Genomic DNA, 1,153,433 nt, shown 5'->3' with positions numbered 1-1,153,433 from the left:
GTGCTTCACAGGCAACGATGGCTCCGACACCAAGACAGGAAACTCTCAGGGCAGACCCTGACAGCTCAAAATGTTCATCAGAGCCTTTGAGTTCAGCATCTGAAGGCAGAATGCACGGTGCCCTGGCACCGGGAGTCATCTGAAAACAGCACTGGCAGAAACTGAGGTTGCACCTGCACCTCGTCTCCGGAGACACACCTGGTGCCCGGTGAGAGCTCCCCGCCCCACGCTAAGGAGGGCGGAGACCGCGAGCTGGCCCAGCCTCACCCCTGCCCAACCTCCAGCACGCATTCAGAGCAGCCCTCATAACCCCATGTCATCTCCAAATGCCATGGCAGGGCCATAGCACTGGGGACATTTTCTGCCCTTGGGACAATTTCTTTGACCAAACGTTCCATCAGAAAAAAATTAGTGTGTCTACCTACTTCTATGTTTCTGTGGAGAAGTCTGTGCAATCACAGATTCTAAATTCTGGCATAAAAGGGAATTCGAAACCAAATATTGATGATTCAATGCAAAATAACCATGAAATTACAATATATCAGAAGCTGTGATACAACTAAAGCAGTGATCAGTGACTGGGGAAAAAGAAAGTTTTTCTTAGGGTCCCTAGCTGGGACTGAAAATTCAACTGACAAAGATTAACAAGAGATGAGCACCCAAGTTAATTTAACCTAGTTAATAAGTTTTAGATGACACCGGATCCTTCAGAAGGGAGAGGAGACCTGAGGACACAGTGAGACCGTGTGTTTCTAAGCCGGGTCCAGTGAGGAGAGGTCGGCAGGGGAGAAACATGTTCGGATGTGTGCTGAACCCCACCAGATCAGAAGAATATTTATAATATTTAGCTGTCCATACTAATACTAATGAAAATAAATTAAGGAATCTCAAGTAGTTACAAAAAATGAAAAACAAAGCAGAAGGAATGAAAAAAAAGAAACAAAAACTACTTGATTAGAAAAATAGCGATTAATAACAATAAATTCAAGAGCTGGTTACTTTAAAAAGAAATGTCCAAGTGACTGAGCAATTGGGCAATCTAAAATAGAAAGAAAAAAAGAAAAAGCACAAATACACTCAGTAGCAAGTGAGAACAGGGAAGCAAGCAGAGACAGCAGAAAGGAAAAGAGCATTAAGGAAGACACTGATGATTTTCCAGGAGGCTATAAATACCACATTGATCCCAGAAGACAAGACCAGATTAGAGAAATCTAATCAGCTGTCTGGATACCAAAAGATAGTTATCCAAGAACTAACTTCCCTGAGAAAGAGTGAGATTAAATTAGTTATAAATATGAACTTTACCAAACTGCAAAGAACATACAATTCAATGATACTTGAACTATTCCGTGATAAAGAATGAAAGCTTACAAATTCTTTTTAGGAAGTCAGCATAATCTTAAAACTGCAATCCAGCCCTGGCTGGGTAGCTCAATTGGTTGGACCATCATCCTGAGGTGTCAAGATTGTGGGTTCGATCCCCGGTCGGGGCACATACAAGAATCAGCCAATGAATTCATAGATAAGTGGAACCAAAAAACTGATGTTTCTCTTTCTCCTTTTCTCTCTCTAAAAACAAACAAACAAAAAACCCAAACAAACAAACATAAAACACCACTAATCAAGGGGGCATAAAAAAATTAGACTATTCTCATGATTTAAATGTTAAAATACTATATAAAATGTTAGCCAACGAATCCAGCAAGACACTTTTAAATGACCAAAATTCAAAACTAGGAAATTCATTATATAAATAGCTTAAAGCACAAACTATCTGTAGATGATGAGAAGGCATGTGGACAAATTCAGAATATATATTTAATATATATCAAAAAATACAGAGACAAATGAAGACCATGTCTACAACACCAAGATTTAGGGAATGTTTTTCCATTCTTGCCTGCAGATTTAAAAGGTACAGAGAAATACAGATATCTTTTGGGGCAGACCTCTACAACCCGTCCTTCTTAGAGGCAATTACTATCCTGATGTCAGAGTGGATCATTGCTGTTTTAAATCTTGACCGCATACATATGTATCCATAAATGTTGTATACTCTAGTTTCCTGGGTTTTTTTAAATTTTTTACATAAATGAAATATGTACTATGTATACACTTCTGAAACTGAAATCTCTAAACACCATCAGCAGGACTGACCTGTGTTGATAAATCCAGGCAGATTCTAGTTTGTGTAACTCTTGTCATTTTTTATTGTTGATATGTAGCATTGTTCCCCACCCCTTTTTTGGCTTTTCATTTCATCTATGCCTTTGTCATGTCAGAGTTTTTCTGTAGTCAAATGTATCCATCTTCTCTCAAAAAGTCTGGACTTTTTAGTCCCTTCTACTATATCATGCAGATTACCCACCTACCTACAATTTTCTGATAGCTTAAAAATCTGCGTTTCCATGTTCATTTTCCACCAATTTCTGCATATGAGAAAGCACGGGGATCTAAATCTCTTTTTAAATAGATGGCCTACTGTACCGGCACCCTTTACTAAACAATCTATTCTAGCCCCACTGATTTTGTAATTTGGTATGTAAATAACATTTACAAATCAGGAATAAAAATAGCAACTATCCAACAACAAAGAAGTAAAGAATATGAAGGCTTAGTTCACAGAAAGTCTCTTTCCCCCAACCTGCAGTCTTGCTCTCCAGACATAACCACTAATAAAGATTCCTTGTGCAAAACCATTCCAGTTGACAAATGTTGGGCTATACGTGTGGTTTAACTCAAGTGAAATCACAGAAGAGATCTTTGTATCTCATCACTCAAACAGTTTTCATTATCAATTCATAGTATTTTATTCTGTGAGTCATGATTATTTAACACAAATAAAGGTGTTTTATCAATAAAAGTTATATATATACACACACCTTTTCAGGTAGCTGACCTTGGAGATTCTAACATAACTGGTTTTCCAAATAAATGATTCATTCTCCTCCTCAAGATCAGAAAAGGAAAACCAACTTTTCTGTATCTTCAATCCTTAAATTATTCATTTAGAAGGATTTAATCTTAAAGTGGTAAAAAAAATCCTTTTTTAAACTTGGTATCACTTCTGATATCTTGATAAAACCAGATGTTTAGGTGTTTTCCATTTCAATTGTGACTTTCTTTAAAACTCATCAACAAAGTCAAGTTCTTTGGATGGACTGCTTAAGAACTATATCATTATCATTGTGGATAAATATGAGAATAAAGAATATAGATGTTAAAGATGGACCTTGGAAAAAGAACTGAGGATAGTGAAAAGGAAATGAACTTAGTATATAAGAGGCACAGTCCCCTACGATTTACAAACAAAAGTCCTCCTTAATGATTCCATGAATGTCCACCTCAAATACTACATGCTCACATTAGGTTCCCACTCTTATCCCAGAACATCTTCTAGAATTAACATCCTAACACTAGATCCGTGTTTTTAAAACTGATGTTTGACTCTCGTAGTGTCCTCGGCAGTCCCTAGGACCTGTCTCTTGCTTCAACAAGTGTTTGGACGGAACAGGCCCAGGGACACCCTTTCTTCCCGCCTCTGACCACCCTCCAACCTCTTATCCAGTCACCATCTTCGGGACCATCTCTGCCATCCTCTGCCTCTGAAACCAGCCAACACCATTTTTTCAGCTTCTCTCCTATTGCCAAGCAGTCATGAGCTCCCAAATTCATCAGCACTATTTCACCCAGGTGGAGGCCACCGTCAACAACCTAGTCACGCAATAGCTGCAGGCCTCCTGCGCCCACCTCTCTGTGGGCTTGTGTTTCCACAGTGACGAAGTGAGAGTTGGGCACAGGAGAAGCCCAGGGCGCTGAGCATCTCTCTAAGATGCAAAACCTGTGTGGTGGCTGTGCCCTCTTCCCAAGATGGCAGAAGTCTTCCCGAGAGGAGTGGGGTAAAACTCAGGACACCACGGAAGCCACCCTGGTCCTAGAGAAGAGCCTGCACCGGGCCCTTGGAGGTCTGCAGGCCCTGGGTTCTGCACGCAGACACCCCCATCTCGGGGACTTCCTGGAGAACCACTTCCTGGATGAGCAGGTGAAACTCACCAAAGATGGGCTCCACCTGACCAACCTCAGCGGGCAGGCCAGTGTCTCTTCACCCAGAGGCCTTCCCGTGCCCCCTCCGGCTCCCTGGTGTCTGGCTTCTGCCTGAGCCTCTCCCTGCAACCACTAGGCATCCTTTTAACCCCACTGGGCCCTCTCCCATGCCTTGCACCAAATGGATACAATAAAGCTTTTGCAGCAAAAAAGAAATACCACCACCAACAACAAAACCCTGATAGTTGAACAAAAAAATATAAGTATCTAATTTAAATTTTCAAAATTAAAATTTAGACATTAAAATAAACCACTGTTTTCAAACATACCAAGTGCATGTCTACATAGAGACGCAAGTGTGAGGAGGGGGAGGAGGGCCTGACAGCCCTTCCTGAAGGGTGAGCTCCACAGGGTCTCCTGAAATTTTCATCAAGTTACGTTTCCTCCCTGTGAACTGCGCACGGACCAGCGCTTCAGGGCGCCTTGTCCGGAGCCAGCTGTTGAAGACTCCAGGATGCGGGAAGAAGGCAGAGGGTGTCTCTTTGCAGAGTCCCGTCTTTTCCGAGGAGAATTAATTACCTGATCACTATAAATCCCTGCACCAGGCCCCTCCCAGACCGCAGGCCTCTTCCACCCACCGTCCAGCGAACTCCCCACGTGGTCTGGACAGTGGGTCCACCGCACTCTAGCTCTATGAGGCACCGCTCCTGCTGCGGCGGGGGCCGGGCCGCGCGCTCGATTCTCACTCAGAGGGACCAACCTGCGCCCTTCACTGCTACCACTAATTTAGGCAAACACAGCCAGTTTAGACAGCACAAAGGGGTATAATCAAAACGCACACAACAGAAGCCAAGCGGGTCTAAGCAATCACCAGGAGTCAGGAAAAGTTAGACTGGAGGAGGGTGGAAAGCAAAGAAGCAAATGACATCAGGACAAAAGACGTCTTGAAGAATGAGATGAAGTGCGGTGTGGGGAGGGCGGGGGACAAGGTTTACAGAGAAGAAAAAAAGTGGGGACGCTTCAGATAAGTCATGGCCTCCCTGTGCAAACTCCACCCTGCGGCCTCTCGGCCACAGGAGTCAACGCAGCCAGACGACGGGCGAAAAGGGCTCAACGCTTGGCTAGCCGGCTGCAGCCCAGCTAAGTGTTTCCTCATTTGAATAGTATTTTAGGAATGTTTGGTCAATGTGTTAGACGATTATTCACTTTTAGCGCATTCTTCCCTTCACAGTGATAATTATGGTCATCCTCACAATTTATTTTATAGGCAGAACATTCACAACACTCAACGATGACCTTTTTTAAAAAAGAACCTACTAAAATTCATAGGTTTATTTGTCTACATTCCCTTAAAAAAGGAAGGTTAACTTTAACAACTGTTGCTCATAGCAACACAGGAACAAAAGATTTTTCACATGCATAATCTAAGCGTTTAATTAAAATGCACAAAGTTGGATCTCAAACCAACCCAAAAGTAGAAACGTGAGAATACTGGACTCCCAGATAGAAGCAGATCTACAATACTCCATCAGCCATCACAGACAAAAGAAAAGTGCAGTGCCCTGTGACAGGGATGGGGAGGGGACAAGTTAAAAGGTCCCTTTAGAGCAGGGGTCTCAAACTCACGGCCCGCAGGCCACATGCGGCCCGCCGAACAATTTTGTGCGGCCCGCAGACTAATCCACGAAGTTCAAAATATTTTGGATAAAATTAAGTAAGCCTAGGGGCCTACTTGTATTTTTCATTTCTCTAGCATCCTAGCTAGATATTAGCTTAGTTAACAGCAGTTGTGATGCGAACTCCAGTTTCTGGTCATTTTGTGACACTGAGTAAACTGCATGTACGATTGTGCTTGTTGTACTGATTTTTTTTTGTTTTCAACTGCAGTGAGAAAAGTGTTGTGTAACAGTTGCCTTTTGTAGACCTAGTGCGGCCCGCTGAACGGCTGTGATCTTGCTCTGCGGCCCACATGCTGAGTTGAGTTTGAGACCCCTGCCTTAAAGTCACCATTTTGGTGACTGCTCTGTAATCTTCCAGGTAAGTTTCGTGGCAATAAGTAAATCAAATGAAAACATACCATCGTCCCCCTTAGTTTCTATCAGTTCCCATTTATGAAGGCTAGAGCCTGAATCCAAATCTAAGCAATTTAAAGCCAACTATAACACGGCAATTTACAGAGATTACTTTACCCCCAAGACTTAAACTCAACTACAGGAGTCAGAGTAAAACAGAGCCTCAGTCAGGGTCTGTAACGGACACATTTGTGGTGAAATCAAGGTATTCTCAGACAATAGATCGTCCACTAGGGTTTAAATCAATGAAAAAAAATTATAATAAAAGGAGCTGCTTGACCAGTGGTGGTGCAGTGGATAGAGTGTTCACCCGAAGTGCTGAGGTCTCAGGTTTGAAGCCACAGCTCTCCAGCTAGAGTGCAGGCTTGTTGGCTTGAGCGCAGGGTTGCTGGCTTAAGCAATGAATTATCGACATGATCCTAAAGGCCGCCAGCTTGAGCCCAAAGGTCACTGGCGTGAAAAGCCCAAGGTCTCTGGCTTGAGCCCCAAAGATTGAGGGCTTGAGCAAGGGCTTGCTGGCTCAGCTTGAGCCTGAAGCTGTATCCCCGGTCAAGACACATACAGCAAGCAATCAGTGCACAACTAAAGTGAAAGCAACTACAGCTTGATGCTTCTCACTTGTTCTTTTCCTCTCTCTCTCTCAAAAAGAAGAAGAAATGAAAAGGAGCTCTAGAAAAGACTATGGAAGAGCTGGGACTCAGCTTTATAGCTTTGAAAGTTCTCCATCGGCCCTGGCTGGTTGGCTCAGTGGTAGAGCGTCAGCCTGGCGTGCGGGGGACCCGGGTTCGATTCCCGGCCAGGGCACATAGGGGAAGCGCCCATTTGCTTCTCCACCCCCCCCCTTCCTCTCTGTCTCTCTCTTCCCCTCTCGCAGCCGGGGCTCCATTGGAGCAAAGATGGCCCGGGCGCTGGGGATGGCTCCTTGGCCTCTGCCCCAGGCGCTAGAGTGGCTCTGGTCGCGGCAGAGCGACACCCCGGAGGGGCAGAGCATCGACCCCTGGTGGGCAGAGCATCGCCCCCTGGTGGGCAGAGCGTGGCCCCTGGTGGGCGTGCCGGGTGGATCCCGGTCGGGCGCATGCGGGAGTCTGTCTGACTGTCTCTCCCCGTTTCCAGCTTCAGAAAAATACAAAAAAAAAAAAAAGAAAGTTCTCCATCCTTAATAATCAGTTCACCTGTCCTCAGGTGGGGGAGGGGGCAGAAAGGGGTACAGGCGGTGCAGGCGGCATTTAGGAAAGGCAGGGTTCCACAGAAGCCTGGACTGGGCGCCAGCTGTGCTACGAGGTCACGGGTTCCGAGGACCAGGAGACAAGGATAAAAAGGATGTAGAGCATAGCAGATCTCAGCCTCTGAAGAAACTTGAAGCGCTAGAACACAGAAGTGACAGGATCAAATCAGGCTTTACTTGAGCACCTAATATGCCCAAGACGTGGTGCTGGGTGTCCTGCGAGGGCATGACTGATCCAGTGGAGCCTGCCAACTTGTCTGGGGGATAAAAAAAACCCTAAATTGTGAAGAAGTAATAGCTCAATTTGAAGAGTCAATACATCACGTATAATTTAGTGGGGGGTTTTTTTCTTTAATTTTTACGGAGAAAAATAAATTTAACGGGGTGATACCGATCAATAAGAATACATAGGTTTCAGGTGAACATTTCTATTTCATTGGAACTGTCGATTATGTTGTGTACCCACAGCCCAAAGTCAAACCATTTTCTGTCACAGTTTATTTGTCCCTCTTTAGTTTTCAATACGGACGCTGCAAACAAGTACCCGAAGAATTAAGGCACTGGAGGACTGGGTGCGGCCAAAGTGTTAAGGGAAGCATCAAGTGTTGAAACTTGGCTAAGTTCTCAAGGGTGGCTGTGACTTCCAAACCCCAAAAAGGTGGCCGAGAGCCCTTCTGAGCAGTGGTGAGAGGCAGCACGTAGTTAAATGCACAGCTTTGCGGTGAGACAGACGTGGCTGAATGCCGTCACCACTGCTTCACAGCTTTATGCCTTTAGACATGTCACTTAGTAACCTTTTAAGTCTCATTTCTTAAAATGGGGCAATAGCGATACCCATCAAAGGTTTCGTTTATTCAGTAAATATTAAGAGTGTGCACAGAGCTAGACATGGAAATACAGCAGAGAACCAGACAGAAACGAAACCTGAGATAAAATACGTGACAGGCTCCACAGATGGTATTCAGAGTCTTCACCCTCATCATCTTCTTTAGCACAGTGGCGGGGAGTATAAGATATGTTCCAGCGAGAACAAACAGACCATCTTAGTTGGAACAAGTTTTTGACATACTATCAGTGCAGACCCTAATTTAATATCTGAAATTTCTCTGAGCTGTCCCCTAAACTCTATCCAGCTGCCCATTAGATACCTCATGCGTATACCTTTCTGGGCATCTCAGGCTTGTAAATCTGCAAAAGGACTCGGGCTTCCTGAGCCACCTGGATACCAACCAACATCTCCCTTCCTGGCTTTTTCCCCATCAGCAAATCAGCACATTCCTTGATAATTTCTCTGTTCCTCCTGCCTCACAGAGCAAGTATGAGCAAGCTCTTTCCTTGTACCTCAGAAACACATCTCCAACCTACCCGCGGCTCTCCGTTGTCGAAGCTGCAGCTCTGACAGCTTCTCACAGATGGTCTCACTGGGATAGCTTCAGTAGTCCCTTCTCCACAGAGCAAGGGGCTCTTGTTTAAAACCGGGTGACATTACATGGCTCTCACACATAAGCCCCATGATTGCTCCACCTAACCTCAAACTCTCCAATGGCTACCAACTACCCTTTAAATGCTGACGGTCAACGAGGCCTATGTGATTGGACCCGTTCTCCTCTCTGTCTGGTCCTCTAAGGCCCCTGCCTCTGTCTGCCCTGCAGTGACCCTGGCTTTTGTGCCCTGCACGCCCCGCCCTCCCTGGCACTGCCACACAGTGCGCTGATGGAGAGGAGATGTCCTGCACCCAACAAGTGGCTGGTCACACACAGGCCCTATACGTGCCTTTAACTTTGACTAATTTAAATAACCACAAACTCCTAGAAGCTATGGCACTGGACAGTGCAGGACTGGCCTTTCCTCCGCTGGACCCGTCTCCTCCCACATCTCCACACGGATGGCTCCCTGTTGTCCCCAGTGTCTGCTCAGGAAGGCTTTTGCTGACCACCCCAACCAGGGCAGCTCCCACTGACACCATTTTTACGTTGCCCCATTTATTGCAATCAAAAGACTTTCACTACTCTCTTTACGATTTGTCTTCCCCAAGAGAAAAATCCATGAAAGGAGGGACCTTGTTTATTTCATGCAATACCATGTCCCCAAGATACCTGTGCTTAGTGTATAGTATTTTCCGTGAATATTTGCTGAATGATGAATGAATGAGTGAGCGACTGACTGACGAGGGGCTCCGTTCAGTAACCCCAGGCTGGGGGCAGTCTGCGCAGGCTGCCGGGAGGAGGCGAGGGCCCCTTCACGCACTTACATTTCACCTTCGCAGGTCCCGGCTCTGCAGGGGTTGGAAGCGCCGGGGGGGGGGGGACGGGGGGGGGGGACAGGGACGGGACAGGCAGGCTGAGCCAAGGGCACAAAGAAACGGTACACGTGCACAGCAAGTCTCCGTCTGCCACTGACCCGAGGCCAGCTTTATGAGGACGCGGGTGATGCGGCCACACAGTGCTACTCACGGGTGAGACCCCAGGAAACCCCTAGGAAGGCATCTGCGCACGCGCACGCGCACAGGCGTGCCTTTCCGGGGAAGACGGGGCCAGATGGAGTTTCGTAGTCCCTGGAGCTGCAATAGCAAGCCCACGTGGGAAAGGTACATTCAATATTCATCCAGGTCAAGTACCGGTGTCTATTTGTACTGTCCTGTGAGATATGTCACGAGCTGTGTCGCTGCGTAGAAAAGGAGAAAGGGAGGCAATGACGGGAGATGTCAACGACCTGTTCCAAACCAGTTCCAACGCCCAGATGGTCAGCAGAAGGGAAAGGGCGCACAGTGTGGACAGGATTACTGACCAGCCAAAAGGAACACCTAGACTTAAAAGGTGAGAAAACTAATCACCCAGCAATATCATGTACAATGTGGATTCCACACATTCGTTTATTGTCACACTTTCAAGAAAATAAAAAGGACAGGCATTTTAATGTATCTCTATGAAAACTCTTAAAGCAGGCAAAAATGCAGAGTGAGGTTTTACACCAAATGAAACGGCACACTCTTCAATTTTGCAGTGAACGTTGCCTACCATGCTTTCAACTTGACTGAATACCAATGCCACCTAATAAAACCACCCTACCATGAAATGCAGCAATGTCGGTAACGTGCACAACACATCCTGCAGTCCGTCCCTAAGTCGGAATTTCCATCAGGAGTTTACAGCCCAAACCTCTGTCTGTCGCTGTTTCCTCCCGACGCCGGCACTCAGTTTAGCGCTGGGGGTCACAACCACCCGGGCCCCGCAGAGAACACAGCCCCGCAGAAGAGGCCGCGGGCACCGGGAAGGGAAGCCTCTGGGCCCGCAAGTCCAGACACACGCATTTTACAGAAGCACCAGCCTCACGTTTTAGCTCAAAGTCGGTAACTATTTCAGTAATCAAAATAATGTCTCTGTTCCTTTCACATTAAATTTCCTCCCTCCAGCCCCAGGGAGACCAGAGCAGGTTGAATGCACACCTCTGTTCCGAGTCTCTGTGGGGCCTCTGTGACTGTGCCCATGTCACGAGAGGGAAGGGACAGCCCCTGAAGCCTCACCTCGTTGCTTACAGCTCTACTGCCCACGTCCCGGCTGGCTCCGCCGCAGGCACTCACCACTGGCCTCTCGGAGCCAGCATTTCTTTACTGTACAGGACAATGGCTCACGGAGTAACACAACTGTAGCTGTCCACAGCATCACTGGAAGACCCTTACCTGTGATGAGTACCTACTTTGCAAAGATGACACGTGCAGTTACTTTCTCCTTCATCACCATCACCCACTTTGTGGTTTTATAAATGCTATCAATATGTCACAGGACGGTCAGTATTTCCAGCTGTAAAACAGGTTACTATGATGTGTATGCTTCCAACAGCAAACTGTGAACAGACAACCATGGTACCTCCAAAAGCTCACTTTTGCCCGTATTTCTCACGTCCCTATGCACAGTTCTAGCTATCTCAGAGCAGACTGGGCTTATAAAACCTCAAGTAGCATGCTGCATTTCATGACAAGAAAAGGAATGCTGCGGCCACAGCATCCACGTCTGACCCACCTGCATGCCACAGAGCGCCCGCAGTCCTGGGGATCTGTGAAACGAGTCGTCAGTGAGCACGGAGAGCCACGCCTTTTCATCAAAGACGATTCGTGTTTCTCTTCAACGTTTATATAAAGTATTTTAAAGACTTTATCATCTCACTTCATATCAGAGGTTGGCAAAATGTTTCCGTAAAGGGCCAGAGAATAAATATTAATAATTTAGGCTTAGTGGGTCACCTACAATCTCTGTCACATACTCTTACCTGCTTTTGTTTGTTTACAACCCTTCAATAATGGAAAGCCCACTCTCAGCTGGAGGACCATACAAAAAAGAAGGCTGCAGACTGGGCTATGGCCCCTGGGCCACAGTTTGCCCATCGTCGCTTTTCAAGAACCCCTAAAATGCCTTAATTATGTAGTATGCTCACATATTGACTAAAGAAAAAAAAACACTTCAAAATGTTTTGTGTGGGGTTTTTTTTTTGTTTTTTTTTTGTATTTAAAAAAATCTATTGATTGGTTTTTAGAGAGAGGAAGGGAGAGAGAGACACACACACAGAAGTATCAATCTGTTCCTCTATGTGCCCTGACTGGGGATTGAACCTGCAACCTTTGCATTTCAGGACAACGCTCTAACACACCACGCATGCAAACAGTCCGACCAGGACTGTTTCTTTTTAAAATTTGTTTGTTTGTTTTTATAATAAAAAGAACAATAAACTATTTTTTAGAACAGTTTTAGATTATAGAGAAATGCAGTTAGTAGTTTCTATATATCCCACACTCAATTTCCCCTATTAGAAGGGTACATGAAATTAATGAACCTATATTGATACATTATTAACTAAAATCCGTACATTTTTCTCTAGCTTTTGCCTACGCCCTTGTTCTGTTCTCAGATCCCATCCAGGATCCCATCTTTACTCATCGTGTCTCCTTAGGTTCCTGTTGGCTGTGAGTTTCTTAGACTTTCCTTGTTTAGGTAATGACGACAGTATAAAAGAGCACTGGTCAGATATGTAGCATGCTCCTCTATTAAGGTTTGGTGGGTGTTTTTCTCATTATTGGACTGGGGTTATTATGGTTTCGGGGGAGAAAGACCACAAAAAAACAGGTACCGCTGTTATCACATGGGGTGCATCAACCTCACTCCTGTTGATATTGACCTTGATCACCTGGCAAAGTAAGGCAGCGTTCGTCAGGATCCTCCCAACTGCCTTTTCTTTTTTTTAAACAATTAATAAAATGAATTTAATTTCCACCATTGATAACTAGCTAAAAGGTTTTAAAACATCAAGTCATTCTGAATAAGCAGGCTGCATACATACGGACACATTGTGCTCCATTATCTAAGTGATTCACAGCTGTGCTTCACAAAATATATCACACTTGAGATGCAGACAAAAATTACTCTGTTCCTTGTCAGTATATTTGACTTTTAAATCCTCTCACCTCTTCCTCCCGGGCCTGTTGGGAAAGAGGGAGGTGACCATTAACTGCATTAAAAGTCGGGATCTGCAGAAAACAACGTGGACAGAGCTGGGACTTCCTTCCACTTTTTAAATGATGATGCAAACGAGGCTGTGTACAACCTGAGCCAGGACGAAGCTCATCGGCTTTTTATCTCCCCGAGTCCAGGGTATCCCTCGCTGGCTGACACAATAAAAACTACTGATTAATTTATACCTCCACCTTCCGTGTGAACATAATTCAGAGCACTCAGGGAACAGCCATAGGAGACGCAATTCCAATTGCTCTCACCTAACTGTTCCATGTCAAGGAACAAGTGAGAGGACACAGACGGGCGGGGACAGCGTTGGGTCGGAAAGACCAGAACCGGTACCGAGGGGAAAGCCTGGGTCAAATTAAGGCTATCCGGACAATCTAAAGAGGGAATCAAAACCACTGGAAGATGCTGCCTCGTGCCCACCAGAAAGGCTTTCAAAAAGAGAAACAATAGCAAGCGTTCCTGAGGATGCAGAGGAACTGGAACGCTGCACACTGCTGCTAGGGAGGGCCCGGGGCAGCCGCTTTGAAAAAGTTTGGCAGAGCCTGAAAAAGTTACACACAGAATGACCACGTGACCTAGCAATGCTACTCCTAGGTATATATACCAGAAGTGAAACATATATCTATACAAAGTTACACACGATTCTTTATGCACCATTATTCTTAATAGTGCAAAAGTGGAAACTAGCCAAGTGCCAATCAGCTAGGATAAACAAAGTGCGGTCTCTCCATACCAAGGCGTGTTATCCAAAGTCATGCAAAGAATGACGTGCTGACACGTGCTACAGCACGGATAAACCTTGCAAATACTATGTTGTAAGTGACAGAAGCCAGACATAAAAACTATGATTCTATTTATATGAAATGTCCAGAAGAAGCAAAAGCGTAGAGGCAGTGAATAGATGAGCGGCTGTGGAAGGCAGCAGGGGTGGGAAGGGGGGGGAGGAGCTCATAAAGGACTGAGGTTTCCTTGGGGGGCGGTGACAAACAGTCAGCAATTACATGACGGGCATGGTGGCACACTGTGAATACAGTAAAAACCCCTGAACGGTACACTCTAGAATGCATAGTTAAAATGGTGAGTTTTATGTGATTTTTAAAAAAAGTCTCAATAAAAATATAAGATAAATAATTGGGGGAAAAAACTGAAGACATTGAAAACATTCTGAACTTCCACATGTGGTAAATCATTTTTAATCCACAACTTATACACACACTATGCCTTTTAAAATCCCTTTCCTAGTCTACAGACCTCTGTGGTGATTTTGCTAATAACAGGAACCTCAGAAATGGATGGAATAATCTAAAATTCTAACAGGAATTCGGTTCAACCAATATCCATCAGGTTCATAGGACTGGTGCAGACCTTGCCCCAAGTCCTCTCAGGGAATTTATAGTGTGTTAGGGCAAACAGTTCCCTACCATTTCTGTGACTCCCAGATCAGCAAAAGGCAGCTGGCCACGCCCCTCTATTGTGGTGGCATCATTTTCCCACAAACATTTCCTCAAGTGCCATTTACAAGGCAACATGTGCAGCCCCACAGGCAGGTGGCACAGGGCCTAGCCAGGCTGCGGACAGCTCCCACAGTGCCCAGTGCAGCAGGGCTGCCCCACGTGAAACCTAAAAGGCTCTGGTCACAATGGCTCCGTAGCTCACAATCTGCAGCTGAAACGATGACTAATAAATAATAGTCTTGGCCCTGGCTGGCTGGTTCAGTGGTAGAGTGTCGCCTGGCGTTTGGAAGTCACAGGTTCAATTCCCGGCTAGGGCACACAGGAGAAGCACCCATCTGCTTCTCCAACCTTCCCCCTCTCCTTTCTTTCTATCTTTCTTTTCCCCTCCCGGAGCCAAGGCTCCATTGGAGCAAAGTTGGCCTGGGCACTGAGGAGGGCTCCATGGCCTCCGTCTCAGGTGCTAGAATGGTTCTGGTCACAACGGTGCAACGCCCCAGATGGGCAGAGCATCGCCCTCTGCTGGGCATGCCGGGTGGATCCTGGTTGGGTGCATGCGGGAATCTATCTGTCTGTCTGCCTCCCCACTTCTCACTTCAGAAAAATACAAAATAATAATAATAATAATAAAAGCAATCATTGTCCTGAGTCTTCCAACCAAATTAAACTGCAAACAATGGACTATTAAAGTCACTGAAGAAATTTTAGACATACACTAAGCAACTTACTGCTCAACTCTAATAGGCGTTATAGTAAACGGCTGAAAATAAGAAATAGTTCTTTGGAATTTTTTGAAAGAGAGCACAGTTTAGTTTAAGTTAGAGCTTCCCAGAGTAATGTAAATAACAACAAACCTTCTTTTAACAGCCTCTCCCCACTTCAAATACCATAATCACTCAACTCAAACAACTCACAAGTAAGCAGTTGGCACTCAAACCGGAGCCACTGCAGGGTGATTCGCAGCGACCTATGACAGTGGCATCTGTGATTGAAACTGTAAGGGCTGATGCCGTTTTCTTTGCTCTTATAAGCAATTCACATCTTTATCCTATTAGTCAAAATGTAGCGGCTTATTTCTGTCATGATTTTTAACCTAAGTGGAAAAATCAAGGGTCTCCAGTTGTTGGTGGTTATGTGTATATTTTTTGGTTCCAAAATATGTTATGTGTATATATATTTGTTTCCAAAAATAAGACACTGGAAACAAGAAAGTAGTTCAATGAATATTCTTTCATTTATTTAACAACTTTCATCATTAATTGACCTAATACATATTCGGTTAATATCTACCATACTCAAAGGATACACAAAGCGGTAATAAGAAATCAGGTAGGTCTCTTTTGAGTTTACACCCTAGCATCCGGTTTAGCAAAATTCCTTGCTTTGACTTTGAAAGAGTGACAGTCCCGAGGTCCTCATATCCTGACCGTGTGGCCCAGACTGGGCTAGAGTGCCGTCATTGATGAGACCTGCTGACATCCCCTTCCTCCTCTTGGTCACCCTGCCAACAGCCCCAGTTCTCCCCTCGATTAGAGAGTACAGGTTGTTCAACATCTGACACTAGCCATAAACCAAAGATTGCAGTTTATCAGCAAGTTTTAACATAAAGCTGCTTTGTGTGGTGGCAAAAATTTTAAATTCAACTAAACAAACTTATAGTCTAGTTGGGTAATATTCAATCTGAGGATAGAAAATGAGCAGAATTCTCCTAGGAGTTTGCAAAACCATTCACCCCATCTCCAGGGCCCACCTACCTTAGCTCTGGACCCCTCCAAGAGGCAATGACTCCATCCAACCTTTTTCCGCTATGCTGAACATAGTCTTTTCTTTTAAAACAAAAACAGCAGACCATTTGGCCATGATCTATGGCCCACCATAAACACCAATTGGTGTGGTCAAAGGGAGTCCCTGGTGAAGAGGTGAATGAGGTAGCAGACCTGCAGGAAAACACTCCTGGGGAGTGGCCCATTGGGGGGGCAAAACATCCTTAATGGGAGATTTCTCCAAGATCAGTGAGGGGGGAAGAGGAGGGCCATCTGACACTGTTACAGTAAAATTATACTTTATTCAGGGACAAGACATAGCCCTTAACTCTTCCCCTAAACAGAACGTCTAATGTGCTCCACAATACACTGAATTTTCAGTTCTACCGGGACCTGTGCTGTGGTGCAGTGTGGTCAACGCGATGGGTCCCCAACAACCCACGCTTCCAAGACACTGGTGAACCGACCCTCCGTGTGGCCAACTCTGGGATCACAGAGTTGTCCAAAGTTGACAGAAACCTTTGAAGGTCAGTAAAGACTTGTTGTCAATGGGCCTGAAAACATCAGCACTGGGCAGAGAGGTTCTCCTCCCCCGAAGACTCCTGAGCACACCAAGGTGTCCAGGCAGTCTAGGAACAAAAACGGCACGGGCTTGGGAGTCAGACTCTCTGCCTTCAAATCCGGGCTCCACATTCAACACCAACAGCAATCTCTCCAGCACTCAACTTCCTCCTCACTGAAAGATAATAACAGCACCTACCTACCTCACAGAACTAACAGGAGAATTAGATGAGATCATAGTTAGAGGGCTTAGCACAGTGTCTGTCACACAAGAAACCTGAGTGAATACGTGCTAGTACATCTACTATTTTCAGGGGTAGCCCAAACTACAGCTCAGTTCCTAAATTGGAATGGCTGGGTCCTAATCATGGGCCCCCAAACATGGGCCCCTATGAGGTAGGTGGTATTAGCTTCATTTCAGAGTTGAAAAACAAAGGTTTAGAGGGATTCAGAGACTCACTGACGCTTCCTCTAGTGAGTGGTGCAGCAATAAACGCTCTGATCATGTCCACAGAGTCTGCATTATTTCATCTACCTCCAAAAGCTTAAAAGTATTTTAAAATAATATTTTGGTATTCTAAAATCACAACTTATTGAATGAAATAATGTTTATGTAAAATCCGCCATCATTCCCCCATTAAATTTGCGTAATTACTTATATAGTCAGAAATATCTCCCAAATTCTGCTAGACTATCAAAACACAAGACTATTTTTTTAAACATAAATAGGACTGGATAAATCATCAAACTCATTTAAATTAAATGGCTTCAGAAGGTCAAAAGTGCTGCAGACCCCGAGTATCTCCAGTCCCTTTCCTTTCAGGATTTGTAATTCGATCCTGTAGAAGAATGGACACGCTCCCATTGGCCTGTCTCACATCTCTCTTTCCATATATTTAGTAACATATAACAAAACTGACTAGTTAATAGTTACTCCAAATATCCTCTCCCAACATCTCTTACACTATTTAGCAAGACTTGCAGACACTTCATTGTCCTAAAAGAAAACACAAATATGTCAGTGTTCATTCTGACATATTTTTAACTCTGAATATGTTTTACAACTTGCATACTGAAATGCGAAAATAACCAGTCAAGTTTATAAATACTTAAAAGATCCAACACCTTAAGAAAACTGGAATAATAAGTCATCTTGGCCAAAACTGTCTCCATCAAAGGAATTGGTCACCTATTGATAGTTTCCAAAAAACACGGTTCATCATAATTGTTAATCCATTAGTACATAGTTTAAACTAACCGACATGCTTAATTTGTTTAAGAAGTAGTGATATGAATAAATCAAGCTATATAATTTTCCTTCACTTTCTATTTTGCTTTACACAGACATCACATATTCTTATAATCCTCTATGTAAACACAAATGAGATGGTATAATAAAACCAGGAAACAGAAGCAGAAGAGAACATGAAATGCCTAAATATTTCAAGAACTCGTTGCAATGTCAATAACCTGGAACTCCAAGTACCAGAAAGCAGAAAGAATCCCCACACACCTGTAAAAGGTCAAATAAGCACACAGGTGCCTTAAAAGACACTGTTGGGTACACACCATCATCGTTGACATTTACTATCTGGTAAGTAGTTTCAAAGTGCAATAACCGGCTTGGAGCGTGAGGTTTATGACAACAGCTATGTCTGGAGAGATGGCGAAGGTGTGATGCTTGTCAAACCTCTGATCGGGTCAGCAGCAGGCAGCCAGGCCATGGCCAGCAGGAACTGTAGCACAGGTGCCGTTCCTCATTTCAGGAGAGAAACCTACACCGATACCCTCATGGATAATTTAATAAGGGTTGTTCCATAAATTTGTAATGTAATTTATGACTTTCTATAATAGCTCTCGGATAGCTTTCAAAAACAATATTCTTAGAATAAAAGTAACTGGGAATATAAAGCATGAAACCATTTTAGCTTAAAATTGAGAAAAGTAGGTGGAGAATATTTCATAGGAAAAGCACCTAGAAACGTCATAAACCCCTAAAGCCACATTTCATAAAAAGTTGGGTAAAAGTTCTAGAAATGATGGTGTTATCTCTAATAACATACGTATTATATATGCCTACAATTAGGAATACCTCCTTAATGGATAACTTACAAATTTACAGTTAGGACTATCTCCTATTATTCTTATAATAATTCTAATAAAATATTTTCTTTTTAAGGATAAAAAAAATAAAACACGGAGAGAGGACTAACATTTGTGAACATTCAGCTAAACTGTAACTCCTGGATTTTGACAATGATTTTTGTCATGCTTCCCCTCTGCACCTCCCTGCGGGAATAAAAAGTGTGTGCTGATAACCACAAGAAATCATGCTAAGCTCAAGTCAGAGTTCCTCAATAACCAAGATTCAGTTCCCGTGTTCATTTCACCACTTCTTCCTTCAGAAAAGAAGCTCCCTTTTCAAAGTCCGGGAGCCAGTTCAAGTTTTCGGGTGAAGACTAACACCAGGCAGTAAAACCCCAAACAAACGTCTCTAAAGTCTAAGAGGCAAAGCCAATTACACCCTCCACCAGGGTCCAGATAGGAAGGGTTCCTGGGACACCGCTCCGTGCCCATGACCTCGGGGCCTGACCGGAGGCGCGACCCGTCAAGAACTCCCAGTCCAGGCCGGGAGCCAGCGGGATGCCGCAGGTGGCCCGGACCGCTGGCTGCCCACCTACCAGGCCTCCTCCAGGGAGGCCTCCTCCAGGGCCCGCGAGCCGGTTCCCGCCCGCCGGGCCGACTGCGCCCTCCGGTCTCAATTCCGCCAACTTTAGGCGGTGGTGAGCTCGGGACCATCGCTCAGGTAGCCTCTCTGGGTCCGTTAACGGGACACAACGTGCTAGTCCAAGGCACCAACCGCCCCGGTCCCTCAGGGCTTGGAGTGACCCACGGTCCCGGGGAGAGACCTCGGGAAGCGAGTGGGCAATGGGGCCCGGGAGCGGGCGGCTCCAACTGCCCCCTCCAAAGTGCCAGGCCGGCTGACGCAACCCGGCTCGGGCAGACCTCCTCGCGCCTCCTGCCCGGACCCCTCCCCGCACCCCGGAGCCGGCGACGCCCCACGCCCCACGCCCCCCGCGCCGCGGGCGCCGCCGCTCGGCCGGGTCTCCCGGACAACAGCCACCGCCGCGCTTCCGAGGCGGGTCCCCGCGCCCCCCGCGGCCCGGCCGCCCACCTGTCCCGGGGGTCGATCCAGCTGGTCCTCCTGGTGTTGTGGTCGATGTAGAAGACCTTGCCGTCGTAGTCCCTGGCCTCCTCCCAGCCCCGGGGTAGCGGCAGCTGCCCGCTCCCGGCCCTCCTAGGCATGGTCGGCGGCCTCGCCGGCGAGCGGCGCCTCCATAGGGACCGGGCGCGGGACGCGGCGGGAACGCGACTGTCCGGCCCGGCCGCCGCACCCGACGCGGGCGCCGGCGAGGGGCTGCCGGGCGCGGGGCGCGGCGGGGCCACGCGCGGGGGGCGCCTCGGCGATCAGTCCAGGAATCCGCCGGGGATCAGTCCACCATGTCTGTGTCGGAGCCGGAGATCGAACCCTCCTCCTCCTTCTCGCGACCGCCGCCGCTGCCTCCGCCTCTTCCTCCTCCTCCTCCCTGTCCCCCTGCGGTCGCCGAGGGTCGCGGCGCCCCGGCTGCCAGAGCCGCCGCCGTCTGGGCTCGGATCCGGGAAGCTCCGCGGAGCCGCGGCCGCAGCGGCTACGGGCCTCCTCATTTGCATACGATTAGCATGCGCCCCGCCCGGGCCCGCCCCCGCCCCGCCCCTCGCCGGGCTCATCAGCATGCACATTCCTCGCCGCCACATTCCAGGGCTTAACCCTGCCGCTCCCGCGGGCGCCGCACGAGCCGGAGCCGGGAGCCGGGAGCCGGGCCCGCCGGGCGGGGGAGGGGAGGGGCGCCGGGGGCCGGGGGGAGGGGCGCCGGGGGAGGGGAGGGGCGCCGGGGAAGGGGCGCCGGGGCCGGGGGGAGGGGCGCCGGGGGCCGGGGGGAGGGGAGGGGAGGCCCCGATGCGCCGCGCGCTCCCTCGCCCTGACCCCGACCGGCTCCCTCCGGCCCGGCGTCCCGGGCTTTCGAGTTTCGGGACAGGAAAGACGGCGGGGAGCAGCGTCCGCACCCTGCTCAGCCCGGCCGACTTCTAGGGAAAGCCCGGCACTCGGGAGAGGAAGGGGGTGGGGGCGGCCCGCTCCCTGCGGAAGGAAAAGGCCCAGCCGGCACCGAGGGCACAAAGGCTCCCCGGCGCCGCGCCCGGAGCCCCTGCGGACCCCGGGGCGGTCCCGGGCGGGGGCGAAGTGCGAAAAGCAGCGCGAGCGTGTCCGTGGCGCGTCCGGGCGGCGTGGCCCCCCGGGGACCTCAGCGCAGAGGCCGCGGGCCTCGCGGCGGAAAGCGAAGGCGGGCCCCGCGGCCCAAGGGCGCCGCGACACGCCTGCCCCGGTGGCCTGCGGGGGAGAAACTCGAACGTGACCCCAAAGAGCGACTGGGCCCCACCTCCCATCTCCCGTGGCTGCCGCCACCCGGGCCTCCCCGCCGGGCCCGGCCGGCCACCAGGGCCCCCTCCGCCGCCGCCCCCCCAGCGGGGGTTTGGGACGGCTGGATGCGGACACGTCCGGTATCCAGTCCCTTCCGTCTAGCCCGCGTCCAGGGAAGTCCCACGCCCCGGGAAATTCCCCACCCCGAGCCCCGCCAAGGCCAAGAAGGTGTGGGCAACACGCTGGAGCAAGCCCACGGCGGCCCGGGAGCCAGGCTCTCCTAGGCCTTGGATGCGGCTGAGGTGAAACCAGGGTCTTCTCTCGTGCCACCAACTTTGATTTATTCATCAGCTACTAAGTGCTGGTCGACGCTGCGGAGGGGCCGGGCGCTGGGCTCCGAGGAAGACAGTGTCAGGAGCCGCAGGACTGGCAGGGCCTGGACACAAAGCCTTTGCTTCCCCCAGCCCCATGGTCTGGAAGGGACCCCGGCCCCCAAACTCCTCTCCAGCCAGGTCAACACATTCTCCCCACACTCCTGTTCTTCTGAGGTCAGCCATTCCCCTCTTGGTGTGAATTTGCTTAATCCTGCCAGCTAATAAGTGATGACTGCCCACCTTGTGTAGGTACAGTGCTGGGCAGGGGCTTTCAGAGGGTTTGGAACATCTTCCCTCCCGAATTCACAGACCTTCCGGGAGTCAAGTGACTTGCGATTCACTACAGAGCCTGGTGGAGGGAGGCAGAGTCCCCAGGGTGTCAGGGCATCGTGGTCAACCTGAAGGTGCAGGAAGGTCAGCCTGGAGAATAAGGAGGAAGGGCCAGGCTGGGAGCAGCTTCACATGGGGACTGAACCTGCCTTCTTTGGAGAGAATCCTAGAAGGGGCTGTTGTTGCCCTTGGAGCTGTCCCAGCCGGGCAGACACTTGAAACCAGCAGAAACCCCGAGAGCTGGGAGCACCAGGAGGGGAGCACGTTGAAGGAGCAGAAAGTGGGGAAGAGAGTTACCCAGGACCCATTAGCTAGCTTTATCTCTTTGGCCCTACACTTCTTTTACACCCGGGAAGCTGTGCTTGGCCCTCAGGAAAGAGGAAGAGAAGCATCCACTTGCTGGGCCAGGGTTCTGCCCACTGCGTTCATCAGGAGGTGGTCACACAAGGCAAGCTTCTCTAGGCCCTGGTGAGATGCAACACCCCGGTAAGTAATCTTAAGGTTGGACTTCTGAATGCTGTGAAAAAAATTGAGAACTGTCTAAACCAAATCTCTCTTACTGCTGAAGGAATGTGGTGTATTGTGGACTCCTCTTAACTAGCCCACTTGCGTTGTCAAATGTACATTACGGTTTATGAGTAACACCATTAGCTACCCAGACAAATCATTCTGGTGTATTCTGTGCTTCCAGGCTTTCCCCAACCTCTAACAATTAGAAATCATGCATTCTACTAAAACATCCACATATTATTATTATTATTTTTTTAAGTAACATACTTTGCTGTTGCCACAATTTACTTTGTTTCACTGGGATGAATCATAGCGCAATGCTTCCTGGTGTCATTTCCAATTTGATCAGCTTTCAGCTGAATATTTTTACCCAACTTCTGAGACCGATGAGGAGTCCAAAATAGCACACAGCAGTAAATGGCATTTATTGTTCCATAAATCTTAAGACTTCAAAAAGGGACACTAAATAGACAAACAAAACTCTGAAGCAATTAAGAGACAAACTCACGTCTTCTCTCCCTCTAGTTGGCACAGGAAACATTTGGTCACACAAAAGCAGTTAAGATGACGGAAAGGAAGGCCACTGTTGTGTGAGTGTCTTTGTCTTGACCAAGTGTGAACTCTGCTGTTCTGACTTCACACAATTTATATTTGTCCCTTCTGGTAATTCCTCATGGGTAAGACAATGAAGTTTCATTTCACTCATATGCATATCTGTAAAAATATAATGATAAAGATCCTCCCTCTTTGATAGTTGGATGCATTTAGATTTGATTTGGGCTTTAACTGATCACTGGCAGCGAAAGGTGATGCAGTCCGTTGTCCTGGCTGCCAGATGACCCCAGTCCACAGAACCATCCGCTAGCCATGAAAAGTCTGTTTCCTGGCCATCCCCCTTTCCCCTGGCCTCCCGTTTGGTCCACTAATACTCTGTGTGAATGAATTTCCATTAAACAAAGCTCCCCTGTTTGTCAATGTCCAAATCCTGGGCAGCAGGAAAATTAGGGATATCAAAAATGGGAGTGGACACTGAACATTGTTGCAAAAGTTAATTTAGTTATGTCTAGCCAAACTTAAGATATACCTATATAATTTTAACCCCATGGTTACAATCTTACCTGTGGCGGTTAAAGTATCTCAGGGGAGCCGATGATGTTCACTGTAGCCTGTTTGATAATAATAAAATGGCAGAAACTACCGCCCATTAGTAAGGGACTGATTAAATCGATTAAGGTACATCTGTACTCAGCAGGCATTTTAAAAAGGCATTAGGTAAACATATATGTGCTGATAAGGAAAGATGCCCAGGATATATTAAGTGAAAAATGCAAGGGGCAAAATGACATTTGCTCCTTTCACTGCAGGTAAGGCCAACCATTAAGTGTAAGGGATCACACAGACCCCTGCATGATTCCAGGTGTCAAATGAAGAATTCAGATAGTGGAATAATGGAGTTATTATAGCGAATGGGGGCTGTCAGGGCAGTCCTATCAAAGAAGTATACATATGGAAAGTGGTCATTAAAGGAAAGGGACGGGCCCTGGCTGGGTGGCTGCTCCATTGGTTAGAACAGCGTCCTGAAGAGCAGAGGTTGCCAGTTCAATGCCAGGTCAGGGCACATACAGGACCAGATCTATGTTCCTGTCTCTCTCTCTTCCTTACTCTCTCGCTAAAATCAAAAGAAAAGAAAAGGGATGGGATAGAGGTGAGCACAGACATGGTACCAAAGCAGACAGGCGTGGCAGGGCGGGCTTGTGGAAGGACTCGGCTGCACAGAACTCAGAAATGAATCTGTGGCGGGAAAGAGCCCGAGACTGGCTAGAGCCATCTGGTTAGGAGGCTCGCGTATGCTACTGTAGGTATGAGGTAGATAAAGGTCTGGATTAGAGATGAGGTAAGACAGGTGTGTGTGTGGGGGGGGGGGGGTGAAAGAATGATCTGGGAAGAATTTGCTACTGATTAGATTAAGAAAGGAGAGGTGAATAGACCAGAAGGAGGAATCTGGCATCATTCCAAGATTTTAGGCGGTCAAGAGAGACTCAAAAAGCTGAAGTAAATGAGGAAGTCCAAAGGGGGATCTGATATGGGCTTTGCTTTTAGAAATTAGAGACACCCAGCAAAAAGTTAAAGGTCAGGACTCAAGCTCAAACGAAAGGTCAGGACTGCAAATATGTGATTGGATGTCACCCAGCCAAACGTCTATAGAAGGCTGAGGATTCAGGACTGAATCTTGGAAAGGAAACATCAGTGCAAGTCAAGTAGAATTTAGTAACCCATCTATAATTCTATTTTTGGCCTGTACCTCTTCAGTAATTTGATATAAATTAGTTTATTTCTTTGTAAAATGTGGTCTCCATTTTCAGTGATGTGTGTAAGAATTAGTTACTAGTGTGTAAACCATCTCTGAATGAATTATTGTTATAAACTTTTTAGTTAGGCTAGTGAATCAACTCAAGATGAACCGATTTTCAATATTTTAATATCCTTGTTCCTCAAAGAGATTGGGGATTATATAAACTTGGAAGTTCTATATAAAGAGGATGTTCCCTTTTCTTCTGAACCAAACTAGTGACAGTTTTGTTTTTGTTTTTTATTCTTCTGCAACCAAACTGGTTAAAATAAATAACATCTTTACTTATTGTAAACAGGTAACCCTCATCCACAAATCCTGACTTTTATTATCTAGAGAGTCCTTAAGAAGACAAGCATGTGAACTTTAAGAATTCCCAGTTCTGGGCCAAACCAGAAACCTCGATTACCATAACCACTTCCCCTCCAGTTAATTATTATCCCAACACCTTAAGCAACAACAATTATTTCAATTTAATAATAAACAGGATAGAACAGATTTGTTTTACCTTATTCGGTGTAGGGAGGAGATCCACACCGAGCGAATTCTGCGGCTGCTCGTACGGCACTGAACATTTCAAATCTGTCTCATTAGAAAAAAGGAGGTGCAGCTCACACGACATGTTTACACGTGTGAGGCTCTCACCGGGCACCATTGTGTACTCTGTGGGATAGACCCTTAGGGTGAATATTCGTTTACATCCTTTCTTATATAATGAAATAATAGTTTACCATTTTTAATTTGCGTTATTTCCATTCCAGTTTATAGTCCATGACAAACTCATCCATGCCTTTTAAAACAATTGTTACATCTCCTTTCCTATCCTCTGGATTTTCCATTAAAATTTTTACTTCTACTCATTATTTATCAGCTCTTCCCAACTTCATCCTTTCTCTTCTCCTCAGTTCTTGATACCCTGATGTTGGCTCAATATTGTGAAGTTGTCTTTACAAAATTGAGCTGATTCAAACTCTCCAAATTTTATCTGGTTTGGGGCTATTCAAATGGAATGGGTGTGTGTGTGTGTCAAGGGCTATGTAACAAAACCAGCCCAAAGAAGCATATTTTGTTGATAAATATATGGAAAGATACTGAATATCATTATTAACCAGGGAAATGAAAACTAAAATCACAAAATACTCATGCAAACACTACATTGGCCAAAATTTTAACCTTTAATAATATCAAGTGTCGGCAAGGATGTGGAACAATGGGAATTCTCATCAGTGACAGGTCGGAATACAAACTGCTACAGTCACAGTTTGGCCTTATTTAGGAAAATTGAGGCTATCCACATCATTTTATTTAGTGATTCCACTCCTAGGTATATCCCTGGAGAAACCCACTTCTATGTGCATCAGTTCCACAGGTAAGAATGTTTATAGCAGTATTATCTATAGTAGCTCCAAACTTAAGCATGCAAATGTTCAATGAGTGTCCTGGATAGATACATTGTAGCATAGTTAGACAATTGAGCACAATATAGCAATGATAAAAGAATGACTACAGTGACACAAAACCCCTGGGGTGACTCTTTACAAACATAATGTTGGGCAAAAGAGTCAAGAAACAAGAGTTTTTATAGTATGCTTTCATTCATACAAAGTTCACGAAAACAGGTAAAACCAAACCATATTGGTTAGGATGCACACACACAAAGTAAAAGTATAAAGATAAACAAGGAAATAATTATCACAAAGATCAAGATGCTGTTTATTTGTAAGGAAGGAGATGATGTTGAACCAGAGGAACAGGCCATGGGGTAGAGAATCTGATAATGTTCTATTTTAATTTTTACCTGTTTGCTTTGTATTTATTTGTTTAAATATATGTGCCTATTTTATACACTTCTTTATGTTATATTTTTCTATTTTCTCTCTCTCTCTCTCTCTCTCTCTCTCTCATACACACACACACACACACACACACACACACACACACACACAGAAATACTATAGTTTTATCTTGAAGTGTGAGGAATGCCCAATACCTATCCTAATACCTGGGAAACCTGCTTTACTGCATAGATGAAAAACTTATATACAGTTAGCATGTTTACTGTGTGAATGCAAATGCCTGACTAAAGGTTATTCTCTTTAAAGTAGACCGAGTTGTCTTTTATTTATAGTCAGACTTTGCCACAAATATACAAATAAAATCTAATTACAATAATTCTGTGAAACAAAGCATATAGTTCTGTACCAGAACTTTAAGACACCATAGTCAATTACGCATAACAATATTTCTATACATCAAATGCTGGATCTATCTGGTTACTAAGCACTTAAAACAGCCTTAAGACTGTCCCATTGACACCCTATGGTGGTGTGTGTGTATGTGGGGGGGTGGCAGGTAGGCCAATGAGGGGCCGGCTTTCCTGCACTGCACCGTGCAGACCAGCGTTTGTAGCTCTTACCCTTTAGCTCAACTCCTTATGCGTAAAACATCTAAGTCACCTCCTCCAGGAGTTCACCTCAGCCATCAAATCACAAAATGAAACAAACTCCTGACTCATCCATTCGACATGTGAGCGCTGATTATGAACAGGGTTCTGGAGTAAAAGGCGAGTAAGAGTCCTGCCAGGTTGCAGTCCTGATTCCCGGGGTTGGCACATTACCACAGATTGGGCTATTCTTGTTTTTAAATATCTGTAATTTTGTTATTGTCATACTGTTATTTTAATATTTTTAAAATAAGAAAGCTGAAACATTGACCTCTTGAGACAAACCCAAGAGAGACTCTACTTTTTTATTTTAAAAAACTATAAGAACTACAGAAAATAATTGAAAGAATAATAAAAAGAAGTACCTATGTAACTGTTTTTGATTTATCAAGAAATAGTAACATTTTGGCCCATTGTTTTTATTGTCTATAGAGATAAAAGTGTTCTTACTCAACCATTTGATAAATTGCAGACATCATGACATTTAACTCCTAAATATTTCAAAATGAATATCAAACTATACTGTAAAGACATAGTAACCAAAACAGCATGGTATTAGCACAAGAACAGCCATGTAGCTCAATGAAACAGAATAAAGAGCATGGAATTAACCCCACGCCTTATGGTCTATAAATATTTGACAAAGTAGGCAAGAGCATACAATGGGATAAAGAGAGTCTCTTCCATAAATGGTGTTTGGAAAATTGGACAGATACATAAAAAATAAAACTAGACCCCAACTTACAATATAAGATTACAAGAATAAACTCAAAATGGATGAAATACTTAATGTAAGTCATAAAATCATAAAAATCTTAGAAGAAAATATAGGCAGTAAGATTTTAAACATTTCTTATAGCAATATTTTTGACAATATATTTCCTTGGGCAAGGGAAACAAAGGAAATAATACACAAATGGGACTATATCAAATTTAAAAGCTTTTGCCTAGCAAAAGAAACCATCGACAAAATGAAAAGACAGCCCACTGAATGGGAGAACATATTTGCCACTGATAGATCTGTAAAGGGGTTAATTTCCAAAATATATAAAGGACTTCTATAATTCAACACCAGGAAGACAACACAATTAAAAAATGGACAAAGCCTGCCCTGTGTTGGCGCAGTGGATAAAGCATCGACCTGGAATGCTGAGGTCGCCGGTTCAAAACCATGCACTTGTCTGGTCAAGGCACATATGGGAGTTGATGCTTCCTGCTCCTCCCCCCTTTCTCTCTCTCTCTCTCACTCCCTCTCTACTCTAAAATGAATAAATAAAAATAAATAAAAAATGGACAAAGGACCTGTATAGACCTACTTTTCCAAAAAGGACATACAGATGGCCAATAACATGAAAAAAGGCTCAACATCAGTAATCATCAGTGATATGCAAATTAAGTCCACACCTCACACATGCCAGAATGGCGCTCATCAGTAAAACAAACAAGTGCTGGTGAGGATGTGGAGAAAAGGGAACCCTCCTGCACTGCTGGTGGGAATGCAGAATGGTGCAGCCACTGTGGAAAACAGTATGGAGTTTCCTCAAAAAAAAAAATAAATAAAATAATGGAGCTGCCTTTTGACCCAATGATCTCACTTCTGGGAATATATCCGAAGAAATCCGAAATACTATTTGAAGAATATACACACCCCTCTATTTATTGCAGTGTTATTTACAATAGCCGAGATCTGGAAACAGGCCAAGTGCCCATCAGTAGATGAGTGGATAAAAAAAGCGGTGGTACATTTACACAATAGAATACTACACAGCCATAAAAAAAAAAGGAAATCTTCTCTTTTGTGACAGCATGGATGGACCTGGAGATTGTTATGCTAAGTGATATAAGCCAGTCAGAAGAAGACAACCGTATGATCTCACTTCTCTGTGGGATCTAATGAACAAAATAAATGGACAAATGAAATAGAAACAGAGGCATGAATACAGGCAACTGACTGACAGCTCTCAGAGGGGAGGTGGTTAGGAAGCTGGATGAAAGAAGATGAAGGGATTAAGCAAAAAGAATTACATATATCTATAACACAGACACGACAACAGTGGGGTGATAGCCAGAAAGAAAGGGCTGGGGCAGGTGGAATTGGGCAAAGGGGGATAGGGGACGGAAGGGGACTTTTCTCGGGGTGATGGGCACATGATGCAGTGTGCGGTGGATGTTTTGTTGAGTTGCACACTTGAACCCTGTATGGTTTTGTGAAATACAATAAAAAAATAAAATAAATAATGTTGTCGGTAAAGAAGGATTTGACCACTTATAGCTTTAAGTGGTCAAATCACACACTTTCCAGGTTACTAACACATGGGTAAGAGTGGGCTTTGCTCTTGTTAAGATATCTAGGCTTCTAAATGGTCCTAAAATGACAGTTTAACATTCCCCACACAACCTGCCATCAACTCCTGTTTCATCTTAGTTTTCTGTGTGTGCAAATTCCTACACAAACTGTCTTGTGTTTTTCTTCTTATTAAACAGTTTTCTGAAATCCAAAAAAGAAGATACTTCAATATCTGCCTCCTAAAAATAAGGATAGTCTCACACACACCAACCACAGCATTATTATCAAACCAAACAAATTTAAATTGATATATATTATCTACTGTACAGTCCGTGTTCCAATTTCCCAGTTACCCTAAGACGTCCTCTATAGCCATTTCTTGTTTGTTTGTATGTTTAAAAGAAGTTATAGTCCAGGACAACGTAGTGTACTTAATTATCCTGTGTCTTTAGTTTCCTTTCATCTTGAACATCCCTCTGCTTTTCAAAAAAGATTTCATGACAGTAACAGAGTCAAGCCAGCAGTCTTGCAGTATCTCCCACACTCTGGTTCTAGATGACTTCCTCAGGCTCAGGTAGATTCATATCGAAATTCTTGTCCGGAACACTCCAGGGTCGGGGTGTGTACTTTCCTCTGCGTCTCATCCAGGGAGCGGGGGCACGTGATGTCAGCTCTGTCCCATCCCTGAGATGCTCGACTGATCCCTCAGTGAGAGTGACATGTGGTACCGTGCTCAAGTTACTCTGAGCCTCCATGAATATCCTTTTCCTCAACAAATCTCTCACCCCCTGGATTTGGTATTTATTAAAGATCCATGCTTAGATAGATCAGTTTTGATATTGAAGTTTCAAATGGTGGGCTTTCTCCTCCATGTATCAGCCAGAACTTTTATGTGAAGTTCTTTCTCTCTTTTGCCATTATTATTACTATTTTTTTAATCAATGGGGACTCATGAATTATTTTTTATTTGTAAACAAATACCATCATGTTTTATTGTGGTAAAATATACATTATCTAAAATTTACCGCTTCACCTAATTTAAATGCACAGTTTTGTGGCGTTGAGTCCATTGGCACAGCTGTCAGCCGTCCTCAAGATGCAGCCCAGGATCTTTGCCGTCTTCCCCAGATGAACTCTGTACCCATTAAACACTAACCCCCCTTGCTCCCCTCTCCCCTAATTCCTGGCAACTGCAGAATCAGTTTTTTTTTTTTTTTTTTTTTTTAATGTCCAGATCATCTCGGATTTGGCCCCCGGGAGCTCCCTCAGTCTGTGTCCTGTGCTTTCTGACCTGTCCCCATCACTCTGTGAGCACTTCCTTGTCTCCTGGCACACGAAGACATTCCAGCTCTTACGCTTTCCCGGGCCCAGAGTTGGACTCAGCCATTTCTGCAAGGACCCATGTCCTTTAGTGGGACTTGGTATTGAGGAAATATCTGAGGATCTACGTGGACTTGCTGCTGCTGGAGGTCAGGTGGGCTCTCCAGGGGGCACCTGTACGTGCCCATCTACTGGTCTAACGCAGCAAGGCCGTGAGCTCACACGGATTCCTTCCGTTTAAACCCAGTGTTCATTCTAGTGTTGCTTCCTTTCCATGTTTGTAAACTTCTTTCTCAAACGGAGAAATTGGCTCTCTTTATCCTTTTTTTTTTTTTTTTTTTTTTTTTACAGAGACAGAGATAGGGACAGACAGACAGGAATGGAGAGAGATGAGAAGCATCAATCATCAGTTTCTCGTTGCGCGTTGCGACTTCTTAGTTGTTCATTGCTTTCTCACATGTGCCTTGACCGCGGGCCTTCAGCAGACCAAGTAACCCCCTGCTAGAGCCAGCGACCTTGGGTCCAAGCTGGTGAGCTCTTTGCTCAAGCCAGATGAGCCCGCGCTCAAGCTGGCGACCTCGGGGTCTCGAACCTCCGTCCTTCCGCATCCCAGTCCGATGCTCTATCCACTGTGCCACCACCTGGTCAGGCTCTCTTTATCCTTAATGTAGTTACCTCTTTATTCAATGCCCTGAATGTAACCCACCTCCCCAGAGGTGGATTTAATGGTGGGTGCACCGGGCACTTGCCCTGGGCCCCGACTTCTGAAGGGCCTCGCAAAACCCCAACTTTATACTTTTTTCTAATGTCACCAAGTGTGGTTTCCTATGTGCAATTTTAACATTAATAGTACGTAATATTTTTTATTTATTTAAAAATATGGTTAACATGTATTTTGATTTTCCTTATCTCTCTCTCTCTCTCTCTCTCTCTCTCTTTTTTGTATTTCTGAAGTTGGAAACGGGGAGGCAGTCAGACTGACTCCTGCATGCACCCGACCGGGATCCACCCAGCATGCCCACCAGCGGGCAATGCTCTGCCCATCTGGGGCATCGCTCTGCCATAATCAGAGCCATTCTAGCGCCTGAGGCAGAGGCCACAGAGCCATCCTCAGCGCCCGGGCAAAATCTGCTCCAATGGAGCCTTGCCTGCGGGAGGGGAAGAGAGAGACAGAGAGGAAGGAGAGGGGGAGGGGTGGAGAAGCAGATGGGCGCTTCTCCTGTGTGCCCTGGCCGGGAATCGAACCCGGGACTCCCGCACGCCAGGCTGACGCTCTACCACTGAGCCAACCGGCCAGGGCCTCTCTCTCTCTTTTTTTTAAGGGGCCCAATATTTTCTTCTGCACCCGGGGCCTCAACAGACCCTACTCCGCCTCTGCCCCTCCCCGAGGCGGATGCCCTCCCAGCCCGGCAGGCTGCCCGCCTCACGCCTGGCCCGCTTGCTCCCGGAAGCCTCCCGTGCCCTCCCTCGATGGGCTCCAGGCCCAGAGCTGGCCCTCGGGGCTGTGCAGAAGCCCTCTCAGCCAGCTCGAGCTCCCCACCTCGAACCAGGGTTCCCGGCCCCCTCGAGGAGAACCCTGTTGTCTGCCGGGCTCTGGCACCCCGTTCTGAGCAGCTCCTGCATGGGGACACTTTCACCGGGCTTGACCTATTCTCCACTTTCTTACCCATCTTGGGCTCCGATATCCTACACCAGGCTGCCCTGTTTGTGGATGTGTCCTCACCTGACTAGGGCTCGGGCTTTCTATGCTTGTTTCTGTTTTCTTTCTTTCTTTCTTTCTTTCTTTCTTTCTTTCTTTCTTTCTTTCTTTCTTTCTCTCTCTCTCTCTCTCTCTCTTTTGTGCATGCACACGAAAGAGAGAGGGAGAGAGAGAGAGTCAAGAAGCATCAACTCATAGTTGCAGCACTTCAGTTGTTCACTGATTGCTTCTCATACGTGCCTTGCCCGGGAGGCTCCAGCTGAGCCAGGCAGCCCTGGGCTTAAGCCAGCGACCCTGGCTCAAGTTGGTGAGCTCACATCAAGCCGGCAACCTCTGGGTTTTGAACCCGGGACCTTGTTAATGCTCTCTCCACTGAGCCTCCACCAGTCAGGCAGGCCAGCATTTCTTAAACTTAAGCAAACGCAAGAATTTCTTGATCACCCTGTGGGAAAGGCAGACTCCAGGTCTCACACCCAGAGGTTCTGACCGCTGAGCAGTTGACTCGCGATGTTGAATTTCCGCATCCTCAACAAGAACTCCAGCTTGCTTCTGATGCAAGTGGTCTAAGTGACAATTTAAGAAATAATGTTTTCATCTGGAATTGCTGGATTAAAGGATAAGCACATTTGCTACTTTGACATGAAGGGCAACATTGTCTGCTTACAAAGTTGTATCCATTTGCAGTTCTAGCAGTAAGGCTTAGCGACGTTCCGTCTCAGGCCTGTCTGTAACACCCACACCCAGTGTACTTGCATGGGGCTGTGTGGTGGTGCTCAGGGGATGTTGGCTTGTTCCTCTTCCCTGGGCCTCAGTTTTCATCTGTTATATACATATGTAATCAGGATCTTGGATTTGATCAGTGTTTCCAAACTTGCCAGATGGTGCACATCGCTTGGAACACCTGTGGTGGGAGGGGGGGGGAGGTGGAGGAGGGTGTGGGCGGATAAATTGTGATGGATGCAGACTTGACTTGGGGTGAACACTCAACACAGTGTACAGACAACACATTGCAGAATTGTGCACCTGAAACCTGTATAATTCTATTAACCGGTGTCACCCCAGTAAATTCAATTAAAAGAGAAAATAAAAAACCAGATTTGCTGGCTCAGGTCTGTGGGACCAGACGTTCCAGAAGGGAGGGACCTGGTGTGTTGACAATAACCCAGTGCTTCTCTTGAATGAGTTCTTTTGATTGGGTTTTATAAATATTGCCCAGATGGACACTGAGCGTTCTCTCCGGTTCTGTAACATTTTGCTTTTGCCAAACTATATACAACCTCATTAAATTACACGCCAAGAACGATGAACTTCAAAGGAAAGCGTGCAGGGTGTGCTCAGGGCAGCTATGCTGGTCGACGAGATGCCTGCGAATGGTGTATTAGGAACATGTCTTTTATATCTTTGCTGAGGCTAAATATTTTAGCTAGTTTTATTTTTTTTGTTTGTTTTAAAGATACTGCCACTGCAAAGATTTAAAATATTCCTAAAATATCAAGGTGGCACGCCGACACTCCTGTGCACCTTTCCCAGTGGGAATATTGACGTGACAAACTACTATAACATAAAATAAAAAACTTCGGACCCAAAGGATGATCAGACTTCAAGGAAAGCATTTGTAAGATTCTCAGCAGAAAGGAAGTAAGTCCAGTGGAAAACAATAGAAATGACAAAAGGATTGGAAGTACGGTAGATCCTATGACCACGCGCTCAGGGAATGAAGTGTAATCTGGAGAAGTTAACGGTTTGGGGGGTTTGCCGCGGAGGGAAGCAGTGCTTCATATAGAGCAAGAATTAAATGGCTAAAGATTTTGCATACGGATATGATTTTTCTTTACGCAGTCTATTGATTTAGGAATCATAGTTACCAACGTTCAAAGTTGAAAGTCATCAGGTTCTTGTTGGCGTTTAGATCCTCGGGTCAAATAAACCTTCTGGTGTCGACTTCTTTTTCAGAGTTCATTATTGAGCCCTTACCATGAGCCAGGCGGTGCTCTGATTGTTTCATTTACTTCCTATCAACCCTACGGGCATATGTACTATCCTGACTCCTTCTTGAGGAGGTGGGGTGGAGGCACAGGTCATTTACCTTGTTGACCCACGGTCACCCAACTATTAAGTGAGATACCTGGGGCTCAAACCCAGGGAGACTGACCCCGGCGCCCGTGTTCTCAGCCATGTCACGGCAGAGGAGCGGTTCGCGTGGACAGTTATTATGAGCGGCACGCTGGCTCTTTACTTTCTGTTTTCATTCAGAATCAAGTCATTGTAATTAGTCAAGGTCTGGGTAGACCTAAGCCAGGTTTCTCACTGTAAAAAAGGAAAGAAAAAGTTACAAGTAAGCAAAGGGAAAGTCTGGTACGAACCTCGGGACTTGATTAGTGTAGAAGACCTCAGTGTGAACTTCTGTCTAGTTTAATATAGGCAAATAGATCATTACAAATATGAGTGTACCCATGAGTCTGTGTACACGCATGTATTTCTTAGTTTGTCTTCCTAGAGGGCCTAGCCATAATGGCACCTCAGTAGCAAGGACTCTGCCCAGGTTTTGGTTTCTGATACTATTTTTTAATAAAAGGAGACAGAGATCCAGGGAGAAATGGCTGGTTCCGGGGCTAGAGCAGGAACATCCAAGGTGAGCTTGGAGCACCTGCTAGTGCTGGGAAGTAAAGATGTGCTCACAGAACAAAACGACGGGAGATGCCGGAGGGACACTGGAGCCCGCTGCTCTGTGTGTTCTCGGGTTCTGTGTTTGGCTGTGTGGCAGCCGGGAGTCAGAGGAACAGACTCACTGCCGAAGTTGTTTGCATCTTCCTGTTACCCCGCTTTTGTGGGTGTGTGAAAATCGTATTACAAACCCTCCAACCAATCCCAAATCCATATTCCAACCCCGTTCTTTATTTAACTCTCACACGACAAACCAATGTTTCCCCGGCCCCAATTCCCCTACCCCAGTGGTTCTCAACCTGTGGGTCGCGACCCCGGCGGGGGTCGAATGACCAAAACACGGGTCGCCTAAAGCCATCGGAAATACATATTTTAGGCAACCCCTGTGTTTTGGTCGTTTGACCCCCGCCGGGATCGTGACCCACAGGTTTAGAACCGCTGCCCTACCCAGTGTCACTACCAGACAGCTAGGAACAGCCCCTGTGCCCCAGGGCTCACACTAGAATTATTCAGACTGGCCAGATCCACGCTGCTGTCCCCGCTCTGCCTTGCCTTGCCCGTGGAAACCGCAGTACAGGCTGTGTGCAGTGTGTGACTTCCTCTCACTCCTGCATCCACCTCCTGACCAAACCTGGTGCTTCCCCACCTGGCTCTGCGTGGCACGAGCCCTTCCCTCGGACACAGTAAGAGAGTCTTCTTTTTGTGTGTGTGTGTATTTTTCTGAAGTGAGAAGCGGGGGTGGGGGGTGGGGGGGAATCAGACAGACAGACTCCTGCATGTTGCCCAACTGGGATCCACCCGACCTGCCCACCAGGGGGCGATGCTTTGCCCATCTGGGGCATTGCTCCACTGCAACCAGAGCCATTCTAGCGCCTGAGACAGATGCCATGGAGCCATCCTCAGTGCCTGGGCCAACTTTGCTCCCATGGAGCTTTGGCTTCAGGAGGGGAAGAGAGAGAGAGAGAGAGAGAGAGAGAGAGGAAGGAGAGGGGGAGGGGTGGAGAAGCAGATGGGCACTTCTCCTGTATACCCTGACTGGGAATCAAACCCGGGACTTCCACACACCAGGCTGATGCTCCACCGCTGAGCCAGCCGGCCAGGGCTATAGATTCTTCTTTCAAGGGCACCCTCTCCGTGTTGGCACTCAGTCACCACTGTCAATTAAGATCCCGCAGGTACATTTTAATGCACGAACCTAAACTAGCCAACGACGGCCAAAGCTAGAACAATCTGAGCAAAACAGCACAAATAATACAATTTTGGATGATAAACTAAACTAAACTAAACTAAATATACATGAGTCCAACAATAAATAAATGATTGGAAAAATAAATAAGTGGCGGAGAAGGGACTCACCTTCCTTACAGAAGAATTCCTAATAATTCACATGGATACTTCTCCCTCCCCCAAGAGATGAAGCCCAGCCCCCGCCCGCTTGCGTATAGGCTGGAGTTAGTGACTCAGGTTTTTTTGTTGATTGGGGTTTTTTTTTTGTATTTTTCCGAAGCTGGAAACGGGGAGGCAGTCAGACTCCCGCATGCACCCAACTGGGATCCGCCCGGCATGCCCACCTGGGGGCGATGCTCTGCCCATCTGGGGCATTGCTCTGCTGCAACCAGAGCCATTCTAGCGCCTGAGGCAGAGGCCATGGAGCCATCCTCAGTGCCCGGGCCCAACTTTGCTCCAATGGAGCCCCGGCTATGGGAGGGGAAGAGAGAGACAGGGAGGAAGGAGAGGGGGAGGGGTGGAGAAGCAGATGGGCGCCTCTCCTGTGTGCCCTGGCCGGGAATCGAACCCGGGACTCCTGCATGCCAGGCCGACGCTCTACCACTGAGCCAACTGGCCAGGGCCAGTGACTCAGTTTTAACAAGAGAGTAGGCAAAAGCAGTGGAGAAATCTGGCAACACTAAGTCATCAAGGTGAACATTACTAGTGATGTTGGGCTGACAGCGCGGACTCCTGATATGATGTGAGAAGGCCGTTCAGCCTTTGGGCTGTGTTTCCACAAAACCCGTAAGCCCAGTCTAATTATGAGAAAGACATCAGACAGGCCCAGATGGAGGGGCATTCTACAAAAACAAGCCATGAAAGTAGAGGAAAGAGTGAGAGACTGTCACAGACCAGAGCGGACTAAGGAGACAGGAGGACTACATGCTACCTGGTTGGATCCTGGAATGGGAAGTACGCTGATGTAATCCGAATAGAGTCAGGAATGTAGCGACCAGGGATGCACCAAGGTGAATTCCTCGGTTTGGCCACTGTCCCATGGTGTTCTGAGGTGTTCACAGGAAGGTGAATGGGGCGGTCTGAACCACTGGGTTTGTATATATTGAAAATGATGCCTCAGGCCCATTGACTAAAAGAAAAACAGCTTCGGGAGACCCAAGAGGCCTTCTTTTTGTAAGATCGAATGTCGGGCTGGGACAGAAGTCAGCGTGTGAAGCCTCACGTTACGGAGGCATCTTTCAAGGAGCAAAGACAGTCCTCACCTTCTGCTGCAGCCGGGTCGGGCCACGGCCAGGGCAGGAGGCCACTTTATTTTCTGTCTTGAGATTTCTTCCAGATCTATGATCCCAACTTGAGAAGAATTTGATTTAATTCAATTGATGAGTCAATTCATAACATTGGCTATTAATGTATGAATGCCAAGAAATATGTCATATAGACCCTTTTGAAATATTTACTGTATTTTGTATTTAACAATTGTATTATATAATAAAACCTTGTAGCCTGACCAGGCGGTGGCGCAGTGGATAGAGCGTCGGACTGGGATGCGGAGGACCCAGGTTCGAGACCCCGAGGTCGCCAGCTTGAGCGCGGGCTTATCTGGTTTGAGCAAAGCTCACCAGCTTGGACTCAGGGTCACCGGCTCGAGCAAGGGGTCACTCAGTCTGCTGTAGCCCCACGGTCAAGGCACATATGAGAAAGCAATCAATGAACAACTAAAGTGTCGCAATGAAAAACTGATGATTGATGCTTCTCATCGCTCTCCGTTCCTGTCTGTCTGTCCCTATCTATCCCTCTCTCTGACTCTCTCTGTCTCTGTAAAACAACAACAACAAAATACCCTTGTAAATTAACATTTTTTTCATGCAAACAAGAAAAATAATAATTTTTATAAGCACACAGCTAGGCCCCGATCAGGTTAGAGCATTGTCCTGACATGCTGAGGTTGCAGGTTCCATCCCTGGTCAGAGCACATTCAAGAATCAACCAATGATTGCATGAATAAGGTTGTTTTTGTTTACTTTGTTTTGTTTTGTTTTTGTGAGAGAGACGGACAGGAAGGGAGAGAGATGAGAAACATCAGCTCATAGTTGCATCACTTTAGTTAACTGTTCATTGATTGCTTTCTCATATGTGCCTTGACCAGGGGACTCCAGCTGAGTTAGTGACCCCTTACTCAAACCAGTGACCTTGGGCTCAAGACAGCGACCATAGGATCATGTCAGTGATCTCATGCTCAAACCAGAGACTCTGTGCTCAAGCCGGATGAGCCCGCACTTAAGCCAGTAACCTTGAAGGTTGGAGTCTGGGAGCTCAGCGTCCCAGGTCAACAGTTTATCCACTGCGCCACCACTGATGAGGCGTGGCATGAATAAGAGTAACAATGCAACAATGTTTCTCTCTCTCTGTCTCTTTCTCTCCCTTCCTCTCTCTCTCTCTCTTTAAAAAAAAAATCAACAACAGCAATATTACTAATAGAACAGAGGCAAAATCTTTAAACTACTAATTCTAAATAATTTTGCTTGCTTTCTAGTTTATGTGGACTAATAATGCCTTTAAAAATCCAATATTCTTGAAGTATGTAATGCAACACATCTGTGCACAATCCTTAGATAAAGTTTTTGTTTGTTTTTAAAAGTTCAGTATAATGTAGAGGAAATAAAGTTCAACCGTGTAGACAGTCAAATAGCAGATGAAACAGACGGACTCTGAACTGTCATCAAGGCCAGACAACTGACTGTTTGGCTCTTACTTTGGAACTGGCATGAAAAGTCCATCCTTCTGCCATTGTGGTTGTGACCTGCATAGCCTCATGCTTTCTCATTCTTTTATATTAACCCGTCAAACTTTATTTCATAGATAATAGAATAAGGATTTATAAAGCATTCACTTAAAAGTAAATACGGGCGATTGAGCACCATAAAACTAATTTGGGCTCAGTGCCCAGAGAAATTACATATGGAGATGTCCTTGACTTAAATATATTCACTAGAGCTACATAATAGCTAAACCTCTGGGCTTGTTTAACTCCATGAAAGCAGAGACAAGTATGATAAGACCAGTAGTGATTTACATTGAAGGGGGAAAGGGTTGTCCGTAATGTAGTGATTTTACATGCAAATATACATAGGCACTATACATGTGTGCTTGCAAACACACAGAAGTCACAGTCACCTGTTCACTGTTGGCTTTTAAACAATCTGGCTGGTCTTGGATTGGTTTTTGAGTGAAATGGCTACAAAGTTCACTCCTATGTTTTGCTCCAGTTTCTCAATGCAAAAAAAAAATGAAAGTGTTTTGACAAATGACAACAAAACGTATGTTGACAACAGGGGCTTTTCTGTTTGCAGAGAGCACGCTTGGCTCTTGCACTCCTGGCCCTTGCACTCCTGGCCTCTTGAAAAGTCCAAGGTGGAAGTTGGAAGACTCTCCCTACAAGGGGTGAAGCAATCTCTTACCTGTGGGCCAAGTCTGGCTGTCGGTTCCAGTCTGGAGTTCGTGGAGGGTGACTGCCTTTGCTGCCCTAACTGCACTGAGAGTCAGTTACTCCCCGGGCTGGAAGTCTCTGCACGTGTCCAGGGCCAGGACCGTACAGGCGCAGGTGCAAAGAGCTGCCGGAGAACTTGAAAGAACAGACCGGTCCTGAGAAGGAGTGACTCGGATTCCCACCACCCGATACATCAGGCGCTGCAGCTGCACAGCTGGACTATTGTCTCAGAAGCTGCCAAGCTTCTCCCCTCTCTATTCTCCTCTTTCCTTGTGTATAGAGATAAGAGACACACGCACAGATACGGAGACACCTGTGTGTATTCCTTTCTCTCTTGTCCTTGTTGTATTTCTTTTTGTGAACATGCGTGGGCAACTTGTCTTAGGAGCTCTAGATGAAGCCACAGGAACCCAGGGGAAATGCTTGGACTTTGGGGGTCAGAAAGATCGTGGCTGGATTCCTGACTGCACCACAGACTAGTTGGGCAACCAGGACTTATTTATCTTATACCTGGAAGTGTGTTCTTCTGACCGCCTACCTCCAAGTCCCCGTTCCCCGAACCTCGCCTCTGATAACCACAAGTCGGATCTTTTTTTTTTTTTTTATTAGTTTGGGTTTTTGATTTTTTGTTTTGTTTTGTTTTAGATTCTACATATGAATGAGATCATACAATATTTGTCTTTTTCTGTTGATTTATTTCACTTAACATGATGACCCTAACAAATGGCATGATTTCTTTCTCTCTCTCTCTCTCTCTCTCTCTCTCTTTCTTTCTTGGCACCTTATGTGGATTTCTTTGTTTTATAAGGCTAAATATTATTCTGTGATAGAGCACAATTTCTTTATTCACTCATCTGTCAGTGGATATGTAGGTTGTTCCCACGTCTTGACTGCTGTAAATAACGCTGCAGTGAACGTGGAGGTACAGATATCTTTTTGAGATCATGATTTTTTTTTTCCTTCAGATCTATTCCCGGAAGTGGAGTTGCTGGATCACATGGTAGTTCTGTGTTTAACTGTTTGAGGAATCTCCATATTGTTTCCACAGTGGCTGCCACCAAGTCGTGCTCCCACCAGCTGGACCCCAGGGTTCCCTTTTCTCCAGATCCTCACCCAAACTGGTTACCTCTTGTCTTTTTGACAGTTGCCATTCTCGCAGGCATGCAGTGATATGTCAGTGTGGTTTCGACCTCATCACGTTATATCCACAGGAATCCATAGAGCTGAGGATAATAATTTGGGTACATGCACATCTCATTCATTTTCAGCCTATTTACAAACCTTGCAGAATTCATGGTCCTGCACCCGCGATTTCAAATGATCAGTGCCTGGGACTGCTCTTTGGAAAGTGTCAGGAGAGCAGGAGACTCAGGGTCGTTTGCTATCAAATGCACTTCCAGGGAGGCTATGACTTTTGCATAAATATTAGCATTCTTGCAAAAAGGCCCGCATGGTAATGAACAGGAAATAGACACTCACTTCTGGTTCTTGGGGGGCCCCAGAGCCACCGTTTCGCTATGGCAGGCGCTCAGCAGATGGAGAGCTCAGTCTCGGACCAGGAGAGGAGGTCTGTGTGCAGAATGCGATTTTGGAGTTTCCCACCGCAGGAGATAAAGAGAAGTGTGCTGACGGATGCACCCGTAGCCGAGGGGTGCAGGGAGCGGGGAGGGCCAGCACCTTCAGTGCGCACGGACAAGGGGGAATTCACAGTGACCCCCAAATCACGCACATTTCCCAGATTGGGAAGAGTGAGTGACCCCAATCTGGCAATTGGCACATAGACAAATGAGAGATTAAGAGAGAAAGGCATATCTTTGTTATGTTTTCTGCCTTCTTAAGGGTTTATCCAAAAGTTGGTCAGCACATTCTATGAACCTTTGTGTTATTTCTACTTAACTTGCTTTAAACTTTCAAACTCTTTTGGTATCGTTCTCTAGCGTGAACAGAGAGGAGGTTTTGTAAAAAAAAAAAAAAAAAAAAAGAGTTTCTTTGGGGACCATTAAATATAGTTTTTAATCTGTTTCACCTGATTTTTATTTTAGTAACACCCAAGGGACTATTCATGTATGAATCAGCCTGAAATAATGAGGCTTGGAATAATTGTATTTTGGGGAAATAGGTCAGTTCCCAGCTACCATTAACAAGGGTAACATCTTGTAGCAATAGCTCTTTGTGAATGTTGGTTATCAAGACTATTGCTATGCTACCCACTTCATGTGTTTTTAATTTTATATGAATGTTCAAAAATGTAGAAATGTAGAGGTTTTTTTGGAGGGGGGCAATTTTTAAAGAAAAATGACTTCAGGTTAAAATATGTAGGGAGTTTGGGGCCAAAATTCCATCGATAAGATTACTTCGGCTTTATTTCACTGGATTTGAGAAAGCCCACAAAGATTCTTCCTAAATTATGAATACCTGGTAATGAACATTCATGCACAAAAATCTATTATTTGAACACTGGCTCCTTCTGAACCCTGGATATTACCTAGGACACCGAGGGGTGGGGGGAGGGTGTCTTAAGATGGTGCTGCCACCTGGTGGTCAAAGGGACTAACTAACATCTACCCCCAAACAATTTTTTTCTGGCTGTCCTACATCCAGTTCAGTTCAGTCCTGTTCTGTTCAATAAACATGGTATTGAGCATGCATGAGGGCCAGGCATTGTGATAATTACACAGCGACAGACCTGTCTCAGCCTACTTTTCCTTTGCTTTTTTGCTATTTACAGTTCAGTTTATTTAATGTCATGCAATTGTTTTCTAGGGAACAGACCCATTCTTTTTCACCTCCCCTACCCTCCTTTCTTTTCTCAATTCTTGTTCGGTTTCCTTAGAAATGGCTATTTCCCTTCCCTTTCTTTCTTAGGTTCCATTTTTGCACCAACAATGGCACTAATCATGACTTACAGGGAAAACGTTATGTTGTTAGACATTGTTCCAAGGAAAAGGAAATCATAATTTTCTTTTTTGTTTTTCTATGAGTGTCTAAGGGCCTCAGAAGGGCCCAGTTTCACAAAAGGCTCTTTGTGTCTTCTTATTTAATTGTGTCTGCACCACTCTACCTTCTTTTCCTGATGTACCAACATTCAAGAAAAAGATTTACAATTCTTTTCATCCATTTTTTAAAAGTTTTAGAGTAATAGTAAATGTTGCTTTTTACCAGCTTTCATCATAAGTATTGCTGTTTAATCTCATTATGGGTTAAATCTTGAGATTATTGGTAAATATAATCATCACTAATAAAACTGTGTTTAGGGAAATTTTATTTTGAATTCCAAAATGTAGCTAAGAGCTTCTGAAATGCAGTCTACTTCAAAGTGAGAATTTCCTGCACTTAAAAAACATAAATTAGCCTGACCAGGCGGTTGCGCAATGGATACAACGTCGGACTGGGATGTGGAGGACCCAGGCTTGAGACCTCGAGGTCACCAGCTTGGACCCAAGGTCGCTGGCTCGAGCAAGGGGTTACTCGGTCTGCTGAATGCCCGCGGTCAAGGCACTTATGAGAAAGCAATCCATGAATAACTAAGGTGTCACAACGAAAAACTAATGATTGATGCTTCTCATCTCTCTCTGTTCCTGTCTGTCTGTCCCTATCTATCCTTCTCTCTGACTCTGTCTCTGTCTCTGTAAAAAAAAACAACAAACAAACCCCATAAATTAGGGGCTATTTTATTTATAACATAAAGAGATTTTTTTACTTCATAGATAAATTTATCATGGAATCTCTAAATAGCATGACCTCCTGAATGTATTTAAATTGTGATTCAATTGTAAAACATTTAGAAATAGAAGTAATTATAAATCCAGTGAGGATAAACAGAGATGAAGCTGGTAAGTATCTAAGAATTTGGTAAGAATTACACAATTTCAGATTTCTGTTAGTTTCACTAGGTGCACACATATCTGAAATATCCTCAATTCCAGTAAAAATACTGTTAAGACTATTTAGTATAAAAAACATGTAACCTCGAAATAAATTCCTAGAATTCCTGGTGGAATTGTTAAATCAAAGGATATTTTTATGGATATTGCCAAATTTTGATGGATATTGCCAAATTTCTCTCTACAGAACTTGTATCACTTACCTCTCTAACATTTTTTAATCCTGAAAAACATCACATTATTGGTTTATACAGTATTACTTAATAGATTTATCCACACACTTCAGGTTTCCTTTGCTGTTTGTTCCTTCCTCATCTCTGGCCCCCCGGACAGGGCCATGTTCTCTTTCAAAAGAGTATCTTTATGTGGCCTGTGGTGGAGCAGTGGATAAAGTATGAACGTGGAATGCTGAGGTCATGAGTTCGAAACCCTGGGCGCTTTGCCCGGTCAGGGCACATATGAGAAGCAACTGCTGTGAGTTGATGCGTCCTGCTCCTCTCTCCACCTTTCTCTCTGTCTAGCCTGTCTCTAAAATCAATAAATAAAATCTTTTTAAAAAAGTTTTAAAGGAACCTCCTTTAGAATTTCCCTAGTGAGTTTTTGCTGGTGGTAAATTCTCTGTTTTGTTTGTCTGAAAATGTCTTTATTTGCCTTCCTTCCTGACATAATTCTAGGCTGACAATGATTTTTTTTTTCTGTCACATTAAAAATCTCGTCCTTTGGCCTCTTGTGCTGCTGTCACTGTGTTGGGCCTCAGTCTGACGGTGACTCCTTCTTGGCAATTTGTGCTTCTCTGTTAGTTGCTTTAAATGTTTTCTCTTTGGATTAAAAAAATAATAATTGTTATTGTTTTAAGGTTTTTAAAAAACATGTTGGGCCCTGGCTGGTGGTTCAGTGGATAGAGCATCGGCCGGGCGTATGGACTTCCAGGGTTCAATTCCAGTCAAGGCACACAGAAGTGATCATCTGCTTCTTCACTCTCCCTCTCCTCCTTCTTCCCCTCTTCCCTTCCCACAGCCAGTGGCTCAATCGGTTCGAGTGTGGCCGGGGGCGCCGAGGCTAGCTCTGTTGGAGCGGGTCAGCCCCAGATGCTAAAAATAACTCAGGATTTGAGTGTTGGTGCCTGAAGGGGTTGCTGGGTGGATCCTGTTCAGGTGGCACGTGGGAGTCTGTCGCACTGCCTCGCCTCTCAACTAAAAACAAACAAACAAAAAACGTTTTGTTTCGTTTTAGCTTCACTTGATGTGTTCCCTCCTGCTAAGGTTTTGATGAGCTTCTTAAATCGGTGGATTTGTCTTTTTTTATCAGTTACTATAATTTCTAATATGGTCTTTCACTTATTCCTTTTATCCTCTGTTTATAGATTCTCATTAAATGTATATTAGACCTTCTTTTTCTATCTTCTAGGACGGGTCGGGAACCTATGGCTCGCGAGCCAGATGTGGCTCTTTTGATGGCTGCATCTGGCTCGCAGACAAATCTTTAATGAAAATAATTATGTTAAAAATATAAAACATTCTCATGTAAAAGGTGACTGGAATTCAGATAGCTTTGCTGCTGCTTTAGCAAGTGTGAGAAACGGAAAGCCATTCACAGATGGAGAGTATGCCAAAACATTCATGCTTGATGTTGACAATGAACTTTTTGACGACTTTTCATATGAAGACAAGATAATCAAACAAATAAAAGACATGCCTCTGTTGGCAAGAACTGTTCACGATCATACCATCATGATGGCAAATCAAATTGAGGCAACACAAGTGAAGGACATAAATGCAGCACCATTCTTTTCTCTTGCTTTGGATGAGTCAATAGACGTAAGCCATTTATCCCAGTTCAGCATAATTGCAAGGTACGCTGTTGGTGACACACTATGTGAGGAAAGTCTTGCTGTTTTGCCTATGAAAGAGAGAAGAGGGGAGGATTTATTCAAGTCTTTCACTGAGTTTGCTAAAGAAAAAGTCTACCAATGGATAAACTTATTTCGGTGTGTACTGATGGTGCTCCGTGCATGATGGGGAAAAACAGAGGATTCGTATCGCTTCTTCATGAACATGAAAAGAGACCCATCCTAAGTTTTCACTGCATCCACTTTGTGCTCAGCTGTGTGGTGAGCAGCTTGGTGAGGTGATGTCGCTGGTCATTTGGGTGGTCAACTTTATTGTTGCCTGAGCTTTAAATGACCGCCAGTTTAAAACACTGCTGGATGAAGTTGGGAATAATTATCCTGGTCTGCTTCTGCACAGCAATATGTGTTGGTTGTCAAGAGGGAAGGTGCTCAGCCATTTTGCAGCTTGTCTGAGTGAAATCCGACTTTTCTTTTCTTTTCTTTTTTTTTTTACACAGAGACAGAGAGAGAGTCAGACAGGGACAGACAGACAGGAACGGAGAGAGATGAGAAGCATCAAGCATCAGTTTTTTGTTGCGACACCTTAGTTGTTCATTGATTGCTTTCTCATATGTGCCTTGACCGTGGGCCTTCAGCAGACCAAATAACCCCCTGATCGAGCCAGCGACCTTGGGTTCAAGGTGGTGAGCTTTGCTCAAACCAGATGAGCCCACGCTCAAGCTGGCAACCTCAGGGTCTCGAACCTGGGTCAAGTGTGGGTCTGAGGGTGCTCCCCGCACTGCCAAGTGGGGCTAGAGGATGTTATCCTGCACAGCCAAGGGGGCACGAAAGATCCCTGGCACAAGGTGGATGGGTATTGATCTGAAAAATGTCCCCGGTGGTGACGCAAGCTCTCAAGCGCCATGGAGGGCGCCAGGCCCCCAACACAGCCAGGCGGATGGTTACTGCTAAATCGTGGGAATCCCCCGTGGAGGGATCAGGAGAAACCGCAGTCTGCGGACAAGCAGCTGGGGGCTCGGCCTGAGAGGCTCAGTGCTAACTGGCAAAGAGGCCCCTGCCCCGCAGCCCCCGGGCAGACAGCGGAGCACAGCCGGCGGCAGCGGTCTGCGCGCTGCGCCCAGGTGGGCCTGCCTCGCTATGTCGCTATGTCGGAGAACACCCGGAACATGGAAAGGGGCATCTGAATGAGCGCCCGGTGGGTGTTGGCCCTGCAGTGGCCCATCCTCCGCACTGACAGCGGGGGCCTGCCCTTCCCTAGGAAGTCAGCTCTGCTGCTCAATAGGAGGACACTGCAGAGACAGACTGCCCCCGCGGGCCACCTCTGTCTCCCTGGGGGAGGGCTCCGCTTCCTTTCTTGGCTGCCAGGATGATCACCAGGGTGAAATCTTAGTTAGAACAGCCCAGCTGAAGACATGGATCTAAGGGAGGAAAGAGACCAAACACCAAGAGAAGGACCCGAACCAGCCCGTGGGCTGGCAGGAACCGGGAAGTAGCCCTGGACTTGAGGTCTAAGCGATGTTTGATCAAGACTAGTGGAATGTGAGACTGGTTAAGCAATTTCTGGGGAGATAGCATGTAACATCGTGGCTGGAGCCCCAGGAGATGGGCAGACTCCTTGTGGGGGTGGCTCTTGAGGGCCTGGAGAAAGGGAGGACCACAGGGCAGGTAAGGAGCAATGCCTGATTGGTGACATACATCGTCCCTGGGGCATAACAGGCAGGCGAACTACAGGGTCCTGCTTGATAGCTATAACCCCAAACTAAGGCAAGACTAGAGGGACATGGGGTTAAGGGCACTCATCCCAGTAAAAAGTCCCAATCCCTGGCTCAGTTCCCAGACCTGAGCCATACTGCAGACCCAGGACCTGTGACTAAGAAGACCCTGGGAGGCAGGCCCTGCGACACCGTGTCAGGCACGAATGTATGTTCTGCAATTATGTCCCAGTCTTTCCCCGAATGGACCGACGGCATGATTCATATACTTATTCTATTGTCTTTCTTCCACATTTTGTGACAATAACCTCTTCCGAGTCCCCAGTATTTACCCCTGTGCTCTCCAAGCCCCGCAGCGCGGGGCAGGGGCGGCCGCCAGCTCTCTAAAGGCCTTGGGCACATGGTGTGTTCCACTTGTCTTTCTTTCACACTCAAGAGAATCTGAAGTTACTTAGACTTCGCTTGAGCTTCTTGGAATGTAGACTTGCTTGGTACCTAACCCATCACATGTTCAAAGTCGTTTTCCTCCCCACCACCCCAGCTCTGGCAGCAGATAAGGTACAGGGCGCGTGGCCAGCAGGTCCCCGTGGGCGATGATGCGGCCATACCCAGTCAATCACGGGAACCACTTCGCAGCGGGGTTTTCAGCGAGCTATTTCCAAGCCCGTCTGTCTTCTCCACACTGATCTGAATGATGAAGGTTAGAAACGTCACCCCATGCTTTCTAACAACTGAAAAGTTGTGAATGTCGCCACCTCGGGAAGAGGTCTGGAATAAATGCCCAGCCCAGAGCAGTCCCTGCAGCTCCTCCCACCGCTGGACAGCGGCCAAGGGCGGACCACCGGGGAGAACGCGAAGGAGAAACCCTAGAGCCCCTGGGAGGCTGTTAGGTTTCCAGCAAACCATTAGCTGCTTTTTCTGCAGTGTTGTCTGATTGAATAATCGATAGCAGTCAAGTGCTCTCAGCTTTCCCTTTTCAGCTGTGAAATACATCCAATATAAAGAATGCCTAGAGTACAGGTGCAGTGTAAGAGAGCCACAGGACGAACGTGCGCAGAACAGCCTAAACCAAAAAGAGAACGTAGCCAGCATCCTCAAAGTCCCTCCCTCGTCCCTTCCTGTCCCCAGTAGAAACAATAACCATTTCTCTTGACTTGTCTAAGATTTATTTCTTTGCCTTTTTTGTTGTTGTTGCAATTTTACCATCTATTGAAAGCACAGTTTTGCCTGTCTTTGAATTTTGTTTATGTAGAATTTCATTGTGTTATTTTGTGATCTACTTTTAAAAAATAAGTTGTGGTAAAAATACACACCATAAAATTGACCATTTTAAAGAGTACAGTTCGGTAGCAATGAGTACAGTCACAAGATGCTATCATGACCACTATCCATCCACATAACTCTTTTCTGTCTTTTTGTCCTCACTCCCTCTGGCCCCAGGTCCCTGGCGCCCAGGGACCTACTGCTGTCTCTGTGAATCTGACTACTCCAGGTGCCTGAAATAAGTGCAATCATCCAGCGTTTGTCTTTTAGTGACTGGCTTATTGCACTCAGCACAATGTCCTCCAGGCTCACTCATGTTGTAGCAGGCGTCAGCATCCATTACTTTTTAAGGCTGAATAATAATATTTCACTGTATGGATAGACCACATCTTGTTTACCCATGGATCCATTGTTGGAAACTGGGTGGCTTCCACCCTATGGGGATTGTGAATAATGCTGCTGTGAACATGGATGTAACAAATAGCTCTTCGAGTTCCTGCTTTCAATTCTTTGGGGTATATACCTACGAGTGGAACTGCTGGGTCAGGTGGTGGTTCTAGTTTTAAGTATTTGAGGCATTGTTATACTGTTTTCCACAGCAGCTGCCTTATTTCACACTCCCTCCACCAGTGTACAAGGCTTTCAACTGTTCCACGTCCTTACCAACATTTTTTATTATCCTTTTTTAAAAAAATTTTATAGTAGCCATCCTGATGGGCATGAGTATCTCACTGTGATTTTGATATGCATTTCCCTAGTGATTAGTGATGTGGAGCACCTTTTCATGTGCTTATTGACCACTTGTACCTCTTCTTTGGAGAAGTGTTGATTTGCGTCTTTTGCTCATATATAAATTGGGTTGTGTTTTTGTTGTGCTGTAGGGGTTCTTTATATATTCTGTATATAACTCCTTATCAGATATGTGATTTGCAAATACTTCGCCCATTCTGTAGGCTTTTTCTTTCTGTTAATTTTGTTCTTTGAAGGACAGAATCTTTCAATTTTGATGTAGTCTAGATTAGCCAATTTTTTGGGTCTGTTTTTGGTCTGCTTTTGATATTATACCCAAAAAATCATCGCTAAATACAATGTCAGGAAGCTTTCCCCCTGTTTTCTTCGAAGAGTTTTTACAGTTTTAGGTCTTTGATCAATTTTGAGTTAATTTTAGTAGATGGTGTAGGGTAAGGGTCCATCTTCATTGTTCTGCATGTGAATATACAGTTTTCCCATCACTGTTTATCCAAAGCTTTCTTTTTGCATTGAATCGTCATGGCACCCTTGTGAAAATCATTTGGCTATATATGTGTGGGTATAGTTTTTAGGTTTTCTGATCTATCCTGTTAGTCTGTATGTCTGTCTTTTGATAGCAGTACACTGTTTTGATTACTATAGCTTTTACTAAGATTTGAAAACATCAAGACGCGAGAGACCTCTGACTTTGCTCTTCTTTTTCATATTGTTTTGGCTATTATTTTGGGTCCCTTGAGATTCCAAGTGAATTTTAGGATGTGACCTGCTACTTTTGCTCAAACTTAAGCTTGTGAGTTTCTCCCCAGGTGCTTACGGTGATAGTTCATTTGTTTTTATGGCCACGTTTATTCAGTCTTTCCCAGTGGGGTTACCAAGAACAGTGTTGCTATATACATTTTTATACGTGTCTCCTGGCACAGATGTGCAACAATTTCTCTAGGATATATATGCCCAGGCATGGAATTAGTGTTATATGGTATATGCATTTTGGACTTTATAGTGCAGTGGTAAACTATTTTCCAAAGGGTTTAAACTTATTTATGTTCCTACTAACAGTATATAAGAAATCCCATTGTTCCACATCTTTATATATGACCAAATTTTGTTTATTAAAGTAAACAATATAGAAACAACCTAATATCTCTATCAGTGGGCAGTTGATTAAATAAATAATAATATGACCATACAGTGCAATATTTTACAACCATTAAAAATGACAAGGATGTCCAACTACAACAATGCCAGGCATTGTTCTAAGTGTCTTATCTGAATCATCTAACTTGATCTTTACAATAGCTTGAGAGGCACATATTATTGTTCTACCCATGTTACAGGTCAAGAAACTGAGGCACAAAGATATTTAATTGACTTGCCCATTTTCACATTGCTGATGAATAAAGGAGGTAAGATTCCATTTGACTCAATTCAGGCAAACTGACTCTCTAGCTATTATTAAATGGTCCAAATTCAAATTTAAAAAGGAAATAAAAGTAATCAAGAAAACCAGAAATAGCCTGACCAGCCGGTGGCACAGTGGATAGAGTGTCGGACTGGGATGCAGAGGACCCAGGTTCGAAATCCCGAGGTTGCCAGCTTGAGTACAGACTCATTCAGCACTAGCGTGGGCTCACCAGCTTGACCCCATGGTCACTAGCTTGAGCCCAAAGGTTGATGGTTTAAAGCCCAAAGGCGCTGGCTTGAGCCCAAGGTCGCTGGCTTGTGCAAGGGGTCACTCGCTGTGTCGTAGCCCCCACCATCAAGGCACATATAAGAAAGCAATCAATGAGCAACTAAGGTGCCACAACAAAGAATTGATGCTTCTTATCTCTCTCCCTTCCTGTCTGTCTCTCTCTCTAAAAAAAAAAAAAAGTTACTAAAAGTTAAAATAATTTCATAAATATCTTTATTTCTTATGCATAACACAGAGCCATTGAAAATTCTTTTTGTTTGCAGAGTTCTCAAAATGTAATACATTAGTGCTTTTCAATCAATTCCAGCATTTAAGTAGTTTTCAGAAATTGAAAGCATCAACCCGTTTTCAAACATCTCTCTCTAGCAACAACTGTTTCCTCTCACCCCCACCGCCTCCTCCTCTGGGCTGGTAGCCTCCTGCCCGGCTTCATTAAGAGAGGCAATAACCCCCACGTGGGGACTACCCCAACTTCTTGTCACCTAAGGGCTGCCCTCTCTCCTTTCCACAGAGAGAACGTCTCTCCTCGTAGCAAGGGTCAGACCTCCCACACCCTCCACGCCAGCGCCGCTTGCTTTCTATGGCCGCTCAGCGCACCACGTCCCTCTCTGCTGCGCTTCTCGACTGGGCCTTCCCCGGAAGCGTCTGGTCCTGCCCCGGTAACCTGCACCTTCGCAAACAAATGAATGAGCGAACAAGCGAGCAAACACGATCAGCCAGTTGTGCTGTGATGCACGCCTCTACTCGAAACTTCTCAAAACACACAGTACAGCCAGTCCCCGCGGTACGAACGAGAGAGGTCCTGTGAATTTGTTCTTCAGTTGAATTTGTGTGGAAGTTGGAACAGGTTCATTTGCCTATTCCATGCAACTTAGATGTTTGTCTTAACATAGTATTTATTTTTGCCTCTCTGTGCCTATAAATACTTAAGCATTTTCAAACCCACAGAACCTATCTCGTTTGTAACCCAGGGACTGCCTGTAATGAGAAAGAAAATATAGAAACGGAAACCAGAAATGCAAACTGAACCCCAGAACAGGTAAACATCTCCGTGGGTCAGAAATGGAACTGAAATGAGATGCTACAGGCCAGCTGGGCTCCAGACCCAGACAAGGGTAGCACGCGGGCGGGGCGGGGCCTGCGTGGGAGGGGCTAAGCGCGGTTCGGTGTTGACCGCCCGGGCTCGGGAGAGGAGGTGGGGACAACCTGCTCTTGTGCTTGGGTGAGGCATGTCTTTTATTGGCTGTATTCTGATGCCTTTGACCTCAGGGGCCTGGCTTCCTGGTTTGTAGACAGCCGTCTCCTCCCTGTCTCCTCACATGGTGGAAGGAGTTAGCGACCTTTCTGAGGTCTCTTTTTTAAGGACACTAATCCCATCTCCCAAAGGCCCCACCGCCTTGTACTATTACTTTGGGCATTGGATTACAACGTATGAATTTGGTGGACCTAAACATTCAGTCCCTGGCCCATGGTTAGACTGTAAATATATAAAGAACTCAAAGAATTAGGAAATAGAAGCGATGAAAACTTACAAGAAATAGAAAAAGGAGAAATAGTGAGGACAAAACAAGGTACTCTACATGAAAAGCAGAATTAAACAAAATGGTGTTTTGAATCTAGTAAAATAGATTTATGAGGACAAGAAGTATTAATTTAAAAAAGTGTAAGAGGGGAAAAACCCCACCAACCCTGAGTTTTTAAGCAAAACACTCCCTTCGTGGGCTGAGGGCTTTTCCCTTGTGGAGTCGGGGCTGTCAGCCAGGTGACATCCCTAATTGGGGGGGGGGTACAGGCAGCCAACAGTTGGTTGTAACCTAGGGGCAAAAGAGCAGAGGTACTGTGCCCAAAATATCATACACATCACATAGCATTGGAAATTAATGTTGGCTAAAAATACTGTACATGACAGTGCATTATAGATTTCAGCATGCTATATAAGTGTCATTACAATTATCCAAAGTAAGGTAAGGTAAGGATAAGACAAGCATTAGTTTTGTGATCACACCTTAATAGGCTTTAGTATATAATAGCCTGTTACTTTCTTTGTTCTAATCTTTCTTTAGTGCTCTATAGAGATAAATGACACACAGGCTCTGCCTCATGGGGCTGCCGTGTTTTAGGGAGTACTGGGTACTTGTGCCCAGATGAAGAGCAATAATGACATCCTGTGGGGGTAGCGCTCAGCCAGCTGAGGGCATCTGGGAGGGCTCTGAGGAGGAGGTGGCATCCTCCCAGACCCTGAAGGACAGGGCACATTTGAATATGTAAGGGTGAGAGAGGGCTCAGGCAGATGTAGTTCTCTTTCCTTTCACATAGCGTTTGGATGATTTTGTCAGTCATCCACCCCTGCTTTGAGGGAGGTGGACGTAGGTCAGGCACATTTGGATTAGGAAAGAGGAGGTAAAAGTCTGGAATGGAGACCTCCTCAGGGATCTCTGGGCACTTAGGACATAAAAGAGTATCCAGGTATCCAGCTAAGTGGCTCGACTTGGCCAGGGGCACTCTTGAATTCTGAGTCTCAGATCCCTACAGCTCTGTCTTCTCTTCCGGCCCCTGGCGTGTGTCAGGAGCCGACGTGAGTGCGGCCCCTGCAGCCGCTGCCTTCCTGGCACAGGGAGAGCTGGGGGTGGGCCCCGATCACACAAAACCTTCCCCATAGCCACAAGCAAGTTCACTTATTTATGAATTATTTCAAAAGGCAAGTAGAAATCTTTTGCTGGACTACGTTAGACCATTTCAGGATACAGAAGCTGCTTTATTTAAATCACCGGAATGCTTGTATCTTTCCGTTTCCACAGTTACGGTTCTTAGCGAGCCGGATGCCCAGGTCTCCCAGGCGGTGCTCAGTGGTCAGTGCCGGGAGGGGCGCCCCTCTGGGCTCAGAGAGATTTCCATGGGGAAGTCGGCCCTGCCGTACACGTGCCTCTACAAGAATCAGTGCTGAAAGACTGATCATAAGCTGTGTATGCATGTTAGGGATGCTTAAGTGACTTTACAAGCCAAAGTGTTTACAAATGGGTTGAGAAGTATGAAACCCATTAAAGGTCTTGGTGGCGGATGGCGCAGATCTTGTTACTCAAAGTCCTTGGACTAGCAGCTTAGCATCCTCGTAGAAACACAAACTCAGGTCCTGACCCGGAGACTGAGGTGAATTACATGCTCGTTGAAGTTTGAGACGCTTAGACAACCTTGAGAGGGAGCCATTAATCACCCTGCCCACACCCCCAGGAAGGTTGTCTAGGAGCAGGAAAGACAAACATCACTCTTTTGTTTACTCTAATATTAGTGTTGATATCACACCAGTCAAACAATATCCTAATTATTTCCCATTAATATACGTGGTCCACTAGTTCTCTCTTTTCCTTCAGCCCTCAGAAAAAAATATAGAGAAAATTTAGTATATTTAAATTTAAATGAAGTTCCGGTCTGCAGTAGTCACACTAAGGAAGGCTATTAAAAAAATACTTCTGGTTTTTGTGATTATTAGAAGTAAAGGACTACCCTGAAAACCCTAGCCTGCCATAGATTATTTTTCTCCTACCAGATCTTATTCATTAAATGAACGAATGTTTGTGATTAAATATCACTCCTTTCTTTAAGATTCAAAGACAGATAATTAGTGAACTATACTGATTACAGAATTTAATATTTATAGACATCTTTCACTTTACATTTTAAGATAGTGTTAACATATGTGCATTGCGGTAATTAAAGTTCATGAATATATACTGCGAAAATGTTGCTACAACATGACCACATTGGTTATCAGGAGGCTTTGTTATGGTAAGCTATTTTTTTTTTTTTTTTTTTTGGTGGCAGAGAGAGAGTCAGAGAGAGGGACAGATAGGGACAGACAGACCGGAAGGGAGAGAGTTGAGAAAAATTAATTCTTCATTGCGGCTCCTTAGTTGTTCATTGACTACTTTCTCATATGTGCCTTGACCGGGGGCTACAGCAGACCAAGTGACCCCTTGCTTGAGCCAGCAACCTTGGGCTCAAGCTGGTGAGCCTTGCTCAAACCACATAAGCCTGCGCTCAAGCTGGTGACCTCGGGGTCTTGAACCTGGGTCCTCCACATCCCAGTCCGACGCTCTATCCACTGTGCCACCTCCTAGTCAGGCGGTAAGCTGTCTGTTTTTAAGATTACAAAGATTCAGCGTTTTCTAGAATCTCATTCCTCTTTGGTTAAAAAAAAAATTTGTATACTTTTCAAGTCTCTTAAAATTCAGCCTAAAAATAACCCCCACAGCCCTGGGGATGCGGCTGTCCGGGTAATGCCTGTACGTGGTGTCGTTATGTAATGTGTTGGTGTCTGATGCAGCTCTGGAGACACATTGTCCTTCCAGGTGGAGAAATGCCCTTCCCACCCTGGTCACTGGTTATTGGTGGTTGACGTGGGTAGAGTTGTTTCTTTCTTTTTGATGTTGACTGAAGTATCACTCCTCATTTGGGTTTCAGTCTACAAATCCAGACCGGGTTTGAATCCACCCGGAAGCATTAAAAATAGTAGCCTTATTTTGTATTGAAGTTTTAGCAACAAGGACACCAACTTCTCACTACCAGCGTTGATGCTATACCGCGTCCGTTCTCCCAAAGGAAACTCTGGCCACCTCTGCGGGTGCCACACACCGGAAGGAAGAAATCCTCCCGGGACTCTTGGAGACAACGCTGGCGTCGACATGGCTACTGGAGCCAGATGTTCTTGTGACCTCTCTGCTAGAGCAAAGGCGTGTGGTTGTAAGGAAATAAAGTCCTTGATAAAGTCTGTGTCACGTTGGGCCCATGTGCCCTGCCCACTCCCTCACCTCCACTCCCCTCATTCCCCCCAGTGGTCATTTCCCTGGTGCCAGGATATAGGATCACACTGATCACACATGGCAGTGGGTAGAATCCTCCTACTGGTTCCCTGACTGCAGAGTAAGACTGCCTTAGTAGGAAAGGCCAAGTAGAAGCTCTTAAAACTACCCTCCTGACTGTGACAGCAAATACTCATTTCAGCGGGAGAGAGGAGGCTAGCACCACCCTCAGAGACTCAAACAACTCCAAGTTGGACCAAATAATTCAAAATGGCGGCCCTCATTAGAGCTGCAGTCATCACTGGTCTGACCCCTGCAGAATCGGGATGGGTCACTGCAGGTCATAGAGGATGAGCATGCCCTTAACAAGTACTGGCCCAGTTTTAGCTGCTGTTCTGGACGTGGCATCTTTACTGGAGTAGAGTGACCCACACTGGGTCTGGGGTGTGCAGCTATCAAGCTGGAAAACAGGTTCTTCCAATGCCCACCCGGGCGAGGGTCAGCTCCCATTCCTGGGAACTGCAGCATGCTGTCGCGGTCTGGCCCAGAACGCCCTTCGTCTCCGACCCTGGTTTATTCCTGTTCGACCTCCGGGTTTCCGGAGGCAGCAAGTATCTGATGGTGTGTCAAACTACTTCTGTGTATTACGCTGGAACAGAAACCTAGAAAATGAGGCAAGCTTTTTAGGTAACTCTGTGCTCACTCCTCTGTGGGTGCTAATCCAATGGGCCTGTCAGAGCCCAAAACTGTCATTCTGACTCAGGAGAGGGTAGTAAATACATTCTTATTCCATCGCTGGCAGTGAGTCAGGGGACATCATAAAACAGTTGTTGTGGGTATCACAGAGGTGATGAAAATCATCCAAAGGCTTTGAAACCTGCGTGGTCATCTTGCCTTTGCACTTGATCTTGGCCGAAAGGCTGACATGCGCCGATCACCTTCCCTTCACATTCCCCGCCGAGCTCAGTGGAGGAAGACAGGCCACGTTATTGTCACTTTCTGCACACAGCACATTTAGTGGTGGCGATTCGATGGTATTTACGTAGTTTACTATTTCCTTCAACATTTATGCTCAAAAGGCCTTTTTTTTTATTTTTTTGGTCCTCCAACAGTTCTCCATGAATAAGCAGTAGACAAATTGGCTACATTGTCATTTAATTGGTTAAATTGCTATTAACTGAACAAGGACATACGCAGTGAGGTAGTGTGGATTTTCAGAGAGAAACGGAACCAGAAGCCGCAGAGCGCGTCCTCCCCGTGGACGTTCTGAACACACGCTGGGAGCAGAGTCACGCTCGGATCCTCAGGGCTCCCAGCCAACAGGACAGAGAGACACCTGCCAGGGAGGAGGACACGGTGGCAATTACGCTTTCACTTGGTCTGCCATCCATCTGGTGAAATGTCCACCAGAGGCCTCTGAGAGAGGCATCTTGCCAAGAATTGTTCCGCTCTCTTTAAGCACGGGATTGGCCGTTAACTTCGGGGCTGGTTTTACGTCCCCGAATGGACATTTCTCGGCGGTTTGTGTCACTGACACCCATCACCGTCCCTGCCTCCTCTTTGACTTTTGGGGTGAAACTTGGAAAGCAAGATTTCTCTTTCAGTCCGGGACATCCCGGGCGGATGCGAGAGAAGTCACAGACTTGTTTGAAAACCATGCGGAAGTTTTGATAGCTTTGTTTCGTTAGGCCCCTAGTGGACAAAGTTTAAATATAGACAAGGGTGAGTGGGTTACTTGTCAAACAAAATCCAGTTTTCAGATATTCGTTATCCTGTGTCCTAGTCACACTTTTCTCATCCACCGCTGCGTGAAGCCATCGTCTTCTCGGGTTCACTAGTCCCAGGGTGCTCAAATTCACATCCTGTGCGGTGTTGTGCTGAGCTGTAGTGTGTATGTTATTATTTTCTTATCATTTCAAACCATTTCAATCCACCGCTTTGAGCCACGAATCCAGTTGTGTGAAGTGGAGCTAAAATGCAGCACGTGAGCCAAACTCAGAAGGCCTGTGTGGGTGGGTCAGCAGCGCCCGAGAGGCGTCAGGAGCCCGTCAGCCAGCAGGGGGCAGCAGGGGGCAGAGCCCGTGGACCGGATGCTGTTCCCTCCAAAATGCTCAGTGCAGTTTGTGGCTTCTGTGCCACCTCTAAACCCGTCATAGTTGACGTGCTTCGATGGCATTTCTTGGAAAATCATAGTTTACCTTACGTTTAAAATAGAGGACATGCACACGCACAAAACTGTTTATAGCTTTTCCTCTGCAGACACCGGCAGACTGCCTGACAGACTGGGCAGGGCCTGTGGCCTGCGGCTCCCCCCTCTCCTCCCCCCGCCAGTATGCAAGTATTCGCCTGCATTTTTTAAAAGTTTTTTTTCTATAGTTTTATATTTTAGATTTAATTCTTTCGTTCTCTAGATGTTATTTTAGCATATGAGAAGACACGAGGCTCTCCCCAATCTCCCCCACCCCAAAGTTAACTGATTTATTATTTATTTATTTATTTATTATTATAGGATGATTTATTGACTACCTCTTATTTTCTCCTTTATTTCCAGTGCCGTGTTTGTCACATGTGAGCACTCTCTTCGATGTCTCATGCGGTTTCAAGGTTTGTTTCGTGTCAGTCTGCACGTGGCTCCTCCCTCCCTTTCTCTTCCACTCGCTGGTCCCCCCCCCCCCCCCCGTTCTGTCCCTGCATCTGCACTGTGTGACTTTACGTGATCTTAACGGGTTTCCCTATTTGGTAGTGTAAGGTCCACTTCATTTCTTCTCCATTTAAAACAATTTAATGGCAGATTTTATTCTTTCCCAAGGGCCGTGTGCATCGCTTAGTGTTTTGGGTTTTGGTGGGGGGGGGGGGAGTTGGTTTTTATTCACAGGGCTTTGGAATAAGTGAGAAGGAGACAGTCTACAAATATGAGATATTTTTCTTCTGGTAGTCTTATTATTACTGTTAACAGACAATTTAAACAAAAATGAAAAGTATTGCCTCATTGTTAACATCTCAGGTTCTGACAGTGCTGGGAATGGGAACCCCTTCCCACTGTGACTCAAGGCTGTCCTCGTCTGGGGCGCTGGGGATAATGAACCAGTGTGGATGCCACAGTGAGTACGTCAGGCCAGATTGTTTCTCCAGCGGACTGGAAATTCTGCTACCGCACACAGATGAAACACACTTATGATTCAGACTACATTTCTGGGATGCCAAAATTGCCAATTGAAAAGCAAAAAATTTGGTCAGCCAATCAGTGTCTTTGTCTCTGTGATGCTAAGCAATCAATTTCTTACATCCTCTCCTCCCCCTGGCTGAATTAAGTAACTCAGCACGTTCAGTTTGGGCCCAGGGAGTCACAACTTTAAAGTGGCACCTTATCAAACACACATGCACACACACACACACATGTGCACACAGAAACCTGTGGGTCTTACAAAGTATCTGCATACTCTAGAGCAGTGGTTCTCAAACTTTTTGAAGTTGGGACGCATTTAAAATCCTACAAATAATTGTAGGTGCACTATATACAAATTTTTGAGAAATATGTTATAATAATTAAGTCAAATATTAAAGAAAAATATATAAAGTCCAAGCGTGCTTTTATGGTAATTAAACAAAATAAATATGACAAAATTATATTTATTCTGACATTAAAAACCATTTTTATGTTACATTTTTTGAATTATGCTTTTTAGAATTCATAAAACGAGGAGTTAACAAAGAAAAAATGACAAAAAAGTTATCTTTTTACATATATAGATACATTCTTAGAAAGATTTAGTAAATTCGGCAGGTCCTGGTATGAATGTGTTAAGTTTTTTCATTCTTGTGTTTATGAGAAACATGAGCCTAATGTGTCCTAGCGATTTCTTCAATGTTTGGACATATATTTGAAAGGCAAACTCTCATTTCCTAATCAATACATTGAAGAATTTCTCTCTTTTTACTCTTAATTGTGTTGACTGCAGAAAACCCTCACCATATATATCATCTTAACTTTATACCAAACAAAGGGATAGAAGAAACTTGCCTCTAGTCTTTTCGGGGAACATGGGGGGGGGCAGTGTAAACAATCTAGCACCACAGCTTAACAGCCTTTTGCAACCTAATCAGGCAAGTGGGAGGGGGGCAGACTGTGAGCTTTATTGGTCCCCAACAGGCACATATTTCTCTGGAATACCATAGGGCACACCTGGAAATCTTCTAGGGAGCACATTTTGAGAACCACTCTTCTAGAGTGTCACAGCAAACATCTTAGAGAGCCAGATGGTTCACGACGCGTCCTGTGATGCAGGGATCTGACATGAAGGGCCCGTTGGTGGCCTTGCATCGTTAGTAGTTAAAGATGATTTGGTTTCTGTAATCAGAATTCATAAAATGAGAACAGTGGATACTACAGTTTCTACTTGTTGTGCCAAGTCGGGTTTCTCTGTGGACTTCAAGAGACTTTTTGTTGGTGTTGTTTTATTATATTTGTAATTAGCCCCTGTGAAGAGAGTCTCTATTCGGTTCTGCACTGACTGCAGCTTTCATCACAACACATACCCACGACCCCGGGTGCCTCACGGTAAACAGTGATGGTTACTAGCCTCATTAGGAGACCAGCAGATGGCTTATGAAGTCCTCACTGGAGTTTAAATCCATGAGTGGCTTGCATTGCACAAATGTTTATCTTTAAACAGTGTAGAATATGTCAGAATGGTCTGCGTTCTGTCTTCATTAGTATTAATGCATTCTGATCCTAGCAAGAAAAATTTCTCTGATTCCACTTTGTTTGTTTGCTTGCTTTCTTGCTTGCTTACTCTACATAAAGTGATTCTCAAAAAAAAATTTTTTTTCTGGCTTCTTACCTTATAGGAGAACAAAGTTGCTTTTTTTTTTTTTTAATCAAATTCTTACTTTTATATTTTACTCATTCTACAAACATTTGCTGAGCTCCTACAGTGAGCCAGGCTAGAATAGGAGAAATGTAATGATGAATACAACATAGTAGGTACTCAATAAATACTTGCTGAAAGAATTAAACTCAAGCTAATGGACTGTTTTATTTTATATAATGTTTTATTTTATTTTATATAATAATACATTTTATATATTATTTTATTCTCCAGCTAAATAGTACTTGAACACTATTTCTTAGATGTAGAATCATTTTATTTTTGCCTATAAACATTTCCTTTAAACTACAAAATGTTAGAAATTGGAGAAAGTGCTTTGTGTTAAGGAGTTCTTAGTCCAACCCATAAAATTTTCAATAGTAAGGGTCACTCCTATAAAATAATAGTGAACATTAATTAAGTACTTACTATAATCAGCACTTACCTATGATAAAGCCTTTGTATTTATTCCCTTACTTAATTCTGTAATGTGTCACCAATTCACAGAGCAGTTACTATTTTCCCATTTCACGGATCAGGGTGAAACTTAAATATATTCGTCAAGGTGCCCAAGTTGTCCCAGTGGCAGAACCCAACCTCCTGCAGAGGCGGTCTGACCTCAGACCACACACCATGTTTAACCACCACCACTCACTGCAGCAGCGTTCGCGGCTGGACACCCGTATGCCCACAGCAGCCCATTCGGACTCTGGAGTCAGACCGCCTGGTTCAGGTCTTGGCTGCGCCATTTAAAGCAGTGTGACTTTGAGTAAGTTACTTGGTCTCACTGTTTTCCTCATTCAGAGATTGAAGGTAATTAATTATACAACCCACCTCACAGGGTTGACATGAGGATTGGATGTCAACTGACGCAAAGCCGTTAAGAGAGAGTGTGGTGAACAGTACATACTATTATTCAACAATGAGCTATTATGAACGATATTATCACCACTGTTATTAAGGACTCAGTGACTACTATTTGAGCTCCTTGTGGCTGTACAGGAATGCATGCCCAGTGCTGTGACATCTTCTGATTTTAAAGAGAAGATGGGATTCTAGATTTTTAAAAAGATGACGTCTCTCAATTTTTAAATGTAAGCCCCCTAATGCAAATTTTCAAAATTGTTGAGTGAGACGAAGAATTTGTGTCCGTGGGCCACATTCAGCCAACCATAGCCGGTTTGCGACCTTCGGTGGAAGAACAGTGGGGAAGACCCACAGAATAAGGACCAGAGAATGCAGACAGGCAGGTGGGAGGGTCTGAGCCCCCTGTAATAGCCCAGTGCCTACGCAGGTCTTTGAGAGGCTCTGTCACTCAGCGTACAATTTCTAGGCTTAACCTGGTCTGATTGGATTGGTCCACTCTGCCATTTTTTAAGATGGTAAACCTTATTCTTCATGGATACTTCTTCTCTTAATCAATTTGAGTCAATTTCTTAAAACAAATAAAAAAAGAATTGAATGATTAAAAAAAGTTATAAGATTTCTATTTCCAAAAAACTAGGATCCTCGAATTACCCACAGAGAAAGTGTTGCTTAGCATAAATAAACCAGAGCTATAAGTTACCTTGGAAATAGAAATGATCATATTTATTTCCACTCCGATGACAGTTATACCAGAGTGTCTGAGCTCTGTCATAATATCCTGTGGGCCACAGATAGATAACATTTAGCTGTTTTAAAAAGATTATCTAAATTGAGAGGATTTTATCGGCCAGGTGTCGCAGCACCTGAGTCCTTCACTGCCCGCTGTCAGCAGCCACCGAGGCCACGGCTCTGGCCCGGGCCCCTGCCGTCAGCGCTACCCTCTCCCTCATTCCCAGCGGTTCCAGCTGCTGCCCAGGGATGCACTCCGGCTGGTTCAAATATCTAAGCCAGGTACCTGGTTTGAAAAACTCGGTGATGGCTAATGAGTACTCATGTTAACTTCCAGAAGAAACGCATAACAGGATTGGTAGGATGAAGTGGAGAACCCTCTGTGGTCAGAGAGGGCAAAGGAAGTAGACTGCTCTGTGCGGGTTGACCACACCTGTCCTCCGCGGTGCCTGGGGTGGGGGGCGGACGCACGCACCACACAGTCGGAAAAGCCGCGCACCTGATGCGCCAGCCCCTCTTCTCTGCCGAGGAACACCGTGCTCAGCATAGTGTTTTTGTGAGAAACAACTCATTCTATCCGTGCATTTAATCATTGGTTTATCAAATATGTATTGATTGCCTACCATGTCCCAGGCATCATGGGTTGGGGGGAGCACTGAGGACACACAGCATTCCCTCCCCCAATAGAATTAAGTAACTCGGCAAGTTCAGTTTGGGCCCAGGGAGACACAACTTTAAAGTAGCGACTCGTCGGCCTAGCATGCGGAGGACCCGGGTTCGATTCCCGGCCAGGGCACACAGGAGAAGCGCCCATTTGCTTCTCCACCCCTCCGCCGCGCCTTCCTCTCTGTCTCTCTCTTCCCCTCCCGCAGCCAAGGCTCCATTGGAGCAAAGATGGCCCGGGCGCTGGGGATGGCTCTGTGGCCTCTGCCCCAGGCGCTAGAGTGGCTCTGGTCGCAACATGGCGACGCCCAGGATGGGCAGAGCATCGCCCCCTGGTGGGCAGAGCATCGCCCCTGGTGGGCGTGCCGGGTGGATCCCGGTTGGGCGCATGCGGGAGTCTGTCTGACTGTCTCTCCCTGTTTCCAGCTTCAGAAAAATGCAAAAAGAAAAAAAATAAAATAAAATAAAATAAAGTAGCGACTTATTAAACACACACGCATGCGCATGCACGTGCACACAGACCTGTGGGTCTTACAAAGTATCTGCATATTCTGGCGTGTCACAGCAAATGCCCTAGAGAGCCAGTCGGTTCACGAAGCGTCCTGTGACGTAGGGATCTGACGCAAAGGACTCGTCGGTGACCCGTCCCTCTCCTTTTCCATCCGTCTAAACGTCTCCATGTTGATCTCACTGTTGTCCCTTGTTCTTGACTGACTCTCTCTCTCTCTCTCTCTCTCTCTTTCTCTCCCGTTGCTTTTCTCTCCATCTCTCAGTCACTTTCCTCCTAGGATAGGGCATTTCCTTTTATCTCAGGACCTGGGGCCTCAGGCCTGGTGGGCCCCAGTCTGCTGCAGCTGCGCTTAGCAGCCCGGACTCTGCATCCTCCGGACAGGGACGGCCCTCCAAAGGGAGTTCGCTAATGTTTCTTGCCGTGTCTGGGAAACTGAGCACCACGACTAGGGGAGCGGCCCACGTGGGAGAGGAAAGTATTTTCTCGTAGTCATTCGTCCCAGCCTGGCTCTGCTCTGGGCGTGGAGCTGGTGGGTCAGAAATACAAGCGTGTCTAGACAGCCCAAATGTCAAGCAGTTACACTGTTCCAAAGGGGAAAGGGTACCCGTGCACGTCACACTCAAAGCACAATTGTGCTGACCGCACTTGGAGGCGTGAGTGGTTATTTTAGGCTAAGCCGCTTCTTAAAATAGGAATGCCCCCTTGCCAGGAGCTGGAGGAAGACCGCGAATTCACCTCTAGGCGCAGCCCCGTGGCTTGCCAGCAAAAGGCTCTGAGCGGGCAAGGGTGAGGGGGAGGGAACTGACGACTTGGGTTGGAGTGAAAACAGGAATAAAAAAAGACTGTGTATTCAATTTCCACTCCCTCGAAATGCATCACCCTGTGGGGGCCACGCATAATTACTGACATCGCCACGCAGCTGTAGGACTCCAGAGAGCCCGACTCATATTGGTGAATCCTTCTTCATTTTTATTGCACTTTTCAAGTATGCCAAAAGACATTAAAAGTTCATAGAAAGAAAATAACTTGGCTTAATCGTGACTGATCTCGTACCTGAAAGTGAGTTCATGGCACCTCGAGCTCGCCAGCCGTCTGCGCTGGTTGGGACCGTCCCATTTTCCACCGTCTGCCACCCCCGATGTCAGGGTGGGCCAGATCAACTCATGGGTTGGGGGTATCGGCTTCTACCAGGAGCAACACGGTCTTAGGGAACTAAAGCCCACTTGATTCCAGAAATACTTTGTGGAAGGAAGTGGATATTGATAAAGAAGATGTTGAATAAGCATTTATTATATCAAGCAATATTGGTTGATCTCTCCAGCTTAAATTTTAGCCCTCAAATTGTGGCTCACGTAGCGCGGACTACACCACAGCTGCGCCCTTGCCAGCTCAAAACTCCTAGTGCTCTAGTCTAGCCAGCTGTGCTGACGTTTTTTTGCTCAAAAACAGGCTGGGTGCAGACTCCTGTATATTACACATTTGGGGGAAAATAGGCTTCCTGTCCTTTAATAAATAACTCTGGTTAGTCTCCTTCCTCCCCTGACACACACACAAAATCAATCGAAAGCACAATGAGGAGGAAGCCATCACCTGGGAAAGGTGAAAAGTAGATTTGACCAAGTTCCCCTGCATGCGACAGGGACATTGTTGCTCATCCCACATTCTGCCCACGGGGACTTGGTGTGAGCCAAAACTGAATCTTAGGAAACCGTAAATCACTGAGCTTCCAGAGTCTATTTCTTACCTGAGCCTATCAACACCTACACACATTAGCAGACAGACGGTCTTTTCCTAAGGCAAAAACAAAACCGTAAATCAGTCGGTGTTTGTTGCGCCCCTGTGATGAGTAAGGGGACATAGTGGTAAACGTCTCCCCTGGGACACTTCGTCCTTGGGAGACGCTGATACACCAGTCGCTGTTCCCACGGGTGCCTGAGGACACCCCAAACCCTGCAGGCTGGTGACAGTCCGATTCAGGGGGTGTCCGTCACCCAGCACCCACTCCTGTGGAGGAAGCGTGGGCTCTGAGGCCAGAAACTTGAACTGGCTTTTGATGTTTAACCTCATTTAACTCTCATCGATCGACGATTTGAAACAACGGCGGCTTTCTTAGTTTTGAGCGCGTGTTAAGGTACATTTGGTCCTCGCTGGCAGATGGGCAGCTCTTGCAACACATCATTTGCAGTCATTTCAGATGCCTCCTTTTCAAACCAGGTTGCCGTCAAACCCTCCTGCTCCCATCACAAAGCTTCTGAGAGCACCCCCTCCTTGCTCCTTCACCCCTCTAGGGCTCGGTTTCAGAGCTAACGCTGACTTTGGGGTGTAGGGTAAGGGGTGGGGGTGGGCAGAGCAGAGAAGAGAAAGCCCATCATCTCTGAAGCTTTCTTGAGAACTTGTATTAAAATTCTTCTGTGTGTTGTACCCGACGGAGCGTAGGTATCCTCGCTCAGAAGGAGGGGCGTCTTTGTCCTGGGCTGGCGTCCTCACCACAGAACCGAAAGTAAAGGAAAGCGAAACCTGGTTGGGGAAGGAGAGAAGGAAGAAGAGAGTGATTAATATACTCAGTTTCTCAAGTGCAAAGAAATTGCAGCAAGCTGCGAAGTTTGAGTGTGTGTGCAACTTTTTTATTTTGCCTTGATGTACGATTAGGCTCTCGCGCCCTGGTATTCCCCATTCACACACCAGCTGGAGCCGCCTCACATGGCACGTTCATTTGCAAATCAGTTTTCAATCTAATCTATCTCCAGAAAAGGGCATGAAATTGTACTAAATAACAGAAAACAGCTCTCGTAAACCAGAAGATGATATTTTTTTTTGACAGAAACTTGAGGGAAGAGGGAGAGATGAGAACTCAAAGGTTTGCTGAGTGTGCCACGTGACAGGTGCTCACTGCGGTAACACGCAGGTCATCGTTTAATTCACACGACGGCCCTGAAGGTGGACCTTAATCCCGTCTCGGGCCGGAGGGCACTGAGCGTGGAGAGTATAGGAGTTTCCCACGTTCCGCCAGCGGGTCCTGCTCGGGAAGGGTGGAGCTTGCGTGGGGAGCCTGGTGTCTCCTTTGGAGTTAGCGTGTCTGCCATTCTTCTAGGCTGGCCATGGGAGATGCCACAGCACAGCTCTGTCCTCAGGTCCCCAGCTCTCCGAAGTAGCGGGGACATGTATTTCCAACGGGGGTGATATTGCCCCCAAAGGAAGCAGACGTTGGCTCCAGGGAAGGTGCGGGCATCTCCCGTAAAGCGCAGATACACACACACAGGACAGGAACGGAGATCTCCAGCACACCGGAACGGTGGAGATTCCGTGGAGGCGGCGATTAGAACAAAAGAGTCAGGCCCTGGCCGGTTGGCTCAGCGGTAGAACGTCGGCCTAGCGTGCGGAGGATCCGGGTTCGATTCCCGGCCAGGGCACACAGGAGAAGCGCCCATCTGCTTCTCCACCCCTCCCCCTCTCCTTCCTCTCTGTCTCTCTCTTCCCCTCCCGCAGCCAAGGCTCCATTGGAGCAAAGATGGCCCGGGCGCTGGGGATGGCTCTGTGGCCTCTGCCTCAGGCGCTAGAGTGGCTCTGGTCATGGCAGAGCAACGCCCCGGAGGGGCAGAGCATCGCCCCCTGGTGGGCAGAGCGTCGCCCCTGGTGGGCGTGCCGTGTGGATCCCGGTCGGGCGCATGCGGGAGTCTGTCTGACTGTCTCTCCCTGTTTCCAGCTTCAGAAAAATGAAAAAAAAAAAAAAAAAAAAAAAAAAAAAGAACAAAAGAGTCGGAAAAGGTTCCTTACCAAGGCGATAATGAGACAAAGGTTGAGAACACCAGGCGAGGGGAAGAAGAGCGGAGGCCCCAGAGACACGGGTGGTTGTTCAGAGAGTTGTTGGGCCTGCCATTGCTGGCCCCGGGGGTCTGGCGTCATCACAGGGGCGACCTGGAACCCAGGACTCCTCCCGCTAGTTCTCAACCTTTCTGAGCCTGGAAGGCCACACGAGGCACAGGCCCCAGCCGGTAACTAGAGTCTGGCCTCAACCCAGCCTCCCGCTCTCCCCCTCCTCGGGCACGTCCCTGGTGGGTGGGTCTCCCCCACGGGGCAGTGACAGACAGCCTTCGAGGAAAGTGAACAGCAGCTCCCTTCCTTAAGTGGCTTGGGGACACCTGAAGTGGGAACGCTCTCAAGGATGAAGAGCCAAAGACCTGGCATCTTGTATCCAATTCACAGAGCCCCCGGGTACAGCCTCCACCAGGACCACACGCACGGCTCTCTGGTGGCTCTGCTGTCATTGGCCCCAAGGGTGAGCTCAGTGGAACGCTTTTCAGAAACTGAAACTAATCTTTCGGTCTACCTCAAGATTCCTCCAGCAATGTGGGGTTTGGGCTTTACTCCTGTGAGCTCAGACGCCTGTGTTCTCCTTCCCACAGGGGGCTGTGAAAGTGGCTACAGTGACCGATTCTTTTGTGTGACTTCCTTCCTTGCCCTCGACAGAACGGAACTTAAGGCAAGCATCCTTTGGTTCTGCTCCGTTGTCAGTTAAAAAGTACATCGGGGCCCTGGCTGGTGGCTCAGCAGATAGATCATCGGCCTGGCTTATAGACATCTGGGTTGATTTCTGGCCAGGGCACACAGGAGAAGCAACCATCTGCTTCTCTCCCCTTCTTTCTCCCCTTTCTCTCCTTCTTCCCCTCCCACAGCCAGTGTTCAAATGGTTTCAGTGTGGCCCTGGGTGCTGAGGATGGCTCGGTTGGTCCAAGTGGGACAGCCTCAGGCACTAAAAATAGCTCAGTACTGGAGCATTGGCCCAAAATGGGGTTGTCAGGTGGATCCTGGTGGGGGGTGCATGTGGGAGGCTGCCTCACTATCTCCCCTCCTCTCATCTGAAAAACAAAAACAAAAAAACAAAAAACAAATTACATTGGCTCTATCCTTAGAGATAATTAAAAAAAAGTAATAGCAAAAAATGAAAACTGAAGAACCGGGCTCCAGGGTCTGCACCTTCTCTGCCTGGTGACAGGGCGCAGCATCTTCTCCACTAACTTGTCTTTATCTTGAAAAAGGAAAAAGACTATTACAGATTTTTAAATGGGAGATAAAGGGAAAAGGCTGTTAATGGTGGGAGGAAAACTATACATTTAGGTCACTCACCAACACACTTAAAAGAAAACGTCTCCAGTGACCATAAATAATTGGATTTCTAACAGGGGGCCACAACGCTTCAGATAACTCCTTCCCCCTTTACATCTGGGTTTTCAATACCTGGTGGGAGGGGGTGGGATAGAGACACTTCACTGCGGATGGAGGTGGATGAAAGGGAAGGATCTGACAGCTGGTGTTATTCCGGTGCCCTATCATTTGCCTCAGCCATGGGTCACTAACACGCCAGGTCACCCCCGAGGTCTAGGGCGAGCCGGGGAGTTTACACAGCCACGCGGGGCGGCTTGCTGGCTGGGGGCGCACATCAAAGTATGACAACAAACGTGAGAAGAAGATTTGTTCAGGTACAGAGATCAAGATAACAGTGCCTCCCTGGCTGTGCTCGGCCACTTGGGCAGAGGGATGCTTTCCATTTAACAGCAGTTCTTCCCAAGCTGCTGCGAAGGGAGCGAACACGATTAAGTAGGTGTCGTGAAACATCCCTGTTTCCTTGGAAGAGAGCTCTCCCTCAGAGTGCTTGGTTTCACTTACGTCTTCCTCTGTACCAACTCCGCATGTGAAATAGAAATCTTCCCTTTCATTATAGTACTGTATAATACAACACAAAGTTCATCATTTTAACCATTTTTCAGTGCATGGTTTGGTGGCATTAAGTACATTCGCACTGCTGTCCGTGTGACTGTCACTGCCATCCGTCTCCAGAACGCTGTTGTCATCCTCACCTGAAACTCTGTCCCCGTTAAACACTAACTCGCCTTCTTCCCACAACCCACGACCTTCCAGCTGCTCGTAACCACTATTCTGCTGTCTGGCTCCATAAATTTGACACTAGGTATCTCACGTAAGTGGAATGGTACAATGCTTTGGTGTCTGGATTCTTTCCCTTAGCAGAATGTCATTAAAGGTTTGTTCACATTGTAGCGTGCAGCGGAATTTCCTTCCTTTTCAGTCGTCTCTCTCTCACTAACCTTATTTGTCAGAGACCTAACTTTTTGGCTTTGTTGATTCTCTTTTGCAACTATGTTTTTTATTTCACTCATTTCTGCTTTTATGTTTATTTTATGCCTTCTACTTTGTGGTACTTATTCAGCTGGGTTTTTTGTGTTTGTTTTTTTTTATTTCATAGGTTAGATGCTTATCAAATTGAGACTTTATTCTAGTATTAGTATTTGAGGGGCTATAAGTTTCTTTTCATACCACACTATCTCATATATTTTAACATATATTAGTTGATTATTGTTCTGTTCTAAATATTTTATAAATTCCATGATGGTCTCTTCTTTGAAATTGTTTAGAGGTGTGTTTTGTATCTCCAAATGAATGAAGATTTTCTACGTTTTTGTTATTGATTTCCAATGTAATTGCCTACTGGTGGAAGAATATGTTTGGTTTTTTTGTTTGTTTGTTTTTGTATTTTTCTGAAGCTGGAAACGGGGAGAGACAGTCAGACAGACTCCCGCATGTGCCCGACTGGGATCCACCCGGGACGCCCACCAGGGGCGAAGCTCTGCCCACCAGGGGCGAAGCTCTGCCCACCAGGGGTTGATGCTCTGCCCCTCCGGGGCGTCGCTCTGCCGAGACCAGAGCCACTCTAGCGCCTGGGGCAGAGGCCAAGGAGCCATCCCCAGCGCCCGGGCCATCTTTGCTCCAATGGAGCCTTGGCTGCGTGAGGGGAAGAGAGAGACAGAGAGGAAGGAAGGGGGGGGGCGGGGGTGGAGAAGCAAATGGGCGCTTCTCCCATGTGCCCTGGCCGGGAATCGAACCCAGGTCCCCCGCACACCAGGCCGACACAAGAATATGTTTTTAATAGTACCAACCCACTGGGATTTATAAAGGTTTCTGTTAAGCCTAGCATGTGGTCAGTTATTCGAGTGGGTAAATATATACTTGGTAAGAATATGTGTTCAGAGAGAGAGAGTGGGGTAGAGAACTACTGCTTGTTTATTGTGCTGTTCAAAGTTTTTCACATTATTACTGATTTCACTGGAGTTTAATCTGTTGAGTTATACATTCTGGCCTCTGACTCTTATCTTTCATATTTTCCAACTCTTGGTCTGTTTGTTCTGTAGCCTGGGCTTTTTCTTTGGACCTGTCTTCTGGATATGTAGACATCTGGGCATGTTTTATCTTCTGTTTAACTTTCCATTGGGTTTGTAGTTTCAATGATTAACTTTTATCTCTGAAAGTTCTAGAGTTCTTATGCAAAATCACTGCTTCTATCGCTTAACATTCCTACCAGCCACGTTCAGTACTCCACCTTCTCATCAGCATTTGGTGTGGTCACACTTTTATTGTTCGCTATTCTAGTGCATGTGTAGTGGTCTCTCACTGAGGTTTTCTTTTGCATTTCTCTGAACACTAATGGTATCAAGTACCTTTTCTGGTACTTTTCGGCCATTTTTATATCTTATCTTGTGAGTGTGAAACACTTTCACCTATTTTAAAATCTTATTTGACATTATTATTGGTTTGTAGCAGTTCTTTATATATTCTGTATACAATTTCTTTGTCATATATGTGTGTCAAAAATATTTTCTCCCAGTCTGTAGTTGTCTTTTAATTTTTTGCTTTGATTTGAAAATACCTTTAATATTACTATCAAGTTATATTCATTATAGAAAGTTGAAACAATTCAGAAAAGTATAAAGGAGAAAGTAGTATTTTAAAGTATATCCTTCTAAGTATCTCACTGCATATATATGCACATATATGTATACTGAGAAATATATGTATAAAAATTTGACCAAAAAAAGGAAGTTTATTATTTGATATTTTTGTTCACTCTAGTTCTTGAAGGTTTTGTGAAGGTCAGTATATTCTATTCATAGGGAGTAAGAATCATCTTAAACTAATGTAGATATTTCTCTTATTTGGTTTTTATTTTATTTATTTATGTTTTAAGGATTTCTTTTTCCTTCTTTTTTGGCCAAAGACTTTTGGAAAAAAATTTTTATTAAATTTATCGGGGCAATATTGGTTAATAAAATTATATAGGTTTCAGGTGATTCGAGAACTAGCTTTTATACTTGGTTGTTTCACGTGGAGTTTTGATGAAACCGCGAATCATTTCACCTATCAAAGGTGGCAAAATGACACTAATGGAGAGAATCAGTCAATATAGTTTAGAACTGTCTCCTCTCTTCTCTTCTTTTTGGGGATTCCCTGGACTGCTGTGGCCCTGGGCCGCGCGCGCTGACTTCGGGTGGGCGAAGGGCCAAGGGCGTCTTCACGTCAGATCGACTTCACCTTGTAATTTTCTTAACTGTGCCTTTTGAAGTATAGAAAATTTTAATGTCGTGAAGCCTAATTTGTCAACTTTTCTTCTGTGTTTAGTGCATTTGTGTCTTGTCTACGAAAGCTTTGCCTACATCAAGGTTATATTTTGCCTGTGTTTTCTTCTGAGAAATTTATACTTTAACTTTTACAATAAGATTCATGATTCATTTAGAGCTCATTCTCACATGTGATGTGAGGTAAGGATCAAGTTTTATTTTGTTTTCCATATACTTAACTAGTTGTCGTAGCACCATTTGTTGAAAAGACTAGTCTTTCTCTTATTGAATTACCTTGACATCTTTGTCAAAAACTAGTTGACTATATTTACATGTGGCTCTGTTTCTGGACTCCATATCTGTAACATAGATTAAATGTCTAGCCTTATAGTAAAACCACAGTCTCAATTGTGGTAGCTATATAGTAAACCTTGCGAGCAAGTAAGGTAAGTCCTCTTTGTTTTGTTTTTTCAAAATAGTTTTTCCCATCTACATCTTTTTATTCTCATATGTATTTTAACATCAGTCTTTCAGATTCCACAAAAGAAGGGATTATCATTGGTATTGTGTTTAAGCTAAAGATCAATTTGGGGAAATTATCACCTTAATAGGATCCAATCTATGAACAAGATATATATCTCTCCATTTATTAAGGTCTCTATTTTTTCCAATAATGTTTTATAGATTTATAATATGTGTAAGATAAAGATATATTTTTTATATATCTTGTTAAACTTATCCCTCAGTCTTACATGCTTTGTGCTGTTGTAAATAATATTTTAAATTTCATTTCCACTTCTTTCTTACGTTACAGAAATATAATTGCTTTTGATGTATTGACATTTCCTATAACCTTAATATAAGGTCTACCAGAAAGTTCTGTCGTTTTTGGAATAAAACAAAATACAAATTTTTCTTACCATCAATAAACTTTATTAAATAATATAATTGCCATTATTATTAATGATTTCTTGCCAGCGTTAGGGCAATTTGTATATCCCATTTTTGAAAAATGTTTTATCTTTTGATGCGAAAAATTGAACCAGTGCTTGTTTGATATCTTCATCATTTTTGAATTTTTTGCCCTTCAAAAAATTTTGTAAGGACAAAAACCAGTGATAGTCGGAGGGTGCTAAGTCCGGGGAATATGGTGGATGCGACAGACATGCTTCTGTAGCATTTCTTCCTTGTTGAAATTCGTAAAAATTACAGTGGCATAAATGAACTTTATCAGTAGCCATGGGTACACTGTCGCTTCACACATAAGACTAACGTGAATCAACTTTGTTTTAGTTAATTTGCTATGTCAGTATGTATACATTAGGTGATAAAAATAGAGAGGCACACATGCGCCAAATAAACATGTGCTTACGTGTCGAAACTTGTTGTGATAAAAACGGACAGAACTTTCTGGTAGACCTTATACATTAACTACTCAGGTGCCGTAGCTTTTTAATAAATTTCTTAGTATACGATTATGTTACTTGCAAATGAAAAGTTTTAATTTCCACTTCCTATTTCGACACGTAAGCACGTTTATTTGGCGCATGTGTGCCTCTCTATTTTTATCACTTAATGTATACATACTGATGTAGCAAATTAACTAAAACAAAGTTGATTCACGTTAGTCTTATGTGTGAAGCGATAGTGTACCCATGGCTACTGATAAAGTTCATTTACGCCACTGTAATTTTTATGAATTTCAACAAGGAAGAAATGCTACAGAAGCATGTCTGTCGCATCCACCATATTCCCCGGACTTAGCACCCTCCGACTATCACTTGTTTTTGTCCTTACAAAATATATGTGTGTTTTTTTTTGTTTGTTTTTTTTTTTGCATTTTCTTTTGCATTTTTCTGAAGCTGGAAACAGGGAGAGACAGTCAGACAGACTCCCGCATGCGCCCAACCGGGATCCACCCGGCACACCCACCATGGGGCGACGCTCTGCCCACCAGGGGGCGATGCTCTGCCCATCCTGGGCGTTGCCATGTTGCGACCAGAGCCACTCTAGCACCTGAGGCAGAGGCCACAGAGCCATCCCCAGTGCCCGGGCCATTTTTGCTCCAACGGAGCCTTGGCTGTGGGAGGGGAAGAGAGAGACAGAGAGGAAGGCGCGGCGGAGGGGTGGAGAAGCAAATGGGTGTCTCTCCTGTGTGCCCTGGCCAGGAATCGAACCCGGGTCCTCCGCACGCTAGGCCGACGCTCTACCGCTGAGCCAACCGGCCAGGGCCGTGTTTCTTTTTTAATTCTTGCCTTATTGCACTGGTTAGAACAGTCAAAAGAATGTTAAATAGAAATGGTAAGAAAGGACATCTGAGAGAGGGTGTCTTTTTCTTGTTCCTGAGAAGGGGAAAGCCTTCAGCCTTCCACCGGGAAGTATATTAGCAGCAATGTTTTTGTAGATGTGAGGCCAAATGAACAGAAAACTCATCCCAGGAATTCAGCATGGCTGACCTAGCAGCTGATAAAAGGGCTTTACTGAACCACCTTCTTCTTCTTCTTCTTCTTCTTCTTCTTCTTCTTCTTCTTCTTCTTCTTCTTCTTCTTCTTCTTCTTCTTCTTCTTCACAGGGACAGAGAGAGAGAGAGTCAGAGAGAGGGATAGACAGGGACAGACAGACAGAAATGGAGAGAGATGAGAAGCATCAATCATCAGTTTTTCGTTGCGAGACCTTAGTTGTTCATTGATTGCTTTCTCATATGTGCCTTGACCGTGGGCCTTCAGCAGACCGAGTAACCCCTTGCTTGAGCCAGTGACCTTGGGTCCAAGCTGGTGAGCTTTTGCTCAAACCAGATGAACCTGCGCTCAAGCTGGCGACCTCGGGGTCTCGAACCTGGGTCTTCTGCATCCCAGTCCGACGCTCTATCCACTGCGCCACTGCCTGATCAGGCGAGCTTTCTTTATAGTTGTACATAGTGATGCTCAAATTAATAGAAGATGCATGACTTTTCCAATTATTCTTCATTTATTGTGGAAGTTAGATTGAGTTTGGTCTTTAGCCAGAATATATATAAAATATGCCCAGGGAATGCGATATCATTTACCTTTATTGTCTTTATACATCTTGGTTAGAGAAAATAACTGGATGTACTGAGTGTTACACAAAGGAGAAAATTATTAAATTATTGCTTGGCAGGGTTCTTCCTTCACCCCCTTTTCTGGAGGAAAATTGTCAGCTCAGAATTTCTCTTGTGGGTCTCAGAGGCTAGTAAATTACTGAACACAGAAAATGTCGTGTTTTAAACTTATATGCATGTGAAAAATCACCTCTTAAAAAAGTCTCTAGTGAGATATAATGGACTGCGTAGGCAATGGCTGTAGGTAGATTTCACTGTATTTATAGAGATACACCGATATATGTTCTTGGACTTCTCTATATGTCTTCAAGAATTTTTCTTCTGGGGCCTATTCTCAAGGCCTTTTGTTTAGATGAAAAGAAAGATGAGTATTTGGCCTTCACTGACAGTCCTCATTATTTATGAATTTTGGCCTAGAATTTAGTCTAAAAAAGCAAAGTGTGCCTTCTCACCTGCGCACGAGGAAAGGCTCCGAGGCCCTGACTGTTTCTCCATTCTGGAACTTGAGGATCGTGCTTGCAGACTGTGGCCTCTAACAGATACACTAAGAATCTGGTTTTACTTCCAGAATGTTGACGTATGTGGCACTACACACATTTGATAGAAGTCTGCTGTCTGTGATAATGAAGTCATGATTCAAGGTGACTGTTTGTTCAGGGCACACAGGAAGAGGAGGCAAGATCCATCTCTGCTGTGTTTTTGATTTGCAGCCGTAAAGCTCTGCGGTGAAACCGTGCGATCGGCATTCATTTATGTAAAAACGTGCATCTAGCGGGAGCTAATCCTTCTCTGATGTCACCCTTTCACAGAATATTAATGTCAGGGAATAGTTACATGCGGCTTTATATTGGATTCTGACTCTCTAAGCCTTTTAGTCCATAAACAAGTAAAAAGGATTTGAGGACTGTAATGGAATTTTAGTATTCCTGGAAATGTCCTAGTAACAAGAATACATATTCAAAAGCACACACCCTGCTCACCTCTGCTCAGATATTTTAAAAAATAGTCTTTCCTGAAAATCTTAGATGATTACAAAACGCCTCTGGGCAGATGGAAGGTGCTAGTGGGAAAACAGGAGCGGCCTTCCCTTCTTATTTCTGGTAGAAAAGGGAACATTCAGACTTCTCGTCAAGGGGAGCCTGCCACGGGCCCAGAGGCCAGGACTGGGCACCGTCAGCCTCGTGCACAGAGCCCCTGCCAGGGACGCACCGAGGTAAGCAAAACCGTGGAAGAAGAACTACTGAGGACCAGCATCAATATTTACTGAACAAAGTAGATTTATTTGGGAAAAAAATCACTTTAGCTTTGTTGTCACAGCAAGAGTGACAGTGTCTAGCTCTTGGTTCTGTGGGAGAGCGAGTCACGGAGTTGCAAATATGAGGAGGGAAGTCTTGCTGGCTGGGTGTGTCTGAGGCGGGTGGAGGGTGGAGATTATCCGGAGCATGGCAGCGGGCCGGCCAGCCAGATCCTCATTCTTGTCGTGGAGTCGCTTCAGATCCTCCTGGCTTCCGAGGGGAACTTCCTTGCTCACTGATGGCTGTTGGGAGCCATAGCTTCAGGTGAGGGGTTTATGTCCTTGAACTACACAAGAAGGCAGAAGGGCAGCTTCCATTCCTTTGTGATTCTATTTATTTTATTTTTTTATTTTTTACAGAGACAGAGAGTGAGTCAGAGAGAGGGATAGACAGGGACAGACAGACAGGAATGGAGAGAGATGAGAAGCATCAATCATTAGTTTTTCATTGCACGTTGCAACACCTTAGTTGTTCATTGATTGCTTTCTCATATGTGCCTTGACCGTGGGCCTTCAGCAGACCGAGTAACCCCTTGCTTGAGCCAGCGACCTTGGGTCCAAGCTGGTGAGCTTTGCTCAAACCAGATGAGTCTGCACTCAAGCTGGCGACCTCAGGGTCTCGAACCTGGGTCCTTCCGCATCCCAGTCCAACGCTCTATCCACTGCGCCACCTCCTGGTCAGGCTCCTTTGTGATTCTAAAACTCCTCTATTGCTTAGGGTACTACATAGTACCTGCTGTAGCAAAGGACACCGAACCCTTGGTGACTCAAACAAGATCACAGTTTTTCATTGAAGTCGCAGTTCAGGGCATGTGTAATGGGCTGGCGGGTGAGTCTCCTCTACCTGTTTATCATTCAGGAATTCAGGCTGACAGGGGCTTTATCGTCTTAAATATACGACTTGGAAGGTCAGTACAGACCCCGTCTTAGCTGAAGGAAGGGTGGAAGGACACCTCTAAGGTTAGAGATCCTCTCAGGCAAGTGAGAGAAAATTGTACTCATTACTTCTGATCTCGTTTTGTTATCAAGAGTTAAGTGGCTTGGGCACACTAAATCGAGAAAGGCTAAAATAAAAAGTAATCCTTAGCTTGCACAGTCTTTTGAGAGAGTCTCTACATGACATTGTAGGTCTGTGTGTGGAAGGTTTCTCTAGAATTTTGACTCTGAGACTGTGTAGGGTCTGAGATGTTACCATACTCACACACACACACACCTGCCCCCCCCCCCCCCAGATCTCTGGATCAGAGGGAAAACTATTTATTCACAGAACAATCCGATTCGTAGGGGATGTATTCTAAAATATTTAAGGGTAAAAATGTCATGCTGTCTGCAGTAATTATTCTGGTGTCAGCTTTGTGAGATATAACTCGTCCATTTCAAAGACAATTCGATGTGTTTTTTGCTATATTTACCAAGGCATGCACCCATCGAGACAATCCATTTTAGGGCATTTTTATCACCCCCGAAGAAAGCCTCTACCCTTTTGCTATCCTACCCCAACCCCTACGTCCCCTCTAGCCTGGGCACCCCCTAATCTACTTTATCTGTGTCTCTTAGAGACTCCCTCTTCTGGGCACTTGTGAATGGGATCAAACAGCATAAGGTCTTTCTGTGCCTTTCTTCTTTAACTTAGGATAATGTTTTTAAGGTTCGTCGTGTAGTATGTAGCAATACGTCATTCCTTTCTATTGCCAAATAATATTCCACTGTATGAATACATCACATCTTGTCTCTCCATTTATCCATCGACGGGGCATTTTGGATTGTTTTCATCTTTTGACTATTCTACACAATGCTGTAATGAACATACTAATACAAACTTATGGGTGGACACGTTTTTATTTCTCCTAGGAGCAAAATTATACTTGAGTGTTTTTATCATGAAAGGGTGCTGGATTTTGTTGAAATCTTTTTTTTTTTTTTTTTTTTTTTTTGCATCTACTTGATTATGTGGTATTTTTTCTTTATTCTACTGATAAGATGTATTACATTAATTGATTTTCAGATGTTAAAAACAATCTTGACCTCCTGGGTTAAAACTCACTTAATCATGATTTAAAACCCTTTTTTAATGTTGCTGAATTCATTTGTCAGTATTTTGTTGATGATTTTCATATCTATATTCATAAGGGATATCGGTCTGCAGTTATCTTGTGATATTTTGTCTTGATTTTAGTATTAGGGCATTTGGGGTCTTTTTTTTTTTTTTTTTTGTATTTTTCTGAAGCTGGAAACGGGGAGAGACAGTCAGACAGACTCCCGCATGCACCCGACTGGGATCCACCCGGCACGCCCACCAGGGGTGACGCTCTGCCCACCAGGGGGCAATGCTGTGCCCCTCCGGGGCGTCGCTCTGCTGCGACAAGAGCCACTCTAGCGCCTGGGGCAGAGGCCAAGGAGCCATCCCCAGCGCCCAGGCCATCTTTGCTCCAATGGAGCCTTGGCTGCAGGAGGGGGAGAGACAGAGAGGAAAGGGGGGGTGGAGAAGCAAATGGGCGCTTCTCCTATGTGCCCTGGCCGGGAATCGAACCCGGGTCCCCCACACGCCAGGCCGACGCTCTACCGCTGAGCCAACCGGCCAGGGCCCATTTGGGGTCTTATTGAATGAATTGTACAATTCTATTTTGGGGAAATGTTTTAAAAGACATTCACAATAATGTTCCTACAACATCAGTCAGCCCAAACTAGAATAACCAGAATGCCCATGCGCAATGGCATGGATAGATAAATCGAGGTTTACTGATACGACGGAATGACAGTCATACCAGTGATGAGAATGAACAAACTATTCTCCAGAACAGCCTAATCTCACAGACGTGGCTCAGTGAAAGAAACCAAACACAAAAGGATGTAAGTCTACTTATGAGTCCATTACATGAGAATATCTATGAATCCATGAATATAAAATTCAAACATCGCCAAAAAAAATCGATGGCATTAGAAGCCAGCACAGTTGGCAACGTTGGGCAGAGGGGAGGAGTGGTGATTGGGTGGGGACGAGATAAGGGGTTCGGGGAACTGGTAATCTTTTAGTGGACCTGGCGGAAGTTACACGGGTGTGTTCACTTGGTTAACGTCGATCAAGACAAACACGTTCTGTGCCTCTCCCCATAGAACACACACTGTGTATACTTCACGGGTGCCTCGTGTGCTATAAACCAACAAGAAAGTGTTTTTCTAAACCGGGACTGAGGAACTGAGCCGAGTTTAAGCTGCAAAATGCAAATCACTGTCACCTTCAGTGACCAAAACCTCTACTGTTTTCACTTTACAGCAATTTAATTCGAGGATATTTTTAGGAGTGAGTAAACTTCTGAAGGTTGACTCTGCATACCTAAAGCTATGACATGGTGACTAGTGTGGTAGGTCTTTCCCTCAGGTGCTGACATCTACACACAGGGATAACCGAGAAACATTTCAGATGAAGTTGGTTTATTTTTATCATTCTCACTCATTTTTCTGAACTCTGGGTTACTTTTCAAATTTCCAGATTGCTGCTAGGCACATACTAGCATGAAGTGCATTAACATTCCTCAGAACAAATGTCAGAATGAACACAAAACCTGTCCTCTTACCTAGAACATATGGTTTTCACAACAACAGTGCTAATTTTTTATGTATGAAAGATGAACAGTTTGGTTTGTGCCTTTTTTATGAATTCAATCTGTTCCTGGTCCCCAGCCTGTAGCATGCCTCATCTTTCTGAATGGCTCTCAAAAACGAGCTGACAATCTGTAGATCTTTCCCTTTACCGCCGAGGGTACTAATCTTTTGGAAGACAGATGAGTGTTTGGCTCTGGGAATGGAAATTACAGATGGATAGAATCGCAGTAGAGTGGGCATCACTGGCTTTTTCTTTTCTTTTTTTTTAATTTTTTTTAAATTTTATTTATTCATTTTAGAGAGGAGAGAGAGGAGAGACAGAAAGAGAGAAGGGAGGGAGGAGCTGGAAGCATCAACTCCCATATGTGCTTTGACCAGGCAAGCCCAGGTTTTGAACCGGTGACCTCAGCATTTCCAGGTTGACGTTTTATCCACTGCGCCACCACAGGTCAGGCACTGGCTTTTTCTAGAGAGCAATTAACCCCTGTTTGAGTGGAAAGGCTCCCCACCATGTCTTGAAGGAAATAAGGCAACATGGACTTTTATTTCTTCCAGAAAAACAAATATTTTGCTTTTCCAGCTTCTCTCCATTTCAGATAGATGGGTTCCTTTGCCAAAGGATGTTTGTGTGGTGTCTGAGAGTGTGTGTGCCTGTGACATGTACCCCTTACCTTGTGACGAGAGTATAAATGTGGCTACAAATAAAAAGTGTGTTGGGGATACTGATTTTTTTCATTAATTTGTTTTACAATACATTTAAAAATCTAATTAATTTATTCTAAGTTTTAATATAGCAGAAGCCACATTCCATAAAGTTGCATGACAAAGTGCTGTAAATAATAACTCACTTAAGGCAAGATTTTGTATCACAGGCACAATAAAAATTGCCATGTGTCTCTTATTTTGGTAAATGCTGTCACTCATCAAAAGTAAACACACGGAAGTAAAAATACCAACTAAGACTTATTTGTTTTATAAAATTGATCAGAATATTGACTGCATACCTCTTTTTTGTGGTTGTTCTGAGACCTTTTAGAATAAAGGTATTGTGTACTTCTAGTTTTTCTTAGTCTTTAAGAAGCTGTGTGCTTCTACTCAGACATGCAAAGGACACACGGTTTATTTATATAATAGTCCAGGTGTGCAGTAACCTGGTGAGAGGGGGAAGAAGGATTTGCCAATTAAAGCTTTCTCCTTCAGTTTAAAGAACTCTCTTCCAGGTCAATGCTCAGGTGCCCAGAGTGTTTTTCTCTTTGGCTTTTTCTTCCCAGGATGGTGTTTGGATACAGAGGGAAGCTTCAATGACCCCAGGTCCTCAAGTTCAGCTCCGTGGGCTGCCCGCTGACCCTTTGCTGGCCTCAGTGCCAACGTCCCCACAGCCTGCTCCCTGTGCATGGCCGACGGTCACTGCCGGCTCCTGTGGTCTCTTCTCGGGGCCTGGCTCCGTGCCGCAGCAGTCTCACTGGAGCTCTTGCTGTCATCACTGACGGCTGTGACTTTCAGTGGCTTCCTACTGTAGCTCTTGCTTCCTCCCTCCTTTCCTTTCTCTCTCCCTCCCATCTATCTTCTCCTCTCCTAGCGTTTATTGAGGATGTGCCACGTGCAAGGCATCATAATAGGCACATGGGACCCATGAGTAACGCTGAGATCCCTGCCTCCTGGGAGCGTACCTTTTACAGAGGGGAGTCAGTCAATAGCCAAGAAGCAGAAGGAAGAAAACTTTGTAGTATATTCAAAGGTGATGACTGCTGTGGGGGAAAGACGGGGAAGATTAGAGCAGAGTGAATGAGATCAGGAGCGCCCAGAGGAGGAAGAGCAGGTGTGGTTGAGGGAGGACGGGGCAGGCAGGTTCTGTGAGACCCAAACCTTTTACAAGTTGGGAAGACATCTTCCTTAAGAAGCAGATACAAAATTGTGAATAAAAATGTAGGCCCCAGAGTGAGTGTTTATATGGAATGAGAGGAGATAAAAAGAAATTACTGTCACCTTGGAGGTGTAAGTCTCTAGCTTCTGTTGGAGCAATTTACCGGAAGCATTTCCACAGACATGCTTCCTAACTGTGAACAGTGTCCCTACTCTGCACACTGCAGCTACAGCGACCTCCAGCACGTGCAGGGGCTGTGTGAGTCACGTTTCCTGCAACTTACGCTTCGAACCTAAATCTGCCCCTGCCAGTGTCTCGCTAAGAAGGGGCAATTCGTCCAGGACTTGATGGAGGGGAGTTATTCAGGGACATAGATCTCTGGAAAAGAGTGTTCCAAGCAGAGGAAATAGCTAGAGCAAATTCCACAATGGTCCTCTGTAGTGCCACATGTCCGTTCTGTGCATGAGCACTTTCACAAGCACGGGTGTGGCACAGATAGAAGCTGGCTAACATCAGCCTGTGACCTGTACCATCTGCCTCGCCCTCTAATTCCTCCTTGTAGAGGAAGCTCTTCGATAGGTATCGTACGCAATGGAAAGTCTCCACATTTTGTGTCCGCTTCTACCAGTTCATCCTTCTGTCTTCTTTGTCCCCTTCCGAACATTTTCATTCCATGTCCTTAACAAACCTTCCCAAACCAGTCCCCACTGCCCAAGAAACCGAGTCTACACTCACCTGGAACCTCTTCTGTCCAGTACAAAGGGGTTGTTAGGAAGAGTGCCCGCTGCCCTGCTCAGTGGGAGGATTTCTCCCTCAACAGCATCTTTTCAGGTGCTCTGTGGAGCACCGCAGTCCATTTTTAGCTCCCGTCGACATACCCCGTTGACTCATGTTCAAATGAGACCCCTTTTACTCCTCGGCCAATGGGCAATAGGTGTAAGATGAGGGAGAGGTGAGGGTGCATGTAGTTTTCTAGGCGTGCTTTCCAAAACATTGCAAACCGAGTGGCTTAAAATAACAGAAGCTGTGCACTGTCCAAGGGTGTATGGCCAATGTGAGAATGGAGACTGAATGAGACGAATGGGGGGGGGGTTGCATCTGCACAAGTAGAGGACTTTTCTTATTTCATAAAGGCCAACAGAAGTTCTGGGGAGAAGTGTAAGGTGTATGGCCATCATGTTTTCACTGTTTTATCATGGGTAGAACCAAGGTTAAGGTGATTTGATGGTTTCTCAAAGATTTTATATCTTAAATGTCCAAATTGCTTTATATCTTTAGAGTCACAGGAAACAGAAAGTAACATAACCAAGTTAAAAATCAGAAATATATTGGGAAGAAAAGACGCATTGGCAACAAAAACTTTTTTTTATTATTCATGTACTAACAAAAAATACAAACACATCTCAAAACATACCTTGAAAACAGTAGAGAAAGAACCTGAAAAGTTCCCCACGTGTTAGGGCTGGGAAATGCAGATCACCTTATAGTTATTATTCTTACCAATGACATACTGTGTACTTGTCCTTGATATTTCCTTAATTGATTGCTGTTTCCTATCTAATATTTATTACTTATTTTGTGAGTATATACCTACATAAAAGGGAATCAATACTTAATGGTTTATTTTTCTGAGGACAAAAGTTTACAAGGATTTCACAAGTTTGGGTGCAATTCTTGCCCCACAATCTTGTTCTCTCTCTCTCTCTCTCTCCCTCTCTCTCTCTCTCTCCCTCTCTCTCTCTCTCTCTCTCTCTCTCTCTTTTATGTGTGTATAAGGTTTTAAGTTATTCAACTATGTATTTCCTACCGTGGGGATTTTGGAGATCCTAACGGTCATGCTAAGAAGATAATACTGTAGATTCTATATTGTCTGTGGGCCTTTTTGTTGTCAGTTGCAGGGTAGCTTGAGTCCCATAACTGATTGCCCTTGCTTTTCTCCCAGCCAGCAGAGCTGAATTCTTTGCCACATATTCTTTGCTGCTAATATTTGAGATCCTTCTTGGACATCTCTTGCAACCAAGGCTTTCTGTTTACCCAATGTCACCAGCCTGGTAGATATTAAGATTCTTGCAATAGCCTTCTACCGAGTATTCTACACTTCGACACCTGCTCTTTGCAATCTAGCCTCTATATTGCTCTTAGATTGTTTTCCCTAGAATTCCCTTCACCTCGTGTCATTACCTGGGCCAACATTTTAAGTGGTGCCCATTATCTCTACTAGCAACCTCAGAAGCTGTTTGATTGTGTACATATTAGTAAAAGTATTATAAGCATACACCCTTAATATATATGTATTTATTTATAAGTATACATGTGTACTTCTGTCTATGAATATCTTTAATATCAATTAGACTTCACTTTTTAATTTCTCAGATAAAAAGAATTATAAATCGAATTTTTAGTATTTTTCTTTCGGCATCCTAAAGGATCGTTTACTACAATTGATTTTGGATACTGGTATGTAGGAAGAATATTAAAAGAAAAAATCAGAGAGGGAGCAGTGGAGAGCTGTCCCACCATCTGTGGTGCTGAACTACCATTGCACCCTACAACATAATTGGGTTTCCTGACCTTTGGAAAACGGAGACGCCTGTCTAACTTTCCCCATATTTATGAAACAAAAGGAAATGTTATCAACTATAATCTCAACAGGATTCTAGTTCTTAAAATGAAATTCCAGAGGAGTAAAACAAGGATCTCCTGCCCTCCATGCTGAAGAAACAGAGTATTTCTTCCTCTTGGGAAGAAGCAGACTGGTAATAAAAGAAAGGCATTTGAATAAGTCTCCATACAAACTGAATAATTTCACTTTTCTGTTGAAAAACACAGTCTAGGAAATTGTTAGAAGAAGGTTCTAGCCCTCATAGTTTCACAATTGTATGGCTTCATAACCAAGAATGATTGAAAACAGGAGGATGAATTGCTATAAAAAATGGTATAGTATAAGAAGTTGTAAAGTGAGGTTCAAGAATATAAATGTTAGCAGGTACATGAATACTTCTGTGGCTGTTGGCTATTAGAAACAAGATTGTAAATTTCTGCCTTGAGGAAGATTCTGATGATCTATAAAATGTCAACTGATGTTGTTACAAATCAGTGGTTCATATGAATCTCATAAAGATTATAAAACCTGCAGCACTTGTTATATAAAGATGAAAGAGTATTTTCTCTCCAAATCTCCAGTTAGCTACAGATCAACTGAATGCAAATCAGAAAGTGAGACCTAGAGTGTTGAAAAATAGGTTTCTCGTATAAGTAAAAATGTACTGAGAACTTGAAAGAACAGAACAATATCTGTTATTAATGACTCCACCATAATGTCGTTAAAGAATTTATAACCATTATAGCAGCATTCTGTACCATTTAAAACATACTTTTCCTTTCCATTGCCACAAATCTCTTGTCACTTGATTGATGCTGAGGAGAAAATTGATGTTTGACTGTGGGAATCATCATGAATCTTCAGCTTTCATATTAACTACACTCTTTGAATGACCCAATGCACTGAAACTCCTTTTGCAAGTTTTTTAACATAGACTTCCATTAATAAATGTTTGTTTGCAAATGTTACATGTTGGGTCATGTGTATATAAAGATAAAAAGGCAGAATCCATCTGACACTTAGGAATTTCACAATCCAGTGAAGGACACAGATCAGAAGATAAACCAGTTTCATTATATTCTGTCGCATGATGGATTTATAAACAGAACAGTGTGTCAGCACACAGCGAGGTCCCGAACCAGCCTGAGATGGTCTTCCCTGAGGAGGTGGTGCTTCCGCTCACTCTTCCAAGGACGGTAGGAGACAGCTAGGCAAGCAAATGGAAGAAAGTCACTCCAGAGAAAGCAAGCAGTGTGTGCAAAGAGGTGTGAGGCAATAAAGCAAGATTTGGAAATTAGATGCAGTTTACTATCATGGCACAACGGGCGTGACCAGGCAAAAGGCAAGATAGAAAGAGCCGTGTAGAGTCTTTTAAGAAGTTTGGCAATCCAATAAAAAAATGGGAAGAGGACATGAATAGACACTTCTCCCAGGAAGAGATACAAATGGCCAACAGATATATGAAAAGATGCTCAGCTTCATTAGTTATTAGGGAAATGCAAATCAAAACTACAATGAGATACCACCTCACCCCTGTTAGATTAGCTATTATCAACAAGACGGGTAATAGCAAATGTTGGAGAGGCTGTGGAGAAAAAGGAACCCTCATTCACTGTTGGTGGGACTGTAAAGTAGTACAACCATTATGGAGGAAAGTATGGTGGTTCCTCAAAAAACTGCAAATAGAACTACCTTATGACCCAGCAATCCCTCTACTGGGTATATACCCCAAAACCTCAGAAACATTGATACGTGAAGACACATGTAGCCCCATGTTCATTGCAGCACTGTTCACAGTGGCCAAGACATGGAAACAACCAAAAAGCCCTTCAATAGAAGACTGGATAAAGAAGATGTGGCACATATACACTATGGAATACTACTCAGCCATAAGAAATGATGACATCAGATCATTTACAGCAAAATGGTGGGATCTTGATAACATTATAAGGAGTGAAATAAGTAAATCAGAAAAAAACAAGAACTACATGATTCCATACATTGGTGGAACATAAAAATGAGACTAAGAGACATGGACAAGTGTGTGGTGGTTACCAGGGGTGGGGGGAGGGAGGACAGGGGGAGAGTTAGGGGGAGGGGGAGGGGCACAGAGAACTAGATAGAGGGTGGTGAAGGACAATCTGACTTTGGGCGAGGGGTATGCAACATAATTTAATGACAAGGTAACCTAGACATGTTTTCTTTGAATATATGTACCCTGATTTATTAATGTCATCCCATTACCATTAATAAAAATTTATTAAAAAAAAAAAAAAAAAAAGAAGTTTGGACCTTTCCCGAGATAAAGGGGAGGTATTAAAGGGTACTGAGCAGTGAAGGGGCATGACATTATTTGTATGTTAAAAAATCCTTCTGACAATAATATAAGGAGTAGATTCACCAATAGTCTCTATAAAAAACAATATTACAGAAATATTGCATCATCAAGTCATTGAAAGTGAAGACGGAGAATAGGGGAAAGATTTAAAAGGTATTTAATGTAGCATCACCATGTTATACATCTGCAACTAATATAACATTGTAATGCTGACTATAATGAAGAATACATCAAAAAAATAAAAGACATTTAGGCTACACAGCTTCAATGGGATATATTGGACAATTAGGTTTGGAGCAAAGAAGAGAGAAAAGTCTAGACAACCTCACCAGTTCACGTTGGGAGAAGGATACAACTGCCGAGGAAGGGGACGCGGAAGGGGGACACATCTGAGGGACGCGGGAAAGGCGATGTGGGTTTCGGACATTAGTGTTTGGGGTGCCACAGGTCACAGAAGTAGAGATGTGCAGCAGGAAGATACATGCTATTATACATTGTGAAGATCTAGAAAGTCTTGGCTCAAAGAAGGCATGTGGAAGTCACCAGTGGTAGGTAAGCCATAAGTGGGAGCCCCAGAAAAAGTGTGTACGTGAGAAGAGAGCCAGGTAAAGTCTCCAGGGAGAGGTAATATTTCAGCAGTGCCTGGAGGAAGAGGCACCATCAAAGGAGAGTGAACTCGTGTAGACAGAGAGGTCAGAAGGAAACAAGAGAATGCATATCCCTGTCTCATGGAGGCCAGGGGAGGAGGAGCTCTCAAGAGGAGCAATAATCACAATGACTGGGAAGACTGAAGACAGCTGTACCTCACTTACCTTCATGGTCATTTTTTTGACCAGTTGAAATTTCCATTTATATTCTAATTGTATTAGCTACTAGATATAAAAAATATATAAGTTTAAATAAATTAAAGCACACACAGTTATATTTTAGGGATATTACAGCTAACAATTATGGCTGTATCAGATGACAGCTTCCCCTTGTATTTTTATGGTAGTGCCAGAGGCATTCTTTTCTACTGAACTCGAAGCAAAGCTTGGAACCACATAAAGGAAGTATTCCTGAGGTTCCCTAGTGTAAAGATAAAAGTTTATGTTATCGAAATGAACTCTAATATATGACTGAATGGATCCTTCTGAGAGATGCTTTATAATGCCATAATGTAACTACTTTGTACTCACAAGTTCAGCCATTCAGATTTTTATATTTCTCATAATGTCAGAAATTACCCTGAGGTGTCCAGAGCACAGAAATACTTTGAATAGGATGGAAACGTATTCAGAGTTCTCAATGCTGTCACATAAACGTTGAACCTAAATAATTGAATAAAAAAAATACATTTGAAAGGGTTTATTTCCTGAGTTAAGGTCACAGCATTTTATAATAGCCTCAAGAAGAATGTTGAATCTAATTCTGAGATCCTGGTTTCTCAGGGCTAGATGACAAGTTAGTTGAAGCGCAAAAAATCCTTGTTAGCAGTGGTGTCCACATGCGTGTGCATGTGTGTGTGTATGCGTGTGTGTTGGTTTTGTGGGAGTCTGCCAATGACACATCTGGAGTCCAGGTTGCTGAGAGGTGGGATGGAATATATGAGCAGTAATTGGTGCACGCTTCCCCAAAATATCTAAATTGTAGGTGACTGGTCTGCTTCCTTCTGCATTCTCAAAGGGGATGTATTCCACCTGCTTAAACGAGATGCGGATTGAACAAGTCAACCAGTCTGTTCAAGACTAGTTAATTTATTAGAAATGTAGGCTTCAGGTCTGTGGAAAAGAGCTAGTAGCCATAAACCACCAACCACAAGAAATGTAAGGGTTCCTCTAGCTCATTATTTTGGGGAACTTAAAAACTACAGAAAAGTTGAAAGTGTGATACATACACCTTTCATCTAGATGACCAGGTGGTAACTTTTGACCACATTTGCTTGATCAATCTGTATGTGGGTACATGTGTGTATGTACCGTTTTCTTTGAAGCATTTGAAAATAAGTCATAGACATCATGACACATCACTCTTAAACACTCTGTACTCCTAAGAATGTGAAAATCTATGTAACCATAGCAGCATTCACAGACTCGAGAAGCTTAACGCTGGTATAATAATATTATCTATCCTTATTCAAATTTCTCCGATTGTCCCTTTAATATCTAGAAGCGAATCAAGAGTCACACATTGCAGTTAGTTATTATGTCTCTCTAGTCTCCTATCTGGAATAACTCCCCCCCCCCCCCGTTTCTGGTGCTGTTGTTCATGATGCTGATGTTTTAAAGAATTAGCCTAGTTGTAGAATATCCCACAGTTGGGATTTGTGTAATCAGTTTCTTAAGGCTGCTGTGGCAAAGTACCATGAATGGGGGTGGGGGTGGGGCTTAAAACCACAGAAATTTGTTGAGCTACAGTTCTGGAGGCTAGAAATCTAAAACCAAGTAGTTGGCAGCATCACACTCTCTCCGAAGGCTGTTGGGGAGAACATGTTCTCACCTCTTCCAGCTGCGGTGCCTCTGGCACTCCTTGGTTTGTGGCAGCATCGTTCCAATCTGTGCCTTTGTCTTTCCGTGGCCATCACCCCTTGTATTCTTCTAAGAACGCCCTTCATTGGATTTAGGGTTTATTCTACTCCAGTATGACTTCATCTTAACTAATTACATCTGCACAGACCTTGTTATCAAATAAGGTTACATTCTGAGGTACTGTGGGTTAAGCCTTTAATATATGAATTTGGGGGGAAGACACAATTGAACCCATAACAGTGTGATTGTTTCCTCATGGCTGGCACACAGTTAAGTACTCTAGGAAATTGTTCCTTTTCTTTAAGTTATAATGAGACTTTTTTGTACATACTAATAAATATCTTTCAATTACAGGATTCTTTCTGGTTATAAAGTCTCCCATTATATTTATGTGCTCTATGTCCATCCCTTTTTGATGACAACATAATGTAGAAACCAGGGCAGCATAGCACAGTGGAATGCTCCTGAGTCAAGGTACTTGACTTGTGTCTTCACCATTTACTATCTGTGTGACTCTGGGTGAGATACTTCATATCTATAATTTCAACTTTCTTATCTGTGAAATGGGTATATTTGTATTTCTCCTGAGTTTTGATAATTAATTGATATAATACATGTGAAATGCTCAGTAAATCTTAGTGATGATGATGATACTGATGGTGTTTTCAAACATTCCATTTATTTCCCATGTATGCCAATTGCATTTCTGGTTTTATAATTTTTAGAAAGTGAGGTTAACTGAAAGTGCAGTGCTTACCAGAAGAGGGAGAGCTCTGGTTGACCAACTGGCAAAATACTGGATTCAAGATTCTGGAAGTTTTTGGCCCTGGCCTGTTGGCTCAGCGGTAGAGCGTCGGCCTGGCGTGCGGGGGACCCGGGTTCGATTCCTGGCCAGGGCACATAGGAGAAGCGCCCATTTGCTTCTCCACCCCCCCCCTCCTTCCTCTCTGTCTCTCTCTTCCCCTCCCGCAGCCAAGGCTCCATTGGAGCAAAGATGGCCCGGGCGCTGGGGATGGCTCCTTGGCCTCTGCCCCAGGAGCTAGAGTGGCTCTGCTCGTGGCAGAGAGACGCCCCGGAGGGGGCAGAGCATCGCCCCCTGGTGGGCAGAGCGTCACCCCTGGTGGGTGTGCTGGGTGGATCCTGGTCGGGCGCATGCGGGAGTCTGTCTGACTGTCTCTCCCTGTTTCCAGCTTCAGAAAAAGTACAAAAAAAAAAAAAAAAAGTAAAGATTCTGGAAGTCTTAAGTAAAATAAAACTTGTGTAGTAACAACTAATATGTTGTTTCCTTTTTTTTTTTTAAATAAGACTGTTGAACAAAATAATAAGGCCAACCACTTCGAGAGGACATGTCATTTTATTATAATGTAGTGACACAGACTCCACAACAATCAATCTTATTATTTTTAGATCACACCTAGAATGCTTACTCTCTTCTGGAAATAAGATGTTTTGGTGAGCCTAATGGTTATGCCAATGGCTGTCAATTTATAATGAATAAAAGTACACACATCTATTAACATTCTCTTTGGCTTCAAGCCTTGATTCTAAAACTATGATCTGGCTTATGTCATACTGGTTTTCATGCTATCTCTAAACTTTTTTCCCAGATATAATCTTCTATTTAATGACTTAAGTACTAACGAATTTAATACAATATATGTTATTGTCAGAGAAAAGTCCTGGTAGATTCTTTTATGTGTGTGTGTGTGACAGAGACAGAGTCAGAGAGAGAGACAGACAGGGACAGAAAGACAGGAAGGGAGAGAGATGAGAAGCATCATTTGTTGCGGCACTTTAGTTGTTCATTGCTTTCCCATATGTGCCTTGACTGGGGTCTATAGTAGAGTGAGTGACCCCTTTGCTCAAGCCAGTGACCTTGGGCTTAAGCTGGTGAGCCTTGCTCAAACCAGATGAGCCCACGCTCAAGCTGGCGACCTCGGGGTTTCGAACCTGGGTCCTCCGCATCCCAGTCCTATACTCTATCCACTGCACCACCGCCTAGTCAGGTTCCTGGTAGATTCCTAAGTGATTATCTCAGTTGATAACATAGGCCTGAATTTAAAAGATGTAATTCAAATTATTTTGAAGCCGTATGAGATCTGTTTGCTTCACCTTCTCTGTGCATGAAGCAATTAACTTTGGTTATATTAGCAGAACCCTGTCCCACACTAAAAGTAATATTATTCCAACTTTTACAGCATTAAAACCATAGAACTAGAAGTATATAACATAGTGGAAGGTAGCAGCCTGGCCAAAAGCAACACAACAGAGATACTTAAAAATTGCTGCCTGCCCGCGGACGGTTGGGAGCGGATTCTGCTCCTCCCTCTGCCCTCCTGTGATGGGTCTTCCGGTGGAAACACCGATGGGAAGCATTTGTGCCTCATGGTAAAGGCTGCGTCCACCTGAGGCCAGGAGTCGGGCCGGACTCCACGGTTTCACAGTCTAGTCTAGAGTAGTAAAAACATCATTCGTTGTGACAGATTGCAAAGTGACCCTACAATAGCTAAATTGAGCCCAATTACATGAACTGAAATACGGGCATGTTTCCAGATGGCAGGAGAAACCGCTAAGAAAAGAGCATGACTCTTAGAAGAGCAGCTGTCGGCCACAGGACGGAGCCTGTGGGGTCCGGGCCGAGTCCTCACCCCCCTGCTGGGCTGCCGCATCCTCTCCACAGAGGTCCAGTGCTCAGGACGGAGCCTGTGGGGTCCCAGCGAGTCCTCGGCCCCCTGCTGGGGCTGCCGCATCTTCCCCATGGAACCCTCTGAGGGTCAGTGCTCAGGACGGAGCCTGTGGGGTCCGGGCCGAGTCCTCGGCCCCCTGCTGGGGCGGCCGCATCCTCTCCACGGAGTTCCAGTGCTCAGAACGGAGCCTGTGGGGTCCAGGCCGAATCCTCACCCCCTGCTGGGGCGGCCGCACCTTCTCCACGGAGTTTCAGTGCTCAGGACGGAGCCTGTGGGGTCCGGGCCGAGTCCTCGGCCCCCTGCTGGGCGGCCGCATCTTCTCCACGGAGTTCCAGTGCTCAGGACGAAGCCTGTGGGGTCCAGGCCGGGTCCTCGGTCCCTGCTGGGGCTGCCGCATCCTCTCCACGGAGCCCTCTGAGGGTCAGTGCTCAGGACGGAGCCTGTGGGGTCCGGGCCGAGTCCTCGGCCCCCTGCTGGGGCGGCCGCATCCTCTCCACGGAGTTCCAGTGCTCAGAACGGAGCCTGTGGGGTCCAGGCCGAATCCTCACCCCCTGCTGGGGCGGCCGCACCTTCTCCACGGAGTTTCAGTGCTCAGGACGGAGCCTGTGGGGTCCGGGCCGAGTCCTCAGCCCCTGCTGGGGCTGCCGTATCCTCTCCACGGAGCCCTCTGAGGGTCAGTGCTCAGGACGGAGCCTGTGGGGTCCTCGGTCCCTGCTGGGGCTGCCGCATCCTCTCCACGGAGCCCTCTGAGGGTCAGTGCTCAGGACGGAGCCTGTGGGGTCCGGGTCGAGTCCTCGGCCCCCTGCTGGGGCTGCCGCATCCTCTCCACGGAGCCCTCTGAGGGTTCAGTGCTCAGGACGGAGCCTGTGGGGTCCGGGCCGGGTCCTCAGCCCCCTGCTGGGGCTGCCGCATCCTCTCCACGCGGAGCCCTCTGAGGGTCAGTGCTCAGGACGGAGCCTGTGGGGTCCAGGCCCCCTGCTGGGGCTGCCGCATCCTCTCCACGGAGCCCTCTGAGAGTCAGTGCTCAGGACGGAGCCTGTGGGGTCCAGGCCGGGTCCTCGGTCCCTGCTGGGGCTGCCGCATCCTCTCCATGGAGCCCTCTGAGGGTCAGTGCTCAGGACGGAGCCTGTGGGGTCCGGGTCGAGTCCTCGGCCCCCTGCTGGGGCTGCCGCATCCTCTCCACGGAGCCCTCTGAGAGGTTCAGGGCCCTTGTGGCAGCATTGACTGTGAAAGCCTGTTTTGTCGGCCTCTCTGGTCTATGATTTTTATCTGTGAGTTTTTCCTTTTTCTCCCTTTTTACTCAGGTCTCAATTGTTCCAGATTTCTTCTTTTCATTCTTTTCTCTTATTTCTTCTATTGTCACAACTCAAGGCAGGTTTTCCTCCCCCTGGTCTGCGGACTGTGGACAACGCATTGTGTTTGTATATATAACCGGTGACCCACGTCAGGCCTGCAGCTGGCTATTCTGTGAGTGTTCAGTTAGCAGACCTGGTGCCTGGTGCTTTCCAACGCGCAGCGCCTCTCTCAGCCTTGTCCCACTCCTGTAAGCAGTGGCTTTTGCTTCCAAGGTGGTTGCATTGACATAGCCAGAGAGATGAACAAGCGACTGTACTCTGTCTCTGACTTAGAAATGCCTTCCACTAATAAACCTCCTGGAGGTGCCAGAGGATTCATTTAAACCCAAACGCTTCCCCATCGGATAACACACAGTACAGAATTACACAGTTGAGTGCGATCGTTCCTGAGTGCTTTATGGGTAGAACGCAATGGCTGGAAAGGCATATTCACTCCTAAAATCCTGCCCCAGACCCAAGAGGTGGCGAGCGCAATGGCAACGTCCCCGATGTTGCCTTGCCAGGACCCCCCTCCCCCAGCTCCGAGCCCGGCCCGCAGTGCCCGCCACCGCGCACCGGAGACGTGTCCGTTGGTCCGGCCGCTAGAGAGCACTTGGAGACTAACGAACCTCGGCGTGGGGCCCGGGCCTCCGTTCGAACCCCGGTCTCCCGTGACGCAGGGGCTGCGGCTCAGTCGCTGCTGCGCCTTCTAGCTACCGGCGGCGGCTTACAAGTGGCCATCAGGGCTGATGGATGCGCTTGGTGAAGCTTAGTGACCTGTGGTAGTGATAATGAAGTATTCTGAAGCCCAGAGAACATTTTATTCTGTCACTCTGGTTCTCTGCCTCTGGCGACATCACCTAATTTGGACTGCTTTTACAGTGTGCTTCTAAAGGCAGGCGGTGGAGCCGGGTCCCAGCTCCCTCATTGCCCCTTCTCTCTTCTGTCAGATTCAATTTCTCTCCGGGAGAAAACATTGCTTGATATTGATTCCAGCGCGCGAGATAATTTCAGGTTCTCGCTCTGCAGTTCATCCAAAAGCCCTATTTAAAAGCTTGAAGAGGTTTTCTGAGGCTAAGAGGCCCAGTTCAAAAAGAACAGTTCTTAAATGCGTTTAAAGGACCCTGGGCTGCGACTGCTGATGTTTCATCCGCAGTTTGCACGCGGCTACGCTTTCCATTGTTGTGACAACCGAGCCGTATCACAGGGAACTGCGCCAGCAAGACCATCCAGTTTTCTAAAAAGCTATCAAGTTTTGATGTTTTCTAGCCCATTTCTTACTGTGCTCTTAAAAATGTTTAGCTTCTGCTGAGCCAAAAGCTTACCTCTAAAAGCCTGTGCGCTGAAAAACTCTTCAAGCATCTCGCTTACTGCTGCCGTGCGGGTGTGTGCAGCATGAAGCTGTAACGGGGGGTGGGGGTGGGGGGGGTGGGGGTGCACCCTTTAGAGGCGGGCCTTGGGAGCGGATAACTCGGACATTCAGCTGGGCCTTGGCCCGCCGAGGCTGGGGTCTGGCTGTGGATAGAGAAGACGAATCTGTTGACCACTTTTCTGAGCATTTCTCGAGCCCCGAGCCCTTCCCCGCTGGTATGGATTTTTGCATCAGAGAGAAATCAAAGCCATCCGTCATGGCCCTGATTCCTACGCTGAGGGAGGCATTTGTCAGGCTGGTTTGCAGGGGGGGTGTCTTTGAGGTTATAAGAAAGCCTAAATAATTTCTCCCTCTTTTGAACGACGCTTGACTTTCAAGTAAACAATATTTCTGCATGAGAAATGTCATGCCTGGTCTAATAATAACCTGCTTAATGTGCCACTGAAATCGCTGAAAGAATTCGCCACCATTTGTATCAAATGACGAAGTCCTTTTCTCCCCGCCAAGTGCCTGGCTGGTGGCGGACTCCGGTTAGAACAGTGGCAGACGGCAGGCGGCAAACAGATTGCTTCTTAACGAAATGACCCTCTCAAATGTAAACTCCCTATCTCACCTTTTGCCAACACACAGCATTTGTGATGTGACACCAGAATAGCACGGCAATGAATAGGCTATTAACAAAGACTTTCAGGAAACCAACTCCTCCGGGTGTCTCAGGGACTCATGAATATGAAAACACGAAGGCGTGGGAGACGGAGATAAGGCGTTTACACGGAGGAATAGGCGTTACTGTGGAGATACTGTCGCTTTCCGGCAGCCAAGCTCCGTGTCTCGCTATCGGTCTCCTCGCCAGACTCAGACGCTGTCCTCTCCCGTCCTATCCTGGAGGGGTACTCCCGGCGCGCCCTTGTTTATTTCCAGGGATGCTTTCTGTGTGGGTGTAAAGATATCGGAACTCTATCAACACGGTCATGTTATCCCTGGGATTTCAACAAGGGCTGAGTTAAATAGTACAAGGCAGAAAGATACACCTGGTGTGTACGTTTAGGTGGTTATCTGCCGGAAACCGCATGCTTCTCAGAGGTGATGGTTACGTGAGGGACACCCTGTCATTTGATTGTTAGTGAATGCAGGGAGGTGGCACTCACGTTTCCATGTGTGGCCTGAAGCACAGCGCTCAAGACAAGAGATTTCCTGAGATGCGATCTTCTCCCTAGCTTGTGCACAACGCGGGCCTGGGTAGCTCCTTGTAATCAGGGCTGAGATGCCGATGATTCTGTATGTCCGTGCAGGCTTTTACTTTTTGCATCTGGTACATCTTGCAAAACAAAAAAGAAGGTTACAAACAGAATGGTGCACTAGATAATGTAATAATAGATAAAATAATAATGAAGGGGTCGGTTTACCTCTGTGTCCATAAACTACTTCCTGGGGGAAGGGGTAGAAAGGGATTTTTTCTTTTTATATAGAAGATACCACAAATCATGTCCCACTTTGGGACAGCTCTTTCACTGTTGTCTTGCATTGCTACTTAACCACTGAGTGGTTAACCGGTTGTATGGTTTTAACTTCTCTTTGGCAAATAATCAGAGAAAGCTGGTTGGGCTTTCCTTAGGCTCCCTGAAGGCTTTAGTCGCGTACTTCCGGAGGCTTTCCATAGACAGCTGTCGTTTGACTCACAGACACGAAGACCGGGGACGAGCGGTGCGGTGTAGAGGAAACCTCACCAGGTCCGCCGTGTGGACGGGAGCAAGCTGAGTGATCATTCCAGGCCGCTGGTTTCTCATCTGTCAAAGAAAAGGGCTGTACTCAGCGATTGCTAAGGTCACCTCCAGCTCTGTAAATTCTTTGCTTTTAAAAACTACTCGCATCCTGAAAGAAGAAACTCTTCTCGTGTTTCCAGACAAAAACGCCCAGGCTGAATTTGGGCTTGACCTCCTACCACATCCTGACTTTCTACTCTAATGAGTCCAGGTTCATTCTTCAGTGAAATGGCTCAGCTCTGGGAGCCCTTGGTGTGATTCTAACACTGGGCAGATATTGATTTTTCTTGCAGGATAGTGGTTATTGTAACCACCAAACTATTAAATCTCTCCCGTTCTCATAAGGATGATTTCACGAGTGTCGTTCCGGTTCCTTTGGTTGATATTTAACTCAATCCAGGCTCGTCTGGAGATGGCATTACTCTCAGAGTATTTCAGGATGCTTCGTGGCTGACAGTGCTCCCCATTTCATCATCTCTGGGTGGTCTATCAAACCCGCAGACAGGCTGGTCAAAATGAGATGGTTGGATGACCCTGACGTTGTTACCGCCACGTTGTTCTCCATCACCTCCTGCGTTAAAGCTTAGAATTTCTTTTTTCTTTCCCTTCCCTTCCCTTCCCTTCCCTTCCCTTCCCTTCCCTTCCCTTCCCTTCCCTTCCCTTCCCTTCCCTTCCCTTCCCTTCCCTTCCCTCCCCTCCCCTCCCCTCCCCTTCCCTTCCCTTCCCTTCCCTTCCCTTCCCTTCCCTTCCCTTCCCTTCCTTTCCTTCTTTCAGTGAGAGAGAGACAGACAGACAGGAAAGGAGAGAGATGAGAAGCATCAATTCATACTTGTGGCACCTTAGTTGTTCATTGATTGCTTTCTCTTATGTACCTTGACCAGGGGGCTATAGTAGAGCGAGTAACCTCTTGCTCAAGCCAGCGGCCCTGGGCTCAAGCCAGCAACCTTGTGCTTCAAGCCAGTGACCTTTGGGCTCAAGCCAGTGACCATGGGGTCATGTCTATGATCCCATGCTCAAGCTCACAGCCCCATGCTCAAGCTGGTGAGCCCGGGCTCAAGCAGGCAACCCTGCACTCAAGCCGGATGAGACCACACTCAAGCTGGCGACCTCAGGGTTTCAACCTGGGTCCTCAGCATCCCAGGCTGACGCTCTATGCACTGTATAAGCGCCTGGTCAGACAAAGCTTAGAATTTCTTACTCTGAACCGTGTCAACAGTTATTCAACTGGGCTAGACATCCTTCCTCACTCTGTGTCTGTAGAAGACGACTTTTCACCTCGTGGCACTGATCGTTGTTGTCAGGGCAGGACCGCAGATGCTACCCTCAGTGTACAAACACAGAGTGAGCTGCAGTCCTGAAATGTTAGCTCCATTCTTGCTTTCTCGTTTAAGAAGTTCGCCCACCAGTGAGCTCTCGGTTAGCAGATGGAAGGCAGGACATGTCAATCAGGTATGATAGCCGTTAACTTCTAAGTCCAATTTAACACGGGCTTTCATTACGGCGATTCTTGGACACTGGCCTTGTTACATCTGTTAAAATACACACTACAAAACAAGCGGGGACTTTGATGTCAGTAAAGAATTCTATAGCCGGAACCATAACACCTTGTTGATTACCTTTCAGGGAATCCCATGGTGACCCCAGAGTAGAAGGGATAATTTAATGAGATTGTTACTATTTCTGTAAAACCAGCAATCTGATAAATGCTTTCGGGAGGCACTTTTGCAGAGCAGAGTAAGTCACGGTTCCACGCGAGGCATTATCTTCTCTTGTGCAACACTGAACGCTTACCTGCTGCTCGACAAATTTAAATTTTAAAGAGTAGGGATGATTGGCACTTGGTAACTTACACAGAAATATAAAGTGGTACAAGAAAATTGCCCATTTTTTTTTTTTAATTTACATTTTATATGTGTTTTTTTCTTTAAAGGAGTGATAAGACATGTAATTTCCATCAACCTCAACGAGTTATGTATGAAAGAGGCTACGAGTTCAGATTTTTGTAGAGCAGGAATTGTCAACCCTTTTCACCTCGCGGCTCATAGAAACTAACTACTAAACTGCAGCGGCACACTAGAAAATATATATTTTTGCCAATCTGACAATAAAAATAGGTATAACTTTGATTTATTCACGCCAGATGGCTGTTAATTCTGTTGGCTGTTGTCATTTTTTTTTTAGTTGACAATCGAAGGGAAGAGCGGTCAGGGGCCTGACTAAAATAGCCAGGTATTGCAGGTTTTAGAAACCCTTGCGGCACACCAGTGGAAAATCACTGTTACAGAGAGAAAGCAAGTGGTGGGGAGAACCCGCACAGCACGGAACGGCACAAGGCCTCCCCAGTGCCTTCCGTTCCGGTACCAGCGATGCTTCTTTTCAGGCCAAGCCTGAGATCCTAAAGCCAAGGTACCGCACGTCTCGAGAACCACTTCTGCTTGTTCTTGGTTCCTGACCCACCAACCCGCAATGTCTCACCTATTAAATGCCTTTCCAGTTACATTAAACGCAAAGAGAAAAAGGAAGCAGATAGAGAGGTATAATTACAGGGTATGGATAGAGACCTGGCATAAAGCAATTATTGTCTAGTAATTCCTTTATTTAGTTAACAAGTATTCATTTATTTTTAAAAGATTTTAAAAATTCATTTGAGAGAGAGAGAGAGAGAGAGAGAGAGAGAGAGAGAAGGTGGGGAGGAGCAGGAAGCATCAACTCCCACATGTGTCCTGATCAGGCAAGCCTGGGGTTTCCAATCGGCGACCTCAGCGTTTGTAGGTCAATGCTTTATCCACTGCGCCACCACAGGTCAGGCACAAGTATTTATAGATAAATAAGAGCAAAGCACCCAGCTTTATGCCTATGCCCAGTTAACATTTCCTCATTGCTCTTCATTATAATTTTTAATATGTGTAATAATAAAGCTCATTGGGGCCCTTGACTCCTAACACAAATTTTATTTAGGAATCTTGAATTTTTTTCATAGGAATGTTTTGTCATATCAATTTGTAGTATGTCTTTCATTCAACAAAAACAACTGGTCCTCATGCCCTAACACAGATATAAAAATGTATTGACAGGACCATAGACTTATTTTTTTTCTTAGAATTTTCATTGACTTCTTTTCTGGTTTAGCAGATCTCCCAGTTATTCCTTTACTTACAATTAAACAGTTCTGTTTAGTTGAAATGGAAAATTATTTCAACTATTTACACTGCATGGCAACATGAACAGTTATTCCTCTGAAAAGCGGTTTAGAGCGGTACTGTGCCTCTAAGGCAGGGGTCTCAAACTCGCGGCCCGCCGAACAATTTTGTGCGGCCCGCAGACTAATCCACGAAGTTCAAAATATTTTGGATAAAATTAAGTAAGCCTAGGGGCCTACTTGTATTTTTCATTTCTCTAGCATCCTAGCTAGATATTAGCTTAGTTAACAGCAGTTGTGATGCGAACTACAGTTTCTGGTCGTTTTGTGACACTGAGTAAACTGCATGTACGATTGTGCTTGTACTGATTTTTTTTTGTTTTCAACTGCAGTGAGAAAAGTGTTGCGTAATAGTTGCCTTTTGTAGACCTAGTGTGGCCCGCCGAACGGCTGTGATCTTGCTCTGCAGCCCACATGCTGAGTTGAGTTTGAGACCCCTGCTCTAAGTGCAGTGGTCGGGCTAATAAAAGAAGACTTCAGTCCGGACAACCACTAGGCTAAGGACAAAGCTGATACCAAGAGGAGATTTATCTTATAATAACACTTACTGTGTAACTGAGCCAGCAATGAGGTTCATTTATTCAGCATTTATGTGAGGTGAGGGGTTGGCACGCAAGCTCTGAGGGGGCAAGAACTGGTTTATTTTGTTTCTTGTTGGTATTCACAGGACCTAGTACACAAATTAATAAAAAATGATTGAATGAATGAATGTTGCTAATTTACAGATGAGGAAACAAAGACTTCAACAATGTCAGTAACTTCTGAAGGTCACTCGGGTTGTAAGAAGTGGAATTAGAGCTCCAAGTCTGGTTAGACTCCCAGGCCTGTGCCCTTCCTCTCATGATAAACTTGATAGATAGGCAACTCCCTGCCTCTGTTCCTGGTTGCAAGTCCCAGCCTCTCGCGGGCGAGCAGAGGTGGTGGGAGAAGCATAGTGGTATCTTAGTAGAGCGAGTGTCCCTGAATGCCATCAAAGTCACATCTGAGGAAGCCACAGAGGACTCTTACCTGGACTTCTGTCTTTGTATTCTGTATCCCCCAATTTTTTTGTGTGTGTGTATTTTTCTGAAGTAAGAAGCAGGGAGGCAGTCAGACAGACTCTTGCATGCGCCCGACCGGGATCCACCTGGCATGCCCACCAGGGGCTGATGCTCTGCCCATCTGGGGTGTTGCTCTGTTGCGGCAGGAACCATTCTAGCACCTGAGGTGGAGGTTGTGGAGCCATCCTCAGTGCCCAGGCTAACTGCTCCAATGGAGCCTTGGCTGCAGGAGGGGAAGAGAGAGATAGAGAGGAAGGAGAGGGGGAAGGGTGGAGAAGCAGATGGGTGCTTCTCCTGTGTGCCCTGGCCGGGAATCGAACCCAGGACTTCCACACACCAGGCCAACGCTCTACTGCTAAGCCAATCGGCCAGGGCCTGCATCCCCAATTTCAAGGTACTGAGGTCTATTCCAGGTTATACCATGGGTCTCAGGTGGATTACCTGCTAGCCTGTAAAAAGGGGAGCCACACCAATGCCTGAGACAACAGTCCTTACAAGCGTCTGACTGTATTCACCGCTAAGTGAAGCCTCCTCCTTGCTCTTGATCTGGCTGCAAAGGCACCGAACTGAGCCTCCCTGTGTCTGTGGTTGGGGGAGAAAGATCCTCAATTATAAACCAAAATACAAGGTATTAACAGAAGAGATTTAACACCTACAGTCACACTCAGAGTTACAAGGTGTTAACCAGCAAGATAAACCAAGAAATGCATTTTCCCCCCTCCTTGGCTGCCTGGCTTTGCTTTTGGTGTAAAAGAATTGGAACTTGAAGTTGTGGGACTATGAATCAGGAGGGTTTCCTGTGCTACGAATGATATCATCTTATAAGACGGGAGACTTTCAGTGAAATGCAGGAATATTCAGGGTAATGTGTTTGCAGCAAGCAGGACCCTGAATTTATTGCAGATGGGAGTGTGTGAGTTGACCAAAATGGAGACTGATGAGAAGTGACTAAATTATGTATGACAGTCCTTACAGAGCTGAGGGAGGAAGAAAGCTTAATGATGTTGTGGTTGAAGGACCAGCAGCAACTGGTGATGTATGGATTGGAGGTTGGTAAGAAGAGAAATGGATCTATGAAGACTCAAACACTGTAGATGATGACTGTGACAAAGGCCAAGCAGTGGATTTGGGAGGGGGAGGGGAAACAGGAGTTCAGCAAAGAATAAATTTCAGTGGCAACAAGACAGCCAAATAACGTTAACTTGACATTAAAAATCATCATCTTAATCTATGTAGCTCTTTCAAGCCTGAGTCTTATCAAGGAAAAAGAAACCTATAGTTAACGATGAAGTATTTCCCCCTTTGCTTTCCTGGCATCCACCAAATGCAGTACATAATTTAATTATTGAATCTACAGGCTGGACCATGGAGATGAAGAATGATATGTCTGCTGTAGTGAGAAATTACAACCAACTGTTTATTCTCATCATTCTTCCTCTGTTAGGCTAAATTAATATAGCTAACACGCTTTTGTTTGGATTAGTGGCTGAGATCTGGGATGTGCGGATCAGAACTCGTGATTATTACAGTAGCTATTATTTATGGAGCGCTGGCGGGCTCCTTGAGCGCCGTGTGCAAAACAAGACGCTGCTCTTTTGTCAGGCTCTGTGCAGGAACCCCTGTTCCCCCGGACTCGGGAGCTATATGGCTCAATGGAATAACGAAGTCCGTGAAAAGCAGATTTTGTTTCTTGGGGCATATGACTTCAGAAATATAACTGAAGTTCTTTCTTTTTGCTTGTGCCACGTTTTCCTGGTCTTTTGTAACAAAATAAGCAGGATTGTATGGCTGGCAAACGTTGTCAGGGGAATACCAGGAGGGGTGTGTGCTGTCCGGTGTGCGGAGTGGTCGGGGCTGTGCTTAGCACACATCTCAGGCCCTTCCACAGTTTGAGCAGAAACAGTCAACTGGTCAGGCAAAGCACAGATGCAAATGTCATTTCGAGGGATTTGTGCCTGGAGGCAGAACCTCCCCCATCCAGAACAAGCCCCTCCCCCCCAATAAAACTGTGCAGCCCACGAGGACAGAGCAACACAGCAGGCCCATTGCAGCGCCTTAAACCAGCTCTCCTCTCTCCCCGCCCCTTCAGTTTCATTGCACTGGACACTTTCATGTCTTCTTTTAGTCGCGTATTATATATATATAATTATAGCGGGAGCTTTAAGTAGTTGACGGTAGATTCAGGTGTGTGTGTAGAGGGGCGGGGAAAACCTGATAGCAACAACAGAAACTATCTAACGCTGATTTAGAGATCTAAAAACATGTAACGGTTATGAAGTCAGGTCCCTGGAGCGGCCGCGAGCAGTCCCTCCCTGGACCTCCCCGGGGTCCACGAACGCGGCGAGGCGCCGGGGCGACCCCACGGGGCCCAGCCCAGAGGCCCTGCCGCCTCCAGTGCGAAGTCGAGGGTAAAACCTATAGGGCTCCGGGGGCCGAGCGTGCTAACTGCGCGACAGGGACCAGGAAGGGCGGGCGACCCCGCCGGCTGCGCTCCGGCCCAGCTCCTCCCCGGAGCGCGCGGGCGCCCCGGCCGCTGCTACCTTCCGGCCCCGCGGCGGCCCCGCCTCCCAGCGCGACTTCCTTTCCCCGGCGCGGCGGGGACGACCGCGGGCTTGCAGGTCGCCGAGCGGAGCCGGAGGGTGGGCCGGGCCGGCCGGGCCACGCGCCACGTGGGGAGGCCGGAGCGCGGGGCGCCGGGAGCGCTGGGGTGGGGAGCCCGCAAGCTGCCCGGGAAGGGTTAAGCCTTCACGGCTACCTCCGCGGCGGGCAGCGTGGCCTCCGGGAGGCTTTCCCGCTCCGGGGGCCGAGAGAAGGTAGATGCGGGCCTCTGAGAGTGACCTTGACTTATTGCGCCCGCGGCTGCGGTGGGAACGGGTGGTTTCGTCCCGGGAGCGTAATGGAGGGGTGGGAGGAGCTTGGGCTCCGTCCCGGCAGGGAACTAGGTGTATCTCCCCAGACTAGTGGCCCCCTCCTCTGTTTGTGCAGCTGGGTGTGGGGCACCGTGAGCCTTAAACCGGAGCCGGGGAAAGCGCCTGGTGCGGGATAAGTTCTTTTCCTGTTTTTCCCTCCCCTCCTCTGTCGTCCCCTCCCTTCCCTCCTTTGTTGGGGTTGTAAGCACTTCCCTGGCACTGCAGAGATTATGGTGCCAACCCTTTAGCTATGTAGTAAACCAGTCCAATCCCGCGTGGCTTCGTGTTAAGAGGGTTTACAAGCTTCTTAGAACTTTGGCAACTAAATCATTGTATAATTCTGGTTCCTTGGACCGACCTGTTCACTAAATTAATGTCTTAGGCTCTAGGGAAATTCTCACCTTACTTTAGCCTGGATGTTTAGGCTTTCTCCAGACTTCTCAGTGACACCTAAACAGTTCTTATGCTGACTTCCTTCCTTGTCCTTGTAAGGGCCCCTTTCCCTACACTATTTAAGTTTTCAGTCCCCTTCTGAAGTTCTCCCTGTTGTAGAAAACGCTTGTACCTTCCTGGAGGAAAGCCCACGTTACTAAAACCTTGCCTTAGTGATTAGCACCTGAGCCTTTTCATCCTCATTTGGATTCAGTACTCAGAGCTGATAACTCTGTCTCATTTGGGGTACCAAAGAGGAAAGGGAAGAGACAAACGAGCTAGTTAAGGTCAGAGTTGGGACAGTGCCAGAGGAGATCCAATTGGAGTGGATAATTGGTGTGATTTAGGGCGAGTTACATAAATTCTCCTAGTTTGTAAGGTGGGATGTTACTGTCTACCTTAGGAAGGAGGCTTGAGTGAGGTGATGTGTGTAACCTTTAACACTGTATGGGATATATCAGATGATCAATAAATGTTGTCTTCTCCCCCCCCCCCCCCCCCCCACCGGCTCTGTTCTATAGGAGAATAGTGAAGGATGAGAACAATTTGGACAGTGGACATTTGCATTAGCTTTCTGCAACAAATTCTATAGCAAAGCAGTAAACAGATGTAACTTTTGCGAATGTGAAGCTCTATGTGCTATATTCAAGCTTCCAAAATAGTAACTTTATTTCTTAATTTTTTCTTAAGACCAGAGACTGCCTGGGGTCCAGGTTCTGTGATATCTGATTGGTAAATGTGACTGGAGTTTGGCAATGCAGGGTCTGAACGTGACTGCATTGAACCAGAAAGCAGATTTGCCCAAATGCTTTTCTCCACTGATGTTTTGTCGCGTTCTCCTTCTAGACCCAGCATGAGTGAGGTTCCCTGCAAAAAACGCGAGGACTATTTGGAATGGCCCGAATATTTCATGGCAGTGGCCTTCTTATCAGCACAGAGAAGCAAAGATCCAAATTCCCAGGTAAGTGAGTTTTATGGAAGAACTGACCTTCACTGATGCAGAGATACCCGTAAGTAGGCTAATTAAAATACAAAAGGCAATTTACAAAGGCAGAGTATCCTGACCTGTGGTGGCGCAGTGGATAAAGCATGGACCTGGAATGCTGAGGTCATTGGTTTGAAGCCCTAGGCTTGCCTGGTCAAGGCACATATGGGAGTTGATGTTTCCTGCTCCTCCCCCCCTTCTCTTTCTTTCCTCTCTCTCTCCTCTCTAAAATGAATAAATAAAATCTGAAGCAAAAAACAAAGGCAGAGTAAAGCTGCTGTCCCGATGCCGTATTCCCCCTTGACTACAGCTTCCTGTGACATTGTAATTGTTTTGTGCTCTTACTCTGGCTTGTGGGCACTGCCACAGAAAACAAACAAGGAGACGGAACTCTTAGCATCTCCAGTGGGCCTTTTATCCCCTTCTTTTCCAAGTGAGAGGAGGGGAGATAGACAGACTCCCTCATGCACCCCAACCAGGATCCATCTGGCAACCCCCTTTGCCCATCTGGGACCGTGCTTGCAGTGGACCTATTTTTTAGTGCCTGAAGTGGAGGCTCCCTGGAGCCATCCTCAGTGCCAGTGGCCAATGCACTTGAACCAGTGTAGCCATGGCTGCGGGAGAGCAAGAGAGAGGAAGAGAGACAGAGTGAAAGAGAGAAGCGGGAGGGGGAGGGTGGAAAAGCAGATGGTTGCTTCTCCTGTGTGCCCTGACTGGGAATTGAACCCAGAACATCTACACACCAGGCTGATACTCTACCACTGAGCCAGCTAACTGGGGCCTGCCTCCCTTTTTTGGAACTCTTCAGGCCTCTGGGTTCACTTATCACCTCTCCAGGGGCAGATCAGCCACTAGAAGTCACCACACCTTTGGGCGTGTTTCCCGACAGGTTGGAGCCTGCATCGTGAATGCAGAAAACAAGATCGTGGGGATCGGGTACAATGGAATGCCAAACGGGTGCAGCGATGACCTCTTGCCTTGGAGGAGGACAGCGGAGAGGAAGCTGGACACCAAATACCCTTACGGTAGGGCGTACTCTGTTCCCCATACTGCTTCGTGCCATAGCCCTGGTCAGTGCTTAAATATGATGGTTGGTTAGAAAGTGTCTCCTCTTTCCAGTCATCAGCAGCTGGGGAAGAAATCCTATTGAACTACCGCAATTTCCTGTCACATCCCTTTAAGTTCCACAGAGAGCGAGTGAATGGAAGCGTGGTGGCCGTCACCCAGCCTGACCCTTAGGTCCAGGGCGGTGTTGCCTGTGGTGGCCCTGGTGCGCTTCACTGGTGACCTGCCAGGCTGCAGACCACGAGGGCATTGATGGCGGGCATGTGTGCAGAGGGCCACCGGCCCTGGCGGAGGACCCTGCGTGGTGGTTCTGCAGGTTGTTTCTTTGCTCCTGGGAAGCCGAGCCAGCTAACTGAGTACTGGCCAAGGCTTAGTTCTGACGAGAAGCGAGGCTCGTTCAGCCCCTCTCCCTACCCAGGAGATCTGGCTGCAGCTCATCCCTGGGAAGCAGGAACCCAGCGGTGAGCTGGACCTCGGGCGGTGCATGATGCTGTATCCTCCTTCTGTCCTGGGCTCTGCAGTCCCGGAGTGGGCCCGTGGTCAGACTGTAAACCCAATGGGTGTGACTGGACACCTCTGGCCTGGCCGTCTGTTTTTCATCTTCAAATTAGGGAAGGGAGTCTCTTAAAATGTATTGCTTCTTTGAGCCCCATGGAGAATCACTTCAGAGAGTATCTGGGAGGGACAAGCCGCAGGTTCACTGTGCCTTTAATTCCCTGGAGATTTTGTAAGTAAAAACAAGAGGCAAGTCGGGCTGCAGGTGCTGGTTGGTGATCTTTCATAGTGTTAGGACCTGTGTTTCTGTCTGGAAACGAACAGGCTGGCTCTGGCAGAAGTCAGTCAGATTCCGGCCATCGGAAGGGAAAGAGTGTGCCTTCAGGAAACAGGGCTCCCGGCGCGATGGGCGACCTTGCGCTGGGTTGACTCTTCCCTCCTGGGCTCTCCTCTGCGCTTTCTCCTGAAGAATGCCAAGTCTGTATTTAGCCTCCCTAACACATAGTTTTACTAATGTTCTTGGACCTAAATCATGTTAAATAAACCCCATGAATTTCTTTGTAAACTGTTTTGGGCAGAAAAATAAAAAAAAAGGATGCCCAGAGGTGGAGAAGGAATTGAGGAATGAGGGTGGGGAGAAGGACAAAGGATTTGGGGTTTTCAGGGGACAAAACATAGTTTAGTGACTGAGGGGGTTCTTAGTCAGATGAGCCCCTGGCAGGAGCAGGAAGAGGGGGACCCCAGTGGGGAGGATGGAGACGGCTGCTCAGCTTCCGCTTTCCCGCTGAGTGGAGCGCGTGGTCTGGAAAGGGTGCTCACGTATTTGAGGCCCTTTCTGTCCATCCTGATTCGGTTGTAAACTGTTGCTGGTAAGAAAGAAGGGAAGCGGTTAGTTATTAGTAGGTACGCGCAAAGGTAATTTTTTGCAGGACAGTCCAGGGTCCCATATAAAATTCAGAGGTGAAAGGGTCCACACGTTCGTTCAGGATCAACCCTGCAATGTGTGACGGTCACCGTGGTTACTCCACAGAAGGCAGGCAGTGGCACATCGGCCCTCGTGCTGGAATCCCGCGAGGAGGAATTTCTCAGGGTGTCCGTCTGTGGCACTGAGGCTGTTTGCAAAAGTCGTCAGTGGGTGGACCAGCATAGAGGTGTCCCCATTGGTTACTGAGCGGCTCACCCAGGGGACCTGTGAGGTCTTTAGTCACTGTGAGCCCCGGGCAGGTTGGGGCAGTGACCAAGAAGCCAGAGGCTTGGGAGCACCCTATGCAGCAGCCCCCCGACTTTCCAGTGTTCCGGAACCTCTCAAGGAGCAGGTTTTGTTTGTTCTGACACCCTGCCTTTTGTCCAAGTTGGAGAGAGTACCTTTCAGTGCTCCATTTCAGAAGGAATTAAAAAAACAACAAACCCACACAGGCATTGGTCCAACTTCACTGACTGTCATCTCCCCCACCGCCCGGAAGTGAAAAGTGGGGGGGGGGGGCACAATTGAAGACAGACAGACTCCTGCAGGTATCCGACTGGGATCAGCATGCCCACTAGGGGGCGATGCTCTGCCCATCTGGGCCCTTGCTCCATTGCAATGGGAGACATTCTAGTGCCTGAGGCAGAGGCCATGGAGCCATCCTCAGTGCCCAGGCCAACTTTGCTCCAGTGGAGCCTTGGCTGAGGGAGGGGAAGAGAGAGACACAGAGGAAGGAGAGGGGGAGAGGTGGAGAAGCAGATGGGTACGTCTCCTGTGTGCCCTGGCCGGGAATCAAACCCGGGACTTCCACATGCTGGGCCGACGCTCTACTGCTGAGCTAACCGGCCAGGACCTTTATGTATTGTTTTTTATTGAATAGTAACTGAGTTTCTGGACACTTGCTGTCTGTCTGCATTATTTCCTACTATCCGTATGATATCTCGGTTTTCAAAGCTCTTTGCCCTCACTTATCAATTATTCATTTTCCATGTAGCTGTGTTAGAATGCGGACAGTTTTCTTTCATGAGAGTCAGCTTGTAATCTGATGTACCATAAAAGTCATAGAAGGTATTTCAGTATTTTTAAGAGGCATTTAGTGTTACTGCCATTATCACACGCACGAGGGCGGGCCTTCCGTCTGAATCATGGTGCTGGGCTGTGAGCTGTGCACTGTCTCGTCTTTCTGAGGGGTTTCAGCTCGTGGAGTACCCAATGTTTAGGCAGCCTCAGATGTAAGAGAAATGTTTGGTGATGATGGACCGGAATACAAATTCTTTTTACTTCTGTTTTAAGACTTCAGACATTAATTAAAGAAAAAAAGTGCTAGTGTCTGAAATTGGATAGGCTTAACCCCTTCTCTCCTCGCTAGTACTGAGATTGGGTAGCTTAACCCCTTCTCTCCTCACTAGTACTGAGATTGGGTAGCTTAACCCCTTCTCTCCTCACTAGTACTGAGATTGGGTAGCTTAACCCTTTCTCTCCTCGCTAGTACTGAGATTGGGTAGGCTTAACCCCTTCTCTCCTCACTAGTACTGAGATTGGGTAGCTTAACCCCTTCTCTCCTCACTAGTACTAAGATTGGGTAGGTTAACCCTTTCTCTCCTCACTAGTACTGAGATTGGGTAGGTTAACCCTTTCTCTCCTCACTAGTACTGAGATTGGGTAGGTTAACCCTTTCTCTCCTCGCTAGTACTGAGATTGGGTAGGCTTAACCCCTTCTCTCCTCGCTAGTACTGAGATTGGGTAGCTTAACCCTTTCTCTCCTCGCTAGTACTGAGATTGGGTAGCTTAACCCTTTCTCTCCTCGCTAGTACTGAGATTGGGTAGGCTTAACCCCTTCTCTCCTCACTAGTACTGAGATTGGGTAGCTTAACCCCTTCTCTCCTCGCTAGTACTGAGATTGGGTAGCTTAACCCCTTCTCTCCTCACTAGTACTGAGATTGGGTAGCTTAACCCTTTCTCTCTTCGCTAGTACTGAGATTGGGTAGCTTAACCCTTTCTCTCTTCGCTAGTACTGAGATTGGGTAGCTTAACCCTTTCTCTCTTCGCTAGTACTGAGATTGGGTAGCTTAACCCCTTCTCTCCTCACTAGTACTGAGATTGGGTAGCTTAACCCCTTCTCTCCTCGCTAGTACTGAGATTGGGTAGCTTAACCCTTTCTCTCCTCGCTAGTACTGAGATTGGGTAGCTTAACCCCTTCTCTCCCTGCTAGTAACTGAGATTGGGTAGCTTAACCCGTTCTCTCCCTGCTAGTAACTGAGATTGGGTAGCTTAACCCCTTCTCTCCTCGCTAGTACTGAGATTGGGTAGCTTAGCCCTTTCTCTCCTCGCTAGTACTGAGATTGGGTAGCTTAACCCCTTCTCTCCTCACTAGTACTGAGATTGGGTAGCTTAACCCTTTCTCTCCTCGCTAGTACTGAGATTGGGTAGCTTAACCCTTTCTCTCCTCGCTAGTACTGAGATTGGGTAGCTTAACCCTTTCTCTCCTCGCTAGTACTGAGATTGGGTAGCTTAACCCTTTCTCTCCTCGCTAGTACTGAGATTGGGTAGGCTTAACCCCTTCTCTCCTCGCTAGTACTGAGATTGGGTAGCTTAACCCTTTCTCTCCTCACTAGTACTGAGATTGGGTAGGCTTAATCCTTTCTCTCCTCACTAGTACTGAGATTGGGTAGGCTTAACCCTTTCTCTCCTCACTAGTACTGAGATTGGGTAGGCTTAATCCTTTCTCTCCTCACTAGTACTGAGATTGGGTAGGCTTAACCCTTTCTCTCCTCACTAGTACTGAGATTGGGTAGGCTTAACCCTTTCTCTCCTCACTAGTACTGAGATTGGGTAGGCTTAACCCTTTCTCTCCTCACTAGTACTGAGATTGGGTAGGCTTAACCCTTTCTCTCCTCACTAGTACTGAGATTGGGTAGGCTTAACCCTTTCTCTCCTCACTAGTACTGAGATTGGGTAGGCTTAACCCCTTCTCTCCTCGCTAGTACTGAGATTGGGTAGACTTACCCCTTTCTCTCCTCACTAGTACTGAGATTGGGTAGGCTTACCCCTTTCTCTCTTCGCTAGTACTGAGATTGGGTAGCTTAACCCCTTCTCTCCTCGCTAGTACTGAGATTGGGTAGCTTAACCCCTTCTCTCCTCGCTAGTACTGAGATTGGGTAGCTTAACCCCTTCTCTCCTCACTAGTACTGAGATTGGGTAGCTTAACCCCTTCTCTCCTCACTAGTACTGAGATTGGGTAGCTTAACCCCTTCTCTCCTCGCTAGTACTGAGATTGGGTAGCTTAACCCTTCTCTCCTCACTAGTACTGAGATTGGGTAGCTTAACCCCTTCTCTCCTCGCTAGTACTGAGATTGGGTAGGCTTAATCCTTTCTCTCCTCACTAGTACTGAGATTGGGTAGGTTAACCCTTTCTCTCCTCACTAGTAACTGAGATTGGGTAGCTTAACCCTTTCTCTCCTCGCTAGTACTGAGATTGGGTAGCTTAACCCTTTCTCTCCTCACTAGTACTGAGATTGGGTAGGCTTACCCCTTTCCCTCTCCGCTGACACAGTGGTGGCTGAGTTGCTTTACCAGGAGGATAGATGATGCATAAATCCCTGCAAGGCAGCTTTAGAGATGATCGGAGCTCTAGACCAATGGCTCCTAATCCTTTTGAGTATACGGGGGCCCTCTCAAAAACCCTCTGGGACCCCTACCTAAGTAAGGCTAGTTTAACTTAGCATCTTTTGAGTAGGAAACTGTGAGGACAAAAGGCTGCTTGATAGCACTGAGGCTCTGCATCAGGCTGGGCGAGTTTGGGAAAAGTGTATTCTGTGCCAGGCTTGATGTTCACCCAGCCAGGGGCCCTGGATCCCGTGCGGAGCCTCAGCGGGACCATGGGATTCTGGGCTTACACCGCCCAGATCTACCCATTTCTTTCTTGTCCCTCCAAATGTAAAGTCACTTCTGTAATGCCACACAGGTGGCATCTCCTAATTCTGAGCTCAGTGCTCCTTGCTGCCCCACTCTGTCTCTCCTGGGGGCACTTTCCTAAAATGCCGCCAGACCCTAGCACGGTGGACCACGGCTTCTCTTCTCGCTGTGCATGTGGGACAATGGAGGCTTAGATGACATGATTCCAGACACCAAGTGCTGGCAGAGGTGGCCCGCACCTGGCATCGGGCAGAAAGCCGTGTGCGCACAGCTGGCTTTGACATTTCTCATTTCTCCAAAGGGGCCTCCAAATGAGACATGGTAAGTTTGAGTTTACCATAGCGTGCACAACCTAATTCTCTTTATTAATTCTGTACGTCTGGAAGTCCTTTGTCTTGATTGACACTTTGTGGAAACGAGGGGGACTGATACTGTACTTGTAACATAACAGGAGAGGGAGCTTCTCCTGGCTGTGTCTCCAGAGAGGCGTTCTTAAAGGGTGTTTCTGTTCTTCCCGCGGCAGGATCAAAACTTTTCATGAAACAATTTGATAATAATGTAGCTTTAATACAGATAATGAGAATTCCCCCTGCCACAGAAACTGCTTTTCATCCCATCCCTTTCCTGAAAATCCCAAAGACAGTACGTGATGTCAGTTAAATGGCAGGAAGAAGTCAGCGTTATCACAGTGATACCTTTTCACACGAATGACAGTTAAACCGGGAAGCAGCAGATTTATCTAATTTATGACTTAAAAAAAGAGAAAAACTTTGGAAGATTTTTATTTTTATGAGGGGTAGTTGTTAAACCCGGGATGAAGCACTCAACTGACATTTCCAGTTCCTTTCTCTCAGTGAAATTCGTTCGTGTGAAGCGCATTTAATCAAAATACCGGTTTTATAAAAGGGAGGTGAAAGACTGCGGGTAATTCAGACACCACGCTCCCCTTGGGCTTCCGTGACCAATCCTCATGCTACCGTTCTCAGACGGGGGCAGTCAGGGTAGCATTAGCGTTCACGTTTTCTTTTTTTTTTTTTTTTTTTTTTTTCCATTTTTCTGAAGCTGGAAACAGGGAGAGACAGTCAGACAGACTCCCGCATGCGCCCGACCGGGATCCACCCGGCACGCCCACCAGGGGGCGACGCTCTGCCCACCAGGGGGCGATGCTCTGCCCATCCTGGGCATCGCCATATTGCGACCAGAGCCACTCTAGCGCCTGGGGCAGAGGCCACAGAGCCATCCCCAGCGCCCGGGCCATCCCTGCTCCAATGGAGCCTCGGCTGCGGGAGGGGAAGAGAGGAAAGCGCGGCGGAGGGGTGGAGAAGCAAATGGGCGCTTCTCCTGTGTGCCCTGGCCGGGAATCGAACCCGGGTCCTCCGAGCGTTCACGTTTTCAACGGTGCTCGCCACGCTTGGCAGGCGGACGTGCGTTTTCACGCCACGCTGTGTGCCCATGGGTGGGTGGGGGGATCTGTGGGTGGACACGCCTCTGCCTGGCCTTCCCCTCACCCAGCATCCGCCAAGCCAGGGTTGCTGTGCCTGTGGCATCACGCTGCTTCCTGGTGGAAGGCACCGTGGTCTTCACCTCCCATGGGTGGGCGGGAGCCACACTGCAGAGGCCTCGGGCAGAGGTGGAGACCTGGGGCTCTGGCAGGCGTCAGTTCCTATTTCTGCAGGGGTGCTTTCTAAAGGCCATCACGCTGGGAAGGAAATTGCTAGAATTAATTAAGTCGAGAATTCGGCATGGCACCTTTAAACAGTTCTGCCAGTGTGTGGCAGTGCGCCTTTAAATTTTATACTTAAATTTCATCTTTATCTCTCAGGTTTTAGCATATTGTTAAGCATGCATAGATGTCACTTTAGTGATTACTTAGCTGTGTACCTTACCCCCTCGAACACTGACATTTTCCTGACTGCCATGCGTGTGATATATTTCCTTGGCATCCAAAAGGTTAGTCTTGAGAAACTAATTTATCAAGAAGTGAGGAGACTGATCCTTCCTAAGCTGTGACTTCCTCACAACTTGTTAAGAGCTTCTTAGTAATTAAGATCAAAGTTGTTCCTTCAGCCGGTTGGCCCTGAATGCCCTCCGGTTTTGTCAGGCAGATCCGTGGATCTGATGACTTGCTGTTTCTTTTCCCGAAGAATTCCAGTGTCACTTAGAGCTTCCCGCTGGCCCTCCGCTGCCTTGCCAGCCAGGCCTGGCCTGACACTGGGGCTCGTACGGGATTCTGTACAGAATAACTCTGTTCAGTATAATCCATGGGAAACCTTGCGGCAAGTTTACAGGAAGTAAATAAAGTAGATGATTTTTATGACTCAAGAAGCAAACTCTGGTGTCGTACAATGTTGCAGATAAACAGGGGAACACAGTGGCTTATGTGTGAGGCTCCCCTTTCCCCCCAAAACATGAGCCAGTTTGACACGAGCGTATGTCCCTTTCAGGTCTAATGATGTATAGACAGTCTTCAGAAAAGATGGTTTTTTATTTGGTTAATTTATTTGATTTTTATCTCTGTAGTTTAATCTAGAGACTCAGGGCTCATTATTTGGGAAAGAGAAGGGGCTTCCTGTTTTCCTCTGGGCGCCTGCCAGGAGCGTACAGTAACAACTGCCTGCTCTGCGGAGCAGATGCCGGGAAGCTGAGATGCTCAGCAGATCACACCTGCCCGCGGAAAGACACGTGCTCGTCTCTGTCTTGTAAGGAGTCAGTTTACCTCGTGGAAGTAATACGACTTAAAAAACCATTCAGGGTTACTGATTCCTAGGTTGATGATCGCAAGTGGCCGAAGTCATCGTTGTCCTCTCAAAGGAAAAGGTTTGTTGAGAAAGTTATTGCTTAAATAAAATTTCAGGGCCACTTCAACCTACTTTATTTTATTTTATTTTTTACAGAGACAGAGAGAGAGTCAGAGAGGGATAGATAGGGACAGACAGACAGAAATGGAGAGAGATGAGAAGCATCAATCATCAGTTTTTTGTTGTGACACCTTAGTTCATTGATTGCTTTCTTATATGTGCCTTGACCATGGGCCTTCAGCAGACCGAGTAACCCCTTGCTCGAGCCAGTGACCTTGGGTCCAAGCTGGTGAGCTTTCCTCAAACCAGATGAACCCGTGCTCAAGCTGGTGACCTCGGGGTCTCGAACCTGGGTCCTCTGCATCCCAGTCCGACGCTCTATCCACTGCGCCACTGCTTGGTTAGGCTCACATTCGATCTACTTTAGACAGTATTAGTTTTGAGCACAGTGATTACCTGAATGCACAGGGCTCTCTCTAATGATAAATATAGCTTCTTTAATTTTTTAAGCCCTGTAGTCCCTAGACACTGGGGGGGGGGCACTGTGCCGCATGGTGTAGGGAACCCCCAACGGCGCGGAACCTCACGGTCTTTATTCTATAGAGTAGTCTGTGGCTGTTAACACTGATTTCGACTGATCCTGTCTGAGATTGGCCTGAATTACTAGCTTTATTTTACTTTGAGGTTTTTTTTTTTTTAAGAATCTTCCTTCAGCCTGACCTGTGGTGGCGCAGTGGATAAAGCGTCGACCTGGAAATGCTGAGGTCGCCGGTTCGAAACCCTGGGCTTGCCTGGTCAAGGCACATATGGAAGTTGATGCTTCCAGCTCCTTCCCCCTTCTCTCTCCTCTCTCTCTCTCTCTCTCTCTCTCTCCTCTCTAAAAATGAATAAATAAAAAAATTTAAAAAATTTTTAAAAAAGGAAAAAATAGTTAAAAAATTTTGAAGAAAAAAAAAAGAATCTTTCTTCATAAGTTTTGTTAATACTGGCATTAAATTAGAATGTGTAATATTGTTTCTCCCTAAAATATGCACTAAAACCCAGCTCCTCAAGATTTTTGCAGAAGTTTCTACTGATTTTCACTTCTACCTCTTAGGACTTTTGTTTTCTGTTTGGATGGGTATATACATGTCTTTAATATGCATATCAGCTAAGAAAACAACAGCTTAAAATAGCAATTATCAGGGTCATGGGAGAGAGCCCTGTGCTGGCCATTGGGACCCTGGGTCCAGGTGTGGCGTGTTTATGCTGAGGGGTCGTGGGGGTGTTCGGGTCATGACTTGACATTTATTTCTCAATATCTTTATGAAATAAGTGATCACTGAAGACTCCTCTACATCTAGAATCCTAAGGAAAAATTAAACAATATCGCTTGATTGCCTTAGACTAGGGTGCTGCTTCTCTGCCTGCAGGATTTTAGGGGAGTTCTTGGTGAAGGTTCAGAGCTAGGACAAGCCGTGGGTGGCCGTGGCACAGAGAACATATGTGTAACATGCATCTGTGCATGTGGACAAGCTCATAGAAACGGGCTTTCTTCCCTCCCTCCTCAGGGGTTCAAATCTCCAGCTCCAAGACGAATGGGAACCAGACAGAGGCAGATGCACCAGCAGGAGGGGGCTGAGGGGTCAAAACGACCCCACGGACATGGAGATTAGAGGACGCTGGATGAAAAGAGTTTGGAGGATGGCAGTGGAGAAGAAGTCCTGTTTTTAAGTTGTTGGGCAGATATGCTTACTTTGTTAAAGATGGCGCCGCCCACATGGAAGCCCGTTGCCCAGGTGATATTAATGTGTGTTGGGGATGGGCTGTGGGCAGGCAAGGTGCTTGTAGCCTGGGGCTTGGTTTTCGGATCAAGCCTTTCCCACCCTTTTTGATGTGGGGTGGTGCAATCCCATCATGCCCCAGATAAGCGACTTTGTATTAGAGACTTCCCTTTTGTATATTGGATTAAAAGTTTGGATTTCTACACTATAAAATGAGGGCAGAATGGGAGCTTGCTCTCTTAGTTCCTGAGATTAACATTAGAGGAGAGAGCAGAGGCCACGTGGAGGAGGCCAGAAGAAGCAGCCAAGATAGCGGAGTGTTGAGTGAGAAGCCAGTTTGTGCAGAGTTTGTGCAGGGAGAAGGAAGGAGATGGGGAACAGAGGTGAATAAGTCTGGTGAGCTAGAAACCTTTGATTCTGGGAAACTCGGATAAGTCAGTAGCTTTGTGAGCACTGAATGTGAGTGTGTTTTGGAGCCCAGTGTGTGTTTTTACTTGCCCGCCGGGTGCAAGCTAGAATTAAAGATAATGGCCCACCAGCTTTTGGCTCTGTTGTTTCTTTGCCGACTGTCCGAATCCAATGCGAACCTGCATGGGTCAGGCGGCTGTGATGGTGGCCGTGGATACTGGCTTTACATAAGTACAAGAGAAGAATGTGTGACTCAAAGAGGAACACTTAGAGCTCTTTAGAGACAAGAGGCTATTCTAGCACCAGAGAGAAAGAAAGGCGTTTTGAACCCTTTTGTGAACCAGTCTCGGTGACAGTGTGTGGGAATAACCGGAGGACGGGAATAAAGGGGAAGAAATAAAGCGTCGGGCGCTGAGCGGAAAACGTCGGAGCAGGCAGGGGTTTGGACTGTGAGGTGCCTGCTCTTCTGCCCGGCTGTCGGGAGGTAGGGACCCGCCAGTGAGCGGGGGTGCACATTTATCTCTGTGCCTCTTCCAAATGATAGATGCCAGAGTGAGTTTAAAATATTGAATATGATAACTGAGCATGAATTTTTAAATTCTGCAATTAAAAGCCTTTGTTCAGAATGCCATTAATTTTGAGTTTAGGTGAAAAAAGAGAAGCAGGATTCCTCATTGTCTTTCTTCCCCCTCCCCCACAGTGAGTGCGAGTTATAACTTTTTAGGAATTGAAATATGTAAATAAATAGTCATGAGGCAGCTTGTCTGCTTTTCCGGCGGCATGAGTCACCTGTTGGTGATGGTGGAGCTCTCGAGCCATCCTGCCTCCTTCTGGAAGATTAGAGCTGATTGGATAACGCATCGCGTTTCCCAGAGGGCACTCACCTGTCGTCAGGCATTTGCTCACTCACAGGGCATCTGTTAGATGTGTCTGTGCCTGCTGTTCTGCAGGGGTGAAGACAGTGTCCCCTGCCCCGGTTTTCTAGGAGTGTGTAGACTGAGAGTGGAGGAGGTAGACGTTAGTGAAACAAACAGATATTATCGGACGTTCCTTTCCGAGGAAGTGACTTGAAAACCGAGATCTGATGGATTGGGTGGGTCTGCTTGGGTAAGCGGCGGGGTAGGTGATGTTTGGGGATTGGAAGCACGGGGGAAAGGCATTCCTTGCAGAGAGGTGCTTGGGTGAAGGCCCTCAGGCAGGAAGGCATGAGGTGCATGGTGTGGAGGGAGAGAGTTTGGCTCAGCGTGGTGCATGAAGCTGGAGTGGAAGGTGAAGGTGAGGGCCGACGACAAGGTGAGGAGTTTGGATTAAAAGATGATGCTGGTGGTTCACGGGGGGGAATGGACTGTTGGAGGCAAGAGTGGAAATGGAGACCAGCTGAGGGGTGTTGGCTACAGACAGGGTCATGGGGCTTTGGAGGCATGGGCATGCTGGAGATGGGGAGGAAGGGTGGACACGGGGTATTTTGGAGACAGCATCAAGAGGGCTGGGCATCATGGGGTGGAGGAGGAGGAGGAGGATGGACTCTCCCAGCCAGTTTCTGCCTGTGCACCTAGGTTTGGGGGAAGATCCAAGAAGATTGGGCCCCTGAAGTTTGGGTAGCGGTGCGAGTTCCCAGAGAGGGCCTCAGGTGGTTGTGCTGGGTATAGGAGTACAGGGTGCAGTGTAGATTGGAGATGTCAGCACCTGCATGCTTGGCGTTTGGGGGACATCAGTGCTGTGGAACAGGGGAAGGTGACTTAGGGAGAGGGTACACCTTAAGGAGGGGGGGGGAGAGGCGTGAGCAGGCGGGGATGCTGGAGGGATGTTCTGGGAATGGAGGGCCATGTGGAGTTGCAGTGGGCCCCTGGCCTCGTCCCAGGGACTGGAGCACTGAGAGGTTGGGCGGAGGCGAAGAGGCCTGCAGGGGAAGATTGGGACACCGTGGAGTACCGGGCAGCATTGTAGGAAGGAGGTAGCAGTTGGCTGTGTCATAGGCTGCTGAGGGGTCAGCAGAGACTGAAACTTGTCCCTGGGCTTAGCAACCTGGACAATGTTAGTTAGCAAACACTGGTGCGGTTTCAGAGAGCAGCTCCGATGGAGTGGCAGGGTTGGAGCCAGTGGAAGGAGGTGCAGAAGGAGGTAGAGACGGTTCGTATAGATACGGTTTGAGATGTGTGTCACGAGAGCAAGATCGGTAGGGCGGTGGCTAGAATGGGAGATGGGGCCAAGGGAAAGGCTCGCGTTGACCGTGTGAGGGGAGCATCGGGTGTTTGCTGGCTTGTTTTCGCAGCATTTGTTTGCTGACCGGAATAAGCCAGTAGAAAGAGAGATGGATGTACATAAAGAGGAAAACAGGCAAGGTCTTGGAGGACGTGAGTGAAGCTGGCACATTGATTAGTAATAGGGACAGTAAGTGGGGGCGAGGACAGCTGGCACATGGGTGTGTGGAGTTGCAGGTGGAGACATGATCAGTTACAGCATCGCAGGGAAAGGTGAGGCGAGGTGGTCAGCTGAAAGGTGGGGGGAGGGGCGTGAGCAGGCTCAGGCGCCCAGGAGAAGGAAGATTGTCGGTGCTGTGGGGCAGGGATGCTGGAGGGATGTTCTGGGAATGTAGGGCCCTGTCAGGAGCTGGCCTCATCCGGGAATCCCGAGTGAGGTCAGTTGAGCCCCGCTCTCTGCCGGCTGGAACCGGATCACTGAGGTGCCCCGGGGGTCCCTGGGAGAGCCGGAAAGAATGAGAACGCACATCCTGACTCCTGTTCCAGTGCTCACTGCTCAGTTCCAGTCTGCCCTTTAAAAGCCATTAACACAGAGGAAGCCTGAACCTTTCTAGCGTAGATTTGCATTACAAAGCAGTCAAGCCGGGATTAGGGGGCTGTTTCTATTGGTGTTCCTTTAGTACATTTTAGGCATCAAAGGTGCTTCACCGGAGCAGTAGGAAGGGAGCTGGGCATGGCTCACCCATGGAAGAAGTGCGGGGTTTCCACGTCCTCCTCCTTCTGACCTGATTGTGTGCCCTTAGCACATAGGGGAGCTGTGTAATTAGAGTTCTGGGGGCTTTATTATCAATAATGGAAACACCACAGTCAGAAATCTCTCTAGCCCTAAGCACTACCATTGGGGTTAAGTGGCTCCCCTGGGTGCTGGAGCTGCTGCCAGCAGCCTTAGCAAGAGGCAGGGAGGAGGGGACAGGGGGTAGGGACCGGAGTGGGCGAGAGGGGAAAATGTCTGCTCCCCCATCGCAGTGCACGGCCGTCCTAGGCTGCCTGGTGCCAGGGGCCCGGCGGCGGGCAGGAGCGGTTAGGAAGCGCAGGAGCGGGTAGGGAGCGCACCGTTTGGCAGGCCCCCCTCCGCGCTCTGCTCTTCACAGACGCTGGTCTTCATCACAGTTCTCGTTCGTTCTCGGGGACAGGTCTTGTTCTCTCCGTTTCCCAGGCCAGGAGGCTGAAGCTTCACAACACGGCAGGTCGCAGAACTAGCAGGGACCCCGTGGGAGAGGCGGCCAGGGGGACACGTGGGGAAGAGACGCAGCGGGCAGCAGAGCCGCGGATGGCTCCAGAACGGGGCGTGTTCCGGAAGGAGAGCCGGAACGGTGCCTGCCGGGTCTGCGGGCCGGGCCATCGGCAGGCAGGCGAGCGCCCTCCACCGGGGCTGCCCCGGAGGAGCCCAGAGGTCCTGGCTGCCTTGTCGGGGAGCAGCTCTTCGCCTTGCTGGGACCCCAGATCCACCAGCCTTCCTCTCGGCATCATTTTCTTCTAACAGAGCCTTCTCCTCCTCTCTGGACCCCGGGTGGTAACGGTGCCGACTCCGGACACTTTCCAGGTGCGAGGCTGGGTCCTCCGCCTTATCACCGCTACCTGTTTTAGTTTCATACGCAGCTTGGCGCTGTAACATGAACGTCCCTACCCCGGAATTGCCTGCCCCTTGGTGCCAGACCAGAGTGGGCTCCTTTATCTTCTGAATAGAAGGGCTTCGGACTGCATGGGCTGGGGCAGCAGCCGCGGTGTCTGGTTCCAAGCAGCACATGGAGCAGAGTGGTCGGGTGTGCTCAGGTCGGGCAGAAGTGCTGTCACCTGTCACCGCAGCTCAGGAAGACCTTGCCCCGGACTCCTGACTCTCCAGCTCCTCAGCCCAGGGAGGACCCGCTGGGGCCGAGACTGTTCTTTTATAGAAAACAAGCCCTGGCCTGACTGTTGGTAACAGTGCCTTCATTTGCAGAGTTATTTCTAGTGCACGAAGCTTTTTCTTACTGTTTTCCTCATCTGCTCTTCATGGTAACCGCAGGTCGTAGGAAGGGAGGGTGTTACTATTCCTATTTGTGGTTGAGTGAGGCTGGGATGTAAGCCCTTGTGTAGGCAGATGTTTAGACACCCTTTGTTCTGAAAGTACAATCCAAATACATTTCTCTGCAGATTCAGTTCTCCATCTGCCACAAAGGGTGCCTCTTCCCCTCTCCCGGGGACTCCCTCCTGTGGTGCCTGTAGCCTGTGCTCCCTGCTCTGGTTGTTCCTGACCGTGGATGTCTGTCACCTCCCTGCCCCTGCAGCCGCGGCTCAGTGAGCCCTGTGCTGGGGTCGGGTGATGTCACAACCAGGCCTGATCACTACTCTTTTCTCTCCGTGCTTCAGCCTGGTACAAAGGGTGCTTCTCTGGCCGGGTGTGGGCGGAGCTCTGTCTGAGAAGCCATTAGAATGAGGTAGGCTTTGGTGCATGCCAAGAAGTTGTCAGGAGGGGAGACTGTGGAGGGGGTCTCTGGGGCCAGGGGTGGGGAGCAGAGACTGAGAGGAGCCGGACATGGCTGCCTGGGGTTGCCCTAGAGGCGTGCTGTGTTAGTTTCTAAGGCACTTCTCCCTGTCCCGCACCCCACCTGTGTGTCAGATCCTTTGAAAACTCTGATAATGAATCGCATTGCTACTTTACAGATAGGGACACTTCGGGGAAGGGAGTAAGGGAAAGGAGTGATATTGTTTAGGGCCAAACTCTAGAAAGGTTTGCTTTGGGTTTTGGGGATAGCCATAATAATGAACATTTTATAACCTTTTTTGGGGGGGTGCTAGAGGTGGTGGTAGTTTGGAGGGACTTAAATTTAGAGGCTACTCTATTGTTAGATTACTGACTTGAAGGAAAGGAACTTTGGAGGTTGGCAGTGATATATGAGGCCCTGTCAGGATATCTTTAGATAATTAAGAAATAAGTACTTGAAATTCCATTTTAGCTTCAGAAGCAGTGAAAGTTCCCTAAATGGATCTGAGGGGGGCGAGTGCACGTGCCCCCGCCCCTTGTGTACCCGGCAGGCGTCTGTGAGGTGAGGGCGGGGGAGGGTGCCGTGCTCCAGGAGAGGTGTGTCCGCGGTTAGCGACTCTGATACTTCTAGGACCCCAGAAGTGGAAACACTTAGGCCCGTATTTCAAGAGGTAATGACAAGAAGCTTTGTCATTGGAACAGAAGCGGAATATCTTATAAAAATTAAAACGAGATATTTTTGAAAATGTGCAGGTCAGCCTTGACCTTGGGTACCCCTTTCTTGTCAGTTATGAATTGCAGACTGAAACTTCCCCCCTTTTTTACTTCCGAGCGCCCTGAGCAGACGCTCCTGGGCTCTCAAGTCCTGACCTCTGTCTCGCCAGGGAGCCGAACTGTCTACTCAGAGTGTGAGTGGACGCACAGCCCAGGGCCCTCCGGGTCACCTGTGGGGCAGAGGCTGTCTGAGCCGCCTGGAGCGTGTCGTCAGGAGGGGGCGCAGGAATGGGCTAAGTGGTAGCAGGTGCTCCTCGTCGGGCGCTCTGACCCGACCCTCACAAAGCTGCCGCGTCCCACCTTCCAGCTTGGCCTTGGCGGACTGGACTACCCCTCAGGTCTGAGGAAGTCATTTTCTTAAAGGTCTATGCCCCTAAAAATTAGGAATTTGAAACAGTCTGGAGAGCGTTTTTACCTGGAATAGAAACTTAGTTTTCCTGACTCCAGATTGTCTCAGGCCTCTGTGTTTCCCATCATGCACTGGGAGCAGCTGGGAATCAGTCAGAGGGCATAGACACACTATTTCTGCTAAATTATTTGTGCAACAATTAGAATTTATTTAGCATTTTTCAGATTTTTTTTTAAAACCAGTTAAAGTAACCTTAAAAATACTACCATCTAAAATAGATATTATACTAGTCTTATATCAAATTAGATGAAAGTCAAATTTATAAAATGTTGAATCTCTTAAATCTAAATCTAACCGTGGATGGCATATATCCTGTTAATTTGTCAAACTTGTAGAGAACCGCCTACATGAGACAGTAAGGATTAATCAAGCCCTGGTAAGAGGGAATTTGAAAAATACAGTTTTCTAATTATACAATCTCTTCTCCGTGGTCCAAGGTTAATGCAGTTCTGAGTTCTGACAGTTAGTAATAGAAAAGGAAAAAAAAAAGACCAAAGCATGTGAATTATCTTATAATTACCTGAAACAGAGGTGCTCCTTCTGGCAATGAAGAACTTTATAAGTGTTAATCTGATATTTTCAGGACTTGATTCTTTTCCTTTTAAACAGTGTTGAGAATAATTGAAGGGCTTTACATTGTTCTTGGTGCTTATCAAATATACTGTAGTACTCCGAGAGTTCTTTTGCTTATGACTTAGCCATCGACAAGTAGTTCTAGTAAACAGTTGGAAAATATGTCTTTTGTGTGTGTGTGACAATTGAGCTGTCTTATGAATTACTTCTTAGACACTCTGTCTTTGGAGCACTGGGTCCTTGTTCCTACTGTGAACATAAAAGCTATGCTCATCTCAAGGTCATTGTAAGAACCATTCTCCTTGGTTGGTTTTTGCACTTAAAGATTTGTAACTCTTGCCGCATTTATTCCAAGGCAACACAATCAAAATGCCAGCCATAGGTAGAGATAAATTTATTCTTGAACTTCTTGCTGTCAGATCTCTCTGTGGAATGTGTATCTTGGTGAGAAACGTTTCAGAGAAGACTCAGGCCACCTCACAAAAATGCCCGAGGGGAAGACGGGACACTGGGGTTAGCAATGTAGATTTCAGGGTTTTATGACTAGGTCAGCCATCTGAGAATTTAGGAATGGATGAATTGAGGAGTAGGACCGAGTCTTGGGACATGCCCAGCGAGGCAAGAGAAAGAGAAGGACTGTAGAAAGTATAGACTCCACAGGCTCTGATCCTGCTGGGAGGGTTTAGAGGAGAGAGCAGTAACTAACCAAGGGCCAGGGGAGCCGGTGAATCCGATTGTAGCCAGAAGAGACTTCGGGTTTAGGCCAAGATAAGGCCATCCAGTGGTGTGCCAGAAATAACTCTCCGGGGCAGATGTGTGCATCTCTTCCCAATTCTGTGTCATGTTGGGAGCTTGAAATTGGCTGTGTGGAAGAATTTACACCACAGAAATGGGCAGATGCTACAAATTAGGGCCATCTAAAAAAATAGTTGGTTGTAAATGTTACTCGCATATTACAGAGGTCAATAGTTCTCCACAGAGGAGTGTTTCTGAAACTTTTTACATGGTGACTCAGCAAATACAGTTTTCCTTGTGTGTGCGTGCGTGGGTGCATTCTGATCACACCCCTTTTTGTTTTTCATTAAAAAAAGAAAATGCTATGTATAACTGACTAAACTGATTTTATGACCTGCAGTTTGAAAAGTATTTTAGAGACAAGGAGAGGCTTTATATGCATTACAATGTCAAGAGACGTGCCCTTAGCCATGGGAGAAGAGAGTCAGGTTTTGTGGTGGGGAGCCTATCTTGGAAAAGATCAACTTGTTCTAGAGACAGAGGAAGGAAACATTAGGGAAGAACTAAAAATTGGATTACTCAGTGTTTCCTAATTGCTTTTGTTTAGTTAGTGGTAATGTGATGCACTTTCTGAGAGCCGGAGTTATTCCTGCGGATGGAAAGAGCGCTCAGGCTCTACACCGCTTTCAGCGGCCAGACTGGGCCTTGAACCCTGGGGTGGCCTCCTGTTTCTGGTGGAGCATGCAGGGGGGTGGGGGTAGGGGGACGCTTGGCCTGTGGTCCCAGGCCAGGTGTGTTCACTGCCGGGTACTCTTTGTGGCCTGGAGCCGATTCGGCAGTCACCTGTCACCGAATCAGCTTAGATGCCAGTCCAGGTACAAGAGTTCCCAAACTCCAGTCTGACTGACCTACGTTAACAAATGGAGTGGACAGTCATCAGATTGTTCTGTCCGGTGTCCTCTGTGAGGATGGTCTGGGGACCTGGGGCCCGAGGAATGCCACCTGACAGATCAGTCCTGAAGAGAAACACAGGGCCATTTCGGAAGAGAACCCAAGGGTCAGAGCCACAGAGGCAGAGCAGTCGTGGACATGGGAGGCCAGAAACGTGTGGCCTTTCAGACTTCGGGATCTGGACAGACAGCAGTGGGGAGCTACGAGGTGGGCGGGGCCAGGCCGAGGTGTCCCGTGGAGCTACGAGGTGGGCGGGGCCAGGCCAAGGTGTCCTGTGCAGCTACGAGGTGGGCGGGGCCAGGCCGAGGTGTCCCGTGGAGCTATGAGGTGGGCGGGGCCAGGCCGAGGTGTCCCGTGCAGCCCTGAGCTGAGGTTTCTCCCCTCCACTCATAGATGCAGGCTGCGGAAGCCCGTGCTAATCGGACAAGGTTTGGTGGGTCAAGGGTGCTGCAGGCGGACGCGGGTGTTGGTCACGTCTGACGTTCAGGAGGTGCAGGGATGAGCCAGAGAAATCAGGTGTGCATGGAGCAGTCGAATTTAGTTGTTTGCACTGTGGGGTTGTGGATTGTGAGCCGTTCTCTGGAAGAACCTCACTGGTGCCTGACACCGAGCCTTTCCTGTTGCCCAGCAGACCTCATGTTTTCCTAGAGGCGTCACATGTTTCATTTTGTGATTTCGCAGGTAAGGGAGGGAGTCTGTTGATGGTTCTGTGTATCATTTCTGTAAACCACCTTTCATCCAGAGATGTTGGATGCTGCCCTGGAGAGAATCTGTTTTATATGGTAATTTTCTTAATGAAGCCAGACACACAGTGTTACATTTTGCCCCAGAATGCCTGGGATGAATTGGAGGAAGAGATTTTAGAGACAGTGTCCTAGGTTTCCTGACAGATTCAGAAACTCTGTAGTTCTGAACATTAACACCAACACTCTCAAAAAGTATTTATTGGATGGGAAAGGATGCTTTTGAGATTCGAATTGAAGAGTGCCTTTCGTATTTCCCAACATCACCATCAATGATTGGAATCTGCATTTCCTCCTTTATTCGGTCAATAAATATTTAACGCCCATTATGTCCGTGGCGTCACATTAGACTCAGGGGAAGTTACAAAGAACCTAGAAGACCGGTCTCTGCCCTCAAGGGGGAAATAGAGGGAAAAATTACATCTAATTGTTTGTAACACAGCGCAGTGTTAATCCCAGCTTGGGAACATCTTGGTCACCAGGGGAGGAGATGGCTTTCAGGAGACTTCTGTGAGGCCAGCACCCTCATGACCACTGAGCACAGAGCCCTTCCCTCTGCTTGCCTGTCCTCAAGCCCCTCAGTTTACAGACCAGCGCAGCTCAGGGAGCTGGCTCAGGCCCCCGGCCCGCCAGGATTGTTCTCTGATGGGCTGTGATCTCACTGAGTGCAGTTTTTTTTGTTTTTTGTTTTTAGATTGTCTTACAATGCCAGAGACTGTTCATTTCCAGACACGACTAAGACCGCCTAAGTTGTGGTCTTCATAGACTAAAATGAGCACTCCCAACATTCCCTGGGAGGGGCGGCCCTGGGTCACCTTGCTGCCTGCAGCATTGCAGAGCGCTGGACACGGGCGCACATTGCCAGTGGCCGTCCTGCCTGAGAGTGCGGGAGGCCTGGGAGGAAGGTGGACTGGCGTCTTGGTGCTTTCTGAGCCAGGGTAGGCGCTCCATAAAGGCTCATTGCCTGAGTGAGGACGTCATGGCCAAAATGTGTGAGAGCCAAGATATTGGGCCTCAGCATTCCTGGAGGAAGGTGTGACGTGTTAGAGGGCTGGTTGACAGGTGGGAGAGGGTGAGGGAGACCCTTGAAGGTGACGTAGTTATAATTCTGGGAGATTTGTATGATTGGATAATGGCCAGATAGCCATTAATTCATTCAACGACATTTATTTTAGCACTTGTGTGCATAGCGCGTGTTAAGTCACCTTGGGGATGGCAGAGAATTCTGTAAGGTAGTGTTTCCTAAACACACCTGCACATTAGAATCACGTAGGGGAACCTCTTACAGACTGCAAAGCCCTGGCCGCGCCCCAGACCACGTCAGGCCCCAGGTGTGGGACACAGACGGGGGTGTTTTGGAAGCTGTCTGAGGGTTCCAGTGTGCAGACAGTTTGTGAATCACTGCCACAGGAGAGGGTAATGCACCCAGAAAAGGAAAGTGTGATTAAGATAGCATACAGCGACCTCACGAAGCGGATGGGAGATTGCACACTGAGCAGAGTGGGGTGAGCACACTCTTCCCTGTGGATTAGGAGGAGGAGCCCCCAGGCAGACAGGCTGGGAAGACGAGTGGGCTTGGACAGATGCCAGAGAGGAGGGGCGGGTGCTCCCTTCGCCTCGGGGTCAGGCAGTTCTAGCAGACCTTGGATCACCGTTTCAGGATCTTAGGTAGAACGAGCCAGCCTAGCAAGAACTTGACTTCTCGTTGCCATCGGCTGGATGAAAGTTTGTCTTACAAAAGACCAGCTTTGGGTCCCCTCTGGCTCCTTCTTGTGTGTTTGTGGCTGAGAAACCCGAGGTGAAGCAGGTCCCTCGTGACAGACATGCTCAGCTTCAGTTCTCGATTCTCTTGCTCTGGGAATCATTTTCTGCCCTCTCACCAGCCACAGCGAGCATCCCTGCATGTGCACGTCAACACATAGTGAGCCATTTTCCGTGGGCAGTTCCATACCCCAGGGTCTTGTGGAGAGGAGAGCTTGTTGCCCCACTCAGGGTAGGTGGGTGAGGATACTTGACCTTGGCCCATCCTGGCTGCCATGGTGTCCCATCATGCAGCCTGTCAGACCACATGGCCTTCCTTAGGTATTCTCAGTACTTTGGTTTTCTAATCAATTTTTGTTTGTTTGTTTTTATTGAGTCTATTATATGTCATCTCAGAGGGCGGAATGGAATGCTTCCACACTCTTAGTAAATTCTCCTGAGCCACCATCTAAGTGTTCCCTTTATCTTTTTCTTTTTTCTCTCGTCCGCACCCGCAGTGTGCCACGCCGAGCTGAACGCCATCATGAACAAAAACTCGGCGGACGTGAAGGGCTGCACTATCTACGTGGCCTTGTTCCCGTGTAATGAATGTGCTAAGCTCATCATCCAGGCAGGTAGGAGCCGGCTGGCCTGCGTGTCACGTGGGCGGCTTCACGTGGGCGGTGCTGCCTGCTCAGCGCGGCTCGCTGCCGATGTGTTTGATCTTGAATTGCTATTGTTTAGATCTAAATTAATTGCACTATCAACTTAGCAAGATGCTCCCCGTGTTTTGTTTTTGAACGGTGCCAGGTACTCTGCGACTAATTGCATCCTCTGTGATTCTTTGCATGTTTTTAATTTAGTTTGCAACTTTTTAAACTGCAAGCTGCCAAAAACCAACACAGGCTTTGCATGTAATTACTGTCAATTTACTCTTCTCTGACATATTGTGCATAGATTAAGGGTGGGGGGCGGAGAGAAATGAAGTTCCGTTAGAAACAAGGTCAGCTGGGAGTCTGTATATGAAATTTTAATTTGTATCTAATGTACGGGAGATATTTGAGGACCTGAACATATCTTTGCATACAGATGTCACGATGCCAATGGTATTATTGTACGACTTGAAGTTTTTCTTACCATAAATTGAATTGTATTCTGAATATTTCACCTTTTTCAAGTTGTCAGATCTAAGGTTCAGCCTCACTTTATCTCCATTAAACGCTCGGCGTGAGATTTAGAGACTTATCACGTTAGCCAAATGCGCGGGTTAAGGGGGCTGTTTGTCACGGGCCGTGGACCTCTGAGCATGGTGGTCTGCCGGCGTCAGAACCCGAGTCTCCGTTGCGGAATAGCGTGGGAACTGGGCCGCTGGTGCGGGGTCCTCTGGGACCTAACCGAGGCAGCGTGTGCCCCCCAGGCCCGTTTCCCGCTGTCTCCCCCCCCCCCCCCCCCCCAGGCTGGTTGTGAGCAGTGCCCTCCGAGCCCTGGCCCTCCAGTCAGTGCTGCCGGCTGGCCAGGAAAAGCAGACAGTCTGCTGTCCGCGGTGCTGGCCGGAGTCGCCGCTGAGCCGCTCAGGGAGGTCGCCGATCCTCTCAGATCCGGCCAGCTCGCCCTGCTCCCCTGCAGGAGCCTCTGGAGTTCAAGAGTCGCTGCCTCGCGGAGGAAGAGTATTTGAGTGCCCGCGGTAAAGAAAATTTGTTAATCGGATCAAGGCTTGACTCCTTGACATGTTTTCACTTTGCATTTGTTAAAAATAAAATCCATGAAGACTGGAGGGCAGATTAACCCTAATCCGTTCGTCCACCGCTGTCTGCGAGAGCGAGAGCGGCAGCCTAGTGTCAGTCACCGGACGTTGTGTGGGAGCGCACACACCGGAGATGATGGTTCGTCCTAGGCACCGCCCGGCTCCCAGTCTCTGCCTGTCCCTGGCCGTGTCTCTGCTGGCACTAATGGGGCTTCCTGTTCTTTTGCCTGTTAAGGTATCAAAGAAGTTATATTCATGTCTGATAAATACCATGATAGCGAGGAGACCACCGCTGCGAGGCTCCTGTTTGACATGGCCGGGGTTGCCTTCAGGTAAGTGGGAAGAACTGAGGGAAGGTGGTGTGAGAGCCCGATGGAGAAGCCGGCGTGACCTGGTCTGAAGTTCCCTTCCCGCCTGGAACACCTGACTTCTGTCCACGCTCGGAAGCCTCTCTCTTAGTGCGCTGGGCTGAAAAGCAAATCTAAGGGTTATTTTAGGGGTAGATTTTTAAGAGCAGCGACTGAGGTATTTGAAGACAGTCTAATGATGGCACTTTAACATTAGTAGCATTCCCAGGCTTGGGCTAAATTATTCGAGTAGCGAGAAGTTTTTTAAAATTCACAAGTTTGATAATATTCACAATCCAGCCTTTGTAAATTTTACAAGCGTGACAACTCTGGCATAGAAAACTTCAGGATGAAAGCAACCTTGCCAGGTTTGAAACACCGGGGATTCTTTTGACAGCAATGTGTTTAAAGTGAGATTTGAGGTCATTTAGATTTTTATGATTATCTCTGCTAGGCCAAGATGGGGAGGTATGTTTGATTGGTAGGTGGGCTCAAACACCTTTGCCTCAAGCTGGAAACTTCTGTGGAGACTGTGAAAGCTTTCAAAGCAGTTCCCTTACAGTGGTCAGCGGTGGGGTTCTTACTACGATCGACAGTGTACCTGGAGCCTGTGCATTCACCATTAGAGGTATAAGTTAGAGGCCACGGACCTGTCGTGGCGTGTGAGACCCTAAATCCAAATTACTTACATAAAAATAATTAGATGTTTCCTCTTTACTGATATCTTTAAAAAACCCACGTTTATTCCCCAGTTTTTTCTTTTTAACTGTTACAGGAGGTACATTAGTGAGTAAAAAAAAAGTCTAGGGGGTTTATTTTACTTCTATATTTTTTTAGAACGTGATTTTAAAAATGAGTCCTCACTAAAGCTAGTTGGGCATTTTATTTTCTCTGTGTGCAAGAGGCAGAAGAAAATTGTCGCTTTTTTGCTTTAAAGAGATTTCACACCAGGCCATGGGAATTGCCTGGAAAAGGAGATCGGCCTGGTGGGAAGAGCAGCAATCGGGCGTCACGTCGGGCAGCTGACTCGTTAGACATGCTCTGACCCCGAGAGTTGACGCACTCAGCTGGCTGAAGAGTCTACGAGCCAGGCCGCCCAGCCTCTGCTCCGGTCTCGGCCATCCGGGGACCCTGCTTCCCAGTGTGCTGGTGCACGCTGCCTGGCTCCCACGGATACAGCCAGTCCCTGGAAGAGGCTTCCTCCCCACAGAAAATGTAATGCGAAGCCAAAGTAAACAATCTGCATTGTAACTGCTCACTGGATAATAATATCACTATGTATTTTGTTTCTTACCGTTTAGGAAGTTCACACCCAAGTGCAGCAAGATTGTCATTGACTTTGATTCAATTAACAGCAGGCCCAGTCAGAAGCTTCACTGAGTTACGTCTCATTAAACCACTGGAAGATTGGGATTATCCTCTTCTAAGGAGCTGCTAATGCCTTTCATCTTGAAGTTACACATAACTTTTTAATAGCCACTACAGCAGAAGTAGACATCTAAAGAATATAAAGCCTCAAATCTCCCCAACTCTCTCTCCTGTCACATGGAATCTGCATCCGTTTAAGCTACTGATGGAGAGTTTAAGACAGAGCAGTCTGTCGATGGCCCGTCGTAGGGGCTGGAGTGGGGTGCCTTCCCCCTTGTGTGCCGGTTCGCCGGGGGGTAGGAGTGGCTGGGAGCTCTGCCTTCCACTGTGTCGTAGCTGCTCCACACGGCTCCTTGTGCTGGAAGGACAAATAAATCATTGTTGTGTTCCTAGCTGGGTGAGCCGACACACTGATTTGAACATCTGGCCCAAATGAAGCATAACATGTTGTGCCCTTGGAAGAAAAAAAAAAAAGGAGCCACACAGCAATAACACTAAAGTATTTGTTTTAGAGAGCTGAAGGGAGCACCCACCCATCCCCCCACCCACCCAGAAAACCTGGAGGGGGTGGCATACCCATCCTGAACTGAGCTCTGGATACTTTCTCTGGTTCTGTCCTGCTACCAACAGGGTGGTGGCATAGTGCCCCTCTGGGGGTGGGGACCCTTGGTTTTCAGGTCTTATTGTTGGGTTGTTGGTCACACGTTAACATTGGTGGTTCCCAGAGGAGCAGAGGAGACAGCTTGCCTCGTCACCCTGAGACGATGTCCCGCTGTGTGGATGGGCAGGCCACCACAGACCATTTCCAGGGCCGTTCCACAGCCACGGGCACATCAGTTCCTCTCCTGTAAGTGAGATGTGAGGAAGTTCAGCCCGCTTCCAGGCGTCTGATCCCAGATCTGGTGACGGGACCTCTGGTCCTCCGGGCACCGTGCCTTCCTGCAGGCACGCAAACCACCCCTTCCCGTCACTGTGACCCGGGGGGTGTGTGGCGTACCCCTGTCTTCAATCTCTCTTAATTTTTTTATTAAACATGCTCAGTACTTTTGCTGAGAAAATGGTTTCTTTATCCTAAAGATGATTACTGTTTTAAAGTGCTCTTGTATTTTTTGATGAGTTTTTTATTTTTGTCTCCGAGGTTTTTTGTACTCTATTCTGGGGCATTTTGTAACTTGGCTCCTTATCAATATTATTAAAATTTATTAAAACCCACCCGGCTGAGGTGTGCTCATTTTTGGCTTGACTGTCCCTTTCTGTCCTTTCTGCGTGGTCCGGGGTGCACAAGGCAGGTGTTTTGTTGTGCAGAGAGCAGCTCAGGACACGGACGTCGTGTGCTTCCCCCAGGGCTGACGGTGGCTGCTCCAGGGACCACACTGAAGGTGTCCTGAAAGGTTCTCTAGCTCCTCCCTCCCGTGCGCCTGCTCCTTGTCGCGGGTGCGCCATCCAATAGGCCCTCCGGGCCACCCGATAGGTCCCCTGCCGCCTCCCTCCTGTAATGCTTCAGTCTCCCTTGCCGGCTCTCCTTGCCACTCTCTCCCTTTATTTACTCCCCAAATCTCTCTTCTCTCCTCCGTTTTCTTCTCTCTTACCTCCTGCAAACCCCCGGCCCTCTCTTTGCTCCACAACATGTAAAACAAAAACGTACGTAGAAGAAAGAGATCAACAAAGACACTTAACAGTCGAAAATACATTAGATTTTTTATGCAGCTGCAAATTCTGAGTTTCGTGAGGTGTTCGAGAGGAGGCTCGTGAGTGCTGTTGTCCCATTCGTAAATGTGTTCAGGGGCTAATGAGCCAGCAGAGTATCTAACTTATTTCATGTTGATCCTCTCTTGTACAGTGTGTCTCTAAAGTCATGGTGCACTTTTGACCTGTCACAGGAAAGCGACAAAAGACAATAGAAATGTGAAATCTGCACCAAATAAAAGGAAAACCTTCCCAGTTTCTGTAGGATGGTGTGGCAGCATGTGCGCATGCGCAGATGATGACGTAACACCATATATACAGCAGAGCAGCCCACGGCCATGCCAGTCGAGATGTGGACGGTACAGAGGAAAGTTCAGTGTGTTCTGTGGCTCGCTAAATTCGAATCTGTGACCAAAGTGCAACGTGAATATCGGTGCGTTTATAACGAAGCGCCATCACATCAGAATCATATTACTCGGTGGGATAAGCAGTTGAAGGAAACTGGCAGTTTGGTGGAGAAACCCCGTTCTGGTAGCCATCAGTCAGTGACGAGTCTGTAGAGGCTATACGGGATAGCTACCTAAGGAGCCCTAAAAAATCTGTGCGTGAGCCCACATCGAACTGCACTGAATAGGTATGAATCTGGGAGAGTTTTTCTTTTATTTGGTGCAGATTTCACATTTCTATCGTCTTTTGTTGCTTTCCTGTGACCAGTCAAAAGTGCACCATGGGCCCTGGCCGGTTGGCTCAGCGGTGGAGCGTCGGCCTGGCGTGCGGGGGACCCGGGTTTGATTCCCGGCCAGGGCACATAGGAGAAGCGCCCATTTGCTTCTCCACCTCCTCCCCTCCTTCCTCTCTGTCTCTCTCTTCCCCTCCCGCAGCCGGGGGTCCATTGGAGCGAAGATGGCCCGGGTGCTGGGGATGGCTCCTTGGCCTCTGCCCCAGGCGCTAGAGTGGCTCTGGTCGCGGCAGAGCGGGAGGGGCAGAGCATCGCCCCCTGGTGGGTAGAGCATCACCCCTGGTGGGCGTGCCGGGTGGATCCCGGTCGGGCGCATGCGGGAGTCTGTCTGACTGTCTCTCCCCGTTTCCAGCTTCAGAAAAAAAAGAAAAAAAAAAAGTGCACCATGACTTTACGGACACACTGTATTTTATCTCATTTTTGTTAAATTGTTTTAGTGAAAAAAAAATTATTTTTTCCTTTTGGAAGGAGATTGGCAGGAAGGGACTTCGCCGAGAAGGAAGTCTTTCTGCTGACAGTCCGTGGCTGCAGCGGTGCTCTGATCACGGGACTGGGAGGCTCCTGCACTCAGACCGTTTGTGCAGAACTTGATTCTTGGTGGCTGGAGTGTAATTCTGGTGTCACTGTAGGAGTAGCGGAGTCTCTCTTTCAGGGAATTCTGCAGGTGTAAGGGTTCCGGTCACTAGAGGTTTGCTTTCAACTATTGCCCTTTGGGACCTGCTGTCAGTGAACCGTGGTGACGTGCTGACAAGTTACCGATCACACCTGCGGAGGCAGGCAAAATAACCCTGGGCCCAGGGCTTTAGGGGTCCGGGATCGCATTGAGAGGAAAAGGCTTATCATGTTTAGACTAAATGAGGGTGTTCAGGAATTCTGAAAAGACCTGGAAGTAGCCCGATTTTCCTGTCAGAACCGTCGGAGGGGTCTAAAACCACTACCAGAGTGACCAGAGTGTATGAATCTCCAAATAGTTCCTGAGTGCCTGCAGTGACCCCTGTGGGTTCTCCAGTGGTCCTACTTCAGAGTTAGAGCAGATGTACTGGATTAGATAATAGCATTGTTAGTTAGAGGACGCCTGTGATATTGTGATTTGAAATACGTCTTTGTTGACACTTCTGGCACGGAGCTAAAATCCTTGGAATATCCTAAGTGAAGAAAGCAATAAAGGTGGCTCTTGTTAGGTCAGTGAGGTGTCTTTGGGATCTCACCTAAGGATAGGGACTGGTTGCCAGGACAACAAATCATGTGATTAAAGGGTTGGAACTTTCAGTCCCACTCCACCCCACTCTGGGGACAAGAGAGGGACTGGAGGATGAATCCATAGCCAGTGGCCAGCGATTTGATCTATCAGCTCTCTGTATTGAAGCCATTCCATAGAAGCCCAAAAGGACGGGGTCTAGAGCAGTGTTTTTCCACCGCCTGTCCACGAACAGGTCCACCAGAAATTTCCAGCTAGTCCACAATAGAGTTAACCACCTGATGAATGAAGATTATAGACCCAGTGATCTTAGTCAAATTCACTTATGCTCAGGGTGATTTCTGCCCTTGTGGTCTCTGAAATAATTCTCCTATTTTCATCGGTCCCCAAGTGTAAAAAGGTTGAAAGCCACTGGTCTAAAGAACGTTGGGTTGGTCAACACAGAGATTTGGGAGACGATGACAATCCTGGAGAGGGCGTGGAAGCTCTGAGCCATTCCCGGACCTTGATGGGTGCATCTCGTCCATCTGGCTGTTCCTGAGTTAAATCCGTTTATAATAAATCGGTAATCTAGTAAGTAAAATCCTTCCCTCAGGTCTGTGAGCTGCTCTAGCCAGTTGGTCAGCAGTCGAGGTAACAACCTGGACTTTAAACTGGTGTCTGAATGTCCGAGAAGGGGGTCACGAGATCTCTGACCTGGAGCTGGCTAGTCGGAAGCCTAGGTGACAACCTGTACTTCCAACTGCCCCCTGAGGTGGGGTGGAGGCAGTCTTCTAGGGCTGAGCCCTTTGCCTGTGCAATCTGATGCTGTCTGTGGGTAGGTAGCATCAGAATTGAGCTGACCTGTAGCGTTCCCAGCAGTGGCCTGAGAATTGCTTGGCGTTGTGGGGTAAAGTCATCCCCTATCCTCGACATTGAAATTGGGTCCAGGAACCCAAAATAAAGCCTGACTTTGCCAGCTTCTTTACTGCACCAGCAGTCTCCACCTGCCTGTGCCACACAGACACGACCTGCACTTTATATTTTCTGGATTGAGTAGTCTACTTTTAGTGTCCACATCTAAGTAAGGCCAGGGTGGAGGGCGGTGGGGAACGCAGGGTCAGAAGTGAGTGTCTACAGGTGACCAGCTGTTGTTCATTTCCAAGGTCAGAGGATTGTAAAGATTTTAATTATTTATTTATTTTATTTTTCTTCTTTTTCTAAGTGAGAGGAAGGGTGATAGACTCCTGCATGTGCCCAACCAAGATCCACCCAGCATGCCCACCAGGGGGCGATGCTCTGCCCATCTGGGGCCTTGCTCCATTGCAACCAGAGCCATTCTAGCTCCTGAGGCAGAGGCCATGGAGCCATCCTCAGCACTCCGGCCAACTTTGCTCCAATAGAGCCTTGGCTGCAGGAGGGGAAGAGAGAGATAGAGAGGAAGGAGAAGGGGGAGGGGGGAGAAGCAGATGGGTGCTTCTCCTATGTGTCCTGACTGGGAATTGAACCCGGACTTCCACGTGCCAGACCGATGCTCTACCGCTGAGCTAGCCAGCCAGGGCCCATTGTAATCATTTTTAATTGCACTGTTCAGTGGCATTCGGTCCATTCACATGGCTACCGTCCATCTCCAGAACTCTGTTCATCTTACAGAACTGAGACATGTGCCCATGAGACACTAATTTCCCATTCCCCTCTCCCTTCACTCCCTGGTCACCCCCATTCTACATCGGTCTCTGTGAATTTGATGACTAGATACCTCATCTAAGTGGAACCACACAGAAATTTCTTTTTGTGACTGGCTTATTGCACCTGGCATAGTGTCTCTGAGGCTTATCCATATTGTGGAATTTGTCCAGACTGTCAGAATCTCCTCCCCTTTGAAGGCGGAATAATATTCCCCTGTAGACCACCTTTAATCTGTGCGTCTGTTGAGGGACTCTTGGATTACCTCCACCTTTGGGCTGCCAGTTTCTTTAACATCCCATGCTCCTCTACAACCAGCATCATACTCCCTACACCAGCCACCCAGACATCTCAGGGGATTTCTCACCTTAAAAAATCCCCCCAAGGCCCTGGCCGGTTGGCTCAGCGGTAGAGCGTCGGCCTGGCGTGCGGGGGACCTGGGTTCGATTCCCGGCCAGGGCACATAGGAGAAGCGCCCATTTGCTTTCTCTCTTCCCCCCCTCCTTTCTCTCTGTCTCTCTCTTCCCCTCCCGCAGCCAAGGCTCCATTGGAGCAGGGATGGCCCAGGCGCTGGGGATGGCTCCTTGGCCTCTGCCCCAGGCGCTAGAGTGGCTCTGGTCGCGGCAGAGCGACGCCCCCTGGTGGGCAGAGCGTCGCCCCTGGTAGGCGTGCCGGGTGGATCCCGGTCGGGCGCATGCGGGAGTCTGTCTGACTGTCTCTCCCCGTTTCCAGCTTCAGAAAAATACAAAAAAAAAAAAAAAAATCCCCCCACACAAAAATAGCCCTTCTAAGAGGCTGTCAAAGTGCTTCCTTTGCCCACCCATAGCTTTTGACGCATCTTTCAAAACTGAGCTGGGATCCTGCTTGATCTAAAGTCCGCCCCCACCCCCGGGGCCATCCTCCGTTGGAGATGATCTTTTCCTTCTGAACTCCCTCCGCAGTTTCTGTCCGCAATAGTCTTTTTGGCAATAAATCATACACTGTTTGATGACATCTCTTGTGTCTAGAACCATTATTGAGAGATGATGAACTCTGCCAGAGCCTGTGTGTGTCCTGAGTACCTTTGTACCCACCTGCCCGCATCCCGCCCACGTGTTTGTAAACATATCGCACCCAGATGTATTCAACCCACACGTTTCATATTCTCATTTAAAACTTACAGACCTGATTGCACTTTAATTCAGTGAAGTGGCTGATCAGGAGCCAACATCCTGAATTATTTTTTTCTGTGTGGATTTCCTCATGAATGGATTGGGAAAAAAATGTTCAAATAGAATGTACAAGAAGGAAATCTTCCTATGAGCATCACGGTTAATGGGCACATTTATCTTTGAGAGAGAAGGGAGATTGCTATTTAAATGTCTTACTTTAACTTCCGTGTTTCAGCTAAAGCATTCTTATAGATGGTTTTGAATTAGGAATTTGGCAATAATGCACACTCTTGGCAGGACACGCAGAGATGTTTCCGTTTAAACCCATCTGATTAGAGGGTGTCTTGACCTTTGCAGGTCTGAAATCACTGTAGAATGCTTACTGTTGCAGGGGTTCTCTATTTTAACTTTTGTTAATGAAAATTGTTACATCTTCGGTATTGTTAAATATGCCAGTCAGTCCAGGTTTGAAGTGGGCATTTTGTTAGGGAGTTGTTTTTTTTGCACGGTGTGCACGGCATGCAGCCTTTTGTATGTATTCTCCTGCCTTTCCCCAGGAGTCCCAAATAAGCAGGCATCATAATCCACGCAGCTGCAACAGGCACCTGACTCTCGGTGACTTAAACAAATATAATAGTATAGATTTTTTTTCCATAAGAAGTACAGAGGTAAGCATTTGCTGAAGTAGGTTCAGCTGCTCAGTGATGTCAGCAATGATACAGGTTTTTACCTTTATTTTCACTTGGCTATCCGTAGCATTATATCTTTAGGCTTATTCTGTCGAGCTCTAGCTGTCCTTGTTAAATGTGAGAAGAGGGTGCTGGGAGGTGGGGTAGACGTGAGCCTTCTGCCTTCCTGCCTGTCCTCTTATCAGGAAGCTTCCAGCAAATATTCTTTTATGACTCATTGGCCACAGGTGGATCACACGGCCACCCTTAGCTGCAAGAGAGGCTGTCAGGGTGCTTGGCGTTTAAGTTCTGTATTGGCCGCTGCACAGGAAAAGGGGGTTAGTAACAACTGTTACTATAGTTGTGCACTCTGCATAACGATGTTTTGGTCGACGACGGACTGCATATACCACAGTGGTTTATCACACAGCTTAGGTGTGGCTGTACCACGTAGGTCTGTGTGAGTGCACTCGGTGATGTTCATGCAACGACGAAGTTGCCTGCTGATGCATTTCTCAGAACGAGTCCCTGTTGTTCAGTGGCGCACGACTGTAATGATATTGGCCACAGTATGCCCTTTGCTTAGGAAATCATGTAACAGTCTGATTTTGAAATTTCTACTCAGCTGCTTTTCACATCTTAGGTATTGAGTTGAAAAGATATTTGCATTAACTTTCAAAAGCTTTTGTAGAAAGTCCTAGTTTCTTGGGCAGAACTATGAAAGAGAAATACAGATACACACATACACACACATATCATTTCAAGGCAAATGACATCATGGCCTTTGGCCCCTAAATACTTTGTGTGTTTCCCAAGAATAGAGATATTTTCATATATAAAACCACAGTGTTTATTGACTTCAGTAAAATTAACAATACTTTACCATTCGTATTCCAATTTTGTTGGTTGACCCAATACTTTTTTGGTAGCATTTTCAGTACAGGGCCCAGCTAGCGTCTGGTTTTACATTTAGCCATCACGTCTCTCTGCCGTGGAACACTTCCACAGGGTCTCAGCTTCGGATAGGTCCTCCTGCTGCCTTCCGCGAAGTTTCCTTGGAAGCAGCCATTTTCAGACTTTTTGGTCTCAGGGTCCCTCTATATTCTTAAAAATTATTGTGGACCCCTAAAGTACTTTTGTGTCTGTGGGTTACCACTATTGATGTTTACCTCATTAGAAATATCAACAGAAAATTTAAAAATATTTTAATTCATTTAAAACAACAATTTTTCAACTGTTGTGCCACAAAAACTTTTAAAACATGCAATACCCAACTGTTAGTCAGGGGCACTGACCTCTTTTTCCCTTAGATTGTCAAATAAGAAAACAACATCAGTCAACATAACAATAGCCTCTGGTGTGAATACCCTATCTTGAACCGTAAATATATAGGTCATATACTAGAGTTGCATCTTATTGGTCACATTGCATAATAAGTTTGCATCTGATTGGTTAATTCTTGGTACCAGAAATCCGTATATACAAGTATACACACCTGATTTTTAAAAAAGTATCTTTGGAGCAGAAAGGGTAGGTAATTACTATTTTCATGGTGTTTTTTCTTTCTTTCTTTTTTTTAAATCAATCAAAATTATACCTATTTTTTTTGATGGATCAACAAAATATATATTTTTTGATGTGGTATAGAATTTTAGTAATTAGTAATTTTCGTTTGTGTCTTGAGATGAAAATGGTTGAAAAGTGCTGATTTAAAATAATAACTCCTTTATGTGCTAACATAAATAACATATTTTTATGAAAATAACTGTTTTCCAGAAAAGCAAAAAATATTTAGAGAAAGAGTAACGCTGTCTTACATTTTTTGCAACTCCTTTTAATATCTGGCTTCATAGAAAACCATTAGGTTCTCCTGTCTGTGAGTGCTTTCTATCTGTTGTGATGTTATTTTGGTTGAAGTATATGAGGATAATCCAACTACACACTGGTATTTAGTTTGAATAAAAAGGCGTGTTTTAATAGCCTTTTCAGAAAATTGTCAATATTCTCTTTTGATACCACACCACAAGTTGATGAGTTGTAGTTTCTTAAAGATCAGTTGCCACGTGAAATCTGAAACCATATTAATGACTATTTCCTGTTCTCTTACCTTCAGATCCATGGGTCTGTCTTGTACTTTGAATTGATGTTTTACTCATGCATGGTAGGATATCATTTGGAGAATAATGCTTCACTGAGATCTGTCATTCTTCCACATGTTGACACATTCCATTATACAATATCCAAATATCACTTTTGTCAACAGCACAACCAGTCTCATTAGAACATTCTTCTAAGCATTGAGAAGCTGTCAAGCTCAGTGTCGGATAACAAGTTTTCCCAAACTCTAACTTTATCTTGGAAGCTTGAGTTGATTATCCTGGAAGTGATAGGTTTACTTTGTTCTTTTTTTTTAAGGAAAAGATTGTCATAGACCCAGATCTGCGTAACTGTAGTGTGCCAGTCTTTCTCTCTAGTAAAAACGGGGTTCTGAAAAACGGGAAGCTGGTTCCGCTCGCGGCTGCTGCGACGGAGCACGCGCCTTTCCTGTGGCCGGAGTCCGACTTGGTGTGCAGACCAGTGCTGTCTGCAGACTTTTCCAGCTCCTCCCGGCGTGACCACGACGCAAGGGTAGAGACTTAGTACAAGTCACCCTTTTTCTGGTCTTCGTAAGGACACTCTTAAGTGAAACTGGCCTTTTTTCTTTTTCTTCCTTCCTTCCTCCCTTTCTTCCCCGAGAGTGTGGTGGTGACGAGTACTCACGGCCTCGATTCCTTTGCCAGCGCGGAACCCACCACCGCCTTTGTCACATCAGCACAAATGTCAACGCCGTGCCACGGGCAAACAGCACCTCGTTGGTATAATGAAAGCAGTTTCCACAGCGTGGATCCCTGAAAGAGCTTGCTTTGAGAACTGCTGCCTGAGACTAGCGGTTTTCAACCTTTTTCATCTTACGGCACACATAAACTAATTACTGTGGCTCACCAGAAAAATATATTTTTTGCCAATCTGACAAAAGAAATAGGTATACATTTGATTCATTCTGTCCAGATGGTTATTGTATTGGCTGTTGTCATTTTTTTTTTTTTTTTGACAACATAAGGGAAAAGAGGTCAGTGCCCCAGACTACATGATCAATGTATTGCATGTTTTGAAAATTCTTGGCTCTGGCCGGTTGGCTCAGTGGTAGAGTGTCGACCTGGCGTGCAGGGGTCCCGGGTTCGATTCCCGGCCAGGGCACACAGGAGAAGCGCCCATCTGCTTCTCCACCCCTCCCCCTCTCCTTCCTCTCTGTCTCTCTCTTCTCCTCCCGCAGCTGAGGCTCCATTGGAGCAAAGATGGCCCGGGTGCTGGGGATGGCTCCTTGGCCTCTGCCCCAGGCGCTGGAGTGGCTCTGGTCGCAACGGAGCGACGCCCCGGAGGGGCGGAGCGTCGCCCCCTGGTGGGCAGAGCGTGGCCCCCTGGTGGGCAGAGCGTGGCCCCTGGTGGGCCTGCCGGGTGGATCCCGGTCGGGCGCATGTGGGAGTGTGTCTGACTGTCTCTCCCCATTTCCAGCTTCAGAAAAATACAAAAAAAAAAAAAAATAATAAATAAAAAATTCTTGCGGCACACACCAGTTGAAAATCGCTGCCTTAGATGACAGTGTGACACTAGCATGACCAGCCCTTGAAACCACTGTCCCTTTGCTCCTGTTCTTGGCCTGGGTGACATTGCTTGAAGTTTTTGTTTGTTTGTTTGTTTTTGTAAGAGTTGATCATTTCCCTTTCACTTGTAATCCCGTGATAGTAGTGAGTGTGCACGCTGTGGTTAACAGCATTGCTCTAAGAGGAGAGGGAACAGAGGAAGGAGCTCTTGACACACAGCGAGCTCTCCTGGGGTGCTGCCCCTGAACACCTGGGAGAGTCTGATCCGGTTTTTGCAAATCAGAGGACCACTGACTCTCTTCTTCTTTAATGCCTCCCGTGTTGAGATGTCAGAAGGGGACAGTGAATTGAGTCAGTTCACATGGCCTGTTTCCAGAGGAGGAAAGTCCAGCCCTCGTCTACCTGCAAGCCAGGAGAGCTGCCGGAAAGGAGAGCTCCGAGTTGCAATGAAAACTCTGCCCCTATCCTGCGGCCTTCTTCTTTCCTGCCTCCCTTTCACGGAGTGGGGACAGTTGTTTTTCTTGCTAATTCCAGATGAGGCCGATCGGGCCATCTTCGTGGTAGAGTCAGAGCTTTTAATCATCCGTGGCAGCCCTAGAAGGGGCGAGAAGCAACAGAGCCATCAACACTTGAAAAACACATGTCGGCACTGATTAGCGCGGCTGGTGAGAGTGAGGACTAACGAGGCCGAGGTCACAGACTCGGCCTGGCGGCCCAGGTAGCCGGGCCACCCTCCAGACCGCCGCCCGACCGGTCAGCTGCCTCGCAGATGCTTGCTGCCTTCTGGAAGGGGGCCAGGGACGCGGGAGCCAGCAGTCAGCACCCGCTCCTTTTGTTTAAGACCAAACAAAATAAAAACAGGTTCTCTACTTTACCACCCATTGTGATCCCTCTCTAGGAATATCAGACTTAATTGTTTAAATTTGATTTGTTGGGCATGCAGTGGTGAATTTTTTAAACACTTAATGATTTTTTAGCATTTAAAAAAAATAATAAGCAACATTCAATATCTATTAAAGAGAGTTCAAATGGATCAGCTATTTAATTTCTTAATAAAATGAATCAGGAAAGTATTACTTAGAAGGAACTCCATACTGTGAGCGTGTTTCCGCGTGCCTTGTGACCTGGATTCTTTCCTGCTCGTAGAGGATTCAGAACTGGAGGGGAGAAGGGAACTGATTTGCCCTAATCAGAGAAGCTCGGGGCTGCGGAAGGGGTTTCTGGTTAGCCCACAAATATCACAGACTAAGGACAGACAACGAAGTGGGCGGTGTCCCCTCCCCTCCCTTTTCCACTAAACACCCCAGGCACGGTGCTGGCCCAGAGTGGGAGAAACGGTCTAAAGAAAGAGGCCGGACAGCCCTGGCCGGTTGGCTCAGCGGTAGAGCGTCGGCTTCCCGGCCAGGGCACACACACACAGGAGAAGCGCCCATCTGCTTCTCCACCTGTCCCCCTCTCCTTCCTCTCTGTCTCTCTCTTCCCCTCCCGCAGCCAAGGCTCCATTGGAGCAAAGATGGCCCGGGCGCTGGGGATGGCTCCTTGGCCTCTGCCCCAGGTGCTAAAGTGGCTCTGGTCGCGGCAGAGCGACGCCCCCTGGTGGGCAGAGCGTCGCCCCCTGGTGGGCAGAGCGTCGCCCCCTGGTGGGCGTGCCGGGTGGATCCCGGTCGGGCGCATGCGGGAGTCTGTCTGACTGTCTCTCCCCGTGTCCAGCTTCAGAAAAATACAAAAAAAAAAAAAGAGGCCGGACAAATGCACAGGTAAGTAAACCAGGCCCTTGCCGCCTGACGACGACAGATGAAACAGCTGCTCATATCTTTTAAAGGGCGGGGGGTGGGGGGAGGATACAGGGAGTCGGGTTCTGCAAGGAAGCTGATGAAATTCAGAGGAACGAGGTGCTGAGCAGCACCCTGACGTAGGTCTCCGGGGGCCCCCAAACGGCCGCTCCGTACCAAACAGCAGCAGCGCTGGATTGAACAGGAGCATGATGCCTGACCTGTGGGGGCGCAGTGGATAAAGTGTCAACCTGAAACGGGGAGGTCCCGGGTTCAAATCCCTGGGCTTGCCTGCTCAAGGCACGTACTAGAAGCAACTACTACTAGGAAATGGTTCCCGCTTCTCCCCTTTCTTCCTCTCTCTCTCTCCCTCTCTCTCCCAAAATAAAAAATCTAAAGAAAAAACAAAAAACGGAGCGTGGCAAGGCCGAATGAAGTGTGGGGCACAGGGCATTCATCGTGGAGGAGACTGCTTCTGCCACAGAGCCCTCAGGTTCAAGCTCTTGGGTTGCAGGTGGGAGGAGCAGAGGCAGAGAAGCGCATTGGGGGCAGGGCCTGAGCGCCGGCCCTGGGTTCGCAGCCGGGAGGCGGGAGGCGGGAGGCGGGAGGCGGACCCCGGACCCCGGGCCCCGGACCCTCCTGGAGGGGCAGCCTGCCGCCCTGGAAAGCCGGTGTAATTGAGTCAAGGACTAGCTCTTTCGGCCGCGGGTGGTGGCGCCCGTGAACTCGGCGCTGCAGACCACTGAGGAGCTTTGGCCCAGTTTGGGAGTCAGCTGCAGCCTGGGGCGCTGGCAGCCACCGCGCCTGCTGTCTGATATTTTGCCATCTTGCTTCAGTGCAATCACTCGGCTGGACTGGGATGATGTTTCAATTTAGACTCCGGCTCAGTCAGGACTCGTAAGAGCCTCATTGTTTGGGAGTGGGCGTCCTGCCTGTTAGCGTGCTCTCCTCCTGCCTGTCCTCTCTTGGACACGACCGTGACACTGCTCACCCGCCAAGTGAGTTGTTAGCGTCCCTGGGCTGCTGTTGGCAGGTTTCCACTCCCAGGAGCGGCGGCAGGTTCTCAGGGGGAGTTCCGAGGCTCTTGAAATGCAAGCCTGGCGCCTGGACGCGCGGAGCCCCGGCGATCTGGGCGAATCTACGTCGGCCCAGTTGTGCTGGAGAATCTCAGGGGTCCTGGTCATCGGGTCTCGGGGTCTCACTTTGTAGACAAGCAGGTGCAGGGGAAGGACTTATCCAGGCTTCCGCAGCGTCGGAGGTAGAACCGGGGTGGGAACACAGGCTTTCCAACCTGCAGGCCTGGGCTAAGTCACCGGGGGCAAAGGGCGGGTCAGGACGCTGGGTCGGGAGGGCAGGCAGAGGACAACTTTCCCCCACGGCAGGATTTCCAGCCTTCCTTCTACCCTCTATTTTTGATGATGGGGCCTTGCCGGCCTGTTTCGTTTCTTCCCAGGTCAAGGCTGCAGCGCTTGCTGTTTCTCCTTCCTGGGTGGGCTGTTCCCCCCGCCCCCCCAGCTCCTCCCATCACTGCTGTCAGCTCAAGCCTTACTCCTCAGAGAAACCTTCCCCAGCTACCTGCCCTCCCGGGACACCCACCCCAGCTTCTAGTAGATCACCCCATTTCTTTCATTCTGTTGGTATGTTGTGTTTGCTTTTTGTTTTCTGCTCTCTCCCCAAGACAGAGTCTCTCTCATTCCCTGTTGACTCCCTCCTGCCTACAACAGCGCCCAGCCGGGGGAAGGGTTCTGATTAAAAAGGACGAAGTGGCTACTCAAACAAGGAGATGAACTTGATGTGTGGAAGTCTTGGTCAGAAAAGTTCTCTGCAATAGTCAGACTCCCTTCCCAATTTTTAGGGGCCGAGGTGAAATGTCACTGATCGCAGGGTGGTGTAAGATTCTGCCCGTTGTTCACAATGAGCCTCCTAGACAAGGTATTTGTGACCCCATCCATGGTGGCAGCTTAGTGTCTGTCGGCAGGGGTCACCTGTGCAGCTCCCAGGAGCCCCATCCTAGGAGCTTCTCTGGGAACAATGCTCCTACATTTGTGCCATGAGTGGCCCTCAGAGGCTTTCTTATCTTAGAGGAAGATGGTGGTCAGGCCAGTTGTAGCAGAAGCACATTGTGAAGGTCTACTGGACTCAGATCCTCTCCTGGGTTGGGACAGGTGCTTGGGGGACAGGTCAGCCACAGCATTGGAGACGGAGTCAGCCCCAGAGTCAGAATCAGGTATTGAGGGTGAGCTCACGGTCTCACAGGGACTGGGGCTAGTGATGATGGAAGGGAGGGGGCGTGTTGGGCAAATGAGTTTGTAAAATTTGTATTTTTTGAGTTTGCTCACTTTTACTATTAAAAAATGGCGCTGGGCAGCCCATGTGTGTGCTTGCCCTCAGAGTGGAGCAGTTGATTGCAAATTGCAGATTGCATTTCTGCTTGGGAGGGGCCATTGTTTTGCTAATGTTTGCTGGAGGAGGGGTCTTTGTGGGCCCAGCCAGTTTTGCAGGGAGAGCGGACAGAATGCAGAGTGCTGAAGGAGAAGCCATGTTTTGCAGAGAGAGAGAAGGTGTGCAGATGGGGAACCAGAGTTGAGTGGCTTTGCGAGCTCCTCTGAGACTGGTGGGACCTTTGATTCTAGGAGGAACAGGAAAAGATTCTCCTGGTTGTGGAACTGGAGAATGCATCAGGGCTTTGGGAGCCCTGAGTGAAAGGGAAGTGTTTTCCCAGCCTGTTTGTTTGCTCATTGGCTGGTGCGAGACTTTAAAAAAAGGAATGGCCCATCATTTTTTGGCTCCACTGTTTTTTTACCATCTGCCTGAATCCAATGGGAACCTGCATGTGCATGGCCACAACAGCAGTGGCCCCTGGCCATATAGGCGCCACTAGTTTTCCAAGAGACAGTGAGCAAGGGAGGGGACAACCCAGAGTGAGGTGACTGGAGGCTCAGAGGAGCGCGTGAGGCACCCCAGGAGTGGGAGATGTACGTGGGCAGCGGGGAAAGGGACAAGGTCTGTCAGCAGGTAACAGGGCCCAGCCACCAGAGCAGGTCCTGGAGGGGGGGGGCTGCCAGCGTGGGGGGCTGGGTCATCAGGCAGGTGACCTCACTGCCGGAATGGGGAACAGGCAGGGTCGAAATCCAGCCACCGGAGCTAGTTAGGGGCCCAGAGCTCTTCAACCACCCTCGAAAGGGACAGTCCTAAGAGAGCAGGGGGCGACCTGACAGTGTGTCCTGTGACTTCTGCTCAGGAGAGGGAAGCCAGGAGGGCTGGACTCGGGCCCTGGCCCCACAGAGGCCCAGGGAGAGCTGACTGGTCACAGCTGAGAACTGTACGGAGAAAAAAAATCTGATCATCTGATAGATTAAATACAATCGCTGTTCACGTAATGAACATTTATTTTCATCGCATCCTTTTGGAATGGTGTGTCGGAAGAATGCATACCTCTCTCATGCTTTTTTTTTTTTGGCAATTCATTTTTTTCCCCCACCATGACACAAAAGAAAGGATTTGCAATTCAGCTGTGGCCCCGATCTCCTGGTGTGAGGCCTGTCAGAGAGAAACCTGGGCAGGAAAGCCAGAGTTCACACCAGCCTGCAAACACCCCTCCCTCCTGTCGGAGTTAAGCAAGGACACGGAAGGCCAAACATTCATGAGACTTTCAGTAGAACATCTCATGAAAACTGGTTCAAAGTGTGACTTTAAATATGGCGGTTGCAAGGGGCCAGAGGGGAGGGATGGATGGATAGGTAGAGAGCGGGGACTTTTAGGGCAGTGGGACTCTTTCATGTGACATTTCTTAAAAGCCATAGAGTGTACGCAGCAAGAATGAAAGCCGTGGGCTTTAGTTCTTAAAGCCCGTACATTTATCAACATCGGACCATCAGTTGTCACAAATGTGCCACAGTCATACAAGATGTTAATAACAGGTGAATTTGTGTATGTATGTGTATGTGCTGGGGGGGACAGAACTGAGGGAATAATACGGATTTTTTCTGCCCTTAACTGTCAATTTTTCTGAAATCTAAAACCGCTCTGAAAAACATTAAAGTCTATTAATTTTTTTTTTAATCTGAAGAAAAAAGTGCCATGGGGCCACCGTTAACCATCCGAGGAGCCACTCAGAAAAGCGCGACGGGGTCGGAGGGAAAGACCACATGCACTCCGTTTTCTCGGCTACTTTTTATCGCCGGAGACGACACACTGTTGGATGGACTTGGCTCAGTGGGAAACCCCTCACGGTTCTGCTCCATGGCAACAGTCATGAGTCCTGAGTGTCCCCAGAAGGACAGGCGTGCGGATTGCTGAGCCAAGGGGCACAGATCACCAAAATGAGTATCGGGATCACCTGCACACTCGACGATCTTTTGTCTGTTGGGGTCACTTTACCCCTGGGTGTGAAATAGAGAAAGACGAGACCAGCCTAACTTTCCGGGAAGTTTAAAAGAGAATCTATGAGTGGAAGGCATTGGAAGAGGGAAGGGTAGTGCTAGCTGAAATCCAGAAGGAAGGCTGCAGCGTGGAATGAGCTACTGTGGTGAGTGGTTTTTAGGCGGAGGAAGTCGTGGAGCAAAGGTAGTTGTTCTGGGAGGCCTGAAACAGGCAACTATCAGAGACCTGTCACGGGACAGGAGCCTCGGGAAGAAAGGAGGCAAGGACAGCGCCGATCTGGAGGCAGTGAACTTGGTGCCGAGGGCAGGAAAGTGTAGGAGAAAAAAGCGTGCTCAGCCTTTTCAGGGGGAGCTGAGGGGGTTGTGGGGAGACGGGCAGATCTGAGTGCTGCTGTGAGACGCGCGTCCTTCGGAAAACAGCCGCCCCCACCCGTGCGCACTAGTCACAGCAGCGAAGTGGAAGCAACCCACGTGTCCACTGACAAATGAATGGATCAACAAAAATGTGTTATAGAGATACAGTGGCATATTATTCAGTCATGAAAAGGAAGAAAATCCTGACGTATACAATAACATGGATAAACCATGAACACATTATGCTAAGAGAGGCAGGCCAGTCACAAAAGAACAACTTCTGTGTGATGGCACGTATACAAGGTGTCTCAAGTACATAAAATGCATAGAGACAGAAAGCAGACCAGTGGTTCTCCAGACCTGGGGATTGGGGTGGGGAAATGGGGCATCGTTTAATGGATATAGCTTCAGTTTTACCAGATGAAAAAGCTCTGGAGATTGATTGCACACCAAAGTGAATAAACTTAACACCACCGAACTGCACACTTAGAAACGGTGAAGGTGGTAAATTTTATGCCATGTGTTCTTACCACAATAAAAACAAACAAACAAACAAACAAACAACCCCCCCCCCCCCCCCAGAAATCCAGATATTGTCTTTTGCTCCTGAGTGGTCACTAGGGGCCATGCAGAGGGTGAATTTTCTCTTTGGTTTGGGTGAAGTTGTGAACTGCTCCACCTGACGTCACCAAGTCAGAGGCACACACACAGCGTCCTGATTCGTGGCTCTGTTCCTCCTCGCGCCACTTCTCTGCCCGGGCACCTGGGACTAGCCTGGGAGCACCTTTCCTGTCCCACCAGCTCGCCTCCGACCCTGCAGGGGAATGCCAGCTGTGACCACCTCCTGGGCTTTCCTCCCACGTCTTGGCCAGCAGCTGTCTGGCTCTCCCGACATAAGTATGATTGTAATATGGCCACGCTCAGGACCCCGGCCGCCCGGGGCCCCCCATGCGCCAGAGAATTCCAGGCGGAGCGGCATTTCCATTATCACGGCGTAATTGGAGTTTTGCAGGCTTGGGAGTACTGCTAATGGAAAGCAAATGGGCTAAGAATCAAGAAATAAGCACTTGAACAGCCAGCAGCACTCAGTAAAGCCAAGAGGCTATTATGCCACTTTACGTGGCTAGAGATCATCCTTTGTAGAAAGATTTGCAAAAGCTTCTGCGCCCCTAGAAACGACGCTCCCACCCCCGGGCTTCCTCCCGGCCCTGCCCTCCCCGCCTGCCCGGAGCGCTAAGCGGCTGTCCAGGCTGGAACGGGCAGTGTGGACAACTGCCCCAGGCCCCAGCCTTCCTCCGGGGGTGGAGGTGGGGAGGATTCATTTTTCTTTTTTCTCCAACAATTTCCTGCCCTCAGAGATGAGTTCTGTCTCCGCTTTCCCTCTGCTACCCACATTTCAGAGACGCTCTCAGAACCCGGAGCATTTCTAGCTGCTCCTCAGACTTCCTGGGCCTTGTCACTAAGCACGGCCCCCAGCGCAGGCAGTGACAGGCCTGCGACAGGGCTGCGGTGGACGAGGAGCCCGGCACGGTGGCTCTTGACTCCAGGAGAGAGAAGCGGCACACGCAGTGACGTTTCCCGGGGTTTGCTGACCCCCAGGCTCGCGGTAAATCTCGCCCTTTCTCCTCCATGGGGCAGTGTCACAGTCATACATTTACATGAGGGGCCTTTCTCCCCTGATCACGCCACCCGCTTCCCGGTTGCTAAAAGGCAATTTAATATGCAAAGCTCCGTTGGAACAGCATTAGGTTATGACATGAGGAAATAGGACCAAAAAAAAAAAAATGCTAAGCCCAAACCCTGCCCTTGAGTCGTCCTGAGAGAGTGCTGGCGCTGGCCAAGGACAGAGCCGGTGTCCTGTGGCTCCGGGGCTCACACACAGGAGGGAAACTGAGGCCCGCCAGCTGCTGGCAATGGACTGTCAGGACTCGATTGAGTTCTCCTGTTCACGCAGGTGGAAGGGCCGGAGGAGCTTGGGCTCCTTCCTACCCGCGAGCTGGCAGCCGCTGGGACATTGCCAGACAGCCTCGGGTTGGTGGGGGAAGCACGCTAACTTTGTCAGGGAGCCTGTAGGAAAGGTGCCTCTGCTCACCGGTGACTGCCTCGCTTAGACATTAAATGTCAATGCAGCCTGTTCACACGGAGGAGAGAATCTACATACATCTAGTGGTAAAAAAAAAAAAGATGATGAAATGAAAGTTGTGAAATGACATTTTTTTCCAGCAGGTTTGTCATCTCGCCCGCATGGAAGAAAATTGCTTTCTGTAAATCTTGGTCCAACAGAACAAAACACCTATTTCTTTCCAGTTGGGGAGACAGCCATCCTCATAGACATAATGAAGGTATTGTAAGCTGTGACTTTTACAAAGTCGGAAGGAAACCCATCTACAATCTTGACAGATATGATCTTTCCAGGATGCAGCGTTCGTTTACGGCCGTGAGAGACCTCAATTAATTTATGAGCGAGGACAGCAGGATGTGACCCCGTGTGCGCCGTCGAGGTGGAGCCGTCCCTTGTCTGAATTTACGTTCTGGTAATTTAAAAAGATTTATATTAAGCTTTTCTTTCATTTCGAGAGTAGATTAAAATTCTAATGGAAACCATTTGTATGCATTTGTTGAACTGAATAGTATTTATGGCCGTGTTAAAAAAAATGCTGCAAAATTTTGCCGATAATAAAGTCAGTGGAGCAAGAATAAGTGTGAAAACAGGAAGGACTCAATAGAAACCATACTGTATTATACAAGCATAATGAGAGAGCGAAGCAGAGCAGAACGGGCCGGGGATTAGGCCCCTGGACGGGATAGTTTTCCTTATTTGTGTAAGGTTTTTATAGTCCTTTTATGACTTACAACCAGATTTAAATTTCGAAATAGGCCAGACTGGTCCTCACCAACCCCCATGACCATCACACCCTTCCCCATCATTCCTGAGCTCTGACCAGTCTCCAGGGTGCAGTGGCGGGAAAGAAAACCTAAGCAGCGTCTCAGAGAAAGGATGCCGATCCCAGGGACAGGTGACACAATTGCGCAGGGGGCGGCCACAGCTTAGCGTGCAGGGCACAGATCTGAGCTCGGGAACGTCAGGCAGGTGGAGGCGAGATAGATCCGGCGCCTTCTGGGCGAGACCAGGGACGTCTGCTGCTTAGATCTGTCTGTGTGCCCCTGGTGACCATGTCTGTTACCGTGGCTGCCTGGACCGGTGCCTGGACCGGAACCATCAGGGGTCACCTCCATGGTGATGGGGAGGCTCGAACCGCAGCCCTGTTGGTGGCCTCGCTAGCCACCCGAGAGCTCAGCACAGAGCGAAGGGAGTCAGGGAAGGCTGGCTGCCACCTCTCCCCAGGGGGAGAAGCAGGAGGCAGCCAGTGCCCCTTCCCTTGCTGGAAGGGCAGAGGAATTTAGCGTTCTGTCAATGTCCGTCTCAGAGCCGAGAGCAGGAGTTTCACCGGGAGACAGGATCTCAGAAACGGCGGCTGTGATAGCATCCTGGAGCCGGGGAACCCCAAGCTTGACGGTTAACAGTGCCAAGTGAGGAGGACATGGACATTTCCTGAGAGCCGGCACTGCTCCGACCCTGGCCTTGCTTTTCCCACTGCGGAAAGAACAACAATCACGTTCTTTAAGACGGCTGCACGGATGTCATAAAATGCCGAGTTGTGCATTAGCAAATGGCACAGATGCAAAGCAGTACGACTGTCAGGAGCAGCTTGCATGGAAGAACTTAAGAAAGTACTGTCTTCTCACAAATTACACCAGTGCCAGAAATGCAAGAGTTCTGGCCTAGGTGTTTTCTGGGCAGATAACGTGCCCACACTTCCCAAAGCACAGGCCCCTTCCAGCCCCATGCATCTCATGGGCCTCAGAGACCCGTCACTTTTACTCTATTTAGTTTACGTTCTTTCTGTCTGTGAGGCCAGAAAAGGGGTCTGCCTGCTCAACTCTGTACCTCTGGCATCTAGCACAGTTCCCAGCACAGACCAGGAGCTCAATACCTACCTGTCGTGCTAAACAAATACGTTCTCGACCTCACGGAGTCTGCAGAAGGAACCGGTTCTGCTGACATCTGGGTTTTAGTCCTCTAAGACAGGGGTCCCCAAACTTTTTACACAGGGGGCCAGTTCACTGTCCCTTAGCCTGTTGGAGGGCCGGACTACAAAAAAACTATGAACAAATCCCTATGCACACTGCACATATCTTATTTTAAAGTAAAAAAAACAAAACAGGAACAAATACAATATTTAAAATAAAGAACAAGTAAATTTAAATCAACAAACTGACCAGTATTGCAATGGGAAATGAAATATGCTCCTCTCACTGACCACCAATGAAAGAGGTTCCCCTTCCGGAAGTGCGGCGGTGGGGAGGGGGGCGGATAAATGGCCTCAGGGGGCCGCATGCAGCCCGCAGGCCCTAGTTTGGGGACCCCTGCTCTAAGACTTCTGACCTCCAGAACTGTACGAGTTGTTTTAAGCCACTAAATTTGTGGTCCATTGTTACAGTAGCAGTGAGGAAATGAACTTAATATCACCTCTCTTCTCGTGTGTGTGTGTTCATTACCTGTCTTCCTCCACTGGCCTGTGGACCCCATGAGGCCAGGGACTTTGTCTCTTGTCTTGACTGTTGTATCCTTGGTGCCTAGCAACAAACGTCTTTGTTACACCAACAAAGATAGAGGTCATATGGGAAGAGGGACTGCTGTCTGGGCCTGGGACCTGCGGTAGGTCCAAGCATGGTGTTCTCAGGATGCCAGGTGGGCGTGGCTTCTCTCCCAGCTGATGTGGTGGGAGGTGACGGGACAGATGGGCGTGGCTTCTCCCCCAGCCTAGGGGGTGGGAGGTGACAAGTAGGTGGGCGTGGCTTCACCCTCAGTTTTGAAGTCAGGGGGGTGACAGGGTTGGAGACACTGGAGGGCTCTGGAGCATTTCCTCTACAAGGGAGGAAGGACTGATGATGGGTTTTACATAGAATGGAGGCAGGATCATTTTTGCTTATTGTTTTAAAACTAGATGTAACTCTTAAAGTAATTTTTTTCTGTTTAATGTTAAAAAATTAGAAATATATAGAAACATGCACGAAAAAAGAAATAAAAATCACTCATAATCTTACTTCCTAGAGATAGCCCCTGTTAATATTTTGACGGGTGCGTGTATATTTCTCCCTTCAAAGTTGATATTATACTTTTATAAAGTATACTTAGAAGCTGCCTTTGTCCCTTTCATGTGATTTTTTTCCATGTCATTAACTATTCTTCTAAAAACATGCTATTTAATGGCTACATAGTATTCTGTTATACAACCATAACTAAATTTATTTTACCAATTCCAGTTGGACAGTTCTTTTATTCCCCCAGTATTTTGTTATTATAAGTAATAATGGTAGTGCCTAGCCTATAATAGGCGTTCAGTATGTGTTGAATAAATGAATGAGTGATTCAGAGAATGTTCTCATAATAGATCTTTCTGTGTATTTCTATTTCTTTAGGAAATATGTTCTCACAAGTAAAAGTGTTGGGTCAAAGATTGTATTTTTAATGGCTCTCAATACCTATGGCCAAATTCCCTTTCAAAAAGGTTATAGAAATTATAACCCTGCCAGTAACATATGCATGCATAATTTTACTAGATCAATGGTGGGATTGTAATTTCTAAAGCCCTTATTTGCATTTTAAAAAGTTTCCAGGCAGGCAGTAGTGAAGGGGTCTTGTGAAGATCAGGCAAACAACAGCGTGGAGGTGAGGCCAGCAAGGAGACAGATCTGAGAGCCACGAGCCACGCAGAACCTGGAATCAACAGGACTTGAATGCAAAAGGTTGAAAGAGATGTTAGAATGAAAGATCCTCAAGTTTCTTCCTTACATAGAATATGGGCTAGGATTCTCTGTGTTTCAGGTTGATACTTTATCCACTACACCACCACAGGTCAGGCAAGGGCTAGGATTCTCTGTTGCAAGTGACAAGAAAAACTCCAACTTGGTATAAGCAGGGTTTTGGAGTAAGAATCAGATCAAACCAGAGTCAGAGCTAAGGCACCCGATTTCCAGGAATGCTGGTGTAAGGTATTTTTCCCCGCCGAGAAGGAAGGAAGGGGCCGGAGCCACAAAGGGTGTAATAGTAAAAGGCTTTATTGAGTACAGAGCTCATCCCACCCGGCAAGGTTCCCTGGCCCAGAGGAAAGATGGAGGCCAGGGAAGTCGCAAGTGGTGACCCGCGTGGGAGATATTTAAAGGGTCCCTAGGGGCCTGACCTGTGGTGGCGCAGTGGATAAAGCGTCGACCTGGAAATGCTGAGGTCGCCGGTTCGAAACCCTGGGCTTGCCTGGTCAAGGCACATATGGGAGTTGATGCTTCCAGCTCCTCCCCCCTTCTCTCTCTCTGTCTCTCTCTCCTCTCTCTCTCTCTGTCTCTCTCTCTCCTCTCTAAAAATGAATAAATAAAATAAAATAATTAAAATTAAAATTAAAAAAAAAAATTTAAAGGGTCCCTAGGGTGGTGAACTCTCACTGGCTGGCAGACGGTTGCTGTTTTCCAAAGGCTTCCTGAGAAGTTTCTTTTGGCGCACTTGGTTGTGGGCGGTCCTAGCCAAAGTTCGCGGGTCTGACCTTTCCCATTATCCACCGACCTTACAGCTGGGATCTCAGCACCACTTGGGGACCCAAGGGGCAGAAAGGTACAGTGAATTCCTTCTGAGGATTTCACCCTCAGAGTATGTTGATTTTTTGTGCCAATCAAAACGTTTAAATTCCGTGGAGAAGGGTTAGTCTGGCCTACTTTGGATCAACTGTGTCCATCCTGTGGCCAGAGGCAGGGTGCTTCTTCATAGATAGTCCTACCAGGAAGAGAGAGGGGTCTATATGTAATGCTACCAGCAGAAGACTGTTTAAATGAATGCCAGGCATGCAGGACTCCACAGCTGACCTCTCCATGGGGGGGGGGGTGCATTTGAGGTGGAATATTTAGGATAGTGAGGTGTCCAGAGCTAACCAGACCACTGCTTCCTAAATTTACAGGCCCTACTTCCAATTCATTCTCTCCATGAACACATAGTAACATCTTCCCAAATAAAGTTTCTAAATAAAGTGCGAATATGAAGATCAAAGGCCAAACCCAAAAGGGTTTCCAAGAGACCATAGACCTTTGCTGGCGAAAGTATTAAAAATAAAGCATCAAAACCAAAGGCAGCCCTGGCTGGTTGGCTCAGCGGTAGAGCGTCGGCCTAGCGTGCGGAGGACCCGGGTTCGATTCCCAGCCAGGGCACACAGGAGAAGCGCCCATTTGCTTCTCCACCCCTCCGCCACGCCTTCCTCTCTGTCTCTCTCTTCCCCTCCCGCAGCCAAGGCTCCATTGGAGCAAAGATGGCCCGGGCGCTGGGGATGGCTCTGTGGCCTCTGCCTCAGGCGCTAGAGTGACTCTGGTCGCAACATGGCGATGCCCAGGATGGGCAGAGCATCGCCCCCTGGTGGGCAGAGCGTCGCCCCTGGTGGGCAGAGCGTCGCCCCTGGTGGGCATGCCGGGTGGATCCCGGTCGGGCGCATGCGGGAGTCTGTCTGACTGTCTCTCCCTGTTTCCAGCTTCAGAAAAATGCAAAAAAACCCAAAAAAACCAAAGGCAATTCACAAACTGAAAACCATTATGAGGATTGACCCGAGCCCATCGGTACGGACAGGACTGAGAGCTGTGTCTGCACAGGAAACCAGGTTAGGACAGAGGCTCTGAAGGCAAAACCGTTCTGGAAAGCCTAACGAGCTGTCTGATGTGAGGGATTATTGGGGTGTATGAAAATTATTTTCATTTCAATAGAAAGAGAAAAACAAATAGTAGGTAGCCATAGTATCTTCCAAATATGCTACCATGAATGTGTACAGTACTTTGAAAGGAAAATTAAGAAATTTAAATTAGTAACTGGTTAAAAACCTATCATTGTTTTTGCCAACAGAGACGGAAAGTTGGCAAGGTTGTGATGCCTAAAGGTGGGGGGAGCTTTGCTTGCCCCCAGTCAACAGAGGTCACTGGGGCTCTTAGCTCCTCCACAGTGCAGGGCATTTGAAGCCCTGAACGCCCGCAGACCCCGCTTAAGACAAGGTTCTGTTGAATAGCTATTCTGCTTTTGTGACGTTAGCAAGTCTTTAGGTCCCGCCGTGATATGGCAGCTGCTAGAAAGGCAACCCGGAGTATTTCTGGCGAAAGAGAGGGGCTGGCAGCATTGAGGGGGGATTTCAAGTTCAAGGACAGAAAGAGAAGGAGAAAGACTGGCTTCGCTCCTAACAAGCACGTGATTTTGTTTGTTTTGTAGTCTTTTCTCTTGAGCAGACACCTCTTGCTGCCTTTCTTGGGGCAGAATTCCTCTCTTTTATCACGCAGGAAGGCACAGGGACAAGGCTGGTGGGCTTTTCCAACCTCCTGTCATCCGAGCAGGTCAGCATTATTTTATAGATGAGGAGACCGGGACGCGGAAATGTTTGCTATCTCTCCCTGGAGCCAAGATCAGACCCAGCTCTGACCTCCAATTTCGTTGTCCCGTCCTCTCACTCCCCGTGGCCTCCCGAGAAAAATGGCTTCCCCTTGTCCTCCTCGTCTGAGAAAAATGAGTTTCCCTTGTTTCCTTTGGACGGGGAAACGGTGGAAATAAAATGACTGTGTGCTCGTAGGAAATTCATGCTCCTGGCTGCACTGAACTGTTCGGATAGGTACGAGCTGTCCAACTCCCAGAAGCTTTTATTTATGGCTTGTTTGCTGGTGCAAGTTAACAATCAAGCTGGTGTCTGTGCCCTGACGCTGAACTCGGCAGAAACCGAAGGGAGCTGGTGAAACGGGATCCCACCTCCCTTTTCCGCCTTAGGTCCTCGCTGGGGTAGAACACGATGTGGTAGTTGAGATTTCTGTAAGAAACCGGGGGTTACTTTTGGGATTACTTTTCTCCAGTGGTGTTTCCTGGACTGGAGTCCCCGTGTTCGAGGGACGGAGGGTGCTGTGTGCTTAGCCGCCAGGTGTGAACTGGGCCATTTGCCAGCGACAGGCAAGGCTGCTCCTTCACCCAGGCCCAGAGTGTGCCCGGCAAGTCTCCCGGTGTTTCCGGTCCTGGCTCCCCTCCTGCAGTTTCTGTGGTGCAGCTGCCGGGGGCTTTCCCTCCCTTAGCCCCTGCAGCCTGCTGTCACCATAAACGCATACAAAGTGGTCTTTGGAGTGTGGTTTTAAAGTAGGGATTCTTAAACTTCTTTTTTTTTGCTCCAGGGACCCCATTGGCAGTCTATGGACCCCTTTTCAGAATACTACTTTTAAGTGCATAAATAGAACACATAACATTACAGTGGGAGCCAGGTATAGTGATATATAGTTGTCAAAATACTTTTTAAAAGTCATTTGTAATCAAGTAAATGCATGCTTTTTTTTTTTTTAATTGAATGAAATAACAAGACTGAGCCCAGGTTTAATAACCACCAACACTTAGAAGTGGTGATCAGGGTCAATAATCTTTTGAGATGTTTCCTTGCAATGGGTAATGGGATATGAAAAGATTTGTGATTTCTACTGGGAACCAACCACAGGAACTGCTACAAGTCCTGTGGTTCCGCACCCACATCTCTAGTAAAAGGGGATGCTAACGTTCAGCTAGGGGTTCGTGAAAATAAAGTTGGAATTATTTTCCTATCCAAGTTGACAGTATTCACAGACCCCTTGAATTCCTGTAAAGGGTGAAGGGGCTCAGAGTAGGCCTTCCCCAAGATATTCTGCTTTGGCGTGTGAATTATTTTGAGCTGAAGATAATCGAGACCTTCAGGGGCAAAATAAACTTTTTCCCTTCCCCCCTTTAACCACAGGGAAGAAGTTAAATTAGGGGCTTTGCCCATAGTCAGAGTTATCAGAGATAAGCTTGGTGACCTTTCCATAGAACAGGGCAGACATTACTGAACATCTACTCTTCTTTTCCTGCAAATTACCTTCCTCCCTTCCGAGGGCTCCAGGCTCTTACCCTCGTCTTAGCTCAGGATGCCACATGTGCCTCATTTTACCTTTCTGTCTCTGAGCCCTCGGCACACGGGGGTTCTCTGACTCCACTCAGGTGTGAGGAGGTCTAGTACGTACGGAAATAATTAAATTTGGTTATTTTCTCTTGTTAATCTATGTTTATTTAATTATTAGACCAGCAGAAAGAATCTAGAAGAGTAGAGAAAATTTTCTTCCTTCCTTGCAAGAAAAAAGCACAGCTTTCTCCCCTGAGATATTTTAGAGAGAAAAAAAAAACCTTATTATTGCTGTTCTTGTTTTCTTGCTTTTTAAAATTTGTTCAATTTCCTCATCAATTTTGATTTCTTTTGTTCATCCTCTCTGCCATCTCAGAATCCTTTCCTCAGTGTTTTGAACACTTTTTCTTTTTTTTTTTTTTTTTTTAAAAAAGCCTTTGACCTCTCTCTGTTTTGTAAACCCAACAAAAAATTTAAAGAAACACTTTGAAAATGCCCAATAGAAGGAGTATGGGAGGGGAGAGGTGCTTGAGCAAGTCAGTCATGTCTCTGTCACATGGCGCCAGGGTGTATCTAGGTGTCCTGTCATCCGTATCTGGGCACCTGTCACTGATCCATCCTCCTGGCCTCTTCAGCTCTGCACAGTTCTTTGTCATTGCAGTTGCTGGGTCTGGGGTCATCCCACCTATGGGGGGATCCTGCTGCCTCTGAGGGTGGGGTCTTCCTGCCCTCTTGTACCCCTTGTTTGTGAAATCAGGCGATGGCCCCAACCAGTTTCCTATATGGCCCCTAACCGAATTTTTGAAATCCTGTGTATCTGTATGGCCAGTAGCCACGGCCACCATCACAGCCGCCTGGCTCATGCAGGTTCGCATTTGATTTGGACAGACGGTAATGAAACAACGGAGCCAAGAACTGGTGGGTCATTACATTTAATCCTAGTTCTCACCCGGCGGGCGAGAAATACACACAGTGGGAAAATACTTCCCTTCCCATTCAGGGCTCCCAAAGCCACCAACTCATCCGAGTTTTCAAGAATCAAAGGTTTCTACCTCACCCGCCTTATTCACCTCTGTCCCCATCTCCTTCGCTCTGCACAAACTGGCTTCTCCTTCAGCACTCTGCCATCTTGGCTGCTTCTCTTTTCCTCCACATGGCCTTTCTCTGCTCTCCTCCAGCATGGGCTCCTCTGCCCCATTTTATAGTGTAGAAATCAAAACCTTTAATTCATATACAAACAAGGAAGTCTCTGATACAAAATCAATTACCTGAGGCATAATGGGATTCCTCAGGAGAGTGCACCACCCCACATCATGCAACAGTCAAGGGTGTGGGGAAAAGCTTAGTGTTAAAATCAAGCTTTAGGCTATAATGACCCTGCCTGCTTACAGCCTGTCCCCCACATCCAATGCAAACTATAAGCGAGCAAACATATATGTCATATTTACAAACTTATTTGACCAACAGTATCTCTTTAAACTTTTTTTTGGTTAAGAGCTCAAATTTTTCATTATAAGTTAAAATCATTTAAAAAATTTATTTTTTTGAATATTCTATATCGCCTACATAGTTTATTACAACCTTGGAGCTGTAGGTTTTATCTCATCCAGTTTACGTAACCAAAGTGACAAAGCCAGTCCTTGCCGTCACAACAATCGCCTGAATCAGACTTGCTGTTTGGCAGAAGAATTCTGAGTCCCCATGCTGATCATCTCTGTCCTGAATTTGAATCTTGACGTGGCCAGGACATGGCCTCGGGTGGGGAGATGGCCTCAGCAATGCTGAGAGGGAGTGGACGTAGGTGGAGAGATGAATGGCAGGTGGGAGGGAAGGCCACGCCTGGGCTCCCTGCCGGGCCAGACTGCTCCCCCAAAGATTCCTTCTAAAACTCTCCTTGCTCTCGGGATGCCCTCGGGAGCAATGCATCCTGGGATTGTCCCTTATCGGTGTCCTAGAGGTGTTTACACCCCAGGGTGATTCAGGATGGGTGAGAGGAAGGCCTTCGTTGTTGTTGTTGTTTGTTCACTGAGAAGAGACTCGTGCAAAGGGATGAGTGGGCCGGGGGTGGGGGCAACTTGACATAATTCTGTCACATTCCTGAACTGATCAGTTGCAGAAGTTGAGAACCTGGAAATGGATTCCCGTAAACCCGCCCCTATCCACTAAAGAAGCTTTGTGGGCCTTGTTTTCATGGAAGACCCATGAAAGGAAGGAAGGGGCTCAGTCCCTTCTTGAGTCACTCTCTGTATCAACCATGATGCAAGCACTTGGCCCGTTTTCGGTCACCAGATAGTCCTTATGTGCCAGCACGGCGCGCACCCGCCCTGTGGGGGAAACCCGGCCACTGTGTGGGCCCCGTCTGCAGAGCCGGGGAAGGGACACGGAGCACGGAAGAGAGGAGCGCAGCCCAGGCTGGCGGCCCGAGTGTGGACGGCCACACGAGGCCGCCAGGGCACAGGGTGTCCTCTCTGAGGCCTGAAGGGCTGGTACGAGCAAACCAGAGGGAAGGGGAGGGGCGGGGTGAGAGTGGGAGGGGCCTTGCGGGCCCAGGGACCAGCGTGGGCACAGGCTCGGCGGCTGGAGAGTGAAATGTGTGTCCATACCGTGCCCACAATGTGCCGGCACCAGCCCATCCAGACGGAGCCGAAGTCACAAGGCAGAGTTCGTCCACTGCCTGCATCACAGAGAGACCGAGAGACCGAGGCCACACACTAAAATTAGTGGCTAGTCTCAAATTACAAATCAGACATCCTATCTGGAAGGCCGGAGCCACGATCTGTCTGTCCAAAAGGTGTTATGTATCTTAGCATTTTTAAAAATTTTTATTTCAAGGCATTGAATCACTGTCGATTAAAGATGGATGAATGCAGGTAGAATTCTCTCTAGTTCAGCGAGGGGGAAGTCAGGGTCCAACTGGACAACACGATCTGTCTCAGGTCGGCTTCAGTGTGGGGCGTTGGGGGGCCTGGGATTGCTGTCTCTTGGTGGGTGACCATAGCTGCATCTCTCATCACTCCCTACTCAGGTCCCGCCTAGCAGAGTCCCCAGGTGCAGCTGCCATGCGAGGAGGTGGCCCGGCCATGGGCAGCCCCGCCACCACTGAGAGCAGGCCACCAGCCGCCAGTCCACCCGCCCAGGCGGCCTCAGCCAGGCGCTTTTATTCCCGTGTTTGCTTTTCTTTTCCGGACTTGGCCCAGCAAAGCCAGTCCCGGGGTCCCAGGAGGAGAAAGCTTTCCCAAGGGGAGGTTAAGCTTTTTGGCTCTAGTTTTATAAAATACGACTGGCTTTCCTTTATTTATTTATTTATTTATTTATTTTCCATTTCACAGAGATTAGTGAACATCTCACAGGTGGATTAGCTCTTGCCAAAAGGACAGGCATGCCTAGGCCTTGAAAAATGGCAGGAGAGAGATGGCCAAGTGGTCAGCCACAGCCTGAGCCACGGGTGAAGGGCATATAGGCCCGGGGGTGGGGGGACACGGCAGGGGGGACACCTGGGAAGTTGTGCGCCTGGACGGAGGGTCTCCAGGGCGCGAGCAGCCGCGGTGGCGTTTGCCGTGTCGTCTTTCAAAGGCTGTCAGCTGGCTTGCGCGGAGTGATCCACTCGGATTTCTGGTTCGCCTTCTGGATGACGGCGAGGCTGAGGACTGCCCACCCCCTCCTGGTGGCTGTGCTCGCATGCGTGTGGCAGGCGGAGCCACGCTCTGCCAGGACTCGGCGTTGGCACGAGGGCCTGGTGAGGAGGCGTCCTTTTCGCCTGAGAGAGGCATTTTCTTCTCCATTTGGCTTCTGAGTTGGGAGAGAGCAGGCTGCCTCCTCGGTATCAGCCCGGCTGCGGTAGACCGCCTGCCGGGACCGAATGTGGCTGCGGCGACAAGCCTGCTGCTGGTGTGAACCAGGGGTGGGTGAGGGACTTGCCGGCCCTGGACTAGTCACTGCGATGTGCTTGCAAAGGGCCCTTCACCCGGTGTGCTCCCCGCAGGAGAGACAGGAGGGCCCTGGGACGAGAGGTCGTGTCCAGCTCGCCTCGGCGCCTCGCTCTTCGCTGCCCCTCAAGGCTCTGACAAAGCGTCTCACAGCACAGCATGCGGGGTAGGTGCCCAATAATTCCTCGAATGGGTCACCACATGCAAACAAGTGGCATCGTAGCCTCGCATGCTGGCCTTGGACGCGGCGTCCCAGAAAATAAGGGCTGTGGCTTTTAACGTGCTTGGTGAGCTCCTGGCGCCTTGAAATAAGAGGTTTCTGATGTTTTCGATGACGATGATGAATACTGCAGTACTAATCTAAAAAAATATAGTGGAAGAGAGGAGCTTGAAAAGTAAGACTTAGGTTCACTCCTAAGGGAAATTGGGATGAAAAATGTGAAATCAGAGCAACCTGGGAAACACACTAGCCCGATTCGGTAGACCCCTCAACCTAGGCGGTCCTCAGAGGACACGCGGGAGTGCTTTCTTGGACCCAACTTATCCCTTTATAGAAAGAAATTGAGTGGAAATACATGTTTGTCTCCTAGGCTGTCGTGACAAGATAGCACAGACTGGGTGGCTCAAACAGCAGAAGTCACGGCCTCCCAGGTGTCGCAGGTTTGGTGTCCTCTGGGGTCTGGGAGGAAGACATTGAGCCTATGTCTCTCCCTGGACATCCGGGGATTCTGCAGGCCATCTCGATGTTCCTTGGCTTGCGGACGCATCACCCTGACCTCCGACCTCATCTTCACATTGCGTTCTCCCCGTGTGTCTGTTTTTGTCCAAAGTCCCCTCCGTTGTAAGGACATTTGTCATGTTGGATTAGGGCCACCCTCTTCCAGGAGGCACTTATCTCAGCTTAATTCCTTCTCCATGTAGTGACCCTGTTTCCAAATACAGTCGCATTCTGAGGCGATGGGGTTAGGACATCAACATATGCATTTGGAGGAGACACAACTCAACCACAACGCAACCTTTCCCTTGCACAGCTTTGGGAAAGGAAGAGTGAGAGGGACGTGTCACGGGCAACTGCCTATGAGGGTGACTCGGGAACAGAGGGCGATGGGGAGTGAGGAAGAGAGCACGGGGTGGGGGGGGGGCAGCCGTGGTGGCAGGAAGGAGAGCAGAGGTCGCTGCGCCAGAGAAGGGGTTCATCCGTCCGTCCATCCACCCATCCATCCACCATTCCTCCATTCCTGAGCCTCCGCTGTTTGCCGGGCATTATACCAGGTAGGGAGCCTGGGGTCCATCTCCTCGATGAGCTTCCTATTAACTCATTTATGTGGCTATTAAAATGAACTGAAATGAAATAAAATGAAAACAGTTCACTTCCTCGGTGTGTCATTAGCCACATCGCCTGGGCGCCTGGTGAGGGCCATTTTGGACCACACAGACACAGAACACTTCCGGCATCCCAGCAGGTTCTACAGGGTGGGGCCCGTCCAGAGACCCGGCAGTGGGAAACCGTGGGGCGGGAGGGGCAGGCCTGGGAGAGGTCGCTGTCCACCACTCCAGTGAGGAAGAACTGTGACTGCACCGGAGATGACAGGGACGGCAGGCGGAGGACGGGTGTTGTGGGCAGGGCAGCCGCTGGCCTCAAGCTCCAGCCGCAGGAGTGAGCTGGCCCGGGTCAGAGACCAGCGAGGAAGCCAGAGTGGCCGGAGAGCTGGAGGTGGGGCATGACTGACAGGCTGGGTGACGGGTCAGGGAAACCTTTGGACTTGTCCTTTGTCTCCCAGGCCCACTTCCAGAAGCATTTGCTCTATTATCACAGTTGGAGACACTCTAGAAGTGCCCCCAGATCCTCCCGTTTGGGAAACAACAGCCCAGAGCAGAGCAGAGTGCTGGACCCTGGCTGGCCGCTTGCACCTGCTTCCCTGAGGTTTGGACACCTGCAGTCTGGGGTCCCCTGTCAGGCTGGAGGAGGTGGTGATGTCTTTTCCTCAATAATCCTTGCAAATGCCTCTAAATTGGGCCGGTTCCAAGGGCAGAAGCAGAAGTCAACACAGCCTCGTCAAGGTAGACAGATGTCTGATGAATAACAAGGCATCGTTCAGTAATAACACGGGGTACACGCGTGTCAGGACGGGAGACAAGCTATTTTATGCACGTCCAGGTGGAAGACAGTGCCGCAGACGAAACCTCGGGGACTGCCGGGTCTCAGAAGCAGGATGTGATGGCCAGTGCCGCACGGTGTTGACAGAGGGAGCCTGTGTGTGTGGCCGGGAGGAACGGGGTGACACGGGATCACCAGGGGAGGAACAGGGTGACACGGGATCACCAGGGAGCACCCCGCGGGCTGTGCGGAGACCCAGCGGAGGTCAGGCATGGCGACGGGACTTCACACTGCGCTCTGCTCTCTGAATTTTAAGAGCAAACAAGTAACACTGCCGCAAATCACAAGCAGAAAGGAGCGAAGGTTACAGAGGAGTTGAAGTTATTAAACTCGTTAAAAGAGAAGTGTGAGTTGCACAGTAGAGTCTTGCTGGCCTGTGTGTGTGTGTGAGCAGCCAGGACAAGGACACTGGGGGGCGGAGGGTTTGAGACGAGCTCCAGCTCCTGCTTGGGAAGCTGCTCGGGGGAAAGAACCCAAAGACGGCTAACGTGTCCATCAGTAACCAGGGGACACACAGGGGACAGACATACAGCAGGACCTCCTCGGGAGGCCGGAGCATGTGGGCTCCCCAGGACAGTGTCTGGCAGGAAATATTTTTGAGTCCATAGGTCCTTAGATGTTCTCTTGAGATGCTCTCCAATTTCATGACTGACACCTGGCACTGAACCACCTCTGTCACTGGGGCTGGGCAGGACACCTCTCCTGACGACAGGGGGTTGCTGTCCACACCGAGGGGGCTGCTGGCCTCTGCCCACCCGGACTCCCTGGGCAGAGCTAATATGGGGGCATGGGCTGGGCATGCCCAGCTTAGCTTTCTCCTTCTTCCTCTCCCTGCGGAGGCCCCAGTGCCTGGTTTCCCAGCACCACCAGAGTAAAGCCAAACTTCCACCGGGACCCCAGGGTCTGGCCTCCAGCTCTCTTCTCTGACGCAGGCCACGCCCCCCTGGCACTCGGGGCTCCTGCTGTATGAATGAGCTTGGCACGGCTGGCCGTAGGGACTTGGCAGTGGCGTTCCTTGCCCACCACCATCTGGAATGTTCTTTTTCCTCGTGCAACGCTCTGTTTACCTCGGCAGAGAACCTGCCCTCACCCCTTGCTCTCAGCGGGTCCCGCCTGCACTCCGCCCCAGGGGCCTTTCGTTCTCCTGCGAGCTCACGTCACAGGTGACATCACAGCGTGTCCTGTCCCGTGGCTTCCTCCTCTGCCATGTGTCTCCCTCACGACGAGGGGGAGCCTTCCTGTGAGATGGGGACCCGGCCCCGCCGCGTCGCCTGACCCTCCGCAGTGCCCAGCACGTGGTCACCAACAAAGGAGGGCCATGCGGAGGAGGAGGGGCAGAGCGACCTGGGGAGGAGAGAAGTGGGGCTCCAGACCCTGCCCCCCACAGATAACAGTGTGCCTCCACTTGTCACCTTCCTCTGCTTCTTCCCTTCCTTCCTCTCTGATACGGGTGACTTTCACTCTGCCTTTCTGTGAGTCCGGGGAGGCCCACAGGTTCTTTCTGAGGAGTGCCCTGCTTCCCAGGAAATACGTGCCTTCCCGGCCGTGGGGCTGGGCTGTCTGTCCCTGCCTGCTCCTGTAGCTAGCTGTCTGTCCCTGCCTGCTCCTGTAGCTAGCTGTCTGTCCCTGCCTGCTCCTGTAGCTGTCTGTCCCCTGCCTGCTCCTGTAGCTGTCTGTCCCTGCCTGCTCCTGTAGCTGTCTGTCCCTGCCTGCTCCTGTAGCTAGTTGTCTGTCCCTGCCTGCTCCTGTAGCTGTCTGTCCCTGCCTGCTCCTGTAGCTGTCTGTCCCCTGCCTGCTCCTGTAGCTGTCTGTCCCCTGCCTGCTCCTGTAGCTGTCTGTCCCTGCCTGCTCCTGTAGCTGTCTGTCCCTGCCTGCTCCTGTAGCTGTCTGTCCCTGCCTGTTCCTGTAGCTGTCTGTCCCTGCCTGCTCCTGTAGTTAGCTGTCTGTCCCTGCCTGCTCCTGTAGCTGTCTGTCCCTGCCTGCTCCTGTAGCTGTCTGACCCCTGCCTGCTCCTGTAGCTATCTGTCCCTGCCTGCTCCTGTAGCTGTCTGTCCCTGCCTGCTCCTGTAGCTGTCTGTCCCGGCCTGCTCCTGTAGCTGTCTGTCCCCTGACTGCTTCTGTAGCTGTCTGTCCCTGCCTGCTCCTGTAGCTGTCTGTCCCTCCCTGCTCCTGTAGCTAGCTGTCTGTCCCCTGCCTGCTCCTGTAGCTAGCTGTCTGTCCCTGCCTGCTCCTGTAGCTAGCTGTCCCTGCCTGCTCCTGTAGCTAGCTGTCTGTCCCTGCCTGCTCCTGTAGCTAGCTGTCTGTCCCTGCCTGCTCCTGTAGCTAGCTGTCCCTGCCTGCTCCTGTAGCTAGCTGTCCCTGCCTGCTCCTGTAGCTAGCTGTCTGTCCCTGCCTGCTCCTGTAGCTAGCTGTCCCTGCCTGCTCCTGTAGCTAGCTGTCTGTCCCTGCCTGCTCCTGCAGCTAGCTGTCCCTGCCTGCTCCTGTAGCTAGCTGTCTGTCCCTGCCTGCTCCTGTAGCTAGCTGTCCCTGCCTGCTCCTGTAGCTAGCTGTCTGTCCCTGCCTGCTCCTGTAGCTAGCTGTCTGTCCCTGCCTGCTCCTGTAGCTGTCTGTCCCTGCCTGCTCCTGTAGCTGTCTGTCCCCTGCCTGCTCCTGTAGCTGTCTGTCCCGGCCTGCTCCTGTAGCTAGCTGTCTGTCCCTGCCTGCTCCTATAGCTAGCTGTCTGTCCCTGCCTGCTCCTATAGCTAGCTGTCTGTCCCTGCCTGCTCCTGTAGCTGTCTGTCCCGGCCTGCTCCTGTAGCTAGCTGTCTGTCCCGGCCTGCTCCTGTAGCTGTCTGTCCCTGCCTGCTCCTGTAGCTGTCTGTCCCCTGCCTGCTCCTGTAGCTAGCTGTCTGTCCCTGCCTGCTCCTGTAGCTATCTGTCCCCTGCCTGCTCCTGTAGCTATCTGTCCCCTGCCTGCTCCTGTAGCTGTCTGTCCTTGCCTGCTCCTGTAGCTGTCTGTCCTGGCCTGCTCCTGTAGCTAGCTGTCTGTCCCTGCCTGCTCCTGTAGCTGTCTGTCCCCTGCCTGCTCCTGTAGCTATCTGTCCCCTGCCTGCTCCTGTAGCTGTCTGTCCCTGCCTGCTCCTGTAGCTGTCTGTCCCCTGCCTGCTCCTGTAGCTGTCTGTCCCTGCCTGTTCCTGTAGCTGTCTGTCCCCTGCCTGCTCCTGTAGCTGTCTGTCCCCTGCCTGCTCCTGTAGCTGTCTGTCCCTGCCTGCTCCTGTAGCTAGCTGTCTGTCCCTGCCTGCTCCTGTAGCTGTCTGTCCCCTGCCTGCTCCTGTAGCTGTCTGTCCCTGCCTGCTCCCGCTCACAGCCAGTGCGGCGGCCAAGCTGTTTAACCGAGTGATGAGTGATGGGCAAACAAGCCAACAACGGACAGTATGTGGCACCTTTCTTCCCATTGCTGGGGATTCTGGAGCTTCCTGTTCCTCAGGCGTCATGAGAAGGACAAAAGAGGTCACACACACTGATCACAGCCCCAGCCCTGTGGGTGCTCAGGGCGATTTTAAAGATTAGAGCCGCAGCCCACACAGCTGGAGCAAAACCAAGGGCACTCCGCTGGCAACACCAGATGCCCATTGTCACCCTCGGAGGGCCAGTTACTTCAATGATAAACACAATCGCAAACCGGCACCATCCCGTTCAGGTGCGTCTCCCCTCTCTTGTCGGTGACAGCCCGTCCCCCATTATCAAGGTTCTTCTGATTGTGAGGGTCCTCACAGCCTCTGCCCATGCTGGGGCTGCCTTTATCTCCTCGGGTAACTTCCCTTGAGCCATGGAATAAAGTCTCCTTTTGAAAATACAACGCATTTGCCCAACCTTATTCTTCTGGGGCTTTTATGACTCAGAATCGACAAAGGGCGCACTAATGGAAATGCAAATTTCCTACCTGTCAAAGACTGAGAACTCGGTCTGAAGACAGGCTGGTGGGGCACAAGGTACATTAGCATCTGCCTGTCGGCAAGGGAAGCTGCTTCCCCGTGAATTGTTTGATAACAATGTGTTTTCTGAAGCTGGGATCTGCAGACAGTACCGGTGGGGAGATCTCCCAGGCAGACAGGATGATTCCTTGGGAATTTCAGACTTCTGTTATCCCTGTGGTTTCGGTAACTATGCTCTCCAGCTCCAAGTAACCCGATACTGCTTCCATAAAGGCTTTGACCAGGGTCCAGGCAGGTGGGGTGTCCAGGATCTCACCTGCTGTTCTGCTGAGTAAAATTCAGCCCACGTCCCAACGATGTCCGCTACCATCTTCCCATTACTCACCACTGCCCTTTCTCTTCATCTTTTAATATTCTTGTTATTGTTGTTGTCGTTGTTATTTAACTTAGTGTGTCAGTGAAAAATAGCAGGTGAAATGTGATCTTTGCCTGGGATGTTGGAGGAGAGCTGGCGCTGGTGGTAGGGGGTTGGGGGGGGGGGTTGGGGGGGTCCCTGAGGAGCCGCGGTGGCTGCCTGTCTATTCAGTGTGCTGGGCTCTGACATAGGACCACATCTGGGAGGCTGAGACAACAGAAACATCCGTTCTCAGTTCTGGAAGCTGGAAGTGGAAAAAGTCAAGATGTCCCTAGAGTTCATTCCTTCTGAGGGGCGGGGGGGTGGGGGAGAGTCTCCGTGCTGGGCCTCCCTCCCTCCTTGTCCTGTGTAGAGGACCATTTTCTGTGTGTGGATCATCCCATCATCTTCCCTCTATGCCGGTTGCTCTCTGTCAACATTTTTTTGTCCTATAGGGACACCAGTCACCTCTGTAAAGACACATGTTGGGCAAATGAGTTTGTAAAATTTGTGTTATTTGAGTTTGCTCACTTTTATTGTTAAAAATGGTGCTGGGCAGCGCCAGGTATGTGATCTGTGAAATTGCTAATTACCTTCCTGCTTGGGAAGGGCCATTGTTTTTGCTAATGAGTGCTGAAGAGAAGCCAGTTTGTGAAAGAAAGGAGAGAAAGGAGGAGAAGCAGAGAGAAGCCAAGATGGCAGGGAAAGAGAAAGCAGACAGCTTTGCAGAGTAAGAAGCCATGTTGGCAGATGGGGAACCAGAGGTGAGGGGCTTTGGGACGGGTAGGGCCTTTGCTTCTAGGAGAAACCGGAGAAAATTCTCCTGGTATGGAACCGAATAATGTGTTAGTAGCTTTGTGAGCTCTGAATGAATGAAGAGGGAAGTATTTTGAAGTGTTTTCCCTGTGTGTTTGCTCGTTGGCTGGTACGAGACTTGAATAAAGGAATGGCCCACCATTTTTTGGCTCCACTGTTTCGTTACCATCTTCCCAAATCCAATGAGAACTTGCACCTGCATGGCCATGACGGCGGTTACTACTGGCCATACAACACCATCTCCAAATAAGGTCACATGAGGTGCTGGGGGCTGGAGCTTGAACACAGGGATCAGGGGCCATAGGGAACACAGTTTTACCCAGTAACATCTGGAAATGTGCATGGGGCTCTGATGAGGTGGGTTCTCTGATGAGGCGGGTTCTCCTTCCAGTAACTAACGCCAGCCCTACCTTCTAACCCTTCCCCTACTCCTGCCCCTACCCCTAATCTGTGGCCCCCTGCTCCCTGTCATTGCAGCCTGTCATGGAAGTGACCAAAGCTTTCCAAGGACCCAATTATGGGCTTCCCAGTGGCCTGGAAGAAGTCTGAATGTTCACCAACGCATTTTAATTACTTTTAAAATGCTCACTAATCACAAAAGCACTGCAGCAGAGAGCCTAACCAAAGTGACTTTCCCTGCCGAGGGCCGTCCCCACGACAGAGGCGGGCTCTTGGGGCAGGAAGCAGGGCAGAACTCGGGCATGTGAAGGGGACTGAGGGCGGGCAGTCTTCATACCCTCAGTTTGGATTTCTTCTCCATGTCCCAGTAGAGCCCGAGTTCTACGTCGATCAGGCATTCCTGATTCGACTTCCTGTGCAGTGGGACACTCCTGCTTATCAGCAGGGCTGGCAGCCTCTTGCAGACTCCTCTTGAGGCGGCTGTGCGGATGCTACTTATCAGTGCCAAGACCAACTGCCACCAGAAGAAAGACAGGACTGACACAGAAGTTAGTTGCAAAAATCACACAGGCAGTTTGTTACTCGCAAATCCTTTCGGCGTGCCTGGGTACAGCTTAAGGGGCCCCGTCGGCGTGCTCCTCTCGGCTGTCTTTGGTCAGAGCTCAGAGCGGCGGGGAGATAGTCCATGTTCACGTAGGAGTCTGGGTGACTACTGCAGCAGGGGGCCCCTCAGCTTTAGTACCTTTTCTGGCCAACAACCTTCTAACAGGTGTCAATCTACAGGATTATCACCTCAAACCACCTTTTTGGGAGTTCCTCGCAGGGAGCCCTTTTTATGTTAGTCTACTGAAATGTTACATCAAGCCGCTTTTAAAGTGTTCCTAGGGAAGCTTCTTGTTTATGTTAACTTACAGTTATGACATCAAGCCACTTCTTATCTATGTATAACTTCACACACACACTGACTGGGTCCTGCGCGAAAAGCAGAGTCTGTTTATCACATCTGCACCCACTAGATTAATTCCTATCCAGACAGCATAACTTCATTTAATTTCCTTAATTAATTTTAATATTATATCTTAATTACTTTTATATATCTTCCACATTTTTTTAATATTTCTCTCTCTATATTTAATTACTATAACATTATATTACTACAACATTCCAGGCTTAAAGGGTGGCAGGGGTATGGGACACATTTAATGTCATGTTGCAAGCGGACGGGCCGGCTGGGGTGTGCTCCTGGGACACAGGGCGGACCAGGGCGTCCGACCCAAGCTTCTGTGGCACCCTGAGATAGAGTGACTCCTCAAAACTTTAGAGCAATGGAGTGACCCGATGGAAATGGTGAACTGTTCCTCATTGCCTTGCCTGTGTTCTCATAAATGAGAAAGAGAGGTCACCCTCTTTTTAGTCCTGGTGTTTCCTTGGGAAGAGTGAGAGGAGATTTTATTATTATTATTATTATTATTATTATTATCTTTAAACAACAGAAATTTACTTTCAAAACATCAAAGTTGGAAGTCACTGTGTTCACAGGGCCACGCTGCCCTGAAGCCCGTCACGGTCCTTCCCAGCCTCTTCGGGCTTCTGGGGTCCGCCAGCACGCCGACTCGCCGCTCCTGCCTGTGGATGCGTCACCCCATTCTCCAGCTTTACTTGGAGTTCCTCCTGTGCCTCTGTCTTCACCTGGATGTCTTCTGACAAGGACCAGGGCATTAAAAAAAGATGTCTGAGGCCAGAAGCAAGATGAGAAGGACTGCCTTTATGTTTAGTGGAGGGAATGCCATGCCTTTCGATGGGCTGCCTCTGCTCCAGTTTACCACAGTCACCACCGCTCCCTATAGCTGCTCTGTTAGTTTCTATCTGGTCCTAGATTTTGAGATTCTGGGGGTGGGAACAGCTGCTCGGGGTTGGAGAGAGGTTAATTTATACTGGGAGGACAGTGAGGGACAAGTTATGACAATGGTAGGGATCTGTATCCTGCTCTTGCTCAAAGCCTGCAGGCAGGAGGACTGCCTAGAGGAGGGGACAGAGATCCTGGGATGCTGAGTGCCATGAACAGCTTTGGCAGCCTCTGGGGAGATCTGGTGGGTGGTGTGGTTATGGTGTGAGGACACTGGAACAGAGGAGCCACGGGCTTTGGGCTTGTCAGTGAGTCTCCACAAACCCCAAGGGGCTAAAGACCAGAAGCCTTTCCCACAGTGCCTCGAGTGCATGAGTCCCATCGGAGGGTCCTTGGCCCCAGAAAATGACCTAGATAGAAGAATGGGTGGGAGCTTAGATAGATCTATTTATATGGGTTTTTTTTCTTTTACCTTATAATGTCTGCTTTGTAATATAGATGTTATTAATGTACAGTGTATTTATGTAACGTAGAATATGCTTATTATTACATATTCCCATGGTTAGAATATAATAATGCATTATGCATCTATAGCTAAGCAGTACTTTATTTTGGGTTTATAACCACGTCCCCACAGTGTTTTTACTGTGGGGGACTTGGAGCAAGCAGAGTAGACGGGACGGATGCAGGTGCATTCTCAGCACAGCGTGGGGCAGCGGCTCCTTCCTGCGCACTCTGGGTCCATGGCAGCACCCGGGCCTTCCGGCCTTCCACGTTCATGGCCATGTTAGCTGATGAGTGCCGGAGTCTCCCCTCCTGCTTGGGAAGAGGCAGAGGCAGACCCCCTTTCCTGAGCTCCCCTTCCTGGGGAGCACAATGCTGACCTCTCTGCAGGAGTCCCGGGAGTGGGGAGAGGCCGTCACTGAGTCCCCAACGGCCCAGACAGCTATGAGGGGTGCAAATGCTAAATGGCCACACAGTTCCTGGCATGGGCGGTCTTTGGACATCCAGTGAGATCTCCAAACAAAAAGCTAGAGCTTTGGCAAAAAAAAAAAAAGTACGCATTTTAGTTGAGTAATTATCTCCCCTCTGCCTTGATTCTCAGGTGTGAGATCAGGAACCTTTCTTCCTTGCTCCGTGTTGAGCAGCTAGGGAAGGGCCGAAGCCAGTTCGTGCACACCCTGGAAAATCCCACCAGACACTCACCACCGCAGAGCGTTACACGGCTGCCCTCCTGGGCTCCCTACGGGGTGGCGTGTTATAACGGAAGCGAGTCTCTAGCTGACTGATGACAGTTGTTTGCAGGCCCCCGAGCACGCCCCCTGTACCTGCGGGCTGGGCAGGACCGCGCTCACCGCAGGCCCCCGAGCACGCCCCCTGTATCTGCGGGCTGGGCGGGAACCCCCCAGCACGCCCCCTGTATCTGCGGGCTGGGCAGGACCGTGCTCACTGCCCTTTAAGAACAGTTCACTCCAAGGCACACGTAAGAATACTCTGACAGTAGCATCGATAACTTCCTGGACGACTCCGGTAACACGTGCTCGGCTGACTGTCTTTGGGGTGGCGGCAGGCACACCCCCAGCAGTCAGAATTCCAGACCTCAGTCTGTCCCTCTCGGGGGGCCCAGCGCTCACAGCTCCCATACCCTCCCCCCCCCCACTCACGCAAGCGCAGACGACCTGTTTTTGGGCACCTGCATGGCCTCAACATCAGCAATTTCACAAGGGAAAGTAATTTCCAGGACTCCAGTGTGGACAAGCGAACCCTGTGGTACAGAGCTCACCGGGACACGGAGTTTCTGCCCCTGAAAGGATGCAGCCCTGCTCATAGTCCTGGGAATGCCAGCCAGCGCCCCCTGGAGAGGGGACTCGTGTCCATTCACACGCACAGAAGTCTGCACTGTCCTACCTGAACCGTGCTAACATATGTATGTGCATTCTGACACCAGTACTGTGTTCAACGAGTATTTGTCGAATGAATCAACAATCATCCATTTCTTAGAATCAGAAGACCTCTGTCAGAGGGCCACCGGCCCAGCAGAGAGGGAAGGGCGGGCCATGGGGCTACACGGGCCTGTGGAACAGGAGACAGCGGATCTGACCCTCCTGGAGAGCACGGCGGGGAACCCCGGGAACTGGCTTCCCGCTTCTCCTGTTTCCCTTGGGAGGGCCTTCTTCAAGCCCCGGACAAGGTCCTGTCACCTGCTGTTTTCACGGACAAAGCTGGGGGTTGAGAACATAAGAAGTTGATGGGCTAGGGAGAGTCCAGGCAGCTGGAGCGAGCAGAGGGAGGGAGAAGGTGCTGAGAGGAGGTGGAGAGGGAGGGCGGCGTGGGGGGACCCGTGGGCCCGTGGGGAGGACCTGTCATGGGTGGAGTTGTGTTCCCTATAAAAGGGTATGTTGTCCCTCCCAGTCCCTCAGAATGTGACTTTATATGGGAATAGGGTCCTTGCCGATGTAGTCAAAGTAAGATGAGGTTTTATGGGTGGGCCCTCATCCCATGTGACTGATGTCCTGATAAAAAGGGGACATTTGACCACAGATGCACATGGAGGGAGGACTCTGTAGAGGGACACGGGCTGTGATTAGATCCCCAGGACTCCTCATCAGCTGAGTGCAGGTCTGTACCCTTAAACAACCTCTCCCTAGTTCTCCTGGTGACCACCATTCTCTTCTCTGTTTTTACAAGCTCTGCTCTGCTCAGGTGCCACATACGAGAGATACCACGCAGTCTTTATCTTTCTCTGTTCGACTTACCGGTATCTCACTGAGCATAATGCACGCAAGGCCCACCATGTGGTTGCAAACCGCAGGCTGTCCTTTCCCATGATTGCTATTCCATTGTAGGCACAGGCGACATCTTGATCCATTCAACCCCTTTGATTCTCATTTCCTCATTTCCTCAGGCAAGAAGGGCATTCCTTCACTTCACCAAGAAGCGAAGTTCCTATTGTCACTTCCATTTTACCTGTTTCTGATCTTCTCCCCACTTTCTGTCCTCCTCTCCTCATTTCTCAGTCCGCACCAGGTGGGGCGGACCACCGACCCCTGATCAGGTACAGCCTTTCACGAGAGGGATGGTGGGAGAGGAGATGGGGAAGGCCTAGGTCGTTGGTGTGACAGGTGGGCCGGTGTCCCGGCAGGAGCTGGGTGACCCGACTGGCCTTGGTAGCTCCAATGTCGTGAGTTGTGTGGATATTGATTTTAGTTAGTAACTGTCCCTTATGACGAATGGGGCTCTGGTGATGAACACGTTTTGGAAAGGAAACAAACAGTGGACAATTGACTTGTTACGGAAAATTAATTAAAACTGGATTTCCGTGGGAGAGAAGAGGAGAAAGATGTCAGAGTCACTTAGAAGCATGGTGAGGGTAAGTCACAGAACAGTCGCTGGGACAGCATGTTCAAGCATCGTCTCAAAGGACGAACCACCACGCCCTTGCGGTGATCTCCAGTCAGAGCTGACTTGGGCTTCCAGGGCTTGACAAGACCAGAACCTCCTGGGTTTCCGAGACCCCCGCGAAAGGATCAGCCACAGCAGAGCTCCCTGCTTCCCCAGGGAGTACGGCTTCCCTCGCTTTTCCAAATTAAAAACAAGCAAACAAATAAACAAAGTAAGAGCATCACTGGCATCATCAGTCCGTGGTTACTCAGCCACCCCCTGCGCTGGGACACTAACACGGACAGGCGTGGCCCACCTTCCCAATCTGTTAGAAAAGGCCTCTGTAGGAAGAGCAGAGCCGCGAAGTCACGTGAAACAAGATAAACATTTCTAATTTAGACTTGTCCTCTTAAGGTGATCCTTCTGGAGGCAGCGGGGCCCTTGATAAATTAGTTCTCCTGCTCTAATTCCAGGAGTGATCGGAAGGGAGATAGAGGAGTCCTGCTGAGAGAAGAGGACTTTGTGGAAACGTTTGTGTCAGGGTCAAGGTCAGCAGCCCTTCTGTGTGAGGTGCGCGCATGCGCACCTTGGCCTCCGTGGGGGCGTTCTGGCTGGCATTTGCGGGCACTGCTCTTCCTTGGAAGACATGGGGTTTCTTAGGTCACATGGCCCTGGGTTTAATTTTCATTTTACCCGCTTCCTTCCGTGACATCTGCCCTCTGGCAGCTGACTTCCTCTCTGAAACTGAGTAACTTCATTATAAAACAGGGATAGTCACAGCATCTACTTCACATCCATATAAAGTGTTCAATTCAACCCTGGCCGGATAGCTCAGTTGGTTAGAGCATCTTCCCCAAGCACAGAGGTTGCTGGTTGGATCCCGGTACAGGAGCAGACTGATGTTCCTGTCTCTCTTTTTCTCTCCCTCTCTCCCTTCCTCTCTCTCTGTAAAATCAATATAATAAACATTAAAAAAAAAAAAAAGTGTTCAGAGCAATACTCGCCTTGTAACAAGTGCTAAATTAAAGCGATTTCCCTTAACGCCCCAGACTGTCGGAATAGAGCTTCATTTCTGTGCTTTGGAAAGCAGGATGATGCCTTTTATATAGTCTTTTTCTTAGGGGAAAGTTTGGAGCCTCAACTCTGTGCCAGACGCTAATTTAGGTGTTGGGGCGGAGCAGGGAACAAAGGGGTGCGGCCCTTCCATCAGAACGCATGCGCGGCAGCTGCGGAGCGGGCAGTGCTAGGCGAATGCACGCATTAACCCACTGGCTCACGCGGGGATGGTAGTAGTAGTAACAAATCACCACAACCTGGGTGATCTAAAACAGCTGGGATTCATTGTTTCCCAGTTCTGGAGGCAGAAAGTCTGAAGTCCAGGCGCTGCGCCCTCTGCCGTCTCCAGGGACAGTCAGTCCCTCGTCCGGAGCCTCAGTCCCTAGTGGCCGGCCATCCTCAGTGCGTGGGTGCATGACTCCAACCTCTGCTTCATCGTCACTTGGTGGCCTTCCCTGTGTGTCTCTGTGTCCGAGTCTCTGTCTCCCTATAAAGGATACTAGTCCTGAATGAAGGCCCACAGTATGACGTCACCTGAACTGATCACACCTGCGGGTGAGAGCCTGGCCTCCTCCGGGCACCTGATTTCCGAGCTCAGTGTTTAGACCAAGCGTTTCCGGACACCTTGGCACCTGCTTAATTCATGGAGCCTCAGTTTCCACCTGTGAAAGGAAATAACAGTGGGCGATACACAGCGTGCCATAACGTGAACATTCCAGAACAAAGAGAAAACACGTTCCACGGAGCCCGCTAAGGGTCAGCTCTTCGTAAATGGCGGCCGGCCTGTTCACCAGCGGCACCCGTGACTCCCCTCCACTCTTGCCTAAGCCCTGGAAGCTGCAGAATCTATCGCAGGGGGGCTGTAGGCGGCCAGCAGCTAGCTAGCTGGTGCACTTCAGCCCAGTTTGCCGGGCCTCCAGGTTTCAGATAATGTTAGCGATGGCTTTTCTGACCTTGCCAACATCAGTGAAGCCCCCAGGCGCCCATGCCTGTAAGTCGGCTGAGGCTGGAGCCTCCAGGGCGCATCTTCCTTCTTCTGCTGCTGGAGCTTGAGTCTGGCTTTGATTTCCGGCTATGGTAGGGGCGTCGCCCAGCCAGGGGTGCCCGTCTGCAGTGGAGCCCCTGGCGGGTACAGTTTGGCCCTGGAAAGCAGGTCAGCCCAACCCCTTCAGCACATTGAAGCCTGATGGGATGAGTCCCACCAAGGGGTGCTTCCCTGGGCTACCCTGAGCCCGGCTTGCTTGACTCGGGCTACCTGCCTGCTGGTTTCCAGTAATGCTAATAAAGCCGAGCTGTCTTTTCCCACAGCAGGCCGCATCCGTCTTCATTGAAGCATGCGCTCCGTAATTTCATTGTGAGACTTTTCCATTAAAAAGTTTGATTAATTCCATAAATATTAAAATAAGACAGATAATTAGAATCCAGGTACTCGCGGTTACACAAAAGCAGTAACGTCTGCACTAACTTATTATTATTAATAATAAGCACTCATCGAGCACTGGTAATAAGTGCGTAGGAAAAAAAAGGCCCATAATCACTGTTATTAATATCGTCCCCCAAGACAGCCTGGAGCAGTGGCTCTGGAGGGAAACTGTCACAGCGAGGGGAGGGGAGTTGCTGGGCCATCAGGTGCTCGGGTGGGTGGCAGTGAGGGAACCCTGGCTCTGTCTGAGCCCCTACTCGCCTCCCTCTGGTGCCTGCAGACTCTCTCCCTTCTCTCCTGACCCGTCTCCTCCGCGCCCTGACTCACAGGACAGTGGCAGTGATGGGGAAAGAGGCCCTGACTTGATCCCAGGGTGGGTGGGTGGGGAGTTTGCTCAAGAGCCAAAGCTATACAGTAGGTGTCTGGAGCCTCTCTATAAATCACACAGACAGGCTCAAACCACGAATCATTCAGGAAGGAGGGAGGGGACGCGGAATCAGTACACAACCAAGTAAGGGGAAACTGCGCACTTAGGCGCAAGTGCTTAATTCTGTGTTCCGTCCCAGTCGTCATCGTCTCACGAGTCACTTGATGGTGGCTACACAAAGTGGCCACCTCAGAGAAGGAAAAAACAAAACAAAACAGACCTGTTCTTATTTTTAATCAGAGGAACAAGTCAACGATCTGGAACATTTCTTTCCTTTTCTTTTTTTCCCAAGCACAGTTTTTTGTTTTTTGTTTTTTTTTTTAAAAAGCCTTCTCATCAGCTACGTGAGGACGTGGCCTGACCTTCCCATGTCCTGGCTGGGCCATCCGAGTCTCAGGTGTGCCTGTTCCCCTCGCTGCCGGGCACGGACACAGCGTCCTGCACGCACAGTTCAGCTCTGGCGCAGGGCCACCCGGGGGGAGGGGAGACCGACTCCATCTGTGCTGACAGCTGCTGTGCCTCTCGCTCCGCAGAAGCAGAGGCCCTGGCTGATCTGTCCCCTCTGAGAAAGAACCAGAACAGTCTAAAGGGCCTCCATACCTCTTCTGACCCACACAGAGGGAAATGGACGTGACGGAGGACTTGACGGGTCCCCTGGCTCCGCGAGACCGGGCGTTCTTGCTTGAGAAAGACAGATTCCAAAGACGGGAAGGGTTGGTGCCGGGGCCCTGGGAGGGAGGCCGGGTGCCCAGCCGTGTGAACGTATGTCAGGCCACTGGAGTGCACACTTAGCAACAGCGAAGGTCATGTTATATGCATGTTGCCATGATTTAGATAAAAGGTCCTGCCGGGTCACATTGAAGCCTGAGGCAAAAGAAAAAATCCCGTCTTCATTTAAAAATGTTGATATTTTGTTCATCAAGGACTTTTTGATTAATGTGGACTTAAAACTTTTTGCATTTAAATCAGATTTATCTGGATTACTGAGTTGTTTTTTGTTTTTTGCTTTTTTGTTTTTTTTTTTTTTAATTTCTGAAGCTGGAAACAGGGAGAGACAGTCAGACAGACTCCTGCATGCGCCCGACCGGAATCCACCCGGCACGCCCACCAGGGGCGATGCTCTGCCCACCAGGGGCGATGCTCTGCCCCTCCGGGGCGTCGCTCTGCCGCTACCAGAGCCACTCTAGCGCCTGGGGCAGAGGCCAAGGAGCCATCCCCAGCGCCAGGGCCATCCTCGCTCCAATGGACCCTTGGCTGCGGGAGGGGAAGAGAGAGACAGAGAGGAAGGAGGGGGGGGGGTGGAGAAGCAAATGGGCGCTTCTCCTATGTGCCCTGGCCGGGAATCGAACCCGGGTCCCCCGCACGCCAGGCCGAGGCTCTACCGCTGAGCCAACCAGCCAGGGCCTGTTTTTTGCTTTTTTGGGGTAGCCCTTAAGTTTACACCCTAAATCTGTGATAGAAGGTTGGGGGGTTCTCAAAGGTAGAGCCTGGGGGTCCTGAGGCACCCTTGGCGGAGGACGGAATGGGAGGGTGCCTATGGAAACCAGGACGTTGCACAGGACACTCCCTGAGCCGCCCCGGCGTACCGAGGACATGTCCTAACGCAGGAAGGTGCGCGTGTCCTCGACGGCCGAGCGATGACGGGGTGTGCAGGAAGCCTGTCGAAAGATGGGGGAGTTGCGCTGGTCCAAGGACATTAACGGAAGACCACGTCAAGGGCATGAGAAGTTGAGCGAGACGGGGAGCGTGTCAAGAGCACATCCATCCTTTCGGAGTGCGGCTGTGTGTCCACATCTGTTGTCTGTCTAGGTGAAGAATCTTCAGGTGAAAAAGCGGGAGACGATGTGAGAAGAAGACCCTGAGCTTCCACATAGGAGAGGGGCTTGAGAAAATTCCTGGTTGCCCTGAACTTGCTCCTCCTTCCGGGGAGGCTGGAGGTGGCGTGGGACCACATCCTGAGCCCTGAGAAGAACATCTGGCTGCTGCCCATCCGGGAGGGACAATGGGGACAGAGACCAGCTCTCTCCAGTTGTAAGAAGGAGAGGGGAGGGAGACCAGCAGTGAGTATTGCGTGGGGTCCAGTCAACTACGTACTCACCACCCCTGGTCTGTGATCAGGAAGAGAGGATGAGAGGAAGGTCAGCGTGAGGTTGCCAAGGACACACAGGGTTGGAGAACCCTGCATATTTCTAGGGCTTGTAGCCTGCAGGCTGACAGGCATGTGACAGGCACCGCACACCTGAACCAGCACTAGGACTCCCTAACCTACCTCCTTTTCCACACCTGCCCCTTCTGCAGTCCTGGTCGCTCAGCTTTCTTTAAGCCGCTGTCTGAAATGGCCTCATTAAATTATTTACTTCTTTGTTGACTGCTCCCTCCCCTCCCCTCCCCCACCCCATTCATTTAAATCTAAATTTGAGTGAGTGGATTAAAGGGATTTGTAATGGAGCTGTCCGGTCAGGTCTGCAGTAACGGTTTTATTTATTTATTTTTTAAAAAATTATTTTTATTTATTTATTCATTTTAGAGAAGAGAGACAGAGAGAGAGAGAGAGAGAGAGAGAGAGAGAAGGGGGAAGCAGGAAATATTAACTCCCATATGTGCCTTGGCCGGGCAAGCCCAGGGTTTTGAACCAGTGACCTCAGCATTCCAGGTCAATGCTTGATCCACGGTTTTAAATACCTGTCACATAGGAAGCCAGATCTGGGTGCTTGGGGCTCAGAGCCCAGGGCCAGGCTGAGCTTACCCTGGTGTCACTTCTTTGCAGACGGGCGCTGAAGGACTCAGCTGGAATGACAGCCGGTGGTTCTGAAGTCATTGGCTGGGGCAGGACACAGCCATTTGCTTATTATTTTGCCACATCAAAAATCTTTTAAGACTTAATATATCCATCTGTAAAATGGGAATAAAAGCACCTCCTTTATAAGGCCATTGTGAGAATTCAATGAGGTAAAGAAAATAAAAAGTGTAGTACAAAGCCTGACCAAACGAAATGTTGAAGGAATGGTAACCGAGCATTTCTGTAGAAGGAGATTTGAGGAGTTTCCTCGACCGCCACTAGGGGGAGCGCTGGCCCAGTGTCTGCCTCAGGGTCTTGGGGAGAAAGTGCATGGTGTGCCCCCAAAATGAATGAGTAGAAGAAAGAGAAGGTAGTGATGATGCCAGGAATAAATATAGATGCGATGCCCTGAGGACCCAGGGCATTTGCAGAACCAGCTGACAGAGACTGAGGAATTCGCGGTGCAGGCATCTCTGGGCATCGCCAGCAGCCTGCAGAGGAAGGGTCTTGGAGCCCAGCGAGGTCCCTGCCCTCCAGGCCTCGGCCACCCCGTTCCTCACACCTGAGCCAGTAGGGCACTCACAGAGGACAGCAGAGCACAGCATTCTGTAATGACTCAGGCTATAGGTTTTGGCTTGAGACACATATTTCCTGTGAGGTATCTTTTGTGAGCTTCCGGCAGAAGGGAGCTCCCTGGTAGCTGGTGCCAACTCTTAGGATCAGGGGCCGTTGCCAACACAGTGGATGCTCCGGGCACTTACTCCCCCGCCACCCAGCAAGTTTTCTGTTCTTAGTTCTGTGCTGCACAGCTGCAGCCGGGCCTGTGCAAATGCATTCCTCCTCTGCAGGTTAACTCCTGTTAGTTCAGCCCGGAGGGCCCACTGGGAGCCAGAATGGGGACTTCCTGGGTCTTGTTTGTGACCTGCTCCTGCCAGTGATGCTCCAGCAGAAGCACCTCGTCCTGTCCCGGTAGCAGCAGCAATTTGTTCCTGCGGCCAGCTTCTGTCGCCGCGGCAGGGAGCTCTGGTCCCAGTTCTGTGGGGCTCCTCCCCATCGTTCCCCTAGCACTACGGGTAGTACCTGCTTCTTCTTATCTTTTTGAACTTCGATGTCCTTCACCTTTCTTTTTTTCCTTTCAGCCCTCCCTTACCTACATGACCAATTCCCTCTGTTCGGTTCCCTCTGTTCGAATACCCACTTCCGGACTGGATCCTGCTGGGGTTCTGACACTTGCAGATGGAGGCGGTGATGCCCAAGGTTGCCTGTGGGGTCAGGAGGCACTCTTGGGCGTCTAGAGGTGAGGGGCCAGCTTCAGGGGGGCACAGAGGGCACACGGACACATTCTGTTAAATCTTGTGATTTTTGTCCAGAGATAAAGTGGCTCAAATCTATTTCCCCAAAGGATTCATGTCTGTCACATGAAGAAAAAGATGAAAGTAAGAACAAGAAAGAACAAGAGGAAGAAATGAAGATGATATACCCTTATAAAACCTTCCTTTCTTTCTCTCTTTACAGTGAATGTAGAAAAGTAAACTGTTTGGGAGATTTCCTAGTTCAAGATCAACTGTAGGAGAAAGAGAGGTTTGAGAAAGAGAGAGAAAGAAAAAGTAATTCAGGATCACAGGGGGAGGCATGGGCCAGGTGGGGGCCAGGGAGGGGCGTCTATGCAGGTGGGGGCTGGGGGAGGGTCCGGGAAGGTGGGGGTTAGGGTTGGGGCTGGGGGGGGCAAACAGGTGGGGGGGAGGGGTCCGAGCAGGTGGGGGCCTGGGAGGGGGGGCATGTGGGGTCCGAGCAGGTGGGGGCCGCGGAGGGGGTGTGTAGGCAGGTGGGGGCCGCGGAGGGGGTGCGTAGGCAGGTGGGGGCCGCGGAGGGGGTGCGTAGGCAGGTGGGGGCCGGGGAGGGGGTGCGTAGGCAGGTGGGGGCCGCGGAGGGGGTGCGTAGGCAGGTGGGGGCCTGGGAGGGGGGTATGTGGGGTCCGAGCAGGTGGGGGCCGCGGAGGGGGTGTGTAGGCAGGTGGGGGCCTGGGAGGGGGGTATGTGGGGTCCGAGCAGGTGGGGGCCGCGGAGGGGGTGTGTAGGCAGGTGGGGGCCGGGGAGGGGGTGTGTAGGCAGGTGGGGGCCGGGGAGGGGGTGTGTAGGCAGGTGGGGGCCGCGGAGGGGGGTGCGTAGGCAGGTGGGGGCCGCGGAGGGGGTGTGTAGGCAGGTGGGGGCCGCGGAGGGGGGTGCGTAGGCAGGTGGGGGCCGCGGAGGGGGTGTGTAGGCAGGTGGGGGCCGCGGAGGGGGTGTGTAGGCAGGTGGGGGCCGCGGAGGGGGTGTGTAGGCAGGTGGGGGCCGCGGAGGGGGTGCGTAGGCAGTTGGGGGCCGCGGAGGGGGTCCGTAGGCAGGTGGGGGCCGCGGAGGGGGTGTGTAGGCAGGTGGGGGCCGCGGAGGGGGTGTGTAGGCAGGTGGGGGCCGCGGAGGGGGTGTGTAGGCAGGTGGGGGCCGCGGAGGGGGTGTGTAGGTAGGTGGGGGCCAGGGCAGGGTCTGGGCAGAGGGCTGCAGAGAAGCTTTGGGTTCTGGGAGGCAGGAGAACGAGGACACCAGAGATGGTGGAGATCAGAATGTTGGGGAGGAAGGATCCAAGAATGCACTTTACTTTGACATTTTGATGTGGCCTTGGATCCTCTCTTTCTGGACATAATAGGTAAAAAAGGATAATTGATTTTTTTTAAGGCCAGATATAAAATGCTTTCTTCCGCTGTTGTCTGTGACCTCCCATCGGAACTCCTCAGTGTGTGCCCTAACACATCAGTGTTCCCGTGGTGCCCGTCCGCCTTCCTGGGCTCGGCGCTGGTGCTCGGCGAGCTCTCTGATCCGACGGAATCACTGACGGCAGCGGAGCTTCAGACTGGCACACAGGTGGCCCTCCCCTACACGGGGTTTTCTTCCTTAGTTACTGTTCAGAGACAGGTCGAACAGCAGCAGAGAGAGGAGAGTTGATAGCTTCTAGTTTTCGTTTTGGGGGGATCCTCTATCCAAGAGCGGGGAGCTCTGGGCCTTGCGGGTCCTGATAACAGTGGCAATGAGGCTGGATGGGGTTCCTCCCAGAGGACCCAGAGATGCTCCAGGTGTCGGGGAAGAGGCACACTAATTGTGGTCATTTAGGCAAATTGATTACCATTTAGGCCTAAGTGCCAACAGCACAGTAATGATTCTGCCCATCATTACATGTGTGTCAGATGAAGTTGACTGTAAGCTTTATTTGATCCCAACAATAAATTCTTTTGTCTCGGCTTCTGTACCCTCAGGCTCCAGCGACATGTTGCTCAGGTGGGTGGCTTGTCAGGGCCCAGGTGGGAAGAGTGACGCCCCTGGGGGCTTTCCTGCTGTTCCTCCCTTCTGCCCCTCCCTCCCAGAGTCGGCTGTGACAAAGCTGTTCCTGGGCCCCTGTTATTTGGGGCTCTCCCTGTTATCAGGAGCCGCCAGCCTCCTCTGTTGCCCGGTGCTTTCTGACCTGAGGACAGGGAATCCATTGTTCTCTTCTCCGCAGTTCCCCTAAGTTGCTTCTCTCCTGTGCAAGGGTGTCTCTGTGCCTGGCCCTCCCTCCGGGGAGGCTGAGTTCTCACTTCCCATCAGAGGAAGACAGCCTGCCACCGAGCACAGAGTACCCCAACTGACGACGGGCCCCAGAGGCAGTGTGCGGGCTCTCAGATGACTCAGACACCAGCGGCTCCTCTTTATATATGAAAATACGCCGTTAATTATGTTGGGACCTTGCACGTTCACAATACGGCCCTCTACAAAAGATACACAACCCGTAGCACAGTAGGCTCTGGAGACCAGAAGGCACGCCAGGCCCTGGCATGCTCTGCAGAGCCTGGGACGATCAGAGCGTCTCAGGGCTTCAGAGGCTGGCCCCTTTGAACGTCTCCACGGGAGGCCCGCCCTGTGCGGCCTCCACACCGTGCAGGACTCGGGCCTTTGAATCCCTGCCTCTCTGAGGGTTACCACAGGTATGGGGGGGGGCTGCCTCAGGCTGGGAAGGAGGGAGGAAGGATGTCCTGAGCCTTTACCCCAATAGAAAGAAGCCGCCACCGGCCCAGATAAATCAAGTATTCCCTGGCAGGCCCAGCGGACACAGAAAGAGGCCCACATGCCCACCCTGAGAGAGGTGGCCAAGGGCCCGGGGCAAGAAGAAGGCCTTCTCCTGCTTCTCCATAAAATGTCACCCAGCTGCCGCGTCACACTACCCGTGTGGCACGAGGGACCCACGCCAAGGGGAGGGAGGCAGATGGACCCTGAGCAAGAGCGGTCACTGTGTGAGTGTGGTGGTGTGAAGGCCATAGGTCACAGAGCGCTCTCCACTGGGTCACTATTTATTCCGGCCAGCCGGACCACAGGCTCTGTTCATTAATTACGGAGACTGTGAGTCTAAAGTGAGTACTTCTCCACCCAGGAAAGCTCCAGACAGTAAGTGAAGCCCCCGCCCCTGACCCCAGCCGCATTTGCCAGCTCTGAAGCCCTGTGATTATCACAGCACTGGGAGCTTCCCGGGGGAGCAGCAGCTCCTAACCAAACTGCCCCTCTGAGGGGACAGCCTAGCAGGTATCTGACCCCCTCCTTTCACAAGCCTCCCGCACCCCACTGGGCAGCACCCCCTGGCCCCGGGTCCGAGCGGAGTCGGGCTGAGCCAGGGGCACAGTGCGGGGCCACCCAGCCTGCGAGCAGGTCACACGCAGTCTCTGCCTTCTCCTGGCTGGCAGGACCTCGGCCTGGCAGCCCACCAGAACCTCCGCGGCGGCGCGCCCAGGGGCCTGGGTGCATAGACCCCGGCTGTGTCCAGCGTTTCCTTGGGGCAGTGTGGGTGCCGGTTCCTAGGGCCCTACGGGGCTGCCCTTTCTGAGGGAGGAGGACACCTCCTCACTGAGGCTGAGGTGTCCCGAGGGGTCAGCCCCTGCTGCTCTGGAGTCGGGCGGGTTTGGCTTCGCGGACTTTGTGAGCAGATACTGGACGTTCTCCATCAGATTTTATGGTCATCCGATGTAAACGTTCTCAGCGAGGCAGATGGGAGTGAGCGCAGAGTGAATTCTCTGCTGGGTTGAAGACTGTCCCCCCAGATTCCTGTTGAGCAGGAAGCTCAGCACGTGACCATGTGCGGCAGTTGGGTCTCTGCGGGTACGATCAGGTTAAGATGAGGCCACACCGGATTAGTCTAGGGGGAGCGCAGAGCGCACTCCTAGCAGCTGTGGCTGATGCAATGCTGTGAGAACACTCCAGCTCCTGAAACCCTCCTAGGCACACCCAGGAGGGAGCTCGCCCGCTGTAAGGAAGTGACTCAGCACTAACCAGGCAGCTCCCTGACCTTGTCAGCCATTGGCTGTGAAGGACACGCTGTAACACCCTGTAGGCTGAACCTGTGTATATAAGCTAGCTTACTTCCTGAATAAATTGGATCTGTGTCACTGAACCTGGTCCCCGGAGTTGGGTCTTTGCGTCTCCATCGTCCTCACCCCCAGTGGGCCTGGTCCACATACTGGTGCCTCGAACAGGGACCTAACCGGCATCCAAGGGACGGGTGAGTGACCCTCTGCAATAGAAAAGCTTCTCCCTCACTCTGAGCCCCGCAGGCTCGAGCCCTGCACGCCCTACTGCAGAGCAGGCGAGTTAAAGTTAGTGAAAAGGATCTTTGTACCTACTGGGAAATCCTCTCAGGTTTCAACCCTTGGCTCCAGGACGCACCTCTTTGGGACCCTGATACTTGGGCCCAAGCTTTCCGGAGCGTCCATTCGGCCAAAGTACATGGGGGACAAACCTTCCCTCTTGGCCTCATCCTTGCCCTGCTAGCGATACATGCCTGCCTGACCAGTGCTCCTCCTGGGGACCCTCCGCCAGTGCCAAAAATATTACAGGCTGCCTCTCTCTCTTCCTATTCGCCCCCCTCCACTGAGGAGGAAAGTAGTTTATCCTCCAAGTTTGACAAAATCGTGGCTGAGCGATCAGAAACGAAACCAACCGAATTGCTAACTGCGCCATCAGCTCTGCCGCTGGAAAAAGCAGTCACTATTTCTGCATTCCCTGCCGGGGCTCAGTGCCCCACCCCAGCCCCTCAGACGCGCTCTCTCTCTGAAATGATGCTGGAAGGACGCAGCCACGGCACAGTGGTGGGGATCACACCCTCTTCTAACACAAGGGGGAGGTTATGCTTGTGTCTGAAATGACGCTGGAAGGACGCAGCCACGGCACAGTGGTGGGGATCACACCCTCTTCTAACACAAGGGGGAGGTTTTGCTTGTGTTTTTCATCCAGTTTGGATCCCAGGAACTCCCCAACCTGCTTGACAGGGTTTCTTGGGCACCCGCTAAGTGGTTCAGTCTTCACCTGTCAAAGCCACAGCCCTGGCCTCCTCCACACCGACTACGCCTGAGGGGAGGAGGTCCTCAACCCGCATGTACCTCGCAGCCCCATCACCTGGGGGGATGTGGAGGCTTTGGCGGGGCAGGCCCAGAGAATGGCCCCTGATGAGCACCCAGGCCCTGGTGCTTTGTTCTTGCTTGTATGTGCTATAGTGACCGCTGACTCCCAGACGCGGACGGACCCCCACGTCTGGGCTGCTTTTCCCGACCCTGGCATAATTATTTAGCCTGTTGAAGTTAATAGCCCACAGTTTCCAGCAGTATATGCCAGTAACTGCTCCCTTAGTCTCCCTTGTGACAGTAGTGGCCAGGAATCCCAACAGTGGAATGGCACTGTATGGGGTAACCTCAGTGACCCAATGCTACTTAAGTGTACTCTGAATAATAACACCGTCCCCTTGGAGGGGTGGGTCCTCCTTCAAAATCATACTATGGGGGACATTGCTGAAAATGGTACTACCAACCAAGGCTCAGTACTGGGCCTACAAGCCCTCCTCCCCCTAGCTACCAATAGCTGGGCCCGCCTCGCTAACCTTGACTTCCCAGGGTCACCTTTTTGCCCGTTCCTGTATGACAAACATCTAAGAACACTCCCGAGAGAAAGAATTCCCTGGAGAGACTGCCAGCTTGCATCTGGCCCGGATGCACAGACCCCTAACCTTGGGGTTTGGCATTGGAGGCTAAGAGATGGGATGCCACCATATGCAGCACGCAGCCCATGGCAAGCTATCCATTCTGTGTTTGGATGCTGGGGTCTTTGTGGGAAGGGGGCATGCATGGACCTATGTCCGTTTTTCATGATCAAAAATGGGACTGTGTTTAATGGTAGTTGGGGGGTCTCTACGGGACAGTGGGAGGGAAATATCTCTGTACACATCAATGTATCGCATCCCCTGGGAGGACAAACATAGAAAAACTTGCCTCCTTATTTAACCCATCCAATCTGCTAGCATATGGTGTTATAGGTGTTATCGGTAGAACAACAGCAAGCGTCAAGTCCAACTGGTCCTAATGAAAAGAGAAGGGGGAAATGTAGGTAGAGCACAGAGCGCACTCCTAGCAGCTGTGGCTGATGCAATGCTGTGAGAAAACTCCAGCACCTGAAACCCTCCTAGGCACACCCAGGAGGGAGCTCGCCCGCTGTAAGGAAGTGACTCAGCACTAACCAGGCAGCTCCCTGACCTTGTCAGCCATTGGCTGTGAAGGACACGCTGTAACACCCTGTAGGTTGAACCTGTGTATATATATATAAGTTAGCTTACTTCCTGAATAAATCGGATCTGTGTCACTGAACCTGGTCCCCAGAGTTAGGTCTTTGTGTCTCCGTTGTCCTCACCTCCGGCAAGTCTTGTCCACAGATTAGGGTACAAGCAGGGAAAACAGACCCAGGGAGGACACCATGTGATAAAGGACACAGAGACAGCAATGATGCTGCCACCAGCCAGAGGACCCGAGGATTGCTGGCAGCCACCAGATGCCAGCGGAGGCTGCAGTGTCTTCCCTCAGAGCTGCAATGAGAGCATGGCTCTCCGCACCCCGATTGCCTGGACCTCGGACTTGCCGCTTCTGGAACTGAGATGATACAGTGCTGTTGTCTGAGCCCTGTTCAAGGTACTTTGTTCAACAACCAGCGAACGAACACACCCTTCCACCACATCTCTTCCCTCCAGTCCAGTGCGCCATGGGCCTGAGCCACAGACAGCGTGTCCATGGGTCCCGACTCAGGTTGCCAGATTTTGCACACACACACACACACACACACACACACACACACCTCCATGCACATATACACACACAAAACAGGATACTCAGTTAAGTCTGAATTTCAGATCAACAAGACATCCATTATTTAAGTATAAGCACATCCCAAATATTGCATGGGGCATATTTATATTGGCCAATTAATTATTTGTGGTTGACCTGAAATTCAGTTTTAACTGGGCACCCTGCATTTTCCCCGCCACTCTGAGCCCCGCCCTCACTGCCTAGTCCCCATTTCCTGCAGGGCCTGCTCCCAGCTGCACCCGTGGACGGTCCAGGAGCCTCAGCGGCCGGCTGTGAGCCCACAGGGCTGCTTCTAAACCCATTTGTGCCCCCCGCTCTGGGCTCCCCGAGCCCTGCCAGCCGCCTGCAGTCTGAACATCATCTCTACCAGCTGGATGCAAGTCTGGCAGGATGGGAACAGAAGGGAGGAGGCAGGCGGGGCGACCGCCTGCCTGGGGGGGGGCTTTCAGTGGTGGTGGGGGGGGGGGAGCTGGCCTCCCGGTGATTCCTGCTGAGCACACTTGGCATCAGCCTCTGCTCTTTGATTTGTTCTATTTTAAACTGTCTTCAGTTTCCCTCCTGGGGAAGGGAGAAGGGGGGCCGAGGTGGGGTTTGGAGAGGACGGGGACTCGGTTGGGAAACCAGCAGGCAGCTGTGGAGTGGTGTAGAATTCAAGGAACAGGGCTTGTTAGGCACGGGCAGGAAGAGGAGGCTTTGCAGGGAAGAAAGCTGCCACTGTGGCTGGGGCGCAGGGCTCCTGATGGGGCCGGCGAGGGGACACGGAGGCAACACAGAAAGGCCCGGTCCGAGCGCCCACCCAGCCTTTTGGAAGGAGTCTGTAGGACATGGTGACTGATTTGGTTATGGCGACAAGGTGGCGCCGAGCACCTGAGAACACAAGCCTGCATGACAAGCAGGACGGGGGAGCCATTTCCCCAAAAACAGATGCCCAGAGAAGGAGGAGGGACAGTTTGAGGCGGAGGCTCCATTCCGGCCCTGGCAGAGCTGCGAGCTGTTAAGCACACTGTGCGCAGGTGCTCGGGGCTGAGAGCACGAGGGCTCAGGCCTGTGGGAGGGGCGTGCACCTGTCGCAGGTGCTCAGGTGCTCGGACTGAGAGCCCGAGGGCCCGGGCCTGTGGGAGGGGCATGCACCTGTCGCAGGTGCGCAGGTGCACAGGTGCTCGGGCTGCGAGCTGTTAAGCACACTGTGCGCAGGTGCGCAGGTGCTCGGGCTGAGAGCCCGAGGGCCCGGGCCTGTGGGAGGGGCGTGCACCTGCCTCCGCGCTGGGGGAGCCCTGCCTGCGGCCGCTCAGGGCTCATCAGCGGGTGTACGCAGGCTCAGGTCTGCGGGGCTGGGGGACAGCAGAGCCACCCCCTCCTTCTGGGAGCGTGACAATCTCCATCAAGGACAGCGCTCATGAGAAGGGACTCCGATATTGGTGAGTGTGGAATGGTGGGTCTGCAGGCATCAAACTTGGGTCCAAGGACATTCAAGACAGGGCCCTGAAGGGACAGCAGGTGTGGAGGCCACACCACGGGGTGAGGGTGCCTGGTACCAATCTGAGGTGGACCCTGCGCGGGAGCTCCGTGGGCTAGGTGGCTGGTACCTCACTTTCATTAAAACAGGGAGGAGATTTTTATCTTTCAAGGGTTCCAACCCCAGATGGAAGATTAAACCAAAGCGCCCCCCACCCCCAAGTAGTTTAGTTTGTCTTCTGCACATTGGTTGCACCTTTGTGTCCAGAGCCCCAGCCTGGATGGTTCCATGGAGGGGTCTCTGTGCCCCCCTCCCCCGGTGCCTGGTCCCTGCGGATGAATTGGTGAAGTCCCACAGCTAAGAGCCATCGATTGCGAACTGGGGGTGGGGGGTGGGACGAGGGTCCTCAAATGTCCTCAGGCTCTCACCCTCTGCAGGGTCCTCTCGGGCTTCCTGGGGTGAGGTGCCCAGGGATGGAGATGGGGTGACCTTGGAACCTCCTTATCTCCGTGGAAGACAGGGCTGCAGGAAGACAGGAGGGAGCAGCGGAGAGTGGGGATTCCAGCCCAGGGTCCGAGCAGGGCCCTGAGGGAGCCCACTGGGGGGTGGGGGGGCGGTTTGAGTCTCAGGCCCCGAAAGGTTTCTAGCAGACAGCACTATGCATGCTGTTGCCCACTTTTAGAGAAATATGTATACAATTTTTTTTTTTTTTGTATTTTTCTGAAGCTGGAAACGGGGAGAGACAGTCAGACAGATTCCCGCATGCGCCCAACTGGGATCCACCTGGCACGCCCACCAGGGGCGACGTTCTGCCCACCAAGGGGCGATGCTCTGCCCCTCTGGGGCGTCGCTCTGCCGCGACCAGAGCCACTCCAGCGCCTGGGGCAGAGGCCAAGGAGCCATCCCCAGCGCTCGGGCCATCTTTGCTCCAATGGAGCCTCCGCTGCGGGAGGGGAAGAGAGAGACAGAGAGGAAGGAGGGGGTGGAGAAGCAAATGGGTGCTTCTCCTATGTGCCCTGACCGGGAATCGAACCCAGGTCCCCCACACGCCAGGCTGACGCTCTACCGCTGAGCCAACCGGCCAGGGCCCGTATACAATTTTTACTTACAAACTTTAAAAAGATAATAAAAGGATAAGGTACTGCAATTTCCGTGGAAACAACAAAGTCAGCTTTCGCTCCCTTCCTAATAGGGCCAGTCCAGGGAGAGAGGGGATGGGGAGGTAGGGAGGGCCCATAAGCCCTCACCCACCAATCGCCAATCGGGGCGGGTGGGAGCTTCCGGTTCCTGTGGACCTGGGGCCCTCAGTCCAGTGTCTCAGCCAGTGGGCACCATTGGGACCCATGGCCTGCTGCCACTTGACTTTGAGCTGTTAATTAGCTCTTCAATAGTTTACACCATTTCTTTCTATACTAGAGATAGTCAACATTTAAAAACATTTAAAGTGTATTTTTGCAAGAAGGGTAAAATTTCGGGGGGACATCCTGGATGTTTCACAGATCAACAGCTTCTTAGGATTTCACAGTGTGATCGGACCTCAGACGTGATGGGGCTTTTTCAACCACAGGCAACCTTGGGGCCAGCGTTACCTGACTGCCTTGTGGGGGGTCAAGGAGCCGGACCTGCTCACTGCTGGGGTAGGCAGGACTTGCTGTGGGGCCACCAAGCAGGTGCCAGTCCAGTGGGAGCTCTGTGCATGGGGCAGTGCACAGCACGTGCAAAGGCCCAGAGATGTGAGGGATGGGTGTCTTGGAAAGTGGGAGGAAGTTCCCTTGGATTGCAGGCAGTGTCCAGCACGCCTTGGCCTGGAGTGGGCAGGGCGCAAACAGACTGGGATCTACAGTGTCTTGGGGCCGAGGCCCCTGAGTTGGAGCTTGGTTGTGGGTACAGCAAGGTGAATGGCAGTGCACGGGTTTTGAAGTCGACCGCCCTTAGCCGCCGCGGCACTAGTCATGGGCCTCGACCAGCCCCTCAAAGCCTCGCAGGAAGCCCAGGTGCCATCTGGGTGGCCCTGCCATCCTCCCCACCCCCACCCCGACCCGGAGACGAGTGCCCATGCCCCTTCCCACCCCCTGTAACCTGGGCTTCTGACCTGCGCGGCCCTGCCCAGGGAGGCCGGGTGCTAGTGTGCAAGTGGTCCTGCCTCTCCGAGGCCTGGCTCCGGGAGGCGCGGCCACATGGTGACCGGGAGTCTCTGCCAGGGCTGGACACTCAGCAAGCGCCGAGCCTCGGTGGGCGCTGCTCATCCACTGTCTGTCACACACGTGGTGACCGGGACCAGGGCTGGACACTCAGCAAGCGCCAAGCCTCGGTGAACCTAGGTGGGTGCTGCTCATCCACTAATTCACTGTCTCTCACAATAGCCCCATGGAACCATATCCTTGATTTACAAAAAAGGGAAACAGAGCCATGGAGTAAATCCTTCGAGTGGCAGAGGCGGAAGACCCCTGCAGTCTGGCTGTGGAGCCTGTACTTTAACCTCCGCCACCATTCTGCTCCGCAAGGCCTCCCCCTGGCTGCCTCTGACAACCTCGCAGCCCCAGCTCAGCCCCACCTCCTTCAGGAAGCCCTCCTGACTTCCTTGGAGGACTGGGATTTCTTGTTGGCTCACAGCAATGGCTGCTCTAGATAGAAAGAACCTGTGTCTGCCTCCCGGCTAGACGTGAAACCCTAGAGGACCGGAGTCTCTCTGTTCTGGGACTTTCCACAGTGCCTCTCCGATGAAGGGAGGCCCCAGCCACACCCCCACTTCAATCCAGGCAGCTGGGCCTTCTCTGTTTTGGTTTCACGTCGAGATCTAATCAGCAAGAAAAACCCCACAACTGAAAACTGGGAACCATGGGACAAGGGTTCTCAGGAAATCCCTGGGCTCTGGCCCTCTGCAGGGTCCCCTTTGGCTTCCTCTGAAGCCTGTCAGGAAAACTTCGGGTCACCCAGGGTGTCCCTGGCCATGGGCCTTCTGCTGTCCACCCCTTGAGACCATCACAGAGGGGTTTCCTGGCTGGGAAGACCCCCTCAGGGCCACCCCTGTCAGGAGGGCGCTAAAGGAAGGAGTTGTCCTCCACCAGGCTAAGGAGGTCCCCAGGCCACCACGTGTCACCCTATTTCTACCCCTGGGCACTGTACCCCATAGGGCTAATTCTGTTTCCTCTCCAGGGGCCCTCCTAGCGCAGCTTAGTTCAGTGACAACAGCGTGAAAAAGGAGTCTGGGTGATAAACTTGAAGTTAGCATGAGCTTTTCCCCGTTTTTTCCTCCTCTCTTCTCTGTGGCGCGCACACACACACACACACACACACACACACACACACACACACCCTTCTAGACCTGGGAGGACAGGAAGGACGGCTCAGAGGCAGAGGTTTGGGCCCGTGTTGAAGATGGAGAAAATGGAGGTGAAGAGACACAGGTGGTCGCCTCCCTCGGGTCAGGCCGCGTGGGGACTAGCTAGTGGCTCTCCGGCTCACTTGGAATTCTCCCGGGAACTGCTGAGCTTGATTAACTGCCGCACTAATTGGCAGGGCTGCAGAAAGAGCCCCGAGTTGTGGCAAGGCTAGTCCTGTTTCCCTTTGATTTACAAGAAAGAGGCAAGTCTGTGGCCCCGTCCCAACAAGTGGCAGAGTAACTGGGGAGTAATTGGCTCCAGGAGCCAGGTCCTCGGCTCTGGAAAATCTGGTTCTCTGGGAGCTGGGCTGGAGGCATGTTAATGAAATGGGTCTCTTTGTCTGGAGGGCTGGACGCCACTTACAGGGTAAGAACTTGTGCATCAGGGCTGGTTTCCCAGGCGGCCACCAAGCCCAGCCACTGGTGTCAGAGCCGGGAGGGGCTGGGCAGAGGCCCGGAGAGATGAGGCTACCTGGCTGAAGCCACAACTTCCTGTTGGCAGCATAGGTAAACCCAAGGGTCCTGAGATCTGGGGCGGTATTCTTGGTCTTGCTGTCTTCCTGGTAGCTTTTAGGGTTTGTGTGTGCACGCGTGTGAGCATGTGAGTGTGAGCATGTGAGTGTGTGTGTGTGTGTGTGTGTGTGTGAGAGAGAGAGAGATCACATGCCTGGCCTCCCCCTTCCCAGCGCTGCAGGCCCCAGGGGCAGGAGAGGCGCTAACCTCCACTGGGGGATTGGGAAGGATGGACAAGGCCCCTCCGCGTGCAGAGACTGGGCCACCAGGGGAGGCTGGCCTGGGGCCAGGACTGCCACTGCGGGGCGGGACATCTGTCTACCCAATTCCACCGTCCGGTTAGTAGGCGATTTCACTTTCTATGTGAAGCTACATTCTCCAACTTGGTCACCATCTAAGATGGTGTTTTGGCTTTAACGTGACAACTCTGGTTTTCTTATTCCCGTGGGAGAAAAGGGGGCTGTTTATTGGGTTCCCACAAGGCTCCCCAAGTGACAGTGAGCTCCAGCCATGGATTCAGGCCACCCGTTCAGGCTGCCACTGCAAAGCAACGTCCGTTGCCTTCTCTGGGTGACAGCTCGGGATCACGAGGTTGCATCCCTGATTCCCTCCTCCGGTGGCCGCTGCATGGCTGGCAGCTGGGGCGGGGGTGGGGGCCTCCTGTTCAGACTTCAGCTGTCCCGAGAATCAGGGGGGAGTTCGCTTTTTCAGGCGGTTACTCCGGTGCTTACCCTGAGAGACGGGTGCCCTCAGAAATAAAACGCCGCTCTGAATTTAAATGATCTGTCCTTCTGGGGAATTCTTCCGAGTGACAGGACTGTTCAAACATGAAAAGTGAAAGGGAAGCAATGTGCTAGTTCAGAAATCGCTGTTTTCAGGGCTGCACAACTCCAATCGCCGGCGGACAATTCCTGGGAGAAAGGGCCTTATTTTGATCTGCCAAGCGGGAGGAACATTGTTTGACAAAGTTTCTGCTTGACATGATGGGAAATCTTACAGGGGCGGGTTTTGCAAGGCCCAGGCCTGAGGTGGCGCAGGAAGCGGAAGGAATCGTTTTATGTGTAAAATCTGCGGGCAGAGCGAAGATGGGAATGGAGAGGCCAATTGGAGCTGGCCCAGCCAGGGAGAGGGGCAGAGGGTGGTGGGAGCAGGTGGCGTCTTTGGCTCCCTGTCTGGGATGCTGGTGCTTCTGCAACGACGCTCATCAGCAGGGGGCGCTGGAGCCCTTCTCGAAAGTGCCTGGGACCTGAAGGGGCCTGGAGGGATGCGGGAGCCGGGGCCCCTGGCTCAAAGTCCTCCCTGCCCTGGATCCTCCTTGGAATTTCAGGAGGAAGGAGTGTCCTCAAGACCCTGTCCACTGTGTCACCTGATGTCAGGATGGCTTTTCATTCTAGCAGTAGCCAGATCCCTGGAGACAGAAGGGGAAGGCTAGAGGGTAGCCCTGCGCTGGTGGGTGGGGCTGGGGGCGGTGCTGCGCCCGGTGGTACCTCCCTCTGGTGCCGCCTTGCCTCCTCCACGGGGTGGCCCTGGCTCGCGCTCCTCTGCACCACCCGGGGTCTCCTCCACCTTCTCCAGGGGCGCTTGTGCCCACGTGGACGGAGCCTACAGCACCAACCCGGGGCTCCCCTTTTTTTGTGTTACAGAGTAGGACCTGGAAATAATATCACAGCTGGAGATGTAAAAATCTACTTGTTTTTATATAATCTTTTGTCAATAAGTTAAGGTTAAAAGACTCTTGTTTCCTATGATATTCTGGGCAATTACTTGTAGTTCATCTGGTCTACCAAGGGACACCTGAGCAGTTGTTGCAGCCAGGACAGCTTCCCCCAGGGTGAATCCTGAGAGAGAGAGAGAGAGAGAGAGAGAGAGAGAGAGAGAGAGAGAGAGAGAGAGAGAGATGGGGGAGGGGAGAGGCAGGAGTCTTGTGGGAGAGTCTCCCGATAATTAACTATGGAGGGAAATTTGGGATAGGGTGGTTTCTTCCCTGGGGTGGTCGCTCGCTCTGTTCTGGGACAGGGAACCCGAGAGGAAGGGAGTCTCCACCCAGCCATAGAGAACTCGTCAGGTGAACTCCTTGGGCGTCTGTGTTCTCCTCCCACCCCATGAAGTTAACTTGTGAGCTGTTTAAAGACTTCGTTGTGACCCAGCGGGCCGCTTGTAATCCTGTCAGGCCCGTGCCGCGGGTTACACTGTGCAGACACGGCCGTCGCGGGTGGAATTCGGGAAGTCTCGGCGCGCGTGTAAAGGGGGCCGTTCCCTCCCTAAATGCGCGGTGGGCTGGTGGCCAGGGCCCAGCTCACAACTCACCCTCTAAGCAGAAAGGCCGCACTGTCACTGAGCCACTGTCGGTCTTGCCCTAGAAGTCACAATTTATGCTTCTAATTTTAATTTTCCTCGGCTGAAGTCCCAGAAGGATTTATTAAATTTGCTTTGTGGAACCCATTAACTCTAAACTGAATAATGATGTTACTCTAGGCTTAGAGTCAGTTTATAGTAAATTCTCTATGCACAGGACTCTGGGAATCCTGTATTCCTCCATGACAGGCTTTTAAGTCGGTTCATAAATGAAAAGGTTTACTCAATTTACCTAAAAGTTGCTGGTAATGAACTGACGTCAGGAGACCCGTGCTTGCAGAGGTGCTGGAGAAGAAATGAGCGCTCCGGGCCGGGAGAGGATATTTGTTATGCGGCGTTGATTAGAAGGCAGAAAGCCCAAACGGCCTATCATGACCTCTGTGGTACTCTGGCTTAGCTCTGTGGTGAAAATGGGTAATAATTACTTATATAGGGAATCCTCGGGTCACGACTGTCTTGACATACGACATTTCAAGTTTACGATGCTCACTCCCATAAAAAAACTTTAAAAAATTGAGACATGAGTGTTTCAGCTTATGCTGTTAGCATCGTACTTTTTTTTACACTCATCTTTTGTCACATTTTTCTGTTACTACAGCACAGTGTGCAGTACATTTACGTCATTTTCCTTTTCTTGTGGCCTCGTTGTGTTTTTATGTTCTATTATATATTATGATTTTACAACTGTGTTAGGATAGGTAAATGACTTAGGCTAAGGTGTGTTTGACTTACACCAAAATTCGGGGTTATGTCACTGTCGTAGGAACGGAACTGTGTTGTAACCCGAGGACCCCCTGTAAGTAATTTTTATTTTGTCATTGGTTTGGTAGAATGACCAAAGCCAGGTGAGACATGTATATGGAGAAATTTGGGATAAGGCGGTTGTTATAGCCAAAGAACCCGGCACATATAGGCAAATCATTGCAGAGCAGACTGTCTCACCCAAGATGAGTGGGGCTGAGGAGCTAGGGGCACCAGCCGGCAGAGGGGGACTCAAGACACACGCCCTGTGAATAGGTCCGGGACAGCTATGCGCTATGGAAAATGCACGTTGTGTCTCTCAATGATGGCAGCTTTGGAAAGACCAAGTGTTCCGAGGAAATGAGGGTGGTCAGGAGCATCCTCGGGGCCTTCCTAGGCTGTGTGACACACCTGCTGATAGGAAACCTCTGCTCACCTTGGCTGTCGCGGTTTCTGCGAACTTGGACAACTCACTCAAACTTCTCTAAGTCCTTTCTGGCCTCAACTGCTAGAATTTGATGTATTTCACGGAGCGGGTGCTGGAATCAGCTAACCCCCTCTGAAGGAAAGCAGGGAAGACCTGGTATGTGCAGAAGGGGAAGGAGCTATGGTACCCTTCAGGGCTTCCCAGGGGTGGGCTCACTCTGCTCTGCAGAAGATCAACTAGTACCCGAGGCTGGTGGCCGTTCTTGGCCACAGGGGACCTCCTTCTCCTCTGTGAGCTGCTGTGAGCGCTGCCCACAGACAGACACGATGTGGACCAGGGCCTTCCGGGCTTTCTCTGGTGGAGTCGTCCATTTCAAAAGCACGTCAGCTGATCTGAGAGAGAGAGCTTCATCTGGGAGCAGGCCAGGATAAAAGGAGACAGGAAAGATGGCAAACAGAGAGAGCAGAGGGCCTGGTGCACCAGGGCATCGGAGGCAGAATTCTGTCCTCATCTTTGGAAGTGCTTGGGCCTGGGGTCGGTCTGCGGAGTTGATAGTCAGGTGGTGGACTCGCGTTCAGGTCTGGCACTTGCCACAGCCCTCTTGGGTCACGTGTGCCTACTGTCATTGGCTGAACACAGCTTTCACAGGAAAGCAGGGTAGTCTAGAAAATTCCATTTCCACATACAGTGTTTTTCCTTGTGTTTGTTCAGACATTACTTTTTAAAGGAAAGCAGTGTAGAAAATAAAAGTAGGCATTTTTCTAAATTTCCCTGGTTTGAGCATGTTCAATTCTAATTCGAAGAGAAACCACCCCCCCCCCCCAACTCAGACCAGTTTGCCAAGTGGAGTGTCCTGATTCCTGCTGGATCAACATGTTATCAAGTTGAGGTTGTCACTACAAAGCAAGTGTGATGAAGCCTGCCTTTCCAGACTAACATCAAAGCATCAGCCTGGCAGCCTGGGTTGCTGAACCAAGCACCCCTCATCGCTGGCCTCCATGTCGATTTAGACATCTCCGGGAGGCTGGGAGCCTATCAGGCCTGAACGGATTATTCTAATCAAGTGTTTTAATTAAGCATTTATTGCCTGGATCACAGGCACGAGGCCTACTCTTGAGTAGTGTTTTTTTTTTTTTTTTAATTCTTTACTGTGATAATGTTGGGCTTTGCGGGATGGGGGGTGAAGTAGGCCACAGGAGAGTGCCCTGTGGTGCACGCGCCGCTGAGATGGCAGTCTGTCCGGTGGACACAGACACACAAAAAACCGAAAGATATTAGCTACTGGGTTGCAGATGATTCATTGCCCCAACAACTGTATGTCTCTGCACCCTCCACTCAGACACACAAAAGAAATACTGGCTAGCCCAAGATTTATTATTTTTTTTAAAAAAAATATATAAGCACACACACATTGGGTTGGCTTTTATTGGAATGCCTAGATGCAATCTATAGTCATCAAGTTATGGAAAATTCAGGTCACATATAAAGTTAAGAAGGCAAATGAAAAGAACAATACAAATCAGACAAAATTTACATCTCAAAATATCATGAAAGCATCTTGACCGGCTTTGCCTAAAATACTTTGAATATCAATTTTTTTTGTAAGCTAATTCTTTTCATTATACAGTCCCCCCATACCCCCAACTCTTAGAAAACAAGGTCTTTTGTTTACATATTCCCCAAGGTCACTATTTCTTGTAAAAGCATGTCCAGATCACAAGTCTTTTTAGAAAGAAATAGGCTCATTACACCTACTGACAAGACACTAATTGGGTTGATTTGACTTCATCTAAAGTAAGCACCAGGAGAGAACTGGAAATCGGTCGGTTATCGGGGCCAGTGTACAGGACCGGTCCACGTCGAGAAGAGGGTAGGATTATGATTTGACTTCTGTCATGTGATACAAGCTTTTCATGGTCAGCACAGCAGGAACATTTCTGAGAACTTAGAGCCTATTTCAACCAAAAGTACTTACAGCATGCTAAAGAACAGTCCTGCAGAAATGCCACCCAACACAACTGCAAACGCCTAGGGTAACAAAATGGAACGTAAAACAGAGCCATGTTTATGTGGTTTGAAATCTCATAGTTTTCTAAATGTGGGCTTCATAATACTTGCCAAAGGATTTCCAGGATAAAAAATATTAATGCTAATCTGTGCTTTCATTCTAATAAAATATCAGCATTCATTAGAAGATTAATTACTTCGGTATGCTCTACCAAATACACAAAGACAGTAATAGCACTGAGACTGTAAATTCAGTAGCTATTTTGAAACTTTCCCAGCCAATCTGTTTAATAAACACGCCTACTGTGCAATTTAGAGTATGTGATACATACAAAGCAGTTAGAAAATTATTTTCAATACATCACTTGAACCTTTATATTTACGACATGTTCACTTGCTATATTTTATCACCATTATACATAAGAGGAAAACAGTGTGTACTATAGCTCAATGAACTGAGAAATATTTTCTAAAAATACTTTTGTGGCTGAATTTAGTGCTCATGAAAGAGACTTGCGAGAGCAGCCGAGCCGGCACGGAAGTGCAGACACAGCGACTGGGCTGGGGACCCGCGCGCATGCGTGCGGGAGGCACGGCTGGGCTGTCAGTCACGTCCAGCTGGATGTGCCCCCCCCCATGCCCCCGCTCCCCCCCTAGAGCAGAGGCTGCCATTCAAACCAGCTCCCGAGGTGGTTGGGGCGTGTGGGGTTACAGGAGCTTCTGTCTCCCTTTTTTTTTTTTTTTGTTCCTTTTGGTGACCCCAGGGTCCAAACCCAAGACTAGCAGAGTGACCCTGCCCTACTCCATCTGGCTTTCTCACCGCTGCTGGGTCTCTGCTGTCTTTCCTAGACCTTCAGACACATGTTCATGGTTACATCTACATCAGACTCTTTCCTTCTCAGTTACCCCGAGCATCTGATGTGGTGTCTCGCCTCCATCCCCAAATGGAGCAGCTTCAAGGAACCGTAAAAACCCTGTGGTTGAATTATATCAACTCCTCATTGACTGTTAGGGTCGAGAGAGGGCAGCTGGAATACCTCCTGTCTCGTTTTTGTTTTTTTTCTTTTTTTTTTCCCCATAGCTTCCGTTACATTTCACCAGCCTTAGTTTTCTACTGTGCCTCTTAGTTGCTATTGGTGAGGACACTGGCCCGTGGAGGAGGAGAAGGAAGAGAAAAGGAGCAGTTCTCTGGTTAGCCACCCACTCAGGATTGCACTGTCCTATCCATCTAGTGATAGAAAGCTGCACATTTTTCAACCTAATACAAAAATATGAACACTTCTGGACATTATAGGCATAAGTCGTTATATCTCTACAATATAATAATTTATACTGTACAGCTATAACAGATTAACAAAAGGTGCAATCCTTTTTTAAAAAAGCACACAGTTCACATGTTTTTATCATTTTATTTTTAAGTATAAACTTTTTAAACACTTTACATAAATTAACTCCTCTGAGACTAATATTTGATGTACAGTAAATTGTAATTCATATAAAAATCCATAAACAACTTGTCTCACGTAATTTACAAAAAAGGTCAGGGTTTCCTTTGCTTCTCAGTGACAAGGATTGTATTTGCCAGTTTGGTTTTTTTTTTTTTTTACCCCCAAGGCAAGCCACGACAGCATTGTAAAATGCATAATGAAATCCCCGTGGAGCCGAAGTCACTTGTGCCAATGTCCTTTTACAAAGCAGCACAGGGAAAGTAGCTGGGTTGTCTAGAAACTGTCATTTCGCCCCACATTTAAAAATGAACAAGAGATCTAAATCACATCCTATGCACAGACTACTTTGTAAGCAAAGGTCGACAATTCAGTAATATTTGGAAACACGGTAGGCATTTTTACCCTCGTTAAAGACAGTGCCTCTAAAGGAACAACAGGTGGCCCCGGGGCAAAATGTTTAGGCCTTTTTTTTCTTTTCCTTTATTATCTGTTCCTTTTAGTAATACCTTCAGTCCAACTGAGTGCAGCGATATGCATATGTAAACATATTCTTTAAAGCCGATCACCTTTAAGGTCATTCAGAAAAGGGGTTTTCTTTTTGTTCTGTAGATGGTTGTTTTTTTTTTTTTTTTAATAGCGGGATCATTCTCGCGGAAGGCTCTTCTGTGTCGGAGAGTCCCAGTCGGATTGTGCTACAGACACATCTGAGCAAAAGGGGGGCTCTGCGAGCGCCCGCCCGCCTGCCGTCCCGGTCCCCGCGGGGGCGGGGTTACCTCTTGCCAATCTCGCTCTGCCGCAGGAACTGGATATTGTTGGCGCTGTCGGCCAGCTCGGGGTACTGCTCCACCGACAGCACGTAGTAGCCGTCGTAGCCCTGCACCTTGCCGGCGCTCAGCAGCTGCCGCTTCTCGCCCTCTGTCCAGAGGCGCGCGCCCTCCTCGCCGTCGCGCACGCGCTGCTGCTCGCGCGCCCAGGCGCGGGCCAGGGCGCGCTGGCGCGCCTGCTCCAGGATGCGCGCCTTCTCCTCGTCCAGCGTCATGCCGTAGCGCACGTGCAGCGCCAGCGCGCCGAACTGCATCTCCACGTCGGCGAACCTGCGCGTCCTGCCGTTGACCACGGTGGTGGACTGCGACACCGTCACGTTGATGCCGTTCTCCAGGGCCTTGCGGCCGCTGGTCAGGCGCAGCGTGCCCAGGTCGCTCTCGGGCGTGCTGGTCTTGATGAAGTAGTGCGTGTCCTTGCCCTCGATGGTGAAGTGCAGGTTCTCCAGGTAGAAGGCGTTGTTGAGCACGGCCGCCACCTTGATGCAGTCCTCGTTGGCGATGTTGAGCACGTTGGTCTGCACGCGGCCCTGGCTGACGGCCAGCATGACGCCCTTGCCGATCAGCGACTTGACCGTGGCGAACCACAGCCACGACGGCGCGCCACCGCCCTTGCGCCGGCTCCCGTGCACCTCCGCCATCTTGCCCAGGGACAGGAAGGCCTTGGCCTGCCTGGCCACTTGTTGCTGGACTCCGAAAATGGGCTGCAAAGGGAAACAGAACACAGGGCGGCTTAGGGGAACAGCTGTAGTTCGGGGCTGCCGGGAGCCCCGGCTTCCTGGCGATGCTCCCACTCCTGACCAAAGGGGGGGGGTAGGGGTTTGGTGGAGAGTTCCAAGGCATTTTATTAAAACCTCCAGGGGTTTAGAGATGAAAAGGCTTAAAAAAAAAAACCCTGGGTGAAGGAATGCACTCAGAATGCCCACCCCTCAAGCTGATCCAAATGTGTTCTGAACCTAAAAAGAGGTAACTCCATCATGTGTTCGTTCAGAACTTTTTAGTTTCTAACGCGGGCAAAACATTCATGTTTTTAGCTATTGTCTTTCAGTTTAGAGCTGCCCTTGTCCTGCGTCTGTCATATTTGGGGGAACCCAGCTTATCGGGTCCTTCATCCCAGCAACTTTTCACTGTGGGAGGCCGAGAAGAAAGCAACAGGATTTGAAAGGCGGTGGGGGAGCGCTCAGGGCCAGATCACGGTGACCCTCATCATGTGCTTTTAAGTGCTAGTGCTTTAGTTCAGGTAGATTCCCTACCCTCTCCTTGTGAACGCAACTGCAACTGAATATCGCCAGTAAAATCGCTCGCAGAACTGAAATATACATGAACGACTGCAAAGTGGACAGCTGGAGATGAGGAGTTATTACTTTGGGAAAATATTTAGTTTTTTTTGGAGTCTTAGGACAGTGCACCATATACCCTGGCAAATGATTTAAATTGGGGAGATCTTCACACAGCCATTTCTTATACTACCAGATGTTTGTCTGGCCAGTGTTTCCCAAATGGAAACATCTGTTTCATTTGCAGCAGGGAAAGAAGCATTTGTTTCTCCGCAACTGGGGGCGGCCTCAGTGTCTTTGCTCCCTGATTCCCTGAGCTGCCCTTATGGTGCAGTGTTTCTTGACTGAGAACCAGAGCTGTATTTAAAAAATTTCCCAGGAAAATGTTGGCAATTCCATTTGTACAGTAGGGCTTAAATGTTTTTAGACGTGTTGGAAAATCATACACAATTAGGACGTGTTTTTTCATATGCATCAGGAAACTTCAGGGTATCTTCCTGGTACGTTATCGGTGTAGATATACTTGCAATTAGAAATTTTAAAATGGTTCCCAGACCCCTGGAAACGGATTGGTTTGGCTTTTTAAATGTAAAGATGACATCTGAAAAAGGAACTGCTTTTATGTTATGAAACATGTACCAGAAAATAGAGGTACTGACAATGTGTGTACACACATATGCACTGTGTATATGTGTGTGTGTTTGCCATGGAAGCCTTGTCTCTTTGTATTCATTGAAATGGTAGGAAATGGCTTAAGGTGAGGGGAGGGGAATGAAATTTTCCCAAGAAACTCTGCACTCTTATTATGGTGGGGTAACCCAATTTCTTGATCTTTATTCTTGCTTTGAGCCAGAAATTCTGGTGTTTGTGTATTCCTTTCTGATCTTTGAATGGTGGGAATTAAAAGTACCATTTTTATGCCTAACCAAGTGGTGGCACAGTGGATAGAGCATCGGACTGGGATGCAGGGAACCCAGATTCGAAACCCTGAGGTTGCTGGCTTGAGCGTGGGCTCATCTGGCTTGAGTGTGGGATCACAGACATAACCCCATGGTCGCTGGCTTGAAGCCTAAGGTCACTGGCTTGAACAAGGGGTCACTCGCTCTGCTGGAGCCCCCTGGTCAAGGCACATACGAGAAAGCAATCAATAAACAACTAAGGTGCAGCAACGAAGAATTGATGCTTTTCATCTCTCTCCCTTCTTGTCTGTCTGTCCCTATCTGTCCCTCTCTATCTCTGTCACAAAAATAAAGACATAAATAAAAGTACCATTTTTCTGAAATGGCAGCTTTGACTTTGCAATTTTCCATTCATTTTTTCTTTTCTTTTTTCTCAAAACAGTTACAGGCCTCCTGATCTGTTATTTTCAGGAAAATTCCATAAACACCTAGTTGTACGGGGAGCCTAACATTTTTATTTTTGATCCTTTCCTATGAAACGCTGTTAATATTTTTAAAAAGGCGAGCTTCGCGGCATTGTGGGCTGCTGATTTGTAATACAGCCGCCCTGCCCTCCTGCTTATAGTATCTTTGCCTTAGGGTCCCAGGGTCATAAAAAGGCTTTCAGGAGGATCTCTCTAGAAACTTTGCACTAAAAAAATAACCTTCCTCATTTTATTACCTTTTGATAATGCCTTTCTATATTTTTATTAGCATCACTAGAAAGAGTTAAGCCTGTTTCATTGGCCCCTGTTAGCTGAATGCAGAAAGTGTTGGTTTTTTTCCCCAAAAAAAGAGTAAAAAATTAAAAACTGTCCCTGGGACAATCCTCACAAGGGCCGTTTGGTTAAATCTGGGTACACAGGACAGAAGTTAGCCATCTATCGCCATTTTGTAGTTTTGCTCTTTGTTTCTTACCGGTATATCATCCCACTGCTGACTCCTCACGAGTTCATACGAAGGCTCTGTTAAATCAAATTTGGGAACAGGGAATCCAGGAATAGCATTGTGCAGATGGAAGCCAAATGTCACGAGCCAGCTGTTAACATCTAGGAAAAGAATGTTCCAAATGAGAGGTGTCAGAGTTTATCCTGTGCCTTCATAAATTTAAATTCCTACTTTAAAGAAAACCCCCCAAATTCACAACCAGAAAAAGAGCACACTGGCCTGTATCCTACAATTCAAAAATCTCCTCTCCATTTTTAGACATGCAGGCAATTAACTAAATAGCAGAACTACAGCAAGGGCTACAGCAGAGGCCGAGTAACAGATACTCAGGCCGTCTGAATACAGTGCCGTGCATGCCAGGTTGCATCCTGGGTCAGGAGCGGTGACAAAGAAAGGCAACAGCAATGCACAACGGCAGGAAAGAACCACAGCTGTAGAAAGCAAAGAAATCTGTGTTGTAGTTAGTCTTACCTACAGGTTGTGTATTGCTGTCTTTCAAAGGCGACTGCCCAAGAACAGAGTTCCACACCCCATTTTCTATGAATAAAAACCCTAAGTTGAGAGTATTAAAAGCAACGGTAGATGCTTAATCACGATGAATGCTGAAAGCTGGCAAAACTGGCAAAGCGCACCAAATTTCTGATAACCGTCAGTTATGACTTCAAAGGCTCCCTGTGCACAGGTGGAAACAAACTTCTTAGGAAGAGAACCTGGAAACCTTTAAAATGATATTTTAAAATATTGCCACGTGACTCCAAAAACCATTAAGCTCAGAAGAAGGCTTTTATTCTATTCTGGAGGTTATAATGTTACAGAACTACTCAGCAGGCTTGCAGCTTTATGAGTGCAGCTGGGTGTAGATTATTTTATATATTAAGCACATTGCTGGAAAATTTGAAATTGCATTTCACCTAATATACTTTGTGCTGTTCCATCTCTCTTTTGATGTTTTTCAGAAAATGCTGCTGCGGCATTCCCTGCAGTCCACGTTGCTAGGAGAGGATGAATTCAGGAGCTGGGGGCTTGCCGCCTTTCAGCCAGCCCTGTCAACACCTCTTAAATAACCAGTGGTTAACTGCTTGTCAGGATGATGGAGAGCCGCCTGTCTCCGCTTCCTTCTCTGGGGCACACACTCTCACCTCTCTGCCGGGCCGGCAGGTCCTTTGTCTGGGCAGCATGTGGCTCTAAAATTGGTGGTATTCTCCCTCTTTTAAATGGTGGTAGTGGTGGTGGGGAGCGATGAACCCCAAGTTCATCATGTAGAATAGAAAGTGATATCTATCTATCTATCATCTATCTATCTATCTATCTATCTATCTATCTATCTATCTATCTATCTATCTATGTCTATCATCTATCTGTGTTTGGAGAAAATTCTCATGATTGGTGGAATTCTATCTATCTATCATCTATCTATCTATCTATCTATCTATCTATCTATCTTGTGTTTGGAGAAAATTCTTTCTCATGATTGGTGGAATTCTTTATCTATCTATCTAATCTATCTAATCTATCTATCTAATCTATCTATCTATCATCTATCTAATCTATCTTGTGTTTGGAGAACATTCTTTCTCATGACTGGTGGAATACTGGAGGCTAGGTTCCCTGCTATGGACAGTGTCTGTGGAAGAGCGGCAAGCATGGGGTGTTAAGTATTGAACAGCACTGCCACAATGGTGGGACTGAATGCAGATGTGCTCTCAGAAACCCGGAAGGAGGATGCCTGGAGGGTGTTGCTGACCCAGGCTGTTGAGGAACGGGACTGTCAGTGGGCTCACATGGAGGAGAACTAGGAAAAGCTTCAGGAAGTCCGGAAAAGCAAGAGGCAGACGTGCCGTGAACATGGGGCAGCATTTTTGAGAGCCGCACAGAACTGAGAAAACGGGTGTCTCGTTCCGCCTCCAGTTTGGGGGCTCCAGTGTCGGCATGTTTCTCTGCACCGTCTGCGCCACCTTCCTTCAGAGACTGGGTTCCGTATTGTTTTAGAAAACTGTGGCTTTGGGCATAGGTGGGCAGAACAGGCAGGTAGAAGCTATGTCTCAGTTTCCCTTTCTGGTTTCTCTATGGTTCCATAGAGAAATAACATTTAAGAGGTGAGGCACTCAATTTTGCATGAGGAAAGTGTAACACTAAGGCAGCTCCACTATAGCTAAGGAAGAAAGGAATCAGTACTTGGAAGGGACAGAAAATTGTGCTTACCTGTGATGTAGTCTTTCACATCATGGATTTTGCTTGCAGGGTTGTTATTCCTGAACATATACAGGTTAAAGGGAGCTGGGTCCTTCCCTATTCTCCTCCAGATTTCTATGTCAGGTGTTGTCCACCGTCCTGCCAAAATGTCATAATCTCTTTCTCCAAAGTGAATTAATTTTGTGAGTGGGTCGTATAAGCCTCCATGAAATCCAATTACTAGCTGAAAGTCAATATTGGAGTCAAAATAGATTTCACCATATGCGGTGTACTGAATCTGTTTTAGCATAAGGCCATTGCTACTGAAAACAGCCAGGGGTGTCCCCGTGTTGTCCGATGCGATATAGAACTCATCCCCGCTGCTGATCTCCATGGCAAAAAGATGTCCCTGGAGATCGTAATAGAGGGAAGTAATTTCTGAACTGGAATGGTTGTAGACATGGGTAATCCTCGTGGGGTAAGTTAGGTCAGCATAAAAAAACTGCAGGTGCTGTCCAAGGCTGGTTTTGGTGGACACTCGCCTTCCCAGGCCATCGTAACGGTAGATCACTGTCCAGCCGCTGCCTTTACTGTAGACCCGAGCTAGGAGCCCCTTGGAGCTGTACTCAAAGATCTCCGTGCCCCTCTGACGCAGGAAGCCATCTTCGTCCATCCGGTACTGCACGTCACCCAGCCGAGTGATCCTGTCCCGCAGGTCGTAGCGGAGCGGTGTCAGCCGCGCACTGTTGCTGGGGTTCAGTAGGTGGAGGTTTCCGTTCAGGTCGTAGTTGTAACGCCACATGATCTTCTCGTTTAGGTAAACCGTCTGGAGCTGCCCGTCCACATCGTACTCATAGGCATACTTGGTAGTGTTGGCAAAGGGCCCGATTTTGATCTCCCTCTTGGTGACGCGGCCCATGTTGTCATACTGAATTGTAATCCAGTACATGAGCGACCTGAAGATCTCGTACTGAATTTCCTTGATGCGGCCGTGCGCGTCAAAGTGCTTCGTATACGTCATCACCGCGGTGGAAATGATCTGGTTGATGTCATAATATATCACTCCGAATTTCCCAAACTGCTCGACTTTGCCAGAAATGTCATCAAACTGATAGAGGTCAATGGGCAGTGGCGTTTCGTTGATGACCCCCTGCATGCTGGTCACTCGAAAGCTGTTGTCGTAGCTGTAGTCAAACCTCGCGTTGACCATCCCGTCCTCACTAAAGCGGAAGATCTGCCTGTCGATCAGGGGGCCGATCTGCCTGTACCTGATGGTGCAGATGAACCCGTCGCTCTGCAGGTTGACCGTCTTGAGGACGCCGGCTGTCTCGTCGTAGGTGAAGCTGACCCTTGTGCTGTCGTACAGGATTTCTGAGAGCCTGGTCTGCCTTCTGTACTTGAACAAGACCCTGCGGCTCGTGCCCAAGAAGGCTGTTTGCAGAAGCAGCCCCTCCTCGTTGTAGTCCGTGATGACGGAGGCATTGCTCTCTGGGGGGTTGTAGATGTTGCGGTAGTAGCCGATGGACCGGATCGTCTGCATGGTGTGCCGCGCCACGCTGGGCATGGTGATGGCCGACAGCCGGTCCCACAGGTCGTACTCGAAGATGTACTGCCTCTGGCTGTGCAGCAGAAGAACCATGGACTGCAACGAGAGAGCACACTGTTACCCCACGCTGGTGGCGGAGGGAGAGCCAAAGCCGAGTTAGTGACCATGAGGATGCGGAAATGTTCCGCTCGAGACAACGGTTTTCCTTTTAGCGGAGTTATTCCTGACCTGACATGGGGTTAACGATTCCCTGCCTGATTTGCCTGGATGCTTAACTGTGAGGGGTTCTGCAATGAGTGACCCAAGATTCACAACGTGCTGTGTGTCAGGACTGACCCCTTCCTTTCCAGATGCTCATAGCCAAGCGGCAGGTGGTCAGTGGCGCTGGAGAAGTCGCGATGCTGGCGCAGGTAAAGCCGCTTCGAAGGCGCCATTGCAAGGAGAGAGCAGCACGTGGGAAATGCAGTGCTCTCCATAACTGGCAATTATTTACTAAGGTGGCTCCCCCCCCCATTTGATTGAAGAGCCACTCAAATCATGTATTAATTTGTGGTGGATTTGGGGGAGGCGCAAAGCATTCAAAATATTATTTTATGAAGAAGAGACATTAAAATTAGCCCAAAATGGATAATGTGTACATAAAGCATCAAAGTCAGCAGACATTGCTAAATTAATCATGTGAGTGAGCACTATAAATACCCTTAATAGAAATATATATATCTCGATACATTGCTTTTTGTTTGCAAATTCTTGTGTAGCGTCTGTACTGATGATAAAATGTACATTTTGAAAATTCCCCCTTTTGTGAGTACTAAATCTGTTTTGTACCTCAGGTGCTGTAAAAAGAGTTTCTGGGTTATACTTGGCTTTGGTGCTAATTAATTATGAGGTGAATAAATATGTCAATAAAAATAAGCTTGGCTTATTTTGCAAGTCACTGCAGGAAGAGAGAAGGCATGAATTTATTGGGTCAACACGAATGGGCTGGGTGAGGGAAGCTTGGTGGTCACACCGAGCACGGGCAGCCCGTGCCTCCAGCAAGCCTCTCTGGACGCTGTCAGCCCGGACGGAAAGACTGCAGGGCCAGAGGCTGCTTCGGACAGGAGCCCTCCTGGGACTTCTGCACTGCTTGTGACAGAGAAGTAAGCCCTTGTCCAAGGCTCATGCTTTTCCCCAGGACTGTCCACCACCTTCTGAAGCGGTTTGCACAACCGAGGCTTCTGCGGAAGCCTCTCTGTGGGCATATCTAGGGGCGCTTGTGTATGTAGGCTGCGTCAGTGTCTGGAGGGTGGTCCCTATAGTGTGCATTCTCCCAAGGGGAACAGGACTATGGCTGCATTCACAGGAGTCAGCCTGTAGTTTTACAATCATTTAAAATCACAGCTGCTGGTGGGTCGCGAAGGAAGCATCCACGGAATGTGCTCTTTGGTGGGTCATAAGTCTTAAGAAATGAATCACAGGGAGATAGTCCTTTCTCTCTCCTTCCTTTTACCTTCACTTCCTCCTGGCCCCAGTCAATACCGCACACCACGCATCCCATGGCTGAGCACTTTACACACGTGCAACCTGAAGTCTGTTTTGGTATTGCTCGCAGTCTCTAAGAACGGGAAAAGCCTAAGCTAGCCTGCTTGCCTTTTCCATGCGGGAGAAGGAGGAGAAGCCACAGCGTACCCGAAATGTGACTTCCTAAAAATAAAGTAGGCTCTTTCGTTAGGAACACATAATAAATAGGATCCACGTGCTTTTTATGGTTCTGTCGAATTCTGCTGGCTACCATAAGGACCTGACCACAGTCCCTGTGCCGACGTCAAGCTCCTTCCTAAACGAAAGAGCTGGCATTGAGATTATTCACACATGACTTCCACGCCCAAGGTCTAATTTGTGAACGTTGCTATGACCTATCGGCTTGGCAGGTGGGCAGTGTTATTGCTTGTTTGTTTACAGCGTAAATCACTGAACAGGGTCTCAGATAGCAGGACTTAACTAAGGAGAAAATGCTTTGCTAATGCAGAAACTCATCACCGCTGTGCGGATGTGACTTACATACTGATGCTTGGAAAATAAATGGAACTCTGTCACATGTCAGTCCCCCCCCCCCCCCTCTGCTGCCGTGTTCTTGAAGATTGCTGAAAAACATGCTAGTCACTGACTCCCTGTTTTCACCGTGAGCGTGCAGACATACCTTTTCCAAGTACGTGTAACTCCATGTTTTCCCATCAGCAAAGACCCGTGATACAATCCTCCCCTGTCCATCATAATCGACTTTCTCGCTGGTGGTTCCTCGCTGGATGCTGGCGATTTGACCTGTGGACGCATAGGTGACGTTGACGGCCATCAGCTTGCTGCTGGGCAGCCAGAGGGTCGGGTGTCCCGACGTGTCGTAGGCAATCCTCAGTAGAAATTTACGGTGGTCATCATAGATCTTTTCTGTCTTTGTTGTTCGATCAAAGTCAACTGAAAGGAGATTCCTGCCATTAACCTGTTAGAACACAAACAGGAGGATAAAATAAATCATGCTAATCCACTACCAGTCCCTTATTACCCTTCCGCGGCCCCACCATTGTTTAAACACCATTTTATGGTGATTGATTCTCTTTGTCAGTAAATTAATTTAGCAACTTCTTGGGCACAAGTGCAAGGCAGTAGATTAACTGCTCTTTTAAAAGGTTTCATTAAGCAGAAGGACGGCCTGGCGTTTGTTCAAAACCTTTTCAATTAAATTCTGTAAACTTGAGCAACTGATAAGAAAAATACCAAAACATATTTGCTTTAAAGTTTGTTAAGATGCGAAGGTGGGAAACGTGACATCCCTGTCAACTGCTCAAAGCCCCTCCCGCCACGAGCACTGGAAAATAATTGCTCGGTAGATTAATCACGGCTATATTAAATAAAACAGTGGTAAGTGTGACTGTAGCCCTTTGTAGAGCAGTTAAGTATGAGTTGGAACCCACATTACCGTAAATTATTAATGAGTTGAAATAGCAGGAGGTTACAAACACGATCATTACTTTTGGCCAAATGTGGAAATGTCACAACTTTTTCTAGTGCCTTTTCCTTGGAGAACATCTGGTTAACCGGCGGGACTTCAGACCCTCTACCCACACGTCTACACGGTCTGATTCTTGTGATTTGTTTATCAATCTGGCACCACGTGGCTGCGACAGGGTTTTGCGTGGCTCGGTGCCACATCCAGAATCTTCGACCACATTCTGGCTGTTACTGTCTGTGACCCAAGGCACACACAAACCAGCTGCAAACCAGCCGGCGTCACTGCACTGGGGAGGGGGCCCTGGTTAAACTGTACAGTAGCCTGCAGTGTCCACAGACTGGGGACCCCCTCAGAATGAGGGCCACGCCACCACTCTCCGGTCTGCTAGAGCACCCGAGTGGCAGCGGTGGCTGGTATGTTAACTATTTGGATTGTAAAAAATGAAATGGGAGCATCTTAATTTCATATGACCGTGTCCTGGCTAGAACCTTCAAAATGGACAGTGTCAGCTGACTAGTTATATACAGACACACACCCATCTATACCTACCTGCACACACACAGACACACACACACACACATACACGGTGGGCAAAAGTAGATCTGCAGTTGTGAGTATGCAAAACACATGGGTTTATTCTTGTATTACTATTTATCAATTATTATATTATTTCCCATACAAACTGTAAGCCCACTTTTGGACCCTGCATATTTGTAAATATATGTGTAGGTACTTATATCATATATGTATATGTACATTAAATGTGGGATAAAACTAATCTGTGCATTCTATCATTGGCATTACACAAGCCCCATGAAAAAATATTCCTTAAAAACCTTTTCAATTAGCTGTCCAAGGGGAGTGCTGTGAAGTGTGTGTGAAGGTAAAGATAAAAGCTAATGAGGAATTCATGTCTTACAGACAAAGTGATGGGGGGGGGGGGAGAAAAAGCACCCAGAGAAGAGTCACAGAAAACAAGAGGGAAGCGCCCTGGATGGATGTTAGGAGAGCTTCATTTTTTCCCTTCTATTAGACCCACCTGCAGTGGAAGGAAGCACAGAACCGCTGTAGCAGAAACTGGTGCATATTGGCGTGGGGTGTATGCGTGTGGTGTCTGCACGCACGTGGGGGGTGTATGTGTGTGCAGGTGTGACTGTGCGCGCACGTGCGGGGTGTACGTGTGTGTGTGTGTGTGTGTGTCTGCGCATCTGCGCATGTGTGGGGTGTACACGTGTGAGTGTGTGCACGCACGTGAGGGGTGTACATGTGTGTGTGTGTGTGTGGTGTGTCTGCGCATGTGTGGGGTGTACACGTGTGGTGTCTGCACGCACGTGCGGGGTGTACGTGTGTATGTGTGTGTGTGTGTGTGTCTGCGCATCTGCGCATGTGTGGGGTGTACACGTGTGGGTGTGTGCACGCATGTGAGGGGTGTACATGTGTGTGTGTGTGTGTGGTATGTCTGCGCATCTGCGCATGTGTGGGGTGTACACGTGTGGGTGTGTGCACACACGTGAGGGGTGTACATGTGCGGATGTGTCTGCGCACATGCGTGGTGTATTGTGCGCGGGGGAGTCTGTGCTCATGTGCGGGGTGTATGTGTGTGCGGTGCGTCTGTGTGCGTGTGCATGCTGGGAAAAGGAACCCCGGAGCCTGATGTCCGATAGGGCCTGACTTTGGGTGTTAACCCTATGAATCTGTTTTTTCCTCTTTTTCCTTCTGTAAACAAAGAGCCTACACCAGAGCCTTCAGGTCTGTCTTGCAGGGATTGCGATGTGATCCAGACTAACCAGCTGAAGGCCTCTGGGAAGCGTCTGCATCCTGGTTGCTCCCTGCCCTCTGTGAATTCTCTGAAACTTTCATGAGCTCAGGTTTGCAGAACGCTTTGTGTACCCTGGGAACTAGCCACTCGCTAAGGCGACCACTACCTATTTGAGAGTCTGTAGGAAGACTTGATTTGATTTCAAATTAACTGAAGACTCAGTTGGCAGAATGCGGCTCCTCACTTTATATTTGTGCAGCATTTGGGATGTCTTCAGAAGAGGTTTTGCACCGTTTAGCTGGTTAAATGGTTTCCTACAGCTCTTGTGTTTCTCAGATTTATGATCGAAAAGAAGGCAAAAAAGCTCCTCCAAACCCCGAATGTTTCGGTTTCCCCTTGTTTTCCTTCCCTCGAGGATCCCAGGCTGCAAAACAGCCCTGCGAGGCAGACAGTGTCCTTCCCTGGACTGTGCTGCCCACGGTCCTGCCCCATCTGTTCGCATCTTACTTTGTATTCATTTTAATTTGTATCTTCTCCACTCTTTACTGACTTCCTCGGCCTTCCCTTTATCTTGGCAACATTCCCTGCGGTTGGAGCACAAGAAATCTGGACTGCAGATCTGACATGATGGCTCCGGAGCAGAGGGGAGCGAAGAGACAGCCCCGGGCCCGCCCCTCGCCGCTCAGCGCTGCCCGCGGGCCCTGGATGTGCGTTCTTTGCTTTGTGAGTTCTGGCCATACGTCCTCATCAGCGCATCCAGGTGAAAATCTCCTTACTGCTGCCGTTGTGTGAGCCGCCATGCCGAACACGGCACCGCATGGAAACGTGGGAGACCAAACATCTGGAGAGAAGTTTAATTTTTCTTTTATCCAGACAAACACTGTATGCCGCGCCCCGCCTTGTCTCCTCAGACCGAGGTAATGAGGTAAGCCTGAGAATGGGGCTGTGTTTCCCCCGCGTTCCCAAGCCAAGGTCTTCACCGTTCTTACTTTTCCAGACACCAGTCACTGTGATTCAATATGTAAAATTTCAAAAGATATTAAAAAAAAAAAAAAAGTTTCCCCCCCAATCCCTCCCAAACACGTCCAGCCTTTCTCCTCTGGGCTGTAAACGCAGTGCTGAAGTCAGGGGACTCCGTACCTCGTCCCGCGTAACTACACCTTTATGGAATCAGGGCGACGCAACTTTTTTTTTTTTTACAATCATAAATCATCAGCATTGTTCCATGCCCCAGTGGCTTTTAAATAAATATTTTTAATATAAAAATATCAAGTTAAATAGTTCACCAAAGATGAAGAAAAAAAAAGAAAAGAACTTGACATCATCATTATTACACCTCCCGTAACATAAAAATGAATCCAAGTGTTGGGTCTGGATAAGAGAGCACCGTGGACTCCTCTGCGACGGACAGCACTTCCTCGGAGGAGGCATGGAAAAGCCCCGTTTTCAGAGATCACGTCCAGCACAACCGTAATTAATCATAGTGTGCTTTGACATGGGAAAGGGGGGGGGCAGTTATGTGTCCTGTGGAATGCTTGAAAAACTAAGGCATAAAGACATTTAAATGTGTCTTTCTGCTTAAAGACATAAGTACAATCGGATTATATTCGCGTATCTGGAATGTTATGAAGGAAAGTGAGGAAAGGCTGGCTCATTACCCAGCACACTTGGTGACAGTATCTTGACTTCCCCGGGTCCCCGTTGGAACATCAACGGGCTGCAGACTGTTTTGTGTCTCTCCACACGTCAGCAAGTGCTAACTGCTTTGTAGGGCCCTACTCTAGGCTCTGCCACTCAGATTCAAGTGAGAAACAGCCTGTCACACACACGTGACCAGCATAATAAGGTTTAAATATGCAATCATATTCATGTATGCCTTTAAACACACTTTGGCTTGCAAATATTGAGAATTTCTTTTTAAAAATAATTCACTAATTTTTTTTTCCCTTATAAGCAACTGAATTCTGGGCGCATTTAGAAGATGAATTGTATTATTAGAGAGCCATACATTCAAAGGCTGGTTCCAAAGTCTACCCCCGACAAAAATTAGGAATATTTACTAAACATTGTAAGACAAAGACCAGCAACTATTATGCATGTGTCTTTTAAAAACAAGTTTAGCTACAAACAAGGAAGCTAAGGGACAGTCTAATCATGGTTCCTCTATGTTTCCCACGGCTCCTCCTGATTTCACTGGTGTTAATTTCCCTGTATCCACCACCCGTGTTCTCCTAAGTGCATTATTTTATAGAAAATTTCATGTTGCTAATGTCTTATATAACTTTTCCTTTCCTAATCCTTGCCTTTTTTTTTTTAACACTTAAAACTACTGTATCTTGTATTCTATCTATTGTATCTATGCAACTTTGTATCTAGTATTAGATTTGTTTAGACAGGTCAAACGTTTACAAGGTTGTGCTGTGCACCTGGCCCCCTTCTCAATGAGAGCTAGATACAACGAAATAGCCCCTCTCATAAGCTGACTTCTTCTCACTCACTCATTGATTGAATACATGTTTGAGTGCCCACCCTGTGTCAGGCACACAGCTAAACTGAGGTCAATAACTTAAACATGAAAAGAACTTCCTGCTAGGATGTGAGAGAAGATGAGAGAGGAGACGTTTTTTGTTTGTGGAGAGGGTGGAAGGCCGATGGGGTGGCTTTTCGGCTGACTCCCGGACTGTGGCGGACTCTGGGTCTTTTCCTGAGACCAGGTTTTCCTACCCTCCCTTTCTCCTTAGAGTTTCTCTCTCAGAATCCACTGAGGAATGCAACGCGCAGTTGGAGCTGGCATATCCAATCTAATCTTGGAAGTAAGAAACCCTCCCTTGATGCGATGCTGGCATTGTCTCTAGGAGAACAATCACACCTATCAGCTGGAAATCTCCCTGTAGTGTGGCGCGAGGCACGGATCGTTTTAAACGGCGTCTTTTCCGAAACGCCTTGCTGCGGCATTGTGGCTTTGCTGTTTGGAAGGCGACTAACACCACGCCTGTGTGCGTTGGTCTCTTCCTCCCCAAAGGGGGGAGTTTCTTCATTTAGACTCAGGGAACCAGCGACGTAGGGTTGGGTTTCCCCTCTTTTCCTCTGCCTAATTTCTATTTAGGTCTAAAAAGGCAGTGTTACTGAAAGAAAAAGGGATATATTTAGAGGCATAGCTTGTCACAAAGAACAGCGGGCAGCATATTCCAGGGTGTGTTTCTAGGCAGAGCATGGCCCGACTCTTCCCTCTTCTGGCATTTTCCTGACAGCCACCAGAATAGCTCCTTCCTGTCCCCCTGCTGTGTGGGCATCAATGCCTGACGTCTGTGTAGGGCGGAGAGTCTCCCGTTAGGGTTAGGAACCCAGGATCGGGCCTTTTGTTTTTGAAGCACGCTCACGTTGTCCCACGTGATTCTGTAACGGGGGTGGGAAACGGGCAGAACAGGGTCAATTTTATAAATCCACAGTATAGCTCTATCTGATCATGTCCGTATCACGAGCTCGTATCTAGATTGTATATTATTTAGACCACGATACGGACGTCATGAGATAGATAAGGAAGATGAGGTTTCCAGATGATGTCCTTTCCCCAGAAGGTTCATTACTAGTGAAGAAGGGCAGCCCGATTCTAGAAGCCGTAGTTTTTGAATTCCAGTTCAGGACCGTGTTTCAGGGGAGCAGAACGTGGGGCACACACGTGAGCAGGGTCGTTGCGCCCTCGGATGAAGTCAGTCCTGTGACGGAGCCTGCGTGTGTGCGTGGGTGTGTACGGCACGTGTGCGTCAGGGGCGGCTGAGTGAAGATACAGCCTTGAACTGGTTCCCATTCATAGCAGCCCCACGTTGGGCAAATAAGTTTGTAAAATTTGTATTTTTTGAGTTTGCTCACTTTTAGTGTTAAAAACTGGCACTGGGCAGTGCCAGGTATGTGATCTGTGAAATTGCAAATTACCTTCCTGCTTGGGAAGGGCCCTTGTCTTGCTAATGTTTGCTGAAGGAGAGGTTTTTCGTGTCAGAAAGTTTTTGAATAGGAGAGGAGGCAGAGAAATAAAGAAGCCATGTTTGCAGAGTGAGAGCAGAGAGAATGCAGAGTGCTGAAGGAGAAGCCATGTTTGCAGAGAGAGAGCAGAGAGAATGCAGAGTGCTGAAGGAGAAGCCATGTTTGCAGAGAGAGAGCAGAGAGAATGCAGAGTGCTGAAGGAGAAGCCATGTTTGCAGAGAGAGAGCAGAGAGAAAGCAGAGTGCTGAAGGAGAAGCCATGTTGGCAGAGAAGGGAGAAGGGGTGCGGATGGGGAACCAGAGCTGAGGGGCTTTGCGAGCTCAGCTGAGACTGCTGGGGCCTTTGATTCTAGGAGGAACCGGAGAAGACTCTCCTGGTTGTGGAACCGGAGGGAAGTGTTTTCCCTGTGTGTTGGCGCATTGGCTGGTGTGAGACTTGAATAAAGGAACGGCACACCATTCTTCGGCTCCACTGTTTCTTCACCGTCTGCCTGAATCCAATGAGAACCTGCACACGAATGGCCACGGTGGCGGTGACCCTGTGCCTTACACCCCAGGAAGCAGCGTCCCGGGGAGAAGCAGAGAGGGCGGAAGCAGAGCGGCATGCCAGCAGCAGCCGAGCCCGAGGCTCAGCAGAGGAAAAGCAGCAGCAGGAGTGGACGGTGGCCACAGCCCGAGACCCCGGCAAAGTGACCTGGCACAGGTCTGAGCCTGCTGTCTTGCCCATCGCTTTGCTCTCAACCCCAGTCCTGTTCCTCCTTGTAGTGTTCTATTGCTTCTTCTCCCCCCCCCCCCCCCCCGAGCTGACCTCCCTCCAGCTTCCCCAGCTCCTGCCTGCCAGGACTCCCGGCCCAGGGGGGCTGGGACTCGAGCATCCTGGCTCACACAGCCTGGGGTATAGTTAGGATGGCAGCAGATGGCATTGGTTCCAGAAGACCCTATATTTAGAGTCCTAAACATCTGCCTTGCAATTAGAGTCAGATTATAACCCAGAAGTTGCATACAGTATGCACTTACCTTGAAGGTGTGTCAAGGTAATAATGCTGGACTGTTTATAATAACAATTTACATGCGGAACAGAAGGACATTAATTATATACTCCCTATATCTTGTTCTCTTGCCTTGATTTTAGGTACTTTTGTTTCACAGCAAAAAAAAAAAAAAAGTACTTTTAGGAGTAGTTATCTATAGTTATCTGATAAACTAAAATCTGTTTACTAATAGAATGAATTGGGTTCAGTTTACAGCAGCCTGGAGGTGGATTCCCAGTAACCTGTGTTTTAATACTTAATCTATGTTGTCTTAGATTACGTACTAAATAGGTGTCATAAATCACTGCTCGCTTCTGAGATCTATTTGGCCCACAATGTGAAATGGAGGGGAAAAAAAAAACCCAAATAGTTAACCAGGGAATTAGAAAACATTTTGCCAAGATCAAGTACAGTAGCATAATCAGAAGGACCATTACATTTCTCCTCAAAATAACAGAAACCCACAGCAAGGGGCAGCAGTGAGGTTCTGATGCTGACGCTCTTCTGTGCGCCCAAGCTTTGCTTTAAAAATATTGAGAATGCAAAGAAATAATCCACCTCTCATTGGCTGCCATCTCTTTCAATGTACATCTTCATGATTTGGGAAAGTGAATATTTAAGCCAATTCCTAATTACCTCCATCCCCACCTTAGGAAGCTGTCAGCCTGACCGGGTAAAGGAAAAGCATAAGATTTTACAGTTCACGTTAGTAAAATAAGAATTGACATCCAGGCCATGTGAGACTGTGCCACATGCCAATTTCCTAATTTCCCAGAGAAGAATTCTTTTTAATCACAGGTATGTTGAGAAAACCCTCTTCTCAAATAGAGCATTTATTATGGATGCTCTCCCGGCAGGGGTCGTCAAACTTTTTATAAAAACCGCCCACTTTGCAGTGCTGGTCAACCTGGTCCCTACCGCCCACTAGTGGGCGGTCCAGCTTTCCTGGTGGGCCAATCGCAGCGCTGTTTGGTTGCACGGTAGGGACCAGGATAACCAGCACTGCAAAAGTGGGCGGTTTTTATAAAAAGTTTGAAGACCCCTGCTAGAGGCTGGTGGGTGGCAATATATCATGCTGTAAGGAAGGCACTACCCTGAGAGCAGCGCCCACAGAGGAGGGCGAGTAGGGACGAGCCCTCGGTCTGCCCGTGGACTGTCTACACGGCTCAAGGGACTGGCGGCCATCGCCTGTTCTCTGACACTTACTTACCCTGAGCTTGCGGCCGAAGACGTTGACCTTCCCTTGGGCTTGCTCTTTCCGGAATCTCCATTCCACCAGATTCTGGCCGTTTTCACCAGGAAGGGTCATGTTCCTCTTGGCGACAGTGGGATTGGCGGTGCCGGCCAGAACGTGCGGCTCCGTCTGGTAGTGGGAGTCGAGGCCGCTGGCGTAGATGATTCTCAGGGAGCCGTCGTAACCCACCTGGTAGCTGTTCCTTAGCTGATCTGCAGAGCGAGACGCAGAGACCGTGAGCCGCAGGGAAGGACCCCACGCTCTGGCGGGTGTGGTTAGGAGGGACACGCATTTCTAAAATGTCCACCGAACCCCGTTTGTAAGGACATAAAAAGTGTTTAATGATGTCCTCTTCGAAAGTGATAAAACAGCTCTGATTTCTGGCATTTTGTGCTGTCACAGGTTTGGCTATTAAAGGAAAACTTTAGGGGCATTTAAAGTCCTTTTCCATTTTAATAGATTTCTTTTTCTCATTTGCCTGCAGCAATAAACGAGGGCTCCGCCTCCATGCAGAAGGCTGTAAACATTTTGCAAAGAGCCAAGTCTGGAGCTGGTGTACCACCTCCAGCGTCCACAAGAGGCACCCCCTCTCCCCTCCCTGTGTCTTCTGTCAGAGAACTTTGGAAAAGATTCAATATCTATACTTAGTATACCAAAAATATAAGGCAATATTCCCCCCTGAAACTAACTTTAAAAAGAGAGAGTCATCTTATATTTGGTACAAAAAACCCCCTTTGATATGGTAGGCTACGTGCTTCAATTTAAAATGTTGGCACGGTATGGTACCAGCTGGGGAGTCGATGAATTCAAGCAAGGCTGATTTCAGATGATTGTGGAGATTACCTGAGAAAATTTGTAAAATAAATAAATAAATAAATAAAAATAAAATAAAAGGAATCAAAGAAGTTTAAATCAGATTGAGCCATTAATCTTAGGGTCACGACCTCGCAATTGCAACTGTCACTGGAAAACGGGCTTTCTCAGGATTCTCTCCCAAAGGAGAAGGGCAGGAGGCTCCACCATGGAGACGTCAGACACGTGTGTGCCTGTCGCCTGAAGAGACTTAGAGCTCAGTTATTACAGGAATGGGTACTTGGGATCGGAATAACATTTCCAGGGACCACATCTCAGGGGCATTCCGACACCGTGTCACACTGATTCAGAAAGGGCTGTCTGCGCCTCCAGCCATGCTATTTCCACGGCAGCGACCACGACACGCTCGGGAAAACTGGAAGTTGACTCAGAAAGGGCCCGATGGTGTTCGTGAAGAGCGGAGTTAAGTTGTTTTATTAAATGGGTATGGAAAAAGGCGCCATTTCCAGGTTAACGTATGGTCGTATATAGTCTGTAACTTGACAGTATGTACGGGTAGCTCAATAAGCATTACCTGTAGACATGAGACTATTTCATCAACATCTCTAGAGGATTATATTGGCACCCTCCCTGTTCCGGTTCATCTTAGAAAATGGGGTTGCCACATTCTGTGTCGGCGCTAGTAAGCCCTACTTCAAAACGATCGGTTTCAGATTACGCTTTCGTGTTTACCTTGGACCATGGTGTAGAAAGAATCAATGGAGGACAAATTGGAAGTGATGCTGACATCTTCTTCTCGGCTGGACGACTCAAGGTCCACTGTGATCGCCTTGTCCATGTCGCCGTGCAGGTTTGTGACCACGCCGGTCGGAAATGTCACATTCGTCAGACGACCTTCGCTGTCGTAGCTGAATGCAAAGGCATCGACTCCGTGTTAAAAGAGGAAAAGTGTAGGTTTCTCCTTATAAACATAATGTGCAGCCACGTTAGCTGCACAAATTTGGAAGAATATTTGTCTTTGTGCAAGAGCTCTGTGGGCCGAGGACTTCAAACAGGCTTTGAAGTAATCAAAGCCTGTTTAACAGAGAGAAACCTCGCCGGTGAGAGCGAGAGTAAACAGAACGGCTTCCACCTCGCACACTGCTCTTTGAAGTGGGACCCAAACCCTCCTGCACGTCTAATTTGCTCTTTCAAAGGGAACATGTTTGCTGATATCACATTCCTTAGTATTCGTCTATATTTTCCGCAAAGTAGACTTAATTTGCTGTTATGTCAGTTTTTAAAGTTTTACTAACTTTGGCTCGTATGGTATAGTCCTATACGAATAGATACAGTATACACAACTATATTACGTCTACCTACCTGTATAGTTGTATTGGCGTATTTAAACATGCTCTTTCAGTATCTCGAGGACATCTTTAACAAATTCATACAGTCTTTTAAAGACTTTATTTCTCAGTGACTGACATATCATATAATGGTAAATTGGGACTTAGATGTTGGTTGGGATAGAGATAATAATCTATCTCATCTGTCCTGACATTGTAGGAATGGGTGGTATTTTGAATGATTATGTTTACTGAAATGAGATGTAGTATTTACTGTCAATGATTATTTGCTTTTTTACTATACACTTACTCCTTTAGCATATAGTACATGAGACTCTTATAATTTAAATGTTAAGATATATTTCAAAAAGTCTGTGTCGGCCCTGGCCGGTTGGCTCAGCGGTAGAGCGTCGGCCTAGCGTGCGGAGGACCCGGGTTCGATTCCCGGCCAGGGCACACAGGAGAAGCTCCCATTTGCTTCTCCACCCCTCCGCCGCACTTTCCTCTCTGTCTCTCTCTTCCCCTCCCGCAGCCAAGGCTCCATTGGAGCAAAGATGGCCCGGGCGCTGGGGATGGCTCTGTGGCCTCTGCCCCAGGCGCTAGAGTGGCTCTGGTCGCAATATGGCGACGCCCAGGATGGGCAGAGCATCGCCCCCTGGTGGGCAGAGCGTCGCCCCATGGTGGGCGTGCCGGGTGGATCCCGGTCGGGCGCATGCGGGAGTCTGTCTGACTGTCTCTCCCTGTTTCCAGCTTCAGAAAAATGAAAAAAAAAAAAAAAAAAAAAAAAAAGTCTGTGTCACTAAATACGCATTATAGATACATTTCACTAAAGAACTGGCTTCTCCATTTGTGGTAGCACCAGAGAACATTTCAAAAAGAAAGAAAAAGAAAGCAAATTGCTGATGAAAAACTGGGGGTTTCCCTGGGACAACAATGTATAAGGCTGGATTACAGATTGAGACGAAAGAGTGTCATTAATAACTTGGAGACTCAAACCAAGTCCTACCTGACGTATAAGCCCAGATGCAGAAGGAGAGAAATCATCTCACTAGAGGAAAACAGACATCACCGGGGGAGGGAAACAGTGGACATCTCTTACTCGTAGGTATCAAGAAAAGTAGCTAAAGGACATTTTGTTATAAAAGGACAGAAGGCTGTTAGAGAGTAAAAAATTAGCTTTGAAACATGCAGCTAAGGAATGAAGAGGAGGTTCTAGGTGATCAAAGCAGAGAAGATTCAGGAAGGGCGATGTCACCGTGGAGAGCAGGCAGGAGGGAGGACCCAGGAAAGAGGAGCACGGATGACCGCTCAGGGCCCATGAGCGGTGGACCCCGTTACTTCTGTGGGGACCGTCTCAGTCAGGTCACGGGTCTGACGGACTTGTTCTGACAGTCTGCCGGGCTGCTCAGCCAGAGGCGGGAACGGGCACCCAGAACGGAGCGCGGAGAAGCGCAGAGGAAGAGAGAGCGCCATTAAGGGTAGTCCCTGTTTGGACCCATAAAAGGCAGAGCTGAAATAAAGAAGCAGACACGCTCCCCCCTCCCCTCACCAGCTCAAACGCCCCGAGCAGATGAAGGTTTCAACAGGAGGCGTCCAGCCTGGTTTATTGCTGTCATTGCCCTTTTTTTTTTTTTTTTTTTTGAAGAAATTACTGCTCTTAAAGAAACATACCTGCATAGGTATTTATACAGAATTCCTGACAAAACCAGCCTACCGTTCAGTCTTAACCTGCACAAAACTCTCGCATCACAGTATGTTTCTCATAGTCTAATGTGAAGACTACGTTACTGTGTTTTGAAAAAAATGAAGGCCCGTTGGCACGCTCCATGTAAAAGATAGCTCGGCACCACTGCACTCTCCCCGCCCTGCCTTTCACAGATGGAGAAATGAAACTGCGGCGTGGTTAGGTCACTTGGCCAGGGTCTGACCACATCTCATGATGGGGCCGTGGCCGGACCTTCCAAGCGCGAGACCCCAGGCCAGGAGCCCGTGTAAATCACAGGGCGTGGTTGACCCTGGACACCGCCTGCTCTCTGTAGATAATGCCACCTGCCAGCGCTCTGCTGACTTCACGCTTGCTGTTGCCACTCACCTGCCCCTTTCAACCTTTCTGCTGGTTTCTGGTTCCTAGCTCCCTTCGGTGTCAAGCGGGAACGTCCCCTTTCTCCCACAGAAAGCGTTCCTGCCCCCTGTGCCTCTGCTCCCTGCCGGCTCGCCCCACGTCCCGTGCACTGCTGGGCAGGATGCCGGGCACGTGGCACAGGCCACGAGAGGCTGAGCATTCAGACGCGAACCTATTCGCCTTGGGTTCCTGGGTAAGTAGAAGTACAGCCTGACCAGGTGGCGGCGCAGTGGATAGAGTGGTGGACTGGGATGCGGAGGACCCAGGTTCGAGACCCCGAGGTCGCCAGCTTGAGTGCGGGCTCATCTGGCTTGAGCAAAAAAAAAAAGCTCACCAGCTTGGACCCAAGGTCGCCGGCTCCAGCAAGGGGTTACTCAGTCTGCTGAAGGCCCGCGGTCAAGGCACATATGAGAAAGCAACCAATGAACAACTAAAGGGTCACAACGAAAAACGGATGATTGATGCTTCTCATCTTTCTCCGTTCCTGTCTGTCTGTCCCTATCTATCCCTCTCTCTGACTCTCTCTCTGTTCCTATAAAAAAAAAAAAAAAAAAAAAAAGAAGTACAAGCAGCCTCTGCCAGTGGAAGGGCGTCAGGGATCCTCGTGGCCCAGCTTCGCAGTGGAGCCCTGGAAGCTCTGAACTGGCCTTCCAAGGGGCAGCTGAATGTGAGCTACGGCACCAGCGGGGCTCAAGCGCCCGCAGAGGGCGGCCAGGCGGCTGGCGCGGCGTGAGGTTCTCCGAGCTCCGCCGGACCGGTCCGTCACCCAGGAGCTCCTTGCCAGGGTCCCGGGGCAAGGGCCCTGTGCATTCAGAGAGCACGTAGACTCGGATGGGGAAAGGAGGCGCAAGAATGAAACCCCGCCTACTGAAAACGAGTGCCCCGTGGGCCCGGAGCGCACACAGAGAGAGGTCACCGTGCTGGAGCAGCGAGGGACCGGCCACCGCAAGCCCAAGCGCGGGACCCAAGCTGAGCTTTGACATACAAGTGGATTTAAAGGGGCCGCAGCACGTGGCGGATTCCAGCCGGGACAACAGCAAGGGGAGGGTGTGGCAGGGCGGTGAGGTTGCCGGGCGGCGGGGCCCAGCTGGAGCGGAGGGTCCTGGTAGGGCCCTCCACACGGCAGCGGGAGGCCCTGGGCGGGTTTCATCACCGGGGACTGTGGGAGCTGAAGAATGTTGTAAAGGAAAAAGCAAGGATCTGATCAGGTTGATGTGATGGGAACATGGAAGGTGTCCAGGGGCGAGGTGACAGGTCAAGAGGCGAGTGCTTCTCAGGCTTAACGATTTTACACACCAGGAGAAAAAAAACAAACATGTCAGGGACCAACGTACAGGGTTTTAAAATAAAAAGCCAGGACTGGTGACCGCCATCACTTCATAAGGAAAGGCCATGTGCACAGATCAAAGGCAGGAAGGTCCCAGCTTCAGGGTCAGAGGCAGTTCTTTCAAAGGAATAAGTAAACTTTTATGGAAAAAATCCTCTACATCATCATTAATGTTATTTCACTGCAGTGTGGATCAGGGTAAACTTCTTCACAGATTAGCACCCACGACCAGAGACATGAAAGAGAAGGTGGGGGAGCACATTACAGTGACCAGTGGGACCCGGGTAAAGAAGAGAGCGAAGATAAGGGGTCAAGAGCGACTTTTCGGGGGCTTCTAGAAGTGCCAGGTAACCCCTTCTGTACCCGGACGAAATCGGAAGCTCTGCGCACCAGCCCGTGTCCACCTGCTCTCTGAAACACGGGGCCTGGAGGCGAACGAGGCCCCCCCAGCGAACACAGGCCTCCAGACACGTTCTCTGCGCCTTCTCTGCCCAGGCGCGGAGATGTGGCCAGACTGCATGTGGCCCTTGGCGGTGAACGAGCCCTGCCCAGCTTTTACATTTGAGAGCAGCTTTCTTTCATTAGCTTTGTGACCTGACGACGCAGAGGGCCCCGGGGGATCTAAAAAGAACTTCCACTGCACGCTCTCCACTCCTCTCCTCGTGTGGTCAGCCGTGGCCTCCCGGCTTCAAATGCATAACAAACATTTTCTTCACAAAGGACTCTGGCTGGAAAAGACGCACCCCCTCAGGGTTCCTAAAGGCCTTCTGCTCCTGCACTGATGGGATGCCCTTATTAGATGTTTATCTATTTGCCGTCTTGAAGTTTCACTGGGCTCCCCTCCCCCACCCCCACTTGCTGTTTTAGCCTTTATGGTATATTTTAGAATCTCTTTTCAAGTTTCCTGAGCAGTGGGATTGCGGACCAATGAATGCCCCAGAGACTGGAGCTTCAGCTGTTCTCTGTCGGAAATTCTGGGTTCACCCTGACGGGAAACTATCTCTCTCCCCCTCACAGAGACGAAGGTCCCTCCTCGTCACTGTTTTCTTCATGAGGTTGTTCAGATATTTATCTTCCCATCTCCACAGCTTTCCAAGATATAAAGCTGCTCTTTTTGCCTCTCCCCATAGTCACTGACACCAGCTTAATCCCCTGACATTCCACTGTGACAATACCCCTCTGCTTAAACATCTGCAGAGGCTCCTCAGCTGAGAGAAAATTGACCGACTTAGCCTGCCACCAACACCTGTCAATAGACTATTGACGTTGCAAATTCACTCAAGTGGCAGCCATTGGCAGGTCTCAAGAACTTTCTTTAACACCCAACAACAGGATTATCTGTCTTCAGTGCTTCCCTATATAATGGCTTCTTGGATCAAATGTTATTTATTTTTTTTTAAATCACCTGTCTTTGAGAAAAATCTGTGTAAATCAGAGCAGAGCTTTGGAGAAACAAGTGAACCAGAGACAACAGATACAGACAGATAATGACCCTGGAGGCGGGGGTGGGGTGGAGTAGGAAGGGAGGGGCCATGCGGTTTACCCCCCTGCTGACTGTTGGCTTCCCCCGGCGGCCTGACACTGAACATGTCCGTCTGAGGGACAACCCAGATCCAAGTATTTACTCAGACATCTCAGCAGTGCCCCACCTCTCCCAGACCTTTCTTCTCTTCACCTGCAGAAGAGCAATGAAGGCCCAGCCGGAGGTGTGTGTTATCCCCGACGGGTCCCCCAGTCTTCCAGCCTGTCCCGGGAAGGGGAGACAGCAGCAGGTGTTGGTGTGGATACATGCTGGAGGCCTCAGGCTGGGATCAGTTCCTCCTGTGTCTTCCCCACCCCAGAATAAGCCTACGCCGAGAGCTGCTGATCGAGGGACGGATGCTCGCAGACTTGACCCGAGGGAGGGGCTCCCCGGAGGGACTTCCCCAGCCTGTCCTTCCTGCCACTGTCCCCTTACACAGAACCATAAGCTTTCCTTCCGCCTATCGGAGTTCCTTAGGTTCACGTTTCCTTCAGTTTAACAGCCAACAAATTCCAAAAACATCCCCTCCACCTTGCTATCGGTTTCACCACACTGTTTTTCACAGTGCCCGTGGGTCGCCAACTCTGCTCTGTCACCGTGGCGGAGCGGAGCCCACTCATGAAGCCACCACAGAAACACGCGCATCCATCACGCCTCGCTCCTCGCTCCTGGTGATGACACACACCAATGGCAAAATCGGAACGGAACCGGAGTTCGGTGTGGCGGGCTGGTTTGGAACCCTCAGGGCAATAATGGGATGTGCAACACCTATACCAGAAGAGGTTACACTTAAGCATCCTGGGCATGAATCTGAGGTTTATGTATTTTAACCATTATCTCATGGACGCATCCTGATTTCTCTGAATTCCGCAGCAATGTTGTCAGTAGGAAGCCCTCAAAGGTAAGGTTCTGGATAGAATATGCAAAAGGCTTCCAACACGCAGCTAAACAGCCTCGTGGGGTCGTCTGGAACTCAGTTGACTGCTACCTAGACGTTATCCAAGATGACAGGGGAAAATGCAAAATAAGAACGTATTATTTTATGTGATTTTCATCTCCGGCGCTAAGAGGATCTTGATGAGAAAGGGTCAGAACTGCACTGGATGGGGGAGTGTGATGAATGCCCGTTTTTATTCTGTGCGGCTGCTGCATTTCTTTCTGAGGATTTGCCAGTGGGCCAAGTTCTGACCGGCTTGGCTCCACAGAACCAGAAAGGGCAGTACTCAGCAGTTCAAGCCACCACTCTCTTTTTCAAACACCCCAGATAACATGCATTCAGAACCACAGACAAGGACAGATTCTTCCTCTGTCACTTCTGATAGATAATAACAGGTAGGACCTATTTTCTTCAAGATCGAATAAAAAAAAAAAAAAAAAAAGAAAAGAAACCCAGTGAGGGTTTCTTTTCCACAGTCATTGCCACACCAGGGAGAAGTGACAAAGTGACGATGCCCAGAAAGAGATATCCACATCAGGACATTCCAGAATTAGTTCCCTTTGGGCTTTGAAGGATTCTGGGCTAGCCATCATTAAGATGAAGGGCCATATATAAGTCACTGAAGACATTTTTGGTTTATTGAGCGAGGAAGGTGGCCATGAGCAGGGCACATCTTATTTGTTTAGATAGCAAGTCTTGGCCAGGTCTTGAAACGCAGACTTGCTAGGCAGCTGACATCGAGGGAAATGTTTGTCCCAAAGAATCTGTCAAACGACTGTGCATGCCCTCACCCTCCCGGACCTACTCCAAGGGGCCCTGACGTGCTCCGAGGATGAACCCATCGTTCTCTTTCGCCTTCCTCGTTGGATTCTGGCCCTTGTTCTGTCGTACACACACACAGCCCACCTGGGGCACGGCTGAGCCGTCAGTGAGAACAGGGAGGAACTAGGGAGACTTACGGTTGGATGGCAAGGCTTAAATAAAAAAAAAACTAGGAAGCCTGTCTGGGAAGAGAAATCTAATTTATTATAATAACTCGCTATTACCCGCACTGGCATAACATGAAGAGTATTTGGTTTGACGGAAATGTAACATGCCTACCTATTTTAGCAAAAAGACACTTGGTAGTTTGTTAAATGATGTTACTTTTGTAATCAGCCTTAACAGGGGCCAGTGAAAAGTTGGGGAGAAACGTCAGAACCACAGGTGTTTTTAGAGCAGGAAGAGGTTTTCAATGATTTAAAAAGTCTTTTATTTCACAGGTGAGGGCACAACATTCTGGAGAGGTGCTGTGACCTGCCTGGAGTCACATAGCAAGGAATAAATGACAAAATCAGGGCGGGAACCCCGGTTTTCAGTCTCCAGTGTGTCCCGGTCAGCCTATGCTGCCTCTCAGAGAAGAGCCAAATAGAGATGGGAGAGAAGGTGGTCTCTAGGGCAACTGAGGGTCAGTGGTGGGGAGCAGCGAGCTGGCGGTGACAGGACTGGAGGGAAGCCGCCATCGTGGACGCATTCGGAGTCTAAGAAGGAACAGGGCTTCGAATAAGAAAATGAATATGGGCCCTGGCCGGTTGGCTCAGTGGTAGAGCATTGGCCCAGCATGTGAAGTCCCAGGTTAGATTCCTGGCCAGGGCACACAGGAGAAGTGCCATCTTCTTCTCCATCCCTCCCTCTTGCTTCTCTCTCTCTCTTTCTCTCTCTCTTTCTCTCTCTCTCTCTCTCTCTCTCTCTCCCCCCCCCCCCCCACTCCTGCAGCCATGGCTCAATAGGAACAAATTGGCTCCAGGCACTGAGGATGGCTCCATGGCCTCTGCCTCAAGCACTAAGAAGAGCTCAGTTGCTGAGCAACGGAGCAATGCCCCAGATAAGCAGAGCATCATCCCACAGTGGGCTTGCCCGGTAGCTCTGGGTTGGGGCATATGCAGGAGTTTGTCTCTGCCTCCCCACCTCTCACTGAATTAAAAAAAAAAAAGGAAAAAAAATTAATAGGGTGCCAAGGGTGAGGAGTAAGGGAAAACAGTTTAGGAGCAAATGGGAGTCAAGAAAGGGGGAAAATACAGAGAACCATGTAATGTACAAGAGCAAGCACAGATCTAAAGGTTTCAAAACACCTCCTGGAGCAGACGGAGGGCCCTAAAGTGTCCACACAGGCACCATCTCCAGGGCTAAACTGCAGAGAATTCCTATTTGCACACTCCCCCTCTTGTAACTAGGCCTTCTGCACTCCTTTCCCTTTCCGTGTGATTCCGTTCAGCTCATGGCTCCGCCCCTTCCACCGCTCCCGCATTCACATTTCTAGACCCGGCTTCTACCGAGTTCTCCGCGGCCGTTTAGGCCGCACGCTGGACTCTATACACTGTGAACCCGCAAATCCACGCTGGGTGAGCTGAACCTGTCGCCCGTCTGCCACCCTGCTCTTGCCTGTCTGTCCCTACCCGCCCGGTCGCCTACGACAGGACGGCCTCTTCCGCTCGTTCTCCTTCATCCCCTCCCGCCTTCCCTCCCAAGTTGTTACTTCATCTCTTAACGAGGAATCGACTTCCTTGCCTTTCATTTCAGGAACCGTCCTTGGCTCAGGCCTCCGTTTCTTAACTGGATTGACTGTCTCCTCCTCCCCACCCCCCCTTAAGCCCGGTGCTTTTCGCCATTAAATCCGTCCTCGTCCTCGTCCTCGTGTGTCAGGAGACCGACCCTGCCGCTCCCTTGGAACACCCTGTGTTAGAACCCTGTCTGCCCAGGGTGGAAGACCCAGCCCGCACGGCAGTGCGGCCCCGCGGGTCGGAACCAGGCAGTGCGGCCCGGCGGGTCGGAACCAGGCAGTGCGGCCCGGGGGGTCGGAACCAGGCAGTGCGGCCCGGCGGGTCGGAACCAGGCAGTGCGGCCCGGGGGGTCGGAACCAGGCAGTGCGGCCCGGCGGGTCAGAACCATGCTCTCCCTCCCCGTGTCACCCCCCCCCCCACACACACACACACGCAGCCTGTGCCCCGAGCTGCATGCTCTCTCCCAAAACCAGCCATGCTCTGCTGCCCACGGAAGTGCTCTCTTCTAGAACACTCCACCTCTGCTTGCCAACCTTGCTTCATACCTTTTAAGACTAAGCTTAACATTTTACCCCCCCCCCCCCTTGGGGAGGTTTCTCGCCTCCTACCTGCACCCCCCACCCCCAAGCCGATCTCGATGACCCTCCTCCGACTGTCACAGCACAGTTAACCACCCTGCCCCACAGTTCCCTTTCTGCTCCTTCCTTCCCCTCGGAGGACCCCCAAGCTTCCCCAGGGAGACTCGCCCTGCAGCTCCCTGCGCTGGCCGGTGCCCGACCCCGGCAGCTGGCGGATCACAGATCCCCATGGAAGGAGGCAGTGTCTGAGTGGACAAGTGGACGCCAGGAAATCAGTGGATAAATGGGAAGTGCTTGATGTCCAAAGGACACAATGCGATTCCCGGCTTACCAATAATGCCCACGAGGCCGGACATAATTTACTACTGCGCCAGTCAGGGTGCCTTGGCCATGTCCCACAAAGACTGTCACTTTCTTTAAAGACCTCCATTATTATTTTTTTTTTCAGGCAACAAAACTTATTTTGGAAAATGTCCCTCCCTGGGGGCTGCTGTTTGCCTGGACTAGTCCCAAGGGGGCTAACCACGCCTGTGGGTATACCTCTGTGTTAAGGAGAGTGCAGTGCCCTTTAAAAATTAAGTTTAAAAAACCTCCAGAAATTTTTATTAAATGTGGAAGGCATGAAAGAACTACTCTTGCCTTGACCGTGTATGTGCAGATGTGGACATGAGAAACTGCAGAGTATGGCTGTCTCGCTGGCCCTGGATAATGAATAATCACGGAATAGCCTTGTGCCTTACACCTTGTGAAAGGTGTAAGATGTCGTCATCCTGACTTCCTGACTCTTTCCTGGTTTCTGTCGGAGCTGTGCACTCCGACACTCAGTCCTCCAGACTACGACGTTTTCGTCATCTTCCTTCAGCCACTGTATCCGCCAGAACATCATCAGTGAGCGAGATACTTTCTTCTCACTTCAGGGAAGGCTTATGCATGCCTTTCTTAGAATCTGGTTCCTTCCCTTCTACAGCTGAAACAGAACGAGTGTTCCTGCCAGCTCATGCCTGACATATATAATATTCATTAAACACGTATATTAATTAACTATTCCTTTAGAGAAACTACAAGTTTTATCAGCCTTCTTCTTTTTTTTTTTTTCTTAAAACTGATTTTCATTAAAAGGCCCGGAGATTAAAAAAGAATCTTAGATAACATTTAAAATTTTAAAATAGATTTAAAGGAAACAAAGCCTAGTTTTTAGCCAGAGTTACAACGTCGTGTTTCTTCACATCATTTGTCAGAAGTTTTTTTGGGGGGGGGGGTCATACGTCAAGAACTAGAGATTTACAAAACTTTGGGAAGAGTGAGGTCCGGGAAGTCTGTGTGAAGTGTGTGAGGGTGTGGTTAGGAGGTGTGGGAGCGGAGAGTCCAGGAGGCACAGTGAGGAAGGGGGTGATGTGAACAGCGGGGATGGTGCCCAGTCATCTTGTCTCCTTCACAGATGGCCTCCCCCAACCCGGGGGACAGCTCAGAGAAGAACAGTCCACATTAGGCCCGTGTGCAGCCTCCAGGCCTCCGCAACCATTCCAGGGCTCTGGAATATAGGCAAAGGGCTAAGGCAGGCGTGGCCAACAGTTTTTGCCCCTGGGCCAAATTAGAAAGAAAACTTTTTTCACGGGCCGAATGAAATATTAAAATTAAAAAATGTTAAGTACAAAAATGATTCATTTAAGTAATCAAAATTTTATTATGTAATTTGTTTATGAATAAATGTGAGTGAAAAAATTTTTAATATACAATATTATTTTAATAAAAATATAATTACATACCGTATAAATATCCAAACTGTATCGTAATCAATCGAAACAATATTTAATTAATAGAATGAGCTTGAAGGGGTTATATCGCAAATAAAACAATTACAGTGGTACCTTGCGATACGAATTTAATTAGTTCTGCAACCAGGCTCATAAGTCAGTCAACTCGTATATCAAACTGCCGATAGTGGACCCGTGTGCCAATGCGCCAACTAGCGGCAGCTTCCCGAATCACGATTTGTATCTTAGAATTTCACTTGGATCTTGAACAAAAATATGGACTAAGTTGCAGCTCGTATCTTAAAAAATTCGTATGTTGGTCTGTTCATATCTCAAGGTATCACTGTATTTCATTTTACAAACAGCCTGGACACGTTTTCAGTTATCAACTGCAGCTATTGTCTATGCTATAATGCCACTTGACCACAAAAATAACTAATTATTTGACCTTGGGTGCACACTGGCAAACTCTGCCTAAAAGAATGTGGGTTTCATATTGCTGCTAAATGTCAAACAGTTCATATCGAATACAGATGAGTACAAAAGTTGTAAATCTTTATAACGGATTTTTTTTTAAAAAATAAAGAAGTATCACGAATCCATTCAACCAATTATTGGAAGTTAACCCTAGATTAGTCACACGCGGAATTCTTTTCCGCGTATCACTATCTTTTTAAATATCTCAATTTCCAATAATCAAAGATGCTTCCACTTCTGAGTAGCTGAGATTTTAGAGTAGCGGAGAATATTAAAAATTTAATCGCGGGCCGCATAAACTCATAACGTGGGCTGGATCCGGCCTGCAGGCCATATGTTGGCCGTGCCTGGGCTAAGGAGTTAGGGGAGCCAGGTGTGAGGGCTGAAGTTGCTTTTCTTTTCTTTTTTGTATTTTTCCAAAGTTAGAAGCAGGGAGGCGGGCAGACTTCTGCATGCCCCTGACCGGGATCTACCCAGGATATCCACTAGGGGACGATGCTCTGCCCATCTGGGGCATTGCTCCGTTGCAGCCGGAGCCATTCTAGCACCTGAGGCATAGGCCATGGAGCAGAGCTGCCTTCAGTGCCCAGGCCAACTTTGCTCCAATGGAGCCTTGGTTACGGGAGGGAAAGAGAGAGACAGAGAGAAAAGAGAGGGGGAAGGGGGAAGAAGCAGGTGGGCGCTTCTCCTATGTGCCCTGACCAGGAATCGAACCTGGGACCTTCACACACTTGGCTGACACTCCACCGCTGAGCCAACTAGCCAGGGTCTGAAGTTGCTTTTCTTTAGATATTACAGAAACAACCAGCCAGAGATGCTGACCGTCTCTGGAAAACACCCACTGCCCATCTTTGATTCTGTGATTGTTAAGGAAGAAATAAATAGTCCCCTTTCACTGGTTGTCAACGTGCAAATTTCTTGCCCTGTTATCAAACAATCTTTTACAATGGCTGGCGTGGGTCACTCAGTCTTAGGTCGGATCACCAGATAGCGTGGAAGGGAAGTTGCTGGGATACCGAGACATGAGGCTACCCAATCACCCGTCTAACTCAGACATCATTAGAGAAGGAGTTCAACACTTCTGGAAACGGCGTTTAGTCACTCTCGAACCATTATGGAGCAATTTCTCACACCTTGAACGTCAGCGTGCTGAACAGTACACAGAGGAAGAGTTCATGTAGTCCTGCAACTATTGATACCCTGCAAGTTATACAAAGACTGTCTAAGAAATTTTGTATCTTATTATGTACTGAGATATACTGAGAAAATCTGATGAATCTGTTCTTATTTCTTCTGGATTTTTTTTCTGAATAATCTGAATAACATACAATATTCCCGTTTCCCTTTCTGCTTCAACACCTGGACAGAACTAAATATTTCTTAAAACAGGACTGTGGCAGACAATTGGTTTAAGGCAAGTATTAATAAAAGTACTGCCTTAGCCATTCACAGACTGATTCCTGAAATATACCACCAGCCACTGTAATCAACTGCGTACACATCACCTTTCAACTGCTGTGCCTGGGAATACACATTCTGTTTAAAAATTTAAGGCCAAATTATTAAACAGTTACATGAAATAGCAAAAAATATAAATCAAGCATAGCATTTCGCAAGATTTTAAGGGATTTGCTCTTAAGGACCCCCCCCCCCTTTTTTTTGGTATTTTTCTAAAGTTGGAAGCGGGGAGGCAGTCAGACAGACTCCCGCATGTGCCTGACCGGGATCCACCAGCATGCCCACCAGGGAGCGATGCTCTGCCCATCTGGAGCATTGCTCTGTTGCAACCAGAGCCATTCTAGCGCCTGAGGCAGAGGCCATGGAGCCATCCTCAGTGCCCAGGCCAAGTTTGCTCCAATGGAGCCTTGGCTGCAGAAGGGGAAGAGAGAGACAGAGAGGAAGGAGAGGGGGAGGGGTGGAGAAGCAGATGGGCGCCTCTCCTGTGTGCCCTGGCCGGGAATCAAACCCGGGAATCCTGCATGCCAGGCCGACGCTCTACCACTGAGCCAACTGGCCAGGGCTCTTAAGGACCCTTCTTAATATCTGAAATGTTTTCTTCCACAAAGACAGCAAGAGAAAGGAAAGGGAAAGTAACGGAGGGGACTGAGCAGCGTCCCTAGATGAGTAGGAATAAATGGGTCATTCTGCCGGTAATGCCGTCTGGGCAGCAAGAACAGTGACACGTGGTTTCAGTGTTTGAGGCTGGAGGGTGGGAGGTTCTGCCCTCAGTTCTGTCCTGTGGAAGATGCCTCTACACACTTCTGCTAACACCAGATGCCACCACACTAACACACACGCAACGCAGCACCAATGTCAGGCTATCTGGACACGATGCAATGTCAGGGGGAACGGACACATCTGTCTAATCTGGAGTAACTGTCATTGAGTTTCCCAAATTATCCGCACGTCTGTACACCGTCTGAATAGCGGAGCTCCTCCTCCCTGCGCTGTGCTCTCCCCCTCGGAGAGCCCGTCTCTGATTGTCGGTGGGAGTCGTGGGCTTGCCCCGGGCCTGGAGTGAATTGATGACAAATGTCTCAGAAGCTCACTCTGAAATTGCTGAGCTTGACGGAGGGACAATAAAGCACCCAAACGAGAAGCTGGAGACCTCCCCTAAATGTATAAAAGCTGAAACTCAAATTTGACTCTAGCTCACACAAGATCCCAGGATCGGCACCACAAATATAAAAGCTCCACATATTCCAGGTCCCAGGATAGAAGAAGTGCCACCAACCGCGAGGTGCGCGCACACGTATCAGCCCGAACACGTGGCTTTTCTCCACGCGGTCGTCTTGAACCAGACAGAAGAGCCTCTGATAAACCTACACAGTCTGTATTTCCAGGGGGCAAGCAGGCAGAGAACTGTGAAACGGCATTTACTATTAAATAATTTATTCTGTTGCCCAATTCAAGACACCGGACTTGCTTTTGTGTGCGTTCAAGTGGAAGAGCTGTGGTTTCACTTTGGGTATGAACTTTGTAAATAATAAATTTTTAGCAGATGAGGTCTTTTGGGTTTCCCTGGGATAACTCTAGCTGAGGAATTTTAACGTGTGATAATCACTTTTAAGTGGTAATGAAGAGCAGCGTGAACCAGTCCCTAATACTAAGTGAAAGAGGGACTGACTAGGCTCGTCCCAGTTGTCGCCACACAAGGGGCCCCGTCAGCTAGCTGGATGTCCTGTCTACTGACCAGCAAGTCAATGGAAGAGGAAGTCTTAGACAAGGAGGCTTATCCCATCAGTGATGAATAATTATGCAGTTCCTGAAACCTATTCGTCAAACTCAGAGATTTCAAACCTGAGTCATAAACCAGCTGCTACCTCCTGAGCACAATACCTACTGCATTACGTCATCTGCTGCCTACTGTAGTCGCCCCGGCAAACCATCCAGCCGCATGTCCAAGCACACCGGCCGCTGCTCTAACTAGTCACAACAGGGACATAATCATTACAAGGACACACAGAGGAACTGCTGCCTAGAAGAAAATGAAATGTAGGCTCCTGGGCTTTCAAACGCATGGTCCCTGAATAGTCACACACCTGCCCCTTTTATTGGTGACTGATGAGATTCTCAGGTTAGGAATCAGGTTTTCTTTTCCTAGAACAACCCTTTCTGATGAGAGGCACAACGATGTATTTCAACTACATTTGCACCAAAGATGTTTTCTCCTTAACACCCAACATTTCAGAAGAAAGTCTTAAGAATATAAATTCATATTTTTGCTAATACTTTTAATAATAAAACCAACTGAGGAAGTCCTTATTTTATGAAGTCAAAGAGAGTAAGCAGGTAATATCAAGTGAATCTCTTTAAAGATCAACAGAAGTGGAGGAGTTCATGTGTTCAGCGTTAACTCCTGGTACGGAGAGTCGGAACTATTTCAGAAGGCAAACAAGTGTTTTTGTGGTACTCTTTCCATAGAACCTTGGCAAGAACCAGCTACAGGTTTTATCAGACTCTTCTCTCTCTCTCTCTCTATATATATATATATAAATTTACCTGTCTACAACTTTGGTTTATTCCTCTTCTCCTGCATTCAACAGAGCTATTGTGAGAGTTCTATACACAATACAACATCCCAAAAGTTTTGGGAGCCAGAAAGATAATGAAATAGTTTGCATTTCATAAAACACTTTCAAATTTCATTCTGCACCGTGACATGCCGACAGTAAGTCAAGTTTGCACTGAGAAAACTAAAATCTGTGAGGCGAGTAATTTGAGCTAGCTCTCTTTTTTAATTTCTTTGGTAGGAACTATAGCGACTATCCGTTCATCAGCGGGCAAATCTGTTGATTCCGTGGCTTCTTCCATCTGTTTCTAACCCTGTCAAGCTGTAATCTCAAGGCTTTTTAGGCACCAGGCTAGCTAGGAAGCTGGACACGTACAAATGGGAATTCGGGCCGAGAAGTTTAATTTCTCTTTACAAGGCATTTGTGCAGAAAGGTGAGTACAGAGCAGGTAGGTATCAGCTCTAGGGACTGGTGTCATGAAAAGGCATAGAAAACAGGTGTTTTCAATTGGGAATGGTGTTTCTTTTCACAGTTTTCTTGTGGTTTCAGTAAAAACTCTGTGACCACAGTCAAAACCCTCAAATCTCTTCTTTATGAAATTATCAGGTGCCCTTACAGTCCAAATGAGACGTGTAATACTAACAGAAGAGCTCGGAGGGAACTATTACAGGTAAAGTACTAGCCCTCGGGGAGCCTAGAAACACCGAGGTAGTCAGGGATTTCGAGTCCCCATGGCCTCTACTGGACCCTCAGATCCACTCTCACGTCCCCGTGAGCACATGAGAAGCACAGAGTCTGGTCGTCAAGGTTCTGGTAGGTAGAGACAGGGGCTGAGTCCACCCATCAACCACCTCAGGCTCAGGAGAAAAATGCGCCACTGTCGGAACAGATGGACAGCGGAGCAGACCTGCCTGATGACGTCACACCCTCCCTTCTCTTGTGCGCTCTGGAATGTTTCAGGAGCTGTCGCTCCTAGCAGAGGTGGCCCCTGCTCGCTCAGAGCCCTGAGTACAAGCGTGTACGCAAAGAAGACAAGCGACCATCCGTCATTCTGGCGAGATGATTCTGAATTTGATTAAGTGCTCTATTTTGTTTTTCTGTCTCGTTGCCATACACAGTTTTGTGAGACGCATAAATGTTTCTTAGCTATTCTTTAGTCTTTTCTGTAAAAAAAAAACAAAACTGCTTTTAAAAAGCAATATTTCTGTTCATTTTATTGGAAAAGCTATTCTTAAAGCGCTGGTTTGTTAAAACACGGTATTGTAAACACATATGTATAATGATGAGGTTCAGATTTGCTCAACTATTTTAAAATGCTTTTCTTGAAATAGTTGCCTATCCTGTAACTTTTCCTATAGGTAAAAACTTAATAGATATACTTGATGACGTGTCATTCGTCTGTATTAGTGGAACTAGGATTGTGACTTAATTAGAAACTTCCATTCTTTAGCACGATGCTTGCTCACTATGTTCACAGGACTGGCAGGCTCGTCAGCTCAGCCTCTGCCTGAGCCTCGTGCTGATTCCCGACCGAGCCCCAAGTTCTGGGGGACGGCTTGTCACTAGAGAAACGGGTCCTTGTGTGCTATCAGTAAGAAAAGGCAGGACGTAAGTGAGCTGCTGTATGTGCTGTAGGAAGTTCTTGCATCCGATGTAACCCACACGATAAATTTCTGTGAGTGTCAAGTTTTGGGAACAAACAAGGACACATTCAAAAACGGCCCCCAGAGCAGCGCTTGGGCCCTAGACGGTGCCCCCAACTTATTTCTCTACGTTCCCTCTACTCTCCCCTAAAGTGAAACCCTCCCCATGACGCCATCTTTGCCTGAAGATCTTATGATCAGAGACTCCCTCCGCCCAGTCTCATCTGATGGCCACACTTTTTCTGCACTCTTTCTTTTTTTTTCCTTTTTGGCAATATAGCCTACGATCACTTTGAAAATGGGGCAAAGAAGTGCTTTCCATTAACTTCCAATTTATTCCTTTCCTATTGCGATCCTAAAATTTTAATGCAATTCAGTTGAAAGGTTTGTCCCTCTGACAAAATCATGCTGCTGGGTAACATTCATTTTCTTAAAAGGGAATATGTCAAAAAAGAAAAGTGATTCAAGCTACAGGAAGACGATGCTTTATGTGTAAGATCCACTCCGGAAAAGTGGTACGAGAAATATTTGTATACTGGGTCATTTTTTTCCTACCGACTTTTACTGTAATTTTAGAGGTGTGCTCCTACGGAAAACAGTATTGCTTTGGCATATCATTATAAAAATCACACTGAGGAACTCAATATTTATGTTGAGGACTACTCTGCATTTGTCAACATGCCATCTCCGTAGATCTAATTTCCCCCTTGCTTTTTGTGTAGTGAACACAAGTAATCGAGATGATTTAACACATGCATTCACTCCAAGTACTTAGGCCTATACACATACAATGGCTGCCTTTCGTTTCAAAATATGACTGTTCAAATAGCCCAATGCCTGGACCACTATCCTGCACCGTTAGTGGAATCCCCTGACTGGACGATCATGCTTTCTCATACATTTTCAGAGCGACCAGCTGTTGCTGATTTGCATTTGGTGGTGAGGTTCTTTTAAGTGTAGTTTAGATTCTCCAGTAACTGATTCTAAAAAGTTAAGCTCTTCTGTTTGATAAGAATAACATGTGTGGGCAAAGGACCTGAGTAGACACATCTCCAAAGAGAGCATACAGATGGCCAGCAGAGACAGGAAAAGATGCTCAACACCACTCATTATCAGGCAGATGCAAGTTAAAACTCACACCTGTCAGAACGGCTATCGTCAATAAGTCACTAATCAACGAGTGCTGGCGAGGACGTGGAGTGCGCTGCTGGTGGGATTGTAAATTGGTGCAGCCAGTATGCGAAACACTAGAGAAGTTCCCCAAGAAAATAAAACTAGAACCACCATATGATCCAGCAATTACACTTTTGGGTATTTATCCAAAAATATGTATATATAAATATATTCAAAACACTAATTTGGAAAGGAACACGCAATCCTAGGTTCACGGCAGCATTATTTACAATAGACAGGATACAGAAGCCACCGAAGTGTCCTTCGACAGACGCACGGATCAAGGTGTGGCACATACATACAATGCAGTCTTACTCAGCCATAAAAAGAACAAAGTCCTGCCATTTGCAACAACAAATGGACCTAGAGGGTACCATGCTAAGTAAATAAGTCTGGCAGAGAAAGACAAATACTGCATGATTTCACTTATATATGTGGAATCTAAAACACAAAGCAGAAACAAACTTACAGATACACAAAGCAAACTGATGGTGCCTGATTGGAAGGGGATTGGAGAACTGAGTGAAAAACGGAAAGGGAGTAAGAAGGACTGACTGGCAGTTATAAAAATAAGCACATGGCTGTAAAGTACAGCATAGCGGATAGAGTCAATAATATAATAACCATGTACGGCGTCAGATGGGAACTAGACTCCTCAGGATGACCGCTTCCTAAGTGATATAAATGTCTAATTACTGTATTGTATCAGTGAAACGAATATAATATTGTATGTCAACTTTGAGAAAATAAAAGAAAAAGAGTAATATTTAGAGCGTAGATGTAATGATCAGGTAAGTTCACTGAAAAATGTTTTTAAACTTAGTGACCGGTCTCAAAATAGTCGGCCTTATCACAAGGGCAACTGTATCCCCAGAGGGTGTATGCCTGAAACGGAAGCTGCAGCCTGTTCTCGAAAGGGACGCTGCTAACACAGGAGGGCTGCGTGAAGGAGTCCGCTCCGCCTCCGGCAGAGGCAGCTGCACCACGGCGCTGACACACTCGGGCATCAGGGCTTCTCACTTTCATGGGTTCCTTCCCAGGCCCTGAGTCTCATTATGTTCATTTTTTTTTCCCCCAGAAAAAAGGAGACAGAATTACAGATGCTGCAGGCCTCCTCAAACCTGGATCCCTTTACGATTCGATTATTATTGTTTGAGCTTAGATCACAGTATTTCACCATCAGCGTGCAACTCTGAGGTACTTACTCAAAGAACGTGGTCCATCCGGTCTCATCGCTCTTGGTGGCCAGCAGGCCACTGTTGCCGTGGTAGGTAAACAGGACCAGTTCCAGTCCTTGAGCGGTCATGCTTTTCAGACAGCCGTTGGTTCCGATGGTCAACCATATCACTTGGTTATCCGGAGACACCACCCGAACCGGCATCCGATTTGGGTCCCGTCTAATTCTCAGGGTGTTGCCGTTGCTGTCCGTCACAGCGGTAATGTCATTGTCGTTGCTGTAGCTAAAGTTGTACAGGTAGTCACCAGTCACCAGACTTACGGTGTACTGGTGAGTGCCATTGATGTCAAAGATGTAGAGCTCTTGATCCGTTGGAGAGGCGACCTCGTAGAAGTTCATCGAGTTCAGCAAAGGCTTATTCTTGGACACGGCCCGAATGCGAATGTTGCCTAGGTCCGCAATATACAGGGTGCCATCCGGAGAGGCCGCGAGGGACGATGGGGCGCTAAGCTTGGCGTCTTTGGCATAGCCATCGCCGCTCTGATAACAGTCGCAGTTGGCATCGTTTTTGCAGTCGCACTCGGAAGGTATTCCAGCAACCAAGGAGATCTCCCCATCTGTTGTGACCTGCCTGATTCGGTTAATTTTCTTTTCGTCGGTTTCCGTAATGTACAGGACCCCGCTGTAGGATACCGCGATGGCCGTGGCGGACTCCAGGGTGGTCTGCACCGCGTGCTTCCCCACGGAGTACTCCACCCCCGGCACCTGGCAGTGCATGGGCCGGCCGGCAGCGATGCGCACTTGACGGTTCTCGGTGATCTGCAGAACGACGTTGTTATCCAGCACATAGATGGAGTTGTCCATAGGGTTAATGGCTAGGTCAGTGGGCCATTCCAGGCGCACCTTGATAAAAAAGAAACGGTCCAGTTAGTCAGTTACTGCACCGCAGTGAATGCCAGGAGAGTAAATTAGACCATTTGGGGAAATTACCCTTAATTTGATAAACTGTTTTAAAATTGTTTTTTTGAATAGGTGCAGTAAAATAAACCGGAACCTTTTTGAGTGAAAACAAATGCAGGGGACAGCCTTTTATTCAAAAGTGAAGCTTATTAAAAGATTTGCAAGTTCTAGCCAAATAGCTAATGAACTTCTAGTGAGTTAATAGATATCAATGAGATATGAATACATATGTCCCTTTGAGCAGTAATAACCACCAAATGTCACGGCTTTCTATGTTACAAATACATTCACGTTCTATTGTGTTTTCAATGAGGCCAATAGTAAAGTTCCTAATTCTAAATATAAGTTTCTTGGCATTAATCACAGTGGGTTCTTGCTACAACCCAAGGAGCTCATGCAATCAAAAGATTAGAGATTTAAGTGGTTTTGTTCTTTTTGGAATATCTGCCTGCTGCTACTTTCCTGGTATTTCATTACAAATGCTCAGCATTTCTTAGTGATAACTGTTCTGAATCTCACTGAATTAGTCAAGTGTAGAACTACAGAAGAAAATAACATCTTATTAGTTGCTGAGATACATTTAAATGGAACATCTTTGTCACAACCACTGCCACACGATATATGTGGTTTAATATGGTGCCATCACCGTCTACTGACACAGTAAATCAGGTCACTTAAGAAGAAAAACAAATACGTGAGCTTAATAGTTTAACTACCTGGCTGATATGCATGCTCGTGTCACAGGTTAAAGGTCTGGCTGAAGTCAGATCATTAGAGCCCAGGAGAGTCGAGATGATCCCGTTTTGATCAACTTTTCTAATCATGGTTCCATCAACAAAGTAGATTAATCCATTCTTATCAATTGCCATTCCTTGATCCAAGAGAAATGTTACAAGTTTACAAAAAATGATTACTTTGATTAAACTTTTAGGCCCATCACTAAACTCACTCTTTGACCCTAGGTATAACATGGACGATAGGTAGCAGGTAGCACTGTAGGTTGCAAACATATTAGAAAAAAAAATGCCAACACAGGCATTTACAATATAAATAAAAGTAAAATGTAATAAAGGAATAACCCACGTTTGTAAGAAGTCCCATTTTGTTTGTGATTCACATAGGAAGGGACTTGCGTATTAAATATAAAATTATAATGTTCATAGAATGTTGTCTATAAATTATAGAAATAGGTCAAATTCTGTTACACTGAACTTAAGAGTAACTAGTCTATGCCAACAAAAAGAGACCCAAGCCAAGGTTAGTGTTTTGTTGACCTTGTTACAATGAAATTTGCTATTATGAATAATTCAGTACAATAAATACTTTTTTTTCCAGCCCTGTTCACATAATAGTTGCTGGCGATAATGAAAATAACGAAAGAAAGCCCTCAACCAAAAAACAGTGTAGGGAATGGCATAATACATGAGCAAGGAGTCAGTCCCAACTGGTTTAAAAGCTAGAAACCTTTATCACATAGAATTTTAGCCCTTGTTACTTTCAGAATTTCCTCACAGCAAGCACCCCCGCCATGGCATAAAAACAAAAGTTCAATAGCTGCAAACGGGGTAAGGGCTAATAGGGTTGCTTAGTGACGGTTTTTAAAGAGGCCCAGGACTCATTCCTGACAAAGGAATTCCAGGACAATGAAAGAATTTGGGCACTTCCTTGACATGTAACAGGATGTGACCTGAATAACATAAAAGTAGCTGCTTTAGTCTTCGAAAAAGCTGGAGAAAAAAAAAAGGGTGCGACAATAAAAAAAAAATGCCAAGAACCTAATATTTACTGTAAAATCAACTCAGGATTCTAGCACTTTCACGCCCAACGTCTTTTAAAAACACTTGATGTGAAACAGCTTTTCAGAACACAGCGGAGGATAAAAACGTGCGACTCAGCATTAAACACAATCAGGCGCTAGCGGGATTTTCTCTTCCCCCCCTCTCTCCCCTTTTAATAAAAAGAGATCCCCTGACTGGTAAAATGTCAGTACCTTTGGGACTCATGAGTGTCGCTTCCACGGCCTTGCCTCCGTCCCCACATCTGGCTTCGTCGAAAGGCAGGCACTGCTCCCCTGTCCCCGCAACCACGTCGGCATTTTTCGTCAAGTCCTTTGCCCCCGTGAGTGACTTGGGGCGATAGATCCTGCGGGTGTTCGTGTCCGAGACGTACAGATCCCCCGTGACCGGGTCGGTGGCCAGGTAGTACCGGTGAGCAGGGTTGCTGCTGTAAGAAGGGACCGCGCGTGAGCACCGCGGGAGAGCGCCCCCTAGCACACACAGCCGACGCAACACCCACCCCACCGTGAGAACCCGCCTGTCCGCGGCAGGACGGGGCCGGAGACTGGACGGTGGACAGCGCGTCATCCGACATTGACTTGAAAGAGAGGCTTACAGGAACTGGCAGCCATCTCTATGCCCTGTGGCTGAGGGTTTAAATATTTATTAACACGGTCATCCTAAAAATAACGAAGGTGATATGCTTCTAACCCGAAACACAGAAGCATGTTCTCTCTCTCTCTCTCTCTCTCTCTCTCTTTTTGGTTCAATGCAAAGCCATTTAAGTGCCCTTGAGTGACAGACACAAAGTTTACTCCAGCAGTAGGGTCACTAGCAAACTCTCTGCTGAAGTCCAATATACTTTTGATTTCATTTGCCCCTCTCCACAAGGGAGTCCCGTTTTTCTCCCTACAAAACCCAGTCACACCAAACACCTGCCCCTGAAATGACGTAGCATAATCCAGCAAAGCCACCTGACGCTGTCTTAATGTCTATCCTGAGCTGTGGGGTGAAATGCGAAACTGAGGTCATTCAAGTACAGCAGGCAGGCCCAGCTGGTGGCTTTATGCAATGCGTCAGAGTGGCGGGTCCATCAGCTTTATCTTTAAAATTTTGTGCATTAGGCTGCTCTAAAACCTTCTTATGAATATGGTGCAGTATATATAGCTCTTTGTTCATAAAATATGGTGCCTCAGTTTTATAACTATAAAGTAGAGAAAATATGTCATATTTTGTGTCTCATTACCTGTAACAAATGAGAAAACCAACATTATAAACAAATGGACACATTATGACAGCTCCCTACAAACACTCAGCACCACATTCTTAGAATTAATGCAGTTTTGTACCACGTGCAAATAAATACTGCCTTCTGCAAAATTATTCTAAAAAGAGTTTATAGTGACTTGGTGCCCCCACGAAGATGTCAACAGGCAGGAATCCAACCAGATTCCACAAATCTCCTGCTGGCAACCTTGGTTTTACTGATTCTCACTCATTCTCCCTACACACACACACACACACACACACACACACACACACACACAGAGTTTTATGCTTGTTTCCATTTATTTTATGTGTGACTATCTAAAATATGTGGTATAAATCTAACTATATGAAAATGTTTATCCTAAATAATGGTGCAGTAATTTTCTCATTACTAGCTAGGTTCTCCCTGCTCTGCCTTTGAAGTGGCGAATACACATATTTTATCACTCCTGTCAGATTCCACTGTTGGCCCTGGCCGGGTGGTTCAGCGGACAGAGCATCCTCTCAGTATGCTGAGGTCTCAGGTTTGATCCCCTGGTCAGGGCACATACAAGAAGGGCATGACTAAATGGAACTAAGCGAACAATGAGTTAATGCCTCTCTCTCTCTCTCTGTCTCAGATCAATGTAAAAAAAAAAGATTCCATTATTAAAATAACAGGGTCTTGTTTTCCCCAGCGGTTCTCACTTTGTGGAGGGCACTGCGGACCACACAGGAGTCTGCAGAGGCCTGCGGGGCCCCAGAGCTGTGATGCCGGTACACAGAGAAATCCTGGGAGCTTGAAGGCCTGGACACCTTCTGTGTTGAGCCCCTCTTTCCTGCCTTTAACATCTTTTAAGGACCAGAGACCGATGAGAGCAAGAGGCCTTGCGTGTGTCAACAAGTGTGGGAGGGCGAAAGCATGAAACAGGAAAGGAGGAACTCATAGACAGATGCGAGTCATCTGAAACACAGACATTTCAGAACTTCTGGGCTGCATTGCAGGATCAACTTGCCATGCTCTGTGTTATTGGATCCTTCTTCTAAGTTGACGCCTGGAATTTTAAATGCAGCAAGACATACTGTGCTCCTTAATGTGGTAGCTTATTACCCCACAATGAAGTGAAAAGCCACATAGCAATATAAACATTCAAAACAACTTTAAAGAGGTTTTTTCTTCCCTTCGCTGTAGAAACAGTCTGATATTGACAGACTTGTTCTTTCTGGTACCTACAGCTGGTGGCAGAGCTGCAGCTCAATCAAGCTGCGTCTGTGCTCAAAGGCATGACATTGGAGAGACTCCGCCAGCCTTTCCCAGCATCCCGACTGCTCACGAATTATGAATCATTGCATAGTTTGTTGTGAATGCCACACACACACACACACACACACGCACGCACATTTATTTTCTCATCAGTTGTATATGTATGAGCATGACTTCTAGATCAGACTGCTTGGGTTGGAATCCTCATTTCATCACTAACTGTGTGACCTTGGTCCAGTTATCTAGTGTCAGCTCCCTTGTTGGCAAAGGTGATGGTAGTCCCTATTCCACAGGCTGCTCAGAGGCTTACACGGACTCATACATGTGAAATCCTTAGAACGGGGCCCAGCACATAATTCAGAAAGCATGAGCTATTCTTATATTTGTTTCTGTCCCAGCTCCTTGTATATTGCACTGCAGCTTTTGCTTTGTAATACTATTCAGTGTAGCAGTGCAATACTCACTGTTAACTAGATAAAAGATAGTTTGCCTTTGGAAAATATTTAAAAAAAAATTTTATTTTAATTTTTCCTTAAGTGAGAAGTGGAGAGGCAGAAAGACAGACTTCCACATGTGGCCCAACCAGGATCCACCTGGCAAGCCCCCTGTGGTTCAATGCTCTGTCCATCTGGGGCCGTTGCTCTGTTGCTCAGCAACTGAGCTATTTTAGTGCCTGGGGCAGAGGCCATGGAGCCATCCTCTGTGACCAGGGCCAACTTGCTCCAACTGAGCTGTTGGCTGGGGGAGGGGAAGAGAGAGATAGAAGGGAGAAAGGGAAGGGTGGAGAAGCAGCTGATGCTTCTCCTGTGTGCCCGGACTGGGAATCAAAGCCGGGACTTCCACATATTGGGCCGACACTCTACCACTGAGCCAACCAGCCAGGACCTGCCTCCTAAAATCTTAATGAGGAAAAAATAATGATGTAAACTTGGCTAGCTCAAATTAGCATCCTTAGTCCTGCTGGTAAAAGGACAGAAAGTGCTGAAACAACTCAGAGTCTTTCTAAAACGTCTACCACTTTGCTTGGTCTGATGATGCAAAGTAGTGATGATAAGGATAAATGCATAAACGCATACTTTTTTAGGATGTCTCTCATTTTGAGAAAAAAAAAAAAACACAGTGGATTTTCAGCTGCCTGCTTGAGTGGCAGTAGCACACTCTTTAGCTACGGGGACATGAGCTTTCCTGGTGCAAAAGCCACGGACACACATCCAAGTCACCAGCTGCGCCTTTCCTGCCATGAGCTTTATTCTAGTGGGTCAGGAATAAGAGCAAGTCCAATGTGGGGCTGCTGCTTGCTCTCTCCCAGCTAGAAGCATCTCCTTCTTTGAAGACAGACATTTCTAAATCAAGCGACCAACATCAATGGTTTTAAAAATGTCTGCCAATGGAAACTCGAACTTTGCACAGCTCTGATTGTCCAGGAGAACAAGCATAAAGGGGCACATGACCCCGGAGCAGAGAAGCAGCCCCCACAGGACTGAGTAATTCCCCTGCTGGGTGGCCACCGCACACTGCCAAAGCGCTACTTCTTGACATCGGGCTCCCCGGAAAGAGAGAGGGATGGTTGTGAAGTCCCGAGAGGGAAACCGTGGGCTTGGACACGTCCTGCCGACAGACTGGAGGCAGAGCGGCTCTGAGCTTATCTGCGAGGGGCCTGGGACGCAGAGACACCGCCGTGCAGCACGGGGCGTGCTGACAGGGCGAGCAGCTCCCGCCCTCCACTCCCAGGAAAGCCAAAGCCTGGACAGGTCGGGTGCGCGTACAGAGGGGCGCTGGGCTCCAGAGCGCTCACCGGACAGGCCGGCATCTCTCTGACCAGCAGGGGGAGTAGCGCGACCTTCCCGGGGGGCTGACAGATTCTCATTTCAGAAAGGTTGAAAACAACATTAAGATTTTTGACTAAGAGAAGCAAAGTCAAGGACGCTGAGGTCCAGCAAAGACCCTTTGCTGTCCTGCACCCTGATTCTTAATTCGGTCCGAATTGCCTAGGTCATCCCCATCAGCTAGTGACACGGTCGCATTATCTATCAGCCCCAGGTCCAGTGGTAAACACCTACTAGAGACGCTCATTTATGTTGTCATGATCAACCTTTTTAGACTAGAGAAATATTAGCAAAAAACAAGCTATACAATAGATAGCTCTTTTACCTTTTTAGTTGGGAATTGTGGATAGCCTTTAGAACAGAGAACATTTGAAGAAGCATAAATTATGTTTCTATAGAGAGGTAAACGATTTTCTGGCTGCCCAAAGACTTGAGATTATTGAAAGCAGGGCTTTGAGGTGTGATAGTTCCGTGCCTGCTTGATTTTTTTTTTTTAAACATTAAGTCAATAAAAAGTGCTGAATCAAGTTTTCATAATTTGTATCTAAACTTTAATTGATTCAGATTCACAGTCCTGTGACTGCCACTTCCTTTGATCTTTTAATTGGTAATATAAAATCCACAAAGTTGATTTTTAGTCCAACATGTTTAAAATGCCCCTTGGCAAATATTAATTAATTTAAGTTCCTTTATTTTGGAATTTTTAAGAATTGGAATAGGGACGAGCAAAGATTTACTATCTATAATAAGGGTGGGTTAGCAAACAAATACTGTAAGCATCACAGGGAGAAATTCTAGCATCTCTAGGAGAAACTTATTTTTTAAGCATTTCAGAAGCTTCTGCTTATATGAAAAACTTAACATCTTGATTGAGTAGAATTTATAACTATCCATTAAAGTATAGCTAGGGACTTTTATTTGATATAATACCCTGGCAGCGCTTACCAACTTTGGTATGACAGAATATTCTGAATTAAAAAAAAATAAGACTGTGTTTTTATATTTAACATTTTTATTCTATTTTTTAAACTAAATATTTTACTTTTTCTGAAGCTGGAAACGGGGAGAGACAGTCAGACAGACTCCTGCATGCACCCGACTGGGATCCACCTGGCGTGCCCACCAGGGGCGACGCTCTGCCCACCAGGGGGCGATGCTCTGCCCCTCCGGGGCGTCGCTCTGCCTCAACCAGAGCCACTCTAGCGCCTGGGGCAGAGGCCAAGGAGCCATCCCCAGCGCCCGGGCCATCTTTGCTCCAATGGAGCCTTGGCTGCGGGAGGGGAAGAGAGAGACAGAGAGGAAGGAGGGGGGGAGGTGGAGAAGCAAATGGGCGCTTCCCCTATGTGCCCTGACTGGGAATCGAACCCGGGTACCCCACATGCCAGGCCGACGCTCTACCGCTGAGCCAACCGGCCAGGGCCTATATTTAACATTTTTATTAATTAGTTCCTCCATTAGTCCAATTAATGAGACTGTTGATAACATGTGAAACATTGTAAGAGGACCAGAAGCGTGTATTTTTATATTTTATTTCATCATTAACAACTGACTATACCATTCATTTTTATGGATATTGACACATTTTCCAAGTTCTCTTTCTTCCTATCCTATCCCTTACTCATAAGCCTTTCATGACTTATGTGCTGGCCAGGAAAGTGGAGGTCAAAGCAAGCCAGGAAGGATCCTGTCAGCTACAAAAAAAAAAAAAAAAAAAAAAAAGATCTAGGTAGACCAATGGGAAGAAGCATCTGAAAAGAATTTTAATTTTTAAAGCTTAATTAAGAAGCTCCCATGAGCTCAAATATCTTGGTTTTGATTAATCAATTAAGCAAAATAGAATCTCTCTTTTTGTCCAGATTTTGTCATCTGATGACTTAGGCTCAAAAACCTTGGCTATTTTCTTTTCTTTTTTTTTTTTTACAGAGACAGAGAGAGAGTCAGAGAGAGGGATAGATAGGGTCAGATAGGAACAAAGAGAGATGAGAAGCATCAATCATCAGTTTTTCGTTGCAACACCTTAGTTGTTCATTGATTGCTTTCTCATATGTGCCTTGACCATGGGGCTACAGCAGACCGAGTAACCCCTTGCTCGAGCCATTGACCTTGGGTCCAAGCTAGTGAGCTTCGCTCAAACCAGATGAGCCTGCGCTCAAGCTGGCGACCTCGGGGTCTTGAACTTGGATTCTCCGCATCCCAGTCCGACACTCTATCCACTGCGCCACCACCTGGTCAGGCCACCTTGGCTATTTTCCATGTCTCCCTATTCCTTGTCACCTGCCACAGAGTGTCTGTTCACTGGCTTTCTTTCTCTGGTTGATTTTCTTCGTTGACAGCCATACTGTTTTAGGCTCCTAGCCTCTATGGTTTTCTAACCCATCGCCAAGCCATCCTGAACTTTGATACCAGATTAATTTTCCTAACAGGCTACTCTGCGAACGCCACCATCTTGCTCAAGATGAGGAAATGACTCCCGACTGTGTCTGTTAGCCTATGAGAGAAGAGCAGCTCCTTAGAGCACTCAGGGACCTCAGCACGATGGCCCTTACCTGCCTCTCTACCTGTATCCTTTGTCATCACCAACGTGAGTCCCCTGCTCAAATTCAGGTGGGCCCAAGCCCTCTCAGAACAGGCCTTGCTCCTCTCTTCCCCAGACCCCAGGACATTTACTTGCTCTCTATTCTTGCTTCCTGACCCCCACCCCCTTTCCCTCTGGTTTTTCCACTGAGGCAGACTTTTTTTTTTTTTTTTTTTTTTTACCTACCTCAAATATCAACCCTTTGAGGAAGCTCTTCCTCACCACACTTCCATCTCCCTGTTAACCTCTTCCTATCCCTGCCCCTTGAATTACTTTCCGAGCATAACCTTTGGATGTGATTAAGTGCCAAAGAATGATAATGATGATGTTTATTCTGTGACGTAAATATCTTGTCCTCCCTACGAGACTGTGTTCTGAGAGACCTCGTCCTCTACTACCATTTCTCCAAGTGCCTAGTAAGCAACCAGTTAACATTCGTGTCATGGAGATGAACACCAATATCAAACCCAAAGGGTGCATTTTACATGCATGCCACATAAAGGAAATGCAGGAGCACAAATACAGCCAGGATAATGTACGGAGGAGAAAGTCTAGGAGGATCATGAGAGAAGGACTCCAATGTGTATCACCGCCAAAAGCCACGAGCTAGTGCGTAATGAGCTCATTTCATAAAGCTTTGTTAATAATAATGTAGCTCTAACCACAACATAGATTTCTTTTTTTTTCCCAAAAAAGAGATTATAGTGCTAATTAACTTGTCAAGTGATTATGAAATGAAGCTAGTATTTTAAATAACCAGGGAACCATCCCATAGAAACCTAGCTATTTGGACACATAACAACCAGCTACGGCACCGTGGAAGAAATACCATTCACTGGGGTTCAAGTCTCTGCACCCCATTTTCTCAGTTCTGTATCCTGGGGAAGACAGGCAACCTTCCCGAGCCTCAGTTGCCCCTCGGGTCACCACGAGGACTGTGGTGTGGGTCCACGGTAGCGGGCGTGAAGTGTCGGGCACCGTGCCTGGCACACAGCAGGTCAGCGGGTTCAAAGCTGCTCTGCCAGGTTTTCGGCAGTGCCTCCAGCCTTTTCACATCTAGTTGGTGCACATGGCTGTTTGTCTTTCCTCTTTCCTCCACAGTTACCAAAAAAAGCAAGGCTGGAAAAAAATGTGATATTCTGCTGCGGTTTCTAACAGCAGAACTCTGCCCGCTCAGTGGTCTGGAGACATTTCCTGTTAATCTCCGTCTGTGACTGAGCTATGAGCCGACAGTCCCAGATCAACAAAGGGTCTCCAGGAAACGTCCTGGGGCCAGGCCCGCTCACACAACTGCGCAACAGCTACACGGGTTCCCCGGAACTCCAGTCCCAAATCAACACAGGTTCTCCAGGAAACGTCCTGGGGCCAGGCCCGCTCACACAACTGCGCAACAGCTACACGGGTTCCCCGGAACTCCGGCTTGTATTTCCTCGTGGTCGACCTCTGCACAGACGTTTCGAGGGCCTGTGCTGACTCCTCCTCTCAGGGCTCTCCCATCAACGAGAGATGCAAGTTTTTCCATCCAATATCATTTCATTAGATTATCTGGATCGCCAAACTGGATCTAGCCGTCCACTATGACTTGCCTTTTGCTAGCTTTATTTTACAACATACGGTCTCTGCCCCTTGCCCGCTGTCTGGCGGAAAGCTGCTCAGTCAGAAGCACCCCTGTCCAAGCTGCGCTGGTATCTTCTCCAGCTCCGTGGGCACAGCACAGGGAACCCGAGTGGCTCCTGGGCCTCTGTGTTTGCGTCAGCTCTATCCGTCCTGGGGCTCCCCGGCCAGCCTTTTTCTCCATAGGATGTCCGTGAAAACATTACTTCTTCAAACTCAAATCTAGCAACTCTCTCCACTTAGGAAAACATCAACTGCAGCAGCGGGAAGTTGCCCGGGACGTTAATAAAACAAGCGTTAGCTTTAGGGCCCCTCTCCTGTATGAGTTCCTTCCAAGCCCAGGGAGGCCTCTGGCAGCAGGTTCACACGATCTCATGTTTTTAAAAACTTGCCAAAGGAAAATATTTTGAGATTCTTTTTTTTTTTCTTGAACAGAGTCCCCTCCATTGAAGACGCTTAGGGCCCAATAAACCAGATCTTTCCTGGCTGTGTGTCAAACTAAACTCTCCTATGCTTCAACTTTTCTTCTGTGTGTTATGGCTTAGAGTACGGGAGTCTGTAACTGAAGTTTAGACATATTTTTGTTTTTGTTATACAATGATGTCCATCATAATAAATTTTGGTCACAAATTGATTTAGTTAATCAACTTGACAATACTTTTCAGATTATATTACATAATATACTTTGCCAATTGGCATAATTATGTTAGCTTATTAAGCGGTTTAAATTCCTGAGACGTTCTGTGACACCGAGTTTCCTCTCTCATGATGAAATGTTCTTAGACAACAATGTCAGAGAATCACACAGAAATGTAAGCAGGACACTGGAAACAGATGATAATCTTTAAGCAAGATGCTTACCTATGTCTAAAATCTTTATTTCTTGGTGGAAGCAGATAAAAAAAGGTGAAAAAAAGCACAGTTAGAAAGGGTTTCTAAAATATAACGAGTTGAATGCTGAGATTTTAATTATTTGTATGAAAAACTGCCAACGTTAGCAGAGAACAGTGGAAACAAAAGGTCAAGGCTTATCAAATAATTTACAGAATAGAATGATTTTGATAAGTACACTTAAGTGAACAAAGCAAAGACAATTTGTTACTTAACTATTGCCATTATGGCTAATAATGTTGAAAAGTTGTAGAAAAATGTTTTATGTCTTGATTTCAACCACTACGAAATAAAAATAATGTATAAATCACAAGGTAAAGACAACAAAAGAGATTTAAAAAGTATAGTTTTATCCTACTGGAGAATAGAAAAGTCACTAGAATTAGTGAGATATTTTATATGTTAGGTGACTTTATACTTGTTTATATATTTACAGCAAAATAGACACATGTTGTATTTTTCCTAACTTGAACCAAGAATCTAACTTTTTTTTCCTAGGGAGAATTTAAAACATTGGGAAGGCATGTTTAAATAAATAAATAAGGACATTAGATTTAACCCCCCCCCCCCCCCACACACACACACACACAATGGCATGTTTTAGCCTTTGTTAAAATCCCAGATGAAGGAAAGACCTACCTTAGTTCTAAGACGCTCGTCACGTTCCCGGAAGGGAATATCCTGCGAACGTAGTTGAAATCCCCTACGTAAAGGCTGCCGTCGATCCCACAAGCCAGCGCCACCGGGGCCAGGAGTTTGTTCCCGTCCGCTTGCCCGTTGCAACTTGGGCAGGAGATGCTGCGTCTCCGCCCGTTGCCCATGATGCTGCTGACAACGGGAGGCTGCTGGGAGATAAACTGGTTCTCCCCGTTTCCCTTGTAGAGGATTCCTAGAGGAGACGAAACACGTTTTCTCACAGCCAGACGGGTCGAGGGGAGGAAAGCAAACAGGTTCACGACAGCGCTAAGTACAACCCAGTGCCATTTTGGAAAAACCTGCATAACGTTCTACTGGAAAGAACTCCTTCCAATTAATTAGCTAGTGTGAAATATCACCCGACAAAACGCATCAGGTGTATACAAAAAAATGCTGTCTGTTAGCATCTGAAGAATGTCTGGTGAAACAAACAAAGGACTAACAAGAAAAGCTAAAAACCTGAATTCTCAACATCAGTGATTCTCAAACTCGGCTACACATCGGTACTGACTGGAGAGCTGTCACTGTCAAGAGATTCTGATTTCACTGGTGTGGGGCACAGCCTTGGCGTTGAGAGTTTAGAAACCTCTCCAGATGATCCTATGTGCAACCACATTGGAGACCCAGGCTCTCCATAATGTTTTTTAAGGAATAACAAATTTACTTAATTGTTAAATGATGTTGAAAATACTATACGTTCATCCAATTAATAATAATGTACAGCATAACATGAATTTCTTTCTTATGAGTCTATTATTATTTCTTTAAATGAAAAATATCTTATGGAAAACAAAGGATATATATAGCAAACCTCCAACATTCTACTATGCTATCAGAGAATATTCTTTTTGCTTATACCCTTGTCTGATATAAGAAGGCATATACCTAAGTTAATCAAAATTGCAAGTGATTGCTCCTTTACGGCACGAAAGTGTGTGCCAGTAATTTTAAGGAGACAGAATGCTAACTTGCTCCTTTATGGTCTTCAATGAAAAGCTGCGTAAAAATATACCAAATAAATATTAAATATCTATTTTCATAGTTTTGAGTTGAGAGAGTAATTTTATGCATACGTCATTATCATATGTAGGTCAGTGTCCATCCTGGTCTGCTGGACGCTGCCTGGTCAGCTGTCCTTTTTCCACACTATTCACGACCCTTCCCGGTGTGTTATCTGTGTAAACCCCCGGCTGCTTCGAGTTCAGAGTTGTACATATTGTATTTATTGAATGTTCTACATTTCAAGCAGTTCTCCAAGCCAACGCTTAAATATTTAGCAGCTAAACTGTTAAAAAATAATTAGTCCCATGGAAGTATAAATAGGTAACTTAAGAAAGTACTTTTTCCTCCCACTTTGGGATAATTTTACAGTGAAGGGGAGATCAAAATAATTACGTTCCCCTTACAGCTCAGCACATTTTAGCTGAGTTCTAGGATTACTTTTTTTTTTAATGCTTGAATGCTTTGCTGTTTGGGTGATGTAACAATCATAGCAAATTTACATAGGAAATTAGGAAAGATAAAACAGGTTTATTCCTATTTAACCAAAAAATCAGCTAAATAAGGCTAGATCATAACATCAGGTAGATGCATTTTGCCTTGAATATTCAAAGAGTACATGAATGATACTTAAGAGCCTTCTTTCTGTGATTTATGTTATTTGACAATTACGGAACTCTAATTTCCTAGCAGGGCCAGTTCTGTAATTTTCATCAGAAGAATCCTACGAGCCAGCCTATGTCCGACTGCGATTGACTTATTCAGTCATTACTTTGACTGATTGGTCTTTCACGATTCTCCTCTATTTTGACAGACTAGAAAGATGAACGTTAGAATATTTATTTCCATGTTCCAGTGTGCCCGCACAAACACCTGTCACTGTCTGCGTTTCTGCCTTCCCTTCTTCCTTAATATATTTTCATAGCTCATCCACCCTGTCATGGTTACAAATCACTTTGTTTATTCAATTAGACACATGTCACTTTGAAAAGCCACTACTTGTCAAACTGTTCTTGGATAAAATTTGAAATCACATTCAGTTCACTCCACAAATAGGTTATCTCACATTCCAAAGTAACATATATTTGATAATTTATAACATTTTTTTGGAAGACAGAAATTTTTTGGGTAGCCTAGTTTTTACGTTTGAGCTGATATTTTAATAAAAGCTAACTATGTATTATTCTGATTCTGGTAGTGTGTGTGTGTGTGTGTGTGTGTGTGTGTGTGTGTGTATTTTTATCATATATATGCAGAATATCTATGGGTTTCTTAACCCATCGGAATACTATTCTGAGTGTTGGGTATCATAACAGCATTGAATTACAGAGGTATGGCTTTCCTAGAGCTCTGTGCTCATAGTTTCCCTATAGTTGTATACTTGCTTGGGTGAAATCCTAGGCCTAGCTGACTATTGGCTTTACCCTATATTCTCATAATAACTAAAATGCTGGCCTTGGCTGGTTGGCTAAGCGGAAGAGCATTCACCCAGCGTGTGGAACTCCCAGGTTTGATTCCTGGTCAAGGGCATACAGGAGAAGCACCTATCTGTTTCTCCACCCCTTCCCCAATCCTCTCTCTTCCCCTCTTGCAGCCATGGCTCAAATAGGTGCTGAGGATGGTTCCATGGCCTCGGCCTCAGGCCCTAAAATAGCTTGGTTGCCCAGCAGCAACGCAGTAACTTAGACAGGCAGAGCATTGCCTGGTAGGTGCTTGCTGTGTGGATCCTGGTCAGGGCGCATGCGGGAGTCTGTCTCTGCCTCCCTACCTCTCACTTAATAAAAATAAATGACTAAAATGCGTCTAGAGAGGTTTTCCCCAGTGTTGTTTGTATAGAACTTCTGAAGGTGTAGTGCATTATGTCAGACAGGGTGAAATATAATTTCAATAATTTAATCAAGAGCAGCAACCAGTATGGTTGACACATGGCTTTACGATGAGGCCTTGTGTCACTAGCACCCCACAGGAGGCTACCCCTGCTCAGACACCATGACGATGAGGCAGAACACAGGCAGCATCCTCCTTCGTTGGGCGCCTCCTTTTTCCAAAGTGTGTGCTGCACGGGGCACTAGTTATTGGCTCTGCTCCCAAACTTCGGGTTGCAAAATGAACTACAACCTGATGCCCAAGGCACAGCTAGAAAGGGCGCAGAGCTTAGTACTCATAAAATAGGAACCGTCGGAAGGGTATTTCGGGTTTCTTCCCCCTTACTACTGATTTGCTCAGTGCTATTCCCTTCTGGTGGTAAGTTTCGAGCACTGGCTTGGAAACTGCTTTAGGTTTAGTATATTTGGAGGTTTAAAATGCATTCTCTCAAAATTGAATAAATTTTCAAAAATAAGAATGAACATCATAGCAACACTAATCTGAAAAAGTGACCCTTAATCATAGTCCAATATTTACTAAGTGCTAAATTCAACATTCTGAACTGACCAAGAACCTTTGCAAGGTCAAAGACAGATTATTTTGTTAATATCTGTACATAGCTATTTGTAAAAGGACAGTGGAATTTCTAGCGTGGCAGGCTTTCAGATAGGAGTCTAGAATAAGCTACTGTAAGAGTCTGCTTTTCTAGCAAAGTACTTATAAATGATCTGAAGTGTAGCAGCATGTGGACGAAATGTAAAGACAACAGAATTTTTTTAGTATAAATAATATTAGTTATGAGATTAAGCTGGTCAGATTTTTGTCACAAATTTATTTCTTTTAGTTTATGCTAAAATGTGTTTGTTCTTTCACCTGTATTATAAAGTATACTATAAGTTTTATTCTGGATTCTTGCGATTGTTCATTGATTTTTCCCCCTAATATTTGAAAAGTCAAATAACAGTATATATATCCCAATTGGCATGTAACTACATATTTTTTTCAAATACACTGTAAGTTTTCTAAGAATAACTGAAAAAACATCTAGATACTCAGAATAGGCTAATGACCTAAGGATTAACATCTATTAGAAAAACATTTTGGTAAAGTAACATGGATTTTTATTTTTTCTTTACTTAAACAGAATCCCCCCATTTTGGGTGAACCTTTCGAAAGCACTTCGGATCAACTCATCGGCTTCCCACAGAATTAGACACCCCGGCTCAGTCTGTGCTGAAGACACCTTTCAGCGCAGTACCAAAGTCAGCCACTTGCATTCTAATGGGGAAACTATTTTAGTGGTGAGCATATGAACATTTAAAAATTTGTTAGAAGAGTATTATGTAGTTCCCACTTAAAGCTTTTACAGATTTCAAAAGTTGACCCTTGAACATGGGTTTAAACTGCCTGGGTCCACTTATACATAGATTATTTTCTAATAAATACGTACAGTAATGTAAATGTATTTTCCCTCTCTTATGATTTTCTTAATAAGATTTTCTTTACTTTAGTTGACTTTATTATAAGAATACAATTATATAATACATATATAATTATATAATACACATAATTGCAGGCAACATATATGTTAATTGACTGTTTATGTTATCAGTAAGGCTTCTGGTCAACAGCCTGTTAGTAATTGAGTTTTTTGGGAGTCAAAAGTTTTATACAGACTTTTCACTGTGCAGGGGATTGGTGCCCCTAACCCCCATGTTCTTCAAGGGTCAATTGTATATCCTTATTTTTTCCCACTAATTCTAATCCTATGACATACATAGAATAAAATGTTGCAATCTACAATCAACTGGAAAGTGAGCAATGTTAACTACCCGTGAACCAGATCTTACCATTCTGAACATCCAGCACATGATGCTTATCCAGTGTCCAACCACCCATGTTGGAAGCATCTAGTTCATAGCCTTGCAAAATGGCGGTCCTCTTTTCCCACAGAGTCAGGTCCAGACACGACTCGTACTCATATCCAACTGACACTGGAATCAAGACAAGTCACAGTTTATCTTGTCAATGCCAGTGGAAATACAATTTGTTTTATTATTTTTGTAGAACTGATTTTTTTTTTCTCACAATTGTGTCCTGAGACCATATTTCTATTTATTTATAGCAGTTCATTTTTCCATATGAGAAGATTGGATCAAGTAAAAGATGTTTTTGTAAAAAAAAAATAGATCTTCAAATATTATTTTTGTACTGCTTTAATAGAAAACTAGTATTTTTTTTTTACCACACTACTCTTTGGGGGTTCCCAGCACAAAATGAAGTTCCAGTTGGGCAATGGGTTAAATAATTAGATCGAGTAATTAGATCTGGTAAATCAGCCTCAAATGGTGATCAGATGATAACTAAAAATCATATTTGCTACTTGAATTATTAGAGCTATTTAGTTTCCAAGAGTATTAAGTTATGGAAAATATTTGCAATAAGTAAGATTCAATACAGCAACGAAGACAGCCATATTGTGCTATTATATTCACATTATCAGGAATGAACAAAATTAACAGCAAATTAATGCAAACAAATCACAAAAGAAATATCTCAGATTGAGAACGAGACATGGATTTTAAAATTTAGAGCACAGTGAAGAGAGACGTGACAATTATCTGATTGATATGTTAATTTAATATATTAACTTTAGAATACAATGTTTCTTATAGTAAAAACTCACAGAAGGCCCTGGCTGGTTGGCTCAGTGGTAGAGCGCTGGCCTGGCGTGTAGGAGTCCCGGGTTCGATTCCTGGCCAGGGCACACAGGAGAAACACCCATCTGCTTCTCCACCCCTCCCCCTCTCCTTCCTCTCTGTCTCTCTCTTCCCCTCCTGCAACCAAGGCTCCATTGGAGCAAAGTTTGTCCAGGCGCTGAGGATGGCTCTGTGGCCTCTGCCTCAGGCGCTAGAACGGCTCTGGTTGCGGCAGAGCGATGCCCCAAGATGGGCAGAGCATCGCCCCTTGGTGGGAGTGCCAGGTGGATCCCGGTCAGGCGCATGCGGGAGTCTGTCTGACTGCCTCCCCGTTTCCAACTTCAGAAAAATACAAAAAAAACAAAAAACAAAAAAACCTCACAGAAGGAAGCACATGCTATCCTTAGTTTCTGATGTTCCGAAGCTTGAGTTTGACGCTACACTACATACATAAATCTCAACATGTCAAACTTTGATTTCACTGTCCAGTCACCCAGTGAAACAACCAATATTACTGATATTTTACGAATATCCTTTCCTTGGACTGACTGGTCCTTCTAGTAAAAAAGAGCTAAAATAATCTCTAGGCACAAATGTTGTCTGATACCCTGCTAAACATCACTACGAACTGAAACCACACTAGTTGTTAGATACGGAAAAACATTTAAAAAGGTAAAAAAAAGCTAAGGAGATAAAATTTTAAAGAAAAGAAGAAAATAAAAAAAGGAAAGACCACAATAAAAGAAAAAGTATGAAAACTATGACAATCTGAAATCTCATCCAGAACATTATTCTAAGTATAATTTCCGCCAGAAATAATGACACTTCCTCCTCTGATGGGATGCATTCCTTTTTCCCATGGTCCATGGGTCGTCAAACTTTTTATAAAAACCGCCCACTTTTGCAGTGCTGGTCAACCTGGTCCCTACCGCCCACTAGTGGGCGGTCCAGCTTTCGCAGCGCTGTTTGGTTGCGCGGTAGGGACCAGGTTGACCAGCACTGCAAAAGTGGGCAGTTTTTATAAAAAGTTTGAAGACGCCTGATTGACTTCCTTATGACAAGCCTTCTGCCTATCTGTCCATCCACTGGTTTCCACGAGTTACAATCGTTTTTAGATTAGCTTTGAATCAAGACAATTTTATTTTTTTGATGCAGAATATGTTTATATGGAACTTACCAACAGCTTCAGACAGACCGTAGACCTTCTGGTTATACGCATCTGTTTTATCCCATATGAAGGTATAGGCCAAGTTGGGTGAGGCAGGAAACCACTTTTGAAAGAGCCTCCCTACCACCGCGACCATAAGATGAACCTTCATCAGGTTGAAGGGTATAACAGACTGGGTCATGGTGATCTTGAGAACCGACTTGTAGCCGGCCGCTCTGGAGCTCAAGTACGAAAGCTTCAGATCTGTCCCTGGAATGGTGGTTTCTTCGTGGAGCACCTAGGTGTGAGGAGAGAGAAAGCCCCACACTGTGGTCATGCACAACGACGAGAGAAAAGGTACCGTATTCCCCCATGTATAATAAGACACACCCTTTTCCGAAAAATTTGGGGTCTAAAAACTGGGTGCGTCTTATACCTTGGTTATAGATTTTTTTACTTGTATTTCCTGCTTTTTCACATGGATGAGGAGTTGTTTGAATTTTATGATGCCTAAAACTTGAGTTCAATAACTTTATGTAATACTTTTCCCCCCCCACATTTTGGGCCCCCAAATTAAGATGCGTCTTATACGTCAGAGCATCTTATACATGGAGAAATATGGTATTTAAAAGAACCGATTAGAGCAGTGGTTGGCAAACTCAATAGTCAACAGAGCCAAATATCAACAGTACAACGACTGAAATTTCTTTTGAGAGCCAAATTTTTTTAACTTAAACTATATAGGTAGGTACATTCCTTATCGAGGTAGCGCCCGCATGTGATATTTTGTGGAAGAGCCACACTCAAGGGGCCAAAGAGCCGCATGTGGCCCGCGAGCCGCAGTTTCCCGACCAGGGGATTAGAGCAACTGAGCCCCGAGGGTCACTGTACATAACATACCCCTCTGAGCTGTTGGCGCAGTCAACAGTTAGAAACAGCTCTGCTGCCAGCCCCATGTCCTCCTCCTAAAAGCTCCTTGTCATTTATCCTGAGTTAGTCACACCTCAGGGGCTACCCCTCGTACAGGTGACACTGCGACTGCCCATCAGGCTTGTCACGCAGACCTGCCCGTCTAGAGCCGCAGTGGGTTCTCACTAACCCAGCTTCCACCCCATCACCCTGGAACGGGAGCAGACATTTGTAAGATGGCTGCTCAGAACAGGGATGTGGTCTCAGCCAAAGTCCGGCCCCTGCCAGCTGGCTCAACCAGGGGTCAAACCTCTGCTGTGGCCTCATCAGCTGACTGGTCACAGATTACCAAGACATGAACGATAACAAAAACGACCCAATTCATGTAGCTTAAACTGTAGCAAATTCCACAGCCAGGTTGAAAGTAACATAATAATAGCGCATTTGTATCATTAAACTCTGAGCCAGGACTCACCCCTGATTTTTGATATGGAGGTAAATGAATTAATAGTTTAAAGCTGTGCAAAATTTCCCTCCATGAACAACTAATGTTATTGAATGCATAAAATGGACACTCAATATATACTTTTTGAACTGAAACCGAACTGTAAAAATTTAATATAATTACCCGTGAAAGCATTTTCTACTTGATACACTAAAAAAAAAAAAAAAATCATATTCTTAACCCTACAATTTACCCATCAATGTGAGTAGCTCAATGAATTGCCAACAAATTTATGCTGATGTATGCACAATACATTACACCAAAACATTACTTAGGTATTTTGAAAAATGTATTATATGCAGTATATATAAGTCTTCCTAAACAACTCAGATTCTCTTTACTAACGCTCCTATGAGTTTAGCTGGTAGTGATAGCTCTTCATGGGCTCACGACGTGGATGGTACAGAGCAGGGCTGTTGACATCCCAGAACCCGTCCCAGACATCACTTCTTTCTCTACTGAAAATCACAGTGTTTTCAGAGGTTTCCTCACACTGCCCTCCCATGATTTGTTATACAGACTATAAAGGATTGTTTTTTCATGTCAGAAAAATCTTAGCATAGTGACTCAGGGCTCGGAAGTGTCTTCCCCTGACTCCTCACACACAGATCATGGGAATGATACACGTTTGCCATCTCCCAATTTTAACAACCCAGGTAGAACCCTTGTTGCCTAGGGTACAGCTGTCAGTTCCAACGGAGAAGAACAGCAGGAAGGAGCACAGAAGAACGAACTAGAACTTCCCTTCTGGTGTGTGATCAGTGTCAGCATGAAGAGGTACGTGATGACGCACATGAACAGATGAAGAAGGCATGGGTCTGCTTGAATAGACGGACAAACTTATTACAGTCGGGGTTTCTTTACCAAACGTATCGACTGAGTTCAGTCGCAGACTGTCTTGAGCAAAATAGTTTTTGAACATATAGAAACTTTTTAGAGCTCTATTAGACTGAGGGAGACCACTGCATTTAAGATGGACAGTAACTGCTGTTGGACTGTAGGGTATAAGGTGAACAAATGAAACAGAATCCATTCTTCTCCCATCACTGCGGTGAGGTCTCAATGTTTTAGTTAGAAAAACAGAGTTTGTGACTCCTGCGTGGCCCTGGAAATACGAGTAATTGAAACCTGAAGCATAAACTTCATTTCCTCTTATTTTCAAAATGATTTCTCATAAGTTTGATAGGTTTCTTATATGGAAGGCAATCTTGCATTAACATACTTCCTGTGACCTTCTAGGAATTGCTTCTCTATTTCAAAATATCATGTGGTATCCTAATTTTGAGAACTGATTATTGTCTTTGCCCTCGGTAACCTCCTCTCGTAGAACAAATATCTGTAACTTATTTCATGAAAACGTGTGTTCCTCCTATGTAATTTGACTTGACCATGTTCTTTTGCGTTAGTGGGTCAAGTCAATCCAGCCAGAGGGGAAAAACCAAGTACTCAGCCGACTTCTGGCAGCTGCACAGCCTCTAAGTCTCATTCTGGACCCCGTTAAACATTCAGTGAGAAGCTGCTTCCTGCCAATTTTACCTTCCAAATGTCTGTCTAATTCATTCCCTCTTCTCCCTTTCCACCACCGCTGTGATTGTTGGGCCCTCTCCATCTGTGCACTGGATGCGTATGGAAACACGGTGAACGCTGGCCTGCTCACTGATCCCTCCATCTCTTGGTGTCCATTATGTATTTGGTCACCTGAGTCAGCTCTAGAGACCTGCTGCACAGACTTCCATGGTCCCCTGGTTCCTTATTGCCTAAAGAATTCAAGGTCCCCGTTGTACGGTGTTTGAGGGTCATTCATAATCTGGCCCCGATCTTTCTTTCCCCTTGCGGGTCCTGCATTTAAACTGTTCATCGGTGTTCATACAACAGTGTTTATTTTTACCACCACAGGGTTGCTCACACATTTCCTTCGATCTGGAATATTCTTTCCTCCCTCTTCAGGCTAACTTCCTCAGTGATGCTTTCTCTGGCTTCTGTTGGAACTGGCCTCTCTTTTGAACGTTTGCATTTCTCCCATCAACCCTTTATCATATTGAGCCTAGCAGGGTGCATGTCTTCCTATTCTTTTTATCCTAGCAGAGGACTTTGTACATAATAGGCTCTCAGTAAATCTGGCTAACTATCTACTGTTTATATGATGGAATGGAAAAGAAAAACACAAAAACCCTTCTTGTATTCCTGGAATTGTTGACTATTTGAAACCTATTTCAGTGACCTGGTTGGCTAGAAATCCGCCGCCCGTACACAGACATAGCCTCTAGGTTAAGTCTATTTTAGGAATGGCTAAGGAGTTCAGTCACTGCAAGGTGCACCCTGGGGAGGACGTAGTAAGTTGAACGGGTTACAGCAAAGGTATTAAAGCTTCAGTTCCAAGTCTGCTGGAAGTTATGCAGTAAATGAATGAAGCGTCTCTCCTGCATCCTATCTACCTGTCAGCAATTGTCCATGTGTTGTTATCCTAGAACTTCTTGGCTCTCCCCCTCTAATCTCTCTCTGCACATCCTCACCCTATGCCTTAAGTAGAACTATGAGATGCTGATGACTCCCCATATTTACATCTTGACTTCCAACCTCTCCCCTGGACTCCACTCTTACACGGCCACGTCTTACCACCTCAACCCCAAGCACCTTTGTCCAGGCCGCCATCAGTTCTTCTGTGGACTGCTGAGATTGCCTCCTGACCGGCCTCCTTGTCTCAACCTCCAGTGGCTTCCAATTACTCAAAGTAAGAGGTTCTCACCCTTGCCATGGTCTCCAGGGATTTGTGATCTGTGTACCGTAACCTTCCCTATTCCAGCCACACCTGCTGGCCTCTCTGCCGTTCCTCGAACCGGCAAAGCAAGCTCTTCCTTACGAGCACTTGAACTTGCTCTTTGCTCTGCCAGGAATGCTTCTATTTTAGGGTTTATTCGTTCACTTAAAAGTTTCTGCTGAATTACTACGGTATCAAAGAGAGCTTTTATAAAAGTGCCCTCCATCCACTTCACCCTGCTTTATTTTTAAAAAAACAAATCTTATTCACATCCTGACATCTATTTACATGTCTGCTGATAAAGCCTGTGAGGGCAGTGGCCTCATCCGACTCGCCTACTGACCTGCTCCCTCCCCACAGTGCCCGGTGCCGGACAGGACGCAAGAGCTCTCTGAAGAGTGCCTGGGACAAAGATGCTCTGAGCGGTTGTATTCTAAAGACCATGTATTTTTACTAAGCTACTTATGAATACAGTCCATTATTACTAAACCAAATGTCTGGCCTTTAAGACCTGAAACGATTTCTAATTGAAAACATACAGGAAAGAAAACAGTGCCCAGATATTTCAGTAGATAACATGAATTGTGAAAATATGGCTATTTTAAAGAAAATTCTAAGTTTTTATTTTAAACTTGTAGAGACTAGGGCTCTATGCATTACAAATTACAGAGCTGAAGACAGATCAGGTTTTAAAAATAATTATCTTGGAAAAATTAATGAACCCTTTCTGTCAAAAATAATCTTTTCTAACACATTTTTTTTTTTACCATTTAAATGTTAAATGGTAAGTTATTGATTGAAATGACCATGTGCAATAGTGCTTGTACAAACTCAGTCAGGAGGTCTGGCACTGATAGGCACTAAAACTTTTTCCAATGAATGAATAAATGAGCAAAGATGTTACTGGTTATTGAGTTGAAGTGGTTTTCCCATCTGTCTACAACAAATAAATACATACAGGTATAGCCTGAAGAAAAAGTGTTTTGAATATATCTTTAAGAAACAGTTAGACAGCCTATGATAACAATACCTATTTAGTGCTCATGTGCCCCCTCCCCCACCCCATTCTGCAGTTCAATCTACAGAACGATTTGGGAGAGCACTAGAGCTCTGCAGTCCTTTTGAAATATTCGTTTGGAAACCACACGATCTGGAAAGGGTTAATTTAAAAGCGCTGTCTGCTAGAACACCTACCTGTGTCTCAGGAATAATGGGACTGTCCTCAGGAGACGATCTGAAAAAAGTGGACAGGGGTGACGACACAATGATGGGGTTTGGCCGCACAAACCCACTCAGATCACAGCTGGGGATGTCGTTCTCCTCTTTCTTCATGACGAGGGTGTCCATCACATAGAAGACGTTCCAGGGAATCCACACGGTGTGGTACTGAGTGAGGAACGGGGACCGCTCGAACACCAGGGTCAGAGATGCCCCGCCGTTTGCCACCAAGTCAAACCTGAGGAAAACAAGACATACTTAGTGACTCGTCTGGGTCTCAGACCATGGCTCCCGAATTCATTTAATTCAACCTCCTTACATTAATAAAAGTGCTCTCCAAATCAAATCAACTTTGTCTCCCAACTTTTATACTAGTGTTTCAAATCTACAGGGATATATTAAAGAAATTATCCAATGAACACTCACATACCCTTTACTCAGATCTATCAATTTATTAACACTTTTCTAAATTAGCTTTATTGTCCACCTATCTACTCCTTTTCCAGAATCAACCGAGCTTAAGTTGTACACAGTATACAACATCATTCCTAAATAGCTCGACCAGAACCCTCAAGGACAAAGAACATTCTCCTACCAAACCACAACACAATCCACATGCCTCAGAAAACAAAATCAACTCTTCAAAGAACTATATGAATAGGTGACTCTGAGTTTCTGCGGCATATACTGTCACAGATTTCTGGAGTCTGAGAGTTACTGCGTTTCTATATTACAAAGGACAATACAACACGGTGAGTGACATAAGAATGTCTAGTTCTTATATTGAGAATGCTTCAAACAGAGCCAGTGCATTGGGACTAACTCACATTCCATCCTGCCGGGTAATAGTATATCCATATTCTGGGTAATGGAAAAACGAGACGTTGACTCCAATAAGCGGAGTTCCATCAGCAGTTAGTACTTGGCCTCGGATGACGGATGCAAGGCTATGAGAAATGCAGAAGAGTCAGAGTGAACGTTTGTCTTCTCGGGCCAACATTATCGTGATGTCGAGATAATTCAAGCTCAGGATAAAATAACAGCATCACACGCAGCCATTCCTCACAAAAAACCAGACCCGAAACACTCCCGAGACAATGTCCCTTTGAATTCAATGTAGTTCATGATCTCTCGATGCCGAGAGTTCTACCCTAGGGTTTTAATCTGTGGTGATCTGGTTTTGCAGTTATCCAAACCAAACATGTAGAGATGAATTTTTAGAAGTATAAAACTGGCTCTTTTTTTTTTTTTTCATAACTCATATGTCTGGTGCTTACATGAGGGTAGGTATACTTTCTAATTAATTCTGAGGTGATCCGTAAATCTGCAGGGACCACAAAGCACAAGCTTTCAGGGGGGCCAGAAGGAACACGTGGGCAGCAACTTTCAATCAGCGGCTGGGTCTTACCGCATTAGTGCCGTGAAACGCCTGCAGACCCAGGAGTTCGACCGTAAATCATCTGCTCGGCTCAGTGAGACGCGAGACACCTGCTTCCACTTACTGGTTTAGTCTCAGGTCATTACTGCGCCGTAAGGCACCGCTCACACAGCTTATGGGCTCTTACTGCCTGGCCGTTAACAGTTCCATTCCATTCATTCATAATTTACATTATTTAGTGAGCGCAGCTAAAAAAAAAAAAAGGCACTTCGCTTTTGCCTTTTGGGGTCTTTTCATTGCTTCTTTGGATACATTTCCAACAGTGCTAACTAGTTCAATGAAGATTTATTGACTCCTAAATGGGATGTCCTGTTATGTCGCAGGCACTGAAGTTGACAAATTACGTGGACTGTGTCAAAAAAAAGCTTGAAATGCAAAGTTTGGTGAAGAATTTGCCGAAAGAGAAGGAACTATGTCTAAAAAAAAAGCACTTTTGGCCCTGGCCGGTTGGCTGAGTGGACAGAGCATTGGCCCTGTGTGCAGATGTCCCAGGCTTGATTCCCAGTCAGGGCACACAGGAGAAGCAACCAGCTGCTTCTCTTCTTCTCCCTCCCTTTCCCCATTCTGTCCCTCTTCCCCTCCTACAGCCAGCAGCTCAATTGGTTTAAGCGTGGCCCTGGGTGCTAAGGATAGCTCTGTTGGTCCAAGTGTATTGGCCTCAGGCACTCAAAATAGCTCAACTGATTCAAGCATTGGCCCCAGATGGGGGTTGCTGGGTGGATCCCAGTTGAGGTGCATGTGGGAGTCTGTCTCACTATCTCCTTGCCTCTCACTTAAAAAATAAATAAATAAAAATAAAAAGAAATAAAGCCCTTTCCTCATATTCACAGTCATCAGCATTCAGGTAACTATTGATATTGCTCTGAATCTATATAAGGAAAAGATGCATTAACCTCTTGTTGAAAGGACTCTGTCCAGGTATAACATGGGTGCTATCCGATCCTATAAGAAAACTGATTCGATCATAGAAGGATTTGGCAGCTTGCTGAGACGGCGACTGTAAGCTTTGGCTAATGATATCCTGAGGATCAGGCAACCCACGGCAGTAGGGCTGATTTTGGCAGGAGCTCTGTAAACAGCAGTCGGGATCCATACAGTCAATGAGCCCATCTGTGGAGAGAAATGCAAACCAGTAAGAGAATTCCCCTTCCTAAGCCACGATGCGGAGGACGTTTTGTGTGTTGGCCAATTTTTTTCACATGGAACGATTTGTCCCCCATACTCCACCCGCCATCTGAGAATAACTCCTATGAGGTATATACTTTTTGGGAACAGATGAAATATAAACACAATTGTTGCAGCTGCTTTTGTATAAAGTACATGTTTAGATTGGAGATGGCTGAAAAGAATCATATGTTGATTCTGAGTAAAAAATTTAAAAAATCACTAATTAGAACAGTCTATCAGTAGTATGAAGTCAGAGGGATTAGTGTTAAGTATAATTACTCAAGCCTTCTACATTTTAGAGGAAATGCACCCGGCATTAACATAGTAAGTGTGTATGGCGAATGGCTAGGCATCTCCGTAGGGTGAAGTTCTAATTTGGAAAAGGGACAGAAAATAACAGTCTGTGAAGTGAGGCCAATACCAGTCAACACACGATAGATGAGGTCTGTCAATCGCCCATCAAGAAATTGCTCTCCCAAGGAAGATAGAAATGTGTTTCAAATAAAATCAAGGCATTTATCAAGTTTAAACAGGAGCCTGAGCCCAGAGGCGGATTTAACGGCGGGCGCACTGGGCACACGCCCCGGGGCCCCGACTTCTGAAGGGCCCCGCAAAACCCCAACTTGACACTTTTTTCTAATGTAAGGGGCCCAATATTTTCTTCTACGTCTGGGGCTTCAACCAACCTTAACCTGCCTCTGCCTGAGCACTTGGTATGCCTCCCTAAAACAGAGGTGATCATTTAAAATGGGGCAAGTGTAAATAAAGCATAATACTGGAAATTGTGAGAAACTAGGACAAATTGTTGGTGATATGAAGAGTCATAGATAGAAAGACTTTGCCAGTGCCTTCTGCAAGAATATCAGAAGGAAACCACATTCAACGGTCCATACGAGTTATTTTGTTTGAAACATGTAGACCAATCCATAGGTGGGTAAGTGTCAGGTTATGATGAGTTGATATGATCATTTAAGCTCATTTTTCACAGTTGATACACAAATTTTTTCATCTGCTTGCCAACTGCATTTCTCAGTATAGATGAATAAAAACACTGGTTTTTGAAGACTTGAATCGAACTTGGGGGAACTGACAAAATAGTTTTAAAATCTTCAAACCTAAGTGTCAGGGTCATGGTGAGACTCCACTATGGCAAACTCAGTTGAAAATATCTAGTTGACCTATATATTTTATTTACACAAGTGCTTTTAAATAACCCTTGTCTGTTTGTTTGTTTTTAACCACACTAGCCATTTTCCTTTTTTTTTGCTCTAGGCTACTCTTACTAACAGAATATAAGCTTGTCTCTCCATTGTCTGACAGTGAACGGAGACAAAAGAGAGCAAACTAAACTGAATCGTACTGCTCAGTCTAGAAGTAGGTCAACAACGACCCCGGTGAGGTAAGAAACAGAGGTCACGGGTCCTGGCTCAGTGTCCTTACGGTGTTTGGCCCACCTGAAGAAGATTGTAGTGAACGCTTGTGATTTCTCCCAAGGCCCATTTCCCCTTCTTTGGGCAACAGCTCTACGTTCCCATTTGGGTATCCACCCTCCCCGACTCTCAGTCCGGTGCCTATTCCCCTCGTGTTTGGATCAGAAATGTGCGTATGACCTAACTTGTCTAACCAGGGTGAATTTCAGGAGCTAGCTGAGAATGACCCCTTCCCCCAACCCCCACCAGCTTGGAGCTACTGTTAGGTGGGGACCCCCCTGGGACTTGGAAATGGAGCCCCGCCCCCCAAAGAAGCAGAGCTCAGAGCTGAGGAGAATAAACAACATCTTTGGGGTTTTTGCCATAAGCTGCACCTGACCTCCTGGGTTTTTCAGTTCTAGAAGCAAGGAAATTCCCTTTTTCCTATACCTGTTTGGGTTGGATTTTCTGTCATTTGAAACCGAAAGGACTTAAGTTTATCTAGAGACAGTGACTAAAAATCTTATTATTTTACTTGTAGTTCAAAGGAAAAGGTTAATAGAGGAATACTTAAATTTATGGTGTTAGATTCTTTTCACATTAATATTTTAACTTTTTTGTTACCACAATTCTTATACACATGAAAATGTATGGAATTTCCAATAGGCAGATCTTATTACATATTGTTTCCTTATGATAGATTTTCATGCAGATGTCTGTTACAGTTCTAAACATGTGTAGTTAATTGTTTGAAACTGTACATTATTCCTTTGAAAAAATTTAAAACCATGTTTTAATAAAATCAAATGAAACTGAGCTTTGAAATTTAATATGAATTTATCAAAATATTACTTTCTTAGCCAAAGGCCATGAGGATGAAAAATGTCCAAATATTTCTCAGTATTTCTAGTGGAAGAAAGATGAAACTATACTATAGCCTTCTTTTTCATGAGGATATATTATAATAATGGAATACTGTGTGGTTTTCCTCCAACTTTTTCAAAGGAGGAGAAGCACAGTTATTAAGACAGATTTTTAAAAGTAGTAGTCTATTGAACTATTTCCCCAATATCATTACTGACTTTAAAAAAAAAAACTAAAAAAATAAAACTCCCTGGCTTGAGAATGCATTCACTGGGAGAGCAGTTTAACACGAACATTTGATAGTCTTGCAGGTTCTTCCCTGATCCTCATTCTTTTTTTTTTTTTTTTTTTTTTTTTTTTTCATTTTTCTGAAGCTGGAAACGGGGATAGACAGTCAGACAGACTCCCGCATGCGCCCGACCGGGATCCACCCGGCACGCCCACCAGGGGCGGTGCTCTGCCCCCCAGGGGGCGATGTTCTGCCTCTCCGGGGCGTCGCTCTGCCGTGACCAGAGCCACTCTAGCGCCTGGGACAGAGGCCAAGGAGCCATCCCCAGCGCCCGGGCCTTCTTTGCTCCAATGGAGCCTTGGCTGCGGGAGGGGAAGAGAGAGACAGAGAGGAAAGCGCGGCGGAGGGGTGGAGAAGCAAATGGGCGCTTCTCCTATGTGCCCTGGCCGGGAATCGAACCTGGGTCCTCCGCACGCTAGGCCGATGCTCTACCGCTGAGCCAACCAGCCAGGGCTGATCCTCATTCTTTAACATGAGTAGAAACTACTCAGTAGAGAAAGTACTTGCAAGTACTGTATTACATTGTATCTCCATGAATCAGGTAAATTCAGGGTTAAAAGCTCCCCACTCTCCTCTTCTCCTCCAACACCACTCCCAGCATGTCTTCCCTCAGGCAATCTATGGCACAGTGGCCAAAGAGGAACGCTCCAATTTAGTCATTCATCTCTGTTAGTTTATAAAAAGCAAATGTACATCTGGCATGTAGTCTGCAGGTCATAAAACTGCATGAGACTGACACCTTCTGAACTAATCAGTTGGAAATGCATTTTTACAAGCCTCTCTGCTAACATCAATCAGAGAAAGAATATCACGTTCAACAGCCAAGATGCAGGGACACACTGTTTGTTATTTTTTTGCAGAGTTCATCAGTAACTTGCCCGAGCAAGTGACGGATGGTTATGAATCTGGCTTCCTGCAACTTGAGAAAACATTTTTCATTCCTTGTCTGTACTTACATGGCTAGGGCTACCTAGTACCCCGAAGATGATTACCCACTTGCCCAGATGGATATTGTGGCAAAGTTATCTTCATGGACTTTTTCTTTGCAACATCATCAAGATTCCATTTTAATCTCAAGACTATCAGGTTGGTTTAAATTTACGCTGGTGTAGAATAATCATTAAAAACCTCAAGAAAACCAGAAGTTCAAACACACAAATGACAACAACATCATATCAATTAGAGCCTTTCTTGTAAAGTAGATAATATAGTTTATGTCTTCATTCAATCCTTAATAGGATTGCTTTAGTTCTCATTTTTAAACATGTTCTTGACTTTCCTTAGGCTTTCATTGAACTTTAACAGTGGTTAGCAAACTTATTTTATAAAGACAATAAATATTTTAGGCTTTATGAGCCATACAGAGCCAGTTGCAACTCTTCAACTGCTTTTATAGCCAGGAGTAAAGTAGCCCAGCTATAGACAATATGTAAATGAATGGGTGTGATGTGTTCCAATAAAACTTTATTTACAAAATGAGGTTTGAGTCCAGGGATCACACAGTCAGATAATTCCGGTCTTGCTTTCAAGTTTCTTCCCTGCTCTGTTTCCTCGTATTTTTCAAATCATTCTTGATATTCTTTTTTTTCTTTGGCAAATTTAAATAAGATACATTTGCCCGATTATTAAAACTTCTGACTCCAAGTATTTTCCTAGGTCACCCTCTATGATGGCTTTAATCTGCTTGTTAAAACTCTTACTTTTGGCCCTGAATGGTTGGCTCGTGGATAGAGTGTCGTCCTGGTAGGTCAAGGTCATGGGTTTGATCTGTGGTCAGGGGACACGCAAGAAGCCACCAAGGAGTTCACAACTAAATGGAATAACTTAAGTGGAACAATGAGTTGATGCTTCTCTCTCTCTCTCAAATCAATGAAAAAATGAAAGAAAAAGCTCTTACTTTCTTCTTTCAAGCAGCTATGGATAGTTTGTTTTTCTTTACTTTATTTCTTTTTCTGTGTGTGAGAGAGACAGACATGAAAGGAGAGAAGCATCAACTCATAGTTGTAGCACTTTAGTTATTCATTGATTGCTTCTCATATGTGCCTTCACTGGGGGGGGGGAGGGCCTCTAGCTGAGCCAGTGACCCCTTGCTCAAGTCAGCTACTTTGGGCTTCAAACCAGCGACCTTTGGGCTCAAGCCAGTGGACCATGGGGTCATGTCTATGATCCCATGCTCGAGCCGGCAACCCCGCGCTCAAGCAGAATGAGCACGTGTTCAGGCCGGTGACCTTGGGGTTTTGTGCCTGGGACCTCAGCTTCCCAGGGCGATGCTCTATCCACTATGCCACCACCTGATCAGGCTTTAATTTGTTTTTCAAAACCTTGACTTACTGACTGAATAAAAAGTCATGAATCTTTTTTCAATGAACTTATTTTTTTATTCAAATGATAATGCCCAGCCTCCACAGTATTCGAAAGACCCTCTCTCCATTCCAAGCTAGAGGGAGAGGTAGAAATTCTGATGCAGTATTTCATCTGTGGACTTCAGCACTATTAAGGGTATAGGTATATTTTTCACTACTCCTTTATGTCACTATTCTGTAACATGCTTGAAATTCATTGATTACTGAACTGGGATCATGTTCGCTTTTCTGCATCTTCTGGGTTGGTCTGTAACAGCTGTCTCGATGACTTTAGTCACTATGTCCACATCATTTCAGTGCTAATGACTCCAGGCTGGTCATTCTTCTGAAGTCCATATCCACACACTGCTTCTTAGATATTTCTACTTGCATATCACACAGGCATCAAAAACCTAACACGTCTAGAACACATCCTACACGACCCTGGACCACGCCGCTTTCTCCTCTCTCTGTGCTGCCTACATCAGTGAGTGGCCACACCCTCCGACCACCCAGCTTCTCGAGGTAGACACCTGTCATCCCTGACTCCTCTCCTCCCTTCCTTTTTCTCTGCACATAACCAGTTCCCAGGTTCCTTCTTCTCTTCACCTGAAATGTCTTTTGAATCAGTCTATTTCTCTCCTTTTCACTGAAACTACCTGCCAGTCCACCGTGGTCACCTCTTGACATGATCTCAACCATAGCTGGGTGTCCCAGGCTCTAGTCTTGTCCCAGCTAGTCATTCTCTACACGGTAGTCAGAGTGATCAAATCAAATTGGATTATTTTGTGGTTTTTTTTTTTTTAGCTAGAATACATACTTCCTTAACTTGGTGCCTGGTGCCTTTTGAGTAGTTAGCTGTTCTTTCAGAAACAGCTAATAAGATCTTTCAGGATCATTACTCGCCCTGCCTGGAGACCTCTAACCTGCTCTAACTCCCTTCCACAACCAGCTCAGACAACGGTCTCGTAAAGCTCTTTGAGGAACACTCTAGTTCACTGTTGCGTCCCCAGCATCTAATACAGTTCTTGTCCCAAGTTGGCATACCATACACTTCTGAGAAAAGAAAAGAATCAATTCAGTTCCTAGGGACTATGATATCTGAACAAGTTAGAACAATGTCTTAAAAACACACTAGCGACACCCACTCACTCTCTGTCACCTCTCCCCTACCCTTAGACACGACGCCATTCCTTGGATTCCTGTTTTGTTTTACTTCAACAGGTATTTTAAAATGTTCTTAATTGAGTGGACATTAAGCAATCCTTACAATTATAAAAAGCATTAGAGGAAATTATATGAAATCCCATGTGTAATCTTACAAAAGGAAAGTCCTTATTTATGAAGACTTCCAACTCAGAATTCATGAATGAAAAGAAAAATGTTATGAAAATGTACCTCCTATCAATGAACACTTCCGCATGACACGAGACACCATAAACGAAGTTAAGAGATAAGCCAAAACCTGGGGTTAAATATCCAGGATGCACCGAACAAAGAGCTAATAAGCTGAATGAGCAAAAAGTCTTAAAAATTATAAAGGAAAAGTCAAGCAACTCTACAGAAAAAAATGAGCTAGAGAAATATACAATCAGCAAAAGAACAAATACAAATGGTCAAGAAACATACAAAAATCATCGCTCTACCTAGTAATTAGGGAAATGCAAATTAAAACAATAAAAATGGAGTCATTTTCAGCTGTCAGACAAAATTCACATTTGTCATTTGGTTGGACCAGTTTATGCACACTGATTATGTACAGACTGTGAGCAGGGGACAGAAACGCTCCCATGCTGCTGTGGTACAGCGTCTGAAACCTCTTAATGAGCCAATCTGAGGGTTTTAATTTTAACCGTCAAAATTAAAAGTTAAGATACCCCTTGACCTAGGATTTTTACTTCCAAAAATCTGTCCAAAAGAAATATTTGTACATTTACACAAAGATTTGTATGCGGATCTACACACACACACACACACACACACAACACACACAGATTCACCACAGATCTGTCTTTATACTAACAGCAGAACATAAGAAACAACTGAATGATTATTAATGTATTAGTAGTAACGTTAATTATCTAGTTCAGCTGTATTTCTATTAAAAAGAATGAGATAGGCCTACAGGTACTGGCATGGAGAAAACCCTCCCTCTTTGGCAAAATCAGCTAGAATGGTACCTATCCCATTTAAGTTTAAAAACAAGTGTGCGTAGAAGTTCCCTGAAGGAGGAGTAGAAACACGCACACCGCCTTGTGACCTGGTCTACTCTTTGACAATGAGAAGGCAGCCTCTGCGCACGGCACGGGACTCCTACTCACAACCCCCCCTCCCCCCAGCAAGCACAGGGGCTCCCACCACTCGAATGGGTAACAAGGAGACCCGCCTCCAAAGGGCAGCTCTGCACGCCCACTCCTGCCCTCTGAGCGCCAGGGGGCGCTAACGGCTGGGGGTGTAAACAGGGCGACTTCAGTTCCAGCCTGTGCGCTCCGACTTCCCTCTCCTAAAGCTCATTTGAAAGTGCGAAAACCCCGTCCGTGTTCCTTGTAAACCACTGGAAAGGTAACCAGGTTCTTGGGTCTCCAGGAGCACAAGACGGACTGGACTTCTCTTTCATCAAATGGGGTTGACTGTGCTTCCGATTCTGTGGACAGTAAATGGCTTCCGACGAACCCGACTCTCTCCCTCAGAGGACGATCTTGTCGAGTGTTTCAAACTCGTAGCAATCTAGTGACGCCCCGCTTCCCACCACCACCACCACCACCACCACCACCACCACCACGTCGTCTCTACCAGAAGAACGTATCTTAATGCTCTGAGACTGTGCCTGCCCCTCCACGATCCAATATCTGGATGCATTTTGGGATGTGCTTCCAATTCCTGGGAATTTTCTTCCTCTCTCTAACAATTTTCCCTCTCTCTTTGCCGTTCCAGAGAAGAGTTTTACGGAACTTACTTTTCAGCGTGTTTTTTGGAGAGCACAAATAGTCTTATCTTCCTGTTAGACCTTTTATAAAAAAAAATATTTTTCAAATATTTCCTTCTTTTCACTTGGTAATCTCTAAATTTAAATCAACTCTACCCGCGAGTCATACTCATTCTGCGTACGTTACATTTTCATTCATTTTCTGCTCCTCTTATTTGGTCCTAGGCATTCCTACTTTTGGTTGCCATTTAAACCTTTCAGGAGTATTCTTTTCTCCCCTCTCCCCTTGTTACTGTTTCTATTTTGCTAATTTCTGCACAACCTCAATCCAGTTGTGCTTTCTTCCGTACAATCATCCACCTCCAAACACTGTTTCTAAAGCCTACTTCAGGTACCTCTTCCTGACATACCCACACAGGGGGATGGTTCTGAAGAACAAAACTATCTACTTACAAAGAAGAAGATGCGCGACTCCTGGCAGGACCTCTACCTTGGCATGCTGCCCTTCTCCCACAATGCTCAGTAGGAGGCTTTCCGCCAGTCCTGTGCCCTCGGCCATCCACTATGCAGAAGAGGGCTCGGGTGCCATGCCCCCGGTACCCACAGGGAAGCGGTCCACTGGAGGACCAGACAGGGAGGCAGGACATCACAGGGAGCTTGGACTAGCCCTGTCCAGTGCCAGGAAAGATGGGAGCATGGCACCAACTGTCAGAGATACTGTATTCTGGGGAAGTCCACTTGTTAATAAGTATGTCAAGTTTCTATCAAGATAAAATTGTCCCTGGCAAGCTGCTGGGTTTTAAGTCTCGCATAGTGGGAGCATATGGGACCACCAAACAGGGAGCTATTTCAAGTCATGAAACCCCCCTACTGAATGAGGTTCTTAGTGGTTGTGAAGAAGGAGGGAAGAAGAAATACTAGTCAGCCACATCTGGGCATGTACTGTTGACCATTTGCTCTGAATGCTTTCTCAGCAATGACAGGATATCCTGCAGCTCTACCCAAAGTGTCTGCGTGCCCAGAACTATCTGGTCCAGTGAGTTTCTGGCCTCCGTTGTGGGACTTAAATATAATATCTACTACCCCACTGCCTGCCTTTGTTCAGACAATCAGCTCCAACAGCCTCTGTCCGACACGTGGAGCTGGATTTGACGAGCAGACGGGAAGGCACCTGGTGGGCCGCACACAGCGTGGGGGTCCTTGTCAGGGCCTTCATTGTGGGCACGAGCTGGCCTGTGGTTCGGAAAAGCTAGAGTAACCCTCTGTACACGACAGCTGTTTATGTGAGCTTAAAAAAACCAAGGTCCCAGGCAGAGAAGTTTTGCTTTCTAACCAGGACTGTGGAGGTGTTGAGAGAGTAGCTACAGGGAGGGTCCTCCAGTCTACTGTCCCTCCTATTCCTTGGAAAACATCCCCTCCAAAGACGGCTCTTCCTTATGCATTTCAGGGACGTTACGGGGGTGGAACTCTATAGACAGAGAGGGACATCTAGTCAGTGAGATCCAGACTTTGAGGACCTGTAGGCTTAGACAGTGGACATAGGAGAACTGAATTTGGTAAAGGAAAGTATGTTTTGTAGAGGAAGGAAGATACTGGGTTTAAGAATAAAAGATATTTAACTATTTCCCCATATGTAGTTATTCTTTCAAAAAATATATTTTTACTATATCTTATTCAGTTCTGGGAATAGTAATCAACTTTCTTTGGTTTTTTTTTTTGTTTGTTTGTTTGTTTTGTTTTTTTTTTACAAAGATTGTGTTCCACAAAGTTGCTCAGACTGGACTAATAGCTATTTATATGGTGTGTTTAATTTCTGACGAGGGCTAAAACCAACTTCTCCATCTTCTCTTCTGCTTAGTTACTTAATGCGTTAAATTATATACTTCGCTCCTTTCTGGCTCATTCACCATCCTGACACCAAACTTAATTCAGACAGTGGATCTACAAATGGCGCCGTTTACCAGATGTCACAGGATTGCAGATGTTGTCCTCACTTTAAAACACTCCGGCCTGTTGTCCTGACATAACAATAATGGGGTCCTTCACTGCCGGACTCTGCATCCTGAATGGAGGTTTGACTTGAGGAACCGGTCCCTGCACCCACAGCCCTCGGCTTCCTTCAGAGAAACCCTCTGGCTCAGGTTAAAGGGCAACCAGTCTGCAATCTCAAAGGCAACACTGCGGTTGGTTCCTTCTTTGAAGATCAACACATTTCTGGTTTGGGACGGGAAGACCAATGATAATGAGAGAGGCAGAGAACGCATGGGTCTCCCACCGCTCAGATGCGCCCCTGGAGGGGAGGCCCGGGAACAGCGCGCTTCCTATGCTAATGAGATGAAGAGAGGAGGAAGGGGTCCGATTCACAGTTGATACATTTTGAGAAAAGGGAGAAACTGCCTCAGCTGCTAACGATACTAAAGGGTTGATTAGCCCCTGAATTTCTCCTCCGTGTCCCTGCAGACTGGGCCCTGCGGTCTGCTTCTCGCGGAGAGTGACCGTGACCTACTCAATGCCATCCCCTGTGGGAAGACACACTCCGGAGTACCTGCTCGGGGTAGTAAGGTAGTACTAGGCAGGCAGTGCTGCGGGGGGTCGAGGGTGTTGAGGACCGCCTCCATCCGCCAGGAGCAGAAAGGAATGGAGGCCTCAGCTCAGGATTTGTGGCTCAGGTTTCTGGGTCGTCCGGGTGGAAAGAAAGTTGGTTCCAGAGTGAACAGTCAGCTCAAAACTAAAGGGGAGAACTGTAGCTTCCTGTCAGGAAGATGAGATGCCAATGTTTGGTTTGAGAATGACTGTGGGCCCAGGCTAGCATGTGTGCATACATGTGTGGTGTGTGTATGCATGACGTTTGTGTGTGCATGCATGCGTGTGTGTATGTGTGATGTTTGCGTGCGCATGCATGTGTGTGTATGCATGACGTTTGTGTGTGCATGCGTGTGTGCACTGAGGGTAATGGGACAGGGTGAGGGTGGCTTTGCTCCCTCTGCTTCCTAGAGAGCAGGAGTTGGGTCTAGTCTATGTAGAAAGGAAAAGGCTGTTCAATTTCCTCTGACAACCTCGTAGAACTGCCATTAGTCACATGAGTACTTCGGAAAGTGCAAGACTGAAAACCGGACAGTCGCTATATACAACAAACTGTGTGCCTGGCGATAGGCTAAATTCTTGACATACACTCCTCCCTCACTGATCCTTTCAAAACCTCTTTTATCCTATCTTACAGGGGAGGAAGCCGACATGGGGAGAGAACAGAATCTCGGGTAAGGTCGCACACGTACTCTGAGCTAGCTGGAGTGAAGATCTGACTCCAAACCTGCACTCTGCCTGGACACCTCCCTGCCCGTGTGGACAGTCCCACAGAGCACGCGGAATGGTGGAGGGGCGGGGAAACGCACCGTGACCCACAGGGCGAGGGACCCCAGGGGCCCAGCTGGGACCGAAAGGCTTTCTGAACACTCAGCCCTACGGGCAGGCCACAGTGGACAGCGCTGGGCAACGCCTCCATCACCAGGGAGGTCATCCCCGAATCACCGGGCTCTCGCTCTCCAGTCTCTGAACGGAAATGCAGCAGCACGGAGGATGTGCTCTGCCGGAAAGGACCGCTTCCTTAGCCCAGGGCTGCCACTGGGTGGAGCAGCAGAGTCTTAGTCACAGGGCCTCGAGTTAAGGATGAAAAGACAATGGAAGTGCAGCTTTAAGGGGACCGTTCTCTGATGCTGGTTCATTCTGTCATCCACGCCTTTCCACAGAAGAGCTTGGAAAATGAACTCGCACCTTTTGGCTTGTTTAGTTATTAACATACGACTCTGTGTGTCTCCCAAATCACAGGGGCCCTAAATACAGAGGTGGGGACAGTCGTCACCAGGAGATTAGGAAAAGGAACGGAGAACAATGTACATTACACAGCAGCTTGTACATCTCGGGGAAAACAGGGAACAAAACCACTCGATCAGCACGCATACATTTTTCAATCAATCTAATCTATGGGGATCTGACTTTATTTTTTTTTGGGGGGGGGCAACAGATAAGTCTCCTCGCTGCACCTGAGGGACCTGTGCTCTGGTCTGCGCCCTGGTCCTCGCGCCCCGCGTCCCCTACCTCCTTCGTTGTCCTTGCTGTCCGCGCAGAGGGTCTCCATGGCCACGTCGCATCCGGCGCCTCTCCATCCTGGCTGGCAAACGCAGTGCCAGCCGTTCTGGTCCAGCGTGCACCTGCCGTTGCTGTTGCACAAACCGGGACAGCCCTCTGTCCAGAAAGACAAAGAAGGGAAACACAAGGGACTTGAGGACTGCAAGTTTTCGCGCCCGAAGTAAACAGCTATGGGACACTGAGTGGGAACAGGCCTTTGTCAACAGCACAAATACTGTAATTGCACATGGATAGAAACAGCAACGTTATCTAAGGAATCTAATTCTTATCCAAGTGGCATCTTTGATTGGCCTGACCCTTGAGACACCACTTACCTGGGCAGGACAGAAATATATGTAACGACTCACTAAATAGCTGCAGGCCAGACAAAATTAACTTCAAAAAAATTTTTTTTTCCCCTTTAAGCAAAGCAACAAGGTCGATTGGTTGATTGTATGGTGTAAAAAAAAAAAAAAAAAAAAGCATCTCAACATGATAATTTGAAAATCCCAGGTATAGGTGTTTCATCTGTGGTAAAGATTACTGGCCACTCATGAGGGCATGCCTTCTGAAAGCACCTTGTTGCTTTAAAAATCTCCCCTCTAAATTCCGAAGCATGAAAGTGGGTATGAGGCTATGAATGAGATCGAGAAGAGAACATTAATTTTATCTGGCCCCAGAGTTGCCGTGTATTCATGTGAAATTACAGTGCGTTCCGCCGTAACCGCACAAAGTATAGGCCGGCATTTAATGACTATACTTCATGCCAAGAGTACATTCCTTGTCACAGAAGAAGCGAAGCCCAGGGGACCGTGAAGCAGCTCAGCATCTATTCTAACAGACATCAGGGTTCAGGCTGCATACGGATGGGACAGGACCAACAGGAGTTCCAACTAAATGTAAGAGCTGTGCATATCTGAGTACTTAAGACGGACAAAATGAAATACCAGAAGGACCACAAGAAAACATCGGTAGACTGAACAAAAAACACAGTAGTGACGTGCTTCAAGACAGAGAGCGGAGAGTGATAGTTGGTGACAATCTCCCTAGGGCTTTTGTGCTGTTACCTTTATATCCTATCTTGTCTGCTTTTATGGGCAAGGAGGGAAAATTTGGGAAACAATTAAAATAATTTAATATATCCAAAATGTATACTTGTTTCAGTCTAACATGACATAAAAAAAAAAAAAAAGAAAAAGAAAAGAAAGAACGATTTCTGCCACTTCCTAATGATGATGTCTGGCATGCAGCCAACATGAGCCGTTCATGAGGATGACGCTCCGGTAGGTTCCGGTGTTCTCGTCTATGAGTCTGACATGACGCCGACAGAAACGAGGGTAGGAATGCTCTAGAATTGTGTGAGAATCCTTGGTTCTAAATCAGATCTCTTTCGGACCGAACTGGTTAGAATTTGGTATAAAATATATAGTCGTGAAAAGGGCTTGCTAGAGAAGCAGGGCTTCGTGATACAGCTTCCGATTAGAATGCTCCTCTTGTGTTGGGGACGAAATGGAAGGGGCCAATCTGTTAAAAGGTGTCTGTTTTAAGGCTGTTATTAAAGGGATTATTCGTATATGTATTGGCTTCCCCTCCTCCACTCCGAAACCTGAAAGTCTGTCCCGAAGAGACACTCAGTCTCTTACGATCAGAGTTAACAGGCAGAAGACGGCTCTGACAGCCTCTCGTGGCCGAGTTATAATAAAATGACGCTGTGGATGCCATCGGGTCACGATGATACTAATTGTGCTGCTACTTCCTCTTCCAGACAATCACTGTCTGCATTTCTAGATTATTCCGTACATAAAGGGTGAATTTTCTTTATGAATTTGTTTGTTTGTTTATCAGAAAGGAAGACTGAATCGTCCCTCTGACACAGAGGCAGAGGTGCGAGCTGCGTGTCCACAGGAGTGATTCTATGAGAGCCTGGGTATTGCCATGAATATTTCCATATTCTCATGAAAAGCACAAACAAAGAGTAGAAGGTAGGTAATCGGGGGAGAAAGGGAAAAGGGAATTTCCTTTTCTGGAAAAAATATTTCCCCTCTAGTTCTATGGTAACTGAAGACAGGAGACGCTGCTGTTTTTTGCAAGTGTTTTCTGTTTATTTTACAGAATGCATGATATTTCGTGGGTTTTTTTTTTTTAGAAAATAGCAATATAAATTGTGATATCAAATATATTTTGAAACATTTAGAAAAAGCCAAAGAAGTTTTCTTATGAAGATAAATGAGATTGCGCTCAACATATATACATATTAACCAAAATCTCCTTTAGATTGGCAATTTCTTACTGTGATAAGCGAGTGAGCAATTGTGTTTCTTTAGAGTTACAAGCTCATCAGCTCGTCAGCTGAATTGCCAATGATAAAGATATTCTAAAATAAGAAACAAAAAACAGCAAATGTACTGTTATCTTCAGTTTTTAGGTGCGGTGAAGCCCTTTTACATGGGAATGAAATCTGTGATAACCCAAAATTATAAAAATGGGACACAGACATGGAAGTCTCAATACTTTAAACCCAATGTATTGCACATAATGTAAGCCTGATTTATAATTTACAAAAAATATGCATGGAAAACAGTCTATTTTCATACCTATTGCAATCCAATACATGGTTATATAGATATATATATATATGTAGATATGTCAACAAAGAGCAAGTATACAGTACCTTTAACTATCTTATCCAAATAGTGAGCTTGAGAAATTAAAAAGGAAAAAAAAGAACAGACAGACATTTCAGAAGTGTCACATGGGACAAGGAAATTTTCAGAATTTACATGCAAATCGAGTCGCTGCGGCTGACACAGACTCACATCACACGACAGAGCTTCTAAAAATGCAATATATTCATGTTTTAGCAAATGCAGTCATGACTCCAGGAAACACTCAGCATTTTCAAGAAACGGATGCAGGTCAACTAACACGACCTTACACAGATCGCTCAGAACGCACCTATCAGAGAATTGATACAAGAGGAATCCCTTCTTGATCGCTAAAGAAGTTTGGAAATTCACAACTATGCAACTATGAGACCTACAAATAATCAGACTTTTATTTTTTAGGGAGGGGGTGAGAAAATAATTCGGTATGTTAAAAGTTTGCTTATAACAGAGTATATTTCATACAGGTTACATAGGGGAAGGGCAAAAAATAAATAAATAAATAAAAAGAACCCAGGCCCTGGAGAAAGCATTTCCAGAAGTTCTGATGCTATCTTTCTTTAACCTGGGAGACAGGTGCACAAAAACCCTGCTCCGAGCCGCTTCTTTCCTGAGTTACTTGCATATTTACAACTTGTCAAACAATCGCGGTTAATAAAGAAGCAAAAAGAAAAAAGAAAAAGAATAAAATTGAGGATACTTGAGCAAATTTAATATATTATAGAAAAGGTAAGTTCTGTAGAAAGGGATTCCTCGGTAGCCTGTAATCCCAGGGCAGATGGACAGTCATGTGTCACGTGGGCAGTGCATTAGGAAGCGCGGGCAGCTCTGGGGCCCTGTGTCGTTTCAGGATTCACGCGGGAGGGAACAAGCTCCGCTTCTCACAACGGCCTTGCAGGGAACAGTCAGGATAATGACTGAGCCTCTTCCTGTCCCTGTCCCTTGAATCTTTCATGAGGTTCCAACGGGGCTACCTCTTCCCTCCTCTCACACAGAGGCATCAATACCTCTCTCCCTTCGGTGCTGAGCGCTAACGTGTTCTTAATAAAGCCTCAAGTCTTCTTGCTTTGTCAAAATTCATACATCTTTAATGATCTCAAATTGCTTTTCAGAGATGCTTATGTTGATTATTTTTCATTACCGACACATGCAAGCGGGAGCGCGGTATTTCTAGCAGAAATGATTTGAACTAGAACTTTCAGGTGAGCCGCTCAGGTCTGGCGGCTGTCATGTGTGTAAACGAGGCCATAAACGGTCCTGACACGTCTGTAGCGTGTGTATAAAAGGACTCTTCACTTTGCCACAGGATTCCATTAGAGGCTCTTGAACTGCATTTAACACTAAGCGTGTTTATAGCTAATTGACAGTATACTGCAGGGGAGATCCAGGTGAAGAAGGAACGGTGTTAGGCGTTACTTTGAAATTATAATATAATAAAAATAATTCCACTTTCAAGCATTGAAATAAATATGTACTATTGAATAACACCATCCACAGAATTCCTTAATAATTCATTCTAAACATCATAAAATCTAGTAGAGCCCCTTAATAGCTCCTAAAAATTCTGATTTAGACAGGGTAGCACTTCTGAGGGAATTTTTAGTTTTGAAAAATTAATAACACTGATTGTAGTCGGAGAGCAAGCTTTTTGCTTCCACACCAGGCCCACTTCAGTTAACACAAACAATAAGGGAGGTAGTTAATTCTGATGTGGATTAGGAGTGGTAAAGTAGGAGTACTGTAAATCATTGCTAACCTAGCTAATCCCATTATTTTAGCAAACACAATCAGTTATGCAAAAACAGTGGACTGAAAAACAACAGTAAAGGTGAGTTTGTCATTTGAGTCAACAGAACATCGAAAGTGAAGCTGAAATTAGAAAATACATTTAAACTATACGGACGGTTAAATGTACATAAGACTTTAAAATATTAGCCTCTAATTCCACGGCAGATGGACAGTAATGTGTCACATGGGCAGTCCATGTGACACATTAAAATATTAAAAATAATCAATGCAAGTTTTACAAAAAGGTAAAAACTGATTGTAAGGAACATATAGGTACTGAAAAAATATACCAAGATTTGTCATTTGCATTTTATATCACAAGAAACAATTATGAAGCTGAGAGTTAAAACTAAGATAGAAATAGGGGAAAAATAGCCACCTCAATCTTGGCCCCTAAGAGTCAAATTTCGGACAATACCACAAAAGCCCGGTACTAAGCAATAAAGAAGTCAAAGGGAGTTGTCGCTATATGAGCGTCAAACAGTGATCATACATAATAATTGCAACAATAAATACATCAGTTTTTTAAGCCACTACAGGAAATAATCAGAAAAACAAAGGCATGTTGTGAGACGCCATTAGGAACAACAATCATAAAGATACTACAGTATATTTAAAAATTAATATGCCTAACAAATACTTAAATGCACATTTAAATGCAAAAAAAAATTACTGACACTAATAGACATTCCTATTAGATCTACAAAGAAATTTTAAGTTTGTTTTACAGGAGAAAACTCATAAAAATGAGTGCTAGACATATAAAACACAACCTTTTCAGAAACTATTCTCCGGTACAATGTATTTACAAAATATCTTCCCTGGAGTTCAAATTATTTATCTTTTAAGGAGATCCACGTGGAATATAGAGGGTGAATATTCCTGTATTTCCTGTAGGATAGTGATTCTTCACCTCTTTTCGGGGTCTCGAATCTGAAAAAAGCGGAGACATGTATCGACTCCCCCCAACCCCGCCCCAGAAAACAGTGCACACATGCTCCCAACACAAAATGCTGCTGATGGTTTCAGCTTCCCCATGAGCTGCGCATTATGAACACCTGGCTGAGAGATGAATGATTCCCACGTACCAGCTCTGGCCCAGGTCTCTGTCTCTGGGTCAGGCCAGGCTCAGAATCATCCCGGAGCCACACCTGAAGGGCTCTGACCCCAGCCTTGCTCCCTGGAGCTAACAACGCGGGCTTCCTTTGTGCTGGGACTGCCCTAAGTGTTGTATATTACCCTCTTCACCACAACCCGGTGATGTAAACACAGCTGGAGAAACAGAGAAGAGGGGAGACAGGCGGCCTGCGCATGGTCACAGGCCGTTGGCCTCCAGGGTGTGCTCTGCACCATGCTATCATAATGCCTCTTCTTAAAGAGATTTAGAAACAATTTTTTTTTTTTCCCTAGAAGAAACTGGTGAACGGATCGAGAATTACTGCACAATCGTTCCTGCCCTACATGAATCTAAGCCGCTGTTTCTCTCCGCATAGTCACAGGTAGACCGCGATCTTTCAGACGGCCTACACGGCTTCCTCGGGGCGGGGCCAGGTGGGTCGCCCTTAAATGGTGTAACACAGGTCAGCGATTTCTAAGCGCCTGGGCTTAATTGTCTCTCTTTCCAAATACATTCAAACACACAGTCATCCTGGAATATAAATGTCCAGCTCAGGCGTTGGGGGGTCCTCGGTCTACTTACTGTACAGGGAGACAGAGACGCAGCGGAATCTCAGATGTGGGAGAAAGGGGGGCCCATCATACATATTTGTTCTTACATGATGAACCCGCGAATCTCCAAACTCACCAAAGCAAACAACTACTACTGTATCCTTTCTACACACTCTCCTGAGGTGCTTCTTTTCTGAAAGAATTCTCTTGTTTCTCAAGGCCCCTGTTGCCCCACGCCTCCCTCTGTGGTCCGGGCAAGGTGGGCGCAGGTGGACACAACGTGGCTGTCTCTCACCTGTACCCTTTAGTGAGGGTCGTGGATTCTGAGGTCCCTTAGGAGGGACTTTTCTCAAACATATTCTCTTGTTGTGCTGTTTTTTAAACTGTGACATGTAGATTAGGGAGGGATAGCATCTTTTTGGGGGGAGATTCTACTGACATCTTGTTGCCTCATCTGCACACCTCTCAAAGGGAACCCACCTCCCTCCATTTCTCTAGTTTTCTGACACACCCCCTTTCCCTGAAACACTTCTCATGGATGAAGTCTAGGAGTTTCAACACCAGGGTAAGTGCAAAAAAAGAAAAAAGAAAAGAGTCAAGAACTAGTTGTGGTCATTTCATTTAAGAGATTCCATGAAAGCACAAGGCTCTTATTGTGGGACCTTATGGGCAAGTCTTCTCCATCAGAAATGAAGACTTCCGGGCCATGCTCATCACTATAATGTCACTGCCTGGCTCACAAGGGATTCTCAGTATCTGCTGAGTAAAATGATTCTATGTACTTACTACGGTGGCCCTAGTACCGTGATGGCGAACCTTTTTATAAAAACCGCCCATTTTTGCAGAGCTGGTAATCTGGTCCCTCCCGCCCACTAGTGGGCGGTAATGGAGCAACCAAATGGCGCCGCGATTGGCCCACTGTGAAAGCTGGACCGCCCACTAGTGGGTGGGAGGGACCAGGTTGACCAGCTCTGCAAAAATGGGCGGTTTTTATAAAAAGGTGCGCCATCACGGCCCTAGTATGTCTTATTGTATGTTGGCAGCTTTTGAAGAAATTCTATGACTAATACAGAGGCTGCCGTTTAAGAAAGAAGCAAATGTGATCAATTCCTCGTTTATAACATCCTTCCTCTCTCCTAGGGCCATCTGCTCCTCTTCCCTCGCCAATCCATCTATCTCAATGACACATAGTACTATCAACTGTGACCGCCATTCATCGACTGTTACTATGCGCTGACAACTATGTAAGCGTTAACATGGGTTAGCTGATTCAACGTTCACCACCCTCTGGGGTAACAGGTACTATTGTGATCTTCCCTGCTTCCCGGATGAAGAAGTTGAAGCACAGGAAATTAACAATTAACTTTCTCAAGGGCAAAATGATACCAAGTGACAAAGCCAAAATTCTAAGCAGGTCGTCTGAGGCCAGAGCCCATATACGTGATCAATAAGCTATACTTACAACTGAGGAGGAGGAGGAGGAGGAGGAGGAGGACCTGTGTAAGGGGGACTACAAGCATCATCTGGTTTTAGACTGGTCAGTAAATTTACTTGATTGAAAAAAAGACCAAAAAAAAAAAAATGTGGAAAGCCTTAATTCAACATAAAGGGAAAATGCAGGCAATAAAAATTAAGATCCCAATTAATTAGAAATATTAATCGGTGGACACAGCCTCATGTAGACCTAAGATAGCTTTAGAAGAACGGTTGTGACCTGTTCTAAAAGCTCACAGGAGAGGGCTATTGGTAAGATGTTAAAACTGAGTAAGATAAAACAGGTGGAATAAAAACAAATGAGTCTGAAAAATAAACAGAAGCAGCCCGGTTGATATATAAATGTTTAAGAAATGACTGCTGAGAAGTCCTGGGTTTGATTCCCGACCAGGGCACACAGGAGAAGCGCCCATCTGCTTCTCCACCCACCCCCCTCCTTCCTCTCTGTCTCTCTCTTCCCCTCCCGCAGCCAAGGCTCCATTGGAGCAAAGATGGCCCGGGCGCTGGGGATGGCTCCTTGGCCTCTGCCCCAGGCGCTAGAGTGGCTCTGGTCATAACAGAGCGAAGCCCCGGAGGGGCAGAGCATCGCCCCCTGGTGGGCAGAGCGGCGCCCCCTGGTGGGCATGCCGGGTGGATCCCGGTCGGGCGCATGCGGGAGTCTGTCTGACTGTCTCTCCCCGTTTCCAGCTTCAGAAAAATACAAAAAAAAAAAAAAAAAAAAAAAAAGAAATGACTGCTGAACATCATCTCAAAGAAGGCTGCTCTTTTAAGATGAGATCAAAGGAATCCATGTGTCTGCTTTGGGGTGGGACTGGAATATTTGGAGACGTAAATGGGGTATAATTAAGGACGTAAATGGGGTAGAATTTGGTTTCCTTTTACTGTCAAACTAATGCTGAAAAACAGAGAGGAAACAAAGGCAAACCAAGTTGGTCATATATCCATTAGGCAACTCACAAGGGAAAAATACCAATTGTTTGTGTATACATAGTTGCTGATGTGTACGGTTTGAACTGTCTACATTGTTTCTGCTGTCGACAGTGTACTTGGTTGGAGCATATTAAATAGTAGAGTATTTTCACTGGGCTACTGAACTGACTCCTGGGTATAGCCTAGACACAGGCAAATAACACAGCATCCAGGATGCTGAAAATATTTCTGTTTAATTACAACAATAAAATCTTAGAGGGCCATCTTCAAAAGAGGATAATTCAATCATAGGAGTGCATAATAAAATATACACATATTCTTCACTATGGTGATTATGGAATGTCCTTGGAGTCGAGGACAAATATTTATTTAGCATTGTGTGTTTCATAATCCTTTATAACACAGACTTTTAAAAAATGGTTCACATTAGTATCTCATTAAAGCCGTAAGTAGGTGTTGTTCTCAGATTATCCATATGCCAATTCCTGTAAATTGACAGAGAAGCTACTGTCTGAAAATAAGTATATTAAATCTATTTATTCCAATCAGAAACTGCCTAAAGCAGCATGCAAGCTGCATACCCATTGATTTGATATCCCTTAATTGGTACGCACCGCACTGTTTTATTAGCAATTAACTTGCCATAAAGGATTATGACACTGACATCATTCTAAATACCATAAAACAATTTACTCAGACTCCTTAAAATGTTCTTTCTCACCACAGAATTCCCACTGTAAGATTAGGATAAAACATTGAAAATATTTTATCCTATTTAGGAGAGTCAATTAATCTGAATTTTAACAACTAGTGAGACTGGTAAAGAAGAAACAGTTTGTGTGTGGGTTCCTCCAAAATTGGCAACACTTGTTTGAAAACCTGCTTCAAATACATTGTTTTCGAAAGTTTGCACATTTCTTCTCTTTTGTAGTTTGGAAATTTGATGCAAACATTATCTGTACAAAAACACCACTACTTACATGCACCCAAGCAAATACCATACTTCAGTCTGGAACATTCTTTATATACCAAGACATCTCAAAACAACAGAATAATATTTCTCCTGATTTAAGTCAGCCCAGAGATGTCTGTTTTCTATAGAAAAGGTGCTTTGTGATAAACCAAATTTTATAAAGTCAGCAGCACTGCAGGCTGTAAAAGTGCCATTATAAGCTAAAGAGCTTTGAATCAACAACTGGTGGAAGAATATTTGGTATTTTCCCTTGCTGTCACCTACATCTGCATAACGGAGGCAGCAGTGGAACCCACGGGGCGGACAGCTCACTGGGACGTGGGCACGGGCAGGGTGTCGGAAGACATGACAATTATTTGACAAGTGAGACATGAGTTGGGGGGCAGTCTTTGCACAGGGCAGGATTTCATCCACTGGAATGCACCCATAAACATGTTAGTAACTCGTGTCTCTTTTAGATTTTTACTCCTTGTTTTGGTTCACTGAATGACATAAGCAAAAATCACATTGTCTCAGGATTTCCTAGATTAAAAAAAAAAAAAAAAAGGCCCTGGCCGGTTGGCTCAGTGGTAGAGCGTCAGCCTGGCGTGCAGGAGTCCCAGGTTCAATTCCTGGCCAGGGCACACAGGAGAAGTACCCATCTCCTTCTCCACCCCTCCCCCTCTCCTTCTCTCTGTCTCTCTCTTCCCTCTCCTGCAGTCAAGGCTCCATTGGAGCAAAGTTGGCCCAGGTGCTGAGGATGGCTCTATGGCCTCTGCCTCAGGCGCTAGAATGGCTCTGGTTGCAACAGAGCAACACCCCAGATGAGCAGAGCATCGCCCCCTGGTGGGCATGCTGGGTGGATCCCGATCGGGCGCATGCGGGAGTCTGTCTGACTGCCTCCCTGTTTCCAACTTCAGAAAAAAAAAAAAAAAGCAGGCATATTCTAGCACTCTGATTTGGGAATTAAACTATCCAGAGATTGCTCTGACTATTCATAAGTAAAAACTATAACAAATATTTTTTACACTAAGTGAATATTTGGGTCTTTGACATTTTGATACAACAAACTTGGTTGTAACGATGACTGAACTGGTGTCTATGTAGTACTACCAAGTCCAACGGCAAGAAACCGTAAAAGCGATCTCCTTATTTGGTCAGTATCAATGAGTATAACTTGTTTATTTGTAAAATTTGATATTTAACAAAAAATGTATAGAATAAGGCTTATAAATATGTAAAATATACTGAGGTCTTTCTCTTGTTAATTTTCTTGAGGCTACCAGGGGAAATAATGAACAAAACTGAACAATCTTTTTAACTCATCTAAGATAAACTGTAATTGATTTTGGAAAAACCTTACATGGCCCTTTTCAAAGGTGATTTACAGAGATAGTAGTTTTTCTTTATCTACGGGTGAGAGTATACCCAGATGGTTAGCAGTTGTATTCTGGGTGCTAAACTTTTCTGAGCTTTTTCTCATGAGCTGACACTGGTTGTACAGTCATTAGTCCACTTTCGGTGTTTCTGTGGTGGATGTCCCTACACAATATTCAGCCTTCTAACTTCAGCTAACAAAAACACTGAAATCAACTTTAATTTTTGGAAGGTGCTATGTAGAGTTTTCAATAAGTGGTTTACAATTGTCTTAAATCCTTCACAGTATAAATTGATTTTCCTCGAACTCTTTTTTTGTTGTTGTAATTGTTATCTTTATTTTGGCCAACTATGGGTACTGTTATTAGCTATCATTCAAATTTTCCTGAATAAAAAAAAGTGATATGTTATTAATGAGACATCACAGACATGTGATGTCTGTGATAATTCAATCTTTTGTGACAGGGATATAAATATTCATTTCTCTTTATCACAGGGAAAAATTAAATTCCACCTATATTCCACTAGACATATACATACAGAACAATTTAAAAGTAATTTAGGACTGACCAGTGGTGGCACAGGGGATAAAGTGTCCACCTGGAACACTGAGGTTACTGGTTCGAAACCCTGAGCTTGCCTGGTCAAGGCATATATGGGAGTTGATGCTTCCTGCTCCTCCCCCTGCCTCTCCTCTGTAAAGTGAATAATAATAAAAAAAAAATTTTAAGTAATTTAGGATGCAATATCGTCTGGTGTGTAAGAGTGCGGGCTAGGAATGGCTCACGTGGGGTTGAGCTCTGTCACTCACGTGGGGTTGGGCTCTGTCACTCACGTGGGGTTGGGCTCTGTCATTCACATGGGGTTGGCCTCTGTCACTCACTAGGTGTGTATCCACAGAGTACAAGTCCTCTCTGAGCCTGAGCTCCTTCAACAGAGACTTTAATAGCTTCTACCTGATAAGGTGATTGTGAGGATTAAATAAGATAATGTAAGCAGAGAACTTGGCTTTGTGCCCATAAATATTAGGTATTATTAATTTATCTTACTAATAAAGATAGTTAGAAAAAGAACAAACTCGTCAAGTAACCTCTACGAGACTATGAAGTAAAGAAGAGACTAGACTTTGAGCGAAGGAGCTTGGGATGGCCAAGGATTTCTTTTCCTAAGCCATGAGGTCCAATCGTGCCAGGAGAAGCCCCCTTTGTTCCGCCTCCTCACCATACATTCCCTTTAATGGGAACACTCTGGAGATGGACAGGCTAGTTCCCAGAGGGGGGACCCGTCCACTTTTGTGCGAGGAGGTTTTGTCACTCATTGTCTCACGTAAACCCCCTGCTGGAGCACACGTGCTACTTCCAAAGGAAGCGTGATCCAGCTTCTGGGAAGAACCCATCACGTGGTGAGGGAGCTGAGGAGGACGGATTGGTAGTTACAGAGCACTCATGGGATGTCAAGCACAGCATGGGGAACCAGTCGATACACTGTAACAGCCGTGTGTGGTACCAGGTGGGTGCTGGAACTTAGTTACAGAGCACTCATGGCATGTCAAGCACGGCATGATACACTGTAACAGCCGTGTGTGGTGCCAGGTGGGTGCCGGAACTTAGTTACAGAGCACTCATGGGATGTCAAGCAGAGCATGGGGAACCAGTCGATACACTGTAACAGCCGTGTGTGGTACCAGGTGGGTGCCGGAACTATCGGGGGGAACACTCTGTAAAGAGCATGACTGTCTAACCACTATGCTGTAACCGGGAACAATTACAAAATAATACTGAATATACATTGTAATGGAAAATAGTAAAAAAAAAAAAAAAAAAGAACACATTACAATTTTTTTCTTGTATGGTTTGTGTTCCCTCCTTAGTAAATTTATTTGAGCAAGGTAAATTAATAGTTTCTAAAGATGTGTAAACATCTGTGCAAATATTCGCATAATCAGCTCGCAAACTCAGAAATACAGGTCACTTTCACAGTAACTCCTTGGAAACTGAGACATGCATACATGCATATTTATATCCTTATATTGATTTTGCTGGAAAATTTCTGTTCTGAAGTGTACTAAGCAGAAGTGATGAGATACATACTGCTAACTTCTGTAGCTGGATGACGTAAGTGTGCGTGCCAACGGTCCCCAATTGGGGAGGGTGCTCTTGGCTGGGGAAAGCGGTCCCAGTACCTAGCTTAGCAGTGACTGTGGGGGCCCTGGTGGGCTGGTCCCCACAGTCAGAGCTGCACGTCCAGGTGTCTGGGAGGTACCCATACTGGTCACTGTTCGGGGATGGTTCTTCTGAGCCAGGAAAGAGTTGGGGTGAGCGCAATCGTCGCATAGTGGTTTCCCATTTGCTTTTTATGGCAAGCTACACGGCGATTTTCCCCTCGCACACGCCAGTGTATTTGGAGTGGATCGCTCGCATGCATAATAATCACCACAGGGACTCGGCTTAAAAGCCAAGAGTTGGAGTGTATGTGAAAAGCGTTATTTTACACTTCATTGTTCACGTGGGGACTAATTAATGAATACCTAATGCCATTAATTCACAATTAGATCACTTATGTTTAACCACATGCTTTCTATGCATACATATATAAATATTAATTTTGGACGGAATGGTAATCATTCAGCACCGTAACAATTAAACAGCTGTAACCTGTCTCCCGCGTTAAGCGACGGGCTGCCCGCGTGCTCCACCAGCAGATGGTCTTACCCACCCATGCTTAATGTTCAAGACTTTTCTTTTCTTTCTTTTTTTTTTTTTATAAAAGAGGTGTTGACAAATCAAGAGAAACAGGCATAGTTTTAATGCAAATCGGCCAATTTGCAATGTAGATTATCCTGAAAACTAATTTGGTATATAGTAAAAAATTAGGCTCTGTTGTTAAAGGAAGACACTGTATTACGCTGGGATGTGGTAGCTTCCCCACCAGCATAATTATTTCCTAATTTCATTCAACCAACAGAGTTTAATGGAAAAGCAGCTGGCAAAGTATTCATATTTATGGACCTCCTCTGACTGCGCCTTGAATGTATCCGAGGCACACGTCTGTTAAACCCCAGAAATAATCGCCATGTTTCAAGGCAGCTGTGCTCCAGCGTCACTAACGAGGCGCTCCAAGAGGAGAGGGTCACGGCCCCCATCGTGAGGAGGAGCAAGAGAAGGGGACGGACTCCATTCACCCCGTCACCTGTAATGACCTACGTTAAATATGAAAAGGGGAAGAAGCCGTGGCCTCTGTATAGAATTCACACTCGACCCAAACATGTATTTTTGAAAAGGCAGGTGGAAACGGTCCTGTCTGAAGATGCAAAGAGGCTATTTTCAACTTGTCATATTGAAGAAACAACAGCTATAGCGTCCCATGGAGATGGTGACTAGTGTGCCCTCCTGGGAAGGAATGACCACAGTCCTTGAAATTGTGGGCTTAACTCTTCCATCCTTTCACTGAACTGAATGGAAAGTTCCGACCTTCCCTTTGCTCCATTAGGGCAACCAGGATTTCCGCATATAATGACAAATACTGAGAAGTTCACATTAACACTTCACTGGATGGCTGGTGCTCTCCAGTTACCAGGCCTGACCTTTAGGAAGAATATGAATTGTATATATACATGTATATATATTCCATATATATACACACATATAGGCTGGCACTAGTATACGCCCTTTCTCTTCCTGGCTCATATTCTAAAATAGCTGACAATGTATTATTTCGCACCTGGTCTCACTCCCAAATGCCTTGAACCCAAACTCCTCAATAAAAGGACCCCTGATGAGTCTGGCAAGAACTGAAAGGAGTGATTGTTTTCATCTTTAGTTCTGGTTAAATTGTGTGTCCAGTCAACTGAGCTTTGGCAACTGCTACAGACTAGTCTTTGGTGGAAATTAAAGTCTTAGATGGTTTGTAAAAGATGCAAATCAACGAAATGTCCAAAGTTTAAAAAGATACTCTATAGTATATTTGTAAAGGAACACAATGGCAGTCTTTTAATAAAACAATACAAATTTGACATATAGTGTAACTGGCTTTTACCTAACTATCATGTCTCTACCTAAGTTTTTCTTTTAAATTTAAATTAGCTTAAGATGAGAAATGAGGTTTAAGGAGGCAAAAGGGAAAGACATAGGTATAATCATATTTTAAAGATGTCATGGCATATAACATTTTAATTCAGATGAACAGATTCAAAGACTTCCTTGGGATAATAACTATAGTTTATAAATTGTTTCCTTAAGACACAGAGCACCCACATAATAAATTATTTTTAGACACTTAGGCTAGCTAGAAAATGACTAAGTTCACATGTTTAGTAAAAAAGCTAATAAACACAAGATGGTAGAAGGGCAGGAGGCAGGTTTAACAACCCTAAAGAAATCAGGTATCTTCCCATGACACCTAAGTGATCATAAAGTAACACAAACAAGCAGCATTTCCTTAAATACCTCTCCTGTCTGATAAAAATGATAGTGACTTTAACCCTCCATTTTTTTTTCTGAACACCACTGCCTTTAAAGCCAGTGGGCCTGACAGTGAGCTGAGTAGGAATAAACTTAATTTACAGTAATTATGGGGCCCCCTGTTACGCCACAGGAGGAGGCTGGAGAAAAAAAAATCTATGCACAGATAACCCTTACAGTATAGAATTCATTATCACATGATATTCTGAAATATAGAAAGCATATTTCTTCTGAAGAATGCAAAATCCTAGACTAGACCATGTGTCAATCACCTAAATGGAAAGATAAATTTTTTCTTTCTTAGGTGAGAGGAGGGGAGATAGTGAGGCAGACTCCCAAATGTGTCCTGACCGGGATTGACCCAGCAACCATCATCTTGGGTTGATGCTCAAATCAACAGAACTATTTTTAGTGCCTGAGGCTGACGCTCTTGGACCAACCAAGCTATCCTCAGGGCCCAGGGTCATGCTCAAAGGAATTGAGCCATGTCCCTGGGAGAGGAAATGGAATAGAAGGAAGAGAAGGGGGGGGTGAAGCAGATAGTCACTTCTTCTGTGTGCCCTGACCAGGAATTGAACCCAAGGTGTTCATACTCTAGGTCAATGCTCTATCCACTGAGCCACCAGCCAGGGCATAAGATACATGTTAAACTCAGATCTATTCACCTACAAAATAACTTGCCTACATTCTGAATTGAGTTTCAGAAATCCTAGAAAAGAGCCCCTTTTCTAAAGCATAGAACAACAAACACATTGACCATTTCCCAGAAACAACACAACTGTCGCTGAAATTTACCTTGGCAGCACAGCGTCGGATTTCAAACTCTGTCACTCAGCTTTAGGCCACTGCCTCTCCTGTAACCGATGCCAGCAGGGAAGGCTATATTTCTGTCTATACCCCCTCCCATAGTCAAGGCTCAAGGAATGATGCCAGGGAAAGAAGTCCTCCCCCAGGACAAGAGCACATTTATCAAGATGGCCCCGGGAACTCTCAGTTACTGAAGGTCACAGGGCAAATCGGGTGCAAAAGTGACGGGCCGATTGCCCAGGTTTTGTCTAATTTGAGCACATCATTCTCACGGGGCTCGAGATATGCTGTACTTTTTGCAGGCGGGATCATAAGACCCGGGAAGCGGAGGATTCGAGTTGCAAGGGGCTCCATCCACATCGCGGGTCGGAGAAGAGCCCACACTCTTTTAACAACTCTGTGTCTTTAGGTCTTTAGAGGATCTGGCGTGTCAAAGTTAGTAGAAATCGAAAGCGATTTGAAAACTCTGACATATCGTGTTTAAGAATACAAGACGGAAGAAACAGAGTCACACGTCCTCAAGTTTCAAATTGAGACCACGGCCTTGATTTCGGCCGGCTGACGGCTCTTTCCCTCGCCAGACCACTGGGGCCTGAGGGAAAGGCTAATTCTGCTTCCCGTGCGGGCCTGCCCTCACTGGCCGGGCTGGCTGCCACTAAACCGGACCCGGGAGGGACTTCTTGTCCCTTTCTGCTGACCTTGGTCTATGGAGAGAAAACCCAATGAATACAAAAGAACAATGGACTCAGTGAAGAGAAAAACTACTCGAAGGATAAAGAAATTAAAACAGCAAGAGAACCAGCTAGCTACCATCTCCATAAACAATCTACCAGCCGTCACCAGCTGTTACCCAAGCACTTCCTCACAAAAGTGCAACCAACTGAAATCGTCTTAAATTGGCTCACAAAAGAGGCATTATCTTTGGGATAGTTTAGAAAAATATTGGAACAGAGCGGAGAGAGAGCACTGACCGCCTAACAGAATGGAGGCCTCCCCCATCCACAAAGGTCAGAGAGAAACTCGTTTTGCATTTTTAGAGAAGGGAACACTGCGTGACTTCATTCAAAAAATAAATAAATAAAAAAATCCCAATTCTGCGGGGATGACAGAGGAAGCAGTACCGTACGTAAAACCACTAACTGAACACACCAGACGAAAATGAAAACAAAAAGAATACCGAGAGGCCCCGATGGCTACTGCTGCTATTGCAGAAGGAGAGAGAAACAACTCCCACCCGGCCTGGTTGCGCGGTGATCCGCCCTGCCCTCGGAGGGGGGCTGTCACTGGCTCTCTCAGGGACCGCCACCCTGTCTGTCACATCAAATTATTTAAGAGTCACTGGGGCTGCAGAGCAAGGGCATCCGATAGAGGTTTTGTAGCCACATCTGGATTTTCACTGTCAAACAGGTCATTTTAGGAGGATTTCCCTCCACTCAGCACCGTGCCTCCTGACGACCCCCCCCCCATGTGCAGGACAGACCCCCGAGGTACCACGTCCCCGCTGGGAGTGCATCAGGAGGTGGAGAGGGGCAGCAGTTCCTGTATCCAGCATGCACTCCTCTTTCCCTGCTGGCTGATCCCTCTGCATAATGACAGGACTCGGTAGGTTAGGAACCAGTCACTGTCACAGTCAACTTTTCATTCATTCCGGTCGAAATACTGCGGCAACAACCACCACAGTGACAGTGAACACCCAGATGGTGTTTACTTTGCGCCAGATGCTGTTCTTAGGTGCTCTGCCACACGTGTGAAGTCATTTAATTCTTAACAGGTGGATACTATTTCATTCCCACTTTACAGCTAGTTAAGGGAACGGGGGCACAGGCTGCTTAAGTAATTCCCCCAAGGTCACACAGCTCTCCAGTCACAGCGCTGGGCACGGAGGTGGCTTCGGGTCTGTGGGCTCTGAAGTGATCTAACTTGGGGCTCTCTTTCAGAAAAGGGCACCAAATAATGAATATGAACTTAGGGACCAAAGCCAGTAACTATACAGGAGGAAAAAAAATCACAATATGGCATAACTTTTAAGCTGATAAATATCACCAATATTAGAAAAACGGCATAAACCTTTTTTTCCTATATTTTTTTGGGGGGGGGCTATGCTTACTCTTTTTATAAGATAATGATTTTATAGTCTTTTTCTATGGAGAGAGTAGAAAAACAATTCAGGCTTTAATTGATGTGACTGATCTGGTTTTCAATATGGATAGTTTAGAAAAGTGTCATTTGCCTTCCAAATTAGTTATCAGTTTGGCTTCCAAATTAGTCATTGGTAATATCATGTAAGTTTTTGGTATTACCGTCAAAGTTGGGAAGACTTTTTCATTGTATAATAAACTAATCTTAAACACTCTTTGAATTGATGACACGCCTTGTGATGTCCTCAGGTAGAACATTGTGAGTTTAGGTTATCTTTGTCAATATCCATACTTTGTGAATAAGCACAAATTCTTTCCGGCCATGTTTGTGACTCAGGGACCCCCGGGAGGCCTGACCGTGAGGCTTCACACCCTGGGGAGAGCTCAGTGTTGTAGCCCTCCACAGGCGTGTGCCCCCAAAATACATGCATGCCAATAAACTCCTCTACAATATCCAGCAGAAAGAGAAAATTATGGCCAGTTTATAACTGTGTCCATCCCATAATCAAGTGTCTTTGTGGCAGGAGAAAACTTCTGCTTCTGTCAGGCATTTTACAATGTATCTGATGACAAGAACAGCTTCCTACAAATTTACTTATTTCCACACATTTCAAACGCTCTCTCTTCTCAACCGGGCTCCACAGGACAAGTGCATGTCTTCACATAATCTCTGGCCTTGGGCTTCCGTGTCATTAGGTGAGTCAGCATGTGGCGTGGACATTCCTGGGTGGCTCGCAGCAACAACCAAGGACAGCAATCATTTCACACCTCATAAATACATCCAATTAAATCAACACTCAATGCACCCTCAGCTCGAATTCGCCTTACCTGAATGCTCAGCGTGCCAGTAGCTCTGGAGCCGTCCTACCCCCGCGTGGGGCGCGGCCACCCGCATTGCACCCAGGAAAGTGTGACAGAGAGACACTCGGAGCGAAAGAGACGAAGGCCTTTCAAGTTTTATATCAACATGAGGCCATATAAACCCAAGGTCCCCGTGCAGAGCTAAGAAGGGTTGCACCAGTTTTACAGTAAAAACATCAGAAGCTAAAATGCCGGTGACCGAGGAGGCCGGGCAGGTCCACCCTGGATTCGGGCGATGGGAGAGGTACCGTGGAACCGGAGAGCCTCGGGCCACACCTGTTTATCGGGCTGACGAACAAACAGAGGAAAACTGCTTTTCACAGGGAAGGGCCCTCCATGGTAGCAGCTGTGGGGATGGCAAACCGCACCTCGCAGGGGCGGGAGAGCGATCTGGGAGAATCAGCCCCCGGGGGTGGGGGAGGGGAGCTCCCGTAGCTTCTCAGAGACGCACACGTGGCTTTCTGCCGCGTGCTCACGCACTAATTGTGCAGAGTGCTTGCAGCTGGGAAACTAGCAAGCAAACCTAACGCAGCTGTTTTCCCCACACCAGCCCTGCCAGGAACCCAGGCAGGTGGCACTGGAGCCCCCTTTCTTAACTAGGAAGCCACACGAACAAATGGGATGCCACCTACTTCCCTGGGCAACCCGCGGGAGGGGCCACGTAGGTGCCACCCTACATCCATTCGGTTAAGGGAGATAAAAAGAGTGAATGAAAATGTAAAAAGATAGATTTAGAATTTCCATATTCTATATTATTATGGATATGATTACCAATTTGGGAACATTACAAAATTTACCAAAAACATTGATTTTGTAACTGAAGTGAAGCATATATCAGAGTGTCTTTTCCTTTTTTATTCCCCCAAATTGTCATCCATTTCTTCACTTAGCAACTCAAATGCTGTCCTTTCATCATTTTCCTGAGAAAAAGAACAACAGCCCAGAGCTTGCCCACCCTGGTGTAGCTTTGATCTTTCTTCTACCACCATACTGTTTAGTAGAAAACTCCCCAACTGTGTGTATATTTCATTTTCCATTTCTGATCTCCAAGCCGCCCAAAGCCCAGAGCAACCACGGTATGGAACAGAGGTCTGCTGAGTGCCATGCGTGTAAGTTTTGTCTGTACAAACAAAGCGTGTCTTTGTGATCATTAATGATCTGGTTTCCCAATGTACTAAAGAATTAGAATAAAAACAAATAGCTAGGTCTTTTGTAGCTTAAAGGAATTAGGATTTCCCCTAGGCCAAATTTCCATTTGAATTGCCCGAAAGTACATGAAAATCAATGTAGTTCAATAAACAACTCTGTGTTGAAGATAATACTAGAAGAAAAACACCACAATGGACTCCACCTCTCTCTCCTCACCACAGATGTTCAACAGCGGCACCTCTCTAACCCCAACCTGGCCATACAGGGTGGCGCAAAAGTAGGCTCACCATTGTGAGTAGGTTAAACCGTTTATTTTTGTGTCATTTACTATGCTATTTTCCATATAAGCAACTGTAAACCTACTTTTGCCAACCCCCCTGGTATTAAATTCTTGTTAAGTCGAATGCATTCTGAAACTAGCTTACAGTTTTGAACAGTGAAATGGAATTTCATTAGCTCTTTTACAACAAACGGGTCGAACAGAAATTTTGTTTTTATATCTATTTAAACTTGAGCACCCCAACTGTCGCCTGGGTTGCCACTTGCTCATTCCTACTTAAGAACAAATTAGAAACTCTAATTTATTGAGCACTATTTGCTAGGCACTTCAACAAGTCATTTACATTCTGACATTTCCTTTTCTCCGACTCTATGAGATACATAATAATCATACGTGAGGAAACACAGGCAGAGAAGTTAAATGTTACCAAGGACATGCACTATGTAAATGGTTCGGCAAAGATTCAAACACTGAAAGTTCTTAAACGATAGAATATTCTGCTTCAAAACTTTTATGATAGGTATTATTACAGCTATTTTACACTTAGAAAAGAACCAACCGAGGTTAAGCACAGTGAAGGTACAAGTTATAGTGAATAAATCACAGGACTAATTTGAAAACATCTTTTTTTTTTTTTTTTTTAATTTCAAAGCCCATGCCCTTCTCCCCATTATGTTACACTGACTTTCACAAGAAGCAGGATTTAAACATCACAGAGGCGATGATCAATAATTGCTTCACGGATAAAGAAACAAAAAATTTACCAAATGAAAAGTAACGGAGGCATGCAAATGCTGCAGGAAAAATAAAAAGTTGAAGGAAACTGAGAACAACCAAGGAACTTCATGCTTAAATCTAGTCATTTCCCAAATAAAGCAGAAATTGTCAATAAATTCTGAATCAAGAGGCCTCTAGGGGGTCCTTCAGACAGGGACACTACTCAAGAGAATTAAGGGATGGGAAGAATTTAAAAACACTCCTTGTCCTAAAAACACTCCACAAACTGACAAAACAAATAAACAGAACTCCCAACGTCTCACATCTAAATAATGATGATATTACTAAAGCTTACTGGAGGACACACAACGATTTCCTTGGGATCTTGATCTGGGGATTTGAATGTTTCCCAACCTAAGTTTCTTCATTATATCTAACCAACATTTAAAACAATTATGCCCATTTTCTCCATTTCTGTCTGTGGGAAAATGGAAAATGCCCATCAGCCTCCGGAAGACCATTCTCACGTCCCTCTACAGAGACGTGAGCATCTTTACCTGCCTAGCAACCCTCTCCAACAGATGGGTAACAGTCAACCATGGGTTTTCACCTCCGCCCCTCCACCCCTGCGGCTCCAAGCTCACCTCCAGTGCTTCCAGAAACAAAGGGGTGTCTGTAGGGGCCACTTTCTTCAGGAACTGCTAGAACGAATAGTTCTTAGGAAAGCTACAGGTTAGTAATCCTCAAAAAAAAAAAAAAATCCACTGAGGTTTTTATCATTGCCCAGAATATTCAGTGAGCATCTCATTACAGGTTACAGATTCTGCCAGCAAACACCTGTTCCACGGAGGCTAGCCTAACACTGCTCTGCCCACTCTATGGCCAAGCAATTCCAGCCACAGGCCAACCGCTCTTTTCTGAAGCAAGGGGAAAAAAAAGAGAGAGAGCTCAATCGTGTTGCTTTTATACAAGTATAGATTCTGGTTCTAGTTCAATACAGTACTAGTGAACTTACGGAGTTCAGCAGAGACAAGGATCACCCAGCTCACATAGCTGATCCTGATCCACCTAAACTCTCACCATACAGAACCGTTTAAGCTTTTTAAGTATTGACACAGCCATAGGATATTCCAGTTGCATCAACTCTTATTTATAAACCACTTAATTACAGTTGATATTTTTTAAACTTGCTTCTGGAGCCTGTAAATATTCCTACATCTTTCCAATCCATGAAAAACAAAGGTAGGAACGTGCACATGATGCTTAAGCATTTTATGGAGCAGTCACATACAAAAGACGATATTAACTGCTTGTTGAGCCAGGATAACAGTGCTAATATGATATTATTACACTATGTCGGTAATACTAGTAATACTGGCTGGTGCTTATTTGATGTTCTTCCATAAGGTGAAACGCCTCTTCATTTCTGAAAGCGTCTAACCATCAGAAATGCTTTTCGGGGAGGAAGGAAGAAGTGTTTATTTTAATTGTACTATTGCTAGAAGTAGTGTATCATTGTCCATCTGTAGACATCACTAGTCCAAGTCCAACCCAGGAAAGAGGAACTTGGGACGTCGAACCTGAGGGTGAATGCACCTCACTTCCTGAACACATGATTCGTAACGAGACAAAAACATGAACACCAATAAAAACACCAGGATGGAATCGTTTCAGGGAGATAGTGTGTTCAGACAGATACTCTAAATTCATGACCTCTTTCGCCATCCAAATGCCTACGGTTTAATGAAAGCACCAAGTTATGAGGACAGTAAGAGGACTAGTGAAGAATATTTTCTGCTTTCTGTTGGGAACTCCTGTTTGTTTCTAACTGTATAGCTTCTCCTTCCTCTCCCTCTCAACTAACCTCCCTGTTTGTATTCAGTGAGATGGTGCAGAATATGGAAAAAGAGAAAGGACTCTTGCTGATTTATGACTATTCCTTCATAAAGTGGCAGCTTCTTCCAGCCAGATGTTGGAGTGTTGAGACTGAGAGGGAACGTACAATACAATCACAACCCGGAATGAGGAAACAAGCCGCTGTTTTCCGGCTGTTTAATCAGCCCCTCACAAAGGCCACTTTTAAAACGGCCCCTGAGGCGTCCTTATGGACCGATGCACAGGTAGTAAGTAGATGGGGAAAACCAATGGGACCTTAGTATGCCAAAATCCAGAGCAACAATTCTGATGGGATAAAACAGTGAAACAATGACCAAAAGGTGTCTCTGCATCTTTTAAAAGGTTCACTTCTGGCATTTATTTTTAGACAAAGCAGGCGCTTTATTTCTGCATGGTTATTTAAACGGACTGCAAAAGTAACAAATAAAACGAAACACCAGAGATGGAATGGTTAGCGACCACCCAGCAAGATGTGTTGAAAACTAATGAAAATGCCCTTTGTGCCCAGGCAACGCAACTGAAAAGTTGTTCAAGAACAGCTTCGCAGTGAGACACTATGAAATACTGCCAAGGTCGGTGAGAACAACTGCATAATTCGGTAACTGTTGCTTGGCAAGTTAAATCTGCCTATTAACGTTATAGAACACTTCCTGGTTTTCAAAGCTAGATAACCCTTGTGTTTGCTGTACTTCCTAGGATACACAGTCAAATATGTAACATTGTCTCCCCATCACCCCAGCTAGAATCAATTCACTTCTGAGGGGGTTATGGAGGTGGGTCATAAAGCATGAGGGAGTATGACCAGGGCCTTTGTTTCCCACGCTCCTATGGTACGTGGGCATTTTGGGATCTGGGCATGGGGCTGTTTGCTATTGCACTGTCCTCTGTAGGTCGCAGAGAGATACACAAACTGTAGTTGTCAGCTTTTCTCTGCCTTAGGTAGTTCCCATGAACTGTAGGGGGCCGCTGCCCCACCAAGCCTCTCTGAGAGAGTAGAGGAGGGGAGAGCCGTACAAAATTCTGGGGATGGGCACTCCCACGTGCTATGAATGTGTGCATTTGCCGCTGACCTCATTAGAACCATACAATGAGGGTTTAGGCAATCAGCTCACATTCAACAGCGAGCCCCCAAGGATGTTTCACAGGTAAGAAAGAGGTAACATAACAAGCCTGATCTTCAGAAGGCTGCGGGGCTGGCCTTTGGCTGGCCTCTGGAAAGTTGTCTGTCTCTTACACGGATAAGGTTCATTCGCCCACCTGAAGCCCTGAACACCTGCTTCTCTTCGGAGAGTCTGGAATTTTGGTGGTTTGGTCGTGGCTGACAGAAGCTACCCCTTTGAGCAGCACCAATTAAAAAACAACAAAAAAATCTTATATTCTGAATCCTCTGGACTTCCCTGGGCAGAAATGCAGCACAGGTGTTGATGCATGTCACTGCTGGAGAAAGGCACACTGCGTGTGACCTCTCCTGGGGGTCAGGAAGAACACAGGAAGCCTGTGCATGGATTTCTCTCGACACTTCCTGATGGCTCTTGTCCCTTTCTGGTAACTATAGCCATGAGCAGAACCACCTTGGGTCCTGTGAGCCCGTCTAGTGGGTCACCAACATGTGGGGGTTACGGTAGGCTCCCTGAAGCAAGTGTCAGGGACATCAGTAAGGTCAGAAAGAACATGATCACATTTTATAAAGGTATAATTGTGACAATTTACACAATGCATGTGATTTCAATATTCTCATGAAAAAATTTCTGGCTAACCAATTTCTATAAGCAAAAGAAAAGTAGAGTATGTAATACTTATAGATGCATTAGCAGAAGAAAACTTTGAAGATGCCAAGACCCTGCCCCCACCAAGCTTTACCAAATTTTATCCTACAGACATAAAACCATGTGGAGAAGTGCTCTACCTCAAGTCATGAAATCTATGTAGAACTGTGCCTGTTATAATTCATTTAGTATACTTTCACCAATGTGAGGTAGAAATTTATTACCACTGACCCTTGAACAACGCATGGCTTGGGGTACCGATCCCTGCACAATTGGAAATCTGCATATAGATCTTGACTCCCTAAAAAACCTCAGCGGTCCCTCAGTTTCTATGGAGGTTCGGTTCCAGAACCCTCCACAGACACCAAACTCGACAGATGCTCAAGTCCTCTTATAAAATGGTGCAGATCAATGCATAGATTTAGCCCTCTGCATCCACGGACTCCCAGCTGTGAATTGAACACAGTATAGGTATTTATTAAAAAAAAAATCTATATATCAGTTACCTGCATAGCTCAAACCCATGTTGTTCCAGGGTCAACTGGACTTACTTTTATTTTAAATTAAATGTTTTAATTTCAGTGACTCAAATGGTAAAAGCAAAAAAAAAAAAAAAAAAAAAAAAAAAAAAAAAAAAAGGAGCCCTGGCCGGTTGGTTCAGCGGTAGAGCGTCAGCTTGGCATGCGGGGGACCCAGGTTCGATTCCCGGCCAGGGCACATAGGAGAAACGCCTATTTGCTTCTCCACCCCCACCCCCTCCTTCCTCTCTGTCTCTCTCTTCCCCTCCCGTAGCCGAGGCTCCATTGGAGCAAAGATGGCCCGGGCGCTGGGGATGGCTCCTTGGCCTCTGCCCCAGGCGCTAGAGTGACTCTGGTCGCAGCAGAGCGACGCCCCGGAGGGGCAGAGCACCGCCCCCTGGAGGGCAGAGCGTTGCCCCTGGTGGGCGTGCCGGGTGGATCCTGGTCGGGCGCATGCGGGAGTCTGTCTGACTGTCTCTCCCCGTTTCCAGCTTCAGAAAAATACAAATACAAAAAAAAAAAAAAAAAGCACTGACTACCTTGAAGATGTGGTAGTAGGTATACTGACAAGTGCAAAGATGTACGATTCTGGAATCTACAGGAGCCAAAAAGGCCGTATTTTTAGACTTAAAAAGAAATAATTTTGTTTTTTATGCAATGGCAATATGGAACACCAAAAAGTAATACTTAACGAATGCTTATTTACAAGAAAGAAATGAAATCATTGTTACGTGCGTTGATTTTTGTGGCCATCACAAAAAATGAATAAAAAAAATTCTTCAACTTCGTATTCATGACAGTTGTTCTAAAAAGAACTGCCATTGTAAAATGAGAATCTTACTTTTTAAAACAATTCCTGTTTAATAAAGAGAAGGAAAAATGAACTAGAATGACCTCTTCTTTTTTTTTTTTTTTTTTTTTTGGTAATATCTAAAAAAATTATTAAATGTATCGAGGTGACATTGGTCAATAAAATTATAAAGCTTTCCAGTGTACAATTCCATAACACATCATTCTGTACATCTCATTGTGTTCCCCTCCCAAAATCAATCTTCTGTCACCGTAGAGATATTTGAGTTCCCTCCCCCTTTATTCTCGCCCCCTCCCCCACACCCCTAACCCCCTCGCTGCTGTCCGTGTCTATGCGTGTGCATGTCTGTCTGGTCTGTTGCTTTCCCCAGTAGAAAAGCAGCGAGCAGCGAGCCCTTTCCTGGCACCCGGCGGGGCCCCGCGCTGGCCTACCGATGGTGCAGTGCTCTCCGTTCCAGCCCTGGCTGCACTCGCACTTCCCGTCCTTGCAGGTCCCGTGCTCCGCGCAGCGAGGGTGGCAGGCTCTCTGATTGCAGGCCGGGCCGGTCCAGCCTTCTTCGCAGCGACACGTCCCCCCCATGCAAACCCCGTGGGAGCCGCAGTCCACGGAGCAGATCTCTAGATGGGACAAGAGAAAGCGGGGAGGGGAGGAGAGCAGTAGGGGTGAGAGGGCGCAGTAACAAGTCGTGCTGCATCTGACGCTCAACTCTGCGAAGGTGGAAACCACAATCGCTGGAAATAAATCGCTAGCGTTTACAAACTTAAGTAAATTTTAGCATCGGCTACTAAGAATGTAAATGGTAGAAGTTCACTTCTTTTGTTGTTCATCATTCAATTTTATATGCTGCCATAACTGTGCATAAAATACACATAACAACTTTGTTATAAATACTCTCCTATATTACATATATATGTACACATATGCACATGCACACAGGCTAACAAGACAGAGGAAAATATGCGCGCGCACACACGCACGTACCAAACTACCTCAAGAACACATGCAAGCGTGTGTTACTAAGTCAAATTAATATTGTTAATGAACTATTTCAGTGTTTAAGCAGGCATCTAACAGCAGTTGTTGGGTTTCACCCCTATAGCAAGAATTGAAAGGCGTTATTCATAATCCTACAGTTCAAAAAACTTAAAATATTCAGAAAGGCTCATTAAAAACAATCTAGTGTAGTCTGTACATCAGCTTGCTTCTGAATCACAGGCATGCTGGTTAAGTAGAAGAATTGTGTCTTTTCTAGTCAGTAAATCTGTATTGTTCACAGATACAAGCTGCTTAGCAAAACCATAGTGGAAAACCAGGTTAATCACCTAACTACGAAATGCGTCATTTGAAAAACAAGGTTTTTGATGACTGGAGTCACCGAAAGGAGCACTAGTGACCAAAGGACTTCAAGAACTGCAGCAGGAGGCTAGGTCTTGACATAGAATTAAGGTGTCAGAGGTAATTTTTTTTTTCTTAAAAAACTTTCTTTTACTAGATCCAATTGAGGGAACGTCAGAGAGAGACAACTCGGAAGGGTATTTTATTTTTTACTCTCTACATATAATGTTCAATAAAATTATCACTTTAGTTTTGCTTTTCTTACAATAAAAATGCTAAACACTGAAACCCTGAACTCATTTTTTTTTTTTTTACAAATCTTTATTTTTTTTTAAATTTTTTATTTATTCATTTTAGAGAGGAGAGGGAGAGACCGAGAGAGAGAGAGGAGAGACAGAGAGAGAGAAGGGGGGGAGGAGCTGGAAGCATCAACTCCCATATGTGCCTTGACCAGGCAAGCCCAGGGTTTTGAACCGGCAATCTCAGTACTTCCAGGTCGACGCTTTACCCCACTGCGCCACCACAGGTCAGGCCCCTGAACTCATTTTAAGCAAACAGAAAATGGACTACTGCCTTATTTTTAAACTTAAAAAAAAAAAAAAAGAACTTTATGTAGTCACCTGTTCCTTTTTTTCCCATTTGCTGCCCAAAGAACATTTCTCAGACACCATCATTCTGTCTCAAAGTGCTGCAGGACTTGCAACACCGTCAAGGCACTATGAGGGTTGTAACGTTTCTTATAAACAACAGCCAGGACTGTTAACTGGAGGAGTGGGACGTGTGTTTTCATGCCCCATGTTCTATCTCGTTTGAATTAAATTTTTGATTAAGAGATCTAAGATGGTTTGATTAACTTCAGAGGATCAGACCGTCCGCCAAGCTCCAGAAGAGAGGTTTCTTTCTGAGGTTCCCTTTCTATTCAATCTAATCAATTTTCCATTAGGGTGAAGGTGTTTATCAGCGTTTAGCACACTAGCTTTGAGCAAGGTGCGTCGATCTTTGTAATGAACTTATTAATTAGAGTTAATTTAATTGAAGTGGAATTGAAGGGCTAATTAATGGGCCAACGGCTGATAAAGATAGAGAAAAGTTCTGTTGCTTTCAAACCTATAAACTTTCTGAAGGGAATAATTCATTTCTTTTCTTGTAGCAGCTTAACCAAATGTTTCTTTGGGTGTAAAATCTACTCTCTGATTGAATTCAGACATCTGAAGGTCATTTCCACGACGACAGAGGAGGCAGCTGAAAATGTGTTTTTGCTTTAGGATTCAGTTAGAAATTCAGAATTAGATTGCGAATAAGTTTTGTTTTTGTTTTTTTGTTTGTTTGTTTGTTTTACAGAGACAAAGAGTCAGAGAGAGGGATAGATAGGGACAGACAGACAGGAATGAAGAAAGATGAGAAGCATCAATCATTAGTTTTTCGTTGTGACACCTTAGTTGTTCATTGAGTGCTTTCTCATATGTGCCTTCACCAGGGGGCTACAGCAGAGCAAGTAATCCCTTGCTCGAGCCAGCGACCTTGGGTCCAAGCTGGTGAGCTTTGCTCGAACCAGATGAGCCCGTGCTCAAGCTGGCAAGCTCGGGGTCTCGAACCTGGGTCCTTGGCATCCCAGTCCGACACTTTATCCACTGCGCCACCACCTGGTCAGGCTGCGAGTAAGCTTTAAGTCACAAATGTAAGTTAGCAATGCTTCTGTAAACTTTAAATGAGAACTGGACAACATGGAGATAAAGGAGAGGCACAGGATGTGTTGTTATGTGCATAGTTGAGATCTTTGCTCATAACTGTAAGTTTCCTGCCTTTTTATTGGCAGCCAAAAGCCAAGTTTACTCAGCGCTCATTTTCTTCATAAGCAGAGTACTATACTCGTTATTCAGCTCTCTATACTGAGACTTTCATACATGATCAGCTTCCGCTTTGCGCTGGGGGTATAAAGACAGAACGGGGCCGTCATTTTGCGTTCAAGTAAAATTCAATTTTCCAAGAGCAGACTAATTACAGCAGCATAAAACATTAGTCCAAATATTCAAAATAATGATCTGCAATTGTGGCAGCCAATTTAATATTTTGATTAACACATATATTTTTTTCCTAGTCATAGCAATATCCTTTGATGCATAAGACAGAATTGCCTTCTGAGTTATTTGGTATAAATTACAAACTATCCTTTTTATAAAGTAATTCAGGCAATGTTAAGTGACTTTATATGCAACCAAAAGGGACTATTTTGCTATTCCCTCCAAACTTGTATTATTGTGGGGAAACAAATTAGAATGATAATATACTGTTCACAAAAATTAGGGGATATTTCAAAATGAATATAAAACGATAAAATATAGAAGTATTTGATGCCTTTTATTAAACAAGAACATCAGAAAAGCAAATGACAAGTCAAAGAAAGTTGTTTGATTATGGAAATGAGATGCAAAACCAACTTTTATTTCATTGGTGAAAAGGCACTGTACCAAAGGCTGAAAGTACTGGAGTATCTGCACGTTCCCCGACCCCCTCGTTTCTGTGAGCAGTTAGAACAAGTCTGACTTTATAACTAGGATTTTTATGACTATTTCACTGATAGAGGCACACAGGATTTGGACTGAGAACTTGACTATAGAAGGGATCATAGCTATATAAACTGTCAGTGACTGTCTTGGTGGGATGCATTTTTCTTTTTTTGGTATAAAAGCTAGAAATGTAAATAAAAACTCAACAGGAAATAACTAAAGGCTTACTTTGATTCTTGTAATTACAAAATATACTTGAAGGGTAGAGGACCAAACCAGCTAGTGTGTTATTTGAAATAACGCCAGGCACCCCTGCTGGATGCACACTGGCCAATGATGATTTCCTAAAACACCTGCCTCCGTGCGACCTGCAAGGCTTCCGGAAGCCCCAGCCCCACCCACGTGTTCTCTCTTAGTCACCTGGTGGGGTCCGTGCTCTGGCGGACAAGTCCTTCTAACCCAACTTTCTCTCTTCTTCCAGTGTCTCCCCTCCTCCTCCACTTTTCCTTTCCTTCCTTCTCATTCTTCCTCTTCTTCCTTCTTTGTATTATTTACTTTTGCCCGGAGAGTCTGGACGTGCAAGCAGAGCTCGTCACCACTGTTCCTCACCCATCCCCGGCGTGACACCCTCCCTGCCCCACGAGCCACGCCCCTCTCCGACTCTCCTGCTTTGTTCAGAGACGGCCACCTTAACGTCAGCCTCCCTGGTTTTAGACTTCCTGCTCTTCTCACTGGGATCTATGTTCTGTTTTCTTAGCCCGTCCTGTCTACGTTTCCTTTAAAATGTCCCCTAGATGCACCCTGGTCATTGACTATCTCCAGACTCATCCACGCTCTCCCTGCCTCACTCTTCCGGGCGAGCTCCCCGACGTGTCCTCCCGCCGTCTGTCTCCCCGGGGCACCCCCTGACACGGATGTGCGATCCACACGACGGTCTGAAAGTGCCATTCTCGTCCGACGGGTCGGTGCACACCTGCCCTGTGAGTAAATTCACTCTCCAAACCGTCATGTCTAAACCGCATCCCCCATCTCTGGGCCCACCCCAATTTTTACCTGCAAATACACCGTGTCTTCACTGTCTCGTGTCTACAGATAGTCTCACGACTTGACCTTCGCTAACAGCAGTGACGGTGCTGCTGGTAGCTATATTTAGACTCTGTTACCAGTTAAGCACCGCACTAAGTACTTTATACGCAGGAACTCAAGTCCTTTGCGCAGCATCTCTGTGAAGAACATCTTAGGATGAGAGCCGTTTCACAGGAGGCCGGGTAAGCGGACGCACACGGGCACTCGCCTCAGGCCGCAAAGCTAAGTAGCAGAGGCTGGACAGAGACCCAGCCATCTGATGTCAGACTCCGTGCTCTCAAGTGGTTTCTAGAATTTTCCCTGAGTCAACCAATGTTCCTCTGCACCCTCACACTAACTACGATCTTTAAAAAAAAAAGGCAAGGGGTGTGAGAACTTTCAACATGCACCAAGGCGGGATCATGCCTCTGGATGGTGACGGAATTTAGCGTGTTGTTCCCGGGCGAAACTCCATGAAATACTAAACTGGAATGTACTGGCTTCTAAGGGTTTCACCTGTTCATCTTATCTCCCCAGCAATGCAGTAATTTTCTGGGCTGTAACAGCATCTTTTCACACCGTGTGACTCGTGAGCAGGCCAGGAACCTACCTCATGGGTGGCAACCAGAATTTACAAAAATAGCATAGACTTGTAATAAAGTATCAGTGTCTACCACTTTGGAAAGCTTCTGTTTCAGGTATGTGAGCACACACATGATTATGTACACACTCAGTCACAAGTAAAAATGTATTAAAGCTGTATTCTAGAAGGCCCATCACAACGCCATGCACATCGCTGGTGCTCAATAACAACCTGACTGATTGAATGAAATCACTACCTGCCATTTCTATTATAATCGCATTACAAGCACCCTCATTTTGCTGTGCTTCACAGATACCACATTTCTTAACAAATTGAAGGCAAGGTCTTCCACCAGCAGAAAAGATTACAACTCGATTTAGGGCATTACTCGCTTTACCGCAAGGGTCTGGCCCTGAGCCTGCAGTATCTCTGAGACATGCTTGCATCATAATTAAAACACTGCGTGTTGAACCATCATACACAACGTAAAACCTATATGTGTTTAGTCTTTACTATGATCACAGTTAGCCTGATCTTGTCAAATAATTTTTAATGGAGGCTTCTCTGTTATGAGACAGTGTGCTCACGTCCCCAAGCTACACACACACACAGTCCTGGAGAGTCAAGCGCTTCACAGAGCGCTTCAGAGAAATGAAAGATTCCTTTTTACAATAATATCAAAGAAGAAACTTCTACGACAAATTGGCTAAGCCTGTTCCTTTCCTTTTTATGAGACAACAAATTTCATTACCTGTAATAATTATTTCTATAAACAATCACTTTAATGAAATCTATGTTAAATTTAGTAAGTGTGCTTTAAAAATTACAATCTCTTCATCTTTAGCTAGATAACACTAAGCGCTGCATTGATGAGCCTCACCATTAGAGCAGTCTGGGCCAGTCCAGTTAGGGTCACAGGTACAGGAGCCACTTTCTTGAAGATACGTCCCATGACCAGAGCACTGGTCTGGGCACATGGTCTTCAGTATTTCACAATTGCTACCACCCCATCCTGGATTGCAGTGACATTCCCCATGGATACACACACCATGATTAGAACAGCCAGGGTCTAGACAGTCAGCTAGTACAAAGAGAAGAGAACAATTTTATGATTAAATCCAGAAGATATCAGCATAGTCCAGGAAGAATAAAGAATTCAATACCAACCTGATTTAGATAAGTATTTTGGATACTCAAATGTATACCTACTGTTTTCAAGACCTTGTTTCTGAAAATGCAAAGCATCAGGCACTAAATTATTAGAATTCACGCCTTTTGGATAAACAAGATGCTCATGAAGATCTGTAATTTTCATGAATCACACACCTAGGCTCCCGAGATTTCAGACCATTGCTCTCTGTTCTGCCTAATCAGGGAGTAACAAGTATTGGCTTCTCTATAACAAAACTGAATCAGCTGATCTAACCCACGACCATGGAGTGCCGACAGCTGTGGGGACCCTCAAACTGCGAAATAAATGAGTTGCATTCTCTCTATCTTTCTTAATTCACTTTAATGTGCTTTAGATGACGAGATTTAATTTAGCAATTTGACTCAATAAAACTTTACACTTGCAGGGTCAATGGCCTGAAAATTTAATTCCAGGGACTTAATTATATTACTCTGTGTGTGCAGATCAATAAAATCAATTTGATTGAAGAACAGAAATGGTGTTTTTTCTGCTTCTGGAAAAAAACAATTCAACGGCACTCCACAGTGTAGTATGCAGACTGTCATCATTATGTAGAATGTGGAAACAAACCCATGCTGTACTTTTCTCACTAATTCTGTCCAATAGTCTGTCTTTCTAGAGATGCCAAAATGCCCGATTTAAAAGCTGATAAAGAGGAGAGTAAGAGATGCAAGATATTAAAAGAACAGGGAGCAAATTCAAAAATATTTTATACTTGTGATTGTTCAACAATGCATGCTAATAAAAAAAAGTAGTACATAAAAAGAATGAGCTGATAGCAATATGAAAACCCACTTAAAAAACTCATAAAACAGTTTACTGTTGGTTTCAAGACACAAATGTCTGCTTACTTTCTCCGAGTAAAAAAAAAAAAGAAAGAAAGAAAGAAAGAAAGAAAAGAATTATTCACACTCTTGAGAAAGAGCAAAGGGGTCCTGGGTGTTTGTTCTCCCTCTCAGTTCACATGCTAATGAAACAAGGCATCTATAAGTACGAAAATCAAAATGACTTTCATAAGAAGGGCGAACACAGAGGCCCGTCTGCCACGCAGAAGATTACGCAGTTAATCTGTTTTCTTCTTCCGCGCAGATAACAACAGGCTTCTGTCAATACGGCCATGTTTACCTTCTTCACAGTTTTCTCCTTTGTACCCGGAGTTGCAAGCACAAGAGCCCATGATGCAAATCCCACGACCCCCGCACTGCGGGTCGATGCACTGCGTGGTGGGCACGTCACACTCCGTGCCCTTCCAGCCGCTGAAGCACAGGCAGCGGCCCTTGGAGTACTGCCCGTTGCCGCTGCACAACACGGGACAGGCCGCTGTGAAATGAAACACGACACCGGGTCAGCGGCCGCCGGCTCGGCCGGGGACGCAGCCCTTTCTCCCCCGCCCTGGCGGAGTCCCGAGTCGCTCCGGTTGCTAGGGCTGAAGGACCGTGGCTTTGGGAAGGGCAGCTCCCCGCGCATACCTCTGGAACAATCCGGGCCCAGAAAGCCTGGGAAACAATGGCAAGTTCCAGAAACACACTCTCCGTTTCCATGGCAGTTTCGGGGGCATTCCACCACGGACTCTGCAGGGAAAGAGAAAGGAGGGACGCGTGTCGTGGAGCCTGCCTCTCTCCCAGGGGGACCCGGGGGAACTTGGATCGCTTGAGCTGCGTGTTGAAGGAAGGGGTGGCCGGCGTGCGCCATCACCAGACCGGGTCCGCGACACCAGATTATTCCAACAGCAGAGCGAGGCGCTGTCCTCCCACGGGCACCTGTCCTCCAAGCTGCTTCCCAAGAACGTTTTCCTCGGGGCAGCGTGCTGTGTCACATCGTCATCCACGAGCAAGGAAAAGCACTCCTCGCCTTCCACCTCGGGGCTTCACCGCCCCTGGAACCCCTCAGCCTTGGGGGAAGCCCATCCCTTGCCCACCCCACCGTGCTCGGGCTCTAGCCTGGCAGAGGCCGCCCCCTGCCCTGGCACCGTTCTTACCGATGACGATGGTGTTGAACGACACGTGCTCCGCGTTCTTCCCGTCGTTGTAGAAAGCCAGATGCCAGATGCCGGAGTCCAGGTACTGGATGAAGCCGGCCTCGTGCAGGCTGACGGACCGCGTCTGCCGCCCGGCTCTCTCGGGCTCCAGGAGGGTCCGCTGCTCTCTGGCGATCAGCCTGCTGCCGTCTAGGAGCTCCACGAAGTCGTACTGGGGGTAGAGGGGGGGGGGGTAGACGGACACGCATAAACGCGTTAGTGGCCGGAAACACGATGGCCATAGCCACGTCTCTCTCTTTTCTCCAAACTCTTCTCCTTTGCTCTATCTAATAAGTACACCACCAGAAAGAAGTTCTGGTTGACAGGTCTGGGCTTAGCATTTACAGGGACGAGGAAAACGACCTACCGGACGCGTTTAAACCTTCACAGGTGGTGTCTTTCCTAACGGGGCCACATGGTTTCCACATTTATTTAATTCCGCTGACTAATGAACAGCTTGATGTGTGCTGGCAGTCTGGGCGTACAAACCTAAATCGGTAACATTTGAACCCAGCGGCCTTCTTTTCCTTAGACGACTGGAGAATCTCTTAAGGTGCTCTAGGTACATGTAGTAACTACACCTCTGGAATGCTCACTCTGCGCTGGGATTATTTATGATCCCCCAGGCACCCTTTCTGGGAAGGCATGCACGTGGACACCTCACGGAGGATGGAAACAGACCTGAAGGGCTTCCACAGGTCTGCATAGCTGGTAAGTGGCAGAGCTGGGACTTGAACTCAAGGGCACTTCGCTCAACGCTCAGACTGTGCTATCCCTAGCAGTGTATCTGCTCCGCGTGACCCGACATAACCAAGCACCACAGAGAAGCCCTGGGGTTTTTACGTAGTTACAATTAGATTAAAAACACATAACAAGATGCATTTTTTGGATCAGAAATAATAATAAAAAAAGAGCAACTTGAGGGCTTCTAAAGGGACGGTAGTCATGTAAGCATGTCCAATTATTATGTCAATCATCATTAAATTTAAGTTTTGCTTTAGTAAGATAAATCATGAACATTGTTGAGTAGCTAGAATGTAACGGGAGGATTTAAAGATTATTAAAAATATGGAATGAGACTGGTAATAGTGGGGGTAAAATATTGTAACCATAGATCACGCAGTACATTGGGAAGACATTGCAAAGACTTTCCAATAGAGCTTTAATCAACTTGCTAGATACATTTCTTAAAAGTAGAGCGATTCGGTTTCTATAGACTTTTACCTAGTTTCATTTTATTCCTGAGGCCGTGAGCCCCTGGTGTAAGTTTACTACAGTACTACATATATTAATCGTTAACGTTACAGGACTATGCATGTGAACTATCAATATTCTACTTTCTGAAATCCTCCTTAAATGGAATTTCATCAGAGTTCTATTTTTTAAAAAGGTTATATGAATCCCTTTTCATGCAATCGAACTGGAATAAAATGAGTAGCTGGGGTTCTGAAATTCACGGTGAAATATAGTGCCACGACCATGATCACAGGACCCCCCCCCCCCCCCCCGCTATTATTGAACAGAATTCAGAGTATCCGATTCAGTGTCTGACTTGTAAAAAAGCTACCACTCAATTAGCATTCAATCTGAATTTATATCTTAACAAGGATGAAAATAATGACTAGTGTGGCTGACCTGCACAAATTTCACTGGAAATGTATTCCAAAATTATCAGAGGAAGATTAATTCAGCGCCTTTGAAAGATGATTTTTATCGCAAGCCATTCATTTCCTCATCACACTGAAATATTTGTGTGAGCATGGAGGAGACAGAAAAAGAGTTTCTTCTCATGGCCCCACTGCATATAAACACCTCTGTCTTCTAACACTAAACACAATGAATGAAAAACTGAAAGGGAGGCCCCTGGACAGGTAGCTTAGGTGGCTGAAGCATCATCCCAATATGCCAAGGTTATGGGTTCGATCCTTGGTTAGGGCATGTACAAGAATAAGTGGAACAAATCTCTCTCCTCTCTCTAAAAATCAATAAACTAAAAAAAAGAAATTTGAAAGGGAGAAAAATGTGAGTTTTAACTGGTCTTTCAAACCTTACTCATAATTATCGCCTTTATCACAGGCAACACCATTGACATCACACCGTGAACAATAACATAAGGCTGGAGCAGTGGGTGTGATGGTGGTGGTGGTGGGGGGTAGTTGACAGTCGCTGAGCCTCCACCCAGTTCTAGGCTCTTTTGCAGGGGCATTTCACACATGACTTCAGGCGAGTTATTCGACTCCCTAAAGATAAATTCCCTACTCAATGCTACAGTTATCTCGATATAAAGTAAAAACATTACATGTGATAGAAATATTTAATAACCTTTGTTCTTAGGTGTATAGTACACTTATGGGTAAATTTCATTGATGCGAGGTTTGCTTTGTAGCACCTATTCAGGAACATGGAGACATGGATTTTTTATGCAGATGAGTCTTAAGACCTTGGGCTATTTTCAGGACAAAATTCAGTTTTCCCACTTTGGGGAGCCATCAGGAAGGCAGGACTTCTACCTGACAAAGGTATGCTGAGGTGGGTTATCTCCGAACAGGCTGTTCATGGCTTAACTCAACTCAGCTATTCAAATGAAGAGAAGTCAGAATCTATGAAAACTTAACTGTGTTTTTTTTTTTTTTTTTTTTTTTTTTTTTTGTGACAGAGAGAGACCGAGATACAGACAGATAGGGACAGACAGACAGGAAGGAGAGAGATGAGAAGCATCAATTTTTCGTTGCAGCTCCTTACTTGTTCATTGATTACTTTCTCATATGTGCCTTGACCAGGGGGCTACAACAGACCGAGTGACCCCTTGCGCAAGCCAGCGATCTTAGGCTTCAAGCCAGTGACCTTCGGGCTCAAGCCAGCACCCATGGGGTCATGTCTACGATCCCACGCTCAAATCAGCAACCCCATGCTCAAGCCGGATGAGCCCGTGCTCAAGCCAAGCTGGGGACCTTAGAGTTTTGAACCTGGGTCCTCTGTGTCCCAGTCCAATGCTCCATCTACTGTACCACTGCCTGGTCAGGCTTAACTGTTCTTAAACCAACTTTTCTTTTTGGTGGTGGCATAGTCTCACTGTAAGTCACTGGGATATAGAGCGGGAAGAGATTTTACAGACCATTTTATCTAATTCTCTCACTAAGGCACAGAGAGGTTGAGTGATTTGTACAAGGCCAAAAAGTGGGTAGAAGTGTGTGCTTAGAACCCAGCTTTCCAACTCCCATCCTAAAACAGCCTACATGCAACTGCGCCTAAAGGAAACGATGCAGTAGTCCCTAGCAGGGTGGTAAGTCACCTCCCCCTTGGGCTTCTGACCATCCAGGAGAGTGAGCTGAACACTGGGGCGGGAGGGGGGGGGAGGCACTGACTCCTTGGCGACAAACGAATGGTTTTATAAAGGGTCACGAGTACTTTCAAAACTCAAGTCACTATTCTGAATGGCTGGCCAATGTTAATTATTTCAGGCTGGTTTTTTGTAATGTTCCCCAGAAACAGAGAAATGTCCCATCTGGGCTGCTTGACAGCATATTTCATGATTTTTTTTTTTTTTTTGGTGACAGAGATAGAGTCAGAGAGAGGGACAGATAGGGACAGACAGGAAGGGAGAGAGATGAGAACCATCAGTTCTTTATTGCGGCACCTTAGTTGTTCATTGATTGCTTTCTCATATGTGCCTTGACTGGGGGGCTATAGCAGACTGAGTGACCTTGGGCGCAAGCTGGTGAGCTTTGCTCAATCCAGATGAGCCCGCGCTCAAGCTGGCGACCTTGGGGTCTCGAACCTGGGTCTTCTGCATCTCATTCCGATGCTCTATCCACTGCACCACCGCCTGGTCAGGCAGCATATTTCATGATTAAACACTGAATTCAGAAACAGTTGTTTGCTCTGCTGATCTTGAATAAAGCAAGGAACGGAACTCTAATAACTCTGCAGCGTATAGAAAATGTGTAGCTTACTTAAACATATATATCGTGGTAGAAAAGAAAAATGGACGTCATGTATATTGTGTTTAAACACCAGAAGAATTATCAGAAAACCTGAAATTGCACCTTTTATTTCTCTAATCTTATATGGCATATATAACTAGCAAAAAGCCAACCCTAAATCTTTGAATAAACCTATGAAGTGCACAACACATTAAAATTTTATTTTCTGGAACTAGTTTTGAATTTACTTTATAGTTACGCTCTCACTGCTGTGCTGTTAGTTTACAGGTATGTATCTTGATTTATATAAAAATAACTTAATTATGTATATGGTTCCCATGAATAATTTTTTTCTATTTCACTGGAATATTACTATAAATTCAATCTATCTGTTACACAATTGAAGTTATAGAGGCCTACTTCCATTTAAGAAAATCTGATTATATCCTTGTTAGTGTCAACTATTAACGTAAAGTAGAATCATATGTAATTATTTAACACTAGTACACAATAAAAAGTATTTGATGTTTAAGGATTAAAGATATTTACTTTAATAATCTCTATTTGAGAAATGTTAAATTAGAAAAAGTAATACACCTAAGCATAATATTAAAAAAATATACAACTATAAAATTTATATACGAGTATGACATTTTCCCTGATCTACAATGACATTAGGAAAAGCATGTTCAAATTTTCTTGCTCACTTAAAAAAATATATAATTTTTATTAGTATAGGATAAATTTTTCTTTATAATTTCCTATATTAAATTTGTTATAGAATAAGCATTTTGCACAAAATTACCTAATATAAAGCATATATGAAAATCTTCCAGTCTTTATTTTATAAATCAAATTAAAGTCACCATGTAATTCCATGGGTAACAACAAAACTGGTTTATCATGTATAACTTTAAGTTCATTCAATTGTCAATTTAAATTAACTATCTATTATATTTTTGGAATTTCTGTCTTTACTAACATATAATGGTTGATCTTGGGGAAAATCTGAGCTCTAATTTTATGGGAGGTAATTTAAATAATTTCTCTTAGCCATAATGGGACCTCCTTGAACCCACAATTTCCAATATATACACTGAGACCCAATATTAGGTCTTGTGGAATCACTGTCCCTTTCTCTGTGACTGTTATTGTAAAGCGATCTTCATGCAAGCCAATTGACTTTCAAGTTCTTTGAGTTTATGATACAAGAACGTGTAAATGGTTTTGAGTACCACACTACTGTGATCATCCTTGGTTATCCATAAAGCTTTTTGCCTCTTTATTTCATTGTTCATTATTTGTAGATGAGAAATCATGGCTTGAGTTGATGACGTTCACATCATCATATTGATGTTTATGTCCCAATAATTTCTTTACTCAGAGAAAATCTGGCATAAAGTAAAAAATAATACATTTTCAACGGAATGAATACGTGTCTGAGATGAAAATGTTATGCACCTATTACATGAAAGGAGTAAGATCATCTGAAATCACCATAGAACCTTTATAAAACACTTGAAAAATCCATAGTGTTTGACTGAGTGCTCAGATGATGCTCAGTATTCATTTAAGTTACTCACAAATTTTAGTACATTTTAATCAATCAATAATGGCTGAAGCAAGCTGAAGGGAAAAAAAAATGCTGTTCTTCTAACTAATTCAAAAACTTTAAGATAAGTGTAACCCTACATTCAAAATTCTTCTCACTGTAAAAAAAAAAAGATCAATACAAAAGTAGTCAAACAGTTAAACAGCTGAACTTATAAAACAGAATAACTTTAAAAATGCAAACTAGCCAGTTTTCATTTTATTGACAACAAAGCCTATTTTTACCTGAGTATGGGAAGGTGGTAAGCCTTTTCGGCCATATACTCCAATCAATGCATCCTTCTGAAGAGAGATATTGAATTTAAGAAATTGTGGCTGATCAATAAAGAGCTGTGATCTCCAGAAGACCCCAGGAGGAACCTCTTGAATTGCTCTTCGGCCAATATCAAGTTCTCCTGAGTCTATGGTGTTATTTTCTTGTGTAAATCCACCTAATTTCCCTGAATGGAAGAGATTCAGAGGAGAACAAAACGTTACAACAAAATAAAACAAAACAAAAACCCAAACAGCCTTGCTTTCAAAGAGTTTCTTTGTGCTAGATGCTCAGACATTTCCTTCTCCTCTGATAAATGAAATACTCTCATATAATTTCCACTATAAAAGCTTTTTTTTTTTTTTTGTTAATTATTAGTTCAACGAACATATTCTTTAAGATATTTATGTCAAAAATCCTTTGACTTCCCCCAAAGTATGCCTATTACTGAAACTGTTTTCACACCTACAGTTTTTTCTTGATGACTTAAAACATAATTATCTTGCAAATTATATGTCTTGTTATTTTGGGGGAGAGATTAAGTCTGGTAGTGATCAGTCATTCTAAACATAAATTAAGGCGGAATGGGATTATAGGGATTTTCAAATCAATCCTTAAACAAGCAACAGAAGCAATCAATGGCACTGATTCAAGTACTGTAGTTCCCTCTCAACTATTTATTAGAATGGATGAACAACCAGATGCTGGAAGGGAAATGGACAAGGGGTGGTGGGCGGACCAGAGGGGAAGGCGGGGTGAGTTTAAACTCTGAGGAGAGTTTAGTTGTGAGGCTGCGACAACTTTTCCTCTTTCTTTTGACCCTCGCCTCAAATTCACCTGCAGCCTCAGCAGGCAGCCGTGAATGATCCCTGTCAATGACCTTCAACCTGTAGGGACAAAGAGTGTCTCTGTGACCCTGCAGAGACCATCTCCAAGGCCTGGTTTTAGGAAACAAATCCAAGAGTCCTGTTTTGTTTTGTTTTCGGTATGACGTTCCCCCCTTTCGTCTTTGCTAAGGGTCTTTCTCAGTTATTCTGAGGGGGCTGGGGACCAAGGAGGCTTTGTAATTTATGTTAAATGGAAATAAAGCCACATCATCTCCCATTCGGAAAGGGTCCACAAACGCTCAGGGACAGAATGAAACCGGGCAAATTATCCTCTATTGCAGCGGTTCTCAACCTGTGGGTCGCGACCCCGGAAATGGCTTTAGGCGACCCCTGTGTTTTGGTCATTCGACCCCCGCCGGGGTCGCGACCCACAGGTTGAGAACTGCTGCTCTATTGATTCAGTCTTTTCAAAGTCACAAAACTGACTTACTATTAAGTTGGTCTTTTTGTAAAACATCAACCTGATTATTTATTTCAGATATTATCTTTTACAATATCTCTTGCATAACAGCCTTTCAAGAAATTATTCAAAATTTGGAGGACTTTATTTCATGTATCAGAGAGTTGTGAACGATTCTAATTTACTGACACACCAGAGAGCCTCCTGACTGCTTATGAGGAGTCATGACTTCACCACTGGGTGCCTTTCTCAGTGTCTATGGGGATACAGAACGGCAGGTGATGGGAGGAAATACACTCCGAAGAGGAGAACCTTAGAGGTGGCCTACTGTGGCGCCCACGGCTTCTGCCACTGAGCAACTCGCTACCTGGTTGGGAAGACAACACCTACTGGGTGATAAATTAAATGAAAGTCTAGAGTGACATGTGAAAAAGGGCCAGAGGCAGGTGACAGCACTGTAGGCTGGACGTTGAGAGATTTCACAGCTGAGTTCAGTTCTGAAGTAAACACTGAAAGATGCGTAGGACAAGGGTTCTGAGTCGGGTGAACACCACGCTGTCAGGATGCCCGTCCGAGCACAGACCCCTCTGGCTAGAAAGGAAATTAAGGAAACTGGTTTTGGAGTCGGAAAAACTTGCTGTCTCACTAACTAGCTGTGGCACCTGAAGGAAGACACTAAGTCTCCTCAGTAGAGTGGGGACACGAATGAAGCAATCACAGGACTATTGTGAGGAACAGATTATACAAAGCACTTGGCTCTCAGATTCTGAATGAGGGGAAGATGTTAATGGGCTTGTCATGGGAGGAATGGGGAATAAGGTTGGAAAGGGAGAGTGACGTCACTTTGTGGAGGGCCTTGAATGCCGTGTTAAAGAATTTGGTCTGTATACTTCATGTTAGTGACTTTTTTGTATTTTCTATTTTACCAAAGAGTGTTATTTTACCCTCTTTCCTGAAGATGCATGTATTAGTAAATATATCTTACTATGCATACAATGTACGGCGTGTTTTAAAAAGATATACTTAGGCCCTGGCCAGCTGGCTCAGCTGTAGAGCATCGGCCAAGCCTGTGGACGTCCTGGGTTCAATTCTCAGTCAGGGCACACAGGAGAATCGAGCATCTGACTCTCCACTTCTTCCCCTCCCCCTTCTTTCTCTCCCTCTCCCCCTCCTGCAGCTATGGCTCGAATGGTTTGAGCAATATGGCTCGGGTGCTGAGGATGGCTCCATGGCCTCCCCTCAGGAGCTAAAATAGCTCCGTTGCCCGAGCAATAGAGCAGTGCCCCCAGATGCACAGAGCACCCCCCCACCCTCCGTAGGGGGCATGCCTGGTGGATCCTGGTCAGGGCACATGTGGGAGTCTGTCTGTTTGCCTCCCTGCCTCTCACTTAATTTATAAAAAAAAAAAAGAAAAGAAAAAAGAATATACTTAAAGTAGACTTAATACGAGTAAAATGTATTTCAATGCTAGAAAGGCACTTGTTTCTGTAGTGTGTGTGTGTGTGTGAGGAGAGAGAGAGAGAGAGAGAGAGAGAGAGAGAGAGAGAGAGATCAGGAGAAGCAGAATTTGAGATTACTCGGGAGCGTGCCTGGCGATCACAGGCGAGCATGGTGGATATCCAGTGTACGGCCGTTAGGGTCTAAGGTGACTCCCAACAAACCCACACAGATAGATGACTGTGAAGTTTGGGGGAGAGCACATCCCTCGTCAGTGCTGGCATGGTTCTCTGCCCGGACTACTGTATCCTGTACCATCTGTTGCAAAGGAGAGCCACAGAGAAATGGAGACTCACTAGCGGGTGTGACCAGGCTAGAGGGGAAGTGACTGAAAGTGTAGCCGTGTGGGAAGCCGGGACGTGGAGGGAGGAGCTCGGGTGCAGCTGTAGATAATGCAGGCGGAGGCAGGAGGCGGCTGTCCGAGAAAGTTTAATAAAATCCATCATTTACAGCCTCGCTTCCTCTCCTCTCTCCTGGATGTCCCTAACCATGGCAGTTCACAACTCTCTGGCTATCAGGTCTATTTATCTTGAACTAATTTAGTAATAAAAAATGCTCTAGGGAATCAAAGTAAAAATTGGGTTATAGTAATGATAATTTTTCATGTATCAACTCAAAGGTTATAAATAATGCATCATTCATTAAAATTTTAAACATTTCTTTTACAAAAGTTATACATATTCATTTTAGCACAATTAGAACATATAATTAAATAAAAAGATAAAGAATATAGATTATTGCTTCTTGTCTAACCAGACATCTTTTTTAGTCACGGGGAGTTGTAAATACCTGAGACGGGTTTCTACTTTTCATTTCACACGCGCCTGCCCTGACATTTGCCATAAGTTAGCGTTTATTATTGGAAAGACTGAGGGGGAGGGGAGAGAAATGAAACTAACCTTTCCTGGGAACCTACAATATACCACAGGGTTTCACCTATACTATCTATTTTAAATTTCAAAAAACTATGAGGTTGATCTTATTTTGAAATGAAGAAATTAAGACACAGAGAAGTAAATTATGGCCAAAGTGAGGGATATAGAGTCAAGGGTCAAGTCAAGACCTGCATAATTCCCAAACCATGTTTTATATCATCATAATTATATTCTTTGCTTTTTATTAAAACAAAAATATTATTGTAAATTACTCAGTTTTAAATTTGTCTATTTCATATAAAATCACACATATTAACCCACGGAACCATACCAGAAAATCTGCTTAACTCATTTTTAGAACATAAAATTAAACTTATTTTTATTGGGAGGAAATGACCAGTTCTTGTGAAATAAAAATGACCCTGGATACTAGAACATCATATTCTTCGTGCAATAATTTTTAAGAGGTTCCTAGCAAGTGCTGTCTTTTGGTTGACTTCTGCATAAAACTGTTTTAAAAATACTGCACAGACTCAGTATCCTTTTTCCCAGTAAGATCACCGCTTTCTCTCTGCTTCAATCCGCCGAACTGGATCAGTCAACATTCCGGCTCCCGCCTCCAGTTGGAATGTCAGGGGACTTGAGCCCTCAGATCAGGCGCTGTTCCTTTCCCAGCCGCGGCCCCTCTCTCAGGCGGCCAAGTCAACTGTGGTCGTTCCTGTTAGCATTTTTAAGTGCTCTCTATCGACTGTAAACACACCTGGAAGCCAGCGAGCCGTGGACACAGCCTGATCAACTTGTAAATACCTGCACAGCCTTTTCCTCTGAAGCTCATCAGTCCTCTGAGATAAAAGCCTGGACACAGCCATCTTTCATCACGCCCTGAATTCCAGAAAACTTGGGCTTCAGAGGAAATAACAGGAGGGCTGGTGCCAACACGCTCTGTCCTCCCTCACAGAGATCACGCCATCCTCCTGCCCGAGTTTGAACCTGGGTATGATCATAGGCAACACCAAGGCTGTCTGTAGGTTTCACCGGGAGAGAAAGGAGGAATGATGGAGGAAAAAAATAGACAGGGCCACCGAGTGCCCTGTCGTTATTCTAAACTCAAAGCTTAGAGGCTGGGAATCAAACCAATTAAAGCCCTCACAGCAAGAGTGAGATGTAGCACGTCTTCAAACACAATAGAGCATCATCTTGAAGATTTTTTTTTTTTCAACGTGTCCTGTTGAGTCCGAATGTGGGAGCCACCAGCAGCCTTTCCTACTAACTGTGATTTTTCTTTCATTAGTAAGCATGTGGCGGAACAGTCTTAATGTCTTAAAAGACCGTTGTCAGAGTGTGCAAACACGGAGAGACCACATACACAAAGCTATTGTTATTCCTCTCTTTGTTTATGCGATGCCCTGTTTATGCGAAAACACATCCGTAAAATGGCATTTTTCAGACCACGCTTTAAAAAAAGCGCTTTGTTTTCTAGAGATATTTTATAGATGATAGTTTACCTAATGCTAGATGTCACAAGGACAAAACAGTCTTTAAAATCATCCTGGCAATTAGAAGGTTTGGTGACTGAACATTATCTTGTGACAACAGAAAACAATGGAGAATTAAAGAAAATACTAAATATATCTGCCCTAATATACCCTGAATTTGCTGCCTGCGTGACATGAGTAAATAATCCTAGCATGATTACAATGGGAAGGCAGAGAAGAAATCCAACTACAAAAGTCTGACTCACCGGTTGAAGGGGCTAAAGGACAATATCATCTTAAGTCCCACGGAGGCACTAATAATTATGATGGCAGAGAGCAAGTTGAGACGTGTATAGGCAATCAACAAATAGTTCACCCTGCAATCCCGTGACCTAGTCTTGGATGCGTACCTTGACTTTGATGCTTTATCCACTGCGCCACCACAGGTCAGGCATACCTTGACTTGGAGATCTCTGAGAGAGCATGCATCTTTTGATGAACCATCCCACCCGTAACTCAACATTGTGGACACAGAGTGTTACCATCACAAGCTAAGGGAAATAGAACATAACTATCTTGCAAACATAGTTTAATAGACAAAACCAATATGGCACCTAATGAAGAAACTTATCCACGGCAGCGACGCAAGGAATCCCTAAACGATACTGAGTGAAGCTCAATGCGCCTGCAGCCCTGCTAGGCCGTGGCTTCAATTCCCGGGCAATCTTGAACTTGCTAACTCTGATATACTGCAATTGTCTAGTGTTTGAGAAAATTGATACATAATGAACAATAATGAAAATTTAAAAGCAATTTGAATGACTTTCTTTACATACATAGTATTAATCATACATATATGTATATACACACTCATATATATGTAGTTGTTCAATTTGTACTCATACCAAAGAGTTTGGAGAAGTCATTTGCCGAAGTTACACTAACTAAAATTTATGGCCTTTAATACTGTCTTATATTGTTCCAAATTATCCTATGCTAAATATTGGCATTTGACTTATTGCTCTTTTCCAATAGGGCCAGTGTTGAAATGCCCTGCTGTGGTACTCTCTACTGTTCCCTATTGTGCATTTTCTAATTATGTGTAATTGCTGGCTTGATTTCTGTCTTGCCTAGAAATTCAGACACTCTGGGAACAAAAGTGACTCTCTGTTTTCACTGCTTTATCCTCAGAACCTTGCTCTGGACATGGCACCTAATATGTGCTCAATAAATGAATGTAGAGTGAATGAGTCTCTTGTCTTTGAAGCAAGATTAAGGATAAGATTACTTTCATAAAATCCAAATAAATAAAATATAAGTAACTAATGATAAGGATTTCTAGGATTGCTTCAGAAGATATTATTGATGCTGATTTAAGGATCTTTTTTTAAAAATTTATTTTTTTTACAGAGAGAGAGAGAGAGTCAGAGAGAGGGATAGACAGGAACAGAGAGAGATGAGAAGCATCAATCATTAGTTTTTCGTTGCGACACCTTAGTTGTTCATTGATTGCTTTCTCATATGTGCCTTGACCGTGGGCCTTCAGCAGACTGAGTAACCCCTTGCTCGAGCCAGCGACCTTGGGTCCAAGCTGGTGAGCTTTTTGCTCAAAACAGATGAGCCTGTGCTCAAGCTGGCGACCTCAGGGTCCTGAACCTCAGTCCTTGGCATCCCAGTCTAATGCTCTATCCAGTGCGCCACTGCCAGGTCAGGCTTAAGGATCTTCTTAAGAGTTTGCTGCAAAAATACAAGCCCATAATCTTGAATGGCAGAAAAAAAAGAGTGAACTAATAATTACTGGCATGATCAAATACTCATTATGTTCCAATCACTGCTTAAGCCTACATGCGTTCTCTGACTTAAATCTCACTACTGCCTATGAAGAAACAGGAGGTTAGAGAATGTAATTTGCTTAAAGCTATCCAGTGAGTGGCAGAGCCTCAGTTCTTAAATATAGACTATCCTGTATCAACATTTGCTTTGTGTATACTTTATAGAAGGCCCTGTGTTGGACCCTTGATATACTTTATATTACTTGGCCATACTATTTTCACTTACTCATTCAGTAAATACTTGTTGAGCACCAATTACATGTCAATAACTATGCTAAAAGCTTAGGACAGAGCGGTGGGAAAATAATAATCTTTGCCTTATTCTCTAGCAAAGAAGGCTATGAATAGTCACCAGCATTGTCTAAACATTTATTATGTACTATAATCACTGTATTTAAAATGAATTCTTAAGACTCCTTTAATTAATAAGAAAACAGGCGCAGAGAAGCTATGTAACTTGTCCCAGTAACCATGGCATTAAAGATCAGAACAAGGACATCAAACCAGATAGTTTGGTTCAAGAGCCTCTTCTCCATCTCTCTGCTATATTGTCTCCGTATGATCGCATGGGGCGGTGAACAGTCACATTGCGGAGAGCTTTGTAAGTCCCTGAAAGGCATCTGGTCTGAATCTAGGTCACTGAAGGGTGTCGAGCAGGGTAGTAATATTTCAAATTTGTGTTTGAAGAATAGATAGGTGAGACTAGAGACACACATCCCAGGTAGAAGGTGGCTTCTGTAATCCAGGTGACAGACAATGGGATCCAAGAGATACTATGAAGTTAGAATTGACAGGTCGTGGTGACTGAACGTGGGAGGGGAAAGAGTAGGAAGAGTCCAGCCTGATGCCTGAGCTCCTGGCCTTGGTCACTGGGTAAATGACAATGCCATCTGCTGACACAGAAAGCCTGAAAAGGGAGGCAAATTTGGATAGAAAGATGATACGCCAATTGTGTTTTCCAAAGATGGCCACGACTTCTTCCATCTCTCATGCCTTTATGGCACGTGGCCCTGTCACTACCCCAGTCAAGAGAGGAAGTTGACTTCTCCTTCTCATAAAGCTGGGCTGATCTGACTGACTTTTCTGCCGAACAGGATGTGATGGCAGTGACACCTTGGAATGTCCAATATCTCAGAAACCTTGCCTCTTCGAATGCTCCCTCTTGGGACCCTCTTCTTCAGAATCACCTGCTGTGCTCCGAGAAGCACAAGCCATGGCGAAGAGCATGTGTAGATGCTCCCGTGGACAGCCACCTTTGAGCTCCGGCCAACAGGCAGCATCAACTGCCAGCCATGGGGATGACACCTTAGACCTCCAGCTCAGCGGAGCTTTCAGATAGACCCAGCTGGCATCTTAAAGCAATGGCACAAGAGACCCAAGCGAAAAACAGAAGAATTGCCTAGTCAACCCACAGAACCATGAGAGATGATAACAAATTGTTCTTCTAAGCCACTGAGTTTCGGCGTGGCTTGTTATGCAGTAACAGAAAACCAGAGGAGTGGATGGGTTCAGTTTGAGACACCGAGATGCTTGGAAGACAGCCAGGTGGACCTGTTTCAAAGCTACTTGGATAGATTTCACGTAGTTGATGTCTGGAGTTTGAGGAGAGTGCTCGGGGCTGCACTTACTGATTTGGGAGCACACAGAACACACACACACACACACACACACACACACACACACTGAAACCAAAGCCAGACACACACACACACACACACACACACACTGAAACCAAAGCCAGACACACACACACACACACACACACTGAAACCAAAGCCAGACACACACACACACACACACACACACACACACTGAAACCAAAGCCAGACACACACACACACACACACACACACTGAAACCAAAGCCAGACACACACACACACACACACACACACACTCTGAAACCAAAGCCAGAGGAGTGAATGAGAGAACCGGGCGTGATTACCTTTTGAAAAGAGCCGAGTCCTGAGAAACAGCGACATTTAGAGATGGGATAGAGGAAGAACAGTCAACTGAACAAACTGAAATGTCACTCCCCAAAAAGCCAGGAGGACAGTGAAGACACAGATGGTATCACAGAAGCTAAAGGAAAAGCATGTGTCAACGAGGAGGGACAGATGAACTAACTGTTCAGTGATCTGAAGATAGAAGTGATCATCGACGCTACGGACACAGCGATCAGCGGTCGGTAACCGGAAGACATCAGTGGCGTGCGTGGTGGCGGCGGCGGAGGAGGCCAGGGAGGCGCCTGGCCGGAAGAGGAGGACGTGGGAGGTAAGGAAAGGGAAAGCGTGACCGTGCGTCCTGGGCTCGAGAAGGCTGGCTGTCAGGGGAGAAGAGAGACTGGTGGGGCTGGAACAGGAGGCAGACGCACGGGTTCCCTGACGTGCTTTTCAAAGACATCGAGGGACCTCAGACTGCTGAGACGTTGATAGGCAGAGTCCGCAGAGTGGGAGGTTTTGAGGGTACAGGACGGGATCCAGAGTACTCGGCAAAGACGAGCCTTGAATGGGGTGAGAAAAGGGTGAAAGAAGAAATCCAGATACACACGGGAATGGAGATCTGTTTAAGAGAACCCCCTCTGAAGGTTTCTGTTTGTTGTTGCTGTTGATGTCGAATAGACTGCAAAGTCTCAGCTGAGGAAGCTGGAGGAGTGGAGTTCTGAGGACAGGAGGCATGTGGTGGACAGTCAGACAGACTGGGCAGAGAGAGCCAGGACGATGGGTCAGGCACCACCAGGGCCGAAGCCCCAGGTGCCTAGCAATGGGCAGAGCTGGAAAAACAAGGACCTTGACCCCAGGGTGACCGTCCCCCTCTTAGTGGGTCATGTGGTGTAGACCCTCTGATTTCCTATCGCTGGTCACGGGATTTGGACCCTTCCCTGACCTTTCCACCCTTGGCATATTGCTAGTCCTGTGGTTTCAGACCCCCTGAGAGGGAGAACAAACAGGGGCTGGAGAATAGCCTCAAAGCGGTAACCCCTATGGAGAACATCTGCGCCTCAGTTGTGTTTCAGCCCCAGGTTCAGAACAGCAGCAAAACCAGACTAAGGGAAGCCACGGCTGACCACTGTCCCTGTCGTGACACTGACCTTCCAGTGAAGACCATGACCCTAAAGGAACACACCTGGAGAGCTGATGATATTCTGATGAGATCCTCCTCTGGGACTTCCCCTACAATCCCGTCCCCCCAGAACCCCTCAGGACTGAGGTCCCGTGTGCTCCTCCTTCCCGGAGCACGCCAGCGCCTTCCTCCTCCTCCTGCCTGCCCTCTTCTCACCCGGGAGCAGTTCTGGGACTTCTCCTACAATCCCGTCCCCCCAGAACCCCTCAGGACTGAGGTCCCGTGTGCTCCTCCTTCCCGGAGCACACCAGCGCCTTCCTCCTCCTCCTGCCCGCCCTCTTCTTACCCGGGAACAGTTCTGGGACTTCCCCTACAATCCCGTCCCCCCAGAACCCCTCAGGTATGAGGTCCCGTGTGCTCCTCCTGCCCGGAGCACGCCAGCGCCTTCCTCCTCCTCCTGCCCGCCCTCTTCTCACCCAGGAGCAGTCCCCTTGCCCCTCTCTTTCTCCTAAACTCTAAGGGACACCATGAGACATGCCACCAGGGGCACAGTGGGCAGTGGCCGCTCATCCCAGGCTCACCCCCGGAACCTGTCTCCCAGGCCCTCTTTTCTCTGACTTTCTTCCTGCACAGCCAATAAATTCTTTTTTATTCTTTTCTTTTTTTTGCTTGCTGTATTTTGTCTCAAATGCATTCTTTCTCACGAGAAGACAAGAGCTGAGGTCTCATCATTCCCCCTGTAACAGGAACATTCAAAATAATTGTTGAGAACCGTGGAAGACTTTGCAAGGGAAATACAGCAGGGCTGCCAGGCTGTGGAAGTTGGTGAGTCGAGAGACAAGTATTCTTATTCCCTCTGTCCCTGCGAGGAAACGGAGGCTCAGAGAGGTTAAGTAACTTGCTCAAGGTTACAGAGTAAACAAACGAAGGAGCTACGACTCGAACAGAGGCCTGTGTGGTTCTTTCCAGTCCATTAGGCTAGATGGGTTCCTTGGTCCAGGGGAATCATCTTAGTTTCTGGACAGAGACTGGTGCTTGAGCTCAAACTCCATTCTCACCTCTTTATTCATGTTGTCCACGTTCCTCTGTTCTGCCTGAGAGAGACCCCCCAAGCTTCTGACATCTCATCTCTACACTCGGTCGTCAAAGGGGGTCTCGGGACTAATCAGGGAGAGGACCCCGGCATAGGACAGACATTTATCTTTTAAATACTAAGTACCCTTTAGAAGCCTCAGTTCAGTGTTCGCTGAAACGCAAGCAGGGAGTTCCCTGGACCCTCAGAACCACGACTGTCCCTTAGAAACACAGGTATACAGTCAGCATGCGACTGGGCGGCGTGACAAGCGTGCTGCACGTGGAAGCTGGAAAGGAACATGTTCGCTGTGCTCCGCACACTGAGTTCTCCCAGGGAGCCCGGTACAGAACGCTACGGCTTTCTTCAGGGTGTCTGTCTCCTAGGATTTCTAAAGAGACGATGTGATCAGCTTCTCCGGAAGTTCATCAGGCTGCAGCTGCGGGTGACGGACGCTGCAGGTCTGTCCCGAGGGCTGAGAGCGGTGCGTCCCAGCTGCCCTCGTTCTGGCAAACAGGGCCTCCTCCTGCCCCTGCAGCCAGGTCTACCCGTATCTAAGAGACACACACTAAGAATCTCTACTTGGAAAACAGAAATAAGAGTTCCTTTCATTCCTTTCAGTTTAGGGTTTGTTTTTTTTTTGTGGCTATTCCAGAAATAATGAAAAAGGAATATGTGACCATTATCTGGATGAGGTCTGAGCTCAGAGAAATTCCTACAAGTCCTCTACTCTGGACGGCAGGTGGGGGATCTGTTCCCTGGTGTCCTAAGTCGTCCTGGGCCATCTGCTCTCCATCCTGATGCGGGAGGCCAGGCAGGGGCACTGGACTCCCAGGTACACACAGCTGCTCTGCAGCTGCACGCCAGCTGTGCAGTCCTTCTGTGGTCACGTGGGCAGCTGCCGTCCTCCTGGAGAAGAGGAGCTCCATAGTGCATGTGTGTGTGTGTGTGTGTGTGTGTGTGTGAGAGAGAGAGAGAGAGAGAGAGAGACAGAGAGACAGAGAGAGACAGAGAGAGAGGGAAGGAGGCAGTGAAGCACAGTTCTTTGTAAATTTTGAAGTCATCTCACTGAGTTCCAGCTAGCACTTGCAGGGATGGGAAAGACCATACAACAGAGTAGAAAATCCAGGCTACGTTTCCCCAGCTGTGATATGTGTTACTTCAGGAAACACTTCAGATGTCTGCGTGAAAGCACGTGTGAGTTTCGACATAACTCACACATTGCTTACAGCGGTCGTGGTGGTGAATAGTTTAAAAGTTTATCAGCTCCATAAAGATTTCTGAAGCCATATTTATATGGTGTTTTTCCAAACATCTGGGGCCGGCAGTATTCTAGACAGTCTACCCTTGGTTGTCCTGACATTTTTCTTGCAGCTCTGAACTACTAAGCTTGACCAAGGGGCACAAAGGCCATAGGTGAAGAAGCCAGGATTTGAATACAGGTGCCTGTGAACCGAGGAATGCCGGTCCCAGCAGAAGTAGTCCCTGGAAATGACCAGGACCCTGCACCGAGGAGGGAAGTATCTCAACCCACACCTCCCTCAGTCACGCTTTCTAAGTACTGTGAAAACTTCAGTTTAATCCCAACAAATCAGGAAGTTTTAACATTAATAAAACATTTGCAATACATATTCTCTTCACTATACTGTCTTTGGTCAATAAAAACATTCCCTGCATGTGTAGTTAATCGGTGGTTAATAAGTGCTCATGGACCATTTTCACAGGCACCATGCACTTTAAGGGACAGGCTAAATTTCAATCTGTATAAACCAAAAACACTGTTCATTTCTGTGTAGTTACTTGATCTGGTCATATGTGTATTATCACTGTATAAAAATTGTTTAAAGTAATGATATTTCATTTAACTGTAATTTTCCACCTATCGTTGTAATTAGAAAATATTTTTCACTCTCCGTTAACCCACAGTGCAGTGACTGCCATTACTTTTGGGGTGTGGTGACATATCAGTCACCAGCTTATAATTTGGGGGGACCATGTAGAACTTGGTATCAAAAGGCCCCTTACAAGGGTGGGGTACTTCTGATTACTATGGAAAATCTTATAAAGTTCCTCTGCCTCCCTAAAAAGGACGTGTCCTAAAGTATGATGGTTAAAGTAAAACAGAAGAGTGGAAAACAAAGAACAAAAATATAGTACAAGCCTTAGTCATGGTCCATGGGTCCATGTAACACAGCAGCATATATATAAATATAAGTAAGTGTATTGTATGTAGATATAGACTAACTCCTGTCTAATCTTGCAAGGGAACTGGCCACACGAGGATGAACGTCACTGATGCCAAAGCAGAACACAAACACAGCAGAGAGAGAGGAAGGGGTGAAGGGGAAGGAATGCGAGGGAAACGCTTGAAGGCAAACGATATATTTATCGTGGGGCCAAAGAAAGCTGTCTGGAGCTGTCTGCTTCAGATATAAAGTATCAGGACATGTTGCAAAAGTCAGAGGGTGCCGGATGCCAACACTCGTATCCGTGCACACAAACGTACATACAAACAGTCGACGGGAATACACGATCTAACTATACACACACACACACACACACTCACACACACACACACACACGAATACATTTTCCTGGGCGTTCCTGTTGGACATGAAGTACAGCGTTCCAGGTGTTTACGGTGGAAAAGATGCAATACCACCGCTCAATGGCCATTTTCAATTCGGAGTCAATTGATTTGAAAGTCCGTCAGTTCAAAGTGCACACTTTTGAAGGTTTAGAGAAAAAGCAAGCAGAGAAAAGGTCAAGAAATTATAATCCTCTAATGGGTTTTGTATTTAAAAGCTTTTATAACCAAATTAATACAGTATTTCGATTCCTCCTAGTAACTGAATGAAGAAAGCTTCACACGCCTCAGGTAATATAAGAGATGATGCTCTGAATTACAATCTATGTACAGACTAAACACCCAAACACACACACACGCGCGTGCACACCCACACCCACACACTCGTGCATGCGCGCGCGCGCACACACACACACACACACACACTCTCGCAGGCAGGAAAGGCAGAGAGACCTAGCCATCAGTCAGAAGGCAGAAAGCAGTATTATTCCTATAACAAAAATGTAAATGTCCCAGTTTTTCAACTAAGTGAATAAAAACTACTCATTAAAATCTGACATCGACAATTTCAAAACCTTTTCTCTCTCCCTCATAAAACTGGCTGTAATAAGGGTCAAGATAAGTTTATGGAAAGAGCGATTCAAAGAAACGCACAGGACGCGCACTCCTTTCCCTTACCGTTGTCGCCGGAAGGCAATGACACGGTGTTTGTCGGCATGGTGTCAGAATTCACTTTTCCATTTTCAAACGTGTCGTTCTCAGTCTGCTGCAGCTGCCAGTTGAGGCCAAACAGGTGCATCGCTGGGGGTGAAGAACACAAGTCACTTAAGGGGCTGCTGCTTTTTTTTAAATTTTTATTAATTTTAATGGGGTGACATCCATAAATCAGGGTACATATATTCAAAGAAAACATGTTCAGGTTATCTTGTCATTCAGTTATGTTACATACCCATCATCCAAAGTCAGATTGTCCTCTGTCACCGTCTATCTAGTTTTCTTTGTGCCCCTCCCCCTTCTCCTCCCCCTCTTCCTCCTTCCTTCCCCCCAACCCCGTTTCCACCACACTCTTGTCCGTATCTCTTGGTCTCATTTTTATGCTGCTTTTATCCGCAGAGCAGAAATTGTGAACATGCTCATAATAAGTCACATGTAAAGTCAGAACGGCCCTGTTCGGAAAAGCCCAGGATAACTGCACAGTCAACACCAGGACACCAGTGCAGCTGAGGCAGCACTGCAGAGCAACATGGCGGCACGGCAGTGACGACCTGATGCTACTCGGAAATGCCCCGGATAACTGCACAGTAAGCACCAGAACACCAGTGCAGCTGAGGCAGCGCTGCAGAGCAACACGGCAGCACGGCAGTGAGGACCTGATGCTACTCGGAAACGCCCCGGATAACTGCACAGTAAGCACCGGAACACCAGTGCAGCTGAGGCAGCACTGCAGAGCAACACGGCAGCACGGCAGTGAGGACCTGATGCTACTCCGGTCACTGCTACCCGGACACTCCCAGGAATGAACGGTCACCAGCTCTGCTCTGCCCCAGGTCCACTCTTCACTATCCCTGAACGACGTGGCGGGGTGCTCTCCAGCAGCACCTGCCAAAGGTGCTGGACCACAGGCCACAAAGTGTGTCATACTTTGTGGCAACAGCTATATAGGTTTGGTACAGACGGGATGCTGTTCATTGGGTTGAGGCGAGAACTAAAATGGGTCCTGCGGATGGATTTGTAGGCACATGAAATGACCAGAACGGATCGAGATGCACAGTATAATAGTGGACTATTCTAAATTTGAGAAGAATTAATTTAGCATTTATAACATAATTCAGCAATGACACATCAAGCGACATGGATATGTATCAGGGAATTTCATGTAGAATTTCTTCTTGATATGGGTATAATAATCTTACAAATTTATAAAAATTTATTTACTAATTTTCTTTAAAATATTTAGAAAAGGTAACTAGAAGACTACATAGTTGTAAACTGACAAACCTAATATAATTAAAAAATTTTTTTAAGTGAGAGGAGGGGAGATAGAGAGATAAGAGTCCCCCCGCATGTGCCCCAACAAGGATCCACCATGCAACCCCTGTCTGGGCCAATTCCTGAATCAACAGAGCTATCCTCAGTGCCTGAGGCCATGCTTGGACCAACTGAGCCACTGGCTGCAAGAGAAGAAGAGAGAGAGAGACAGAGAGAGAGACAGAGAGAGAGAGAGAGAAAGAGAGAGAGAGAGACAGAAAGAGAAAAGGGGGAAGGGGAGGGGAAGAGAAGCAGATGGTAGCTTCTCCTGTGTGCCCTGACCGGGGATCAAATCTGGGGTGTCTGCTTGCCAGGCTGATGCTCTATCTCCTGAGCAAACCGGCCAGGGCCATTAAAATTTTTGGATATTATTTTTCTCAATTTATTAAGAATATTCAGAATAATAATCACTGTTATATTAACTATTAAGATGTACTAAACATTTGTGTTCCAAAGGTGTACTTTAGGAGTTAATTCCTAAGGGAGGCTAAACAGGGAATGCATTGATGGTCCTTTTACCATCTCATAAAAGAATTTTTTTTCATTAATTGACATTATTTATTCAGTATACATATTGTAATTTACCACATGACAAAAGACAAATGTGTTTAGAAAGCAATGTTGGAGGTAGTGTGATAACTACCAGTGTCAAAAAGCCCTTATTAAAAATCCAAATACATGTAGTAACACAATTATTGTATGTTGACACAGTGTGAAATTTTTAGCTCTGCCCTCAGTCTAGGATTTAACCCTAGACAAATGATGTAACATTGTTCAACATTAGGTTTACTTAAAAACTGAGGCTGGTTAAATCTACCTTATTTAATTGATATGAACTTCCTAGATAGTATATATGGTGGCTAGCTGGACAGTTCTTAGTACCTAGATATTTCATTTACTTATTCTTTACTCTAGATTACTGAACTATTTGAAGACAACAGACCAGTAGTAACTCTCAAAACATTGTTCCCTCTTGCTTGAATTACAGTCTGCCAGTAACTCCTCTAAAACTCTTGATTTTTAAGGGTTAAGCTATAAGTTATATCAATAGAATTCTTGAATTTACAAATCATCAACATGTAAAGACGTCATGCGTCATTTTTGCATTAAATTATGTAGTGTTTGAGTGGCAAAATGTCAAGAGCTTTCTAAACACCACTGCATACATTTTTCAAGCTTCAGATACTTCATCAATTTTTGAATAAAATAGTGGGAGCTCCTTGTGCATAAAGGTTTGAGAGACATACTTTGACAAAACAACGATAAATATTTCAACAGGGTCAAAGTTCCTATTGTGTGCTTTTAGGTAACATTAAAAATTCTCCTTAGAGATTTGCTCATTTTATTGGTTTTAATAGACTTTGAAGAGGAGAGATGACCCACAGGCTCATACACCTATGTCAAGTTTTAAAAAGTAATGCTGTTTGTGTTTGGAAAGCTCTTTTCTTTTTTTGCCAGGTAGGCAACATATTATATATATATTTTTTATTATGGAAAAGCTCAATAAAATGAATATCAGTTCTACTTTTAAAATACTGTATAATGAGAACCATACCTACTAAATATTATACCTTGTTTAACAATGCACCGAACAGAGAACCCACTAATATTATACCTTAACAATGCACTGAACAGAGACTAACACATTGTTTGCTCTTAGAATATTCAGTATATTGAAAAGATTGCTGTCTGGTTTTTAGTGAACCTTCTTGATACTCATGATGCATAATTTAAGATATTTATACAAATCCAGGGTATGAGTGAGATTCGTTCCAAAGTTAGTGAGGGAGAGAAAGAAAGGTGGAGGGAGGAGAGAGAGACAGAGAAGGATAGACAGCAAACTCATACAAGTCAAAATGCTATAGAAATTATGAAGCACTGGTGACTACAATGACATGCAATATCCTGGCGAACAAGCAAAGAGAAAATTAGTGAACTACAACACATCTGTGAAGAGAAGGACGAGGACAATTCTACAGTGGCCCAAACTTGGAAGCACAGGTGAAGCCACAGGTAGGCACGTGTGCCTGCTGTCCATGATGCCTCACTGGATCCCTGGCTGAAGCATGGCTGACCCGAGAGTGTGGGAGGAACCGAGAGTGTGGGGGGGCCCGAGAGTGTGGGAGGACCAAGAGTGTGGGAGGACTCGAGAGTGTGGGAAGAATGGAGAGTGTGGGAGGACCCCAGAGTGTGGGAGGACCAGAGAGTGTGGGAGGACCGGAGAGTGTGGGAAGAACGGAGAGTGTGGGAAGAACGGAGAGTGTGGGAGGACCGAGAGTGTGGGAGGACTGGAGAGTGTGGGAAGAACGGAGAGTGTAGGAAGAATGGAGAGTGTGGGAAGAATGGAGAGTGTGGGAGGACCCGAGGGTGTGGGAGGACCCAAGAGTGTGGGAAGAACGGAGAGTGTGGGAGGACCGGAGAGTGTGGGAGGACCCCAGAGTGTAGGAGGACCCCAGAGTGTGGGAAGACTGGAGAGTGTAGGAGGACCCCAGAGTGTGGGAAGACTGGAGAGTGTGGGAAGAGCGTCAAGAAGCTTTTGGAAGTCATGTTGAAAATATTATCTCAATCTATGAGCGGGCCATTCTGGCAGGAGCTCAGCCCACTGAAGAGAGGTGACATGCAACTGGAGATAGTCAAACTAGGAAGAGTCAAGAAAAATTGAATTTGGAGAGAATTTTGAGGCTTGTGCAACCACAGAACACATCCAAGAAGTCAACACTGCAGACACTGGTGATAATCTAGGGCAGGCGTCCCCAAACTACAGCCCATGGGCCACGTGCGGCCCCCCGAGGCCATTTATCCGGCCCTCGCTGCACTTCCAGAAGGGGCACCTCTTTCATTGGTGGTCAGTGAGAAGAGCACTGTATGTGGCAGCCCTCCAATGGTCTGAGGAATAGTGAACTGGCCTCCTGTGTAAAAAGTCTGGGGATCCCTGATCTAGGGTCAGGAACACCAGAAACGGAAAATCCAAATCTTAGAAATGTGGCCCAAGATTGGGAGAAAGAGCAAGATGACAAGACAAGATCCAACCAGTGGCGGTTGAGACCCCGCACAGGAGCCAGGGAGGGCTGTTAATTAAACGTAATGCGTTTATTAAACAATCCTTGCAAAGTGTAAAAGATGCAGTTTGACAAAATAAATTCTCCATTTAAATTAAGAGGTAAAGTTTCAAAAGCACCAGTTAGACATTCTTGACGTCTTCCAGACAAAACTTCCAAATTGCCAGACACGTTCAAAGACCACTGTCCCTGTGTGCCTTCGCCGGAACAGGGAACAGAGGCTGGGAGATGAAAGAGAGGCTGTTACATGCCGCCCCAATCAGCACTCTGCCGGCTGCATCTGGAGACTGAAACAACAGAAGACAAAGAAAGCCACAATGACAAGGGAAAAACCAGAAAGCAGGGGCCGGGAGCTCTGGGCTCTTCTGCGCCCCTCGCCCCCCTGGGCAGACAGCTTAGGTGCAGGGGGTCCAGGCCGGCAGTGACCCAGGCGTTCTCTAAGCCACACACAGCCTTCTCTGCGCAGGCATCAAAACACTGACAGGATGTTTTTAAAAAATGAAACAGTCACTGAACGCTAGCTCTGTGTCAAGGATTGGGCTAGTATGTCACCTGCGTTATCTTATTTAATCTTTACAAAGACTCCACTGAACAGTGACTATTACTTCTTTTTTTTTTTTCATGTTGAATCTCAGAAAACTGCGGTTTAAGGTTCTAAGCAAGTGAGTAGCGAACCTTGACCTTGAACCCAGACCTGGTAACAAGGTCATACATACCATGACACTCCTCTCTGTTCTACCACAGGGCTTCGGAGTGTGGAAATCCACAAGAGAGAAAGGGCAATGTGACTGTTGTGAGGGCCACGGGCTACGGACACTGCTTCTGCACCAGATCTGGGAAACTGAGGCACAGGCAGGTTGGGGCTGGCGCGTGGGCAAAGATGCTAACTGGCAACATTGTGTGTTACGTGCACCATTCTTCCATACGAGAACTTTCCCACGATACTTAGCCTGTCCTAAAAGAAATTTTTACAGTAATATGATGATGATGATGATGATGACGACGCAGGTTATTTTGGTTAACTCCAAGTCTTAAAAACAACAATTTAAAAACTGCATAAATTGCATAAGTAAACGTTATACTTGGGTATTTTAAAATTATAGAAATAGTATTCATGTATATTTCATCTTTAAAACTTTTGTTTATGACACCACATCTTGTAGTTTTATATTGTTATTTCCACATATTTCTAGGTGGTTTTAATGGGAGGGGGGAGGATGCTGGATTCACATCCAAAACGTTATCCAATGAAGAATGGAATCTGTGGATGCTAGCAATAATGTTATTTGTCTACTTAGTGGTTTTTTTCATATTTAAAAATAACAATGTCTGTTACCTTCCAATAACGCAGTGACAAGGATCACTGTCCCTGCAGAGAGAGGATGAAACAAAGGCAGAGACAGAGTGAGTTCCCAGTGTCTTTTAAAAAGTTACTGTATAAGAGGACTCCTGACCCTATTTCAAGATTACTTTACCTACACTGTGCTGTTTTTCCTACTTATCTGAATTGTATTGAACTAAAATTGAGTATCCACATTAAAAAACTTTTTTCTATTTTTATTTATATGTTTATTTTTAATTTTTATCTAACATAGAGGGGTGATATTGATTAATAAAATTATATAGGTTTCGGGTGTACAGTTCTATAACACATCACCTGTACATTGTATTGTGTGCCCACCACCCCAAGTCAAGCCCCCTTCCGTCTCCATGAATTCCTCCTTGACCCTTCCTTACCTCCCCACCCCCTTCCCCTCCGGTAATCCCCACACTGCTGTCTGTGTCTATGACGTTTTTAAAATTTGTTTCATCCCTTCACCTTTTTCACCCAGCCCCCCAACTAAAAAATTTAACACAAATTGTTAATTTATCTCTCTTTTGGCAATAGCAAATATAATCAGAAGTTGTCCATTTGCTAAAACTGGCTTCGAAATACGAGATAGATACTAACAATACATGGGTGGTGTTTTGCAAGATTATTTGTAAGTTGCTTGTTTGGAACTGAAATGTATTTTCTCTATATTAAAACATCGTTGGTAAATGGTGGTTAAGTCCCTAGTTGATCTACAAGAGTATGCCTATATACCCAGTAGAAATATGTACATACCAACGCCTAAAGGCAAAGAATAACAATGTTTACAGAAGCACTATCTGTAACAGCCCAGAACTGGAAACAGCCCTGATGTAGAGTGGATACACAAATCACAGTACAATCATCCAATGAACTTCTATACAGCAATGCAAATGAATGAACCACTGCCAGAAGCAACAGTATGAATAGATTTCACAAATATAATACTGAACAAGAGAACCCACTCACAAAAAACATGGATACTGTGTATAAAGTTTAAGAGCAGGTGATACCACCGGTAGGAACACAACCCGCCATAGTGACTGATTAGCCATAGGGAGGAGGGAGCAGTTAATGACAGGGAGGGCTTCTGTAGTGCTCAGCGCTATTCCAGTTTTCTATCTGGGAAGTGGTCCCATCGGTTGTGCTCAGTTATGAGCTGTATATATTTTCTTCTTCTTTTCCAAGTGAGAGGAAGAGAGATAGTAAGACAGACTCACACATATGCCCTGACCAGGATCCACCCAGAAACCCCCATCTAGGGCTGATGCTCTGCCCATCTGGGGCCAAGCCATGCTTGCAACTGAGCTATTTTTAGCACCTGAGGCAGAGGCTTCAGGGAGCCATTCTCAGCACCTGGGGCCAATGTGCTTGAACCAACTGAGCCATGGCTGCGCACACACGAGAGAGAGAGAGAGAGAGAGAGAGGGAGGGAGAGAGAGAGAGAGAGAGAAGGGGGAGGGGAGGGGAGGGGAGGGGAGGGGAGGGGAGGAGAGGGGGAGAGGAAGAGAAGCAGGTGGTGGCTCCTTCTGTGTGCCCTGACTGGAAATCAAACCCAGGATATTCACACACCAGGCTGATGCTCTACCACTGAGCCAACAAGCCAGGGCTGTATAGTTTTCTAAATGTATATTACAATAACATTAAAAATGTTCTTTAAAAGTAGCCCATCTAACACAGAGTAAAGCTGGAGTGTGTGTTTTTCCCTTTCCTAAACCCTTTCTGCCTTTCTCAGCAAGGCTCCCAGGCGTTCCTTCCTGTGAGGCTGCAGGCGAGGCGGGTATGACAGCCCATGTCACAGCCCCCTGAGATAACTAGGATGGACACAGGTGCAGAGTAAGGACACAGCACAGAGGGGTAAATGCTGCCATTAGGTAGGAGGAAAAGGGAAGGAGGAGGAAAGGCTTCCTTTGGTGCAATTCTCAGGTGTGAAAAAGAAAGCAGTATGAGCAGACAAGTTTATGGGTTGGGTTCATGACTGCCCATCCATGGCTTTCTCAGACGGAGCCTACAGTAAGTGTATAAACATTATGACTGTGTCGGTGAGGATGTGGAGAAGGGCACTGTTGATGAGACTGCACAATGGTGCAACTGCTGTGGAAAACAAGATGGCAGCTCCTACGGAGTTAACACTAGCCCTACCCTATGACCCCAAATCCCACTTCTGGGTACAGACTCAAAAGAATTGAAAGCAGGGTCTCAAAGAGCTATTTGCACCTTTTCAAACAAAACACAGATTTATATCCGTGTTCATAGCAGCACTTCTCACAAGAGTCAAGATATAGGAGCACCCTAAATGACCCCTGATGGAAGAATGGATTAAACATCGCGGTATATACAGACAATGGAGTATCATATTAGTACCCCCTCTTCTAAGGGGGACACTCTCCAACACCTCAAGTGAATGCCTGAGACCTTGGATGGTATTGAACCCTGTATATATAAAATACTATGTTTTTCCTATACATCCATCCATAACCTATGATAAAGTTTAATTGATAAATGAGGCACAGTGAGAGATTAGTATCAATAACCAATAATAAAAGAGAACAATTATAACAATACACTGCAATAAAAGTTACGTGCATGTGGTTTCTCTCGCTCCTCCTCAAAATATCTTATTATACTGTACTCGCCCTTCTTCACAATTTCCTGGATGGATTATGCATTATTACCGTAGATCTTAGTAACCAGAGCATATGATTTTGTTTTTTTTTTTTCCTTATGAAGTCGAGAACTATCACCTTTTCAATGAAAGGAAGTCCTTTATGGCTTTTCTCTGGCACATCCGAATGAATGGCCCAAAGTGGCCCTTGCATTTTGGGGCTGGTATTAGGTAAAACGAGGGTGACGTGAGCACACACATACTGAGAGAGTGGATCTGATCACGGAGACGGCTGCTCCGTGACTAACGGGCGGGGAGCGCCCACAGTGTGGAGACAAGCGACGAAGGGAGGAGCCACGTCCCGGGCGGAGCCAAGCAGGACGCACGACGTTTCATCATGCTATGCGGAACAACGCACAACTGAAAACTTAGGAATTGCTTATTTCTGGAATTTTCCATTTAATATTTGCGGACCGTGGATGGCCTTGGGTGACTGAAACCTCAGACGGTGAAACTGTGGATAAGCGGGGGCACTGTGGAATCCTTCCCCTTTTCTCGGGGCAGGAGACCGCCCGTTTCCAGATAATTCCCCGTCAGAACTCTTTTAAGGTAGTTGTCACATCTGCCATCTCCCATCCCCCAAATTAATAAGCGTGCTTATTATACTATCACCCATTTCAATGAAAAAAGTATTATAACGATATCAACTGTAGGAGTGACTGACACAGACGGACGCTAAGCCATCATCACCGTTGCAACCTCTGTTGCTAATAGCCAAATACTCGACCCTGGGGGACATCTTCTTCGGTGGCTTGTGGTATCTTAAGAGTTGTAACCAATGACAATGTGTTTAAAATGAACCCATTTCCTATATAACTCAAAAGCATCCATTCTATAACCTCTTAATCTTTTTTTTCCTTCAGGCTTTCCCAGTACATGTTAAAGAAAACATCTTATTAATTGAAATAATATTGAGACAGTATGCTAGCGACGACCTATCAGTACACTGCTGCGGAGAGAAGGCGGGAAGGCCGTGCAGGTGGGAGTGGTTACAGCACGCCCCTCCCCCTGCTCCGGGCTGATGGGGAAGCAAGGCGCCCACAGTACCCGAGGGAGGTCACTCCGCCCGGGGCAGAAAAGGCACGCCGTTGTTTCAGACCAATATATATTGGTTTGATACTTTAAAAAGCCAGCATGTGGAACACTTGAAATAAAAAATGTGTAATTTAAGAAGATTATAGAGCACCACGGAGCAAAGTCAGTGCCATTTTTAGCTCCATGCAGAGAGAAAAGGTGCCAAAGTTTCATCTTGTCTCTGGGGACCATGCCATTGAAGTCATTATCACAGCTACTATTATTTCCACCGGCATGCCCGTGTTCTCGGGTACTGCCAAATGCAGGTGGGAACGAGGGTGGTGACAGCTGGGGACGAGGTCCAGGCACCTGCCAGAGCCTTGGGGCAAATTACAGGGGCCGGTGGGAAGCGAACCCAGAAGCAAGGACCCTGGCCAATGGAGAGCCGAGTGTAGCTCTTGCCACCGGAACCCTCGGGAGTGCACCCGCAGGCTTTGGCAACTTAGAGTTCAGTTCTTAACATGACTGCCATTATGTGCTACATGCTGTTAAATATTACGAGATCAAGCATTCCCACAAAGACAAAAACATATACATATGAGCTAATACGAGAACCAGAATCTGGTAAGAAAAACTGACTTAAAAAAATGCCATCCTGAAAATGCCTGCTTTTCTGTTTTGGTCAGCCTTCCAAAACCTTGGATGTTCACATAATTAATTTTAGGTCTAAGATTTCCCTTTCTTGTGATTCACCTCCTGTCCACTGTGGTCCATTTTCTCCGGGATAATCCTTCCGAGAAAGACTTATTACGCACATGTTGTCAGAAGTTGCAAGAAAAGAAAATCTGCCATCTGATGTTTTATAGTGAAGAGCACAGTTTTTTCAGAGATCGTCAGGGTGGCTTGTGGAGCCTGTGGTTTAGGTCCGTCGAGTCCTGGGTCCCAGGCTCAATTCTGGGTCTCCCTCGGTGTGGAACCTTGGCCAGGGGCTGGGCCTTTCCCGGCTTAGGTCTCCCGTTTACATAAAAATCTGCAGAGTCTGCGGAAGATGCCTCTAAGGCCTCTTCCAGATTTATATCCTACGGTATGGCAATCTATTTTAAAATACAAATATTTAGGCTAAAGCGTTCAGCACAGGGAAAAAACACCTGGCATCAATAAGATACCAACCTATTGGAACACCAGTGTTCCTGTGTTTTTATCTTAATATGAAATGCAATTACATGAAGTCAAACTATCATTGTATGTCCACGATACCTCAGGTAGCTTGGGTTTTAAAAGCAAAATGTCCCTTTTTTTTTTGTTTTACTTCCATGAATAGATAAATATACATAATGCACATGTGCAATGATTCGATTGTACAAAGATATGTAAAAATACTTTGAATATAGGGCAATGATTAGCTCTGAGACACGCTCCCAGAATGCAGCCAACTTTTCAATGTAAAATAAAAGCGCCACAGGTAAAGACTGCAGATCATAGCGTGGACCCCTACTGGTCTAAACTGTCATTAGAAATACATAGTTTTCCATAAATTAGCTTTTGTTTTGGATTTCCTGCTGTGTTCACACACATGTTGACAGAATGTGTTATGCAACATCTTGGCATTCTAATCCATTATTATTGGTTATTAACTTGAAGACTAACATAATATCAACAGTCCCGATCTTGCTGACCCAAATATGGGTTATTTTAAAACAATATACTATCTTTTTAAAGCTTTCGTACTCATATGTACTCTAAGTGTCATTAAGCAAAAGGGAATAGCCCTGACCAGATAGCTTGGTTGGCTAGCGTTCTGATGCGCAAAGGTTGCTGGTTTGATTCTCAGTCAGGGCACATACAGGAGCAGATCGATATTCCTGTCTCTCTCGTTCTCTCTAAAATTAATACATAAATATTTTTTAAAAGGGAATGATCTCAAATAGAAGGTATTTTTGATATTCAAAGGAACTGATACCTGATGTAGCAAGTTCCTCTAAGTATTATGAGATAACATTACAACCTTGTCGTCTCGTGAGCCAATGTTTTTGGGGGGAGTGGGTGCAGGGAGAAGGAGGTAGAAAACGGTTGCTAATACCTTCTACTTCTGTGCTGTGCATTTCCCCTTTTCTATCCTTTTTGGCATCTTGTAATTCATAGGAACGTAGAATCACAATGACGATCAACATGTCTTGATGAGACTGAATACTGATTTAGCTCCGTAGGTTTATTTGAGCCAGAATATTCGACTTATATTCTTTTATCAGTAATAATATTCAAAAGGTATACTTTAAAATTGAATTGCGTGTTTTCTTCCTTGACTATGTGGATTCAGTGTAACATGTTTAAGGGCTGCTGCTTAGGAAACAGCAGCTCCAGCTGCCTACAGCCAACGGCCAATGCTTCCGCTCACAGACGTGGACGCTCATCACGCTGTCGTCTGTCTCCAAGGGAGTGAAGTCGGGAGTTCTCAAACAGACTGCATCAGGTTTTTGTTAGTTTTCTCGTTACCAAGTTCTGTTCCCGGAATGAGAAGAGAAGCATTCTTTCTCTGCTCAGATGGGAAGAACAAAGTGCTCCCCTCCTGATTAGCTACCCAGAGGGGCCAATCATGATCAATACACTACAGCACCTTTATGGTAACAGTTGTCAACGTTAAAGAATACGGCAAGAGGGCGCATTTAAAAAAAAATATTCCGAATACAAAATGGAGTAATTTATACGATTTATAGACTATCCTCTGCTTGCCCAAACACTGAGTTTGCTGTTACAGTGAAATGTATGTAACAGAGGATTCATTAGTGACTGTTTTTAGCAGCTTTGCCATTGAAATTCCTTGGATCTACTCATTATTCAAAGGCTTGCTATCCTGACTCAGTTTTCACCTGGATTCCTTTCCTCCTCACAGCTTTAAGATCCATATCATACTTTTATGTCACAAATGTGTATGTAAATGTCTATGTATGTTAATGACCTACTTAAGCATAAATTTTTTTTTTTGCCTTTTTTTTTGCCTTTGCATAAAAGTAGACTAGACCTGAAGACTAGGATTCTTTGAAAATTTAAGACACTTTAACCACCATTATAAAAAAAACCCACCTCTCAGGGATATAGAGATGGTTAAGAAGAAGGTTGTTATATTAAGATATGGCAAAAATCCAGAAAAACATCCCCTGTATATCAGTCCACTCCTCCTCCAAAAGGTTCCATTCGAGAAAGAGAACAGGACGTGTGACTGGGCGTGCAGGGGCGTGCATTTGTCTGGTGGTCAGGTGGCAGCTTTAAACGAAGTCAGTGACCTTTCAGGAATCGAGACCCAGCTCACTCACGTGGTTTGCTGTTCACCATTCACTCATCAGCACAGACTTGGTCTGTGTCCACCTTATCGGGTTCTGTTTCACAAGGGAAGCAGTGTGAGGTGGCGTGTGTGTCCCCAGCTCTGTTCCTAGTTGGGGATGGTAACGGCTAGACCACCCCAGTCTCCCTGGACTATCTCAACTCCCCAGGGCAGGGGAGGAAGAGACCTTAGGAGCCCGGTGGTCTGCGTCCTCCCCATTCACCTGGGCTCCCACGGACAAGGGTTTTCCTTAGTAACAAGTTTATCTTCATTATTCATGGATACCTATGGGACATTGGTGGAGATTTATTTCAGAGCAAAATAGAAAGGAAGGTGTGGTCTCTGGTTCCCAGGAGACTTGCTCACACTGTCAACCTGCTTCTGTGCTTGGTGGTTTCTGTCCCCTTTTCTAAAAATAAACGGCCACCTTTCCCACTTGAAACACGCATCGCTTCTCAGGGTGCGATTCTTTTCGAAGGTCACAAAGAAGAATTTCTTTGAAGAAGTAAAAAGCCCCTAAAAATATCTTTACTCTAAAAATAGAAAATGATGGTGAAATGTGTGACTATTTGAAGTGACTGAATAATACGGCTAGTTTTTATGTACAGATTCTATGTAATTCACATAGGCTTACTAACGACACCAGGCAGTTAGTTAGCATGGTAACACTAATAATGTAGCTCATGAAAGGATGAACAATTTAGAGTGAAATTAAAAGACCCAATGGAAGAGATTATAGCATTTTCAGTCCCCTCCGCAGTGATTTCTATACTTTTTTTAATGTAATCACCACCTTTATGATATAATTGTGAACACTCTATGCTGTTATTATACTATACATATTTATATATATATATATATATATATATATATAATTTACTTTTTCCTTGAGATAACCAACTTAAAATATTTAAATACATTTATTTTAAAAGGGAATTTTATAGCATTACGTTAAAGGAAAAAAATCACTATCTTCTGTTTTAATATAGAGGGCAACAATAAGAGTAAATGGAATAAATTATAAACAATAGCATTTAAATCTGCATAGAAACTACCAGCAAAATTGTTCTTTATCTGTGAAAGAAGTGTTAAGGGCAACTGAGACCTTCTTTGTGACATAATTACATACAACAGAATAAGAATTCAGAAGGAAATACATTTCTCCTTTTCTCATTCAATCTTATTTATTTTCTTGCCTGTGGACCACCTGCAAATTCTTTAAGCTTATGAGGAACAGTGCCCTTATGGTAGAATGGGGAGAAGTTCTAGAATCAACATAAAGACACCTGGATGCCGGACCCTGTTCTAACACTTCCTGGCTTGACCACTGACCAAGTACTCGCTCTCTGGGCCTGAGATTTTTCTTTCTAAAACCCACGGGTAATAATATTTGATTCACTAGGTTGTTATAAGGAATAATAGTCACTAAAATCAAATTGAATGCTAACATTCTATCAAGTATATTAATAATTTTGTTAAATATACCCAAGAGCTGATGCATTACGATTGTTTCCATTAATGAAGAGACTCCGCTTTCCGGAGGTTAAGCACCCCTGCTCAGGATGACATCGGTGGTCAGGGACAGAGGAGGAAGGCAAACGTACACCTTACTGCTTTGAGGGCCTGTACTTAAGAACAGGATTCGGACCATAGACTGCAGTGTAACATGAAAATTTAACCCATTTCCCGTGTACGATTGGGAGATCATTGTAGGAAAGACTGTGTCTTACGTCAGTGAATTCGGTGTTAAGAAGGCATCTTCAGTAATGGCTAAGATTAATGAAATTAAATTGACTGCAATATTGGAGATGATGAAAAGGAAATGCCCACGAAAAACAAAGGAAAACCCGCAAGATGCAGAAGTCCTCTTACCATTCTTTTTGTCTCGGAACAAAAGGCCCCATAGTCTGGCTCTGAAGCAGTCATCTAGGTAGCCTGGGCTAGACTCCCGTCATCCTGGGAAACGCGGGCTCATGTGTGGCAGGCTTTCTTCTCCTACGAGGCACAGGTGACCTACCGAGAGTGACTGAGGGGAAAAGAGCTAACCAGTGGGGGAGGGGACGGAAAGGTTCAGTCTGTGGCTGGAGGATCAGGAAGGAAAGACGGCCCCAGAGTCAGCCAACGGCGTGCCGGGGTCACTGATGCAGAAAGCCGCCAGGAGACGAGAGGGGTTTCCTCCCCGAAAACCTGGGGAAGCCACCCGTCATGAACTCTAACAGCTGCAGAAAAGATTGGAAGCTCTTATCTTTATAAACACTGAATGTTATTTTCCGACACTACCTTACCACTGTCCAGAAGTGGGCCTAGCTGGCAAACGAACTGTTCTCTGGTTCCCTGGTTCATGTGTGCTTGAAATGCACAATGGATGAGTCATAAAGCAACGTTCTTCCTACTCTGAGGCCAAGCCCAGGAAGATGGTCGGACCTGCTGTCCTCTCTGCTTGTCAAACGTAGAGTGAAATAAGCACACCTTTTGAGATACAGAAAACACCTACGTTTAAAAAATTTCTTCAAAATAGATTGAGTATGGTAAACGTTTGGGGAAAACCTAGAAATATCATTTCTTTGAACAGTTTTAAAACTATTTTCTGGGTGTACTTTATAAATAAAATTCTTAAAGTGTGTTGTATGTTATATACTGCTCATAAACATTAGGGGATATTCCAAAATGAATATGAAGTGGTAAAAAAAAAAAGCGTTAATTCTTTTTTATTAAATAAGAACATCAGAAAAGCAAACAACAAGTCAAAGAAAGTTGTTTGATTATGCAAATGAGATGCAAAACCAACTTTTATTTCATTGGGGAAAATGCACTCTACAGAAGGCTGACAGTACTGGGGCGTCGGCACGGTCCCTGGTCCCCTCATTTTTGTGAGCCGTGTATGCCATGAAGGGGAAGGCACATGCAGGAGCAGACAACAAACTCGTGGTAGTTTTCAATCTAGTTCGCCCAAATCTCCAAAGTAACATTTCTTACCACTTCTAGATGTTCACTACAAAAAGGGTCGTAGCTAGACTAACTCAACAAAGAAAACCAATGACTATCATAACTTTTTTCCTCAGACGCATCTAGATTTTATTTTTATTCTATCACAGCACATTGGTGTTTTTTTTTGGGGGGGGGGTTTTTTGTATTTTTCTGAAGCTGGAAACGGGGAGAGACAGTCAGACTCCCGCATGTGCCCGACCGGGATCCACCCGGCACGCTCACCAGGGGGCGACACTTGGCCCACCAGGGGGTGATGCTCTGCCCCTGCGGGGCGTCGCTCTGCTGCGACCAGAGCCACTCTAGCGCCTGGGGCAGAGGCCAAGGAGCCATCCCCAGTGCCCGGGCCATCTTTGCTCCAATGGAGCCTTGGCTGCGGGAGGGGAAGAGAGAGACAGAGAGGAAGGGGGGGGGGTGGAGAAGCAAATGGGCGCGTCTCCTATGTGCCCTGGCCGGGAATCAAACCCGGGTCCCCCGCATACCAGGCCAACGCTCTACCGCTGAGCCAACCGGCCAGGGCCAGCACATTGGTTTTAATATACTGAGAATTGATTTTTCAGGCCGTATTTAGGATTACGTAGTAACACTTAAAATTTGCCCTTATTACAGCATTTGTCGAAACACACAATCCTAGTTTTACTGTCCTGGTTCCCGCAGGGAAGCCTTTCTCACATTCTCAAAGTCACTAAGTTCTGTCTTCTATGCCCTCTCCTAGCCTTCCAGAGTTCTCCTTTATAAATAGTCATTATGATTGCAGATAAGTGCTCACTGTTTATATTCTCTAAAATATGATCCCCAAGAGGGCAAGGACTGTGTGATCTGAGTATTATCGCAGCGTCTCAATAACTAAATGTTGTCACTCATTAAACACATTTTGAATCAATGGTGGATGGGTGGAGGAACGGTCACTTCCTTTTCCGCTGTTACATTTCTAAATCACTAAAGCAGAAACCATGGAATCTCATTTTCAAGGAAGGACAAGGTGTGCAGACATTCTAAGTCTGGAGGCATTCTAAGATTACATAGGAACAATAAGCAAAATAAAAGAGTGTATGCATTTGAGTTTTACTTTATCTCATATTCTAGGATAAGACCTTTGTTTGAATGCAGATTCAGTGGAACCGAAAGGTTTTATGCTGAATTCACTCCCACAATTCCTGGCAATTCTTCAGTTTGCTTTTTTAACCTTGTCTATGCCAGTTACCTTTTCCTTCACGCCTCTTTATGTAAATAATTCTCTCAAACCCGCAGCGCTCGGTACCACTCATGTAAAAGCAAATGACATACGCAACACCACTTAAATATTTATGCAATGTAACACCGAAATGGTAAGTATTGTATTATGCTCTCCACTTGTCATTAGTCAGGAAATGTGGCTACATTCTGCAAAAACGATAGCCTAAAACAGAGAAAACCGCCCCGTACTACCCACGTGAGACAGTCACGTCTGGCGCAACCTGAAGTCGCCTGATGTTAAAGGCATTTCTTATTGTGACTGTCCTCAAATGCTTTTCAAGTCAGGGAGACCCTTAGATGTGAATGCTAAAGCAGCCTGTTTCTGTATAGAATTTCTCATACATTATTTATTTAGCTGACCTCATATTGCACTAACAGTACAATCAATTATTTGGGGGCAAGAGGAGAGAGGAGCACACGCCCAACATTTGTATCATCTCTTGCATTAGGGAGTGATTTCTTTTGTTATTACAGTAATAAACAAATAGTAGGACAAACCCACAGCCACACATTCTTGTGTTGTCCTAATAAAAACCAACAAAAGTTTACAATGTAAAAAAAAATAGTGTGCAATATATATATATAATATATATATATATTATATATATATAGCTTTTTCCTACTTTAGTTTCAATTCAGAAGTCACTGATACGATTATCCAGAGGCTGGCTAGAGAATGAACTGAATTTTGAATGACCTCACAATCTTCCCTCGGTTTCTATATAATGTGCCAGACAGAGAAAACTCATCTTTCCTGCAAATGAATAGAGCTCACGTTGAAAGTTAGGACAGAGTGCAAACATGATAAGACAGCCAAAATTTCTGTGGGTGCTTGAGGGAAGTGTGCATGTTTATATCCATATAAATATACATGCACAATTTCATCCATACAAAGTGCCTCTTTAATAGAAAAAAACACCACCCCCCAGAATGGGTTTTAGATTGTCTCCTTTTTGAACGGGCAGAATCAGAGCACTGCCGTGGTATATGCTTTATCACATCCCCATCTCCCTCCTCTCCGAGATGTAAATTGTTTTATTCGGAGTCTTCATTCACCATCGAATCAGGTTCAAGTACGTCTTTAATTTCATGTATCCAAGGATAAAATAAAAAACTGATTTAAAATTTTTAGTTTACAATTTACAATCCTCTAAAATATAGGCAGCAGATACGTTTCTACCGTGTGATGCAATCACATTAGTATTAAAATGCTACCGTTCCATCTCAGACAAAATGCATTCTCTGAATGTAATGCAACTAGGAGTTAAGGGAAGAAGCTGCCCTGAAAAACGGTATGTAATTCATTGCTCAGTTGTGTTCTCTAACCTAATAAAACAGCACTTTTACTACACAGACATGTCCAAAAAGGAAGAAGAATGTCACAACACATTTTACTTGGCCGTATATATTTAAATGGCTGATTTTTCACCAAGCAGAAAGGGCTGGCGTGTTTTTCTTTCTGACCCTGAGTTGCATATATATAGCTAGTACCATAATCAATTTCAAGGTACACCGAGAGGTAAAAATGTTCATAAAATGCAAATAGGCAAGGAAGTAGGACAGATAACTGCTACCAAATCATAACAGCAATGAACCCGGACCCGACAGGTTACGTTTTGCAAGATCTTGGGAACGCTCATGTTGTTAAACAGCCTTTCTTAGCAGATGTATGACAACATCTATTTTAGAAGTCAGCTGGCAGCAGCTGTTCAAAGGAAATAAATAACTACGTCGGTATTTTTTCAATGAAACAGAATATTGGAAATGCAAGTATTTCTTTGGTTAGTAGCATATGTCAAGAGTTCATAAGAAAAACAGTGCTTAGTTCATGTCATTGAGAAAGGAGTGAACATGCCAGTCCCTTCAAAGTTCAGACTCTGTGTGTGGGGGGGGGGGCGGGGGGGGAGCCCATGGCAGGTATAGAGGGAATTGGGAAATGACAGTGGAAGAATACAGGGCTTCTGTTCTGCAGGTGATGGAAATGTTCTAAAATTGATTGTAACATTGTGAATGATGAAACACCATTGAATTGTACACTTTAAGTGGGTGAACTGGAGGCATGAGAATTACATCTCAAGAAAGGCATTATAAAAATTGTCAAGTGAATTACTGGTTGGGAAAAATTAAGCCAAAAATTGAGAAAATAAGCTAGCATGTTATGATTTGATAAGGTATCGGTTTTATCTAGTTTTCCTTAAATTTAAAGATCACGTGGAAAATACTTCTGGTGCTCCTCCACGTGGGAAATTATCTGAAGTTTCAGGCTCCGCCCGGCAGTATCTGGACTGGTCCTATTTGAAAGTCTGACTTGACTTTGTTGCAGTTCTGAACTTGTATTAACCTAATAATTCAAACACTTATTGGGAATCTGTACTTAATGTTTCTTTCTTTCTTTCTTTTTTATTTTTGTATTTTTCCAAAGATAGAAGCAGAGGAGGCAGTCTGACAGACTCCTGCATGTGCCCGACCGGGATCTACCCAGCATGCCCACTAGGGGGTGATGCTCTGCCCCTCTGGGGCATTGCTCCACTGCAATAGGAACCATTCTAGCACCTGAGGCAGAGGCCATGGAGCCGTCCTCAGTGCCCGGGCCAGCTTTGCTCTCATGGAGTCTTGGCTGCTGGAGGGGAAGAGAGAGATAGAGAGAAAGGAGAGGGGGAAGGGTGGAGAAGCAGATGGGCGCTTCTCCTGTGTGTCCAGGCCAGGAATTGAACCTGGGACTTTCACATGCCGGGCCAACGCTCTACCACTGAGCCAACCGGCCAGGGCCTGTACTTAATGTTTCAATAATGTTCATGCTTTATGATAAGAGTTCTGGGCATTTTTTTCTATGTGTACAATCTCAGTTCCAGTGCTCTCCCAGCCTTTGTGAATAAAGAACACTAATCTGGACTCTTCCTCACTCCAGAACCCTGAGCAGAAGGAGCAGCTACAGATATGAGCAGGCTGTCTCTTTTTAATCCATTCTTTGGAAAACCACTGCTGTCTACTGTCCATCTTTACAATCTTCTAATCGTTAGGACAGATCAAAGGTGAAGAAGGAATGAGTTGGAGCCCTGAAAAAGTAGGGACAGGAATTGTTTTTGATAGGTCTGTAGCACTAACTGTTTTCAACAAACTTAACATATGTCTTTAGAAATGAGTCTATTTTCACTGTGTACAGACACACCAACTTAAAGATTACTGCATTAGAGAAGGATTTTAACTGGGAGCTCAGCAGTCGAAAGGAAACCATTCTATGACTTGATTGAAAAGGGGCTTGTCTTAGGTGCAAGTGTGGACATTTGAGTTTTAAGAATTGGGAGATGATAAATCTGGGAGCATCTGTCCTACCATGTGTCAGCTAGAGTTGCTCATTTCTGCTCATTCCTCCATCCCAACAGGGCCTTGTGCTCTCCCACTCAGAGGAGTTTCCTAACAGGCTATCTATATTTGTCCTACCCATCTCCCACTAACCCTTTGACATTAAATCTACTGAACTGAATTCCTCTCCACCTCTTAAAAATCACCTGCTGAGCCCTGGCTGGTTGGCTCAGTGGTAGAGCATCAGCTCGGTGTGTGGATATCCTGGGTTCGATCCTGGTCAGGGCACAGAGAAGAAGCAACCATTTGCTTCCCCCCCTGCCCCCTCTTCCCCTTTTCTGCAGCTATGGCTTGATTGGTTCAAGTGCATCGGTCCTGGATGCTGAGGCTGGCTCCCTGGAGCCTCCACCTCAGGTGCTAAAAATAGCTTGGTTGTGAGCATGGCTCCAGATGGGCAGAGCATCAGCCCCAGATGGGGGTTGCCGGGTGGATCCCAGCTAGGGCATATGCAGGAGTCTGTCTCAGTATCTCCCCTACTGTCACTTGGGAAAGAAAAACTAAATAAATAAGAACCACTTGCTAGATCAAGTCTTTCCTCAACACCTTCAGCCTGAGATAGGTCATTTTCTTTGGCTTTCTATTTTTTGCTCATCTGGACAATGCTGCCATGAAAGCACACATGGTCAAGAGTCCACTGTGTTCATGTCTTCATCACTTGGCTGTGAGTATCTAGAATGGGGAACTAGTCTGAACCTCTAACCTGCACTAGAGTGTCCAGAAAAATGTTGACTGAACAATGGTTATTAAAAACCACAGACATCCCAGAAGAAAATTTAATTGAATTTTAAAAAATAATACCGACAGGCAATAAGGACTTTATAGGTAGAACATAGTATCAGAAGTTATAAAGGAAAATCGATAAATGCGATTAATTTAAAAATTCTGCATACTATATGGCATAAAATCATGAACCAAGTTAATAATAAATTGGAAAACTACAAAACACATATGATCAATGATTCATATCCTTAAGAAATACACCTTTACAAGTCACAAACAAAAGACTATCCCCAACAGAAAAATAGAGGATACCAGATTATTCACACAAGCAAAAAGAAATATAAATGGTCAATAAGTATATGATAGATATTTAGCACTACCAGTAATAATGAAAACAATAATAAAATGTTTTAGCATAAGAGACTGGCAAGGGTTAAACATATTGATACAAGTAGCATCAGTAATTGTGTAAACTGAAAGTAACTGTCCATGGTTCACAAAATTTAAAACACACCTATCTTTTAGTACTGTGAATTTCTTTTTTATTTATTTATTTGTTTTAGCTGAGAGGAGGCAGACTCCCACATGCGCTCTGACCAGAACCTACCTGGCAACCCCATCTGGGGTCAATGCTTGACTAACGAGCTATTTTTAGCACTGACGGAGCTATTCTATTCTCAGCACCTGGAGTCATGCTTAAACCAATCAAGCCCCTGGCTGTGGGAGAGGAAGAGAGAGAGAAGGAGAAGGGGGAAGGGGGAAGAAGCAGATAGTGCTTCTCCTGTGTGTTCTCACCGGGGATTGAAGCTGAGATGTCCATATGCCAGGCTGATGCTCTATCCACTGAACCACCGGTCAGGGCTGCAAATTTCTTTCAAAGAACTTTTTCTGGTAAAAAGATTGATCAACAGAACCCACATGCGCACACTGACACACATTCCAAGGAAATGAACAACGTTCCCGGAGAGAAGGGCTCTATTCTTTTTTTTTTTTTCTTTGTATTTTTTGTATTTTTCTGAAGCTGGAAACAGGGAGGCAGTCAGACTCCCGCATGCACCCAACCGGGATCCACCTGGCATGCCCACCAGGGGACAATGCTCTGCCCATCTGGGGCGTTGCTCAGTTGCGACCAGAGGCATTCTAGCGCCTGAGGCAGAGGCCATGAGAGGCCATGGAGCCATCCTCAGTGCCCGGGCCAACCCTGCTCCAATGGAGCCTTGGCTGTGGGAGGGGAAGAGAGAAACAGAGAGGAAGGAAAGGGGGAGGGGTGGAGAAGCAGATGGGTGCTTCTCCTGTGTGCCCTGGCCGGGAATCGAACCCGCGACTCCTGCACGCCAGGCCGACACTCTACCACTGAGCCAAACAGCCAGGGCTATTATTCTTTTTTTGAGGGTCAAAGTGGTATCTTCAGTCTGAAAAGGCTTATGATGCTAACTGATGAACAAAAGAAATTCTTTCCGCGATTTAAGCAAAAAGAAATCACCGCGTTCTTGTGTTAGTCATTTAAGCATAGAAAGTTCAGTGAAAATTCTAAGTCTCTCTGAGCTTAACTAAAGCAACAAAAAGTATAAAAACTCTTTGATGATGAAAGTAATTTTTGCCCGGTAACCCTTGGATAATATCACTTTAATTTCTAGCACGGTAACTAGATCATAAGAAATGTTTAACAAATATCTGTACATGAGTCGATCAATTATATGATTTGTATGTTTCCATGCGGGGAATGATAAATTAAAGGGAAAAGTTTTAGAGACTAGATGACTCTAACTTCTAAATAGTAAAAACGGGCAATTTGAAGAACGGAGAAAGATTTGAGCTTTTACTTAGAACTCTAATACTCAATTATATTCACTAAAGGATCCTTGAAGAGAGTACACAGCTCACAAATAGCAATGATCTAACCTTACATTAAAATGCTATTTTTTCCTGCTAGTCACATAATGCAAATAAAATTAAATGGTGTCAGGGCGGATACTCAAAATATATAAAACAACAGGTAGGACCCAGGCACTTACAATCAAAAAGGAAGTCTGAAAACACGTCAACAACACAGACACTGAATTCTAGCCCTGCACAGTATTTCTCTGGCACATACTCGAGTTAAAAACCTCCCTATGAAAACATCAGCTTAATTTATTCCATCCCATTTATGACCAATGTACCTCAGGACCCTTTAAATTCTTCAGCAGCACAATGCTGGCAAGTATAAATGCTTTATACTGCTAACCAGAAGAGACCCTGCCATCGCTGGATATTTTCTAGCTGAATATTAGAACTCCATCTCTGAATACTGATTTGCGTTGCTGTGATTGTCCTCGTGGACCCTGATTGAGTGTTATGGCATAGCATAGCACAATTTCATCCGTGTGTGATGTCGGCCAAATGACAACCCTTTTTGATACTAGGTTTGAACTTTTTTTTTTTTTTTTACAAGGAGAGAGGTAACTTCCATTGAACACGGACAAAAGAGGTGTCATCTGGCTTTCATCCCCGATGGACAGTGGCTCTACCAAGTGCTGTGTGGAGCACCGGGATGAGGCTAATGAGCCTGTTCCCTGGGTCAGTGGGAAAAAGCGCCCGAGTCCTGAGTGATGTCGGCCACGGTCAAAGAACCGGAGGGCACAGGCCCTGACATGCTGCGCGGCCGCGGCTCCTGACTCAATTATCTCTAAAGTGCCTCCGCGCTCTAAAATCCTAGTCTCCTCTTAAATGTGGCTCAAAACGGTTATTTCAGTTTCCAAAGTACGTCATTTATAACTAAGGAGTACTGTAGCTACTGCGAGAGGCTGGTCCACTGCACAGGCATCGTACTGTCTATATGCAGCTCTGTGATGCTCTTACTCAGTTACAGAAGTTCATGGCACATCACAAATTGCTCTGTAAACTTGAAAATGCATCAGTGACTGTTGTTCGTGTTGGACAAGCCACACATCATTAGCATTTCAATGTAGTAGGTCTTTCCCTACACATCAAAGGCAGTCAAAGTCTGATGTGGTCATTTCTGATATTAAAAAAAGCAATTTCCAATGGCTGAAGTGCTCAGATATGTTATGAAACAGTTACAAAAAAAAAACATTTATTATGTTTGTGAGCACGTTCCATCATTTGGGCACTATGAAGTGAAAACCACTATCAATGCTATATTGAAAGAGGTGAAAAATTCCTGTATATGAACAAGTAGAGAATCCTTTCAGTGTCTTATGGACGCACAGCTCTCAGGAGAGTATCCGAGGGCAGACGGTGGTCCCAAGGGGTGCGATTTACATGTAGATAGCAGAGGGAGCCGAAGACGGTCATATCACAAGGAGCAGAGCTCCCTACCGATGGGGCATCGCTGGACGTTTCTGCATAGCGTTCATTCCTGCAGTTGCATGAATTATTTTTTGTACAAGCAATGACACAAAGTTACCCACGTTTTTCACAAGGGGTAAGTCAACCATAGCTGTATGTGATGTTTGTTGCCAAGCATGTAACTTGGTTTTTAGGCAAATGCAGCTTTTTCTATTTCTCTAAATTGACTCAAAGTTCCTTAAACTACCCTGTGATTGAAAGGTATTATTATTACCAACCCTTCCCCCCCAACCCCCCCCCCCCAGAAGCTCAGAACAGACTTCTTGACCAAATAAATAGATAAAACCAACAAAACAACAAGACAATGCCCCGACGTACAGACAAAATAACTCTAAATGCCGTTCTTACCTATGAAATAGGACAGCAGCACTGCCAGGAGCACGGAGACCCCTACAGCGCACAGGGCAGTGCACTTCCAGCTACAGTACTTGGACGACTTCTTGAATTTAAAAGCGCTTCTCGATAGGGTGTTTCTGGGGAGCGGCCGAGTAGGTGGCGAGTAGACCGAGCCAGAAGCCATTGTGTATCCCGGGGTTGCCGTGCTGAACAGTGGCGTCGTCCCTGTTCCTGTTTTGAATAGGAAATGCCTGTGGAACAGGAGAATATCATTACACAATATCAAGATCGAGATCAAGATCCAAATATGCTAACATGTGAAGACAGGGGCAGCTGGGCTAATTAGCTCTCCTCTCCGTCTTCTCATCATTTACTCCATAGAATTTTTTTAAAGACCTAGAAATTAAGAAAATATTTTAACAACAACAACAACAAAAAAGAACAGCCCCCAACTCATAAACATGAGTCTGATGTAAGGAGACTGATTTGTAACGTAGACAGCACAGTTTCTGCACAGCAGGTGCTTACTGTCCTGTGTCAAGTAGGTATCTTGAGAGCCTTGCCAGTTATTCTGATCATACCATTCCCTGCACAGAACCACTGTGGGACTTCCCTTGATGCGTTGCCTTAAGAACATCTCCACATTTCCCTCAGCACCCACCGCCCATCCTATTTCTTGATCGCTATGTGTATATTTACCGCTATATGGGAATGTGCACTCATATAAACACAAGTTTGAATGTCCACACGGCTGCTCTGCAGACTAGCTTGTCCTCCGGATGCCTGCGGAGACACTCGAATCCCGGCCCGCTCTCCCACTACCGAGGACGACCCAGCTTGGCCACGGCAGCTGGTCAGTACCCGAGGGAGGCGGACCAGTTTCATTTTTAGCTCTCGTCAAACAAATCCATTCGGGGATGGGGAGGGGGAGAGAAAGGAAGAAATCACAGGACGCTTTCTAAACCGAACCTGAGCAGGTCTTAGATCAAACCCAGAAAGCTTCCCTGACATCTGAGCCATCCACAAGGGGCGAGCTACCCCTTGAAAGGTGCGTGCTCCCTTCCCTGGAAAACGGTCAAGCAGAAATGGAATGATCAGACGACAGGGGTGCTGCAGAAGCAATTCTTTAGAAAAGAGGACTAATTTTAAGATTCCTATGAATCGAAGTTCCCATGTTTTTTTAGTGTTTACATCTCATACTATGTTGGTGATTCATAATGTACTTAGTTTGTGTCTGAACAGAGATCCTTATGTTCCCTAATAGCATGTTCAATACAGTCAGCAACCTGTGCTCTTTCCGTCTGTCACATTCAGGAGGTGATAGGAGTCCTGGGACAGTACAGTCTTCACTCAGACCATTTTAGAAGGTACTCAGCTGAATCTTTCACATTCTAATACTCAAGGACTTATTGAAATGAGCATTAGAAAACAGACTGACTATATCAATCAAATTAAGGGGCTAAAAGGACAGAACTTGGAAGTTAGACTTCTGAGGTTCAAATCCTGCTTTATTCTTACTAGGTATGTTTCCTTGGGCAAGTTACTTAAGCTCTCTCTGTGTTTGGTTTCTTCATCTGTAAAATGAGGGCAGCAATACTGTCTACCTGTCAGGGGTTGTTCTGAGGCTTAAATGAGTTAACATTTACTGTAAGGTGCTTGGAATACATTAGGGACAACGTTAAGTGTTTAATAAATTAAAGAGGATAAGACTCATTATTTTATGAATATTATTGCTTAGAAAAGGCTAACCAGGCATTTCAGTTACAAAGAGTTTACTTCCACAACAAATTACTAAGTGAATAATAGTATAGCTGGTGGGGAGACATTACAGAACTCAGGAAAGCTTGTCTAACAAAGGTGTGGGGGAAAGAATTCGGGATTAGCACTCGGAAGACCTGGGCTTAAGGTCTTGGTCTACATTTCCTAGTTAAGTGATTCTAGGAAGACTCAAGGTAGATTTTTCCCCCCATCCGTAAAATGGAGCTAATAACTTATCTCAGCACGGCTTATAAGAAGCAGAATTGTTTTTACGGCTTCAGGAGTGGAACAGAAATGGCAGAGTGTGCCACCCAACCTGAAGAGGCCACATGGATAGGAATGCAGGCGACCTCGGCCGCAACATGGCGATGGATGACGAAGGAACACAGGACATGGGAGCTCAGGGGCCTCCTGGAGAAGACTCAAGCACCAGACACTCCCTGCTGGGCTCCCAGCAGTACGATGGGCGGGGGAGACCCAGATTGTTGGCATCAATGGTCTAGGAATGAGCGCTTCAAATAAAACATACACAGGAATTTAAAAAAGAAGTTAGTTAGCATACCAAGTGGATGGATAAGAACACTACAGCCACTGCATGAATCTACTGTCTGTCCTCTCCCATTAGAATGGAAACTCTGTGACTTGTTCTTCTCCCGAAGGATTTTCAGGACTCAGAAAGTTCCTGGAACACAGCAGTTGCTCAATAAATATTGTAAAGGAGATAAAATGGCGACCACTTTGCCGATGCAGAAAGTCAGTCCCGGGGACATTAAGTACCCACAACTAACAACAAGCAAATCAAATAATAAAATAAAAATAGATAAATAAAGGTTGGTGATTATAGAGAGCAAAATGAAAAGCATTCTCGGAAACTGTGTTATTGCTTTATTCAAAGAGGTTTGGGGTCATTTTTTTTACGGGAAATTAGATTTGAACCTGAGCTGATGGGATGCTACATTATCTCAGCCTTGACCCTAAAACATGACCTACTGTGTGTCAGATAATGATCCTGGCACCTGCTAAGCTCACACTAGACATCTGTTTCAATTTCCAAAGTGTGTGCTATCAACCCATGATGTCTCTCTGCGTTGATGTGTCCTGGCAAAGCATTCCTTCAAGAACCAGGCTTACATCACCATGAAGTTACTTTTCTTGGAGTAAAATGCAACTTTGACGTATTGTTGAGAACAAAGATGGAATATCTAAAATTACACTATTCATCAACATTAGTGGAACTGAAGACCACTTTATCTGAAAAGAGTTTCTAACTTGTTTAATACATGAAAGGACCTGTGTTGTTGCAAGAAAAATTTCTTGGCCACTGACCTTAAATCTCAGAAGTACACTCCCCCTTCCTCTGTCTAAATGACCTTTCATATCAGGGGTCATTGAATCAGGGCCTTGGAGTTTTACATATATAATAAATACAGGAAGATTATAAAACACAGACAGAGAAGCCAAATTACTCACGTATTGTCTCATAAAATCACTGGTCTTCAATATTTTCAGATGGATTTCTGGTATGTGAATATAGAAAGAATTTGTAAAGATTGTCTAAACTGATGTATTTTGAAACCAGTTCTAAACCAATGGTGTCATTTATGTGAGAACAATTCCTTTAGGTAAAATTAGCCCTCAAAATAGAGGCGTTAAAATACACATGTGAGGAAGACCTCTTAGACATAAACTAGAACAGGTGAAGAGGTCTGTGTCCACACATTTCTTAGAGAAGAGAACACTTACTCCCATATTTGGTGGGAACCATGTTATTTCTTAGGTTCAGACAGGATGTCCTCTTTCCAAAGTCAACAATGTTATGTTCTTCCTTTCTTTCCACTGCAATCCAGAGGATACATAACAGGGTGACGAATGTAGGTCTTTAAGCCCAGGATTTCTTTTTAATTGTCTCAAGATCCATCTCAACACTCAACTTACATCTCGAACTCCCCAAATATTCAATGAACGGACAGATCAGTGAACACTGTAATTCGGCTATTGTGAAAACGGTACAATGAGTTCATGAGAAAACCAGTTGGTCACCTAATTCTCTGTAAGGTACCTGTCTGTCATTACTACCTGTCCCCATGTTGTGACTCTTTGTCATGTCCCTCCAGCCTTGGGTATATGCTTCTCACATGAAAAATTCTGAAAAAGAAAATCACTATCAAAACCATATGGTTTTGACCTGGCATCCACATGAGGTGGGTAGAATAAAGACAGAAATTTTCTGCCCTTCTCAGACCGTATTTGGAACGAAAAACGTGAATCCTGGAAGAATATTCCCCATTGTACCCGGCAATAAAGCAGCTGTGGCAGCAGGCGGCTTCCTTTGACCGCGCGTGTGCTCGGGAGCAGGCTGATTGCGTTCTGATGTTCCTAATGACGCCCGGCGTGACGCCTGCCTCCCGGTCCCAGCTCTCCACGCCACCGTTTCCGCGCTGGTGATGAACTAGAGAGGCACACTCGAAGGCAGACTATCAGACGCTGAGATGAGGAAAATCAATTTCAAAGCCCCGAGGACAGGCAGGTGCAGGAGGTCACTGAACACGAACAGTTGCTTTGCGGCTTTGGAAGCTTGAGGGGGACCCCTCTTTAACAACGACCAGACGGGGCTGTGGAACTGCGCGGCCTCATTAATTGCGATGCCCCGCTGCAACGGAAACATAAATGGGAAGGCTGGCTCCATGTTAAGCACAATTAATAGTTGCTTGTTTTTCTTCTGAAGTTGAAAGGTCTGATTTTTTTTTTTTTTGGATCAGCCTTCAGGCGAACCTCTTCGTTTCAGCTCTCACCTTCTGTTATACTTCTAACCGATACTCTGATGTCTCTTACCATGGGGCATGTTACTCATTTAAAATGAGGAGGAACAAAGACAGAAGCTTGTGGTCCTTGTTCTTGTTGTCCCCGTTCCCGCCTCGGAGTCATTGTTAGTAACTCTATCCCTGACCACGGACACCGGGGTGATTTCCACCACCTGCCGTCCAGGATCCAACCTGCCAGAGAATCCTGCGGTATTTCCTTTATAGCTTTTCTTTCCTTTTTTTCTTCATCTTTTTTCCCCCCCTTTTTGGCTGGGAAAGTTCTTCTGAGTTCTTCTACCTCAACTTCCTCTTATTAATCTACGCAGCAGAGGCAAAGAATAGGCACAAGTAACATTTTCTTTCTTTTTTTTGTGACAGAGACAGAGAGAGACAGAAAGAGGAACAGATAGGAAGGGAGAGAGATGAGAAGCATCAATTCTTTGTTGTGACACCTTAGTTGTTCATTGATTGCTTTCTCATATGTGCCTTGACCAGGGGGTGACAGCAGAGCCAGTGACCCCTTGATCAAACCAGTGACCTTGGGCTCAAGCTGGTGAGCCTTGCTCAAACCAGATGAGCCCACGCTCAAACTAGTGACCTCAGGGTTTTGAACCTGGGTCCTCTGCGTCCTAGACCAACACTCCATCCACTGTGCCACTGCCTGGTCAGGTACAAATAACATTTCATTTCAAATTTTCCTCTCCCCTCAAATGAAATGTCACATTTTATATATGGGATGTGCCCAGGACACTGAATGACTTCTCCACGTCCGGGCATAATATCTATCCACTCGTATGGGGCCCCTGACATCATTTCTTGCAATCTGTTTAGTTTTTCTCACTTTCTCTCTCTCAGCAGATAGGCTTTGTTCCTTAGTAACTCTTCACTTCTGATCGGCTTTGTCTCTCAAATAGCTATCAAAACTTACTACCATAAAATATTTAGTAAAAAAGTAATCAGATTTTTTTTTTTTGGCAGTAAATTTAAATGTGCCTTCCCCACATGGAAGCATGTATAACATCAACGTATCAATGCTCATTTCAAAAGTTACAAAATTAAATATATTCCAATAAACAATTACGCGGTAAGCTTAAAAGAGTCACCAGGAAACAGATGGGTGATGAGTAGTCTTGTCATCTTTTGTTCAGGAGGTTAATATAAATATAATTGTGGTCTTCCTCTAATATTAGGAACACGGTTTAATAAATTGGAAATACTACGGAGCACGATGAAAAGCATCCCCAGAAAAAGTGCTACCGCAGGACTCAAGGTGGTCTGAGCCACTTCTCCCGCAGGACCCTGGGACAGAAAATAAGAGGCGGAAGGAAAGCACGTGACACGGAATGACATCTCCATTAGGTTAAGCTCCTCACCGGCTCTCTGCAGAGAAAAGAGGTGTGTTTCTTCAACCTGTTACACGGCGTCGAAAACTTCCTTCAGGATGTACACAGCAAACGGTTAGAATAAAAAGGGTGTAACAGTTATCGTGTTTGGTTCCTGCCCCTAAGGCCTATTTGTTACCTTTGTTAGTGACAATATAGACCCCTGGAAAGGTATTTCTCTTCTAAGTGACCTGTGCCATCTCCGAGGGGAAAGGCTCCCCTGCACTGGAAGTATCGATGCTTCCTCCTCCCTCCTATAGTCTTCGTTGAACAGAGAGAGTAATTTACATCAACCTGCATGTAAAATGTTTCAATAAAAATCTCTGGATGTCCTGCTTTCTATGTGTGTTTCTAGGCAAGTCAATAAAAAAAAAAATTATCTAGCGTATAGATTGCTCGCTTCAATTAGATGCTCTGATTTCAAAGACAGTGTGTCAAGGGGAAGAAAGACTAGCTGTATTCGGTCAAACCTACAGGCTCTTCGGAATCCAAAGTTCTTCCTTAAGAGCTACAAAGAAAAAAAAAAATGTAAGGTCTGGGTTCCTTTTCCTTCAGGCAAAATATAACTTCCTGGATTTAAGCGGCTTATTAAAGGTCTCACAAGATTTCCTCAACATCAAACGACTCTCCCAAAATGACACTTTCAGATCTAAAGCAAATGAATCTTACTCTGGTGGATTAAATTCACCAGGAAATAGATGAAGGCTAAATGTAACTACCGAGTTCAGAATAGCTTCAGTCACCTGATAATGCCAAAACAATAGACGCGTTGCCTAGAATTCAGTTCAAGCCAAAAATCCTTTTTTAGAATTGTCAAAAGACACACAAAAAAATTATTGTGTGTTATCTTCCTTCAATATTGCCTATTGCCTCTCATTCAATGACTTGGTCTGTAACTGAGAGTACATTTATGAAATACTGCGAGAGTTAAAACAGTCCAAAATATCTGTCAGTATATATTTGGAAGAAAAAAAAGAGGTATATCTGAACGATGATACTAACTATTGTCCGCGCATTTTGACACGTGTCCTACGTGAACGCCGCCTTTAGAATTTTCACTGTCCAAGTCTGAATATCAAATTCCACAGCCAGTTGGATTATCTGCTAAATGTATATTTAACGTGTTTTGTAAATTAATTAAACAGCTGAAAAAGCAGTTTATCGAAACGATGTACTTTAGATAAGGATGCAAGCAAATACAACATTTCTGGCAGCTGAGGAACAGAAAACTAAAGCCCAGCGGCCGCTGAGGTTGCTAGGCTAGGGTCCACACCCAGAGAACTACTGAGGTCAAGTGCTGGCCTATTCCTTTCAGCTTTCTTTTAGACTCCCAGACTCGCCCTGAGATTGTATAACAAATCAGAAAATCACTTCAAAAGAACCTGCTTCGAAAGTCTTGCTGGCAGCTCACCTGGAGTAGTCAAGTGAGAGCAAATGAAAATTTCTACAACACAGAAGCGCAGGCCATCAGACCTCAGAACCAAACGGCTTAAACATTTTTCATTGTCTTATGCCCTCTCACTCTTTTTTTTTTTTTTTTTCTGAAGCAGGAAACGGGGAGAGACAGTCAGACAGACTCCCGCATGCGCCCGACCGGGATCCACCCGGCACGCCCACCAGGGGCGAGGCTCTGCCCACAAGGGGGGCGATGCTCTGCCCCTCCGGGGCATCGCTCTGCCGCGACCAGAGCCACTCTAGCGCCTGGGGCAGAGGCCAAGGAGCCATCCCCAGCGCCCGGGCCATCTTTGCTCCAATGGAGCCTTGGCTGCGGGAGGGGAAGAGAGAGACAGAGAGGAAGGGGGGTGGGGTGGGGGGTGGAGAAGCAAATGGGTGCTTCTCCTATGTGCCCTGGCCGGGAATCGAACCCGGGTCCCCCACACGCCAGGCCGACGCTCTACCGCTGAGCCAACTGGCCAGGGCCGCCCTCTCACTCTTAATTTTTATTTCCAATATCCCCTGTATTGTTCCACCTTTTGAATTCCACCCTTCTGCTAAGAAATCAGTTTCCTCACTCTTTCTAATCCTATCGCTACTTTTAAATAGCCGCCACAGAGCTTTTCAAGCGGTGCGCTGCAAGAATGTTTAAAACATGCAGTACCTGACTCAGGGGCCCCGAGCTCTTTCCCCTTAGACTGTGAAATAAAAAAATGACAACAGCCAACACAACAACAGCCATAGGGTATGAATGAATCAAAATGACAGCTATTTCTTTTGTCAGATCAGCAAAAATTGACTATGTTTTGGGTGTGCTATTTCAGTACTTAGTTTATGTGTTCCATGAGATGAAAAAGGTTGAACATCACCGACATCCTATATATATTGACCTTCAACTCTAAAAGAGACACCAATACTTGCTTTCTTTTGGTTCTTCTTTGTTTCCTGTATTTGTGTCTATATTTCCACATTGCTTACAAAACATTCGCAAACATACTATCTTATTCTACAAGTCCCCTCTTTAGCGGGTCCTCTTTTGTTCCTCTTTGAACTTAATCCGTGGCTGTGAGCCACGTGGCAGCGGCAGTCTAGCTGGTAGTGCACCTTGGATAGTTATAACTTCCCCAAAGGTTTCATGACTTTCTTCATGCAGATCACGCTATTTCTCTTTCCTTATCCTACTGGGCTGGAGTAGCTTTTATATACTGCTCACAAAAATTAGGGGATATTTCAAAATGAATCTGAAGTGATAAAAAAAGGAAGCAGTTGATTTTTTTTATTAAACAAGAACATCAGAAAAGCAAACAAGTCAAAGAAAGTTGTTTGATTATGCAAATGATATGCAAAACCAACTTTTATTTCATTGGTGAAAATGCACTCTACAAAAGGTTGAAAGTACTGGAGTATCTGCAAGGACCCTGATCCCTTAATTGTTGTGAGCAGGTATGTTCTTATTTCCTCTCAAAACTTTGCTTCAGTTTACTGCCTGTATTAAAATCTATACAATAAACAGCTACCTCTACTCACGTCTGTTACCTATTAGCAGAGAGACTTTTGGAAAACTCAATTCTAAATACTTTAAAAGCACGCATGCACACACACACACACACACACACACACACACACACACACACACACACACACACAATGTCCTTACCCTTTTACACATCTGCTATTTTGAGGGAAAGGAAAAGAAAGTATTTTCCTGCGTAACGTCCCTTTCCCTTAACTACCCTTCTTCTTTAAGCTGTGGAGAACGGAGTAGTGATGATGGAGGTGACATTCCCTGCCCTGCCGATGCACCACTGTGCCCGACAAGCGGGTGGAGAGGTGGCGGCTTCTGATCTACCCAACAACATAAGGAAAGAAAATCCTCTTATCGAGGTTTAGAGGGGAAAGAAATCCAGTATAATTGAAAAAAAAAATCCCACATTGAATCCTTATTACTATAGGAAACGAGAAAATTTTTTCTTTGTCCTTCAGATATTCTTTTTTTTTTTTTTTTTTAATTCAGTGAGAGGAGGGAGGCAGAGAGACTCCCACATGTACCCTGACCAGGATTCACTCTGCCTATCTGGGGTGTTGCTCCATTGCTCAGCAACCAAGCTCTTCTTAGCACCTGAGGCAAGGCCATGGAGCCATCCTGAGCACCCGGGATCTACTTGCTCCAACTGAGCCATGGCTACAGGAGGGAAAGAGAGAGAGAGAGAGAGAGAGAGAGAGAGATTGAGAGAGGAGAGGGAGGGGGAGGGGTGGAAAGGCAGATGGACGCTTCTTCTGTGTGCCTGGACTGGGAATTGAACCCAGGATATCCTCATACTGAGCAGATGCCCTACCACTGAGCCAACTGGCCAGAGCCTAGATATTCTTTTAAAACATGCTTTCATGGTGGGCACAGATGTGTTCAAATCTAACGAGGAGAGTGAAAGCACTACAAGGGCCCATCGATAATTAAGTTCTGTACTGATCATTGTGGTGGCAGTGATGGACAAGAGCTGTAACTAAGAATAAAAGTTAGCAAATGGACTCTAAAAACGAAAAAGGTCTGTCTCAAAAACTGCTATTGTGGTAAAACAGTTAAGAAACAACACAATTTCCCTGAACTTCAGTATTTTTCTCCTTGCATTCCAATAATTTAATCTATGCTATTTTTTATTTAGGACTAGTCTAGAAAAGGTATGTGAGCACAGGTGTGTGCACGTGTATACGTTTTCTGAGAACTGGTGGGGGCTTGTTCAGATGGGTGAATTATTTTGCTTCTAATACGAAGGAATAAATTTATTACAATGAATTTGACTGAAGATGTCGTATAGAAAGGAATCAACTATGCATCCCTGAATTGTAAAAAAGAAAATATTTTGGACTTCTACTAATAAAAATGACTATTCTTGTGTAACTTTTAAAGTAAATATGGTATGCACTTAAGAAAGATGTTTTAAGTAGAAAATGAAACATCCCCCAAGTGAGTAATCAACATTAGGATGTAGATTATATATTTTGATGGGAAAACAAAAGAACAAACATGTAATGATTCCAGCTGTGTCACAGCGAGTTAGGGAGCCTGATAAACTGCTTCTCCGTGCTGCTAGCATGTTGCGATCGCAAATCTATTACACTTTTGAATTGATGTGCTATTATCTTTGGACAACTTTCACGCTAGGAGGTGATCCCAGCGAGAAAAAGGTCTTAAATGAAAAGCTTATAAACATGACACATTGCACTGCGGTTACCTGAATTAATAGGAGCTATTAGTGATTGAATAAATCGTGGCTTGAGACAAAAAATGTTTCTACTATTTTACCAAGACACCTGTAATATACATGGATGAACAATTATACATTTTAGCAATTGCCTCAGTATCAATTTGTAATTACATTAAATGTACAGACACATTCATGGGAAGTATAGCAGTATGTGTTAATTGAGCGCTGAAAACTGGGAGGCAAGATTCTAGAGACTAAGAAGGTGATTTGTGGGAAATATATTTTTGTGAATTCTTTACAACCTTTCACATTTACGCTTCAGTCTTAAGTGAGAGACAATGTCAGCCTAAGCACAGCGGTATAAAATATATAGGGCTACAAAAGACAGCAAAATACTTTATTATGACTTATTTTACCTTGGAGGTGTCTAGAATCAAGCACCAAATCATGTTACAGAGTTTGTTTAGGAGCATTAACTGAAGAACAACTGAACAATAATTCTGAAAATAGCAGAATTATTTTTTACTGTTATCAAGAAGGCTACAGTAGCGTACTAGTCTTCGCTTCCCATTTTAGTAGCGTAGCCGTGGCATCAATGCATGAGTCTGTAGTGGATATATTCCTACACGTGGTAAATATCAATGACACCAATGGTTACTAGTTATTGCATATTAAATATATCATAATTGAAATGGAAATGAAAAAGAATATCCCTAAAATTTCTATGTGTTATTTGTACAAGATTTAATCTATTTAATTATTAATTTGTTTAATTATCGGTGGCCACCACCTATGCTTAAAACGGTTCAGTGAAGTTCGTTCTGTAACTTTAAGATGGAACTGTGATCTAGATAAAGAGAAGAATTTTGGGTATAGATGGATATTTATGGAGAACAGAAGTTCAGGCTGTAAGAGACGCTGAAGCTATCCCAGTCAATCAGATGAGGGATCGTGAATGAAAGTACTTAACAAATTAAAACAGGAAACAACCAGTCCACAGAGCGGAGAGTGGTTTGAAGAAAGTGTATTACGCACCTATTTACTGTGTGCAAATAAACTCGTAACCAATTTAAACTTTGCAAAGTCCTCACTGTATGTGGTGTGTGTGTGTGTGTGTGTGTGTGTGTGTGTGTGTGTGTGTGTGTACAATGTACTTGTTAAAGATGAGGAATCTGAGCCTTACTATGTCAGAGTTGATACAGGGACAAAGCTAGGTCTGCTTTCTCTAAAATTTATATTCTTAACCAGTTACATAATTTAGTAGTAGTTTCTTTTTTTTTTTTTTTTTTTTTTTCATTTTTCTGAAGCTGGAAACAGGGAGAGACAGTCAGACAGACTCCCGCATGCGCCCGACCGGGATCCACCCAGCACGCCCACCATGGGGCAACGCTCTGCCCACCAGGGGGCGATGCTCTGCCCATCCTGGGCGTCGCCATGTTGCGACCAGAGCCACTCTAGCGCCTGGGGCAGAGGCCACAGAGCCATCCCCAGCGCCCGGGCCATCTTTGCTCCAATGGAGCCTTGGCTGCGGGAGGGGAAGAGAGAGACAGAGAGGAAGGCGCAGCGGAGGGGTGGAGAAGCAAATGGGCGCTTCTCCTATGTGCCCTGGCCGGGAATCGAACCCGGGTCCTCCGCACGCTAGGCCGACGCTCTACCGCTGAGCCAACCGGCCAGGGCTAGTAGTAGTTTCCATATGAGGAATGCACCTCATCTCATGTGTGGGACACACTTCTGTTAGTACTTACTGCTTCTCTGAAACATAAGGAAGACAGTAAGCTTTCCTGACGTGCAGCACGCTGGTGAATGTGGAGCCCGCACTCAGTGCCTGGCTGCAGTCACCCACGGCGAGGTGTGTCCTGAGGGAGGACGAGCTCTCCGGGAGAGGGGCTAACAGGGATGTTCTCGCCATTTTCATTATTATTATTATTATTTCATTCAGTGAGAGGAGAGGAGGCAGAGACAGACTTCCATACATGCCTCAACCGGGATCTACCTAGCAAGCCCATTAGGGGGCAATGCTCTGCGCATCTGAGGAATTGCTCAATTGTTCAACAACCAAGCTCTTCTTAGAGCCTGAGGTGGAGGTCATGGAGCCATCCTTAGCACCTGGAGCCTACTTGCTCCAACTGAGCCATGGCTGCAGGAGGGAGAGAGGGAGAGAGAGAAGTGAGAAGGGGGAAGGGTGGAGAAGTAGATGGGTGCTTCTCCTATGTGCCCTGACTGGGAATTGAGCCCAGGATATCCACACGCCAGGCCGACACTCTATCACTGAGCCAACTGGCCAGGGCTTGACCTCATCTTTTAGATTTTGCAGCTTGTGTGTGATTAAGCACAAGTGTTTTCACCATACTTAGGGACAAGTTTTCCAGTGATCTTGAAAATCTTTTTTATCCACATAAATGTTAGCCAGTTAGCTCATGGCTGAGTACCCAAAAGGGTTATAAACCTTAAAGACGAGTTAAATATATAAAAAGGCGACAGACCACATTTGCTGACCTTTACTGTGATGACAAGTGTCTGTAAGTAGTAGGCTACTAAGAATATATTTTTAAAGAAATTATTATCATTAATCTTCTTCCCTTCAAGGTAAAGGCAGTATTCAAGGGTGAGAGAGAAAGTACTGCTTCTCTAAAAAAAACTCTTAATATAGACAGAATATTTCTGAAACTGACATTTGCAAACAGTCCCATCAATATATGACTTTGCTGCCAAGAAAAATGATTACCATCTATAACAGTGTTCCCTTTTCTGAACGGCTCAAAAACGTGGTATTTTAGTAGGTTTTGTTCTTGTTTATTTGAAAACAGGAAAATACAGCAACGGCTTACAATTAGTTTGCCAGAGCATCAGAGAAATTAGCCAGTTCAACAGATATTGTATAATCTCAGAAATGTGCAGCATCCAAAAATGTCACTTACAGAACCAGAGAGTTCTAAATCTTAATGGATCTTAAAAAAGATAAAAAAGATTAGATGATCTCTAAAGATTATTTCAATTGTGAAGTCTGTTTTGGAATAGAGTCCATCTACCTCAAACGCCATCACAACTTCCCCAGGTCCTCGAAGGCAAACTTGAATTTTTCATAGCAGTACACTCTAGTACTCCTCCCTCCCTCCCTCCCTCCCTCCCTCCCTCCCTCCCTCCCTCCCTCCCTCCCTCCCTCCCTCCCTCCCTCCCTCCCTCCCTCCCTCCCTCTTTCTTTCTTTCTTTCTTTCTTTCTTTCACTTTATTCATTTTAGGAGAGAGAGAGTGAGAAAGAAAGGGGCAGGAGCAGGAAGCATCAATTCCCATATGTGCCTTGATCAGGCACACCCAGGGTTTCAAACTGGTGACCTCAGCATTCCAGGTCGACACTTGATCCTCTGCACCAGCACAGGTCAGGCAAGACTTTCATAAATATCTACTAAAGAAGAAGATGCACTCAGGCTTTGTTTTATGACATACCACGACCTCAGATCATTTCCTGTCACCTTTTTCTAAAACAAATCCTGTCTTTGGAAAATTTACCGCATATTTTATCTCCTCTAGGCTGTCACCCCAATTAAGTTGATATTAAATGATTAGTCCCACAATACAAAAAACACCTAACACCACAGCTGAAAAGGCTATTATTGTTCACAGAAATTAGTCAGCATGCAAGTTCTTGGTAGTTGTCATCTACCTTTATAAATACTAAATCAATTTTCACACTTTCACTTGTGTAGCATGAGAAAGGAATAAAGGACAGAAACTGAATTGCCAGGGATTCTACCTATGACACGTCAATAAATCTTTATAAAATCTTTGTGAAGTATTAGCAAGCCCATTATATGGAAAGAAGAAAAGATGAAAATGTATGAGTATCTTCCCAAGGTGACACAGTGAACAGGATGATGAGATTTTAACCCAGATCGGTCTGTCCCCAAACCAATGATCATCCTAGTACTCCACGACCAGAAGAAAGCAGTATTACATGAGTGCTGGATCTCATTGGAACAAGATGGCTTCCGGTAGTGTTTTAAGTGGTTCCTAACATGAGGTGCGATGCTAAGAAATCGTAGAGGGTCAGAGCAGGATCAGAGGGGTTATCAAATAGAATTTATTGGCCCTGGCCGGTTGGCTCAGTGGTAGAGCGTCAGCCTGGCGTGTGGAAGTCCCAGGTTCGATTCCCGGCCAGGGCACACAGGAGAAGCGCCCATCTGCTTCTCCACCCCTCCCCCTCTTCTTCCTCTCTGTCTGTCTCTTCCCCTCCTGCAGCGAGGCTCCTTTGGAGCAAAGATGGCCCGGGCGCTGGGGATGGCTCCTTGGCCTCTGCCCCAGGCACTAGAGTGGCTCTGGTTGCAACAGAGCAACGACCCCAGAGGGGCAGAGCATCGCCCCCTGGTGGGCAGAGCGTCGCCCCCTGGTGGGCATGCCGGGTGGATCCCTGTCGGGCGCATGCGGGAGTCTATCTCTCCCCGTTTCCAGCTTCAGAAAAAAAACAAATAGAATTTATTAAGCTCAGTTGGTTAATTGCACATCCAGGAATTTAATCTTATGGGCTAAGAAGAAAGGGTTCTGAGAATGGTGTGGAAAACAGGCTTGAAATTCAAGGAGAAAGAAATAAAATAGGCAAAAGTATGTCAAGGCAAAATTAAAAAAAAACACATGAAAAGATAAGTGGTTATCTTTGACAAAGTACATATTCATTGGTGATGAAACCTGAGGATGAAATTTTAGAAGAAAAAAAAAAACACCACTGTGTTAAAACTGGACAAAGATGAGTTCTAGGGGAAGATAAAATCGTGTTGTAATAATAATGTTTGGTAGAGATAAAACATACGCACCAAGGAAAGAGGACTAAAACATTTTCACAGAGAATATTAGAAAAGAGTAAAAGAATTAAAATTAAAAAACCCTCACAGAACAGTTGCTGACGAAGAGAAGTGTCAGAAATTAATAGATCATACTCAGGAAAAGATTCTGATTAAAAAGCTCTAACCGAAGTTCTCAGGAACTGCACAGATGACTGTCGACTTCGATCATATTCAGAGAAGCGACTAGGAATGTGTTAGAAGTAATTAAAAATTCATTTCCCTTGGTACTATGGAAATGAAGGTTATCGTATGCGAATATTTTACACAGATTTTGGATTATCCAAAACCAAACATTATCAGAGTATACGGTATTTGCGGTCTCTTTTAAAAAAATCATCTTAGGCCTACAGCAAATGATGAAAGCGTACTTTCGTGGTATCTTAATTGCTATTAAAAACAAACTGTTTCACTTAAACAAAATAACACCCGTGCTGTACTGTACAGCTTTGAATAGCGCACCTGACGGGGTCGAACTGCTGCTGACCGATGTGGAGACAAAGCGCCTATCACGGATTCACTCCAAACATTTACTACTTCCGCTAATTAAATGTTTCAAGGGTATGAATAGTTGCCTTTCTTTATAATTTGAAGATTTTTTTTTTTCCCTCAAGAATGAAAGGAGCAGACTTGGAGTTCTTTCCTACAAAAATTCACTTACTTTTTGCTGAGCGACAGGAATAGTGAAAAACAAAAACACAAAAAAACAGGACGTTTTATTCTGGTAAGACGACAGTTTACATTCGGCCTGCCTGACACACAAAGGAGAATTACATAAATTATATAAATATTCCAGGGACTTTCCTTGTCTGTTAGAAAGAAGAGGGCCATTGGATGATCAAGGATATTTATTCGACTGTTAACCAATTAGGTTACTTGATCCTATGCAATGGTTGTTATGATGATGATGATTATTTGGTCACATTTAAAAAAATTTATGGAGCATCTATCATGTGCCAGATGGTTTACTCACATTATTTAATTTAATACTCGCCACACTGGTTTGAGCAGGCATTGTTACTGCATTGAAATTGACCTCGGATTTCAATGATTTGCATGCAGATGACTACACAGAGGTTTAAATGACGGATCGAGGATTAAAAAGCAGATCTAACTGCGTAGCACACGTGCTTCTCATGATGCTCCTCTGTTTGTATTCCTTGTAGATCTACTAAGATCTACCCAGGAAAATATACAGCCATATTGACTCCTGGGAAGGACTCATTTTAATTATTGGCATGGTGCCTGCTCAACACCCAAGTTGAGGTGGTGGCGTTACAACTGGTTAATAACAACCTGACACTTAATAATCGCGCTTCTGCAGTCACTCTCCTCAGTAGCCATCTTTGAAATCTTTACCGCACAGTTTGTAGAATTAATTCTCTAGTTCAGTGAATGGTTTTGGGATCCAAGTTGCAATGTTGCGGGAGGACGCGGATCTCCATTCTTTGAGCAGGGTTTGGGACCCAATTTTATTTCTGTTTTGCATTTTTGTGAATACACCATTTACCTTTAAGTTTAACATTTTCCATTTAAAGAATGAAATTCAGTACAATGAATTCGACATAGGCTCCCTCTTGTTCTCTTAATGGTGTGAAAAGAACAGAGAGGCAGATGTCGTATGCACTACTTCAGGAGTTTCCTGGTTTGGTGGTCCACAGAGACTTTTCTGTGAAGGGGATGACCAAGGGTTGAATATTTGCTAGGAGTTGGCAATAGACACTAGGAAAGTTCACGCTGGGAGTGACGCCCGCATCCAGCTAATGGCTGCTCCGCCATGGCCCCTCTCCCATCTTGTTATCCCCTTAGATATAGGATAGCACGGGCTTCACAGCAACTTTAGCCTTGGGACTAGATCAGTGGTCCCCAACCCCTGGGCCACAGACCGGTACCGATCTGTGGGCCATTTGGTACCAGTCCGCAGAGAAAGAATAAATAACTTACATTATTTCCGTTTTATTTATATTTAAGTCTGAACTATGTTTTATTTTATTTTATTTTATTTTTTGTATTTTTCTGAAGCTGGAAACGGGGAGAGACAGCCAGACAGACTCCCGCATGCGCCCGACCGGGATCCACCCGGCACGCCCACCAGGGGCAACACTCTGCCCACCAGGGGGCGATGCTCTGTCCCTCCAGGGCGTCGCTCTGCTGTGACCAGAGCCACTCTAGCACCTGGGGCAGAGGCCAAGGAGCCATCCCCAGCGCCCGGGCCATCTTTGCTCCAATGGAGCTTTGGCTGCGGGAGGGGAAGAGAGAGACAGAGAGGAAGGAGGGGGGGGGTGGAGAAGCAAATGGGCGCTTCTCCTATGTGCCCTGGCCGGGAATCGAACCTGGGTCCCCCACATGTCAGGCCGACGCTCTACCACTGAGCCAACCAGCCAGGGCCTATGTTTTATTTTTTAAAAATGACCAGATTCCCTGTTACATCCATCTAAGACTCACTCTTGACGCTCGTCTCGGTCATGTGATACATTTATCCGTCCCACCTTAAAGGCCAAGTCCGTGAAAATGTTTTCTGACATTAAACCAGTCTGTGGCCCAAAAAAGGTTGGGGACCCCTGGACTAGATGACGGCACGTCCCTCCTTGCCCGGAATGCCTGCGGCTCCAGGGAAACAGCTCATGGTTCAGCCTCAGCTGTCCTGGTTCGATGACAGATTGTAATGGGCACCACAGTGCACAGTCACTGAATTAGGACTACAACATCTCCTTCCTCTCACCGACTCCAAGTTTTAAGCCACAAACTGAAATGAGCCTTAAGTAGGCACACCTAGCAAATCACGACACACCCGGGCGCGGTCCCTCGTCCTCTGTCTTCCCTGCACTCTCGCCGGTGCGCACACATGTCCCGGAAAGTCCTCTCAGGAAATACCGTAAATCCTGAAAGAGGAACTATTTCATCAGACTGGGATCCAAGTGAATTTTTACTATTTTTTAGCGTGTCATTTTAGATGAGTTTACAGGGGTTTTGTTTGTTTCTTTTTAACAAAGGGACATTGGTGAGATTCTCCAAGACGAGTTCAGAACCTCTACGCTTAAGCCCAGGTCCACCTGTGAAGGTCGTGTTCAGTAAACCTAGCTTCTTCATTGTCGCACCCCCTTTCCATCTCTGTGACACGCTCTTTCCCTCCGGGGACGCTGGGGCCTCCTCCAACTTGAACAAAAGGCTATGGCATCAATCGGTAAACTTAAATCAGTGGGTTACCGTCCTAGGGATATTTTACTTCACACCTTCAGTCATGGAGACTCTCGCTACTTAGGACCTCGCTACAGGTAGCTGGTGAGCAGCAGCCGGTGGAGGTGCGGTTTTGCAGTCGGGAAAGCGTTCCCCGGAGACTACGCGCCCACAACGTGCAGGCTGCTGCCTCGACTTCCGACTGGCTTCCACCTGACGCTCCTACGATTGTCTCGTCTCTCCCGAGAACCGTTTACACTTGGTCCTAGCCAAAGGCTGGGGAGTGATCCTCTAGAACCATTTAGAGTAACGATTAAAGTGGGGGACGGGGAGGAAATAATCAGTTTAGTAAATTATACTCCTGGTTAGTAAATTAATATTATTATTATTATTATTATTTTAAGATGTAGCCATTGATTTCACATTAAAGCAGTTCAGGACATCTCGATATTTCAATTAAACACGCAATAATAAAAAGGTAATTTAGTATGCAATTTCATACATTAATAATTAGCAAAGCATTACCGAACGGCAAGGTAAAAGGCTATAGGAACATAACTAATGAACTATCAATGCCAAAGTAGACTTCACAATAAAACAAGGCTTTAATAAATGTTTTATTAAATGGCTGCAAACGAACCGTTTTGTTAACATCTAACAGGGGAGCTACCAGGCTACTGAGTTCCCATGTCGAAACGAGGACCTCGCAGGCCAGGAGCTGACAACAGCCGGGGGCCCGGGCTTCTCCAGGGGGTCACTGGACTCACCCCCAAGTGCTGCACCACCCCGGGCCCAGTCTCCGTTTCCCGCCGCTGCCCTTGAGTCTGGACGCAGCTATCACTGCGCACGGAGGCAGCGGAAGTGTGAGAAAAGGAGGAGGGACAGGCTCACAGATGGCCCGACAGTAGGTTACGGGAAGTCTAAGAGATAGTGAGCTCAAAGAGGAGGAGTTTTAAGAAAAATTCTCAGCGAAGTGTTGGGTATTGTTTCTACACACTGATCGTTCTTGATAAGTAATGATGAGATAAATAAGGATCTGCAAATGCTTGTTTGGATTGTACTGTGACCCTAGGAGACTCGAAACTCAACCGGAGGTTAGTGACAGAGCAGAGCGACTGTTTTCGGAGCAGAAATGCACAGTATACGTTAATATATATTTTTATTTTTTTATTTTTCTGAAGCTGGAAATGGGGAGGCAATCAGACAGACTCCCGCATGCGCCCGACCGGGATCCACCCGGCACGCCCACCAGGGGGCGATGCTCTGCCCATCTGGGGCGTCGCTCTGTTGTGACCAGAGCCACTCTAGCGCCTGAGGCAGAGGCCATGGAGCCATCCCCAGCGCCCGGGCCACCTTTGCTCCAATGGAGCCTCAGCTGCGGGAGGGGAAGAGAGAGACAGAGAGGAAGGAGAGGGGGAGGGGTGGAGAAGCAGATGGGCGCTTCTCCTGTGTGCCCTGGCCGGGAATCGAACCTGGGACTTCTGCATGCCAGGCCGACGTTCTACCACTGAGCCAACCGGCCAGGGTGTATACGTTAATATTTATTGTGTCCAATAGCAGTAGCACATGTTAAATTTGTTAGAGAGAGTAAATAAACATTTTTAACGAAGCAAGAGACTGCTGGTGAAAAGACTGCTTTTTTAATATATCAAAATAAAAGCCACTTTCAAACAGACAGGATAAGGTAGGAAGTCATCGATGTCTTCTCTATCAATTTACGTAAAGTGAAAGTTCAACACATTTCTAAGATCTTCCTGGATCATGCCACGCCCATTCGTAATCAACTTCTGTCAAATATATGCTGATAGGAGAAAAGGGGAGGAGACAAAGGCAGAAAAATAATAAGAGAGATTCTTAGCTGCACAGAATTTCATACTTTGCAGCTTTCACCTTTGCAAGGGCCGTTTCAGGAAAGTGAGAACCAGTTAAAGGAGAACACGCAGGCCGGCGTCAGCAGCACAGCCACTGGAGCTGAACCGATACCGAGAGGATCAGCACGGCCCCCGCGCCAGGAGGACACACGGACTCCTGACACGCTCCACGCTGTTTTCCAAATGAGTACGTAAAAACAGAAATAATTGCCAAAGATGAAATTACACAGTAGATTAAAACATCGTTCAAGGCAGACCCAAGTCTAGATAAAGTCGTGCATCTAGCAGAAACTGAGCCTGAGAATCGTGCTCAACAAGAAACCTTAACTTCCAAAAGGAAAAATCAATGATAAATAAGACCGTTTCCTCGTTCCAAGGGTTCCAACCCAGGGAGACGATTAGAGAAACCGCAGTGGAACTGTGTCAGTGCAGCGTGAGATTTTTCACGTCGCTGCTGAGGGGCTGGCCAGTCCGAGCCGGCGAGTCCGAATGCCATGTCTTCCTGTTAGCCATACGATATGACGTGAACGTTGAACACGAGAAAAATAAAACCATGCTACAAATGAACACTTCTTAGCATGATATACAATGTTCAAGTTCATTATTCATACCTATAGAATTTGAGATAATATCACTTCATAGATTTTCTACCAATGCCAACTCGTAAAGCTATAGAATGTCATTCTATTGGTGGGTCCAAGTATCAGTGCTACTTTGAAATGGAATTTCAAGTGGTACTGCTTTGCTATTAGCCTGAGAGTGGTGTCCGAATGCAGAGGAATCAGCTACACTTACACAGACAGCTACAACGGGGTTGTACTGTACACAACTACGTTCCTTCCTGACTTTTCACCAACCAAAATTCATTAGCACAGTATGAGCAGTGGTGGGATTCAAATAATTTAACGACTGGTTCTTTACCCTAATGACCGTTTTACTTTTTTTTTTTTTTTCATTTTTTCTGAAGCTGGAAACAGGGAGAAATAGTCAGACAGACTCCCGCATGCGCCCGACCGGGATCCACCCGGCACGCCCACCAGGGGCGACACTCTGCCCACCAAGGGGTGATGCTCTGCCCATCCTGGGCGTTGCCATATTGCGACCAGAGCCACTCTAGCGCCTGGGGCAGAGGCCAAGGAGCCATCCCCAGCGCCCGGGCCATCTTTGCTCCAATGGAGCCTTGGCTGCGGGAGGGGAAGAGAGAGACAGAGAGGAAAGCGCGGCGGAGGGGTGGAGAAGCAAATGGGCGCTTCTCCTGTGTGCCCTGGCCGGGAATCGAACCCGGGTCCTCCGCACGCTAGGCCGACGCTCTACCGCTGAGCCACTAATGACCGTTTTAAATATAAAAAAAGAGATTCCAAAAGGTAGTTTACTATATATTTTATGCATTGAATACTTAAATAAGAACAATAAAAGAGGTACACAAAACTAGATTATGTTATAAGAAAGAGTTTTAAAATAGAAATGAAAAAATATTAAATAATACTGGACAAAAAAAAATAAAATTCTTATTTAAGATATTTCCATATTGCTTCTTGATTGGCGTCCTCACTTGCAATTTTTTTTTTCATCTATGGACGGAATGAACGTGACTACAGGTGCTTAGAATATGCTGCTGCACAGATGAAGGTTAAAAGAGAGTAAGAAATGTAAATTTGTGATTTCCACATGGGGCAGCTGCCCAGGCACCCACCTTAGAGAGAACCCTGATGACAATGCCATTTTAACAACCATTTTGCTGAACTCAACAAAAATTAGATATCAGTTCTGCCAAACCAGCATGAACTGGCTGAATCCCACCACTGAATATGAGGAATAACAACATATCTTTCCCCAAATTATTCCAAAGCTCTCCACTATAAGACATGGCTTCAGGGAACAGCAACTCCTGTTGACACTGAGAGTTTTTGAGGCTTTTGTGCTATACAGAACATTCCTATAATTAAACATACTTCTGATGACTTAACTTGACATATTTCATAAATACGTGTCAAAACAATTATTGTCAACTACAATGCAATTATCCATATTCAATTTGATGACTCAACTGTAAAATTACTTTTTTCCTAATAAAATTTCTCCAAATGACAACAGTGAATCAGCGTTGATGAGTTGTTCAGTGTGTGCTAATTAATTACACTGGCTAAATTTAGCTCTGCACTAACAGCCTTGGGGGGGTCTGTACACATGACTCCACCTGAAGTGAAGAAATTTGTGGTTTCCCTACTTATCCTGTACTTCTAATTCCGCCCACAAGAGTGCTCAATAATACATACTGAACAACAAAACTCAACTACTCTTGGCCATCCCTACAGATAAAAGACAAGGGTACTTGACAACCTTTGTTCTTAGGTCAAGAGTAAAAGAATAGGTAGCAAGATTTTTATTGTCGACAACTAATTATAAAGACCTCCTGCCAACTCATCCTCAGGGCAAAATTGGTTTAGATCATGCATTTAATGGCAAAACAAACAAAAAAAACAACAACAAAACAAACCTAAAAAAAACCTTGGCAATTCATATACTGTGAGACCATGTCTGCATCCAGAACCTGATTTAAATGCTGACATCAGCAGGGGTCAGGGGTACACTCTACAGAGCAGGGATTTTCAGAGACCATTCTCCCAGGACATCCAGAGTTCTCTATTTGTGACTTATATGTGGTGATGATTCTTTCCCTCTGCGTCTAACAGAAACAGAGTAAAAATAAACACTAACGGGAATTTTAGGGGGAATTTGCTACAAAGAAAGCAACAGAGTAGCAATGAGGTGCACACTCCTCCTGGCTTGTGCACCACATGACTTAACGGAGACATGACTCTTAAGGCTCTGTCCAATGACAGAAGGCGAAACTTTCTGTATCTGGAGGGAGATATTTAATATTGAAGTGGGATCAGCTCAAAATAGCTCTGACGGATGTGTACTTTGGTATGAACAGGATGGCCCACAGGCCAAGTAGAAGCGCTCATTTAAGAAGTTCACGGGACACCAGTATGTGTACACAGAGTACGCGCTGGCAAAGCCCGCAGGAGAGAATGCCTGATGCAAGATATCCCGTAGACACGGGGTTGGGGAGGCATTGTATGGTCATAGACACGAGCGGCAGGGAGACTTCCCTAATGGAACTACGACTGAACGAGAATAGTTGGGAGAAGGAGGATGGCGCGGGGAGGACTGTGGAGAGCACGCCCCACCCCTCGGACTGCAGGAAACTATCACCCGACCTGTGCTAAACTATCACACTTGGGAGTCCACCATGAATTTATGACGTAATGGGCACCATCCAGGCTGGGAAAGCAGGGATGTCTAGCCCCAAGTAGATGCTCAATGTGTTCACTGAGCTGTGGGACTGAGAATCCCAGTTTCCATCTCTATCCTTATCTAAACACGGGAGACCATTTGAACACAAGAAAAAATACGGTAGTAAGGGAAAGTTCATTGGCCCAACAATAAAAAATAAAAAAAATTACCCATCACCTGGAACTGTTTTTAGAAAAGACAACGCAGAGCATAGCAGCTCGGTCAGCTCCTCTTAGTAAGCAGAGGGCTGGGCGTGTTGACCCGAGAGCTCAGGGACTGACGCAGAACGCGCATGCTCCGCGCGGCCCCGGCGCCCCAGCGCCCCCACGGCCTCGCCCGGAGGAGTTACCTGCTCTCCAGTGGTACATTACTGCCAAGGACCCAGCTGTCCTGCAGCTGGACGGACTCGGGTGTGGTTTGCAGCTCGGCGGGCAAGGCAGCCGGCGGGGCCGGACTCTGGTTCCTCCTGCTCGTCAGGGAGTTTCTGTTGAGAGAGGTGATGGACGGGTGGTGCTGGGCGGAGTGCTGCTTGTGGGGCGGCGGCAGCGGCTGCAGGGCGGACTGGCCTTGGCTGTTCGCAGGTTGCTCTGAAAACGGAAAGAAAACACATTATATATATACAATACATATATGTATCTGTGCGTGTGCACGCCCAGACCTACCCACACGACCAATTTCTGGAGGAGCCAGGGCACACAAATTAGCATTAAAAACTTCCTAGAAATGCATCACCTAATGAATTTGCATATTATTCTATTAAGCGGGTGTTCGGTGACATTCTCTAAGAGCAAGTTTACCCTTGATACACAAAGTTCTAATTAATATACAACAGATGGTAAAACTGCTTTTGGTTTTAATTTGCTTCAGTTTTTTTTTTTTCATCTGGTTTTATTAACACCTACAGAAAACAGCATCTGACAGCTCCCCGAACGTGCCTTTAGATTTCAGCTTTTCTTCTTCTTTTTTTTTTTTTAACAAACCAACCCTGAAATTAAATGGGTAATTTCAGTAGAACACAAAGGTTTTCAAAATGCATATAATCCCTATAATTATTTAATGGAGTTCTTTTTTAAGCTTTATTTAACTGCAATAAATTATTACAAGCTAGCTGCTCGTCGACTACTGGAGCTCAGCGCGTTCCAAATCCGGCAGCGCGGCTCTGCGCTCCACTAAGAGATGCGAAGTATTCTTCGGCAGAAGGTCACTCTGTGAAGCAGATGTTGTTTCATGGATATTTAACAAACTGAATCACATCTGATTACAACGTCAGAAGACTCATAGACTTAATGACCGTTACATCCATTAGAACACACACAGAACAGAGTTTCCAATTTCACAGTATGCAGTATAACTACATTTTGGAGTAAGTCATAGGTGACCAGAGCGACTCATGCCTGCTGCTACGTCAGGGGTACAGAAGTTTTGTTCTAAACCAGAATCATAAAGGAGTCAGTGACTTTATAACATAAACACAATGCTTGACTGTAGCCAGGAAAGAATTCCTTAAAGCTAAGAAATCGTAAGTTAAAGTTTGCAAATCCTTAGATGAGACCTACGTTTCAATCTCATTGCCCAACTTTGGAAATGCTAGAATTTGCAAATACTACCTTCCAGCAAACAGACAGATGACCCCTTCCTTCGTTTACTGTTAAATTTATTATGGTTCCACAAGCAAAAGATGTCAATTTTTTACTAAATGCAGTTCAAAGGGCAATATAATTTTAAAGTGATGCATTAAATCATGCTATTAATATAAATATACATACTAAATGAAAATAGGAAACATAGGGACTATTATCTTTCATCTACAATATGAACTCAAGCAGTGATTAAGCCAAATAATATAGTCTGACATTGCCAGAAATGAATACATAATATATAATAGTTTGAATATATATTATCAAACCTCTTTACAGGTATAACAATTAAGATAACTCTTCCCGTAACATATAATACCGGTAATTACTGTATGTTTCTAGTGGTCTCTAATAATCTTATCATATCATTTAACTACTAATAATTTCTTCCTCTTGAAATGAGGGACAGAGATATAACCTAAATATATGAAAAAAAGAAGCTGCTTCCTTCCCAGTCTCTATTTTTGACGATCCCCGTACTAGAAACTAGAGAAATCTTCCTCAGTCCACTGCTTTGGTACTCATGAAAAATTACACGTCTAAATGTCAGTTACATTGAATTAGCCTTTGAGGGAATGGCAGGGTGAAAATAGCATGCAGTTTTAATGGTGTTAGAGAAAAATAAAACTAACAGTTTAAAATTTATAGAAGAGTTATTGTTCAGGTACATGCAGTAATTAATTTCCTTTGCCTTCCCGAGCACCAGCGCATAGGATTTAAATCTCTACGGATATCTTTAAGGAACATTTCTAGAAGCTGATTATTGGATGGTATAAAGCTATAAATACCAGGGCCTAGACTACGCTGGTGTCAATGGAATGGAGACAGAGAAATATCTCAAAGGGAAGAGTACTAAGGTTGTGCCTAAAAAGAAGAGGGTTGGGCCAGCTGACTCTATGTTTTTAAGCATGGTCCTATGAGAGTGGTATAACATAATATATAATTTAGTCTATATGTCATATAGACTATATGATAATTTAGTCTATATAATATAGGATATATAACTTATTCTATATAGCATATAGAATATATAACTGATTCCATATAATTTATATAATTTTATAGTCTATTCTATATATTGTATAGAGTCTATAGTATAGACTAATTTATTCTATATAATTTATTTTATAATTTTATATAATCTATTCTACATATTATATAGACTATATAATTATTCTATATAATTTACTTAGTATAATTCTATACATATTCTATATATATGATACACAGAATAAACTAGACTTTAAACTATGTAGAGGAAAGAGCAGCGTAGTAGAAGTCACAATACAACATTTGATTTCTAACTCTGTCGGGCATCATGACATGGAGCCTCAGTTTTCTCATCTGAAATACGGAAGTAATACTGCCCCATCTAGCTATGAGCAAGCTAAAGATTCAATGATGGGCACTCATTCATTCATTTAGATATTTGTCCATGCACTTAGCCCACAGACATTTATCAAGCCTTTCTTTATGTTTTAAGGATATACTATCAATAACAGGTGAAAGCACTGTGTAAAATGGTAAGCATTATGGATGTTAAGATCATTACTGAAAATTAAATGACCTTAAGAGAAATTATCATCACCTATTTTGATATGTTTAACTTAAGATTCATAATCTTAAAGCAAGTAAAAATATAAACAGTGGGGACAAAGCTTCCATTTAAGGTTCCAAAAATAATGAATGCTGCTGTGGCTTTCTTTAGATTCACTCCTTAATTCAGCAAGTATTTATTGAGAAGGTACAATGCACAAGGCATTGTGCAAAGATCCACGCTCTCTCCAGTGGCCTGTCCAGGTGATTTCATCACAAGGTGTTCTATCTTCTAGGACCTCATAGGATTTCACTACATGATCTGGACACCTACCAATAAAACAAATCCAAAAGAGAAAAGCTAGGGTCAATCTAAAATGTGATGGAACAGAGTAAGTGCACAGCATGAGTAGATGAGTTGAGTGGCCAGAAATTTAAGTTCTGCAGTAAGTCACAAACAGAAGCAAAGCCCATGGATTCTGATGGAGGTCAATGCTAGATCTAGAGATTCACTTACAGGACATAAAAGTCAGAATATGTGTTTATCTATACCAACTTATTCAAGATAGAGGAAGCTCATGAAGGATAACAAGATAAAATAAAATTAAAAATAGCCAAAAAAATGATAAATAGAAAACAAAGTGGAAAGATAAAGCTAGATGTGAGGTTAGTGACAAAATGCCTGCTGTATTATATATTTTTAAAGTAGGATACAAAAAATCTGGTTCTAAATTATCTAGGTGCAAAAAAAAAAAAAAAAAAAAAAAAAGAAAAGAAAGAAAGAAAAAGAAAAACATGACCAGTTACATAATGTGCAGTGTTTCAAGATCAAAAAGTTTGCTTAGAAAAGTATAACTATTACTGGTACTGAGAATAGAGAGAAAATTCTCTTTTAAGTCTTCATAGGTTCATAGGAAGAACAATGAAATATCCATGCAAAGTTTTATGACCAAGGTTCAAAACTGACAGTGAGACACAGAAAGCAGGGTGTAGACTTGGAGACCAGCCCTTAGAATCTAACGCAGGTGGGAAGATTCACACTGGACCCACCAAAACGTCAACTGTAGCCTTTGCTTTCATTAATCCATTGATACAGGCTTTGCATTGACGTGAGAAAAAATTTTAGACGTAATGACTCTGAGTTCTAGATGGAGCAAGGAGATCTCACAGAATCACCAGTTTTAGTGTCCCTGAACGTAGCTCTCAACATGTCATTTTACTCATAAAAAACTCCCAATGGCTTCCTAGCACCTATAAAGAACACAGCGAACTCTAAAGGAGAATGTTACACTTGCTCAAAGACAGCCCCAGAATCGTTTTGCAAACATTTCCCCAGGAACCCTCTTCACACGTCTCTGTTTTAGCTGAGCCCGCTGTTCCCACTAATCCCCTCACCCGCCCGCCTTGGCTGAGGTGCTGCTAACCAGAAAGATGTCTTCTGTCATCTTTCCATACCCAAATCCTATGCATTTGAAGCTCCAAGGAAGATGATGCCCCTTCTGTTCGCTTCAGGAAGAAGTCAGCTATTTCCTCCTGCGGGTTCTTTTTCTCACGGCTCTCTTCCCTTTCCCCATCTGTGTAACAACTAATCTTAGAGATCTCAGGTCCTGTTAGATTCTTCATGGGCCAGGCTCACGTCTAATTCACCTTTGAGCCCCCTACGGGATCACACAAGGATACAGACTCAATAGATGTTTGTTGAATGAAAGACAAGTTGTGAGGAAGTCAATGGGGAGAGGTTGAAGTGGTAAAACTTGGAATCTTTCTATACTGCCTTTAATTGTAAGGTAGTTGCAAACACGTCTTATTCCCCCAACTAGACTCTTAGATCCTGAAAGGTGGAGATTCTAACTCAGTCTTCTTTGATTTTTCAGTACCATCACTAAACCTTGTACTTTAAAGACAGCTAGAAATATACTGAATGATTGGTGACATGCAGGCAATAACAGTACCTTGCAGCGGGGGTGTCACCTTATCTAGGCAAGGTAGCATGTCACCCACTCCAGCAAGTGCTTTTCAGGATTATTTCTTTGGAAACGTGACAGATGTTATAATACTTAAAATTTACTTTTAAAGATGTGCAAATAATGGAAGGATTATATAAAATATATAGTGTTTTAAATATAATTATGTAAGATATGAAATTTAAAAACATATATATATAATATAAATTATCAGCTACTAAATAAAGTTATGTTTCCCTTATACTTTAAAGCTTATGATTAGAAATGCTCCAAATTCAACATTTTAGAAAATGTATACGTTTTTTATTTGAAAATATTCTTCCCTTCCTTTTTGTAGAAAATAAAAATGTTGGCACCATACTTATTAGAAAGTATGTGTCACAGCCAATCAGTGCCTCATCACTTTTCTTCTAGCTTCTTTCTTTCTGCAAGTTCCTGCTGCTCATGTAACTTTCATGACAGCCCAACAGTTACTCGTTTTTATTTGTGAAATTGAACAAACGTTATAGCAGATGATTTTAAAAACTCACATAATCTTACTAATAAGCATCAGATAGACAAGATATTGGTTATTTTGCTCAGTCCTTTACCACTCACGAGTGTCACTAAAGGCTGTCCTATCAAACCTGGTAGCTTGGGGTACTCACTTGGGCCATGGCACACACTGAGTAAGCTGTGTTGACTATCAGACCATCAAAGTGCTCTTAAATAATGAGGTAGATTCCAGTTTAAGCAACATATAAAACCCCAATTCCTAGCAAATGAAGGATATATTAACTGACATTGCAGGGGAAGAAAAAAAAAAACTTTTGACACTTTTCCTAACAATTCTGTTATGAATCAGGGAAGTGAATTATTTATTATTCATTATCACAGAAATTAAAAACACACAACTAAGACCATTATCACAGGAAGTGAGAACACACAACCAAGACGATTATTACAGGAAATGAGAACACACAATTAAGACCATTATCACAGAATTTTTTTTTTTTTCATTTTTCTGAAGCTGGAAAGAGGGAGAGACAGTCAGACAGACTCCCGCATGCGCCCGACCGGGATCCACCCAGCACGCCCACCATGGGGCGACGCTCTGCCCACCAGGGGGCGATGCTCTGCCCATCCTGGGCGTCGCCATGTCGTGACCAGAGCCACTCTAGCGCCTGAGGCAGAGGCCACAGAGCCATCCCCAGCGCCTGGGCCATCTTTGCTCCAATGGAGCCTTGGCTGCAGGAGGGGAAGAGAGAGACAGAGAGGAAAGCGTGGCGGAGGGGTGGAGAAGCAAATGGGTGCTTCTCCTGTGTGCCCTGGCCGGGAATCGAACCTGGGTCCTCCGCACACTAGGCCGACGCTCTACTGCTGAGCCAACCGGCCAGGGCCATTATCACAGAATTTAAGAACACACAATATGTCTGAATAGAAAATGTTTTTCCTTAAACAGGTAAGAAAACAATAGAGACATAGAGACAAATGACAATAAATATGGGACATGTAATTTTCACGGGATATTTATTTTTTGCGGAATATTTTCTTAAATAAGTTATCTATCTTCCCAAGCTTCATTTATTCCATAGTGCTTATTTAAAGGTAGTAAGAGATACAGTGCTTGACACATGGTAAGTGCTAAATGATACCTAAAGTCATGGTGGGGAAGGAACAACTCCCTTCAGGGCAGAACATCAGGAGGTAAAAACAAAGTCACCAAAGAGCCTGCTCAGCAACTAAGACCATTATCACAGGAAGTGAGAACATACAACTAAGACCATTATCACAGGAAGTGAACACCGACAACCAAGACCATTATCACGGGAAGTGAACACCCACAACCAAGACCATTATCACTGGAATTAAAAACATACAACTAAAACCAAAATCACAGGAAGTGAGAACACACAACTAAGACCATTATCACAGGAAGTGAACACCCACAACCAAGACCATTATCACGGGAAGTGAACACACACAATCAAGACCATTATCACAGGAAGTGAACACACACAACCAAGACCATTATCACAGGAAGTGAACACACACAGCCAAGACCATTATCACAGGAATTAAAAACATACAACTAAAACCATAATCACAGGAAGTGAGAACACCCAACTAAGACAATTATTACAGGAAATGAGAACACACAATTAAGACCATTATCACAGGATTTAAGAACACACAAAATGTCTGAAGAGAAAATGTTTTTCCTTTAACAGGTAAGAAAACAAGAATCAGAAGTGTCACAGGAATATAAAATAAACCAAATCCTTGCCAATTCCCACACAAGAGGGAATTTGATCTCACAGTCCGCAGGCTGGTTTGTCTCTTTTTCCCATCTGGTATGACCGCAGAATCATGTCAAGAAATTAAAAAAAAAAAAAAAAAAAGGAGAGAAAAGAACACCTGGTGTTTGAACATATATGGGCATATTTGCTGGTCTGAATTTTTTTAATTAAAAAGCACTGCTGGCAACTCCCAGACTGCTAGGTGCAATTCAGCGCCGGCTTGTGCGGATTTACAGCCTTGGGCTGTGGTCTTTGGGGAGCAGAGTGGAAATGGACTTTCAACAGGAAAGCTGGGAGAGAAAATAATGCCTGCTGGGGGATCAAAATATCTTTGTGTGAGCGTCGCTCTGCATCTGTGCACGTGTGCCTCTGTTCATGCGGGGGACGGAGGGGTGAGTGTGAGATGAGAGGGGAGGAGGAGAAGGAGGCTGGCACTGGCTTTGAGCTCCTGCAACTCTGTCCCACCCACTGCCTTCACTCTGCTGTCCCTGGTCTCAGCTGTGCGCCAGCTGCCTGTGTCCCCAGGGAAGAACTACTCTAATTTGGAAGGGAGAGAGAAGCTAGGGTCTGGTACCTATGCTACTTTAAAATAACTGGTTGTAGTTTGAGTCAAGTCTGCTAACAAGAAAATGGGGGGTGGGGGATGGAGAAAGGGAGTTGGAGGGAGGGCAGGAGGGGGAGACGACAGGGGAGGTAAGGAGAGTAACAAAAAAGGACAGCAAATGTTTACAACTTGAGCGAATTGAGAAGCACATTCATCTGCCTATTGCTGGTGTACTCTTGATACTAATAGCAGCATGTTGGATAAATGAATAATGCACTTCCAGAAGTAGACAGCCATTTAGAAGGAGCCGAGTTCCTATACTGGTGATTAGCAAAAAGGGGTGGCGGGTTAAAGCCTTTGTCTCTGTATCATAAAATGGATTCATTCTCACTTCACTTCATGGCTGTATCTTTACCTCGCATGAAATTTAAGTTTCCTTTTTTTTTAAAAAACTCATCCTTTTCTTAAAATAGGCCACCAAAACAAAACATAAAACTCTTTGTATTATGTATCTTATTACCGAATTAGTTTTGTGAACCCTGAGAAAGAAGACACCTATTAAGAAGAGCTCTCATGTGCATGAGGACAGACCAATCAGGGATCAGGGGTGGTGACTTCTGTCCATAAAAGCCAGTCCATTCTCGCTCTGGAAATACACGTTTCCTTTCCACCACAGCCTGAAGACTGCGTTTCCCTGGGTGAGCTGGAACACTAGTCAGGTCTCACAGGGGCGGAGTGGAGCAGACCGGTGGAGGCTAGAGCAGCCGGGCACACACTGGGGAAGACCATAGCAGAGTGGAGCAGACCAGCAAAGCGCACATCACACCAGCGAGGGGCAGAGCAGAGCAGACTGCGGAGCAGCGGAGGGACCTGGCTCTGGGGCCACCTCACAGCTGTGCTGAATCATAATTGAGCTGTTTTGCACTGAATAAAGTTTCCTCCTTCACCAGATCCCAAATTGGGGGTTCCTGTTGGCACTGAGTTGGCACCAATGACAGTTTGACGGTTTTAACTTGAGTGACCAGAGCTTGTAGTGGGTGTTCTCAGTGTACCAAGCCATAGTTAGCTTTCGGTTCAGAAAATCCCAAACTAAATTTTGGATTTAGCTTAATCTTTTATTCCATTATCAACTAACTCAGTGGCCTAGCAGAGGAAGTGGCTTCCCCTTGATTTTCTAATGGCAAATGGAGGTGACACCACCTCCTTCCTCTGGTTACCTGTTAGGATCTCTCTGGAGGGATGTATTTTAAATTCAAAAAACTTTATGACACTGAAAATAGTAAATTACATGTAAAAACGTCTCCTTTGCCCAGAAATGATCATATGTACTGCAGACATTTACTTGTCATTACTTCCCAATGAAGGGAAAAATTAAGTCGCAAGCATTTTCCTTACAAATGGAGAGAACCTAAGGTAAGGAATTATGTGATTTAATAAGACTGCAACTCAGTCGAGTTCCGATTTGAGCCAAAAATGTAGATCTTCAGGCTGCTTTCTTCTCTTTTCCTCCCAGATACTGTATCAATAAGCTAACCACCAGAAACGGTGCAGGGGCAACAGGAGAGAAAGACCTCACCTCACTCAGAAAACGACTTTCACATCAACTTATTCCTCTGGTTCATTATTTTATCTAGTGATTCTCAAACAAGCCAAGTGTTTGACTATGAATAGTCTATTTACATACCTCTGCAGGTCTCTGGTTAAAAGTTTCCGACACAAATTATCAGTCACAAACATTTCAGATAGTTGTATGCAAATCAAATAAAAAATTTTTAATGTGCTTTAAAAACCATATAATCTTGTATAAGTACACAATATTATTCTTATAACCATCATCAGATGATTGTAAGGCTATTTGTACAAAGACATTTTGGTATGAAAGCCCTTAGCGATAAATAAGATGTATCTAAAAGGAGGACTCACATTGACCAAAGGATATTATTTAAGTGAGCACAGACGAACTGAGTTACTGTACTTACTGAGTCGGTGAGGATTTGTTTTAGTATCTTTAGGGTCCTTGTTTGAAATGAAAATTAGAAGAAATCATCAAAAGTATGTATCTTTAAATCTTGACGTTTGTTTTTTGAGAGTCCACTGTACTTTCTATTTCAAACACTGTGGCAATCTAGATTATCTGTCTACTCGTTGCTGTAAAATATCCAGAATTTCTGGATAAAATATAATGAGTACCTTTAAAATAATTTCACTGAGTATATCTATTGAGCGTCACCCTGAGAGATCCTGAAATGTAACCAGAGGAAGGAGGTGGTGTCACCGCCATTTGCCATTAGAAAATCAAGGGGAAGCCACTTCCTCTACTAGTTGAGTTAGTTGATAACAGAACAAAAGATTAAGCTAAGTCCAAACTTCAGGTGGAGATTTTCAAAACCAAAAGCTAACTACGGTTTGGTCCTTGTATACCCAGAACACCCACTACAAGCTCTGGTCACTTGAGTTAAAAACCGTTACGCAACTGTTACTGACACCATCTCAGTACCAACAGGAACCCCCAATTTGGGTTCGGGTGAAGAAGGAAACTTTATTCAGTGCAAAACAGCTCAATTACGCTATAGCACAGCTCTGTGTCCAGGCACTGAGGATACAGCAGTGAACAAACAGCCAACACTCCCAGGCCAACAGTACTGAGCCTCCACTTTAGCTTAATACAACCGAATTGGGGAGAAAGGATTGGCCACAAACAGGTGGGAAAGAAGAAATGTTGAGAGCACAGGGGCTGACACTGGAGCTCCCCTGAGGAGATCTACCAGCCTCTAACTATTTTAATGGACAGGATGAAATTAGAGATAATGCCCCAATTCTAACTGGTACCCCTACATAAATTCTGGCCCCTTCAAGTACTATACCCTCCGTTTAAGAGCAGACTTAAAAACTCTTCTAGTTGCAAATGGAACCATTAGGAATCTTGCTGCGTTACCTTAAGCTCTGGATGGGGAACAAAACAACTGAACATTTTAACGACTGGCCTGGGCTTCCCAGGGAAGTATGAGGTTGAAACTGATACTAATCAATGGAGTTCTGGAACTGCAAGCCAAGAAATTAATATAGAAAGTGGCCCTGGGTCAGCAATGCTCCTTCCGGGGCACCTGGCAGAAGCAGACATAAAACTTCCTTAAAAGATATGCGCAAGGAACCAAGTCACAGAGGGTTTCCAGAGTCTGTAAAACGCTGCTTTCACGGACTCTCCAATCTAAAATTACAGAGTTGGAGAGGACCCAATCCACACGGTGCCAAAAGTGACAGACAAAATAAACAGCAGGAATTTTTCTCGCTTCCCCAAACTTCAGAAAATATAACCATCAGATAAAACTTGATGTTTAGACTAATAAAGGACTTAAAGAGATAAAAATAAGACATTAAGGAAAAGATAAAGCAATTAAAAAAGAGTAAAAAATGTGTACAAATATGAAAAATGCAGCCACTGGAATTAGACACTCGTTGAGTGGTTTAAACAGTACAGTAGAGTCAACTGTAGACAGGAAACTGGGAAACAGAACTAGAAAATTCACTCAGGTGGCATCAGAGAGATCAAGCATGCTTATATATGTAATAGAGAGGATCAAAGACAAAAGGTATAGAACAAGAAAGCTCAATATAGAGACAGGAAGAGCTCCAGAAACATCTTGCTTCAAGGATCCTAATACCATGTTATGGATGTGAGATTATATAGAACATGAACTCAGCTCTTTCTCATTTTATGTGAACTACCTCTGTTATTCTTTCGTTGTTATTGGATAACAGTTTTGTTTTGGTTCCTTTGCTTCCTTTATTTTAAAAGGGGATGGCTCTTGAATGGCAGTAGTTCTCCTGGAGGATATCCTGGGTTCCATGGTTGCTAGGAAGTGTACAGTTGACCTAAAATGTCAAGCACCCTTCTCTGTTTCAGCGGGTGGAAATCAATGAAAATGGCCATCTTTACTTGTTAAAATAGTTCGTCTTTTAATGTGCTTAACACAATGTCACAACCATTTCATCCTGTATTAAAATTCTTAGTTTCACACAATTATTTCTTACAGAAACACACGTAAAAGTTACTTATTATACATGCATAAGAACAATAAAAATGCCTTTATAATGTTTCAGTGTAAGTTTTAGGATAGTCTTCCACCCATTTAGAATATTTTACCTGAGAGAGTCAACAGGAAAAGGAAGGGGCTGTCCCAGTCTGCACAATGAAAAGTTGCCGACATAGAGTCAATAAACACTCTTCTCTCCTCTCATCGCCTAACGAACACTTGATTTCTGTGCGATTATGTTTTATGGACCTCAAATGGAATATATTGTATGACATAAATGAAGCACATATTTGAATACGGATAGGGACAGACTAAAATACACCTAAAAGCCAAGAAAAGCAAATAGAATACTACAAATCATGCAGAATTCGCAAACTTTTCAGATCACGTATGCTTTATCACAAAGTAACTGTCTGGCACTGAAGAAAAAAGTACTAGAAAAGGAAACAAGAGAGACAGGGTTGAGCACTTGCCGTTACTAACCAAACGTATAAAGCAATTAACATCATAGCCTTAGTTTTACTATGTAAAAAAATGGTCATGGGGGAAAGTACCAGGGCAGTTAGTCAGTAAATTCTAAAGTTCTTTAGCTTTAAAATTCTCTTGAGCCTCTCCAGGCAGTGGCGCAGTGGATAGAGCGTCGGACTGGGACATGGAGGACCCAGGTTCGAAACCCCGAGGTCACCAGCTTGAGCACGGGCTGATCTGGTTTGAGCAAGGCTTACCAGCTTGAGCCCAAGGTCGCTGGCTTGAACAAGGGGTCACTCACTCTGCTGTAGCCCCCTGGTCAAGGCACATATGAGAAAGCAATCAATGAACAACTAAGGTGCCGCAATGAAGAACTGATACTTCTCATCTCTCTCCCTTCCTGTCTATCCACATCTGTCTCTGTCTCTGTCACACACACACACAAAAATTCTTGATTTTACATAATACATACTATTTCCTTCAAACATATTCTCTTGTGTGATAAATATTAAAAATTAACGTAATTTTAAAAATCTAATATCTTAATTTATACATATAAAATATTTAAGGGCAAAGAGTAAATCATTACTACAAATATAAATAATGACAAAAATACCCCATGTTAACTCATCTCCTACCATATTATCTTCTGTTATCAATATTAGAAATAAACCACTCTGTATTACCTTTTATTATAACCTATAACATCTTAAGGTACATATAATAAAAATAACTTTATATCAAATTTAAGTTTACTTCAGATTTTAATATAAAAATTGCTTGGGAAATCAAGTATACAAAAAGTAAGGATGCAACTCTCAGATGTAAATTAAAGCTGACCTGTTTTTTAAATGTTCTGATGACAACGATAATACATTTTTCAAATGTCAGTCAATCAGTTTTGGGAAAAAGAAATTACATCGACTTTATTTTAACCTTTTCTAAATTTTATTTTTTAAATATTTCAGCAATAGAAAAAATAATTCATCCAAGAACACCTAGAAAATACAAACCGTACTGATCTTCTTCCCCTCAAACTGATGTGTACCCCAGCATGCTATGCGACATCACATCTGTTACCTGCAGTTTATGAAGTCCATGTTGTCGTTAAATGTCTCACATTAAAATATAATTAAACTTTAGGTCACCTGTGGCCCCCAGGCAGAGCAGTGTGTTATCACAAACACGAAATATTATGCGGACGCAACAGATTTCCATGGACCCCGCGCGTCCTTCGCATCCTTGCCTCGTGCTGCGTGGGCAGCGTGGAAACCACGTAAGGACGCTTTCTGATTAAAATGGAAAGAGAGGCATTCCTGCATACTTGGCCGAATTCCCTTCTCTGTCGTTCATAATTTGGGGGTAATTTCCTGTGCGTGGATAACCCTAACAGCCTATTCCAAACGTGTATCTTTCTGCTGCTTTAATGACTGAGCACCAGCAGAAAGCGGGACAGGACAGGGGAAAGGATCCGAAGTGTGGGGGGCATTATGCCGAGGGAGATGAAATCATGTCTGCGAAGGCGCTCGGGAACCTGCAAAGTGTGAGGTGCTGCTCCTGTCTGGGAGAGCAACGATGTGTGTTTGCTGAGGCTTTCGCTGTGCTTTCTAAAACAGCGCGGCTTGTGGGGGCTGCGACGTGCCACAGCGCGCTCACTGCCTCTAGAAACCTGCCTCTCTAAACAGAGGCTTAAGCAGAAGCCAGCGACTAAGATGCTCTTTCACAGGTCTTCTGATCTTTCATTTTATGGCTCTCCAAATATTGTAGTACCAGTTTATTAAATGTTTCTATAAAATTGGTAAATGAGGCCCTGGCCAGTTGACTCAGCAGTAGAATGTCGGTCTGGCGTGTTGAAGTCCTGGGTTCGATTCCCGGCCAGGCACACAGGAGAAGCGCCCATCTGCTTCTCCACCCCTCCCCCTCTCCTTCCTCTCTGTCTCTCTCTTCCCCTCCCGCAGCCAAGGCTCCATTGGAGCAGAGTTGGCCCTGGGTGCTGAGGATGGTTCTATGGTCTCCGCCTCAGGCGCTAGAATGGCTCTGGCCACAACAGAGCAAAACTTCAGATGGGCAGAGCATTGCCCCCTAGTGGGCATGATGGGTGGATGCTGGTCGGGCGCATGCGGGAGTCTGTCTGTCTGCTGCCCCCCCCCCCACTTCTCACTTAGGAAAAATACAAAAAATAAAATAAATTAAAAGGGGTAAATGAGCACCAGGTTTACAGTGGTCTAGAAGATGAAAGGTGACCCGGTGAATTACAGACTAGGTGACGTAGGCCACAGAAATTCTGTTCTCCCAGTTCCTGCAGCCAGAAGTCAAGGTCCCAGGGAGTCAGTGACCCGTGAGCACTCTCGGTCTGACGTGTGGACTGGTGCCTTTTCCCTGTGTCCTCGCATGGAGGTGAGAGAGCAAGCTCTCTGGTGTCTTTTCTTTTTCTAAGAAAAATAATTCTGTCAGACAAGACCTTACCATTATGATCTCTTTTAATCTTAATCTTAATTATGTCTTGAGAGGTTCTATCTATATATGTTCAGATACAGTCGAGGTGGGGGGTGTTAGAGCTTCAACCAATGAACTTCGGGGGAAACTTTCAGTTCCTAACACCCCAGTTCAAGCTCCCTTTCTGAAATTTATTATTTTTTTGTATATTTTTTTTTCTGAAGTTCGAAACAGGGAGGCAGTCAGACAGACTCCCGCATGCGCCCGACCGGGATCCACCCGGCATGCCCACCAGGGGGTGATGCTCTGCCCATCTTGGGGCGTCGCTCTGCCACAATCAGAGCCATTCTAGTGCCTGAGGCAGAGGCCATAGAGCCATCTTCAGAGCCCGGGCCAACTTTGCTCCAATGGAGCCTTGGCTGCGGGAGGGGAAGAGAGAGACAGAGAGGAACGAGAGGGGGAGGGGTGGAGAAGCAGATGGGCACCTCTCCTGTGTGCCCTGGCCGGGAATCGAACCAGGGACTCCTGCATGCCAGGCCAATGCTCTACCACTGAGCCAACCGGCCAGGGCCCCTTTCTGAAATTTAATAACTGTCTAACTTTGAGCGAATCAATTTGATATTCTAAATTCTCCAATTTCTCATCTGTAAAATGAGGATAATAATTACTCTGATACATGTGTATTGTGAGGATTAAAGGAAATAACGTATATTCAAGTATTTTAATATATGACTACTTTAATGTAAGGACTTATTTTCCAGACTTCTCCCAATTTATTCACATAAAGCTTTAATATTTTTGACCACATATATTTTTTGGTCAAAGATGTTTTTTATGTAAATATGCCCATAAGATAATTTCTTTCTACGGGAGGTCTTTAAAAATATTATTTTTTAAATTTCTGAATGTATAAAGGCAAATATACACCTAATTAATTTTCAGAACCCTCTCAATATCATTTAGAGTGTTTACGTAGGCTAATGCATCATGGGTATAAAGTTGGAAAGAATGTACCCCATTATAGAAATAATTTCCTATTTCTGTAGAGCGCCTGGTTCAAACGTTGAACTCACATGTTTAAAGCACTGAATTGGTATTCTGTGCATTTAATGGAACACACTAGAAAATGAGGCTCCCACCGAAACACGTGAAAATGTAAAGATGAATGAAACAACTTTATGTTTTATGGCATTTACTTTGAAAATCTGATTAAGATAGATGTCTTTAGCTCATAATTCTTCAATGTCACGTTGTCATAGTTCCCATCAGCAAGATGTTTTAAAGGCTTTCGATTAATATTGCATGCCGGAACTGAAATTACATCCTTTGTCGTTTAGTTCTTAATGGTGCAAGTGATATCTATCAAGTAGTGTTTTATGAAGCGTGTGGGATTTTTATTGCAGGCTGTTTTCACAAATCTTTTGCAGGTTTCAGAGAGACCGTTTAGGGATTACAATAAATATGCCTTTCTCTTGAAAATCATAACGATCCTTAAAATTAAGGTGAAACATATTATTAGAACTTACTGATCAATAAAAAAAAATCTTCTACTGGAATTGGTTGCATACTTATTTGCCCAGTCTTGAATACACTTGCTTTTACCCAAATGTTTTGGTAAATCACCTCAGTATAACAGAATCAGAATATGTGCCAAATACACACAGCTCACAAAGTCACCCTCAGGTGGCAGACACGGTCCCTGCCCAGTAAGAAAAATACGTTGTATTGAATGCTGACTGGGTTTGTGCTGTAAAAGTATGTTTGTTTGTTTTTTTTTTTAAATCTCCGATGATCAATTATTCTTTTTTTTTCCAATTTTTTATTTATTCATTTTAGAGAGGTGGGGGAGGGAGAGAGAGAAAAAGAGAGAGAGAGAAAGATAGAGGAGCAAGAAGCATCAACCCCCATATGTACCCAGGCTAGCCCGGGGTTTTGAACTGGCGACCTCAGAATTCCAGGTTGATGCTTTATCCACTGCGCCGCCACAGGTCAGACAAGTATGTTTTATTTTTAAAAATCCAATAACTAATTTATTTTTAAGAGGAAGCTAGTGTCCTGACATGAAGCTCAAACTTTCTGAAACTCAAACACACCAAATATAAAGTTATTTTCATTTACTAAGACCTAGAGTCATAATAGAAACTTATTTATACATAAATTAGGAAGATACAAATAATAAAAAAAAAGGACAATTCTTACAACTGATTTTTTTTTCTTAGCTTTGAACCTAAGCCAACAAATTTAGGTCCTGGTTCTACCGCTTAACATATTTTATTCTTGCAGACTGGAGTCCCTTTATCTATACAATTCGGGGATAGATTATGATTTCTATGGGCCTTTTTCCAGGTTAAAGGAAAAAATCCACAATTCTATAGTATTTTAAATATGTGTGTGTATACACACACACACAGGTTAAAGCACTGGCTGCAAATTTTAAGTCTCAAGTGGTGTGATAGTTTATCATGTTGCTTTTACAAAATACAGATCTACCTGAGATAAAAAAAACTTGATAAAAAAAATAAAGAACAATAGCATCAGCGGCTTATCCTGGGATGTGTCTCCCTTGGGCCATATCTCCAGAGCTGATGGAAGGTAAAGCCGGCTACCTCTCTCCATGGGATGTGTCTCCCTTGGGCCCTATCTCCACAGCTGATGGAAGGTAAGGCCGGCTACCTCTCTCCATGGGATGTGTCTCCCTTGGGCCCTATCTCCACAGCTGATGGAAGGTAAAGCCGGCTACCTCTCTCCGGAGTTAGCTGTAGTCTTTCCGGAGCTCACAGACAAGTGGCTTTTGCCAACTATATGTCTATTAGAAGGCAGAATAAAAATATTAACATTAAGATCGACATTCTTATCCAGCGTTGCCCGGCACATTCATCTTGTTTGGATAATTGCACATTTAAAATTAGAGCCTACTTATCTGGTTCTACACACGAGGGAATAATGCACAAGGAGAAGGTCTTTCAAATTCTAATTCCCCTTGGCAGCTTGCTGCCACTCTCATGAACTCCGTGAGGAAGAGCCTGCCTCCCCTTCAGTGTTTACTTGAGCTCTTTTTCTGCTGCATGTGGTTCACTGAAGAAATGGCAACAGTTCACTTTAAAAACATTCTCTCCATTAGCTAGAATCGATTTTTTAAAGCATTCCAACACGTCCATATCCAGCCCTCTCACAATTCCTGTAACCCCTGAGACTCAAGAGTACTGTGAGCTTAAAAGATAATGCTCTTCTCTTAAGAAAGAAAGAAAGAAAAAAAAAACAACTACTGTATACATTTATCCTTTATTTATATTTGTTTTTGCTAGCTATAATTAAACAGTTTACCCAGGAACTGCAGAAAAGAGTTACTAAAAACCTAAAAAGAAATTGCTGAAAATCCAAGCTCAATATAACTTCATAGATCCAAAATGCAAAAGGGGGGGGGTGCCCAAGGGGGGTCGGAACCCACAGAGAAAATTCACACTTATTCAAGCTTATTAAACTCGCAATGCTCAGTGCTCAAGATCTATTATTTTATTTAATCTCACAGCCACTGAAGGTGTCAGTATTTATTCCTATATCACACCTGGGGAAAAGCAATGCAGAGACACTGAGAACTCAGGGAAATGGTCACAGGATAGGACTCCAAAGCTTTCCATACTAATTTGTACAGGAATAGTTATATTTTTGTCGGTTTTGATTCAGGCATGTTGTCAAGGAGAAAATGAAGAGAAGATGTTAGCTTTAAGACAGTACTGTAGAAACTCAACCTGAAATAGAAGAAGCGCTTGCTTTATTTTGAGGCTGGGGTCAGAGGCCCCCTAGGAAAGGCCAGCGTGGGGGCGGCGACCCAGCAGCCGCCGCGGAAGCCTTCTCTCAGTACAGGGAGGCTGGGCTCCACTTCAGACGGGAACCCAGCTGAAAAATCATTCGGATGCTATTTTCCGGTATTATGAAGAGTTTAACATCATTTAGGACGCATGCGAGCAGTGTTTCGTCTCATTTTTTAAAGTTTTCCGAGGCTAGCCCATCTCTTTCTCACGCGGAGAAACCAAAAGGCATCAGGTTTAAAAAAAAAAAAATCTCTAAAATTAGTAATTAAAATAATACAAGATATTTAGATAATATTTCTTTCCTTCTTGTCCTTAGAATACATATTGGGGTTGGAAGGTTATTTTACGAAACCCACTATACAGGTTCATGTAAACATACAATACTTTCCCTAACATTCTGAAGGGATTAGCAGAGTTATCAAATCAAACACTCCTCCAAGCACAGTCCCGAAGGCCCGCCGCTGATTAGCACCACAATACAGACAAATATTTGAGACAGCATTATTAAAAGTTAATGGCCTTCTGGTTTATAAAGTACCGTTAACTCTTGAACTTCTTGCTTTGATCATAGCCCTGCCATGATTACATTTTGTGAGGGCCTCAAGAGAGGTTAAATTCATATAGGAATTATATTCGAAACACAATAACATCTGTTTCTCTTTCTAATGTCTCACATGTTACTTATTTATGTGAAAACACAGGGTACTTTTAATTTTTTAATGTTATAAAAAACAGTATTTGAAAAGAATGAAAGTAAAATTCGTATTAACATGTTTAGTGATTGTCTTTTTGCATGACGACGGAACGAGAGGCAACACCCTTTGGATACATAATTTGACTTAAAAAAAAAATCACCAAAATCAAATTACAAAGACAGACGCAATTAAATGATGACTCAAGCCAAGGGAAGATTTTCTAACAAAGGAAACTAATTACCTTTCAAACAAGGAAGGTCCTGAGACCCAACTTGTCCATGACACATTCCCGCACACACGAAATTGAAAAGTGACATCAGAAACACTCTTTGGAGTCAAAAATATGTCACCCAGAATTAGCTGTCAGAGCCGAATCATCAGGTTGCGCGGTCAACATTTGGCCCCGGTCTGAGCTACAGCAGGTAAGATCCTCAGAGAAGCAGTGATCTCTGCCAGGCCCTGGTTCATGCCTGTTACTCACAAAGCCCAGCATGACAAAAACACTTTCTGATTTTTTTCAAGGCAAGTCAGAAACATGCAGATTTATGACGGGGCTGATCTAATGGAGCCGTCAAAAAGGGGAAGTTCCACTCACAATGACACGGTCACATCACGATCTAATTCTCATCCTAATTGAAAAAAGAAAAAATCTTTGTGAAGCACCCTACAAACGTTGCTGCTTAAGAGAGACTCACAATAAAAGAGAAAGGGAGAGATTAAAAAAAAAAAAAAAGTAGAGCTTGGAGGGATCTTTCCTTCAAAGAATTAATTGCCACTGAGGTCCGAGATCACGCCGCACGGAGAGACAGCGAACCGGCCTGTGGCAGCTTCCTTGAAACGTCTCGTTCCCCTTCCCTTCGGCACGTGCAAGAGTCAGAACAAGACAAAAGACGGCAGAAGAGCTCAACTTTCAAAATAGCATTGCACCACGTTATTAATAGTATCACACGAAGAGCAATGACAGCTCTCAAAAGAGTACTTTTGTCTCTACTTACTTTAATTAAACTCCCTAGGCTTTAAAGTGAATTTGAACCTTTTTTTTTTTTTTTTTTCCGTAACAGAAGAAACATCAAGACTGATTAAGATTTGGTATCTGTCCTCTTATGGACCTCAGCCTAGTGATAGCCTATTTAAAGCAATATACACATCAGCAGCAAAAAACAAACCTCAATACCATGCGGCTTTCTCAGAAGAACCAAGAATGCCTCTGCCTTCTCACTCGTCAGTTAGCTCGCAGCGTGTCCCTGCCTTTGCAGCAGGAACTGACTCATTCCATTTGAAATGAGAATTACAACAAATTATATTTCTACGAAAGTTTCAATTAATGCTATACCGGAGTATCATAACAACCTTACTTTGAAAGAAAGTAATGTGATTTTAAAAGAACAGTGTCCAAGTATGATCCCTGAAAATTAATCGAGATAGCACATCTATATTGGGGGGAAAAAGAGAAGTTTTCAAATCCGGGGCTACCCATTTTCAGCAAAGGTAATGTCATTATTCTCATTCTAACACATCTCAAAGGAAAACATTTTTCTTGACTTCTCTATGTGCACCGTTAAGCTGCCCAAATGAAGTTCATCCTCCTGTTTACACACCCACCCCCATCCAAGTCCTTTTTCTTGTACTTTCAACTTTTCCAACGAAAGCACCATTTTCTAATCAAAACTTGGGCAACATTTTTGACTCTTACTTTTTATATTTAATCCTCAAGTTTGTTGTGAACTTATTCAATATGTACCTCGGTTGTGTACCCTACCCTGGATTCCCACTGCACCACCCTGTCTCGATCCTCACCATCCCTTCCTCTCTACGTCTCCTTCATTAAATAAAAACCTTGTCTGTGGACTAGAAAGAGCTCCTGAAAAAAAAACCAAAAAACAAAATGCTGACATCTTGGCCTTCTGACACTCTCCACTCTAAGCTACTCAGCACACAACAGACAACTTCGGGTTCATAAATGTCTTCTCCTTCTTGAATATCAATATCAGTGGTTTGCTGCTGCCAAGACAGAAGTCCAAGTTTTATTGACCCTCTAAGGAGCTTCGGAAGGAAAAGACACGTTTATTGGCCTAAAGGAGCACCTGCTCTTTCTGGTGCTAGGACTTTACACCTAAAGCAGCTAGACACATATCCCAGGCAAGTGCAAAAACAAAACAAAAAAACCCAAATCAAACCTTATAAGGAAAGTGAGTAAGGGAACATTTGCTTTGTGCTGGGGTTGATCAGAAGGCTTAAAGTATAGGCTAACCTTTGGCTAAACTTTGAAGGGAGATGCAAAAATTTTAAAAGTCAAATAGCAATCATAAGGAACACTGTTGACGTGAATAGTGCCACTGGGTCGGAAAGCAAGTTGGGAGAGTCCTGAATAGACCAAGTAGGGCCATTGATGACTTTAAACTTCAGGTACGAGCCTGACCTGTGGTGGCACAGTAGATAAAGCATCGACCTGGAAATGCTGAGGTTGCCGGTTCGAAACCCTGGGCTTGCCTGGGCAAGGCACATATGGGAGTTGATGCTTCCAGTTCCTCCCCCCTTCTCTCTCTCCTCTCTCTCTCTCCTCTCTAAAATGAATAAATAAAATAAAAATAAAATAAACTTCAGGTACGAGAATCTGTCCTCGCATTGGCAGGCCTTGTGGGTTCTTTAGGTGGGATACTATAGGAAGAGAAGTCAGAGGAAGATCAAGCTGGGTGCTCTTTCTGGGTACATGGATCTTGGGGCAGCAATTTGGCTCTGAAGTCATGGCCATCTTTTTAAGTGTGTGAGCTGAGTAGACTCATTTATACTTCATTCATTCATTCCACTGACATTTATTGAGGACCTGCCATGGCATGAGGGTTATATTCGTTTAAAGAATAATAAATTAGGTTTTAGCTAGGTCGATAATTGGTTTAGAAATGTTTACACATTAGGAGATTTTGGTAAGATATCTTATAGGTTGCTGAATATTTGGTGAATTGTAAAGATAGTTGAAAATGGGAAAAAAGAAGTGCTATTATTTATGTGCATGCTAACCACAGCTATTGATGTTAAAAGATATAGTCACAAAAGTATTTTCTTCCAGATTCATTAAATTTTCTATGTTGCTAATACAGTGGATCCACTTGGTTATTAAAGACTCCATTGCTATTTCTGCAATCAACCATTAAAATTAAAAAACCTATATTGAATGGTTAGAAATTCCCTTTAGATAGTCATTCCTTCATTATAGCGATACAATAGAAGGGAGATTGTCATTTAAACCCTCAGTATATTTGTTTTTTCTTTTTAAATCGTAGTGAGAGAGGAAGAGAGAGAGAGAGAGAGACAGGAACACTGATTTGCTCCTGTATGTGTCCTGACTGGGGATCGAACTGGCAACCTCTGTGATTTGGGTTGATACTCTAACCAACTGAGCTATCCAGGCAGGGTAAAGTGTCAGTATCTTTAGAAATACCTCCTAGGCTGATATCCTATTCAATTCCAAAAAGTAAGATACAATTATCTCTTTCATTGATTCATTCATTGCTTCATTCACCCGATACTGAACTCCTACAGTATTTCAGGAGCTCACCAGGTACTGGTAATTCAATAATGAGTTAAATACTTTTCCTGCCTCGTTGGAGTTCCACCATGTCTGACTCCAAAGCTCTTTTTCTACTGTACTCTATTGCTCTCCCACTCTTGGGTTTACAAACATCCAAAGAGTCAACCATGACCTGGTAAATCATCGAAGAGATGAAATATGCTTAGCTCTGAACGGTTCCCACAAGGCTCTTCCAATAACACCTGTTGTCTTGAGGACTGCGTAGGTCAGGAAGGGAAGCTTTCAGGAGAACTGGGAGAGGCAGGGGCATTCAGGTGAGGTGGATCGCAATGGAGCAGAGTTCAGAGAGGCTGGAGCAGAAAGGGTGTGGGCGGGTAAGGGTGTGGGCGGATGTCGGGACAGGGCAGGAGAAAGGCCAATGAGACAGGAAATGAAGTGGAAACGATAGGGAGGAAAGATTTCGATGCACCTGCATGTGTGTGGACTACAGAATACACAATAGAGCAGACATTATTATATAGAAATACAGTATTATTGTATAGAAACAGGGAGCTGCTGGATGGTTTTAAGCAAATGAATTTGGACAAGGTCACAGATGCATTTCATGAAGATTCCTCTGGCAGTAGCATGGAGGATGGCTAGATGGATGGATGGATGGGTGGATGGATGGATGGATGAATAGATGGATGTATCAGTGTGTGTGTATGTGTGTGTGTGTGTGTATGTGTGTGTGTGTGTTGTGTTTGGGTGAATGGTGAGTGAGGGAAGTTAGTAGCTGTCTGCAGTATTGTAATGAGCACAAAATCGAAAGCCCTGGCAATGGGGATAAAGACGTATGTATAGTCAGATTCAAGAGATAATTAAGAGGCAGAATAAATTGATTACCTTTAGAAACAGATTAAATGAAGGGTAGAGTAAAAGAGAAGGGACGTGCGCAGAATCTTCAAAATATTTTTCAGAAATGTCTTTGATGTTTTAAAATTCATTAAAAATCATGAGATCTCATCAGATTAACCATCTTTGGCTCTAACCACTCTAATCATTATGGAAATCTATACAGGATTGATTTAAATTTCTATTAAAATGTGGTTATTGAAAAATTTATTTTTTTTATCTCACCAGTGCATTGTAGTGTTTGTATTGCCTTTTAAAGCATAAAGTCTACCTTTACTGGTAACACTGCACAGCACTGAGAATTTAATACGTATGTCTCTGTAAAGCAAAGTCTTTTCTTTTTTATTCTACATCCAAGGAGCTTTTTCATACAAGCTCCTCCTATTAAAAACAGATGAAGAAGTAGAAGGAAAAAGAAACATTCTGCAAGAAAGAAATTTGGTACTGATGGGGAACTAACTTCTTAAAATTATGCTTATGATGTGGCAGGGGAGAGAACACGAAAGTTAACCCCAAAGTCCCCTGAATAAATATCGTGTAGATTTTCTTAACACTGTCTGAAACATAAGCCTCAGTGCACTCCTATTTAAAGTTGAATTCTTGTTTGTTCATTTCTTGCTTTCAGTTTTATATCCCCTGTAAAGGAAATCATTGGGTTCTTGACTTTTCCGCCAGGCTTATTTCACTTAGCATGATGTTCTCAAGATCCATCCATGTTGTCAAAATGACAGCATCACATATTTTTGTTTTATTTTGTTCATTAAACTCCACATATAAGCGAGATCATACAGTATTTGTCTTTCTCTGACTGGCTTATTTCACTTAGCATAACAATCTCCTGCTCTATTCCATGCTGTCGTAAAAGTTAAAAGAGTTCCTTCTTTTTTATAGCTGAGTAATATTCCATTGAATAAGTGAACCACAGCCTTTTAATCCACTTATCTAGTTATAGGCACTTGGGCTGTTTCCAGATCTTGGTTATTGTAAATAACACTGCAATAAACCTGGGCGCGCATGTATTCTCTCAAATCAGTGTTTCGGATTTCCTCGGAAATATTCCAAAGGTGGGATCGCTGGGTCAAAAGGCAGTTCCATTTTTAAATTTTTGAGGAAAAGTTTCCACAGTGGCTGTACAGTCTGCATTTCTACCAGCAGGTGAAAATTTAATAAAAATTTAAAGATGAATCCTGCTCATGGTGATAGCCATCACACCCTGAAAACGAGAGTCACTGAGCACAGCCTAATGGCTCCCAGAGGATGCCCAGCTCTCAGACATTATGGATACAAAAGAAAGGAAAGCACAGAACTGTCTTTTTTTTCAACATAGAACCTTACTCTTTAACTGATTACTATTCATGTTTAGAGATGGGAATTCTGGGATAGAAATTCCACGTATTTCTACCTTTAGTACAGTGCTCTTCCTAAAAAAGGACTTATCTTTCAAAAATAAATATCTTTAACTTATTTCGATTTCCCAAAATAGAGAAACAAGATACCCAAGCAGTGCTTTGCAGAATATTTGAAATTAAAACATATATGTACACTTTCATACACACTTATGCAAATTTAGAAAATGTTGAAGATGGAGATAAGCTGCAAATTAAAACATTATAAATACATAACTAGGTTTTAGCATTTCTTTTCCGGAAGGGAGTAGGACATAGACTTTTGAAAGCTCATGTCTCTTTTTAAAACAGACATCTGCAAACTACAAGTTCACTACTACCTGTTTTTTGTAAATAAAGTTTCAAATGAACTATCCGCACCCATCTGTTTGTTTGGTGACTTCTGCACTCCCGTAGATCTGAGTGACTGCCAACTGTGTGCCCTCTCCCCAACCAAAGCCTAAAATATTGACCTCCCGGCCCTTTAAGAGAAAGCTTGCCAACCAGGTCTTTTAATAACTGAAAAATTTGAGGGAATTGTAGATTCACATGCAGTTGTAAGAAATAATAATAGAAAGGCCTATGTAGCCCTTACTCAGTTCCCCCAAAGGTAACACCTTGTAAAAGACCAACACCAGGATGTTAACACCGATATAATCCACTACTTTTTTCCCCCCAGATTTCCCCGGTTTTACTTGCATTCCTGGTGCGCGTGTTTTTCTTGTATACAATTTTACTACCCAGCTATGCTGATCAGTTTTCAACATAAACTTTTCATTGCTTCCTCAATGATGCCTTCTTCTTATCCTTTGTTGAGAAGGTAAAAATCATATAAAACCAAAAATGGTCAAGTGCACGTTAACTTTAAGTTGAGCAGAGGTTAGGGAGATCACCTGAGCAGAAACAGCCAGATGTGAGGCCTGGCTAGAGAAACATTTTTTAAAAAGGGATCATATGCTGTATGTCAGTGGGCCGACTACACTGTTCTCCCATCTGAAAGTGCGTTGTGAAGGCCTGGCGGGAGGGAGGGTTCCAGAGCAGGGGCAGGGAAGGGGGGCATGTGTCACCAAGTTCAGGTGTGTTACTAGCTGATCGGTCACCTAAAATTAAAGCTCTAACTACAAGTACCATTTGAAATTATTATTAGAAAGGCAAAAAGACTATCTTTCACTAGGTGCTCAATTTGAGTTAAAATAGATAAGGAATAGTGGCCCTGGCCGGTTTGCTCAGTGGTAGAGCGTCGGCCTGGCGTGCGGAGGACCCGGGTTCGATTCCCAGCCAGGGCACACAGGAGAAACGCCCATCTGCTTCTCCACCCCTCCCCCTCTCCTTCCTCTCTCTGTCTCTCTCTTCCTCTCCCGCAGCCGAGGCTCCACTGGAGCAAAAGATGGCCCAGGCACTGGGGATGGCTCCTTGGCCTCTGCCCCGGGCGCTAGAGTGGCTCTGGTTGCGACAGAGCAACGCCCCAGATGGGCAGAGCATCACCCCCTGGTGGGCGTGCCAGGTGGATCCCGGTCGGGTGCATGCAGGAGTCTGTCTGACTGCCTCCCCGTTTCCAGCTTCAGAAGAATACAAAAAAAAAAAAAAAAAAAAAAAAAATAGATAAGGAATAGCACCTAATAATGGCTCAATAAAATGTTTTTACATTTTAGATAGTTCTTTATATAGTGGTTCAGGAGAATTCATTTGCTTAAAGATGTTTTCTTCATTTCTAAAGCGAGAATTTAATAAAGCAGACACTTTAAACCAAACACAGTTTAGGAGAGATGGCAACAAATAATTGCCTATAGAAATGCATATCAAATCAAAACAGTCCCTAAGTAAATGTTTCTTCTAGTGTCCTTTCTGGAATAAAGTGGAGAATAAATGAATGAATAAATAAACAATAAATAAATAATAAAGCTCTGGTAAACTGTAATTCTGATCAGAGTAGAAATCTACATGTTATGGTAATCAAGTTGACATGACTAGACATTTTAAAAGACTGAAAAAAGGCATTTAAAAGAATATTAATTTCTACTCTCCCATAACCAACCTGATTTGCCAAGTTTGTTGTAATACCACGTTATTGGACTTCGGGTAAATTGTGAGAAATCATTCTGAATCACAAATGGAGAAAGGAGTATGCTGAAGAACTAAGTCTTTTAAAAGAATTAAAATGCTTTTCTATGCTTGAAATGAAATAGGAGATACTTTGAATTAAAAGTCTTTAAGAAGAATTCATTTTAGTTGTTGCTATTTTATTGTAGTTAATCTACTTATTTTTATTCCTGGACAACAAAATATATGTTTTCAGTCTAAAAAAATAAGTAGTAATAAATAATGAGGAATGTGCAAAGAATTTCTGCTTAAGTAAAATAATTTCAACAATGTGTGAAATATGAATCTTCGTATTTTCCCTTATTAATAAATAAAACATTGTAACATGGGACCATCTTGACATAAACTATAAATAAACTTTCTTTTAAATATTAAATCACACACAAAATTCAATTCTGATCTTACATCTGATTTTCTAGTACTCCCCTCAAATCCTTGGGAAAACCTTAGAAGTTGTGATGGATACATTGCCTTGAAGTCATAAATACTTGCACTATTCATTCCCTGTGGGAAACTAGGCTAAAGCACAAATACACTGGGTTTTCAATATTTCTTTACTTTTATTAGTATCAGTGTTTCTTTTGTAATTAGTTGTTTCTGTTGGCATCACAGAGAATTTCGTCATTGTTTTACTATGATAGTCTCATAAAATAGGATTGAGAACAAAAGTGCCAAACAAGATTAAAAGCAACTTCTACAAGTAGAAAGACTGGGATCGAGAGACTCGATTCCCATGTCCAAATGTTCACTTCGATGTTTACTCAGAGGAACATACTTAAAAACTTGTTAAAACACTTTGTAGATACTTCTTCAAAATTAATATTTTAAATTGACTCCCTATACTTACGTTGTCACGATCAGAAATAAGTTTAGTTCATTTGAGGACACACACACTGGTGGCTATGTTCCCCAAAGTCTCATTATTCAGGTGTCACATTACTCAAATCTCAACGAGACTGAAATATAAAAACTAAGCAGTATTTTCATTGTATGTTCAACATGAAACCTCCGAGTCTCAGTTTTCTGATGTAGAAAATATAAATTAACAGCAACTATCTCAGGAGGTCCAAGGAGCATGAAATCCAATGAAATAATATCTAGTACAATTTGTAACTGATAGCAGATGATCAATAAATGATAGTTTTTTTTTTTTAAATTACTGTCTGACCTAAGTGGAAATGCAAAGCCATGCACTAGCGCAGAGCTGAACTGAACAAAGCCCTCATTCTTTCCCATGCGTGACCTGCTTCTCACCCTGGGTCTGTGACCATAGCAGGTATTATTAATATATATGGTGCTCTTGGCCCACCAAAAGGTCCGAAATAATTCTCAAAACCCTGCCTCAGGTAGCTACCGACAATAGATTTGAATTATGATGTTCTTTTAAGCCTCTTTATCAAACCTACGAGCAACTTATTTCTTCTGTCTTTTAAAGCCATTCCAAGAAGTTTCTTTAACCTGCATACTTCTAGAATATTTTTTTCCTACCTAGCTCTAAATAGAAGTGACTGAGATATCAGTTTGGTAAAATTGAGAAAGAATCTTTAGGTCACTGAAAATAGGTACATCCACTTGCAAATAAGTAGTTTTCTCTACACTGTGTCATTACAGTCAACTCCATTGTTGGAATTACTCAAGGGTATTGTGATTCTGAAGGTACTGCTAATTGAAGGAAGACCTGTGTGGGGAGATTACCACAATGGGTGCTATAATAAGAGGTTCAATTGTACTGCTCTCTTGGGCATTTAAATATATGTTCCTTCAGATTGGCAGCTGCTCGTGCGTGGCTGAAAAGACCAATGTGAAAGATAAGCAACCGTCTTTACCTCCGTCTTCTCATTTTAAGATGCATCTTTGGTTTGCGGTAGTTTACAATACACGCCATTGCTCGCAGAATGGCCACTTGCTCCGGAGTCTGTCCCGAGTCCCTGTTTTAATATGAGTCATATTATTCCTAATTGCTGTGTGCCGGAATGGTCTTCGGTTTTAGTTTCATAGCAATTTATAATTATGTCGCACTGTTTGAAATTTTGCAGTCTTGTGTGTTGATTATGTACACTGGGAAAAAATACGCCTTCTTACAATGCTCATACCGGTAGTAATCAGAATTCTCAGTTAACTGGGATTTTTTCTATCCTCTACATTTTAAAAGAGAAGGAAAGCTAAAAAAAAAAATGTATAGCATCTTGAATTATAAATATTAAAAAGAGCACGACCAGGTCCTGTCCTGTGAGAACATTCACCGTCACAGCCTGTGTCCTTGCGCCTCTAAGCCAGTAGTAAGCACAATAGTTGTTATTGTGTAACACAGGCACTGTCCTATACATGTATTTGTTTGTGCTATTTGTATAAAATAGTACAGATTTTGTCATCTTGCACTGAGTTAAGAATCACCCCCTCCCCCAAGAATCTTGCCATTTCTGATTATTGTATTCCTGGTTTATCTGTCAGTTCTTGCAACAAGCTCTATGGTACATGGTATTCTCGCAATGTGACTCAGGATGAGCACGCCTGCCCCTACTTACAGAACCCAAGCTATCACTTTGTTCATTGACCCTTCTCAAATTTGAGTCATTTAGAAATACCACTGGTGTAGGATTGAATCCTAGATCTCCCACTTTCTGGCTGACTGATCTACGACAAAGTTAATAACCTTTCTGGGTCTTAATTTCTTACATTTGCAGACAGACATTACAGTGATTTAATGCATGACAAGTGGACAAGTGCTCAGAACTCAATATGTGGAATTATTCTCTTTCTTTCTAAATCACTTATAAATCTGCTTCTCCTTTCCTGCGTGTTCTCTAATATGCTTTGTGGATATCCCATCCCAAACAATATTATTTAAATTAGAGATCCTTGAGCCATCTTCAACTTGTCCTAGTCCATAAGCCTTGACCCACCAAATGGGATCACGAGGCTAGGCCAGTCAATTCTGCCCTAAGAAACATCTGAATCTCACTGCTCCTCCATCTCCCTACTGCCGTGGGCCTGGTCCAGGCATCCATCATCTTTTGATGAATGGCAATTAACTAATTCATCCTCATGCCCCAAGACCAGCGCTACCCAAAGAAATATACTTTCAGCTATATGGATAATTTAACTTTTTCTAGTAGTCAAATTAAAGAAAGCAAAAACAAGTTCATTTGAATGGCACAGTTGGCTACTACCTACACTTTCTCTACCTAGTAGAATTCAACTTATTCTTCAAGGCCAAGTTCCATTCTTCCCTCTCCGGAGAAGACTTCCCGAGAGACACAAAGGCCCTACGTTCCGATCGTCTCCTGACTTCCTAATGAGCAATTATCACATTTTTTGGGTCCCTAATCACAAAATCACACCGACTGGCGCCACCGAGGCGCGGTCATACCGGCTGCCTCAGCCCTTCCACGGGCCCGCCCGTATGCTCATTCACACTTTTGTCTTGTGGACTTCCTGTCACATCCCCTCCAGGAGCTGGTCTAAGCCTTTTCTACTCTTCCGATCTAATCACTCATGCGTCAAGCCCAGGAAATGACTGTGGCGGCTGACTTTTCTAAGATGTGAGTTCCCTCATTTTCCTTCCTGTTGATCCCAGAATCTCACTATCTATGCTCATACATTGTTATGATGTGTATTTTTGGTGTGGTGTAATTTGAATAAAAAGCACATGTCTTAAGTGTTGAGTTTGATGAGTCTGGCAAGTGTGTATCTAACTACCACCCAAAACAAGACAGTAAACATGACCTTCACCAAGAAAGTTCCCTACGCCCCTTTCCAGATAATTCTCTTCTTCCTTCTCACTCCAGGCAAACACGCCCTGAGGTCTGTCATCAAACATAAATTTCATGCATGGCATTGGGTTTTATATATTCATGTAATTGGTACCAGATACTACGTACTCTTTCGTGTCTGCCCTCTTTTGCTGACCACAATGTTTCTGAGATGCACTTACAGTGCTGTGACTAGCAGTGATTTGCTCTTTCTCGTTGCTTAGTAGTATTCCATTGTATGAATATACCATAATCAACACCTGAGCTGTTTCTGATTTTAGGTTATTATAAATGAGGTTGCTATCAGCATTTTTGTACAGCCTTTTTTTGTAAATGTGTTTTCCTGTCTTTTTTTGTAAATTCCTAAGGGTGCAATGCCTGGATCATAGATGTTTAACGTCATGAACATCTGTCCAACGGTTAGTTCTCCAAGGCGTCTGATCCACACTAAACCCTCAGCAGCAGTGACGAAAGGGAGGTGCAGGAGAGCTCCAGTCACTCCGCATCCTTCCTGAGGTTTGGTGCCGTCCGCCTCTTTGGCTCATTGGGGGTAATGTTACTCAGACATGCCTGGTCTTCTTGAGCCATAACAGTTCCAAAGGGAGGGCCACCCTGCTCTTTCTCTTCTCTCCTTTTATTCTTGATCTAAGCTTCTCCGGCTTTTTCTCCGGGACCTGTGCCTTAGTGATTCCCGCTCTTCTGCGGCTCTGCTGTTCCTCTTCCCTGGCTCCTTGCCAGCTAACGGGGCCGATCCTTAAACACACTGTGGGGTGAGAGCCCGATCAGTGGAATTGGGTGTAAGACGCTTCTGCACTAATCCGGGTGGGAACCGCAGTGGCTTGTACGAGCCTGACGCCGGCGGGGGTGGCAGGGTGGCGGGCGGTGCTCCGCTTGGAATGCCGTTGGGAGAGAGCTGACAGGTCCTGCTGGTGAACTGGATGCATGTGACCCCCACGACCACACCTCTTTCCAAAGCTCTGCTGCTGACTTTCAGAACTTAACAGGACGATATGGAATGTCTACCTTTTTCTCTTAAAACCAACTCCTCAACTTTCCTAAGCTGTTGTGATTCAATTCATGTTCTCAAAGAAGTATTCTGAGGCCCTGGCCGGTTGGCTCAGTGGTAGAACGTTGGCCTGGCGTGCGGAAGTCCGGGGTTCGATTCCCAGCCAGGGCACACAGGAGAGACGCCTATCTGCTTCCCCACCCCTCCCCCTCTCCTTCCTCTCTGTCTCTCTCTTCCCCTCCCGCAGCCAAGGCTCCATTGGAGCAAAAGATGGCCTGGGCACTGGGGATGGCTCCTTGGCCTCTGCCCCAGGCGCTAGAGTGGCTCTGGTCGCGACAGAGCGACAGAGCAACGCCCCGGATGGGCAGAGCATCGCCCCCTGGTGGGCGTGCTGGGTGGATCCCGGTCGGGCGCATGCGGGAGTCTGACTGCCTCCCCGTTTCCAGCTTCAGAAAAATACAACAACAACAACAACAAAAGTATTCTGAAATGCTTACTAGGTACCTGCCAGAAACCTTTTGGGATACTTCTGGGAACAAAACAGAGGAAATCACTTTTTGAGGCTTACATATTTGGAAGGAAGACAGTAGATAATAAATAGAATTATGAAGTAAATCATGGGATAACTTAGTAGGCAGTATGTGCTTTAGATAAAAAAGGGTGTGGAGGAGAGGGCCATGACCGGAACCAGAGACGTCAGGGTAAGCGACTCTGAGCAGAGACTCAATGAGGAACCAGGGAGAATCTCACAGGACGAAACTGGTGGAAGGGTGTTTCAGGCGAAGGACCAGGACAGAATCGATACCCAGGCCCAGGCAGGGTCACACATGGTGTATTCTGGGCACAGGAAGGCGGTCAGCACGCCTAGAGTGGCACAACCATGGGGGTGGGGGCTTCAGAGGTGACAGGGGCCACTATAAGCCACTATAAAGGACACCTTCTATTCTAAGTGAAATGGGAGTTAGGAGTTCTGAGGGGATAAACCATATAATCTGACTCATATATATTTTTTAATTTTATTTATTCATTTTTAGAGAGGAGACAGAGAGGGAGAGAGAGACAGAGAGAGAGAGAAGGGGGGGAGGAGCTGGAAACATCAACTCCCATATGTGCCTTGACCAGGCAAGCCCAGGGTTTTGAACCAGCGACCTCAGCATTTCCAGGTCGACGCTTTATCCACTGCACCACCACAGATCAGGCCTAATCTGACTCATATTTTAAAAGAACCTCTCTGGCCGTGGTGTTGCGAGGAGACGGGGAGGGGGTGACGAGGGTGAAGGGAGAAAGAGTCGGTGGGAAGCTTCTGCTCTCCAGGGGGGAGATCATGGCGCAGGGCAGCGCCTTCGCAGCAGAGGCGATAAGAAATTTGTCGGATTCTGAACACATTTTGGCAAGAGTGCTAACTAAGCTACTCAAAATTGTCCTGTACAACTCATTCCATCGGACAAAAGAGGTAAACAAGTTTTTAAAAGCAACCTCCATACTGCACTCTACTACATACATTTAAATTTCAAGCGCACAGACTAAACTACGTCTCTTACATTTACCACTTTATGAAAGGTTATTACTATTTTATTTCCCTCTCCACATACACTTGACCTTCTGTGAAGTGAAGAAATTCTTCGTTTCTTTTGCACATCTTTAGGAGGAGAAAAACCTGTCCTTTCAGTAAAGAAGAGTAGGACTTAGTTCTAAGTCTTCAACTATGTCACAATATCTACTAATAAATATCATCTGGAAAGTAGGGAAATACTGTAAAAAAGAACAGAGTCCAGGTAATCAGTGTATTATGCATCTGCTATAAAGAGAGTTCACATAAATTTGTGTATTTACTCCTATTTGAGAAAGTAACTTTCGATCTAAGTTTGTTAATTGTGCCGATATGAGCGCACATTCCAAGAGATGATATCTTTGTACATTCGTACTAATATTCAGAAGTCTACCTTCAAGGGAGAGCCCCCGTTTTGCAAGTGCAAGGGCTCTTGAGCTCCCTACATACTTGCCAGTTGGCACAGTACATTATGCTCTGGGAGAAAGCAACAATAAACAACACCAGCATGACAATTCAGTATTGTGATCTATTTGGAAGTAGATAAAATTTGAGTTTCCCATTCAGTCGTTTATACAGTGCTTCCCAACGAAGGGCCACAGTTCTATGCCTTGGTTTTCTGTTGTTCATTCCGAGCCACGTGTTAAGACTGCCAGGTTAAGACTGTCGGAACCCTACCAAATCATGTCACGAACAGAAAATCTGCTCCCTTTTCTCAATTTGTTTTCTATGGACACCAAATATCATATTGACATTGAAATCCTCAACTCAGCCATCTAAGTGACAAGAGCAAACATCCAGCAAGGCCCAGGAGAAGAAGCCTGGGGTATCTTAGCACCCATCCAAGCACCACACAGCTGGTAGCAGAGATTAATCTCAGAGGCATACTGAAATCAGACACCTTCGGTGACCTTTTCGAGAACACTTCAGAAGCAAAATAATCAAATAAGGAATGCTTTCAAAAACAATGGTGTACAAAGTACATGCAGTCCTTTGATCAGAGCAGTGGAACTAGGTAACTGAATCCTCTACAAGCTACTGAAATATGCAATAATTAAGGGGCCCTTCACATTTACGTTAACAGCTGGTCTTAAATGGAAAAAGAAGATCGCAATTCAATCCTACATGCTAATAATTATTTAACAGATGTGAAAATCCCACTCCCCTCTCTCCCTTCCTTCTTAAAGAATGCCAAGAAGAATTTTCTTCAGAGCAGGATACTCTAGACGTCTAATCCATTTATGTATGCAAGCAGGAAATGTGCTCTCCAAGTGTTTTATTTAATAGAGTAATCTGTATGCTTAAAAAGGGCACTATAAAATTAGACACTGTGATTTAAGAAGGAAAGTTTGAACACATATTGGTAACTGGCATGAGGATATTGATTTCAAAGAAGCATGATAATTTAAAATTATTTCTTGAGATATTTGGCTTTATTTTTTTTTTTTTCAAAAAACTCTGTTGTTGAATAACCAATATAGCTGCAACACTACATTCTTAAAAGAGTTGGTCCTGAATGATAATTATAAGAAATTCAACGACAGAAAATTTTGATTATTTGTGATAACTGGATGTGGATATGATTAAAAGTCACATATAATTGAATTTGTGGCTTCAGACTTGGTAGCCAATACACTTATCAGAAAATAATTAGTTGATTTATTGCTTTCTCTGCTTTTTTTTGTTTTGTTTTATTACCTTAGAGGTTAAAAAAAATGTCTCGGCAGTCGGAAAAATAAGCAAAGGCTGGTAGTAATCAAGATTAAAATTTCACCAGGACTATCTCTTACAATTTAGTCCCGTTATAGTAGGATGTGTACATTACAAACTGTACAATATAGTATTCTTACTAATAAGACATTAGCATTATTTTACTAATGATATGTTAAGATATATGTGACTAATGAACGTGTTTAACAAAGCCTTTCGGCTTCGTTCTAGTGATGGCCTAATTATAGAGGACTACTAATGAAAACGGAAACTTTTCGCTCACCGTGAGTAAAAACACAACCCAAACGGGAAACGTTTGAAAGAGAGGAGGAGATAGAAGATCGCAGAGATTCATCGGAGACATTTCTCCTGTAATGGGGGAGTACACTGTCCAAAAGCTACAGACAGAAAAGCCAAGAGAAGGAAGAAACTTCGAGATGTAAAAGTGACCCCGACATGGAAATATCTGACATTTCCACGAAGCTCAAAGGAAGAGAGAAGCAGATGTTCTCTCCCTGCAGGACCTGCGCCGCATCACCTCCCAGATGGAGGGAAGGAACAGCTGCTCTCCTTCGAGGATCCCCCATCTGCCACCGAAGCAGCACACGGGGGGACAGGGCCGCTGGACCAGGGCAGTCACTCCCTCGCCAAACAGTTCGGGACTGCGCGCTCGTTCCCGTCGGAGAGATGGTCACTGGAAAGGAAGAGGTGGACTCGGCTGGTGGGGAAGTTAAAGGGAAATGCTCAGTGGAACCGGGAGAAGGAGCTCTGGAACACTGACCGGGGCTAAAACGCGGACACACGGCTTCAGGGAGTAGCTGAGCCCAAGCCACCTGTTTCAGACAAGGTTGGGAAAGCGCATGCCGGGAGCCTCTAGGACAGAGGAGAACTGGAGATCTTCCCGTTCTCGGCTCTCGGGATGATACGCTCCAAGTGACGTTCTGGGAGGAGCCCTGGTGTGAGGAACGTGTGGGAGCAGAAGGGACGGGAGCAAGATGGGGTGTGGCCGCAGGGGACACACGAAGCCGCCAAGACCCGGACGAAGGAGACAGCACGGGGAATGGAAGGATAGGCACAAGCAATTTCCATGGAAACATCCCTCTGAGCACGTGACTTTGGAATGCTTTTTAATCAATAAGGGCTTCCAGGAACACTGAGTGTCTCCTCAGCTGCGACCCCAGCCCACACCTCGGCCACGGAAGCCACGTGTCCATTTGCCTCCTGCTATGTGTCTCTCTTGTCCAAGATCGAGCATTATTGTCATTCGTGTAAATGACCTCATTTCTCCACCAGTTAAGATGCAGACAATTGTAACAGCCCTAGCTACATTGCAGTATTGTAGTAAGGATCCATTGGTCTGAAACTAATGGAAGTGCTTAATTTTTCAATTAAAAAGGCTATTATTTTTTAAATATTACGGACTTAAATAAAGTACAAAGTGAAAATCCTCCCTTCCCTCTCTAATTCTAAATTCTCAAGTTTTTCCAGAGTAATAATTTGAAATATTTTTAAAGCTGTGCCTGCCCAGTGGTGGCTCGGTGGATAAAGCGTCAATCCAGAACGCTGAGGTCTCCAGTTCGCAGCGCTGAGGTTGCTGGCTCTGAGTGCAGGCTCGTCGGCACCGGGTCACTGGCCGGAGCAGGGAATGGTCCATGCGATCCTGAAGCTCGCCAGCTTGAGCCCAAGGGTGGCTGGGATGGAAAACCCACGGACTCTGGCTGGAGCAAGGGGACACTGATATGACCCCAGTCTAGGCAAGTACAAGAAGCTCGATGTACAACTAACGTGAAAGCAACGATGAGTTGATGCTTCTCACGCTCTCCCACCTCTCTCCCTTACCGTATCGCTCTCACTCAAAAAACAAACAACAGAAAAGAGAAATATTAATGCTGTTTCCCTACTATCTTCACCCCTGCCTCTCCCCTTGTATCTTCCTCCACATTCTGAGACCACACCGCACCTTAGGCAAAAGCTGTTCAAGTAGAAGCAGAGGATAAATTAATGAATTCTGGACATAATCCGGCCTATAGCATCCTGCTCCCAGCCCCCCAAATTCATATCCTTCTCACATGCAGAATACATTCATGACATCCTGACAGCCTCAGATACCTTAACTTCCCCAGCATCACCCCTAAAGCCTACAGTTCAAAGTTTTATCTCAATGTCACCCAAGTCAGGTAGGGGTGAGACCCGCAGCGGGATACATCCTGAGGCAGAATTCCGGCCTTGAATCTGTGAATCCAGATAAGCCGCATACTTTCAAAATATAGTGATGGACAGGCACGGGGCAGATATGCGCATTCTGAAAAGGAGACGGGAGAGAAGAAAGGGGTGGTGGGCCCCGAGCAGGTCCGGAACCTGGCGAGGCCGATGCCACTAGAGCTGAAGGCTCAGGGACTGTCCTCTCCGCTTGGTGCTCTGTTGGGTGGGGGTTGCACCCCCTGCTCTGGGAGGCTGTGCCTCCGACGCTTCACCCGTGGCCATCTGGCCCGTTGAAACCTAGGTTGTGGCCCTGAGAACGTCTGAATTGCTTCCAGGGCCCCTCTTCCCTCTTCTTGAAGGGCAGCCCTAGCTCTGCATCTCCGTCCTGCAGGATCCAAGACGTCCGCCGGCCTTCCTCGACTTCCGTTCCAGTGAGTTCCGTCTGTAGGGATCGCGCTGGTTAGAAACCCACCTCTGTGTCTGGCCTTGGTGACACGAGGTCGCGCCCACGATTCCTTTACCACATGGTTGACCAGCCGCAGCCTTAGTATTCTCTTCAGAACTAGCATTCTCACTCTTTGCAACGTGGACGAGATGAGCCTTTTTCCAAATCTCCAAGTTTGAGTTGCTTTTTGCTTTGTGTATGATTTTATTAACCAATGTCGCCACCATAAATTAAATAAAAATTAAATAAAATAAACGTGATAAACTTGAGTATATCAACACTCCGAGGCTATGGAGAAGCGATCTCTAAAACCCAGCCTTCTCTGACTGCTTTGCTGTGTCTCTGCCCGTGCGCCTTTCCCCTGTAATGCTGTGTCCACCTGGTGTGGTGGACATGTCTCTCCCCAGCCTCTTCCCCTGGGCAGGACACCTTCATTGACGAAGGGCCCCTACCCCCCACCCAGCCCACCAAGCCTTGTTTTCCACGTGGTCCCATCAGAGCCTCCACTACCTCAGTGGTGCTGGCATGAAACAGACGTGACCCCTGTCAGCTTCCCTCCTTCTGCTCCTGGGAAGGAAGTCCTTTGTTCAAGAGCAGGGCAGGCGTGACCACCCACTGACGGCGGGAACCAGTGGGGGATGAACCCGGGGAGAATGTCTGCTGGCTTCCGGAGGAAGTCACCGCTGGCGCTGGCGGGAGCGGAGGAGGCGGCCTCCGGGGATGGGGAGGGGCCGGGTTTGGAAATATTAAATGGTTGAATCACCTTCCAAGGGAATCCATTCTCTACTTAACGTTACAGGAGAAATTTCAGCAAAACAAAAAACCAAAAACAAAACAAAACCCAAAAACCTGTGAAATGTGTATGATGAGTCCACCTGTTCTTCCTCTTTTTCAGCACCTGAGCTTTTCATTTTTAACAAACAGAAGTGAGTATGTGCGAGGGTGTATGTTTACATCAAAATACTTCTGGATTTTAAGTTTAAACGGCGAGGTTCCCGCACTGAGTGTTTGCCAGGATTAAGCTCTCCCGGCCAGCCGGCATTGTATTACATTGTATTACATTGTACTGCGTTATAATAGGGGATAATTACTCCGGCTCGATGGTGGGAGGATTCCCAGTTCTCCGGTTCCTAAATTGAATTTCAATAAAAGCATGGGTTTTAAACGAATTCAGAATGAACTAAAGCTTAAAGTGACCAGTGGAGTGAGAACGCTTTATGAATAGAACAGGGCGAAGCTTGGGCGTGAAGGGAATCAATAGAAAAGTCGACTGCAGGGCACTTGCCGAAGGTGCACGCTTTTCTCCTCAATCCCGGCTAGCCTGTTGCCCTTTTCCGGCTTTGCTGTTAGAAAGCAATCCCAGAAAGGCAGGTAAAACCATGCTCAGGAGAACAAAACTTTGAATTTTAAAGAGAACAAAGGGTCTTTTGATTAGTGGTTACTTCTTTATTGTAATTAAACAAAAGTAGCGTGATTTGAGTAAGGGCCAAAGAACAAGAAACTTCTCATTTCTATGGCAACTAGGGAAATTGCTCCTTTCAGAGGTTTTAGGAAACTTTGCATTATGCCACTTTTGACAATTTTAATTTCACTAATTCAAGCCTGCACAGTCTATTATTTTCACCAATAATTCACACATACCTACATACACATACACATACACACACAAACTGCTTTTAAGACATACGTTAATATAAGAACCACAAAATCCTTCCCCTGGATTGGCACAAAGACAGTTGATTTAAAAAAAAAACAACAAAAACCAACAAAAACCAAAAACCTCTAAGATACAAAAGGAAAAACAAGAGAAAGAAATGAAAGGAAGAGAACAAAACAGAAAATGCAGAGTGATGTTAGATAAAGGAGAATCTAATGTGATTGGAGCCCCGGTGGTCACGGCCGAGCCCGGAGGGTCACAGTGCCCAGGGACGGGCATCCAGCCCCAAGCCTCCCCGATGACGCCGTACACAGTACACAACCACCAGGCTGGGCGGCGTGGACCCTGGATTATGCATGCACGTTATAATTTGGGGCATGATACTTTTCTGTAGCAAGACTATCAAATTCACCCTCTTTAGAATGATAACTCTCAAATTAGGAAAACACCGTTAGGTCACTAAAGACTCTCTGGAAGAAGCATAGACATGGATTGATTTGTGATGTCAAGTCAGGACAAGGGTCTGAGGGCTGACGGTCCGGAATGAATGTTTACGTCAAGACAAATACTCCAAGGCGTGCCATTTTGTATCGCAGGACAATAAGATGAAAACTGTTATCTTTTGTGTTTGTTTTGTTGCGTAGGCGACATTTGTATCAAGGGTCTTGACTGAAGAACGAAACGGCTTTTGATGCGCCCCCCTCCACGTCCTCTTACTCCACGGCTGCGGGGCATCTTTTAGAGTCCACGTCATCCGGCTTTGCCACTGTCATCCCCCTCACCCAGAGTGTCCGCTGGGGGGGGTGTCAGCAGCACGTCAGGCGTGGGTGAGGGGCAGGAGGCCACACAAGTGCAACTTCCGTGATGTACCCACACCCTGTCCACCTTCGGTCACTGAAACACGACAAGGTCTTGGCTTCAGCCCTCCTGCCCCTGGCCCTCCCTGGGGGGTGCCTCCCCTCCCACTGGCAAACACAGCCCCTGTCCAGCGTACACCCGGACAGACCTGCTCTGTGGGCTCAGAGAGCCCAAAGCGCAGTCCACCAGGAGGGTCCCCTGGCTTTCTGATGCGCTCTCACCACGGGCATGCGGGCGCGTCCACGTCCGGATGGTGCAGGGCCCCTCCCGGGCTCTCCTCGTCTTCCCTCCGAGGAGGGTACACGGCCGGAAAGTGACCCAGAAATCCAGCTCGCCTCTGATGCCCTGTACGCCCTTCCTGAGGACACCTGGGGAAACCGGGCTGTGGCTCCCGTGCAGAACACAGCAAGGCAGAAGGGAGAAGCCTGCCGAGCCTAGTCTACCAGCGCGCTCTCTCTAATTCTCTGAAGAAAACGGGACCTGTCCCTTCAAACCAGAGGTAGCCCAGGAAGGCAGCTCAGCAGTGGGCCGGTGACTCCAGAGAAAATTCTCAGGTGTCCATCACTACACGTGGAGCCGACACGGAGGGAAACGAGCTTCTGATGCCCACGAAGCCTTCTGATGCCCGGGCGTAGTTGAGGAACACCATCCATTCAGAAGCGACTGCGATTCTCAGCGGGGGCGGTGACCATGCGGCAGCTGGAGGGTGATGGGGAGCAGAGTGGGTGCAGGGGTGCGTACTCACCTGCCTGCCCTGGGGTGTGACTGGCCTCTGTAGGGTGAGGAGAGAGAGACTCCACCTTCCCTCACTCTGTGCCCTGCGGCCTCTCTGAGTGTCACTGGACGGAGAACATACGCAGGTTAAACCGATCAGGGCACAAATTCATGGATCAGGAAACTACGGACACATGGATTAACACGGTCCTGCTCAGGGTTCTTTGCAAACAATGGCTCATTTGGTAGCTTACAGAAGACGTTAATGCTTTATTAAAAGAAACATGTGTTTGAAAATATTAAGAGCTGAGCCCTAATTTATTTAACAAACTCTGAAAAATAAACACAAGTGCAGAAATTCAAATATATTATACTTTCCTCATAAACAGTAACATAAACAGAGCTATGTTGAGTGGAAATGAGAAAGGTCATTGCATTTTACATTTGATGTGAGATATTAACATTTTGTTTCAGTGTTCACCTCCCTAAAAAAATACCCACAAAAAAACCAGATATAGAACTTAAAAATCCCATAAAAATAATAAATGCCTGGTAACCATATTTAGCAAGTAGTTCTTAGCACACAATAAATGTCTGCTAAAATGTGGCTGCAGGAACAAGTGGAATCACTGGTCCGATTAGTGCATTTGTGCTCCCTACTCCCCTGCCTTCTTGGCCCAGAGTCTAGAATCTCTGGTGAAGTGAAGGAACACAATGTGGGGGCAATTTTACCTACTCAGCAGGAGTCAGGACGTTTAAATAGTTTGCTATGTCTATCGGTTATGCCTTTTTCTGTCTATTCTTTATACAATAAATAACAGGGGGGTGCTATGGTCAACCATTCATCCAGTAGGAGAGGGTCATTTCAATGTTTGCCTTGCAATCTAACAGGCAAGCTTATAACTGTCCCCAAATTAATTCAACCAAAGTGAGCTGCAGGGCAGTGGGGAAGGGGCAGGAGACATCTCTAAACAGAGGGCCTTAAACGTCAATGCTCGCATAAAGGAAGCCCTTTTCAGTGATATGTTGTCTTTCTCTAAACATAAACCTTTTAGTAATTATTCAGAAAAGAAAATGTACTTTTCTAAAATAGGGCAGCTCATTCTTATGAATTCTAATGACCAGATGATTTCACTAATTACCTTGTTCCATTTGATTTGTTACACTTTGCATAGTCGAGTTTGTAAGGCAGTAAACTATGCCTGAATGGTCTGTTTACTCCACAGCAAGTTACAAGGAAAACTCTTTTTTCCTTGAAGGACCTGTCTCTTTGAAATGCACAAAGTGGCAGAAAGCCAAGGGAGGCTGGTGCTTAAGCAACCAGCACTGAGCAGCGCCCGGGCACAGCTCAATCTCAGCCAACCGGAGGAAATGTTATTGGAGCCTTTGTTCTCTAAAATTGCTGCTTTCATGCCCACTGCGTCCGACAACTGGAATCCTTGGTCTGCTAGGAACCGGGGCCTTCTAGCTTGATTTCTGCACTGCTGAGAAAAGGGCGGAGAGGTGGGGTCAAACTTCTGCTGTTCTTAATGGGCTCAGGACAGTGAGACTCAAGTCAGTGGTGCATATGGACAGAGCAAGGGACTAACCAGCAAGTACAGCTGTTAGCTTTCCACATCAAGCCTTGGGCTCTGGAAAGTTATTCTTTCCCCAAAACTTACAAGTGTCTGTAAAACCAAAAAAGAAAAGAAAATAATAATAATAATAATAATAATAATAATTTGGGAGAGTACTGAGGTAATGAATTATTTTTAAATTTGATTTTCAAAAATATATTTAAATATTTATATTATACTTTATAAGTCATAAAAGCAAGATAAACTACATTATTGAATTTTGAAAGGTAACAGTTTAAAGTTCATGTCATGCATTTAATTTAATATCTGCAATTGTTTGTTAGAGGTATTCAATTTTCTCGACATGTTCTTTACTTGTATGGCATTTTAGCTTATGTTAATATTTTATTAGTTAGAATATTCATTTATTGAGCACCTGATATGACTCAGGCACAAAACTTCATTTATAATGTCCCAGTTTTAAATGCATTTTAAGCCTTAAATCTATGTTTAAATTCTAAACCATACAGGAAATTCTTTTCCCTTAAAAATAATGAAAATAATAATAAAAAAAACCCCTGCATCCACTGTTACTAGCAGGTGACTAATTTTTTTCTAATTTCTAATTATACTAACATAACGTCTACCACATAAGCATGATGTTTTAAATACGAATTAAACAGCATTACAGTGAATGGAGATCAAGAGCCAAACGGTTTTTATTGATTAGAAAAACAACTTTATGATAGGTTGTCAGTGGTTACAAGACACTGTTAAATTCATACCTGATATCAAAAAAGAACTGTATCGAACAATCCAGAATAACCTGGAATCGCTTGCTTCATTGAGCCATAGACTAATTCTAACAGAATGGTGTGCTACGTTAATTATGCCCTTATTCTGCATTACCATACCTACTCAGCATGGCCCTGAATGGGAGCTAAGTAACCACATCCACTGCTGTTTTTGGAAGACCAGGGGTATTAATGACATTGTACGCTTGAGACATAAAAAATAAAGAGACCACAATAGTTCTGCCTTCCTTTTCTCTTTTCCTTAACCTTTTCTGCTGTTCACTGCTCTGGCTTGAGAAAGGGTGAAGAAAAAGAAGAACGGAAATATCTCTCTCTCTCTCTCTCTCTCTCTCTCTCTCTCTCTCTCTCTCACACACACACACACACACACACACACACACACACACACACACACACACACACACGGAAGCTTAAAAGGAGAAGGGGAGAAGTGGAAACAGAATGAGAGCTGGAGCAAAGCAACTCAGACTGGTTCCTTGTCTCCCAACTAATCAGGGTATGGGAAAATGGGCTTTGTTTCAGAATTCTTAGGATTATTTTTTGCTCCACAGAGTGTAGGTAGATTTCTGCATTTTAACTGCCACTTCATAATCCTACGACTAGGAGCAAGTTATTTAAACTCCACGTCACAGATCCGTCGTCTGTTAAACAGGGTTAATGATCCCCGCTCCTCAGAGCTGACAACTTTAAACTGAATCACTCACACGTACACACTGCCTGGCATACTGGCTTGCTCGTAGGAGGCACCCATAAATCATTATCTATCTATCTATCTATCTATAACTATATAAGTCATATGTATATATATATATACATATATAACAAGTCTTACTCTCTCAAATTAATGTTTTTCAAGTAACCCTTATTTGAAAGAGTAAAGAAACATTGAAATTAATCATCATTTTGAAAGTGTTTAAATGTTAAATTAAGGCTTAAGGTGCCCTTCTTAATTAGCCTTCTAATTATGGAGGTTTCTGAATTTTGTACTTTCCTGCATATAATTTTTTTACCTGCACATTTCCGAGGAGCTCAAACAGCACCTGAACGGTCAGGAAGAGCTGCACAGAGAGATAGGTGCTTTCAGTTTCCATTATGGGAGTCGAGTTATTTGGGGCGGAGTTTTCGTTGGTCTTTGGAGATAATTTTGCCCCTTAGTTTGGCATAGCTTTTTAAATTTGAGTAGGTAGAAGTCACTTCTGTTATAGAATCACGTATGCCCTTCCCAGAATCTCTTGGACCTCACATTTTCTTTTCATTACATGTCCATGGGACTACATCTTTGGATGTTTTCATGTCTCTAGTATGTTACACTTCCGGCAGGTTAGGCCACCTGGTGACAGTCATTTTGTGGAAGGAATCACTCGTCATTTCAAACCTCTTGATGGGGAGATGGGTTACAGTCGTCCTTAGAGAAGGACACACAGGTGTGTCAGGTGTATAGAGGACACCTTCACCTGAAAGCAGAGAAGCCCACATTATATCTCAGAGGAGATATAATTGGTCTTGTCTCTATCACTAAGGAAAAAAAAAGGTAGAAACATATTATTTGTCTAAAATATGAATTACAAGATTCAATTAATTATTCAACCACATTATAAAATTTTTTGTTAAGTAAATGGTCAGATATGATGAGGACAGTAATTACTTATTGGCAAAAGTTGGGCTACTTAATTAAACTGAGTATATTTTTTCATATGTTAGAAGAACAGGAAAAATGGTCTTGGCTTCGAAACCAAGGAATAAAAACACAAAAGAAAAAAAATTAATCAAACCAGAGATTAGAAAGTGATTTTTTTCCTAAATTAGCCAATCATCAGAAAAACCTTTGTTACATATAAAATGTTGCTCTGCTCTTCCAGATCATGTGAAGAAAAATGAATAGCTTTGAACCTAAGGGATATTCACTCTCCTGGGGTGATTTTTTGTCAGGGACCACAGAGGTACACGCATCAGTGCACAGGACTAGCCACATGTGAAGTGACACAGAAGGGGTTCATGAGGAAAACTGAGACCCTTCCGAAGCATGTCACTGAACGTCGGGTCTCAGTGGCTGTGTGGTGAGGAGAAGGCACTCATGTCTTCATTCAGTAAAGAGGAAAAATGGAATTAATGGGTCCTGAGCTTGGGGAAAATTTGGCACCCAAAGTAAAAGGGTTTAAACATCAGAGTCTTTGAAATAAGTTAAATCACAAAGCAGGCGACCTCTCACTCTTCTTTTTCTTTGAGGGTTGAGATCCGAACCCAACTCGTTAAGATGCTATAATCTGAAAAAGTGCCAGAAAAGTCCATAGCAAGAATGCCTTTCACTTCCAAAGGACAGAGATGAGCTCTTTAGTAAAAATCTCCCTAGCAACATGCAACTGAGCAAAGGAATGAGAAACTGTTGAAAACAAACGACCATCATTAAAAGGATCAAAATCATGCCCTTATGTTTATCCACAGTAAATGATTTCAATTTTCTAAATGATTTGTTAAGAATATAAAGGTGAATTTGGACGCATTTCTTATAACAGGGCTGCCCTTTCTGTGACCGCTTTTGTTTTTTATTGATTGAATGTCCTGCATGTCCCAGAACCCAGGGTTGGCTTTAGCCCCATTGAAACGCCGTCATTTTTTGAAGGGCTACGCAGAACTTCGTCTATAGCTGATCCCTAAATTCAGTCAACAGTCAACTTTGGAAACAAAAGACATTGAAAATCATTTAAAAATATCCTTTAAAAATGTCTGGAGTGCGTTCATTAGTAAGACTCAGATCAAAATAGTTTACTGTACTTGGTCTTAAATCTTCAAATCTAACCTAACATATTTCATTCTATAGTTCAATCTACACTTTCTTTTTCCCATCTTTGGCCAAAACTAGGACCAGATGGTACCCATCCATTATATCTTCAAAATAATTAATACATCGTTAGCTTTCTCTCCTATTACATAATTCAGTTCTTGTTGTTGTTTTTATTGTTTGTTTGTTTTGTTTTTCACAAGAGTCTCACTTTCTCTCTAATTAACTTGGTGGATCTCAGAACACTCTTGAAGTTTCAGAAAGGTGCAGCACAACTGAATTCTGATGCTGCCTCAGCCAATACAACACAAAATAGTTGAAACATCACCCAGCTAGACTGCGAGAGCCTTGAAAGTGGTAACCAAAGTTTGTTCATGTTCGCAGTATCGGAAACACAGCAGGCACTCACAATAAGAGGTTAACTAATGGGGTTAGCAATCACTGGAACTCACAACGTGACCCAGTCCTGGAACGCAGATCCAGACGATGTGTTGTGATTGTCCTTGTTCTCAAGTGATAGTGGAAGAGAGAGAAAAAAAAACGCTCACGTGGAATGAAAGCTGATGAAAGCCCTGTCACTCCCAACTGTCACATGTCGTTTCATGGTAAAACACGCAACCTTAGACTACTTCGGCATGATTATCAAATTTTACTAGTCTGCATAATGAACAGGGAGTGACATCAGTCAGGTTAGGGTAGTAATTATTCTTTGAGTGAGTCTCATTAAATTATATTTGCATTATTAATGTTATCCTTATTATTAGGAATATTATTACTCCTCCGCTTTTGTACACTTTATATTCAATGCACTTTTATCAGCCCTGTTTCTAATTGTCAGAGTTTGAAAAGTTACTTCTTCAGGCAAATACACCTAGTTGAGCCCGTGTCTGTACAGTGGACACAGCTGTCCTGCAACCTGTGCTCCCGTATGTTTATAAAAGCGGTTATTAGCATGAACAGAATATTGTCCGAGTCAGAAAAGTCAGGAGTGCTCAGTTTGAAAAAAAAAGAAGGGGTGTAGCTTTACCATCTTTGTCTCATTGAAGGGGGACAGAGGTAAAATTACATATACAAATTTTTCTTTAACAGAAACTGCTTAAACCAATTCCCAGCTGCTTACTCCCCGAAGCACCGCGGAGCCTCGGCAGCAGAAGTGAGCGAACATCTGTCTTTCCCATCCCAGCACCTCAGGACACGTTTTCATTCAACAAACACTCAGGATCTACACTAGGTTAATCCCTGTGTTAGGTATTGGGGTTACAAGAATAGACACCTGTTATTTTAACCTCAAACAGTTCACATCATGAGAGAGCAGATTTATAGGAACAGAAGATCCTCCATATAACCCCAGAGCGAGAGGTATTAACAGCCTGTCTCCAATAAGGAAAACCCAGGAAATCTGAAGTAAACATTTTAAGCAAGCTTCAGAGGCTAACAATTACAGCCGGAATACAGTTTCATGGAGTAAATACAAGAACAAGTCCACCAGCTGTTGAAATTATTAACATCTGCAAAAGACATTACTACCTGAGAGAAAAGACACAGACTTACTTAGAGCAGGAAAGAGAACTGGTACTAGGAATTATTTTAGAAACTATGACCCCAGTGTTTAGTTTTAGTAAATAGAGAGAAGCTATATTTTAACCATATATGATATTATCCTGTGGACTAGCCCTTAGCAAATAGGCCGTTAAGTACAGCCATTGTTCATGTTTTTGTGAATCAAAATACAGTCACATTCCCAAGTTCAGTTATTAAATTATCAACTCATTTGTATACAAACATACACACAACCATATAAGCTATTCCATGAATTGCTACTTTCTGTTCTGAATCTCGTAGTAACAGTTTATGTTGACTTTTTTAACCTAAAATTTCTGAAAAACTTTTATAGTCATTGTGGATCATTTTTAAAGTTATTCTTTGTAAAATAACAGGTGTTGGGTTTGAGTAGAGTTTTTATAAGACCTTTACTTATCTCTGTATACCAGTAAGGATCCGATACATGACTGTAATCCCAAAAGAAGGACTTCCGCTTTGATTTCTACATATAAGGAAATTGAAAACTCTCAAAGAAACCAAAATTTCCCATTTTCTTTGCCTAGATAAATTTCTCTATAGTCGAACCAAATTAAAAGGAGGGGACAAAAAGCACATTTATAATTAGAATGCTCAGAGTCTTCTTCCAGAACCCTCCTTCTAACCGTCCCCACGGCCCCGAGGTTTTTAGCCATACCTGACAGATTAGAGGAATCCCATGTTTCTTTATACTAACTGAAAGACCAATTCTTCTGAAGAAGAATGTACCATATTTTAAAAAGAAAGTACTTGTGAAAGGATCGCAAAGGTGAAGAAAATTAAGCAAAGGGAACACTTCAAAAGCAGCAGGCTCATCAGGAAAGTGCTGAGCCCAGAAGCGTGACTCCAACAATGGGGGCCGGCGCTGAGCCTCCCCGAGGCTGACAAGCCGAACGCTGGCCTCCGGATCCTCTCCGACACTGGAGGCTAAGCACTTCAGGAGTTGGGAAATCCCACAAGCTGAGCTGGGAAAGTCAGACTACACACTCCTCCTTATCCACCATAGGGATCTGATGCTGTTACCGACTTCACTGGAGGCCGGCCACGACTACCCCCCCCCCCCCGCCCCATCTTTGGCTGCGAAGGAGCTAAAAGAAAATAGATGCTTTGTGTGTTTTTAAAACACAGGTTTCCAAATCATGACCTTGCCTTTGACCAGAATTAATTCTTTCAAGTGAACGTTTTTGGTCTGTGTACCTACGCTGACATTTTACTTGACGGTAACTGCCACCTAGGTACACACACACGCACGCACACACACACAAACACACACACACCACAATAATACCTAGTTCTGGAAGAATGACAATGTTCTGCCGTGTCACGGGAAACACCGGACTCACACGGGAGGCCGAGTTTCTAAACTTCTGTCTTACCTTACCCACTCCCCCGCTTATCTAGGTCAGTTATTGCCGGGTTGCCAAGGAGAGGGAGGGGGAATTACATCACCCCTGATGTTTTATTTTGTAAAAGCAAATGACAGGTGGTTTAGAAAGGATCATAAAGTAAACCTGAAAATAAGAGTCTAGTTGCCATGGGGGGGCAGGGGGACGCGGGAGGGGAGACAGACGCATTGGAGCGGAGTAAGGACCCTTGGAAGGGTTCCAGGGCGGGCTGAGGACCCACGGTTGGCAGTCGATGGCCAGTCAATGGCGACTGCTGTGAGAAGGAAGATTCCAAGGCCGCCCAGAAAAGACGGCCATGACCCATCCCGGTATCCGCCACGAGCACCAGGGGTGGGAGCGATCACCCACATGCCACACACCTGCCTTCTCTGGAGCTGGACGTCTCTATCAGGTGACAACCCAAGAGGGCCGCCATGAACATGCCCACCGCCTCGGGCCGCGGAAGTGCCCTTTTCCCCGGCAGGAGGCAAGAGGTCCAAAGGTCCGCACCCCCCTTGCTCCTGCGTCAGAGTCGTGAGAGCCTGTGTTCTAAACACACCTTTCTCCTTGTGCCTAAGACTCCCGTGTCAACTGCGGACATGGTGAATCTGAAGACACGCCCTCTGTCTGAAACAAGAGGAAACTCCGGGATTGGACTGGAGGGATTCTGAAGGGGAGTCACGCGGCTCTCTCTTCTATTCTCATCAGTTATGAGAAGCATTTTTTTTCTTTTTGGAGGGAGATGCTAATGCAGCTACTAGAAAGCATAGAAAGCATTTACTTCTCCTCTGTGCCATAATGGTTGTAATTACAGAACACCCTTAGAATGTTTTATACAGACATCAAGTAACACATTTAAAATAAAATTTTGTGGGATTTTTTTTTTTTTTGCATGGTGTGAAATACAGAAAATTTAATCAAACTATGAACAATCTGTCATCTTCTTGCAATGGGCTGGAACTCCAACGGGAACATCCCCATCCACATGGAGAGGGGCCCGTAGCGGACTCAGCAGTGGCATCTAATGGCCTGGATGAAACCAGCACTTAGCAACCACCTCTGGTTGTCATGGAGACTGGATAATGGAGAAGGGGAAAGTGTATGTTCAATAACTGATGGACCAGAAAAAAAAAAAAAAAAAGATGATATAGAAGGAAGTAGGGAAAGAAACCAAAAAGCTAAAATATGGGTTAGGCTATTCTACGAGGGAAAGAGCGCAGGGCGCAGGTTCACTAATTTATTTTGAAGGAGCGTTATTGATTAACATTTAATAAAAATGAATTCACATTCACGGTAACCTATAAATAATTTATCAAAGAGTTAAGAAGCACAATGAAAAAAATGTTCAGAAATATGGTTCAGAAATAAATCTATTAAAACATTGTACTCCACTTTCAATAACCAGAAACCCCAAGAAAGCCTAAAATTAAGAGCCCTCAGCACGCTTTGAACAGAGAGAGAGGAGGTACCAATCCTCCACTTTCCCACAGTTCTCTGCTCCACGAGGCAAACAGGCAGATGTTAGCAGGTACAGGTCCAGGTCCCTGCTTGCTCATGAGAATTAATCACATGGGGAAGATCAAGAAATGAAAGAGGAGATATTTACTTTATAAAAGTATGCATATTCAGTACTGGGAAAACTAAGAAGTAGGATTCAGTCAGCAGGGGTCCTACAGATTAGGTATCAGAAATATAAACATGTTGCAAATCTGCAGTTAAGGTCTTCTAAGTCCTATGTGTGTGGCTTCCCATATGCACCCCTTTGAAATGACCTAACTAACAGAAGAGGCATGGGGAGAACCACTTCAAAAGCAGATATTTCTTGGTCATTCTTTAGATTGTCCCTGTGTAACTCATCCATCGCCTGAATAAGCGGTGGACAAATTATTAATAAATCTCCGGTAGGCTTCCCTATATTTTTGTCCATTTTCAGACTCTATGTCAGTTGCCTGGATAGTGTTGGTTTTCGGAGAAAAAGAAAAGCTTATGTTAATAAACTTAAGCAAAACACAACAAAGAGTTGAATGGCACCCACTGTGTTCCTGGCACGGTAAGCGGTGCCCCCTGTGAAGTAGTGAGCAAAGCTGACTAGGCCCCTGTTATCAGGAGCTTTCAGGTTTCTAGGAAGAAAAACAAATAAAAAGAAAACAAATAACAAATTAATATAACTGCTATAAAAAGAAACCAACAGAACAAAGAAATGGAGCAAAAATGGTGGGCCCACTCAGATAGGGTGGTGGGGGGAGGTCTCTCTGTGGGGCTGCCGTTCCCCTGAGCTCTCAACAAAGAGAAAAAGAAGTGTCCTACCAAGGGGGGGGGGGTCTCCCAGGAAGAGAAAACTAACTGTGCGGAAGTGTTGGGGAAGGAGAACTAAATTTTAAAAACCAAAGGAGGTCAGAAGGCAGGTGTCGGTGCCCAGGAGAACGAAGACTGCAAAGGCAGGCAAGGGCCAGGTTGTGCACAGTCATGTCGGCGGTGGGAAGTTGGGAGCAAACTAAGGAGTGGCTCTTGATAGAAAAGATGTTCCACCTGCTAGAAACCAAGGCAGGAGGCCATTTTAGTGGTCTGGGCAGGAGATGATGATGACTGGCTCAGACCTGGGTGGCTGTCGTGGGGCTGAAGATGCCCAGGTAGATCTGGGGCATATTATGAAGATGCTAGCAAGTTTCTTGATATCACGTATCAAAAAAATTCATATAGGAACAAATTCTTACAAACCAAAGAAAGGTATTTCGATGCAAATCAGAGGCACATCAGATAAAGGAACTGGTTTTTTGTTGGTGGTGGTGCATTAACATTTTCTTTCTTAATTTTATTTTCATCGTGCGGTAGAATCGCAGCTCTGTGACTGGATAAAACCGGATGGCATCTCAGAAGCCATCTTGGCTAAACGCCACCCATTGTTTACACAGAGCAACGACTTTCCATTACGCTTTATTTTCTCAGAGATGTAGAGTAAAAAAAAAAGCAAAATCCCTGAGGGGAACTGGGCCCAAAGAGGTCTAGAGTGCACGTTTTTGGTCTCTTGTACAGATGACTCTGAGGTGCTGGGCGGAGCTCCTGAGCTAGCCCGACTCGTGGTCAGGTAAGGAAGTTGATGCCAAGAGGCGTTTAGAGATTTGCTGACATCTACTCAGCTGAGAACTAAACACACATTCAGTGCACGCAATCTCGTCTAACCTCCGGCTCCGATTTTCATCCATATAAGGCTCACTTCAAATTTGGTATCTACAGCCTTGACACCCCCCTTGAGTGACTCAGATGTCCGTCTAACTGCTCATTTGATATCTCCAGTTGGATGCTGCAAAATGCTTCATACTCAATATGTTTAAAACAATACTACTCACGACCCTGACCCCCACACTTTGTCGTCTGATATACTTCACAGCAGAAAATGGTATCACTGTCTGTCCCATCGAGCAAACCATAAATGTAGGTGTCACTTTGGAGATCCCTGTTCGCCTTACTCCTGTTTCAGTCTATATTGACACTTTCCATAAATATCTTCTAAAATCCACCTACAGGCCCTGGCCGGTTGGCTCAGTGGTAGAGTGTTGGCCCAGTATGTAGAAGTCCTGGGTTTGATTCCCAGTCATGGCACACAGGAGAAGCATCCATCTGCTTCTCCACCCTTTCCCCTCTCCTTCCTCTCTATTTCTCTCTTCCCCTCCCATAGCCAAGGCTCCACTGGAGCAAAGTTGGCCTAGATGCTGAGAACGGCTCCATGGCCTCTGCCTCAAGCGCTAGAATGGCTCCGGCTGCAACAGAGCAACACCCCAGATGGGCAGAGCATCGCCCCCTGGTGGGCACGTGGGGTGGATCCCAGCCGGCGCATGCAGGAGTCTGTCTCTGCCTTCCTTCCTATCACTGAATTAAAAAAAATAAAAATAAATAAAATAAAAGCCACTACTTATTTTCACCTCCACTCCCACCTCTTTGCAGTTTCCAACTGGTTCTCCTCTATTATAGTCAAAATAATACTGTAATTCAAAACACGCATCTGGTCACATTCTTCCAAACCCCAGCACTCTTTTTTGCTTTTGACTGAAGATCCAAATCCTTATACATAGCTCACCATGTATTAGGTTTCCTCTGCGCCAATTCCTCAGAGGAGTCTTAACTTCCTCTGACCGCCTTTACATAATGCTTTGCTCCTGACCTGCCATTTCCTCCTCCTCCTGCAACCCTGACTGTCCCACACAGCCTTCAAATCTCAGCGCAGGTAACAGTTCCTGGAGTGAGCCTCACTGCAATGGTAACTTTACACATATTGGTGTGATATTTCATTGATGTGTCTTTTTAGATTATAAACGCCTTAAGATTATGGGGCCCTTGTCTGGATTGGCTTAGTTCTGTCTTCTCCGCGCTCAGCAAAACACCTTGTGCTTCTGGGCACTCCAGAAATACTTGTAAGTAAAAGTCTTTCTTGTAACACTTGTAAGTAAAACGCCTCCTGTCTAGACCTTTGGAAAAGTTGCTAATTTGCCAAATAAGAGATATAACCTACCTGTCTGACACGTGAGTTTTAAAAAATATAATTGAAAAGTTTATACAGGACCAATTACTTTCAATATTTTCACATCCAAATGTCAGGCAATACCAGCATTTTAACTCCTGTTCAGGAAGAACGGTAGAAAATAAAGCAAATGGAAACTGCTCAAGCAGCTGCACGTGCTGAAGACCAGGGCAGCCGCTGGGAAGACTCAGAAACGACGCACCAGTGACGCACAACCTACAACAGCGGTCCGTCAGCAGCAAGATGAGTCCGCGTGCATCTGCGGACGCTCAGAGCACACCCCTGGGCCCCGGGAAACACCAGAAGACATTGCAGCATACAACATGAACCGAGACAGGTAGCGAAACAGATCCACGCACAACCAATGCTAAATCCACACGCAGTCACTAGTCGCTGTTACCTAATCAAACACAGATGGAAGATTCAGAATTACGAGGGGCCAGGAGAGGACGCAGGGGCAGGATCACAGAGGAGTTGTGACTAAAGGCAGACAGGCACTCTCGCGCTGAGGAGAAAGGAAGGGTTCTGCACGGGAGTGGGCGGAAAGAGTTCGCAGGTGCAGAGGTCCAGACACAGGGGCAAGCACGGTGTCTGAGGAGGGGACGGTAAATAACCAGCTTGCGGGACTGCAGTGGAGAGTCTGGCTGAGGGAGCGACGAGAGCGGAGAGCTAACGTAGCTGGCGGTGCAGGCGGCTGGTAAAGGCTTCAGAGTGCACAAGGACAGGATCAACCGAGACAACAGAGAGACCGTACCGGAACAGAAGGAGGCCAGGGGGATTTATAATGGTGAGAACTTAGGTCCCGCAGTTACAGATCTGGGCTCACGGTGAACTGTGTGAGACAGGGCAGCCCTTCTGAGAACCGACTGAAGAGACCAGCACCGACACTCCGATTTACGGGAGGGCGTCACAGGGGGTGGGCAGACTGGGGGGCGGGAGGGAGAGACTGGGAAGGAAGGTCCTGAAGGGAAACTAGGAATGCTCAGAGTCAAGAGACGGCAGCCGTGTGGCGGAGCTCCGGGGCACTCTGTCCGCACCGCCCTGCCTGCGCATCCTTACCGCTTTCCCACCGCGACAAGGACGCGCTGTCTCCATGCCTTCCCGGTCCCAAGCGTATCTACATCCTGCCAACGATCAGGCTTCGAGTGAGCAATCACTGCGCACACACAAAGTAAACAAGCAGAGAAAGAAAGAGAAAACTAAGATTCCCTGCTGGGCAGGGACAGGGTTAAGAGAGAATCCACCTAACAGACAAGCAAAACACCTAATAACCGAGTCAAACCTCAATTTCCAGAGACCGGGAAAGGCAAGAGCTGAAACTGTCACGCATATGGAACAATCGGCCACCATTCCACGGAAACTTTCCCCAGAGCGAGCCCACGGGCCCCATGCTCAGGAATGGAGCCTGAGACGACACAAAATGTGTCCCAGTGATGAGGGTTCTGAGTCATCAGAGCGGGGAAGACGGCGGGGACCTCACTGCAGGTGAGCACCAGTCACTTCTGCTCATACGATCAGCAAGTTGGGAGGTTTTGTTTCCCTCCTTGGCAAAAGGAAATTAAAAAAAAAAAAAAAGAAGAGAAAATTCACAGTCTCTGAGAGCCAGGGTTTGATCCTCTGACCCACTTGGGACTGTCACCAGTCATCACGAGACCTCACAGGATTTCGACCTGAAGTTCCACGGACGCTGAAAAGCGTGGCGTATGTATTGGCAGCTTTTCTGCGCAGACGGCCCAGCCGGCACGTTAGCTGTGACATTCCCATTCAAGAGCCGTGCAGCCCGACTGGTAGAACACAGCGCAGGGTAGAAGAAAGAAGCGAGGAGCTATTTGGATGTTAATTTTGTAAGAATGGCTTATAAACCTCAACCAACATTTCCCTGGACAGTGCCACTTGACACTGGCTGCCCTGACATCATTCCAAGTGACAAGCTCCATCCAGCCAGAAGAAAAGCATGTGGCAAAGAGAACATAAAAGTCACAGTAACAATAATAACAGAAACAATGGTCCACGGTGCAAATCGTATGTCCACAAAATCACGCCGTATTTGTGTGCGGCAGTTACTTCTCTACATATCAGACAGAATTCTTTGTTGCTGGGAAGTCCACATGCTCTTTAGAAAAACTGGCAACAAATACTTGTATATGGGTTCTTGGGGAGCAGTCACTGTACCATGTTTCACATATTTTAACACATTTTATCTCACTTCATTCTCACGCTAGTTCTGAGAGGTAGGTACAATTACTATCAACATATTATAATCTAAAACAATTAATTCATTATGGATCAAATGCCAAGACAATAAAAAACCCTTTATGAAGAAGACATAAAGATTTATAACCATATATGTTTTGCCTCCATAGCTAAAGAAATATATGCGAACACCAAATAAACCACCACCAACCACCAAAGAACAGTCACCTGAGAGACTGTTGCAATAACACGAGACTCTCTCTTCCGCCCAGATCTTGGCTTATGAGGTATTTTGTCTGCTGTTGAGTCTCCTAGCACAGTACACTAATGATAACAGTTCTTTTAAAAAATGTATAAACACCAGTAGGAATTTCAGGCCAAATATTAATATTTACCCAGATACATCCTGGAGGATGGTTAGTAGATAAGAAGCACCTAGTCCCACTGAGAATTTATTTTCCATAGGAAAAGTGAAAGCTTTTCTGTCTGAAATTCTCTCTGTGTGACGTCATGACGAATCATCTCCCCAACCAAACTCCAAGTTCTTTGATGCTTTTTGCTCATATTTGAGTCCACTGCATGCACCTGGGTCAGTAACTATGTACTGAATAAATGGCCGAGTCAGCCAGTCCTATGAACTCTTGTATCACTCAAGGTACTTAACATAATGTTACACACACATGCTGAAGACTGGGGAAATACCTATTGGCTCATAGGTTACCAGACATAGCAATGAAAAGACAACATTTTATATGAAAAAATAAACAAAACAAAAAAACTAGTACTTCAGGAGTCAAGTATTCTTTCCAAGTGAATAGGAAGGCTTTTCCCAGGCTACATGGAGAAATATCTAAGTAAGAACGTAAATCTGAAGAACTGACTGCGGGCCCCTATTCATGAGAACATAAGGGTCATTTCTGAATAATTAAAAGCGGTGTTACGATTAGTACTAAAAACACATCCACGGGGGGACGGATTGTGTACACATCATGAAAAGACAGGGTTCTGGCCACACAAGAGCTTACCTGCTACACACAACACCACGGACGAAATTCTCTGCGGTGCCCACTTAGACAAGGCACGCTAACACACTGTCCCGGCCCCTGGATCACAATCACGAGATCACTTGTGCTCTCAGAAAAGAATGCCTCAACGTCGGCTCCTTACAGATGCATTTCTTATCCCCATCAAGATTTACTTCCTGTACGACACGGTCCACACCAGGACCTTACACTCTCTAAGGAGGTTTGTGAGTGAACGCACCCTATTCTTTATTGAGCGTACAAGGTCTATTAAGAATAAATATCTCTATCCAATCTTTCATTTTTAAAGAAAATGACAATTATAGGAAGAGAAACATTTAATACAATGAGTCTGATCTGAGAGAAAGAAGGTCGTAAACTGCTCAGTCTGTGGGTGCGTTATTAACTCTTCCTGGCCACACGGGTGACATTGCAAGCACTGTCCTAAAAGAGGTAATTTACTAAACGGCACCCTCATGGCCAGAAAGAGTTAATGTGGTAATCAAAAATGAGCAATTTACTTCTCATCAACTAATCAAGCTCAGGGAAATTTTTATTAACATGCTTCTGATACTGTTCAACGGAAGTTTTAATTGAAAAACTGAAAGCCATGGAGCTGAAAATACGGGAAGGTGGATATTGTGAGCGATTAATCCGAGGAAAGCACGGCACGTCCCGCCCAAGACAGACGATAACAACATCACGATTATGGACATGCCGTGCACCAACACCAATGCCGCCACTAGCCCCGAACACCTAGGGTGCGCCGGTCACTATTCCAGATGTCGTCTCTGTCTCACTGAATCTCAAAAATGGGGAGGCTCTCTTCCCAGCAGTGGAGGCGAAGAGAGGGGACCAGCAGCAGCCGCGCCTACGAGCCAGGTCTGTCGGGTACCGCGGGCCACGGTGTTTCATCACGTCCTAGACCGCTTCCAGAACACAGAGACAGCACTTCCAGCCTGCCAGCTGTCTGAATGACCAAGAATATGTTGGAAGTTTAATGAACCAAATGTCCATTCCGGAAAATTGATTACTTTCAGTGCCCACTTAATGCTTATGTTTTTCCTGGGTTTTGGAGGAGAGCGTGACCACAGCGGACCTGAGACGGGTGCCCTCGGAGAGGCCTGTGCAGACGCTGGCCCCCCGCTGGACTCTGGGAACTGAGATCCTGGGAGAGCTCCCGGCCTTCCCAGGCAGGAAAGAGTGGCTCACAGAGCCTAGCCTGCTTCAGGACTGGTGCGGTGTATGCGGAGTACCCGCTGTCAGGCCCTCCACAACTACCTGGCCTGTAAACACCCTGGGCACGGAGTCTCTCGTGAGCGTCCCTCGGGCCCCCCTTCACATGGCCTGCCCTCCTCATCACTGCAGGAACTATGGTGTGTCTGGGGTGACTCCACTAGCAGAGGACCCGGGGTCACTCATGTTCAGTTCCCTCTGGGCTTCACCCCACGTGCTTTCTCCTTTGCTGACTTTGCTCCAGATCCGTTCACGGTAAGAAATCTCAAGTGTGGCCCTGGCTGGTTGGCTCAGCGGTAGAGCATCGGCCCGGCGTGTGGAAGTCACTGGTTCGATTCCCGGCCAGGGCACACAGAAGAAGCTTCTCAACCCTTCCCCCTCTCCTTTCTCTCTATCTCTCTCTTCTCCTCCCGCAGCCGAGGCTCCATTGGAGCAAAGTTGGCCTGGGTGCTGAGGATGGCTCCATGGCCTCTGCCTCAGGTGCTAGAATGGCTCTGGTTGCAACAGAACAACACCCCAGATGGGCAGAGCATATCGCCCCCTGGTGGGCATACAGGTAGACCCAGTCAGGTGCATATGGGAGTCTTGTCTCTCTGCCTCCCCTGGCTTCTCACTTCAGAAAAATACAAAAAAAAAAAAAAAAATCCAAAAAAACAATTCAGGTGTGATTACCTCTATACACCAGACCCTGTGAGTCTACCTAGGTCACCATCCAACCTGGGCTGGTCTCGTGGACCCCCGCCAGGGCCTGTTTTTACTTTATGGTCACTGTGAACGTAGACTAATGACCCGTTCCTCGTATAAAGCCTTCAGAAAGTACAGAGCCAAGATCTGTAGCACGCCCAGAGCCACTAGGTCGGTCTTTATGATTTGTAAATTTTAACATTTTTATTTCATTTTATGGCCCATTTGTGTTTCAATTATTGTCTTTTATTTTCTTTTGGCCCTGTTTTAACACCTAAAAGTAATTTTGCTTCTTTATAGTAATAAAATAATAGCTAACGTCGTGTTGAATGGCTCAGACGCCTGGAACACGGGCAAACAGTCCTCCCTTGCGGAACTCCCTCCCGGGGCTTCCCTGCAGCGGGGTCTCCTGGTTTCGCCCCACCTGTCTCCCCCACGGGGCATGTCGTTGCTTCTCCAGCCACTCTCAGAGCTTGGTTCCGAGACCACCGGTTTCCTTCTGCTCCATCCATACCCTCTCTGCAGGTGTTCTCATCTAGGCCAGAGTGCCAGACAATTCTCCCCCAAGCTTCAAACTGAAAATCCATCTGACATTTCTTTTGGATTTTTAACACACCTCTTAAACTTGGTATGACCAAATCAACCAAAACTTATTGATTGTATACAACCACCAAGGTACAGAAGCAACGGAGGTATCCATCAACAGACGGATATATAAAGAAGGGGTGCATATGTACAACAGAACACTACTTGGCCATCACACAGAATGAAGTCTAACCACATATGACAACACGGACCAACCTAGAGGGTATTAGGCTAAGTGAAATAAGTCAGACAGAGTAAGAGAAATATTATGTTATTTCACTTATATATGGAATCTGAAGAATAAAACAAACAAACCAACATGATAGAAACAAACTCTTAGATACAGATAACAAATGGATCCTGGCCAGATTAAAGGGGGTTGGAGGGGACAGACAAAGGAGGTGAGAGAGATTAAGAAGCATACATGGCCAGTTATAAAAGCTGTCACTGGGATGCCAGGTACAGCACAGGGAATATGGTGAATAATATGTAATAATTATGTATGGGGTCTGATGGCTGGTAGTAGACTTATTGGGGTGATCATTTCAGAAGGCATATAATTGCCTATCCTAAAGTATATAATTGTTCAATAACTATGTTGAACATCTGAAGCTAATACAATATTGTATACCATCTGTAACTGAAAAATATATTTAAAAATTAAGACAAAACTTCATCATTTCCAACTGTCCCATCTCTGTAACATCTTGTACTTCCTATTCATCTAGGTCTAGGAAATGGCACCAAGACCCACTTATTTCTGACTCTTTTTCCTCCCCCTCCCCAGGGAATCCATAAAGAAGTCTTGCCAATTATCCCTCCACAACAGATACACTTCTCCCGTCTAATTTCCAGACCAGCAGTTCTCAACAGTGGGCAGTTCTGCTCCCCAGGAGACATCTGACAATGTCTGGAGACATTTTTGGCTGTCATGACTAAGAGGGTACTCCTGGCCTATAGGAGGTCGAGGTCAGAGATGCTGCTAAACACCCCGCAATGGACAGGGCGGCCCCACGATAAGCCCCTGAGCGGCCCGATGTGTCAGGGATGCTAAGATTGTGGAACCCTGCTTGAGACCAGGCACCACAGAGCATGGCACGTTTTAACTGCCTCTGCTTTGAGTTTACACATTCTGGGTCTATTTTACAATACTAAACTAGCGCCAGTCCTGTCTGGAACAAGACAGAGTAGAAGTGGAATTGACATTATAAACAGGGAAAGGAAAGTTCAACTGAAATGGATAGTGTTTCCAAAAGCAATACATGGGACAGATGTGTTCATATATATATGGTCTACCGAAAGTTCTGTCCATTTCTATCACAACAAGTTTCGACACGTAAGCACATGTTTATTTGGCTCATGTGTGCCTCTCTATTTTTATCACTTAATGTATACATACTGACGTAGCAAATTAACTAAAACAAAGTTGATTCACATTAGTCTTATGTGTGAAGCGATAGTGTACCCATGGCTACTGATAAAGTTCATTTACGCCACTGTAATTTTTACGAATTTCAACAAGGAAGAAATGCTACAGAAGCATGTCTGTCGCATCCACCATATTCCCCGGACTTAGCACCCTCCAACTATCACTTGTTTTTGTCCTTACAAAATCTTTTGAAGGGCAAAAAATTCAAAAATGAAGAAGATATCAAACAAGCACTGGTTCAATTTTTCGCATCAAAAGATAAAACATTTTTCAAAAATGGGATATACAAATTGCCCTCACACTGGCAAGAAATCATTAATAATAATGGCAATTATATTATTTAATAAAGTTTATTGACGGTAAGAAAAATTTGTATTTTGTTTTATTCCAAAAATGGACAGAACTTTCTGGTAGACCATATATATATATATATATATATATATATATATATATATATATATATATACTGTTGAAAAAGTGTGACATGTATAAAATTTAGAGCTAGTTTCAATGACAGAAAGAAAATATGAGCTTGCTAGCCTAGTTCCTTTGGGTAGTATGATTTTCTTTTCCACATGGACAAAAAAAAAAAAAAAAAAGAGGAGAAGAAGAAAAACAAAAAAGTCACTAAATCTGACATGATACATTTGCAAGCACGTTGAGATGCAAACCACATCTGTAATGTAACTTTAACACAGAGGAAATTTCTCGCTGAACAGTCTGAAATTCCTAGTAATCTCAAAAAAGTAACTTTCCTTTGCCCGTTGGCCTCACCTCTGGATATCTTGCTCACATATATAACCAAATAAACACACGGAAACCTACTGGGACATGGGGCAGGTCACGAGCACCTGGATCTTGTGCACTTGCCGCACTGCAGGGCAGTTGTTGGCTTACGTTCCTCTCCGACTGGGCTCTAAGCTAGGGCCAGTGGTTCATTTCAATTTACCCATAAGTTTGTGCTGAACAAATATTTGTTAATGAATAAATGAATGAATGAATGAACGAATGAAGAGATGAGCAGTAAAAAGGCTGCTCACTGGTAACGCAGGGGAGGGTTCTGGGTGGCCTTCAGCTATGTCCAGGCTCCTACAACAAATCAAATGGAGTGGGAAGAATTTATACGACTCCAGCAGAGAGGGAGGGTGACATGGGACCTAGAACTTGTCCTAGCTCTCAGCTCTAGATTTACAAGTTAGTGGAACACAGCAGAGGGAAGAGGCTCCCTCTGATCAAAATGATTGTCTCTAGTATGTCTTCCCAAGCTCCTAAGGGATCAGAAATTTAAATATTGAGTGACAATAGAAAAACAGCTATGTTGGGCAATTTTTATATATAGGGAAGTGTAACACCATTTATCCCTAAAACACAAAATCAACCACAAAGATCATCATGTTAAGACCAGGTAGGCCCTGGCTGGTTGGCTCTGTGGTAGAGCATCAGCCTGGCGTGTGGATGTCCTAGGTTGGATTCCCGGCCAGGACACACAAGAGAAGCAACCATCTGCTTCTCCTCCCTTCCCTCTCCTCTCTTTCTCCCTCTTCCCCTTGCGTAGTCTTGGCTCAATTGATTCAAGCACGTTGGCCCTGGGTGCTGAGGATGGCTCCGTGGAGCCTCCACCTCAGGTATAAAAATAGCTCAGTTGCAAGAAAGGGCCCCAGATGGGCAAAGCATCAGCCCGAGACAGGGGTCGCTGGGTGGATCCCAGTCAGGGAGCATGAGGGAGTCTGTTTCTCTCTCCTCTTCTCACTTAAATAATAATAAAAAAAGATGAAGTAATATTTAATTTTTGGTTTATTTTAGGGTTCTACTCTAGAACACCAACCTTCCTAGTGTTCATTTCCTCCCTCCCAACTCTTTCCAAGTTTCTTTATGGCACTGACCCCAAGATGTCACGTGCATCACTCCTCCCGCGTGAAAACGCCGGAAACTACAAGCTGCCCTGAAATCACTTCCCAATGACAGGACTAGAAACCGGCACGCGTCAGGACCTGAGGCGAGTTTCCGTTGCAATCACAGCAGTCACCAAACCCTGTCACTGAAGCTAAAGACTGATGAGGTTAAACAGAGCACAGTGCACGCTAAGCACTAGGTACAGAGTAATTATGAGCATGGAACTACTGTCACCGAAGCAGAAGCCTTCAAGGTAAGCTGAAGTCACAGCCTGAGTCAGGGGTCGGGAACCTATGGCTTGCGAGCCAGATGTGGCTCTTTTGAAGGCTGTATCTGGCTCGCAGACACATCTTTAATAAAAAATAATAATAATGTTAAAAATATAAAACATTCTCATGTATTACAATCCATTCATTTCCTACCGCTCATGTTCATGGTTGCGGGTGACTGGAGCCAATCACAGCTGTCCTCCAGGACAACACCAAATTTTTATTGGATAATACTGAATGTACATGGGTTGTTGTATGGCTCTCATGGAATTACATTTTAAAATACGTGGTATTTATGGCTCTCTCAGCCAAAAAGTTTCCCGACCCCTGGTCTGAGTGATTTGCGTTGCTACACAATTGGCTTGTTTTAGAACTAAACCCTCACTTCCCACAATAAACCAGTGTGGTAATTAAAAAAAAACATTTTGGTGTGAATAAATGGGACCCTGATTTGTCCTTACCTTCTAGGGTAAGGCTTATGTTGATAAATAAACAGTCTTTTTTTCCCCAAATATGTAAGTAGATCAGAGAAAACATCTATTTCTTTTTTCAGACTTTTATGGTTTCATTCAAAGATACGTTAATTCTATAACTTCCTTTATTGAAACAGTTTTTGGAGCAGACGCTGAAAAACCCTTGTGGGAAACAGACACTGTGATATTAGATGGTGACTAGAAGTTTTTAAATCTTGCTAAGTTTTGAAGAATTGTTTTGAACATAAGAACAGAGGAATATTAGGATTTGAAGGGATCTTGAAATATCCTTGGCCTAACTCCTTATTATATAGATAAACAAAAACTAAGGTTAAATCACTTACCCAAACTCACACTACTACTCTATAGTTCCTTTGTGGGTAACATCATGTATTATAGCATCAATTACTCATTTAATGAGATCTTGAATGGGATAAAGTGCTACAATGTACACAGTGGGTTATTTTTTAAATATCAACAGGTAACAGTTATCATTAATCCATATAATTAAATACCATTTTTGCTTTGGTAACATAATCACATGCCCTCTCCTCATGTGAAGTCAAATAATTCTTCCAAATCACTTTTGATCATCTGTAAGTATGCATGACACCATGGTGACAACCGTGTCACTATTTACTCCTCTACCTGGCAACAAGGCAAGTTTCTGTTTTTAAACGTCAATTAAAAAATACATCCCAATTTCAGAAAGTTAACTACTTTGGACTCCCTTAATTGAAATATCTGCTTTCAAACTTCATACTGCAGACACACATCCTATCTCTAAAGAAAAACAATACAATTATCCAAATTTCACTTGTCAGAATGTGTTATACACACTAGCAAATTTCACCTAGGATTAGGAGTTCAGAACAAGTCAAAGAACTGAGGAAGGAAACAAAAGGGCTCATCTCAAGAAGATAACAGACAGACAAGTGGCTACTTCAACATCACACATAACACAGCAGTGACAATAAGTCAGGACAATCATTAAGTGGGCTCACAGCCCAACAACGGTGAATCAAAATGCAGTTTAGTAAGTCCGCACAGGAAGTGCAACTCCCTGTGCATTATATAAATAAAGATGTGCTGCCATGTTGAAATTGCTCCAGAGTAAAAGAGAAATGAGCAGCTATTGTGGTTTGGTGGTAAACTAGTTCAATTCATCCATCCATCCATCCATCCATCCATCCACCCACCCACTCACTCATTCAAATGTGCTGATAGTCATTTTAGACCTGAACCCTTTTGCAGGATGGTGAGAAGGACACACTGAATGATAAGCGTGAGGGTGGAGGAGACTGGCACGGTGTGTCTGTGGGTAAGAGAAACTCCTCACTATGACTAATGCAAGTCAGGTGGTAGCGGGAGGGGTGGACGTAAATCCAGTTCCCGACTACTTGACAGCAGCGTCTCATTCATATTCGGATAGATATTCTCTGCTTCAGGAGAAACTGATTTTGTGAAAAGTCTCAGGTACAAAGGAGAGAAAGCGGAAGGTAACGGAAAGGGGTGGGCCTTTGAAGTCCAACAGGATAAGCATTCTAAGTTTTGGCAGCCCTTGTTGTATGACTTTGGGCTAATCACCTAAGGAGCCTCTCTAGCCTCGATATTCTAACCTGTGAAACTGCTTATAACGCATACCCAAGAGGATGGCTGTAACCGTTAACTTTATGTCTGGGACCAGCAGCTACTATGCTTTCTGTTTTTAATCTTAAAATTACATCTTTAACATGCTAGGGGAGTATGAGTACGCTTTGTAAAGTAACCCTGTGGTCGATTCTTTTCGTAAATTTTATGACCAACCTATTTGTTCCTGACGGAGGTCAAAGGCACAGTCAAGCTGGGAAAGCAGAGCTAGGATCAATCACTGATCGCTGGATCTCGGTCGGGAAGGAGGAATTGTTTTTTTATATTGTTTACATCCAATTTGATTGATTTCCTCTTGTTTTAAAAAGCTACGGCTCTAAGTCTGGATTTATAATTACTGGCTTGGTGTTAAAAAGAGATTCCTCAGGATGGAGTTATAGCACGAATGAACTGAAAGGTATTCTGGTTCTCGATGATAACATCTTGAAGCATGCGGCAAAATAATAAATAACAATAAATTGCATAATTTGACTTTTGCTTTCCTGTTGTGAGCGTGTTCTTCCTCTTGTCTAAATAAACCTCAGTGACTATTACCTCTTAACCAACTGGAACTGTAAATGTAAAAACAATGATGACTCCGGGCAAGTTATAGGAAAATGATGGATAACAGTAGGATGACAGGAAATGAAAGGGACGGCAGGAAGTTAGAATTCTAGCTTTTCCAGCTCCTTCTCATTTTTATGGCAAATTCTTCCGTCTAAACGGGTTATCTCCCCTTGTAGTATTTTATGATACAAACGAGGAAAGTAAACACCCTATTTACATGATATTATAAGAGAAAGTAAAAAAGTAAAATGTCTCGTTTCTATTCCCTCCAATTATCCAATTTGTCTCTCACTACAAGAATTTTTAAATAAGAAAGTAAGGAGCGTTGACTCAAATATGACCCCTTTCAAGCTAGGTGTGATACAGACACAGAAAGCTTCAACCAAAACGTAAGCCAATCATAAAAGACATCAGAAGACAGACTGTTACTAACACAACCATTTTCAGAGCGTCCAATACTTTCTCTTGGGGCATAAATTTTTTTTAAATTTTTTTTTATTTTTCTGAAGCTGGAAATGGAGCGACAGTCAGACAGACTCCCGCATGCACCCGGCACGCCCATAAGGGGGCGATGCTCTGCCCCTCTGGGGCGTCACTCTTCCGCTACCAGAGCCACTCTAGCGCCTGGGGCAGAGGCCAAGGAGCCATCCCCAGCGCCTGGGCCATCTTTGCTCCAGTGGAGCCTTGGCTGCGGGAGGGGAAGAGAGAGACAGAGAGGAAGGTGCGGCGGAGGGGTGGAGAAGCAAATGGGCGCTTCTCCTGTGTGCCCTGGCCGGGAATCGAACCCGGGTTCCCCGCACGCCAGGCTGACGCTCTACCGCTGAGCCAATCGGCCAGGGCCTGCCATGATTCTTTAATACTTCAATCAAGAAACGACAGATTGATTGTGTTACGGTAAATTTAAGTTGGCATGGCGAAGCACAGCGATTATTTTCTCCTCTTAGTCCGGACTCCTTTACGACTCGAATCAGGAATGGGAAGTCGTCCCGCCGCTCGCTCTACTGTGCTATAAAGGAGCCTCACCTGGCCCAGGTGGCATTTGGTTAAAAGAACCGAAGACAAAGCAGAAGCAATGACTTGGTTGATGGGGCAGAAGCAGGAAGGGGGAGGAACAGCGAGCCCGGGGAGCACCAGGCTCGAAGGGAGAGCATTGGTCCTCTGATCTACGTGTTAGTGTCGTCTGAATTGAGACTGGAAATCTCAATGAAGTCTTATTCAACATGCACCTAAAAATGGGATAATAGGCTCAATGAATAAATAATAAAGAATTATTTAAACTTCATTTTCCCTCCTTATGTATAAAATATTCCTAGCCACTAGTGCTTGATATAGCTAATCTGAGAACTTCTAATGAGTCTCTTTTCTGAGTAATTTTTCTAGAAAGTAAATTAAGACTATCTTCTCTTTGATCTTAATCACTTTGTATGAAAAGTTCTTTTGTGAACATGGAAGGGTAATCCTGACTCTAATGAATCAGAGAAAAATGAGAAACAGATTAAGTGTACTTGGATCATAACTTCCGTGGGTTAGATTTATTATCCAGTTTAGAAAAAAAAAAACTGTGCTAAAATTAAAAAAAAAAATTACACAGGGGCTGCAATAGTTAGAATACTCCCTTAAAAAGGCATTAAAAGGAACAGCTAATCCTTTAAAAATAAGTGAGTACATTTACATATTTTTGTATTCTTCATTAATTTCTAAAGAAGTGACTATTATGCTCTTAATTACAAGACTATTTTATGTTAGCGGACCCCCATTTGCTACCCAACCTGTAGGACTTGGCACTGACATCTCTCTCTCTGCTGGAGACTGTAGCCTTCTGCAGCCAACCTGTGGTGACAGTTATCTCTTAATTAAAACTCTCCATGTAAATATAGCGGCATTAAAAAGTGCTGTTGCGAAAGCGCACACAACGCACGACTATTTATAACTGAACCATCCTTTTTCATCTACTGTTTTAACACTGACGACAACTACGGGAGCCGGTGGGAAACTTGCCCTGAGCAAATATCTGCATAGCCAGTTAGTTCTTTCTGCATAAATTAAAGCCTCAGACAGTAGAGATCTTCCTAAGGCCAGTGTCACGGCTCTGAAGTGAGTCGTGTGGCCCTGCAAGAGATAACGCTTTGAGATAATGTGAAACATTCTACAGAGTGTAGGCCAGGGGTCCCCAAACTACGGCCCGCAGGCCACATGCGGCCCTCTTAGGCCATTTATCCGGCCCCTGCCGCACTTCTGGAAGGGTACCTCTTTCATTGGTGGTCAGTGAGAGGAGCATAGTTCCCATTGAAATACTGGTCAGTTTGTTGATTTAAATTTACTTGTTCTTTATTTTAAATATTGTATTTGTTCCTGTTTTGTTTTTTTACTTTAAAATAAGGTATGTGCAGTGTGCACAGGAATTTGTTCATAGTTTTTTTTATAGTCCGGCCCTCCAACGGTCTGAGGGACAGTGAACTGGCCCCCTGTGTAAAAAGTTTGGGGACCCCTGGTGTAGGCTATACTGCCTCCCATAACTGAGGATGAGCCCATGTAACCTTGAATTGTGAAATGTGTTTTCTAAGATTGAGATCTCAAGGGCTCATGAACTGTCATGACCTATCTGATGCAAATCGGAACTAAAAAATGAAAGCCCCCTTTAACGGGTTTCTGTTAATATTGATGTACAGGAGAACTACATCACTTGGACATATATTTGAACTTAGAGATTTTCTATTATTCCCATGGAAGCTAAGTGCAAAAAAAAAAAAAATTCTATAAAGCTGCAACAGCATGGGAAATCACCTGGTTATCAATTACCATTAGATAAAATAATTAGAACTATGGCCCAAGAGAGAAGGAAAGAGCTGATGTATGAATTTCATGGTACTATAATTATTGTTCTTTTAAGCCATTTTGTTATAAAAATAATAAACCACATACTCTCTACAAGACACAAGCCTATAGTAACTTGTCCCAAACTGATTCATAAAGAAGGAAATTCAATTCTGGGCGAAAAGTTTGTGCTTATTTTGAAATGCCACCATCTGTTGTGCAATAAAAAGCAGGAGGGAAGTGTCACACGGGTGCATACATTTAGCAGGAATAATTAATGCATAACTTTTATGTGTTTGCTTTTTGGAAAAGTTTGTAGGTGAAACAAGCTACTCTCAGCAAAATTCAGAAATATTCCAACTTAGTCATATATACTCTGAAATCAAAACAATAGGAAATGTTTCACCTTGACAATAAAACACCCTCGCTACACATGTAAGGTGTTGTGTGTACCCCAGAGGGTTTTATCTGGTGGACACACTCCTGCCGGTGCCAGACTGGACTTCCTACCTGGAAGCATTGTTTTCAGGTGGTCTGTAGCTGGAATAGTGAAATATCATTGATTTTCATATATTGGTTTTGTGTCTTTCCCCCAGCTAAATTCTTATTAGCTCTAGAAAGTTTTTTTGAAAAAGATTTAAGATTTTCTGCTACATAAGGTCAGTCTGCAAGTAAAGTTGTAGTTCTTCCGCTCCTAGCTGAATTGCTGCAATTTCTTCTTCCAAACCGCCTTTTAACAGAATTCTCTCTAAAGCAGTGATTTAATCAACTCTATACATACCTAGTCATTGTCAGCATTAGCACACAAAGTTGACTATAGTCAGCACCCTTGCCCACTGATACTTCTTGAATATAATGTAGAAATAAAAAAGTTTACAATAAACATTTACAATAAATATTGCCATTAGTGGCAATATTCCAGAAATATTGTTTTAATTTTTTTCCAAAGAAAATATTCATAAAACTGTGACACTTCACGCCCTGTTATCTTTCTGCATTTAACACTTCCTATACTGTAATACAGCAAGTCCCCTTTTAATTTTCCTGTGACACTTTTTCCGGACAGGCGCAGTGGTACAGTCCAGACGACACAGATTCTGGAGACAAATGGATTTGGAGTCACAAAGACAAAAGATTGGGTGTCAGCTCCATCCCTTCACAAACGCAGTATCTCAGGCAAACATTCTAAGCTCTCCTGGGGTTTCTTCCTCTTGCCCTAAAAATGCTTCTTGATATACTAGAACAAGAGGCAGAGGGAAAGAAAAATGGTACCTTAAAAATAACGCAGGAAAAGTACATAAAAAATATTAACTGTGGTTATTTCTGTGTGGTGGAATGGGAGTTTTGTTTTCTTTCTTGTTTTCAAATTCTCCTCTGTCCAATGAAAATATATGTGAGCCACACATATAATTTTAACTTTTTAGTATTCACATTTTAAAAATAAGTAAAAAGGAATAGGTAAAATTAATTTTGATAAAATAGGTAATTTAGTCTAATTTATAAAAAAATCATTTCAGTGTAGAATCAATATACTATAAAAATGATTGATCTATCTTACTCTTTAGGGCACTAGAATGTCAAAATCCAGTGTTTATGTCACACCAAGAGCTCATCCCATTTCAGCCTAGCTCATTCCATGTGCTCCATCGTGAGATACGGGCCTGTGGACCTCACAAGAGAGTTCGTGCACGATTGCCAAGGAAGTCCGGCAAGTTCCAAACCTTTACTGCGTCTCAGTTTTCTCATAAAACCTGTACTGAGGAGGAGAGAAGACTTCCTGTGTAATGTCCGGTACATAGCGGGAACTAAATAAATACAAGGTACTATTCGTTTGTTCTTCTGAATCGCTTTGCAATACACATGGCGTCTCTGATTTTATTCTCTGTGTTAACTCTATTTAGTTTTTTATTGCCGAGTAATAACTGGCCATTTCATCTTGGCTGCAGAAAACGACACATCACTTATCTCCCAGTTTCTGTGGAGCAGGGTGGTCCAGGCATGGGGAACTGGGGTCTCTACTCAGGATCTCACCAGGTTGAAGCCACGGGGTCCGCCAACCTGGGGTTCTGACGTGGAGCTCAAGGTCCCTTCCACGCTCATCTAAGCTGTCGCCAGAATTCAGTCCCTTGCAGCTGCAGGACAGGAGCCCGCAGGCCCGGGAGGTCCCCTCTCTCGTGGGCAGTTCAAAGCTGCCTGCTTTTTCTCTGCAGGCTTCCCGGACAGCGCCTGCTGCATTTCTGAATTAGGTGCAGCCCACCCAAGAGACTCTCCCCTTGGATGAACGACTAATTTACTGATTAGGGACCATAATTCCATCTGAAAAATCCCTTCGCTGGATAACCTAAGACCATCCATCCCGTTGGCAGACCCCCCTCTCGCACTTGTGGGGAGGGAGGAGCTGACACCAAACGGGAGCACTGGGGATTGAGGCTCCGCCGGCTGGCTCGCCCTCTAGCGCGCTGCCCCGTGTTCTCCGATCATCTCCGCCTGCCCAGCGGATCTCATTCCAACAGGACTTCCACACACTTCCACTGCTAACGGGCACCAGAAACACAGTCCGCGCTCTCTGTCCACCCTCCTTTCTGGACCTACGTCTGTGTGTATGAACCGGAGACTTCCAAGGATTCAGGAACGAAGACGACAAGAAATGGGAAGGAAAGAGGACCCAGGAAAAGGGAGGTTTGGGGCGTTTTCACCGAGCAGAGGCATGCACGGGGCAGCCCGCAGAGGCAGGTGTCTGGTCTGGGCAGGCAGGGAGCCCCTGCATTAATCTCCACGCAGGTGAACATGTAGTTAGTTGCTCTCAGGAGTTATATACACTTACATTCGTCCTGCGTGCATTTGCATGATTCCAAATATTCAGGGATGTGGGGCAGCTGTGTTAGGCTTGCTGGCGGGTTGACCGGCTGCAAGCCCGTGGCCTGATGAGCGTGAGCACGTGGCCGAGTGTACTCAGCCTGTATAAGGCCGTGGGGGCTTCCCCTGGGCATCAATTCTCCCAGATTGCTCTCCCACCACCGTGAAGTGCGGTTTTCCCTGCTTCCTTGCCCTGACTGCGAATAGCAGATCTTCCTTTGTTTATTAGCTCTTTCCCTTTTGTTGTTCATTTGCTGCCTGTCTTCGTGAGCCTCCAGTAAACGGGGATGATGGCCCAACGCTCTGCGGCTCCACAGTTGCTCTACTGCCCGGCCGGAATCCCATGTGGACCTGCCTGGCCTCGGCCACCGGCCTTACAAGGGTGTGACAGATGTTCACAGCATATACATAAACTTTGAAAGGACTGAGGTCAATGTTAATTTCCGGTAAAACGAAGTGTGAAGATTGGCCTGTGAACCTCTTCCCCTAGCTCTGCATTACACTTACTCTCAGTGTAGCACAGAGCCATGTACTCTGCTTCTTCTTCTTTGGTTAAACTGTAACAAACTAACAGAAAAGAGGAAAAAGGCTCCATTGGAACTCAATGCCGCTGTGAAGCACTGAGGTTTCCAACAATTTCCAACAACTCTGGAAGCCTTTCCCCTACGTTTAAATTGTGGTTGGAGAGAGCGAGAAAAAATATGGTTTGGGCAGCTTCCAGAAGTTTGTCCAAATTATATTTTTTATACTTTTCTTGGCTGGGTTTGGACATATCTTTGCTTCTGGCTGCGTGTTCAAGTGATGAAAGAAGTTCTTTTAAACATGTATTTTTTTTTAATTCCCTCCTCTCTTTTCTTTTAAAAACCTAAGAATCCTTTTACCTGCCTCATATTTTGAAATCCAGTAGGAATTCTGTGTCTTGAAAAATCTTCTTTCTCTGATATAAAATGTACTCACTCTTCTCACTCCGTGAGGACGGACTCAGAACAAACTTAGGGAAAACGTGAACCAGGCACATCCAGGTTTCTCCCTGGGATACACATTCACCATACATAGGATTTTTCATCGGCTTACATACCACAGACTCTATGGAGTAATGTCCCAAGAGCCCTGCTAAACTTTTCCATCACTAATACATAATAGGGAAGACGCAGCTACCTCTGCAAGAGTTCAGGATGATTTTGAAAAATGAACCCTAGGAAAAGGTCTCTGGGGTGACCCAGGATGTAGACAGAGGAGGAGGAAAGCACCCTGGAGCTTGCTTGTTTTAAGCAAACCTATCTGTAGTCTTTGGGTAAAGCGGATCATGATTGTCATAATACCACCGCCCTTGAATTTATTAATTAACTTATTATTTCTTTAGTTTGTTCGATCTGTTTGTATATTTCCACAGTCGTTAACTTATTGAGAAACAATCATAATCCTAGAAGATGGAAGTGTACAGTTATTTCCAGCCCCATTTGACAATGACATCGACTGGTTCGTGAGGGGGTACAGGGTAGTGGTCCCTGACTCGGAATCAAAGGCCGCTTCCTGCAAAAACCACGAGACTTCACCATGCCTCCCTGCCCACCAGATCGGGGCTGGGGGGGGGGGACGTTTAGCCAACATTCTGTCCAGGATTGCAGCTGGCCAAAGGGACATTTAAGTTTGTGGTGAACAGATAGTCACGCTGGACTTCTGCATCGACACGTTTTTCTCCATGAGTCAACAATGAACGTTCTGCTCCAGCTGTGTGTGAAATCATCAGCATTTTTTGTTTGAAACGTGAAGAGTTTATATAGTATGTCCTAGTTAAACAGTTTAACCAGTATTAGAGTAGACATTTACTGTGACACAGACAAGATCCCAAACTTAGAGAACTGTAAATAACTTGACAGTAGTAATTTACCGTTCCTACTTGATATCTGATTCTAAATCATCCAAAGCCTGTATTAAAATATGTATTTCAGAAAGCCTACTCAATCACCATTAAACTTCACTCCTGTGCTTAACAAACCTTACATTCATTAAGTCTCTACAAACCAATTTACTAAGGAATTATATAATTATTAATAAAATAGGTAAATGTGTGTTACACACACACACACACACACACATTCAATTTATATGAACTTAACCAGATTCTTTTTTCATCTTTCTTAATCTATTGCCCTACCTATTATATGATTCTTGCTATTAGTTTCTAGGTTGCCCATTTTCTAAGCTAAATAATTCAATGATTATAAAATTGTTGTTTTCTACCTATTGGTCATTCTCATCTATTTCCTCTAAAACTCTCTGAATTCCCCTTTCAAGAAAATTCAACACTTATTCAGCCCTTAACATGTATCCTTGGCAAACAAACCAGTCTGTTTCAAGAATTACACTTAAATCTTTCCTCTCCTAGTTATCATCCATATAATATAATTAACATACCATACCATAACCTAACATGACATATAACATAAAATAAATCCTTTTAAGACCAAACTCTCTGAATGACAAGTCTAACTTTGCCTCCTCTTCTTTGCCTCCCATTCATTCTTTTCCCCTACTACAACCTACTTCTCCAGAACACTCCATGGAAACTGCTCTCAGGAACCCCCAGAGATGTCTTTGGTTACAAATCGTCCTATGATTCTTCGTGTTATTTGGTATCCTCAGCACTTGCTTCTCCTATTCGTTCCCTCCTCGAAGGGCTCTCCTCTCTTACTCTCAGCATTCCTGACTGATACCAGGGCTTACTACTCTTTCCCATTGTCTTTTGCTGCCTCCTCTTCCTCTGTCAGCTGGAACATTTTTAAATGTTGGTATTTTATACAGCCATAGTCTGGGAAACTCTTCCTGCTCCCCAAATTGGTCCTTAGAAAACATCCCACAGCTGGCACTAACATCTGCGTACGTATGACTTCCAAACCTCTTCGTGTCTAAGTTTCTTTTACGCTCCAGACGACTGTTTTCCAAAGAACAGGTTGTGACCGTGTAGTAGTTCATGACTTTAGTGGCTTATAGCATACCTTTAAAAGTGACACAAAATGGATGGGACAGACAGAAACGATCAGAGTATCATGCAAAGACCGGTGTACTGTTTTGTGGGATTGTATGTTTGTATAGGGTCAGATGCAAAACACATCAGATACCGTGCGTCATGCTCATGAAAGATTCAAAACCACTGCGAAGGAGAAGGATTTATCGCTGCATGCTGGGTATTTATCATCGATGTCTTCTGTCACCTAAACTCTACAAGTTCCAAACCAAATTCATTCTTTGTCCTGCAAAGCCCCTTCTCCTACTTGATCACTTCTCAAGGTTAATACCCTCCAGCCAGAAATCTGTCGGTAATCACCAGCCCTGTGTCCTTATTCCTCAATCCTGCCACTGTCAAAACCTGTAGTTCCGACCCCTGTACGCCTCCCCACCATCCTCTCTATCCTCACCTTCCCCGCTTTCATTTAGGCCTACACATCTTGTTCTAAAACACAGGGATTCTAACCGGAAATTTAGGTGTGAGGTATAGCAAGAATGACAGAGCAGCAGTGGATTATAATTGGAAGGACAGTTTGTTCATCATGGTTCCCAAGAGGCCAGGGGCGGGGGGAGGCTGCCACACCCCGCAGGGCCACGCGGGAAGCACCAGGGTCAGCCAGCAGGCAGAGGGACCTGGGGACCCCAGGAGAGAGTCTCCGGAAAGGAATGAAGGAGGTGGGTAAGTGGGCTTAGGGTTGTCCGGTGTCCATGATCTCTGCAGGCTCTGGGGCACGGGGCTGCCCTCCATGATCAGGTATTTGGCCTGAGGTGATTGCGGGCCCTTGGATAATAGCCTCGAGTGTGAGAGTCCGCTGAAAAAGGCCCTGGGGGTAAGGAAGGGTTCTGAACTGGGTGGTTTGCATCTGACGAACAGGAGCCTGGGCTGTGCTGATATACCTCTAGGAACTGGCCAACCCTGGGAGGGGCAGGACCTCTCAGGGAAGCAAGACCTCCTCTGCCTAAGCGTCAGAATACGGAAGATAAGAGACACAGCTGATTGACATTTGCCACCATCACCTGTATTACTGCAATGCTGACCTCCCTATTACCACACTGACTTACTACAAACTATCTTCAAAGGCCAGAGCCAGTCCCAGGTACATGTATAAACCTTACTTGATCCCTGGCCCCTGTACCTAAGGAATGAAATCCAAAGTCTTTTTCCCAATCCAAGATCCTTTAATCTAGTCCATAAATTCTTTTCTAGCCTCTTCTCCCATTTTGCCCCCCCCCCACACACCAACCCCACAAAAACAATTAAAAAGAAAAAGTAAATTCCATATTCTATCACAAACGTATCAGACTGTTTTTCAATATCCTATATATGTTCCCTTCTCCATCTTTCTTAAGTGTAAATTTAATTTTTCCTTATGTTTAATAAAGACATACCTACAATTTTGTGTTTCAGTTAGTTATTCACAGTCCTAATATAGTTTGTGTTGTTTAACCTTATTTTTTAATTTATTTAGTGTGTGTTGTGTTATAATGGATATAACATTATATTAGTTTCAGGTGTACAATGTAATGCCTCAGAACTTGCAAACTGAGCACACAGTAAGTCCAGTTAACATCCATTCTCTTACATAGTTGTAATTATTTTTCCCTCGGGATGAGAACTCTCCAGGTCTACTCTTCTAGCTATTTTCAAATATTTAGTAAAGCTTTATTCACTATAGTCACCACGAATTATTTACCTTTTAATAGCAGGAAAACTTTGCAGCCAGTGGGTCTACCATACTTGACCGAATTGCTCTGTTAGTTAGATAACGTAGAGACTGTTTTTGTAATCCTATCCTCATCTGTCACTTCTTCTTTAGCTTGGATTATTCATAAATAATGCTAAATGTTAAGCCAGGGCCAAATGGAATAGCTATAAGTAGAGCTTTCAATGCAAAACACTTTCTAAAAGGATATCACCTTCCATTCCATCAGAAATTCATTCACTAGGCACGGACACATCCTACGTGCTGAAACCGTGCTAGCTCAGACGCATGGGCTAGCTACTTACTACGACGGGATTCCTCTGTGAGCCACAAGAAGTAGACAGTGCATTTCCACAGTTAGTCCAACAATGTCCAGCTCTCGTCAAGGGCGGGGTTATTTCACTTTACAGATTTGGAACAGACACTCGCAGACAATTAAATCACTTGCTCAACTAAACAGAGTCAGGTCATGGGCGAGGTGACAACTCTCTTGAGGCCACCCCCAATATGCTCATATTTTCTGAGTTTTATTTTTCTTTTTATAAGGTAATAACCGTGTATGTGCTCTTTCCCATATGCAAGGAAATAACCTGATTTTTTTTTAGAAGTCTCCAAAATAATGAAGGCCACCACGACCTCATCGGACATTCAGATATCCCCTGGCGCTCCAGATGGTGATACCTGATCATTTCCGTTTGTGTTAGCAAGTAACGTGCGCTGGCTGGAACAGAGAAACTTCGAATCTCTGTGGGATAATGTAGCAAAGGTTTTCCTTTCTCATTCTAGTATCAGCCTGAGGTTGGTGTTGAGTGGGGTGGCCGTCCCCGTGATGCCCCTAGAGACCTGGGCCCCTTCCATCCTGTGACTGTCCTCTTCCCTTCCTCTCTGAGGTCTTGTGCTTTTAGCGAATCAATACAAAAATGGATCACAGGCAAGTCAAACTCTTGTTCTGGAACATCACCTCTGCCCACGCTCCATGTAGGGAACCAGCCACGTGTCCAGACACATGGGGTGGAGGAGTGCTGGGAAATGTAGTCTTGCCCAGGAGGACCTCGCCCCTCAAGGTCTCTTGCTGTCAGCACAGCCCTGGGCGACAGTCCAGATTAGGGCTACGATTTCGGCCTACCCAGCGAGAACGCGCAGGGCCAGCGTGGGCCCACGGAAACCGTCTCTCCTCACCGGGATCTGAGGCGGCTCACAAGAAGACAGACTAGGTAAGGGAACGTCAAACTCAGAAGTTATTGCAAAAGAGAATCATTATCACGAAGAAGACGGTGCCGTAGGGAAAGGTGATGAGCTGAAACGAGAAATGGAAGGCTCTCGGCAATTACTCAGGATTGACCTATAAACTCAGCCCTTTTAAGAGCAAACAGAAAATCGTCGTGACTTTTCAGACTCACATTAACCATGAGTTAAATGTGATTAAATGCTAAGTTGATGCTACGCACAGTATATGCCAGAGGATTCAAGAGCAGAGGATTATCAAGGAGAACTAGAATAATCAGAAAGTTAACCAAATCCTTGAGGCTGATCCTTAAAGGATAATGAGCATTTCAAAACTGAAGGTTAGAGTGTGACAGGTGTTTTCGGCAAGAGGGACATGACATGATCATATTGGGCAAGGGTCGAGCCGAAGCAACAGGGGTCATCTTCAGAGTAAAGGAAGTAAGTTTGGAGAGGGAGAGTGGCAATAGATCAAGGAAGGCTTGGGCCAAGGGAAATATTTAGTATCGACAAAAAAGAAAAAAAGGCACTTTGGTAATGTTCTCATCAAGACAGTGATTGATAAAGTGATATTTAAGGTAGATCAATATGACCTCTTTGAGGAAAAAACACACAAAAATAAACCTACTAGATGGATTGGAGTATGGTGGTGGCAATAAGCTAGAAATTAAAAGATGGTCAGGAGTGATAATTTGAGGAAAGTTTTATAGGATTAGGAAAAAACACCACGAAGATCTTAACCGGCACATTTGTAATTTTGTGTCAGATGCTTTTCTGTCTGCTGGTTCTGAAATGATCTTAGATCTGATGTACAATCTATGTTTCTTTATCTCCCTAAGTTAGGCATTTTATTTCCCATTCCCTCATTAAGTTAAATTTTATTCTTTGTTTTTTAGATATGGCATTTCTTCCAGAGAGTTTACTCAGTTCTCTGACAACAGTTCCTGAAATGAATTATACATGCAGAAAAAAAAAATTGCATGTAGTATTTTTCTCGAGGTATCTTAGAAAACAGGAATAATTATTTACAAGTGTGGTTTGCACATTATTATAACCGGAGCATCTCACAAATGTACAAGATCGTGAAGAACGACCAGTGCTCATCAGATAATTATATTCAGTTACTCTTGCTAAAGAAGGCAAAGCAGCTTACAACAGGCCTTGGACCTCACACAAGAACCTGTAACCAGAGATGACAAACTAAAAAGGTGGAACCATCAGCACAGAGTAAAACACCTGTGAGAAGTCCGTGACTGTTCCCTGATCCTCGTGTCTGGCCCACTGTCAGCAAAAGGCAATTTCCAGAAAATTCAGTGAGAGATGACATTTGTCCTAGGCTGCAGGACGGGAAGCTCCATGCTTCACTAAAACAGAAAGAATCCCTGCTAGATTGGCACGGTCGTTTTCATCCATGTGCACCAGAGTGAATATGTTAAATAACTGATAATTCTGTCCAATTTAGTCACATCACAATTTACATGTGCAGCAGAAGCCAACATTAGGGAATTAACAATAAATAATTATTGACTCTTACTTCACACTGCCACACTTTTACAAGCAAAAGAAAATTTACTAGACGTTGATGTCTCATTATAGCTGGCATGTAATTTATTTCTCTGTTGGAGTGGAGTTTATCAACTGTTTCTGTCCATGCAGAGAAAATGTTCCCACCTAAGAAACCAATACAAAAACACAGGTAGGAAGCTGGAAAGCTTAATTGAAAGTCTAAGTTGGGTTGTCAGTTTGATGCAAAGAAAAGAAAAAAAAAATGTTGTTTTACCATTTCTTATTCACCTGCACAAAATCTGACACTTACTTGTATACTGATAGGCAAACAGTACATCAATATCAAGGATATCAGAACAGACTAATATACAATGTGTTAGGTGAAAAGGATCACATTATATTATTTATGATTCAGCTGGGTGATATCTGAAAGTAAACTATACTGATTAGCTATAAAAACAAAGAATTCACGAACTTCAAATAATAACAATGATCATTTTTACCAAATAGTTGTTCAGTAGTTGTAGACAGCAGGTCCGAGTTCAGGTTGCTCAGCTTAATCTAGGAATATCATATTATTGGTGCCAACCCACCAAATTTCATTTATACCACACCAAACACACAATGGAGCCAACCCTTGGAGGAAACATTATTTTAATGAAAGCTGCATACTACTTTGAAAATCACAAATGAAAGAAGTCATCCCTCGGGAATATCTGGAACCAAAGTCCATGGAACACACCCTACAAAATATTCCTAACTAAGAAAACACAAGCTAGCGTACTTCGAAGTTCAGCAACAACGATGACGAACTACTGCACGTTTACTGTGAGCCACTGTCGCGATCACCCTAGTTCTCACCCTCACCATCACTCAGTGAGGTAAGCGGTATTGATCCTCATTTTACACAGAGCAAACTGAGGCTTCGTGAGGTTCAACAACTGCTTCAGAGCATCCAGGGATGTTGCGACAGAACCAGGATTCCAACACGAAACTCTGGTCTGCAGCCTGCGGTATTAACCACTCGGTGGACAGGCTCCGTCTGTCTGCGCCAGGACCCATGAGTGCCCAAGTCTATAAGACCAAACTGGGATTGGAGACACAAATCACATTCACTACTTAAGTATGTGAAGTCCCCCGTGGACAACATGTAAGAAGTTAACACGAAGACATCACTGTTAAAGCATTCTGCTTCCAAGAGATATTTCCCACATTTCTATTTGCCATAATCTGTGATAGGGAAAGACAATACCGATGGAGATGACATTTAAAGAAGTGGGTTTCGAAGCACTCTTATTTCAAAAGTGTCAACTTCCCAGCTGCTTAATTAAATGTTTTGCAGAGGCTCCTTCCCAAAATCGAAAGCTTATAATAAAACCTGTGCTTCTAAAACTTCACCCATCTGAAGTAACCATACTGGTAATACACTGTGTTCTCCTGTCTACGGAGAAAAATTCTTTTTTCACATCATGCTTTAACAGCTCTCTGGGCAAGACTGAATTAAGAAAACCCAATGCTGACACACCGATTTACAGAAAAATCTGATTAAATAGCCTATGAAAGAATGACCCCTAAAAAAAAAAATGAAACCAAGGAGTTGATTCCATCTAAAATATTTAAGTCCCAGAAACTGATTTTTGAAAACATTTGACGACAAGTTTCTAGAACACAAAAGAGGCACAAGGGCACAAGAACTTGGGTGAGAAAAAATAAAATAGAAGATAGCAAAGCCAACCGGTTCTCCGAGATCTCAAGACTCAATGTCACATACGCTAACTTCAATTTTTAGACAGAATGACAGAAAAAAGACAAAAGAAAAAATTCACAGTCTTTATATTCTGAATAAGTCAGTCTTTATTAATCTAATTTTAGTGTGCTTTTTTCTTTCTTTTTTTTTTTTTTTTTCTTAGAGATAACCTAAAAACTTAACACAGATGGAGATTAGCTTTTCAATTTCAGATGTTGATGCCACGGCGTCTCTTAGGACCGTGACCTACTTCGGAGCTCTACTTTCTGCAACATGCCACCTGACTTCAAAGGACGTTTCACGGATCGTGAGTATGACAGATAAAGATGTCCCCTAGTATTTGCCTCTGAAGATTAAACACAGATAACCTAACAGCCCATATTCACTACTAGCAGAATAATAACCGCCAGCCGCCTGGAAGGCAGGAAGAACCACAGAACTGATTACTGTCGAGCAGGTGAGGAAACTGAGCCCGGTGTCTTGGAGCTCGTCCTTGGATGGTTTGGTACCAGGTCCGAGCGCACTGCCTCCATCCCCCTTAAACTGGGACCCTTCTTTGACATTAATCTTTGATGTACAAAGCTATTATTAGTTCATGTAAGAAAACCTACTTTGTAAATTCACTTGGAAGACATGTACTTATGTTATGTTTCAACCAGAATTTAAAATGTTTGAGGCCAGGCAGTCAGCTTTCAATTATTCTTCATTTTAGCACAGTGTGTAAGACAGAGATGTATACATACACACACATATGTAGAGACACACATAAAATAAATAAAAATATAGAAATACAGAAACATAAAAATAAAAAAATGACAGAGATGTATAAACACACACACACACACACACACACATACACACACACCAGACACACCTTGTTAAATACTAAGGAAGGCAGACAGAAACAGCCTAACATTTTTAAAGCACCCACCATGTGCCAGGCCATTGCTTAAAACTCTTGACTCTTCAAACGTCTTGGTTCCACTAATTAATATTTAATTAACTCCGTTATTTAGATGTTATCGCACGCATTTTGCAGATGGGGAAAATCTAGCTCAAGATGAAGACGCGATTAAACCTCAGGTTTTCTGATTCCCAAACATGCATTCCTCCAACCGTATCATATTATCTCTAAATACTGAAAACATTTCAAAGGTAGCAGGCGTCTGTAAACAAAAACAGAACAACCGAGGGGCCCTAAACGCTTATCAACCTCGATTCAGGGCCAGTCACGCTGGAGCGGAGCTCACGCTCACTGTGAAACAACGTCCCGCTAATGCTCCACCAGGCTTCCTCCTTGACTCTGTCTTCCGAGGTCCTAGGGGTGAATTTCTGTCCCTCCCAGACCAGCGCTTCTGCATTTACCTCCAGTGGCAGTCATCACAGGTCCCCCTCCATTTATAAAATTCTGGGGTTTTACTATGCGAGGCACCGTCGTTTGCGTTCATTTCATAGTCAGTGCCTGCTTCTCCTGAGAGAAACGTAATGCTTTCGTTTTCACAGGAAGAAACCTGAGACCTGTCTCCTTCCACCTCGCTCTGTGAGGCGTGTTTCAGGGCACGCGGGTGACAAGGCCAACAAAGGAATGATTTATGTAGAGTCAGCGATAATGTCACAGGAAAACGGAAGTGAGATTTTGTGTATAAAAATGAGAGCAGAAGACGTTATAAGAAGAGCAGCAATAAAGAGATTAAAAAAAAAGCTAACGTAATAATGTAGACATTTAAATAAGTGTTTTCCTTTCAAAGTGAGCTCTTTGGAATGCTATCGGGCAGCCTGGAGATTTATATCACACAATTTTATGTCTGAGCTGGATTTTCATCTTTGCAGAATGGGTTTTATCTTTTTCGAAATAAACACACAGTACCGGAGTAAAGAAAATGCTAGAGACTGTCGATGCTCGTACTGTGTGAACACTGCTCAACTGGTGCTCGGAGGCTGGTACGTAAGAACAAGACTTTAAACATGTGGCCTGTAAGCTCACTGTATAAGTTATTCCACGGGAGGGGTTTCAAAATATGTCGGTCAATACTGAAGACACTGATAAAAGTTTATGGCTCCCCTGACATCAACAAATAAGTGGCATGATGTTATATATCATATAAAAACGAAACAAAACTGAAAACAAGTTTCATCAATCCCACCTATGAACAAGAGCAGCAAGATCACCGTGCTGACTTGGAAAAGAATCCGTAAGAGCGCGACACCCAGATATCTGCTGTCCGGTGGGCAGGCTCGGGATATTCCAGGCCGTGCGGACAGAAAACCGGGTAAGCCTGGTTCACTGAAACACAGGCTGGGGCACCATGACTCCCTGGCGGGCCTGGGCTGCGGCGGCCGGGCGGGTGGGCCAGCCCACAGCCAGGAGCGGTGAAGGTGCTTTCTGCATTTGGATAGTTAAAAGTCAAGCCCAAAACACAAATAGTCCTTTGAATATAAATTTAAAATGTTACATGTATTCAGAATAAACATTCTTCATAGCACCTAAGCCTCTTCATTCACTCCCGCACAGGAATTAATTCACTTGCAAGTGGGGCGACTACACTGTTACTAAGGACATCCAAGGATCAGCCATTCTCAGGGGATGGCATCGCCAACCAAAACATATCTTGTCACAGTTACTACATTAAGCGATTTATTTACTCTAGCATTTAGAGAGGATCTGACTCTGTATCCTTTACTTTGGGAGAAAAAAAAAAAAATCCCAACCAAATCTGTAGCGGGCAGTTTGTACAAAAGCCAGCAATTTCATCAAGAGCCTTTTCTTTATTTAATAAATATTTATGTAGTCTGATTTCTCATGGCCTATTTGATAAAAATGTATTTATCTTCTCTCACACTGCAGAACTTTTAAAATAACAGTGAAGGTATTAATCACAGAGGCAGAGAAAATGGAAGCAGATACCCACAGTGGGTGAGTGGATTGCAGCAAACGGCTGAACAAGAATCAACCTGAGATGTGGGGAAGCTGAGAAGGATGGGGGTGTGGTCCCAGGGGGACAAGGAAGAGGACCAGGAGGGGACCAGGAAGGGGACCAGGGAGGGGAAGTGGGGATCGTAAGATACTCCCAATAATTGCAAGCACTTCCTGCAGGCCAGGTGCTGTTTCCTGCACCGAGTCAAGTAGGGTAAGCACAACATGAAACTTCTGCCCTCATGGAGCTTAGAGACGCTCTAGCCGGGGGAGGCAGTCAGCTGAAAAAATACACAGCTAAATTATATAACACGGTGGGTGACAGGAAGCACTACAGTGAAAAGTAAACCAGGGAAGCAAAAGAGGAAGTAAGCAAGTGATAAGGCTTCAGGCCTGACCAGGCAGTGGCACAGTGGATAGAGCATCAGCCTAGGACACTGAGGATCCAGGTTCGAAACCCCAAGGTCGCCGGGTTGAGCATGGGGTCACCTGGTTTGAGCAAGGCTCACCAGCTTGGACCCAAGGTCGCTGGCTTGAGCAAGGGGTCACTGGCTCTGTGGTAGCCCCCCCTGGTCAAGGCACATATGAGAAAGCAATCAATGAACACCTAAGGTGCCCCAACGAAGAACTGATGCTTCTCACCTCTCTCCCTTCCTGTCTTTCTGTCCCTATTTGTCCCTCTCTCTGTTTCTGTCACAAAATTATAATAATAATAATAATAATAATAATAATAATACGGCAGGACGGCGGAGCTGGAGAAGACATCACAGAGAGGGTATCTGCACAAAGGCGTGCACGAAGCCGGAGAGCGAGTCCTGAGGTACCAGGAGCGCAGCAGGTTGAATTCCTGGTTCACGATTATTCTTTCCCTGGCTTGCCTCAGCACATTCCCCTGGTGTGTTGATTGATTCTGGGTCTGGCTGGGTGACTTGCTTTGACCTATGGAATAGGAGCTCAGGGGAAGTGTGTCACATCCAAGTCGATGCTTTAAATGCACTCCCCAAGCTTGGCTCTGCCTGCCCATTCCGTTTTTTGTCCTCCACCGCAAACCATGACCCAACACACATCAACCGGATCTTAATAAATGGAGATGGGCGGGGCTAGCCCAGCCAATCCCGGGAGAGCCTCGCCAACCCAGACCTTCAAGAAATATACACATCCATGCGATTCTGGGATTGTTAGTTGGGGCAGACGTAACAGGCAATGCCAAGGGCCTGGGGCAGGAGTATGCCTAACCTCTGTAAGACAGCTACACGCTTGAAGAGGAAAATGGGAGCGGCAGGGTCTGACCCGGAATCCACTGAGGCCATGAGAAAAAGTTACTTCCGCCCTTGTCACCCCGGAGGAGCTAAAGACTGGGAGGTCCCAGGTAAGGCAAATGCCAGAGGGAACGCTTGGAACAGAACTCTGGGAAACAGGCTGCATGGAAAGAACCCCCACGGCCGTTCTCCACAACTCCACCCTAAGTCGGCAGCTGCAGGCCCATTCTCCGCACAAGGAGCACGGGGCCACGTCATGGAGGCAGAGGGCAAATGGAGTTAAAACGCAGATGGACTGCAGCTCTAAAGACTTGATGGGTCTCTGCACAGCAACACGGACAGCCCGGTTGCTCCGACAAGAGAGCAGAAGATTCTTTTAAGGAGAAATACACCAGCGTTAGTTAAAAGAGGTTCACATGGACATATGCAAAAATGGGGGTAGGAGAAGGTGACTCCCACCCCATCATAAAACAGACAAGCCCCCCAGTTCCACCCTCCAACCCCGCTGCCCCAGTCCGTTTGCACTGCTGTGTCAAACACGCCGCAGACTGGGCGGCTTGAACAACAGAAACTGGTTTCTCAGTCCTGGGAGATGGAAATCCAAGGTCGAGGTGCTGGCGGTCCGTGTTTGCTGGGAGTGCACTTCTGGGTCCATGCTCCCACACGGATAAGAGCAGAGCGGGTTCCCACGGCTCTTCTCATTATAAGGGCACTAACCCCACCCGGGAGGCCCCAGCCACAAGGCCAAATCTAATCCTAATTCCCTCCGAGACGCCCCACCTCCAAATATCAGCAGATTGGGGGTTAAGATGTCAACAAATGAGTTTTGAGGGGACACAAACATTTAGTCCATAACACTATGTCCACAGAGCTTCCAATGAGCCTTTAGTATAAAACACGTATAAATAACCAAGGGTCAGCTTTAAAACTCCTAGTGTGAACAAAAGAGACTAACATAAACGAACAATGTAGGGAACAGAAAAATTAAAATGAACCAGCAAAATTTTAACCCTTTGAGTAGTGAGTTTTTTTTCATGCTCGCTGACCTCTGGGAGTGAGGGTTTTTTTTTCTTTTTCAAAAAATAAAATTAGTTCCAGTTATAGTTTTATTAACTTAAAATCATGTTTGTTTGATAATCAATTTATGGAAACAAGAAGAACATACATTTGCCTTTTTTTTAATGTTGCCTTGCACATTTTTAAAATAAGTTGATCGCGGGTTCGATTCCCGGCCAGGGCACACAGGAGAAGCACCCATTTGCTTCTCCACCCCTCTGCCGCGCTTTCCTCTCTGTCTCTCTCTTCCCCTCCCGCAGCCAAGGCTCCATTGGAGCAAAGATGGCCCGGGCGCTGGGGATGGCTCTGTGGCCTCTGCCTCAGGCGCTAGAGTGGCTCTGGTCGCAACATGGCGACGCCCAGGATGGGCAGAGCATCGCCCCCTGGTGGGCAGAGCATCGCCCCATGGTGGGCGTGCCGGGTGGATCCCGGTCGGGCGCATGCGGGAGTCTGTCTGACTGTCTCTCCCTGTTTCCAGCTTCAGAAAAATGAAAAAAAAAAAAAAAAAAAAAAAAAAAAAAAAAAAAAAAAAAAAAAAAAAAAAAAAGTAAAATAAGTTGATCGTACTCTGGATGGTCAGGAGGCACGAGGACGTACACGGATGTTTGTACTACTCACAGGGTTATTAAACATTCAGAGATGTAAGAAGAAACTAGGCCCAAATACAAAAAATCAGCATGTTCATGGTAAGTCATAAAAAACAACAAAACAACAAAAGAGCCCCTTGGAAATCAAAGCAATTATGTCAAAATAAAAGAAATGTCAATAGAAGAATAGAAGGAAAGCTGAGAAATTTCTGAGACAGTAGAACAATGACAACAACAACAACAAAACTTGACAGAGAGAAAATGTGAATAAGAAGAAAACTTCAGCAAGAACAAAGGGGGTTCAGCAGCCAGCGTACAGGAGGTCTAAGAAGAAAAAACTGTGAAAAGGAAAGTAGGACACGATCAAATTCCCTAAGTCGAAATTCTACCATAACAGAGAACATGAGTCTCCAACGAAAGGAAACAAGAAATAACCAGCATAACGAACAAAGCACACAGATACACAAACTGGCACACAGAAATACACCCACACCCACACACCAGGGCCAATCATCACGAAATGTCGTAACTCCCAGAACAAAGTGACCATCCTGGACGCTTGCATGGGATACAGGGCAGGGTGTAAGGTGAATGCGACCCGAGATGAGTGCCAGGGGCAGGGGAAGTCTCGGCAGCCGTAGCAAAGAGAGAAGAAGGCATGGAGCAGTGCCTGCGCAATTCTGATGGCGTGTGACTGTCAACAGAGAAGTCTGTACAAACAGCAGACAACACGAAGGCAGAGGACAGGACATGGTCAGGTACCCAGGCGCTGGGCACATCGGCTTCCCTGTCCAGAGTCATGGGACCTTAAGAACAGGAGGAAACACCAAAGAACCACCCAGGAGAATAGTCAGCCTAGAGTCCATGCTTCTAAAGTTAACAGTATCTATATTTAATGACTAAATTCAAAATAGTCATATAACTACTTTGGAAGAATAGACAAAAGGGTAAGTAGACAAACTGTAAGCAAGATGCACCTTAATGTCATAAGATGGCAATAGATAATATTTTAAATTGACAAATTAAGAAATAGTGGAATATTACCTGGTAATCTGGATTTAACCATCAAATAAATAGCTAAAAGTAGGAAAGAAGAGCCGTTTCTGGCTGTGGAAATGGGGTGAGGTGGTGGATTGCCATTCCTCATGATGGGTATTACTGAATTGTTTAACTCTGTACCTAAATTATTTTAATTAAACTTAATTTATAAAAGAACAAATACTCTAAAATATGACCCAATTCACTCTTCACTAAAGCCCCACTCATAATATCACCTAGTAGATATTTATAAAATCTGGGCAAATCACCCTGTTAATGTACCTAAGATGCCAAGTAATAATTGTGAAGGTTAATTATATGTGATATAGTGTTCAACAAATATCATTTAAATTTAGATATAACTAATTTTTTAACATCGATATAGTTTTCAGACTAAATTTTTCTCTTCATTTTTTTTTTCAATTCCTATTTATTGATCAGTATGGCTGTGCTAGGCAATTTGCTAAACATGTGAGGTCCCACTTTTGAGCTAAAGAAATCTTTGGGTCTTACTACCCACGCAAGACAAATATTTGCTTGGCATAACTTTTTGGATAAGAATGGGTCAAATCATCTGATGACCAGAACTGAATGTCTTTCTCTTCACTTTTTACTCATAAAAAGAGTACATGCTGCTTATTCTAAAAACCTTAGAAGAATCAAAGAAAGCAAGAGGAAAATAAAATCTCCCCACTTCTGCACCCAGAAATGTATGTGATTATCACTCAGGACACACTCATTCAGACTTCTCCCATTCAAACATACGCAGGACATGCATTAAATAGAACCATGCTATGTGTGCTCATCTATAAGCTATTTGTCTATTTAATACATAACTAAATCATAAATTCTTTCAATAATCATTAGAGATCCTATAGCTTTAAATCACTTTCAGACATTATGTGATATTAAATTCTGTACTTTGTAAAGACCAATCCCTCGTTGTTGGCCATTTAGGTTTTTTGGAATTACAAACAGAGCTTCTACCTGCTCTTGTTATATACACAAACACATAAACACAGACATACAAACATTTCCCCAAATTACTTAGCTAGAATTGCAAATAGAATTCTAAACAATTTTTAATTCTTTACTTACAATTCCATCCTAAACTAAATGGTATAGACTTAAAAAAGATTTTAAACACATACTGCTAAATTGTGTTCCTTAAACTGTCTGCCAGGAAACACTCTCACCAAAATTGTATGAGGGACATTTGTAAGCTTTTAAAGTATTTGCCAATGTGCCCTGGCCGGTTGGCTCAGCGGTAGAGCGTCGGCCTAGCGTGCGGAGGACCCGGGTTCGATTCCTGGCCAGGGCACACAGGAGAAGCGCCCATTTGCTTCTCCACCCCTCCGCCATGCCTTCCTCTCTGTCTCTCTCTTCCCCTCCCGCAGCCAAGGCTCCATTGGAGCAAAGATGGCCCGGGCGCCGGGGATGGCTCTGTGGCCTCTGCCTCAGGTGCTAGAGTGGCTCTGGTTGCAACATGGTGACGCCCAGGATGGGCAGAGCATCGCCCCTTGGTGGGCAGAGCGTCGCCCCTGGTGGGCGTGCCGGGTGGATCCCGGTCGGGCGCATGCGGGAGTCTGTCTGACTGTCTCTCCCTGTTTCCAGCTTCAGAAAAATGCAAAAAAAAAAAAAAAAAAAAGTATTTGCCAATGTGAGAAACAAAATATATCTCACCACTGCTTTACTTAAATTTCATTGATCGTTAATAATGCTAAGCATTTTTTCATGGTTCACATGTCACCTTTGATAAATTTCCCATTTTTCTTTTTTCATTGATTTGTAAGTGCTCTTTATATATTAAGAATATCAACCCTCTGTCATATTTGTAAATATATTTAGCTCATTTATTTGCATCTTTCTAAAGCTTTTTGTTTTCACTCTTAGTCACTGCATGAAGAGCTTATGATGAAAATTTAATGCTTTCTTCTCAGTACACAAAGCTATTTGGAATACTGTGAAGTTAAACCACTGACTTGTGCCTTTGATGATCAACTAGGGAAACCTATGACTAAGGTTGCCATATTAACTTAGGTCTACTGATGTATCTATTTAAGATAGCAGGAAGAAAGATTGGTCAATCACAACAATTCCTCTACTATTTGATTTTCTTTTTTTTTTCCTAGTCAATAAACCTACTTGGCACAAGATCTTCAGCCATAAACTGTAATTCTGGGACCAGAAAAGGAAAACAAGTATGTTAACTCCAAAACTAGCTTTAGGAGTAAAATAAAAAATAATTGCTAGGACTGGCATAAAGAATTATTTAAGGTTGTACTAGCTTACTCCTTGGCCTTCAGATAGAAAAAAAGAGAAGGATTCAGTTAGGGGTCAGAAGAAGAGATGGTTATGGGAAAGGATATGATGCGTGCCAAATTTACAATATAAATAAGATGAAAGTAAGCTATAATCATGTAAAAATCTCCTTGACTTTTAATACAATAGGCGATATACATTTTAAAGATGGTCTTTGGAATATGATACCTTCTTAGTATGCACAATAATTCCACAATTCATTGATATACTCCAGATATTCACTCGGGATCATTTTATTATATCTCAGCTACTTGAATATTCACTTCCTGGATCTAAGCTTCTTGCAGCAGCTGCAGACACAGACCAGAACTCCTTCTGACACGCAGGAACAATATTTTGATGGTTATGTAAACCAGAAGTCATATTAAGTGTCTTCTTTAAAAAAAACAAACAAAAAGTTTTTTACTCTTTTTGGATTCTGGCCCTGTTGCTATTTTAAGAGGTACATTCTGAAAAAAGCTTTTCTGAGTTCCCTTTAAAAAAATACATAAATACTTTATGATGACATTTGTTACCCAAGGTCTATGTATCCAACATTATTATAGTCTGTAAAAGTTTAAAAGAAGAAAATAGTATATCTTGGGAGAGGGGTTGTAGGGGTTTTAGTGGTTGGGAATCTGGCCTATCGTTGGGTTTATACAATTTTCAAGTAGTCGGTAAACAATATTAAACTATATATCCTGTTATCAATTGTCTATTTCCTTTAGTTCCTCGGCGCGGTGAGCAATGAGGTCTAGAACCAGCTAATAGCAGAGGTGCAAGGAGTGGTCTTGAGGATGCATTTGCACTGCAAGCCCGCTTTTGACTGGGACTTCATTATTTGCAATGACGTTGGGCAAGTGATGAGGATTCTGGGAGAAGAATATGACGAGAGGAATTTACCCAGAGGGAGTGGGGGGGGGGAGGTCCCCTTTTCTTAGTATTTCTTTGTGTTACCACTGAGAGTCCAATCCGTGAGCCACAAAGTGTGGTAGGCAGCTTTTCTGGAGTGAGACAGACCCGGGTTCGAATACCAGCCCGTCTCCCTATCTGTCCTGGGATGCTGGGGAAATCGTGTAACTGCTGTGAGACCCACCTGTGCCCTCTGACAAGTGGGACCCACCCCTCACAGGTACCCAGAGGGTAACTGTGAAAATGAATGTCGAAGGATATTTTTCAACAGAGGCGTTCATTTATGTTCGTCTTTGTTACCCTACACAGTAAGACTGAATTCTTCACCCTCCAACGATCAGGGGTAGTCTTTAGATCATCCTGGCTGGAACAACCTCAGGCTTCCAGAAACTTCTTCATGAGATGAATGGTTTCACTACCAAGTCAAGTCCTGTCCCAGTCCTGCCACTGCTGATGCACAGTGCATGACCAGACAGTGCAAAGTAAACACTCTACACGTCTATGTCAAGCTTCTACAAGAATTACACTACAAAGCACCCCCAAGCTCCAGTAAGTACCCAACAGCGCTTAAGGCAAAAGTGCTGAGTTCTTTTAGGAAACTGGCCTAGGGAAAAGTTTACCCAGATGACTGCTCTATAAACCATTGGGTGCTTCACACTGAAATCTAGATTTTTTAAATGTTATTTAATAAAGACCTGAGAAAATAATTTTCATAGAATTTCAGGGTGCGCAGGAAGCCACTGGTAATTGACATGTTAGCAAGACTGTGCCCGTTTGATGCCATCTCAGTGAAACATAAATTAAGAGTGATCAGAAAGGACCATGACCCTGTTATAAGCATGCAGAACAGTGTTCATACGTACTCCACAATGCACAAAAATTGCTCAAGAAATGATGATAAAGGAGGAGTTTTCCTAACAGTCCTTAATTTCTGAGTTAAACTCAATGAGTGTCAAGGATCAGCATCAACATTCAAAGCACGTGCCGTCCTGGTGCTGCGCTGGGTATTCCAGACGAGACCACGCGAGCCAGCCCCTGGCTCCTTAGAAGTCAATGTCCTACATATATTGTGGTCCTACAAACTGTGGATTAGGAACCTCAACTTTTATGACTGTGATATGTCATGTACTGACAGTGAGTACACACACACACACACACACACACACACACACACACACAAAGCCCTGCATTTAATTTTGAATAGAAAAAGCATTTTATTATTGATGCCTAAATCAGCTTCAAACCATTCTTTATTTTTCATGATCTTGAGTTTTTCATTGCTCAACTGTTGATATATGTGTACACATACACACACACACATATACACGCACAGACACACTACTGATAGTATCTTTATAAGATTCCTTTTCTGAAAGAGTTATACAGGCTGGGGCAAAAGTAGGTTTGCAGTTGTAAGTGCATGAAACACAGTTTATTCTTGTAATACTGTGTAATTTTCCACACAAATAACTGTAGATCTACTTTTGCCATCACCTGTATAGGAAGGACTCGGAAACCCCTTCCACAGCTATCCACATCTACGTTTACATGTCTATCTCTGACTGCTTTCTGTGAAGAAGAGGACAGCCTGACTGCTAATGGACCGATACCGCTGGTAACTGTGCCTCATTGTATCGTATCATGAAATTCCTGCCTGGTTTTCAAAGTCTGTTTGCCCACAGAGAGTCCTCTAATATTAAAAACGTAATGCCAGAGTTCTGTGGCTGTTTGAACTGATTAGGAAAATTGCCACTTGTATAAACATACAATTTCACATCTTAAACCACTAAACTGTTATGTGAGACTCCATTTTTTTTTTAAATCTAGTTTTAGAAAGGTATTAAAAAACATACTCAAATCCGAAGAATTTTCACTTTTTTACTATCCCATCAAAAGTAAATTTCTAGAAACTTGGTTGAGAATATTTTGAAATAGCTGTAAAGACACCACTCCCAGTAGACTTCAGTGTAAAATACAACTGCTTCTCGAAACCTCAGAGTTCAAAAACACCTCATTAATTCTTTAATGTTACCAAGTCAACATTTTTTTTTTCTCTTATGTTGTTGTATTCTACAACATACCTCATTAGACAATCAGGAAAACATTCAGGATGGGGTTTGATCCAACTCTCAGAATTGGCCATCACCTACTAATGAGTCTAGCTACTTGTTTGTATAATAAAAATCTCTTCTAGTTGGCCCAGGAACCGAGCAGGGGAGCCTCCCACCTCTGGCAGGGACCTGTCCTATCTGAGAGCTTGGATGGGAGGCCATCAAGTATCCCCAGTAGGTGCTGTCCTGTGAAAATAAGTAGTTGTGCTCGCCTGTTTATGAGTTTTAGCTGTATTAGACAGATTTTTCATGAAGCTACAATAGAGAAAGAAAACAAGTAAATAAAAGCAAGTAGCTATGCACGCACCAAAATTCACAATGGCTAGACCAGGCGGAAATCAATCAGATCTCTCATCGGAACAATCTCCGTTTCTTACAAAGCACCAAATCACTTGAGCTCAACAGACAACAAACACTAACCCAAGAAATATGGATCAACTGATTAAAGGCTCATTTTCGACCAGAAAAATAAGGTTCCCGTTTCTAGGTGTCTAAAGGCATTTTTTTCCCCTCTGAGAAAAATGGACTCCTTCTGTGGCTTGAATATATTCCTGTATGTCATTTGTGTTCAAAGGAGGAAAAGAAAAACAAGCAAAATAGTATTCCTAGTCCCTAAATAAATTAGCTCTGTTTAAAAGGGCAAGACGAATTCACTACTTTTATGGTGGCTTTCATTAAGCTGGGATTGTAATATTAAACCACTTCAAAATCTCAGCAGAATATGAGTAAAGCAAGAACAGTGTGGCCCCTTTAACAAAAAGGGGGGGGGGCTTTGGACATACACACAAACTTTAGTTCCATCGTGCAATAAGAAAATGTTGAATAAATTAACTCTTTCAAAGAGCCATTATACCTTTGTTCCTCATTACAGATCTCATTACAGACTGTCTTTATAATGCTCACCTGACAATATCATATAAAATGCTTAGCTTCTAAGGTCAGTCTAAATAAGAGAACAATTCTCCTATTTATAGCAAAGGATGAACTTTTCTCATTTAGATGTTTAAGCAGCTAACCCCTGAGTTTAATGTAATTAGGGAAGGGATATTCAATTTACAGTATCCACAAGTAATGATAATTAAATTGATCCAAAAAAAGCTGTTGGTAAGCATAAGATACCTTTGTAATTACATCCCGTTTTCGAAATGACTTTAGTACTGTGAACTTGAAGCATTCCAGCAAATGAAGGCCAATACACATAAAACGAAAACTACAGTAGCTTAAAAGCTGGGCTGTTTAACATAACGAGCCACACCACCAGAGGGAAATCTCAAACCCATTCTATAACTCACCACAACAGCCTGTGCTCTGGCCTCTCTTCTCACAAACATCCATGAAAAATATGCAAGATCGTCTTCATTTTCCACCCAGTTCTTCATTCACAATCATTTTCCTTCCCTCGTCCTCACTTTCAAAGGAAACCGAAGAACCAGTTCTCCTTAGTTCTCTATTATGGACGTGGCTGGTCGCAAGCTTCAGTGTTGTGTTTGTTTGGAAGGACAGACCAGAGCTCTGAATATGAAACCATCCCCCCCCCCCCTCCGTGAGCCCTGAAGATTAGCTAGGTCAGCATTCCACCAGGACCAAGGTGAAAAATAAACAAATCACCCCATTCCCAGCAGCTGCAGCGATCAGTCTCTGGAAAATTATTCAGGCATCATGAGGGAGACAGTATTAAACGCTGCCACTTGCAGCTTCACGGCTCTCTGAATATGCACATCAGAAAAGAGACTAGCACTTAAGGGGTACCATCCGAGAGCCTGCCCATCTGAGCATCTTCCATTAAGTTTTTGTCTTCGAGGAGGAAGGCGGGAACCTCAGGCTGACAGGCAAAAGGCTTGTCATACTTCATTAACATCACGGCTTCGCTCAGGTTTCCGTCAATGAGCCCGGCAAGAGGACCAGGAGAAAGCGCTGAGCACACAACTTCTCTAAAGATGCTGCTGCGAGAAACTTGGTACCACTTGGTCCTACTGCCCTAGCGGCTCAAGTGCTTCTCTGCTAAGGAACTTCCTAGGAGAAAGGTGATCTGATCAACATCCTCTTGCTGGTGCATAAATCAGTCATTTCTCTATCACATTCCAAAAGGAAAGGCAAGAGAAATAGTTAAAACACTGCCCAGATAGAAAAATTCAAAAGTTCTTAGTACTTTTAAAGTATGCCTTTGAGTAAAACACAAATATGACGTATTAAGGGGAAAATGACCGGTCTTAAAAAAAAAAAAAAAGACAGGAATTATTAAGAACAGAATTCAATATCCTGCCATTTCTCGACAAATAAAATTATTTGAAGGAGACGTCAAGAAATGTCAATTCTACGTCATCTCAACTAAATGACCAGTGTAACATAAAATAAATTCTATAACAAAACCATGTAGCATTACCCATCTGTCTCCAAAAGAGAGTGCTGTGTACTGGTGTCTTCATTTGCCTCCCCCATTTTCTTGCTTAAGGTAACAAAGAACCAGGCATCTGGTTAAGTATTTCCTCTTTGTTTTCAATGACAGAAAGAAGGAAATTAGAAGGTGGACCAGTAATAGACTCATCTGCAAATCAGCTGAGGAGTCCAACTACATAGTTATAAAAAGGCAGCATTCGGAGAGGAATATCATAAAGACCGACATTAGTTTTGATAAACGTGTTTACCTATTTATACTGTGTGGCAAACAGGACACTGAAGATGAGTCGTCATACATTTCAAACATCAGTATCATTTGTTAATTCTAGCAAACAATCTTGGTTAGTAAACCAATCGCAGAATTTCATTTTCCTAATTGTCATTATGTGGATTTCATTTTAAACACTTAAGTTTAAATATGGTATCGATTATTTGAAGTGCATGAAATCAAGACTTAGCATTAATGTACACAATGATCACAAAATGAAGGTAGAATCGGACTGACTGAACAGAAATCAATAATGGTATTTAATGACTTCACGGGGAAATAAATGACCCTCGCACCCATAATGGATTCATGTCCGTTATGAGCAACACAACATCACAGAATGCTGACACAGTCCCACTCAGAGACGTATCACTTTTCCTATGAGTGCCTTACAGCCTTATCAAAGGAAATTGTGTTTTAATGCTATTTCGGATGTCATTTTTGAGAGGATTTTCACAATCCCATTTCCTAAAGCATAAAGCATGCTCCGAATTGTTACAAGGGGCTTTTGTCATTGGCACATGTTCTAGGTCATCCTCTGAAAGCCTTCCAACAAAATGAAAACCTCCATCTATAAAAAGGACAACAACCTAGAATATAATTCAAACAACTAGCTGTAGCTTGCTTCATTTGAATACATCTTCCCCTCTAGTTATTCCAGAATTCCCCCCCCTCCCCCAGATAAGGAAATCGGCCTACACTACAAATATATGCCTTGTGTCTGAGCCACAACATAAACCACATGTGTGTCACATACACTTATACACTGGGTGGTGATCAAAGCACACACAGAAAGAAGCCCTCACCAATAACTTGATATACAGTATTAATTTGTAGAGTCCTTAAATTTTCTAGGAAGTTCATACAAGAATAATTTTTTTTTCTTTTTTCCTAATAACTGATTGCTCTGACTGCTCGTAAGGAGGAAGAACATCCTGTCTTCTCCCTACAACACGGCCACGATAGGAAAACACAGCCCACTCCTCTCCACTCTGTAAGATGCTAAAGTGCCTTCCTTGTCTTACAGTATCACTTGCACATGCTCTGGCTTTTATCTGTATAAACAAAAGGCAGACCCAACATGCAAAAAAAAAAAAAAAAAAAAGATTTAATAAATACTGTATGCTGTATTTTCATTTTTAATTTCGATTGAGTATTTGAAACCAATACCAATAGGAATAACAATGATGCTTTGAGGCTGTAGCTCTGGTTACCATTATTTTCTCCAGCATAATTTAAAATTCATCTCTGACGGATTGAACAGTCATCAAGCGCAACTTCCAGGAACCTCTCTGAAGATTTGGCACAGATAAGAAGTTCAGAATAGAAACAAATGCACAGCGATGCACAGTTATTTCTAAAAATAGCAGGGTTTCAGGCATTCAGTGGCTTAGGGTTCTCACAGATTGAAACTGAAAAATTCTTAAGATAGAACCAGGAAACTGTAGCTAAAGATTCCTGACTGACATGAATATTACTTCCTTTATCCCAAAGGATATAATAACTTCTCAAGCAAATGTAGCATCATAATTAGTTATAATTGACTTTGCCTTTTAATTTTTAAGGCAATCCATAAATTATGGATTGTTGTGTCAACTGGAAGACAGTTTTTGACACCAGACCGTATAGCTCATTATTGCAATCAAAACCAGGTTTCTTATCAGAGAGGATAACTTCACAGTCTGCTAGATTTAAAAGTCGTTTCAAGGAAATGCTAGCGTTCTATTACTAAAACCACATTGCACTGTTTGAACATATGCTGTCATAATTCTAATGTCACTTCAAACTCTACCGCATGGTAGTATTAGGACTTACTGGAGAATTATTAGACAGGCACGCTTTATAAGGAGATATCCTACCCCACTGTCCCTTGTTTTGAGGACCACACTATCTGGGCTACTTCCTTCCTGCTCCGTACCCGGCCCCCAATCCATCTTCTTTCTTCAGCTCCTTCCACCTGCTGGGTGGATGCAGTCCGCTGACAGTCCTCTGGAATTAATGGGGATGCCAGCATGGACCTATTCTCAGTCACTCAGCAGGCGCACTCTACCTGGAACATTGGGAATCAGTGAAGCAACTGAAAGGGAAGGATTTATTTCTCTCTTTCCAATTACCGTTCTGCCTCCAGACCCCTTCCCTCTCACTTGACACCAATGTCCACGGCGGCACCTGCTGATAGTGTAATGCAACACCATGGCGGCGTGCCCCACGTCAGGAGTGGCTTCTGTCGGTGTCCCACATTGAAATCTATGGCACACAACCGAAGCTACTAAAAACCACTCCCCTGAGACTTTGTATAACCAACTGAATATCATTCACCTTGTAAAGAAAAAATGGGGGGGGGGGGAGTAACAATTTTCACTGACACGTTTCACAAATTTCTGTGGAATCTTTGAACAATTTGAAGATACAACCTACTCTTTTAATACTTAATAAAATATACTGATGGAAATATAAATATGAATACTCTACATACCAGAAATTGAATAGCACATGATATGAATTAATTTTTAAAAATCAGAGCTTGAGATTGGAATAGAGACATGCATCATGATAAAATATCATCAGAATGACACAGAAGACTATCAGGTCATCAAAGTCTTTATGGCTAGTATGTCTGATTATAAGTTGTTAACAGCTTTTCATATATGTGGTATACAGTTTTCCTTTCTATAAATTTCCCTGTAAGTCTGTAATGTAATAAAATTAAGCAGATGGAGTGTTGTTTAACAATATCCAACACGTACATGTAGTGAAATCCGTCCATTCATCTGACAAACATCCTCTGTGTCGCAAACTGAACTATGAAAATAACTACCGGCCCTGGCCACCTGGCTGAGTGGTAGAGCATCGGCCTGGTGTGTGGAAGTCCCGGGTTCAAGTCCCAGTCAGGGGCACACAGGAGAAGCGCCCATCTGCTTCTCCACCCCTCTTCCCTCCCCCTCCCCTCCTCCCCTCCTGCAGCCACGGCTCGAATGAACAAGTTGTACCCAGGCACTGAGGATGGCTCCATGGCCTTGCCTCAGGCACTAAAATAGCTCAGTTGCTGAGCAATGGAGCAACAGCCCCAGATGGACAGAACATCAGTTCCAGATGGGTGTCTCCGGGTGGACCCTAGTCGGGGCTCATGCGAGAATCTGTCTCTTTGCCTCCCTGCTTCTCACTTGATAAAAAAAATAAAAGAAAATAACTAACCCCCAAAATTTACATAAAAATATCGGTCCTTTCATCATTTTTGAGGGTGGTTTTACTTCAAAGTTTCTTTTGTTAATTCAGAAAAGTACTGACCATACTGCATTCAAAGAAAACCATCACTACAAATCTTTCTTTGAAAACCAGTGTTCAAAAATCAAGAGCCGGCTTAACAGCCTCTCAACGTGGTCAGTAATGTGAATTTCTTGTGGATTCAAGTAGCAGATGCAAAGGGCTCTATAATACATCAGCATACATATGGAATTTCTTCTCCCATCCCCCAAATTGTTCCTGGATCTCTCAGGTGCCCTCTATTGGAAAGTCAAGAGGGAAGATGAGAAAAACCCAATTAGGCAAAAAACTGGAACTCTGGAACTGTAGTGGGTGGAAAAGGTTCACAGCCCAGCATCGAGTCTGAGTGCGAGAGCTCCCAGGCCCAGAGCCGGCAAGCTCACGCCACATGTGACGCCCAAGGTGGCCAGCAGAGTCCCCGAGTTCTTCCGTTTTGTACGAAATGTGCCTAGGAACAGGCTCAGACCACCACCATCCGCAACACCACTTTAAATGTACTATTTTTGCACAGTTCTTTCATAATAACTAAAAGAAATAGTGGAGATACTGAACCTCACACAACCCGTCCCATTTACCTTTTTACGAAGACAGAAAGTGTAACCTTCCAGAGCACACCATCTTGTCCCCTGTAATCTGCCATCTTCGCACACCAACTACAACATGACTTACTGTCTGCTGAGCTCCTGGCTCACAAGGCCCAGCACAGGCGGGCACTGGGGACGCTGGTACCCAGTCTGTCCCTCCTCAACGCAAAGCAGGACAGCATTTCAAAGATAATGCGAAGCCCCCTCCCCTCCCCATAGGACGACAGATGCAGAAATCAGTCCTAGAGCGACCTAAGGAACGTCGACCTATCGCAGATCGCTGTCGTGGGGATTTAATCAAGTGAAAATGAATCTGTATCTTCCTTGTTCATAAACATTCACGTATTCATGAAATACTTGAACATTTACAGTTATTTGAAACACCAAATATTTTCGATAACAATATAATAATTATAAAGATACTGTCTCCCAGATGTGAACAATCTGTAATACTTCTTTGTTGGTCCGGTGGTCAGAAATTTCTCCTGAAATAGAGTGAGAATTCAAGGATTCAACTTGTATTAGATGGTGGCTTTTGGCCGCTCATCATCAGCTCTCGGTCTGTTGTATAGAAATGAAAAATGAAAGTGGATACTTGACCAATTTCTAAATGGGAGAGAGGCCCGCGGTGAGTGGCCTCCATACAGCAGTGTGAGGACCAAACCATCAAAGAATGTTATGCTCTGACACAGGTGCTTGGGTGAACGAACATCTTACCTCCCCTCTCTTAGACACTATCCACCGACAGAAAATGGTATTCTAGAGAAAAAGCATTGTGTTCAATATTATATAGTTAGCAGTGGCAAAAAACACCTTTGGAACCTTTGCCGAGCAAGCACTATAGAGTTGCTGTTTGGGACGTGGATCAACAGATAAGGACAAAACCAGGGGGCAGAGCTACACAGTCGCTCTACAATGACCGCCTCCAGTAAGGGTGTCTGCAGACTTCCTACAGAAACGAACTTGTTAAGATGGTGAATGAATTTAAACGGCTTGTACTTTAGAAATATCTCTGGGGTGTGTTACACTGAAAATCACAGTGTTTTCAAAATAACAGGGACTGCAGAGAGCACCTAGTTTAACCCCCTCATTTCACAGACAATAAAAATAAAACAAGCTTAGCCCGAGCTGCACAGCTACTTAGTAGCGAAGTTAAGCTGAAAGCCTTCCCAGTATATTTTACACAGATTTCAAGGTAATGTTCGGGATACATGGCTACAATTAAGTTCAATGGCAGCCCACGGCTTACAGGATCAGTTCAACATCTTAACCCTAGGTCCAACGTCCTCCATGATCTGGTCCAAAACTTCCGCTAAGTTCAAACCAAACTGAACTACTTCACCAGATCCCTGAGCCTAATGGTGGGTGCTGTATCTCAGTTTCAGAATGCTCTCTCCTTTTTCTAGGTGTCTAAATCATTCACATCTTTCAAACACGTCTCCACTTACCACTAACGTCCATCTTTCTTGATCTTCCCAGCTAAGCCTTATACTCAAACAGAATTTGGCCTTCCCTTCTCTTCTACGATCTAGCATTTTCTACTTGGTGTTCTAAGACATGCATGTGTTGAGCTTCTCTGTTACACTGTAACTTCTATAAAGGCAACATCCACTCCAACTCTCCCCTTCAGTCTGAGGGATCTTTCAAAAACGTGTATCAGACCGCATCCCTGGTTTAAACCCAAGCGCCCTCACCAAAGCCTACATAGTTTATCTGTGCCCTACTCCCACCCACCTGCAAACCCCCCTCTGCCTTGCTCACTATTCTGCAGCCAAACTGGCCTCGCTCACGATGTCTGTACCAAGCCCTTTGCTCGTGCCAGGCTTGTCCATATGCTACTTCCTCCTGCCGCCCTTCCCAGATCTCTGCTTGGCGGGCCCGTGCTCATCTTTCAGGCCCAGTGTCACACGCACACAGATGCATTCCCCGGCCTCCTATCTGTTGCATCATTTGTTCAGTTCCTTGATTGCCGTGTGTCCCTCCATTACCATTGTTTATTCTACTATAATTGCTTCTTTATTGTCTGGTCACAGAACTGGAATGCGAGTTCCATTACGGCAGGAACGTACCCCGTGTGGTCCAATGACAAATTACCGATAACTAGCAAAGCACTCCGAGACCGGGCTGAATTAATGAATTCTCCTCACCACCTCTCACCACTCCTGGCATTGTATTTCACAGGTAGCAGGGCTGAAAATAAATCGTGGCACAAGACAGGAGGAGAGGAAGAGAGAGGAAGGAAATCGCTCGAGCTTCCTACCTTCCATTACAGTGCGTTTTCTAGCATGTATTGTTCCTTTTCCATGACATATTTCATGACTAAACACACTCACCAAATTACACTCTTTTATGAGATTTTTATAAAAACAACAACATAAAATAAAAATTTAACTCCGACGTCAGAAAAGAGAAGGGAGGGGAAGGAGGGAGGGAGGGAACAGACAACTGTTATCTTCATTACAAAAGGATTTGGGGTCATTTGTAAGTGGTAAGCAATGGGTGCGCGAAATTACGTTAGCCCGTTCCACGTGAGGAGAAAACCATCGATCATTCCAGCAGCGTGGTGTTCTCACTCACACTTAACTCAATGAAGGCTGGGTTTTCTTTCTATTAAAGTCTAAATACGTTATGCATGCCCACTATGTGACCCGGCATGTTCTCCTCCCACCACACACACCCTGAATGCTTCATTTACTACTAAAATAACAAAAGGTTATTTCACAGGTCATAAAGAGACACGGTGTGGGTTTGGAAATTTCTATGGTACACCACCTTCAGTTATAGGCATCTTGATCTTACAAAATAATTCTGAAAACCTAACACTGGAAATCATGTAAACACGAAAAATGAGAGAATAAATTACATGAATTTTGCAAGCATACTTGTTCCCTTTGTTTATTCGAGCACATTATAAAATGTCGCATCTTTCCTAAGGTCTGCTCTTACGAAATAAAAGCTGTGGCTCCAAAAGTCAATGTAATATACTTCCTTACCAACTCGGGAGTCTCCCATGACCTTGAAGATGAAGCAAAAAGTGTCAGGAATTCCAAACATATTCCGTTCATAAAGGCCTGTCTGCTTTCAGGAGTCTTAAAACCGCTTTCCAAAAAGTAATACATTCGTTTAAAATAAAGAATTGAAAATGACCGTTTAACTGTTGAGTGGCATTTAAGCAGCTGGAGTCACTGAAAGAGAAAGTGAAGAGAACCATCCTTCCGGGGTGTTGCGGGGTGCTGTCAGCCGGTCCCTTCCCATCCTCACCTGCACTCCCCTCCCCCAAGGCACCGCCTGGAGACTGGCTTCTGGCCCCAGCCTGCTTCCAGAACTTCTCAGTATTTATTACTTTCTTCTTCCACCTACACAGAACTACAGTAAACACGGCGTACCTTTCTCTACAGTCTCCCTTCTGGGTCCCTCAGTGACAATGAAAACCTTCCTCTTGAAACCCTTTCTCCTAGCATTCTAGACCACTGGGCGGCTGGGGCTGTCCACTCTCCTGGGACTTCTTTCCCTTTGTTCCTTTTGTGTGTGTGTGTGTGTGTGTGTGTGTGACAGAGACAGGGAAAGACAGAGAGAGGGACAGATAGGGGCAGGCAGACAGGAAGGGAGAGAGATGAGAAGCATCAATTCTTCGTTGCGACACCTTAGTTGTTCATTGATTGCTTTCTCATATGTGCCTTGACCAGGGGGCTACAACAGAGCAAGTGACCCCTTGCTCAAGCCAGCGACCTTGGGCTCCAGCTGGCAAGCCTTGCTCTAACCAGATGAGCTCATACTCAAGCCAGTGACCCCAGGGCTTCGAACCTGGTCCTCCACATCCTAGACTGAGGCTCTATCCACTGCGCCACCGCCTGGTCAGGCCCCGTTGTTCCTTAACAGCCAATTTCTCGCTTCCCCCTCAGAGAGATTTCTTCCTTTATTTGTTCTCTTGGTTTGATGTCTCATATGACTTCCTACATACGACATAAGTATAAGCATAATACACAACTGACCTCCCCAGATTTGGCCATACTCTCTTGCATTAAATCTAATATCTCTATTTGCAGACAGAATACATTTGTTTAGACAACTTGCCAACTCCTAAAATTGAGGCTACAATGAGTCACTCCATCCTCCTCAGTGACACTATCTGAAAAAGCACTCCCCCGCACCACGGCAATGAGACGCATCACTAACGCACCCTGCCTTTGCTCTCGGTGGTGTCTTATAGACCTCTCTTTCGGTCGGGACCACCACTACTCCAACGACCTCGGGCCTGGACTCCTCCTTTGTCTACCGAGGCCCGGCCTCCCAAAGCACACTCTTTCCACCATGACCCCCATGAAGTCATAAACTCCATTTTCTTTGTACTTGTCAACATCTTCTCCCCCATCACTTTCCATATTCCATATGTGTGCTCCAGATGTTCGCCGTCACCTGGAAGCAATTCATCATCGCTGCTGTCCTGTCTCTGCCGTTGCGGTCTTATCCAAAACGCACTCGCTTCCTAATCATCTGCCCAGATCGGTCCCTCCTCTCCCTCTCCCTCCGTGGCCTCCGTTCACACTCAGGAACGCTGTGGGTCATTCCAACTTCCACCTACTAGACTCTAGAATTCCTGTTATATTTTGCCCAACCATTTATAGGCTTTGTGTGAACTAATGATACATTCTATCACTAGCATTTAATTAAAACTTATGGAACACCTTACTACATCCATCTAGTAGAACAGAGAAAAGTGTTTGAACAAATCCCTTGAGTCTCATTTAGGTCTCATTTTAGAACTGTCTCGAGCCTTTGCTTTGCACGGTGCCTATAGGAACTCCTTGAGAGCAGAGAAGAATCTTTTTCACATTTTATGAAACATGCCTGTCCAGCCAGCATGCTTGGCATAATCGGGGCACTGATTAAACTGCATGGTTTCTCTGAATTTTTTTTCCAGTGGTATAGTTAGTGGGTATACTGATAGTCCAAATAATAAAACCAGAATCTAATGTACATGATTTTGCAGTAAGAAAATAAAATCGCATATTATTTGTCTTCAAAAACTGCTGTTTTTAAACTGTGCAACCTGCACACGTGATCGTTAAATACCGTTAATTCCATCTATGGTCCTTCAAAGTAAAAAGATAAAAACATAAATACACTGAATAGCAATCATCAGCACCACGTACAACGGAGAGGTGCCTCACACGTCGTCAGGGGTGTTCAGCACAGGAACTCCGGCATCCGGTGCGCGGAACACAGAGTGCGATCATGACACTGGGTGGCAAGAGCCGCAAGGCTGGCTCTGCGGCCGCTTCTTCTCCTCCGCCTCGTGTCTCACACGCCGCCGAGGCTTCCGGTTCGAGAAACCAGGTGCAGGAACTAGGAAGTTCATCTCCACGGTGAACTTCTTTCCACACTGCTAACTTTCAGAACCCAGTGACGATACCGGCCGGGATGTCACGCCCGATACGTCCCAGAGGACGCCGGCGAGAGGGCCGGGGGCGCCTGCGCACGGCACACGCGGTTTCTGTTCTGTTCTCCCTGGAACGGCTCGTCTCCTTGGGTTAGTGAACCCACACCATCTGGAGACTGCAGGGAAACAGACCTGTCAGGAAACCATCCCGGGAATTCCCGCTCTCCTGAGGACGAGGAGGTGTGCACCGAGGGCCACCGGCGGGCAGGTTAACCGAGGGCCACCGGCGGGCAGGTTAACCGAGGGCCATAGGCGGGCAGGTTAACCGAGGGCCACCGGCGGGCAGGTTAACCGAGGGCCACCGGCGGGCAGGTTAACCGAGGGCCACCGGCGGGCAGGTTAACCGAGGGCCACCGGCGGGCAGGTTAACCGAGGGCCACCGGCGGGCAGGTTAACCGAGGGCCACCGGCGGGCAGGTTAACCGAGGGCCACCGGCGGGCAGGTTAACCGAGGGCCACCGGCGGGCAGGTTAACCGAGGGCCACCGGCGGGCAGGTTAACTGAGGGCCATAGGCGGGCAGGTTAACCGAGGGCCACCGGCGGGAAGGTTAACCGAGGGCCATCGGCAGGAAGGTTAACCAAGGGCCACCGGCGGGCAGGTTAGCCCTTGGGACTGAGGCCGGCCGAACTCCACCGGACCACCCGACGCCGGCCCGGAACTCCACCGGACCACCCGACGCCGGCCCGGAACTCCACCGGACCACCCGACGCCGGCCCGGAACTCCACCGGACCACCCGACGCCCTTGGCTGAGAAGGGCCGGCCGGCCGGCTGGCTCTCCTGGAATACAAGGGAAGCAGATGCGAGCTCTTTTACCCTCACATCTTCCCCCCCGCCCCCAGTGGCTTTTGTGATCCTGGACCCTACCTAAAAGCTTTATTACCAAGATTTTTGTAGATTTCCTTTGGTCAGCCTGATTCTTTCTGAGAGGAGCTGCCATGGTCCGAGAACCGCGTTAACTGCTTTAGGTCACATGCATCGGAGATCGTAGCTGCGAACCAAAAATCGTGCTTCCCGTTCCTGGAAGGCAGGTGTCGCAGGGAAGCAGCCCTCTTCTCGCCAGTTAATCTAGTTCCTGGCTCCCCCGTAATTAAAGTAATTCTTAAGCGTGTAATGCCACAGGGTAAAACATGGTTCTTTCGTTCTTAAATGTTTTTCCAAAGTCTATTACTTCAAAGATTTAAAAAGCCTTCCCTGGCTGTTCAGAAACCCTCCGCGGCTTTCCATCTGCATCTAGATAAAATCACCTCTCAGCTCGGCTCTCAAGGGCCTCCTGGAGTGACCTTGCTCTCCATCCAGCCTCACGTCTGCCATGCTCTCTCACGCCCGTGCCCGAGCCACGCGTACTCTCTGCGCCCTTCCCCATGCCCTCTCCAGACTCCAGCCTGGCACGTGGCATTTCTGCTGGGAAGCCAACACCACACATGCGTCCCCACCCCTGCCTAACTTCTCTTCATCACTTAGGTCTTAGCTTAAATAGGACTTCCGGCCCTGGTAAATTGGTTCATTGGATTGAGCATCGGCCTGGCATGTGGATGTCCTGGGTTTGACCCCCAGTCAGGACACACCCCCAGGAGAAGCCACCATCTGCTTCTCTCCTCCTCCCTCTCCCCCTTTTCCCTCTCCTGCAGCCAGTGGTTCGGTGGTTCTGAGCATCAAACTCAGGCACTGACAATAGCTTGGCTGATTCGAGCATCGGACCCAGATGGGGGTTGCCGGGTAGATCTCAGTCAGGGTGCCAGCAGGAGTCTATCTTCCCACCTTTCACTAAGAGAAGAAATGTGATTTCCTCCAGCAAGTCTCCGTGCCCACTTTCTGTATAATGCTGTCATTGACACATGTCTCTAAGTTTTTTTGTTTCTTGACCATCTTTGATGCACTGAGGTAAGACCTTGAGTGAAGAGATTCTGTCTTCCTAGGCCATCCATCCACCCCAGTGGCTCACATAGTACTGAACACCAGAAGCTACTCAATAATTATGCAATACCCTCAAACAGTGTTAGATATACTTTCAGAAAACCGAAAAGGTAAGTCACATCAAAGTACGACTCTCCTTTTGGCCTTTTTCTTCACTGTTTACCTCTGGAGCCCATTGTTGAATACTGAAAACCTCAGTGAGATTCTAGCGAAACAGTTATTTATGGTTAACATGATTAAACTCATCGATTGCTTGGTCAGGACCGATTGCTTGAAATGGGCGTGAATGCATATATTACTAAATGTGTAGACTGTCTTCATTTACACGATATATACTTATGTTGGGGTATAAAAAAATGTAACTTGTGAAATCATCTGAAATGTTCATTTTCATAAAGTTGTCATTAGGCAAAGGGTCCTCTATTATATTACTCTCATTTTTTAAATTAACCAATTAATGCTGCTGAGGATACAAATGAAGCATTAAGAAATACCTCATACAAGTCTCATAGCACCAGTTTTTGTGATGCATTTATAATTAATGAAAAAAATGTGATATATATTTATGTTGCTTCTAAAATATATTGATGTGTTGAGAAAGCCATTTGCATATCCATTACCAGAAAAAATGCTGGTTTGCACACTGTACCAAATTTTGTCTCAGTCTGAAAGGAACATAATTAGACCTTTATAGCACATGTAAAATAAAATGCATCCTTGAAAGCATCTGAATTATATAGAAAACTGTGAAAAATCAGAGTATTTAAGATAAAGGCTTTACTTATCTTTCTAAGTTAAAATGAAACACTAAATTTCTAATATGGCTTAAAACATGGGATATCTGTGCCAGTTAGATCTCTCCAAAATATCGATACACATGAAGTGATAACTGCCTTATCATCAACTGTACTGAATGAAAAGTTACCCTTGTCTTTAATTTTAAAATAAATAATTCAAAGATAATATGAACTTGAGTAGCTTTTGACATCATTAATGGTAAACCATACAATTACTTATAACTCTAATAAGGAGCAATGCAAAAAATTTTAAGGTATTTTAAAATAGCTGCCAAATTTAAAAATAGTACATGAAAAATATTAATTTATCATCACTGTTTCCTTTAAAAATAGGTATTTCCAAATATTGATTCTATTTTATTTAGGTTGAAATATTAGGTTTAAAATCACTTTTTTATCTTTCAGTTATAGCTGACATACAATATTATATTAGTTTCAGGTGTAAACCCCAGTGACCAGACATTATATAACTTACTAAGTGATCATCCCAGTAAATCTTGTACCCATCTGACACCAGACATAGTTATTAGACTATTATTGACTATATTCCGTATGCTGTACTTCATACCCCCTAATTTTCAGGGCTTATATAATGATTTTTTTTTTATTTCAGTGAGAGGAGGGGAGGCAGAAAGACTCCCACATGCACCTAGACAAGGATCTACCCAGCAAGCCCACTAGGGGGCAATGCTCTGCCCACTAGGGGCTGTTGCTCCATTGCTCAGCAACCGAGCAATTTTTTTTTTAACACATGAGGTGGATGCCAGGTAGCCATCCTCAGCGACCAGGGCCAACTTGCTTCAATTTAGCCATGGATGCAGGAGGGAGGGGGGGGGAGAGAGGGAGGGAGGGAGGGAGGGAGGGAGAGAGAGAGAGAGAGAGAGAGAGAGAGAGAGAGAGAGAGAGAGAAGCGAGAGGGGGAAGGGTGGAGAAGCAGATGGTCGCTTCTCCTATGTGCCCTGACCGGGAATTGAACCCAGCACTTCCACAAGCAGGGCTGATGCTCTACCACTGAGCAAACTGGCCAGGGCCCATACAATTTTAACAAACATTTCAAACAGTTAAAATTAATCCTATTCAAAGCGGAATTTATAGCAAGGTAATTTTAAAACTTTACTTCATATTCACTATGAATGAACAATAAACATGTAGAAAGATATAGGTAAAATAGAACCACTACTTTCTCAGCTGTGAAAGGGAAACCAAGTAAACAAAGTCTTTGAACTGCTATGGAAATGGCTCACCCCCATCAGTAAGAGACACAGGAGGGCGCAGATTCCGGCAGCACAACTGCCTCTGTGACCAGAAGTCAGTCACTTAACTCCCTTGGACCTCAGTTTCCAGTCCAATGGGTGATGAAAATAGAACCTGTTTTATAGGGCTGATATAAGGAGTAAATACATTTGCCTATTCAGAGCACTTAGCAATGTCTGGCACATAATACACTTCTTGTTCTCATCACTTATACATCACTATATGTCAGGCCCTGTGCTGAATGCTAGGGATAGACTGCCAGCAATACAAGGGTGGTCCCTACAATCATGAAGCTCTTCCTAGGCATACTGATGGAAACACTGACAATCTCCTCATGCGGCTATGTGTTCTAGACGGGATGTTACTGACCAGGGCACGCGACACACTGATCCTTCTGTTACTGGCAGTTCCTTCTCTAATTCCTAAAAACAATGGTCAGATAACCTCCCTGAGAATTAAGGTCTCAATGGCCCTAATAGCAAAGAAACTGAGTTGCCTGAGCACTGAGGCTTGTCACCTTTATATGTTTGGGTATAAATAGCATCAAGTAGGAGGTCTGCAACTGCTCTTCTATGGCGTCAAGTGCTTTGTTCAATAAAGACCTTGGAAAACTATACTATTATCCACACACTCTCTCCCCCCAGTTTCCAACCACGATTTCTTCCTCTTATCTACGGTTTATACTGCACAGACACATTAGAAAGGGCTGCGCGGCGAAAAGCCCGCTAGTACTCCACTTGAAAGTGGCATCACTAGACAAAGCAAGTACACAGCTGTGCATTTGGGGGAACACATAGATAACATGCATTCATGAGTCCTGTTGTAGAGCTGGAATACAAAACTGCGGTGATGTACTCACTTATAAAGAAATTATGTGAGGAACAAACAAGTACCTTCTATTTGTATGCATTCCTAATTTGTATACCATTCTTAGTTTGAGTGAAAACATATAGAAAGCAAATATAAATCCAAAAATACTGACCCCAGAGATGAATCTGAAACTGTAATATAACTCATACATTGAAGACCTGCAATTGTATCAGCGTCCTTGGATCCTTTGTATTTCAATATAAAATCTTTTAGGTACATCACATAATATGTTACAAAGAAGGCATCCTATGGGAGAAGCCCATCACAATAAATCACATTCCTGGGTAATGTCTACTTGTGGTTTCTGAGAGGAGCTGACATAAATGTACACTTCTCAGATAATGCGTATCTCTCCCAGGTGACGTCATGTCCACCACAATGACCGGCACGTAGAGATTTTCACAGGGTACCAACGGAAGGAAATCACACTAAAACTGCAAAAGACCTTATTTCTCTTATTCTAATATAAAATGCAATGAAGCTTCTGCTTTGCGATGCCAAAAATTAATCACATTAATATTTCGGCAATATTTGCAGAATCTGACTTACTGTGATTTTTTTTTTTTTTATCATATCACCGTTAGGGATAACGTCAGATTATATTTTGTCCATGTTATTGGGGGAAAAAAATAAAAACAATCTGCATTGTGTTCATAAGAGTATGTAATAATATCTATAATATGGATTTAAGCATGTTAATAGCTGAGTTCCTGTTATCATTATTTTCTTAAAAAGGAGATATGAACTCAAAAGCACTGTTGTAACAAAAAAAGTAGTATATATTTGTAGTGAAATGATAATTATCCTCCCAAACTTATTTTTCAATGAGTGCTTCTAGTTCAGTATGTTCAAATAAAAACTATACTATTTTTGATGTTATAGATATATTCGGCCCTGGCCGGTTGGCTCAGCGGTAGAGCGTCGGCCTGGTATGCAGGGGACCCGGGTTCGATTCCCGGCCAGGGCACACAGGAGAAGCGCCCATTTGCTTCTCCACCTCCCACCCCCTCCTTCCTCTCTGTCTCTCTCTTCCCCTCCCGCAGCCGAGGCTCCATTGGAGCAAAGATGGCTCGGGCGCTGGGGTGGCTCCTTGGCCTCTGCCCCAGGCGCTGGAGTGGCTCTGGTCGCCGCAGAGTGACGACCCGGAGGGGCAGAGCGTCGCCCCCTGGTGGGCGTGTCGGGTGGATGCCGGTCGGGCGCATGCGGGAGTCTGTCTGACTGTCTCTCCCCGTTTCCAGCTTCAGAAAGAAAGAAAAAAATAATAATATTCTATAAATATATTCCTGCTAGTTCAAGTGTAATATTTAACAAAATCCAGTTTATAATTGGTGGCTTTTGCTTTTAGGTTAATAGAAAAATACTAAACTATAAATTTAATTCGCATTGCATTTTAAAATTGTCTCATTAAGATACAGTAAGTGCAGGTACTGGAATGTGGTGCGCTCTGCAGGAAGGATTCGCTTCCTCACATGGGTACTTCCCTCTCCTTAACCGCGGGGGCGGGAGGCGGGTGGGAAATGAACAGCGAAATAAGTATCGCCTCTTAACTTTTGATAGAAAGTAAAAAGTCACCGAATTATTTTGGGAAGTAAGTTGTAATGACATTTTAAATAGAAAGAAACTAGCATATAAAAAATACACAGCCCTGGCCGGTTGGCTCAGCGGTGGAGTGTCGGCCTGGCGTGCAGAGGACCCGGGTTCGATTCCCAGCCAGGGCACATAGGAGAAGCGCCCATTTACTTCTCCACCCCCCCTCCTTCCTCTCTGTCTCTCTCTTCCCCTCCCGCAGCCAAGGCTCCATTGGAGCAAAGATGGCCCGGGCGCTGGGGATGGCTCCTTGGCCTCTGCCCCAGGCGCTAGAGTGGCTCTGGTTCGCGGCAGAGCGGAGCCCCGGAGGGGCAGAGCATCGCCCCCTGGTGGGCAGAGCGAGCATCGCCCCTGATGGGCGTGCCGGGTGGATCCCGGTCGGGCGCATGCGGGAGTCTGTCTGGCTGTCTCTCCCTGTTTCCAGCTTCAGAAAAAAAAAAAAAAAATACACAACATACATTATACCTGGTGGTATAATGAAACTTAACTACAAAAATTTGTTAAATACCACAAAAAACAAACCCGAAGAATAGTTAGTTATAAGGACTTCAGAAAAGTCAAAGTAAATGAAGAGAAAGTTTTAAGTGTCTTTTTTTATGGTTAAAAACACATAAGGTAAAGAAAAGCTACTTAAATTTTAAGTTTATATCAGGATTATTTTTTGTGTCTGTTTATTGTTGCCATTAAAATTTTGATTCAGAAAATCTTAGCCTCCCTCTGAAAATATTTTTTCAATCTACTTAAAATTACATTGAAATCTTGATTTAGAAAATGTATTAGCCTCTCTTTTAATTCTTTTTAGTTTGTATTATAAATATTCAATGATTCACTTTGACAAAATGAAATTTCTTAACTCAAGGCCTCAGGAAACAGATTAATTCTTAAAGGTGATTATACTAAAAAAAATACACTACTCTCTTAAAGAACTAGCATACAATAGAAAAAACATAAAGTACTGTGTCTTTCAAAACCAACAAAATGACTCAGTACACTACTCAATTCTCCTTTCTCTGAAATAATTACCTAAAAACGGCAGTTGTGATTTGACATATTAAAACCATAGGTTAGTCGTTGATCAAAAATTATTGCATCTGAAAATCCACCACACAAATCCCAAATTACAATAAGAAGCCTAACAACATTTCACAAACTATTTGTGTTTCATTTTTCAAAAAGAAAAAAAAATGACACAATTGCCCACTAAATAGGTCACCAGAGTTTTCAAAGAGACTAATTCCTAATACAATTAAAATCCCAATTTTAACTTTTCATTATTACACAGTCTTTTGAATGAAAAAATAAAATTCTAATGTAGGTTTGTAACTATATTAGTTATTTAATGCCTGCACGTAAGCTCAAAAACTGTATTTTAAAAATGCTTCTTTCACACTTTGGCAAAAAAAAAAAAATTGTAATTTTGAAAACTGCTATTAGGAAACTGAACTGCTTTATTTCTAGGAGAGTTAGCAAATAATTAACTGGCCAACGGCTTCCTTATTACTTCCCTTGTGAAAAGCTTTACCTCGAGACCCTGGGAGAGAGAGTGACATTCCGGATGTTTTGTCAAATTCCTATACAAACTCTGAATTTCATTTAAGATTTTATTTGTCAAATTAAATTTTATTGGGTTTTGTATGTTTTTCGTACCAATTTCACGAAATGATGCTTAGCATGACCAAGTGAAGTCAACCTTCAACACGGCTTGGAGAGAATAAAACTATGATGTCTTGAAAATCAGTTAACAAATTCTACAGTAATACAGAGCATAGTTTCTCAAAACAGGATAACCGTTGATACAACTTCTCAAAATATATGGAAGTAGGTATATCCCATAGTTATCAATCATACCCCCCAAAAGAGTGTGATACAGATTCCATTTAAAAATATCACCGCGCCCTGGCCGGTTGGCTCAGCGGTAGAGCGTTGGCCTAGCGTGCGGAGGACCGGGGATCGATTCCCGGCCAGGGCACACAGGAGAAGCGCCCATTTGCTTCTCCACTCCTCCGCCGCACTTTCCTCTCTGTCTCTCTCTTCCCCTCCCGCAGCCAAGGCTCCATTGGAGCAAAGTTGGCCCGGGCGCTGGGGATGGCTCTGTGGCCTCTGCCTCAGGCGCTAGAGCGGCTCTGGTCGCAATATGGCGACGCCCAGGATGGGCAGAGCATCGCCCCCTGGTGGGCAGAGCGTCGCCCCATGGTGGGCGTGCCGGGTGGATCCCGGTCGGGCGCATGCGGGAGTCTGTCTGACTGTCTCTCCCCGTTTCCAGCTTCAGAAAAATGGGAAAAAAAAAAAAATATATCACCGCTTCTTGCTTTTATCTCATCTCACTATATATGTTTTCTAAACATGCAGGCAAAACTTCAGGAGAAAAGAATCTTTATAATTCTATCCATTTATCTGTCTTTAAAAAATTAGCATCAAAAAGCAGTTTCTCAGGTATTGGAAATCTAAAGTCTTTATAGTGGCATTTCCATCAGAAGAAAGTGCTACCCCGTTTAGAGATCAACGATGTTCATTTCTAATTTTGAAGCGATGTAGAATTCTCCATAGAATAAAAAAACGACAGAAAGCAATTTATCAGTAGACAAAGTAAACCCACTTCTAGAAAGCATGGACTCCTGTGCTTATTTATAAAGAATGAGCATACTGTAAAAATAATATTTTTCAACACTATGTATGAGGATTATTACCTCAATTTTAAAGAAATGCCTCCCTCAATACTTTCTTCCAACATTCAAATCCCAGCTTAATAAAAACAAATGGCATTCCTCATTTCTTCAAAATTGCACATTCAATATCAGAAGCTTTGCTTTTTTAACAAGACTTGAACACTTTCACGTTTAGTAATTAAGTATTCATAAGCTTGAGTTTAGGCAGTAGTGTTTTGGGGAAGGATAGACCAACTATGATGAATATATTTATAGCTTGGAAACTAATGAACCTAAATACATAAAAATTAAAAAAAAAATAAGAAGGTAAGATAAAATGATATAACTGCATAGGCTAACTAATCCCTAAACGTGGTCCCTGGTATTTCATCGCCGGCCTAAATAAGTATAAGTGTGTGTAGTACAATTGGAGATTTTTAGCATTTCTATCGCTCAGTAATTCTATCTGCTTCTGAATTCAAAAGCAGTAATATTCAAAATTTTCCATGCATTTTCATGTCTAACAAGAAACAAAACTGAACAATCAGTATATTAAGTGAATGAGAAATCTGGACAAGTATTGGACTTCAAATTATTTTATTTACTGAACTTTTAACTTTCTAACTCCAATTTCCAATAAAATTGGAAAACATTTTATGACAAATATATCCTTCAAGTAAACTATGCTAGCAAATACAATATGCCAAATAAGAATCTATCCAAAACAACGTAGGCAACAGCCATCGACCATAAAGGCTTTCAATTCCTAAAGTAAACCCCAACATTAATAAAGCAAAGAGAGTATTTTAAATCATGTATTTCTGGAAATGACACATGATTAAGTAACATTTGTCTAGAATCATAATTAACGTAATACTATTTTAAAAGAGTTTAATGTACAATCTATAAAAATATATGGATAAATTTTACCCAGGTTTGTGTATTTCATTTCCAACTGAAAGCAGATATCTAGATTAGTTTTTCAGGGCTGATAATCTAGGACAATGGTACAAAAGCTTTAAAAAAATGCTACAAATATGTTTATTAACATCAATTTTTTTACTGCCCTCTAGTGGCAAAGAGTACAGTCACTGTTTGAAAAGGAAAGGGTGTGATTTGGAAGGCATAGGATAAGGGCTATAAAAAGATCTTGAAAAACAGAACAGTAAAATTTTACACCATATGTCCAACTGTTTTTCAGGAGATTGATTATTAAAGAAACAAAAACTTTCTATATAAGTTCTAAGTTTATTTGATAAAAAAATGAAAGAAATTACACGAGAGGCGTGAATAGCAGCACAACGGCCTCATCACCTGCTAACGAAAGCCAGTGTTTACCTGGCCCCCAAACAGCTAGTTAAAAAAGAAAAATCCAGCCTGACCTGTGGTGGCGCAGTGGATAAAGCGTCGACCTGGAATGCTGAGGTCGCTGGTTCAAAACCCTGGGATTACCTGGTCAAGGCACATATGGGAGTTGATGCTTCCTGCTCCTCCCCTCTTCTCTCTCTCTCTCTCTCTCTCTCCTCTCTAAAATGAATAAATAAAGTCTTAAAAATATATATTAAAAAAAAAAAAAAAAGAAAAATCCAGCGAATTCTGTCTACCTGACATAAGAGAATATCTTACTAGTTCTTCAATTTTACTGGACTGGTTACTTTTAGGCCATCAAGGCAAGCTTATAAAAGTTGTTTTTCATGTTCTCTAAAATTCTAAATTCTAAACAAATGAAAATGTATAGGTATTTAAATTCCACAGAACCAAGTAAACTAAATTTATATTCAGGTCTGTTCACAAAAGACATTTTATAAAGTAAATTTTTTGGAAACAGTTATCACTGTGTATAAAATTTACAATTGGTATGCTATAAAAGTATATATGATTTCAAACTAAATTAACTTTTGTTCTGCGTTTTTCCAACTCGGCATTCTCCAAGCATTTCCCAGAGCATCTGCATGGTTTTATTATTTCAATACCCATTTTTCCATAATCAGAAATAATCACTTAAGGACATAAAATACTTGATTTATGATTATTAAAAATAGGTGTTAAAAACAAAGTAAGAAATAAATTGTGATCTTTTGTATCCCAGATATAAAATTTATTAACTAGCTTTGCTGTATAAAAAAAGTGTAATCTTATAAATGTACGTTCTTTATTCCCATAACGTATCTTTGAGGAAAATCACAGAAAGCAACAGAGAAATGACCCAAAAAGCAGGGGTGGGAGTGGGGCTGTAAACCTTGACAGAAGCTTCTAGAAGAGGGACCCAGAGGCAGGTACGAAATACCCCATATAGCCCTTCGTTTCCAGGTTTTAATGTTTAGGAACTCCCTGACCAGAGGCAATAAACTGTGGGCTCAGCTATTTTATTTTTTTTTCACACGGTGCCTGCACAGCATGGCGACCCGATCGTCTTCCTCAGGAGCTTAACAAATTTGGAAGGCTGGTCGCAGCAAAGATGAAAGGGAAGTCGTCTTCGCGCTGCCTTTGGGGCCAGACTCGTACAACCGTCACCTAGGACGGTCCGCGGCCCTGTCCACACACAGGCTGCACTTCCCTGCACAGTGATGTCGCCATCAGATTCAACAGGGGACAGTGCTTAAAAGTTTTGATCAAATGGAAAATTTGAGTGAAAAAGAACATTTTAGAAGCACTGTCTTTAACAATTGCACCCATTCATACAGCAGATGAAGACACTACTAACATTTTGTTAAAGAGTATCAAATAAGGCACAATCCTCCAAAATAATATTTGAAGGAGAAAGATCTCAAAGAAAGACTCTGTCTCATCCCCATTTTGCCATCGACGGCCGCCATCCTTTGATACAAAGGATGTCGGAAGAGGTGAACGGGAGACTCATTCTAATTGAGTTCAGATATATGTTCAGGAATGGAACAGGGCTGTTTACAAACAACAGATTATTTTCTGATTGCAAATTTCCTAAAAAGTTTGCCAGAATTAAGAAAGACAAACAGCCAATAACACTAGCTTATTTACAATCAGTCTCTGAGGGTGAAAAGAAAAAAAGTACATTAGATATCAGCTGTCAGTGAAATCCAGGCAGCAAAGAGAGACTAATGAAGGAAGTGAGACTAAGGTGAGCAGCTGAAAGAGCAAAGACACATAACGACAAGTCTGAGCTCTCTCCACACACCTTTCGACAAACTAATTTAGTTTCAACCCTAACTTCATTTTCTGAGATGTGGTATTTGTGAAATGTAAAATGAACTTAAGAGTAAGGAAAAGACAGCACCAACTATCAGGTGAATGATTTTACTGACCCAAGATTGTGCATTTCATAATCAGAAACAGTAAAAAAAAAAATGGAACTATATATAACAAATTTTGCTAATACATGTCCCCTAATTAAACACAGGAACTCACACATGTGAGCTAGGAAGCAGTGTGGTTTTAGAAAGGGTGTCTATCAGAAGCAGCTTAAACTTTAAGAAGCGGACATTTGTAACCTTTCTGAAGATTCAGTGACGTGTCAGAGCCAATGTCAGGAATGACCTACTGCGAGACACAGGAGAGCTGGCAGGCTTCAGCTCTGCTGTCCGACCACCTTCTGGTAGCATTTAGAACGTCTGATTTTCAAGACCCTGTCCTCCACCCTGTGCAGTGCCGATCAGCTTCCCTGTCAGACCCAAACGCTCCCTTCTGCAGTGGGGACAGAGGGACTTCGGAAGAGCAGGAGTGAATCCAGAACATCAGATGGGCACCATAGAAATTTAAGGAATAAAATATACGTAGAGGTAGACACACGTGTGTGTGTGGTTTATAAATCTTCAAAGAATACAATGAGCTGCTGAGATTTTACACTCTTAATACAATGCCTCACTTGAAACATCTCCATTTATCTAACTCGTAAAAAAATTCACACAAAGAACATATCTCCTTCTGGCATGAAGGAAATCGGCAGATTTCCTCACCAGATTTTTCCCCTCCCCAAGAACAAATAACCCCAAAGCCATATACAGGAACCCCGGCACGTGGTGTCTTTGTGCTTACTGACAGGACACTGAAGAGAGAAATGAAGCTGTGTGCCTAATGGGGGGCGGGGATAAAGGTTTGGTCAAGACTAAGCTGACTTTAGATAACAGTGTTCGTGTGCAACACCTACTGACAATCTCTGAGGAGTGTCCGCTATGAGACGAGACTTCACTTCATCAAGGGTAGGTCACTTTGGGATGAGTCGAGGAAAACCAGCAGGGACTCATTTGGAACGGTCAATGCCATTTTTTTTAGAAGGCAAAGAAGTTACACTCAGGGCTTCGTCACAAAATCTATGGTTCCAAGTAACTTACTCCAAGCAGCACCACCAAACATGAGATGTCTGGAAAGGTCCCAGGGAGACAGAAACACAGAGTGCCAATGTTGAATAGGACCGTTCCGGCAACCCTTGAATTCTCTTTCAGACTCCCTTGAGAGATACTGAATTCTCACTTATCCAACAGAGATGGCAACAGGCACATCTGAGTGACTGTTTAACAGAGACAGATACAGACCACTGGAGAGTCCAGAAACAGGGACCGTCTGGTGAATCAGTCAGGGAAGGGGGAAATCCCCGAGGGTGAGCCTGCTTCCACTTGTGACTTACACAAGTTAAATTTATGAACAGAAAAAGAAATACGTCTATGTATGCAGAGATGCTAGGGCTTTCAATGAGAGACGCTACCAGAGTATCAATCTTCTAAGAACTGCAAAATACATCCTCAATATCCTCTGGTACTACAACACGTCAGCCTAATGCTAAACATATAAAAACAGAGCCCCTGTTGGAAATACGATTTGTTCTATAAAACATCCATCAGGTAATTTTATGGAAAATTTAAAAATTCATAAAACCAGAACAAACAAAGCCAGGAGTGAATCCAGAACATCAAATGGGCACCATAGAAATTTAAGGAATAAAATATACGTAGAGGTAGACACCTCTATCTATTATTTATTAGATAAATAATATAAACAGTAGATAAACCCTACTGATGTATTTCTTAAAGGACAGAATTATTTAAATACTGTATCTCCCCATGTATAAGACACACTTTTTTTTTCAAAAAATTTGGGGTCTAAAAACTGGGTGCGCCTTCTACAGTGGTTGTAGATTTTTTTTCTTGCATTTCACACTTTTTCACGCTTGCTTTTGCGCTCATTGTTGTAGATGAATAAAACGAGTTCATAACTTTATGTATTAATAATAAATTTAAAAAAAAATTTTAGGCCCCCAATTACAGTGTGTCTTATACATGGGAGCATCTCATACATGGGGAATATGGTAACTAACTGTCCAATAAAACAGTGACAGTGAGCATAGGCATCTAACAGTCCGTTGTCCCTCCTCTTCCTCTCCTAATCACAAAGGAAACGACTAGAGGCTATAAAACCAGAGCAGGCCTAGCGCTAAAGGGGCCCCAGCACATGGCAGAAACAGTGTGAGAATTTCAGCTGGATCTACAATCCACTGACCTCCTAGAAGGAAACTTTTTTCAATGAATTTGCCCGTCCTGAGTCACCTCTGCGAAGTCAGGGGGCTTAGACAGGGGCGCCCCTGATGAAACAGGCTGTGAAGAGGCGATGAGTAGGTGCAGGTGTAGGGGAAATGAGATGTGACTTATAAACCCATCTGCCCATGCAGACCAACAGTACTAGGAAGCAGGTCCAATGGAACGGTCACAGGTAAAGCTACCGGCACAGGTCAACCATGAAAGTTCAATGAGATAGAGGGGATGCAGTAGGAACATCAGAAAAGGTAGTATTTATTATATTAAAAATATCTTGAACTGGGTAAAAACGACCTATTAAGGTTGCAACTTAGAACGCAACTATATAGTAGTAGGTATGAACTCTATGTATTAAATAAAGCCAAATGGTAAGAAATTCATTAAAAAATAAACAGAAACAAAACAATAGCGGAACTTTAAAATTTTAACGGGCCTTTCAAGTATATGAAAAAGCCAACAGGCTTGAAAAGAACATTGAGGCTTTCAATGAGTGATTTTTCAATCAGGGACAGTCCTACTTGTCTGAGAATGTTTGAGGTTGGGGGGTGAAGAGAGGGGAGGGGTGTTTGGGTTGCCATTACGTTTGTTTAGTGTCTAAGAACAAGAGTCAGGAACACTAGGTATCCTAAAACACAAGGGGCAGTTCATCAAAAAGAGGAATTGCTCCACCCACAATGCTCAATAGTGCCCCATCTGAGTTATACTCAGTTGTCTGATACTGAATAAATCTGAATTTGGCTTAATAGATGCAGAACAAATGCTGATACCTACAAATAAAAAATATGCTTTTAAAGAGGTGTACAAAATATATCCTCACAAAATCCTTCATAAAAATGTATCATATATTAGACAAAGTGTCCTCAAGTTGTGGTTTCTGTAATCCCTCCAGGGAAAGAAAACCTCTCTAAGCCTGAATAGTTGCAAAGGAGTCAATTTCAGGCCTTGATATTGATTTGCCTGCAGAAGAGACTTGCCTGTCTTACCTTCACTCTAACAAAGGGAGAGAGGCACTGTCTAGAAAGTGAACACGAGGCAACACCCCAACATAAACACTCTAGGGCAGCAACGCAAAGAACAATAAATAAACACTTCCCCAATCAAACCAGGCATTACAAAACCAACTTATTTCATTGAGATGCATTTCAAATAGGCTTTTTGGGGGGGAGGGGGAGGTGGTCAATAATTTTTTTTCTATGAAAATGTATATATTTGTTTTTGTATCTGATTTTTAATAATTACATAGAAAACTCGAGAAACAGAAATTTTGCTTCTATCTCTTAAAACCTTGGGGCCATAGAAAAAATTTTAAATTAATATTTTAATTTATTTTGATATGTTTGTTACAGAAGAGTACAATAGGCTGAACAATAAAGGACCTTTTCTACAGTCAAGGTAAATTGCACTAAGATAAAATACTCTATGGAAAGTAGAAAGATAATACAAGTTTCAAGGAGAACATTAAATAATGTAAAATACCCTATTATCAGAGAGTTTAATTTATTTATAAATAAATATGGTGAGCATAAAATTCCTAGGACACTGATTATTAATTATTCAATAATAATTTTACATAGATTACACAGACATTAAAAATAATGAGGTGACAGCTTTATTTAAAAATGTCAACATTTGCCATACATTGGAAATGAATCTTTTGCAACAATTTTTAGTTGTGATGAAAAACATCAGATTTTCACTAAAAAAAAAAATATGTGAGGGGAGATTTAGTTCATGAAAATTCTTTCAGTGAGAATGTAAGCAAAAAGTTTGAAGACCACTGTAAAAAATGCAATGAAAATCTCAAATCCTTAAAAAACTAACATTCAAGTCATAGTAACTGATTTCAATGAGTTAAACCTAGAAAAATAAGTCTGCAGTCATAACGGTACACAAATTAATGATTTAAAAAAAGAATACCCACCCACGTACGGAGTGGGGACAATGCAGTATTCAGCAGCACATTCGGAGCCAATATTATGTTCAATGAAAACAAGCAAAGGAGAATTAATTAGATTAGAACAGAGGTTACTAATTAGAAAAAGAGAAAAAAGAAAATGATAATTAAGGACATAATGTTTGAAAAAAAAAGTGTCATACAGAGACCTATCGCTGATCTAATCCAGAAAAGAATAGAAAACAGAAATACAGTAACTTCAGGATAAGAAAAAGGCAGTTACATTTAGGCAGAATAATATAAAAAGTTGAAGGTACTAGAAAGAATGGAAAATTAGGTTATAACCTCTCCTTTAATTTACTCACAAAGCAAAAATCTCTTGAAATTTCTGAAATTAAGAAGTCCACTCAAGAAATCCAACCCCCCCCCCCACACACACACACTTGCATGTCTTTAGTATTAAAATGAACCACTCTTTTAACTTTTAGAGGAAGTTTAATTGGCAATAGTGATAGGGAGAGTCCAGAGAAATGTATTTCATTAAAATGAAAGTGAAATGTGACTATCTTCATCATGGCTGGTTATAATAATGATTTAATGAGGCTTTAAAATAAAAATGAACTTCTGAGTATATTTTTAAGAAAATGAGCAAACAAGATAGGATGTACTGTGATTTCATAAGGAATGATCTATTCATCCATGGTGACCTTAATTACATTTTAACTAATTAGAAAGTACGTATTTTTAGCAGTTATCTGATTTAGAAAATAGACATATAAATAAAACAACTTTTATATATTTGAAAAAAATCATCATCTAGCTATAACATATAGTGGCATATTTACTCTTCTAACAGTGGAAGGGAACTTTGAAACACTCTGAGATCATCTGAATGCTCCTGCACTGTCCCCTCTGCAGTGAAGTTCTTTTTATATGGAGGATAATTAAGCACGTGGTAGGTTATCTTTCCTTTCCTCACCCTGGCTGTCCAGCACTGGGTCATCTCACTGCTCATTAAAATTTCCTCAAGAAATGGTCAGAGAAACAAATGCATATAAAATTTAAGGCAAGGATAATTTTATTCTTATTGATAGATATGGTAAATTCTGTCACTGGAGGATTTCTGTACATAAAAATAATACTGCTTCTTTGTTTAAATCACTTAAAATATTGGTCCAAAGCCAATTGACTTAAAACTTCTGTAACCGTCTTCCTGAAATGGAAAAGGTCCAGTGCTGAGCGACTCAGTGTATTGCAATTTCCCCAGGGAAACATGAGGAGTTTGGCTGCCAGCCTTTTCTCTAATGACTTGCCATCTTCCAAAAGGCTCTGAACTGACCCATTCCAGCGATCAGGGGTTTTGAGAGCCTCCTGAGTAGGGAGACAAACACACCAGGGCAAAGCTCTCAGGGCAAACTCCAGCGTGGTGTTCGCAGAAGCCCCTAACACGGGAGCCCTTACCAACGGCCAGCATTACCCAAGGAGCCTTTCTAGTTCCTAAGACGCTTGTTTCCCATCCTAGCTGCCACTGAAGCTTGCGTTCCCTTCTTCACTTTGCAATTCTATACTTTGTACCCCATGGTCTAGGAAGTGGTGGTTGGAGTCTGGTATTTAACCAAAGGAGCTGTGTTTCCGGCATTGAGAACTGAGGAAAGGAATGTCACGGTACTGTCATTCTTCCGTCAATGCGGTGGGTTAGAAGGGTGTGGCGACTTCCCTGGAAAACTAAGGGACTATGAGGATACACTGTTTGAGCCCCAAGCAAACATTTAAAATATAGATTTACAGAAATTAGGGGTTGCCTTTATTCGTTAGCTTTTAATAGGGCTTGATCATCAAATTTACAACACGGCATTGACATATTCTTCTCATTATTTAATAAACAATCACTTAGGAGGTCAGTACAGCCAGAGAAATGACATTAGAGTTACGAAAGTAGTTCTTATCGTATATAAAATAAACGTCCATGCTTTTTAATAATGACCTTACCCAGGGGACAAGTCAGTACTCATGGTCCCCGGAGATTCTCTCTCCAACTTCTACAATTCTATCACTTATTTCTAAAAATGGCCCAGTCTCAGCCAGGTATTTTATTAATTAAAAAAATTCAAATGTATAGGAACTCTTCCAAATGTCCTGGGATATTAGACACAACAGAAGAAAAGACATGTTTAAAAATCACTCCTTTATATTTCTGTTACAGAGCAGGATTTTTACATAGATTACACAGACTGGAGAGCCACTTTATTTTCTCTATGGCAGATGACATGATTTGAACAAAAGCTGGTAGACCAGAGACCACTGGCGAAGAATTCAGAGTGGCTTCTAGTTCCCTTTCTGCCAATACCCACCTATGTCCGCAGTTTAATTTCTCAAACTCACTGGGTGTTTCGTGACTGTCTTGTGATCTTGGTTAAGTCCTTCCATGAGAATTATGTAATACTTTTGAACTTTCACCATGAAATATAAATTAGGTGAATTGAGAATGTGGCAATTAATGCTTTACTTGTATTTTATTACTGCAAAATTATGAAACTGGCGTCTATGGCAGCAGAGCTTAATACTGAACAGACGTGAAAATTCAGCTTGTTTTTTTATTCTGGTCTTAAGAATTCATTTGTGTCGAAACTCAGATGCTGATCAATGATATTCAAGAATAAAAATTACTCATTAGGAACAGGGTTTCCAATGGAGATTTACATAAATAAACATATACATTAAAAAATCAGTTGCTAACCCTTTGAGTTAACATATAAAAAAAACTAAGATCATATCCTCATCATTGATTTACTGATCTTTGTTTTAAATCACTTATTTTTGACATCTGTATTGAGATTAGTTTTTTTAACCTCAAACTAATTGGGCAATAGTTTAAAACATAAATAAATTAGTGACTATTATTACTGAAAGCAGGGAGATAAAATGTTAATAGGCTAATTAAAGCACCGAGTGCAAGCCACACACGCACACACACACACACACACACACACACACACACAGAGGGTCTTTTTGTTTGTTTTCAATTTACTTAAAGCTCCTGGGAAATAATTCAAGAACTCGTGGGCACAAAGCCTATAGAGTGCTATAGGGAGGGGAGCTATTACAATTAATATGTCAGCTGGATTATTTATTCCTAAACAAATCAACATAACTGAAAAAGTAGTTCTTTAAAAAAAAGGGGGGGTTTTATTTTCACCGTCAGGGTAATTGCATGTTGGTGTGGACAAAGAACAGAGTTCTGATCAGTCATAACGTACACTTGCAAAGAGGGATGTTACGTCTCAGTGTAAATAAAAGTACAGTGGAAGAATTTCAGAGCTGAAAAAAAAAAATCTCTGAGATCTTCTATCCCAAACCATCCTTTGTAAAGGTCTTTTTGGTCATTATTCAGGATCTCGTTATCCAACCCAAGCTTGCCTGCTGCAGCAGAGCACAAATTAGTAGCTACAGCTCAGACATCATGTCCTTATACAACACGGCCCCAAGGACAGCCGAAATCTGACCACTGTCCGATGCCCGGGGGTCCTAACTCTGTCAGACAAGTTCACAAAGTCACTTTTCCTTTTAAAAGAAGTGTGAGGAACCAAGTATCTAATGAAATAAATGGCATATTTTTATGCCCTGTATTTGTTGCTTCTGAGCTTAAAACATGGTTAAACTGGCAAATGTTTCCTTCTTATAAATTTAATGACTATTAATACCATTAGGAATTTAAGTTTCATAGCTCAGATTACCACCCCCTTCCTCTCCTTCCTGTGCAACCTGAAGAATCTGAAATCAGACGTGGGTCCCCCTGGGTTCCTTAGAGAGCCTGTACTTCAAGTCCGCTGTGACTGAAAAACGACCTTGACTCCCACAGCAGAGGATACAAAACTGAGGGCGGGGCTCCCGGTCCGACTTCACCCAGACCGGTCCTTCTTGAAACATTCTGCATAGGAAAATATCCTCTAGTCAGCTTTAAATCAATCCCTTTGGATAGTAATAAAACATTTATTTTAGAGATCTGTCAAAAATCTGTTTAAAACTCATATTATTTAATTAAAATCAATTCTAATTGTAAATGACACACGCACAAGAGAGGAAGAAAAGCATCTGTAATTTACAATATATCCCAAGCCAGTTCCTGGATCCACGCTGTCCCCCCAGAGCGGGGGGGGGGGGGGGGGGCTGAGATGTCCCCTTTCTCCAGGCAGTAAAAACGCCCCCCCCAGGGGGAGAGGAAGATGACCGTCCGAGAACCTAAGTGCACAGTCTCTCACGTCTGAATGAGACGTCTCATTTGTCAACACTGCACAGGGTCTGACTGGTCGAATGTCCCTGACCCTGAACTCCTTCCTCTTCTCCACTCTCCGCGCCCCCCAGAAAGATCCAGACCAGGCTGACCGTCTACCAGACCGGGTATTTACAGGGTGCACGCTCCCACAGAGAGGTTAAACTATACTGCGTGTTCGCGCATTTCCCAGTTGAACTGTTCGGACCCGGCAGGGCCGACCCGAAGCAGAACCGGCAGCCCAGTCCAGTGTGTGCACTGGGGCAGTCCCCTCGTCTGCGGCTTCCTGGGTTCTCCTCTCCCGAAAAGGGCCCTTTCCCGCATCTAATTAGCCAATGGCGGCTCCCAGCACCAGGTCTCATCCATCACTCCCCGGGAACAACGCTTTAGGATTCGGCGGATCGTTTATTGTCTTGAAAGATGATGACAAACCTCTTGAAATTCCTGACCTAGAAACCCAGTCATTCTTACAGAGGACTAGAGTTCATGTGTTTATTAAAGTACAGCTGGTGTTCAGAAACTAGTTTCTAGTTTCTAATGGATATTTCGGGTTTGCGACTTAAACTGAAAAAGCCGAGGGTAATCGTGTGAATCGATTACCAACAAGATTTGTTGATGATCGTAAAATTTATTTCTCATACCACTTACTTTTTTCATTAAAAAAAAAGAGTTTGTACATTTAGCACTTACAGGGAAACTGAAAGATAACAGACCAGACCCAGAAGAAGTTTAACAGAACCACTGAAGACAACACTGTGGCCTTCATAACCTGTGGTCTGGCAGGCTCAATAGTTTTTTTGTTTCATCTCGTTTTTCAAACTCTAAAAAATAAAAACATGGATTAAAAACTAAATTTTAATTTTCCCTATGACTGAATAGCAAACACTCAAAATTCTAGAGAGCTCTCTTACTGGAATTTCCCATCATGAGAGACTCGGAAGAAAAGAATCATACTTCGGTTTGGCAGATAAAATGTCTTTCAAAGAACAGAACTTACAAGCACTCAGTTCTAACTTATCTGAACTCCATAAGGAATAGGGAAAAAAAGAAAGACAGCAAAGAAAACCATTTTTAGGCTACTTTCTTCTCCTCTGTAGAGGGTTGCGTCGTCTCTCTCTGAAATGCACCGCCACCCAGAGCCTCAGGCTCTAACCTTGTTTGGAAATGGGGCCTTTGCAGATGTAACTATCTGCACTGAGTTAAGATGAGGTCAGGATGGGTTAAGGTGGACCCTAAATCCAACGACTGGTGTCCATATAAGGACGAAAAAATGACAAGATGAGGAAAAGACACACAGAGACAGGGAAGACGGTCACGCGGAGACAAAGGCGGAGAGTCGTGCCGCGATGCGGGTACAAGCCGACGGATACACGCCTGGCCCACCGCAACCCAGAAGAGGCGAAGGGCTTTTTCCTCCAGACTTCAGAGGGACCACGTCCCTGCTGACGCCCTGACTTTGGACTTGGAGCCTCCGAAATTGTGGGAAGACACATTTCTGCTGTTTGAAGCCACCTAGGCAGCAGTCATTTGTTGTGCAGCCTCAGGGAACTAACTCCACGGGAGCAAACGCCTGCAAAACCAGCCCCCCCAAGGGTGGCGCCTTTCCTAGGCCAGTACCGGGCTTTGCTTTGTTCGGATTCCATCTATTCTTTGTTGATTTTCACTAAAATCTGAACTAACAGCCTAATATTGACACTCAAAATGGTACTGCATGCTGGTTTTCAACCTTCGATAATGATTTGTCTATGTTTAATATAGAAATAAGACCTGGATCTACCTTGGCCCCTAATACTGTATAAGAAAAAGAATAAAATATTCTGAATGAAAATTTAAAAATTAAAAGAAACACTTTATTTTCACAAGGAACTGGTTAGTTTTATTTAAGCATTTAAAGCACTATAGTATGATAAGAATTATTATTTACTTTCTCCCTACACTGTACACTTAATAGTGAACTTATATCTTATATTATTAGTAAAGCACTGATGTCACACACATAGTAGGTACTCAATAAGTCTGTACAAAATTAAGTAGACTATTCTAGCAGTGTCCTATTGTTCCAAATAGCTGGAGAGATGATTTCTAAATACCTAGGAATTTTGGCAAAAACATTTATTGACCCCAAAAAACATTTTAGTGTTTTACTTTAGTACCATATTTTTTGTTCCATAAGACTCACTTTTTTCCCCCCAAAAGCAGAGGGGAAAATGCCCGTGCGTATTATGGAGCAAAAAATACGGTATTTTATTAAATATTTTAACACACCATTTGGTTTAGAATATTTTTTTTCTTATTTTCCTCCTTAAAACCCTAGGTGTGTCTTATGCTCAGGTGTGTCTTATGGGGCCATAAACACGGTAATTTGTATGAAACCACTGCAAAAATTATTTTACTATCAATGCTCTAGCTCTTTCCTTTAAGAAAGACTTAACTATAACAAAATAACTTGAATTGTTTATGTAGATATTTTACTCAATTCTCTTAAGAGTTACTAACCAATGCATGCCCATCCCTTCTGTAACCCCCCTCCCCCCCAAAAACAAACTTAATGAGATTATCACAGAAATTCTGTCTCTAAAATATGCCAAAGGACCTTCAAAGACTAAAACCTAGTAAATTCAGGGAAAGAGCATGAACAGAACAAACCCAGGCAGGTCATACTGAGCACTGGGTGGAGGAGGAGCATGTCCAAAAAGCTTCTAACTCAATGAACAGAAACTACAACCATATATAACCTTGCGTATGTAGGCAACGGCCTCGAATGGTTAGGAGGTGGTGCGGTTTCCCGGCAAAACCGCGTCCCATACAGGTTACGATGCTTTCTCACACTCCGCCTGCGGGCACACATTTCTCTGAAGTCCCCTTTCTGTAGGGTAGTATGAAAGCCTTACCAGGTTTTGTTCCATAATTTTAGAACTTTGAAAGCTCTGAACCAATACCTTGCAGAACTATGTATTACAGCCATGTTCAGCAGAGGCCTGGTTCCGATTTTAATACTTTCAATTCATTCTGACATTAAGTGACTGGTAAAATTGTCTTTAAAAAGTTTTAAATCCCAAAAGTTCCAGTTTTAGCTGGACTACTTTGAAGCACAGATGAATATTTCATGTTCGAGAGGAACTCATGGTTTCATGAGTACAGGATTTCAAGCTTTGTTCCCTTCAACTGGGAGCAAGATATCTGTAAATCTAAGAGTTAATGCTTCATTGTAAGTATAAATGTTTATAAATGTGTGGCAATTTCTTGGTCTATTTAATAGTACTTATTCCTTAATATTTTACTAATCATAGTTAAGAGTCTTTGTTACACTTAATGAATAACACTTTTTTTTTTTCCAGGAAAAAAAAAAAACTGTAACAAAATAGCTACACAAATAAGAGACACCTGGACTAAAGTACTCTACCAATTGCATTAGTCTACTAAAATAAAGCATTATATTGACAACAGATGCAATGGCTAAATTTCCACTGAGTAAAATGCAGACAATATAGTGGGTTCTCTAGCATTTTTGCAATGGTTTCAAACAATTCTCCTTGTGTGGCATTGCATTTCGAGGTGCTTCCACAGAATCAGACAGAATAACATGTTGAATTGTTTTACTACTGCTTTTAAAATTGCAAAAATGGTACACTAGCTAAATTCAGAAAACTATTGTTTTCACTGGAGAACTAGAAAACCCTTAAACATTTCATTGCACTATTTGTTTCAACTATGACAAAAATATCCAATACATTTTTAGTGATCCTTTTCCAACAAAATTAATTGTAACTGTATGCCTGTAACTTTTCAGGAACTTAGACTAACAGAGAGACTTGCAGGTTGGGTAGGCAGTGAGTTTGCCCGTTCAGACAAAGGTGTCTTAAGCACCAGAGCCCTGGGAAAGGAGGCTGCTGAGAAGCAAAACACACCAACAAACACAGCACAGCACAGAAAACAGTCTCTGACCTCGGTTCGCCCTCCAAAAAATGTAACAGGATCAAAAAGCTAACCAGTTCCGTGTGGAGGTGAACAAGCCGATCAAGAGTGCAGAGGGGGCTGTCATGAGTATGCACGGTAGTCTGCAGTCATCTGCCGGTCAGAAGAAAGGACTGAAAGAGCTGACCAGCAGGAAAGAAGATGCCGTAGCAACAGAAACGACCTGCACGATGACATCTCAGCGTGTCACCGGCAAAACACCACCCGACAGGGAGTCAGCGGCAGTTTTTAGTCTCGGGTCTGTCGCTAGTAGCTGTGTAAACTAAATAACAACAAAAAGTCACTTCATTTTTTTTGGATCTTGGGTGTCCTCCTCCAACAAGTATTCACTGAACCCCGGAGGCAGGCAGAGTTCGAAGCTCTGAGGATCGTGCACAGAAGCTCCCGCTTTTGGGAAACTTACGCTGATAAACTGTAAAATTTAAGAAATTCAGAAAGAAGTCATGAGTCGAAAATAATAGTAGGAAAAGCCCACTGTTGGTGTCTCTACTTTTACCATCCCCCTTGAATAATTCACGCACCAGAAAGATCTTCCTCCAAGGACCTCCTGTGTTCCTGTGTTCCAAGCCAAGTTCCCAGGGGACCCCAAACAAACATCGCAACCCTTTCATCCGAGACTCAAGGTCCTCCGTGTCCCGGCTTCAACTAACTTTTCTAGCCGCTGCCTTCCAAAAGTCCCTTTTGTGAACCTCATGTTCCACGTCGGTTATTTGATATTTTCTCAAATATACTTCTCACACACCAACTTTTAACACTTTGCTCACATGCCTCCCCCACCAAGGAGAGACTTAATCTTGGTCACTCGTCCATACTCCTACCCCTTCTTTTATCTGGCTCAAAACTCTCTTGATTAGATTTTCTGAGCAGGATAGAGATAAAGATCAATCTGATCCCCAAGAAAGAAAATTTGCCTTTTTGGATTGAAGAGGAAAGTTGAAGACAGGGAAGCTAGTGAGGAGGACAATAGAAAATATATATACTGATTATACTTATAATAGGCAGATCTGAAAACATCTGGTTTATAGAATCAGCATTTAATGATTCTGATTGAGTATATATACACAAATGGAAAGAGGTTAGTTTAGATGGCTCAAAATTATATGATTATAAATAGGGTGCGAAAAAGCATTCCATATCATAGAATTATACACTTGAAACCTACATAATTTTGTCAACCAATCTCACCCCAATAAATTCAATTTCAAAAATAAAGAAGAAAAAGAGCATTCCAGGTGACAAAAGTAATTTTGTGAGTAAATTGACTGTTTTAACTCTGAGTAGTACAAACGTTCATGTACGTCTCGTGCCTCCTGACCATCCAGAGTATGATCGATTTATTTTAAAAATGTGTAAGGCAACATTTAAAAAAAGGCAAATGTATGTTCTTCTTGTTTCCTTAAATTGGTTATCAAACAAACATGATTTTAAGTTAATAAAACTGTAACTAGAACTGACTTCATTTTTTGGAAAAAAAAAACCCTCACTCCCAGGGCTCAGCAAGCATGAAAAAAAACCTCATTACTCAAAGGTTTAAATTTATAAAATGATTTCCCTGAAGAAATTAGTAAATTCCAGCCTTGGCCAGTTGGCTCAGTGGTAGAGCATCGGCCCGGCATGTTGATGTCCCAGGCTGTGGGCAGGGCACACAGGAGAAGTACCCATCCGCTTCTCCACCCCTATCCATCTCACTTCTCTCTCTCTCTCTTCCCCTCCTGCAGCCATGGCTCTTTTGGAGCCAGTTGGCCATAGGTGCTAAGGATGGTTCCATGGCCTCTGCCTCAGGTGCTAAGAAGAGCTCAGTTGCTGAGCAATGGAGCTTTGCCCCAGATGGGCAGAGCACCACACCCTAGTGGGTATGCAGGATGGATCCTGGTTAGGGTGCCTATGGAAGTCTATCTCTGCCTCCTCTTCTCTCACTGGATTAAAAAAAAACAACAAATCAGTAAGTTCCTAAATTATGCTATAGTTAAATATTATATATTGAGTTTAATATTATAGACAAAGATTAAAAAAAAAACTTCCCTAGAGTAATTATGATTATGTAAAACTTAAACTCATTGATTACTGGGTTAAAAAAATATCACCTTAAAAAGAACTGGTGTTCAAACCCCGGACTTGCTCGGTCAAGGCACATATGAGAGTTGATGCTTCTGCTCCTCCCCGCCTTTCCCTCTCTCTCTCTCCCCACTTTCTCTAAAATGAATAAATAAAATCTTCAAAAAAAGTGTCCAACACTAATTAACAATTTCATGGAAATATATAAAATGTCTGTCATATTTAAGGGAAGTGGGGGGTTGTGAGATAAATAGCATGCATAGGACAATATTATAAATGGTCATTTTAGATCTCTTGGTTGAAGAGAAATAAAAATGCTATCTTATTTGAGAGAGCGAAGTGCCACTCTGCCCCTGTCATCTCTCTCCTTCTCCCTCCTCCCTCCCTTCACAGACAACCACTGATGTGGACTTGCTGTATACCCGCCCCAGGCTCAGAACTTCAGTATTTCAGTGTGTACTTCCGCTTACCATCTAAATGTTTTAGCCAACAGTAAGAGCAGGCTGGTGTCTCTTGTGGCAATGTGAATTGGGCTCTCACACACTGACATTATTATGATTAATACTTTAAAAAAAATGTATAACAGAAGAATTCTCCTAAATAGCAAAGTCTAATATATATATATATATAACTTTCTTCTTGGTGAACTTAAGCAATAGAGAAATAACTGGATCTCCTGTCTCCAGTATGCCACATCCAATTGTAAGGTCCTCCCCTCCTAGGGTCAGGATAGCAACTTCCTGTTTTACTGGAGTTTACAACTAGTTACCACTGTTTCCAAGTCCACACTGCAGAGATGAATGAAAACTTCTAGTGGTCTCCTTCCAATGAGGCATCTCATGAGAGTTTAAAACAGTGGTAGTCAACCTGGTCCCTACCGCCCACTAGTGGGCGTTCCAGCTTTCATGGTGGGTGGTAGTGGAGCAACCAAAGTATAAAGAAAAAGAGAGATTTAACTATAGTAAGTTGTTTTATAAATATTTATTCTGCCAAACTTAGCGAAAATCTGACATAAAGTACTTGGTAAGTAATTATTATTATATGCTTTAACTTGCTGTAACTCTGCTTTATAAATTTTATAAAGTAAAGTTACTTCCCTACTTTATAAATCACCATTACTGTGGAACCAGTGGGCGGTTAGAAAATTTTACTACTACCAGAGATACAAAAGTGGGCGGTAGGTATGAAAAGGTTGACTCCCCCTGGTTTAAAAGATAGCCGAAGCATTTAGAGGTAGATAGCTTGTTACTGCTAACTGATTTATCCCTGGAAATAGGGGCTAAAGAAAAATTTTATGAAACACATACAGGGAGATTTTTTTTTTAGATGAGAAGATGCTAGCAACTTTCTCCATAAATACACTTTTAAAATCATTAGTACTTCATTCTATCCATGTTTTGCCTCATTTAAGGTAGAAAGGTATTGTAAGTTTATAATGTTCATGCTTAGCTCCTGAGAAACTGAGGCACTGCTGAAATAAATAAATATTATTAATAAGCACTTTAACAAACCAGGACTGATATCTGAGCATGGAAGTAAACAATTTGTTTCACTTTATGAAAAGCCTGGCACCTTGAATCCGTATTTCTAACCAGAAGCATAAACGTAAAGATCAAGCTTAGCTTTCTATAGGAAATGCTATATGCATGAAATTTAAATATACTTGAAAGAAATCAAACATATTATCATACACTCACAGATCTTAGCAGTTTAAAAAAAGCTAAGAATCATTTGTAACAAACAACTGCCCATTGAAAACAACTTTAAAGTTTTAGCTTCTAAATCTCATTGTTTTGCCCATTGAGGATACTGTCTGGGTTCAGTCCTTAAGCTTGGTATGTGAGAGAGGCTGTGTTATAATACAAGTTTAAAAAAAGAAGACTAGAATTCACCCAGGTGTATGTCACTGGCTTCAGAGTGGCCACTGCAAGCGGTCCTTGCCTCTTACAGGTGATGCAATCATTTCTCAATATAACATGGAAATTTCTCCTTTGAAAAGGCCTCCCAGAACACATTGAACTGTGGTCAATACGCTTTTTCTGTCTCGGTATAGATCTAACTCACCGAAATAGCCAAACGTTGGTTAGGCAAGTCAGTGAAGGAAGGTAAACAATTAAACTAGCTAAATTGGTCTTTGATCAAGATGAGGTATGCCTATGTAACAAGAGCTATTTTTATCTGTGTCTTGCAAATAAACGACTTCAAAAGAGAGGTTTCAAAAAAAGTTCTGGTTTAGGTATAAGACGAACATGGGAATAGTAATGATCGATTCACGATGAGGACCACCACCTTCATTGCCGTGATCTCTATTACAGCCAAATGTAGCGGGTAAGCACAGTCCACGGCAGTGCAACCATTTCCCCAGAAGCTGGCGGGCAATGGACCCCCTTCCCCCCTCGCAGGGGATGCTTTCCCTGCTGACTCCTTAGGAAAACCGAATTAACCCAGAGCCCCAACTTCTCGAACCAATGACACCTTCGTTGGCAAACATGCACAGAAGCAGCAGGATATGTACATAAAAATAAGGATAGCCCAGTAGCACAAAAATGTAAAAATGTATTATATATTATTGTGAAGGCTTATTTTATTACCATTTTTAGCTTGATTTCTTTTTCAAGAATTTTGAAGCAGCTGAAGATATGCTATCGAACCTCTACAAGAGTCGGTACAGGTTTTTTCGTTTGTTTTGTTTTTGTATTTTTCTGAACTGAGAAGCAGGGAGGCAGAGAGACTACCACATATGCCTGACCGGGATCCACTCTGCAAGCCCACCAAGGGGTGATGCTCTGCCCTTCTGGGGCATTACTCTATTGCAACCAGAGCCATTGTAGCACCTGAGGTGGAGGCCATGGAGCCATCCTCAGTGCCTGGGCCAACTTTGCTCTAATGGAGCCTTGGCTGTAGGAGGGGATGAGAGAGATACAGAGAAAGGAGAGGGGTAGAGGTAGAGAAGCAGATGGGCGCTTCTCCTGTGTGCCCTGACTGGGAATCGAACCTAGGACATCCACACCTCAGGTCAACACTGTACCACTGAGCCAACTGGCCAGGGCAAGTCGCTATAGTTTTAAGTTAAAGATCTGGTTTGCTTTCCTCCTCCTATGGCTGCAACTGGAAGTCAAGCAACTTGTTCAAGGTCACACCACCATATACTGGTTTAGATGCTAATCTACTTAACTTCCTAAACATAAGTTCTTAGCAGACCAAAATGATAAAAAATTAAAAACAAAAATGACCACCAATACAGCAGCCTTGAGCAAAAAGGAGTAAACATAATTTATCATTTTGCCAGGTTCAATAAATACCATTTTGCTGTATTAATAGCCTTTAATAGTGTAGGCATTAGCCATCAATTAAATAAACCATTAAGTAGGGAATAGACGTGTCAATAAAGGCATAATCCGCTAATTTTCTAATCAATGATGCTAATCATTGCTGGATATTAATCAGGGAATGGACATTACCCATGTCCTAGACAATGCTTTCTAATCATGGTTCACTAAAAAATTTTTTTTAAAAAATCTAAAGAAGATTAAAAAGAAAAGCAGAATATTCTAAATACATATTTCCTCAGTAACTAACATTGATAAATTATTTACCCCCAACAGATACAGAAATATTTGTAACTCTGAATGGTTACAATATTTATAAAAGGCTGTATACCAGAATAGCTCTACAGCAAAGAGCATTTCCATGAGAGAAGCAAAACTAGGGTTCAAGTTAAAACAAAACCTACTTGACAGTTAAACCAGAGGCAGCATTCCGTCATGACGGGTAGAAATTTCTGATCAGGACCAACAACGCAGGCCGCTTGAGCGGTGGAATAGCCAGCCATAGGCACAATACTGAATCTCCTTAAACCTCCATTTCCTCATCTCTAAAATAGCATCCAAGAACATTTATTTCAAAACCACCTGCTCTATATTAGGTGCTTGAACGTATCATAATCATTATTTTTAATGCACAAAGGAGACCGGAGGTCACGGGCTCTGGGGCCCAGTTAATTCTTTTTTTTTTTTTTTTTTTTGTATTTTTCTGTAGCTGGAAACAGGGAGAGACAGTCAGACTCCCGCATGCGCCCCACCGGGATCCACCCGGCACGCCCACCAGGGGCGACGCTCTGCCCACCAGGGGGCGATGCTCTGCCCCTCCAGGGCGTCGCTTTGCCGCGACCAGAGCCACTCTAGCGCCTGGGGCAGAGGCCAAGGAGCCATCCCCAGCGCCCGGGGCCCAGTTAATTCTTAACAGAGGAACGTGGCGCTCTCCTGCCGTCCCCAGTGAAGACAGGAGTAGGTGTTCGCACTGTGCTTTTACCTCGGACCGGCAACTGCTCTCCTATGCCTCAGTTTCCCCTTCTTTAATGGAGACCGTAAGAGTATTTAACTCCACGAGTTGTTCTGAATCCGAAGGGAAATAGTACCTACGGAAAGGTTTTAGCACCTAGACAAGCACTCAGTCAGCACCCGATAAATGTTCGCTGTAATTAGCCCTTCTTCTCCACCTACAAAGTGTGTCATCCGGATTAGGTGATCTAGGCGAGTCTTTGCAGTTCTGAAAATCTCTTAAGTCTCTTCACTCTCATAGGAAAAGTCAGTAAAATTGGTTTTTAAATTTTTGTGTGTTTTTTTTTAAGGTCAGTGAAGATGAGGCAAGAGGACAGAAATGTGGAGGGGTATTTGTTTGTTTTTGTTGTTTTGGTCTCAACATCCTCACCGTCCATCTTTTGGGAGCCAGAACACTGACGATGCACTAGTCCTTGCTACAAATGATCATATTAAAGACGTATCTTTCCTATTTCGGTCACCCCAGAGAGTCTCATAAGACATGACGTGTTTACCAGTTTAAGAAAATGAGAATCACAAAGATCAATGTGTTTCCATTTCCAATGTATCAGTGTAGGCAGTTGTTGGATACTTTTTCCTACTCAAATTTAATGTAATGATTCCTTGGCTCCTTTTAAAAGCCTTTCATTGTGGAAACGAACATTTTGCTTCATCTACACACCTATGGCCTAATTGGAACTCAGCTATCCAAAAACCTCACCGGACAAGAAATACAAAGAAATAGAGGTATTAGGTCAAAAAGCCTTCTGAGAGATCAAAACTAATCAAGTGAATACAATTAGCTTGGAGAGTGGTCCTTGCGAGACAGAACCTTTCCGTCCCTACCAAAACCACAACGGTAACAGCAAGAGGACCTGAGCTGTTTGAAGACAGCTAATAATAAGAGGTGAAAGAGGACAGCACAAGAAAGGTAAGTGCCTGACCAGGCGGTGGCACAGTGGATAGAGCGTTGGACTGGGATGTGGAGGACCCAGGTTCGAGACCCCGAGATTGCTGGCTTGAGCAAGGTTCACCAGCTTTGAGTGAGGGGTCTCTGGCTTGAGCGTGGGATCATACACGTGACCCCATGGTTGCTGGCTTGAGCCCAAGGTCGCTGGCTTGAGCAAGGGGTCACTCCCTCTGCTGTAGCCTCCCAGGTCAAGGCACACATGAGAAAGCAATCAATGAACAACTAAGGAGCTGCAACGAAGAATAGACGCTTCTCATCTCTCTACCTTCCTGTCTGTCTGTGCCTACCTGTCCCTCTCTCTGACTCTCTGTAAAAAGGAAAGGAAAGTGAAAACCTTACCTTCACAAGTGTACCTGTACTTGAACTGCATGTGTTATTCAAAAGGCTTACAAGAAAGACGTGATATTTGGAATAGGTCTGGAATCACACAGTGCTACCTTCAGATCGCTGTTCCACCGTTTGACAGTTGTGTGACCTTGAATTTACTTAACCTAAGTACTGTAACAATTTTTCCATCAGTAAAATGGAGAAACCCCATCTGAAAGGCACGTTGTGAGAACAAAATAAAATGATATGTATAAGACATTTTGCCTAGTTTTGGGCTCAAAATAATGATAGGTAATAAATAGGAATACTAAGCATTGTCATATAGGTCCTCAGATTGGGGATATTTAGCCCTCAACAGCTCCTGAGTAAATTATCATATGGTAACCCAGGACAAGATAACTGATGTTTATAACGATGACCTTCTAGTATCAAGAAGTTACAATAAATGACATTGCATACGCTCCGTCAGTAAGCATTCAGCAAACAGCTATGGAAGCGCTCTCGTTTTCTCAGCACTGTGGTTCGTGCTGGTGCCCGAAGCTGGGTAAGACACAGTGGTGACCTGCTAGAACTTGTCCCCCTCGTCGGGAAGGGGACACTGTAAGCAAACAAGTCCAGTGGAACCTCGTGGAAGTGCTGTAACAGAAACGGGCACCAGGTGCTCTGGAAGCATCAAAGGGGCAGGGCAGCCTACCTGGGGCCACCCGTGAGGGCTGGGGATGCCAGGCAAGCAGGCTCTTGAAGGGTGGGTGAGAGGGTGAGAGGGGTGAGAACAGGTATGAGGAGCACTCGCCAGGGGCAATGGCGGAGCATGGGGGTGTGGGTGGACAGGTGTAAGCCGAAAAGAGAAGCGGGCCAGAGGTGGGGTTGTGAAGGTTCCAGTTAAACCCACTAAGGAGTTTGGACTTGACCCAAGGAACACGACGAAGATTGCATGCAGGGAAGTACCAGGCTCAGAACTATGATTCAGAAGGATACCTGCGGTGACAGAGTGGGGCCAGACAGACAGACAGACGGACAGACGGCAGGGAGGCCAGGTTAGGAGGCTGAGGACACAGTCAAGGGAGGAGACCAAAAATGCCTCAACTCAGGCCCCGGCAGTGGGAGCAGAGAACGGGGAGGAGAGGGGGCAAGGTGAATTCATTTTAAACACATTCCAGTCACGGTGTTAATTTCTTTTAAATAAATATTTCTTAAAGGAATACATCCTTGGCAATCCAGAAAACTCGACTCTCCTGATGGGACAATTTTTGGTGAGTTTGAATTCCTTCGATGGCAGCGTAACATAAATTCACGGCACGGTGATGGGGTGATATCTGATAAAGTTTAAAATAATATTTTAGGTATTTGGATAATGGGCCAATCCTTTTCTTGCTTATGACAAGATTGGTACTTAGTTCTGATTAATTGTCATAAAAAAGGATTCAGTAAAAAAAGATTAAGTATACACTAAACCCCCAATCAGTTGTGTGTGACAGCTTTGCCTAGGAAAACAAAAATCTTGTATGCGGCACTTCATTGATTTCACTGGAGTTTTCAGAATGGTTAGATTGTGTCCTGTGTTTAATAAACCTCTTCCTATTGTTAAATAATACTTGTTCAAATATTTAAGCAAAAATTCCATTTTAATGGAGTTGATATAAAATACATCACAAGGAAAATATTGGACATAAAGTTAAGAAATATAAACTGCACAGATCTTTTTGGGGACAAGGATGCCTCTAAAACAGCAGTCACAGAACTACCAAAAGTTGAACCACCTTCAAGTAAACATACTTAGGCCCTTGTTAAACATTATTCCCGCTGCTAAAATGGAGGTTGGCAAGCCTCCTCTCTTAATAGCTTAGAAACAATTTGAAAAGCAGCAGAATGGTAGCTTCTTTGCAAAGAGACTAATCACCATCATCATCATCATTAAAAGATTCTTAAAAGCAAATACAGACCGGTCAGCCAACCTGACCCCCTTAATTTTTAATGAATGAAGGAATATCGTCTGAAATACCCTTAGGAGGGAAAACCGACTATCATTCAAAAAAAAAGAAGCTAATTTTAATATTCACCTTCATGTCCATGATCTACTAGCGCAGGGAGTAATATTTGAGAGCAGAAAGAGAGACATATATATGATCAGGTGGCGTATGAGAATCTGTTGGTGCTAAAACAAGCAGAGGTGGCTGTCATCCAATAGCCCAGTGGCTTCCCCACCTCCACCAAAGCCATTTCACTGGTGACGGGCTCCGAAGGTTGATAATGCGTTTAACCGCTTTCCTTGCCTCTGACTTAGCTGACCGCGCAAATCCAAATGGCTTTGTTTAACTACCCTGGCCTTTCTGTGTGTCCCCGGACAAAGATAATTAAGGAGGAGTAGTGCCCCCTACTATCACAGGAATTGAAAGACAGATAAACTTGAAGAGCACAGCCAGGGTGTCCACTTCACTAATGCACAACTTTTAAGCAGGAGAGATCATGAAATAACGGATAAGTAATTATAAGAGATTAACAATGTTCAATGTGTTGTTACGCTGTGATTCTGTTTTATTTAAAAGGAAAAAGAACAGTAAAAGAGTTCCAGAGTACAGTTTACAGGTCCCCAGCCAGCGGGTCCTCTCTCTGCCTGCTGCCATTGGTTTAACACTGAAAAAAAAAAAAAAAAAAAAAGGTGCTTTGCAGAAACTTAACAGGAAAAGAATTTGTTGAAACTTCCACACATCATTTTAATTTTTAAAAATTTTAGGTTGCTATATATCAGGGGTCCCCAAACTTTTTACACAAGGGGCCAGTTCACTGTCCCTCAGACCGTTGGAGGGCTGGACTATAAAAAAAACTATGAACAAATCCTTATGCACACTGCACATATCTTATTTTAAAGTAAAAAAACAAAATGGGAACAAATACAATATTTAAAATAAAGAACAAGTAAATTTAAATCAACAAACTGACCAGTATTTCAATGGGAACTATGCTCCTCTCACTGACCACCAATGAAAGAGGTGCCCCTTCCGGAAGTGCGGCAGGGGCCGGATAAATGGTCTCAGGGGGCCGCAGTTTGGGGACCCCTGCTATATATTAATAGGAAAAACTGATGTGTTTTTCCTACATCATTTCTATATCACTCTGGTATGCTCTGGAATCCATTCTGCCTTCTAAATGAATAAAAATATATGTTTACCTGCAACAGTTATTTACTTTTAAGAAAGAAAAATAATAATACTTAGGAGAGAAACTTTTTCTTTTAACTACTATAGAGCTTGGTTTCTGGTTTCCCAAGTCTAATGATTTAGATGTGAAGTGCCCTCAAATATCTGTGTGTACTTTTCAATTTTTATCCTTCATCGGTGATATGAATTTACCAGCAGCAACATCTATTGCACAAATCGTTTTGGGGATACCAGAGAGGAAGTTGTTTTCACCCTATCACTAAAATTAAGAGCTGATACCTCAAACTTAAACACGAAGAATTTGTAACATAACAGGTTCATAACTAAAATCAAAACATAAACACCCAGTTTTAAAACAACTGGTTTCTTCAAGATTAAAATTTATACCATTTCAAATCTCTAAAAATAATCAAATAAGTTCCACATATCCAATTGTGATTTTCTATAGAAAATACAAATTTTGACATGTCAGGAAAAACAAAAACAATACGTATCTAATCACTAAACTGAGACTTCGATTTGGGTCAAAAGGTCTTAGACACAAATATTACATTAACTTTTCATTTTCGACAAGACTACGATATGAGTCAGGCAAACTTCACTCACTTTATATTACCTCTTACTAGGGAAGTCTGTGATGGCTAACACCCTGATACAGCTCATAAACCAACATAATGACTTTATAATGTAAAGTACCTTTCAGAATAATTTTTGCTTAAAATATTCAACGTTTGAGGATATAGAATCACTTCATGGATCACTATAACCAAAATAGCATTTAGGATTGATAACTAATAGCTATAATTCTATGCTTTTAGATTTGTCCAGATCAATGTAACATAACTACCTGGCGAATAATCCCATCCTAACCCTTTGGGCACACACTTGCTCCTCCCTCCTATCCCTCTCACGTTCTATTCTCTCTATTTCTTTCTCTCCACAGGGAAGTTCCACAACTTGTATTTGTGACTGCTGTTGGACAAGCCAAGAACCAGGTCACTGGAAAGCTAGCTCACTAAAACATCTAAGAGTTGGGATTGAGGTTTCTAGTCATAACTACTTAAAAGTTCTAGTCTAACACAGGAAAGTACGTATTACTTGATGATCAACACACACACACACACACACACACACACACACACAGCAAACCAGTACTATCTCTCATTACTTATTAACTCTCTCACTTCAATAAATATATTGTTCTGTTTCCTTCATGGTACCAAATTCATAACATCCAAACATCCTTAAGAAAGACTATCTTATTTTTCAAGTGTTCAGTGCTAAAGCACTCATAGACAGAGTAAGAGAATAATTACTGCCATGCTCCAGTTTAAACTACACATCCATGTATATATATAATATACATATACATATACACATATTTGCACAAACAGTGAGAAAGCCATCGCAAAGTGGGATTATGCCATATTAGTGTAAAATTGATGTTTTGTAAAATGAGAAAAGTTAATAAAAAATGACTCAGTTAAAGATTTCAGATAAATGCACTGTCCTTCATTTAGCATTTACTGGACTGTTAGAAAGGTGGTTTGTTAAAAATCTTTATTCTCCATTGTTTAAAGTCTGGCAAACAAAATAAATTATAAACATAAAGAGACTGATGTTCCACAGCCCAATCTCTTAATTGCTGATCAGAGCTGAAAATAGACCTTATTTTTCCTCCACTAATTGAATGAGTCTTGTTAAACCTTTTGAAATGCACTTTAGAAAATGCAAGAATACAGCTTAGAACAGGTTCTTTAATTTGGGTCATTTTCTGTTACTTGCAGTAGTGACGGGTGCTTAGCAACGCTGTTCGGGTGGCCCTTTTAAGGAAATGAATACCTGCAATACAGCATTTTAATCTATTTTCTGGCATTAATTATCAAGATCACTGTGTTTAGACAGTGCCTCCTTTGGCACGTCCCTACATTATGAAAGAAAGGAGTCCCGTGATAAATTGAATGTATTATCTCAGACGACAGAAGACCCTGTGCAACCCCTCCATGTAAAATAATAATAATAATAATGTAAGGACATTAACAACTAACAGTACATAGAAGCCACAGAAAGCGCTGGTTTAGAGAAGGAGCTTACACTGAAAAATCAGTGTGCAGACAGACATCCATAAGGGTCCATGTTGTCGCTTTTCTTTCGCTAAATCTTTGTGGAGAATTAAATTCCATTATGCCACACACCAGGCTACTGAGAGCTAAAAAGTATGCAGTGATGCAGCCAAAATGCAGTATTTACTTGGTAGTTCAAGGTTTGCTGAAATTTTAAATATTGATTTATGGAAGAGGACTTCCCATGTGAGAAACGTTCACAGGAATATTATTGAAATCGTGACCAAGTTATTTACTTCATGTTTTTTAATGTGCTCTCATGATTCATTATCGGGAAGACAAGGAAGCCAGGTAGTCTTAAAGAAATCAAACTGCCACGTTTGACTCTAGAAAGAGGTCCATTCCCATTTTATTAATAATCAGTACAACAGGTTTAAGAAACTAGCAATTCAAAATACCTATAATTCTGAGATTTTTTTTTCTGATATCAATTATCATTGTTAAAAGTACAACTCTTCTAACTTTTTCCCCAGGATCACACGACTCATTTTAGATCTCACGTCCTGAAGGAAGATGACACTCTTACACATCACCATTCTTTTCTATCTGCACAGTTAATACGAGATCAAGTGACTCCCTCTTTGTCTAGAATGCATCCTAATTTTCATTTTCAAGGGCCCATTTAAAAAAAAAAAAAAAAAAAAAAAAGCTTTTAAAACTTAGCCCCCATAGACAAGAAAGGAATCAGGTTAACCACTTGCAATCATATTTGTTACGTTTCAGTCTACCAGTTCATGTATAATCAGCAGCTCTTTAAATGAAACCCACTTTGTACTTGATTTCAAATTTGCTATCAAATTGTGTAAATCACAGTCTACTATGGGATAACACCGAAATTTCTCAAGTTTTGTGTTTTTTGTTTTAACCTCTTAAGACAGATGGACTGCTTGGGGTTGGAAGGTTTTGAACGCTGGAGTTGCATTTTAACGCCTGGGAATCCGCTGGGGGTGGTGGTGGCGAGGCAAACCACGAAATGTGTGGCACAGACCATATACCATATATGCGGCACTAAAATATTCTGGAGGGGCTTAGTAAATTAGCTGTCTCTAAAATGCTTCCTCTGGATAGTTTCAATCCTTTCTTAAGGACTACTTTAACAATTAGCACACAGAGGTCTCTGGATGGCTCTCTGCAACATTTAAGACCAGAGAACAAAAGGTTTATTTTAAAAAATGAAAACCTTGGCTTGTACTACTCCAGACGTGAATCTGCTTTCAATTACCGAAAGTATTTCCACTTCAGTGGAAGGGGTTCAAATCTTCAACGACACCATCTTACAGCACTGATTTTGATTAGAGGAGGCTTTCAGAAGACAGAATGACTTTGTGACTGGGACCCATATATTCTGTGCATATCATGTATGAGATATTCCAGAAAGGCAGAGACGCCAGCAGAGGCAGGGAGGACCCGGGCTTCTCATCCCCAGAGCCGGCACTGACCTTTGTTTGATGTTATCAAACCACGCGCATAAATGCTAAGAAACGATTCTTACTTTCTAGTCGGTGCACAAGTTCTTCCGCAGGAGGAACGTGCACCGATGGCCACCGGTGAAGTTAGATTTCTTTTCCAGACTCTGCCCAATAAAACCCCTCTCTTGACCAAAATAACACACTGAGTATTTTGCAGGAGAAAATCTGCTGGTTTAATTAGCAACATGATCTTGTACCTTTTTTTCTCCCCCATTAAGCAATTAGTATGATGGATTTTAGTTAATGGGGCGAAAGGGCCGATTAATTTCAGCTCAATGCAGATTTTTAAACATCTCAGACACAAAGTATCTCAAATCACCCCTGCTAAGATCTTGCTCCCACCGAATCCAACAAGACCCATCACCCAAGTCACCGAACGCAGGAAAGAAGACCTCTCCCTCCCGGATTCGGGCTGCAGACTACTTATAAAACAATCCACCTGATTAAAAAATACCGGGAACAAAAGACTCCATTCCGCCGCGACTACCTGCACCACTCGGAGCGCCGGAGAAAGTTCAGCCCTCGCCGCTCCTCCTTCCTTAAATCTGGCCCCTCAGGGGTTAAAAAGCCACCTCATTTCAGATGCTAATGCGGCCTCGCCACCGAGTCCACCCGCGCGCGGAGCCTCCTCCCCAGCCGACAGCACCCGGAGCCGCGCGGGGCCGCAGCCGCCGCCGTCCCCGGCCACGCGCGAGCCGCCCGGCGGGAGCGGCGCGGGGCCGCCGTCCGTGCGCCCAGGCCGCGGGGCCCGCCGCCGCCGCCGCCGCTCACCCACCTGGCCGCGGCGCGCCCTCGCTGTGGCTGTGCGGAGCCGAGCCCGGCGCTGCCAAGTTGCCCGGGTCTGGAGCGTCTCGTGTTACAGCGCCGGGCTCGGGGCTCCGGCTGCGGGCGGCAGCCAGACGTGATAGGCTGAGGCTCGTCTGTTTACAGCCGGCCGCCGAGGGGGCGGTGGCGGCGCTTAACCCCTTCGCGCCCGGCCCGGCCGCTGCCTGCGGCCCCTCCTGCCACACTCACGCTCGCCACACGCTCGCGCACACGCACACACGCTCACACACACACACTCACGCACGCGCCGGCATCAGAGCGGCCGTGCCCCACGCGGGGAGTGGGGACTGCAGCGGCAGCTGGGTGCGGGCTTGCTGGCACGACCGTGCGGGGAGGCCCGGCACGCGCGCGCACGCACGCACACACTCTCACACACACACACACACACACGCACACGCACACGCAGCCTGGAAAGCACCCCTGTTCTCCGCCGGGCTCCGCCAGGTCGCTGCGGGGTTTGCGTGATTTCTCCGCGAGCGCGACAAAAGAGCCTCTCCCCCCGCACGTGGAGGAAGCCAGCCCCGCTCTGCCACCATTCCCGCGTCGCCCGGCTGAGACGTGGACTCAGTCCACGGGCGCGTGGTGGCCGTACCCGGGTCTCGGCCCAACTAAGTCCGTCCGCTCGCGGGACGCGCTGCAGGGAAAAGGCGGGGGTCCCCGAGGCGGGCGCGGGGCGGCTGGCCGGGCCCGGAGTCCCGCCCGGCGGGGGTCGCTGGTGCACGCCGCGGGGACCCGCTCGCCGGCTCGCCGCTCGGCCTGGGCTGCGAGGCGGGGGCTGCTCGGCGTCCCCCTCGTTCTCGCTGCGGCGTCGGACCCTCAGCCACGCGAATGAGAGAGCCGAGCCGGCCCGCGCCCCGGGAGGGAGGAAGGTTCCTGGGGCTGGCGGAAGGGGTCAGGTGGTCCGTCCGAGCTGGACAGCCCTGATCTGCAACAGCTAATGTGGTGCTCTAACTAGCTTGACTTTTAAGTAGAAGATACTTCAATATAGCAGCACTGAAATTTTTATATAAATTGTCTTTTTGTTCACTCCAGATTCACTTTTGTCATTATTTTTGTATTGCCTCCAGTCCAGCGTCCCTCCTTCAATTTCTTTTTTCTAGAACATTCCACCCGCTTCAGCTTCCTCCATTAAACTGAAAATTGAATGAATGTTTGTGAATTTTTAGGTTCACCGAATTTTCTTTTAGTTCCTCCAAACCCCTCAAGTATTTTTATACATAAGAAGAAATCAAGAAAGACGGTGTAGTACCAATATCAATCAATGTATCTTTATAGTATTAGCTGTCATTCCACATTTTAAATATCTAAATGTGGACTTAAACCAAAAAATTAATGTATCCAAGAATTAATTCTCCCTTTATCAATAAGATCAAATGAGGACTATATCTTTCCTCATTCCCATGATTAACAATAATGTCCTCTTTCCTCTTTAGCATACTACCTTCACCTTGACTATTGGCACTTTTTGCATCTAATGCTGCATTAATGTGAATACAGCTCATCTATCTCTTGGTGGATACTTCTCAATTTTCATCACCATCTAACACATCCATCATCATACATGGAAATGTCTGATGTTACTCAGAGTTAAAACAAAGTCTCTACATCTTAGTGGTTGGGTTTTTTTGTTTTTGTTTTTTTTGTTTTTTGGTTGGTTGGTTGTATTTTTTTTTTTTTTTTTTTTTTTTTTTTTTGCAGTAACAATGGCTCTTTGAAAATCGTGACTTACAGACACATGCTATTATAACATGATTACCATAATGTCTATTCTCCCCTGAATGATCAATACATTTCCCCTTTAATTATAACTTATTATAGAAATTATTTAAACATTTCTTTGACACAGTCTAAAGTTATTTTGGAGTTTTGTAATTCTCTTTATCAAAATTGGGTCAAAAAACAGAACAATAGATATTTTGTGGGGCACTGAAAGACTTCCAAGTTCTTAAGCAAAAACCTTCCTAAGTCAAAACAGTTTGAAAGGATTATTTCAGGGACCATTGTAATGTGTGTGACTCTTGGTGGGGGCATGGGGGTTGCCTGAAGTAATTGCACATGAACACTGTATAACTATTCATGCCAGACTATGAGAAGGTGTGGTTCTTAGAAGAAATAAATAGGAAGAATACTGCTTGATTAGCGTTTGCCGGGACCCAGGAGCTTGTCTATGCTTCAGATATGTGCCCCCTGGATTTTTTATGAAACAAGAACATCTTCATTTGGACTAGAACATTAGAAGACAGGAAGATGAACATTCTAATGGTAGAATGAAGGGCTTTAAAATCTTAAATCACTCTTTGGGTCAAGGTGAATCTCAAGAACAATGGTATTTGGCATGCTCATGCCCCCAGGTAAATGCTGTGTAAATTGGTCACCGATTGACAGCATTTATTAAAATTCCAATTTAAAATGCTAATTAAGACATGCTCATCTATAAATATCAGATACAGGTTAGGTACATTTTTACATTGGATGATACTGGAATATTCTACATGTTATATAGAGTTCTTTTCTGAATACAAAACTAATTATTTTCAAATTGGATAAAACATCCCTTGAGAATAATCAGAGGCTTCCTTTGAACACAGCTGAAAAGCGGCGGCCGCAGCCCATGGGAAAAAAGGAGGGGAGACCTGGTTTTAAACCGTTTCTATCGCTGAATAGGAAAGGGTGGCTCCTACATATTTCTATCCTTCCAAGAAGAGACTCCAGGTTTTCTGGCAGACCCATCCGTGCATTAAACCATGCCATCTTTTAAATATAGGAGTCCACTAAAGAGTTCTATAGAGACATATAATAAGGCTCGCTTTAAACTTCTATTTTTGTCTACGGTAGTTCGCCATATTGATGATGTCAGGAATAATTAGCTTTATGGACGCTGCCTTCTATAACTTAAGCATTTCCTGTCGGTCGAAGGTCTGCAGAATTCTTCACAGTTCCCCGAGCAGACACTAGCAAATATGTTGAATTATGCAGCTATTTTATGTTGTGAATAAATAACCACGTGGAATCATACCTGTGCTATTAAACGAATTTCACTTATAAATGAATTCAGTTCTTTGGGCATAAAATCCTAATGACTGCACACCACAAGGCATATTTTTAAAAATGCATGAACCAAACCAAATCAAAGCGAATTGTATTTAAAAAAAAAAGTTCACGAATGAGCTGTTACTTCAAACTGGCACCAACTTAGCTTTCGTATTAAGAGCTTTTCTGAATTCTCTCGGCCTAGATTAAAACCTTGAAGAAAAAATCAAGACTTTAACCGAAAGTAGGATGATTACCTTTCCTGCTGATGATTAAGCACCAAATCCATAGTCAGAGATGTTAATAAAAATCAAAATCAAACACTTTTAAACTATATTAAACATGATATTAACATTGAGCACTTCATATGACTGTCACTATATGGAGCATTGGACACATATCATTTTTATTATTTCTCTAAGGCCCTATGAAAAAGTAATATTATTCTCCCATTTTACAGATTAAGACATTGGAGCTTAAAGTGGTTAATAAAATGTATACATAGTTATAGTTGTCAGGGCCCAAACTCAGCTCCAGGTCCCGAACCTGCAGCTAAATCCATTTCCCTAAATACTTAGGGTCGACTCAGTAGTTTAAACTGAAATTAGTAGTACAGTTCACATCCTAAATCAAGTACATCAGGATAAACCATACCAACACTTGAAAATATGACATTCTATTTTTTAAACTGATAATTTGGGAGGAGAAAAAAGGCACAGCACCTGATTTGTCCTGTGTTTTGAAGTTCCCTTACAAATTAAGGTAACAAGTAATACATGAATTAGTCTTCTCTGCAATCCTATAGGGAAGTAGTTATTAAACCATGCCTGCACACCTAATTTAGAGATTAATTTAGGTCCATATATATATTCATGTCACTCTACAATTTTGTTCATCTAAATGGATTTTGTTTAAAATGATACATTTATTTTTAAACGTTTTCTGTTTCAAATAACAAATATGTCAAAGAAACTATTTATGTCATCAAAGTGTCAGAGCACTGACATTAGTACAAAATAATTGTACAATTAGTTTAGTTATGTGCTCTAAATAACATTTTAGATTTTTTCTTTTATTTCACAGTTATTTTGTCAGTAACATGAAAGTCTCCCAACAGTTATGTGGACTCTGTTATAAGCTGACATAAAACTGTATTTAAAATCATATTTCTCAGTCCTTTTTCCAATAAAGTTCAATTATCATTTACACTGGAACAGAAGTTAAGGTTTGAAAAAATAAAAGGCTTGTAATAAAGGCCAATTCATAATTTTTCACAGATGTCGACAGTAATTCTAAAAGACTAGTATAATATCTAGGTAATTCTTTGATTTAACCTACAGAAAAATCCACCCACAATAGCCACTATTCACAGCTCTCTGAAATGACCCATATTCCAAATCGTTTCTAAAAGGTAAGCTCTTTTTATTTTTAAGGGTGTTAAATTATTTCACCAAAAACACAAATGCTTTCTGAGATCTGATACATGATGAAGACCTAAGCCACTTCCTTTAGAGCTCCAACCATGTTTGTTATGTGTCAAAAGAACTGGTTCTTATTTTTGTCCTAATTCGGGTGACCTTGGGCAGGAGCATGCTGGGTCCTCCACAGCCTGGGCAAGCAGGGAGGAGGAGGAAGCAGGATCTGTAATGTGTGATGAGGTCTGGACTCCTTGCAGGGGTGCAATCAAGCAATGCCCTGCATCCAAAAGGCTTAGTGAGCTTCAGCCCTATGCTGGAGAGTATCCAAGAGGCAGTAAAGGGGTGAGTGGGAGAGACCATTCCTCCCTAGTGGAAAGAACAGGGCAGGGGCAGGAGGACAGAGCTTCAGGAGAAATCCAGATGGCTAGCAAGAAATAGCTGGAGGCAGGCATGCCAGGAACTGGGTACATAGTATGATCTGAGGACCCAAGTCAAGCCACTAAGCGTCCAAGAGCATGCCAAAAGGACGCATACAGTAGAGCAGCGCATTGAAGCCTGGTTCTACGAGTAGACCTCCATGATGGGGGGCGGGGCACCAGAGGGGCCAAAACAGAGCAAGCAGCTCACCCCTCCCCGCTGCACCCCGCAGGTGGAATGCAGGTTCTGCAAGCAGCTCACCCCCCCCCCCCCGGACCCAGCAGGTGGAATGCAGGTTCTGCAAGCAGCTCACCCCCTCCCCCCCGGACCCAGCAGGTGGAATGCAGGTTCTGCAAGCAGCTCACCCCCCCCCCCCCACCCGGCAGGTGGAATGCAGGTTCTGCAAACAGCAAGACTAATTCCCAGACCCACGGTGGGGGGGGGGAGTGTTTGTCCATGCTTGGCAACTTATTGGGGTTCAACTTATTCTTAGGCTTTGAAAACAAGAAATACATTTGGGGATGCCTTTGGATGGATTCCTTGACAGTCCATGTTTAATGTGATAAATAAAAAATGACTGAACTTTGTGAACTACAAAGCCATGTCTTCAACTCAAACTATTTGCTTCCAACGACCATTCCATTCACGAACACCCAAAGTACTTTTTAGTGTTAATTCTCAAAAAACATGTTTTCAGTTAAATGTCAAAAACAAGCCCTGGCCGGTTGGCTCAGCGGTAGAGCGTCAGCCTGGCGAGCGGGGGACCGGGTTTGATTCCCGGCCAGGGCACATAGGAGAAGCGCCCATTTGCTTCTCCACCCACCCCCTCCTTCCTCTCTGTCTCTTTCTTCCCCTCCCTCAGCCAAGGCTCCATTGGAGCAAAGATGGCCCGGGCGCTGGGGATGGCTCCTTGGCCTCTGCCCCAGGCGCTAGAGTGGCTCTGGTCGTGGCAGAGCGACACCCCGAAGGGGCAGAGCATCGCCCCCTGGTGGGCAGAGCATCGCCCCCTGGTGGGCAGAGCGTCGCCCCTGGTGGGCGTGCCGGGTGGATCCCGGTCGGGCGCATGCGGGAGTCTGTCTGTCTCTCCCCGTTTCCAGCTTCAGAAAAAAAAAAATACCAAAAAAAAAAAAAAAAATCTAGGCATTATATGTTTAAAATTAAATATATTACAATAAATGCTTTGTGGATTTTGTGGGGGGATTTTTAAACACTGAGAATTAGTTATCCACTGACGGCCAGAGCTGAAGAGCTGTGACCTGGCGGGCGGGGAGTCTAGAGCCACAATAGCACCAGGAGACTGAGTGATCCGGCTCTAGATTTAGAAGTCCAGGCTCCGGAACGGAAGAGAGCTCTGTGAGAAGACAAAGAGAAAGCAGATAGAACGAAGTGCACGTTTCGTTGGGTATCAACCTTGAAACGCGCCAGCGAGGAGTTTAGAGACGGAAAGAGGGGTTTTGCTCTGTAACGGGCCTTGACCGGCCCATGCCATAACAGTGATATTTTGGACAGTAAATGAGTGGGTATTATGAGAGCAGACGGAATGAGAGGAAGGAGGAAACCGAGAAAGCAAAGGGCCACGCCTGAATCCTGACCAGGCTTACATACAGGTGTCGCCAAGAGGAATTTCAGGCCCTGAGGGAGACAAAGGCGGGGCCCTGGAAATGGCACAGAAGCAGCAGTTCAGCCCAACAAGAAGCCCCCCAGACAAGCGTTTTCAAAAACTGGAGCAGGCCCTGGCCGGTTGGCTCAGCAGTAGAGCGTCGGCCTAGCGTGCGGAGAACCCGGCTTCGATTCCCGGCCAGGGCACACAGGAGAAGCGCCCATCTGCTTCTCCACCCCTCCACCGCTTTCCTCTCTGTCTCTCTCTTCCCCTCCCGCAGCCAAGGCTCCATTGGAGCAAAGATGGCCCGGGCGCTGGGGGTGGCTCTGTGACCTCTGCCTCAGGCGCAAGAGTGGCTCTGGTCGCAACATGGCGACGCCCCGGAGGGGCAGAGCATCGCCCCCTGGTGGGCGTGCCGGGTGGATCCCGGTCGGGCGCATGCGGGAGTCTGTCTGACTGTCTCTCCCTGTTTCCAGCTTCAGAAAAATGAAACAAACAAACAAACAAAAAAACAAACAAACAAAAAAAAACTGGAGCAGGGAATGAATGAGGTGAGTGATGGTCAACAAAGCCTCATGTCACAGACCTGATACTTAGAAAAGAGTGCTTACGATGATTGAAGTGAAGTTCTTAAAATTGGCAGGAAGAAGCAATTTGTGAGCTAGAGGAGAATAATTTCCAGCTGGGAGATGGAGTGAGTGTCATGCTCCACGGGGGTGGGAAAGCAAGGGGATGGGTGGCAGGGAAATGGACACAGCTGCTGTACAATCCAGTTGTGTTTTTTGGGTTTTTTTTGCCTTCAAAATCTTTAGGGATAGGCCCTGGCCGGTTGGCTCAGTGGTAGAGCGTCAGCCTGGCGTGCAGAAGTCCCAGGTTCGATTCCCAGCCAGGGCACACAGGAGAGGTGCCCATCTGCTTCTCCACCCCTCCCCCTCTTCTTCCTCTCTGTCTCTCTCTTCCCCTCCCGCAGCCGAGGCTCCATTGGAGCAAAGATGGCCCCGGCGCTGGGGATGGCTCCTTGGCCTCTGCCCCAGTCACTAGAGTGGCTCTGGTCGCAACAGAGCGATGCCCCGGAGGGGCAGAGCATCGCCCCCAGGTGGGCAGAGCGTCGCCCCCCCCCCCCCCCCCCCGTGGGCGTGCCGGGTGGATCCCGGTCGGGCGCATGCGGGAGTCTGTCTGACTGTCTCTCCCCGTTTCCAGCTTCGGAAAAATACAAAAAAAAAAAAAAAAAAAAAAAAAAAGAAAGAAAGAAAAAGAAAATTTTTAGGGATGAATTCGACTCATTTATTGAATGCTTATTATGTGCCTGAAACACCTCAGGTACTTTCTCATGTGAAATACCTTCCTAAAACCTCACTGGGCAAGACTCATTTAAAACTAGCGTAGGGCACTGTATTTCCATTACTTAAAATACTCTGCAGGGAAAAATACACTGGTTCTTTCAGGCAAATTTCTACCGGGGGTCTGTCTCGGTTTGTGAAGCGCCAAGAGTGCTTAGGGTCTTCCTAGAGGTGACGTCAGCGGCTTCATAGGAAATCACGCGGGTACACGTTCCATGCTATGCAAGAAGAATGGAGTTCTTTAAAAAATCGGGGGTGGAGGAGAGGTTAAAAAAACAGGCAGAGACAGAGGCTGTCGGGTAAAGAAAGCGTCGGCTGAGCTGTATCAGCTTCTGAGTGATAGCAAGCTTCGGGGACTGTCACTTCCTCTTAGAAAAACTGCTGCAAAGGGAACGAGGTCTTCCCAAAGATCTAGAATAATTGAAAGGCAAAGCAAGGGCATCTGCTTAATTGATGCTAAGCAAGGTGACTATCACTCCTGAGGCCATGACAGACAAAAAAGATCCTGACCACTGGGGCCCGGTGTCCAGGCGCAGGCTTTGACACCAGGCTGTCCACGGGCCTCAGAGCCTACCGCCCCCTACGGCCATTGGACTTCGAAATGAAAATCACGGAGAAAATCTGTAGAGCTGTATGTTATTTTTAGCCAAAGGCCTTTTTGCAAGATCCTCCACAAAAGGTTTGTACAATGTGATCATTCAAATGAGTTTTAAAGATTAAGGCAGGACAAGTTGGAGTATTTTAGAATTAATTTCATAATATTACTCATCAGATCAATATATCACGGTGTCACTTTAACTACAGAGTCGAAGATAGCTTTAGTTCAGATGACACAAGCAGCCAGGATGATTGCAAAGGTTCTCACAGTGCAGCTCAAGTCTACACGGAATAACTGTACCTTTTTTGGTTGTACTCTAGAATAGATGCTGGGTAAATTTATCTTCAGGGAGTTGCTGGCAGGGTTTCAGAAGGATGGTTAGAATGAGGAATTTCCTAACTCAGAAAAAAGCAGTTGGATTAGGTTGTGATTAACAGCAATTTGTGATTAGTGAGAAAGGTCCTAAATTATACAGCTAAGTATTTATTCCATAAAAAAAAAAAAAAAAAAGCTTATTCTACAGCTTGGTAATTATTTCCAGCAATTTTAATAAAAAAACATGTCATGTCATAATCAGTGTCAGGGAAATTCATGGCTGTAATTCAGATAAGCCTTAGATGTCTTGAATCGGCACCAGGGAAACGGGTGAAAAAAGGAGCTTCCTGCAAAATGAGAGGAACCTGAAGGGACAGGCCAGCTTCGGTCGTGGGCACGTGGAAGCCCCCGAGGAGCCAGCCCAGCCGCCCTCCAGGGCGCTCTCCGCTTCTCTACAGACTCCCTAGGAATCAGGAAGTCTGGGGTCTGGACTGGGTTCTGCTGATGGGCCGTGCGGCCTGGCCAGCTACCTCGGGGCCTGGACTCCAGCCTCAGTCAATAAGAAACCCTTCGGGTCTTCTGAATCCTGTCACTACCGGGCAGGCATTTCTTCCAGTTTCTTTAATGTCTTAGAATAATAGTTTTCAGTAACTGGATATTTAAATTCACTCATTTTCTTTTCTTTTTCCTTTTTTTTTTGTGTGTGTGTGTCTGTGTGTGTGTGTGACAGAGACAGAGAGAGGGGCAGATAGGGACAGACAGACAAGAAGGGAGAGAGATGAGAAGCATCAATTCTTCGTTGCGGCAACTTAGTTGTTCATTGATTGCTTCCTTATACGTGCCTTGACCGGGGATCTACAGCAGACCAAGTAACCCTTTACTCAAGCCAGTGACCTTGGGCTTCAAGCCAGCGACCTTTGGGCCCAAGCCAGTAAATGTGGGGTCATGCCTATGATCCCACGCTCAAGCCAGCAACGCCGTGCTCAAGCTGATGAGCTCACGCTCAAGCCGGTTGAACCCACACTCAAGCCAACGACCTCGGGGTTTCAAACCTAGGTCCTCTGTGTCCCAGTCCGATGCTCTATCTGCTGCGCCACCGTTTGGTCAGGCTTCACTCATTTTCTTAATGCTTTTTTTTTTTCAATCTTGGTTTCCCACGGCCCAGCTTGCTCTGGTGCCTGAGCACCCACTATCAAATACCAGTCTACTGATGACGCCTTCAAGGGCCCACTGAGTCATTTTCAAGTGTTGACTGATTGATGCAGATGTGATTTTAAAAACTGCCATTTTCATCTGTATTCTCTTCCATATATTGACATCCTGTGTGCTAAGATGCACAGGAGATTTCAATGCACAGGAGAGGTGGGAGGTGCTTCTCTTCCTAAGGAGAGTCCTGGGGTGTTTTAACAGCCAGGAGGAGTAACGGTGTGTGTGAGCTCTATTGCAACATGCTTGGTACCAGAGTGTTGGTGGCAATCCTGGGTGTTCATCTTCCTGGATGAGTGTTTCCTAACTTGCCGTATCTCCCTTCTAATACTCTATGGGCAACTTTAAGGAAGGAATTGGACCAACACAAGGCGCTTGGCAAATGCGGTCAGAGCAGACCACCAGCTTCCCGCCTAGACAGATCAGGCATCACCAAATGTCAGGACCTAACGGAACGAAGAGCTCATTCATTGTCTTCTTGTCGGGCAGCTGGTGAGCATGACCTCAGACACAGCCAGCTTCCCTGTTATTAGTGATCCTAGATATTGTCAACATGACCCTCACCCCCACACTCCCTTCGGCAGAGGGCAGGGAGGTCTTCGGATCTGCCTGCAGGCACGTGGTAAAGCGGAAAAGCCTCTGTGGATAGAAAATCAGAAGCCCTGAGACCTTCCCAGTCAAACCCAAACCTGCCCAGCCCCCGCCCCCCTCCCGTTACTGTGAAACGTAATTAGTATCATTGTCACGAACAGGAGGAGAAAAGGAAATCTACATTTCCTGAGCCTCGAATTAAAACGTTTATCATTTTTCACTTCTCTTTTCATTTCTGAAGGATCAAGAAGACTTTCCAAAGAGTAACATACGAATCCCTATTTGACTTTACTCCAATTAGGAAGAAAGAAACCAACGATAGTTCTTTCCCTATGTCTGTACTGACGACGAATTTGCTGTCTCTCTGGTCCTGTGAGAGAGGAACAACGAAAGATCATCTTCCTCAGCCGAGACAGCAACTACAGATGCCTAAAAAGGGAACATTTGAAAAGTCTTAGGTTCATTCTTCCGCCTTTTTCCCTATCCTATTTCAAATCAATTTCTTATTTTCTCACATTCCTCGGGGCGAGCAGCTGTTCCTTCCCGGCCTTTATCTGCTGGAGGAAGAGGGGCAGGCAAGCAGTTGCCTGTTCAGCTGCTGCCAGCCCCGTGCCCATGCTGGAGACAGAGCGTCTAATCTCCATATTACAAGCAGCTTCCAGTGGCCCCCATCTTAAAAAAAAACAACAAAAAACATCTTAGCACTTGGATCCACAGGCTGGGGTCCCCTTTCTTTTCAATGAGAATCAAACCTTTTCCTTTTTGGAGGAAAGACTCTTGTTCCAAAGTGGGAAACCATAACAACAACCGACTCACAAGTCAAGTCACAGAAGAAGAAAAAACACATAATTCACCTGCGGTGTGAACACTGACGCCGAAGAAGCCACGTAACAAACACGGTATTTGCAGACCGTCTGCGGCAATGCAACTGAATAGCTTTCTGCGCTGGTCGGGCAGGGAGAATGGACTCCCCCGAGCAAAACCATAACTTCCATTAAACCGTGGAACCGGCCAAGGCCACCAGCAAAGACCATGAAAAGCCTTCCCCTCACCTCTCAGAACAGAGAGCTACTTAAATGGAAACGGCATCTTGATGTGTTTGACTTTGCAGCAGACTGGTATCTAGCCAGATTTATATTTTTATAGACTTCAAAGACGCCAGCAAAAGGACAACTTGCGTCCCAGCAATTCCCATGGACATACCCACACCTTTCCTGCACGCGCTGTTTTATCGATCCCGGCAGAAGGGACGCGCACAGACCGGAAGTGGCGGCTCGGCGCCTCCCCCCAGCGGCGCTGCCCAGCGAGGATGCGGGCAGTCACTCTCAGTAAGGACCGCTGAGTCCTCTCATTTGACTTGCCTTCCTGATGCGTGTCTAACTCTCTCTTTTTTTTTCTCTCTTGCAATGTATAGCAAGATTAACATTATCATCCGCTCTCACCTGTGGGAAATAGCTTTAAAAGCTTAAGGAAAACAGAAAAAAGAGCAACTTTAAAAATTAAATATACTGATAGACTATGCTTCTATTTTAATTCTCTGAAGCATAATCATAAAGTCCTATGTACTGTCCAAGCGACACATTTCCTGAAACCAGACCCCTCTTCGGACTTGCCCTGGAAGTCATCACACTATTCTCCAGTCCTCTCTTTTCACTGCCTTCACCGTGGTCGGTCAGAAGTAGCTGTGATATTTTCATTTTCACAAGTACCCCCTTTAAAATACTTAATTTGTTTCCCAATTATAGTTGACATACTATGTTATATTAGTTTCAGGTGTACAACATGCTGATGAGACGTTTTATACCTTAGGAAGTGATCACCCCAACTGGCCCAGTATCCACCCGACACCACACAGTTATTGCAATATTACAATATTTCCTGGGCTGTACGTACTTTACATCCCTGTGACTATTTTTGTGACTGGCACTTTGTACTTCTTAATCCCTTTAGCACTTCTATGTTCACAAGTACCTCTTGCGTCACGTTTTCTTTTATTTCCTCTGAAACGACCTGCTTCTACATCTCCTTACATTCCTCCTGCAGGTTAGCAAGCAGCCTTCTACAGGGTCTCTGCAGCCCCGCTCCATGCCTGTTCCAGTCGAATCATCCTGAGGACTTAATGCAAATTCTGCACCTGCTCAAATCCTCATTGGCTGTCTACTGACTACAGAGTAAAACCAGTGTTCAACCCAGTATCATCGAGGAGCTCCATCCTAGTCTTAGCTTGCCCTTGACAATATGATTTTTCTTAAATGTGACCCTACCCTTTTTCTGTAGCTTTGTGTATCACACTGTTTTCACTGCCTAGGGGCACTTCATCTCTCCCTCCCTCCTTTCTCTTTCCTCCCTTCCCTCCTTCCCTCCCTCCCTCCCTCCCTCCCTTTCTTTCTCTTTCCCTCCCTCCCTTCCCTTCCCTTCCCTTCCCTTCCCTTCCCTTCCCTTCCCTTCCCTTCCCTTCCCTTCCCTTTCCTTTCCTTCTTTCCTTCCTTCCCTTCTGACTTCCATAATCATTGCCAACTCCCAAGACCTAATTCACAAATTATGTTCTTCCATGGTTTCAATTTCCAGCCAGACTGATATCCAATCACTTAATGTCTTCGACAGGCTGTCCGACAGTTAACTTAACGCAACTTGTTCAAACTAAAAGCAACCGTCTTCCACAAACCTACTTTTCTTCCTGCATCCCCTGTGTTAGCGAACAAAACCTCTACCCATCCACACGCTCAGGAATGACACCTGACGCCATTTCTGAGCCTGTTCTCTTGCATCAGCTCCGTCTTCCTCATTGCCCACGTCACACCACCCTGCAGGAGCTCTCCGGATTGACTGTTTTCCGTCACTACAGTTGCTATCTTCCTTAGTACTGTCATCCTCACTTGGAGGCGACAGGACACCTGCCTCTAATTCTCATCTTCCTCCCACACGTTCTTGATACTGCATTCAGAAGTTCTTTCAAAAAGACAAATATAATTATATCAATTTCCTTACTGAAAGCTTTTCCATAGCTCCCTGTTGCCATGTAAAATAAGAGCCAAACTCCCTAGGAAGGCTGACACGATCCTGGGAGACCCCGCCCCTCACTGAAGATTTGACTTCCGCTGTGGTTTCTGGCCCTTGGCATCGGATGTCCCTTCTCTCTGGAGTACATGCTTTCTTGGCTGATCCCCCTTTTCCCTTCATGCCTCAGCTTGACTGTCTCCTCTTTCTGTCCTGACCTCTTCTCTGTCTCCTCATGGATCGATGCCACATCATTATTGCACGTATATACTACATACGAAAATGTAACAGTCAGCACCTACTCTAGCGTATGGGTTATCTTAAAGATACTTCATGTTATTAAACAAGATTGGTTTCATATTAGTGGAATGGATAAATGAATAAAAATGTAATTTATTTAGCCTGACTAAAACACAACACTAAGACTGACATTTTAGAGAAAAATTTTAAAATGCACATATCAGATTGTGTGCACAGCTGGGTGGATGTTCAACAAAAGAGCCAACATAAAACACATGTTGAATTCAAGCCTGTCTTAAGTTCCTTCTTGCTCAAACTGTTCATGCAGAAGTTTTATCTGTCCTTTCGTATTTAATGTCATTTTCTTCTCTGAGCCTTCCCCGACCAATTAGTTGACATTAATCTCTTCCTTTCTGTGTTCCCCTGGTTCTTCATCTCTGATTATATTACAATATAATTCCCAGTGCTTGCTGTGGCTGTTTCATAGGCACTTCTAATGCAACATGTCCAAAGTCAAATGTAGCACCTGTCACCCTCACCCCCAAAGCCACTGCTCCTCCTCCCTCTTGCCCTCCGTATTTCAGTTCAGGAGCTCTTCACCTGACTAAGGCAGAAATTTCAACTCTCTTTCCTTCAGCTCCAGCATAAAGCCATATCCGCATCCTGTCACCTCCACTCCTTAGACAGGTCTTGAATCTCACCCCCTTTTCTATTCAGGGAACCACCGTCCAGATTTTGGTAACGGCACGCTAAATATCATCTCCCTCCTTTTCAGCGGACCTTAGCAGTACCCCCTTTCCACTGCTACCACAGTTATACCTCCAGAACACACACCTGCTCGTGGGTCTGCTTTGTCTCCCACGAAGCCAGGTTCACCCTCAGCGGGACACGTTGGCACCCCTACATTCGACCCGGGACTTCCTTCCTCATTCGCACCTGCCGCCTCTCCTCAACCGCCTGAGTCTCTCTCTTCGTAACATACGCCTCCCACCACTGCTCTCGCGCTCAGCCTCTTGGCGGAGACAGCCCGTTACCGTTCTCCTACGCGTTAGCTAGCAAACCAAATAAATGGAACGTCTCCTCTCCCTGCTCCCTGTTGCTGCCCTCGTCCTGCACCTCGATGGTGGTGGGGCAGCAGGGCCGGACGAAAGGCGGAGACCAGAGCGTCCCGAGTCGGACAGACCAGAGTTGAAACTCTGCCTCTTCCACTTACTAGATGTGTGATCTTGGAGAAGTGAATGCTTTCAAGCCTCTGGTAAGTGTGCCAAGTAGGGATTCTACAATACCTATGGCACTGGATCGTCGTGGAAAGGAAATGGGGTGAGGTGTGATACGGAACTATCACAGTGCCACAAGGGGGGAGAACCTCCAAATTCACTTCTGAGTCCCCGCTGGGCCCCATGGGACTTCGGAGGTGCAGGCGCTGAGTAGAGGTGGGTTTGCCCCAACGAATGGGTGGCAATTTCTGAATCCCCCTGGTTCATACCACTGTCACTATTGGAGGATCATTTGAGTCTACAGTAATAAAGACTTAGACATTTTACAAATATCAGAACAAATCATTTGCATTTGATGTGATTGTTAATTTATTAACAGTTAATAAATTGTTAATAATTAAAACGACTACAGTAGTTTTTTACTCCTTGGTACTAATGGCAACATTTACTTCAATTAATCATATTAGGCAGTAAGTGATTAAAAACTAATACTGGATCTAAAGAATTTAAAATATAGGTGTGACCTAAGTAAAAAACAAATACTTAAGCATTTCTACTTTTATCACACTCATCTGTATCACACAGAGGAAATTTCTTATGTAATTTATACATGTGCATGTAAATAAATTTCATAATCAAATGTAGTACAATTTAAAAGTTGTAAAAATAAAACAATTTTGATGGACACAAATAAAACTTAAAGTCACTTTTTATACACAATGGTAGAAAATGATTTGCCTTTGGATGATGGGCACACACCATCACCACCAGTTCATATGCTATAACCATGTTTACCTGAAACCTATGTGCTCTTATTGACCCATGTCACTCCATTAAATTTAATTTACAAAAATAAAAAAGTTCAAAGTAGAAAAAAATTAGTTTTTTTTAATATCTGACCAAATAATGCTTTAACAGCCTTATGATATTGTGGAATTGGAGAAGGATTTCAGGACAGAGTTAATTAACATCATTATTGAGCCCAAATTAGTTGTGTGTGAACTGTCGAATCGTCTTTAAGTCTGAAAAATTATTCTCCTGCTTTTGAAATATTGACAGTCATAAAATTTCCAGATGCCTTTCATCAAAGAAACTAATGGAGTTGGTTAGGGTCTTTGGAAGAAGGTTGTCTTGCGATCTGTTGAGTTGAAGATAGAATGTATTTCCTAGCCATGGAAGACACTGACCCCCGCTCCCTGTATCATGCATATTTGCACACAGATAAAACAGTATTTATAGATGATGCCTCCTGAGACAGGAAAGCGCTGTATCAACACAACTTACTAAGAATTAGTTACCATCAGAGATGGGAAAAATACCAATACAGATATTTCCCATATTATTTTGTTTGATATTATTTACTTCTTCTTAGAGAATTTAAAATATGGTGTTAGGAAAACCTAACACCATACATTTTTAATTGCATCATACATTTAAAAAATATCTTGTATTATTCTGATGCACACTCCTTTATGATAAAACACGTGGGCTGCGCAATGACCCCAAGCTTTCAAAAAAAGACAGCTTCTCTGGATTCCCTGCTGGGCTGCAGGCGTGACGCCTGTGACTCTGGCTCCAGCTGAGTGGTGGCATCAGGAGCTGACCCAAAGAGAGCCAGCCACTGGCGGCCCCAGCACCCCTCACGTGGTCTGCCATGGCCGCTCTATTTACACTGGGTGGAGACTGGACTCCAGGGGCCCCAGCTGAGTGGTGGCATCAGGAGCTGACCCATAGAGAGCCAGCCACTGGCGGACCCAGCACGCCTCACGTGGTCTGCCATGACCGTTCTGTTTACACTGGATGGAGACTGGACTCTGGGAACCAGATCCTGACTTTGGGAAGCAGGATGTGGAGATAAAACGGGAGAACATCAGTCAGCGGGGGTGGGAGAAGCAGAGAACAGGTGACCTGACCAGGTGACTATAACTAGGTAGCTGTGGCCATCTCTCAACGCTCGCTCCACTTCCTTGAAACCTCTCTGCACAGCTGCTGATGTGCCTGTGATTGACAGCCGTGTCTTCCAGGCCTACCGAAATGGGCTTCTGTTTTACTCTTTCTTTGCCAAGTGTCTTGATAATAATCCTCTATCTCCCAGGTACCCCGAGTTCCTCCACAGGTTCCGTTCCAAGAGCACCCAGGGCAGCGGGGGCTTTCTCCACGCCTTTGGTGAGTTACTATTGACTCACAGAAACCCGGTATAGAAGAAATGTCTCTTTAAGAATGTGTCGTATTTATAGCAAATACATTAGCATGCATTTTTTTAATTGCCAAAATGTTTTCAATAATCATCTGTCAATCACATTTTCCTTTGTGGGAATAGAAAGGTCAGCAAGTTGGCCAAAAAAAGTGACAGCTCTGGATAGGGTTTTGGTAGGTGGGATAAAAAGTCACTTCTCATGTACACAGCTGCGTGTAATGAATGCAACATGTTTGAGGCCTATTCTTGGATCAGTTCCCCTACATTTTAAACTCAACTTTTCTTGGCAAGATTTCTGGGGCCATACTGTGTATGTGTCTGAATTCCTTTAGCCAAAACCTCTTAATATGAAAATTCAGCAGTATTGCATTCTGTGTAGATGTCATGACTCAAAACCCAGTCTGTTTTATGTACCATATGACTCGGGACTGACCTCTGTATTACTATGAGCTTATTTTTAGCACAAAGTGATATTTATCTATGTCATATTCTATAGCCAGAGATAAAGATGGGCACATATATTATCCTGTGGACTTAGGGTTCACAAGGAATATATATGGAGGGAAAGCATTTTTAAGTGAATTAACAGAAAGTGCATGTATCCCAAACCACAGCCCGACTTTTACCTTAATGAGTAACAATCTGTAGCAGTAGAGAGAGCCAAGAAGATCCATCCTGGGCAATCCTGCTTCCCCTCTCTCCCAAAGGAAAAGTTCCTGTCAAAATGTGACCGCCCCTCCCCAATGCAGACAAAAGCCCCCTCTTCTCTGTGTAAAGTATTTCTTCTGTGTACTGGAAATAAAGCTGTATTTTAAAAAATAAACTTTCAGCAAGACTGCAAGTATGCTTTCAATCATTAATATACTTGAAGGTCTAAGTATAAAAACAAAAGTAACATCACACACTTCATTTAATGGGTATAAGTAAAATGTTGAATATTTTCCCAAGGGGAAAAAAAAATAGCCACAATGTTTTAAGTTAAAATTTATGAATCTGAAAAGTACTATTGATTGGAGCTCCAGAAGTCACTCAACACAAAAAAAATTTGAATATCAAGTCCAAACATTAACCCCTAAAATTTTCAAAATAAGCTAAAATCATGAACAGATGCCTCAGCATGGAAGAAACAGAAATACAAATGTGCAAAGATAAAAAGGCAAATATTTTGGAAACATGATAAAAAATTTAGTATTTCTCAACAGATAATGAACATGGAGGTATTATATCTTTTGTCTGAAAGACTGGGAATTATTGTCTGAATTCCGTAATTAATAATTTTATTTTAAATTACACATGTCAAAGTGTTAAGTCCAGGTTCAGGAGCATCTAAATTTTTAAAATGCTTTTATCAGATAATGGGATAATAATATGGTTTTATACAATATTAGTTAAGGAAAATGATCTGGGCCCTAAAGGTATTAAGACATTGAAATAAGGGCTAACTGTTTTGAAATGCCATTACTTTACCACAAAATAAAGAAATTAATACTAACTAAATAAGAACAATAACTAAATGAATCCCTATGGGGTTTTAACTTCTGATTACAGTATGGTTCTAATGACCCAGAGTCATTTGACAATATATTCAAAAACGATTAAAACATCATCCATGCATGTTTTTCTTTGTATTTCTGCAAAGACTGCTCAAGTGTCAACGATGGGATGACAGCCCTCAGTAATCATTATCTTTGGGAGCTGTCTCAACTCTCTTTGGGTTGTTTCTTTGATTTTATAATTTTTTCTAGGGTAGACTATCTGTTCTCTGTTAGTTGTTCAAAGTCAAAGATTCAAAGCTAGATCGAATGCTGTGTCCTCAGTGGCTCTCCAACAGGGCACACTGGCTCCAGAACCCACGCAACCAATTACTTTCTCAAGCAAAACCCCAGTACTTGTCACTGTAGAACGCTGCAAAATATCCACGAGAACCGCATTCAAGGGCCATGTGTCAATGTTGGCACTGCTTAAAGTCAAAAGAGACATTGACTATGCAACCAAATTATATTTGGAGTATTTTGGAAAGCAATGTGTACGTAATAAGCCACTGCAGAAATTCTTCTATGTATAATTTCCACTTTGAGTGTTTTGATTCCAACGCAGTTGAGTTCATTCGCAGAAGAAGGCAATATATTTTGATAGAAAGAAGGGAAGCACGAGGGTTCGGAGATTAACCAGGGATCAATCTGATCCCGATGAGCCATCCTCGTGGGCACATTGAAACATCTGTGTTTCATCAGAAACTCCAGAAAGGGCACTGCATACCACAGCGGAAAATTTCCTCCAGCCCCCTCTCCCTTTTTAGTGGAATGTTTTTTACCAAGATTTGTTTTATATGTTTGACAGAAAATAAATTACTAAAATATAGGACATTATCTGAAGATTTGTGATCCTTACAGTGAAGGTTAATATGAATTAGACAAGATCAGCATTTAGGATACATAATAAATACAAATGCTTCCCACAGTTGTCTTAAGCAAGCAGAATAATTTGGGTTGTGTGACCTTTTCCTTTTTTTTGAGAAATAAAAACAACAAACATCTTCCTTGATTGCTCCAGAGACTATAATTGAGTTCAACATAATCCACCCCCCCAAAAAAAATTATATAAAATGTTATTTATTTTCTGAAGCCATTATTTAAACAGCACAACAGCTAGTATGGAGTGAAAAAATCGTTAATGAGTCATGTGGTTATTTCCTTGAACGAATTCTTCATTAATGAAAGCCAAATAATGTAAGAAATGGATAGTTTCCAAAACATCTGAAATTAAGGGTACATGTGCAGGCACTAAATTTGGATGAGACGTTGCAGAAAACCTTCCTTATCTACACTAGGCCATACAGTCACAGAGAATAGTCAGTCTTTATATAATATTTCTATATCCATTTGGGGTATACCTAGTGGGGTGCAGTACAATTTTAAAAGACAATGTCAGTAAAAATTTAATTAGCTTACAAAATGGTACTTTTCTCTATGTGACTACCCCCCTCCTTTAAATTCCTCTGAACTTCAATTATTGAAAATAATAAAAAATCAGTAACTGGGGGAAGGAAGATGGTGAAACCCTCTCTTGCCCCTGGCAAACACACTTTTCAATAAAATTAACTTTAAAAGAGGTCAGTTTAGTCTATTTTAGGCAGATCATCTGATCTGTCCATGCCTTATTTCTTTTAAGGGTGGTAACATGGCAAACTGTGGGCAAAGTACTCAGAAGAAACACGTGCTTTGAACATTCTTACAATCAACTGTTTGGTCAGGCACAGTTTAAAAATTAGGCCTGAACCGTAGATAACAGCCATTAAACAGTCAAAATACATAAAAGCTGGAAACCTCAGCTCTGCGGAGGACGGGAGTGGGTATCGCCATCGAAGACTGACTGACCTTTACGGACAAGTTGATAAGAAACAGTCCACTTACATTTGGTTTTCTCACTTTTCCAAAAAGAGTTCCTAGTTGAACTGCCACATATAATGTGTTTAAAATTTTTTTCTTTTTAGTTCGCTTTTACTATTTAATTGTAGACACTCATCATAGTGCACCCAGAGAAAATACAGGACTCACGGGACACGTCAATCACGTGAATCGGAATGGAATGACCATTCTTAGCTTCCTCACCTCCAGGTTTTCTTTTCTTTTTTCCCTCTACGTGTCTTATTTTAACACTCACTCACTTTTACAAATGAAAACTCCCTTTTCAAAAATGTATTAGTAGGTCACTGATAATCCTGCCTTAATTTTTTTTTTCCTTGAGAGGTAGAACATACTAAGAGAAAATGACAGAATCGTTGGTTTTCTTTCTTTTTTAATTTTTATTAATTACAGTCTTGTAAAATAATGACTGCAGTTAATGGTAATATATACTTAATACTCACTAAACTAACATGAAAGCTAAGCAAACAGCTGAATCTATTTCCTCATGCTTTAGAGTATATTAAAAGCCATTTTAAAATCTTAAACTATGGCTTGTTAGCAACTGCCAAAAAGATCCTCTCAAAATTAAACATACTATTATGGTTGATAATAAACAGGTGTTTCTTATTTCTTGTTTTAAAAATGAACTGGCCATCTTGGAGTTTGGGGCATTAACATATGAAGCTTTGCATATATTTTAGAAAACAAGAGCATTTTGTAATGTTATTGTTCTCTCATTTATTGCTGATTCCTACATTTCAGTTTACTACTTCACTGGGCTCTGTTGACTCCACTGTTAAAGTTTATGGAGTGAGCACAACTTTTCAGAACACTCCATTCTTAATACAGGACACTGCCAAACAGCCTGGAAGAATAATGCGGCCATATTGACTACAGCTGTGAAAACTTTTATACGACGAATTTCATCTATTCAGAGCTGTTATGGACTAAACTTGAACGTCTGCAAATACATGCCGATCTGGCATGTTTAAAGAAACAGTTTTAAAGACTTGAAGGAGTCACTAATATTTTCTATTCTGCTTCTCCTCCCCGCCTCTCTTTCTAAAATCCTATAGAGAAAAGATTTTATGCAACTCCAGCAAGAACTCTGAAAATACAATGACAGTGATGAAAAAAATTGTAAATTTCACACACACACACAATGTCACAGCAGAAAAGAGATGTAGATAACTTTTGAAAGACACAAAACAGATGAGCAAGTGACTGTCACTCCCCAGCGAGGCAGAGTAGTAAGAAGTTCGAATCCAAGGGCTGGCCACCCAAAAGGAAAACCTATCAAGGGCAAGCTCTAACACCTCAGAAAGGCCCGGGAAACAGACACCGGGTGACCTGAGAAGTTGGGTGGGTGGGAAATTGATTTTTAAAGTAATCTTATTGATCACACCTTACAAACGATCTACCAATTACTTTGAAGTTAATAAAGGAGAGCTTGGAGATAGAGTCAAATGGTTGAGGCAGTATCATTTCAGGTCAGGAACAAAGATGATGAAACAAGGCTGTTTGTCTCTTCCCAGCTCTGTCGCTGCCACAGATTAAACTTTCTGTGACGCAGCTGCGTCCTCTGTAAAATGAGAGTGACAATAATCCCCACTTTACAGAGCTGCTCCAAGTATTAAACAAGTTCATATACGTGACATGCTTTGAATAGTACAGGGCAATTATTTGTGCTTATTTTTAATAAAGCTGTGAGAATTGTACTATGAAGAGAAAAATTAAAACAAAACAAGACCACAACAACAAAAAAACACCTTTTTGGGGTCCACATTACATTGAGCACATTTTTCTTCCCCAAGAAGGCCGATCCTAACATGCAGTGAAACCGACTGGCAAGTAGACTCTCATTTTGAGTCGGCCCCCAGAAGGGACGGTTTCCAGGCCCCCACCAAATCCAGAGAGAGTTCTGAAATTGGTTTCTTGGGACCTTTCTTGCTCAGTGATGCCCTAATTTACACTTCATAATTTGCAGCCTGCACGTGAGGTATTCTTCAACAGTCTGAACTGAAAAGAAATTCTTATCATAATTAATTTTTAAGGCAGCAGGGACTTGGTTATGAAGTTACTCGATGTCAACAACCGAAGAAGCAACGTTCACAGGACAACAGGTCAAAAGAACGCATTTATGTCTTCCGTGCCGCCAGGGAACGAACGTGTTCGGTTTCAGAATATGTCACTTTCGAGGGACTGCAGCTCATTGCTTGCTTGGCTGTACTAGCTTCTAACATTACAGCTTATACTCTTCTATAAGAAAGTTTTTTGTTTTTTCTTAAAGGATAGCTAACTATTGGCCGTGGCCTGTCGGCTCACTGGTAGAGCGTCGGCCTGGCATGCAGGAGTCCCAGGTTTGATTCCCGGCTAGGGCACACAGGAGAAGCACCCGTCTGCTTCTCCACCCCTCCCCCTCTCCTTCCTCTCTGTCTCTTTCTTCCCCTCCCGCAGCCAAGGCTCCATTGGAGCAAAATTGGCCTGGGCGCTGAGGATGGCTCTGTGGCCTCTGCCTCAGGCGCTAGAATGGCTCTGGTTGCAACAGAGCGACGCCCCAGTTGGGCAGGGCATCGCCCCCTGGTGGGCATGCCAGGTGGATCCCAGTCGGGTGCATGCGGGAGTCTTTCTGACTGCCTCCCCATTTCCAACTTCAGAAAAATACACACACACACACACACACACACACACACACACACACACAGGATAGCTAGCTATCCATTGATAAATAAGCTCTTTGATTGCACTGTAACAATTTGCATGGCTTCAGAAGTGTTTTATGATAGAGAAAGACATTGGCATTTTAATTGTTTTTTTCTGTTTGTTTTTTTGTTTTTGTTTTTTTCACAGACAAAAAGAAAGACGGGAGCTTGGAGATCAGAGGATATTTTACCAGAAGCATTTAAGAAGTTATAGCTTAAAACAATCTCTTCCTAACCACAGTGGGATTCATTTCCCGGGGCAATTGTCTAGCAGAACTGACATTAAGTCTGACCTTCAGCCGCTGGTAACCCAGGAGGATACGCGGGAGCAGGAACCCAGCACTGCTGACGGGCCAGTGCGGCCCCTGAGGTCACAGGCAAGAAGACTTGGGTTAGCTGCTTCAGACCCAGCTAAGTTGCAAATCAAAAGCTGAACATTCCCTGGCTGGTTAGAAAGAGCTTTGATTGTTTCTTCTTCCTTTTTCATGGCTCATTTCATTTTATTTTCTTTTGTTTTAAAAGAATCTTAATGAGCATAAAAATAGAACTGATTCATGTGAATGTATGAGCAGAAATCTGACTTTTCTTTGATTCTTACCCACCCTCCCTTTCTTGCCCGCCCTCACGGCCCGGAGCAGAAAGACAGTGATGACCAGAGGCTAATCATTCGCTAACAAAGGTCCTCTCTTCCGGATGCTTCCAGAGCCACTCAGAGAGAATGGGGCGACAAGCAGGAACTAAGACTCTACAACTCTTATTTATTTGAACTTCAAAATTATGTATGAAGCATGAAATGAGGGGGAAAACACTGATCTAGAGGGAAGAGAGTATAATTGTTCCAATTGATTCTTGGCTCAGCCACAGCTTAGGTAAATGACACTATATAATCATTAATCCCTATGTTGTCACTGACTTTGGTGGTAATATCTCAACTTTTTTTTTTTTTTCCAGTGGGGAGTGAGGAGAGCATAAAATAATAAAGGATGAGGATAATGAAGGTGCAGATGAAGACGGGTAGGAATGATGGAGAGAGATACAATGGCTCACAGAAATTTGGGTTTTAACTAGTCTAACTGTGAAACTTGTATTCAGAAATGTCACTTCCCTGGTGACACTACATGCATTTCAAAATTATATTCTGAAAGCTGTTGCACAAGCTGTCTATTGATGAAAGTTCTCAAATCTCTGCAATAACAAGATTTACTTCTCTGGCACTCAACTCCCCTTCCCCCCGCCTTTATGTCAATCCCTGGCCATCAGGACAAGGTACAAGCAAAGCAAGTGGCTTCCAAAATGGAATGGAGTAACGCATAGGACATAAGAAAACTCACCTCTCCACACTGAGCTGTGTCATCAGAATGGGTCAAATAAAAAAAAACAACACAACTTCAAACTGTTGGTTTATTATTGGTTTGCTGTTACAGTTCTAACCCAGCATGTCTTTGTAACAGCCATGACCTTGGACAAACCTATAGTTTGGTACATAGCTATTTATCCATCACCATATGAATGTTAATGGGGTACAATCATAGCCACAGATTCTGCCCCCACAGCAGCCATAGTTAAAGTTTTCCTTTAATTGCTCTGAGCCTACTCTGTTTCAAAGGATTTATCTCGGTAAGTCATACCAGGAAATAATTATACCTCCGCCCCACTTTTTAATTTTATAAAGATTCTAGAAACATCTAGACGGAACTCGTTATTTTATAGAAGAGTCCTGGAGGCCATGACTCTCAAATTAGTGGCCACATGTGGCAATAATAAATCTTCACCAGTATAGTGTGTGTTGGAAAGAGAGAGAGAGAGAGGGAGAGAAAGAGAGAGAGAGAGAAAGCCAGAGGAGAGGAGAGGAGAGTGGAAGGGAGGGGAGGGGAGTGATGGGGAGGGGAGGAGGAGGAAGGAGAGAAGAGGGAGGGGTGGTAGAGGGAGGGGGGAAAGAGAGAGAGGTGTGTGTGAATGAATTATTCTGAATGGAAAATTAGGGTCTATCATGTAGTAATCTAAGTGACAGTGCCTGAACCAAATCAACTGTAGTTGAATATTCATTTATTTCTTGGCCACAAATAGACTGAATTAAAGCAACATTTATTCATTTTAGGATTGCAAAATACCTGCTTTCAAAACACTAAATTCATTTTTGTGAGAATTAGAAATCTGTTCAAAATAGGAGGCCGTGTAGCAAGTTGGGAAGCATTATAACAATCAGACAGGCTTGCTCAAATCCCGTTTCTACAGCCTTGTCAGTGGATAGAACTGGACACAGTTCTTAACCTTTCATAACCTCAGTCTTCTCTTCTGCGAAATGAGTATAATAACAGTACTTATTTCACAGGGTTCATGTAAAAGTTCAGTAAGATCATGAGTAACACACACTCGGCGCAGAGCTGCACAGTGTGCTCAGGAAGTGTTTATTTGCAAGGATGATTACAATTAATCATAAAAATTTTAAATAAAAAGCTCATGGATTGGAAGGATTGTATTGTTAAAATGTTCTTACTACCTACAGCAATATACAGATTCAATGCAATCCCTATTAAAATACCAGTGGCCTTCTTCTCAGGACTAGAATAATTAATTCTAAAATTTACATGGAACTGCAGAAGAGCTCATACAGTCTAAGAAACCCTCAGAAAAAAACAAAGAGGGAGGTATCACACTCCCTGATTTCAAACTATACTACAAAGCCACAGTAATCAAAACTGGCATAAAAACTGATAGATGAATCAATGGAATAAAACAGAGAGCCCAGAAATAAATTCCCCCTTATATGGTCAATTAATCCATGACAAAAGAGGTAAGGATATACAACAGGGTAAAGACAGTCTCTTCAGTAAGTGATGTTGAGCAAAGTAAGCAGGTACATGAAGAAAATGGAATGGAACTACCTTCTTACACCACGTACAAAAATAAATTCAGAATGGCGTAGAGAATTCAATGTAAGGCCCGAAACCATACACATTCTAGGGGAAAGCCTAGGCAGTAAATTCTTTAACATTGGACTTAGCAATATCTTTTTGAACATGTCTCCTCAGACAAATCCTCCCTGAAGAAAAATATAATGTCCAAGTTTTTTGAGGTCTTCCTAGTCATTAATAAACAGGATCATAATAGTAAAAAAAAGTTTCCTTTGACAAGGTCAACAAAAACAAAAATGAACAAATGGGACTACATCAAACTGAAAACCTTCTGCACAGCGAAGGAAACCATCAACAGAACAAAAAGACAACCTCTTGAACAAGATAAGATCATCACAAATGGCACATCTGATAAGGGGTTAATATCCAAAATGTATAAGGAACTTATACAGCTAAACACCAAACAAACAATACAATTAACAAATGGGCAGAGGATCTGAATAAACACTTCTCCAGAGAGGACCATAGATGGCCAACAGACCCATAAAAAGATGCTGAGCATCACTAATCATGAGGAAAAGTACAAATCAAATCACACTGAAATACCACCTCACACCTATCAGAATGGCTATCATCAAGATATAAATAAGTTACAAGTCCTGGTGAGGATGTGGAGAACAGGGAACCCCTGTGCACTGCTGTGGGACTGTAAATGGGTGCAGTCACTACAGAAAACAGTATGGAGATTGCTCAAAAAAGTAAAAATAGAGCCGCTGTACGACAGTAACACTGGGAGTGTGTGTCTGAAGGAAATGAAAACACTAATATGAAAAGATATATAGGTACCTTTGTGTTCACTGCAACATTATTTACAATAGCCAAGATAGTGAAGCCACCTAAATGTTCATCGACACATGAATGGGTAAAGAAGTTGTGGTACATACATACAATGGAATATCACTCGCCCAGAAAAACGATTAAAAGCTTGCCATTTGTGACAACATGGATGGACCTCGAGGATATTATGCTAAGTGAAATAACTCAAAGTTAAATACCACAAGGTTTCACTTACCTGTGGAATCTTAAAAAAACAAAAGCTGAGCAAAACAAAGCAGAAATAGACCCATAAATACAGTCAGCAAGCTGATGGTTGCCAAAGAGAGGCAGAGTGGGGCACACGTGACAAAGAAGAAAAGCTGAACAAGTGTGGCCCACAGAAGTGCCATTAACCTAAATCCTGGGACTTCTTAGGTCACATAAAAGAATTTTTAAAAAACTTCTTTTTATATTCAGAAGATCCTTGTAACTCAGAATTGTCAACATGGGTTTAAAGACCAGTTTTCCAAAAACAATTTTTAAAAAGCATCTTGTCTTTATAACCAAGCTCCTTGGGTCTTCCATGCGCACCCCCCCAGGACAGACGTGAGACAGATGTGAGACAGACGTGAGGGGCTGGGAGCGAGGAGACGCTGCCTCTCCCAGGACAGGTCAGACGTCTCTCGGGACTTGTCTCAGATTCCCAACTTCTTGATTTTTAAGTCCTTAGTTCCTGTATCCTTGGCGGGGGGGCAGGGGGTTGTCATCAGCTCAAGAACTAGCTTACAGAATTCTATCACTAAGCCCACCAATCATTCAACTTTGATAACTTCTTCTGCGTCCCTGAACCCTGGAAAGTTCCCCAAACCCTCTTTCCAAATAAGCAAAGAACATCAGGAATTCTCTGGTTAAGCAGATGATATGTACCGAGGAACCAGTCAAATGCAGCTGTTTTCTACCACTCCGACTTGTTGTCCTGACTTGTTATTTGGAAATAAAAATGAAACTGAACTGCAAATCCCCACCTCGCCTTCCCGGGCAGGCAGCGTGGCTGCGTGCAGCCACCCCGACATGCTGTGCATCTGGGGTAGAAACGGGTTCCTACTTTTTTGGCTTGCTTCTGTTCACCAATATTTTCATAAACATCTGTTCCCAAGGCAAATCTGAGAGCATGTTTTTGTTTTTATGCAAGCACCTGCACAGATAAATGTTTCAGAAGTAATATAATTCATTTTTATTATAATGTACGCCCAAATCATAGATTTTTTTTCACAATTAGGAACATATTTTAAAAAAAGAGCATGTATACATGAACCTTCAGGCAAAAGTTCGACTTCTGAAACAAACGTACATCTGCGTTTTGGAGAGATGAACAGATATCAAACACTTAGTTAAAACGTGAAGAATGTCCTCAGTCATCTCATTTCCAAAGAGCTATGTTAAAAACATAAACAAGTATCAACGTGATCGACACTTCCTGGCTTTTCCTTAGACTCTGCCCTGAGCATGGGTTTTAACACTTCACTATGCTTATGTGAACACACAACTATCCTTTAGGAAAAAAACAGCAACAACTGTTTTTGTCCTTATAACTATTTTTTCTCTTTGCTTCTTGATCCTTGAAGACGCCAATGTGACATATTTTTCCCTTCAAAGTGATTTTTAGGCCTCTATTAGATAGTAAGTCATTTCTGGCACTGATTGTTTTTAATAACAGGAGACTATATTTTATGAATGTTTTTTTTCTCATCCCACACATTGATGTTACAAGCTACAAAATAAAAACAAATAAACAAATAAAATTAAAAAAACAAATGCAGGCAAAATATGTAATTCATAATAGTAAAGGGTTGGATACATTTTTTGCATTGGTGGTCACAGTTTTTATATTTGATTACAGAAAAACTGATAAACATTAAAATGTTACATAAGATCAATGAGAAACAAAGTCAAATATTTATTCACCATTATTGTCCATTCTGCACACTATAGAGTGGGGCAAGAGTTGGCTTATTGTTGTATACAAAACATGAGTTTATTCTCATTTATTAATAATTGTTGGCCTGGCCCGTGGCTCAGTGGATAGAGTATTGGCCGGCATATGGACATCCATGGTTTGATCCCTGGTCAGGACACACAGAAAAAGTGACCATCTGCTTCTCCCCCTTCTCTCTCCACTTGCTCTTCCTCTTCTCCTCCCATAGCCAGTGGCTCAAATGGTTAGAGCATGGCCCTGGGGCACTCAGGATAGCTCTGTGGAAGCACTACGGCCTCGGGTGCTAAAAATAACTTGGTAGTTGAGCATCAACCCAAGGTGGGGTTGCCAGGTGTCCCATCTAAGTACTAACCAGGCCGACCCTGCTTAGCTTCCGAGATCAGACGAGATCAGTGTGTTCAGGGTGGTATGGCCGTAGACAACCAGGTGGATTCCAATCAGGGCTCATGCAAGAGTCTACCTCACTATCTCCCCTCCTCTCACATAATAATAATAATAATAATAATAATAATAATAATAATAATATTTTCCATATGAACTGTAGACCAACGTTTGCACCACCCTGTATATTATAATTAAGGGTTTTGTCATTCATTTTAACAATATGCTGAGTGACAAAATTTTGATCAAAACATAATATTGATGTAGACAGTAATGCAGACAACGTATTACTGTAAGATTAAAATATGCTAGATTGTAGGTTTAGGTGTTCCTTGATCAATATAATCATTCCCATGTTAGTAGGGAAGAGCACTTATTAGAGCATGCTTTGCATAACAGTATAGACAGATTTATTATTTTACAACCAATTCTACTAGAAATAATTTTGTTACAGTTACTTTGAGACATTTCTTGTGACCTTAGGAACAGTACCGACTTGGTCACATGTATATATTCAATGATCTGATTTAAAACATGAGTTATTAACCTCGAGTGAACTCAGGAGTAAAATCTCATAAATACCTTGAAAAATGTAGTGACTCAGAAGAAATGTTAAACTGAAATAAAAACAATCACAAGACGGCCAGATCATGAAAAATGGCTTGATTCGGAGAACTTTTAAAGGTTAAGGCTGTATTACAGGTTTGTAGTTTTTTTTTTTTCTTTTTTTTTTTTTTTTTTTTTTTTTTTTAAGTAAGCAATATGAGGGGAAAAACACAAGAAAGGAAAAAGATTAATATGCTCACTGCCTACTTTTTGTTTTATTATGCTCATTTCTTTCTTTTTTTTTTTTTCTAAGAGGTTACCACTTTTGCAGCTGGTCAGAAATATCACATTCCTCGATGTCTCAAAAGGTTTTATATGACTAAGCTTAACCATACGTTAACTTGAATAACATGTTAAGCAGCTGTTGAAAATAAAAATGCATTATGGATCTTTGCACAGAGACAGCAAAGGGAGGAGAGCGACTTCTCTTGGGGTGGGAATCAAGACTGTTTCACTCCGCCTATCATTTCCTATAATATTCAAATTCTCACAAATATTATACTAACTAACCACAGGTATTCTGAAACATTCAGGCTCCAGGTGCTTTTTAGTTGAAGCAACTTCTTGGTACTTTTACAAGTACGTATAGTTAAAAGTTTTATTTTTAATTAATTCAGCATACGGTATGATGGGGAGATGGGGTTGGATTTATTATAAGGCCCCTCAGGATGATATGTACAACAAAACCTCCTTTAAAAAGACTATAAGGAGCTTAATGTAAGTGTACTCACTATATAATGTGAAAAAAGCATATTATATATGATTGGAAAATCCATGTCTAAATTATATCAATTTTTACCTTGAAATAATTTTAACAATTTCAATAGGCAATTTATTTTACCTTTATGCATTTTATGTTTTGCTCTTACGTGACACATTGGCAACTTAGTACACTTAAAACTATTGTACAGGACTGTTGATTCACCATCATATACGAAAGCAGGTAAACCATACCTTTATGCTAACGAACCTTACTTTACATCAGTTTAACATTTTTATATGCTTTTTTTTGTTGTTGTTGTTCCCATCTTTGTCTGTTTTACTTCTCAGATCAAGTGAATAAATGAATACATGAAAGTTGATTGCTAGCAAAAAAGAAATGTTCAAACCTGGCTGCCAGTCAAAGGATTCATGTATAACATAATAGATGTATATTAGTTCTTTACAATTTCAGCACAAAATAATTTCAGAGTACTAACTTCGGTCATAACATGATACACTTCTTACAGGCATGAAAGTCAAAACGAACTCCCTTCCTCCTGCCAAAAAGTCTATAGCGCATTTCCGACATTTGAAATGCTGCATTCTCTTTTGGAATCCAAGCAACCGTGCCAGATGATGAGACAACACGCATTCCAACGGGCCACACGGCTTGAAGATGGCTGTGGTCAGAAAGCACAGAGGAGAAGCAAGAAAAAGCTGACCTTTCTTCTCTCTCCTGTTAAAGAGCCATCTGAAAAACCACAGCCTTACGGAAAAAAAAAAGAAAGAAAAGACTGAATGGCCATTAAAATATTTTGAAATAGTGTGCTGATTAGTGGAGTGTCACCAATTAGTGTTCAGGGCAGGAAATTCATCCACTACTCTAGACAGTGACAAAGGTTGAAACTGGTGAAGCGGCACAAATAAAATCACCAAAAAGCTGAAAAGGATTTTAATCTTTCAGTCACACTAATATAAGATAAAAAATATTAAATGCAAAGCTGATATCTATTTTGTATCTTCTTCTTCTTCTCCAACGTGAATTTGGTCTCTATATTTATCGTGTGTGTGTGTGTGTGTGTGTGTGTGTGTATGTTCTGAACAATATAAGGATATATTTCACACATTTCTTAAACTGGTATGGTAGTTTTGGGAAATGTAGTTGCATGCTTTTTAAAGATAAAGCTCATGTTCCTTTTCTCATGCACACCCATCATGAAATAACTAGCTTACTAAACACTCATTTTTATGTAAACATAGTATTTTTTCCATACTGGTTATAAAAATGGTAGATTTCTCTAAAATCTCCTTGTATAATAAATTAATCTCAGTGTCTGCTTCGAATTAGATTTCAAGTACTTTGCAAAATTACAACATACACAATTAGGGATACATTTTTACAGAGCTACAGGGAACAAGGAGCCTGGGTTGTTAGCTAAGTAAATCCTGGTTTGGTCTGGTATGATGTCAAATAGTCCAATACCACTCACAGGCACAACATTTGTTTAGCTTTCGTAGCAAAAATTCAAATGTTAAGTTAGTTTCCACTTCATGAAGGAAGAGATCAGCTTTATTCCTAAGGGTAAATTTTTTCAGGAACTGAACTCAGGAAGGAATACATTAAGCACTGTGTATATAAGATAATGAAGAAACTCTCCAGTTATGCTCACATGACTTCCGTGATCGGCTCCTTATGCTGTATTCCAAACTTAGCACACTTTGGTGCTGATAGAGGAAATGACACTCTCACTGACATTATTACCTGTTTGACTTAAGGCATTTATGACCAGGCGTCCTTACAGGAGTGAATCCCCAACTTGGAAGTGCCTTGAATCTGCACCCCTTGCCGTGTTTAGTAAATAAGAGATTATTTATCCCCTTCCATTAGGAGCTTGAATGAAATACCTTGAATGGCAGTTTAGCTGGGAATAGAAATCACTTATTTTCTATCTGCACTTTGAAAAAGGCAAAAGAATTAAGCAAAGGAAAGAAAAAGCTATAGACACAACAGTGTGGGACTGCAGGAGGGAGAGGGGGTGGGGAGGGGTGGGAGGGGGGGGCGGTGGGGGGGTGGAGGGAGACTGGACTCGGGTGGTGGGCGGACCTGCAGGACACAGATGACGTGTTACAGAGCTGTGCACCTGAAACCTGCATAGTTATATTAACCAATTTTGCCTCCCAAAATCCAGTAAGTAATTTAAGTCCTCTTTTTTTTTTTTTTTTTTTTTTGTATTAATGCTCATGAGAAGACTTCTGTTTAAGAGTTGTTGCTTTGGAGATAATTTGTTTTTCTCTGAAGTTATATTAGTCATTTTTTTCTCTCTAATCTTAGTATGCTAAATTTACTTACCAAAGGTGTCTTTCTTTTCTGCTCTGCACATGGCACATACATTCAGTCCAGGGATTCTTGTTTGTCCTTCTGTTCCAGGGAAACCTTCACAGTAACCCCTGTGATTGCCTCTTCTCCTCTGTTTCATTCATTCTCTTTGTGGTGTTCCTATAACTTGTATTTTGTAGCTTGTCGTTTGATCCACCATGTTTGTTCTCTCGTACTCTGTCAATCTTTCTCTGTGCTGCTCTTTTCTGGTTGGATTCTTTAATACTGCCTTTCTGATCACTAATTTTTCCCAACGATGTTGAATTTAGAGTTTATCTCATCTCTTCAAGTTTTTTTATTTTATTTTTTTTATTTTAAGGACCGTATTTCTTCAGAATTATTAATGGTGCTTTTTCATACACTCCGCTCTTGTGTCATTCCTATTTTGGTCCATTGTTTCTTACTCTTTATAGAGACTACTTGTTCCCTTATCACTCTGAGCACGATAACCATATTTACGTAACACTATTTTATTTCATCCGCAGTAAACTCATCTCCCAAACATTCATTTCCCTGGTTTTCTTAGCGTGTGTTTTACTTCTCTGTTCTGGAATTTTGTTTTGCATACTCGGTTGGAATAGTCTCTGTCTTGCTCCCACTCTCTCTCTCTCTCCTTTATTCATCTCGCCCTGTTCCGTGGTGTTCTGGTTGCCTTTTCCCCCATCCGTCCCCCTGCACCGCTGTCCAGAGCCAGATCAATACCCTGGAGTTCCTGAATGGTCACAGAACTGGAGATATTGCCCATCCAGACTCCACGTCAAGGCGCATGCGGGCCCAGGTCCTGGCTGGCACACTAGTCATCTCTCCCCGGCCAGTCTCGGTGTGCTGCTGTCACCGGAGGAGCAGCGTACAGACCTTTCCCTCCCAGCTCCCCGTCCCCGCCTTCCGGCTGCCACTCAGTCCCTGGGGCGGAGCACAGAGCCTCCCCGGCACACGCCCAGCCTTGGTGACGCCCTTCCGGCCTCCTTGCTGCCCAGCAGGACTCCAGCGATCCCGTGGCTCTGATTGCTTTCCCTCCCACTCCCTGTCCCTGCCTTCCGGCTGCCACTCAGTCCCTGGGGCGGAGCACAGAGCCGCCCCCGGCTCACGCCCAGCCTTGGTGACGCCCTTCCGGCCTCGTCACCTCCCGTTAGGACTCCAGTGATCCCAGGACTCCAGTGATCCCGCGGCTCTGATTGCTTTCCCTCCCACTCCCTGTCCCTGCCTCCCGGCTGCCACTCAGTCCCTGGGGCGGAGCACAGAGCCGCCCCCGGCTCAGGCCCAGCCTTGGTGACGCCCTTCCGGCCTCCTCGCTGCCCGGCAGGACTCGCTCGATCCCCTGGCTCTGACTGCTTTCCTACCCGACTTCAGGAGGCCCTCGCGTTCGCTTCCCTGACTGCTGTGTTTCTGCTGTTTTTCTCAGCCACGGAGATACAGATTCTTGTTTGGGTAACAGATAATGTCTTTGTTTTTGTTCTTTGTTCTATTTCAGCGCTCAGTGTGGGCGTTTAGAAGCCAGCAGGCAGTAAGGAGTGAGTATGGGGCGGGTCCAGTCCAGGCAGGAACTCCGGGGTATTGATCTGGCTCTGGACAGGGGTGCAGGGGGACGGATGGGGGAAGGCGCCCAGAACACCGCCGAACAGGGCGAGATGAATACAGGAGAGAGAGCGGGAGAGACACAGAGACTGCATGAAGATCTTGTGATCTTCACAAGAAATCTTCGTTGTCCTTTAAACTACAGCGTCAACCTAACAGCCTGATGTACACAAGGGGCAGTGTCACCTCCTGGTTCTGAACTAAGGAGCAGGAACAACTCTACGCCCCTCCCCTCCTCCGTCAGCTAGACCAAGGGCCCCAGAGTTCTTGCTTCAGAATCAGTGGAAACACTCATTTCCAATGCACTTCCTCAGGCCCTGTCCCGCTCACCGCATGGGGACGTCTGAGCGGGGAGCCCAGGAGCCGGCTTTTTAACTTCACTTAAGCTGTTTCTTCGGCAAACGGAAGTTTTGAGAATCGGTGCGTACGCAGCCACCTCCTAACCGTGAGATCCTATTTCTGAGAACCTGCCAAGTGCTCTTTCATTGATGCCAAGAGGGACTGTGAGGATATTTCACTTAAAAACCAACGATCAACTACTCTTTTGACTTTACACAGGGAAGTAAACACTCTTCGTCACAAACCTTCCGTGAGCTACCATCTTATAAGCAAGACAGCATGCTAAAATAGTTCTTGTTAGCGGCTATCCAGAAATGACTTTACCCGTGATAATCACGGCACGCACTTGGTGACGGACACGCCGTTGTGAAGGTGGGGAACGCCGGTGGCCGTGAGGGACAGGCTGAAGACCACGGCTCTCGACCACTGGCGCGGGACTGTGGGGGGGGGGGAGTCCACGCATGATGCACCATGACCGATGGGACCCACGGCCGGTTAACACCGCGCTGTAACTCCCCCGGTGGTTCACCTGCGCTGCGCACAGCGAAGCCACGACAAGGGAAGGAACGGGAATCCGATACTAAAGAGTCATGACGCACGCTGGTCCTGTGCACATTAATGCACATAAAGGAGAACGCCTTTTAAGGAAAAAGAAAAAGAGAGAAAATCTTCAAACCAGACTTGAGTTCAAACAGAGCGAGTGAAGAGAAGGAAGTCTGCGCCTCCCCCCTAGTGACGCAGCAGGCATGTCAACGAGCAGCGAAGGTTACGCCCCAGCATTCCCGGCACCTGGGAACACGGGCCATTGTCGCCCGGGTGCCGGTCATGTGCGGTCCTCATGTTTAAGACACTTTCTCCTCTTTGTCCTTGCTGCTGCTCCCCCCTCCCCCCTTCTTCATCTTCCCGTGACACCCACGCTTCCGGCTTCCGAGTGGAAAGCAAGTCCCGGTAACGATAGCGAGGTGGTGTAACCGTAAAGTCACAAAATTATCTTACATGAGATTAAAAACAAAGAAAACAAAACAAAACAAACAAAAAGCGTCCTTAAAGAAAAAAATCAGTGTGGCCACATGCTAGCTGAGAGCTCTCACCGTTAGCAAGGTCCAGCAACGGGGACTGGAGAGTCAGAGGCAAGGAAAGCCCACTCTTGCCACTCAAGGTTCCCTTGCCCCACCCCCACCCCCTGTCACAGCTGTCATGGCGGTTACTGACGTGTCAACAACCAAAGAAAAGGTCCAATTTTCTTTTCCTTCTTTTTTTTTTTTTTTTAGCTCCTAGTATTATCCTCAGGATGGAGTTAAGTATAGAAAATAAACAAGCCCACCTCCCTTAATGCTTGTCTGATAAGTTGCCCACGTAAGAGGATGGCCGGGGCAGCGGCCGCAGAAGGGACCGAGCGCGCCCAGGCCGAGGTGCCGGTGGGACACGGAGGAGGCAGTCACCGGAGCTCTGAGCAGCCAGTCCCTGCGCTGGATCTGCGCCCGACGGGAAAAAGGGGGCTGCAGCCAAAGCTCCTGGGGCTATTTCTGCTGAAACGAGACCAGGAGGCCTCTGTTTTGGCTGCTGTGATAAAAGAAAAAATCTGCTCCTTGCAACTTGGACTGGAATAGGAACTATATTTTCTCACAGAGCTGTGTTAGGACAGGAGTATTACACTTTTTTCTGGGACCCTCACTGTCTCCCGAGAGATGGTCCTAGAGGCACGATGGAAGCCCAGGCGGGCAAAGCCAGCCTGGTGGCTGGGAGAAAGACCCCAAATGTTCTGATGAGACAATCTGGCATGGGCCCTGCCTGGGCAGAAGGGGTCTCTGGGAAGCCCCCTGCCACGGTGAAGGTGGATGTGGCCAGGAGACACATCTATTTGCTCTGCCTCCTCACTTTGTCTTGCCCTCATTTGGCACGACAACCTCATCTGTCAGCGTGCCACCGTGTAGAGGAAGCAGGTTGTAGTTATTGGAAACTTCTGCCTGCGTGTTCTTCTGCATTCTTGGCTGGCCTCAGTTATCAGGAACCCACCTCTTTGGGTTGTCTTTGCACAACCAAGCCCGAGGTTTCATGTCCTTCAATAATGCCCACGCTGCTAAGTCACCAGGACACAGGCCACTGAGGGGCACACAGGTCACCTCTGGTGCTAGCTGTTTGAGCACTTTCTCATGAGTCACCCGGGCCTGGAGACATGGGTGTTCTCGAGGAAGAACGTTTCCTGAATGAATGGATAAATTTCTATTTCATCCATATGGAACCCACTAAATTTGAATGAGAAAAATAAAAAGAGTGTATTATAAAAGATGACTCTTTATTTTAAACTTTTCAGCTGAGCAGGTTCCGTTTGGTTTTTAAAGAAGAGCCAGTGTTCTGCGATGCTAACTGGGCACAGCTAGTGGCCTTCTTGTTAATTCCCGGCCATCCCACCTCCACAATGTGCTCCCGCCAAGAATTCCTTCATTTTGCTCCTCTTCCAGGATGGGGCCCTTCTAGACCAGGGAAGATAAATATTTGCACGTGGCCCTAAAGTTTTCTCTAGAAGAACACCATCTTTCCAGTCAATAAGCTTTTAAAATTTTACCCTCAGTTCCCAGGAATATGGTATCTATTTCTGCCCGATTTTATTTATGTTTTATTGTCACAGAAGGAAAGATATTTGGATAAAAGGGCCTCTGGGAAGAACAGTTGATGAGTGGGTGTCTTTGTGTGTGTGTGTGTGTGTATGTGTGTACGTGTGTGTGTGTGTACGTGTGTACGTGTGTGTGTGTGTGTGTGTGTGTGTGGAATTTGGAAGAAAAAAGTTCAAATACGATGAAGTTAATCTTTACCTCTCTCCCTGCAATGATTTACTAAGAACAGGACCTGAAAAGGAAAACTCCCTGGTCAATATCCTATCTCCTAATGCACACAGGGTGGGAGGTCATGACCCTGTTGCCTTTTCCCATGGTGAGTTTATGATTATACTTTTAGACGGCTGTGACTAGCACAGTCAGGATTAGAGATGAATTAATCTCCGAAGGGGAAAAAAAAAAAGACACTTGAACTCTTGTTCAGGTTTATATAAGTGGGCAGGAGTTTGCTAGAAACACTTGAGGAAATCTCAAGGTTATTCATGTCAATTACACGTATGTCATTTCTGAAGCGCATTTTTAATGCATTGGTATCACCACTGTGGTACTTGCTAATGCTTCCTGACAAAGTAGAGGAAAGACCTGGGAACGCAGGGTGAGTATGTTTAAGACGGCATGAGACAGCAAAGGTATTACAGAAAGCCAGGTGGTTTGCTAGCCGTCTATTGGGAGGTCTTTTTATTTTTTTTAATGATGCAATATATTTTGAACAAATGTCAATTTCATTATTGAAACATTTAAAATTCAGAGTCATTCTTCATAGCTTTAATATCTCCAGTCCCCAAGTCTTCCTTCTTATTGAAGGTCAGTCTGTAACAGAATCCATTTATCCATTCACTCAACGGATGCTTGAGGTCCAGCTCCCAACACCGATCGATGTCATTCAGGTTACCATGTCATAAAAAGTAACAAACAATGTGATGTTTTCTCCCTCGTTGGAATGACATTATTTAAAATATCTGAACTACTTCCTATTAGCTTGTTCTTCATAGAGGTTTCAAGGATCACACATCCCTATAATACATTATTTTGACATATTTTGATAAATTTAGTTGCTGTGAAATGAAGCAGCCAACCCTGGGAGTCTCTATCCACCTTTAAATGAATACCTCTTGGTTGTATTAAAATTCAACCTAGCAGGGAAAGCACGAACCTAGAAGTAAAAAAGTTAGTTTTCTAAATTGATAACTAAATATTTATTCCTTCTATTATTGAATTTTTTTTTAAAGAAAGTTCACTTTAAGATTTTTAAATTTATTTATTCATTTTAGAGAGGAGAGAGAGAGTGAGTGAGAGAGAGAGAAGGGGGTTGGAGCAGGAAGCATCAACTCCCATATGTGCCTTGACCAGGCAAGCCTGGGGTTTCTAACCGGTGACCTCAGTGTTCCAGGTCGGTGTTTTATCCACTGTGCCACCACAGGTCAGGCCTATTATTGAATTTCTTTTATGTAAAATTGGCTTTTATGTTAGAACTCTGTCCACCAGGACTGGATTGAGATATTCATGGAATGAGTAGAAAGCAATTAAACTGATTTCCAGGTGCTAGACATCAAAAATCAATGCTCTAACTTTGTGGTCATACCATAGATGGAAAGCTCCCCAAATCACCTGCTCGTCGTTCTGATCAGTACAAACAGAATGAACGCATTCTGGGTGCACAGGTTACCATTCTCCTGTTTCCCGCCAGACATCTGTTTGTTTGTTTTTATTGTCTTCTCTTGTCCTAAAAACCTGAAGATGGCAAACCTACCTGTCCTGAGTAGGACAGGAATTAAATGACTGAAATGTAATTCATCAAATGTCTCAGTCTATTTTTGTCAGTGGACATATAGGCAAAAATTAAAATGTGATTATGCAAATTTACTTGTTAACATGAAAACACTGTCTTTGGCATGTTGATCTCCGTTGGCTCTCGAGGAAGTTACAGTGAGTTCAATGTTCAGGTCACAACAACAAGCATCCTTTAGATGCATCACGCTATCCTAAGAGTAAGAGGGTCCTTATTAATCACCCGGAAATTCTTACAGATGAAGAAACCGAGGAAGTTTAATCATGCCCCGGGGCAGCTTGGGCTACCAGTGTCTGCCTAGTTTCTTAAAGAGGGTGACTGCTTCGTACCTCTCTGGGATCTCCTGAAGTGTCTAGCACAGTTCCATGCACTCAACAGACAACCGCTGTATTCCTGTGACACACCCAACAGCCAGATAAACTCTCATTCATTCACAAGGTGAGGCGAGAGCTTTGTGTTGACGATATTCCTTTTCACCCAAGTTACGCAGCATCAACCATGACAACCACAGAGGCACACAGCACAGCTGAATGCGACAAGGGAGGGCGAGCAGGGAATATTCCACAGAGGGGGCTAGGAGCTGAGTTCACCTGACAGGATGGGAGCCCAGGTGGAAATCACCGGGGAACGGAGGTCGAAGGAGCCTGTTGGTGGGAAGTAGTGAGTAACTACCCCAGTGACCTTTTTTTCAGGTCTGGGTGACCGGCCTGATTTCTTACACGCTGACCAAAAAGCCAGGTCAGAAGAGACTCCAGGCAGTGCCTCGTTCCAATCGGCTTCCTGAGCAGCGACTATAGGAAGAGGACGGACCGCCATGGGCGGTGGCGGCACTGCCTGGTGGTGAAGAGGACTCAAGGAGAGAGCCACGATCACACGTCTCCGCCCTGGCCCCGGCCTTGGCCCTGGCCTCTCTCACTGCGCCCGCGTTACATTTCCCAGGCTCCTCAGACCCTTGGACGAGGAGCCGTAGATTCTAATCACCAGTAAGCTCACAGGAAGGAGACTCCCTCGGGGTCACCCGGTGTGAACACGATAGAATAGAATGCATTAACGAATCAGCACGCTCTCCTGACACAGGGCATGGAGGAAGTGTGCGCCGTCCATCAGCAGAGCCCCGACATTTGTCGTCAGCCCAGCCATACCGCCTGCACCGCCACCCCCCCCTGCCCCGTGTCACCGCCAGGAAGCGGTCAGGCCGTCCGGCACGTCCCGTGCCCAGCGCGCTGATGAGGCGTCCCCGTCAGCTCCGTCTGTACGCGGTCCGTCAGGAGACGCTCCGTGCTGGTCTCTGCAAACCCTGGCAAGCTTCATTGATGGCTTCGCCGTCTGCGTTAGTTTCTGTCTGCGTTTGCTGTGCTTCTTTTAAAAACTCAAAAAAATTTTTTAAAGTGATGAATTACTTCAGTTTGCAGATGTAGTTTTTTCACGTTCCAAAATAATATTTCTGACCTTGGGCAAGATTTAGATCGAATCCTCGCCGTTAACCATTCATGGATCTTTCACATTTAGGTTACACGCTGAAAAACTGCTAAGAACTTTATATTTAATAGTCCTCGTGGTATGTTACTGCACTGAATAACGGTTTTACTTATTTTACTGGAAGGGAAAGGGAAGCAAAATTTCAGGAATTTTTTTTTTATCAGACAGTGTGGATAGTGATGGAAAGAAATAAATTTATAAGTTCTAATGCACAATGGTTAAGTCCAAATTTTTATTACTAATTCAGAAAATACGAGGAACCTGCTCTTACATGACATCCTGTTTTTCAAGGGTAGCCTATTGCTCCTTGGGGGTAAGAATATGCCAATCTTAGCAAAGAAGCCCCTATAGACTCCACACTCCGGATGAAAGCCAGCCTTCTCTGAACAATAGAGAACACTTAAACATAATTCAGTCTGATATTCCTACTCCATTCCACTATCCCAGTCATCAGACAGTAAGGCCCTGTCTGCCTAGAAGTCTTCAGGACGAATCGTACGTGGGGTGGACACGATCCTTGCATGCGCCCAGCCAGTCACGGCACCACGCATCAGGCCCGTGGCGAGTCACCAGCAACAGCGGTCAGAGGTCCTCGAAAGCAGATGCATAATCTCTTATTTATTGCAGACCTTTTGATCGTTCCAGCTGTACCATCACTAGATTTCACAATAATTCCTTATGCTCTGTTTGTTTGATCCATGAAAAGTACAGTCGTTATGCCTATGTGAAAATGTCTAACCAGAGAAATCTTATTCTTGACCAATCAACCTTAGGACTTACTGTATTATAGTACATTTCAATGGACTGAACTGTTGTCCTTGCCAAACTGCGTCTAAATGATGCGAATACTGAACAGCTTGGCTTCAGAAAGGCTCGGGGCGGCACTTATGTCATATCTTGCGGACAAAATATACACGTGAGCAAAGCAAGAATCTAAAAATCTTAAAAATAATTTTTGAAATAATTGAACTTACAGAAATCTAAGACATAAATGGGCTTTGGGACATAAAAACACTTCCACCATGGTTATATGTTCCCTTTTACTCTCAAATCGAATCTGTCAGAAGTAGCTCTGGCTGGCTGGCTCAGTGGTAAAGCATTGGCCTGGTATGTGGAAGTCCTGGGTTCAATTCCTGGTCAGGGCACACAGGAGAAGTACCCATCTGCTTCTCCACCCTTCCCCCTCTCCTTCCTCTCTACCTCTCTCTTCCCCTCCCACAGCCAAGGCTCCATTGGAGCAAAGTTGGACCTGGCGCTGAGGACGGCTCCATGGCCTCCGCCTCAGGTGCTAGAATGGCCCCGGTTGCAAGGAAGCAACATCCCAGATGGGCAGAGCATTGCCCCCTGGTGGACATGCCAGGTGGGTCCCGGTAGGGTGCATGCGGGAGTCTGTCTGTCTGCCTCCCTGCTTCTTACTTCAGAAAAAAAAAAATCTGTCAGAAGTGACAAAAAAAATCCTTTCATTGAAGAAAAAGTTATGTTTTAAATAAATGTATTTTAGGGCTTGTCTTTCAAATATAATTGGGCTTACACATTTGTGAATTGTCTCATGAAATGCTCACTCACTTGGCCCAGCAAAACGTATTGAGTAACTTCTCTCCTACCTCTTACAGCACCATAATTGTGGGATAAGAAACTCTTAGGCAAGTGTAGCCAACAGGAAGCTTTACCCACAAAAAAATTTCGTTGGAAACCAAACCCACTCCATCACCCACCCAAAACAGGGGTGACACATATTAAATTTCTTTTAAGTTCACTGGAAAATTTTCCTTCTGTCCACTTTGACTGGTTTTGGGCCATGGTGGTGCAAGTTTGTTTTTCTGGTGGGTGGTGTCTACGTTGGCCCAGGAAACAGACTACCATACTAAGGTCAGTGCAAAAGCCTGGCACTCTGAAGAGCGATGCTGGTGTGTTTCTACTGTATGTTAGTACATGAGGCTTGGAGGCATCTGGGATGACTATACAGAAAACAACAACAACAACAACAGCTGTACACGGAGGGAGTGTACATTTCTGCAAAGCTGGTTATTTTACCCATTAAGTTAGAAACAATGTAAATAATGGTCTTTCCCCTACCGTTTTGAATGAAAATTTCAAGAATAGCAAAGGAAAGAACTGGTTCTCTTGACATCACAACAGAGGGCGTGGAGGGAGCGGCTGCGGAATGCAGAGGCGGACACCTGTCCGTCACCAGAACTGAGGGCAGTGGTTGGACTGCCATTCGTGCACTGGAGGAGATGCTAACAGGCGTGTGAGAGTCAGTGTTCTGCAGGGTCACACGGTGCTGGCGTCTCTACCTTTTCCGACCTCTGACCATTTGTCTTTGTTAACCAGTGTCTATAAACTCTGGTTGCCTGACCTGTGGCGGTGCAGTGGATAAAGCGTCAACCTGGAAATGCTGAGGTCGCTGGTTTGAAACCCTGGGATTGCCTGGTCAAGGCACATATGGGAGTTGATGCTTCCTGCTCCTCCCCCTTCTCTCTCTCTGTCTCCCTCTTCTCTCTTTCTCTCTCTCCTTTCTAAAATGAATAAATAAAATTAATAAAAACCAAAAATTAAAAAAAAATTCTTAAACTCTGGTGAGCACAGGTAAGAAGAGTTATAGGGAGGTGGGTTGGTAAATAAATAAAGTGGTAACAAAGTGGAAATGGTAATAATGGGCCATTTCATACCATTCCCTTTCTATTAACTTCCTTATCCATTCCTTAGGTTTTTATCCATATTTGGAGTTATGATGGATAACAGAATACAGAAAAAAATAAGTGCAAATTTAACCTCAAAATAGCAGACAAGTATAACCCCAACTCTACTATGCTCGGTCATTAAAGGAAATTTGTAGGTCTGTGGCAATTTATAACAGATAATTGCAAGATAAATTTACTTTATAAAATATGTGACTAAGTGTCTCACTTGCTATTCTTACTCATCTGTGGCCCTGAAAAAAGAAAACTGAGAATCATTTTGATAAAACAGATGTTGAATGGTCTCAGTGGAAAATGATTGAAGGCTTACACCATGTAATTATTATAAAATACCACACATCTGGTACAAAGTTTGGCCTCATCTCAAAAGTCATTTAGGACAAAATGAGCAAGGAGACTTCTGGTCTGATGAAAGTCTGAGCTTGTAGTTTATAGAATGATTTCAACTTTAAGTTCTCTCTGTATGAAATATAGTTTATGGCATGACAGAACGGTAAGCTGCTCCAAACCACCAAACAAATAATTAGGATATTAAAACTGAACAACTGCGAGCTATTATTTCAAAGAAAATATAGTGACGTAAAATTGTACAAAGCAATCTGGTTCCATGGGAGAAATAATGAAAGGCTGTAGAACATTTATAAATGACCTTTTCATTCATGAAAAGCTAAGGTCTCAAAGGAACTCTGGAATAACTTGCATATGAGTTTATCACTAATCCATCATCGGGGAAAAAAACTCCAGGCTGAGAGAGGACCCTGCTAATGTATTCTGAGTCCACTGGAGCAGAAGCAGGAGTGTTCTGGCTGTAATACTCTCTCCATCGCTACAGCCATCTGCCCGTCATGGGTCACATCCACTACATACCATCCGCAGACAGTGGCTCTGAATTTCTATTTATCAAAAGTCAGATCTCGAAGCTGGTAATGCTTTGCTTTTTTTCTTTCTACCCTCAAAGTGCAATGTGAGTCCTAAATTAACCTGATAAATAAAAATTACAGACTATTACTGTGTAACCCCTTCTAAGTAAACATCTCTCGGAGGAAGTAGAGATTTTACAGGGGAGAAAAAGAAAAACTTTCCGTCATGAAATAACACTAGTGAGAATGAATCAGAAAAACATGTGGAGCTCCCTTAATTAGAAAAACAGAGCTTAAAAAATATGTTTGTAAAATTTTTGAGACTCATTTCAAATACACAATTTTGTTATTTATTATACTTTGTTAGACTGCTAAATTGTTACGAGTTTATCCATCTTCTGAATTTTATTTTTCTTATCCACAAAGATGTTATATCTTAAAAATAACTTTAATGTGATACGTAATACACTAACTTTACAGTATCAACAGTACTTGGAAATAAATGAAATGTGCCTTATTTAGCCGACATATAGTGCTTTATCGATATACAAACAAAGATGTCATGTAATGAGATGATTAAGAAAAAAATGAGCTTTGTGTCTTAAAGGTTATCCATTTTAGGTTACAGTAATTGATCCCAGTCACTTCAAATGTTTAAAACATTCCAAACCCTCAGCCAAATGTTGAAGAAATAGCTCTGCCAGAAATTCAGTAGAGAAAATTTTAGAAGGCTGTTTGAATCCAAAGAAAAAGAAAAATATATATTATTGCTGAAAGTCGTACGTGTGTTCTGCTTCCCAGTGAAAACCATAGCCAAATAAGCTTTCATTAAATTGGAACAAGATGACAAATACTAACGCTGAAAATGCATATAGTAAATTGAAACATTAAACATTACATAAGGTCTCTCATGTACAACAAAAAAAATTTGAGACAGAAAATAAAAGAAAATATTTTCAATATCTTAACAGCTGTCTCCTTTTTACCCCAAGACACACACGTAAAATAGGGTATGACCTTGGACACCACACTTCAGTTTCTAAAACAGCGAAGAAAGGCTACAGGTTAATTCATCAATTTCACTCCCAAGATGCTACAAGTGCAGGGATATTTACACACACAGCCTACCTGGGGACCCTCTCACCATAATCAAGGGAGGAGAGGCCCTGGCCCGTTGGCTCAGCGGTAGAGCTTTGGCCCGGAGTGTGGAAGTCCCGGGTTTGATTCCTGGACAGGGCACACAGGAGAAGCGCCCATCTGCTTCTCCACTGTTCCCTCTCTCCTTTCTCTCTATCTCTCTTTTTCCCTCCTGCAGCCAAGGCTCCACTGGAACAAAGTTGGCTGGGTGCTGAGGATGGCTCCATGGCCTCCACCTCAGGTGCTAGAACGTCTCCCATTGCAATGGAGCAACGGCCCAGATGGACAGAGCATCGCCCCCTGGTGGGCATGCCGGCTGGATCTCGGTCGGGCGCATGCCGGAGTCGTCTGTCTCTCTGCCTCCCTGCTTCTCATTTCAGAAAAATGCGCGCGTGCGCACACACACACACACACACACACACACACAAAAGGAGGTGACAGACTGTCAACAACTCCTTGGCCATAAACTTGCCCTTCACAAGAACACGCACATGAGACTGCAAACCGGCAGGCCAGCACTGCTCTGACGGCACAGCGGTTTGGGGAACACTGTCCATCTCCCATGGAGGTGACAACAAAAACCGAACAAGCGGTGCATTTGTACAGCTCAAATGGGCCGTGGCTTCATACAGAGATTACAGGGGGAAAACTTTTGTCCTAGTCTACAGGTGCAAGCAGATTTGCAAAATTTTCTTCTGACCAGGTTGTTGAAATATCATTAATCGCTGATGAAAGAAAAAAATTTTTCATGTAAATGTATACATTTGTGAACAAACTGTCCCCGTATGGAGCACAGTGCTGACTGTCACAGCACCTGCAAAGGAGCCAGTGCTTGCGGCTTCTGCCCACTAGCCTTCACCCAGGAAAGGCCGAGCCCGAAGAGACTTCAGTCAACAGGTTCTATGAAGAAACACGTCTTGGCTATTTTAAAGATGAAAAAAAAACCCACCAGCTTAAGTAGTCTAAAACAGTGTCTGCCCTCATTCCCACTCAAAATACTTTTACCAAAAACTTTTACTCATATTTAAGCGAGGTGAGAATGGGGCATCTGAGGTCCCCTAGTTCCTCGAGGTACCACTTAGCTACCTGAGGTGGCACGCAGTGATTTATCAGCGTGCCGGTCAGCGCACCAGAAGGCTGAAGCGTTTTCCTGAAGTGCGCAGGATAACTCACTCGCCTGACGGGGCCCAAATTCTCCGTCATAAAACCAAGTCCAAGGCCCTGGCCGGTTGACTCAGTGGTAGAGCGTCAGCCTGGCGTGCAGAAGTCCCGGGTTCGATTCCTGGCCAGGGCACACAGGAGAAGCACCCATTTGCTTCTCCACCCCTTCCCCTCTCCTTCCTCTCTCTCTCTCTCTTCCCCTCCCGCAGCGAGGCTCCATTGGAGAAAAGATGGCCTGGGCGCTGGGGATGGCTCCTTGGCCTCTGCCCCAGGCGCTAGAGTGGCTCTGGTCACAACAGAGCGACGCTCTGGAGGGGCAGAGAATCGCCCCTGGTGGGCAGAGCTTCGCCCTCTGGTGGGTGTGCCGGGTGGATCCCGGTTGGGCGCATGCGGGAGCCTGTCTGACTGTCTCTCCCCATTTCCAGCTTCAGAAAAATACAAAAAATAAAAATATAAATAAATAAATAAATACATAAATAAAACCAAGTCCAGGACTGGGCACAGTGTGAGCGTCAGAAGGCGATCAATACATGCTCGCTAGATTATGCTGAGTGAACTGAACTGAACGGAACGGAACTGAAGAGCTGGCAGCTACGCGTTTGGGCTCCCGAATGAGAGCCCCGGTCTTCGGACCTCCTCTGTGTCGGATCCGAGGTGCTACCGGGTTGGGGGAGGAGCTGGCCACGTGCTTCCTGACGCCAATGCGGTGACTGTCTTTCCCTGCGGAGCCCCAGTCACAGACATACCCGCTCCCATCAGCTATTTTCCAAACAAAAATTAAAAGTATACCATTTTACCTTTCCTCTAACTTTCCACGGCTTTCATAACCACATTTCAAGTCTTCACCAATCAAGGACGCAGACAGATTTTCTTCCACGCCTCTGCGCACGCGTTTCCTAGGCACTCAGCACAGTGAGTTAGAAAGACATCACCATGAGGCCTCCTCACGCTTTTCTGATGATCCCCCCACAGTCTGTCAAGTGTAAGTCGGCCGGGACACACTGACTATACAGTGAGTCAACAGCCACGGGATTCTACGCCGTGCGGCCGCGTTAATAGCACCGTTGAGAAAAGAATCGAGGAGGAAAGTGGGGGTGATTGTCTGGTGACCCCCATGACCCAGGAGAGGAGGGGTGTGTGTGTGTGTGAGTGTGTGTGTGTGTGTGTATCCCGGTCCATGCATTCCTCTTCTTCGCAGAACCACAGGCACACGAGCCACAGCCCAAGGCCTGGCCAGAACCTGGAACCGGCATCGCGCTCAGTGAAGAGGGTCTCAGTGTGAGTTTGTTTACTATGTAAGGGATTCAGTGACACGTGCCCTCACGCTCGGCCCACCTGTATATCCGTAAACCCGGAGAAGCAGAGCCCAGAGATGGGGCTGTGGGTCTCGGGGGGCAGCCCCCGCCCCGGGACAGCCTCAGCGGCAGATTCTGCAGACCTAACGCATCGGAGACGGGGGCGGGCTCAGCGCACACCCCCCCCCCAGGGACCTGGCACGCCCCCTGAAGTCTCAGGACCCTGATTCAGGAGAGGATGTTCACAGGCATGCCTGTGTTTGAGCTCCAGCTTCACTACTGGCTTCCCTCGTACCCTGGGCAAGCGCCGGATTAACTTATCTATCAAGTGGAGGCACGCCGTCCATCACAGGGTTAATGCCGATGCTTCATGTGGTCTCCGGCCCGTAGTCAGCGCTCGATGGAGCTGCCAGCTCCTGGACGCGGCATTCATTGCCTTATTCTGCCTGCTCTTCATTACCTCTCGTTTGATATTTTTTATGTCAAAACTACCGGTTACTTGTTTTCATGTTCTGCTCACACTTTCTTTCTTGGTTGGAGTTCGGGTCTCAGGGGTCTCATCTCTCGTCTAAATCCATCTAACACTTCCATTCTTCATTCATAACACATAACGACCTGTACAGTTGTATTTGACTAAAGAGGTGATTTCAGGAGTCCTTTATTATCAATATCATGGCTTTTCATGTGTATATTGACTGGGTTTGTTGATTTTTATAAAATCCAACCTAAGCCAGGTTGGATTCAAAAGAAATCATAGATACAAAATCTGTTTCACTAAAATATTCCAAACAAAAGGTTTTTTTTTACAGGAAACCCTTTGTCAGTCTAAAATAATCTGCACAATAATTCTATTTATTTAGTTATTTTTGTTTGCTTACCTTGGGCCAAGAAGTGTCATTTAAGAATCACAACTAACCTGTGAAGTAGAAATCGTTAGCCCCATTTTAGGGATAAAGAAACTGAGGTACAGAGGATTTGAATCACCACGTGAGAGTCTCCTAGCTGTTCAGTGGTGGAGACAATTCAAACCAGGGCTGTCTGATTTCTAAGACCAGAGGGTAGCTCCCACCTGTCCACGTCCCCCATGGATGCTGAAACAATGGACTGCACCGACCTTATATTTACTGTGGTATTCCTATACATACCTAGGTTCAAGTTTCATTTGTAAATTAGGCACAATAAGATATTACCAACAGTAATCACAGTAGTAAAAATAAGAGAACAGTAATAACAGAATACTGTAATAAGAGTTATGTGAACGTGATCTCTCTCTCTCTCTCTCTCTCTCTGATAACTGCTGGCTGCTGAGTGACTCGTGAGCAGAGACAAAGGGATGACGATTCACATCACGGAGGAGGAAGGGGGTGGCGAGAGATTTCACCACGTTACTCACAACGGTGAGCCATTTGAAGCTCACACACCTTTCCCTTCACATGAGGCTTCATCACAACAGTAAACATCTACTTGGACCCCCACCATCCACAGAGGTGTGGGTGAACTGGCAGGAAGTCAGGGATACATCCAGGTGATGAAAGGAATAGAAGGAATGACTTACGAAAAAAAAAAAGAGAAAAATCCAAGTGTGCTTAGACTGAGGAAGGAAATGAAAAATGACATAACTGTTTACGGAGCACAACGGAACGATAATGATTTAAAATAGCATAATCTATGGAAAGAATGGACTGGTTTGAAAGAGAGAAAATAGCGGGCAAAGTATTCCCCTTCCCTCACCACCTTGACCACCTTGAACGACTTCTGGATTTTAGTACCTGCAGAAAATGATCATTTGGGGCACGTCAGACATTCCAGACAAATGTAAAAAAACATATAATTCTGCACAGAGAGAGAGAGTGAATGGCCTCCTGCTTCTTGCCAAACTTTAATTTTTATGTTTTATAAATAGAACATTTTTATTCTTTAAAAGTATATGTTTTTATCCATCACGCCCCTTGGGTTGCTTTGCTAAACGGCATTTTTAACCTGTAAAGTTTTCATTTCCCTTCTAATGGGCTTGGTATGGAAGCAACACCCAAAACGCATGAGGCGATCAGCAGCTAAACGAAATATTTTAAGCATAAAATCTCAGGCTAGAAGTAGTTGGGATATTCTTAGTCTAATTAGATTTATTAGACAGTGTACTGATTTAGTACTTTCATTCTGTATTTTAGCCATAAGGGCAAAGTTTTACATAAAGTGATATATATTTTTAAATTTTTTATTGATTTTAATTTATTGTGTTTATATAGATTCAAGAGTCCCACCAAATAGATCTGCCCCCAACCCGTGTTCCCCTCGACACCCCTCTTGCCTCCTCCCCCAACACCTTCCCCCCTTCCCTCCAGGATTTGCTGTCCTGCTCTCTATAACGCTGTGTTATGTATATATAATCTCATAAAGTGCTATTTTAAAAATTCTCTATTAATTAACACTCTCCCAAAGACTTTTTTTTTGTATTTTTCTGAAGCTGGAAACTGGGAGAGACAGTCAGACAGACTCCCGCATGCGCCCGACCGGGATCCACCTGGCACGCCCACTAGGGGCGCCGCTCTGCCCACCAGGGGGCGATGCTCTGCCCCTCCAGGGCGTTGCTCTGCCGGGACCAGAGCCACTCTAGCGCCTGGGGCAGAGGCCAAGGAGCCATCCCCAGCACCCGGGCCATCTTTGCTCCAATGGAGCCTTGGCTGCGGGAGGGGAAGAGAGAGACAGAGAAGAAGAAGGGGGTGGTGGAGAAGCAAATGGGCGCTTCTCCTATGTGCCCTGGCCGGGAATCGAACCCGGGTCCCCCGCACGCCAGGCCGACGCTCTACTGCTGAGCCAACCGGCCAGGGCCCCCAAAGACTTTTGAATCTTTAAAATTTTAATTTTTTATGTTGCTGGAAACAAACATTGGTTATGCTGAGGTGCTGGAAGTTTCTAGGCAAATCTGCTAATGGGTTAATTTTCTGACAGAGCCAGGCTGTAGAGAAGGCCCAATGTTATTCCTAAAATGCTTAGTATATATCCATTTGTTTCCGAAGTGTCATATCAGGGACAAATCAATGCGTTAAGCATTGTCTGATAATATTGTTGAGGGATTAATCTCGCAGACCAGATCATCAGCACGATTATCTTTGGCATTCTGTGTGCACACAGTTCCATTTTAAGCATGAAGAGCCTTCTAATGCCAAAGTATGAGAGCCTATATATTGAATGATCTGCCACTATTCAATATTTAATCCTGCGATTGAAGCCACTAAAGGGATAGAGCAAAGTAACAAGATGAATGAATCATGACCTCAAACTTGCAAAAGACAACCCAAACGATTTATCTTTCTGGCCTGGATGGCACTTTTTAGCCAATATTCCTATCACTTCCCCTCAGTCTGGGAATTATAGATTGATCAATGCCACGTTAGCAAATACTTGAAATGAGAGCTGGGAAATTTAGGCAACCCATTCTTTACTCTTTAAGACTATTCTGGTTCAGTTTAGTTTATCTATAGTCTAAAATCAAGAACTCATAATTAAAGATCAATTTGACACTCTGGGCTTATTTTCATGCAGCTGCAGAAATAACAAGGTAAAATAACCCAGGGTCTATGAAAAATGAAATATATAAGTGATCAAGACACAACACTTAGACCTTCATGTCTCAGGGCTTACATGACCTTCTTTGAAACTGTATGGCTCTCAAATGCAATAAAACCACACTTCAGTTATTAAGAGGATGAATTCCACCCCAATTCATTGGTTAATTGCTTACCACCACATCACTTCAGCACGTGAGCTTAGGTTTTCCACAAGCTAAGTGGGGTCAACTTGATGTACATGCGGTTGATGCTAATTCCTGTCACTCTTTGCTTCTGTATGCACGGACGTTTCATTTGTGCAAGCTTCGTTTTGTTTTTATATTTAGGTTGGGGAAAGAGGTAGGTCAATATGCCCTTCCTTCCCACTAATAAAGTCTCCTACTAACAGAAACTATTCTCAGATTTCTTCTCCAGATGCAAACATAAAGGAGGCAGAAAGAGAAACCAGTAGGTTGTTCCCCAAGAAGCTCCAGGCCAACCCCAGCTCACCGTAGATGCACCTGGGACCTTCCTAAGAAAACAACACTGTAGGTTTTGAAAGAGCCCAAGGGTGGTGTTGATTTTATTCTATTAGTAAATATTGTTTTGAATCACCATGTGCTACCTACCAATTCTTCTTCGCTGAGATGACAACTATAAAATGGTAATGACTCTCTTTCCTAGAGTGTGGTTTCTGGTCAGTGACTAAGAACTCTCAATGACTCATGTGTCATAATAGCAAGCTGGCCACATTTCAGTTGGTATCTATTATATCCAATAGTTCTGAGATACGGAAGGAAACTGTTAATGCATATTAGAGATATCATTACCATTATGAACATGCCAGCAATCCTCTTTGATAAAGTGTCATTGACTTCCTGCCAACTCTCATGGATTGGTGACATTTTGTTAACCAGTCTACTAAAAAAAAAAAATCTGTAACAGGATATTAGATGGTATTTAAAAATAATATCAAAGCAAGAGATCAACTTAAGGGAATTTTGTAGCTTAAAAAATGATAACTACAAAGTCTACCAACTATGTTTATCAATGTCTACTCTGGGTTATTTAATTATTGTGTTTATTATGAAATGCTAAGATTAAAAAAACTATCTTTTGGCAGTAAATAGATGTTAAATAAGTGACACTCATGAAAGGACCATTTCTATACTATGATTATACAATGTTTGCATACATTGTTTAATTTTTAAGTTCTCTAGTTTCCTAAATGTTATTTTTCTCCGACTTTACTTCTACAAATGTCTGAAGACGCACATATTTATGACCTGTGAATAGAGATGGGACCATTCACAGCATTTTTGCTTTTTGTTTTCAAAATAATATTAGCTCACCACGTTTTTATTTAAGTAACACAAATCTCTTAGATGACATCTAATATTGAACTAAACACTCTTTTTCCTAATGACTTGTCAACAAGTGCAAGAAAAATAAGTAGGAACGGGATTCAGCTGTAAAGACCTAAGTAAACTAATGCGTCACTTAAAAAGGCGGGTTTTGTCAGTTGTTTTTAATGACATGCCACGTAGAGATGGTGATGGAAACGGCTCTCATTAAGCAGCAGCGCTTCGGTGGTATCTTTTATCCCACTCAGACGGACTGCCATTCATTCTTCTCTCCTCCTGCTTTCTCATTAGATCGTTAACCTCAGCCTACACAGAGGCTGACGGAGCTCGCCCGGTCCTTAACAAAAACCTAGTCCCTGTCCTTGGTTAGTTCCTCTGCTTTCAGCGTGGCACCCCAAAGAGCTCTTCTCATTCACAATTAAGCTGCAACGTGAACACTGCCAGGAGGGCTGCTTCTGGTCTCTCGTTGCTTCCTCGCGTCCACCCTGCATTGGGAAGACCCGCTGCCTCAAAAAATTAATTTCTCTTTTCATTTCCGTGACATCGTACTCTCTGTAGTTTCTACTTCTCCACTGCCCCCCCCCACCACCACCTTGCTCCTTTTTTTTTTTTTTTGTATTTTTCTGAAGCTGGAAACGGGGAGAGACAGTCAGACAGACTCCCGCATGCGCCCGACCAGGATCCACCCGGCACTCCCACCAGGGGCAACGCTCTGCCCACCAGGGGGCGATGCTCTGCCCCTCCGGGGCATCGCTCTGCCGCGACCAGAGCCACTCTAGCACCTGGGGCAGAGGCCAAGGAGCCATCCCCAACGCCCGGGCCATCTTTGCTCCAATGGAGCCTTGGCTGCAGGAGGGGAAGAGAGAGACAGAGAGGAGGGGGGGGGGTGGAGAAGCAAATGGGCGTTTCTCCTATGTGCCCTGGCCGGGAATCGAACCCGGGTCCCCCGCACGCCAGGCCGATGCTCTACCGCTGAGCCAACCGGCCAGAGCCCTTGCTCCTTTTTTATTTCCACTCCTGCCCAAAATAGTTGGTGGCTTTGTCCCCTGTCTTCTTCCTTCCACACTCTCCCCCCTCTCCCAGCCAGAGCCATCATTCATGGCACCATAGTGTCACCTGTCACCCTGTCTGGATTTCCAGTCCCCATCATCGCTCTCCTGAGCACCAGCTCTGCTTTTCCAAAAAAGGCTGGTTACGGTTCGGAAGCTGGACGTACCAGGATGCCACACACGTATTTCAAGGTATATGTAATTAAGTCCATTAAAGTTACAATAGGGCGGCCTGAGCTTACCATTTGTTTCTCCTGCAGGAATGGCCGTGGGTCAGGGGGTAAAGTGAAGGATGGCGCATGAATCAACATGGCCGCTTCACAGTCAAAGCAAGGCGGCCGATTCTGGTGTTCCCCTCTCCTCAGTGGTATGGGGCGTGTTCATGCCTCTTATTAACTACCTCAACCCTGCATGGTAGAGCAGGTGGCTATAACGACACAGACGCAACTGCCTGAGGAAGAATTACCCTTAACTGTTTAAATCCCATCGCCCTGATACCAGAAATGTGATTTTTTTAAAAAAGAAACTTGAGATAAAAAGAACATAATAGACAAAATAGCCGTCCAATTTGGTATATCAGTAACTTGAGAATACTTCGAGTTGAATTACAAAGTCAAGTTAACGAAAAGCGGGAAGAACTCCAGTCAGATCCTAGTCTCCGGAGCATCCCTTATAAAATTAAGGAATGAAACATTTGAGCACTTTGTTCAGCTTATGCCCCAAATTGCATTAAATTAAATATTATACCCTGTTCCCCCAACTGTACTTCACAAGTCAGTTTTTTATTTCTTTTACCATTCTGTAGAAAAAGAAACCGATTCTAAAAAAAGGATAAACTCAGAAACACAGGAGAAATTGCTGTTGATGTTAGTCCATAAACACTGATTAAGTGCCAACTGTATGCAGGGCAACTATTTCTCCCACATGGACAGTCTCCTCCCCCCTGCTATCCCTGTCATTTACGGAGAAACAGTGTGTACAGTCCATCGGAGCTGACCTTTGAATAAAAGATGCTGACAGCTGAACAATCATTAAATGCCATTAAATTTATTGAATCTGCTCAGTTACTGAAAAAGAAGGCCGCATTTTCCTTGATTAGTCTGGGGGTGGGGTAGGAGGGCCACCCGTCACCCCCAGACCCTCTCAGTGGCTGAGGAGGGAGGCAGGCCTCCTAGGAGCAGAGCCCGGGGTCCTACCCAACAGCGTCTAGTCAGGGCCCACTAACCAGCTGATGAAGAAAACATACGTGGAGTGAGTCCTGTAGGAGTTTTTAGGACATCTGGGTTCAATTTCAACCTGTGAGATTTATTAGATACGCAACTTGAGACGAGTTAATGAACTTCTAAGACCCCAGCTTCCTAATCTGTGTAAAGAGACTCCTCCTCTTCCATAGTCACGGGCCTGGTCATAAGCCTCACATGCGGGTCAAATAATATATACGAAGATATGCTATAAAGTGAAGAACAGCTCATGCCCATGTTGCTGGTCAAAACCCTGGGCTTGCCTAGTCAAGGCACATGTGACAATCAATGAACAACTAAAAGGTGAAGCAACTATGAATTGATAATTCTCACTAGCCTCCATCCTCTCTGTAAGATCAATAAATAAAATCTAAGAAGAAAACCACAAAAAAAAACAAAAACAAAAACCCTGAAGAACAGCTGATAAAGGCAGATATTATTTTTATCATTAGTCTAACATAAGAGCCTCTAAAAGAAATGTAATTTTTTCATGCTAAAGTAAGTTTCGTAAAATTTTAAATCATTAAATAATTATATGCAATTAGGAAAGGGTCGAGAAAGATGGAAAAAGAAAAATTAAGGCATATAATTAATAGCTATTCTCTTGATTTTTATTAAATGAACAAACACATATCATATGCAGGATACTATTCTGGGCCATACAGAAATTAGCAGGCCAATGATGCATTCTGGTTCAGTTCTAGACAAAAGTTAACATTTTTATTGTGCCAAGTAGAATACATATGTCATCAGACACAATGCAGCCCGAAGCAATCTCCACTTTGGCGAGGACCAATACAAGTCCTGTGGTGAGAAGTCACTTTTGAGATAGTTTCAAAGCATGGCCAAGATGTTGAAGGGGTGGAGGCGTGGGGACAGCAGTGTGCTCCAGGCTGAATGAAGGGGAGGCACAGGAGTGGGAATGTGGACGTGGTCCAATGTCCCTGGAGCACACAGACAACTCCAGAACACCTCAAAACGTGCCGCAGCCGCACTGGACTTACTAAGTGTCTCGTAGATCAGCAACCTCAAAACTGAAGTGCAGTCCCATGTCACAGAACTGATCATTTCCTACTGCTTCCCACCCAGGAAAGCCAATGAGAGCTCTCAGTGGACTGGCCCCATCATCATCACCATCATCACCATCATCAACATCATTACTATCATCACCATCATCATCATCATCACCATCACCATCATCAACATCATTACTATCATCACCATCATCATCATCATCACCATCACCATCATCAAAATCATTACTATCATCACCATCATCATCATCACTATTATCATCATCACCATCATCATCATCACCATCATCACCATCACCATCATCATCACCATCACCATCATCACTATCATCACCACCATCATCATCATCACTATTATCATCATCACCATCATCACCATCACCATCACCATCATCACCATCATCACTATCATCACCAGCATCATCATCATCACTATCATCATCATCACCATCATCACTATCATCACCACCATCATCATCATCCTCATCATCAACCAAGTCCACAAGAATGCGTTTCTGCTAAGTTCATCATCTTTATCATCTCCTGTAACTCAACAGCATCGCACAGATGAAGCTCAGAGAAAACGTGGCAGTTAATTATTAAGCTGCTTTCCTTTAAAACATCAGGCATGGGCAGTACAAAGACTCGCCCTAGTCTGTCAAACGCAAGCGAATCTGTACATTTCAAAAAGAAGTATCTGTGCTGAGGAACAGCTGGTCCAGCAGACCCCAAAGCCCACCTGAGAGCCCCTTCCTGCAGACTGTCACTCTTACAGAGTTTAATGCTAACACAGTCAGTGAAACGTAAGACTAGGCAGAGGGGGTGACTCAGATGCACCCTCAAAGGATTTATCTGTTGCTTCGTAAAATGACCTTTTGTGGGTCAACTGAAATTCAGCTTTGAAACTACAGCACGGTGCCTGTGCAGATTTAATTAATATTGGTGACTTGTTTAGACTACGATGCATGGTTGTACAAGATTTCTGTTTTGTAGTATTCCTGTTCCCTAGTTAAATTTCAGATCTTTGCCTGTGCCTCTGGCCACTGCATTAAATTACCACTTCTTAAAATTATAACATATAATTTTTCCCCCCGACAGGTAAAAGGATCTCAAAATTACTTCAGCTCCACTGTGAAGTATAATTTCTATGGCCTGGGAATAGTTCTTTAACCTCCTTATTCCATTGACCAAGCCCAAATAGGCTCACTTGGCAGAAATGGCTACACCCGAGTCCTGGCTTTGATATGCTGTTTGAACGTGCAGATTCTGAGCAGAGAGCTTGGAGGGCAGGTGGGAAGGGCAGCTGGTTGGGGGGATCAGATTAGTTGAAACACAAAACTAGTACTTTCATCTACGCCTCCATCCTTTCCAGACACCAGCAACCATACTCACAGCAAAGACGAAAAGTTGGAGAACATCCCAGTTTTGTTTAAATGGGGAAGGAAATTTGACATGTTAATGATGTGGGATATATTGAGAACATCCTTCCTTCTTCTTTTATGACTTCGGACATTGCTATGGGAACATCACGATATAATTTATGTTTGAGATGTCCGTTATAAAAGGGACCAGATTTAAGCATGCTGACTGGAGCTGGCCGCACAAAGGGAAGGCTCACGGCAGCTTCTACCTCAGGCGTCGCCGCCATCTGTCGCGGTGCTGGTTATCTGTCTGCTCTTGTTGCAGGGTCAACCGCTGTTGGCCATAGATTTCATCACCCTTTCAAAATGGTTCTCGGGTTGGCGATACAGATAAATGTTCCCGAGAAATTGGGGTGACTGGAGAGCTTCCCGTTCAATTTCACTTATGATCTAAACTTGAGATTCAGGAGCATGATAAAGACAACAAAGGAACAGCACATTTCCAGATGTTTTATGAAGTTAATTTTCATCTGCTCCCAGAAAAGAAAAAAATTATACCTAAAACAATAAGCGTGTTGCTAAGTTAGTGGGGTGGGTGCAGGCCCCATGACGTGGGAAAGTCAGGCAGCGTGTTTTACACTTCAGTGGGGTCAACGAGGACTAGGGTGACCTCCCGCCCAGCACTTTGCCGGCGTCAGCCTCTGTCGTTGACTTATTAAGTGTGGTGAATACGCAAATGTACTTTGGAAGATTGTTTTGAGGATTAAATGAGACAACATACGAAAAGATTTAACATAGCTGCTCTGTGCACTGACCTTGTTCAATACATGTGTATCACTTTATTACTGTTATCCTCATCATCAGAAAATTGTTGTTTGGGAAAATATAATAGAATAGCGTTCAGGAAGCCTAGTTTGGCCTTGGTGGAGGACTGAGGGGAAGATGGTTGGATGAGGGAGAGCAGGTAGGAAGCGGTTCCCAGATTCCAGAGAAGCAGTGATGGATCTCGGAGTAGGGGGCGGGGCAACCTCGATGGAGGGAAAAGACAGCCACGGAGACAAAAAGTACACCCAAGATATCCAGATGGTTAAAAACACCACAATTCCCAAGAATTAACACGCTTCTCGTGATCAGTGAAAGCCCGTTCTCCTCTGGAGCAGTGGTCTCCAACCTTTTTTGGGCCATGGACTGGTTTAATATCAGAAAATATTTTCACAGACTGGCCTTTAGGGTGGGACGGATAAATGTTATCACGTGACCGAGACAAGCGTCAAGAGTGAGTCTTAGACGGATGTAACAGAGAGAATCTGGTCATTTCTTAAAAATAAAACATTGTTCAGACTTAAATATAAATAAAACGAAAACAATGTAAATTACTGGTCCACGGCCCAAGGGTTGGGAACCACTGCTTTGGGGCCACACTTTACATAGTTGTTTAACCTCATGGAGGACAAAATCCAAATCAAAACTGCATTATTATTTTTGTTTCCAATTATTATCCCTTAGGACTTAGCGTTCTATTTTATGTCACTCTTTCTCCTCTTTCTCTGCAAAACACAAAGACTTCCAACAATATTACAAGGTACAATCTCCCTCCTTTTGTGTTACCAGTAATGTAGACTTTCTTGCTAGATTTCTCTTTTGTGAGAACCTCTTCTTGGGATACGATGTTGTTGACTATTGACAATTACTAGGGTTCCAAATCATACTGTGCTATGTTTACTAAGGTTTTTAAGCCAAAGGCACAGAAATACTTTTGTGTGTTCTGATTGATTGCATGATTGATTTTTTTCCAAACAGTTACTCACTGTTCTCTGTTTGCCTCCTCCTCCTCCACTCTAATTCAATAAACAGCGAGAGTTTGCCACTTAGGGCATAATCCATTTATTCTAAATACATTTATGATGTTCTTCCCAGGGTGTTTATTTTTAAGGTAAATATTACTTGTCTTAAGTATAGGATCAAAGGTCATACACTATTTAAACTGGTTTAAATAATCAGTTTAGTGACTTTAAAAGAATGCCATTGAAAAATATGGTAATATGAACGATAATGATTTATCCTTTCAAGAGGAAAAAAAGGCTGTATCTTATTAATTTAAAAACATACACCTGTCATCTACTAAGAGCTTCAAGAAAGCTTCCATTAACAGCAGCTTCTTGTTGAAATAATTCATCATTGAGTCCAAGAAAAGGATAAACAGATTCACTCACAAAAATTTCAAATTTTTTACATTTTATGATACTTTTGACTCATTTTATTTTTTCTGTATTTAAAAATGACTTTCCACAAAAGTCACTATCAAATATCATGCCAAGCACTGTACTAGATTTTTGTTGTTGTTGTTGTTAAACAGAGTTATACTAACTTCTTGTTTTTTAAAAGACGCACAGGAAAACTCCCATTCACCAGAATTACCTTATGAGATTCTCTGCTTGCACAGTGGCCCATTCTCCACATTCTCTGGGTTTAATGTTCAGATGAATTCTGAATTTAACATTGAAAAGCAGAAGGATTTTTCTTTCCAGGAAGCCTGGTAATGTTGCTTCTGCTTACAAGGGGCCAGCCAAACAGTCTCCTACGTGTCACCGTGAGCCCCGTGCCGCCGAGTTTGCTCCGTGTATCCTGATGTTCTTCCTCCGGGGTTGTCCATCTGTCTCTTAAATTCCTTTTGACTGAGGCTCGAATGCTAACTTTCTCAATAGAAAAATCCATAAAACTGTTTTATAGGAGATGGGACTTAATTCAGCTTTGAGACTAAATACTAGTCCTTAAGCACTTGTACCCAAGGAAGGCATCAGGGTGTGTGGGGATGTGTGTGTGTGTGGAATGTAGACAGGAGAGAATAAAAGGGAAGAGAAAAAAAGAAGAGTTATGAACAGAGCCTGAAGAGGGAAGAGTAATTAGAGGAGGGAGCAAGCAGGAAGCCGCGGAGACGAGGGAAGGCTGGAAAGGGAGGGCTCAAGTTGCAGGAAGACGAGAAGTTATATTTTTGGAGAGCGGGGACTGTCCACTCTCTCCTCATCTATTATGTTGCTGGCGCTCCGGCAAAGAAAACACAAATATTTCAATACCAGTGGTGTTTTTAAAAGCCGATGGAAAGGAGCTAAGACGACACATTGCTCCTACTTATTTTCCAGCTTGTTCAAGGGCTACGAACGTACCAGTTGTTTGCGGGGCCAGAAATGTAACAGATGCCTGTCTTGGTTCACACTCCTTGTGTGTACACTCCCACAACAATAAAATTCTGCAACACCTCCCTGCCTGCACTCTGCTGTCCTCTCTCAAAGCAGCGGTACAAAACGAAGAACAGTTTATCAACTTCCAAGAAAAAAAAAAAATTCAACAGCACATGACGTTTTTAAAAGAAAACTTTGCCAGTTTTCCTGAGTATAAACACATTAGCTGCCTTCCCCTTATAATTTGGCTCTGAATAAAATGTCACATGTGAGGAGTATATGTTTCCTCATCTGATAAAATCTACTTCACGGGGTGAGTGTGAAAGATGACGGAGCCATTTTCCAAGGCCCTTCTCAGACGCTTTTCCCTACGTACATCCATCTTCAGCGAGACTCGGAGGCCGGACGTCCCGGGCCCCGCGAGGATGGCGGAGGGAACAGGCCACCACGATGCCTCCAGAGGACTGGAGCGCTGCAAGTGACCTTCAGACCCGCCCCCCCCCCCCCCCCACCGCCATGCGCGGGAACGCAGGCCTGCGGCGGGCGGCACCATCAAGAACTGAATTTTATAGCCAAATGCTTAGGATAGAACTGCGGCTTGTCACACTGACCAAGTCTCCCTCCTTGACCAAATTTAGGCAGGCGCTTCGAGCCTTCCCACGCCCCCCCCCCCCCACCTCGCCAACCCCGGCGATGTCCATTTAGAAGGACTCTCTCCCTCTCTATATCTGACGAATGCCCTCATCTCCACCTTTATTTATAAGTCCGGGGCCTGCTCTCAGCCTGGAATCCTGTTAAGTCAGCCCAGCAAGAATCTCCCTACCCTGAATGTTTCCTCCTGGTAATTTTCCATGTACTGACCCCCCCCCCCCCAACACCACCACCCACCTTCTCCTTGCTTATAAGTTCCTACTTGGTTTTTTTGGGTTTTTTTTTTGTTTTGTTTTGTTTTTGTATTTTTCTGAAGCTGGAAACGGGGAGAGACAGTCAGACAGACTCCTGCATGCGCCCGACCGGGATCCACCCGGCACACCTACCAGGGGGCGACGCTCTGCCCACCAGGGGGCGACGCTCTGCCCCGACCAGAGCCACTCTAGCTCCTGGGGCAGAGGCCAAGGAGCCATCCCCAGCGCCCGGGCCATCTTTGCTCCAATGGAGCCTCGGCTGCTGCAGGAGGGGAAGAGAGAGACAGAGAGGAAGGAGAGGGGGAGGGGTGGAGAAGCAGATGGGCGCTTCTCCTGTGTGCCCTGGCCGGGAATCGAACCCAGGACCCCTTGCACGCCAGGCTGAGGCTCTACCACTGAGCCAACCAGCCAGGGCCAGTTCCTACTTGTTTTTATTTTATTCGGAGTTGAACCCAAGGACCACACTGAGATCATATGACCTCAATAGCAACAGGCCTGAATAAAGTCATCCTTACCATTTTAACAAGTTTTGGAATAATGTCTCCTTTAACTGCATCAATCATATGTGGTCCCAAGACCACGGGTTCCAGAGAAGAATCGGGAATGGTAAAGGACACAGCAAGGGTGACAAGCACGGTAGAAGGGCGCGGCCTGAAACCCGGGGGGCGGGGCCGAGACTCCACGGGGTCCGGCACCAGGGAGCCCGCGGAGGGCCAGGTCACGTGTCAGAAGTGTGATCAAGGCAACGGGCCTGTGCGGAGAGGTTTGTAAAGGTTGGAGGAACTGGGGGGCTTATAACTTCACCCTCTGCCTGCCTTTGGATGCCGGGCGTTGATGTGGCGGAAGAACTGCGACAGCAGCCTGGGTCGCAGGAGTCGGGACCCTGAGGGGCAGGCTGAGCACCAAGGAGCCGACACCTAAGAGCAGAGCAGCAGGGGTTAGCTCCCTGATGACGCCTTTGGAAAATAAATAGGCCCCCAAATAAGAAAAAATCTCTCTAAATACTCCTAAGTCCTTCACCCCCAACACGAACAAGGACGGGTTCAGAACGACATTGCTCAGCTGAGCTACTCTGAATGTAAAATATGCAACCAAACGACCTGGGTCTGTTCTGAACACATCCACAACACGTGACAAAGTATCAGACAATCCAGTCAGTTCACTTCACCCGCCGGCTCGTTTAATGCAATTAAAAAGGAGATGGATTAGAACTGCACAGCTTCTTGGAGGACTGGCTCCCCTTTTTTCCTCTTATAAACGAGGAAGTCTAAGCAAGGAAGAACCAATTCACATTTCACTCTCTTATCTCCTCCCGTGTCAAATGATCTTATCTCTGGCAAGAAGATTCTTTGCCTCTCCTAAGTGGCTGTAACGAGTCCGTCTTATTTAACAAACGATCCTTCCAGCTGCCTCTTGAACAAACTCGACCAGAGCGCTTTCCTGGGAGGTTTCTCTGCTACTATCATTACTCCCAAAGCAAAATGCGTCCTCCGCTTCTAATCTCGCGGCGTCAAAGATACCCACGCGCGCCTTCACAGGCGCCAAACAATGACCACCGCCACCCGAGCCAGCGCGCGCCTCTTGCCTTCGGATAAACGCTACCCAGCATTTCCTCCAGAGAATGCCGCTCCCGAGCCTCGGGTGGAGTTTTTCCATCACGACTTCAACCTTCCATCCTACAAATAAGTCAACGGGGCTTATTCTTCCTTCAAGTCATTACTTTTCCTTGAATGGTTATGGATCGTTTTTTCCTCCCAGGACCTCCCTTCCTGGCTCTACCGCTCCGTCTTCTGTCTTCATCACCCAGTCTCTCAACCTCACACATTGACAGAGATGTCACCGGAGTGGCCAGGGAGCTAGGAATCCACACAAGGGATCCATTTATCTTGGGCAAGGGAATTGACTAATAGGTTTTGTTTTTGGGTTTTTTTTTTTTTTCTGTCTCTAATTTCTGTGATTTCCCTTTGTCAGGGGGATTCCCGGACCAATTCTTTCCTAGCTGTCAGACAGCACCTGCTGTCACTCTCCGGGCTCCGCCATGGGCAGCTAGCTGTCAGATCTCGTCCCTGGTCAGACGCACCCCTCCTTCCGGAGGCCACCTCACAGGAGAGGCTCGGGCACAGGGAGATGCGTGGGCAGCCCCGGCCCTTAGCTGAGCGCGGAGGCAGGGGTGGTGGCTGCCCACCCGGCCAGCCCAGCCCGCCCTGCTCTGAGGCCAGAGAGGAGGCCAGAGAGGTCAGGAAGGCAGAGCGGGAGGCGGCAGACACTTTCAAGAGGATTTTCCTAAATTCATCTGGGATGTCAGCCAGAGCTGGGGTTAACCTCAGTTGCGTCACTGGTAAACGAATCACCCTTCTGCTGAAATGGGAAAGCGAGATGTGGCATAGTTACATTTCGGGAAATTGGTGAGTTTTTTGAGCCGTGTGTCCATTCTCACAGTCGGGAGACCTTTTAAATAATACGTCTGAGTTTCTTTCCCTCTGTGAGTTTATCGTTCCGACGGAGTGCAAGGCGTTGGTCCTGATATTGTCAAAACTGGTCAATATCATCAGCGGCACCTGTGTGTGCCCTGCACAAGCATAATTTACACATAACAGAACACATATGCAATTATAAAACATCGTTTATGCATTAAACCCAAATGCACACCCATGTACTGTATATGCTTACTCAGTATAATAGGAGGCCACATGGGCACAGTTCCAGTGCACGGAGTTTCTGGTCTAACGCAATTTGTCCAGTTCCTTCCTTCCTTCCCTTCTGCCTCCAGATGCACCCCACCTGGCCCCTGGGGGCGCTGTTGCATGAGCTCTCTCTGTGAGGCAGCGGACGCGCGTGGAGTACGGACCGTATGTCACACAGGCTGGACATACTTTCTATGGGTCACCTCACTCTGTTCCACAGCCTTCTGCAGCAGGTACTCTCACTCACCCCACCTAGCACGAGGAAACGGAGACACCGACAGGTGGGATTGGAACACAGGACCAGGCAGTGTGGCTCCAGAGCTGAACCGATCCCTCTCCTCTCCTGCTACCGGGGTCTTACAGCTCTCTGTCCTTCGGTTCTCCTTCCTTTTGGGGTATACATAATTCATTATTTTAAATCATAGCCCTGACATGTCATTCTCTTCCTCAGGTTCCTAATCACTGAACTATATATATGTACACACACACACACACACACACACACACACACACACACATATATATATACAGTGCGTCCGTAAAGTCCTGGTGCACTTTTGATTGGTCACAGGAAAGCAACAAAAGACGATAGAAATGTGAAATCTGCACCAAATAAAAGGAAAGCTCTCCCAGTTTCATACCTATTCAGTGCAGTTCGATGTGAGCTCATGCACAGATTTTTTAGGGCTCCTTAGGTAGCTATCCCGTATAGCCTCTACAGACTCGTCACTGACTGATGGCCTACCAGAACAGGGTTTCTCCACCAAACTGCCGGTTTCCTTCAACTGCTTATCCCACTGAGTAATGTGATTCCTATGTGGTGGCGCTTCGTTATAAACGCACCAATATTCACGTTGCACTTTGGTCACAGATTCTAATTTAGCGAGCCACAGAACACACTGAACTTTCCTCTGTACCGTCCACATCTCAACTGGCATGGCCGTGGGCTGCTCTGCTGTATACATGGTGTTACATCATCATCTGTACATGCTCACATGCTGCCACATCATCCTACAGAAACTGGGAGGGTTTTCCTTTTATTTGGTGCAGATTTCACATTTCTATCGTCTTTTGTTGCTTTCCTGTGACCGGTTAAAAGTGCACCATGACTTTACGGACACACTGTACATATATATATATATATATGTATATGTATGTATAAATATATGTATATATACAAAGGTTGCAGATGAGCATGAACAGCCCTGTTCAGTTGTTCTTTAACCAGGCTTTGCAATTTTCTGCCTACACTCTATGGGTAATACATACTCAGGGGACTTGAACTATTTATTCCATCCAAAAAATACCCCGCTTTGCCCCATTTTTACTCTCTTCCCTTTTCCTGCATTGCTCTTTAGCCTCTGGACACATGCTGGCTCCTACCTTGAGTTTTCAAAGAAAAGTAAAATGGATGCTCTATCTCCCTGCTTAGAATACCCAGCATTGCATGGGTGACGGGCAATGTGTGCACCTTCTGCTGGGCACCCAGCTACCTGTTGGATCTTGGGGAGAACGGTGGGCTGGACTGCGGAGCTGGGCTTTGAAATCAGACTGGCCCAGGTTCGATTCCAGACCTTGGCAACGTTAGCTCGGGGATCTTAGGGAAGTTGGATCATGTCTCTTGTCTGTTCAAAACACTTTTGAGGTTTCCCATGGCACTATAAGACTTCTGGATTCCAATATCATTTTCTTTTAAATTCAAACTCCTTTAAAATCTAAACTTTACAAAGCCCAGCATTCCTCTCCAACCTTACTTCATAAGTCATGCCAAGCTTCCTGTCCATGAAAGTACCGTCCACAGCCCACTCTCAGCGTCCCAAACGCCCCAGGCGGCTCCGCACTCCTCTGCCCTCACAGAGCTGCTCCTCTACCTGTGATGTCTCCCGCTATGTCATCTGACCTGTTCATTCTGGTCCCCCAAGTGTCAGCTTTAAACTTGTCACTTTTTCAGAGAAGACTTCCTTGACCCTCTGACCCCAGACATCTCTCGCTTCTCCCTGGAGCCCGCCCTTGCGGAAGCCAGTCCCTGTCCTTGTATATACGGTGCAGTGGTGTATCTGTGCTTTACTTGTGTCAGCTCTGTGTGCCCCACGAGCCTTGTCAGGACAGGGACTTACCTCTCTGACTCATCAACACGTCTCCTGTGCCCTGCGTAAGAGCACTTGGAGATGCTCAAGACGGAAGAGGTAAGTCTCCCTGTACCTCGGTGCCCCGCTACTTCAAGGAAGCTGAGCACCGAGTCTGCAAAGAGTATGTAGCCCATAACTGTTAGTTACTCCCACATCCACTTCTGAACCTCAAGTCTCCCATCCTTCTCCCCATCCCTTCCCCCCCAGGGAGCTGATTTCTCCCTGTGTCCTCCATACTACTGAGCACAGTGTTTTGTGTCTCGTGGGCACCCATCAATGTTGGCTGTAACTGAATTAAGCCATGTCATCTGAAGTCACACACACACACACAGACACACACACGTGCGTGCATGTGATTTGTCATATATATATATATATATATATATGCATTTTATTACAAACAAGCAGACAGTTAAAATATTGGAATTAAAAAGAAATAGCATTAATATCCAAACTCAAAATTTAATTGTTGAATAATAGTTACTTGTTGAACAAAGAGGTAGAGAATTTTCGCCAAGTAGGTCAGGTGTGGAATTCCTGAACAGAACCACAATTGTTTTCATTTTACCGCGTGGGTTATTAGCACAGCCGCCTGGGAAACAGAGGAGTCAAGAGACTAAAAATGTGTTAGAGGTGGGGCGACCATGGAACTTAGTGACCGGACCAAAACATTTTTCAGAGTGAAAGGAGGCAGTATTGTTTATACTGGGACAACAGACATGAACCTGGACTGTCCCAGGGCTGGTAATAAGTATCCTGGATTTGTGAAATGTTCTATTCTAACCATTCGGCACCAATAAAAACAAAGGCTTTATTTTCCCCCATCCCATTGATCTATTTGCATAGAGCATTTTCAACTGTCACTATCTTCATTTACTTTTGATAATGTCATATTAGGATAGCATTCAGCATAGTATCTGATTCATTTCAGATGAAGTTCACAGAAAGAAAAAAAAAAGGAACTTGACCAAAAAACACCTAGAACACAGGGAAGGAGAGGTCAGCGGTCCAGCCCTCAGGCGTCCAGCACCGAGTCTGGTTCAGCTTCCTGTCCCACTGTGCTGCTGTCCTTGTGCTCTGGAATGCCCACCAGGACTGTGTTTGTCATCTACCCTGACAACTCTTGGCTTATGTCTGAATTTGTATTTTCAAGTCATCTAGGCTCATTACATTCACTGCATTTTAAATGATATTTAAAATTGAGGTAAATAATTTAAAGAGAAAATATCAAGGGCATGAAATGAGTATCTTTAAATATAGTGCAATCAGGTAGACTGTTCTGCAATGTTTGGGGACATTAATGTGGTGACACTGAGTAACTGCTTGCTGACAATCAGTCAGAAGATGGAGCAGAGGTCTTATAAGAAAATGACTCCCAAGAGACAAAATATTGAAAATTCAATTATACTCTGTTTATTATAGGCTTACGCTAGCAACTCTGGTCCTAATAAAGACCTTGATAATAAACAAATTAATGGGAACACAGGGGAGTGCTTTTGGAGATATTTTTTCTCCTTGTAGTATTCTACAATATTGATTTCTAAAGAGCTCCAAATGACAGTGTAAAGCTGGAAGAGAATTTTACATAAATTATGTGTATAAGAACATATGATATATTAACGTACTCAAGACTATGAAAATAATCTGAATATATAATGACAATGTGCAATCAATTTAATGTTTAGAATTTTAAGTTATGCAAGTATACAAATCATTTAAGTATGAAAATCTAGTGAATGCAAATGAGAAGAAGCCATAATAAGGGATGCACCAATGGTCTGCATTCTAATTAAAACAGTATGTCATGGAAGTCAATGAATTCACTCTCCCTTTTCCAAATGTGCTTTAAAAAAAAATCCACAAGCCCTGGCCACACAGCTCAGTTGGTTAGAGCATCATTCTGAAGCACAGTAGTTGCTGGTTCAATCCCCGGTCAGGGCACATACAGGAACAGATTTATGTTCCTGTCTCTCTCTGTCTCTACCTTCCTCTCTCTCTCAAATCAATAAAAAAGGAAAAAAAGAACACAAGATAAGATTCTTTATAAAGTATTTTTACAAGTCAGAGTATATAAATGTCTACTTTCCTACAAGAAGATCAAGGTATTTGTCTGCATGTAGCTAAGATTTTCTATTTATGCCTCAAACCATTTTCTAACATTATACTCAATCCAATGGATACTTCATTCATCCATCCATCCATCCATCCATCCATTCATTCAGTTGTTGAAAAAATTTAACTGGGCACATACTTTGCTACACAATCCACGGAATAGACTTAGAAGTCTAGTTCCTCTTCCCTAGACATTCATGAACTAGCAAAGAAAATAAGACCGACACATAGATAACTTGAGAATGATGTAGTAAATGCTAACTGTCCGGAAGAGTGAGGGCGCCTCCACTCCACGGGAATGTAGAGGCCAGTCAGCTCTGTTACCCTTTGGGTTCTAGGGAGGGCTAAAGGAAGGGATGTTTCAGTGGAGCCCGGAGAGATGGGCAGAATTTTGATACAGGAGTAGTGGGGAGGGGACTGCAGACTGTCAGCCTGGTGCCATCAGGGCACAGAGACAAGAGAGCACCTGGTCCATTCCCGGGATGACACGCGACAGAGAAGAGCCCGTTCTAACATCTTCGTAAGAAATTGCAAGGAAGAGAAAGAAAGATAAGATTATTTGGCATTTAAACAACAGGAAAACTAAGCTGAGAGAATCTCTGTTTTCCTAGACTGGTTCAGTTCTGCCCTGCCGCCTCTGGTGAACAGACATTTTATGAAGCTAGACATTAACAGAGTTGGAGGAAAGGAATCAAGATTTCTGGATGTAAGGAAAGAACTCAAGAAGGACAGAGATTTGAATTAAGTAATATATACATTACCTGGATCCCAGGGACTAAGAATCCCTTTGGTGTTTTTGTTTGTTTGTTTGTTTGTTTTTTTGTGACAGAGGGACAGAGAGGGACAGACAGACAGGAAGGGAGAGAGATAAGCATCAATTCTTTGTTGCGGCACCTTAGTTGTTCATCCATTGCTTTCTCATACGTGCCTTGATGGGGGGGGGGGGCTACAGCAGACTGAGTGACGAGTGACCTCTTGCTAAAGCCAGCAACCTTGTGCTCAAGGCAGTGACCCTGGACTTCAAGCTAGTGACCTTGGACTCAAGCCAGCGGCCACAAGGTCATATCTATGATCCCATGCTCAAGCCAGCAACCCCACGCTCAAGCTGGTGAGCCTGCGCTCAAGCCGACAACCTCAGGGTTTCGAACCTGGGTCCTCCGCATCCCAGTCCAATGTTCTATCCACTGCGCCACTCCCTGGTCAGGCTAAGAATCCCTTTGAAATGGATAGTTTGAATCTGATGAAAACTTAAGACAGTGGAGAGATTTCAAGTGGGGAATGTAGAGGCCGGTCAGCTCTGTTACCCTTTGGGTTCTAGGGAGGGCTAAAAGGAAGAGACGTTTCAGTGGAGCCCGGAGAGGAAGTAAGACAAAGTAATACTCTTGAAATTTGGAAGTTTTTTTGGAAATGTTAAGTGGGAAATAAGAAATAGCAAATTGAACTCCATTTGGGCCAATCATTTTGATTTGAAAATACATAATGCCAGTTGTGTGAGTTCATCATGTTAAAATATTTTTTATAGAAGATTATGTTTGACAAAGGTATAAAATTTTTCATTGTGAAAGAGAAAAAATATGTTTAGTGCACAGCTCATATTGGCAGCTTTCAATGGCAGAATGATTTGAAGTAGGAAGAGGAATAGAAAAGATATCTAAGAAGCATCAGCCATCCCACTAAGAAAAAGCAGAATTCCAAAATCAAATATAACTCAGATTCAGTCTGTGAAACAAAAAAAAGATTTGGTGACCTGGCGAAAGGGCTAACCATTAGAGGAAACAATGGACATCTGAACAATCAATGCATTGCCCAAAATAATGAGAAATTAATTCAGGAATACTAAAAAGAGATAAACACCTGACTAAAGTTTAGCTCTGAAATACACAAGTGATTCTAGCCTTGACTAGAATGATTTCTAAAATACTACGCTGTACACCCCTGTAGGTCTTGTTTCTCAGCTTTGTAGCCCCTGAAGGATCAGAAATAGTGCCTGGGCTGTGTTTGATGAATGAATAAATAAAACACAAAGCAAACCTGGGTAATGATCTTTTTGCTAAGTCGGGGCATCTGAGAGGAACTTCAAAAACGTCATGTAGCTGGACGGAGAGAATTCAAGTGAAAAGCTCAGGAGACTCCCTCTCAATGGGGAAGTCACCCTGGCCGGTTGGCTCAGTGGTAGAGTGCTGGTCTGGTGTGCAGGAGTCCCGGGTTTGATTCCCGGCCAGGGCACGCAGGAGAAGCGCCCATCTGCTTCTCCACCCCTCCCTCTCTCCTTCCTCTCTGTCTCTTCCCCTCCCATAGCTGAGGCTCCATTGGAGCAATGTTGGCCCAGGCGCTGAGGATGAGGATGGCTCCATGGCCTCTGCCTCAGGTGCTGGAATGGCTCTGGTTGCAACAGAGTAACGCCCCAAATGGGCAGAGCATCGCCCCCTGGTGGGCGTGCCGGGTGGATCCCCTTCGGGCACATGCAGGAGTCTCTCTGAGTGTCTCCCCATTTCCAACTTCAGAAAAATACAAAAAAAAGGGGGAAATCATGGTACCCAGAGCTCCCCAGCATGATTCCGGTGAGCTAGCTGGATGCAACACCCACTGGGTCTTGCTTATATAATAAATATGTAACTGATGAACTTATTCAGGAAGACAAGGCTCAAACAAAAGCTGCAGTGGGCTTGCTGGTTGGCCCCTCTCCATAACCCAGCAGGGGCTTCTCTGTCTCAGTGTTGCAGAAGCAAAGAAAAATAAAATCTCATCTCCAGGAAGCCGTAGAAGCTACTGAAAGTGAAAGATCTTATCTACCTCTATAGGGGGTGGTGGTCAAAGATGTGACAGTTTATAACACTGCTAAGACACTAAGAGTAGAAAGTAATGTACTGATTTAATCGGCAATGAAGTTAGTGATTATGGGGTTTGGTTCATATTAATGTGCCTTCCAAATGGCTTACTTGCTCCTTCAAGAGAGGACAGATCACCACTATTGATTATATAAGCACAAAATGTGAGGACCTTGTATTATAGGTCCTTTGATAACATTTAGAAATATTCTTATAATGTGAGCTGTGTTAAAATGCATCACACATGCTGACGATTTTTTTGCATGTCTCTTGTATACTTGACCACTTTAAAAAAAAAAAGCGTTATCTGTTTTATTGATCAAGTATCTATTTACAAACAAAATACTCTTGGAAAGATATATTTTCCAAGTGAACTATGAAAGAAATAGAAACAATTAAAGTACACTTAAAGCATAATAAAACAATTTGAATTTATTAATGATGAAAACTGGCTCTATCGAGTATTCTGTAGAAATTTGTAAAGATGTCACTGTCATACTTAATATAGAAAATATGCAAAGTTTTGTTAAAAGAAACAGACTACTGGTTTATGTTTTTCATAACATAATGAATCTGTTGACAGTACGTATATTGCTGTTATTTATAAACTCATAGTGACAAGAAAATGTCACCAATTACTGGCTACAATGACAGAACACAATTTATTCCTAATGATTTATACCCGTTAGGGGAAACAAAAAGTAGGCTACTAAAAGACAGCCACCATTCTATTCCCCAACAGGCATTTTCTAACAGAAAGTATATTTACAAAAGATCCCAAGTTATTTCTGTTAATGAGAGTGTGTATAATTTACCTAGAGAACACCTGAAACTACAAACTAATATATTTTTAAAACAGATATAACTGAACTATGTGTCTGGAGCAGGCTTTCAACAACTCTCATACCTTTTAAACCTAGCTCTGTTTAGAGCTTCATTGACTTTTAGTGTGGGAAATAAGATTTGAAAAGGTGCTAAACTGGACCTTCAAATAGATACTTCCTGTTCATCCTGACTTATTAAGAAATGCAGGATGAAAGAAACATGTATCCAAACACCTCAGTTACAATGAAATTTAGAGTGATGACAGGAAAAAGCAGGAGACGGTATGATAATTATATGCAGGATAGTACACTGGACATTACAATACAATTTTACTAGATTAGTGAGATCAGAGGACAGGAGAAGAGAGAAAAATTCGGATCTAGTGCTCTATACTAAGAGATAATGTCTGAAAAATCAGATTTTTATGGAAAATCTAAAGAAATCTGACCTTGAAATTACAAAGAAATTTATAAGGAAGGAAGAGGAAGGGAAAAGTCACCAGTGATAAAGTTTTTCAATGGTTACAGTATAATCATAGTAAGACTTAGATCGGCGTTCAATAAAAGGGCCATAAAAGGGGACAGACGCCTGCTTTTTAACACTGTTGATACACATCATATGCCCTAAAAATAACTTAGAGCAGAAATGTGGTGTTACTGTGTGTGTGTGTGTGTGTGTGTGTGTGTGTGTGTGTGTGTGTGTGTTCTGGTCCCCAGAAACCAAGGAGACCTGATGAATTGTGGAAAAGCTCAGTGAATAAAGACAATGATTACGTCTAGGCAGTAGAATCAATTTATTAAGAAATGAATATCGGGCCTAATTAGTCTTGAGACAAGAAGGGTAACAGTCTTGTTTCTCAAGTGTAAGAAGGATTATGACATAAAGTAGTGGGCCAAAAGTTTTCCACTTCACACCAAGAACCTAGGATAAGCATCAGGAAACGTCCCTAATTAAACACAGATACAGGTCAATTCATCAAAGCCTTGCTATCTAGCTCAGTGCTGTCTCTCCAGGCTTCCACACAGAGAACAGAACGGATGTCTCACAAGGTCTCCGTCAGGCTTGCGACGACGATATTCAATTATCTGCCAGGTCCTTTAGCAACATAAAGCAGAATTGATTTACAGAGATCGTTTCCCCAGGAAACAAGCTGATAATCACATGAACATTCTTGCAGTGAAATAATAACCTGAACCAGATTGTGTTTGGGGAGCCTGTAGTATCTCAAGAAAGACAGAGATAATAACACAGTAAGCACATGGGGAAACCCAGGGCAGGAGTGATTCACGCATGGAAATCAGTGTGACTGTCGTTAAAACAGAGCAGCGTGTTCCCAACCAAATCCTCCTCTTTGAAAAGTGCGCGGGAGAGGAAGAGAAAATGGTATCGATTACTTTCTGCTTGTTAAAACTGGCTTAATTATCTTTTTAAGAAAAGATTTATGGAAGTATTTAGGTAATGTCAGTTATTTTTGTACTCATCTGTTAAACATTTAGGACCTCCTTGGCAGGTGTGGTAAGATACTCAACAAACAAGTCTTTCCAGAGTATCATCAGTACGAAGGAAATTTTCTAAACTGATAGAATAAAATACCATAGAATTCATAATCTTGATGTAGATAAAACTCTTAGCACTGAAACAAATTTATTTTAGCAATCTGTGATAACTGAGTTATATGAATGGGATATTGGCCAAAACAAAAGATAACCGTGGTAGGTAAAAGTGGATGTCGTCCAAAGGTCAGAGCTCCATTCTCTGCAATGCTGATCAGAGACAAGCACAGAGTGAAGGACGCCTGGGGGGGGGGGGGGGTGCTTGATTGACACAGCGATGAATCTAATGTTTCTTGCTACTTTAGGTGGTTCATTAGAGTTTTATACTTCATAGCTTCACATCGCTGGACCTATCCTAAACCAATATGACTCTCCTCCCTTGAGAGCTCCTCAGCAGAAAACTGTGCAATATTAGCTTTGTAAAGTTAAACAAAGATAAAATAATGCATATTAAAAATTACTTATAAGAAGGTACAATTTGAAAAAAACTCAGACCCAAAGATACCAAGTGAATCACCCAAGATAAGACAATGAGCTAATGTCAGAACCAGACCAAAAAAACCCCTAGATCTCAACTTCTAATCAGTGTCCTTACCATTAATTACACCTATGAAACGCTTTTTCAAAATATGATAGGATTATCTCTTAAAACAAGCAGCATGAAACAAGTTAACTATCCAGAAGCTCATAGTGACATGGAAGACATTTGAATTCACAAGACACTTTCCTTCTCATTGAAAACTAAGTGATCTGAGGGTATCTATGCCCTACTATTGTCCAGACACCAATAGATTCCACATAAGAAAAAGCAATATTTTATAGTGGGTCTTGGAATGAGACTATGGTTTTAAATCTTGGCTTGGCCACTTAGTGTCTGTGTGACCCTAGTGACATATTTAGATTCTCTAAGCCTTAGTTTTTGTACCTTAGTAAAATGAGTTATATATTATTAACCCCAGAGGTTGGTATATTCAGTATAATTGGTGCTCAATAAATATCCAAATATCTACTCTCTGCCTTTATCAATTTCTACTCTACCACTTAAATACTCTATAATGATTTCTCAAAATAACAATAACAATGTTCACATTTAAAATACTTAGCAATTATCATTGGAAAGGTCATCATTACAAAATGACTGTTTTCAAATACTTCTATATTGTCCAGCTTCCCACTTTTTATGGGAAGTCAAAGCATCTTGGAACAAACACAAACCATTCTATAAAAGAATGATGTCTTAACAGCAGAACTGGAATTGGTTGGAGTGGGAAGAATTTTGTGGGTGAACATTTCCAATTAAAACAGAACAAGAAACATAGCTCATAGAATAAGAAACAGAGTTCTCACCTTGCTGACTTTTCTTCAGGAAAAGAAATCTCAACTGGCGGCTGTCAATCAACTAAGGATGAGATACAAAGTCGGTACAAACTACTTGAAATTTGAGGGAGTAACTGGGCTCATGGGTGCACACGAGCAATATTCTTATCCCTTGAAGTACAAACTTTCACCCCCAAAGGGATTTCTTTTCATCAATTTTTCTCCCTTTAGAGCTCAACCTTTGAGTCGACAGGTAAAGGTAGGACACCATTTCAAAGAAACACTGCAGCCTACGGTCCCCTTCTGACCCCCTGGGCTCATCTCTTCATGTTCTCAGATAAAATAGTAAGTGCACTCAGTGTGCGACTGATGAACCCAGGAGGTGAACATCTAGACCCTCAAAGATGCAAATGCTACAGTGAGCGCTGCTGGGATTGAAGTCCTTTGTCATTACCGTATTGAAGGGCTCTGTGCCTTGTTCAAGCCGACTGTGGAACGCGAGCATCTGAATTTAAAATCTCAATCATCAGGATTGAGACCCACGGCGGAAAGGAAACACGGCTTCCTATTGATAATTCTGCAGCCTCATTCTCTGCACCATGCTGACCCAGATCCCGGTGTTCTCCGGCAGCTCCCGCGGCAAGTGTATTGGTCGCTAACCCCTCATTCCGGCCGTGGTGAAGAGGAATACAGTCAGGAGAACAGGAAATCTATGTCATGCAGCGATAGCTTTGAGCTTCGGCAGGAAGCCACTGAAAAGAACGGGGACAAAAGAGTCTCCAACTCTGCTCTTCCATCCCTGAGGCCCCCATGCCTGCCGCGAGCATGGGCACCTGAGGGTGCCGAGGACGGGGGAACTCACCCGAGTGGCACGGCGTGGGATTCTTGCCACATACCCACATACCGAATGACGTCAGGATGTCTCGTTCTAAGGGAGAAATCAGCCTGACCTAGATCTACTGTAATCACTGTCCACATTATCCTCTGATAAGATCATCACCTAGTCCTTTAGAACCACATTTATTTTTAGTTTTCGATAATGTCTGTTATATACTGTTTTACAATGTCCTTCACAAACTGCCACGTGACATCCTCTGCACCACAGCTTTAAGCAGTGGTGCGGATGACCGGCTATTTTAAGGATCTTTCTATGGCCTTTCCTTGTTCTCTACCACAGCGACATTTTTCCAGGTTCTGCCCTCAGAAGCACAGAGTCGTCTTTGGCTCCCGACTCTTACCCTCTCACAGGACCAGGCCCTGCCCACCCCCATGGAGTCGTCTCTGGCTCCCGACTCTTACCCTCTCGCATGACAAGGCCCTGCCCACCCCGCTTTGGCTTCCGTCCTCTGTGTGCACACTCACACCTGCCCCGTTCACAGGAGACGTGAGCTCACCCATCCCCAGTTCTCCCTGAGACAGTCCATCCGTCACGTCTCAGCTCTGCTCCAGGGCACGGACTGGACAGACACCCTCCAGAGACAATCTTAGACCGTGCCGCATGACACGTACGGTTCTTCACAGGTGGATTCCATCTAGTATCAGCTTCAACAACCCCTGCCGCCCGAGAGGCCTCTCCCAGGTTGGGCGTTCCCCCTTGGAACGCCACCAACAATTCCCCTGGCCGGTCCCAAGCAGTTCCGCCAGTTCCCAACGGTAAGCACACAGCGCTCTTCCCGACGCCTAAACGTATTGTCCCACGCTCAGAGTCCTGCTGAAATTCTGCAGCTTCTGCAAAACCTCTCTTCTCTGAGTCTTTATTACTGTCCTGGATTCACTTTGCCATTTCCGATGAATTTCAACCAGCTGCTTTGTTTTCTGATGTCTCTTCTTCATCAAGTCCTGGACCTCCATGTCCGCAAGCCTAGCAGCAAAAGGTGCATTTTATTCCCTTAAGATATCTCTCAAAATACTCAATATGAAGATGTTCACGAAATATGTGCGTAATACACTCTGACTTTCTGCAGGATTAATGCTTTCTTTTTTAATGAAATAACAGATCTCAACAACGGCTTCTGACATGATATATAACTTCCATAAGCCCAGTTAAGTCTGTCGTCTCATTAGTATAAATACATATTTCGCAATGCAAATGGTAACATCATTCACTGCTAGTCGCTAATTGTGTATTCCTGAAAATGCTTATTTTCTAGTTAGCATTCTAGATCGCTCAGAAACAGCCAAACCTAAATTTAGTATATAAAAACTAATACTTGTATAAGATAATTTACAAATCTTACCCCACTTCTTTACAAAGATTTAAGAGCACAAATTTTCATTGATGTCTCATTGCTGAAATCTAAGTAAGTTAGTATATATTTATTAGACATTATGAAGGAATCCCTAATTAAATTAAATGGCATCTACAAATGTGAATTGTGTGAAGAAAATGAATTAAAATTCCTAAACCTCACACTACATTAAAAAAATTTCAGAGAGATTAAATGTAACACAGAGGAAAATAATATAAAAGTCAGCCACTATAACTAATTATCTGCTTTTGGGGTAAAGTCAACATTTTGAAGCATAAAAAAGCCACATGTACATAATACAGTTGACTATATTATAAAGTTTCTAAAATATTTTTTTTATTAAAAATATCTTAAAATCAAACTGAGGGAAATAGTTACAAAAGATTAAGAAAAAGAATCTTTTAACAGAGACAAAGTGTAATTAGATTTCTTACATAAAAGCACTTGTAATTCAATAAGGAAAAAGTGTATGTCTATATGCATGCTTTTGTGTATTTTCTGAATCTTTTCAACAGGCTGTGTACTGAAGGAAAGAAACGCACTCTCACTGATATTATCACCTGCTTGAAGTCTTTAACTGATTTAATAAGGAGATAGAAACTGTGAAAATGAATTTGCCTCTCTGAGTGGAAGTGAATACAGATGTTGCTGGTATCTAGCATCTCTAACAAGGAGTGCACAGCTGTCTAAGCTGGGTGGTGTCCTGCTGACTCGAGGACTGCGCGTTTGGGCTATGCCCTAGTCCTTCTGTGTGCCTGTCGCGTGACTATTCACCACTACTGTGGGACTCACGTGCACGTCTGTGAGCAGAAGGCCTGTCTTTAAGGAGATGTTTACACATAGCAGGTCCTCCTGAAACCAAACCTGTCTCACTAAGGTCACAGGTAGATAGGGGGGGAAAGTAGAGTCGGTGTCCTGGTGTCCCTGAATTCCAGCTCTCCCTTCAGCGCCCTTACGTCCTGAAGCCCCATTTATTCACACACCCCAGTAGAATAATGCACGAATTGGCACGAACTGACAATTCACAAAAGAAGAAATATAGACAGTACATACACCTATATGAGAATGTATTCAACCTACTACTCAAATGACTATACATTGTAACAACAGTGACATACCACATTTCATCCATCAACTTGCCAAAATTGTAAAGCATGACAACATTCATTGTCAATGGCTTCTGGAAAAAAAAAGAATCTTTATAATACTGCTGGTGGCAGTGCAAATGGATACAAGTTTTTTGCAGAGCATTTTGACAGAGTGTATCAAAAACATATATATTTTTTGGCTCTGATAGTCCACTTTCAAGAATTTATCCTAATGTAATAATAGAATTATTAGCAAAGATTTAACCTCTACCATAGTTATTATAACACAATGTATAATAGCAAAACAACAATTTATAATAGTGGAACAACCTAGATGTCCAAAAGTAATGAATATGTTAAACAAGTTATGATAAATCATAGCATGAAAAAGTACTATGTAGTAGAATAACAACTAACATGGGGAAACAGGTCAAAACGTAATTTGCGAACTTAGTTTTAAAATACATCAAGATTAAAAGTGTAAATACCAAAATAGAGACTATTATTATCCATTTACTTCTCTGTATTGTCCAACAGAGTAATAAGGCTGAGTAATTAAAAGAGATAAATTAATGAGATGAATTTGACATTCAAAAATTTGTTTAATCTAAAGTTTCATTTTTATCATTCTGTTGTTAGCTCTCATTTTACTTGGGTTATTGAGGTAGTACATTGCAAATAATGATTAAATACCTAAAGGGTTCTAATGATTATCTGAAGCTGTAAACTCTTTAAGTAGGTTCATTTAGACAATTTGGTTCACCTATATGCCCACTGTGTACCCTACCATCTATACAATGGTGTTCTAGTCACAGTAAATGAGACACAGTCCATTATGAGGGTTTATTTCATACTTGTTTTCTGCAGCAACTGACATTTCATTCAAGTATTTTAAAATCCCATAAGAATCTCTATCTGCTGTATGTCAAAATTTTAAGATCTATCTCTGTGAACTTTAATACTCCTACAGAAATCATTTGGAAGGAGAATTTTACTTTCAATTGATATAGTTTGATATTAACCAATTCAAGACAAACCAATTATTCAGTTCACTCTGAATAATTCTTTCACAAAGACACAATTTTACAAATTTTAATATGCAAACAACTATCGCTCTGGCTTTTCATAGCCTATTTTTATTTCTCACAGACATACCACTGGTGCAAAATTTTTATTTAAAAAAATTTTGGTCCGCTTTTGTGTACTGTTTTAAGAAAAACTTAATGTTTGGTAATGCCTCAAGAATGTCTGTTGAAAATCCAATCTGCTTATATAATTTTATGTTGTAGGCATGCATCTTGTTTTTAAGCAAAAAAAAAAAAAAAATGCAGCTAATATGGTTAGTGCAAAACCCTGGCAGTTACGAAGGTGGGAACACTTATTTTCTAGCTATTAATTTACTCTTTACATATTTATTTATTATAATCTATCTCTCTACAGCTAGATGACACACACAAAGGAATACCTGTGTATCTGGAGTAGCCAACCTCCAGAGTCAATAACCACCTGTTTCCCATTAGACTCCACATGTGCCTTATTCTGTTTGCTTTATAGAACTGTTTTAAATAAAGTATCAGTTTTGAATAATTTCCCTCAAACATTCTGCTGACACCATGACATGCACTCTCAGTGCCATCAAACATCATCCCTCCGTACTCCATGACTTCACATTTCCTGTGGTTATAATCCGTATTGATAGACATGTACCTTTTTTTTAAGTAGACCTTTTCTACGGCAAACACGAAACTAATTACGCACACAAGAGTTGCAAGATAAAAAAAAAAATCTTAAGAGATAAAAAAGTTTTGAGGAAATCACAGTTACATAAATTTATATTCCAAGGATCGCTCATGCTCCGGATTCCCCCCCGGGAGCCAGACTCTACTAATTTTCTCCTCAGGTCCCTTTCCTTTCACCTTCTCCCTGTTGTATTGCTCCTTGCTTTCCCTCATAGAGATGCTGGAATGTCCTCAGATAGAGAGGCATCCTTGCCTCCGTCGACCCCTGGAGTTACCAGCCTGGTACCCTGAGGAAGCTACACTCGCTGGTGCCACAGTTTAGGTTTCTGTTCATCTCCCCGCCCTTCGCCCTCTGACCCTCACAGCCACTGCCCAGAAAGAAATCTCTCTGTGCAGTCCACAGGACGCTGCTGGCACTTAACCTGCGAGACCTGTGGACTCCGCGGGTCACGCCCTGTCTCTTGTCTTCTGTGAAGGGGTGCCGCCTGGTTCGCTTTCTCGTCTCTATGGGGGGTGCCTCTCCGCTTCCTCCACTGGCGCTTCTTCTGCAGCCTACGTTAAATATTCATGCGCTCAGGGTTTTATTTGCAGTTTTCTTCTTTTCTCATCCTATTTGCTTTTGGGGAGAGGTTGGATTCTGCCCCACAGTTTTAACTGCAGTCACATCAATCATTAAGGACAGGGGTGGGGAAAGTAAGTTTACAGTTGTGAGTACACAAAAGAGTTTATTCTTGTATCATTTATTAATTACTCTGTTATTTTCCTTCCAAACAACTATATGTATTTTTAAACAGCACATATATGATTGCTTAAGAACTTTGATGTCCCACAAACACCTCAGATACAAACTATCCCTGTCTGAATTACTAGCTTTACCACAAACAAGAGACTCTAACCTCCAACGTGGACAGATGACGCATTCTCTCACCCAGTCTTACATATTCAAGGGTCCTTTAAAATGTCTTCTTCCTCCCTAACCCCAACGCCATGAATTAATCACCAAATCTTCATTCTATCTGTCTGAACCAGTCTTCTTTCCTCCCTGGTTCTTGATTCAAACTTTCATATTTTTTCACTTTGATTCCTGTCATATTACCTAATTGGTAAATCTGCTTTCAAGTGCACCCTCCAAGTCCATTAGATTTTCATTCAGCAACAACTTCGGTTTTAGGGCCAGCCACCGGCCAAGGCGAGCACAGCCGATGGTGACAGGGCCCCCGCCTCATGGAGCTCACACTGTGGGAAAGCCCCCCATGGGCTACACTGCTTCTGTGTGCTCTGTAAAATGCAAATACGACCATCACTCTCCTCTGCATGAAAACCCTTCAGAGCCACCCCATTTCCTAGAGGAAAACAGGCAAACTCCCGAGTGTGGCCATGACGGCCCTTTGGGATGTGGTCTGGGGCTCTGAGTACTCAGCCCCGCTCCCTGCTCTGGCCACCTGACGGCTTGTGGCTCCTGGATCAGTCCTCGGGGATTTCACATTCTCTCCCTCGCTGCTTTGTCTACATCTTGAATTTCTACACGTCCTGTAAGCCTGTGTTCCGATGCCACCCCCTCCCCCTTTGAGAAACATTCTTTCCTGTCTGTTGGCAACCGTGTGCTCTGAGCTGACTCTGCAGATTGGACTAGCACCCCTCTCCACCTTAAAACACAGTCACAGGGCTCCACGCCTCTTTGCCCAGCCAGCCCACGAATCGATAGAAGCCAGGGAATACGGCTCACTCATTTCTTGTTTTTACAGTATCTGTTACAATACCCAGCACTTACTATCCATTGAATGAAGACGTAGTTAATATACCAAAAGAGAAATCAATTCAAAAAGTCTCAGCTAAACTTTATATTCAGTTTCAGGTTCTGTGTGACTTGAAATAATATTTAAAGCCAACGTAATATTCATAAGACACATTTAATTGCCCTTTTCTCAAATTATATGCATTTGTATCCATTTTAATAGGCATTTAAAATGTTCTTACATTGGTCCTGGCTGGGTGGATCAGTGGGTAAAGCATCGACCTGGCACACCAGAGGTTGTAGGTTTGACCTCTAGTCAAGGCAACGAGAAGCAATCACTAAGGTCACAACTAAATGAACAAACTAAGTGAAACAACAAGCTGATACTTTCCCTCCCCCTCTCTCTCACCCTCTTACTCCCCCAAAAATCAATAAAATTTTTTAAAAAGCTTTTATATTTAGTTCATGTACAATCTATTATGAAAAACTGTCCAACTCAACTGATAAATATAGCAAAGTTTCAATGCAAAGAAACCACTATTCACACTACTCAGTAAATATGTGTAAGAGTTTCACATTTAAACCTGTATGTGTATATAGTGTTAATAAACAGAATTATGATTACTTGTGAAGAATAGTCTCTAACTAACACCAAGAGATCAGTTAGTTGCTCTTCAAACACTTGAATACCCTTGGAATGGCAAATAAACTAAGGTTCTATAGCTCTAACACTTATTTTTTCTATTTAAATGATAATGACATCAATAAACCTGATTCAGCATTTGCTGCTGTTCGATTCATTAATTAAAACAATTTTACTGCTACCACTGTAATTTTTCAAGGATATCAAAAACACATTCAAAAATCAAAACAACATACATCATCAGTTTTGATGTATGCGTATAGCATACTTTATTTTGGTTTCAACTCTATAATTAAAAAATATTTAGAATTTAAACAGAGATGGTATATATTCTATCTACTTCAAACAGAGATACTTAGAATATGAGCTGAGTTTCATAGAAATGTCAATAGCCTTGCAAACAGCTGCAAATGGCCAAGAGGTTCTAAAAATCCTCTTAGATTGGAAGATATAAATGTTTATAAATACTTCCATGGGCCCTGGCCGGTTGGCTCAGCGGTAGAGCGTCGGCCTAGCGTGCGGAGGACCCGGGTTCGATTCCCGGCCAGGGCACACAGGAGAAGCGCCCATTTGCTTCTCCACCCCTCCGCTGCACTTTCCTCTCTGTCTCTCTCTTCCCCTCCCGCAGCCAAGGCTCCATTGGAGCAAAGATGGCCCGGGCGCTGGGGATGGCTCTGTGGCCTCTGCCTCAGGCGCTAGAGTGGCTCTGGTCGCAACATGGCGACGCCCAGGATGGGCAGAGCATCGCCCCCTGGTGGGCAGAGCGTCGCCCCTGGTGGGCGTGCCGGGTGGATCCCGGTCGGGCGCATGCGGGAGTCTGTCTGACTGTCTCTCCCTGTTTCCAGCTTCAGAAAAATGAAAGAAAAAAAAACAAAAAAAAACAAAACAAAACAAAACAAAAAAAAAATACTTCCATGATAACAACAGTGGTAGTGGACTAGTCTTCTTAACTCAGGTTTCATAATACTAAATTTAAAAAACTCATTTAATTCATAACTTGCTGTGCTCAAGCAACTTGTAACATATCCATGAAATGAATATGTTTCATCCTTACATGAAATACAAAAGTTTTTGCTAAAAGAGTGACAAGTCACTATTTAAACTATAAATGTATCCAGATCAAGGCCACACAATTATTTTTATATTTTAGAAACTATTAGACCATATTGTGCAAAGCAGCACTTTAATTCAGAGCTTGATTTAGTAACCACGTAACACATTACTTTGGCTATTTTTTGATATCCAGAGCACCTAAAACATCAAATATAATTTACCGCAGCAGAACATGCCAGATTGACCATTACATGCCAGGAGAGGGCCCATAATGGAATTTATATCCCAGTTACAGTTTAGCGTGTGTGATAGAATCTCATAAAATTAGAGTAACACTGAAACACCACTTATTTCTTGTGCGCGAAGGAACTCCGTTTTAATTCTTACAATCAATTTCCAAAAGGAGGCTGAAAGGTTCTTGGATGATGTTTGAAGGGGTGGAATTAGGCTAGTAAGGCAAAAATAATACACTTCTCTTCGAATTATCTTCAGAAAACTCAAATACGGTCCCTTGGGTGAACAGAGCCAGGAGAGAAATGACAGCCACGTCCTCGGCGCAAGCATCCGCCAGGATGTGACGTGACAGGGCGCCCCAACGCCGCCAAGCGGTTTCTCCCAAACGAGCCTAGAGTTTCATTGGTAATAGAACAGCTGCAGGTGCTTCATTTCCTCTCTCCCGCCCGAACCCAGCGGCTCAGAAAGAGAAGAAATCGCGCTGCCCCCTCTTTCTGAGAACCTGCTTGGCCGGACGCCGGACTTTGGTTTGCCACCGGCCACAGCTCTGTGCTGAGAGACAGATGCACAGGTCACCACTACAACGGTGTGTGTGATGGGTTTAAGGAGTATACCTTTTCTTCCTTTTAAAGTACAATAACTCAATTTTTAGACTTTATCCATACAGAAAGTCTACTTATTAAAACACCATTTCAAAGGAGACGGAGTTGGGTGCCATGGAACGCGTCAGTGGGCAAAACTAACACCTGTTCTACCTAAAAATAGTGCGCGTTAATGTTCGACGCTCTGTTAGCCGACTAGCCCTGCATACTCTAGTACAGGGGTCCCCAAACTTTTTACCCAGGGGGCCAGTTCACTGTCCCTCAGACCGTTGGAGGGCTGGACTATAAAAAAACCTATGAACAAATTCCTGTGCACAATGCACATATCTTATTTTAAAGTAAAAAAAACAAAACGGGAACAAATACAATATTTAAAATAAAGAACAAGTAAATTTAAATCAAGAAACTGACCCGTATTTCAATGGGAACTATGCTCCTCTCACTGACCACCAATGAAAGAGGTGCCCCTTCCGGAAGTGCGGCGGGGGCCGGATAAATGGCCTCAGGGGGCCGTAGTTTGGGGACCCCTGCTCTAGTACCATGCTCCATCAGAGAGGCCTCAGGGAGGTCCTATCACGGGGACACAGCTGGGAGCCCAGGTGAGAAGCAGGCTTCCAGGAAGGAGACATTTCATTGTGTGAACTGGTTAGCATCAGTGAAACTGCCTTTTCATTGACCGGCTGTCTCAGTCACCTGCCTTGGAGGGAAAGGCTACTCCCGAAGTTTCCCTTGGCCAGCTGGGGAAGGAGCCTGCTCGAGTCTTTGAAGTCGACAGCCATCAGACTAATTATCAGCACCATTCAATGTCCACTTATTTAATTACAGTGAATGGAACAGGATGTGGAGTTTGGAGAAAAATAAAAAAATCAATACACGGTGGTAGAAATTCCCGAGTCGGCACATTATCGTTGCCGTTAATGGAGGAGAGCAGTACTCCTCCCTCGTCTTTCCAAATGGAAAAACACTGCTGGACGCAGACAGAGGGGGGGTCTGGAAGGGGAAGGATGGGGGGGAAAGGGACATTCACCGTGTGTCAAAACTATGTTGCATCGGCCTGGCGTGTGGAAGTCCTGGGTTCGATTTCCGGCCAGGGCACACAGGAGAGGCGCCCATCTGCTTCTCCACCCCTCCCCCTCTCCTTCCTCTCTGTCTCTCTCTTCCCCTCCCGCAGCCGAGGCTCCATTGGAGCAAAAGATGGCCCGGGCGCTGGGGATGGCTCCATGGCCTCTGCCCCAGGTGCTAGAGTGGCTCTGGTCTCGATAGAGCGACGCCCCGGATGGGCAGAGCATCGCCCCCTGGTGGGCGTGCCGGGTGGATCCCGGTCGGGCGGATCCCGGTCGGGCCATTGTGGGAGTCTGTCTGACTGCCTTCGTTTCCAGCTTCAGAAAAATACAAAAAATAATAATAATAAATAAATAAATAAATAAAAATAAAAAAAATGTTATATGTTAAAAAAAAAAACTGTCGGTCTTTGATATAGTTTATCTAACTTAGTCCTCATAAACATGCATGAAGGAGATATAAAAAGAATCTTCTAGCTTTTATAAATAATAGGAGCACACACTTAATTTGGAATTTAGTAGGTGCTGGGCCCTGTTCTAGGCACACTGCATACCTGATCTCAATGACTCGTCACAACAACCTGTAAGGATTGTATACTGTGTACTGTTTTCTCTGTTTTGCTCCTGTGGGAACGGCCGCGTGGGAAGGTTAAATGACTTGCCCAAGGTCATGCTGCTGGGAGGTGGGGAGCCAATTCAAACCCAGGTGGTCTGCCTACTACGACACATTCTCAACTATTGTCGACAGAGGTTGTCGAGGTCCTGAATCACGACGGGGTACCCGAAGAGTGCTATGTCTTCCTGGTCTGTCCAACCTCAAGGTCACGGCTTCCCAAGGGCTGCCAGAGGCTGTGGAGACAGGGAGGAGGAAGAAGACCAGGACCTGCAGTGGAGGCCACCCTCATTGGAACTGGCAGTACAGCTAGGCAGCGATGAAAAAGTTGGGAACTGAAACTCGGGGTGATTCAAAAACAGTCTTAGGGGTTGTATAAAAAGACTTCAACCCTGACTGGTGTGGTCCACACCCAGGCATCTTTCATGATGCTAATGGCCAGGTGACAAAGGACAGGAATATATGCTTGGATTCTTTTCTTTTTTTTTTTTTTTTTTTTCTTTCATTTTTCTGAAGCTGGAAACAGGGAGAGACAGTCAGACAGACTCCCGCATGCGCCCGACCGGGATCCACCCGGCACGCCCACCAGGGGCGATGCTCTGCCCACCAGGGGGCGATGCTCTGCCCATCCTGGGGGTCGCCATGTTGCGACCAGAGCCACTCTAGCGCCTGAGGCAGAGGCCACAGAGCCATCCCCAGCGCCCGGGCCATCTTTGCTCCAATGGAGCCTTGGCTGCGGGAGGGGAAGAGAGAGACAGAGAGGAAAGCGCGGCGGAGGGGTGGAGAAGCAAATGGGCGCTTCTCCTGTGTGCCCTGGCCGGGAATCGAACCCGGGTCCTCCGCACGCTAGGCCGACGCTCTACCGCTGAGCCAACCGGCCAGGGCTATATGCTTGGATTCTTTTGGGAAAAGTTGCACAAACTAAGCCATTGAAAGCTTAAACACTGATGTTTGTGGGGGGAAGTTCTTCATTCCTGACATTTATGTAGATAATTAGAATCGAGATCAGATCGCTTGCAGAGCTGGATCGTGGGAAATCAGGTGCTTTTAGCAACACACCAGAGAAGGAAAGATGGCGAAAACACTGCAGAGCATCCTGGGAATTTCATCTTTGACTGGGCACTCCCTCAGCATTATTCTGTAACCTCTTAACGGCTTACTAGCCCAGCTGCTACCCGGTGGTCGCAAATCCCTGATCCTCCAGAATTTGCCCTGGCACATGGCAGCTGACCTAGGACGATGAGGCAAAGACAACCAGAGCAATCATTATGTGTCCAGAAAAAAACGGCTTCAAATCCTTAATGAGGAACAAAATTAATATTTGGCATTCCATGAGAAACTCAATATACTCTAAAAAAAAATGCTATTTCCCTCAAAATGCTTTATATCTTCAAATCTCCACAGTTGGCAAAGAGTGAGCTTTGCAAAATAATACATTTTATCACTTGTTTTGAATCTGTGCTAACACGGAGACGTGTGACATGGTCCGAATGTCCTCTCCCTCTCGCGGGGATGCTCAGACCATCAAAATTTCATTAGCCTCACAGCGGTTCTAGCGCCTTCTTAACTTGAACTGTTGGCCTCTTTATCAATAAATAAATGGAATCTAATCCCTTTTAGTTACTAAACTCTTCTTTGAAGTTATAACTAGAAGATCAGGCACTCGGCTTGCATAATTTTACCAACGTTGAATAACATTCTTTTTTTTTTTTTCTGGGGGAAAAAAAGCCTTATTCACAGTTATTTCAAATGATGAAAACAGTCAACGAAAACTCCGGTGCTAAAGAGGATAAAACAAGTCAGTGTCTCGTTTCTAAATGAGTTTCGTTTTGGTGGGATGTTGTACACGCGGCCCTTTTGTTTCGACTGCTAGCGACATAATAGAACTTTCAAGGACACCACGGAAGCTCATAGAAAAATGAATAACATTAAACAATGACAATAACTGGAAGTCAAAGGAAAATATAACTGGAAAGTGAATAGTCTTTCAAAGCTAGTGCAATTAAAATACCTAAGAAGGATATAAGTGAATTATTTATAGTAATTTTATGTTAGAAGTATTTGACTAAAAGAAGTAGGGATACTAAAAGATGTAATAGTTTTGAGGATACTGAATATGAAATGTTAGAAGACCATGTGTATGATGACAACTTTTAGTTTTTACCATAACCCAACTTAGAAAGAAAGAGTATAGTTCTTTATATCAGAAAAAAAATTCTAAATACTCTAATTACACAATTCAAAATTATAAGCTATGCTAACTATCTCAGAAAATTATGCTTCCCCAGATCTTAATGAAATCTTGTTCCATGTGACTTTTCACTGAAAACTCAGAACAAATAAATTAATCTGAAATGTTCCGGTGGACATACATATCAGATCTGTGGAATAACCAGTATTCAGGAAAGGGTCAGAGCTATTTGATTTTCTCTTTTGTTTTCTTCCTTAAGCTGATCTGGTTGGGAGTTCTTAGACCATCAAAATGTTTAAAAAAACAACCACAGCCAAACCTTGGGAAAAATGTAAACACAAGTTTCAAGTCATCACTTGCCCAACTCAACAAACATTGCTTTTGACACTTTATACTCTTAACTTAGCTGACCTGTTTACTCTCAACAAATGCTGCCAAATGTTCTGAATTTCAAGGCATGGACCTTGACTCTCTGCCTGTCTCTCCTTGTCGTGTTTCATGGCAACCTGAAGAAATGAAAGTGGGCAACTTCCGTTGCCTCTCATGGCTCCAAGAGCAAGTTCCCGGGGAAACAAGTTCCTTTAGTTAATAATAATCCATGCAAACAGGGAGGGCCCGGGCTGTGAGTAACTCACAACTCTTTCCTCCACATTTCCCAGTCATTTGAATATTACATATGGTTAAATAAAGGTTGCCCAGTTTGTAGTTTTATATTTTCAGCAAAGAAAAAAAAAATATGGCATGTGTTTGGGAATTCACTGTGAGATAGTTTTAGCAGCTATATAATTTTTTTAAAATGATAAAGTTAATGTATATTTTACCAACACAGACACCCCAACAAGGCACACTTGTTAATAGGGAGAGAAAGAGAAGCTACAGAGGTTGTGGGTAGGAAGAGGCAAGTTGACCCAATGTGCAAACATATTTCATCGACATGGATATGGCTGGTCTGTGAGGCAGATAATCAGCACTGAATGCATCCTACTCTTTTTTTTTTTTTTTTTTCTAAAACCATCATAAATTTTATTGCATAGTTTAGGAAAATCAAATGCCAAATACTACATTTGAATCTAATCATTGTATCTACGATTGCTCAAGGACATGTGACCATGCCGATGGATAGGACGGACAATTTACGCCCCATCTTCCGTGTTCACGGTTAGCGACTTCCGAATCCACGGTGGAAACGGATAGAAACGCAGGTTGGACTGAGGTGAATGGATTAGCTCAGGGCCATGCTGGCAGTCTGAGTCTAAAAGGCTCATTCTGCCGGGAAGCACTGTGCTCGTTTTCTCTTCTGGGTTGGAATAAAGCCAGCCTCCACCCAAAACTGACACTTCCAAAATGAACATCTCGAGTGCCCACGTATTAACTGATTTTGACTTCAGTTTAATGCACTGGAGTATTCTGCATAAAACACTGTTTACGCTGGTTTAAATTAGGCCTAATGTTCATGACAAGAATGGAGACAGCAGTAAACAGTGTGAAGCACCTCGTACCACTTCATACTCTGACTTAGCCGAAACGGAAAGCTACCCTAGACCTGCTCTCCTGTGCCAAAGGGAAGCTGACGACTCTGCTCAGTAAATAGTAAAAACAAAATATCACTGGCCAAACAATGGTCTTTCTTTTCAAATCTCATGCAGTTCTTTCCGTTTCATTTCCTCTTTGCTCTCTGAAGCATCACGCACACAAAGTGTCAATAACTACATTGAAACCGCAAGTACACTATTAATACCAAATGCTGAAGGAGTCACGTCTTTCTGTTGACCAGTGCGTTGCTGCTGACGCTCCAATTCTTCCTAGAAGCAGCACAGACTAAAAATCGCGTTTTCTTTAAAATCTATTATTGCATATAAATGAACTGTTTTCATTATCCTGCATTGGACCATAAGAAAAAATAAATCCCAATAAATGTATAAAGACATTTTTTCTTACAACATGTACAGCTGCTATTTGGTATATCCTAAAATCCAATTTTGTGTGTGGATTTAATTGCATAGTAATCCAGTCCCCAAAGCACATCAAAGGCCACGCTCCCCCTCTCTTCACCAAGATTTCAATTGCTCTCATCAACTAGTAAGTTTAAAGCATGATCAAATTTGTTCTTCAATCACTTGAGCCCAGTTAATAAACTATTCTGTGTGCTCACTCATCCATTCTAAGATTCTGCAACTTCTTTGAGATATCTTCAAGAGGCATCTACAAAGACATCTTTGATTGCAAGCTGGCCCTGGGGTAAACTCTATCACCACGCACTTTGAGGCTCCACAGAGGATAATAGGTGACATGGCCCAAGATAAGTCCAAGTTAATCTTTTTTTTTTTCTTTTTCTGTAAACGATTAAACTTTTTCAAAACTATAGCTAACACATCATAGACCGCTTGCATAATTGAACAATCTCATTTTGAATATTGGTTTTCTTTTTTCCAGGAAAAAAAAAAAATACACTATTCAAGGTCATTTCTTGACTTCTACTGTATTAGACAAAAAGAAAAGAAGAAGAAGAAGGAAAGACAAGGAAGGGCAGGAGGAAAGAAGACAGAAAGAAACACAAGCCCCCAATCGTCCACCAAAGCAGAAGCACCGAACGCCGCCATGATAAAGAGGAAAAACGAGACTCACCATTCTCACTGTCCGACTTGTTCTCGTGCTCCGTGTCTGTCAGGGTCAGGGCTGAGTTGGACCGGCTTGACAAGCAGGAGCTGCGGCCTGACTTGACCCCCCTGCCCCAAAGTCTCATGGCATGCTCTGGGGACATCACTGCTTCGTTCTCAGTATCAGCATCTGACCCTGCACTGAGAGAGTAACCTCTGTGGGGCAGCCCCATTTCCGCACAAAATGCCAGTCCTCTTCGCGTTGCTGGTTCACAAACTCCTAACTGCCTTAGGGTAAAATTCTGTCCTAATTAGGGGGAAAAAAAGACAACAACCAGTGAGTATATGTTTAGCGTTAGCTTTAGAACTTTTTATTTTTTAAAGACACTCTCCATAAATACACACACCATCAAGTATTGAGGCTTTTGAGCTCTCAGCACCAGGAGTTCATGTTAGCATCGCAGAGTGTATGGTTGTGTGGGACGATTATGGGGCGTGGGGCGGGCTTCTGTCCTGACTCTCCACACACCCCTGTTTGGAGCTCCTTTGTCAACCTTCTAACCCATATGTACCCCCAGCAAGGTGGGCCAGTGAGCCACACAGTCCAGGAGAACTCAGCCCCCAGAAAGGGTTAGTTATCAGTGGTAGAATTTAGTGTAGCAGACTCAAGAAGCCATAGAAATTGTCAGAATTATTTCCTGTGTTAGTTATCAGTGGTAGAATTCAGTGTAGCAGACTCATGAGGCGATAGAAATTGTCAGAATTATTTCCTGTGTCCTTACTCTAGTCTTACACGATAGGGTCCCCCCCCCCCCAGATGTCACCACTTTGGAAGAGAACAGATTTCCCTCAAGAAAGGTAACCAAAGAAGTGTGGTCAGTCTTGATTCTATCTTCCACCTTCACAACCAATATAAATGTATATCGTGCATGTGTGCGTGTATGTGTGCGTGGTACATATACTAAATTTTGGAGTATAATGTCTTGAAAATTTGCAGACATCTGACTTCCTAGTCCTTTGACTTTAATAAACACCTGGAAACATCTCTATTGATTAGAGTAAACCAATTCTTGGAAATGAAGTACACTCGAAAAAAAAAAAAATAGACTGGGAGCATTCGGTACTTAAAAGTTAATGATAAAATCAAGTCCCTGCAAAATATAAATGGCTGTGAACCCTGCAGGCCTTTACTAATAAATTGAGCATAATAAAACTCATGACAATGTGATAAGTTAAAGCAAAAGTGTTTAGATTAGGCGACACTTTGAAATGACTTGCTGTTATTAATGACGTCTCCAATTCTGTATTTACTTTTGAAAATTTCGGCTATATTTATGACGCTATGGATGGGAAGACAGAGAAATGGTTGCTGGTAGGAGGCACGAAGATGAGGCTCTCCTGTTTCTTCTGGTGGCATGGGAGAGCTGGAAGTGTGAGCGCCCTCCAGAATCAAGCACGTGTAAAGAGTACTAGTCTATCAAGGCTGGCGTGCATGCTGCCCATCATACGAACTTTCGAAGAGTATTAAGCATTTATAGTTACTCGTAGATTTCATCTTCTTCTATTTCTTGAAACTATGAACAATTTAAAGTTAATTGGCTGGTGTGAGAAATACCACAGGTTATACTGAGGTTGGCAAAAGTAGGTTTATAGTTGTAGCACAAATAAATAATACAATAGTAAGTAGAAAAACAAAAACAAGAATAAACTCCATGCTTTGTGTACTCAACAACTATAAACTTACTTTTGCTCACCCCTGGATATGAAAGTATAATATACTATTCGTGATACAATAATACCATGTCAGATCTTCCAGAAAATGAGTCAAATAGAGTGCACACTACGGTAACTATTTGGTTGTAAAGGCATTAGCACCCTCCCAGCCTCCGCACATTTTAACTCCTGTGGTTAATCGCTTTATTGCTGTGGTCGTATCAGAACTTGGAATCTGTCCCCTGTTGGCCAGACTTCCCAATGGATCCTGACAATGGCACTCGTAAAGAATGAAAATCTATTGCTATAATTAGCTACAAATAAAACTGTGCTTATCAGAGAGGTGTGAATAAGTATCTGAACCAAAAAGTATCTAAAAAAATTAAAAAGGAAGTAATTAAAAAAGAAAAAAAAGAGGAGAAAAACGGGGGAAAAGAGCCCACTAACACTGAGCCAATGGGCAAGCTCGCTGAGGTAAGACCCCGCCCCCTCAGTGTTTTTGAAAGAGTCAGTGTGGATTGTACTTATATAAGCAAATCCAGCAAAGGGCAACATCCTGGACAATTAATGGAACAGAGAAGGTGAAAGACAATAAAAACTCCTTTTCTCATCTCGGAAATGGAAACTTGAAACATTTCCACCTTACTGACTTTTCCCACTGTTGCCAACTAGACGCAAAAATCTATGAGGTGAAGGAAAGCAGAACGCGAGGGTCTTTATATTGGCTCTCCAGGTATGCAAACACAATTCGTTTCGCAAATAAATATCTAAGCGATGATCCCTCTGAATCCTGTGTGGATCTGAAACTCTGAGCCTGGGAAATCAATGCCTCGTGCTGATTCAGAACTCTTCAGGGCTGCTTCTGAGACGCAAGCTCGCAAGCACGCTGTTAGATTTCCCTGCTGAATTCAAGTTTGCGTTTGTTTCCGCTGGGACCCTACGCTGAATCTGACCTCCGATAGACCTAAGTGAAGCCACTGACTAGCTCCGTGCAAGTCCTTTTATCAGCTTTTTTTTTTTTTTCATCGTTCAGGGCTATCATGACGTAGTTTAAGAGATGCTTATTAAACAAAGGTTAACCAAGAAGTAGGTTAAAAATAAACACCTGAGGCCCTGGCCGGTTGGCTCAGTGGTAGAGCGTCGGCCTGGCATGCAGAAGTCCCGGGTTCGATTCCCGGCCAGGGCACACAGGAGAAGCACCCATCTGCTTCTCCACCTCTCCCCCTCTCCTTCCTCTCTGTCTCTCTCTTCCCCTCCCGCAGCCGAGGCTCCATTGGAGCAAAGATGGCCTGGGCGCTGGGGATGGCTCCTTGGCCTCTGCCCCAGGCGCTAGAGTGGCTCTGGTTGCAACAGAGCGATGCCCCGGAGGGGCAGAGCATCGCCCCCTGGTGGGCAGAGCGTCGCCCCTGGTGGGCGTGCCGGGTGGATCCCGGTCGGGTGCATGCGGGAGTCTGTCTGACTGTCTCTCCCCGTTTCCAGCTTCGGAAAATACAAAAGAAAAAACAAAACAAAAAAACAAAAAAACCACCTGGATAAGTGAAAGTAATAATCATAGAGAAATACACAATTTGAGGCCAGGGAGAGAATGATTTTCAAACAATTGGAGCGTGGCCACACCACCACCACGTTGAAAAGTCTCTCTACCCCAGACCTGCCTCAGTGCTTCAAATTCTGTGGTCTTTCGTCCTTTTTGGTAAGAGAGACTTGCTTGTAGGATCCCTTGTTTTCATGGAGATCGGGCCAGTAGACTAGGATGATTGCCCACAGCCCAGCGACTCCTGTGGAAAACACAGGTGGCTTTGGCCAACAGTGGGGAGCTGAGCAGGGACAGGTGATCGAGGCATCATGGCGGCTGGAGGCTCTGGGTGGGGCCGTTGAGTGGGTGCGGGAAGGCACAGTCAAGTGGAGGAAAGGGCAGAAAGGGCAGAAAGGGTAGAGGGATGTGTCTGGGCCCGGGCGCAACACCTGCCCATCCTGCCTTAAGTCAGCTTTGGCTTCAAACAACAAAGAGGGAGGGATACATTTAACTTATTTTCCACAGTTTCTTCAGAGTCTGTTCTTTGCCACGGTTCTAACACCATTATCTTAATTTCTTCCTTTGTCCCTTAGAGTCTTATTATTATTATTGTTATTATTGATTTTAGAGAGACAGGAAGGGAGAGAGAAGGACAGAAACATCGATCTGTTCCTGTATGTGACCTGACCAGGGATCAAACTCACAATCTTTGCTTACTGGGAAAATACTCTAACCAAATGAACTATCGGGCCAGGGCTTGAAAAATTACTTCTTCTTCATTTTTTTTTTTTTTTAATTTCAGAGAAAGGAAGGCAGAGAGAGAGAGAGAGAGAGAGAGAGAGAGAGAGAAGCATTCATTTGTTGTCCCACCTAGCTGTGCACTCACTGATTGCTTCCGTATGTGCCCTGACCAAGGGATGGAACCCCAACCTTGGTGATTCAGGACAACACTCTAAACCAACTGAGCTAATCGGCCAGGGCCTACCCTGTAGAGTCTTTATATAAAGTCTGTTTAGCCCTGGCCGGTTGGCTTAGTGGTAGAGTGTCGGCCTGGCGTGTAGAGGTCCCGGGTTCGATTCCTGGCCAGGGCACACAGGAGAAGCGCCATCTGCTTCTCCACCCCTCCCCCTCTCCTTCCTCTCTGTCTCTCTCTTCCCCTCCCGCAGCCAAGGCTCCATTGGAGCAAAGATGGCCTGGGTGCTGGGGATGACTCCTTGGCCTCTGCCCCAGGCGCTGGAGTGGCTCTGGTCGCAATAGAGCAACGCCCCGGAGGGGCAGAGCATCGCCCCCTGGTGGGCAGAGCGTCGCCCCCTGGTGGGCGTGCCGGGTGGATCCCGGTCGGGCGCATGCGGGAGTCTGTCTGACTGTCTCTCCCAGTTTCCAGCTTCAGAAAAAAACATACAAAAAAATAATAATAATGAAAAAAAAAATAAAGTCTGTTTGGCTGAGATAGGTGAAATAAGTACCTTTCTCCTGCATGCTGAGTTTTGGTAACCTTGATCAGCAGGGTCAACAACAGTTTCCCATTATAATTTGAAACAATACACAAAACAATACATTTGCAGCAAGAATAAAGTGTACCTGAGGATAAAATTCATTGCGATTAAAAGGCCAGGTTAGCTTGGATGATATTAGACATTTTTGTTTCATGACATTCAAACACTTGAAAATATATCATATAAAAGAAAAACTGAATTAACGCAACCTAAGGAAGGTGACGTCATTAAAAAAAAAATGACCTAGGGTGTGGGACAAAGTGGAAAAGACCGTGTAAGAACCAATCCTTCAAGTGAACTTGGCACATGGCACTGCCACTCCTTCGCTTGGAGAGGGGTTGGGAAAGTGGGTTAGCTAGTTGGCCTTTTTCTCATCTAGTGTCTATGACGTGGTCCGAGCAGGGAGGGATGTTTCAAAGCTGCGACGCAGAGGGATGCTCACCAATAGGCGAGGCATCTACTCTCTTGGTTTGAGGTCAAAAGAACAGGACTTTGCGTGAAGGGCTGGTTTCAGAGCCACACAGGGTGACCGCAGCACAGGGGCAGGGTGGCCCACTCCACAGGCTCCTGGTCTTCTCCTCCGTCTTGCGTGTAGGTTATTCTAGTGTCTGGAGTCTGCTCTTCTCGCTCTTTCTTGCTTGTTTGTTCCTTTTTTCGGTTATTTTTTGAAAACAGCTTTACTGAAGGATGACTCACAAAGCATACAATACACTCATTCGAAGTGTACAGTTCAGCCCAGGCCAGTTGGCTCAGCGGTAGAGTGTTGGCCCAGCGTGTGGAAGTCCTGGGTTCAGTTCCCGGCCAGGGCACACGGGAGAAGCGCCCATTTGCTTCTCCACCCTTCCCCCTCTCCTTTCTTTCTTTCTGTCTCTCTCTTCCCCTCCTGCAGCCAAGGCTCCATTGGAGCAAAGTCAGCCCAGGTGCTGAGGATGGCTCCATAGCCTCCGCCTCAGGCACTAGAATGGCTCCAATTGCAGTGGAGCAATACCCACATGGGCAGAGCATCACCCTCTAGTGGGAATGCCGGGTGGATTCTTGTTGGGAGCATGTGGGAGTCTGTCTGTCTGCCTACCCCTGCTTCTCACTTTGGAAAAATACAAAAAAGAAAGGGTAAAAGTTCAATGCATTTTAATATATTCTTTGTAGTGTGCAACTAACACCACTATCAATTTTAGAACATTTTTATCATGCCCCTCCTCTCAAAAAAAACCCCCACCTTGTACCAACTATCAGCCATCTCCCATTTCCCCTCTAATTCTCCCTCTCTCCCCGGCTCTAGGCAAACACTAATTTACTTTGTTTCTCTTTAGATTTAGCTATTCTGGACACTTCAAATAAAAAAGATCCTACACGTGTGGACTTCTGTGACGGGTGTCTTTTACTTAGCACAGTGTTTTCAAGGGTTAGCCATGGGGTAGCGTGTATCAGCACTTCACTCTTTTTATGGCTGAGTAACATTCCACTGTATGGAGAGACCACAATGTACCCATTCATCCGTTAGTGGGCATTTGAGTTGGTACCACTTTGGGGCTATTGTAAACAATGCTGTACACATTTTTATGTAGACGTATGCTTTTACTGCTCTGTAGCATATACCCGTGACAGACATTGCTGGGCCAGATAGTAGGTCTGTATTTAACCTTCTGAGGAAGTGCCAGACTGTGTCCACAGTGACTCTACCATTTTGCATTCCCACCAACAGCGTATGAGGGCTCTAATTTCTGCCTATCCTCATAGGCACTTGTCATTATGGTTTTTGTCACTTCTCCTCTGTGCCACACCGCAACTCCGTGATGAGGAGTTGGGAAGCAGGGAATTGGTATCTGCAATCTGGGGGATGAACCAGAAATCGCTGTCCTCTTACAAGCAGCTGACTCCGTGGGCCTGCCTGCTCTGAGGATCCATCCCTTTCTCCTCTCATTAGTTCCTCGCCTTAGTACTTGAAAATATTTCTCTATTAAAATTAAAAATACTTTCTAGATAAAAAAGCCTACTTTGTTTGGAGATGATATCCTGTAGAAATAAAATCACCTGATCTTATTTTTTTTTAAATCACCTGATCTTCAATATACATCTACAAATAATGTTCACTATGGCGTCATTGCAAAAATTAAATTAACCACCTAAGAGGGGGTGGCCGAACAGGCTATAAATCCCATGCATGAGACACTAGGTGGCAAGCATTCAGAGTGAAGTTGGACCTGTACCTTTGGTTCTGGAAGGAAGCCCATTATATATATGTTTTAAGTTAAAATGCAAGTGGCAGAGTATGATCCAATTGGAAAATAAGGAAGAGAGCCAACAAATTATATAAGTGCTTATGATTCTGAGCACAGATAAAAGTGCGAAGCCCAGGGAACTGCTAGGATGGATCACTTAGGAGGAGTTGAGAGCAAAGGAACTGAACTTTTTATATTACAGCTCTGAATTTTTACTTTTCATGATAATTTTACTAATTTAAAAACATCACAAAGAAAAATTAAAGCCTGTTTTCTTTTTAAAAATAAATTTCCTTGACTTGTTCTTAATAGCCTCTCTTCAATGATCAGAAGTAATTAATCTATCAGCTTCTCTTCAAGATGCAGGGCTTTAAAAATCCTTCTTCTTTTATTGTAAGGACATGGAGTTGTGTAAGAAATATGGGAGCAATGAATGTTTTCCCCTCTTTCAAGTCTTGAATTATCACTTCAACTCTTCCTTTTCCCATCACCATATATGGAGTTTTAAAAGAGACTGTATTTGCTATACAGTAACAAAAATTTACTATATTGTAACCACCCTAAAAACTAAGTATGGGAAATGGGTATTAGTGAAGTATTAGTGGAAATTGAATACCCAGAAAGAATCTAGAGTTGTTTGCAGGTATGTTCCTGGGTGACTGTGAGCTTGGGGGGAAGCGTCTGCTCTCAATGCTGAGTCACATCCCTCCTGGAAGGCAGTGTGACCCCAAACGCTAAGTCGGGTAAACACTTGCTCCTTGATGCTGACGGAATTATTGTGGCCACCGCCTTATCTGGAGTTCCCTCTTCTGCTGTGTTTGCAAAACGATAAGATCATCACATAGTAATAGAAATGTACGTAACTTTTCTCCCTTTGAGAACTGATGCATATTTTATGGGACACTCCAAACGCTTTAACCTTCTTAAGTTAAATTTGTCAACTGTTTGAACAGAACACCCAGCCTTGAATGGGCCATAGCAATTTCAATGAGGGTGTAAATCTTTACTTATAAGGCTGCACACAAAACTACATTTTAAAAATTACTCTACCCAGCAAAGCTATCATTTAGAATCGAAGGACATAAAACGAGTTTCCTAGACAAGAAAAAGCAAAAGGAGTTTATCACCACCAAACCAGTATTACATGAAATGATAAAGGGAAGAAGAAGGAGAAGAAAAGGAAGAAGAAAAGGAAGAAAAAGAAGAAGACGAAGAAGAAGAAGGAGGAGGAGGAGGAGGAGAGGGAGGAGGAGGAGGAGAAAGAAGAAGAAGAAGAAGAAGGAGGAGGAGGAGGAGGAGGAGGAGGAGGAGGAGGAGGAGGAAGAAGGAAGAAGGAAGAAGGAAGAAGGAAGAAGATTAAGCCCTGGCCGGTTAGCTCAGCGGTAGAGTGTTGGCTCAGCATATGGAAGTCCCGGGTTCGATTCCTGGCCAGGACACACAGGAGAAGCACTCATCTGCTTCTCCACCCCTCCCCTTCTCCTTCCTCTCTGTCTCTCTCTTCCCCTCCCTCAGCACAGGCTCCACTGGAGCAAAGTCAGCGCGGGACCTGAGGATGGCTCCATGACCTCTACCTCAGGCACTAGAATGGCTCCCATTGCAGTGGAGCAATGCCCCAAAGAGACCCAACATAGCCCCCTGGTGAGCATGCTGGGTAGATCCCAGTCGGGCGCATGCGGGAGTGTCTGTCTGCCTTCTCCCTCCCCTCCCACCCCGCTTTTCACTTCGAAAAAATACAAAAAAAACCCAAAGAACAAAACAAAAAAAGATTTAAAAATATGAACAGTAAAATGGCAATAAATATATATCTATCAACAATTGACTCTAAAAAGCTAAATAAACGAACAAGCAGAAGAGAAATACTCTTTGCTATCTGGATCTAAGAACATTTCGAGGGCTGCCAGACGGGAGGGGGGCTGAGGATGGGAAGAGGATGAAGGGGTTGAGAAGGACAGGCGGGTAGTTACAGAACAGTCACGGGGATGTAAAGTACAGCAGAGAGAATACAGTCAATAATATCTAATCAGTATGTCTGGTGTCAGACGGGAATGAGATTTATCAGGATGATCTCTTGGTAAGTTATATAATGTCTAATCACTAGGGTGTACACCTGAACCTAATATAATATTGTATGTCAACTCTAATTAAAAAAAATAAAAAAATGATTTAAATAAAAATTAAATTAAGTCTCACTAAATATCTTAACCCGCCCTCCCCAATTTGATGTAAACTGCAAATATCCTCAACTGCTTGCTCAATTTACCTATTCATAGGATATTAACATCCATATGTTAACACCTGCAGAAAATCTCAGATTCCCGGAGGACAGGACAAAGGACCCCTGTCCACCCCTCATACACTGTAGCCGACCTAGAATCAGCAGGCACGGCGAACTACCTATAACGTGGTTTCTTACACAACACAGTGTAGCGGAGGCTGTCGGCGGCCGCCTCCTCAGCGTCCATCCTGAGCTCAGCTGTGGCGGGTACTGCGTCTGGGGTCAGGGGAAATGTAAGGCTGAGGCTTTGAGAGGAACCTGACCAGGAGTGTGAGAAGGGGAAACCTCAAGTACGGTTGCAAGCAGGCAAAGCAGGATTAGAATGAACGGCCCCAGAGAACATGCCTTTTCTTCGCGAGAAGATTTTGTGAAGCCTCCCGGGGGAGGGCAAACATATGGATAGCGGTTTGGATGGCTCAGAGGAGAGAAATTAGGTCGTGAGTCCGCTCACCGCTAAGGAAAGCATCTTCAGAAATACGTGTCAGGAAAGATTTATCCACCCAACCGCAAAATCGTGCGTTTCTGATACTGGCAAGCGTTTGTAATTAGACAAACAACTTTCAAGTTGGTCTTGATCAAATGCATTCTGGAAATGAACTGGCTTCTTATTTTTACCTAGTAATTATACTGCTTTGGAAGGATCCGAGACCCAGTGATGATCATATGCCTATAACATATCTGCTGGTATCTGACAGTGTAACTGCAGTAGGTATTGGTATAAACATGTTTGTGGTTTGGCAGGAAGCAGCAGGTCTCTAATAATTGCGACTGAAGCTGGCACACAGTGATTTCACAATGCCGACCCCAAACTGGGGCCAGGATACAAGTTTAGCAGAATGCCGGGGGCTCAAGACATCAGACCAATAAAGGCAGAGGCAGGGGGAGAGGATTACCCCCACTGAGTCAGAGGAGGGCTCTAAGCTGTATCTATCTACTCACACCTTCTGGCAGGTAATCTACAAAGGCAGAAAGAAGCACTTGCCTACTTAACAGCCAACATTAGTTAACAATCGGTTAGGCAGGGGAGCTAAAAGACAGAGCGAGGAGGAAAACATTAACAGGAAACAATGATAAACAGGAGCTATTTAACTTGTGTCTTCAAGAACAGAAGTTTAAGGTTGGGTAAACATGACCATCTAAATCCTTTAATCCCGCCGCTGACATTTATAGCGACTGAGACGGATTAATCATTTTGATCTCTAAATGAATCATTTTAAGTAGTTAATATTTAAAAGTCATAAACTTTGGAGCCTCAGCAATTAGCCCAGCAAACCTGATGAAGGTGTCAGGTTTCTGCCTCTCTTCACACCACCCCGTTCTCACCAAGGCAAGGTTTTCTCGGCACCCGCCAGCGTGGGTTTCAGAAAACATGCAGAAGGGGTCTAGATTCCTTTCGTTTTTGTAAGATGACAGAGGTGAGGGGGAACGCTGGGGAAATAAAAAGTTTGCGGTATAACTTGAAATTCATAGCAGCATTAGGAGCTGAATGGTAAGACCATATGGTCATATTTCTTTTGAAGTCTAGGATCAGTTCCCATTATTCACTATAATGGCATCCAAGACTAAACTAAATCACAGTCTTTAAAATTAAAAGCATTTTGCTCCTGGTTCTCAAATCTTCCTCTTTCACAATTTCTAACATGCCTGAATGTTTCATATCCTTTCAATAATGCAAACACACACACACACATACACACACACAAATAAATAAATAAAACAAAAATAGGAAGAGTAAGAAAAAAATAATGTAATTCCATTTCACTTCTCAAGCAAAAGAAAATGGTACAGAAAGACACATAATTCATATCTTAACACAGCCACTAATACTATTTTTACATCTGTCCGATGCTATTGGTGACATTCAAAATGATAGGTACTACCTTCAGGTTTTACATTAAACAAATATGAATTTAATTCTTTTGACCTATCTGGAACATATAGAAAGATTTTTAAAGTATCATTGTAGTAATAGTCTTGCAATAAAACTACAAAAAAAAAAAAAGTACTCTGTATCTAAAACCTAAAAATGGGCTTTTTTTCCTATTTGGAAATGGATGAAAATATATGAAAGGCACGGTCCTGTGTCTTTGCTCTCAACCCTTCCTTCTCTCCCTAAGCACAATCCTGGACAGGCTGCAGACGCTATTATCATAAGGGGCAAAATGTCTTTATTCAGCAAACAGTATAGCGCAGTGGCAGCAGTGAGTGTTTTCAAGAGGACTGTGTTTATGGCTTGGTGGGGACCATGTGACTGCCCCAGCCCCAAGTGAAATCTCGCCCTGGCTGAAGTCGGATGAAGGTGAGAACACCCACCCCTTGCCTCACACTTTCCATATTTAACTCTACCTGTTTGATATACTTCCTCCCCCACCACAAAGTATTACTGCTTAGGTAAATTTAGTATGTAGTGTAATACACAAACCTTAAGGGACACCTCAGTGAGTTTTAACAAATGTATCCACCAGGAACCCAAACGAAACGTAGCCCATCTAACACACCCCCTGCATTCAATCCCCACCCCCACAGGCAACCGGGGTCCTGATTTCCTTTACTAGAGATTCACTTTTTTTCTGTTCTTGAACTTTGCACAAACGCAGTCAAACAGTACATATTTGGTATCCTTTGGCTTGTTTGGACTGTTCCTTCTCTGTTGTGGCAGGCTGCCTAGTCCCTTCCTTGGTGTGGCCAGGGTGTATTCGATGGCATGAATGCATGTACTTCCATTTGTTACACCTGTTCCCTGGGTGACTGCAGTCTGGGTCAATACTTAGGACACGAATTGTTGGGTTAAGGAGGGTGCATGAGATGCTACTTTTGACTTCATATAAGAAATTGCCAGTTTCTAAAGAAAATGTGCCTTTTTAAAAAACTTTACATGTCCAACAGCAATGTAAGAGGGTTCAGTTATTCCATGTCATCATCGATATCTGGTGCTTTGATTCTTTTCCATTTTAGTCATTCCAGTCAGTATTAGTATCTCATTGTGGGGAATGTTCAATCCCCTAATGGTTAATAACGTTGAGCACTTTTTCATGTGTGTATTAAACATTTATGTCTTTTCTGTTTAGTTCCACTCCAGATTTTTGCCCATTTTATAAAACTGCACTTTTTATCTTTTTGTTGTTGATTTATAGGAGCTCTTTATATATTTTGGATACAAATGCTTTGCATTATGTATATGTGTATACATGTTCTCTCAGACTGTGTCTTGCCTCTTTATTTTCTTAAGGATATCTTCTCAGCAGTAGAAATTTTCATTTTGATGAAGTCCAATTCCTCAATCTTTTTCTTTTAAAATGTAATATAAGTTTATTCCTTGTTATCACTTCTCTAAACTATCCATGCCTACTCCAAGGTTGCAAGCATATTCAAGAAAATATTTAGGTTTTTACTGTGGATTTTGGAATGGTTTGGTTGTTTTGTAGCAATCAGGAAGGTGAGATAGTAGAAAGTGACTGGATTTGACTCTGGTTATTTCTGGTTCTGGAACTCATCAGCTTTTGGTTGAGTGAGTCTTTCGAACAAATTTCGGTCTCTGTTTTCCTCATCTGTACTATGGACTTAGAGGATCTCCAAGGCCTTCCAAGCGCACACGTCTGTGCAGAGGCAGGAAGAAGGCAGCGCAAAGAACAGGACACAAAGCTGAGAACAACAGAATGGCATTGCAAGTCCAGGGAGGAGGACATGGAAGAGAACCGGTCCTGGGTCGAAGCATGAGTAGCACTTCCTTTAGCGCCAGGAACTCTGGGTTTACCTTTCGTTCCTAAGCTGAGCCATAAACCCTTTGCCATCTCCTGCCTTTACCCCCACGGCTGGGGTTCACTCTGAACTGAAAACTAAACTGAAGACAATGTGGACATTAGCAAGCTGTATCTCTCTTTTTGTGTGTGTGTGACAGAGAGAGACAGAGAGAGGGACAGACAGACAGGAAGGAGAGAGATGAGAAGCATCAATTCTTCGTTGTGTTACCCTAGTTGTTCATTGATTGCTTTCTCAGATGTGCCTTGACCAGGGGGCTACCGCAGAGCGAGTGACCCCTTGCTCAAGCCAGCAACCTTGGGCTCAAGCTGGTGAGCTCTGCTCAAACCAGATGAGCCCGCGCTCAAGCCAGCAACCTCGGAGTTTCGAACCTGGGTCCTCCGCGTCCCAGTCTGACGCTCTATCCACTGTGCCACCTCCTGGTCAGGCTCTGACTCTCTTAAAGGTGCTTTTCCTCCCCACTCAGAGTGTAGACTGAACCTCTGCGGCTCTGTCACAGGAATTACTTTTGGCCTTTGATTTCTGGTGATTTAAAATTGGCTGGTATGGGACTAGGTGGCCAGGTGGTAAAGGTGACAGACTATTAAAATTGGATGCTTTCCTCTCCCAGCCCAACTCTACAAATACAACCTGCTAATATTCTGCCTTATATCCCCTCCCTCCCTCCCTTCTTCTTTCTTTCTGTATTTCTATGAATAGATTTTTGTTCATTTCACATACTTTCATAAGCATTATGGACTGAAGTTTTGAGTAAATCAATTCATAAGTTGCTCTTTTTTTTTACTTCTTCCTAAGCTAAAACCTCACAATTGTACAGAAAGTCCTCACTTTAGGAACGCATTGTGTTTAGAAGTTGATCCAGATCCGTATTTCTCCATGAAAGCAACACGTAGGGTGCCCGGATAGAACAGGTAAGTCTATGAAGTTACCTGTCTCTGAAGAACGGATTAACAGCACGCTAGAGCAGGACTCCAGCCTCTGAGGCTGTCTTTTTGGAAAAAATTAAAAAAAGTGTTCAGAATTTCAACCCAGAAAACCCCGTCACCCCAGTAGGCTCTTCCATTCATCTTCTGCTTCCCAAGCCTGGGGGGATGGAGGTAGGGGTGGGGATTCCTAAGCAAACCACCGGGTACAAGATGCTCAGTGGGAGGAGCCAGGGGCAGGACAGGCGTTGGATGGGCGCCTACCTTTCTTAGACAGACAGGAACACAGATCACCTTCCCATACATTCACTGGCCACATGCGTTTGCTCTTCTGTGAGTCTCTATGCAGGCCACCTTCCCCTTGAATTGTTTGTCCTTCTGTTCTCAATTTGTAGAAGTTACTCTAGTATTCACATGCAAATATGTACCATGTATCTGTCACGTGGATTGTAAACATATTCTCAATATAATAATTTTGTTTACGGGATGTTTATTCACAGATAAAAGGTTTTACATATTTACAAAAATCCTTTGAAGCCTCTTCTCCAGGACTGCCTGTTCCTGTTGGAATGGTGCCCCCCCCCCCCCAGGGCGTCCTGAATGCCCCCCCCCCCCAGGCTGTGCAGATGCCCCGCCCCCTCCCCAGCCTGCCTCTGTTAGAAAAGCTGGAAAGTAAACAGAGTCAACGTTCCCTCTTCTCCTGCTGCTAAGAGTAGCCAAGTAGAACAGTTCTAGGAAAAAAAAAAAAAAAAAAAAACAGAGAGAGAGATGTCGGAAGATGCCGCTGGGGAGGAAAAGGACACTGTCTGCTGCAGACGGCTTCTCACCTTCCCTGATCCTCTCTCTCAACAGGGCATAGAAAATGCAGCAAACATCTGGGGGTCCCCAGACAGGCCACCTGCTGAGGATACCAGAGCAAGAAAACACGGGAGGAACCTAGGTCCTTGGCAGCTGCTACCGCCGGACGCCCTGCTTGATGAGACAATAATTCAGGGAGGTGTTGAAGCCACTGTTTGGGGGTTTTCTGCGGCTCCTGGATCCAGTCCTTCTGGCTTTCTTCAGCCTCTCAGGCCGACTTCTAGAGTGCTTATGCTTTATTCTTTACGTCTGCCTTTAATCCATCTTAATTTATTTTTGAATATGCTGAGAGATAGGGGTCCAATTTTATATTCTTCCAGATGGATAACCAGTTGTGCCAGCACCATTTATCAAATCCCACTAAACAGAAAAACCTCTCTTTTTTTTGTTTTATGCTAAATTTCTCTATATACTGAAACCCAATTCTGAAATTTTAGTCTATTCCATTGATCGATTTATCTTTATTTATGCCAGTATCATATAGATGTAATTATAGTGGGTTCATTTTATATATATATGGTAAGGCCATTTTATCCACAGTATTTATCTTTTGAATATATTTTGGGGGCAATTTTACCCTCAGTATTTATCTGTTTTGGCTATTTTCAGATATTTATTCTTCCACATAAAGATCACTTTCTTCAATTAAAAATTAGCTTTGACTTCTATGCACTATTTTTGGACAACTGATATTCTTATAATATCATTCTCTCGATCTAAAAACACTATCTTTATATTTACCAAATCTTGTTTTACAACTTCCAATAATATTTTATAGCTCCCTTCATTATAGGTCCCTTACCGCTCTGACAAAATTTGTTACAAAGAATTTTATAGTGTGTGTTACCATTATGAGATACTGTGTTGGCTTACAAATTTAGCCAATTACTGCTTAATAATTACTTAAAAATAATATAGAATGTGCATCAGATATTATTCTAAGCAGTTGACAGATAATAACTCATTTCATTGTCAACAAACTACAGATTGAAAACGAAAGCACAATCTACATAGAAGAAAATTGAAGCACAGAGAAATTAAGTAATTTGTCCAAGCATATTACTTGGCCAAGAATGTGTCACTTGCCACTCAGCTAATGAGTGGCAGATCTAGGACCCAAACATAGATCATCTCTTAATTATTATGCTACACTACCTGTAATGTCTACATACTTGTCATGTATTCATGCAAGCGCCAATTTGTTTAATCTTTTATTTCTAGAGATACATGGTTTTTGTATGAATACAATGAGTCATATATTTAAAAAAAGTGTTAAATTAACTTTTCCCAAATAACATAACTTACTTAGTATTCTTCTCTTACTAAGATTGCTAAAATGTCTAAAACAATTCTAAATAGTAATTGTGAGAGTAGATGAACCTTTATGTTCCTGATTTTAATTGAAATGGTCCTAGGATCTCACCAATGAGAATGCTGTCTAATGCTTTCAATTGGTCATCCTATGTATAACTAACATATTTGTTTTTTCTTTTCGTTTTACTTAATGAGTTTTCTTTTAATAAGGAATGGTTTCTAAGTTTCATCCCACACCTTTTCATCATCTATTGATAAGATCATATTTTTCTACTTTGATTTATTAACCTAATTAATTTAACACATTTTCTAACATTGAAAATAAAACCTTGCGTTATCACCAAGGATTAGTAGACACTTAGTTACTAATTTGGTCTAGCCTGTTCTTTTCACACATTGCTAGATTCCTGTATGCAAATAGTTATTTAGGATTTATACACATATACTGAAAAGCCATTTTCTTCTGTATATAGCTTCTTTTTTTGTATTATTTTAATCAAGTATTCTAATTAAGGCTATGTCAAATTCATAAAGTACATTTTAATGCTTTTCATTTGTGTGTGTGTGTGTGTGGGGGGGGCAGTGAATAGCTTTTTGAACATGGGACTTAGTTGTGCTTTAAGGTTATGTAAAATTCTCCTAGGAACATAGGAATCTCTTTTCCTTTTCAACTGTGCCCCTTTTAATGACCTTTCTAATCTCTTCTGAGATAACTGATTTTGACAAGTTTTCTCCACGTTTTGAAATAATTTGGGGTTAATCACATTTTGCTAAGAAAAGAAAATAAATTCCTCTACAGTTTTAAATTCTGTTGTTAGAACAGTTCCTTTTAGTTGTTACACTGTCTCCAGTGTCTCTGGCTATTTTTCTTGTCATTATTCTTCAATAGCAATCATGAGGCACTTTCCATTTTCTTAAGAATCAGCTTTTGTGTTTGCTTTGATTTCAGTTTTATCTTGACTATCTACCTCTTCCCACTTCCTTCGGTTTGCTTTTCTGATACTTTCCTCATTTCTTAAGATTTACAGCAAATTCCTTTTTTTGTTGTTGGTCCTCAGTCTTTAAATATATTATTTAACAATATATTTTCCCTCTGATTATGACTTTAACTGACTCCCATAGATATTGGAAGCTGATTTGTATTTCACTGCTTTCTCCCACTCTTGTTGTGACCCAGAAGTATCATACTCCGTGTGGGAAAAGGGGTTTTGTTTGTTTATCTTTTTGTTATTTATTTCTAATTTTACTAAATTAATATGAACAAATATTTTGACTTACACAGTTCTGCTTTTCTGATTTTTTAAAAATGTTTCCTTTTGGTGACTAAATGCATATTTTGTTTCTGCTGTAAATATTGCATAGAAATATGAAAAATTGTGTTGTTTCTATCTGTATTTATATCTTGGCTGAATTTTTATTAATTGTATATAATTCCTGTCTTATATTTGTCTTTGAGATCTGTCTGATTTGGAAGGAGGCAGACCAAAGTATCCCACAATAAATGTATTTGAACATCATTTTTAAATAGTTTTTGCTTTATAAATTTAGCCCTATTTCTTTACTGTATATAATTTAAGAGTGTCCATCCTCTGTTTTTAATTATTTACTCAACAGTCCTTTTTATCGTTTTAGTTTTCAATTGTAAATTCGACCTTTCCTAATATTAAAACTGCCGTTCCTGCTTTCTTTAGTTTGCATTTACTTGATATATCCTTCTCTATCTCATTCTTTTATTTTTTAAGTTTTCAAAAATTATTTTCTTTTTTCTTTTTGTTTTTCCTTCTTTGATTTTCAAATTGAATTTATTGGGGTGACATTGGTTAATACAATTTTGCAACAGCACGGATGGGTCTGGAGATTATTATGCTAAGTGAAATAAGCCAGTCAGAGAAAGACAAGTACCATATAATTTCACTCATATGTGGAATCTAATGAACAAAATAAGCTAACAAAATAGAAACAGACTCACAGACACAGAGAGCAGATTGACAGCTGCCAGAGGGGAGGGGCTAGTGGAAAAGGTGAAGAGATTAAGCAAAGAAACACACGCTTGGACACAGACAGCAGTGTGGTACTGCCAGAGGGAGAGCCGGGGAGGAGGGGGAGGAGGGTGGGGGCGGATCAGTGGTGACGGAAGGAGCCCTGACTTGGGGTGCTGAGCACACAACACAGTGCACAGATGATGTGATACAGACTTTGACTCCTGAAATCATCTCGTTCTTCTCAACCATTTTAAGGTCTGTTTCTTATAAATACCAATAACTTTTACAAACCAACTTAAGTTTTTGTTTTCCAAAATTCACTGCCTTTACATGTCATGTTATGTGTCACAGAGGCCGGATTTCTTCCATCTTGTTTTAAGGTTATCATGATTCCGCTTGCTGCCTCTTCTTCCTTGGAGCTGTTTGGGCGGAACGGCTCGAACTGTGATCCACACCTCCCTTTCCACTGCTCATCAGGTAGGTGTATGGTGCGGTCTCATTCCACTGATTGCCTCCCTTTCCCTGCAGTTCACATCCAAGTACCCGCTGCTCATGTGCATACGAGCGAGCTCAGGACAGCGAGCGTTTCCGCCACTACTGCTCTCTGCCGCGCCCCTCCCCCTTCTCCCTCTGCAGACTTGGTTTGGGAACACCCTCCCTACCATGTTCCTCCAACGGCTGCATTTTGCAGATTTCGTTGTAGCCTGTTTGTTTGTTTTTCGTTTCCCTGGTAGTGTTTCTTACATATTTCTAGTTGCTCTTATTATCATTTGGGAGTTCACAGCATCCACGATGGGGCAAAAGTAGGCTTACAGTTGCTTGTAAAGAAACTAATACAATGATAAATAGATCATTATACAACAATCAACTCTGTGCTGCCTACACTCAGCTGTAGACCTGCTCTTGCCCAACCCTGCACACGCGGCGGAGGCGGAGGCTCGGCACTGCTCCCTGGCCTCTTCACGGCCAGCCGGAGATGCTGCTCTCCTCGGCGTTTCATCCCGAGGGCTTCCGCCTGCGGAACGCGGTGGCAGGGCAGTCTCCAAACCTTCGCACGCTCTGAAATCTCTTGCATCTGCTCTGAGAGGTGGACCGCTGTCTTCCCCATATATAGTGTCCCCGAGTTGTAGTTCCTTTTCTCACAGCAGATGTCCGCCCATCCTCTTCTAGCTTCTGTTGTTGCAGATGAGAAATTCACTAGTCTTATTGGTGTTTCTTTGGTGAGTAGTAACAAGAGAAGTCACTTCTTTTCCTCTTTCTAGAATCTTGTAAAATATTTTTATCCATGAAGTTAAAGATTTTTTTCTAGGATGTGCTTTGAGCTCTGTGTGTGTGTCTGTGTGAGTGTGTGTGTGTATGTGTATGTGTGTGTATCTGTGTACTTTCTTCTTAATCTTACCTGGAACTTCATGTTCTGTTTTGAGTCACTTCTACTTGCTCTTTGAAACAATTCATTGGAATTTCATCATTGATCACCCTCTCTTGTTCAACTAATTCAACTCATGTATTATATTTCTTTAGTTTGTAGATTAGCTTTTCGCCCGAGCATTTATTGTTGGTTTTGTTGCTGTTGCCTCCCCCCCCCCCCTTTTTGGTATGTAGGTTTCTGTAAGTACTCATATATTTTTTTATTTTGTTTCAAGGTTTTGTCTCTCATCTCTGTTTCTCCTTTTCCCTAGATGATCCTGACCTGTTTGTTTTGAATGCTATCTCCTTCCTGTATGTCTGTGCCCTGAAGCTGACTGTTGCTTTCCTGGGTGCCTTAAGAAACGCAGGAAGTCCTGTAGACTCTAAGGACAAGCCTTCCTCCTCCTGACTGTCCTTAGCTGGCACTGTCGCGACACCAGGGGGGAGAAAAGCCACCTGTTTAGGTTCCTCAACCCCGATGACTAGCTGGTAAACATTTTGGGTTAAGACCGGCCCAGAGGGGTTCTTTCCAGGCTTATTGTTCTGTGGAGCCAACGTGCTCTTATTTCCAGACACCATCTCTGTTTCAAAATTCACCCTCACGGCCAACATTCCTTCTTGGAGTTGATAAACGTTCTCATTTGGTCAAAAACACTACGGGCAATGTAATTGTGCAGAGAGGAAAAAAAGAAAAATGGTCTTTTATTTTATGATTTCTCTAAAACTGTGGGGTGATCTTATGCAGCTGTTTCATAAGAAATGTGTCTCAGACCTGACAGGATAAATTCTCTTCAAGGATGAATCAAAGAAAATAGGGCCCAAGAATGCAAAACAGGTCACTGTCACCCTAACCCCGTCACACCTGCAGAGAGCTCCACAGCTGCTAGAAGAGAAACTATTTCCATCCCCAGTAAACCACATGAAGAGATTTAAAGAGAAAGAGATCTGCGTGAGATCCTGTCAAATTACGCATGACTATGAAAATGAGATCACCCCAACTTTCTAGGATCTAAAGATAACAGGGACTGAACAGGCGTCTGCCAGTCAGGAGGGCCATTAAAAATGATTAAAATTAAGTTTGATAACAGGGCATGCAATTGGTCAATAAAAATTAAAACATCCTATCTCCGGATTTGAATTCCTGAGATGGCATGAACGGGGTGGGGGTGTCTCTGCTGGTCCCTTCCTGCTGCGGAAGCTTCGTTTTCCCGTGTCACTCAAAGAGGGAGCAGACTTAGGACTGACCGGCTGCTTTCAAACCACAGGACCAGCTAAATTAGCATGCGTCTTTGGAGTTGTTTCAAAGTTCTCTGGCTACGATTAACATTTTTAATCTCTCGTTTTTATTATGGGTATGATGTCAGGAACTGTGGCAGGAAGCACATTTTGTCAATTAAATAATTAATCCCACAGCATAAAAGTCAGGGAGGAAAAATTGACATTTGTCAGGTTCAAAGAAAATGAAAGCCTGGGAGAATCTGTCACTGCGCTTGCTCGAGAAAAACATAATCTGATGGCAGCCTTTCCCTCTGCTGTTCTGGCCACAGACACCCCACACCGAGCCACAGGGAAGGAAAAGTATGGCACTTCCCCCGCCCTCATCCTCACCGACTGTCACCAAAACGCTGTCAACCGCATGTCCTAAGCACGCCCCACGCCCCTCACTTCTCTCTATCCGCACCATCCGAATGGGCTAAACTTGACGCCGATCAACCAACGGGCAAGTACTAGACTGAATTATTGTGCCTGTGTTCCACTCTGGTAACTGCACAGAGGTCAGAAGCCTGAGAGCCAGAGACAGGGGGCCTGGGTTCAAGTCCCGGCTCTGCCATGGGACTTTGGGCCTCTCCAAGCCTGGATTGTCTCAGCCTGTGACAGCAGGATGCTATTGGTGACTGGGAGGCTAAATGACAGTGCACACACTTAGCCCACTGCCAAGTGCAGTGAGGAGACAGTGCATGTTAGCTATAAGTAGCAGGACATCCCATGGATGTGTTTAAACGTTCTGATGTATGAACAGGTTGCCTGAACTGTGGCCTTTGACCTCGGCTTTGAAACCTCTTCTAGCGACCCCACCCCGTTGCTCCTGACAAGCAACATCTACCCCCACCACGTGCCTTGCTCGCTGTCCTCCTGCCTGTGGAGACGCCGGAACTTAAGTTCTTAGGGGACCAAACAGCACCACTCCTCAGCGCCTTCCAAGCCCAGGACAGGATGGGAGAGATGGTATTGCCATGACATCCACAACTGGCTCGGCACCGGAGTAACGCTGCCTAGGAGGTGACAATTTCAGCTCGCTATTTTTAGCCTGTTTAAGCGTCCTTCACTCTGGCAGACTGAAAGCTTGCTTGGGTGGAGAGGTCTCTTCCCAGTCCACCAGACCTCACCTGCTTGTTTGTCTAATAGTCTTCCACAGTGTGCGTGTGTGTGTGTGTGTGTGTGTGTGTGTGTGTGTGTGTTTTGACAATTGAGCACTAAACACTGTTTTTGTTACAAAAAGCAAGACTGTTTACACTGGGTTCAGATTGCATGTGTGTACTCTGATGATCTACATTGGCTTGTAGACAATATAAAAGTAAAATATGGATTCAGAATTATAGTACATTATACAATGAACTAAAAAGTCCATTAAACAAGATCTCAGATATGTGCTCTATATCTTCCCTTAAATCTGGATTAAAAATCTTAAACTGTTTTTCCCCCTTTCCTAAAGTTTGATATCTGTAATTAAGGCATGCTTTAGGGGAGAAAAAAAATTCACCCGTTAGCAAATCAAATGCGCCTGCTTTGATGTGAGCCAGTTTGGGTGAGCGAACGCTACTTCAATCTGGGTAGGAAGACTCTTCCCACGATGCAGGGAGGGAAAGAAGAACCATGGAAAATTCTCAAACTTTTGAATGATTTATTGCATTATTACTTTTTCTTAAATCTGTGTCTGCCCAATAGTAAACTGTTAGTCACACTGTCTATAAGGTGATTGGAAAAGGAAGAATATATTCTTTATTTTTGAAGTTTAAATTACTTTTGTTCATTCCCTGATTAAATTAGCTAAGGAATGCTAAGTTCTATGTAAATTGGCTGTGCAATACCAGTCTGAGAGGATTTTATTTTATTTTTGAGAGAGGAAGGGAGTGGGGGAGTGGGGGGTGGAAGAGAGGGAGAGAGGGGGAGAGAGAGGAAGAGAGAGAGAGAAGCATCAACTTATTGATTCACTTAGTTGTGCCATCCATTGCTTCTCATATGTGCTCTGACCAGGGCTCCAACCAGCAACCTCTGTGCTCCAAGTTGATGCTCTATCCACTGCACCAGCGGCCAGGGGAAGATTTTATTTTTATTAGTAGTAATCTTGCCCACAGCTCAAGACTGTATTAGAAGAAACAAAATATAACTGCATATACCCTAATTTAAATTAAGCTACTGTCTCAAAGCGTGGAAATAAAGTTTGGGATAATGAAGTAAAGTTACAGAAATCACTGATGAAATATGAAGGCAGAGAACAGAGTGTTAAACTGTTCACCAAATATATGTAACTGACCAAACTGTAATGGATTATATTATGGGAAACATGGATGCGTTAAGATATAACCTTAATGTCCCAGACTGCCTGGGAGAGAGAAAGTGGGACCCCTCCCAGCAGGCTCCTGTGTAAACACACAGACACCCACAGCTGGGCAGGGCGGGGCACGGAGATGCTCTAAGAGGAATTCTTCCTTTCTTACGGGGGAGAGGCCCGGTTCCTCCGCGATAGCTTCTGTTCTCTTTGCACCGGCTCGAACTACGGAAACATGTTTGTGAGCACCCTCACGAGACTGTAAGAAAGTCTGAGACCAGGTTTCAAGTTCACGCACAAACACTGGGGCCAGGTGCAGAGTCACGGACCGCCCATACAAAATGTGGCGTTGTGGTCCCCGTGCCCGGGCATCACTGTGCCCCCAGGTGGCTTTCTACCTCTAGTCTGTAAGAGTGAGTATCGACCGTCTCAAAATCTGAGTCTAGAGGATAGGACATCCACCTAAGAAGATAATCATGTCACCTTTCGAGATGCAGAGTGGGGGGGCGGGCAGTGAGAGCTCAAAGTCAGCCTTCTGTGCGCCAGCCTGGCTTTCCGGGAACAGGGCGACCTACCTTGTCTGGCGTACTCATCCGCCTCCCGGTGCACCAGGTCCTTGACTCGGTTTCCGTACAGCAGCCGGGAGGAGTCGTGGTCGAAAGCCTTCAGGGTCTCGCTGGAGCTGTAGGACTTCTGCGTGGGCACCCTACAGTCGTCGGTGTCGGCTGAGGAGTTGGTGTGCCGCCGCTCCTTCTCCCGTCTGCTCTTGGTCAGCGAGCAGTACGGCCTCCGCTCCTTCACCTCCATGCCTCATGCCGTCTGGGGGCGCATGGGTCCGGGCGGGCGCGGGGGCGGGCGGCTCAGGGGGCGGCTCTCACGTGCTTCTCTGCCAAGAGAGAAAAGGTGGGCGTGACGTCAGCAGAACATTCACCCCCAAACTGACCACAGCTTGTGCAGCCCGGAGCAGGGTGGCCAGGACCAGCATCGCTAGCTTGAGGAACTGGCTTTCAGCAAGAACAGACGGTCCGCGCCACCCGCGTCAATTACCCTGGATTACTACGCACTGAGGCACATTGTCTGTTAATGAGAGTTATTATGGGAGCCTGTGTAAGCTATCATACCTGGTTTTCATATTAACACACACACACACACACACACATACACACACACACACACACACACACGCCAACGAACTTCTGCTCCAGAGCAGATTGGACTCCAGAAGTCAGCTTAAACTTGGCCTCGATACCTTGCTGAAAGTTTCCACAGTGGAAAAGGTTTATCTTATAGCATTTCCTTCCTTCATAAATACATTCGCTTTCTTTTTCTTATGAAAACATATACATACTATTTTCATTTCTTTTTCAAAAAAGCAGGAACAAATTGGGAGCAGAAACTCTTGTCAAATGCACTGAACATTTTATTATTTTTTATATGACGTTCATGTCTCAAGGACCAACATGTCCTGAATTGTGGGAAAAAGCTGATCCTTCTCTCCTAATCTCCTTAAAAATGCATTTTCCTCTCTAGGAAATGCATTCAATCAGCCTTATCTCCATAGTTAGGGCAGTTCAAATGGCTAATGTGCTGGGGTAATTTCTTGCAACTGCCAGTAGCGGGGAGTTGGAGGGAGCAGGGCGCTGTGCTTCTCTGTGGAGCAAACTCTCCTTTTCCCAATTTGCTGAACCGACAGGGGCAGGGGTGGAGAGACTTGGGGCCCAACAGAGGGGCCCTGGCCTAGCTGGTGGCATTTTCTGCGGCCCTCCTTTGTCTTTACTCTTCCTCATTTTGTCTTTCCTTTTCATCTGAAGCTCCCTGGAGGCACCTGCTTCTTTCCTAAGGTCACTTTTTCCATGAGCGACTCCATAACCTTTTTGAAACAAATGATTGCTGGTGGCCTCGGGTCTTCTCTCCGGCTCTGCATCCTCAGGGCGGTGACTTCCACTTAGATCTTTTATTCCCAGCGGTGGAGTCCTTTCTCCCCAAAAGTCCCCTCTCCCTCCTCTTCATCCCGGGAAGTGGTCATACCTGTCACCCTGCTCTGACACCGTGCTTTCAGCGTGGGGTCATGCAGTGGCCTCTCCCCCGCGGGCTCAGCTGACCCCTACGCTGTCTGTCACGAGCCTCGACTGTCTGTCTCTGAGCAACATTACAAGGTCTACATCTTTCATGTCCAAGTGTTTGCCCTCTCCATCCAGCTATAAGAAGAATGGCCCAACTCTCTGAGCTGGAATGGTCACAGCGGTCCTGAGCCTCTGCCTTGGAAATGGTAAACTGCACCTCCTGCTAGGTCTTCAACCAAACTAGCCCCTTTCCTGTTCACATTGCCCGGAATGGGTGACCTCGCGCGGGCGGTCACTCTGCTATTCAATTGAACTGTGCTGTCAAGAGCAGTTCTTAATATTTTAGCTTGGTTGCTGAGATGTATCTTGACTTCTCTACCTTTTTCTTCTATTCCATAAATATAATTTAAAAAAAAATAATACCCAGTGACCCCTTCTGGCCTATTACTCGCATTCTTCTCTTTCTAAATTCTTCTAAGAGCTCTGAATAGAAATTAGATTTCTAGATATTGGGATCCTAGCTTTCCTTTCAGTTTAAGACATTAATTAATTTTAAGGTATGGTGACAAGACAATATTTATACAATAGGATTAAAACAACAACGCACCAATTCACCATTTTTATTCTAGCAAACAAGTTGCTTTAGACAAATATTTATTGAATGACAATTACATGCTAGGGTTTCTTCTATTGCTGAGGACACACATTGAATAAAGCAAGGTCCCTGTGCCCATGGAGTGTACATTTAGTGGGGCTAACAAGTACTTTCTAACAGAATGAGTAAATATGTCTGAGTGCAATGAAAATCTTGTTCCAAAGTGGCCCTCATCCCATTGGCTGAAAGTCCACACAGACCCTCATACTAAATGATCATCAAAAAGCTCTTGAGTGACTAGAAAAATACTATAACTCAAGCATTTTTAGGAACAGAGCTTTGGGATTTGAGATCATTATAAAAGTTCCATTTTTTTTTTGTCTCAAGTTGACACCTATTTTAAAAGAAGTGTTTCTATATATACACTTATGTGTGCATTTTTTAAACTTTAAAAATTAACTGATCAAAGCAAGAGAAAATTGTGTTGTGTTTTTTTTGGTTGGTTTTTTTTTTTTTGCTGCTGCTGCAGTTTCACTTGAATTAGTTAGAACAGTCACTGACTGGGAAATTCTAGTCTGTGGGCCAAACCTGATCCGTTACCTGTTTCTGTAAATAAAGTTTTATGAACACAGCACATGCATTTCTCTATGCATTGTCCTTGTTGTGTCCATCTACAAAGACAGAATCGGGTGGTTGTAACAGAGATGACAGTAAATTGAATTGTGCCTCCCAAAATTATGTGTTGAAGTCTTAACCTCTAGTATCTGTGTATGTAACTTTATCTGGAAATATGGCCTTTGAAGTTATAATCAAGTTAAGCTGAGGTCATACTGGATTAGGGTGAGTCCTAAACCCAATGACTGGTATGATTATAAGAGACAGAAGAGGGAGATTCGGACACAGAGACACACAGACAGACGGGGATGTGGGCAGCGTGAGGCCCGAGGCAGAGACTGGTGGATGCAGCTACAAGCCAAGGAAGGCCAAGAGTTGCCAACCACCATCAGAAGCTGAGAGACTCACGGAATAGATTCTTCCCTAGAACTTCAGAGAGAGAGAGTGCCCTGCCAACACCTTGATTTCATCCTTCTAGCCTTCAGGACTGAAAGAATCAATTTTGGTTGTTTAAAACAACCAAGTGTGTGATCATTTGTGACTTGAGCCATAGGAAGCTAAAACAGGGACCTGAGTGCCCGCCAAATCTAAATCATATATTCTCTGGGTCTTTATAGAAAAATGTGCCAATGTCTGTGTTAGATAGACTATGCATATTTTCATTCTGTCTTTATTTGTCCCTTTGGATCTATGAATTTTAAGAGTATTCTGTTTTTCATATAGTTCATGATGCCGTTTTACAATCTTTCCCATTAGATAACCAATAAGTTCTTTAACAAAGTAATATGAACACATATCATCACTAGTAAAGATGCATCCTCATGGTGATATTATGAAGATTTACAAATCAATAACAATATGATGTTAAAAACTAGTGATGAAAAGATAATGTTAGGTACTCTCGAGCTTTATAGAACATCGCTAGCGCCAAATATCTGAGTTTTCTTTATTTGTGAAGCAATTCTAAAGTGCCATGATAAATTAAGATACAGTGTTCAAAATAAACCATCAAAGGCGAAGACATTTTGATCATAGGATTTCAAACACTATACAAAGTCCTTTGCATCTGTCTTTCCATTTTTGTACATCATTCAAACTCTTCAAGGATTTAATCTGCACTGTAATATGTCTGCAACCAGTGATTTCCCTCTGATAGAAGTCAGTGAGTTCAATACGACTTCAAAGGGCAGTTCTCTGCGTTCTCTCCCGCACTCCAGGCTGAATATGGAAGTTAAAAAATGCAGCTGCTTATCTAGCACTGAATTGTTGGGGCCCTTAGACGACACTGCATAGCCCTACATCAAAAAGAGGGTCACGGAGGGAGGCTAGTTAGCATAAAGCACTCCATGCATAGGACCTTAGCTTCATTCATGGGCAGGGCTTTTGAAAAATAAGGAAAGTATTAGGAAGAGAGTTGACCAAATACTTTTTTTGAGAGAGAGAGGGGGTGGGGGAGGGAGACAGGAACACTGAGCTGTTCCTGTATGTACCCTGACTGGGGAATTGAACTGGCAACCTCTGTGCTCTGGGACGATGCTCTAAGTAACCGAGCTATCTGGCCAGGACTTAATTTTTTCTTTTTTTATAGAGACAGAGAGAGGAAGGGGGGTGGGAGGGGAGGGAAAGCATTCATTTGTTGTTCCACTCAATCGTGCACTTACTGGTTGCTTCCTGTGTGTGCTCTGAACAGGGATTGAATCCACAACCTTGTCATTTCGGGACGATGCTCTTAACTGACTGAGCTAACTGGCCAGGGCCAACCAAACACTTTTGATTGAACTGGCTACAAGAATATGACAATATCAAACTGACTTGGTTAGTTTTTATTAGCTCCTTGAAAAACAACTCAGTAAAAACCATAACACTTTTTAAGAAAACACAGCTGGTCATAAAGCAAATTCCATTATATGGCTATTTGTCTTTTCTTAAACTCCTGCAATGTATTTGATTGACTAAAAGGGTGGCCAGGCGGCCCCTGATTTGGGGACACTAGACTTTGGGTGATCACATTCTCTATTTGAGCTATATTATTTAAACATGCTTTGAAACTTGGCTAGAGAACTTGACATTATTACATTGTTTCATAACATGATCCTAATTCCAAAGAAACATTTTAAAATGGCACCGGAGGAAGTAATCTGATTTTACTTGGACTCTCTCTGTCTTTAAAATCTTTGATTTAAATTTATCAGGCCTATGATAAACATGCCTAAAATCATCTGTACTTCAAAAATTCCATGAGCTTATGTGTTTATCTAGCAACTGAAATGAAAACAAGCATCCAAACCGAAAGGATTAAATAATCTTTTGGTTGCTATCATTCATGCCTCTCTTCTTTAAAAAAATTTTTTTGTAAGAATTACACATTTCTTGTTGTTATTCTGAAAAACTTCTGCATACACTGTCCTCCTAACTTCATTATAGTTTGGAAGAGACCTCACAAAAGAATAATCAGACTTTAGAGAAACACTAATTTACTCCCAATACAACTCACAATTGTAAACCTACATTTGCTCCACCCTGTATTTTAAAAATCTAAATTTTTTTATACACAATACTAAGACAATTTTTCCTTTTGTTATGCAAAACTCATGTTTTCCTTAATAAGTTAGTATTGATGATTTATTACCAATTATGCTAATCAAACAGTAAATACAACTTTGTACATCATAAGAATTTCAAAGTGTTTTCTTTCTTAAATAGTGAGCTTGACCATAAGAGAAAATCAATTGCTATTGTTCATTTTAGGAAAAATTTTGTTTTCTGAGGCAAATGTACAAATCAGAGTGTTGAAATAATTAAGCACAAAAATAAAATCATATTATGGTGCTGTTTTTTGTTTTTGTTTTTTTTTTTGGAATGCTAAACTCAAGCATATGTAAAGTTTGAGCTTATATTTTCCTTTCAAGGTTTTATCTATTGATTTTTTGTTTTTTAGAGAGGAGAGAGAGAGAAAGGAGGGGGGAGCAGGAAGCATCAACTCATAGTAGTTGCTTCCTGTATGTGCCTTGACCGGGCAAGCCCGGGGTTTCTAAGCAGAGAACTCAGTGTTTTAGGTCAACACTATATCCACTATGCCACTATAGGTCAGGCCGAGCTTACATGTTTCAAACAGAAGAATGGAAGTAAATTTAGCTGTTGTGTTTAAGGCACAAAGTGAAGACATAAAACTGAAAAGAAACGTAGGGGAAGAGAGTCTAATATGAGTAACAACAGTGATGATTGTTGAGAAAATACAGGTAAAGAGAAAAATAAACATAGTAAATACTGAGTGGTTGATAAGGATAAAGTAAGGCGGGTTGTTTTCCTTAAACATGACAGGAAGTAAGAGATCATTTGACAGTGATGCCAATAAAGAAAGAGGTCAACTTCTGTTTCCAGACAAGATGGCAAAACAAAAAATTGGATGTACCCTCCTGTCTGAATAGTAACAACAACAAAATGCATGACACACACTTTCAAGACATTTACATGAACTACTGAAGGATAGTGAACCTTGAGAAATGGGAAACTCACAAGATCAGCCCCTGATGATGACCCTTGGTCACTTCCTTGAGAGAATTTCCAGGCTATAGCACAGGGAGAAGGACTGTGCAAAGAGCCCAGCAGAGTTCCTAAGCCAGAGAGACCACGCGGGAAGTCTGGTAGACCAGATGATCAGGATTTGCAGGGCCAAGTGTTGGAGAAAAGAAAGCTGTGTGGAGAACAAGCTGTGGAAGTCTGCGGAGGGTCCTTCTTGTGGACTCAGCACAATAATGATCAGCACATGTGTGTGAGGAGATGGCTGGAGGCCAGGGAGAGGATGATTTGAAAGGATCACAGTGGAGTTTCTCAACCGCAGCATTACTGACAGTTTAGATGAAACAATTCCTTTTTGCTGGGGGCTCTCCTCTAGTAGGATGCTTAGCGGCATTCCTCACCTCTACCTACGAGAATCTGACAGCGCCCCAAGTCATCTCAATCTCCAGCCATTACCACCTGGACTCCGAAGGCAAAACCGACCCATAAAAACAAAAACTGACCCATAAAGGACCACTGAATGACAGGGAGCAGTACATCCAGAGCTCACACAGGCCAAGAACACCATATCTTCCCATGAGCCAGGCTGGGGAAAAAATTTTCTCATAATGTATTAGGCAATGAACTCAGAAAGGTCTCATCTTGGTCGTAGGGAATAATTAGCACTAGAATAACCATGGTTCTGGTCCGATCTAAAAGTCTTAAACTCAAGACCAGAAAGGGGCAAACTGTTTCCAAGCAGTTTAACTGTCCCAGACAAAGCTCAAGAATAGAACAGGAGTACCAAAGTAGCCAGCACTCAACATGGTAAAACTCACAATGCCGGTCACCCCATCAAAGATTAGTGGGCATGCCAAGAGGCAGGAAAACCATGAGGAAAAATCAGTCACTTGGAACTGATACGGGTGTTCGCGTGAATAGACAAGGATACGAAAACAGTTATAAATATACTCTGTATGTTCATATAATTAAAGGAAGACACTGGAGACATAAAAAGAAGACCCAAATCAAACTTCTAGAGATGGAACTACCACGTTGGAGGTAAAAATGCACAGAGTGGGGTGACTGGCAGATTAGAAATTGCAACTAGAAGAAAAGCTTAAAGAATTAAAGATACAGTCACAGAAACTACACAAAATGAAGCACTGAGAAAGAATAAATAAGTAAATGAGATGTGGGACTCCCTCAAGAAGACAATATAGATATAATTCCAGGCCCTGAAGGGAAAACACAGAGAAAAGTGAACATAAAAAAAGTTTGAAAAAAATAATAATAACTGAAAAACTCTCAAATTGGACAAAACACTACAAACCCACAGATGCCAGAATGTCACTAAACCCCCAGAATGTCACTAAACCCCAAGCACAGAAATAAATAAAAAAAACAAATAAAATTACACAGAGGCATTTGATTCTCAAGTTTTAAAACCAACCATTAAAATATCTGAAAAGCAGAGACAGGAAAAAGGCATATTATATAGAGGAGTTTCTCACTGGAAACAATGCAGGCAAGACCACAGTAGAGAAACATCTTTGAAGTACTGAAAAAATAAAAGATCATCTTAGACCCCTGGTCGGCAAACTGCGGCTCGCGAGCCACATGTGGCTCTTTGGCCCCTTGAGTGTGGCTCTTCCACAAAATAGCACGTACGGGCGCTACCTCGATGAGGAATGTACCTACCTATATAGTTTAAGTTTAAAAAATTTGGCTCTCAAAAGAAATTTCAGTCGTTGTACTGTTGATATTTGGCTCTGTTGACTATTGAGTTTGCCGACCACTACCCCAGACATCTATACCCAGCGAAATTATCTCTCAAAATGAAGGCACAATAACTACCTTTTCAGACATAGTGAATTGACCATCAGTTCTCTCATTACTAGAGATGTGATGCAAGCCATAAAGGGTTTCCTCTAGGCAGGAGGAAAATGACACGGGACAGCAATACAGACCTACATGAAGGAACGAACAGCCCTGGACGTGGTAGCTACATACTGAAATGTGTAAGATATTGTTCTCATTATATAAATCTCTTTAAAAGATAGATGGCCACTTAAAGAAAATCATTGTTAGGCCACCATAACATATGTGTGACATATGTATTTTGTAACATATGTGTGACTAAAATGAATTGCAACAGTAGCCTAAAGGAAGGAAGTGGAGAGATAGAAGTATACGCTACTGTAAGGTTTTTATACTCTGTGTGAAGTGGTATAATACCACCTCAAGGTAGACTGTGTCACACTAAAGGTATCGTACTTTAAACACTTAAAGCAACCACCAAAATAAAGCAAAAAGCACTAATCAGCCAACAACAAAAGAAATAATGGGATCATAAGAAAATGGAAGGATAAAAACTATTCAATCAATCCAGGGACGGTAGGAAAAGAGGAACAAAGAACATACAGGGCCAACCGAGTGTAAGTATCAAGATGATAGACTTAAACCTAGCTGGGCCAATAACCATTTTAAATGGAGAAGGTTTGAATGCTCAGTTAATTCAGAGATTTTCAGATTGAATAATATATATATAATATATATATAATTATATAAATATATACTATATAAATATATTGTATAATAATATCTATATATAATGATATATATCTAATATATATATATTTATATATGTTGCTTCCAAGAAACATAGTTAAATATAAAGACGCAGCATGTTAAAAGAAGACCCAGCCTCGATGGCCAATGCTAACAGGGTTGGGGCAGAGGGAGCAAGGGGCGATGAGGCCAGGAAGCCCTTGAGGGCCAGAGGCAGAGCTGCACAGGGCCGGCCAGCAGTTTCTTCATGTTCCAGCATAGCGGGTGACTACTGGACAGGCTGGAACGGGACACTGGCAGGACCAGTCGCATTTCCAATTGGGCAGGCACTCTCTGGCTGAAGTGTGGAGGGCAGGGAGGAAGTAGGTCTGGAGCAGAAGCAGGAGAATTTATAGGCAGGTTTTTGGTTTTTCTGTTTGTTTTTGCAGATGTCTAGGCAAGGTATCTTGTACTAGGGAGCCTGCAATGCGCTGGAGAGTTGGAGAAGTGGATGGATGGGTGGGCGGGGAGCTGGGAAGTGTGGTCAGCAGGACTGTGATGGGCAGAGAGGCGTGGGAGGAGGAGAACGGAGCATGACCACCAGGGGGCGGGCTTGAGCATGCGGGTGAGATGGGTACAGAGGGCCACCTACTGAGACAGGGAGCTGGAGGCTAGTCTTCAACTGTGTCTAATGCACACTCCCAATTCGCGCTTTGCTTTCATTTGAATCATGTATCAAGCAGCAATATTCTTTGTGAAAACTAGAAAATACAAATAAGTGCCCCCAAACTATTAAAAAGATTGCATACAACATTTTTCAGATTTTTTTTCTATGTATATGTGTGTAAATATATGTGTCATATATAGGTATATATTTAATATGGATGATCTTGAAACCCATTTTTACTTAACATATTGTGAACATTTTCATGTAAGTATAGATATTTATGTCTTTAATGAATAATAAATAGGAAGCTTATTGTTTTAAAATGCAAAATTTTCCTCCATTCTTTATTACGAATAGCAAATAGGCAAACTTTGATCATGAAACAAATAGCGGCATATACTAAAATAGCTACCGAACAAGTGAATGCTGGAACATTTTTAATTGGAAAATATATAGAACAGTGCCTCGGGCTAAAAGAAAAGTGGCTTAAATCTGATCAAATCATTAAAAATTCTTTCAAAATTATATGTAGAAGGAAAAGAAATGGGAAGAAATAAAAAAAGAAAAATAAATACGGATAATGAGGCTAATTTACCCAGTAGTGTAAGGGGAGAATATATTCTATTATTATTATTTTTAAAATTTATTCATTTTTAGAGAGAAGAGAGAGAGGGAGAGAGAGAGAGACAGAGAGGGAGAGAGAGGAGAGAGAGACAGAGAGAGAGAAGGGGGGAGGAGCTGGAAGCATCAACTCCCATATGTGCCTTGACCAGGCAAGCCCAGGGTTTCGAACCGGCGACCTCAGCATTTCCAGGTCGACGCTTTATCCACTGTGCCACCACAGGTCAGGCTATATTCTATTATTTTAAATAATAAGTAAAGCCATTCATTTGTACAGTTTGATATTAAAAGTAAAGTTGTGTCTCCTGATAAAGTTTATGAACAATAGTAATATATATAATAGTAACATATATTAATACAGAAGTTCATAGTTACAATGGTATAAATAGCTTAAGGAGAAAGCCATAACCTCCCTATTCAGAACAGATGTCTAAGGTACCCTAGAATCTAATACAGCTGAGCCAAATGCCGCATTCTTACCTTGCAGACCTATAACGCGTAAATAATATCTCTCAGTTTGTCTGCCTGCCTGAATCAACCAATAGCCGTCATATTTATTCAAGCACTTTTATGATGAATTAAAGCAGAACCCCGAATGCAGAGGCCACCATTTTATTCACCTATGACTTGCACGAGCCAGGACTCTGAACATTTTGTCAAAAATACTACTTGGGTTAAAAGGGGAAAAAAATCAATGAAACAGTTATGTGTCATGTAGACAACACTGTGTTGACCCAAATCGCCTTCACTCTCTACTAGGTAAGGAACAACCATGGACAACTTGGATATCGTTTCATGTACTCTTCTGATGGAAAGGCATTACACAGTGTCCTGCTCCTTGCATGAGGAAATGTGAGTAACTAATACAAATTTTCAAGTCACATGACCAGAGTGGCCAAGCAGGGACCCACATTCTCAGACGGTGCCTTTCCATTTCTCTGCAAAAATGTCAGGCTGTCAGGCCTATGGAGCATCAGCTCCGAATTCAGACCTTTAGTCATACGAGAGAAATATAGAGAAGCGAGCCTTCTAGATGGCTTAGAAACAGCCACCACTTGCTCTGTCATAAAAGTGACTCAGGGAGGACCTGCTGTCAGTTGGGAATGCTGAGTGCAATGGTAGGAGCTTCTTAAATGAAGAGCTAATATTATTTCCCTAAGTGCTGGGCATATTCCTCTCTTTAAGAGTGGACATAAAAGCTCCTCAATGAATTATTAATTTCAATCTTGATTATTTATGGAGTGCTTAAATTATGCCAGGTGCTTTACATATATGACCTCACTTAATCCTCACAGCCACCTTGCTGGGTAAGAAATATAAGCCCCATTTTCACACGAGAGAACCATGGCCCGGAGAGATTCATTGACTTCTCCAAGGACACCGTCTGCAAGTCGCTGAGCAGAATTCGAACATATTTCAGTTTAATTCCAAATCTGTACTCTTAACCACTCGACTCTACTTCTAAACTTGAGAACAAAAAGGAGATTAAGGCAAAAAAAAAAAAAAAAAAAAAAAAAAGGAGAAATTAAAAGAGAAAGAAATGACAGCAAAGCGTTTGACCGTGTCAGGATGTCAACAGGTCCAGTATTTTTTTTTTTTTTTTTTGCTTTACATTGAGTGTATTGGGCGACACTGGTTAACAGAAGCACACAGGTCTCAGGTGCTTATTCTGTAACACACCATCGGTGCACGGTACTGTGTGTTCACCCCCCCCCCCATCAAGTCTCCCTCCATCACCAGGTATCTGCCCTCCACCCTTCTGCACGCCCACCCTCAGCAGTCACCACATTGCAACCAACTCCAGTACTAACCAACTCAAGAAAGGGTGTCATATTAAAATGCTCATGTCTTTGAGTGTCCAGAGATCACAGCACTGGGGAGACAAATGTGAAAGGCAAGTGAAATTCAACTGAGCAGGAGAGGTGGGGAATTCAAGGCCAAGTTCAAAAGATAAAATATATGTCCTGGAAACATTTTTAAGCTTCTTTGGGGGAAAAGACAATTAAGAACAAAATACTTGGCTGGCCTGATAAAGCTTTGACCTGTAAACACTGGGTTTGCTCCTTCAAAACCCAGGGCTTGCTTGCCCAGTCAGGACACATAGAACAAGCAACCAATGAACGGCTAGAGTGAGGCAATGACCTCTCGTTCTGCCCCCCCTGCTCTCTATGTACAAGCAATAAATAAAATCAATAAATAAAAGAGATAGGGGTTCGGAGCGCTTCACCGCGGGTTCCTGCACTTGGTTCCCACGCTGTGTGCCTTAGTTACCAAAGGAGAGTGGCTCACCGCCATCACCGCCATCTTGATTCTACCGATAGTTTTGTATGCCCCGTGTTTCTCGGAATAAACGCTTCTCTCTTACATTGTTATGTTGGTTTCCAAGCAGTTCAGAGGGAGCAGACCGCAATCCTGGGGTTGGGGAACTAACTACACCTAATCTCAGTGATTGGTTCAGGAATGGACACGTGACCCAATTCAGGCTAACTGGTCAGCTCCCAGACATGGGACTAACCTACTGGGAACGTGTCCACCTGAAACCCTCCAAAGTGGAGTTACTAATCGGGGGAAAGGAAGACAAGGAGCCTGTTTCCATTTCTGTCAATGTGTGGGAAAAGCCCGCTTGCCATTGAAGTGACATCAAAGAAAACTGACCGAAAGAGAGAGAGAGAGAGAGAGAGAGAGAGAGAGAGAGAAATAGGATTTTGAACCAATAAGTTCTTATCTTGATTTTTTAACTAAAAAAAAAAAAGTATTACTCGACTCCAACTCAGGAAGAAATACAGGACAGGTCTTTGATCAGAGAGATTCTATGTCTAAAGTCAAGTGCCACAAATTACGAGTTATATAACTTATGACCTTGGACAGGTTATTAAATTCCCTGGGATTTGGTTTCCTGTACTCCACTCTCTAAAATGCATAAGACAATATCCATTTTATAAAGATATGTTGCTGATTAAATGAAACACGATCTTAAAAGCACAGTCATCGGCACACAACATACCACGTTCTTGATAAGGACCCCTTATGCTAATTAAATTAGAAGACACTGTCCAGTGTCCAAGAATAATGTCTGTGTCGTCCGGCTTATCTGAGGAAGCTGGCATGAGAGAAACGAGTAAAAGCTATCCCTGGAGGGCTGAGAACAGGGATTATACATCTGCAGGGAAACTGGTATTTTGCTAAAGTGTTTGAATGGAATTTGAGTTTCAAATTTTTATACGCTTATTCAGAAATACTATGTCATGAAATGAGGAAAAAAAAAAAAAACATAGTTCCCATACCGATAACATCAAGATGAGTTCATCAATTTTGTTATCCAAATATTTACGTCTTGGTAGTAGAAGGCGGTAGGCAAACACAGGAAGGACTTTCAAGAGGGGCAATGAAACTGATTAAGAGTCTCCAGCTCGAAAGAACTATGTGAGGTTTATTTTAGTAACAACGAGACGGAGATCTGATAACTACCGGCAAGTATTTGGAGAGTAAGGGATAACTGCGGCCATTCATGCCTCTGAAACCCGCAGGCAGAATTACTAGAATAAACACATCCTCTGCAGACTGCCCACCAGATAGTTTTCCTCTCAGCCTGAAAAAGCCCCAAACCCGCCAAAGGCACCTTCATCGCAGACCCCTGGAGAGCAGAACATTCTGGATCCCTGCTGCAGGTGAGGGTCCGGCTCCATAGGCATCTCCCTGTGGAGTGACGAGGGAGATGGGGACCCAGAGACTCTGAACCCTACTTCCTCTTTGAAGGGCGGTGCTCTGGGGAGGACGGTTCAATTCCTGAGTGGCTCCAGGATTTCAAAACACCTTTGCGTTCAGTCCTACAGTTCAGTTTGCCCAAAGAACTCTGCAGACCCTCTGGGCTCGCCGTGCAGACAGCGGGAGCAGGGTGAGGTCTGGACCGGTCCCTAAGGGCGTGGGGAAAAGGCCCAACATTTTCACAGCTCGTCTGGCAAGCAGTCTGTGCGCTTGCTCTAGAGGATTCGATTCTCTTTAATATTTTTCTTCTTTGGTGTTTATTGTTTGCTTTTAAACAAATTTTCCTGCGACGCTATCAGGATACATAAGCATGCTTGACTTGGCACGGCCTCACCTAGGAATATGCTGTCCTGACCTCTCCCGTTGAGCCACACACCCGAATGTGCATGTGTGTGCGACCCAGCCAGACATCGTGACTTTCCGTTAGGTCTGCGGGGAGGCGAGCAGAAATGGAAGAAGTATATCCAATTAGTCAGCTGTTCTGGATCTCCTGAATGTTTCATATCATGAAGACAAATACGTGCCTGATTTACAATGTTCATAAAAAATAATGTTATGAGTCGGGTAACGCATGGCCCGGACTAGGCCAGCCTCGTCGGGGTACCCGGAGGAAGGGGCTGTGTTTGCTGGAAGGAGAACCCTCTCACTCATTGGCCCAGAGACCCGCACGTCCGTGGCCCAATCACAAACATGTCTTTTCCGTGCTGTTACTGGTGGTCACTGTAAGGTCAGGCACGAGGCTAGAATGGACCCGCGCAGTGGATAAAAGCGCGGCCTTCTCAGGTGTCGGCTGAAGCAGGACTCCTGTGGTGTGCCTCCTGACCACGGAAGGGGAGTGCGGGCGACAGTGGCTGGACAGGCATGGGGAGAAAGTCAGTTTCCTTGGTTTCCCATGAACTGCTGGCCACGCCAAGAGGCTCCAGCCACCGTGTTTCAGATACTGATGATGTTGTATCCTCAACAGTTCTCAAGAGCCACGCTTTCCAGGTGAGCTAGCAAATTGCAGCGACTCAATAAATATTAAACCACACAACAGTTTGGAGTAAGTCGATTTGGTCCGTGTTTCTTGAAGGAACGGCATTACTGAGATGCAGTAGTCACTTTGAGAACATGCGATCTAATTTTGGCTATGGTGGCTTTGCTTTAAAAGTCATTTAATGTGCTATTTATCTCATTAAAAAGTAGTTAGGGTATCAGTTTAGTTCTAGTTCTAATCCACATTCCGAGAGGATTTAAAACGTACTTGGAGCACCCGGGAAAGGACTCTAACGTACAAAACCGCCATCCTCGGGTGAGCGCTACTCTGCTTCTCCATCACCTTCCCAACCGGGCGTCGCGCCTGCACTCTGAGGCTGGGCGAAGCACTTCTGCAGCCAGGAAGAGTGGTATTTTAATACTCATTTAATTTTTGGTCCCTCTCCTTTGAACTACCAGTAGGGGGCCAATTAGCACTGATTACAATAATTATTTCGCATAATGGACACCTGTCACCTATGAACCTGAGACTACTAGCCTAATTTCATGTGAGCCACCCAACAGCAAGGACTCCGAGTTGTAATTAGCCCACACTGCACCGCCTCCCCCCCTCCCCGCCCCCCCACCCCCTTTCACAATCACCACTCCCCCCTGGGTATATACATACGTAATGATGACACCACCATGCAGGGAAGAGATCATGAACACAACGCTTTCCATGATTATTTCTGGAAAATAGCTGCCTTTCAGTGGGTTCTTTCTGCAGCATGTAGCCGTCAACATGTAATGTGGAATATATTTTAATTGCTGTGATGTAAATGAGACTTTGGGGTCATGTTAGAGAGTGTTAACTGAAAGACACAGCTAGGACTTCAGCATGCCTGCAGGCCTTTTAAATTGTTATGGAAAATTGCAGCATTCAATTGAGTAGTTTCAACACGGAGGTCCCCTAAGGGCTTATTACAGTTTGGCAACACGATGCCAATTTCAACTAATGGACATAATGCTTTCTTGCTCTCATACTTTATCTACGGACCCTGTCTAGGACGCACAACTTGAAAACCACACCACGCCACACCACGCCAGGCAGATGAAGAGCCGCCACATGATCGCGGCATGTTACCATCACGCTATCGGCAGAAGTCCTCAGGAACTGCAACGCCTTCCGCCTTCCCTCTGACGGGTCCAGAAAAGCACACGTATCAAAATAGCGGTCCGGTAGCAACAATCAGATGTGCACGGAAAATGCTCAAGTTATTATAATTAGGTTTCCCACTAAAGCGTTTTGTTATAAAAACTCTCCAAGAGATATGCATCCAGAGAATTCAAGAAAGATTCAAGTAGTAAATATCTACAAGGTTATCTTCTGACAATAAGGTAGTACTTATTAAGAGTATCATCATTTCTCAACGCTGTGATGCATGTTCTGACACTACTTTGGCTGTGAAGACCTGGTTCCTTAATGACTGGACACGGAGCAAGGATCTCCAGTGCGCACCGAGCTCTCTGTCCACCGGACACGGAGCAAGGATCTCCGGTGCGCGCAGGGCTCACTGTCCACCGGACACGGAGCAAGGATCTCCGGTGCGCGCAGGGCTCACTGTCCACCGGACACGGAGCAAGGATCTCCGGTGCGCGCAGGGCTCACTGTCCACCGGACACGGAGCAAGGATCTCCAGTGCGCACCGAGCTCTCTGTCCACCGGACACGGAGCAAGGATCTCCAGTGCGCGCAGGGCTCACTGTCCACTGAACACCGAGCAAGATCTCCAGTGCGCACAGGGCTCTCTGTCCACCGGCCACGGAGCAAGGATCTCCGGTGCACGCAGGGCTCTCTGTCCACCGGACACGGAGCAAGGATCTCCAGTGCGCGCAGGGCTCTCTGTCCACCGGACACGGAGCAAGGATCTCCAGTGTACATAGGGCTCTCTGTCCACCGGACACCGAGCAAGGATCTCCAGTGCGCGCAGGGCTCACTGTCCACCGGACACGGAGCAAGGATCTCCAGTGCTCAGAGAGCTCTCTGTCCACCGGACACGGAGCAAGGATCTCCAGTGCGCACAGGGCTCTCTGTCCACCGGACACGGAGCAAGGATCTCCAGTGCGCGCAGGGCTCACTGTCCACCGGACACGGAGCAAGGATCTCCAGTGTGCACAGGGCTCTCTGTCCACCGGACACGGAGCAAGGATCTCCAGTGTACACAGGGCTCTCTGTCCACCGGACACGGAGCAAGGATCTCCAGTGCGCACAGGGCTCTCTGTCCAGTGGACACTGAGCAAGGATCTCCAGTGTACACAGGGCTCTCTGTCCACCGGACATGGAGCAAGGATCTCCGGTGTGTGCAGGGCTCTCTGTCCAGTGGACACTGAGCAAGGATCTCCAGTGTACATAGGGCTCTCTGTCCACCGGACACGGAGCAAGGATCTCCGGTGTGTGCAGGGCTCTCTGTCCAGTGGACACTGAGCAAGGATCTCCAGTGTACATAGGGCTCTGTCCTATCAGGTGCAGACGAAGGGGGCCGTCTTTCTTCTCCTTGGGGACGAGAAGTAGAAGTCTATGAAACTTCTGGTGCTGAAGGGGATAACGAGTCAGATTCCCTGCTGCCCGACACAGCTAGACCCTCTGCTGGTGCCACATCTGAGCAGACGGCAGAATTCTCCAGAGAGAAGGCAAGAGCGGAGCCCAAAGTAGTTGTTCCTGGTTCTGCTTTAGCCGGTTCCTGCCACGCCCCTCATGGCTTGGGTCACAGGCACCTTGGTCAGACCTGTGGCACCCAGGAGCTAGTCACAGTGTTATGGGAACACCTTTCACTCCTCCTGTTCCTAAACGGCAGCAGATCGAGGATGGCAACCACTTGCTTGGAAGCCTCCAGCCAAAGGCACAAAACGGGCTCCTGAGAAGTGAGCCCCACTCTTCAAACTGGCGTTGGCTACCTCTCCCAGGCCACACACAGAGGACCTGGTGTGAACAGTTAATACTCCTGTGAGAGCTCCCCTTCCATCTGAGACGAAGGCAGAGAAGAGTGGCTTTGCAAAGCCAAGGGTGTAACCAGGGGACAGAACTAAGGCACCAACCAAGGTGTCTACGAACTCTAGTGGTAAAGGAGCATAAACTGTAGCCTAGATGTCTGTAAATGGAATGCCCTCAAAATACAGATCTGAGTCTAATAAACCTCCGCCACTTCCCTGGGGATGGCTCCTTGAAAGAACGTGTTATCAGTCTGATCACACCTCATTTCCCAGCCCGGCAAATTCTCCGCCACACTGTTCATGGCACCTTGTGAACCAGGAAATGTTTTAGTGGCATAAAAGACTCCAAACAACACTGAAAAGTCATCCGCAATATAACACGATTATTTCTACAGTAAATCAATGCCTTACGGAGTCAATAAAAGAACAAGAGCAGTTTCGGTTAATCACGCTCCATACTGGCTGGCCCTTCAGGACTGATATCTGTAAACAACCTGTTGCTTTTTTATGGCCCTGACCATTTTCCTCGTCTGTATTTTCAAGGTAGCACACTCAGATGGCTCAGTAGAAATGTATTCATGCCTGGAGCTGGCCCCACCAGGGGATGCTCAGGGCTACCCCAGCCTACCGCGTTCACAGCCAGAGCAGCTCAGCGTTTTGGACGCTATACACCTCATCAAGCTTTGTCTTCTTGGAGCAGAAAACAAACAAACAAACAAACAAACAAAGGAAAACCTTGACAAACTGAACTGAATTTGGCGGCAGCGCTACGCGTGGGCAGCATTAAGACAACGTGCAGGGTCTGAACGCAGTTGCAGGTTGGTGAGAGGGCTATGACAGCCCCACAGGTCCTCTGGGCTGTGTCCGGGCACACCGGTCTCGAGCGGTGTCACTCCACTTGCAGATCGGACACTGTTTTTGGTCACAACAATTGAGCAGCTGGAGGCACACGGGTTGTAAATGAAGTTTTCAGGTGCCATTGCTTTCTGTTCGTCCGCTCCACACTTTCAAAATTCATAGTCACCCACCCGAAAATCCGCTCTGATGTGAAGGGTCTTTGTGCCTTGCACAGAATAATCAATAATGTTTCCTGGTTTAGGTGAATGTTGATGTCCAAAAAAAAAAAAACAAAAAACCCCAAATGAGACAATAGAGTTGATCTTAATAGAAAAATAAATTATCTTAAAAAGGGGAGGGATAATATAGTATTATCCCAGGGGCGTCTCTTGCTGGCCACTCCTAGATTAGTTCATTGGCTTTCACGGCTTTTTTTTTTTTCCTTTTCCACTATTCCCTAGAGCAGGGGTCCCCAAACTTTTTTCACAGGGGGCCAGTTCACTGTGCCTCAGACCGTTGGAGGGCCGGACTATAAAAAAAAAACTATGAACAAATCCCTATGCACACTGCACATATCTTATTTTAAAGTAAAAAGACAAAACTGAAATAAATACAATATTTAAAATAAAGAACATGTAAATTTAAATCAACAAACTGACCAGTATTTCAATGGGAACTATGCTCCTCTCACTGACCACCAATGAAAGAGGTGCCCCTTCCAGAAGTGCAGCAGGGGGCCGGATAAATGGCCTCAGGGGGCCGCAAGCGGCCCGCGGGCCGTAGTTTGGGGACCCCTGCCCTAGAGAGTCTTCATACTGTATTTCAAATTTCCTTCTTGAATAATAGGAAATGATGATTTAGCAAGGAAGTTATCAAACAAAAATCACATTATAAAATTCACCTGACTCTTATTATGGTAAAACTTATATCTGGAAAAAAAAATGGTGGTGTAGAATATTCTCATTATAATCATGCAATGTAGAAACAGGAGAGGGAACCTTCAAATTAAAACTTAAATCGCTAAACATTACAATGTAGAGCTAACCTGAGAATTCTACAGTCCTGGGATGCCAGAATGTTGCCAAATAGAGACTAAACAAGTTGGAAGTACACAGCTACCATCTATTGAGCACGTCCTAAATGCTGACTTTTCATTCAGTATCTCATTTAATTTCCACAACAAACCTATGAGGCAGCTTCTTTTATTAACTTTCTTTTACAAGTGAGGAAACTCATACTCAGGGAACTTAAGTAACTAACTCAAGGTCACGCAACTGCTAAGTAGCATAGCTAGAGCTCAAACGCAGATCCGCGTGACATCAAATCTGTGCGCTGGACCACGACACAACGCCAACCGCTAGGACAAGTGCATGCAGTCACATTAGGGAAAACAGAGCGGTGGATCATATCAATTCTCTTGTTTTTACTGCGAAAGCTTTTAAGGCAAAGATGATCATCTGCATAAGTATTAGAAATATCACTCTTATGTCATAATATTGTTCAGTGGGGTTTTGGTAAAACCCTGACATCTGACAGTGCCTCGCAGAGCAGTCAGTCCACGGTGTATCCCGGCACGGTCACCAATGTGTGAAATCACCGAGTTGAAAAGTGCTTGAATATTAGAGATAATACAAATAACTTCAGCTATTCATTGTCACACTCAGTAGTGAGAAAAAATGCATATCGTCGTTTCAGCCAGGCATGTCTGAATGCAGGGCAGAGTTGTGAGAGCGGCAGGCCCCCCGGATGCGGTCGGGGTGCGTGCCGAAGCCCAAGAATGCCACAATTCACATAACTAATCACCCATAAAGCCCATTACAAACAAACACGAGGAAAAACTCATAAAGCATAGAGGGGTGATGAAATTTCCACGTCAATGACTGATAAAGTGAGATACATCAAAAGTCAACTGAACTGGAAAACTGACACCGTGAAGAGGCGCTGAGACGGGTACGCGGTCGGGCTCCTCCATTAGTCAAAGTGATGACTCTCAGCCACTCTCCATACATGGAGATTTCGGGTCCTCAGACCTGGAAGCTCAGTTCTTAATGACAGACGTCTGTCCGTTCGCACAGAAATGAGAAAGGAAGTTTCCAGAGCGGCACTCCCAGGAAGAGATGACGGTCGGACGAACCGCTCTGGGTGCCGACCTTACAGAAGCCACGGCTGGCCTTCTGTTGCAGAATTAGCCGGAAGACGCATTTATCCCACGCTCTTTACCTATTGTTTTCAGATCCAGTTTCTTGGCTTCAAGTTTTCTATCCTTTACCATTACTTTGGGCCAGCCATAATTAATGATGCTTCTATTTATTATTATTATTATTATTATTATTATTATTATTATTTTAAGGAAAAGGCATTCAGTTTTGTTAAGGGAAGAATATTGCAGGAAATAAAAAAGCTAGCTGTCACAGATTACCAAGTACCCTACACCACGTTTCTTTTAAAAGGCTCACAGCGAAGCAGAGCCACTTCCGAACGGTGGCAAATGCAAGATGTCTCAGTGCTGAATACATCGATGATGACAGGGGACAAGGACCCCACAGAGAACGACCCACAGTCAAGAGCCGACTTCACAGGAACATTCTTGACATGCCCTTCACCTTCCGCAGGCATCGGCCTAGACCAAAAAGGCCCACTCTCCTTCTACGAAGGAAAGAGATCCCGATCCCAAGTACTCTCTCTCTCTCTCTCTCCCTCCCTCTCTCTCAAAGAAAGATGGATGGCACAGGGCATTAACACGCTAAAGGCAGAAGGCAGGAGTCTGTAAGAGAATTCTAATGAAGAACCCCTTTTATTTTCTTCTTTAGAAAGATTGTCTTCTTTGCTAAGTTTATTTTTTTTTGGAAAAATAATCATTCTCTCCCCCCCCCCCCCCCCCAGGAATAGAAATTAAAATATGCAGACTGTGTAAGGTATTTGGCTAGTAGGGTTGATTAAACAACTTCCGGGCCTTTCAAAGAAAATGTATTTTTCAAGTGGGTTTTTTTTTTTTTTAAGGCCAGCCTCCCTTCTCTGTATAGTGAAGGCCAAAGGGCACAGGCACATCATGGAGGAAGCAGCACAGTGACACGGAACAGAGCCGCACTGTCCCCATGGGCCGTCTTTCCCGAGGGTGGGGTCCCAACCACACCCATCTCCACGGCAGTGCAGCCCGGTGGGCGCTGCAGAGGCAAACCGCATTGGTAGGGCTGTATCCGCTCAACGTCCTCTTCCCAGTGTGCCCAATCTGTCACTTCAAAAGAAGTATCATAAAAAAAAAAACAAAAAACAAGAACCAACAACAACTATGTCATCTGCAGAAAAGCCCGTGGTGTGCTCTGTTGTCAAGAGTCACCAGGGGCCCCTCTCCTCTGACACTTCCAGGAGTGGGAGTTTTCAAGATGCTCTTAAATGTACATTATTTTTCATTTAATTGAGTATTCAGGAGTTAAAAATAATTAACAGAAAAAAATCTGAAATCGACAGTCATATTTTCCTTGCTAACCTCAATTAACTCCAGCCTCTCTTCTAAACCTCATCATGCCACCTGTCAAAACCAAGTGGGGGTGGAGTGGGCATGTCAACAACTGAAAGGGGAACACGAAAGCTAGTGACAGAAGGGAAAAATATATCATTTTTATAGATAATCTTTTCTTTTTATTTATTTATTTTTTTGGTGACAGAGAGAGTCAGAGAGAGGGACAGATAGGAACAGACAGGAAGGAAGGGAGAGAGACGAGAGCATCAATTCTTCTTTGCAGCACCTTAGTTGTTTATTGATTGCTTTCTCATAGGTGCCTTAACCAGGGGACGACAGCAGAGTGACCCCTTGCTCAAGCCAGTGACCTTGGGCTCAAGCTGGTGAGCTTTGCTCAAACCAGATGAGCCCGCGCTCAAACTGGTGAGCTCGGGGTTTCGAACCTGGGTCCTCTGTGTCCCAGTCTGACGCTCTATCCACTGTGCCACTGCCTAGTCAGGCTTTATAGATATTTTAAAAAATATACAGACCACTTCATATCAGACAAAACCCAGATAAATACAATGTTTGGTGGCAATATTAAGGAAAGGAAGGATGAAATTTGGGGAGGCCCATAGAAAGATGATGGAATGGTGTAAGCCTTAGTTTTTACATGATGGACTTCACCAGATTGAAAAGGTCCTGCAAGAGTGAAGGGATTTTATGAAAGCCAAAAGAAATATGGGAAACAGTGAAGGGAAACAGGTATGTGCCTTATTAATCTTCCTTCCTTCTGGGCTTTAATACGCACAAGATGCAGCCCTCTCCATTTTCCTTTCAAATGTATATTTGATTTTTCTTTATAAGGGATGGCTTTCTAATTCAAAAGCAACAGAGGACTAATAAATAAAAGGAAGACTTTTTTCCCTTTTTTCCATAAAAACATAGCGAGCCTGGAGATGCCAGGCGAGGCGAGATCAAAGGTCAATCCGGCACAAACTGAAGTCAATTATTTTGGAAGCCATCAAACAAATTGACTTGTTTGTGAAACGGAGAACCTGTCATCATCATGTTTCTATCTTTCTAAAAAATGTCACTGTGCGGCAGAAGTGTAGGGGGGCGCGCAGATCGCAGGGACGCGTCCGCGCTCCAGCTGTCACGCCTGCTGAGGCACGCGCAGGAGAGCGTGCGTGGCCCACGCACCAAACCAGCGAGAGCACCGCACAGCCGAGCGAGCGCACCGGGAAGATGCCCTGTTGGTAGGGGGCACGCGTGGCACCTCCATGACAAGCTATACAAGTCCTAGCATGACCTCGGCAGCTCCTAGCACATGTTCAGACCCGAGAAAATTCATCTCCGCTCCACTGGCGTTCCTCCTCACCTCCCATTTCTAAGACCGAAGGGAGGCATAATCCATCATGACCGGGTGGATATTCAGGTTCTCAAGGAGTGTGTAGCTGTATTGTCAGGTCGGTGGCCTGGGAAGAAGTACCCAACCTCTCAGCGTCATGGGGGATCAGCACATCATACAATTCAAAACCGAGAAAAGATCAAGTCAAAGTAATTTCTCTCCTCTTTCCCACCATAAGGACCTAGAAGAAGTTTCTTGGCACTTTCAGCCAAGGGCCCCCTCTCTCCCCTTTCTCCCTTTTTTCTTCCCTTTTGTTCAGAAAGGAAAGACACGATTTCGGTAAACGATGGCCTAATTGAGTACAGCGTGTCTTCTACTGGGTCCACATCAAGATGGGCAAGAGTCACCCTGCTAGTGGTGCGATGGAGGGCGCACCCTAATACCACACCGGAACCGGCGTCTCCAGCGCTCCCTGCCGCCCCACTATCCTTCGCATCCCCGGTCATCAGTCATTTTTTCAGTCACGTGACCACAGCAGGTAACTTAATTTACTTGTCTCTTCTCTAAAATGGGGGATAATAACATCTTGCCTTTCTAGAAGTAAAGGGTTGGTTTAAATAATCCTGAGGTTCCTGCTAACTCTAAGATCTATAATTTAGAGATTTCTCAAAGACAGAGAGGGTTCGTTCCTAACTTCTATGACCTTGATACACAGTAAAATGTCAACCTTCCTGTGTAACGCGAGCAAAGATAAAAAGCCTCATGTCAGTTTTCCCTTTAAATTTTTTTTCATTGTTGCCTTATCTCAATACTTCAAAATAAATTACTCACAAACCTGTAATCTTTAATTAGAGAGACGCAGGCTTCCTTTCCCTTTCCCTTGCTTGTTCTTTATTGATTGAACGAAGTCGTGAGAGGTAAATAAGCATTACGTTAGCAGCTCAAAAAGGGGGTCACTAAAGAAGACCCCGAATTTCAAATCTAGTTTTACAGAGAGATGTACAAATGCCTTTGCTTGCATGTTTTTCACTTTCCAACAAATGAAAGTTAATAACTACGAGAAACTGGTCCAATTAAAATTTTGCCACAGATTAGTGCATAACCCCAGGTTTGGAATGCCCCGTTACTCTTTCAGTCCTGAGTGGGTCCAGCCCGTGGGTTCCAACCACACCTGTCTTGCTTCCTTCCTCGACCTCCAAACGTCCTCTCTGCCACCGGCCTGTCCGTCACCTGTCCGATGTGCTCAGCTCATTGGTGCCTCACTTTTCCATCTTCACTAGGATATTTCTTCCTTCCAATTCTTTGATTCCCACATATGCTTTTCCAACCTGGCTATTTAATTCCCAGATGCACTTTCCTTCAATCTGAGGTCCTTTTGTACAGAGTGTTTTACTGACAGTTGCGTCTCAGTGTACAATCGACTTCCTAATGAAAGAGTAAGAGCTAACATGTGAAAACGCACATCATCATTTAAAGCAGTGGTTCTCAACCTTTCTAATGCCGTGACCCCGCAATAGAGTTCCTCATGTTGCGGTAACCCCCAACCAAAAAATAATTTTGGTGGCTACTTCATAACTGTAATTTTGCTACAGTTATGATTCGGAATGTAAATACCTGATATGCATTATGTATTTTCCGATAGCTTTCGGTGACCCTGCCGGGGTCGCGACCCACAGGTTGAGAACCGCTGATTTAAAGGAAAGAAATGCCTAACAGAAAATCACATGATTTGGCAAAATGTGTCCCACTTCAGGGGGAGGGTATACAAGCTCACGGCAGTTCCGATATTTGCATTTGAAGTCAGACTCCACTGGACAGCCCCTCTCCCCGGGACGGCTTGGAGTCTCTCCCAGGACGTCGCAGACCCTCTCAGGAGGTTCTCCCTTAGTCATGCAGTGATCCATAGAGCAACTATTTGTCAAGGGCCTACTACGGTGTGCCAGGTCCTGTGCTGGATTCTGGGGTAGAGTGGTGGACATCAGAGAAAGGCCTGCCCTCACGAAGCTTTTAGGTCAGTGGGGGAAATAGACAACAAGCAAAGAAATCGCTACACATTGTGATGGGTGCTATGAAAAGAGCACGTTACTAGACTAGAGCATAATGGAGGGAGCATGCGTGGTGGAGGGGGTGACTCTCTGACGGGGGTGGTGTTGCATCTGAGACGGATGGGGCGCAATGTACTGTGTACAGAGGCTGGAGAGGAGGTGCTCTGTGTGATCGAAGGGCCTGGGGAAGGCGTTGGCCCAGTGTGGGCATGGCAGTGGGTCCTGGGGCAGTGAGGAGGCCGGAGAAAGTCCTTTCTAGGAGGAACTGAGTCACCCCCGCTGCTATTGAGGCCCAGCCGGGGACTGTGTCACTGAAGTTATGCTGGAACCTTGGAGAGCCACAAGGAACTGGCCAGGTGTCTCGGAAGCCTCGCTGCCCTGAGGCCCCCTGAATCACACAGTGAACCCCGACCATGAGGCAGCCTGACCCGACCTGGTTCCTGCATCCTGAGGGAGCACACGTGCCACAAACAGGGAGCTCGGACACCATGAGGAGCTGCTACTGTCGGGGTGTGGTCACCGTATGGTCTTGGGAATGAATTCACAGAGCTATATCCTGAAGCAAAGCTGCTTGGTAGGGCTGGGATAAGGATCAGGGATAATTAGTCTTTCTTTTTAATCTAGGGGCAATAAAGAAGAGATCAAAATCCATAGGACAGGGAACCACTATTATTATCTTGCATTGTGGAAAAGAAGTAGAGGAATAAAATGATCCATTCCTTTGGAAACAGCACAGTTACTTCAAAAGATCAAAGCAATTCAGAAAAAGAATTGATCTGTAACATCTATACTACCTAAATAATTGCAGAAATTCTTTATTTCGGTATTGGGACATGCCGTATGAAATTGCCAATAATCTGCTGTTATTGATCTATGGAAATGACAATGTCACTTGGTTTGACAAAAAGCTGTGCAAACCATCCAACAGCTGTCCTCTGATGAGCGTGAACTTGGTTTTCACTTCTGACCCCAATTCAGTTGTCTGAATCTGAGTTCTCTACCAGGACAGAGGGCAGAAAGGACTGGAGCGTGTGCTGACTGCCACGCCACAGCACGCGTGGTGCTGGGCGGTCTCCAGACGGCATCTTATGTATGCCTCCTAATGAGGTGCACAACATTCGTGGCACTTTACAGCTGAGGAGACGGAGATTCGAGGGGATGAGCTCTACCACAGCCTGTAAAATGAGAGCGACAGCGGCCCCTCCCTCCTCACTCAGGGAAGTCCCTGATTTCTTCCAGCTCCTTGACTTTCTTTCCCTGCCAAATAAAAGAAAGTTCTTATTTCCCAGGGAGCTATTCTACCAAAATCAAAACTAAACAAAGAATTAGAGCGCAGAAAATTAAGAGCAAATTAGCACAAGCAATTTGTTTCTAAAAAAAAAAAAAAATGAAAAATTTTGTTTTAATCCCATAATAGTTTTCATAGGTGCTTTCGGTTAAGAGTAAATAAGACCGCCTCAGCAAAGGCAGCAAATGAAATAAGGAGGCCGACGTCTCGGGCACACCGCAGTGCCGAGGACTAGCTGAGCTAAAGCGACGGTGTAGACGGTTTAAGTCCCTGCAAACTGGACCCCGGTGTCTGTTCACCTGACCAACTCCACTTCTTACAGACAATTAGCGTCAGCCGGCACCCCTCTTGGCAGATGAAAGATTGCTCTAATCGTGAACATCTCTGGTTCAGAAATTCCTTGTATGAGATACAGCTTGCAGATCAACCAAAAATAATCCACTGGCTTCCAAGCACCAGTGGGAGGAAAAAAAAAATCCCTTAATTTTGAACGCACGATTATCAAGGAAAATCAGCTTGGATCAGATGATCGTCTAAAAGAGCTTCCATATATTATTGAACAGTAGGAAATATTTGCAGGAAAAATAAAAATATACTACAATCTCAATAATTTCCTACTAATTAGCAAAGTTATTGTAGGCGGGCATGAACCTAAGTATGGAGAGAAGTGTCATCCGGTTTTATTTTCCCCCAGCTGGTCAGTTCTCCTGCTTTAATTTTCAGGCTCTGACGGCTGAAATATCCACAGGAAACAGTGACGCCCTCCCCTGTGAATGCCTCGGCCAGATGTTGTGCTTATTTCTTGCACGAAGCCCAACATAGAGTTAGAGACTTCCATAGCATATGAAATGAGAAGTAATCGGATGAAAGGTTTAATCACAATTTTTACTGCTTCCCGTTGCGCTATTTGTCTTGCTTTGGTGGGTGAGATCGGCTTTCTGAAGGCTCGCTGTATTAATAGGGCCGTCTTCCTACCAGGGCTATGGTCTCCAAGTCTCAGGGCCACAGGAGGCACGTACATACCCCACTTGTATCCATTTCTGTTCCTGGGTGGATGCAACACCATGTCTTCTATCATCAATAATATGCATCACTTTTTTTCCGTTCCAGGAAATCTAATTAATTTAAATATTACAGGAATGTATGCAAAGTCAGTTAGCATTCACATAAAGTGATTCTCTTAATCCATCACCTCAAAATAGAATGGGGAAATGCCAATTCTTTCTCAATAATAGCAAATTTTAGCCCCTGCTCCATCCCAGCTGAACATGTTAACAATATGGGACCATTTTTAGTCCCATATTGCATTTTTAACGCATTTTTAAACCCCCCCACCAAAGTATGAACAAGTATACCAAAACTATAGCAAAAATAACCGTCGTGTCAAGAGAGGACTTTAACAAAGCAATCGGTAATAGGCATATCAATTAGCCTTATCTACTTTCTTATTTTCAGGAATTCTGAGGCATATGTTAAATAAAACAAGAGCAGCCGACACATTTTTAGGTTGTGTCTCTACATGGAAATCCAACGTCTGACGGGAAATGCTCAGAACACTCGGCAGTCTGGGTAAACGCAGGGCAGCGGTCAGTGACGGAGCAGCTTTTGGGGTGGATTCCAGAATCTTCCCTTAATTTGGACCTTGCTGAAATGTACGACTTTGCTTCCAGCTCGCAGGCAACGGGGCACAAAATGGCCCCTCCCATCTCTTCCCCGAGAGGGGCGCAGCGAGACCTCGCGGACTTCCAGAGAGGCCTCACGCCCAGCCCTTCTCTCCTAGGTCAGCTTCTGCCCCATGTCACCTCAGGGCTGGAAGGCAGCTGCTCCTGTCTTTCCGGTTTAAGAAACAGACTCTGTTCAGGGATCAACAATGAGGGTGAAAAAAGAAAAACCCACAGTGAACGCTGAATGTCTCAGGACAGCCACTCTGGCTGCTGTTGGGGTGGGTCTAGAAATCTTAGAATTTTGCCACAAAGAATCCTTAGACCTTCTCCGCTTCCAGAGTAGAAGGCACGACTGAAGTTCCGCCGTACGAGTAGAAACCCTCTTCCTAGGTGAGGACATCGTGTCGTCGGTGCTGCCCACTGTCCAAGGCAGAGGGGTGGGGCTTCAACGGAGGGGGTCCACAGTGCCCACTGCAGTTCTCCCAAGTCCCTGGTGGAGGAGAGCCTTCTGCTGGCCCAGGGCAGTGCTGGCCTCCCAAACTCCCACAGTGCCCACTGCAGTTCTCCCAAGTCCCTGGTGGAGGAGAGCCTTCTGCTGGCCCGGGGCAGTGCTGGCCTCCCTGCAGAGGGCGGGGAGCCTGCCTCCCAAACTCCCACAGTGCCCACTGCAGTTCTCCCAAGTCCCTGGTGGAGGAGAGCCTTCTGCTGGCCCGGGCAGTGCTGGCCTCCCTGCAGAGTGTGGGGACCCTGCCTCCCAAACTCCCACCCAGTCTACCAGTCGTGGAGGCATCTGGGTTAGCAGGCTCCTCTTTTAAAATGCTAATGCTCCTGGGAGGGTTAAGCCTCATTCATACCTCAGTGTGAATTCGTTTAATTAGATAATCAGATCTAATTAATTGAGGGCTCAGGGAAAGAGAGTTTTGATTGAGGTGGGCCGAAGGGAGGAGAAGAATTTGGAAGGGACTCAGAATTGGGGGGGGGGGCGGCAGGAGAACAGTGGTTGACAGGGTGTTGGGTCCAGGAAGGGAGGTGCAGGTGGGCAAGGCAACCTTTGTCTCTGGTTCCGCTTTGCCGGGGGTCCGTGGGCACCGGAATCCCACCGCAAATCACCGCCATGCTTGGGAAAGGCTGCCAGCCTCGTCTTTCCCCAGCTCGGACTCATTGGGTCTGGCCCAGCACATCTCAAGACAGAAGGAAAAAGTAGGAGAAAGAGAAAAAGAAAGAGAGAGGTGTCCCTCCACCCTCTTTCCCCCAGGGGTGTCCCGGACTGTGGTCTCCAGATCTCCTTGGAGGGAGGATACATTCCGCCCACCTAGGTCCTCCATGATGGGCCACCCCCTCCCAACACTGGTCATGGGCAGTATGTACACTGGTTAGCTGACCAGTTCTCATCCCAACCGTGAACTGGACGTGCTGTACGAACCTAAGAAAATTGCCGAAGTGCAATGAACCCAGATGCCTGACTGCCCAGGGCCGTCGCCCACCTCCGGGTCGCTGGACACGCTCGGCTCTGGGTTCGGAACATTGTCTCATCTCTCCACTTCGAGCCTCAGACCCCCGCTGCAGTGGCCCCTGTATGGGGGCCTGGGAGCTCCGGCCGAGGACCCCAGGGTTCCAGCGTGTTCCCTGAGCCTGGGTCACAGCAGTCTCCCACAGGGTGTCTCTTCGTCGGTGTCCTCACGCCCATCGTAAAATCTCTAAGGACGGAGAGCAAATCACCTGCGCTTTCTGTCCCCCAAGCCTAGCACTCAGCAAGTGCTCGACGCCTATTTCCAAACAGAGGGAAGGAGAGAAAAGATCACAGCACAAGCATTGGCCCACAGGTCCAAGCAGATCTGGGATCTCAAAGAAACTGTGACAAACACGTGAATGAATTGGTGACCGAGCAAACACAGCCCTCTAACAATATGGTTAGTTGCCACAGAACACTCCCAGTTTGTAACAGTGAAAAAATGTAACAAAATATATTTTAGGAATACATTTCCACTACGTGGCTGGACCCTGAGGGACCAGAGTCTGACTCTGTGGGCCATGTAATTCTCTGACCAAGCTGTGCATTTTCACTGCTCAAGGCGAGTCTGACATGGGAAAAAAATCTTCCCGAATGTGCGTAGGGCGGGAGCTACAGACAAGGCCCCACAGGCGCCCTCCGCAGCCGGGCCCCTGGAAGTGGCTCTGTTTCTGGTTTTATATGAGCTTCATTGCAGGTATCGATACACCCACCTCTAATAGTCTACGTCCTTACAAAAAAAAAAAAAAAAAAATTCTATAAAGCCTCATATTTTTCTCATTAAAAGACATATAACAGTGCCAAATTGTTCTCCATTGTAGTCTGCTCCATAAACAACAGAAGGCACTCAGACGGCAAAACAGCTTTCTCATGGGCTTAAAAAAGAAAAACACAAGTGGAGAAGATGTTTTACGGGCCCTCATCTGAGACGTCCAAGTCTTAGGAAGATTGCTGAGAAAACCGTCCGAGGGAAGAAGAAGATGAACGTGACCCACAGGCTATAACGAGAGTCCCCCCCCCCCACACCTCTTCGGAGCCCCGTGCATTCAAACAGCTGAGTTTGGGACCAGCGCTCCCGCAGAGAACATTCCAGGTGCACAGGGCCTCTCTGGGCTGCCTCGCCGGGGGTGACATCCCAGTGTCCTGCGCTCTGCGAGCCCGGTGCTGGGCTTGTGCTCCGCCATCCCGTGCTCGAGAAGACACCATGACAAAGGTGCCCTCTGAAGCTGACTTCTCTGGCTTTCAGGCGTGGTTCTGCGTGACCTGAGCGTGTTGTAGATAACCTCTCTGCGGTGGCTTCCCCGTCTATGACAAGGAGGTGGGGGTGACAACATTACTAAATCCCACCGTGGGCCGAGGTAACAGGTACAGGATTCCAGCACTGGTGTGACACAACAGATACTCTAACAACTCAAATCCTCCAGCACTTCCAAGTCTTGTCCCTTACTGCCTCCCGGCGTGTAAGCTCTGCGCTGTTCTGTCTTTGCTCTTTCACACTGACTTGATATCCCCACATGGGTAGGCTCTGTCACGCTTTGTCAGGAGACCCTGTAAAATGACCTGGAGTCAGGGACACGCATGCTCACGGTCACCTGTGGGCAGGCAGCCTGGCAGAGAGGGAGCCGGCAGACGGGACAGCCCTCAGACAGCCCGTGATCGAGAATCCACCTTTCTATTACTTACTGGTCAGCCTGAGGCTCTGGGCAATGAAACTCTCCATTAAAAGGCTTATTTTATTTTATTTTATTTTGGACTTAAAATTAGATAATAAAATTCTAAGTTTAGTTTGGTTTGATGAACCATGTCACTTCTTGTAGTGGTTCTGGGAAGTCTAGAGACATGTTAGTGACAGAGTTGTCCCAAGGATGTGGAATATTTAAGCAATTGCCTAAAGTCTGAGGATTCAGAACTCAGGTTCTGCTGCCGGAACCAGGTTTCTGAAGCTTTCCTGGAAAGCAGCAGTAGGGAGGAAATAGGCAATGCACCAGCATTCATTCATTCATTCATTCATTCCCTCATTCAACATGCAAACTTACCATACACCAGTCCCTGTGACCAGTCAGTTAAAATACAGAGTGAGTAGCTACAATAAGGAAAGACACCCGCCCTCCAGTTTAAGGATCCCAGAGACAAGAGTCCGTGAGGCCGAGTGGCCATCGGAGAGCTGAGCCTGGGACCCGGGAAACAGTGTAAGCCAGACTGGATCTCCCATACCAGGAGGCCATGTGGTGGGAAGCCCAGCAAAGCCCAGGAAGCATTCCCCAAGGAGACATCAGTCAGCCACAATAACCAGAGAAACAAATTCGCTCAAGAAGACTAGAATTTCCCCCATTTCAGGAAAAGTCAGGAGAGAAAAGAAGGATTTTATAAATTTCACTCCCTGTGAATTGGTATTAAAGGCCTTAGAAAACAGTTAGTGGCTTTGGTCTAGCCTTGGGCCATCTCTGAAGTCATCAGTTTTTTTGGAGAATGAAGGTTGGGCTCCTTTGGTGGCTCAGGGACACACTCCTTCACAATAAAGTCCCTGCTTCTGCCCAGGCTGGCTGCATGCGTCACTCGCCTTGACCTACTCAAATCTTTCCACCTCTGAAACAACTCTGTGGCTACCCCAACTCCTCTGGCTTAAAATGATCAGGTCTCTCATTAACCTCTTAGTGCACTTGCATTCTAGGAATTATACTGATCTGGCCTGAGCTGCGTGCGGTAGCGTAGTGGATAAAGCATCAACCTGGAATGCTGAGGTTGCTGGTTCGAGACCCTGGGCTTACCTGGTCAAGGCACATACAAGAAGCAAGTTGATGCTTCCTGTTCCTCCCCTCCCTTTCTCTCTCTCTCTCTCTGCTCTCTAAAATTAATAAATAAAAAATCATAAAAAAAAAAAGAAATTAAACTGATCTGTCCTCTCACATGTAGCTCATAGCTTCTTAAAAGCCAGAACCTGGTCATACACTGTCACTTCATGGGCCCCAGAATACTAGGCACATAGCAGAGCATCAGTAAATATATGTGGACTCTAAATGCTGGTCATTTATGTCTTTGAAAAAAACTTAGTAAAACACATACTGAGAAAACAAAATTAGGGGTAAATTGATACAGAGGTTAATCCTCACACCGAATTCAATCATGAACAGACATGTTCACCAAACTTTCTAAAGATGGACAAACAAGTATTAGTCTAAGCATAAGAAATTTTCTTCTAGTTAAAAATCAAATGTTATCTGTGCTTCACCCAAAGTCTGCATTTAAACCACAAAGAAGAGCTAGGACAATATGTACGAGATGGGAATTAGGAAGGTAAGACTCACCCTTCACAGTAATATGGAAAATAACAGTGTATCTCTTCAGAACCTTTCAATTTATATATATATATATATTTATATATATACATGCACTATACCAACAGCTGACAAACAAAAGACCTGAGATTTAAGTGAGGAAAAGACTTCATCCTATTTCCTGAGTGGCTCCTTCATTAAAAAAGATTTTTCATATTCCAGTCTGCAAAGGTCACTTGGTTGGACCAGATCAGGGCATCGTCCACTGCCGCTCCACATAGCCTCTCCTGAGAGCGCGGGGACAGAGACGTGATCACCACAGAACACTGATTTTCCCTGGCCCTAGTTCTGTCTGATAGAAAAGGGTTCTAACTATTTAATTAGAAGGCTTTTTGTTGTTGTTGTTGTTGCTTATTTAGAAAGTGTTCCCTATACAAACAAATGGCCCTCAGTTTTTGGAAACTAACTTTAGTAACTGGGAGCTAATACCCATAACAATGAAGACTACATGCTGGACCCAGTAGTGAATGGGGAGGTAACTTATTGAAATGGACTAACGCTGATCCCAAGCATTCTATGAAACCATTTGATCTGTTCGCCCGTGAAACACTGTCTTAAGGAACCTCTTCTATTCATCTTCTTACCGGGACTCTAGAGAGAGAAGGATGCATCGTTTAAAATAGTCTTTGCACTAAAAAAAAAAAGTGTAATTCTAAATTTAGAAGAGAATCTGGAACACAGAGGCGTATGTTTTATTGAAATGCTTCTTCTGATTATTATTGGTAGAGATACAAGATTCAGGACCAAAGCAAGTAATAGCTTTTCAGGAGATGAGGCAATGCATAAATATTTTAGCTCTTTATTCCATAAGTAAGATTATTTTTGATATTATAGGTTAATTTTTTATGAAATGTATTAAAATAGAAAATAATGATATAATATGCAGTAAATAGTATTAAAATGTAGTTTTTTTCAAGTCTTAATAACATTAAAAGGAATTCTGATATTAAAATTTAATTTTATATTAGCCACCACACAGTTCTTTAGATTTTCATGGAAATTTAAATATGCCATTGATATTATTAAAATTTTTTGAGAGAGCAATATCAATATTTTTCAGTTTGGAAAAAAAAATCCAAAAGAATTCTTAAAGAACTTCTAAAAAAAAAATACTACCTAAAGCAGTCAAGTTAAAATCCCATGGTAAACTTCAAAATAATCCAAACTTAACATAATAACTACTTCTCAATAAAGGCTATCTCCATAAATTTTAGAGAAGCGAGTACAAAAGGGGACCGAATACACCAGTTTTTATCTGAAATTGCTAAAAAGGCAAAATGTTACATGACTCTTATTTTACAAATTTCATCTGAAAATTACAATTAATAACTAGGTGGAGAATACTTTCTGTGAGGCCTAAAATCTTCTTCAGCCTGTTATTAGAGAGATCAGATCATTTTCATAAAAGGTGCAAGCCCCCCAAAGCCCCGAGGTTCCTCGGTGTCGCGCAGGGGAACCGGCTTCCCAGACCATCACCTGCCGAAACAGCAAATCCTCTCCCACCCGCGTCTTTGTTCATTTACTCTGCATTTCCAAAAACCCATGCTAAATATTAACGTGTGCCTCTTTGACCCAGATTTCCAAAAACGGTATCAAACAGAGGGAAGGATTCTTCACGGGGTCCACGCCACCCAAATTCCCAAAGATGGCTTTAAGAAAAGAGTCCTTTGATGTTTAATAGAATCAGACATTTGGACTAACACAGCCCCGTCTCCCTCTTCCACTGCCGCCACCACTGCTCACAATTATAAGCTTTCGCTGCCTTGAATAATTCACAGTCTCATCTGTTCTGCTCAGTGTAAAGACAATGTTGAGAGGACAAGGTCACTTTTTCCCCCCCTTCCCAACTACTGACTTTTCCGACCCGACACCAGTCTGATTGCGTGATCCACCTAGTGCTTGACAGGCTTCCCCTGACAGCTTCCGAACAGCCGTTCGTCTGCTTAGCTTAGGGTACGAAAAGTAATCAGGGTGCAACAGAGTGTCAGATTTCTTCCACCGCAGCAAACGCAGGTTCAGCGTTTCCCCCTCTGTTTTACCGCAAGCCCCTGAAAACACCAGGGCCCTTGTGCGTCCCCTTTTACTGTCACGCGGACCTATAGCCATCCACAGAGATAATACATTACCGGGCTGCCTGAACAAAAACCGTGTTTTACATGGAACACAGTTTTTAAAACTCAAAATTGTAACACGCTGTTTATAAGAGATTAACACCTGTGAATGTGCCCCTCTGGGGTCATCTGGAAAATCCTGCAAACGTGGAGTCAAGCAACCTGTAATCTTGGAGGAGAAGGGAACAGGCAAGCTGGCAGTGCTCAGATTTCCTCCCTTCGTTTTCCTCTGAAAGCGACACCAGGCAGAGCGGAGACACAAGTGTATGGAACCCTGAAATACAACTCGAACCTTACGTGTTTAATTATGTCTCTTTAATTTAACTCTCTTATGTCGTATAAATGCAGACTTTGTAAAGAGAAAACATTTTAAAGTTCTTTGAAGGTAAAAGCCGTATAATAAACACTGACTTTGGGCAGAAACTCTAGACGACAAAGTCAGGTTGGGGTAACGCACGTGTCTCGTTTCAAGACCGCGGTTCCGCGGACTCTGAAAAGATCTGTGCGCCCAGTGAGAACTCTCGGGGTTAATACTTACTTCGTCTACGTCTTAACACCAGTTCGTCAGTGGTCCTTTTCATTGCGAAAGTTTTCCAATGTACTCAAACATAGAAAAAAACACGACAATGAACCACATGTACTCATTACCTACACTCAAAAATTATCTTCCCAATTCTTTTTTTTCCCCCTCACGTACTTACAAGCAAATATTTATCCTGGAGGGTCGACTGAGAATAAAGGATGATGTGATACTGACCTTCCACATCTCACTTAATCCAAAAAAGTATGTTCATACAGCCCAACCACCTTCACTGTTTCTTTAAAGCCATCTGACTGGAGACCATGCAGGATAACTAAAACAGGTCATTCATAACCTGTAACAGTGACAAGTGATTGCAACAAAGCAAGGTGCATGTGATCTGGGGACAAAGCCCCCATCTTCAATTCAATTCAATATGAGGAAAAGTGCAGATCAAATGAATGTGCTTTATTTACATTATTTACAATTTTTCCAAGGATGGATTTGTGACATTATTATACAATTAAAAATAAACTTTTTTTTAAAAAAATAAAGGATGTTTGCCATTGCTATATAATTCTTTAAAATTCAATAAATACCCAAACCTATCAAAATAGAAAACCGGGAGCTCTCTTGCATATCCAAACAGAAGGCAGGGTTTCATTGTTACAAACTGTCAGCGGATTGTCAGCCTGAAGGCAATTCTATTTTATTCTTTGTTTAAAATAATAGTTTATGAAATATATTACTGAGGAAAGCCTATACTAGGAGACATTTGACTATGGATTTTTTTTTTACCGTTTCTTTTATAGTTTTATGACAAAAACTTCAAGTGCCAGACAAAGAAAGGAACATGGGTACTTCACACCTACTTTCACTTCCTGATGACAGATAAGCACTTTCAATTGTCATATTTACATGTTATTAACACACTGAAACTACTCTTGAAAAAAACAATGCCAAGCTCAGGATAGAAGGATAATGAAAATTTTATCTTTGCTTTTTAACATAGCACATGAAGACAAAGAACACACTAATATAATAGAGAAGTCAGAGACCTCAACGTAAAAATAGGAATCCTGACTATTCTCCTTGAAATAACTTAGCAGTGACCTTGAAGAACCCCTACCTCCTAAACATTAGGGATTGGACATACCCATATGGAGGGGGCTGAACTGTCAGACCACTTGAGTTCTTGTCCACGTCTATTGGTTATTTGAATTATAAAGTGTTCTATACATGTGACTTTAAAGCCATTTATTTCTTGTTGATTTTGGGGGGGAGGGTAATAATTAACATACTCCCTGGAAGAATTAAATTTTAAAATGACAGTGCATTATTATAACATCTTGGAAATTTAGTACATGAGAGTTATAACTAAGTGTGTTGGTTTCTGTTTCCGTTTCTGTGTAGGAAACTATTACAGGTGAAAGAAGAATCTAGTAGTATCACTTTCTTTTCAGTGTAGGACTATGTTCACTCTAATACTGCAAGAGTTTATAACGGGCAAAGACTTTGGGGGAAAAACAACGGAGGTATTATATTTTTGTTCGTGTCCAATCTATGGGAATATCTTTGAATATAGCTGTTATTAAAGTGACAATTACTTAGACATATGGTTACAAAAATGCCTGCTATTATAGTATTAAATATTTCTAAATGGCAGGAAACCCTACCAAAACTGTCGCAGTTAATTATTAAAGATAGGATAACCATATGTGCCTCCTTGCCTGGGATGGTTCCTATTTTTTAAAAAATGACAGTTTCATAACTTAAAGATATGAGAGATAAGAAAAACTAAATCTCTTGCTCAATGAGCTTTTTACCTTATTAAAAAAGAACAGGAAGAATACGTGAGAGAAATTATGCAATCAGACGAACAGCTGACAATCACTAGGCAGGGCTGCCCACCACTTTCTCCCAAACCAGGGACCATATTTACCCATTTATAAGACACACCTTTTTTTTCCCCAAAAATTTGGGGTCTAAAAACTGGGTGTGTTTTATAAAAGTAGATTCTTTTTTACTTGCATTTCCCACTCTTTTGCACAAATAAGGAGTTGCATGAATTTTATGATGAATAAAACTTGAGTTCAATAACTTCATGTTATTGAAAATAACATTTTTTAAAAAATTTTGGGCCCCAAAATTAAGGGGTGTCTTACACATGGGAGCGTCTTATAAGTTCAGACACAGAAGTGGTATCTGAGGGATGCAAGATGGCTGCCAAGTAGGTGGATGTTACACTCACCTCCTCCCACCACCAAACCAGATTTAGTGCTAAATTATAGAGCAATCCACCTGAATGGCCGACCGAAGGGCAGCTGACCAGCAGTGTTAAATCCAAGGCTTTGTAGAAGAAGCTACGCTGAGACGAGTAAACAAGGCGGAGACGTGGAGAGGGCTGGCCCCGCACCCAGGTGCTGGGGCTGAGAAGCCAGAGGGATATCTCAGCCGCACAAGCGCCCCCTGAGAAGAATGGAAGTCTCAAAAGCCCCAAACCAGAGCACCTGGTCTGGGAGGAGAAGCCTACATAGCTCCCTGCAGTGGAAATCGGTGGGACTCTGTCTGCAGAAAGATGAGGGAGTCTGCTAGAGTCCCAGGGCCTCTCCTACAGGACCAACACAAAGAGCTCGCTCTTGGACACTTACCCTGGACGCTGGTACCAGAAAGGTGACTCAGGGCACATAGAGAAGATCTGGTTGATGTGGCTCCAGAGAGAGAGACCTGGAGAGTTGGCTACTGAGGTCCCGGTCCTGAGTCAACATCCCCACACCACCCTCGGGCGCCATCTTCCAGGGATGGGCACTTCTATTCTTACCTCACCAGCTAGGAAAATGCACCAACCCAGCCCTCCAAATACTGGTGACACTGCCCTGCTCAGCTGGAGTCTGGCAGGAAGGACTGTTGGCTGAGCCCAATAGGGACCTGAGGTATGCTTTTCTTTGCTGAAGAAACTATAGGCACACTTTCAGTCACTGAACTATGTGGCTTCGGATGGGGCCAATCTTTCCCTCCTTCTGCAGGTTTGGGAGACATCACCCCCAAAAGAAGGCTTCCTTGTCAGGGTCTCTGCCTGAATGGCTGGAGAGCTAAGAGGAGACAGGCAGCTTGCTCCCTTTCCATGGGCCCATACCACCTCCGAGGGAGGACTATCTCAGTTTGCATTCCCAAAGGCCACTGGACCATTCCTGTGAAGCTCAGTTCTGAAGGGAGAGGAGGAGACGCTTCTCAGAGCTGGGACCTTAGGTGCAACTCCCTCAGGGCCTCTAGTTAGGAGGGTCTTTGAAGGCATGACTACAGAATTAGGGGGAGGCATGCAGCTTGCTCCTCTCCTGCAGGCCAGCACCAGCCCCAATGGAACGCTGCCTTGATCTGTTTTTATATGTCCCCTTGTCTGCATTCTGCTGGGCTCAGTTCCACAGAGGTAAGGTAGTTCCACTCAGAGCTGGGACATTCAGAGTGCATATACCCACCCCATAGGCTCCAGTTTGGGGCTCAAGCAGGCAAAACTATAGAGCTAAGGGGAGGAGTGCAACTTGACCCCCTCCTGCAGCCCAGCTGGTGCCACCCCCAACAGAAGACTTTCTTGATTTGTTTGCCCAAGTCTAGGTGCTCCCATCCTGTGGAACTTGCTCCTGCTGCAGGGGCAGCTGGCTGCACCCAACCTGAAACTGTGGTGCACTCACGGGGAGCTAGAGTTGAAGACTCTAGTAGAGCCTGAATGGTGTGGCTTTAGAATAAGGTCCATATTCTCTCCATTCAGTGTCTGACCATGCTGTCCCCAAGTAGGGACCCACTTGCCCTATCCTCCTGACCAGTTGCCCAGCCCTACTGAGTTTGAGTCCTGTGGAAGGGTCAGAAGTCCATGGCCAGCTTGGTTCTACAGCCTTTCTGCATAAGACTGGAGGAAGTCTAGTTAACCTTGGGGTGGGGGAAGAGTAGCTGACAGGTGGATGCCAACCTTAGGGAGCCCAGTTTGTAACTTCAGGAAGCCAATTCTGGTACACAGCCTGGCTCCTCCCACAGACACCGAGGCCCAGTAGACTCAGCTGCAAACTATGAATAGCATGGAAGCTCCAGATGGATAACCCAAGGCTGGTTACACACATCTGATATCGACCTGCAACAAAGGCCTGGCCAAGGGGACCCAAAACCAACACAACCAGTGGTGAGCTTCAAACAACACTAGAGCTCAACCCAACTAGCTACACCAATGGCACAATCAAAGGGGAACTCTAGCAGACACTAGATCCTGTTGGGAGCAACTCTGCTTTGAGGGGCAGCCCCTGAACAGTGACTCATACATGGTGAACAAGGTATATCCTCACAGTCAGCCAACCTGAGAGTTAACTCTACCCACCAATGGGTAACAGCATTTGAGTCTCTACTACAACGAGAGGGCACATAACCCACACAAGAATTATTTCTGGAGTACCTATCTCAAGTGATCTAGAAGATTGAGCCAATGAGACCAACAATGCACTTATATCAGAAAGCCCTCATAACAAGCTTGGGAGTCACAGCAGATATACCTAATACACATAGACAAACACAGAAAGGCAGACACAATGGGAAGTAAAGAAATATACTCCAAAGGAAAAAAAATGAGAAATACTCCCCCTAAAGAATTAAATAAAATGGAAGCAACCAAAATACCAGACACAGAGTTTAAAACAAAGGTTATAAGGATGCTCAAGTACTTTAGTGGAAGAATGAATGATCTCAGTGAGAACTTAAACCAAGATATATAGTAAGCATTAAAAAGGACACAGGAACAATAAAAAAACACCAGTCAGAAATGAAGGCTACAATATCAAAAATGAAGAATTCACCAAAAGGTATCAATATAGCAAGTTATATGAAGCAGAGAATCAAATCAGCAATTTAGAGAAGAAGGTAACCGTAAACACCCAAGCAAAGAATCAAAAAGAAAAGGGACCTTTGGGATAACATCAAGTGGAACAATATCCACATCATAGGGATACCAGAAAAGGAAAGGGATAGAGAACCTGTTTGCAGAAAGGACGGCTGAAAACTTCAGTAACCTGGTGAAGGAAAAAGGCACACAAGTCCCGGAGCACAGAAAGTCTCAGTCAAGAAGAACCCAAAGAGACCCACACCAAAACACATCGTAATTAAAATAGCAAAGGTTAGAGAGAGACTCTTAAAAGCAGCAAAAGAAAAGCTGATATTTACCTACTAGGGAGCTCCCAAAAGGCTGTCCGTTGATTTCTAAACAGAAGCACTTCAGGCCATGGCGGATTGTCATGAAGTATTCAAAGTAATGCAAAGTAAGGACCTACAACTAAGACTACTCTATCCAGCAAGGCTATCATTGAAAATTGAAGGCAAAATAAAGAGCTTCCCAGACCAAAAATAAAGAAATAAATAAAATAGAAAAGCTAAAGGAGTTTATTACCATAAAACCAGTATTGCAAAACATGTTAAAGGACCTGCTTTAAGAAAAAAAGGGGAAAAATAGAGAGAAATATAGATAGAAAGAATAAAATGGCAATAAATAAGTAAATATCAATATAACCTGAAATGTAAATCGATTACTGTATTTTTTGCTCCATAAGACGCACCCGATCATGACACACCTAGGGTTTTAAAGAGGAAAATAAGAAAAGATATATTCTGAATCAAAGAAGAAAAGATATATTCTGAATCAAATGGTGTGTTAAAATATTTAATAAAGTACCATATTTTTTGCTCCATAAGATGCACAGGCTTTTCCCCCCTCTACTTTTGCGGGGGAAAAGTGCATCTTATGGATTAAAAAATACGGTAAATGTTCTAATAAAAAAAATAGGGTAGATGAACGGTCAAAAAAATCTTGACTCATATATCATATATGCTGTCTATAAGAGACCTACCTCAGCACAAAAGATACACAGACAAAACATGAAAGGATGTATAAAAATACTCCATGTAAATGGAAATATTTATATTAGACAAAGTAGACTTCAAAACAAAGGCCATAAAAGGAGACAAAGAAGGTCACTACATAATACAAAAGGGATTGATCTAACAAGAAGTTATAACTCATATAAACATGTATGCACCTAACATAGGAGCACCTAAATATATAAAGCAAGTCTTGGTAGACATTAAGGGAGAGAGAAACAACAATATAATCATAGTAGAAGATTTTAACACCCCATTAACATTAATTAAATTCCAGACAAAAAAAAAATCAAGGCAACATTGACCTTAAATGATATGCTGGATCAGTTAGGTTTCATTGATATTTATGGATCATTTCATCCCAAAATAGCAGAATAAACATTCTTCTCAAATGTATATGGAACATTCTCAGAGATAGACTACATATTAGACCACATAATGTCTTAATAAATTCAAGAAGATGAAAATCATATCAAGCATATTTTTTGACCAAAACAGTATAAAACTAGAAATCAACTACAATAGAAAAACTGAAAAACATTCAAATGTGTGAAAGCTAAATAACATGTTATTAAACAATGAATGGATTAACAATAAGATCAAGGTAGAAATCAAAAGTTACCTGGAAGCAAAAATGAACAAAAACAACTCAAAATCTATGGCACACAGAAAAAGCAACTTTGAGAGGGAAGTTTATAGCATTGCAGGCCTACCTCAAGCAGAAAGAAAAACCTCAAATCAACAATCTAAGCCTACACCTAAAAGAACTAGAAAAAGAACAACAAAAAACACCCAGGGTAAGTCAAAGGAAATAATAAAGTTTAAAGTGGAAATAAATGACCTAGAGACTAAAAAAACAATACAGAAGATCAATGAAACCAAAATCTAGTTTTTTGAAAGGATCAACAAGATGATGAACCTTTATAAAACACATCAAGTAAAAAAAAAAGATAGAGAACCAAATAAATAAAATCATAAGTGACGGAGAAGAAGTGACAGCTGACACCACAGAAATACAAAGGAATGTATGAAAATACTATGAATAACTATATGCCAACAAATTGGACAAACTCAGCAAAACAGATAAATTACTAGAAACATACAATCTTCCAAAACTAAATCAGGAAGAATCAGAAAACCTGAATAGACTGATTACAACTAGTGAAACTGAAGCAGTAATCAAAGAACTCCCAGCAAACAAAAATCCTAGACCAGATGGCTTCACAGGCAATTTTACCAAACATTGAAAGACCATCTGACACCTATCCTTCTCAAACTATTCCAAAAAATTCAAGAGGAGGGAAGACTTCCAAGCTCTTTTTTAAGAGTCCAGAATTATCCTAAGTCCAAAGCCAGATAAAGACATTACAAAGAAAGAAAATCATAGGCCAATATCCCTGCTGAACACAGATGCTAAAATCCTCAACAAACTGGATCCAGCAATACATTAAAGGATCATACACCATGATCATGTGGTATTTATTATGAAGATGTAAGGTTGATGCAATATTTTCAAAATCAATTAACACGATGCATCACATAAATAAAATGAAGAATAAAAATTACATGATTATATCAATAAATGCAGAAAATAATAACTCGATAAAAATCCAGCACCTGTTTATATTAAAAACTCTCAGCAAAGTGGGAGTGGAAGGAACATAACTCAACATGATAAAGGCCATCTATGACAAACCCAGAGACAACATCATACTCAAGGAGCACAAACTAGAAGTACTTCCGTTAAGATGAGGAACAAGACAAGGAGGTCCCCTTTCACCACTCTCATGCCACAGCAACCAATATATATATATAAAATAAATAAATCAAAGGCATCCAAATTGGAAAGGTGGAAGTAAAACTGTCATTATTCACAGATGACACGATATTAGTCACAGAAAACACTGAAGACTCCTCGGTCTAATAAATAAATTCAGAAAAGTAGCAGAATACATAATTAATATTCAGAAATCAGTAGTATTTTTATATACCAATAATGAACTATCAGAAACAGAAATTAGAAAAAGCAATCCCACTTACTATTGCAACAAAAAATACATATAAGTTACCTAGGAATAAATTTAACCAAGAAGGTAAAAGACCTGTACTCAGAAAATTACAAGATACTGAAAAAAGAAATTGAGGCAGATAAAAATAAATGGAAGCATAGACCATGCTCACGAATTGAAAGAATTAACATCATCAAAACGTCCATACCACTCAAAGAAATCTACAGATTCAATACTATTCCTATTAAAATATCAGGGGAATATTTCACAGATTTAGCACAAATATTCCAAAAATGTATCCAGAACCACAAAAGAACCTGAATAGCCTCAGCAATCTTGTGGAAAAATAACAAAGCTGGAGGTATTACATGACCTGATAGCAACTATACCATAAGACCATGGTAATCAAAACAGCTTGGAACTGGCATAAGAACAGGCATATAAGAAATGGAACAGAACAGAGAGCCCGAAAATAAGCCCACACCTTAATGGTCAATTAATATTTGACAAAGGAGGTAAGAGCATGCAATGGAGTAAAGACAGTCTCTTTAATAAATGGCGTTGGGAAAACTGGACAGGTGCATGTAAAAAAAAATTAAACTAGACCACCTACTCACACCATACACAAGAATAAACTCAAAATGGATAAAAGACTTAAATGTTAAGTCACAAAATCATAAAAATCCTAAAAGTAAACATAGGCAATAAGATCTCAGACATCTCTCCTAGCAATACTTTTGCTGATAATTCTCCTTGGGCAAGGGAAACAAAGGGGAAAAACAAGCGGAACTGTATCAAACTAAAAAGATTTACACAGTAAAAGAACAAACCATCAACACAATTAAAAGGGAACCCATTGAATGGGAGAGCGTATTTGCCAATGATACATCTGAGAAGTGGTTAATTTCCAAAATATGTAAAGAACTTATGCAACTCAACACCAAGAAGAAAAATAACCCAATTAAAAAATGGGAAAAGGACCTCGGCCCTGGCCGGTTGGCTCAGTGGTAGAGAGTCAGCCTGGTGTGCAGGAGTCCCAGGTTCAATTCCCGGCCAGGGCACACAGGAGAAGAGCCCATCTGCTTCTCCACCCCTGCCCCTCTCCTTCCTCTCTGTCTCTCTCTTCCCCTCCCGCAGCCAAGGCTCCATTGGAGCAAAGATGGCCTGGGCGCTGAGGATGGCTCCATGGCCTCTGCCTCGGGTGCTAGAATGGCTCTGGTTGCAACAGAACAACGCCCTGGATGGGCAGAGCATCGCCCCCTGGTGGGCATGCCGGGCAGATCCCAATTGGGATCATGCAGGAGTCTGTCTGACTGCCTCCCCATTTCCAACTTCAGAAAATACAAAAAAAAAGGGGGGGGGGAAGGACCTGAATAGACACTTCTCCAAAGTGGGTATACTAATGTCCAATAGACAGATGAAAAAATGCTCAATGTCACTAATCATGTCACCAGAGAGATGCAAATTAAAAACAAGGTGAGATATCATGACACACCTGTTAGAATGGCTATCATCAATAAATTTATAAATAACACAGGCTGTGGAGAATGTGGAGTAAAGGGAACCCTTGTTGGGGGGAATGCAGACTGGTGCAGCCACTGTGGAAAATAATATGGAGTTTCCTCAGAAAGTTAAAAATGGAACTCCCTTATGACCTAGCAATTCCACTTCCGGGAATTTATCTGAAGAAACCCGAAACACTAATTCAAAAGAATATATGCACCTCTATGTTTATTGCAGCGTTATTTACAATAGCCAAGTGCCCATCAGTAGATGAGTAAATAGAAAAGCTTTAATGCACTTATACAACACAATACTAGTTGGCTGTAAAAAAAAGAAGGAAATCTTTGCAATAGCATACTGGACCTAGAGATTATTATACTAAGTCAGTGGTCGGGAACCTTTTTGGCTGAGAGAGCCATGAATGCCACATATTTTAAAATGTAATTCCCTGAGAGCCATACAATGACCCGTGTACGTTACGCGTTATCCAATAAAAATTTGGAGGTGTCCCGGAGGACAGCTGTGATAGGCTCCAGCCACCCGCAACCATGAACGTGAGCGGTAGGAAATGAACGGATTATAATACATGAGAATGTTTTATATTTTTGTTATTATTTTTTTAATTAAAGATCTGTCTGCGGGCCAGATGCAGCCATCAAAAGAGCCACATCTGGCTTGCGAGCCATAGGTTCCCAACCCCTGTACTACGTGAAAAAAAGCAAGTCAGAAAAAGAGAAATGTCATATGATCTCACTTCTGTGTGGAATCTAATGAACAAAATAAACTGACAAATAGAACAGAAACAGAGGCATGGACACATGGAGAAGATAGACAGCTGTCAGAGGGGAGGGCCTTGGGGGACATATGAAAGGTGAAGAGATTAAGCAATAAAACTATATATAAAACACACAGACACAGACCACAGTGTGGTGACAGCCAGAGAAGGGAGACGGGGAGGGGTAGGGTTGGGCAAAAAGGGGGAAATGGGGACAAAAAGGGACTTTGCTTGGAGCAATGGGTGCACGATGCAGTGGGTGGACAATGTTTTATTGAGTTGTACGCCTGAAAGCTGTAGGGTTTTGCAAACCAATATCACCCCAACAAGTTCAATGAAAATAAACGACTGAATGAATGCATGCATCATCGAATGAATGAATGAAGAGGTATCTGGTCTAGTGGTTTGTAAACGCTGCTCCTTGGGGCTTCCTGGGGGGAGGGGTCTCCTGGAGGCTCCACACAGGGCTACGAGGCAGGGCCTTCACTCCCATTTAAGACCGCCCCTCTGCTCCTGTGTTTACATCAAGTTTCCAAAGGTTCTGTGGCTGAACGAGCTTGAAGATCCCCTTTCACAGATGATGCCCAGGGAAGTCAGGTTACAAGTCCGCCTGGCCTGCCAGGTCGGGGCACAGCTGGAGCCCCTACAGAGGTGCCTGGACAGGGCCCCATGCGCGTCCCACGCTGACTCCTGGCCGCTGAAACAAGGCCTCTGAGGCACACGGAGCAAGTGAGAAAACACATTTCTATTCAGGCAGTGAGTCACGTTCATGCTTGGTAGGAATAGCTGTCCCCCCCAAAATAGAAATTATCTATATTTAAATTTTCGTTTAAAAAAATATCCATTCTACTCAAGAGAAAAGCTGTCGGTGTTTCTCTTTTCTTCTTTACTCAGGACTGGAAGTACTTTGGGACGACGCTACAATTTCTAATGGATGTGATGGACCTCGCCCCCAAGGTCTCAACACACAGAAATGCTGAATGAAATAGAAGTTTTGCATTAAGTTCAATATATTTAAAGACACATTTTTAACTTTAATTTACATTAAGTTTAATATATGCATATATAATTTTACATTAAGTCAACCTTGAAAACAAAACCGGAACACCTCCAGCACTAGACATACAAGTCACACAGAGAAACTCAGCATCCAGGTGAGGAGCAGGCAGGGCGGCCACCCCGCCTCAGGAAATCCCGACTAAATGTCCTCAAGTCCCTGCTTAACAGAAGGGGTTGTGATCCTGCACTGGGGTGCGAGAACCGGGGAAGCTGGCTCCACTCTTCACATGATCCCAAGGGGTGTAATGAACTGTCCCATCTCTGGGAAGGTGACTAGGAAACTTTCTGCCCAGGTCCTATGGTCTGGGCAGAGAGATGCTCAGGCCACAGGTGGAACAAAAGAGTCTCTAGAAAGAGAAGAGCCTAAAGTCTGGACAATGTGTGAGTACCAAGGCTCGATTTTTATAATCTGGCGAACCCTTTGCTGAGGCATCCTTCAGCATTACCATTTATTGGGGCTCATCAAAGCCCAGGCACCTGTCAACCCCAACAGACAGCGCTTACTCTGATTCCCATTTTACCAAAGAGAAAACAGGAGCTCAGAGAGGTTAAGCGGCACGGGTCACCCAGTTGGGATGAGTTTGTGATGGGCGGTGGGGTCCTCCTTGGTTCTGGTCCGTGTGGAGAAACAGAGATGGCGAGAGAATGGACAAGAACGAGGCCAGGGGAAGGAGAACCCCAGTCACAGGGTTGCAGCTGGAGCTGGGTGTGGGGGGTGGAGGGTCCCCCCGCGACCGGCATGTCGTCTACCTAAGCTGTCAGCGTTACTGGAATTCGGCACTACTGTTTAAATAGATGGCTTTCTCTACAAACCTCCTCGGGTGCCTAGAATTTAAATTTGCCTGCTGAGTAGCATTTTAATTCACAAAGCTGGACCACTTGGTAAAATAAAATAAAAAGGAAATTGTGATTTTACTGGCAACCCGACTGGTTTTGCCTTCAGTCGTTGGATAGTCCACAGAACTGGGACCCTATCCTATTCTGTCATCCCTTCGCAAAACCACACTGTCCTGCTCAGATAACTCACTTGTCCCCAGGAGATGTCTAGCCAAACAGCTCAGCCAAAAGGGTCTGTACTGTTACCAGTCAAGAGGAGCTATAAAAATAAACAATAATAGCAACGTTCCTTTTCCTGAAAACCCACAGCCCAAAATGTAATATACAATTTTTCTTTTTTAACTGTTGTCATATTAAAGAGTGCTTTGGAAACACCCAATTTCTCTGCGACAGATGGAAAAGAAAACAATAAAAAAATTTAAAATACAACAACAACAACAAAAAAAAACCCTTTACCTCGAAGAACATACTTGCCTACCATAAGGTTTCCCTGAAACGAGATTCTTTTCACCCCCAGGAAAATCTGTGAATTTGGTTAACAATGCTGTCTATTCTTGCTCTGAATATTCAATATAAACGGATTCCACTAAACTCCTCACATGCTGACCGCACTGCAGACTTTCTAAATCTATGACACTGCTCACAAAAATTAGGGGATATTTTATAGCTTCAGATTCATTCTGAAGTATCCCCTAATTTTTGTGAGCAGTGTATTGTTGTCTGGGTTAGGCTTTCTCGTTAAACACTCCCCAGCAACAGGATCTGACCTCACAGAAAAGCTATGTTTTGATATTTTCCATTTATTTTCGAGTCAGGACATTCTGTTCAAACAGAGACATAAAAGGCAACCGCCAAGTACGTCTTTTATAAATGTTCCTTGTTCCTTCCACATTGCTCTTCATCATCATGAAAATGACATTACCACACTCCTCCTTTTTAACAAGGCGGTGCCGTGAGCAACACAAAATTTAGTTCATTTCTTTCAGGAGACTTGAGGCATAGTGGAGAGAGATCAAAATTTGCCGTGTGGAAAGGTCTATAGACACATAGAGGCTAAACACACTCGGTAAGTCACTTTACAGGAGTGAAAAATAAACATAAGATTAGAAAATGAAAAAAAATCACATAACCTTAAAAAGATTAAACCAATGATTTTTCACGGAAACATTTTCTGTAGGTCAATAACATATAGCAAAATGCTGTACATGACTTTAACTAATTGGACAGCAGAATTCACTTTCAATGGGGAAACACCTAGACAATTTTATCTGAAAATTTGTTCAGAATAGTAATTACCGACCCTTGGGATTTAAACAAGTCCTTTTCAGGGAGGGTAGCATTCAAGTCAGAAGACTGGGGAAACCTTATGCCCCATTCAACACACTTACCACAAATGTTTATCTCGGGAGTGAGCTAGCAAGGCGAATGCCCCCAAGAGTGCTCTACCCTTTTAGAAGCTAAAACATGATGTCATTTATGGTTACCTGATAACTTGGTTAGTTTACTGGAATTCTACTCTTTTCACATAATAAAAGGTCAGTGAGACACATCTGGTTTTGACCATAGAAAGCAAACCGCCCTCACGCCTTGTGCTTAACGGGGAAGTGACGCGCATGGAGCGTCCACGCAGCGACATGGCCTGTGTGTCCCAGGATCACATGGAACACCTCTCTCTAGGGTCTGTGCTACCTGGTGCCTCCGCCTGCCAGGCCCCCTCCCTGCCCAGCGGGAAGCTTCTCGTTATTCTGGGCTCAGGATACAATCACCTCCTCAGCCCTCTGTGTTACTCTAACACATGACACCTTTTTAAAAACAGCTCTGACTAACCCCCAACACTGTCTTGCCCTCTTATTTGTTTACATCTTTCAAGGACCTCCCATCCGCTCTATTCACAGGGCTGAGAATGGTGGTGCTTCCTACTCTGTAGATGTGCAGCCAAAACCTGTGAATGAGTGCATATGTCACGCTGAAGAAGTCCAGTAAGGTCTCCACAAAGCTTGGAGTGTAAGGGGGTGCAATTCCCACGTAGGTGCTGGGAACAAAATGCGTAAGACGCAGTCCCTGCCCATGGAGAACTCCTAGGCTGGACGAGACATGCCCAACACGCACCCGGGTCACCTCCTGCACGGGCACCTCTCTCAGCCGTCCCTGCTCAACTGGGAGGCTATCCAAGGACAATCCTCATACCAGGCTCTAGGCAGGTGGCACACAGGAAGGAACTCTCCACCATTACATAAGATGACAATAAAAACCACCCAGCTCATCAGCAATCAAACAAACAAAAAAACCTTCTAAACTAAATTAGGAAGTGAACTTGCCTCGAAGGAACCGCTGAGCTAAAGGCAGCCTGGTCCTAAACTATATAAATTAAAAGACCACTTGACTTAAACATGGACAGCCCTTTAATCTCGATGTTCTGCAGATGGTAGGTACCCTCAAAGTGACCACTGTCTGGCAAGTTTCAGAACCCAAGTACAATGCCAAAAACTTTTGCCTTTCATTTTATAGCATTTCTACGTGTCCAAACTTACATTTAAAAACTTTTTTAGAAGGTCCCATGCACAGGATGGTGCAGTCAAGCAGGACTGCTTTAGGTGGCAGGAAGGTAGGAGAGAGAAAAGGAGTGACCTGGTCAGCCTCACTTCCCCAGCGTGTCCTCTTTCTTTCTCAAAACAGGTCCTCTTCTCTCCACCTGCTGCTGCATAACCATCACTGAAAGTAGCAAGCCTATCGAGACTGTCCCCTTGTCAAGGAGCGTATCACCCCTTAGTGCTTAGGGATCAGCAAGAGCAAGGATTCCTATAGCCTCGGGTTCGCTCTTTCCTGCTTTCTAGGAGGTCTTGGGTGCAAGTTATGCCTCTCTGCCCCTGCCCTTATCAGATGCATTCTCTATGCCATTAAATAAGAATACGTCAAAGACTACCTTCTAAAAAACCAAGTCTAGCCTGACCTGTGGTGGTGCAGTGGGTAAAGCATCGACCTGGAATGCAGAGGTCCCTGGTTCGAACTCCTGGGCTTGGCTGGCCAATGCACATACGGGAAGTAACTACTGCAAGTAGATGCTTTCTGCTTCTCCTCTCTCTCTCTCTCTCTCTTGCCTCTCTCTCCAAAAGTCAATTAAATAAAATCTAAAATAAACAAACAAAAAACTCAAGTTTAATTTCTGTGAATTATACACCCAGCAAGTCATAACATTTTCTGAGCCCGGATTTCCCCAGAAGTTTCCTCTCATGCTACTCACAGTATTACATGAGCATTTTCTACTTCCTCTGGAGCCAGTTTCTGTGTTCCTCCTCACCTTCAGTGTGTCCTTCTCTCTAAGGCTGGCTTCCAGCAAGACTGTCCCCCACAGCCTGCACGTTCCCTGCAAGCCGGGGCTAACGCCCTCACTGGCTCTAACAGGTCCACCTCTGGAGGAGAGGACACCTGGGTGTATACTTGAGAAGATGCTATTCTCATGTAAAGCCTTAGTAGGAAAAAACAACCTCCCCCGAAAGATCACTATTTTTATGCTTTCATCTTTAGAATAGAAGTCGCCTTAATTAAATTGAAACCAAAATGTTTTTGTAAAGCTCAAATTTCTGAATTGGCATTCCTTCACATTTCTCAATTTACAAAGCCCCCTTTGTGAGCGGGGAAACAGGGTATTCAGCACGTTAAATTGCTTGTGTTGAATGCGGCTGCCTCCCCAAGTCTGAATAGGGTCCGCTGGGCTGTTGGAGTGTTTCTGTCCGGATTTTTCTTTAATTGTTTTGCACCTGCCTTCTAACAGAATGTACACATTTCCCCCCTTACCATCAACATGTGCTAGTGAAATGCAGTACAATCAATAACACCTTCCTGGAAGATGTTTAAGAGAATAAAGATATCTAGTTTAAAATAAACAAAGCGGGGACTTGTACCCATAGCAGAGCATGTTATTGATTCACTCGCAAGAGGAAAGAAGAGAGAGAAAGCACTGGTGAGATTTCTGAGGCGAGTTAGCTCCCTTGCCTGCCTTATCCAGCTTTCAACAACCAGCCGGGCAGGGCTCAGAAATGGGAAATGCCTGTTTTCCAGAAACCGTCTCAAGTCTACAGATGTGAAGTCTGGAGCCGGACTATGTGGGTGCAAACCCCCTGCTCCGCCTTCTATGAACCGTGGAACCCGGGCGAGGAACGGCTCCCTCAGCCACACTCCCCTCCCGGGCAGGACAGCTCTCCTGCCAGGCTGCGAGGCTGCGGGGCTGCAGTGGGTTGGGTGACAGGGCACCGTGCCTAGCGCTGGCCTGTGCTCGGGCAGTGTCCCCTGCCTGTCACCGTCACCTCTGTTAGGAGACAGTGAACCACACATTCTCTTCCATCTCCATCATGGGTACGGCCGCCTATATGTCTCACCCGATCACTGCCTTCCTCCGTCCTCCCAACTCACAATTAATCAACTTGTACACATTTAAACCAGACCCTCCAGGCCCTGGACGCTGGCAGCTGTGTGACCTCGGTGCTGGCCACCCTCCCACAGCTGACCTGACCGGGGAGTCTCACTCCTGGCACTTAGAGAAGCAGAAACCCTCTCATAGCGCGTGTCCCCTGCACACTCCCTTTTCTCTTCTTGGGAGTCTAAACCCTCCCAGGGCAGGAACCACATCTGTCTTGTTCACAGTCACAGACTCAGGAGCTCAGTCAATCCTCAACACAGAGAGGAACGCAGGTTCCCTGTGAGGGACAGTGGCTGTTCAAGTCGCTCTCATGGAGTGTTGTCCTTACAGACTTACAGAGTTTGAACAGCTTGCCTGGGTGGACGAGTACTGGTCTATGACAGACACGATTCTGGGGTTTATGGATTTGTTCTATTCTGGCTTCTGTCCTTGTCTCAGAGGGTCATCTGTGGGCTTCCGAGGGCTGGCCTCTCGTACATCTGCCCTGGTCTGATTTTATTCGGTTCTCTACCTGTGAGTCTGGTTCAGCTCCATTATAGCCGTGTCTAAGCCTGCGGTAAATCAGCTCGGCAGAGCTGTTCAGCGGGCAGCACGTGTTGGCAAATGCATTATTAGTTTACAGACGGGGGACATAATTTTAGACTGCCGGGTCGTTTCTTTTGTTGCTTTCTTGATTCTTGGCTGAATTACACTGTTGAGTCTCGAGATTAATGACCTATAGATAAATGAGTTGTTATTGTCGGGAGAGAATGGGAACTAACTATTTTAGTCTACCCTACTCTTTGCAAAACTAAGTCTATTCAATGAATAATAAGCCTACACCTTGACTGGATTTATGGGTAAGTGGGTAGGCCAAAATTTTGGGGTTATGCCCACAGTACAGTAATTCATCCAACATTTTTATATCATTGTTGACAGGACTCTGGAAAGACAAAGTACATCCAAATCAGCTTAACCTGATCTAATGGCCATGAAGACACAGCGAGGGTAGAGCCACCTTCCCACTCACACACCCTGAGTGAATTTACCTGGTTAATCCCTACCGCATCTGTTCCTACAGAAAAAAAAAAAATTAAAAATAAAGAAAAATACCATCTGAGAGCAGAGATTAGACTTTCAGACCCTCCTGAGCGATAATCCTGACTCCGACGTTGACTTTCTTTGCAGGGCTTGGCAAATCAGTTTTCTCCTCCATAATACAGGGATAATAATGCTTTAGTCAAATGGATGCTGTGAGAATTAATTACTGTTATATAATTTTTTGAAGATGGGAAGTCCTGAAAAAAAATATTGCTACTGCTTATAGGATTGAGGTCCAAAGACAAAAAGCATCACACATAGCGAAGGAATCAAAAAGCCTCGAAATCCCCACTGTTTCCCTCCCTCACAGTGTCCTCCTTCTTAACTCCGGTGAAAAGTAGGCAAAAACAATTTTTCAAGGACATGTCCCCTTCTTCTGTGACAGGAATTGCAACACCACCCCCCCCCCCCAACCCACCTGTGCTGGGTGTGCCCCAGGGCATGCTGGGAGGACAGCAAGGCCGTTCATGTACATGGGAACTGCAAGGGATAGGAAAAGGGAGAGCTTGGGTTTCCCTTGCAATTCTTCTGACCCTGAACCAGGGGTCTTTCTGAATCAATGGAGGCCCTCAAGACTACATTTCAGGGACAGGGCTGTTCTGTAGCCCTTAGGAAGGGGGTGGTTAAACTTTGGGCTGTCAGGAGAGAAGAAAGCGTCCCACTGTAAGGTGATAACTAACTGCTTACAAAGACGGAGCCCTGTTTTAAGAAAACGAGATCGGTTATTATCAACACGATGGGCCCACAGGACGCTGGCTGTCTTAGCATGAGGAATTTCTATATTCTGACCTGTCGTCTTTAAAAGACCAGAGACAAGAGAACACAGGCCCCTGCAGGGATTCAGGAAGGTAAGGGCTTGATTTTGTCCCCAAACCAAAATAAAGCAACAATGAAAAATACTACTCATTATCTTTGCTGGTGTTAAGTTTATTTTTTATAGAGATATCAATCGACCCAGGATTCACTACACAGGTCAAGAGTAGAAATAACCCAGTTTTCAGAGAGGTTTCATAGTACTGTCATAGAGACTACAGTTTTGAAGTGGCCTCTAAGAATACACAGAATTAAAAATATTCTGACTATGACATCTCTTTAGGGAGTCCAGATCATAAGCAGAACGGAATCTAACTGACAGAGCATTTCCCGGAAGTGGGATTAAGAGTGTGAAGCTTGGGCTCCTATAGATGTCCTTCCATCCTGGTGTCCCAAGTCATTCATTCATCCATTTATTCATTCCTCCATCCATCCGTCCATTCATCCATCCATCCATCCATCCGTCCATTCAAACTTAACACAGTGGGTGTGCTTAGCTTTTGATAAAGGATTAAAAAGTCTTCAGGAGTCCCTCTGATTGCACATGGCAAGGATCAGTCCTTGTTAGTTTTAAACCGCAGATGGGGAGGGAGAGAAAGGAAATAGGAGGAGATAGTGCCATGCATGGCCTGTCTGATTTGCATATAAAATTTCCCAGTAAAACCCTCTACATTTATTTGGCTGCGTCATTTCCGTATCCCAAGTGCCACGAGATGATCAGGTGCGGCACCTACATGCTGGAGAACACAGTTCTTCCTTTCCTGTCTTCACGCACCGGGAAGCAGTGTTCGTGCTGCCCTCTGACCCTCTCTTACTTGGATGCACGGGTTCCAGAGCACGTGGTTCGCTTGGGATCCAGGCAGGTTTCATTCAGAACAGGATAGAGTGATGAGAGCAACCTGTGGATCCTCACAATCAATTGCGGGGTTCCTCCAATGGGCCTGTCCTCCGGCCGTGGAGAGCTAGCTCACCCCGATCTGGACGCATCCGCCCTGATCTGGAAGTGCGCGGGCAGAAAGGAGTGCCACGCGGCGGGAGGTGACCGCACACCCAGTGTGGTACGTAATTACGCACGCAGGATGAGGTGTGGTACGTAATTACGCACGCAGGATGAGGTGTGGTACGTAATTACGCACGCAGGATGAGGTGTGGTACGTAATTACGCACGCAGGATGAGGGTCGGAGGCCGACGCTGGCTCAGGTGCTTGACCACTGGAGGAGTGGGAACACCACCCCAGCCGTCATGGGGAGGCTGCCCCCACCCCAGACAGATCTGCTCCTGCCGTAACCTTCTTGAAAGCAAATCTTTGTATGAAGTCTTCAGAGATAAAACTATCCTCTCTTATTTTCCACTCTTTCTAATTAAAAAAAAAAATCATTCTTTAAAAGTAAATTTGTTATTTGAAAACCTGAAAGTTTAGAGTTCAGTCCTATATATAAATAAATAGTAGGAACTGAAGGGAGAGAAAAGACACCTAGGTACCAACACTGGGTTACCCCATTCAATAGATGGAGTTGCTGCAAGTCCCCTGACTTGGGTGTGACAGAAACCGTCTCCATCAAAACGCTGGGACAGCCATAGCCTCCCAAAGCTGGTAATTCTCTGAAGGGCGTTATTTATTTTAATGCTGAAGTTCTGGAAGGTTTTGTTTAAAAAAATACTGAGATGTTTACAAATACAACTTATCAGCTTACAGTGTTGAATGTTCAGGTCAGCGCCTAGAACTTTAGCGCATACTCAATACATATTTACAGAATAACTAAGTCACTATTTTAAGAGTACAGGAATTAAGCTCTAGCTCACAAGTCATTTACTGTTTCCTGGCACCAGGATAACCATCAACATCCTCTCACCTATAATTTTTAGAGTTATCAATATTGTATTTCAGTTCCACAATTTGATTGACTTTCCTATGTTTTAGATAATATGGAAGAATAACGCACCCATCTGTCAGTGAAAGCTATCCTTACTCAAAGAGTGATCTGTGGATAAGAAAAAAATCTTTAATTGAAAAGAATAATTAGTTTTAGCAGACCATTTCAAAATAAGGGATGAACTGCCAAAGACAAACAACCAAAAAAAAAAAAAAGTATTTCTTTTTTTTTCTTTTTTCTTTTTTGCATTTTTCCGAAGCTAGAAACGGGGAGGCAGTCAGACAGACTCCTGCATGCGCCTGACCGGGATCCACCCGGCATGCCCACCAGGGGGCGATGCTCTGTCCCTCTGGGGCGTCACTCTGTTGCATCCAGAGCCATTCTAGTGCCTGAGGCAGAGGCCACAGAGCCATCCTCAGCACCCGGGCCATCTTTGCTCCAATGGAGCCTTGGCTGCAGGAGGGGAAGAGAAAGACAGAGAGGAAGGAGAGGGGGAGGGGTAGAGAAGCAGATGGGCGCTTCTCCTGTGTGCCCTGGCCGGGAATCGAACCCGGGACTCCTGCATGCCAGGCCAACGCTCTACCACTGAGCCAACTGGCCAGGGCAAAAAAAAATATTTCTTAAAAGCTGGTATTATAGACCATCTCCCCCGCTGATAATAGCATTTCTATAACATCTAAACACTACTTAGTAGGCAATAAATTCAATATACCATGTTATCAAGTTGGTTACATGAAGCTGTGTTTTAACACCACATGTCTGCTCTTTTTCATATGGCCAGTCACCATAGAAAAAAAAAAGGAACTCTTAAAAAACAACTTGCTTAACATATTCATAAAATAACCCTTAAAATTTGCACATGGTTCTCCCTGAAGTGTTCCATAAGTTGTGCGCAGAAAGCGAACATCAGAGTCAGAGCCGGTCCCCTCCCTCCTGTAACCAGGGGCCCCGGAATCCAAACCCACACACCGCTGCTCAGGCAACAACCCCACACCCGTGCTGGGCTTGATGCCCCTGAAACACTTCTTCCGGCTTGGGGTGGGGGCTGATATGTGAAACATGCAACCGGCTTCACAGACAAAGTGTCGGCCTTATCTAATCACTAAAACATTTACAAGCTATTCGTTCTTCTCCAAAACAAAGTCAAAGCCAACCAAACACAAAGCAGGACACTGCAGAAACAGACTTGTCAACAGAAACGCGAGGTGGGCCGGTGTTTCGCAGCTGAGCTTCTGGGGCCTTTCCCGCACAGCCAAAGCTTTGTCCTCTGACTGGTGTTGACCTAACAAATACTGGCCGAGAAGAGGCAAGGGGGTGGGTTTCTTTGTTAGATCTACCTCTCCAGAACCCGGACATCAGTTGAAAAGGTCGTCCCACTGTCTTTTACAGAAGACAAAAATAAAAAGATGTTGTAAAATGGTTGTAAAACTGGAAAACTTGCTTTTTACATGGTGGGACTGAAGTCCTTCACACATAACGCAAGTAACAAGCTGAAACAGAAAGTAATGGAAATATCTTATTCTGACTTCTTACATAACAGGATTTTTTCCTTTAAATTGCAAATTAGCCCTTGGCCAGTTTTCTTTTTCTTTCTGCTGTATTTCTACGGGGGAAGGTGGCTTTCTGCACTTTCTAAGGACTTGGAAGTATGTGGTCACTGGGTACCTCAATGAAAAACGCAGTGAGCGTTTGCACCGGCACTGGTCTTTCCTGCACAGTGGTGAGCTACAGAAATTGAATCGGCTTTCCCCATGAGTATTCCTTTCGGATATACACCATTAATTGTCTAATGAAGGCATTATAGATCACCTAAAATAAATCATATGAAGTACCTGGGGAGGGTTAGCAAACAATGTACGGTATGTACCGTGAAATTCAGCAGTGAGCTCAAAAGCCAGAATAACACATGTTCCATTTCATTTAGATGTTAAAAAAAAATGCACACGCATATTTGTAAATGCACAGGAAGGACTGGAAGCATATACTTCACACTCTATACATTACTCTATATACTTTATAACTTTATTTATAGACTGTACTTTATAGAGTATATGTATAGACTATACAATGTGTACATTTATTCTTCATACATTTATGCTATATACTCCTGAATCCTGCAACTATTTTACAATCACATATAGTAATATGTTGCTCATGTAGTAAAAACAATAAAAGTTGGTGACAAAGTTTATTGCTGGGAGGAGGAATCAAGTACAATATAAATGGCAAAGTCTTCTTCCTTTCCCATTAGAGGCAGCACTGTGCAAAGTTTGGGGGCCAGATGAACAGTTTGAATCTCAAGTCTATCATTTCATAGTTTTGCAACCTTATACAATCACTTATTTTGTTTGGATCTGAATTTCTCACCAGTAGAACAATGGTAGAAATACCTGTCCCCACAGCTACAATGGGACAAGGCCATATAGGACCTGCAGTGCTGTTCCTGTGGGTCTTCTGGTTGGGGTCCCTCTCTGTCACCAATTACAACTCAACCCAGGTTTCTGCAAGTGAGATGAAGCCATAGCAATGCGCCCTGGGCAGTGTGATGGTGCAGTGCATTTGTGTCCTCTTGACAGCCACACTTCTGTCACCTCAAATATTGCATTCTCCAGATTCACTCTTGTTAGTTTGCTTTTTCCAACAGACTAGTCGTTTACAGACATTACTGGCCCAGCCCTTTCCAGTCATTGTCCACACCGTCCTGGAAGCTTTGCAGGACAGTGACAGTCAGACTCATAGGCTGCCTTACATCTCGCCCTGTTGTATGACTTGCAGATGCATGCGTTACACGTTACATTTGAATGCAGATATTACCGACCATTAAGCAGAGGCTGCAAGGGCTCAACATTGCCTGGGAACTTGTCAGAAATGCAAATTCTTGAGCCCAAGTCCAGATCCACTAAATCAGAGTCTGAGCTGGGACCCAGCAGATTTAACCAGCCCTGCAAGTGACTGTGTCACTTGCTGAAGTGTCTGAAGTGTGAGAACTGCCACCACATGGAACAGCCCCATGGTAGATACAAACTTCAAGTAACCCTGAATATATCAGAAACGTTTTGGACACCATTTCTTCTCTTAGAGAGTTCTGCATGAAGCTGAAAGAAAATGGCACTTAGGGGTATGGTGGGTAATATATATATATATATATATATATAATACACACATACACATATACATTTATTTTTAAAGCAGTGCTTGAAGAAAAGAGGAAGCTAAAAATAATAATCTAACAGAATTTGGCCAACAACGATTTCCATTTAATTTGATTTAATTTGGCTTTCCATAGGACTATATTACAAATGGAAATGCTCCAACCACATCTAAAACCTTGTCCTCTGTGGAAACAAGAATACCCAAATTCCTAAGAATTTTAAAATGAACACCTGAAATAGAATCTATACTTGCAATGCTATGGTCTTTCTCTAGAGAAGCGAATCAAAGACCAAAGGCCACTTTACAAGAGAATGGCAGGAACGCAAAATTGCAGGGAATTGCGTTACCAATTCTGCAACATGGCGTTGCAATTCCTGGTCAATATATTAACATTTTGAGAGGTGAAGGATCTTAAGGAACATCTTAAGGAGCAGATGAATGCATTTCTAGTTTACAGTTTTATCTACAGGCTATAGCAGTAAATGTACAGTCCAAAACTGCTAATATAGACAGTTTGCCATGGGGCCATCAGCTTTAGTATTTAATTGGGTGCTTTCGTCAGTTCCAAAGAAAGTCTTTAAATTATAAATTCTAGGCCCTGGCTGGTTGGCTCAGTGGTAAATTGTTCCTGAGTAGCATATCAGTGGCCACTCATATCTTATGTGTGGAAATAGCTTCACACTTACAGGCTGAAATAGAACCCACAATAGATTCTAATTTGAGGCATTCTTCTTTCTAGCTATGGCCAAAGGGTAAAAAGATAACTATCTCATGCATTTTATTTTTACAACTTTGGGGTTCAAATGATTTAGAATAATCAGGATAAACTCAACAAACCCTGGCAGGTAAGGAGCATTGGTCTCCCACCACCTGCGGGATGACAGGAACCTACAAGTATATCCAAGTGACTGGGCACAGTGGACAGGCCTTGTGGCCATGTCCCAGACTGTTCAGTATGTCTTTAACAGGCATTTCAGGAACGCCGAAACTCCTGTTCTTTGAAGGAATAAGTTAAGTACTAGAATGGTGTATAGGAGTTCTCCCTCACCTGTGGGGGTCATATTCTAAACCAGGCATCCCCAAACTACGGCCCACAGGCTGCATGCGGCCCCCTGAGGCCATTTATCTGGCCCCTGCCGCACTTCCGAAGGGGCACCTCTTTCATTGGTGGTCAGTGAGAGGAGCACTGTATGTGGCAGCCCTCCAATGGTCTGAGGGACAGTGAACTGGCCCCCTGTGTAAAAAGTTTGGGGACCCGTGCTGACTCTTAGAGTGCACTTGAAAACACAGACAGGACTAAACCAACATAAACAATTTTTTCCCTACACAGGCATACGCTTTCCGGCTTCTCTTCGCACATCTGAACTACCAGCATCACGACTCTGGCACTTTGGGGCCATTATTGAACTGAGCAGTGGTAATGTGACTGTTGGTCTGGTCACCCGGAGAGCTACCAAGTGGCTAGCGGGCAGGGCATCTAAGCACAGAGATGCTGGACAGAAGGCTGAGTCACATCCGAGTGCGGAGAGGGGTGGGGGCCGTGAGATTTCATCACGTTGCTCAGCATGGCAAGTGACTTAAAACTTAGGGATTACTTGTTTCTGGAATTTTCCATTTAATACATTTTTGGATTGCAGTTGACCATGGGTAACTGACATTGCGGAAAGTGAAACCTGCAGAGATGGGGAGGGCCCAGTATTCTGTACAGAGAATAGGTAAGAAGGAACATACGGAGGATTTAAGGGAACGTAAGAGCCAAGACACGGTGCAGTGCAGGTTAAATATACCTGACACTTTCAGAATGCAAACTTCCAGTCTCATCATTTCGGAAGAAAAATGACAACAATGAAAAACCCAGATCTTGGAACTGGCAAGACAGAACGAGTGTGATCAGTCTAAGTCACTAGTCCCATGGCCTCTCCTCCGAGCACAGAGCCCTGTAACGCCCGGGGGGCAAATCCCTTTGGCGGCTGCTGCTGGCCACAGGCCACTGCCTCTCACTGCTGTCCGTGGGAGGACTTGCTCCCTCCTGGGCAGTGCCAGCAGCCCCCCACTAACTCCTGCATCGGACCCAGACCTGCTGACTGGCACGCACTTGCTCCAGAGGTTTGCATATGTACTGCTCACAAAAATTAAGGGATATTTCTAAATGAATACGACACGGTTAAGAAAAAGAAGCATTTGATATTTTTTATTAAACATCAGAAAAGCAAACGACAAGTCAAAGAAAGTTGTTCGATTATGCAAATGAGATGCATAAGCAACTTTTATTTCACTGGTGAAAATGCACTCTACAAAAGTACTGGAGTCTCTGCATGCCCCCCCATCCCCTCATTTTTGTGAGCAGTGTGAATGCAGGCGATTCTAGAGTCTCAAACTCTACTGAAAAGTACAAAAAAAAAAAAAAAAGTAAACTCCTCAGAAAGTTTTGATTTAATTTCTTTTCCAATACAATGTTTGCCTAAGTAAATAGGAAAGTGAGGCAGGCCCTTCCAGCAGGTTGGTTCTAGGTTAATTACCTTCCAAGAAGACGCTCTCCCATTGTTGATCAACTGTCTTCCTAAACAGTTAAATGATCTCTTGGATTAAATGTGTGAAAATGTTTGTGTGTGCTGTGTGTGATCTGGAGGTACGTTATGATGATGGGGTTATGGAGCTCGCAGATTCAAACTGTCTAAGGAGATTTGCCCAATAAGAGAAACCTAGATCTGGGCCCTGGCCGGTTGGCTCAGTGGTAGAGCATCGGCCTGGCGTGCGGGGGACCCGGCTTCGATTCCCGGCCAGGGCACACAGGAGAAGAGCCCATTTGCTTCTCCACCCCCACCCCTCTCCTTCCTCTCTGTCTCTCTCTTCCCCTCCCGCAGCCAAGGCTCCATTGGAGCAAAGATGGCCCAGGCGCTGGGGATGGCTCCTTGGCCTCTGCCCCAGGCGCTAGAGTGGCTCTGGTCTCGGCAGAGCGACGCCCCGGAGGGGCAGAGCATCGCCTGCTGGTGGGCAGAGCATCGCCCCCTGGTGGGCGTGCCGGGTGGATCCCAGTTGGGCGCATGCGGGAGTCTGTCTGACTGTCTCTCCCCGTATCCAGCTTCAGAAAAAAAAAACAAAAAATAAAAACAAAACAAAACAAAACAAAAAAAAACCCCATAGATCTGCCTGACATGCAGAAGCGGGAAAGCCAACAGGAACCCAGAGGGCGCTCATCCCTGCCAAGTGACACAAGAATTAAGCTGTAACATTTAAACTATCTACAACTCCTGAAGTTTAGGGGAAAAACTGGTTCCCTGGTTCTGCACTCACACTTGGGATGGCTTCCAATTTTCGGAAAGAATTCAGTCACATTAGTTTTAAAGTTTGCCAAGTGCCAGTTCAATAAAAATGTTCTCTTCGGAAAAATATTACCCTTTGCTATAACCTGTATTTTTTTTTTTTTTAATGCCACTTACTGGGTTTGTGACATCTACAATCTCAATTTAGAGGCAAATGTCAGGACATCTTCAATCCCTCTTTTAAGTATTAACTTTGTTTAAACAAAATAGATTAGATAATGGTGATTAATCTTAAGCGTTTGCCTCAATTTGAGAAGATAATATCATTACGTTGCAGAGAGGCCCCGAAGATTGTGGGGAAAAGAGGAGGGAGGACAACTTACGAAAATAAATACTATAAAGAGAACTCAAGCCTTTTATTATCAAAGAAAATGTTTGTCTAAGATACGGAATTATGCCTGCAATATAAAGTGCTCTACTTAGCCTGAAGCCTGAGAAACACAGAATAATCTCATCAACTTCCTGCATAATTCTTACTGGGAATCACCACTGACCAGAAGGCAATGCTTCATGGGGTGTCCGCAGGCCAGCCGAAAACTTAAAGTAAAACTTCTGACACAAAAGAGATCAAAGGCTTCATTTGTTTAAAAAAAACCAAACAAACAAACAAACAAAAAAACACTTTATCGTTGCTAAGGTCATGTGGTGTCCGGAAGCAGAATTGATGAGTATAGCCAAGGCTTTGGGTGCAGAGGATCTGGGTCTAAACCCTCTCTCTCCGTGACCTTGGGCGGACATCTCACCGACAAGAACCTGGGCTTTCCAAATCTGCCAAACTAGCTGCTGTTCTCCAACGACAGGTGATGTGATTATATAAGACACACAGGAAAGCTCCTGGCACTGAGCAGACACAAAGAAAGTGCCATTTTGCTTCCTTTCATTAGCCAGGTGGCATTTTATATATACCATGTCTCAACCCAAGTACTGAGCCTACAGGTACCCCAGAGCCCTTTGACAGTAATTATGTCAGTTTAAATATGCAGGTGAGTTTTATGAGTGGAATAAATCTCTACCTAACAGCGATCGTGAGAAATAATGGTCGACAGCACTCGGAAGGTCTATGAAGAAAATGATCAGTGGGAAAAAATATCTTATTTAAAAATGGTTTGCCCAATAAAGAGAAAGTCAGCAGTTATGTTTATTGTGTTCCTTATTTTACTATTCATGTATTTTAAGTATGCTGATTTGCCAACTGCACACTAAATCACGTCCTTCTTTAATTTTTTTTTTCTTCCAAATCTCCATGAAAGCAATTTGTACTTCCCCAGCAGTACACGTCTGATGGAGAGATTTTAGAGGTCTTAAAAGCTTTGCACTTCATATTTGTTTGACTTATCAGAAGCATAATAAGAGAAAGTTGTGTCTATACTTAAATCATTAAGCAGGATTGATGAGTCTGGGGATGTGACATTATCAGCAACCACATATTTTCATTCAAATGCAGATATTCAAAGGAATGTAATGAAAGGAATAAAATAAGTCACCATAGTTGATGGATCTCATTCACAGTGACCAGGAAGTTTTATGTTCTATACAAGTTTTTTAACTGTTGAGTTTGAGGGAGTATCTTTACCTGCCAGTTATAAACCACGTCAGCATAGATGGTAAACATAAATAGATTTCTCCCATTAAAGACAGGAAAACTTATGCCTTCGGGAAAGAATGGAAGTCTAGTGATTACTGAACAATCAGCCCTCTCATTTTACGTCTTGCATTCGGAGCTGTAAAAAGGTGACTCTAATTAGACTGGAAAAGCAGGCCCACCAAGTATGGGAAAGCAGAGAGCGGTTTTATTTTATCCCCACACTCTCCCATTTGAACAGGGAGTGAGAACTTCCTAGGGTAACTTTCTCAGTAGAAGGGCTCTTTGGCCCCTGAATGGATATCCTTGAAGAAGAATCACCTGGAAATCCAGACCCCCCAAATGCAACTGCAGCCAAATGCACAGAAGACTTCTGATAAACACGTCTTTGTGACTATGGATATTAAGAAGAAACTGGCCTGACTTGTGGTGGTGCAGTGGATAAAGTGCCAACCTAGAACGCTGAGAGGTCACTGGTTCAAATCCCTGGGCTTGTCTGGTCAAGGCACATATGGGAGTTGATGCTTCCTACTCCTCCCCTCTTCTCTTTCTCTCTCTCTTCTCTAAAATGAATAAAGTCTTTAAAAAAATTAAGAAAAAAAGTTTCTTAAAAAAAAAAGAAGAAAGAGAAGAAACTTCTGATGAGATGCAGAAAGTCCCCATTACCTGAGCAAATCTTTTGGACGTTTAGATATTTGAGATAATCAAATGTAAACAAGTCCTTGTTTGTGTAACAGATTCTTCCGCCCATCTGAAAACACTGCACCATTCCAGTGTCTACTGGTATCAAGTGGGAGTCCATGTAGGAAATGTTATCAATTAATTGTTCCATGTTTAATATCCTGGGGACTGCCTGAGAATTTCTACTTATTTGAATGTGTGGTTTGTTGTTGTTTTTTTTTTATTTTTGTTTTTTGTCAATAGAAATATATACTCCTTATTTTAAAAGATAAAATCTTCAATAATCTGTAAAATTCAGCCCACAGAACTAATTGCCTTATGGGCTAATAGGTAGTTACTAACTGCCAGTCACTCGCATACTAGAATTTCTCATCTGTCCAAACCTGAATCAAAATTCATTAGCAATTTCCCTATCAACAGACAGTCTATTAAAGTGGAAAGTATAGGATTTGAGAAGGAATACCTGGGTTCAGAATGTGACTCTATCCTCCAAGAATTACGTCCCTGTAGACAAGCTATACGATTTTTCTGTTTCTCTTTTGCTTCAGTTTCCTCACCTGTTACAATAAGGCCAGGAGGCTCTGGTAAAAAGGACTAAAACGGTGCTAAGTGCATAGTAATTCGTAAATCAATTATTTTTAAAAGTTAGCTGTACATGGTCATAAACATGGGTTCACCAATGCTCACAATATTCGCAGCTCCTCTCTGTAGGATTCATCTGGCCCTCCCTGGGGTCCTTACTGGCGGACACCACCCATTGACCATGGGACTGTGAGCCAAGGCAATGCAGTCTATGTCCAAACAGAAGCTTCCAGAGCCACCGTGGGATCTACCATTCCTCCTTTCCTCTGTCATGAGGGCATGGCTTCTCCATCTGGTATGAAGACAACATGGGACAGAACTAGAGTCCCTCCATGTCACTCGCATAGTGTGAGTGATAAAACCAAACCTCTGTTGTTGTAAGTCACAAGATTTTGTTGTCTACTCTATCACACACAACGTAACCCTGCAGCAGCTCACGAGGTAATGCGACGACTCCCTTGCTGGGCGCGAGGCGGCGTGGTGCCTTGATTAAAGCACCCGCTTTGGGGTCAGAACACCTAACTCAGGGTCCATCTGGGGGTGTGACCCGGGCCACCAGAGAGCCTCACCCTTCCACTCCCCAAACAGGGAGAAGGGGGGAAGAGCACGTGTTCTACAGTTCCTAGCAGCACAGCAATGGGTAAGTGTAGTTACATGCCTTGATTTCTGCATCTGCAAAATGGGGGTAATAATACCTATGTCACAGGATTGTTGTGGAAATGAGAGGCAGCACAGGTCAAGTTTTCAGAGGGCCAGCTGGCACACGGAGAACACACAGCACATGTTATTGTATTACTGCGTTGTTGTTATTACATTACAATGCCTTTTTCATAAATGTGGGGGTTTACAGGTGTTTGTGAAAGTCTTTTGTTAGTTATGCAGTGCTATCTGAGTGGGAATGACTGTAAGTAGCCTTTTTATCATCTCATTTGCAATCTTTAGTAGTTATGAGGAAATCTACAAGAACAGGGATTTTCACCTGTTATGTTCACTATTGTATACCAGCGCCTCAATTACTGCCTGGCACAGGGCAGGCTGGAAAATATTTGTTGAATTGATGAAGGAAAATCATGGTCTCCTTTGTAATCCATTTGATGCTGATGCCTTTTTTTTTCTTTTTCTTTTTTTTTTTTTTACAGAGACAGAGCAAGTCTGAGAGAGGGATAGATAGGGACAGACAGGAACGCAGAGAGATGAGAAGCATCAATCATCAGTTTTTCGCTGTGGCACTCAGTTGTTCATTGATTGCTTTCTCATATGTGCCTTGACCAGGGGCTACAGCAGACCCAGTGACCCCTTGCTCAAGCCAGCGACCTTGGGTCTTAGCTGGTGAGCTTTGCTCAAACCAGATGAACCCGTGTTCAAGCTGGCAACCTCGGGATCTCTACCTGGGTCCTCAGCATCCCAGTCCGATGCTCTATTCACTGTGCCACCGCCTGGTCAGGCAATGCTGATGCCATTTTTAAATCATATTCATACATACTGAGTCTCAGCCAGTTCCATAAATCAAGCTTTATATACGCAAGCTTATTTCAGGTACTGGGGATATTTAACTATCTACTTAAATTATCCAGCTGATTAGATCTATGTTGAATAGAAATACCACATGTCATCACTTCTCAGCAGAGATCAGAATAATTGGTGCTACACATTAGAAGAATCACCTTAAATTAAAGAATCTACTGTAATAATGTCTTTGATCAATGTACAATAGAGTACATGTCAACATTTTTATACTCTGAATTATGAAACCTGTCTAATAATTTCAATTTTTTTCTTTGACATTAAGGCTTAGACTATTGAAATTTTTCCTCATTTTCTTTTTAAAGGAATGACAGTATATTATACAAGCAAGTTTTAACTAAAATATAATGAATAAAATAATATAATTTGTTTCATATGTGCTTGGTTAAAAGCCTAAAGGCGATTATAAATAATGCATTTCAGATCAACTTTCAAACCCACACTTAATGGCCAAATTATCAGAAAATCCCTTGTAACTTAAAATAATATTTTCTGCTATTGCTGAACAGCAGTGGTGTTATTGTACTTCGTGGCCAAACTTCAGGGAAACTTGGGAGAATTTGCCTTGGGTGGCTTGTGTAGTACATTTGCTACAGGTTGAGAGGTTATTTTTTGACTTCCCACCACTGTTAACAATTTTTTCTCAAAATATTTTTTTTTAGATTATTAAACATAATTCTGATCTTATGCATACCACAGAATTATAAAATCCTATGATTAGGTGTGTTTCTTAGCAGTCATCTAGATCAATCCTTGCACTAATTGCTGCTGTATCATTAATTTTTTTTTATTATTGTTTATTCTTTTTTTTTTTTTACACGGACAGAGAGAGAGAGAGTCAGAGAGAGGGATAGACAGACAGGACCGGAGAGAGATGAGAAGCATCCATCATCAGTTTTTCATTGCGACACCTTAGTTGTTCATTGATTGCTTTCTCATATGTGCCTTGACCATGGGGCTACAGCAGACCGAGTAACCCCTTGTTCAAGCTAGCGACCTTGGGTCCAAGCTGGTGAGCTCTGCTCAAACCAGAGGAGCCTGCGCTCAAGCTGGTGACCTCGGGGTCTCGAACCTGGGTCCTCCGCATCCCAGTCCGATGCTCTATCCACTGCGCCACCGCCTGGTCAGGCTATTGTTCATTCTTTTATCAAACATTCCCTAAGCATCCAGCTACCAGATCCTGAGCTGGAGTGATAACACACACACACACACACACACACACACCCCCACACACACACATACACAACATAGTCGCTGGCCATAAACATCTTTTCTTTAGACTTGCGTGACAACACTTTGTTACCAGACACTAACAACCTGGCGAAGCTGCTATTTATTTCTGCACGAGGCTCCTGGTTCAAGTTCTTTCTAAGCAGTGGGAGCTCGGCCATAGGACGACTCCCAACCAATGGCCTGAGGGCTCCTCTGTGGAGCGCCGCCCAACATCCCTTCCCCCAGTTCTTCCAGTGGAACTCTTCTCAAATGCTCAGGCATTTCTCATGTCTCTCTTCCCCAAAGTCTTCTCCTTTGAAGGTGACTATCACCTCCAGTTCCATTTGCTCCTTCCAGCACCACTTTTAAAAAGTCTCACCATTTCGTGTTCACTTTCACATGTCTGGTCCTCCCGCAGGGCTGCAGGCCACCTCGTCACACAGAGAGTGACTTTCAACGCCACCCCCCCTCCCGCAGGGCTGCAGGCCACCTCGTCACACAGACAGTGACACTCGATGCCCCCCCCCCCCGCAGGGCTGCAGGCCACCTCGTCACACAGAGAGTGACGTTCAACGCCACCCCCCCCTCCCGCAGGGCTGCAGGCCACCTCGTCACACAGAGAGTGACGCTCAACGCCCCCCCCCTCCCGCAGTGCTGCAGGCCACCTCGTCACACAGAGAGTGACGCTCAACGCCCCCCCCTCCCGCAGGGCTGCAGGCCACCTCGTCACACAGAGAGTGACGCTCAACGCCCCCCCCCCTCCCGCAGGGCTGCAGGCCACCTCGTCACACAGAGAGTGACACTCGACGCCCCCCCCCTTCCCAACATCCTCTCTACTCACAGCCCCTTGCCTGCCATTTCCTGGAAGGTACTTTCTGTTCTTCAAAAACACCATTTCTTTTCAACCTGTGAGTCTTTCCATGCGTCCATCTCTGCATCTTCCTAGGGCCCCTCATGTGGCGGGTCCCCCCCCTCAGTCTTCAGTGTACCAGTCAGCCCCTCGCAGAGACACCCCGCACGAACCTCGCTGACTAAATGAACTGCTCCTCTGGCCCCATCACTCTCTGATGTCTCTGCTCTGTTTTCAATCTAACACTTACCATTATCCACACCTACCCTGTTCACTGGCTTACTTATTTATTGCACTTTCTTCCCGAGGAAGTAAATTCATCCCAGCACCGCCAGAGCCTAGAACAGTGCACAAGACATTGCAGTAAGAAAGGGCAGGGACCCTACACAGAGCCATGCCATCTTTTTCTTTTTATTAGAATAGTCAAGATTGCACATGCTTCTCTGGCAGTCAAACCACATTGGGTTATTCCAACTGCCAAAGGCCCTAGAACTGGGTCTGTGACACTGAACTTCGGAGGGAAGACAGCGAATCGCTGGGCTCTGCCCACTGTCCTAGCTCTACTCCGATTCCCCTGTCCAAGGCTGTTCTCTTTACCCACTTCCTGTCAACAACAACTTTGCCAACCACACCACAGAGGTCCTGGAAAACAAACACATCTCCAGCGCCTGTACTCTCTCATGAGCGAGGCATGGGCAGGGTCCACTTCCGCAGACTTAGCTCACCCATATCTGAAACGATATTCTGGGCGGATTAAGCGGACCACAGCACGAGTCTGATCATCAGCACTGTGTGTTTTTCTCTCTTTTCTTCCCTCCTCCCTCTTGTCCTCCTCTTATCTGAATTCGAATTCATTCTCTGCCTCTGCTTTGGGGTTGCCGGCGGTTGGGGTCAACCCTGCTGGTGACCCTGGAGTTCAGGGATGCTCTGGCACCTAGATTACTGGGCATTGTGTCAACGGGACAACGTCAAGGAGCCTCCGTTGAGGGCCACAGGTGGAACGAGAAAACCCGTTGAATCCACGGGTGCTGTCACGTTTGTTCAGCCTGAGAGACGAGGCGGCTCTGATGAGAACTGTGTTCTGTGTAAAACCAGGGAGTAGTACACACAGGGAAAGGAGTTCCCGGTAACTACAGTGAAAGGTTATACTGGCACTGAGTAGAAATTAGGAATTGCTTTCCCTAAATCTTTGGATTTAGGAACTATCACAAATATATAAAATCAATGAGGGAAGTTATTATTGATATATACATACTATTGGTGTTCCTGATTAGTGATGGTAAAGTCAAAACACCAACTCAGAGTCCTCAAGCAATTCAGGGTTGACATGACAACAGCAGCCTCCGGACTGCTCTCCCACGCGGGGCCGGCCCCGGAGGAGGTCAGTGCTCTGCCCCGTGGCTGCACCCACATCAGCATCCTGGGACACCTGTCTCTAACAGACGTTAGCAGCAACCACAGTTGTCACCTTAATCTAAAGAGTCTGGAAAGTGTCTGGATGGCCACAGGTCAGAGAGATCACCACTGCTGAACAGAGAAATAAAACTGGGCCACCACACAGCCTTCATCTAGAAGACACGGCAGAATTTAAAGGAAAGAAATGCAGGCTGGAGAAGCAACGGAAAAATCAAAACAATTTACAGCCTCAGTGGAAAGGTGTGACTTCCACCTGGGACCACCTGAAAAGCCGTATGTGCCACAAACGAACATCAACAAAGAAATGAAGATCAGATCAGTGCGTGTGTGCACTCGCTCTCACACCTTTCCAAATGAAGCTGGAAGGTGCTTCACCACAGGAGACCCGCCGAGTGCACAGGCCAGCCGTGGGATTCAGCCGGTTTGCACCGGTTTGGCAGAACCGATACCTAAGTTTTTGTTGAGTTTGGTGAACTGGTTGTTAAAATGGCACTTGGAATCAGGGTTCTCTCTAAGGTGAACACCTGGGCGGCCACCCAATGTGGAAATCACAAATTGACATTCTTTACTCTCATTTAACGTTCATCTGCCCAACAGCACATTCTAAGCGCCCGTAGTAATGTTCATTCCGTCCATAGGTGAAAAAAATTACAAGTGAGGACACCAATCAAGAAGCAATATGGAAATATTTTAAATAACAGTTTTATTGCTTTCTTTCAGGTATTATTTCATATTTTTTCATTAATATTTTAAAACTCTTTCTTATAATCTATTTTTGTGTACCTCTTTTATTGTTCTTATTTAAGTATTAAATGCATTAAATAATAAACTACCATTTGGTATATCTTTTTTTTATACTTAAAATGGTCAGTAGGGCAGAGAGCCAGTTGTTAAATTATTTGAATCCCACCACTGCTTGAAATAATTTTTTTAGGAACAAAGGCCACAGACTAAGTAAACGCAGCCAATGACCCATTTCTGGGTGAAAAAGAGAATAAATTCGGTATGTCACAAACTGTCAATATCCCCATAGCAATTGATTTAGGCTCATTAAACAAACAATAGCATTTGCCTTTTTTTTTTTTTTTAACTGTTCTGAAGTCTATGGGTTACTTTCCAAACACTCAAAAATATTATGTCATTTGGGGGCATTAAAGGCATTTATTAATTATTGAAGGTAGACATTAAATTAGAAAGAGATTCCGGAATTTTAATTTTGTGAAGAAATGCAAGGCGCTCATGAATTTAATTAGAACATAAAGAACATTGGACGTAGTTAACAAAGTGCCATATGATTTTGTTCGCAAGAAAAGACTCTTCATGTGAGAGGTAAGGTGACACTGGCGACCTCTCAGCACACTGTGAAGTAGTTCAGGGTGTCCTAAGCTGCTCATTCACTGTTAGGCTGCACCAGAATTTGTCTTCCCCACATGTGTGACGTACCAAGGGGGAATACACACATCCATGACAGGTGCAGTGGCGTTTTGGGGACACTGAGGAAGAGGCTCATGAAGGGAGGCTTCCAGAAGCCCATGTCTTCCTCTGCCTGGTCTCCTCCTCTCCATCAGTCCAGGAGTCAGACCACTTGCCAAAGCTTACACATTTTACAGTCACAGAAAGGAAAGCACAGATCACCCCAGCTGCTCTGGAGGCCGCGTAAATAAAGGCACCTGAATGTGAGTAACAGTGCCTCACACGCTGCCCCAGCTCCAATCAAAGCCGCACGATGAGTAGCGGTGAGCGGCTCCCACACATACAGCCCATTCAAACAACTCCTCTCTAGTCAAGAGAATACAATTTTAAAAAGTTAAGTCAGTGCCAAGAAAACCATTCAGATTATTTTACTTGATTGTCTTGACCAGCACAATGCTCCGGTATTTCTGGCTGTATATTATAACAGAAAGGATGAACAATTGCATTCTTAAAAGGCTCTTTTGAGTCTGCGCATAGAGAAGACACTTAGCCGTCAGTGGCTTGCCTTTCTTTGAATTCCTTATCTAAGTTCTGAACCTTAGTAATAAAAAAAGAAAAGCTGTATTTGAAGAGTCAACCAGCATAGATTTTAAAATGCTTTGCTGGTGTGAATATCGACTTTACATCTTACATAAGGAACCTTGACTTGCTGAATTAGTGAGCAGTATTTCTGATGGGCACTCCACTTGAAATGTCATGAACAACGCCTTTCCTTGTCTTTCACGCCCCAACGCTGCCCAGCTTTCCCCTACATGGATCACCTCTCAGTCCCCTTCTCAGACTGGTCTCACCCTGCCAGCATCACAGCCTCCCAAGACTCCACCCTCTCCTCTCCTCCTCTCCTCCTATGTCGGACCCTCTCATCCATGCCCGCAATTCTCACCTCTTCACATGTGACTCAGCAATACATCCTGAGTTCATCCTTGGGTCAGGATTCTTCTCCAACCTCCAGACCGATCTTAAGGTCTATGTGATATCCATCATTGGACATTTCAAAGACATTTCAAGCTCACCTACGTACAGTTGAAGGTACGGTAGCCTCCCACCACATAGTCTGTGTGGAGTGTTCCCTATCTCAGGGAATAACACCACCAGTCAGTTATGCAAGCCAGAAATCTTGGGGTTATCGTGGTTACCACCCCCTCTTACTTGTCACATCCAAATACATCAATTCTCATCCATTTTAGTGCCTAAATATTTCTTCTTCCATCAGCCACTTTTCTTCATCTCAGATCACTACTACCTAAACACGTCACCATTGTCTCTCCCCTCGACAACGGGGTGGGTGGAGGCAGGGAAGGATTCCCAGAACACGGTCAGCAGGAGAACCAAGAATGTTTTAAGAAGGCAAAAAACTGATGGACAGGGTGTGCGGCCAACAGTGGAAAACAGGCGAGATTGGGACTGAAAAGAGGCCACTGGGTTTAGGAATGAGGAGACTCTGGTGACCTGTGAGAGTCCTTTCTGGAGAGGTGTGCTGGTGGGGGTGAGAGGGCAGTGGGACGAGGCGTGAGGGGCAAATGTAGTGGTCAGGCTATTGCTGGGAAGGGAACGTGACCATTGTTTCAGGAGGAGGAAGGGTTGAAGGTATGTTTTTCTTTCTTTTCTTTTTTTGTATTTTTCCATAGTTAGAAGTGGGGAGGCAGTCAGACAGACTCCCGCATGCACCTGACCGGGATCCACCCAGCATGCCCACCAGGGGGTGATGCTATGCCCATCTGGGGCATTGCTCTGTTGCGACCAGAGCCATTTTAGCGCCTGAGGCGGAGGTCATGGAGCCATCCTCAGCACCCGGGCCAACTTTGCTCCAATGGAGCCTTGGCTGCAGGAGGGGAAGAGAGAGACAGAGAGGAAGGAGAGGGGGAGGGGTGGAGAAGCAGATGAGAGCTTCTCCTGTGTGCCCTGGCCAGGAATCAAACCTTGGACTTCCACACACCAGCCGATGCTCTACCACTGAGCCAAGCAGCCAGGGCCTGAAGGTATGTTTTTCAAAGGACAGTTGGGACTTGTGTATTCTATAACCTAACTGGGAAAAGGAAGCTACTGAAGATCTGAGAGTTGGGAAAAGAACGAATAGAGCAAGGATCCAGAGAAAACAGAAGAAGAATGGGTGAAGAGAGACCTTTTTGCGTATGTGTGTGTGTGAGGAGAAAATAAACCAATGGAGTCTCTGCGTAAAGACCTCTCCTCTCTTAGTGAATTATCAGAAATGGAAAAGAAAGCTGTCATAAGACATCCTAGCATTTGGATGATTACTTGACCCAACAAATATCTATTGAGTGCCCACTATGAGCTGAGCCCTGGGCAGCAGACCAGAGAGAGACCATCACTCTTCTCAGGAGAAGTCCAACCGCCCAGGGGATGAGGTTTCAGCACACACATGGATTCCATCACCACGAAGGGGCAAGTTAAGGGAACATCTTCACACAGATGCCCAAAGCCTCAGTCAGAGAACCCGAGGGGACGAGCGCGAGGTTGGGAGATGATGACAGAGAGCGGGTGTAAAGCCAGTAGGCACGGCCACTATCACAGCAGCCCGGCCCATGCAGGTTCGCGTTGGATTCGGACAGTCGGTAAAGAAACAACGGAGCCAAGAACTGATGGGCCATCACCTTTGATCCTAGCTTGCACCTGGTGGGCAAGTAAAAACACACACTGGGATCCAAAACCCACTCACATTAAGTGCTCACAAAGCTACTGACTTATCCGAGTTTCCTAGAATCAAAGGTTTCTAGCTCACCAGACTTATTCACCTCTGTTCCTCCTCCCCTTCATTCTCCCTGCACAAACTCTGCACAAACTGGCTTCTCACTCAACACTCTGCCATCTTGGCTGCTTCCCCTGGCCTCCTCCACGTGGCCTTTCTCTGTTCTCTGCTCTCTAATACTAATCTCAGGAACCAAGAGAGCAAGCTCCCATTCTGCCCCCATTTTATAGTGTAGATTCAAAACCTTTAATCCAATATACAAAATAGGGAAGTCTCTAATACAAAGTCACTTATTTGAGGCATGATGGGATTGCACCACCCCACATCAAAAAGGGAGGGAAAGGCTTAATCCCTAAACCAAGCCCCAGGCTACAAGGATCCTGCCTGCCCACAGCCTGCCCCCAACACACATTAATATCACCTGGGCGACTGCTTCCACGTGGGCAGCGCCATCTTTAACAAAGTGAGCATAATACATTTTATCTGCCCAACAGTGGGCTTCCAAGGAGGAGGTACTGAAGGAAGCCAGTGGACTAAGTATCAAGGAGGCAGTGGCAGTGGTCTCTGAGGCCAAATGCGAGGGTACATCAACCGGTCGGCTCTCAAAGCCATGAGCTGTGGCATCCATACAACACATAGGCAAACAGGTAGGCTCCGGAGGACTCACGCTCTCTAGGAAGTATTCATTGTACCTCCACTCAAGGATCTGTGAGTGCGGAGGGAAACCCGTGTCACTGCCGCCCTGGGTGCCACCAAGGAAGAAGCCCGGCTTGGCCCCGCCCTTCCTGCTCACACAGGCCGACCCCGCAGGGAGAGACGCTCGGGTCTGAGTCTGATGCAAACCGCCCACCTGTCCAGGGTTCGCGTATGAGAGCTTCCAGAAGGGCGGAGGCACTTTCCCTCTGAGATCAGTATGCTGATGACACCCGGGCCACCCTTCCCCTTTTATCTCTAATCCTGACACTTCAATTTCACAATTTATTCAGGATGGGAGCGGGCCAAAGGGGACTGGGATCAAAGTGAGTCAGAACCGGATTAATCCCGATAAGACAGAGGTTATGATGATAGTGGGGGAAAATATTTCAAGAACGTGGCATGCAGGCGTCTGCGTCTCTCAGATGAACACAGCCTTCCCCAACCTGCATGGTGACTCCTGCCATCGCAGTTGATCTCAGCTGACGCCCACGACATGACAGGCCTGACATAAGCAGGCCTATTTATAGGGCCAGACGTGGAGTCCATGACAGACTGTATCTGAAGTGACTCTCGCTCTGGAAGGTCTTGGTAGCAGTGGCTGACCAGGGTCTTGTTAAAAAATGAGTTTAAAGCATGGGCCAAACCGCACCCCAATACATACACACACACACACACAGGAGTCTCTTCACCAAAGTCATCAGCAAAACAAGAAATACAAATACTGCTTTCCTTTACTTTAGTCTCTTACTTTACAACTGTTACTAGGCTACTGTATTTTTTTCCCAACCATTTTAATTAATGTTGCTTTGTGAAATTTCTTTTGCATCTATTTCTTGGAGAAGTTTAATTTTAGAAAGCCAAAAATGGCCCTGACAGGTTGGCTCAGTGGCAGAGCGTTGGCCTGGCCTGTGGAAGTCCTGGGTTCGATTCCCAGTCAGGGCACACAGCAGAAGCAACCATCTGCTTCTCCACCCGTCCCCTCCCCCTTCTCTCTCTCTTTTTTTCTCTCTGTCTTCCTCTCCTGCAGCCATGACTCAATCAGTTCAACCACACTGGCCCTGGGCACTGAGGATGGCTCTGTGGAGCCTCTGTCTCATGCACTAAATATAGCTTGGTTGCAAGCATGGCCCCAGATGGGCAGAGCATTGGTCCCAGACAGGGGTTGCCGGGTGGATCCCGGTCAGGGCACATGCAGGAGTCTGTCTATCTCCACTCCTCTCACTTGGAAACAAGAAAAGCCAAATCTGTGTCCAGTAATCGGAAATTAATTACCTTATTTTTAAACTTTGAAAATATAGCAAACTATGCATCAATATCTGTTTTTCTTTAAAATCAGAATGTGTCATGAATATTTTCTTCCATTAAAGCCTTCCCATGACTATTTGGGATAGAATATCACTGTGAGCAACAAGATCAGCCATTCTTTTCTTTCCTCCTTGTTTTGTCTGAAGTTTCAGCAACACTATTTGCTTCCTCCCCTGTCTCTGACTCATTTTGGTTTTAAATCTTTTCGATCTGATTTTCAACTAGATTTCATTCAAGGAGAAACTCCACAAAGTAAATCATATCTTTTTTTTTCCTGCAAGATAAATGTAACTTTTAAGAAAGCCACTTACTCATATGACATAAATATCAAAGTTTTTGCAGCATACTCAATGTTAGATTGTAGCATTGTCATAAACTTTTGCAAAGTTTTAGGCAATACCAAAATATCATTTGTTAATAATGGGAAGAATTCAACAAATCGAGCACCGTAAGGAGCAGCTGTTGTAACACTATACAGGACTATAATCAAGATTTTGAAAAACTCCACACATGTTGGAGTATTCCCAGATGATTTTTTTTTTTCAGAAAGAACACTTATCTAGAAGAAAGAGCTGTTCAGAAATGATGATCTCAGCCCTTTATCTCTGTCTCTCTTTTCTCTTGGTTGTATCTGGCATAAAATGACTCAGATGTTACTATGAGTCAAAGAGTAGGTAAGTGAATAAAAAAGAGGGGGAGAAAAAATACTTATGTTTGCATTAAAAAATCTTTTCATAATTATTTTATTTAGAAATTAAGTGTAATGGGGAGACAGTGATCAATAAGAGTACATAGGTTTCTGGTGAACATCTCTATAGCATTTGAACTGTTGATTACTCTGTGTGTCCATCACCCAAAGTCAAATCATTTTCGGTCTCTATTTGTCCCTCTTTACTCCCCTCCTCCCACTCTTTGCCTCTGGGAACCCCTCTTCTCTTCTCTCTATGTCCATGAGTCTCAGCTTTATATCCCACGTATGTGTGAAAGCATATAGTTCTTAGTTTTTCTGATTTACTCATTTCACTTAGTATAATGTTCTCAAGGTCCATCCATGTTGTAGTAAATGGAAATATATCATCATTTCTTATGGCTGAGAAGTATTCCATAGTATATATGTACCCCATTTTTTTAAATCCAATCCTCTATTGAGGGACACTATGGTTGTTTCCATGTCTTGGCCACTGTGAATAATGCTGCAATGAACATGGGGCTGCATGTGTCTTTATGTACCATTGTTTTTCAATATTTTGGGTAGAGATACCCAGTAAAGGGATTGCTGGGTCATATGATAATTTTATTCTTAATTTTCTGAGGAACCTTCATACTTTCTTCCACAATGGCTGTTCCAGTTTGCATTTCCACCTCCAGTGAATGACGGTTCCACAGCCTCTCTAACACTTGTTATTACCTGTCTTGTTGATAATAGCCAATCTAACAGCTGTGAGTTGGTATCTCACTGTAGTTTTGATTTGTATTTCTCTAATAGCTAGCGCAAATGAGCGTCTTTTCATGTATCTGTTGGCCATATTTGTATGTCTTCTTGAGAGAAGTGTCTGCTCAGGTAAGTTTGAAGAATTTTTAAAACTTGTGCCATCACCATTGTCTAAAACTCTAATAGTTTAAAGTTACAAATGAAAAGGTGATTCGGTCCTCACGTATAAGTCTCTATTATGCACCGACCATAATGGAAACATTCAGTCGCTAGTTTTTCATTTAATCCGTAGTGATGGAAGGCTCTGACTGCCGGTCACTGTCCTAGGTCCTACGGGATTCAACCGAGGACAGAAAGCACCTGCCCTCGTGAAGTGCACATGCCAGTGGGAGACTCAGAGCATCAGGAACAGAACACATGCAAGAATCTCAGAGCAATAAGAAATCAAGCCAGGGAAGAGGCAGGGGCTGGGAGCATGGGGCGGGACTTCTGAGGACTGCGCTGGAGCTGAGACCTGAAGGATAAGGAGCCATCCACGGAGCTGAGACCTGAAGGATAAGGAGCCATCCACGGAGCTGAGACCTAAAGGATAAGGAGCCATCCACGGAGCTGAGACCTGAAGGATAAGGAGCCATCCACGGAGCTGAGACCTGAAGGATAAGGAGCCATCCACGGAGCTGAGACCTGAAGGATGAGGAGCCATCCACGGGAACTGGGCGAGAACACTCCGGGCAGAGGGAAGAGTGATGACAAGGTCTGGAGGAAGGTGTCGGCTTGACTTGCTGTAGTTCTTAAACTCCCTCCTCTGGTCCTCAGTTGCGAGAAAGCTTTCGGGGAGTCATTCTGCTCTAGAATCCTGTGTGGCTGGGGGGGACTCTGGGGCTCACCTGGTCCCAGACTCTCATTCTCAGGGTAGAGCAGCTAAGAAACAAAGAAGGGGAGAGCCCTTCTTGTGCATAATTTGGGAACTTGTGACGGTTCCTTCATTGCTACATTCGTCCATTCGTTCGCTTCTTCATTTCCCCGACTTATTTAAAAGTAACACCATTCACCAAGCCACCTATACCGTCTTACTGTATGGAAAACAGCAACAAAACCCCATGTATTCCAATAGTAATAACTAGTCTTTCCAGGTATGACTTCCATTTCTCGGGCTGAAAGCCACAGGCCAGACTTTGAAGATTTCGCGGATTCCTTCGGCAGCCGTCTACGGGTCCGCAGTCTCTTATCTGGATCCTAACACGAGGAAAGCTCTGAGAACAGAAGGAAGAAAACTCCCTGAGGGAACAGCCTGTACTGCCTCCTACTCTTCAGCTCCCTAACTCTGCGTATTCCTGAGTTTTACAGGAGATATGTTAACATGTGTCACCGTCAAACATGGCCCTAGATTTCATTAATTATCTTATGTAATAGGCAATACCTCCATCATGTTCCTTCTTTAATATCCAGAAATCGTGAATTCTGAATAAGTTTTGGCTAAAAGATTCTACAAGAACCCACGGGGCTTCTTTGTGAGTCCAGAACACAGAGAAAGGACAGTGGGCACGGCCACCACTTTCTTGCTGACAATTAAAATGACAATGCTTCGTGCCTGGATGCCTGTGGTTGCCTGTTACAATCTGAACCTCTTCCGGATGCCAGTGTTTGGCTTCATCAAAAGGGTTTCTTACTTCATACCGAAACAACCTCGTCAAAACATCTTCACATGTCAATGGTTTGATGCAAAAATTTGACACACGCACATTTCACATAAAATTTCTTAACGTCTACAACGGGAAAGGAAAGTTTGTAGGGTTCATTACAAAAATCCCATGAAAGAGAAGTAATTGCCTATGAATAAACACATGATGAAAGGAAATCAGGCATTTCGCATAGCTGAGGCAAGTGTTTATGAGAATTAATGTCCGTATCATAAATAGGCAGATGGTCTATTTAACGAAACATGTTCTAGTTTGTCATTTCTTATCAACCGCACTGACTCAGGAGTACTGACAGTAACCCGAGGAAGATTTGCAGGCAACTGTCCATCAGGAGGCATTCCTTAACCATGTTATTCCAGAGACGCTAATTTCAGAATCATGACATGGTAGTCACTGTTAGAGCATGAAGGTTTAGATCAGGGGTAGTCAACCTTTTTATACCTACCGCCCACTTTTGTATCTCTGTTAGTAGTAAAATTTTCTGACCGCCCATCGGTTCCACAGTAATGGTGATTTATAAAGTAGGGAAGTAACTTTACTTTATAAAATTTATAAAGCAGAGTTACAGCAAGTTAAAGCATATAATCATAATTACTTACCAAGTACTTTATGTTGGATTTTCACTAAATTTGGCAGAATAAATCTTTATAAAACAACTTATTATAGTTAAATCTATCTTTTTATTAATACTTTGGTTGCTCCACTACCACCCACCATGAAAGCTGGAACGCCCACTAGTGGGTGGTAGGGACCAGGTTGACTACCACTGGTTTAGATCATTATATGTCACTTGTTTGATATCTTTACACAATGGCTGCAAAATCTCAGTAAACTTTTCTTGTTCGTAGAGAAAACAGTAGATAACATTGAAGTTTATGGGTGGTGAAAGGATTGAGTTAAGAGCGATTCTGTGATTGTTTCTTTCCTTCGCTGTATTGGCAAAGAGTCTCTCCCTAAGATTTACTAATACAATGAGCCAAGGTAAATGCTCAGTCCTTCCTTCCTTCCTTCCTTCCTTCCTTCCTTCCTTCCTTCCTTCCTTCCTTCTTCCTTCCTTCCTTCCTTCCTTCCTTCCTTCCTTCCTTCCTTCCTTCCTTCTTTGCTTCCTTCCCTCCTTCCCTCCTTCAAGTCAGAGGAGGGGAAATAGACTCCTGTATGCGCCCCAACTGCGATATACCTGGCAACCCCCATCTGGGGCCTAAGCTCACAACTGAGCTATTTTTAGCACCTGAGGCAGAGGCTCCAGGAAGCCATCCTCAGTGCCTAGGGCCAGTGTGCTCAAATCAATCGAGCCATAGCCTCAGGAGAGGGAGAGAGACAGAGAAAGAGAGAAGGAGCAAGGGGAAGAGAAGAGAAGCAGATGGTCACTTGTCCTGTGTGCCCTGCCCGGGAATCGAATCCAGGACTTCCACATGCCGGGTCAACACTCTACCACTGAGTCAACCGTGAGGGCCTGTAGATGCCCATTTCATCATGTCAGTTGCCTATCTTCTCTCCGCCCCTGGGATCAAGTTCCCCTAGAAGCAAGCTTCACAGGGTAGAAAGCCTTTTCCCCGGCTGTGTTCCCCGCTCCATCCTTGGTGACCGGAGCAGTGCTTGCACGGAGCAGGTGCTCAGCGATTCCTTCTTGGAAGGTCAGCAGTGAGTCAGCTCTCGCCACCTCTCCCTGGCCTCATGGCAGAGGCCCTGACCATCTCCCTTTCCTACAGCATCCTTCTCGCCACCCATTTCCTTCTTCACCCACAGGCTTTGCCCCCCCGTCAGCCACTAAGTCTTCCTTGAGACCCCACAGCAGGTGAACTTCCTGCGTTCCCATGTCCTGCTGTATTCTTTACCTGCCCTTCTGAAACGGTCATGGCGTTTGTCAGGTTTCTGCAGTCCAGTACCTGGTTTCCCCACACCACTGGCAGCTCGCTGAGGGCAGGGGCAGCACAGATAGCGCTCCACTAACATGTGCTGAAGGAACGGAAGCATGGCTGCGTCCTGGTCCTCCCTCCCGGTGCCGGGGTGTGGTTAGCTCCCTGGGACCAGCGTCCGGTGCATGCCCGCCCGGGTCTAGCCCTGTCACCCCTGTGATCAAGCGCACCCTCTGGTACTGTCACCCCGGTCCCCGGGGCACACCGAGGCCAGTCTTTCACTCTCCAGAACCTGCCGAATCTCAGCCCTCGGAATCGGTGCACGAGTCGCCAGACACCCTCTCTCCTCAGTAACACCGGCCGGTGCACGTCTGTTCAGGTCTTCCTGAAGCAACACCAGTAGGAAGGCGGGCTTCTGCTGCCGGGTCCGTAGACAGAACAAGCGCACCCACGTATACCCGAGGTCCTGGCCATCACAGCCGTGGAGATCTCTTTTAACAGATGAACATTTTCCCCGAAGAATGCCCCTGCGCCTTCAATCCGAGTCATGGCCACGCCCCCGGGGCATTCCAGCGCTGAATGAGCCCACGTGCTTGGCGAACACACAAGTGCAGTACTGGCCCCCAGGGATGTCCAGAACGGAGAGCCACCGGCACCCGGGGGGAAGGGAGGGTGCGGCCGCGGGTCCGGAGGGGCCCCTGGGAACAGGCTCGGGGTCAGCAGGGGCTGTGTCCGCCCTCCGCACCAGCGCCCTGAACCTCCGCCCGCCCACGGGCCCTCTGTGCTCAGCGCGTCCCTCCCTGCCCGCTCTCCGTGCCTCCTTTAGCACCCAGCCTGACCTGACCTCCGTCAGTCTTCCTGCAAGGTGGTGTCTCCCCTCGGTTCCCACAGCACGGCAGGGCCGGTCCGTCGGTCCACTGAGGAGACCCTACTATCTGTTCGCATCACCCCTCTGCGCCTGACTCCCCCGTGCCTTCCTGAGAATACCGACTGGGTCCTGTCTGTATTTCTGACTCCCCGCACTGAACGTGGCAGTGAACACACAGTAGGCTTGCTGCTGGGAAGAAGGAATGAACACTCTCCCTGAGCTGAGAATCACGTGTCAGCGAGGCGTGGGGCAGGGGGCAGGGGGCAGGGGGCAGTGCTGGGGGCTCCGAGCGGGAGGACACGCCTTTGTGGACAGGAAGCCTAGTCTCCCCTGGAGGACAGGGGTTCGGGAGAAAGACCGACTCGGGATGCCCCAGGTTAGTAAGACAGAGAGAGCTGTCAAGAGAGAGGCTGGCTTTTGTCAGAAACCCTAAACCAGATCTGCGCCCCCGGCTAAGAGGCCCCTTAGGAATCGACCACCCACGTCGCAGCGCCCGTGTCAAAGGGAAACGGTGATAACAGCAAAACCAGAGGCCCGGAAGGCCAGGAGGGCTGACAGGTGTGCACCGGGTGCCACGACGGAGATAAAAGGACTCAGAGTCGAGCCAGCGCCCCCGCTGACAGCCGGGGAGATAAGAGAGGCTCTGCCGAAACAGGTGCCCCTGCCCTGGAAGGCGACGCCCCTCTCAGTGTGACCCTGTTCCCGCAGTGGGAGATCCTGGGGCCACCGTGTCACCTGGGATCCTGGCCTGTGGTGCAAGCCTGCCCACACCCCTCTGGGCGGGTCGCGGAGAGAACAGCGCTTGCGTATCCGTGGGGGCCCAGTAGGGACAGCACCTGAGCGCGTGCCCACCCTGTGGCCATCGAACACACGGAAGGCACGCTGGAGCAAGGATCCAAAGCCTTGCGAATTTTCAACAGCTTCCAGGATGCTCTCTTTCTGGAGAAGCATAAAATTGCCCGCGGTGACTCGACTGCCAAGAACGCGTTAGATACAGGCGGTCCACGGCACACGAACAGGTTGCGTTTCAGAAGTTTGGTTCTGAGGCCGTCCTGGGAGAGCGTGGAATGCCCCTTTCCCATGGAACCGGCGGCAGACATGGAGGTCAGTTTCCTGAGTCAAATGGACCCACGACGCACACGTCGTCGAGTGGTGTAACTGGCAGGCCTGGGGACCAGCCGCTGCAGAACACGGCTGCCGTGGGAACGTGCGGGCGGGGTTATGTCCAGAATGCACACCTTCTCTCCCAGTGAAAACTGGGTGGGGGGTGGGGAGGCATAAGGGAATTCCGCTCGCTGCGGCTTGCCTAGCAACAGAAGGAGGGATGCCTCGGGTCACCGGTAGCAGTTTTGGGGTGCTGGGGCCTTTGGCGGGTGAGGCGGGAGAACTGAGATGGTGGCATGCTGAGGTACCTCTCCCACTGGAGCACCCTCTTCTGCGTACTTCGGAGACTGCCCTGTCTACGTGTGCCCTTGATGGCTGCTAACAGTTTGCTGTGTGCACATAATAGGTACATGTTGGGCAGATAAAATATATTACGCTCACTTTGTTAAAGATGGCGCTGCCCACATGGAAGCCTGTCACCCAGGTAATTGCTTGGGATGGGCGTGATTATATTAATGTGTGTTGGGGGTGGGCTGTGGGCAGGCAGGATCTTTGTAGCCTGGGGCTTGGTTTTAGGACTAAGCCTTTCCCACCCTTTTTGATGTGGGGTGGTGCAATCTCATCATGCCTCAGATAAGTGACTTTGTATTAGAGACTTCCCTATTTTGTATATTGGATGAAAGGTTTTGATTTCTGCACTATAAAGTGGGGCAAACTGGGAGCTTGCTCTCTCTTGGTTCCTGAGATTAGCATTAGAGGAGAGAGCAGAGAGGAGAGCAGAGAAAGGCCACGTGGAGGAGGCCAGGAGAAGCAGCCAACATGGTGGAATGCTGAGGGAGAAACCAGTTTGTGCAGTTTGTGCAGGGAGAAGGAAGGAGATGGGGAACAGAGGTGAATAAGGCTGATGAGCTAGAAACCTTTGATTCTAGGAAACTTGGATAAGTCAGTGGTTTGGGGAGCCCTGAATGGAAAGAGAAGTGTTTTCCCACTATGTATTTCTTGCCCACTGCGTGCAAGCTAGGATTAAAGCTAATGGCCCACCATTACCAGCCATTAGCATTAATCCTAGCTTGCATTGTTCTTGACTCCATTGTTTCATTACCAGCTGTCCGAATCCAATGGGAACCTGCATGGGCCAAGAGGCTGTGATGGTGGCCGTGGCTATTGGATTTATAGTACATAACAGGTGTTTCGTTCAGGTGCCGCAAATCTGATTGGAGATGGCTGTGGCCGGTGCTGGTGTATTTACCTCCTCCGCCCTTTTGTCCTTGACTTTCTCTGCCTACCTTGAAGGACAGGATCTCTCCAATGGCAATCCTGGGGCCAGGTAAGAAATGAGCAGGTTCTGGCTAAAAGCAGCATTCGAGGTTCTCTTGGTCAAGGTGGACCGGAAGGTTACTAGCTAATCTCCTGAACAGACACTGGTGTGTAAGGTACCAGCAATTAATTTCTCTAACACCTCAAAGCATCCACAGTAAGAACAAAACTCTGAGCTCCCCGGTCCTAAAGGGAAGGAGAACCTTGAAGTCTCCTGAGGAACCAGTGGGAAGTTTAGGTAAGGATCTTAAATGCAGATTGCAGACATATAAACAATATGGAAACCAGGCAGGACCCTGGCCAGTTTCATCGCTACGGTGCTCTCCAGCTCCATCTTTCCCCTGCAGACTCATCTGCCCCGAAGCTTTTAGAGGCGGCAGGGAGAGGGTGTGGATCACTCAGCGGTTCTGGTTCTCCGGGAGTGTGCTGGTGCCCCGGCCCTGGGCGGCTGAGGCTTGGAATGCTGGCGATTGACAGCTCAGCAGCTGCTCCCGGAGCCCAGCCCTGGTGGGAGAGCAACCTTCAGTGCACGTTACTGCTATTCTAGGAGAAGCGCCACTCCTCAGACAGCTGACAGGTCCTCGTGGAGTGAGAGCCCGGGACATTCCTGCTCCGGGCATCACCCTTTGGCCAGAACCTCCTTTTCCTGCTCGCCCGGCGCGCTCTCCTCTTTTCAACATCGTGAGTTGCTGCCCACGAAACCCGAGCCACCGATCACAGAAGTGTAGGCTTGACTGTGCTCAAGTGAGACCTCACCACCAAGTCCAGCTGACCCATGTTTAATAATAGACAAAATGACGAATGCCAGAAAAGGTCGTGCGCCCAAAGCTAACAGCCACTTGCTTTCTATTCCCCCTCCGTCCCCTGCCTAAGGTCATCTCAGTTGATAGTCAAAGCTCATCTGATCCAACGCCAGCTTCCAAAGCCAACATCATCTGGTTCAGAAAGAACTACAGGAGAATAGGTCAGGCCCCCTCCTTGGGCAACAGTCCTGGGAAAAGCGTACTCCCTAAGGGCAAGCAACATGGAGGAGAACAGAGAACGAGGGTGGAGCTTGGGAAATTAAAATCGGGAAAACACGCCTGGTCTGCTGGGAAGAAGGAAAGATAATGAGAAAGCAGAAGAGGATTCAGGGGGCACTTCTGACTCTATAGCACAAGGAGTACCTGGTAGCCATCTCTCTCCTTCCTCCACTGAAGAAGAGCCTGGGGCCTGGGAGGCTCCCAGGTCTGGTCCAGGACATCTCAGGACTCCACCTTCTTCTATGCCTCTTCTTTTGCTATGATCATGGGAGAGCAGGAGATAGAAGGGGGAATGTATGGTTTAAGAAACCATGTTTCATAGAGCTGCTGTTTTCCCGATGCAAAGTTTAAAGTTAAAATAATGCAGCGTACATAAAATTAAGCTGCAAACACACTTCTCTCTCTGATAGGGAGATTCAGGTGGACACCCTCACTGGTGGAGGGGGGTATGGATGGAAACGGGAGAGTTGGGAGTGGAAGGAAGCATGACCAGCTTTCTCTCCTCCATGCCAGCTGGGTTGTGGCAGTCACCGTCTGCCTGGGTCCCCACCGAATGGCAGCTAGCACCTAGAAAAGAGCTCGCCACAGAGTGGGTATTCCAATCAATACCTTCCCAATCGAGAAGTCCAAGAGGCTTCAGAATGAAGTTCTGCGAAGTGTAGAGGAATGTGATCAGCTCCCTATCCTTGGCTCCCTTGTGGCATGGCTAGAGGTAGCAGACCAGGACTCAGAAGAATGACTCCGGAGCTGTCTATCAGCTAGAACACTTTGCCACACGGGCGGGAGGAGCTTGGTGGAGATCTGTGCAGGGCCTTTGCACTCATTCCACGGGTCTCTGCTTGGTGCTAGAGCCGTGCCCCCAACAGCATTTACTCAGGGACCAGGTACACTGTGTGCTTTATCCCAGTTTCTGAGAATTTTTTTAGTAGCTCCAAGGAGGCAGGGGATATACAGTTTCTCTCTCTGCTTATATCTAACTAATGTTCAGTAAGTCTCTGGCTATTTAAAAGAAGGAAACAATGCATGTTTATTCACACATGCTTTGAGATCTGTGGATAAAAATGCTATTGCTATATTACTACGAATCACAGTGAATGCACATACTTTAAATATAATTATCAATTACCAGCGACCACCTGTTGAGATAACTAACGACAGTGCCTCTAAGCTCCATCCTTCCAAATTTTTGAACTGGAAACATTCTTGCATTATATGCACTATAGTCAAGCAATTCATTAAGGGAATTCTTTGTTACTTTTATTATGACATGTATCAGCACAAGGAATGGAAATCCAGCTACATGAATGACTAAGATGTCCCAAGACCTATAGCGAGGGTCTGATCTCTTTACCAAGTCATCTTTCCAAACACTTTTAAGATGCACTTAGTGGTATTGATATAGTCTAAGGTGATATTGCTGCATTTTAAAAACAAAATTTTGCCCTCTCAGCAAATCAAATATTAAATAGTTAAGATGCATACCAAGGAAGATGCATTTTTTAAAATACAAAGCCCCCTGTGCAAATCAGTTCATAAACCATGCATAAATAGGAGGTATTATGTTACTCTTTCACCATTCGGGATGGTAGATTGCAACTAAAGCCATAAGACTCTGCTTATAGATAGGCAATTATTACAGGGCTTTTATTCTCCAAAGCTATTAACATTAACATTTTTATAGCATAAGCAAAGTTATTACAAACAACCTCTAAAATGTAAAGAATGATTTTCCTGGAACTCCTCCCAAATCCTCGCCGCACCCTAAGGCACTCTATTTATTTACTGAAAAGAAAAGGAAAGAAAAGAGGTAAAAGAAAAAAGGAAAGAAAAAGGGTAAGTAGGTTAAAGCTGAAATTAAAATGCCGCTGGTATTAAGACAAGACTCAACGAGACTCCGCTGAGCTGTTCTCCAGAGTGCTTTCTGAAGTGTAAGAGACAGAATAGAAAGCAAATACGCTTGGGTGTGTAAGTTGTCATCAACACTACTGGACGCTTATTTACACAACCTGATCCATGTTGTCGCATGTCTGCAGGCCAGTAGGCACTCAGGGTGGTCAATAGGAGCCACTACTGGAGTAGAGCCTGCCAGTGACCTCTGAGATCCGCCCCCTCACTGGGCGCTTCTGCAGCAAAATTAGAAGCTTCTAGACCACAAAGGAAAAGAAACCAGAGCCTTCAGCTACCATCTACAGAGGCTTGTTTTCCTTGTTTAGTCCCTTCACTTCTTTAACCCAGTCCCCCAACGCCCCTCCCCTCCAACAGCCGTCTGTCTGTTTTCTGTATCTAGGAGCCTGTTTTCGTTTTGTTTGTTAGCTTATTTTGTTCATTAGGTTCCACATATAAGTGAAGTCATCTGGTACTTGCCTTTTTCTGACTGGCTTTTTTCACTGAGCACAATGTTCTCCAGGTCCAACCATGCTGTCATAAAAGGTAAGATTTCCTTCTTGTTCACAGCTGACTAGTATTCCACTGTGTACATGTCCCAGCTTTATTATTTTTTAAATCAACTTGTCTATTTTTTTTAATCAACTTGCTCCTGTGCCTCCATAGCTTGATTGTTCGCTCTACAAACAATAACCACCACAACAAACAAACACACACAAAACCTCGTGATCGTAAGAACACATTCTGCTGTGCATTCTCAGTGAAGTGCCTTGATGCTGTGTGTGGTCACAGAGTGCAGGGACACCTTGTGAGGACATAAGTTATCTACTGACGACGCGCATTAGCAGTGACAGGGCCGGCCCCCTTCCCAGACCACTAGCCTCCTTGTGACGGGCACTTGAGCTGTTTCCAGATCTTGGCTGTAAGAAATAACGCTGTGATGAGAAAACAGCTCCTCGACACAGACAACAGGACGGTGGTGACCAGACGGGAAGGAGGGTGGAGGCGGGAGAAGAGGGTCAAGGGGGATAAATGGTGATGGAAGGAGACCTGACCCCGTCTGGGGAACACACAGTAACAGGACACGGATGGAACTGTCCACCGGAAACCTATACAATTTTATCGCCCAATGCCACCCTAATAAATTCAATAGGAACTTTTTTACAAAGTCTACAAGGCATTTCATCGTCCAGACTCAGACAGAGGTAGACATCTGACCCTAATGCTGGGCGTGAAAGACGAAATTCTGGGAATCTGCTCCTGGGCCTCCACAGCTGGACTCTTCACTCTAAAAACAATAGCAAGAACAACAACAAACAAACACAGCCCCCCCAGCAGAAGAACACATTCTGCTGTGCATTCTCAGTGAAGTGCCTTGATGCTGTGTGGTCACAAAGTGAAGGGACACCTAGTGAGGACATAAATTATCTACTGACGCCTGACCTGTGGTGGCGCAGTGGATAAAGCGCCGACCTGGAACGCTGAGGTTGCGGGTTCAAAACCCTGGGCTTGCCTGCTCAAGGCACCTACAGGTGTTGATGCTTCCTGCTCCTCCCCCCTTCTCTCTCTCTCTCTCTCTCTCTCTCTAAAAATGAATAAATAAAATCTAAAAAAAAAAAAAAGTTATCTACTTACGACACCCATCAGCAATGACAGGGCGGGCCTCCCTCCCAGGCTCGTCCCCGGAACCACCGGGCCTGGCACGCAGTCACAGAGGCACCGGGACACGAGTGGGTAGGCTGAGACTGCCGGGAGTGTCTATTCTGAAAGCCCCGGCTGTCCGGTCTCCGCCCCGCCACCTCTGAGTTCTGCCTCCCAGAGCTGCAGTGGGTCCGCAGTTACACCCAGTCCCTCTTCATTTCGTCTCCGGGGAAGCTCCGATGCGGTGCGGAGGGGCACAGGGACCCGCGCCCAGCGAGGAGGCGGCTCTGTGCTGCTCCGGCCCCTCCCACGGGGCACGAGGCACGAGGCACGCGGGCACGCGGGCACCGAGACCCTGCCCTGAACGCGCTTTCCTGCAGAGACACTCTCCGCAGCCCCCGCCTCGGGCTGGGCTGGCGGAACCGGGAAAAGGAGACTGAGCCGCTGCAGAGAAATCTTCTGCTGGGAAAGGAGTGGCTGGAATGCGTGACTAGACCTTTCTGTAGCCTGAAGCCATGTACAGAGGAGCGTTTTAAAAGGACAACAACGTGGAAAGGAGAGAACAAAAGAAATCTGCACACGGGCGCAAAGGAAACACCAGGCTGGAGCCAGGCTTCCGAGCAGCTGGGTTCAGACAGACCTCGGCTTCTCGCCGGCAGAAAGCGGAGGGACCGCCGGCACGGGCCTTCGGCAAACATCATGGAGCTCTGTGTGTGTGTGTGTGTGTGTGTGTGGCCAGTGATGGCCACGCTGCCACGCCATGGACAGTGGACACTGGCCAGTAACCAAGGTGGTCGCTGTACCAGGGCAGGGCTTGAGGCCTTCAGAGCCCAGGTATCAGGACCATGGAGTTGCAGGGACCCCGTGGCCATGTGACTCTGAGCGGGCGCCCAGGGAACCAGGACGAGACAGACCTACACTCATAACCCCGGGAAAGCGTGGCCCCTGAGGCGATGGGGAACCCGGGGAAGGGCACTGCTCTGGCCACTGCCCTAGGGCGCAGGGCAGGAATCGACCTCACCACAGGCAAAGGGGGGCTAAAGGAAAAGTCATTACCCCCCTTTCCATGGGAGGAAACATTGACACTCATGCCCTCTTAGGCAACAATGGAGTTTACAAGTGCAGAGAAAGAGAGAGGGAGAGACTGCGGGAAGACAGGACGCAGCCCGTGGCAGCAGGAGCTACAGAGGACGGGCAGGTTCTAACAGAACCCTCCGCACTGCCCCAGGTAACTGCAGGAAGTCCCAGGAACTCCTGCAGGGCGGCCTCATGACCAAGACCATCCCGTCCCGGTCCTTGCTGTCCCTCCTCCAGCAGGAACCCAGGGGGCAGCTGGCTCTGCCCACGGGAAGCCTTGAGACCCACTTCCACCCTCTACACCCCCGCGGGGCTTGCTGACCTTCCGGATTCCCAGCTACATTTTCGATCATATGGTTTTCCCACAGTTCCTCTTTGTGGATGGGACATCTTTCCTTCAGGGGACCCCACAGGTCTTCCCCTGGGAGTCAGGTCATGTTCATCTCCACTTGACCACCTCACTCATCATTCATTTCTCTGTGGTTCCATCCTAGGGGCTGCTAACCATTCCAGACCCCACGAATCCAGTTCCCAATGCACCACACAAGTTATGTTCGAAGAGCTCAGGCCCCGGTCCTGGGGAAGATTCCAGCTCTCAGTGAAGCCGGGCTCTTTTGCCTGTGGTCCTCTGCCAACGCTGTGACCACTCCATGGAGAAAGCACCCTGCCAGGTCCTCAACCCCCCACCCCCCACCCTCCAGCATCCTGAGACGAGGCTCCATCTCTCCTGCCTGGCACGGTCATCCTCTGTGATGAGCCCCCATAAGATGCCTTCTCAGGGGCCCTTTCAAAACGTCAAATGCTACTCTAGTCTCCTAAGACCAGAAACAATAGTAATCACTGTCCCATGCTCAGTACGCAAAACGGTTCCCCCAGGCATTGAGCTGCAGGACTTCCAGCCTTTCATTTAATCCACAGAATGAGCCTAGAAATGGTGGTGTTTTCAGCCCCACGGTGAAGAGAGTCAGGGCAGAGAGGGCACACAGCCTGAGGCAGGCCTCACACCCGGTAAGGACGTCTGGCTCCGAAGCTAACGGGCGTCAGTTCTGTGCTGCGTGGCCTTCCTGAAGGAATGAGCGAGCCCAGCGGGGTGTGGGTCACCCTGAGCTGTGCACACGGCTCCCTGCCTCTCCTCCCGCCCCACCTGCGGCCAGCAAGGTGTTGGTTCATCGGCCCAATTCCACAACATAAACACTTAACTGTGTATTTAAACAACTTCACAATTTAAAAATACAATGCAAATACCGATGGATACTGTTTGCACCGTTTCAAGCAGAGGAATCTTCCTCGGGCGGACCGCCTTTAGGAGTCTTCCAGGGAACAAGGGACACACCACCATCATGCAATTCAGGCCAGGAGAAGAACCTCCTCCCGTTTGTGAATCCCAGCCAGAAATGAAGGGTCCGGATCCTCTCCCCGGTAAAGCCAGCTGTGCCGCTTCCATATGTTGTTGTTTGATTTTGCTACTTTTGTTCTTATTCCAGAGGAGACTCCGCAACAGAAAAGACCCGATAGCTGTCTAGGGGACCTGACCTGCCTATCCGACACACACACGGTTAGTCAGAAGCAGTTGCCCCATATTTCAATGAAAAAGTTAAAGAAACTTATCCAGACACTTAACATCTTCTAGAAAGCAGCTTGATCTTACGAGTTGTTAATATATATTGTACAGTACATAAAATAAGTCCTGCGATAGCTATTTTTCTTTTTCAGAAAAAGAAAAATCTCTCAAGTTTCAGATTTGAAAAGAAGATAATCTTGGAATGAGGGGGCAGCCATCTTGCTTCCACTGCCTCCAGTCAAACACAGTCACAACAGATCTCTTTAACAGGATTGAAACGGTCCTTTGGACACTCATCTGCTTCTATTAGCACACTGGGGCCAGTCCCTCGCTGCCAAGTGGTCTCCGTAGGTACGAATAACTGACCAGCCCATTCAATTTCTTCTTTTTCCCATTCTATCTGCATTTGTGGCAGTGCTCTATGATTATACTCACACACACACACATGCCCCAACACCTGCAATGCCATAGAAACACCTACTGCAAAGGGCACTTAGGAAGATTTATTCATCTCACTTAACCCTCTGAGCCTCAGTGTTTTTTTTTTACTTACAGAACAGAGGTGATACTTGGCTGACTTCTGTGGACAAAACAGGGCTGCACACTAAACCCGATGAGCTCCGGGGAGGTCTGCCTGGCGGCCTCACGAACTCAGAGACCTACGGTCACCACAGAGGACGGTCTGAAGTGAAAACTTCCCTCTCCAGAAGGGAGTCAGGGCGGGTAGTCATGTCCTAGGCTGGTACCTTCCATGACAGAGGCCAATCTCCGTCTTAACTGAGCCTGTCTGTGGTCTTTCTGCCTCTAAGATAACATCCGCCTGGAACATCAGAGAAATCTTCTGTTCCAGACTCCTCAGGACACAGCCTCCCCCCAGAGCCCTTGGGCAGGGACTCCCTGGTGGTCACCCTGTCCCCCACACACCATCTCTGTGTGCTGTCCGTGTTCATTGGTACCAATCCCAGACCCGCCAGGGAAAGGAGCTGTGCGCCTATCCCCCTCGCTTTGCATCCGGTCTCAGAGTTTTCCGCACTTTGCTCTCTCCCTCCCCCTAATTGACTGCCACCGCCAGTGCATTTCAGGCCCCCTCCCGGTGCCTCCCCCTGAGATCGATGGGAACTCAGAAAATAAGCTGCAGAACTGCCCTTCTTGGAGCAACGTCTCAATCCACTGCTTCCCGGCCACTGTTGTCAGTTTGGCTTAAATAAACTTACAAAAAATTCTCTACGGGTTTGGGCATTTCTTACCTTAATATTTCGCAAAAGGGCTTTTCATTTTTAGGAACAAATGAGGACATGTCAGGTGTGTCAAAGCATATCGTAAACTGTAGGGTGTAGGCATATATTAAAACATGCATTTCCTACCACTACTATTACTACTACCACTACTATTACTACCACTACTATTACTACTACTACTATTACTACCACTACTATTACTACTACTACTATTACTACTACTACTATTATTACTACTACTACTATTATTATTATTAGATTGATTTCACTGCTGGTTTGTGTACCAGCACAGGCCAAGCAGGAAAGTTTCACTACAAGTATTCCATAATTTAAATATCTATACCATTTTTTTGTTATATTTTAAGTCTCATACTAATTTTATACATAACATTTTCTTTCTTGTGCTGTATTTCTCTTTCCCAAATCAATTTTTTTTTTGACAGAGACAGAGAGAGAGAGAGTCAGAGAGAGGGACAGATAGGGACAGACGGGCAGGAAGGAAGAGAGATGAGAAGCATTAATTCTTTGTTGCAGCTCCTTAGTTGTTCAGTGATTGCTCTCTCCTATGAGCCTTGAGCAGAGTGAATGACCTCTTGCTCAAGCCAGCAACCTTGGGCTCAAGCCAGCGACCTCTGGGCTCCATCCAGAGACCCCCGCTCAAGCTGGTGAGCCTACGCTCAAGCTGGCGCCCTTGAGGTTTTGAACCTGGGTCCCTCTACATTCCAATTTGACGCTCTATTCACTGTGCCACCTCCTGGTCAGGCCAAAATCGATTTTGAGGAGAATAGATGTGATTCACTGTGGCAGGTGAAATAGGAGTGAAACTATAATATATCCTGGCAGAAAAAGGGATATTAATAGCAATTAACTTGTTTCTAGCAAAACAGGGAGGACGTTACACTCTCTCCGTCTCATTTTTCCCTACCATGCTCTCTCGTGAGTGAGCATCTTCCCCTTTCTCTTTCTTTCTGTGTCTCTTTTCTATTTCTTGTCCAGGTGCTGAATGCAGGAAGGCACTGCTCAGACAGTCCAATACCCTTCCTCTTGCTGCAGACTCAGCTGTTTTGGATCAACCAGAGGGGTGAGGGCCAGAAGACAGATGAATGCTTGACCCTCTCTCTCCAAAGGATGGTGTAGTCCATAAATTCTCCCAGGGGCAAAGCTTTATTGTCACTTTTGGCTAGAACAGGAGCAGGCCCCTTAATGGTGACTCTGGGCAAATTCAAATTCATGCTTTCATTTCAGGAAATTTCTCCAAAGCAGACTTAACATCATGGAAGACTCTCCTCTCACCCCATTGTAAATTAAAATGTACTAAGAAGAGAGTCAAGAGCTAAGAGACAGAAAAACGGGCAGAGACAGAGAGAAGTTCTTAATAAATGGAAATAGCGTAGCCTGCCCCTGACAATGGGAGCTCAGCACGGCTTGTGATTTCCCTTCCCCTTGGAGGAAACAGACCCACTTTGCCATGATGAAACACTACCCAAGGTGCAATACCGGTTTCCTTCACTCGTCCTTCCGAGAACACTTCTGTGTTCATGACGTGCATAAACACATCTCTCCCGAGACTCCCAATTTATATGACTGGGAAAAAGAGAAAAAACACAAACCAACAAGCGAAACCCACAGGCACGCACATGCACAGACACAATCGCCGACCAGTTCCCGGCTGGTTTGAAATGTGGGGAGGGAGGGCTGAGAGAGGGCTGTGGACGGCGGACGTGCAGATCATTTTGTGCATTTCAATGAGTTTTAAAGACCTCCATGCTTCGCTGACGATTGTTAAAAACATACTGAATTGGTTATGACAACCTGTGGGTTAGTTTACACCACAGTCTAAAAATTGGGAAATGCAGTTTAGAAATTTGATCAATATTCATGCCATCTCACATCATAATTCAATTGGCAAAAGTGCAGTAGAAAACTCCCCCGGCAATCCTGAGGAACAACTTACATTCTGGTGATTTAACATCTGTAAACCTCGGGCTGGGAATCTCTGACTGGGGTGGGGGTGGGTGTAGGGTGTGGGGGGGTGTCTGGGGGTGTGTGGGGTGGAGAAGCTTGAACTTGAACAAGGGCTTCCAGGTGATTTGATAGAGGGGTTAACCGGGATATAAAAGAGATGAGCACATTAAAATGAATATGCCAAAGCAAAAACTCAAGATGCCTTTTTTTTTTTTTTTAACTCTCCATGAGAACTCTCCCCAAAAAGCATAAAGAACTGTCAAAATATGATCTTGCTTAAAATGCAAAAGGTATTTTCAAAGCGAGGATGACATTTGCATACAATATGTGCTGAGACGGCTGCTGTGTTGGAAATGTCTTCCTCGGAGATTGAGTCGATATGACATCAAATGCCAAGAGGGGGGAAAAAAACAGATTTAAAATTTTAGATGAAAAAAAAAATACATTTCTTGATTTCTTTTTTCTAATTAATTTAAACATGCAGATATTAGCCGATGTCTAATTTTTAAACTTATATACAACATCTTGGCTTCTGAAAACGAACAGAGCCATGTATTGAAAGGCACTGAACGCGTATTAGTTAATTCTAGATCGCATTGGAAAGACAGACACTAATGTCGTTTCAAGTGTCAGGCTGCCAGCATTGCTCATCATGATTTCTGCTCTGGTATTTTGGTTCTAAAACGTTCTCCCATGTGGCCCACCCCCAGCTTCTGGGCTGTGGCCACCTTCTATCAGGTCCCAGAATAGCTCTTCATTTTGGGGGGGGGTGGGACAGCAAAGCAGAGCTAAGGCCACTTTTCCAAGGTTCAATTTCAGTCAAGTTTCTGGTCTTTAAAAAATAAATGTCATGTCAAACCCCTAAAATGATCAAATATTCTACTATTCTTCACCTGATCCTGTGAGCTTCAAGTGTCTAAGCTTTAGCGGTGTGTGTGTGTGTGGGGGGGGGCTTTAAAGAGAAAACTTCTTGTTTACCATGTGTAACAAAGGCGCAGTGTCCTCCCCCCTCGTGCCCCCCCCCCGTTATTTTGATAAAAATCTGTGCAAATGAAATCAAGAACTGTTTAAAAATGTTAACATGTTTGTGCGGCACTGTAAGTGGATTTGAGGTAAGGGACTGAAGCACAGACAGAACAATCATGCCTTTCATCAAGAATTCTAAGTGACCTGACATACATAAATCTTCATTATTTCTGATGAAGGGAAGGGGGCAGAACAAAACCCCGCCCCGGGACCTGCCACTAGACAGGGTGCAGCACTCGGCACCCCTGGGGTTCTGACACCCGCCCCCTCCCCCCCGTGGGTAACACCCACTGCCGTTTTTCTAACCTGTAAAGAGAGGTCTTTTGTAGTTTCTCCCGCTAGAATGCAAAACTTTGTCTGAATAACACGTACATAATGATCTTTTCCAAAGAAGAAAAGTATGGTTTCTATGATGGCCTTCCAGTAGCTGTACATTACTGTTTTATACCAGACATGATTCATTACCAGTTACTAAAGGAAAATTCAAAGAGGGAAAAATTATGATCTTGGTAAACACACACACAAAAATGTGCACTATACTGTCTGCCAGCTCCTAGGAAATTATACAAATACCACGTAACATAATCATTAAAACGGCCATTTTCACCGAACCTGCTGGCTTGCAAGTACATGTTCCTACCTGGCAAGGGACCTCTGGCTAGCTGGAGGCGAGGATCTCTCTGGTGAAGTCTGCTATCCATCGGTGGTGTCACCAGCTCCAGCAGGGTCCGCCCACTCTGGGACACTGCTTGGAATGGCAGCTTGCTACCTGATCCCAGAAGAGATGGCAGGAGGAAGAGAAGTGAGGGTACAGGAGATCCAGGGCCCCAGACTCCTCGACACTGGGCAGCTGAGACCAGTCAGCGCTCCCCTTGACCAAGTGGACTTTTATAGCTGCCAGAACAGGAGACATTCTTAAGGGCCAAGGACTTGTATCCAGAGTCCTTGTTGTCAGTTAATATGGCCAGACTTGGACTTGAACTGTGCAGATGTTTTTGAGTTAATAGAAAAAATCATCACATAGAGAGGCGTAGTAAATATTTCATATAAGTACAAGACATCTTGACAAATAATACAAAATAGATTTTCCAAATCAGAGATTCCTTCCTTTCTTCCTTCCTTCTTTCTTTCCTTTCTTTCTCCTTCCTTCCTTCCTTCCTTCCTTCCTTCCTTCCTTCCTTCCTTCCTTCCTTCCTTCCTTCCTTCCTTCCTTCCTTCCTTCCTTCCTTCCTTCCCTTCTGTTCTTCCTTCCTTCCCTCCTTCTTCTTTCCCTCCCTCTCTCCCTACTCCCCCCTCCCTCCCTTCCTTCCTTCCTTCCTTTCTCTCTCCCTCCCTACTTTTCCCTCCCTCCCTCCCTCCCTCCCTCTCCTTCCTTCCTTTGCAGTGAGCAGATTTCACCATTAGACTTTCAGCAAAACTTGATAAATGTCAATTTGCATGAGTTTGCAATGTAAACTGAGACAATTATTTTAAACTATCACTTGGATATTTTAAAATTGGATTTTAAAGAAACACGATCACATATGTTTCCTTAGATTGGATTTTAACTGCCAAAATTGAAAGCTATCAGATTTTAACTCATATTATGTGGTTTTGAACAAATGTGTTTGTTGACAATATTCAAACTAATAGAATCTTCTCCATTTTCAGTTACTGAGTTCCTATGCAAAATATACTATAGTTTCAAAAAATACAATGCCAAATACTACATACATGTGAACAGATTGAAGTTTAACATAATCTTTGGCCACGTTCTTATTAATGCCAATACACTTTCACACTAATCAAGGCATTGGTTCCATCAAATTGTCATGATTTGTTTCCATCTTATGCATTATGTTTGCAAATATATCCCCTCAGTGTATTTAACATTAGAAGTAGGGAAAGGTTAAGCCAATTCTCATTCATTATTTAGGTTGTGTAATATGAAATAGCCAATATTTGACCATTTTTCTACCTACCAGAATGGCAATTTCATATGGCTTAGTTTAATTTGGTAGAGTGTCATATATGAAGCGGTAAAGGCTTTGAGGTCACTGCACAACTTTCAGCTATTTTTTAATTCTTGCTAAGCCTCTCCCCCCTCCTTTATAAAATAGGGACAAGGGTACCCACTCATCTGGGTCCTCTGGCAGTTTCAATGAGATAATGTATGAATTTACACAACGACTCACACCCAGTAAGCTGTCATAAATGATTGCAAAAACTGGAAGTCTATCTAATACATTCAATCATAAGTACAGTTAAAGTAGCTTTCAGAGATGATGGGGTTCGTCAAAACACCACACACATTCTTTCTGTCCCATGCTTGAGATTGTAGCGGTGACGTGGATGACATGAGACCCTCGGCTGTCTGCTCTCACCATCACGTGGAGTTAGTACAAGGGCAGTGGGGAAAGCTCAGACTTTGGAGTTCAGATATACCTGCAGAGGGGACCCTGCTCTGCTGCTTATAATCTATGGGACTTTGGGCAACTAATTGGATCATCTGTAAAATAGGTCTTAGAACACCTCTTGTCATATAGAAAATCACCAAATACGTACATGTGACCCGTTTCTTACATTTTCATTATCGTTATCACAGTTCCCTAAGTCCTTGATCTGTGACTGAAACCAAGGAAACAGTTTTACCTCCACTGATGTGCCTTCCATATTTAATGACAATCTTTATTGTTCTTAGGCATGACACCTTTCTATTTATGAGACTTTAGTACCTGTAACGATATTGTTTAATTTTTTTCCTGCCTCAAAGATATAAAGAATAATTTAAAAGGGAATCCCAAATATTATCACAAAATAGTAGCAGTCAAAATATTGTGCATCGGTGAAACTGCACAAAAATCAGGCCAGATGGTCTGGATCCAAGTCTCAGCTCTGCACTATCCTGGCTCACTACCGTGGCTTCAGATCCCTCGGCTACAAAACAGATGTAATAATGTCACTCATCTCATAGGAGAGCTAGGAGGTGTAACAGTTAATACCTGTGAAGTGCTTAAAGCAAGTGCCTGACACACAATAAGCACTCAGTGCATGTTAGTTATTCTTGTCAAGCCTACTCGTTAGGCAAGACTTCCTCAGACAGTTTCCTCTCAGAATCCTCAGACAGGAGGACACCTAGGCCAAAATCTTTGCTGAGGACATGCTGCTCACCTAGTCACTACATGGGAAAAATTATGTATCGAAACTATGGCAAAATTTAAAAATGTACTTATACATTGACTAGAGCATTTACACAAGAAATGTTTTGAACCACACCCATTGTCATTCTGTAAACACCTTGGGCTTACAAAGATGGCTCCTTAATGGGATGCAAGCCTGCCTTTGTTCCAGAAAAGACCTAAGTCCTTTACAAGATTTTGAGCACGTCAACACGGTCTGAACACCATAGCTAAGTGAAATGAACAGGAATCGTCATTCTGTTCCACACCTACTGCATACCGCCCCATGCTAGGAAGTCAGTGATAATGAACAAAGACATGGTTCTACTCTCAGAAAGCTTCTAGTACATACGGTCTAAAACACCATGTTCCTATCAATGCATAATCCCTTGTATCGAAGGTATGAGACCTGCATCTACATAATCTTAATTTTTCCTATTCAGGTGGGGCTGATGAAGGAGGTGGGGTAGATAAACTGACAGGGGAGTGATAGGCACCAGACAGGAAACAGTGCTGGGGTGACTGCATGCTCTGCAGGAAGGGCCACGGGTCCCAAAGGCTGGCGCATCAGACCATGAGCCTGCTGACCTGATGTAAGTGCAAGTCCAAGATCATAGGGGAGGAGAATGAGCTGGATTTAGGCCACACCCCTTGCAGGCCCCTGTGCATTCCCCTGGTGACCTTCACATACCTTTTACGCATGCGCAGTAATTTGAACCCAAAAGGAAACCAGCAGGACGCCTGGAGTCAGGAACATTTCTATCTCCTCTGAGGACAGAGTCTGACCCTAGCGGAGAACCACACGGTGTGAGGCTTGTGTGCAGGCTTATTACTTCTGGTTGGTAAACACAAGGACAGATACACGGCGGAATCTCCATTGTTTCATCACGCTTACATGCAGATCGTTTAGGGGCCTTTGCTGGAGAAATCAACCAGGAGAAGCGCAATGGAAGAAGCAGGGATATTTTTGGCAGAGGGTAAGAAATTCTGCGTGGACTCTGAGATTGCGGCAGGGGGAGGGAGAAGAAGCATCCTTTCTGCAGCTCTAGCTTTCTTCCCTCACCCACAGCGAGGTGTTCATGTCTCCTTCATGTTTTATTCCTTCCCACAGCGAGCTTTACTAGGGGATTCCTGGAGACGACAGAGCCCAAATCTGACACAGGCGTCTACAGATCAGTGGAAGTTGAGACTGCAATTCTCAAGACAAGATAAATTGTGTCCTTTGCAGTCCAAGAATTACATTGTTGACATGTCTGAGGTCTGAATAAAAAGACCTGTTGGTGACAACAATCTTCTGCAGGCACTCAAGAGAAAGCCTGTTGCCACTCTTGTGCCTTTAGACTCTATGAATTTCCGTGACCCGGGAGTCTACAGATAACTAGGTTTCAATGTTCCATTCCATGACTGCTATAATTATAAAAAGAATATAGAAAGATCTTTTTGGTACAATTTGGCTCTAGAAAGCTGGGCAGCTCTTCTTGTTTTTTTTTTCTTATTTATATATATTTTTAAATCATGTAGTTGAAAGCCAGCACCCTTTTTAAATCAAATCACAATGCAATATGGTGATGGCCGCACCAGAATACCTCTTTCTAACCTCAACTGTGTGCTTTTTAAAAACTGGACGGCTGAAGTGGCCATTTAGCTAGTGAGGGCAGAGCTCACCCCAATTCAGCCTTAACTGCCTCATTGTGGAGTTCTCAGATTTTCTTTTTTTCATTAATAAAGATTGAGTCAGTCACTTGCACAGCACTTTTCCTTTAATGACATTTGTTCTCAAGAGTTGACCAGACTAACTGCTTGTCCTTGTCCCTTATTAAAGCTCTTGAAAATACCATTTACCACCCTGCGCTCCGGCGACAGGGCTGGCTCTTGGCAGTTCATTTGCACTCTAGTTCAGAGCCATCTCTCCCAAAGTTTCTGATGTGTTCTCTTGCTGCAGTTTGTGCCCATCATCATGATAAAGGATTATGATCTCGCAGACACCTTCCTACTCTCAAGCTGGAATTTCATTTGTGTGCCGCAATTTAGTTAAAGAGTGACATAACAGAAAATTAATGTGTATGTTTCGATCGCAAGAATGTGGGTAAAGTAGGAAAGTCGACAGACAGTGCTTTCTTACATCCTGACAACATGAGAAACGCCAGTCTACAATAACTCTACAGATGAATCCAATTCTAAGACTGCCCTTTAGTCATTAGCATTAGTATGTTAACAGTATGACTGCTGGCCCTGCCAGGGTAGCTTAGTTGGTTAGCATCATCCCGCCATGTTGAGGTTGCTGGTTCAATCCCCGGTCAGGGCACGTACAAGAATCTACCAATGAGGGCATGAATAAATGAAACAACAAATCAATGTTACTCTTTCTCTCCTTCTGTCTTTTTTGCTTCCTCTTTCTCTAAAAATCAATTTTAAAAAAATCAATATAATTGTTTTCAAATTTTAAGTAGTCTGTTTACATCATTTTTGCTAAACCTTATAAAACTTTAGAGAATGACCCAGACTTCATAAGTGGTGGTTTTATTATTTTTTAATAAAAAATTTAATAGATATATGCTTCTGAAATGAAGGTTAATTATAAACATTCATTAACAGAACTAAATATGCAGTTTTGATCAAGAAGAAAAGGTAACTTAATCTTTATATCTTAAGTGACAGTATTCAACTTTTCAGATTTTTGAAGGCTATAGCTCAACTACAGTTCAGATGTCAGGTCAACAAAATGTACTGCCTATGTAACAGTTATTTCAGTTTCCTGCAGATCACAAAGTAAGTGCATATTTAAGGAACACTAGCGGTCAAGAAACTAGACTTATATCTCTTATTTCAAACAAGTGATGTATTGTGCTTCCCTAATATACTTAAATTTTCATGTAGATTCAAACCCTCGTTACCTAAAATACCCGCATTTCTTCCTTTCATTTAGGAAAAGCTACATTTCTTATCTCCAATAGCCAAAAAATATAGACTAATTTTTAAATTCTATTACTGGAGTGGGGTTTGTTTGTTGCTTAGAATTTCTGGCATGTAAATAGAGCTTAGGAAGCAGTGTTTCTATTACTGAGATGACATTAAATATGCCTTCATATGGATTGTACTGTATCGTTTAGTAACTCTTCATAATGAGACCTTCACAAGCAGCTCTCAAAAGGCAATAAATCATGATTGTATTGAATTGAATCGAGATAATAATTAAGCACATTCAGGACAACCATGTTTGTTATGAATAATGGAAAGCCTGTCTCCATTTCTCTCTACCTTTTGGGGGTATAATAGCTTTATCCTAAGGATGAAAATAGTTCTAAGCAAATCTTTAACAACATAATTAAGAAAAAGGATGCCTAAAGTGCTATGGGGTGTATTAGTGGGTGGCATGGTGATTCACATAATTTTTTTCCTCGTATTCTTTTTATCCCATGTTTTATCACTTATATATAACATTGAAACTGACTCATAGGTTATATGATAGTCTGAAATATGGTGCAACTATAAGACAGAAAGCACTCCGCTTTATTCAATTACTTAATAAGTTCTCAGAAGTTCTTTGGAAGCTTAAACAGAATATCCACTTAGAATAGGACTGCCAATTACAGGGGAGATCTGTTTTTCCTGAAGTAGGAAACAGTCATCCAACTAAACTTACAGGCAAATGCTTTTAACTGCAAATCAATGTGCAAATTCTCTGACAGAGATGCTCGTTTGTTTAAACCAGTAACATCAAGCAAAAAAAACCCCCCAAAACCCCCGAGAACATACACACACTCACACACACACACACACACACACACACACACACACACAACTGCCCAACGGACTGGGCGTGGATGTTCACAATGTGGTCTCCACTGCAGACTTCATTTCTTTATTCTTCGGGTAAAGAGAAACAAAAATCGCCTCCCTATTGTCCGCATTGCCTTCGGGCTCTTCAGCGTTTTCAGAGCCCAGACAAGGATAAAGAACATCTATTTGTGACTGGTGATCTTTTGCACCACTTGTTCTATCTTTGGGAAGTCAAAATTGATTTTCTTCCACTTGTCACACTAAAATCTCAGCTCTGTCCTTTCTGCCACACTCTCAAAGAGTTCAGTGGGATGGGGATCAAAGGATTAGGACGCCGCAGCTGTAAGGGGGGGGGGGGGGGCGCAGGCGGCCCGAGAAGGCTCTGCGTGCCGTTCTGAGCGTTTTATGTAAGCAATCTATTTCAGCTTCAGAGGAAGCCCTGGTGGAGTGGGTGAGCAACATGTAAAGTGCTCACTTGACATAAGTTTTTTTTTTTTCTTTTTCTTTTTCAGAGTTGAGATAAAGAGAGCCTCCCACGGCTGACCTCCTCTTCTTAGAGCTCTGAGTGTTTCCGTGGAGGTGGCCAGCGGGCGCCTGCAGGGCCTCCCGGGCGTTCGCAGCTGTTGGTGCAATGCTGGCTGAACGCTCCTCCAACGTGTTTGTCCGGGGCCCTGCCTGATGCTCCGGTGTCTGATTCCTATCTCAGTGCGGAGGCCACGTGCTGGGCGAGTCGGGACTTTCCACTGCGAAGGAGCGCTTCCCTGCAGGCTCCCAGGGCGCCAGGCACAACTCTGTATCGATCCCGGATCCTGGTTTCGCCTGAAAATGGGCAAACCTCTCACACCGGTTTGTGGTTTGTGAAAGAGATAAGGGGCTCCTGTGCATTCCCAGTCTCCCTTTCCTTTTCTGTCGTCTCATAATGAGAACAACAAAACATATTTATTCATAGCAGTTAAGAGAAGCGGGTGGGGCTGGGTGGTTAACTGCACATTTTCATGTCATAAATATATAACAATAGCTAGTTGCTGTATTTTGTAGAAGCTAGGCTCCACGTTCTGTGCTTTAGATAAAATAAACAATTTAATCCTAGCAACGGAGCCCTCAGTAATTATTCCATCTCTCTTTTACCAATGAATGAACTGAGGCCCGGCCACGATGAGAGAATTTGTTGCAGAGTCGCGTGGAAAGTAAAGGACCAATTTTCAAAGAATTAAAAACCACAAGAACAACTAAACTTATTTAAAATAAAAGAATTTTGGAGAGGGAGGTCACTCACATAGCATGTCACTGGTAGATGTCACTTCTGCCTCATTATGATAAAATCGATGTTTACAGCATCACAAAAAATAATTTTAGCACACTTTCTTGATGTAAGGATTCTGGATCTTTTAAAAAATGAATACGCTGAATTATTATTAGATAATGATTTTTTTCATAGGTAGATTATTTCTAAATAATCTACCAAGTCTTAAATGGTTAACATTGGAGGTTTATTTTCTTCTATACATCAAATTTCTTTTCAGATTCGGTGTCAGAAGAGAGCCTATATTTTAGACATAGTTCTGTATATAATTAAGAATTTTCAAATAGAAAAGGAAGCCACTGCATAAATATAAGACATATTGCAGTTATTAATATTTAATTACGGCATAATTAATCATAGAAGCTCATATGAATCTAATTTATTAGTGTTCTTCCTAAAAACGCCATTTTGATTTGCACCAGAAAAAAAAAAAAAAGAGGTATAAAAAACAATACATGCACAGTAAATATTTATACTCCTTGGAAACCAGAGCCACATGTTCTGCTCATGAGCTCAAAGAGTTTTCTGAACGTTATCTTTACTCTTAAGAAGGGTTCTGGTTTTTGTCCTTGTTCCAGAAAAAAGAAACCCAGTTCAAGAGGAGCGATGCCACTGAGCCTCGCGTCTGTTTTTGATGACATCTGGTCTGAGGGTGGGATTACAAGTCCAGGAGAGATACTGAGGGACAGTGACAGTGGCTGGGCCCAGGCTGATGGAGGGTTGCCCGGTCTGCTTCACCCCACATCACCCCCGTCACTGGAGGCCACCCACAGAAGAAGGAGATGGCTTAAAGCAGGGGTCTCAAACTCAACTCAGCATGTGGGCCGCAGAGCAAGATCACAGCCGTTCGGCGGGCCGCACTAGGTCTACAAAAGGCAACTGTTACGCAACACTTTTCTCACTGCAGTTAAAAACAAAAAAAAATCAGTACAACAAGCACAATCGTACATGCAGTTTACTCAGTGTCACAAAACGACCAGAAACTGTAGTTCGCATTACAACTGCTGTTAACTAAGCTAATATCTAGCTAGGATGCTAGAGAAATGAAAAATACAAGTAGGCCCCTAGGCTTACTTAATTTTATCCAAAATATTTTGAACTTTGTGGATTAGTCTGCGGGCCGCACAAAATTGTTTGGCGGGCCGCGAGTTTGAGACCCCTGGCTTAAATACAACAAGTCCCGACATTGCTGCGGTCACATACAGCTAAACAAACGAGCGATTACAATCAGACGAGACACCACACCTGAGGCAAAAGTCAGTCCTTCTCTACCTGGAAAGGTCATCCTTTCTGCCAGGAACCACGTTCTCTGGAGGGAAGGCATCTAAACCGAGGGCAGAGCAGGGATGAGCTCAGAAGCAGGAAGAGCACAGGTGCAGGGATGGTGTGGGGAGGACCTGCCTGGGAAAGGGAGGACTGCCGGCTGGCGATCAGTGGGAAACAGGCCTAGAAACACTGGCCCCCTTACCCACCAGGGGACAGGAAGCTTTCAGAGGTAGTAGAGCTTGGTGAACTAAGACTTTTGAGAAGATCAGCGTGACAATGACGCATACAATAAAACAGAGGGAGAAAACAGGGACAGCAAGACTTAAAATATTGTGTACCAGACCCGTGATATCATAAAAATTAGATGAACCTCACACAGTATATGTAATTATAAAATAAACAGAAAATCGTAGTACTGCATAGGATAATAGATATACAGTAATTAAAATGATCAAATAAAACAGAAGACTGGGGTACTAGACAGGAAGGAAGAAGGAAGAACAATCATCAGGTTTCCAGGCTTTGAGATGAGAATTCCGGGGACACAAGTGAATAAAATGGGTTAGGTGGGAAGAGAAATACAATTTGAAGGAGTTTTCTTCTCCTTCCACTTTGATGTAAAGAATTAGCCATAACTGCTTGGAATCTAAAGGAAGTTCATTTTTAAGCATCCCACCGCACTGAACAGGAGACTTGGTTGAGGGTGGAAATCAGATCTGGAGTTGCAGATGCAACAGTTAACATGAAAGGTGGTCACTACGGCACGAGCAGGTGGGCTTGCACAGGTGGGGGGAGCAGGAAGAGAGAAGGTTGAGGGGGGCAGGTGCAGCGTGCAGAGTATGGGCGACACCAACAGTTTGGGGTGGGGGGGCAAGAACACTGAAGGACATAGTATTTCTGACAGAGGATGGAGAAGGGGTGACGTTGGGTGTTGGGGGGAGGAGAGCCGCTGACCCTCCTCATGTTCCATGTGTCTCCGGGGCAGCCAGGACATGGAGGGGTCTCAGACGGTGACATGTATGAGGTCATTCTGCCCGGCCTGCTCTCCAGGTGACTTCACTCACCCAGGTCTCAGCAGCTGGGTGGCAGAGGTCTGGTCTGGGACCTCACATTCTTTTGCATACTCAGCGCTCAGCAGTACACCCTGGGGGCTGGCCTGTTTCTGTGGTCAAGTTCTCCGGATTCCTTCCACAGCCCAGTGCCCTCACTCGTGCCCGTGTGAGGGCCGGAGTGGGTCCTGCACGCTCGTGCCCAGGCAACACTCTCCTCAGGTGACTCACCGAGTCTGAAGGAGTCATGCAAATCAGCCCCAGCCCCAGGGAACATTTCTCTCAAGTCCCTTAGCCGGGGATACCATGCAAGGTAGTAACAGAGGAAAGCTCTCAGGGTGTGGTGTCCATCAGCGTTAAGTGACAGGTAGAGATTTAGGATAACAAACACCAAGGCTCTGAAAGAGTAGTCTGGGCATTGTTGGGGTGTAATCTTGACAGAATGGCGAAGACGAGAACTCTACTGTTGATGGATGTGAACAACATATGCTGGGGGAGGCCATGGGCATGGGGGGCACATCTGCAGTGTGTAGCTTTGAATGGAGGCAAGGGGATGGAGCTGGAGTCCAGCGAGGTCAAAATGATGCTCATTTTTAAAAGGAGGAAGCTGAGCCCATGAAAGGCTGAAGGGGAAAATTCCAAGCTGAGTAGACAGTGGATGTACTTTGCCAACTAAACAAAGGTTGCAGGAGAAGCAGGAAAAGGCCAGATCAGATGAGCCTGAGGGTCTGCAGTGAGTACGGAGGATCTGCAGTGAGTACGGAGGATCTGCAGTGAGTACCGAGGACCTGCAGTGAGTACCGAGGGTCTGCAGCGAGTACCGAGGGTCTGCAGCGAGTACCGAGGGTCTGCAGCGAGTACCGAGGATCTGCAGTGAGTACCGAGGGTCTGCAGCGAGTACCGAGGGTCTGCAGCGAGTACCGAGGGTCTGCAGCGAGTACCGAGGATCTGCAGTGAGTACCGAGGATCTGCAGTGAGTACTGTGAGTACCGAGGATCTGCAGTGAGTACGGAGGATCTGCAGTGAGTACCGAGGGTCTGCAGTGAGTACTGTGAGTACCGAGGGTCTGCAGTGAGTACCGAGGATCTGCAGTGAGTACCGAGGACCTGCAGTGAGTACCGAGGGTCTGCAGCGAGTACCGAGGGTCTGCAGCGAGTACCGAGGACCTGCAGTGAGTACCAAGGGTCTGCAGCGAGTACCGAGGATCTGAGTACCGAGGGTCTGCAGCGAGTACCAAGGGTCTGCAGTGAGTACCGAGGATCTGCAGCGAGTACCGAGGATCTGAGTACCGAGGGTCTGCAGTGAGTACCGAGGGTCTGAGTACCGAGGATCTGCAGTGAGTACCGAGGGTCTGCAGTGAGTACTGAGGATCTGCAGCGAGTACCGAGGATCTGCAGCGAGTACCGAGGATCTGCAGTGAGTACTGTGAGTACCGAGGATCTGCAGCGAGTACCGAGGGTCTGCAGCGAGTACCGAGGATCTGCAGTGAGTACTGTGAGTACCGAGGATCTGCAGTGAGTACTGAGGGTCTGCAGCGAGTACCGAGGATCTGCAGCGAGTACCGAGGGTCTGCAGCGAGTACCGAGGATCTGCAGTGAGTACTGTGAGTACCGAGGATCTGCAGTGAGTACTGAGGGTCTGCAGCGAGTACCGAGGATCTGCAGCGAGTACCGAGGATCTGCAGCGAGTACCGAGGGTCTGCAGTGAGTACTGAGGGTCTGCAGTGAGTACCGAGGGTCTGCAGCGAGTACCGAGGATCTGCAGTGAGTACCGTGAGTACCGAGGATCTGCAGCGAGTACCGTGGATCTGCAGTGAGTACCGAGGATCTGCAGTGAGTACTGTGAGTACCGAGGATCTGCAGTGAGTACCGAGGGTCTGCAGTGAGTACCGAGGGTCTGCAGCAAGTACCGAGGATCTGCAGTGAGTACTGTGAGTACCGAGGATCTGCAGTGAGTACTGAGGGTCTGCAGTGAGTACTGAGGGTCTGCAGTGAGTACTGAGGATCTGCATGTTTAGTGAAGCAGCTCAGTCATGTGTCATCAGACGGTTCCAAGACTGCACTCTGAAAACAACTCCCTTCTAGCCAGAGCCAACACGCTACAGTCCTGTGGCCAAATCCGGCCAGCTGCCTGCTTTTGTACGGCCCTTTGAGCTCAGAATGGTTTTCACAGTCAGATGTTGCAATACTAGTTGTATGCCAGGGAACGCTATCCTTGAATTCCAATTACGCAAAATGTTAACCCCTCCAAAAAGAATCCCTTCTCATTAGTAGGTCTGTACTCCAAATAGTGTCCTCTCTTAATATTATATTTTGAATTTTATTAAAGAAGTATTTGTAGAAATGTGTTTTCTCTCTCTTCTTTTTTTCTTTTCCAAGTGAGAGGAGGGGAGAGATAGAGACAGACTTCCACATGCACCTGACCAGGATCCACCTGACAACCCATCTGGGGCCAATGCACTGCCCATCTGGAGCCATGCTCTAGATCAGCTATTTTTAGCGACTGAGGCGGAGGCTCCATAGAGCCATCTGCAGTGCCCAGGGCCAATGCGCTTGAATCAATCGAGCCATGGCTGCAGGACAGGAAGAGAGAGAGAGACAGGGGAGGGGGAGGGAGAGGTGGAGAGAAGCAGATGGTTGCTTCTCCTGTGTGTTCTGACCGGGAATCGAACCCTGGACATCCATCCACACGCTGGGCCAACACTCTACCAATGAGCCAACCAGCCAGGGCTGTTTTCTTTTTTGTTGGGTACCTACAGACTCTCCTTAATATGGACTCCTGATCCACAAAGCCTAAAATATTTATAATTTGACCCTTTACTGAAAGTTTGCTCTTACCGTAGGGCCTTGGTGAGAAGTATGCTGTACTCCTGAGACCAGAGAGCCACAGGCAGCTGAGGAGAACATGAGCTGCGGGCAGACTCGCAGAAACTGCCGTTAGGCACCTACGGACGTGGCATCTGACTTCTCATTGATGGGGATCCTGCAAGATTACTCAATGCCTTTTATTTTGAAAAGGCAAGTTCCCTTTCTTCTCGCAAATATTTAACATCATAAAGCATTTATAAAGTACAAGTCTGTTGCTAGAGAAAGGCACGCTAGACATTAACTCCGCGCTTAGCAGCTTGCATTATTTAAAAAATGCCTACAGTACACAGGGCGAGGCCAACGTTCTTTCGCCTCGCTTACATTTTCAAAGCTCGCGACACTGACAGCGATGGTGTGGGGAGACACACTCGTGTCCCACAACAGGCTCGTTCCATTCCCAATCAGCAGCATCTTCACATACATCAACAGGTAGAAACAGCGTAAGAGCAACCACCTGAACCGCCCCGGAGGGATGCTAAGCACCCTGTGACGCCTCTTACGGAGAAAGGTGGTGCCAGCGAGAAAAAGCTTCGGGGGGGAACACGATACAGCACCCAAGATGACATTGTACGAGGACGTCGATAATAAACTCCTCCTTTGTAGAAAGCCAGCAGTTACAGGGACCCTACAGTCAGGGCAGGTGAACTACTTCTGCTGCTCTTTTCCTAATCTTTAACCCACTGGGGAAATTTGCAGACATCCCACATATGCTGACACACTGGTTTCTAGAAAGTCTAAAGGAAACGTAGAGGAACGTATAAATTATAGCTGATGTGTCTGGTGCTTTTCTTTATTTTCCCCCCTGAACATCTGTATTATAAATTGAAGCTGCCGTATTAAGTAATTTACACAGCGTTAGTGGGTATGCTGTTTTCCAACCTCGCGGAGGGTCTGCGACCTACACCATGTGTACGTGACTCATAGGGCAGCTCCGGTTTGCAATATAAACGTCCAGCAAAGCACCGGGAGCAGCAAGGGTGGCTTCAGGGACAGCCTTAGCACTCTGCTGGTCTCTCTGCAATGGGCGGGGGCGCGGGACGCTCACCTTGAGCTGGTCTCTCTGCAAAGGTTGGGAGGCGTGTTGATAGGGAGCCCTTAAGTTAAAAGTGAAGTGAACAGCTTCATCTGTAAGTATAAAAGGCTCCCAGCTTAGCTATAAAAGATGACATACGAAGCAAACCTCGAGCTGCCTGAACAAGTGTTTCACATTTTCCAGCAGCTCGAACTCGGGGCCACAATGAGAGGACTCCACCCCCGGAAGGTTAATCGCTCTTTACTGTTGCCAGGTCAGAGATCCCGATTCCGCGCAACACCCTCCGACTAAAGAACAGCAAGTCCGCTCAGGTCAGGAGGTCCGCCGTGGGGCCCCCGCAGAAGCGCAGCAGAAGAGTCCTACAATAACAAGCAAACACGTCGCTTTCCTAATTTGCCCGGCTGGATTCCTGTCATAAGTACTTAACGACGGTAGGCTCTGAGCGCGCAGCAGACATCAACAAGACCGTTTGCCAGATGATTTAGCAAACAAATTTCTGAGTCTCCCACTTAGGTGGAGTGTATAACCTAAGAAAAACATGAAGGGCCTTAGCAATGATAATAACAGAGAGGAGTTTTACAAATTAAAAAAAAACAGAGAGATGGGGAATGTGAGGAGTCTGCAGAACTGGGCCAGACACGTTCTCCATCTAGAAGGACGCTCCCCAAAGAATCTCCAGTAACTCCTGCTCATTTTTTTTTCCCTCCATGAGCAAATAACCCCAAAATTGACTTCTTTAGAAGGGAGAAAGGAGCAGAGAATCTGGAATTGACTTCTAAGGAAGGAAATTACTAAAATGTTGAGCACTAGTGGCTGACATTCAGCAACAACTACTTGCTGAATGAATGAACCGAGTGGATGGATGACCCGTGTGGGAAATCGACCCGTCGTAAAGCAACGCTGGCAGAATTCTCAAAAATAATAGGGGTTAGGAACAGGCGAAGGCATTCATAAAGGAATCACTCTCTAGTGTCAGGAATTCGAGCCTTGGACAGAGGGGAGAGGGAGGCGTTTTCCTGAATTCACGAGTAAGCAGCCCCCTGGCTGTTTTCTAACAAGACTGGGCGGTAATCGAGTCTTGCGTGAGAAGCACGGTGGCGGCGGGAGCACTCACCGTATTAACAGTCCCAGCAACCGGAGACTAGGAGGAAAGCAATCAACCCCCAAACAGGAAAACAACACTCACAGGGGAGCAGGGCTGGCTCGCCCCGTCTCTGCAGACAGGGGCGGGGCGCTCGGAGCTCAGGAGGCCTGTTCCGGAGAGGTAGGCTCAGTACCCACCACTGTAGGTTCCCAGTTCACTGATACTCTGATTTCTTAGGTAACATTTTTGCATGGGAATGTGGACATTTTAAATGGGAAAATTTCAAACTATTTTTAAAATTAAATCCCGTGTTAGTTTAGCCGATTTCTATTTTCCATTTTACGAGTTTCTTCTTTCCGTGAAACGTCGCAATTCATGTGTTGCTTTGAGGTCATCTGGCTAACCTCGGAGAAGAACGCAGTGTCCGGTGGCTGCCGAGAGGCAGGCCACACGGCGCAGGAGAAGCAGGGCTTCCCAGCGGTGGCAGCTCGCCTAACTGTTCAGTACTCCACCTGACGCACGGGAACTCCGAGCTGGGCCGCCAGGGGCTTCCGGCGAGTGGAGTGGAGGGTGTCCCAGGCGCCCCCCGGGGACCTCCCAGAGCGTCCAGGACAGAAGTTGACACCGGGGGAACCACAGCAGTCTGGTGTGGGAAGAAGCGTTTGCAGATAGATCAATACGCCAATCAGTAAAACTCCTCATGGCGCCTACGCCGTGATAACGACATGCCAAGGGCACAATGATAGAGCGAAGCTGCTGGATGAGTTAGGCTGCCAGATGCAGCCTGGTGATCTGGGGAGGCCCAGGGGAGCGCCCGGGAGGAGAAAAGCTGGGTGTAAACCCATCACAGGGACGCTCCAGTGCACCCGGGGGACCCGAAAGAAATACACTGATGGCTCATCCAGAGCAGGGTGCCCAGGCTCTGGGACCAGCGGCACGGGGACAGGGGCCTGGCAGATGCACCCAGGAGATGCGGAGCTGAAGAACACCAGCCATCCAGAGGCTCAAACTCCTCTAGGCGATAACACACATCGTGGAGACTAGAGGATTCCACCACTTAGCCTACGCGCACTGCGTTAAGAGGTGGGCAGTGCGCCAGGGAAGGAACAGCTGTGACGCGCATGCTCTTGGGAAGAGGGCGTGAGCCAGAAAGGAGATTTGAATTTGTTCTCTAAGCCATGGCTCCATGGCTAACGTGTGCTCTCACAGTCACCGCTCAAACAGCAAGGAAATTATCCAATGAGCATTAGAGAATTCTTGGGAAACTGTATTTGATTGTAGATGGGGTTATTTTAAATTCAGAAATGCTGAAGGGAATGAATGAGCATGTGGCTCTCATGGGACTTCTGAATCAGCTGAAACTGAGGTCATAAACGTGCAGGGACGTAGGAGACAACAGACACAATTTCCATGAAAACCTTCTGTGAAAAAAACTTTTTTTACAGAAAGCCCTTACCTGATCATTGAATCCAATATATATATATAATATATATTTGTATAAAGAATAAAGCTGTAATTTTAATTAAACAGAGAGAGTTGTTTCTTTCTGCTTCTTTTTTTAAGTCCTTTCAATTTGCATTTAATTATTATTTTCCATGAAAGTGAATTTAACACTTGAATTCTGTATAAGCATTGTAGGAAAAATGGTTTTCAGGAATCTGCACGTCATTGAATGCATCCCATTAAAATAATGGCTGGGAACACAAATGGGTGAACAGAAAGACGGTTATGTGTTGATTGTGTTGAGCCATTGAGTAGAACAGGCTGTCACACAATGAATGAGGTGACCTGAGTTGAAAAAAACGGTGGAGTGAAGACACACATGATAGCACAGTGGCCAGTCCAGTTCTGTGAGGAAGTTCTGTGAGGGGTCATGTTTATTTTAAGTGTGTTTTCAACATAAACTCATTTTGAATTACTTACTCTTTTGTGTGTGTGTGTGTGTGTGTGTGTGTGTTTGTATTTTTCTGAAGCTGGAAACGGGGAGAGACAGTCAGACAGACTCCCGCATGCGCCCGACCGGGATCCACCCGGCACGCCTACCAGGGGCTATGCTCTGCCCACCAGGGGGCGATGCTCTGCCCCTCCGGGGCATCGCTCTGTCACGACCAGAGCCACTCTAGCATTTGGGGCAGAGGCCAAGGAACCATCCCCAGCGCCCGGGCCATCTTTGCTCCAATGGAGCCTTGGCTGCGGGAGGGGAAGAGAGAGACAGAGAGGAAGGAGGGGGGGTGGAGAAGCAAATGGGCGCTTCTCCTATGTGCCCTGGCCGGGAATCGAACCGGGGTCCCCCGCATGCCAGGCCGACGCTCTACCGCTGAGCCAACCGGCCAGGGCCAATTACTTACTCTTTTGAAGGAAGGAAGGAAGAAAGGAAGAAAGAGGAGGGAGAGGGGAGGAAGGAGGGTGGGAAGGAGAGGGGGGAGGGGGGAGGGAGGGGAGGAAGGGGAAGAAGGGAGGAAGGAAGGAAGGAGAGACGGAAGACCCCATTATGAATTAGCTTGGAGTGAATGTTTTCACAGGTTTTCAACTTGTTGTACCATACACACTTAAAATAATGCTCTTAAACCTTCTGAAAATACTTTCATTCTTATCTGAGCCTAAAGATAACACCCCTTCAGTCAGCATTATGAGAACACCATGTGAAATCTGTATCTGACTGAACCCACTGTCACTCACACTGTCTCCAGCTGTGTCTGCAGTCCTCACATTTCTGTACTCTTAATGAGGCTCAAAGCCTCATCAATGTCTTTGACTCTTTTTTTTCCCTACTGTCCACACAGCCAACTAATTACTGAGTCTAATGATTTTGCTCCTTCAATCCCGGCACCCTCTAGCCATTACCACCAGCACGAGGATGCTTCTTTCGTGTTTAACCTTGATAGCAAGAGCTTCTGAACCCCCTCCCTCCTTTGAATCCACTTTGCATCTTGGATAAAATTCATTTTCTTGAAACATTACATTTTTGTGTGTGTGTCATTCCCCATGCTCGAAAACTTTTCATGACCCCAGGAGGTCTTCTGGGCTTCCACCATGTTCAGGAGGGAGGCCCAAGGCGATCTGCTTGGGCAGATGTCCTTACGTAGGGACTAGGAGGCTGTGCCCATGATGAGAGATCACCTGCCAAAGACATTCCACTGGAGCAAGAACAGCAGCAAATTCCACCGAAGGAGCCACCAGAGGCCTCACTCTCAGGCTAGGGAGGGAAGGAGCAGCAAAGCTGGGCCATGCGAGCTCAGAAGAGCAGCCTTCGCTCAGAGCCAAGTCTGTTGGCATCAACGCCTGGCACCAGAGCCAGGAGCTCAAGTCTCCCAACTGCCTTTGTCATTTACTGAAGACCTTAAGGCAGCTCTCAGGGCCCAGAAGCCATGAGGCAGTCTTCGTTCTCAGTTCTTCGGGAAACTCCGTCCACCACTTTGTGAGGTGGGTCTCTTCTCTGAGCAGTAACCGTGCTTAGACAAACCTATCCGCTGCCTTGAGATGGGGGGGGGGGGATAATGATGTGAGGGGAGGGGCCAGGGCAGCAGGGACATTATATGGGGACCCATTTTAATAATAATGCTGCTGCCACCCAAGGCTTAGGGAAGTCATGCCAACTTCCAGCCACCTCTCCTTCCGACCCTCTGGCGCCTCCCTCCCCCTGCCCGGGCCCTACGTGCCAGTCTCTCTGGGTCTGCCCTGCACCTTCTGCCCGCCTGCCCGGCTGTGGGCTGCGCTGGTCCATCGGCGTTCTCTGTGTCACCCCCAGCCCGTGCCCACGCCACACAGAGTCCAGGCCGCAAGTGAGAAGGCAGCGTGTACACGCAGATTCCAAGAGCTACAGCTCAGACATCTTGGTTGTGCAGGCAAGTTCCCCAGGAACTTCCAACACCTTGAATAAGTTGCTAGTTCCTTCTTTGCTGCCTCCAGCACCCAAGGTTCTGTCAAGCGGAGCGAAATGTCTCCTGCTCGCAGACCCCGCTGGTCCCGGCGCTGGGGGAGGTCTGGGTCTGGTTTCACACTCAGCACGGAGACTAGCACAGACAAGGGTTTCAGTTGATAGATGAATAAACGAGTTTCCCACAAACCAAGTGTTCCTGTTTACATACTGGAACGAGTGGGCCTATTTGTCTTCTAGGATTGCAAAAGAGCTTTGGCGACTGTGTAGACAGAGCATTCCAGGCTGTTATTTCTACCCAACAGTCTTTAAAGGCACAGTTCTTATCCTATTTCCTAAAAGACTGTGAGCACTTCTGCAGAATTTTAGTGCCCACATGAATAAGACAGTGTGCCTAAGGCTGACGCACCTGACTCCACGTTTTGTGGTTCCGACGCAGCAGAGGCGCCGCAGTGAACGCATTACACTAAGAGCCCCGGATGAGCCAGCTGGGATCGGGGTTTCGGAGCCAGGAGACGCCCCCCAGGGGCCTGCTCTCCTGTCCACACGGCCTGACCCTCCCGTGGAGTGACGCGGACCATCCTGGGCTGCCTCTGGCGAAGGGCGCTGCCCCTCACTCCGGGGTCTTCCTGGGCTCTCGCTTTAACCCCACCTCACTGCCTTCGGTGCTGACCCACGTGCTGGGGGTGGGCCCTGCGGGGGGGGGGGGGGTCCTCCTCCTCTGAATACGCTTCCGCGGTTGACCTCAGCCCTGCTTGTCCCTTGAACACAGTCCTGGGCGATCTCCCTTCCTCTCCCAGATCCTGTGCTGTCCAAAGGCATCAGTCATGCCTCGGTCTCAGGAACGTCAATCTGAATTGAAAATGTGTCAGTTTTACTAACATACGCACGGAGATAGCTTAATTCAGCTCCATTGTTATCGGCTGTTTGTTTTCCCTTAGAAAATGGAGATGCTTTTTACTGCAAACAAACAAAGTTGTAATGAGCATAGATTTAAGATTTTTCTTGAGAGACACACATAATGTCTCCAAAAAAGGGAGCCTGGGAGACCTTTTCTCGTGTGCTGTTTGGGTGTTTTAAGATGTCAAAGTCCCCTCTTAAACTGTAGAAGAAAGTCAGGTCTCTACAGTCCTTCCCTTGTCTGGTTCTGTGTGGACAGCCGGTTATGCAACCGTGACCGTCACTGTATGGATGCTGGAAGGAACAGGGGTCATCTTTAATGGGTCTCTGTCAGTCTGTCCATAGCGTCCTAGTCTTCCGTGCCAGGAGCAAATTTTCTATAATTTGTGTTCTCCCTTATAGACTTAAACACAGAGAACAAAGAAAGAGCACCCTTCCGTAGAGGATAGGTTGGCCAAGAACACCGCGCTCCATCTTTACGATGAAATACGCGTTTCCCATTAAAAAGCAAATCTGTCATTTTAAAAGGTTGAATTGGATGTACTTTAAAAATAATTGCAGTTGGTTAAAATGAGAGCATTGGAAAAAAGAAACTCAATAAGAATGTTCTCTTGGTCTGCAGTGTTTTCATTTTCCTGAAGTGTGAACTGGATGTGTTTTCTTTTACTTAAAACCCTTTCTGCTCAGTGTTTGATTCGGAGTTAGTGGAATAAGTTTAAAAATGAATTGGCCACATCTTCTTTATCCAGTCATCTATTGATGGGATTTTTGGTTGTTTCCATGTCCTGGCCACTGTGAACAATGCTGCAATAAACATGGGGCTGCATGTGTCTTTACATATCAATGTTTCTGAGTTTTTGGGATATATACCCAGTAGAGGGATTGCTGGGTCATAAGGTAGTTCTATTTTCAGTTTTTTGAGGAACCACCATACTTTCTTCCATAATGGTTGTACTACTTTACATTCCCACCAACAGTGTATGAGGGTTCCTTTTTCTCCACAGCCTCTCCAACATTTGCTATTACCTGTCTTGCTAATAATAGCTAATCGAACAGGTGTGAGGTGGTATCTCATTGCCGTTTTGATTTGCATTTCTCTAATAGCTAAAGAAGATGAGCATCTTTTCATATACACTATGGAATACTACTCAGCCATAAGAAATGATGACATCGGAACATTTACAGCAAAATGGTGGGATCTTGATAACATGATACGAAGCGAAATAAGTAAATCAGAAAAAACCAGGAACTGCATTATTCCATACGTAGATGGGACATAAAAGTGAAACTAAGAGACATTGATAAGAGTGTGGTGGTTATAGGGGGGAGGGAGGAAAGGGAGAGGGAAAGGGGGTGGGGAGGGGCACAAAGAAAACAAGATAGAAGGTGACAGAGGACAATCTGACTTTGGGTGGTGGGTATGCAACATAATTGAACGACAAGATAACCTGGACTTGTTATCTTTGAATATATGTATCCTGATTTATTGATGTCACCCCATTAAAAAAATAAAATTATTAAAAAAAAATGAATTGGCCTCAATACTACTGTTTCTAATACTTAAAGTTACTATTGTTGTGTTATTATTTCTAGCAGAGACATTGGCCCGTTTGAACTGATCCCTTTTCTATGATTATACAAGAAATGTTGATATTGTCTACATTATTCTATTCAATATGCATCCTTTCTAGACTTTTATAAATCTTCCTTCGAAACCTTTAATATATTTTTCCTATAAACTAAATGACTAACTATATCTTGATAAAACATAAGCAAAGGATACCCTAAAATATACAATTATATTCTATAAAAGCCATCAATGTGTGTGTGCATGCATATATATATATATGTGTGTATATATATATACACATATATACATATACATATACATATACATATATAAAATCACACATAGCCAATGATTTGAGGGTTAGTCCTGGACTTCCACATCCGTAGCAAACGTGGAGGCTGAGCTATTATGTATTTTTTTCCAATAAAAAACCCACTTTCCCACCAATTTTCAACTCATTTAAAACTCTGTCTATGCACGATTAATTTTCCACACTAACCACCAATGATGTTTGCGTCTAAGATCTCGAATCATGAACTGTGCAACACTTCTTCCTGTACTGTCCCGATCAACCACTGTTGACTGCATGGGCACTTCCTGGGTCTATGGCCCTGTTTCTACAGGCTAGCTCTCTCCATTGTGTCAGAACACTCCATAAATGACACTTCTGTTTTCGCCCAGGTCCCACTCACACACACTTTCCTATAGTTTGCAAAATGAGATAAAAGCAGAAGTCGGCAAAGGCCTCCCCCCCCCCCATGCTTTACATGTCAAGAACTTTTTCTGGTGACGATTTGACCTTGGGACCGTGTAGGGTTCCAGCACCACTGTTCCCTTCTGTCCAGCACCTGCCCCATTTCCATCTGTGCCTTTACAATGTGTCTGACCATGGTTTTATAGAACTCTCTCACTGACATTTCTATCACTACTCCATGTATGTATGTACTTATGTATGTACTTATTTAAAGTGAGAGGAGGGGAGATACTGAGACAGATTCCCACCGGTGCCCTGAATGGGATCCACCTGGCAACCCTTTCTGGGGCCAATGCTCTGCCCATCTGGGGCCATGCTCGCAACTGAGCTATATTTAGCACCTGAGGCATCCTCAGAGCCCAGAGCCAATGTACTCAAATCAATCCAGCCATGGCTATGGGAGAGAGAGAGAGAGAGAGAGAGAGAGAGAGAGAGAGAGAGAGAACAGAGATGGGGAGGGGAGGGAGAAGCAGATGGTCATCTCTCCTGTGTGCCCGGACCGGGAATCGATCCCAGGACATCCACACATCGGATCGATGCTCTATCACTTAACCAACTGGTCAGGGGCATTACTATTCCTTTTCTTTCCCTGTCTCTGTCCTTTCATCACTGGGTCATCAGTCGCTGTGTAGCCTGGGCCCAAGCCAGCAGTGGAGACCCCACATCCGATGCCACTGCCCAACCAGTCTGCCTGTGTGGCTCCATCCAGTCCTGCTGTCGGTGACTGCTTGCTGGCCTCATGCTAACTGTGCATCATTCGTGGCCACAAACCCCTTTCACTTTAAGCTATTTGTCCTTTCTCCTCTTACCCAAGTGGCAATCTGTCAGCGACATTCCTTCACAATTCACACCAGTACCTAAAAGGGTCAGTTGGGTCTTCAAGGCAACCAGTGGCTCCCTATCGGACTCTCTGTCATAGAAGAATGACTTACCTCACTGTCTTAAGTTCACAAATGGCCTCAGTGTACCCAGTGTACCCTACCCTCAACCAGTATGCCCCTTCCCTCAGGAAAAGTAATCTGATTGCCTGATGAAAGTAATACACACTAAGGCGTGAATGACTGGTCAGCGAAGTCATCCGACAGAAACTCCTCTGTGGGAGATTATGAATGCAAATGAGTCTCTCATCTGTCCACTGTATTGTGGGATAGGGTAAGCACGTGGTGGTCAACAGTCTATCCTGGGCCTTCCCTCTGATGTCTTCTCTCTTTGCCAAACAGGAGGACTGGCTCAACATGGCAGCTCCGCATTTCTGAGAAGCGGGGCATCCCTCCTGCAAGGCCACTCCAGGTGATTTACAGCAGCAGGTGGCCGCTCTAACTTGGATCGATTAAATAAGTAAACCAAAGTTATTGTCACTGCTTCAACCATTCATATGCAGAAGTTGCCCGCTCTTACCGCAGTACCCATGGACTGCCCCTCGTCCTTTGTTCTGTAGTGCTGAGCTGCAACTCATGGCGGGATAATTATCTACCATGTATTTTAAAGTCATTAAAGCAGTGGTTTGGAAACCTTTCTTTACCCTCTGAATAATGCCCTCTGAGGGTACAATGGACTATTCCGGTGTTAAAAGCAGAACTGCTCTTGTAGAATTGGGAGTGCAGCCCCCAGAAACAGAGACTCTCTGTGGCTGGGGAGCGTCAGGGTGCCTTCGTTTCTAACCCACTGCCATAGAGGACTCTAAGAGCGTTAACCGCAGGCCTTGACTTCAGATGCGAGCAATGCACTTGGGTAATCAAGCCAACAAACGTTACACACTGAACGCTTACATTTTTCAAGGTAACTCTTAAGTCTTGCAGAAAACATAAACGATAAAGGGGTTTGCTACTGGTATAGGAAATAGATTAAGAAATAAAAGAGTGGTAGGCAGAAGCAGGAAACTGCAGAAACCAGGAGTTCAAACAATCACACTGTCACATGTCGGCACCCATTGCAATAGGGGTGGTGAGGATGAAAAGAAGTGAGTGAAGGGTAGAGAAGGTAGGACAGGACTTGTGGAGGAGTCAGGTGTTGAGTTTCTTGCCCGGTGCACAGTAACCAGCACTGATATATGTATCATCTCATTGGCAGAGAAATGCAAATACGAAGTCCCAAGGCGAGTACCGTGGTGGGTTTGAAATGGAGAAATCCGTACAGGATTTTGGTTTAGGTGCAACGTGAGATATACACTGTCTTAAACACTTCCTGGCATGTTCCTTTGACATGTGTAGAAAATGATACAAAGAAGAAAAAGAGAAACGTGTCTCCCAGGATCGGAATTTTCCTCATAAAGCAATGGGACAGGCAGGCGGCCCACGTTGGCCGGAACCACCCCGCCTTTCGGGGGCCTGGGTTTAGTCACCAATCAGAAGGATCACTCAACAATTCTGCTCAGAAACAACGCGGACAAAAAAGCAGCTCGGATCAAGGGTACCGTTTGATTTGCCTGCACTAATAAGTGCCATAAATTATTTACGGAACTTCAAAGTCTTGGAACTGGTGAAGTACACCAGGGCAAAAGTAGAATTTGTTTGTTTATTATCAATTATTTACGCAGTATGTTTTACAACGTCAGATGTGTAGAAAAGGCATAATACTGAGGAATGGCGTACAATAAAAAAAGTATATTATATTACTTCCATGAAAGCTTAACGTGGGCCATTCAGTTGTGCACGCCGCGTGATGCAGTATTTATAAATGTTTCAGTAACAATCGCAAGAATACTAGACTCCAGAAAGCATTCTGAAATATAGATCTATTTGTAAGCCACGCACACGCAAGCCCTTGTCTAATGATAACAAGGGGATTTCAAATCTGTAATAAAATGGTGGCTTCCCAACGAAACAGGATTCTTGCTCAATGAAATGAAACGTGTGCAGTTCAAGGCTGCACTCCGTAGGTGAGTCAAATCTGCATCTACCCAAACAGGTCAGCTAAAAAAAAATAAACATGTCAATCTTTCTAATCAGGCCAGCACTTCAAATCTAATGCAATAATTATAGAGGAAAACGTTGTTCTGATTAAGAGCTACACCCCCGGGGGGCGACAAAATGTTCGGCAGGTTGCTATCCGGTCAAATGTGGTAAACTTCACACTTCCAACCAATGCCGTTTGTAATAGATTGAATGGAACAGGTCTACAAAAGGATCAATAAATGTAAAGACTGGAAAGAATTAGAGAGGCTCGCAGACTTGTACCTATTGTCTGGGGGAATTAGATGTCAGTTTGAGTATTATAACTCTGACAAAGGTTTCCGAGCTTTAATTTGTGAGAACATATAATGGGCAAAGAGGAGGCTGGGACACCGAGTCCGTCTGAATACATTATTTAACAAACACGTTAGCGAACATCACGCACTTTCTTAGACTCCTGACATATTCTCCCCGCTCACTTTTCAGAACCTAGTTTATTAATGGAACACGCTTCTTTCAAACAGTCTTTGTCTTCGTTTCTTAAATTCGATCCTGTGATGGTATCCTCAGAGCCAAGTCGTGCACTCAGGGGAACACAATGGGCTCCTCAATGTCGTGATGGCAGAAGCGCTAGAAAGCCTCTTGCTCAAGCTCAGCAAACAAACAAAACATGACAATGATGGCAGGGTCAGGGCAGCGCCTGCCGGGTCAGTCCCTGTGCCCAAATAAAACAAGACTGCACAGGAATTCTCATCTAGTCTTTCTTTTCCTCAGGACAGAGAAAGTTTAGGAACGCTTTGTGGCCAGCCGGCAGAAAAAAAAAAAAAAAAAAAGGATCCAGTGCCTTCTTTATTTATTTACTTTTTTTTTTTTTTAACCTAAATCCACAGACTTAACTGTGCTTAGCTCACAAAGCAGTTGTTCAGCCCTTATACACACACCAGATGCAATTTAGATAGGTTGCATCCCCCTCGCTTATCTTGGGAAAGGAGAAAACATTCCATTAATCAAAAACTAATGCATAAACCCCCTTGGGGATAAATGGAAACCACGTTGCAAAGTGAAAATTAGTGTTTTCTGTAAAACATGAAAGAATGATATGTCAGAAAACCAGCCAAAGTGCTCAAATCCTAACCGACGTGTGGCAGGCCCAGAACGACTTGGGTCCTCACTGAGCCCCTCTGGGGGCCAGTTGGGGACGGAGGGTGCAGATCCTCCCGCGGTAACTCGCCCTGCCAGCCGCTCTACCCTGCGCGAACCCGATGGCCCACCCACCCCCACCAGCCAATCAACAAACAAATATTCAAAGAACAGCCAAAGAACCACACATTGGAAGGAGTGGCACAGACCCAAAGATGGCCCTTGTCTTAAAAGAGTTGACAATCGAATAAAATATTTTTCAGGTACCGTAAAACAGGGTCGGAAAACTTTCTTTGCAAAGAGCCACCAAGGCGTGTTAGGCTCTGCGGGCCACATGGGCTCTGTCATGAGTCTTCAACGTTGCCACAGCAACATAAAAGCGTGACACAAACAAGTACAGGTGGCCACTTCCCAGTCAAACTACTTATGGACACGGCAACTTGAATATCATATCACTCCAGCGTGTCATGAAATATGATTATTCTGATCATTTCTTTGCATCTGCTTAAAAATGTAGAAAAACGTTTTTTAGCACACAGGCCATACGAACCAGTGGGCCAGTGGGTGGGCTGGATTTGACCTGTGGGCCACAGATTGCTGAACCTTTTAGGAACAATCTTAAAATTCAAACTATAATCAATCAGAGATGCAAACATAGAGTAGTCACAATCACTAGTCTAAGACGCACTTACAATCTATTTGAAGACAACACCATTATCCTGGTGACAACATTGAAACGAAACCCTAAGACAAAAAAGGGTCTGACTCCTCGACGTGTCGCAGAGACCCTGGCGTGTGGTTAGAGTGTTCAGGGCAACCCTCAGACAGGAGACTGGAAATCCATACAGATGTCTCCTGAGATACTGACACACGTACAGTGAGTACGGTGTCCACGTAAACTAGCGTGCGTTGTTCCCAATGGGTAGGTGCTGGGTGCTAACCATCCAAAAAGGATGGACAAAACACTTATTTCAATAATTCCAGGGAAGCAAAGAATGAATACACAAGTAAGTGGAACAACAAAGGAATACTTCCCTCTCTCTTCCCTTCTCTCTTCCTCTCTCTGTCTGAAAAATCAATTAACGAATAAAAAAAATTGTTTTTAAATAATTCCGAATAAGGTCAACTGCACTAAGTTTAACCCCTGAGACACAACTTGCCAGACAAGGAGGGTTTCCAGTGGGATGAACAATCTGTCATGACATCTTTGTGTGGAGGACAGCATCTGAGAATGTCTTGTGATCACAGCGTGCGCCCCAGGGAGAGGGCGGAGGGACGGTCCAGGCAGAGGGGAGAGACTGAGAAGCGGTAAGGAGTAGGGAGCGCAGTTCCTCGGGGCCAACGGGTACCTCTGGGGATGGGATTGTAGACTAGAAACAAGGACGGATCCACATTGAGGAGGGCTCTGAACGGGACCACGAGAAATTTGGACTCAGTTTGTATGCAAATGAATGCCAAGAATTTAGAGCTCTTATTACACAAATGAAGTTTCAGTAAAGCTGCAATCTTCTTCGTAACCCAAGTTCAATAATACTCTCATCACAAAATGGAAATTTTCACAGAGTGAGGTGTAGTTTTCCTAAGATCCTTCCGCCACTGCCCTGAGTAAAAACCAACATGACCTTATCAGGCAGGGCTTACGGTTTCAGGTCGAGCAGGGCAGCTGTGCATTTTAAAATGGGGCCCCCGCACGGAGCAGGTGCTTAACAATAGGTCCATAATTTTGCATTCACTTTTGTATTTATGCCAATGTCAGGCAAATGAAATAAAGTATAATTTTTTTCTTCAATCTAATAAGACAATCTGGGAGCCTCCGACACATCTCCCCTCCCATTTTCAACATATTACTTGCATGAGCCAAACATGAATTATATCAGGGTTATTTCATTGATAGATTGCCCTTAATTTTTTTCAATGAAAAATTTTATTAAGACAGGCCACACACACACACACACACACACACACACACCACACACACACACACACACACACACACACACACACACACACACGTTAGACCTTAGAAACAATCCTGACATTTAAATTTGGCACCTGCATATAAATTCAGTTCTCAAATACCCACTCTTCTGTAATTGTCATCAGAGTATAGTAATTTGACATGGATTCCTGGCTTCAGTCACCTTGTGCCGCTTGTTACAGCCCTGTGTTCTATTATGAGCCATATGAAATGAGGTGCTCAGAGGACCTCCCATTGTAACCCCACTGAATGAGAAGCCAGACACGGCCCCTGTGCCCAGGAGCTCGCGCAAGCTGTCAAGAGGTCTGGTCACATCAAGAACAGCAAATATTCATTCAGATATTTGTGTACTGATTTTTGACACCATTTTCCATAGTTATCTGAGTCACTGATATACTCAGAGCTGTACTAAAAAATTCTGAAGAATGTCTGCACTGTCACAAATAATTAATTTAGGAAGGATTTGTTGAGCTAGAATAGTTAGGGAAAAACAATTAAGAACCAAAATAAAGAAATAGGTTTCTTTTTTCTTTAAATGAGCAACTACACTCGATTTTTATTAAGTGTATATGCACACAATGATACAGCTATAGAAAGTAAAAAGTGCGACACAGACCTCAAAATAGAGTATTTGTTCATTTCCCCAGATCATTTGTCATTTTTAGTGATTTCTGTGAAAGGAAACCACAGAACAGTTTCTAAGGCTAATTTAAGCCCTTAACAAAACACAAAGGAAAAGAGAAAACATTGTAAGAGTAAAACTCAAAAGGTTTATTTGCAAAGATGCAGACGCCTGCCGTACCCGCTCATACGTTTGGTTGCCATCAGGGGAGATCGTTCTGGGCAGAGAGGACCTCAGTGGCACTCAGTGCCCTGCAGGACCCCTCTGTGGGCCGGCCTCCGTGTGGGCTCCATGAGCACGCTGAGGCGGGCTGGAGCACGTGCGCGTGCACAATACACACGGTACACACGTGCCGTCAGATTTAGAAGCATGACTAACCGTGTGTCTTCACGAACTGCAGTCCACACGCATCTGAAGGTATTCCAGAGCGCCACATGTGTCAACTTTGGAGATGCGCGGGGGGCAAACTGAAACCAGACCCATGCCTAGAAAATCCTCCGCAGTGAGCCTGGGAGGAGCCTGAGCTTTGGTGCCCGCCCCAAGGTCAGAATTTTCATCCCAAGGTCACATGCTACACTGTCTCCCGGTCTGGTTGTCTGGGGTCTTTCCCTTCAACTTCTGACTTTCTCAGGTCCAATCCTACTAAAGCATACATCCTCGTGTGTCTGTGAGGCACTATCGCAGGGTCCTCCCACTCGTTACCGAGTCTACACATTACCGATTTATTTTTTTGTATGAGACAAAAGTGTAAAGCATTGATGTGCTGGTGACATCTGAGCAATCCTGCTTACTTAATCCGGAAAAATCTCACTGAGCTCGAGTTAGTCTACCCACACTGGGAAAAAGAGGGCCACAGAAAATCACACACCAGAGTCACCTGTCAGGCTCTGTCATGGGAAAAGCAAGATGAACAACACTGATACCTCACAAAAAACTTTTGGTGGATGTAAACACCTACAACAGAACTGGATTCTGTATTACTATTTTGATGTCCTATATTAAAAAAAATACTCAATTTACTTTCACTCAAAGCCTTACAGCTTTTACTTAAGTACGATCTACTGTATAATAGTTAACATAATCCTCTCTTAATCATACTGTACAGTTTTTCAAAAGATGCTTATAAGCAATTAAGTTAAAGTTTCACACTGACGTGACACACAGACATGTGACCAGCACAGGGGACATAAGTCAATCAGCAGATATTCATCACACGTCCAGAGCTCCGGGCAGGGCCTGGGCTTTGGAGGTGACCGCGGCCCTGCCCCAGGGGACTCTCATTATCTGAAGACTCATGTTGTACCAGATCCTGCCTCCCTCTTTGCACTGAGAGTTTTGACACCCTGACCATTTGATGTTGTCAAGTCATTAGACTTCATTTCTTGTCACTTTTACTTTTATTCACTCATTTAATTATATGCAAAAACATAGCCGTTCACAAAGGCATAAGTCAACCTAAATCAAAATAGCGACCTCTAACCATTCTTTGCAATATGTAAGTGAGACACATGTAGAGTAGGTTACACATCCCTAGGGACGTATATGCCTGGAGCATTGAGTGTCCTGGGAGTTACTCAGACACTTCTGGGTGTTTAAGTTCATGTTAAAAGATGACTTGAATATTAATAAGAATCTCTACACATCCTGAGACTTTAAAAGAGGCATTTAGATATGGAAACAGTTTTGTTTCCATATATAGATGATTAACTTGGCTAAGACAATGCATTTATTGGCAAATTCTGAGTTAGAATGAAATTTTCCTGACTGTCAAAAAGTACTCATTTGATGTATCCAACTTTTACAATACCCATAACAAATAACGTGAGGCAGAAATATAAAATATATATGCTCATCTATATTATGCATAATATCAATATATCAGTTTTTTTTCAACTGACAAAAAATTCTTGCCAGTCCACAAAAGAGGTAATATCGGGGTGGGCAACTCTTTCTCGTGGACTGGCAAAAAGAATCTGGAAATCGAAAAAACACTGATATACAACATAATGCATAACTTTATATTTGGTTGTATCTCATTGACCTACCCTAACTGTCTGAGACTTTCACATTGTATGTTGAAAGAAGCATTCAGAGTTAAACATGTAAGTATTGCGTTACAGTACAAAAAAGTCTTGGAAACACAAGCTTAATTTTCGGTGCTGTCTCACATAGATTGTTAACATGCCACAAGCCGTAGACACTTAAAAATACTGTTTAATTTTCTTTAATCCATTTCGTTTTATGGATCTAAAATGGCCATCAGACAATAATACAGCCGTTTCCATAAGGAATAAATTGTTACTGCTTGACAAAAAACTCTTTTTATGTGAGGAGAGGGAAATATAAAAATGTCTTTTTCATATAATTATATTAAAAAATGTGTTAGTGTGCTCTCTGATATTACAGCTGTTGGAACGTTGTTTTAAGCTACTGACTTAAGAGCTTTCTTTTCCTTCCTCATTTTTTCCTAATTAATTTCTGTTCAACCAAAGAATTCTTCCCTTTCATGGCTTCTGCTATCACAGGAGTGCTTTTATAAAAGGGGCAAGTCCATTTCTGAGCCTTTACTCTTCACAAAAGGGTCAGGACGGGTGAAGAGATTTCTAAAGAGGGTACTGTCCCATGGAGGTGTTATGCTTCCTTGAAGAGAGTTGACAAATAATTATTATCCTCTACAAACATTTAAATCTTCTGCTACTCGGAGAGGGACAGTGTTCCTAGACAGAGCAATATAACTCTCCCCCCACCCAGATATTAACTAACATGGTCCTATAGGGAAGCTTCTGCTTTCGAAATTTTTGCTCCATGAGTTCTGATAACAGTCTTGTCTGATGTATATGATTGTTTGTTGAAGTGTTTAGAAAAGAACTAGAATAAAATTAGAATCTTGTTTTCTCTTCAAAAGATTTCTGTTCTCGTATTGTCTCCTAATTACTCGAGATTTGGTTTACCCCTTAAATAGGCAGAATACATGAATTTTCCTTACGTACTTTGCAAAGTTTACAGACCATTATTTTTCATCTCTTTTTTCTTCCGATGCTCTGAAGAAATGCTTTTCTTTTTAAAGACTACAGGAGGAAAGTCTGTTTCATTAAATAATATAGTTAAACAACTGCTCTTTTTATGCTGTAGTTGCTTCACTATTTAAAAAAAAAAAGGCAGGCACAGAACTCAACTAATTACATTTATTAAAGATCCGAGGAAGCGGTGCAGTTGCTGCCAATGCCTCCCACCGCCACCCTCACACCAACTGCCGGGGTATTAGAGAATCTGGAGACAGGAGCTGCCTCCCAGAAATCACTCAGCGGGGCAGAATCCCACATAAGTACATATACGAGTTGTGATCTACATTAGTGTATTTCCTGCCCATGCTGTTTGAGCTCAGATAAACAGATTAAAAAAACAACCACAGCCCATCCCACTAACATGAACTGGCACTCAGTTAAGATGACTGTAATGATCAGTATTGATCAAGAAGCCAATAAATTGGCTGTTTGGGGATCTACTCATTCTGTGCATGTAGATGTAGGTTAGCTTTACCTCCCAGTAAATAATATGTAATAAATATAACAAGTTGTAGTGAAGTAAGTCATCTGCTATAAAAGACAGGCTAATTACCTTCTTTTTATTTTAGAGAGAGAGAGAGAGAGAGAGAGAGAGAGAGGGAGAGAGAGAAGGTGGGGGGAGGAGCAGGAAGCCTCAACTTCTCATCTGTGCCTTGACTGGACAAGTCTGCAGTTTAGAATGGTTGACCACAGCGTTCCAGGTCGACACTTTATCCACTGCGCCACCACAGGTCAGGTACAAATAACTGTCTATTATTAAAAACATAAGCCCATTTTTCCTCAGGGTAAACTCAATGGGACTGACCAATAAATGTTTGAAGTTATTGTTGAGCCCAAAGATCGCTGGCTTGAGCCCAAGGTCACTGTCTTGAGCAAGCGGTCATTTGGTCTGCCATAGCCCCCTGGTCAAGGCACATATGAGAAAGCAATCAATGAACAACTAAGGTGCAGCAACGAAGAATTGATGCTTTTCATCTCTCCCCCTTCCTATCTGTCCCTATCTGTCCTTCTCTCTGTCTCTCTCTCTGTCTCTGTCACAAAAAAAGCAATTATATATCAATTTCATCCAAATATTATCTCTTGGACTCATAAACCAGCAAACTTTCCTTGCCCTTTCACAAATTCTGACGAAAGTTAGCATGAGTGTTTCATTTCCTAGGGACTGTGTACACACAAACACACACGCACATACAAGCATGAGTATACAAGATGCAGAAAATTGATTATCATGATTCTTGAAGTCAAAAACAGTATTTAAACAAAGAGAGTTTTTCTTTTCCTTCAACTAACTGCATGATTTTCCCATTTGGCGTCCATATACGAGGGAACCCTAACTATGCACTTACAATTATAGTAGTTCATGCCAGAACTCATTATTGAACAATCTTACAATGAGCAGAAAAATCTAATGTATGGTAATGTACCTCTCTTCATAGAAAAGCAGATTTGGGAGGCATTTCATTTTCAAAATAAGCTGGACATATGATATAGGCACGCTTTTGTATTTTTTTGATACAACTGGTATTTCATTTGGAGTTACTAGAAGCGCATTACAAAGTATTCGGACTATAACAAGAGGTCAAGTTTCACTCGGTGAATCGATTCAATAGGAGAAGTAGGAATTTCCACAAAGGGAAGGAAATTGCCTTAAAGTCCCTTGGCATCATTTTGTCTCAGCTTCCTGCTCTGAGTGCGGGACCAAATGCACACAGTGCTCTGAGCTGCTAGGTGCTACTTTGAAGAGCACGGGGTGGAAGGGCTGTTACAAGGAGGAATGATGGACTTATAACTGACGAGCTCTCTCTCTACCTGGTGAGACTACTCAGAAAAACACTAACAAGATAGCAGTGGCTCAAAGGCCTTTGTTATCTGGGTTAGAATGAAAATTGTTGTTGTTGTTTTTTTCTCTTTTGGAGTTTCTTTTCTCGAATGCTATGACCTCAAATTCAGAAAAGCCAGGGATTCAGTGTGACTCACGCTGCCTTTGATCAGCTTTCCAATAGAGCCCAAATAACAGATCACGGTAAAAATATGTAAAACAGTTTCTGTTCAGACAGAGGTAAGTGTTTGAGTGGAACGCTCTGTTTATGTTAAGGTGCCATCAACTTCAAACTTTGTTCAAGTGCTGATCAGAAGCAGAAGATGGCACTCAAGTTAATGGAACTGAGAAAATAGGTCCCACTACTTGGATGACTAGACAGACTTTGAAAAGGAGTAAATGAAATTATTTAAAAAGGGATGGAAGATGCCCCAAGCCATATTTGTGATCCTTTCTTTGACAGCTTCTGCCCTCCTTCCAAAAATCTGAATAAAACAGATATTTTCATACAACTATAACAATCATTTCAGATCAAGGAAAAAAAAAGGACCATGTTTTCATTCATCAAGACATATAATTTCTCCTCAGTGACAATTAGCCAGGTAGTTCAAACTATAGATTTCCCCTGAAGTTAAGACAGAGAAGACTGTGTTATATGGGAGAAACAACAGAAATAGGCTGGCTATGTTTATTTTGAAAAGTTACGTTTGAATTTTAGAACATACTTTAATTTTTTCAGACACTAAAAACTTGCATTAGCTGTAAGAAATCCTCTCCTAAAAAACAAACAAACAAACAAAAAAAACCCCAAAAACTCAACCACATATCCCTTTATAGTTGTATTTTCAGCATTATCAAATCTATTTTTATTAAGTGCTCATATCTCTGATGCACTGGTCATTTTTAGAGAATGTGGGAGCTTTCCTATGATTTTTTCTTGCTTCTACATCAAACTGTCAACTCTCTAAGGAGAGAAACATCACCTATAACTCCCAGAGTCCCAGTAGAGAGATTTGCATACTCAATAAAAGGATCTGATTAACTTCTATCCCAGAAATTTCAGTCTTAGAAACCTAGAGATCTACTGGGAATGAACTTGTAATAACCTTCTCTAGTACAACCCGATTTAAAAAAATCTTTGTTGTACAAAAACATTCTGCCTGTCTAATCTAAAGGACTCTTGCTGTAATTTCAAACCATAACTTATCACATTAAACTTTCTGAAGTTGAGGAATCAAAATGCTGGTCAGCATTTCAGCAACTTTATAAAATATTTATTTCGGAATAATATAATAGGTCTACCTCTTCTATATCAAGATGAAAACTTACAACTATTTTTTTATATAAATGTAGCAAACTACATTTTAGGTTTTAATATAGAATATATTTTCAACTTGAGTAAACTTAGGTATTGGAGGATACTTATATACTTGTTCTTTATTTTCCACTAAATATCAAGTAAACTAGAACACTTGACTGAAAAAGAAAGACAACAAATACATAAAAGAAATGCATGTTGTAGTAATACAGTATCAACTAGACAAGGTTTGCTGCTTTGCAGAATTAACTCCTACAATATTGGCATGCTTCCTCTTGGGACAGGTCTGGAAATACACACAGGGTTCAGGACATGGTAAAAATAAAAATGCCATAAAAAAAAAGGACATGCATTATCTGGTGTCTCAGTACAGTAAACTCCAGCTGAAATAACTGGAAAAGAAGGAAAAGAAATTATCCTTCCCTGATCTACTCCTTATCATTCTTGAGTTCATGGGAGTAGAAATTATTTCTTCCAAAGTAGTCCTTGATTCAGCTGCTGCATGTTAATGAATTATGATCAAGGTCCTTTCCTCAGGCAAGAAATGCAGACGAGGCTCTCTCCCTCCATTCTTTTTGAGCACGAGAGCATTGAGTCCTTTAGCTAACCGGTTAAAAAACAATGAGACATCTTCTTGGTGGGTGCCGTGGTGATTCAGGTAGCTTTTCATATTTCCCAGGAAATTCTGGTTTCCTGTAAAATACAGTTCTAATCTTAGAAAACCCTATTTTATTCTGCATTTTCTTTATACTTTCTCAGTTGTTAATACTATACGTTAACTGTTCAACTCTCATCTAATATTCTCATCTAATTTGATAGATAATCCTCCTAATTGGAATAAAGATTGTCTTATAAACATGTTTTATTCATTTTTGTCTTATTTTTCTATATATTACAAAAAATTAACCGACTGATTTAATTCAAAATCCACTGTTTCCTGGCATTTCCTACAGTGATTAACATTTCTCTTCTAGGCTTTTAAAGTGAAGATGTTTTGGAGCAAACAATAAGTCACACATCACGAGATAAGTTGCTTTGAGTTGGGTTTAAGTTAAACATGTGGGTTGAGTCTAGAATCTAACTGCATCACTGATTTCTTTTTTACTTGAAGCTAGTCATTTAACACCTCAAAATATTAATAATGATACTCACACAGATAAAAAGTCTTGAAAAAAAGATTTCTATAGATTATAATAAATAAAATCACAGAATATAGAGGCTGTCTTTGCATTGAATCCTGGTTTGCAGGGGAGTAAGAATTGCTGCTACAAAGTCGCCTGGCCAGTTAGCTCAGTCGGTTAGATGCTCATCCCAAAACACCAAGGTTGTGGGTTCCAACCCCAGTCAGGGCACATATGCAAAGCAATTAATGAATGCACAACTAAGTGGAACAAAAAACTAATGCTTTCTCTCTCTCTCTCATTCTTGCTCTGTTTCTCTCTCTGTCTCTCTGAAATCAATCAATACATTTTTAAAAATTGCTATCAAGTCAATTAAAGTAACTAAATGTACTAATCTCTTGTTAGATACCCCCCAGTTGGCTGAAACCAAACAGCTAGTTTGTCATGAAAGTATGATTCTACTATGTATTTTAGCCCAGTGACTCACAGTATGTGTAGTTTTAAGTAACAGGTGTTCCATTCTGGATCACACTTATTTAAATACCTTCTGAGTTCAATCTCTTTTTTTTTTTTTTTTTTCTGATTAGAAAAATTTAATTAAAAAGGAAGATATCTGCGAGGGTGAAAAGGGTTTGTCCTGGGTCTTCCTTAGGTAATCATTAATAGATTAGTGATATGCTGGGTTTAAATTATATTGCATGTTTCCAATATTGGACTTTAAAAATCAGTGATTTAAAATAAGCAGCCTGGTGTCGTATTATTGGCTCTTTTTTCACACATACACTCTTATTTGATCCTCCCAACAATCCTAGCAGGGAGGCATTTTACCGAGGTGGAGACTGCCCCAGAATGCGGGGCTCAGAAGGCGAGGGCTCTAGCTTCAGAATCATGCTCTTGGACATCACTGCCTTGGTATGCAAACTCACGCTGGTATCATCTGGAAAAACCAGATCACCAAGAAGCAGAGAAGCAATACACAATCCTGTGTAGAAAGACACTGTGCCTGCCCCTGAACCTTTCCAAATACTTCCCACAGCATTTCCTGGTAGGGCAATCTGATTTTAGTGACCACTTGTTTTTCCACTCATTATCCTTATCCAACCTGTTTGGAATGTGTACACTGACACCAGGAAAGCCAGGCCTCCCACTGCCTTCACTTTATCACCTCACATTTATGCTCTCCTTCATAAAGGATCACATTTGATATATAAAAGTTCAAGCTTAGCAATAAGTGACCAGAAGATATTAGATATAAGTGACCAGAGATATTAACATTTTAATAGGGAGTACTTCATTCTCTCAAAAAAATAGGAATAGGATTCTACTGGGATAATTTCGGCATCACAGAATACGAGAAGTGATTCTTGAAGGAAAGGGTTACCCTTCAAATGATACTATATCCAAAACACCTGCCCTTTGTTAGAACCATGCCTGAAAGATCCCTCCCCTCGCATTGCGGACCTAGGCGGGCACAACTACTTAAATGCATCGCGTAATCTTTCCATCACCAATAACTCCTGAAAGGGAGAGACTGAATTTTATAAATGTACATTAGGATTTCCTAAATCAGTCAGCTAGCTGTTGACATCTGGGGATATAAGCATATGAGCACTGGTTTATGTTTTAAAGCCAAAGGATATGCTACCTATTACATCCATACATTTTTTTTTTTATAACCAAATTAGAACAAACAAGCAAGCGAAAGATCAGCCAAAATCATAAAGGGACATTTACAACTGTTTTATTGTTAATGAAATAGCATTGGTGATTACAGATTGTATAATATTTTCACACTTGCCAATGTGATATCAAAATAAAGCAACATTGAACATAAATAACAAATACAACATAATCTGACACAGTGAGACATGGTTGCCTTAAATTTACAAAGCCGATGTACTCATAAGTGAAGTAACCCTTTTAACTCAGCTGACCTATTGGCTCTGCTGAAAATCAGTTCACTTTTTTATTTTTCTTTCCGTAAGTACACACCTACCACAGGGCAAGCTGTTGAAATTTTTATATTATATTATAAAATTTCCTTCCAGAATATTACATTCTGCTACTTTACATTTTTCTTAACAGGTTTGACTCACTTTCTGAAAAGGTGGTCAAATACTGACCACATTAGACGTTCAGTTTTGATCTCCTCACTAATACTGGTTTTGTTAAAAAGCTGAGCTTTGAGCCTCCCACAGAGAAAAAAGAGGAGAAGAACTAAAGACCCCCACAGGAGGCCCCGTCTTTCAGCAGCAGATTTGGGGAACATTCTCATTCATACCCCGTCACAGTCAAACGCCTTTTAAGGGTGTTAGTTTAGCGAGCCAGCCCAGGGCTTTAGTTTTCCATTCTTCCTTATTGTTAGGTTCAAGGTTCAAGGGGAATGGTGAAGGCAGAAATGAAACAGTCCTGACAGGGGATGGATACAGAAAACTTGATTGCAATTCCTCAGAAAGTTGTTTCATTCTTTGAAAATCTTAATTGTCTGATGCTTTATTTGGTTGCTGGGTTCAGACTGGGTTTTTATGTTGTTACAAAGCCGGCTCATTCACGCATTCATGTAGATAAGAAAAATGAGGTTTATCTCTACTAAAATTCTTTAAAGAAATTCATCAAGATGTCTTCTGAGGCCAGATGATAGTGAGGAAGTAAAAAAAAAAAAAAAAAGGAAAGTAAAATAAAATAAAAATTAATAAATTGATGTGATTTGGTAAGGAGAGGAACAATAAGATTTTACCAAATTGCAAGCAATCTAAATTGTGCTATTTAACAAATGTAGTCCCTATTAAAAGTTCCCCTGGAAAAAGTGACTTATCCAGAAGCACAATAAGCAATAATTTGAATGTTACATGCATACTGCATACTCCTAAAATTAGGAAGTCCTGAACCTTTAGCCACAGAGAATAACTTTCTGAAACTTATTCAGCTTAAAGAAATGTAAAAAATGCTCTTTACTGTGGCATCTGAAGGTGCTATCTAGGAAGATTGAGAAGATGTGAAAGTAGGATTTCTAAAGATAACTGTAGTGTAGCACCATATAAACATTGTATCTCCTGGGCTTGGGGAAAAACAGAGACAAGAAATAGACACATGGGTGAGATGATCGCCCTCCATAAGCATGCAACTACAATAAATATGTAAATATGTAACTGAGTATCAAAATTTTCAAATTCCGGTCATTTAGTAAAAGCCAAAAAAAAGCATTAAAACGTTACATATGAAAATAAATGTTTCAAAGCAGCATTTTTCCTAATTCAAAGATCACATTCTTACATTCTTTTAAAAAGAAAATCCTTTTACACACACACACACACACACACACACACACACACACACACACACATACATATTTACCCTGAAAGCAGGTTCTATTTAAATTTTCAGTGTGCCTGTAACTGCAACTATTAAGGACTTCAGTCCCACAAATACTTAAGTAAATACTTGAAACAAGCTATAATTTAGTGAAGTGGATTCCTGCCCATGATACAAACCTGATACTATCTAACCTTCTGGGGGAAGAACACAAAAGTGGATTTGAATGTGCCGCCGAAAATCTGATAAAGAAGAGTATCTCCGGACAGAGCCACAAGTATATTCAAAAGTCACATAAAAGTCTCACACTAAAGAGGCATCTTGTTCCATAACATTAAATGTGACTTATAGTAGTTTTTAAATTAACGATATTTAGAAGACAAAGATCGCACATTAAAGAAGAAATCTTTCTATTTCACACATACCTACACTCTAAACTGCCTTTTGAACCTGCAAGTTGAATCAGAGGATTAGGTAAATGTACTTACTCTGTGAGAAGGACGTGGTGGTTTCGGAGCAGAGATCAATTGAAATTTTACAGTACGTTTTATTGTTCGGTTATAGCAATTGTCATAATATGGTTCATGGTACCGGAATGTTTACCAGTAGACATTGATTTTTAAGTTCCTGTTATGTCATATGTGGCTATAAAGTGTGGTGTTTATTTTGAGACTGGGATATAGCATTTGAATAAAAAAAATGCCTCTGCAGTACTTTCCTTGTTTTCATTCCAGCTATGGGAGAGAGAGGGATATTTTAAAATTCACTCCATGAAAACGAAACAAAACAAAACAAAGCCAAACCCAGACCATGCACCGCTGACCCACTCCGGCTCGGGTTCATCCTGGCCCTACATTCCAAGGGAGTTGAAGTGAACGGGCATTGTGTACACAGGCACTTCGAAATAAAGGCAGTTCTCCTGTTTAATCCAGAGCCTGGGGTGCTTTCAGAGCAGGCTGGGGACAATCCCGGACACCTGGCTTTTGAAAGACCACCAAGAGAATAAGTAAAAGGGGTCCTTAAAAGCATTTTGAAACCAAATCTAACTCAAATACAAGCTTTAGCTATGGTGTCACTCAGCAATTTTTTTTAAAGTTTATTTTACAAATAGTCTCACCTTGTAGACACTGAACTAACTGTTCCTCCGTCAGGGAATACTTAAGAATTCAAATCATATAGAGACCTTGAGTGAAAACAAATAATATTACTTATCGCTTAAAATACAAAATACATAAAATACATAAAATGCTGGCACACTTCTGTCATTCCAGTAGTGACTTTGCTTTTAAATATTTGGAATCTAAAATATAGATGTATGTATACATGAAGTATTATAACCACATCACCTGCCTAAGAAGCTGTACACAGAAATTAACTAGAAAAAAAATTTAGAATGCCCAGTTGGTCTGCAGATAAAATACACAGTAATAATTGTTTAAGAAAAGTTAAACATTTGTGAATGTCTCACAAATACCATAGGAAAATGGTTATGAATTTTTTCCCCAAGACAGAAGTGATAAGTTCAACTGTTAATTTTTAAAAACCATATAATGAAAATACTATTCCATAACTATCAAAATTACCAGCATTAAATTTAGAAGGGTAACAAATGTATTATGAGTCATCATAAGGCCTAAATAAAAGATTTCCTGAACAGGAAAGATGTGAGTTTTCTGTAGAGTTGGTATGCATGTTTGTGGGTCCATATTTCTTTAATTGCATTAAATTTTCCTTGGGGGATGGCCACTGTCACTTTGCTTGAATCACCACAAAAGCCGCAGAAAAGATCAGCAGTGTTCTGAAGGCAATGATCTTTCACTGGCCTCTCTGGAGCTGGTTGTAAAATTTATAAGGAAACTTCTGTCCCCAGCTGACATAATTTTTTAGGGAGGCCATAGAAATTGACACCATCTATCTACAAGAATAAAAGTGGGCAATTCAATGATCAGCCTCCACATATCTTATAGACATCGGGGGTTATTAAAAGGCACGGAGGTTGAAGTTAGGGATGTGTGTTTGACCACCTGTTTATCAAATAGGTGACACGTCCTGCCTATGGTGCTCTGCTTTGGAGGATGGAGCATGATTATGAAATACCTCTCCTGCCCGTGGGGTACTTACAGTCGGTCTGTCAGGAAGGTACACACTTCTCGCATCCACGAAACACTTCAAATGTGTTTAAACAGGTGCCACCTCTCCTCAGAGCAAAACATTCATACCAAAATATGTACCATATTGTAGAGAAGTCTATGTCTTTTGTCCATAAATTAAATCCTACGACTTCTTTATTGGCTCATAGGAACCTCAAAACTTTTAACAGGAAGCATCAACTTAAGTAGTTTTGAGAGTAGAGCCAAAAAAAAACACATGCCAAATATTTTATAATTTTATTAGTTTTTTTCTTCTTTTCCAGGAGAGAGGAGATAGAGACAGACTCCCTCATGTGCCCTGACCAGGATCCACCTGGCAACCCCTATCTGGGGCCATGCTGACAACTGAGCTATTTTTAGTGCCTGAGGTGGAGGCTCTATAGAGCCATCCTCAGCATCCGGGGCAAGTATGCTTGAACCAATCGAGCCATGGCTGCAGATGGTGAAGACAGAGAGACAGAGAGAGAGTGAGAGAGAGAGACAGAGAGAGAGAGAGTGAGAAGGTGGAGGGAAGGGTGGAGAAGCAGATGGCACTTGTCCTGCATGCCCTGACTGGGAATCAAACCCGAGACTGTCACATGCTGGGGCAATGCTCTTGAGTCAACTGGCCAAGGCATTTTATAACTTTAAATAAGAAAATTCCTTTTTCATTTCAGTCATGATTCAAAGATTATTTTATAATCACTGAATTTGCAGGGTAGTTTCATAGCAGAGATTCTCCCAAACGCAGGGACCCTGGAGTTTTTTTGGGGGGCAGGGCCTGGAGACCACGCTCTTTGGGGCTCTGTGTGCAGCGCTGAGTGAGAGCTCAGAGACAGCTGGGTGGAAGGACTTGGAAGATTATTGTTCAGGTGAAAAGCTGAGAAAATAAAAGGGTTTGAGACTCCTTCATCTAGCTCAATGTTGGGTGATTCTACACGCAGATTTGAAAGAATTAAACGTTATCATTGGGTCTCAGTATCTTAATCTGATGGTGGGAAGGAACCAGCTCCTACAAGCCGGAGGGAAACAGTGAGCCTTTTCTCGTGGTGGCCCCTGACCGCAAACACCAGCCACGCGGGATGCACACAGGCTAGAGGCCCCTGCTCTCCGCCTGACCCGACGGGGTTCTCAGAGGCCTTGTTGCACACAGAGCTGAGTCTCTCTCATAGGATAGGTCACCTTTTCCTGCAGGACCTTTGAACTAACCATCTCTAAAATCTAACATCTCTCCTGTAGCATCTCATAAGGCCTGAATAAAATAATCTCAAATTAAAAAAAAAAAAAGTATATGTAAAGCGTTCAGCCAACTACAAAACATTATTTAAATGTCAATGATTATTTTAACAATTAATTACAACGTTTACTGTAGAACTTGTGATTCTAAAAGAAGATTCACTTTCAACCTGAAGAATAGTCGATGTATTCACTTACATCATATTAATAACAAGTACCACTCGTAGAGTGTTAACCATTGCCAGGCATGACTCCAATGTCCTTATACGTATGAAGTCTTTAAGCCTCACTACAAAGCCATGAGGCAAGTACCATTTTCTCCACTTAGAAGAAGATGACACGGGACCACTGAGACCACGTGATCTGCCCAGAGTCACCCGGGCAGCCAGTGGCGGAGCTGTCCTTCAAACATGGGTCGTTTCACTTTGGAGTCCACACTCTTAACCACTAGGCTACACAACCTCTTAAATGTGTCATTCCTATAACCCTTCACTGTCTTCACATCAGCTGTTCCATGCCTCCTGGAAACCAGGCCCCAGGCCGGGCTAAGCATCGTGGCGTGTGTGTCCGGAGGTGCTGGAGCACACACTCACCCTGTCCCCTTCTTTCATGAGGCCTAACTCGGCAACGGCACACACTGTTCAAGGCACAGTTCATTTGGATGAAATGACCATTCCCTGTGCCACACAAACCGGCTGAAGCTATGGTGCAGCGGCTTCTTTCACTGCTGGACAGGCAGGCATCGCTTTCCCTGTGCAGGAAGCCCAGAGCCCCCCAGGCCCTGTGCGGGCGTGCCAGGGGCGCCCACGGGCACGCACGGGCGTAAGGCACGCGGAGGCACGTCGGCCTTCCTTAGAACACGATGGACCGACTTTTCCAACTCGGGAGCTCTGCGGACCAGCTGCTCTGGCGCGTCCCACACTGTCCTCACGAAGCCCAGCAGGGCTCAGCCTGACAGTCCCTGTCAGTGGGCGTATCATCGCAGCCTCCTCCGTCCTTCGCCCAGGAGGAAAACTGACACTCAAGTAGCTCGAAGCTTTCGGGTGCAGTCCATGTCTCTTTGGCAGGGGCAGAAGTAGGAGGCGGGGCTTCCTTCAAGTGATTTTCAGATGTTTTAAATAGGCCACACCCCTGGGGGGGCCTCACTATTCTGGGGGTGCTTCTGTGCACGTGCTCTGGGGGGTTTGTCTGGATTTAGAATCATGCAGTGAAGTAAGAAAGAACCACATTAAAATAGGAAACAACGGGATGAAATACGAGGATGCGCTCACAAACATAAATACATTTTGTGGTTTGTAAATACACATACGCGGTCAGCAGCAGTAGGTTTGCAGTTGTGAGTATGCAAAACAGCTTACTCTTGTATTATCAACTATTCTATCATTTTCCATACAAAGTGTAAACCTACTTTTGCCCACCCCTGTCTATAATGAACATATATTATTAGTCAACATGTATTTATATATAATAGCACATACTTATCTAGTGTATGTTTATATTATTATTAATTTATATATTAAAATTAGGAAGAACACATATTTCTGTATGTTCACTAGATATGTAATTCTATAGCTCAGTATTAGTCAGTTAATTAACATATTTAAATGAGGCAGACCAGAAACCTGAGTTAATAAAAGTAAGACAGAAACATGCAAAAAGGTATGAGCATGGGTCACTCAATGGAGCAGCAGGGCTTGGCCAGCTGCTGGTGGCATTTTTCTGAAGCTGGAAACAGGGAGGCAGTCAGACAGACTCCCGCATGCGCCCGACCGGGATCCACCCGGCACGCCCACCAGGGGGCGATGCTCTGCCCATGGGGGGGGGGGGTCACTCTTTTGCGACTAGAGCCATTCTAGCGCCTGGGGAAGAGGCCACAGAGCCATCCCCAGCGCCCAGGCCATCTTTGCTCCAATGGAGCCTTGGCTGCGGGAGGGGAAGAGAGAGACAGAGAGGAAGGAAAGGGGGAGGGGTGGAGAAGCAGATGGGCGCTTCTCCTGTGTGCCCTGGCCAGGAATCGAACCCCGGACCTCCGCATGCCAGGCCGATGCTCTACCACTGAGCCAACCGGCCAGGGCCAGCTGGTGGCATTTTTAAAGAAAAATACCAGCGTCGGTTGTGCAGAGTCACTAATAAAATTAATTTCCAACATGGTGGAAAAAATAATACGTACAAGGTCATGTTCTTTGTCTTAAAGTGCTTTTTCTGAGAGTTGTCATGTGCCTGGTTCTTCCTGGACCAATTCAAACCTCATACCTGGCAAACTAAGAGAATAGATTGCAAGTTCATTAAATTGTTTGCTGTCTTTGAAGAGTTCCTTTTCCTACTTCAGACAGTGTGTAACAAATTAAATATCCAGTTGAAATAATGAAAATGTCAATACTCATAATAAAACTTTTCAAAAAAAATATGAAAATGAGTGGGATAAAAATGTTTTCCTTTTTTTCCCTCTCTCTCTCTCCCTTTAGACATTCTTTCAATTAGAAAGGAGACCAAACTTAAATTATAGCTACCAATTAATTTTTCTGCTCTGGAAAGTAAAATAAGCATCTTTCATTAAATTGGATATTAAAGCTCATTGGTTATACAAGGAACCTCTAAATTAATGGACTAGAGTTCTCTCCAGTTTCAATTATTTTCTCTACTTCTTAATATCAGTTTCAACTCGCTCCCTCTCCCTAGTGGGGCTAAATCTGACTCCTACTGCCCTTAGTATTTGAGTGATGCTTTCCCACTATGGTGGGTCACTCAGGTAATCTCAGTTTGAGGGCTACAACCTGCTTGTTTAAGTGCGCGCGCACGTGTGTGTGTGTGTGTGTGTGTGTATGTGTGAATTAGTAGCTAAGGAGGTTTTCTTTAGATAAAATCAGAAGGAAAAAATAACATGAAAAGAATGCCAGCTACAAAGTGAAAGTAGGCAGCTGTCCACAGCGTTCGCTTTGTAGCCACATACGCTCACAGGGGTGTATGTTTCAAGAACCAAGAGAATAACAAGGAATCATTCCTGATGTTACACTGTATATAAATTCAATTTCTAATAGATGATCTATAAATGTGCTTTTATTTCCACGAACCTAATAATTTAGGAAATGATTCATCCTGTTATAGACAGCACCTCCAGGATCAAAGTTGACTTAATTAATGAATAAGGAGAAATTCCCTGAGACGCCATAATTTTGTCATCAAGATAAACTTGATCCATAGACCACAGTCTTTGAGTAAATTAATCTGAATTTCTAGAAAAAACCCCAACTTTTTAGCTGTCAATTTGCAGAAAGCCTGCTTTTCACATGATGCCTTATGATTTCAAAGAAGTAACTATAACATTATATAGCCATTTTTACCTATTTCGTACCATCAAAGAAGCAATCCAAAGTCACCATTGGTAAGATGGACGTTATCAAAACCCTCAACAGTACTCCAGACACAGCTGAGAACCGACATGAAAGAGGAACGTTCTGTATAGTGGACCGCACATCAGTTACCCTCCTGTAGGTGTTCTGCATAGTGGACCGCACATCAGTTACCCTCCTGCAGGTGTTCTGCATAGTGGACCGCACATCAGTTACCCTCCTGCAGGTGTTCTACATAGTGGACCGCACATCAGGTACCCTCCTGCAGGTGTTCTGCATAGTGGACCGCACATCAGGTACCCTCCTGCAGGTGTTCTGCATAGTGGACCGCACATCAGTTACCCTCCTGCAGGTGTTCTGCATAGTGGACCGCACATCAGTTACCCTCCTGCAGGTGTTCTGCATAGTGGACCGCACATCAGGTACCCTCCTGCAGGTGTTCTGCATAGTGGACCGCACATCAGGTACCCTCCTGCAGGTGTTCTGCATAGTGGACCACACATCAGTTACCCTCCTGCAGGTGTTCTGCATAGTGGACCGCACATCAGTTACCCTCCTGCAGGTGTTCTGCATAGTGGACCGCACATCAGTTACCCTCCTGCAGGTGTTCTGCATAGTGGACCGCACATCAGTTACCCTCCTGCAGGTGTTCTACATAGTGGACCGCACATCGGTTACCCTCCTGCAGGCACCCAATGAGGTCACCTCTTTCCGCTGTCAGATTCGTGGGATGAGCTGTATTTGACTTTCCCAGATTCCCCATGCTCCACATCCCATTTTCCTCTCTGTATCCTGAGTCCACAGGCCCAAGATTCCCATTTCCTCCTTATCAAGTATAACGGCTCTCATGCGAACTTGATTCTTCAGAGCCTTTCGATCTGATCTGTCAATTTCGTATTTTGAACCTTCTGGTCACACAGGTCAACATCCGTGCCCACTTGGCCTTGACGCTTTTCCCCATTGCAGAGACACGACTTCCAGCCCCTGGTCCGTTCCCTGTGTCTCTTTAATGCTCCCTCATGGAGGGTGACACTCAAACTTTAGTCCTTTGGCCATCTCCCTTCAACCTCTCTGCAGATACACATCTATCCCCTGGGTGTCACCAGGAACTATGTCTAGATGCACATCACCAATAATTCTGGTGTCTTTTCCCCAAACTCCTGTCGTGAATCCAGAAATCCCCCCTGAGTTTTTACTCTGATGTCCCATGGCCACCTCCAGTGCAGGAGGGCAGAAGCTAGGTCTGTGGTGACACGTCAGAGTCCCAGGTGTCTCGGCACTGAATCCCTCTGTGCACGGCTCGCAGAAACTGCTGTGGGCTAAACGAATATTTTAAAAACTGCCCGCCACTCTGCACTCTCACTGATCAGAACTATGCGAGTCGGAAAAGAAACAGAAGTCACTTTCCGATAAAACCTTTACTCTCGTGGCCCAGGACAAAGGGCTTCTTCCTTTTTGGTTCATATTCATGTGGTCACAAAGACAAGTCAACTGTTGACACTTATTCACCTTGGCATGAGGGATAAAAGCTGTCAGTTCACTCCACATCAGGCATACCACGTTCACCACAGCGCAGAAAGGATTCTTCAGGGTCTGGCAGGGTTTGGCAATATTGTCACCATAATGCCATGGTTTACTCTGAGCCTGACCTCTACTTACATATTTTAACACAAGATTTCTACCACCCTACGTATTTCTGGAGGGAAGGCAGTATCCACGTTTCTATTTATCACTGTTCCCAACATTGGCCCGTGCACATAGTAGGACTCAATCAGTAATTTACTGAACTTATAAATAAACATTCTTAAATTTCTTAAATTTACCTAGTAACTTTATCATCATCCCTTCTCAGTTTTTTGAGTGCCTTCGTTTTCCAGGACACAAAGTAAGCAATAAAAATATTTATATTCCCCAATATAAATTAGTGAACTGATCTTGGATTTATTAAACAGTGTCCTGTGTAATTGGTTCCACACACAGGCAACCAATGACATCAAATTTCTATGAGGTTGACTACCAAATGAAGACTGGGTGGTACCTCTGCTCAGCCCAAAGCAACCACCCAACCTCATCTTTTATTAAATCTCTCTCATTTGGCGCCTAATTATATAGCATGTTGTATTGCTAACTTTAATTGGTATGTCTCGGGCCACTTTGAAGGCTCTGTAGTGATTGAGCATTTCTCTCTTAGGGTTTGTCCATCCCCCACTCAGTTCTGTACTGTGTTCCTATTAGGTCTGCAGGAAACACTTCTTAAATGAAAACCCAGCATTCCTGCCAGACCAACACATGTTATAGAAATGCATCATAAATATCAATTCAAATTTGTAAAGACCAATATGATAGTCAATGTAGGAAGTGTATGTCACAACAGACATTTCACAAAGACCGAAACACTTATAAATGGTATACTATAAAAACCAATTTAGATGTCTCAGATAATATTTTTAATTATGTCAGTTCATGAATATTTTATTTCAAATCACTTCTTTCCCCTTGCCAAGTTGGAAACGATCGTAAGACCTCTTTTTGAAATCAAAATAGACCCTTTACTAACAAAGTAGGATGAAGAAGAAAAACCATTATCAAAGAAATATAAATTTTAAATATTTTGTATACATTTGTGGTAAACCTAATTTCTGCTTTTAAAATGAGTTTGTGAGCTACGAAAATTTCTTTAAACTATTTAATAGCCTTGTGATACCAACTTGACCACTTTCACTCAGACTGTGCTACTTACAATACACACTATTTACTGAACTGTTCATTCTTTTTTTATGTAAATGCTTTAAAGACAATCAGACAAATACTGAGAAACGTGATCTTTGATGTGGAAAACATACTTAGTATGGAACCCTCTTGTGGATTACAACCAATCTACCTGGGTTGTAAATTTTAAATCCAAAATTATAATAAATTTGCAGAAAATAAAAAAAAGCTGCTAAATATAATTCTAAAAATAGAAAGGAGAGAGAACTTGGATCACACAGGAAAGAATAAAAACAATTCTTATTAAAGAAAGGGATTGAAAGAAGTAGGAAAACACCAAAAGTAAATATCACTGGCCCCAATTTAGACTTGGACTCGACTGGCCAGTCAAAAAGGAGTAGGCAACTCAGACAGACGTTACATTTTTAAATTTATTAAACTTACAAATTTAAAAAGTATGTGTAGAGTGACTTCTATAGTATATTTTTGTATCCTGTTGGAAGTAGGCAATATTTATATATAGAATTTTTAAACTTATCAGAATGCAGTGAGATTAATGTAATTTTTAAATTTATCAATAAAATTTTCTTAATTGGTGTGTGTTGATCCTGATGTCCATTCTACTAGAGCTTTTAACGAGAAACATTACATTTTGTGATGCAAAATTAGAAGTAATTCAGTCTAAAAAGTAAGAAACTTTAAAAAGTCCCATTAGATTACTTAAATTTAATAAGAAAAAAACTCGCCTTAAAATATTTTATGTACTAGCTCAACATGACACGTACATCATCACTGAAATTTTACTTTGCCACTTAACATTTTCTGTAATTTCTGTAATGAAATTAGCTAATGTGATTTTATTATTGCTATTTCTGTTATAAATCTCACAGAGTTGTTTTTTTTTTAACTTGGAAAAAGATCAAAATGCTTGCAGATTTCAGATTGCTATTAGATGTAATAATTATACACTAAACTAATTACCACTAAAACCAAAACCTGACTTACAACTAATTAAATTTTATTACATCAACACAGAGCACAGACTTTCAATTTAACACAGGGCACAACTATAAACACAAGAGTCTATCAGACTGTATATTTATTTCAAGTAAAACGTCTAGGTCAGATTTATAAAGTTTGAACTTGGCAGGGTTTGTAGACTAATTTGTCAGCTTCACAAATCTACTAATTTGCCAACTTCTAAGGAAAGGGAAAGGAGCTACTTGCAAAAATGAACACACCAGAGCATGCCAAATGATTCACAATAGCTAAGTGCCTATTACATAAAGATTACTATTTTATATATAAAAAAAATGACACTGAAAGAAAAAATCACTTATTTTCAATTCAGACCTGCGTTTTATTTGTGACCACTTATTCTGAGATAACTGGCATACAACATTGCTGAGTCTTGGCTTCTCTGGGTACAATAAAAAGAAAAACATGCATGTTCTCTTAGAGGAATCCTAGAAGCATAAAATGCAGAACCCTTAGCTGAAGGGATCATACTCATTTGTTTAAGTAACCAATGCAGATTAAATTGCAACATCAATTGCAATCTAGTACTGTCTCAAAGCCTCTTAGATACAAACTCTCCGTTTAGTTTTTATGAAACTATGTTTCCATTTATCATTCGCAACAATTGGAAAGTATAAGAGATTCACTTTATAAACTTTAATTTTATAAAAAAAAAAAGTTTACTTTCTACCAGATGGTAAGATTAAATTACATAAACACTGTCAGCAAGTTGAATCCTCAGATGTATTCATTCCCACCACAGAAGCTTCAAAACCTGTCCATAATTTTGTTACTGATGTTTGGGAACAGCTGTAGCTGACATAGCTACATGTTATATATGTCAGCTTTAAAGGATTAAATATTCTTAACCCCCAACAGAGAGGTCTTTTGCTGTTACCAAATGTTAGTGTAAATTACACTGGAAGTTATTATTCTACCAGAGCTGTCCTTCACAGTAAATAGTTGGTAAACAAAATGATCAAGAATCACATCTTTTTCATTATTACTGGAAATTCTGTTTGGGGCAAAAGAAAGATTGTAAGTGCACAGGATTTTCTGATAATAAATATAAGTTAATTCTTCTCCAAAAGCCTGTCACATATTCCTACCTTAATATTTTAGATGGTAGTAAATTATATATTTTTTCTTTGCAGAAGAATTCAATCTGCCTCACAAGACATTTCTTTTTCTAGATGCAGATTTTTGCTTGAATGTTGAGGAGAATTCTGAGGTCTCTTCCATTACAGTTCAAAATTATCTTCACAATAAATGTTCAAAATTGATGTTAGAATCGGCAGGATTTTCTGAAATGCTACACTGTGAATTTTGGACTCAGCTAATGTCAGAGAGCAGAATTAGCCTTCCTAACTAGCTAAACTGCAGGCTTCAAAATCATTAGATTTATGAATTAAACTAACCTAATTATTGTTAAAGAAGTATTGATTAATGGCAGTCAAATATACAGCTCTTTGGAGATATGATATTCATCAACACACACACACACGCGCACACATACACAATTTTCCCCCCATACCATTCTCATTTTTAAACTCTAATTGCTATTGACTATGTGAATAAGTTTTAAATTAGTAAATATACATATAATGTTCTGAAAAATTGGACGAACATAAGAAATTATTATATACAGTGTATTCTTTTTTGAGAACATATAATGAAAAATGGCCCACGTAAATGAAAAGATAAAATGGGCTAAAATTCATGTTACATTAAAGTTACATTTTGAACTTTTACATAGAGCACAGAGACTTCATAAAGATGACTTGTTCTTTGGGGTAGGGGTTGTTTTTGTTGGTTTGTCTGTTTTTTTATTAATTACAACTACAACAGAGACATTAACAGACTGTGAAAGAGAACTATTAAGATGATGTGGTTAATTTCATGTGAGGCTTCTGAGTCTAGCCTCTTTAATTTATAATTAAGTGTAACTCACCCAGCACTTGAGAGATGTAACAGACTAGAAGGAAATTCAAGCTTGTTCTTTATATTAAATAATATTAAGATAATATCCAAATTTAATGCAGTTACTGATACTCTTTATCATGAAATAAGTATAGTTCTCCAATGAAAGTAGTCATTTCTTTGAAAGCTATAGGGAAGCACAGGAATTCTTCTTCCTCCGTGTGTCATTCCCATTACTTATTATATACTTCCTGAATCTAATTATACACTGAGATTGTGAAATAGCATAATCAATGTACTGAGGCAAGATATTTAACTGAGAAACGAAGTTAAGCTATTATTTAATACAAGGGAAACTATTACTTCCAACCTGCCATTATTAATTCAAGTTTCTACTAATTATGTGAAATGTATCATTTAAAGCATAATTGGAGAAAACAAGCTTTTTGTGTTTGTTTTTTTCCCTTTAAAAAGGCATCCTTTCTGATAAATGTCTCCATTTTGTACTACCAGATGTCTTTCTGTATCCTCTCACGCGTTCTGATTTTATTTTTATAAGTGTGAGAACAGTGAAAATGCCAGCCATTGTAGTCAGTCAGCTTGAGCTCCAGCATAGCGAGGTGTTATCTTGGTGGATTTTACATAAATACTGGACTTGAAGTACACTCTGTTTCTTGGGATCCACAGCTCACCCTAGAGCAGGCCCAAACCCATCTTTGATTAGTTGCGTTTTATAGGTAGCTCACTGTAATGATCCCATTTTAAATCCAACCCAGCCTATCAGCCACAAAACCAACTTAGCTAAAGTTCCAAATACAGCGTGCTTTTTCTCTTTACCTTTATGATGCTCTAAGTCTCCAAGACGCTAACCTTTAGCAATTATATATAATAAATAATTACGCACGAGTAAACTGGACTTTCTAAAACGGCAGCAGGGATTCGGTCAGGAATAAACTTCAAAGTTCATCATCAAACTATTCATCGACACGCTACTTGCATACTGTGGGCATTTTTGCAAAATGTTTTGTGGTTCAGGGTGTGCGGCCACAACGATTCCCCCGGCAGCTTCCAAGTGATGGCAAAAGCTCCAATCGATGACGCCGCGGAAAAGGACATCTCAGAGTTCATTTGTGCTGAACGGCTGTGAGCCTGCGGGGTCATCTTCCTTCGATCCCACGGCTGAAGCAGGGGCAGCATGGTCCCCTTCCCTCTTCCCTCGTGACGGGCTCAGCGCCGAAGGCCCTACGAGCACCTGCAGAAGAAGGTGCCGCGAAGCCAGCCGCCTTTTCCACTTCCCGAGGAAAGTTGCAACCACGCCTGAAGAAACTGTGCTTTAACACCTGCAAGTTTACTGTACCTGTGGGAGAATAGCCTTCCGGAGCCACTGCGCTAAAACGGGTGATCTTCACTAACGAGACAGTGGGTCAGTGAACACGCATACAGGTGGGAAACCGCTCTGACACCTGCCGGGGCCCCTAAGAGAGGGGGGGAGGAGTCAGTTCCTCCGTGTGCGGGGCGGCTGTCAACCCACGTGGCCACACGCTCCAGCAGCGGGGCAAACACTTAGGGCACTATGTAGTCGTGGTGGACATATTTCCTAAATTAAATCCCATTAATATATTAAATATAAAAATAGAAATATGTATGTTAAGTATGAAAGTTATTTCCTGAAAGCCTCAGAGATCCTGATGGAGAAAGTTGGTTTTCGAAGTCGTCTGCGGAAATAACCGGCCGACTCCGCCCCTCCCTCCCGGCTGAAGACTGACCCGGTGTCCCAAGGCCTCCGTTGACCACGTGACTCAAGACAGCTCACTAGAAGGGGAGGAATGAGAGGGGATAGGTAAGAAAAACTGGGTGGTGTATCCAACCCAGAGGAAGCCACAAATCAAAAGTCAGTTTACAAAGGAGGATCCAGCTTAGTCTTAACTCCATGTCTTTGCAAAGTGACGAGGGGACATTTGGTCCAATGAAAGGAAATGATGAAGTAATGTTTCAGGCATCAGAAACTTCCTAAATATAATGCAGAATCTTAGCCCTAATGGAGCTTATGACATAGGAATGCAAACCCCCAAACAATGAAATGGGTCTTGACTGTGTATAACTGTTCCTCTGCATACCACCAACCCCTAAGAAAAATGAGGTCCTCCAGGAGTTTCCCTGGAGGCGAGGGGACCTCAGAGAGGATGAGATTTAAACCAGTGGGTGTTAGACCCTGACTGTGTGAGAGAGACACCCGGGAGTCTTTTTAAAGTTAGTCTGACCAGGTCTTAACTCCACAGACTCTTTTTTTTTTTTTTTTCCATTTTTCCAAAACTGGAAACCGGGAGGCAGTCATACAGACTCCTGCATGCGCCCGACCAGGATCCACCCAGCACGCCCACCAGGGGGCGATGTTCTGCCCATCTGGGGCGTCGCTCTGTTGCATCCAGAGCCATTCTAGCGCCTGAGGCAGAGGCCATGGAGCCATCCTCAGTGCCCAGGCCAACTTTGCTCCAATGGAGCCTTGGCTGAGGGAGGGGAAGAGAGAGACAGAGAGGAAGGAGAGGGGGAGGGGTGGAGAAGCAGATGGGCGCCTCTCCTGTGTGCCCTGGCCGGGAATCGAACCCGGGACTCCCGCACGCCAGGCCGACGCTCTACCGCTGAGCCAACCGGCCAGGGCTAACTCCAGAGATTCTGAGTTCATTATTCTGGGGTAAAACTCAGGCATTAGTGTTTTGTGAGAACTCCCCAGGTGATTTAAGGTGCAGCTATGGTTGGAAAATACTGAACAAAGGGTAGATGGGAATATCCCATTTCCCAGAAGGAGAAAAAAATAGAATAGTAGGTGATAGAACGATACAGCCTCCACCTTCAAGGTGGTTAAAATCTCGTGCTCTGAAAGGCATGCAGAGACTCCAGGACCAGTGTTCTGAAGTCTAGTTTCAGATCCTGAGTCTTGCATTCATTTGTTCATCCAACCAATCGGTACTGATCGAGAAGCGTGTGTGAAGTGATGTGCTACACTAGTGATAAAACAAAGGGAGGCAAAACCAGCAAGACTCCAGCTTTCTGGGCTTCATAGTAAGCGGAAAAGGGAGACAGGACAAGGGGCTTTGCAGCATGTGTTGATGCAGACAAGGGTTGATCTGACCCTTTTTGCAGACTTAAGGGACCATGCTGGCTATGAGGTAGACAAGAGGTACAGACGGAAAGTCAGCAGAGCGAGGAGGAAGCCATTGTGGGGTCCCGTCCAGATGCCTGGCAAGCAAGGCAGTGGTGGCATTACTGACGTATACGGCTTTAAGAGGTATTGAAAAAGTACAATAAAGAACTGGACACTGGCCCTGGCCGGTTGGCTCAGTGGTAGAGCGTCGGCCTGGCGTGTGGAAGTCCCAGGGTCGATTCCCCGCCAGGGCACACAGGAGAAGCGCCCATCTGCCTCTCCACCCTTCCCTTCTTCTTCCTCTCTCTCTTTCTCTTCCCCTTCAGCAGTTGAGGCTCCATGGGAGCAAAGCTGGCCAGGGCGCTGAGGACGGTTCCTTGGACTCCACCTCAGGTGCTAGAATGGCTCCAGTTGCAGTAGAGTAATGGCCTAGATGGGCAGAGCATTGCCCCCTCGCATGCAGGAGTCTCTCTGTCTGTCGTCCCCCACTTCTCACTTCAGAAAAATACAAAAAACAAAACAAAACAAAAACTGAACACGGTGAGGAACTGGGTATAGGTGTTTAGGAAAAGATCAAAGATCACAAGTTCAGATTACATGTTAGTTTCAGGAACATCGAGATATCTAAGAGCTCACGTCAAACAGTCCTGTGTACCTGTGATGGGCACCGGGCTCTGTGGCTCGGGACATCCTGGTTTAGACTAGTTACGGGCCATTCTGCCCTGTAGTGACCACTCTCACTCTCAAATCGCCCGTTCGGGTAAGTTACAGCACCTGCACAGGAGGGGAGCCAGCCACTCTGAGCTCAGGGGCAGTGACACGAGCAGGTCGCGGTAGGAGAAATAGTGTCCAGGGCCGTCTGGAAGCAGGACTGGAGACAAGATGCACAGGTGGCAGGAGGTAGAACTGGCGCAGTCCTGGGGGCGGGGACTGACCAGAGCCCAGATAAAGACGCGACAGAGAGGAGGACAGCGCGGCGGGTGCAGAATCGCATGAGACAGACCAGGACGGGCCACCAACAGAGCCGAGTGGCGGGAACCGGGCTGGCGTGAAGATGGCTCCTCCACCACCCCTGGGGTGGCCGAAGAGGACAGTGCCCATACGGAAGGGGCGGCTCTGCTCCCCAGGCCCGGGAGAGGCCATCAAGAGAGCTGTCACGGAAATGACAAGGCCGAGGTGAAATCCCCCGCTCTGCGCGACCACTCAGCAGGTCCATTCCGCACATCCTCCCTCCACGTCCTCCCTGCACGTCCATCCCGCACGTCCTCCCTGCACGTCCATCCCGCACGTCCTCCCTGCACGTCTATCCCGCACGTCCTCCCTGCACGTCTATCCCGCACGTTCATCCCGCACGTCTTTCCTGCACGTCCTCCCTGCACGTCCACCCCACACGTCCTCCCTGCACGTCTATCCCGCACGTCCTCCCTGCACGTCCTCCCCACACGTTCATCCCGCACGTCTTCCCTGCACGTCTTCCCTGCACGTCCGCCCTGCACGTCCTCCCCGCACGTCCATCCCACACGTCCTCCCCACACGTCTATCCCGCACGTTCATCCCGCACGTCTTTCCTGCACGTCCTCCCTGCACGTCCACCCCACACGTCCTCCCTGCACGTCTATCCCGCACGTCCTCCCTGCACGTCCTCCCCACACGTTCATCCCGCACGTCTTCCCTGCACGTCTTCCCTGCACGTCCGCCCTGCACGTCCTCCCCGCACGTCCATCCCACACGTCCTCCCTGCACGTCTATCCCGCACGTTCATCCCGCACGTCTATCCCGCACGTCCTCCCTGCACGTCCATCCCACACGTTCTCCCCACACGTTCATCCCACACGTCTTCCCTGCACGTCCTCCCCACACGTCCTCCCTGCACGTCTATCCCGCACGTCCTCCCTGTACGTCTATCCCGCACGTCCTCCCTGCACGTCTATCCCACACGTTCATCCCGCACGTCTTCCCTGCACGTCCGCCCTGCACGTCCTCCCTACAGGTCCCTCCTGCACGTCCATCCCACACGTCCTCTCTGCATGTCCATCCCGCACGTCAATCCCGTGCATCCTCCCCACACGTCCAGTCCACACGTTCATCCTGGACGTCTTCCCTGCACCTCTTCCCGTATGTCCTCCCTAAACGTCCACCCTACATGTCCTTTCTGCACGTCCATCCCGCACGTCAATCCCATGCATCCTCCCTGCATGTCTGCCCTGAACATCCTCCCTGCACGTCCACTCTGCACACTTGCCCTGAACGCCTTGCACGTCTGCCCTGACGTCTGCCCTGTGCACCGTCCTCTTCCTTGAGGCCCCTGGCGCACACCATGTGTGTTGCACACATTCCAGGTAAACTCCAGCTCCGCGTGGTTAGCACTTCTAATTACTGCATGTTTCTGCGGGGCTTCCAAAGCACACATCTTTATTTTTTGCATCTCCTTTTCACGGAGCCTAAACCAATGTTGGACTCAAAACAGATGCTTAATAAATAACTTAATGAGGACGTTAGCGCTGAAAAAGAACACAAGGGGCTACCTTACGTTGGAGCCAAGTTACATTTCCCAGACAAATGGTTAAAATTTGCTTTTCAGCAAAACGTTAAGAAATTCTGTGTGCCAGCTAATATGCTAGTGGGTATGTTTTGTAGCATATACTTTTTTTTAAAGAAACAAATAAGATACACACAAATGCAAAGTAACTTTGTTCATGAAATAGAAATATATATATTTCTTACTATATTCAAGTGTGTTTTGTAATTATGTATTTCTGTTTACTATATCAATACATTTTACTTTATTTTTAACAACATAACATACATTTGCCTATTTCTTGAGGACAATTAGCATCTGTAAGACAAATGTCCAGATGAATATATGACCACCACCACTGACTTAAATTTTGACATAGCTCCACCATTTGAAGTCCCTGTGCTGCAGGTCAGAGAAGTGGTATTTTTCCCTGTGCTTAAAAAAACATGAACTCAGTACATTTTAAATGTACAGTTGACCCTTGAACTTCCTGGGTTTGAACTGCTCAGGTCCACTTACAGTGTGGGGCAAAGGTAAGTTTACAGTTGTTCATATGGAAAATAATATAATAGTAAATAAATAATAATACAGGAATGAATGCTGTTTCACGTGCTCACAATTAAACCTACTTTCGCCCCATCTAGTATACATGGACCCCCCCTCTTTATATATATGTATAAATATATACGCACACACATACACACACACAGTTGGCCTGCCATAGCTATGGGTTTCCATCCATGGATTCATCCGGCCATGCACTGAAAACAGTATTCAATCCTGCAAAATCAAAATCAATATTGGAAACCTGTGGACACAGAGGGCTGACTGTGTGCACTGATTTACACAATTTTAAATAACAGGCTTGAGCATCTGCAGATTTTAGCATCTGTGGGGGTTCCTGGGACCAGTCCCCCTCGGACACTGACAAATGAGTGTCATTAAGCGTCTACAGAGTCACAAGTTATAGGCAGATTTTCAACTGTGCAGGGTTGTCAACCATACATTATAAATTTGGGCACAAAATGTCCGTGGAAAAATTTCCTGGAATCTTAAATTCTGTGAATTAAATAGTATATATGTAGGTCACTACAACCATAATGTAGGAAAAAAAAGTGAGCTTTTATGTTCATTTCTTAAAAATACGAACCAGCATACACTTAAAATTCTGACCTTGTCATGACACTACCCCCCCTCAGTATAATACTCCAGTTATCTGACATCATTAGGGATTGCATCTTCAAGTACATTTAAAAGATAAATTTCATTCCTCTTAAAATGTCAAAAATCTTTCCACCGTTTTCAGATAAATATTTGTCAAACGTGTCACCCAGCTTGCCTTCTTTTTTCTCTCGGTGACTCTGGACCGTCACTCTGAGCGCTCACTGGTCCGTTGGTGCTAGGTTCTGCTCCCGGGAAGACACCGTGTCACCTTTCCAGCTATCCGCCGGCCGTACTTGAGTGGCGCATCTCAGTCTTCCTCCCCTTGAACTTACAATTTCTAATTCCTAACCCCGCAGGTCAGAGAATCACGGTTGTTAAGAATTCTTCATTAATTGAAAGGAAAATTCTAGGTGACAGCCCCAGTACAGAGGAGCTCTGTGACAGCTTTTTAGTTCTTCCTAATTTAGAGGTTAATGTTGCCAAAGTCTGACTGCTGGAGAGCGGGTGCCGCTCATCAATACACAAGCAGACACACCTACACCATTACACCCGATATGCACAGAGGCACCCACACCCATTACAGCCCAATACACAAAGACGCACCCACACCCATTACACCCCGATATGCACAGAGGCACCCACACCCATTATACCCAGTACTCACAGACGCACCCACATCCATTACACCCCGATATGCACAGACGCGCCCACACCCATTATACCCCGATATGCACGCAGACACACCCACACCATTACACCATGATATGCACAGAGGCACCCACACCCATTACACCCCGATACTCACAGATGCACCCACACCCATTACACCCCGATACTCACAGATGCACCCACACCCATTACACCCCGATACTCACAGATGCACCCACACCCATTACACCCCGATACTCACAGATGCACCCACACCCATTACACCCCGATACTCACAGATGCACCCACACCCATTACACCCCGATACTCACAGATGCACCCACACCCATTACACCCCGATATGCACAGAGGCACCCACACCCATTACACCCCGATATGCACAGAGGCACCCACACCCATTACACCCCAATACGCACAGAGTCACCCATACCATTACACCCGATAAGCACAGAGGCACCCACACCATTACACCCCAATATGCACAGAGGCACCCACACCCATTATACCCCGATATGCACAGAGGCACCCACACCCATTACACCCCAATATGCACAGAGGCACCCACACCCATTACACCCCGATATGCACAGAGGCACCCGCATCATTACACCCCGATATGCATAGAGGCACCCGCACCCATTATACCCCGATACGCACAGAAGCACACATTACACGGATACACACAGAGGCACCCACATCCATTACACCCCAAGATGCATAGAGGCACCTGCACCATTACACCCTGATACACACAGAGGCACCCACACCCATTACACCCCGATACGCACAGACGCGCCCACACCCAGTACACACACAGCTCACCATGTGCCCACACCCAGTACATGCAGGTCTCACCACGCGCCCACACCCAGTACACGCACGGCTCACCACGCGCCCACACCCGGTACACGCAGGTCTCACCACATGCCCACACCCGGTACACGCACGGAGCACCACGCGCCCACACCCAGTACACGCACTGCGCACCACACCCCGATACGCACAGAGGCACCCGCACCATTACACCCCAAGATGCATAGAGGCACTTGCACCATTACACCCCAATACGCACAGACGCGCCCACACCCAGTACACGCAGGTCTCACCACGCGCCCACACCCGGTACACGCACGGCTCACCACACGCCCACACCCGGTACACGCAGGGCTCACCACGCGCCCACACCGGGTACACGCACGGAGCACCACGCGCCCGGTGCGACGTCAGTTCTCTCCGCGCCTTATTTCATCCCCACGATCAGTCCATAAGTGGGTACGTCATCATCTCAATTTTATGAAAGTTCACGAAGTGGCATATTAGAACTTGAATTTTGGTCTCCAAATCTCACTCCAAAACTCTCAGAAAGCCATCCCCGTGAGCATGACATTCACGCTTAGGGGTCATGGACTACCTCAGTGACTGCAGCCATCCCACCGTGGGATCAATGAGCAGGGCACAGGGCCAGGTGCTTGAGGACAGCAGTGTCCCCAGCAGTGTTTCCAGATGAAGAAACGAAGCTTAGAGACACACAGGGGATGAAGGACAGAAGCGGGATTTAAGCAGACCTCTCCAGTTCCAGAGCCTAACACGGTCACCACGGAGCAATAAAAACAAATGTGCCACACGTTCCTTTTACTCAGTGCATGTAATGGACATGACCTCATAACCAATATGCCAGTTTAGCTTTGTAGATTCCTTTCTTACAGAATTTAGTATCTGGATTCAGATAACATTCAAATGCTAGCGAAATATGTATATTGGCTATAGTTTGCTGTGGGAGCCCCCCCACCCACCCAGTTATAGCTGTATTAAGGGTTTCAAGAGCCTGGGCTCTACAGGTCCTGCTGGGAGGAGCAGGGCAGGAGAGAGGGGCAGCTGGGTGAGCTGCTCCTGCCGCTTAACCCCTTCCTGCACGGGCGTGGCTGCTGCTCCCAGAAGGCTGGCTGGCACCCGGGGTTTCCGTTTTAAAGCAAGAAAACATGTAGTGCGAACTGAAAACATTTTCTTCTCCAAAATGGGTAGAAGAGAATGATATTTAAGATAATCCACAGTCTGGACCCAAGTTCTCTCTCCAAGCTTATGGTGGATCTATCCCCGGGGGGTCCCCTGCTCTGTTCCCCCTGCTCACCCTCCCTCCCCACACACACCCCCCTGGTCCCACACACATAAGGCACATCTCTGCGTGTATCTGCAGCACTGCTTGCAAACTGGTGGCCCAACAGCAGAGCCCAGCCTGCAGACGTGGTGTTTGTGTGTGTGTGTGTGTTTGTGTGTGTGTGTGTGCTAATAAGCCAACATTTAAAAATCTAGAAACGCCACAAAATTCTTATTCTGGCATTTCTTGAAAAACCTCACAATCTGGCACCACTGCTGACCTCCCGTGGGAAGCACGAGTCTCAAGCCGAGAGACGGTGCCCTCTCTCGGGGGAAGTGTGTGCCCTGCAGTCCTGTCCTCCTCACCCTGTGTCTCTGACTCTGAGATGATGTCAACACCATTCACCATCAAACCTGCCCCACTGTCTTTCTGGCAGTAAAGACACGATTCTCTGGACCAGTGTGTCCCTTTTAAAAGTGGAGAAATGAAAGACAAAGAGAACGTCGGAGTTTAAGAAATACAAGAGAACAGGTATCCGTGTAGAAGTGAAGTTTTGGTTTGCAAAGAAGCTGGTCGAGTCCATGCATTTCTGTTACCTGCTGGCATTGCTGTTACCTGTTCATGAACCACCGGGGTTTGCTGGCGCTGACCCCCGCCTCTGTTCCCCTCTTCCAGAGCCCTCTTACCTCTCCACGTCAACTCCTGTCCTCTTCCAGGGGTCTGCACCCCATGGCCGTATCTTCTGTTCTCCTCTAAATGCTGAAAAATCTTGGTTGGTACTACGTGTTTAACGTGAATCACATGCAGTCTTCGTGTAACAGAATCGTACTTTCAGACCTCGAGTGGTCCTAGGTGGCGACCTCCAGCTAATGGTCACAAAGCCTTTGTGGAAAGGCGCTGTTCTCTCGCGAGGACACCTGACACTGATGCGGAGTGAGGGACGGTCTCATTCCCGCATCAGTGAGCTCGCTGACGGGCCCCTTAGGGCCAGGCGCTGTGCTAGAAGCTAAAGGCTGTCTTGAGAGAAAGCCTCTGCTGTGGCTGGGGGTTGTGGGTAAGTGTGCAGCCAACATTGTGCCAAGCTAGTCTGCAGGGACGGAGGCAAATGATCAACTTGAGTGCTTCCCAGGTCACTGGCTTCCAATGCGCCAGCTCCCTGGGCGTCCATGGCTGTGCATGTGTGAAGTGGAGAAGGAAGTGTACTCTAAGGCGTAGGTTCTGATGGCCTCAGCTACCCATTCTTTTGAACATTTGTGAACCCCAGGGGACCTTTGCTGTTTGTTAGTGGGTACTGCCTCCAGTCCTTTTCAATGTCCCATCGAGTTTCAAGGCACTGCTAAGGTCTGTAGAGAGGCTGCATGCTCAGAGCCTCGGTTCTGTACTTCCTTCAGGTCTCTGCTGTTCCAAAGGTCGAGAGCAGGGGTCCCCAAACTACAGCCCGTGGGCCGCATGCGGCCCCCTGAGGCCATTTATCCAGCCCCCACCGCACTTCCGGAAGGGGCACCTCTTTCATTGGTGGTCAGTGAGAGGAGCATAGTTCCCATTGAAATACTGGTCAGTTTGTTCATTTAAATTTACTTGTTCTTTATTTTAAATATTGTATTTGTTCCCGTTTTGTTTTTTTTACTTTAAAATAAAATATGTGCAGTGTGCATAGGGATTTGTTCATAGTTTTTTTATAGTCCGGCCCTCCAGTGGTCTGAGGGACAGTGAACTGGCCCCCTGTGTAAAAAGTTTGGGGACCCCTGGTCTAGAGACTAGTAGAGTACAGTTTCGCCAAGGCAGCAGTTTTTCCACGACCTCTCCCGCTTCCTTAATAACCTTAATTACTGTCAGTTATCTTTTATATCCTGCCTCAACTGGATGTGAAACTTCCTAAGGGTCTAAGATTATATCTTATTTCTTATATTCTTCCCCAGGACACAGAACGCTGACAGAACACATGGGGTTTGACTTAAATAGTTTGGAAGAGGGAAAATACCAGCGTAAATAAGGCACACATTAAAATAAGGGAACACATTCAAATCAGGGCAAAGCTTTGCTACATTGATACATCCTCCTAATTTTTATAGGTTCATTGGCAATGGTCCATTAATCAGTTCTAATACGTTACATATAAAGGGAGGAAATTTTCAAGTTTTTACTGGTAAATAGTACATTTTTTTCCTCCTGAAATATTCTCCAAAGTTTCCGTGAAACAAAACCCTTTTTTTTCCTTCATATTTTGGCCTTAGATTTTGATCAGCTTTTCCCATAATCAATATGCTCACAAGAAAAGTACCAGAAAGATTATGTACCACATGTAAGTCTCCACAAGAAGCTTAATTCACCCCACCCTTCATCCTGCCTTCCTTATATTCCTAAGAATTTCCATAAGGCAACAAATATTCTCTCTAGAATTTCAAATAAGAAAAAAACAAAAATTATTTTGTTCACAAACAACATCTTTGTTGGTAGTGAACACAATAATCTTCTACGTATTTCTAACCTCAGAAATTTCCTTTACTCATTCCTAGACATATCCAGCCTACCTGTACACAGGCATGGAAACACTTCTGATATTACAAAAGAAAGAAATAACAAATAAAGTAGACAGGTTGTCATTAAAAGTTGACATATTTAACATTCCCAATTTTGTTGTGTAAATAACATTAATGCAAGCAAATGTGTTGAATTTTCCTCAAAGAGAACTCTAATTTCTACCGGGTGAAATCACTGTACCATTTGTCAAGTACCCCTGTGACACCAAGCATGCTCCAGCTTGGTCCATCAAGAGAAATACAAGGGATGAATGAAGTTCTTTCTACAATGTCATATTTTAGTGGGTGTTCAGGAAGTGGAAGAAGGTATCAGATTCTGTTTAAAGTTTAAAGGATGACCATCACTTTAGAAAAATGTCCCACAGAAATGTGGAACCAGCTGATTCAGTGGAGCTTAACTCCATGATCATGTATTTGTTCTGGAGAAATTCCTGACTTTGCAGTGATGTTCGCTGCCCAGTGTCAGGGAGGCCACAGCCAGCCGTGCTTCATTCTCTGCAGTTCTTCCCAGAAACCACTCACAGAGGATCTGCACCGTCCCCAGACCTGGACCCAGCGCAGCTCTGCTCTTCTCTAACCTTCCTCTATCCGTAGTTTATACAAAGTGAGGGGCACAGAATACATGTATTTGCAACTACATTTGCCAAAAAAAAAAAAAAAAATCCTCAAACAGCTGTGGGCACAGCAAAGATTAGAATCTGAGAGTGGCTTAGAATGATGAAGAAAGGGATTGGAAGGGTTCAGCTACAGAGCCGATGAGCAGAGAGAGAAAGCCTGCTCTTCAAAACCTTTAATCGGTATGACTTTCAGACACAAAATTAAAACGCATATAGTCTCAAAATGAAAAACAGTCAACATGAGCACTAATATGTTTCAACCAGATCGTTATTTTAAAGTGTATTAAACCTTGTGTCTTACTAGTAATAAAGTGGAGATATCTCCATAAAATATTTTAAGTTCTTATTTAAATTCTTCTGCCAAAAATCTTGTCATTAAAACTTGATTACATCTAGCTAGTTTGTAGGTACTATTGTTTATGTTTTGACATACTTTTACCAATTATAAAAGCCTGACATCCTTTAGGAGGCTTGAGTATTCAATTGTCATATTAACGTGATTATAAATATAATCTTTTAAAATAGTTTCCTTATTATATATATTTTCAATTTAATTTTTAAGAATAAAAAATGGTTTTTAGATTTGTATATCTTTCACAATAGATATATATGTATATATAAAACCATAAGAGGATAGGAGTTCATGACCGGAATATGAATATTAGAAAGAGCCATCTTTTATAATTTATAGTATGCTTTAATGTATAAGTATAGAAAATCCTGAATTATTAAAATTGTAAAAAAAAAAAGTTCAATTCTTCAATTTAAAATTTTTATAATAAACTTTGCTACTACTCTTGTTGAACTTGAAGAAACTAGTATCCTCGGAAGTAAGAACCCATTTAATAAGGCAACTGATTGCTTATAATAAATTATGATTTTTATGTGTCATGGGCAACTGTGTTTTAGAATTAAAATAATCATAATTAATTAATAGTTGGTATTTTTAATATGATAAATTGTGTTCTATTTGACCTTCACTAAACGAAAACTAATAGAAGTATAAATATAATTTATTGTGCAGTCTGACCACTGAATTTTTAATAATTTCTTTTAACAGAAAATAAAGAGTATTTTGACACACTTTTATCAAGCTCTAAATGTTTTACAAGAAACTGTTCATTCTAAATGGAGATATAATTACACAACAGAATAGCCTATCTTTTTTCTTTGTAATCTGTGACCAAAGCATGCTATAATATCCTATTTTACACACATGTTCAGAGAAAATTAACTAACCTTCAAAATATGTGATGGTTTCATTTTCATATGCTGTTATTTCTTTCTCAAGTGCTTTCAATATTACTAACAGGGTAAAGGCTTACAAAGAACTTCAAACAGGCTCCGGACCAATCAGACACAGGCAAGCCATGTCAATGATACCATACCCAGCAATAATCAATTCTCTGGTCATGTGGTATCAGTGGAGAGGCACCCTTCGAAACTTTTCTGGCTTCACTATCCTGCATCGAGTTACTGGATTTTAGGACTTGAATCTATTAATGCCTAAAATATATTTTGGACTGAAATTCTACATAAATATTAGATTCAGTTAAAAAACCAATTAACTTTTTAAAAATAAATGAAAAGATAGCCGAGCCGGTCAAGTGCCACTTGGTAAAACTATTGTGCAACAGACCCTGGGATCACAAATTTAGGGGAGAACATAGAAGCCTCATCAAAGACTGGCAGCATACCCACAAAACTTCCTGTTTCCAATGGGAAATCCTTTGCAAAGCAATGAGGACTTAAAAACTGCGTAAAACTCCGCCACCAAAATTAACCAGGTACACCAGTGATTCTTAAACCTCCAAGAACCAGAAACTCACCCAGAAAAACCTTGTGATACTTCCGAGTAAAAAAAAATGCATAATGCACAATAATAATTTACATCTATTCCTAAATCCAATGATTAGGGTCCAGACTTAAGAGTAAATGATAAAAATTATCCTAGAAAGTATCATTTAAAAAAATAATAATAAAAAGGTAAAAATAAAACAATAAAAATAAATCAGTCCCTAAGAAGTATACATTAATAACCTTTCCCAAGGCTGAGAACTACTAATACTTTGCTTTCTTCAACACGGAAGCTTTGCAACTGAAATTACAGGTTTTTCAAAAAGCTCAGGTGGTAATTACACAACCAATTCATATACCTTATATCACATTTAAGTGATCCATTAATGATTTGTTGTAAGTAATTTACATTACTCTCTGCTGATGGATAGATAAATAGGAAATTCACTAAACTTGAATGTCAGAATTCCGATCTGAAGTGCAATAAGCGTTTTAAAAGCCCCTTTCAGCAGATGATGTGAGAATTAACTGAGGGCATCTCATGAAACCAGCCCTCTTCTAACGTCCTCTCCTTTGTCGAAGACAGCACACACCTGCAGAGCTGAAATGTGTTACTAGAGGTGCAGATTTCATAGAAAGCTTGAAGAAAAAGAGACCAGACTTCTGTCATGGCCATCTTGACTTAGGGTTGACCTAACTGGCTAATAACATACTTAAATGAAATGCAAGATTATACGAACTGTATCGAGATTACTTTAAACTAGAATATCAATAAATAATGTCCCTTAAAATGTAACTTTTGTATTACAAATGCATTACTGCTGTTTGACTTAAGTAGAATAATATAAACACACTACTCATCTTTCATTTCTGTAATAAATAGCTTTTTGGATAGCTCTATGGATACTAATATGTAATTTAATTATTTTTATTCTTTCTAGATTTATCTAATCATCTTCATTCCTTTTAGTTTTCTTTAAAAACATAAATTGATGTTAGTGTATGTTTTGATTCAAATATTTTTAAATCCCTTAATTATGGACTAAAGAGTATATTATCCATACAAACAAAAACCTGAAGTTCTTGTTAGTGGAAAGACATAAGAGATAAAACTGAGTACAAAGAATTCAAATGATTAAGGTTTATTCACACACATCATCAGTAAAACAATATTTAAATTTGAAAAGATATAAAACAAAACTTTCTGTTTTGAGACTTCATTTTTATCTGCAATGTATTGGGTTTCAGATCTTTTATGCAGAACATGAAAATAAGTTTAATTTTAAAATTATATCCTGTGCAATGATTCATTTTCCTTTAAAGTTATCACACTATACATATACTATACCACATGTAATACAGATTGAACCAATACAGAAAATTATAACACAATCAAAATGGCACAGAAAACATTAAAGAAGTATTTTACCTTCAGTGAAGTATTGAGTCAAAGTCCATGCCACACGTTTAACTTTTAAAATTAGTAACAAAGGAAAAAAAAATACATCTTACTGGTAAATCAACTTAACATGTCAACATTATTTATAAATTTTGTTGCAATGCCAGCGTCTTGTCAATCATTCAGAAATTGATTGTGCTAGGACAAAAGTGACCACTAAGGAAGAATTTTGTTCATTTAATTTTTCAGTCACAGGAAACGCTGCACAGGGTAGTCTAGTCACATTGCCAAGGAGAAGCTACGGGGAAGGAGGGGAAGGGAGGATTCAATTCTGGCTTGACAGGTACCGTTTTCTAACAAGTGATAACTTTGTTTTTTAATTGGAATTTATTTTAAATGCTAATATGCTAGCACCTTCATAGAAGTAAAACAAATTAAAAAACTAACTCCCAAGTAGAAATATCAACTTAGAGATATATATCAGAGCTAGAATTCATCTGTTCTGTCCTAATTTAAAGAAAAACAACCTGGTAGAAGTTTTCTTCAACCTTCACCCCTTTCTGAACCCAAATCCATCAACAGCTTGGTAAGGCAGCAAATATATTCTCGTTTTCCTTGAGGGTCTGATTATTTTCAAAAGCTTTCTAACTTTTTTTTGGGGGGGGGATATTTCTTAAAGTATTAGAGATCATGCAGAGGACTAATATTTCAGCCATTTTAATGGTACCAAATTATTCTACTACTTTGATGCTATTCTCCAATTCAGCAACATGACTGTAAGAAAGAGTGCCCTATTTTGTGACAATGAGGAGACAAGGTATGCTTGCTATTACTATACCTTTTATTCCTTTATGATATTATACTGAGTTACTTTTCCATATTTATTCCAATTACTAGATTAATTATTTGCAGTATTTTTGCCTATTTTTTATTACACAGAATGCAAGTGAAAAAGTTTATATTTACAAGTATTCATTTAATTTTTGCTTATAAATATAGAAAAATGTAGTAACTCTGTTCAAGATGCTTTTTTTTTCTTTTCTTTTTTCTTCAAAGGAACAAAAGTCACAGGTTTGTTCTTCAAGAACTATAGCTCTGACAGCTTTCTTTAGCTGGGAGTTATTATAAATTCTGAGAGAAATAAAATTTACAGCTGTCTTCTCCTGGTTTTCATAATTATTTTAAGTGACAAGGCCTGCGCCAGCTTTTTTTTTTTTTTTAAGAGCTATTTAAAAGAATCATCCCTTGCCAATTTTTTCCACCTACATGTTGACAAATTCCCAATTCTCTGATAAAAGCTTTAGCACTGATGTCACACTTTTAAAAAGGACTTGGTAAACAGAATAAACAAGAAGCAGACCTTTCTATAGGTCCACTGTAATAATTAACAAAAGAAACATATCCGAATCCGAACGTATTTGCATGTGCTTCATGCAAATCCATGATAAAATGCTTCATGCGTTTTCCCTTGTAAATGACATTGAAGTGATTCCAGTCCTGTGCCGACCTCTCTCTGCACAACATACCGTTCAGTGTGGAGTCCAAGAACAGTAGCTCTCCTAACAGCCTACTCCAGCACACAAGCCACATGCTGGACACAATGGGGTACTGGACTGGGATGCTCTTGAGGAAGGAAGGCCCCTGCCTTTGGAGATGTCTCCGTTATCAAAGGGAAGCCTCACTTCCTCGCACTGATAGGGTGCCCACCGTTCTGATCATAAAATATTAGTTGAGCTTAACTCCAGATGAAATAATCCATTCCAATAAAGGAATAGCTTTTCTTCCCCCCTGGGGAAAGCAGGAACCACAAATCCACATCATCCTTCTATTCAGAAGTGCTTGAGAATCTGACTGAAGGAAGGTAGTCATTGCCCAGCTGTGACTTCTGTCTAAATTATGGCAACCTGAAGAGGAATTACCACCGGAATTCTGGCAAATGTAACTAATAATCGAAGAAATGACAAAACGACTAAAATCTCTTGATTATGAGCCTTATCTCCCAAGATAAGTAACCTTGCAAGGCATTTCCCACTGATCTTTTAAAACAATTGGAGTGTATTTTAAAGTCTCTTTATTAAATTTATAAATATAAAACAATAAGTTATAAGGTGTTCAGTCCCATATACAAATAAAATATACCTATAAATAGAGAGGTTACTCCATCTTCTTTTCTCCATACATAGGAAGAGCCACACACAACATTTGGAATTTCTCTGATGGATTTTTTAGAAACTGATAATATTAATATTCGCATGCAGGGATCTAAAACCCATATAGGTAAAAGTGAAAAAAAATTAGGAGTTAATTTCCTTCTGTACTTACACAATTAACTCAAACGACAAAGTTTGCCCCCTTCTAGACTGCTTTTCCCACAAAACACTGCTACACACAGAAAATGTTCAAAGGACCATCACTCTTTGTAAAAGACAACTCATGTTTTTCTTCTTCCTCTTCTCCACTCCTTTATCTATCTCCTTTTCATTCCAAAGCAGAGACCCTATAAAAACATAGCTGATTACCATGAAATAACGACTCCGTCCCTCGAAAACGCATCATCGCCGCTTCTCCCCAAATTCTCTAATAGAAGTGAAAAGTATTCTTTTACAATATCTGAAAAACACTTCATCAGCAAACAGCATCCCACAGTACCTTTCACATAACTGAATATAAAAATACAAGTTTGACTACCTTGAGGGATTCTCAAAACATTTCATTTCCAATGGGTATAATAATCTTTTATTTCTTTCTTTCTTTCTTTCTTTTTTTTTTTTTTACATGCTCCAGAGTAAGCCAGATGATGATCAATATGGGGAAAATGATTTTTTAAAATCGCCACATCTCCATAAGGGACCATCTACCCCTTCACTTACAGAAAAGAATGGAAACACAGTTTGGGAAAATGACATTGTCCTCCACATTGCTCCTGGACTCATCAGACCCGGCCACAACCTCACTGCTGTCTCCTCGGCGAACACTGCCACCTACCACGATCTCTCTTGGAGAGTCAGTTCTGCCCCAGCCAGCCTAGTTCTTCTAAGAGTGCACGACTGTCATATAGGGCAGTAAGTTTCCTTATTATTATTATCTGACATATCAAATCATATAGTTTCAATCATTTACTCATATTACTTAGGTGTGTTCTTATGATACTTAATTTGCACAGTGACTTAAAGGATAGAGAGAGAGGCGGATTTGAGTAGACTACTATCTTTTACAAGAATTCTATATAGATACTCTGGCTACCCAGTCACCTGAGTTATTGAATCAAAACCATTTAAAAAACTATCAGGATTCTTTCAAATGAATGTTCCCTTTTGTTGTTTTTGGTGCATGACCCATCGATATATGCCCCATGCTTCTGTTTGGTAGTTTATATTCTCCAGGCTACCTAAATTAAGGCTTTGAAAATGGCATTTTAATTTGCATTATTTTAGCATTTAACAGTGTTTTAAATGGATGTGTTTAACTGAAAAAAACACTAAGTCCATGTAAATAATTTATCGTTACAAAGAAGACAATTGAAATATAATGAACATATACCCTGGCAAGTTTTGTTTTGCCTGGAAGTAAGGAGTAGTGTCACTGTAGGAACTTCCTGTGCCTTATAAAGCAGTCACATCTTTATTAAAAAACCCTATATACTTTAGGCATATTAGGGTACTGCCTCTACTAATCTTAAATTCTACACTTTACATATTTTATTTTCCTGAGACTACAAGCCTGTGTCACAGGAAGCAACGCAGCAGCATGGACCGAAGCCAAAGGAACCTTCAACGCGCATGGTCCTTCAGAAGACAGTAACAAGCTGATGAAGGTGAGGCCCGCTAGACACAACTAAGAAACACACGCAAATACCACAGTAGGGTTGAGAACAGTCACCATCTGTCCAGATGTCCAAAGAAGATAAAGCATCACCTCCACATGCAACACCTTTCATTAGCAGGATTATACCCACCCCCTTGCATGCAAAGATGTAGAGCTATATAAGTCGAAGAAATCCTTGAAAAACTCAACTAGATCACTGATATAAACAAAAAAGGGGGGAAAAACCCCTAGATAATATATGTTTATTATTTATGACTCAAAGGACCATAAAACCCTTTGAAGAGCAAGAAAATATACCTTGAGATATATAGTATTTTGGGGGGAAAGGCTATTTTATTTGAAAGCAGATTAATGACTTGATTCCTCGTGCTTTGTATAATTCTTAGAGGAAGCCCAAATTAAGTCCCCCCCAAAGGATGTTTTAATTATGAGGAGAAATATTTTGAAACTCTTATAAGCCATCACACTTGTTTGGAAACAAATGACTTCTCAAGATGTAGAAGTATTACAATCAATCACCAACCAGTTAATTCTACATAATAAGGCAGGTTTGGGCCCAGGCTGATCCATGGTGGAATGCTGTATCTAAAATTGATTACAACAGCACTTCAAATAAATGCAGCCCTCCAAACCACTTCTTTGCTCAGAAACATTAATCTCAGTTAGAAAGAGAGCTTCATAATGGTAATGCTTGGTATAAAAAAGTATGAAATAAATCAGTTTTTATAAGACATGACAATTAATCTGTTTTGAGATTAAAAAGATTTTTTTTTTTTTTTTTTTTTGGCACAAAATTTCCTAACAGCTGATGTTTCCAAAATCAGGGTTTAACTATGTGCTACCAGCAGCTTATATGAAATAATTGTAAAGACTGAGCTGTTAAAAGTTTGACCAGCCCTGCATTAGTGTGCTAGCCTTCCAGTCTACTTCTTTATTCTGAACGCACATTAAATTCTTCTCTGAAACTATCATTCCACTTTATACGACAAAAATGAACCCTAACTGAAAATTCAAAGGGATGTATAAATTGGTTGTGGGTCAGGGTAAAAGTTGGATGGCAAAAGTATGTTCTGAAAGTCGAACTGGACATTTGACTATCACATGAGACACTGGGCAGAAAAACAACCTGCATCTGAACATGTTTAACAGGTTTCCAGAGCACTCAACACAAGGGCAGGCAGGTGGGCAAGCCGCTAACGCTGCAGAGGAGACTGGTGCACGTGAAGGGTAGTTAGGACCTTGATGGCATCCCTCAGCCACTCAGAAGCCAACATTTTAAAGGGTGAAATCAAGCTGAATAGAAAGGAGGTAATGCAGTTATTAAAACAATCAGTATTAATTAACTAATGAAGTTGTCTTTTCCGGAGCTTTTATATCAGATTATGACCGTTTTCCGGACTTATTTCCAGCTCCATTGTAAGCACAATAAACTTCAGCATTTTCAAACATACTTTCAAAGCTATTGCAAAAACTTTATTTTATTTTATTTTTTTTTTGGACCTCAAGCTCAAAGTCGATCAAGTATGTCCTTGCTAACCCTACACTTTTGCCTGGTTTCTCACTTCCTTGACTGTCTACAAAGAGAACAATTACTCTTGGCTCGCAGAAGCAAAGCTAAGAAAGATGAGCTTGAACTTCATAACTGGATTGTTATTGTTTAACTAGCTTTTCTTTTTGAGTTCGTTTAACTTTATACACTCTATTTCGGTGTATTATTTTATTCAAAGATAAGCATCCTGACCGTTCTTTGTCTTCACCCTAATAAGGCTGTTTTCCTTTTCTAACCAAAGATTTATGACACGCCTACAAGATTATAGTAAGAAAAGCCTCTGTAATTTACCTGAAACATTTCTTTCTAGAAAATAAACACAGTCATGCAAAATGATTCAATATGGAAATATAACTAGTCACAATTGTACTATGAACTTATCTGCTCTATTTTAAATAATCAAGCAGTCCTCATGAGGCTCTGTATTTTCTGTTGTATGGGTTGCTAACATCAATGCTACTGACACAAGATATTAATATATTTTCTAGATTTGTAAGCACTGGCACAGTTATTAGTATGTAAATACTTTTTTTCATATAAATGGTGTAGTATATGTAAAATACATTTGTTTTATTTAAAGGAACTACTTTTTCATATAATATTCTTTTTAAAATTATCTAAAATAAAGTATGCTTTCTACTAGGAAAAAGTAGTACCTTTGAGTCTTAGAAATATTAAAATTCATGTTAAGAAAAGAAAAAGCAAGATTGTTAAGGAAAATGCAAGAAGAGACATACAATCCTGAAACACACAATAGAGTAACTAAACTCATTATCAACCTCTATCTTTCAAGAATTTAGGAATAATTTGTGAATGCCATGACATTTGAAAGTGGGATTAGCAAGTCTTATTACTGAAGTAACCTCTCACTCTTAGAGCAAGAATTAAATATTTGCTCTGCATTTAGAATCACAAATCAGAAGTTTCAAGGCTCTTAGAAGAATTTCATATATTAAGAAATACAAGCTAGAAGTTTTAGATAATTAAAAATGTATTAAGAAACACACAAAGCAAGATTATTGGTGCATTTGTAAAATCTTTTGTTTCAACTGAAATATTAAAATCCAATTAAAATCCATAATGAATTTTAATTATACAGTTACTGAATTCTAAGCACTGTTCCCAATATGCTAGATAGACGACAAATACTTCCCTAGGTAAGCAGTTGGGAGGCAGGGTGTGTGTGTGTGTGGGGGGGATGTGCTTCATATTTTAAAACCAATTCACTAAAGGAATCAAATCACCAAGTTCTGTTTAGTTGCATTAACACAGTTTGGTGTCCCCTTCCTAGCTCTCCAAAGGTACCAGTCCTGTCCTTTTCTTTTTCTTTTTACTTTCTTTAGTGTTGCCTCCTGACAACAGAGGGAAAGGTAATGCCTGCACATATTTCTAATTTCCAGTGAAAAGACCACCCAGTGGATTCTGCCAGAGTCTACAGACGTTTGACAATTACGTTGTCGGAAGATAAGGAGTCGAGCACTGCCAAGGGCCCTGCTCTGGTGCAGCCCAGCTGGCTGGGGCCCTGTACAAAGTGGGTGGACAGCTCGCTCTCTCCTCCTTCCATCGCCTTTACCCGAAAGTACGGTGCCTCAAAACTTTTCTCTAGCTTTCAATGAGAATGACTTCAGAAAACAAATGCCCTGGCTGTGTTAACACGCTAGAATTACTTGTTACTGTTTATCGGCAATGAGAATTAGCAGCAGGTTACCACTCCAGCTACCTGAAGATGAGGTAGAAAGAACAGAATCCAAACCGCAGAAATAAGGTGTTCAGCAGAGATCAGACCTAACCCACTTCAATCTAAGATGTTCGAAGCTCCTTCTCATCGGCTGTAAAGCACGATACAGACTTCGATTGAGTTGCAGACTTTAAACATCTGTAGGTTTTTAAGAGACCAGATCCGGATATCTGTCTGTGTCCGGCCCCAAAACCAGAGTTTCCAGATCAAGTTGCAGTCGAGATCCACCAGTCTGCACGCACGCCACCCCAAGCCCTCGCTCCCCGCCCTTCGCTCCTTCCCAACTTGGCGCCCTGGAACTCGGAGAAGCCTCGCTTCCACTTCCTGGGAAAGCGGTGACATTCCGGGGCTCCCCGCTCGCTCGCTGGACGCCCCGCAGGATCTTGCCCGACACCTCCTCAGAGGACCCGGCGCCCCGCCACAACACGGGGGACCCCCGGGGATCTGAGAAAGCGCGGCTGGGCTCCCTGCCCACGCTGAGCGCCCAGCCTCTGCGCCGCCCTTCTGCGGGACCCGGCTCCGGTCAGAAGCCGGTGCTGCCCGGCTCCCTGGGCGCAGGCCCCGGCGAAGTTCCCACCTGAGCCGACAGCCCGAGGTGTCAGATGCGCGGGAGGGGCGGGGACGCGGAGGCCGGGGAGCCGGAGGCCAGCGCGGGGAGGCTGCGCTCCGCGGAACGCTCCTGGGCCACCAGGCTGGCCAACTTGTGCCGCCGCCCGGAGCAGCTCGGGGCCGGGGGAAGGCGCCGCCGTCCCCGCCGCCGCCGCCGCCGCCCGCCGGCCCTCCCGCTCCCCGCGCCGCGGCCCGGGCACTAGGACCCCAGAAAGGAAGCAGGACGCGCCGGCGGCGGCGCCGCACTTACCGCGCTGGCTCGCCCGCGCCGCCGGCTCGCGACCCGGCCGCAGCCGCTGCGTCCACGGAGCCGCGCGCACACGCAGCACTTGGCCAAATTCAAAGGAGCCGGGCGAGGAGGAGGAGGAGGGGGCCCCGCGGAGGGAGTGGAGTGGGGGAGACGGGGGGGTGAGGGGAGGGGAGAGAACAGCAAGTGTTACAACTTCCTTCCGTGCCCACCGCCCGGCAGCGGCGGGCGAGGGACGCGGGAGGGGAGGGCAGCGCGCGCGCAGCGCCAATGAGTTCACTTTCTTTTTCTCCCCCGCGCTCTCCCCCTCTCCCTTCCCGCCGGCCCCTCCAGCCTCCTGCTCGGCTGCGAGGCCGGGCCAGAGTGCTCGGTTCTGGGCCCGGGATCGGGATCGGGAGGATGGAGGCGGAGAGCGAGGAGGCGGAGGGGAAAGGTGGCGAGGCGAGCGGGGCGCCGTGCCGGGGAGCAGCATCCAGGACCCTAACCGTGTGGCGGGGGACGCGCCAGGCCGAGCGTGCTGGAGCCCAGGCGCGTACACGTGTCCGCGTGTGTGAGTGTGGGAGCGAGGCGAGGAGGGGCGAGGAGAGGAGAGGCGAGGAGAGGAGAGGCGAGGAGAGGAGCCTACCAAGCGCTTCCCCCGTGCGGATCGCGGGAGAGCCCAATCCCAGGGCGAGCGGGACCCGGCTGCGATCATTTATAATCCTTGACTCCTTCGCTCCGCCACTTGTCAAGATGACAGGTACTTTATTTCTTCTTCTTTTCTTTTTTTTTTTTTTTTAATTAAAAAAAGAGATTCCCCGTTTACTGCCTTTTTCTGTCAAATGGGATTTGCCGGACTGAACCACGTTCACCGCCCCTCTCTCTCCTCCCTCCCGCCCTCCTCCGGGCCGCGTCGGTTCGGGAAAGCACGGAGGCTCCCTTGCTGTGACCAATCAGTGCATATACTACTCTGGCCGCGATTTAGGGGTCATCCATGAATAACACTTCACGCTGATGAATGGCTCTTGCCAGCTTTCGGCTCTGTTGAGGGGTCTGCCTGCCGCTGATTGCAAACACTAATGAAAACTTGCAGCACCATTTGAAATTCACACGCACCAACAAAGTGCGCGGGTACGTGCTCGGGTCTGTCCTTTTCCTCTCCAGTGGCAAGGAGGAGGCGCAGGGGGAGGGGCGGGTAACTGCTTCGGACCTAAGTGGGAACACTTGTCCGTGCAATCAAACCTCTCACCTTCTTAGAAAACTACTTTTCTTCATCTTCCAGAGGGTGGGCATTTCAGGTCGGCTGAGTCACCCGAGGAGGTGGGAGGGCAACCCACTGCCGCGAAGACGGATTCCGGGGCAGAAGGGTGTCGTTACGGATTCCCACCCCCGGTAGGCGGCCCGTCCTTTACACAGCCTGTGAAAGTGACCTGCGCCTTCCTTTCCAGAGTGTCCTCTCCTTCAGACTGAAAAACTCAAATGACCTTCAGACGGGAGAGAGGACTGTAAATACTCTTCCTTACAATCCCCAGCTCGGCAATGTCGTAGAACAAGTGTCCGCGCTCGGATTTAAACACAGGTCCTCAAACCCGTTGCGCACCTGCCGTGGATGGAATCTGGAGCCCACTAAAAGCTCCAAACCCTCCTCGCCCCCCTGCCCCTCCCCCACCATTGGCAGCTGAATATCATCCTTGCCTTGACTTTGCTGGGGGAGGAAATAAAATTTGACTGCTGTCCACCAAACACAAGACTCACTTTCTACTCACTCAGGCTCCCCTGAAAACCAGGCTGCCGGCCCCCTAGCCCCTGCGCCCTGCTGTGAGGAATGTCCACCTGCACAGCTGGAAGTTCCGGCCGCTCCGGAATTTTGGAACACCCTACCCGCCACCTTCCCGGAGCTGCCCTCGGGCGCCTCCACCCCTGGCACCTGCAGGTACCGTTCTGCTCCGGGACTGGGCGGCGGCCCGGGATGGGCCAGCTTGGGTGGCTCCTGTCGGGGCGCCCCAGCCGACCCCCGAGGGTAGCTGAGAATCAGTGTCCGGGGTGCACTTGCCCTTGGAAGTGTGGCAGGGGTGCTAGCGCTCTCTGAACCCTCTTCTTCCATCTCCCACCCTGAACTTCAGAGCAGGGGGTCCCACCACCGACCAGGACAACAGGCACCTGTGATTCCCGTTAGAAGGAGATACACTTGCATTTGTAACTACATGCAACTAGGCGCTGGGACAAGAATCAAGCCTCTTCTCCTCGGAAAGCCTGAGCCTTTGTGATAAAAGTTTCTTTAAAGTCTGGGGCAGAATCCCTGAGCTCGGACGAGTGTGCCCAGTCCCACAGTCAGAGTTCCCAAAGTTGCTGACGTGACCCAGCACACTGCGACCTGCTACCTAGGCAAAAGCACCCCCCCCCCCCCACCCAGCTCTGGAGACGCCAGGGCCTCTAGACACCACAGACACAACTTTGCAGGAAAAAGTTAGAGGGTCTGGGGTGGACCGGTTTCCTTCCTGCCTGGTGTATTTCACACTTGGGGGGGAAAAAAAGGGGGACACACATAATTATTCCCCTCATTTTAGCCATTCTCATCTCCTTAAGAAAACTTGTCTCTTATGAAGGTATGTCCCACCTTACAGAACAATCACACAGACTACTTACAATCAGCAACCCCGACACCATCACAAAGAAAACGTGAGGGGTGTTTCTTAAATCACGTTTGTGGCCCGGTTCCCACAAAAAACATCTGAAGATGTTTAAAACTTTTCTGTGTCCAAGTAACATTCTCCTCCCTCGCTCTTCTGTGCCTATCTAGGAAAACACACAAAAAAAGAAAAAGAAATAAATAAATAAAAAAACCCTGCCCCATACTCAAGAGGCCACATGAAATAAGGAAATGGCTGGTGGAACAGGTGGGAATTGGGCGGAGGCGTGCGGCGTGTGCCTTCTTTTCAGCTCCGTTTTTCAAGAACCCTCATTATAGCTAACGCTGGTGATATGCGTAGGAAACAATGGGACTCATGAAATTTAGAAACGGTAATAAATCTTGCAGCCTGCCTGTAGCCCCGCTCGCTGTTACATGATATTCAAAGTTTTTCGGTATGTGATGCTGAACACTTGCTAATTGGATGCAATTTGGACATACTGGAAAACTCATTAATACGGCCCGGTACACTCTGTGCCAAGCGCGCTAGTGGACACAGCGCGTAGCTGTCCTCCGCACCGACTGCCTGTGCGTGAGAGGCGCAGCCCGCAGGGCAATCCAAACAGTTTCTGTGTTAAGTTTGGGGCTTTGCGGTCCGCTCCCCGCAACCCCTTACCCGGACTCCCAACCCCGCCCCCGCCCCCGGCTTAACAAAGACGTCCCATCCTTTGAGGCCCTGAGGAAAAGCTGATGTTATTCGGTGCCAAACTAGAGCACACGCTCTCTCTCCAAACGCGTCCCTGGAAAGCAGAGAGGCAGCTTGCTACGTGGCCATCGGGGTTTTTGCCTCGCTGAGCTGTTGGCACAGGAGGGCAGGGACGATGGGTAGCTCACGCCGTGCCCCTCCACGGCAATAAAAATTCGAGAGGGAGAAGAAATGCAAGACTCGCTGTGTCCCAAACCTCGGGGAGTTCACTGCCTACCCTGCCCGGCGCTGCTGGTGCCCTTGCCTTGACTAACGCAGCCCGTCGTGAACGGGATAAGGGGACCGAGCTAGCGGCGTCGCCCTCCCGTGGGGCACCCCTTTGTCACACTGATACGCAGTTCTCCAATAAGAAAAAAAAAACAAAAAGGTTGCCCAGCTTCCCTGCAGCACCTGCCCCTCGGCTGGCAATGCCTGCCCTGGGCCTCTGAAAAGTGCGGGGGAGGAAGGAGAGTGGGCGGGGCCACCGATCCACGGGCTAGGAGGGACCTGAGTGTGAGCCAGCGGGGAGGCTGTGGGTGGGGGAGGCACGGGCTCCTGTCCTGCTGCTGGGCCAGCGCCAACCCCAGCCTCCGCTCACATCCCACTTCAGTGTCGCTCCCTTCCTGAAGGTGATGCTTGTCCCTCTAATAGAGCATCACATGCCCCTTCCTTGGACACTGTTGTTTTGGGGGGCTGTCACTTTAGCTCTCCAGTCCCGAGGATCTAGCTCCAGCCTGGAGCTGAAGGGGGGGGGGCTGTCCCCTCCTCCCTGTTGTGGGGCGTGGGGAAGCCTATGGGTGGCCACTTCCTCCTCTGACTGAGGCCCTGGGGCTTACAGGCCTGAAAGAACCTAGCCCAGGGTCAGGCAGGTAGGAGGCCCTATAAGGAGGCTCCTGGACATCGCTGGATCAAAGGTGTTCTTGGGGGCTTGTGACAACCTCTCTAGCAAACAGGAAAGAGTGGCCTGACATCAAAAGCTGCAAGTTCTCCTACTCAAGGGGCCGTGGGTGCTGGGAGGAAAGGAGAGATGACTGGCGCCACGCCAAAGCTTCCGCACCCAGGCCTGCCGGCTCACCTTTTGAAAAGCTCAGGAAAGCCAGTAATCTATGTCCAAAAGGAGGGTATGTCTCAACTGAGAGCAAGTGGTGGGCTGTTAAAATGCAGGCTGAAGGCTGGTGGTCACTGAGGACAACCCCAGCTCTAGGCACGCGGAGTGCAGCAGCGGTCAAACATGTCCCTTTGCATGTGGCCAGCGGTTAATTGCAACAGTTCTGCAGCGCCAGGACTTACCTTCCGCGCACGAGTCTCTCAAGGAGCTCTCCAGTTACCCTCAGGTATTTGGGGTGCTTTTCACCCTTGCAAAATTAAGTAACCTATTTCCCTTGGTGGTTAGATTGATGGAAACGGTAGAACAATTACTCTAAGTTTATTACTGACAAAGTCACACAATGAAATGACTGTCTGTAGTGGGAAATATGTTTTCATTACTTCAATTCAAATGGGAGAGGCCTCTCAATGCACAGGCGTTTGGGAACCACGCAGTGAACAGGCGATGAGAGGAACCAGGCTCTGAATAGGGCCACATCTTTCCAGCACATTGCTCTGTGTCCCCACTCTAAACTGCCTGCATGTGGCTCTGACCCGGGGGGAAATGCAGTCCTGGACCACAGCCCCGCTGCTGACTTGGTTTTGCTCAAACCTCATAAAAGATGTGCTTCTCCCCTACAGGTTCTGGATACCGTGGCATCTTTCCACAGGCGGCGTTTCCCGTTCTGGTTTCACACCATGTACACGTTTCAAACCTGGCCCATGATCCCACACTAACGGATGCAACCTTCACAACAGTTATCGTGGAGCACCCTTTAAAAATCTCATATGTCCTGTAAACAATTTTTTTAGTAAGCAGTATATATACACTGTATGGAAGGCATACAGAACGTATTCAGGGTGTAAGGACCTTGTGCATTTAAGGTAGGCACTAGCTCAGGCAATGTGTATCATAAATTAGTGACGTGGCACAAGTTTCTTAATAAATACCATGTTCTGTTCATTAGGTATTTCCAGATCCAGTCTGTAAGTTAACTAGCACAGGGGGTTAAAAAATAATCCCCATTAAGTGACATAGTTCAGGATCAGACCCAGGAAGATGTCCTCTCTTCCCAGAGGTAGGTACTCTATTGTCTCGTCCAGTCGTCTGGGAAGTACTCTTAGTCCCCGAAACACTTCCTTATGACAGCACCTACTAATGATATTCCTCTCCCTCAGAAGGGCTTCCTCTGTGTTTTCTGCATGGAGAGCACCATGGCACTGCTTGCTTGTCTGTTTGGTATTGGCCTCTCCCAACAGCCTGGAGCTCCGGGCTGGAGCTCCGTGCTTACCACTGCTTAGTCTGCTCCCTCCCAAACAGGGCTCTAGCACAGAGCCCTGTGTCCTAGAAGATGCCTCACAATGCTTGCTGAAGGAATGACTGAGCCATGAGTAAAACGTCTTCACTGAATCCAGCCATTCTGTGTTTAAAAAAAGGATATGTCTACCATACATCAAGTTGACTTTGGGAATACATTTGTTAAATACTGTTTTCGACTTTTCTGCCCATTAGACTTGTTGTTGTCGTTGTTGTTGTTGTTGTTTTAGTGGCACATACTTTTAAAATTCTAGTCATGATACCAAGCCACATCAGTTCACCTCTGAACTTGGTTGGCTTTTCTCAGAAACATAATTTGAAGCAAAGACAAAATAATGGGAAAAGGCAAAGGCATCCAATTTTGTTTTTCTCTTTTTCAGGCAAATGTAGCACTTACTGAAAAAAAATGGAACAATTTGTATTAAGCACCTATTAAATGCAGATACTCTTATGCATTTTCTGTTAAATATGACATTGCTGTGAAACCCTCATTGTTTTCCCTATTTCCTTGGATTTTTAGTGGTAAGGCGTGTAGAGCCTAAGATGATGGCTTTTCGTTCCTTGAAGACCAGGGTCCGGCTGGTACTGGGGGAACGCTCTCTGTTTGTTCCTGTCTGCTCAGGAGGACTGTTTCTAATTGATCTGGCATGGAATTTAGTTGGAGATGTGTATGTTGCAACCAAAGCACAGAGACTGTATGCTTTGTAAAGTGATAACCATATGGGCCTTATTTGAAACATGTGAGGATTTTCGACATTAACCTGGGTTAAATTGAGCTATAAATTCAACTCAAATGTATACGTCCTGACAAATTCATCGTCACTTTTGGAGAGATTCAATCCACGCTCCCCTCGGATTAATAGAGATGATGGCCGCTTATCACAAATGCAAGGGGTTTGTTATGACCAAGTCCGGTGGTGGTGTACTTTGCGTGGTTTGAACGCAAATTGCCCGTATTAAGCAGACGTCTTCTACTGTTATCACTTTCAGTAGAATGAAAATGTTTAAAAAATGATCTCTGGGTAAAGTAAAGGATACATAGTCAAATCTATTTCCTCTTACACTATTTTCAAGTGCACTTCGCTACCATCATAAAGATTTAATTAAGCAAGCTCAGCAATGCTAAAAAGCCAAGCAGCTGGAAGTTACTACCTATGGAACCATCTTCAAAGACTTAGAATAGTGTATTTACTAGTATTCTTTATTGAGGGATCGGAGCCATCACTGAAGGTTAAAAATACAACAGCAGTCCAGAGCTCCTTCCCCTCATTTCTGAATGTCCAATTTAGAGTTTACACTTTGTTACAGATAATGGTACGAAGTTATGGATGTTGACGGTCCTTCCCTTGCAAGCTTGAAATTGCCTTGAAAAAGATACAGTTTCTTTAATTAAAAAAGCTGCACAGAACTAATCCCTCTAGCTGGAAAAAAAGAAAAGTTTTAAGCAATCTCTTTCTGCTCCAAGAGAGAAAGGCAGACAATACCATAACAGATCAGAAACATAAGCTATAGTGTGCAGCCAGGAGCCCAGCAGGGAACTGAATGCTGCTCCCACTGTGTCATTTTTAATCCCGATCCCGGTTTTCCCCGCCTGACCTCATGCTGAGATGAAGTTATCACAGAAGACAGCTTTACTCTCACCAATGAATCCAACCCGGGTCTGTATTATCCTCAGCAGATCAAAACACCGCTTTCATCAAATAGCATTATCTGCATAAAAGGCATGCAATTGCCTGATAATTTCACCCAAACTATGCTATTCATTTAAAGGACAAGGAGAGAAATGTAATTCATTCCTTGTGGGGGAGGGGGTGGCAGAGAAGAGCAGAGCTTGGGGAGAGGGCAGAGACTGGAAAAGCTAATGTACCCCCTTCACTCATGGGAACGTTTCTAGTTTTAACACAAAATCCCAAGGTGGGGTCCGTTTAGAAGCCCCCCTATGCCTGTGCTTGCAGATTAATTGTTGAAGCAATATGGTGCAGTTTGAGGAACCAAAGTGTAAGTGGTGTAGAAAACTGGCAGGAAGAAATTACAAAGCTTGCTGATGTCATTAGCCATGCTTCCCTGAACCCCAATAAAAACATCATATCCAGTAAAATTGGAGAAGCATAAGAATTTGCTGAACAATTGGATGAAGTTTAACACAACACTGTATGGGGTGGGGGTGGGGGTGGTGTTTTTACTGGAAGATCTTTTTATGCATTATAAAAAGTTCGAATCCATAGATTGAGAAGACAAAGACTATTCTAAAATTTGAGGTTATTACTTCAAAGAATATTTCAGAAATTTTAGGAGTAAAGACTAGCTTTTTTTTTTTTTTTTTTTTTTTTGAGTTAGAAAAAGACTTTAGCCACCTTCAGATTTTTTCCCAATTTTATGTTTAAACTGTGCTCTCTTTTGCATTGTAGACTGTATAACATGTTATAATGGACTTCTCCTTAATGGATCCAAACACTTTATTGAATGACATCGTTGTTTTGCTCAAGGTATCATGATAGGTTAGAGCAATCAGACAAAACCATTTGTGTCAAGGAAATGGAGCCCCTGAGCACTAAAACTCCCATGTGGGTGGCGGTGACCTATTAGGTATACATTAATATCCTTAGACGGTGTTTTTCTCCCCATAATTTTAATGATTGAGCTTAAAAATGTAAATGATCTACTCAGCCCTTTTAGAATTCACTCTGTGAACTGACCCCACACAAAATCCAGCTTAATCATTGCCCTCCCATCACCCAGACGACATCAACACACAGAAATGTGCAGGACAAACAGAGCTTCTGGAAAAGAAGGACATTACAGTGCTTCAGATGTGAGGCCAGGAATAGTCCTGGGAATCCGTGAGACAGGTGAGAGGGTGAGAATTTTCCCCCTGAAAGGATGTCACAGGTTCCACAAACATGAATCATGGCAGGAGGACAGGTCATCGCTGGCATTTTAATCATTTGTTTGCATTTCCCAAGTATTTCAGTGCAACTAATAAATAGGTAATTTCCCCCCATGCCAGCTTCCAGAAACCACAGCTCAATACTGAAGTGCTCAGAGGCTAAAGCCTATAGAGTTATCTGGTCAGCTCGAATGTAAGATTCGAATCCGTATTTCCAAAATATAGCTTCACGACATACATAATTATATTAAATTTAATGTGACTGAGCATTAAACTATGGCACTTCCTTGAGTTGAATGACAGTACTATTTTCATGTCAAACTTGATTACAGGAACCAACTCTCAGAGTGAACTTTTGAAAATCCCAAATCATTAACAGATCATTTAGGGTTACGGTCTCACGAAACTGAACAAGACATGCGAGGGGAGAGGGGAGTTGCACATTTTGCCACAAGCCTTTGTGTGACTAATTTTCGAAGTAGTGACCTTGCTGCCCAAAAATGCCCAGAGAGAAAAGTTCTTTACGTCATCAGTACAAACTTTTCCTCTCGTCGTGCGCGCTTAGGCCGTGATTCACGCTCAGACGCTATTTTCTCCAAAGAGCAAAGCTTGCCACGGACCGATGTACTTATGTGCAGTGGAGCTGGTGAGACAAACGGCTTCCTTAAGACGTTAGAACATTTCAACCCAACACAGGATAGTGGTATGTAATTCTTTTTTATGTTCCCTCTACGCCTGTGTTGGACTCAGAACCGATTTCTCTGCAAGACTGAAGAGGGCTCATCCGTAAGCCCAGATTTCAGAAGTAAATCAGCCCACAGTCACATGGGTTTGTGTCTGGAGGTCTAAGCCATCACCTGCATGGGACGTGGAATTGTTTTAGAAATAACACCAAACACAGTCCTTCTCTCAGAGCAAAAGCTTCCCAGATGGGGCGGGGAAAGGTCTTTCTGAGCACATTTCAGATACGTCTTCTCCACCGGAACTCGAGTGCACTTGGCTCACACAACGGGAAGGCCACAGAGCCCGGTTTGCTGAGCACACTGGACACATTTCAGATACGTGTTCTCCACCGGAACTCAGGCGCACTTGGCTCACAGGACGGGAAGGCCACAGAGCCCGGTTTGCTGAGCACACTGGGCACATTTCAGATGCGTCTTCTCCACCGGAACTCGGGCGCACTTGGCTCACACGACGGGAAGGCCGCAAAGCCGGGTTTGTTGGGCAGCGTGATCCACTCCGAGAGGGCAGAGCTGTAGGTTTAAGGCCACGAAACGACTGACGGACTCAAAGCGGAATAAAGCAAGTTATGACAAGTCGCGTGACCTTAATTTTTAGTCTCTCTGGGTTTAGGGACCAGTGTAAGAAGCCAAGCATTTCTCCAGCAGATGAGGGGGCGGGGAGGGAGAGGCGGAGTCTGGGCGGGGGCAGAGTTAGGGTCCGGATTTCTCCTTCTGTTTCCTGACCCTTCTTTCCTAGCCCAAATCCAGAACCTTTCATCCACAGAAATCTATGAAAGACCAGGACGCACCTTCTCTCTTTCATCCTTGGCTAAGATATATCCAGGAGGGGAAAAAGTAGGCCGCGAGAAGATGATGAGCGGAGCGTCTCTAAAGGGAGGAAATGGACGGAGAGGGAGACTGAGCCCAGGGAGGGGAAGGGAGAACCAGCTGAAACTGAAGATAAACCCCAAGCGCCCTGCAGGAAGGGAGAGCTCCCGTGACACGCCCAGCACCGAGTCCTGGGTGGTGCCCCTGGCGCAGAGGTCTGTGTTGGACACCGGCCTCCCTGTCCACAGTGACCAGGGAGGGCTGGGGCCTCGCCTCAGGAGTTTACGGTGTTCCTGAGAAACTCGACTTAAATAAGGCCGTGCAACCAGTAACAGTAACTTTCAAACTGATATGATACATCAACCTTTACTATATTTTGAAGAAGATGTTGACAGTGAAGACGTTCTATAATTAAACTTTGAAGATTATCTCAATAATACCCAGGCTGACCTGACCAAAAAAAGAAAAGATGTGGTCATCTTAGACCAATGCTTTTCTAATGGTGACCTTTAGACCTCTGGCATCAGAGTGGCCTGGGGCTCTTCACAAAAGGCACTTTCCTGGGCCTCCCTCAGCACTAGGGGACCGGAATGTCCAAGGAACCAATCCAGCGGCATTTTTAACAAGCCGCCCGGAGCCTTCCTGTGCACAGGGAGGTCTGAGGAGTACTGCCCTAGGCTACTCCAAGCAAACCAATCCTTCAGTGTTTCTCATTAGCCTATCAAAAGGAAGCTATTTCAAACAAACCTAGTTGAATTATTTTCAAAAGTGATATAGTCCCATTTAAGAAAGAAATTGAAATTCCAATAGTGAAGAGCTGTGAATATCTGTCTGAAGAAATTCCAGCTGAAAATTCAGGGACACTGCAAAATCAGATTGAAGTACTCTCTCTAAAAGCAGTAACACCATGTTATCAATTGAGATGGCATTTCTACGTGTCTTAATTGGATTACTGGATGCAACTTTTTGCTGATGATATTGTTCAATGTCTATGTATATATAATTTTAAAATTATATTGACTTTGAATGAATCTTGAAATATAGTATGTATTAATTCTATGTATGATCTGAAATTAAAGAATTCATTGAGTGAGATGGAACAGAAACTAACTCTACATGTTACAGCTTTTGACAGAGATCAAGATTCACTATATCTCCCGAATGAAGATCTTTTTTGGAAAGCTAGGTGTCTACAGGTTAGCATCCCACACTATTTCTAGGATGGTTTTCAGAAGTATTGCTCAGGCCAAAAGCCCTTTTAGATTTTTAACGTAGACAATTATCTCTGTCCTTCCATCATGGCTTCCTTCTTTTGCAATTCCTTGTTGCTCTTATTATACGAAAGGGTAAGGGTGCAATCCTGAGTTCCCTTACATGACACACCTAAGGTTCTTATTATGAATACTGGGAAAACCATTCAAAGAATTTTTTTTGTTTACATTGTCTCAACGGCCACATCACCACTAGAACACCTGGTCCTCATTCTGCTCTCTCTCTTCCTCCTGGCTCACTTTGCATGTGCTCTCCCCGACGATGTATAATCTCACAACAAAATCAAAAATAGTTACTGTTTCCGCCATTTAAAGATGAGTAAATTAAGAACTAAGTCATGTGTCCAGTGGAAGAGCAAGTGGAGGAGCTAGGATTAAAAAGGCTGACTCCAGAAGCCAAACACTTAACAATGACACATAGTGTTTCTCTTTACTGGAAATGGGGAATAGAACCGGTTCTGATCATAAGTTAGTGTATATTTCGTAAACACATCTAAATTATGTACGCATGGAAATACAAATTCAAGTTTAATGAAAGAGAAATGCCTCTTAAACACACACACACACACACACACACACACACACACACACACACACCCCTAATGAGAATTTGATGAAGAAGACATCTTTTTTTTGTTGCTTGAGTCTGCTTTTGGGAAAAGTTAGTTATCTTACAGTGTGAAAAAGTCGAACAGGACAAAACTTTCAGTCCTATTCCATATATCACCATTATTCATCATTCTTTAGTTTATGTGTTGTAGGGATTTCTAATGTAGCCCCAAATATAACATATCTTACAAGTCCTTTATCTACTTCATTACACAAAACTACTGGGCCATCAGCACATATATTAAAGTGATGGTTTAAGGCTAAACTTGAAGAAGATTTCTTCAGAATGATGGCTCTCTGTTCAATAAATGCAGGCTAGAGTTCAATCACTGTTTTAAGGACTGGATATAGTTTTGGGATGATAAATATTTGTGATTCTGATAAAAAGAAATTACCAGGAAAGGCTATACCTGTTCCAGTAACCTCTAGATTCTAGAAATTGGTAAGCCTCTTTAACGAACCAGAGAAGTCATACCAAGCAAATTATAAGCATGCTGCTACCTGAAATTACAAATCATTGAAAAACTGTCCACGAGAGCGCCTTAGGGAGTCAACATGGATAAGAATGGTTTATGTGTGATTGCAAAACAATAATGAACCTGTCCAGTCCAGTGTTCTCAATTGCGGTAGATCACCGTGGAAGGAAAAATACACATCCTTACTGACCCCTTGTGCATTCTGTTATGTTTCACTCTTGTGACTTCGGAATGCTTTCCTTTTCCGTGTAATCATGCCGAGACAGGTTAACCCTAAGCGTATGACCCAGCAGCCTTCCTAAAAGCAGAATTTAACAGCAATAACTGAGGCTGGAGTGAAAAATTAATCCATTATCTTGCTTCTTTATGAATATATTATGATGGGAGAATGTCTCTGGAAAGGACGTAGTGGGAAAAAAATAGAATCATATTCATAAGTTGGGAGAGATGTGAACTATGGCCTGATCTCACTTTATTAACTTAGGTTATCTTTATAACTGAGGCATATTAGTACTAATCACCATATTTTGTTGTGATCTGTAAAGGCCTATAAATTACTCTATGATTGATTGTACTAGGTACATTGATTTTGCATGTATGGACGCGCCCTAGGCTCAGGGGTAAACTGTAGAAAACAGTTCCTTTGTCTGCCCCTCTCTCCTCTAACCCCACCTTTAGATTTTCTATCTATGTCAACACAGTTCATGTACTAGAGAGCTATCAGAAAATTTTGTTTACGAAGACAATCTGGTCAAAAATCCACTGATGCACCAAAGGTCACTATCATCACTAACAAACTAAACAGTTTGTCAAATAACAATTTCATTTCCTCCGGGGGTTAAATCTACCACACAGGAAATAACAGAAAGCCCTCTGAATGTCTGCTTATGCCATTAGATGTTGTTAGAATCAAATGAAATTATTTAAAATTTAAGGGTTATAGAGAACTTATTATCCACATCTTTTCTTTATATAGCCAGTTATTGTTCTTTCAGTTGACCCCAGGTAGTAAAAACCAAATTAAAAAACAGGTATTCTACTCATAGGTCCTAGCATGGCTACTCAGTTGGTTAGAGTGTCGTCCCGATATACCAAGGTTCAGTCCCCGGTTAGGACACATACAAGAACCAGCCAATGAATGCACATGAAAGTGGAACAACATCTCTCTCTCTTCTCTCTTTCCTCCTTCCTCTCTCCTTCAAATAAATAAATTAAAAAAAATTTAAAGTATTTTAGTCATAGGCTTAATCATTTGTTTGAAGTGATGCTACACTCAGTTTTATCTTAATTTTAAATCTTTATTTAATACCATCTGCACAGATCTAGTGGTGAAAAGAAAGAGAGAGATAAAAAGAGAAAGGAAGGAAGGAAGGAAGGAAGGAAGGAAGGAAGGAAGGAAGGAAGGAGGGAAAGAGGGAGGGAGGGAAGGAAAGAAGGAAGGAAGGAAGGAAGGAAGGAAGGAAGGAAGGAAGGAAGGAAGGAAGGAAAGAAGGAAAGAAGGAAAGAAGGAAAGAAGGAAAGAAGGAAGGAAGGAAGGAAGAAGAGAATAGGTATACAGGATTGATTGACTGGTCCTCTCTTGTGCTGTTGTATTAAGTTGAGCTGTCCATGTCCATTCAATGAATACACTTTTTAGTTATTGAAAATGTGCAAGCTGAGTTTAGTGTCTTCAGCAAGGGAAACAGACATCTCAGAAAGTGGCCTCACAGTGGATCATATAAAGCCTTCCTTTATTACACTATTACGCAAACATGTGGTATGACATTTTGGTGACAACACTGCGTGACTGAGTATTAATCAGTTATAAAAAGAAATGTGATGTGTAAGTGTGTGATTTTGATCCATTTAATCTGACTAGTGTTAATTTGCTATGGCCTAACTCTGCTGATATCAAATTATGGTGAGAATACCACGAAAGGGAAATTTTTATGATTAGCTAGAAAAACTGCTTTGCAGTTTAGTATTTAGTATTTTAATTCAGTTAAACCCTTATCTGGAAATGCCAACACTTATTTAATTTTTATAACTAAATTGTCTCCAACTAGAAAATTCTAGATAGCAATTAAATTGTACATTATTTTCTGCAATTATGATTTCTCAGAATGCCCCTTCTCTCTTTTTCTCCCTCTCAAGTGTATTTAAGAAAGAAGTTTTTTTTTTGCCTCAATTTACAAAAATAATATTATACAATATTCTGTAAGCTATTCTGATTATGGCCTTATTTCTTTGTGATATTATGAGTAGATTAGAAACTTTACAATAGAAACAATACTAGCTAACAATATAGATTTGTATATGTGGAGATATATATGTCTCGATTCACATCTATATTTTCTAGTATAGTTTTATAATTTGCCTTTGTTTTACAAACTAATCTAACACAATCTCATGGATGCTTTCAAAATAGTAAAATTAAGAGTCTACCTTCTAGCCATGGCCAGTTGGCTCAGTGGCTAGAGCATTGGCCTGGCATATGAACTTCCTGGTTTGATTCCTGGTCAGGGCACATAAGAGAAGCAACCATCTGCTTCTCTCCCTCTCCCCCTCCCCCTTGTCTCCTTCTTCCACTCTCGCAGCCAGTGGCTCGATTGGTTTGAGCATAGACCAGGGTGCCAAGGATAGCTCGGTTGGTCCAAACATGTCAGCCTCAGGTGCTAAAAATAACTCAGTTAATTTGAGCATCGGCTCCAGAAGGGGTTGCTGGGTGGATCCTGGTCAGGGCGCATGCAGGAGTCTGCCTCTCTATCTCCCCTCTTCTTACTTAAAAAAAAATAAAAAAGACTCTATCTTCTTTTTCTTAATTTACTATTTTCCTAATCAAAAACTTTCAACCTGGTTTCATTATATATCTCAGTTGTTAAAACTTACTTAAAAATGCAAAGTGTAATACTAACCTTTATGTGGGATTCATTCTTGGCTTACCCTTTCTGAGTCACCTACCCTTTTATACCTAAAACTCTTTAATTTCTGGGTTTTTTCATGGTTGGTGATGTATCATTCTCTTTCAAACAAAGTGGCTCTACCAATGTGTTTGATAATTTCAGTTACTCTGTTTTTTAACTTTTTGATCATATACAAAATTGGACTCTTAAAATTTTTGATTTCTCTTTATTTAGGATGCAAGCATTCTGAAGAGTGGATTCTGGTCAACATTTCACGGAGCATATTTGTGGTACTCTTTAATACGTAGATCCATGCTTTTCTCTTCTTTGTATTTTAGATATTAGTAAATTTCCACAACTGTATCTATTCTAAGCTAAACACACTGAGGTGTCAGCTCAGGTTACTTATGCTTAACCCAATTTATCCACTGCTTAGTGCTTTTATTTTTTTTCTACTTGCCTTGGCAACTTTTATTACTTTTTTTACATGGTATTTACTATGTGAATTCAAAATGACTTGAAAGGTATATACTCTGAGGAATGCTAGCTGTCTGCCACCTGAGAACGTACCCTTATTCTCGCTTCTTTCCACGTGCTTTGTTGCCATAGATCTTTCTAGGTAACCTTAAATTAAAGCATTTTCCTCCCTCATGACCTGCAGTAATTTTTTTGGAATGTGAATAATTGTGATGACAGAATTAATTTGAGTATGAAAATATGGGGGAAAAGTCATTACATTTAACTGAAATTAACTGTTCATTTTGTGAAACTGGATATTTAGAGCAAACCAAATTTAAAATGTCAAATCAAAGCTAATTTCTTGAGTTGATTTTTGAAGTTTTTCAGGAGTATAATATAGAGTGAGGGATAAATAGAAAAGTCACAATTATTATTTGTTGATAATTTGTAAAAGAATAAAATATTCAATTCAAGATATATACATACAGGGGTGGACAAAAGTAGGTTTACAGTTGTTTGTATGGAAACTAATACAATTATTAATAAATAATACAAGAATAAACTGTTTTGTGCTTATAACTGTAAACCTACCTTTGCCCACTCCTGTATATCTTTATTTAAAGTACATATATATCTTTATTTAAGGTATATAAACATATATACCTTATATATAAACTTTAAATGAAAATTCCAAAATTCTAAATAGATTTTTAACTATTTTTAAAGATTTTATTTATTCATTTTAGAGAGAAGAAAGGGAGAGAGAGAGAGAGAGAGAGAGAGAGAGAGAAAGCAGGAAGCATCAATTCCCATGTGTGCCTTGACCAGGCAAGCCCAGGGTTTTAAACTGGTGACATCAGCATTCCAGGTTGATGCTTTATCCACTGTGCCACCACAGGTCAGGCCTAAATAGATTTTTAAAAAGAAAAACACACCAGACTCAAATTTTATTAATAGTTGTTTTTTATATAAAATGTACTCAATGGCTCTTTGTATCAAAATGAAACACTAAGTAAAACATTTAATTAGTGATTCTACTTGGTAATGTGGACCGATGAACTATATTATAAAACATTACTATAATATGAAACAAACCTATAATTCTTCATACTACATATCATTGGTTTCAAGTCACCAGAGTATATATCAACAAACTCTATGCTTAAAGCGACTTAAACTTTCCAAAAACAAATTAATTTTTTTACATAAAGCAAATATTCATTTAATAACTCATAGTTGATTTATTTATTATATGTAGCCTACCTAATTTCGATCCAATTTTCTTAATGTTCAAATTTAGCAAAAGAAAATTGATGAAGACAATAAAGAGTACTGCAAACTTTTCCAAGCTAATATCCATTTCTGTACATCCTAGTGTACATGCTACACAGACTCCATAACATTTAAAACAAAGTTTCAAAAGCAGCGCTTGCTCCATGCCTTTGTTTTCGGAAAAAGAGTCTTTCAGTAAACTTTGTCCTGCTTCCAGAGAACAGAGCTCCTTTTAAAAGTGTAGAAAATAGTTTCAGCATGATAATTTTCCTTTATGTTTTATTTAAAATGTTAATGGACTAAATCCACAATTCACATAATTTCCTTTGAAACACTCTTGCTCAGAATAATGCATCGTAAGAACAGTGATATACAGTCAAGTTCCCTTAAAGAACATACATCAGTTCAGTTCCTTTTGAAGCATATTGCAAATGCCCTCTAACAGGGCATGGCAACATTACATAAATCATCTTATATGAAAAATTAACATGACATCAAGTATTTATAAATATTAATGTGTATGTTAATATAACCAAAGCTGTAACAAACAATCATAACCTTGCCAAGTTTCCTAGGACAGGCGCTGCTGATAATGATATCCATTATCTCTGGAGGAACGCACAATTATGCAAGTTATACACAGGATGCTATGTTTTTTAGCTGCTTTCAAATTTATCCATTAAATGTATACTTTCTATCTAATATTAACCCTTTACATGTACATTCTTAAGAGACCTACAGGCAGTTTGTGTGGGTATATATTTTTATATCATTTTTATTTAATTACTTACATCGAAAGTTCCCAATATTTCATACAACCTTATGCACAATTGGAGTATGCGGTATCCTACAAATAAATTCACTTATAGGTAGTGTTAGATCAGACCACCCTATGGGACCCACAGGTCATAGGCATGGCCAGTTAGGCAAAATTTTGTTTGGGGTTCTTTTCTAGATTCAGCACTGTCAGCAGGTAGAGTTAATTTAGTCAACAGACATTAAAATGACGTGATTTCAGATGAGAGGGGGAAAGGGCCGCCATTTTGTATATGTGCATGTGGTGCGGGTTTAGTTCAGTCTGGTTTATAATCCAATGGGTTTTCATGGTCAAAGCAAGATGACTTGAGGACCTACTTTTGAATTGAAGATGATTGATTTTGCTTCCTGAAAGTAAGAAGCCTGCTCAACCCACTTGTCCAAATCTGCCCCCACGCTAGTGTGTTCTTCATTTTCAAGTCCCAACTTCTGTTCCCAGTTCAGCTCCTCAGTGTTTGAAGCAGACTCTGCTTCTAAGGTGTGGGATCCAGTGACAACCTTCTCTCTGTCACTCATGGTGGGGACAGGTTTGTCTATGGGTGTGTGTGGACAGTGTGAACCGTGTTTCCATTTCAAATAGTTGTGCCCTTCTCCTGGATCTATAGTTGAGTTGGGGGAATTTTGACTCTGGATAAGAATGCTAATTTAACTTATTTTACTCTCTAAATTACTACATATAGAATGAGGGACAGGACATAAGAGAGAAATTAGGAATATTTTGTTACAAGCTATGTGCACTACTAGTGAAATGTTATATTGTTATTTGAAAGTGTACTTAAATTAGTATTAAATGTATTTTGCAAAGTCAGAGCAACTACTAAAAAAAGTGAAAGTATCAGTAATCTGCCAAGTAAAGAGAAAATGATCATATAAAATGCTCAGTTAAAACTACAAAAGGCTGAAATTGTATGGAAGACCAAAGTAGAAACAAAGAACAAGAGCAACAAATGAAAAACAGTAACAAATATGTCATACGTATATTAATCCAACTAATTCAATGATCATCTTAGCCATCAATTCATGCTGTACTAAGATCAATGAAATGAACGAGATTGTCATATAAATAAAAAAATGGGACCCGACCTTATCTTGTTTTCAATAAATCTACTTTAAATATAAAGACACATATGGGTTAAAAGTAGATAAATAAGGAATATATAGCATGTTAACGTGATTCAAAAGAAAGCGGGAATAGCTATATTGCTTTTAAACACAGCAGATTTCTGAGCAGGGAAAGTTATCCAGGATAAAGGGGGATGTTACCTAATAATAAAGGTGTCAGTACTTCCAAAACAGGCCACAATGGTTTCCTGGTAAATTCTAGCAAACATTTAAGGAAGGAGTTATACTAACTTTCAATTACCTTTTCCAGAAGATAATTTATGGGAGAAATAATTGATAAGCTGGCCTTCATTAAAATTAAAAACTTCTGCTTTGTGAGAAATATCAAGAGAATGAGCAGTCAAGCCATAGATTTGCAGAAAATATTTGTGAAAGACAAATACAATAAAAGTCCGTTATCCAAAATATACAAAGAACTCTGGAAATTCAACAATAAGAAAACGAACAACTTGAGTAAAAATAGGCAAAAACTTGAATGGACACATCACCAAAGAAGACATACAAATGGCAAGTAAGCATATGAAAAGATGTTCTGCATCATATACTACTAAAGAATTGCAAATTAAAATGAGATACACACCTATCAGAACTTTCAAAGTTTAGAACACTGTCAACACCAAGTGCTGATGAGGATATGGAGCAACAGGAAGTCTCACTCATTGCTGGTGAGAATGCAAAATGGTCCAGTCACTTTGAAAAATAGCTTAGCAGTTTCTTGTAAAACTAAACGTACTCTTTACCATATGAAACAGGATATCTAATGTAATTCTATTGCGTTATCAAAGTCTGTCAATTGTGTTCTGAGCCTAGAATCTGTTCTCTTTCTCATTCCCCTGCTTGGTAAAGCCTACTTTTCTCAGAGTCCAAGGACAAGGTACCCCTATAGCACTTAGTATCTCAACTATTAAACTTGTTACTGAGACTAGTACTTAGAGGATAACCAAAGAGTGATTATTGAATGAATAATTGAACTATAATTGTTTTATGTATTTAACTTTATACTGGTAGATTTCAAGTGCAGGGACTCCAAAGTCTAATTTTTTTTTTATTTTCAGTACCCAGGAAAGCATGTCAAAAAATAGTCATCCAATGATTACTTTTTTTTTTTTTTTGTATTTTTCTGAGGTTGGAAATGGGGAGGCAGTCAGACAGACTCCTGCATGCACCTGACCAGGATCCACCCGGCATGCCCACCAGGGGGCGATGCTCTGCCCATCTGAGGCGTCGCTCTGTTGCAACCAGAGCCATTCTAGCGCCTGAGGCAGAGGCCACAGAGCCATACTCAGCACTTGGGCTAACTTTGCTCCAATGGAGCCTTGGCTGCGGGAGGGGAAGAGAGAGACAGAGAGGAAGGAGAAGGGGAGGGGTGGAGAAGCAGATGGGTGCTTCTCCTGTGTGCCCTGGCCAGGAATCGAACCCGGGACTCCTGCACGCCAGGCCGAGGCTCCACCACTGAGCCAACCGGCCAAGGCCCAATGATTACTTCTTGAATGATCATAATATAAATATAGAAGAAACTAGTAACAATAACCACCTTTGAGAATGGGTGGCTTGTAGATTTTGTTCATGTATTACCTATTTAAAAGTAAAAAGTATATATGCATACACACTAAGCATATTTTCATTCATATGCATTGTATGTATTTAATGTAAACATCTATTATACATAAATATAATATTTTTCACAAACCTAGTTATCTATAAAAGGAGGATTTAGCCCAGTAAGTGCCTATCTAGTTCTGAATCTACTAAATACTTGTTCATATAAATTTCACTTAATAAGAAATGTATATTTACACATTAATTATATATTATATATGTTTACATGCATATACAGAAATATATTTCTTTTCAAGGAAAACCTATGTGATATATGCGTACATTATAGAAAAAAATCTTTTGTGCCAATTCATTAGAATTTTCCCTTCCCCAGTCTCAAATTTATACCTTTATATATGGAATATAATATTATGGCAATTTAGACTGTGAACAAGAAAGAATAAAGAAAGGAAAAAGACAAGAAGGAAGAGGAATGTTATTAAGTGGTTTAAATAGATGTAAAAAGTTCTCAGGCTAATTTCTGCACATTTCACTCATAGAAACATTTAAAATTCTCAGCAACTGCTTTGTATATAATTCTAACAAACTTGATTATATGCCTTTGAAATGTGTAAGGGTTTAGATATAGAAAATCAGAAAAACACTAACCAATAAGACCAACTAACTTTAAAGTAGACAGAGGGAAAGACAAGATGGCGATGGGATAGGCGAACATACCAGCTTCCACCTCTTAGAACCAAAGTGGATTAAAAACTAATTTTAAGAACCATCATCTGAAAAAAACAACTTTGGACTAAACTAAGAGGACTATTCAACCAAGGAACACTGAAGAAGGCACACCAAGACTGGTAGGAAAAGTGGAAATGCGGAGAGGGCTGCCCAACTCCCCAAAGCAAACGGCAGCCACGAGGGACACGCATGGCGGGAAGTGAATTTGGCAGAAAGGGGAGGGTCCTGAGTCCCAGGAACAAAGCCCCAGAGCCTAGAAGAAGTGTATGGACAGTATTTAGCTAGAAACAAGACAGGATACTATTTGTGAGAAAGAGACTGATTTCTCAGACCCAGGATTCTTCTTAAAATGACTGCACAGAAAACCTCTCTCTCAGCCACTCACCCAGGGCTCCAGGGGACAGGGAGAGAGGAGAGGACCAAAGTAGTAGGAAGAGAGTGTAATCTAAGAGGCACAGAGAAAAACATTTTGAGAGACAGCCACCCTAACCACTGCAGCGAGTCATTCCCCAAATCTGAAGTGAATATTTCCCCTGGAAACAGCAATACCAGCAAAGGGTAGGAGGACACCAGCCAAACAAGTTCTCCTGTGGCACTCAGAGCAGAGTCACTTAGAAGGAGGGAGCTTTCGGGACTACAGTAGTGAGTCTTAGGGTCTGAGCTGCAGCACCCCCACCCACACGGCTGAGGGCTCGCCGGAGGGCAGGGGTGGAGGGACGTGGAAGCTGGCTGGCCATCACTGAGGCCCAGGTGTGAGCTCAGTCTTGCCCAGCTGGAGAGGAGGGGATGTGCAAAAGTGGACAAGCTCATCTTTGGGCCGCCTGCAATCCAGCCTGTGAGGGAAGGGCAGGAGCCCTGGAAGGGGCAGAGACCCACCCTTGAGCAAGGGCACAGGAACACAGCCTTGCCCTGCCCACGGTACTGAGCCTTGTGGCCTGACTTGGGAGCCAGCTCCTCCCGCAGGGGTGGAGCCAAAAGCCCAGAACAGGCGGAGTCCTGCTACTGAGCGTGGGCAGGCAGTCACACCCAGCCTGTGGAGCCAAGGCTTGCAGCCATCCAACGAGTGGGCTCCTCCTGCAGGGGCAGGGCGAAAGCCCAGAATCAGGCGGAGACCTGCAGCTGAGCAAAGGTGCTCCTGTGGGGGCAGGGCAAAGGCCAAGGCTACCAAGGCTTGTACACCCCAGCATGTGATCACAGCCCCTCCCGTGAAGGAGAGGTGGAAACAACAGCAACAGCCCCAGTAGGGAGGCACCAGCAACGCCCATACCCAAACACCTTTAAGCAGCAATAGCAGAGGGGATGGCAGGCCTGCAGACAGACCACACCTAGGGAACACAAAGGCCACACCCAGTGGACTCCAGTGGCCAAAACCTTCTTTTACACAGACAAAATGAGAAGGCAGAGAAATGCAACACAAATGTATCAAGAGAAATCCCCAGAAAAGGACTGTATGAGTAGATATAACCAAATTACCAGATGCAGAGTTTAAAATAACGATTGTTAGGATGCTCAAAGATATAAGAACAACAATAGATGGTCATTATGAACACCTAAATAAAGAGATAGCAAATATAAAAAAGGACATTGAGCCTGGCCTGTGGTGGGGCAGTGGATAAAGTGTTGACCTGGAAACACTGAGGTCACTGGTTCAAAACCCTGGGCTTGCCTGGTCAAGGCACATATGGGAGTTGATGCTTCCTGCTTCTCTTTTCTGTCTGTCTGTCTGTCTCTCTCTCCTCCCTAAAATGAATGAATAAAAAATATTAAAAAGGACATTGAAATAATAAAAAAGAATCAGTCAGAAATGACAAATACAATATAAGAAATGAAGAACACAATGGAAGAAATTAAAAGCAGGATGGATGAAGCTGAAAACTGAATCAGCGAGTTAGAGGACAAGATAAATGAAGGCACAGAATCAGAGCAGAAAAAAGAAAAGAGACTCAAAAAGTCTGAGGAAACTCTAAGAGAGCTCTGTGACAACATGAAGAGAAATAACATTCTGAAGATGGGGTTCCTGAAGAAGAAGAGAAAGAACAAGGGATAGAGACTTTGTTCAAACATATCATAGCTGAAAAATTCCCTCAATTAAGGCAGGAAAACAACTCACAAATTCAAGAAGCACAGAGAACTCCAATAAAGAGAAACCCAAAGAAATTTACACCAAGACATATCATAATTAAAATACCAAAACTAAGTGATAAAGAGAAAATATTAAAAGTTGCTAGAGAAAAAAAGACTATCACCTACAAAGGAGCCCCCATAAGGATGACTTCTGATTTCTCAACAGAAACACTTGAGGACAGAAGGTAATGGCAAAAAATTTTCAAAGTAATGCAGAACAAGAGCCTACAACCAAGACTACTTTATCCAGTAAGGCTATCGTTTAAAATTGAAGGAGAAATAAAAAGCTTTCCAGACAAAAAAAAAAAAAAACTCAAGGAATTCACTACAACCAAACCAATGCTGCAAGAAATGCTAAGGGGCCTGTTGTAAACGGATCAAAGGAGAAAAGGAATATAGCAAAAAAGGAATACAGTTTTAAAGAACAAAATGGCAATAAACAACTACATATCAATAATAACCTTAAATGTAAATGGATTAAATGATCCGATCAAAAGACATAGGGTAGCTGTGTGGATAAGAAAACAGGACCCATACATATGCTGTCTACAAGAGACACACATTAAAACAAAAGATGCACATAGACTGAAGGTAAAAGGATGGAAAAAAATATTTCACGCAACTAGAAATAAAAGAAAGCTGGAGTAGCAATCCTTATATCAGACAAAATGGACTGTAAAACAAAGGCTATAGTAAGAGATAAAGAAGGTCACTATATAATGATAAAGGGAGCAATCCAACAGGAAGATATAACTGTTATAAATATCTACGTACCTAATATAGGAACACCTAAATATATAAAGCAGACTTTGATGGAATTAAAGGGCAAGATCAACAGCAATACTATAATAGGAGGGGATTTCAATACCCCACTAACATCACTAGATAGATCCTCAAGAAAGAAAATTAACAAAGAAACAGCAGACTTAAAGGACATACTAGATCAACTCGATTTAATAGATATCTTTAGAATCTTTCACCCTAAAGCAGCAGAATATACATTCTTTTCAAATGCTCATGGTACATTCTCTAGGATAGACCAATATTAGGGCACAAAAGCGGTCTCAACAAATTTAAGAAGATTGAAATCATATCGAGCACTTTCTCTGATCACAATGGCATGAAATTAGAAAACAACCACAACAGAAAAACTGAAAAATACTTAAACACTTGGAAACTAAATAGCATGTTATTAAATAACAAATGGGTTAACAATGAGATCAAAAAAAGAAATAGAAAAATTCCTAGAAATGAACGATGACAAGCATACATCAACTAAAAATTTATGGGACACAGAAAAGCAGTCCTGAGAGGGAAGTTCATAGCATTACAGGCATATCTTAAGAAGCTAGAAAAAGATCAAATAAACAACTTAACCCTGCATCTAAAAGAACTAGAAAAAGAACAGCAAGTAAAACCCAGAGGTAGTAGAAGGATGAAAATAATAAAAATCAGAGAAGAAATAAATGACATAGAGGCTAAAGAAACAATACAGGATCAATGAAACCAGGAGCTGGTTCTTTGAAAAGGTAAACAAGATTGACAAACCTTTAACCAGACTGACCAAGAAAAAAAGAGAGAGGACTCAGATAAATAAAATTAGAAATGAGAGGGGAGAAATAACAACTGACACAACAGATATACAAAATATTGTAAGAAAATACTATGAAGAACTGTATGCCAAAAAATTAGACAACCTAGATGAAATGGACAAATTCCTTGAAACATATAATCTTCCAAAAATTTATCTGGAAGAATCAGAAAACCTAAACAGACCAATTATAACAAATGAGATTGAAGCAGTTATCAAAAAACTCCCCAAAAGGAAAAGTCCTGGGCCTGATGGCTTCACAAGTGAATTCTACCAAATATTCAAAGAAGAACTAACTCCTATCCTTCTCAAGCTATTTCAAAAAATTCAAGAGGCAGGAAGACTTCCAAGCTCCTTTTATGAGGCAAGTATAATTCTAATTCCAAAACAAGGCAAAGACAACACAAAGAAAGAAAATTATAGGCCAATATCCCTGATGAATTTAGATGCTAAAATCCTCAACAAAATATTACCAAACCGGATCCAGCAATATATGAACAAAATCATACACCATGATCAAGTGGGATTTATTCTTGGGAGGCAAGGCTGGTACAATATTTGCAAATCAATCAATGTGATTCATCGTATAAACAAAAGGAAGGAGAAAAACCACATGATAATTTCAATAGATGCAGAAAAAGTATTTGATAAAATCTAGCACCCATTCATGATCAAAACTCTCAGCAAAGTGGGAATACAGGAAACATACCTCAACATGATGAAGGCCATCTATGACAAACCCACAGCCAACATTGTACTCAATGGGCAAAAATTAAAAGCAATCCCCTTAAGATCAGGAACAAGGCAGGGGTGCCCCCCTTTCACTGCTCTTATTCAACATAGTTCTGGAAGTCCTAGCCACAGTGATCAGACAAGAAAAAAAAATAAAAGGCATCCAAATTGGAAAAGAAGAAGTAAAACTATCATTATTTGCAGATGATATGATATTGTATATAGAAAACCCTAAAGTCTCAGTCAAAAAAACTACTGGACCTGATCAGCAAGGTGGCAGGATATAAAATTAATACTCAGAAATCAGAGGCATTTTTATACACTAACAATGAACTGTCAGAAAGAGAAATTAAGGAAGCAATCCCCTTCACCATTGCAACCAAAAAAATAAAGTACCTAGGAATAAATTTAACCAGGGAGATTAAAGACTTGTACTTGGAAATTATATAACATTGATAAAAGAAATCAGGGAAGATACAAACAAGTGGAAGCATATACCGGGCTCATGGTTAGGAAGAATAAACATCATTAAAATGTCTATATTACCCAAAGCAATTTATAAATTCAATGCAATACCGATTAAAATACCAATGACTTACTTCAAAGATATAGAACACATATTCCAAAAATTTATATGGAACCAAAAAAGAACACAAATAGCCTCAGCAATCTTGAAAAGGAAGAATAAAGTGGGAGGTATCACACTTCTGGATATTAAGTTATACTATAAAGCCATTGTACTCAAAACAGCCTGATACTGGCATAAGAACAGGCATATAGATCAATGGAACAGAACTGAGAACCCAGAAATAAACCCACACTTTTATGGACAACTGATATTTGACAAAGGCGGTAAGAGCATACATTGGAGTAAAGACAGCCTCTTTAACAAATGGTGTTGGGAAAATTGGACTGCTACCTGCAAAAAAATGAAACTAGACCATCAACTTACACCATTCACAAAAATAAACTCAAAATGAATAAAAGACTTATCCATAAGCTGTAAAACCATAAGCATCTTAGAAGAAAACATAGGCAATAATCTCTCTGACATCTCTTGCAGCAATATATTTGCTGATTTATCTCCACGGGCAAGTGAAATAAAAGACAGGATAAATAAATGGGACTATATCAAACTAAAAAGCTTTTGCACAGCTAAAGACAATAAGAACGAAATAAAAAGACAAACTGCACAATGGGAGAATATATTTGACAGTACGTCTGATAAGGGTTTAATAACCAAAATTTATAAAGAACTTGTAAAACTCAATACCAGGAAGACAAACAATCCAATCAAAAAATGACAAAAAGAAATAGACACTTCTCCAAAGAGGACATACAGATGGCCAATAGGCATGTGAAAAAATGCTCAACATCACTAATCATTAGAGAAATGCACAATGAGATATCATCTTACACCAGTCAGAATGGCGCTCATCAACAAAACAACACAGAATAAGTGCTGGCGAGGATGTGGAGAAAAGGGATCCCTCCTGCACTGTTGGTGGGAATGCAGACTGGTGCAGCCACTGTAGAAAACAGTATGGAGATTCCTCAAAAAGTTAAAAATTGAACTGCCTTTTGACCCAGCTATACCATTTTTAGGAATATACCCCCAAAACACCATAGCACTGTTTGAAAAGAAGAAATGCACCCCCATGTTTATGGCAGCATTGTTCACAATAGCAAAGATCTGGAAATAGCCCAAGTGTCCGTCAGTGGATGATTGGATTAAAAAGCTTTGATACATATATACTATGGAATACTACTCAGCCATAAGAAATGAAGACATCGGATCATTTACAACAACATGGATAGACCTTGATAATATTATACTGAGTGAAATAAGTAAATCAGAAAAAACTAAGAACTATATGAGTCCATACATAGGTGGGACATAAAAATGAGACTCAGAGACATGGTCAAGAGTGTGGGGTTACAGGGTGGGGGGAGGAAGGGAGGGGGTTGGGGGAGGGGAGGGGCACAAAGCAAACCAGTTAGAAGGTGACGGAACACAATTGGACTTTGGGTGATGGGAATGCAGCATAATCAAATGTCAAAATAACCTAGAGATATTTTCTCTGAATATACGTACCCTGATTTATCAATGTCACCCCATTAAAATTAATTTAAAAAAAGTAGACAGAGATACTCAAGCTGGGTTGTCTGACTTCAGTTAATAAAGGGATAATAGCTGCACATTCTTCAGTATCATCCAATAAAGTAATTGAGCAATATTAATGCTTTTGGTCCTGCCCCATTAGGAAAAGGTTAAAAAGTATGTGGCTATCCCAAGATATTTTCTTTAAGAAATTTGGAAACAGTTCATTTAGATAAAGCTCCATCGAAATGGTTAAAAGTAGCAAGAGTGAATCACTTATCATGTTACAGGAGTGTAAAACTTTAACTTTCATTCATTCTTTCCTCCTTCCTTCCTTCGCTGCCTCCCTCCTCTTCCTTACACACACACACACACACACACACACACACACACACACACACACCATGTACACACACAGAGGCACACTCACGTTTGACTTTATTTCGAATACTTATTTGGTGTTTGACATGTTTTAGACTAACTTTGTGAAGAAGGTGAGCTTATATTTTAAGAAAAAACAGATATAATAAGATATTAATTAGCTCCTTGCAAGTAATCTAACATTTTCAGTTATATATTAAAAAATACGTTGGTGTATATTTATTATTCAGATAAGTCCAGTCACCTCTCAATTATCTCTGGAAATAGAGAGTAAGGACAGAATGAACAGATGAAATCTATTCCTAGTCCCAAAACACAACTTTCAATCTCCTTTCTATGAGTTCTTTACAAGACAGCAAAGCTTCCTTCCCCCATCTTTGCAGACTCATTGCAATTGTGGAATGACCTTAAAAAAAAAAAGAAAAGAAAAAGAACCCAAGAGAGAAAAGGAAGCAAAGCACATAGGATGATATTCAATCTTCTCCTAAAATTAAGATAACAAATGAAATCTTTAACAAGATCAAAGAAAACAAACTGTGATTATTTTTCAAATATTATCTGTGGAAACATGGGTCACTTCCAAATAAAAAGAGTCAATTGGCCTTTATTAAACCGCAGCAACTAGTTTGCAAACCATTTAATCATTTTAAAAGCCAGCTCCTTATATGATAAGCATAAATGTCCCTTAACCTTCAGAATAGCCGTTAGATATTAAAATGTGAATGATATCATTATACATTTTATAATCTGTAGATGAGGTCAAGTAAGTATTTAATAACAGTGTTAAATACAGAATTAACAAAGTCTTACAAACATGTCATCCAGACTGCCAGCATCAGAACAGGCTTCCTTAACTAGCAATAATAATAATTGATCTTTTTTTACTAAATGTGAACAGCATTTACCCAATGAGGAATCGATATGGAATTAAAACACCAAGGTCTTAACAGCTAATACTGAAGAACATCACTTAGTGGAGATTCTGGGATGGTGGTTAGCATAAATGCAAAAATGAAAAGAGCATGTAAACAAATGTGCTCAAATTTGCATACAGTTTTCATAGTTGGTATTTACTGAACACTGAGAAAGATGGGAACCAGATCTTGGTTCCCATCTTTTTTTTACCCCATAGAAAAGCTTCATTAAATAAAGAGTAAAATGAAATCCTTTCAGACACATGGAGAAGTACGCTGTAATTTAACACCTATTGTGATGTGGGAAGTCAGTAGCCATTGATTACCTTCTTTGTGAAGGCCCAGTGAAATCCTATAAACTAGCATTAACTTTAATGCCACAAAGGGTCAAAATATTTTAAGACACTGTTACTGCTGCTTTTCTTTTTCTTTTATTCATCTGGAGACTCTAGTCAGATGAGAACTCTGCCCCCAAATCTGTGTTCCGCAGAAGAAGGTGAGGGGAAGGAAGAGGAGCCAGTCTGTAAATGTGGCTCTGAGAAACCCCTCCCAAAACCAGGACAGGGCAGCTCCTCTGGGGAGAGGATTCAAACTCTATAGGTGATCATCTCAATAGGAAGGCAAAGAAGAAAGAAGAAAAATGTAGACATTTCATGGCTATAAAAATAAAAGAAATAAAAATGAAATATGCTATTCTATGTCATGGGTAGAACTTTTCGAGCTTTCCAAACAAAACTTTCAGACCTCAGAACAGGGGTCATTTATGGCACAATCATGAGTCTATCTGCTCTGGGAGATAGGCTGAATTAAAAGTTAGTTCTATTTACAACAGACAATGAACTGGTCCTTCCCTTATATTCCACCATTCTTAGGCCATCTGCTACAGCACAGAGAACTTAGATCTCCTGGCCTGTCATGTTATCCCAAAACATCGTCCATTGGGGTAGGTTCTAAACTCCTGCTACAAGATCAGCACTATTTTTTGTACCAAAGCAGATACAGCTAGCACAAGAAAAGGAAACTACAGGCCAATGTCCCTGATGACTATAGATACAAAAAGCTTCAATAAAATCCTAGCAAACTGAATCCAACAGTGCATTGAAAGGATCATACACAACGAGGCACACCTGGCATGCAAGGATGGTTCAACAGATACAAACTGCTTACATCACATCAATATAATGAAAAATTAAAATTATACAATCACATTCATAGATGCAGCAAAAGCATTTGAGAAAATTCAATATCCATTCATGTTAAAAAAAATAATCTCAACAATGTGAGTATAGCAGGACTATGGCACCTCAATATGGTAAAGGCCACATACGACAAGCCCACAGTTAACATCCTACTCAATGATGAAAGGCTGAAAGCTTTTCCTCTAAGATCAGGAACTAAACAAGTGTACTTCACACTTACCAGTCCTATTCAACTTGGTGCAGAAAATTGGAGCTGGAGAAATCAGCCAACAAAAAAATAAAATAAATTAATTAAAAGGCATTAAGATTGGAAAGAAAGAAGTAAAGCTGTCTCTACTAGAAGATAATATGATTTTGTATATAGAAAACCCTAAACACTACATTAAACAAACAGAATTTTAGAATTAATAAACCAATTTAATTAAGTTGCAGGATAAAATATCAACATACAAAAATCAATTGAGCCCTGGATGGTTGGGATAGAGAATCAGCCAGCATGCAGAAGTCCTGATTTCGATCCTTGGGCAGGGCACACATGAGAAGTGACCATTTGCTTCTTTTCCCTCCCTCTCCCACTTCTTTCTCTCTTCCCCTTTTACAACCAGTGGCTAGATTGGTTCAAGTGACAGCCCCGGGTGCTGAGGATAGCTCATTTGACTCAAGCGTCAGCCCCAGGTGCTGAGGATAGCTCATTTGATTCAAGCGTCAGCCCCGGGTGCTGAGGATAGCTCATTTGATTCAAGCATTAGCCCCAGATGGAGGTTGCCAGGGGGATCCCAGTTGGGTTGCATGTGGGAGTCTATCTCCCCACCTCATTGAAAAAAAATTAGTTGCATTTCTATATACTAATAACAAACTATCTGAAAAAGGGGGAAAAATCCCAATCCCAATAGCATCAATAACAATAAAATACTTAGGATTAAATTTAACAAAGGAGGCAAACTCTATACACCGAAAATTAGAACACTGATAAAAGAAATTGAAGAGAAAATATGGGAAGATATTCTATATTCATGAATTGGATAAATTAGTTATTATTAAAATATTTGTACTATCTAAAGCCATCTATAGATGGAATGCAAGCCTTACCCAAAATTGCAAATGCCAGTTTTTTCACAGAAATAAAAAGAATCCTAAAATGTGTGTGGAACTACGTACATACTTACACACACACAACCCAACCCTGAATAGCTAAAGCAATCTGGAGAAAGAAGAACAAAACTGGAGGCATTGCACTTCCTGATTTCAAGCTGACTACAAAGGGATAGTACTCAAAAGAGTACTGCACTAGCGTGAAGCAGAAACAGACCAACGGAACAGGATCGAGAGCCCAGAAATAATTATATATGGTCAGTTAATATTTAACCAAGTAGAAAAGAAGTCTCTTTAATAAACAGAGTTGTGGGACTGGAAATCCACACGCAAAATAATGAAACTTCATTCACAAAAATTTACTAAAACTGGATTAAAACTTAAATTTAAGACCTGAAACTGCAAAACTCCTAGTAGAAGACATGGGAAAAAGCTTCTCGACATTGGTATTAGCAAAAATATTTGACCTATGGCAACAAAAGTATAAGCAACAAAGGCAAAAATAAAAAAGTGAGGCTACATCAAACTAAAAGCTCTGCACGGCTACAGAAACAATCAAGAAATGAAACGGCAACCTGCAAGTGGAGGGAAGTTATTGCAGATCATATATATGCTAAGAGGTTAATATTCAAAATATATGCATAAGGAACTCATACAAGTCAATAATAAGAGAAAAACAATAATCTAATTTAAAAAGTGGGCAAAGGACTTTAATAATCCGGAAGAAAATATACAGCTTGCCAACAGGTACATCAAAAGGTGCTTAACACCAGTAATCAGGCAGGAAATGCAAATCAAGACCACATGGAGATACTTTCTCATACATGTTAGAATGGTTATTATAAAAGAAAGGGAGGGAGGGAGGGACAGAGGAAGGAAGGAAGGAAGGAAGGAAGGAAGGAAGGAAGGAAGGAAGGAAGGAAGGAAGGAAGGAAGGAAGGAAGGAAGGGGAAAGGAAAGGAGGAAGGAAGAGAGGGAAGGAGGAAAGAAAAGAAGAAAGAAAGAAAGAAAGAAAGAAAGAAAGAAAGAAAGAAAGAAAGAAAGAAAGAAAGAGAGAGAGAAAGAAAGAGAGAGAGAAAGAAAGAACGAGAAAGGAAGAAAGAGTGAGCTGGTAATGATGTGGTGGAGAGGAAACCCTTGGGCGCTATGGGTGGGAATGTTGTACAGCCTCAAAACATTAACAACAGAACCACCACACAATCCAGAAATTCACATTTCAGCTATTTATCTGAAGGAAACTAAAACACTAACGCAAAAACCTATCTGCAAGCCCTTGTTCATTGCATTATTTGCAATAGCCACAATATAAAACAACCTACCTGTCTGTCAATGGATGAATGAGCCAAGAAAATGTGGCATATATTGACAATGGAATATAACTCAGCCATGATAAAAGAAGAAAATCTTCCCATTCGCAAAAACATGGACGGACCCCGAGGTCACTACGTTAAGGTAAATTTATCAGACAGAGAAAGACAAATCTGTATGAACTCACACATCTATGGAATCTGAGGAAAAACTGAACTCATAGAAACAGAGAATTGATTGGTGGTTGCCAGGGCTGGGGCGGGGGCAATACATGACAGTGATCTAAAGACACACACTTCTAGTTGTAAGTTTGGGCATGTAATGTATAGCATGGTGACCATAAATAACAATACTACCTAGTGCAGCGGTTCTCAGCCTGTGGGTCGCGACCCTGGCGGGGGTCGAACGACCAAAACACAGGGGTCGCCCCAACGGCTTTAGGCGACCCCTGTGTTTTGGTCGTTCGACCCCCGCCAGGGTCGTGACCCACAGGCTGAGAACCACTGACCTAGTGTATACTTGAAAGTTGCTAAGAGAGTTGATCTTAAAAGTTGTCAACATGCACAGAAGATAACTATGTGAGGTGATGGGTATATCAATGGACCTTATTGTGGCAATCGTTCTGCAATGTATAATATGCTAAATCACCATGCTATACAGCATAAATGCCATACAATTACACAAGAGGATATGTCAGTTATTGAATATATCTTAATAAAGCTGAGGGAACACCCTCAAATGACATTTTCCATGACGAGAAGAAAATAAATCCATTTTCACTGCCTCCTTGAAATGGGGAAACGGGATGTAGGAGTGTGTAGCAGAACTCCAAAGGTGTGTCAGACAATAGGCCCTCCATCATCTATTCACAGAAGCACAGACATTTGAGGGTCAGCGTTTGTTTCGGAGTGTATTATCTTCCTATTACATATGCGTTCATAAACACTTTCTCTCTGTTCTTGAATGCACACATCCCTATTCAGTTGAGTCAATGCCTTTTGAAAAGGTGTTCTGCATTTGGCTTTCAGGAATCTGGCCATTGTAGACAAAAAGGCACCAGAGGAGTTGCTGTGATTTATCGTGTCTATGATCCACGGATTAAACGGCCTCGGTGAGTGAGGCTATTATGGTTTATTGCTTCTGGGAGCCGAGGACCGCAGACTATGTGAGAGAGGCTGGCTTGAGTGTCGGAACAATCAAAGTCCCCAAAATGCTGATTCACCTGTCAGACTAAATTGACTCTGAAAGGATGCTAATTAAAAAAAAAAAAAAGAAACTTGTCAATATATATTTAGATTCCTTTTATCCCAAATATTTTTCTAGAAATTGAAATAATTTTTACATGAAACTATAAGGGAAGAAAGTTGGACATAACTATTTACCTTCTATTGTGGGTTGACATGTTTTGAGGCAGAGTACAAAATCACAGGATTGCGTACAAAAAAAAATACATGGAAGCTATCGATATGCTAACAGCATCATTTTGCTCCTTAGCTGGTTATGGTAAGTTTCCCCAAAATCACAGCCTAGAAGTTATTTATTCCAAAGAGGGTATATTGGTCTTGGAGTCACTCTTGTTTGGATCACCTGTTTGGTCTGCAGAGCCGTCCCCATGTCCTCAGGCAAGCTGAAGGCAAAATTACACCAAATTGCTGGGGATCTTTCCACTATGGTCACATCCTGAAAGAATCCCACTGGTTCGCAAGCGCATCACGTGTTACGCTAACATCACCTATGGGAAGATTTTTCTCATTACCATCAATCTGCTTGCCAAAATAAAAAAAAAAAACCCCACACTTTAATTCTGGATTAGGCTTTTATGATCCTGAAAAGAGTTGTTCAGTTCAAATACTTGTGTTCTTGAAAATGAATCAACACACTCTTTCTCTAAAGGGCCAAATAGTAAGTATGTTTGGCTTTGTGGGCCATAGGGTCTCTAGTGTAATTATGTAAAGTCTACCCTCGTAGCATGAGAGCTGTGATAATAGGTGACATAAATAAGCTGTCTTCTAACAAAATTTTATTAATGGCCAATGCAATTTGAATTTTATATAAATTCTAGCCCTGGCCGGTTGGCTCAGTGGTAGAGCATCGGCCTGGTGTGCGGAAGTCCCGGGTTGGATTCCTGGCCAGGACACACAGGAGAAGCGTCCATCTGCTTCTCCACCGCTCCCCTTCTCCTTCCTCTCTGTCTCTCTTCCCCTCCTGCAGCCAAGGCTCCATTGGAGTAAAGATGGTCCAGGCGCTGGGGATGGCTCTGTGGCCTCTGCCTCAGGCGCTAGAATGGCTCTGGTTGCAACAGAGCCACGCCCCGGATGGGCAGAGCATCGCCCCCTGGTGGTCATACCGGGTGGATCCCGGTGGGGCACATGCGGGAGTCTGTCTGACTGCCTCCCCGTTTCCAGCTTCAGAAAAAATACAAAAAATAAAAAAACAAAACAAAACAAAAATTCTACATGTCACAAAATAATCTTTCCCCCTCCACCATTTAAAAACGTAAAATCTATTCTCATCTCATGGGCCTGACAAAAAACAAACAAAAAAAACCAAGTGGCAGGTGGGATTTGTTCCCCAGGCTGTGGCTTCCCAAACTCCATTCTTGAAGATGAGATGACAATGATTTCTCGCCTCGTCCACTCATGTTCTTCGTTTTAAGGGAAAGGGTTATTAATTTGAATTCAATTTCTTTGCAAATAATCAACATATTTCCTCTGGCACTTTTTGTAGGAAGGTCTGAAGGACAAGGGGGAAAGTGAGAATCAGACCTCAATATGCGTCCCCACTTCAGTCACGCAGCCAAGGCGGCAGAGAGGTGCGGAGACGGCCCAGTCTGGGCTGCATTGCGGCAGACGCACCGGGGAAGCAATGGCGTACGCTTCCTCACCTTGCTGTATGCGAAAACACATCGATTTTCTTACCAGTTCTTTGTTCCAACATCTTAATTAATGTGGTTGCTTTCATACTGTGAGAGATTAAGGGTAGTATTTTTCTTACTGTCATGGTGAGAATGAGTCAGTATCTGACACTATTTGTTGATTTTGCCCATATCTCACCAACTCCACATACATAAATTATCGCATAATCACAGTCTCTGCATAAACCTGCTATAGAATAATTCCTTATCAAAATGTTGGTGTACACCTTCAAAGTTCCACTGTCTAAATAAGTATTTTGTGGAATTGAGTATGGTGGCTATGTGAATTAACCTCAGATTCTAGAGCGAGTATAATTGGCATGCTAATGATGTAGAAATATTAGGAAACATGCTATTACTTTAGGTATAAGAAACTGACTTAATATGATCGTTGATATGCCTTTGTTGAGGATAAATTTTCTCATTATCACGCTAATATAACAACAAAATAAGAATACTCCTTAGTTATAACAATTAATAATGAAGTCTCTAAGTGGCTTAATAAAGGGAAGAGAAGCAGAAAAGCTCAGAGATCAACTTTTCAGTCCTGTGAGTAGTTCCTAGTGCAGCCTCCTGTGTTTTCTCTTTAACCCGTTTTATCCAGAAGCTGCCCAACGTATTTGAAACAATCTGCTTCCATGACCTCTGTGACTGCCCTGCATCAGCCCACATGCTCCTGGCAGGGCGAGAATGGGTCTTCCTCATTTCAGACGCCCAGGACTGAGCGACATGCCTACAGTGGCACATACGCCTCATGCGTTTTTGTAGAATAAGTGACCGGCATTACCTTACGAACAAACTTGTTTGGCTTAATTGCCAGAAACCCATCTCATCTTTCCCTTTCCCTATTTCACCTTTAAAAAAAAAAAAATAGAGGACACAGTGAGCCCGATTCAGTTGCCTTGGTCTAAGAGCTTCCATGAAGCAAAGCAAGCAAACAAACAAAAAAAACCCATCTATTTGAAGTTCTTTTACTGAGACCTTACCATCAAAACTTTGCAATGCAGACAGACGTTTTACAGATCCGAATGAGAATTGCCACAGCCTTAGCTAGCCAAACAGCAGCTAACAACTTTGCTGTTGTGAGCCTGTGGGTGAGAGTACTGTGTGCCTGGCTGAGGGCTGGGGGGGGTGGGCAGGGGGGGCTGTGGCCGGAGACCCATCGGGCTGGCCACTGGCCAATGCTGCAAACCAGGCTATCAGCTGGCAGGTCTAATGGAGATTTAAGCCGTTTCAGGGGTGAACACAGGGCACAGAACCTTGTATTTGTCTCCCTGGCACTACACACGAGGGGTTTCTTTCGATGGTGATAAAGTACACATCATGTCAAAACAAATTTAAAGTGACTTTAAGAGCCTTGATGTATGCTCCTTGAAGATGCTAAGCATTTTATTACATTGCACTTACCTGTCAAAAAAATGGGTTAAGTAATCATTCCAATATTCTCAGGGCTGTTGAAACTATTTGGAAATAAACCCTCCCGTTCTACAGTGGCTCTGACCGAGCCTGGCTCTTGAAGTTAAGCATCTTAAGGAAAAAAACTCTAAGCCTACTCGGTAAATCAAGAAACTTCCTATCAGATTTTCTGCAGCTCACTCAGAAAATGTCATTAACAGGATGAAAGGAAAATCTTTGAAAGTGCCTGCCCTCCTTGAAAAGGCCATGACTCGAGTGACCTCCTGGCTGGATTTATCCTTCGCCAGAACCACCACCTCTGTTCCTCCAGAGGAGGCAGGTCAGTATTTTGAGTTACATAAGGAAAGGTCCGTGGAGTAGAGTATATTTCAGACGACCACGGAGCAGATGAAGTGGCCCGAGCTGGAGGTGAGTTCTGAAGGGAGGTCGGAATCTCCGCTCGATGCCAGCAAATCTCAGCTTCGTCTTTGCAGCTGAATCGTAGGAGGCTCTCCGCTCGAACCTCTTCTCCCCTGCTCCCCCTTTCATCTTGGGGGCTTATCCCTCCCTCCGTGCCCCGTGAGCTGGATTATGGTTTGGGTTTATTCTGCACACAGTATGCCGGTTCTGGCGGTTTCCAGCAGTTAGTACTAATGCTGGTGGATTTTTACATTTGCACGTATTATGTGGCAAGCTTCAGAGGTGCTCAAAGTTGGATGTGCTAGTTTGCTATTCTTGTGAAAGAATCCTGAGAACTCTAAAAGGCCCACTTTAGATCTTGGCTTGTGGATTGGCTTCACCACGCTGGACTCCAAATCTGAGCAAGCCTCTCCCCTGAGTCAAATGAAAGCTCAGCTCCAGGAAATCGGTGTTAGATAACCATGGTGGCTTTTCCAAAGGCAAAAACCTGACTGACTGCTGATGTAAGGTGAACGTTACCTTTGGGGAGTGTTCTGCAAATGGTGGGTATGTAGTAAAGAGTGCTCCACTGGGCTGGAAGAGGTTTGGTCTTTGGCCTGTAGGTAATCTTTGTTTTCCTGGGGGTCTTGTGCTAGCCAGGTAGTGACGTGATTTAGGGTGGAAGCTTTGAGTCAAGAGACCTAGACATGGAGATCAACCAACCATGTGTGGAATCAATCAATCAATCAATCAATCACCAGGAGGTGGCACAGTGGATAGAGCATCTGACTGGGATGTGGAGGACCCAGGTTCGAAAGCCCAAGGTTGCCGGTTTGAACATGGGCTCATAAGCTTGAGCACGGGTTCGCTGGCTTGAGTGTTGTATCATAGATGTGACCCCATGGTCGCTGGCTTGAGTGTTGTATCATAGATGTGACCCCATGGTCGCTGGCTTGAGTCCAAGGGTGCTGGCTTGAGCAAGGGGTCACTCGGTCTGCTGTAGCCCCCCCAGTCAAGGCACATATGAGAACATAATCAATGAACAACTAAGGAGCTGCAACGAAGAATCGATGCTCCTCATCTCTCTCCCTCTCTGTTTGTCCCTCTATCTGACTCTCTCTCTGTCTCTTGTCAAAAAAAAAAAAAAAAAAAAAAATCAATTATATCTACACAATGGAGCCCCAAAGAAAACTTGTAATACTAAGACAAGGATGTCCTTCCCTAGCTGAAAATAGTCCTTGTGTATTGTTCCACATCAACACTGGGAAGCTAAGTGTCTGACTCCACAGGGTGAGGACCATGGAAACTCTGTGCTCGGTACTTCCCAGACTCTGCCCTCTGTACTTCTTTTCTTGGCTGATTTTCATCTGTATTCTTTCCCTGTAATAAACTATAGCTATGAGTATAACAGCTTTCAGCGAGTCCTGCGATTTTATAGTTCTAGTGAATTTTCGAAACTGACGGTGGTTTTCGGGAACCCCGCTGAACACGGAACTGGTGACAGAAGTGAGGGTGGTCTGGTGTAGACTGTTTCCCCTGAACCTCATAACTGGCCAGAACACTCTGCAGAGTGCCCCGATTCAAATTCCAGTTCCAGAGCCCCTGGGTGACTACTTCGAATGCAGTTTCCCCAGGCCATTCAGTCCCACTACATCAGAACGGGGCAGGGCGGAGGGAGGCTGCCGTGTTGACACGTTGTCCAGGTGGCACTTAGGTTCTCTGAAGGTAGCTTCAGAGAATGAGGACCCAGTCTTTGCAGAAATTCACCTGATCTGCTACCAAAAATATGACAGAGAACCCTACGAAGAGGTAACCTCAGCATCTTGCCCTGGTCAGTTTTCCGAGTGATGTGAGTGCTTGGGAAATAAGCCAAAGTGTAAAAAAAGAGCCAAAAGTGATGACTTTGCATGATCTGTTAGGAAGGGTCCCGTGGATTTCTTTCTCTCTCGATTGTCTGTCTTTTCACAGAAAATGGTGATGGTCACTTTCCAGGTTCAAGGAAAGCGGGGACCTAAGAAGGGTGGTGGTGGGATTTGCCGAAGGGCAGCCAAAGGAGCTGGACCCTGCTTAAAGGGGCCACGTGGTATGATCAGCGCCCGGCCTCACTGGGCTTTCTGGTTTTCCAGTCTGAAGGCGTGTTTTCCCAGGAACAAAGTAGCTCAGGAAAGAATCTGGGTTCACGCCAGGGCTGTGCTGGTGCTGGGTCACTGTATGCTTGGGAGCTGACCGTATCTCTTCCCAATCTCACATATAGTGGCGTCACATGGTACGTTGACACTCGTCAAAGCGGGAGTATTTACACCATGGAAATTGGCAAACTATACAATCACCCCCCCCCCACCCCACCCCTCTGCCCGGCTTTAAATATTTACCAGCATTTCTTTGGTGCAAGTTCAAGATGGTGCCAAAGGGAGGCACTGGCATTTTGTCATCCCTTTACCTGCCTTGAATAAGAGCTCTGATTTACTTCCAAAGCCCTGGATCTGACTGGGGAAGAATGCAGAGCGCAGTATCTGCAAACAAGAAGGACACCTGATACAATAAAGGTCGCTTGCAAATCTATGTCAGTCTGTGAAAGACGGGGCTCATCTTAATTTTATGAGTGACATTACCAAAAACTTGAAAGGGGCCATTTGGATATCAGGTATTATTTGTCACTCAGTATTCTTATAACCACTATGATAATGGTACGGCAATAATGGTTTAAAAAGAGACGGAAGAGTCGGGCTTTGATTTCAAAAGGGGAATTTTTCTGTAGTTGATTGAAGAAGATTGCTTTCCTTTGGCCTTGCTGTCAGCAGAGAGAAAGGGATGCGTGTAGGGATGTGATAAGTGAGGGGTAGCTTTGGGGAGCAGTTCTCCGAGAACTGGGTTTTGTCTACTAAGGAGCGTGTCCGTGAGCCATAAGTTGTATGTTCACTGATTCTATTCTGTTTTATCTTTCATTTTCATTTCAAACTTCAAGAAATTTCATCATTGTGGCAATTAAATTCAAAGCTAAGGCTGTCAGGTAAATGTAACATGTTTTCTTTGTACTTAATTAATATTTACAGGTGAAATAAAAGGAAACAATTGATTTCTGCTTTTATTCTGATCAGATTTTAGGGTTTAAAATATTTATCCAAAGCCTCGGGCAATGTTAAAAGTGTGCCTTAGTTGCATTTGCAGTTTACTCTCGTAGAATGAACTCCTATGACAGAGTTTCATGACCACGCACTTTTTAGACGGTGAGCCTACTTCTTACAAAGTGGTGTACAGGTTCACATACGTTTTTCTAGAAATGTTGTACATATCAGTTGAGTGTAATTGCATGTTAGCTTCTTGTCTCTCAGGAAACATTTTTTTTTTTATAAAGAGGTCCACTTCTAGATTTGTAAAAAAAAAAAAAAAATAAAGACATTCATTTAAGAAATTTCTTATTTTTAACTGAAAGAACAAAAACGGCCACACCATCTCATAAGGCTAATCCACTTTAAGGCTGGCTCCTTTAACTGCCACGCCTCACGCCTCACAGGGTGTTCCGGTGAGAAAGCTAAGGCAGCGGAGAGTGAGAGGGTGGGGACGCTTCCTGAGCACCCCCAGCCTGCCCGGTGCTCTCCTAACACGCGCTGGGCTTTATATCATTTAATCCCCCCAGTAAACCCAGGAGATAAGCACAGTCCCGACTGCAGGTTACAGATAAGGAGGCCGCAGCTGACGGAGGCGGAGAAACTAGTCAAGGTCAGAGGCTGAGGGGCAGAGGCCGGGCCAGCCCGGACACTCTGCCACCCCAGGCTGAGCTCACCCTCCTCCTGTGTGGTCTCCCACTCCGGACAGCACCGCGTGAGGGAAGACCCCAGGATTTACCTCCACGCAGGTGACTCCGAAACAATTTCAGCAGAATGTGAGGACTTCTTAGGAAAGGGCTCTTCTGCATCGCTGGATAAAATCAGGTTGGAATCCTAAGAGGAGCATTTTGAGTGTCAGCCATCATGTTAGAGGGGGCATCCCATGTCCTGGAATACCAAACTCTGTCTCCCAATCACAGTTATTAATTGATTGATGGATGGATCAATTGCAGATGGATCGTCTCCTCTAGCAGATCAGTTGCATCATTCGTCTGGCGTTCCCAATCCCGTGAGGACACATGGATGGATAACTTGCGGTACAGGGTAGTCTGACGGCCGAGGTCATGACTGGGGTGGCCACTCCAGGGTGCCACAGACCCAGGATTTTCAACCGGTGCTCTGGGGCAGGCACAAAATACAGCACATTGCTTTTTTTTTTTTTTTTAAACTTGTCTTGACATTGGACACTTTTTTTTTTTATTTTTTATTTATTCATTTTAGAGAGGAGAGGGAGAGACAGACAGAGAGAGAGAGAGAGAGAGAGAGAGGAGAGACAGAGAGAGAGAAGGGGGGGAGGAGCTGGAAGCATCAACTCCCATATGTGCCTTGACCAGGCAAGCCCAGGGTTTCAAACCGGCGACCTCAGCATTTCCAGGTCGACGCTTTATCCACTGCGCCACCACAAGTCAGGCCTACATTGCATTTTTAAAACATGCAACACCTGACTATTTAATCAGGGCACTGACTTCTTTCCCCTTAGGTTGTCAAATAAAAAAAAATGACAACAGCCAACACAACAATGGCTGTCCAGTGTAAACGAATTAAAATTACACCTTTCTTTTTTTTTTTTTTGGTCAGATGGGCAGAATTTTAATAACTAGCTCATGTGTGCCACGAGATGAAAAAGGTTGAAAATCGCAGCCATAGGCTATGGCTCTTTCACTTTTTCAATCAACAGCTGGAGCCTCCCACACTCTTACTAGTGAGAGGGTCACAGTTACCACCTGCAGCCCGCTCCCAGTGTGCCCTGAGAAGTCTGGGCGCCTCCCCAGGCCTCAGCTGTGCTGGCCTGAGTTGCGCTCACTTTCGTTCAGGGTCCCCTCTGCAGTGTCAGGGGCCGTTCCTGAGTGTACGCTGAGATAGCGATGGGGGATGGACCCTGACAGCCGCAGCCTGGGCTCTGTGAGTGACCACCCCCCAAAGCATAGGCCCCAGGGTTGAGCTCTGCTTTCCCATTTGGCTGCAGTTATAGGGGGAGACCTGTGAACTGAACCCCAACGGCTGGATTCCAACCACCACGGTCTTAACTATGTTGATATCTGCTTCCCCAAAGGTGGGTCTGGAGCTGAGCCCAGGGCAGGGGGGGGGGTGAGCCGTTCTGGAAGAGGGTTGGGGTCTCCGGCTTCGCTCCAGAAGCAGCTGGTGCTGCCAGGGAAGATGCCGGAACATGAGGAAATGGATGTTCTGATCGCTCCTGTTAACATGAAAAGGTCTTGTCCAGGTTGTGTGCACAGGGAAGAAACAAGAGCTGTCTTACGAGCCTCAGTTTCCGAGAACGTGGAAGCATCTCACTCAGCTCTGCACTCATGAACTCAGACTGGACATCATCGTGGGTGGTCACAGTGGCTGATTCGGGGGGACAGGGTCAGAAAGGAGAACTAAAGCCCAGCTCTGTGTTAGAGTTTCCCCAGCTACCAGAAACAGAGCTGTGTTTAATTCATCTCTCACTGACCCGGGGTTTACTCCATGGAAACATGAAGAGGTAAGACAGAGACTCACAGCCTGCCAGTCAACCGCTACGGAAAGTCTCACAGGACGAGCGTCAGGAGTGCGTTGCACTCCTCTGAAAGTCTGGTTCCCAGCCGCTCCGGCTTTCTCTGGCACTGCCCATCCTGGTCCCGTGCATCCTGCCTTCGCTCTCTATTTTATTTATTTATTTTTGACAGAGAGGGGGACAGATAGGGACAGACAGACAGAAAGGGAGAGAGATGAGAAGCATCAATTCTTCATTGTGGCACCTCATTTGATCACTGATTGCTTTCTCATCTGTGCCTTGACTGAGGGGTGGGGGGGTGAGCTACAGCAGAGCGAGTGACCCCTTGCTCAAGCCAGCAACTTTGGGCTCAAGCCATTGACCAAGAGGTCATATCTATGATCTCACACTCAAGCCAGTGACCTTGTGCTCAAGCTGGTGAGCCCCTGCTCAAGCCGGTGACCTCGGGGATTCGAACCTGGGTCCTCTGTGTCCCAGTCTGACGCTCTGTCAACTGTGCAACTGCTTGGTCAGGCCCTGCTCTCCCCTCTAATCAGAGCTACATTTTACTCCAGGGTTCCACTGCCTTTTCCTTCCTTCTCTCTTTAAATTCCCTATCTATTCTCTAGCCCAGGGGTCACCACACTTCTCCTCTTAAAGAATAATATGATCTATTTTAAGCTCTGCGGGCTGAGAAGGTCTCTGTTGTAATTATTCAAGCCTGCCACTGTACCACGGAGGCCCAGGGACAACATGTCAACAGATGGGCGTGGCTGTGTCCCAGTACAACTGTATTTACGAGTGCTGAAATGCAAACTTCATGGAAGTTTAAGACAGCACAGAATGTTACCCTTCATATATATATTTAATGACTTAAAAATATGAAAATTACTCTTAGCTCAGGCCATATAGGGATAGATCGTATGGCTGCATATAGGTCCAGACCCTTCTCTAATTCACATTCACATTTTCCTTCAGAAAGGATACGTATTGATTTAACCATTGCTCATGTTTAGGGTCTTCAGGCTAGGAAGTTGAATTACTTGAGGTGGGACTCCACATTCTAGTACTTATTGGCTGTTGAATACATTAAAGCAAGTTTTCTAGCCTTCGTTTTTTTTTAAGTGTAAAATGAAGATAGAGTTAATACCTAATTCTGTGGGTTGGTGCCAGATCAAAGAAGACAGAGTGGTGTTAAAGTGCCTAGCTCCGGACTCGGCACATGGTGAATACTCAGTGTTCGCTGTGACGGCAGTAACGACCTTCAGAGCTCTCCAACAGGGCCACTCTGTGTGGGTAGGACCAGGACAGAAGGGGTCTTAGTCCACCCTGTTCACTGCTATAATACGTGGTAGTAGCAACTTATTAGGATATGTTGAATGAACCTATAGATCAGGGGTAGTCATCCTTTTTATACCTACCGCCCACTTTTGTACTTCTGTTAGTAGTAAAATTTTCTAACCACCCACCAGTTCCACAGTAATGGTGATTTATAAAGTAGGGAAGTAACTTTACTTTATAAAATTTATAAAGCAGAGTTACAGCAAGTTAAAGCATATAATAATAATTACTTACCAAGTACTTTATGTCAGATTTTCGCTAAGTTTGGCAGAATAAATCTTTATAAAACTTACTATAGTTAAATCTATCTTTTTATTTATACTTTGGTTGCTCCGCTACTGCCGGCCATAAAAGCTGGAACACCCACTAGTGGGCGGTAGGGACCAGGGTGACTACCACTGCTATAGATCCTTAGTCCTAGCAACTGTGTGTAGGGTAGCAGAGACCCATACAACAAAGCATAATGACCTAGACATAAGAAATTCTGGGTTACTGCTCTCCTAGAAGGGGTCTGTGGACAGAGCAAATATGAAAACCACCATGTTCTGGTCTGTGATCATGACTAATATTCATTCATCATCTAATATAATAAGGAAGAAAGAGGAAACAATTCAGAAGACGGAGCCTAGGGGGCACAGAAGAGGTAGAGTTGTTGACAATGAGATAAAGAGGTTGTTCTTGGAAGAGGAGACAGAACAGTAAAACAGAAAGCTGCTCTGAGGGCTTTTTAGCTTTAAAATATTTTCTCTGTGAAGTAAAACAGAGACACAGGAAAGATACAAATCAAGTGAGTGCATAGCTCAATAAAATTATTCTATGGTGAATGCCACTCAGCTTTACCATATAATAAATAGCGCCTGACAGCCTCCTAGAAGACCTTCCATGTGACCTGTTCAAGTCACAATGTTCCTGTCCCCGCTGCCGGAAGTAGCCATCATCCTGACTCTTATACATAGTAATCTCTTCCCTGAGTTTTTCCTTTTATAGTTTTATCGCCCTAATGCGCATTCCTAGACATTGTAGCTTAGTTTTACCCATTACAAAATTTGATATGTCTTTTAAGTGTTTTAATCTATGGGTTTACCCTAAATCCTTTCCATTTTCTTACATTCTGTTAAAGAACTGTGGCTGTTTAACCTGTGGTTTCCCATAGGCTGCATTTGCTGATTCGCTGCTCTCAGTTCAACATGCTCCTCTGTGTTTTGAATTTCCTGCAAACTGGCAGCTGAATCCAGGGACTGGATCAGACCCAGGTTCGATCCCTTTGGCAAGATGAAAGGTGTCTTTATATACTTTAGTGTTCCTTCTAGTTTAGTCATCATTTCCATAATGGCTTTTGGCAAGACTGTACGAGGCACACAATGTCTGATGCTCTCATTTTTGTGTGTGTGTGATCTTAGCAGCCATTGATACTAAATGCCCATTATATATTCTCATTCATGAAGGCTGCAAAAATTCTGGTTTTATAGATCCTTATTTCTCTCTTAATCCAAACTCCACAAACTCCTACTTAATGTCTCTATTACATCAGAGTCACTTCCTTCTGTCATAGATGCCTTTCTATGATACTGTTTTCCTCTTTTTTTTTTTAACAGTTGACTTTTAATTCTTAAAGACATAGGCAATAGTAGAATTAGACAATCCAGCAGTTAGTTACACATTGTTTCGAATCTCATCTCACACACACAGAAGTCTCAAAAAAGGAACATAAATATCATCACCAATAGGATTCTTGAAAATGTAAGCTTTTTGGATATGTTCTCCCCTTACTTCTCATAGCAATGTTCTGTCTGTGTTGTCAGAGTATATAACAGTACCCAACATACTCTCTGCCTTCCAGCCTCACGTCCTGTTACCTTGACCAGGTAGATATATATTCAAAGCTCAGCACCAGGCCTTCAGTTAATGGCTCTCTAGGCATAAGCTCAGTCTCTCCACCAGTTTCTTCAAGAAGGGCTCATGAGAACAATGTTCTTTGCGTTCTCGCATGTTGCTAACAGTTTAACTGTTTGTTCCCTTAATACTTCAAAATCAGTTTTGCTAGATATCAAATGCTTGGCTCAGACTTTCTTTTGTTGAATATTTTAAATATGGTACTCTGTTTCCCTCTGGCATTAAAGCACGGCTATTGGAAAGTCTGGTGGTAATCTAATTTTCTTTTCCTTATGAAATCATGAGTTTTCTTTTAATTTTTATTTATTTATTTTTGCTAAGATGCTCCAAGGATTTTTTTTTCTATATACTTAGAGCCCAGTTATTTTTACCAAACTATGTCTTGATGTTGGTCATTCTGGACTCCCAGGAGTGCAGTGTATACTTCAGCATGTGGTTTTAAATCACCATTTCACTACAGTATTTCAGGGAATTTTCCTTGAATTCTTATTTTGAGTATTTATTCTCTTTTCTTGTTTGGGTTTCCTTCTCCAGAAACTCCTACTAACCATTTGTTGGATTTCCTTTTCTTTCCTTCCGTATTGCTCATTTTCTTTCGAATCCTTTTTGTCTTATCTCTTTATTTTTGATGTTTAAGAATTCCTCTCTCCTTCTCTAGAGACACCGCGGGTTGCGTTGGTAAGGCTCGGTGCTCCTGGTTTCGTCTTCGTTCTCACAACGATATTTGCCTTCCTTCCGAAGGCTTTCCTGAAGTCTGCCAGCCCCTTCGTGAGGTTTCATGATTCGGATTCGTGCTGCACTCTCGTGATGTTCTGCATCATTTCCCTCGTGTCTTCTCGCTGGTTGTGAAGTTGTAGTTACTGTTTGTTCTTTCTGGAGGACACGCCCTCCTGGCGGGCTTCCACTGTTGGCTGGGATGCGAGGCCTCTCCTTGGTTTCTTCTTTTTCTCGTCATCAGGGTTTACGGGATTTGACCTCGAGACGTTTCTGTGGTTCATTTCTATGTGAAATGAGTTTCCCTGAACTTCAATGATGACGCTGGATTCAGGGCACGTTTTTCTAATTTCACAGAGCACCCTGTTCTGTGGCTTATCTGTTGTGTTCACAGCATGGTGGCTGTTTTCTGACATCTCTTGGCCCTCGTGCCCTCCAGTCTCTGGTCGGGACTTTCTCTGACCTTCATCTCTATTGTTCGCATCCCGCTCACTGTTGATTCCTCTCCTTCTATTGGGGGGGGCGGGGGCGGGGAGGAGCCAGGTGCCAGCCCCCACTTCTGTGAGTTCTAGGACAAACTAAATTTTACAACTGCATTGATATGAAGACGAATCTATTAAGCCATTTTCTTTGACCTAAAAGTGTATTCTTTTTCTCTGATTTTAATAGGAATTTTAATTTAAATAGGCCTTGGGTCCCTATTAGGACAGTGGGCCCTTTCTCGAGGGCACCTTGGGCCCGGGGTGGGGGTGGGGGGCTGTCCTGGAAGAGCGCCCAGGCGGCCTTTGTAAGCACGGTTGGTGGCTGGACGGAAGGCCCCTATCCCTCCTTGGCTTGCCACGTCACTTGCACTCCCTCGTACTGGACTGCACAAACCCTGCGGGTTCCAGCGGCCCGCAACTCCGGTCCACCTGCTTCCAGGTGAATACAGGCCGGCTCGGCTCGCGTTCTGTGGGTCTCCAACCGCAGCCCGCAACACGCTCCACGGGGTCGCTCCCAGGCTCCGCCCGGGGCCTAGTGCTTGAGGGAGACGGACCACCCAGCTTTGTGGTGGGCGTTCTCTGGCAGTTTTTGGTTTAGGATAAAAATGTTATTTTAGAAGGAGGGCAAAGGCCTTAGAAGATAAAAACCTAAGAAGACAGTTCAAATAAATTATTTGTCTACACAAGACAGAAAGAATGCCTAATACTAAAATAAGGAACGATTTTGTGGAAGACAATTAATAGCTCTGCTATAGATCCATCTTGGGATGGCCCAGGCTGCATTTCCACCCCTGAATACGGAACAGGGGCTGGATAACATTGGAGTCCTTGTAGGGAAGGTTGTTAGTAAAATCAGCTAATATGAAGGGAAATTTCATTCTTTGAATACATACACACGCTAAATGTAGATACAAATATATGTGTGTGTGTGTGTATCGCATATATATACTGAATATATACACTGAAAATATACATACTGAAAAAAGATATATTTTCCTTGTCTGCCCAAGATGAGTCACCGGAGTCCTGCTAAGGGTAAGGTATGACCTGCTAAGTTTTGCACGGCTTTCTCAGGTTTTAGGACTGTTCTTCCAAGAATTTATGATCTCTTTAGCCTTCTTCATGCCTAGCTCTAGCCTTGTTTTTATTTTTTTCTTTCCTTTCCTTTTCTTTTCTTCTTTTCTTTTCCTTCTTTCTCTCTCATTCTTTTTTTTTTTTAATTTTTTTTTTTAAGAAAACATAACCAGAATCTTTATTCAGTTGAAAAGGCTCCTAATTGATTTTAAAAGATACATTTTGTCTCTGGTCACTAATTGACTGATGGAACAGCTGTTGGTCTGAGAAAAACCAGGCTGAAAAGCAGTTCTCACTATGGGGTGGCCTGCTGCTAAACATTGTTGCTTTTGCTATCTGTTGCAAAAGCACACCCCTGCATATTCCTAGAGACCAGGGCAGGGAGTGTTATTTGAAAGTGTTTCTTCACTGTCTTTAAAATAAAGTGACCTTGAGCAGTCATTAGGTGAAGGCATGTTAACGGTAAATATTATTAAAGAAGTTAAAGTTTGTTACCATTGAGAAGTCCTAAGAGTTTAAAAGCATAGGCCTGATCATCAAGTAAATAATTCTTCAGAGAATGAACATTTTAAAGTCTAATGTGCTTTTAGTTCATTAATAATAAACATGAGGGTTTTTTTTGCAGATAATAGGACAGCAAATCCCAGAGGGAAGGGGGAGAGAGTTAGAGGGAGGGAACAAAGGGGGTGTAAATAGCGACATGGGGGTGGGGGTGAGGGTGTTACATTCAGTGAGACACTTGAATCCATGTTAACACAATAAATTAAAATAAAAAAATGATTGTTTTTGTTTTAGTACAGAATCAGATGGACTGAGCCAATATTTTACAAATATGATAACATATTAAAAGTATTAAATTTTACTATGAAGTAATAAACTGCCTTTTTCTCCAAATATACTGCTCACAAAAATTAGGAGATATTGCAAAATGAATAGGAAGTGATACAATATCCCCTAGTTTTTGTGAGCGGTATAGTTATACCGAATACTATAGAGTATTGATTTATATTTGGTAGCATTGGCAAAAAATTCTAAATAATTAGTGTGACTCTAGATAAATAGATAGATGCCATACTGGTAAATGAAAATAAAACCTCACGCAGAGTACTAGCAAGCTGAAGGATACAAGTGTAAATCAAGCAAATATTATTTGTATTTTAGACACCATGGGATAAAACAGAACCAGGGTCCTAGCATCCTGAAGTCACCAAGTGATTATGTATATTTTTAGCAGCTGCAGGGCTAAGAAGCAGAAAAATTCTGTCCTCTGCAATATGAGAGAGAGAGTCAGATTATTTTTAAAAAGTCAATAAAGCCTCAATAGGCATTATTAGCCCCTTGCAAATTATTATTGTGACTAGCAGGGGGTGTAGGTCAATATTAGTGTATTATTTGACTGTTGACATTCAGTTCCTTTTGAATTCCTGTGGTTTTAGCTACAGAGATTCATGTGAGGCTGACCCTGGCTAATCCATGAAAGTTACTTTTTCTCTTACCTTTTTTCTGCTACCTAGGTGAAGTGGGACTGGATCGGGAATCGGGACACCTGATATCTGGTCATGACCAAGTTATCCAATGTCTCTGAGCCTAAGCCTATTTGCTAAAATATTTTTCTTTCTCTCTTTCTATATTAGGATTGGTGGCTTTATTTATTTTTAAGTCAGTAACTACTGTCATTCAAATGCTTTCTTGTAGAGAAGTCCAATGTACTACTATATACTGAACACATTGAAATGGACTTTTTCTGAGTTCCCCAAACACGTCCATGTCCCTTTCTCTACCTTCCTGCCTCTTGGTAGCCCTTGGGGTGCTGGAAGAAACCCCTCTAAAGACCATCAGGTCAGACGATTTATATACTCTTTTCCAACTATAAGACACCATCTTCACCTAAATTCTTATGATCCAGAAAACCCTCTGGTTACTTTCATACCTGTTACAAAGGATACATGTAAGGTTTACAGTATTTAATATCAACCCATTATAGGAAGATTCACTCTATATTTTTTGCCTGGAGTCAAGGGAGTCAGATTACTGTTAGGAAGGTGTGTATATCTTCAGGTATGTGTCTGTAACTCCGGGGGAGAGGAAGGTGACGGTAAGACCCCACGAAGCGGTCCAGACCCTGAGAGTGGTCCGCCACTCAGTCCCATCCCAGAGCAGTTACGGAGCACCCACTGCAGAGCCCATTGTGCAAAACTCAGAAGGCTCCCAAGGGTCACAAAGAGGAATGGCGGACTCTTTTCTCGATTTATTTCTCAAGGATCCCCTGTCAGAGATTTCAACTTTTTAATACATTTTAAGTATAAAACGTGTGAGGCACCTAGGGAAAAATGGGCTTGAGGCACATAGAATAAATAAATTAAAAATAATAAATGTCATTGGATAGGTCAAACATCTTGTGGCTTTGTTTGGGAAATGTGTAGCCGTGGGGTCAAGTGAAACCGTCCCTGACTGGAGGGCTGTTTTGTTCTCTTGTTTATTAACGTCAAGCCATCTATACTAATGGATTTAGCAAGAAAGGAAGTAAGGTGGGGGTCGGGAAGGGAGAGTCACTGAATCTCAGACTTCTGTCTTTCATTAATATTAATGCTATCTTCAACCAGTGCGTATCGGCCCAACACAGTCTGAAAGCTTAATACAAAAAAAAAAAAAAAAAATACTTCTGATGCACGCTTATCATATATTCATTGACATTAGGCACCAAATGAACTCATACTATATCATGTACCTTAGTTTTTACCCAATTAAGAGGAATTTCCATTCCGTCCAAGATGGTCACAGTCATGATGTTGTGTATTCCCTCAAAAGGTATATATTATTTTAATTTTTAAACAGTTTTACCATTTATTGAACCATAATAACACTGAATGAAAAACAGTCTCAGCTTAAAGGAACTGACTTATTTTATAAGTAAGCATAAAATAAGCATTTCTTTTTAATTAATCCATTTTCATTTGGACTCTGAGTTTAATCACAAGAGCCCTGTAGCCCCGGAACACTGGATGCCTTCGGACATGAAGAGATTCAGAATGTGATCAGCTGAGAGGGTTTGTGGCCAGACCCACGACGGGCCAGCAATTCTGTTCAGAATTACTTTATGAAAAACAAGTTAAAGAAAAAAAAAAAGTGTTATATTTCTTCGTGGGACCCAATTACACTTTGGTAGAACTCAACATATTTCCTTACAATGATAGAAATAAAGAAGCAAGGCCCACACGGGTCATGTGACTTTGTTCAAGAACCTTCAGGGAGTTCTTGGCAAAGTTGGAACCTTCCAAGGCCTCTCCCTCCCCATGCAGTCTTCGTATGCAGAAGAGTTTTTAAAGAATTTCCTCAGAGCTATCCTCTGTGATTTAGAGACCCATTTTTATCTCTGTGACAGCTCCAACCAAAAACAAAACAGAAAGGGGTGAGAAGGCTTTTGCGACCCTAACCTAATTCTACTACAGTGTACTGGCGCATTTACCTCTCCTCTCCCTTACTCCAAAGCAATCTCAAACATCATTGATGCTAGAATAAAGCAAACCACTAAGAGAACACACCTCCGATAAAAAGCCCAGGAAATGAATTTGAAAATGAAAGAAAACGAATGAATATCTATGTCAGACTCTCTCCCCGTTCCTCCTCCTCAGCCGCTGCCCGCTTTGGCCCCGTTTCTTCAGACGATATTAAAGGGCTGCTGCGCCCACGGCAGGTAGACGTGTGTGTTAGGAAGGCACACGGAAGGGAGCCCATTTTTCTTCTCCGTTTTTCTTTCTTTCTATGTAATTTTAAGAGCTGTGTAGAACGTGCGGCTGTGAATTCCCGGGAAATGGCATCTTCCCTGGCTCCCTGCAGAGTGGGAGCTGTGAGGACGACTGTGCCAATCTGTGCGGAGGCAGGAGGGGGGTGCCCTGTCCGGGTCTGGCACCGTCTGGCGTGGGGCTCTGTGGGAGGCCCGTGCCAGGGTCTAGCCAGGCGCTGAGAGGCAAATGACAATTCCTGCTCTCGGGCCCATTTTAATAGTCTAATATTTACATCTCCGTGTTTCCCGAGAAATAAACAAAGCCCTTCCACTTATAATGCTCGCCTGTTTCAAAGGAAGAACAACGATTAATGTCCCACCACCGCTCTGAACGCTCACAAGCTGCCCTGTACATTCCCCGTTTAAGCTGGACAAATTCCTTCAAGTTAAAGAGGAAAGTTTGCTAAATAGGACAGAGGTGAGATATTCACACTCCCCCCCCCCCCAAGTTAGGAGATACAAACGAGCAAAGCGTAACAAGAGAAATGGTTTTTAATACTGAGGAGATAAATGCAGTATATAACATACAAAATAGAGGCTCCCTCTGAATTAGTATTTACACGTTTGGTAAGCTCAAATAATCGATGTTTTTCATTATTTTAGTAAAATTAAAGAATGGGCACTCAGCTATCTTTAAAATTTTATATTGCTCCCTCTCATTTCGGCAAGCCAGATCCTTTTGGTGTGATAAATTCCTACACGCATGTTGCACGGATACGGAACGACCGTGCAATATTTTTCTTTTAAATGTGAACTGAAGAGAAAAAAATGTTAGTAGAGAGTAACGTTATTAGAATTTACTAATGAGAAATCTGACATGCTCTTTCTTATTGCTTTAATACGTCCTATAGGAACATGTTTTTCTATGTTATGGGCATTAATTGCACATTACGCACGGGGCGGGAGGGGTGAGGTGGTGGTGGCGTTTCTTCGCAATTCCGCGTGATTTATGAGCCCGCCACCGGTGACTTGGTGTGGGAGAACTTTGGCTTTGGTGGACTCGTGGGGGGATGGATGTGTGAAAAGTCCAGGAAGCCCAATTAGAGAAAGGCACTGGGAAAAAAATTAAAAAAAAAATAAATCTGCCTGCTGAGAGGCAGGCATTTTTGCTGAATGACAAATGTTGTCTGGAGTTCTCAGATTTACCAAAAAAAAAAAAAAAAAAAAGCGTGCTCAGCCCTGGCCTCTTCTTCTGTCTTGTGGGTAACTGTAACCTAAGCTGTGGAAAAAGAGGCCGGCGGGAAGGAACGCTCCGCTCTGGGGTCGCAGGAGCCGGCGACTCTCTCCCTCTCCGCGCCCTCCCCCTTCATGGAAGGCAAACGGTGGTCAGATGACAGAGTTGGGAAAATGGTCTCAGGAGATAAATCCTCGGGCCATTATGGGGCCTCGGTCTTCCGGACGTTTCCGTGCATTCTGTCACACGGGGAAGGGAGGAGGCTGGTGGGGTGTCTGTGACGATTTCCTGAGCGTCCAGAAGGCTTTTTATCTCCCACTCCGTTTTAATTGAGGAATGGATGTTGCCACCTTGCCAGATAAGTTGGACATCTGGGATTTGCACGGGAACGAGTGTGCATGGTGGACTGACATACATTGTATTAGTGTACCACACTTTCCAGAGATCGTGGCCAAGAGGAGAGAGTCCGCCCCAGCTTTCCTGTGAGAAAGTCAGTACGTTCGTCACGGGGTATCATGATTCTAGATACTTGTCCTCTATCGTGACATTGCTTCATGAGCGTGGTCAACTTCCATGGCATTAACTGAATTTCAGGTGAGAAAACAACCACCAGGTTTAATAAGGAGAAATACAGAAATTTTTCAGCTTCCATTATCCTAAAGGAGATATAATATTTTAGCCTGTTAATGGGAGTAAAAAAAAAAAAAGAAAAAACCATCACGAGCCATAAATCTGTGCGGGAATGCTACTGATTTCGACAGGCGTCTTCTTGACAAGAGCCAACTGAACGCTATCTCTAAAAATCTGATCTGAAGGCAAAGCAGGTTTGTTAGTGTGATTATTAAAACAATTGCCACCTTCTGGTGTAAAGTGATGTCAACAGCGAACAATCAAGCGATGCCCTTTGCTTTGGTACAGTCAAGCACTCAAAGCTACCGTGAAATAGGATTGGACGGGACCTTTCATTTCAGATGAGAATTAATTCTCTAAATGCAGTGGAGAGGAGGCAGCTTACTTTTTTCCCCCCAGCAAGCAGCCAGAAGCGAGTCTGCGGGAGACCGTATTTTTTTCTTATTCATCTCTTCGCATGTGCGTGTGGATGTTACTGAGTATTACGGCAATTAATTTATTTTTCACATATAGTTCCATCAGGAAACAAAGAAAAAAAAAAGGCCAGAATTTTCCCAAAGGCTTTCTGACTTAAAAAAAAAAAAGTCCCATTCTGCTGCTAAATTGTTTGTGAAGGATTGAATTAAAGGTGGCAGCTCCTCACTGCCCACCGGGTTCCCCGCTGCTTTGGCACTCCCTGGGAGGGAGCAGGCCTCCACTCTGGGGTGCTGCGAGTAGCCCCCCCCCCCCCCCAGAAAAGCCATCCACATGTGATTTGTGCCAAACCTCAGTTAGGAGGCGTTTCTACTCCTCTCAACAAAGTCAAGTTTGTAGCCATACCAGGAAGAAATGCCACACCCCCATTCAATTATCGAATACCCCTACCATGGGGGGAAAAGTATATATATATATATTTTTGTATTTTTCTGAAGCTGGAAACGGGGAGAGACAGTCAGACTCCCGCATGCGCCCGACCGGGATCCACTCGGCACGCCCACCAGGGGCCACGCTCTGCCCACCAGGGGGCGATGCTCTGCCCCTCCGGGGCATCGCTCTGCCGCGACCAGAGCTACTCTAGCGCCTGGGGCAGAGGCCAAGGAGCCATTCCCAGCGCCCGGGCCATCCTTGCTCCAATGGAGCCTTGGCTGCGGGAGGGGAAGAGAGAGACAGAGAGGAAGGAGGGGGGTGGAGAAGCAAATGGACGCTTCTCCTATGTGCCCTGGCCGGGAATCGAACCCGGGTCCCCCGCACGCCAGGCTGACGCTCTACCGCTGAGCCAACCAGCCAGGGTCAGGAAAAGTATTTTGAAAACAACCATTCTACAGCCTAGTACCTTGGATCGAAGAACTTACTAACCTTACATGAACCCAAAGTGGAAGAACCAGTGTGAATCACGTACATGTCTGTCTTCTGCATCTCACAAAGTTACCTTTCATGCCCAAGCTTTTAATAATGTCTTTCGTTTTTTAAAATTCCACACATTTATCGCTTCTCGAGCTTCTACAGTTGATGAAGTAAATACAAGACTAAAAAAAATAATAATCAAAGATGGGGGGATCAATAACACATTGCTCCGTCAGATTATTTCTCCCACGTACAAAATTTCCTGCTTGATTTTTCAATTATTCAAAATGTCAGAATGATAGATATAAGAGAGTAACCAACTAACTAGGGAAATCTCGGCCTAATAATATTCACTATGAAGATTCAGAAGGATGCTTCATGATGGATTAAACCTTCCCCTGCTCGGGCTCGTTAGGGTTCTCCCAATGTGATCCGATCCAAACCTATTACTTAATATATATCTAACAGTAAAATTGCATAAATGTTCACTAGTACAATAGAAGCTAAATGAGCAGTTTCGGATAATTTAATTAAGTTGTAGGTCTTCTAATATAATTGTATAAGTATGTGAACTTTTAACTTGTGTTAACTCAATTTCCTTATGCTTTCATTTACCATTTGTTGGGGGACATTACAGTGATTAGCCCGAGTCCTTCCAGCTCCTAATGTTCTCCATAAATTTTTATTTAAATTGACTGTCACTTTCTCACTATAATAAAGTAGATATTTGACATCTCGAAAAAGAGAACGGGGTCTAGTATATTACGTTGTCAAGAAGTGGAACTTTTCTTTCTCTGTCACACAAAATCCACATAAAATTCACCTTAAGAAAGGCCATACAGATTAGTCAGAAGGAAGCAGGTCAAGTATGACATGTACATAGACACGATTCTACTTCGGAATTAAAAAAAAAAAAATAATATAGGCTCCTATGTACCCTTGCCATTGAAAACACACATGATAACCTGTTCCCATCTAACTGTGCATTTGGTGGTTCTCACTGTCTAGCTTTTGAGTCTATCAGCATTCAGCTACCCAGGGTAGAAGACAGGAAACCAACTCTTACTGTACTTCAGTTAAGGTCAAAGGCAAGAGTTGGTTGAATGGGCTAGGCCGAGATGTAACCCCCCCCCCCCCCCCATGCTGTCTCAGCTCAGGTAACTAACAGGGCAAATTATGCCATTGTGCTCTGCAACTTTTCAAGAAATATATTTCTTTTAAACCCAGCCCTTTAAAAAGTAACATTATCTTATCACTAATATATATTGATTTTACACTCTCTACAATTTCAACAAAATGACTCAGCCAATAAGTTTTCATTATTGCCCATTAGTGTCCTTGAAGTTATCTAGACAGTCTAAAAATGGAGGCCCCAGGTCAGAGTCTGGAGGGATGTAAACACCTCAGGAATGGCGAAGGATACGGTTTCCAGGTTCCATGCTGGACTTTCCACCCTGGATGGATCAAGAGCCCCTGAGGGCAGTGGGAGTGACTTAAAGGTGTCAGGAAGGCTGTTGAGACAATTATGTACGAGGAATGTCAGTCCCTCTGGCTAATGTAAACGAGTGCTTTTACAGTGTGTTTGGAATCGGTTGTCACTAGGTGTGGCCTTTTAAAGCACTTTTTGTTCTCAAGTGTAACCTTCCACTGTAGACTCTCCCGGGCACTCATTCAAGATGAATATTACTTTAAGATATAGGAAGATTAACTAAAGTTTATTGGGCACTTCTTATATGGTAAGCAACTTATAAGCATGTTTATTTATTTATTTACTCATAGAATGACTCTAAAGTTAGCAACTATTAGGACGCCTGTTTTATAAGTGGGATTCCTGAGGCACAGTGAAACTAATTAAATTACCAAAGGCGGCAAGCAAGGCAGTCCAATTTGGGAGCCAAGGTTCTTAGCCAGTACATTAGATCGGCCTTGTAACAGCTGTTTCACCTATTGGACGGCATGACAGGGACGTTCTCATGCATATTTATGATAATTGATGAATATTCATATTTATAAACATTGGATGTTATATTTGAAGATAAATGTTAGTGCTTCAGTGCATGATCACAAAAAAACCCCCCCAAACCCCCAAAACGAACGAGAGGATGTAGATACTCCAAAGGAAGAAAATAAAAATGTTACTAATTTCACTACCTAGAGGTGACTTCTTTTAGGATTTTACTTTATATTTTTCAAGTTCATTTTAATACCCGTTCCAAAAATAAGAATTTAAATTAGCCTGAGCATGTTCTTTATAATGTCTGACTGAATAATTTATCACGAACACCTTCCCATGTCTTGAAATGTATTTCTATAACATCTTTTAAAATACGAACTGGGATGTTTTGGTTTTGGGAGAAGTCCAGGCGCACGCCCCACAGGACCGCACCCCGTTGCCCCTGGGATCTCACGTGTGGCCCCCTCTGGAAGGGTCCTTAGTTCCAGAGTATTAAAGTGGGGGTCATGCAGAGAGGAGAGGCAGTGTGGGGGTCACAAGGGCACATTCCCTGTGTGCACACACAGAGGCTCACTGCTCAGCACCTGTCCCTTCTTCTCAGAACCTCTGCAGCGTAGGGACAAGCAAATATTTTATATGCAATGGTTTTATAAGTGAGTACTCCTGGAAAAAAGGATTTAAAAACAATAGGCTACCACTGGAGTTGTGTGGAGCCTGGAGAACAGGGGTAAAGCATTCCTGACCTTGAATAGGGCACCTTGGTCACTGCACTTTCCGTTGCCTTCCTCCCTGACTCTCTGCCCGAGGGCACAGGGTCGAAGTGACATCTTTACAGAGCCCTCCCTGGTCAGATGCAATCAGGTTGAGTGAAAGCTCTCAGAGAACAGAACACAATTCTCCGACACGGGCAGCATACCTGGGCCGGATAGACGACTGAGGAAAGGTCACTTTACGCTACTGCCGGACAACCATTTCAGCATCTCATTTAGAACTGCAGAGAGCCCGGGTGGTTTCTGAATTATGTATTAAACCGAGCTTCTGAATACAGCTTCGGTTGAGCATCTCAGCGCGATGTCTCTGAAGCAGCAGCGTGCACCGAGCATAGCTCCCGTTCTCTCAGTTTGCGGCCTGGTTGTCATTTCTTTTTTTTTTTTTTTTAATTTTAATTTTAATTTTTATTTATTCATTTTAGAGAGGAGAGAGAGAGGGAGAGAGAGAGAGAGACAGAGAGGGAGAGAGAGGAGAGAGAGACAGGGAGAGAGAAGGGGGGAGGAGCTGGAAGCATCAACTCCCATATGTGCCTTGACCAGGCAAGCCCAGGGTTTCGAACCGGCGACCTCAGCATTTCCAGGTCGATGCTTTATCCGCTGCGCCACCACAGGTCAGGCCTGGTAGTCATTTCTTATCTCGTTTCACACCGACTTGGGGTCCTGCCACCCAGTACTGACCGACCTGGCATCCGGCGCCCAGTACTGAGCCTGCAGGATGAAACCACCTTCCGTCCCTCGCTCTTCATTCTGTCTTGGGCCATGCGAGCTGCCAAGATCTCCAGTTTTCTCCAAGGCACCTGAACTCTGCCTGCAGTTCTGAAAGCACAAAGCGGTGCTCACTGTCCAGAGGGGAATCCTACACACCTCGCCATCCTGCCCCCAGGATGGAGGCCTTGGGTGCGCTCACTAAGCCTCCCCTGCAGGACAGGGTGGTGCTCACTGTCCAGTGGGGAAGCCTACTCACTGTGCCATCCTGCCCCCAGGACGGAGGCCTCGGGTGCGCTCACTAAGCCTCCCCTGCAGGACAGGGTGGTGCTCACTGTCCAGTGGGGAAGCCTACTCACTGTGCCATCCTGCCCCCAGGACGGAGGCCTCGGGTGCGCTCACTAAGCCTCCCCTGCAGGACAGGGTGGTGCTCACTGTCCAGTGGGGAAGCCTACTCACTGTGCCATCCTGCCCCCAGGACGGAGGCCTCGGGTGCGCGCTCGCTAAGCCTCCCCTGAAGGACAGGGTGGTGCTCACTGCAGTCTTCAGAGTTCTCAACGTCGGGGTCCAGACACTCCCTGAGGTTGTCGCTGCTGGTGCCAGGAGTAGGTCTTGGCACCAGCATCTCTCTCTACACTTCACCCACTCTCCGGTACCATGTCCCATTCCCGGCCGCGTCCACCGTTTCTTCTATTCGTTTCTACAACACATAATTACAAAGTGCCTCCTAAATCCTGGCTAAACCTATTTCTCTCTCTCCACCTGCACTGCCACTCACCGCCGCGCTCAGGCCACACTCCCTGCGCACCTGCATACCCGAGACAGCCCAGCGGCGTGTCCCCTCACACTGACACCTTCCTCCTCCACTCAGTTGTCCAGGATAATCGCAGGGATCTCTTTTTAAAAAACATACATGAGGTCACGTTGAAATCTTTATGGGACCCATGATCAGGATGGCCATACCTGCTGTTTTCCAGAAACTGTACCGGGTTTTGCTGGTAACAATGAACAAAAGACCTTGTTTCCTCTCAAGAGGGTTGTTTTAGAGATTAAATTATCAAGTCGAATTGCCTGTGAGGCTTTACCTCCCTGGCCTCTGTCCACCGCTCAACTGGATCTTGCTGAGTGAGAGCTACATCGCCCTTACAAGTCCTCAGATGGGCCATGCTCCCTTCCACCCAGGGTTCATGCTATTCCCTCCTTCAGAAATGTTTTTCAGTTCCTCTCAGGAATGTTTTCTTTCTCTTCTAATTTCTATTCATTCTTCCAATCCCACTAGAAAACAAGGTCTGCGAAGGCAGGAACTTTGGGCTGTTTAGGTCAGGACTGTGTTACAGGTGCTGAGAATTGTATCAGGCACGGGACAGGCACCATATAAATGTTGACTGAGTAGCTGAGGCTCAAGCATTACTTCCTCAGGGAAAACTTCCCTGCCCTTGCTTCTCCCTTCTCCCCCAGACTTTGTCTGACTTCGTTAGCAGCAGTTAGAAAGCCTGCCCTTCCTTCAGCGTGTGTTCATATAACCATTATTCCACTGGACTCGGACGCCGATGGACACAAGGGCCCTTCCCATGCTGCTTATCCTCTGTGTGCACGACGCCTCGCACTGATACAAGAACACATATTGAATGAATAAACGAATAAATGTTATGAGGACAGCACCCTGTTCGACATTGTAGCAATTCTGAGAATAATTAGATATTGTCTCATTTGCTAGAAGCTTATAATTTAGCCGAGGGAGAGATAAGACAAAAATATACAAGTAGGTGGCAGTACAAGATGATGATTCACTCAGGACCCTAGCAATTACATTGATCAGCCTTAACTCATCATAGCAGCATTGTGTGACTCTCACACGATGATTGTGACGGTCCCAGGAGGTGTTTGGATAACACATACTTGCAGAGGTTGAAAGGTGAAAACCACTGCTGTGTACTGGTGTGTCAAGGAAAGAAGTGAAGAAGTAAAGCTTGAATTCTGTTTTGAAGAACCCATTCCTGGCCTGACCTATGTTGGCGCAGTGGATAAAGCATCGACCTGGAACGCTGAGGTCGCCGGTTCAAAACCCTGGGCTTGCCTGGTCAAGGCACATATGGGAATTGATGCTTCCTGCTCCTCCCCCCTTCTCTCTCTCTCTCTCTCTCTCTCTCTCTCTCTCTTTCCTTTCACTCTAAAAATGAATAAATAAAATCTAAAAGAGAATTAAAAAGGGTAATTTTAAAAAATAAAATAAAAATTCATTTCCTAACAATCATTCATTAGGTAACTAAGATATGACAAGAACAAGCCCTTGCCCAGGTAGATTAGGGCTGGGCAAACTATGGCCTTATTAGTATAATAATAAAGATCAGGGGAATGTAGTCCCATCCAGCTATTTACATCTTGTTTGTGGCTGTTCTTCCACTGTAACTGTAAAACTGAATAATTGCCAACAGAGATCAAATGGGAAATATTTACTATTTAGCCCAGGGGTTGGGAACCTATGGCTCGCGAGCCAGATGCGGCTCTTTTAATGGCTGCATCTGAATAGCAGACAAATCTTTAATAAAAAAAATAATAACGTTAAAAATATAAAACATTCTCATGTATTATAATCCATTCATTTCCTACCACTCATGTTCATGGTTGTGGGTGGCTGGAGTCAATCACAGCTGTCCTCCAGGACAACACCAAATTTTTATCGGGTAATGCGTAATATATACAGGTCATTGTGAGGTCAGGAAGTAAACTTCCCTTCTTTTAACCAAGTAGTCAGCTAGCTAATTGCAGAAACCCCTTTGACGAAGAAGATGGCTAAAAGAAAAAAAGATGAAGAGTATCGTACTTTTCAGCAGGAATGGACAGAGGAATTCACCTTTGTGGAGAGAGCAGGTTCTGCAGTGTGTCTAATATGCAATGATAAAATTGCATGGATAAAACGGTCAAATATAAAGCAGCACTTTGACACACGCCATACTACATTTGCATTGAAATATCCAGCGGGGGACAGCAGGAAGAAAGCATGTCAAGAGCTACTGTGCAGAGTGCAAGCTAGTCAGCAGCAACTCCATGTTTGGACCCAACAATGTGACTGGAATTTGGCTAGCTTTGCTGTGCTTTAGCAATTGTGAGAAACGGAAAGCCATTCACAGGTGGGGAGTATGCCAAAACATTCATGCTTGATGTTGCCAGTGAACTTTTTGATGACTTTTCGGATAAAAACAAGATAATCAGATGAATAGAAGACATGCCTCTGTCGGCAAGAACTGTTCACAATCGTATCATCATGATGGCAAATCAAATTGAGGCAACACAAGTGAAGGACATAAATGCAGCACCATGCTTTTCTCTCGCTTTGGATGAGTCAACAGACGTAAACCATTTATCCCAGTTCAGTGTGATTGCAAGGTATGCTGTTGGTGACACAATACATGAGGAAAGTCTTGCTGTTTTGCCTATGAAAGAGACAACAAGAGGGGAGGATTTATTCAAGTCTTTCACTGAGTTCGCTAAAGAAAAAAAATCTACTGATGGATAAATTTATTTTCAGTGTGTACTGATGGTGCTCTATGCATGGTGGGGAAAAACAGAGGATTTGAAATACTTTTTCATGAACATGAAAAGAGACCCATCCTAAGTTTTCACTGCATCCTACATCAGGAGGCACTTTGTGCTCAGATGTGTGGCGAGCAGTTTGGTGAGGTGATGTCGCTGGTCATTCAGGTGGCCAACTTTATTGTTGTCCAAGCTTTAAATGATCGCCAATTTAAAATACTGCTGGATGAAGTTGGGAATAATTATCCTGGTCTGCTTCTGCACAGCAATGTGCATTGGTTGTCAACAGGGAAGGTGCTCAACCATTTCGCAGCTTGTCTGAGCGAAATCCGGACTTTTTTTTTTTCTGTATTTTTCTGAAGCTGGAAACGGGGTGAGACAGTCAGAGAGACTCCCGCATGCGCCTGACTGGGATCCACCCGGCACGCCCACCAGGGGCGATGCTCTGCACACCAGGGGGCGATGCTCTGCCCCTCTGGGGCGTCGCTCTGCCGTGACCAGAGCCACTCTAGTGCCTGGGGCAGAGGCCAAGGAGCCATCCTCAGCGCCTGGGCCATCTTTGCTCCAATGGAGCCTTGGCTGCGGGAGGGGAAGAGAGAGACAGAGAGGAAGGAAGGGGTGGGGTGGAGAAGCAAATGGGCGCTTCTCCTATGTGCCCTGGCCGGGAATAGAACCCGGGTCCCCTGCACGCCAGGCCGACGCTCTACCGCTGAGCCAACCGGCCAGGGCCCAGACTTTTCTTGATATGAAAAGCATCAAGCATCCTGAGTTAGCTAACTCTGAGTGGCTCCTGAAGTTCTACTATCTTGTGGACATGACTGAACATCTGAACCAGCTCAATGTGAAAATGTAAGGCATTGGAAATACAGTCTTATCCCTTCAACAAGCAGTGTTTGCATTTGAAAACAAGCTGGAACTCTTTATCACCGACATTGAAACAGGTCGTTTACTACACTTTGAAAAACTGGGAGTGTTTAAAGATGCATGCACAGCAAGTAACCTTGCTCAACATCTTGATCTCCAGCAGCTAGCAGGCTTCACATCTAGTCTCCTGCAGTCATTCAAAGCATGCTTTGGAGAATTTCGGGAGAGCACTCATCTTTTTAAGTTCATCACCCATCCACACGAGTGTGCAGTGGACAGTGCCGACCTGAGTTACATCCCCGGTGTCTCCGTCAGAGATTTTGAGCTACAAGCCTGAGACATGTGGGTGAATAAGTTCAAGTCACTGAATGAAGATTTGGAAAGACTTGCATGACAGCAAGCAGAGTTGACGAGCAAACACAAGTGGGGGGAAATGAAAAAACTTCAACCCGTGGACTAGGTGATTGTCAAAACTTGGAACGCGTTTCCCGTCACATACCATACACTGCAGCGTGTGAGTATTGCTGTACTGACAATGTTTGGCTCTATGTATGCATGTGAGCAGTCTTTCTCACATCTAAAGAATGTTAAGACCAACCTATGATCACATTTAATGGATGGAAGTCTCAACGCCTGCATGAAGCTTAACCTCACCACGTATCAACCAGACTACAAAGCCATCAGCAAAACCATGCAGCACCAGAAGTCGCATAAATGGTAAGAAGTACTTTATTCATCATTGGTTAGCAACAGCATAACAACGTTATTAAAAAGAATTCAGAGACTTATTGTACTTTAAAAGTGTTGGTCTTACATAAAATGCACACATTTACTTGTATTTAGTGTTCAACATATTGTATGGCTCTCACGGAGTTACATTTTAAAATATGTGGCGTTCATGGCTCTCTCAGCCAAAGAGGTTCCCGACCCCTGATTTAGCCCTTTGCAGAGAAGGTTTGCTGACTGGTAAGTGACCCCTCAGGGCTGAGTGGGGGAGACAGCTGTCACACACCAGGTTATGTATGAGATGTCAGGGGCTTCGTGGAGGCATCGTTGACGAGGAGCGCTCGATGAGTCAGGAAAGGGCGCCCGGAAGTGGGAGCGATGTCTCGAAGGATCAGAGGATCAGCAGGAGTTTGATTATAAAGACATAAGATGGAAAGAGTGGATACACCAAGAAATAAGGTGACAATGCAAGGATGGCCATACCTACGTGGGGGGGAAATACACAGAAGGCCCAGTTGGGACCACAGGTTCCCATCGGGATGTCAGGGTGAAAGCTGCCTTCAAGGACGCTAGAAGAACTAAATATAAATAAACCTTGAGACGTACAAGGTTCACCAGAAAGGCAAGCCGCCGACTTGGGAGGTGCTTGTCCGGGGCCGTGATGTGAAAAGACGGAGTTGATTTTCCGACTCTGAGTCTGAAGACACGGAAGGGGAGGCCTGGAGACCAAGGAGGCAGGGAGGGAAGAGGACAGAAGAGCCTGGAGGTCTGAGAGCAAAGGTAGCCTGGAGGGGGCTTCCTCTCCGTCCACGGGCACTTCAATGTTAAAAAAAAATTAGCTGACCCATATTATCGAAAGGGTATTTTACATAAAAAATCTGGGATTTTGACGGTTTTTTAGAGAATCAGGGTGCCTGCCACCACTGGGACTGTGTTCTTGAATGTCAGCAATGGGTGGGGGCTGAGCCGTGTGTGCAGCATTGGCCAGAGCAGGCCCCGTTTAAGCAGTGACATAACCTCCCTGGGCCTTGGGGTTTGTGACCTGTTATGCCCTAAACTGGACGTGAGTTTGAAATGTCTTTAATTAGAATGGAGCCAACCCCTATTTACCTTGCTTTTCCTGTCCTGAACTCTTATCAACTGACTGCTTTTTATGAAGCTTTTGCAAGATTGGCCTCCTTTATTTTTAAACACTGAGGACGTGTGTGTGTGTGTGTGTGTGTGTGTGTGTGTGTGTGTGTTAGACTTTTAATTGGATTACAGGTTTTGTAGGTGAACATCTGCCTTGAGGTTTAAGGCCTCTGATTTACTTCCGTTGTAGAATACCTTGCTCTTCTATTCCTCATCGATTTCCCACAGACCGTGACTCACCTGCAGACCTCACACTCTGCCCCTCCCCCTTTGTCTAATACCGTAGGTTCCGTCTCTTCCTTCTGGCTGAAGGAACCACCGCGACAGCTTCTGTTTATGCTTTTCAGTTGCATTTTATTTTTAATTCTTCCTCAAACAAAAACTGTTTCTCCCAAGAAAGTTTTTAAGAGGGTATATAAGCTTGTGTTTCAGCCCTTAGAGGGATTCTTTAAATTCTTGCATATGACGTTTTTCTCCCTTTGCCCAGCCGTTAAAAATAGGCTAAAATGCATTTGAATAGAACTCTTGATGCTACAAATGGCAGTTGATCTGTTTGCAGACCAGCCGAGCTGGGTGCCTCCCTTTTATCCCCCTTGGGACAATGAACTCACTGTTGAAACACTGGTCCATTAGCAGGGAGCAGGTTCCAGGAGGGATTCTGCTGAGCCAGCATTGTGGACGCTGGTCCAGGTGTAAAGCCTGGTTGTGATCTGGTTACATGTGTTTTATGTTTGGAGAAACATGATTTGGCCCTTGAAAAGCAGTTGAGGTCAGAATTCTGTGTCAAAAGCAGGCTGTCGCAGAGCTGCGGCCCTGCCAGAGATGTGATAACTAATTTTTAGTATTCTCTAAAAACGATGCATATTTTAGCATTTCTGCACTATTGTTGAGTAGCAAATGTTTAGGGCAAGATCTTATCCTGATGGAAAAAGGCTAGCCACCGACCTGACTTGGTGACCTTCCCTTACCCCCACGCTGTCTGCAGAGTGAGGGGGTTTGAACACACGATGCTAAAGTGCTCTGTGCCAACTCTGGGGGGCTCAGAGATGGATGGCGGTGCGGGCCTGTCCGTGAGGAATCTCGGCTTTCACGGTGGCTGAGCCAAACGGCACGGACCAAGAAGCTGCTGAAAGCCCCAATTTCTCCCGAGGGTCAGGACCGAGATGGGGCAGCGCTGAGCGGTTATGCAGAAAGCCTGTGTGACGGAGTAAAAACAGCGTGGGCTTCAGTTTCCGACAGACTGAGTTCTGTGTTCACGTTCTCCAACCTCGTGCTTGCTTACTCAGTTCCTCTGCCTTTGGCTTCCTCTTCTGCAGAAGAGGGTAATAGCTATTACATGAGTCAGCTTGGGCTGTGAGAACAAAATGCCATGGAACAGGATGTGTGTGTGTGTGTGGGGGGGTGCATATCAGCACGTTTCTATCTCTGTATAAAGAGACGCACAGAGACAGAGAAAGACAGATCCACGGTGGACTTCATAGTCGAAAAGCACCCCGAAGACAGTTAAGTGGTAAGAATACCTTCATAGAAGGAAGAGCATCAAGACAAGACAACTGGGTAGCCAGCAATGTCTTCAGGCTGTGTATGGGGCACCAGACGCTAACAGCGTTATCTATCATTTTTTGCTGAAATGAGCTAGTAATTAATAAGAATTTTTTTTTTCAATATGTCGACACTGGCAGAACCATTAGTATTCTTTTGGTTCTAAATAATTTTTTTTTAATCTTTGAATGTGATTTTAGGTTTCCATAGTTATAAAACTGCATTTTAAAAGCCTGGAAGTATCATATAATGATTAGCCAAAAAGGAGACAAGATTTAGAAGAAATATCAAGGGTATTCACTGTTGACATTGGGAACGATGGGAATGAACTGAAAGAAGGTTTAGTTCTGAGTATGCAATTAATATGTATGATTAGGCAGGATCCAGGAGGTATCCGAGCAGGGATTAGAATAATTACAGTTGTTTATATCTGAAGATGTCTTAGTCTTTCCCGGTATAACTCAGAAATACCGATCTTCAGTGTAGATTTATTAGTTCCAAGCAATGTTTCAGCCACTAGGTAAAATGAGAAGTTATTTTGAAAAGGAAAGCAGCCATCTATGTGATTATGTCAATATTCTTAGACTAGAATGAATTTATATTTGTACAGGGTTTTTTTTTTTTTTTTCTCTTGGGAGAAAGGGACGTGTGCTTTGCCCAACTGAGGTGTCAGCAGCAGGCTCTGAAAGTGGATCGTAGGTTTCAGGGTTCACCGTCAAGGGGGAAGCTGGAGCTCCGCCTAGGATGAAAGCAAGAGGTCTGAGGTTCAAGTCCGTGGCGGAAGCAGAGGACAAACCGCTTCAACAAAAGCAATGGATAGAGAACTGTCTCAAAGGACCAGGGTGATTCACAGGGGAGTGAAGAGAGGTGGAGGAAAGGTTCCCTTACTACAGTGGGAGTCTATGGTGAGATATCTGTCCCTGAGTCTGTGACGAGTCGCTGTTTCAGATAGTACATTCCACGACTGCTGGGATAGAGAGAAATAGTCGGCATTTCTCAGGAAGTCATCGAACACCAACCACACGGTATCAACCTGGATTCCTCTCCATCTTTGGATCTTAGATTTTGGTACAACGGACTCATCTTTCACTGCTTTATGTATTTTTCTCATTCGTATTTTTATTCTGCGTAGATGTGTCAGTTCAATACTCTCTATTTGTAACAAACTATAGAAATGACCCCTGAAAGTATAGTCTTAATACTCTCTATTTGTAAGGCATTATCTCAGAGTGTGGAGCTATGCAAAAACCAAACAAGATGCTTTGCCTATGTCTCTAGCACGTCGAGCCAAGAGGGGGGGGGGGTGGATGTGAGCATAACGAATGACAGCGTATTTTCTCTGCCGTCCACGACCGGGTTCCCTGCAGGTCAGTCACACAGAGATCCTCACAGTTCCACGACCTCTACCCCATGTCATGAGAGACGTCATGCCTCCGTACCTCCTCGCAGTCTGAAGTCTCTTCCTAGAAACATTTTCAGCTTCCTTCTTGCCTTAACATGTATCTGACCCACAGCATCCCTGGCAAACCTGGCACCCAAAGGGTCTGCATCCTCGCCTACGTCTGAAAAGAGATAGACAAATAAACAAATGTGGGGTGCATCTTCAAGTCGAGGGCCCCAAAATAAAGCGTTGGTGATACATGGCAGAAGGGATTTTTGAAAATGTGGTTCTAATCATGTCCTTTCTTTCTGCCAGTCTCCTCCAATTAGAGTGAGCAAGACCAAGGTCCCCAGAGAGGGGACTGAAACTAGCTGAATTCACCTCAGGATGCTGTGATAGAAAACAGTGTCATACAGCATCAAGACACTGTACAGTGGGATGCTGGCATTTTAATGCGACAAATGAAATTGGAGTATTCAGCTCCCTGTGCAACAAATGATATTTTTGCTGCCTCATTATTTTATCTTCCTTTTCAAAGTTACCTCTGAATTCTTCAATTGTGTTTTTCACTTTGCTATGACTGGGTCTGTTGCTGACACAGAACTAGATACTTGGCTTCAACACCTTTTGCCTGCTCATGAAGCTATTCTTCCTCTTGCATTCTATATTTAATTTATGTTGTGAAACTTTTATTTTCTACCATATTCTTCTAATTGTTAAATCCATTTTTCCATGGGGGAGGCTTATTTAAAATATAACATATTAATTTGTATCAATTTAGAACTTTATTTCAGAATACTAAAGATGTTCATTATTATTATTATTATTATTATTTAGCTAAGGGGATAGAGACACAGAGAGAGACAGAGAGAAGGACAGACCGACAGGAAGGGAAAAAGATGAGAAGCATCAATTCTTTGTTGCAGCACCTTAGTTGTTCATTGATTGCTTTCTCATATGTGCCTTGACCAGGGGGCTACAGCAGACCAAGTGACCCCTTGCTCAAGCCAGCAACCTTGGGTTCAAGCTTGTGACCTTGGGCTTCAAGCCAGCGACCATGGGGTTATGTCTATGACCCCACGCTCAAGCCAGCGACCCTGCACTCAAGCCATATGAGCCCGTATTTAAACCGGTGTCCTCGGGGCTTCGAACCTGGGTCCTTTGAGTCCCAGATTTACTCTCTATCCACTGCACCACTGCCTAGTCAGGCTAAAATGTTCATTATGATTGCTTTTACTCATAGAAATGCACAGCAGCAAGTTTTAATCTAAATTATTAATGAATTTATTCATCTTTAACTACCAAAGTTCAAATTTATAGATTATTACTCAAATACTTTGAGAAGTCAAAATGTTTTGCACTGCATCATCAGAAATGTGTGTTTATTTACATCTTCGGTGTAAGTGTGTGGGTAAAAGGGAACGATCACCAAAATATGGTACGGATACTTAGAATAACAAGGGGAATAAGGTTCATAAGCTGATTCAAAAGTTAATTCAATGTTCTTTTGAGATTATAACACTGGAAACTGTTTTCATCAGGCAGGGAAAATAATACATTTCTTGATTTAGTCTTCATTTATCAGTTGCATTTAGGCAGTCTAATTGCGCTAATGAAAACTTTCTTGAATTCTCATCCTAGGGAACAAAAACCATTCATTGCTTAGGAGAAGCAATCTGGGTTTAAAAATGAAAGTTCGGATTTATAATGACACTCCACAGGGAGGTAGCATTCGAGGTTTAACTTTAAAGACAGAGATTCTCCATTTGCCCTCTTCTCGAGCGTGAGAAGCTTTTTACCGAGGTCCACTGCCAGCCTCACACCAGTCATTCCTACGCCGTGGCACCAACAGGGCCCTCCGGTGAAACCAGTGGGGGTGTGCCCGCCCGGCTCCTGCTCCAGGCCAGGCCCTGTGGACAGGGGCTCTGGGCCCCCGGGGAGTTTGCAGGAACTGACAGGGTTGGAAAGAGGGAGGTGCACGTCACCGCTCCGCCACCGAGCCAGAGGGCCAGGGGCTCTCCGAGCCTGCACTTCCCGGGACAGCTGAGCAGACCTCACTGCGGGTCTCCCGGCGAACGGACCTCACTGCGGGTCTCCCGGCGAGCGGACCTCACTGCGGGTCTCCCGGTGAGCGGACCTCACTGCGGGTCTCCCGGTGAACGGACCTCACTGCCGGTCTCCCGGTGAATGGTCTCCCGGTGAGCGGACCTCACTGCGGGTCTCCCGGTGAGCGGACCTCACTCCCGGTCGGTCTCCCGGTGAACGGACCTCACTGCCGGTCTCCCGGTGAGCGGACCTCACTGCGGGTCTCCCGGTGAACGGACCTCACTGCCGGTCTCCCGGTGAACGGACCTCACTGCGGGTCTCCCGGTGAGCGGACCTCACTCCCGGTCGGTCTCCCGGTGAACGGACCTCACTGCCGGTCTCCCGGTGAGCGGACCTCACTGCCGGGCTCCCGGTGAAGGCACCTCACCGCGGGTCTCCCGGTGAATGGTCTCCCGGTGAGCGGACCTCACTGCCGGGCTCCCGGTGAACGGACCTCACTGCGGGTCTCCCGGTGAACGGACCTCACTGCCGGGCTCCCGGTGAGCGGACCCCACTGCCGGTTGGTCTCCCGGTGAACGGACCTCACTGCGGGTCTCCCGGTGAACGGACCCCACTGCCGGGCTCCCGGTGAGCGGACCCCACTGCCGTCTCCCGGTGAGCGGACCTCACTGCGGGTCTCCCGGTGAACGGACCTCACTGCCGTCTCCCGGTGAACGGACCTCACTGCCGTCTCCCGGTGAGCGGACCTCACTGCCGGTCTCCCGGTGAGCGGACCCCACTGCGGGTCTCCCGGTGAGCGGACCTCACTGCCGGTCGGTCTCCCGGTGAGCGGACCCCACTGCCGGTCTCCCGGTGAGCGGACCTCACTGCCGGTCTCCCGGTGAACGGACCTCACTGCGGGTCTCCCGGTGAACGGACCTCACTGTGGGTCTCCCGGTGAACGGACCTCACTGCCGGTCTCCCGGTGAACGGACCTCACTGTGGGTCTCCCGGTGAGCGGACCTCACTGCGGGTCTCCCGGTGAGCGGACCTCACTGCCGGTCTCCCGGTGAGCGGACCTCACTGCGGGTCTCCCGGTGAACGGACCTCACTGCCGGTCTCCCGGTGAACGGACCTCACTGCCGGTCTCCCGGTGAGCGGACCTCACCGCGGGTCTCCCGGTGAGCGGACCCCACCGCCGGTCTCCCGGTGAGCGGACCTCACCGCCGGGCTCCCGGTGAGCGGACCCCACTGCGGGTCTCCCGGTGAGCGGACCCCACTGCCGGTCTCCCGGTGAGCGGACCTCACTGCCGGGCTCCCGGTGAACGCACCTCACTGCGGGTCTCCCGGTGAGCGGACCTCACTGCGGGTCTCCCGGTGAACGCACCTCACTGCCGGGCTCCCGGTGAGCGGACCTCACTGCGGGGCTCCCGGTGAACGGACCCCACTGCCGGTTGGTCTCCCGGTGAGCGGACCTCACTGCGGGTCTCCCGGTGAACGGACCTCACTGCCGGTCTCCCGGTGAGGTCCCGGAACGACACGCCGCCTGGCAGGACACCTGCCTGGGAGAGGGGCCCTGGAAGTGGCCCGCTCCCTGCGCTGGCCGATCGCCCAGTCCACTGTGACAATCTAAACAGTGATAGCTAAAACCACGGCCATGTAACTGAAGAGAAGGAAAAGAAAAAAAAATATGACCCTGCAAAGCAGCCCTAGATAGAGAAATCAGACTGTCAGTTAACGGAAGCACAAACTTTTAAAACATAATTAAAACACGCTTAAAAGTAAGTAGATTAAAATCATCTTATCCTGCAGAGACCAGGAACGGTTGGTCCCTAAGCAGAGGGGGGGACGTCTCAACGCATCCGAAGGGCCTTGGAGAAATCACCAATGCTCCAGCCACAGAGCGCCGGCTCCCTCTCAGGGGGCCCAGCGGGGCTTCTCCAGGTAGCGCGGAGCTCTGGAAAGGAACTCCCAGGATTTCATGTAGACGGAACGCTCTTTTTTAATTATTGCTTTGGGTCGTATCTTCCAAAGCTTTTGGTCAGGCACATTCTAAGTCGATGGCTTTTTCCTTTGGCTTCAGCCTCACAGTAAACCCACGGAATGATGCCACCATCGACCCCCCCTCCCCGAGATGCGCTGAACTCTGCCTGGGGGTTTGGGGCAGGGCAGGGGGGCTCGTTCACGGCCACGAAGAAGCTGCCGGGGTGGGGTGGGGGGGGGCTGACGCAGCCTGGGCTCACGAAGCCCTTTCATGAGCACCTCATTCATGTAGGAGGAGTCTCCCCTCCTGATGTCGTCTCTAGCTTGTGCAGGTCTATTTCAGCGTCACTCAGCGGCGGACAGATAAGGTCATATCTCTGCGAGTTCCCAGACGGAATGCTGCCTGACGCTCATCACTGAAATCTTACTCGCCTCCCGTCAGGTCAGAAGGGCTGCATGTGTGAAGACAGGGTGAGGGCAGAAGAAGGAGGAGAGAGAAAGGCTCCGGGCTGGAGATAAGGAACCCCCAGGGCAGAGATGCCCGAAGCAGATCCCTGCGCAGTCTTGGATGGGGCAAGAAGATGTGCCCGGGGCCACTGGAGGATGCGGCTGGCTCTTCTCCTGTGTCCTTTGTATCCGAGCTCACATTTTTACTATAATCCTTATGTAAACATGTGCCAAACAAAAACCAAACAAATAAAACTTAAAAGAGCCCTAAGTAAGGAGTCAAAACTTTCTCATTCTTTATCCTTAAATTTTTCTCCTAATGGTCTTGGCTAAAGATACAAATCTTGGCTGTGGTGGAACCCAGACCAGAAACCAAATCCCCTTCTTGTTATTGTTGCTGTTACTGCTATTGAACTTGTTATTGCTTACTGTTTTCTTTGCTGTCTGCTAAGAATTTTATTTACATAAAATCATTTGAGTTGACTTGAATAAGCGTTTCTCCAAAGAGATACAAATGGCCAACAAAGCCGACAGAAGATGCTCATCATAGTTATTAGGGAAGTGAAAATGAGAACCACAATGACAAATGATGCACTCACCAGAATGACTATAATACAAAACTCGGGGAAAGGAAACATGTATTGACACAGATGTGGAGAAATCGGAACCCGTGCGCTGCTGCTGGTGGGTGTATAAGATGGTGTGCGTCTCTGCGGGAAACTGTTTGGCCGCCGCTCAGACAAGTTGACCACAGCTGTACCGCACGACCCAGCAATTCCACTCCTAATTACATACCCCCAAATTGAAAACAGATACTCCAACAGGTACCTGTACCTGAATTGCATAGCAGTATTATTCCCAGTAGCTCAAAGGTAGGATAACCTGAATGTTCATGAACAGATAAATGGATAAAACAAAATGTGGCTCACACATTCCATAGATTATTTGTTAGCCATTGAAGGAATGAAATGCGGATGCATGCTACCGCAGGCAAGAACTTCCAAAACACTGTGTTCGGTGACAGAAAGGAGACACAAAGGTCACCTCATGTGGATTCTATGTGTATGAACAGTCCATGCGAGGACAGGTTAGTGATTGCCGCGGAGGGTCTGGGACGGGGAATGACTGCTCAGTGGGCACCACGTTCTCTTCTGAGGCGATGGAAGTGTTTTGGAGCCGATAGCAGTGGTGGTTACGCAGCCATGTAAATGTCTTAAATGACACTGAATTGTTCCTTTAAATGGCTGCTTTTACATACATATGAATTTTGTCTCAATTAAAAGTATTTGAAATTATTAAATCCTCATGATAAACCTATGATGCGGGCACTATTTCTCCCATTTTTCAGATTTTATTCAAGTGTTCTTTCCATTGAGATACACATTCACTCTTTGAGCAGAGGATATATGGCCTTGTACTCAGGATGGGACCTTATAAGTGATGGAGTATAAGCACATTAAGCACATACCTTTAGAGAAAGGTGTAAGATGACCAATACATTCACTGATGCTCACTGCCCATTGGCCATAAAATTCCTAATTCTAACATAAGACTCAAGTGTTGGAATCACAGTTTGCGCCCACAGCGCTGAAGAACACTCTTCCTCTCTGTAGCGAAATGAGGAAGTAAGAGAAATGGCTTGGTGACAACGTGGGAAACAAGGCTAAGGTGTGTCCTGCTTGGTTCTCCTTGAGCCACAGAGTCTTCCCGGCAGTGTTTATTGGCAGAGGGCTGGTGAATGCCCGTGAGGAAGGGCGAATCCCAGGGAAGGAAGTCAGAGGGAGATTTCTGAACAAGTACGTCCGTACGAGGAGCTCGGCCCCCGCGTGGCTTTCCCTCACCTCCCCTTCCTTGCAAACACGCATCTCAGAAAAGACACACAGCATCAAGAGCCCTTTCCTGTGTTTCTACAGGGAATGTTACATAAATAACATGCAGAGAAAGTCTTGAGTGGTTTGTAGGTGTTTTGTAGAAGGTATATTGCAGGGAGCTAGCTCCAAGCAAACCAACAAAGCACTAGTTTCTTTTCTGAACACTGCTGTTCTGTGCCTGGGTTACGCCCAGTGGCAGGCCCACGGTGCTGAGTGTGGTCAGCGGTCACAGCTTTTCTTCTCATCTGCCCCTTGGCCAGAGCTACCTGGCCACCGGGCCACCATCCCTAAGCACTGCCTTCCGGATGTGCCTCTCTCTGTGATTACTCAGTGAGGTCGACTGTCCCAGTCTAGCTTTGAGCTGTACCCACTAGTTTTTACTCATTTCCCAAGTCTGAAGCCAAATGGGATCTTCTCTAGTTTTCCTTTGAAAAACAATACTACTAACAAGGTGTATTATATGCCTGGCCCAATGCTAAACACTTTACACATATTATTTCATTTAAACTTCATAGTGCCTAAGAAGCCAGGTATTGTGCAAGTTAAGACACTGGAGATGGAGAGAATAAATATACAAGCATATTTAACCGGCGAAGGTCAGAACCAGCATTTGAATCCAGACTGTTTGGTGTCCCAACCTGGCTGTCGGCACTGGTCTTGATCTCGCCTTTGACTTTCCTGTGTCCGTGGCTTCTGCACCTGCACCCCGTTCCTCGTGCCGAGTCCAGGAATGGCTTCCTTCACTGGCTTCTGCTTCTATCTCGCTCACCTTGACCTTGGGGGCAGGAAGGGGCTTTTGTTCATTGGACTTACTTAGGAGAACAAATGTTTTCTGTCTGTTGCTTGGCTTTATTTCATTGTTCTAACCATTACACTAATTCAACAACAGTAGTAAGGTGGGAAGGGACCATGCTGAACACTTGTATCCCTGACCTTGTCTAGAACAATACCTTGTTGACAATAGGTGTTCAATAATTATTTGTTAAAAATTCTTATAAGAGCGTCGGCCTGGCATGCAGGGGACCCGGGTTTGATTCCCGGCCAGGGCACACAGGAGAAGCGCCCATTTGCTTCTCCACCCCCGCCCCCTCCTTCCTCTCTGTCTCTCTCTTCCCCTCCCGCAGCCAAGGCTCCATTGGAGCAAAGATGGCCCGGGCGCTGGGGATGGCTCCTTGGCCTCTGCCCCAGGCACTAGAGTGGCTCTGGTCGCGGCAGAGCGACGCCCCGGAGGGGCAGAGCATCGCCCCTTGGTGGGCAGAGTGTCGCCCCTGGTGGGCGTGCTGGGTGGATCCTGGTCGGGCGCATGCGGGAGTCTGTCTGACTGTCTCTCCCCGTTTCCAGCTTCGGAAAAATACAAAAAAAAAATTCTTATAGATTACCTGCCAGAAAATATTTCATTAAATACAGAGTTTTTGTTAAAAGCTCTTTATAAAAATGCATTTTATCTCTTTGATCTTTTACCAAATGTAATTTTTTTGATACTTTCTGAGGGAATTAAATAGATAGGGTAAAGCTTAGTAAAATATTCCTAATTTTAACATAGGAACTAAAGTGCTTAAAAATATGAAATGCTAAAACTTATTTTTATCCAGGTGCTTACTTGAACCAACCCTGACACTAAAGGGAAAAGAAATTACTCTTTGTAAATCTGTTACTTGAAACCCCTTATTCTCATGAGTTTCCTGATCGGTCCAGATAGAGAAATTAATTTACAGAAGTAGTCAGCACAACTGCTAAAAAAATGCAAGCATAAACTGCTATGCACTTTTTCCTTTGTGTGACTTCTGCATATTTCAATATCCAGTTCATTACCTTTAAGGTGTTCAAGTCCACCAGCTGGAAGACCACCTATAAGATGATAGGGCGGCACTAAAAATAAACTGTTATTGAAAAGAAATGAATCAGCACCTTCTTAGCTGAACTGTTTTCTCATGTGACTCACACCCCTTAACTCACTTTTTCTTTGTGATTGTTCATTTATCATATCAAAACTTTCTCTGGACATCTGCTTCTCTGAGTACCAAAGCACGGGCTTGTTGAAAACGGTCAGTAGAAAAGCAACTCTCTGCCCCAGATGTATAAGAGCAAGAAGAATTTCACAGCACCAGTTGCTACTAAAGATCTTTCTTCATTTCTTAAGACACAAAGGAAGCCGTGTAATTTTCAAGGTCAGTGTCGTCTGTCTACCAATGCAATGTCACTTACACACTTATACAGAGCTTGTCATACGGAACTTCAAAGAGCCCTTGTGTTCCGTTTGGGCCAGAGGATACTCTGGATGGAGCTCATCTCAGAATCACTGGGAGTCCACAGTCTCTATGCCAAACCATTCATCTCAGAATGTGTCTAAACGCCCGCCTTGAGACAGGCTGCAACTTCCCCTTGTCTGTGACAGACAGATAGCTAGGGGAGCGCTGTCATTTAACCCCGGTGCTTTCTCCGTAGTCGCGGAAAGATGGGATTTTTATATTGCCTTGTCATAAAAGGACTACAAAATCCAGCCACCTGGTCTAACTTTACATGTGAAAGTAAGACTGTGCGTAGATATTTCAGTCATCATGCGAAAAATAAACAAGACGCTCTTTAAATCAATGTCATCCCCGAGGAATCAGCATGGACGTGTATTGACTGATTTGATAGCTCAGATAGAAAGTACATGTAAATCTGTCTGCTCTGATTTGACATAGGTGTTTTGGACTGCATCCGCAGCCCGTAGACACAAATACCAAATTGTGAAGGAGTCTCATTTACAATAGCTGGGTGTGTCCTCCTCATGGGTGCTCAGGTAGCCCTAAGTTAGATTAAAGGCTTGATTGTGTGCTATGTATTTTGCAAAATGCCTTGAAAAAAGTTAGCCTGAAATTCAGGCGTCTGTTTAGGATATGTAATCAAATACCTGCTGATAGTCCCGGTGAAGTGGCTTGAATAGGCAACTCCAGAAATGTGTACCCAGGAATATGTACAGTTTTTACAAATAGGCTAAAAGAATTCAAAGCTCTAAGAATGAAACGTTTATTTTGTTTTTGTTTTTTTTAAAAAAACTTTATTCTATTATGGTAAGAACATTTTCTATGAGATCTAATTTCCTAAGAAATTTTTAAGGGTAGCACACAGGATTGTCGACTATAGGTCTAATCAAATATTTCATGTTTAATTTTGTTATTTACTTTAAAAGTACACATGGATGTGAGTGAAAGCTGACAGCTGCCACTGCTTTTTTGCGCAATCCTTTGCCAATTACTGGATAAATGCAAATGTGGATACCGAGGGGAGCATTTCACAAAGTCCTTGGAGGAGGGCGCAGTCGCATCAGACTCTCCTCATGTACTGCGTGAGGACATGTTGGCACCCAGCTGAGGGGAATCAAAGCTGAGCTGTGAGTGAAGATCTGGAAACAGCCCAAGTGTCCATCAGTGGACAAGTGGATTAAAAAGCTTTGGTACATATATACTATGGAATACTACTCAGCCATAAGAAATGATGACATCGGATCATTTACAACAACATGGATGGACCTTGATAACATTATACTGAGTGAAATAAGTAAATCAGAAAAAACTAAGAACTATATGATTCCATACATAGATGGGACATAAAAATGAGACTCAGAGACATGGACAAGAGTGTGATGGTTATGGGGTGGGGGGGAGGAGAGGGCGGGGGTTGGGGGAGGGGAGGGGCACAAATAAAACTAGATAGAAGGTGATGGAAGACAATTTGACTTTGGGTGATGGGTATGCAACGTAATCAAATGTCAAAATAACCTGGAGATGTTTTGTCTGAACATATGTACCCTGATTTATCAATGTCACCCCATTAAAATTAATAAAAAAAAACTGAGCTGTGAAATTCACACAAAAACCAAAGTGACAGTCCAGAAAAAGAAATTAGAAGTCTTTTACGTAATTTTGCAATTAAAAAAATAAAAAAAGACTGAAGAGAGAAGTGCACCGAGATGGATGAAGACAGGACCGCCTGGCCTGAGGCTGTGTGTCCGCCCAGGTCCCCACATGGGCGGGAAGGACCGCCTTCTGTCCCGGGCCACCCACCGTCTACTGTTGGGAGTCAGCTACCCCAGCAGAAGCCACCTGAAAGCTGGACAGGAGCTACTGGTGGGCGAGGTAAGTCAAAGGACAAAACTCAGCTCCAACGCCATCTCAAATGGTGTCCCTGCTTCTTCCCTGATAGAGTTCTGGTCAGCAACTCTGAGCAAGCCCATGGCGGGCGGGCCTACCATAGAAAATGACAATTTTATTGACACATCTAAGCGAAACCTGATTTGGTGAGTTTCACCTAACAGACAAAAATTTGAACTACCTCTTCAGTTTTCAGAGACTGCTGGCATGTTGAGATATGTAACATTTGTATCACTCTCAGTTAGTGAGCTAAAGGAGAGATCTCCATTCATATCACAAGTGCCGCATGGCTAAGCTAATGCGTCTACCTGCCCAGGCAATCTGTGCTTCTTTCTAATTCAATTTATTGGGGTAAGCTTGGCTACATGTATGCTCCTTAACGTGTAGGTATATATGGCCTACACTAGTTCGGGTCACTGCTTGGACACTTTCATTTCCTCACAAGTGAGCACCAGAAACATTCATCTGCTTTATGTCAGCAATTACATCATTGTCCCTCTTAGCTTTATATTATCTTAAGAATCATCTTCAGTTTGTGTATGCTTGTGTGTATGTGTGTGTGCATGTGTGTGTGTCGAGTTGAACTTTTAAACTTGGGGTTTGCTATAAAAAATGTGTTTAGGTGATGGTTCTTTGGTAACCCATAGACTATCCATTCCTAAGAAAATACCATAGTACTTGTACTGGGAAGATTTCCCCCCAAACCAATGGATGCATTGGTATGCAGCACCTTACACTTATAGTTGAGCTTCCCTCCCAGTAGTGTACTAAAATATCTGTCCCCATTTTCTGTAAAAATTACCTTGATGTTTGCCTTAGAAATGTTATTGAAATAAAAAAAAACACAACATCAGCAAAACAAAGTGTGATTCCTTTAGTGCATTTTTGGTACAACTGGTTCATGTTTTGACATTGATTTCCTTTGGGTAATAGGGTTCTTTCCAAATACTGTCACAATCCAAATCTTTACGATAAGGGCAAGGCAACGCTTAAAGAAGTCGATATGATAATAAGTATATTAATGTTTATCGTCTGTGAAAATCAAGGGGATCGTACACTGAACAAAGACAGCTTAGTCTTGTATCTGTAGCATGAAGACTGCATTTCGCTGCTTATGGAATGGGCCCAGTTCTCCGTTCTCATCCTTTGCCCTGGCTGCTGGTGTTTCATACACACTCAGTGTCACTGTCCCTTAGTGCCCTTTCCGCCTTCATCCCGCCCCAGACCCTCAGGGTCTCATTCTGGATGCTACTCTGATCTCTGCATTCAGGCAACTCCAGCTCCCCAGGAAAAAGAATGGGAGGCCTATGGTTTCTCCTTCAAAATGTTTGTTTCTCCTCCTTCAAAAATAGGGGGGAAAACTATTTCAAACTTCTATTATCTCCCTTTATTATCGTCCAGAACACTGTAACAATCATTTTACTTCTTCAGAGATGAAAATGTTGCCCTTCGTAAATGGAAAGGGACTTTTTAACAATCGCAGATTAGGAGCTTTAAATAGTTTCTTAAGGAACAGAAAACTAAAAAATCAGTGTGTAAACAATTATTTCTTGGAAGTATAGATATAATTGAAGAGTTGAATCACAGATGTGAAGATAGGAGATGTAGGGTTTATTTACTATTTTTATTATAGCTCTTTCTTCTTTATAAAAAGGCTTCAAGAACACATTTGCTAGTGATTAAAGTGTCCAAGCAGTGACCCGAACTAGTGTAGGCCATATATACCTACACATTAAGGAGCATACATGTAGCTAGTAATTTACCTTGATATTCCAGGTAAAGGGGCTTTGTTTTCTCTATCTGAGGTCGATGTTATGGTATCCCTGGCAAGAATCTAAGAACTAAAACTGAATGCTATTACATATACTGAGTAAGTTTTAAAGTGAGTAAACTAAAGTAGGGTCAATATAGAACCTAAAATCTTATTAGCTTTTGCCCCCTTTTCTAAGCTTTGCTTCCATAAAATGTGTTTTTCATGGCACCTGTTGAAAACAAAGCATAACTCTTCATTTTCATGCAATTAATTGGTAGCCATGCAAGTATTTATAACTTTAGATCTATCTCTATTTTGGAGATAATGAAGATATTTTGGTAGAATTGTGTTCTTTTGAACAAAACAAAAAGCAAACACATACAAGCCATCCTATTCCATGATTCAAAGGACCGGTGGAGGTCACTTTTGAGAGGTGTTACTTTCCCACTAAATTAAGAATCGGCAAAGCCAGAAGGCCTTGTAACCCTCAGTTCTTTGACTTTATTACGCACGCAATCCAATCCTGAGCTGTCACTATGATGGCACTTTTCAATATTTAACACAGTCAGGGACATCCATGTCTTTAAAAGTGTATTTTTAAAAACGACTGATTTGTACTACTATCCCTTCAAAGTTGAGGCCTTTATCTAGGATACAAAGGCGCTCAACTTCTATTTTTTTGGCAGAAATCCTCCAAGGGGATTTCCAGCTCGTCTTAGGCTCCCGATGTTGCACTTTGTCCCTAACCGTCTGGTCACCTAACGAGGTCAGTCAGTCGGTGCATGGGTAAGGCGAGAACCACGTGACCAACCGGAGGTCACATGAGAAATGTGGGCCCAGGGAAGAAGCAACTCTTCATTTTCTTTCTTTTTACAGCTCCTCTTAATTTCTCCGTCCCTCCTCCTCCCCCCCCCCCTGAAATTTCTCTACTCTAACCTTCAAGTGTTTGATTCCTCCAGCGTCCAGCCACAGCCTCTGAAGTTCATGCTTTATTCCCCTCCAGGATCCATTCCTCCTCTAAACACTTATCATCCAATGCATTGTGTAAAGAGAATTCCCAGCAGTCGATTTTAAAATGAAAGGTAAAGTGTCGACCCTCCGAGTGTTTTCGGGGGCCGGTGTCAGTGCCTGGAATTGCCTCCTGTTGACGGGGCGGCGATCGCAGAGGGCGTCCGAGATCTCTCTATTCTGAGCGGCCTTCCGACATCAGCCACATCCGACTGTTCTTTCAGATCAAACGGAGCAGGAAGACAAAGTAAGCTGGGCAGATTCTTTCGCCGCCCTTTGTTGTTAAAAGGGGGGAGGAATCCCACTAGGACCCCTAACTCGCTTTCAGATATGGCCAAACTTTTGTTAAGAATTTCTCTTCTTCCTTCCTAGCCCTCCCTTCCTCGCCTCCCCTTGCTCTCAGGTCCCTGATTGGGTTGAATAATCGTCTCTTGGCTCCTCTCAGGCTTATTCTGTGCTGCTAAGAATTAGTGGTGGGTGACACCGAGGCAGGCCACAGGGAAACGAAACCAGAGGATACCGGCTGTTTTTAGAGGCTGTGGCATGCAGCTACCTGACTGTAGCTCAGAAAAGAGTTGCCTCCCTTTCTTAAAAACAATTCTTGCAGACTCCCCGGTCTCCTTCCATGGAGCACGTCTGGTGGAGTGTGTTTGAAAGGTCGCATCTATAATGCAAACTGGGAAATGCTGCAGTTTGATCTCAGAGGTGGGCAGGTGAGAAGGATCACAGCCCCAGCCAGCCTGTTTTACCAGGAGCTAACTGTTGTCCATCAGTGACCCGAAGAAGGATGGGGCCAAGTACCTGCCACTGAAAAAAAAAAGCAGGGAAAATAACAGTGTGGTTGGTATGCTATAAAAAAAAATGTTATTTCTTGTTGAACACAGGAAGTCGTTTTCCATCAAATTGGGATGTGACATAATATAAAGTGTCACCAACATTGTTAAAAAACAAACAAATTGGAATCGAGCTGCAAACAGCGAGCCTTAGATCTCTCAGTCAGTTTCGCACATTAAGATGGTCAAACACGCAGAGCTTATAAATTCTCCTGTTGGAGAGGTTTTTGGAGAATTTCACGAGACTCAGTGGGATCTTGGTGGGGATACTGACATTTACCACTGAGTTCTTTAATGATAGCTAAACAAGAGAACACCACTCCTAATTTACTCAAGTGGAATTCAATACCGTAACAAGGCGACTGCAGAACACTGTTCTTTTATGAAAACCAATTTTCCTGCTATAATTTTTAACTCTTTTATTTACCAGTGACTTTAATTTGCTACCTGCAGCCTGTACTCATATTCTGTGCATGTGTGTTCTTCTATAATTATTCTATTTTTCTTTCTCCAACACTTTCTGCTATCATGAATGACCCATAGTCTAGATACACTTATATATTTTAAGTTTTAACTCAACAACCACATGGGTTTATCGCTCCCGCTCATGCACCCTCTAGAACAGGGATCCCCAAACTTTTTACACAGGGGGCCAGTTCACTGTCCCTCAGACCGTTGGAGGGCCGGACTATAAAAAAAACTATGAACAAATCCCTATGCACACTGCACATATCTTATTTTAAAGTAAAAAAAACAAAACGGGAACAAATACAATATTTAAAATAAAGAACAAGTAAATTTAAATCAACAAACTGGCCAGTATTTCAATGGGAACTATGCTCCTCTCATTGACCACCAATGAAAGAGGTGCCCCTTCCAGAAGTGCGGCGGGGGCCCCGGATAAATGGCCTCAGGGGGCCTCATGCGGCCCGCGGGCCGTAGTTTGGGGACCTCTGCTCTAAACCATGCCCTTGTGATTATTGGAGGTGTCAAAAAGGTCATCACTTTTCAAGCCTACAGGACATCCCCATGTTATACCCTTTCTCTAGTCGCCAAAGACAGTGAATAAAGATCAGGCAGTTAGCTCTGTAGACTGTGGGAGGAAGGGAGCTTGGAGCATGTTACCTGCTGGCCCCCCTGGGAAAGCCCCAGGTCTCCACTGGGTAGTGACAGTTCATTCTACTAGACCACCTTTTAGAATGCTGACGGGTGTGGAGAGAGAGAGAGAGTCATCATTGTTCTTCTCTGGGGGACTTCAAATGTGAATTTGACATTCATGGTGCCCTCAAGGGAGGTGAGATAAATGAGGCCGAAAATGAGACATACCACAAGAGGAAGCAAGAGGGGACATGGGAATTCAAGGAGGTATTAGCGGCCTTCCCTCTGGGTGGGTAGGTTGGTAACAGACTTGGAGGGCATTGGGCGTGTTGGCTGCCCTCGTCCTGGAAGGCTCTTCCCCAACTCTGTCCTAGTGAGTGGCATCTTCCCAAGGAGTTGCCCATGATTTCCCTTCTGCTTCTCCTGCTACTGTCTGAGGATCCTATATCCCTTCTAACAACACATCGCTCGTTGTAAACATGTAATTCAATTCTTTGTGTTATATTAACGGTTGCTGAAGGATTTAAACTCCCCTGGTGGCCTGGCCTCCCTTGGTCGCCTCTTCCCTGCACTCAGCCCATTGGCTGACAGGCCTGGACTCCCTTGGTCGCCTCTTCCCTGCACTCAACCCATTGGCTGACGGGCCTGGACTCCCTTGGTCGCCTCTTCCCTGCACTCAGCCCATTGGCTGACGGGTAGTAGACACATAAGCATTTGCTGGGAAAGAGCCTGAATCAGACGGACTGAGTTCCGTGGAGATGGATGGACGTTGGGGCAGGGGGAGAGAGGGAGAGAGGCTGCTCACGGCAGACTCAGGGGCAAGAGTGCCTTCCACAGAGTAAAAAGAATGGTTCGGCTTAGCTGATGCATGTGAAAAATGAAAAGGAATAATAGAAAACCTTGAAAAGGTAAACTGGGATAAAAACGCAGACCTGTCCACTTTGCACTTTGCTCTTTAGGTACCTGATAGTTTTTGAGCAGGAGGCTAGTATCACTGCCTCGAGATCATCTTATGTCATCAACCTTACAGACTTTGAAGGAAGAACATGTCTTGGCTTTAACTGTCTCTCATGTCAAGGCTATGATCTTTTGACCAGACCCATGGTCCTTAGAGAGAGTTGGTTGGAGCTGTCAGGGCTTTGGATTTCAATTGAAATGAGTTCGAATGACCTGCTGCATCCTACAGTGTGAAGGTTCACAGCAGGCCAAGTCCTGCATCTCAGATCAATTCAAGCCAACAGATTAAATGCCTCTGGGGTGTGCTCAGCCCTGTGGTGAAACACAGAATAAATCAAAAGCCGGGTTCCCCTGCCTGAAAGAGATGGAGAGATGGAATTGCTCCACCTGACCTCCCCACGGGAAGGTGTGCAAAGGGATCGGGCAAAGCTCAGGCACGCAGGACCTCGTCCTAAAGAGTGTTCTCTACGAAGCCACCTGGCCTCTCTGGGACCCAGGAAATACTTCTGTCCCATTGTGGACCCTGCGGTGGTGTGTCCGTCGTGTCCAGACAAACCCAGAGAGGCAGCATGGAAGGACCCTGCAGGAGGAGTCAGCTGCCCAGGGCTCGATCTGTCGCTCAGAGACCATGTCTCCTTGGGTAAGTCGTTTTAATAGTCAGAATGTTTCATCGTTTTAAAAATTGTGCATTTGTGAATGTATCAGCTATTCATCCTGCATCCACTAAGTGCCCAGCCGCGTGCTGAATGAGCCCCACCCTTGTGGAGCTCACACGGGAAACAAACGAGACACGGACGGAAGGTGTTGTCCAACTGTAAAACCTGGACGGGATGACTCATCGGGGTCGGCAGGGCACCTGCGAAGCCGCCCGCCGCAGCCCGGGGTGCTCTGTTCCGCCGGTCGGAGAAAACACTGCTAAAATGCCATCTTGACATCACGTCTTTGAGACTTCCAATGTCATGCAACATATAAACAGAAAAGTTCAGCAGACGTTCAGGACACTTGATAAAAACTGATTCGTGTTGTAAAGTCCTGGTGCACCCAGCTTCTGATCACCGTGCACACCGGTATGTATTTGGGAAAATGAGTTCATGTTCCCGCCCTTGGTTTACAGAAGCACATTGTTCCCAGTGGACTCCCGGCAAGCAGAGCTGGTCCCTCTGTCCCCATTCCCGTCCGCCATGAGCATGCGGAGTCTCCTGGCGCAGAGGAGGGAACCCACAGGGGAGGGCCGAGCAGGGTGGGGACACGCGGTGACCTGGGGTCCCGGGTGAGGAGCGAGCTGTGGGGAGGGGAGGAGCCACAGAACCGGAGCTCTGAGGGGGAGACCCGGACGAGAGCACTGAGGGCAAAGCAGCCCGTTGGCAGCTACAGAAACCGGGAGAAGAAGGGAGGCCTCGCCGCCCATAAACAGGCAGCAACATGTGGCGCCATCAACAACGCCGCTGGTCCTTGAGAAGTGGCAGCTCTTATGTTAGCGTTAACGCTGGCCACCATGGTCAGGAAGCCCGTTCTCGGCCTGGGGACTAGGACCTCAGCCGGCCACCTCCCCAGCCCAACAGTCTCCTTCTTTTCTCTTCTCTGTGTGACAGTGGGTTCTCGCTCATGATGACGTGAGAGGAACCGAGCTGGGTTCTGGGCGGGCGTGAACAGCGGAGGGGCCTGCTCTTCCCAGTGGGTGTGTGGTGACCAGGCCACTCCATGGAGACCGTCGCTGTTTCAGGGCTGCAGTTAGCGACTTGGGGCAGAACGTAAACCTCAGCCGGGGGTTCCCACCCTCGGCGGTGCTGGAATTTGGGTTGGGTCACTCTCTGCTGTAGGGGACTGTCCCACACACCGTAGGATGCTTAGCAGCATTCCTGGTCTCCGCACACCTCTGGGTGCCATTGTGCCCCCTTCTCTAAGTTGTGACAAGCAACAATGTCTCCTGATATCATCAAATGTCCCCTCAAGGGCAAAATGGTGCCAGCTGAGAAGCCAGCCTAAGCAAATAGATGAGAACCACACTTTAGGGTCCCCCTCAGGGCTTTATCTCCGACAAGACTTTCCGATGAACTAACTAAATTATTCCAGTGATCTTACGTAGTCAAGTACCTGTATGTAAACTTATAAAATCTCCAACTATCCTTGCGTTATACAGGGGACCTTCACTGTGACTACGAACGGTACGTTATTGGTCCAGGCGGGACTCCGTGTATTCCTCAGGAGTAGGCGCTTAGGAGATACTGGTGGAGTGAATAAAGGATGCTATTTAAGAACAGGAAATATCTTTCACTTGCTTTTCACTCTGATCCAATGAGTCTGCAAAAATACGTTAAACAGCACACGGAGAGCGGACATGAACTAAGACCACAACAGAAGGTGGTGGGTGCTTTACGGCTGTCTACCAGTCACAGATCTCGCCAGGGGTTGCAAGGGGGTCTTGGGAGCCCATTCGAATATCCCGTGACAAATGCTTTCAAACAAGACAGTTTTCCATGAGAAATCCTGCACTAATCTTCTTCCTCCTCTTAATCTCCAGGACATGTCACGTGTACTTCTGCTGTATCACGAGTCACTTTATTCGAGGCGTTTTGCTCATGACCAATTTCCTTTCACAGACCGAGAGCTCTTTGCTGGTTTGGGCACACGTCTGATTCATTTCTGTACCCCTTCCAAGGACCTAGCACAATGTCACACAGAAATAAATACATATTTTAGGAGGTGCCCCTGTCTTTAAGGACTTGGTTTCTCCTCTAAGCCAATTTTCTCAAATTGCATGCCAGACAAATCCAGCACTTTCCAATGTCTGAGTTTTAACATTTTTAGTCTGAAAGGACCGACAGCAAGTTCTTTATTGTTTCCTGATCTATACACGATACTCCCCGAGAGATATTTATGTATAATCGCAGACCTCACACACGTATTAAAGAACAATGAACACCATTTAAACTAAGACACAGCCATCTATTACTGACACTCAGTTCCTTCTTAGATTTTTCCTTCTTTTTTCCTCTCTTTTTTCTCTTAAGTCGTAATCAGATCTCTCATCGAGTGCCACTTCACCTTGATTTTAAATCTGGCATTTAATAGAATTATGATCTTAAAAATCCATCAAGAGCTGACACAGGGCTGACAGAAGCGGGAGGCGGGAGAGGGTGGGGCTCAGCACGCTGAACGCCCCAGCGGGACCTGACGCAGCCATTCAGGTGTCTGAAGGGGGCGTGGAGGAGGACAATGGTGGTGATTCCAAGGGACACAAGTGCCCCACCCTAAAGAGAAGGAGAGCTGACGGGCCTTCCCCACCCATCTCCCAGACACCCACCCATCTCCCAGGACAGAGGAGAGGGACCCATCGTGCTGTCCACACACTGAACTAAGTTACAGTAGGTCTCGTGGTCCACACCTGACTCCGAAGAGGCAGTCCTGATCCTGGGTGCTCTCTGCTGCCAGGGCTCTTCGGATCAACCTGCTCTAAGGTCACGCTCACACCAAAGACCTTCCTTCCGTCCATGGAGTGAGTGCGGTGACGGTAAGTGGCCGAGCAGACAGAAGGGCCGCTGGTGTCTCTCTAGCCGGGCAGAGAGGTCGGGACACGGAAGCTGGAAGCCGGTGCACAGATAACCAGAGCCTGTGGTAGATCTTCTCCTCCAGCAGCTCAAAGTGAGACTGGCCGAGGACGGCTCCCCCATGCCACGCCGGTCGGAAGGGCGTGAGAACCCACAGCTGGAGACAGCACGGCACCGTGGCGCGTCCGCGGCCGCCCAGGTGTGTGTATACAGCCCCCCTCATGGGGCACCCCAGAGGAGGGCTTGAACCTTGTGCAGGAAAACAACCTGCCGTTCCTGGTGATAACCCCATGGGCAACGGGGTTCTACTCTTAAGTGTTCAAGAATAATGGAAACTCTATTTTTTAAATCAATGTGTTGCAACACGCAGGCAGCGTTTTCAAAGGCCTCACCTGCTTTCCTCCCAGACAGGTAGGCTGCCGAGCTGCTGGAGAGGTGAGGTCGGCCCTCGCGCAGTGTTTTCAATAACAATGGTCGGAGAGGGTTTTTTATTTTTATTTTTGGCACTTGAATGCTCTATGTGTAAAAAAGAAAAAAGTTTCTTTTACAGAGGTACAAAAATAATCTTTTACCAGGAACATGCTATTCAGTTGAAGTCACTGTTGTGGAGTTTTATTTTGTTTGCAAGTTGAAGCTGTCTTTTTTGACCCTCGGCTCTTCTAAAAATTTGCTTCAGTGAAACAGTGTGTCCCTAGGAGCCTCATCAAAACGTTACAAGTCAACAAGGAGGTTGATTATCTGGTGACATCTATATATTTGAATAAAGCAAACACCATGAAATCTATGAACGAAGGAAATAATCATTCTCAGAGAAATGAGCAAAGAGAAAAAAAGAAACAGAAGTAGGTAGAAATCTATGAACTCAATATTTTACCTAGATATGCACCTATTCTTGCAATACTAATTAAAAATATGTTTTTACTAGGTAAGAATCACTTTTTGGAAATCAATTTTGTCAGAGTTTAGCATCCATTCTCATTTCAACTCTGGAGTATTTAAATTGGTACAATAAGGAATTTTTCTAAAACAGAGGCAGGGGATCTATGAATTGTCACTCTTAGCTTATACCAGGGGTCCCCAAACTTTTTACACAGGGGACCAGTTCACTGTCCCTCAGACCATTGGAGGGCCGGACTAAAAAAAAAAACCACTATGAACAAATCACCATGCACACTGCACATATCTTATTTTAAAGTAAAAAAACAAAATGGGAACGAATACAATATTTAAAATAAAGAACAAGTAAATTTAAATCAACAAACTGACCAGTATTTCAATGGGAACTATGCTCCTCTCACTGACCACCAATGAAAGAGGTGCCCTTTCCGGAAGTGTGGCGGGGGCTGATAAATGGCCTCAGGGGGCCGCATGTGGCCCGCGGGCCGTAGTTTGGGGACCCCTGGCTTATACCATTCAAGCTGAGGAAATTAATTCTTGTATGAGCAGCCGTCGGTGGATTATCAGAGGATGACAGAGAAGTCGGTTCAGTTAAGATCCGGAGGGCAGTCACTATCTTATACAGATGGTTCCGTGGGCGGGGCCGGTGCCGGTGCCGGTGCTGGTGCCGGCTGCACTGATCACCGGGCTTACTCGGTCTGACGTTCCGTATGTGGTGAGACTCAGAAAGCAAGAACTAAACTAGCTATGGAAAACTATACCCTATACATAACTTTGTAATGGGAAAGGATGCCCATGAACCGGTCTGCAAGCACATCCCTTCTAACCGGGCTCAGTCTGGGGACACACACACAGCAGGAGAGCGGGGGAGGGAGGGCAGAGGGCAGTGTTGACCTCCAAGGCAGTCAAGCTCAGGGAGACATGTGTGGCCGCCTCCGCACCAGGTGGAGAACAGCAGTCTCGGTGATTAGCATCTGTCTCTGATCACTTAGAACGGACGCCGCCTCGTATGTTACTTTCCCAGGAAAACGGTTCATTGATCCATCCATTCCCGCATGGTTGTGGGACTCACGCTCTGTCCCGGGCCAGGGCGGGGGACAGAGCAGCACCCCGAACGAACATCGCTGCCGTGTTAGGGCGGGAGTCCTCTGACGCCCATCCTAGAAGCCAAGCTTCTCTGCTCTCCTGTCTGTCTAACCCTCCCCTTCATCGGGCTTATTTACTTCCCGCCCTCGGCCGCAAAGCAGAGCTTCCTTTGCAGCACCTGACAGCCACCATGGCTTTGAAAGAACGCTGGCACCTGCCTAATATTTTCTGCAGGTAAAACTTCCAACATTCATTGCGCCTCCCTAAATCTTCTCCCTGTAGGGCGGTCCGCCAGGGGAAGGGGGGCTCGCTTGAATTGCGGCTGCCCTACTGAAAAAAAAAAAAAGAAATTCTTGGCACTGCTTGTCCCCATTCTTTCTCCTAAGTCTCAAGTTTAGGATTCCATCCCTTCTCTGTCAATAAAATATAATGAAATCTGAGAATGCTGGAAATATCTCTACCCCATTCCTGAACCCATGGATCTTGGGAAAGGAAGTTCAAAATAGAAACTGGTAAAGAACATGGAGCTGTCGTGACACAATTACCCCAATAACAATAATAGGCACAATTTATTGAGTATCCATATATGGTATACAGGGACCTTAGTATAGTAATCAAATTTGTGTTCATAAAACGATAGTAGAGGTGGATTATTATTCCTGTTTTACAGATTAAGAAACCGAGGAAGCGCAGAAATGGCCAAGGTCTCCAAGTGAAGGATGTGACGGAATAAAGCATGTCGTTCAGAACCGAGGCCCATGCATTCTCCACGGCATCACACTGCAAGCATCCAACACCGTCTGGGCTTATTGATTTATCCTTTTTGTACCGTTTGGAAAGCTGAAGGCAAAGAGGCATCACCTACCAGAAAGAAAAGTCTGTCCATTTGAACTGTGAGGAAATACTTTCTTCCGGTTCCTGAGTCAACACCCTGAAGACTTGTTCTTCTTCCTGTCGCCACCTTGCATTGCCTGTCTTCTAATTGTTCTCTGTGGATGGCGTTTTAAAGGATGTTTCCTTCATGGTTACCAGTGAGTTGGGCCACATGCTGTGAAGTGAGTGTTCTGGTCTCCCACGGAGGCCAGTGGGAAGTTTTAGAAGGACAGCCCTTTATTCTATGTATGTTCCCAGCCTTGGCCCTTTAACAGAACAGAGGACACTCACCATCCCCCAGGGCTCGAACTTCGGTGGCAGAGCACACTGGGACAAGAATCAGCCTCTGGGGACACAGGATGTATCCCGGCACAGGCATGCCCTTCTGTAGGGGTTCTGCAAGAACGCTGCTTCCCATCTGTGCAAAGCTGGCTGTTTTGGGGACCCGGGGCCCAGGGCCGGGCCATGCGCCCATGTAGAAAGCTATTTGTCATATCATTTTACAGTTTGGTCCCTATCTAGGTCCAAGAATAATTACAATGCGGTTTTGTTAAGGGCCTTGAAATAGCTACAGATGTTCACTCTGTCAGGGCAGCGCTTCATATCTGATCTCAGATTAAACTGAAATAATAAACCGCACAAGGTGTTTTTCACATGTTTTAAAGTGAGTCTGCCAACGACCTTTCTGCATCAAAATGGTTTTTTTCTGCCATTTCTTCACTGCCCCTGGGACGGGTCCAACAAATCCATTTTGCTCACTCTCTGACTTCCTAACATAAATGGCTGTTCAGTTTTAATTCACAGTTGAAAAAAAAAAAAAAAAAAAGAGCCATGACCTAACAAAAGGAAAATTTCTTTAGCAAGAAAATCTGATCATGCCCTTTAGATTTTTTTTTTTTTTTAAATTGAGACAAATTGTCACCTTGGCCCTATGACAAGACAGGAACATCATACTTAGGAACCCACCCTTAGGAAACTAGATGTAGACACGAAGAGGCCAAGCACCCTGTCAGCCTGCAAACTCCCCTGGGTACCGGCTTCCCCAAACTCTGAAACGGGACCGGCGGCTCAGAGAGCCACGTTCTGCTCCTCAATGTCTCAGGCCACAGAGGAGGCAGGAAGCCGCACCACGGCTCAGAGAGAACCCTGCTCACTCAGGAGGAAGGGATTGAGGAGCAGAGTGAGCAGTCACCACAGCCTCTCACGCATGTAAGACCCTCACTTCTCCCTGGTACCGAGTGCTGTGTCTGCAGAACGCCAGACTCTCCAGGTGGGGAGTAAACACTGTCGTCAGCCCTCCCGACATTTGTGCCCCAGACCACAGACACAGAAGCTACTGGCGGTCACCAGAGTGGCTGATGAACGATGGCTCCCGGCATGGTTCATTTATGCTTTTTCGTTTATCTCACCAATTCTTCGATTATCTGCCAAATAATGACAGATAATCAGCCTCCCGTTTCCCGGGAGGGGCTGCTCAGTGGGAGTAGTTTGTGGGTCCGTTGCCTTTGCCTTTCTCTGTTGGTCAAGATTGATTCAGTAGAGGAATAAAAAGAAAATAAGAAAAATTTTACATAAATCAATGTTTTCAATTCTGAGTTCAATTTTATAAGAGCCCGGAGAAAGGCGGATCTTACTGACTAAAAAGAATAGCCTTGGCTTACCTGCGGATCTCACTTCTATAGGATGTTCCTTCTTCTACTTCTGAGACGGACCTACGGACCACACAATGTTTTGCAGGCGTTTTCTGCTTCCTCACAACTCTTCTAAGCAATAGCAGGAGGCTGTGCCCCGGAAACTGGGATGTTTGGTTCTCGACGCCATTTATTTGCAGAATCTTATTTTGTAAAGTTTTCAAATTTAGGAAATGTTTCTGAGTATTTGTTAGGCTTAGTTAAAATATCTGGGTCACTGGCGTAAGTAGAAAGTACATTTCTAAACACATAGAAAGATACCAGCTCAAGCAAATGCCCTAAAATCACAGTCACTGTGTCCAGTCTAAGTTAGAACAGGCAAATTCTAGAAATTGTCCTAGAGCAAGCAGCGATTTTCAACCTTTTTTCACCTTATGGTTCACATAAAGTAATTACTAAAATTCTACAGCATACCACAAATTACATTTTTTGCCCATCTGACTAAAATAGTAGGTATAATGTTGATTACTTCACACCAGACAGTGATTGTTGTGTTGGCTGTTGTCATATTTTTTTTGACACACAAATGAAAAGTGGTCAGTGCCCCTGACTAAATACTTAAGGCACTGCATGTTTTAAAAAAGTCACAGTGCACTGGTTGAAAATTGCTGCCCTAGATAATCGACTTTGGAGAGAGTTCTTTTAGAGCTGTTTTGTTTTTTGTTTGTGTATTCTTAGAAAATGTGTAGTTGTTTTGCTTGATTTAGGAAAAAGTTTGGGGTATGTGGATGGTAACTTTTGTTTCTTCATCAAGATACATGCTTATTATGCGTGTGTTCAGAAGTCAGCATCTTACTCCAGAGCTGCAACTGTCTCGAGTGAAAGGTTAGCATTCAATGTGGACCTCAAAGGAGCACTAAAACATTCAGGTTTATGTATTAGCTATTAAAGACTAATGGTTATTGTAGGGAACCTCCCGGTGTGGGAAGAGTGCTTTTCACGAATTGACAAGAGAAAGGTCTGCAGAGGGGGGACTTGAGGGACAAGGGAGGTGGACGTGTTTTACTAAGTGGCATTCACAGATGGAGCTTTTTCTAGGGTGAAACGCTGGCGATCAGCAGCGGGCTCAGAGACCCGAGGATTGCTTCTGCACTGAGGACGGACAGAGTCATATTTTCAGGGAGAAAACACACAGGTGATTTCATTTTGGCTTCGAGTGCCTGAGATGAGGTGCTTGGCTCCCATTAGTAATACGGGGAGCTGTGCACCGAATTCCTGGAAGACTTCAGTGATAATTCATCCTAAAAATGTAATTTGCTTGAAGTCTATTTTAAAACTATACAGATAAGTTCTTCACAGTGTGTGCCCCCCCCCCTTTTTTTTTGGTGATTCACACATAAATGAAAAGAAAAAAGCCAGGGGGAGGATTTGAGGAAAATATCAGCAAAGCAGCTTAAGATAAATTACTTCTTATCTAGGCTAGATCTACTGCACAGAAATTTTCAGTGGCTTTGTCTCCATAGACCAGGGGTAGTCAACCTTTTTATACCTACCGCTCACTTTTGTATCTCTGTTAGTAGTAAAATTTTCTATCCGCCCACCGGTTGCACAGTAATGGTGATTTATAAAGTAGGGAAGTAACTTTACTTTATAAAATTTATAAAGCAGTTACAGCAAGTTAAAGTATATAATAAAAATTACTTACCAAGTACTTTATGTTCGATTTTTGCTAAGTTTGGCAGAATAAATCTTTATAAAACAACTTACTATAGTTAAATCTATCTTTTTATTTATACTTTGGTTGCTTGCTACCGTCCACCATGGAAGCTGGAACGCCCACTAGTGGGCGGTAGGGACCAGGTTGACTACCACTGCTGTAGACCTTGTACTAAATATAATGCTAAAATTCTTAGAGAGGATCTGCAAAGGACAGTTACCGAGGAGGTACACGATGGTAAATAATAAATCTATTTTACACGAACTGTTTTATATTAAGGGAGGAACCTCCCCATTACCTAAATTGAGCAAGAGAGATATCCTGCCTTTGCAGATGGCACACAACACAGCCATTCATTCCAGAGCTTTCTTTTAGTTTTGATTAATTGCTCACTGAGTATGTTTGAATGTATGACTACGCACGCAAGAACTTTTATTAAAGGACTCTTGTATCACTTTTCTCTGAGACACCCTTTGGGGAAAAGGAAAAGATCAGCATCTGAGAGGGATACAAAGAAAACAACAGTGGCTGCCGTTCCTCTATGTAACCAATAAACCATAATTTTAGTCTTAAAAAAAGAAAAGTCCTCCTGTCTTATCTTTGCCCTTCTGTAATCTGAAGAGCCTAAAACTCTTCTGCAAATACTGAATTTGTGCCAGCGTCAATGTGGGGGGAAAAAGTAAAAGACTTCTTGTTTTGGATATAAAGTTAAATGAAATCTAGTAACCCGAATATAAAATTATATCAGCAACAAAACCACAGCTGTTGCCATAGTCTCTTAAGAGATAAGCACTTAACCTCTAACCTCCTGTCATGATTTTCTTTTACCTTAAGAAGAACAATACCTTGACTTGAACAAAGAGCATTAAAAAGATATATATGCACAGGTAACCCTATTTTTCTGATGTCAAAATGTAATCATTCTTATGCCCTTGTATTTTGTAATTTGGAAAACCTTTTTGCCCTGAGAAATTTTTTACTAAATTTTATATTAAAAAAAAAACCCCATCAATCAGGAGAAAGCAAAGAAGACGCAAAGCACTCAAAGAACTTCAACCAAGAATCAGACTTCTGAATGGCTGACTAGGAAACTGGACCTGCTAGGCGTACTGCGGGACACCATCCTGACAGGGACACACCAGCTCTCCTGCTGGTCACTCTTTTAGAGTTTCCTAGTAGAAGACACTGTTCATTTCATGGAAACACCTCAGAATATGGTTTCCAATGAATCCATTCACAAGGTTCAAAAGCTTTCAATGACTAGACCACGGTGCCCATTGGGGAAACACACTCAGCTTTATCAAGGAGAGAGAAAAAAATAATAACCAGGGACAAGTCTAGTTCTCTAAGGTTGCCATGTAAGGTCTGCGCAGAAGGATTGAGACCGCCTCAGGATGAGGGAGCTCTGAACAAATCGCTTCCCAAGTGGGGTAATGCTCACGCGCACGAGCACGCGCACCGCAGTCCGTCGCGTTTGGTCCGCTCTGTCCTGGAGGGAAACTCTCTCGAGTTAAAAAGCAGAGATTCTATATTTTAAAATGTCCTCATTTATCTAATTTTCCAGAACAACAACAACAAAAAAATCCCCAAATGAAGAAATGCCATTGCTTTCATACTATCAAAAATAACATGAAAATTGCAATACTTTTGCTTTTTAAAAATTATTTACCTGTAGCTAATTCATGGAGGTTTAACAGCATAGGTAATAGGTCACGAAGTACACTGCAACTTAGGGAAAAGTGTCTAAGTGTGTCAAGATGAACATGGTGTATATTTTAAGACCGCGTTTTGTCTCATTTGGTAGATCTGGACACATCTTAGTGCCCAGGACTTACCTTCTCTTCTTTAAACAGGGCTTTAGTTCTCTTGCTTGCCCAGAAATTCTAAGTCACTTTATTGTGGAAGAGCAGGAACTCTAGAATAAAATAAATGCAACATATAAACTGGAAGAAAACTCAATTCAATGTTTTATATCAACCATGTCAGTTCTGAAACTCTTAAAATTAAGAAATGCATCATAACAAAGGGATTACTGATTTCTAACAATAATTATCAAAAATATTAGACATAAAAGGTATGCTAAGCTAAACTTTATTTCATGTGTACACGTAATCTTTTTTTTTTTCTAGTAGTAAAAGCAAGAAATTTATGTGGCTTATTTATCTTTACAAGGAGAAAACAGTGTATGAATTTATCTGGGACCTGCCACCTTCCTCTCTTGTTTAAAGACCTTCTCATCCGTGTTCCTGTTGCTAATTCTGAAGACACATTATGATAATAGAATAATGGTAGGAGATATTTTATGTCACACTGTACTTCCAGGTATTATGTTTGCATACCACTGTGTCAATGGACAAATATTTGTTTTTGGTTCTATTGAAGGAAAAAGGCATGAGTTCCTTGTTTCTGCATTTCACTTAGTTGTTTTCAACAGCAACAACGTCTAAAACAAAACCATTTCTTGAGTTTCTCATTTTAGCATTCTTAATCCTTGGAGTAATTTCCAGGTATTGAACAATGAATCCAATTCTCTACGTTCCATTTAGTCCCCTCTTCCCACCCTACAGTAAGAAACAAACAAGTAAGAAAACAAAACAAAGGGAGAAAGAAAATAAATAATAAAAGACAAACAAACAAAAATACATGGCAGCTGTAAGGCAGGCAAAAATAAATCCGAGTACTTTTAGGTTTTGAACTTGTTGGCTAAGAGATAATTGCTATAAGTCTCAAAAAAGAGAAGCAAAGAGAAATAACTTGTTTTTCAGAAAGCTGGTATGGTTGTTTTTTAAGACATACTAAGGGGCCAGATCAATGTCTGGTTAATACATGAAGGTGGAAATGTTGAGTTCTATGGTTGGGAGTCATGAAACGGATGCCACTCTTCAGGAGTGGGCAGAAACTGATCTGCACTTGAGGAAATATCTACAGGGAGGGTGATGAGGCAAGAAGAAGAGCTAGGAGGGCTGGGGGAAGAGGAAGGGAGTCAGGGACAAGACGTCACACTGACGGCCGCGAGAACCTGGTTCAACAAGAAATAACTGGTCAGCGGTGTTAAATCCTACATGTAGTTTTGAGAAAAAGAGAACCATCCTAAATTGTAGGAATTGATTTTGGAAAACTCTTGTGATTTCTGAGGCAGATATTTTGGTTGGAGAGAGCACGACAGCCAGCAAACAGGAGGAGGGAGGCTGAATTGTGTGACGAAAAAAAAAAGTGTGACCGAGTTGAAGGAAATGTTTCCTTGGTAGTAATTTCACTCTGGTTGCTCAATGATGACTCATCCTGAGCATGTCAATAGAATGGCAGTCAAGTTCAATGACAAGAGAAAGGCCGCAGATGGTAGAGAACGTGAGGCCAGGGGTCTCAGTGGTTGTGTGTGCACGAGAGTAGTCAAGACCCAGAGAAGGTAGGTGGGAAGGAGGAGAGATGTCACTTTATTTGAGGCAGGAAGAAGAAGGCCATTCATTAAGATGGGCATTGAAAGAATGGAAGACCCGAGAAATTGGGAACTGTGAAGTAGAACTGGAGAGGCCGTCTGGGCAATATGACTGGTTTTGAACAGATGAATGGACACACTAGGTCAAGTGGGATTCTAGTGAGACTGAATAGGATCGGTTTATCCTTGACCTAGAGGGAGATGTTCATGGTCTTCCCAAGAAACTCTGCATGAGCCATCAGCTGGGAAAATACAAGTGCAGCTGACCCAAGGTAGGGGCTCTGCCTGGCACACGCTGGAAAGTCAAGAAGGCGTGCAAGACACGGAAAACTGTAGAGGAGAGGGTGACTTCAGAGACAGGGCAGGATGGTTCAAACCACTGGGTAAGTCCTTTCTTCTCTCCCCTCCCTCCTTCCCTTCCACTATATCTTTGATAGATATTTACTGAGTGTTTTTTGTCTCCTGGGCCTTGTGCTAGGCATCAGACAGGGCAGGCAAGCGGCCCTTAGATCACAAATTTGTGGATGGGAGGAGGTTACTTTCCAGTACTTTTTTATCCACAACCATGTCAGCAACATCATCTATCCCACATTCTCTCTACACAGATATATACGATAATCTGCACAGATTATACACATACATATATGAAACAAACACACACACACATATATAGGGTGTGTGCATAGGATATAACTCATGTTATATATTTTTATACATAATATACATGTGTACATACCTATCTCTCTCTCTCCCATACACACACATACATGCACCTATGATGGCATCATTCCTGTGCGTCATCTGCCATGTTAATCACCTGATCTTTGTACTCAGTGGACACCTGACATAGGATACCATATGCATGTCTTAAGTGTTCTCATTGTGAAACCTTCCTACTCTGCAGACTGTTGCTACGCATCTAAGAACGCTACTTGGCCATGGCGCTGCTGTTGCAAAGCACACAGCTGCCACAGATGAATCCGAACCAAGGGCTCTTTCTGCAAACAACCCCAGGTAGAGGAGAGTGCTGAGGCTTCCTGACTTTGGGAATGTTTCCTGGGGCAGAGAAAAGTCATTCAACCCTGGAGTGTGGTAATCTATGCCCATGGATCAGAATTCCATTATGGAGGAAAAAATATACATAAAATCATTTTTTAAACCAAGCAAATAGGCCCCAAACATCGCAGGGAGCTCGTGCGCGAGCAGCCGGGCACTGGAGAGAGGGGTACGAGGACAGTGCTGGTGCTCCAGGGTGCAGGGACACCCAGTCCTCCCACACCCGGGTTCTGAGCAGGTGTGCCAGGGTTCCCAGAAAGCTGAGTTTCAGTTTCCTCTTCTGAAACGTCTATTCTCGTTCCTTGCAGATACTGAAGAAGCTTGTAGCTCCGTACTGGTCTTGAACTCAAGTCTGTGAGGGTCTTTCCACACGCCATTGTTGATGTGCGAGCCCTCCCGGAGCTCACAGGTGACACGCGCACTGAGCTGCCAGGCTGGGCTCAGTCTCCAGTTCTGACACTAAGGCTCAGCCTTGTGTCTGAGCCTGCAGCTTTCGGGCTATTGTTATTCTGGGGGCTACTTGTCCAACTCATGTTTGTAGGAATGCCACATGTTGGTTCTGAAACCAAACTGCTTGTGATTGACCCCCCCACCCCCACCCAGCTTTGTAACAGTTGGGCCCGTACAACCTTGAGCAAGACAGTCTCTATGCCTTAATTCCTTCACCGTTATAAGGGGATAAGATAAAATTGTCCTGTGGGTTTGTTTTGAAGATAAAATGAATGACTATTTGTAAAGCACTTGAGGACTAGCTAATGTTTTAAAATACTTTTAAATTCTAAAATACTGTTATTATTTATATTTCTAAAATAGAAATAAAACGGTTTTGTCCTAGTCCGCTGAAATCATTGGTTTTAAGACTAGGAACAGACTCTGGACTGGTAATAGGAAATATTAAAATAGATGGTTTATTGGATCCAAAATAAAACTAGTCATGTTCTTCTAAGACCAACTAACTTCTCTCTTAGGCTGGACCACGCTGAAACAAACAGAACAGGATGGAGCAACTGTGTTGAAAACACTCACGCAAAATCAGGTCCAAGTACAGGACAGTACAATGACAATCTTTTGACATTAGGTTTCATCGTTTAGGGTGATTAAAATTCTCTGAACTCCTCAGTGTCTTTATGTAATGAAACTGTCCTCTACTCCCCACCAGCTTTCAATTTTATCTTGAAACAAAGCACAGCGAGAAAAACAAGAAGATGCAGATTCTTTCCTTGTAAATTGATTAACTTAACACCATAGGAAAACATGTATGCAAACAAACTTAAAAATGCTAGAGAAAAGAGACAAATAACCTCATTCAGAGAAAGTTGCTGCCTTGCTCTTCAGGTACTTAATTTTCTGCTCACTCCTGCAAAAAATGATTAAACGCTCTTCTGCTGATAACAGACAATTACCTACCATGAAAATACAATCAGTATAGAAGTTCAGTAATCTATCCAGAGAAGAATCCAAAACTGTACTTACAATACACTTGACGATGAAATTTGGGGATGAAGATTGTTTGAATGATTTACAATTCAACAGAGTGAGAGTCGATAGATGTAGAACCCTATTATTCTTATTTTTCTAGCCTATTATTAGAGATAAATATGAGAAAGACTGTTTATGAAAAGACATAACGTATAAGAGGAGGAGACATTTTAGGAGATTAGAGCAGTTGTTAACACAATATGAAAGAAGTTTGAAACAATATAGTGAAATCTGTTGACTGTCACAAAGCAAATTGAGTTTGTTATTAAAAAATCTCAGTAAAATAAATAACTAGTTCAATACAGTTATAGCTAAGAAATATTTACGTAATTTTTTTCTATTCATAAAAACTTTTTATTTTTATTTTTTATTTATTTATTCATTTTTTAGAGAGGAGAGAGAGAGACAGAAAGGGAGAGAGAGGAGAGAGAGACCGAGAGAGAGAAGGGGGGAGGAGCTGGAAGCATCAACTCCCATATGTGCCTTGACCAGGCAAGCCCAGGGTTTTGAACCAGCGACCTCAGCATTTCCAGGTCGACGCTTTATCCACTGCGCCACCACAGGTCAGGCCATCAAAACTTTTTAAAATTTATTTTAGAGAGAGAGACAGGAAGAGAGAGAAAGACAGGAAGGGAGAGAAAGAGGGAGAAGAAAGATGAGAAGCATTAACCCCTAATTGCTTCACTTTAGTTGTTCATTGATTGCTTCTCATATGTCTCTTGACCAGGGGTGGGTGGGTGGTTCAAGCCAAGCTAGTTACACCTTGTTCAAGCCAGCAACTTTGGGCTCAAGCAAGTGACTTTGAGCTTCAAGTCAGTGACCTTTGGGCTCAAGCCAGCAACCTTGGGATCATATCAATGATCCCACACTCAAGCCAGGACCCAGTGTTCAAGTTGGTGAGCCCACGGTTAAGCCAACAAGTCCTCACTCAATCTAATGACCTTGAGGTTTTGAACCCAGGACCTCAGCACCCTGGGTTGATGCTTTATCCACTATACCACCACCAGGCTTTAATCAGTAAAATTAGTAGTTATTTTTGGGCCTTATTTGTCATTTTAATATTAGAAACACATGAAGGAAGCAAGAGTGGTGTCTCCTATACAAAGTACTTTTAAAATATGTTCAAGAAGTCTTTGCATGCCGGGAAGTGCAGACCAGCTCATTGAAAAGCCAGGTTCCCCTACACGTATTCATTTGTTCAGCAAGTATGATTGTGTACACATTATGGTCAGGCACTGTTTTAGGTTTGGGGACATGGAGACGAGCCAAGGCAGACCCAGCACAGCCTCTGTCCCCATTTTTCTGAGAGAGATATTAATGAGATGATCACACAGACAGGGCTGTATACATACCATGATGGTAAGTGCTGTAAGACAATGGTCCCCAACCTTTTTGGGCCATGGACCGGTTTAATGTCAGAAAATATTTTCACGGACTGGCCTTTAGGGTGGGACAGATAAATGTATCACGTGACCGAGACACGTGTCAAGAGTGAGTCTTAGATGGATGTAACAGAGGGAATCTGTCATTTAAAAAAAAATAAAACATCGTTCAGACCTAAATATAAATAAAATGGAAATAATGTAAGTTATTTATTCTTTCTCTGTGGACCGGTACTGGTCCGTGGCCTGGGGGTTGGGGACCACTGCTGTAAGACCACATAGCAGGCAGACCTGAGACACCCAAAGAATGCTCTTGGAGGAAGTTGTGAAGAGTCCTCTGGGCCCAGGGACCCCACAGTGAGAAAAGGGGGTGAAGGCCTCCTGACAGAGGGGAGCTTGAACAGAGGCTCTGGGACGGCTGGGAAAACGACGAGTTTGAGAAACTGAGAGAAGGGCAGTGTGGGTCTCAGAGGGGCAAGCGTCGGCTCGGATGATGCACTGGAAGCCGGGGTGCTGAGAAGGGGCGCTGGCAGTGACTGGTGGGCCACGTTAAGAGTTTTTCATTTTTATCCTGAGACCAATGGAAAGTCTGGAAGGGCTTTAGCCGGAGACACCAGGGTCATCTTTGTGCTTTGAGAGCTCTACGACTTCAGCTTGAAGACTTACTAGGAACCCTGCGGCAGCCATAGCAGAAGGAAGGGAAACAGACACGGGAGATGCCCACGAGAATGAACCCGGAAAGGATTCGGGTGAATTCAGGACGCAAGATTAACAACACTAGTCAACAGGCAGCGTCATGAGCGTGTTAGACGCACAGCATTTCCAGAACTCTGTTGATTCTACTGGTGGTGGGTTCCAGAATGAACGTTCTCATAAACTTTCAAGTTTCAGAAATGAACGTTTGCTGTCTGTTCAGAAGATAAATCCTGGTATTAAAATGACGAGCAAGACCAAAGATAATGCTATTGATTTTGTTGATTAAAATAACATGACTTACATATTTCCCCGTCACAACTTGATTGAGCTGATTTGTTCATCTTGGGATATTGATATTTTTTTATAACAAGCTTGCTCTGTTAATTTGGGTTATGGGACTATGCTTTCAATTTCACGTAAAGAAGCAGCAATGAAATTTAAACTTAGGACTAAACATGTAAAAATAATTTAAAGAACAAATCAAACTTTGAGTTGTTTTTTTTTTTTTCCTGATAGAAACAAATCTTCAGGTTTCGCGATATCTGAGACTTTGAAAAATCTCATTGTGGAATATCTCATGACACTACAAAATGTCCTTGGAAGGTGTTTTCTGGAAAATGTTGATGTTAAAATTTAAACTGTGTGCAGAACATATTAACCAACCCCCCCAACCTGAATATTTATCCCCGTAAAGAATGTGAGCAGTTGTATATTATGAAATATCCCAACTAAGTCTCAATTCTCTGCTACTCATCTCTGAAACTTCTGTAGTTTATGGGAATATTAAAATGTTAAACATCTAATTCCAATATATTTTCTTTTTAGGATTCTTTTTTTGTATAAATATAGGATAATATGAAAAATTTTAAAATGTTCCAGATGCATCTCATGGTTTTGGTAACAGAAACATTTCATTTTATCAATCAGTTATATCCAGATTTAGCTACTTTAAATCATTTTTGAAAGAAGGTTAGAGTATAAGTAAATGCTAAAGATATAAACAAACAACCATTGAGATCTACCCCACTTGTATAAAAGATAGCAAATATATATTATATACTCTCGTAATTTACATAAATTGCTTGGGTTTTACTGTTCTCCCTTCCGTCCCTACTATTAAACTTTTGATGGATCGACCTATTTAGTAGACATAAAAATTCTCACTTTCTTGTCAGCAAAACAAATACAAAAATTCAACAATGTCTCCTCCTTTATTTACTTATTTTTGTAAAGAAGTGTTGCTATTTCTGAAGGTAAATATTTCTCTTAGGATACTAATTCTGTCTTTTCTTTCAAACAATAGTTAATTTCTGGAATGCTTCTTTCTCCTCAAATCTATAGCTTACACTCAATATATTTTTGCTATTAACACATTTAAAAAATGAAATGTATGATTATAAGTGGACCGCTACAATGTTCTTACAGTGCAATTAATAGCCTGATAACACAATAGCAGTATAGAGTGGCCCTCCCTGTAGAAAGTGACTTTATTGTCGACTCATGTAGCTTCATGAACTTCCTGAAGCCTAGAAGGCTTCTAAATTATTTTATTATTAATATATCATATCCACGAGAGTTTGTCAATCCGGGGATTACGATTAAAGTTGAGGCTGGTGCAGAGGACATCTCAGAGTGCTACAAGTTATAATAAATGAAAAAGTCGTCTCTTTGATATTTAAAAATAAGCTTCTTTGGTGGAATATTGTCCAGAAAATCCTCCTCTGTCTTGAAATGTTTAAAACAAACACACAAACAAATGAACAAGCCCTTTCCTGGAGTTTGAGCGAGAACCCACTGAGACAATTTTCTGTGCTCAGTGGGCCAAAGATGGGTCGCCCACGCTTATACTCGCCGGTGCCATATAACAGGCACGGTCGGTCAGAAATTCCTCCCTGTGACATAATCTATGTTCAACATTTGTCTGACAGGCAGGGGAGTTCTTTATCTTTTTTGACAAAAAATCCAAATGTGTCTGTATCCAGGAGGGGAGCAAAATCAATCATAATTCCAGCGAGACGAACTGGAAGCTAATGGTCTCCGGACAGTATTTCCCCTGACACATAATCTCAGGTTCGAGATTTAACAATTATGTAAGATTTTAAACAGAAATAGCTGCAGCAGCAACAGCAATCTCAAATCCCAAGTTTTTAAAATAACAAAGCCTTAGTCATCAGTGTCTTGAATGCCTTCAGGATGTGTGGAGAGGGTCGCTGTTAATCTGTAAATTGAAACTAGGGGGCCAGTTACAGGAGCAGCGTTTCCTTACTTAAATGGAGGGAGTCCAGAGGAACTGCCACGCCCGGCTTCCGGTGCCAGGCCGAAGCCCCAAGCCCACGGGAGCAGATGCACCCCTCGCGCACCCTGACCCGGATTACTGTTGAAACCAAGGTGACTATTCTTAATTTACAGAACAAGCAATTAGGTCTGCCCTTGACAGCACCGTGAAAAATGCATCTGTGTAGGGCAAGGGCTTTATGTTTGAAAAAAATTAGCTGGAAGAACTCTTTATTTGTTTGTTTAGTTGGTTGGGTTTTTTATTTTTTTCTCCTCTCAGCCACTATCCACTTTGGACTGGAAATGTTATTACATTTTAAATATTGCTTTAAGTGAGGATTATTATTACTGCTATACGTGTTTAAAGTATGTTTAAAATTATTTTCTGATTCATATATTGAGCTCAAATTTGGCATGTCATGATGATGTTTGAGGTTTAAGAAATAGCTAGAAAGTAGTACAAATTTTTTTCTTTTCTGGAATGCTTTGTGAACAAACTAGACTTTGTAATGAACTGGGAAACCATGGGAGGGTTCATATTCATATTTATATTTATTCATATTCATTAATATGTGGATTACTTAGCCTAAACATATCTTGAGACCATGTTTATTTTTCTATAGAGTCAAGGTTTTAGCAATACAGTGTGGCCTTTCCTTTTTTCTTTCTTTTGGAACTTTTGTTTTTCTAGGTTAAGAGGACACATATTCTTCATAAGTACACATCTAAGGGAGAAAGTGAGAGGTGGACTACTCTAACACTTTGGTATTACATTTTCCCATTTAAATGTATTCATTCACCAAACAGTCATTGTTCACTGATCATCTGCCAGTAATAGGGACACAATGGTTAACCAGGCAAGCTCCAATCTTGCCCTGGTCAGGCAAGGGTAAGAAGGATAAAAGGCCTTCAGACCAATGAAGAAATACATTATAATTAAAATTTTTATTTTATTTTTTCAGGGAAAAGATCGTTGTTCTGTGGAAGGAAATAGCAGAGGGTCTGTTCTAATCTTGGGTGCACATTCAAGTTTTCCTGTGGAAGTGTGAGTGAGATGTCACTAAACACAGTGCTTAGATGAGACAGGAGAGCAAAGAGGAAGGTCGTGTGGAAAGGCCACGGACAGGAGGTCCTGGGATGGTCAGACAGCTGGACTGACTGTCAGGAGGGACAGCACCCAGGTGAGGCTGGAGTCTGGGGAGGCCTGACCTCACAGAGCCTCAGAGCCACGCCAAAGTTATTTGTGTGTGTAGGCTCTGGCCGGTTGGCTCAGTGGTAGAACTTCGGCCTGTTATGTGGAAGTTCATGGTTCGATTCCCAATCAGGGCAACAGGTGAAGTGACCATCTGCTTCTCCACCCCTTCCCATTCTCTCTCTCTCTCTCGCTTCCCCTCTCAAAGTCATGACTAAACTGGTTTGAGCGCATTGGCCCTGGTTGCTGAGGATGACTCCGTGGAGCCTCCACCTCAGATGCTAAAAATAGCTCAGTTGCGAGCATGACCCCAGATGGGCAGAGCATCGGCCCCAGATGAGGGCTGCCAGGTGGATCCCAATGGGGGTGCCTGTGCGAGTCTATTTCTCTATCTTCTCTCCTCTCACTTGGAAAAGGAGAAAAAAAGATATATATATATATATGTGTGTGTTTTTCTGGGAGTGATGAAAAACCACTGGGAGACATTGAAGTTGGGAAATGACATGAGTCGAATGCTTGAGTGATTACTTTTAAAACCCAGCTAAACATATTTCAGATATTCCCCAAGTCTCAGGAGACACCAGTTTCCGGCAGGGGGCGCTCTGTACGCTTCTGTCAGGAGGAAGGAGGAGCCAGGCAGGTTGTGGGCTCCGCGCAGACACGAACCGCTAGCTTGGTTGGCTCCTTTCGGGCCTCTGAGTCTTATTTAACAAAGTAGAAAAACCCAACCAGATCTTTTTCCCTACTCCCCTATTTCCAAGAGAAACGAGGTCAAGTTGACAAGTCTCGGTGTTGGTGTGGAGGTAAAATGTCTAGCTCATTCCATTTTTAAGTCTTGCTTTGATTTTATTCTTTCCTCAGAGGACGAGTGGGACACTCCCGTGAAACGCGTTGTGGGGACCGGTCTCAGTGCCGAACCGAGGGTGTTGGCAACAAGATTTCGTGAAGACATCATATGCTCAGTGAAGGGGAAATGTCCACGTGGTGGACGGTAGCGGGGCCGCACCTTCTCATCTCGTCCCACCACTTAGGACATGAGAGGTAGGGGACAAGAGCGAGCTTCTGCCAGCGGCGCCGGGACCGAAGAACCGGCCCGTGTGGCGCTGGCAGGACGGGGCTGACGTGACGCAGAGGACTCGCTGTTTCTTTTTTTTTTTGTATTTTTTTTTTTGTATTTTTTCTGAAGCTGGAAACGGGGAGAGACAGTCAGACAGACTCCCGCATGCGCCCGACCGGGATCCACCCAGCATGCCCACCAGGGGGCGCCGCTCTGCCCACCAGGGGGCGATGCTCTGCCCCTCCGGGGCGTCGCTCTGCTGTGACCAGAGCCACTCTAGCGCCTGGGGCAGAGGCCAAGGAGCCATCCCCAGTGCCCGGGCCATCTTTGCTCCAATGGAGCCTCGGCTGCGTGAGGGGAAGAGAGAGACAGAGAGGAAGGGGGGAGTGGAGAAGCAAATGGGCGCTTTTCCTATGTGCCCTGGCCGGGAATCGAACCCGGGTCCCCCGCACGCCAGGCCGACGCTCTACTGCTGAGCCAACCGGCCAGGGCCACTCGCTGTTTCTGAGTACAGTTCCACACGAACCTGAAGAGCGGGAGGCGGACCTCCCGGCAGGCAACGGGGTCGCCACCAGTTGGGCCGCAGGGTGCTGGGCAGCCAGATAAACAGATGTCCACGGAAGAGATCTCATGGGGAGGAGAGAGTGAGAAGTGCCACGGGAAATGCCCCCATTGTCATCACCAGGGAACCAGCTCCGGCAACAGGACAACTAAATCCCCGTTCAGCAGTTTGATGAGCTCGTTTCACGTAGCCCTCGCTGAGGTTTGAATCTGGTAGGGTTTGCTTTTGGTAATCCTGGGAGGTCACAGATGTTTGTACTGTGGTCTGGGCACCACCCCTGTGATCATTACAGTCAAAACAGAAATATAATCCTCACAAAAGTACTGGAGAATTAAATAGATAACACACAATGTCTGGCATAAGGTGACCGCTCAGCTAACATTAGTCATCATTATATCTCAAAACCTGTGGCAAAATGTGATTTCTCTGGGTTTTTTTTTTATTGTTGTTGTTTATACATCTACGCAATAGAAAGCAACAAACCGTTAAGTCGATCTTATTTGTAAAGCATACAGAGTCTTGAAGGGAATACTTATCCATGTATTCTGAAACATATGACGGGAGATTTCATCTAAGCTAGATAAATATTATGATCCTCATTATATAAAGGTCAGACTGAAATAGAGAACTAAAGTAACTTGTCAGAGAATGTCAGAGTTTGAGATTAGGACGCCGGCTTCCCTAGCTCCTGTGAATACGGCTAGGCAAAGGCTCTCTGAAGCTAAACATCCCCACTCATTCAAACCACTTCAAACATTCCCAGTGATTACCACTCAGCCAGTTCTTTATTTCTATTCTCATTCAGCTCATGTCTCTGAATTAAGCAAGTAGTTAAGGAAAACAATTCTACAAGTTTGTGTGACTGTGGCTAACCAGGGTGGACGACTGCGGAGGACCGAAGGGTTCTCGCATACATTTTTGCACGATGACCACGAGAAGGTGATTCAACCTTATGCCATGTACAGCGATTAATATCGAAAACCAAAAGAATCATTTGCTGCTAGAATAGATATAAACAGTAATTTCTATGGGTACATGAACCAAATAACAACCCATTCAGAATGAGATGTTCCCTACTTCCGACTGTTCCCAACATCATCTCCAGCTCTAAACAAGTAAGTATACTGTGTATTTTCCGGTCTCACCACAAATGTCTTGTGGTTTGCTGTATCACTTGATGTAACCTTGTAAGCTCCTCACTTTGCTCAGCTGCTTTCAGATCTCTGTTCTCTTTTCCTCCACAGACATGCACGTAAATCACACCGTGTGGCATTAGTTTGTGAAAGAGGAAGAGAAAATCATCTGAGTTCATCTCTCTGAAATCGTCCAGGGGGGTTTATAAAAAGATTCAGTTGAAGTGCTGCCCAAATGATAACTTACAGGATTCTCACGGCTCTCATGTGGTCTTTACGCAAAGCTGGTGACGACTCGAAGAGAAATTCTTTCAAAAGCCTGTGTCATTATTTTACCCTATGTACTACGTTTCTTAGGTTCTCCTCTAAATGAGTTATGTGCACATGTCTGGATTTTATAATGCTGACACAACTGGGCTTACTAATAAAGAGTGAAGAAACGATGCTTGGTAATTAGAAACCGAACGGGCTCATTATTGCCGACCAATTACAAACAGTATATCTTTTCTTCAACACTACTCTTCATCGCTACAGAGAACTCAACCCAGGAAAAGTCCATTTTATTACCTATCTCAGCAAGATAATTTTCACCAGTCATATGTTTGTAACCCACTAAACATCTTGCTTCTCACCCACCTGTGTTTTGGCGGGACAGATCTGATCCTAGTGATAGCCACAGCTGGAGGGTCAGGGGCTCGGATGAGGAGGGGGGCAGTGGCCTCTGGGGACAGAGCAGGGGAGCAGGACTGGGGGACAGGGGACACTGGGGACAGAACGGGGGAGCAGGACTGGGGGACAGGGGACACTGGGGACAGAACGGGGGAGCAGGACTGGGGGACAGGGGACACTGGGGACAGAACGGGGGAGCAGGACTGGCCACGTGGGAAACTGGCTCAAGACCACTTCCAAACCTGCTCTGTGGCCTACATCTAAAATCTACAGCTGGCCTAAATTTGCATATCATCTTGTCTACGTTGGGGATATGTATTAATTATAAGGCAAACAATGAGGGAAATTTGGAGGATTGTATGACTTTTGGTAAATGAATTCCTGACAAATCCAGAAAAAAAAAATGAAATGCCCCAACTTGCCAATGTTGTATTACATTTTAAGTTGTTTTGAATTGTAGGTTAACTCGTACATTGATGTTACTAATGATCACTACTTTATTTTTTTTAAAGCAATCTCAATGCTGGAAAAGCAATCTAATATGACTACTAAAAACAAGTTTCAAGATAATTAGAAAAAGAAGGAAAGTATCGACTTTTCACATGCTAATAGACTATGTTAACTGGCAAAAAAAAATAAGTTTTGGTGTACCATGTTCTTATTTAATGATAGTGTGGGTAGACTTTGTACCTAATCACATGGCTCTAGTTGCCCATGGAGAACATCAGAGTCCTGAGCAGGGCCGGTGGGTCCTAAAACACCCCCTAGTTCCACCTCATGCTGTGACTGCTGCACTCTCCCGAGTCCCAGCACAACTGAGGGTGTTCCCCTGGGCCACACAGACCAGGCTCAGTGCCCTGCCTGGGGGACATCCCTGGGAAGCAGTACAAAGCAGTTATGAGACCTGCCTTTACAGAGATAGATGATCTTAGGTTCAATTCTAAACAGAAAAAACTTGCCATGCTAACAAAGAAGTGAAAGCAAATCATTCTGTTCCTATGAGAGAATACAGAATTAACTATTTTATGTAAATAGGGCAGAAAGTTCTAAGACTTCTGGGGATCAGAGAACCACAAGTGCCTCGACGATAGCACCCAAAACTTGAGAAATTCGAGGGTACAAGGACAGGAACAGAGAAAAATGGATATGTTTTGCTTTGTGTAGCACAATCTTGAACCGTACTTTACCCCAGTCACCTGTAGAAACCGGGCTGAAGAATAAATGTCTCTAAAACAGGAAATAAAAACACAGCTCACGTTGAATTGAGTCCTAAGAGAGAGATCTTTAAGCACTCAGGAATTTTAAGTGGCTGAAAATATCAGGTTCCAAAAATAATCAATAAAAAAACTAACTGATTTATCCAACTGCTCATTGACTCAAGCCCAAGACTATTCAAGATTTTCAAAGAAACAAGTTCTCTGTGTTTAAGATGCTGAAGGAGTCATCTAAAGTACTAGAAAGTAGGATTAAAATGGTATCTTAAACTTAGAAAATTATGAAGTAAAAGTGTAAGAACAATGAAATTAGCACTGGGGATTTTGAACACCTGCACAAGACAAGTCTGTGTTTGACAATAGCTGCCATTTTATGAAATCCAGTAGGAAGTCCAAGTGGAGGAAAACAAAGATGTTCAGGACGCTATTTTTAAGTGTGACTTTTCCTTTTCCCCTGCTATTAACATTCTAACAAGAGGGAAGGGGATTTACAGGCAACAGGACCACCTGGCTGCCATTATGCAGAACGCAGTCCTCCGTCATGTTGACAGCGCAGGGCCCTCTGCAGGAGGGTGGGGCCCCCGGGCTGGTCCCAGAGGAAGCCTCCCTCACCAACCAGCCCTCAGACAGCTGCTGGCATTGGCGAACCCGGTCAAGATGGTCCCAATACTAGTGCTAGCGACAAAGGAGAAAGCAAGAGAAGAGTGGACTGGGATTCCTTTCAAATCCCTTTCTCTTTAAAACGGGGTACGTCTCGGCCCTGGCCGGTTGGCTCAGCGGTGGAGCGTCGGCCTGGCGTGCGGGGGACCCTGGTTCGATTCCCGGCCAGGGCACACAGGAGAAGCGCCCGTTTGCTTCTCCACCACCCCCCTCCTTCCTCTCTGTCTCTCTCTTCCCCTCCCGCAGCCAAGGCTCCATTGGAGCAAAGATGGCCCAGGCGCTGGGGATGGCTCCTTGGCCTCTGCCCCAGGCGCTGGGGTGGCTCTGGTCGCGGCAGAGCGACGCCCAGGATGGGCAGAGCATCGCCCCCTGGTGGGCAGAGCGTCGCCCCCTGGTGGGCGTGCCGGGTGGATCCCGGTCGGGCGCATGCGGGAGTCTGTCTGACTGCCTCCCCGTTTCCAGCTTCAGAAAGATACAAAAAAAAAAAATAATAAATAAAATAAATAAATAAATAAATAAAAATAAATAAAACGGGGTACGTCTCGTGTCCCTTCACTGAGTATCTCCCGCGCCAGTTTGATCATTTGTAGGCACACCTCCTCTAACGCTGGACTCTGCTTTTGGCGCAAATGCCGCCGGGATTGTCTTGTTCGGCTTGGTGAGCGCCGCCGATAATTACACATGGGGTTGATCTGCGTGTCGGGTGGAGAGGCAGGCCCCGTGGAGAGGGCCTTCAGCCCCAGGGCCTGCTCCTGGAGGCCAGGCTCAGAGCCTTGCGCAGAGACTGTGGGCACCGTGCCTCCCCAGGGTGAGCTGCCTCCAGAGCTTGGAGAGACAGACACTGTCCTGGTGCTCCCCCCCCCCCCCCCAGGGCAGCCACCCGCTCATTCCCTTCCTCCTCTCGGGATTGGCTTGCGGGCGTCTTCCAACATGACGATTAACTAATGCACTGGGTCTAATTTGCCCTCAGGTGCTGCAGAGAAGGGACCGGCGGCAGCTCGAGGTCCTTTCTTCCCCTGCCAGCATCCTTTCTCCCCCACCTAAACCTCACATTTCATAATAAATTTCTGGGAAATAAATGAGTGTCCTTCCATTTCCTAAATTCCATTTTCCGAGCTAGCTTAGACAGACTGAAGCTGCCTCCCTCCACGGCGCTGCCTCCACGGCTGTGGTGAGAGGGTGGCGCCGTTGAGTTCCGGCTTTCGGGAAAGGGCTCCATGTAGGACCAGTACTGTCCCCAGAGGTCGAACATGGAGGCCACGTCTCCACCCACGTCGCTGTATTTAATAGAGCAGGAGGTTCATGGTAGGTAGGTGTCAGTGGATTAGCTCACAGTTTTACTAATTTTAGGGTAACCGCGTTTTTTCAAAAATTATATATAGAAGGAATACTCACAGAGAAAGGTCAGGTCTTGCATTTCAACAAAAGTACAATTCCCAAGAAAATCTGACTTCTGCTGGTCAAGTTCAAAGTGCTCAGCTAATTGTATCCCTGTCACGCTTAGATGCTGATTCAACAGAAATATCCCTCAGCCCCGTTCGGCTGGCCATCACCACAAAGACAGGTGAACTTGGTGCAGCAGTGGGGGGAGGGGAGCTGGGTGCGGCCACCGTGGGAAACAGCAGGGTGGCTGCTCCAAACGTTAACAACAGAGCTGCTGTGCGATCCAGCTGTTTCACTTCTGGGTTTCATCTGAAGAAAACAAAACTAACTTGAAAAGCAGACAGAAGATCATGAAGGAAGTGTAAGTCTGGCAAGGTAACCCCGAACTACAGTTTGGAGCAGCACAGAGAACAGACTGGAAAGGACCAACCCTGAATGTGGGGGGGTCCAGTTAGGCCCCCAGGGTGGTGAATACGGCCGGATGCAGGGGAGCGTGGCCCAGGCCTGCGGCGGGACCCAAGGAGGAGGACGCGGATTTCAGACACCCATGAGGAGAAGTCCAATGGTGCTGACATGGGAAGTGATGGAGGGGGATTCAGAAATGACTCCCAATGCCCAGGCTGTGCAATGCTGAGTACGGTGATGTCTGTCACCAAGGTGGGGAACCCAGAGGGACATCAGGGTCTGAAGGGGAAGAGCAGGAGCTCAGTGGCCAGCTCCAGGGAGAGCGCAGGGACCTGTTCAAGGGCGCAGCTGGGTCCTCACAGCTGGACTTCCAAGGAGAGGTTGGGCTGGAGCTACGCCTTTGAGTCCTCCGCATACCTACAGTCACGGTAGCCATTAACACGGGAGGGTGTACATCTAGTAGGAATGCTGGGTGAATAGCGAAGGACAATGCTGCACAGCAGCCGGCTAGAAAAGGTGGGCAGAGGAACGGGAGGAGACCCGAACAGGGTCAACAGAAGCCCAGGGACTGCGAGCTGGAGGCAGGTAACCCCCTGCTTACGGCACAGAGGGCACCGAGGGCGCGCGTCAGATGACCTCTGAGCGTGGTGGCCAGGTTTAACGACCTCTGCGATAAAGACCCAACTTCTTGGCAGGAGATACAGGAAGTTGCTTCATGAACTAAAAAGTTTTTGATGCTGTTTTCAACATTCTAATCATTTACACTAAAAATACAGTAGGGATTATAAACAGGCATGAATTTCATAAAGCATTGTATAAGACTGTGTTATATGAAACATAGTCTTATTTATTCTACTTTAGGTATCAGAAAATAAGAGAAAAAAATATTTCAATACAGAATTGAATACTGCCTTTCCTTAGGAAAACAGTCTCTACCAATACATTTTTTTCTTTGAAAAGTCAGATAATAATTATTTTAATCTACAATACTTTTTATAACACAATAGTTGATAATTGCTTATTTTCAAACTAGAAATTCCTATATATGTTGAAATACATGTAATTTTATATTTAATATTTATAAATATATATTCTTCAACCATATTCTGAAAATTGCTGCAAAGCACATTTCTATTTTCAATTGGTTAATTTTTAATATGTTTGCATATACTTGTGTGTATGTGTTTATATGTATGCAGAAGGACTATTAAATATAATGTGAATACTTTCTTTTATAGAATAAAATAAAATTTATTGATTCTAAATTAAAGAGAAGAACAAGGTAATACTTCATTATACTTTTATAAAGAACTATATTTTATCAAGACCAGAATATTTTTAACATAAGCCTACCACAACATTGGTCTAATCTAATCTAATCTAAACTAATCTGATCTCATATTCCTCATATCTCTTTACTTACAAAAGTGCATGTTCTTTTCCACTGGCATTAAAATAATGAGAATAAGAAAATAGATTAAGTCTTTAAAGGTCTGACTTCTCTTTTCAGTATTCATGAATGGATTTACTAAATAAAATCATATATTATCTTTAAAATGTTTATTGACACAGCCAATATATGCATTGGGAAATACTTTTCAAACTTAATGACCTATCAGGTTAAAAACAGTTTCAAAAGAACTGCACCTAGCAATAAAAGGATGTAAGATTGTAAATATAATTGCCGCTGCATAAAAAGTAGGAGCAGTTGGCATAGGTAATGAATGATAAACAGTAGTGGGATATAATTGCCCTTGTCAACCTCAAGTACACAACGACTAAACAAGAAAACAAAGTCAATATGTCAATTATGTACAATATGTAACAGTAATGTGTCTATTCCCCCTCAAGGACAAAAAAATCAGAATTGTTGGAAAATCTGGAATCTTGTCCAAATTTTACTTATTTAATATTCTTATGAGCTATTTTGTCAAATGGATTAATATGCACTTATATTTAGTCAGTGTTAAGCTAGTGACCCGTGAGTATAACATATGAGGTTCAAACCTTGATATCGAGGGACACTGGAAGGGAGCTCGGGCTCCATGCTGAGACCGCTATTCTGAAGCACAGGACAACGTTGGTAGCCCTCCTGCTCGCACAAAGTTACATCATATATAGGGTTCTCCTCTAAGAACCCTGATAAGGTGGACATAAAATATAATTGTAATTAGAGAGATGCTGAAATACCAGAAAGTAAATGCGGGTACTTAGTCATGAAGAATGCCTGCTGATTCCTGGATAGTGTTGGTACTTAACTTACCTACATGCTGTGTGCTTACTATTTGTATTAATATTTCTGGAAAGAAACATTATTCAAATCACTGGTGGCCATCCAATTAAAAAAAATAACCAATACATCTCCCTTGAAGAGTATGTCAATTGATCCAGCGACAACGTTTATATTTTTAAAAAAAATGAAGTCTTTTGACATTGGTGTGAGACTAAAATTAATGGCCAACGACTTAAGAATGGGAAAGTCAAGAATCAAGGCCATCATGAGCTTTGGTAATAAGGCTGCGTGTTAGGAGATGACAATAAAGCCAAACTGTTGGTCGCTCTAGGGAAAAAAAGCACGCAAGAGCAGCGACGTGCAGGCAGCTCCTCAGGAAGGACGGGGGGCTTATTACCTACAGGTAGAAAGGGCCAAAAGCCCTAATTCATGGACCATTACTGCTAGGCAGTGATGAGTCTTCACCCAAAGGGAGGATTCCTCTTCTATCTCCAGCGATCACCCGGACCTCTGATCTTCATCAGCTCCCACTTGGCCCACGCCTAGCTTCCTGCAGCCAGCATGAGTGAAATACCAGTCGCCAAGCAAGAGTAAACGAGCTTTCTCTCTCTCTCAGTGACAAACTCGTGTGTACATTGAAAGACTTCGTTTCCGCAGAGAGTGAACATCAATGGTGTTGAAGTTGCTTTCTGAGGCATTTATATATTTTTTTCTAATGGAAAAGGGATGTGATTAACTTCTCTCCTCAACGAGCCGCAAACCGAGACAGGCAAAACGACAAGTTCAGCTGGAATTTGGGGAAACATTAATGGCATTTAAAGCCTTTTCAAAAAGTTTCCTTTATTGGCATGTGAAGTTTATGGTACTGTAAACTTAAGTCAGATTCCAGGGCTGAACGGTCTATGGAATCTACAAAGTGGCTCTCACTGAGCCATTCAGCTTGATCTACCTGGGTTCTTTTTTTTTCTTCCTTCATTTCAGAAATACTCCAGGTCTTGCAGCCAGAATAAAATCCACTTAAATAGTCCGAGGAAAAGTCTGCTTTTCTGTCTTTACATGCTGCTTATCTCCCTGGATTGTCAGCGAGTGTAAACATATCCGCTAACATTCCTTTAAGCCACTCAGTGCGCATTAGGGACACACAACCGAAATCTCCCGAGTGCCGAAGCTGTTCCCCAGGCACTGGCGTGATGACTGTGTTTTCAGAAGAGGCAAGGAGCAGAAGGAGTGGTTGATGGAGCTTTAATTCACCAAGTGGTACTTTGTTGGTCTGAAAGCCTCCTGATAGCTCTTAAAAGAAACAACCCTCACAAAGGAAGTTTGGGTTTTCTATCTGGTTTGCTGAGCTCCTGCCCAGTGAGTTGGGGTGATATATTACATGCAGGCTGAATCTGACTCTGGGTGGATGGAGCTGAGAAGAATTCAGCCACATTTGGTGCCTATGCCTAGAGAGCAAGAAACAGAGACCATTTCTTCTTTATGCCAAGACAAATGACATTTCCAAAGACCACCCACGCTCGCTAATTTACGCGATTTTGTTTCATCTATGTGCAGCCAATTTAACAGTTTTAGAAAAAAATACATATTTAAAAAACACCAAGACCCATTAAGCGGGGGGAAAAATTTTATATTTGAACTACCTAATGTCGAGCGGATTGACCACAACTAGCTTCTCTTACAGGATGAAAGCGAGACGTTTTCGATAGGGGTTTAAATACAAATACCCTGGTGGGTGGTGGCGGTGAGGGCAGTTCTGAAGCATGAGAACAAATGCGATTTTCGGGTTTGTTGTCTTGTAAGAAGTATTAAAAAAAAAAAGGAATAAAGAAAGACAGGAAGAAAACAGGATTCCTGTGCTTGGTCACTCCTCGGGCCACTTTGATTTTCGCTTCAAAGCATTCCTGACAGTGCTCTGGTTTTCAACTTTCATGTTCAAAATGATTATTTTAGGCTTTCTTTACTACACAGTCAGGCACCCTTCGACTTACTCTCCCCAATCACGTCAAGAGACTGGTCTTTGGATTTACTACATAGCCTTAACAGACTCTAATTTATCACTGACTTTTCATTAGGCTTTTCCCCTACCAAATAAATAACTTCCCTACCCACCCCCCACCCCCCACCGAATCAACTTTAGACTCTTATTTTCATATGAAGGAAGAAATATTTTAGGCTTTTAAAATAAATCGGTTCTTATGTATTTTTTTTTCTAATGCCACATTTGTGCCGGTTTAAACATCTGAAGGGCAGTCTATGACCAAGCACTCACTAACGCCTGGACCTTGTGGGCTCCGGATAAATAACCCATTGAATCAAACGTAGCTGCCAGCACTGCCCCCTCCAGGAAAGAGCCAACACTTGACGATGTGCAGGAGACATGCGGGTATTGGATCTGGCCACATAAAGGAGAATGCTCCCCCAAAGGTGATTTCAGCCCAGGAGAACCATTTCCTTTCTAAGCCCCAGTTCTCAATTCTTCGAGCGAAATGATTTTTGGCCAGCAAAGGGATGTGTGATCAAGGAAGTCCCGGAGGTATAATTTTAGCTTTTGCAGAATTTTCCGTTGCTTATTTTCATCACTGGGCTATTCCATCATCTCAGAGATTGGTCCCCCAACACTGACCGGCGATGTGATTGGGTGCAGAAAGGGCTGAGTTGGCTTACATTTCACTAAACAGCTACGCAGCCTGTGTGAAAACAGTCTTTGGAACTGCAATAATCCATCTAATTGACCGCAGTGAAAGAGAAAAAAATAAAATAAAATCAGTCGTTGTGGGGGAGACAAGCCAAACTTAAAACCAAAACCAAGTTTTCATCCAGTTAAAATCTCCAAAGTCTCTACAGATGATCATTTCCATCAAATGGATTAAAATAAGTGTAGATTAAAAGTTTTGCAGGTTTGGTAAAACTGGAGTTCCTTATTATTTTATACTTAACATAAAGGTTAAACTCATTAAATACTTAATAAGCCTAAAGTTTCTAGGAGTTAATGAACTGCTGCTCTTTTCCATAATGAGTTTATATTAAAATTGGAGGACGCAGTTTGGGGTTGAAAATGAATTCCTCATTCTTTCCTGCCCCAAATCAAACATCGCTCCATGGGCATTTCCGTAAAAACAACAGATCTTTATTAGACTATGTTGTCACCTAGACATAGGGATGGGTTGTGTTTTGAAGAAGAATATTGCCTATTTTCCTATTGAGGAATACTGCAGGAATTGTCCTCATCCCACTTCTGATGTTTTGCATGACATGTGGTAGCATGTGCTGTGTCATCACCTTCACATGCTAACAACACAACTCATATTATTTCCGGAATATTATGGTCCTGATCTATTCCCTGGAAGCACTGTATCCTCATTGCTTCACGAGTTTTGCATACAGGTGACATTCTTATCTCCACAACGTCACAAACAGTCAATGGCGACACAGGCTCTGCTCCAATCTCCAAAGAGCAGAAAATGCGAATGAGTCAAAGTTGGTGACAGCGTCGGCCAGTCTCAGACCTCCGCCTGTCCTGGTTCCTCTCTACCACCTAAGTGTTGATGTTCCGGGATGACTTGTCATGATCCCAAGCACCTGTCTTGTCTTTTAAGTCCTGACATTTTTTTTTCATCCTTATGTTGTCTTTTTTAGTGGAAGGGAAATAAGGAACATAAAATGAAGTCAAACATATCTCAAAAACAACTGTAGCCTGACCAGGCGGTGGCGCTGTGGATAGTGTGTCGGACTGGGATGCGGAGGACCCAGGTTCGAGACCCTGAGGTTGCCAGCTTGAGCACGGGCTCATCTGGCTTGAGCAAAAAGCTCACCAGCTTGGACCCAAGGTTGCTGGCTTGAGCAAGGGGTTACTCAGTCTGCTGTAGCCCCACGGTCAAGGCACATATGAGAAATCAATCAATGAACAACTAAGGTGTCACAACGAAAAACTGATGATTGATTCTTCTCATCTCTCTCCGTTCCTGTCTGTCTGTCCCTATCTATCCCTCTTTCTGACTCTCGCTCTGTCTCTGTAATAAAAACAAAACAAAACAAAAACAAAAACAAAACAACTCTAGGTACGTTGGGTGGAGCTTTGCTGTAGCAACTTTGCCACAGCATTTTTGCTGCAAATGTTTGTGCTGCATAACTAATTGGCTGTAAGGCAAGTCTGCATAAAAAAGATAAAATTACTGGTTGATAGTTTTTATTTCTTTATTTTTGAATCAATTTGGTTTCATTTCTCCACTGATGAGGTTGATGGAGAAAATAGTTAAATAGTAGTGGTCTTAAAATAGTCAGCATTTCTTCCAGGTGACAGTGGTTTTTGCCCCAAGAGTTAGTTGGTTTCTTATTTTGAAACACATGACATTGGGAGGAGAAAGAAGGGCTTCTTTGAGGGCACAGAGGTGAACCCACATTTCTCACAGAACGAAAACAAGTGCTTAGGTACAATCCACAGAACAAAATCATTTATTTGTGCTGCACTGGCGTGAATCTACACTCATCCTAAATGTATTCAAAGATTTTGTATCCCACAATAAAATCTTTTAAATTCTGAATCATTGTAATGTCCCTTTTTTATTTTTTGGTGATTTTATCTATTTTTCTTTTTATGGAAAAATTATCTTAGTGCTAATTAATTATGTGGGGAAAATGTGGCAAAAAAAGCTTGCAGCAAAGATGCTATGGCAAAAATTCCGGTTATCTCCGATAGTGGAAGGATGAGAAACAAGATTGTTCGTACCAGAAAAACCTACCAATTGTTACAAGGGTTCAAAATCTGGGATTAAAGGGAAGGACTCAGGAAATCAAAACCATGTCCATAGGCACTGGAATAGCAACTAACATTTATCCATGAGCCAAAACTCTGTTAGCTGCTTTTGTAAAATAATATATCTAATTCTTTAAGAATTGGACAAAAAAAAACTCCAAACCCCCCAAAACAAACAAAAAAAATAAGATCTCCTCTTATGACCATCTTACATTTGAAAAAACTGCAGTTCAGTGGGGTTCCATAACTTTCCCAAAATCACAGAATTAATCATTGTTTGGGGTTGAGGATCTAACCAGGTCAATCCAATAAAAAGCCTAAGTAGTATGCTATGCTGCCCCAGTACAGTCCTGGCTCTACATCAATCAGGCGTCCCTGATTCGACTTCCCTGTGCAGTGAGACACTCCTGCTTATCAGCAGGGCTGGCAGCCTCTTCGAGACTACTTTTGAGGCGGCTATGAGGATGCTACTGATAAGTGCCGACACTAACTGCCCCCGGAGGAAAAGCACGAGACCCACACACACAGAGTGTGTTAGTTGCAATAATCACACAGGCAATTTATTACTCAAAAATCCTTTTGGCGTGCCTGGGTTCAGCTTAAGGGGGGCCCCCGTTGGTGTGCTCCTCTCGGCTGTCTTTGGTCAGAGCTCAGAGCGGCAGGGAGACAGTCCATGTTCACGTTGGAGTCTGAGCAACTACTGCAGCAGGGGGCCCCTCAGCTTTAGTACCTTTTCTGGCCAACAACCTTCTAACAGGTGTCAATCTACAGGATTATCACCTCAAACCACCTTTTTGGGAGTTCCTCGCAGGGAACCCCATTTTACGTTAATCTACTGACATGTTTACATCAAACGACATTTTAAGATGATCTTATTTACTTTAACTTACAAAGTTATGATGCCAAGCCACTTCTTATCTATATATAACTTCACACACACACTGACTGGGCCCTGCTCAAAAGTCAGAGTCTGTTTATCACATCTGCACCCGCTATATTAATTCCTATCCAAATGGCATAACTTTACTTAATTTTACTAATTATTTTTAATATTACTTTAATTACTTTTATATACCTTCCATATTTTTTGTTTTTTACATTTCTATATATTTTATTACTATAACATTATATTACTGCCACATATGCTGTTTCAAGATAGCTCCAGAGGGCGCAGGGCGTTTTCACAATAAAGAAAGCAGACGTACAGCTATTAGAAGGAGGGCAGGAAGTCCTAACAAGAGTGGGTTAATGATGGTTGAGTGACTGGTGAGTTCTGTGCTATTCCACGTGGGAGAATTGATCTCAACATCAGGGTGAAGTTGTATTGGCAGGTCTGGCTTTCCAGAGCCTTGGCAAATTACCTAATAGGAAACCAGACAGCGAATCACACATCATAACGAGGAGACAAGTTATCCAGTTAGGCTATGTAGGTGCTGTTTGGTCTTGATGTCCAGCCAGGGTCTAGGGGGTAACGACCTCTCTCTCTTAGGGAATCTTGGGGTCAGGGATGCATTCAGGTGCAGGAGAGAACAAAGCCCAATGGCTCAGCCCTGAGTTTCCTACTAGTATTCTGTCACTGTACTGAGGACCAATCCCCGCAGAGAATGTGCGTCTGAGCACGACCTGCAGGAGAGATCCCTCTTAGGTTAGCATTGTCATCACCAGTAGAGCACAGATCACATCCAGTTAACACACAAGGCAGTAGGCAATTATCAGTCAATAGAATCTTTTGCATGATTTTATAAAGGGCTGTAAATTTTTGAAATGACAATAACTCTCATCAGATGTTCATGAGAAAAGAAAACCCATTATATATTCCACAGTTCTTTAGTGAGGTAAAGAATTCTTATGGCAAACAGCAATATCGCTTAAAACACCGCTGTAGAAACCAGTTGTCTATTATTTTGGCTATCAGTTCCTGTACCTACGAGATTCTATGAGGTGTCCTCACCCTGATGAGATTGTGAAATCTTTCATAACTTTTCAATTAAAAGACAGAGTTTCTATAGAAAGAAATCTAATTGATAATCATGGTTCTAAACCTTATTCTTGAAGCAATAAAAGTGGTTTGTCTTTAATCTTTATTTGTGTACTTGAAATAACCTTAGTCTCTTTTGGTTAATCTTAAAAATAAATTTCTATGGAGCAGGCGAGTACTACTGTCTCTGTTTACAGATATATAAACTCAAGAACACAGAGCTCATGACTTATGTTGTGATACCTAATACATGTCCATTACAGCTTATTCTGAAAGTCCCAGGAAGGGAACCTGTTGGCTGCCGGTTATCTCAGTGAGATGCTCTGTCACTGACTTGGCCTCCATACTATCGGCCAACACACATCAACCCTATTTCTCTCCTGCCTGGGGATTTGAGAGGGTCTTTCATGAAATGGAATAGATATTCAACAGAGTGCCCTATAGCTAGGCACCTGGGTTCCCCTTAAGAGACTACGAGGCCAAGAATAATCTCAGGATAGTTAACATCAACCTTCCTCTTGACAGGACTTCAGGACCATGAAGCAAGTACCCATATGCTCACACCCATCTTTTCAGGTGGTCCGTGTTTTCCTCGCTTCTAAGCCATCACATTTGCATAGTAGCCTCCCCCTCACGGAGGACTGAACTGGAAAACAGCCCATCAAAATAAAGTGGCCACTATCACCTTGGCTCCACTTGACACCAACAAAGGACAGTTATTTACGTATCAACAGGAGACCTGAGGCAATTTGTAATGTTCAAAGTGAAATAAATGAAAGCAGCAACTTGAAAATCACAGTAAGGCTGATGTACAGGGTAAGTGTGACTTATCTCTAACATTACCTTCAGGATCTCCCCAAAATCTATATCTAACCTATGCTGTATTTTTTACTTCATGATCATAATGGCTACTATTCCATCAAATAATGATTTCCTTGCATCAGAACTTGCTGGTTTCAAAGGAGACTTACAGCAATATCAGCTACCCACCTGTCGTATGGTACCCCACCATAATCCAGTCCTTGGAAGGGCCAGTCCAAACCAGCACCTGCTCATATCTCCCCTCTCAGTCACACGACCATACACCTGTTTCTCAGGGCACACACCGAATGGCCATTCTTGATCCCATATCCAATGTATCATCAAACCCTGCTGACTCCTGTTCATTCTTCTCCAACATACGTCTCAGCCTCAACACGTAGGTGCCACTGCACTAACCTTGATCTAAATCATGGTTGGCTCTCAGCTTGTCCATTCCACTCCCTTCTACCTGTGCCCCTATAACCCATTCTCCATTCAGCAGATAGAATGATGGGCGGCAGAACAAATTAAGTCAGCACCTCTCCTGGAAAACCGCCTCCATGGCTTCAGTCCCCTTACCCCACGCAGTCCCTTGCACGTACCCCTTCCCGTCTCTGCTTCAACTAACCTGCGTTCCTTTTGTTTCTTGAGAACAAAGAGGGTTTCTCACCTGCCTCTCGGAATCTGTGCTTGCTGTTTTCTGCTGATAAGCACCCCCCACCACCAGGTCTTATAATGTTTCTCTCTCTCCATCGTTCAGTCTCAGCTCAAGCCCATCTTTTCCGGAAGGTTTTTCCATAACTCTGCCAGCTCAAGTGGATTCATTCCTTCTCCTGCTACTCTCCCTGTCACCATCAGTCACCTCGCCCTTTTATTATCTGTATAACTCCGGCCACTCACAGTCCCTTTATTTGCTTCTATGCTTGTCTTTCTTCCCACAGTAGACGATATATTTGAAGGCAAGCATGTTGTGCTTTTACTAAAGTGTCTCTGAGCCTTGTAGGTGCTCAGTGGTGGTCAATGCCATCACGACACTTTTCTCTCAGCACCTGGCTATGATCAGCTCCTCTGGGCTATTGAATTTGCCTGAGGAAGAAGGGAGTTCATATTTTAGTTCTCTAGGGAGTAAAGGAAAGCCTAAGGAGGTGCCACTGTGGGGCCAAATGCTGTCTTAGTCTACAGAGACATCTGGGACCTGAAAGAAGAAAGAGCAGCTTTCTCCTACAAATCCCACAATTTTGAAATATGGACCACATCATCGTTAATGATGAAGGACCTGGTTTTCATCCCTGAAATAGATGACTAGTTCACCATCTTGACAGTAAACATAATTATGGCATCTGCCTCATAGGATTGTAAATGGGTATAAATGTGGAACACAGAGACTCATCTATAGCTAGTGATCAATTGAAAAAAAAAGAATCCTGCCTGATCAGGTGATGACGTAGTGGATAGAGCGTCAGACTGGGACACAGAGGACCCAAGTTCAAAACCACAAAGTCACCGACTTGAGTGTGGGTTCATCCAGCTTGCGCATGGTTTACCAGCTTGAGCATGGGGTCACTGGCTTGAGCGTGGGATTATAGACATGATCCGATGGTCACTGGCTTGAGCCCAAAGGTTGCTGGCTTAAAGCTCAAGGCCGCTGGCTTCAGCCCAAGGTTGTTGGTTTGAACAAAGGGTCACTCACTCTGCTGTAGGTCCCTGGTCAGGGCACATATGAGAAAACAATCGATGAACAACTAAGATGCTGCAATGAAGAATTGATGCTTCTCATCTCTATCTCTCTCCCTTCCTGTCTGTCCCTATCAGTTCCTCTCTCTGTCTCTGTCACACACACACACACACACACACACACACACACACACACACACACAATTTCTACTATAAGTCCTTTCCTTCCCCCAAACACAGTCTATTGTTTATAGAATTCAATTCTACTTCAGATTAATTAAACTTAGGATCACCATTTAAAATAGTTTCTATGGGAAATTAAATACCAAAACAATCAACTCCCATATGAACGTCTTTTGGAATACAACCTGGTTGCAACATGGAGAATTACTCGTAATGAGGAATATTTGTGTTGACATTTTGTTACCAAGCTGCTTCCAGGTACACCTCGTGTCTTCACAGTGCTCCTTTCTCCAGCACTCATCCCATTGTCACTGAACAACTGGCTTAGAGTGTGCATGTTTACACTACAAATGGGACAAAAGTAGACATGGGATTTGTTCTATTTTTCCTAGAAACAAGGAACTAAATATAAACAAGGGTAATTCAATACCAATGACTAGTAATCGTTCTGCTCTATAATGCAGCTGAGACAAAAGACACACAGAAGAACTTGCTACATTCAAATCCTGTCTGAAAGGCTCATGTGATGGTTGCTAAGGACTATTACATCCTAATTTCTCTTTCTTCCTTTGCTTTTTGTTGCTAAACATTCTTGCCTATGAAAGCCGCCTTAATCTTGGAGACAGTCAAACAGGATCAAGTCTGCAACCGAGCCTTCTGCTTCTTTTAAATTCTTTAATTTCTTAATTATTTCTCTTAGCTATGTGACATTGTTTAATTTATAGATCTTACCAATACAACTATTGGCTGCTCAAGAAAACAAGTCAAGCCATAGATGGAGTACAAACGGAGATAACCAAAGAGCAAAGCAAAAGCAAAAGAAGGGAAGCAGGTGTTTCAGGAAGGTATTCGATGGCTCCGTAATACTACCCGGACAGGATGTCATTTTACCGAGAGACAGATGTGCAAGGAAGCAGATTGCTTTATGTGGAGATTAAAATATGTAAACCACATGGTATTTAACATCATTACATGTTTTAACATTATTTTGTATTGTCTTTTCATCCTATGCACTGGAAAAATTTGATTTTTACTCTATTCCTCTCTCCACCGCCTAGCTAACACTCTTTACAAGAAAATTTATTGAAAGAAACTAACCTGAACTATCCTGATAATTATGTGATTGCTTAATGAAAAATAATGCACTTAGTTTAAACAAATCCTGTAATATTTATAATCTTACAGTTGTAAGATTACATGCTTTACAACATTTATTTCATGGTGAGAGCATACATATATCAAAAAATTAAAAAAAAAACTAATCTAAAAACAGAAAATGATTGCATAGACACAATAAATGCCTTTCATGATGTAAAGACATGTCCTCGCTAAGTTCTCTAAATTTCATCTGGAAACTTCGCTGACCTTCTAAATGACTTGTATAAAAATGTTCTGTTCTTAGAGAGGCAAAATTTTTACTTGAATGTTTTGTTCATTGCATATATGTAATTATTTCTGTAATAACCTTTTATAGGCATTCACTGTTAGAAAATTTTACAAGTAAGAGAAACAATAATAATTAACCATGCAATTATTTTAATAGATTAGCTTTCAATGTCTTTAAAGTTTGAGAGATGAGAGATGACTGCATCTAGGACATAAAAGAGTTTCTTATTTTATTTGCCTCCTGACTGCAATGCAGAACACTGGGACCGACTCCTGGTAATGCTTATGCCGCTTCGAGGAGTCACAAATGCCTGTGTTTTTGAAATCAGGTCATTAGTTTATCTAATTTATTATGTCTATACAGAAATGCCTTGCCCCAGCAGAAATAGCAAAGCTGTCCTTTCATATTTAACTCCTAATGAATTAGTGAGATTTTGCGGTGTGCGCTATTACTCTAACAGTGGTATAGCTTCTGTATTCGATAAGATGTATCATTCAGTATTTTGAAGAAAGATGCTCTTTCAGTGGCTAAGTTCACCTACCACAAAGGGTACTGACCCCTTAACAGCAACATAATGAGTGAAGTTAGCATCTGTACTTCCGAAATAAAAACGTAACACCAACGTGCCTATTAACAAAATGAGAAAAAAAAAACTAATTAAAGCAAATTAGCCTAATGTGCCCATGCTGGATAAGACAGATTACTTCTAAAAATCCAAGAAGATAATGGTACCCATATGGGATATGTTTTTGGCATTTTTCATATAAATTGGACAGTTTTAGAGGATAAATATGGTACAAAAGTCCTTACAGGCAATTATGTCTTCACAATGCTGGTGGCTTACATCATAAAAGTATAATTTTAATTGCTATTAATTGCATTAAGTCTACTCTTATTGAATACTTAATGCCAGCTCTGATAGTAGTACTAATTTATATACTTTAATGAAGCTTCATGGTAGAAGTTTGGAATTATAGAGCTAGTTAAACTATGTCTGAAGTAGTACATTTTACCTGGCAGGACGTTTGAGACAGAAAGGCATTCCATGGGGCAGTTTTTCTTTAAAAGCAGGTTTGCATTTTTCTTGCAATTGTTGTGAATAAGTGATGTTGCTAGTGATGTGTGTGTTTTCTTTTTTCTATAAGATAAATTTTGTAAAATGCTCCTAGTAATGTTTACTGCACATTTAAACAGCTGCTGGTTCTTCAGTGTGTCACGTATTTAAACATACCTGATTTAAAAAAAAAAAACAAACCACAATTATTAGCTTCCAGGATTTAGTTGCCATACCCCACGCTTCTGATGTCTTTCAGAAAAAAGGAGCTAATTTATAACAGGGACAAGATAAAGAGACATGGAGTAAGTAATAAACATCATCAAAGGCAGAGAAGAGTTTGAATAAACCAACACGATAAAGAGCTCTATCAACATTGCATCTATCCGTTGGCACTCACAGGAAGGCGACTAAGCACCACTCTGTTTCCGGAGGTCTCTGCTGTGAGTGTGATTTGCATTATTAAATTACGAGAAATTCATTCATCTCAATCAGTGCTAGTTCCAATATTTGTGAATTAGTAACATGCCTGGTTGCCCTAATCAGGGAACGCATCCATTATTGCCTTTTCAATTTGTCTTCAGTTTCGTTTACGGAAAACACGCTGCTTAAAATGGTAAAGGCACCATCCACGAGATAAATCAAGTGCGAGAGAAATCTCTGCTCTCAGCTACCCAGACGTCTGGTAAGTTCCGGCCTGTTATTTCTGCTCAGAGAGGCATGCTTCATAAAGTGAACAGGCACCAATGTCGGGCAGAATATGCCGCGGACTTGTATATACCCTATCGATTTTATTCCCCCTATAATGAATGTGCTGAACGCACGCTGTCTGGTCATAATGAAACTAGATCTCCTTTTGAGATTTTTTTTTTAAAGGTTTAGCAAAACCAGTTTCAGACGGTTGCCTTTTGGTAAAATATCTGCTCAATTTCCCCAGGGAGGTATGAGGAAAAAGGCAAGGATCGTGAGAGCAAGGCTGAGGACTTTGGGAGTCTCCAGAAGTTTTCATTTCTTTAGGTTCGGTTTCCACCGCCTAGGAATACAGAGTCTGTGCTGAGATCGCTGGGAACAGACGTCTGTCTTCACACTACAGCATCACCAGCGGCGACAGAAGTCCTTCCGGGCTGCACTGCGTGTCTCCCACCCCCAGCCTAACCTTGAAGGCCATTTGAGATGCCAGTATGTTTATTCACTCTTTCATGCTGAGAATGTCAACCCATTAGTGCTCCTTGATGTAATGCTCTTCATGAGACTGACACCAGTCCGTGAGGAATTAGACTGAGACCACCAACCCATTTCGCATGGGCCAACGAGCAGTCACTGGACGGTGACAACTTTTGATCACAACCTGCATTTGGGTTCAAACCAATTACTTAACAGCGACAGGTTCCATACCACCCGATTAAGCCTGTGTGTCATTCCGAGACCCAGATTAATTAAAACAACAACTCGGCAGAAACCTTTTACATAACTTATTTCCACTCCTCTGCCCACCGTGATCACCGAAACGGAAAAGACAAGGCAGCGCGTCAGTACCAAAGCCGAGCGCGGAGCCGGGCGCTCTGGGCCGCTCCTGCACGCTGGGGGAGACCGAGCTCCCAGAGGGACGCACCTTCTCGTTCATTATTAAACATAAAGTGGCAGGAGGAGTTTTTCTCCTTATGCAAATAATAATAATAATAATAATAATAATATATATACATATATATGTTACTACACTTAAATTGTATGTACTTTTGTCTTAAAATTATTTCCTAATTAGGAAAGCAATTCATGGTCAATGCTGCATTTTTAGGAAATACAGAAAGTACCCCCCAAAACATTTATAATCCCACCAAAGAGATAACAAATTATTGTTAGCAACTCACGAAATACCCTCCTGGTTTCTGTTATCCGCGTGCACTTTTCCTGCGCGAACGGCCCACTTTCTACGGCTTGGCCCTGGTGGCTAGGGGTCCCTTAGTGACGATTTTGTGAACTTGCTCCCTGTCCATAATGTCCTCCAACAAGGTGGGGTTTTTCTTTTTTCTTTTCCCTCCTTTCAAATTGTTTGACTTTCCAAGGCAAAAGAGGCAAGGCATGCTGTGGCTCGATATTCATGTTTATTATTATGATTCTTATTTGAATGTTCAGGTTTCTTTAGACGTAAACTTCAGGGAGTAGGCTTGGGTGGGCTCCTGCTCGCAGCGGTAATCTATGGATAAAGGTCTCCTGCATGCTGCCAGGCGCTACACAATATTGATCCAAAGGGAAAAGGCAGTTAACTGGAATTTTAGACACAATTCTCCCGTGCTTTAGAGTGACCCCACATGACTCCTGTAGAATCAAGTGTCTGGCCTTGAGGACAGCAACTTTTTCAGGTTCAAAGTCATGTAGTCCTGGTTTCTGTGCATCTATCTGTGTTGGCTGCAGTGGGGTGTTCATCTGTTAGATCTGAGGGAGGGCACTGGCTTGGTAGTCTCGGGGTTACAACAACTAACTTCTGCTAGGGAAGCCCAGGACGAAGTGCAAATTCTGGACCTGTACGTGCGGTTGTATGCAGGTGGGTCTGCTCACAGGCACGCTGAACTGGCCCGCTTGAGAAGAATAGACGTCTCTAGTGATGTCTGGTATCGTCTTATTTTGTTTTGGGCTGTTTATAACGTATGATTAGGCTGAAGAAAGCTTAAATCACATACTTGAAAAGTATCTTTAATGGAATACATACCTTTATAGAGAAAATATGTGGAAGCTTCAAAGAAGCCGCCCTTGTGTAGCTGTCTAGCACTCTCCGCCGCATACTAAATAAGGTATTTACGTGTGTGATATGCAGAGGATAGCCCTGACTAGGTCCAGAAAATATGGAGAATTTGGCAACAGAGCACTTTTATATGGACAATAAAGCAGGCTACTCCCATATATGACTCCACATATGACGTTTCAGCAAGTATATTACTATATCTAAAACTAATAACACACTTCTTGTAAAAATATTTATTTATGTATCACACTATGTATAATTAAGGCTGACTTGCCTTCTTAGTTATTCCAATCACTATTTTGTTGTCTTTTCGATGCAAGTGTCACAAGCTAGGTCTTGGTGGGACAGAGGTATTCACTCAGAGCATTCTGGCAGTTAATATCAATAGTTGCATGCAAGTACATAGGTAATTGCTAATAATCAGAACAGCTATCATAAACGGATTCATGCTGTGACAGTGCTTTCATTTTTTTTTTTTGTACATGGAGAGCCAATTTGACTTAACATTAGTCTTTTTACATCAACAATCCTATAAAACTTAGGAAAAAATTAAATGAAAGGAACTTGATTAAACTGAGTTGTTGTGATTCCAAGATCCAAGGATATTGCTTGTATCTCTGAATCAGCCTTTTAAAAACTGTTAGGTCAAGTCACTTTACAGATTTGCTAAAGAACATTTCGAAAGGCTTTTCAGCATCTGGTAAGCCGCCGTTCATGCGATCCGCACTCGCTAAGAGGTATGGAGCCACACTACCGCCCTCTTCGTCCCTCGATGGAGAGAGACATCCTCTTGCCCAAGAGCGGAGCTGGCTCTCCTCCAGACTCCAGACTATCTCTATGACAACACCGTACCCGCCTCCTCCCATCCCTCTTTGTTCCTCAGGCCCCACAGCTGCCCCCTCCTGTGGGTGTCTGCACTGTCGCCTTTCCCTGGAAATTGTACTTCTTGGTTCAGTGCCCACCCCGTGAACCCAGGCTCTGATCTGCTTGGGGGCCAGACATCCCCTAGTCAAGTCAGCACAGAGACTAGAACACCACCGGCTCCAGGAAATGGTTAGTCAATGGATCACCCAATGAGTGGGACCTGAGGACTCAGGGTTAGGACCTTGCACAGCAGCGTTTAGAGCCTCAAAAAAGAGAGTAAGGAAAAAAAGTGTTCTAATCACTAAACAGGGTTCCATGAGGCAGGAAATACCCTCAAATTACAAAACTTGATGCACCCGGTCCCGGGATACTGACGGGTAGGGCGGGGTGGGGGGGGGTCTCTGCTCCTTCAATTCGATACTAATAAACTTATTCCAACATCCTCGAGAGGGCACTGTAATGCGAGACCAGATGCCCTTTTGAGTGTCTGATAAACAACTATTCCAATGGCAAATAAGAGTAGAGTTGTGTGACCTTGGGCAAGTTACTTAACATATTTGTATTTCAGTTCCTTCCTTCCTAAACCGGGAGTAATTATGATACCACTTAAGAAGGAGATTGTGAGATTGCAGTGGACCATTTCATGCACAATGTCTAGAGCCGTGCCTGGTCCGCGGTCGGCATTTAGTTAACCTCAGATAAAAACAGGATTATTATACCATCCTCATCCTCCGTCCCCCATCATCGTCTTCCACAAGAGACGTGGTGCCGTTGGAGGTGACAGTGCTGCTCCTGGCTTTGGCTCTCACGGACTGGCTTTGGCAGACAGCACAGGCAAAGCAGAAGACATAAGAGGAACTGTTGGTGAACGAAAGCCTGTGTTTGCTAAGATGTACGCAGCCCTCTGTTCAATGCAGCATTACTCACAGAGGCCAAGACACGGAATCAACCAAGCGCCCCTCGTCCAAGGACTGGATAAAGAAGATGTAGTGCATATATACAATGAAATACTACTCAGCCATGAGGAATGATGACATATTGCCATTTATGACAACACGGATGGATCTTGAGAACATTATACTAAGGGAAATAAGTCAGAAAAAAGCTAAGAACCCTATGATTTCTGTCATATGTGGCATATAAAACTAAAACTCATAGACACAGACAATAGTTTAGTGGTCACCAGAGGGAAGAGGGGTGGGGGGTGATATTAAAGGGTAAAGGGGGCCAAATGCATGGTGACAGAAGGTGATTTGACTTTGGGTGGTGGGCACACAATGTAATATACAGATCATGTATCATAGAAATGTACTGTTGAAACCTATACAATCTTATCAACCAATATCACCCTAACAGATTTAATAATAAAAAAAAAAAAGTCATAAAACTGCTATGTTGAAAAAGAAAAGCCCCAAATGGGTGACTAACCACAGCTTAGTAGAGAATTAAGGTAAGTTCCAGGAAAGAGGTTGCTAGGAGAGAGGATCGCAAACGGAAGGCTCTAAGACGTGACACTATATTCTGTGGCAAGAACTAGGGGCTATTGATAATGACAGCCCAGCGTGAAATAAGACACAGGCAAAATAAAACAAAGCGAAAGGAATTAGAGACCATCGAGAAGCCGGAGAGTAAGAGAGATGTCAGTGAATGGAGGAGGGGATGGAATGAGGGGGGGTGGGGTGGCGGAGGGACCTGGGGCCCGGGGACCAGAAGCAAGAGAGAGAGCCTATTTCTTCTGGAAATTGGGCTGGGAATTTTAATTTCTTTTTACTCTAATTTTTTTTTTTTTTTTAAATCCATTTCCTTGTTTCACCCTCTACCCCTTAATTACGAACCTCCCTACATCTCCATTTCTCGGCTGCCTCTGAGTTCCTCAGCATCCTTCCCTGCGATGTCACGCCGTGTGACCCCCACGTCTGTTTACCGATGCTTTGTCCCAAGAGCTCCTCCTTCTGTCCGTGTGTCCTTTGCTCAAACGTTGTCACTCATCCAGAGAAAAAGAAAATAAAAAAGATTCCTTTCGCTCGGCACTGTGAAGCCAAAGAAAACTAGAAATGTGTATTTCAGCTGTGACATTTCCCTTATGCTGTGGTCTGACAGAAATTTAGAAAAATAACTAAACCGAAAGGTGATTCCGCCGAGCTGTGCATTCTAAACGGCAAGCCGAAGGACGGGGCAGCACGGGTATTTAGAGGGAGGGGTGTCGAGCTATTCGGGCTGCAATTGTACCTTGTGGTCAAGTGGGTCAAACGAATCACGGCCAAGGCTGTGTAAAAGGATTGTCAACCGGAGACACTGGGAAGCACAATTTCTTTGAATTTGTATCAAACTGAGAAACAGATTGTTTAGCCCTACAGTCAGGTGTCATGGAGGAGGAGGAGGAGGACAGCCTTTCATCCTGCTCGCTCTCGGGGCTCCTTTGGTTTTCCTCTCTTCGAATTCCTTTACACAATCGCAAGGGATCCTTTGTTCGCCGGTCTTGATGGCCAGGGGCCTGGGGCGGCAGAAAGAGCAGGACACGTGGGGTCAGACGGCCTAGATTCAAATCCCCTCTTCGCCGCTTCCTAACTCTGTCACCTCGGCCAGGGGACAGATGGCGCCACGGCTGGAAGAGAAGATTTAAGTCAAGGGCCAAGCGGGAGACACTAGAAAGGGGGACAGGTCGAGTCCCAAATTGGATGAGTGTTGTTTTGGGGTGGTTTTGAAATTCTGTTGTGACTCCAGAGAAGATAGGTTATAAGCAGAGACGTAGATACAAGGGTCATGGGCAATATGAATGTTGTGGGAGAAAGAAAACACACCTATCCTCTAATCATTACCATTACTACCGTACTGTTCATCTTTGGGCAAATTCCTGTATAGCCTTTATTTAATTTTTTCCCACTAAACGCTAAGTAATAAACACCTTCCTGTGTCCACAGATGTGCATCTATGCTATCATTTAATGGTTGCATATGATTTGCTATGTTCCCTATTAATCTTGTGGATGTCTTGAAGCTTTATGTATGATTCCCCAGAAAACGTACGGAGAGACCAGAGGTAGCAGGAGAAATGAGAGCGGGCTGGTGAAGGAGGGTGGGAAGGAGGCACGTTTGGAGCAGGACGGAGAACAGACGCCGACAGTTGGAGTGAGGAAAGCTTGGTGAACACTGGAGAGGCGTCATCGAGACTGAAAGCAAGGACATCTCTCTCTAGATTTGGACACAAGGATGTTATTAATGGTCTTCAAAAGACCGCCGAGGTTCAGATGAACAACAAATGAGCTCCTGAAAACAGTCTGGCAGTCACAGATCAGCGATGGAACACTCGGAAGACACCAGACAAGCTGGAGAAACGAGCCCAGAGGAAACAAAATGTTGGGAAAGGCAGGGTGGAGTGGGGCCCAAACACCAAAAAGAAAAGTTGGCCTCTGAAGGCAGTGGGGACATTTTGTCCCTTCTTGAGAAAAAGGAAGAAGTGAGCTGGAACGAACATTTTTGAAGGGCAGAAGACAAAGGATGTGGGAAACCAGCTGCTTTTATCTTGTGGGTGCAATGGGGAGGGGACAGAACAGGCTGCAGAGAGGAGGTGAGTGAGGAACCGCTTTGAAAATTGTTTTAGGTCATCAACAGAAATTGAAATCGATGGTCATCTGGCCAATCAGGGTTCTGATGAGATGAGATGAACTCTCAGCCTAACCAATCAGTGCATTTTGACTTTGGCTGGTAAGGTCGTGTCAAGTACCTGACAGAGCCAGAATTCCTGGTTCAATCCGAGGGCGGGTCATGCAGGTAATTAGAGTTAGGTGAGAAGGATAGAAGGGGACCTCAACTAGAGGAGTGATGGGAAAAGTATTGAACTACAGGCTGCACTGCTTTCAAAACAACCATTACATCACACTCAGAAGTTGTAAAATGGATCAATGATGAAGTATTTATTCACGCTGTAAAAGGATTCTTTATGTTACACGAAAACCCACCCCTGGTTTCTTTCCCTTGCTCATTGTTTATTTAAAATACCATTTGCCTGACAAAAACTCAATTTGCAAGCATTCTTCTGGGACACACCTGTTATGCGAAATGAGGTTTACTCCCATTGTTCAGTTTATGCAGAAATTAAACAGTAAAGGCGGGTGCAAAGATTGAGGACTGAGATCCTTAGTTTCTTTGCAGCTCTGTAGATGGGGTGTTTGGTGAGCCCTTTACACTGTGATCCATTCCCCTCATTCATAAAACCAAGAGAATAATCTCGGTTTATTGCGGAGATGAGGATTATTTTACCGTGGGATGATTAAAGACCTGATATCAGGAAAGCAGCCTTGCTTCTTGCAGGTGAAAACGACGTGTCCTGAGATTTCTGTAATAGTTCATTGTTTTCCCTCCATGGGAACTTTAGCTGATTTGCTCCAATAAAGGCTTGGGGTGTTCCCAGGAGGGCGTGTGATGTTCTGGGAACGCAGATTTTAAAACGAATTTGATTTCTTTTTTTTTTATGAATATTACCATGCAATTATAAATTATTTTGTATAATGGAAAATTTAAAGCTTCCCATTCCCAGCGGTCACTATTGGCCAGTGCAAAAAATGTATAGTGACCTTTTTCTTTTTTTATTTTCACCAGCATAATTCAATTTTTCTGTTGTTCTGTTTATAAGGCTTCTCCCAAATCATCTCTCTAGTAAGTTGTTTTTACATTCATCTAGCAAGGTACACAGTTAGAGTCTAAGTCATTTCTTTCTTTTAAAGCCAGGCTCACATGACCTCTTTGTAGACAGAAAGCAAACCATAAAGAGCCTTAGGCTAATTTACTGGATATTACTTTGCTTTAGAACATGCTACTCTGCCCCTTTTGGCTTTTGGTTCACGGACAAATAATATACAGGTTATAATCCTTTGCAATAGGTTGTTGTTTTACACGTATGGAATGAAACGAAACACACACACATGAGGTGAGTAAACAATACCGAATACCTGATGCCGAGCAAGCTAGACAACCTTTGAGAATTTCAGGAAAGGAAGAAGAAGCCACTTTGCCTTTCTTCAGGCAAATTTCTACAAATTCATGAAACAGAAAAGAATACCATGTCTGCCCTCTTTGATTGCACAGAACGACGAAAGGCATACACTTTCTACGAGGTGGCTTTCATGGTTCAAGGGACAGGCAGACGGGATACATGCTCCAGTCCTCTTGGTGCGTGCATGTGTTTACTTCTGCTTGTATTAAACACACCGTGTGAGCAAGGGAATGAACGGGCGGAGGAGAGAATGGGGGCCCCAGGGCTGCCAGGAGGGAAGAGGGGCTCTAAGTGCTCTGGGATCAGAGGGAAATGCAGAGAAGGAAGAGGATTAAAGGAAACTCCAGAGAGCTTTAGGAGACCCACAGAGAAAAGGGACAGAGCGGTGGGTGTGTGGAGGGGGGAGGCAGGGAGAGTAGCAACGGGCATTATTCTGTCACCCAGATGGCGGAATCACACTTAACGTACATGTAAGCATTTATACTCATAAAAACGAGGATAATTAGAGTGAAAAAATCATTTCTCTTTTCAAGAAGTGGAGGTCAAGGGGGCATCTCATCTCACGTCTCAAAAACACTTCATTGGTTTTCTGACGGTACAGAGACAGAGCACACAGATCTGTGTTTTTTTGAGAAGAGTTCATTATATTAAAACTGAATTCATCTGTGCTCTTTATTTCTATAGAACATTTGTTTTTTTGCAAGTAGGCATGAAGAATAAACACTATTATAGCTGAAAAAAAATCAATCCCAGTAAAAAAAAAAATAAGACTTGTAAATGGAAATAGAATATTACATAGGAAATAGAGTTAAAAAGTAACCGAAAATGGTTTAAAAATGGAATCCTCTAACATTACAACCTCTTCTTATATTCACAACTACTTAATAAGTATGTTCAAAAGGTACAATAAACTCTGACCTACATAGGGAGCCAGAATTTTAGCAACTCCAGAGGTTCTAAGCAAACAGATGAAATATTAATAAAAACAATCACACAATTCTGTTGCTGAGATAGATGAAGGCAGTGAATATAACCACTAGAGATACATAAATTATACAGGGGTGCGTGAAAGTAGGTATACAACTGTCATACAAATAGATAATGTAATAATCAATAAATAACACAAGAACAAACTCTGTGTTTCACATACTCACAACTGTAAGCCTACATTTCCCACCCCTGTATACAAAGCTTTGAATTTCAGCCATCCTGGCGAAGGTATGATTGTCTTGTCAGATAAAAGCGATCTTCAAAGCGTATCCTGTAAAACCTCAAATTCTACATGTACTTGTTCAGTTTGTTGGTATCCCTTCCCTCAGGGCGCAAGTTCCTTTCATCTGAGGGTTCCCTCTTTCCTACAACACACTGTCCATGGTAAGGGGCAGAGAACATGAGAAGGAATTTTTAAGAAATGTAATACCTATTCCGCCGCTTCTGTTGACACGGGAGCATTCCTGGGCACGGGTTCTAAGGCACCCTGGCTGAGAGGCATCGATTCCTGTGTGCATGTCTTCCTAGTCTTCTATTCTTTATTAAACAGCATTGTGTCCAAGTGGTCTGACATGCTGAGAGGTAAGATACCAACATTTGTACCAATTGACAAAGTGACCTCTTCCAGAGCAGGAAAAAAAGACTCCTCCCTCATCCACTAGTTTCTCTGTATTGCCTCAACCCTCAACATCCCAAATCTACCTAGGTAGCCAAGATAACATGAAAATCAAAGCAGTTTTCTTTGGCAAATCAGAGAATCCAAGTGTATATCTTACAACATCTTTTCTTTTGAGCCCTGGAAAGAGATTGCCGAAGGAAAATGTGGCCGTACGTGCATATTTTTTCAATGAAAGAAATGGTTCCCCAGAACTTTTCAATAAGAGGAAGCATGTGACCTCCTTTCTGTGAGACCCACAATACAGTAAACAATTGAATCCATATTCAGCCAGATGCTCCCAGTGTGTAAATTACTCCCTGGGTAAGTGTTAGGCACTCTTGGAGGCCCGTTAACTCTTTCAGGCTTCGAGTATGCAATTTAGTAAATTACGGCTGCCTGGACGGAACGGTGCTCCAGGGACCGGAAAAGATTAATGTAGCTCCAGAAGTGCCCGAGTTACTCTCAGGGAGAGGGTCTGCCGGAAGGGAGGAAGCTGTGTCTAATCATTCTTTGTAAAAGGAGGGGTTCTGCAAAATTCTTTAAAATAAAGTTACCTTCATTTTTCAATATTGCATCTTCACTCCCAAAAGTATACATATGAAGAACATGACTTTTTTTTTTTTTTCCTATTGGAGATGAGGTTTATTTTTGGAAAGGTTTTTGACTGACGCCTTTCTTTGCAAACAAACAAACAAGTCACAGTAGCTATTAGTTTTAGTTCCACATCGTCTTTTTGTCATTTGGGGCCGAGTTGTTTGTATTCTGTTTAATTGCTTCTCTGAAATTCCCGCCTCAGAAGTCATCCTGTACTGCTTTTCCCGTTGCTTTGGTCTTTGTTTCATATTGTTTTCTCCTCTACGGCCACTGATATTTGTTATGGACCCCAGCTTGGCTTCCACCTGGTATCTACATCCACAGGGCTTGACTCATCTCTCCCACAACGTTCAAGGTCTTACGTGGCTATGATCTGCTCCTCCGTGCAACCATCGACTCCGTTATACCATCTCAAGTTTGACTCAGCTCTCCCACAAAGTTCAAGGTCTTACGTGGCTATGATCTGCTCCTCCGTGCAACCATCCACTCCGTTATACCATCTCAAGTTTGACTCAGCTCTCCCACAAAGTTCAAGGTCTTACGTGGCTATAATCTGCTCCTCCGTGCAACCACCCACTCCGTTATACCATCTCAAGTTTGACTCAGCTCTCCCACAAAGTTCAAGGTCTTACGTGGCTATGATCTGCTCCTCCGTGCAACCACCCACTCCGTTATACCATCTCAAGTTTGATTCAAGGCTGTGCACCATCTTACATGGGGCGACGCACAACCAGTTCAGAACACAGTGATACACCTCATGAGTCAACTCATCACATCTCATCTTCTCTGGGCACAGAGCATCTGTCTAGGGTAGTTACCGCCTTGGTAATAATACTAAACCTTTCCTTTTCTCATAAAGCCAGCTGGTCCAAGACTTGCTACCTTTCCTCACTAATTTTTTTTTTTTTTTGTCTATTCTTGTGAGAATTTCCTGTGAATTCCCCCTCCCCCCCCCATTCTCTATTGTCACTTTGGATTCTTTTTATTGACTCTGTTTTTATGCCTGAGAATTAATTCTTATTTTGCTTATTCATTTTCCGAAAAACCTACCAAAGTCCGAACTCTACCTAAGTGAATATGATTTAACACTTCCTGTTTCCTGTCTACCTTGATGAAAAACTTGTTTCTCTGCGTGTAATTATATATAAGAAAACTTACATAATATTAATATAATCTATCTCTGATCTTTGTCTATAATACCTCTATGCTTTGGTGTCAATAGATTTGAATATTCATGTTGACTTATATTATGTAAATTTTCAAGGAACAGAGATTATACCTGCTCCATTTTAATAATGGTTATTCATTAGATAGGTCCTCAAGTCCCTCTGCTAAGCCGAACACCATCTGAGGTACCCAAAAGAAAACAGGGTAATCAAAATGTGCATAGAGTATCAGAAGCATTAATTAGTTCACCTAATGAAGAAATTGGTATTAAATTGTACATTCAGACTTTGAGGAAGACAGCACGGCACATCAGCTATAGTAATAAAAGAATATTTTATGATGGGTGAAATCCAGACAGGCACAGTAAAGGGGAGGGGTCATTAAAGGTGACAGGAACAGTGTGAGGAGGGGAGGCACAGGAGTGAAATTAGTATGGCATATTTCAGGGTATTGAAGTCACAGGTCAACTCTTGGACAATAGCATTATGAGATACACTCCATTTTCATCTTGTTTTCCCATGTTTCTTGAAACACCATCCTAACGCTTAGTTCAGTAGCTTTCTCTCGAGTGTATGTAATTTATTAGAGAAAAAATAATTTTGAAAGACTAAGCATCATTCGTCAGCGGAAGCCTAAGGGCAGCACGGGTCCCCATGCGGGCAGACCGGGTTCCTCTGAGTCCGTGCCTAGCCCCTTGTTCTCCTCGTCTCAAGCTGCAGGGACAGAGGTTTTACTATCTCTCTGAGATTTTCACTTTATATATACTTTACTTTTTTGCTCTCTATGAAGTATTTTACTTCAGCCATATATTTTTTTTCTATGTTAGAAAGCCAATAAGAATTAATCAATCAATAATTGCATTGATGGGGGAAAAAACTCATAAAAGTGAAACCATAACAGGACTTGAACTTAATAACTTTGAAAAATAAGAGAGAGGCTTTATCCATGGGAATTTACAGATATTACTGGGCCACCCGATGGCTTCCATATTTCTTCATTACTCCAACACAAACGTAAGAAATAGAGGGCAAAAAACACCTATATAAGGGCTATAAATTTCGAGCTGAATTCCCAGTCCATACCATGGTAGTCATCCAAGGACTTTTAAAAAATAAAATAAAATCAGGCTTAATTTAGTGTATACATTTCTCCTTCAACAAGAAAACGTGAATTTGTTAAGTTTACAGATACAAATATTTGCACTAGTTCTTTCATAAATAACTATCAAATGCTTTTTTTTTTTTACCTGATAAAGTACTCTACAGTGTTTCAAGTCTCCCTACTTCCAAATATTAAATTTTGTAACCCCTCATTCATTGTGTCACTTCTCAAAATTTTTTTTATGGAATTTATTGGGGTGACATTGGCTTTCAAAACCACACAGATTCCAAGAGTACAACTCAAGCAAACATCGTCTGCCCACTGCACGGGGTGCCCCAGCGAAGATTCTTTCCGTCTGCACCCCCAGCCCCACCCACCTCTACCTCCGCCTCTCCCCATTTCCCTCTGGCTAGCTCAAGTCTTCTTATAGCCTGTTATTTTATTTTTTGAGACAGAGACAGAGACAGAGAGAGGAACAGACAGACAGGAAGGGAGAGAAATGAGAAGCATCAATTCGTGTGGCACCTTAGTTGTTCATTGATTGCTTTCTCATATGTGCTTGACCAGGGGGGTACAGCAGACTGAGTGACCCCTTGCTCAAGCCAGCGACCTTGGGCTCAAGCTGGTGAGCCTTGCTCAAACTGGATGAGCCTGCGCTCAAGCCGCGACCTCGGAGTTTCAAACCTGGGTCCTCCACGCCCTAGTCCGATGCTCTATCCGCTGCACCACCGCCTGGTCAGGCTTCTTATATCCTTTTTAACAACAAAGGGAACCACAATCTACAGTTCCCTCCTCTGTTTTCTGGGCCTTTATGTCACACTTTCCAATGATTCAGATAAAGTGCCCTTTTGCTGTTTAATTCCCATCTGGACCTTCCCTATATGGCTTTAGAATTCTTTCTTCCCTTTCGAGAGAAAATCAGTCAGGAAATTTCTCTTCCCTCTTTGAGAAAACCTGTCAAAGTCAGTCCTTCAGGTTTGTCTGATCTCTAGCCCATCTACATCCTGGTTCCACCAATAACCAGGGGCAAGCACTCAGGCGGGTCGCTAAATTTCCCTTCAGGTAGAAAGCGATCCAAGTAGCTGAGGCTACAGCCACCTCCTCGCCCTGCCCCTTCATGATCCTGGTGTCCGTGGCTCCGTGTCCTCTTCCAGCTACATTACCATGACCCATTCCATCCTCTGCCCTGTCTGAGACGGTCCTCCCAGCCTCCCTCTCCCAGCATCCTTGCTCACAGACCTTGTGAGAGCCACTCTGTCCTCTCCGCTTGACTGCAGCTTTATTTGGCAAGAATTCATCTCTTCACAATCCTGTGAAAGGCTCTCCCTCAAGTCACTGTTTTTGACTTCCTGTCATGTGAGATACGGACTGTCCTTCGTCCCAATCCCCTTGAGCCCAGGGCTTGTGGGCATCACCCCTCCATATTCTCCTTGGTGACTAGTGTCAGCACGAACTTTAAACAGAGGTTCATGGTCATGCCCCCCCCCCCCCCCCATGCGGAGGGGCCGGAGGAAAAGGATCAGCTTCAGGTGAGGCGGGGGGGCGGGGAGCAAACTCCTTCCTCGGTTTCTCTGGAGCTAAGGTACTTTTTTCCCCCCGAGAAAGAGACTCTGCTCAGCTTGGCCTTTCCACGGCTGGCCCGGCCACCCTGGGTTCTCTCCTGTTGTCCTCGCAGTCACTTCACGACTTACCCTCTCAAAACCTCATTCCCTGTGAAAGTAACTTTTCAAAACAGTCTCTCCATTTTTCCAAATGTTCAATTCCCCTAAGTAATTAGTTGATGCTAGTGATAAGGAAAGCATCGTATCCCCATGCTACTGTAACCAGAAACCGATATCTGATAGCACTGATTTACTGAGCTCCGTCCGACCAGCCAAAGAATAGAGCCAAGTAAGAGTGCACTGACTGTCCTGTTTGTCACACTGATCATCATGCTTCAGTACGACTAGTTCAGTGATCACAGTCATGCATTTGGCAACAAATAAGGAAATAATCAATCTGTGCTTTCACCTCCGGCCAAGGTTCTCTTACAGTGAAAATGCCTGCCTCTGCTGGTTCATGTCCATCAAGGGTTAATATCTGAGCGAGAAGAATAAACTTAAGTGGAAGCTACATGAATCCCCCCCCCCCCACACACACACACTTCTCCTCACTCCCACCACGCTGAAGCTTGCCGTGCTGATTCCCGCTCAAGGCCAACAGCACAACCTGACTATGGGACTGTGTGGGCATCTGTGACATAGAACAAAACCCTCGTTTATCAGTTACTTGCTAGCTACAGTTCCTGCAACCACCAAAGAAGCAGGATCCGACCGTCAGGTATGCCCGCTCCAGGAGGTATGCTGGTCTTCGATCAGTTCTCTGACAACGCTGGGCTGGCTTGCACACAGGCCCCCTGAGTCAAGAACTCTCAACCCCCTCCATTTGACTCTTTGTTCTAGTTTTTGTTTATTCCCCTTCCTTCTCCCTTCTTATACCCCCCCCCTGCTCACACCAAAGGAGTAACTTGGGTTTTGTGGGGTTTTGAGGACAGGTGTCCCCCATCTTCTCAGGCGGCCGGCTCTTGAACAAACCTCTTTCCTTTGCACCAGGCACCTGTCCCAAATTACTGTCTGCGCGTGGCGGCGGGCAGCCAGTGAGCCCACGTTCAGTAACAGTATGATGGAAATGGGTCGAGCTTTGAATGCAGAAAACTTTAGGTTCAAATCCTACATCTGCTACTTAGGAAGGGTGTGACTTTTAACCAGTTTACTTAATTAACAGGCAATGACATAGAGTTTGCTTTGTGCCAGAACTCCTGAAAAAAAAAAAACCCTTAAAATAATTCATTTGATTTTTTAGAGGTTTAATTGGGCTGATCTTTACCATAATCCTATGGCATAGGTACCATAACCATTTAACAGTTGAGGAAGCTGAGGAACAGAGATACTGTACCTTGTACAACATGACGGAGCTAGTAAGTGACTTAGGCTAGGCTGTGTTTGGACGTACAGTAAAATTCGGGTTACATCACTGTAATAGGAATAGAACTGTGTCGTAACCCAAGGATCCCTTGTCTAAGAAAATCTTTGACCCCCCTCCCCCCTCACCACAATTTATTGACACTGACAGCTGGACATGTATCTGAAGCTCACACAAAGTTGTGGGGTTTTTTTTTTATTGATTTTAAATTGTCCAACACATGGCGCGGTGCAAACCCAGAGCTGCTCTTTTCGTCAGAGGCACGCTGGCCGACCCTGGTGGGAGCAGCCCCCAGCAGCAGACCGGTGGATGCGCGCGCATGCCCACGGTGGGGGAGATGAAGGCGCGACGATGGGGCGCAGCGACTCTGAGTAAGCCGGTCCCTGAAACAACTTTAAAATCTAGACTTGAAAAGATCTATCGTACGATCACATAAAGGAGCTGGTTATGAATCACGGATGGTGGAAAGATTCTCAAGGAGAGTTCTAAACGCTGCTTGATGTTAAACAGATGCACTATCTTTCAGATTGAACCACAGGAAGTAAAAGGCTTTAAGGTGATAGACAAAGGAGTATTTTCTTTCTCTTTTATCTTGATAGTTGGGATAATGGTTCTATCAAAAAATTCTAACTTCAGCGAAGATAAAAAAAAATAACTTTAGGTAGTTTAAAAAACTTAATTATACTGTAGCCTTTCGATAGCAGTCACCTAATTTGCCAGGGAAATGGACAGTGGAGCCCCATTAACCATAATTTGGTTTCACATATATTACAAATTTCACATAAATACAAATTATTTATTTACACGTTTTAATGCTCATCTTTATTTAAGTGACTAGTGGTAATTCAGTTTTATGAATCAATAAAAGAATTTATGCTTAGAAGAACACAGTTTAGCTTTTATAATAAGCAAGTATTTGAGAGGAAGGTGTTATCTGAAAGCAATCAATTATGGCTCCAAGATTTGTTTTCTGAATTATTCTAAGTGGAACAAATGAGGAGCTGCCTTTGAAACTCATTTCATAATTAAAACCAGGCATAAAGAAACTCAATTCTATTTATTTCTCTAAACCTTGTTTACTTTAATCTTGCTAATAAATAAAGAACACAACTTAATTTATCTTTAATTTAAATCAGGTAACAAATTAACAAATTAAATACTGAATTTCTTAATTGTCTCTTGTCAGGTGGTATTCAAACTTGCAAAATGTTTAACCACCTGGGTGAGATTTCTGCAAAGTGACAAATAGACCTTTCAGTTGAATATAATTACGAAAATAATAGCACCTTATCTGATTTACTACTTACCAACTTATGTATTTTAACACCATAGAATTCAGTGTCTTTATTGTGAAACATTGGTTGATTATATTTAGAAAATGTTTCTTATTTTATATCTTTGGGTGTCTTGAACTCATTCACATTCATTTGCATTGTAACATCTTGTCTTATGTTACAGAGACAAGACCGGTATTACAGTTAATGCTCACGGTAAGTATTGAATGTAAAGAGGTCATGGGTCACACATTTTATGGTGGCAAAAGGTTGAGGCAGACTGATGAAACACACACCACCACATTTTAGGGATCGTATATATCAACATTCCGATTTTAAAAAGGAATGTCCAGAAACTCAGAGACTTTAAATACCTTAATTCATGTATTGTGATAGGAAAAGGGGTTAAAGTAGAATTTCCAATTAGCTAACTTTGAGATCTTTGAAAAATTCAAAATAGTTGCTAAAATTGCTATAAAACATGTATGACAAATAGGTTTTCGTAATCACAGTCAAGTTTCCAAGAGGTCAATAAGCATCAATTTTAGTCAACCTTTATCATATGTGTAGCAGTAAAACAATACACTAGATAGATTTTCTAGATCCTGTTAGTTTTCATTCTTTGTTTTAAGTGAAAAGACATTTATAAAGCTAACATTAAGATGTAAAAAGAAATATGTATGTGTCCATATGGGTGTGCATATATAGGACTATGTCTGTATATGGGCATGCAGTAATTCCAGTTGGTTTTTTTAAATTGCAGTAAGGATACTTAAGAGGACACCTATTATCCTAACAAATTTTTGACTGCTCAATACAGTATTGTTAATGATAGGCACAATATTACAGATCTCTAGAACCTAATTATTTTATTTATTTATTTATTTTTTTTTGAGAGAGAGAGAGAGAGAGTGAGAGAGAGAGAAGAATCAATTCATAGTTGTAGCACTTTAGTTGTTCATTGATTATTTCTCAGATATGCCTTGACCGGGGGGGCTCCAAATGAGCCACTGACCCCTTGCTCAAGCCAGTGACCTTGGACTTCAAGCCACTGACCTTTGGGCTGAAGCCAGTGTTCGTGGGATCATATCAATGATCCCATGCTCAAACCAGAAACCCTGTGCTCAAGCTGGTGACTGTGGGGTTTCAAATCAGGACCGCAGTATCCCAGGTTGATGCTCTATCTACTATGCCACCACCAGTCAAGCTAGAACATAATCATTTTATCTATAGGAAATTTTATGCCCAATGAATTAAAAAAAACAAAGAACTCTGAAGTAGTAATGGTAATTACCTGCTGGGCCATTTCTATTTTCATCAAAAAAAAAAAGTATGTATTCAGTTTTTTAGTTTTTTGTTGTTGTTGTTTAATAACATCTAGAAGTTTTCATCAATGAGTTTTTGTTTTATGAGCCAAGACAAAAATACTTATAGTAAACCAAAGAAGATAGAAAAGAGAGAGGTTCTGTTTTCCCATCTTGCCATTGGTAGAGGAGCCGTGATGGGTTAAGAGCTTCCTAACAGGAAGTCTCCCCCATATCTCATGTTGAAAAGACAACCCTCATCTAGCAAAAGTCAGGCACATAAAAGCTCCAAATATCAGTTCTAAATTCCGATGTTCTATCTTAAGGTTCCCCTAGGTATGGGTGGACAGAACTATCAGGGAGGCTAAGCCTAGAATTTGCCAGGCAGGAAGGGTGGTCTAGGTTCTGGGCAACCATTTTCACCCACAGATGCTGGAGGAAGTTTTAGTCCATGAGAGAATGCCACAAAGTATGACAACAAGAAGACTCAGTCCAGGCAAACAGATATCTCAGGGGGGAGTGAAGTGGTTGGCACCTTCCCTCCATCCTTGTGGATTGAGAGACAGAGGAACCAAAGTGGCTGTCTGATACCCAGACTACCAGGACCTGAAGGAAATCTGGCCGCATGTAGCCAGGCTCTAACCACGGACTAGAATTTGGGAGCAGAATGTCAGTCCTTGAGCAGCGGCTGGTGAGGATCAGGCACAGTCCCGTCTGTGGAGAGGATGTGTTTGCACCTCCCAGAAAGCCAAAAGCCCCCTGTGTCCAGTGAGACATGGGTCAAGTCTTGCACTGAGCAGCCCACACTGGTTAAATCTTGTTACCCCTAGTCCAGAAGTGAGGTTGGAGGCAGAACTGAGCAACTCCAGTCTTATCAGCAGCTCTGAGTAGGAAGAACCTTACTCATCTTGTATGCCGAGCAGCAGTTAAAAATCTCTCGGGTTTGGGTTTGGGTTTGTACTGTGTCACATGGAAATATTTTAGAGATTTTACACTGTCCCTCAGTCCTCTGGGGAGAAACTAGGAGCGTAGGGCAAGTGTCCAGCCAGCGAGGAAGTGACCACCTGCAGACACTGTCCACCCCGTGGAAAGTCAGCATTGACAGGCAAACGATTTTGTTTATCGACTAGGTATGCTTGATGGGGGGAAAGAAATTTTAAATAGGTTTCAAGCTGGTTTTAGGAATTTGACATTCTCTAAAACTCAGAGTAATAACTACCATTTATCGGGTCATTTATTGAGAGTACCCTCTGTACTCTAGGCAGTGCTCTAGGTAAGTTATGTAGATAACTTACAGATCCTGCAGTGATCCTGGAAAGTAACTGTTAGAACCCCGATTTTAAAGGAGAGGAAACTGGGTCTGGTCACATGGCAAACAGGCATCCGGCTGGACACAGATTTCAACCCAGTTGTCCCTGTTTCCAAAGCTCGTGCCATCTGTGCTGCGGCTTTTAGTATCTCAGTGAGACTGCAAGTGTGAGAGAGAGAGAGGGAGAGAAAGGGAGAAAGAGAGAGAGAAAGAGAGAGGGATGGAGGGATGGAAGGATGGAGGGATGGAGGAAGGGAAGGAGAGGAGGGGGGAGAAGGGAGAGAGATTCAGTCTCCACGGGGACTTCTGCAGGGGCCAGAGAAGTGGTACCCTGTTCCTCAGTCACTCAGACGGGTGGCGCAGGTGGGTCACAGCACAGCTTCCATTAGTCAAGTAAAAATAATGTTTTGCTACTTCGCCTCTTGTGGCCCAGTCGAGTCAGGAGACAATTTACTAGCTATTGTGGAAAGGGCCCCGCACACTGAAAAGATGGACTTGTTTTTATTCTCTCGGAGAATAGACTTGTGTCAGTCCACAATGGTTTCAAACTACATTTGAAACAAACATTTATTTCATTCTCTGAGCCTTTACTAATTCTCTGCCAGAACCTTCCATTTGCCCTGGGGCCTTCTGGGAGATAAGCTTATTTCAGTGCACTTTTCTTCTCTTGGATTGGCTTTATTTGGAGAAGACAGAAAACGCCACGTAAAATCTTGAATGGATTTTTTTCAGCCTTCCGCCTGCTTGACTTTTCTATAAAGTGAGAAACAGGCTCAACAGGAGCTGTGGCCTTCTGAGATAATCTAATAGAGAAAAATCTGTGGAGGGCTCTGAGAACACCTTCCTAATATTAAGCAAAGAGAAAGACTCCACCATATGGTTCTTTATACAGAATATCTTGAAGACACACGCAGGACTGAAACATGATTCTTTTTTTTTCACCCCCACCATCCAAAATGGAATGACTCAGAGATTGCTCTGATATACATTGAAGACATCTCCTTGTGTAACTCACTCTCTTTGGCGTGGCACCGAGTCTCCACCCTTCTCAAGCCTGTGGCCCAGGGCACCTCGTGGGGTCTGGGGGCTTCATTTGGTGGCAAAAATAACGACAGCCCTCATTATCTTTGTGAAAAAGGGCACAGCTGCTGGTTTATAGTCCAACTGAGATACAGGCATTTTAATGAATGGATAAAGAGAGATAGATTCAAAAAGTCACCATTTTGTAACCCCCAATGGAACAGTGGATCTAGCCAAGGATCACTCAAGGACACTAGACTTTTGGTGAGAGGGCAGGGCTATTTATAAGGGATGGGTCAGGATAACTTCTAACCCACTGGTCAAACTGAGCAGCCCTCCAGTGGGAGGCCTGACGGGAGGTGATGGAAAATAATTAGCACAACCTGTGTACAATCTCTTGCCTTTTTACAAAAATCCTGAACCTCACAATGACTAAATGGCATTAAAAAGGGAAGGGGGTTATTATAGAATACAAAAGACATGAGAGGGAAAAATAAATGTACCCTGTGATTCTTGTCTGCCTCCTGGCTTACAGTGCCAAAAGATACACTTGAGACATTCAGAGAACTTTCAACGCGGACAGAATGTTAGCTGATATTAGGTACTTGTTTTGTGGAAGGTGTGATAACGGCATGGAGGTATCAAACCAAGCAAAGTAATAATTGTCCTTATCTGCACTATTGGAAATATTTGTAGATGAAATGGTTTGCATGAATGTACTTCAGCGCCAAACATAGAATACATGAATAACGTGGCGGGAATGAGTGAAAGAAGATTGGCAAAATACATTCTCTACTTTTGTGTGTACTTGAGAATGTCCATTATAAAAGTTAAAACATTCGGGGCTTTTATTATCTTGTTCAAAGTCCCCACGCCTCTGAGAAGTTCTGTGGTCTCTTATCCCTGGAAGGAAGCAGGACAATACGGGCTCAGTGCTGAGCATGGGACTCACTCTGGTTGCTTTATTTTTCTCTTTAGCAAAAAGTAACTTTTCATTTTCTTCCAACTGCAAGCACTGATTATGACCTGTTTCCCTCGGTCAATGAATTTCTTCTCCGCATTTTGTAATTGAGTTTTTACTGCAGCCAACAACATATCGGGAAGCATTTCAAATATTTAACAGAAAACCTAAGACTTTTGTTTGAGAATTTTATTTTTCACTTTTACGTTCTGACTATAACTCTCCTAAGAAGCACTCTTCATATATTTCATTGACTTCAGATTGTTCAGAAATAAGCCTGCGGGTGACTTGTACAGGTACCATAAGGAACTTTATTCATGAAGGGGGTCTTGCTTTCCAAATAGAAGTTCCTCAAACTCAATAAATCAATGTAATTCTTATGCTACGTTCTCTTTCCATGTTAAGTTTCATGTTTGTTTTTCTCAATTATTTGTCCCTGGATCTATGTTTACTCTCTCACCTGTGACAAATGCATGTCCTCTAGCTGAGTTCCTGCTGGTACTAGTCATATGTTGACAATATTCAGCAGCGTGTACGGTACACAAAGAACATCATATAGAGGAGAAGAGAATAACTCCATCGGCGTATTCACACTTGGAGATCGGGATGACTGTATTTTCTTAACTACATGAAGAAGCATAGAGTGTTGTGGGGAGATGAGAGGAAGAACAGAGTTGAGGAGGGATGGTTGGGTAGGGAGAAAGCAATGCTGCTGTACTACGGAGACACATGAATGATGAAAGAAAAGAACACAGCAAGACTTTTCTTCAAACAGAATGTGTATGAAAAAGCTCATTCAAACCAGAGTCATCTGACACACACAAACAAAAGAACCTGCCACTGGACCGATATAGTAGCTTACTGCAGATTGAAGTTCTGGAAGCTTTGTAAAATTATCCCTCATCTTTCTGACACCCTAAGTCCTTATCTCACTTTGTTGGTAGATCGACCATTTCCTGAGAGGCCGGGTGCAATTGGAGCAAATGCCTTTGTGGCCACCACCTAAGGCAAGAGATGTTTCTGTTTTCTACAACCATTGGGTCAAAGGCCCTAATCCGTCTATATTTTTTTCCAAGCTACATATCATGCCCTTTAATCTTTGGAGGCCTTTTAGGAGAGACCTCGTAAAATCAAAAGGTCATTGCTTTAATCTGAATCCATTCAATGGAAAATTTCAGAAGAGGTCAGCTTTTCTTGGATGTAGTGTCTTTTTGTCTTTTTTTTTTTACATTGAGTATAAAACACCCCATAAAACATAACAGAAGAGAGAGTTGGGCACTTAGGCCTGACCCATATCTTTTAGGGGTCATCTTCCTAGTGTTAACTATCCAAAATTAATCACTCATAACACACAGGACTCTTTATACATTTCTTGTGAATACCTAAAGTGATCATTTTCCTTTGCACCTACTTATACAACAAGCATCCATTAAGTTTTAATTATCCGCTCTCACCAAGCCTTTCATCTTTGGGCTCTAGCCACTGCTACGGGGCCTTTGAAGATGGAGACTTGGATTTAATATATACAGTTCACGGAAGGACTTACTTTGGGCCATACAGGTTCAGAGCCTGTTGATTAAAGCTATGAGGCCAAACACACTCCTCACAGACACAAAAATTCCAATTCTCTCTTCATTCAAATAAGTATATTTTCTTAGGGAATCAGGGCCACATTTGGCCTGCAGTGTCTATATCCCTTCTACAATGGAAACTTGATGATGAGATCAAAGTTTAAAAAGAGCTTTCTTTGTTCTGGGCAAATTCAGCTTTGAAATTGAACAAAAATTTTGCTATGTGTAGGCACCGGCTCTAAGAAATTATACAGCAGACTAAAAGAGAGAGAAAGTATGAGAAAGAGAGAAGAGGAAAGTTTAGAAAACAAAAACTATGCCATTAGAATTTTTGCATCCAACTAGTCATTGGCTTATCTAAATATATGACTTGTCTTACTGGAATATAGCATGGTTTTGAGTTTTATTTGTTTCTAGCTACTGAAAAATTGGGACCCCATCTGTTTAAGACAGCTTCAGTACAAGTGGGGTGGCCCACCCTAATTCTTTCTCTGGCTACAGTGGTAATATGCTGTATTTTCTAAGAAATTGGTTATACAATGTATTCAAAGGAACCAGCTCCTGATCCATGTCAAAGCATTCTATACAATAAGCTTCACTGTCTGGAAAGTCTTGAGATATATTAAAAATCAAGGGTTGGAATAAAAGAGTAGGAGTGCTCTTGTATGAGAGGCTTTACCATTTCAATGTCCAGAAAACCTCTGCTAATCACTCAACAGATAGATGTAGATTCATTTTTCAATGTGCCATTGATTTAGTTCTATTTCATTTCCTTTAGTCTACATGTTGATAAGGAAATTGGTAGTTGAGTACTGGCATTTGGATGGTGAGGTATGAAAACCTGGCAAGGACAAAGTGCCTCCTATTTTAGGCATCACTCAAGTGTCTTACGTACAGTTGGCTGTGAATGTGAGCTGTAGTTTGGAGGCAGAGAGCAAGCAGCTAATTGTGTGTGTGTGTGTGTGTGTGTTCTAAAAGACAATCATCACACCATTTAACAGGCTGGTTTGTTTTATCATATGTAAGATAATGGGCTCTTACGCTATCCAGCTGAACACTGTTTGGCAGAGATACAACACACTTTATCTAAACCAAAGTCCTTTCTAGTCCATTCAGCTAGAAAGCAAACTTCCCTGCATGCTGCCCACTACAAGTGACAGACACAAGACCCAAACTGCTGCCACCAACAGGGTGACACCCATTGCGTTGGGTGTTGTGGCACAGATGAGACAGATGCCTAGTCACCGTACACACAGCAGAGGGACCAGATCTGCCTACCCATATCACAAATACTTTTCTTCACTATTTGCCATTAATAAAATTCTGGGATTTGAATTTTGGCTGACATTTTCAAATTTCATTTATATGATAAAAATGATTTGGATGCCTTAACATTAGAGTGGGAGAGTCAATTAGAATAACTTAAACTACAGTATGAGTATTTTACATGCCTTGCTTGTGTCTAATTTGTGTTAGTCATATATACATAGAGATTGATATATGACCTCAATATAGTTTAACCTGCCTCAAAATTGTCCTTTTTCTAATAATACAGTTATTATAAAAATCACAATTTAACCATGTCACTAGACATCAGTGTTGCCTTTCTTTATTTCTTCTTTCTCTTTTCTCTCCCTTTCCCTCCCATTCAACCTGTTATGGGTTTTAATTTAATAGTTGCACTTACGCTGAATAAGAATTTTGGCCCCAAATTTAAATTTTATCTTTTCAAGACCAATATTAATAGGTGAGCATTATAAGCAGACAGTGAAATTGAGCAGTCCACTGAGGGTGGAGCAAGCAGGATTTGTATTCTTTCCAAGGAAGTTTCTAGAAATAATAATGACTTGAACCTTTAGAAATATCCCAAACAACAGATCTTACAGAAAATCCTATAGAGACAATACACTTCTACTATCTGAAAAACATTTAAAAATACATGTATTTTTAAATCAAGTTTAGTACGTTGAAATCAGGGTCCTTCCTTCACCCTAATATTTGAGGGCAATGAGCCAAAGTCAGTTTAAACGACAGGATAAGATGCAGCCTGTGACACAGTGGAGAGCAGCTGCAGTGTCCCACTGACGTCTGGCTCACACACACGGTGCCTTCCCGCTGCCCCTCTGGGCGGCCAGGGCCGGCACAGAAGCGGGCACACAAGTTCATAGCAAGAATCGGGCAGCTCTAAGCACTGTGGTGCCCATGATTTTAAGGTCGTATGTGCCCATAGATCATGGCGGACAAAATGTATTCCTTCCTAATTTGGGTCTCAATGCTTCTCAGTAGCTTCATCATATCCTCTCTGAGCAGGGCCCTGGCACCCCTGGGCTAAGTCAGACCACCAAAGCCATCCATCCAGGAGGGCAGTGCTACCATTAGCCATCTGCAGTGGCTGTTGCAAAGTTGTGTGGTCAGCAGGTGGTATTCTGTATGACCAGGATTGCTGCAGAGATCATGCAAAAATAATCTTCTGGGAGACATAAAAAATAGGAAAAAAAAAAACACATGCGATGAATTCAAAACTAAAAAAGTACATGTTGGAGTAAGCTTAACAGCCCATTTATTACACTTCTGTCTTAAAAGGTATCTACAGTCATTTTGTGAGCAGTTGATGATTTGAAACCCAGACTGTCTGTTGCAATGATAGTGTGCACAGCGTTACATAGATGTTGAGAGATTTTACCATTGCTCCACCGGAGAACATCAACCCTCTTTATTTAAAGGCCAGTGTACCCGCAGGCAAATTGAGTTTCCATGCTCAGTTGACTCAGAGCCTATTTCAAGCAAAGGCTGTCGACTATGTCAAAATGTATACTGATTTTGTGATATACATAGATTTCCAAAGAATGAAGTGAGATCACCAGTCCCAACTCATTTGTGACTTGACTTAGATTTAAAGTTGCCCTCAAGAAATAACTAGCTGGTATATAAGGGTCCTGAAATATCTTACATGGAGATAGTGTTCTCGTCTTTTAGCCTCTCACTGCAAGTCACTAAAATTATCTTTAAAAATTGGAAAAAAAATGTCCTATTATTGAGAGAATTCATTACATTAGTAGGAGGCAAAACAGCCTACTTACAATCAACAGTACCATTTTGAGTAAATTGTTCTTTTTGACATTTTCTAAAAGAATAGCTCTCCCCACATTAATGCTAAATAGATAGAAATAGTATGAAATACAAGAATATACACAAATTGCATTTTAATTTCTATTTTTCTTTAAAAAGATGTCAAAGATAAATCTAAATGTGGCTTAACTATACACTTTGCTTCAAATGTTTAGGAAATGATGCCTAACACAGAGAAAAATAAATCCATTAATTTTCCATTTGCATAACTTGCCCTTGAACTTTACTTGACATTTCTCATTTGCTTTTGCAATATAAAGTCCAAGACTTCAGTTTAAAGGATGTAAAAGTTTTATTTTAATTTTTGCATGTTTAGAGGAAAGGCTTTTTTTTAATGTCTACTTTATATGGACAATTTAAGTGTCAATTTAAGTTGTATATCATTCAAATCTATTACCTATACAACCTGCATATATTTCTACTTCTGAAAGTTTTAAAAATTATATTTGGACCGTTGCACATGAGAATACACTGCCAACAATATAGAATTTGTAATCTGAAAAATAAAATTTTTTTCAACTTTTTGTTGTTATGTAAATGCTTCATCCCCATGTGTAAAGAAAGAGAAACAGTGAAAAAGTCCAGTTTAGAATACTGATATAGAGGTGATGTACTAACAAAGCTGGATAGCTTTTGTTGCTTTAATGGAACCCTGGGTTTATTATAGTCACTCACTGAATTTAAATATACACATATCACTTGATTCCTGTCTCTCTCCCTTCTAGAGCCCTCCCTAACTCTTTGCTTCCCTTCTTTTATTGAGCAACTCCTGTTGTAACAGGGATTTATCTTCGATGCTGGAGCCACAGGGTTATCCAAACAGAGGCTGCCCTCACCTTACGGGACCAGCCATCCAGTGAGAGAGATGGACAGTCAACAGATACAGACTCTTGTAGCTACAGAATGGGATAAGTCCCTGAACAAACTTCCTGGTGCCAGCACTGACTACACTCGGACATCCAGTTTAGATGGAGATTTGAAGAAAGCCTTCTTTGACGAAGTGACATTGAGTTTGGTGTATTACTGCCATATAACAACAATAATAACTTTTGAGGACATAATAGGTATAGGATTCTAAGCTCAGTTCTGAAGTTAAAATTGATAACAATAACCAGAGTGAAAAACCCAAACCCAAACCAAAAACAACCCCCGTGCACACAAAACCAAAGAAAACCACCCAAAGCTCGGATGCATACCCTCACGGGTATCTGCGGTTCACGTGGATTTTATAATTTTATTCATGAACTAATGGATTACTTCTCTAAGCACAGTTTTCCACAGTACCTTCAAATGCATTCTCTCAATCCTTTCTTCACCCTGTTTACTGAGTTGGTAATTCTTTTGTTCAACAGATATTATTTTCTGCTCTGTGTCACTCCATGATGTGACACTGAAGGAGCGTCTGTCACTGGCTTCCGTAATGTACACGGAGAACACACAAACGGGATGTGTAGACTGTTTGGAGAAACTAACTTGGAGCACACGAGAGGGCCATGCATTCCTGCCTTGAGGTCAGGGGAGACTTCCAGGGAGGCATCTGCCGGCACGCCCACTCTACAAGAGCCGGGGCTGACACCCGTGCATATCAGAGGACTTGCCCACATCGAACATCTCTAGAATTTTACAAAATTATTTAAAGATAATATCTGAGGCAGAAGAAAACCAAGTAATATTTACTCAAACTATCACTGTATTATTGATATAGTTCATCGTATTTTAAATTAGAATAATATTTACATTTTAATTTATATAGTTTTACAAACTACCAGGTAGCCAAAAAAACAAAAACAAAAACAAAAAAAAAAACGGCTAACCCTTATTGTTTCATGACAGAGTCCTAAAAAATCAAAAACAAATTAAAAGACTGGCAAAATTGTCATTTAAGTTATCTTTGGATTTTTCTGCTCTCTAACTGTCTCTGCAGTGGTACTTAATCATCCCTGCAGCTACCCATGTTGGGAAAAATAAAATCAGAACAGGAAGGATCATAGAACCACATTCAGGAATGAAGGTAGACAATTTTCATTTAAAAATCTTATTATTTTTTTGATAGAGAGAGAGAGTCAGAGAGAGAGGGACAGATAGGGACAGACAGACAGGAAGGGAGAGAGATGAGAAGCATCAAGTTTTTGTTGTGGCCCCTTAGTTGTTCATTGATTGATTTCTCATATGTGCCTTGACTGGGGGTTACAGCAGAGTGAATGACTCCTTGTTCAAGCCAGCAACCTTGGGTTTAAGCCAGTAACCATGGGGTCATGTCTATGATCCCACACTCAAGCCTTCGCTCAAGCTGGATGAGCCTGCGCTCAAGCCAGTGACCTTGACGTTTCGAACCTGTGTCCTCCGCATCCCAGTTGGATGCTCTATCCCAGGGGTCGGGAACCTTTTTGGCTGAGAGAGCCATGAACGCCACATATTTTAAAATGTAATTCCATGAGAGCCATTCAACGACCTGTGTACATTATGCATTATCCAATAAAAATTTGGTGTTGTCCCGGAGGACAGCTGTGATTGGCTCCAGCCACCCACAATCATGAACATGAGCGGTAGGAAATGAATGGATTGTAATACATGAGAATGTTTTATATTTTTACTGTTATTACTTTTTTTATTAAAGATTTGTCTGCGAGCCAGATGCAGCCATCAAAAGAGCCACAACTGGCTCGCGAGCCATAGTTTCCCGACCCCTGCTCTATCCACTGCACCACTGCCTGGTCAGGCTACAAATCTTATTTTAAGTATAGTCTCTAAGTATACCTTACTTCCTCTAACAGCATGAGAGAAAGCCTCAAATGTACAAAGGACTTCATATGTGGAGATTACATATATGTTTCAACAGAGATCGTTAATCTCTTCTAAGGGACTTTATAATATAGAAAAAATTATCAGGAGATAATTAGGATAAAAACGGCATTACCACCCCAGGAAAAAAGCCTGTTTTACAGGAAATTGAGAAATCCAGCACAATCTGATCTTGAGTGAGAATCTCTGTGTTGGGATTGGCTTTTTTGCCGTGTGTCTCAACAGGAATGATTAGTGCATTGAGCCATGAGGCTGACTTTGTTGATCACTCTCATCAAAACCCACATTTTTAAGTAACAGTACCCCACTGGACCCTCATTCAGTGGTTTTCCAGAGACCAGGTTTTACTGTCAGATGTTAGTAAACTAGTGTCAGCATAGTAGGATGATTTAGATGTGCTTGGTTTGTGAGGGTGCTCCGGGTGGTTCATCTCCATTGGAAACGACAGTAGTTCACAGCAGTGATAAATGTTTCCCGTCCGCTGATACGCTGGCACATTCAAATTATGTTGCATTACTATTCTGTCTCTTTAAACAAGAAGGAAATTAAGCTTTAAGTTTAATTAAACATTATTTCAAAAATTGGGTTTTGGTATAGAAAATTCACCCTGTGATTCTTCCGAGTTCTTTCCTTGAGATAATAGAGTGCACGTTTCACTGGGATTTGACCTTAATTAATCCTGTACTTTGTGATCCACCCCCCCTTGCTGAAATAGTCTTATCAAAAGGAATGCAAGCTATGGGCTAAGATAACAATCGGCCACTAACTTCTGTGTGTGATGCTGGCTGTGGTCCACGGGCACGGAATTCAGAGCCCATTGTGTCCAGTCATGTCTAGGGCTTCAGTGCTCTATGGCCGAGAGACAAAGTAAACTATGCAGAACAGCATCTTCACACTGTCTCCATGGATTCACACTATAGCGATGGTCTGAAACATTCAAAATGCAGCATATGCATTAGCAACCAGTCCCCACTATGTCAGATTGGGCAGGAGGTAGGCCCTGCCAGCAATGCCAACTGAAGTTAATAAGCAAAAATAAATAAATAAATAAATAAATAAATAAATAAATAGAATTCATTCCCAAATACCATTATTTTAATAAGAATAACTTATACATTTATGCTATCGGTTCCTATTTAGCAGAAACTGACATTTCTGCTGTTTTAGATATCATCCCAGAGCAAAAGCTCTCCTTGTTGACATAACTTGACTGCCTTGTGAGAAACACTAAGAAAATAGTTTGAATTAATAATTATTTGTGGCCCGTTGACCTGAAATGTATGTAGTCCAGATAAGTATAACACACCTGCAGGACTGATTGTAATTCACATGCCTGCAGCGTCTGAAGTCTACTATGTAGTGGAGTTTCCATGGGGGTGGGGACAGGGCGGTCAGCACCTCCTCGACAAGTTTCATCTTTGGGAATCCGCAGAATACCAAGTGATGACTTCTTTGCATTTGTCCAACCAACCCAAGAAAGCCTGTATCTTCCTGGCATACAACGACAATCTTCCATCTCCTAGTACCCTTTTCAGATTCAAGATACTTTTCTGACCTTTTCACTCGCCTAACAGTTACTGAATACCTACTATGTGCTAGGTTACTCTTCTAGATACTTGGAACACAAGCCATAACCTGAATAATAAAAAACAACACATGCCCTCATGAGCATACATTGCAAAGGTGTGGCTGCCCCAGGAGAGGGGGGCATACAACTTTTGTCACAGGTGTTCATTGGAAACTGAAGACACTTATGAGAGTATGATGATGTGAACTGCCCTTATATTTTAGTTATTAAGTGATACTGTTGCTTGATATATAACGCCACCTTGAGTGGTTCCTTTCTAGTCTCCATGGGAATTATTTTAGCCTGCATGATTGCAACAGCCACCTGACCGGGTACAACCTAACACCTTCCTGACTCAAACACATTTTGAAAATCAGTTTAATTAAGGAGTTCACTATTCAGTGTTGACTGTATACAAATTAACTCTGAGTTAACCTTCTTAAAAACACTCTTTCTATCACAGCAGCCCTCAGGTAAGTGGCTCCCTACTGCCTACAGGTCAACTCATCTGCTAACTCTAGTAGTCAAGCCCTTCCATCCTCTGCACCTGGGTGGCCCTTCCAGACTCCACGCTTCCACCCCCCAAACATCACGTTCTGTTCAGACCCCACCTCCTTTATTTCACTAGCCCCGCCCTCCATGCCTAGTCCCGCTGCTATTCATTCTAACACAGAGGCCCTCTTGGGCTGACCTGAGGACCTCAGGTCTTTGGACTGGCTACCTTCTGTCTGGGGCAGTCTTCCAGATATTTTCCTGCCTCGTTCTCTCCTTGGCCTAAATGTCGCTTGTATAGAGAGGGGCCTAGGTATAAGGCTTCTATCCATTCAACTAGCTACAACCACTGTGATAAGTAAGGGCAACAAAGTAAGCAAGGAGTGAAACTAGACATGTTTGTAAAAAACCCTAAATTCTGTCCTTAGATCCTGCAATGCATAATCAGTGGGAATCTCCTTATCTGTATTTTTCTGAAGCTGGAAACGGGGAGAGACAGTCAGACAGACTCCCGCATGCGCCCGACCGGGATCCACCCGGCACGCCCACCAGGGGCAACGCTCTGCCCACCAGGGGGCGATGCTCTGCCCTTCCGGAGCGTCACTCTGCCGCGACCAAAGCAACTCTAGCGCCTGGGGGCAGAGGCCAAGGAGCCATCCCCAGTGCCCGGGCCATCTTTGCTCCAATGGAGCCTTGGCTGCGGGAGGGGAGGAGAGAGACAGAGAGGAAGGAGGGGGGGGGAGAAGCAAATGGGCGCCTCTCCTATGTGCCCTGGCCGGGAATCGAACCCAGGTCCCCCGCACGCCAGGCCGACACTCTACTGCTGAGCCAACCAGCCAGGGCCGGAATCTCCTTATCTGGTAGTGTGACTAATAAGAATTCCTTTAAATCTTGTACTTATTAATATCTTAGGATATAAAAAACTATGGTTTTATGTTTAGCTTACTCAAAACTTATGAGATAAATTTCTCAGTTTAAGGTTAGGTAGATTTTAAAAAAGTCTCATCCAATGTTTATCTGCAATGTTTAACCAAAAAATATCAACCTAAGAAAGAGAGCCATACATACATGGTCAACTGATTTTTGACAAAGGTGCCAACATAATTCATGGAGAAAAAATACTGTTTTCAATAGGGTGCTGGAAGGACTGTATATCCACATGGAAAAATTTTATCTACACCCTAGCCATGAACTACACACAAAAATTAGTTCAAATGGATTATATAAATAAACATAAAAATGCAATTTATTAAACTTTGGGGAGGAAACAAAAATTTTTAGGACTTTGGGATAGATAAATGTTTTCTAGGATGCAAAAGGAAGAAAGTATAAAATAAAATAAATTAGACTTTATCAAAATTAACATTCATCAAAATTAATTATTAAGAAAATGAAAAGTCAAGCCAATGACTAAGGACTAGTAACTAAAATGTATAACAAATACTTTTAATTCACTAATAAAAGACAGACAATAAAAAAAAGGACAAAAAAAGTGATAATTAAAAATAAAGATATACAAATAGTCAACAAACACATGGAAAAAAGTATCATTAGTCATCAGAGAAAGCAAATTAAAGCCATGAGGAGATATCATTGGACAGTTATTAGAGTGGGTAAATTTTGAAAGACTAACCATGGCATGTATTGACAAGGATGTAGAACTAGAGTTCTTACAGATTGCTCGTGGGAGTATAACATGGTACAACCACTTCAAATAACAGTTCTCTCATCTCTTGTAAAATTAACATATGCTTACCATATGACTGAATAATTCCACCTTTTGGTATTTACTCAAGAAAAACGGAAGCATATGCCCTTACAAAGACTTGTACACAAATGACCATAGCAACTCCATTCATCATAATTTAAATTAGGAATAACTAATATATCCATCAACAAGTAAAAAGGTAAACAAATTGTGTTTTATGCATTCAGTAGAATAAAACTCAATAATAGAAATAAATGACTGACAGATGCAACTACATGGACATAAAAGGGCATACACAGTTATCAGTCCATTTAAATGATATTCTAGAAAATAATAATCTATTGTGACAAGAGGTAGATCAGTGGTTGCTTAGGAAAACAGTGGGGTAGGTTTGACCGGGAAGTGTCTCAAGAAAACTTCTGGGGGTGATGAATATATTCTCTATTTTGATTGTGGTCATGTTTACATAGTGTATAAATCTGTCAAAACTCAATGAAGTATAGACTTAAATGAATGAATTTTATTGTATTTAGATTATACCTCAATTAAGTTGAATAAGCAGTTTTTTAAAAAAATGCAAACCTGACTTTATATTGCCATTCATGGTTGATCAACTTCCTTTACATACACTATTTCCTGCCTTAGGCATGTAGAGCTCAGAATGAATTGTTTTTATTTGTTTGCATTTTTGCTCTATCCATTGACTTGGGAGGACAATCTGGCTGATAAGATGGTGGTGTGAAAGATGTGTAAGCATTTGTACATGCCTGGGCATTCATGCTTATACATGCATATAAGGGAGTGTGGGTAGAAAATATCTCTTCTCTGTATTCAAGTGCTTAAATATGGATCATTGCAAAGGTGATTACCAACATCTTCACCACCATCAACATCACCACCACGACCACCGTCATCAATATCACCACCACCATCATCAACATCACCATCATCAACATCACTACCTCCATCATCATCACCACCACCACCACCACCACCATCATCACCATCACCATCACCACCACCATCATCAATATCAACATAACCACCATCATCATTATCAACATCACAACTACCACCACCATCATCAACATCACCATCACCACCACCACCATCAACACCATCACCACCATCACCATCAATACCACCATCATCAACAGCACCACTATCATCATTATCATCAACATCACCATCACCACCATCATCATCAACATCACCATCACCACCACCATCATCATTATCATCAATATCACCACCATCACCACCACCATCACCACCATCACCACCACCACCACCATCACCACCACCACCACCATCAACACCACAACCACCACCATGATCTGAACCACACTTTAGGATAAGAGCATCCACCTCATGGGGTTATATTAAGGATAAAATCTGATAGCATATGTAATGTGCTCAGAGCAGTGCCTAGCAATTAGTAAGTACACAATGACTGGTGGCTGTCATCACTGATCCAATGTCACCTATTATACGTCAGCATTTGCTTATGTAAAATAAAGATAAAAACAAAATCTACCTTCTGGGGTCACTGTGTGAGTAAAAGGAGTTATTGATGTAAAATCATTAGCATGAGAAGCCCCACCGAGGCCACGGCCAGTATGACAGGTGGACATCTACAACTGTAGGTCAGGACCAACAGGCGTTCTCAGGCAGTAGGGACCCGAGCGTGCTTTCGAGGTTCCTCCCGCAGCTGAGCCGTCTAAGTTGGGGCAATAAGAGCCCTGCTCTGGGTGCCCTGCCTGGTGCACGCTCCATTCATTCCCCTACTCGGACCCTTCTCTGGGAAAACGAGGAAGACTTGCCTGCACACTTATTGTTGTGATATGAAATGTCCTCACACTTTTGTTGTCTGGGGTAGAGGTACCCCAAAGTGAAAACCACCTAAGGCGAGCGTGAGTCATCATCCCTTTCCAATTCTTTGTGGATGGCCTGGCTCCCCGCCTGATGAAATGTCTTCCTTCTTCCCTTCCTGACACCGATGTTTATCATTTACCCCATGTTGGTTTCTCCTTCTCTGTCTGTGAAGAACCCACCCTCTGGAACATGAGAACATAATTTAATCGCTGCTGCTCCGAGTTTTTCTCACTTCCTGTGCTCTGAGGTAATTCAATTACCAGCGTTGCACGGCGGGGAAGACTTCCTCAGTCTATTCATTCACAGGCGAGAGAGAAGAAACAGAATTTCCAAGTCCAGCTAGCACGGAGCGTGGCCATGCAACAGCTTCTCGATAAGGCTCTTATTCATTATGCAAACAAAGAAAGTGCAACCTCTATGATTTGGAAGACGAGGGAAAGAGCCCTAATTTAGAAACGCATGGTAATTGAGCTGCAACAGAAAGGCAGCACAAATAGCTTTAAACAATGTAAAAGTATTTCCACAGATCATGTCCCTAATTACTTTTATGAGTTTAAAAGCTTGCTTTACTCATGATAGGCATTATGACAGGATGGAATAAACCACAGTTCCTTATAAAGTCTAATTCTGTGACTATAATACCATGTAATATACCACTGTAATATTGGAGGCTTTCCAGTATTTCTTAAAAACAAAACAAAACAAAACAAAACAAAAAACCTCTATCCTTCTAGACAAGCATTTTTAAGTCTTAAAAAACCTTACAAACTATAAAGACCATTTCTCACCCATTGAACCCTTTCACGAGAGGTTCACAGCCTTCTATTACATTTCTCTGAACTACTGAAACCGTGAATAGGCATTTCCTCTTGTAAGAGATTTTCTCGCCCTGATGTCCTATCTCGCTTATTTTCTATTGTATAGGATTGTAATTAACTTAAGAAAGTGCATAAAAGCGGGACGATGAATATGTACTTTTTATTACCACAGTGCACTAAAAGCACTAAGGTGGGAACAGTTAACAGACACCCGGCTTCAGGGTGCAGGTGTCTGCCCGCGTGCTCAGCAAAACGGAGCGGCACCGGTACCGGGGGCCAGTCAGAAGGGCTGTCGGCTGCCACAGTGCTGGAGTGCAGGTTCCCACTCTGGACGCTGTCATTCCTCCTTTATTTTGATGGCTGAAAGAACTGCAAGTCCTAATGCCAGCTGACAACTACACGGGACTCGCCCGCGAAGTGTCACCCTCTGTCAACATGTCACACACAAAAACTGATACGTGGCCTAGTCTAAGTGCCTACGCTCATCCTAAGGCTCCTGTGGCTAGCACGTCTGATTATTCCCTATCAGCTATTGCTTCTTTTCTCTTTGTAACTCTCATATTGAGACAGGATCAGGGTTAACCAAATACCACGATCTAAAGGCAAGTTTTTGTTCAGTGAACGTGGAATAGGAAAACACTAAAGGTGGGCTACAAGGAAGCTATTTAAGAATAAAAGCTATTGAGTGCAAATGATATGTTTAAGCATCCAATGCGGGAACTAATAAAGAAATCTGGGAAAGTAATGTTATTCCAATTAGGATATCCAAAGTTGACCTGTGGCTCTATCTTCCTATGTAATCTCTTACGATGGGATGGAGAAATTTTCGGATGCTAGAGAAAATGACTTTGCTGTCTGTTAGTAACTGAGCATGAATACAATATTTTCTCAACTACCCCAATAACATTTTACTTTATTTCTTGAAGAGGCTTTTGTTGGATGGTTATACTATGTTTTGGTCACTGTCTATGGTGTTGGGTCAACAGTAGAATCCCAGACCAAGTGCCCATATAGAGCTGATATTCAACCGGGGCAGATGGTTGCGGACAGATAGATGCATTACTAAGTGTATAATTATTATGGTGCTATGTCCCACAGAGCACAGCAAGAGAGAGAAACGCAGAGGGAGTACCAGACATGGGGAGGGAGGATGCTATTTTCTGCAGCAGGGGTTGGGAACCTATGGCTTGTGAGCCAGATGTGGCTCTTTTGATGGCTGCATCTGGCTTGCAGACAAATCTTTAATAAAAAAAATAATAACGTTAAAAATATAAAACATTCTCATGTATTATAATCCATTCATTTCCTACCACTCACGTACATGGTTGCAGGTGGCTGGAGCCAATCACAGCTGTCCTCCGGGACAACACCAAATTTTTATTGGATAATGCCTAACATACATGGGCCATTGTATAGCTCTCATGGAATTACATTTTAAAACATGTGGTGTTCATGGCTCTCTCAGCCAAAAAGGTTCCCGACCCTTGTTCTACAGGATAGGCAAATGGCAAGACCTTGAGACCAGAGAGGCCTTGGTACATCCACAGGACCCCACGGGGGTGGTGTGGCTTGAGAAGTGGGAGAGAAGGGGCCCTGAAGAGTCTGAGCTCACAGAGATCGTGGGTGAGGTCCAGCCCACTGTGAGGACCGCCTAAGTCTTTCACTTTGAATGAGTTAGCGCAGTGGTCGGCAAACTCATTAGTCAGCAGAGCCAAATATCAACAGTACAACGATTGAGATTTTTTTTGAGAGCCACATTTCTTAAACTTAAACTGTATATGTAGGTACATTCCTTATTGAGGTGGTGCCCGCATGTGGTATTTTGTGGAAGAGCCACACTCAAGGGGCCAAAGAGCCGCATGTGGCTCGCGAGCCGCGGTTTGCCAACCAATGATAGCCAGTTGCTAGAAGAAATAGGTGGAGCAAGACAGGCTTTGGCTTTTATGTGAAAAGGGATACTCTGGCCTTTAGATGGTGGCATAGGGTCCAGTTACAGCTGTCACCATAAGCAGGTGGAGACCTATGTTGATTTGGACCAGCGTGGTAGATGTGCAGGTGAGAAACAAGGTCTGATCTTAAAGAAAATAATGGGATTTGCTGGTGGATTAGGAACAGGCTAAGTGACAAAGAGAGAAGACAAGAATGACCCTCAGATTTTGGTTTTATTCATAAGCCCAATCTCTACCAGCAGCTTTTTATTTTATTTTTTTTTGATCCCTTGTCTTCCACCTTAAAGGCAAGCATGAATAAAAGCCTATAAAACCTCAACCTCTTGCAGTTGTTCTATTAGGAAGATGATGGACAGAGTACATCTACCGCCTAGAAGTAAATCCAGTTCGTACTTAATTCATTTGAGGAATTGTTCATGAGCAGTTACCCTTGTATACATTCTGCATGTAATGCTGACAAGTTCAATTTCTGCCTGGGTTAATGGCCACATAAATGTCTTTTACACAAGTTAAGGTTGCTTGGAGGCAGGAATGATTTCTCGTCCCCCCCCCCCCCCACCATGTTTTGCAATGCTAGACAGGTTTTTTTTTTTTCAAAGTTGCTGTTTAAGGTCTAGCCTCCCCTTAGTACTGGCAAGTAAATCTAATTAACATTAATGAGAGTTCTGTACACATATCGACTGGATAATAGACCTTTTAGGATGGTGCCTCCCCTCGTGCACAGACACTCCCCCACTGCAGACTGCCTGATTGTTCCGTTAGGCAGCGGTAGCAACCCCTGCAGGAGAGAGCGCCCTGGGTGGAAATGAAACGGAACACTCTTTGTTCATGCCCGCCTTCCCTGGCCTTGGGGCCGGGCGGGGCGGGTGGGGTGTTTACCGCAGTCACCGGAGAATCTGGTTCTCTTGAGACAACAGCTTTTATGAAGACAATTTTCCCAGTCTATTCAGAGACATGTGCATACCTATGGTTGTTTACCAAAATGGACAATGTCCATTAGATAGAATTCCAGTTTTCACTGTAGGCACATTGATCGAGAATCGAGAGGAACGTCATTGAGGCCTGGATGACTTCTTAGGGTTTGCCCTTAAGTTAACAGAGGGGTGAGCTCTATTACAAATCTGCGAAATAACTATAGGAATTATGGAGGCATTACCGTGGGCCCGAGAAACAAAGAATATACCTACACCAACTGATGAGTATGTCTAAGCAGTTCTTTATTCTTAAGGCTACAGGAAATTATTTTATAGGAGTTAAATAAAATACGAAAGAAATTGAATTTATTTTATTCCTGTTTATCCTATTACACTGTCCTGCTTATGACTAACAGAAGAATTGTTGTCTCTATTTTTTTTCTCCTGTGAATCAAATTTGGCAAATTAAGAGCATCAAATTTTCTTTACAAGTGAAGTGTATTTTGGAACATTCATAGAAGTTGAAGTGAATTACTATATGGTTGAAGGCAGATTTGTGAGACTAATTGTATTTTTTTCAAACTTCCTTTACCAAAGAACACTGTGCCCCCTAAGCTGTTAGGTATTATGAGAGTGAGTGTTCACCTGATCAGACTGCCTTCCACCCCAAATGTGGGAAGTGTACGCTTATTAAGAATTTCTTTCTAAAACTTGAAAGTTTGTGAGACTCACTGTAAAAGAGTGACATGCTAGAAATATTGAAATCTGCAGGTCTGTCTGAATCTAAACTTTGCATCTTTTGGTGGCGTTGGTTAACCCATCAGGTAAGAAGCTTGGCCCATCTGACCATGAGGCAGCTCTACCCGTCACCCTAACACATTCGTTTTACAGTTCTGATATTGCCGCTGAGACTGCGCTAATTCAAACCCAAATGTCAACATGCTAGTGTAAAAGGATGCTTTTGATTTTCCTCCTGACAAGTTTAGGAGCAAAGACTTCCCTATCAAAATGGTTGTGATGTGTCTAAGACCTCGTTACTTTTTATTTATTTTTAAAAATATTTTATTAATTTTAATGGGGTGACATCAATAAATCAGGGTACATATGTTCAAAGAAAACATGTCCAGGTTATCTTGTCAATCAATTATGTTGCATACCCATCACCCAAAGTCAGATTGTCCTCTGTCACCTTCTATCTAGTTTTCTTTGTGCCCCTCCCCCTCCCTCTTTCCCTCTCCCTCTCCCCCCTCCCCCCATAACCACCACACTCTTATCAATGTCTCTTAGTCTCACTTTTATGTCCCACCTACGTATGGAATAATGCAGTTCCTGGTTTTTTCTGATTTACTTATTTCACTTCGTATAATGTTATCAAGATCCCACCATTTTGCTGTAAATGATCTGATGTCATCATTTCTTATGGCTGAATAGTATTCCATAGTATATATGTGCCACATCTTCTTTATCCAGTCATCTGTTGACGGGCTTGTTGGTTGTTTCCATGTCCTGGCCACTGTGAACAATGCTGCAATGAACATGGGGCTGCATGTGTCTTTATGTATCAGTGTTTCTGAGTTTTTGGGGTATATACCCAGTAGAGGGATTGCTGGGTCATAAGGTAGTTCTATTTTCAGTTTTTTGAGGAACCACCATACTTTCTTCCATAATGGTTGTACTACTTTACATTCCCACCAACAGTGAATGAGGGTTCCTTTTTCTCCACAGCTTCTCTAATATTTGCTATTACCTCTCTTGTTAATAATAGCTAATCTAACAGGTGTGAGGTAGTATCTCACTGCAGTTTTGATTTGCATTTCTCTAATAACTAATGAAGATAAGCATCTTTTCATATATCTGTTGGCCATTTGTATTTCTTCCTGGGAGAAGTGTCTGCTCATGTCCTCTTCTCATTTTTTTATTGGATTGTTTGTTTGTCTGTTGTTGAGTTTTCTGAGTTCTTTGTATATTTTGGATATTAGACCCTTATCTGAGCTGTTGTTTGAAAATATCATTTCCCATTTAGTTGGCTGTCTGTTTATTTTGTTGTCAGTTTCTCTTGCTGAGCAAAAACTTCTTAGTCTGATGTAGATCATCACTTTTTATTGCTCTTGCTGTAACTTTATAAAGAACATTTTGAAAGTGCACAGTGAAATGTTTAATAGGTAAAGGAGAAAATGATCACATCACTCAGCGTTTCCATTGCTTTTTAGAAATTCAAGCGTCTGTAACGTTATGAACGAATTAACAGAACAGCCAATGGGAATACTGCCCACAGACTGCAGAAGTACTTATGGTCGTGTAGGTCTCTGAACCAAAAGCACCGTGGACAATATCTAGTGTGTGGCCTGTAAAAACTAGCCATTAAAACAATAAAAGTTTGAGTTTTTAAGGCAATAAAAATTTTAAATAAAAGATGTATGTTTTTTAAAGGTGGAGCAAACTCCATGGTTAAGTGTGTGGTTACTGTGTCTAGGCATCGATTTATTAATTTCTGAAAGTACGTACACATACACTGCCTCACGTGATTCCTATCATGTACACGTACTTACATTAATTGTCTCTCTGCCTGACTCACACTAGACACCTACTAAAGAACTCTTAGAAGAATAAATAGTCATCTTGCGGGTAGGACAGTTATTGTCACGCTGACATCAGGGATGAGGAAACTGAAGCTCAGAGCATCCTGGTGACTTTTTTCCAATCGCAAGACAGAAAGTGATTTATGCAGGATTTGAACTCAGAGTTTCTCATGCCAACCACAGTGCTATTATACTTAGTATATAATAAAAGAATTATGAGTTAGAGTCTAATATCTTCTCTGACATAAATTAACACATGGATATAGTTAGACGTATAAACCCTGGGCTGGATTTTATCTGAGATTTCTTCTGACCCAAAGATCCTATTCTATATCCACTGTTTCCTCTGTCTTCTCAGAATAAATCATAAGTGTACATAATCCAATTTCTTTATAAAACATTATTCATTTAGTATGGAGCTCCACTCATTCCTTTTTTTCCTTCCTGCATTTGTGTATTTAAATTTTTTTTTTACCTCCCAGCTGTGTACAAATCAGTATAACAGGGGTTTGAGGGGAATGCAGATACACGGGCAGTCTTTGGTCTTGCTTTTCATCCAGAAGCTGAGTTAAGAATACACACTCATAATGACTGTAACATGAAACCGAATGTGAGAGTTAATGAGAAATGTTTGGACAGATAGCTTCAGTAATTCAGAGGAGTGCGGACGAGTTTCAGGTGGTCAGGATGGCGTCTTTAAAGCCAGGTCTTAGGAAATGAGTACATTTCAATACACAGATAGGTGGGGAATGTTCTGTCATATTGCCCAAAGGAAAAAGAAAAACAACAGCCACTTTTCATCATAGGTTTATACAGGTAGTTTTATGCAAATTTGATGTAAATAAAATTTGATCTAGTCTTTTTGAGGGAACTATAGCAGTAGCTGATAAAGATTAAAATGCATATATCTTTTGGCTTAGCGATTTATTTCTTGGAATATACAGAGTGGGCAAAATTAGGTTTCCTGTTGTTCATATAGAAAATATGATAATAAATAATAATATAACAATAGACTCTGTGTTTCATGTACTCACAATTGTCAATCTACTTGTGCCCCACCCTGTATTCTAGAGGTATACTCACACGTGTATATGAGGGTGTTTACTGCATTATCATTCACAGTGGTGAAAAAGAAAGGTGAGCTAATTTGCCCTGATTAAGTGACAGTCAAATAAGTTGTATTATTATAAATAATGAATATGTAAAACATGGGATTATCTTTAAGATAAATAGGAAATAAAGCCAAGTAATAGATCAGTAGGGAGCCATTTCTATATATATTATAAAATAAAAAGCTATCACACAGGCAAAGCAACAACAAACTATGCAAATATAATCTAGATTGTGTGGGTGTATATACACACGCATGGGCAAATATGTGAATGGGTAGATAGGTGTCAACTACACGGATCGCGTTGATTGCCTCTGGGGAAATGTCAGTCACTTCTACTGTGACTGTACTGGGCTTCTTTTCTTTTACAAATATTACTTATGTATTTTACAGTTGATTAAAGAAACAGAACAGAAAAGAACAAGCCAGTCTCTGTCAACAGGAGATTGTTTTGTTTTATCAACCTGCTGGATAGCATCTTGTCCTTGTCCCTACTCCTCTCACCACAAGTTCTTAGTTACCTGATTGTGGACCTTCTACAGAAAAACCCTCAGTCAGGCACTCTGAACTCAACTTGAGGGTCGCAGAACCAGACACTATGGGTAGATGATTCAGCTAACTTTGATGTAAGTATAATTTGATGTCTCCAATACCTTAAACACCTGTCCAAATCACTAAGTTGCCTATCTTTCACCATTCAAGCAAATCATTCAACTTCCCTTTCTCACAATTATTTCCTTCCTAAACCGGAAGTGACTTGGTAATTTCCCTTTGATTCTATCAACTTTGGGTTGTTATCAGTGCAGGAAAAAAAAAAATGTGAAAGCTCCCTTATCAATATCATATATCCAATCAATAGTGCGTCTTCCCCGAGATGCAAACATGTCTCAGTCATCTGACAGGTAAACAGATGGTTTAAGTAGAGAGTTCGAGGAGCTGGTTTGCAACAGGCTTTTGTTTGGGATGCAGAGAAAGAGCGAAAGCCGCCGTGTGTGTCGGCGTTGGAAGGGAACGGCAGCAATGACCTGCCTTGCGACTCAGTTTCTGTCTGCGAAATCTTAGGAGGGTGAACTTTGGTCAATAAGCCAAGTGGCGATTAATGTGACAGTCACGGAGAGCCACGGGGCAGCAAAGACACAGGGCAGCACAGAGCAGGGAGCTGGGCATGGTCCCCAGTTCAGAGGAACATAACGGCTCTGCTATGTCATTCACCATCGGCCTGCTTAGTCATAGGGCAGACCCGAAAAACAAGTGTCTATCCCACGGACTCCTCGAGACAAGTGGGGCGTGTCTGCTGGACAGGTCTGGATAAGGTTATTAGTGAGCATGAGACAGGGATTGGGATGCTTAGAATTTGAGGTAGGTTTTACGGAAAAGAGGTCGAGGTTCTGTGTGGCGAGACAGAAGAAAGAGCTACGATTTATGTCCTCGTAATTGTTGTTATCCCATCCATAGCCACAGGCTGTGGGCGCTGGAGAAACTTGTTAATAAATAATTGAATAACGGGGGTGATGGTACTCGCAGAGTGTCAGCTGATGGGGCTGAGATGAAGTCGGACCGCAGCTGCATATCAATTATACAGACTCTGCATTCATGTTCAGTTGTTTCTACAGCCCCTGAAACACTAGTTTTCGACCTTGAACTCCAGACTCTGGTGGCCAAGAGTTATTGCCAGGAATTCCCAGAATTTGTTGATGCACCAGAATGGTAGATAAAATAGAATTAATTAATAATGGCTTGCATACACCACTATTTTTCCAATCTATGTTGAGTTTTTCACTGAAGAGAAAAATTCATCTATCACAATTAATGAATTCATAGGAAATATTTGTCCCTAAGGGTTTTTATAACCAATTAATGTTAGAAGAATAATCTTTGGAGTCAGAGACAATTTTGACAACATTTTGAAACCCTTCAAACAAACCCAATTTCCTTGTCTTGTCTTTGCTTGCAATCTGATTGGCTACAGGCTGGAAATAATTGACAAGCAGGAATAATTCAGACAAATCTCTCTTTTTGAAAATACCCTCACTCTATTTAGGAATAACTGACAAAATTATAATCTATTTAAAATATATAGCATAACGATTTTATATATACATTGTAAAATGATTCTCACAATCAGATTAATTAACACATTTGTCACCTCACTTAGCTACATTGTGTGTGTGTAAATGCTTAAAATCTGAGTATAAAATAGAGTATTATTAACTGTAGTCACTCACCATGCTGTGCATTAGATCCTCAGAACTTATAACTGAAAGTTTGAACAGGAGAAGTCTTCTAAAATGGTCCCAAAGCAAGGTGAACACATTGCCTACCTCTAGGAATCATTCAGAACCTTGACATTAATATTTAAATATTTTATGTTTAAATACACAGGGTTTTACAATTTATTCAAGAGTCAAAGACCACACCACTTTTGCTATGAAGAAGAGAGAGCACACCAAAACCCTTACTTTGACCTACATGTATTTGTTACATCAAACAAAAATTTACACAAAAGATATTTCACTCCACAAATATTTGAATAACAATTCTAACATATTACCTATATGACTCTTTGAAGATGCCAAGATTGTCTTCACAACTTCTAGGACACAAACATCAATATCAAGTTTATTAACTTATTTTCAAAGGTATGAACTTAATGATTTTTTTTTAATCCTGATTAGATTTTAAAGTGCCTGGAACTAATTACAATATAAACAACTATTATCCTAAATATACTCACAATATATATTTTATTTTGTATCAGATTGAGTACATGAACTTGACTATCAGGCTTAAAAGTAATTTTTCCCTATTCTATTTCAAGAAACAAAATAATCTATAGACTAAATCACCAAATATTTTTCTAAATCTTTTATCTCGTAGGATAGTGCTATTATTTTTAATTTTCTTATCCGATTGCAATAAATTACAACATGAATTCTGTGTAGAGAACGAGGAGAAAATTCACTCCATACTCTCATGTTTGGCTGATACACAAGCATGTAGCTCTACTGGTGGGTAAAATATTGACATCTTCGGTCTTAATGTTAAGTAGCCACAGTTGTACACTCTCCCTCAGGACCCCAGAATTCCATACAGTCTAGAAATTCAGGGATGCTCTATGTCCTTGGAAGGCCTGAAGTCCCTTGGGTATGCTACAGATTGCTAAATATCATCACTGACTATGTGAATCCTATTTAGCAACTTCTTCAAGCAGATAGGAATTTTGGGAAAAAGCTAACCAAAAATTTAAAAGCCAAATCACAATAACATAGTTTACAATGAAGAATAGGAAATCCCAACATAAAATAAAAATAAAAATAACCATAATCTGACACCACAATTCTCTGGGGAGTATCAAACACAGATTGGCCCTAGACACTAAAATGTGACCGTCCACTTAAGGAGAAGTCTTCTTTGTGGCCCATGTCCTCACACAGGGAGGACACTGTCTACAGAAGGCCATTGGACCGCGCTTTGTGAAATACAGTCTAGAAAAAAATCTGTCCATTCTCCAGGGAAGAGGCTGGGAAGTCAGCTGTCTTTCTGGTGTCCTGGTGGAAAAGTCTTCTGTGAGAAATTTTAATGTTGAGCCCCTCTCAAGTACAGGCATGAGGGTCAGATTTAAAATATTTCCTCAGGGTATGGAAATTGCAATTCTAGTCCAGGAGACACGAACTGGAAAATGCCCCTCCGACCTGTGAAGCCACTGCGGCCCTCGGCGAAACCAAGACAAAAACCAGATCTCTAGAATGGCTTCCACAGCCCAGGCAGAGAGAGGCCCCTGATAGCCCCACAACAACAGGAAGACTATGCATAATTAAGTGGAATCGTGCGCAACGAAGGGCAGTAATTAGATGTAAGGAAAAGGAGAATCTGCATCTCAAGTAATTCAGATAATTGTAGGCTAAAAAAGAAACTAGAACATAGTTTTAGTTAAAATAACTAAGGCCAGAAAACAAATAACAGAAAGAACACACCGATTTACAAAAATAATGGGTGGATCTAAACCACCAAATCAAACCTTTAAAAGTGCAACTTATAGTCCTGGAAATAAAAAGTGGATGAGGTTGATAGCGGATCAGGTAACAGGCAGTAAGGACTATAATTTAGAAGACATGTTTAAGAAAATCACCCAAAGTGCAGCACACAGAAGTAAAAAAGGAACAGAAGATGAAACAGAACTTAATATACAGAAAAACTTTCAACAAAAGTTCTGGAAAGAGAGGGTTGACAATGGGGAAGAGGTAATATTTGAGTGGTAATGGTTACAGAATTCTAGACTTTAAAGATATGAATTCTTAGATTATAGAAGTTAACTCTGATATAAGGATATGTATACTGTATATACAGGCAGTAATATATATATATGCCTGGTGGGGGTGTAAATTTTTCAAACTCCTTGGAGAGGGCATTTGCAAGGCTCAAATCGCCAGTTCTACCTCCCATCCCCAATTTGGCAGTCTTTTGACTGTTAGGCAATGGTAACTCCATCCTGCTAGTTACTCAGGCCAGTACCCATGGCAGTATACTTGATTTCCCTCTTTCTCACCCCTGGTAACCAGTCCGTGTGGAAATTCAGATGGGTCTATCTTCAAAACATACCCAGAGACTGACCACTTCCCGACACCAACACAGCTACCTTCTCTGTTTCGAGGCCCCGTCAAATCCTGCCTGGTTACAGAAAGGCCCTTCTCACAGATGTCTCTAATTCTACATTATTTTCAACACAGGCAGCTCACGTGAAATTTAAACATGAGCTATATACACCCTGTCACTGCTCTGCTCAAAGCTCTCCAGGGCTCCCTAGTCCAGGCACACTCAGTGCACAGCCCTGTGAGGACCGAGCAGACAGCCCTCTCTCTGGCCTCTTCAGACACTCACTCTGCTCAGATGGCGCAGACTGGCCTGGGGGGCTGGCTGCCACAGGGCCTTTGCACTCTTCCTTTGGTAGCCACGCAGTTCCCTCCCTCGCCTCCTTCCGATCTTTGCACGAAGGTCACCCTTTTCAATGCGGGTGCCCTCCGTAACCCTGCAGCCCTGTCCCGTTGTTCTGCCATGGTAGTCCCAAGTCCCTGTACCCTGCTTTATTTTCTATGCCACTTACTGTTTTCTAAAATACTACGTATCCAATTTATTTATAACCCGTCTCTGTCAGAACATACGCTGTACTAGACAGGACTTTTTTGTACAGAGAGCAATACTCAACATATAGTCAACGCTCCATAGATAACTTGTTGAATTAATTATAGAGAAACTAAAATATCTGCATACCTTACAACCCAGTTTAGAGGACATCTGTGTTTTCCCTCATGTTTGCGATCTTTCATTAGTAAAGCTAATTTAAATTTCATAAGTTAAATAATATTAATGTTCAGATTGTGGGTAAAAAGAGAACTGGTAATTTTTTTCTTTCTTTTTCCTTTTTCTTTCTTTTTTTTTTTTTACTGTGACTACATGGAATACAACAACTCCACAGTACAGAAAAACAAAACAACTTGTGTATTCAGGGACAGTATATTTTAACTGAATGCATTACTTTTCTTTCTTTATTTTTAAGTGAGAGGAGGGCAGAGAGAGAGACAGACTCCCGCATGTGTCCCAACCGGGATCCACCCGGCGACCCCTGTCTGAGGCTGATGCTCTGCCCATCTGGGGCCATGCTCACAACTGGGCCATTTTCAGTGCCTGAGGCAGAGGCTCCTTGAAGCCATCCTCAGAGCCCAGGCTGATGTGCTCAAACCAATTGAACCGTGGCTGCAGGAGGGGAAGAGAGAAAGAAAGACAGAGGGAGAGAGAGGAAGGAGAGGGAGGTTGGAGAAGCAGGTGGTCGCCTCTCCTGTGTACCCTGACCGGAATCGAACCCAGGACATCCACATGCCGGGCTGACACTCTACCACTGAGCCAACTAGCCAGAGCCGTGAGTGTATTTCACACTTGTTGTGATCATTATTTTTTATTGATGGCTTCCTTTCAAACAGTGCAACAAAAATCTCTAAGAAATCTAAGCCAGAACATGAAAAACATCAGCATAAAACATGCCACTGTTTAAATTGCTACGGTGACCTGTGTTTCTCCAGTTCGTCAGCTGCTTGCCACTGTGCACTGAAAGTTTTTATTATTGAGGGTGGGGCCAAAGTAAGAGATACGTAGAATATAATTTAAAGCATTAAGATGAAATACCGGTCATTGAAGAACACTAGCTTTAATAAATTCATAAAGGAAAAGGAACGTCCCTAAAATAACTCCCTGCGGAGGAAGCCGCCGGTCGCTCTGCGGCTTCAGGTCTAGTTCAGACGGGCTCCGCGCTCGCCCTGGACCCAGCCATGTGCCATGGTCCCTCTCTCCCCTTATATTTCTCACCCAAGCTGAGGAGGCCGGGGCTCTTAAACAGGAAGGAAAGAAAATGAGAAGTAAACTGACCATGCGAGAACCACAAAACAACTTGGCTTTTATATAGAGTATATGTTTCCACCCTGACCACTTCCACTCTCCTCGGCGGAGAGGCACGCCTGACCGCTCCGATATTTCTATCGAAACACGAACCACGGTCCCAGCTCTTTCTCTGGGGTTCTGATTTACACCTTCCCGGTCTGTTCCCCATAACAGACATCAGTTCAAATCCTCCGGGAGGGTTTCTAGGCATCTGCTTGCTTTTCGGTGATCAGACGAGTTCCGTGCCTCCCCCCAGGGAACACGCAAGTGGCTGAGCCCAGAAATGAGCGAGTCAGACCCCTGTCTGGGGACCCCTAGTGTCCCTCCTGTGCATCTCAGTACCATAAAGCACCACAGGGTGCATAAAACAACAACAATAGGGAGAGAGTTTTTCTTTCATGAGCAAAGAACAGACTTTTAAAAAAATACTTTTAAGTGTGGTAATACATAATTCCTTATAATTATTATTTTTATCAGCATTTACTCCGCATATTCTCTTTTCCTAATGAACACCCAGAAAATAGAGTTGTCTGAATAGCGTATTCTGAAACCGCAGGCAAAGGCAGACGGAATTCTGTAGTTCAGTGCTGGCATACAATTTCAGGAAAAAAAAAACCCAAAGAAGGACAATGTACCATTTATGTTTTATGCTGCAGTAGGGCTTCGAGCCTTTTCACAGAATTGATAGATTATTCTTCCTATTAAAAGAGCCTTTTACTCTGGGTGGCGGAGCTGGTGCTCAGGGTTGAAATATGGCTGGAGCGTTTTATGCTGCCACAGTGGCAATTTACCGCTGAATAAAATTACAAACTGTGCGCCTGATTCTCCAGCGCACGGACGAGTCTCACAGAGCCTGCGTGGGCATGCGGGAGGACACGTTTGTTTGCTATTTCTAAGCCGGCCTGCTGAGAATCCAGGAGTTGTGAAGATGTCGATCAGTTGGCACGAGATGTAGAGTATGACGCACGACAGGCCGGCGGTCATGGGTTCCACTCTGTGGCCCTGTCACTTTAGTAATGAATGAGAGAAAGTGCCCAGAGAGTGACTGTGGCCGTCTATTGCAGGGGTCCCCAAACTTTTTACACAGGGGGCCAGTTCACTGTCCCTCAGACCATTGGAGGGCCGGACTAGAAAAAAAACTATAAAAAAATCCCTATGCACACTGCACATATCTTATTTTAAAGTAAAAAAACAAAACGGTAACAAATACAATATTTAAAATAAAGAACAAGTAAATTTAAATCAACAAACTGACCAGTATTTCAATGGGAACTATGGGCCTGCTTTTGGCTAATGAGATGGTCAATATGCTCCTCTCACTGACCACCAATGAAAGAGGTGCCCCTTCCGGAAGTGCAGCGGGGGCCAGATGAATGGCCTCAGGGGGCCGCATGTGGCCCGCGGACCATAGTTTGGGGACCCCTGGTCTATTGCATACGTATAAGTGCTTGATGTCCACAGGTTCTAACCTCCTCAACTATTCTGCAAAGTACGAATTATCCTCACGTTTTAAGATGAGGAAGTTAAAAGAAGGTACAAAGATTCACCCATTTTCCCCTGGCTTATGATAAGAGATGGGGTTAGAATTAGAACCCCAGTTTCTTTCCGGTTCCAAAGGTTATGGTTTTCTGGAGCAGCATAATGTGCTCAAAATCGCGTTAATTTCCCACATCTCCGTGTCCCCCTCGATGTAGGGAGAGCATCAGAAAACACGGTACCTAGGGCTGCTTCCAGCTATAAATTGACAGGAAGGGCAAGTGTAGCTTGTGCAGCAGCTGAACCAGCGACTACACTGAAGCTAGGCTGGCTCCACGTCAGGGCTCCTGTGAATCTCTTATTGCTACAACTAGAGCCAAGCAGGGTAGGAACGGACGTTAACAAGGGCTCGGACCGGCTGGTTCGTGGCCCGGGTCTTATCCTCGGTGGTTTTCCAGTGTCGGAAGGGCCCGCCGAGCCTTGGATGGAACATGGAGAAGACGACTGAAAGGCAGCCCTCCAAGCCCACCTGCGAACCGCACGTAACTGGGGTCCTGCTCCTCTGGGTGGGCATGGCGCGGCTGGGCAGGCACTGGGGCATCTGCACATTTCTGCTTTTGGAGAAGGATGACTGGGCCCATCGAGGAGCCAGGTCTCCCCGACACTTATCAGAGCTCACCCTCCTTTCCCCCCACACTTGTTTCAATGCCTTAATAGCTCGAGTCATAACCAAGGGCCCAGGAATGCTCTCTGCCCGTGGAGCAGGGCCAGGGTAGGAAGGAAGCCACCCCAGAACCCAGGAAACCCGCTCAGAAGGAAGGCGTTGGCAAGACGGCCTCCCCACAGGAATGACCACTTTTGTCTTATGTTTCTTTTTCTTCTTTCAATCAGTGCCCACGTCCAACCCACATATCCCATTCGACACTTGTCTAACACATCTGTGGAATTGTTCCACTCCGGGCTCCCCCACCCCAGCCCCGCTCTAAGCCCCCCACCCCACCCCGATGTCCCGCCAATGGTCTTCCTGTCCTCAAAACGACTGTTCTGTAGGAAGCCAAGCAACGCTTTCAAATACAAATCGGGTCCTGCCACTCGGCTCGCTGCTCAGAGACCATGACTGGCTGCCCAGTTCACTTGGATTAGAAAGTAAACCCTTTCTCTTGGCTCTGAGGCCCTTGCTGGTGTGGGCGGCCCACCTCGCCAAGCTCCTCAGGATGCTGGCTCCCCGCAGCACGAGCATCCTGTTCTGCACGGATTGCGGGTCCCCTCCCGCACCCACCTCGCCCAGGCTGGTCCTTCCGCTCAGACTCTCTGGTGCCTGCTTGCCCCGTGGCTGCCTCCTCATCCTACATCTCTCCTGTTACACGGCCCCTCTTGAGAAAGGTACCTCCTCCCATCTTCTATGCATGGAACCATCTCCCCCTGTGACCTCTTGATGACTACAAACTGCTTGCTTTCTCCACAGCACTCACCATACATTGTTTTACTATTGATGAGCCTGGGAGGGGCGGGGCATTTTTATTCTGCATCACCTTTGTCCCTGGAGCCTGGCAAGGGCCACAGGAACTATACTGGCCTGTCACCCTCTCTTTCCACTGGGGTCACCCTCCACCGTCTTTGGAGCTTAACTTAAAAATCACTTCCTCAGGGACCGTTCTTCTGAACCAGTCAGATTGCCCCATTTTTATGCCTCCAAAGTCCACGGAACAATCCCTGCTAGACCGCTTATCAATGCTCACTGTCGTGACCGCCTGTGCTCGGCTGCCCTGTGATTAGCTGTGGTAGTGACAATCACTGCCTTGTTCACCCCCCAGATCACTGGCACCAAGGGAGTGCATGACACACAGTAAGAAATCAGAAAATTATGAACAGAAAGAAATGGTCATAGACAGAGTGTGGGGGCTAGAAGAGATCAAGAGTTCATCATTTTTACAAAGTAATTGACTGAGTTACTATTGAATTAATTTAAATGTTACTTGTGACAGACACTTGCTTACCTGGCTTCTTAGTCATGTAAGATGCAGCTCTCCGCACCGAGCAACATTCACTTAGTCACACAATAACTAGCCACTTATTCCTACTTCCTGAGTCCTAGCTGTGTGTCAGGCTCGGGTTCCATGCTGAGGATAGCAACAGGGATACGAAGTCGTAGGAAAGAAGAGACTTATGTATGAATATTCATGCTAAGAGGCAGATAAAGCATAATTGGTGTATGCATGATATGCATCAGCGTATTTAGAACCCACAGGTAGGGAGTCCATAGGAAAGGGATTGTCCTGGCAGTGGCGTTTGTCTCAGCCTTGAAGGATGGAGAAGCTCCTTCCGGGGCCAGGTGTAGGAAGAGCACATCCAGGGAAACGTAGAAGTGCCAGTGCCCAGGAGGGAAACAGAGCTGAGGAGGGAGGAGCGGCTGGGATGTGGGAGGTCCTGCAGAACACAGGAGACAAGGGAGGAAGAGCCAGTGGTGGTCCCGCATGCAGGAGAGCCCTGCACACTAGCTGAGCCCTCCCTGGGGCTGCACTCATTAGAGGCAGGAAGCTTTGAGCAGGTGTGAGTTTGATTGCTGGCCTGATTGTGGGTGCTTTAGGAGACAGACACAGGAGCGGAGCCCCGAAGCTGGGCAGGGAGAGAGACTGGATTGTTTGAGAGGCTTAATATTTAGGCATGATGCTCTTAAGGACATGCTCTAGCAAGAAGCAACCAAATGGAAAAGAAAGAAAGGATAAGCAAAATTCTCCAAAGGAAGGACTGGCCAACTATGGTAGCTCATACCTCTTGGGACAGAACTCAGAGCTGGGAAGAGCTCTAAAATAAACACAATATTAGCCCTGGCCAGTTGGCTCACTGGTAGAGCGTCAGCCCGGCATGTGGAAGTCCTGGGTTCGATTCCCAGCCAGGGCACACAGGAGAAGTGTTCATCTGCTTCTCCACCCCTCCCCCTCTCCTTTTTCTCTATCTCTCTCTTCTCCTGCAGCCAAGGCTCCAGGTGCTGAGGATGGGTATATGGCCTTCACCTCAGGTGCCCAAATGGCTCTGGTTGCAGCGGAGCAATGCCCCAGATGGGCAGAGCATTGCCCCTGGTGGGCTTGCCAGGTGGTTCAGGTCAGGTGCATGCGCGAGTCTATCCCTCTGCCTCCCTGCTTCTCACTTCAGCAAAATACAAATAAATAAGTAAACACAATATTAATACTTAACATTTATACGATAGCACAGTTCCATGCGCATTCATGGATGACTACATTTAACTCACGCTACCTTTCAAGGCAGGTGCTATCCTTATCCCTACATTTACTGGTAGGAAAGTTAAGGCACAGAAAGGGTTAGTGCTTGCCCAATCACACAGCTTTCTAATTGAACATCTGTTAGTGAGAAAGTGTGGTATAAAATCTTGTGTTTTTTTCCTTATCTACCATGTAGAGAAGTCATAATATTTCTTCTACTGGTTTCTTATTTATAAAACGACACAAATAATCTACAAATTTCTTTTCTGGGAATACCATTGCACTTAGAAAACAATTTAAATTCTTGTAGTTCCATAGAGATAGAGGTGTTGTTATTAATGAAATTGTCTTTTGATTTATACTCCATTTTGCGTATCTTGCAAATTCCCAGTAAAATAAATAGGAAATGAAATGTCAATAAAATGACTGGGTTTCTTAGTACACTGAATAACAACATTCAGGTGCAATTCGGAAGTTTTCCCCAAAGGTGAGGGAAGTCGGAAGTCCTCTCACAGATTTCTCAGGAAGAAAGCAGATCCAACAAAGCCTCTGCTGGTTATTCAAAACTCAGAATATAAGGCAATACAATGATTTAAGCTAACATTACATCAATCTAAAACAAATGGATTTTTAACATTTTAAAAACCAACCATTTGTTTCAGATGTTTACTTTTCTTTAAAGTAAAATAAATGTTAATTTAAAATGTAAAATATTGTCCCTTCTCTTCTGATACTTGGACATTAAGAGCTTAATAATTTTTGAAAACAAAATTCCTGTTAATCTCATGCTTCATACTATTAGAGATCACTTTTCTTCCATACCTCTACAGTAAAGGTAATAAGAATAAGAATAATAACAATAAAGGAAAGGTAAGGAAGAATTTACCATAAACATTTTCTAATCAATTATTTTGAAATTCCAAGTTATGCTAAAAATTACCTTTTTTTTTTTTGAAACCTTGGTCCACCTTTTACTTACTATGTTTTATAGTAGAAAAACCATTTACTTCCCCATTCAACTACCATCCATAACAATAATTTAAAACCAGCTAATAAACATTATGGTTTGTTGGAACTGCTACCGATTAAATCTTAAGTGTCTAATACATACAAATATAAACAGAATGTAATTAGAGCTATTTAAAGAACCCATTTTTAACTTAGATTAACCATACTTTCCATTTGCCGAGGATAAACACTCATAAATGAAACCCATTGCTAAGCAAGAAGCAATTACTTCAGTTTAAAATATTAATATGCACCGCCTTTTAGAAAGCCCTGGAAAATCATTTATGTACTACACTGTACAGACTCAAGTCGAACCCAGAAGGAAGAATGGGACAGCATTCTGCACCCTAATCGAGAAGCAATCCACTGAGCTACGGTCTGTCCTTCCCCTTTGCGAGCCGCATTAAAACCTTTGCTTCAATTAGCATAGATTTCCAACAGAATATTCCTATGTGTGTCGAGTGTGTCTGAAAACCACGCATACCAGCACTCAGAAAGAAGGGGAATTTTACTGTTGAAAATCAACTTAATCAATCTGTTCTGAGGAATAACTGAGACACATTTATAATGTAAACTAAGAGCTGATTTGAGCACACTGAACACAGGCTAGAAGAGAAGTAAAAGGACACAGCCCACACATCTTAATTGCACATTTCTTGCCTAAAAATACTCAAAAAATATATTGAGCCTGATTAAATGCAACTAGCTTATCAATTCCACAGTATTTCTGTGACACCCGTGGGCTAAAAGCTTGGTTTGGGTTAGAATGATTTTCAGTGTGGTTCAATGCATACATTTTTCGTTGCTGCTATAAGTTAACCACAGGTCAAGTCCAGTTACAATGAGCACCATTATGATAAAATGCTTCCTGGTCCTCAAAGTCCTCAGAATAGGACTTTGTTGATATCATCACAGGGACACCACTAATGGAAGAACCTTGACCTATTAACCCTTGGGTGCTTGAAATGGCCCATCTTTGAAATCTTTGGTTAAGTCTCTGAATATAAATTGGTGCTGGGTAGAGACATGGGCATTGTCAATATCAGAAGACAACAACCGTAGAATGGACCTCCCCATTAACAGCTCATATCAGCCAACGGTCATGAGTGTAACTGCAGTACTATTTTAAATTGAGACCACATTTATTCATTACAATCAAGTTTCAATACAGAAGGATCCAGTAGAATGATGGGCAGTCATATTTTCCTGGCTTGAACTGCCAATGAAATCTGTGATTTTAGAACGTTATCCCTTGATTCAATTTACAGTGTTAATGATTAATTATGTTTATCCTGGATTATGGAAAGCCACATTTTTTTTTTAAAGGTATGGAAGGGCAACAGCTTCAAGGGCTGTGATTAAAAAAAAAAAAAAGAATCTCAGCAGAGTGATTTTATGGTTGGCCTTAGGCAAAATTTCCAAGGAAGGGACACTTGTCTTTGATGCCAGTCCCAACTCTATTCAATGATCTATTCAGCCGTGGTACACAGACACTCCACTGGGCCTGTAGGTTCCTGGGTGTAACCGGCCCCCACCATATGAGTCCCTTTTATCTCACTTTGCTCAGGCCCCTGTCCCCGACAGAACTCACGCTTGGAATCACTATTTTTTCTGTCCATTTTACCTCTTCTTCCCGATGCCATCTCACTTAAAAAATAAATCCTTATGAATTTAATAACAAGAACCAGTGAGTCATGTTTCATCCATAGTCCCTGCTTTCATTTACAGAAGCTTTCTCAGTAAATGGATAAATGCCTAACCCAAAGCACTGTTTCTAAGGGTAGAAGTTTCAGGTTGGTCTAGAGGAGATATACTGAAGTATGAAGTCCTTTCAAAACATGCTAGATGGGTAGGTGCACATTCTATGAAACATTGAGGACCAGTCACGTGTCTTTCATCTTTGAGGAAAAGAACCAGGTGATGTGACCTTGGCTTATAGCTACTTCATGCCAAAATGAGGCTTTTACAAAAATTTCAATAAAAATTCAAAATAGTGAAACAAACACATAATCTTTCCCACTTCCCCATAACACAAAAGGTTGAATTGTTCAGGTTTTTCATTGTTCAATCTATTGAGTTGAGTATCGTGAAAACTATGAAAAGAGAAAAGCTCATGTCTATCTCTGTAGACATGCATCCTGGCCTCCGTTTCCAGTGTCATCACCCCAACACTGAAGGAGGTAGCCCTGCTCAATATAATGCGGGCCAGGATGCTAACTAGGATTAATTTAAAACAGACACACTCATTTGAGCACCTCAAGGAGCGACTAAGTTGTGTTCCATAACTTCCTAATATTTTATAACTCATCAACTAAACAGCTTAAATTAGTTGACTTCATTGTTCGGTAAATGCTCGATAGCCTTTAGATTTAATACATTGTTAATTATCCTATTCTCCTTAAAAGAGTATTTTCATTTTTATAACCAAGAATATTTAGAGGCTAATTAGAAATCCGGTAATGTGAACTGTAAATTATGTGTAATTACAATAAAACTACTGAAGAATAACACCCATTACTTATAAATTGTAACACTGTGATAAATTAAAGCAATTACAGGTAAACCAATAATGTTCTTTAATTAAGTAGTTATGAATGAGAATTTGTGCTTTGCATTTACAATAACCTATAAGATCGGGGACTGCATTTATAGCTTGTGCAGAAATCGATTGCACTGTGCTATGATACTCTGCTAAGAATAACTTCCAAGTTCATTACTGTCATTGTGCCATTATCATGTAAAAACACCCAGGATTGTTAAATGTAAAGTGTGCTGACAACCAATCAACCGTGCTTCTTAATATAATTATAATTATGTCACTATCTCTCCTTATGCTTTTATGAATCTGAGGAAAAGTTCATATTTCCACAAGTCTTCAATATTAGTTGCAGAGGAATAGAAGATGCTTTGTCACAAGTTTATTGAAAATACTATTGTATTTGACATTAATAAGACTATTCATCCTCATAATTATCTTACTGCAGTCTGCCATTTCTAAGATTATAACAATAGTTTTCATATTGCCATATTTGTTTATTATGTGATATATTGTTACAATGGTGAGGTAATTCTTTGACACGCCCAGGTTGCAATCAGTGTCACAGAATGAGTAAGGAGAGACCCACGGACCATTTTGTGCCCTTATTCAAGTCATGTATTTGTGTGTGTGCATGTGTGTGCGTGTGTGTGTGTGTGTGTGTGTGTGTGAACAGGTCTGTGGAGTAGAAAGAGAACTAACATAAGCTTATGAAAAGGGGAAGAGTTAGAAGCTTCAAATGATGAGAACTGCCTGACTTGAAGTTAAAATATCTTGAAGCTTATTGCAAAGACGAAATTTAAAGGATGCATACCAAACAAGATTCTAACTTATCCAGGCATATATATGTTATTAATTTTTTTTGAAGCATTAAGAGTTTTTTAGAAATTAAGGAATGGTTAGACTACTACAAGAGCATTCCAAAGATAGTATTTTGTATACCCTGGAATAATTCTACACAACCAGAGAAAGCCCTGTACAAAGTGGCAACTGCCCCTACCACTGATGATGTTTGGTCAGAGATTTTACCCCACTTGCAAGCCCAACTCAAAGCAGAATAAGCAGCATAAGAATGATCATGTTTACGCTGGCTTCCCTTGTCCTCCCAAGAAGGTAATGCAGAAGGTCTCAGGCACACTCTGCACACACTGGGCTGGAAAACACCGAACTTGGGGAATCCGTTGTTTTTCTAGCCAGCAGTAAGCAAACCCGCTCTTTGTCCCAGAGGCGGACATAACATCATCCCTCAAGGTTGCTTTCTGTGAACTTGACCCTGAGAAATGGCCCCAGCAAAGAGCAGCCAGGGCTTTGCCTTCTTGACAGCGTCAGAGAAACGTGTAGGAGCCCAAAGGGCCCGTGGAGAACCGTCCTTTCCAAGTATCAGTATAAACACTTGCAGGAGTTTGGCGCCCAACTAGGTAGAAAGACAGCCCTCGTTCATTGGTTTCAAGTTGAGAACTCTGTCCCGAGGACCATGGATACTTCCATAGGTTTACTTAAATATTATGCACAATGCCAGGGGAAACTCTGGAAGAGAGCGACCTTCCGGTAAACCTCTTCTCCTTTTCGCTCTTCACGGGATCTGCTTTCAGTAGGTTTGTTTCTCTAGAATGAGCCACTCGTGTCACTTCATTTCCTGGTGTCACTTATTTTCTCCTTCACTTACCTTTCAAGAGTCCTATTCTTCCTGAAGCCGTCGTTTGATCTGTCCCCTCGCATCCTGACTTACTTGGTATACTCAGCTGTAGAGGCTAAGGATGGGGCTGGGTAGACCATTTTATACTTGTTTCTTAAAGAGGAAGCCAGAATGTATTTTTATCTTTAAGTCCAAAGCCAATCTCCAGCTTTCCATGAACATTGCAGAGTGACCCGCCGAAACACTGAGGTGACGGGGCCACGTATCGATGTTCCCACAGGTTTTATCTGTAAGGTGCAGACTCTCATTTGTCATCGGTGGCCGCCCCTTTCCTAATCCTTTCCCCTCTTCCGTGAAAACGGTGTTGTCCCTCTGAAATGCATACCCATCTCTTTCCTTAGAACTAATTTTCTGTGCCCCACGATGGGTGATTCCCTGTGCCAAACCTCCTGTCGTGAAACCTCACTGAGTGAGCAGGACGAGGAAGAGCAGGGACAGAAAGCAGCTTTCTTGTTCCCTCTCCAGTCTCCTTCCCTCCTATTTTCCGCAAGTTGTATTTCGAGGTCTTGGGGTGAACTCTCAAGGAATCTCATACCTTTTATACTTACTTTCAAGTTAAAAAGTAAATAGTCCCTTAGGTGTGGCTTTAAAAAGTCTGACTGAGTGTATATTCAAAACTTCAGATATATCGAATTTATGCTTCCTAACACACTCCCACAAGGCTGTTTGAAATCGGCAAACCGACGGTGCAGAAGGAAGGTTTCCACCCCCCTCTCTCCCTCCCTGTCTCTCCCCTGGCTCCCCGCTGTCTCTCTCTTACCCGGATGGTCCTGTGGATGGGTATGCAGGTCCCTCCTGACCAGACCAGCCGTCAGCCTTCCTATCTCTGCTGGAGAAAGTCAGAAATCCGCCGCTGCAGCCCTCCACCCCCGGGAGACACATACTACATGGTTTGAGTGGCTGTCTTTAAGTGTCCCTCAACTGAACCGAGTCACGGGAAACACTCCCTCTCTGGGTTGACAGTACCACAGCTCATCAATTTCCCAAAGAAATTCTTATCTTCTCTCAGCTTATTAATCCCAATTTCTATAAAAAAAAACATTTTAAAATTAAATGTTTCCAGGTGACATCGGTTAATAAAACTATATAGATATCAGGGAGTACAATTCCACAATATACCTGTGATTGCACTGCATGTTCCCCCCCCCAAGTCAGGCCTCCCTCCATCACCATCTCCCCCGCCCCGCCCTCCCTCCAGCCCCTAGACACAGATGCAACTTTGCTTCCACACCTTCGAGGTGCTGGGGTACCTACGGCAGTGGTTTCAGGTGTGTGTGTGTGCGTGTGTGCGCGTGTGCGCGCGCGCGCGCAGGCGCGCCCTATGGGTGGTGACGCTTCATCTAAAACTTCAATCTGAGCAAAGAAACACATTTATTATCCTATTAAAATTCTTTTTTTTTTTTTGGTAGTTATTTACTTAAGAATCATTATTTCATACTACATTGTAAGTATTTGAGAAAGTATGGACCACTTCTTATCCTTGTTTTATTGATTAATGGTTGGGGTTATCAGTTTGTACGCCTCAGGACGGAGGGTGCCAGGAAGCTAGGAAGGTACGCAGCGTGTGAGTAGGACAGGGGTCCCCAAACTTTTTACACAGGGGGCCAGTTTACTGTCCCTCAGACCGTTGGAGGGCCGGACTATAACAAAAACTATGAACAAATCCCTATGCACACCGCACATATCTTAAAGTAAAAAAAAAAAAAACTGGGAACAAATACAATATTTAAAATAAAGAACAAGTAAATTTAAATCAACTAACTGACCAGTTTTTCAATGGGAACTATGGGCCTGCTTTTGGCTAATGAGATGGTCAATGTGCTCCTCTCACCGACCACCAATGAAGAGGTGCGTGCCCCTTTCGGAAGTGTGGTGGGGCCGGATAAATGGCCTCAGGGGGCCGCATGCAGCCCACAGGCTGTAGTTTGGGGACCCCTGGAGTAGGAAGTAGTGAGCACTACCAAGGACTCTTCTTTTTAAAGAGAAACCAGGGATCTAGGGTTTTATGGGCCTGACTGATTTATTAACTGAAAGCATATAGACACATTAAAGTCATAGCTGCACAAAGCCAAACTAATCATTACATTTAATTTAATATGAAAAAATAGCTGTTATTGGAAATAAGAAAAATAATAGTTGAATACTTTAAAACTTCTCGTGGTTAAGCATTGATTTAAGTAATTGGAATCTACTTGAATTTCTTTTGTAGCTGAAAAAAACGCACGCCTTGTGGACTACCATAATGAAGGGGTTAATTTATTATTTTCCTGCTACTTAAGTTAGAAAAAAAAAATTTAAAAGTAGAGTTACCTTCTGTTTCAAGAAAGTCAGCTTCTAAGTAAACAGTGTCTGAATAGTTTGGATTGTTGCAACTGTTCTCCAAAAGCTGAGAAAAAGCTATTAAATATTTATCATCTTATATTGTGTTATTTACTGTTATGATGAATACTCAAATTTTATTAATGTTATTCAGAAAGCTATGAAAAAATTATAATTCATGAATGAAAAATTAAATCTAGTAAGCTGATTATTTGAAGAAGAAAAAAAAAACTTAATCTACAAATAAAATCCATTGTTCCGTGGAAACCATGGAACCTTTCAACAGAAGGTACTGATGAAAGCAAGAGCCAGGTAAGTGTCCGAAGGAGACATTTAATATTTTCAGGAGAGCAAACTGCAGGCATCAGGCAGAGGTGTGACGGGAGGTGCTGGACACCGAGTGAGGGGAGGTGCTGAGAGCTCTCCCCTTCCTCTGGGCGGGGGAGGCGCAGACAGGGCTCCGGAGGCAGGACCCCCCCCCCCCCCACCGCCCCCAGCTGGCAGGGAAGCTTTCATCTCCTGCCTGAGCCTCTCCTCCCTCCCTGACCTGAAGCATCTCATCTCCAGGGTACAGATGAGAAAAAGAGCAGGTATATTTCCTTGAATACCTACAATTAGAAAGTTTCTGGGTTTCATTAAAAGTAAAACAAAAAAGAAGTGATGCTCTTTTTTTTAAATTTTTATTTATTTATTCATTTTGAGAGGAGAGAGAGAGTGAGAGAGAGAGAGAGAGAGAGAGAGAGAAAGGGGGGAGGAGCAGGAAGCTTCAACTTCCATATGTGCCTCAGACCAGACAAGTGCAGGGTATTGAACCGGCGACCTCAGCATTCCAGGTCAATACTTTATCCACTGCGCCACCACAGCTCAGGCTAGTGATGCTCTTTAAAATGAATATATGCGACATGCTACAGATAACTGATGCAGCGTGGGCGGGCTGTTTTCATGGACTCCCCCATCTCCTGCTCTGTTTTCCCAGATGCCTTCATGTACATGAGATCATATGCCGCTTGCTCTTTCCTCTCTGCGATATAACGTAGCCACACAGATGCAGCGGTCTTTGCTTTGTCCGCTGATGTTTATCAAGCACCCAGAAGAATGCCTGGCACAGAGTAGGGCCTCAGTAAATATTTGCAGAATGTTCCGTAAAGAATATGTAAGAAACAGGAACTGCAGTGTTTGCAGATATTATAGGAGACCCGAGAAAGGATTTTTTTTTTTTGTAAAATCAGGGAAGGTGAAAAAATAGTGGAACTTGTTAAATACTGTATTTTTTTCTGAGACCTCTCAAATTACTAAGAAATAATCCACACAACAAATCTCTGAGACCTGTTGCTTGTATTCTTCAATAGTTCTTAAACATCCCTCTTATTTCCTATTTGTACCACATCTCTTTTTCTCCTGGACATTTCAAAAGCATCCTTGTCTTTTCACCTCCAGTCCTGATATCAGAGAAGTCATCTCCAGCAAACCTAGAGTCTTGAACCAACCCATGTGTGACTTTTCTGTGTTAGATCTGGTGGTTTTATACGGTCCCTGCTTTCACAGAACTTATAATTTAATTTTGGATTCTGGGGATAAACAAGTCATGACCCCAGCATCTACAGAATTAGAGTTGTGACTTGGTGTCAGAGAGTTTGCCGCGCATGTATAACTAGGGGAACTAATCTAGCCAGGAATCTCAAAGAGGAATCTCTCTCCGAGGAAGCCATGTGTAAGATAAGATTTGAGAGAGAGAGTCAGGCATTTCGGGGGGGGGGGCAGTGGAGAGGTCTGTCAGAGGGCGCAGAGGATGCTAGAGCCCTGAGGTGGGAGGGACAGAGCCTCAGGGCTTATCACTGGAGTGACAGGTGGAAACCAGGTGATGTATCATTATGGGGGTCCTGCTACAGATTTCGTACATTATTCTAACACCAAGGAGAAACAACGGAAGGGTTTTAATTAGTGAAGAAACTTAACCTAACTTGAGAAATCACACTGGCTGCAATGGAGTTTTCTTCACGCCTCCGTGGCTCTCTATGGCCTGCTCAGTATAGACCTTAGTAATCTCTTTTTTTTTTTTTTTTTTTTTTTTTCTGAAGCTGGAAACGGGGAGAGACACTCAGACAGACTCCCGCATGCGCCTGACCGGGATCCACCCGGCACGCCCACCAGGGGCGACGCTCTGCCCACCAGGGGGCGATGCTCTGCCCCTCCGGGGCGTTGCTCTTGCCGTGACCAGAGCCACTCTAGCGCCTGGGGCAGAGGCCAAGGAGCCATCCCCAGCGCCCAGGCCATCTTTGCTCCTTGGCTGCGGGAGGGAAAGAGAGAGACAGACAGAGAGGAAGGGGGTGGAGAAGCAAATGGGCGCTTCTCCTATGTGCCCTGGTTGGGAATCGAACCCGGGTCCCCCGCACGCCAGGCCGACGCTCTACCGCTGAGCCAACCGGCCAGGGCCATCCTTAGTAATCTATTAGCCTGTGATGTTAACACTGTAAACCCGAGGGCTTGTTTTCAATCCGCCCCTCCCCGGGGTGTCTGCCGGACTCGCTCTGGCTCCCGATCCAGCAGCCTGTCCTTCACAACCCTTCTCCCAGGTTTTCTCTCCTCGCCTCACTCTTCCCCTCCTCTCCCCCCTCTCCTTCCCTTCTTTTGTTTCCTACAGACTGCCTATTCTACCTACCTATTTTTTTTTTTTAAATAGAATAGGTTCCACACATATTTTTAGGCCCAGATCAATTATCGCCTCACCTTTCTATGTATTGGAATCACAGCGTGGCATAGTGATTTTGTTTCTATCTGAGCGCCATTAAAATATCTTGTCCCTCAGGGCGATGCCTGACTCCGTTTGGAAACTTTACAGGGAATTCACCATAGTAAGCACGAAGAGCAACTGCTTCATGAAAAGTTGTAAGGCAAATTAACTAATATATTCTCCCAGAAGCCAAGGGAAAAGTGCTGGAAACATTCTGAAGCTTACTGTGAACCTCAAAACAAACAGAGGCTTTTTCTTTCGAAATCTAAGTTGGGAAATGAAGTAGAATAAGTCTGATGCTGTTCATATGGGCAGCATTCCGACCTCACTGTCTTCGAACTCTCCCAGGCTCACCACAGAGTGTTTTCATCTGGCCTCCTAACAATAGGAAACAGCTGGTTCTCCCGACAGCCTACAGTGGTCCCCAACCAATGCCAATTGTTCTGTATTTCCACGGAAAGACCGTGAGCCTTGGAGGACACAGCCCTGGGCCGCAATCTTTATTTTGCGACTATAACCAGGTTCTAAAACCCTGAGGGCTGGTCCTCTCTGGAAATGGACAGGTCACACGGCTACAGTGAAAAATACTGAGCACAGGCATATAAAGCACCTGTCCCTATACCCGATATATCGTATAAACGGGGCTCAGTCATCCTCACTTCACTCATGGTCGTCCGACCTCGGTCTCCTGGTTGAGCTGAAAATGTGTCTCACTTTCTTTGCAAAACCCCGGCATGTGTGGTATTTGTAGCACGCACCCTGGTTTCTTCAGGATAGAGCTCCGCGAATTAGCTCCTCCCATCTTTTTCTCTTAGCTTTTGTAGTCTCTCCTCTGTACTTACTCCTCTGCTCTGCCCTCTGACAAACTCAGGTCTCCTTATCCCCAAACGTCGACATTTTTGTAGCTATTTCTGCATTCCCTCCTTCCTTCCAAGGCAACGAAAAGTAACGTATGTGGACAATGCTAGGTACTGGGACCTTGGGAATAAATGTAACAGTTTTCAATTTTGCGCCTCAGTAGGGGAGACAAGATGTCCACCCAAGTCATTATTCGGAAAATGCGAGGAAAGAATGCAGTGGCAACCCCTGAAGGTTTCTGGAAGCACTGAGTGAGGAGTCAGTGAGTCAGTTCTGCCCGAGGACGAGGGAGGGTCTACCCAGGAGGAGGTAACTGCGGTCCGGTCATGAGGCTGTTGGGAGACGTCAGAAGAAGAGAGTCAGGTTTGAAGAACCGGGACTAGCAAAGGTAAGAAGTCTAAAGTGAGGGTCGGTTAGAGAAGCACAGAAAGCAGAAAGCTGATTTCAGCACACGATGTCAGGTTGGGTACCGCCACCGTGAGAAGAGTCTTGAAATCTGCAGGGACTGGCGACCATCGCAAACCTAAGCAGAGGAGTGACAGCACTAAATGTGCATTTTAGAAAGATTAGTTTTCGGTAGAAAGGATGGTTGAAAGAGGAAAGCGTAGAAAAAGGAAGCCCCGCCCCGTTGAGAGGTGATTGCAATAGACCGGGATGATCAGATGCTATTGGGCTTTCGCTACCACCATACTCTTGACCTGCTCCATTGAATAGCAGCCATCACGGCCTACGGAGAACAGGCAGTGGTCCCTTCTTAGCCTTCGACCTCCTCTGTTTACACGGGGTTCACCTCTCCGTCCTGTCCTGGCGCCCGCGTGCCATCATAAGGCTCAGGAGTTCTTGCAGCTCTGTTACCCCCCGTGGCCGTGCCTGCTTCTTGCTGCTCGTGCTCCGAGGACCTGAACGCTCCCTCTGGTCTATTTTCTCGTCCTGCCTGTGCTGTCCTGCACCTATCCCTGCCCGCCTCCCTGTGCTCAAGTACCCTTTCCAAGGAGAGCAAGATCAGTTCTAGGCCTGTGGTCCCGGCCCTGTGGCTGCTGCTCAGCTTCCGCAGACATTCCCGGGGGCCTGCGGGTGCTTCTCCAGGGAGGCCCCACCCACCCGTTGCCTTCACCGAGCGGTTCTCCTTCACACGCACGCGTGCCTGTGCTGTCTCTCACCGGGCACCTTTATTCTTACCTGGCAGGTCGAGCTTCAAAATCACGTACCTCTTATTTTGATCATCTCTCTCTCCCTCCTTCTCTCTCTCTCTCTCTCTCTCTCTCTCTCTCTTCCAGAGCAGTAATTCCTCAATATCCTACTTCCTTCCATCCCCACTGCTGCTCTAGTTCAGGCATTTAGCACCTTGATTGTTGTAATCGGCTCGGTTCAGAACTTCTTCTTCCCATACCATTGTGTAGTTTATAAAATTAATCTTTCAAAAGTACCATTATTATTATTATTATTTTTGGAAATGGATTTTTAAAAGGAGAGAGAAAAAGAGAGAGAGAGACATCAATGTGTTTGTTCTCCTTATTTACGCATTCGATTCTTGATTCTTGTATTGTGTCCTGACCTGGGATCAAACCCACAACTCTGGTCTAGCAGAATGATGCGCTAACTCACTGAACTAACCAGCCAGGGCCAAAAGTACCATTCTCATCACACTGTTTCCCTGATCGAAATATGGAGCAGCTCTGCCTTCTAAACAATATGTAAACTCCTTACCCTGACGGTCTCCAAGCCCCTGCAGTCTGAGCTGCCCCCGGACCTCTTACCCTGTAGCCGCCCGGACCACTCCCTGTCTCCTGAATAGGCCTGGAGCACTTTCCCTTCTATAGCTTTGCTCATGTTATCTTTCCTTTAAAAAATGATTAGGTCCTGGCCGGTTGGCTCAGCGGTAGAGCGTCGGCCTAGCATGCAGAGGACCCGGGTTCGATTCCCGGCCAGGGCACACAGGAGAAGCGCCCATTTGCTTCTCCACCCCCCCCCCCCTTCTTCCTCTCTGTCTCTCTCTTCCCCTCCCGCAGCCAAGGCTCCATTGGAGCAAAGATGGCCCGGGCGCTGGGGATGGCTCTGTGGCCTCTGCCTCAGGCGCTAGAGTGGCTCTGGTCGCAACATGGCGATGCCCAGGATGGGCAGAGCATCACCCCCTGGTGGGCAGAGCGTCGCCCCCTGGTGGGCAGAGAGAGCATCGCCCCCTGGTGGGCGTGCCGGGTAGATCCTGGTCGGGCACATGCGGGAGTCTGTCTGACTGTCTCTCCCTGTTTCCAGCTTCAGAAAAAAAAAAAAAAATGACTAGTATTTGTCCGAAACCTTAGCCCTCTTCAGGGTGTCTTCTCACGAACACCATCTGTGACCGCCCTCGTGGAAAAGCCTATTCCCCCCTTCGCTACGTGCCCGGGCTGCGTATTCCAGCGGCTCACGTGACGTTTACTGCACAGCGTCTCACGTTAGAGAGTCGAGTGTGTGCACAGGATCCCTCGTCCAGAGCCCCCGTTAGAAAAGTATCTGTCAGGCCTCACAATGCAAACTCCCCCTAAAGTGGGAGGCCTTCAGGCCGGCATCCTATCACAGAAACGCGCCATCTGAGCGCGCTCTCTCCCTGACCGTCCCTCTTTGTGTGCGTCCCTGGGAGCTCTGACGGGGACTCGAGCTGATGCCTTTGGTGCTCAAAGGCACCATTGCAGAAGTCGTCGCTTTCCAAAAGACAGCTTTTGTGACAAGGTGACCCTGGTGCTTGGCCTTGGCCCACCCCCCTCTCTGTTCTCATTATAGTACTAAACTGTTTCATTTGGCAGGAAGTACCTCTGGTGTGTGATCCTGAAATATAGTCGAGGTACAAAGGCTCGGTGTCCTTTTTGGGTTTCAGCAAAATGCTTTATTCGCGGTCGACCATATACGCGGGCGAAATGAATGCTCACGCTTTATCTAGTTTAATTGATTTCTATACTGCTGGTATCGGTCTGTTGTTTGTGCATTTTAATAGACGCGATGATTGCACCATGAGCAAGCCGTTCCTGCCCATTTCAATGGCTCATTACATGCCGTCGCATGGTCCGTCCCGGTTTATACCAAGACAGCTGCGTCTAATAGGTTCCTGTAACTCATCCCTGTTCATTTTCATAAGGATAGTAGACTCATCAAATACGTGTCATGTGGATTCTTGTGTGCCAGCCTCTGAACATCACACAAACCTCCCAGCACCAGAGATAACCGCCCTGAATCAGCTGTTCCCAAGTTTACTTTCAACCGTCGCTCAAATGGGATATCTCTGAGCTCCCCTCAGCGTCCAGTCCCGGGCTGCCAGCTGCTCCAGATGTGAGGAGATTTTATAGTCTCAAACACATTTCCTCTGTCATCATTTTCATCAACAGCATCTCTCTCTCTTTCTTCTCTCTCAGAGAACCTGGTAAACAAGGGAAGCGCAAAGCTGGGCTTTATTGTCACTCCAAAGAGGTCAGTCCGTGGGGGGAAAAGTCCCCTGCGTGTCTGTCTTTGCATCTCCTTCTCTGTGGTTCTTCAAAGGCTTATCAACCACCACCCCGTTCCATTTGTGAGAGAGGTCCAATTTCCCAAGTGACCTTTCCTTTGGGATTCATTGAACATTCGGCTGCAGGTGAGGGAAAGAGATGCAAATAAAAATGGAGGGCGGTCTCAGTTCTCCTCGCGTCCTGTTGACTCCGCTCATCAATTCTCGCCGCTTTTTCTCATCTGGAAAATGGGCGATGATTTTGAGGTGGTGAGAGATGGAAACGTAATTACGGAAGGATCTTTGAAGATTGAGTGCCCACGAGTTCGCATACCTTTTGCTCCTCAACAGAGAGTTAGGGAACGCTCAGCAGAGTTGGCCAAGATGTAACTAAAACTCCAAGTACCGCGGGACCTGTGGTGGAGCAGTGGATAAAGTGTCAACCTGGAAACACTGAGGTTGCCGGTTCAAAACCCTGGACTTGCCTGGTCAAGGCACATATCGGAGTTGGTGCTCTCTGCTCCTCCCCCTTCTCTCTCTCTCTCTCTCTCTCTCTCTCTCCCCTCTCTATAATGAATAAATAAAATCTTAAAAAAAAAATAAAATAAAACTCCAAGAACCACGGCACTGTATGTGGTTACAACCAACCAGGAACACCTCGGGGGCCTTTAAAAGGCTGCTGCATGCCGACTGGGAAACACCTGTCTGCTACCCATGTCATGCGGCTTTGTGTGGCTTATAAGGAAATACTTCCCCGAAGTCACAGTAAGGGTAAAAAGTCAGGGAGAGAGCCCTGTGCAGTGTGTTACATAGCATACGCAGAAAAAGACTGTGTGATCACAAATGCTGGTATATGTAAAATGCTCTGGACCAAAATTATGAAACCAACCACATGACTGCTTTGGAGCAGCGGGAGGAGAGGTGGGGTCCCCTCTGTGTGTTACACACTTCGACCCCTGCTCACGGTTTATTTTCTTTATAAACTAGCAGCAAGGGGTATGTGAATAGTATAATAATGGGACTTTTAAAATGGTCTTTAATATATGTTTGGTAAAAAAAACCGAACACCTATTATCTAAAACTAAATGTAAGAAATGTTTATATTTCTTATGTAATTCTGTGGGTATATGGAAATAAAAGATTGTTTTATCTTAGTAAGAATATCAGAATTTAGTGGTAGACCTGCAATAGGACGATTTGCTGCCTGGAGAAGTGTGGCTGTGAGCAGGTTAATACTGTAAACCATAATGCAGGGGAGTAGTCACGCCAAAGCTTTTATTGAGCATCTACATATTTTTTTTTCTCTTTGCCCTAAAATGTTTTGTCTTCAGGCACAAGAAGAGTAGAAGGCATCCCCTTCTTTACTGCATTACGCTATTTGTTAAAATCTGAAAATTTACTGGGTGATGTATGAACAAATACAGCATCGCATGGGAACATCTGCCCCACTGCGCTAGAAAGGGCACGCAAAGCTGGAATCATTGGAGCCAAGCTGCAGCACTCTGGGGCCTGAACGAGCCCCCCCCCCCCAGTCTACCCCTGGGGTTACCTGATTGTGTGGCGGGACATAGGGAATTTCAATAACTTGCCCACGGTGAACTGGAGAGGCTGGGTAGGGACTATGTCTCGGATTGTCCCATTTGGGTACAGTGCTCTGTCCACAATACCCTGTGTTCTGTGTCAAGTTCAGCCATGAGCAGGTATTTGAGCTGCATCACTAAAGAAAGTGAGTGTCACCCTTAATAAGCTATTATAAGAAATAAATATATACATACAGTGTGTCTGTAAAGTCATGGTGCACTTTTGACTGGTCACAGAAAAGCAACAAAAGATGATAGAACTGTGAAATCTGCACCAAATAAAAGGAAAACTCTCCCAGTTTCATACCTATTCAGTGCAGTTCGATGTGGGCTCATGCACAGATTTTTTAGGGCCCCTTAGGTAGCTATCCCGTATAGCCTCTACAGACTCATCACTGACTGATGGCCTATCAGAACGGAGTTTCTCCACCAAACTGCCGGTTTCCTTCAACTGCTTATCCCACCGAGTAATGTTATTCCTATGTAGTGGCGCTTTGTTATAAATGTGCCGATATTCACGTTGCACTTTGGTCACAGATTCGAATTTAGCAAGCCACAGAACACACTGAACTTTCCTCTGTACCGTCCACATCTCAACTGGCATGGCCGTGGGCTGCTCCGCTGTATACACGGTGTTACGTCATCATCTGCGCATGCGCACATGCTGCCACATCATCTTACAGAAACTGGGAGGGTTTTCCTTTGATTTGGTGCAGATTTCACATTTCTATCGTCTTTTGTTGCTTTCCTGTGACCGGTCAAAAGTGCACCATGACTTTACGGACACACTGTATATATTGTAATAAGCCACACAACTGATTTACCGTATTTTTTTGCTCCATGAAACGCACCTGATCCTAAGACAAACCTAGGGTTTTAAGGAGGAAAATAAGAAAAAAAATATTCTGAACCAAATGGTGTGTTAAAATATTTAATAAAATACCGTATTTTTCGCTCTGTAAAATGCACAGGCATTTCCCCCTCCACTTTCGGGGGAAAAAAGTGTGTCTTACGGAGCGAAAAATACGATAGTCCCTTGAATGACCATATATGGTATTATGTCACAAATAAGAAAACCTGGAGATTAAATAATTCACACAAAGGAAGAATTTCTAGAGAGGAAAAAGGGAATTTAAACTCATATCTGACTCACCCCATGATTTATTGTCTCAGTAATATGAACATAGATAGACAAGTGGGAATGAATGAGGATGTAGAGAAAATAACCACTTGTTATGTAGGAGAAATAAGTTCTTTTAGTTACTTGTAGTAAGGTAGTAAGAAGTGAATTCAAAAAGGAAAAGCAGAAATCAAATAAAAAAAAATCAATGAAATAAAAATTTCACCCATACTACATAAAGCTAGCCTGTAAATATTATGTTTGAATATTCTAATGCTGCTAACCAAACTGTGGGAATATTAATAAAACCTCTACACTTTGCTTGCATGTATTTTCCTACAGATCAAATCCATAATCCGCTTTGAGGTTAATAGCTTTGTCTTCGAGGTGTTTTTAGTTTGCTCACCTTTTAAGGACCATATGCATAACTGTGATAACCTAATTTATCACCTACACCATGCAACACTCTCTTTTACTCGAAACTGAAAATTAAAGTCTTTGCAAATCTCGTAAAATACACATTAAAAATATCATGTGCAGGGTGAGAAAACAGGTTTGCGTAACAACAGGTTTAATCGTGTTTACGCTATTTGGCATCTCTTCTTGAAAACCAGGCTCTGAAATTTCCCGTTTGTGCTTCTCAATTCAGAATAGTCTAAAACATCAGTTTTATTATTCCTTATATTAGGGGCCTCAAAATTAAAAACATTCATCAGAAAACAACTGTCTTCAAAATATAGTGTCCAATATGGAATGTAAATATTAAATTTAAATATTTTAAAATTAAATTATAATTTAATTTATAATTGGCAGAACACAGAGCATTGAGGCGACATGGGTGGACAGATCTATCCACAGGCGGGAATATGTGTCCTAACATCCCTTTAAAAGCCACAAACCAAGAACTTTCATCTTTTGGTCTGAGAATGGGAAGGTCACTGAAAGCCAGGGAGAAACCATCATGCTGGAAATTTCAAATCAGTTCTTAATCATTGAGAATAACCTTCAAAACCATGGGCACGTTGAATCTTCAACGCTGCCTCCCTGACACCAAAAAATGTAAATCAACTGATTTTCTTTTACAGCATAAAACCTGTGAAATTAGCATAAAATCAAAGAAAGGAAAGACTAAGGCGAACAGTCAACTGCACCCCCGGGTAGGAAATATAAACATACAAACAAAGAACTTTTTATAAATAGAACTTGTCTGGCTTCATGCCCTCATCCTAAAACGCAGTTAAAATCAAGAACCCAAAAATCGCCTGACCAGGCAGTGGCACAGTGGATAGAGTGTCAGACTGGGATGCGGAGGACCCAGGTTTGAGACCCCAAGGTCGCCGGCTTGAGTGTGGGATCATAGACATGACCTCATGGTCACTAGCTTGAGTTGAGAGGTCGCTGGCTTGAGTCCAAGGTCGCTGGCTTAAAACCCAAGGTCGTTGGCTTGAGCAAGGAGTCACTTGATCTGCTGCAGCCCCCAGTTAAGGCAAAGATGAGAAAGCAATCAATGAGCAACTAAGGAAACTAAGGAGCCACAACAAAGAATTAATGCTTCTCATCTCTCTCCTTCCTGTCTGTCTGTCCCTGTCTGTCCCTCTTTCTGTCTCTCTCTCTCTCTTTCTCTCACACACACACACAGACACACACATACACACACATACACACACACACACACACACACACACACACACACACACACACAACCAACCAAACAAACAAACAAAAGAAAACAAAAACCCCGAAAATCCATGTTCTCTTAATGAGATGGTCACAAACACTCTAGGCAGGAATTTAATTTCATATAAATTATAAAATTTTTAATGCCAGTATCGGTGTGTAATTAAGAAAAAAAATGTCTTTAAATGTGTAGAGGGTCTCATGCTTTTCAGGGCGCTGCATGGGATTCATTCATCTGAATCTTGCGAGGCTGGGGCACGCCCCTCTGCAGGCTGGGACACACCCCTCTGCAGGCTGGGGCACGCCCCTCTGCAGGCTGGGACACACCCCTCTGCAGGCTGGGGCACGCCCCTCTGCAGGCTGGGACACACCCCTCTGCAGGCTGAGGCACGCCCCTCTGCAGGCTGGGGCACGCCCCTCTGCAGGCTGGGACACGCCCCTCTGCAGGCTGAGGCACGCCCCTCTGCAGGCTGGGACACGCCCCTCTGCAGGCTGGGGCACGCCCCTCTGCAGGCTGGGACACGCCCCTCTGCAGGCTGAGGCACGCCCCTCTGCAGGCTGGGACACGCCCCTCTGCAGGCTGGGGCACGCCCCTCTGCAGGCTGGGACACGCCCCTCTGCAGGCTGGGACACGCCCCTCTGCAGGCTGGGACACGCCCCTCTGCAGGCTGGGGCAGCGGGAATTCTCCCCCGCGAGCATCAGGCCGCTCTGTGCCAACTCCCGCTCGTTCTGTGAGTCCTCCCCCGACCGCCCGGGGGGGCAGTGACTCCCCTTCCCCAGGGTGCTCTGGGCTTGGCTACCTCCCTTGGCGATGACACTGTGGTGGTGAGCTCTCCCTCCTCTCAACCCCTCAGTCCTCGCTTAGAGCACCCGGCACAGAACCTTGGCCAGGATTTACCATCAGAAAGTCCGCGGGCTGAACTGGTCCACAGACAGGCCCTGTAGGGTGTCTAGGGCTTGACGGCGTCTGGCGAACGTTGAAATGGTGGGGACATTTCATTCTACAAAGCTGAATTTCTAGTTTCTTTGGAGGAACCGGAAGGTCTGGCAAGCCTGGATCCACATTCCTTCAAGGCGACTCCTGGCTAGGGCCACGGGGCGGCTCTGGGGTGGCGGCAGGTGCCCCACGGGGGCGCTCTCCCTGCGCCCTGCCGCAGCCCTGCTGTGGAGCCTCCCCACGACGCCACCGCCGCCTTCCTGTGGCACAGGAAGAGCAATCTGGGCCCAGATCTGCCAGTGGACGAGAGCAAGGGGGAAGCCGCTGGAAGGTTTCCGCCCTGTCGCCTCATTCTCAGTGCGGACCCGCCGTGAAAGGCACTGGTGCTGAAGTGTGACACTGAGTGGCCCTTCGCCCCGTGCGGCCCCAGCATGCCATCTGCTTCCTCGCTTATTCCCTGCAGAGCCTGCGCGTCTGTCTGGGGCCTTATCTCAAAAAAAGGAGAAATAATCCTCCGTGGTATTCTTTTGAGGATTAAGTAAGGAAAATAAACAATAAATACTTCACACGTCACGCACAACCTAGTGAGTATGTAGTAAGCGATAAATATTCTTCTTACCATCTTTCCCCTGTTTCAAGGTAAGGGCTTCCTTTGAACCAGGCGCTCACACAAGACTTCCCCAGAAGCGCAGGTGCGATGCGCCCCGCTGGCGGGGACTCAGAACTGATACCGGGAGGCCTTCCTTTAACGTGGATTTCGTAAACCACTCCGTCGTGTCTGTACTCGTCTAGATATTTGGTATTTACACTGCAAACAAAGCAGACCAGTTCCCTGCTCTGATGGAGCTTGCCTACCCAGAGAAGAGACAGTAACTACCAAACCATAAATGTACTCTATTACGCCAGGAACAACATGTCTTTATAAAAAGCAAGGCGAGTCACAGGGAGCATGAAACCAGTGGGAAATTCACTGTTTTATATCCGGGGGACCGAAGAGGCGGCAGGCAAGCAGGGACAGGAATGAAGCAGGTGAGAGACACAGCCACAGCGACCCTTGAGAGGAGAGCTGCTGGCAGCAGGGGCGGAGTCCCCGAAGGGGAGCACGCTGGGGTGTGAGGTGACCAGGGACAAGCAGGCCAGGTGGTGGGAGTTGAAGAGCTGGGGACTTGTCCATGTGCCGCGTCATAGGCCCTGTGTGAATCACTGCGGTTCTAAGTGGTGGTCAGAATACCCCGGAATGTTTAAGGGCAGCGTTCACCCAGTCTGCTTTGTCCTAACAGGCCGCAGTGTGGGTCCCAGGCTGTGGGGGAGCTGGTGACCAGGCAGGGGGTGTTCTGAGTGAGGGATGACGGTGCGGTCAGTGGAAGGCGTGAGAGGGTCAGATTATTAAAGCAGCAGGCTGGGCGGGTGGGTGCGGGGCACCTATGATGACTTGTAGGTTTTGACCTAAGAAAGTAGCTGGCGAGTGGCAGGATTTATTGGGATGTAGAGCTCTGGACAGGGGTCCAGCGTTTGGAGTGAGGGTAGGAGTGGATGTCACACGTGTTGCGTTTTAGATGCTCCAAGAGCCTACCATCCATGAGGAGAGGTTGAAGAGACAGTTATGCATAAGTCTGGAGTTCAAGGGAGGGATTGGAACTGGAGATATAAATTTGGAAATCATCATCTTATATGATGGCACTGAAAGCCATGGAATTGGTTAAAATCATTAAGAACCTGAGGGCAGAATGAAATAGATGAGGCATGAGGCTTGAGCCCTGGCTTATTCAAACACTTAGTGGTCAGGGTTCAGCCAAGGGTCCAGCAGAGGAGATGAGAACGAGTAGCCGGTGCAGAGGGAGATGCCCAGGCATGTGGCCACCGGCTGGGCCACACACTGTGTTCCTGTCCCGATTAGTGAGGAAGGCAGCTTCCTCTCCAAGGTCATGTAGTTCCAGACCAACGTGTTTTCGGCAGGAAAGGACCTTAGCAGGAGGATTTTGCACTCCACAGAAGCTGAGTCTGAGACATGGGTGGCTGATCACCCAAAGCGGCAACTGGTTTTAGTTGAGTAGGAATTAGGCTTTCAGTTGGAGCGGTGACAGACGGGGACCAAGGCAGGTACCCATAACGAAGTTGGAATTGTTATCCTTTCTCCTTTCTCTGGGTAGGAGAAGGAGGGGCCAGGAACTGTTGCTGGCTTCTGACGTGGACCTCTTTTTCTGAGAAATGCTCCTTCCCAATGATCAACCATCACAAACTTTTATAAAGCCCTTTCAGTATGTGTGATACAATTCTAGGCATGTTCTTCCCTCCAAAATTTTTACCCTAAACACCTGTGGAAGAGCTGAACATTCTAGATATTTTCACGTATAAATAAATTCAGAATTTAGATTTTTAAAGAAAAATAGCAGAACTTAAGTAGTCCTTCAAGCACTATAAATGTTTCCTTACGAGAGCACAGTGAATAGGACTGCTCGTATCCAATTAATGTTTATTGAGTGAATCAATGCCTTTACTTGTTCTCAGAAAGATACCACAAATGGAATCAAGTGACCAAACAGTGAAAGGACACAAGGACTTTCCCAATAATTTCAAAGTAAGTTGTTATATTCATACAGGTGGTGCCAAGATTGATACCTATTGTAAAATGGAATGTTCTAAAACATTGTAGAATAAATGACTACTTTCAGTTCATCTTCACTCAATCACACCACATCATGTGAAGACCCCTCTGTCCCCCTTGAGCACATATGTCAAATGTCTCAATCTTTAGCAGGGGTGTCGGGCTTGAGAGCCAATGACACTGAGACAAACTAAGTATGACTCCATTGGGGCATCACTTTTTACTATTTTAATATGTTTTATCATATATATACACTTTTGGGTGGCCGTTGTTGTTCTTTACATTAAAGTCCATTCAGTTTTTAGTTATGATACACAGAGAACCATTCCGTCACATGTTGGAGAATGACTTTAAGTATGTGGCCATGGAGAGGCTGTGGAGAGAAAGGAATACTCATTCACTGTCAGTGGGAATGTAAATTAGTACAACCACTATGGAAGAAAGTATGGTGTTCCTTAAAAAAATAAGAATTGAACTGCCATATGACCCAGCAATTCCTCTACTGGGAATATACCCACAAAACTCAAAAAACTTAAGTACGTGAAGACACAAGTACCCCCATGTTCATTGCAGCATTATTCACAGTGGCCAAGACATGGAAACAACCAAAGTGCCCTTCAATATAGGATTGGATAAAGAAGATGTGGTGCATATATACAATGGAATACTACTCAGTCATAAGAAATGATGACATAGTATCATATACGACAACAAGGATGGACCTTGATAACATTATACTGAGTGAAATAAGTAAATCAGAAAAAGCTAAGAACTTTATGATTCCATATATAGATAGGACACAAAATTGAGACTGATGGACATAAACGCAGTGGTTATCAGGGGGAGGGAGAAAGAGGAAGAGGGAAAAAGTGGTGGAGGGGGAGGGACATAAAGAGGGACAAATATAAGGTGACAAAAGATGACCTGACTTTAGGTGATGGGTACACAACATAATTGACTGTCCAAATGATGTGGAGATATCTGCCTAAAATCTATGTACTCTATTGACTAATGTCATCCTGTTAAATTTAATCGTCTAAATAAAAATTAAAGAAAAAAATATGTGGCTATAAAAATCTGTTAGTCTCTGAACATCAAGCTGGTCTGAACTGTCAAAATGAAGGAAGAAGTGAAACATCTGGGACTTTAAAAAACGGCACCATATCCAAATTAAATGTGTGTGCATGTGTATACACACATGCACTCTCTCTCACACACACGCACATTTACCTCTTTATCTAGAACATATGGACTTACAGATTTCTATGCCAAGCCATACGTTTCTGTCTGGCATCATATAACTCAAATATGATTAAAACTATGCAGCTCCATGGTGTGTTTCTTTGTTACAGATTATCTAAATCATATGAGTGAGAACGCATACATATTAGTATTAGTGAACGAATCGTACGTGTGAGCAGGAGCAAAAAAAAAGGGGGGGCTAGAACAATCCTTTACTACTTGTTTTCAGGGAGAGAAGGGTGAAAAAACTTAATGGAAGTCCCCAAAATTCACTTTATAATAATCATTGTGTGACTCTGATATAACCAGCATTTTGGGTGGTATTTTATATTTTAATTCATGGCTTCGCACTAAATGAGATCCCAAAGTGGGAAAACACTGTGGTAGAATTCTGTGACTTTAAATATAGTGGGCAGCTGGGGAGAGAGGGCCTGCGTGTGCGCTGATGTGAGGGGCGTGCGAGGAGCTGTCAGCTGTGACCGTTGCTGGTAAGCATCTGCAAATCCTACAGAGCACATACCATGGGAGCCAGACCATAAAGCATGGAGACTCTCACCACGTTGTGGGCGAGTTCCATGGGATATCTCTACAATAATTCCTGTAGACAGGATGGAGGTTTATCTAAAGAACGGTTCTGACTGACACCGATTCCCTTTCCTTTCATTTGGGAGATCAAATATTGAATTTAGCTTCAAAAGTGGACCACATTCTGGGTGGCCCCAGATAAAGACTGAAGAGTGTTTTTTTTTTTTTTATTTCTTTTCTTTTCTCTTCTTTTTTTTCCCCCCTTGGAAACAAAGGAATCTTAACATTTGTTCCCAGATTCTTATATGGACAGCAGATGTGGTCACTCAGTGAGTAATCTCACCAGGTCATTTCAACTGTGGAATTCCATCCCACCCCATAATTTTGATGTATCATTACAGATTCATAGATTTTTGGCACAGAAGGAGAATATGTATGTGACCCATACAAGTTTCTTGGTTATAGAAGGGCTGTGATTTTGGTGGGTAGGTGGGTGGGTGGGGGAGCTTTGTGCCAAATTCTTCCTGTCTCTTGGCATGAGTGTAAAGGTGTGTGGAGAGTGAGCATCCCCAGTCTTTTTTTTTGTGCTTCAAAACTGGGGTCCTGTGGAAACTGAGCACGCGGAGGAGATTTGTTCCCAGCTCTCTGGCAGAACTCCGTCCCACCGCACACTGGGCAACGCTCTCATCCTGAGTTACCTGTCTGCCATTTTTAAATATTATTAGAGGCAAACGTAATCTATCCTTTGAATGGTGTCCACAGGGTTACGCTCTACTCAGCGGAATATAAACTATTCTGATGGCACTGTACAGTTATATAGGCTAACTAAAAATGTGGGCAAATATGTCTTTGCCATTGGAAATTTATTCGAATTGGTTTTTAACACTCAACTGTGCAAAAATACTATATAGAAAATGTCTTAATTATCAGACTCTAGAATGCTCCACCCTGGCATTGCTTTGGGGATATCTGATACCTTCACTTTTTACCCTTCTTTCTCCTTTCTTTCAACTTGTCATCATCTATAGAGGGTTTGCCGGTGACTTTTTCAAATTAGTGAAAATGACTTTTCACTGTGCTCTACGACACAGGAGAGTGTGGCCTCTAAGAAGGAAACCGTCTGAAAGAAATTGAAAGGCGAAGGCCTCCTTACCTTGGAGAATCGGCCAGAGGCGAGCGCGTGCGCATGCGTGTGCGTGTGCGTGTGCCGGTACACGAGCCTTCTGGCAGAAATAGATACACGCTCAGCCAGGGGATTTGCCGCAGGGAGCGAGGAGAGCAGCTAGCCACATCCAGATGTTATATTTCTGTTCCCAATGACACTACTGGTGGCTCTGGTTCTTCGGGGACAGAAAGGGAGCACGCGGCTCCCGGGCTGCAGTCACAGAGGAGAAGCACCGCACTTCACACAAGTGCCGTCCACGGAGCAAAAGCCCAATTAATGCTCGTGGAATTGAATTTATTGAATTGCTTTGAAAGGAGAAGAGGGCTCCAGAGACTTGGAGACTTCAAGAGTCTATTGCAAGAGGGTCGGTTTCGCGTCGAGTCTGAAAGTTTAAATCTGTGGATTTGTCTGTTGGGAACGGGAGCTATCATATCTGGAATGGGAAACAAATATCAAAGATACACATCGAAAGGGCTGAGCATTTGGTGCGGCCGATGGTTCGTGTACACACGATATGTGAAAGAATGTATTCACTTCTAATTGTGACACTATTGTTACACATCTTGAGCCACCATTTATTTACTTTTTTTTTTATTTCTAGGAATTTTTAAGATGGAAAACAGGTAAAGCGATAGAAAAAAGGCATATGATTCAATTGGTGAATTAAGATTCGTATTGGAAAAAAATTTATCCACTAAATGTAAAGTTTAAATTTGAATTAATCTAAAAAGCCAAAATATATTTTAGGCATGGGCCGTAGAGGGTTCTTTAAAATGTTCTCACAAATTAATGAAGATTAAAGATCTTCCTCAAGAGCTTAAACTTAAGATTTGAAGATGAACTCATATTTGGGTTCTGATAACTTTTGGCATGGAAGTTGTTATTTTTTTGAAATTATGTATGTGGAAACGTCTCTGCTAAATTAATTACAGTGGTAAATACTACAGCCAATGGAAAGTACGAAATTGGAAAATTTGTTCTAAATTTAAGAAATGTCCCTATGGTTCTTAAATACTTTTTTTTTTTTTTTGGTATTTGTAAGCAAGTAACTCCATAAAATAGAGTTATTTTACTTAAGGACACAAAGATTATGTTTCTCAATATTTGAATTTTTATTTCTCATATAAACCACCCAGACTTTGTCTTCCAATAAACCTAGTAACTTTATTTTATAAAATCAAGTTATTGTGAGATAAAGAAGGACAGTATCAAAAGTAAATTACAAAAACAGTATACGTTTTTAAAATCATTTTCAGGAACAAAAAACGTTAGCCGAATAACTTGTATTATTTTTATATCTCATCATTGAAAATAATCAATGTAAATATTTAAATATGTAGGAAGCCAAAAATTGCTGTCAAAATGAATGATATGGTAAAGTAAAAATGTTACTACATGGCTTTTTTTTTTCTTTGTAAATTGTCCCTGGAGAAGATATTTCTTTTCAATTAATAAATAAAACTTAAATAACATTAAAGATCATCTGATAATTTAGTGAGTGCTTCTTTTTGGTTGAATGTCGTCCTTTCCTTTGAGTCAGGAAACAGCAAGGTAAAAGAATTGCAGTATCTTCAAAACACGACTTGTATTGAAAAAATGTGAATGAAATATATTTAGTGGGGGTTGTTTTGCAATATTATTATAAGCTGAAAGTTTGGACTCTAGGAACTGCATACATAATGACGGAGGGAAAAGAAACAGGGATTACCACAAACTATCTCCCCAAAAGAAATTTAGGAAGGGATCTGGTCTGATATCGTGTGGGTTATATGGAAACATCCTAATTAAGACAGAAGATTTCCTGGGCGTTTAATGAATTGGAAGAGTTTGAGTTTGCTCATTAGGACATATAAACAATATAGAGAGTTCAGTGGGACTAGAAAATAGTTTACGAATGATGAGAACTTGCATGAGCAAAGATGACAGAGGTTTAGATCCTACACCCTCCTTTCTTTCATGCCAATAAAAGAAAGTTTAATCAATGGAAAAAAATACACCATCAACAGACTTTAAATATAAATATAGCAGACATGAGCAATAATGTAGGGGAGAAAAACCAGTGAAAAACCTCGATTGAAACACGGGAATTGGGTAGCTATTGCATTATCCATTGAACGAACCGCCACAGGGGGCGTGCATGTATGTGTCCATGTGTGCATGCGAGTATTTTTATTTATTTATTTATTTATTTATTTATTTATTTATTTTTGCATTTTTCTGAAGCTGGAAACGGGGAGAGACAGTCAGACTGCATGCGAGTATTTAACCATACTCTAGCACTGCTTTTCCAAAGATTATATTTATAAACAGGTGATGAGGTAGCACGAAACTGTTTTTACTGTGAAAATGGATTCTTTTCCATTTTCTTCTCTCAGTGAATTCGAATTGCATGCAGTGAATGAAACTGTTTTAGCGGATCTTATCAGCCTAGAGATGGTCCCTAAGTCATTGACCGCAGTTGTGAGAGGAGTAGGATTGGTGGTGAGTCACAGGGCTGCCAGCTTCCTGCTCTGCTACAATGACAGTTCTGATGAGTATTTTAACCGGAAGAGAGTGCATAAGGGCAGAGCAAGTTTTTAAGCCCATGTTGGATGGGAGCACAACCATACACTTATTAAATAAGGTAAAACAATGACATAAGAGGAGAGAGAGAAATATGAATACTTTCCATAGGCCGGATAATGCTGAACGCATTAGAAGATGCCAGTGGCAATCCAGTTATTGGGTATTTTTTTTTACAAGCATGTATCAGTATTTTGGCCAGCACAGACATGTTCCTGGCCCAACAGTGCTTCAAACACTTGAAATTGAGGGAAGATAAAAAGCTCAGTGTTCCCAGTGACTTCCAACAGTCCCAGATTTAGATGCAGATGATGATTTTGAATCCAAGTCCTTGATCAAAGTTAAGAATTTTTTTCTTGAAGCACAAGCAAAGCTGTGAGAAAAAGAAGGTGCTTCTAAATTTTAACTTAGAAACAGTATCAGGAATGCCACGTTTAAAAATGGAGGTTGTCTGCCTTTGGTTAATATAAAATTAGTGCACAAGAGACTTGCAGGATATAGTTGCTTGTAAAGGTGTTCCTGGGTACACTTAGCCAAGGAGAATGAGGAAGGTGATCCTTTGCCTAATAACACATTTCATGCTCTCGAGTATGTCTTCTTTTCTGTGTCAAAACTGAAAAAAAAATTAGCTACAGATAAAAAAGAAAAAAAATGGCACAACTATGAGAAGATGCCAGGAAGCACCATTCCACTTAAACGTTTCATTTGTGCCAAAATAATTCGTTTGAAATGCTGAATTCTGGACCTTGAAATTCTAGGCTGCAGATTTGGGGAGAGAACTAGTACAAAATAGTCAGCCAGCTTTGGACTTGGCCACTGGAAAGAAAGAAGGATGTAAGGGCCTAAAGTAAAACCCTATGGAGGAATCGGGACTTTTCAGGAAGGGAATGTGGCGGGGGGGGGTAGGGGTGAAAAGAGAGAGCTTTTTTTTTAGGGCTGTGAAGAATAAGAAAAGCCCTCCAAGGTGGGTAAGAGGAGTTTGCATTTCTCCAAGATTACTTCCTGGAGGAGTGTCTCCCCAGTGTGGAGATGGACCTTGTGGGTTTCCTTATTCTGCTGGTTAACAGTTGGAACTCATCCTGTAACAGGTCTCTGACTCCTCAAATTACTACCAGCAGGCAGGGCCTTTTGGGATTAATCAAAACCCAGCTGCTTAGAGAATAAATCCACTATTCAGGCCGAGGCCAGCGAAGGGCCTGGCGAACCTCCGTCTGTGTAGAGACAGAACCCCTTCAGAAAACCAACCCCAGCTGCCATGGCAACAAAGAAGACGGAGCTGGAAACCATACGCCTCAGCCCGCCACTCTCATGAAACACACCCCAGCGCCCAATAAAATTGTCCACATTTAAAGAGACAGCCCCAGCATCTCTGCCCCCCTGGTAAGCAGCTTGATTCTTCATGTGTGTGTACTTAGCATGGTCCGGAATGTTCACACTTAATATTTTCCTATCCGCCTTTGAGGTGCAGCTGGGAAAGGCGTTGGGGCTGCCATTTTCCAAGTTGAAAGGCAGATGCTAAGTTCTGATTATCAGGAATATCAGGGTGTTTCTGAGAACATTGTTCTCCACTTCAGTAAAACTTCGGTGGTTTGTGTGATATCTCAGAAACACAAATTTTAATTTTCAAAGGGATCGTAATGAGCTTATTCAACCCTTTCATTTCCTAGGCAATGAAATGGAGGTCTTGAGGGATTAAGTGATTTGCCTCAGATCATTTTTATAAAAATTGAAAAGTAAGTCTTGAATTAATTCTCTAGAATTTTAGATTGGGTGAAAGAGAGAGAGAGAGAGAGAGAGAGAGAGAGAGAGAGAGAGAGAGGGACCATTTGTTTATTCATTTCCTAACAAATCACTCACTGCATCTCCCCAAGTTCAAAGCTCGCTCTCTTCCAACGCTCAAGATTCCTTTGATCCAGAAATTGACTTAAGTGCAGAGAAGCCTCCTGACATTATACTCTTCAAATATAGTACTTACATTTGAAACACCATAGGAATACTAGTAGAAAAAGCGACTTGTAAGGGGAAAGCCAAGGTATGAGCTTATGAAGAAAATAACTACCTTTAAACAAAGAAGGGCATGGGTATGGAACAGTCTTTTGTGAACAGGGACAGGATTAAGTAAAATAAATGGAAGCTCAACTGGGCAGAGAGAGGAGGAGAGGGAAGGAGTGTGAGAGGGAGGAAGAGACAGAGAGAAGGCATGCATAAGAACAGTCAGAGAACATGGTACTGATGAGAACAAATATTGGGGGGCTGAGAAGGTGAACCAGAAGCAGTAGAGGATGTTTAGACTTTGCTATGTGACTGCCTGCCGAGTCAAATCTATAAACGGAATAGCTCAGAATAAATTCATGAATTGAGATTCGGAATTGAGTTCCATTCAGAGGGAGATGTATTATTTTGCTATGGAATGACCTAAGCCTTTTTCATATTTAAATTTGTAAAAGATGCTAATTTCATTTCTGCCCTCACTAAAAAAAGACACAAAGTAGCCAACTGACATAATACTTGTAAAAGGCAACCACATTATTTCCACTGACAGGGAATGAAATCTAACGCAGTTAATATGTATTTATTAATTTAACAGTTTATGTTAATGTGTTAAACCTAACCTCCCGTTTATTAGGATGAAATGAATGCGAGATTAGAAATTACATTACAGGTCAAGCAGAAGCTAGCCCCACACACTATTCTTGCTGAATAAATAAATAACTACTTGTGGATTGATTTTTTTCTAAAGGAGACATCAATTGAAACAAGTGATTAAAGTTGACAATGGAGTTGTACAAATGACCCTAATTAATGAATTTTCTAATCTTCCCATGTTTATGGACATTAGCCCCTATTCCCACCCGGTGCGCATAAATATGCATGCGTTACAACCAGAGGCACCCATAAGTGCGTGAGAACGGTTCTCAGACACCCACTGCATGTCTGTCTGCTGACACACCATTCTATCTTAAGCTGGGACAGTGCTCACCTGCCTTGTCTTTGTTTGTTTTTGACTGCCATTGATTTGGTGACTATCGACGCGGCAAAGCCTCTACCTAACCGGATCCCAGATAAAACCAACCATTTTCAGAACATCAAATCTTCCTTTGCAGCTTCGGATTAAGGAGCCTAAACCTTAAAAATGAAGTCCTGCTTCCAAACACCCCTTCTCTTTGCCAATACGATAAACTGACGGCCACTTTGCTCACCCTCCCTGACAGGAATAAGATACTGTCACTCTTCAAATAAGTTCTTACTTACTGGTTACCTTCTGATGGGTTTATCGGCTGCCAGCTAATAATGGATAACTGTTTTTGGTGAAGTCGGTCGTGCCAGGCCTGTCCATGAGTCCATAGCCTGTGTGCAGTCTGAGAGAGGCAGGCAGGTCTCCAGGGCATGAACCTTTGACTGCATTAGGACTATCCCGGTGCTTTGGCCTGTCTCCTCAGCCCCATAGAGTTCGAGTAGGAAACGCTCGCTGTGTCTCAATCCTGACCGGCCCACAGAAGAGCTTAAAGAACGACGTTTACGACATCATTAGGAACTTTGAAATTGGTAATAACAACACTGGTGCTGTAGGCCCAATTAACTAAGATCAGCTCATTAGCCAAAATATTTAGGACTTCCACGTTGGTGGCATTTTCATCATAGGTGTTCAGTTTAAATTCTGTCCTTCTTCTTATCTGCTGTGTCCCAATACTTTCAACTTCTCAAAAACGTAAACAGAATTAATGGGCCTGTTTGTTTCTTCCCACGTATAAACCGGAACACATCGTGTTTGATGCTTGTTTAATTGGTATTTTTATGAGCAATAAAAATGCTGTGCTCTGGGTACAGGACTCTATCACGTATTTTAAAACTGGGTGGGAAAATTATAAACTATTTCAAAGGGTCTGGAGGAAATCAGGAGGGTTGTGTATTGTGTGGGGCTGCTTTGTGTTGCAAAAACCTTTGAACCCACAGCTATGCTTTCTCGTTTGGTTTAAACATTCACCAAGCCGAACACGAGTCAAATGGAGAAACAGGCCCAAACACCCACAGCAGCCTTTTTCTTTTGCGTTCCCAAGATCACTTCATTTGGATTAGTAGTTTCATAAAATCACAAAGATAAACGTCCATGAATTTTATGTTCTGTAGACAAAACTACAGCGGCAAAAACCTGTGCATTCTTTCACACCTAATTTGGAGCCTACGATATACTGATGGGTCATAACAGGAATGGAGAAGTAATAACATCTATCTTCACAGTTCTCCAAATGTGACCTAAATGTCTCTAATTCATTAGCTGAACGATTGTAGGATAGTGTTCAGTGACTCTGTCCATGTGCGTAATTCTTGTAGTCAGAAAAACACACATTGTGTGCAGAGTATGGTTTGATGAGTGGGGCCACTGTTCTATATGTTTGCTCAGTTACATGAGAATGTAGATATTCTTATATTTACCGATTTTTTTTTGTCATTTCAAAATCATTTTTATTCAGCCTTTTTCATTTAAACACACTTCAATGTATTTATAATAAGTGAGAGTACATATAAGCCTTCCAGACTATCTCTGGGAATACGGAATTATATTAATAACACTCTTAATGTCATTTATTTGACATGGGATCTGATTATGCCATTAAAGACCCAGTTCCTCTGATACTCGCACAGGGATTAGAAATAACTGAATTGGGGAAACATCCCAGAAACCAGGAACAGCTATTTTTAAATTCAATGGTAGGATTCACACATTGAAAATGGTACAATTCACAGTTCCTCCTCTTTAGGAATGTTAAAGCATAAGAGGAAGTTTATATATTCATGATAAATTAGAAAACAATTCGGAAGCAATCTATAAAACGAATGGAGAGCTTCAGCTTGTATGTATCATTGTCGATGACTCACGGCAGGCTGGTGTTCGTCCAGGCAGACTGCGCGGAGGGGGCGCGTCCCGTGGGTGTTCATGATGCTTAGGGTTGTTAGTAGAGAGAGGGAACAGAAAAAGAGAGGCAAAGGAACCTGGGAGCCTGTCAGGGAGCAGAACTGGTTGTGAGTGTGGAAATGAGTCAAAGTCTCTAGGCTGGACGTTGGGATATTGGAAACGTACATGGAATTAGTTCCCATGAGCCCTTGCCACTGTTTGGAGGGTCTGAAATGTGTTCTGTGTGCCCAAGGGGGCCAAGGTAGCTCGCTGACCGAGAAAACACGTGGCAAACACAGTGACTCACCTGGAGAACCCGCAGGAAGTGACCTGGTGGCACTCAGAATGCAGATCGGCCACTGCTCCACGTGAGGTGGTGATGGTCCACACTGGGGTGGCTGCGGCCCCACGCGGGAAAGAATAAACACTGATGGCTGTGGCGTGACCCACCGCAGCCAAGGGGACTCCCAGCGGGCACTCAGGAGATGGGGCAATGTGAGAGCCATGAGCAGCAATGGGCACTCGGGAGATGGGGCAATGTGAGAGCCATGAGCAGCAGTGGGCACTCGGGAGATGGGGCAATGTGACAGCCATGAGCAGCAGTGGGCACTCGGGAGACGGGGCAATGTGAGAGCCATGAGCAGCAATGGGCACTCGGGAGATGGGGCAATGTGAGAGCCATGAGCAGCAACGGAAAGTCAGGCGAGGTATTCAGTTTTGAAAATCACATATGCTCAAACTTGGCTTCATAAACATGACCACCGGGCTGGACACATCCGAGAACAACTGAAAATAGACCGGGAGGAGGGCTTGGAGTAGAAATGGCTGGTTTACCAGGGAGCACACAGGCGGCCACTGAGCCGGCTTGGAGTAGAAATGGCTGGTTTACCAGGGAGCACACAGGCGGCCACTGAGCCGGCTTGGAGTAGAAATGGCTGGTTTACCAGGGAGCACACAGGCGGCCACTGAACCGGCTTGGAGTAGAAATGGCTGGTTTACCAGGGAGCACACAGGCGGCCACTGAGCCGGCTTGGAGTAGAAATGGCTGGTTTAACAGGGAGCACACAGGCGGCCACTGAGCCGGCTTGGAGTAGAAATGGCTGGTTTAACAGGGAGCACACAGGCGGCCACTGAGCCGGCTTGGAGTAGAAATGGCTGGTTTAACAGGGAGCACACAGGCGGCCACTCAGCCGGCAGGACCACCCGGGCAGTCGATCAGAGGCCCTGGAGGAAAGCCCGGAGAGAGAGATGGAAACTGGGGATTCTGTTAGAGAACTGCCCGCAAGAGGAGCAGAGAGGGAAGTAAGGAGAAGTGGAGACGATGAAAAGACCAAAGGAAAGCCAGACAAGCGCTTCCCTAGAAGGAGAGGGTCACAGTGCCAAATGCAACGAGGTGGACGGTGCTGACCACAGGCCCAGGCCATCCGGACGAAGGGCTTCTCGTCTGTTTTACTGGGTTCTACAAACTCAGAGCAGGGGACGGCTTGGGGCAGGGGTCCCTTAGCAGAAGTGTTCCTTTCCGAAGATGGCGAGGATTCGATTTATACTTGAGATGCATTTTCCTCCTTAGAGTTTGAGCAACCAGCTCGCTCTCTTTCTTATACCGGAATTGAGCGGCTCAGCTGAACTAATTTTAAGTTTTTTGAGCTTATGAACAGCTGCAACTTTGTATTTAAATTTCATCTGCTCTCTGTCCTACTTAATGTTCCAGTTACAATCCATCTTACTTTCAAGTCTGACAATTTCATAAGGGTGTTGACCACCCACCGAGAGGACGCCTTCGGAAGGGAAAGCCCTTTAAGGGCTGTGTTGAGTGAAGCAAAAACGCTTAGAATGGAGTCAATACTATTAGCCCTGCACCAGGATGAGAGCGCAGTGATTCAGAAGAATTAGTTTCATTCTCTTTACTGATGCTTCGGAGAGCCACAGCATCCAGGAAAACAATAGACCCGAGAGCATTGTGACGGTCGTTGACAGGTTATGCCCTATATTCAAGCATTTTCCACTATAGGATTTCAGTGGAAGGGCAGTTCATCACATACCACTGAAAACTGCACCAACTTTTAAGACACCGAAGATTTTTTTTTTTAGATAAATGGCTCAGGTTCCTTTAACTAAGAACAATGGGCAGGACTACATTTTATTTGGTTTATAACAAAGATTTCTGATAAGAATGGACTGTATCCTAACAATAGAATGGGCCATCAGTTAGTCTCTAACACATTAGAATAAATGGCTTGAGTTTAATCATCTTAAATAAACAGACGAAAAAAAAAAAAAAAAAAACCCACCATAATGACTATTGACATTTACAAACCTCTCAATATCATCATAAGTCTTGTGTTTAAGAGACCAAGATCGCAACCGATTTTTTTTCCCTTCTTCCTACTGAACAGCTTTGTATTTAAGTAGCCTTTTTTTTCTTTGAAAATCTGATTCCTATCCACAAATATTTCTAAATCAGGAGAGTGCTCCTTTAAATTAAGTCTGCCCCTGAAGTGACCCACATCTGGCCATCGGGGTAACCTGTATCAGGTAGAACCACATGTTCACAATCAACCCCAGCATGCACCCTTTAGGCTGATAACGAAAATGTGACAATTCTGATAATTAAACCAGCTAAAGCAAGCGGCTGGAATCTTGCATTAATTCAAAACAGCTTAAGGTGAAACTCAGCACGCTATCCAATTACGGCAGAGACAGAGGTATATACACTCTCAACCATGTTGGCGTGGCTTTCTTCAGAGACACTAAACCTGATGTCTGACAAAATCTGTCCTTTAAACAAATAAAGGGCTAGGTCGCAGGTGGAGTGTAGCCTGCGCAAGTGTGAGCCCCTCTGATGGCTTCTCTAGATCAGCAAGGCCGAGTACGTCACAGGGTGATGTCTTCCAATCAATGTAACATTTATGGAGAAATTATATTCTCCTGTATCCTTCATTAAGAGCTAGGGGAGTTCAGATTTCTTGTTTGTTTGTTTGTTTATATGGAAAATCCCAGTTAATTAAAATAAGGAAAGAGAAAAAATAAAAGCAAATGACTCTACTTTCATAACTGGGGTATAATTTTAACATTTATATGTATCGATTCCATTAGCAGTGAAGGAACTTAAAAATTTCATCACTCTTCCAAAATGCAGTCAGAAAATATTAAAATGGGAAGCACAGCTCCAAAGATGATAGTAGCTTTATGTATCCTTGGTCTTCAAAGGTGAGTGATGATCAAGAGGAACATCACTAATTTTAGGATAAATTTCTAATTATTACCTATCCATTTAAATTGTTCATGCCTGTTCATAGAGTCACTACCACCCAACTGAATAACACTGATTGTATGACAACAAATACCCCAAATGCATACCATGTAAAAACAGTGAATTTTAACTGTTTTGAATGTGTACGTTTCTTGGGCTCTTTATCTAAAAATGTCTACACACCTGGGCTCTGTCTGAGGGTGAGGTTAGAAAATGACAAAGTCAAGTTTGAGCCTTATCTGGAAAGCTGTGTAGGATTATTGTGTGACTTTGAAACTTGCCTTTTTCTCACAGGTACCTGTGTAGGATATTATATCAAAGGCATGGGAATAACTAAAAATCAGATCTCTAAGATCCTCCAATCAACGGACGATGCTTGATAGTTTAAAAGTGAAAGAGTCATCTAAATTCGAGATTTTTTTGGACCCTAGAGTCACCACGTCGAGGTTGTTCCCAAATTTGAAACTGCATCTGATCTTCAAAAAGCCGCGAGGTGTACAACCATCGAGTGCAGCCTGGAGCCGGAGAAGCTGATCAGAGAGTGTGCAGAACAGAGACGCTGTTCTTGGGCCTTCAGCCCTGGAGTCGGCGTTCTGCAGGGAATCACACTGGGGGGAAAGGAAATGTGTTTGGAAATACTTTCAGCATTGGCAGGCCTGATTGAAGAAGTCGTAATTCATGGAAACAGCCCTTCCGGTGCAGACTGAGTGGCAGAAAACAAGGATGAAGAAGAGAAGTAAAATAAAGAAAGGAACCCGTGGGAGCAACCTGCAGCCATCAACATGAACGGGTATTCTAAGGAGCTCCAGAGCGCACACTGGCGGCTGCCGGACGGGGGGGAGGGGAGTTGGGGGGCTGGGTGAAGAATAGGAAGAGATTAAGAGGTACAAATCGGTAGTTACAGAATAGTCCCGGGGATGTAAAGTGCAATATAGTCAATAATATTGTAATAACTATGGATGGTGTCAGGTGGGCGCCAGATTTATCAGGGTGATCACTTTGTAAATTACATAATTGTATAATTCCTGGGATATACACCTGAAAGTAATATAATATTGTGCATCAACTGTAACTGAAAAATTTTAAAAATATTAAAAAAAATAAATCTCTTAATAAAGAGATATTGGAAATATTCATGAGACACATAATGTATTTTGTTGGTTTTATCATATACTTATGGTAACAATCTAGTAAACCATTTTTTATATTAATCCATCCTGTATATTTTAAGTTCTTTTTCTGACTGTAAATGTCCTATTTTATTTTAAAAATCACTGATGTACACCTTAAAGTTACACAAAGCTATGTATCAATTATATTTCAATAAAGCTGAAAAAAAAATCACATAGATACACATAAAAATAGCTATTTAAATTTCGTAAACCCAATCAGCAACTGCAGCTTAGAGTGTGGTACCCAGAATGGTCAGTCTAGGTTCCCAGGGTGCATTGCGATTGAGTCTGTTGAACTAGCATCTAAGGTCAAAAAAAAAAAAAAAGTGAGTAGGAAAATGAACTCTTGAAAGTGTCCTGGATAAAAACTCATGGTATACAACAGGAAAGTAGCTGAAGTATTTGCTGAGTTCTAATGTGCCAAATTTCTTCAAGTTAGCTCTTTTCTCGAGATTCCAGATTTTATTTTTGTTGGCTCAATGGGAAACTTTTCTCATGGTAAAGGACATTTAAGCAGGTGTCAGGCACTAAGAATAATGTCAAATATTAATTACCCAATTTAGAAATATCACTGAATTAACATGGAGTTAAACTGAATTAAAACTGATCATTAACCAAAAGTTTATTAGTAAGGTGTAATATCAAAATTAAACCGGTAACAATGTAAGATTTTAAACCAGGTGTTTTTTTTTTATTACTTTAAGGTTTTAATTTGAATATGAAATGAAGGCATGTGAAATTAGAAAAAAATACCTGAGATTTTCTTTAACTATGCTAAGGAATGGCTGAATATCAAGTACACGTTCATAGTGCTCTTGATTTTAGCATATATATCAATCAAATAGATAGATTACCTACATTAAGTAGTGACACTGTAAAGAATCCAAAAATATCCAAGGAGTTCAATGATTTAACTGCATTTAATTAATGCATTTTCTTGTATTGGATTAATATGTCTTTCATAAGTTTGCTTCAAAATTCAAATATATCTATATTTAATTCAACATCTAGCTACATCCAAAGTTATTAGATAAACATCAGGATGGAAAAGTTTTGGAAGAAAATGCTGTAGGAGATTTCTCCAGCCGATTGCTCTGGGTGTTGGAGTGTTCACATGAACGAACATTCGGTTCACAGAGACGGGAGAGGAGAACTCTTTCAAATCCTTACTTAGAACAATAACAATCTTATTTTTATTAACTTTAGTCTTCAAATATTTTATTTCTAAGGACGGCCCAGTGAAAATATAGATCATATTAGTATGTTAGCATGTTATATGAGTACTGTATACCTAATAAGAAAAATATTTTATAAGCAATGTATACTTTTCAAATTAGGATCCAATGAGCATTTTATAGTGGCAACTTATGACGTTGTTATTTGATATCATTCTTGCTCCTTCTTCATTCTTTTGAAACAATTCAAACAAATGGAGGCATAGCTACAGGACTATTTTCTTTTTCATGCCCATGTTGCTTAAATTCTAGTCAATGGCTTAAAAGTCTTGAGCCTCTCTGGTTTTTTGTACTTTGTGGAATTTCTTCTCAGACTTGGGAATGAGACAGAAGTTTCCGAGGCCCAAGGCTAGTGGACATCTTCAGGTAGCAGACTCACGTCAAGGGTTAGAAGAAACAGAGCTTGCCATGCTTATAAATGATATAGCGCGGAAATAGTTGATAATTGTATTGATGAAAGAGCAGTACTAAGAAGATGCCACACAAAACACCTAGATACCAAGACCTAGAAAGTTTGGATTTTTTTAAAAAACAAACAAAATAGGAATTATATATCTTTTCCCCATAAAAGGCTATAGGGAGACCTGCTTGCAATGAAACTCCAAGTCTGTGATATAATGATATAAGAAGAAATATGAAACTACCAGTTGATACTTCTACATCCCTCCCCCTTGTTCACCTAGCCCCCCAAACACCCTCCCCTTCTGCAACCGTTGGTTGGCACTCTGTGTCTAAATCTAAGGGTTCATGGACAGAAAGTGTGTCACCGGGAACGCAGTCAGCAACAGTGTGATCACTGTAGAGCAGTGGCCCCCAACCTTTTTTGGGCCATGGACCACTTTAATGTCAGAAAATATTTTCACAGACCGGCCTTTAGGGTGGGATGGATAAATGTATCATGTGACCGAGACAAGCGTCAAGAGTGAGTCTTAGACGGATGTAACAGAGGGAATCTGGTCATTTTTTAATTTTTTTTTTTTAATTATAAAACATCATTCAGACTTAAATATAAATAAAACGGAAATAATGTAAGTTATTTATTCTTTCTCTGCAGACCGGTACCAAATAGCCCACGGACCGATACCGGTCCGCAGCCTGGGGGTTGGGGACCACTGCTGTAGATGGCCCCAGGTGGGCACAGGAAATATAGGGCGGGGGCATCCTGTAAATTATAGGATGGTCTAACCACCAAACTGTATATCAGAAACCAATATAAAATAATATGGAATGTACACTGTCATTGAAAAAGAAAAATAAGTACAAAAAAGAAACAAAACAAGAAAGGTGCACTTGCTCTTCCTTCCTGGTTCCTGGCAAAGAACTCCCGCCAAACCTTGTGATTTCCTGAGAGAAGAGCATCGTCTGTGATTCATAAAACCATTTCAACCTTATCTAAATTTATGTTAATGAGACACCTGGGCAGATTGCCAGAGGAACCGACCTTGTGGTTAGAAGAATCCAGACTTTCAGACCCAACCCTTGACCTCTGGGGACAGGAGAGAGGCTGGGGTTTAAGTTAATCACCAACAGCCAATCGTGCCCATGTAATGGGACCTCCATAAAAACTCTAAAGAACGGGGTTCAGAACGCTGTCAGGTCGGTGAATGCAGCCATGTGCTGGGAGGGTGGCAGACCTCCACCCCACAGGGACACAGGGACAGATGCTCCTGCTCTTGGGACCGTCAGGATTGCACCCAATAGACCTCTTCATCTGGCTGTTTGTTCGTATCCTTTGTAATAACCTTTACAACAAACCAGTGATACTAAGTAAAGTAATGATAAGTAAGGTTCTCTGAGCCATCTGAGCAAATTATTGAATCTGAAGAGAAGGTCATAAGAAACGCTCATAGGTAGCCTAGGTAGCCAAGTCAGAAGCTGTGGGTACCCTGGATACCCAGATTTGCAATTGAACATCTAAAGTGAGAGGCAGTCTTGTGGGACTGAACCCTTAACCTGTACAATCCCTATTAACTCTGGGCGGTGAGTGTCAATTGAATTAAATTGTAGGGCACCCTCTTGGTGTCTCCAGAGAACTAAGGAACTGTTTGGTGTCCCAGGTATTGTGATAAACAGTGTTTTCCTTTCAAGTCAAATGATAATAGATAAAGAAATAATACCTAAGTAAAATATGGATGTAAACAAAGTCATTGAGACAATGATACGCATTGTGGGGGTGCTTAAGAGATTAGCAGATGTCATGTTAGTCTGTTGTTAGTTAGTGTGGCTTCATTATACCTGTACATAAGACGGGAGGCCTTGATCTAACTGGGCTAGACAAATGACTCCTCAGTGATCTGGGAAGCAGAGTTCCATCTGATGTCTAATTGATAGATAAACCTAGCAGTATGTCATAAAAAAAAATAATTAACTCTTCTAGAATTCAGTGCAAATAATGAGAATAGTTCCACAGGATTTTGTCTGCGAACACAACTATTTAATGTGTTTATCAAAATGTATGATTTCCCCTGAGGGACCAGCATGCTTCCTCCTGTTCCTCAGCGAGAGCCTTCTAATTGAGCATGCCTGCATCTGTTTCCTCTGGCGACCAGAAAGCTCACACAGAACGTGACGCGCGGTAACTAGACTCTTCTCCTGATTGGCATACTTATGCTCTCCTTGTCCCTGGTCCTCATCTTCTCTATTTATAGTTTATTATCACCCTACAGGTTTTTTATTTTTAAATTAGATATTGTCTCAAAATCTTTGTGGAAAGAGGCAGGCTGCATAATATAACAATGTAAAAATAATTTGATCAGTGGCATTGAATCCAATATTATGAGTGTGTCCATTAAGTTTGAAGATTGCACCTCACACAGGTGATTTGAATGAGTTGAAAAAGCTCCCATCAATCCAACTACACACACACACACACACACACACACACACACACACACACTCTACCCTTGGAAAGCTCACAGTTTGGTCAGAGAAATGTTAGATGAACTAGATCTGACATTAAACAAAAATGACACTTGCTTATGAATACAAAATATAACACAAACAAGCCATTATTACCTTATGAATAAGGATACAATCCCCAGAACCACGTACATATATTTCAAAAAGACCCAAGATCCTAATTTAAAATTATGATGATAATGCACAAGGCAGATTCTTGTTAATTTGACTTTGGTTGTTATTTTGAAATCATATCATACCCTGTTTCTCTGCATCTCTTAATCATACTTCTGATAGCTCTTTCAATCTGATGTTTTAAGTCATTACCTCTCTGCTTATGACTCTAAGCTACATCTGCCATTTTTAACTTGGACCCACCTATTTGGCCAATTTGGAAGAAAAGTGTTGAACCCAGGTGAACAAATTGTTAAATTGTCACTAAAATCCTTGGCAACAGCGGAAGTCTATATAATATGGAAAGAGAAAATTTTAGACTTAGAGAATAACTTAGAAATAATTGGCTGTAATCCTCTAATTTTAGAAATTGAGTCTTCAATGCTAAGTGTGTTCAAGGTGATATAAGTCAGGATCCTAATCCAGTTCTTTCCTTCTCACTTTTGTTTTCCCAGCTTGACTATGACTTACTTGAGAATGGGCACCCCAGTGTACGAATCGTCCAGCACTGACTGATTCCAACAACACAGACTGTAAACAGGCCCCCGTGTGAGGGCGGCTCTCTGTCCTGAAACACTTACACTGAAGTCCAACATGGGGACAGCAAAGCCTTACCTTTCCCACGTCTCATTCAGCGTTCCGTTCTGCCAGCGCCCAGGAGTGCACAACGTGATGAGGAACAAGCATCGTGAATTCATTCCCAGTCCCACGTAGAGGAATCATTAATCCATTTGCTTGTCGTTTTGATTCTGTGCCTCCCTTAAACTCTTTTTATTAGGATTGATGCCCTCTACAAAGGGTTTTCCTCCTCGCGCAGTCAGAGCCTGTTGAGTCAGGGTGCTGCAGTCCAACTCTGCGGGCCACCGGGGGTCTGCGGACGTCCTTGAAAACATATGTTCTTTCAGCTAGCACCTTGCACTGCCAGCGTTAACTCAGAATATTACACGGAAGTATATTCACCCGGCAAGTTTTGACTCTCTGACCTGTGTGCCTATTCTCCCCTCAATCAAAATTGTAGGAGCCTGGCCTGTGGTGGAACAGTGGATAAAGTGCCTACCTGGAACACTGAGGTCACCGGTTCGAAACCCTGAGCTTGCCTGGTCAAGGCACATATGGGAGTTGATGCTTCCTGTTTCTCCCCCCTCTTCTCTCCCTCTCTCTTTTTCTCTTTCTACTCTCCTTTCTAAAATGAATAAATAAATATCAAAAAAATATATAATTTTTAAAAAGTGTAGGAAATCACAGAAGTTACATGAATGTGAAGAATAATTTAACAGATAATAATTCTAATTGGGGAGAATGTCATCCAGAGTCTCAAACTAGAAATTAGGTCAATGTTATGGTCTAGATTCCCAGAAAGAAAATGAATATATTCATCATTTATCTTCTATGTTATAGTTTCTGCAGTTACTTCATTTGGCTGACGAATTGCAGAAAACCCAGGGAGTCTAAGGGTTAACATCTGATTGTATGTGTTTGGCGCTGTCTGGGCCATAGTTCTACCAGTCTCCAGGAAACACACTCCATCCCAGTTATGATTGATTGACTAGCCACAGTTTTAATATATACTATAACATTAACAAAAATCAGGCAAAATAAGCAAAGAGGGTCAATATTTAAAATCTACTGGATATATTTCAGGACCCAGAATAATGCTTCATACATAATATGTGGTCAATAAATATTATATCTCTCTGGCTTCAAATTTCACTTGTCCTTGGTATAATATATATATATTTATTTAGGTCTTCTAGGCTGATATATTTAAATTTATTCTCTTTAAAGGACCCTTTTCCTTAATTATTTTCCTGTTAATTACTTCCACTCACATCCCTTCTTCTTGGTGCCAGACTCAGAACACTAGTGAGAAGTAACCTAAGTGTTCAAATCATTACACTTGCCTCCTTACGTGGTTTCTAAAATCCCAGGTCCCCAAATAATAGTATCCAAAATGGTGCTCACCCTTTTACACACATGACAGTGAATAAATCCTCCTGGGAATGTAGAGGAGAAGTAGCAACAAGCGATCCCTAAGTAGGGAGTGAAGGGAGGAAGAATTTCTCCTTGAATTTTCGCTTTGAGTATAAGGCTATTTTGTCATATACGATCTCAACAAGTTATGCTCATTACATACTCAAATGAACTGGGATAAAGTAATCAAATGATAAGATAAAGTAAACAAAACATGACTCATGTTTCAGGGATGGCAAAATTTATCTGACCATGACCTTTTCTAGACAAAGGTTGGCGGGAGCCGGAAGTTTCTCATTCGAGGAGTTGTGCTTGGTGCTTTATAGATTTTACTAATTTTGTCAAAAGATGAAGGACTTGTCAATGGTCAGGCAAACTGAAACTTTTTTGTGAGTTTAGATAAATCTTTACTAAAGTGAGGGTACATACATTTTTTTTTTTCTAATCTGCTTTCAAAGTCTCGGAAACGGATCTTACTAAAATTTTTATTCAGCTTCTACTAAGTACCAGGTACAGTTCTAATTGCTGACAATTTTTCTGATATTCTATGACCCTGTACTGCTTGTTTTTCTTCCATTAGCTTACTAAAAATTGGGAAACAAACTTGAATACAATCAGTGGTCACTGTTTATTTTTAAAGATACACTAATCGTTATTGATAAAATTACAGTCACATTTTAATTCCCCAAAGTCTTTTGCTATTATCAAAAATTGTTTTCAGAAACACTTCTCAATACTTTCCTAGTATGTGAAATTGTAAGTGATTTCCAATCATGTTGATCTACCATATATTTCTAAGGAGCCAGGAACTGCATTTTTTTTTTTTTTTTGGAAAGAGTTAAGACTGGAATCACCTATGTAGGTTATCATTGTCTATCAAACTTGCTAACTTCCTTAGTTGGAAAGGAGAGAGGAGTCGAAGGTGCCTTTGGCTGGTATAGGTCAGGAATCAACATGAGGCAGCGTTTAACAACGTTTCAATTATGAGGTGAATGAATAATATTATGAAATCTCATGAAAATTAGAATAAATTATTTCAGAGAACAGGAAGGGCAATGCAAATGAAAATCCCATAATATTTATCCCATCCCCATTGACTATGCAAGAGTAGAATTTTGAAAAATTAACTTAGACACGCTAAAAAAGTTCACCTTTGTTATTTTTAAAATCCAATCCGCACATGTGAAAAAGACCCTAGTTCTTCCCTGAATTTCAGTCATCTGTGCATGAAGGCATGTTTGCAGGTGCCGATATCTGACAGATCGCTCTGGAAGGTGCAATCAACTAAGCACCACAGGCCTGTCTACAAATTTCATAAGAGGGAACAAGATGAAGAGTCCTCTGCTTAATACACATCTGAGGTCTCTCCACAGTGATCGACAATGCCAAACGAGTTAGATGAGTATAGGATATTTTAAAGAGAAAGCAAAATTAATCTCAGTGATTAATGTATTGCTTGCTGTACCCGGATATTTAAAAATTACGTCTTCCCAAATTTAAACGGTGCTTCAGCTATGAATGCATTCGCAGGAGGATAGGTTAGGAGCGGTGTCAGTGACTTGGAGCCTGGGTCTCTGAGTTGGCAGGGGTCCCCTTCACTGCTGTTCTAGCGGCCCTCCAGCCCAGCGAGCTTCTCATTGACCGTATACATCGCGGGGAGAAATGGGAATCCACATTCCTCAGAACCTGTTCAGAGGGTCACTGAACACATTTTCAAGGTGGTTGGAGGTAATCTCTTTCACTGAACATTTCTCAAGAGAATTTTATTTTATTTTTATTTATTTTTTGCCTGTGATACACGAAGACAGTTCATTGTACACATTATAGAGAGTACTGTCCTTCAGAAGTTAGGTCACTGGGCAGTCTGTGATGGCCTCAGCTGCCTGGCCCACAGGTTTCTGCACATGTCACCGTTAGGCTGTCCCAGTCTTGTTCTCCAGGAGTAGAGGGATGAGCCACAGGGTATCATGGAGCTTCCCAGGACAGGCGTCCCCTGTTCACCCAAGACTAAGTGAAGAGCTGACTCCTATCTGTGGAAAGGGAGAACACCTTCCACCAGGCTACGGACACTGTAGCCTGCAGAGGGTGGAGGCAACACTGAAGGGGACAGACCCTCAGACAGAGAGCACTCAGGGAGATACACAGAGTCATCCCTTTTTAAGAAGTAAATAGGGAAGTGAACGGATTATAAAATATTAGAAGAAATAAAGCTCTCACCAGGTGATATTTGAGGGCCACTCTCAGCATTTACAAATCTAAAAATAAAAAATCATGTACAAATAATCATAACGGTCTTAATTAAATAAAATAGCACCCCAGAGCAGAAGGCAGTGCTACACGAGAAAATGATCGGTGGAAAAGGCCAGTACAGAGAGATGCAAACTTTGATCAGACCAGACTATCCTCCATATACTACTAAGGAGTCTCTTCCTTTCCTCAGTTTAATTTTCTTCATCTCCTCTCCTCCCCTTCTTCCTCTCCCTCCCCTCTCGTCTTCTTTTCTCCTTCTTTCTATTTTTCTATCCACCTAGGGCCTAGAATAGATCAACTCAGGAAATGATATCCCTTATCTGAGGATGTAGTATCAGATAGGCTCGTTTCAATTCAGTAATGCCATCATTGGTGCCAGGGACATGGAAAACATTCAGCAGGAAAGACGGAACTGCTCTCAGGCTCGCCCCAGCCTCCACTCTCCTTCCTCTCCATAAGTATCAAACCCTGACCTCTGCCTGGGCCATGGTACACCCACCTAGATGACAACATTTTCTAGCCTTTCTGTCGTAGACTTGGCCATTGCTATGTAAGCCATGGCAAGTACGGTACTTCCCTGGTCCTCAAAGCCTCCCGAAAGGAAGGGCTGATAGCTTAATCAGTCCCTTCCACTGGCTGTAGGCCCAGAAGAGAGATGTGATGACTGGAGCTCCAGCTGCTCCACTGGACCTAATCCAATACCACAGGGGCAGAGAAGGTAACGGTTAGAAAAAGCCCTAATGACATCCCTGAGGCTTGCTTTAACTGAGACCTAGTGACATCCCTGAGGCTTGCTTTAACTGAGACCTAATGACATCCCTGAGGCTTGCTTTAACTGAGAAATTAAATCCACTCATGTTCAAGTCACATTTGGGGGGGGGCAGTCTCTGTCTTGTGGACGAAATAAATAGTAATCAATAAAGTAGGTAAAACCAAATATAAAAAACTAAACAGCTCTGGCTGGATGGCTCAGTGGTAGAGTGTCAGCCCGGCATGTGGATGTCCCGGGTTCGAATCCCGGCCAGGGCACACAGGAGAAGCGCCCATCTGCTTCTCCACCCTTTCCCTCTCCTTTCTATTTCTCTCTTCCCATCCCACAGCCAAGGCTCCATGGGAGCAAAGTTGGCCTGGGTGCTGAGGACGGCTCCATGGCCTATGCCTCAGGCACTAAAAAAAAAAAAAAAAAAAGACTCCTGATTACAATGCAGCAACGCCCAGATGGGCAGAGCATAGCCCCCTGGTGGGCATGCTGGGTGGATCCTGGTCAGGCACATGTGGGAGTCTGTCGTTCTGCCTCCCTACTTCTCACTTCAGAAAAATACAAAAACAAAACAAATGAACAACCTGACCAGGCAGTGGCACAGTGGATAGAGCATCGAACTGGGATGCAGAGGACCCAGGTTTGAAACCCTGAGGTCGCTGACTGAAGCGTAGACTTATCTGGTTTAAGCAAGGCTCACCAGCTTGAGCCCAAGGTCACTGGCTTGAGCAAGGGGCCACTCGCTCTGCTATAGCCCCTGGTCAAGGCACATATGAGAAAGCAATCAATGAACAACGAAGGTGCCACAATGAAGAAATGATGCTTCTCATCTCTGTCCCTTCCTGTCTGTCTGTCCCTATCTGTCCCTCTCTCTGTCTTTGTCACAAAAATACACACACATACACAAAACAAAGCAAAAAGCTAAACAGAGTACTAATAAACACAGAGTTTCAGTGCTTCTGATTTCTATTCAGTTAGCACAAAACCAAATAATCACAATAAAGCAGAAAATTTTCTGTTCTAATGGGTTCATTTTATGTTTTTACTATTTTTATATTTGATATTTATATTTGATAGGTTGCTTAGACTTACTAAAAATAACACATTTAAACTTGTTACTATTCAATAGTATTTCCATTACAAAATTAATATTATGCATGGCTTCCATTCCTTAACTCAAATCCCACTTCAGCCATGAAGTCTTAGAGGGAAAGAAGTTTTGCTCCTCTAAATGCCCACCAGCACTTAAGCATACCACTATTTTGGCGTGCATATTTGTATTTGTTTAACCAGATTACAACCCTGTGGAAGACAAGGTCTTTGTTTTCCACACTTTACAGGCAAGTGGTTTATACGCAATAGGTTAAATGTGCTTATTGATACTTACAGTTATTTATATATCTTATGCAAAATACATTTTCCATTAAATTTTAGAGAGAGTGGTATTAATATTAATACTGTAATTATTTCTTGGCCTTTTTTTTTTTACTAGTTTTATTGACAGTTCCAATTATTTCTAAAGGAAGAACTATAAAGGTCTGAAATATATGACCTTGTAAATCAAGAAGAATCAAATCTATGAATATCTGAAATCCCAAAACTTTGAAATGCTATTAATAAAGACATCAAAATTCTGTTGAAGATACTTTGCATATCTAATGTTCTTAACAAAACATGCATTTCAAGCAGAAGTTGTAAGGGTTTTAAATCACAGACTTCCACAGCATTTCCTTCCGGCAGCTGATGAAAATTGGATAATATACAATCAGCACACTTTTTCTACACATTTTAAATTGATTGAAAAATAGAAACAGATTTAATGTTAAAAAAAACACACACACCACATTTGCAACTGTTATAGAAAAAAAGATCTGATCTGATTTAGTAGATATTAGGTATAGAAACTTCGAACTGACAGCATTCTTTGGGATGTTTTAAAACAGAGGGATGTATTATAGCACCCAAGCTGCTACTCTCTCAAAATAAGTATCTCTGAATAACAGTTTGAATCTTCTGTAAGGACTACCATAAAAGAAATTCTTACATTTAATAGAAGGCATTCTCCCTATTTCACTGTAGGTACAAGTCTGACATTAAATAGGTTATGAATAGTTTCAATATAAAAGCATAAAAACAATAAACTGTAGAACAGGAGATATGCAGAAAGACAACATATTTATCTAAGTTCTAAAAGGTCAACATTTAATATTCTCTTCAATATGATATATAACCTAGTATTGGAAAATAACTACTGGTAGGTGGCTATTCAGGTTGTCAGTGAGCATTAACTAGGTGTATATTTAAAGAATATAAATAATGAACAAGAGGATCTATGTCAGTGATGGGCAATCTTCTGAGCTTGGTGTGTCAAAATTCGCCAAAAAACCAAGCATAACTCAGGTGGTGTGTCACTTCGAGAAATAAAACATAATTTCGCGATAAGGTTTTTAGTTTTTTAAAAATAATAAGTGACCATGTAAAGCAAAACTAACAATATATTATAGTATCTTAATGTATGAAGAATTAATATGTATTATAAAAATATCATAAAATCTAGGGTAAAAATGCAATTATAGTGTTACAAGTTTTTAAATATGTGAAATGTGATGAGAAAACTGATAAATAAAGATTGCATATTGAAACCATTACATTATGTACAATTAAAGAGCCTGAATGAAGAAATTAAAATAGATAATAGAAAAAAATTGATTAACCCCAAAACAAAACAGGAAAAGAGGAAATAGAAACATCAGATTAAATTCAAGGTAAAAGAAGAAAGACAATACTAAAAATATTAAGAAACAAACAAACAAAAAAAGAAAATTAATAACTCCAAAACTTGGTACTTTTTCCTAAGCAAACTGGTCAGAAAAAAACATTGAAAACACAAATTACTAATATCAGGAATGACAGAGGGAATATGACACAGTTTATATACATTTAAAGGATAATAAAGGAATATTATGCATATTTGTAGTATTATGCTTGAAAGTTAGGAGAAATTAATATATTGAAAAACTGTTTATTAAAATTAACTGAAAAAAATTTTAAGTAACTCTAGAACTTTTAAAGAATTAAATGTGTGAATAAAAACCTCTCCAGCGATTCCACTTCTGGGACTATATCTGAAGAAACCCAAAACACTAATTTGAAAGAATACATGCACGCCTGTGTTGACTGCAGTGTTGTCTACAACAGCCAAGATTTAGAAGCAGCCCAAGTGCCCGTCAGTAGAGGAGAGGATAAAAGATCCACGGAACATTTACACAGCGGAATACTACTCTGCTATTAAAAAAAAAAAAAAAGAAGGAAATCTTTCTCTTTGTGATCAGATGGATGGATGGACCTGGAGATTATTATGCTAAGTGAAATATGCCAGTCAGAGAAAGACAAATACCATATACTTTTGCTTACATGTGGAACATAATGAACAAAATAAACGAACAAGCAAAATAGAAACAGACTCGTAACAGCTGTCAGGGGTGAGTTAGGAGTCTGGATGAAAAAGGTGAAGGGATTAAGTAAAAAACAACTCATAGACACAGACAATAGTATGATGATTACAAGAGGGGAGGCGTAGGGGAGGTAGAAGAGGGTAAAGGGAGATAAATGTTGACGGCAAGAGAATTGACCTGGGTGGTGAACACACACTACAATACACAGACGATGAATGATGAAATTATTCACTTGAAATCTATATGATTTTATTAGCCAATGTTTCCCCTATAAACCCAAATTTTGAATGTATATATGTATGTACGTCTGTATGTATACATACATACATACATACACAAGCTATTTAAGAAAAGACAGGAGGAAATTCTTAAATACTGTCCACCTCATTTAATGAGGTCAGCAGGATCCTGATAATAAAAACTGACAAAAAATATTTCAAGAGAAGGAAAATAGAGACCAGAGACAAGAGAGAGAAGATAGAGACGTTACTAACAAAATGTTATCAAGTCAAATCCAGGACTACATAAAATGGCCACACATACAACCAAACGGGGTTTCTCCCAGGGAAGCTAGATAACCATGGCACTTACAAGGTCAATCAACCAAATTGTCAAAAGAGGAAAAAGGACCACATAATCATTTTGACAAAATCCAGCACCTAGTCATTATAAAAAGCAGTTAAAAAAAAAAATAGGAATAGACAAAACTCCCTTAGTCTGAAAAGAATTGTACAACAGCCTACAGTTAACATCACACTTGACGATAAAACATTGAACACTTCGCTCCTGAGATTAGGAGTGAGGCAAAGATGTCTCTTCTCCCCACTTATGCTCAACAATATTGAGACCACCCAAGTTAGTACAGAAAGGAAGAGAGAGATAAAAGGCATAAAGACGGGAAAAAGTAAAGTGATAGTCCTAGTGTCTATATAATATGGCTATTTATATAAAAAAATCCAAAGAACCAATGGGAAAAAATTACTAGAATAAATAAATTGGAATAAATGCAAGCATGAGCCCTGGCCGGTTGGCTCAGTGGTAGAGCGTCGGCCTAGCGTGCGGAGGACCCGGGTTCGATTCCCGGCCAGGGCACACAGGAGAAGCGCCCATTTGCTTCTCCACCCCTCCGCCGCGCTTTCCTCTCTGTCTCTCTCTTCCCCTCCAGCAGCCAAGGCTCCATTGGAGCAAAGATGGCCCGGGCGCTGGGGATGGCTCTGTGGCCTCTGCCCCAGGCGCTAGAGTGGCTCTGGTCGCAACATGGCGACGCCCAGGATGGGCAGAGCATCGCCCCCTGGTGGGCAGAGCGTCGCCCCATGGTGGGCGTGCCGGGTGGATCCTGGTCGGGCGCATGCGGGAGTCTGTCTGACTGTCTCTCCCTGTTTCCAGCTTCAGAAAAATGAAAAGAAAAAAAAAAATGCAAGCATGATATCAGGTCAATGTGAAAAAAATCAATTGTATTTCTACTTACTGGCAGCAAACAATGAGATGGGCAATGAAAAAAATTAAATTCAGTTTAAAATAGCATAAAAAATGAAATGTTTAAGAATAAGCCTAAATGATGTGTGAAAGATCTACAAAAAATGCATGCGATATGAAAATATTTCTAAATAAAAGTCACCTTGACATTCTCACAATGTCTATGTTCAGGGACTGGAAGATGCAAAATTGTTAAAATACTCACCCCTCTTTAAATTGAACTACAGACTCTGAGTAATCTCAATCGAAATCCTAGCTGTATTAAAAAAACAAAAACAAAAACAACCGCCTGACCTAGAACGCTAAGGTCGCCGGTTCTGAACCCTGGGCTTGCCTGGTGAAGGCACATATGGGAGTTGATGCTTCCTGCTCCTCCCCTCTTCTCTCTCTCTCCTCTCTAAAATAAATAAATAAAATCTTTAAAAATACAGTATAGACTAATTGATTCTGATATATATATCAGATAAATATATGTAAACGTGAAGGATCAAAAACAGCTGAAACAAACAACAATCATGAACCGGGAGAACACAAACGGCGGACTTGCAGTACCTTTTTTTCAGACTACGGCGATCCAGACAGTGTTGTACTAGAACAGGGAGACTCACACAGATCAACAAAATAAAATAAAGTTGTTTTTTTTCCATTTAAATTTATTGTGTTAACATGAATTCAAGTGTCCCACTAAAATAAACAGTTTTGAAATTAGGCATATATGATTAATTGGTTTTCATTAAAGTGTCAATTTTATTCAATTTGGAAAGGAATTCCTTTTCAATAATTTCTGTTCAAATAATTGTTTAAAATGTAAAAAAATATGTATCTTAACTCCTACCTCAAAGCACCCAGAAAAATTAATTCAAGATCATCATAGATCCAAATAAAAACCAAGCTAATAAAGATTTTAAAACCTGTTTGCAAATACTTTTTAGAGAAGACACATAAGCAATCTCCATAAAAGAAAAAAAAAACTGACCAATGAAACATCTTCAAAATAAAAGCACCTATTATCAAAAGACATTAGTTACACAAATAGGTAAGCCACAGACTGAGTAAAAATACTTATAATGTATTAAATTTAACAAAAGTCTTACATCCAAAATATATCTGAAAAACTCCCACAAATCAGGCAAACTAATAAGATACCTCACAAAAAGGAGATACATAAGTTTATGGAACTACGCTCGCATCATTAATCACAAGGGAAATGCAAATTATAGCCACATGAGATCATAAGAAAAGCTAAAACCCAGAAGACTAAGAACATCAAATGTTGCAGGAAATTTGGGACAAATCAAATTCTTATCCACACACCTGTCCTCTGACCCAGAATTCCCCCTCCTCGGTATTATCCCGAGAGAAATGAATACATATGGCCACGGGAGAATTGTGCCAAAATGCTTGTAACAGTTTTATTTGTAATATGTAACACTTGGAAACAACCCAAATGGCCAATAGAAAAATAACTTAAAATACTGTTGCCTATTAATTAAATGAAATACTTCTCACCAGTTACAAGTCTATATGAACTATTTTACTCAAAAACAGAGATGAGACTCAAAAACCTTATACTGAACGAAAGATCAAGCCAGAAGCAGAAAAGTACACATTATATGATTACACTTAAATGAAGTTCAATGACAGGTGTCTCTCATCTCCATGATAGAAATCAGAACAGTGATTGTCTTTGGCTGGGAGCAGCGGCTACAGATGACCTTCTCTTCATCACGGAAAGAACTTACTGTTTTCCACACTCACGTATGTTAATTACTGAATGAGTTGTATTCCAAGTAGCTATTTTTGTAATCACCAGAAGTTTAAAAAGTTGGAATATATATCATCATGTATCTTTTAATACCAATTTTAATCTTGCAACTTATTAAATAACATATATTCTTTAAGAAACACAGAAACCCACTGATTAGCCTTAAATAAAATTTGATTAAGAAATATACTTTAACTGTTTTTCTTATATCAGAACTTCGTATAAAGATGATTAAATATACATTCAATCACATGTCAAAGTGATGTAGGCATATAGAGGACTGTGGATCTCTCTGAACAAGTGTATCCTAACATTTAGGAGTGAAATGAAGAACCTTATCTGGGTAGCAGATAAGTAACCCATAACAGACAACATTAGATAAACTATTATGCTGTGGTTTGTAGAACATTAATGACACAAAATGTAAAAAGATGGTTAGGATGACAGAAATTACTTTTAAGAAAGGTACCAGTTGCCCCAAAGTGAAAATAAAGTAAGAAGAAAAGTCATAATATTGAATAGCAACATAAAAGAATTTGGACAACAATAATTTTTTTGTGGAAATGTAGGATAAATAGACACTTGAGTATTTCTCTCCAGAATCTCAATACATAAGATACTTTCTGAATCATTAAAGGGAACATTGAAGTGTTAGGATTTAATTGCTACATCTTGGGAAGATGCCTAAAAATTAATAGAGATTAGGAGGCTCTAGTAAGACCTTCTCTAGAACAGATAACAGGAAAGGCTGTTATCTCTCGAAATAAATAAACATGATCCCATTTCTTATTTATTATCCTAAATAAAATAAAGCCTTTAACAAATGGGTTATTAAGCCTCCAGCTGATGTAAGTGGACCCCTATCTATTTTCTTGGTACCGTTGAGAAACCGTGCAAAATCTTCATCCTATGTTAATTACCAATTTAATCAGTTGATGCTAAAAGAACTCTTTTGCTCTAATTATAAAAGACAGTTGCTGTAAACAGTTGACGCGATGAATACGTTTTCTGATCGTGGGCAGGCTATAATTTATTGGCCACATAAAGGAGGAAGAAACCTGAGTAGAGTGCCTAATCAGCAGTGCCCCTCCATTAAAACAGGTGATATTTGCTGGGTTTAAGAAGAAAAGCAATACGACTCCAATTAGCTATCGAATCGTCTGGCAAAACAGCTGTTACATAAATACAACATCACTTGGTGTTTACGCTCACTTTTTAATTTTTGTCTTTCTTGTTAAGTCATTTACAAGAACAGTCCCTCCATTCACATAAAATTTATAAAAAAGAGAGACTAATGTTCAGTGTTAGAAGTCATGACGACAAGGAACTGCAGTGGGGGTGGGCAGAGGAAGGTGAGATGGATGTTTGTTAGAAAGGGCACAGGGTCTGTGGTCATCTCCTGAACGCTGTTCCTGAACCAGGTCCCGATCACACACGCATGCTCACTCGGTGAAAATTCAGCCAACTGTGCACTTACAACTAGCATACCTTTCTGACTGTTATTCTGCAATAAAATTTATACAAAATTTAATGTCGTTCCAGACATATGTAGGACCACCTCAGCGTTGTGTCGAGATTCGAAGACCTTGTGCTAACATCTTTAAGAAATAACAATTGTGTTGTAAATTTTTCTCATCATTTCCCTCTGATCTCTGGACAATATACCAGAATATGTAAAAATTCTACGAAATAGGGCTTTCAACAAAATGGAGGTATGAACATTCGGTTTTTAAAATTTCAATCAGATTTAAAAATGCACAGGTACTTACCAAAACGGTGAGTTCTTCCTCAATTCTGTGGCAGTCGGCTCAGTAGAGTTGCCAAGTGAAGATACTGGTTGTGGGACAAGCCTGAAGGAACAGCACAAAGAGGAACATTGCTATACGATAGGATATTTATTTTATTATAACTGTGTACATTCACTACACTGTAATGTATTTATCTGTGTAACCCTAACTCATCACTTACTCATTCATGCAACAGACAATTGCTAAGCATCTGCACGCACCAGGCTGTCGGTGGTAGACGAGATCTATAGCTGTATAATGCATACCGATTTCCTCAAGGAACTTAGGTAAATAGAGCAGTGTAATCCACACACAAAGCTGGTGAATATCAGAGGATCAAATGTTACAGGAATGAGGAGGTGGGAGAGGCGACCTACAGCAGGGAGTCTGGGCAGAGTGTCCTCTGGTGGACTTGGGACTGAGTCTGAGACTGAAGGGAGGGATTTCACAATTTCTTAAAGACGATGGGCAGGAGCTGGAGCCTGAACAGGGGAGGGTCCGGGCCAATGGGACGAAACCACCAAGGTAGAGAACTTGACCATAACGGGAAAAAGAGCGGGGAGCTGAATGCATTTCAGTTTCATTCAAGAACATTTTGGGACGATTTGAATGCAGGTGAAAGTTTGGAGCTAGAGGCTGAGTCACCTGCAGTGTCCCACGCAGACCCAGGGATGGGAAAGTGAAAAAGACATGGGACTGGGGCCCCGCGGAGCTCCCATTTATCAGTAAAACCAGCACGGGGGGGGGGATATCGTGAGAGAAGGAGTAGAGCCCCCCCCCCCCAGGGGGGGAAGTCTGTAGCAGAGAAACCAACCTGGTCTAAGGGACGGTGATGAAAAAAATGCAAGTCTCTGAGAAGTGATTACTAAAGCAATGAATTCCGATGAGATCGCCAGGGGCGGTGTAGAATATGAAGAGACAGGGGTTTCGACGGACTCCCTTACATTTAGGGAAGAGCAAGAAGCAAGCAAGAAAGCAGGGCGAAATTAGGAGGCCCCAAGGAGCCTGGCCAATCCAGTTTCAAGTCCCCTATTATGGTGACACCGCCGGGCATGCTGGCAAGTGGGACGTGGACTCCTGTTACATTTGTTTACAGTTCCTAATGTGATGAAAAGTTTGGAACTTTCCTATTGTTGTGGAACACACAGGTCCGTGGCTTATAGTCTACAAAGTAAATAGCTGATACTTGTGTCTTCAAACCTGGTTCTCAAATTTCCCACTGAGAGCCTGGGGTGGTGCCATGGGGAAAGGTGAGAGACAGGTGGGGACAAGCTATGCCCAAAGTCAAGTTTAGGAGCTCATCAGTTATTTGTGATTCTAGTGACTGCAGCTATAGAAGAATGGTCTACACACGGACTAGGGATTTGCTCTCTGGAATCAACCCTGTAGGTCTGGCAGAGCCGCACGTGTAGCTGGAAGCTGGAGAATCCCTGTCTCCTTGCCACATGCACTGGAAATGGTTGTGGGGAAAACCTGTTGGTTTCACTTCATTTAGAAGGGCCTGTGGGTCCCTCAACTTAGAATTCCGAGTTGAAACAACTTAAATCTATTCCTGCATGAGAATGTATGGGCCGAGTTCTGTAGTGGTATTGATAAAATTGATCTTATTGGTTCTGTAGACTTTTGCAATTCGGCCCAGGAATTTAGTCACATCATCTAATATGGTTTCCGTGAGAATATCTATTCCGTGTTTTCCCATGTATTTATCCATCAAGAATAGTCACTGCACATCTGCTACGTGCCTGGTGCTGCATTAGATAGATACTGTTTATCTGACAGCCAGCCAGCGAGCGCGGTAAGTGGCCTAAGTCAACTTCTCAACGACCACGTTGCAGAGACACTTGCAAGTACAATTACTATTCTAGCTGAAAATGGTCTATTTTTTCCCTAACACTGACTGACCTTCTGCTACGTAAGAACAATCACAGAGAGAGTACGGGTCACAAAGAAGGAAGAGCACTCATGTGAAGGGGGCATTTGATTCGTCTTGGGCTCTGGTAGATGTCCCGCTCTTCACCCCCAGAGCAACCCTGTGAGAGCAGCAGGCCTCTCCCGGCCTCAACGCCCCATCTACTCGACCCCGAGGAACACGCTTTCTCTCCTAGACCACATGGCCTCTAGATAGGCACTCCTGCATGCAGCTCTGCACCTAACAGGTGGTTCCCTGGAGTATCACCCTGGATGACCTTTGTTGGTCTCATTTTTTCATATAACTGCCTCTATTATGTCTAAAGGGTATCACTAGGTCTTTAAAATTATTGTCCAGCATAGTTACATAGTTGGAGATGTTGTTGGTCAACCCTGTTCAGAGGAGGTTTTTGTATTGATACTTGTCATAACTTCTGGGATATACACACATATACCCATTTTATATAATATTAATGATGATTGCCATTAAACTTGTCAACGTGTTATTGGTATTGACTCAACACCATAATAAAACCTCATCAGGTAAGAGGCCTGGCGGTAGTGAGATAAATGTAATTACTTTTGATTGTAATTGTTTAACCTTGACATAGTGATAATCTATCCTTCACTGCATCTGAATATAGATATAATTTTAGAGAATATACTAATTATTTATTAAGTAGTCACAGCACCTAATATCACTGGTGGATCATATCTGTCTTTCCTGAAAGGCAGCCCTCTCTACCAGAGGGGTTTTGAACACTATGCAATGATTCAGGACATGATCTTCCTGCGGTTCATTGGTTAGAATAAATGATTTAAATATCATCCTTAAAGTTACCAATTGTAGGTAGGTAGTTAAAGTGGTTTCTCATACTTTTAAAATTATAGGACTTTATTAAGTAACATTATATGCCAACAAAGCAACCCAAGACAGCAGCTATAGGATTAATAACTTTATAGTGGGGAAGGTGGGTTGATTGTTCAGTCTGTCCTACTTATGAATTGGATACACACAGAGCTGATCACCATACATTAATCAGGAGAGTGTAAGAAACTTCTAGATTGACTGTGACAGGGGTGATTTAGCTATAGTTTATAGCTAACAGCTTCTATTTCTTGAAAATCACAGAAGATAGAAATAGCATGTTAATTTATGGAGAGTAATCACTTAAAAGTTCTACTGAGTTTAGCCATGCAATCAAGATTATGGTTCCCAAATATCAAATGAATTAAAATAATCATTTACTATTAACTCTACTCTTGCAAACACTATTTTCAACTTGCAGTAATTTGATACTTTTCACAAATATTTAGAAAATAACTAAGAACTAGGGATTTAAAGAAAATGAATATCATATATAACAGAGCAGCAATTCATATTCTGTGCAGGTTTATAAACACTGGCAACCAAACTGATTATTTAAAATAGCCTTAAACTAACAAATATCTGTATATAGATACATATTTTACATTCTAGGGGTTCTTTTTCCCAATAAAGTCTCTTTAAATATCCATTTGGAAGGATTCTGATAGGAATTATAATACAAACGGAAGAGGAGTCAAGTGACCAGATCTCTAATGCTCTACCAAACTAGGGGATGTGTAATATCTGCAGATCAGAGGGAAAGAGTCTGTGGTGAAGATATGGTGGAAGAAATGGTTATTTCTGTCACTGCTCAAAAGCTTAGAGAGTCACTGCCAAGTTTATCAAGAAGAAAACATGCTTCAGCCAGGCTTCTACCCCTCTTTGTTACCATCCTCTGTGAAAGCATATAGACGACGTTCCTGTCACTGTTTCCAAGGTCAAACACAAGAGCATTCTGGGCCAACTGGACCAGTATAGTTTTTTAAACAGAAAACCTAGTGTCTAAGCCCCACTCTGAATAATGCATTTGACGTTTGTCTATCGCCCTTGTCTCTCTCAGGGCCACCATCACCAACAGCAACAACCAAAAAGAGGAAGCAAAAAGGAAAGAAAATATTACCAATAGTATTACACTAACAGTTTGTTCTTAACTTCCATGGAAATATAATCTAAACTATAAAGATTTATTAGTAGAATAACAAGAGCTGACAAAAACAACTAGCTCAAGAATTGGGCTCCCAGTTGATACCTACACAACAGAATGCTAGTCAACATTCTGAACAGCCTATCCCATGGCTTGGGTGAAATTTATGAAATCATTTTCCCATCTAGAAACTCCATGTAAGGGTGAAAGATGGGTGTAACATGACTCTGGTAGTAGTTGAATAATGTAATAATTTTAACAGGACAAAAAATAATGATTTCCATTAGAACACATTTTTTTTTTTTTTTAAGTGAGAGGAAGGGAAAGAATGAGACAACTCCTGCATGTGCCCCGGTTGGGATTCACCCAGCAATCCCCTTCTTGGGCCGATACTCATCTATGGAGCTATTTTTACCACCTGAGGCTGACACTCAAATCAACTGAGCTATCCTTAGCACCCAGGGCCACACTTAACCAATTGAGCCATGGGCTGTGGGAGGGGAAGAAGGAGAGATGAGAGATTGGGGGAGAAGCAGATGGTCACCTCTCCTGTGTGCCCAGACCAGGAATCAAACATGGGACAGCCATAGGCTAGGCCAACACTCTATCCACTGAGCCACTGGCCAGGTACAGAACATACTTCAAATTACTTTGGACAGAAGGCTTCACATGTTTAGAAAAATAGATGTCATCAGAGCCTTATTTGAGTCATTTATGCAACTCACTATACAGCAAATAGAGACTATAAATGGTAGATATGATCAACTGATTTGCCATTGACCATTCAAAGTCTTGACAACAGGAGAATTCCTCTGGAAAACACTGACTTAAATGGATAAGAACAATTTAACTGTAGATAGCTCCAGTTACGGCATCTCCGAACGCTGAGATTCCTCATCTGAAAAATTAGGGCTTTAGCATCTCAGTTTTCAAAACTATGAGAGCAGTTTACTCACCACCTTGAATTGTCCTTGATATATCCTCATTCTACTAGATCTCCCCTAATTTTATCTGACTGCTTTGACCACTGACTGCATTGCTGCTCTCATTGTTCCCTGCACTAATTCCCCAGTTTGAGGCCCCATCACAGCCTGACAATAATATGTTTTGTTTTTTGTTCTGTTTTTGCAAAGTCAGACAGATCACTGTAGCTTACTGAGATAAAAATTTCTCTCTGTCATTCTCTCTTTTTCTTTTTCTTTTCTCTCTCTCATTGGTAGCCTGGGGTTTTCAACTTACGGTCATTAGCACCCAAGAAAACAAGGTTGAAAATGTAATCTGTATCTAAGAACAGCCTCAGACTCTTTCACCTCATTATCGGTGAGGTGACGCTGGGACCCTACAGCTCAATACATGCCTTATGGATCTCAGTGCAACTTCAAAGTTCAGCCCGATAGACAGAAAATTCATCTTTGATTTTGTAGTTGAATAATATGCCATTTCATCGTGGTTAATGGACACTCCTTAGTATCTGCTGAGTTGCTAGAAGGTATTATTCATAAACTAATATTTGCATGTTACCAAAATTAACTGAGCACTCTAAATCAGTGCTCCAAAAAGACATCTGACTGCAACTCAATGCTAGGGAGCCTTGCGGCTGCTGCTCATGTACATGTGAAAATTGTTAGAATTCCTGAAGTTGGGGAAGGGCTGTTTTGAATTGGTGTTGGTTGAAGAAAATATGTATGAATTAACATATTTTAACATTATTGTTAGAATTTGTATTTGTTCATCATTTGGTTTTGTGGTATAACTGCTGTATTGATACTATGCTGGTTTTTATTTTGTTCCTCCCCAGGTATTTCTTTTTATTATAAGGTCTTTTATTTCTTTTCTTTTTCCCTTCTTGTCCAAGTGAGAGGAAGGGAGATGGAGAGACAGACTTCCATATGTACCCAGACTGTGATCCACCTGGCAACTCACAGTCTGGGGCTGATACTCTGCCCATTTGGGGCCATGCTCGCAACAGAGCTATTTTGAGTGCCTGAGACAGAGGTTCCTTGGAACCATCCTTATTACCTGGGGCCGATGCACTTGAACCAATTGAGCCATGGCTGTGGGAGGGAGAGAGGGAGAGAATGAGAAAGAGAAAGAGAGAGTGAGAGAGAATAGGGGGAGGGGAGGGTGGAGAAGCAGATGGTTGTTTCTCTTCTGTGTCCTAACTGGGATTCGAATCCAGGACATCCACAGGCCAGGCTGATGCTCTACCACTGAGCCATCTGGCCAGCGCTTGGAGTGTTTCATTTCTTCATGGAAAGTAGAAACAGATTGGTGTATATAAATCCCTAAATGATCTACAGTCACGAGTTTGAGAAACACTGCCATTAAAGGATTGAAGAATATCAGCACAGGAATAGTTTTATGAGCAGGGACCCAAAAAAATAATTCTTGTCTATAGCCAGGTACTCCCAGATGCCTGAATACAGGAGAAAGGCTTACAGGGTCTGAACCCCTAGGGGACAGATGTCAAGGGCAAGCACTCACTTGCCAGACTTGCCCAGGGTCAGCCTTGTTTGTATATTGCAGAGACCCTGAATATCAGGTTTCAATTTGGCCTTCTTATCCAGGGATCATGATAACTATTAGTTTTTTTGCCCATAATTTGTTTTTGCCAAACATTACTAGAAATTCATTTTCTACTCAGAATGTAAATTACATTTCCTATTTGTCCTCAAACCAATGTAGCATTTCTTTATGCTTTTTATGCATGATATTTACTGTGTCTTTGACATTTTTATATAGTACTCACTATTAATAAATCTTCATGAAAGTAACAGAGTCATTGTGATTTTGTTAAAAATGCATTGCTCAGAGTTCTTTGAAGAAGTATGAATGTTCAGCTGAAAAAAACAAATAGTCAAAGGAACAGATACTATCATAGAAGCAATCTAATTCAGCTTTGCATTTGTGAAAATTAATATATTTAGCTGAACTGTTGATTTTTTTCCTGGCCTCTATTTTCATTAGCTTCTTAAAGGATGAAACTAGGGCTAAAAAGGCATTTTTTAAAAAAGGCACGTAGGCAAGAATATATATATAAATCAGCCCACAAATACCATTGTATAGTTTTCCATTAAAAGTGTTGAAACTTACCAACATTTTTCATGACGTTATTTCTGAAACACGTTATTCACATGAACATTCTTCCTGATGTCTGAACTTTCTTTTGTGTGTTCCTATATTTATCCACACTAATAACTTCAATGGAAGCTTAGGTATTTTTTTTTTTTTTTTACTTCTTAAGGGATATGTTATTTTATGAAGAAAATAAGGAACTTAAGTTCCTTTTTACATTTTATATATTTTATTTCTCTGGAAACAGAGATCTATTGCTTGACACAGGATATGGTAGTTCAGCCATCAAAATAATCAGGTAACAATAAGAAGGAATTCTTTTATTTTTATATACAGTTGACCCTTACACAACATGGCTTGGAGCTACATGGGTCCAGTTATATGCAAATTCTTTTCAATAAATACCTGTACTGTTTTCAACAGGTTGGGAAGCGGCAGAAGCAAAGGCCGGCCGTTTGCACTGATCCACACCATGTTATAGAAGAGACCTGAGCATCCACAGATTCGGTACCTATGAGGTTTCTGGAACCAATCCTGCATGAATACTGAGGGACAACTAATTCTGGGTGGAACCAAAAATTTTACGTGGATTTTTTACTGGGGGACTCAGTGCCCTTAACCCTTTCATTGTCCAGGGGTCAATGGTATAATATAAATATAATGAAGCAACAATTAAAAACACACGTCTTTTTTATTCCATCTTGATTGAGCAAACATTAGAGCAGGGGTCCCCAAACTTTTTACACAGGGGGCCAGTTCACTGTCCTTCAGACCATTGGAGGGCCAGACTATAAAAAAAAAAAAAACTATGAACAAATCCCTATGCACACTGCACATATCTTATTTTAAAGTAAAAAAACAAAACGGGAACAAATACAATATTTAAAATAAAGAACAAGTAAATTTAAATCAACAAACTGACCAGTATTTCAATGGGAACTATGCTCCTCTCACTGACCACCAATGAAAGAGGTGCCCCTTCCGGAAGTGTGGCGGGGGCCAGATAAATGGCCTCAGGGGGCCGCATGTGGCCCGCGGGCCATAGTTTGGGGACCCCTGCATTAGAGAGTGATCTGCTCTAGTGCCTGGCACATCATAAGACCTGAAAAGCTCTTTTGCTTTATCCTCTTTTGACTGGCTTCTCATTGCGGTTGGACTACAAGAGGGGTTGGTGTGTATTTGTGTCTGTGTGCGTGTATTATACAGGGAAGGCATTTCTATTTAACTATTATCAAGTTTAAAAGAAGCTTGTATTTGAATTCCAGTGGAAAAAAAAAAGATGAATATTGTTAAAAAGAGATGAAAAAGAGAAATTTAAAATATGCTTCACTGCACCTCATAAAAATATAGTAGAGTAGAGCAAAATGGTCAGTTTATGATATTTTATGATTCTAAGTTCCCTTAAATCCAGTTCTTCCTAGTCTAATATTTGTAGAAGAGAGAGATAGAGTTTGAAAGGGAGTTTGTGTAATCGTAAGACATTGCCCTGCTCCTTTGAAAGCTGAGTTAAATACCCATTTTCTCTCTAAGGAACCTTCATAAAGGTCTCTGCTTTTAAACACCTTATCAAATCATGTCACTTTCTATGAAAAACGTCTAACATTAACGCAAAATGTAATAGTTTTCACCCAAAATGAAGATAAATCAATAGTGATGTGATGAGCAGCCGTAGAGGAGTGGGTCACAGATTCAATTTGTGGGCTTATTTTTCATAGAGTCTCAAAGCAAAGTATACGGAAATCACACTGGCAAAATTCTACAAATTAGTCTTCCTGGTGATGAAATTCCACTATACTAGTCAAATGTTAGCAGAGAAATTCATAGAATGGATAATCTCACAAGAAAGTTACTACTTTCTTTAACTGACAAGGACAGTATGTCGAAGGAAAAAGAGAGGGGAAGGAATAAAAGAAAATGAATCATGGTACAAATCCATATGTAAGGTACTCTCATAAAAATGTAGTGTTAAATACTATCAGTGATTTCATCATCTAAGTATATTATAAAGACATTTGGACAGAACATAGACTTCGGCATTGTTAGGGGCACAGAAATAAAAAAAGAAACATCTGAATAAGTAAGTTATGACTGAAGCGTTCAGCAAGTTCGAGCCCTGCTTGGAATACTGTCCACATAATGAATATTTCAGGTGCCTCTTGACATCCTTATATTTTCTCGAAGGAAAGCAGACAAGGTGCATGTTACATCTGTTAAACACTTCTGATTGGTATACATGTGGAAAGCCCGCTTCAAGATCGAAAAGGGGAGTGTTCCTCAAAAGCCATAGTTATGAAATATTTGTTCCATTTTCTTTCATAGAAAGAGTGAGTTGATTCTGTGACATACATCTCTACCAATAATACCAACGAAATTACACGCTTTCTGTGAAATGATTATTCTTAGAAGGTGAACCAGGTCTTGTTTGCTGTAGGTGATCAGGGCAGAACAATGCAAGCATTGTTTACAATGTTCTTAGGAGAGATAATAATGTACTTTCGAGCATTATAGCTCATTATAGGGGGATGTAAGGTTTGCTATAAATTTCTTTAGAAAGGTGATGCTGGATGAATCATTTTTTCTGGGATTATTTACCTTCTTTATTTTTAATTTTAAAATTGCACTTTTTTTTTTGTCAACATCGACCTCTCTTGGTAAGAAACTTTGTATATAAAATACTGTAGCTATCCCTTCGAGTATACTTTTTATTAAGCAAGGCAAAGACTTCGTGTGTCTCCAAATATTGCTCAAATCTCCAAAGCCAGCTGAATAAATAAACATTATGTGATCTGCAGCCCCAAAGTCTGCAAATGACTCCATATGATGTATAAAAGAAAAAAAAATACCAACTATAATTTCTTCTAAGTATTTCTTGGAGCCAATGATCAGCAGTTTTGTTTAAGTTCTGGGATCCCCGAGCCTTCATAAAAATAACTTTGAAATATTATATTATGTGTGAAAATTTTATACACATGCCCGTTTGTAATCAGCAGGCAGGCCCCTCTGCCCTCCTGCAACCCGATAATCAACCGTAGTGCCTCCTCAGACATGGAGGGACAGACAAGAGTCGGAACGCCAAAGCACATAATCTCTGGGCCGTTTAGAGCCATGTGCTTTTCTGAAATCCTCTCTTCCTGCAAATCTCCTGGTGGTGTTTTCTCTGGAATTGTCTGTTTCTCATTATCAAAGTATAAAGAAATTTGATCTAGTCATGTAACACTTGGCGAAGGAGTGTTAAAAAAAAATGCATTCCGGAGTGTTCAGCTTATCTTTTCTTTCCAAAGCAGTCACTACTGTCTGACTTTTCTCCTCTGGAGAAGTCAATGGGGAGGGGGAAGGAAAAAAAAAAGAAAATTAAAGTAAATGAAGCAATGGCCCCACGGCTAAGTCAGTCACAAGCATCAACTTTTTTTTTTTTTAAAGTAAACTGTTTTTTTTTTCCTTTTTTCTTTTTTTTTTTGAATTTTTACTTTATTTATTCATTTTAGAGAGGAGAGAGAGAGAGAGAGAGAGAGAGAGAGAGAGAGAGGAGAAAGAGACAGGGGGAGGAGCTGGAAGCATCAACTCCCATATGTGCCTTGACCAGGCAAGCCCAGAGTTTCGAACCAGTGACCTCAGCATTTCCAGGTCGACGCTTTATCCACTGCATCATCACAGGTCAGGCAGCACCAACTTTTAAAGCACGAGGTGTAGGTAACAGGCGCTAGGGTGACAATGACAAGGAGGATTGCGGCTCTGGAAAGTCCCCTTTCACGGAGTGAGGACCATGCCAGGCGACAAACCAAGTTTGCTGAAATAAGATCACATCATGAGGTTTACAAGGCTTTTAACTGGAATTGTCCGATCCCTCCTGGCCTCAGGAAGTCAGCTCACGGACGGACTCCCAGAGACGATCTACGGCATAGTTTATCCTTTAATGTGGTCCAGATCTCAGGGGCGCCGCGTCATCCTTCCTCGAGGGTGAGGGAAGGTGGGAGGAAAGAAAGTCTGGGTCGGAAATTGTAATTATAAGCAAGAAGGAAGTCTTCTTCCAACAGCTGTTTTGTTTTTTTTCCTGCTCATGGAAGTCAAATAAGTTATTTAGTAATGACAAAAAGAATCTTTAGACAATTCCAGATGCGCATCTTACCAATTAAGATAGAACTCTTATGGCCCTGGCCAGTTGGCTCAGTGGTAGAGTGTCGGCCTGGTGTGCAGGAGTCCCGGGTTCGATTCCCGGCCAGGGCACACAGGAGAAGCGCCCATCTGCTTCTCCACCTCTCCCCCTCTCCTTCCTTTCTGTCTGTCTCTTCCCCTCCCACAGCCAAGGCTCCACTGGAGCAAAGTTGGTCCCGGGCGCTGAGGATGGCTCTGTGGCCTCTGCCTCAGACGCTAGAATGGCTCTGGTTGCAACAGAGTGACGCCCCAGATGGGCAGAGCATCGCCCCCTGGTGGGCGTGCCAGGTGGATCCCAGTCAGGCTCATGCAGGAGTCTGTCTGACTGCTTCCCCTTTTCCAACTTCAGAAAAATACCAAAAAAAAAAAAAAAAAGAACTCTTCTTTGGCAATTTGTGCTTTAAAAAGATGTTCTAGTTAAAATATGTGGCAAAGACATGCTGGCATAATTGGCTGTCAAAGTATACTAGTAATACTGAGTATTCTTAAAATAGCAGGAACTGCCCTGGCTGGATAGCTCAGTTGGTTAGAGCATCGGCACAAAGAGAAGAGGTTGCGGGTTCGATCCCCAGTCAGGGCACATACAGGAATGGGTTGATGTTCTTGTCTTTCTGTCTGTCTCTCTTGCTCTCTTCCCCCTTATTCTCTGGCTGAAATCAATACATAAAGTTTTAAAAAAAATTCTTAAAAGAATAAAAAATAAAATAAAATAGCAGGAAATGCAATTGACCACCGAAAAGAAAATCACTACTTCACTATTTCAAATGCGTTCACTCTAGAAGGTTTGCTGAGAACCGTACTTAACTCCTAATGAGGACAGCCACAGCAATACAGACTTCCTTAGCAAAACATCCACTTGTTCTCCTCACACTCTTTTGTTTTTTTCTTGCCAGTTTTTAGTCAGCGTGTCACTACTAATCAAGAAAAAATGGAAAAGAGGTTGAATAATTTCTCTAGAAAGGGAATATTTACTTCAGGTATATAAAAGACACTTCTTGATAAAAGCCAGCTCATCATCCAAGGGTTCCTATGGCCTGAGCACCAATGAGGGCAATTTTCAACATATTTGTAAAATTATTTCACTCTGAAAACCCAGGAACAACCAAATCAAAATGCTTCTCAACTCCGGCTCGTCCATAGCAGATGCTTCCGGATTCATCTCCCTCCGGCCTTCCTGCTCACCCAGCTGTCAGACTCATCTTCCCAAATACCTTTCCACCATGTCTCTCCTTTGCTCAGAACCCTTCCTTAGCTGCTCAGTACCAAGAGTCCAACGTCCACATTCCTTGGCCGGGCATTAAGCCCCTCTACAATCTGGTTCCAATTTTCTCTTCTTGCCTCATTTGCCACTATTCCTTTCTAATGTAGCGGCACATGTGAGTTCTCCGCTCTGGTCTACTCAATTAAATGCCTTTGAAAAGAAGATAGGCTTTCTTCTTTTCCTGCTGTTTTCTCAAGCTGCCCTTGCCCGGGGGTGTTCCCTACCTCCGTTCCTTGGCTTTACTCAGACACATCCCTAGCGCCGCATTGGATCCCAGCGTGCACTGTCAGGTATGATTACCTGTCCTCCAAATCCGTCCCTGCTCTGAGTAAAATGGAAGCTCCCGCACACGAGAGCTGGCTTGTATCTCATAGCTCTTTGTCTCTCCTATGACTCTTAGCACAGCATCTTGCCTGGTACTGGGGCACTGGATAAGCAGCTACTGATGGATAGACTGATTGTTACTATGTTACAGAAAGCATTAGCCCAGCACTGGCTGGTCTCACCATTGTCATTTAGAAAGAGTCCGTTTATAACCCAAACCCAAGATTCCCCACCACCACCACCACCACCACCACCACCAAGTTGCTTTCTAACCTCCCCAAAGTTAGAATAAGGCAGAAAGAAAGGAAGGCACATAAACCTTCCAAAGTATTTGAGCTGATTTCATGAAAAATCTATCTAAATTTTACGATGTACTAAAATGTATGCCAAAATTAAATAATTTTAACAATAGAAAGTTAAGATACTTCAGATATTGAAAAGTTGCTGAATGCACCGTGTAGTCAGTATCACGGGGCTCAGTTTGGCTCTGGATATGATGGGCTGGCTCGAGGACAGAATCCCGGCTACCCCTGCCCATCTGGGCTCATGGCTTCCACTTCTGTCCTCTGGCCACCGTCCTTCTCTCTGCAGACAGAGCCAGTTCAATGAAAATCAGGTCACGCCACTCCCCGGCTGCAACCCTGCCACCGGCTTCTCCATCACACTGGAATAAAACCCAGTCCCTTCCCATGACTTACGAGACCTGTTGCTCAACCTCACCCGCGGCCCCTCTCCTCGGCCACGCTCCGCCAGCCACCGTGGCCTTCGTTATGCTTTTTCGTGGTCTTCCTATTTCCTGTCTCCTGACTCACACACTCTGCCCTTGACCTTCTCCTGGCGGATTCCTCACAATCATTTCCCAACATTTATCTTCAAGCAGGCCCTTGTCACCACCAATCTAACTCCAGTGGCTCCCAGAGAAGTTTCTATCACATCACTCTATGAAAACAAAGCAAACCAAAATGCACAAACTCCTCTACTTGTACAGGGAAGTCATCGTTTGTAGTTGGTTGTTAACTTGCCTACGTCTATCTCTTTCCACTAGACGGAAACACCACTGAGCCAGCGACCTTGTCTGTTTTGATCACTATTATTGTATCCACGGGATTGCTTGATACAAATCATGTGGTCAATATTTGTCAAGAAAATAAATTTGGCTTAAATTACACGGCTGGTAAGTGACAGAACTATCGCCGACACCCAAGTTTGCGCATCTCCCTGATCAGTATGGCACGGCCCCCAACTCTGCCCAGGGCTGACTCTGCTACAGACAATGTCACTGCCCATGTTGTTGAATGCCACCTTGCTCTGGCATGCATGGGGCAGAAAAGCCTTAGACCCAAGATACAGATATCGGAGAAAGACAGCATGCCTTGTCTGCCCAACCGCAGCAGCCTGCCCCAGACAACCTGGCACAGCCGGGACCCAGACCTCATCCCACACAGGGAGAGTTATCACAGAAGGGTCAGCAGGAGGGGCAATGGTATCTGATGGGTGGGATTGCTTATACATTGGCTAGAACCTTGAAACTCAGCATTCAGCCCCGGTGTAGAAGACACGGAGAATGGACAGAATGGGTAGCACAGACAACATCTATGTGAAGTGCACTACAGAAGTCACATCAACACATGTGCTTACTAATTCACTGTTGAAGGGAGTAGGCAAAGGCAACAGGGAAGTCCCCAAATGGCTTGACTGTGAAGAGCTAGGACACTGGCACCGGGGAGGGGGCTCAGCGGATGAAGCCAGGGATGATCTTTGGCCTTGTTTCAGGTTTATGGATCTCGGCATATCATTGGTGCTCATAAAAGATTTGTCCTAAGTCCTCATTTCCCTCAAGAAATGCATGTTTCCTTCTTCCTTCTTCCTCCCTTCCTTTCCTCCTTCCACCTCTCTTCCTCTCTTTTTCTTTCTCTGTAGCAGTTGATAGATAACTATTGATACAGTAAGCAGTCCATAAATGCTAGTCACATAAAGATCCTCAAAGCAAAACTTAGCTAGGTGCTATGTCTTCAATACTACTTATGTTCCAAGGAGCTTTGCCTAGCATGAAAAACGATGACCCTGAGGTCAAATGGATCTTCCTCCTACACTTCTTAACTCTTGGATCTCAGGCAACTGTGATCCATTTTCCCCATGTGAAACCAGAGGCTAAGAATGCCTGTAGGGTTCTTGTGACTGTTATTCAAAATGTACTTGGCATATTTAGCAGGATGCTTGATCCATAACTGATGCTTTACAAACGATCAATTGTTAACATTATTCACTTTCCATTTTACCTGCTTTGAGTTGGATTTTTGAGGATTTGATGTAAGTTTAGAGATGTGCATGTTAATCTTACACTTGAACTACTAATTTTGCCTTGGTTTACTGGGAAAATATGTAAGTGTCTAACTATATCTAATATTTTGAAAATTAAACTATGGATTGTGTTTTTTTTTTTTTTTTTTTTTTACAGAGACAGAGAGAGAGTCAGAGAGAGGGATAGATAGGGACAGACAGACAGGAACAGAGAGAGATGAGAAGCATCAATCACTAGTTTTTCGTTGTGACACCTTAGTTGTTCATTAATTGCTTTCTCATATGTGCCTTGATCATGGGCCTTCAGCAGACCGAGTAACCCCTTGCTCGAGCCAGAGACCTTGGGTCCAAGCTGGTGAGCTTTGCTCAAACTAGATGAGCCCGCGCTCAAGCTGGCAACCTCAGGGTCTCGAACCTGGGTCCTCTGCATCCCAGTCTGACGATCTATCCACTGCACCACCGCCTGGTCAGGCAAAATTAAACTATATTTTAAGGTGTAATGTTACTACTACCAAACTGTATTGAAAACACAAGAAAAGCGTACAGTGTAAAATAATACAATAACAAGTGAACCATTAAATTTTCCTTTAATCTACTTCCATCGGCCAAATTTTGCAAATATTATCTTTTTCTCCAAAAAGAATAATGCATCAATATTTCTCACAAAACAAAACTGAATTCAGCATTAATATGTTTATTTTCTGTTGTATTTCTCTACATTACTTTGACTATCCCAACCAAAGTCTATACACAAAAAATTATTTTAGTTCCCTGGTAAAAAAGCATAAAGCAGCCTTTAAAAAATTAAAACAACAACAACAAACAAACAAAAAAAACCCCACAAATAAATAAAACATTCTGTCCTGCCTGTATTAAAATCAAATCTCCATTCTTACTGAAGTATAATATGCATCACATTTTGGTAATCTGAGAAGCAGTCTTTTGGGGACAAAGTTGTACATATATGAGTTCATCATTACCTCGTACTGATATCACCCATCCTGTGATCTTTAAAAAATGGAGACTAACTTAAGAATTAGAGAAATATTATATAATAATACCCCAGGGATCAATCTATTGGGTGCCACTGGCCTAAAATTACTTGAAATGTTAAATGTGTTGGAAAAAAAAAAAATGCAACACCACCATCTCAGACAAAGGCATGAAATTATGCTTCCTGTTACAGAGATTGTTTTTAAGATGTAAATGCCTATTATGTCATGATTCTGCAACAATTTATTTGCCATTGAACAGCATAGTAAAGTCAAACATTAGCATTTATTGCCAATTGGAAAGAGACAAAAAAATGGGAAGCTCTATGCCTAGGGAAGGATTCTGTAGTTTGGCACATTTGCTGGTTCTTAAATGAAACTGCTTTTCTGAATGAGCTCGTCTATGAGTATGTGGTAGCCCAATGTTCTTCCCACTAATTTGGATAGCTCGCAAACATGGAGTCACTGGGTGGTTCCGTTCGTGAACAGGAGATGATGCCTGACAAAGCTGCGGTGCTCTTTGGAGGAAGTTAGCTAGGAAGGGCTGTACTGTCCCAGAAGGGTTGGGATAAAACTTCCATCCAGGCTACATAGTGTAGGCATTGATTTGAAATAGATTGTGACTGATGATCAGTCATTGACGGTTTCCATAATCACTATGCCGTCAGTTATTTATCAAGGTAATGATATTCGTATCCCTGATGTCACATCCGCCCTGTACTGCGGGACTGTAGAATAGGCCGTGACTTGTAAAAAGCCCTCATTAAGAACCGACTGGTTGCGTTATATATTCCCAACCGTAAAGGAATCTGTAAAGTGGGATGGCTAACAGTGAAGAAAACGTTTGAAAAATCCTGCTAGGTTTGCAAAGACATTCTTTTGACAGAACCTTCTATAGCACGAAAGGAAGAGATCTCGCGCTTACAGCATTTTAATTAAATCTCCCCGATCAAGATTGCTTAGTGTAGTGTGCCAATGTGCTTTGGAAAGAGATATGACGGCACGCTGGGCAAAGCACTCTGCCGGAGAAGCCCCTCTCGACCCTGGATCCCTTTCTCAGTCTAGTCCGTTCCCTTTCAGACTGCCCAGAGTTCTCCGCAACCACGGTTTCAGCCTGTGTCCAGTCGCCAGGCACCTGCACATCCTGCAATGACTCCTGTTAGACACGAAACTGATGAACAATATTCCCATCCTTAGTCAGAAAAAAAAAAAGCTAATGACATTAAACACTAAATGTCATAAGTATCTCTTCACCAAAAGCGAAAGTGAGCTGAGAAAGTCAACGAGAGTGATATAATTAGCAAAATTAACAACCATGTTCTGAGATTGTCATTATCAAATGAATTACCATTAGACTGCAAATGTTCTAGAATTCCTTACAGTTTCACAGAGCATGACTGACTTAAATCCATATGACCCAGGATAGTTTTAAGCATTTCACAAATAATTCCAGTTTGGTATCTTAAAAAATTTAACTTAGCTAAAATAAAGCAAAGCACTTCGATTGGAATAAGAGCATGGTGTATATTAGATATTTGTTTTAAAACCTCTATTTACTCTATTTCTTGGAGTTGGGTTCCTAAAAGGTCATACACACACCATGTGTCCAGGAGGGCCGTATTAAAAGAGGAAGGAAACAATAAAGTCACTTGACATTGAGTACATACACTTCATTTTTTTTAAATACTAGAAAAAAAATTACGGTTGTTTTCTACAAATCTTTATTTGTTTTTAAGATATTCCTATCTTCAGTAGTCTAAAATAATTACTATGGCACTATCTCAATTCTTCCTGTATTTGCATACTGCCTGGCTTAGGCTCCTGGATTCATTACTTTAATAAATCACTAATTTTTATTCAGGTAAAGTATATCTAACATAAAATTTACTATGCTGTTTATGTTTAAGTTTATAACTTAGTGACATTAAGTATATTTACAGTGTTCTGCAACCGACACCACTATTCTCATCTTTATTATTTAAAAAATTTTTAAAAATATATTGACTTAAGAGAGAGAGAACAAGCGAGAGAAAAAAAGAAACATGGATCTGTTCCTGTCTGTGCCCTGACAGGGAATCGAACCGGCAACCTCTGTGCATGGAATGATGCCCTAAGCAACCAAGCTATCTGGCCAGGACTTGACTTCATTATTTTTAAGCTGTTTCTTTCCTTCAGTTTGGCACCAATAAAACAAGGATAATGAATGCAGGGCCAACTTTATATTGTTTTTATGAGAGATGAATGAGATGGTGTAATGTGTGTAAAGCTTGCTTGGTACCGAACCTACGAAGTGCTGAAATATATACTCCATATTTAAGGTGTTTTATTTTAATGATGACATAAACTCTTTTAAGAGCAAACCTAATCATTGGAACGTCACACTATAATAACATATTTATTTGATAGAAAATGCTATGTGTTAAAAATGCTTCCAGAAATATCTCATTAGAACCTTACCATAAAGCTCTGTGTAACACACAAGAAAACCGGGTTTGTTTTCAGCTGCTACACAGAAGGAAAGACCCTGCGCAGGCTGAAACCCTTTCCCCACGGTCCCGGTCCCTGAGTGGGGGAGCTAGGGACCGAACCCAGCCTTCAGCACGCAGGAGACAACGCCATGATAAACACTTGTTGAATAAGAGAATGCATCAAGACTACTTGGGGTTTCTGACCTCCAGTTCTCCTTTTCTTGACCACACAACATGGACACACTACTTGCTTTATTTATCTGTAGTCTTTGTTCAACAATCCGGTTTGCCAGGACTCTCTCCTGTAAAAACCTGGGGGCTAACAGTGGGCTTTTGCTTCTTTCCATCCCTTATGGTTGGCTTTTTCTTTTTGTTTGATTGGACAGGCACCCTCTGGGTAATTAAAGCTGGGGTTCTGAGTGCGATTGTCCACTCCACAGGTGGGGGAACGGCCCGAGATTTCACTGTAACTCTGGTTCAAGCTTTCATCACGTGTGTAGAAGGAGTCTGTCAAGGGACACACATCACGTGTGTAGGAGTCTGTCAAGGGACACTCATCACGTGTGTAGAAGGAGTCTGTCAAGGGACACGCAGCTCTGTAGACTTCAGAAGCCCCCCAGTGGATGCTACGTTTCATGTACTTACAGGCCTCTGAGCAAGGTTAAGGTCTTGTTCAGTTAGGTAAATATTTCATTATGGATCTGTTGTTGTTTTTGAAAATTATTGTTTGTCCTTGAGTGACGTGTGTGAGTTACTTAATTCTTACTCATTGGAATGCCAAGAAAAATGAGAGAGCCTGTCTCTCCCACGGAGTGGAAGAGAGACGGGTAAAGGGAAAGGAGTTGAAATGACAACGTCCTTTCTAAATTGTTCTTGGAGCTCTCAATCCCTCCCTGTTCTCTTAAAGAGATCATCCATCCCAGCCTCCCAAGGCCCATCTCCAGACTGCGCTACTTGGACCTTGGGACATGGATCCCACAGTTCATGTGTTCTGTGGCTTGTACTGTGGGCAGGTGGGAGGGCGTGGAGCATAAACCCTAATGTGAGCTTGACCTTGTGGACAGAAGGTGCGCTTGCGCTACAAGGAGTTAGACTGTCATATGGGGGCGATTTCTCAAAGGAAGTAGTACTCTCTGAGAGGAGAGAGGCCCTCAGACAGGACCCAGGCCAGGAACTGAGGGTGCCTTTGTGGTGGGGACGGCTGGTGCTTGGGTCTCACTTAGGTTACTCTGAGGGGTCCGATATCATCTCAGTGGCCCCCGGTCATTTGCACTAGATCCTAGGTCTGAAAATGCAGCCCTACTCTCATTGGTGGTTCTAGTTCCAGTTCTTTCCGACTGCCTTCTCCAGTGGCAGCTCCCCGGGCCAGCTGAGATCAAACTGCCTCATTTCCGGTGGCCAAGTCATCTGGAAATGAAATAATTTTGGATGTGTGGAGTGAAGTGAGGGAGGAAATTGAAAATAAGAATATACTTCAAAATGATTTTAAAAGAAAGGTAACTTGGGCTATGTCATAACAACAATCAAAAATGTATTATAGTAATAGAGATCTTACTAAGAAAAATAGTTTACCTGTTATATTTTAAGATTTTGTTATTAAAACTTAAGATAGAGACCATATAATGCATATCACAAAAGCAGCAATAACTCACTTATTTAAAAACATTTAAAGACTATATAGTCATGCACATATTTTAAGCACAGTAACGCGGTTTGCCGATGTGTAAGCATTATAATTTTTTTTTAAATCTCAGAAAATAACAAGTATTACTAGATTGTAGAAAGAGAACTTTTTATTCAACTTTGAAAATGAGTTTTGAGAAATATAAGCTTTCTATGTAGCTTTTTTCAAACAAATGACATTTGAAAATATTTTAAATGTCATTTGAAAAAAAGTAAATACCACAATTTATTTCCAGACACATTTGATACCAAAATGTATCGAGTTTCTATTAAAAATATATATGAGGATGTATTCTGTGCTATTAAAATGTTATCCTTTGTTAATCAAGTCCTATGGACTAGAAAGTAGAGCTAAAGCTATGGGAACAGAGCTGCAACTTTTAAATGAGAAAAGGGTTAATGAGAAACAAGAAAAAAATGAATCAGGACCAATAGGAGAATAGAAAGAAGTAAAAAATAAAAATAAAAAGAGATCATTGAGGAGGAAAGGATAAACTGGGAAGATGCAGGAATGAGAAGGGGAGGGAAAGAACGAGAGGGATGTAGGGAGGGAGGGATGTGGGAGGGAGAGAGGAAGGAGAGAAGACACAAAAGAAGAAAGGGGAATAAAACTTCAGAGTGTATATTTCAGGCATGAAACGATAAGAGAGAGAGAGGTGGGGGGAAGGTCCTGTAATCCCCAAATGCAGGCAGGCCAAAAGTGGCAGCTCCGCTCTGCCACCCACCTTCCCCTTGAAGAGGGGAACATGTATTTCAGTGTTCCTTGCAAGTCGTGGCAAAACTACAGAGATTATCTTCGTGTCTGTCAACAGATCTTAATGAGTGCTTCAGAATTTTCAAAGATAATTCGGAAGAATTCCAACAATGTCTGTGTAATGTCACACAAAGGGACCTGGGGAAACTCAACGTACATCAGCTTGAAGGATGACACCATATTCCATTAGCTTGCTTTTGCTTTGACTTTTTAAGTGGCTTTTAAAAACATTTTTGAATTTTTAAACACATTAAAGAAACACTATAATGCTTTTTAGTGTATGAGTATGTAAAGTACACTTTTTTTCCCCCCCGAAGCATAATTGAAATCTAATTAATCATTTTCTTTCTCTAGAGAATTTTTTTTTTTTTTAAAGACAACTATTGCAACAACAATAGAAAAATGACTTTGCTCATCACCTCTGGAAATGTTTCAGTTGGGGCAACAATATAATTTTGTGAAAGCTTGTTCACATTTTTGCTAGTGACGTCTGTGCAATTTACAACAGAAGTCAATAGTCTAGCTGAGAAGCCTGTGAACTTTCCCATCTTTCTCAGGACAGGAATTGTTTCTTTACCTTTCACAACAAGACATTAATTTATTAACTATTTAATTATGTGGATTTCTTTCCATTCTTGAATCAGGGAACGATGTTCCCCCTTAGGTACAACACTCAAATAGTAGGCACTTTTTTCTCATGACTGTCTTAGTGTTTATTTAATTACCTAGACGAGCCCCCCTCCCCTACTTTCCTGGAGCTAAAATGTGAATGCTTGGTCACTTTGCTAGTGAGTGAACTGTAAATTCTAGTGCCAAACGGTTATATTCTGCCTATCCATCTGGAGCTCACAAAAACAACTGGGTGTGTGGGTTGCTCTATCTGTTCAGTTGACTCAAAAAGGGATCTGCAGTCCTGCTCCTAGAATGTGTCGCCTGTTCTCCTTCCCAGGATTCCTACATCGGAGGGGGTCCACCAGTGGCCAGTGGCCAGCGCTCCCTGCTCCTGTGTCAGCCCAGGTCCTCAAAACCAGGTTTTGCATTTAAAAACTGGCCCTTGAGATTCTAATCACTAATTCATCAGGTCACTGTTTTCCATTGCAAATATATTCTTGCCTCCCTCAAGTTTTTCCTCCTTAAAAAGATTGATTCTTTTAGATTTTGGGTACTTCCAATATTTATTATATCATTGCTCCCTATTATCACTACAAATCCTGGTACTAAACGAATCTAAGCTTTGATGTTTGTTTTGCTGGGAATACCAGCCGAATAGTGGGGTTCACTTGAGGAGTGCCAGCTTTTCAGTAAGGCTCCAGGTTGGCGCGGGCAGTAGAACATTGTTCCGGTTAAATAGTAACTGAGTTAGACATCCAGTGCACACTGCTCTCCCTGTTGCACTGATGAGCAGTTTGTGAAAATATTCACATATTTACTGTAAAATCCCATTTAGGCTTGTTTCGCTTATGGGATTTTGTTTGTTTGTTTTTTGTATTTTTCTGAAGCTGGAAACAGGGAGAGACAGTCAGACAGACTCCCGCATGTGCCCCACCAGGATCCACCCGGCACACCCATCAGGGGCGATGCTCTGCCCCTCCTGGGTGTCGCTCTGCCGCGACCAGAGCCACTCTAGCACCTGGGGCAGAGGCCACAGAGCCATCCCCAGCGCCCGGGCCATCTTTGCTCCAATGGAGCCTTGGCTGCGGGAGGGGAAGAGAGAGACAGAGAGGAAGGAGAGGGGGAGGGGTGGAGAAGCAGATGGGCACTTCTCCTGTGTGCCCTGGCTGGGAATCGAACTCGGGACTTCTGCACGCCAGGCCAACGCTCTACCACTGAGCCAACCGGCCAGGGCCCGCATATGGGATTTTAAAAATTTTGACCGATTCTACTCCTGGCTTCATCACCAACAACCTTAGACCAAACTTTGCCAGGTCTCTGTTTTCTTATTTCTAAAGCAAGAGTCACGAGAGGGCTATACATCTTCTAGCTTAAAAGTTCTGACCATAGGAGCCCTGCCCAAGCCCTGGCATTGGTACGTGGATTCAGGGCCTCCTAGGAAGACAGGATGAACATCAACAACTTTTATTCTTCCTTAATTCACTTCAGTTTTAATATGAGATTCGAAAACCCATGGTTTCTAAAAATAGGAATGTATTGATAGTCTGTTGGCGACAGAGGAGATAAATTGCAGTCTCAAAGCATTCATATAGTCACCCCGCTTTATGCACCCAATTAACAACAATGCTTGAAAAGTGACTAAAACTACCCAGTCCTGTTTCAGATAACACTTATTTTATCAATGAGAGCGGACATTGTGAAATTTGGTCTTTTAAGTCGTTAAAAGAAAAAGTTTCCAATTGCACGTACACTGGAATAGAACTTTTTGGAGGAAACATTTCAGTCTGAGGCAGCATTTCTTCCAATTTGTTCATGAATTCTTTTAAAAGAAAAATCCTGTACTAGGCTCTAATTTGATTTTTTATTCTTCACTTGTAATTGTATATCTTTTTTTACTATGGTAAGAACACGTGGCATCAGCCCTGCGTTCTTGCTGAAGTTTCCAGTGCCCGGCACAGCATCGTGAAGTAGAGGCCCCACGTGAACAGCGGGACCCTGGAACTCACTCATTGTAACTGAAACTTCATGACGATTGGTTAGAAACTCTTCATTTCCCCTGCGCCAGACCTTGGCGTGGCCATTTCTCTCTTTGATTCTATGAATTTGACTATTTTAGACACATATGTCAGTGGGATCCTGTAGTACTTGTTTTCCTGTCACTACCTTGACTATCACTAATTTACATAATTCCTCAAGGATCACTCATGTTATCACATAGTGCACAATTTCTGGTTCCAAATTTTTAAGCTTAGGAAGTTCATAGTCCTAGTTAATATTATTTATATGTATGTGTGTTTATATATTTATATATGTGTATATATATTTATATATTTGTATATATGTATGTATTATATATATTTATATATTATATATATTTATATATATACACACATACATATAAATTAATATATATACATGTGTATATATATTATATATAAAATACATATACATCCATAAAGTGCATATTTCAGTATAGCTATTAAAATACATATATTGTTCATATATTATATATTGTATAATCAGTATATCTATAAATATACATACATTATATTTATATACATATCTCCTATGTAGTATTAACATTCATGCCTTAATCAACACCAAGTATTATTTTACTCAATATGTGGAGGGGGAAAAGAAGTAAATGTAAAGATTTTGGTTACTAAATGTACCTAGCTCTTTCTCTCTTTCTTCTTTTTTTTTATTTATTTCTTTTTTTAAAAAAAAATGAGTCAAATAAACCCATGAGCAGGGTAGGGTTAGGGACAGGCTGAAGAGAAACCAATGCAAATGCCATGTGCTCAATAGTCATCCGTTAACGATTCATGTGTTGTGGCACAATGTCCATTTGTGCTCAGAAGGAGATACTGAACCTCAATAGTCAGGCGGGTTTGCTCTTTTCTTCTCTAAGTTTAACCAGTAAGAGTTATCTTAATGCCAAAGGTTTAGGTATGTAAAGCTGTGAAATTACTAATTCACTCGTGCTCTCTGTCATAATGCCTTCCATATGGCTAGGATTTTCATATCTAAAATAGACCCATATGGAAATTCTGTAGTCACGAATTTTCTCCTGATGTCCCAGGGACGCCCCCAGCGGCGGTGTTCTGAGGGCAGCGTGGCCTCACAGCCGGACAGCAAGGACACGGTACACCCCGCTGTTGCTGCACCTTGGACGCAGGGCTGAGGCGACCAAGGGCAGCACCTGTTTATGCTGCAGTGAACAAAACTTATTTTTGGTTTTAGTGATCACTTCGCTTAAGACAGCAACTATTTCTTAAAGGATTAGTTACAGAGACTACAATGAACCCATTCTATGTTTCAGTGCATGTGTGCATTGCAATGTTTGCTAACGTGTGGTCCATGCACCACAAACATCGGAGTCACTGGCGGTGGCCGCCCTGACACTGACCACGGGCTCCCAGCCCGGGACTGGAGCAGAGACGCTGTGTGGAGTTCTTCTTCATCATGTCTCCGCACCTAGAGCTGATTCTAACACCCAGCGCTCAGTCAGCAGACACTTGTTCAGGGAACACCGTAGTGAATACTAAAGAATAAGAATCATTACTCCACACCAAAGGGAAAAACAAGAGCAAATGCCAGCCCAGGCAAAGTGGTCCTGCCATTAGTAATCTGGGGGGGGGGGGGGGGAAAGGAGCAAACTAATTCAAAGGAAATTTCTACTAAATCTTTAAGATGAGCCAATGGGAAAATAAAATGTATTTTACAAAATTCTGCCCTGGAGACAGTCTCACAAAGACAAAAAGCAGTCTATTAAAAATTAAGCTGGGATAGCATTTAAAATTTAAAAATACTTCAGTTATGTTTATTTTTTATTAGTTATAGATAAGCTCCAAGGGACCCAGAAATTTTGGACAATAGTTTTAACATTATAAAATTATTCATAGAAACCATATAGTCAGGGAGCCAGTAAGAGCAGCAGGAAAGAGAAATTGAAATACAGAAAAAAAAAAAGTGGGGAAATGACTTTAAATGTTATATATGAACAGCTGATGGAGAAAGAGAGCACATGTGTGAGATAGCTTATTAGGATATTTCTGCCAGGACAGAAAACCTGAGTATAAATGGGAAGGACCAGCTCCTGAAAGTTTGTTAGCAATAAAGTAAAGGATGACTCACACAGAACCAGAGCCCTGAGCCACAAAGTAACCCTTCCCTGAGGGAAGCGGACTTGCCCTCTGCCAGTTCAATCAGGGAGCAGGGCGAAATCTGGAGTAATGGTTCATGTATCTTTGTAGTAAACTCAGGGAATGGTTTCTCTTTAGAATGGGACCAATTCACTTTCTTGCTGACACGCGTCCTGGTTTTAGGGACAAAGCATTACCAGTTTATGAATCAGGGCAGGCCTTACTAATCAGTAGGTCCTAAGACCAAAGCAGATGCAGATTCTATAACCGTAGTCACCCGTGCACTTTGAGAGAGCAGAGTGGCAAGTATACTACCTAAGAAGGTTGCTCAAACATTTAATTTTATGTTGAAATATTGTATGCATATTTACATATGTGTATATAACAGACCTATGATATTTCTTTCCCCAACCACTTACATTTTAATCTAAAAAAATACAGGGATTTATCTAGTAGATTTCACATTTCCAACATTTAAAGAATGCATTATAGTCATCAGTAAATGTAGGAAATTAGGTCTATGTGTTCTATGAATTTCCTTGTTAATTTGGATTAAATTATCTCATTTTGAACACATAATTCAAATGATAGATACCGCTCACAAAAATTAGGGGATATTTAAAAATAAATACGAAGCAATAAAAAAAGCATTTGATTTTTTTTATTAAACAAGAACGTCAGAAAAGCAAATGACAAATCAAAGAAAGTTGTCTTATTATGCAAATGAGATGCAAAACCAACTTTTATTTCATTGGGGAAGATGCGCTCTACCAAAGGCTGACAGTCCTGGAGCATCTGCACGTCCTGGGTTCCCTCGTTTTTGTGAGCTGTGTATTTTATTCCTATGTAGCCTCAATACAGCCGTTCAACTATACATGTTACGATAATTAAAAATTCTGCTTATCAAAAAAAAGTCCCACGTTGTGAAAAGAGTAGGATAAATTTCTTAGAAAATAACTTCCAAAACAAAGTCAATGCACTAGTATACTTTAATTGACTTACTCTTAATCATTCCAATTTATAAGCAACTTAGAAGACGTATCGATCCCGAATACTTAAATATCACATTGAATGAATAACAAACGATATAAAATATGCAAAATAATAGCACATTAGCCTAAATAACACTAATAAATTGCAAAGCGTAGCATGAAATTGAAAATCACTAATGGAACCCTGTGCAGTTCGTTCACAGGCAACAAGCAGAGACTCATCCATAATTGAAGACTACAGCTGTTAGCAGCAGGCTAAGGGGGAACGATTTATAAGAGTCTTACGGCTTTGGATTGATCTGGGAAGTGGTTCCTGAGGAGATCCCACTTTCCTCGAAGAGCATCTTGGGAAATTTTCATGATTTTCCATCTCGACTTGAAACTCATACACTTAAGATAACCCATATTCTTTATACCGAGTGTTTTTTTGTTTATGTATATAATTTGAAAAGATAGAATAAATTTGAAGAACTTCTATGAAATCACTAGTAACAATGGTCATCTGATAGAGGCTATTTCCTTCCCCCTATGGCATATTTCTATTTGGTCTTTAAGTTCTATATGCTATATAATCTTTTTTTTTTTTTTTTTTTTTTTGTATTTTTCTGAAGCTGGAAACGGGGAGAGACAGTCAGACAGACTCCCGCATGCGCCCGACCGGGATCCACCCGGCACGCCCACCAGGGGCGATGCTCTGCCCCTCCGGGGCATCGCTCTGCCGCGACCAGAGCCACTCTAGCGCCTGGGGCAGAGGCCAAGGAGCCATCCCCAGCACCCGGGCCATCTTTGCTCCAATGGAGCCTCGGCTGCGGGAGGGGAAGAGAGAGACAGAGAAGAAGGAGGGGGGGGGGTGGAGAAGCAAATGGGTGCTTCTCCTTATGTGCCCTGGCCAGGAATCGAACCCGGGTCCCCCGCATGCCAGGCCGACGCTCTACCACTGAGCCAACTAGCCAGGGCCTATATAATCTTTTAAAGAATGGTTTCCTACATTCCGCAGATGGCACCTAATGTGGTAAATGCTAAAAATAGGCCTAAAAGATCAGGCTCAACTTCTAAGTAGTATACTGGAGCCTCAGCCTTGACAAGATTCAACATCACACAGAAGTTAGTGTAAGGGAGAGGCTAACCCGGACGCCTTTCAAGGGAAGTGAGTTATTGAACGTATTGGAAGGAACTTGTAGGACTATGTTTCGACCGTAAGTTGGTCCCTAGACATCGAGACTGATGATAACATTTTTAAGTGAAGCTCTAGTGTTTTCTACTTTCATTTTTACCTTAATATCACCTCTAAATTTAATTGGTATTTCAAAAGAGAACACAATTTGAATCTGAACATTTAGTATCTAAAGGTGAGTGTAAGGATGAGAGTTTGAAGGTGATATGAAGTTGTCAAAAGTCATAAAGCTGCTACTAATTTCAAGATAAAAATAAATTGCGTTACCGAAGGAAAAGCTTAGCTATTACAACAGGGAATATAATAACGAGTTCACCTAATATAGTCCCTAAAAGTGAAGAGAAGATTTTAGTTAAAGGAACTTGGAGAAGATGGAATCCGTTTGTAACAGGACGCCCTGGGGAAGCAGAGTAAGTAAAAATAGAGTTTTGTCCTTCACTCATGTCTATCCTCAGTGGTTCATTTATGAGCTTCCTTTTGAATTATGATTCTGTAGGCTCATTTATAAATTAGGAAAGATGCAAGTGGTATTTCACGTCCATTCATCATATTGTCTATATGATACATTAGTGATCAATAACGTCAGCACAATTTCAATGTTAACATTTCCTAAACAATAAAAGAGAAATTTAAGCATCCTTGATACTGAGCTATACATCTCACCTTAGAGATGCTTGGACTTGGTCTATTATAAAACAATTGTGAGTATGCTCTGGTGACCTCTGAATATCTAAAGCTAATTGACCCAGCTGTGGAATGCTCGGTCAGACAACACCTGCTTCTTGCATATGATTTACTACTGAACATTCAATAGTAAATGAATTAGCCATAAGGGGTTGCAGAGAAATACTTATGATGTGGTACAAATATTGTGTTTTAAGATTGTTATAAAACTCACATTTATGGGGAATTGATTAGTTATATGTTTAAGTCATACTGAGCAAAAGTGTATTATAAAAATAAAACAAGAATGAATTAAATAGACTGATATAGAATTAGATGATTAAAATAAGATAAGAGCCTGACCAGGTGGTGGCACAGTGGATAGAGCATTGAACTAGGATGCTGAGGACCCATGTTCAAAACCCTGAGGTTGCTGGCTTGAGTGCAGTCTCACCACGTTGAGCGTGGGATCATAGACATAACCCCGTACTCACTGGCTTGAAGCCCAATGTTGTTGGCTTGAAGCCCAAGGTCACCAGCATGTATGAGAAAGCAATCAATGAACAACTAAAGTGCCGCAACTATGAGTTGATGCTTCTTATCTCTCTCCCTTCCTGTCTAGCTATCTGTCTGTCTCTGTCTCTCTCTTTCTCTCTCACTAAAAAAAAGATAAAAAGCTTAAAATAAAACAAAAATGAACAAATAATAGTATAATATTGACACTGGTGAAGTAGGTTTATTTCCCCCCTTGATTTTTATAAAAAATAAAAGAAAAATAATGTTTAAAATTCTCATCTTTCTTCTCTGGAAGATCACAGATGATCTTACAGAGCCTTTTATCTGTTATATGATTTTTTTTTAAATTTTAAATTATTATATTTGACTAGGCTCTTCATTTATTTAGCAACAGATTTTTATAAATGTTACTTATAAGCAGAACATATTCTTTTAATGTTGCTTGTGATCAACAGTTTCCAACTTAGAACAAGCTTTATAAATAGAAATTAGTAAACATATTTGGAAGTGAAAGGCAAAGAAAAATCCATATATATCACTAAATTTCTATTTAATGCATGGAAAATCAAAGTTATTTTATCTATATCCTTTCTGAGTTCATTTGGATCTTCAGATAATAAGCTAAGATAGTCTACTGCTAACATTGAAGGGACCTTATTTTTATAGCTCTTGATTTTTGAATTTCTTCCAGACAGAGTGGCACACAGACTTAACTAATGCATTGATAGAATTTTTTGGCTCTCTAAGGAAGGAATTCTCCCCAAGTCAGCTTTATGATTTATTTCCTTTATATACAAAATAAATAAAAGAGAAAATGTCAGGATTATATTGTTATTATTACTTTATGTGACATTTAATAACTCTATTTCAAATGAGGTAGTATTAAGAATATTTAAAAATCCAAAATATAAAATAATGGCAACACTAGAAAAATACTATAAAGAATAGAAAGCATATAAGTGCTAGAAAAATAAATACAAGAACTAATTTCTATATTTCTTAAGCTTAATCACGTGATGATCAAACTTTATGACATACGGGAATACATTCACTATTTATTTAAAATAGAGATCACAGGCATCACTAAACAGACTCTGCTTCAGCAGGTATGAGGAGGGGCTTAGAGGTAATGCATTATAATCAGCTTCCCATGATCCTCTAAGCTAACATATTTGGACACACTTTAAAACATAATTTTTAAATGTGAATACTTATACATTCAAAGACGAAGTATTACAAATTGCTGTCTTCTGACTTTTAACTTGTTTTAAGATGTACAATATTCTTGATAACTAGTGGGAAAAAGAAGAGCCTCTTTATATAATACATAAAGTGTTAAGTTATATGAGGTAATTAGAGAAACAAAGATACTCAGCTGAAATACGTAGACTTCAGCCCTTAGATAAACATATCTATGTGCCATAAAGAGAATCACTTCCAATGATAGTCTTAGAGGTTCTCCAAATTTAGAATAGAAACCAACTTAACTAAAATTTCCAATAAACTAAAAATTATTGACCTTGTCTAAAACAACATGGATTCTTGAAAGTTTTTTAAAACTCAAAAATAGCAAACAAAAGAATAAACCTTTTTCTCAATTGTAGTAATTCCAGAAAATTCTCAGGCTAGAGATTGAGTGAAGGTAAGAACCGAAAGAGTAGGCAAAGCTTTAACGCATGAGCTCGTATCTAGATTGAGATTTTGATATTTGTGCCCTCATAGCCTCTGGAAGCAGAGGGGTTCAAAATTAAGGCCCATCTGCCCTGGCCGGTTGCTCAGTGGTAGAGCGTCGGCCTGGCGTGTGGGAGTCCCGGGTTCGATTCCCGGCCAGGGCACACAGGAGAAGCGCCCATCTGCTTCTCCACCCCTCCCCCTCTCCTTCTTCTCTGTCTCTCTCTTCCCCTCCTGCAGTCGAGGCTCCATTGGAGCAAAGTTTGCCTGGGCGCTGAGGATGGCTCTGTGGCCTCTGCCTCAGGTGCTAGAATGGCTCTGATTGTAGCAGAGTGATGCCCCAGATGGGCAGAGCATCGCCCCCTGGTGGGCATGCTGGGTGGATCCCGGTCAGGAGCATGCAGGAGTCTGTCTGACTGCCTCCCCGTTTCCAACTTAAGAAAAAAAAAAAAAAATTAAGGCCCATCTGAAATGAAGAATCTAGAGAGGAAATTCCTCCCATCCATGAACTTGCACCTGAAGCTCTAGAGATCTTTAGCAGGAAGAGAAATGAAAAATAATACCCTGCCCAGGAGGCTGCAAGAAACATTGGGTATAGGATAACTTGGAATTAAGTACGAGTAGGGTTGGAAATCTATCCTGATAATTCATAATTATAAGTCTACATATCTTCAAAATAAAAATAAACCATTAGAATTAACAAGAGATTTCAATGAGATTGCCAGAAAGTGAATTATATAAACTCATTTGCATTTTATACTCCAGTAAACAGAACATAAATTTAAAATATGCCATTGGCAACAGCATCAAAAACTTAAGTTCTTAAGAAAATGTATAAAATATATGTACAAAACTGTGATAAAAAAACGATAAAACTTTATTGAAAGATATTAAAAATGTCTCAAATCAGTTCTTTTTTTCAACATCTAGTCTGTGGGCCAGTGCCTGTCCACCAGAAGTTTTATGCCAGTTCGCACAAAGATTATAGACCTAATTATCTTAGTCAAATTCAGTTATGCTCAGGGTGATTTCGACCTTAGTGGTCCCTGAAATAATTCTCCTATTTTCACCAGTCCCCAAGTATAAGAAGGTTGAAAACCATTGTCTTAAATGAATGTATAAATAGACCACATTCATGGATTAGTAAAATTAGTTTCTTAGAGAGGTCAATATATATATTTTTTCAAATTGAACTATGGATTTAGTTTAAACTCCTCTCTCCAAAGAATCTTTTAAAAAATTGTTCAACTTGACAAATTCTAAAATGTAGAGAGCTATCTTAAAAAAAAAAAATAATAATAAGGCAGGCAGAGAAAACTGAACCTTCCTGCATGGTTGGTTGGATTGTAAGTTGCTGCAGCCACTATGGAAAACAGTATGAAGCTTCCTCAAAAAATTAAAATCAGAGCTGCTACACAGCCCAGAAGCAATTCCACCTCTGGGTACTTAAGCAAAAGAAAACAAAACAAAAACACTAATTTGAAAAGACACATGCATCCCCGTGTCCATTGCAGTATTACTCACAATAGCCAAGAAATGGAAGCAACGTAGATGCTATTGATAGATGAGGGGATAAAGAAGTGGTCCGTATATACAAAGAAATATTACTGGGCCATAAAATAGAATACAATCTTGCCATTTGTGACAACATGGATGGACCTAGAAGGCATTCTGCTAAGTGAAATAAGTCAGACAGAGAAAGGCAAGTACCATGATTTCACTTATATGTGGAACCTAAAACACACACACACACACACAAACCAAATTAGTAAACAAAATAAAACAGAAATAGAGCCATTGATATAGAGTATAAGCTGATGACTGCCAAAGGACACAGGGTGGAGTGATACAAAGAAAAGAAGGAAAGGTATACAATTGCTTTGCAAAATCCCAAGAATAGCCAAGACACCATGCAAAAGAACAGGGTGGAGTCAGTGGCTGTGCCATACACCATGAAGCTAGCGTTACTAAGGCACTGTGAGATTGGCACAAGCTGGCCAAGGAAACACAGTAATACCCAAGACACAGAGCTGTGTGTAGATGAACAACCAACAAATGCTAAGGCGGCATTGAGTACCAAAGAAGGAGGGATGGAGTGTTCAATAAATGACACTATAAATTGTCCACATGGAAAAAGAAACTAGATTAATTCCTCATATATAGAATGCATAATTCAATTCCAGAGTGATGAAAGACCTATAATTGTTTTAAAATTTTAAATGCCTGAGGTACAATAATATATCAGGCCTTAAACTGGTGGTAAGAGTTTAAAGTGGTCTACGTGTGTAAAATTATAAATGGCTAATATATCACTTTAAATATAGGCAAATATGGCCTGACCAGGTGGTGGCACAGTGGATATAGTATCGGACTGGGACCCAGAGGACCCAGGTTCAAATCCCTGAGGTCACCAGGTTGAACGAGGGCTTGTCTGGCTTGAGCGTGGGCTCACCAGCTTGAGTGCAGCGTTGCTGGCTTGAGCATGGGATCATAGACATGACCCCATGGACGCTGGCTTGAGGCCAAAGGTTGCTGGCTTGAAGCCCAAGGCTGGCCTGAGCAAGGAGTTACTCGCTCTGCTGTAATCCCCCCTCCCCCGTCAAGGCACATATGAGAAAGCAATCAATGAACAACTAAGGTGCTGCAATGAAGAATTGATGCTTCTCATCTCTCTCCCTTCCTGCCTGTTTTTATCTGTTCCTCTGTCTCTCTCTGTCACACACACACACAAAATATATATAGCCAAGTATGTTTTGAAATATAGACAAGTCATCCAACAAAACATGAATATTGTGATTAGAATTAGAATTAGTATCACCCAGAGAATTTTTAAAGGGGAGGTAGGGCACATGTGTATAAAAACAGAGTTCTACAAAGATGGCTACACTGGTTTGGGAAAAGATTCTTGGAGAGAAAAGACAGAAGAGAATTAAGTTGTCCTCAAGGGGCCCACAGTCCAGATAACACTCATGAGACCCAAATGGCTGTTTTTATCATCACTGCCATCCCATGTCCTCCCTACTGTCTAAAGCTGTATAGAAAAGGGAGACAGTCAAATACAGTCTCAAAGGTAAAAAAACCCCGAGGATTTGGAATCACCTAGAATATGTCATAACCTTACACAGAACCTTTTTTGAAGAAAAAAAAAAAAAATGTATCCATTGTTTTGAATTGTTAATCAGACAATTAACCAAGTGTAATTACGGGCTTCTGAATAAGATAACCTGTAGTATTTACATCAATTATACACACACACTTTTAATTATTTTAATTATGTACTTTAATGGCCTTACTACTGATAACTAGAAAACAACAGGGTTTAGTAATCATGAAAAGCCTCATAACATTCTTCATTAAAAAACTGGATTTTAGATCATGAAATCTGTCAGATTTCTACTGAATGTACAATAGTTTATTGAATTAAAGAAAACATTTTAAAACTCATACTAAGCAACGTGGAACTGATTACATTGGTCACAAACTTTGCCTGTCACTTACAGGAAGGCATCTTTCTTTGATCACTTGCGCCTTATTATTCATATAATTACTGTAATCGTGGTGACACTAATGACTACTGAAGTCTAAATGTGTGAAATTAATTCACTAACAAGTGTAAATATGTGTCCATGAAAGGACAGCATAAAACATGGAAAATGAAACTTTGGTATTCTGTTACAAATGAGAAATTAGTACCAGGATTATAATATCAATAGGGTATATGCACAATCAGTGACTACGACCAAAGCATAACCGTAGATAAATTTAGTTATAATTAACCCATTTGGGAATGAATATTCAGAGTACACAGAATTCTTCTTCAATGGATTAAATTGGAAAATCTAGTTCATTTTAATGTGTCCAAAATAAGTTAATTCATAAAGGTGACCTAATGGTTGACGCATTTTAGAATTTGAGGGTGACCTGGCTGTGACAAGCCACCCCACTGCTCACCAATGTTTTTAAAACTGTGATTGTATTAGTTTGCTGGTTGTTCCTATTCCTCTCCACAATTTCATGTCCGTCCTTCTTGAAGTAGAATACTGGTCACACAAGGACACTACTTTGTGTGTGTGTGTGTGTGTGTGTGTGTGTGTGTGTGTGTGTGTGTGTGTTAAAAAGCTTTCTTTCTTCTATTATTTTTAAATTGAATGTTATTGGGGTGACACTGGTTAACAGAATTATACAGGTTTCAGGTGCCTAATTCTATAACACATCTGTAGACTGTATTGTGTGTTCATCCCCTCCCCCTCCCGCCCACAGTCCCAAATCAATTCTCTGTCCATCACCATTAACCCTCCCTATATCTCTCCTCCCTCCCACCCCCCAGCAATCTATGTGGATTTCTGTTTAGCTATCAAGTTTCTAGTTTAATGGAACCTCCTGGAATTGAAAAATGGCACTTTAAATTTAAAAGGGAATAAGAAATCCTTTTATTTAGAGCTCTTACTTAAAAAATAAAATCTGTTTCTATACCAATTGCCCCTTCCTCAGTTCTGTCCCCAACCGGCTAGCTAAGGGATGTTGTGTGGTCTTCATCTCTGATTAAAGTATAACCCCTGCCCGACTCTCCGGTCTACCTTACACAGCGGCCACAGCATGAAGAGCAGACACGATCACTTACAGGATCGCTAAGAGGCCAACTCTTCCCCCGCCCACCCCATGCCAAGGCTGAGGGCAGGAACTTGAGTTTGTCCTGGGGAGGTGGGATCCCACGTGCAGGTGCATGCCAGCTGGAGGCAGCTCATAAGCCAGTTGGCGCCTACGAGTCCAGATACACACTTGCTGCGATTCCAAGCCTGCCTGCGTCCCAACTCCCTTGCGTGGCAGCGCCCTGGAACACCGGTGATTAGGCCCATATTTAAGAGGGTTTGTGACTGACAGGACAGGAAAACAATGCATTTGAAATAGCAGGCACGACTCCTCTTGCAGATTTAGCTGAACAAGTTGAGCATCTCTCTTTAGTCCAAAACAAACAAACATGACATGGGAATATGTTATTGAAAATGCCATATGTCTGAGTTGGAGACGAAAAGGTTTGATTCAATAAGAATCTGCCCAGCAACCACCACGAGCGAGGGAACGGGCACAGGCTGTGACCAGTGACATCCCCTTCCGGTCTTCATTTTACTTGTTTTAGCAAAGTTGCTTTTCCTTAGAAGTTGAGTGTTCATCCTTCCGCACACTCGAATCTAAATTGCACGTCAGGGGACCATACGAGCGGTCTATTCCATAGACATCCAAAGCAGACTCTTACCAAAGATCCCATACTCTAACATTCTCCAAATTGGAGTTGCCTTAATACTTAGTTACATTTTTTAAAACCAAGATTTAGTAAATTCTCCACCAGGTGCCAGGTGCTGTGTTAGGAATCGGTTAGAACAAGACACAGGGGGACGCCGCTTTGCTCTTGAAAAGCAAACAGCTTACAGAAAAAAAGAGATTCACAGCCAAGTCCTTCCAAGCTAGTTGAATACACGGGTCAGCGCAGGTTGTTAAGGACGTGAAGGAGAGTAAGGAAACGTTTCGGAAGAGTAAGTAGATAGGCGGAGAAGACCGGCAGGGAGAGCGAAGTGGAACGGTGGACGTGTGGAAGCAGAGACTTTCTCTCCCTGTTAAAGGGGTGCACGGGCCGTGCTTGAATGCAGGGGGAAGGAGGGAGCTAGAGAAGTTGGCGCCATATTGGAAGGGCCTGACAAGCTTGTATGTGAATTTGAATTTTATCCTGAAGACAGCCAGGGACCGTTCAAAGGTTTTAAGTATGGAAGTAGCACAATCAACGTTTTTTTTCTTTCGGTAAGATAACTTAGCATCTTTCAGGTAACATGGAGAGAATGGAGGCAGAGTCCAGTAAGAAGTCACCACAGTGGCACAGGTGAGCGATTATAAGTGGGCACCTGAGGTCGAGCACCGGCTGTCGGGATGCAGAGGAAAGGGAGTTAGCCGTGGAATAGACAGGTCTAGGGATCAATGGAGGCCATTATGGGCAGGGGAGAGAGGGAAACAACAGCTCTAATAATCTCGTTATTGGCTTCTCCTAGAGTTATCACCTCTTTAATCAGGAAGTTTATTCTTACACCAAGCTGTGCATTCTTCTGATCTCATTTGTCTCTTTCTGAGTTCTCTAGACAAGCTGAGAACCACTTCTCAGCATGCTCATAAAGACCTGTAGAATAACTGAAGATAAGTATTGCATCTATTTCTAACTTTCTCTCTTCTAGATTACACAATCTCAATCCCTTCAAACCTAGAGTGTTTTGGCTGAGTTTGTTTTGTTCTTTGCTTCTCCATGTATGTTGCTTATTCACATCTGTTTTTCGCATGTCCAGGTCAAACTTGGAGTGGCTGTGTCTCCCATTCGTTTGGAAAAGATTCTTTATTTTGTGAAGCGCTAACTGATCCTTATGCAGATCTGATATCTGAGTGAATGCTGTGGATTGTCCACTGTCTACTCCTCTCTAGGGCACTGGTCATCCCCCCTACACAATCCCTGTGCCTCCAGCAAAGTCACCCTGTCTCCCCACCCCTCAGCCTACCCCAGGGCTGTCTCACTGATCTGCAAGCCATTCCATTCTAAGGGCTGGTGTTGACCAGGGTCAAGGCCATGAGAGGAAGTTTTCCAGGGCATGAGAGTGAGTTTTCCAGCTCACTCCCAGCCTAAGAGGCTGGTTTATGGAAGTGTGGAGAATGGAGAGGATTACAGAGAAATGTAGCCAGAGCTACTGGGCAAAGAGAATGCTGAAACCTCACTCCATTTCCATGTTGACACACGGGTGAACCAATCGGTTCTCCTAGGCTTTAGCTAGACTAGAGTATAATTTTCTAAAGACAGCTAAAAAAGAACTGTCTCTGCTATATTATATTCTCATTAACACACTCTGATGTCAGATTTGTTTTTTTTTTCTCCCTTTAAACAAAGACCACACTGTAAGCCTCCCCTTCCCTTGCTTTGTGTTCTGTTCAGATCTACAGGCAGTCCCTGGGTTAGGAGCAAGATATGCTCTGTAGGTTTGCTCTTAAGTTGAATTTATATGTAAGTTGAAACAGATACATTAATACCTATGAAATGCAACTTAGATGTTTGTCGTAACATAGTATTTATTTTTTTACCTTTCTGTGCATATAAACAAAGATTTGTAAACCTACAGAACCTATCTTGTTTGCAACTCGAGGGCTGCCTGAACCGTAATCCACCCTGTACTCAGAGCTCTGGCACCCGCAGTGGGGAACACAGATGGAGTAGAAAAGTCCCAGTCTTTTCTCTGAGTTCACAATGTCATTCAGAAGACAGAAGGCGCACAGAGCACAGGCGACACACTGCCAGCAGCATAGGACAGTTCGTGGCTGTGCAGAGAAGAAAGAGGTCAGTGTCATGGGACTGCCTTTGGAATGTTGGGTAGGATTTGGTCTTGTGAGCGGCTGGATGACGTTCTGGTGAAGAGAGGAATGGGAACAAAGGGACATTATGTGTCTGAGGCAGTTAGGACTTCTCTGGAGCACCTTCTAGCACCTGAGGGCCATCAGAAATAAGGTCGAGGGTCCTGAGAGCCAGGCAGAGAAGTTAAGGGGACACGCATCCAGGGAGGACAGCGAGGTACACAAAGTACCCTCCTAAATAATGGCCACTGGTTTTCTATTGTTTCTCTAAATTCTTTCATACTATAAATGCCCCGAGGGCAGGAGCAGGGTCTTAATCACCTTGATCTAGATGCAAATATGTGTATGTGTGACCTAGGCTTCATGTCCTGTGGCAACAGGAAGGGCCCTTTTGGACTCCTGGTTCATCACTCCTGGTAAATCCTTTCCCATCCACTGTAATATCATCTCAGTGGCCCCTATTTTGTCCTTTGTGTAACTGATGAAATATTGGCTGGTTTCAGGGCAAGTAATATGACTTGATAAGTTCAGCCAGCCTTGCACAATCTGTTCTCGACAAAATCTGTGCTTCCTTACCCCGGGTCCTGCGATGGATGTTCTTGAAAGCAAATTTTTATGACATTTCCTCATATTTTTCAAAATATAAAAATTAAGATCAGTTTTGAAAAAAAAATGGATATCTTATCATTATTATTTTTTTACAGTAATGACAATATTCCTTTATGTCTAGTCTTCTGTAACTCGTGAAGATCAGTTTGGTTGGTACATTAGGCACATGTTAATTAAAATGATAGGTTAATGCTTTTAAGGGTCAAAGAACTGACGGCAACACTATTAAATAATAAAACATTTGGCTTTTTTCACGTTGGCAGCAGAAAATCGAAGTGGAGAAATAAAAAGCCTATGACTATCAATGATGGACTTATAGTCTTACACCTGCAGATGACAAAGGTCTCTCTTAATTTTTGCAATTCTTAGGCCAAGACTGGAAAGTAGTGGGGAATTTGGTCATAGCTTCTTAAAATTTGTGGAGAGCAAGGGATAAAAATGAAAAAATTATATCTAAGTCAAAATAAATCTACTCTTAAACAATTTTCAAAAGGAAAAAAAAAAAAACCACATGTCATTGCCTTCTTATTTCTGTGTCATTTATATTTACTCAGGAAAACCAACATTTTCACAGATGATGAAAAAGATTTTTAAGATAATAGTTAAGAATAGTTTTTATTCTCATAAAACTCATGTCTAGTTGAGAGTGTATGTAAACAAGAAGTTATAGAAGAAAATCCCCTAGAATTTAGGTGCAAAGTTAGGAAGATGTCATTTTGAAAATTAAGTAATAATTTCAGTGTCTGTGGACAAGCTTACCAGCGCAGACGTGGCCTTCCCTGGGGCGGTGGGGAAGCAGACGTAGTTTTCCCTGGGGCGGGTGGAAGACGTGTGTGTATGTGTGTGTGTGTGTGTGGGGGGGGGGCATGTTCTCCAGGATTCTTTTTCCAGATTATCAAGTAGTTAGAGATTTCGGTCCATTCGTGAAGGGCAGAGTTATTAACCTTTGGTTATATGTTTCCTTTCTGCCAGGTGCTATGCCAAGCAATTTACATGGCGTGATTTAATTCAATGCTGCTCTTTACTCTGAGGGAATGTTATTGTTTCTACTTTATAGGTGAGAAAACTGAGGTTAGAGAAAGTGAGAAAACCAGATGTGAGCCGGATGCCATTGTCCCTGCAGAAAACACCGACAATGACAAAACCCACCAGAGACACGCCCCACTCTTGGGAAGTCCACACAGGCAGCTTTCTTTGGAGACCAATCTGCTGCTGCACACGCCCCAGAGCACCCTCTGCTCACATGGTGGAGGCCACGTCCCCAGTGACTGAGCTACTGGTGTACTTTTCTCTCTCCTCCCAGGTCCTGGAAGGCAAGAACTGAGCCTTGGTCCCCATGGGCCCTAGAAGCACAACTCAAGACAACAATTCAAGTCCAAGTATTGGGAGGTGGAAGAACACCTGGAGGGTGAGGAAGAACAGGTCACCCGAAGCAGGTGCGTTACCAAACCAGCCATCGCGATGGCTGACTACAGCCTCCTCTGTTGGGGAGACTCTGGCTCCCGACGGCCAACACACCAGTCAGAGCAGTCTCCTCCCACCAGCCCCCCACTGGGCACCGAGGGAAGGTTACTCTTGTGGGGCCAGGAATGCAGGTGCTGGCATCTGGAAGTGGGAGGACAGAAAGACCAGTGTGCCCTGAAGTGGAAGGGTGAGGGGACATTGAGAGGGGACAAGGTGTAGCCAAGAGCGTCTGTTGCAAAATCCTCCACACCGAGTGTGGGGCCTACGGAACCGTAGGTATGTGACAAGGATTTGTTGAGTGACACTGCCATTCTGACTTATCGATCCTACTTTGTGCAGCTGGCTGGAGTGAGTCAGTCATCACACACCTGATGGACTTTAGGCCAGTGGACACACAATTGAGATTCCAGACATTTCAAGTTTAAGGACCACGCCCTAAACCAGGGGTCCCCAAACTTTTTACACAGAGGGCCAGTTCACTGTCCCTCAGACCGTTGGAGGGCCGGACTATAAAAAAAACTATGAACAAATTCCTATGCATACTGCACATATCTTATTTTAAAGTAAAAAAACAAACAAACAGGAACAAATACAATATTTAAAATAAAGAACAAGTAAATTTAAATCAACAAACTGACCAATATTTCAATGGGAACTATGCTCCTCTCACTGACCACCAATGAAAGAGGTGCCCCTTCCGGAAGTGCGGCGGGGGCGGATAAATGGCCTCAGGGGGCCGCATGTGGCCCGTGGGCCGTAGTTTGGGGACCCCTGCCCTAAACAATTGTGATTTTACTCATGAACTGTCTGAAGCCCACAGTGAAAGATATTCCCCTTTAACGTATATTTAGTAGCAACATCAATATCTCTCCAATTCCTATCTATATCTCAGGACCTATCAAATAGAAAATTCTGGACAAAAAACCCTGAGATAGTTGCCATAACACCTCAGATACTATAAACTCTAGAAAACAGGTCCATTTCAGAAGCTCTAAGTAGCAGAGAAGGAGCCGGGGTGGCTCTTGTGACAGTAATCGCCTCAGACACAAACACAGAAACGACTGACCCTGTAACGCACTACTTACCATGGACAGTCTAAGGTGGAACAACAACTCACTGTATGAACTCAAAAGGCCACACGGAAGGTCACGAGGTAGTGCTGTGTGTACATGCACGTGTGACTGCAGCTGTTTACCTGACGGTCTAGGAGCTGGAGGAGGAGGGGCAGCAGCAGGGATCATCGTGGGTGCGGAGAAAGGCTGCCCCTTGTCCCACCCGGTGCAGAGTGCTGTCACCATAGCGTGGTCTCTGGAGGTTCAGGGTGAAATCAGGGGAGGGCAACGGGAGATGAGATTAGACATCCCAGGTTCAAACCCTGTTTTCAGGGACCGAATGGGTCATCCTGGGCAAGACACATGAACTCTTTGAGCCTTAATTTCTCCATTGATCCAGTAAGACAATACGGCTGCTGCTTTACCGCGTGAATTTTGAGTTTCCGTGCCCTTCGTGGGCTTCCTCACCTACAAAGGGCTGTACCAAGGCTACGACTTTTGGAGGGAAATAAAAAGGGATGTCATTTATTATCTTCCAAATTCCCAAGACATCAGAAGTGCCTTCCCGGTGCGGAGGCCCGGGCCCGGCCAGCCTGAGTCCGTTCATCAGGACGGGAAGACAGGACAGCAGCCGCGGGGTCACGGGAGGGGCGCGTTAAGGGACACGTGACGGCAGGCGTGGCTTTGCACCAGCTTTCTCTCTTGAAACCGAGGCATTAATCAGGAGAGCGCGCAAGTTTGTTTTCGTTAGAGAAAACAGCTCTTGCCCTTCCTTCTCCGTAGAAGCGGCTCAAGGCAGAGATCTAAGTTTCTAGAAACCGGCTTCCCAGCGAGCAGCGCTCCCCTCCCCCCCACCGGCCCTGGAAGCTGCCGGGCCTCGTAGCAAAGCTGCTGTCCCTACAAAGAAGCAAAGGGAAAGACTGCTGGGTTCCGTTAACGAGCCAGTTGTTGCTCCTGTGAGCACACTGTCTGGTCCTCCCTCGTTCTCCGTGCAGGAAAATAATCACCGTGCAAACAGCCGGTCTGCCCTGCAACGGGGGCCTCTCCCGTTTGTTCTCGCTGCGAAGACTGGACTGCTCTGCCAGGCCTCGTCTTGTTCCCTCGTGATTTGATTGGGGTTGCTGTCATTGCCTGGTTGATATTTTGCTTTTTCTGGGACCCTCTGCCACGGGGGTTCCTCCATCGGCCGCAGATCCTGGTGAGGTGTGGGTTACCCAGCGTGTCCTCCATGAAGAGCAAATGATGGGCGCGATAGCCTGTCTTCATAGAGTGGCTTGCAGGGACTGTGCACACACAAGCCTGGGAGATAGATGGACGACAGCTTTGCTCTTCCCGCGCGGGGCAGCCCTACAGATGGTCTTAATGCTTCTCCAGATCTTGGAAGGTCTAGGAGCGGCCTCCGTGATCCCTGATTTACGGGACTTGCATACCCAGCGTTACCCAGCATGGAAGGAAGTGACACAAACAGGATCAGGGCCAGGCCTCCCGATTCTAAACATCATGCCACTTATACGGTATCACATTTCTATCCTGGGAAGAAGAGGAAGAGGAACGTCTAAGAGTGGCCGACGTCCTCCGTGAACAATGGCATCTGTGGATTGCATCTTCCTTTGGGACAGTGGTTCTTCACCGTGGGTTGCAGGGGAAAGTCACCTGGGGAGCTTTTAAACAAGACCTGCCCTGGGACTTCTCCCCAGACCAGCTGAGTCTGAACCCCTCGGCGTGGGCCTAGGCACGTACGTGTACCTTTCTGAAGTCCCTGGGTGCTTCTTGGTGCAGCTAGGGTTAAGTTGTGCTGCTCTAGAGGAATCAACAAAATACTGACTGCATTCTCCTACTTCCAAAGCACTTTGGGAGTGTAGTGATGGAAAATCCTACCAGTAGCTTTGCCGGCAGCCTCAGAAGAGGGGCCTTGGCTGTGGCTCTTAGCAGGGCTTTGAATTTACCTCTAGATTGACGGGCAGATAGATGATAAAGAAACACTTTCACTGCCTGGCTCAGTAACAGCCCGAGCTGTCAGTCCGGAAACTTTGAGAGATAAAGAGATTACATTCTGATGCCTTCACACCTTTTAATTATGTTACCTTGAGAGTTTTACCACAGAAGGCCAGAAAATCAGCTCCGAGCACAGAGAGTGCTATCAACATGTCATTGTTGTTTCTCTTAACTAAATAACTAGTGGGCGGTGTTTCCCCTTGCTTACACTATTTTCTTATTCAAATTGTGATGGATAATTTTATTCATTTCAAGGTGAACTCAGTAATTAGCTTTCGCATCCATTCCATTCTTTAGGAAGTTTTCCTAAGAGTTGAAGCTTTACTGGAATCATTATAATAAATACCTGGAATTCTTATGTTTTTTTAAAAATTAACCTGTCACTACTGATAGTTTTGTGCTGGGTATTTAAACGAAACAACCCCTTTCTAATGCTTCCATTGTATCTCTTGGCTAGAAATCTTTGAAACATGCATCAATTGGAAAACTCACTTCCGTGTTAATCCCTGTGGTAGGTTTTGGGGTCACAGCTATGTGTCTGCTGTGGACCCTTCTTATGAGCAATGCTGTAATACAGGTATCAGAAAGTAGGAGTGAAGAAGACAGAAAGACTTCAAGGAGGAATTAGTATTTCTATTGAGTCTGTGTAAGCCACTTAATAAAAAAATATGATTTTTGTTGTGAATCTCCAAATCACCATGTTCTTTGAATTCTGAAGCATATGTTTTCCATATTTTATGTTAAAAAATAGAAAGTTTATAGATCTTTTTTTTTTTCTTTTGAAAGCACTCACCTTGTTAACCATGTGTTTTGTAATTGAAGGTATTTTACTGTGAATAAAATATGGTACAAGTTTGCTGAATTAGATTTCCTTTCTGAGGTTTACAAATATCTGCTCAGCAAGTTAATAATACCTTTTCCTAATTTCTTTCACTTGATACTACAACTTGAAATGCCTTTCCAAATCCTGTACATCAAATTCTACACCAATAAAAGGGGGAATCAATTGCTGATAACAGTTTTCTCATAATATTTTTGGATAAAAAATGTATTATCATCTCATCTGCGTTAAAAAACAGATTCATAGTTGTGCTAGTAGACCCAATCCAGACTCTCATATGCAAAGGGCATATCGAGATACATACTAGTAGGACATGGGAGTCATTCCAGAGATTTGAATTAAAAATGTGACAGGTAGCCCATAGCTTTGCATAACTATCAATTAAATGGACTCTGTGTGCCCAGTGACTCAGTCTATCTTAAAATGCCAGTTAGTACCCCATAGTCTTAATATATTGTAACCTAGTGGCCCGAAATAATGAATGTACCTCCCTCCGCAACCCGCTTTCTGAGGGAGCGTGGCTACAGAACTGAGGAGAATGGCGTCCGGTGAGTTAGAGGGTCGTTTTTCATTCATTCTGATATTTTTTGCCATTGTTACAGGTGCATTGAATATTAAGTCTTGGCTTGATCGGCACACTATTATAATTTAGCCATTTTCACTTTCCCCCCTCGTGACATATAAAAATGGAAAGCTGTGACATTTCAGTGTATATGCGTCTCTGGTTTCAGAAGCAGACGGTTGGGATTGTTGTTTTCCATCACACTGTATCATATTCAGAACGTTTGCAGAGAGAACTCGCTTTGCGACATGCATTCCGGGCTCATACACTTTCAGCACTAGGAATAATAGATTATGTTATTAAAAAAATACGGAAAGCCCCAGACAGACAGCCTCTGCGACAGGACAGGATGCGGTGCACGGGCACTCGTCTGCGGAGGGAGGTACATTCATTATTTCGGCAGGTGCTTTGTCATTAAATGTCTTTATGTTTCTGTAAATTTTTAAGCTGCAACAATCCTGTAACTGATGTTGGTATGCCCTGTCCACAAAAGCCATCACTTCAAAAGCCTCTGGTTAATTTGAGCACAGCCAAGGGCATTTGAGATAGCTGCCAGTGCCAACCGCAATAAACCGATCAAGCTGTCATCGGCCCAGCTGTGACAGAGACAACGATGATTGCTAGCAATTGTTTCCTTCAGTGGTTTCATAATTTCAATTTTTGGGGAGTTGCATTTCCAGATTTTCAATAGTCATCGTAAGAATGCTTTCATACAGAACTATTTTCCCCAGAGGTTACCGACAACTCAGTGTGTTGGTTTTCTTTTATCCCCCATCACCGATTCAAGTACAGAAGCTCACCGGGCAAGAAATATCGTGGTTACAAGTCGCATATAAATTATTGAAAGGGGTTCAGCCAATCACAACAAGAGATCTAAGTGACTATTTTCCCCGGAGGACTCTGTGACTCCCACTCCACAGCAAGGTCCTGAGTGATAGCTCAGTTGAGAAGTTTCTTTAGAAAGGTATTCTTTCTGGTGGGAGGCGGGTCTCAACATGAATGTTCACAGACTTTGCAAAGTAACAGCAATGGGACAGAGAAGGAGAGAGAGAGAGAGAGAGAGAGAGAGAGAGAGAGAAAGAGAGAGAGCAACCGAGAGGACAGCGGGGCAGAGGCAGGGAGCCAAGGGGGACAGTGACAGGAGCCCTGCAGGTGATTGGGGCTGTGCTGCAGGGAAGAGGCCGCAGTGCTGCTGCCTCCCTGAGCCACTCGCTCGGCCGAACACAGTCATCCCCGCAGGACTCCCCGCTCCCCGTCATCCCCGCCGGACTCCCCGCTCCCTGTCATCCCCGCGGGACTCCCCGCTCCCCGTCGTCCCCGCGGGACTCCCCGCTCCCCGTCGTCCCCGCCGGACTCCCCGCTCCCCGTCCTCCCCGTTGGACGCCCCGCTCCCCGTCGTCCCCGTTGGACGCCCCGCTCCCCGTCGTCCCCGCGGGACTCCCCGCTCCCCGTCATCCCTGACAGACTCGCCGCTCCCCGTCATCCCCGACAGACTCGCCGCTCCCCGTCATCCCCGTTGAACTCCCCACTCCCCGTCGTCCCCGTTGGACTCCCCGCTCCCCGTCATCCCCGTTGGACGCCCCGCTCCCCGTCGTCCCCGTCCCCGTTGGACGCCCCGCTCCCCGTCGTCCCCGTTGGACACCCCGCTCCTCGTCATCCCCGCGGGACTCCCCGCTCCCCGTCATCCCCGACAGACTCGCCGCTCCCCGTCGTCCCCGCCGGACGCCCCGCTCCCCGTCGTCCCCATTGAACTCCCCGCTCCCCGTCGTCCCCGTTGGACGCCCCGCTCCCCGTCGTCCCCGTTGGACGCCCCGCTCCCCGTCGTCCCCGCCGGACTCCCCGCTCCCCGTCGTCCCCGCGGGACGCCCCGCTCCCCGTCGTCCCCTCTGGACTCCCCGCTCTCCATCGTCCCCACGGGACGCCCCGCTCCCCGTCATCCCCGCCGGACTCCCCGCTCCCCGTCATCCCCGCGGGACGCCCCGCTCCCCGTCATCCCCGCGGGACGCCCCGCTCCCCGTCATCCCCGTTGGACGTCCCGCTCCCCGTCATCCCCGCCGGACTCCCCGCTCCCCGTCGTCCCCGCCGGACTCCCCGCTCCCTGTCGTCCCCTCTGGACTCCCCGCTCTCCATCGTCCCCACGGGACGCCCCGCTCCCCGTCATCCCCGCCGGACTCCCCGCTCCCCGTCATCCCCGCGGGACGCCCCGCTCCCCGTCGTCCCCGTTGGACTCCCAGCTCCCCGTCGTCCCCGTTGGACGCCCCGCTCCCCGTCGTCCCCGCCGGACTCCCCGCTCCCCGTCATCCCCGCCGGACGCCCCGCTCCCCGTCATCCCTGTTGGACGTCCCGCTCCCCGTCATCCCCACCAGATGTCCTGCTCTCAAACACTGTCACCCAGCATCAGCCGGTTTTCCCCTCACCTTCCTGCTGAACTCTTTAGCTCTCATAGACAAAGTCACCCCTTTGCTTGACTTTATACTTGGACAATCTCCTTTAAGAAATAAAATGCCAATCACATTTTCACTGCCTCGCTTAATCCTTCCACTGGATTTCAAGACTTTTCTGTCCCCATTTTTCCTCTCCTTCAACGGTATACCTTCTCCCTCCCTATTTACATACAGCGGTGCATCAACACGCTAATTAAACTAATAATCATAGAATAACTCACATTGGATAGAATTTGGAAAAATGTATTGTCTGGAATTATATAGGCCCCTTTTTTTCTTTTCTGAAATCGAACCCAGAGACCTAGACCTTCCAAGAGTTAGCAAAGGTATCTTCCGATTGCCAATAGAAGATGCATTAAATTCCAAAGTATATTAGAAAGAAAAAAAATGAATGTCTTTTCCTCAAAGGACATACTGCAATTGTTATGCACAATTTTCATACATGAAACACGAGAGTCAGGACAGGAAGCTGGATCTTCTGACTTACATTAGCAGAAAAATCCAAACATAGATTAAAGCTCTATTTTGAATAATATGGAGCATGAATAGACCTGTTTGATATAGAAAGCTTTTGTTTATATTTTAGTTTAGGGTCCAGTTCAGCAAATACATTGAGTTGTGAAATGACAAAAATGTAAGGATTACAAATAATGACACTCAGTCATTTCCTTTAAATAAATTCATTCCCTTTAAAAGCTTACAGAAGACTGGGAAATCCTCCATTTTGTGACTCTAAGTTAAATACTCTACCCCCCCCCCCCCCATGAAGCCCAATCAGTTATGCAGTGGCTCCTGTTAAGTTGGAGGATTTTAAAGTATCAAAAAGAAACAAGAGGTAATAAACTCACTATTAAGGCATTTAGCTTGGCAAGTGATTTATCTCTTTTCCTTTATCTGCTTAGGGTTTTTATTTCACTGTGTGAGCAAGTTTCCACTGACATGTTATTTTTGGAGAACAGCCAAGCAGTGAGGGGTGGGGGTGGGGGGAAGATCTCCTAAGATATCAAAGACCTGAAGGGAAAAAAAGAGGAACTGATGGAGTGACATTTGTGGTTTCAAAAATAATACACCTTCTCTAGTTTCCTGTTCATTTATCAAAGAAAAGCTCTCTTGGTTTTCAGCTCTCATTATATAACGGGATGTAGAGACTAATTCTGACCAAAATAATTTTCTGTAGGTGGTGGATAAAAAGAATTCTGACAAAAAAAAAAAAAAAAAAAAAAAAAATCACTTAAATGGTAGAAGCATTCTCTACGGTTGGCCTGTGCTTTCAGACTGTCCTGATAATCCCACTACTACGGAACTAGTGTGGCTGGGACTCACGGAGACTGGTGTGGTACCGTAGTCTCTAGAAATGCTGGAGTAGGTACCTCACATGCATGAGTTCCTACCCTTGTCCACTGGTGTTTGGGCCAAATCTTCTGAGCCATTGCCACACAGTAGGTCCTCAAGAGATGAATGTCATGAAATTGACTTCTCATTGCCGCCTCTAGAATCTATTTCTGTTCCACTGCGCTTTTGTGATTCCAGTTGGGCTCCCGGCGTGACACCTGTATAAACAGCTCCCCTGCGGTACGCGCATCTCGGCAAACAGCACCGGCGTGCCGCAGACAGGTACAGCGTGCCATGGATTCATTTATTCACTCGCTTGATAAATATTTACGCAGCGTTCGCTCGTACTAAGCGCTCTGCTAGGTGCCATGGCATTTTTAGAGAATAATTAAGACAGAGTTGTGTCTTCAAGGAATCTAATTAGAGACAAAGGATTACAAGGCAGGCTATCAAACGAGAGCGGTAAGAGGCTGCTGGAAGGAAAAGGCAAAGGGAGAAGACCTTCTTCTCCTGCAGTGGAATCGGGGCGGGCTCTCTGGGACGCGTGGCCTTTAAGAGGCGGGTCCTGGAGGGCCGGGAAGGAGAAAGGGAACGCTTGGGTATTAGGTGGCTGAGATGGGGTTGGGACAGAAGGAAGACAATGCGGAATTGGTTGAAAGGACAGAAGGATGTTCAGTTTGGCCAGCCTGTGGAGTTGCGAGAAGGAACATTATAGCAGACCTGGCTACCACCAGCGCTCCCAATGCGGCCATGGGCACGCGCGGCTGGAGCGCGCCGCCTGCGGTCTTCAGCGGATCTTCCACGTGGGTCACAGCACCGCCCGCCTGACAACCGGAAGACAGGGGACTGCGCTCCAGCTGTCTGTACGTATGCCTTTTACTTTTCTTTCAAGTTTTAAGTACTCACACATCTGACGATCTTTGCAATTTAGGTTGTGCTGAATAAGATACTACAATTCTATAGAAGGGAAGAGTAAAAGGGGAAAAAAACAATGATAATAAAAATACGTAAGGGAAAAAACATGGTCCACGGAGCCCCATGTGCGGACACAAGCATTCAAGTAACAGCGAAATCAATGCAAACAGGCCTCGCAGCCCTGTTTCCATCGCTGGCTCAGAAGAAAGAGACATTGTTTCCTGGAAGGAACAACACCCCGAGGTCCCCGTTACAACGCGAAAATGTTCACAGCGGCGGTGCTTTCGCTGTGGGATTGCATGTTTCCCTCGCAAATATTTAACTTACGCCTTTGTGGACCACGGCGCACGGTGTGAAGAAAACAGTACGACCAAAGAGCATGTTGAGGGGTGAGTGCATTTTGCCCCAAAGTACTGTTTTTTAGAACAGTTCTAATAAAAGCACCCTCGTGCCACCATTCCAGGGCAAGCAAAGAAATACGAGATCATTCTTACTTAAGCGACTGAGAGTGTCTTCTGAAATAAAAATTGCTCAAATGATTGGTGTTGTTTCACTTCTTAATTTAATCAGGTTAAAATTTGTTTACCCCATTTGTTAAAAATTAAGCTAAGTTGTTCTAGGACAGGGGTCGGGAACCATTTTGGCTGAGAGAGCCATGAACGCCACGTATTTTAAAATGTAATTCCGTGAGAGCCATACAACCACTAGTGTACCTTACGCATTATCCAATAAAAATTTGGTGTTGTCCCGGAGGACAGCTGTGATTGGCTCCAGCCACTCGCAACCATGAATATGAGCTGTAGGAAATGAATGGATGAGAATGTTTTATATTTTTAACGTTTTTTTTTTTATTAAAGATTTAACTGCGAGCCAGATGCAGCCATCAAAAGAGCCACATCTGGCTCGTGAGCCATAGGTTCCCAACCCCTGCTCTAGGAGATCAATCCCTCGACCAGTGCAGGGGCGCTGCCCTGACCGTCCTGTCTGGGAAGTGCAGCAGGGGGTAGCACTCTGGGCGCCAGAAGCTGCTCCCAGCCCCCCTCCCGGGATCCTCACACTCGTGCTGGACCACCTCCAAGCATCACAGCTCTGGGGAGTCACACATCTCCCGGACACACACCCCAACACCGCTGAAGCCCATTCTAATAAATGTGCTTTACAGGAAACTTATTTGCTAAAGAATAGCGCTCATTAGTGGGTATTTTTCGATATTACCGTTAGTAGAGGCTGGCACTCTAACAAAGAAAGCACTCAATATTACTCCAAATCCTGTTCCGGATGATAAACAATCCCAGGAACCATAGTTATGTCTAGATGGCATACATTACTCTCCAGGGAGAATTACCGATACTCTCCGCAGCGCGTCAGGGAGATTAGAGTGGGTCTCTTCCCAATGGCTAGGGAAGCCCACTGGTGAAAAATGCCAGGTCTCAGTGTGTGTTTTGTCCCTTTCCAGGGCTAAAATGCATGGAGTAAGAAATGGGATTTTCATGGTTGCTGCAGAACTTCTCATCAAAACTGGCTTTATTTACTTACGCAGCGTTGTGGTTGGGTCTCATTTTGGGTGGGACTCGATAGATTTTGAATGGAAGGAAACTGAGGAAGCACAGAGAGCCATCATTAGAGGAGGTGGTTTAGAAAGTCCTGGAAGGTAGGTCCCAGGAGGTCACGGGTGTGCTGTTGGCATTCGAAGGAACCTGTGGCAGCGAAAATCAGTGGCACTGCCAGGGAGGGGGTTCATCGGGGCTGGAGACATCTTTCAGCAGTGCCGCCATGGGCAAGTGGCACTTCAGAGGCAGGTGGGCAGCAAGAAAGGGGCATTGTGGTCACAGGTAGACGGGATCTCACTGTAGACCTGGAAGTTTAAGGGCCGAGACTCACTCACATACCAGTCAGGGTTCAATCAGAGGAAAAGCCCAGTCGGAGACTTTTCATCCATTTGGTAATATCTGGAAACATTTTTGTTCCCAATGAGGGATGTGGGTGCTATTGACGTTTAACAGGTAAGAGACCAGTTACTGCTGACAGTACTTCCTACAACGCTTATTGTAGACCCCACAATAAAGAATTATCCAGCCTCAAATGTCAGCAGTATCACCTTTGAGAAACTCTGGAATCGAGTAATAAATATAAGTAAAATGTATTTGGAATTCAGTCTAAATGAATTCTTTTTTATTTTTTTTGGTTTTTTTTTTTTTTTTTTTTTCATTTTTCCGAAGCTGGAAACGGGGAGGCAGTCAGACAGACTCCCGCATGCGCCCGACCGGGATCCACCCAGCATGCCCACCAGGGGGCGATGCTTTGCCCCTCTGGGGCGTCGCTCTGTTGCATCCAGAGCCATTCTAGCACCTGAGGCAGAGGCCACAGAGCCATCCCCAGCGCCCAGGCCATCTTTGCTCCAATGGAGCCTCGGCTGCGGGAGGGGAAGAGAGAGACAGAGAGGAAGGAGAGGGGGAGGGGTGGAGAAGCAAATGGGCGCCTCTCCTGTGTGCCCTGGCCGGGAATTGAACCTGGGACTCCTGCACGCCAGGCCAACACTCTACCGCTGAGCCAACCAGCCAGGGCAGTCTAAATGAATTCTTAACTTTTCTATAACTGGCTGTCTGCAGAGCTCCTGTGGATAACAGAAGGTGAGGAGGAGGATGCAGCAGCCCTGTCCTTCCTCTGGAGACTGCGGCAGAGCGGCAGGCGTGGGACGTTAGAGTGACGGAGTCCTGAGCGCAAAGCCAGCTCGGACATTTACCATCTGCACCTTGGGCAAGATGCTTCCTCTCTTGTAGAATCAGTTTAGTCATCTACGAAGTGAGGAAAACATCCATCTTGTAGGATTAGTGAGAGTTTTAGCAGCATTACTAGATAATATTATTTTGACCCTAAGAAGGCATTTGGGCAAGCTATGAAAAAATCCAGCCCAGAGACAATAAAACCATAATTTAAGGAACACCCCTACTAATGTGTAGAAGGACTTAGATTTTTTTTTATAATTTCACTTTTTTTTTTTTAATTTTTATTTATTCATTTTAGAGGGGGGAGAGAGAGAGAAAGAGAGAGAGAAGGGGGAGGAGCAGGAAGCATCAACTCCCATATGTGCCTTGACCAGGCAAGCTAGGGTTTTGAACCGGCAACCTCAGTGTTTCCAGGTTGACGCCTTATCCACTGCGCCACCACAGGTCAGGCACTTAGATTTTTTTTAGAAATATTTCTTAGAATACACAAGACTGGTTGACCCAGCGGATGAGAAGAACGGAGAAGAGTTGTCGAGATTGACTATAGTGGATGGATGCTGTTACCATGACATATGAAATGAAGTCCACACAGAAAACCCAGTGTGTGGGGCAAGATCCTGGCTTCAGTCTCAGACCTGTCCACGTTTTGAGAGCTTTATAGGACAACTGGATGAAGGTGGAGACACAGTGGGGATATATACTGTTTATAAGCCACTTTCACATACATCGTTCCATTTAAACTTTGAATCTGCCAGCAACCTGGTGAAAGGCAGGCTTAGTTACTTATATTCTTTCGATGAGGAGACTGAGGCTCAGCGAGGCTAAGCGATTATTCAAGATCATAAAGACTCGGGAGGTGCAGTTTTGGCCCCAACTCTCAATAACAGAATTTTGAAAAGGGAAGCACCAAGTGTGTAAGTGGCAAATGAGTGGAAATTTTTGTGGATTTGCCTGTGAGAGGCTTCATCTGCTCCTCCGAGGCTGTGCAAGTCTGAGAAAAGGGGAACATTCTGTTAAAGGCTCTGAGGTTGGACCCAGCAAGCTGAACTGAAAAGTCAGGACGTACACTGTTGTCTGAATTGGTGCGGCCACTGTGAGTGGAAATGTTGTATATATCCATCATTAACTACAGGAAAAAGGGCTCTCAGAGAAACTTGAAACAAAAATATTAACAGGCGTTGCCAGTTCAAAAAAAAAAAAATTGCAATGAAGATAAGTCATCTATGAAATGATAATGCAAATCAATAGAAAGATACAAAAGAACAAATTTGGATTTACCCATAACTTCTTAGGAACACATTGACAGAGACACATTTTAATCTCAAAACACGGATGTTATTTCTTTCCAGTAACAATGTAAAGCAGGCTGTTCTGAAGACAACTCTAAAGGGCTGTGTTCACAGCTTTGTTGTTCACAATTGTACTGTTGTTGGAGACTTTATTTTGGCCATAAGACACATATGCAAAAGTGCACACAAGAGAGACATTTGAGTTTTAATTTAGGTCTAAATCTAAATTTCTGAAATTTTCAATTAAGCAACCTTGAACTTCTGTCTAGTTCTTGGGAGAATGACAGTCTTGGGTATCCCAGGTCCATGGTCAGAGGGCCTCTTTGAAGAAGAGATGGGCTATAAATCTAATAATCTTCAATATTTTTATAAATATTTTCCTTCAAGTTTAATTTGTTTTCAGTTCTGTCAGGTAATTTTCATTTTGCTGATGCACTATTAATTTCCTCTATGCTTTCGTATTACTACCATAGTTGAATGTTGCATTCCTTGAAACTTAGTCTAATTCAATCCTTTCTGAATCTCTGGTGATGCCTCTTTATTTTTAACCTTAAATAGATATGTTTCTCTCTCTTACTTTCCCTACCAGTCTCTTGAGGGGGTTTCTCTATTTCATAGGGTTTTTTTTCAAGATTTAATTATACTTTCTACTCTTTTTGTTTTCACTTCATTCTCAACAGTTTTCATTTTTATTTTTTCCTCTTAAACTCTTCCGCTATATACTTTTGTTCATTCTAAATTTTTGTGCTTTGTCTTAAGTTCTTCCTTCCTTCCTCTTCCTACTTACCTTCCTTTCTTCCCTCTCTCCCTTCTTTCTTCTTTGCATCTTTCCTTCACTTTCGTTTCCTTGCTTCTCTGATTATAGATGTTGCTAGTTTCCAAATACTGCATGCGGGAATAGGGCCAATATTTATTTATTTAGTTTTTATGGGTGAGGGTCATCTCTTTGTAAATTGTTTTATCATTCTATTTGATTATGACGGAGATACCTATCTATAAAATCACTATTAAAAAATCTATTAAGGCTTTATAAAAAGCCAAACAACTTAATAGATTTTGGTAATTGGGTTTCATGGTACATACACAAATACACACAATTTTAAACATCTGTCTATTTTCCATTTGAAGGGTTCTGCACATATATATTAAATGAAATTTATTGACTGTGCTGTTTAATTCTTCCATGTCCTTACTTACTTTTTGTTTACTTGGTGTTTCAGTTCAGAAAGAGACATATTCAAAATGTCCAGAAAATTGATATTTTTATCAAGTTTGCTTTCATTTCATTTTTTTTTTCTCTACTTGTTGAGGGTTCGGCCCATACTGGTTTACTGATAGAATTTTTTTCTTTATAAGTTTCATCGTTTATAACTGCTTACTACATTGTATCTTTCTATAATGGTTTCCATCTTAAAGCCTACAACTGTTCATTAGTATCGCCACTCTCGCTCTCCATTAAGAGGCATTGCCTTTTCTTGATGCTCAAATTCCTTTATCACTTTGCCTTAAATGTTTTGTGCAAGCAACATAAAGTTGAATTTTCTTTCTTAATCCTCTTGAAAGTCTCTGACTTTTCATAGATGTTCCTTTATACAGATTTAGTGCAATAATTAAAATACTTGACTTTGTTCTTTCCATTTCTCTTTATGCTAGAACAGGGGTCAGGAACTTTTTTGGCTGAGGGAGCCATGAACACCACATATTTTAAAATGTAATTCTGTGAGAGCCATACAATGACCCATGTACGTTATGCATTATCCAATAAAATTTTGGTGTTGTCCCAGAGGACAGCTGTGATTGGCTCCAGCCACCTGCAACCATGAACATGAGTGGTAGGAAATGAATGGATTGTGATACATGAGAATATTTTATATTTTTAACATTATTATTTTTTTTATTAAAGATTTGTCTGTGAGCCAGATGCAGCCATCAAAAGAGCCACATCTGGCTCGCGAGCCATAGGTTCCTGGTCCCTGTGCTAGAATATATTTTACGTTGTATGTCTTTATATTTTTTCAGCTTTCCTCAAGTTTTATTTTCTTCTTCAATTTGTTCCTTATTAATTAAAAGTTCTATTCTGATATTTAATTCCATAAAGATTGTTTTCTCTTCCTCAGCACTTGTTCTCAAGTTTTTATCTTCTCCAATTTTTCCTTATTAACTGAAAGTTTTATTCTGATATTTAATTCCATAAAGATTGCTTTCCTTTCCCTAACACTTGTTCAGACCCAAATTGATTCACTATTATTTGAAAACAAGATAATATCTCTGCCCATTGCACCCTTCCCCCCACAAGATAAGACTAGAGTACTTCCCCTTCTTCCCTTCCATGGACTCCTCTCCCCAAGGGAGACATCGGGAATCTCCGTTCCCCACCCCAAAACTTCAGGTTTGACTAACTTTTGTTCATAGTGTTTTTCTGACATTGATGCCCTTTTCTTTCTCTGGGATCCCACTTCCTGGCATTTTGGTCTTCTGGATCTCACTTCCTGTTCTTATCTTTTTTTCCTCATGTTTTCATTTGTGTATGTTGAACATATAAGTATGAGATAAAAACCCTTCGAAGTCCACTAATTTAGATCTCAATGCTGCTTTTCTTTCCTTCAATCAACCTAAACATTTTAAAGTCATAAAATTCACACATATTTTCGTCAGTGTGTTTTGTTGTTTTTTTATACTGTGCTTGATTATTAATTGCTACTCGGATGATGCTCACTTGCCCATATGCCCAGCACCTGCTGGACAGAGGAAGGGGCACAGTAGCTAGAATTCTGCCTGGAAAGTACAGTGTGAAGGCCCAATCACTAACTCCCCAATTCCTTTTTATGTGATGCTTTGAAAACATACATGAAAGTGATTTTTCAAAAAGACTTCTTGTTTGGGTTGATGTCTATCAATATAAATTACTAGAACAATTCATTAATTTTCACCACTTAAGCACTGTAGTAGCATTATGCAGATATAAATTAGGAGTAAAATTTTCCCTAGAGTTAAAAGCAGCAATTGATAAAATAATAAGATAACATTTTATTCATATTAGTCACTCATTCTTAGAGCAGTGACCTGAAATTTTCTGTGGGTACTCTAGGATATTAGAAAAAACAAAGTTAGTGTTCCTACAGTTTTTATGGTCTCTCAAAGCTTAGTGGAGAAATTTTCAGGATACTCTAATTTAGCCAAATTTGTCAATTCAATTTGTATCATTTTGATGTAGGCCTCTTAGTTCCTAGTGGCTAGAATGAGTGGAAAACGAAACAAAACAAAGCAAAAAATACATTTACTCCAGTGAAACATTATTTTCAAGAGAAATCAACCATCATCCAAAGGTAGTATTTGTTCTAAATATTAAAAGTCCATGTTTAACATCTCTCAATGAAATTTCCTGAAGACCTACAAGAAATTCACAGTCCAGCTATTTACTACAATAAATTCATGGTACTCCTACTTAATGCAAAACTTATTGTCTTGACTTTGAAAGTATTTTCAGAACTTTTGCATACATTTATTCCAAAAGAACTTTTTGCCAAAATGTTGGAACCAGTATACCTGGAAAGATACAGCCTTAATTATCACTTCTGTGGGGCATAATTGAAAACTATATGATGAATTTTTAAATGGTATCTGAAACAGGTATATATAACACATGTAACAGTATATGTATGCGAAATATTCACAAGAAACATAAGTAAGAATAATTAGAAAGAAAGGTATTCAACTCTTAGGGTAGAAAACTAGCCCATCAAGCGATTCTTTTAATTATGAAAGCTGTTATCTCTAAAATATTCTGTAGTGCATATTCATGTAGTGAGGGGAAGGACATTGGTTTGGCAGAAAAATCACTTGAGTCAAAATAATTCAAACTACCCCCAAATTCTGAACTGCTTGCTGCAGATCCCCATATGGTGCTTTTCCAGCCTCCCAAAATCAACTCCCCCGAATCTGGACATATTTTCTTCTACCCTCTCTTTCCTCATAACTCATCCTTCCTCTAGCATTCTCTCTACATGGAGGTATATCTATCTAGTCATTCACACTTGAAACCTACTTCATTTTCCCACACTCTTCAACTCCGTCCACACAGGGATCCCTCCCTTGGCCCTAAACACCCTAGATTTCTGGCTTTGCATATATTGCTTCTTTAACCCGAGACTTCCCCAAACACAGTTGAACTTGAAGACATACTGCTCCCTCTTCAAGGCTTACTTCTAATGCCACTGCCCCTGGGTTGGTATTGTAGGGGAGCAATACTTGTCACCTCAAAATGTGTCTCTGTGGTATGAGAATGTTTTTAGGTTGATTATGGTTAAGAAAGAGAAGATTCAGGCAATTTGTCTTTTTACCTCCCCCTTAACTGCCTGAAAGTATTTGTGTATGGGCAACTGAACCAGGTTGAGTGCTGTTACCCAAGATAACTACTGGCATCAGAAAGGCGTCTTTCTCTGTGTGGCGTGACGGACATTTCTTAACCGAACCTTTGCCCTTCCCGTCACTCTGGGTACTGTCTTCCTTCCCAGGTAGTCCCAGACCTCACCTTCTTCTCAGCTCAGGGAGATGCATAAGCCTCAACTGTCTAACCGTCTGAGAGCTGCATCTCTGTAAGTGAAATTAAATTTGTCTTTCTCCTGTTAAACTGGGTAGAAAGAAAATGCTTCTTCTCCTAAAGTATCCCTGAGTTTCCCAATCAGAATGAACAATTCTGTTTCCTGTGCTATCACAGATCTTTGTTTATGTATTATATCACTTTCTTTCCATCTACACACTGTTCATCTCATGTGCACATATCTGCCTCTTACAGAATCATAAGCTTTGTAGTGTCCAGGGTTTGCATCTCAACGATCTTTGGATTCCCAAAGTCCAAGGGCGGGGCCATATATGAATAATACAATAAACAACAAAAAAGATTTGTTGATTCTAAACCTATTATAGTACAGTCATACTTTTATTTTTCTGAAATCCAGAATCTGTGTGTGAGAAGTCCAACAATTTGGGATTTTTAAAACAGAGGGAGAGGAAGGCTTCAATTTTCGTTTATTACTCACTGGAAACCAGATGGGCCAGAAACCTGCTGGCTTCCTCAGAAACAATCTTGTATCCTTTTATTATCAGACCCACTTCATTTTCACAGATACTAAGGTTCAGAGGTGAAGTAACTTGCCAAAGGCCATATAACGAGCAGGCAAAGAACATGACTTTGCACTTGTTTCTGTATGACTTTAAAAAGCAATGCTTCTCTACCACACGTCACGGCCGTGCGACCAGCACGTGTTTCCTGGTGTATGAATTTGTCCCCGCTCGAGAGTCCCTGTGAGTTATTTCCCTTTTCCTGATATTTGTATTCGTTTCCTATTGCTGCTATAACAGATTGCCACCAACCTAGTGGTTTAACACAACACAAAATTATGCTTCTACAGTTCTGGAAATCAGAGAGACGAAGGAAGTTTTAAGGAGCTAAAAGCAAGGTATTGGCGAGAGCGATTCCTGCTGGGGGCTCCGGGGACATTTGCCTCTTCTAGCCTCAAGGGGACTGCGTCTGTGTCACTCCAGTCACCGATCCTGCGGTCACACAGCCTGCTGCTGCCTCTGACTTTCCTGCCTCCCTCTTATAAGTATCCTTGTGCTTCCATTGGGCCCACCCAGAAAGTCCAAAAAAATTATCCCATTTCAAGATTCTTAATTAATCACACCTGCAAAGCTCCTTTTGCAGATACGGTAGTATTGACAATTGAGGAAAAGAAGGCTTTTTTTCAACATAGCAGCGCAGGAAGCTAATGGTCGATCATGGGCTTCAACCAGGAATTTCCAACTGCACGCAGCAGCGTGTAACGCAGTTGAAGCGACAGGCCACAAACAGCGCCATAGCCGTTATGCTTTGGAAAACAAAATCTACATTATGTAATCCCCTTTGCTGTGTATCGGAGCCTTTGGAATTTAAATAAATGTCCTCCGGTCAAAATTCCCTGAGAAATGCTGTCCTTTCCCGGAAGTCCGCATACTGTGTTTCTGACGTTGTCTGAATGGTAAATGGCTCTCTCTAACTTCTCCGTTAGCTTCAAGTGAACTCATCATCGGAGCCACTCATGTGACAAGACTGGATGTCAAAAAACTCCAAATGTCAAGATGTTTTTTTCAGTCTCATCAACAGTAACTATTCAGAGCGAATCGTTCTCTGCTTTATGTCAAATCTTTGGCCTGGTTTATTTTTTTCCTCCTTCAATAAAACAGACATTGCTTACATGCAAATGCGAACTACCTTGTCCAGTGGCTCACCTGTTTCATCTAGAATACCCTTCAACTGTTAGTGCAAAAAAAAAAGATGATGGAACATATTATCCTGTTGCTGGTGAAGGCCCATTAGCCTTGAGAAGCAAATATAACCCCCTTGTGTGCATCCGCTGTGTGAACGCAATGGAATTCCACTTTGTGGTTCATAGAAAAAGAAGTGTTTTTAGGCCAATCTACGTGCATTTTCAAATTTCAGACCAATATACGTTTGGCTTCTGAGATGTTCACTTACTTGCCAGCGTGTGTCCCATTTTCACCTGCAATTTCTTTATGAATTGAAGCGAAGATGTGGACAGGCACCTATCTGTTTAGTAAAACCAGTACACAGCTCTTGAGCATGTGCCTTTACTGAGGATGCAGGACAAAACACGGGGTGGGCAAAGCAGGCTCACAGTTGTTCCTATGGCAATTAGTATAATAAGTAGTAATACAAGAATAAACTGTTCCGTGTACTCACAACGATAACCTACTCTTGCCCACCCCTGTACATATGTCGACCTCTCAAACCACCAGCCAGGCTTCCTTTCTAAAGACAGACTACAGAAAGTGATATCCTTCTCCATGCCTCCCAATCAGAATGCTTCTATCATTCTTATTTATTTATTTTTTACTATTAAAATACTGGTCTCCTCCAAAAATCATAATACAATGACTTGTCTAAAATGCCATATGTCATCAAACCGTTTGGCAGCACAAGCCTCTTTGAGACCCATTATTTAGTGACAGCAGTGTAGACTTGCATAAACTTCATTACCTATCTGCTCAAAGCCACGCAGATCTGTGAATGGGGAGATATAGCATATTGATTTTGCTACGGTCCTTCCCGGTTACGGAGGTGCCATTGCATCAGCTTACAATTTCAATGGCCCGCTGCCGTTTAGGAATAAAAAAATCATTACCTGGAAACCTCTCAAACCAGCAGAAATGTAATCAATTTTTTTTTCATCTGCGGTTAGGGGTTGGGAGTCAGGGGTGGATTTTCTGTCCCCAGTGCTCTGGTCCTCTTGTTAAAATATTTAGGGAGCTCCCCTGGGACATACTGTCCACAGATTGAAGCTGTTTACACAGAGAAGGGAAAGGTCTGCTCTTTGGAGCCTGTTAGCCCTGAGCGCACCCTGCACCCACCCCTCGTGGACACCCTTGCCCCGGGGGACCGGGGACGCAGCTCTGCTCCGGCTTTTGAACTCCCATCAATGGACTGAGTGACCGAGGCCTCAGAAACCCACTCTGCAACCTTGCTCCTTATTTGCATTTATAATTGAGATTGTTATTTGAACTATTTGCACATTACCTTATGGAACTTTAACTCCCACTGCAGTGGGGATGTACCTATTTAACATCACGCAGTATCTCCCCAATAATGTTCTTCAGATGATTATGAAAGGAAAACAGTTCTATCCTGGGAAACATGTTAGCAGTGTTGTCAGGATTCATAAAATAGCTTATTGAAGAAAGGATTCATAAAATAGTTTATTTAAGAAGCACCTACACCTCAGAAATGACTACTCTTTAATTGTTGTTACCTATTCATTACATGTATTGAGGATATGCCGGTTTTTTAAATGTAGTCAAAATGACGAGAAGGTGAAGGAGGGACCTCTCCTGCTGACCCAGAAAGAGGGAAGAGACACGCTTACAAATGACGAGATGCAGAGGAAAATGAATCCTAGAAACTCCCATAGCAGAAGCGTTGGTAAGGAACGGCCCGTTTTCTGGGGTGAGATAACTTCAGAGAGAGAAAGGGAAGCAGAGGAGACTTCAGAAAGGAGAGACATTTGTGATGAAATAGGGAAACACTGAGTGATCTTGGGCCGAGTACTTCCAGCGTGCACCTGGCAGGGGCGGGCAAGAGTGGAGAACCCAGCAGGGCAGAACGACCTTGCACGACACTTCACACAGAAACTAACGACCGGAGCCCAGGGTCTGTTGAGCACGTGGAGCCAGAGGCCCTGAGGTCAGCGTTCTCCGAGTTTGTGGACACCCAGATAGTAGAAGGGATTGGTCTTGAAGTGGGGAAGGAGAAGTATGGGCAGAGTTAAGACCCAGTGTGTCCCAAGACACAGGCACAGGGATGACTGGCTGTCAGCATCACCCTAAACACACTGGGTCCTGGGGTTCACAACCAGGTCTAAGAGCTGACGGTCCGGGAAGCTGGACCACAAAGAGGAACCAGCGACAGGCCAGGCCTTGTATCGGGTTCTCCACACGCACGGCCTCACTCAGTTTACACTGCTCCCATTTTAAAGATGAGGGAACTGAGGATGGAAAAAGCGGAATGATTTCCCTACAACTTGACTGCAGGTACACGTGGCTTCACGGGGAAAACCTGGCGGGGAGAGAATGTGAATCTGGGCGGAGCCGCCCTGATTTCATCGAAAAAGAGTCGCAGAGAGATGAGGCTGTTCGTCTAAATATGGAGAGCTGGCTAGGCATAGAGGCAGAATCAGACATTGCATTTGGATACAATTGTATTTACATCAATGTGTCAGTGTCATCGATGGGAGCTGAAGAAAGGAAACCAGATGTGAGAAAATGTGTAAAAATGGAAACTTCCGACTCCATATTGCTTCAGAATTAAGTCCCCATTCCAGGATGCTCCAGAGAGAGGCTTCCCCAACATCTGCACAAGGATCCATTCATTCTCTCAGCCCTCAACGTGGAGGGAGTGGGACGGAGTGACACACACCCCCCCCACACACACACACACACAATGGGAACCCAGAACCTCAGATGGAGTGCCCGTCTAGCGTGCGGACATGCTCCCCCAGGCCACGCCTCCTCCGGGATTCCCCCAGACCACGCCTCCTCAGGGATTCCCCCAGACCACGCCTCCTCAGGGACTCCCCCAGACCACGCCTCCTCAGGGATTCCCCCAGACCACGCCTCCTCAGGGACTCCCCCAGACCACGCCTCCTCAGGGATTCCCCCAGACCACGCCTCCTCAGGGACTCCCCCAGACCACGCCTCCTCAGGGATTCCCCGCAGAACCCGAGAGGGCGCAGATCCTGAACGAGGGTGAAGAAGCTTCCAGAGGCCTTGTCCCGGGCTCCCCTGGAGAAAGCCCCAACCCCACCGCTGTCTTCTCTTACCCCAAAGTGCAGGCAGGGCGGCTGTAATCCGCAGCCCCTACAATCCCCACTCCGTATCCGCCCCTCTTTCACTTGTTTCAGCCTCCCTGGAATACCCTTTCGCTCCGTGGCTACATTTCAATTTCGTTTATTCTGTAAGTCCCAGTCCAATGGCACTGCCTCCTTGAGATCTCACCTTATTGGAAGTAATTGCTCCCTCCCTCTGTTCATCAAGTACACTCCGCCTCTATCTGGATGCCTATCACGTTCCCCGTGCATTATTAGTTGCATGTCTGTTTGCCTCCTCTACTGACGTGGATAGACCAGACCTTACAGTTTATCCATCTACGCCAAAGCTTGCAACCAGGTGGAGTGAGAGAGCAGCAGTATTTTTTTTTACTGTTATAATTATTATATTATTTCTCAATTAATTCCATATTTTTTTAAAAAACAGATTTCTAGTTTTTCTGGGGAAACAAAGTCTCAGCCATCAGCTGGAATAGGGGTCCGTCCTCTGCCCTCCTAGCTCAATACACCTCGTTGCCCATTAATTTACATTAAAAGCCTGGCACCTGGAGCACTTGAGTTTTGGACACTGGTTATGAAATTACTATGGAATTTAACAAAGTCTCATCAACAACAGTGTGTTGAATTACTTTATCCAGGATTGATTGGTTGGGTCATCTGGTGTGAAACTTGCCAAGTATCACGTTAGGGTCATTATCTCACGTAAATGGTGTGCCTTTAATTGGAGGGAGGCAGGAAGGCATGTTGGCATAAATCTAACAGGATCTCTTTGTCTGTACTCCAAGTCCCAGTGTTCAATATACAGAAGTGTAAATGTATGTGAGCAAGGAACAGAAGGCTGGGTAAGTTCTTGATTGAATTAGCATAGCTTCCTTTGTTTGTCATTTTTTGGATGTATGTCGCGAACAAGGAGCGAGCTGGATTCTGACTGACGGAGCCTGCGTTGTAAACAATTTGGTCTAGTAGAGTTAGCATGACTTTACAAGCTGGCATTGTTCGTGAGTTAGAATCCCTTTCAAGTGTGTATAATGACTGGTTTCGGTGATGGAAGCTTGACAGTGTGGAAATGTTCCAACACAAATTTGTGATGATGAAATAGGATACATCATTCTTAGTTCCTTGTGCTTTCATGCCATAAAAAAAGGACCACTATTCTAGGGATAAGGTCATCCAAATGCTTTAAATGTCACACCACTGGTGGATGAGAAAAGTAAAAACTCCTTAAATGGTATAAAATGCTAGAATAAATTGGAATATTTTGATAATTTGCTATGCATTAAGCATGCTTTCCTCTATTAAAAGGTAAACTGAAGAATATTCAATTTTTTAAGAGTTTGAGCAAAAGTTGGTTCAAATAGGGCAGCAGGAAACTGGAAGTGGTTAGGGGCACTCCTCTGCCAGGGGTTGGGAGAGACTTTTATAGAGAAGATACAGAAGCAAAGCAAGGAATTTGATTGGCCATAGTCTAAGTGTTTGCTTTATTTGGAATAGCCCAGTTGATTGTTTGGATTGGTTCTCCTTGAGTTTTTCTTAACCTTGAGACCTTTGTAGCCTTAGGTTTTGGTTTGGCTTACACCGGCTGCTGAGGTAGCAGAACTACCTAAGTCTACTGGATTCCTTGTTGAAATAATTTAACACCTGCCTGTATAAAATGGAATTTGAGGCTTATAAATCATGTTTTTGAATCTGTGACAATGTTAGTGTTTTTCTTTCTTTCTTTCTTTTTTTTTTTTTTTTTTTTTTCATTTTTCCGAAGCTGGAAACGGGGAGGCAGTCAGACAGACTCCCGCATGCGCCCGACCGGGATCCACCCGGCATGCCCACCAGGGGGCGATGTTCTGCCCCTCTGGGGCGTTGCTCTGTTGCATCCAGAGCCCTTCTAGCACCTGAGGCAGAGGCCATAGAGCCATCCTCAGCGCCCGGGCCATCTTTGCTCGATGGAGCCTTGGCTGCGGAAGGGGAAGAGAGAGACAGAGAGGAAGGAGAGGGGGAGGGGTGGGGAAGCAGATGGGCGCCTCTCCTGTGTGCCCTGGCCGGGAATCGAACCTGGGACTACTGCACGCCAGGCCGACGCTCTACCATTGAGCCAACCGGCCAGGGCATGTTAGTGTTTTCTAAAAATAAAATTATTAAGAGTTCAAATGATAAAAAACAGATAGCTAACAGAGGTATAAATAGCTAATGAAATTTGAGAGAGAAAATTCACCAATGGACAATTCAGAGACCAGGGGAAAATACATCAAGGTACAGTCTCAAATATCAGAAGTTAAAACACTTTAGAAGTTTTGATCAGGGGAAGTTTGACATTTACTTTCAAACTCAAATCTAGTCATTCAAAAATAAACCATTTAAACATCTCATATAAAGACCTAACATTTTCCTTTTCTCAGATTCTATATCTTGGCTCCAAAATCTATGAGCATGATAAGAAAAGTATTTTGTTACAGCCTTCTTGGACACAACGGGTTTTATAGGCTAGAGGGGATCCCGGTGAGCGCAAAGTTATGGCAAAATCTTTACACCTTGTGAAGTTACATAACTCTCTCCATAACATCCTAGCTGCAGACATTTATATAACTTGTCCAGCACCGTCTCAGAGTTCATCTGGAAGGAACACAATGGCCGTAATAGTACCCATTATAGCTGCTATTCTTCTCAATTGTAAAGGCACAGTGAAATCGTGGGGATGAAGCTGTGCCTTGATTGGTTGTTAAATTGCGATCGATAAAAAGTATTTGTACCATAATTTTACAACCAAGCAAGAACTGGCCATCCCGGTGGTAAGTCAGCATGTACATATCATCAAAACTAAAGTGTCTCACTTGGATAACTGGACTGAAATTTCTTTAAGACAACAGGATACAATAAAAGTTATATTAAAAAAAAAAAACAACTCCAGCATTTTTCTGCCACTGAGTTAAAAATAAATAACATGAACAAGGACAAAGTTCAAATAAGAATGGTGTCTTGTCTCTAAATTACAGCTGAGTTGCATCAAATTATAAAGTAAAACCAACACTCTTCTTCCCTTTTAATCTAATAGTTGAAAATGATAAAGGAACAGAAAGTAAATAAATAGTTTAGGCTGTATGGGGCATACATGGTCACTGTTGTATGTTCTTTTTTTCTTTTTTTTTTCCACAACCCTTTAACAATGTAAAAATAGGTTTATATCATAAAAACAGGCCATGGGTCAGCCTTCTGACTATAGTTTGCAGACTCCTAATTTATATGAAATACTTACACTTGTGCATTTTAATAAAAGTCTCTTTGATCTCCTGTATACCACCTGCCCCTACTACCCAGAGCAGTTGTCTGGAGGGCATCCCTTGTTTTTAGACTGATGCTTGAAAGAGTGGCCAGGGCTAGCTCTGTGAGGCATGGCTGGACATTCAATGTCGTCAATAGTACCTTCCCTGTTGTGTCTATTTGCAGACTTTCTTGGCTTTGCAGAAACTAACATCGCTGTTTATCTCTGTCTCTCAGTCTTGTAAAGGGTCTTAGAGAAAACAAAGAGATAGAAAAAATCCACATATCTTTCCCAAAGCCCACAAATATGCTCAGAACACTCACATACACAATACCTGATCACACTCCATTAGGATGCTAAGCCAGCCTGCCTACTATGATAATTACCTAGTTGCCCAAAGAGCACTATTGGAAGCTCTGTTTCATAGTAACCTTGAACTATTTCTTCAGTACTCTCAGCTGATTCAGAACTTCTTATGACACAATTTTTTGGATATCTTGCTGTTGTTTTCTCTTTAGCAATAGTAAGGTTGTTGGAGGCATCTTTTCAATGAGTTGCTACATCTGGAAATGTCATCTTGGATTAACATTTAAGAAAAACACCCACATTTCATTCATAGCCATAACAGCAATAATAGAAAACATTTATTGAGTACCTAACTATATACTGGGTACTTTTCTAAGTGCTCTCTCTCTTTCCCTCCCACCTCTATACACACACACACACACACACACACACACACACACACGCACTCAGTTAATCCTCACAATAATCCGAAGAGGAAGGTACCACTACTAATTCCTTTTTCTTCTTTTCCAAGTGAGAGGAGGGGAGATAGAAAGACTTCTGCATGTGCCCCAACCGGGATCCACCTGGCAACCCCCATCTGGGGCCGATGCTCTGCCCATTTGGGCCATGCTCACAACCAAGCTACTGTTAGCACCTAAGGTGGAGACTCGACAGAGCCATCCTCAGCACCCAGGGTCAATGCACTCAAACCAATTGAGCCATGGGTGTGGAAGAAGAAGAGAGAGAAAGAGAGAGGGAAGGGGGAGGGGAAAGGTGGAAAGCAGATGGTTGTTTCTCCTGTGTGCCCTGACCGGGAATTGAACCCAGGACATCCACATGTGGGCTGACACTCTACCACTGTGCTACCGACCAGGACCTAATTCCTTTTTCACAGAGAAAGTCAGGGGGGTAGGCAGTTAACCAGTCACTGGAATTGTTCCCACTATGTCATACTATAGGTAAATTATTCTAAGTTCAAAGAAATTTCTTTTTTTCGTAAGCCCAAAGTAGACTTTAGTTGGACTGGTGTTCTTCGTATGATTGTTCCCAGATGGTTCTGGCCATAACTAGTTCAATAGGTGACTATGGTACAATCTACATGGAATATACATACAACCTGGCTACATCATTCTATGGTATGAGTGTGCATACAGGTGACTCCTGTCTGAGTCTAGTCTACACTGATATTGTTGTTGTGGTTTTTAATAACTTAGTTGCCAGCACTGAAAGATATGTGTATTTCACTAAAAAGATCTTAATTTTGAATTTTTCCCAAAGCATCAGGAAACCTGGCAACCCAGGGCTTGCCTTCTAACCGAGCAGTGATTGGCTCCATCAGCTACACTTATCCTGGGCAAGTGCTTGCCTGTCTCCACAGACTGCTTCACCTGGTGGTGTTCTTTGCCTACTCCCTGAGGGTTTTTTTTTTTTTTTTTTGTATTTTTCTGAAGCTGGAAACGGGGAGAGACAGTCAGACAGACTCCTGCATGCGCCCAACCGGGATTCACCTGGCACACCCACTAGGGGGCGACGCTCTGCCCACCAGGGGGGATGCTCTGCTGCGACCAGAGCCACTCTAGCGCCTGGGGCAGTGGCCAAGGAGCCATCCCCAGCTCCCGGGCCATCCTTGCTCCAATTGCTCCAATGGAGCCTTGGCTGCCGGAGGGGAAGAGAGAGACAGAGAGGAAGGAGAGGGAGAGGGGTGGAGTAGCAGATGGGTGCCTCTCCTGTGTGCCCTGGCCGGGAATCAAACCCGAGACCTCTGCACGCCAGGCCGACGCTCTACCATTGAGCCAACTGGCCAGGGCCTTCCCTGAGGGTTTTTGAATTTGCAACTCCTCATAGACCTACTGCTTCTGACTTGTTCACCCAAAGAGAGAACTTCATGTTGTGACTCTTCTGGAAAATCCATAGACCTAGTCAAAGCCTGCCATGTTAGAGACTTATATCCTTAGCAGTATAATTTAATGACCTCCCCATACTCATCTATTAGTACCCCAGGCATTTCCCATCTGAGGAAGCATCCGGCAATGTCTTAATGCGCTCGACTCTCTCCGTGCCTTCGCTGTCCTGAACGGCTGCGTCAGCTTTCTTACTGCGTACACGACTTAGGTAATGCATGTCTGCAGATAGTTCCTGCTATAGTTTATGAAAGTCTATAAAAGTAATTGTCAGAAATGATCATGCTTTGATTAAATAAATATGCTGTTGAGGAGTTAGGTACACACTTTAAATATGGTGTGAATAATTTGTTAGCCTATCTGTCAACCTATTTCAATAGCTTTAAATTGTAGATACATTTGTGCAAGCACCATCCTATTTTTGCAAATTTGACAGCAGTAGCTGTTTCCTGAATGCACTTGACATTATTTTCTACATTGTTTTATGCCAATCACATTTACTGCAAATTGCTTATTGCTTTATTGCTGAAAATGGCAACATGTATTTATTTAGCTCTTTATTTTAGAATCAGCAGGCTATCACTTGCTTTATTAATCAGATCCAACCTTGAGGATTATAGCCATTGGGTTTCAAGTTTATCTAATTGCTGCTGCTCAAAACTGAGAAATCAGTAATGCGGTTATACCACCTCCTTTGGGGAATTATTGTTCCTAAGGATGTTGAATTTGCTATTAGAAAAAAAGAGGCTTCCAATTTATATACATAATTGAAAGTACTGCTTAAGTAGCTTTCTAAATTTTGTTTTAGTGATCGCTCCTGTGACAAGAACCAGGCTGACCATTTTTTTTCACCGTCTTTTCCGGCTTCCTACTATTTCTAAAGGTTTTCTATTCTAGTATTTCCAGGGACCTTCTGGTCGGCACTGTTACATCTGTTATAAAATTAAAACTACATTTGTTAACTCACACACCATTCTTTTTATTAGCCCAGCAGAAAAGTCGATACTTCTAATTTATCACCTCTGGGTTTATGCCAGGTTTGATATAGACAATCAACCCAACAAAGCAACATGGTGAACACTAACCTAAATCTAGAAAGAAGGCAATTGGGTGTTAAAATAATGATAAAAATGAAATTACTTGGGACTCAGAATGTGAAGCGATCTGAAACCACAGAGTTCTCTCAGACTGAATTTATTCTGGAGTTTTGAAAAGTAAAGCACCTCAAACATTTGGAATTCAGAAGAGAATAGGCTGGTGGAGTCTGCTCTTCCCGCGGAACTTAGAGGGTCCTTCCTCAACGCTGTTCCAGTCATGGCGATGCTGTTCCAGCCGTGCTGAGGGAGCACCATATAAAGCAGGGGTCCCCAAACTTTTTACACAGGGGGCCAGTTCACTGTCCCTCAGACTGCTGGAGGGCTGGACTATAAAAAAAACTATGAACAAATCCCTATGCACACTGCACATATCTTATTTTAAAGTAAAACAAACAAACAAACAAACAAAAACGGAAACAAATACAGTATTTAAAATAAAGAACAAGTAAATTTAAATCAACAAACTGACCAGTATTTCAATGGGAACTATGGGCCTGCTTTTGGCTAATGAGATGGTCAATGTCCGGTTTCATATTTGTCACTGCTATAGCCGTAACAAGTGATATGACGTGCTTCAGGAGCTGTGATGTGTGCGTCCCGCGTCACCGGAAGTAGTACTGTACGTGAGCGACGCTGCACTTTGCGGTGCCACCACATACAGTACTCCAGGAGCACAGGGTGCGGATGCATCCTGTGCTCCTCTCACTGACCACCAATGAAAGAGGTGGCCCTTCTGGAAGTGCAGTGGGGGCCGGATAAATGGCCTCAGGGGGCCGCATGTGGCACGCGGGCCGTAGTTTGGAGACCCCTGATTATAAAGTCAAGGCAGTAGGGTCCCGATCAGCTTCCGTTCCCATGTGACTCAGGTTGTTTCTCTCTGCTCTGCTTCGGGTCCCTCATTTGTAAGATGAGCACTTGGTTAAGAATTAGGTCTTATATTATCAGCTCCTAAGTTCTATAAATTTGATTCCTAAGAGTGAAGAAAAACAAACAAACAAAAAAACATATGCACACTCCTATTTTAGTATCTGCTTTAACATATTCTCTTCAGGAAAGAGGAGAAAATAGAAAGGAAAGAATAAGTAGAAGCAAAAGGGAGAATTGCTGAAAACTGCAGGTTCCAGCACCCACTTTCCCTACTTCCTCTGGGAACTGTAAAAGTCTCCCAGAGAAGATCCATAGAGAAAGCTGGTTCCAAGTTCACACACATACTCACAAGACACAGGAAGGGCTACTGCCTCGGAGCCCTGCCTCTTATCAAACTCTTATCCAGGCTGCCCTATGGATATGCCAGGGAGAATGCGCATATCAGAAAATAATGTATGGCCATAACGAACACTCACTTGCATCCCAGCTCTTATGACTACTACTTCATGAAAAATTAATGATCACTGCAAAGCCTATGGCGATGAGGTGAAAACACAGCTTCAGATACTTTCTGTATATGGTGTGTCTTCTTTCTTCTTCCCAGTTTCTTCTGCACATTTTACTCGTTTGTATGGCTATGAACTAAATAGAAGATACAACTTGTATACATTATGCATTATGACAGGGAAACACAGGGAGTATCAGATATATATATATACACAACACACACACACACACACACACACGCACACACACATATATACAGATATATGTAAATGCTTTGCCGAAGGACTGAATTAGTCACATGAATAGAGTCTACATACCAAATCAGGAATATAAAACAGTCAGAGGGCAAAGGAAAGAAAGGAGAAGGTGGGTCAGCTTGGATCAAAGGGCCAGAATTCAGCAGACTCAAGAGCCCTGTCTGGAGTCCAAGTCCCCTCTCTGTTCTCCTGGGGGGGTCCCCTGTGCCATTATGTCTCTGCCCTTTTTCCTTCCCTGCAATTCAACACTGTGAAAGAACCGTTGACCATGGTGAGCAGAGGGTCGCATCATCAGTAGCAAGGGAAGCTTCATAGAATGCTTTTAGGATTGGGAGAAAGGGAGAACGGAAAAAAAAAAAAGATAAAAACAGAATCTGACAAAGAACAGGGCAGGGGCATATTCCGAGGCAGTGACACCTGGTGGCCGGGGTGCACCATGGGTCCTGGATGAGGAGGGGCTCATGCTCCGGTTCCCACAGGTCCACAGCTGCCAGGGACTGTGTCCTCAACTCTCCCTAGGATGGGGAGGTGCCACTGGGATTCCTGTCCTCAGTCATCTGAAACAAACTCGCCAAAAAACGGAAACAGCACCACCTCCAGATTTATTCAACGAGAATTCAAAATACAGGCTCCTGATTTGCACGTTCGGGATGCAAAAATTACTTATGACTTAAAGTTGGAAGATAGCTCTGGTCAAGACCAAATGGAAGACGTTCTGCAATAGTGGCCACTTAGCCTGAAGGATTGACATCTCAGCTGTGGTTGTCAACTGACACCCCACGGCATCGGTCCAGAGAGCTCTGAACTGTTTCTACCCTTGTGCTACAAACGTGCTCCTACTGTGTGACCAGGCTGTGACCCATTTGGTCAAGGAATTAGGTAACCCTATTGCTTCAGCTCTGCCCATGCCATCCCACTCCTCAAGTGTGGGAGGCATTGCCGATCTCAGCCCATATCTGTAGCCATCTCGTGTTTTTCCCTCCGCCCGGAAGCTCTTCAGCCTAATGTCCACATGCCCAGGTGCTATGTAGCTTTCAAGGCCCTGTTCAAATATCATGCCATCCATTATTTCTGCTGCTCCCCCACCTGAAAGTAACCATTCTTCCACTGAACACGACAAGTTTTCATGTGCATCTTTCCCGCAGTGGTTAGCCTTCCTGCCATAAATTCTGGTATTTATGAATGTGCTATCATCTCTGCTTCTTCATTTGTTGGATCTACAGACTGTCTAAAAGTGGACACTTCTTGATTCTCCCTTCCTGTGGCTAGCATCTGTGTCTCTATCACCCACTAGGACATTCATTACAACTCACATCCAGCCAATTGCCAAATACTCCCGATTACATTTCATCCTCTTTCCTTTTTGTATTTAAGCCTCCATCATCCGCTGACCTATGTATGCAGTCCTCCCATGGGATATCCCTGCCTTGAGGCTTTGTTCACGGGGTTCCTCCTTTGCATAGGCACCAAAGTGATTGATCTAAAACACAGACTTAACCCAGGTCGTATCCAGATGATATGTTTCCATGGTTTCCAATCAGCTAAAGATGTTGGGAGATATAGAACTCTCTTCAACTGGCGCCTTGTCTATCTCTCCAGGTTCATCTCCAAATTCTCTTCTTTTCCCATGTGCCATGCTGTTTATGAGCTTGACAGTTTTCTCACACTTCCCCCTCGTTTTGAATGCCTGACAATACATAGTCTACATGTGACTAACTTCCATTTCTTCTTTAAGAATATTACCTTCTGGCCCTGGCCTGTTGGCTCAGTGGTAGAGCATCGGCCTGGTGTGCGGGAGTCCCAGGTTCGATTCCCGGCCAGGGCACACAGGAGAGGCGCCCATCTGCTTCTCCACCCCTCCCCCTCTCCTTCCTCTCTGTCTCTCTCTTCCCCTCCGCAGCCAAGGCTCCATTGGAGCAAAGATGACCCGGGCACTGAGGATGGCTCCATGGCCTCTGCCTCAGGTGCTAGAATGGCTCTGGTTGCAACAGAGCGATGCCCCGGATGGGCAGAGCATCGCCCCCTGGTGTGCATACCGGGTGGATCCCAGTCAGGCGCATGCGGGAGTCTGTCTGACTGCCTCCCCGTTTCCCGCTTCAGAAAAATACAAAAAAATAAAATAAAATAAAAAGAATATTACCTTCTGCACAGCTATTCATGTACATCTTCAATTTTCCATTCCTCAAGACTTAGACATGCACATAGTTTTCTCATAATGACTTCCCTACACACCCATCAGTCACTGTGCATACCCCACTTATTATAATCACCTGCCTAGAAGGCTGTCTCTGAGCTCTCTGAAAATATGCTTATGTCTTCAAATACCTAAGACTTAGTGCACTGCCTATTACCCAACAGTGCTCAGTAAAGGCTTGCTGAATGAGTGAATGCTAACGTAATATTGCATGAGTATATGCTATCTAAACATTGGCAATAAAACATAGCTTTTATTGTGGGGAGCAGGTGAAAACTTATAAAATTAATTGAATAATTTAAAGAGCAGATCAGATTACTCTGGGTCAAACCAGCCTCACTGAGTTGGTTGCAGTTGAAAGTATGTGTGGTGGCAGCAGGTGGGCACGAAGAGTTTAGACTGAAAAGGCAGACAGAGCCGGGTAGTGGTCCCTGAAGGATTTAACCAGGAAGTGCCAGGGTGGGTTTGCATTGCACTCAGAGGGCTCAGGTGCCCGTTTGGAAGCGGAATCCGAAGGGGAAGGACGGGAAGCAGAGAGGGTGCACTGGGAGATGCAAGCAGCAGGGAGGGAAGAAATGACGAGTCCCTTGATTAGAGCAGTGACAGTCAGAAGAGGAAGGGGTGGGTTTGCAAGAATAATTGGAAGAAAAGAAATTATTAGTAGGAATTATTGATTTGGGAATTGAAGTTATTGATTTGTTTATTTATCTTGTGAGTTACCGTTTGAGGACACATGTGTTCTTACCAACGACATGACCAAGTTGCGCCAACCACGAGGTGATGGCTCAGTAACTGGGCAACTGGCATCCATCAACTCCCCAAAGAACTGACTTGATGCCACACATGTGCCAGCTCGACATTTAAGCCCAAGTAAATATTGAAAGACCAAGGAAGAGCCACTATCGGGTACTGAAGAGTAGTAACGACTCTGCCTAAACAGACTGCCGGAATAACTGACTATACGAGTTTCAGGTTACTGTTGTTTTTCAGTGTAGGTGTTAGCGACAGAACGGTGTGCCAGCCTCAGTTACTTTGCACGCCGTAAATGAGTTTCTGCTGCGAATCCCCGGATGAATGCAGCCGCGAGGGGCAGTGGGAATAAGAATCGCAGCCGTGAAAAATTGTTCTGAGGTACCTGGAAACACCACTTGCAAATCACGGGGGATGATTTTCAGGTTTCAGATCCTAAATGTGATTTTCTTTTACCAACTAAATTTTCTTTTATCCAACTCGACTTAAACAGACCTAGACACTTCTTCAGAGTTCCGCAACTCTGAAGAAATACACTCCCATCTTGGCACTTGTTTTGAGGGGAACTAAAAGCCTTGACCCAAGATCTGTCCTCGGCAAGGGCGAGGGAGGAGTGGGGGGCTGAGGCTGTTGCTGCGTTTATTAATTTCCGAGGCCGCCTTTGCACTTACTTCCAAATGTTTTTGGACGTTGCCAGGTGTCATTAGTGTGGAAACACTAAACCAATAGGAGGTATGTAACGTCATAAAAAAGGACCACGGAACCAGCTCTAATCATAATCTAAATAATGGGAACGACAATAAAACAAATGAACCGATAACCCTGAAAAGACTCAACAGCATCTCAATTGAAAGAGGCAAGTATTACGTTTTCAGAAATGATGTGAGCTTCCCCTGATTCAGCGACGAATGCAAGCACAGCATTTTCTTCTTTGTATGTATGGGAAAGCTGGCCCTTTTGAGAGTTAGAATAGCTTTCAAGGTTCCTGATTTAAATTTCAAACTCTTGATCATAGCTGGGGAGCGGAGGGTTTTTTTTTTTTTTATCTTGGAATTGGATATTGAGTTCTTTAGCTCTATACCAAGTGATAATATTAAGCATTTTGTTGTATCCACCATGCAAGCCAAGTTCCCCACTGTGCCTTCAAAGCCACAGTGAATGGACCATATTTGGATTTGCTTATCAGGAAGAGACATTTAGAAAGACAATGGACTTGTCCTGCAAGACCGAGACTCCTGATGCTTTCAGAGGGGCCTGGGGAGAGCCGCAAAATGGGCCCTAAAATCAGGCTGACATGGTCGCTTAACAAGCTTCAGTCTGCTCTGTGGGCTCAGCGAGTTTGCCGTGTCCCCCACAGGGCGGCTGATGGCAGCCATCATAATTAGAACACACGAATCAAAAAACGCCAGGTGAAGATTTTGCCTTAGAAGAAAGAACAGGCAGATGGAGGGAATTACCAGGCCCCTTTGACTATTGAGTTCTTTCATGCAGCTGGGTCCCTAGATAGCCCCTGCTGCGTGAATGAGTCGGGGGCAGTTTACAGAAGATTCGCCCTTCCTTCCAATCGAGCTTCCAAGCGGCCCCGGGAGCAGGAAACCTCTGCCTTGTCAATTCACTGGAAGGAGTCAAGCCTCGGCCTTTCTCCGGGTCTTGGGTAAAACAGGTAACAGTGTTTGTCTAAGTTTTCTTTTTCTTTTTTTTTTTTTTTTAAGGTAGAAAATGACTTGGCAGTCTTTTTCCAGGAGGAAAAACCTCTATAACTTAAAGGGATATGACCTTGAAAGAGATTTGCTGAACTTTAATACGACTGGATTTTTTTCCCCCAGCCTTTATGGGCTCTTCATTTTAAAATCTGCTGAACAAAAGCCCTGCCAGGAAAGCTGTTATTATAAAGATGCTTCTCAATAGGGAGAAGTGGGTTAATTGCAAACTCTTCAGTAAAATAAAGGGGGGTTTTGAAAACAAGCACGAAATGACAGACTGTACCGCATTGCTCTTATGGAAAAAAAAAAAAAAACTCTGAGGGAGGAATATTTGAAATGGCAAATGTCGAACAGAAAGAGATGCTATAAAACTTGTTGGAAGAGGTCTATAAGGGATTTCAGATTACTCATAAACAATTATCCATCTGACCTCGATCTGAATACAGAAATCCATTAGCAATCACATTTCCAAACATAATTGCAGACTAAGAAATATGTATTTCTCCCTATCAATTTCTGTTGACAGGATCTCGCTTAATACCTCAATCTAGACTTATTTATGTTTTCATCTGCTTTTCCACTTTATTGCTTTCAAGATTTGTCAACGTAATTCACAAGGAAGAGCTGGAAAATAAACTGTGAATTTGTTGGGAAGATTTCTTTTTTGGTGTGCTATGTCTTTTATAAAAATTAAAGTTCTAGTTTTTTGGCCAAAATAAAAGCATCGAAATACACAGAAATTATTATGTTTCCCTATTTATAAGCCATTGAAATGTTTTGTTTTAAACAGAATTAATCATATTGGTAATTCCCCTGACCTTAACAACTCTAAGAGAAACATCACACTATATTGGTGTATCTACGACTTAGATGATAGCATCATTTGACATAAGGATGTGAAAAATTGCCAATTACCTCGAAAGCGAGATTTTATACTTGAATGTATTTAATATATGTAAGCCAAAATGCAGTAGGCAACACTGCCCAGAAACACTATTATCATATAGACTAATAGAGCCTCTTACTGAATCCATCAAAGAAATTACAGAGAAAACTGCACTTCTGTCCATGAGTCCTAAGAGTTGCAATCCCTGGAGGCCACACGCCTTAATTTTGCCTATTAAGTGAATGACTATTCTTGAGAACACAGTCAAGCAAAAACACAACAGTGCCCAATGCCTACTTTTATGTTAGTACTGGTGAGACTAGACATTCCTCTGTCTGATTTGAACTTCATTTGGAAGCAATTAACTCTTTTATATTCGATTTAATAAGGGTCCGGAGTGCACGAACCACATTGGCCGCTGTCAGTTGTCGAAAGCTTACTCGATTAAATTTGCGTTTGCCCTCAACATAGCTGCAAATGAGAATCCACTTCTTACTGCTCCAATGCTGAGAGAGCTGGGGGTACCAGGTCAGCCAAAATCACTAGGTGCTTTTTATTTTTATTTTACTTTTCTGAAATTTATCTTTGAGCATCAAAATGGCCGGAAGTCACGTGAAGTAAAATACTCCGCACGCTGTTTACAAATACCGCACCAGATGTCCCATTTTATCTTCATGTTCTATTTTCAGAACTCGTGATTCTTATTTGCTGTTTCTAATTCAATGTTTGCTATTCTGAGCAAAATCAAAGGAGGATAGCAACTTTTAAAAATGTCTTAAGTTTCCATTATTCCATAGAGTGGGAAAAATATGAAGCCTTTAAAAGAATTTATCAAATGTATATCTTATACAAGTGGTGCAGAAAATGATGAAGACCCTCCAACCTAAAGGCAAGCAACCTGGGTCACTGACAGAGGCCCGTGTTTCTTGCCAACAGCGGTGCCGAAGACATGATTCTTTCATTCAGAGCGCTTTGCCCACGACGCAGCTTTGCCAGTTCCTGAACTTTAACACTGGCTGTTCTACGCTAGCTCTTCTCCTGGAGAAATGGCTCACTGCCTCCCTAGGGGCTGCAGGGTGTTCTGCAAGTATCCCCAGTAAAGCATTTAGCGTGTGGCCATGCAGTCACCTTCCACACAGTTGTGTCCACACCTAGACACTCAGCTCTCGGAGGAAGGGAGCCAGGTCTTATTCCCATTCGAACCTCAGGACGTGACGCAGAGTAAGCAGGAAAAGGTCGCTTGTCTCTGAATATCGCTAGCAATACCCACTGAGGTATCGTTTCAATGAGAAGTGACGATGGCTTCCATTTTCCTACTTCCTGGACATAGATGAAGAAAATATATTCCAGTCTAGGGTCATTTCTTAATACTGGAAACCTCTGAGTGTTTAATTGTTGTTGCCTAAAAAAATGTTAAGAACAAACTAAGAAAGCCTCCTTCTCCTGAACCTACATTGAAATATCTGTGATGGGATGGTTAAGTTTCCTCCCATTAGCTTTACTTTTGTAAGAAATTTCTTGTTTGTTTATACTCAGAAACAGTCCACTTTCTCCTGTACTTCCATTCTTCTGACCCTAGGACAGCAGTCATTCTTTCTAACTTCCCCTGCTTTAAGGTAGCCATGGAGACTATGTAATGAATGATAAATGATAATATGTGCAATGCGACTGATTGTTGTTCAAGTGTGCTTCTAAAAATCCATACTGCAGACACAGTCTTAAAAATGTTCTTAGGAACAACTTTCCATTTAATGCTTCGCAGGTCAGATTGTTTTCCCACAGTGGAGAAAAGGGAGTCCCTTCATGGGTGACACTGCCAGCCGTCCCACTGGGTTCAGGCCTTGTCTGCACACCTCAACTCCAAAATTCGTAACACTCGGGGTGTGATGGAATGCAGGTAGTCGCTTTCATTCTGCTATGTGCCAAGCAGATACGATATGTTCAGATTCAAAAGGTCAAAGGCATTCCCTGCATGGTACCAAGAAAGCCCAGTGAGGCTGTGTTGGTAGCATTGATTTTTTTTTATTACTAATGAGGAATGATTTTATTAATCTTTTCATTACAGGTAGCATTGACTTTGATCCTGGCACCTCCCTTTACTGTGTATCTCCCTGGGAAAAATTGCCCGTTTGGAAATTTTGAGAAAACAGAGGAACCTATCTCATCAGGTTCTTGTGAAGATTAAATAAGAAGAATAAATATTCAGTAAATGCTGTCTCTTCACTAGGAAGGAATCCAAAGCTCTGTTATTCTCCAACCCAGCACTAAGGATGTACAACACAAGAGAATAAGGGGACAATAATGATTTAGACTAAAATCTACGTAATTCCTGCTTAGGTCTTTTTTTTTTTTTTTTCCCAAATTTAAGGAGGACATGAGATTTTCTCATTAGGAAAGGGTAATTCTTACTTGTTACAACATTCCTTAGTATCCAGAAAGCCCTTTTTTGGTCCACGGGCACCTGAAAGCAGATTTTTGTCTGTGTATTCTTATGGTGTCATGGTTGTGACTAAGTCCCAGGGCTCCTGCTGTCATGTGTCTGTGCAAAGCGGGCCATATACGTGTAGGTAACTGTTTAAAGTCCGTAAGCATCAGTTTCTTTCTTTCAGATGGGGGTTTCTCTGAGAACTCACCTGCTGCAGCGTCAGGCCCCGTGTTTCTCCTGCTGTGGCATGTGGCTGGGATCACCAAAATAATGCGCCAACACATCATTTTTTCTTTATCCTTTTCTTCCTTTGTAAGTACCATTTCTTATGGTGTGACATCAGTATGGAGTCACAAAAATGAGGTAATAACAGACCTGATTTTCCTCTTACGCTGAGGAATGCTTCTTACCCCTTATAGGCTTAGCTTCTACCCCAGGATTGTTTCTTGTACATGATGACACGTAAGTCATACTTGCTGAGGCCAGTTGTTCCCCCATTCCCACACTAAGACACTGTGAGACTGTTCCACTCGACTCAGACACAGAATGAGTGTGTATACTCATTTCAATAATATACGTCGGTTCAAGACCAGATTTGGGCCAAGTTGTGCAGACCTGCCACAGTCTGCTTACCTACTTCTGGATCCTGAACAAAACCCAGTGGAACACGAGGAGACAGTTTGAGAGGTAGGGCCTGACCTCGAACAATGGCCCTGACAGGGACGTGCCAATCCATGCTTCCTGCTCACATCTATTAAGCCCTCTAATTCCTCTTTTAGCCTCCGGTGCTCTAGCTTATGTGCTGTCATCTGCCCATGGATCTGCTTGTTATTATTTTCTTGCCTTTTCACGTATCATTCAAATTCAGTCTCCTGGCTCCCACTTTATGTGCATCCCCTGATTCTGTATTCAGCTCAGGACTCAGCTCTTCTCTGAAGCATCTTCTGACTAATTCCTCTTAACTTCTGTCACTCAGCACTTGGGCACATCCTCTCTGAATTTCCATACTCATTTGATGCTTTATCATGAAGTATTGAGAATACATTTAATTGTACTTCATGAAATTATTTCAAGAGGACATGTCATTACTTCGCATATCTTTTAAGTTTCTAAAAAGGTTAGGTGATGTCTTTCAAGTCTATCTTAAAACAATTTCTCTCCCACATCTTAGTTCCCATTATGATCCTCTTTACACACTCGGCAGTAAGCGTTAGTTGAATGAACTTAGAATGGTTATGGGGCAATGGAGTAGCGTATTTGTATTTTATAATCATGGAATATCACATTGGGGTGATTGTCTCTTGACCTGAAATGATATAGCCCTCATGAGAAACTGGCAAGAAATGTTTAACTAGAATAAGGAGAGCGGAAAATTTCACTCATAAAATAGTATTTTTTAAGAGATCAAAAATTCAAAAGACAATTAATTTGATGCCCAGAAATTCGCCAGAGGAAATAATGGGAAAGGACAAATCATAAATAATTGGAAAGTTTTCCAACTCATTTGACAAGGCTAGAATAACTATAAACCAGAAATGCAACAGAGGGATAAACAAACCTGAAAGCTATTTATAATGTCACTTGTGACTATTAGATAGAAAAAACTATAAAATATTAGCAAATAGATTTCAACAATATACTGAAAATAATTCTGATTAAACAGGTTTTATTGTGGGATGGCAGGAAGAAGGCAAAGTAAGGCATTTTATTAATATAATGTGTTAGGACTGTAGAGACAAAAATTACATGGCTGTTTTCATGTTATTTTTCACACTGAAGCAGGTTTTGATAAAACTCACTACATTTTTCTAATTAAAATAAAAATAAACATTCTGTGAACATAAATAAGATACACTTCTGAAGGAATAAGAAACCTGTTCAGAAGAGAACCTTTCACTTAGTGGGGAGTAGTGGAACCATCCCCATTGGGATGGGAACAAGACCAGAATGGCTGTTACTGTAACCATTATTTCTACTGTCTGGGGGTCCTTGCTGGAGCAGTAGCATAAGAAAAATAAATCTGAAGTACCAACATTAAAACATAGAATGTAAAATTACATTTTGGAAAATGTTATACTTAAAGACTCATCAGCAAAACCTTTTGAAAATTAAAAGTTCAGTGAGTTAGTGCAATTCAATAAACTCAAAATAACCATTTATTAGAAAATAAACAGGAACAAGGAGACTCATTCACAGCCCAGGGACCGCTGTTGCCACCACAAATCTGGACATCTAATGAGAACTTCAAAAATTACGCCGGGTAGAACTATACGTCTTGTTTTGGTTCCAAATATTTAATATTTTAAGTATGTAAACTCTTTTCAAATTAATCTAGAAACAGAATGCCATTCAAATAAAATTTTAATATGATACTTGTCAGGTGTGAATAAAAATAAGATGGTTCCAAAGTTCACGTGGAAGACAATGGCCACGCCAAGTAAGAATGATGCAATGTTTAGGGAAGAAATCCCCTTCCTAGGTTAGGAAAGGTTAGTTATAGAGAGCAGTTAGGTAGAAGAGTGTGGTATCACCAGAGGAATTGATAATAATGTTCGAAACAAAATGTTATAGTTAAGACACAGATACAAGAGGGGCTTTCAGCCTGAGGTTTAAAGTGTATTTTAAATTAGGCAATTCCTTCCATGATATATAAAATTATATACACAACTGTAGAAGATTTAAATGCATACCATAAGAACATGAAAACTGTAATATAAAACTGAAAACACACGCCAAAGGAGCAGGCATGAGAGAAGACAGCTTGGAGAACTCGACCATCAGAAGATGGACCACCGTGTGGTGGTTGGACACTGCGCCTACTGGTTCGTTGGAAATGCACTTCCCAGAAGGGACTGCGCTCTATGCTTCGCATTTGGAATGGTTGAAGGGGAGAAGTGATGGAGGTCGGCAAGGTCAAGTGAAGCAGCAGCCGTCACTCTCCCCAGTGAGTCCCCCTAAGAGGCAGCGAGACAGGTGCAAAGGTGCTGCTGGTCCCCAGCTGGTGTTGACTCCCAGGTCGCTGCCCGTGTTCCCAGCTGCCGGACCCCCGCGGGACAGACAAGCAGAGCCTCCACGCGTGCGCACTCTACTCTCCTCCGTGGAGCCCCGCCCACAGCCAGACCCCCTGGTGTGGGGCCTGGTGGATCCTCCAGCAGCGCCTGCTTCTTCTTCAATTATGAAAGACCTAATTCCTCCGGTAACTCCTTATTCTGTAATACTCTCAGACCTCCCACTCCGCTGGGTGAACCCTGGCTCACACACAGTAAAAGTACCCACCAACCCGAGAGTGGGATTCCTGTGAGAAGCTCCTGATTTAGAGAAAAAAAGAAGAGTTACAGAAACAGGGGTTATTGGACGTTGCTTACATGAAATGGATTTATTTTAATTTTATTTATCTATTTATTTTTTATTCAGTGAGAGGCAGGGAAACAGAGAGACAGACGCCAGCATGCACCCCAACCGGGATCCACCCAGCAAGCCCTCTATGGGGGGCTATGCTTTGCCCATGGATTTATTTTTATATTTCTTTCTTTTCTTCTTCTTCTTCTTTTTCTTTTTTTTTTTAATGACAGATACAGAGAGAGAGACAGAGAGAGGGACAGATAGGGACAGACAGGAAAAGAGAGAGAGATGAGAAGCATCAATTCCTTGTTGCAGCACATTAGTTGTTCATTGATTGTTTTCTCTCATGTGTGCCTTGACCATGGGCTCCAGCCAAGCTAATGACCCCTTGCTTAAGCCAGTGACCTTGAGTTCAAGCTGGTGAGACTTGCTCAAACCAGATGAGCCCGCGTTAAAGCCAGCGACCTCTGGGTTTCGAACCTGGGTGCTCTGAGTCCCAGTCCAATGCTCTATCCACAGCGCCACCACCTGGTCAGGCTTTATATTTCTTTTTACAGTGAGAATTGGGAGCTAAATTTCATGACCAATCTCAAAGCAAAGATTCTGATGATGTATTTGCTGCTTTGCTCAGGATGTCTGAGCAGAGCAGGAAAGAATTCTGGGTGGGCCTCTGACTTGGAAGTCCAGAGTGACTAACCAAGTGAGAGCCATGCCACAGCATCAGGAAGGGGACCCCCCTTCCTACAGCCTCTGGGTCAGGCCGCGAAAAGGATGATATGTAGCCCAAGTGGCAGGAAAACTTGTGATTTTTAATCAATTTAATGTTATTAGCGTTTTGTTCCAAGTCTCTGCAAGAGTAGACAGAGTGAAGAAGAGAAGACATTAAAAAATGGGACTCTTACAATAAAATTACCCATACTATACATTCCTTACAATATAATTACTAATACCACTACAAGTGCCTATACGTTAGTGAACGTCAGTTTAAGGTAACAGTAAGGAAAACGTGTTAGGTGGCTGTGATTTGGGGAAAAACATGAGTTGTAAGACCATCCTTTTCCTGTCTCTGAGGTACTCAGGGATTTTTAGCATTTTGTTTAGTTTCAAGGACAGATTCCACATCTGTAAATAGGAGCATAACGTCTATGCAGGAGAAATGTCAACACTGAGTCAGGCAATTTATATGACAGTACTTTAAAACTGTGCTATAAGCTTTATAAACAAGTGCTACTAAAGAAAACATTATACTAAATCAGGGATAAAGAGTTTTGAGAAGAGATATTTTTCATAAATTTAATATCAGTTTTAATGAAAAAAAGAAATGTATTTCTTAGAATAGTGACTAGTATGTAATACAAGTTAAATATATTTTGTTGAATGAATCCTTTATTTTTTTCTCTTTGGTTTGACTCTTGTGCAGAAAATAATTGCTATGGCTCGCAAGCCAGATGTGGCTCTTTTGATGACTGCATCTGGCTCGCAGACAAATCTTTAATAAAAAAATAATAACTTTAAAAATATAAAACATTCTCATGTATTACAATCCATTCATTTCCTACCATTCATGTTCATGGTTGTGGGTGGCTGGAGCCAATCACAGCTGTCCTCCGGGACAGCACCAAATTTTTACTGGACAATGCGTAACGTACACGGGTCGTTGTATGGCTCTCACGGACTTACATTTTAAAATATGTGGCATTCATGGCTCTCTCAGCCAAAGAGTTTCCCGACCCCTGCTTTAGAGAAAGCTGAGCTCCAACATCCATGAGGAAAAAGTAAAGGAAAGTTAACTGTGTTGTAAGGTGAGGCTCCTGTCTGGAGTGAGCTGTGACTTAGGGCGTGACGACAATATCCAGGGTGAGTAGGGATCTGGTACTGGCAGTCTCTCAGGAATTGTGGGGAACCATACAGATGCTGGAGGAGGGAGAACAGAGCCACTTTCATGATTTTAAAAAGTCAAAAGAAAGAATTTCTCTAATGATCGCCATTAATTTGACATAAATCATTCAAGAATTTCTATATGGCATCATTAAAGGATAACCACTGACTTCTAAGAAATCAAAGCAGTTAATAGCAGCAATCAGCTTATGTTTATCCCAAACAATCAAGGCACCACTAAAGGACAGAAACTAGTCAATGTGTAAAGGTCAAGGCACAGGGCACCAAGCCTTTCAAAATCATCTTGGTGACAGCATGGGGGAAATGTGGGATGGACGACAACAGGATGAACTTGCCACTGTGCAAATGATCAGACCCCAAGCCAGGATTTAGTGATGGCTCAGTGGCCACCTATGCAGAGGAAGCCACCACCTGCTGGTGGCCTTTGCCTTCAGCCCTTTCTGTTTGATGGCTTCTCAGTAACTTGGTAGAAAACATAGCTGCTATGCTTTTTTTGAGCTCCCAATGTTAAGTCAAATGATGCTGTAATGAATATATTCTGTGACCAATCCAGGATCCAAAGAGAGATCAACCAGCTGAGATTTGGGGCTGCAACAGATATGATGGAATTTAAATGGAATACACCTAAAATCCTCTGCTTAAATACAGGAAACCCACCCCAACCCCAAACTAGAAATGTCATCTTTTGACCTAGAAATTGACCAGAGAAACCCACAGTATACAGTAAGTCAGGCAAAACTACTCCTAAAATGAACTTAACAAGAGTTTTTGTGGAGGAAATATCAGAGGTTAAGCTGATTACATCTGCAATAGAATCAGGGCAATGTGCTGCCACGGAAACTTCTGTGTCCTTGATTGCCCGGGTAGAAGGTCAGTGTCAACAGGGGAGACAGCCATGGTCATCTAGGAGTGAAGCTGGTGCTCTGCCCCGTCACTTGCCACAGCTTGAAGGACAGCCCAGAGAATGTGTGGATTGACAGGGAGGTTATGACCTCAGCGGAAAGACGGGCAGAGTTTTAACACATAGTAGGTGCTTATAAACACAGTCATGAGGCTCCTTTGAGACTAAAACTAACAAGTTTTATTCAAGTGGGGGATTTCTTTAATGTTTATTTATTGATTTTACAGAGAGGAGGGGTGAGTGAGAAGCATCAAGTCATTGTTGCTTCACTTGAGTTGTTCATTGATTGCTTGTCGTAAGTGCCTGGCCCGGGCAAGCCCAGAGTTCTGAACTGGCGACCTCAGCGTTCCAGGTCAACGCTCTATCTACTGCGCCACCACAGGTCAGGCCGGACAGCTTTTAACTCAGAGAACTTTCTAAGAATGAAAACTGTCCTCAAATAGAAAAGATGATTAACTCATGAACCATTGGAATTTATTCGAAGGAAAGACAGGCCCAACAACATGAATTTGTTGGAGACACAGCAGAGGAGTTTTAAACTCCGAGTTCAATAGGACGCACTCCAAATTCCTATTAAAACTGAACATTAGAGTTGCCATCCAGCGTCATGGTTCTTCAATAGGTAGCCATTATCATCAAGACTGAATGTAATAGAAATAAAATCTGCTAGAAAACGTACAATAATAAACAAAACAGACTTCACTTTAGGGATATAGAAGCCTTTGTTTTAGGGACACAATGAAATATAAACCACTAATTCAGTACTAGTCAAGTCTCGAGCAATTAAAAGTTAAGAAGTTTGATACCATCATTCCAAAAACTTGTGACCTAGAGCAAAGGGTATTTGCACTGTGTGGAGGCCTCTTGTATAGCATATAAGTTTAAGAAGGTGACCAGAGGGCCTTTAAGTTAGATTTCAACTCTCAGTCCTATAAATTTCCAAATAGGCCTGGCCTAAATTATAGATAGACTCCTTGATAGCAACTGCAGCAACTACTGATAGCATTCTTGAATACAGAAATAGGAGCACATTCTCTAAGGCAAGGACCCTCACTCTATTGTTATTAGTTATGGAACTTTTTTATTGTTATTCCTGGAACTTTTAAGGATATAACTAATGACAATATGGTTCACTAAGTAATGTGAAATGGATAATTTCTAGTCTACCTGCTGTTGAAGCAAAAAGAAAATACTCTTTGGGCCAAGGAGTTTTTGAGCAAAGGCTAAGGAGTTGAGATTTAACCTAGAAAAGCAAAGTCTGGGTAAGGGCTTAACAATAATCAGCAACTCACAGGAAATCAGGCAGGTTCTGGTGAGCAGGGGTTTCCTATGTTGGGTGAGAGTGGAACAAGGGAAATGGATTTACAGTAAAGTGGAGGTGGTTTTATTTTTTGTTTGTTTGTTTGTTTTTGGATGCCCTGTGTCCCTAAGTGTTTGAGATAATGAAATCTGTTACCAGGGAATGTTGACTAATGTACTTATCTGAAAGTTTTAAGAAAAATTTCAGGACATCACCTTCTGCCAGTTGCAAGTGTGGTCCTAGAATGATCTCATGGTATTTCGTACTACATTAACATATAATAAAGGTGAAAATTCCGATAACAAATAGAATACAAAGTAGGTCCATTTTTAAAAAGAACCGAGTGTGTGGTACTCTGGCTGGTGAAATAGTGATTTCATTTGTTTTTCCAAAATATATTCTTCAGGACACTGATTGTCAGATTCTACTATCTAAGACATGGTTTGCTTGCCTAAAAGTTAGAACTGAATATATTTTTACTTTAATTGAAAAACAAGGAATTAGAGTCATAAAAGTCCTATATTCCTCTATGATGTTATAATACATGAAGTTGCTTCTGCACTTTAATTTTTATAACACATGAAAATAATTTTAAATCGAAGCATTAGAGCACTCATTCTCCTTGCACGCTTAGAAAAGGAGTTATAGAGTGGTCTCACTTCATTCGATGTGCTAATGCAGTTTAAAAGTATTTTCTATTTTTCAAATTATCTGGTACAGTGATATAAATTACTTTCTTTGCATAATGCCTGCTACATGGGTATTATGTACATGAGTAAAGCTGACTTAAATGAACTCCTTAAAATAGTGACTACTGTATAAAATCCAATCAAACTATTATCAATTTCATAATGAAGTGAACATATCTAAAAGCTTAGATAAGCAACCCCTTCCTCAAAGAGGAAAAAGCGCTTGAAAATGTGAAGTAAGTTATAATGAAGGTCATTTTCTTGAAAGCTTTCAAACCTTCACCACAAAACAAATCTGCTAAGTCATGGCTTATAAAAACAGAAAATTTAAAGGGAATGGAAATAGAGTGAATGAGAGAGATAGCAAGATGGATCCCTTCTCCTTTAGACATACTATGTTTTTATGTTGTTCTTATATTTTAATTGCCCATAAAATGGTGTAAATATCTATTCCTATAATTATTTTATGACTCTTGCTATCACGTCAGGATATATCATTTGATACTTGTGTCTTTCATAAAATGTTGCTAATGTAATAAAAGAACGCATATGAATACCTTTTGGTTTCATGAAAAAGCATGGTATTTATATACATTGCTACTGAAACATGAACATAACACAATGCTAATGAGGTAAAAATAATAATAACTAAAAATGATAAGGCAAGTATGGCATTTAATTGATCTAGCATCTTTGTTCACCCAGAAAGTCCTGACTGATGAATAATTGCAATTTTCCCTTTAAAAAGTCTAATATATTTCTACTAAAACTAATGAGTCAAGAATCTGAATGTTTTAAATAGGACTGTTTACACATCTAATAAAAAAACTGTAAAGCAGAATTGCTCAGCCATGCACTATTCATATTTTGGGCTGGTTAACTGTTGTTGTAAGGAGTGGTCAGTTAATTGTAGGTCATTCAGTATCATTCCTAGGCCTCTCGTCACTATAATCAGTGGCATACAGAATATCAACAGAACCCAGCTTTTCTTATTAAGTGAGAGTGAGAGGGAGGCAGGGAGGCAGAGAGACAGACCAGGGCAAGCGCTCAGAAAGGGATCCACCCAACAAACCCACTAGGCAGCGATTCTCTGCCCACTGGGGCCGCTGCTCTGTTGCTCAGAACCGAGCCATTGCAGCACCTGAGACAGAGGCCATGGAGCCACCCTCAGTGCCCTGGGGCCAAATTACTCAAACCGTTTGAGCCATGGCTATAGGAGGGGAGAGAAAGAGAGAGAGAAGAGAGAAAGAGAGAGAGAGAGAGAGAGAAGAGGGGAGGGGTGGAGAAGCAGATGGGCGCTTCTCCTGTGTGCCCTGACCGGGAATTGAACCCTGGACTTTCACACACCAGGCCGACACTCTACCGCTGAGCCAGCCGGCCAAGGCCTCAGCACAGTTGTGATGACCAAAAATGTGTCCTGTCATTAAGAAGATCTACCAGGGCACACAACACCCCCTTGTTAAAAACTACTGTTTTGGCTGCTGCCAAGAAAAATGAAGATAACCCAGGATGCTGCTGCCCAGGAAACTGGAATGCAACACAGAATGCGGCTGCCCAGCAGCAAGAGGACTACCCAGAACGCCGCTGCTTGGGAGGTGGACGATTGCTCAGAGTCCTGCTCACAGAAAGCTGGGGACTCCCCAGAACGCCACTGCTCGGACACCAGGAAGAAGATCCAGTTGCTGCTGCCCAGGGCAGTGGGGCATTGTCGAGAATGCTACTGCCCAGGAAAACGTAAGATCACTCAGTGTGCTGACACCGAGGTATCCAGAGGGTAACCCGGAAAGCTGCTGCTCAGAACACTGGAAGGCAATCCAGAATGCTGCTTCTCAGGAAACCGGAAGAAGACCTAAATGCTGCTACTCCGGTGATTGGAAGATAACCCACAATGCTGACGACCTGGAAACTGGAAGGTAACTCAGAGTGCCGCTGACCAAGAAATGAGATGATAACACAGAATTCTGCTGCCAGAAGGATGGGTGACTCCCCAGAATGCTGCTTCCCAGGAAATCAGAATACAACCCGGAGAGCTGATGGCCTGGACACCGGAAGATAACCCAGAATGCTGCTTCCCAGGAAATCAGAATACAACCCGGAGAGCTGATGGCCTGGAAACCGGAAGATAACCCAGAATGCTGCTTCCCAGGAAATCAGAATACAACCCGGAGAGCTGATGGCCTGGAAACCGGAAGATAACCCAGAATGCTGCTACCCAGGAAATCAGAATACAACCCGGAGAGCTGATGGCCTGGAAACCGGAAGATAACCCGGAATTCTGATGCCCAAGAATCTGGAAGACAATCCAAAATGTTGTTGCCCAGGAAACTGGAAGGTAACTCAGAATGTTACTGCCTAGGAATCTGGAAGATAAGCCAGAATTCTGCTACCCAGGAAACCAGAAAATAACTCAGAATGCTGCTGCTCAGGAAACAGGAATTTTACCCAGAGTGCTGCTTGCCAGGGATATAGAACGGTAATAAATTGATATAGTAATAAAAGATAACACACATAATCACGCATTATTATATGGTATGTAACATAGCCTAATAATACAGATGCAAGTATAATATTTCTAGTGTAGACATGATATAGAATGCTGTAATACAGATATGGTATGGGTACAATCCCAGGGTTGGCAAACCAGAGTCCCCGGTTCAAATCCAGCTCTGTCAATATTTGTGTGGCCCCCAAGCAAAGAATGAGTATTACTTTGTTAAGTGGTTAAAAAAAAGTCAATAAAAGCGCATTTTTCGGCATGAAAATTACATGATATTTGAATTTCCAGGTCCATACACAAAGTTCATTGGCGGCAACCTCGTTCATTCTTTTCCCTCACTGCTCTTGTGTTCGCTCTGCATAGGTCAGTGATCGCAACACAGGCCCTAGGACCCAGAAAGCCTAAACTATTTACTTTTGGGGTCTTTATATAAAAAAAAAAATTTGGCCAGCCCTCTAATTTATCAATAGATTCATGCATTGATATTAATATAAATTTTGTCTTTGATATTAATATAATTGAACAATGGGATTGATAATACACTATGATACTCTAATAATTACCAATGTCATAGACACACTAAATTTCTATTAAGAGAATATATCATGCAAAATATACTATATTATAACAATAGTAATACGTATATAGTATTGTAATACGTCATACACAATATTTAGGTTGAATCTTAGGAAATGGCCATTTCGTGAGGACTCACATGGTTCACAGTCGGCCCTTCACTGTGAGTCACCCTCTGCTTACCACATGAGTGACAAGGGGATGGGAGCGAACACCCACACCGTTTCTCCTCACATCTACCAGACTAGTTCCACACTCTTATGAACAATGCAGCCTCCTCTCGCCTGGCATTCTGTGTGAGGTGCTTCATGGTTTGTTAACATAAGTGGCTACAGGACCTTGAGTTAGCCACTCCATTTTGTACATGCTGAAATTTTACCAGGAATGGCAAAGCTATGTTTATAGAACTCATCTTGGGAGATAAAAACAAACAAACAAATCTGTTGTTTTAAGTCATGGCCGAAAGGTCAAATCATTATGCTTTCTGTTCTTTATCCCAAACTCTCCTGCCTAGACCAGGGTCTCTCTAAAGTGTACTCCGTGGACCACCCATCTCAGAATTGTCTGGTATATAATACAGATCACGTTCCCCACCCCAGACCTGCTGAGTCACATGCTCTGGAATGTGACCCAACAGTCCTACGCATTCGTAAACATAAGTCACGGAAACAAGAAAAGAAATGCCTATCTGAAATTATTTGTTCAGTGGAAATTGTAATGTAGCTATTTTTTTTGACTCAATTTGATTCTTACTTATATTTTTGTCCCTTTATATTGATTAAATAAACACTGAAGAGCTCTCTGTTATATAGAATTTATCAAGTTTTAAGACAGCTCTTCCTTAGTGAGTGTGCTCCTTTGTCAGGTAACATTTGAAATAAAATTCTTCATTGACTTGCTGATGCACACCAATGCACAACTTGGCCATAAAAAGTAATGCAACTGACTTATCTTAAACCAAAAATTACATTTTATTTAAGAACACTCATTTAAAAATAAAAAAGTTAAAAAAAACTATGATGCAACACCTTGGCCTCCTTTTTTTTAAAATTTATTCATTTTAGAGAGGAGAGAGAGAGAGAGAGAGAGGGAGGGAGAGAGAGAGAGAGAGAGAGAGAGAGAGAAAGGCGGGAGGAGCAGGAAGCATCAACTCCCATATGTGCCTTGACCAGACAAGTGCAGGTTTCAAACCGGTGACCTCAGCATTCCAGGTCGACGCTTTATCCACTGCGCCACCACAGGTCAGTCACCTTGGCCTCTTTTTTAATGTCACTTCTCCAGTTTTAAGGTATTTTAGATAATCACTCACCCATCTTGGTTTTGCTAACTTTAATTTTTCTATAAAAGCAATATACATCATATTTTAATACACAGGTGGTTCCATTCATCTCTCTTAAGAAAGGCTAGAATATGATGATAGCCTCATAGCCTCACACTCAAAGCTGAGAACATCTAAAAGTGGTTCTAGAAAAGAGTAAGAAAGCTCCATTTTCTTCTTCTCTAATCTATCTATATTTAGAAAAAAAGATCATCTTACCTAACACAATAATTTGAAAAACTCTAGGTGGTTCCATAGTCTTTTCCCAAAGACTGGTGAAAAATAATCAGAAAGAGACCCAAAATGTAATCCAGTAAGAGAAGCTACAAAACCAATGTCAAATACATGGACCCCTATGTATTCTGTAAGAATAAACAACGCCTCAAGGCTCTTTTCAATCTGTGTTGCCATGCTCATTGTCATTTTAGCTCTAATACTAAATGTCCACCATCAGCTTTTTGTTCACATTTCCTCACTAATTTCTTGGTTGTAGAAAACTGACTTTCCAGTAGATTGATAAGGAGGAGCTTATAAGTACACTATTCATTGAGTTCTTATATATTAAAGACCATTTTTCCATAGTGTTAATACTTGAAATTTTGTCAAAATAAACATTTTTTTTCATATATTTTTTTGAGTTACTCGAAAATGATGCTCTTAAGAAATATGGTGCTACCTAAATATTTATTTGTATGCTTATAAATAATTTGACCTTTGGAGACTCTGAGGCTTTTTTTTGCTTTACAGTCTAGACTACAAGAATGTCCTGCAGTTGATTGCTTCCTGGCAATATTCCCAGGCATGCGGTGAGCTCTTTCAATGTAGTGTAAGTTCAGTTTTCTTAATTATCAGGAAAATGTTTTTTTCTAATTATAGTTTTAAATATTAGCTTTGTTCCACAATTTTACTTTTCTTATTTAGGTCTTCCAATTATATGTATTTTGGACTTCTTTGCCTACTTCCATTTCAATTACAGCTAGTGCTTGACTTACGACCACAATAGGTTCCGACAGACTGGTCGTAACATGATTTGGTCGTAAGTTGAGTAGGCTATATGTACAGTACTGTGAAATGATGTTATAAAAATCTTTAAGTCATATTTTATCATAATTTTCTTTCATTATTGTTATATATCATAATTTTCTTTGTTCATTTTATGTCATTTGTATCATCTCTACACCATTTTATTTTTTATTTTTACATTCGTCAGGTTTAAGTAAAACACTACATTACCAGTACAACTGGTTTAATATTTGCAAAACATACAAAATACAGGTGCATACAAAAATACAAAATACAGGTGTAAAAAATACCATAGGAAACATTTTCCCAATTGTGAAACATATCAAAATATATAAACATTTACGAAACATTTTATTGGCCACTGGTGCTTGACTGCGGATCGTTGATGTCATCTGAGGCAGCAGTTGGGGTTACCGGAGTTGGTTTTTTTCATAAATATGTGTGATCACATTCACTTTCTTTCCTTCTTCATACTTGTTCATTGATTGCTTTCTCATATGTGCCTTGACCAGGGGTTACAGCAGAGCAAGTGGCCCTTGCTCAAGCCAGTGACCTTGGGCTCAAACCAGCAACCATGGGGTCCTGTCTATGATCCCATGCTCAAGCCAGCGCCCCTGCACTCAAGCTGGTGAACCCATGCTCAAGTCGGATGAGCCCGCGCTCATTTTCATGTCGAGATCGATGACCTTTCTTTCCTTCTTGGCAGGCTGAGGCATAGACAAAGACAATTTCCTCTTGGTAGACATCTTGGAAGGGGTTTGATGAAAAATATCCAAGACACAAAACACAAATTGCTATACCGAGTCTGGGATAACAGCTGAAATCGTGCACGTGGAGATGGTAGTGCTACCGGAAGCTGGTCCGCACTGTCGTACACCCAGCTGGGCAACACTTGTGCTGCCAGACATGGAGCACTCATGGCTAGCCATTGTGGTCTTAAAGTCGAATGGTAGTAAGTTGTATAGGTCGTAAGTCGATCAATATCTGTATTTTCCCTCTGATTCTCTTTTATGTCTTCTTTATTTCAACTTCATTCTCTTTACTTCTCTGCCTATCTTTCATGGCCTTTATTACATTTTCATTTAAATATATCTTTCTTAAAACATAGTAAAATATTCCTTATTTTATAGTCTTTTGCTTTGTGGTTGTTTTTTAATAGCTGATTTTTTAAAAAATTACATTATCTGTTTTCTCCTATATGTAGTTTTTTGTGGGGTCTCCCCTTCCTTCCTTCCTTCCTTCCTTCCTTCCTTCCTTCCTTCCTCCCTCCCTCCCTCCCTCCCTCCCTCCCTCCCTCCCTCCCTTCCTTCCTTCCTTCCTTCCTTCCCTCCCTCCCTCCCTCCCTCCCTCCCTCCCTCCTTCCCTCCCTCCCTCCCTTCCACACCTGGGTACCTTATGGCAGGCTTCCTGGTTCAAGAGCACCTTTTCCTGTCAGTTTAATATTCATTTGGTTTTTCTCTCACTGTATGTTTCTCTGATTAATCAATTTTTCCCCTCTGACTTCTTTATTTCCCTTAACTCCCATTTTTTCTGAGGGGTATATGTATTTCTATTTATCTTCCTTTTTCTCTCAGAAGAAATACATCTTCGTGGCTGTCACCTCTGCTCATGCTCAAGCCTCTTCTCAATAACGGCTGCTGTGAACGACCTTGCTCTGCACCTGGGTTTGTTATTTTGGCAATTAATACTGTACTTTTTGGAGGATAACTTTGTACTCTTTCTCTTTCCACTGAGTCACTTAAGCCTTCTTTCCCCCATTTGTTGCATCCATCAGCTAGTAGCAAAGGCAAGAACTCTCTGTTGGAATTTGGTATTGGCTTCTGCTTGTCTCCAATGGAAAAGGCATGGGTAAGATGGGCTTATATTACTCTCTTATATGTGTTCTTTTTAAGAGGACTTACAGAGGTCCAGGCTGCTGCCTTCTCATTCCCTGGGGCCGAGTTGTACCATGCGGAAGTTGTACGTCTCTGAAGTTCAGACACTGCGCTGCAACTGGTAGTCAAAATAAGGGACCCCTAACATGGAGAGAAACTGGAGAGTAGCAGGCCGTGCCCATGGTCCTTTCCACCAGGATTTCATTCTGCAGGCTTCTCTCTGATGTGCACTGGCTAGAGCACAGTTCTGACTGTGGAAGCAGGCCGTGCACGTGGTCCTCTCCACCAGGATTTCATCCTGCAGGCTTCTCTCTGCTGTGCACTGGCTAGAGCACAGTTCTGACTGCGGAAGCAGGCCGTGCACGTGGTCCTCTCCACCAGGATTTCATTCTGCAGGCTTCTCTCTGCTGTGCACTGGCTAGAGCACAGTTCTGACTGCGGAAGCAGGCCGTGCACGTGGTCCTCTCCACCAGGATTTCATTCTGCAGGCTTCTCTCTGATGTGCACTGGCTACATCACAGTTCTGACTGCAGAAGCAGGCCGTGCACGTGGTCCTTTCCACCAGGATTTCATTCTGCAGGCTTCTCTCTGATGTGCACTGGCTAGAGCACAGTTCTGACTGCGGAAGCAGGCCGTGCACGTGGTCCTTTCCACTAGGATTTCATTCTGCAGGCTTCTTTCTGCTGTGCACTGGCTACATCACAGTTCTGACTGCGGAAGCAGGCCGTGCACGTGGTCCTCTCCACCAGGATTTCATTCTGCAGGCTTCTCTCTGCTGTACACTGGCTAGAGCACAGTTCTGACTGCGGAAGGAAAGTTCCCCTTTGACAAAGTCTTCCTGTTCTCCTCAGATCCACTTTTTTATTTTCAGTTACCCTCATCATTTAATATTTTACCAATTCTAACCCAGATTTGTACACTAAGTGCCACTGCACCATTTCTTTACATCATGAGAAATAATCACACGAACGGTGGTGTATATTTTCCTTTCCAAACCTTCCTTCCTCCGTGACTGCAGCTCTACTTCACTTTGGCAGTGATGTTTGGGGGTTTAATCCGAACAGACTTTCCCATCCTCTGCAATATATGTATCTATCTACTGTGTCTCATTATTTATGTGTTCCTCAATATTTATTGATGAGCAAAGGAAAACTTTGCAGTATATTATGATGACTTGAATTGAAAGTAGCTAGCCATTTTTTCCCCAAAGTCATTGAAAGCAGTTTGCTTCTTCTTGAATCAACATTTGTTAAGTCATCTTAAATAATGTTATTTCATATGTGACAACCTATTGAATTTTTCTTTTTTCATTCTTCATTCATAAAATCAGAGATTCTTGAATGATTGCTCTAGTAATCATTAATATAATATTATGATTGCTTTTTCCTTTCCAAATGACCAAGAAAAATATGATTTTTAAAGTAAAAAAAAATCTCATTTTTCATTATTATTATTAACAGATGTTATGTTACAAATCCTGCACTTGCGGTTTATACATGTGCCAACTTTACATATAATATATAATAAACATTTTCTAAGAGATCAGTCCTCACAATCAAATTAAAAAAAAAAGATTTGTGCAAAGTAAACAACAGTGCTACACAACAACATAAAAATTTATTTGGAAAACATAAAGTTCAGTCACATCTTTCTGAATATAGTATAGGATAAATTTTCAAATTGCTAATTCTGTTTTTCCTTAAAAGAATGACTTAAGTAGGTTTAAATTGGAAAATCATTCTTATGAATGTGATGATTCTGGATCATGTCAAAATTCACATATTTACACTCATTCTCTAATATTCATAAAAATTTTATATAAACATATAACCATCTGCTAATAGAATAATTTCTGTGAAATTATTCTTACAATATGTTGTAGATGTAAATGAATTACAGTGAATTTACCAATCACATTACCCATAAGATGACCATAAGTATCAACTCTAAAATGATTACTCAAAACTTAGACATTCTAAAATTACAGGTCTTTCTCCGTTGTTGTTCTTAAAGAAAGCCACTGAAAATTGCTATTGCTGTCAAATTCATGATAAGCATTCTGCCATATACTTTTTATAGGAAGTAATATAAAATTAAGTGCAAGCAGGTAAATTAAGGAAAAGTATGAAAGGCCTTCAGAGATTACTTATTATATGATGCTTGACAGCCACTAAGAAACAAATGTCTCTCTTCTCATGTTTCTCATTATTATTATTATTTTTTTAAAGATTAATTTTTTTATTTTTTATTTTATCTTTTAATTTTTAGAGAGGAGAGAGAGAGGGAGAGAGACAGAGAGAGGGAGAGAGAGAGAAGGGGGGAGGAGCTGGAAGCATCAACTCCCATATGTGCCTTGACCAGGCAAGCCCAGGGTTTCGAACCGGCGACCTCAGCATTTCCAGGTCGACGCTTTATCCACTGCGCCACCACAGGTCAGGCTCATGTTTCTCATTATTAGTGTATGGTTTATAATTATTAAGACATTTTAAATTTGTTAGTATAATATGAAGTTCTTTCTCTTGTATAAAAGAAACAGATATGACATATAAAACCTTAATTTGAATTTTCCACTTGACAAATTCTCTTTTAGAGGAACAGAATGTTGTAATATATCCCTAAGTCAAATCAGAATTTGTCTCACTACATGTGAACTGTTCTGTAAACAAGAAAATAAATAATAACAGTTATTCATTTATATTTTGCAGTTGGACAAATCAGCTCTAGGCAACAAACACCGGCTCTGCAGAAAGTTATGCTCGATATGATCTTTCACAGTTCTGCCAGCTTGCTTGCCGACATACTCTGTGTTCAGAAAAGTTTCCACAATTTAATGAGACACCAAATTAAGTTCCCAAATTAAACAATTCTAGATAGAGAGTAACCTGATTTTGCCAAATAACGTTAACTCTGGTTTTGAAATAATTTGAATCAATTCTAAAAGGGATATTAGTCATCCAGGGCAAGGGTTGTCAAACTTCTTCTGTGAAGGACTAGGTTTTAAATACTTTGGGCTTTGCAGATGACACAGTGTCTGTTGTAACCACTGTGCTCAACTCCGAAGATGTTGTAAACAAGGCAGCCGTCGACAACATGAGCAGCAGGAGTTGTTGTGTGTCAGTAGAACTTTATTTAGGAACAACAAAATTTGAATTTCATATGTTATTTTTACATGTTCAAGGCGGTAGGGAATCTTCTTTAAATTTTTTTCTAATCATATGAAAATATACAGAATTCCTAGCTCATGGGCTACCTGCTGGCAATGGGCCAGATGTGGCCCACAGGTCATAGTTTGCTGACCATTCATCTGGGAAATTATACTAATTATTTTATGAGCATTTGGTAAATACTATGTTAATGATTATGGTAATGAAGGTGATGATTAACATGATGATGATAACGACTAAGAAAATAATTGGGAGTGAACAGTAAACAATCTAATGCCTTTACCATTTATAATATGAAGTTCAAATTTCTTGACTTCATGCTATAATTCCTTTAATAGACTTCTCTTATTATTTTTTTGTAATGCTACTTTAATTCTCCATGGTAGTCTACTTGTTTCCTTAGGAAAAAAAGGATATTCCTCTTTTCGAATCAAATATAAAGAGTTGTCATCATGCACAATCATCCACTTGCTAAGATATTGCAACAGAGGTGTTTTATATTTGTCATATTTGCTTCATAAGTTTCACTTATATATTTCTATTTCATAGATTCTTTTCCATTGAAATTTGAGGACAAATTACTAAAAAGTATTAATAATTCAATTTTCTAAGCTACCACTGTCTCTTTATATATAGAGACAGAGAGAGAGAGAGAGAGAAAGAAAGAAAGGCAGAACTATATATTATCGGTGATCATACCTGAAATTTCCCCAGCTACCTTCCTTACTTTAAATCAGATGTGACCAGAGGACTAAAAACTCACCGAGCGAGTGGCAGCAAGCCGGCATGCCCGTTCCCTAGCTGCTGTACTCTACTGGTAGTTGATTCATGTTGCAGAAGTCACAGTTAAGGAAGAGGTCCTGATAATAGAGTGAAACTCCTATCATTTTGCAGGTGTGACCTGGCCAGTAGTAATGCTGCTGAAAAAGACACAGGGGAACTTTTTTGTCCCTCTGTGCTTCTCCCCACAGGACTGGGGAAGCCAGACTTCAGCCACAGTTAAACTCTTCGCAATGTCATTAGTTGGGCCTAAAATAAAGATGACCTGGTTGCCCAAGGCAAAATAGTCAGCCCAAATCAACTGCCACTGTGGTGGCCTCTGCAAACTGTGGCAGTTTTGACTCCTACTGACCTTTTCTAATGGAGAGAATGATGCATTAAACATTGGCACCCCAAGAAACAGCTCAGCGCGTGGAGGGAGACCCGGGAGATAGTTAAGTAAGTAAGTACTCCATATTCTAGACCCTTTATATCATTCATTCATGTTCCCTTTATCCTGTGCTCATATACGCTTGGAAGTGAAGAAGGGATCTCCTAGGACCATGAAATCTAGTTCTTCCTCTAATCACCTGAACTCCATCTTTAGGAAATGCTGCCGATTAGACCAGAAGATATTTCCCTTTAGACAACAACACAAAATGACCTGGGAGGCATTTTCAAATTGTGTACTTTCCTTATACTCCGGGGAAAAGCTTCATAGTGAGCTCTGATTCTAACTAGAGGGGACTGTATTCCTAAGGTGTGCTGGTAAACAAGAATTTCTTATGACAATCTATGATCCAGAGATCCCAAGTAGACTAACCAAGTGGCCACGTTAACTTGTCTGTTGACAATGAAGAGAAAGGCACTACTGTGAAGAATCACAGTATCTTGGAAGTATTTTCTTGAAATGATATTTAAGATGATGGATAACTTATATTCCAAATGTCACATATATTTTTAGGCAGTTAGATTCATGCTTTAAATTTAAACCCCATGTGCCTAAGAATGTATTAGGCATTTTAAAAGAGATTATCTTTAATCTTCCTGGAGATATAGAAATATAGCATATATACCCTATGCTTAGGATACTTGACAGGAAGCAGCATATAATTTGAAACATTTCAGTAAAACATATATTGGCCGAGAGGATTTTATCAAGCGTAACTGTGAGGGGTATAATAAAATCACTACAATATGGACTTGGCATTTAAATAAAGGTTCCAGTGTGAACCTACAAATTTAGTGGAATCTGGTCGTGGGAAAATAAAGAACACTTTAAAATCGGCTTAAAAATGACCATTGTTCCCTAGCAATTCATAACAATAAAGGCTTCAGAAACTGAGACAGTTCTTCATTTGGTTTCAGTAGTGAACTGTGGCACAAAAGTTGCCAGCTAGTATCTGGTTGTGCACAAACAGGTGTCTAAACAGCGCACAGGACGCTGCGCATTTGTTGGTGTTAGACCTCATCGTTAATGCTAGTGCTCCAGCTTGCTCTAACGTTATATGTCAGGTCCAAGAAGTGATTTATTTCTCTATATGAACACATTTGTACATTCTAGCCATCAATAACCATGACAATGATGATATATACTCTAAGACTGATAGTGATGATATTCCCCTCAATCAGCTTAGTGTACATTATAGTAAAAATAAAAAGAGTAAGCTTAGTGTACATTATAGTAAAAATAAAAAGAGTAATGAAAGGGGGAACCGTTGCATTGACGAAGCAACTGATAATACAGAAATGTTTGGATTGATTTGGTGAAAATATAAAGAATTAAGATAATTATGAATGGCATTTTCTAGACCAAACTTACCAAAATAATTATTTGGTGCATGTGCGTGCAAACACACACACGTGCACATAAACTCAGTGGATCTCTCTCTCTCTGAACAGAAATGTAATAGAAGAAAAAAAAATCAAAGAACATATAATAATCCAAATGGGTCAAAACCTCCTGTAAAGAAGGTAGTAAATGTCAGAAGAGATGATTATTAACCATATAATGCACAATAATGGACATCAAGAAATGTCAAGCATAAGAAATATCAACTAATTGGTGACATCTGCCGTAGCCTACTGATCATAAACACTCCGGTGGTGATTCAGAAGCCCCACCCTTCGCGCTTGAAGCTATAAAAGAAGTGTGGGAATTGGACTGATTAAAATTTTTAGGTCATAGATCCCACTATCATAACCATAATGGAGACAACTTAGGAGAAATTAAACTACAAATAATATATACTTACAAAGGTATAAAATTAATTCTGCGTTAACAGTGGGAAATTACCCAATTGCGGTCTATTAAATTCAACCTAGATATACCTAAGTGACTAGATTAGTACAAAGAAAGGGAATTAGGGAGAATATTTAGAAATTTTATTAGCAATTTGAAAAGCTAGAGTGGGGAGTGAAAAGTGTCATGTGTTAGGAGGAGTAATTATGGCAGATTCAATTGCTAAATTATCTTTAATCTTAGTTTTGGGATACTTTTTTGATCCAGGAATTTTTTTACAATAGGTTTTTAAATCTACAGGTAGAAGTATTTTTTGAGGAAAGGATAGCTTTTTTGTTGGTGACATCTGGTTTACTGGATTAGGGTCAGAAGTACTGTCTGTAAACGTGTTCGGAATCTGTTCGAGTTTGTTTTTGATGAACTCATGAGTAGTTTCACATTTTTTTTTTTTTTATGCCGCAGGAGAAAAACATATATTCTCTGCAGGCAGTGTGGTGTGTACAAATCCACCATGGGCTCTAAAGCCTGACCAGTGTGGGTAAAACCGGCCCTGCGACTCCCTGCCACGTCGCCCTGAGCAAGTTACCTGTCCAGTTACTGCCTCAGTTTCCTCACCTGTAAACGGCTGTTAAGAGGATTGCATGAGTATGTAAAAAACTGGAACAATGCCTAGCACCTAGTAAGCATGATGTAACTATTTGCTAAATGTCTGTATTTTCCCCTCTGTTGCCTATCCATGAGCACACATGTGCACACACTCACACGCACACCTATTTGCTGATTATATTTTGAGGTTCTCTCTTATCTTCCTTGTACTTAATTACAACTCTTTCAGAATTTCACAAACCAATCTCCATTATCATTTGGTTTTATCTGATTGTCATCTGGAAGGTTTTATTTTTAATTATATATTCCATAAGTATGTGTTTCTTGGTCCAAAAGATGTTTTTAATTTTTTATTGTCTTGTGAATAGAAAGTTTTCTACTTTCCTAATGTCCCTGTTCTGCCTAATGGTTATGGCCTTGACTGCTCCTTTAGATGATATTGATAAGGTCACTCTTTTTGTTTTGCGTTTACCACACACATCTTTTTATGAGTATATTTTCAAACATTTTTTAGAAAGTTAGTTTACATGTGCTCTTTACAAAGTGGGATTCTGTCTTTCACCCTAATCTAGAAGTCTTTGTCTCTGTTAGAACAGTTACACATTTATTGTCACATGACTGATTTGATTTTATTGCTTCCTTTGATAAACTATTAACTAATATTGTACATTGCTTGGCTTTCTCATTTTCCTCATCAGTTTTGCTGGGTTCATCAACTTTGTTACAGTTCATTTAAACTCTCCATTCATCTGCCTCAAAAAATGAAAATTCTCCCGAGCAAAGCTATAGCAGTAAACTTTAAATGGTTAAACTGTATTTTGAATACTAAAGAGCCGTTATTGGAAGATTTTATATCAAAGAATGAAAATAAGGTAAAACCTTTACACAATATTTCCAAGTTATGAGTTTTATTTAATATGGAGAGAGTTGGCATCGATTTTTAATGGTTCCCTAAGATATAAATTTAGTAGAAAACACACATTTGATTTTGTTTTTAAAAAATGTACTTTAAGAGTAGAATTACAGAGAGTGTTAAGTATTTTTTTTTCAAGAACTATTAAAAACAAAAGAAAACAGAACTTCATGACCCTAACTGCAATCTCCTCGCGAGAGCAGAGTGAGGTACCAGCCTCTGCCATCCCTCACAGGTAATGACGTTAGAAGAAAGTACGCTGGCTGTCGAATATACTGCTCAAAACACTAGGGGTATTTCACAATGAACATGAAGCAATAATGAGTCCCCTCATTTTTGTATATTTACAAACCTGCACTTAACTCAAAGTCGGGTGTGCGAAAATCGTTGCGACTCTTTTATTAATCTGTTCTGTTCTGTAAGGTACAATTATCCAGTAAACATTTCATGTGAACACAGCTTAAAAAGCTAATTAGTGGAAGCCCTTTGGAAAACCTTGGACCTTACGGTCCTTCCAATCATTCTGCACAAACCGCTGCTCAGCTAAAAGTTCCCAGGCTGAGGAAATGGACCCGTTTCCAGAAACTCATGAAGCACTCTGAGCTGCATTCCCTGCCCGCATGACCCGTAGTCCGTGCGCTTTTAAAATTAAACACATTTAAAAAGTTAAGT

The 1,153,433-nt window shown here is 44.0% G+C and overlaps 4 protein-coding genes, 1 long non-coding RNA gene and 1 pseudogene across 18 annotated transcripts in view; 3 read left to right on the top strand and 3 right to left on the bottom strand.

The window, feature by feature from the left end:
• Positions 1 to 20,340, bottom strand: part of WWC2 (WW and C2 domain containing 2) — a 169,885-nt gene extending 149,545 nt beyond the window's left edge. Inside the window, exon 1 of the mRNA XM_066380135.1 lies at positions 19,805 to 20,340. Within this exon, the coding sequence (XP_066236232.1) occupies positions 19,805 to 19,935 (131 nt within the window). The 5' untranslated portion in view covers positions 19,936 to 20,340. The remainder of the gene's footprint in view (positions 1 to 19,804) is intronic.
• Positions 20,341 to 102,833: 82,493 nt separating this feature from the next.
• Positions 102,834 to 131,519, top strand: DCTD (dCMP deaminase). Of its 7 annotated transcripts, none has more exons than XM_066380128.1 (6): positions 102,834 to 102,853; positions 104,633 to 104,747; positions 105,661 to 105,796; positions 127,348 to 127,464; positions 128,809 to 128,905; positions 129,858 to 130,197. In XM_066380128.1, exons 2-6 carry the CDS (start codon positions 104,640 to 104,642, stop codon positions 129,952 to 129,954), a joined length of 555 nt encoding a protein of 184 aa, XP_066236225.1. In that variant the 5' UTR covers positions 102,834 to 102,853; positions 104,633 to 104,639; the 3' UTR covers positions 129,955 to 130,197. The 7 variants fall into 7 exon arrangements, with proteins under 7 accessions (XP_066236225.1, XP_066236224.1, XP_066236227.1 ...); XM_066380127.1 differs by lacking the exon at positions 102,834 to 102,853 and adding an exon at positions 102,981 to 103,063 and having other exon boundaries at positions 129,858 to 130,196; XM_066380130.1 differs by lacking the exons at positions 102,834 to 102,853; positions 129,858 to 130,197 and adding exons at positions 103,130 to 103,258; positions 130,222 to 131,519.
• Positions 131,520 to 200,476: 68,957 nt separating this feature from the next.
• On the bottom strand, positions 200,477 to 815,578 carry TENM3 (teneurin transmembrane protein 3). Of its 8 annotated transcripts, none has more exons than XM_066380117.1 (31): positions 815,509 to 815,578; positions 643,013 to 643,323; positions 619,454 to 619,732; positions 384,119 to 384,356; positions 360,024 to 360,262; positions 335,263 to 335,385; positions 320,870 to 321,084; positions 315,072 to 315,282; positions 314,563 to 314,664; positions 314,219 to 314,413; positions 312,782 to 312,982; positions 306,843 to 307,028; positions 282,808 to 282,834; positions 281,204 to 281,224; positions 280,107 to 280,253; positions 267,908 to 268,124; positions 266,404 to 266,523; positions 265,553 to 265,814; positions 260,217 to 260,484; positions 258,191 to 258,334; positions 253,419 to 253,668; positions 252,750 to 252,770; positions 243,577 to 243,809; positions 242,303 to 242,457; positions 240,655 to 241,529; positions 220,768 to 220,943; positions 219,199 to 219,434; positions 210,412 to 210,708; positions 206,714 to 208,325; positions 204,482 to 204,612; positions 200,477 to 202,052 (listed from the first exon to the last, which is right to left on the bottom strand). In XM_066380117.1, exons 2-31 carry the CDS (start codon positions 643,242 to 643,244, stop codon positions 201,297 to 201,299), a joined length of 8,169 nt encoding a protein of 2,722 aa, XP_066236214.1. In that variant the 5' UTR covers positions 643,245 to 643,323; positions 815,509 to 815,578; the 3' UTR covers positions 200,477 to 201,296. The 8 variants fall into 8 exon arrangements, with proteins under 8 accessions (XP_066236214.1, XP_066236215.1, XP_066236217.1 ...); XM_066380118.1 differs by having other exon boundaries at positions 281,204 to 281,221; XM_066380120.1 differs by lacking the exon at positions 252,750 to 252,770.
• An 81-nt stretch (positions 815,579 to 815,659) lies between these two features.
• Positions 815,660 to 817,347, top strand: LOC136402605 (uncharacterized). Its single transcript, XR_010751007.1, has 3 exons — positions 815,660 to 816,244; positions 816,470 to 816,615; positions 816,933 to 817,347. It is a non-coding gene; the product is annotated as an uncharacterized lncRNA (long non-coding RNA).
• A 66,021-nt stretch (positions 817,348 to 883,368) lies between these two features.
• Positions 883,369 to 883,463, bottom strand: LOC136404580 (small nucleolar RNA U3; annotated as a pseudogene).
• A 229,731-nt stretch (positions 883,464 to 1,113,194) lies between these two features.
• Positions 1,113,195 to 1,113,554, top strand: LOC136404110 (acidic proline-rich protein PRP33-like). The gene has a single exon (XM_066383584.1). The coding sequence runs from the start codon at positions 1,113,195 to 1,113,197 to the stop codon at positions 1,113,552 to 1,113,554; it is 360 nt and encodes a 119-aa protein (XP_066239681.1).
• The last annotated feature ends 39,879 nt before the right edge of the window (positions 1,113,555 to 1,153,433 follow it).

This window comes from Saccopteryx leptura, chromosome 4, assembly GCF_036850995.1.
Source record: "Saccopteryx leptura isolate mSacLep1 chromosome 4, mSacLep1_pri_phased_curated, whole genome shotgun sequence".
NCBI classification, from domain to species: domain Eukaryota; kingdom Metazoa; phylum Chordata; class Mammalia; order Chiroptera; family Emballonuridae; genus Saccopteryx; species Saccopteryx leptura.
Note: the sequence above shows the minus strand (reverse complement) of the source record. Positions and strands in the feature narration are given on the sequence as shown.

What these genes read in the sequence shown, in the direction of transcription:
- DCTD (XM_066380128.1), top strand. Translation starts at nt 104,640, where the DNA reads ATGAGTGAGGTTCCCTGCAAAAAACGCGAGGACTATTTGGAATGGCCC. An exon ending in GCAAAGATCCAAATTCCCAG is followed by an intron (nt 104,748 to 105,660) that starts GTAAGTGAGTTT and finishes GTTTCCCGACAG; the next exon opens with GTTGGAGCCTGCATCGTGAA. An exon ending in GGACACCAAATACCCTTACG is followed by an intron (nt 105,797 to 127,347) that starts GTAGGGCGTACT and finishes CCGCACCCGCAG; the next exon opens with TGTGCCACGCCGAGCTGAAC.
- TENM3 (XM_066380117.1), bottom strand. Translation starts at nt 643,244, where the DNA reads ATGGAGGTGAAGGAGCGGAGGCCGTACTGCTCGCTGACCAAGAGCAGA. An exon ending in CAAGTCGGACAGTGAGAATG is followed by an intron (nt 384,357 to 619,453) that starts GTGAGTCTCGTT and finishes TTCCGTTTTCAG; the next exon opens with AGCAACCTGCGAACAGCCAA. An exon ending in GTTACACGTACTTGGAAAAG is followed by an intron (nt 208,326 to 210,411) that starts GTATGTCTGCAC and finishes CTCTCGTTGCAG; the next exon opens with TCCATGGTTCTTCTGCTGCA.
- LOC136404110 (XM_066383584.1), top strand. Translation starts at nt 1,113,195, where the DNA reads ATGCTCCCCCAGGCCACGCCTCCTCCGGGATTCCCCCAGACCACGCCT.